General features: G+C 39.0%; 10 protein-coding genes, 5 long non-coding RNA genes and 5 pseudogenes across 40 annotated transcripts; 11 read left to right on the plus strand and 9 right to left on the minus strand.

Moving 5' to 3' along the window:
- Positions 1-39,707: 39,707 nt before the first annotated feature.
- CF2H8orf89 (chromosome F2 C8orf89 homolog) lies at positions 39,708-66,607 on the minus strand. 10 transcript variants are annotated; one of them, XM_042923568.1, is made up of 7 exons: positions 66,521-66,607; positions 49,813-49,979; positions 48,182-48,323; positions 46,061-46,156; positions 44,775-44,830; positions 42,398-42,433; positions 39,708-40,004 (listed from the first exon to the last, which is right to left on the minus strand). In XM_042923568.1, the coding sequence occupies exons 2-7, from the start codon at positions 49,934-49,936 to the stop codon at positions 39,856-39,858; spliced, it is 603 nt and encodes a 200-aa protein (XP_042779502.1). In that variant the 5' UTR covers positions 49,937-49,979; positions 66,521-66,607; the 3' UTR covers positions 39,708-39,855. The 10 variants fall into 10 exon arrangements, with proteins under 10 accessions (XP_042779502.1, XP_042779501.1, XP_042779498.1 ...); XM_042923567.1 differs by having other exon boundaries at positions 49,813-49,976; positions 66,521-66,604; XM_042923564.1 differs by lacking the exon at positions 66,521-66,607 and adding an exon at positions 65,813-66,129 and having other exon boundaries at positions 49,813-49,976.
- Positions 66,608-70,796: 4,189 nt separating this feature from the next.
- RPL7 (ribosomal protein L7) lies at positions 70,797-73,989 on the minus strand. 2 transcript variants are annotated; one of them, XM_042923687.1, is made up of 7 exons: positions 73,888-73,989; positions 73,025-73,133; positions 72,559-72,725; positions 71,895-72,032; positions 71,659-71,768; positions 71,178-71,387; positions 70,797-70,858 (listed from the first exon to the last, which is right to left on the minus strand). In XM_042923687.1, exons 1-6 carry the CDS (start codon positions 73,899-73,901, stop codon positions 71,179-71,181), a joined length of 747 nt encoding a protein of 248 aa, XP_042779621.1. In that variant the 5' UTR covers positions 73,902-73,989; the 3' UTR covers positions 70,797-70,858; position 71,178. The 2 variants fall into 2 exon arrangements, with proteins under 2 accessions (XP_042779621.1, XP_042779620.1); XM_042923686.1 differs by lacking the exon at positions 73,888-73,989 and adding an exon at positions 73,519-73,657.
- A 259-nt stretch (positions 73,990-74,248) lies between these two features.
- On the plus strand, positions 74,249-101,772 carry RDH10 (retinol dehydrogenase 10). Of its 2 annotated transcripts, XM_042923684.1 has the most exons (7): positions 74,249-74,701; positions 75,649-75,897; positions 77,505-77,740; positions 97,391-97,489; positions 98,693-98,838; positions 100,569-100,700; positions 100,812-101,772. In XM_042923684.1, exons 1-7 carry the CDS (start codon positions 74,623-74,625, stop codon positions 100,933-100,935), a joined length of 1,065 nt encoding a protein of 354 aa, XP_042779618.1. In that variant the 5' UTR covers positions 74,249-74,622; the 3' UTR covers positions 100,936-101,772. The 2 variants fall into 2 exon arrangements, with proteins under 2 accessions (XP_042779618.1, XP_042779619.1); XM_042923685.1 differs by lacking the exon at positions 74,249-74,701 and having other exon boundaries at positions 75,399-75,897.
- Positions 101,773-146,086: 44,314 nt separating this feature from the next.
- LOC122211039 lies at positions 146,087-150,219 on the plus strand. Its single transcript, XR_006198431.1, has 3 exons — positions 146,087-146,295; positions 146,923-147,064; positions 149,959-150,219. It is a non-coding gene; the product is annotated as an uncharacterized LOC122211039 (long non-coding RNA).
- A 35,748-nt stretch (positions 150,220-185,967) lies between these two features.
- Positions 185,968-492,804, minus strand: STAU2 (staufen double-stranded RNA binding protein 2). 8 transcript variants are annotated; one of them, XM_042923874.1, is made up of 18 exons: positions 492,730-492,804; positions 491,569-491,687; positions 483,612-483,677; positions 481,132-481,188; positions 462,346-462,474; positions 456,758-456,888; positions 440,729-440,888; positions 432,682-432,817; positions 378,545-378,704; positions 377,175-377,282; positions 374,825-375,037; positions 364,348-364,485; positions 356,366-356,497; positions 342,553-342,613; positions 310,133-310,440; positions 288,131-288,244; positions 188,426-188,514; positions 185,968-187,295 (listed from the first exon to the last, which is right to left on the minus strand). In XM_042923874.1, the coding sequence occupies exons 5-18, from the start codon at positions 462,383-462,385 to the stop codon at positions 187,202-187,204; spliced, it is 1,884 nt and encodes a 627-aa protein (XP_042779808.1). In that variant the 5' UTR covers positions 462,386-462,474; positions 481,132-481,188; positions 483,612-483,677; positions 491,569-491,687; positions 492,730-492,804; the 3' UTR covers positions 185,968-187,201. The 8 variants fall into 8 exon arrangements, with proteins under 8 accessions (XP_042779808.1, XP_042779809.1, XP_042779807.1 ...); XM_042923875.1 differs by lacking the exons at positions 491,569-491,687; positions 492,730-492,804 and adding an exon at positions 490,892-490,915; XM_042923873.1 differs by lacking the exons at positions 491,569-491,687; positions 492,730-492,804 and adding an exon at positions 485,095-485,108.
- Positions 259,024-260,235, plus strand: LOC122210920. The gene is made up of 3 exons (XR_006198374.1): positions 259,024-259,290; positions 259,687-259,812; positions 260,062-260,235. It is a non-coding gene; the product is annotated as an uncharacterized LOC122210920 (long non-coding RNA).
- LOC122210919 lies at positions 387,969-395,580 on the plus strand. Its single transcript, XR_006198373.1, has 3 exons — positions 387,969-388,388; positions 391,252-391,475; positions 394,581-395,580. It is a non-coding gene; the product is annotated as an uncharacterized LOC122210919 (long non-coding RNA).
- LOC122211334 lies at positions 439,564-439,687 on the minus strand (annotated as a pseudogene).
- Positions 442,804-442,916, plus strand: LOC122211356 (annotated as a pseudogene).
- An 11,268-nt stretch (positions 492,805-504,072) lies between the features above and the next one.
- Positions 504,073-504,648, plus strand: LOC122211203 (annotated as a pseudogene).
- A 7,399-nt stretch (positions 504,649-512,047) lies between these two features.
- Positions 512,048-526,897, minus strand: LOC122210875. The gene is made up of 3 exons (XR_006198336.1): positions 525,797-526,897; positions 521,182-521,320; positions 512,048-513,944 (listed from the first exon to the last, which is right to left on the minus strand). It is a non-coding gene; the product is annotated as an uncharacterized LOC122210875 (long non-coding RNA).
- Positions 526,898-531,508: 4,611 nt separating this feature from the next.
- On the minus strand, positions 531,509-604,550 carry UBE2W (ubiquitin conjugating enzyme E2 W). Of its 2 annotated transcripts, XM_042924394.1 has the most exons (6): positions 604,449-604,550; positions 566,011-566,102; positions 560,116-560,218; positions 549,851-550,006; positions 546,099-546,174; positions 531,509-537,655 (listed from the first exon to the last, which is right to left on the minus strand). In XM_042924394.1, the coding sequence occupies exons 1-6, from the start codon at positions 604,548-604,550 to the stop codon at positions 537,642-537,644; spliced, it is 543 nt and encodes a 180-aa protein (XP_042780328.1). In that variant the 3' UTR covers positions 531,509-537,641. The 2 variants fall into 2 exon arrangements, with proteins under 2 accessions (XP_042780328.1, XP_042780327.1); XM_042924393.1 differs by lacking the exon at positions 531,509-537,655 and having other exon boundaries at positions 544,672-546,174.
- Positions 604,551-604,655: 105 nt separating this feature from the next.
- Positions 604,656-666,280, plus strand: LOC122210717. 2 transcript variants are annotated; one of them, XR_006198192.1, is made up of 6 exons: positions 604,656-604,760; positions 605,801-605,949; positions 608,868-608,925; positions 609,081-609,269; positions 658,371-658,449; positions 665,477-666,280. It is a non-coding gene; the product is annotated as an uncharacterized LOC122210717 (long non-coding RNA). The 2 variants fall into 2 exon arrangements; XR_006198191.1 differs by lacking the exon at positions 665,477-666,280 and having other exon boundaries at positions 658,371-660,868.
- Positions 647,050-670,310, minus strand: ELOC (elongin C). Of its 2 annotated transcripts, none has more exons than XM_042923576.1 (4): positions 670,211-670,310; positions 658,202-658,255; positions 653,705-653,848; positions 647,050-647,475 (listed from the first exon to the last, which is right to left on the minus strand). In XM_042923576.1, exons 2-4 carry the CDS (start codon positions 658,203-658,205, stop codon positions 647,285-647,287), a joined length of 339 nt encoding a protein of 112 aa, XP_042779510.1. In that variant the 5' UTR covers positions 658,206-658,255; positions 670,211-670,310; the 3' UTR covers positions 647,050-647,284. The 2 variants fall into 2 exon arrangements, with proteins under 2 accessions (XP_042779510.1, XP_042779509.1); XM_042923575.1 differs by lacking the exon at positions 670,211-670,310 and adding an exon at positions 670,034-670,148.
- Positions 670,311-674,111: 3,801 nt separating this feature from the next.
- Positions 674,112-681,007, plus strand: TMEM70 (transmembrane protein 70). The gene is made up of 3 exons (XM_042924158.1): positions 674,112-674,420; positions 675,604-675,709; positions 680,470-681,007. Exons 1-3 carry the CDS (start codon positions 674,211-674,213, stop codon positions 680,925-680,927), a joined length of 774 nt encoding a protein of 257 aa, XP_042780092.1. The 5' UTR covers positions 674,112-674,210; the 3' UTR covers positions 680,928-681,007.
- A 5,270-nt stretch (positions 681,008-686,277) lies between these two features.
- LY96 (lymphocyte antigen 96) lies at positions 686,278-713,865 on the plus strand. The gene is made up of 5 exons (XM_042924366.1): positions 686,278-686,949; positions 696,857-696,946; positions 703,802-703,930; positions 712,698-712,750; positions 713,736-713,865. Exons 1-5 carry the CDS (start codon positions 686,838-686,840, stop codon positions 713,832-713,834), a joined length of 483 nt encoding a protein of 160 aa, XP_042780300.1. The 5' UTR covers positions 686,278-686,837; the 3' UTR covers positions 713,835-713,865.
- A 12,819-nt stretch (positions 713,866-726,684) lies between these two features.
- Positions 726,685-728,004, minus strand: LOC122211225 (annotated as a pseudogene).
- Positions 728,005-857,589: 129,585 nt separating this feature from the next.
- LOC122211226 lies at positions 857,590-858,814 on the plus strand (annotated as a pseudogene).
- Positions 858,815-868,914: 10,100 nt separating this feature from the next.
- Positions 868,915-991,033, minus strand: JPH1 (junctophilin 1). Its single transcript, XM_042923738.1, is given in 7 exon segments — positions 868,915-869,015; positions 910,388-910,426; positions 910,429-910,483; positions 916,576-917,225; positions 932,352-932,470; positions 984,225-984,984; positions 990,655-991,033. Coding segments are annotated over 7 exon segments (2,013 nt in total). The 3' UTR covers positions 868,915-869,004.
- Positions 991,034-1,017,806: 26,773 nt separating this feature from the next.
- On the plus strand, positions 1,017,807-1,034,989 carry GDAP1 (ganglioside induced differentiation associated protein 1). 5 transcript variants are annotated; one of them, XM_042923723.1, is made up of 6 exons: positions 1,017,807-1,017,923; positions 1,018,643-1,018,835; positions 1,028,826-1,028,999; positions 1,030,233-1,030,327; positions 1,033,026-1,033,154; positions 1,034,154-1,034,989. In XM_042923723.1, the coding sequence occupies exons 1-6, from the start codon at positions 1,017,807-1,017,809 to the stop codon at positions 1,034,520-1,034,522; spliced, it is 1,077 nt and encodes a 358-aa protein (XP_042779657.1). In that variant the 3' UTR covers positions 1,034,523-1,034,989. The 5 variants fall into 5 exon arrangements, with proteins under 5 accessions (XP_042779657.1, XP_042779656.1, XP_042779658.1 ...); XM_042923722.1 differs by having other exon boundaries at positions 1,033,026-1,033,140; positions 1,034,140-1,034,989; XM_042923724.1 differs by lacking the exon at positions 1,028,826-1,028,999 and having other exon boundaries at positions 1,033,026-1,033,140; positions 1,034,140-1,034,989.
- The last annotated feature ends 118,444 nt before the right edge of the window (positions 1,034,990-1,153,433 follow it).

Consider the following 1,153,433-nt stretch of genomic DNA (forward strand, 5'->3'; position numbering starts at 1 on the left):
CAAAATCCCAGCAGACTTCTTTTGTAGAAGTTGACAAACTGATTCTAAAATCTATATGGAGATTTAAAGTACTTAGAATAGCCAAAAACAACTTTGAAAAAGAACAGATTTGGACTAACACCACCTGACCTCAAGACTTATTATAAAGCTACAGTAATCAAGACAGTATGGTATCGGCATCAACGCAAATATATATATACACATATATTTACATACATATATGTATATATATATATATATATATATATATATATATATATATATATAATTGTTTTTAACAAAGGTGCAAAGGCAATTCAATGGAGAAAAGACAGTCTTTTCAACAAATGGATATCCATATGCAAAAATGAACTGAGAGTCATACCTCATTTCATACACAAAAATTAACTGAAAATGGATTATAGATCAAAATATAAAACCTAAGACAATGACACTGCTAAAAGAAAACATAGGATAAAATATTCACAACCCTGAAATAGGCAAAGAGTTCTTAGATACAACACCAAAAGCTCAATTCATAAAAGAAAAAAAAAGATACATTGACTATCATCAAAATTAAGAACTGCTTTTCAAAAGACACTGGTAATAAAAATCAAAAGATAAACCACAGACTGGGAAAAATATACATCTGATAAAGGAATCATATGCAGAATATGTAAAGAATTGTCAACAACCTATAAAAAGGAAACAACCTAGCTAAAAGAAAAAATGGGCAAGAAAGCTGAAAACCCAGTTTGCCAAAGAATGATATGGACATCATAGAAGCATATGAAAATATGCTCAGTAACATTAGTCATTAAAGAACTACAAATTAAAACCACAATTAGATACCACTATATACCTATCCGAATGGCTAAAATTAAAAATTAAAAATCTTACCAAGTGCTTCTAAAATGTGGGGATTACCAACTGCTGATGAGAATGTACAGCAACTAGAATTTTCTTACACTGCTGGTGGGAATGAAAAATGGTACAGCCACTTTGGAAAAGTTTGGTAGTTTTTTATTCCCAGACCTAGCAGTCCCAGACCTAGTTATTTATCCCAGTCCCAGACCTAGTTATTTATCCTAGAGAAAGACGTGCACATGTTTACACCTGAGTTATATTATAGCAGCTTTAGTTATAATCAACAACCACTAAAAATAACTGAAATGTCCATCAACTGGTGAATGGGTAAACAAACTGTGCCCTATCCATGCAATGGAACACCACTCGGCGATCAAAAGGCACAAACATGCAATGACATGGATAAAAAGCATTGTACTAAGTCAAAGAGGCCAGACACAAAGGGTGACACACTGTAGGATTCCATTTATATGACTTTCTAGAAAAGGCAAAACTGAAGAGCCAGATTGCAATGGTGGCAAGGGTGAGATTGGGGGAAAGGAGTTGACTACAAAAGGTCACAAAGGAAATTTTTTGTGGCAATAGAAACATCATACATCTTGGTTGTGGTGATGTGTTACCTGACATATGTACATTCATCAAACTCATCAATTTGTACACCCCAGTATTTACCCAAAGAATATGAAAACACTAATTTGAAGGGATATATGCACCCCTATGTTTATTGAAGCATTATTTACAATAGCCGAAGTATGGAAGCAGCCCATGTGTCTATCAACAGATGAACAGATAATGAAGATGTGGTATGTATGTGTGTGTGTATAATATTTTTATTATACAGTATATATAACAAATTATGTATATATAATGGAATATAATTCATCCATAAAAAAGAATGAAATCTTGCCATCTGCAATAACATAGATCGATCTAAACAGGATAATGCTAAGTGAAACAAGCCAGAGAAACACAAATGCCATATGATTTCACTCATACATGGAATTTAACAAACGAACAAAGGGGGGAAAAGGAGAGAGAGAGAGACAAACCAAGAAATGGACTCTTAACTATAGAGAACATGCTTGTGGTTACCAGAGGTGGGGGGTAATGGGTGAAATAGGGAAAGGGGATTAAAAGCACACTTATCATGGTGAGCACAGAGCAACGTACAGAATTGTTGAATCATTATATTGTACACGAAACTAACATAACACTGCATGTTAACCACACTGGAATTAAAAATTGTTTTAAAGCTGTACACTCCAAAAAAGGGAATTTACTGTATGTGAATTATTCCTCAAATAATCTGACCTAGAAAACGTCTCTGGGGAATTCCCATTGCTCTTAGGATAAAATCTAAACTCTTAAACATGGCCTATCAGGATATATCCTCTGCATGCTTCTCCAGCTTCATGCTTTTGAAGAACATTTGATGACATTGTAGAAAATTCTTGGAATAAAATATTAAGTGAAAAACAGTATATGTAAGTCAGTTTTGCGCTTGTATCAAATTTGTGTTTGCTATATACACATATGTGTGGGGAAAAAAACTACTGACGGAAAGTATGTAAAAATGTTAATGGTTTGCTCTGGGACGTAGACTTAGTGATTTATGCTATCCTCTTTTGTTTATTCATGTGTTATTCCTATTATGACTCCTGCTATTATCTATTATCTCGTCTTTTAGAAACAGCCCATAGTCTTTGGCTCTTTGACTCCCAATTTCTGTTCCTTCTCCTTTTCTCTGGTCCTTCCCCACCATCCCCTGATCCTACTCTCCCTCCCCAGCCAGAAGCTTCTGTAGCCCCAAGACAGACCCTCCCCTTCATGACTCTCCCAGGAGATCTATGGGTTTGAATTGATATGCTCCAGGGGCTGAGATTTCTAGGAGCTCTATGGGAGGCAGGCAAAGAGTAGGGGTGCTGCCCTGGCAAAAGCGATTGCAACTTTCCACGTTTGAAGCCTTTGTAGGTAACAGATCGCAAAATAACCAAGCGAAGATGGAGCCTTGCCGAATACCATAGAGTTACCTTGTGTATATTGTGTTGATTTTATAATCAATGTTTTAAAAAGAATACTATTCTCTGAAGTTAGTAACTTAGCAAGACTATTGCAGTGGAATTCACTGCTGTCTCTCCCAGGGTCTCGAACAGTCCCTGGCACCTGGAGGCATTCAATAATATTTGTTGATTGAATGAAAACCAGAATGGCTGATGATGAACAAGTAAACCAGTGAACGAATGAGAATAAAGGTAAATGAACAGAAACAAGAGTCAGGGAGGTTTGGAGTAGAGGAAGTTGATACAGTAGCTGAGGAGCATATTTTGGAAAAAAAATTTTCCAAAGTTTTGGAATAATAGCTAGATTGGATTATAGCTATTATTGGGTAGATTGGATAATAGCTAGAGGCGGACAGAGAATCCAGATGGGAGTTTTGGCTTGTTTTGGGTTTATTTGTTTAGAATGAGAAGGTCTTTACCATGTTCATAATCTGAGGAGAAAGAACCAGCAGGGAAAGAGAGAGCAGAGACTACCAGGAAGAGGGAGAGGTGATCAATGCTACCGTGGAGTCCCAAAGAAGATGAGGGAAAATGAGATGGGAACACAGTAATACTGTTGGTAGGAGAAGAGGCTCCCCAGCCTCTTGAGACTCAGGACTGGTGTGGATTCACAAGAGGGTGTGGGAGATGGTGAGAGAATTGGACAAATTGCTTAGGTGAAGTAGCAGATTAGGGCGACTGCTGGGAGGACGGAGAAGGAGAGTAATAAATGAAGAGCTGATAAGACAAGGAAGAGGGGTTAACGAAGAGAAGCAAAAAGATGACTGGCAAAACTGAGGGCCCGTCCGAACCCAGAAATATGAATTTGTGGCTGCCCCACTTGACGGACACATGGGCCTCTCCAAGAGTTCACTATCACCTCAAGATCGATAATTTAGAGTGGGATTGACTCCAGGTTAGCAGTTTGCAAGAGGTGTAAGGGACATGAGGCTGAGGAGCTGGGGATGCTGCAGAAGGAGAGATTCAGTCAGGGCTTCTGAGAACCCAGCTCGTAGCTCATAAGATGCCCCAGAGTCCTTATCAGAGTGGTACATGGGAAGCTTTGTTCCTGTGTCCCTTGTGAACTCAAGGACAACCCAAACCAAGGAAGGGAGCATTGTCCAGTAAGAGTGAGAACTGAATTACTTTCTTCTTGGTCTTTGATTCACAGATACATTTCATCCTAATGCTTCAACACCATTGGTTACAAATGTGCCGCTGCCATTTCATAAACTATGAATCTAACTCATCTGAACTTTACCTCCCGATGTGTGAACCAACAAGACAATGGGGCAACAGTGAATTGATGTCATTTCTAACAAGCACTTGTGAGCTCCAAATAAGTATAAAGGATGAGATGATCTAAAAACGAAGGCCTCATCATATCTGATGAAGTTATTAATGTCTAAAAGACCATTTTTATTATTTTTTTCATGACTCCAAATTTATTCTGCAAGACAATGTGTGCAGATGAGAGTTATATTTTTTGTTTGTTTTTTTTAAATTTTTTTAATTTACATCTAAATTAGTTAGCATATAGTGCCACAATGATTTCAGGAGTAGATTCCTTAATGCCCCTAATTCCTCAGTGGGTAACCATTTAGCCCATCCTCCCTCCCACAATCCCTCCAGTAACCCTCTGTTTGTTTTCCATATTTAAGAGTCTCTTATGTTTTGTCCCCCTCCCTGTTTTTATATTATTTTTGCTTCCATTCCCTTATGTTCATCTGTTTTGTATCTAAAAGACCACCTTAAAAAAATTAATAACAACTGACAGGTAGTTTGGTAACAACATTAGGAATCAGACATCTTGGGTCTTAGATTTGGTTCTACAATTAACAAGTTGTATGACCTTGAGAAAAGCACTCACTGATACTTGGAACAAAAGGATCAAGCAAGATGCTTTTTAAAATTCCTTCCAATTTTACAGACTTCTATTTTTGAGGATTTGTATCAAATTCAAGACCATCTCAGTACATACATATAACAAACACTTCATAAATGGTATTGAACCAAAGGTGAACATTAGGAAACCAAATAGAAAACACAGTTATCCCTGAAAGAAGTCATGGGTCACATTTGTCCATCCTTGTGAATCTGGAGACCATCTGGGAGAGAGATTAGCATCAGACTCAGTCTCTCCCTCTCTCTCTCTCTCTCTCTCTCTCTCTCTCTCTCTCTCTCGCATCTCTTTAAAAAGCCTTACAATTGATTAGGCCGGGCCCACCCAGGATACTCTCTAACTTAAAGACAACTGATTAGGTACTTTAATTACATCTTTAAAACCTCTTCATAGAAGCATCTTGGTTAGGTTTGGTTAAATAACTGAGAAAGGGTGTGTGTGTGTGTGTGTGTGTGTGTGTGTGTATGCATGTGTGTGTGCATGTGTGCATGCTTGAGTTTTCAGAAGTCTCCCCTTTCCCTTCTATTCTCCAGCTCTCATGAGAGAATATCTCTTGTGGCCTATTCTATTAGAAAAGGAATACTAGAGAAGGAATTCTGGATACATCTGTAGTTTAGCCCAGTCAATCCACAGAGCCACAGAGCCAACCCAATGACTAAGAAAGCATTATAAAGGAAATAAAGAGGAAACTAATATTTATACCCATGCACAGCAACCACCAAAAGGCACACAATGTAGTTGTTAAAATACCAGCACTTGAAATGAAGTTGCCTGGGTTTGAACCTCAACTTGCAGGTAATATTACTCTTGGAAAATTTCTTGATCTCTCTTTGTCTCAGTTTCTTCTTTAGTAAAATGAAAGATAAAATAGCACCTAACTGCTAGAGATGCTGGGGGGACTAAATTGAAAAACTGCATGGACTAAGATTGGATTGCATGCCTGGTACAGAATAAGCAGTCACTGTTACTATCATGTGGCATCTACTTCGTATACTCTTCCTCACTTAATAGTGCACTTCATCATTCAATAAATATTAATCAAACATCTACTGTGCAGCCACTGGGAACAGAACAAAGGACAACAGCCATGGTCCCTGCCCTCAATGACTTTGCAGTGAACAAATAAGTGGTGAACAAATAAGAAGTCATTCTAAGAGTGCGATAAGCACCAGGAAGTTCACCATAACCCAGTGGGGTAGGTAATGTCATTCTTTTATAGACGAGTGAGCCAAAATTTGTTGAAATTAAGGAATTAGCTCAGAATTATATAACATACTAGTTTGCCAGTGCTGCCATAACAAAGTTCCACACACTAGGTGGCATAAACAACAGAAACTTATTGTCTCACAGTTTTGGGGGCTAGAAGTCCAAAGCCAAGGTGTCGGCAGGGTTAGTTACTTCTAAGGGTTGTGAGGGAGAATCTGTCCCATGTCTCTCTCTGAACTTTGGTTTGCTGACAATCTATGCGTCCCTTGGCTTGTAGAACATCACCCCCATCTCTGCCTTCACGTTCGTTCACATGGTGTTCTCTGTGTGTGTAGATATGTCCCAGTTTCCCCCTTTTATAAGGATACCAGCCATAATGGATTAGTGGCCCAGCCTACTCCAATATGACCTCATCTTAAATAATCATGCATGTATGACTCTATTCCCAAATAAGGAGGTTAGAACTTCAACATATAAATTGGGGGTGGGGGGGAGGATGCACAATTGAGCCCATAACAGATCTTAGGTAGCAAAAGAAGAAGCCAAACCCAAGTCTGTCTAATCTGTCTGATTCAGAGGCCATGTATCACCCCTGTTCACTCTGGGTAATAGATGTATAATGGACTATTAGAAGAGAACTGGGGACCTTGGGGTCTATCCTTGACCTGTGAGAAAGCCCTGTGAACAGCAAACTATCTAATCTGTTCAACATTTCGCAGGTGCATCAGACTGAATCGCCCACTGGTATTTTTAACTGACACTCTAATTTGTAAAGCAAAGTGGCACTCCTCATTTGGTGAAATCTACAGCTCATGTCCACCGGGAACTTAAGACCCATAAACGTATCAATGTAACCAATTTTGAAAGTAAAGCATCAGGCTAGTTTATTTGGAAAATTTCTGCCCATTTAAAATTAGCCTGCTCCTTTGCAAGAAAAGTTCAATTAGTCAGTTAAGATGTGGAGAAAATCTAATTTCTAGTTTAGACAAATCCAAAAAGGTTGGCGGAGAATACTTTGGTTGCATTTCAAGTATCCTGTTGGTACTTCAATCATGCTTCTCTCTTGAAACTGCTTCATGATTTTATTGTTACTCTCTTATTGCGTGTACCAAATAGTGGGGAGAGATCGTGCTTAGGCCATTGTTTTCATATCATTCATAATTTTCAATAACCATCATTTTAAAACTTCAGTGTTCGTTGCACGTACATTTGCCTGACTTGCTATCTATGTGTCCCTAAAGAAAAGTGTTTCCAACATCCACCTCGGAGAATGGCATATGGAGGCTGTCAATAAATATGTGGAGAACTGAACTGTATTTCCAACATATTTTTTATGTTATTTTATGTTTTTATTTTATTTTATTTTATTTTATTTCATTTCATTTTATTTTAGAGAGAGAGAGTGAATGGGGGAGAGTGTTTTGAATTTAGAATCAGGTGGGGGGGCAGAGAGAGAGAGAAAGAGAGAGAGAGGCCCAAGCAGGCTCCACACTCAGCATGGAGCCTGACGCGGAGTTCTATCCCACAACCCTGCAATCATGACCTGAGCCAAAATCAAGAGTTGGTCGCTCAACTGACTGAGCCACCCAGGCACCCTTTTCCAACATCTTTAAATATGCAATGTGTCTAAAGACTAAAGAACAAATCACAATCAATTAAAATTCATTCATTAGCTTCTGTCATTTGAAACCTTTTTTTTTTTTAAGTTTATTTATTTTGAAAGGGAGAGATAGGGAGGGGCAGACAGAGAGGGAGAGAGAGAGAGGATCCCAAGCAAGTTCCACATGGTCAGTGCAGAGCCAGATGAGGGGCTCGAATTCACAAACCACGAGACCATGACCTGAGCTGAAATCAAGAGTCGGTAGCTTAACCAGCTGAGCCACCCAGGCATCCCTGCTTGAAACTTATTTAGGAAAGATTTAGGCTCTTTCACTGTGAAAGAACTAAAGTGTACATTTTCGAAAAATGAATAAATATTTGCAGTTCTATTTTAACAGCAGTGATCATTTAATTAAAATCTTTTGCCTTCTACAAAAATATGAATAATCACTAGGTCTTTCAGTCAATATATTCATGTCTCAAAAAAAGCAAGCAGGATCTGGGGTTTTGTGTTATACAAGAGTATCAAAGTTCACGATTTTGCTAGCAAATCTTTCCTGTTGTATATAATACCTGTTGTTTTGCTTTTAACCTTGGCTCTTCATTCATTCTAACCTGTCCATAAGGGCAGGGCAAGTGCTTGCCAAATGAGTACATGGAGGCCAGGCCTTGCCAGAGATAAGGCCGGAACAATTCCACCCAATTCAGACATGGGGGATGAGTTTAACCTGCGATTAATGTGGAACATCATAGTGGCTAAGTGTTTTGAATTTAGAATCAGGAGGATTTGAATTTGAATCCCAGTTCTGTTACTCACCTGCTGTATGAGCTGGGGCAAGTTACTTAACCTCTCTGGAATCTCATCTGCAATCTGAATATCATATTTATACTTACCTCATAGGGCTGATAAAAAATTAAATAAGGTAGTGGATGTAAAGCATTTAGCATCCTAATAAAATAAGGGTTTAATAAATGATAGCTATTAATAAATACTTCATGAAGTGAAAAGTTTGAATTATGGGATATTTGTTACAGATTTATTACTTTAATATGTATTTAATAACTAAATTACACACAATGACTAATTATAATAATTTTTGACATAATTATCAACAGACATTTCTGAAAACCTACTTAATTCAGAGCACTCAGTGCCATGGGCTAGGGAAAAGAAGGGGTAAATAATTATTTAGTTGGAGAAGTAAGTCTTTTATCTTTCGAATCTCTGTATAGAAGCAATTCCTTTATGAGAGGCAATCAAACACTCAGAGAAAATGCAGCCAAAATACATGGGAAAACATTATAGAGGAAGTTAATTAAAAACAATACTATTTTGGGGCGCCTGGGTGGCTCAGTCGGTTAAGCATCCGACTTCAACTCAGGTCACGATCTCGCGGTCCGTGAGTTCGAGCCCTGCGTTGGGCTCTGGGCTGATGGCTCAGAGCCTGGAGCCTGCTTCCGATTCTGTGTCTCCCTCTCTCTGACCCTCTCCCGTTCATGCTCTGTCTCTCTGTCTCAAAAATAAATAAACGTTTAAAAAAAATACGATTTTGTACTTATAATGTTTGTGGTATTTGTCAACTTTTAAGCGTATGTTTTCCATGCTTTATTATCTTATTCTAAATAAAGGCTTAATTTCTTATATGTATTTTATTTTTTATTTTTTTAATTTACATCCAAATTAGTTAGCATATAGTGCAACAATGATTTCAGGAGTATATTTCTTAATGCCCCTTACCCATTTAGCCCATCCCCCCCATCCCACAACCCCTCCAGCAACCCTCAGTTTGTTTTCCATATTTAAGAGTCTTTTATGTTTTGTCCCCCTACTTGTTTTTATATTATTTTTGCTTTCCTTCCCTTGTGTTCATCTGTGTCTGTGTCTTAAAGTCCTTATATGAGTGAAGTCATATGATATTTGTCTTTCTCTGACTAATTTCGTTTAGCATAATACCCTCTAGGTCCATCCACATAGTTGCAAATGGCAAGATTTCATTCTTTTTGATTGCCGAGTAATACTCCATTGTATGTATATACCACATCTTCTTTATCCATTTATCCATCAAGGGACACTTGGGCTCTTTCCATACTTTGGCTATTGTTGATAGTGCTGCTATAGACATTGGGGTGCATGTGTCCCTTCGAAAGAGCATACCTGTATCCTATGGATAAATACGTAGTAGTGCAATTGCTGGGTTGTAGGTTAGTTCTATTTTTAATTTTTTGAGGAACTTCCATACTGTTTTCCAGAGTGGCTGCACCAGCTTGCGTTGCCACCAACAACGCAAAGAGATCCTCTTTCTCTGCATCCTCGTCGACATCTGTTGTTGCCTGAGTTGTTAATGTTAGCCATTCTGACAGGTGTGAGGTGGTATCTCATTGTGGTTTTGATTTGTATTTCCCTGATGATAAGTGATGTTGAGCATTTTTTCATGTGTCGGTTGGCCATCTGGATGTCTTCTTTGGAGAAGTGTCTATTCATATCTTTTGCCCATTTCTTCACTGGATTATTTGTTTTTTGGGTGTTGAGTTTGATAAGTTCTTTATACATTTTGGATACTAATGCTTTATCTGATATGTCTTTTGCAAATATCTTCTCCCATTTTGTTGGTTGCCTATTAGTTTTGCTGACTGTTTCCTTCACTGTGCAGAAGTTTTTATTTTGGTGAGGTCCCAATAGTTCATTTTTGCTTGCCTCTGGAGACATGTTGAGTAAGAAGTTGCTGCGGCCAAGATCAAAGAGGTATTTGCCTGCTTTCTCCTCGAGGATTTTGATGGCTTCCTGTCTTACATTTAGGTCTTTCACCCATTTAGAGTTTATTTTTGTGTATGGTGTAAGACAGTGGTCCAGGTTCATTTTTCTGCATGTCGCTGTCTAGTTTTCCCAGCACCACTTGCTGAAGAGACTGTCTTTATTCCATTGGATATTCTTTCCTGCTTTGTCAAAGATTAGTTGGCCATATGTTTGTGGGTCTACTTCTGGGTTCTCTATTTTGTTCCATTGATCTGAGTGTCTGTTTTTGTGCCAGTACCATACTGTCTTGATGATTACAGCTTTGTAGCATAGCTTGAAGTCTGGGATTGTGATGCCTTCTGCTTTGGTTTTATTTTTCAAGATTGCTTTGGTTATTTGGGGTCTTTTCTGGTTCTATAAAAATTTAGGATTATTTGTTCTAGCTCTGTGAAGAAGGCTGGTGTTATTTTGATAGGGATTGCATTGAATATGTAGATTGCGTTGGGTAGTATTAGCATTTTAACAATATTTTTCTTCCTATCCAGGTGCATGGAATCTTTTTCCTTTTTTTGTGTATGTGTGTCTTCTTCAGTTTCTTTCATAAGATTTCTATACTTGTCAGCGTATAGATTTTTTAACCTCTTTGGTTAGATTTATTCCTAAGTATTTCATGGCTTATTGTGCAATTGTAAATAGGATCGATTCCTTGATTTCTCTTTCTGTTGTTCATTGTTGGTGTATAGGAATGCAACCAATTTCCGTGCATTGATTTTATATCCTGCCACTTTGTTGAATTCATGAATCAATTCTAGCAGTTTTTTGGTAGAATCTTTAGGGTTTTCCACACAGAATATTTTGTCATCTGCGAAGAGTGAAAGTTTGACCTCCTCCTGGCCAATTTGGATGTCTTTTATTTCTTGGTGTTGTCTGATTGCAGAGGCTAAGACTTCCAATACTATGTTGAATAACAGTGGCAAGAGTGGACATCCCGTCATGTTCCTGACCTTAGGGGCAAAGCTCTCAGTTTTTCCACATTGAGGATGATATTAGCATTAGGTCTTTTGTATATGGCTTTTATGATCCCAAGGTATGATCCTTCTATCCCTACTTTCTTGAGGGTTTTTATCAAAAATGGATGTTGTATTTTGTCAAATGCTTTCTCTGCATCTATTGAGAGGATCATATGGTTCTTGTCCTTTCTTTCATTGATGTGATGAATCAGGTTCATTGTTTTGTGGCTATTGAACCAGCCCGACATCCAAGGCATAAATCCCACTTGGTTGTGGTGAATAATTTTTTTAATGTATTGTTGGATCCAGTTGGCTAATATCTTGTTGAGGATTTTTGCATCTGTGTTCATCAGGGAAATTGGTCTATAGTTCTCCTTTTTAGTGGGGTCTCTGTCTGGTTTTGGAATCAAGGCAATGCTGGCTTCATAGAAAGAGTTTGGAAGTTTTCCTTCCATTCTACTTTTTGGAACAGCTTCAAGAGAATAGGTTTTAACTCTTCCTTAAATGCTTGGTAGAATTCCCCTGGAAAGCCATCTGGCCCTGGGCTCTTGTTTTTTGGCAGATTTTTGCTTACTAAGTCGATTTCTTTACTGGTTATGGGTCTGTTCAAATTTTCTATTTCTTCCCGTTTCAGTTTTGGTAGTGTATATGTTTCTAGGAATTTGTCCATTTCTTCCAGATTGCCCGTTTTATTGGCATATAATTGCTCATAATATTCTCTTATTATTGTTTTCATTTCTGCTGTGTTGGTTGTGATCTCTCTTCTTGCATTCTTGATATTATTTATTTGGGTCCTTTCCTTTTTCTTTTTGATCAAACTGGCTAGTGGTTTATCAATTTTGTTAATTCTTTCAAAGAACCAGCTTCTGGTTTCATTGGTCTGTTCTACTGTTATTTTGGTTTTGATAGCATTGATTTCTGCTCTAATCTTTATTATTTCCTGTCTTCTGCTGGGTTTGGGTTCTATTTGCTGTTCTTTTTCCAGCTCTTTAAGGCGTAAGGTTAGGTTGTGTATCTGAGATCTTTCTTCCTTCTTTAGGAAGGCCTGGATTGCTATATACTTTCCTCTTATGACCGCCTTTGCTGCGTCCCAGAGGTTTTGGGTTGTGGTGTTATCATTTTCATTGGCTTCCATGAACTTTTAAATTTCCTCTGTAACTTCTTGGTTAGCGCATTCATTCTTTAGTAGGATGTTCTTTAGTCTCCAAGTATTTGGTACCTTTCCAAATTTTTCTTGTGGTTGATTTCGAGTTTCATAGCGTTGTGGTCTGAAAATATGCACGGTATGATCTCCATCTTTTTGTATTTACTGAGAGCTGATTTGTGTCCCAGTATGTGGTCTATTCTGGAGAATGTTCCATGTGCACTGGAGACGAATGTATATTCCACTGCTTTAGGATGAAATGTTCTGAGTATATCTGTTAAGTCCATCTGGTCCAGTGTGTCATTCAAAGCCATTGTTTCCTTGTTGATTTTTTTATTAGATGATCTGTCCATTGCTGTGAGTGGGGTGTTGAAATCTCCTACTAATATGGTATTATTAGGAATGAGTTTCTTTATGTTTGTGATTAATTGATTTATGTATTTGAGTACTTTCACATTTGGTGCATAAATGTTAACAATTGTTAGGTCTTCTTGGTGGATATACCCCTTGATTATGATATAATGCCCTTCTTCATCTCTTGATATAGTCTTTATGTTAAAGTCTAGAGTGTCCGATATAAGTATGGCTACTCCAGCTTTCTTTTGTTGACTGTTAGCATGATAGATGGTTCTCCATCCCCTTATTTTCAATCTGAAGGTGTCTTTAGGTCTAAAGTGGGTCTCTTGTAAGCAGCATATAGATGGATCTTGTTTTCTTATCCATTCTGTTACCCTATGTCTTTTGATTGGAGCATTGAGTCCATTGACATTCAGAGTGAATACTGAAAGATATGAATTTATTGCCATTATGTTGCTTGTAGCGTTGGAGTTTCTGGTGGTGGTCTCTGGTCCTTTCTAGTCTTTGTTGGTTTTGGTCTTTATTTATTTGTGGTTTTTTTTCATCTTTTCTCCCCTCAGAGAGTCCCCCTTAAAATTTCTTGCAGCGATGGTTTAGTGGTCACAAACTCCTTTAATTTTTGTTTGTCTGGGAAACTTTTTATCTCTCCTTCTCTTTTGAATGACGGCCTTGCTGGATAAAGAATTCTTGGCTGCATATTTTTCTGATTCAGCACATTGAATATATCCTGCCACTCCTTTCTGGCCTGCCAAGTTTCTGTGGGTAGGTCTGCTGCAAACCTGATCTGTCTTCCCTTGTAGGTTAAGGACTTTTTTTCCCTTGCTGCTTTCATGATTCTCTCCTTGCCTGAGTATTTTGTGAATTTGACTATGATATGCCTTGTTGATGGTCAGTTTTTGTTGAATCTAATGGGAGTCCTCTGTGCTTCCAGGATTTTGATGTCTGTGTCTTTCCCCAGGTTAGGAAAGTTTTCCACTATGATTTGCTCACATCACCCTTCTACCCCTATTTCTCTCTTCCTCTTCTGGGACCCCTATGATTCTGATGTTGTTCCTTTTTAATGAGTCACTGATTTCTCTAAGTCTTATATCGTGCTCTTTTGCCTTAATCTCCCTCTTTTTTTCTGCTTCATTATTCTCCATAAATTTGTCCTTTATATTGCTGATTCTCTGTTCTGCCTCATGCATCCTTGCTGCCATGACATCATTGGAGATGGCAGCTCAGTTAAGGCATTTTTTATTTCATCCTAACTTTTATTTCTTTTATCTCTGCAGAAAGGGATTCTAATCTATTTTTTACTCCGGCTAGTATCTTATTATTGTGATTCTAAATTCTGGTTCAGACATCTTGCTTATATCTGTGTTGGTTAAGTCCCTGGCTTTCATTTCTTCCTGCTCTTTCTTTTGGGGTGAATTCCTTCATTTTGTCATTTTTAAGGGAGAAAAGGAATTAACGAGGTTAAAAAAAATTAAAATTTAAAAAAAATTAAAATTTAAAAAAGTATTAAAATTAAAAAATTAAACACACACACACACACAAATCAAATAAATGATGCTAGGTCCTAGGTATGTTTTCGTCTGAGTGTTGAAAGGGGCTTGATAGATTAGAGAAAAGGGGGGAAAGAAAAAAAAAGGAAATCATTTGAAAATTTGACAAAATGAATACACTGAAGTAGACTAAAATGAAATGAGGGAAGTAAAATAGAATTTGAAAAAATTTACACAAAAATAAAAAATATAGTAGAAAAAAATTAAATAAAAATATTTTTAATAAAAATTGAAAATAAAAATGAATTTTTTCTCTTTCTGTATTCAAGAAAAGAAAAGAAACGAAGAAGAGAAAAAAGAAAAAAGAAGGAAAATTGAATAGATAGACTGGTGAACAGACTGAAGTATGACTAAAGTTACTTTGTTTTCCCCTAGAAGTCAGAATATGTAGTGCTTTATAGTCCGTAAACTAAGCAGGCGGAGAGACTTGTGTTCCTGAAGAGCGAGGTTGGCCCAGTCTGGCGGGACTCCATATAATGGCTCCATTCTCCACAAGATGGCACTGCTGAGCTTACTGAGGTGAATTGTGGTGGCGCTTGTAGGTGTGTGTGCACGCGCGCGCGTGCGAATGCGCGGGAGTAGTGAAAATGGCGTCACCCAGGTACCCAGTCTCTAGTATCAGAACTCTGTTCTCCCTGATCAGCAATCACGCACCCGTCCTTTGTCTTTGGCTTCCGTCTACTCCTTGCTTTTAAACTGTCCGTGACCAAGCCCCAGGCAGAACCTCTCTCCTGAGTTTTGTCTCAGATGTGGCTGTTTCCCCGGGGCCCTTACTTCTGAGGGACTGTGGCTTTGACCCCTTCTGCCCCTCTCCAGAGATTCTCACCGAGCACCGGCTGGGAGCCAGCGGCACCCAGGAACATTTGTGGGACCGTGTTGCTGTCAATGCCAAGAGTGCAGCTGGGTGCCAGCCCACCCCAGAAAAAGTTGATGCGATCATGTAGCAGCAGCGTTTCAGGGATTATGGAAAATCACAACACACATCTGGCACCAGGCTCCACCCTTAACGACCTTGTTCCAGCACCAGCGAATGTGGTTGTTCTCCCGGATCCCCTGGGCCTTGCCTTTGGGGGAGCCACACAGCCTCTACCAGGTGTCCTCCCAACAGGGGAACTGCCTCTCCCCATGTGGCCTGAAAAACCCTGGACCCCACTCTGCTCCTGAGGATTCGCCCTTCCCACCAGAGCACCGCCAGGTATTGAGCTGTGGAGTTGCAGACTCTGTACTCCCTTTGTTTACAGTCTTAATGGAATTTAAACCCTCTCCTTTCTCCTTTCTCCCTTTTTCCATTTTTAGTTCAGTCCCTGCAGCTGTTTCAACTTTTCCACTTTCTCTCCAGCCACTTTTGGGGGGAGTGCTTTTCTCGTATTCTCCATCTTCCCCCCCCCCATCTCCATCTTCTTTCTGCATGCAAAAGTGGCTCCCTGCCCTCTGGGGCTTCTCTCCCCCAGTTCACCTCTCTGCACCGCGTACCTGCTGAGTTCTGTGGTTCAGGTTGTGCAGATTGTTGTGTTAATACTCAGATCAGTTTTCTCGGTGTGCAGGATGGTTTAGTGTTGGTCTGGCTGTATTTTGTGGATGCAAGACAGAAAAAACTACCATACTGTTCTGCCATATTGGCTCCTCCTCCAAGAAATAAGTCTTAATATAACTAGTAAAGGTCTTGAAAGGATTTCCTTAAATGACTACGTAAAAATCACTTGTGTTAGCATTTCAACTATTTCTTTGTCAGCTAGAACTTATGAGTACTTGGAGAAAATATTTTCCTGAGTAAGATAATCTTATACTTTAGTATATGCTACTAAAGGTCTATGAAAACTCACTACAGAGAGTATAAAATTAAATTTTAACTAGTATCTGTGTGAATGGCACAAAATTTAAAATTAGCAATCTGAATTGATGTGTGTTTTCTCCTTATGTGTGTTTGTATGTGTGCGGCATGACATTTCTATATAGTACTCGCAGGAGATACCAGCATTTGGGGTCAATGTGTTAAAGGCTGTCAGGCCTGTGGGCTACTCAGAGTAGAAACAACCTTCATCCATTTTACAACTGGCAACTTCTACATTCTTTGCTACTTAGCGTTTTAGAAGTGTAGAACTATGTTTTTCTTCCCCTCCTGACAATTCTGGACATATCTCAGGTACATAGTGTTTCTCTGGTTGACAGGTTGGAGCAGAACCCTGCAGATACATCTCTTATTTAGGGCTCAGGAAATGGATCTTTTCAAAATTCTGGGTTATCATTAACTATGGACTGGCCCGGGCTGAATTATACAGGGATGGGCACGATGGTGTTCATTTTGTCAATCCCCTGACATGATCCCCTCCTTTGGATGGAGTCAGTTATTAGGAATCCAAGTCCATGCAGAATTCAGTATTCATGAGGATCTGAGCAGGCAGCAGCATAGAGGGGATTCCAACACAATCTCATGACAGAGACACTTTGAGGGAGCCTGGCTGACTAATAGAGAACAGACCTGACCTTCAACCCTACAAATTCAAATGCAGTTTGTCATCCAATATAAAATGAATTTGGCCATGTGTAATCCTGCATGATGGAGAGACCTTGTCCCAGAAAAACTCCCGAACATGAAAGAGGGGCATTGAAAAATAAAATCCACAAAATGCTTGAGAAGACTCATCAATATGCTAATAGCAAATTCCTTTTCTAAAATAATGGGCAGCCCTGTGATTCTGTGGGCGGTATAGACTCCATCATCACACAAGGCGTAGAAGTGGGAAATTGCTGCTAGTTTTCTTCCCTCCATGGAATTTGAATTATGTTTTTGTCATTTATTATGTTTTTGAATTATGTTTTTATATTTATTTTTCACTATCTCCTTTTATAACTTAAAATTAGGCCATTCTGTTATGATTATTGTGTTCTACCTCTCCCTGGATCACTGAAGAAGAAAGGTTGCATTTCAGTAGTCTTTCTCTTGTTCCAGAAACTTCTTTCCTCTGAGGACTTTCTGAGTGGGTCAGGAGCCAGGACTGGATGGAACCCATCCTTTGGGAGAGGCTCAGAGAACCAAACCTGAAATTAAAGCACCTAATCACTCAAACTCTGTGAGGGTTTCAGGACTGTCCCTCTCCTTTCCACGTAGGGAGGGTTTTTTTTGTTGTTGTTATTGTCGTTGTTAATGTTTATTTATTTTTGAGAGGAGGGGAGCAGAGAGAGAGAGTCCCAAGCAGATTCCATACCATCAGTGCACAGCGTGGGCTCCGACGTGACAAACCATGAGATTATGACCTTAGCCAAAGTTGGACACTTAACCAGCTGAGCCAGCCAGGCGCCCCTCCACCTAGGGAGTTTTTGACTGCTTCAGCATTATCCCAAAGATCACTCTCAAAGTAAATTGCCCTTTCACTCGGTTTCTAACTGGCTTAAGTGTCACCATTAATTGTGTACCAGATATGAAAGCTGGAATGGCCTGGAAGCCCCATGAATTATGATATGCCTCAAGTTCTTTCATTTGATATTTTGGGTTCATTATTAACACCCATCTGAAAGCTTAAACTATGAAATAGATCAATCTCATAAATAGCTACAAATAATTCTCCAGTGGGTTCTTTGCACAGCATACACTTTTTCATGGAAGTTACTTGCATGATAAGAGTAAAGAAGAAAACTTCTATGGGTTTACTCTGTCTTATTTAATCTCAAAGTGTTTTTTAAATTTCTTCCCTTGCAAGACCAAGAAAATATTCAAAAATCCCACCCTTGTCTTCCAGAGACACTTCTTAAGGCACAGTAAGTTATCTTCTGTCTTGTCCTCTATACCTGTAAGAGGAGTAGCTTTACTTTCTAGAGTTCTATTTTAACGGGGAAGTCAGCGGCCCAAAATTTACCATGACTCAAGGGAATCATTATGCTGTTGAATATTTGGAAATGTGAATCTTTTTCTAAAAAGACTAGTGATGAAAATTATATGCAGTGCTTCCTTTCCCACTTTTATTGATATCAAGCTGGGCTTAAAATATAAAAGGATGAGATTTGCTGCATGTCTTTGTCATAAACCCTAGCTATGGGGGTCCCATATTCCTCACCTCCCCATATACATCTCATGCCTTAGTCACAAATTTCTCATTATCCCATAATAGCAACATATATGTTGCTATCTGGGGTATATGTCATACCCCAGAGCCATTGAATACTCTGTTTCCTTCACTTGATATGAAATTTATTGTCAAATTGGTTTCCATACAACACCCAGTGCTCCTTCCAACAGGTGCCCTCCTCAATGCCCATCACCCACCCTCCCTTCCCTCCCACTCCCCATCAACCCTCAGTTTATTCTCAGTTTTTAAGAGTCTCTTATGGTTTGGCTCTCTCCCTCTCTAACTTTTTTTTCCTTCCCCTCCCCCATGGTCTTCTGTTAAGTTTCTCAGGATCCACATAAGAGTGAAAACATATGGTATCTGTCTTTCCTGTATGACTTACTTCCCTTAACATAACACTCTCCAGTTCCATCCATGTTGCTACAAAGGGCCGTATTTCATTCTTTCTCATTGCCACATAGTATTCCATTGTGTATATAAACCACAATTTCTTTATCCATTCATCAGTTGATGGACATTTAGTCTCTTTCCATAATTGGAAATAGCCAATTTCCATAATTGGCTATTGTTGAAAGTGCTGCTATAACCATTGGGTACAAGTGCCCCTATGCATCATCACTCCTGTATCCCTTGGGTAAATTCCTAGCAGTGCTATTGTTGGGTTTTAGGGTAGATCTAGTTTTAATTTTTTGAGGAACCTCCACACTGTTTTCCAGAGCGGCTGCACCAATTTGCATTCCCACCAACAGTGCAAGAGGGTTCCCATTTCTCCACATCCTCGCCAGCATCTATAGTCTCCTGATTTGTTCATTTTAGCCACTCTGACTGGCATGAGGTGGTATCTCAGTGTGGTTTTGATTTGTATTTCTCTGATGAGGAGTGATGTTGAGAATCTTTTTGTGTGCCTGTTGGCCATCTGGATGTCTTCTTTAGAGAAGTATCTATTCACTGCCCATTTCTTCACTGGATTATTTGTTTTTCGGGTGTGGGGTTTGGTGAGTTCTTTATAGATTTTGGGTACTAGCCCTTTGTCTGATATGTCATTTGCAAATATCTTTTCCCATTCTGTCAGTTTCCTTTTAGTTTTGTTGATTGTTTCCTTTACAGTGCAGAAGCTTTTTATCTTCATGAGGTCCCAATAGTTCATTTTTGCTTTTAATCCCCTTGCCTTTGGAGATGTGTCAAGTAAGAAATTGCTGCAGCTGAGGTCAGAGAGGTTTGTTCCTGCTTTCTCCTCTAGGTTTTTGATGGTTTCCTGTCCCACATTCAGGTCCTTTATTCATTTTGAGTTTATTTTTGTGAATGGTGTAAGAAAGTGGTCTAGTTTCATCCTTCTGCATGTTGCTGTCCAGTTCTCCCAGCACCATTTGTTAAAGAGACTGTCTTTTTTTCCATAGGATATTCTTCCCTGCTTTGTCAAAGATTAGTTGGCCATACTTTTGTGGATCCAATTCTGGAGTTTCTACTCTATTCCATTGGTCTATGTGTCTGTTTTTGTGCCAAAACCATGCTGTCTTGATGATCACAGCTTTGTAGTAGAGGCTAAAGTCTGGGATTGTGATGCCTCCCGCTTTGGTCTTCTTCAATATTACTTTGGCTATTCGGGGTCTTTTGTGGTTCCATACAAATTTTAGGATTGCTTGTTCTAGCTTCAAGAAGAATGCTTGTGCAATTTGATTGGGATTGCATTGAATGTGTAGAGAGATTTGGGTAATATTGACATTTTAACAATATTTATTCTTCCAATCCATGAGCACGGAATGTTTTTCCATTTCTTTGTATCTTCTTCAATTTCCTTCATAAACTTTCTATAGTTTTCAGCATACAGATCTTTTACATCTTTGGTTAGGTTTATTCCTAGGTATTATATGATTTTTGGTGCAATTGTGAATGGGATCAGTTTCTTTATTTGTCTTTCTGTTGCTTCATTATTAGTGTATAAGAATGCAACTGATTTCTGTACATTAATTTTGCATACTGTGACTTTGCTGAATTCATGTATCAGTTCTAGCAGACTTTTGGTGGAGTCTATCGGGTTTTCCACGTATAAATATCATGTCATCTGCAAAAGGTGAAAGCTTGACTTCATCTTTGCCAATTTTGATGCCTTTGATTTCATTTTGTTGTCTGATTGCTGATGCTAGAACTTCCAACGCTATGTTAAACAAGAGCAGTGAGAGTGGACATCCCTGTCATGTTCCTGATCTCAGGCAGAAAGCTCTCAGTTTTTCCCCATTGAGGATGATATTAGCTGTGGGCTTTTCATAAGTGGCTTTTATGATGTTTAAGTATGTCCCTTCTATCCTGACTTTCTCAAGGGTTTTTATTAAGAAATGATGCTGAATTTTGTCAAATGCTTTTTCTGCATCGATTGACAGGATCATATGGTTTTTTCTTTTCTTTTATTAATGTGATATATCATGTTATTGATTTGTGAATGTTGAACCAGCCCTGCAGCCCAGGAATTAATCCCACTTGATCATGGTGAATAACTCTTTTTATATGCTGTTGAATTCGATTTTCTAGTATCATATTGAGAATTTTTGCATCCATATTCATCAGGGATATTGGCCTGTAGTTCTCATTTTTTGTTGGGTCTCTCTCTGGTTTAGGAATCAAAGTAATGCTGGCTTCATAGAATGAGTCTGGAAATTTTCCTTCTCTTTCTATTTTTTGGAACAGCTTGAGAAGGATAGATATTATCTCTGCTTTAAATGTCTGGTAGAATTCCCCAGGGAAGCCATCTGGTCCTGGACTCTTATTTTTTGGGAGATTTTTGATAACTGATTCAATTTCTTTTCTGGTTATGGGTCTGTTCAAGTTTTCTATTTCTAATCCTTTTTTGAGTTTTGGAAGTGGGTGGGTGCTTAGGAGTTTGTCCATTTCTACGAGGTTGTCCAGTTTTTTGGCATATAATTTTTCATAGTATTCCCTGATAATTGCTTGTATTTCTGAGGGATTGGTTGTAATAATTCCATTTTCATTCATGATTTTATCTATTTGGGTCATCTCCCTTTTCTTTTTGAGAAGCCTGGCTAGAGGTTTATCAATTTTGTTTATTTTTTAAAAAAACCAACTCTTGGTTCATTGATCTGCTCTACAGTTTTTTTAGATTCTATATTATTATTTCTGCTCTGATCTTTATTATTTCTCTTCTTCTGCTGGGTTTGGGGTGTCTTTGCTGTTATGCTTCTATTTTCTTTAGGTGTGCTGATAGATTTTGTATTTGGGATTTTTCTTGTTTCTTGAGATAGGCCTGGATTGCAATGTATTTTCCTCTCAGAACTGCCTTTGCTGCATCCCAAAGCACTTGGATTGTTGTCTTTTCATTTTCATTTGTTTCCATATATTTTTTAATTTTTTCTCTAATTGTCTGGTTGACCCACTCATTCTTTAGTAGGGTGTTCTTTAACCTCCATGCTTTTGGAGGTTTCCAGACTTTTTCCTGTGGTTGATTTCAAGTTTCATAGCATTGTGGTCTGAAAGTGTGCATGGTATGATCTCAATTCTTGTATACTTATGAAGGGCTGTTTTGTGACCCAGTATGTGATCTATCTTGGAGAATGTTCCATGTGCACTCAAGAAGAAAGTATATTCTGTTGCTTTTGGATGCAGAGTTCTAAATATATCTGTCAAGTCCATCTGATCCAATGTATCATTCAGGGCCCTTGTTTCTTTATTGATCCTGTGTCTAGATGATCTATCCATTGTTGTAAGTGGGGTACTAAAGTCCCCTGCAGTTACCACATTCTTATCAATAAGGTTGCTTATGTTTGTGAGTAATTGTTTTATATATTTGGGGCTCCCGTATTCAGTGCATAGACATTTATAAGTGTTAGCTCTTCCTGATGGATAGACCCTGTAATTATTATATAATGCCCTTCTTCATCTCTTGTTACAGCCTTTAATTTAAAGTCTAGTTTGTCTGATATAAGTATGGCTACTCCAGCTTTCTTTTGACTTCCAGTAGCATGATAAATAGTTCTCCATCCCCTCACTTTCAATCTGAAGGTGTCCTCAGGTCTAAAATGAGTCTCTTGTAGACAGCAAATAGATGGGTCTTGTTTTTTTATTCATTCTGATACCCTATGTCTTTTGGTTGGAGCATTTAGTCCATTTACATTCAGTGTTATTATAGAAAGATATGGGTTTAGAGTCATTGTGATGTCTGTAGGTTTCATGCTTGTAGGGATGTCTCTGGTACTTTGTGGCCCTTGTAACATTTCACTCATAGAATCCCCCTTATCTCTTGTAGGGCTTATTTAGTGGTGATGAATTCCTTCAGTTTTTGTTTGGGAAGACCTTTATCTCTCCTTCTATTCTGAATGACAGACCTTCTGGATAAAGGATTCTCAGCTGCATATTTTTTCTGTTCATCACATTGAAGATTTCCTGCCATTCCTTTCTGGCCTGCCAAGTTTCAGTAGATAGGTCTGCCACTAGTCTTATGGGTCTCCCTTTGTAGGTTAGAGCCTGTTTATCCCAAGCTGCTTTCAGAATTTTCTCTTTATCCTTGTATTTTGCCAGTTTCACTATGATATGTTGTGCAGAAGATCTATTCAAGTTACATGTGAAGGGAGTTCTCTGTGCCTCTTGGATTTCAATGCCTTTTTCCTTCCCCAGATCAGGGAAGTTCTTAGCTATGATTTGTTCAAGTATACCTTCAGCCCCTTTCTCTCTCTCTTCCTCTTCTCGAATTCCTTTTATACGGATATTGTTCCATTTGATTGCTTCACTTAGTTCTCTAATTCTCCCCTCATACTCCTGGATTTTTTTATCTCTCTTTTTCTCAGCTTCCTCTTTTTCCATAATTTTATCTTCTAATTCACCTATTCTAGCCTCTGCCTCTTCAATCCGTGCTATGGCCACCTCCATTTTATTCTGCACCTCATTTATAGTATTTTTTAGCTCCTCATGACTATTTCTTAGTCCCTTGATCTCTGTAGCAATAGATTCTTTGCTGTCCTCTATGCTTTTTTCAAGCCCAGCAATTAATTTTATGACTATTATTGTAAATTCTTGTTCTGTTATATTGCTTAAATCATTTTTGATCAGTTCATTAGCTGTCGCTACTTCCTGGAGTTTCTTCTGAGGAGAATTCTTCCATTTTGTCATTTTGGGTAGTCCCTGCGGTGGCTCCAAACTGCGGGACACTTCCCCTGTGCTGTCAGGAGTAGCTTGTATTGGTGGGCAGGGCCACAGTCAGACCTGATGTCTGCCCCCAGCCCACCACTGGGGCCACAGTCAGACTGGTGTGTACCTTATCTTCTCCTCTCCCAGGGGCAGGACTCACTGTGGGTGGCCCCTGTCTGGGCTACTTGCACACTGCCAGGCTTGTGGTGCTGCTTCGATGGGATCTGGCATAGTAGCCAGGGTGGATCCGTAAGGTGTATGGGGTGGGAGGGGCAGGCTTAGCTCACTTTGCCGTGGGTGGTCCCCTGCGGGGGGGGCCCTGCAGCACTGGGAGGGAGGCAGACCCATCGGAGGCATGGATCCACAGAAGCGCAGCCTTGGGCGTTTGCATGGTGCAAGCAAGTTTGGTGATGGGAACTGGTGAATTTTGGAATTTTGGCTGGGGGATGGGAGAGGGAGATGGCGCTGGCCAGCACCTTTGTTCCCTGCCAAGCTGAGCTCTGTCCTCCGAGGCTCAACAACTCTCCCTCCCGTTGTTCTCTAGACCTCCCGCTCTCCAAGCAGAGCTGTTGACTTATAACATTCCATATGTTAAGTCCCATTGGCTGTCAGAACACACTCTGTCCGGCCCCTCTGCTTTTACAAGCCAGACTTGGGGGCTCTGCCTTGCTGGGCAGGCTGCCCCTCCACCACCCCGGCTCCCTCCCACCATTCCATGTAGCATGCACTGCCTCTTCACCCTTCCTACCCTCTTCTGTGGGTCTCTTGTCTATGCTTGGCTGCAGAGAATCCATTCTGCTAGTCTTCTGGCAGTTTTCTGGGTTATTTAGGCAGATGTGGGTGGAATCTAAGCGATCAGCAGGACGAGGTGAGCCCAGTGTTCCCCTACGCCTCCCTCTTCTGGGTACCCGCTGTTTCCTTGACTTGAAATGACCTTTTCTCTTCTCTGCCTGGCAAATGCTCCCCCCAAATGATAAGAATCTGTAAGGCTCACAAGCAGAATTAGCCCCTCTAACTTCTGTGCTCATACAGAACCTTATACATACTTCCATTTCTGCACTTGAACCTCCATGTTAGGATTGGTTGCTTGTGGGTCTGCATTTCCCTCAGTGAAGAACCAAAGGGGAAAAGTATCTTTGTGTTCCTAATTTCTATCACAGTGCCTTCCACAGCACAGCTAGTGGTAAATCATTCCTGGAGGGAAGTAGATCAGCAATAACTGGGGAACCCATCCTTCTGTCACACTAGGGGCCCAAACATTGCCACTCCTGGGAGAGACTGTACTTTTCATTCAACAAAAATACTGAGATTTGTCTTCAACACTTCACAACCATTGCCATATCATTCCCTCATACTCCACCTACTCCTGTCCCTGAGCCTCATCTTCACCTAGTGGCACTGCACTAAGCTTGCTCTTTGTGCCTACAGAGTAAATAGTCACCTCTCCATACGACTGATTTTGAGGAAAATGAGTCTACACCACACACTGGGATGCAAATCTATCAGTGTGACTCTTCCCTCACATAGAAAAATCGGATGCTCCATTTGTTCTTTTTGATAAATGAATAGGAAAGATAAGCTCAGGGACAGCATCAAGATACAATTACACACGTTCCAGCTCATTCTAGGCTATAAGCTGCTGGAGAAGAGCAGCCTGTCTTTTCTATAATCTCACAGTGGATCTCATGTCCTGGAGGGCAACATAATGGTTGAGAGCATGAGCTTTGGAATAGGACAGACATGGGTTCAAATCTCAGTTCTGCCATTAAGTGGCTATGAGACCTCAAGAAAATTACCTAACCACTTGAGCCTTACCAAAAATTAGATGTAATAATAATAATACCTGGATCATTGAGCCATTGTGAAGAATAAATGAACTGTTGCTAATACCTGACATAGACTGGGCAGATAACAATGATCATGACTCATCTGAGCATCCTCTAAATATTACCTGCTTTGGCCTATCACCATCTCACAGGTCTCCATGGAGATGTCATATTCCCTCTTAGCAACCTAACAACTCTTACAATTTAGTGTTCTGACTTTGGGTACTACTCCCTTGACAACCAGCGGGTAGGAGGTAGGGAGGAGACAGTGAAAGTTGCTTTTTTCAAGATGGAGGCATAATATAGTAACTCACTCACTGACTGATTATTTCAAGCTCATGATTCATATATGCCTTTCCTGTGCCAGTGTTGAGCATTGAACAATAGGGCTGTGAAGAAAGAAAAAAATCATTGGGAGGGAGGAGAAAACCATTATGGGGCTGGCAGGGGGAATATGTGGAAAGGAATTCTAGATTCTGTGCTATTTTCTTGAAGCAAATATTGGATGTTGGCGTCCTTTACTTGGAAAGTAAAGGGGGAAAAGAAGTTTATTTAAGAGGCTATGCATCAACATTTGAACCTCATATGAGCATTTACTTATTTTGTCTTTCAAAAATGTACTGATTTTTCCCTACATTGAAATTGTAAACTGTCACCAGGTAATTCAAGCAATCAGAACTTCCGCCCTGCTGGGACATAGTTCTAGAATGTTCAGAAAGCCTTGCAAAACACACTTGCCCCATCAACCCCACATTAGCATCAGCATTTCTGGAAAGAGGACTCAAGCTGGGTTCCTCTCCCATCCCATGCCCCCAGAGGGAAAGCCAGGTCTCCAGGAGGGCACCAGGTCATCCCTTCACTGCAGATTCCTTAATCCAATCCTTAAGAAGATGCAGAGAAAGAACGGGCACACAGCAGGGGCTTGTGATGTTCTTTGTTATCAGGACCCTGCGAGCCTTCTTTCATCTTATTAAAATTATACCCTTTCTGCTAAGATAGAAAAGAAAACCAGGAATTGGTAACTGTATCCCACTCAACCCCTTCCAGTACAAGGGTATGGAAAAGGGAAGTGGCTGATCCGTCCTTCTCGGGTTACAGTACTATTCATGCAGAGCTTCTATTTCCCACATCATCCCAACACTCCAAGGGTTTTGCTCAACCCCTGAGAGATGGGAACCATCCTGAAGGATTAAAATAACACAATCAAACACCATATGTTAAAAACTTTTAGCACATTATTTTTCTTAACTCTCCCAACATCCCCAAAGAAGTAGGTGTTGTTATTACTTTGGTGTTTTTACATCTCAAGTCTCCAGATTATACTTGGGGCAGCAAAGAAACCAGATCACAGTTAAACAGCTAGCAAATTTCAGATTGGGGATTTGACCCCAGGCAGCCTGGCATCAGAGCTCACGTGGTTAACCTGCATTCTAACTTGAACTTCGGAACTCCATCCTGCTGGATGAGGATACTCACCATGTTGTAGAAGGTCCACAACACTCCTTGTCCACAACTGCTCTGAAAGCAACTGATGTGGTACTTAGCAGCCAGCTGGCCACGTGTGGTTCTTATCCAGCCTTCAAGGCCACCTCCTTAACCCCTGGGTTGGAGTTCAGGAAGGACTGGAAATCACTTCAGGCCATAGCTACACCCAATGTTGGTCTTCCCAGGTCATGGACAAGCTGGACTGTGATAAATTTGCAAAGAAATAGGAGGGGCACATGGGTTCACTTGAAGGTCTGGTACATGTCAGGCAGCTTAGAAAACTACAGCTTTATTCTGTCTTAAAAGGTAGCTATGGCAGAGCCATCACTGAGACTCCTGAGGGGAAATGTCCAGACTCTTGGTGGATCACCTTCCTTCCTCTGCCCTGTGTGGCACTTCCCTTGCTTCTCTTTCCTTCCCCTGTCCAACCAAGCACCGCAGGACCCGACCTGCTGCTCCTTCAATAACTTCAGTTATCAGGGTGTTCCAGGGTCCAAGTGATCCTGAGTAAGAAGCATGGAGATGCGGGGACCTGATGCCTCTTCTTACACTGTGTTGCCAGTGGCTGTCATTTCCCATTTCTGCATGTCAGACCTTCAACGACAGGAACTGTGCTCATTTTCTTTTGGATTTCCAGTGACTTAACCCAGTTGTCTAGTATATGTGAGATCAATATATACTGAAGTAGATTGATTAATTAGTAGTTCTTCTTATAGATCTCTTCACAACTGCATTTTACTTATCAGCTTCATATACACTCCATACCAGGAATGAAGTCTTACATTCAGTGTTGTGCATTTACATTAGTTTACAATACTTATGCCATATCATACATGTTCACCCATCCACACTAGTGTGAAAATCCTTGAAGGCAAAAACTATATCCTACTTACCTTTAAAGGTCTGCTGCGATGCCTTACACATGGTTGGCTCAGTGGTTGTTTAGTTGATCTAAGTAATCTCTCCAAAAGCAGAAACTGTATGCATAGATGGAGATATTCATCCAAGGCCTTCTAAAACTTCTACTAAAGAATTCAGTAGTAGAATTCTAATTTTGCCAAATTATAGGAAAAGATTCCTTGAGCTAATATGACTTTCACAGGAATTCACGGGGTTCAAATTATATTCTAACAAGAATACCTTTTGTTCCTCACTTGGGAGCCCCCATTCCCAAAGCATAAGCTTGCCACATCTTACCACTGTGTGTTGAATTTTCCTCTCAGTATATGACTAGGATTGTATTTGTCTTTAGCCTGATCCAGTCTATATAAGCTATACCAGAGTCCTTATATTTCCCTGAGAGTTTGCAACTCCTTGTCTAAGGCCAACTTCTGTCATTGTTGAAGTCATGAGAATTCCACTTTTTCCACGTGCTGTGGAGTTGAGACAGATGGATCTTCTGGTCCAAATACCCTTTCTAGACACTAGCACAAGTGTCCACCAGCCCCAAATGTCTTGGACCCTATGCTGACTCTCAGGTGTCATGTTGGGGCTCAAGCATCTGATCTTTAGGACACAGAGACCTTTCTTTTCTTCCTTCCCACCTGTTTGGATTAGAGTCCTCCACAACACAAAAGAGCTCATTCCTCCTCTGCCACCATAGAACTTGACAGATCAGCTGGAGTTGGGCAACAGAAGGATCCTAACGCATATAAAGGTCTGGTTGGCTTCCCTACGGTTAAGGAAGACCTGACCTAGAAACAGAAAAAACCTTTCAACTCTGTCCTGGGAAGTTAGTATTTTCCCTCCTCCCCACTACTGGCCAGGTTGCCACTTTACCCCAGCCCAGAAGAGGGGGCCTCTTCCCTTAGCAGTGGAAAATAAGACACGAGGAGGGCCTCCACACACCATGACTTGCATTTGTGCTGTGCTATCCTGCCACAGGAGCCACATGGATCATTCTTTTTCCCCTTTTGTACAAAGCTTCAGAATTTTTTTGCTTATGTGTTGGGATGGCAGGAGTTAAGCCAAGAAGAGAAAAGTAAAAGAGGAGGGAAGAAAGGAAGTCAGTCCTGAATAAAAGAATTTAAAACTGTCAGTGAGAATGTACTTAATGCCACCGAATTGTACACATAAAAATGATTAAGGTGGTAAAGGCTCTGTTTTGTATATTTCACGAAACACACAAAAAGATTATACAAACAAGACCTGATAGTTGTCACACATTGTTTCAAGCATGTGTGCCAAACCTTTTAATGTGTAAATCAATTTATGGATATATTTAATCTGCTAAAATAGATTTACATTAAGTGAAATTGACTTGTCATAAGCCACAGGTCTCCTCTCTTCATTGTTGTCAAAACAACACTCCACACACATAGACTTTAAGTCTGTCAGCTACCTCAGAAATCATCATTTTTAGGATGGGGTCCCTGAGATATTTTATCAAATCCAGTTTTTGGAAGATAGGTTTTTGGGCTCTGTTCATGTGCACGTTGTCTCAGATTGTATCCAAGCTTATAGAGTTGTAGAAAAATTACAGACTGGTATCTCTTTTGTTTCAGATAAAAACATGGCCCAAGCAAAACACTCTTAATATGGATCAATATTGTCTTTTTTGTGTAGATATCAACTGGAATTCCCAGGAAAGGAATTGCGCCCCTAACTGGGCACCCATCTACTTTCTGTGTTTGGCCGAATACTTTTGTGAAATCACCAGGCACCGGTGGCAATTGTTATACTTCTTTAAACACAAGTGTCAGTCAGGGTACAGACAATAAGCACTTTGAAAAAGCCATACATTAAGAGGCAAGAACTGCTTGAGGAATCACAAATATTTATTCTAAAGTGGGTCTTAGTTTAGCTTTCTTCTGACTCAGGCTGTCTGCTGACATCAGCCATTTATCCAACATCTCAAACCCGTTCAAATAGGAGCCAGTTCCCCATACTTCCAGCTGGCAATCCCCTCTTTTTTTTTTTTTTTTTTGATTTTAGTTTAGTTTAGTTTTAGTTTTTATTTAAATCCCAGTTAGTTAATATACAGTGTAATATTAGTTTCAGGTGTACAATTTAGGGATTCAACACTTAACAACACCCAGTGCTCATCACAAGTGCCCTCCATAATCTCCATCATCTATTTAACCCATTCCCCCACCCACCTCCATCCATCACCCCTCATTTGTTCTCTATAGTTAAGAGTTTGTTTTATGGTTTGTGCCCGTTTTTTTTCTTTTTTTCCCTCTGTTCATCTGTTTTGTTTCTTAAATTCCGTATATGAGTGAAATCATAGTATTTGTCTTTCTCTGACTTATTTCACTTAGCATAATACTCTCTACCTCCATCCATGTCATTGCAAATGGCAAGATTTCATTCTTTTTTTGTGGCTCAGTAATATTCCATTATATATATACCACATCTTTATCCATTCACCAGTCAGTGGACATTTGGGCTCTTGGGAAGATCATGGTATGATATCAATTGTTTTGCACTTGTTAAGTACTTGTTTGCACTGTTTGTACTATTGAGGTCTGATTTATGTATGTGATCTATTCTGGAGAATGTCCCCTGTGCACTTGAAAAAAAAATGTATTCTGCTTCTTTAGGATGGAATGTTCTGAATATATCTGTTAAGTCCGTCTGGTCCAGTGTGTCATTCAAGGCCATTGCTTCCTTGTTGATTTTCTGCTTAGATGATCCATCCATTGATGTAAGTGGGATGTTAAAGTCCCATACTATTATCATATTATTATCACTGAGTTTCTTTATGTTTGTTATTGTTTTATATATTTTGGTTCTTTCATGTTGGGGGCAAAAATATTTACAATTGTTAGATCTTCTTGTTGGATTGTCCCCTTTATCATGATATAGTGCCCTTCTTCATCTCTTGTTACAGTCTTTGGTTTGAATTTAGTTTGTCTGATATTATTGTTAGTCTGGTTTTCTTTGATGTCCATTCACACGATGAATGTTTCTCTGCCCCCTCACTTTTAATCTGGAGGTGTCTTTAGGTCTAAAATGAGTTTCTTGTAGGCAGAATACAGATAAATCTTGTTTTTTTATGCATTCTGATTTTTTGCTTTCTCAGGCTTTACATTTCCCTCCACATCTCCTTCCCCTCAGTCCCTCTATCCTTCTACCATCCTTTGTTCAACCCCACTCCTGTGCTTTTAGGTCCAATAGTCACATCAGAAAACCCAGACAAAACTCATGTCCACCCCAGACTCTAGGTCAGCCTCAGTCTTGGTTAATAGAAAAGTCTGGAAGACAGGGTGGAGCAACAGTTCAACCTTTGTCCCTGGTTGTGATCTTGGGACTGTTTTTAATTTGTGGTCTTTGCTAGTTGTTCTCCATTTGCTTACCCCAAATCCACTCTGCTTAACCTGCTCAGTACCATGAAGTTGACTCATGTGGAACACCTCACTCAGGCTCCATTGCCAAGTGACTTTCAGCTGGTTTGGCCAATGGGAGGAAGTGCAGGAGGTAGAGAATGGCAGTAAAAAGAGGTCATGGACTTACCTGCTCCCTTGGTGCACCTTCCAGCATCCATCATGACTATGGTTCCTGCCAGACAGTTGTTCTTCTACAAGTCAGATCCCACTGGGCTCAGGTGATACTCCTTTCCTCCCTTCACCCTTCAGCCCTCAGGGTGGTAATAGCCTTCCACCGTTGGTTGTCTCCAGGTTCTTCATGACCTTGTCTGCTTCCTTGACACTGACCATGAAGTCTCTTTATTTGAATGGCTTCCTAGCAAGAGCCTTACCAGTTCCTGGTCAAACCATCTTCTCCCTTCTCCTTAGGTGCTCATTTTCATTCCTTACCTGATATTTTGGGTGTTTCTGGGAAAAGGGTTGGTGGCTGCTGTACTGTGCCACCTAGATCTCTCTTTCAGGACTGCAGCACTCATTCCCCTCTTGGGGGAGGCGGTCATGGCTGATGGTTCTCATGGTTGTGTCCTTCTTCAGGAATTTCCCTCAGCAGAAGAAAGCCACCTTGCCCAGGGTCACACCCTTCCCCATACAAACATGGTTCATATCCAGTGGTCCACTGATCAGTGGGGTGAGGGGTAAGGTATATAAAGTGAAATCTCCTTGCTTCAGGGTTAGAAAACCTCGAAGGGCCTTTCCAGCTCTATCTCTCCATGTGGGATTGGCTGAAGATTTCATTGACACTGCATTGCTATTCAACTCCTCTGCCCTTCATTCTTCCTATTCTCCCTCATCAGTGCTGTTCCTGACAGCACTCCCCAGTAAACTTCTTGGGCACACACCCAATTGTAATTTTTTTCCCCCAAGAACCTGTCCTGAGACAATGGGTTCCTAATGTCCAAGACGTAGTTTCTCAACTCCATGCTGCCAGCCTTTGAAGACAGTGCTTGCCACACTAGACCAAACTTCCTTCTGTCGAGTCCTAACCACAGTTTGCCACTCACCTGTCTGGATCTCCCACTTGTCCTCCACCCGTCAGAAATCCCACTATTTGGTTCTCTCTCCCTCTGTGACTAGAGAGTCCAGTGTCTCTGGTTTGAACCATCTCATCACCAACTGACCTCTGGCTCAGATGTTCTTATAAAATAATAAAAATGTTTCTCAGTTCATACTATGTGCTGAACACAGTGCCAGGTACTAGGGACACAGAAATTGATAAGAAGTAGTTTCTGCCTCTGAGGGTTCAAATCCCAGATATGCCACTTTACTAGCTGTATGACTTTATTAAGGAGACTAAGAAGTGGCTAGAAAGGTAGGAGGAAGATTCAAAGAGAATGGTGCTCTGGCAGCCTCCTCAGGGGGGAGGGAGAGATCAACTGTGTTAGATGCTGCTTGATCGGTTAAATAACATAAACACTGAGAATTTTCATTGGCTATGGATACACAGATGTTACCAGAAAGCTTGACAAGAGCTGTTTTAGTGGAGCAGTGGGGGCAACAACCAAACTGTGGAGTAGGCTCAAGAGGGAAATGGGGTCAATGATGCGGAGATGGAGTGCATGATGTAGAGATACAGTTTTGCTGTAAAGGGAAACAAAGCAATGCAGTGGCAGATCATAAGAGGAACAGGAGATTTTGGAACAAGTATTTTTACCATTGAAATGATCAAGAGGAGAAATTTTGATGATTTGGGGATACAGCTGCTGGAGTGAGAGGAGATAGAGATGTATCTAGTGCACAAGTGAGGATGCTACTCTTAGGAGCGTGGAGATGAAGTGTAGGAGGACAGCGGCAAGCAGGCTCATAGACAAGAGACTGACCTTCCATTGCTTCCATTTTCTCGATGAAATAAGGAGAAAAGTCAGAAGCTAAAGTGAGAAGTTGGGAAAAGGCACGAGTGATTTGAGGACAAAAGAAGGGTGTAGATAGTCATTCTGGGGAATGGATAGAGAATGAGATGACTAGGGCTTGTAAATTGGGTTGTTCGGATGATTCAATTAGATAGTGAATGAAAAGCATTTAGTACGATGCCCTCTACATAGTGAATATATTTAAAAATAGTTATTAATTAAGTCAATCTGGTGATGACCTCAAAGTACTTTGAGAATATGGAGGAAACATGCCTCCCAGGAAACCTGGGGAGCTATCCCCAGAGTTGACAAATTCAGAGCTGGTCTTGAGGAAAGAAGGAACAACGTAACAAAGAACAATACGTACTACACATAGTACTGCTACTGAGAATGAACCAGCTGGTGACCTGTTTGCATAAATAAAGTTTTATTGGAATGCAGTGATACCCATTTTTCTACAGACTGTCTATAGCTACTTTCACACTATACTGTCGGAGTTAGGTAATTGCAATAGAAACTGCATGGCCTGCAAAGCCATGATAGTATTCACTATCTAGTTTTTTACCAAAAAAAGTTTGTTGATCCCTGAACATGGAACTAGATAAGGAGTGATTGTGGACCTAAGAAAACAAATTAGAGACACAAACAATATCATTATAGAATGAATCGACTAGAAACAACGAGGAAGAAAAGCAATACCACTAGAAATAGAATTGCTGACCTAGAAGAAATTGCTAAAATCATCAATAGCCAATGTAGTTCAGAGAGGAAAAAACTCCTGGATTAAAGCAATCAAAAGGAAAACAGAAAAATATTGACAAATCTTACTCTCCAACTCTCCAGAAATTTAGAACAGCTGAAGATGATCTCAAGGATATTTAGTATTCCTAAAGTAGAGAATCATAAAAAATATGGAATAGAAAGAGTAAGAATTAAGGTAGAATAAAAGAAATTTTCCAAAAAATGCAGAAAGAATTGAATCGGTCACCCCCTTTTTTTTTTAATTTTTTTTTTTTTAACGTTTATTTATTTTTGGGACAGAGAAAGACAGAGCACGAATGGGGGAGGGGCAGAGAGAGAGGGAGACACAGAATCAGAAGCAGGGTCCAGGCTCTGAGCCATCAGCCCAGAGCCCGACGTGGGGCTCGAACTCACTGACCGCGAGATCGTGACCCGAGCCGAAGTCGGAGGCTTAACCGACTGAGCCACCCAGGCGCCCCATGAATTGGTCACCCTTAAAGATCATACCATGTTCCAGGAAATCTTGATCTAGGACAACGCACAGTGAATCATATTCTGATTCAGTTTTAAGAATCGAGAAAATCTTCAGGTATCCAGGCATAAATTGCAAATGATCCACAGGGATAAAAATTTGTGAGGAATCAGATTTCCCCACAGCAACAATTAATACCAAGACACAATAGAATAATACCCATAAAGCTCTGAAGGGGAGAAAATATTGTCATTTTTCATAATCTCTCAACCTTAAAACAGTAGCTCCCAGACCTAGCTGCACATTAGGATCTCTGGGGAAATTTAAAAAATGTCCCATGTTCAGAGGCCACCCCAAATCAGCTGGATCAGAATTTGAGTAGAGCCTGGAGAAGGGTATTTTGCAAAAATTCACCAGGTGACTCTAAGTGAAGGTCAGGATCCTCAAAGTGTGGACCCTGGTTCAGCAGTAATGACCCTGGAGCTTGGTAGAAATGCTCAGTGTCAACACCTACCCTAGACCTATAGAAATAAATACAGACCTATCTGTATTTTAACAAGCTGTCTAGGAAATACAGATTTGAAGTTTAAAAGGCGTGAGGAAGAATCTCTCTCTCTCTTAACATTGTGTTCACTTTATTGTCATAAGGACTCACTGGCTCTGAGAAAGGGTTATCTTTTGGTGTGGTGACTTACTGGTCCTTAGAAGACCAGGGAGTAACCACTGTGTGAATGACCAAGTGAAGCAGAGGCCAGAGCTAATGGAGAATGCCATTCAAGTCCCAAGGTCTCTGTTTATGACCTAAGCTCAAGTTTCCCCTGCAACAAAGATTGTATTTGGAAGCTCCTTTTGTTAATTCATCTTTAGAAGACTTCACGTAGGTTCTTCTAAGTTGACAAATGCCATAGATCAGAACCAGAAGTTTCTTGCAGAGGAATCTTCAGGACAGAATATCTCTTTTAGGAAAGAAGGTCTAGATCTAGATTAAGAGATAAATCTACAAAGATGGATCTAAATATAGATTAATAAATTTTTTAAAAACTAATAACATTTGGATTTTAGCAATGTCTTCTGTTGCATTTAAATTTATTTTTCTTATATCTGAGTAAAATTAAGTTGACTGACTTTTACATAGCATGCATAGAATGATCGCATTACAATAAAAGTATTTCACCTAATGTTATTTATGATTGGTGAGATTTGAGGTGTTATTTGAATATTCTCCTTCTGCACTGTTGAAATTTCTGGAAATGTAAATTATTCTTCCAAAAATACTAACGTTATTTTTCTAATTAAAAAAAAAAACCCCTGGGGGTGCCTGAGTGTCTCAGTCGGTTAAACACCTGCCTTTGGCTTAGGTCGTGATCTCACAATTCATGGGTTTGAGCCCTGCATTGGGCTCTCTGCTGTCTGCACAGAGCCTGGTTTGGACCCTCTGTCCGCAACCCCCCAACCCTGCACACCTCGCCTGCTTATGCACTCTCTCTTGCTTTCAAACAAACAAAACAAAACAAAAACAAAACCCCTCAATTCGTTAATTTGATCAGGATGATCAGAATCTGTGCACCAGCTCACAACAACCAAATTCACAGAGACAGTGAATCAGAATTGCAATACATTAATTAACATACCCATTCCTAGATCTAAGATATGTCATCCAGACAAGGCACCTACTTTTTGGTGACTATATTTACTCAGGACTCTAAACTACATATGAGAGGGCTACTTAATGAACATAGAATTAGAGAAAAGGCAGTGAGTCTTATCTTCTTAGGAAATTTCCTTGAAACTATTGTTGACTATCATTCAGTCTTTCACTGAAGTAATTATTCTTTCTAAAGAACTGCTTTCTCGTCCTAAAATCAAAACTCCATCTTCCCATCCTAAATATTTACCGTAAGTTACAGTTTCCCAAGATTATGATTGATATTGCTTACACTGGAGGAATTTCCAAATCACAAATGCAAAAAGACCATTTCTGGCAAGATTGTTTTCAATCTCAAACATAAATTTAACATCGATGGTAAGCTACAATATCAGAAGTTGGCATCTCATACTTATCTCTAAAATCTTGGATTTATCTCACTTGGGGGTTGTTTGAACCTTCTGTGTACTAAATACATCCTGTTCACTGGAACAAAAAGAGTACACACAATGTAAGGAAGTAGAGCCTGTGGGGCTTTTCTTCATTTCAAAGATTTAATGAAAAATGTAAGTCAAATTAAATTCCATCCAAGGCTTAAGAGGTGATTAATTATTGTCAGTATATCTCATATCTTTGTTTATTAAAAAGACATAAACATTCCACTCCTTTCTTGCATTGGCCTGCATTGAACTCTTTCATGGGGGAGATGGGGACAAGAGACTTTACACTCTACTAATATAAATGCTACAGGATATGTACGTGTCATAACTTAGGAAGTCAACTCAATATCAAGAGATATTTTTCCCTGTGGAAAGACTGTCTCCCTCTAAATTTTAAGTAACTAAACCATGATGTATCAACTAAATTTAAGTTTTTAAACAATTATTATTCTAGGGGTGCCTGGGTGGCTTGGTCAGTTGGGCATCCAACTTCAGCTCAGGTCACGATCTCATGGTTTATGAGTTTTAGCCCCATGTCAAGCTCTGTGCTGACAACTCAGAGCCTGGAGCCTGCTTCAGATTCTGTGTCTCCCTCTCTCCCTGCCCCTCCCCACTTGCTTGCTCACTCTCTCTCTCAAAATAAATAAATAAACAAACAAACAAACAAACTTATTATTCCATTAAGTTTATGTATATAGGCATTGAATCCTACCAGGTGAGAATCCTAATTCTCCTGTTTTCAAACTAGAGACTCAGTGTAAAACAAAAACCCTTTATTTCTTTCATTTATAAAACAAAAAACATCACTTACTTTTTAGGGTTTTCATTAGGTTTGCAAAGTAATATTAAATGTTTAGAGTACATACTAGGAGGTCAATAAATGAAATCCATTTGATAATCAAAGATGTTTAGAAGTGCTCATCCAAATAAGAGGTCATCAAATTTTCATTTGAGAGAAGCTTTTCTCCTGTTTCCCATTTCTCACATCACTGGCCATGCTTGGAGTAAGTGATCAGAAGATAGAAAAAGTATTGGTAATATCTTAATCATTCTCAATTGAGATTCAGATGTAAGCACAAACATACCCACCTAAGTTTCCTTGGTTATCCCCCTAGGAATGAATGCATCGGGATAATGCAGACAAACACATACATATTCATAATGTATTTATACATTAATACAAAACAGTCAAGGATATGCAATACGTTCATTCTCCCACATCTGTGGTGGTTTCTTTTATTCTTCTGTTTGTGCTTTCTTCCTATTTCCTCCCATCCCTTATGAATTTGGGCTCTCTTCTCACTCTACTTCTTTTTATTGGAGAAAACAGCCTACGCTATGCAAATGTTTCTCCAAGTTCTAATTCTAGTCAGTATCTTTTTCCAGAACTACATATCTGCTTCCAACTACCTGTTTGGCATCTCTGTCCTGATGGCACCCTACACTGAATATACCCAAAGCTGCATTCATCATCTTATTCCCCTCAAAATGGGACCTCCTTCTGAGAATCTTATGTCTAAAATTAGAAATGAGATGGTTTGGAGTCTTCCTCTACTGATACCCTATGTCTAATCAGTTAATCATAAGTCCTTCACCGTGACATCTTAATTATCTTGTCTCTCCTTCCCATTCCCATTTCTACCTTTCTACTGAGAGAGTCTTACCTCGATTTTTGTAACAATCTCCTAAATACTTTCCCTACCTCCAGCCCCTTCCCATTACCATCTGGCCTACACATTATACCTGGATGCATCTTCCTAAATCACAAAAGCAGTAATTTACCTTCATTCTTAAAATCGCCCATTGTGAAACAGAGGAAATATAAACTCATGCTTGGCATCTAAGATGCCCTACCAGGTATCATCCAGTTATCTTTTGAACCCTATCGCCCTCGATTCTTTTGACCCCGAGGTTGCATAAATGAATGGCCCCACAAAGGCAGATCTAGTTTGCACGTGAAATTTTCTTTGACCCACACATGGTTTATAAATTGTGAATGTTAGTTGCTTATTTCAATTAATTGCTAACATTTACACATTCTTGCAACTTTGGGGCTATGTTGCCATATGACACAAAGCTGGGCAATGAGTGCCCTTTTAAATGCAATAGCATGGAGAAACATGCCCCAGCTCACCAGAGCCTTCATCTGATTGGTTCTGTATCACTCAATCTGGTACTGGCTCAGTGCCGTAAGCACATGAATTTATGACACTTGCCTTATACTACCTAGTGCTCCAGCCAAATGCATCATTCCCAAACGCACAACTGTCTTTGCTTATGTTATTCAATCTTTGTAGAAGATCTCCCTACCTCTTTCCTGTCTTTAAGGTCCATTTCAAACACTGTATCTTCCATGAAGCTTTTTCTGACCACCCAGCTGGATGTTACTGCCCCATTTTTGAGCCTTGGTAACACTCTGTGGTTCTCCTATGGCCTGTATCCCGCTCTTCACTGGATTAGTCATTCGTATCCTTGACTTCTCACCATTTCTCAGGGAGGTGTATTGATGACGCTTGTCCCCCACTCCACAAGGCTTTCTGAAGGAGGGGTTCTCCTCTTGACCTAGACCTTCCCTCCTCCTCCCCAAAGAGAGGGAGCAAGTCTCCATCTCTGATGTGGAGGGTGAGCTTGTCAGCAATGCCCGAGCACGTACCTTTGTCCAATTCTGAAGTTCAGGATTAGGAGGCCCTCTGTTGCCACACATCTAAGACAGGATTTTCCTTCCAGGTTTTACTGGCAAATAAAGCCAATATTTTCATCTGCTTGAATACTTATCTCACAACTGTTTTTAAACTCCAGTAGGGAAAAGGAGGGGTTCGTATTGGGCATCTTCTTTTTTTTTTTTTTTTTATTTTTTTATTTTTTTTTTCAACGTTTTTTATTTATTTTTGGGACAGAGAGAGACAGAGCATGAACGGGGGAGGGGCAGAGAGAGAGGGAGACACAGAATCGGAAACAGGCTCCGAGCCATCAGCCCAGAGCCTGACGCGGGGCTCGAACTCACAGACCGCGAGATCGTGACCTGGCTGAAGTCGGACGCTTAACCGACTGCGCCACCCAGGCGCCCCTGGGCATCTTCTAACCCCAATAATTATTCACTCTGTCTTGAATCTTTCTGAAATTCCCTGCAAAGTCATTTACTGTGCAGATAGGCACTCAAAATACATGTGTCAAATTGAGTCAAAGGATACAATCAATGAGCATGAAGTTCATGGAATGTAATTTCTCCTATGTTGTGTTCCTATAGACTATAACTTAAATTTCTTTTTTGTAGTTGTTAATGAAATACAAACAATTCTGTATATTACATAAAATATTTATTTCCTATTTACATTTCCATTTTTATGTAAATCATTGCACATCATATCACAGATCAAAAAAAGAAAAAGGAGGGAAAAATATATAAACCCTACATATCAGTGAAGAAAGCATCATACCACGTGATATTTATCAGCAGTCTCGCAGGTCTCGTTTCTTGCCCTTTTTTGATCTTCTAGTAGTTTCCTGACGAATGGTATCATACTCCAATATGGCCATTTTGGAAAGTCTCTGTAAGAATTGAGATGGTGCTCCAGCAAGAGGATCGCTGAAACCAGAACCTGTAAAGAAAAAGAAATCAGCTATTAAAGTTAAGTTAGTGCATGGAATGCTATGCTCTAAACTATCTCTTTCTCTAAATAAATAAATAAATAAATAAACAAACTCTTTCTCAAATGACCATTAAACACTACTAGTTTTTGATATATCACATTCTTTGAATTAGAAATAGAAAGTGTTTACCTTCTAAAGTGAGTGTGATATTACATCATCTCAAAAAATATTTAACTAAAACAACCTATATGTTTGTATTTAATCATATAAAACTAAATCTGAGTCTGCACTTCTTTTTTTTAATGTTTATTTATTTTGAGAGAGACAGCATGCATGCATGTGTACAAGCAGGAAAGAGGCAGAGAGAGGGGGGGCAGAGGGAAAATCCCAAATAGGCTCTGCGCTGTCAGCACAGAACCCAACATGGGGCTTGATCCCATGACCATGAGATCATGACCTGAGCCAAAATCAGGAGTCAGACACTTAACTGACTGAGTCACTCAGGTACTCCCTGACTATGTATTTCTTAAAACATGGGATGGCTGTGGAATTTATTCCAAAGCAAAAGGCACAATCTCCATAAATAATTAACTTGTTTCATAACTTATATGCTCATCAAGTTATTTTCTCCAAATATGCTGTTTCTCATAAATGCTAGGTTTAGTAAAATAGTAAAATTGTAAAGTAAAATAATCATTCACTAACTGAACAGCATTACTCAAGCTTCTATTATAGAGTGGTAGTAATAATAGTAATAGATAACATATATTGAATGATCTCTCTGGGCCAAGTACTTTACATTTATTTCATCCATGCAACACTATAAAATAGGTAACTAGTAGTATCTTGGACCACAGATATAAAAAGAAGATTTACCAAGGCTAAAAAATTTGCCAAGGGCAAAGGATTTGAACCCAGATTCATCATAATCAAACTTCCTATGCAAATACTACCTATTGCTCTAAATATGTAACTATGTATAAATACTTCTATTACAAAACATATAAAACTTTGAAAATATAAGATTCAAACTGTTTTAAAATACTACTATTTAATTTCAAATGGTCACGTATCAGAAAAACTATCTACAGTTCTCCAGTATGGTTGTTATTTTTGGTTTGGTTTGTTATTTGAGTGTATAACATAAGTAGAAAGTTCAGAGAGAGACAAAGAGATAGAGGGGAAGAATATGATCAGGATACCGTTCTTAGCAGTACAATGAACCTGACACTTAGAAAAACACTCTGGTGGAGTGCCTGGGTGGCTCAGTCAGTTAAGCCTCCAACTCTTGATTCCAGCTCAGGTCATGATCTCACGGTTTGTGAGTTCAAGCTCCACGTCCAGCTCTGCATTGACAGCACAGAGTCTGCTTGGGATTCTCTGTCTCCCTGTCTCTCTGCCCCTCCCCTGCTTGCTCTCTATCTCTTTCTCAAAATAAATAAGCATTAAAAGAAAAACCTCTGGCTACAAATGCACTATATTCTAGACCATAAGCAAATGTCAAAAAATTTCAAAATTGCAGTTAAGTTGAAAGTTGTCAATAATAAGATAAATTTTAAATTCTCAAATACTTAGATATTTATACATACATTCTAGATTATTCATCAGTCAAAAAAGAAATCAAAATAAACATTAAAATATCTGTAACTAAATAATAAAATATTACAAAACTTGTGCAATGCAACAGAAGTTATACATGCAGAGGTTTAAACCCAAAATCTCTATGTCAGAAAAGAAGGCTTGAAAATTAATAAGCTAGATATAAGATATACATTAGGAGAATAATAAACCCAAAGAACATGGAAGACAAAAGCTAATACAGGAAAGAGAAGAAATCAACGAAGTAGAAAACAAATTTACAATAAGAAAGAGTTTTTAGATAAGTTCTTGATTGAAGAGACTAATAAAAGAGAAAAGTCTCATAAGAGCAATCAAAAAAATGCAGAAGGCACAAAGAAATAGCATTAAAAAAGAGGAAAAGGTTGGGGATGCCTGGGTGGCTCAGTCGGTTAAGCATTTGACTTTGGCTCAAATCATGATCTCCCGGTTTGTGAGTTTGAGGTCTGCATCAGGCTCTGTGCTGACAGCTCAGAGCCTGGAGCTTGTTTCAGATTCTGTGTCTCCCTCTCTCTCTCAAAAATAAATAAACATTAAGAAAAGAAAAAGAGGAACAGGTAAAGCATGTGACTCTTGATCTCAGGATTGTAGTTGTGAGCCCCATATTGGATGCAGAGATTACTTATAAATAAAATCTTAAAAAAATAATAATAAAAATAAAAATAAATAAAAATAAAATCTTAAAAAAAAGAGATAGATAGTACAGATAGAATAAAACTAAATTTGTGCCAATGTATCTGAAAAATTCTATACAATGCAAAAAATTTTAGAAAATATAACTTACCAAAATTGATTGAAGAATTAGAATGCCTTATAAATCCTAAAATTAAAATGATTGGATCAATATTAAAATAATAATTCTTGCCTTGCAGTCTATTTTGTTTGATATTAGTGTACCTACACAATTCTTTTTATTAGTGTTTGCATGGCTTATATTTTTCCATCCTTGCACTTTTGATCCTTCTTGCCCTTAAATTTAAGGTATGCCTCTTGTAAGCAACATATAGTTATTTTTCTCAGTCTGATACTTTGTTCTTTCATTGAAATATTTAGTCTGCTTATATCTAATGTAATTGTTGTTATGTTTAACTTTAAATCTTCAATCTCACTAGTTGTTTTCTATTTGTCCTGTGTTTTATGTTCCTTTTTTCCTCCTTTCTTGTCCTCTTTTGAAATGATCAAGTATTTTCTTGTTATTTATCATATTTCCCCTTTCTATTATTAGCTTGTTACTTGTATTATTTTATTGTTCTTTTAGTGGTTACCAGATTATCACGTCTCTTTGATATATTATAATCTACTTTAAGTTTGTTATTTCACCATTTTCCAGATAATGCAAGTATCTTACAATATTTTAACTCCACATATGCCCCTCCTACCTCTGTGCTACTATTGTCAAGTATATTATTTCTACATATATTTTTAAACTTCGTAACACTACCGCTACCACTTTTCATTCTTTCCCAAGTTGTACTTTCATTTTGTATCATTACTCCATTAATATTTTTTAGTGAAGCTCTGCAGAAAAGAAATTCTTTCAACTTCTATCTGAATGAAAATGTATTTGTTTCACTTTTACTTTTAAAAATATTTTCACTGAATTGAATACAATTCAAGTTTGGCAGTTACTCTCTTTTACCACTTGAAAATGCCATTCCACTGTCTTCTTGCTTCCATTGTCTACATTTAAAAAGTCAGTTGTGTGTCTTACCATTGCTCCTTTGAAAGTAACATTTGTTTTTTCTCTTTTGGGTTTTTTGTTTTGTTTTGTTTTGTTTTAATTTAGTCTTTTTCTTATGATGTGCCTACCTGTGGTTTTCTTTGTTTCTATCCTGCTGAGGATTCATAGAACTTCTTGTATCTGTGCCTCTGTATTTTTCATCAATTTGGGAACTTATCAGTCAGTATGTAAATAGTGTTTCTGTCCTACTCTCTCTCCTCTTATTCTGGAATTAGAATTACACACATGTAAAGCAGGTTTACCTTGTCACATAATGACTTGCACACTGTGTTCAGTATTATGTTTTTTCTCCCTTCACTTTAACTGGGTATTTTCTAATGACCTTTCATATTACTAATCCTATGATGTTGTTTTCCACTTTTTCCCCAACTTTAATGCAGTATATTTGACAAATAGAAATTGTATATATTTAAGGTATAAAACATGATGACTTGATATACATATACATTGTTACATGATTACCACAATTAAGTTAATTAACACGTCCATCACCTCTCATAGTTACATTTTCTGGAAGGAGATGAGAACACTTGAGATCTACTACCTTAGCAGATTTCAGTCTACATTACAGTATTATTAACTACAGTTACTAGGCTATACATTAGATCCCCAGAACTTATTCATCTCAGAGCTGTAATTTTGTATCAACATCTCCCCATTTGCCCCAGCCCCAAACCCTGGTAACCACCATTTTATTCCATATACTTGAGCTTTTTTTCCCCCCCTTGAGATTCCACATATAAGCGATTGATTCCAGTAAGAAAAAAGTTCCATGCAACATTTGTCTTTTTCTGTCTGGCTTATTTCACTAAGCATGATGCCCTCTGGATTTAACCATTTTGTCACAACAAATAGGATTTCCTTTTTTACAGCTATATAATACAGGTATTCCCCAGCCTTTCAAAAGTTCATACTAAGCCACTTCACTTTTATGAAACACTGACATTAGTACCTGTTTTTGCTAACTGAAAGAAGTCCAATAAAGATTTTCACTTTTATTTTAAAAAGGTAAAAACAGAAAAAGCATTCAGTGTTTGCTTTGCAGCAAGCCATTTTGGAGGCAACATGCACCCTTAACAGTGAGAGTGGCATCATCAAGTTCCTTCCTGGGGAATTACACTCAGTGTCTCAGCATCACATTGCCACAGCTTTGAAAAATTTCAAAAGTCAGAAACTCAAATGCTATGCAGGCTATGCCATGGCCCACATGAGAGATGGTGAGAGCCTATCCCAGGGTCCTGAGATAATAAAGGTATGTGCACATGGGACATAGCATCCACTAAGTTTACAAAATAGACAAAGCTTAAAAGAAGCATTAACAGAACAAAGCAATTAAATCAGTGGAAAGAAAGGAAGTTAAAAATATAAACATTAGACAACCTATTACATGTAGTAGGAGAAAAAAAATGAGCCAACTTACCCTTTGGTTTCTCCTGAATTGGTACTACAGTGCATGTCTCCTTAGTCTTCCTTGTCCTAAAATTATATATTTTCATAAAATAAGTTTATATAAATCCACAGTACACTAATTTTTTAAAAAATTTTTAATGTTTACTTATTTTTGAGAGAGAGAGAGAGAGAGAGAGAGCAAGCATGCACAAACAGGGAGGGGGAGAGAGGGAGGGAGACAGAGGATAGGAAGCAGGTCCTGTGCTGACAACAAACAATCAGATGTGGGGCTTGAACTCATGACTTCAGTCAAAGTTGGACCCTTACACTTAACCGACTGAGCCACCCAGACGTCCCAGAGTACACTAATTTAAAATACATAGTAAGAGATAAGAAGTTGTCTCACTTGGTGAAAGACATCACATAGAAAATGAATAAACATTAAAGAAGGCGAATTCATTCTATTGTAACTAATCCAATCAGAAGCAGATACGAACCAACTCAATCCGTCCGTTTTTGTTAATAAATTTTACCAGTAGGTAAGTGTTATATCTGACTTTTCCCGTATTTATCTTACTTTTTTAAGTTTATTAATTATTTGTTTATTTTGAGAGAAATAGAGACAGCGCAAGTTGGGGAGGGGCAGAGAGGGAGAGAGAGGATCCCAAGCAGACTCCACACTCAGTGTGGATCCCCAGGCAGGGCTTGAACCCACAAAGCTATGAGATCATGAACTGAGCCGAAACTAAGGGTCGGATGCTTAACCAACTGAGCCAGCCAGGCTCCCCTATTTATCTTACTTTTATCTAAACTTTATCTAATCATGATTCAGGGAATGCTAAGAGGAAGGTAGTCAAGATTAGATTAAGAGAGTATCTAGATATGCCAAACATCAACTATCACTTATTTGTGCACATTTTACCTATTAATCACCATAAAATCTGAATTTTATCTTAATTAACTTTTGTTCCTACTGGAACAGACCTGCATAACAAGTGGGTTATTAGAGGAAGTGTGTCATGATTGAATCTGCTGTGGGGGAGATAATCCATGTGAACTGCAAACTTCCTGTAACTATATTAAACTTTAGAAGTCAGCCAGAACTTTTAGATGCCCTTTACCTCTAGGATTACCGCTATCAGTTATATTACCAGAATGTGCCTTGAAAGTCACTGAAAATGTATGATTATAATTAAAGAAATTTGAAAACACAAACTTTTATCCACATTTTAAAAACAAATGTTCACAAATATTCATATGGAGGGAAACAAGGTGTTAAGGGGTTGTACACAAGACAAAGAAAAATGAGTTACTTTCCTGCTTTGCCACGGCTGTTCCCTCACAGGACACTGTGCAATATGCAGAGGAGAATAAAATACTTGCAGGCAACTCGACAGGTTGTCACCAGAAGGGCTAAAATAAAGACACTTGTTTCAAAGACAGTGAAGAGAACTAACATTTACGTTTGCCAAGCACTTCATAAACATGACGGCACGAAGCCACCATTCTTGTACTTCGTATATGAAGGATACTTGTCATAGCATGAATTTAATATATTGAAATGATCTCTCACTGACTACGTAAATTCACACTTGAGTCCATGTAAAATGGTGAGGAGTCATTGCACAGACAGCTAAATCGCAAATGGGAAGAAAAAAAAGCTGAAATAGAGTGAAAACAGTAGGAAGTAAAATGAAGACTTAAAATTAAGAGGTAATTGGGCTAATACAAGGAGTGCTTTCGGGGCTTCCAGTATCTTAAAGATGGATCATATGCATTGGAAGAAGGGTAACAAGACTGGTCTGTACCAAGAAAAGTCCATTGCCAGAGGCAGTCCTACACCCTCCTCAAAGGGCCCTGGGGCTCCCGATGAAAATGACAAGAGTGAGGTGAATGTTAGGGACACAGGTGTGTCAGTAAAGATGGAAACTCACTGTCCTTAAGCAGGTATTTTACTCATGTTTCCAAAAGCCTCTCTCCTTTCTATCCCTGCCATTCCTCCTCTTTTCCCATTATCTACTCCACTAGCAGCTTACTCTTTCTCTTCCACTATCCCTCAATCTGCCTTATTGCATCATTGACTCATGGAAGAAAGAGTAATTTTGCTTTAATATTTTTATAGCTTGGAAACCCACCCTCAGATAATATTAAAAATGATGAGAAAGGCTTCATGTATGCTGTTGTTCATTGTGATATTACTTAGGAAACCAAAAAGTCAAAGCAACTTGTAAGTACAATGATAGGAAATGGTTAAATAAACCATGGATCTATCAGTGGGATATAATGTAGCCAGTAAGGACTGTCTGAAGATTATGCACTGACCTGAAAAAGTGAATATATGTGATAATAAGTTAAAAAGGCAGAGTAAAAAATTGTAAGTACACTAAAATCACAGCTAAAATAAAAGTCCATGAAAATGAGGAAGAAAAGAGAACCAACACTCGATAATAAAAATGGATATGTGAGGATAGGCATATTATCAAAGCATTGTTTTTCTTTTTCCAAATTTTCTTCAAAGTTCTTATTTGTTTTCATAATTTCATAAATAATGCACAACTTTTCATTTTTAGCATATTGTAGTTCTCCATTTATATGACCAAAATTTATTTCAAGAGTAATTAGCAAGAACAGTAACACTAGTGGAAAGCTCAAGAAATATATTCTAAGACTTCGATATTTGTGTGCTACGTATAACTAGCTGACTTTAAAGCACAATATAGCAGAAAGAGAATATGAAAACATAAATTTTCCCCTAAAGAGAGTAACAACACAGACGACTATAAATGCTTCGTCTTTTTCAGGCTGGCAGAGTGAACAAGTACTAGACGTGCAATAAATACCTGATGAATAAATACATAAACCAAAGCAGCAACAAAATAGAGTACGAGACTGTCTTACTATAGATCCCTTTGGAGAAAGGGGTTTTCTTTTAATGGTATGTCAGTCAGTCTGATTTATAAAAAGGAAGGCAATTATGATAATGTTTTTAAACGCCAATATTCAAAGTGGGTGGGACTTTTCTGGCTGACAAACTCCATTCTGATAGTCAGTGCAGGGTTTTCATTAGGCTGACATCTCATTTAGAATCTCCCCTCACACTACATCAGTCAAACTAGAAACAAAATATTGCAAAGAGTTCATTTATTTTCATTGTGAAAAATCCCAATATTCTCATAGGCAATCTATTCTAGGGCAACAAATACTTTCAAAAGGATTTCCTTAAATCCTTTCAGGCAATGTCACTTGAAAACTGAGAAAAGTGCCTACTTGTCAAACTGAGTAAAACTGCTACCTTAGATTTAAAAAATGAAGTATTTTATGAAAAAAAAACTATTAGTGGGCAAGAAAGAATTAAATTCACTAGCCAGGAAACCTCTACATTTAGCTGTTACTACAAAAAAATGTCAAATGAAAGAGAATTGAGTAGAAATGGTGTACCTGACTGGAGGCATCTCGGTATCAGTATCCAGCAGTCTTGGATGAACTTCCAGTGGACTTGAACTTACACTTTTTTGGCACCTTTGCAGTCCTGGTAAATATGGCATTTTGACACATTCTTTGAGCTCTTCTAGACCAAATGCTGTGGTGTATTCAAATTAAAAATAGTATCATAATCAACTATATTTCTTCATGAAATGTCTTCTTTTGTGACATACTAAAACACATAATACAATATACTAAATCAGTCATTAAGTAGAGAAAAATAAAGCTACTGTAATTTATCTAGTGTCTTTCCCAAGAGAATACCTTTTAACTCCTACTATAGGGACTGTAGGGAAGAGATGATTAATTTCATACCAAATCTAGGAACACTAACACTGAAGCATCAAGATTGCTTCTCCTATTGACCTCACATAAAATTGGACAAAGACACTGTCAAATTATTAAAACAAAACAAAACACAATTTCAAAATGAAGGCAATGAATGGAAAAAAAACAGATTAAGAAATTAAAGGTTCGGGTGATCTTTAAATTAAATGTTGAGAATTGGTTTTTAAACTTCCCCTCTCTCTTTTCTTGTTTTAAGCGGGGGGGGGGGGGGGGGGGGGGCGGTGGGGCAGAGAGAGCGGGAAAGAGAGTCCCAAGCAGGCTCCACGCTCAATGCAGACCCTGATGCGGGGCTTGATCCCTTGACCCTGAGATCATAACCTGAGCTAAAATCAGGAGCCGGACACTTAACTGATGAGCCACCCAGATGCCCCTTAAGCTTTCCTTACTAAGTAAGTCTAGCACAGGAATAAAAATAGTATCTAATGGGACTGGAGTTATAGTAAATGTTCCAAATGCTATTTTGCAACGTTTGATATTTTCTCATTTGGAAAAAAAAAAATTGCTTCTCCTGATCAAAAAACATACAAATTTTCCTTTCAGCAATTAGATTTGGGTATAAAAGGGCAGATAAACTAAAGTATCTTTAATGGGAATCTAGTGAAAACGTTGAAGAAATAGAGCAACACATTCAAAACCAGGAGTGATGAAATGGGTTGGGGAGTTTGAATTTTGTGATTTTGAAGAAATACATCTCTACTTATAAAGCTGAAGACAGAATTCAGGATAAATAAGATAATATAACTTGAAATATAAATTAAAATTAAGCTATTAATACATTCATACACATATCAAAAGTCCTCAAATCAGTCTTTATCGAGCATCTATAGAATATAAGATACTTTCCATATAACTCACACAAAAACCAAAGTTTTGGTTAGAATTACTAATACAAAAAGGTGCTGTCAAAGATTTGGGTTTCTTAAAACATAAAAACCAACTTGAGGTGCTTAAAAACAAACACAATTTAGGAAAAGTAGAATGACTCAATGGAGATATTACTGCACTGATATCAAGAGAAGTAGTTCTTCAAAATTTGCTTCCATCATGATTACAGAATTACATTAAGTAAATTAATTCTAATTTGCTTCCATTTTTATTTTCCATAAGCTCAGGATATTATCCTGACATAAATGTTACAAAAATTATGTCTCTCGACTGCTTAAAAAAAATACATGTGTAAATTGAAGGCACTATTGCTATATTTTCTTCAGCAAAATAACTGTAAAAAAACAAGTTACCTTTCTTCATTTTTTGTGTTTCCAAAACTGCTTTCCTCCAACTACTCTCAAACAGAAAACAGTCAAGGGAATTTCTGGTGACATTAGAAGTATCAAATTTGATTTCAGGGGATAACACTGGCATTGTTTCTTCTTCTTTCAGCAGTGTTGATGAAAGTGAGATGCTGCTTCAGATACAGGACACAAAATACAAAAAAAAAAAAAAAAAGTATTGCAGAGATAAATACTCTTTCTAATTTGTTTTCCATCATGCAGAGTAAATACTAACATAGACTTACATGAAAAGTTCACTTATAACATGTGAATACATATTCTTGGGATTTTAAAGTAAGAGGCCTTTAATAATGTAGCTAAAACAGATGTAGGAGTCCTTTAAAACATTTTAATGAATTCTTTCAAATCCTAAGTCACAGATATTTAGCAATATAAAAAAAACTGAAGTCCAATGGCAAGTTATTGTGTACAAGACAATAAAATGCTTAGGACTCTCTCAAATATATTACCATTATACACAATAACCAAGTGGTACTTATCTCTGGGATGCAAGGATGTTTCAACACCCCAAAATTAATGTGATATACCACTTTAATAGAATAAAGGATAAAAAAAAAAATCACATGATCATCTCAATAGATGCAGAAAAAGCATTTGATAAAATTCCACACTCTTTCATGATAAAATCTCAACAAACTAGTAATAGAGAGAAATTAGGTCAACATTATAAAGGCTATACATGAAAAGTCCACAATTAATGTCACAATCAATGGTGAAGAATCAAGAGCTTTTCCTCTAAGGTAAGGAATAAGGCAAGGATGACCACTCTTACCGCTTCTATTCAACTATAAGTAATAGCCAGAGTAATCAGGGAAAAAAAGGAATCTAGACTGGAAAAGAAGTAAAACCATCCCTATATACAGATGACAGAAACCCTAAAGACTCCACCAAAAAATGATAGAACAAATAAAGGAATTCAACAAAGTTGCAGGATACAAAATCAATAAACAAAAATCACTTGCACTTTTATACACTGACAATAAACTATCTGAAAAGGAAATTAGGAAAACAACCAAATTTACAATAGCATCAGAAAGAAAAAAATACTTAGGAATAAACTTAACCAAGGAGAGAACAACTTATACACTGAAAAACACTGATGAAAAATTAAAGACAAAAACAAATGGAAAGACATCCCCCATGTTTACAAACTGGAACTTAATTTTGTCCAAATAACCATACTACCCAAAATGATCAACAGATTCAATGCAATTGAAATCCCAATGCATTTTTTACATAAATAGTAAAACAAGTCAAAAATTCATATGGCTTCACAAAGGACCCTAGATAGCCAAAACAATCTTGGAAAGAAGATCAAGCTGGAGGCATCAAACTTCCTAATTGCAAAATATATCACAAAGCTAAAGTAATTAAAACAATATGGTACTGTTAGAAAAAACAGACCACGGGAAGAATAGAATCCAGAAATAAATCGACATGTATACAGTCAGCTGATCTTTGACAAGGATACCAAGGGGTACACAATAAGGAAAAGGCAATGTCTTCAACAAATGTCATTGGAAAAACTAGATATCCACATGCAAAAGAATGAAACTGAACCCTTACCTTACACCATGTACAAAAATCAACTCAAAATGGATTAAAGACTTAAACCTAAGACCTAAAACTGTAAAACTCCTATAAGAAAACATAGGGGAAAATCTTCATGACATTGATCTTGCAAGGATTTTATGGATATAACACCAAAGACCCAGGAAATAAAAGCAAAAAATAGATAAGTGGGACCTACATAAAACTAAAAAGCTCCTGCATAGCAAAGGAAACGATCAACAGAGTGAAAAGGAAACCTCTGGAGAAAAACATTAGGAAGAAAATATTTGCAAATCACATATCTGATAAGGGGCTAATATCCAAAATACATAACTCCAAAGCAAAACAAAACAAAACAAAACTAATAACCTTGGTTAAAAATGGGCTTGGACTTGAATAGACATTTCTTCAAAGAAGACATACAAATGGCCAAAAGGTATATGAAAAGATGCTCAATGTCATTAACCATCAGGGCAATGCAAATCAAAAGCACAGTGAGATACCAACTAACACCTATTATGATAGCTACTAGAAAAAAATTGTTTAATGTTTATTTTAAGAGAGAGAGAGAGAGAGTGAGTGCTAGCAGGGGAGGGGAACAGAAAAAGAGGGAGAGAACGCCAAGCAGGCTCCACACTGTCAGCACAGAGCCTGATGTGGGGCTTGATCCCATGATCCTCGAGATCATGACCTGAGCTGAAGTCAAGAGTCAGACACTTTACCGAATGAGCCACCCAGGCGCCCTAAAAAAATTTTCTTAAAGACAGGTATTGATGAGGACGTAGAGAAATTGGAACTGTTGTCCACTATTGGTGGAAATGCAAAATGGTGCAGCCACTATGGAAAAGAGTATGGAGGTTCCTCAAAAAGTAAAAGTAGAACTACCCTAGGATCCAGCAATCCCACTTCTGGGTATTAACCCAAAATAACTGAAATCAGAATATCGAAGAGATACCGGCACTCCCATACTCACTGTTGGCACTCTTTACAATGGCCAAGATGTGAAAACAATCTAAAAATCCATCAACACCTGAATGAATAAAGAAAATGTGGTGTATATATATATATACACATACATACATATATGTATATATATATATATGTATATATATATATATACATATACATATACATATATATATATATACACAATGAGATATTAATCAGCCACAGAAAAAGAACAAAATCTTGAAATATGTAACAACATGATGAACCTTGAGGACATTCTGCTGAGTGAAATAAGCCAATCATAGAAAGACAAATACTGCAAGATTCCACTTATATGAGGTATCTAAAATAGTCAAACTCATAGAAGTACAGAATGGTAGTTTCCAGGGGTTGGGGGGAGGAGAAAATGGGGAGCTGCTAATTAGTGGGTATAAAGTTTCGATTATGCAAGATGAGTAAATTCTAGAGATCTGCTGTTCAACATTGTACCTATAGACAACAATACTGTATTTTACACTTAAAAATATGTTAAGAGGGTAAATCTCATGTTACCACAAAAAAATTAAAATGTTAAAAAATATATGTAAGTAATAAATCACTGAATTCTACTCCTGAAACCAATATTGCGCTGTATGTTAACTAAAATTTTAATCAAAAAAAATTTTTTTAAATGACAAATATGGAGTAAATTATAATTTTCAAAGTCTTAAAAGACTCTTAGAATCACAATCCATACTCTATTCTAAGTCCTTCTTTCTCCTTTTACTTGTAAAGGTGAAAATGACCAGAGAGTTTTCTTTCAGCCTCAAGCCAGACCCTCCTTCTCTTCTTAGTAACCTCTCTATCAGGACAGAAGAAACAACCAGAGACTAACAATTAAATGCCTCTTGGGGTATTTTTCAAATCAGGTTAAGAGAAAACTTTCTTAACATGGAGTATTTTTAAAAAGGTTCACACAATGAATACAAGAGGGTTCATCATACTATTATCTCTACAGTTTTTTGTCTATGTTTGAAATTTTCCATAATTAGAAGGAGTAAAAAAGCCCACAGGTGCAAGAATGTACAACTTAAGGAATGTGCTGGGAAACACACACACACACACACACACACACACACACACACACACACACATTTTTGATCTGATGTTTCCTCAAAACATAACCAACTATAGTGGAGGGAGAAAAATTGAGGTTACTTTATAAGTCTTAAAAAATAAAAAGGAGTGGGGCACCTGAATGGTTCAGCTGGTTGAGCATCCAACTCTTGATTTCGGCTCAGGTCATAATCTCACAGTTCGTGGGTTTGAGCCCTGTGTCTGCCGGCAAGGAGCCTGCATGGGATTCTCTCCCTCTCTCTCTGCCCCTCCCCTGCTTGTGTACATGTTCTTTCTCTCTCTCAAAATAAATAAACTTTAAAAAAAAATTAAAAAATAAAAAGGGCTGATAGAAAAACCTCACAGAGAAAGAGATTTTTTAATTAGGTTCTAGGGCAGACCATAAAAACTCACTCAAAACAAATGCTTTTGCAAATTAATGGTAAGGAGACTCAGGATTGAGATAAACTAACTGTTTAAAACAGCTACAAAACAATTACTATATTTTCAAGGCACCTCAAAACATGGTTGTGTTTAAACATTTTTTTTTGTATTAAAAATATTCCAAATATTTTTTTAAATTAAGATTATCTTTTTATCACCTAGCTTAGAACTAGAAGGACATGTTAATTAAATGTTTGTTCATTATTCATTATTTATTCATCTATTCATTCATTTATGACAATCCTATGTCAGGCACCAGATAAGGTCTCTGTTCTGAAGCTTAGTAAGGGGAGACAGACATTAAATGAGCAAAGAAATTAATAAAGTTTATTTTAGATAAAATACAACGAAAGTATAGCTGATTCTTATTATTCACAATAGTTGTGTCCTATAAAGTTGCCATAAACGCTAAAGTAGCAGATATAGAACCACTGCTCCTAGAGGAAATATGAAATTAGGTTCCTGTGAGCCTCTGGTTACAACATTTTTATCAACTGACCAATACTACTTCTTTGTAGTGTGTTTCTGTTTAAAGATATACCTTATTTAATATATATTGTTGAGTCATTAACATCAGACCCATGGCCAACAGCAGTATAACTCATGCCTGAAGGAAGCTTATCTAACACATGTATTTTCTCCATAAGACACAGCATCATCTTCTTGTGCTTAGGAACACCAGACAGAACTTCAGCACTACACTTCTAGCAAAATAACCAAAAAAAGCACAAACATGTGAAAACACATGGCACTAAATAGATAGTGAAAAGGACATTTCCTTACAGTATGAACACTGTAACAAGAAGGCGGACTATGATCTTGTTCGACCTCAGTGGCAAAGTGTATGTCAGGCAACCCAAATTTTTTACAACTCTGCACATGTCCGCAAGTGACTAGGAATGCACCACAACTACTGATTTCCGAATTACAAATAAATTTTAACGAGTAGGTGAATTAGCAAATACAGAATCCATGAATATTAAGGATTGACTATATAGTTCATCATGGCAATGTGCCAAGGGGAAGGAAGTACTTTGGACTGGGTAGCTAAGGAAGACCGTATAGATGAGGTGGTCTTGAGCAGAGATCCAAACGGACCAGAAGCAGAGATATTCAGAGAAAACGTAAGGAGGGAGAGAATTCTCCGCAAAGAGAACAGTGAGTGCAAAGAGCCCAAAGCCAGAATAAGGTTGGCATGTTCTAAAGGAGAAAAAGATCAATTTCTATGCTGTCCAATAGAGTAGCCACTAGCCATATGTGGCTATTGAGCGCTTGAAATGTGGCTAGTCAGAAGTGAGGTGTACTGGAAGTGTGAAATACACAGCAGATTTCAAAGACTTTGAATGGAAAAAAAAAGAATGTAAACCATCTCATTAATCATTTTTATTTTGATTTTATGTTGATAATATATGGATATGTTGAATCAAGTAAAATAGATTATTTAAATTAATTTCACCTGTCTCTTTTTACCTTTGTAATGTGGCTTCTAGAAAATTTTAAATTACATATATGGCTTACAACAAAGAGGGGAATAAGATAAGGCTGGAGAGAGAGCAGGTATCAGATATTTTGTGGCTTTATACATCATAAAGAGTTTGGATTTTATTCTAGGTGCACTGAAAATCCATCAAAAAGTTTTGAGTGGGAAAGAAAATATATTGGTGTTGGGTAAAAAGTAAATCTCAAGTTAAAAGGTGCATAAGGGGTGCTGTGGAAACACAAAGGGAGTAGTTAATTCTCAGGAAAGGCTTTGAGGAGATGACCCTTAAGCTAAGTCTTAAGCCAAATCCAGGTCAGGGGGAGTGGGTCAGGGCACTCTAGAGTGTCACTGCTGGGTGATGACACAGGGGTATCAAAAAGAGTGCTCTATACAAGGAATGCAAGCAGTTAAGTATGGCCAGAGTGACAATGTCTTCCTTGACATTCTTCAAAGAATCCTAAATCTGTATCTTCAGGCCTCTCTTCTGAGCAATAGGCACATATAAATGACTACTTATTAGATATTTTCCCTCAAAATATGTTAACCCCATCAAAATCTGTTTCCCTCAGTATTCCCTAACATAGTACATGACATTGCCATCCTTCGATGGCACAAAGTAGAAAGCTGGTAGGCAACAGCGACAACCTCTCTTTTCTCCTAAATCTAGTCATTCAAAACCCATTAGTAGTGAAGGCCTAAACCAAAGAAACAGCAGACTGAAAGCCAAGCTGGGTAGAGGTGAATGAGGTGACATCCAGAGGACCTGGGGACTCTATATGACTGGTACTATTCACAAAGTTAGGAAGATGGGGTGAGGAACCAGTGTGAGTGAGAAGAGAAATTCACTTGTGCATAAAATGAGTTTGAGGTGCCTGTGTGACATTCACAGCAGGGGATATCCAGAGGTGGGAGTGAGGTTAGCCAAGACATTCAGTTTGGTAGGCATCAGCACAGGTAGAGCCTTGAGAACAGATCAAGCTGTCCAGGGTGAGTGGAGTGTACAAGTGAAGAGTTATGAAGAATAAGAGCAAGTCCAAGGCAACTAATATTTGAAAGACAGAAGAAGAATCTGTTGACCATAGAGAAGACCAAAAAGGACTGGCAAAAGAGAAGAACCAAGTAAGGGGTGCCAATAAAAACCAAAGGCAAAGAGAGTTTTAAGAAAAAGGAAGTGGTGGGATGCCTGGATGGCTCAGTTGGTTAAGTGTTTGACTCTTGACTTTGGCTCAGGTCATGATGTCACAGTTCATGAGTTCAAGCCCCACGTCAGGCTACGCACTGGCAGTGTGGAGCCTGCTTGGGATTCTCTCTCCTTCTCCCTCTCTGCCCCTTCTGTGGTCTCTCTCTCTCTCTCAAGAATGAATGAATGAATGAATGAATGAATGAATGAATGAATGAATAAACTTTAAAAATAAAAAAAGGAGGGGCGCCTGGGTGGCTCAGTCAGTTGGGCGTCCGACTTCAGTTCAGGGCATGATCTCACAGTCCGTGAGTTCGAGCCCCGCGCCGGGCTCTCTGCTGACAGCTCAGAGCCTGGAGCCTGCTTTGGATTCTGTGTCTCCCTCTCTCCCTGCCCCTTCCCTGCTCATGCTCTGTCTCTCTCTGTCTCAAAAATAAATTTAAAAAAACATTAAAAAAAATAAAATAAAATAAAAAAGGAAAAGAAAAGGAAGTGATGACCAATTTCATCAGAGAGCAACATACTGCCAAAAGAGCTGTATTTAAACGTGAGAGACTCTTGAGCATGAGTATAGTCCTCTAAGGATAAAGACAATCAAAAAGGAGAGATTGAAAATACAAAAGAGGAAAAGAACTAATGAAGCATTATCCTGGAGGAGATGGGGGAGTGAGAATCAAAAATATCTGCCTTTTACAATCAAAGATTTTTTAAAAAATGTTTCTATTAAACAACAGCAGGCAGAATAAGGAAACAGTGCAAAAAAAAACAAGAATATATATAAGTTTGCCAGTGCTTCCATAACAAAGTACCACAGACTGGGTGGCTTCAACAACAGAGATTTAGGGTCTCACAGTTCCGGAGGCTGGAAGTTCAAAATCAGTGTCGATAGGGTTGGGTTGCTCTAAGGGCTGTGAGTAAAAGATCTGTCCCAGGCCTTTCTCCTCAGCTTGTAGAAGGCTGTCCTCTCCCTTTGTCTTCACGTCACCTTCCCACTATACATGTCTTGTGTCCAAATTACCCCTTTTTATAAGGGCACTGGTCATACTAGGTTAGGGCCCACTCTAATGACTTCATATTAACTTGATCACCTCTGTAAAGATCCTATCTCCAAATAAGGTCACATTCGGAGGTTGAGTTAGGACTTTGACATATGAATTTGGGGTGGGGGACAAAATTCAATACATAACACTACATCATAGCCTATATAAAATATGTGTTGGAGACAACTTTTAAAATTCTATTAAGTAGACATAAAAATTTATTCACTCCCTCAAAACCAGTTTCTAAAAATCAAAAATCAAAAAAATTATCAAAAAAAGGATAATATACTACAATTGAGATCTTCACAATTCTACAATACAGTAATAACTGTTGACATTCTTGGTAACATTTGAGGGAGAAAAATACTCTGAAAAGTCTTCTGTATCAAAGACAACAGTAAGTTCAGTAACATGTTGGTATTAAATGCATTTGCCATACACTAATCCTTTAAAAATTGGAAACCCATAGTAGTCACCTGTACTATTCAGTCTTCAAATGATAGAAAATCCAAAATATGTGCTTAAACAAAAGATTTTTCCTCAGATAAAAGCCTGGCCAGACACCTAAGCTTTGGTGCCAAGATATCAGGGACCCCCATACACTTCTATCTTACTGCTCCAATGCCCTCAATATATAGTATCTACTTTATAGTTCAAGATAGCTGGTTGAGTAAATGAACATTTATACTGGTGCTGATGGGAACCAGGATTTTTAGAGTGGGAGAAAAAGATACAGACTTATCATCAATAAAATTAAGCAAAAACCCTGAAGTCCCAACTACGAATTGGAAGTATAAGACTTTCATCTAAAAAAGAAAAAAGACAAAAAAACTGTTTTCTATCTCTGTCCACTAAACCTAATAATTAAAATGTGACTTAACCCATAAATACAAAAACGCTGATTTGAAGGGGCACACGCACCCCAATGTTTATAGCAGGATTATCAACAATAGCCAAAGCATGGAAAAGAGCCCAAATGTCCATCGACAGATGAACAGATAAAGAAGATTTATTATATATATACAATGGAATATTACTGGTGATCAAAAAGAATGAAATCTTGCCATTTGCAACAATATGGATGGAACTAGAGTGTACCATGCTGAGGGAAATAAGTCAGAAAAGACAAATATATGATTTCACTCATATGTGGAATTTAAGAAACAAAACAGATGAACATACGGGAAGGAAAGCAAAAACAATATAAAAACAGAGGAAGACAAACTGTAAGAGACTCTTAAATACAGAGAACAAACGGTTGCTGGCAGGGTGTTGGGTGGGGGGATGGGCTAAATGGGTGATGGACATTAAGAAGGACACTTGTTGGGATGAGCACTGGGTGTTGTATGTAAGTGATGAATCACTAAATTCTACTCCTGAAATCATTATTATACTATATATTAACTAACTTGGATTTAAATTAAAAACAATTTTTTTCTTAAGCCACAGACAACCAGGGCCTCTTGAAGAAATAGCTGATTCCAGGTCTGTGGAAGGAAATGTACAAGACGAGCCTAGAACATACTGCCATTCCAGAGACCTAGTAATCTATCAATGAAGATTATAATCATTAGTCATCAACCTAAAAAGGTTCCCAACCGACCAAAAATGAGAATTATAAGCGTGGATAAGAATATTAACTGCAATGAACCTAAATATATTAAATATGTATAATACACACATGTATAGGCTTATCTTCTTTTATTGTTCTTTGCTTTATTATACTTCACAGATAATTGTTTTTTTACAAATTGAAGGTGTGTGCCAACCCTGAGTGAAGCAATTCTATTGGTGCCATTTTTCTGACAGCAACTTACTTACAATACATCCCATCCACCTATATAATCCCTATTCCTGTCATCTCTTCCTGGATAGGGAAAAAATATTTATTTTCTTATTAAACTTTCCATGCCTCAGTCTCCCTACCTAGGGAACTAATAAGCTCTACCTTACAGAGTTATTGTGAAGTTTAAAGGTAATTTTAAAAAAGCATCTAGCTAAATGCCTAGTATGCTGCTTTACTTCTCAAAAACGAACCTTCAGTTCAGACTGCAGTAAAGGTGTCTTTATATGCAGAAACATGTGATGGCTGCTATTATTATCATAATTATCATGATTATTATCATAGGCCAAGAATCAAGTAATGGCTGGGTACGAGAGGTACAGCTTGACTCAACACCTCTTCCTCTCTTCCTCTTTTCCTTTCGGGGTAAAGCTGTAACCCTAGACCTCTCCTCTTTTTCTTCATACTGTCCTGTTCTTGCCTTATGGTTTCCATGCCTTTGTCTCCTTGAATATTACAAATTTAACTATTTTCCCATGATGTTCTATTCAGTTTGGTGGTTTACATCTCCCATTTCCTGCATCTGCCAAGTCTCCTTCTTTGGGGCTTATTTCCTTATATAATTTGTAAACTTTGTGAGCTCATCTTTAAAGAGATTGCTATTTATAGGAGTCTAGTATTCCCTGAGCTATGAGAACTTTGCTATACAGAGTTTTCCATTAGTCTCTGTCTCGCCCTGGGTTTTGGAGGTGCCAGACCAGTTAATATGTCAATTTCCTGGACTGTGGTCTCTGAAGCATGTGGTAATGTGACACCAGACACCAGACTTGAGCTGTGTGGGTATGAAGCTGTGCAGAGTCTATGTGCAGGGTTTAACAGTGAACTCTTTTCCTGCCATAGTTCAAATGGATGGCAAGCTTCCTTGTAACCTTCTCAGGCCAATGAGGGGGCATTTTTGTAGTTATCATCTCAGTGTCTGTACCAGGTTGAATTTTTCAAAGAAGGATGCACTAAAACATGTCTATTCCTACATGTTCTTCCTTCAATGTGATAGTGACATTCCTCCTTCAAGAGGTGAGGTCTGTGTTCCCCCTCCCTGAAACTAACTTTGTGAGTCAATGAAGTATAGTAGAAGTGACTCTGCATGATTTCCAAGGCTAGGGCATAAAAGGTCATAGAACTTTCGCTGGCTCTCTCTTGGGATATTCACCTTTGAAATCCAGCCACCATTTTGTGAGGAAGCCAGGTGACAAGAAGAAGCCACCATATAAGGTTGCAGCTGACATGCACAGCTAAGGTCTCAGTCCACAGCCAGCATCAACCATCAGACATGGGAATGAATGAGCCTGCAGGTGATTCTAGCCCCAAGCTTTCAATTCTTCCATCTGAGGCCCCAGACATCATGAAGCAGAGCCAAGCTGTCCCTGCTGTGCACTGTCCGAATTCCTGACCCACAGAATCCCTGAGCACAATAAATGGTTGTTTTCCACGACTAAGTTTTGGAGAAATTTGTGATGCAGTCATAGTAACTGGAACAGTACTCCTTTGTGACTTCCAGCTTTCGGCAGATGCTCAACAGTGGCTTCCTATGTGAGCATTCCTTCATTTGTGGCACCTGGGGATTTCCTTCCCATGGTCTCTAGCTCAGCTACATTTCCATAAATTATCTTATTATATTTTACCCAGCATTGGAAATATACTGAAATACAATGGAGTCCCTTCCCTGTCAGCTCATTCTGCCACACTGCTCAGAAGTTCCCATAACTTTTCAAATGAGGACATAAAAACACTGATGAATTTGATTTCTTTTATATATAAAGATACTTAAAAATAAAAAAGGGGTGTCTGGGTGGCTCAGTTGGTTAAGCGTCCAACTTTGGCAGGGTTTAACAGCGAACTCTTTTCCTGCCATAGTTCAAGTGGATGGCACCAATTGGAACCAACCGGCTCAGGTCATGATCTCGCAGTTTGTGAGTTTGAGCCCCGCGTCGGGCTCTGTGCTGACAGCTTGCAGCCTGGAGCCTGCTGCAGATTCTGTGTCTCTGTCTCTTTACCCCTCCCCTACTCAGGCACCATCTCTCTCTCCCTCTGTCTCTTAAATAAAAACCAAATATTTTTTCAATTTAAAAAAAAAAGAAAAAAAGAGAAAAAGAAAATGACCCTATAGAAAATGTATTTACTAAAGAACAGATAGTTCATTTCAGAAAAAAAAAAAAAAAATACAAATGGTCAATAAAAGTTCACTAGTTCTCAAATAAAAGCAAAATAATATAATGAGCTACGGCTTCTGCCAATCAAAATGGCAAGGAGTTTTCTCTAATAGTAGACAATGTAAGATGGGGCTCAAGGAAAACAGGTGGTCTCATAAAGTTTCAGTGTATGTATGGGTATAATACTTCCAGAAAGCAATCTAGCAACATATATGTCCTTATAATCTTACATACTTTTGGCCCAGCTACTCCACTTCCAAGTATTTATCCTAAAGGAAGGATCATTGATATATACAAATATTTATCTTCAAGGATGTCAAATCCTGAATTTTTTATAATAGAAAAGAAAAAAGGCTGAAAATAACCCAAGCATCAAGGGGCAGATGGTAAGATTATCTTTATTTTTAGCTTTGTTTAAAGCAAAATATTTATCAAGTGAACATTAAGACAAGTTGTGGATTCAGTGAGAAAGCTAGTTATTTATTTATCCACAATGCCAGTCATTGTTCTAGGAGCTAAAATACGAAAATGATGAAGACGCAAAAGCGTATAGCATGTTGGGGGGAACAAAGTAAACAAGCAGCTATAGTTCATTACGATAAACATTTCTTTTTAAGTTTATTTATCTTGAGAGAGAAAGAGAGTGTGTGGGAGGGGCAGAGAGAGAGAAAGAGGGAGAGAGAGAATCCCAAGCAGGCTCTGTTCTGTCAGCACCGAGCCCCACGCAGGGCTTGAAATCCCGAACTGTGAGATCATGACCTGAGCTGAGATCAAGAGTCAGACACTCAACCGACTGAGCTACCCAGGTGCCCCCATGATGATAAATCCTGATGATAAAGCTGTGTTTCATTTCTGTGGTACAACAGAGAGCATTTGCTAACCAAACCAGATTGGGAAAGTGGGAGCCTTGCTTTTGTTTTGAGCAAGGGATGGTCAAGCACAGTCCCACGGGTTTTCCTAAGTAGAAATTGTGACACAGAAGGTGGAATGTCTACTAAAACTCTTGCTCCTCCAGAGAATAGAGTTGTTTCTGAGAAATGGCTACCTCCCTGTGATCAGAACTTGAGTGAGTGTAATGTGTAATACTCTCTGCAAGAAGCTTTTAAGAAGCAGGTCCGCTTTCTCCGTACTTTCTCCCTTCCCTTCTGCTGACTGCAGTGACATAATAGGGAAGTATTAATAAATGGTAGAGTCTGGGTCCTGCAACCAATTGGAAGAAAGCTGCCTGCTGACCAGGAATACCTGCCTTGGAATTGCTAGGTGAGCAAGAATAAACTTTTGCATGTTAAGTCACTAAAACGTTGAGGTCTGTTTGTCATCATATCTAGCAACAGAGTAATACCTGCCCAAGTGTGACGATATTAGCTCACTTATTCAAATATACTAAGCATGTACTATGTGCGAATCAATATGCCATGTGCATGACAAATACGAAGATGAACTAAATAGAGATTCTGCCTTCACAGAAGTTCCAATCCAAAAGGAAAAACAGTAGCCACTCATACAACTGTAAGAGAAGGCAAAGTGTGACATTACAGCCTGAGGGGAGATAGCTATCTCACATCAGGAGGGTTAAAAGAAGGCAGATATTATTTTCACATAGAAGTTCCAAAAAGACTTGGAAAAGCTAGAAAATGACATTCAGATAGAATTTAGACAGGCAGAAATGTTGGTATGGGCATTCCAGGAAAAGATATAGATGTGAAAGATGCCCTGGAGAACAGAGGGGGTTCAGATAGGGGTGCTGTGAGAGATAAAGAAATGGCAGATTGGGGAGATCACAGACGAATCTGAATGCCAGCCAACGTGGTTTGCACTTCCTTCTTTGAGCAACAGGAAGGCACTGGTGGGGTTTTGAACAGAGGTGCGGCAAATTCACAGCTAAGCTTTAGGAAGATTGATCTGGCAGAGACTGGATCTAAGTTAAGAGGTTACTATACTAAAAAGAGGCCAGAGGGCTCACATTAGAGTAGCAACAGTGAGAACACAAGTTGATTGAGTTTAGGAGGTTCAGCAAAGACAAAAGAGTCAAAGATGACTGAGACTGTGAACTTGGGTGACTAAGAGAATTATGAATTACATGCAAAGAGAAATTGCTAGTCTGGGGGTGGAGAGCAACAGAGAGCTCAGTTTTAGATAAAAGGAGTGCGGGACATCCAGGTTGAGCTATGGAAACTGGATCTAAATTGTAGGAATTGAGGACTGTAGCTTTGGTTGGGAGAAGAAATTTTAAGAGTTATCTGTTCACCTAGTAAGAATTAAGGCCAGAGACTGGATTAAAGTTGCCAAAGAAGACTTGAGAGGGAGAAGAAAGCCAGATTTCCTTAAAATGTACACAAACGAGGAAGATAAAGAAAAGGCTGAGAGGTGATTGGAGAGGCAGACAATACAGAGAAACGAGAATCATCGAAAGCACTGCACCGTGTCCAATTCTATAGGAGTTGGGAGCGGAAAGAGCTGCTAATAACACTGTAGCACCAAAAGCACGATCTCATTTAATCTTCAAATAACCCGATGAAACACAATTCTCCGGTCAATTACTGACCAGGAATTCATACCCAACAAAGAACACATTTTATTTAATTGGAGTAAAATGAGTCTGGATGCTAATCTTGATTCTGCCCTTCAATGGCTGCATAACTATAGGGTCATGAAGAAAATAACAGTGCCTCAGATTCTCATAGGGTTAGTGAGAATTAAATTTCAAAATGCATGTAAAGTTTTCAGCACAGTGCTGGACATGTGATAAACATTCAACAAGTGGAAACTATGTTTTTAATTTTTTTTTAAATAATAATGAACACAGATTTTTCTCAACACCGTCTGTTGATGGAAATATAAATTACTAAAGAGTTTTTGTAAGGCAAGATGCTACCAAAAATTTTTTACATACATACATCTGACCCAGCAATTCTGCTTCAAGGAATTCATTTTATAGAACTGTTCCCATGTATGGGAATGTTCACCGTTGCATTACTTGTAACAAGGAAAGATCGGAACCAATCTTAATGAGGAATGGTTACGTAAATTACAATACAATAAATTACATACGGATCACCTCTACCACATCAATGCAGACCTAAATAAACTGAGGGGAAAGGTATCTGCCACATGTTAAGTTCAGGACAACTTCTCAAAAGATATGATTCCAATGATGATAGAAAAAACAGATGCAAAAAGAGTAGAAAGATAAACACTAAAATAATTCTAAGAAGTCTTAGAAAGAAAGAAGGAAAAGGTAAAGAGGGCTTTCATCTCTAAGGCTATATACTTCTGTTTGAATGACAACTACTAATGTATTATAATGTAATTTCAAAAATGTAAGAACTTAAAAAAAGAAATGTCAGGAGTATGTTTGAAGAAATGCCGCCGGAAAGGGCCATTTAAATTCACCATTAGCAATGCAGATAAAAAGTCAAAGCAGGGCAGGAATTCTTGTGCTTCGCAGAGGACAATACCCTGAAAATGGTGGCCAAATTGCATTTCTTTGGACAGAGGCTTCCGTTTTCACGTTTAATGACCCCAAAAAGGTTGTAGGGTAGAATGACCCATACAATAGAACAGACTCTCTACACTGCACAATTTTTTCCCAGTATTTTTAACCCACGAAAAAAGTAACCAACAACAAACTTCAGGTAAATCAGAAATGGCACAAAGCAAAATCGGCGGTGAAAACGGGGCCAGAGCTAAGACGCTGACCATCCCAAGCTCTGCTCCACAGGGCGGGGTGCAAGAGGGAAAGTGAGGGAAGTACGGTGGCAGTCAAGGGCAGAGGGTAAACACATTCTCCCTCGCCCCGCTTCAGTTTAAATCCTGGGCGGGCTGGAGGGCCACCCTGTAAGGGCGTGTCCACTTGACGCACGGATGTCCACGCTACAGCCTGTGCGGAGCTTGAGGAGTGTGGACACGTACAGATCTGGCAGGCCTGTCCTCGGTGCCCGGGTTTCGTCCCGTCTCTCCGCTTCACCCGACCCCGCCCAGCAGCCTTGGTCCGGTCCTTCAGCCCCCGCATACCCGCCAGCTCCCCTCCAAGTGCGTCAAGAGAATCCCTGGAGTGACCCACGAGCCTCGCTGGGCTAGTTTCCCCTGCCCAGGAAGGGGCCTGACCAGCTGACCTCTTGGGCCCCCGCCTCCCCTTCAGCCCTGCCCCTGCAAGGTCCTCTGGCCCCCCGGAGCCCCTCGGCCGGGGCTCCCCCGGAGATCTCCCGCACTCACTGTCCCCGCAGATCCACCGCGGAGGGGCGGGGCTTCTTCGCGTGCCTGGACCTCGGCGGTGGTGCCCAGGTCTGAGGCTCCCGCGGCGGGGCCAAGGGGGGCAGCGGACAGCGCGGGAGCCAGCGACGGCCCCCAGCCGACCCGAGCCCCTGGCTCAACCCGGCCTAGGCGCGGGGCTGGCCGTGGCGGCGGGGCGGGGCGGGCGGCCCGTCGCTCTCAGGGGCGCGGCTCTCGGGGCGAACATGCTCGGCGGCCGGCAGCCCGGCGACGCTCGGGAGCGCGGCACGCCCGCCGCTCAGCCCCGCCCGGCCCGGCCTGCGGCTCCGGTGGCTGCAGCCCCGCCCGCCCGATGCGTGCCGGTTGCCAGGCGCCAGGGGCTTCCGGCTGCCTCCCGCGCGAGGTCACCGGCCGCGGCCCCAGTAGCAGGGACCAACAGTTGGGGTGCCGCGCCAGGAAAGCACTTGGGCGGCTAGGAGGCCGCTAGGACTCACTCGACAACTACTATCGTTGCCACGGCCTTTGCAGTCACAGCTGCAGGGGTGGGAGGGAGGGTGCTGAAACAAGGCCGGGTGTATAGGAGTCAGTGGTGGCACAAGGTCAGTGGGGCACGAAAAGTTGTGCCATGCATCGACAGGGTGGGTAGTGGGCGGCTGGAACAGGTTGGTGATACGCAGTTCCCTGGGTTGCATTTTTAAGATTCAAACTAACCAGGCTCTCCGGTGTATTGATGAGTCTGGAACTTTCAAACAGCCCAGCAATACTTGCCCAGCCCAATCTTAGGTTAAGTGACAGTCATCCCCGCCCCACCCCCCACCCCCCACCCCCAGTCCCCTCACCATGGCAACCCGCATTCCATGTTCTAGGTGTCCTTTGTCTAAGTTCTTTGGTGAAAGGTTAGGTGTCCTCTCCCCAGTTAAGCCTAGCACCTTGACTTGCGCGGTAGGATTTTAGCATCAATACTTTTGCCAAATTATATTCTAAACCCTCTGCCTCCATTTCTTGACCCCAAATAGGGCTGCAAGTTTAGCCCTAGTAAAATACACGGTTTCAGGTTCGACAAAACTGAAGGTGCTCCCAAACACACTTTTCTGTTTTCATCAAGCTCCCTACTCACCTTCCTTAGCTCCTCTGGTTAAGAAAACTCAAATTAGACCTGGAACCTAATACTAGCCACACCACTTATTTGGGTGATCCTGGGGGAGGGAAAGTTAACCCCTCATCTTAAAAATGGGGACAGTGGTATACTTACCTAATGGAATAGGCTGCACATTAAAACTCACGTGGAGAATTTAAAGGGCAAGGCCTGGGACCCATCCCCCAATTAATCGGTTTTGTGATTGCAAAATGGAGACAATTGAGGGAGGATTATGTGGATTAAGTGTACACTAGCAGTCAATACATGATCAACTGTTATTAAATGGTCTGCTCTTGAGTTTTGCTATCACATCTGCCACTGCATTGTCTCCCAACTGTTGGCTCCTGCCTGCTCTTCTATCACCAGGTGTCCAAATTCTACCTCCTTTGTGAAATTTCCCAATCTGCACAGCATGAACCATCTCCTATATTCCCCTAACATGATGTTCTATTTTCACAAACTATTATCCCTACACAATAACTCACTTTTTGAGTCCTTTACAGTAATACATATACCCATGAACCCACAATGCAGGCACCACTCCTCTCAGCATTCATTAAGAATAACATGCCAGCAACTGGAAAATCCAATTTTAAATCGCTATTACTTTTTGGTTTATTCATTTACTTTTAGTGTTTACTTATTTTTGAGAGAGTGCAAGCTGGGGAAGGGCAGAGAGTGAGAGAGGAGAGAGAGGAGAGAGAGAGAGAGAGAAACACAGAATGGAAAGCAGGCTCCAGGCTCTGAGGTGTCAGCAGAGCTGATGCAGGGCTTGAACTCACGAACCGCGAGATCATGACCTAAGCTGAAGTCTGACACTTAATGGACTGAGCCACCCAAGCGCCCCAAAATTGCTATTACTCTTAAGAGGCTTGAGTCACTCAATCAAAAAAAGCAAAAGGCCTGCAATGCAACAGGCCTATTCTAACTGCTAGAACAGACGGCAAACGCTCAAACCTTACAGTGGTTTCGGTACATATTCTCAAAACTTTGAGTGGCTGTGAAAAGCAACAAGAATAAATGGAAAAAGTATTGCAGGTAATAAAAAGTACTATGAAAAAATACAGGGTTATATGGAGATGTGTCAGAGAAAAAACCCTTTTCCAGAACGAAAAAGAAGCAATGTACAAAGACCTGAGGGCTGAGTGTTCCAGACAGATTACAAGGACCAACACCCTACATTAGAAGCTTGTCATTTTTGAGGAACAAGAAAAAATATAGCTACCTGCTATAAAGATCACATAGCCCTCCCAAACACTTCCCTGCCAGGATTTCTGGAACCTGCGAACACGCTGCTTAATGTCGAGACTTTGCTGATGTACTTAAATTAAGGAATTTGAGATGGAGAGATTATCCTGGATTATCTGGGTGGCACAATTTGATCACAAGGGTTCTTATAAGAGGGAGGAGGCAGAGGATCAGAGCCAGTGATGATGGAAGAATGGAAGGAGAGATTGATTACACTTTGAAGACTGAAGCATGGCCTGCCTATAAGCCAAGAAATATGCCAAGTGGTTGCTAGAAAATGGAATAAAGAAAATGATTCTCTCCTAGCCTTCAGAGCTATGGTAGGCAGGCCTACTGACACCCTGATTTAGCCCAGTGAAACCAAATCTAGATTTCTTACCCCTGAAATTGTTAAAGACAATAAATCTGAGTTTTAAGTCCAAGTTTGTGATTTGTTACAGCACCAACAGTAAACAAAAACTTAGCACCTACTCTGTCAGGTACTGGTTAGGAGGGACAAAAAGGCTGGCCTTACATGTTTTATTACCCTAGAGAAGGGAGGCACCTGTATGAAAGCAATGTTTTGGCTGGTTTGATACCAAATCTGTAATGGAAACAGTGGGGGTAGAATGTTGTCAATTTCCCCCACAGGTTGTCCCAACACCCCAAAAAGCAGATACATCTAGACATCCCTATAGCACTTATCTCACATTACTTGCGTTGTCTACCTTGCCCACTAGACTGACACACAGGAAAGTAGAGGCCATCTCCATTTGTATGCCCCTGCGAGGTGCTAATGTTGCATAGTATTTACTTAGTACTTTTAGCCAGGAACTGCTGTAAGCATTTTACATGAACTGACATCATTAAAATCCTATGGTATTATGCACAATTTCCCCTATTTTGCTAAGAAACAGATTTATTGGCCCAAATGATTAAGTGAAGGCTGGGTATTAACCAGTTTGGCTTCAGAGCCAGCACTCAATCCAGCCAACCACGAAGGAACTTTCAAAGGTAAGTAATTTGAGGGAACACCTGCTAAAAAACCAGTGAGCACAACTAAACTTTGTGACTTGAAGAGACTGGGGTAATTAGCAGAAGATTTTATGAAGCTGGAATGTTAAAGGGTAGAAATGCAAATTTACATTTGTGGGGTGAATTTTTGTAGGACAACCTGCTGGGCAGGACCCAGACTTTCAAAGTTTGTTTAGCCTTCTAGTGGACAGTCCCTTTTAGGTGACATTTTAGGAGGTAGCTTTTCTAAGTTAGCTTTTCCAGCTGCATTTCAAGAAGTTTTAACAGTTCACAAAATATTTTCATACCCCTTTTCTGAAGCAAGTGTTTGAGAGTTTTCTATGGTGGTATTAGACGTCTGCCAACTCCTCCCTACTCAGCCTCTGGCCCCACTTTGAAAGTAATTTATATGGAGAACTGGATTTCCCAGACGGAAAACATTAAAGTGCCTGCAGAGAACACACATACAGCTAATATACTTTGTCAGTTTTATCCTACATGTTCCTATTCCTTACCAGCTTCAAAAGCTTCGCTACTTTGCGTGATGTGTCCACCATTCGTGGGCTATTAACAAATGTACCAGACTATTCATAGTGTTTACCAAGATACCCTATTTCTTGCAAAACCCTGCCACACTCAAACATGTAACAATGATTTTATAAACTAAAGAATCTTCTCAATTTTTCTGAATTCACTGACCATAAACTCACTAATTCAGAGACTGCTTCCAAGTCTAGAGAATTTGAATTACTAAATATAAATACTAAGAAGTAATGATCCTAGTGCAAGTGTCAAAGGAATGAACAGGGCACCTGTTCATCACACCACTGGCACAATGAAGACTGCAAAAACTTCTTTTATTAGATGTACTTACTTCACATGTTCTATACCGAAAACCTGCAGTTCACTAATCTGAGATATATACAATATATAAAAATGTTACTTATAAAATACCTAATCTTTTCTATTTCAGGCTTTTGCTCACTAATTTCATTAGGAGTTCTGAGGGTGCTCCAAAATAAGTGGCATCCATGGGCAGCAATTTCATTTTTCCTTTTCTAACATATATAATGGTATTCTCAGAAACTCACCTGGATAGGTGAAGATACGCAGCAAAAAACAAAAAAGGAATGCAAAAGGAAAACATGTTCACACAGTACTTTATAGAAAAACTAAGTCTCAGCAGATGGAATTTCATCAACAGTATAATTCAATTTTTATTACCTTATCTATAAATCATGCACATAAGTCTATGAAACAGGCTTTCTTAGAACAGACCCATCTTAGCTAACTCAGTGGCACAATTGAAAAGTGAAAAATTAAAAAAAAAAAAAAAAAAAAAAAGTGAAAAGATTTTTTTTTTCCACAAGAGTTTTTAATAAACCCAAGGAATGTTTTCCACCAAAATACAAACCAGACCCCAGTTTTGTACACAAAGGCAAAACTTGGCACAGTTCATTCAATCCCTGGAGCCTGCTTGGGATTCTCTCTCAAAATAAATAAAAATTTTAAAAGTTTAAGAAAAAGACGGCTTACTCTTATCACACATCAAGATTTGTCCCAATAGTTAAAGGACAGCAGAGTCTAGCAAAAAGTCACAACAACACATTTTAATTTGAAAGTAGTCGTTTATTAACTGACCAGATTACAAAAATAATCATGGTGGATACCTGAAAGGGGGGAAAAAAAAAAACTCATTAAAGAAACCACCTTGATAGATTAGAATTAACATAAACGAGGAAATTATAAGTACTTCAATTTCCATTAAGTAGGATAAAACCCTGGGCCTTTTCTTTCCTCCATAAATGCCCTCAAAAGGAAGGAACAATCAAACCAACTGTACAGATAACATGGTTGGCTTTTCCCCCTTAAACAATATTGCTTAGAACCCAACCAAACCCTTATCAATATTTAACAGAAAAAGTAGGAGACTAACACCACTTTTACCCTCATTACTAAGTAAACTTCTATCGAGATGAAGCTACTCACCTTAGTTCATTCTTCTAATAAGCCTATTGATCTGGTCTTCCCTGTTGCCAGCATCTCCACCTTCTACAAAATGGGTGGTCTTCTTCTTCATTCCCCCTCGTGGAGAAGATAACTTGAAGGGCCATAAAAAGTTGTTTGCTTCTTTGAAACGTTTTCCAACAGTGTAGATCTCATGAATCAGATCCTCCATGCAGATGATGCCATATTTACCTGAACATTAAGATCGTTAAAAATTGTTAGCTGTTTTTACAGATTAAGATATCCAGCAAGGACAATCAGAGGCTATGATAGTTTAAAGTAAATTAGGAATAAAGCAACAAAGAAGGAAATACACGGCTATATTTACAAATACTCAAGCCAACGAAATCTTAACTTACATCTTCCATAAACTTCTGCATTGTAGAGAACATGAGAAGATTTGTTGATAGAAAAATCAACTTTGTCTAATTATCAAACCTTTCCCCAAACAGGTAGAACCTACCAAGAGATCGAGCGATCAATGTGTTATCTGTCAGGGCAATTCGCTTCTTGTTGATTTTGCCATAACCACGCTTGTAGATCAATTCATTCACTGACTTCAGGTTTGGGTACCTAATATATGAAAAACAGACATAAATGACCAAATATAATAAGGTTATCACCATCAGAACACCTCAAATGCACCTCGTCAACAGAGCCAATTTGCCAAAAAGAACTCAAAGGAAAAGACAGACTTACCCCCATGCGATATATGGTTCCACAATCCTTAGCATGTTAACTGAAGCCTTGTTGAGCTTAACAAAGGTGCCGTTGAAGATCTGGCGAAGGCGAAGAAGCTGCAACACCTTTCGAACCTTTGGGCTCACACCATTGATACTGCAGTGGAAAAAAAAGGACAAAATGCACTGAGCTTTAACCCAATTATTAATAGAGGATAAGAAAGTAACCATTATGATTCGGCACAACTCAAGTCCCATCTAAATAAACAGGAATTGTTACGAAGACCACTGGCATTTCTTAGCTTATTCTAGCCCGTGTCCCAACCTGCCTCTTTCACAAATAAGTGATCTTTGATACATACCTTTGACACTTCAAACTTCCCCAGGCCCTTTTACCCCATCCTACCTTTGTATCTGTCTTTGTTAGCTTTTTTTGAAAATAACATCCAGGACACTGAACAACTAAAACTCACATGCTCAGAGAGCTTTGGACACAGCACTTGCAACTAAACCATTAAAATACTACCCACCCCCCACCCCACCCCCCGCCCCGTTCTAGCTATGACCAAAATATCTCTATTCCAATGTTCCAGAACCAACGCTCCCAAGAAGTTAACGGGAAGTTTTGCTGAGACTGTGTAACTTTCCCTTCAAAACCAGAATGCGGTTAAAACTGAACTTACCCTCGGATCCTGATGACAAATGCCAATTTGGGTTCTGCAGGTACGTAGAAGTTGCCAGCTTTTCTTGCCATTCTAGCCATTCGAATCTCAGTTCTGTACATCTGCCTGTATTCCTTGTGGTAATGCTTAGCTTTTTCATAAATAAGCTTCCTCCTTGCCTTTCGAAGCTGAAAACCAATACCAGTTATTCATCTGATTCTTAGCTCCCAAATACAGTCACCACCACCCGTTCTTCAAAAGAAAGAGTAATTTCCCCTTGAAACTTTTTCCTTGTCAGAGCATGCGTTAACATTTCAACATGCAGACACTACCTCCAATTAAAAACACTTTTAAAAAGACGATGATCCAGCTCACTGGTACAGTAGGTGAAGTCCACAAGCCTTGCTGAGAAAGAACACTCACCCATTTTCAACCCAAACACAAGGCCTCTCTTTACAGGTTAAGTGCCTTAAAAAAGTTTACCTACCATTTTTTGGGCAAATTTCTTTCTCAGACGCTTGATCTTCAACTCTGCGAAATTCCTTCGCTTTTTCTTGAGAGTTTCTGGCACAGCAGGAACCTTCTTTTTCTTCTCTCTGGCGTTAGCAAACAGAACTTTATTAATAGTTCAAACAGCACACAATACCGCATTACTCTTGTATTGCACAGGCTTTGCCATTTAGCAGCACTACCGTCACTGGCTCTAAACATTTCTATCTTCAGCTGCTCTCTAGCAGGTTATGGTGAAAAATAGAATTTAGAGAGTTTTTATACCGATAATCTTCGCCTTTAACACAGACCACTTCACTTAAATACACAGAATTCACAGAAAATACAATAAATTCAGATCTGTCCTGACCTCCGACAACTAAAATATCCACAACAAAGTTAACACAGACTGAGAAACTACTGCAAGAAGGGGGTTCCTGGAGTTCTCAAGAAAATTAACAAACAAGCAAACAAAAACCTCCCAGCTACCACCTTGGTTCAGGTCTGAAGTTCCACATGCTAAAAGCAAAGGCCTGACGACGGGGACGACTGGGCCAAATACGAGGTAAGATGACCGCAATTCAAAAGTTCTGCACCTTCCTTGAAAGGGAACTGGAAACCTCGCCGGTCCCGTACATAGTTAGGTTTTCACACCGCGTTCCCAGTATCTCCAAAACCTCTGACCCAAGGCCATCTGCATCCTATCTTTGCCCGGCGCCTCCACCAGCGTCACAGGGCGTCACAAACACACAGACAAATGGGCAAAGGTACAGGCTACAGCCAGACCGAGGGAAAACGAGACAAAAAGTCGCTAGATTCGTGGATGGAGAAGGATTCTCGAGTGGGCGAGGAGCTACTTACTCTGCACCCTCCATGGTTCCAGCCGGAAAAAGAGGAAGTTAGCGCATGCGCGCTGTCCACTTAAAGACGACAAGAGCGAAGCCCCACAACTCAGAGGTGTCCCAGGATAAGCCAGAAAAGAACTCGGAACTGAGAACTCGTCTTGCAGACGCAAAATTGAGAACTGCCTGATTCAGCCCCTTACGATCGACTTTCGGGTAAAATTTGTATGGGAAATACATGCACCCACTAGACTCTTTAATCAATATGACAAGAGCACAGAGTGCTGACACCTTTACTACTCGGGGTCCTAGTCTCTAGGCTGCGTTGACAGGGTACCTTCTCGTATTCCACCCAGTAATGTACGCAAATGACACGCCACACAGGCGCGAACTACACATCCCGGCATGCCCCATTTTCACTGCGTGGGGAGGGCAAGGCTTGACTGGGACTGTAGGCAACCACTGCAGTGGTGATTACAGCCAGGGAAAACGAGAGCCTTTTGGCCCACGTTCCGGATGGTGAGGTGCGATTCTAAGTCGCTTCCGAGACCCGGCTTTTGACGGGCTTCTCGGCTCTGCCAGCCCCAGCCATAAACCGGCACTGTACTGCCGCGCTGCCGAGGTCCTTCTATTCGTTCCGCCAGCCTGCAGGGCTGTCTTCCGCGGCGCCTGATCGCAGGGGTGACCGTCCGAGTCCCACGCTTAACCAAAGTGGCGAAATAGGGACAAGCGAGGACCCGACGGCAGGAGGAGGATGGCCCGGGCACTGCAGACCGTCAGGCCTGGCCGGCGGAGGCCGGAACACCCCAAGGCAGGGGGCGTGAGCTGTGTAGGTAGGTGCGACAAGGGCTGGAGGCTGCAGCCACGGCCATGTGAGAGGGGCTGCCCCGCCGCCGTTCGGCGGACGGCTGCGAGCTGGCGGGGGGCTGGGCCGGGGGCGGGGTGCGCCCGGGGGCGGGGAGGGCCGAGCGGAGGGAGGGCCGATGCCGCCGCCGGCTCTTCCCGGTCGAGGGTTATATAGCTCGGAGCGTGGAGCCCGCTCAGAGGCGGCCGGGAGCGTTCCGACTTGCAAGCGGCGCTGCGCTGCGGAGCCCAGTGCCCAAGTGACAGCCGTGGGGAGTGCAGGGCAGGGGACACGAGACCGCGGGGGCAGCTGCAAGCCGTTGGGCAGCGGTCGACTGCGCCGAGCGAGTCGCCCCTTCCCGGCGCTCCCGCTGCCCCGCACCCCACTCTCCCACCCTCTCGCAACTTGGGTCAAGTTGACAACTCCCGAGGCGGCCGGCGGGCCCGTGCGGTCTCCGCTGCGCGCCCCTCCCCCGGGGTGAGAGGGAGCCGCCGCGCCGGCTCCGGGGACGCTCGGGCGGCTGCTGCTTGGCCATGAGGGCAGCGCGCGCCGACTAACTCGCGGCTGTCACCGCCGCTGCAGCGGGACCGGCCGGGCGGGCGCTGCGGGACGGACGGGCGGGCGGGCGGCCGCCGGCAGGAGGCGCCGAGCCGGGCGGCTGCCGCGGCGGGCACAACCCCGGGGCCACCGCGCCGAGCCCGGGCGGGAGTGGCCCCGCGCAAGCAGGGAGCGGCGCCGCGCACTCCAGCCCGGAGGGCACCTCGAGAGAGGGCGCGGGGCGCAGCCTTCTGGTCTGGGCGGCTCTGACAAACGCCCCGGGGCCGGGAGCCGGGCTGCCCTGCGCGGGGTGAGCGCGGACGCGGACGCTGGACTCGTGCGGGGTTCCGGGCGTCGCGATGAACATCGTGGTGGAGTTCTTCGTGGTCACTTTCAAAGTGCTCTGGGCGTTCGTGCTGGCCGCGGCGCGCTGGCTGGTGCGGCCCAAGGAGAAGAGCGTGGCCGGCCAGGTGTGCCTCATCACGGGCGCCGGCAGCGGCCTGGGCCGCCTCTTCGCGCTCGAGTTCGCCCGGCGCCGGGCGCTGCTGGTGCTCTGGGACATCAACACTCAGAGCAACGAGGAGACGGCGGGCATGGTGCGCCACATCTACCGAGACCTGGAGGCGGCCGACGCCGCGGCGCTGCAAGGTAACTCGGACCTGCGCCGGATCAAGCCTCGCCCCACCCCCGAGCCCTCCCCGGGAGGGCCCCAAACCCCATTGCCCTGGTCAGCCCGGCTCGTCTTCGGCGAGTGGAGTTGGCCCCCTGGGAAAGGAGCACGGTCACCTCTGTTCTAGAAGGGGGAAGGTGTGCCGAACCCTTGTCTTTACGGGGGTCCTCTTTGGGGGCGAATGTCGGGTTTCCTAAACCCTCTGGGGATATCGGGAAGGCAGAGCTTGTTAGCACAGGTGTGAATCCTTAAGAAATGGCTCACTCGCTTTTGCGATGGGAGACTAAGGAGTCTGGGAAGTTGTTCTCAGACTCGACTGATGCATGTCTGTGTGTTACTGTGGTCTGAACCGCTGGGGCTAGGGCGGCATTGATGATTTCACTATAACTTTAGCCGCCAGAAAATAATTACATTGTTGCACCACAGACAGGTAAGTGCTTTAGTTACATTCTCAGCCTGATTGAAAGGTGTGCTGCCTCTTGGAAAGCGCTTGGACGATTTAAGCCTCATTGTAAATTTATTCCGTGTTTTTGATAACCTCAGGAAATCTGCCTCACTGTATACTTATTACCTAACCTGAATCTGAGGGGTTTTGTTTTTTATTTCTTGTTTTTTAAGCCAAAGCGGAGACCATAACCAACCGTAAATATTGGTCAAGGAAATTTGATAATGGCTCTTGCTCTTTGACAAAATTTTTCATTTCCGGAAAATACGTAGAACTATACGGAGGAGATTAACTTGGACCCCACCCCTCCCCCCATATCGATCAATTTTCACCATAAGTATTGGCACCTGCCTTTTAGGCCAAAAAAGCAAAGGTCAAAACTGTTACATTTTCAAAAGTGGTATGGAAGGGTAGCAAATACAGATTTTTGTGTTCCCTGCTGAAACCTAAAAGATAAAGGTATTCAAAAACCAGGAAAGAGATTTGGGCTTTCAAAATTGAGATCTTCTGTGGTAAAATTGCATATTTACCTGTAAACTTGATTTACGCGAGGTGCTTCTGAGGAGAACTCAGAGATTCCAGTGAAAACAAACCAGTGACCTCCATTCTTTCATGAGAAGCTTTAGGTTCATTTCTTGGGTTTGAATGACTTCAGATTGTTAGCTACAGTTTTGATTTGTGAGCCTTAAGGAGGGTTCCCATTTTGAAGGTGCTCTTACTAAAAGAAAAAGAGCCGATTCTGGCCCCTGGTCCTCAAAAAAAGAGGAGTGTGTAGTATTTGTGTTTGGGAGGAGGGGGGTGTTATTCTCTGGGCTGAGATCAGTTCTTTCCAGGTGTCTTTAGCTCCAGGAAGCTGATCCCATGAGGTCTGACTTGTATTGGGCTTGTCACAATTACATGATTTTCCCCTAAGCAAAGTTATCCAGTAAATTGCTATAATTCCCAAAGACTCTTGGGGGAGGAAGGCAGCTGTAAGTTCAGTCATTGGCAAGCCTTATGGTGTTAGAAATCTGAAGCTCACTGTAGTATTTTTGTTTTGTGTGATCTTTGTCCTACTGATTGCCACGTGACTCACATTTTGCACCCCCCACCCTTTCTCTGTTCCATTTTTTCCCCCTTCATCTGGACTTCCGAGGACAGCTGGAAATGGTGAGGAAGAAATTCTGCCCCACTGTAACTTGCAGGTTTTTACCTACACCTGTGATGTGGGAAAGAGGGAGAATGTCTACCTGACTGCAGAAAGGGTCCGCAAGGAGGTTGGCGAGGTCTCAGTCCTGGTCAATAATGCCGGCGTGGTCTCTGGGCATCACCTTCTGGAATGTCCTGATGAGCTCATTGAGAGAACCATGATGGTCAATTGCCACGCACACTTCTGGGTAAATATAAACATCCTTGTTTTTATTACTAGGCCTTCCTCAATGAGAAGGTTGGGAAGGAGCCAGACTTCAATACCATCCTGGAAGACACCTATACTGTTTCACCACAAAGCTTCCTTCTAATTTGCTATTTCCCCATGGTGAATTACACTGTATGCCAGTTACTATCAAATAATTATTTTCTCCCCCCTCCCATGCAGTCTTTCTTGAGAGAGTAAAGGACTGAACATTTTGAGCTAGTTTGAAAGATTGCCATAAAAATAACTAGAGGGAGCATAAAACCCTGGGTTTGTTTATTTTACTTTCTGTTGAGTTTGTAAAACATTGGTTGTTCTTATGAATTCCTGAAGTCAGAGTTTAGGCTTCCAAATTACTGCTCAGCCACATTTTAGAAAGTGCCAGAGATTCTGAGATCAGCATTTGTGGTCCATTGGGAGTGGTCAGGCCACCCTGGCAGTCACTTAACATCCATTGACCAGCCACAGGGTCTGTGGCATTGTCCTGATGGAGTACGTCTCAGAACTGTCTCAGCTTATAAGATGCCTCTCTCAGGAGAACTGAAGTCACCCTGATAGGACCACAGAGTCGCTATATAAGGGGCAGGAGGACGGTGAGACTTGAGGAAGGAGAGACTTGAACGATATCTGCTTCTAACTGTCAGAACGACAGCATCTAAGGATGAGAGGGAAGGAGGGCCTTCTGTTGCTCTGGGGACAAGATGAATCCCAATTTTCCAGCTAAACTTCAGTAATGTTGGGTGTGAAGCTCTCCCCCATAACTGTACACTGTTGACCCACTTTATTCTCTTCCTCCTCTGAAGTAATTCCCCTTGATTTTCGTAGATAGGTAAGAGCCAATAAGGAAAGGGTAAGGAGGTAGGATGTTGCGTTGTTGTTTTGTTTTGTTTTGTTTTTTTTTTTGTATTTCCCATAGGCGGATTAGCCTTCTAATGAAACACAACAAAGAACTGTTTCTTTTAAATAGGTCACATTAAACCTCATTAATTTTTTAGCAACTGCTTAAAAACTTAATCTGGCTTTAGAAGTGCTTATTCAAATGTTGTTCCTTGAATATCAAACCATTTCTCTGATCCTGAAAGAAGCTTCCTTTAACGTTTTATTTTCAAACATGAGCTCTATTTAACCCATTTTCAAACCTCAAGAAATGAACACATAAATGACTTAACTAACTCATATTGATCTTTTAAATGAGTAAGGAGATTACCAAATACAGTTTGGGGAACTTAAGTGTGTTTTGGTGGGGGGGGCGCATGTGCATAGGTGTGTGTGTGTCTGTCTGTCTTGTGTGCAGTGGGGGGTGGGCAACTGAATAAAAGTCCCTGCTGCCATGGGGTCCACAAGAACAAGTGGCAAGGGGGTGCATCAGGTGAGTAAAGGGCAGTACAGATGAATAAACTTGGCAATACAGTTTATCAAGAATCCTATGTATTGACAATTCCGAGTAAAACAAGCAGCCACCATTTGAAATAACACATGTGAATTGCAGGTGGCCTTGTAGTTTTTGTATTTGAACAAGGATGGAAGTGCCTTAGAAATTCCAGTTGATTTTAGTCAGCTCGTCATCCTTAAACAGATATACAGCCATTGGTGGGCTAGTTGTGAACCAACACCAGGATTTTTTTTTTCTCCGTAGCCTTTGACTGAGATGATCCTCAGTTTCTGAACCATAAACTTTGACCTACCCGGTGCTCTAAAATTTAGCTATCTTGCCTACTTTCTCTGTATGATTACTTTCCTGAATTGTAAAATTGCAAATGAAACCACACTTTTAAAGAAACCCCATACAATCTGCAGTTAAATACTTTGAAGAGGAAAGCAGCCTTTTCTCGCTAGACATCCTATAAAATGGGAGCTAATTTAGAGTGTGTTAAGCACAGAAAATCCATAGCTTTAGCTTTGAAAATGCACATCATTTGATATACTGTACTCTAATATTGGACTACTTTCTAACCTAAGGAGAAAATTGAATCAAGTCTCTGACAGAAAAATTATTGTGGAATTGAATCTGTATACTAAGGAGGAATATACCACCTTCCCAGAGTCCTTACTTTGCTTTGAGATGTTGCTTAACTACACAATTTAGGGAGTTCTTGGAAGCCTTGACCATAATGACGTCACTTCATATTAAAATATGGGAGGCTCCTGAATTCTCCAGCTGTTTTTCCCCTAAGCATCTAAACTTAAGAATTTATTTTCAATATTGAGTCAGAAAATTCATTTTAGAGTTGGAATTTCTGACTTCTTGCCGAGACTTACAAACCTTTTAAGAAGTTGAGAACTAGCAACTAAAATTTAAAGGAAGACTTACTATAATTTTTACAGGGACTGGCGGTGGGGGTGGGTGGGTGGGTGCACATATGCAGTGATGTAAGAGCTACCTGAATTCAGCTTCCTTTCCAGTAGTCCTCTTTAACAAAAATGTGTGTGACAACTGTCTAAAGATGTATTGGTTTGTGCTGTTTTCCTTCCAGAGAAAATAACCAGTGTGTCTTTTTACTGTATTTGGCTGGGGGAAAGAAGTTGCCCCGTTCACTTTAAAAAGTAGATCAGCTGAGCAAACAGTTGTGTAGTCATTTGAACAGATTGTCTGGAGCCAGACTTCTAAGTAGCAGTCGATGTCTGTTTTCATAAAACACTAAATGGTATGTTGATCGCGACCCAGAGTTAAAGTCCCATGTAGTGAATTGGAAAGCCGTGTGGACTTCCACTGAAAAGCTGTGGGTGCTCCTACTTCCAAACCCTTCTACTACTGGCCCTGCCTGGAGACCCTCTTCCTCCACTCTTCTACCTTTTAAGGCCTAGCTCAAGTTCTTACTATAATCTTCCCTCCCCACTCCAGCCCTTTTCTGGCATTTTTGCATATTAGAGCTGCAAGGATCCTTAGAGATCATCTTATTTTCCAATCCCTTATTTTCTGATGAAGCTGCAGTTAAATGACTTGTCTAAAGCTTTTTCTCTTCTTGCCATTATTTAAAAAAAAATTTTTTTTGTTCACGTTTATTTATTATTGAGAGACAGACACAGAGCATGAGCAGGGGAGGGGCCGAGAGATGGAGAGACAGAATCCGAAGCAGGCTCCAGGCTCTGAGCTGCCAGCACAGAGCTCCATGTGGGGCTTGAACTCACAAACCGCGAGATCACGACCTGAGCCGAAGTCAGACACCAGAGCCACCCAGGTGCCCCTCTCTTCTTGCCATTATTAATCTCTTACAACATCTCTTAATTCTCCTCCTTTGTGGCACAGTACATGCTCTTTTGTGTAATTTTTTATGCATTGTGCCCTGAAATTCTGAAATAGATGGCAAGCTTTCTGAAGGCAGTTTGTTATATGCTTCTATTTGTTTTCCCCTGCCTGCAATAGAACTCTACTCCTAAGACTAAATAAACACTCAATAAATGTTTGATAGTATAGGCTAGACTTCTGCTTAAATATTTAGAAGATAGCCTACTCAGAGGATACTCACAGGGACCTGTCTTCTGAAATTTCAAAAGGTAGTAGGCATTATGTTGGACTAATTCAAGCTGCATAAGATTGAGGAAATTTCAAAATGGGGCTGGCTCACATTCATAATTGTTTGTATCTCCTTTTGTTTTCCTATACAACTTTTCCATTCTCCCGGCCTCGCCTGTGTGCTCGTATTTACTGTAGTATATTAACTCTGCTCATTGGTGCAAGGCTAGCGACTGTGAGAAGGCCGGTGTTGATAAACCAATTTGAATCAAGCTCCAATTGAATTTACGGCAACCATTCATATTTCCTAATGGCTGGGCCTCAAGCAGAGGATTTTTCCTGTGTTCCTTCCTTGATTCTTAACCTCGTAGTCTGTACTTCTAAGCAATTAGAAGTTTTCACAGTACTTGCCGTTGTTCTGCACAGCCCTCCAGTGTCCTGTGATCCTTCATCGTCCAGTATTCTTCCATCACCAGCAGCTCTCCTAGGAACCTTCTCTTGGTCACCAGTTAAGAAGTGATAGATTTGTGATGGATTCTAGTCAGTATAATCTGTTGTGCGACATCCATGGTTAGGACAAGACCAAGGAGAATGTATGCAATACGATGCACATTAATTGGGGCATAATCACAGAAAACATTCACTTAGGCTCCCTCTGTATCTCTGTGTGCTACAAAAACTTGAAAATACCTCTCTAGACTCCTTTGAAATATGGCAGGTTGGCCTCCATACAGGAATTACAAACCCATGTTTCCCCCCAAAACGTTAATGTTGCTTCACTTGTTATTTTTTTAAGAGGAGTCCAATCTTAGCTTGCTGTTTTTGCGAGACATAGTTTATCTGTAGATCCTTTTTGACCAGAGAGCTGCATTTGGCCTTTATACGTGAGCAGCAAATTGATCCCTGATTAACCAAAAGGGGGTAGCAAAAGCATTTAACTCCAGGCCTTTTATGTTCTGCAGAAATTTTGCATGGTTAAGGGCTAAATCTGTCAAATAGCTAGTCGGTAATTTACTTCTATTGATACGGTAGTCAGACAAGATAATTGGTAGTTAATTAATAGACCACTTAACTTAAAAGGTTTCACAGTTTTAAAATACTAATTACTGAATTAGGCATTTATCTATATCCAAATGTCTAAAGTCTATTTAGTTAAAATCCATCCAGGAAAAGTAAAAGCCCACCACCTAGATCTGAGTAATGTAGCACTTAAAGACATTAGTGCTATGGTAGTACCTAATATCTCATGAATGGTCCCTAATCATTAGTGTTTAAGTTCCTATGTGATTTACTGGTTTTTAATCTCAAATACTGTATTGTTCTCTGGTTAGAGAAACCTAGTTTTGTTCAAGTCCTCTTAGGTTTAGAATTAAAAAAAAAAAAAATCCTTTCTAAAGTGTTCATATAAAACTACTAGGCCAGTACTTCCTCCTTCAAACCATAATATTAAGAATTGTTATACCAAATGTTTTATAAAATATTATTTTCCTATCTTACAATAGCTACTAAAAGGTTAGAATTCATGGCCAATGTTTAAGTCTCTGATAGAACGGGTCTGTTAAATAAATAACATGCATAAGTATCATGTTTGAGCTTTAGAAATAAAGATTTTTTAGGTCTTGAACTGAACTGCAAATTGACCTGGGGTGTGAATACTCTATCTTATTAATTCTTGTGAGCCCACTTCAGAATATCTCTTAGGTAGCAACCACTCAGGTACTTGGGACTGTGTCCCTAAGAGGGTCATTTCATAGCCTTGTTTCTAACATAGAATAAGATCACATGCCCATCGAACATCGAGTTTCTGTGTTCGGTATGTTACATGCTAGGCCCAAATCTATTGCTACTAGAAATCAGTATCTATGACCTGATAAAACATCACTTTACATAAGTGGTATGAGCAGAGAACCATCCTCTAAAAATCTTTCCAACATTTTAGATACATGTTTTAATCTGTGTCTGGTTACCTCAGTTGTTCAGAAAAATATTGCTGAGTAACCAATGTCATATGAAGAAGTAATAGTGCTCCCATAATTGCCAAATCCAGTGTGCAGCTTGATCGTTCTACAGAATGTGATCCTGTTAACCATCTCTGAAACTCATCTTTAGTTTCCACAAAAAGCCCACTTTTTCCTGCTTCTCTTGTCTTCCCAGTCCTCCTGGCCTCCCTGCTTCTGAGATGTCATGATTAGGATTGCATACTCAGACCTCTTCTCACTGTGTACCTCTAGCTGGGTAATCTGTTTATTTCAACGGCTTCATCTGATTTCTGACACCGTTCCCAAGTTCACACACCTGTCTTGGCTGTTCCACTCATTCCCTAAAATCAACAAATCTCAAAACTGAACTCACTTCTTTTTGCCCCTTCTTGAATTCCCTGGTGTGGCCAGTGCCAAACTTGGGAACATCAGCAGTATCTTTAATTCTCCATCCTGCCCGCGTTCATGAGTCCTGACTGTTCTGTTGCTACCATGTACTTTGATCCCCTCCTTCCCAGTCCTGCCTTATCCCATGTGCTTCCATCACCTCTTGCCTGGACTTTGGGAGGAGTCTCTGAACTTCTTTCCCTGTTCCCAGCCTTTGCTCTTCAACGTAGGGTTATCTTAGCAGACTCGAATTTGTTATGTGCCTGCTTAAAGATTATGCTACCCCAAACCCTTGGGTGACCATATTGTTCACAGCATGAAGTCCAGGCTTATTAGAATGGCAGCTTAGATCTTCTAAAGCTGATTTCCACCTGCCTTCCAAACTCATCATCTAGCATATCTCCTGGTCAACCCAAAACTCCCACAGGGCTGGATGCCTCACTGTGCCTTGATGGAGCCCTGAGCACTCCACTGTCTGCCATTTGAGTCCTGGGAGACAAAAGAAGTTGAATAGTTGAGACAAAATGTATCACTACTCCTGAGAGAGGAAAAAAATATTCATAATATTTTCGTGTTAACTTAATAGTCTCTTTGTATATTAGGGTGTAGTCCTTGTAGAATAGTTTAAAGTTCTATCCAGAGAATGGCCCACTCTTGTTTGATTATGTACTGTTATCTCGATTCCTGGAAGCGGAGTTGATGTTTGTTCTTTTCTCCCTCATTATTTCTTCATCTAGGGCTTTATCCATTATCTGCCCAAGTAGAAATTAATCTACAGGACATGTCAAAGTGAAAGCATTCTGTAACCTGTTCTAATGTTAACACTGATTGAATAGCTTGTTCAAAAAGCTTGAATGGAGTGTGCCTGGGTGGTGTCCTTTGCTGTTCATTGCAGGATTGGGTCACTGGGGCCTAGGGAAGAGCTACAAACCCTGTGGCCAAATACTTAACTGCTCATATTCTCCTCATTTATTCTCTCCCTTTAAATTTGTTTTTACCCTAACCATTTTTCAGACTTTTAAGATCTTTGGCAAATTCTAGTGAATTGACTTTAGTTAACTTGAATACAATTCCTTTCAAGAAGTTTAATAACCTCACTTGGGACTTAGAATAATTTTTTAAAGTAGGGAACCCCTTTTTATTTGTTTTTTCCTTGAATTAAAGAATATTAACAGACTCCTCTAAAATTTCTGCTCTGTTTCTTTCAGAAACCAAAATTAAGCTTTGTTCAACTATAAGTAGCCAGTATGCCTCTGTTTAATTCAGATACCTGCCTACGTGGATAGATGTATAGATGACATGTTTGTTTTCTTGATTTGGAATGCTTGATGAATAATAAGGCTCATGACTATGGTGTATTTATAGCCAGCAGACTGGAAAAAGTTCATTTGAGCCACTGTGTTAAGTCCTAAATACCCAGGATGTTTTTGGAACCCCAAATTGTATGTACTATGCTGAATTTCCACTAGGGGGTGTCCTGGCAGGGTGGATTTGTATCTTCTTTCCTTGTGCACATACAAGCGGTAATTTTCCCAAGATAAAGGGCCTTTTGTAGCTAATCTTTGTAGTATGACAAACTCTGATAGTCCTTAAGAAATCGGGAACTACTCCCTGTATCAACTGAATGAGTTAAATCCAATGTTTTGAGCCTGGAACTCTAGGGATCAGATTAAAATGTGTTAATCTCTCTTGGTTTAATTACTGATTTTTTTTTTTTTTTTTTTAAATCTCAGAAGTTACTATAGGAGTTAGCTATTCAAAGAACTAACCCTTTATAGTTTCTATTATCATCTGACCTAAAGATTCCTTTTAGGCTGAGACTTCTTGTAAGCATAATGGGAAAATAACTCAGAGGGTGGTATCTTGTAATTCTTTCTTTGAAAATCTGTAGTGGACAGGTAGAGTGTACAGGCAGTCTTTGGAGTGGGCCAGCCTTAGAGAACTTTGCTATATTGTGGCCTCACACTTAAGATACCACTGTTTGGAGTACAGGTTGTCAGAGCAGGGCTGTAGGACTTAATCCCAGTCACCTTGACACATTTGGCCAGCCATTGGGTCCCGGTCGGCCTGGGTTTGCAAGCTTACGCCATCCCAGCCCTGGAGGGTGTGCCTTTCAACACAGGGAACACTTATATCTTTCACTTGATCTTACCCAGCATGGCCCATTCTTAGATTCCTTTTTCATTTTACTTTATTTGTCAATTCTCTTAGAAATCAAGTTCACACCTGTCAGGGACCATTTTCCTAAACGCTCTGAGACTAAAATTAAGTGAACCACAGGGAAAAAACTGAATATCCTCTCCTAATGATCATAAAACTTTCAACACTGCAGCAAATGCTGCTAGAATATTTAACAAGTCAGGGCAATTACTGCCGCAGCCTTGAGTGCTGTCAAATTAGCCCAACTGACAAGCCACTTAAGATGAATTCACATTTGGAAACAAAACATTACTTGGTCTGTGAAACTTTCAAAGATCACACAAAGTGATGCATGAAAGATGGCCATGGTGTTAATATTGTGAAGGTTGTTTTTTGTGGGGGTTTTGTTGTTGTCTTGCTTTTTTTGTTTTGCTTGGTTTGGTTTGGGGAAACCGTGCTGTTTCTCTCTCATTTGCTGCTGCTTGCATAAAAACGTGAATTTTTCTTGCCTTTCTTTCAAATAGCTTAGTACTGGAATTTTTAAATATTAACAAGGTTCAGCTTCTTAGTGTTATTCTAAACAATGGGGCTCAAAAGAACACTTCCCAAATCAGTGTAACTGGGAAAATATTTGTGGTATAACTTATGTAAGCACATGGGTATTTTGAGGACAACTGAAACTTAAAATTCAAAGCCTGAATTTTCCCACCTGCAAATTGCACTTAACATACTGCCCCCTACTGATTTCTCAAGGGTTTTTAAAGACGAGATAGTTCTATTATCTCTTGGGAAAAAGACACATCAGGTATAATAAGTTATCTTAAAATAGTTCTGTACTAACTTTTAATATTTTTATGTTTGCTAGACTCTTCTCTGTCAGGTGTCGTAATTTATATTTTCAGTGGTTGTTTCTGCTCCTAGTAAAAGAGGACTGGAGGAGAGAGGGTTAGAGGAGAGGTGTTACTGGAAAGCGTTGTTGTTTCCCAGCAGCATCTAGGGTTCTGAATGGAAGGGGCTGGGCAACTGAAACAGCTGCTTAGCAATATGGTTTTGAGGCTTCTTCTGGTGGTCAGCTACTGGCATTTTGCCGGAAGCGTGGTCTGGTGCTGTGTGGAGGGCAGGGAGGCCTGGGAGCCATACATAGTAAGAACCAGGAACTGCAGGAACTTGAAGAAACAACATCACCAAAAATAGATGGCACTTGTAACCAAAATAGCCTGTAAATATATGCTTAATGAGTCTTGAGTGCATTTACTATACTTTTATATAGCACTTAAATTTTACAGACCCTTTCATAAACACTCTCCTCTCATTTGAGCCTCAAAGCAACCCTGAATTAAAGAGAGCCATTATCCCCATTTTTATGGATGAGGAAACAAACTGAGAGAGATTATAGGACTAGCCTAAGGTCACCCCTGGGGAAAGAAGAACCTAGGACCCAGACCCTCATCCCAAGACTTTAGTTTAGAACTTCTACAAATACTTAGCTGGGCCACTGGTTCAAAGCTCCTTGTCAATTTTCTTCTGTGAGTCACTTATGAAAGAATCCCCCTTCAAATGCTGATTGTTTTTTTTTTTTTTTTTTACTAGCTTAGTTCGTTTAGCAATGACTAATGAACCCTAGCTTAATATCTCCAGAAAGTTTGCTCCATAAATTAGACAAGAATGTAAAATTCTAGACTAAAGAACTAGCACCTCATCAGAATTTTATTACTAAAGCCCAGTTCATGTGTTTTTTCCCTGCCTTTTCTGTAATTTTTCATGGTTTGCATCTGAGATGGTTACCTCATTGAGAAGACTGTAGGATATTCTCAGTCACTTGGCTTCCTTGCTTTTTCTGGTTCACATGTCGACATTGACAAGCTGGACACAAAAGGTAGCAAATAAACAGGGCACTTCTATGAGGACTGGCTACACAAAGTTCTAGAAATACTTGGTACCATAAAGTGTCAGTAACAGGATGATTTGAGTTTTGTTTTTTGTTGGTGTTGTTTTAAAGCTTATCTCCTGGAAAATGTAAAACTTTTATTCTGTTACATAATAATCTTACGGGATTAGAATTCCAGATAACTCTATAAGCTTTGCCTTTGGAAATGCTAATCATGGATTTTCAAAATTATGCAGTTTTGCCCAGCTGCTGTTGTCCAAACTTCTGGCCCAAGCATCTGATTTGTAAAGGGGCTGTTTTCCTAGGTGGGGTTTTTTCATAGGCTTACCAAAGCATGAAAGCTTCAGAAAGGTAAATGTGAAAAATGGAAAAGGTAAAAGCTGAGGTGGAATGGCCCTAAATTCCTGGTCTTGAAAGCTGAGCCTTCAAAGCCTCTGTGGATGCAGGGAGAGGACTTTGAAGCCTCCTAGGTCTCTGTTTGCGAGCCTGTTCTAATGGCTAAGGGGTTGTCCTAGTCCATTTGCACTGCTGTAACAATGCCATACACTGCATGGGCTATAGACAACAGAAATTTCTGTCTCACAATTCTGGAAGCTACAAGTCTAAGAAGATCAGGGTGCCAACAGATTTGGCATCTGGTGAGGGCCCACTTCTTAGTTCATAGACAGCTGTCTGCTGAAACCTCACATGGCAGAAGGGGTGAGGGGTTTCTCTGGGGTCTTCATTAGAAGGGCACTGATCCCATTCCTGAGGGCTCCCTAAGGCCCCACCTTCTCACTCCATCACTTTGAGTATCAGATTTTAACATGCATTAACATTCAAAACAACAACAGAGGGGCTTGCCACTGCTAAAAATGGATCCAAGGCAAATATACAGAGAATCAGTCCATAAACTCTCATAGTTGTCTGTAGAAGGCACTGGGAGCCCTTGACATTGGTTTGAACCAGGCTTTATCTTATAAACATAAGAATGGAATGGTATGGAGAGTGGGGCTTCCCAACCCCTAATATCCCGGTTCAGAGAGTGAGGGTAGGATAGAGGGCAGCAAACTTAATCTTCCAATTCTGCTGAGTTTGTAGGAGAAATTGATCTGAAGCCCCTTGAGGTTTAGAGTAGACAGATTCCCTAGCTCTCGCTAGAACCCTGTGCTCAGCCTGTGTTCCAGAGCAGTGGCAGTAATGGCATCATCTGGCAGATTGTATGTTAGAAAAGCGGACTCTCAGACCCCCTCCCAGACCTCCTGGGCCAGAATCTGTATTGGACTCGGATACCGGGTGATTCTTTGGCACATCAAAGTTTGAGGAGGAACCGGTCTTGAATACGCATTTTCCTTCTCACTTTCTCAATATTCTCCTTACCCTGCCTTTTTGTTTTTCTTTCCTGAGCTAATCAGCCCTTTAGAAATCTCCCAGACAAGAAAAATGCCAGACCACACACTCTGTGTTCCAATCTTACTCTAGGTTTATTATTATTATTATTTTTTTTTTTTTTTAATTCCGGTCCAGTATCTAAAAGGAAGAGTGCAGGTGCACTTTTGCTCCCTATTCCCCTTGGTCACCGTGCCCAGGATGGAGTTTCCAAAGCCCTAAGAGTCACGAAACAAAATGAAGACCATGCATTAAAGAGCTACATTCTTCCTGCCCAGGATAAGTTACAACCTTGCCTATTGTGCATGCCCCTTTCCTCTGCTCCTGGCCCCTGGCGTATCACTGGCATCCAGTATCAGATAATGGAGGGTATGATTTCTCAGACACCTGCTGTACCTAAGAGGAGGTCTTCCTTTTTAGTTTTCACAATTTAGGAACAGTTTAGGTGGTTTTGCCAGAGTTGTGATTGATAAGTGATTAGTGCCATCTTCTGTGATGAAGCTAGAATATACCAGACCAGTTACTGGATTAGCAATCATTGTCCTTGAAGATATCTCTTAATTTAGTAGTGGAGTGGTAGTTTGAAGGTACTGACATATAAGCTACAACTGATGGGCTTTTGAGCCCAAATTTAAGTTGTGATTTTTTAAGTCCAAAATGCCTTCTGAATCCAGAAAAATGTCATATACTACGAGAACTAAAGCTTAGAAACAGTTCTCAGCATGGAACCTGATTTGCTAACGTGCATGTTCCCTCAGATGTTGACGAAAGTTTTCTCTTTAACTGTGCCTCACACAGCATAGAGACCTCATAGACCCTCATCTGTAATGAGTAAATTCTATGTTGTTACAGTACACACTTCAGAATAAGTTTTCAGGAGTAACTTCTTGATTATATTTTTTACTTACGTAACGATTTTATTATTTTTGAAGATTCCACCGTAAGCAAACTAGGAAGCAAGGGAGGATGTAAACTGTTTACACATACGAAATACAGAGGATGATGAAAGGTGATCACGGGGACGTTGCTGGGCCATGCTGTTGGAATGGGGGCAGAGGGACAAAGGAGTCCGGCCCCTACAGAGGGTCTGAGCAGTGGCTGAGCTTGTGTGTGCAGTGTTTATGCCTCCTGGAAGTGGTTAGTAGTCACTAGAGCAGGAGCGGGGCCTCTGCCCTTTGGAAGATCTGTCGTTATTACAAGTTCTGAGATGCGATCTGAGTTTGGGGCAAAGCAAAGGGATTAATGACAACATGTTGTTTAGCAGACTATTTGGCTGCAATTTTGTGGGTTATTTTCATCATTCTGTAAAGCGTTATTAAATAGGGAAAGGGGCCTGAGCTTGAAGGAGATCATGGAACACTCCTTTGATCATCTGGGACTCGGCCAGGGGGAGGGTCAGGGAAGACAGCGCTTCAGGAACAGTGTTCAGCGTTCAGTTTCTTTTAACATACCGAGCTTCGCTGAGTTTAACCGAGACACAGAAAAACAATGTTTTGCAGATAATGTGTAATTTTGTTAATATGTAAGAGGTTTGAACTCAAGTTCCATTATTTTAAAAGGCACAGTCATGACATCATATAAATGTTTAATGAATAGATTTTTACTGCTTACCAGATGCTGGCATCTACACTAATGGAACTGATACCGTATTGAGTCATTTACGAGAGTCTTATGCAAGTTATACCTCAGTGTTACAACTTGTATTTCGAATGTGTGCTAGGAATCGAAGAAAGCATTATTGGATATAAGTCGCTGTAACATTTTTGAACAAAGAAACCTTGGAGAACCTTCTCTTTTTGTCTCACAAATGAGTTAAAATCAAGATTCAAAGAGGTCAAGTAATAAGGATGGTTAGCTGATTGGCAGTTGGGACCATGTGGACTCCAAAGACCAGTGTACTTTACAGACAGATTGAGTTTTAAGTTACCTCCTTTCCAGCATTTCTGCATAGCAAACCCTAAAATGCAAGGGAATGTTGATGTGTGAGTTGCTGCCTTGGGGTAGATTCATCCCATGCTTTAACAGTGGGAAGGCAAGTTAATGAAGCATTTATTTTTGCTGAATAACTCATGGTGTCATCATCTAGGTGTTCATTTGAAAAGCCCAGCTCTTTTATTAGCTTCTTGGTTGCAGGGCAACTGTAGGAATGTACTAGTGCATGTGTGTTAAGCATTAACTGCTGATGCCTTCAAACGTTAAACTAATCCCCATAGCCTCAAAATAATAACAAAAAGGACAGTAGATGTAACACTGGTATGCATTCAACAGTTATGACATATTCTTTAGCCTCTCTTCTATAGCTAAAGACGGAATGTTTTGTGTCAATCTGATAAGAGATTTTGATGAACGTTTTGTTAAGTCCGAGATTAGTTCCAGGCTTCAGTATCGTGGGGCTCTGTTGCACAATTTGTCTGGAGACTTTCCTGTCTCTACAAACACACCAAATAAGAACAACAAAAAAAAAGCTGTCATTCAATTATAATGGTTTCAGAATTTGTGCTGTTAAGTGAAACTAAAAGATTTAGAGTCAATCAATATATTGCTAGCAAGTACAGATTTAGTTTTTACTTCCTAGTTAAAGATGATTTTGTGGGGCCCCCTGGCTGGCTCAGTCAGAGGAGCATGCAACTCTTGATCTCAGGGTCGTGAGTTCGAGCCCTCATGTTGGATGTAGAGATTACATAAATAAATAAAATTTTTTAAAAGATAATTTTGTAATGAAAACTTTCAACTATCACATTCTGTGGTCAAAGTGAAATTTCTTAAGTTTGGTGGTCAGTATATTTACCAAGCAGATACCTGTAAATCTACAGAATTAAGAGTATTTAGCCATATGTTCCTTTCCCAGGTTAGCTTGGGGGTATGTCACCGTTTTTCAATCTTTAAACACGCTGATGATTTATCCTATTAGCCTTTTTAACTGCGCTCACTATATTTTCACAGCGCCTTCAGTAGTTTGTATGTACTACTGAATCATAGTTTTCCAGGAGCAGTGACTGAGTTTTCAGAGAAGAGTGCCACCAGATGTCATTTTAGCTTTGTAAATAAGCAGTATGTTCCTTTGTGATTCTGATAAAGATAAGTTACTCCAGGAGGCGACAAAGGCAGAAGGAGCAGAACAGCAAGTAGAGTTCTTGCACCAGGTGGAGGGGCCGTGAGGGTGTCCAGTCAGGTGTTCTTTGTGCAGTGGAGTCTTAACTGTACTTTTTTTTTTTTTCAAGTTGTGTATATACTGCTGTTAATTTGGGGATTCTGAAAAGCCTTACTATTTTATATGTGCTGATGATGTTAATCCTTTTCCCATCAAAATATGATTTATGACCTTCTTTACAAATGAAAGTCTTCTGTTTTTTGGTGTTCACATGAGAGATAAACACTTTAAAATGATTCTTTTTCAAAGATGCTTTTTCTGGACTTGACCGTAAGACAGTTATACAAACACACAAAAATATGGCATGAGGCCTTTTTCCTACTGTGAGAAATTAACTTTGCTTTTCCCTTAGTGTCCATTAACCTGGCATGGCTTGCAAATATGGAAAACACATTCTAGGTGTTTTACCTACACCTTTAAAATGTCATCAGTCTCGAAATTTCAAAAGCTAGGCTTTGCCAGACACCACATTTCTTCACATTCCCTTTTGTCGAACTTTAGGCTAATTTGTCCTGACAGTGCAGCCACAGGCTGTGTGTTGCTGTGTGTCATTAAGAGCACCAGGAATGATCTGGAGGGTTACAACTGTTGGAAGTTAATTTGGCGTAAACCTAACTTTCAAAGATTTCTCGAGATATGACATGTCATGTCTGTGTCCAGTCACACTTCTGTTTAAGGAATTCTTGTTTATATTATAAATATGACCTTTACAGTTATCTTTCAAAGTGCCCAGTGCTCTGAAGAACCCCGAGGAGCTGTAGCAATATTAGATTTAAGTATGTTTCATAAGAATGTCAGTGTCCATTTGAATGTCCCCCTCCCTCCTTTGTTTTTTCTTTTTAGTCAGCAGTAACAACCCCATCAGCTCGTGGCCAATTATGGTATTGGAGTCATGTGATAAAATTACTCATGAGTATTCAAAGGTCTGTCTCCACACTTTTTAGACAGACGCAGAAGGAGACAGAGATAAGAGTTATCTCTTGCTGCAGATAAAATACTCCCTAGATCTGTTCCAACTTTAAATTCTCCCACCGACAATGCCAATGAATGTATATTGGTTACTGACTCTGAGACCCCCTAGATCGAGAGTCAGCCATTTTTCCTGATGGAGAACTACATGTCCTCTGTTTCGCAGACATTTGAACAGAAGGACGTAGCGACGGAGCGCAGTTCTCCGACTCGGGTTAAGCGTCTAGCTAACTTTGCCAGCCACCACTGACACCAGCTGATAACTCTGCACTTTCTTTAGAGCCCCCTGTATTGGGTGGTAACTTCTGATCTAGGTAATCCGTCCTGAGAGTGGAGATCACACAGCAGTCCAGGTGTTCAGTGAGTTATCTGAGTTGCCCCTCTCAGATCCACCGATGGTGGCAGACGCATGAATTTATACTTAAGCCGTTCGGATGTGCTTTTAGATTTGCCCTTTATGTTCTTTTAATGACTCTTTGAGACAAAGTTAAAGATCACGAACCTTAGCTTGAACTGACTGGTGTCATGGCAACTAGCACTTCACCTTTTGCTGGTCCCCATCTCATACATGCTACAATATTTGTGCACATTAATAATTCATTGCAAAGTGCCAGATTTCTTTGTGCTGTCAGACTGTGTCAAGGACGGAATATGCTGTGCTATCTCAGATGTCATCTACCAGACTGTTGAGGGCAAGAGTAATTAGAAAAGAAAACTAGTCAGGTTACTTGGGAAAATTCCTGAAAATATGATGCTTTCTAGCCACCCATTTATAGCATTTTTCTTGTAAAGTAAGGGATAGAATTAGTGTTGATCAAAGTTTATTTGGTAATGTGCCCCAGACACAAGGCAGGACTTGGGTTGTGGAAATAAGGCACAAGCAGTAATTGCTTGCCTCCATTCAGGCAGCAAAGGAAATGATTAACAGCCTGAGTGCTCAGTCACGTGGATCAGGCTCCAGTGCGAACCCTGAAAACTCAGGTTTAAAAAGAAACCTCAGTGGTCCTGATGTGAACGCTCTTACCTCAGGCTTGCCTTTGCCTGGCACACACTAGGAGCTGAGTGTTTGACCCCAGTTTTGGGAAACCGTGAGTTTGGGTTTTGAGGCTGACCCCGGCCTTGGATGCCTTTTCTCACCTCCCAGTTTCCTCAACCTTGTTTGTTCTCAGCCTTGATAGCAGTGTCATTGTATTAGGCCTATAATTGGTGAGCTTCCTAAAGAATATAGGCCTTTGTCTGAGGATGTAGAAAATGCAATGAAACGACACATTGGATTTCACTTATACAGAAGGTCGTGTTTGTCCCTGATTGGGCAAAGAAATCACATATTTTAAACCAGACATTGACCTGCCACTACGTTTTTTTTTTTTTTTTTTCTTTTTTGACTCTCCCTCCCTAAAGGAAGCTTTAAAACAAACCTGTGTCACACTTTACTAGCTACTCAAAGTGAAGCATATTTCTCTGAAAAATGTTTACAACCCACAATTGGAAAAGATTTTAGTCAGCCGTATTTGGATTCTTTTCTTCCTCTTTCTCTTTTTTTCCTCCTTCCTTTAAATACAAAACGAGTAGCTTAAATGTCCCTGCAGACTACTTGGTGGGAGGGTGGGTGGGGAGGAAAGCAGGCCCAAGTCACAGTTTTTAGAATACACAGGCATAATACCCTGTGGATACACTAGAACTGTTCTAGTGCTTTAACAATTAAGTGCCGGTAAGTGTAAATTCTGCTTAGAGACAGGCACAGAACCAGCTCCCGTTTTAGCCATCATCATTTGGCCAGATCATAAAACAGTACCTGCCTGTGATAGATAGATGTTCAAGAAACACTTGTTGAATGAGTAAGTTAATACCACCAGACTAATTTCAGGAAAAGGGGAAGGGGTCATTAATCAGTTTTAGAACATGCAACAAATTAAACTTAAAAAAAAAAGTTAGGAACTTGTTAATCTGGTATCACCTACATTTATATGGTGCAGGGGATCTGGATTGGTCATTTAACACCTGCAGGCAACAACGAACGTCGCACACGAGCACAGGGAGGTCATTAGAGCCAAACTGCTCTGTGTCCATGTGTTTCTAGTCAGGGCCAGCTGCCAGCTGGAGTGAGTGGTCACTGGTGATGTGAACAAGCAGGGTCAGCAATTCAGATTCATCAGGTGATTAAGCAGCAAGTTCTTGCCAGTATTCTATGCTGTGTGTCGTTTCTTGGGATTTAATATTGAGACTTTCTACGTACTTAAGAACTTAAAAGTAAGATCCTTTGAACTAAACCTATCCCTGTCTTCTAAGACTAGGCAAACTTTTAATACTTAAAACTGGTCTCCGAATAACGTCAAGAATAAATTTTATACTTTTTAGTTAATCTGGGAACAGTTCATCATAACCAGATACTTAAAAGAAGACTTACAGACTTGCTTACTTAAGGATACATTTTCTTATTTAGATTTAATGATGTTACTTTATTGTAATTCTTAATATAATGGCCATATATAAGCTGTTGAGTCTAAAATTGAACCTATAATGACCTGAAGTACCAGGTCTTGCCTTTTTTGCTATCAAGCAGACCAAAATAATAATTATCGTAATTGCCCTAGCCATTCCCACTAACTACTGCAAAGAAGTAAAAATCCAGCTGAAATGTGTCTCTCTTCCATCCAGTAGTATGCCAGGTCTCTGAAGTACGTAAGGCACATGGTTCACATTCTCTCTTCCACAGGGTATCACAGGGGAGTAATTCTCCCATAATCTTTGAAGCTTCATCTCCCAGCTTCATCTGAGGCAGCCAGACAAATAAATACAAAACAATCAAAATCAAAATCCCATAGAACATGTAATTATATGTTACGGTGAATGGTACTGACCATATGTCTTAAAGAAATATGAACAAAATTAAGGTGGTATAGAATTATATAAAGGCTCAACACCTCCAGTAGAGAATTATTTGGAAACTCCTGTGACATAAGCATGTTGAAAAGCATAAGAGGTTTTGTAAACACGTGACTAATATTATACTTTGAATGATGTAGGAGGGCATTGGCAGTAGATTGTCAGATTAGAGAAGAATTCATGGGTAAAACCTCACAGGTGAGAAGGGTGCCCTGGGCAGCAGCAGTGAGGTGGCCCAGAAAAATGGGGTAGGAGTTGGGGCGGGGGAGTTGCATGCTAATCAGGAGGCAGACTGGGGACCACCTTGGGACACTTGACAGACATTCGTCTGGCAACTGTGTGCACCATGGATTGGAACACAGAAAAGCTTCAAAATAAATGGAATGACCGTTTTTGATCTTGTACATGCAAAAATTATTGTAACAAATTAGATATTTATGCAAAAATTCAGTGATCCCTTAGCCAGGAAATCCTCAGAGAGGGGCATGCAACTCTTCTTTAAGTCCAGTGTGTATTGTTTGGGTTTTTTTAACTTCATAAATCATGGGGAGGCTGTGTTGGCAATGGGATATAACTCAACAGTAGACAGATTGCTCTTTGCTGCTTTCTTTTAAGAAGCAGGTTATAAAACTGTTGGGAGCCTGGTGAAGTAGTTAATAGATCATCTTAAGCAATTTGAAGTAATTTTTTTTTTTTTTTTTAAATACAGCCTTGTTGTGTCTTGAAGGCAAAAGATCCAGAGGGAAAAAGAGTTTAGCGAATAAGAAATCAATGCCGTCCCTGGGTCTGTTGCCCTGGAACTTCTGCTACTTGCTTGGCTACACTGGCCAGTCACCTGCTTCTGTGGGAAAGTCACTGCCCTGTAAACCTCCACAGAGGGGTGTGTTCATTCAGAATGCTGTAAGCTCTTGGCAGTGCAGTCAGCATAGGACACAGTTTTCATTAAAATGATCCTGTACTTTCATCCCGCGTTTTTACATCCTGAAGTACTTTACCTCCTGTAGATACAGGGTAAGCTGGAGGTCCTCTCACAGACCAGGAGATAGCTGTGTTAAAGTGTCATGAGCATAAAAAGATCTCTGACCTGGGAGTAGTTTAGATTAGCAGATAACTATCACTTGAAAGGTGATAAAGAGTCTTCGACTAACGGCTTTCTTTTCATCTCTGGAGATTGTCCCCAAAAGCTCTTGTGTTACAGTCCTTTTGGTCACGGCTTTATAATAGGCCTGCCATACCAATGATACGGTGTTATGTTAACCAGACACTTCAAGGATCTTCTCTTTTCATGAATGTGTAAGATTTTTAAATGAATTGGGAGACGTTTATTATGTGGGTAAAACATTAGGTAGGATTGGCTTTTAGATGAAACTCACAATGTCAGTTCTAAAGCTTCAATCTTCCTTCTCTTTCAGACCACTAAGGCTTTTCTTCCTACAATGCTGGAGATTAATCATGGTCATATTGTGACAGTTGCAAGTTCCCTGGGATTGTTCAGTACTGCTGGAGTTGAGGTTTGTCTGTCTAATATAAAGCATTTCCTTCCTTCAGTCGCTTTATCCCGAATATCCCCAAATCCTGTAAAGAGTACCTGTTGCCCATACATTTATGAAAGCACTCTACCTGTGTGCTGTTTGTGGAATGTTCTGCGATACCCCAGGGCCAGCTGGTGAGGTGCAACTCTAGTATCTTGTGCCATAAAATCACTTCTGCTAGTTTGACAAAGCAGCAGCAGCAGCAGCACTGGGTGGACCAGTCCTCAGTGTGCCCCATTTTCATTAGCAGTTCTGCATGATGGTTGTGGGGAGGTGCAGGGTCAAGAACGAAACCATGGAGGGCAGTGGCAGTGCCACGGGAAACAGATGAATGAGGCCAAAGGTTGACGTTCTGTTTTGGTCAACTTGCCAGAAGTGAGCCATCCTGTATCAGGTCATCAGAGAAGATGGCTACGGCAGATGTGAGGTGTCTCGCAATGTTAGATCTGTAGAACTGGGCTTAATCAAGCCCTGTTCTTCACCACAAATTGTAAAGTGCATGTGTGTGTATCAGGCTGTGCTGTCTGTCCTGTGGGAGCCTATAGCATAGAGTTAAAAACTGCATGCAAATATGCAAAAGAACACCAAATAACAGATGGCTTCCATGTTCTACATTTCCACTCCTACATTGCAAATGGGACAAAGGAGAACTTTCTATACCGTGTGTTCTTAGGTAAAGGTCTGGCTTAAGTTTGCAAGGTGTAGTTATCATTTTCTTCACTTTACACTAAAAAGACAAGTGGATCATAACAACTTATAACCTAAGCTAGACTCACCTTTGCTCTCATAGAATTAAACAAACTGGATTTTTATTCTCCTTTACTGAACAAGAGGCCATTTGTAAATTTCCAGAAACTTCAAAGTGAACCTTTCTCCATTTTTAGCTTCAGTGTGTTAGCCTTTATAGAATCCTTTGTGGTAACTTCCCCAAAGTAATATGATACTTGGTCGATGTGGCAAAAAGTGTTCGTCTGCTGTTGCTTTGAAAATATTATTTCTGCACCAAACCACATCAGATAGCTGTCTTTTAAAATGCTTTCCTTTTCTTTGCTTAGTCACCTGTAACCTTCTGTTTCAAACACATAACCAAAGTAATAGGATCACGGAAGCTTGAGTTCGGTGGGTTTGGTGGGGGATCTGTGCACATACTTAGTGTTTCTGTTCTCTCCCCCTCTAACTCAGGATTATTGTGCCAGTAAATTTGGAGTGGTGGGTTTTCATGAATCCCTGAGCCATGAGTTAAAGGCTGCTGAAAAGGATGGAATTAAAACAACGTTGGTTTGCCCTTACCTTGTAGACACGGGCATGTTCAGAGGCTGCCGAATCAGGTCAGTGAGAAACCTATCTTATTGATAAAAAAGCTGGTTTAGAAATCATCTTTCCATATTGGGAGAATATGTAGAATCAGATCTTACCCTATAACTATCATTTCACAGTTCAACCTGTCATTTCATTGGTCAAGGTTTGTAAAGTTCCAATGAAAAAGCTTAACAGGTGAGGGTCGGATACCACACAGATACTAACATGAGGAAGTCAGTCTAGAAGCATCAGAAAGGAATTGGCCTCTCTGCACCTTCAAGAAGAAAACATAAATATCCAGGATTTTCCTTAGAAGGCTACTTCCTTAGGAGTTTTTTTTTTTTTTTCTTTAGTATTGGTAAATGAATGTGACTTTGATTTGGATCTGAAACAATGTCACTGCCACAAAAGAGTAAGCTTTTCTTTTAAAAAGACCTTTGAATATTGCTCTCCAGATTTGGGAGCTTCCTTTTTGTGGAGAGTATATATAGGTAGATTCATTGTGACAGAATGAGAAGAACTATTTAGATTTACTAAAGACAAAGTAAAATTCCCACCCACTTTGAAAGGAGGCATATGGGAATATAAATGCCAGGTCACGTAGGACTTGAACTAAGCCGGTAAACAAGCTCACAAATCTTAATAGGATACTTGTGAAGACATGCTTACTTTGAGATCTTTCTGGGAAGAATTTGAAAGGCAAAGGAAGATAACTGAACCAGTTCCCTGTTGGTGAGGGCCATTCTTAACACATCCTGAGCCTGGCCAAGCTGGGAAGCAGGTGGAGCTTGATTTGAGTCATTCCAGTCTCAGGCTGACTCCCAGTCTGGACAGGGACCAGACTCCAGCTCTGCCTCTTTTCCCGTGTGTATGTGTGTGTGTGTGTTTCTTCGTCTTATATACTTAGAAGCCAATTGCTGAGAGTGTAAGGAGTCCTGTTTCCTATTTAGCATCATGGCAGGTGTCCAAAACTGTGGTGAGACAATGAAAAGTGAAAGGAGTACGTTATACTATTAGGTTATTTTAATGTGTAATGTAATGGATTCAGCTGAAGGTAGGATGTCTATATGTACTTTGTTTCAGAGACCCCCGAGAAAAAATAACCTTGGAATGTGTGTAACTGACTTCCTTCACTCAGGAAGGTTATGCCAGTATACACGCCATCATTTCAACAACACTTAGCACTGAAAGTTTGGCGTTGGGGTGCCTGGGTGGCTCAGTTAAGTGTCCAATGTTGGCTCAAGCTCAGGTCATGACCTCACGGTTCATGAGTTCTAGCCCCACGCTGGGCTCTGTGCTGACAGCTCAGAGCTGGAGCCTGTTTTGGACCCTCTCTCTTTGCCCCTCCCCCACTTGTGCTCGGTCTCTGTCAAAAATGTTAAAAAAAATATATATTAGAAATAAATAAAAAGTATGGCATAATGTTTGGGTTGAGTGTTATGCCAAACACTGTCTTCTTTTTCTATTGAAAAAAATAGAAAAATAATATGAAATACATTTTAAGGCATTTTAAAAACATGATTTTCTCATTTTATAGAAAAGCAGACTGATTATGCTTTTTTTTTTTTGTAGCTCGTTTTCCAGACTATGCAAATAAAATGTATTCATAGTAAGAAATTGTGGAAAATACAGAAAAGCACAATGAAGGAAACAAAATGAACCTACGTTAGATAACACCGTTATTAATGTTTGGATGTGTATTTCCAGTCTTCCCTAGTTTGCGTTAATTAATTTTATTTTTCTAATGTATAACTTCCAGGAAAGAAATTGAGCCTTTTCTGCCCCCTCTGAAGCCGGATTACTGTGTGAAGCAGGCCATGAAGGCCATCCTCACCGACCAGCCCATGATCTGCACCCCCCGCCTCATGTACATCGTGACGTTCATGAAGAGGTAACTCGGGTGGGGTTCCCTGGTGCACTGCGTCTGTCTCATGCCCGCCCCACCCCTATAACTTCACATGAGACATCACATGTTTGCTAATAGCCCCCTTTCCCTTTTCAGCATCCTCCCTTTTGAAGCAGTCGTGTGCATGTATCGGTTCCTAGGAGCAGACAAGTGTATGTACCCATTTATTGCTCAAAGAAAACAAGCCACAAACAATAATGAAGCAAAAAATGGAATCTGAGAATCGATCTTTTTTGTATGGAATATCATTTCTATCAGAAGACGATCAAGGTATTTCAGTCCTATCTACATCAGCATTATTGACATTCTCTGGATTCCAAATCCATGTTGACTTTTTTTTAAATCAACTTTTTAAAAAATAAATAAAGTGTAAATTAACCGACTAGAATACTTGGAAAATGTGATCAGCAAAAGTGAGCTTACCTTGTTGCCAGCAGGCTCCTTTTCGGCCGAACCCTAAAACCTGTCAAATCTTTTAGACAAGCACTGTGTGACATCTCCAGGCTACCATTATTTTTTTTAATGAGCAGAAAGTCTAGAGATGATAACAACAGTGTGTTTCAGCTGTGTGGGTTTTTTTTTTTTTTTAATCTCCATGGAGTTTATTAATTCTTGTAATTAAACTCTAGCCAATTGACACCCTTGCAACTTCAAGGACTGATAGTGCTCTATTTTCTCATGTTTTATAAGTTTCAGTTTTGCAAAGCCTGTGTGGCTTTTCGTGGTGTTTGTGTGTACAGCTCTTTTGAAAAGGAATTTTGAAATCTCCACCAATTTGAAGTAAATGATGTTTGATTATTACAGTAAAGGTGATCAGGTCTCAAAGTCATAATGACTGAAGTGTTAGCCGGATTTTTAATTTTATCTCTGAAATCTTCCCTTAAGGATCTATTACTCTGGAGACCTAGTTATCCACAAAGGTCATACATTTTCTACCTGTGAATTTTGCTGCATACAGAAAGTGCCCTTTCCTCAGGAAGTTGCTGTGTTTCATTTCTCTGAGTGGACTTTTATCTAGAATACATAGCAGCTCTGCAAAGAAACAGTTTCTAAAATTGGGAACTTCCGCATTAAAAAAAAGTCCCCATTTTTGTGCCAACTATGATTACTGAGGGGGAAAAACCATATTCTATGGAGTACGTATGGAAGGGTGTAAAGATTCTTAAAGTTTTATTCACATTGGAGAACAGCAATTGACATTTTTACAGTATTTTTTTGTAAAGCAAACTATTTTGTGCCTTGAATTTGGTAAATGTGTATTAGTGAAATGTTGTTAAAGTGGACCTCTACCTCTGTATCTAAATGTATACCATCCACTTGTAAATTACTATAAACTATTATGTGATTGCCTTTTTTTTTTTTTTTTTAGAATGTCTTGTTTAAATAGCGACCAATGTTTAAGGCTATTAAAATAAGCCATCTTTTACTAATTAATTGGGACGTTTTATAAAGGACTGATTAAATTTAAAGAATTAACCTACATGTGCAATGGACTGTGATTATTAGTTATCAACAATATTGTAGAGAAAATCATTGCGTCCCCTTTTTTACTCATGCCAGATCACACTTAAAAGAAGAAACGTGTGAATGGGGTAATGTTCACGAACCGCCATTAACAACTCAGGGGGCCGAGCACTCAAGTTTCTATTGTTACCGTCTCCTTAGATGAGATACTTCATCAGGGGCTTGTTCGCACTGAAAGAGGGAAGGCAGCATCCCATTTGCCATGAGTTTGCTCCGTGGATCAGGTCAGCACTGTAATCACATACAGGAAAGTCCAGCTCACTGCGGGCATTCCCAGCGCTGGTCTTAAGGAATAGCTTCATTTGTGTTGGAAATTCTCTAAAAAAGGAAACGACACCGACATCTGAGACCATTATAACATTTGAGGCATTTGGAGTGGAAGCAATGCTTCCTAACACTGTGGGGGGTAGAGACAGATATTCTCAGTTTGTCCAGGTCCTCCCAGCCAGCCCAGGGCACTCTCAAACCAGCCTAGAGAAATCCATGCTACTGTCATGACCCATTTATTGGTTTCAAGACTAAGGAAAGTCTTACTTACATTTAATTTTATTCTCATGTGTTATAATTTAAACCCATTTCTATTTTTGTTTGGTACTGGCCTTCTAAGCTTGTCCATCTCTAAGTTTAATAAACCTAATTCATTGAACTTTTTTGTAGGAATCTTCAATTCCCTAGTCCAGGCCCAGTTAAATTAGTTCTGTGGCTCTTCCGTGAATGCTGTCCAAATTCTCTTTCCTGTCTTTAGCTGTGGAGTTTGGAAGGGGATAGAGGTTAATGCAAGTCTAGGACGATAAGATTGCTACATGTTGTACTTCTTCACCCAGTATCACATTCTTATATAATGCCACGTTGACCATGACTGTTGTTCTCCCTGAATGAGAACCCTCCCCTAGTCAGACCTACATACTAGCGTTGATCACGTCAGTAATCGCCTAAGTTACTTTTCCTGCCGATTATCAATCTATGCCACCTGCCTCGACATTCAGGCTGACCTTGTGGTCTCTTTTCTGTCATCTGGCCCATTCAGGCCAACGTTCAGGGCCCCTGGGCTCAAGCCTGACACCCAGGGTACCACTTCTTTCCCTTAGCTATAACTGCTTTGTGCCCTCCTCCCCACCGCCACCCCCCTGCCAACCTTTCAACCAGTCTAATGATAATCATATTGAGTGGAACCTAGGAATCAAAAGTTTTAAAGCCGGCAAAGATAAATCCCAACTATTGTTTCCCGCCTTGGTCTAACGGGTCTGCTGCTCTGTCACAAAAGATTAGATTAGCTTGACAGGATTGAACTGCATAAAGCTAGGCTGGGGTGTGTGTGTGTGTGTGTGTGTGTGTATGTGGCGTAAGTATCCTGTTTCCTTGAAAGGCTATAGCTTTCATATTTTTCCCAAGTAAAAAAAAAAAAAAAAAGCCAAATGTCATTTTCAAAGTTTTCTTTTCCAACTGGCAGAAATAATTCTAAATTGGTGTTGATCTGAATCTTGGAAATTCGCTTTTGCCTCCAATAAGATTTAAAGTCAGTGGGGTTTGGGGGAGGAGGGTAGTTCTTTCCATGCCAAATTTATTGCCTGTGTCTGATTAAAAAGAGGAGGGAAAGCAAGGCTGGGATGGGTCAGAGAGGCCGGGACGCGGGGCCAGTGGGGGTGGGGCAGGACTGGGCATCTGCCCACAGTTTAGCAAGTACGCCAGGCATCTACTAAGCCTAAGGACCAATCCCGGGGACACAAGGAGCTTGTAGTTGACTCACAAGTTCAGAAAACCAGTAACTATGTGAGTATGACACAAATGAAGCCTCCAAGTGTGACAAGTCCTCAGCAAGGTGGCAATTGAGAGAAGCCTGGAAGACTGGGGACTCAGCAGATGGAGATGAGACTGGGAGCTTGGATTTTCCAAGAAAAGGTCAGGAACGGCCCAGAGGTTGAAAAGGAAAAATTATATTCATCGTGCCTGAAACGGGACCCATGAGGAGAATGCCACACGTCCCCTAAGTAGGTCCCATCCTGAGAATAGCCTCTTTTCCAGGATGAGGGTGGAGAAGAAGGAAGCCCTAGGAATTTTTTTTTTTTTTAAATGTTTATTTTTGAGAGAGAGGGAAAGTGGGGAAGAGGCAGAGACAGAGTGAAAGAGAGACTCTCAAGTAGGCTCCATGCTGTTAGTGCAGAGCCTGACGCAGGGCACGACCCCATGAACCGTGAGATCATGACCTGAGCCGAAATCAAGAGTCCAAAGCTTAACCGACTGGAGCCACCCAGGTGCCCCTAAAAAGTTTTGTTTCGTTTTGTTTTGTTTTTTAAGCAGGAAAGGGCATGAGCAGAGTAATTCAGGTGCAATAAAGACTTTTGGAATACAGGAAGCTGGGGGACCAATTAGGAGGGAGGCTACTGTAAAAGGCTGAGAAGCACTGAGCATGTAAAGGAAGAGGGGCCTCAAGAGTCTGTGGAGAGTTGGAAGGCTTAACAGCTGACGGCACAAGAGATTCCACTTTAAGCTCAATGACTGAAGAATGGCTCTGCATGAACCGGGTTGGATTTAAGTGGGAGCCACAGAACAGTGAATCTGATCTTAAAAGTGCTACATTTGAGGTGCTGGGTGACAGTCCCTGACAGACAGGTGGACATCAGAAAGAGATCGGTGCTACGATTCTGGAGTCCTCTGCAAAGAAGCTGTGCAGTGAAGTGGGGTGGGGGTGGGGAGAGCACAGAATGAGAAGGGCCAGGGACTAAAGCTTGGGGAACGTGAGGGGGCAGCTGAGGGAAAAGTCTTAAAAGGTGACATTGGAGAAAAGTTAGAAGAAACCAGACTAGAAACAATTATCTCCTCTGCCTGGACCTAATCTCCAGCCTGAGTCACACTTAAGAAACCTCAGTCTGGCCCAAGAAAAAGCATCTGTGTGGCCAGCCCTGGGGCAGAGGCCCAAAAGGTGAAGGCCAGCGTTAACAGATAGCACATGGGGTCTTTAAACGTGCACTCGGGTTTCTAGTAACTGAATCCATTGTTTAAATGACCAAAGGAAAATTTCTTCCTAAGTGAAACCTGGAAACCGTTGTTTGGCAGTTTTGTTTGCTTGGCCTCAGAAGCATGACTTACTTCAATGTGCAGTGTTTCATGAGAGCCCAGAGAAAAACAAAGTGCATTTCAAGTATCACCGAGTGGATACATGTTAGCTCAAATGAACTCTCTTTACTTGCCAAAAAGATGGGACAGGACTAACTTCTATCAGTCTGCTCAACCAGACGGTCTCCTATCTGGTTCTCTCAAGTACTGAACTCAGCCCAAGCCAAGAGCTGCTCTGGTCACGTCCCTAGGTCAAGATGGACATCATCTGCGCTTGCCAGCACTCCCCGGAGACGTCAGGCAGAGTGATGTGTGCGACCACAGTCCTAGATGTCCCTGAGACATCCTGGCAGAGTGGTGTGTGTGACCACAGTCCTAGGTGTTATTTATTAGGACTCTTGGACCTACAGTTCCTACATGACATTCCGCTAGCTATTTGAAAGCACGCACCACATTCATGACTAGCTATCTTTTCGGGAAAGTGTTGAAAATGTGCAGTCACATCATCCAGAATCCTACTCGGTAATTATTTCTCATCAAACTTGCTTCATTCCTGTAGAGCATTTACATGGTGTCTTCCAGGAGCTTCTAACAAGCTTTTTAGCTATAATCGTTGAAACCTTTCTAACCACCAGCCAAAAGCAAGAGAATTGATTAGCAAGAAAAACAAAGCATCTTCAGCCCAGATTCCAAGTTTGAGGTTTTCCTGTCAAGGTGATTTAAACCATGCTGCAGGGAGATATGTGTTCGCAGCGGCCACAAAAAATGCCCCCTTGCCTTGCGCACACACCGTGGGTGGTCCACCTGGACGCCACCCGGCAGGCCTCTCCTCCCCCCAACAATGGAGGTGCCTGGGTCTGTGCAGGGCCTATGTGGCCCAACAGGCCAACAGGCAGGCGGGAGTCCTGGCCCCGACACAGGCACATAGCATCCATCCCGCAACTGTAGAGTTCCCATTTAAGAGCTCAGTGCTACAGATGGAAACGTATCCTCCTCCAAAAGAGAACATTGATGTCCTATCCCCCCACTTCCTGTAAATGTGACCATACTTGGAAATAGGGTCTTTGCAGTGTAATCCCGAGGAGGTCATTTTGAATGAGGATAGGCCCTAAGGCCAACCACTGGCATCCTCCTAAGAGAGACAGAAACACACAGGGAGAACACCATGGAAAGAGAGAGAGGCGGAGATTGGAGAGGTGCAGCTATAAGCCAGGGGGCACCACAGGGGTGCCTTCAAGGAAGAAGCAAGGAGCAGATTCTCTCTCAGAGCCCCCAAAAAGGAATCAATCCTGTCGACTCCTTGATTCCAGATTTCCAGCCTCTGGAATGGTGAGAAAGTAAGCTTCTATACTTTTAGCCACCCAGTTTGCGATACTTGGCTAAGACAGCCCTAGGCTGCACATCCTCAGGGCCTACAGCCACACCTCCGGAAGTCTCCATGTGCGTAAATTGGCCATGATAGCAGGACCCATGTATAGAGTATTCTGAGGGGTATATGAGAGGACGCACGTAAAGCACCGAGTCCTGTGTCTCCCACAAATTGTGAATGTTAGAGATTGCATTGGGTTGATTTGCTGCTTTCAATTATCTTTGACCTACAACAAACACCTTAACAGTTCAGCCTACCGGTCTAAGTGGTGGTGGTGGTGGGCACTACTGATCTGAGAGTCCTGGCTTATGATACTGTTTGGTTTTTCCAATAATTCTCAATTCTTGGACACCAACTGGGTGTCCTACAATTCAATTCTTTCAAGTATGTTTGTTTGTTTACTTATTTATAGGGAGAGAGCGCAAGCAGGGGAGGGACAGAGATAGAGAGGGAAAGAATCCCAAGCAGGCACCCCACTGTCAGCACAGAGCCCAATGTGGGGCTCAAACTCACGAAAAGTGAGATCACGACCTGAGCCAGAATCGAGAGTTGGACGCTTAACCGACTGAGCCACCCAGGCGCCGACACTTGTCAGAGTCAGCACAAACCCCACGGTTAAGGGCTCAGTCCCGTGAGACTGCCCCCACTTCAGACACCATTTGCAGATGGGGGCCCCAAGTTACCCACACATCTGCCCAGCTGACTATAAATTGGGGGGATTCCACAACCTCTGCCTCAGGTTTGATAATTTGCTAGAACAACTCAGAACTCAGGTGAACACTGTACTCATGATTACAGTTTGCTATAAAAGATACAAAGGACCAGCCAGATGAAGAGGTACATAGGGGAGTAGGGGACGTGGCACACAGCTTCCATACCCTCCCCAGTCACCTACCCTCCCGGCACCTCAGTGTGTTCACCTACCCACAAGCTCTCCAAACCTCATAGGTCAAGAGTTTTTTATAGGGGTTTTATTACCTAGACTTGGTTGATTAAACCACTGGCCACTGGTGAATGAACTCAATCTCCATCCCCTCTCCCCACCTTGGAGGTTGGGAGGAGGGGTGGTAGCAAATTCCAACCCTCTAAGTGTGGCCAGCCCCTCCCTTGAAACTAGCCGCATGCCCACCCCATGTCACCTCCTTAGCAGGATCTCAGGTATGGTGGAAAAAGGCTTTTATGAATACCAAAAGACACTCATTACTCAGGAGATTCCGAGGGTTTTAGGAGCTCTGTGCCAGGAATTGGGGCAAATTTTATATATGTGTGTGTGTGTGTATACACACACACACACACACACACACATATATATACACATGCATATGTATATATATATGTAAATAAAATAGTGTAAACACGGTGTGTTGCAATGACTTATTTGTACATCTAACAAGTGTCCTGTTTCATTCTTCCCATGTGGCTCCATATGGTTCTAGTCCTACCCCTCATATAATGCTAAGTGCACACAGTAGATGCTCAATACATGTTGATCTGCATCTCCAAAAAAGACATCCAGATGGCCAACAGACATGAGAAGATGCTCAATGTCACTCATCATCGGGAAATACAAATCAAAACCACCATGAGATACCACCTTACACCTGTCAGAATGGCTAACATGAACAACTCAGGCAACCACGGATGTTGGCGAGGATGCGGAGAAAGAGGATCTCTTTTGCATTGTTGGTGGGAATGCAAGTTGGTGCGGCCAACTCTGGAAAACAGTATGGAGGTTCCTCAAAGAACTAAAAATAGAACTACCCTACGACCCAGCAATTGCACTACTAGGCATTTATCCACGGGATATAGGGGTGTTGTTTTGAAGGGACACATGCACCCCCATGTTTATAGCAGCACTATCAACAATAGCCAAAGAATGGAAAGAGCCCAAATGTCCACCGACAGATGAATGGATAAAGAAGATGTGGTATATATGAACAATGGCGTATTACTTGGCAATCAAAAAGAACAAAATCTTGCCATTTGCAACTACGTGGATGGGACTGGAGGGTATTATGCTAAGCGAAATTAGTCAGAGAAAAACAAGTATCATATGACTTCACTCATTTGGAATTTAAGATACAAAAACAGATGAACATAAGGGAAGGGAAGCAAAAATAATATAAAAACGGGGAGGGGGACAAAACATAAGAGACTTTCAGCTACAGAGAACAAACAGGGTTGCTGGAGGGGTTTGGTGTGAGAGGATGAGCTAAATGGGCAAGGGCCATTAAGGAGGACACTTGCTGGGATGAGCACTGGGTGTTATATGTAAGGAATGAATCACTGGATTCTACTCCTGAAATCATTATTGCGCATTATATGCTAACTAACTTGATTGTAACTTAAAAAGTAAATTTTTAAAAAAAGTTGACCTGCGTGACCTTTGTGCTCGTCACATAACACCTGGTGATCTCATCTGTGAAATAGAAAGGGACTTTTCCAAGTCTTTTCTGCACTAAAGGATTTTCCCCCTGTTCTGTTGCTTCTGAAAGAACTATTGAGGACAAAGGAAATTCCTATTCATGCGTCCTTGGAGTCTTTTCTCTCACAACGTCACCTGTATGCAGAGGTTACTGAAGACCAGAAAAGTTTGTAAGGTACCCTCCCCACCCCGGCCCGCCCCGGTACCGGTTCTCCAGCCCCTCAGAATATCTGGTCATCTTGGGGAGAGAGAGAGAGACAACAAAAGTTAGTCTGGTCCTAGAAACAATGCGCAGTGAGGCAGACACAGAGAACTTTAATCTGACCCCTATAGCATCATTTTCTTCCAGCTGGAATTGACCATGGAAAGCTTATCTTTTGGGAAAAAGAAAATAAGTAGAGATAGGTGATAGACAGATAGAGAAAGAAAGAAAGAAAGAAAGAAAGAAAGAAAGAAAGAAAGAAAGGTGGGAGTCTCTATTGTGCAGAAGTTCCCTTCTAATTTCTACCCCCTTGCTCTGACTTTGGCAATGGCAGTGTCAGATTCAGGGGGATTTATTGCAGGATGGATGCTAAAGAGTCTTGGCCATACCCCTGGAATTGTACGTAAGAGGTCTTTCTCAGGACGGCCTCTGGAGCCCAACGCTCTGCCCTCCGCATTCCTGAAGCAGAGGGAGGCCCTTGTGGACTGAGTGCTGGGAAACACAGAACCTGGCCAGGGAGTGAAGAAATGAATACGACTGTCACGGAAGGAACTAGATGCAGCAAAATCTGCAGCCCTGGGGGGAGATTCCCTAACCACTGTTCCTCCAGCTGCTCAGACTTCCTGCTCCACGGCCTGGAGTCTGTCCCTGAAGACATTCCAGCAGCCAGCGGAAAGCCCGAGAACCATTTCTCCTTACCTGCTACAGATGCAGGAGAGCGCGTTCTGGAGAAGAGGGATTGGCCAGACTTCTCTCTCTGGGACTCAGCTTTTGGGAACAAGTTTCACTCACGTCTCTAGGTTTTAGTTCAGTGAGCCACACAAGAAGTTTATGCAATTTGGGCACTTTGGGTGTATTTTCAATGAAGAAATATCAATTCGAAATGATTTTTGTTAAATTTTTAAATGTTTGTTTATTTTTGAGAGAGAGAGCAGGGGAGGGGGAGAGAGAGAGGGAGACACAGAATCCAAAGCAGGCTCCAGGCTCTGAGCTGTCAGCACAGAGCCCGACGCGGGGCTCCAACTCACAAACTTTGAGATCATGACCAGAGCCAAAGTTGGATGCTTAACCAACTGAGCCACCCAGGCCCCCCCAAAATGATTTACCTTAGAAGGGAAGAAGTATTTTAGGTATGGGGGGGGGAATCAAGTAATTTAAAAAAGGAAAGCTTTTGAGCTTTAAAAAAGCTCGAGGAAAGGATGCGTTATGGAGGACTAGAGAAACATACACATAATTGCAGAACTCACCAGACTCTCCCTGGCAGTGGAGACCTGTGGGGTGAGGTAGATTTCTTAACTAACCCCTAGAGTTTCTAGTGTTTTCTTATTGTATCAGACCCCTAAAATCCGATTCATTTGAAATCAAACCAGTTACACACTGGAAAATTTGGGAGGCAGAAGATAAAAAAGAAAAGAAAAAGAAAAAGGTTTTAGATTTCCAACTCCAAGTGAGATCTGTTCAGAGAACACACTCCAGTCTTAAAGAACAGCTATTTATAAGACCAGAACCTCTGTGTACTGTTGGTGGGAATATACAACAGTGCAGCCACTATGGGGAACAGAATGGCAGTCTCCCAAAGAATTAATCATTGAATTACCATATGATCCAACAATTCCACTTCTGGGTGTATACCCAAAAGAATTGAAAGCGTCGGTCTTGAGGTGTTTGTATACCCTTGTTTATAGCAGCATTATTTACAAGAGTCAAAAGTGGAAGCCACCCAAATGTCCATTGACGGATGGATGAAGTGTGGTGTGTATACACATGGAATATTATCCAGCCTTAAACACACAAAAATCCTAGAATGGTCTGGACTTTGGGACCACTATTGAGAAGGTGGTGGTCCATCCTTAATTAGCCATAGCAGACGGTCTCCTTACCTAATGTCATCCTTGCCTGTGGCAAGAGGGGAAGAAATCATAAGACAAATACTAGGAGTTGATGCCACATGCAGGGCACTGAGGATGCGGAGGTGACCAGGACTGAAGGTCAGCTGCTCCCAGGGAACGATTTCTCTGTGAATGCTGTACAGTTCAATGCCACATGCACCTTCCAAGTGACTAGCAGTGCCTGCCCTGACTTACCACGGCTTCTCCAGCTTGCAGGCTGCACCCCATACGTAATGCCGAGTATGGACATAAGGAAATATAGCACCCAGGTATGTCCCTTAGAACTCTAGTCTCATGAGATGTTACTTGAAAAGGGCTCCCTGGGGGCGCCTGGGTGGCTCAGTTGGTTAAGCGTCCGACTTCGGCTCAGGTCACGATCTCGCGGTCCATGAGTTCGAGCTCCGCATCGGGCTCTGTGCTGACTGCTCAGAGCCTGGAGCCTGCTTAGGATTCTGTGTCTCCCTCTCTCTCTCTGACCCTCCCCCGTTCATGCTCTGTCTCTCTCTGTCTCAAAAATAAATAAACGTTAAAAAAAAAAATTAAAAAAAAAGAAAAAAGAAAAAAAAGAAAAGGGCTCCCTGGCTGTAGACTGTTCCCAGTTCAACACTCCTCAGTCCCGAGGGGCACTCGGTTCTGAGCAACTCTGGGAGCAGAGCTGCTGTTTATGCCTCATGGTGTATTTGATCCTGGCTGGACCAGACGCTTTCCTTGAATCAGGGATGCATCTTGGTTTTCTTCCCCCTGGAGTGCTTGGCACCCAGTAGGCACTCAGGGCACGTTAGTTAATGCACTGGACTCTTGTCTTCCTACCAAAGCTAAGGAAGGAGTTCATCCCACGGGGAGCCAGCTCTCTAACTGGCCTGGGGTGGAAAGTAATGGAGGCCAGAATGATTGTTTCCAAGAGTCTTCTGATCCTTCACTTCAGTTGTAAATGACCCGAGAAGAAACCATGAGGCTGAGGCCTTGGGTGGGGGCAACTGACGGCCCACAGGGCAGTCCACAGAGCTGGCTGTGGGCTCAGGGAAACTGAATGGAGACCCCAAAGGCAGGGGGCAAGTTACTGGTAGTCCCAGACTCTGCACACCAGCCCTGGTGCCAACACAGATGTCACCTAGTAAGAAACAGGACACCTCCAGGCTCCAAGGTCTTCAGGCTGCCTTTTCTCAGCCAATCACATACCTGAGTAACAGCAGCCTAGAAAAAATTGGTACTAGCCCCCTGTTGCTGCATCTGGGGACAATTCTAGCCAGACCACTACTGCGGATCCATGCAGTTAGAATCCCTGGGTGAAACTTCCCATTCTTCCTCTTCTTCTTCCCCCTTCTCCTCTTGCTTGACCTGGTCAGTTTCTAATTGTGTGTCATCTCATTCATGTATTTTCTTCTCACTCACATGCCTTCCTCACCTCCATTCCCATAATTCTCCTGGATTTACTATCTCCCTGGAGATTTTTTAATTCTGGCCAGGACATTCCTACTGTTTTCCCACCTCTAACATCGGCCCCTGAGCTCACTCGACTCCCTTCTTCCTGGCTCTGCCTCAAGTCTTACTCCCTTCAGGGACCCCAAAATTGCCCCTCCAGAAGTGCAGTCTCCTTCCCTCTGCTGAACTGTCAAAGGCCCGAGTCCTTGCAGGGGGCAGTCACCATTCACATCCCTCCTGAGAGCAACTAGAAGGTGGGGAACTTACCTAATCCATCTTTGTATTTCTCCTCCCAAATGCCATTATTTCATACCTGATGCATGCTCAGAAAATGTTTATTGAAAGAATGCGTGCAATTCAATAACAAAAAGCCAAACGGTCCAATTAAAAAATGAGCAATATTCCATTGTATGCATACACCCCATCTTCTTTATCCATTCATTAATTGGTGGACATTTGGGCTCTTTCCATAATTTGGCTATTGTTGATAATGCTGCTATAAACATTGGGGTACATGTGTTCCTTTGAATTCATATTTTTGTATTCTTTGGGTAAATACCTAGTAGTGCAACTGCTGGATTGTAGGGTAAAGAAGATGTGAAACACACACACACACACACACACACACACACACACACACACACACAAATGGAATATTATTCAACCATAAAAAAAGAAATCTTGCCATTAGCTATACTGTGAATGGAGCTAGATAGTATTATGCTAAGCTAAGCATATATTAAGCTAAGTATATAAGTCAAAGACAAATATCATATGATTTCACTCATATGTGAAATTTAATAAACAAAACAAACAATCATAGGGGAAAAAAGAGAGAGGAAAACCAAGAAAACAGACTCTTAACTATAGAGAACAAACTGATGGTTACCAGAAGGGAGGTGGGCAGGGGGATGGGTAAATAAGTGATGGTGATTAAGGAGGGCACTTGTGATGAGCACCAGGTGTTGTGTGTAAGTGTTGAATCACTAAATTGTATACTTGAAACAAATGTTACACTGTATGTTAACTGGAATTTAAATAAAAACTAAAAAATTAAAATTAAAAATGATCAAAGAACTTGAATAGACATTTTCCCAAAGATCTAAAAATGGCCAACAAGCCTATGAAAAGATATTCAACATTAGTTATTGGAGACATGCAAATCAAAACCATAGTATGATGCTTCTTCAAGCAGCGCCTTGGTGGCTCAGTTGGGTAAGCATCCCACTCTTGATTTTGGCTTAGGTCATGATCTCACAGTTCATGGGATTGAGGCTCGTGTCAGGCTCTGTGCTAGCAGCATGGAGCCTGCTTGGGATTCTCTCCCTCTTTCTCTGCCCCTTCCCTGCTTGTGCACATTCTCTCTCTCTCTCTCTCTCTCTCTCTCTCTCAAAATAGATAAACATTAAAAAAAAAAGATACTATTTCACATCCACTAGAATAGCTATAATATTTTTTTAAACAAAATAAATGTTGGTGAGGGTGTAAAGAAATCAGCACACTTGTACATCGCCAGTGGGTATGTAAAATGGTACAGCTCCTGCGGGAAACTGGAGGTTCACTCAAAAAGTTAAACATAGAACTACCATATGACCCAGCATATATACTTTCTAGGTATATACCCCAAAGAATTAGAAAAGGGTATTCAAACCAAAACTTATACATGAATGTCCATAACACTACTAGTCACAATAGTCAAAAGTGGAAACAACACAGACCTCCCTCAACAGACAAATATTTTGTACAAGATACGAGTGGGCCTTGAAAACACAGTGCTATGTGAAAGAAGTCAGTCACAAAAGACAACATATTAGATGATTTCATTTCTATGAAATGTCCAGAATAGGCAAATCTGTAAAGATGGAAAGTTGATCTGTAAAGATGGAAGGCTTAAGGGGCACCTGGGTGGCTCAGTCGGTTAGGCATCCGACTTCGGCTCAGGTCATGATCTCACAGTCTGTGAGTTCGAGCCCCACGTCAGGCTCTGTGCTGACAGCTCAGAGCCTGAAGCCTGTTTCGGATTCTGTGTCTCCCTCTCTCTCTGCCCCTCCCCTGCTCATGCTCTGTCTCTCTCTGTCTCAAAAATAAATAAAAACATTAAAAAAATTTTTAAAAAAAGATGGAAAGCTTAAGATTGGGAGTGAGGATGGGGAGTAGGGGTGTGATAGCTAAAGCGTACAGGGTTTCTTTTTGGGATGATGAAAATGTTCTAAAATTGGCTGTAGTCACGGATACACAACTGTGAATACACTAAAAACCATTGAATTATATACTTTAAATGGGTACATTGTATGGTATATAAATTGTATTTCAATAAAGCTGTTTTTAAAAATGAATAAATGAGGGGCACCTGGGTGGCTCAGTTGGTTTGAGTGTCTGACTCTTGATTTCAGCTCAGGTCATGATCTCATGGTTCGTGAGCTCAAGCCCCAGTTTGAGCTCCATTCTGTCAGTGTGCTATCTGCTTGGAATTCTCTCCCTCCCTCCCTCGGCCCCTCCCTTGCTCACACATGCTTTCTCTCTCTGTCTCTCTCTCAAAATAAATAAATGAACATTAAAAATTTTTTAAAAAAATAGATGACCGTGTTTAATAAACTTTTAACATCTAAGATTTCCATTCATGTCTGCAAAATACATGCAATATCCGAAAGTCCCATGATATACCAGCATTTAAAATTTGCTGGGGCCCAAATTCAATTCTGCAAGCCAAGAAGCTGGCTGATACACCTGATGGGAGTCCTTGGGCCTAGAGGGAAGACCAGAGGCCAGCCAGATTCCTTCACTCATGTGGCATTAATGTTCTTTATATATTATGATAAAAGAGAAATAGAAATTCTAACACCATTTTGTTTCTTTGTGAATAAAATCATCCTGGTCAGGGGTGAGAGGATCCATAAAGTCAATAGGTATAAAAATGTGATGGTATTTACTAATTAGAGTTACATGCAAGTCTTTGAGTATCCTCAGGAAATATTGAGAGTCTGGTGTATTTAGAATCCTGGCCTTTAGAGGGGAGGAAGTCCCCACAGGTCTAGAGGCAGAGTGTCCAGATTTGCAGTGTTCATTCCACAAAGGTGGCTCCAGCCTGGTACTGGTATCCAAACAAAACACACGGGCTGGACATAAAAGGACTTTGCACACAAGTACCAAGCCCTCCAGGCCGAGGATAGTCCAGATGAGTGAACTTCACCTAAGATTCCCGGGTTGGTTATGGAGAATCAGGAGAATGAAGCTTTGCTGGGGACAGTGCAGGCTTGACAAACTGGGGATACTCAGGAGAGGCAATGTGGTGGCAGTGGTGACTGGATCCTCCTCCAACCACAGGGGAAGGGGGCCGCAGACTGGAATACTATGCAGGAAAAGTTCTAAACAAATGCTCATTCTCACTGGCAATAAGGGAAAAATCATTTAAACCACAAAGAGATACCATTGCACGTCTACCAGACTGGCAAAAAGGAAACACATCTAACACTGCAAATGGTTATCCAGGGGGTGAAGCAACAGGAACTCTTATAATGGTTGGCGGGAGGGTACAACCTCTTGATATTCCCAGCAAAACCGAAGCCATACACGCCTCATTACCCCCCATCCCCACCATAGATAGGAAGCCTCGGGAAATTCTCACACGTGCTCACAAGAGCATCCGAACAAGAATGCCCATTGTAGTACATTTGCATGACCAAATTAGAAGCAACCAAAATGTCCATCAAGAGGAGAATGGACATCCTGTGATACGATCATTCAGTGGATTATTGCAAGGAAGTGGAAAAAAAAGAATGAGCTACTGCTATCCGCATCCACTAGGATAAATCTCAGAGTGTACCGTTGAATACAAAAGGTAAATTGCAGATACGTTATATGATGTCATCTATTTGCCGTTCAAAAACACACATAAGTATTTTATGTTTATTGAAGGATGCACATATTAAATAAAGGTATAGAAACACACACGAAATGTTAAGCACCAAATTCCAGATAGTGCTCATCTCAGGGAAGGAAAAAGAATTGGATCTGACTACAGGGGCTTCAACTGTATCATGTTTTTCTTTCTTTCTAAGTCTATGTATTCGAATAAGTACAGAAGAGTGCTAAGCTCTACCACACTGGGTGGTGGACCACTGGATGTTCTTTAGACTGCCTTTTATTCTTTCTTGCATGCTTGAAATGCTTCAGGTTTCTAAATATCGAAGATGAATAAAAAAGAAAAGAAATGCATGGATCTCTTTTTGTGTTTACCTTCTAAAACCCTACAAACCCTAAAAAATTCCTTAGAAGAACAGAGAGGCCCAGACAAAGACTTTGGGATCAGGAGGTTTAGACGGGAAAGTGATCCCACCTACTCTTACACCATGAAGATAACTACGTGCCCCAGGGCTGGGAGGGCCCAGAGGAGAAAGATGGATGAGAAGACATGACAGAGAATATAGATTCTGTGCTCCCTGGACAAGGAGTCCCTCCTCCTCCATGCAGAGCCCTGGGGAAGTAGCAACAGGTAAGACAGCGTTTTAGGATTTGAGTGTAGAAGAGGCCTGTGTCCCTCTCCCAGGGACATTGTACAGCTACGTCTGTCCTACTGGCGGCCATAAGTAGGGACAGGGCTCCAGTCTCCACCGTGACTGTTGTGGGCCACATGTGGAGCTAGCCAATGCCATGGGAGAAGTACAGAATCCAACTAGGTGTCATTACATAGCTCTAAAAGTTGTGGTCCTACTAGACAAGGATAACATGTGGGGCTGGGGGATTCTGAGCAGAATCAGGCAATAAATAAATAAGGTGGAGCGACCCGGGCAGAGGGCGCTGCAGACTCGGACCAGATGGGAGACTGGGACAATGGTTTACCTTGAACTCTGCAGATCCCAACCCCTCTAAAAGCACGGAGTCCCTGCTAGCAGCTCAACTCGTAGGTGCGTGTCATGAGGGAAACGGGATCCTATGTCCACAGAAAAATCTGTCTTGGCCCTATCATCTCAGGCTACTGAAATGGAAACTACAACTTGCTTAGTTCAACTTTACTGCTTCCTTTGACCTTGTCTTTTGACCTTGGGAAGGGTTCAAATTAAGAATACGTTTCTATTAGGTTTTGCAACAATTTGTGTATACTGGGCATTTTTAGTGTTTGTAATACTTAAGAGGAGCTGGCATTAAAGACTAATATATCAGCCTCATGATTCCAACTTAAAATGTGTAACTGAGTAATTGTTTAGATTTGTGATTTTACAAGATTTGTAAACAATATTGGAATGTTTATGAGAACTTGAGATGCATTATATTTTTAAGTTTAATTTATTATACTTATTAGAATTGTTTTAGCATTTGGCAATGTTCTGATTGTTAGGTATTTGAAGTGCTTATAAATAAAACCAAATATATTAAATTTATAAATCCAATTAAAAGTATGTAAGGGGATTTAATTAATGAAATGAAAAAAGCCCCTTTAAAGGTGATTATTAAAATTTACTAGATTTATAAATAAAATAATGAGAGTTGTCAGCTGAACTCAAAAACTTAAGGAAAATTAGGGGATTTTTCAATGTATTGCTTAAATAAATTAAATATAATTATTTTTATTTTTTTTTAATGTTTATTTATTTTTGAGATAGGGAGAGACAGAGTGCAAGCAGGAGAGAGGAAAAGAGAGGGGGAGACACAGAATTTGAAGCAGGCTCCGGGCTCTGGGCTGTCAGCACAGAGCCCAGTGGAGGGCTCGAACTCACGGACCACAAGATTATGACTTGAGCCAAAGTCGGACGCTTAACCAACAGAGCCACCCAGGCAGCCCAAGTATAGTTTTTAAACGTATCTACAAATAGTGTCTCTTCTCCACACAAAGCTCCCTCCCCTCAAGGACATTGCAAAGATCAACTCACACTGACCATAGTACTTTACAGAAGTCACAAAGGGGCTGCCCAGGGCCATGTGGTAAGAGGGACAACATGTAGAGACACCACAATGTGTGGCGTCTGGTGTTCCTCTTCCTAACCCCTGCCACTGCATAAGACAGAAGTTCCAAAGAATCTTTTTCCTACCTTTTTATGAAAATTTTCAAATATACATAAAGTTGAAAAACATATAGTACAACGAATACCTGTATACCTAGTTGCAACAGTTGTGATCTTTTTTCATACTGGTTTTATTTACATCTATCTATCTATCCATCCATCCACCCACCCACCTATCCATTCATCCACCTATCCATCTATCTTACAGAACCATTTCAAAGTAACTTGACAATATCATGACACTTTATCTCAAGATGCCATTGGCCCCTAACTTTGACCTTTCAACCTCCAAATCTGTGCCTACCTCCTCTGCTCCCTTGCTCTTCTTCTTCCTTTCCTCTCTGATCATCATGTGAGAGAATCACAGTCTGTGATTGGACCTCAGGCACCCTTTGTTTGGCAAGAGGGACACACAAATGCACCTGCAGGAGTTTGAGAGGAGACCCATACATGGACTATTAAGGAAGCAAAGGAATAGGTTTCTGAATCTACATATCTGTCCAATGAATAGCTGTGATGGGATACCTCTGTTGGAGAGGCTCAGGGTTGGGGGCTAGAAGGACTACTCAGTATTCCTCAAACATGCCTACCATACATCTGCCTCAGGACCTTTGCACCGTTTCCTTTGCTTAGAACTCTCTACCTCTAAGATTTCAACATGGCTCACCCTCTCACCTTCTGCAAATCTTTGCTGAAAAGTCACCTTCTCAGTTGGACCCACCCCATTCCCCTGATTCTGCTTGATTTTCCTCCATATCATGTATGTTTACATGTTGCGTTTACTGCCCATCTCACTGCACTACAATGTAAGCTCCCTGAGGACTTTTGTCACTGAAGTTTCCCCAGTGCCTGGGATAGTGCCTGAACGTCTCCTAGTAAGCTTTCACTAATTATTTGCTGAATGAACTAAAGTGAATGAATGACTTATCAGGGACCTTTTAGCTCTAAGAAGCTAGGAATTTGGATAGTGGAGGGAAAGAAGACTGGATTTGGAATCAGAGGGTCTGGGTCTGAGTCCCAGTTTTGTCAGTCATAAGCTAGGTTACCTGAGAATGTTAGCTGCAAATGTAAGAGTCTTAGTGTCCTCATCTGTAAAATGGGGTTAATGATACACAATATTTTGTGTTTGCTGTGTTCCAGGCAGTCACCAAGCTCACTGCCACCTTAACCGTTGTAATGGCACCACCTGACGTTTCATGTCTTCTAATGTGATAAATGTATTCAGTAGACAGCGTCACCTATGAAGCATCCTTATCCAAAATATTTAACCTGAACTTAAATGAGCCTCTTGGCCTAATTTTTTTTTTTTTATAAGAAAACAAGAGTTAAAGAAACAGAACAAAACAAGTCATGAAGAAAAAATAGACAAATTCAGAATTTGGGACATTTTTCAAGACAACTGGCCTAGCCATCGGAAGCATATTGGCTTTAAGAAAGTCTTGATAAAAGTGAAGGGCTGTTCTTGATTAAAATCATATAAAAAGGGGCTCCTGGATGGCTCAGCTGGTTAAGCACTGACTCTTGGTTTTGGTTCAGGTCATGATCTCACAGTTCGTGAGTTCGAGCCCCGCGTTGGGCTCTGTGCTGACATTGTGGAGCCTGCTTGGGATCCTCTCTCTACCCCCACCCCCTCCCCTGCTTGCTCTCTCTCTCTCTCTCTCTCTCTCACTCACATAAATAAACTTAAAAATAAAATAAAATACTATAAAGAGATATGTAATGCATGATTCTTGTTTGGAATATGTTTCAAGAGAGTATCATTTAGATAAGCAAAAACTAGAAGCAAAAATAATACGTATACCCAGTTGAATGGATAAATTAGCGTACCTATAAAAATATAAAATGGAATATTCTACAGCCATACAATATTCTGTCCTGAAGCCCCACCCTGGGTGATGGTGCCCACCTGCCCCACCTCTGCCTGCAGCCTCTCACTGGTGATTTTTGTAGACAACATGAGAAGAGCAGTGACTAGCAGGCTGAACAGTCCACCGGTTTGAACCAGTAAGGTGGAGGTGAGGTCTAGTAGAAGAACTTGAATTTGCAGCTGTGGGAAACTTGGGTTTCCAGTCTTTGCAAACCCCACCCTTGATTTACCAAACTGGAGATGCATAGACACTGCTGAGCATCCCGGGAAGAAGTTCTGGAACTTCTCAGAGAGTAGAGTAGGGGGTACCATGCAAATCTTGGGCCTGGCCTGGAAGGGCCAGGCATCTTCCTACCTTGGGCTCGGGTTCTCCAGGCTGGATTTTCATACCTCTCCACCGAATTAGGAACGTGGGCTGGACTCTCTTGGGTCATTCGTTGGGACGGTCTGCTTAAAGATCTCGTGCAGCCAGTCAAAGCCTGTGTGGCTGCATGCTGATCACAGAACGAGTTCATTCATCCGCTGCGCAAAGGAAAACAGAGCTACAATTAATGCAGCCAGGATTGGGACCTGGGCCCTTGCTCTCAGGGCCTGGCCCAAGTTCCTGCAGTTGGATGAGGGGCCCTAGGTGGTGAAGCTGTCCTACCGTGCGCATGAATGGTGCCTACTGAGGGCTGAGGTGCCCTCTTTAGCCTGGACGGGTGACACTCCCTCTGCCTCCTTCCTCACACTGCACTCAAGTCCCGCTTCCTTTCCCGACGAGAGTGTTTTCCACCATCTTTAAAACAGCTTTTCCTCATTGGGGCTGGAAGAAAGGCTTTAAAATGAATAAAGTAGGAGCACCTGGGTGGCTCAGTTGGTTAAGCCTCCTACCTCGGCCCAGGTGATGCTCTCACGGTCTGTGAGTTCCAGCCCCGAGTCAGGCTCTGTGCTGACAGCTCGGAGCCCGGAGCCCGGAGCCCGCTTCAGATTCGGTGTCTCCCTCTCTTTCTCTCAAAAATAAATAAACAGTAAAAAAATGGATGAAGTAGTTCCGGGTGACTTTCTTCTCACCCCCACAGTAAGGTTCCTGCCAGGATTTCACAATTTTTCACACTTGAAGTGAGAGCACGAGAAAATCAAGGGAGCTGAAGGAATCACAGAGAAAGTGGAGGAAGCCATTCTTAGGAAAGGTTTGAGGGGGATTTCCCTAGAAGGATTTTCTGGAGTGTTGGGGTTACGTTGGCCAAGTCTTGTGCCGAAAGGACTGAGGTCCCCTGGGGGACAGGACAGGATTCAGAGGTGTGGAGCGGAAGGAGAGGCAGGTCTTCCTTTCTGCCCGCAGTGCCCAGGCAGCTGTGGTCTGGGGGACTAAACCGGTTTTTCAAATTCTACTCCTTCCATTCCTGGCCCGGAGTCTGATGATCGGAGGTGCACAGATTTTAAAGAGTTTCATCAAAGCGTTGCATGGATACAAGGGGACCTATTAACCGAGACCATGATCCTTTTGCTTTGAAAATTGAAGCAGACAAATAACAGACAGAAGTTCTTGTGTAGTTCACGTGGAAGACGGTCCGTAAAGAACTCGGAGGAGGCCAGTGAGCAGAGCAGAAGAACAAACAGGAGCTTGATAGCCTGTGTCCCCCTGAAGCCGGAATACAGAATGCCGAGGATAACAGCAGACACTCACTGAGCGCTGGCTTTCATTTATTAACTCATCCAATCTTCACAACAACCCTGTGAGGCAGTCACTATTAATAAACTCAGACAAGAAACGAAGGCACAGAGACATTGACTCGTTAAGCCCAAGGTCACACACACCGCGCTGGAACACCTGCAATCCAGTTTCAGAGTCTACCCTGTTAGCCACTCCCCTTCTCACTCGCTCTCACTCTGAGTCGGGGACTGCTGTCTGTGTTGAACAGAGGAAGGTAGGCTCCAGTCCCACTGCCACACATGGATGTAAAACAGGACGCAGGAAGCCAACCGCACACCCCAGACATGAAGGGTGTCCCAATGGGAGGAACCACGTTCTCTAGATGCATCTTCCGGTGAAGGACAACCCCAGACGGGGCAATCAAACCAAGCCCTGCCCCTGGTTCAATAGCATGCAGGGAAGGAAAAGATGCTCCATGTCATGAGTCATGAGGGAAATGCAAATCAAAACCACAAAGAGATAGCACTTCACACCCTCTAGGATGGCTACAAGCAGAAAGACGGAAAATAGGTGTCGGCGAGGATGTGCAGAAATTAGACCCCTCACACGGTGAGGGCGAGACCGGAAAAGGGCGCAGCTGCCTTGAAAAACAGTCTGGCCATCCCTCAAAAAGTTAACCATAGAGTTACCGTATGACTCAGCAACTCCACTCCTAGGTATGCACCCCGAAGAATCGAAAACAGGGGTTCATTTGGACACAAATGTTCACAGAAGCTCTGTTTACCATAGCCGAAAAGGTGGAAACAATCCAAATGTCCATCCACAGATGAAGAAACAAAATGTGCATATTCTTACATTGGAATATTATTCAGCTATAAAGAGAAATAAACTATTGATATATGGTACAATGTGGGCGAACCTTGAAAACACTAAACCGAAGAGGCTAAAATGCAAAAGGTCATCTCTTCTCTGATTCCGTTTACGTGCTATCTCCAGAACAGGAAAAACTATAGAAACAGAAGAGAGATTAGTGGTTTCTAGGTACTGGGGGCAGAGGGCACTGGGGACTGATTACTTAATGGATACAGGGGTTTCTTTTGAGGTGACGGAAATTCTTTGAAACTATAGAGAGGTGATGCTTGCACAACTTTGTGAATGTACTAAGACCCGCTGAGTTGTTCACTTTAAAAACGATTGCTGTTATCTGAATTGTACCTGGATTTTTTGAAAACGCAGAAACAAAACACGAAGTGTAAAAGAGGGGACGGATGTGAGTTGGTAGCTGTTCTTTCAAAAACCTGAGTGCTTTTGTGGAATCTGGCTAAGTGTGAGCCACAGCTGCTGTCATCGTGATGACTGCCACAAGGTGGGCTTCCTCCAGGTTGACCCATTTGCTCCTCACAGCACCGTGAATGCGGGGTCTGGGGGCTGTGCACTAATGAAAGGGCAGGGCTGGGCTTCGAACCCAAGCACTCCGTCTTTCAGGCCCTAACCCAAATAACTGCTTTCCCGCGGTAATAACGACAATGTCGAGAATCACGAGAGCTAACATTTCATGGGTCCCAAGTGCGTCTGGCAGGTGCTAAGAGACTTGTTCACTCACTCTCTTGTTCACGAATATTTGTTGAGGACCTACTCTGTGCTGGTTGCCGTTGTAGGCAATGGGTCACACCGGTGAAAGAGACGGATGAGGTCCCTGTGCTCGTGAAGCTTCCATTCCAGGAGGGAGAGACAACACACAGGTGAATGTGAACGTTACCTCAGGTCAGGGCTAATCAAGAAAACAAAGTAAGGAATAGGGCTGGAGAGAAGCTGGTGTCGCAGGGAGATCTGGGGAGACTGCCCAGAGGAGGTGACATCGAGCAGACCTGAATGAAACGAGGGAGAAAGACTGACAAAGTTCCAAGGAGAGAACGGCTCTGCCCGTGGGGCCAGCAAGGCACAGGCCCCGAGATGAGAGCAAGGCTAGGGAGTACTGTGTGGTTGTGATGGGGGTGAGTGCGGCAGAGGGAGCGGCGATCAGAGTTGTGCACAGAAGTCAGAGCACATGGGGCTCACAGGCCATGAGGAGAAATCGGAGTTCCTGTGTCTGACGAGGAGCCATATACTATGTCACTCAACTCACAAACACCCCGATGAGAGCCACACGTGCTGTTATTACTATTATCGTCCCTGTTTTATAGAACAATGTGAAGCACAGAGTGGTTAGGCAACAAATTCAAGATGCCACAGCTAGCAAGTCTGGAATTAGTAAGCCTGACTCAGGTCCTGTGACCCCAGAGCCCAAAACCTTAAACAAACAAACAAAATCTCTGCTACAGATCGCCTACCGCTGGCATCTCCGCCTCGGGCTGCACGGGTTCAAGTTCCCACGAGATGTGGGCACACTGTTTACACTCTGCATCTCAGGCAGGGCCTTGAGAAGCCAGGAGAGGCCAGAGAAAGAGGAGGACAGTGACGTTGGCCTTGGCACACAGAATCTCAGCATCATCCTCAGCCTTCGAGCTCAGGTGGATTCATAGCCCCATTTCACCAGCAAGGAAAACTGAGCCACTGTTCTGTAAGTTGCCACGGGGCCCTAAGGGGGTCGACTAGCATTGGGACCAGTCTCAGAGCAGAGCCAAGGTTATTTTCATCACAGGCCCCACAGCGTTATATTCTGTGAATTTAGAATGCCATCACCTCCCCGCACTCCCTGCCCCACCCCCATTCCTGTGGGAAGGGAGAGAACAGCCCCCCCCCCCCCCCAGCCCGCTTCTCCTCCTCACCCAGCATCTCTGCCCAGCCAGGCTGAATCCTCAGAGATTTTTTTTTCCCTGCCTGCCCTCAGCCCTTTACCCGCTGCCAAATCCTGCCTGGCTGCCTCGAAGCTCTTCCTGCCCCCTTCCCCACGCCCAGTGCCCCATTGACTCTCATTCTCCCACTCACATACTGGGAATGCAAAGACAATCAGACACGGCCCCACCCTCAAGGAGCTCTCTGTCCAGCAGAAACCAGTGAGTAGACAATTTGTATACCATGAATAAGTCCATGGGAAAGGAGAGCACAGGGTCACACCTGTAGGTGGGAGTTGGTGAGGGTGGGCATCGAGCTGACTAGAGGAAGTCAGGGAAGGCTTCCTGGAGGAGGTGATGCCTGGACTGAGACCTGCAGGATGGTAGGGACAATAGTTGCTAGCCATCTCATTCACAGCTCTCTGCTGTTTGGCCCTGTGGACCAATCATACCTCCCCAGCCCCAAGCCCCCAACAATCCTGTGCTCTTCCTACTGTCTACCCTACAGCTTGTTGTCAAACGGTAATTGGAAGGCGAGAAGTCACTGCCGATAGACCTAGGTTCAAATCCCCCTTCTGACACAACCCAGCAGCCTTGGGCTGGATGTTCAACCTCGCTAAGCCCTCCTTTCCTCAGCTGTGAAGTTGTTGGATGAATTAGCAGTAACTACGTCCACCTGGCACATGCTATTTAGTAGGTGGTTGCTCTTGATATACTGTTTGTTCTGCCCAAAACCCCTTTCCTTCTCAGACCTCAATTTCTCTAAGAAATCATCTGAGATCCAAGAGTTGAAAATAATATACCTTCTCCTCCAGACCCCTTTCACTTCTAGTAGTGCACATCTCCGACGACTTGCATTAGTGACTTACGGTATGCCTGAGTCTACTACTGGATAGATGCTCAGCTCTAGAGAAAAGTAATTGCGTTTTATTTATTTGTAACCCCCCAGTGCTCAGCCCAGTCCCTGGCTCATCGCCTGTGTTTATAAGATGGAAATATGGACCAAATCCTGTCCTGAGGAATGTCTGGGGCAATTGGCAGTGGGAATGTCATGTTGGCCACAGGCCACAGCAGGGAGAGGCCAGGGGACCAGAATCCTATGGTTGAATGTGCAACGGTGGGGGGAGAGCAGGGGGAACATAGGTCAGATCCAGAAAAGGCGGAAAAGACAGAAAAGAGGAGGTAGAAAGTAATAAAACAAACATGCTTCAGATTGTTTGAACTCGTGAATTGGAGTTATTTTGCTTCGTGTTAAAAGAAATCTCCCATGAATTGGCAATCTTAAGAGAAGAAATTTAAAGAGACATTAAATATATTTTTGAAAAACGGCCAAAATGAGGCGTGCCTGGGTGGCTCGGTTGGTTGGGCGTCTGACTTCGGTTCATGGGAGCAGAAGAGGGAGTCTCTCCTCAGATGAACAGGTTTGTGAGAGCAGAGGTGGCATTGTCCCACAGATGTGCTCTAGAATCAGGGATCACACACTCAAATGAGCAGGTGGGGCAGCCCATGGTCCTACACCACAAAGCAAGGGTGGGCCATGGGGGAGAATGGAATGTAAGACCCCTTCCCCTAGGAGGTCACCATGTCAAGACCTATCGGTCATGACCAGTCATTACAATGTCAGGTTTCCCCCAGCTCAGAGAAGAGAAATCTGGTATCAGCTTTGGTATCAACTGATCACCAGGCAGTGTTAGAATTCCCCCCCCCACCCCGCCCCAGGCACCTCTGAGCAAGGAGGTCCCTAGGAAGCTGTCTCCGGGTACTAGCATGTATTGGAAGTGAATCCTTGGGTTTGAACTTGCTCTGGGCTGCAGGAACACGGGGGTTTCTCTGGATGAACAGAGAAGCAAAAAGGGTGGAGTTTAGAGGAAAAGGCAGGACTCTCCTAGGGATAGGTCCCACTTCCTCTAAGAGTCTCCCAGAACGTCTTCTTCTATTATTCATCGACCGTTAACACCTCCTGCTTGGCATTGTTGTCTTTTCATGTCTGCTCAGGCATTTCGGAGTTTACTTCCCTTCTGACACTGACCGTGTGCCCCGGTGGAAGGTCCGCTTTCATCGATCTCCTTATCTCACTCCGTCAGGACCGTCCGGACCGCGAGTGATGCCTTGTGCAATGCAGTCATTCATTCGACACACAGCTACTGAGAACCTGCTGTGGGCCAAGCATGCTCATAAGTACGGGAGAGTCGGCTGTGAACAGGGCGGCCAGGCTTCCTAACTCTCTGAATATACATTCTAGTAGAGGAATACCAGACAGTACACAATAAATAAACATGAGAATAGGACACGAGATACTCATTTCATGTGCACAATGTCAACTACATTTTCTCAGCAATTCTCAGCAAGAGAAAGATCATAACTCCCCGTGCCCAGCAATGGCACCTGCCATTCCCCTCAACGATCCTGAGGTGAGAGAGGGGGGGTCTGCCCCTTCTTCCCGAGCGTCTCCCCACGCTGCATGGATTCTGATGCTGATGCAGTTTTTCATAAAGTGTCACTCTTAAATGAAACCAACTGCTTCATCTGGTGTCTGACCAAAGGAAACAGTGATCTGTTCCAACTTGGAGGAAAAACGGTTCTGTCAGACTTACGAGAGATGGTATGTGGTTTTTCAACGTGGTGTGTCGCTGGGGAGGTTTCAAGGGTTATATTGATTACATGAGATTTCCGTGGTACGTGTGGACTTTAGACCTAGTCCCTGATAAAGTTGGACTCCCCTGCATGCATGTTGTCTGCTAACTGTCCACTACCTCGATACCATTTTTTTTAATGTTTATTTTCATTTTTGAGATAGAGAAAGAGAGCGAGCATGAGCGGGGGAGGGGCAGAGAGAGGGGGGACAAAGGATCCAAAGCGGGCTGCGTGCTGACAGCAGTGAGCCCTATATGGGGCTCAAACTCGAGAACATGAGATCAGGGCCTGAGCCGAAGTGGGTCGCTCAACCTACTGAGCCACCCAGACGTCCCCTCAATACCAATTTTTTAAAAAATGTTTGTCTATTTTTGAGAGAGAGAGTGAGACAGAGCGTGAGCGGGGGCGGGCCAGAGAGAGGGAGACACAGAATCTGAAGCAGGCTCCAGGATCTGAGCTGTCAGCACAGAGCCTGATGCGGGGCTCAAACTCATGAACCATGAGATCATGACCCGAGCCGAAGTCGGACGCTCAAACGACTGAGCCACCCAGGTGCTCCTATAAATTTTTCTTTTTAACCTGAGCTAGTTTAAGGTGGCTTTTGGTCACTTGCAACCAGTGTCTAAAATTCTCTTTTGTAGGTATCTTATCATTTGTTCCTCACCCCGAGGAAGTTGCTCGGTGAGGTTAAGTGAGCTGTGCAACATCTCACTGCTATAGAGAGAGCAGCAAGAATTTAAACACTGCTTCACACCCTGCTTCACATCTTTGACCCTCAAAAGAGGTTTCCCTGCGTGTGATCTCATCCCCTCTCGCATGCGTTTTGTACGCTCTGGTCGATGTCTCTTTCACGACACCAAGCCAACACTCGTCACATCCATGATCCAGTCCTGCAGTGACACACAGCCACAGCACTCTTCCGCAGGGCTCCTACCCACCTTTCCAGCACCCTCCTCCCTCCCTCTGGCTGCCGTGTGCTTGCCTGCAAATCCCCGCGTGAGTCATGCTCTCTCCAGCTCCGTGAACACGTGGCTCCCTTCGCCTGCCGCCTGCCTGCCCACCTTGGAGACCTGGCATGTCCCTCCAGTCCCCACGCAACTGGGAAGACTTGCTACCACCCACCAGCCTGGGCAGAGCCACACCTTGTTCTTTGCTTCTTCCTCAAATCTGCTTCGGATAAAGGTAAATAAGGCACCCGTCTTGTGTCTGATTCTCATCCTCTGCCTCCCAAAATAGAGGTTCATGGGGACCGGGACAGCAACGTCCTCTATCTAGCTCTAGCCCCTGGCACAGTGCCTGGAGTGTGGTAGGCACTCAGTAAATGTTTACTGAGGGGACAGAGTAGAGGAGCAGGGAGATGGGGGCTGATGCAAACATCGAGCATTCAGACTTTGTTAACAATCAGCTTCAGTTTGGGGGTCGACTGATGGATGCACGAAGCCAGTGAGAGCTGAATGCGCAGATCGGAAATACCTTTGCAGAGATTCATCTTCACTCCTTGTACCCAATTAACGCTGAGCCATTAGTCCTTTTTGAAGCTGCCAGGATCTATTAAGCCATTTAACTTCTTCTCCGGCACTTCAGGATCAGTCCCAAGGGCATTTTTTTCAGGCCTGGGCAGCCAAAGTTTAAATGACTTAAGTGGTGAGCTTTCTATCACTCCACTGGGGACTCCTCCACCGAAGCAAAGCTTTAATACGTCTAAAGCTCTGTGAATGGCCAAAAACTCCTAAAACTCAGACTGTAATCAGCCTCAACCCTTAAGGAAATCAGAGTTTGGTGCCCTTCCTAAGGGCTGACCTTCTGAGTAACTGGAACAGGAAACCACCCTCTGTGGGGGTGATTGGAATGGTCCTAGGAAAGTCCCCAGGCCCAACAGATGCGCCTCAGCAATTCACTACAACGCCTGAAATTCCCTCCATTAATCACTGGTATGTTTTATTGAGCACCTACTGGTGCCAGGCTTTTGGAGATTCTGACTCGAATCATCGCAGGTTTGTTACGTCGAGCTAAGTTAGGCTCTCGGCTGAGCTCAAAAGCAAATGCCCCTTTGAGGGTAATCCACCATGCATTAGCAGTCATTAATATCATTCTTCCAAGGAGACCGCTGAGGCAGAGGACAGCTATGTGGGAGGGGGTTTTAGGACAGACAGGATGCAAGCTGCTGGGGAAGACGGCTGTAGAATAGAGGCTAACCCGGTCAGTGTGCAGGCACCTCGGGTGAGGGGACAATTTCTACTCCCCTGGCCTGCAGCCCTATGGAGTTGCAAGATCGGAGACACGAGCACAGTAGGCACGTCAAACATTCCTTGTTGATGGGATCCGCCTGTATTCCGCGGCCTTGTCCCCCTTTTAATTCTAGCCAGAAATGCCCTGGATTTGCACTGGGAATGTGGAAGCAGGTCTAAGCTTCCTGGTTTGGGCATTTCGTTTAACCCGGGGAAGCAAAACTCATTTATAGTCAGGGCCAGCTGCAAACTGCAGCCACGATAATAACGATGTGACAGCTACAGCCTTCATTCGTCAGGTGCCTGGTAGGTGCCGGGCACTGTCCCTGATATTACATAGCATCAGTTTTTCACAGTAAGGTCAAGAGCAGTATTTCTAAGCAACTGAGGCTTGGAGAAGCTATTTGCTCGAGGTTATCCAATTGTTCCGGAGCTGAGAGAGGGTTGCAGCGCAGTCCCTGTGCAACTCCACGGCCCATATTCGTTACTACTAGGCTACACGATCATGGGCTGGCTAAAGTGAGTTTTTAGTACCATCCTTGTGGAGACTCTGAAGGGGCAACATGAGTGATCCCATCAGAACCTGGGAAGGAGAAATTGGTTTGCCCTCTGAAAGATTTATAAAATAAAATAACACCGAACGGTTACTCTAAAGGGATGGGATGGTTCAACCACACCTGAATCAGGGAACGGAGGAAGGAAGAGGGTCAAATGGTCAGTCGGGGATTCCTACAACAGGTGAACTCAGGGCGCACTTGTCTGCATTTCTGGCCCTGTCCTGCTAATACGAAAAACAAAGTCCTGTGCAGCGATGGGATGGTTTTCCTTCTGGTGGAGACAGGTGTATCGGGAAGCATCACGCCTGGTGAAAACAGCCACGACCACCTTCCAAACCCTTTTCCTCCCACTGGGTGTGGGTTCCCCATGATGAGCTGCTCAGCGGCCACGGATATCTGGTCCTTGATGCTTACAGCTCGTAGTAAACGAACAAACTTTCATCGTGATTATTCATCCCCTCTCATGAACTTGGGGGCTGGTTCCTCCAGATATACCAACAATAGGCCAGAGCCTGGACTGTGGGGCCCACCTGTGAGGTCCATCTGGACGCGGAGCCGGCCAGCCCCAGGCAGACCAGCTGGAGATTCCGACTCAAATCATTGCAGGTTTGTTATTTTGAGCTAAGTTAGGCTTTATGCTGAGCTCAAAACTCAATGTCCCTTTGAGGGTAATCCACCACATATTATCAGTCATTAATACCATTCTTCCAAGGAGACCGCTGAGGCAGAGGACAGCTACGTGGGAGGGGGTTTTAGGACAGACAGGGATGCAAGCTGCTGGAGAAAAACTGCTGTTAGTCTCTAGGCCTTCTTCAGATGGTTACAGGCCTTGCCAACAGCCCGCCACCCCCCCCCCCCCAACTTCAGGAATCCAGTGCCTTTGAGGTGGCCCTGGCTTGCCTGTGCTCCTCACAGGAAACCCAGGACGACCTGTTACCCACAGGAGTGGGGGTGCATGTTGTCGAATTTCTTTCCATTCCCTTTGGACTCTGCCTTTGAAAGTTTTGCGTACTTTCACCTGATAAACCAATTGTGTGTTACCTTCCCTAGGCATTAAAAGTAAAAACAGCTTCTGAGGCTTTAAAAGTCATTATAATTTGGGGGGCTCCTGGGTGGCTAAGCCGGTTAAGCAGCCGACTTCGGCTCAGGTCGTGATCTCACGGTCCGTGAGTTCGAGCCCCACATCGGGCTCTGCGCTGACAGCTCAGAGCCTGGAGCCCGCTTCCGATTCTGTGTCTCCCTCTCTCTCTGCTCCTCCCCCACTCACACTGTGTCTCTCGCTCTGCCTCTCAAAAACTGAATAAATGTTAAAAAAGAAAATAAGTCATTATAATTTTTTATTATATAATAATATACATTTATATTATTAAATATAGTATAGTATGCTGTTTATAAATGTGTTACAAATGAATCTTATGTAATTATAATTAAATTCTAGAACTTTTCAACATATAAAAAAGAGAGAGAGGAATATGATGAACCCCCAAATGCTCATTGCCTAGTTACAACAATAATCAACATTTTGTCCTCCGGTTTCATCTATCCCTCACACTTTTTTACTCAGCACTTTCAGAGCAAATACCACAAGACATATGATTTCACCCACACAAACTTGGATATGCGTCCCTCACAGATAAGCACATTTTAAAAGACATAACAACAGTGCCATTATTAACAGAGGTAACAAATGATCTGGTAGAATTTCCCCACATTCTGGATTTGGCTGATTTCTCTTGGTGTTATTAGGTAGTTCCATTATTGCCAGTGTTTTCTATAAACTGCTAAGTAAGATTTAGAGCAATGTGACAGCCAATGGAAATAAAATGCCAGCCACATGTGTAATTTCATATGTTCTAACAGGCACATTGAAAAAATTTTTTTAAAAGGGGTACCTGGGTGGCTCAGTCAGTTGAGCATCTGAATCTTGATTTCGGCTCAGGTCACGATCCCAGGGTCACGGGATGGAGCCCCATTTCAGGTTCCGTGCTGAGCATGCAGCTGCTTGGGGTTCTCTTTCTGTCTCCCTCTGCCCCTCTCCCCAACTCATGCTCTCTCTCTCTCTCTTTCTAAAAAAAAAAAAGTACAAAAAAAATAAGTGAAGGAGATTAAGACTACACTTGACGAGCACTGAGTAATATATGGAAGTGTTGAAACAATATTTTGTACACCTGTAACTAATATAACACTGTATGTTGACTACACTGGAATAAAAAAAATTAAAAGAAATACGTGAAATTTAAAAAAATAATTTATTTAATTTAATGTGAAATAGCCAAGATATTGTCATTTCAAAATGTGGTGAATAGAACAAAACTATAAATGAGATGTCTTATATTCTTTTTTTATACAGCATTTCCAAAATTGGATGTGGGTTATACACTTACAGCACATCTTAAGTCTGAGTAGCTACAATTCAAGTGTTCAAGGGCCTCATGTGGCTACCATATCGGATGGAGCAGATGTAAAGGCTTTTTTAAGATTCAATTTTAGATTTTTTTATGTGAGAAGAATACTATGTAGGTGTTGCTGTAGATTTCCCATTTGGAAATTCCCCATCAACCTTTCACAAGATAGGTCAGTATTCACTGATGGGTCATTTCTTAATCCATTATTTTCCTAGAGGTTTCAAAAGCCATGTATTTGTTTGTTTGTTTGTTTGTTTGGAGAGAGAGAGCGCATGTGAGCGGGGGAGGGGCAGAGGGAGAGAGAGACAGAGACAGAGACAGAGACAGAGACAGAGAATCCCAAGCAGGCTCCATGCTCAGCTCAGAGTCCGACACGGGACTCAATCCCACGACCCTAGGATCATGACCTGAGTCGAAATGAAGTCAGACACTCAAGCAGCTGAGCCACCCAGGTGCTCCAAAAGTCATGATTTTCTAATTCTGTTATTCCTTCTGCATATACTGGGAAGAATTCTTACTTAAAGATGAACTTTCCCTTATCAGCTCTTTGGTCACTTGGAAATGTAGTTCACACAGGAAAGGTGGGTTGTGTGCTTATTCTTCTTTTTATCAGTTTTCAGAGAAGTAAATTGGTACCCAAACAACCCTGAAAAGGAGACCAGTAAGGGTTCTCTTTTTATCATTATGTACTCACAATTTTCTGCATTTTTACCTTTCAATATATGGCAGTCATTATTCTTTTTGATGCTAAAAATTTCCCACCTTTAGCCAGTAAGACTCTCCAGCTGACTCCTGGGCCACTTTTTGATTGTGTTTTCTGGCACAATCACGTAGGCTCATCTCGGACATTTCCGCCCTCATTAGTAATCAGCCATTCCTCCAAGGAGCCCTGGTTCCTTCCGGTGTTCCAGGCATCTTTAAAGGATTCCCCTCGGGATGATAACATAACCTAGAAGAATTGAATACAGTCTGAATTGGAAGCACCGAGATGCGAAATAGGACAAAGGTTTTCTTCTCTTTGGATGAAGAAGGGTAGGATGAGAGGAGAAAGAAGACTTCAGAGGTGCTGACACAGCTCTACCTGCCCTGCTCATCCCTTTCTCTGAATCTCTCCTCTCCGTACCCCCTACTCTTAGGACTAGAACTTTCTATGGCTGCTCCGTGCAGGTGAACGCTCAGCCAACTCAGAACCCCGGGGCCCCACCTGACCTTCCTTTGTGAAGAGCCCAGAGCCTTTGTCCAAAGTTGCATCACTTCCCACCCAGCCCTTCCTGAGCCAACTCCCTGATGTCTCCCGGAGAACACAGTCGGCAGCGTCCCAATGACATCAGGGAAACTCCTATTTCCAGCAGTTTCTCCTTCAGCTGCAAAAATGTGCCGTGGTAGACAGGGTGTGGGCTTTTGAAGTCTCTGCAGGAAGCAGCGCTGTTTTGTCAGCACCACATCTGAGCGCATCTTCTGAGAGCTGTACTTGCTCAGCTGGTGTGCAGCCCTCCCATCCCCTCACCCTGTCCATCGCCACACCCGACAGGGCCAGGGAGGGCAGACCCCACACCACGTGCCGGGGGTTAAGGAAGACAGAGGACCAGCATGCAGCAGCACAAAATAATAACGGCCAGTGAGGGGGGTGTCTGGTATCTCTCCTGGTTTTCCAGAGTGCTCTTTGTTTCTCCCATCCCTTGCCCAAAAAGGCAATAAATACTACCACACTTAAACTTCTTTCAGTGGAAGAGAGCCCCTCAATGCCTGCCGTACTCCCTCAGTATGTTCATGAATCTGGAATGGCCATTCCATATCATTTCCATAGCTTCCTGGCATTACCAGACAGAATTTTTTTATTATTATTCACAGATACTATTTTGTACCTAGGCCTGATTCCAAAACTCATGAGTTTTCCAACTGGCTGCACTACCTTTCAAAAGTAGGTAATTTCTCCATCCTTCCCAACCTCCAATTTCTGAATCTATGGCCCATTATAATGCACAAAAATGCAAAGGCATAGGGTAATGCTTCCACGTCTCAACAGTATTCTGTTAGCCTTAGAAGACACCCCAGCAGGAGGCTAGAATCTGGTATCCAATCAAGCCCAACATTTATTAAAATGTGCTGCTGTTCTGTACTTCAGAATATTGTGGGCAATACCCAATATTTTTTGAATGTTAATATGCTTTAAAAAAATACAACCATGTCCCATGTGAAACATAGAACTGAGTGACCCAAGCTGGTGGCCGTAGACCCTATGGACAGTCCCAGGTGAACTGCTTCGGCCGCAAGAGGATGGGCTTTGTGATGGGCTGAGCAGTGGGCATGGCAGCCGGGCACTCTTCGGAACCTTTCCCTGTCTCAGGATTGGAATGCGGGTTTGGGAGCTGATGGGCCGATCTGGAAAACCATGATGCAGAAAGGCGCCCCTTTGGCACAGTCATGGCCATTGGGATGGGCATCTGATGCTAATCAAGGCAGTGGTTGCCCATCACAGCTACCCTTTCCATCAGTTCCAGCTCATATACTATAATAAAGCAGAAGTCTTTGAAGAAAGAAAAAGAAAGAAAGAAAGAGAAGAAAAAAGAAAAAAATATAACCAGCACACCAAACCTATTATCTGAGATATTAATTAGAATGAAGCTGTGTTTTAAAAAGTCATTAGAAATAATAAGGAACTAATGGTTCACGGAGGTGGCAAAAGTCAAGACTGCAAATGACAAGTATGACAAACTTGGGTACTCCAGGGTGTAACGATCAAACAGCTCTATCCTCTTCATATCCCAGCCAGGACTCTGACGTTTAGTGAGTTAAAGATAATGATTATAAAACTGTACTGAGCTCTCACAGCCAGAACTGGCTCTTGCTTGCTTTTATCACTATCTAAAAATGGGACTATAGTTTCCTTTTCTCTGATGCATTAGAAATAAAACAGAAAACATAAAGTAAAGAACATCTTTTCCCCTTCATGTAGACATTTCATGAGATTTACTGAAAAACCACCTTTAGCGCTAGGAGAGTTTATGGGAAACAATAATCCGCCCCAAGAATAAACAGTAAATGGAATGATGATTTTCTAGGAAGTGCTGTGTCTGGCTGCGGTAGCAGCAGCAATGAGCTGAGAGAGGTTTTGGCAGCCCCGGAGGGCCCCAGAGAATCATGAGCTGTGATTAAGAAAGCATTCATGAGTTTATCTCCGTGGGAGTGGGGGAGCGTCTCCTGTGAAGCATGAGGGTGTCCGTCTTATCTGGGGATTTCCTTTGGCATTACAGAAAATGATGCAGAGGTGCCTCCGTTCCCCGGAACAGGAGGTGAGAGGCCAGCCAGGCTGGTGACTCTGTGGGGTCCGGATTCTCACGCACGGTCATTCTCACTGACGTTGGCTCAGAACCCGTGGGGCACCGGCTTGCAGGGCAGCTCGAAACTGGGCGTGGAGAGCTGAGTCCCCCAGCCCAGGAGAAACGCACTCCTGTTTCGTACCTTCCTAAGAAAAAGCCATGGTGAGGAAGCACAGTGATCGGTGGATTCAAGACAAGACTGCTCGGGTGTGCAGAAATGTGCACCGCAGCACCGGCAACAGCCAAAAGCTGGAGACAGCTATACTGCTCATGAGTGGGAGACTGGCTTGGTGCACTGTGGTATGTCTGCTATGTCCTATGACGAAATACAGTGAAACTATTTTCAACAGATTACAGCAGACCTATGTGAATTGACAGTGAAAGGCGCCCCGTATGTTTAAAGGGAGAAGATAAGCCACGAACCTCTAGGTAGAGTGTGATCCAATTTTCCAATGTGTTATACATACCTATGCATAGAGAAGTGTCGGGGAGCAAATCTGCCTGCTCGAGGGGGTGGGGCAGGGCTGCTAGATGAACTTGGGGTGGGAGGCGAGAGATGGCTCCAATGTTGCTGCTTCTCCTTTCAGGAGTGGCTGTTTTGTGGGAGGAAAAGAGACATTTAAGCTAATAGGGCCATACTAGTAGGTAGTCCGTTTGAGTGATTGAATTTGCCCAAGGTCGTCCAGTGGCCAGGCTGTAGAAACAAGATTTGAACCCAGCTCCCCTACCCCTAAGTGGATTGTTTCCAGGACCCTCTTGGGGAAACCTGACCTTGAGGCCCTTTTCCAGGACTGGGAAGAATCAGTGCTTAGACACTGCCAGGGGGTCTCTCCCATTGTCTGTGGAGGTGGTCAGACCTGTGCCCTGAGGATCAGCCGGACTGGGGCAAGACTGAAGAGGGTGGGGCCTATTCCACCCTCTACTTTCTTCCACAGTGGTGGTCAAGGTCCCCTATCGCGCACCTGAATTCCCCGGGGCCCACGCCGGGCATGTCCCTAAACTCAAGAGCCTCCCCTCCCTTTACTCTTTAGTCCTATCAAGTCATTCCTCAAAACCCTCCTCTCTGGGAGGGAAGCAATAAACAAATTCCAGACATCTCTGCCAGGCAGCACATTTGCATTTTAACCGGGGTTTTCTGGGAAAAACTCCTTACCCGGAACAAATCCATCCCTTCTTTCAACAGGCAGTTTGCGAGCACCTACTCCAGGCCAGGTGCTGGAAAGCAATAGTGAGCCCTGCCTAGTGGAGGAGGCCCCGTAGGGTCAGAGCCTGGTGGAGGCAGGGCTGGGAGGGGGATTTCAAACAAGAGGGCAGAGGTGCGAAAGACGCTTTGGGAGACGTGAGCTTCGTCAGTCTGATCAAGGCAGACCAGGGAGGCACCGTCCCGGCATCCGTGGGAAAAGCATGTTCTGAGGAACGACCAACGTAGGGATTGAAGAGTTAGGTTCAAATCTTACTCCGCCACCTACCCACCGAGCGACCTTGGGCAAATCCAGTCACTTGAACCTGCGATTTCCTCATGAGTAAAATAGGGATTAAAAAGAGTGCGTAGGACCCAACCCGTGGGATTCTAGTCACACTGAGTGAGATGTGTTGTAATTCAGTCCCCACATCACAGTGTCCTGGAGGAACGTGGTTAACATGTCTACTGGCTCTTCCAGGAAGCGTAGTGTGGCCTTGTGGCTGCTGCCCTCACTCCTCTAGGTGCTGGCCCCGTGACACAGTAGGTTGACACAGTGGTCTGGTGTCAACAACTAGTGCCCGTTGTGGTCAGGTGCACAGACTCTGAGGCCAGGCATCCAGATCCTACTGTGTGACCTTGGGCAGGTGACTTAACCTCTCTGGACCCCAGTTTTCTCATTTTAAAATGGAGACAATAATATAACACATTATATAGGTGTGTTGAGAGGACCAGATCCGTGTAAAAGCAACATAGATGATAAGCTCCTTGACATCAGTCTTGGTGATGGTTGTTTGCATTTGACACAAAAAGCAAAAGCAACAAAAGCAAAAGTAAACAAGTTAGACGACATCAAACAAAAAGCCTCTGCACAGCAAAGGAAACCATCAACAAAATGAAAAGCCAGCCCACTGAGTGAGGGGAAATATTTGCAAATCAAATATCTGACAAAGGGTTACCAGATATTTGATAAAATATATAAGAAATTGATACAACTCGATAGCAAATAAATAAATACATAAATAATCCAAATAAAGGCGGCAGAGGATCCGAAAAGGCATTTTTCCAAAGAAGAAATATAGATGGCCAATAGGTGCATGGAAAAGTGTGCAACATCACTAATCATCAGGGAAAGGCAAATCATAACCACAATGAGATATCACCTCACACCTCTCAGAATGGCTATCACCAAAAAGATAAGAAATCAGGAGTGTTGGCAAGGATGTAGAGACAAAGGAACCGTTGCGCACAGTTGGTGGGAATGCAAAATGGTGCAGCGACAATGGAAAACAGTATGGAGGCTCTTATTCTACTTCTGGGTATTTATCTAAAGGAAATAAAACCACTAACTCAAAAATATATCTGTACCCCCATGTTCATTGCAGCATTATTTACAGCACCCAAGACATGGAAAAAAACCTAACTATCCATTGACGGATAAATGAATAAAGAAAATGTTATATGTGTGTGTATGTGTGCACATACTTACACACACACGTATATATATACATACACACATATATACACACACATACATATCTCCATATATCAAATACATATGCAATGTCATATATTATACATATATTTAATGGAATATTATTCAGCCATAAAAAGAAGGAAATTTAATGTTTTTTTAATGTAATTTTTTTTGTTTGTTTAATGTTTTGAGAGAAAGAGAGACAGAGGGCGAGCAGGGAAGGGACAGAGACAGAGGGAGACACAGAATCCGAAGCAGACTCCAGGCTCCGAGCTGTCAGCACAGAGCCCGAGGCGGGGCTTGAACTCATGAACTACGAGATCACGACCTGAGCCAAAGTCGGACGCTTAACTGACTGAGCCACCCAGGCGCCCCTAAAGAAGGAAATTTTCTCATGTCTGACAACGTGGATGAACCTTGAGGGCATTACACTAAGTGAAATAAATCAGAAAGTGGAAGACTAACACCATATGATTTCACCAATATGTGGAATCTAAAAGCAAGAGAACAAAACCCCCTGAACTCACAGCTACAGAGAACAGATTGATGGTTGCCGATCTGTGGGAGGTAAAGGATGGACAAAATGGATGAAAGTGGTCAAAAGGTACAAACTTCCACTTATAAAACAAAGAAATCCTGAGGATACAATATACAGCATCGTGACTATAGTTAATAACACTGTATCATATATTTGAAAGTTGCTAAGAAAGTAAACCTTAAAAGGTTTCACCGTAAGAAAAAAATTTTTGTAGCTGTGGGTGTTGGTGGATGTTAACTGGACTTACTGTAGTGACCACATTGCTGTCTCTACATATATTGAATAATCATGTTGCACCCCTGAAACTAATATAATGTTACATGTCAGTTGTACCTCAATTATTAAAAAATCTACGTAAGAGCCAGTGAACAGTGCCTGACTTGGGTTGATCCAGTGTGAGCTACCAGCAGGGACCACTGAAGAAGGGTCATGCACTCGATGATGACTAAGGCTGGATGGGCAGTGTGGTGAGAACCCTGGTTGTTAGAGAATTCTGCTTCATTTCCTAGCAGAAGCGAGCCATCCGTGTACGAGCAATGCATGACTGATAGTCTCTATCACACTGGTTCTCTGACTATAGCATTAGTCATCCATTAAAACGTGTCAAAGCCCAGGATGTGAGGCTTTACTTTTTTTTTTTTTTTTTTGAAACAAAAATGAGGTCTAAATAATAAAACTAACAGTAGGCTACCTCAGAAGGCAAAGCTAAGGATTTCTACAACTGGTTTTGAGGATAAATAAAAATCAATGGAAGACAATCATTATAAAATGAATTAAATTTACACCTAAATGTAAGATCGAAACCATAAAAATCCTAGAAGATAGTACGGGCAGTAGTTTCTTTGACATGGGTCATAGCAACAAAAATGAACTATTGGCACCACATTAAAATAAAAAATTTCTTTACAGCTAAGGAAACAATCAATGAAACAAAAAGACAACCTACTGAGTAGGTGAAGATATTTGCAAATGATATATCTGATAAGGGGCTAGTGTCCAAAACATATAAAGAATTTATACAACTCAACAGCCCCCAAACAAATAATCCAGTTAAAAATGGGCAGGAGAGGGGCGCCTGGGTGGCGCAGTTGGTTAAGCGTCCGACTTCAGCCAGGTCACGATCTCGCGGTCCGTGAGTTCGAGCCCCGCGTCAGGCTCTGGGCTGATGGCTCGGAGCCTGGAGCCTGTTTCCGATTCTGTGTCTCCCTCTCTCTCTGACCCTCCCCCGTTCATGCTCTGTCTCTCTCTGTCCCAAAAATAAATAAAAAACGTTGAAAAAAAATTTAAAAATAAAATGGGCAGGAGACATGAACAGACATTTCTTCAAAGAAGATATACCGATGGCCAACAGACACATGAAAAGAAGTTCAGCATGACTCATCATCAGGGAAATATAAATCAAGACCACAATGAGATGTAACCTCATGCCTGTCAGAATGGTTAAAGAGCAAAAATGCAAGAAACAACAAGTATTGGTGAGCATGTAGAATCCTGAGGATACAATATACAGCATCGTGACTATAGTTAATAATACTGTATTATATATTTGAAAGTTGCTAAGAAAGTAAACCTTAAAAAGTTTCACCGTAAGAAAAAAATTTTTGTAGTGTGGGTGTTGATGGAACCTTTGTTCACTGTTAGTGGGAATGCAAACCAGTGCAGCCATTGTGGAAAACATTATGGGGGTTCCCCCCAAAATTAAAAGTAGGATTGCCATATGATCCAGGAATTCCATCACTGGGTTTTTATCCAAAGAATATAAAAACACTAATTCTAAAGACACACATTCCTATGTTTATTGCAGTATTATTTGGAAGTAACCCAAGTGTCCATCGAAGATTGAATGGATAAAGAAGATGTGAGATACACACACACACACACACACACACACACACACTGGAATATTTACTCAGCCATAAAAAGGAATGAAATCTTGCCATTTGCAATGGCATGGATAGATCTAGTGGGTATAATGCTAAGTGAAATAAGTCAATCAGAGAAAGACAAATACCATGTGATTTCACTTTAAATACAGAGAACAAGATGGTGGTTACCAGAATGGAGGTGGGGGCGAGGGGTGAAATAGGTGAAGGGGATTATGAGCACACTTATCGTGATGAGCACTGAGTAATGTATAGCACTGCTGAATCACTATATTGTACACCTGAAACTAATATAACACTGTAGGTTCATTTTACTGCAATGAAAAACTAACCTAATTAATTACAAATAAATAAAATTAAAAAAATAAATTAAATTTATGAAGCTGTTGAATTCTGAGTAACTAAGTGTCTTCATGCTGATCTGATGGTGGGGGGTTCCAGGAATACCAGGGGCTACCGGTGTCATTCAAGCAGCATTGACCTGATATCTGGTCCTGGATGCAGATGAGAGATACAGGAAGGCAAGACACTGCACCATTTGTCTGCCAGCATCAGCAATGAGGCGTGTACCAAGTGCTGGTAAGTAGTATAGCAATAAAGCCTTTGAGATTTCAGAGGAAGGCTTGAATTTTGATGTCTGGGATGAGTGGGGAAACATTCAAGAAGGGGATGAGCTCGGGGTCAGATAGGATGATGAAGAAGGAGGAGTCCTTCCAGGGAAGATCTTTGGTATCAAAAAAGAATCCATTTTAAGTCTCTTTAAATTTGGTATGAGAAGGACTAGAAAGAAAAGAAAAGGAGAATTTTAGGAATTAGTGTGGCAGAGCAGGGGTCTTGTGGGCAGAGTAAAACCAGAATCTATCCACTGGCATCAGCTTCCTGGAAAGCTGGAGCCCTCAAGCCTTAGACCAACAGGTCCTCAGTGAACTCAGACAAAGGGATACAGGTTTAAATGCATGCTCCAGACCAGATCTCAGTTTATTTTCCAAAAATAATTTATCAGATGTTCCAACCTCATAATATGTCCTATAAACTTGGGGACAGTTCAAAATATTGAACTAAACTCCCTTGTGGGTGTTTGTGTGAACCATAGGAGAGCATTATATATAGACTTGTGACATAGCCTCATGGGGTTTGAGCTTTGCTACTTTTTTTTTTCTAGTCAGAAACTAAGTGAGGATGTGCTTTTCCAGCCTCCTAAACAGAAATTTTATCTAATAGTGAAATGTAGAGACATTTGCAGTTGTGGGATTTGGCTCTGACTCTGGCCAGCTCCAACAAGGGTACCACCAGTAGCTTCCTATTCAAGACAGGTCTGAAGTTTCACCAGCAAGTGACAATCCTTTTTAAATTTTTTTTTTGAATTTTGTTAAAAAAAACTTTTTGAGAGAGAGAGAGTGAGCATGAGCAGGGGAGGGGCAGAAGGAGAGAGAGGGAGAGAGAAAGAGAAAGGGAGAGAGAGAAAGAGAGAGAGAGAGAATCCCAAGAACATTCCATGCCCCTGGCAGAGCCGGATGTGGGGCTTGATCCCAAAACCATGAGATCATGCCTGAGCAGAGACCAAGAGTTGGATGCTCAACCAGTTGAGCCACCCAGGCACCCCAGCAAGTGACTCTTCTGTCTGCTCTCACCGATGGGCTCAAAAGCACCAACTTGAGAAGCACAGCTTCCAGAGTCAGTCATTCACCATGAAGCCTGTGGCTTGAATAGCCACCCCTCAAAACATATGTCTGCCTGGAACCTCGGAACGTAACCTTATTTGGAAAAAGAGTCTTTGCCAAAGACCGTCCTGGATTAGGATGGGCCCTAAATCCAATGACAGGATTATAATACAGGAGAAGGCTACATGAAGATGGTGATTGAGATTTCAGTGATGCATCTACAAGCCAGGAACACCAAGGATCATAAGTGGCCCCTATAAGCTGCAAAGAAGCATTCTTGCCTGTAGCCTTCATGGGGTGCAGCCTGCTGATACATTGATTTGGGACTTCTGGCCTCCGGAACTGAGAAAGAATACATTTCTATTATTTTAAACCACCCAATTTGTGGGAATGTGTTACCAGCAGCTTCAGGAAACGAATGCAAAGACCTTGAATTTTATATGACATCTACCAGAAGATGTAAATTCAGAAGTTCTTTTGTTTTTGAAGGAATCCTTCCCCCCAACCAATTAATATTGGCAAGTAGTATTGTCCAGATCAGAAAGCACTGGATGAGGAAGGGGGCAGAGCAGTAAAAGCCTGGCATTGGAGTCCAAGCCCCAGAACTGACACCTGGGCTCTGTCCCTGGTGGAGTCACGTCACCTCTCTCCATCATCTGTCAAATGGAAACATCATGGAGGAGAGCAAACTAGAGAAATCAAGAGGATACACCATGTTGACATAAAGGGTTGACTGCTCCTTCTACCATTTGTCTCACGCTTGGGGGCCCCTGTTAGAAAGAGCCCCCTTGCTGAAGCTGCACATCCAATGGCTCTTTGCCTGTAGATTCAGTGGAGAGAACACAGATTGTGACCTTGGTCAAGTTCCTTCCATAAACCTCAGCTCCTTATCCCTACAGCAAAGATAAACATAAAATAGTGAGCCAATAGCATTGATCATAGGTTGCATGTTAGGATCGAGGAACTTAAAACATGGAAGGTATTTGATTAGTGTAATGCTTGGCTCATAGTAAGATCTCAAAAAAGTCGCCTGTCCTCATCAGTACCATTATACAGCTTTGATCAAGAAGGCTCCAAGCACGCGGCCCCGGTGCTATGACACCACTCCAGTCACATCGACCTCCAGCCTCCTGGGTCCCCTTGCTTTCCCTTCACCTCACTCACTGCACCTTGCCTGAAATGTCAGCACCTTAATGAGGTAAAAGTAATAATCAGCCAGCAACAATTGGGATTTAGAGGGGAGCAGCCGCAGAGGAAGCACACACTTCACCGCCACTCATCACAGCGTTGCCCTTGCTGCAGCCAAAGGAACCTGATCAGCAGGTCGTTAGGAGCCCACCATCTTCATCATTTTCACTAACGGTGAGGAATTTTTTCAGAGTTAATAATTTTTGTTGTAAGAAATAACTTATCTGAAATTTGGTAATAACTTCAATTAATTTCTGTTAAATGCAAGAAAAATTGAGTTTTTAACCTCAAAACTCAATGTATTGAATAATCTCACTTTTATTTTATTTTATGTTTTTATTATTATTATTATTTTTTAGTTTATTTATTTATTTTGAGAGCATGAGAGCACGAGCAGGGAAGGGGCAGAGAGAGAGGAAGAGAGAGAATCCCAAGCAGGCTCTGCACTGATAGTGCAGAACCCAATGTGGGGCTCAAACTCATGAACTGTGTGAGATCATGACCTGAGCCAAAATCTGGAGTGGGACCCTTAACTGACTGAGCCACCCAGGAACCCCCGAATAATCTCATTTTTATAACGTTTATCTGACTGTGCATTTTTCTTCTTTTGGTTTTGTAAGTCTGTATGCACACAAAGGTGTCAGGAATGATGTTGAGCAAATGTTGACAATGGCATGTCATGATGTAATTTTCCTTTGCCTTTTTTTTTTTTTAATTGAGAGAGAGAGAGAGAGAGAGAGACCGCCTGCCTGTAAGCAGGGAAGAGAAGTGGGGGTGGGGGGAAGAAAGAATCTTAAGCAGGTTTCACGCTCAGCATGGAGCCCTACTCAGGGCTCGATCCCATGACCCTGGGATCATGACTTGAGCCGAAATCAAGAGTGAGATGTTCAACCACCTGAGCCACCCAGGCCCCCCTCCTTTGCTTTTTTGCCTTTGTATTTTCCTGTGTTCCTCGAGCATGTATTGAAAAAACATGTATCATTTTCACAAAAACAACAGTTATTTTAAAAAACTCATGTGTTGATATCCAGAATAGGCAAATTCATAGTCATAAAGTAGACTAGAGTTTACCAGGGGTTGGGGTAGGGGAAGGAATGGATAGTTATTGTTTAATGGGTACAGAGTTTTTGTTTGGGGTCATGAAAAGTTGTGGAAACGGGTAGTGGTGATGGTGTATAACACAGTGAATGTACTTAACACCACTGAATTGTACACTTAAAAATGGTTAAATTGAGGGGCGCCTGGGTGGCGCAGTCGGTTAAGCGTCCGACTTCAGCCAGGTCACGATCTCGCGGTCCGTGAGTTCGAGCCCCGCGTCAGGCTCTGGGCTGATGGCTCGGAGCCTGGAGCCTGTTTCCGATTCTGTGTCTCCCTCTCTCTCTGCCCCTCCCCCGTTCATGCTCTGTCTCTCTCTGTCCCAAAAATAAAATAAAAAACATTAAAAAAAAAAATTAAAAAAAAAATGGTTAAATTGGTAAATTTTGGAAAATCTATATTTTACCACAATAATTTTTTAAAAAAGTAGCTTATCTCTTGTGTTTCCCAGCCCTTGGACACCATGACAATAAATGCCTACGTAGACATTATGGCCAAGCAGCCTGGCCAATGGGCTCCATCCTCCCGTTCAGTATTTGCATAAATGAGGCCTTAATGATTTAATCCCAGGAAGAGACTAAAGTGGGGATGTCAGGATCTTAGGCAGGGACAAGGAAGAAAAAGTGCTAAATAATTCGAGGGGAAGACAGGGGTGGGGGTGAAGAGAATCTTTCTTGTTGCCCTTGAAAGCCCAGGAGTAGATTCGGGCTTTCTTTTTCTTTCCAACACTGCCCAAGAAGTTCTGAGCCTTGGAGCTGCTCTTGGATCCCTTTGCTCTGTATCTTCCCCTCCAGCTACATTTCCCATGTTTGGCCCAGTAATCCAATAAGCAATTCCAAATTTACGTCTGTTAGTCTGGCCTGGTGCCTGTCATCTTCCAAGGAAGCACAATCCTGTACTATGTGCTCTCTCTCTGAGGAAGACAGATGGATCAGCAAATCGTGGACTGGAGACAGGAACTCAGGCCCCACCTCTGGCTTGTCAATTCCGAGCCCCTCAGAACCTCTGTTGAACATTGCTGCCATGGCAACTGTTGGGGGAAAACACCTGGCTGAGAGGGAGCCTGCCAAAGCCCACTGTAGCAACAGCAAGGGATGAAGAGGGTATTTCCGGGACAGTTGAAGGGCCCAGATCTGAGCCAGCCTGAACAGTCTGGAAGTGTTTGACCCAGATTGTTTAAACCAGAGAGGCTGAAAACATAATTTAAAAAAATCAGTATAATTGCTTTAGTAAGTGCTAAAGCGAAGGACTCTGTAAGTTCCTGTCTCATTCTTGATTCTGGGGCACGATGACCAATAAGAACGTTGGCCTCCATTCCTGGCCCTTCGTGGGTTTATAATTACAGCCGATCCACAGAGAGCTCCCAAACACCCTGGCCCGGCCAGGCGGAGACCAGCTGTTTGCACACAGACCTCGAAGGGAGTGATGCCTGCAGACAGTAAAGCATGTTCTCATATTAGCGTCTTGCTCATGAGCATTGCCCCACTACACTGTTAGCATAAGTCATGGGAGGCAAAGACGCTTCCCTGTGTGTGTTTCTCCTCTCTCCACTCCCCCTCTCCCCCACCTTTTTTTTTTTTTTTTTAAGCATGGAGTTTTAAATTTCACGTTCTGTGATCTAACTTCCCATTTCCCACTCACAAACAAATGACATCTGGCCACTCTCAACAATAAACTTGGAAAGATGAGACATTTCCTGTTAGTTCTCTATGTAACCCCTGCTTAAACTTTCAAATTCCTGAAAGAATTGCCTGAAAAATAAATGGATCATTAAAGGCGGTGGGGGGACGGCATTGGGGAACCTGCTACAAGAGCCCTTCGACAGTTAATGCCGATAAGTTTTACCAGTGTTTCGGCTTTTTTTTTTTTTTTTTTTTTAGCCATGTTTTAACACTGAAGGATCAAAACCGGTTTGTGATTCTGCACAACCACCTTATGGAAATAGCAACTGAGAAAGACTTCCACCGGGATGCTGGCTCCAACCAACATCATGGCTAATTGCCCAATTCCTTCTAAGTGGAGGTAGAAAATATTATTTTAAAGTACTCAGCTGTTTTTAGCACCCCGCTTATCTATCCACTTGATTCCTAAGAAATTGCATCTATGGCCTCACAACTTCAATCGTTACACAACACTTTTCACTTCTTTCAAATCTCCATTTCCAAAACTGAACTTTCTTCCTCATCTTTAACGGCTGGCAGGGCATTTCTTCTTGGAGGCCCTGCCCTTATCTCATACTCAGCATGACTAAGACTGCTTACTCCCCACCAACCTCCCCAAACCAGCTCCTTTTACCACACTTCCTCTTTTTCTCCAGGATTCCAGCTTTCTCCCAGACCCAGTGCGAGCCAGGACATCACCACAGAGGGCCTGGGTTGTCCCCATACTTGGCCCCTAGAGACAGTGACCTCTGCTAATACATTACACATGTCCCTCCATCCCATTCCTACAACCACCGACCTTCTCTGTGGGCTTATTACCACATGTGTGACAAGTCCCATGATTTTCTGATAGGTACCCTTCTGCCACTTCCTATCCCACCACCTAGGAGGTACACCTAGTCTTTTTAATACGCCACTCCGATGTAGTGTTTTCCCGTCAAAATTGTGCAATGCATTGTCAATGCTCACACACAGTATGGGCTTGGTGGGTGTACCGGTTGGCCAGTCGCCCTGGGCCCTGTGCTTGGGAGGCCCTGCACGTGGTTGAATGTTCTGCCGTCCTGTGTTGAAACTCCTAATGTTGGAACCAGGAACCCTGGATTTTCATTTTGCTTGGGCCCTGCAACATAGGTAATGGGTCCCGCTTCCTTGCCAAGTCGAGACTCCTTAGCTCGGCAATGAGAAGTGTCTCAGTTTGTCTGGCCCCTCTCTCTGGTCTCACGAGTAGATCTTGACATCAACTCTCTGCTCCAGCGTTTCTGATCGATAGTCTGTTGTAACTGGAACACACATGCTCATTCCTGCTTCAACTACTTCGCTCATTTAATTCCCCTCTCCTCCTATACCTTCCCTACTCCCCCTGCCCCTCTCATGTCAGTCCTGCTTATATTTCAATATCCTCCCTCCTGCCCAATCTCTTCTACACTCTACTCTTCTGGCAATGACAGTCAGCCTCATCTGGCTCTTATACGTTTATTTTTCTAACTTATTTTCTCCTTTTACTCCCTGAGCCTTGTTCTCCCAGCCAGTACATAGTTGGGGTCAGGGAGCCCGTCTTACATGTCAGCACCATCGTTACAAAGCCTTGCAGGGTACGTGGGTGCTGTTTTCCTTTGTTTCTAGTGAGGGTGTTAGAATATCTGTTTCATGAATGAGTAACAGACACAAAGTGGGTTAAAATTTACTCAAGCAAAGAGTAGAAAGCTAGAAATATTCACTGAGTACCTCTATATGTTAATTCAAAAGTTATCGAATGCCCGCTTTGTGCTGAGTGCTGCTCTATTCTAAGCAATAGGCAGACTGGTGGAGGGTTGCTAGCTGTGTGGGTACCACATACAGCCCTTGGCATTTTTTTTTTAATTTTTTAATGTTTATCATTTATTTTTGAGAGAGAGAGAGAGAGACAGAGTGAAAGCAGAGGAGGGGCAGAGAAAGAGGGAGACACAGAATCTGAGGCAGGCTCTAGGCTCTGAGCTGTGAGCACAGAGCCCAACGCGGGGCTCGAACTCAACGAACCACGAGATCAAGACCTGAGCTGAAGTCGGACACTCAACCGACTGAGCCACCCAGGTGCCCCAGCCCTAGGGATGTTCTGCTGCTGGGTCCTCAGAGTCAGGCTGTCCACTGTTCCATATTGCCCTTAGGTTCATGGGGAATGTTCTTCAACAACTGGGTGAGGCCATCACAGCCATGTCCTTGTCCTCACCTCCCAGTGTCACCTCTCAGGTTCCTCAAACATACCTGGAGTTTCAGCCGCCAGCTCTCTGCCTGGGATGTGGCTTCTAGGAACGATTGGAGAGTGTTTCTTTACTTATTCTCCACTAACTCAGGAAATCGAATTCATAAGGAATTTGCCCATATTAGTGGTTTCTGCTTTGAGTGACCTCAAAAACCCTGTCTTTCTGATCATTCACCCCAAAGTAGTGAACGCCTCCCTGAGGCTGCCTCCTTGGGATGAAGCAAGGATTATGGAGTAGAGGAGATATGGGGGGGGGGGGTACATAGGTTAGTATTTTAAATTATGTAACACCTCATACTCCTCCATTTAATAAATATTAACAGAGCACTGCTTCCAAATGACAGGCACGGTCCTGGGCGCTGGACCAACCCCATAAACTAAAACCCACGGCAGGCCTTGCACCGTGGGGTATACAGCATAATGCAGACCTTCAGTCTAGAGGGAAGGGATTACAGGTCTCCCCTGCTCTAAGGAAGTTCTTAGCGCCTCTGAAAACTGCTGTCTCAAGGGAAATGACTTCTTAGACGCAGAGCAAGAGGAACTATTAGATTTTTCCTAAATACAGATAAAAAAGACAGCTCCTGGTGGGAACCAAAGCACCGTGGACCACACATTTACACACACACACACACACACACACACACACACACATACACGTATGTGTTTGGTAGAATACTATGATTTCTTTGAGCTGTGATGTTCTTCTTCCTTAAAATCTCCATTAGAGTTCATTACACTTCAAGTTTGGAAAAGAATGTGAGCACATTTACTTCCCTTATGCCCTTTGTGGAAGTGAAGGGGTGGAGAATGGGGGTTCCTAGTGGCAGTTGTGTTCGGGGCCCCCTTGGTTTCCAGACCCTGGGAGCCGGGACTGGGTGTCCACTCCGAGGGGAAGAAAATGTTGGTCCAGAGTGAAGAGCGGGAACCACGCTATGCAGTGACTGGGGTCCAGCCACGGGGGGGTTAGGCCAGGGGCGGTTCGTGTGGTCAGTGCAAACTGCCTAATTTTTCCTCAGATGGTGCTGAAGAAAACACTGCCCAGAAAGATCCTCAAGGGGAGGTGGAGGGGACGCGTCAACACAGGAGGCCAGCCACATTCTGAGAAGAGCGGAAACGAGCATTGTAGAACTCCCTAATGGCCCACTACAGAAAAAAGGGATTTGCTTTTCCAATGCCACAGAATCGCATCCGGAAAACACTAATTTTTTAATTCGGATTTATTTATGATCGCAAAGGAAAGGCATGTTGATTTCTCGTTCTCTGGTGAAGTGTTTCTGATGGTGGGCTTTTTTTTTTTTTTTTTTTTTTTTTTTTTTTTTTTTTTTTTAAAGATACTACATCATTTATTAAACTTCTCACAGAAAAATGAATACTTTTTTTTTTTCATGTTTATTTGAAAAAGGCTGTTTTTCTCAAGAGGTTCTTACCAAACCCAAATCCAAATCCAGCCACAGGGGAAAACAAAGGCATTTTGACATTCATCACTACGTGTTGAATACCCACAAGGTCCTGGGCATTGCTGGCGCTGAGGACAAAGGCAGGTAAGAGGAAGAGCCTGGATTCTCAAGGGATCCAGTGCACAGGGGGAGAGAGATAAGTGCTCAGATGGAGTGTGAGGAAGGAGGAAGAGATGGCTAGAATTCCTGGAATAGCTTGCATAATTTGACCTGCTGACACTCTCCAACAGGCTCCCATTTTGTTCTCAGCAGAAAGCCAAGTCTCTCGATGGCCTCCAAGGCCCTACTCCATCTGTTCTGGCCCCTTTCCTCTGCATCCCTCTTATCCTCTCTCATTGCTCCCCACCCCCGCCACACCAACCACACTGGACTTCTCACCAGTCACGCCAGCCTGGGGCTTTCTCTCTGCCTGGAACGTTCCTCCCAGAGATATGCTTCCTCTTTCAGGCCTACACTCAGCTGTCACCTTCTCCATAAGGCTCTCCTCCCACCCTCAACACACTTTGTGATTCTTCCCTGCATCACAGAAGTCCCAAAAGCACACGGGGGGCCTTCAGGGGTCCACAGGACCCAGTTTGAGGACTCCTGCGTCAGAATTCCCTGGGATACTCATTAATATCCAGCTCCCCAGCCTGTCCTCCAGAGATGCTATTTTAGTGTCTTGGGAGAGGAGCCTTCAACTCTGTATTCTAACAAGTAGCTCAAGTGATTTTAAGGATAGGGTCCAAGACCACTGTTTGCAAGTTAAATAAAAAAAAAAAAAAAAAAAAAGGAAAACCATTGAAAAGTTTTAAATGGAGAATGACTGGATTAGATCTGGCCCACAGGGAGGCTTGGGGACTACATTCCTAATCTCTAAGAGATCATGGTGGTCTAAATTAGGGGTCAGCTAACAACCTCCTCTGAGTGCAATCCGGCCCTCCACCTGTTTTTGTAAATAAAGTTTTATTAGAACAGAGTCATACCCATTCTTTTACATAATTGTCTATGGCTGCTTTTGTGCTAGGATTGAGGTTTGAGTAGTTGTAACAGAGATTGTATGGGTTGGCACAGCAAAAAATATCTACTATCTCACACTCTTCAGGAAAAGTTTGCCAACCCTCAGTCTAAACGAAGGGCTGGAAAGCAGAGAGAAAAAAATGATCAATATTTAGAGACAAGATCAGATGAGAGGATGGGACAGGGGGCAGGGGGAAGAGGACCTGATGAGCTCTGGAGGATGAGCCTTGATCTCAATTTCAGACCCCTGAGTGAAGGTGGTACCAGTAAATCAGTTACCTGTTACTGAAAGAAGCAGGAGTTTTTGTGAGGATGGTAACTGTGCTTTGGAAAATGCATTCTATATATTCTCCAGGCTTAACACACAGTTTCATTGAGATTTTCTGTAGCTTTTCCTACCGGATCGGTATTTTCTTCTCAGAAATAAGACTAACAGCTTTATCAGAGGAACCCCAGGCACTAAGCTAAAATGCATTACCTTATTTATCTTCATCACCCAATGAAAAGGTACGATTATTATCATTTTACAGATTAGAAAAATGAGACTTACAGGCGAAACAACGTGCCCAAGAGCCAGTCTGAGTCCAGAGTTCCTAACGTGGCCCTTGGCAAACCTGAAGATTTATTAGATACTTGGTATGGTTTGCAAAATGGTTTTAAAAAGACCACTCCCAATGACAGGTAACAGAGGATTCCGTTGTTTGTGCCTTTCCACCCAGAGCTGTCTTACCCTTTGCTTCCTGTTTCCAAATCAGTTTCCGATCCATAACAAAACATTACAGTTAATCCCATCTACAGTAACTGAATATTTTTATTACCAGTTGTTGTGGAGCCTGGCCAAGGCTTTTGATAAGCTAAATAAAATAAGTCGCATCCACTGGTAATTGGTTCACACGGATTGATAGTTTCAGTACTGAAATAGGAGATCCAGAGTGAAACCCACTGTGATTCCCTGTGGCCTGAAGGAGGAGATGGTATGCCCCAAGCTAATGATGGCCTCCTGACTATTAGCAGACTTCACCTCTGTCATATTAAAGCCTGAGTTTACTTCCTGGCCAAAAGGAAGGAAAATGAAATCTCTGTTCACTCTATTTCTTTCCCCTCTCAGCTAAAGAACACGGTAAAGCTGCTCCCTGGCAGTCAAAAACAAAGAGAAATGGGGCTTATTTACCAGTTGACTTCAAAGAAGACAAGACAATAATCTCTTGCTAACCTGGGATTACTCTCCTGCCAAAGCTTGAGGTTAAAACGGAAGGAGAGGGTAGCAGCAGGAAAAACAGTAAAATGATGTTTACAATTTTTTTTTAAAACACACAGTGACAGTTCTGGAAGAGACCCACTTCCAAATTTGTTACTGCTAAGAACCCATTGCAGTAAAACACATAGTTCTTCCTTCACCTCACCCTTCACTGGCTTCTCACGGTGAGTATGGTAACCCGAACTCCAGACCATGGCCCACAGCCCCCTGATGATCTGGCCCGCACGGCCATGCTGGCTTCCTTGGGATCCTCAAGGCCATGACCCTATCCACCTCCCGGCCTTTGAGCCTTGGGCTCCCGGCCCTGATCCTCGTCTTTCAACTCTTGGCTTCAGTTGGACTCAAAGAGGCTGTCCAGGGGCACTCAGTCATGCTCTCAGCATCCTTGGTTTACTTCCCTAATGGCACTACGATGCTCAGCAGTGCTCTTGATGTGCAGGTGACCCTTGAACAGCATAGGTTTGAACTACACGGGTCCACTTATAGGCAGATCTTCTTTCCTGATAAATACAGTCCAGTACTGTACATGTACTTTCTCTTTCTTATGGTTTTCTTGGCAACATGTTCTTTTCTCTAGCTTATTTTATTGTAAGAACACAATATATGATACATATAACACCAAATACGTGTTAACTGTTTATGTTGTCAGTAAGCCTTCTGATCAGTGGTAGGCTATTAGTGATTCTTAACTTTTAGGGGAGTCAAAAGTTGTACTGAGGTTTTCAATTGCACAGGGGTCAGTACCCCTAACTCCTGCATGTTCAAGGGTCAACTGTAGTTGTTTCGTTGTCTTTTATTTTTTTTTCCAAGTAAGTATACTTTTTGTTTTATTGCACCACTGTTCACACTAAAATCCCTGCGAGACTTTGGACAAGTTACTTGCCTCAGTTTCCTCTTCTGTGACACGGAGATAATAATAATAGTGTCTCCTTCATAGGATTGTTCTGAGGACAAATGAACTAATGTATGCAAAGTACTGAGAGTAATTCCTGCATGTAAATACTGTCAACGTGTTTGTGGTGCGCCTGGGTGGCTCAGTCAGCTAAGCATCTGACTCTTGATTTGAGCTAAGGTCATCATCTCACGGTTCATGGGATAGAACCTCGTGTGGAGCTCTGTGCTGGAGCACAGAGCCTGCTTGGGATTCTCTCTCTCCCTCATTCTCTCTCTGCCCTTCCCCTGCTTGTGCATGCATGAGCACTCTCTCAAAATAACTAAACAAACATTTTTTAAACAGTGTTTACTACCACAGCCTCCCCTGTGATCCTTGTTTTTCATGTTCTTGTTAAGCTTTTTATTCCAGATCATTGATCACACAGGAAATTCTGCAGAAGGAACAGACAAAACTTGTAGTTATGTGGAAAAAAGATTATTAAACAGGTAAATATGTATTCTTTGTAAGATTTCATCTAAATATTTTACGACTTTTTTCCATGAAGTTGGGTATTCCAGTGGAAATAATTTGATTTAAAAACAAAAACGAAAACAAAACAATACCCAGGGAGAGTGCTATTGTGTCTGGTGGTTGTCTGTCCTGTGATATTATCATAGTGTTACCAGTACCATGTGTCTTTGTCTGTCTTCTGTCTCACAAACCTAGCTGATGCCTCGATACCCAAGTGTTAGATGGATTATGAAAGCTAGGCAAAGAGTGTAGGTATTTGAGGGAAATGTTCACCTCGGTTGTCTGTCTTTTGTCTGCCCTACTAGAATGCAAAGGCCATAAATTAGAAGCTGTATTGCTTTTTTCAGTGATTTGTCTTAAATGCATAGAATAATTCTGGGCATAGAGTAAGCACTCCAAACTTACTCACTGTATGAATGACTAGGCTTCTATTATCCACTTAAAAAAATGTTATGTTGCCTTGCAGCCCTTTCTAGATTGAAATTTTACATCTATACACATATATTTTACCTTGTCCCATTTTCAGAAGACTTTGGAAATGGCTATGTGATGTTCCCCAAATTAATATGTAAATTTAAAGTAATTTTAATCAAAATCCCAACACGGTTTTCCATAATTCCAGATGGATTTAAGACGTAAATGTAAAGCACAGAACTTTAAAATTACAAGAAGAAAAGATAGAAATTAACATTATGACCTTAGGTGAGGGGTGACCTCAGATGAGTTACTTACTGCTAGGTGATAAAAACAATTTTCAGACTCCCCAAAATACAAAGTACCTGAGGAAAAAATGATACATTTCTCTACCTCAAAATAAAGAATTCTCTACAACAAAAGACACCAGAAGCAAGGTTAAAGTGTTACCAACTCAGAGGGAAAATACTTTGCAGCATATGTAACAAACAAAGGATTAGTAAAAAGAATACAAAGAATGCTTGTAAATCAACAAGAAAGAGACAAATAAGCCAGCTTTAAAATAGTTAAAGAATATAGGGGCGCCTGAGTGTCTCAGTCGGTTAAACGTCTGACTCTTAATTTGGCTCAGGTCTTGATCTCACGGTTTGTGAGTTCAAGCTCTGTGTCCAGCTCTGTGCTGACAGCTCAGAGAGCTTGCTTGGAATTCTCTGTCTCCCTCTCTCTCTGCCCCTCCCCCACTGGTGCACACACACACACACACACACACACACACACACTCTCTCTCTCTCTCTCTCTCTGTCTCTGTCTCTCTCTCTCTCTCAATGAATAAATAAACAAACTCTGGGGGACGCGAGGGTGGCTCATTCATTTGAGCGTCTGACTTCAGCTCAGGTCATGATCTCATGGTCCGTGACTTCGAGCCCCACGTCGGGCTCTGTGCTGACAGCTCAGAGCCTGGAATCTGCTTCAGATTCTGTGTCTCCCTCTCTCTCTCTGCTCCTCCCTTGCTCACATTCTCCCTCTCTCAAAAATATATAAGCATTAAAAAAATAAATAAGTAAATCAACTTTAAAAAATGGTGAAAGAATATAAACCACAGTTTTTTAAAAGAGGAAATATAAATGGCCAACAAACATAAGAAATTACTCAGTCTCATTAGTACACAGGGAAATGTAAATTAAACCAGTGAGGACCTATACTATAAGAGCGTTGTGTGGTGATAGATGGTACCCACACTTGTGGTGAGGATAGCGTAACATTTAGACTGGTGCAATCACTGCTGTACGGGTGACACTCTTGTAACATTGTGTATCAACTATACTTCAATAAAAACAAACAAATACCAGTGAGGACCTAGGTCATACCTATGCCTTTGGCAATATTCAAGTGTGATTGTATCTAGTGCATTAAAGATGTGGGGAAAGGGAAATCTCAGAGCCATGCAATTGCAGATTGCCTTGAAGAGCAGCAACTTAACTGAATCTCCTTTAATTCGGAGTTCCTACTCCCTGACCAGCAATGGCACTTGTAGGTATCTCCTCTACAGAAACACCTGTCCCTCAGCACAAGGAGGCGTGTGCAAGACTGCCAATGCAGCATTGCTTGAAAACGTGACAGTTATATCTGTATAAGCCAAGGGGAAATGCCTAAGTGAAACAATGCACAGTATATGCAGAGAAATGAATGACATCTCTATGGACCAAAGGAGATAATCCCCAAAACATACTGCTTGCTAATAAGAACAACTTTCAGGTGAGATGTGCAGTGTGGTAATCATTTATATAAAAACACTTCCATGAAACAATACTATGCCTTTTCCAGGGGTGCATATAAGTGTATGTGAAGTGTTAAAAGTTGTCTGGATGTACGCCCACTGACTCATAACTGGGGTTTCTTCTAGAGAGAGCAGGATGGTGAGATTGTGGCAAGGTGGTTGAGGAGGGTATTAGCTATCTAATTCCAATTCTGCGCCCGATTCCGATCTGTGGGGTTTGCCCCCCACCATCAAGCAATTAACTCAATTCTGTTCTGACGCTGTCTACAGAGAGATAGTGTGAAATCCCACAGGTTAAAGGCTCAGTCCTACAAGGTTGACTACCTGCAACTTCAGACGCCCACAGCAAGTGCAGGGTGAACCCTGTGCTTCTGACCATCAGGCTATAGACCCGAGATTCCAACAACTCCCCTCCTTGGGTTTGCTTAATTTGCAGGAACAGCTCACAGAACACAGGAAAACATTTATTTACTAGATTACCAGTTCATTGTTTTATTATAAAAGCACAGAACTAAGGAACAACCAGATGGAAGAGGTGCACATGGGCAAGGCATAGAGCTTTCACGCTCTCTGGATGTGCCACTCTTCCCAAATCTCCACACGTTCACAAAACCTAGAAACTCTCGGAACTCGATCCCTGTGAGTTTTTATGGAGGCGTCATTACAGAGGCACAACTGATTAAATCATTGCCTGTTGGTGACTGAATAGTCTCTAGCCCCTTCCCTCTCCCCAGGAGTCAGGAGGTGGGGCTGAAAGTTCCAACCCTCTAATCACACGCTCCCATCCTTAGGTTACCTAGCGGCTTTGCAAAAGTCACCTTATCAGCATAATGGACACCTTTATCCTCTCAACTCTTAGGAAATTCCAAGCACTTTAGGAGCTCTGTGACAGAACTGAAGACAAGGACCAAATATATATTTCTTATAAATCATGCTATCACAGGAGTTTCCTGAGTTTTTGATATTTATCATCTACCTCTTGTGTGGTTGAAATGATTTAAATTTTTTTTTTTGTTTAAGAAAATAAACTGGTTCTCAATAAGTTAGGTATCGAAATTGAGAGTAAACCATTAGAAAATTTTATAGTTGGGCGCCTGGGTGGCTCAGTTGGTTAAGCGTCCGACTCTGATTTCAGCTCAGGCCACAGTTCCTGGGGTTGAGCCCCATGTTGGGCTCTGTGCTGACAGCACAGAGCCTACTTAGGATTCTCTCTCCCTCTCTCTGTCCCTCCCCTACCTGCTCTCTCTTCCTCTCTCAAAATAAGTAAATAAACTTAAAAGAAAAAGGGACAAGAAAATTTTATAGCAATTCAACATTGCCCCAGCATCCAAGGTCATGATCAGTGGGCTCATCTCAATAAAGAGGGAATAGGGCAGTTGTTGAACTCAGTGAGACTTTTCTCCAGCTGGTGGCAAAAGAGGAAGGCAGAGGGATTCCAAATGAGGGAAAGATTCAGGGCACTTGGGTAGCTCAGTCATTTAAGCATCTTGACTTCAACTCAGTTCATGATCTCGAGCTTTGTGAGTTTGAGCCCCACATCAGGCTCTGTGCTGAGAGCTCAGAGCCTGGAGCCTGCTTCGGATTCTGTGTCTCCCTCTCTCTGCCCCTTCCCTGCTCATGCTCCGTCTCTCTCTCTCTCTCTCTCTCTCTTTCAAAAATAAATAAACATTAGAAAAAAACCCACAAAAAACAAATGAGGGAAAGATTCAAAATGTTGCTGATGTGAAGACTGAGGGGCCACCTGAGAAGGAATGTGAATGGCTTTTAGAACCTGCATCTTGGCCAACCTTCAGCAAGAAAATGGGAAATTCAGTCCTACAACCAACAAGGAGCTGAATTCTGTGAACAAGCTGAATGAGCCTGGCAGCAGTTCCCTTCCAGGGCTTTGAGATAAGTCCAGCTGACATCTGGATTTCAGCCTGGAGATACCCTGAACATAGACACCACTGGAGCCCATCTGGCTTTCTAACCTGCAGAAGCATGTGCTGACACGTGGGTATTATTGGACAACAGCAACAACAACAACAACAACAAAGCCAGGGTCAAAGATAGGTTTTCCCGAGATGGGTCTTCCATCTGTATATCGGGAAGGTGGTACCTTAAGATCTCCTCCTTCTGTTCTGTTTTTCTCTTGTTCAAGGCTGTGGTTCTTAAACAAGAAAGAATGAGTGGAGAGGGGAAAAGTGCTACCTTCCTAGGAGACAACTTAAACTGTTTTCAGAGGGGAAACGTCTACAGGTATTGAGATTGTCAAAAAGACTAGGGATCTCTCTTGCCACTTACTGTGAGCACTGAAGAAGCTAAAAACTGGACAGCAGGTGCCATATTGCCTCATGAACCATCCTGCCAGTTGAGAGTCATTGTCCTTATGCGGACCACACTGAACCTCACATAGGTGTAAAGGTCTAAGATTTTTTTTTTAATTTACAAACTTAAAATTAGTTGTTGAGGTGTTATTCCACATCCCCATGTGTGCTACTCTTCTGTGCAGATAGGATGTCAGCACCATCTAATAAGACTCACTAGTGGTTGAGCCAAGCTTCCATATTGCTCAAAATCAGTGGGTAGGAGAAAGGGTTAGTGCCATTGGTGGCCAATATCACACCCTGATTACAGTCTTGTTGACTTGTGGGTTGGTGCAAATTTATGATGAAGGCCACAGGCAGGGCATAAAAAAATGAGCTGTGCTTCTGGTGTAAAACATTTGCTACTGAATACATGTTACTGGAAATAGACACTGGGGTCTGGAGAAGGCACCATGATATCCTGGGGTGCAGGGCAGTGTGTGTTGGCAGCCTAAACTCGGCCCCACAATAACTCAGTCCTCATAGGCAGTCGGGCCAGAGAGATTTATGGACCCCAAGGAACGCGTGCGACCAAGGCTGCTCAAAGGAGGTAATACATTGTGAGATTCTGACTGTCAAATAACATGTTGGGGTTTCTTCAGTGGTCCCAAGACTTAGAGATTACATCTTTAACACATCAATAACTTAGCCTCTGGTTAGCAAGGTTCACTGGGGCATGACTAATCAGAGGATGAAAGTGTCTTTGTGGGGATTAACTTTAATGAAAAGAAAAGGGATAGTTATTTGGGGAGTTTGAAATCTTCCATAAATCAAAGCGAACTCTGACAAAGCAGGTTCATAAGGTAAGAATGAAGCCATTGTAGGGAAAATTAAGGACCAGCTACTTTTTATATAAATCACAGGTCAGGGCTACATTGGTTGAGGATTCCATGGGAACAGGACCATTTAACTTCTTCAGGTGTAAAGGAGTAATATTTTGGAGAAGCTCAACCCTCCTTAAGGAAAACCAGATGGTCCATGTCCTTATTAACCCTTTCCCACCGACTTATAAATATCTAGCAATGGGCTCATTGATTCCTTGAGGGAGTGATCTCCACTTAATCCAAATCCAGCTTTCAAGGTACCTCCTGAACCTATCCCTTACCAAAGGGCCCTATGACTCAAAGCCTATCCAGGAAACCATGGGAATGACTCCATGTAGCCTACCAATCACCTAAGAAAGATGATGCTCTGTCCCACTGAGAGTTAAGAAATTAGACTCATAAGAATGAGCCAGAGATGAACTCCACTGAAATCAAGTGATTAAAGTTTACTCCACGGGTGATGGGGAAAACTGACATCACATCCCTTCTGATGTGATGCACTGTGAAGGACACAACATCACCAATGTTGTATTGCTGCAAAATTGTGTAACTTGAGTCTAATCATGGAGAGACTACGAGATAAACCCAAGTTGAGAGAAATTGTACTAAACAACTGACTTATTCTCTTAAAAAAAATTTTTTTTTTAAAGAAAAACTCTGAGGCACCTAGATGGCTCAGTTGGTTGAGCATCTGACTCTTGATTTCGGCTCAGGTCATGATCCCAGGGTCGTGGGATCAAGCCTGGCATCAGGCTCTGTGCTGACAGTGCAGAGCCTGCTTGAGATTTTCTCTCTCCTTCTCTCTCTCTCTCTCTCTCTTTCCCTCTCCCTCTCCCCCTCTTTCTCTGCCCCTTCCCCACTCATGCACACTTGCTCCCTCTCTCTCACTCTCTCTCTCAAAAAATAAAATAAGATAAAACATTAAAAAAAAGAGAAAGAAATTCTGAAGAACCATTCCAGATTAAAGGAGACGAGAGAGATAGATGTGTCGTCCTGGACTGGATTCTTGTCAAGACAGAAGTATTGCTATATACAGTATTGAGACAATTAGTGAAATGTGTATATGACTCATGTTTTAGTAACAGTACTGTATCAATGTTAAATTTTCTGAATTTCTTAATTATATGGTAGTTATGTAAGAGACTACCCTAGTTTCTAAGAGAGAGAAATATTTTCAGTTTAAAGTTCATGATATTTGCAACGTATTCACAAGGAGTTGAGAAAAAATTACATATGATATTTATGTGTGTGTGGATATTAGATAGAGAGAGAGAGACAGAAATGTAGCAAAATGTTAACTAGCAGTTGGTGAATCTAAACGAAAAGCATGCAGGATATTCATTATACTATTTTTACAATTTCTGTATAGATTTGAAATTTTTTCAAAATAAAGAGTAAAAAATAAAATAAATCAGATATACTTTAATAATAGTAAATATATGGGGAGGTACACACACTCCTTAAAAAAGAAAGTTGTCTAGCCGAGCTCTAGTTGCTGCAGTCAGTCTTAGTCTATCAGAGAAAGTGTGCCGTATGAAAGAAATGGTTCATAGTACCAGTTAGGAATGCTTTTGACTTCAAGGATCATAAACCCGACTTGTACAAATATGGACCCACATTTGTCATGTCAGCCCTTCTGGAACTGGTGAGGAGATTCCCAGGCTCCTATCTTTTCATTGTGCATTTTTAGTGGATGGGCTTTTTTACCTCATGGATACAAGAGGGCTGCAGCATTTCCAGGCATCCCGTCTTCTTTCCGGGAAAGAAAGTCACTTGACCCCTTTTGGTCTCAATTTCCTCTCTTTTTTTAATTAAAAAAAATTTTATTTTAAATGTTTATGTTTGAGAGAGAGAGAGAGAGACAGAATCTGGAGCAGGCTCCAGGCTGAGATGTCAGCACAGAGCCTGATGTGGGGCTCAAACTTGTGAACCACGAGATCATGACCTGAGCCAAACAAAGTCTGACGCCCAACTGACTGAGCCACCCAAACGCCCCTCAATTTCCTTATTTTAAAAATGAGAGCTTTTGGGGCACCTGGGTGGCTCAGTCGGTTAAGCCTCCGACTTCAGCTCAGGTCACGATCTCGCGGTCCATGAGTTTGAGCCCCGTGTCGGGCTCTGGGCTGATGGCTCAGAGCCTGGAGCCTGCTTCCGATTCTGTGTCTCCCTCTCTCTCTGCCCCTCCCCCGTTCATGCTCTGTCTCTGTCTCAAAAATAAATAAACGTTAAAAAAAAATTTATAAAAATGAGAGCTTTAAACTAAATTATCTCAAGTTCCCTTCCAGCTATAACAATCTATGCTTGTATTTTCTATCATTTAAGGTGTTTTTGTCTGAAGTACACACAACTTTGACTTAAACTGGCTTAAACAATTAAGAAATTCATTAACTCACAAAAGAAGGTGGCCAGGCAGACCCGAAACCACCATCAACATTTCAGGCTCTTCCCATTTCTCTGCACTGGCCCAGCTGGACTGGCTTCATCTTCGTCCTTTTGATGAAGCTATTCCAGAAGGTGTATCCAGACAAGACAACGTGCATACAAAGAAGAATTAGCATCTAGTACCATGGCCAGTCTCCTTTCTCACAGAAGAGGTGTAACCTTCCCAGCAGTTGCCTATAAACGTCCTATCATGTTTCACTAGACAGAACTGGCTTGTGTGTGGGTCTTGAACCGTCACTGAAAGAAGGATGGAATTAACTAGTTGGCTTAGACTAACTGGCCTAGCCTACTGATCTGAGGTCGAACGAATTTTGGGGAGTCAACCATTATGTATTTGTAGTCAGGATTCTCCACAGAAACAGAATCAATGGGGAGATTTATTATAGGAACTGGCTCATGTGCTTATGGAGGCTGAGAAGTCGCTGCCTGTAGGCTAGAGGACTAGTTAAAGTCAATGGTATAATTCAGTCTAAGTCCAAAGGTCTGAGAACCACGAGCTCCCATGTCCAAGGGCAGGGAATTTGCCCTTCTTTAGCCTTTTTGTGGATTTGATGATGCCTGCACATATTGGTGAGGGCAATCTTTTTACACAGCCTATTAAATCAAATGTGGAATCTCTTCTAGAAACACCCTCACAGACACACCCAGAAATGTACCAGCTATCTGTGCCTCCCTTAGCCCAGTCAAGTTGACACATAATATTAACCATCATAGTGTTCTTTACCTACAATGGGGAATTATTTTGGAATCTATTTTTTTTCCAGATACCACAGGAAGGTTCATTACTATCAAAGGCTCACATATATTTGTTCATCCCTCAAATCAGCAATTGCCACTTCCACTTTAAGCAATGAAATATCTCCTTTATTGACTGGTCTAAGAAATAGTCCAAAAGGAAATATCCAAACAGCCCTAAAGGGGAGTGGATGTCTCTAGAGTTTGTTTACATTAAGTATACATACATATATATATATATATATATATATATATATATATATACACACACACACACATGTATATATATGTATATATATATACATGTGTGTGTGTGTGTATATATATATATATATAGAGAGAGAGAGAGAGAGAGAGAAAGAGCGCATCTAGAGAGAGAGAGAGAGAGAGAGAGCGCGCATCTAACTATATTCCAGGCACAGGAATGATAATGAAAAGCTGTAGTCTCTACTCTTAAAGAACTTATACTTTGGTGGTAAAACAGACATCTTCACAAATATAAAATGTCATTAATGGTAAAAGTCAGAAGGAAAGACTACTAAAGAAGGGTAACATCATAAAGGAAATTGCAATTATCTCAAATGCTTGGGATTCTCATGATATTAATCATGCTATAAAATATAAGCAAGATGTGTGTGTGTGTGTGTGTGTGTGTGTGTGTGTTTGGGAATCTCATCCTTTTGTTTCTTTTATGAGATTAAAAAAATTCTTATATGTAATTACATTTCACTGGAGACTATTTCTTTTAAGTAAGAAGTTAAGTGTTGGTTTCAGCCCTGACACTTTATTCTGTAAGAAGTCTTATAACACAGAAATTCATTTTAACCTATACCTGTAGATTTTCTCCATCCAATTCCACTGGCTACTCTTAATAATTAAAGGGGAGACACTCTTTAGGCTTGGTTATTGATGAGCTAACATATAAGACTTACTATATGCCAGACACTAAGTGCTTTACATATATCACTCATTTATTCCTTGAAGCAACTTAACGATATACAGTGAGGAAACTGGGCTACGAAGGATTAAATAACTTACTCAAGGTCACAGAACCAGTAAGTGATAAAGTTGGGATTCAAAAAGAGTTGGCCTGGCCTCAGACTCTGCTCATAACCACTAGGCTATAGTGATACATAGCCAGAGAAGTTGGATCTCAAGACAGAACAGGTGTCAGTCCCATACTCTTTGCTCACTTAATTCATTTGTGCAACATCTTGTGTCAAGTACGTGTGAAGGCAAAATCCAGGTTATTCGTAAAACATGATTAGTCCAAAAAAGAGATCACAGGGAAATAAAAATTAGAAAATATCTTGAGCCGAACCAACCTGGAAAAACACACCATATCAAAATTTTGGTTGCAGCTAAAGCATGCTGAGAGGGTAATTTATAGATTTTAACACATATATTGAAAAGGAAGAAAACCTAAAATCAGTAATTTAATCTTACATCTTAAACAGTTAGAAAAAAAATTTCAAACCCTAAGTAAGTACAAGGTGTGAAAAAATATAGCTCAGGGTAGAAATGGACAAATAGAAAAGAGAAAAATAATAGAGGAAATCAAGGTAATCAAAGTGGTTTTTCAAAAATACCCAGAAATTTGAGAAACCTTTAACTAAAATGACCAAGGAATAAAAAAGGAGAGAAGGCACAAAATACCAAAATTAAACATGAAAGTAGTATCATACCTAGAGATTCTACAGAAATTAAGTCTTTTAAGGGAACATTATGAACAACATTATGCAAACAAAGTAGATGATTTAAATGAAGTAATCAGATTCCTATAATGATACAACTTATTAAAGCAGATTCAAGAAGAAATTTCTTAAAACCTTAATAGATTTATAAAAAGTAAAGAAATTAAATTAGCAACTAAAAATCGTTCCCCCCTCATGGCAAAATGGCTTTATTAGTAAACTTTATCAAACATTGTTTAAAAATACAAATCATACACAAAATCCTTCAGAAAACATAGAAAGAGAAAACAACTACTAATTCACTGAGGACAGTATTAACCAGATACCAAAGCCAGATAAATACATCACAAGAAACAAAGAACCAAACAAACCAATATCCCTTATGAATAGATGTAAACATATTTAACATAATATCAGCTAACTGATTCCAGAAACATATTAAAAGAGTTATGCCCCAAGAACAAGTGGGATTTATCCCAGGAATACAAGATGGGTTTAACATCCTAAAATCAAATAATCAATTCATGTGAAGTATAAGTAGAAAAACAGGACAAAAGACTACGTGAACATCACAACAGACTGAGCATTTGACTAAATCCAATGCCCATTTATGACGAAAACTCTCAAGAAACTAAGTATGGAGGGGTGCCTGAGTGGCTCAGTCAGTTAAGCGTCCGACTTCCGCTCAGGTCATGATCTCATGGTTTGTGGGTTTCGGCCCCGCGTTGGGCTCTGTGCTGACAACTCAGAGCCTGGAGCCTGCTTCGGATTCTGTGTCTCCCTCTCTCTCTGCCCCTCCTCTGCTCATGCTCTCTCTCTCAAAAATAAATAAACATTAAAAAAAGAAAAAGAAAAAAAGAAACTAGGTATAGAAAGAATTTCCTCAATCTGATCAAGGGCACCACCAAAAACTAACAGCTGACTTTATAGTTAGTGCCAAAAAACCGAATGTTTTCCCCCTAAGATTAGGAATAATGCTAAGCGAAATAAGCCAGTTAGAAAAAGACAAATACCACATGATTTCACTCATATGTGGAATTTAAGAAACAAAACAAACACAGAAAAGAGAGAAAAACCTAAAAGTATCCTTAAGTATAGAGAACAAACTGATGGTCACCAGAGGAGAGGTGGGTGGCAGGATGGGCACAAGAGGTGAGGGGATTAAGAGCACGCTTACCGTGATGAGCCCTGAGTAATGTATAGAATTGTTGAATCACTAGATTGTGCACCTGAAACTAATATAACACTGTATGCTTACCTATACTGGAATTTTAAAAAATAATTTAAAAAAGATACTTGTAAGGGAAGAAAAAATACAAAATAGTCAATTTAAATTAAAAAAAAAAGTTGGGAATAATGCAAGAATGTGTGCTGTCACCACTTCTACTCAAATAAAGGTTTTTAGCCAGTGCAGGAAGCAAGACAAATAAAAGAATGCAGACTGGGAAGGAAGACATAAAACTCTCTTTGTTCACATTCATATAGAAATGCAAAGGTCCTAAAATAAGACAAAGTAAATTTGAAAGTGTCAAAGCTTGGTATATAAAGTTTAATTTTAAAAATTATTATATGAAAGCCATAGCAGCCAAGAATAAATGGTATTGGCATAATAATAGACATAGAGATCAATGGAACAGAAAAGAAAGTCCGCAAACAAACCCTTACATTTATGGTCAATTGATTTTCAAAAGGTGTCAAAGCAGTTCAGTGGGGGAAAGCTTAGGCTTTTCAAGAATTGCTACTGGGACGACTGGATATCCAAACGCAAAAACATGGATTTAGACCTTTATACAATATGCAAAAATTAACTCAAAGTAGATGACAGACCAATATGTAAGAGCTAAATCTATAAAACTTCCAGAAGAAAACATATAAGAAAATCTTTTTGACTCTGGATTTGGAAAGGATTTCATAAATGTGACATCAAATACATGATCTAGCTATTATACAGAATAATAATAATAAATAAATAAATAACAGGAACCATAAAAAGGAAAACATTGGTAAACTGGGCTTCATCCAGGATACATAAAGAACTCTGAAACCCAACAAGATGAAGCAACTTCAGTGTCTATCAGAAGAAAGGATAAAGAATATGTGGTATGAATCATATAAAGTGGAATATTATTAGCCTTAAAAAGGAAAGAAATTCTGACACACGCCACAACATGGATAGCCTCGAAGACACCATGTTAAGTGAGATCAGCCACTCACAAAAGGATAAAAATTGTATGACTTCACTCCTATGAGATTCCTAGAGTAGCCAAGTTCATAGAGATGGAAAGTAGAATGGTGGCCGCCAGGGGCTGGGCAGAGGGACGAACGAGAAGTTAGTGTTTAATGGGTACAGAGCTTCAGGTGGGAGTACGGACAAGCTCTGGAGACAGGTGGCGGTGAGGGGTGTGCAGTAATGTAAGTAGATACTTAACGACAGAACTGTGTGGTTAAAATGGGAAATTTTTTTGTCATCTATATTTTATAATATTTAAAAAGTGAAAAAAACTCAGTAGTAAGAGGGCAAGCCACCCAATTTAAAAATGGTCACAACGTTTACATAGATAATCATCAAAGAGATCTACAAATGACTAACAAGCCCAGGAAAAGCTGATGAATTTGATTAGCCATTATGGAAATGCAAATTAAAACCACAACAAGATACCAGTACGCACCTACTGTCATGGCTATAATTCCAAAGATTAACAATACCAGGTGTCGGTAAGTATGTGTAGAAACTGGCATTTTCATACTTTGCTGATGGAAATATAGAACTCTACAGCCAAACTTTGGAAAACGGTTTAACAGTTTTTTTTTAAAAAAATTCGAACATATACTTACTATGTAACCCAGAGATCTCAATACTAGGTATTTACCCAAGAAAACAGGCTCCCGTAGACTTGTATAGACAGCATCCTTCATCATAGCCCCCCAGACAGAAACAACCCAAATGTTCATCAACAGAGTGGATGAATAATGTGTGGTGTGCGTCCATATAACAGAATAATGGTCAGAAATAAAAATAAATGCACTGTTGCTACATGCAATATCAAGCAGGAACCCAGCCGCCAATCCTGAGTGGGGATTCCCACTCTTTGAGGGATAGCCCTCTCTCTCCACCAAGCATTTCATTTCTTAGAAACCATAGGGTTAAGTGTGCACAGCTCCTGACTCCTGCAATTACTCTGTGGGTTTGAAACTGAGTGTATTTTACCAGGCCAACAGCCCGTCTCTGGCACCTCTGATGGCTCTTTCTCACTATTCACTTCACTCAGTTGTTATTTTTTCTTTTCTGTATTCTGTGGCTTTATAACGTTCCAAAATTTTCCGTGAAGACGATTTCCAGAAGAATGAGCTACTAGGTTTGGATAGCAAGCTCACTGGCTCACTTACTGCCCCTGCAAGGACTCACCTGGCTGACCTTGCCCCTTAGGAGACATGACCAGGCCTTGGGATCCCACCAACCACACTTCTCAAAGTCTCTGTAAGGAGGAGAAGCCAGAAAAACCACCTCCATGTCCACCCCCCAGCTGGGTCTCAGCCCTCATCACTTCCAGCTTAGAGAAAACATACAGCAGGGTATTTTGGGCTCTGGGAACAATGCCTGCAAAAGGACAAGGTGTAGGTACTAAGTGGAGGCCTGGCTCAGGCCAAAGTCCTGGGCTGAACCTTACCCCTAAGTGGGACCCTAGTCCCACGCCAAAGCTCAGTCCCACAGCTACATTTTCAAATAAAGTTTTATGGGCACACAGTCATGTCCATTCATTTACACATTGTCTATGGCCGCAGTCACACCAAAGTGGCATTTGAGTAGTTTTGACAGAGACAGTGTGGCCCACGGAGCTATTTACTCTCTGGCCCTTTACAGAATAAATTTGCTCACCCTCTACCCCATTCCTCAGAGCCCAGGACTCTGTGTCTATCTTCTCGGAGGAGTCCTGGTATCAGACCTGTCAGCCGGTGAGAGGCAGCATGGTGGGGAGAAGTCACTGGAAACAGCCACTGCTGTTCTACCTTCAGAAGATGGGGTTTGGGTAGTCTGCCACTGACTGGCAAATCCCTGAATTTCTTACAAGTTTCTCTGTTGTGCCGTTGCTGCTGGCCCAGGGCACACTTTGGGAACCTCTGTCCCAGATCAGTGGGTGGTTCTCTACCATAGACATGGCATATTTGAGTCACCAGGGAGTTTTAAAAATCGAAATGCCTAGGGGCGCCTGGGTGGCTCAGTCCGTTGAACAACGACTTTGGCTCAGATCATGATCTCATGGTTCGTGGGTTCGAGCCCCTGTCAGGCTTTGTGCTGACAGCTCAGAGCCTACTTTGGATTTTAGATTCTTGGTCTCCTTCTTTCTCTGCCCCTCCCCTGCTCATGCATGCTCTCTCTCTCTCTCTCCTCTGTCTCTGTCAAAAATAAGCATAAAAAAAAATCCAAATGCCTAGGTCACAATCCACAACAACTAAGCCAGAATCTCTGGGAGGGGGACCCAGACATCAGCATTTTTAAAAGCTTCCCAAGTGATTCCAATGTGCAGCCAAGGTTGGGAATCATTGAAGAGAACATTATCCAAGGTTGTTGGAGGAATATGTGGGTCTTTTCTTGTTCGTTTGTTCACTGATGTTATGTCATTTACACCTTTTAAAAGCCAGACCCAAAACAGATACATTATGGACTCGAGTGTAAAATCAACATGGATTTTCAGACATTTTCTGTTTGTAGTGAACTGCTTACTGCTTTAGGTGGCATCCTGCTATCAAGGGAAGCTGTGATTCATGTGAAAGCACCTTACAGTTTATGGAGCTTCATGAGCCTAGGCAAGCTTTGTCTAAATCTCTCCACGAATTTGCATCTGATGCAGCTATTGATAGGATTTCCAGGGCCTCTTCCTCCCGAAATCAGCTATGCATTAACTTCCTCTGAAGTGTACCTGGATCTACTTCTTTCCTTTCTGGAGCCATTGCCGCGTCTCCCCCCTGCCCCCCTCCTGCAGTGGCCTCCTGATGAGACTGTGGGCTGCATTCCTTACCAATAACAAGATGGGCTTTATCGAATGAAATCTGTGTCTCTTTCTTGCCTTAGATTTTTTGATGGCTTCCCATTGCACCCGGAAGGAAACTTAAACTCTTTACTTGGTTTGCAAGTCCTGCCCACCTGTCCAACCTTATCTTGCTCCTTTCATACCTGGCTTCCCTCAGCTCCTGAAAGACCCAAGCACCTCCCCACCGAAGGTCTTTCATCCCCCTTAATGATCTTCCCCACATTGCCTCATTCTTCAGGACTTAGCTGACAAATGTCCCCCCAGACGGGCCTTCTCCACCACCCCATCTGAGGCAGGCACTCCTTACCCCAAGTTACTCTCTACAGAGTCTCCTCTTTCATTTTGTCCCTTTGTGGCAATTATCACCATTTATAATTTTTTGTTTTCCTTACTTCCTCCTCCTCCTCCTCCTCCTCCTCCTCCTCCTCCTCCTCTTCCTCCTCCTCTTCCTCCTCCTCTTCCTCCTCCTCCTCCTCCTCCTCCCCCTCTTCCTCCTCCTCCTCTTCCTTCTTCTTCTTCTTCTTCCTCTTCTTCTTGGTTCATCTACTCCCCTAGAATCTAAGTTCCTTTAGAAAAGGGTCTGAGTCATTTGATTTTCCATTGTGTCCCCAGAACCAAACATCCTTGGTAGGTGCCCAGGAAATATTTATCGCATTAAGGTTAGTTTAGTGTTATGATCAGCCAACCTTGACTTCTCTGTCGTCTACACAAACGGCATGACCTACGGGAGTTGAGATGCCCACACCCACAGGGTGAGCAGAGGGTTAGAAGTGAATGGGAGCCAGCCTCTGAGGGGGAGGCTGCCACTCATTCCTGCCATCATCCTGTAGGCCCGTGGTTGCTGGATCTTCCAATATTTCAAGAGATGCAGACAATCTAGATCTTACGTGATTTTAAGATCTTGGCAGCTAAACTAAATTTAAAAAACAAAAACCAAAAAACAAAACAAAAAAAACACACCGAGCCTCTGGGAGGCCAAGCAAAACACATAACACATCTGTGGGCTGGATCCAGCCCGAGAGCTGCCAGTTTGCAACCTCTGCTGAAATCCAGATGGGCTAAATCTATGGCTCTCCTCTGATCTACCAGCTCAGTTACCCTCTCAAAGGGAGGAATGAGGATAGATGTGGTTTGGATTATCAGTGTTTCCTAGGAAAAGATAGTCCTTTGAAGCATGAATTCGACTCTGGACTTCAAGGGCTGTGGGCCCAGCAATGGAGTGAGCTCAGCCAGCCTGCCATTCACTACACATTCCTTCGTACCTGGTAGGGCCAAGGACCGTGCAGCCGTTTGGCCAGAGGCTGCAGATCAAAGCCTGAGGCCACCTGCTCCCAGCCAGCCCGACGGGGGCCCTTCCTCACTCTCCCCTCCCTGTACAGCCCCCCGGGAGCTCCAGCTGCACTCCGGCCACCTCACCACCCTCCTCCGGGTCCCCAGAAACCTGTTCACCCCAGAGGACACCACCTCCCCCCTTCTAGCCCTCCCAGAGTTGCTGTTTATCCTTCTGGCCTGCCCTCCCCGGCAGCGGCCGCACTAAGGGTGAGTGCGGCGGATTGGGTGGCAGCCAGCGTTGGCTGTTTTCTTTTGTTCTGCTTGATTTTACTCCGTTTGTTTCATCGCCTCTGTCCATCCCCCTCCCCGTCCATCAGTACACTTTCCTGTCTGATTCATTTCAAAGTGAATTGCAGACATCCCTGCGCTCCCCCCCGCTTCAACGTGCACATTGTTAATATCCAATATCTGTTAATGTTTTCGTTTTGAGATAAAAACTTACCTTCAGTGACATACATAACCCTTAAGTACATGGTTTTGGGGTTTGAAAAATGCATACGTCTGGGCAACCTAAGCCCTAATGAAGATACAAAACACTACCTTCACCCCAGAGCACCTTTCTCAGTCAATTCCACACCCCCGTTCTCCGGAAACCAGCGCTGTTCTTTTTTTTTTTTTTTAAGTTTATTTACTTATTTACTTATTTTGGGGGGGGAGAGAGAGAGAGAGAGCGGAAGTGCACACACACGAGCCGGGGAAGGGCAGAGAGAGAGAGAGAGAGCAAGAGAGAGAATCCCAAGCCAGCTCCATGCTGTCAGCGGGGACCCTGATGCGGGGGTCATGACCTGAGTGGAAACTAAGAGTAGGATGCTTAACTGACTGAGCCACGCCAGTGCCCCAAACACCGTTCTGATAATTTTCACCATAGATGAGTTTACCTGTTCCAAAACTTCATGTAAATGAAATCATGCAGCATGGACTATTTTGTGCAAAACTTCACTCAGTTTAATGCATTTGAGATTCATCCAAATGATGAATTTTTATAATCCGTTGTACATTTATCTAATTTCCTATTAATGTGCATGTGCGCTGTTTACAGTTTTTGGTGATTACAAATAAAGCTGCTGTGAGCATTCTTGTACAGGCACTTTGGTGTTCGTTTATTTCTCTTGGGTAAATACTAAGGGTTGGAATGGCTGGGTCACAGAGAAGATGTATGTGTCACTTGGCTTTAATCGGGGTTTCATTTTGATCAAATGATATCAGCAATCATAACTAAATTTCTCCTAAGGGCCACACCTGGCTGGAGATGTCTAGAAAATGAAAGGCAAACCTTGCCTTCAAAGAGCTTGGAGTCAGATGATGGTGACAGACATGTACCTGCCACCACTTCAATGACACATGTGGGACAGGGCTATCCCTGTCTGGTCAGGAGAGAATGAATGAAGCAGCCCAGCGGTACCATGTATTTGGACAGGCAGAGGCTGAGGCATCCAAGAGGGCTTTGCGCAGGAAGCGGGATGGGAGCTACACCTGGACAGCAGGGTGAACAGGAAGTGGGGACAGTGGACATGTTAGACAAGAGGAGATGAGGAAAACATGGGGGCAGTTTGAGAAGAGGAAGAGAGGACAAGCGGGCCTGGCCTGGAAGGGCCTGGAGAGAAAAGAAGCATCCAATCAGGCTGCAGGATATTTGGGGCTCAGGTCATTGCCTATCAGGCTACAGAGTTTCAGGTTTTGAAAGGTTCTCCCCCTTTCCCTTCTGGGGCTCAGTGAGCTGGGTTATCAATAATTTTAGCCCCAAACAATACTCCAAAACTCCAGACACAACCGTGGAATTTTGAAGTTCCTGGGAATTTCCAGCTGCAGAAAATTGAGTATGTGATTCCAACACCGCTCTGGTGATGTTGCAGTTTTACTTTTCAGTTTTTCAGTTAGGGGGTTATGCTTCCTAAGAGCCGCACAGAGCAGGAACCCTCTGGTCCTAGGACCAAGTGGTCACTGCTATTGCTGCGTAAGTGCCCCATCTGTGACTTTGGATGAACTGCCCTCTGCCCCATGCTGCCTACAGTTCTGAAGGCGGGAAAAGCAGGGTTTTGGCCAAGGTAGTTAAGAGAGAACACCTTCGATGTTCTCCCCTCAGCAGCTTGGCCCGTGAAACAACATGCTCCAAAAGGATTGGCAGCAGTTCGAGGCTCCCAAGTGACAAGAAGGAGCCTGTCTGTGCATTCTTTTTCCGGTAAGACAAACTATCTCCTGACAGGAACAAATGTCTCCGCTCCTTATAATCTGCGTAACTTTTCCAAACTTTGCAAGGGCACTACCCTGGACGACGCTTCAGTCTCTGACTCAGAGCCTATAAAGACACTTGGATGGCCTCAGGCAAGAGAAAAATCTGCTGACCAGTTCTCGTGGATCTTACAACATACTTGGGTTGCCAAGGCTCCAAACAGGCCTCTGTGTGGGACTCAAAGTCCCATTAAAAACATGGGCAGAAGACATGAACAGACATGACTCCAAAGAAGACATACACATGGCCAACAGACATATGAAAAGATGCTCAGCATCACTTATCATCAGGGAAATACAAATCAAGACCACAATGAGATACCACCTCATACCTGTTAGAATAGCTAAAATAAAAAACACAAGAAACAACAAATGCTGGAGAGGATAAAGAAAAAGGCACCCTTACGCACTGTTGGTGTGAACAAAATGTAGTGCAGCCACTCTGGAAAACGGTATGGAAGTTCCTCAAAAAACTGAAAAGAGAACTACTCTATGATCCAGTAATTGCACTACTAGTTATTTACCCCAGAAGTACAAAAACACTAATTCAAAGGGAGACACGCACCTTTATATTTACTGCAACGCTATTTACAATAGTCAAATTGTGGAAGCAGCCCAAGTGTCTACTGACAGGTGAAGAGTTAAAGAAGATGTGGTGTATATACACAATGGAATGTTATTCAGCCACGAAAAAGAATGAAATCTTGCCATTTGCAATGGCGTGGATGGAACCAGAGAGTATTATGCTGAGTGAAAGAAGTTGACCAGAGAAAGACAAATACCATATAATTGCACTCATTTGTGGAATTTAAAAAACAAAACCAAAAAAGCAAAGGCAAAATGAGAAAGAGAGCAAGAGTGAGAGAGAAGCTAAGAAACAGACTCCTAACTAGAGAGAACAAACTGATGGTTGCCAGAGGGGAGGTGGGGGGGGGGGGCGGGGATGGGTGAAATAGGGGAAGGGGATTAAGAGTATACTTATCATGATGAGCACTGAGTAACGTATAGAATTGTTGAATCACTATATTGTACACCTGAAAAGAATATAATACTGTATGTTAACTAATTAACTAACCACGGTGGGAACGACCTCAGCTCCGTGGACCACTGGACAGCATTTCCTCTCCTTTGGCATTAGGAGACGTGGCTTGCTGAAAGAGCTCAAATAGCTCCCAGAGGCACAAATCTCAGATTTAGGCATGGTGGAGAGAACACTTGCCTAAAGAGCCCAGGTGGCCGGGCAGCCCACAGCTGGGGGGCAGCTTGTATGGAAAGTGGGAAACTTCGAGATTCCCTCCACCCTGGTCCCGTGGCATGAGTGTTGGCAGGGCAGAGGACCAATGTCCCGGTTCGCTTAGCATTCTAAGTTTTAGCACTGGAAGTCCCATGTCCCAGGAACCTCCTGTGCCGGGCAAACCAAGAAGGTTGGTCACCCTGCAAATAGCAGTGGTCCTATGGAGCACTTTTCTCTGAATCAAGTTCGGGTTTCTACAGCGCTGCTTATCAGAATTCTCCAGAGCCATCTCCCTGCCCAACAAGGGTAGATGAGTGGAGGACAGCACCCGCTCCTCTTTCATCCAGGCTGTTAGTGAGGCTGGAGACACCAGCCCCGCCACTCCCCGAAATGTGGCTGCTGGTCATGGAGGATGACTCAGGGCCACCGGGTTCGGCTACAAAGACGGTTTCTGGATCAGCTGCCACGGTATTTGATGGGGCAATGGATCGTCCATGGCTGTTTTATTTGCAAATTTCAGGGGGATTTGCGAGTGAACCTGACTCTCTGACCAGGGGGTTAGAAGTCACATCACTGTCATCCTTCAGAGGGCTTGGTTCTGGGTGAGGTTAGTAGAATTTGTCCCCTTCTCCCACCTAGAAGAAAGAGGATGTAGCTTTGGAGGGTGATTTGTTGCACCCTGCGGAGTCAAAAGGAGACACCTTGGTTATGCAGTTTTTATTTCTAGAAGTTCATTCTCTCGTCTGTCTGTTCCTCTCTACTGGATTTGAAGGATCTCAGATTCTTACTATTTTTGTCCTTCAAATATGTGAAGGCTGCTCCTTCAAAAGAGATCACAGATGCCACTACTCTGTGGTTGGGCCTCTGTACTCCTGGCCTTTTGAGTCACTGTCTTTCTGAGATGCCACAGAAGTTTGGGATGTCCTATTGTTCTATGGGTGCTGGGCCAAATTGTCTGAATCAGATTTCATAATGTAACCACATGCATGTCAGACTCAGCGTTCTAGGGAATCCCTCCTACCTCTGTCCCACCCCCTTGCCCTGATATTACAACAATGCACCATTGACAATATCATCAATTGTCCTTCAGGGATGTGTGGCTGAGCTCAGTGCTGATGGCTCTTAGACAACTGTGGGTGTCTGTCCTCTACCCCCCAGGCTAGCCAAGACATACAATGTGTTCTTCGTTACAGACTACACAGGGGGTCTGAATTACAAGGAAATAATTCAATCTATCAGGCTAGGGTGAAACTGCCAACCAAAAGAACAATTTATGAGATCATCCAAACCTGGATGTGAAATTAATTCCATACACGATAACTCACCACAGACCACCTTGTTTAATTTTATTTTTTTTTCTAGTAATAAGATCTTCCTGCTATCATTTATGTTCTTGACAATATGAAAACAATACAACCATCATGCTGGAAATTACTCTAAATCTGAAATACAGAGACTTATAACACTAGTATGAGCTTTAAGAAAATTTTGTCTGTTATAAATGAATTCATTTGAGTTGAAGAGTCTAAGCATGCTTATTAAGAATTATCACAACCCCGGGGGTGCCTGGGTGGCTCAGTCGGTTGAGCGTCTGACTTTGGCTTAGGTCATGATCTCACAGTCCATGGGTTTGAGCCCACGTGGGGCTCTGTGCTGACAGCTCAGAGCCTGGAGCCTGCTTTGGATTCTGTGTCTCCCTCTCTCTCTGCCCCTCCCCCCTCATATGTGCTCTCTCTCTCTCTCTCTCTCTCTCTCAAAAATAAACATTAAAAAAGCAAAGAATTATCACAACCCAGTAAGAAAAGTGAAATTTTGGCCATGGTAGTTGACTCAGAACTTTCTGAGCCATTCTTGTTTCAAGCTCAAAGGTCTGGTCCACAGAGCCACACTCTCCCGGCAAACTGGCATTGACTGGGCTCCCAGGAGACAAAAGGGAATATACTTTAGGTTTTTGCCATACTTTCCTGATCTGTCTATCAGGGTACAGAATCCAAACCAAGTCATGGTCCCTGTCCCTGAGAAGCTTGTGACTGAGATTTTGGGGAAAAGCTAATACAGGTGAAGTAATAGTCAAGGCCATGAGATAGTGTGTCATGGCACCCTTGAGCTCAGGCTTGATGTCAGCCAGAGGGTTTAGAGTAGGCTGCAGGGAGAAGCAGGGCTCGCAGTGGAGCAGAAGCCTGGGAGACTTGAATCTGCGGTACTGAATGAAGCCACAAACACACAGTTATTGGGATCAAGTGTCATATCATGGAACTAAAATTAGCCGTCAGTGCAAGAAAGAATGGGAGCTTAGCAATTTGGGCCCACCTAGTGTTGGCATCTGGCCCTCTCTTGTGGAGACAAACTAGAAAAAAAAAAAATGGTGTGTTCAACTGCCTGTGTAAAAATGGCCCCAATACCAAGTGACTCTACTCACTCATTTGGAGAAGACCCCTTCTTCTCCAGTTGGATTTTCTCAGGCCCTCTGTGCCCCTGCCCCATGCCTGAGACTTCAGTCCATTGTGTGCATCTACCACAAGGAGATAGAAAGAGGCAAAAGGGAGCTCCAGTTCTGTTTTGCTACTTGTAAGGGATGGTGAAAAGGATTTTGTATAGCAGAGATAGAGGATAATGGCTAATTTAGGGTTTGCTTTTGCTAGTTTACCCAGCAATTGGCTTCAAGTCCATGGAAACTATAAACGAAAACTGTTCCCAGTTATCTACTGCTGCATAACAAACCATCCCAAACTTAGTGACCAAAAGCAACTCTTGCATCATTTCTCATGATGCTGTTGATGGGTTGAATGGGCATAGCTGGGACAACTTCTGTTTCACATGGTGGTGGCTGGGGTAGTGGTCATCTGAAGCTTTATTGGGCTGGAACATCCAAGATGGCCTGTTCACACAGCTGGTAGTTGATGTTGGCTGTCGGTTCAGAGCTCAGCTAGGGCTTGACCAAATGTGGTCTTTCTGTGTGGCTTGGGATTCTCACAGCATGGTGGCTGGGTTCCAAGAGTGAGAGTCAGAAGAGAGAGTGGCCCAAGAGGGAGGAAGCAGGAGCCTAATCCAGAAGGCTAGGCCTGGAACTGGCCCAGTGTCACTTCCACCAGATTCTATTGATTTAGCAATTACAGGGCCAGCCCAGATCCAAGAAGAGGGGAAATAAACTCTACTTCTCACTAGTGAGAAAGACATTTTATAGCCATCTTTAATTCACCACTAACACCTAATTATAGCCTTTCCACATAAGACAACATATCCCAGACTGTGCCCACCCACCTCCATCTTCACAACCTTGGTCCCCTATACAGCTCTTACCAAGGAACCCCACACAAGGCCAACTACCAATGAAGATCAAACCAATACCCTCTGCTTCCTGGCTCTTCCTTTGAAGCAGAAGCCCTACCCTCAGAAGGCAAACAAAAGCAGGCAGAGCGAAGACCACGAGCCTACCAGAACAACAGACAACTTACTGCCAAGGTGGGGAGGAGCTTCCGACAGGGAGCACCTCTGTGGGGCAGCATCTACAGGCTGGGCACCCAATGCCCAGTGGCAGTTGCTCTATCTTCAGAGGTAGCCAGCACACTCCCTAGTGACAGGTCACTGGAGATCACACTGATCTGAATGAGACCTACGAGTTTGCAAGCTCCCATTGGTACTGCCTCCTTTTACTGCACTGACAATGCCCAAGCAGACACCATCTCTGCATGGCGAGTGGGCGGAGATTGCTGACAACAGCATTCTTTCTTCACTAAGTATTGGATACACATTGCCAAATTGTTCTCTAGAAAAGATGTACCAATTTACTGTCCTTGTATCTAGTGTAATAGTATGTGAAGTATTCAGAAGACAATGGACTCAGGCTTTTGCTTGAGAAGCTGTCTAGCCCTTCAAAAGGAAAATGAGGCTGCCCTTCCTGCGTCCTCCTTCTCTTCCTCCCTGACCAAGTCTGTCCAAGGTCACCCGTGACCTCCTGATGTCAGATCTTAAGGGCGTTTTGCTGTCTGTTCCTGCTCCCTCACTTCCTTGCTGTGGCAACCGATACTTTTGCCCATCCCATTCTCCCCTGGCCATCCTTTTCTTGTGACTTCCATTCTTTCTCAGACTTCTGGATGAGCTTTTCTGTCTCAGCCTACTTCTACTTCCCAAGGCTTTGCCTTGACCTTTGCTCTTATTCTACAGGCTCTCTCTGGAGGATCTTGTTAATTTACATACCACTAATTACCACCCATATGCTTATTCTTCAGAAACATCTCTTCCACTTAAATGTCTCTCCTGATGTTTGGTACATTTTCAGTTACCAGTTGAAGATATTTCTCTGGGTGTCCTGCAGGCATATGAGACTCAACAAGTCTAGGACTGACTTCATTAACAACTCGCTCTTTTCCTGTATTCCAGTAATGTTTTAGTGAACATTACTGACATTTACCCAGTTTCTTAGGCCAGGGCCCTGGAGTCAGCCTGGGTGAAACTCCTCCCCTTTCCCCTTCCATCCATTTGGTGATTAAAGCCTATTGAATCTACCTTCTTTATGCTTCCTGTTCTCCCTCCCTACTGCTACTGCCCTCATTCAGACCCTTATTACCTCAACTCCATTGTAAATAACCTTTATTATCCACCATATGAGACTTCCTGTGCCTCTTCTCTTTCTCGGGTGATATACGAAGAAAAGATATAAAAGGACCATGGTAGTGCTGGTATACTTATAACCAGATAGAACAGAAGGAATAAGCTGCTTTTCCCATACTGGCCAGGAGGGACAGGGTTATTTACAGTTTTTTTCTCCTTACCTTCCAGAAACGTAAACCAACAGAAGCCAAGCCCAGGTTTGGTCTAACATTTCAAAGTCAACTTACCAGCCTTGGTTTCCCTGACTTCTGGGGCTGTGTGTACCTTTCTAGGTCACTGGTAGACTTCTTCTGCCATCTTCTCCTGGTTCCCTGAGGAGTCTAGAGAAAGAGGTGCATCATGAGGTGTGTGGGGAATGTGTAATCCCTTTGTCAGAAATCATTCTCTGACCTGTGGGTCATTCTCACCAACAAGTCCCAAGAGGCGTTAGGAGACACAGATATTTGACTTTGTAGAGAAGACATCTCAAAGGTGATCCTATTGTCTGAGTAGTCCATAGGGGCGTCCTGTAGATGCTCCTAGCCCCAGGTCTCTGAGGCTATTCAGTCTAGGGTAACATTTCTTTGTGTGCATGTTTTACAGCTGTCTTTAAGAAACCAAAATCTCATGATGCAAAACAGGGCTATGCCTTGTTCATCTTGGCCTCTTTCTCTTCTCAGCACTCATAGTGTCTGGCATGCAGGAGTTGATCAATAATTATTGATTCATTCATTGATTGGCTCTTGGTCAATAATAACTCATGTTTATTGAGTACTTTTTCTGTGCCACATATAGCTCAAAACACTTTACATGTATTGACTCATGAAATTAATCTATTTGGTCCACGTAACAACACTGTCATCCTTTACAGATGAAGAAGGTGAGGCTTGGAAAAGTTAAGGTAACTTACCTAAATATATATAAGGAGTTAGTGGAAAAGCCAAGAGTTGAGTGTAGGCAGTCTGATCCCCGAATCCTGATTCTTAATCAAACCCAGCACTCCTTTCTTGGTAAAATGTGGCTCAAGATTATAAATCAGTAGTTAGGAAGGGTGTTGGTGGTGAAGGTAGTGGTTGTAGAGGGGATGATAGCTCATAAAGCCTCATCTATCTCAGGGACTCACCACAGAAAAAGGAAACATACAAAATGGATTCCCACATCACCTTAGTTATAGGTTGGCCAGCCCAGATCACCAGACCAAAGGGAGCAGGAATCCAAGGTAGACATTCTTTATAATACTGAAATCTGGGTTGTTAGCCTGAATTTCCTCACGATGCTTCCTATAAGCATTGTGGGAGCAGCAGCAGCTGAAATCAGTTCCTAATGAAGTGTGTCTGTATCTGTTTTCTTGCATTTTTCTCTCAGTATCTTGTTGCCATCTCATCTTCCCAATTGGACTGGAAGCTCTTTGAAGGTAGAGAACTTTTAAGCTTCACTTGGTTCCCCACAAGACTAACTCCATATCTGCTAATTGATTAATAGGTTGGAATTTGGTTAAGGTTAGAAACCAGAAGGCAAGATACGTTTAGTCAGACCTGTTCAGGCTAGTGGTCTCTTCTAAGAGAGAGGCAGTGGCTGTCATGTACCTGAGCCCTCAAAAAACTGTTGCACATTATGTTGTGATGACTGTGGAAGTGACTCTGGTTCCAAGCAAAAACAGAGGTTCTGACCTTTTCTAATACCAGGGATAACCAATGAGCCAAATTCTCCTTGGAGTTCATAGGCCTGGGCTTTTCCTGTAGCTCAGTAATCATCTTGAGTTGGTGAGAGATCTAGTTCCTTCCTCTTCATTCAGAGGATAAGGAAGGACCAGTGACTAAACACCTTTCTGGAAAATTACTACTCATGTAGAAGATTTAGGGGCAGGTTCAAGGGGAAACAGGAGATTTTGACTGCTCATTCCTCAGGCAAAGGGGCAGGCATTTAAAGACTTACCTGCAGGGAAAATAGTCTGTTTTGGTCACAAATGTCTTCTCCAGAACTTCCCATTTCCTTATTCTTTTCCAATGCAGCGTGGCTTTCTCACCTACTTCACTCTTGAATTCAAATTTCTGACCCTATTTTCTGCCTCCTTCCACTCACTTAACTAACCAAATCTCTCTTCTTTGGGCTCCCTTGAAAATTTATGAGTAAAGTTTGAAAGAAAATCAGACCAAGATTGTTTCCATCTCTACCCACCTCCGTTGTAAAAATCAGAAATTCCTTTACAGTTAAAATCCTCTCAGGATAACAAAAACTGGGAAATGGACTCTGGTCTTCTGGTTTTATAGAAATCCCTGAGGATGGTTGACCAATCTACTGCCGAAATTTCTTGTTATGTGTGCTGAAGGAAAAGAGGCTTTTAAAAATATACTAATTGGGATCCCTGGAAACTTTTTACTTTTTCTCCTAGGTAGTTTTATGACTCATTCAGGACAGCTTTGTGGATCATCAGACCCTTGAAACTGAAGACACGAAAGGATTAAACAAAACCAAACAAAACAGCACAACCTTCACAAACCTGAGACCAATCTATGACATTTGGGAGACTGTTAGTTACTTAAGCTTCATTGTTTACATTGAAAGTCAGAACTAGCACATGATTATAACGAGCCTTGCCCCCTGGGAAGTAGTCAAGGCAGATATCTTAGTTTGTCTCACTAAACAGTGATTCTTCTCCGATGACCACATTACCCTGCTCCATAAGGGTAAAGAAGGGCAGCCATATTTGTACATTGTGGGCCAGAGGTGAACACCTGGTTCAAGGTGGTGCAGTCATGGGTTCCTTCCTATGATTTGAGGAATAAAATCAAAAGAGAGATTCATTGTTTCATCAGATGGCTGTAAACTCGGGTTCTATTGATAGCCATGTTCTCTGATATGTGTACTTGAGAAGCAGGAGCTAATGTGAGGAGAGATGATTCAGACATTCAGAGAGAGGAGGGGAATTGAGAGACAGGGAGAAAGAGCACTTCCTGGTTTCCCCACAGTTTCTACTTCCTGGCTCCAGTTTGTGTCTGCATTTCTGCCCTTAGGTTCTGTGAAACACCCCTGTACCTTTAAAACAAGTTTCCCATTGCTGGTTTGAGTAGGTTTCTATAACGTACAAGCAACAGATTGATTCAACTCATTCAAATTGATTGAGTGGTATTTTGCTTACAGACGTTTGATAAAAAATCCACACATTAGACACCAAATTTGAATATAAGCATACCACTAGTAATAGAGGTATGAATAGTAATATAAATTTAGAGCTGTAATGTCTTAGGGGACATCATTTTATAGATGTGGAAACTGAGGCTCAGGAAGTCTAAATCCCTTGCCAGGGTCATATCTGTGGCTGAACCAGGTCTGTAGATGCTTGACTCCTAGGCCACAGCTCTTTCTATAATACCCACTGACTCTGATTGAAAGATTGTATTTACTTTCACAACTTGTGCACTTTAAAAAATTGTCCAGAGGCACCCGTGTGGCTCAGTTGGTTAAGCATCCGACCCTTCGATTCGGCTCTGGTCATGATCTTGCAGCTTTCTGGGTTTGAGCCCCACATCGGACTCTGCACTGGCAGTGTGGAGACTGCTTGGGATTCTCTCTCTCACCCTCTCTCTCCCCCTCCCCCTCCCCCACTTGCGCTGTCTCTGTCTCTCACAAAATAAAGAAATAAACTTAAAAAAAATAGGCCACAGACTCTTGCATATTCTCACCCCTATTGGTTTGGATGAAAAGCTGAAACTTGGAGACGTTAAATGACTTCAACGAGGCCACACATTAACAGAAGTGGAACTAGAAGTTTCCTCTCAGGCAGGAGAGTCCATCTAATAGGCCAGACTTCTCTGTCCATGCATCCAGGGTACTGCTGATCCAGTTAGACTGGCAAATCCATCATGGCAGGGTTTTTAGGGTCATTCCTCTATTCAATAAATATTTACATTTTAAAGTGGGCAGCCCTCCCAGGCCAGGAGACACGATGAGGAGGAGTCAATTCAGGTGGTCTGCCTCCTAAGTGCAGGGGGACTTAAAAAGCTTCTTCATCTGTGTATGCATATTTGAGGCTGGGGGTGGGGCTGAGGGTGGGGCTGTCAGTGGCCGTGGGAGGTGGAGGTGAGATAAGGTACGCTACTAGAGTGAAAGCAGACAATAGCTTTTTGACAGTGTCACCTGAATACAGCACGCTGCCCGAAGCATGTGAGATGAGCACGGGAAGGAGTGAGTGACCGTCGGGGACAAGCAGGTGAGCAACTAGCTCCAGTGTGATGGTTGTGGGAACAAAATGCTCCACGCTCTGTGCTCATTTCCTTGTCAGTCTTTCCCTCCAGCTAGAATGTGGGTCCTTTAGGGGGAAGTAGTTTCATTTGTTTATTTATTTTCTGCATTCCCAGCATACATCAGAGCGCGCTGGGACTCCAAAGGAGCTTTCAGTTATGTTAAGAGGTTAGAGCACAGAGGAGAGCTTCCCCGGCCGAGATAATTTTTACATGAGTCTTGGCAAGGTGAGATTGAACTCAGGTGCTGTCTGCCAGAAACAGACAGTGGGTTTGACAGAATCTAGGAAAGTCTTTGCTTTGAACCATATATTACAAGGTCCCTCCTCATAAGACACGTATCTGTGATTATGGAAATGCAGGAACGTATCTGGGAGTGGGGATTGGAATTAAATCTGCTAGCTTAGGGAAGGGGTATTAATGCAGAAATGGGAAGATGGGGGGCAGGATAGTGGGTCTCCATGGGTCCAAAGTCCTCTGAAATGAGGGGTTTTGTGGACTCACCACGCTTTGGATTAAGAAATGCCACAGTCGGGGCACCTGGGTGGCTCAGTCTGTTAAGCATCAGAATCTTGATTTTGGCTCAGGTCACGATCTCATGGTTCATCAGATGGAGCCCCGCATCAGTCTCTGCGCTGGCAGCACGGGGCCTACTTGGGATTCTCTCTCTCCCTCTCTCTCTCTGCTCCTCCCTGGCTCGTGCTCTCTCTCTCTCAAAATAAATAAACATTAAAAAAATAAAAATATTAAAAAAGGGAAAGAAATGCCACAGTCCCTCTGGGGCTGAAGGTACTATAATATTATCAATGGGAATGCCATATATTATCACGAGTGACTAGCTCTGTGTCATGTTAAGCAGTGAGATTTAAAATTTCTTTCTTTAACAGGCTTATCTATCCCTTTGGTACCTTATTCATTTATCCATTTTTGCATGTATTCAATGTATCATTTATACATTTATACATTTATCGTACCTGTATCACAGTGGGGTAAGTTAGGGGAAACTCGAAGACAAATTCATATATGATTTTGCCACTGATGACTTCTTAGCTCTGTGTGCAAAACTGTTAGGTTTTCTTTCTTTCTTTCTTTCTTTCTTTCTTTCTTTCTTTCTTTCTTTCTTTCTTAAATTTTTTAAATGTTTATTCTTTTTTGAGAGAGAGAGAGAGAAAGAGAGCAAGCACAAGTGGGGGAGGGACAGAGAGAGGGGAACAGAATATCCGAAGCAGGTTCCACACTGACACCAGAGAGCCCGACTTGGGCACGAACCCATCAACTGTGGGATCATGACCTGATCCAAAGTCGAGTCACCCAGACGCCCAAAACTGGTAGGTTTTCTATCATCCTTGGCCACAATGATGACAAGTAGCCTTTGGACATGAAAAGGTACAGAACACACCAAGTAGCTGCAGTGATAACTCACCTGCAGTGGGAATAAACACCAACCAATTGGTCTGGACCACATCTGCAAGGTCACTAGGAGTTCTGAAAACTTCTGTATAATACATTAAGGTTTTCATTCATCTATTTTTATTTTGTGGTGCAGGAATTTGGTTGAAGGTATCAACAGCAACAACAGAACTCACTACAGAGAATGTCTGCTGGGGAGAAGAATGCCAGAAGAACCCAGATACATCACCCCAGGAAGGGGAGGAATAATACCCTTGTCACAGCCTGATTGGTGGTGTCTCACCATCGACCTTTGGCAAGTTGTGCTGGAAAGGGATGGTCAGAGTTCCAAAGTGCAATATTATATTTCCAATTAAAATGTAAAAACAAACCTTTTTCATAAAGCACATTGGCCTCCGCGTTGGGAAGTGACTACAAAGCCCATCGCTGATTGAGAAAAGCTGAAAGCAGACACTGTAATTGATAAAGGAGATAAGTCAATCTGTGTCCTTTAAAGAATAATGAGTTCCATTTTTCATCAAAAAGATCTCCTTGTGCCGAAGAAACATTCTTTCAATAAATCTACTTAATGGCTTCCCCTCCAATGATCTATAACACTGCGCTTTGGAAGGAGCTCGGAGCATCCTAGCGGGTTCCTGCAGGCGGCTGCCGGCCACCCAACAATTGCATTGCTAATCTAACCCAAAGAAAACCCAAAGGGTTCCCCCCAGGCAGGGCTGCGGTTCTGGGCCAAACATCTGGAGGCTTTCCTGGGCTCTTCAGGCAGGTAGGTGGGATGGAATTTTGAAATAAATATCCCCCCACTAAACTTGAGGTCCTCTGCGAACGTACCTCTCCCGCGCCCACCACCACGGCTCTGCTGTGTCAGGGATACCTCAGCCATGAGGATGGCTCACGTCAGAGAGCTCAAGAGTTAAATGTTTCAGATATTTGGGTTGTGAGAACTGATTAGCTCGTTTGTTCCCTGGGCTCATCACTCCCCTACAGCCCTGACGGCCTTGGTGTTGTTCTGACCGTGGGCTGCAGGAGGTAGCCCGTGTTTATTGTGTTTGGTAAACTGAAGATCCACTTTAAAGCCCCTGCCCGAAGTGGTGCTGCGTACGGGCCTGTTCCCCACCCGGCTGAGGGCCTAAGCCTCAGGTGGTAAAAGGCAGAGCAGAAGAAACAGCCTGTCCCCTTCGAAGGCAATGATTCAGGGCTCTCCGCACCCTGGCGCGAGGCAGCAGGACGTATCGTTCAGCTTGGCTTACCTTGTGAACCCCAACTTTACAAATGCGCTGATCTCCACCAGGACCCAGCTTTACGTAACGAAACCTATTTCCTCCGAGGGCACCGGCCCTCCCAACACTGGCGGACTTCCCCACATGGGAATCATTAAAAACAACCTTCGAGTTATTTCCTTATGTTGCTGTTTGTTTATCCTCCAGTCGCGTGTGAGTCAGCCAGATCATGATTTGTGGTGGTTTTGCTTATGAAATCTTACATAATCATATTCCTATTGTCACGTTGGGTCGAGCAGTTAGGCCATATAGTGTTTTCTCATTGCACAACGTCTGTGAATCAATAAGGAGAAAGGCTGAACAATGAGATGACGTTGGCTGGTCAGGAACCCAGCTCCTCGTCACCCAGGAGGCCGCTCTGCAGTTTCACAGATACAGCTGGTGGCGCAGGAGCCGGGACACCCTCTAAAGCCACCGTGGCGCAGGATGACTGGGCTGGGTGGCGGCCTTTGGGATGGGTCTCACCGAGGTGATGTTTAAGAGATGAGAGCCAGGGAACGAAAGAACAACAATGACAACACTTCACACAGAAACCGACCAATTTTTTTACTGCATTCGGTACACGCTGGATTCCAACATGCTGGTCCAGAGCGTGGCTGGCTACAAGCTGGCAAGACTCTTACGGCTCCTCCGACAGGCTTTCCCTTCCCCGCCATGTACATTATTTATTTTGATCCTACTCACTGTCCCAAGTCCAGAGGCAGTTATTAAAAACGCTCTCGATGCAAACAGTGAGTGGCTATGACACACGGATGAGGGTGGGTGCGACTTCCACAACGGAACGTGGAATCTGGAGAAATGGTCAGTGGAGGCAAGACGCCTCCTTAGTGGCTAATAGTATTATGGAGCTCAAAACCCACAACTGTTTTTTTTCTTGTTTTTGTTTTTTAATTCCTGGAGTATATTGAAACTAGTTGTTCCTAACACGATTTCATATGGTAAATAAAATATCTGACCTGATTTAAACCTTGTTTGTTTGCATACATCTTTGAGGCGTGCACCTCAAAGTCATTCGTATTGATACAGGATGAAGATTATAAATATCTGCATAAAAAGAGAAACGGTGTGACTCTATATGAAGACAACGACCATCACATTCCACAGCACATCATTGGTTAATCTTTGAATCGTCAAGCATTATTTAAAACAAGAGAGAGAGAGAGAGAGAGAGAGAGAATATAACTGAACACAAGCTCCACGACAAAACAATCATAACAACGGAACCAAACCCAATTTCTCTATTAATCATTTAAAATTTTTACCTCTGTTTCTAACACTTTTCATTAATTGTTATTTCAAGCTCCAGTAGCAGGATCAGATTTCTCCTGCCTCCGGGCAAGTGAGTTATGATCTGATCTCAAGTTCCGAGGGAAATGCTCAAAGTTTTATTTTTCCCCAGTTGAATAAACAGTACTATGTATATTATCTCTTGTGTTAGAATAGTGTTGTCTTCACATAAGACTCAAATAATGGTATTAGTCATTCATTTCCTTGAACACAGACACCCTCATGCGTGCTGACAGGTTTATAAGGATGTGGTGGCAGCCGTGGTTCTGGGAGCTGCTAGATGACCGACTTTGATTTCTTGCAGTCCTGAGCGATGGAGCCCGGGTGTGTCTGGTTATTGTCCGCTTTCTCTCCCAGATGCTGGGCTTGTCTGGAAGATTAATACATTAACAAGAGCTGAAGGTCCAGGGTTGCACGTCTTCAGACATGTTTATTAGCAGATGGCACACAGGATTCAAAGGTCACCACAAAAGTGACATTTTAAAGTGAAACAACAATATTTATGTTCAGATAGTCTACTGATGAGATCATGTGGAAATGGTTTTGATTAAATTAGCTTATAAATGGTTGCCAATCTATAGACAACAGAAAATACCGCGTCTGTTTACCAAATGCTTTCTTCTCACGCTCTCACCTCTTACATATTAATGACCAAATGCTGTTTTGGGGCTATGCTTATTTAACCGGAGGATCAATGTATCTGTTTTTCACTTCCTGGGTTATCGGTTTGTTTTCATTCTAAAAAACGTTATCTCCTATGGGCGTTTTGAAATCTCACCTGCGATTTTTAGGGCTTGGAAAGAATTCGGATTCCTCTATGTAAATGCAATTGCTTTCAATTTCTTTAGTATAAATTGGGCCTCTGGAGAGACCTAAAATTCAGTCGCTCAGGTGAGACCTGACATTCGATATCATAAAAAAGAACTATGCACTCGATTTCAGAAATTCTTGCTACAGCTACATTCTTGCCTTTGCAGTCCTTGGGAGCCACACTTTTGTGGCAACGGGTGCTTGTGTTTCTAGAACAACGTGGAAAACAAAATGCGGTCAAGGGGAGGGGATACCTCTTCTGGACTTCTTTTTCTTTTCTCTCTCTTGCGCCCACAACTTAGCAGGAGTGTGAGCGCAAGTTTGTATGTCAGAAAAGGTTTAGACAGAAGAAACCTCAACAGTATGAAGTAAAAACAGTATTTTAAAAGTTGTGCAAGTCTCTATAGTCAATAAAACTCACATAAATATTTACAACAAAGGCATTGAAATGGAGAAAAAAATGATCAATTAGTAGATTAAAACTTTCACATATGTACTAGAGGAAATGAAAATGACCATATATATATCGTTTCTCATTTATTTACATTTAACTGTAATATGAATAATTTTATAAGATATAGATATTATTGTCTTGAGGGTTTTTTTTTTACCTTATTGTTATCTATATCTTATTTTTTTTGTACAATTGCAAAATTAGAAATGTAAGAATATAGCAGAAGATTTACTCACTTTTCAAGAGAACCTTTTTCAATATTCATTGCCCCTTCCATTGGGTCCAGTCCTTGTTCAGAAAATTGTTTCAAGGCACTTAAAGCTGCCTAAAAATGAAAACAAACACACAAACAAGGAGATCCATTCATTGACTTTAATATTAATAAACAGGTAATTGTAAAAGAAAGCTGAGATGTATAGTAAAGACTATCATTTTCACTGGTCTAAATAAATGCTTTTTTTGCATCATTTAGCAAAATTACATTTGAAAGGCTGTATTATCACGAAGCAATTGTATGCTACAAGGGCCTTATTTCTGTGGCGAAGTGGGAGGAGGTGGGGAGGAGAATCTCCAAAGTTTCATGCCTTAGCCCCCATCCATAATTTTGTAAAATCACAAAGTTTTTATCTGCAAATGTAGAAGCACCTAGTATAAGCCTATTATAGTTTGACATATAAATATATATATACACATATATATAAATACATATATAAATATAATGTATTATATTTTGACTATAATAACATTTTCTCCTCACATTACTGAAACTACACATTCCCTTCCTTCAGACAATGCAACATCAGATTTTCCCAAGTTAGGTACTCTTTCCAAAGTTAGCATAAAGGTATTGTTCCATTTTATAGCTATCCCCAACCAAATCACAGGATGTGAGCAGAGAAATCGGCCCAAGACACTCATGCATACAAAGGGGATGGTACGATGGTATTCTGTGAGGAGAGAGAAAACGTGCACTCTTTGGGGCCCCGGGGAGGCAGGCCTGGCCATAGCAGAGCCTCCCGAGGTGTTGATATGCCCGTCTTGCGTGGGATGCTGAAGGGTGTTGACAGGCTGGCTGAGCCTCGCTGGATAGCTGGGAGGCACCAAAAATGCGATGCTGATAAGATCTACATAACTTGTTGACACTCTTGTGCACGTTCCAAATTGTTATTTCTTTGAATAAGAATTTGGTTCTCCTTCCCCTCCCCCATCCCCCACCCCCTTAAAGCTCCATTAGAAGGGCTTTGTTGAGTCTGAGATAGGTGTGAGCGGCCAGCGTTGTTTGAATCCTGGAGATCCCACTGGGTCACACTTTGGTCATCTGTATCCTCTCAACTACCTTTGAAAAAGGGCTAACTCTTGCAGTTTCCCAAACTTTTATCTGCCAAAGGCCCCTTTTGGGTAGCTGACTGTGTGATCCCTTGCAAATTTCATTATTTGTAACATATTTTTTGGTTTTCCTTTTTAAATTAATAGACTTAATTTTTTTAAGAGTAGTTTTAGGTTTCCAGGAAAATTGAGCAGGGATGTCGGTGTCCCCCCCCCCCCCCCAACTCCTGGTCTTGGCCCACGCTCGTACTATGTGTACAGCAGCTGGCACAGGCTGACATGGCAGGTAAGCAGTACTTTCAGTTGGGTAGAAGCAGTGTGGCTATTTCATTGCGGTACTATTGCTGGTTGAATTGTGTCCCCCCCACTACTCCCCAAATCTATATGTTGAAGTTCTAACCCCCAATACCTCAGATGTGGCTGTATTTGAAAACAGGGACATTGCAGATCTAAGTAAGATGAAGTCCTACTGGAATAGAATGGGCCCAGAGCCAATATGTCTAATGTCCTTATAATAAGGGGAACTTAGGATGTAGACACACACACACACACACACACACACGGGGAGAACAGCCTGTGGAGAGGAAGGCAGAGATTGAAGTGATAGAACAGAAGCCAAGGGACGTCACCGATTGCCAGCAAACTGCCAGATGCTATGGAGAGGCCTTGGAACATATTCTCCCTCACACCCTCAGAGGGAACCAAAACTGCCAGCACCTTGACTCTGGACTCCCAGCCTCCAGAACTGTGACAAGATATATTTCTGTTTATTAAACCACTCAGTTTGTGGCATTTTGCTATGAGAACTCTAACAAACTAAAATAGGTCCATCATAATGCCTCCTTAAGGACAGTAGAACCTCCTTTTCCTTTCTGTGATGTTTCTTTTTATTATATTTTTATTATAAAAATAATTTTCATTATAGGAAAATCATAAGAGGTACAAGCAAAAACAGTGTGAAAATATTCACAGGCCCATCCACCATTTACTACTTGGTCTAATGTCTTTCCCTTTACTTTTCTATCCCTTCCCCATATGTACAAATTTTCACCTGGATCATATCTTCACACCATTTTATAACCTGCTCTTTTCATTGAATGTGAGCAGTTTTCCATATCAATAAAAACACTTCAGTAGCATTATTTTGCGTGACTGCTCAGTATATTGACTTTAGAGGTCCTTCTATATTCAGCCAATCCCTACTGTTGGACATTTAGGACACTCCCAAATTTAAGTGATTATTAACACTGCATCCAGATTTCAAATAGTTAAATTTTTGCATACCATCTCAATAACTTCCTTATGATAGATTCCTAGAAATTGAATTTCTGGGCCAAAAAGCATGAATATTTTTAGATCTGACATGAGCTTTTTCACCTCCCTCAGAGAGGTTGTGACCACAGTAGTAATCTGAGGAGCTGATGTTTCTTTAGGTGCTTTTGGAATTAATCTCTCAGAACCACTTTGTGGGTCATTAGAGCCAACCAGTTTTGTCATTTTATGGCCCCACCTTAGTTTTCATTTGTCCATCCTGACCATTTACCTTATTCACTAGATCTGGCTTTGAGTGAAGTTTGGTTGCTTTCAAAAATTAAATTGAGCCTCAAAAGACCCAGATTTGGACAATTCCCCTCCCCCCAAAGAAACCTGCAGAGGGATTTGGCTCTCATTTAAAATCACTTGGGTAATCTCTGAGGTCCTTCTAAGTCCTGCAATGCTGGGTTGTGCTGGACAGCCTTCCCAGGTGACTACCCTGGGAAAAGTCCTGTGGGTGTGCACATTCTCATGGGCTTGTTACATGAACCTGAGCTCTGGAGTCCTGCCTTACATATGCATGTACTGGGTGAGGCATGAGGCCCACTCACTGCAAAGCTCTAAAGAGCAGTCCATGCCTGATTTTTCCAGATACCCCGACTACATTGGTGGGGCGGAGTGGGGGGGAGCACTAACGAACTTACAGGTCTTTGTATATTCAACAATTTTGAACAAATGAACACCTATTCTTTTTTTTAAATGTCTATTTTTGAGAGAGAGAGAGAGAGGGTGCATGGGCATACGAGCAGGGAGGGGCAGAGGGAGAGGGTGAGAGAAAATCTGAAGGGGCTTCCGCACTGTCAGTGCAGAGCCCAATGCGGGGCTCAATCTCATAAACTGCAAGATCATGACCTGAGCCAAAATCAAGAGCCAGGCACTTAAGTGACTGAGCCCCTCAGGAGCACCTTTTTTAAAATAAAAAAAAAAAAGTTAAATAACTATTCTTTTTTTCTGATCCATTAGTATGTGGATTATTGTCAGGAATGCCAATTTTTATCAATTGCTTCCCACATGAACTATTGTGGAAAGCTCTTTAGTGCCTGTAAATTTAAATCAGCAATGTCATATTGCTGAATGAGACACAAGAGAACCCCAGGGCTCCCTGGTCCCAAAATGACAACCAAAAATGACTTTTAAAAATTTAAAAAACAACTTTAAAAAGTCATTTATAGGCTAATTGCAGCCCATTTTACTAGTTGTCATTGGAATACTTGTTGCCTGAATACCAAGAACCAAATGTCTTGCTACACCAAGTCCAGGACCCCGTGACACCTGCTCTCTTCTATCCAACATATGAGATGCAGGCCAGGTCTCAGAGAGCAGGTTCAGTGTTTTGGCTCTTGCAAAATCTCCTGGATGATTTTATCAACATGTCGGGCAGGTCTCTGTGCACTTTCAAAATGCCTGTCGTCACACAAAGAATGTCCTGCAGGCTGGAAGGGCGGCGTGCTCTTTCACTCAATGCCATGAACGGATTTTCAGAATTCTTGTGTGGCTGCTTCCCTCCAAAGGTATGCTTAAAGGCTTCCAAACAATATTCCCTTATTTATCTGATGAGATAATTTCAACCCACATCTTATTGATAATCCTGAATACAATTGCTTATAAATAGGAGAGGACTTCTTGCTAATTTATAAAAGACAATGAAGACGATTTATCTTCTCTGTAAACAGTAATAGCTACCATTTGATGAGCATCACCCTGCCATAGTCATGAAACCAGGCCATTTACCTGAGTGGCCTCAGGTGTTCCCACAGCCCTGCAGGTAGGTCCTACCCATGAGGAATTCAGTAACCTATTCAAAGGTCACACAGCTAGTAAGTGGCAGAGCATGGATTTGAACCCAGTGCACATTCTTGACCAGATCACTTTATTTCCTTCACACCTAAGCCAATTTCAGCATGACTTTTTTCAATATTATCATTTCCAGATCACTCTTATTCCCTCCTCCATCCTCATTCTATTAATTATTCCCCCACAATAATTACTGGAGGTAAGCTCATACAATTATCTCCATTTTCTAGACAAGGGATTTATTATCTTGTGGGTTGACTTCTGAGGCTCTGTTCAGTGCTTCTGTAACAAGTGTAGATTGGGCTAAAATTGAATTGCTACGGTACTTACTTTGTCACTTGAATTACCCAACGGCTCCCAAACAAGGTGATTCAATTCTCCATTTCTCAACATTCTAAGGGTACCAAGTCTTGATCATTTATTCATCTCCCCTCTGTTGTTCTGAGAAGAGTTCATTCCTCACCCGCCAGGGGTTGCTGGCCAGAGGGAAAATCAAGCTGCACGGTTTGCCTGGGACTGTGGCATGCAGGATGCTGCAGCAAGGGGAGGGGCTGGGATGCTGGGATTGGGAAGACGAACGGACAGGGAAAGGACGGAGGGCTTGGCTGTGATTTATAGAGAGTGATAAGCTAAGTACTTTTAGGAAAGCAGAGATGGGCAGGGGCTGCCCACCAGGTGCATCCGCCCACAGGTATGAATGGAACACCGGCCCTGGCTGCCTCATCTCTCACTTGTCATGAGCTCAGCTGGGGAGCTGCCACCCTACCCCCAGTTCATCAACCACCACTTTCCCAGAAAGGATACTTTGCAGATTAAAAAATTCCATCTGTGAGATGGGTGTGCTTCACTTTCCACAGCAAAGTGGCTACAAAAATAGGATAATGCAGCAATGTCCAAAATAGCCACATTACATTTAGCAAGACTCAATCATCAGTCATTTCAAAGAACAATGTATAATGGAATGGCTTTGCCAACAAATGCTAACATTTAATGGTCCACCAAGACATGTTACTTTGCACATCCAAATCTGTCCAGAAGATGGTAAAATCAACAAAATCTCCATGTTTCAACCATTCCAACTGAATAAATTGTACTTGCTAGAGGCCAGTTATTTAAAACAATTAAGACTATATTATAAAAATGCTACCTGATATTAAAGGACACTGGAGTGAGGGAAAAGTCGAATAACTCATTTGGAGAGACGTTTGCAGCCTGCTCAAGGCACAAGTTCTACATTGTCTACTACTGAGAGGGTAAATAGATAACGAGAGGCTCAGCTCCTACTGTCTGCAGTTCACCCCCTCAGCCTGGACAGTTTGCTGTGTGATAAATGTAAACTAATGTTGGGGAGTCGTGGGAAGGAGGTAAATCTGGGTTCCTTAATGAGGAACATCCTGAACGATGATTAAACCCAAGTTGTATAACTTCCCATACACTGTGGATTTGAGAATTTCAAAGTACCCAGAACACAAGTACCCAGAACCCTCCATACAGCTTCACCATAAACAAACAGACAACTGAACAATTTCATTTCCAAGGTCAGAAAATGTTTCCTACCAAATAAAAACAAACTCACTCAGCATTCAAGTGTGTGTTACTACGGTCTGACCAAGGGGAATCTTAAACTTTAGCTTTATGACAATTTACATGTTTTGAGATTCTAAGAAAAGAGGAAAGAAAAGAAAAGAAAAAAGAAAAAAATCGGTACCTTCGAGGCAATTCACGTAGCTTGGTTTGAAAGGAGAAAAATTAAAGAAGCATTTTAAGACATGGATGACATTTCTTTTTCTTATTCTTGTCTTTTCAGCTCAACACTTGTTCGTGTGTGTGTGTGTGTGCGTGTGTGTGTGTGTTTCCCTTAAAAGAAAGCATCTACACAGATACGTAGAAATATTTTTGTCCCCAAAAGATTTTACAACTGTTTTGTGAGGAAAGCCCCACAGGTTCTTGAACAGATGTCGCTACCATTTCATGTATCACTTGTTTTGTGCGTAGTTATAGCAATACCAGAAACAAGATGCCAGTAAGATACTTTCCATGCCTGTTTGTTGGTCTTGGTTTGCACGCATGCATGCGCTTTTGTGTGTGTGTGTGTGTGTGTGTGTGTGTGTGTGTGTGTGTCTGCAGAATGGAGGTGAGTCTTCCCAGCCATTTCTGCAATTTCTAACTTTCCTCTTGTCAATCAGAAATTAGCAAATTGTGTTGAAACCAGTGCCTATTCCTCCTGCTTCCTTTTTCAGGAATCAAACGCAACAGTATTAAAGAATTTTTTGAGACACAACAATGGTCTTCACTGGCAAAATGTGAATTTTAACTCATCCCTTTATGACACACAGTTCTTCTCATCTTTAAACACAATGCCCAATGGATACTTTTATTTCTTTTTTTCCCCATTTCACACTTTTCCCACCGGTTTTATGTTCTGAATCCCAGAAACAGACAGGATGTTCCCATTAAAATCAATGGCAACCACACATGCCCGAATGTGGCCTTCATTTTTAAGCAAGTGCCCAAGGTTTGTTTTGTTTGCCTTTTCCTCCTGAGGCGCTTGTTCATGTGGAACTCTTCCTGGGAGCCACTCTCACTGCTAGATTCATTTCAGAATGCACACTGTGATCATATGTGCAGCTCACTAAACCAGGCTTCTTAAATGAGAAAACGATAGGCTTCAACAGCAACCGCCCTCACTTGTAGTTGAGGACTCTCCTAACTTCTTGTCTCAACAATCTTTGAGACTGGCTCCCTATTAAATCATTTCAGTGACTGCAAACCAGCAGGTTCTTCAGTAAGCTTAGGGCTTATTGCCCAAAGAACGTGAATTTTAATGTTCCTGAGTTATCATTTTCTTGCTTTGAAAGGTCTATAACAAAATGCCAACTCTCTCTTTCTATAAAATAAAAGAAACCCAAAAGAGAAAATTGTATTTCTAAATTTTGTCACATTACGATAAGATCCTCAGTCTATCACATTTCAGATGAATCAGTGATAGGACTTTAAAAATAAAATGATAAAGGATTATATTGAGCTTTAACTAAACCATTTGCTGCCCTGATTCTAACAATTTCATATAGCCTGCACTTTCCATTTATGCTCACATAAACCTATTGGTTCATATAATTTCCGTAAAACTCATACTTTATAAATGGCTTACTGTTGGAACAAAGGGATGTCAGCCTGCTAAGGTAATGGCTACTCATCATCAAAAAATAAAATAAAATATAAAATAAAATAAAATAAAATAAAATAAAATAAAATAAAATAAAAAGAAGTCCGGCAGTGGTCTGAAGGCATGCATATTTTAGACAGACTACTAAAGCAGAGAATAGGAATTTGACTCTAGAATTTGGGGAATTAGTACAAACTTTGGCACTGAAACTACAGACTTAGGCATCATCTATATTCTGTGGTCAGGCTCCTACATTGGGTAATCCATGTAGCTGCTCATCTTGACAATGACAGAGTCAAATTTAAGTGGGATTAACGATGCAGAGGAATGTTTGGAGTGTGTTTAGAACAAATTTTAGCAGTGGCATCCATGCTGCCAGCTCTTACTCCAACCATACTGTTTCTGTTCTACCAACACCATTCCTTTAAAAATTCCTGTGTTGTCCTTTATTTCATTACTGTTGATTCAACAAAAAATCCCCTTTGTAATGGTGTGCTACCCAAACATTCTGTTGGGCACAAAACCAAGTGTCCAAGAATGGCAGCAGCATCACTCTGTGCTTGGCAGGATAATGCCCCCCCCCCCCCCACCAAAGTGTCTATGTCCTGATCTCCAGGATGTGCATATGTTACCTCATAAGGCAAAAGTGATTTTGCAGATAAGACTGAGGTATAAACATTGAGATGTGGAGATTATCTTGGATTATCCAAGTGGGTCCAATCTAATCACATGAGTCCTTAATATCAGAGAATCTTTCCCGAATTTGGTGAGAGAGAAAGACAGGGCTGGGGAAAATGGTCAGAATAATGTTGTTAGTTTTGAAGACAGAGAAAGGAAGACACAAGCCAAGAAATGGAGGTGGGTTCCAGAAGCTGGAAAAGCCAAGAAGACCAATTTGCACCTCAAGCCAAAAAAAAAAAAAAGAAAAGAAAAGAAAAAAAAGAACTGCTGATACCTGGATTTTAGCCCAGGGGTTCTCTATAGAGAATCTACAGAACTCTAAGATAATCATTTGTTTTATTACTTATATATTAAAATTTTTTCTTTTTTTAAAGTTATTTATTTATTTATTTTGAGAGAGACAGGTACAGTGTGAGTGGGGAAGGGGTAGAGAGAGAGAGAGAGGGAGAGAGAAAATCCCAAGCAGGCTCCACACTGCCTGCACAGAGCCTGATATGGGGCTTGAACTCATGAAACCGTGAAATCATGACTGAGCCGAAATCAAGAGTTGGTTACTTAACCAACTGAGCCACCCAGGTGCCCCAAGTTTATTTATTTTTTGAGAAAGATGAGAGAAAGAGAAAGAGAGAGAGAGAGAGCATGAGCAGGGGAGGGGCACAGAGAGAAGGGGACAGAGGATCCAAAGCAGGCTTCCTTGCTGATGACAGAGAGCCCAATGTGGGGCTTGAACTCATGAACCATGAGATCATGACTTGAGCCGAAGTTGGATGCTTGACCAACTGAGCCACCCAGGTGCCCCTTAAGATAGTGCATTTGTGTGGTTAAGCCACTAAGTCTAGTAATTTGTCATTGCAGCAAGAGACAGCTAATACACTCTACCTGTCATCTGCACAAGGAAGGGAGGAGAGCATGGCATTTGGAGCCCGTCAGCCCTAGACTAAAATTCCAGCCCTACTGTAGACAAGTTGTGTCTATGCAAGTTACTTTATCTCTCTGAGCTTCTTTTTCATCATCTGTAAATTGGAGACTACAACACTTACAGCATTGGATTGTTTGAGAGGTTAACGTCTGGACCATGAATGAAAGCTTTTATTACACAATTTTCTCTGCTGAGACCGACATCCAGTCATAAAATTCTTTATACTTTCTATCTCCATGTTATTTATGTCCAGTTTTTTACACATTTCTATCTTTTTTCTAGCACATTGCTTACCCATCTTTCTTCCTAAGAGAACCCTATCATTATGCCTTCCCCTTAATCAAAAGCCACTACTAACTTCCAGCCACCAAATAACATTCTGTATCCTTGGCCTGGCATTCAAGGCCATGCATCAGCTGGCCCCATTCTACTCTATAACCTCATTTACTGCAATTTCATTACAGTGTGTTTCCCAGAGTGTGATGTCTGAGCCAACAGACTGGTCACCAGCCTCAGGAACACCTGGCGGGTGTCAGTGTTATCAAGAGCTCCCCGGCCAGTTGGCCTGAGAGACACCAACTTTGCAGAAGCCCTGCCCACATGGATCTTCCACCCTGGTCTGTCTGGTCTGCCTCCTGTCTGATGGAGACATCTGAGTTTTTTTTTTTACCTCTACACTTTTGCTCCTGCAGTCTTTCATTTTCCTAGGGTGGACTTCTCTGACTCCCAGCCTGTCTCCTACCCATGAACTTCTGACAGCCCTTGCCATTTGCTTCCCTGAACTGTGGGCTGTCTTCAACGTGTTTATGTCCTGTCTCTCACGTAGTCGGTCAGCCCTTGGTTGGAAGAGCCATTTTCCTGTTTGAAACTAGCACAATGTATTTACAGAAGATCCTCAAGGAATATTGCTTGGCTGGTTATCCACCAGCTTCCATCTGGAGCCCCCTAAGACAGATAAGTACTCACAGACACATTTGTGCTTTGTCTTCTCTCTATTCTGTAAGTGAGCATCTTGTTCTAGCTGGCTTTTCCTTACTTCAGGGCATCTTCCAAAGCTTCTCTCCTATGAGGCTCTCTCTTCTTCTTTCACACACCCCTCCCATCCTCACCCTCATGCGGGCTCTGCAGCCAATATGCTTTAGGATAAATGGTCCCGGGAAAGTAGAGCTGGGTCATCTCTATCCATGTAAGAGAAGGTTCTGTCCACAGTCTACCTCCAAGGAATACAGATGATAGTTACTGACTTTTTGAAATGTCAACCATTTGGGTTTGGCTTCTGTCATCTTTGATGTCTGTAACCAGTGCTTCCCCCTTCCCTGGGCTAATGTGAGGGCTACAAAGAAAGTGCCTGGGAAACCCTACCTGGGAGGACCCAACAATGGGGTGGCTCATCCTGAAACAGGAACAGAGGTGAGCCTCTCCCACCCAAGGCGAGCCTGATTCTGCAGGGCAATGGTGCCTGAATTCTGCCTTGGCAGCCCTTCTCCCCACTGTCCTAAAGGTCTCTTTGGGATTTCTTGGTTCTTTGACATCCTACTACGAAGAGAAGGAGAAGCATTGTTACTGAATATGGACACACACTGCTCTGCCTATTCAGAAATTCCAGTTAGGTTTGAGCATATGATTGAAAAAAAATGTATAGTTATTTCATAGTTTTTATTGCATTTAATGGGTTCTTAGATTGCATGGCTGTAGGGGGTAGCTGGGAACAACAGGGAATGATGGTCAAACAATATAACCTATAAAGTTTTGTTTAGTTTTGAACTTTTGGTTGTACTGAAATAGAGTCCAAGTTCGCAGGCCTTGCTGATTCCCTCAATGAGTGAGGCATGCAGAAGCCTGATTTCTTTTCTTGGGGCATTTGGTGGCCATCCTAGTGGTCAAATTGCAGCAGAGAGGGGGCCAGAATAGATCTTTACCTCCATCCCAAATGGATCTCCTTAGCCTCTTACTGATATCTGATCATACATATATATATATATATATATACTTTTAAAAATAAAAGTATATATATTTACTTTTTAATATATATATTTTATATTTATATATATATTTTTATATATTTTATTTATATAATATATAAATATTAATATATATATAATATAATATATAATATATATTTAAAATAAAAGTATATATATTTACTTTTTAAAATAAAAGTTCCAAACATCCAAAAAAGTACAAAGGATAGTGTATACTGAACCCCCCCCCCCCCCCCCCCGCCCCACCACCTATCACTCAGATCAAGAATTATTAGTATTTTGGGGCACCAGCATGGCTCAGTCAGTTAAGTGTCTGACTTTGGCTCAGGTCATCATCTCACGGTTCACAAGTTCGAGGCCCACGTCAAGCTCTGTGCTGACAGCTCAGAGCTTGGAGGTTGCTTGCAATTGTGTCCCTCTCTCTACCCCTCCCCTTGTGTTCTGTCTCTCTCTTTCTCTCTCAAAAACAAACATTAAAAAATTTAAAAAAAAAAAGAATTATCAGTACTTTTCCAATCTTGTTTCATGTATCTTCATGTCTTCCTGTAGGATTCCAAATCAGGTATCAGATAAAGACACATGCCACGATCACACCTAACAAAACTAAGAACAAATCCTTTTTATCATCTAAATACCTGGGTCATGTTAAACTTTTCCTGATGGCCTCAAAGATGTCTTTTAATGTTGGTTTTTGAATCTACATCCCAACAGTCCACACGTTGTATCTGACTGTTCTTTTAAGAGCTAGGAGTCCTGTGGAAGGCAGAATAATGGCAAAGATGTCCAGGATCCAATTCCTGACGGGACCTGCAGAGGGGGGATTCACGGCCAATCCAAACGCAAGTCTTTAACCTCAGGGGTCCTCTCCCAGCTCTGGTCAGAGACGGTCACATGACGGTGCCAGAAGCCTCAGAGGGATGTGCCTTACTAGCTTTGAATGCCAATGATGGGACCACGAAGCAAAGAATGTAGGAAGCTTACAGAAGCTGGAAAAGGCAAGGGCACGGATTCCCCCCAGAGTCTCCAGAAAGGAACACAGCACCACTGACACCTTGATTTGAGCCCGGTGAGATGGTGTCTGACTTCCGACTACAGCCTGTGAGATGATACGTAGGTGCTGTTTTAAGCCACCATTCCTTTAGCGGGGCACTGTGAGTCACACGGGGGTGTGAAGGTCTGATACCGTACTCTGCTGAGACCAGCTGGTGTTGGGCCTGAGAAGGAGAATGTCCGGGAAAGAGAAGGCTGGGGCTTGGGAAGAAGTGGGGCCAGCTGTGCCGGGTGTCTTGTTGATGCCGCTGGCCGTCTGCTGGCCACGTCAGGCAGGACTCAAGGAGCTCTCGCCCCACTCCAAGCAAGCGGCACACCAGTGTCAAGCCAGTCATCACCTAAACCCTGTGAGGACCGGCCCCCACCCTTAGGGACCCATGCATCACTCTCCTTTTCACCCCGAATGCTCTGTCCTAACCTCCTTTTTGTTCCTCAGCAGGGATAAGCTCTTTCCCACCTCGCGGATTCAGGCTGGCCGGTCCTTCTGGCCACCCCTTCTCATGACTGGCCGCTTGTCAGCCTTCAGGTCTCAGCTCCGGTTGAGTTGGGGCAGAGGGAGTGAACACCCCGTCTAGGGTGTCCCCCCCACCCCCAGCAAATCACATAACCTTGTTCATTTTCCTCATAACACTTGTCACAGTCTGTGATCTACTAGAGGAAGGGGCCTGGCCTATCTGATTCACAACTGGGTACCATCATTCACTCAACAAATATTTATGGAGAACCAGGCTCCACACAAGGTACCAGGAAAACCAAGAGCAACATGCACAGTCCCTGCCTTCTGCGCTGGGTCTTGCAGCAGGGAGAAAGGCATGAGGCCAACACCAATCTACCAAGATAATCGCTGTAAGAAAGAATGTACAGCTGAAGTCAAACTGAGAAAGGGCACTCAGGTTCTCCCCAGGGAACACCGGAAGTCACACAGAGGCAACACTTGGGGTGAGATGTAGGGTGAGGAGGACTTTTTCAGTGGGGCAAACTGTGAGAGGAGGGTGTTGTCAGCGGAGGCGGGGGGGGGGGGGCTCCTCGTGCAAGGCAGTTCAGAATGGCTGGACTGGGAGGTGGGTGGGAATCGATGGGCACAGTGTCCTGGACAATTTGAAAGGTGTTGTGTAGAAGACGGAAGCACCTTGCTCTGGGGAAAGCTGGGTCAAGCCCAAAAGATGGAAGCCACGGGCAAAGGGATTTGGCCTCCAAACAGGAAGGGGACTGTGCCCCCTGGGAGTGCGGCTGGCTGCTGAGGTGGGGCCGGTGATGTGCACTGCGTGGTTCCACTGGCTGGGTCGTCTGTCAGGTGGGAGGCAATGCTGGCCGCGGGGGGCCGGAAAGGGCTGCTCACCTCTGGGGCTCTCTGATACTCACATCAGGCCTGCTTACACAGACAAGGCCACACAGGTAAAGGACACCAGCACACATACAGGAAGACAAGGGTTATCAGGGAGGTGATGGATGGAGCTGTGTAATGTGTTGAGTATGGTTTGTAGGTGAAAGTTGAGTTCTCCGTGTGAAAGGTAAAACTTGGACCTGAGCTTCACCACTGGTTATGTGAGAAAGTATCTATTCTCAACGTCTCCATTTAGAAGACCGAATCATTAAAACCATCCTATCAAAGGCATCAAGCGACGGATGCATCTGAGGGAGGTGTCCTGGGGGTGTCTGCAGTAAACAGTACTGTGTGGAACATGTTTAGCAGTTGACCCTCCGGGGAAAAGATCCTAACTGGTATTCTCTCTGGCTCCCTGCTTACTGCTCACAGGCAAGGCAGCAAAGTGGCTAAAAATCCACAATTTGCAGCCCAGCAAAACTGGGCTCTATAACTGGCTCCACCTCAACTAGGCACATGACCTTGGGCAAATAAAAATCTCAACTATTAGATGATATGGCATCTTGTGCTGTTGACATTCACTTTCGTCTAAAGGCGTCACATTCCTAACTCAGTCTTCACAGTCACCACAACAGGTAGGTTTGCTCCTCATCCCCGGTTAACGGTGAGGATACGGAGACACAGAGGAAGTAATTTCTGTGAGGCCAACGTGACTTGCTTTTGGTAGATTTGGAATTTGGATCCAGATGGCCTGGCTCTGGAGCCGAATTCTTATAATTTTTTAAAAATTTTTGTTAATGTTTATTTTTCAGAGAGAGACAGAGCATAAGCAGGTAAGAAGCAGAGAGAGTGGGAGACACAGAATCCGAAGCAGGCACCAGGCTCTGAGCTGTCAGCACAGAGCCAGACGTGGGACTCAAACCCACAAACCACGAGATCATGACCTGAGCCAAAGTCGGACGCTTAACTGACTGAGACACCCAGGTGCCCCTAAGTCCATCCTTGGGACTCTTATCTTCTCTGTCATTATTCTCTCCCTAGACGATTTCATTGAGGCTTATGACAAATCCTTTATAAATATTCGTGGCCCCCAATACCTATCTTCAGCCTAGCCTTCTGCCCTAGGGTTCACACATACAATTGCCTGGTGGATTTCTCCCCTTAGGTGCGTGAAAGGCATTTAAATCAGCCCAGACTCAAACTTGTGATTACCATTCTCCAAACCATTCCTCTCCCAGAACACGGAACCCTCGTTCAAACAGCAGCTCTGACAAAAGACCCTGGGAATCAACCTTGCTCACCTCCCACACAAAACTCGATAACGAATTCCTCTTTAAAATGCATCTAGAATCCAACCGTGTCTCACCTCCTGCTCTCCTGCCATCCCAGCCCAGGTCACTGTCATCTCTCAGCAAGACTCATGCCATAGCTTCCTAACTGTATCTCCCTGACCTAAAGTCATTCTTTCAAATAAATCCAGAGTGGTAGGTGTGAAATGTAGATGAGAACAGGTCAAGATCCTGCTCAAGACCCTCCAGGAGCTCCTGGTCACTCTTAGAACAAAACCCCAACTTCTGACTTGAGCTAAAGCCCTAGCAGACACTAACCCAGCTATATCTTCCCTACCGAGCTCCCCCTTAGCCACGGAGCCCCAGCCACACCAGCCTCTCTCCTCTTTGTAGAACACCCTGAGTTCATTCCTGTCTCAAGGGTTTCCATAAGCTTTTCCCTCGACTTGGGGCTCTTCTCCCAGATCTTCACATGGCTCTCTTCCTCACTCCATCTGGTCCTCTACTCAGTCATCACCCGTTGTGATCTCTAGACCTAAAGGAGCTACACACACACACGCCACCCCCCGCCCCGCCCAGCCTGGGATTCTCTCATCTCCTCACACTGCCTCATGTGTAGTGCTTATTGCTCCTGAAGTTTTATTATATATTTAACGAATTCCTTGCTTATTTTCTATGTTCCCCATTAGAACATAAGCCCCATGAGGGCAAAGATTTGTCTCTTTTGTTCATTGCTAAATACTCAGGATCTAGAAGGGTATATGGATAATAAATACTTATTAGTTTAATGACTTAAAAGAATGAATGATTAAAAACAATGGTCATGTTCAAGAATATCTAGTCACCTTATATATTTTTATTAATTCTTATTAATTCTTACTAATATATTTTAATTAATTCAGTTTTATTAATTCTCAGAAATTCCCTAAGGAAATTAAGGGGTAGATCATTTTCCCCATTTATTGAAACCTAGAAGCAACCATTAATTTGATGTTTAAAGACTGATTATTCAGGTGGAATATTATGTGCTAAATGTTAGTCTTTTAAGTGAAGAAAGTGAAGTATAATGATAAGTCTCCAATGTGAGTGCTCTCATATGTTGTAAACTTATTGGATGCCAATTACATTATCACAACTGTGGAATAAATTTTATTGGAATTAATTTTAATATTTTTTTTCTAGAAAGCCTTCATTTTTTTAAACTAAGAGAAAGGCAGAGTCACTATAAAGTTCAAGTACATTATATCTTCTTTTTCTGGTACCATGGAAAGAAAAGCACATCACCAACAATATCACACTTGGTTTGGTAATTTTTAAAGTCTATGGTTAAATAATCATCTCAAAGGAAGAACTAATATCTTGATTTCCTAAAAACATCTTAATTAAGACAATATAATCAAGTAAAGAGATTTACTTTATGTTTAAATAATCATGATCATGAATGGCCCTCTTCCCCTACCTTCACTCTCAAATGAAACGAAATTTAGTACATGTTTGGGGATATGGTTTAGGTCTGCCGAACACTTAAGTAAAAAATTCTCTTAAGTTGTTTCAAGAAACTGCTGATACTCTAACAGACTCCACACATTCTAATATATCCAAACGCAGTCTTTTTCTTTTCTAATTGCTTGGCTGCAGACGAAGATGTAAGGTTATAAGTATAAGAATTTATGTGATGATCAGTGATGGAATCCTAATCCATCTTAAGCTGTGAGCATGACAACTGGCAGTTCCCAACATGTATTAAGAGACAGAATTTTTTTTCTTTTGCCTGAGGGTACATTCCCTTTCAAAAGCAAAATATTTTTGTTCATTTGCTTTCTAAAGATATCACATTAAACTCTACTCTTAATGGTTAATCTTTTAAGGAGGCAAGATAGATTGGAAAGAGAATCTGTGATAGATTTATAAATTGGGGGAAAGCGTAACACAAGGCATTCCAATATGCAATTTAAAATCAAAACCTTAACTTGGGCAAGGGACATTATATCAGCCAACAGCATTCTTTAGAAATGCCTGACATTCAGTTGGATAGAATTATATATTGAAATAGATTGTAGGCATATTGTGAATGTTTTTGTTCTAGCATCTGGTAGCATCAAAGCCCAGGAGGAAGAGTGGGTGACCATGCCAGAATTTAAAAGCTGCCTTTTGGATAAATATGTGGAAAGGATATAAATTAAGTTATCAAAAGGCTGGAAGAATTTGCTGAAAGGGGGGAGGGTGCTAAAAGCAATAAGCCATTTGGAATTTGATAGCGTGCAACTTTCATGCTTTGTATAGCTAGTTTTGTTAGCCAAGTAAGGATAAAATGGTATTTCTAAAGAGAAAAATTAATGAATGAGGACAAGCATAAAAAGCAACAATGCAATTCCTGATCTGTAAATGTAAGTAGTATCTGAGAGGCAATGTGGGATGAGCCCCAAGGGAAATCAGGCACCTCCTCTATGAAGCCTTTCTATGTTTGGAAGAGAGTAGTAACTTGTGATTTCTGTGCTCTGTGTATTAGTCAAGATAACTGCTGCCCAAACACCCCCAGAATCTCAATGCTCATGAAAAGACCAATTGAATGTTCCTGGGCTGTGGATCCTGGTCAAACAAGGTACCAGATCCCTTCCATTTTATGACTCTTTCCTCTTCGAGGCTAGCATTATGGTCCTCTCCACTCAGCAAGTGGAAGGGAAAATAAAACAGAAGATAGTATGTAGGAGAATTTTGTGAAAGAGGACAGAAAGCCCTCATACTCCATTGACCAGAACCCAGTGACATGACTATACCTAACTCCACGACCACACCCATCTCTAGGTTGGGTGCTAAGTCTGGCTGTGAGCTGAGGAGAAGAGGAAGCATGTGTGGTGAGTAATTAGGCTCTACCACAAGTATTGTCATGTCATTGCACTCATTTGCTGAGGCATCTACAGGTCTATCTTCTTAGGGTAAATTATAAGTCTCCAGAATAAAGTAGAATTGGGTCTTATTTGTTTTGGTAGCTGTAGCACCAAATCTGGCATGGAGTTAATGTTTAATTTATAGCAGGGCATGTGGGATGCCAGGCTCACAGAGTGAACCTGGAGACGTTAAGACTAGTTATCTACTAATATTGCCAAGAAATGCCTAGATTTTTATCCCTTCCTGAAGATGGCCTCCCTCTGTAGATATTTCTAGAGGACACAGGGACCACATGCCAACAATGGGCGTGGGGCACCTACTTTGTTAATTCTCATTGTGTCTTCATGCAAGAAGCCTTCACAGGAGAAAGTCCTCATACCCTTCACCTCTCACAAGGCACTTCAGTGGGAGAGAGAGAGGTTGGGTTCCTGAAAGACAAAGGATGGGGTGGAGGGTTTCCAGTGAACCCCAATCTCAAGAATAAAAAGGGAACCAAAATATTTCTCAAGGATAAACCAGGCCTCCTCATCAACTGAGAAAGAAGTCAGAAGTTATAGGTGAATAAGCAGGACTATAGAACATTATAAAAATCTAGAACCTTATTCTTTCTGTCTCCATTTGGTTCCATGCAAAGCTCTTGCTACTCTTGTAGCCCCTGGGTGACTGCTAAAGGACTAGTATCTAGAATATATAAAGAACTTTCAGACTCAACAGTAAAAAACAAACAATCCAATTAAAAGATGGGCAAACAACTTGAAGAGAAGGTTCACCAAGGAGGATTTACAGATGGCGATTAAACATGTGAAAAGATGCTCCGCATCACTAGCCATTAAGACCACAAGGTTATTACAAACTTATTAAAACTGCCAAAATAAACAGTAGTGAATACACTAAATGCTGGAGAGGATTCCGAGAAACTGGATCTCTCATACATTTTTGACGGGAACGTAAAATGTGTTGGCCACTCTGGAAAATAACCCAGTCATCACACTCTATATCACACACACTTTCATCTATCCCAGAGAAATGAAAATTTATGTCCACACCAAAACCTGTACACAAATGTTCATAGCAGTTTTATCTGTGATAGTCCAACAACTGGAAACAACCCAATATCCCACAATAGAGAAACTAAAAAGTAAACTGGTACATTCACACCATGGGATACTACTCAACATTACCTACTATACAATAAACAGGAACAACTACTGGTACACATAACTTGTATGGATCTTAAAGACATCAGGCTGAGTGAAGGTCACTTACTATATGACTCTATTTATATAACACCCTCGAAATGACAAAAGTATAGAGATGGAGAAGTCATTAGTGGTTGCCAAGGGTTAGTGATAGGGTGGAAGGAGGAGCACCAGGGAGATCTCTGTAGAAATGGAGGAGTTTTCCATCTTGATTGGGGTGGTGGTTACATGGGGTAAACTGGCATAGACCTACCATCCACATATGGTACTGCTGTCATCATCTTGGCTTGGATATTGTGTTATAGGTAAATAAAACGGAACCATTGGAGTACAAAGTACACACAACCATTCTGTACTACTCTTGCAACTTTCTGTGCATCTATAATTGTTTGAAAATAAAAATTAAAAACACAACAAAATTAGAAATGTACTTCTTGAAAATTAGTATTTTAATTTTTTTGAGGGGGGGAGAATGAGCAGGGGAGGGGAAGAGGGAGAGAAAGAATCTTAAGCAGGCTCCAGGCCCAGTGCAGAGCCTGATGAGGGGCTCAATCTCACGACCATGAGATCATGACCTGAGCTGAAATCAAGAGTCAGACACGTAACCAACTGAGCCACCCAGGTGCCCCAGTATTATTAATTTTAAAATGAATACTTCTAGGGAAACTGGATGGCTCAGTTGGTTAAGTGTCCAACTCCTGCTCAGGTCATGATCTCATAGTTCATGAGTTTGAGCCCCACATGGGCTCACTGCTATCAGCGCAGAGCCTGCTTTGGATCTTCTGTCCCCCATTCTTTCTGCACCTTCCCTGCTTGCACTCTCTTTCTCAAAAATAAATAAAACATTAAAAAAGAGAGAGAGAGAGAGAGAGAACAGGAAGGCAGGCAGGTCACCAGGGCCTGGAAGCAGGGAGAATCTGTTTCAGGAGCTGTCTCTGGCAAGGGAGGTGGGCCTCCTCAAGAAACAGCCCTGCCACCCGCCTCTAATGTGGGGAAGCTGTACTTACTGGAAGTTAGCACCGTTTTCCTGTTTCCTTCTACTTCTGGGTGGCTAGATTATACTTCATCCCAGTGTAGAAATGAAGTGAGAGGGTATATCTCACCACCCTCTGCGGAACATGAACATAATTGGTCTCCCCTCTCAAGACATGCTGTTATAGGGGCGCCTGGGTGGCTCAGTCGGCTAAGTGTCCGACTTCAGCTCAGGTCACGATCTCGCAGTTTGTGGGTTCGAGCCCCGTGTCAGGCTCTGTGCTGACAGCTCAGAGCCTGGAGCCTGTTTCAGATTCTGTGTCTCCCTCTCTCTCTGACCCTCCCCCGTTCATGCTCTATCTCTCTCTGTCTCAAAAATAAATAAAAACGTTAAAAAAAATTAAAAAAAAAAAAAAAAAGACATGCTGTTATATTCCCACAGTCTTCAACACGGCACTTGGGGCATCTCGTGGTGGGATTTTCAGCCAATACCTTCCAACTTCTTTTTGTCAAAATAAATATTAAAAATTCAATTCCCTCTTTAATTTTTTTATGTTTATTTTTGAGAGAGAGAGAGAAAGAGAGAGAGAGAGAGAGCACGCACATGAATGGGGGAGGGGCAGAGAGAGAGGGAGACACCGAATCAGAGCAGCCTCCAGGCTCTGAGTTGTCCACACAAAGCCCGAGACGGGGCTCAAACTCACGGACCAGGTGACATGACCTGAGCCGAAGTCAGACACTTAACCAACTGAGCCACCCAGGTGCCCCTCAATTCCCTCTTAAAAATCCTTGGGAATCTCAGATAACTTTCCAGTTAATACTGGGATTTAAAGGAATATATTTAAGGAATTCATTTATGGTGTTAAAATCTACCCTTCAACAAAAACAACACTCATGCAATACTATGATCATCATAAAAATCAGTAAAAACTTCATTTTTCCATTATTACTATAAGTAAATACCCAGTCTTATCATCCAGTCTCTCTAATATGAGCCTCTCCTGGCTCTTCATTCATCGTAGGTGGAACAGAGTTGTGCATGGCAATATGGCTCCCAGTGACTTCATGATAATGTGTCTCTCCAAGTTTTAGTTTCTGCTATTCCCCTTCTCCCCTTTATTTCAGGTTTTTGTACCTTCAACTTGCTTGTAGTTGCCCCATATACATAATGTTCTTTCTTACTCCTTTCTTACCCCTGTGCCTTTCTCCTGCTGATGTCTCTGCTTGGAACCAAATGGTTCCCACCTGTATTGATCTAGATGACTTTTCTTTCAGATCCAGCTTAGACAGCTTTCCTCCAGGAAACTGGCTACAGCCTTCTACTTGGACCAAAATGTCTGTTCTCTGCAGACACCTAGCACTTTCTACATAATACTAAAATGACCTATTGGTCTATCTACTCTGGTAGGTTATGAGATCTTCAAACCATAGACCATGTCTTCTTCCTCAAGTTTTCACATGCAGTACCTAGCAGAGCAGGAGCTCAACATGTCTGTGCAGCTTCACTGAATTATTGCCAAAATGCACATGAGTTTGACTTGAGTTTGAGTAACTAAGGATTCCTCCAGACATGCTCCTTCTCTCTCCTCTCAATCTGTTTTTGTGTGAACATGAGCAGGGGCTGACTTTTGGCTGTGGGCAGTAGATCCAGAAATCTGGATTCCTTGATCAGATCTAGCTCTGTCCCTCTTGTATTTTTTTGGTAAAATAAGTAGTGTTCAAGGTAAGTGGTTTGCTTAAAATAATACAGGAGCATCTTCTTGGCATTATTGAAGAGTAAGGATCAGGAAGCCTAGTAGTCTGATTCCTTCTCAAAAGCCCTTGAGGTCTAGGGCTCCATCATCCTGAATCACCCACTTCCTTGGGGGATATAGTCACCTGACCCAGGGGTGGTAGGTTCTGGCAATGGGACCTAAGTGCCAGAGCTGCCTTGATCTGAACCTGTTGGAGCACCGGAGGCTAGGTGGGGTTCCCTGTGTTTACAAGGATGGGCTACATAAACATTTTTGCATCTCTTTATTTTTAAAAAGTTCTGTGTTTGGCAGAATTTGGCCTAATTAATTGCTACGGGGTGGCACAGTTAAACAAGAGAGGGCAAGTATAGCTTCTTCCGTCCCTTATTGTCAGAAGGGAGCAATACTAACCAAACGATCGGCTGGCTGACAGCAGTCCCTCCAAGAACCGTTGCCTTCCTCTTTCTCCCAGCACAGACCCATTCCCAACCCCATTCCAGTCTGACTTTACACCGGACTAGCTCCAGTGCAAAGTGACCGGACGGTCCCGCAGAGGACCCTGGGCAAAACTCTGAAAACGGCCTGCTTCGAACCTCATCCTAGCTAGCTCCATCCTCCCTCCTAGCTCCAGCATCAGTAAGTTTTAAACTAGAGAGAGTAAAGGTTGGCAAAATCATCCCAGTTTACAGGCACTCATGGATCAAGAATCATTTTGGGAAAAATCATATATACATATATGATTTTTATATATATACATATATACACGTATATACATGTGTATATGTGTGTGTGTGTGTGTGTGTGTGTGTGTGTGTGTGTGTGTGTATTTAACCTTTTTAAAAAACCATTTGCTAAAAGAAGACCCGGGTCTTCTAAGGCTTGAGAAACACTGCCCTGGCCCTGCGCCCACAGTTCCCTCAGGAGCTTGCATCTCAGAGAGGTCATGAGACTCTTCTAAGGTCTGGAGCTGGTAAATGGCCTGCCCTGGCCCTGAACCCAGAATATCTGTAGTGTGAGGACACTCTGGCTGGAAGATGCTACATGTACTTGTTTAGCCGATACATCCGGCGTGCGGGAGTGCCGTGCCAGGCTGTGGCCAAAGGTGAAGCAAAGACAGCCCTCCCCTGAGGTGCCCGGTGGGTGGGGAGCACAGAAAACGCGCTGCAGGCCATCGGGGCGCTCCGGGAGGGACCCACAGCCCGGTGGGGGCGGGAAAGTCTTCCTGGGCGCCGTGCAGCCCGAGCGTTTGCAGAGGAAGAGCAGGCGCGGGAGAAAGGCATCCAGGACAGGGCCCAGCATGAGAGGCACCGGGGCGAGAAGCAGCGTGCCTCGCGTGTGCGGCCAACTAGGCGGCAGCAGTGTTCCCGGAGGGGCCGGTGGGGGGCGTGGGGGAGCGGGGTCTGTCCTCCCAGGAAGCCTTAGTTAGGCTGGGCGGGCCCTGCGGGTTTGCTGAAACAAAACACTGCAGATCGGGTGGTTGGGTGGTTTATGCAACGGACATTGATCTTCCCACAGTTCAGGCGGCTGGAAGTCCGAGACCAAGGCGGCGGCAGGGCTGCTTTCTCCCGGGGCCTCGCTCCTTGGCTTGCTGCCAGCTGCTGCTTTCTCCGTGTCCTCACGTGGTCTTTTCTCTGAGTGCCTGCATCCCTGGTGTCCTCATTTCCTCTTCTAATAGGGACACCGGTCAGTTTGCCCACTTTAAGTTGCCTCTTTAAAGGCCAATTGTCTCTTTAAAGTCCCATTCTGGGGATAGGGCTTCAACGCTTGAATTTTAAGAGGGACACAACTGGGCCCATAAGGGCCTCTGTGTCATTGCAAACTTTAACCAGGGCAGTGACATGCTTAGATTTGTTTTCATATTTGTTTATTTTTTATTTTTTTTTATGTTTATTTATTTTTGAGAGGGAGAGACAGAGCACAATCGGGGGAGGGGCAGAGAGAGAGGGAGACACAGAATCCAAAGCAGGCTCCAGGCTCCTAGGTGTCAGCACAGAGCCTGACACGGGGTTTGAACTCACCAGCTACGAGATCATGACCTGAGCAGAAGTCAGCCGCTTAAGGGACTGAGCCACCCAGTGGCCCCTAGATTTGTGTTTTCAAAGGAGCCACCTGCTCGCAGCTGGATGGTGCAGAGGCAGGGAGACCAGCCGGGAGGCAATCAGAACGGCCTAAGCCTTTTCTCTTCCTAACTGACTTGATGCTTCTTCACATCTTACACCACTGACACCCCTTGCAGTTATGCTGCTTTCTCTGGGCAGAGGCCTTCTCTCTCATTGTGCCCAGGGGGGCTAACTGACTCCAGTGTGGACAGGCCTTTCTCCGGAGTCCCCCCACTGCCCACTGTGTAAAGAAGTGCCCTGCCAGGTCCCTGCTCTGACCTGATCTGCCAGCACCTTCCACAAACACTGAAGGAAGCAACACCTTCCCTCTGGGGCTGCAGGGAAGCCAAACACCTTCCAAGTCGCTCAGCTTAGGACAAGGGCCAAGGGGTAGGCTGAGGCTCCTGGAGGAAAGGGCCTGATTGAGAAACAGACCCACGGTCCATGGATGCTAGTTAGATGGTGTCCTCACCAAACCAGGGGTTTTAAGTTGGGGTCCACGGTACAGACAGAACATTACATTTTTTGATGTGTATTAACATCCAACTGAAACTTAGCACTTCCTTAGGCAAAATATTAAAAATATTGGAAGTACATTAGAAGTAGAGTTATTAGACCAATTGCTAGATCTCATTAGTCTATGTGCTAATAAACCCATTTATTACCACAGTACAAATTTATTCTTAGTTACTCTCAAACATTCTTCAATAGCATAGATATTCTCAAAATATTTTGATCATTGATGTCAATAGAATTTTTTGAAATCTTATGTATTTTTATTTGTTTAAAAATACTCTTTCTTTTGTTTCTTTCTTTATTTTTGAGAGAGTGCAAGCAGGGGAGGAGCAGAGAGAGGGGGACAGAGGATCCGAAGCAGGCTCTGTGCTGACAGCAGCGAGCCCGATGTGGGGCTTGAACTCAGGAGCTGAGAGACCATCACCTGAGCTGGAAGTGGGACATTCAACCAACTGAGCCACCCAGGTACCCTTAAAAATTTTCTTCTATGAAGAGGTCCATAGGTTTCACCAGAGTGACCAAAGGGTCCATGGCTCAAACGAGAGATGAGATGAAGGGGAGTCCAAGAGAGGAAACTAAATACCCATTTTACTCTCTGTTAAGAAAACATTTGGGCAGTTAAGACTTCAGGGAATTTAAGCTGCTCTTGAGCTAGAAAGTTTAGGGCCTCAAAATGTAACACAATCAAAGAGAGATATCTGTATTTCTCTGATGACAACTGTTCTTTGGCTTTTAATATCTTTTTGACCCAAGCCCAAGTCTGAAAACGTAGACCGTTTGTATTATGCTGATCATCACACAGACGGACCTCTGCCTTCAGTCTCGGACGTACTTATTTAAGACCTACCAGGGCACACTCACAGAAGAAGGTTATGGAGTCAGAGACTTTGCAAAAATCACACAAGTGTGTGTGCCATCTTTTCTCCAAGCTCGCCAGATGCTGCTATTGTTATGTATCAAGATACCACAGGGTGAGGTCGCCCCTGGGACTCTGTCACCACCCCTTGTGGGGATGGTGAGGTAAGAAGGTGATGGCATTTGCAGTTACCATCCACCCTCTCTCGCTACCCTAAAATGTTTGTGTATCACACATCCAAACGCCGGCACACGAGAATGTGGATGTGGAGACCAGGCATCGCAGGTGCCGTTCGCGAAAACACCAAAAGGCCCGGTTGTCCGTGTGTCGATCCCACACGCTGCTGGGCAAAGCTTGCAGTTGGCAGGTATCTTATCACATTTCTCTCCCAAAGTAACTGAATAAACGTGATCCTCGAACGGGACCATCTCATTCCCAGCGGCTCTTTCATTACTTCGTGCTTTCGCCTTTTGAGATGTTGTCTTTGCTCGTCCCACTTGAACCTACAGCCGTCAGCCCCTTTAATAGGGGTGTCTATAAAGAGCTGCCCTGAAATATGCTTTTCCAGTGCACTTAATGTCTTTCCAATTAAATCCAGATGTGAAAAGCCGAAGGAGCAGTTCTCAGGACTGAACGAGATGACATAAATCTTGCAGCTGACAGAGATCCCGCTGAGCTCGGTTGGGGAAACTCACAGAGAACTTGTTTGGGCCCAGAGAGGCGGCTGGGCATAAAGACAGATGTGTGCGCTCTGATTCCAGAAAATATGCTGAGAGACAAAACGCTCTTCCAACACAGTGCCTACAAATAGGGCCGGAGGCATGAAGCAGGTTGGTTTCGCTCCCCCTCCCACACTCACAGCTAGATCAAAGGAGGTGATTGAAAAGGCTTTGCTAGAAAACAGACCAACTCAGCGATGCTTCCTGGTCTCCTTAATTGCTCTTCTCAGGGAGAGGAAGGTGGGCACTCCTGACAGACCTTTGCTGGAAGAGAACAAGGGCTGTTTGTGCAGCTGAGGGTTTGGTTTTTATTTTTTTAATTATCAGGTTTTGTACACTTTCCAGAAAGTTCCTTTTAAAAATAGTATACTCTTCCTTCTCTTCTCCAGATGCTAGGAAGTGCAGGTTCAACCCAAACCGTGTCTATTTCAAAGGGACACAAAAACCCAGGGCTGGAGTTCAAGGAGTTTGGTGGCATGCTGCCCAAGGACTGAAGGGCTTGGGTTTTCTCTTACCCTCCCAGTAATTTTGTTTTTAAAGCTTGGAAAACAAATTCCACTGACGGATCAGCTTCTGCAGGATGCACTTGGAGAAGGGCAGGCAGGCAGTGGAAGCCAAGGAGCTGGGTGTGGGGAATGACCCCAGACTGGAGCCAACGTGGTCCCTCTGACAGACAGGTGCACAGTGGACAGATAGCTCCCTGATGCATCCAGAAGGCTCGCTTTCTAGAGTTTCAGGTTCACAGGCGAGCAGGGTGGTTTCATTCCCCCTCAAGAGTCTCCCCAGTTATCCACTGCTTGCTCTCTCACCCCTCTCCTACCCCATCAGGACAGCACCTCTGTGACAGAGGACAGAGAGGCTTGACACCTGCTGTGGGTGGCTCGCAGGGGCCTGGTCAGGGCCACTCTTGTGAGCCTCATCTGGGTCTGGCCAAACCAGCCCTGGGAGCAGCCTTGTCCCCTCTCAACTGAGACTTTTGGCTTTTTCTGGCCATGCATCCCACATCAAGCCCCGATTAGAGTGCATTTCATTGACAATTTTGTGACCCTGACCATTTCCCCCTGTAACCGTATCTTTAAAATGGCTCCTTGTCTTCAGGTGGGTGAGAGCAGGGCTGTGTTCTTCCCTCTGTTTCCTGCTGCTAAAATGTCTCTGCCTGAAACAATGGCACTAAAGTATCAGAAAGTGAGTTCTGGATCACAGAACTGCACACATAACCTTGACCACTTTTATTTTCCATCTTGAGATAAAAGCCAAAACATGTTTTTTAAATTTATGTTTTACATCTTTAGTTGGGTATTACTTTACGGAGTGGATTCTGAGTATTGTAAAGATGTCTTCAAAGATAGACAGCTTCAACTGGAAAGGAGTTAATGCAAATTACAGCATATCCCAGTGACATGCTAATTTATAGCACCGTAAAGGTACAGTTCAAAGCCCGAATGAGCCAGGAAGAAGTTGGTGGATTGATGGTTTGCAGTAAGAAAGGTTTAGAAACAATAAAATGTAACCAGGGTTTTAGTTTGGAAATGAACTAAAAGGTCCATTTGTTCCAAGTTACTGAGTTTTTAATTTAGATCTGCTGTTAAAACCTAATGCATTTTGTATTTGTGATTAGTAAATGACTGTAACTCAGTGTCTTTAAGATGAAATTGCAAAAGAGCAGGCATAATTTTCAAAGATAAGACTCACAGCTGCAGGTTTCTTAGCAAAAATGTAATCTCTATATCTCACCTTTAAAATGAGGAAAAAGCAGAAGTGTAAAAAAAAAAATCCACCTGTGACTTTATATTTTTTGAGGTTAGAAATTATTGTAAAAGGGAAAACATATTTCCATGGAGATAAAATTCACCTGTGAGAGCATATAAAAAATACACTATATTCATAAGCTATTGTTGGCAATTATTTACTCCAAACATTTGAATTTCAGCCAGAACGTAAAAGCTATCATTTTATATTTTTTCATGAGTACATAAGCATGTATTTCCATTTCTTTGCTCAGTATTCTAGACCTAAAGTGCAAATATATTCAGAAAACATACTCTCTAGGCTCTGAGCGCTGTCTGGAAAACATTGAGAGGCACTTGGCTACCCAAACCAAGCTGATGAAAACTGGCACAGGGGTCTGTCATAGCCTGGGTGCTTTGAGGCCTGAGTAGATAAACCAGTTTGAAAATGGATAGCTCTTTTTAGAAATCAGAAGAACTTTTTTTTTTCTTTTAAGAGGCAATGACTTCTTAGGGTAGGTAGATTTTTTTCATTTTGTTTTTTAATTAAAAAAAATTTTTTTTAAGTTTATTTCTTTTGAGAGAGATAGAGAGAGAGCAAGTGGGGGAGGAGAAGAGAGAGGGAGAGAATCCCAAGCAGGCTCTGCTCTGTCAGAATAGAGCCTGACGCAGGGCTCAATCCCACAAACTGTGAGATCATGACCTGAGCCGAAATCAAGATTTGGGTGCTTAATTGACTGAACCTCCCAGGTGCCCCTTCATTTTATACCAATAAATATAAATTCTGGCTTGGTAAGACGAATAACATCATGTCTTTCTAAAAGACACAGCTACTGATTAGACATATGGTTGTTTTTGTGTTTGTTTGTTTGTTTGTTTGGTTTTGGCAGGTAATTGTCCTAGGTGTGGCTCACACCACAGCCAGGTTACTCTCTCCCCACTGGGTGTATGTCCTCTGAGCAGAAGACATGCCCTAGCATCCACTCTGTTCTGGAGGGCAGAGCTGTGTGCCTTCACTCAGGATACATGTCTGCATAGCCAGAAAACAAATGGGCACTTCCACTAAAATCTGTTTTCCTTTTACTTGAGACCATCTGATTCTAAGTACATCTGATTCTAAATACATTTCTTAGAAAAAAAAACCCAGAATATTAGACTATTTAAAAATTAGTAATCCTTGGGGCGCCTGGGTGGCTCAGTCGCTTACGCATTTGACTTTGGCTTGGGTCATCATTTCACGATCCATGGGTTTGAGCCCTGTGTCAGGCACTGTGCTGACAGCTCAGAGCCTGGAGCCTGCTTCAGCTTCTGTGTCTCCCTCCTCTCTGCCCCTACCCAGCTTGTGCTCTGTCTCTCTCTGTCTCCCAAAAATAAATGCTAAATTTTTTTAAAAAATTAGTAATCCTTAATAAATAAATAAGTTATCCATAAAAGAGAGGTTATTAAATTTGTTTCTCCATAGAGCAAGCTATAAAATAGGAATTCTGCCCACCAGTCCAAATTAGCAGCTACAGATTGAGCACTTAAGGCTGCAGGTTAGTTTTAAAAATGCCACACATTCATAAAGTTGCATTTTACTACACATGCCAAAGCATTAAACAGTAACTGTGATATAACACCCATTGGACAAATGTAAAATTTGCAGAACCCTAAAGAATAATATTTCATCTTGGATTATCTGGTTGCCTATTTCATTTGCAGACATGACCTAGTTAAAAAAATGTTCAGTAGATATACCTTCAACTCACATATTAATTTATGCTGCTGCTTTTTTTAACCCCCTTTAATTGCCCCCATCCCTTCACTCCTCTCCCACTTTCCTCTGGCAACCACTAATCTGTTCTCTGTATCAATGGGTTAGTTCTTTTTTTTTTTTAAGATACCTCATATATGTGAGGTCATACAGTATTTGTCTTTATCTGTCTGATTTCTTTCACTTAGCATAATGCCTGCAAGTTCCATCCATGTTGTTCCAAATAGTAGAATTTCCTTTTTTTGTTGTTGAGAAAGAGAAAGCACACAAAGAGAATGATGGCAGAGACAGAGGGAGAGAGAATCTCAAGCAGACCCCATGCCCAGTGCAGAGCCCAACATGGGGCTCCATCTCACAACCATGAGACCATGACCTGAGCTGAAATCAAGAGTCAGGTGCTTAACTGACTGAGCCACCCAGGCTCCCCTCCTTCTTTTTTTTTTTTTTTTTTTTTTTATGGCTGATAATATTCTATTGTGTGTGTGTGTGTGTGTGTGTGTGTGTGTGTGTGTGTACTACATTTCCTTTATCTGTTCATCCACTGTTGGACACTTAGGTTGTTTCCATGTCTTGGCTACTGTAAATAATGCTGCAATGAACATGGGGGTACAGATATCTTTTCGAGCTAGTGATGGTGTTTCCTTTGGATAAATACCCAGAAGTAGAATTGCTGGACCATATGGGAGTTCTGTTTTTAATTTTTTGAGGAACCTCCACTCTCTTCTCCACAGTGGCTGCACCCATTTACATTCTCACCAACCGTGCACAAAGGACTCTCTTTTCTCCTTATGCTCCCTATGCTTTCCACTTACTCTTCATGATAGTATCATCATAAAATGGGTCTAAAAGACTTCTTTCTGTGATTTTTGTTTGTACCTGTATTGAGGCATATTTGTCTAAATGCTAACTCAGTGGCAGCAACCGAGAAAGAAAGTGAAGACTAGGGTCCACGGGAATGGGGTCCTGGGTCACTTTGTGCCAATACTATCTGCTGATCGTTTACCCAGCTGCTCTCTTCTTCAACATGACAGATGCAATAACAGTCCAGGAGGACGTCTGACATTTGAATGGCATTTAATATTTTATTATTTTTAAAGAGAGAAGACAAAGAATTTGAGACAAGGAAAGGACTAATGGGGAGATCTTTCAAAGGCAATTCAATATCATCTCAGCTTACTGAGCTGTAGGAGTTCTAGATGTACAGCCTACAGCTGTATATTAACACACAGACACCGCTTCAGAGACTACAGCAAAGCCAACAGTGAGACTGTGTCTCCCAGGGGACAATGACACTGCACGAGAGCTGCAAACTGCACAGGTCTGGGATTGTTAGCACTGATAGATGGGCGCTTTTGTCAGGGGACTGAGTCCTCCCCAGGCTAGAAGAGGAGTGGTTTTGGCAGTTCTTCCAAGCCAGCTCATGCTTAAACATAGGATTCAGGCTCCACTGGAGATGGAAATATTTAGCCAGGTCATCCTACTCCGTGTTTGCAGCACAACACTGGAATTCGCCCATGTGCGAGCACACCAAGCACATGCCTTGCTGCAGGCAGAAGGGCCATCTGGATCCCATCCCCTTGTACAGAGGTGCAGGTCATGAAGCCTACTGCCTGCTCTGCTGGGCTGGGTTTGGGACTCGCTGCTATCTAATGGTGGGGAATTTTCCTTATGTAAAGGTTCAGAAAGTAGAGGCAGAATTGATTTGGAGAACCTCACAGCTTTGGTCTCTGATCAAACCACCACTCTCTCAGGGGCCGTGTGCCTAGGGTAGAGGGCCTAGGAGTCAGGACCACAGGTCAGAAGTCAAAGATCAATATGCCCACAAGCCTTGCTCCAGCCACCGTAGACACTGAAGTCTCTTACCAGATCTTCCTTGATCTGGAAATATTCCCAGTGGTCCTGGGGCAGCCACAGTTCAGGGCAGGAAGGATAGCCCAAACCAGGCACGGAGACAGTCATGCTCACTTGGGTAGCACATATACTAAAATAGGAATGGGAGACAGTCCTCACAGCCTCCAGAGACAGGTCCAGGAGGTGCTCTGTGCCTTTGCTTAGTCTATTCCCTCTGCTTAGAGGGCCCTTCCCACCTGTCTGCACCTGAAAAACCACTACGTATTATTTAGGATTCAGCTAAGCTGTCATTTCCTCCCTAAATGCTCCCCTAATCCCTGAGAATAAATTGTTCTGCCTTGTGTACATCCAAATGCTTTGCCCATATCTCCACTATGGATTTGTATCATATTGATAATATGTGAGACTGAATGCCTCTGTACCCCACCAGGCCACAAGCTATTCAAGGTCAGGGGGTATGTTGTATTTATCTCTTTAGTTCTAACACAAATCCAAAATGTATAGGGTATTCAATAAATATTGGATGGACAGATGGATGGATGAGAAGCTAAGGCTTGGTGCCTGAAGGTATCAGCTAAATCAAAGCTCTTGGCTATTTTTAGTCTAAGAGGATGGGTTCAATGTCTAGGTGTAAGCCAGAAAGGAATCCACAATTGGCACAGATCAATTACAAAGATGCCTCTCTCCAGTGGGCAGGATCAGGCTCAGCAGTAAAACAAATACTCTTACAATATTCAGTTCTGTGAGTAGCATGTATTTCAGTCTTGTTGCCATGGAGCATTGTTGAATTAAAAGTTAAGTAGGACATAATTACTGCATGAGATTAGGCACAAAAGGGCAATCTAAAATATACAGTGTGGTCTATTTAATGTTTTTATTTATTTTTGAGACCGAGAGAGACAGAGCATGAGCAGGGGAGGGGCAGAGAGAGAGGCAGACACAGAATCTGAAGCAGGCTCCAGGCTCTGAGCTGTCAGCACAGAGCCTGACACAGGGCTCAAACTCACAGACTGTGAGATCATGACCTGAGCTGAAGTCAGACGCTTAACCGACTGAGCCACCCAGGCATCCCTACAGTGTGGTCTATTTAAAACAGATCTCCGTTGGTGGTATAGATGACTTTAAACAGGGCCTATTTAAAATGAGTGAGCCCGAATTAATCCACAGTAAGAAATGGAACCTCTCATCTTGCATTACACAGAGAAAGAATAACGGAAATCTGCCCAGAGTTATCAATCATTCATTCAGTCAGGCGTCTTTTGAATGCATCCTATATGCACAACATTATCTCTGCTTCATGGAGGGCATAAAGAAATAGGAAATGTGCACACAAAAGAGGAAGAATTTGTCAGGTGTGAGTGAGAGGGAGCAGGAGGGGATGCGGCCAAACAGCCTAGCTGTGAGGCAGGAATGAGCATAGTGCCTGCAGCTGGAGGTCTTGGGGGTGTCCGTTCCATTGGATCTCACCAGATAGTCATTCTCTTCCTGCTACTCATATGTGGGTTGCCTGGGCTGACACAATTCTATACTTTTAAAGCCACTGACATTTTCTCTATGACAACAGTTACAGTTTTTAAATATGCATAATTTAGGCACAAACACATTTGGACATGTGTTCAAAAATGGAAACAGTACAGGGGCTGCTAAATTCAAATTTGAGGAGTATTACAGAACAATTTTATCTAGTAGTGAATCACATACAGTGCATTGAAAAGCACATTTATCAAATGAAACAAGATCCTTTTCTGTTTGTTCCAAAATCTTTGATTCTCTGATTTAATAAATACATTGATATTTGAACTTGTTAATGACATTTTTTTAAGCCCTGACGTCTTTCTTTTTTTTTTCTAGTTTATTTATTTATTTGTTGGGGGGGGGGAGGGGCAGAGAGAGAGGGAGAGAGACAATCCCAAACAGGATCCATGCTGTCAGAGTAGAGCCTGATGCCAGGCTCAATCTCACAAACCGTGAGATCATGACATCAGCTGACACCAAGAGCTGGACGCTTAACCGACTGAACCACCCAGGCACCCCCAGCCCTGACATCTTTAATTTGCATTGGGCACTCTTTAAAATGCTGTAGTTTTTCCTCATGGGCACATTTTATCTATGAAGTAAGATTTTCTTCATAATTCTCTCTGGCTTTTTTCGCTAATCAAGGGCACTGAGAGGTACAAAAATGACTGATCTGCAGTCAGATATCTGTTTTCCAGTGGAAAAAAACAAGAATATTAGAGACCCAAATCAAACTTAAAAATACACAGAAAGAAATCTCAACAGCCAATGAAGCACTTCCCTTTTGATATTAGCATCTGAATGCCAATCAATAATTAAATAGAATGTAGGTTGGTGTCCAAGCACAGGCCCTTAGGGGCTGCAGGGCCCTCCCAGGGAACCAATTCTGAGAAGGGCCGAGAAGCCTGCACCAGGTGCCTTGTGGACCCCAGGCAGCCCCCGCAGCCTCAGCAAATACACAGGCAGTTGGGTCTTCATCTCAAATGAACCATTCACGCTTAGGCACCCTCTCATATTTCCATTTGTAATGTTGTCATAGAGGAATTTCATTTTATGCTTTCCAGACTAATGATTTGGTACAAAAAAGATATGCTGCTAAAATAAGAGGATGGGGGAGGAAAAGAATTCTTGCAGACATGTGTGAATCAGCAAAGCAATAGGCCGAGAAAAACTATGCACTGGCTTTGATCTCCCACGTCCCCGTGACTCTGAGGCTTTGCTTACAATTTATTCAATCTGAGCTTTGAATACCACTCTTAGTTTTCTCTTTGGTGTAACATTTGTCTGACTTTCCTTTCTACTGCAATATCCTTATTTTAGCGGCTTTAATTTGTAGGATTTCCACTAGGCTAGGCATGATATGCAAAGTACTGAACAACAGGTTAACACGGTTAACAGGTTAATACAGGCACTGACCAAGCAGACTGCCACTCTGGGCTGGGGCAGTGTCTGAGACACGGGTGTCACTCCTTTAGCTGGGTCTTGGGGAGGTGAGAAGAAGGGGGGCTTTCAGAGAGGGGCCTAGGCAGCCACGGGGTTGGCAGAGAGCACTGAGAGCTCTAGGCCATGGCTCTTTACCAACGGGTATGGAAGTATTTCAATATTTTAACAACCAATATAGGCAAACTACAGCATACTAACACCAATCTGATGAACATCATCCCCATTAAGATCCATCCTTAAATTTCCTTCCCAGGAAATTTCTTCTCGCAGGAAAATTCTTCCTCACAGGAAGAGCTACGATTTAATTAAGATTCTCAGCTTTACTTCCATAAAATAAAATTGGCTCTAGCACTGACTTGGAATTTTGGTTTTAACAGTTATAGTTTTCCTCATTAGACAATTCAGCTTCAGGGTAATATATCTGAATCCCATGGTTTCTACTCTGATTCCAATTCAATATTCTAAGATATTCAGGAATATGTGCTTTTATTCCTGCTTTCATTTTAATGTACAAATATCTTCTTACTTTATCACTCTTTGGACTTAAGCCTGTCTAGTAAGTTTATAGAAGCAAGAAAGAGAGAAAAAGAGCCTACGGTTTCATTAACAGTTGCCAGACATTCTCTCCCAATACTTGTCAAGCAAAACTCAAGGGAGAATGTTAAACAATTGAGAACAAAATTATACCCCCTGAAAAGTAGCTATAGAATGTTCTTTTTTTTTTAAATCTTTGCTAACTTAAATATTATCTCTAACTGTAAAAATGTTGGTTCATTCTGAGCACCTTTAACAAAGATATAAGAAAGTTAGCTCTTGTTACATGAACCTGATTTTCAACATGTGTGTTCTCAAAAAGAGAGACCAGAATTTTATCCTGACACATTCAGAACTGAACTGCTGTAAACCAAGCTCCGAATACAGAAAGAACAGGAGGAAGTTGATGCTGGTCAGTGGGTGGATGGCATTGGAGAAGGGCAATAACACTTGACATTAATTATACATCGTCCCACCCGGTCCTAGTCAGGGTATTTGCCAAGAAGTTCTTACATTCCTGTGGCTGGGGAACAGGGCCACACTAGAGTTTCATGGAAAACAACAGTGCCTTATAAAACATTTTAATCACTCCAGCTCCCTGCAATGACTAAAAAATCTAACAAAAAATTTCATTGAATGGAAGCCTACTTCTGTCAAAGTAATCAAATTTTGACTTTAAAGTTTTTTTATTTTAAAGAAGTTTCCTATGTTCATTGTTCTCTCATGACTAACAACTACTGATTTAATATTAACTTGCCAAGGTTTTTATACTGCAAAGATAGATGCAAGATAAAGTTTGCACACACGCACACACACACACACACACACACACAACCATACAGAGGATGCTCTTGTTTGACAGTGTATAGTCACGAAAGAGAAGCAGAGTTTCTTGTCACCTAGCATGAAAAAACTTAACTCCTGACAAATACAGAGAATATGAGCCATGTCAGCTCAGCTTTATTATTAGATTTATATGAAAGAGTCATAACTTTCCACTCTATAGAAATAGCTTTACAGAATACATTTTCCATACAGAAATCAGAAATCCCTAAATTCATCCTGAGAGCCATCTGAATGGTCCGGGCTTTTTTAAGGGGGTGACTTTAAATAGTTGAGAGGCACTCTGGTTTCTGGAGCTGCATTTTTACCCTCTCCCTGTCAGGAAGTGGGCCTCCTACATGAAGTCTGCTCTCATTAAGATGATGCCCCCTCCCTGTCACCCAGAGACTTCAAACCGTGGCCCTAGCATGTGCAGAGCTCCCAGTGAGATAAAAGCCAATCCTCAGACTCGAGCAGCTCTGCCCCCAGATATTGCCACGACCCACATAGGCTGCTGTCATTACACCCACGCTGTTGTCACAACACCCAACGGGCTGTTACTAAGGGCCCTGGTATGCTGCCGAATATATGCATTAAACAGGAATTTCAAACACATATTTCAGGAATACTTGTCCTTGGCTCCAGATCTTCATTTGCTCAATGTGGCCACTGTCTCTGGAGGAGCGGCTGCTCTCAGGCATGGCTGGCTGGGACTCTCAAGGCCTCCCCGGGGCCCCAGCCCCAGCGGTGAACGCACAATGGAAATCAGAGGAATGCTGCAGAGGAATCTAGGGCAGAGCTGAATTGGATTGTTCTCCTTCTATTAGACCATTCGTATAGGTCAACACACCTCACTTCACCCTCAGCCTGTACTCAGCCGTGGCCAACCCAAGCTCCAACTCCATTCCAGTTCTATATCCTTATCTTCTTACGAACCTCAGTCTCCTAGCCTGAGGTACCTGACGAGTTGTGGGTCTGGCAGACATTCCCCTTACCCTGCCTCGATGCTGTGGAGGAACTGTTGTCTCCATATTGAACCAAGCAAGAACTCGAAGGAAAAAGGCAGTGGTATTGTTATTGTATTGTATTGTTATTGTTTTGATTGAGGTGGTTTGGGAAAGTTCATCTGTTCCAAGTTAGAAAAGGGACAGGATTTGAGAGACAGCAAAAATGACTGAATCAATTTAAGGGCTTTAATTCTTGTTAAACACGTATGCTAAATGACTATAGAGGATGAGAGAAGTTTTGAACAAGTTTAAACACATTTGATGATATTTAGCTTAAGAGCTCCATTTCGCCTTTCCTAAAAATTGATGTGAGTAAATCGGCAGTGGTAAAGGATGGCTAAATAGGAATTACAAAGGGCTTTTGAGGAACACACTTGAGGGACAGTGGTGATCTCTGTCCTCTCCTAAGGCTTTGAGTACTCTTAGATCCATGGTCTTCTGGCCTTGAAGTATCCTGTGGTATTCCCTAGTTGTTTGCCGGGGGGGGGGGGGGGTGGTGTCAGCTCTGGTGAGGACAAAAGCATCAGCTGCTTCCAGGATACGAGCCCTGATTATTTAGTGCCCTACTCCATCCATAGCTTTGTTTTCATCTTCTTCACGCTGATGTCATAAGGAGCTCCAACGTGCTTAGGCTATGTTGGTCACATTCCACAGATTTCCAATATGCTTCTGACAGGGATTCATTCCAAATGGTTTAGCTGTTAATGCTAGAACTGGCTTTGGACTGGGAGGCTGGAACCACAGCTCTGAGCTTTACCTTTTGGGGTGCACTTGCTCCTTTATCCCCACTTTTCTTCTTTCTGTTTAAGGAATCATTGAATAACTGTGCTCTAGGTTCTTTGATATGTGGTACGTGATTATATGGGCTAAGGAGTCAGAGTGACCTGGTCTGGAATCTGGCTAAGAGACTTTGGGGAAATGGCATCACTTCTCTGAGTCTCTGGGTCCTCCCTGGGTTTCCTCAGATGAGATAATGCACACAAAGGATTTACCACAGTGCCTGGCACATAGGGGATGTATGCACATACAGCAGCTCTCACCCTTACACAGATGTATACGACAGACCACGAACAGCTGATGGTCCAGTGGGAAAGGAAAACATTAAGCAGAGATTTCAATACTTCTGATAAGCACTAGTTTTAAAGGACTAATATTCATCCCAGCCTTAGTAAGTAATTAGGAGGAAGGTGAGGCTGAGAGGAGGAATACAGGAATTGATGCCTGAGCTGTATCTTATTGGGTAAGAAGAGGAAGATATCATCTCACTGGTTTGGGAGACAATCAGAAACCTTGTGGAATCATAACTAAATTTGGCAAGCATGGGGTACCTAAACCATGATTTCTTCTGTGTATTTGCAGATGCATCCGTATGCTAGGGGAAGGATACCACTTACATCATGTCATACTGGTGGCAGTCAGGGAGGTCAACAGATAGTGCAAGCATGGTAGCAAGTGGGAGGAGGATGGAGACTGTGTAGGAGGGGGGGGAATGAGGTGGGGAGAAGCAGAAGTCAATGGGAAGCCAGCTGCAGGCTTTCACCCATATGTGGAATGCAGGGAAACTCTTAAACTTGGAGTCTGCAGGGAAGTGGACCAGTCCCCTGGAACTGCACACTCTGGTCTCCGCCTAGCCACAGTGTCACCCCGAGAGCTCAGCGCTGTAGCTCCCAGCAGCTCTGCTCCCACCCTTCCCCTTGGTCAGCCCAATTACCCTGCTTCTTTGTCTGGTCTGATGACCTAACCTCACCTAACCTAACCCAACCTAACTCCCATCACCTCAACCTTTTCAACCACTACAGCCACCCTCCATTTGTCATGGTTTTTTTTTTGGTCCACATCTGCTAATAAATAACAACAAAATATAAACCTAAAAATATGTAAGATATTTTCCTTATTCCTCTGGCATCTATGACTTCAAGTGTCACCTACATTGTGATGTGCCAAAATGTAAGTGTTCTTAGTCAACTTAATGTCTTTATGATACCTCTATGATAATGTCTTTATGACAAATAAGTGCAATTTATTGGAATGCCTTTGGGATGTACACAGTCGATCGTGTAATAAAGACTATGGCATTCCAGAGTGCATAGCCAGTGATGGTGAAGGAACTTCTCTGAAGATTGTTTGCACAATAGATAATTAACTTGAAGGCAGTCATATTAGGAGGCAATGAAAAGATTCCTTTTTTTCCTGCTAGTCTGCCTCTGTGCCTGCTTTTCTGCCTACCTACCGACATTTGCTGAGTCCAAATGGAGAAGTGGGTCTAATAGACATAGGTTTGGCTCCTCACTATGTGATTATGGATAAGTTAATTAGATATTATAACACTTGCTAGAGAGTGATAAGATTAATACTGTCTAGTTTTACCTATTCTATACCTTATCAAAGCAATATGCTGGCTTTTGAAAATGAAAATGGCACATAGATCTTCATGTGTGGCCATGTACATGTGCTAGGCTTTTACTGGTTCATTTGTACTATTCCCTGGCCTGCTTTGAATAAGCAAGGTACAAATAAAAAATGGCTTTTATAACAATGTTGTCCAGAAAAATTGTATTCCTCATAATCTATTTCACTTCATATCTGCCAGTTCCGAGGAATAAATATACTTTATGCATGAATTTCTGAGTACTTGATCATAAAGGATATTGTTTCATAAGAAAGACTGTAGAAAAATAAATCACCATAATTATTATGCAAGCTGATGACACAAAACAAATACTCACAGTTCAGGCTTCTAAGTCTTTCTAAGTGGTCAAGGCCTTAGTCTGATACTCTTCCCACGACTTTGTTATAAGTTTATTTATCGATGTGCAATCCAAGATTCAGAGCCCCTACTTTTATGGGAAGCATGTTCAGGAAAAGGAGTCGAGGTACCTACTCCATTTGTGAAGGAGACTTCCAAGAAGGTAATTTCCTTTGGTTCTGATTTATCCCATATCTGGGGTGAATAAAAGTTTGACTTTTGCAAAATGATTTCTGATCGGTGAGCAGCTGCAGGGAACATTTGTGAGCTCTAGGATGCAGAGCAAGATAAGGAAAGTACCTCATGTCTTATGGAATTGACTTTGAATATTTTTCATTTTAACCTTCAAAGCAGGTTTGCTAATCTTGTATGTGCACTGGAGAGGAAGTGGGGGGGGGGGTTGGTGGCTATGAAATCAAGACTTGAAAATGGTGTATCAAGAGCCTTCCCACCAGAGGCCAGATCTGTTGTGAAACCTCTTTATTCCACCAGTCTTTTTCTTTTTAATAGGCAGGAGTTTTGGGCAACACTTTCCAAGTTGCCCGAAAACTTGTGCGATTTCTAGCTTTTGAATGGAACTTTTCTGGGATACTGCCTGAAGCAGAAAGCCTTGGTTTGGTTTTGTTTTGTTTTGCTTTCACACAAGAAACATGCTGGCAGACAGATCAGGCAGAACCCTGTTTCAAGAGGCTACTCAATCTTCTAAGCTCACACGGAGCTATAAAGCTGGTTCTCAGACGTCTCCATTTTCTCTCTGAATCCTTTCTGAATGAAGGTTCTTGCGGCTGCTTACTATTCTTTTAGAGGGTGACACCTATTCTCTATTCTCCTTCACTTTGAATATCATTTTTCAAGCTTTCTGGGAAGCGCCGTTACACTTCTATGAAGAGACTCCAACTGCCAATCTCAAAATATTCTTTGAAACCAGTAACACCAGGTGCTCTGTTCAAGAAGGAGAGGAGGCAGCTCCGTATAATATACAATACAACGTTTGTTCGCAGGCAGCATTGGATTTAAACACACACACACACACACACACACACACACACACACACACACACACACAACTGCAGCCTAAATAGCTCAGTGTTTCTCTTGAAACACTCTGACGGTTCAGGAAATGCAAGAAAACTCTCAAAAACAAAGCATTTTAAAAAACTGAAACAGAAGAATCAAAGGAAACATTAAAAAAAGAATCCAAGTTGAACATGGCTTGTAATAACATGCTTAACAGAACGGAAGTCGGGAAGTTAGATGAAGTTCTATCATCAACCTGCAAGTAAGAATGAACTCTTTCAGAATGATAAAAGATCTACTCTTTGTAAGCAATTTTAGAGGGGGGGTGGATTTGTTTTTCGGATATCATTTTAGGAAGATACAGCTAAAATGAGGTCATTGCCCATTGGAGGATGCCACTATTTTCTCAGCATAATTTATGTATGGAACCAAAGTAAATGGAAGAATAAACATCAACATGATGGTTTCTACTCTTGCCAAGAAACTATTTATTGCCTTTTTGAGTTTGTATATAGCCTTGCTCTTCGAAGAGCAGAGATCTGCAAAGAAGGAAATTCAGGTGGCAGAGATGACTCCTAGCACCAGCCCATGCTGACTGACAGCTTGGGTCCGACCCTACTAGTTCCCAGCCCCTTGAGCAGTGTGGCCAAACAGTCCTGTGCTTTCCTATCCAATGCTCAACAGTTTAAAACATGATAAACATTTCAAATCTCTTTGGATGCATATTGACGTTTTCCAGCATGTATGATAATATTTTGTTAAATATTTAAATGGATTTTTTTTTATTTTTTTTTAACGTTTATTTATTTTTGAGACAGAGAGAGACAGAGCATGAACGGGGGAGGGTCAGAGAGAGGGAGACACAGAATCCGAAACAGGCTCTGGACTCTGAGCCGTCAGCACAGAGCCCGACGCGGGGCTTGAACTCACGGACTGTGAGATCATGACCTGAGCCGAAGTCGGCTGCTTAACCGACTGAGCCACCCAGGCACCCCTAAATGGATTTTTTTAAAACTACAGTTTCTTTATGCGATCCTAGAATATAGCCCATCCTCCTTATTTAGTTTCTGTATTTAGTAGAAATGTATTTGACCAGAAAACGTGCTAGAGCCGTCTTCTTTGTTAGTGAAGGTATTAGGGTGTCCCGCTTATTATTTGATTTCTTAATTATTTCTTCAAACTAATGATCTCTTTTAAACCAAGTGTGGGTAGCTACATGTATTTTTTGAGGCAGGAGACGAACTTCCCTTCCTACTTTCAGAGGACACTGTTTTAAAACTCCCCGTCTCCTGATCTTTTGAAAGTATGATCGCTTTGGATTTGTTGCAATGGATACTGGACACCAATAGTCCCGCATGTTCATCATAGCCTTGCCTTGTTGTAATCCTTTACGTGTGTGCACAGGTATATATATATGTATGTACATGTATTGCTTAATTATGCCACGGTAGGATTTAACATTCCCCCTTTGTTTGTATCTTTATTGCTATTTTCTCTCCCCTGTCCTTAAAGGCAGTATGTGCTGGTGTAGGGTTAGGCCCAAATGCTCTCCCGTCAATCTCTTAACTAATTCTTACATTTTAGACCCACATACCCGTAGATCTCTCAAACCTGAATGGTAATCCATAAATTACATTACTTTAAACCAAAACACCATGGTATATCCTCATAACTGTTTTTCTGGGTTTCAGGTTCATGAAGTTACCCAATCAGCTTTACTATTTGTATGTTCTGTTCATTTCAATGTTGCTTAAGACCTCTGGGTCCTTCCTTCTTTACCCCGGAGCTCTGGATCTTTAAAGATGTAAGTTTGCCAGGTACTCTATCCCAAGTCTTTGCAATAAGATTCCTCCAGAGGAGAGGTGAAAGGGCACAAGCAACGCCTTTCTACCCTCCGGCTTATTAGAGAGGAGGAAGGGCTTCTACACAGGATGAAAGAAATAATCCAGGAAGGAAGCTAGGAAGAAGAGGGGGTGGAGGGAAACTTAAGCCAGTGTCAAGAGGTTGGCGAATGGAAGAATGTGACACAGAAGAGAAGAAGAGAAGCCACGCTGATAAACCTCATCCATCCATGAAGGCCTATTTCACAGGCTTCTTCTCCACGGAGACACCCTTGCCTTTCCCACCCCGCCCCCCACTCTCATACAACATCTTATCTGTATCTCCCTTATAGTCCTCACCAATTTCTACTTGTGTTGTAAGTATTTGTGTGATCTCCCATAAGCCCTCCATTCATTCAACATGTAATGAACAATTATTAAGCACCTTCCTTGATGCCAGGTACTTTGCTAGATGATGGATACAAAGATGATTACGATGTGATCCTTGCCCTCCCTCATGAGGCTCACAGTCCTGGCCCAGCCCTTGCCTATAGCACCAGGTGCATCCTCTCTGCCATCCCTGCCATTTGGTTCTGGGTCATTTCTCTGTCAATGCAGTCTCCCTTGCTTGAAATGTTCTTTCTCTCCTTTCCCTTGTTTGTCTTTTGAGGCTTAAACACAAACTCTACATGGAGGTTCTCCTGAACTGCCAGCCTGAGTTCCCACAGCTTATGCACATTTTTATTTTAGTGCTTCTCATAAATTGAAACTTTCTCTTTATAAGTCTATCTCTACCACTGCAATCAGGGCAGGAACCTTGCCTTATAATCGTTGTTTCTCCAGGTTCAGGCACTATGCCTGTTCCATAGTAGATACCCATTAGGTAAAGTAAGTTTACTTAAGTAAACTTAAGTAAAATTTACTTAAGTAAACCACTTACTTAAGTAAAATTTACTTAAGTAAACCACTTACTTAAGTAAATGATTAGCCCTCCTCATAATATCCCTCTCAGGTAAGGTGAGAAAGATAGCATTTATCCCTTTTTACAGGTAGGAAAACAAAGGGACAGTGCAATAGATGGAATGTTTGTGTTCCCACCATCCTAAAATTTAAAAGTCGAAGCCTAATCCCTAGTGTGATGATATTTGGATGTGAGCCCTTTGGGAGGCGATTAGATAATGATGGTGGAGCCCTCATGAATGGGATTAGTGCCCTTCCAAGAAATAACACAAAAAGAGACGCTCTCTTTCTCTGCCAAGTGAGGACATAGCAAGAAATTGACCATTTGCAAACCAGAAAGAGGGCCCTCCCCAGCCACAGACCATGCTGGCACCTTATCTCAGACTTCTCAGCCTCTAGAACTGTGATAAATTTCTGTTATTTAAGCCATCAGCCTACTTTGTGAAAGTAGCCCAAACTAAAACAAATGGAGAAGATAAATGACCCGACCCCAAATTTAAATGAAGGTAGTGCGGGGCAAGAAGCCACATCTTCTGTTCTACCTACCAGACTAAGTAAATTTGCTATTAGAAAAAGATATACCTCTTCCCCCTGTATCACCTTAGGAGGAGTGTTTGGATGGGAGATACAAAGATAAGGGGACAGACATGGCAGGAGACCTATTAGCAAAATGGGGAAATGAGTGAAACACACCCATTTTCTGTGGTCCCGGGAGAAGACAGGTTGAGGATTAGTGCCGTTGCATGGATTCTATCCCTGGTCAATTCAAGAAAGGAAAAGAATGTGGGTCAAAGGAAACAGTAAAAAGCAGATCAGCAAGTGAGTACGCCTTCTGGGCAAGAACACACACACACAAATATCCAGACAGGGGGCATCCAGGGAGGATCAGACTAAAGTTGGAATTAAATCAAGTTGCTTGGAGAATAAAGCTGCAACCCTGGAAAAATGGGAAACAACTCAACAGATTTATGAGTGAAGTTCTAATTGATGTGACTTTTAAATGTGTAGATACACCTTACTTTTATACAAGGGTGACCAACAGGCAGCACAAAGTAGTGGGAGGGAAGCCCTGGTGTTAGGTCTCTGTCTTACAATTTATAGGCTCTGTTACTTTGGGTAAGTTGCTTAGCTTCTCTGAACCTTAGTTTCCTCTTCAGATGATATAATGCTATATTTTTATAGGGTTGCTGTCAGAATTGACTCTCCTTTTCATAAGAAGTTCAGATTTGTTTTTCAAATGATCACATTCAGAATTGTATTAGGTTTTCAGCCAGTTTCCCCAAAAGCTTGTAAGGCAGATATCCCTTTATGTCTGAAGAGTGAGGTTTCAGCAATATGGCTACCCTCTGCTGCAAGGGAGTCTGGAAAATGACTACCAGTTTGGCTTTGGTGGTTGTTTTTTTTTCTCCCCCTCTATAAAAAGAAAAATTTAAGGTAGAAGGGAGTTAGGAAAAGCCTTTGGAATAGTCAATTTGTGTCACAACACCCAATACCCAGTAGCAAGAGCACATGCATAAATGGGCAGAAGAAGGGGTCATGGGATTGACAAAGCTTGGGGTGAGGAATGTAATTCAATAGTAAATTAAGTGTAATAAAGACAGTGGCATGGAATAGCCCATTAAGAGAAACTGCTGAAGCAGTACCACCACTAGTTTCCAGGAATAACACCTAGGCATATTTCCAACAAAACTGAGTAGGAGATGGAGTTGCTTTTTTAAGGGTCTCCCTTTTTCATTATCTGATGTCACCATTTGCTTTCACTTTTCACTTTTTCTCCCCTTTGCCCCCAACCCTAATTATTTTTAATGCCCCTAAATCAGCATTCTCTAATGCCATTTTAGGGTGAGCTCCATTTCCCAGGGTTTTCTATTTCTCTTGCTTTTCCCCAATATCAATTACCTTATGTTTAATTTTCTCAGATTCCAATGATTTATTATTGCCTCTGTAGTGAAAGAAAGAAAAAGAGAGAGAGGGAGGGAGCAAGGAAGGAAGGAAGACAGGAAGAAACAAATTCGAGCTAAGACGTAGGTGGGTTAGCCCTCTCATGATATTTACATTTTAATAGCAGCCCTTAATGCCTAAATACAAAGTAGAGCAACAGGTAATATAGGTATGATTTAGGCATTACAGGACAGGACCAGTGGAAGACAGATTTCTAGACTAGGGGACCTTGCTTTAAGTTTGTGTGTTGTTACATCCCTACGTTGGCTAAGCTAAAGGCTAACTCTGCTGACAAAATCCCGGAGTAGAGGTGTAGGAAGGGAATGCAAAAGGGATTTGCCTTTAATCAGTGCGTGGTGTGATGGGACAGGGTGGTGGTGTACCAGGATCAGGTGGGGAGGGACAGATCTGTCAAAACGAGAAGAAAACTGATGTGCTAAGAAGAGATGACATTGGGTTTAAAATAAAGCTCCATAAAAAGCTACACAGTTAGGTAACACCCAACCAAAACAGTGCCGCTAATGGACTAATTATTAGCACAGAGATATAACTGTGAATTACACACGGTTACTGAGGGGAATAGGGTGGGCATAGGGAGAATAGGATTGAGGGAGGGTATAGTGAAGGCAAATAAAAGTGAATCTTACATTGAAGCCTACACCAGGCACAATTAAGGAAAATGTCTCTGTATATTCTTCAGTAAAATGTCTCCTTTTTTGTTGTTGTTGTTCTATGTGTTTAGCTACAAGTGTGTGCTATCAGAAAGCCATCAGTAAAAAAAAATACAGATAGATAATTAGGGAACAATTACTCACAATATAAAATAATTAGACTTTATAAAAATAATTCTCCTTGAGCTTTTTTAAAGTGTCATTTAAAATACTATTCAGATTATCAAAGATCTTTTTTTTTAATGTACAGTACAAGCTATTAAGAATTCTACTTCATAAGGTAAGGCCAGCCCATGTAATAGATAAAGCTTTCAGTCAATTTAGTTCAGTGAAAAAAAAACAAGAAACGTACACTGCTAATAGAAATGAGAAATAAATGAGATAGAAAAATGCACCCCACCTTCAGCTGTAATAAGGGGTCATTTTCTATGCTGTCCCAGTAAGGTCCTGTTTCACCAGGAAGAATTTATTAAGTAGAGCGAAAGTCAGTAAGAAATGAGTTTTATTAAAAAGAACTGATGTAATTAAAGGTATTGGTGAAAACTAGCCCAGTTATGAAGGGGAAATGACTCAGCAGCATGTCTAAGAAATGAAACAATATACCATAGAATTTTCTCCCAATTTAACTTATTTCAGAAAAAAAAAATATGATACTCTCTGTAATTTGTAACAGCCAAGGTGAATACTAGCGTGATGGAGGAAGAAGTACTCAGATAAAACTGTCGTTTTTCAAATGACAGTGAACTACAGTATTGACAATGTTCACAGCCCAAGAAATCTGGTCGTGAGGAGTAAGCAAGCCCCCACAGGGCTCAGACCAACGTGGCTTAAGGGTGGAGGCAATTTTCAGTAATACTGTTCTGTAAGCTAAAATCGAAATGAGAATATTTGCTCTCTGGAATATTTAAAGCTGCATACTAGGGAGAACAGATTTAAGACTCTCTCAGAATCCCGGATCAAATGATATTTCTGAGTGAAAAAAAAAAAGGAAGGGGAAGCTGGTCAAATGATAGAATGTCCACACATCAAAGGGCAGCAGAGTGGCTGTGCAATATGGTTTTTAAAAAGAATCATCTTATCCAAGTTTTTGTGGTCTTGGTCACATGGTTTGAATATGGAACAAAAATCCACATGCCTCAAGACCAAGTAATGTGCATGCTGGGCATTTTTGCAGACCTCAGATGTATGGATATGCATGGAAGCCAGAGGAACTGTGTGAGTAACTAGCACCTTCTCCCCCCAGGGAGCCCCCAGCTTAGTGCTGTGATCTGAACACGGCCCTGGAAGACAGAGAAACAGCTGGAGGCCTGGATTTGCCAGTGATGCCATATGACAAGCCACTGCCTAGTCCAACACCTTCTACTATAACACCATCAAAAGGATTAAGTGCTTACTGGCTAAAAAATAAAATTAAAAGGGGGATCAGAAGATGCTCCAAGCAATGGAAAGCTTAGTGCAGCGTTCTCCTAGCTGCCTCGCCCTCACGCCAAGGGGGAAAATAAAGAGCAGTATTGTGAGAAGAAGGGGATGGAAGAAGTTTGGAAATTTCCAGTTACAAAAATAATAAACAGCTCATAATAAGATCAGTTACAAATGGATGGCACTTTCCAAATTAAGCTAGAACATTTTCACACACAGCCTTTCTTGTCTACCCCCAGAGGGTTACTAAGACAATAAAATGAAATATTGCCTGAGAGGATGAATTGTGAACTACAAATCCTTTAATAATTTATTGTGGCATGGGGTCTAAGTGGTTAAAAAGAACAAAACAAAACACTTCAGGAAACTTGAAGAAGAAGATCTGAAATGGTTAGGCCTTTATCCCGTCCCTGGAGTCTGCAGGCATTTTCTTCTTGAAATGTCTGCCTACGCACATCAGAACTGCATAGTTGGGGGCATTAAAGGGGAGACTGTCTAATACAAGTATAAATAAAAGCTGGGTGACCAAGTTTGTGGGTGGTTTTGTGATCTAATTACTGTCAACTTTTCGTGATATGCAAGGAGAAAACATTAGAGAAGTTTTGGTGAATCTGAAACTTTAAGTTTACCTTATTTAAAGCTCTTTCTACCCACAAACTGCTGCTGTATTAATGAATGAAAGCAAAAGCAAAAAAACCACTGCTTCCTATCCCTGGGTGTTGCTTAGGATCAGTGTTTCCCAACTCTGTTCAACTTGTCCCTCTTCATGCAGAGGAGACATGTTCTGTTCATCTCCTATCTTAACGGGTATGTCTTGGGGAGAGAAGAGAAAAAAGTAGGCTGGTTTGAACTAAAATTAATCATGCCTTTTGATACTTAGAAAGATAATTTCTACCCAATCTTCCAATAATGGGTAGTCTATATGCCAAAGTATCACAAAAGGCTACATTTAAAAATGGATCAGTCTCCTCTATAGAAATGGGTCCATGTGTTCACCAAAAGACATAAAATAAGGTATATAATGACAATATTCATAATAGCCCAAACTGGAAAGGATAAATTAGGGGGGTGGTCTAGTTATGGAGTATTTTACAGCAATGACAATTGCAACTACACTCAACACTATATATAAATATAAAATTGAGTGAAAGAAGTCACAAAAGAGTACTTAGAGTAATGTTTCATTTATGCAAGGTCCAAAACCAAGCACAATTAAATTATGTTGTTGGGAGCTAAGAGAGTGGTGACCTTTGGGGAAGGGAGTGACTGAGAGGGAGCACAATGGGGGCTTCTGGGATGCTGGTGTGTTTCTTGATTGGGCTACTGGTTACATGGATGTGTTCAATTTTTGAAAAGACAGCAAATGTACACTTATGTACGTTTTTCTGTTGTAAATTTTCCTTCAGTAAGAAGTTTTTCTAAAAGTGGAGCAGCCTCTAAGTTGACAGGATCCAACTAGATTTGCTCTGATTGGTACTCACATCTGTTCTCACACTTCCTAATTCCCACAGATCAGGAAGCAACTGATCAACAGAAATTTGACTGACTTCTGAGGCTTAAAGCTCAATCACAGAATATATAAATAAGCATTTTTCCTCTTCCTGTAAATCATGGATTCAGTAAGTGGGTTTGTAAATTTGATGGATCATGCACTTATAGAAACATAGATACTCTGAAGTCAATGAATGGTAGTTTGGTTATTTGGATTTTGTTCCATTTTTGAAATGTTTTCCAAACCTCGGAGATTCTACATCCCCTATATGAAAGAAATCTAGAGAAATGAGACAAAACCATCTGTTAAATTTATTTAAATTGACAAAGGGTTTTCCCATTGATATATGATAAGGTCTCGTTTAATGCTAATTTAGAATCACAGAAAATCCTTTTGAAAATGGTCATGCTATGATTTTAACCTCCCCCTTTTTATAGATGAAGAGCCTGAGATGCAAACAGGTGAAATGATATGCCTATGGTCATACTGATATTCAAAAACAGAATATGGACTAGAATTAAGTTTTCCTGACTACTAAACCAATTCACTTCTATTTGAGCTTTCTCACTTCCACTTTATTGTTGATTCACAGAATTACAAATGTCTAAAAAGAGATGATATGAAATGAACAGTTACAATGTGACATTAAAATTTTAATTTATTGTGATATGCACGCATTCTAAAGAACAGAGCCAAGAAATTATGTGTTCCTAAGTGGTTATTGACTTTTAGAAACTGGTTGATATCAGTTTAGGAACTCATATGTTAACAGTGTCCTTTTAAAAAAAGTACTAATAATCATTTTGGAAATTGTGTTTATTGTTACCAATGGGAGCTGTGTGGGCTATTTTATTTTCTTATTCAAGAACATATACGGTCAGAAGAGCACTAAATGTCCTCAGGTCAGCCAGAATAGAATTTATCAGACCCTTCTATGTCCATCTGAGATAGATTTGATATTGTTAGAAAACTTCTCAGCCTGAGAAAATGTGGGCTGTTTTTATCTTACAATGGTTTTCGAGGACTATTAAAAAGGCTGTGAGTCATTACTATTTGTAAATAGTAATAATTACCTAAAGTTGAAACTATTTACCATGTTCATTCTGTTTCCCAGGCTATAAAGGGCTCAGACTCACTGACTGTAAAGCAAAGTAGAGTCATTATTTTTCAACCAATTTACCTTCTGGCTTTATATTATGGGTAATGTACTGTGACTTGGTATTGTGACCCTTATTCAGATTAAAATTGTAAGTTTCCTTGATCATGGCTGCATAACATTTATAGTCTGATTCAGTGTACTTCTAATAATAGGAATTGCTAGATTAAACTAGGCTTCAAAAGCAACCATCAAAGAAAATGAATTAACAACATAAAATACTGAGGCAGTTGTTAGCATCTTATGGCATTCTCCTGCTAAGACTCTCAGGTGACAGGAGGCAGACTGCACTTTCCTCTCAAGCCTGAAGAAATCATTACATCCCTCATGGCACTTGTACCCACAGATGACCCACTGGCCATCAGTGCAGAAAACATATGGAGACAAATGCTCACAAGTAGATTCTAAGTACTGTAGAGATTCTAACATAGAGATAATATTAAATACATACCATTCCAGTCCCAAACAACAACCGCAGGGGCATGATGTGAAATCAATTCATCCAACAAATACTTAGTGAGCACCTATTCTCAAAACTGGAGCTTAAAAAAAATCCAGGTGAGGGGTTTAGCACAGTGACTGGTACATGATAAACACTTTATAAATACAATCAGGGTAACAACTCCTGAAGGAAGTGACATTGACGCCGACATGGGAAGGACTAGCAGAATTAATGAGGCAGGTGGGGGTGGAGAAGGGGAAGGGTAGTCAAAGGCAAAGGAGGGCAGCATCACTCTGGGACTATCTGGGTCCAGGAAAGCTGGGACATCAAATGACAGGGGCCAAGGGTTGGGGCTACAGAGATGAGCAGATGGCAGAATACAAAGAGCCCCGTCATTCTTGTTACAGAGGTCGGTTTTTATCCTTTGGAAGGTAAGAATCCAAAAAAGCAGTGCTTTTCACACCATAGGAGCTCATCTATTAGTTAGCTCTGAAATCATTTTCATAGGTTTCAACCAGCTTTACTTGTTCAACAAAAGAGATCAAAATAGGATAGAACAGAAAACACAAAATGTGAGTGTGTGTGTGTGTGTGTGTGTGTGTGTGTGTGTGTGTGTGTATTTGGTCATGACTTTAAATTTATTTCTCACTGTGAGCCATAGGCCAAAAGGTTTGAAGTCTACTTCTCTGAAGTATTTTAAGTAGGAAGATGATACAACAGCCTTGCACTTCGGAAAATCAATTTGGCTGTGGTATAGAAAGGACTGGAGTACAGGAAGAATAGTTGCAGTAGTCAGGCTATAGATGACTGCGTTCAACTGAGGGCGAGGATAGTATGGATGGACAGAAGTTCTGTGGATAGATACCAGGATACTGAGCAGGCCAGATTTAGGTGTGGAGGGGTCAGAAATGTAACCTGAGTTTTCGAAGGTTCTATCTTGGGCAACTGGTTGGGTTTTGTTGCAAGGAGCACCTGAGCAAATGTGGTTTTGGAAGCAGAAGAAAATGACTAGGTCAGGACATGTTGAGATACAAGGTTGAAAATATGGAGAATTAGATTAGCACAATTTGGGATAAATTTCTCTATAGAAAATTTTCATGTACAACCAATCATTATCAAGTAACTATTGTCTGGTTCCAAAAAAGTAGCACTAAAATTTGATACTAATGTTAGAAATACACATATGGGCTCCTGGGTGGCTCAGTCGGTTGAGCGTCCGACTTCGGCTCAGGTCATGATCTAGCAGTTCGTGAGTTCAAGCCCCGTGTCGGGCTCTGTGCTGACAGCTCAGAGCCTGGGGCCTGCTTCGGATTCTGTGTCTCCCTCTTTCTGCCCCTTCCACGCTCGTATTCCATCTCTCTGTGTCTCTCAAAGATGAATAAACATTAAAAAAATTTAAAAAAACCTTATTGGTTGTGTGAATATGAATACTTGATATGAAAATGAAAATTGTAATACAGCAGAGAAACAGGCTAAACAAGCTCTTAAGAAAACTAGTCTTAAGAAGGATCAAATTTGTAATTAATGACAGCTATCAAAACTTTGAGCAGATATATTTAAATACTACACACACACATATCAATATATACATATGTATATACATATATAGGCATGTGTGTGTAGGCCTAAAAAGTACGCTTCGTTGTGCATATTTGAAGTAAAATGTCACAATGTCATAAATGAAAAAAAACTAAAGTTTCCGAAAAATTTTACATCCACTACCTGTCTCTCAAAATGTCTTTAGGAATGTAGACGTATTACAGTAAGTGGCTTCAGGGGGGGAAAAAAAAAAAGGAAGCACCCACACGAAGTCAGTGTGTCTTTCCTTCTACTGCTCTAGTCAGCCTCTTACTGGCTCCCCTGACCCACTCTCTTCTCCATTTCATCTAACACACGGATGCTGACAAGAGTCCATTTTCTAAAGCACAGCTCCAGCCTGTCATGGTTTACTTAAAAATCAGCGGTTGCTAACCAGTGTCGACAGAATCAAGTTCAGATTTCTCAAAGTGGCAGTCAAGGATCATTACAATCTACCCACAGCCCATCCTTCCAGCCTCGCGTCTCACCACTCTTTCCCACCGCAGGTCCCCCAGGGCTCTGGCTACATTGGAACAGTTCTACTCCCTGAGTATGTCTTCTTCAGGCCTCTGCAGTTTGGTTCAGGTTGTTCCCTCTGCCCCAAATAAAATATTTCTTATTTGGCCATATGATAAATGTGATCTTGCAATAAAGAGATAAAGATAAGGAATAAGGCCTGATCTTTGCTCTCAAGGAGCTCACCACCTAATGGAAAACAGAGATAAACAAATTTCCATAGAAGCGTTAGGTACAGATATATTAACATGTACTGGATTTGGTGGTGACACAAAGGAGGGAACACTTAATTTTGTTATGGATATGAAACATTCAGAAATACGGCATGCACAAAACACATGGAGAAAGGAGGGTCTAATCTATGATTTAAGAACTCCCAAAATAAATATGTAGAATTAATATGTAGTTGTAGGATGTCTATATTGAAGAGCTCAATCTAAAAACATTCACAGTTTGGGGCACCTGGGTGGCTCAGTGGGTTAAGCATCTGACTTTGGCTCAGGTCATGATATCACAGTTCATGGGTTCGAGCCCACATTGGGCTCTCTGCTGTCAGTGTGGAGGCTGCTTGGGATCCTCTGACTCCCTCTCTCTCTGCCCCTACCCCACTCATGCACGTGCTCTCTCTCTCTCAGAAATAAACAAACATTGAAAAAAAATCATTCACAGTTTATTACAAGTAATGTTTTTGATCAATTATAATCACAAACTCAAATATAACTGATTTACCTAAAGAAGTCTTTGGTACCAAATAAACACAAAATCCGTGGGAGCCAAAGTGGAAGTGTGGGATGGCAAAGAAAGGCCAAGCATTCTGATTTACATACCAAGAGACTGAAGCAATTACTTCCAACAAAAGTAATTTTGTTGCTTTTTTATGAAGCATACTAAAATACAAACTCATGAAAGGAAGAAGTTCAATGCAACACTGAAAAGTGGAGCTATTATATATTTAAGAGTTAGGGGGCACCTGGGTGGCTCAGTCGGTTAATCGTCTGACTTCGGCTCAGGTCATGATCTGGCGGTTTGTGAGTTCAAGCCCTGTGTCAGGCTCTGTGCTGACAGCTCAGAGCCTGGAGCCTGCCTCAGATTCTGTGTCTCTGCTTCTCTCTGCCCCTCCCATGCTCGTGCTCTGTCTCTGTTTCTTAATAATAAATAAACGTTAAAAAGAAATTAAAGAGTAGGACACACTTGGGGTACCTTGGTGGCTCAGTCAGTTAAGTGTTTTGACTCTTGATCTTGGCTCAGGTCATGATCTCACAGTTCATGAATTCGAGCCCCATGTCCGTGCTGTCAGCGTGGAGCATGCTTGAGATTCTCTCTCTCCCTCTCTCTCTCTTCCCCTTCCCCATTCACATGTACATGCACACTCTCTCTCTCTCAAAATAAATTTAAAAAAGAGTATGACATACTTGCTGCTACATTTATTCTGATGTCGATTAAATAATTAAAATAGTTTAAAAATTCTTTTTATGAAAGTATAATATGAAGAATGCATATATACAATTTTATTTGAAAAAGAACAAACACAACAAATGTCCATGTACCCACCTCCCAGGTTCAGAAACAGAACATGACTAGTATCTTGAAAACTACAGAATCCTGCTTCCCAACTGTTTCTCACTCCTTTCCTATGAGTGGTGACCACTACCTTGTTTTTGTGATAATCATTCCTTTGTTTTTCTTTATAGCTCTACCATCTACATTCTACCGTTGAGACAACACTTGGGTTTGGGTTGGGGAGACTGCATAGCAAGCACAAACCGACCAATCTAAGGAAAGCTAGGGGAAGAAAGATGCCACAAGGGCCTAGTCTGGCTTCAGGTTCTTTGAGGATTTACAAGAGCCTCTACTGGAGAAGTCAGAGGGCAGCTGAGAGAGTCCTGAGAAACAGAGGTCTTGCCGCCTCTGGGCTGTTGTCACAGCTGTAATGCCAACCAAGAACCAGACATCTGGCAGGACTGTGATTGGGTGTGGGTTACTCTCTATCTTCTGGTTTTTGTTTTTTATTGTGGCAAAATATACATAAAATTTGCCATGTACAGACAGCCCTGTGGCACTAAGTACATCGACACTGTTGTACAGCCATCATTACCATCCATCTCCAGAATTTTCATCTTCCCCAGTGAAACTCTGTACCCCCTGCCCCTGGTGGCTACCACATTGTTTTCTGTCTTTGTGAAGACAGGTACCTCAGATAAGTGGAATCATACAGTATTTGTCTTTTTGTGACTGGCTTATTTCACTTAGCATAATGTCCTCAAGGCTCATCCATGTTATGCGTGTCAGAATTTCCTTCCTTTTTAAGGCTGGATCAGGTCCCATCCTATGTATATACCACAGTGTGTTTATCCATTCATCTGTTGGTGTATACTTGGCGAATGATACTACTATGAATACGAGTGCACAAATAACTCTTTGAGATACTGCTTTGAATTCTTTTGGGTATACACCTAGAAGCGTAATCATTGGATCGTATGGCAATTCTATGTTGGACTTGCTGAGGAACTGCTATACTGTTTTCAACAGCAGCCACACCATTTTATATTCCCACCAGCACTACACGGGGTTCTGATTTCTCCACAGCCTTGCCAACACTTACTATTTTCTGTGTTTTTGATAATAGCCCTCTTAATGAGTATGAAGTGGTATCTCATTATAGTTTTTATTTGCATTTTCCTAATGATTAGTGATGCTGAATATCTTTTTATGTGCTTCCTGGCCACTGGTATACCTTCTCTGAAGAAATGTCTGCTGAAGTCCTTGGCCCATTACTGAATTAGGCTGTTTGTTTTTGTTGTTGTTGTACCTTCTGTTTTTAAGCTCTCTGTGTCACACCTCCAGCTCACAGAAGAACATATTGGTGGAGGTGGAAATGAGCATCCTCAGATGACCAGACAGCAGGACATGGAGAGGAAAGTAGGAACTTCATTCATACATGATCAAAGAAAAAAAAATACAGAAAAGAATCTGGGCTAGGCTCACCTGCCATAACATCTTCAGGTTAAAAAGACAGTACACTCCCAGTACAGATCCTGGTGATCGCAGCACTCAGTGTGTCTAGCCTTTGAATCAGGCTTCTCTGCTCCCATGTTGTACACAATGGATCCTGGGCTCATCCTTCATCTTCCTCATGGAGGTTGCCTCTGCCCCATCTGTGCACCAGATCTCCTGTCTCCCATCTTGTTTTTCCTCTCATGTCGAGGGGGCATGTTTTCAAGTAGCTTTTTGACAGAGGGGGCATAGGAGGCAACATTTTGAAACTTTGCATGTCTGAAAATATTCTTATTTTATTCATTCATTGCTGATAGTTTGGGTTGGTATAGAATTCTAATTGGTGACTATTTTTCTTCAGAATTCTGAAGGCATTGTTCCACTACCATTCCCACATTGCTTTTGAGAAACCCAAAGCCATTATAGTTTCTGATCCTTTACATGTGATCTCTAGCTACTTGTACTATGTTCTCTTTGTCCTCAATGTTGTCAACTTTCACAACATGCTTGGGGCAGTGGGGGGGGGGTTATTTTCATTCATTTCATGGCACCCTCTGGGTTTTTTCAATGTGAAAAATTAAGTCCTTTGTTCTCTGTACTCTGTTTCTGGGACTCACAATACTTGGATGTTGGACCTCTTTTTTGTTTTCCTATTTCTATTTTCCATTTCTTTGTCCTTTTGTTCTGCTTTTTTGGCAATGTTCCTCAACTTTATTTTCTAATCCTTTTCTTAGCAAATGAAAGCATATTTCTGGGAAATAGCATCATCATTTTTGTATGCTCCACTACAAAAAGAAAAGGGCACACCTTCTGAGCAAAAGTTTCAGGTCAAGTATAAAAGGAAAATGGGGCCAAATGTTACAAAGAGCAGTGGTAGCTGTAAGACCAGGTGAAGTTATTATATGTGCAGTGTGTGGCAAGGGCTATTGTGTTCTTTTGGTTTACTGAATAGCCAGCTTTACTCAGTTGTTTTCTGCTCAAGGGAGTTGTTATAAAATTTCTTCCCTGATGACCCTGTGTTCCAACTTCAGAAAAGAATTTCTCAGTAGTAACATCTGGGAATGTCTTTGTCTCTCAAAGAATTTGTCCATTTCATATAAATTGTTGAATTTATTTGCATAAGCTGTTTAGAATATTCCCTTACTATCCTCTTAATGTTTATAGAATCTGCAGTGATGTTACCTCTCATCTCTGATACTGGAATTCTTCATTTTTTCTCTTTTCGTCCTGATCTCTAGTCTGGGTAGAGGTTTATCAATTTTATTAGTCTTTAAAAAATCAGGTTTTGGTTTTGCTGATTTTCTTTTTCTTTCTGTTATTTCACTGATTTCTGCTTTGATCTTCATTATTTCCATTCTTGTACATATTCTGGGTTTATCTCCTCTTCTTAGTTTTTTTGAGGTGGAAGCTGACACCATCGATCTGAGACCTTTCTTCTTTTTCTAATATTGTCATTTATTTAGTGCTATAATTTTCCCTAATAATATTGCGGTAGCTATGCTTACAAATTGTAACAAGTTGTAGTTTCATTTCCCAACTGAAAATATGATCTAATTTTCCTTGTGATCTCTTCTTTGACCCTTCCCTTATTTAGAAGTCGTTTAGCTTCCAAGTATTGGAGATTTTCTGTACATCATTGTTACTGATTTTTAATATAATCCCATCGTGGTAAAGAACATAGTTTGTATGACTTAAATTCCTTTACATTTATTAAAGCTTGTGTTTTGGCCCAGAATATGATCCGCACAGGTGAATGTTCCATGTGTACTTGAGAAGGATATGTACAATGATCCATGGAGTGTTCTATACATGTCAATTGGGTCAAGTTGGTTGACAGGGTTCAAGTTTTCTATATCCTTACTGATTTTCTCTCTACTTCTGTCAAATATTGAGCAAGGGGTGTTGAAATATCTGACTATAATTGTAGATTTGTCTATTTCTCCTTGCAGTTCTATCAGGTTTTGCTTCATATATTTTGAAGCTTTGTTAACACATGCATCAACTTTTAGGATTGTGTCCTCTTGATGAATCAGTCTCTTTACTATTATGAAATGGTCTTTATCCTTGTCAATATTCTTTGATCTAGGATCTACTCTGTCTCATATTAATATAGCCACTTTGGCTTTTGATTTTCTTTGAGAATCTTTGAATGCAAAGAAGACACAGCCATGTATATAGAACAATCATCTCTATAAAATGTCTGACAAGAACTGTAACATTAATACACTAACAAGTTGCGAGTGGTTAAAGAGATGAGCCCTGGAGCAGGGCAGTGTAATTCGTCAGACTGACAGCATTAGCATCAGTTGGGAACTTGAGAGAAATCCAAATTCTCAAGATCCATTCCAGACCCACTGAATCAGACTTTTGGGGATGGGTACCAGAAAGCCATTTTCTAACAACTACACCTGGGAATTTTGAGGCATATCAAAATTGAGAGCCACTTCTAGCTTCTGATTCTAGTAATAAGTATTTGGATGAAAATAAGCCAAAAAATACTTTTTTGGGAGGTGGACCAAATTAAAGCTTTCTCTAGCAAGAAGGGTATTTCTGCAGCTCTATATTTATATGATGTTGCCCCAACCAAAGGCCCACTTTTGTATAAGTTAGGTACACAATAATACTCCTGATTAAGTGTAGTAGCAGATTAAGTATACAAAAAACTAAAATTCATTTTAAATATTTCAGGAATATGGGGAAGCATTCACTGCTTTGAATTTTTAGGTGTGATTTTGAAATGTAAGAAATACTGCTTGTGGAAAGATTATAATGAATTTTCATTGCATGTGACTACTGATGGGGATGAATCAAAGTTGGGTAAATGCTCTCCTCTTAAAACAGCTTTTGTTTTCCTTTAAGTGTAGTACAATAGGTGGGCCATTTTCTCAGTGAAGTTCAGATAGTGTATATAATAATCTTTTGAATGCTATTCGACACTGGTAGATTCATCTTTTCCTTTTATTTAAACATACTTTTAGATGGTGCCTGGGTGGCTTGGTCAGTTGAGCATCTGACTCTTGATTTTGGCTCAGGTCATGATCTCATGATTCGTGGGATCAAGACCCATTATCAGGCTCTGTGCTGACAGCATGCAGCCCTTTCTCCCTCTCTCTCAAAATAAATAAATAAACATTTAGAAATAAATACATACATACATAAATAAATTTTTATACCTGGAAAGACTTTATTTTGCTATTGCTGTAGATAATCTGTGCCATTTTTTAATATTCTTTTAATGTTTATTCATTTTTGAGAGACAAAGAGAACACAGCATGAGCGGGGTAGGGGCAGAGAGAGAGAGGGAGACAGAATACGAAGCAGGCTCCAGGCTCTGAGTTGTCAGCACAGAGACCGACGCAGGTCTTGAACTCACTGACCACGAGATCATGACCTGAGCCCAAGTCGGAGGCCCAACTAACTGAGCCACCCAGGTGTCCCATAATCTGTACCATTTTAAAAGCTCCTCTCAGGTGTGGAGCCACACTCAATTCTTCATACATATTATCTCATCTGTTCCCCACTCTAGCCCTGCCATCAGGTATTACATTACTCATTACAGAGAAGTAGAGAAACTGGCCTGTGGTCAAACTGCTGGGGAGTCTGTGTGTGAACTCGCAGATTACTCCTGACTCCAAATCCTGGAGAATTCTCACTGGAGCCACCATAGCTACTAGTTATAACTAATTACGAAACATAAAGAATACAGAAAAGAAAAACATTCATGATTTAAAAAAAGCTCTTTCTTTTTAGTTCAAAACTTAACAGACATTTAAGCAGCAAGCAAGTTGGTTTATTTCAGCTTACACGACATATTTCTTGGTGTGAAGGGAATCCAAAGGAAGGAAAAGTCCTCCTTACCCTGGCACTTTGTAAATCGACTATATGCAAATATACACCCTCACACAAACACCCTCAGGCAAAGAAGCTCTTTTAGTTAAAGAGTAGCAGAAGTCATTTCAGGAGATTGCCTTTCATTTAATATGAACTGGACTGTATATTTGTATTAAATAAAACTTAAGTTTTATTTTTACCGTAAGTCTTTTATTTGAGCTACAAGCTACATATACTACTTAAAATTTTTTTCAGTCAGAAAGAACAAAAATCACTAATTGTCATATAGAAATTTTATCATACAGCAGTAATTGGGTAATATAATATTTTATGTATAGTTTGTTAATTAATTTGAACCACTCACTAAATAAAACTTAAGAACTTCGTTTTCAGAATCACAGGAAGAAATTAGGTTCAGTTAAAGTATAGATGCTATTTACCCAATTGGAATGACTTAATTGGTGGTTTTCTCTACAAACAATGGTAAACAGAGCTCCCATACCTCCTTTAATTTCCTTGTATCAGAACCAAAAATAATATTTAATATTTGCTTTGTACCTTACACAAGAAGTTAAAACACACACACACACACACACACACACACACACACACACACACACACACACAAACAACCCATGCACAGAGTAGTCAGTGGTCAACAAAAGAAACTGAAAGCCTAAAACAAGAGATGCTTTGGAGAATAGAGTGGTTGGTCTTTCCTCTTTGGTCTCTATTTCTAATACCACAAAAATGGAGGTACAGAAAAAGTGTTTTCAACATGCTGATAAAAGAATCACTTGGCTTGAAGGAATTCTAACAACGTAACATTAAGGAGAGCAGAGGCTGTAAAATAAAACCTAAAAGCATATCCACAAGAACTTGAGGAAATCAGGAAAAAAAATCCCAAAAAACCCCCCAGAAAAATGCTCACAAACTGTCTGAATAATCATGAACAATCATTGACTCTGTTTGTTATAATTCCGAATGAACTCATTAAATATGTGATTTATATGTGACCATTTACACAGCTCTTATCTATGATTTCAAAGGTGATCAGTTCAAAGCTTAATGAATTTTCTTGATATTGAATTTTAAACCTTTGAAATCTTATATTTCAGTAATGTACTATTAACTTAACATTTAAGCAAAGCTGTATGATCTAGAGAAAATTCAATCTCTTCTGATGATTAAATTTCAGTAATTGAACATAAAAACATTTGGAACAAAAAGGGCTGTATAAATGAACTGTCAGCATATATTACAACATTACAATGTTGCTTAGGTAAGAAAATGCTCCTTGAAGAAGTTGGCACAATGATCAGCCAATTGGAAAAAAACAGAGGAAGTAAGCTATCACTGAAATAGCGAGGAGGAATCCCATTAAGGCTCCAGGCCAGGTATGTGAAGGAGGTGTGATTGATATGCAGGACTTTGAGATTAACTGTGTGGGACATTCTGAGGCCATGCCTACATGCATCTAACATAATGCTATATTTGGTATCAGAGTCTGACTGAAGTGGTGTTTACAGAGTCATTTCTCTTGCTGGCTCTTTTCTTTTAAATGCTGAGGATTTTGTTTCAGCCATGGCGTCAGCAAGGGAGCATTTTCACGAGGAAAAGAAAAATACAGTCATGGCCAGAGTTAGTCTCATATTAAGATGTGATTAGTGTTCACTTTTAGTGTCAACAACAATTTAAAATGCTACATTTCATACAAACAGAGGGATGACAATGGCCATGAGCTCATCAAGTCCCTATGTTCCTATCAGTAGGTCCCTTTGGGTATTGCTAATAAACGGTAAGATTTTAGAAGCCAGCATAATGACATGATATAAAAACAATTTTAAAAATTTGATATTTATGAGCATGGGAATATGGAAGAAGTCATTGTTTTGAAGCTGCTTCTAGAATTGCTACAGAGCATTGGAATCTAGCTCAAGTTAGCAGAACATCCTTGAAATATTAAAAGACAAGGATTAGTTTTGAGTATGTATTTCTAGTGCAAGGGACTATATGATGGAATAGAGGTGAACTGGGTGGATCTGAACATTCTCAGTCTTTAAAATCTTCTTTCTGGAATAGAAGTGAAGTATTGGAAACCTAGCACAGTAGACCCTTGTTAATGGATGGCTTTTTATCACATAAATTCCGATAGAGTGAAGGTTAAGTGAAGCTTTACCTAACCCACCTAGTACTTGCCACAAAAGCGTGTGTAATATCTTAGTCTGTAAAGTGGATGAAACTCCTGTTTACCAACACCCAAGTAATAGAACATTAGCAGAAATGACCAACCTGTGATCCCTAGTTCTGTTACCTGCTCCCTGTATAAGTCCCTGGTAAGTGACTCAAATCTCTGGGGCAATTCAACATTCAGAAACTAGGCACGCTGGAGGTTAGTTTGAATTACTTGCAGTTTTCTCTAATAAAATAAGGATTGCCAATGGACCCTGACAAAGTAAAAGAAATAACCTAAAGATATTTATTTTTTCCATACCTTATTCATTATTTAGTAATTTTGCATCATAATTACACTTCATCCTTCTTCAAAGATCAAACTTAGGTAGACAGGTTCTAATCTCATAGGCAAAAGGAAGGAAGATGTCCGCCAGCACTGTCAGAACAGTCCCTGTTATCTGAATTCATGATCCCATCCTTCACGACAGCAACTGGGATTATAGACAATTTTTTAAATGTCATTTTGTTTTGCTTATCCTTGTAGAGAACTACATCCCTACACATTTAAAATAATAATTTGTTCTAAAGTTATCAATCAATTTAATGTGAAATATAGGCACTGACTATCCTACTATCCTAAGTACACAATTCCATGTACTTAAAAGACGATGCTCCACCCTCAAAGAGTTTATAAATCCAATTATATCCAGGGCTCTGGGAGAGAAGTGCAAAGTACATGGAGGTCCAGAGAAGGGAAAGATCTGAAAGAGCCTAGAGAATTAAAAAACATGTTTCTGGATAAAGGTGACCTCTGCAATGAGGTTCAAGAAACAATATAACCATGAACTCAGGCAACAACGGATGTTGGCGAGGATGTGGAGAAAGAGGATCTCTTTTGCACTGTTGGTGGCAATGCAAGCTGGTGCAGCCACTCTGGAAAACAGTATGGAGGTTCTTCAAAAAACTAAAAATAGAACTACGCTACGACCCAGCAATTGCACTACTAGGCATTTATCCAAGGAACACAGGGGTGCTGTTTCGAAGGGACACATGCACCCCCAGGTTTATAGCAGTACTATCAACAATAGCCAAAGTATGGAAAGAGCCCAAATGTCCATAGATGGATGAGTGGATAAAGAAGATGTGGTATATATATACAATGGAGTATTACTCGGCAATCAAAAAGAATGAAATCTTGCCATTTGCAACAATGTGGATGGAACTGGAGGGTATTATGCTAAGTGAAATGAGTCAGTCAGAGAAAGACAAAAATCATATGACTTCACTCATATGAGGACTTAAGAGACAAAACAGATGAACATAAGGGAAGGGCAACAAAAATAATATAAAAACAGGGAGGGGGACAAAACAGAAGAGACTCATAAATATGGAGAACAAAGTGAGGGTTACTGGAGGGGTTGTGGGGGGGGGGGGATGGGCTACATGGGTAAGGGGCATTAAAGAATCTACTCCTGAAATCATTGTTGCACTATATGCTAATTTGGATGTAAATTTTAAGAAATAAAAAATAAAATTTAAAAATTAAAAAAAAAATTACTGAAAAAAAAAAAAGAAGCAATACAACCATGAAAGAAAAAGATAGGGAGAAGGCTGTCCAAAATTAAGAAAAGGCAAGAACAAAATTCAAAAGTCAGGAAAGACCATGGAAAATTAGGTGTCTTGCCTGAAGCCAAAGCTGTGTGTGGGACGGTGGAAGACGAGGCTGACAAGGAGATTAGAGAATACCATTTAGGATCTTGGATTCTTAAGAAGGCCATGCAGAGGGAAAAAATGGAGGCCAGGCCTCTTTCTACAGACAACTAACCTGAAACTGTCAATTAAGTATAGGATACATTGTCTTATTAGTTGTGGGAACTGTGAGCGTAGAAATCACGAGTTCTGCCTTCTGAATCTCCAGGGCCTGTCATTTTTAAATGCCCAAATTCTTATTCAATATGTAAGTAAATGAACCAATAACCAAAATGATTAATTAAAGGTACATGTGAAAAACTTAATTTTACTATTGGTATATCTTTTCACACTAGTAAGTTCCTATGTGGTTTATTTCAAATGAATGAACACTTGAATAATTCAAGGGTGTTTTCTTTTCTCCACATGAATTCCTTTCTGGGTTGTTCAGAAGATCATATAAATAGAGAAATATTAACAAATATTACATGCAATGAGTTGATATCACAAACTTGTACTACAGCCTGGTTTTGTATATTATCAACTAGATCTTTGTATGAAAAGCAAAACAGTTCTGTTGTCGTTTGACAAAATGACATGTAATAATAGAAAATCCTTTTCCTCTCAGGTTTTCCTTAAAAAATATCTATTCTTCATATCTGCTTTTAAAAGGGTTGTTTTACATTAGAAATGCAACAAAATCTCTTACAATGGTCACAGAAAACCATGTCTAATGTTCCAGAATTTTCCCTTTTCATTGGCCATTGAACTCTTGGAATTGGTGGGGGTGATACATGCAATAAACTCTTTACCACCTACCTATGGGGTTATTCAAGAAAGGAAGTATTTCAGCGAAGCCGTGGTTGAAGAACACTCTTGTTCACCAGGCTGTCAAGGCTATCTGTGGGTCAGTCAGGGGAATGATGCAAAGAACTTCCTTTGGAAAAGAATCGCCAGAAATTACTTCTGGGAAGGAGCTTGGGACTCAGTGCCCTGTATTAACTCTGGTGAGTGGTAGGGGTGGAGAGGTTGGTAAATGTGTCTTGACATATGGAAGAGAGGAAATCTGGTGTTTCCTCCCCAAACTGAAAATCTCTAATCATCACTGGAATTTAATAAAAAGGTGGAGAAATGGTTCGTGAATTTTCTGTAATGTTAGAGGAAACTTCCAAACACAGCAGTGGTTATAGATGAAGAATTTCCCTTTCTCCCCTTTCACATAAACACACAGAAGTGCCCTTCTATTTGATAAAGAAGGTGATAGGAGATATTCTGATTTGTTTGTTTAGTTAGTGTCCAACTCTTGCCTTATCCTGCTATACTCTGCAACTCGAAAAAGAATACTTTTCCTGCAAACTGCCCACATAGGGCATGTTGGCACATCTTGAGAGCTTTAAATATATCTGTACAAGGCAGTATTGTGGCAGTATTATCAATGTTGAATGGTGGTTTAAATAATCCCAGATCAAATTAACTTAATTCAGATCCACAGTTGATACTGGAAAAGAAGATCAAAATGTGGGATCCAAGAAAGGAGAGGTTGAACTTCATTTAAAAACAAGAACATAAATTTTCATTAGGTACAACCTATATATAGCATAAAAATTAGTTTGTGTTTTATAATGAATCATAACCTACATTAACTGACTGTGATGAAATATTTGGGAGAATCAGTGATTCTAAAATATAAATTTTCTTACCTAATTTGTTTCCTTAAAAAGTCAGTTTATTATAAACAAAAAACATTTTGAATGGTTCAAATATTCAATCCAGGCAAAACAGTTTCAGTTTTGTGGCATACAGTTTGTACTCAGCAAATGTTAAGAAATATTTGTGTGAATGAATGAAAATTTTACAATAATTACTTTTTGCCCCTCAAAAACGCAACAGGGCAACATAAGTGTACTCTTCCATAGAGGATAAACTTTTAAATTACTTTTATTTGTGAATATGATTTCAAATTCCAAATAAAATGATGGAAATAAAATCAGGAAACTATGTATGTATACTTTGGAATGTATATATTTTAATATATATTGTATTTTTATAGTGCTTTTGATATCATCGGTCATAAATATTTAAAGGTGAAAAATGTTCACATTTCCTATTTAGAAGACCAAATTTACCATGAAATAGCTCTTACTTGCAAAGAACACAGCATTTGTGTCTCTGCTAGTCCAAGGAAATAAAGCTAAATAAAGGAAATAAAGCTGTAGTAAACTGCTCCAAAGCAAAGGTAAAATGACTGCCATAACTTTAAAAATCACCTTGAGGTTAAATTGGGAAGAAATATGAGGAAGAGGGCAATTAAAGATTAGTCTTTTAATTTGGGGGTCTCCTCAATGACAATGAAAGGTTCAGTTATTTCAACTGTTTTTCGCTATTTCATTTACAAGTTGCTTTTAACAGTATTTCATCCCTCACCAGAGGAAATAAGGAATGCTCTTTTAAAAAAAGCTATACCAGGCTATCGAAATCTTTGCTAAGAAAAATAAACTAATCAAGATTGATTGCCTCGGTTTCTCAGAAGTTCACCAATTCCAAACATTCACATAAGTTTCCAAAGGGAAGAAAACAATAAAGCTTCTCTGTAATAAACTGCTTAATAACCTGTTTAGGGGGCACTGGAGCTAATAATAGTCATGTTTTGTAAAATGCATTTAACTATAATTAAAAGAAGTATGCACCTATTTTCTTTTCCTGAAAAGCTAAGCTTCTATTCTCCAGTACCGAGAAGTATGGGTCAATTTTGTCTACCAATTCTTAAGGGATTTTCTAGAATATTTTTCAAGAAAAGGTTGAATGTAATCTGGCAATACTTTGGCAGAGGGGATTGTTTTTGTTTTTTTTTCAGATGTTGTATTTTTAAAAACCTAACAGCGGTGTAACTACTAAATATGTCTCCAAAGCAAATGCAAAGGAGACTTCCTTTACATTTAAGCACACTGGCAAGTTATTTCTTTTTCAAGAGGTCTTTAATATTAGTTAATGGTAGAGCCAGTGAAAATGATAAAAAAATATTAATCACATTACTGAAAAAAGATTGGTTATTTCCCTTTGTTTTTAATTTCTCTTCCTGCTTCTTTTAAAGTCCACCAAAAAGACGCAGTTTGCTATAAATGTCGCAGAAATGGAATAGATAAATAGTTAAGTATGACCAAAGGAGGCCTTAATCTAATGTACTGCTGTCTGTCAGCTAATCTCTCCTGGTTTAACAATCTGAGTTTAACTACTTCATGATGAATGAAGGGTGCAAATGACCTGAGTGTTTCAGCCCATAAAACAGGCTTAGGGAAATAAAAGTTGCAAATTTGATCGCCAGCCTTAGATTGGCCATCACTGGCAAAACAGTGAGGGCTTTAACAGAGACTAAGAGTTTTAAAGGAATTGTCTAAGTGTAATATTAGGTAATGAAATGCCAATAATTTACATTTAAAGTACCATTTACTCCTAAGGCAGCCTACCATATGAAAGATTTGCCGTTACATAACTGAAATTCGGCTAGAAATCAATTCTAGCTTTGAATTGAAAGGTGGCAAGCTAATTGTCTGAGGACCCACTGAGGCTAAGAGTTTTATAGACTCAGTTTTACAGAAAGTTTCTTGGGAGCATTAACATGTAGCACCATTAAGCAAAAAATACTCAGTTCTTAACAGCAGTAGGTCTATTGTTCAAGAAGAAATACATTTCATGAGATTCATTATGGGAGGAGGGGGCTCCATTTTGCGATTCTGCATATAAAATCTTCTCAAAAAGACATCTGCAGTTTAAAAAAATTCCACCTACTTTTACTACTACAACCTTTGTTAATTTTCTACAGTTCTCTGCTCTGACTTAAAAGTCATTTCCTTAAGAAAACAGATGACAGACAAGTTGAGTGACTGATTATATTGTGCCATCACTTTGTTTTTCTCAGAGGCCTCAGTTTAAGAGGATGGATGTTAGTGTAAATGACAGAGAGGGGAGCTTCGCATAAGATTTCACTTCTGTTCAAAGACAAGCTAATGTAACCTCACTGCGGTGCAATCAACTTGACAAATGGACACCGTGCAACCCTCTGCCTCCCACTGAAACCCGAGAGGCTGATTTACACAATATTCTCCCTGTAGACGGAAAAAGACTTCATGCTGCTAGGCTGTATAATGGGTTGATCTGATAATTTTTTGCATGTAATGAAATTTGATAATATGGAGGTGAAATGCATTTCAAAGAATGAGGCAAGTTAACGAACTTATAAAACTACACTCAAGTCTTTTAAAACCTGAACAAACAGAAAAAGGGGCTCAGCTCAAACTATGTTGAGAAAACGTAACAGTTCTCATGCTTAACTCTGCAATCAATTAAAGATCTATGACTTTTACTTCCAATGAATAAAAGATCCTAGCTCTAAGGAGTACTGAGCTATTTAAACAATTCAATATAATCTGTAGACTTTGGTGTGCTTTATCTTTACCATCAGATTTTGCCAGCCTCAGGTCTCCATCTCAAGATTTTTACATTACTTTATCTTGTTGAATTATTTCCCTGGAAGCTTAATATTTTTCCTTTTAAAGTGGGAAATATCTTAAAGAATTTGTAAATACTGTCATGGAAAATTGACAAATGTGGAGATTTAAACATGTCTTAAACTGGCTATGGACACAAAAATTACAAAAATCAGGGCTTCATAAGGAATATAAACTTCTGCTTTAAAGTCATAGTATGAATGATTATTCAAAGTATAAATGTTTAGGTAAATTATTTAGAAAATAAATACATGGTATAGTATATTTTGCAGGCAAGGCTGATTTTTAAGTCCTCTGTAGCAAAGCCGTCTATTGGTATTAAATGCTTGCAAATAAATACCATGAATGTAAACTGCAATCAGAAGCAGTTTTAACACATGTAAATGTTGAATGAGGTAGAATTTTAGTCTTATGTTTATTTTGCTGTTGTCACAAATAAAAAAAGCACTTATGAAAACATTTCATGCTGAAGTGAATGGATTTCAACAGCTGCTGATTTGGTGACATGGAGAACCCCAGTGGAGACATCCTGCTGAATTAACGTTTTGGAAATGTTAAAAAGAAACTTCAAACAGACCTGGTTTAGCAGGCGGTCAAAGATTGTGCTCAGTGGGGATCATGTGAAGGCTAGCGGAGCAGTCACTCAGCCATGAATCAGGCTTGTCAATAGTTGCCTATTTTCTCAACAGGTGACTCAGAAAAGGCACACAGTCTGTTTCCCCTAACATTTCTGTGTGTACTCGCACGGAAAAAAATCATCCCAGACTTCTCTTCCGGCATTGTATGGGAGGCACAGCACGCTCGGGTGGGGAAATTGTGGTTGAAGGGGTTTAAATGTATTTTTTGGAAGTTATACTTTCCTTCTTTTCTAACTAATAAAAACTGAGCTAAGCTGTATTTAAAATCTACTGATTTTCAAGCACATTTTTATCCTAAGTTAGAAATCTGGAACAGATGCAATCAAAGAATTATAGAACAGGAAGAAATTTTGGAGATACCCCAAATCAAACTCTCATTTCACAGTTGAGGAAACGGAGGCCTACAAAGATCTAGCAGAGATGCAAGTAATTTGCCAAAGATCATATATGTATTGATTAATGTGTTAGGACAAGAACGTCCATCTTCTGACTCCCCACTTTAATATGCATTATACTTGTCTGTAAGAAATAAATCAGAATTAGGCTTCATTTAGCAATGTAAAAGTACTAAAGGAAAGAAACCATGAAACCGGGCCAGATCGCATGGTTCAGTGTTTTTCTGATTTGGCATGTTTTAATTTTTTTTCTTTAAACTTGCCACAGAGAGAGTTAACGGAAAATTCCTTCCCCACATCACCAGGAAGTGGGGGTGGAGCAGGGGGTGAAAAGAGGTCCAGTACCAAGCTTTGTTTTCAACTCTCAACATGTAAGAGTTTACTACAAATATAGAGGACAAAAATAATACAGCATTTCATTGTTACTGATTCAGATTGGCATTGTAAACTGTGCAATACAAGCTACTATTATGTCAGAAAATTACCAGGTATCCATTAAATGAGCCCAGACTACTTTCTATTGTTCAAGGATTTTTTAGTTGTTTTTGAGAGCCTAAGTACAGAGTTCAGTGAGAGTTCTCAGAGGTGACTCCACAATCATAGCCGAGCTCATTAGCTTAGTCAACCTCACCTACTGTTCCCTTCAACACACAGTCATTACCAGCCAATGCGAAAATGGAATCTGAGGCTTAGTAAATCACCTCATATTGGCAAGATGTTTCCCAGAAAACTACCCTGTTGAAAATACGTTCTACATAATCCAGAGAAAAAACTGGTAAGAAACTTAAGTAAATGCCAATCCCATAAAATATACACACAACCATCTACAACACAAAACTCTTAGCGCCCAAGCTCACTACTTCCTGTTATTGAAATTTACCTTTTAGATGTTTAACTCCTCATATGGTAAGAGAAAATAGGTACGTTAATGCAAAGGCTGACGGGAGTGCAAAAACCAGACTGGGTTTTTACATCAAAATGAAAAATGCCTTCAGCCTTTGACCCAGAATTCCCACATATAGAAATTAACCCCCAAGAGATAATTCAATAAGTAAAGAAAGATATGTGTGCAAGGATTTTCATGGCAGTACTTTTTATGGTAGCACAAAGTTGGAAATTACATTTAATTAAACTTGAATTAAGTTTGCAAGAAAATAAAGCTATGTGTGTATACACACACACACACTGGCATATAAGCAGCTGTTAAAAATGGTCATTACTTAATATAAAGCTACAGTAATATTAGCATGAGGATTGACAAATAGATTAGTAGAACAGAATAGAGAGCTGAGAAATAGACCCACACTTATTTGGTCATTTGATTTTCGACAAAACACCAAAATCATCTAACTGTGTTAGGAGTCCTAACTGAACGCCATGTGTGAAAATAAACTAAACACCGCAACTCCTTGTTCTCACCACACACAAAAAATTAACTTTAGGTCTATCTTAAACCTAAATATAAAAGCTAAAACTACAAAATTTTTTGATGAAAACAAAGGAGAATATCTTCACAGGTTGGGAATAGGCAAAGGTTTCTTTTTTTTTTTTTAATTTTAAAAAAATGTTTATTCATTTTTGAGAGACGGAGCATGAGTGGGGGAGAGGCAAAGAGAGAGGGAGACACACAATCTGAAGCAGGCTCCAGGCTCCAAGATGTCAGCACAGAGACTGATGTGGGACTGGAATTCACAAACTGTGAGATCATGACCCTAGCTGAAGTCGGGCACCCAACCGACTGAGCCACCCTGGCACCCCAAGAAATAGGCAAAGGTTTCTTAAAAGATAAGTTACAAGTTACTTTATAAAATAAAAAAAACCATAAATTTGACTTCCTCAAAATTGAAAACGTCTCATGAAAACCCACTGATAAGATGACTAAGGAAGCCACAGGCTAAGAAAACGATTTTCAAAGTATAGATAACAAAGGATTGGTATCTAGGATGTATAAAGAACTCCTCTAACTTAATAATGAAAAGACAACCTATTCAAAAATGAGCAAGAGTTTGAACAGACTCCTCACAAAGTAAGATATATGAATGACCAATAAACACATAACAAAGTACACAACATCATTTGTCATCAAGGAACAACAAATTAAAACCATAGTGAGTATCCTTACCCACCAGAAGGACTGAAATTAAGATGATAGCACCAAATGTTGGCAAGGATGTGCAGCAACTGGAAATCTCATATATCATTGGTGGGACTGTCAAATGGTGTGTTACATAAAACATACACCTGCCCTATGACCCAGCAATTCCACTCTTAGAGATTGATCCAAAAGAAATGAAAACATATCCACAAAAGATTGTACAAGAATGTTCACAGCAGTTGTATCCATTATAGTTAAAAACTGAAAACAATTCAGGTGTCTATCAAAAGGAGAATGAATAAACAAACTGTGGCATATTCACAGGAGACACCATTCAGCGATTAAAAGAAACACACTACAGATATACGCGACAACATGGATGAATCTCAAAAACATTTTGCTGAGTAAAAGAAGCATTACACAATAGTGTGCACTATGAGCTCATTTAAAGTTCTAGAACAAGCAGAAATAATATATCATGGAAAAATATCAACATAATTGTTGCCTTTGAGGGTGGTGAATGCTGGGATTTGCTGAAAAGGTAGATGAGGGACATTGTTGTGGTGATGGGAAAGTTTTCTATCTTGACAGGGGTTTGAGTTGTACAGGCATCTAGTCAGAACTTGTCAACTGATACACTTAAGATCTGTGCATTTTACTGTATGTAAATTTTACCTCAAAAAGGGACAGAGGAACTATAAACAAAAATGAGGTTAATGACATGAATGTCAAATTACTGGGGTAGAGATGGATGTCCACTTCTTTCTTTGAAATGCACCCCCCCAAAAAAAAGACAGATTAACAGAGATGCTGAAATAGAGAGATAAATGATGAAACAACTAAATGACGAAACTACTATACGTAGTCACGAACGCATATATAATTTTTCAATATAACATCATCCTGAACGTTGACCTGAATTTACCTCTATTCATAGATACTTCTCTCATCTTTGTATACAACGAAATCTTACTTCTCCTAAATGATGGAACGACTGAATGATGTTCAAGTCCATCTATAGCAAATGTCAAGAGAAGACAGAAAATAAAACTAGCTCGGTTTGGTCAGTTGATTTGAATATCAAACTCCGTCATGTTTTTGAACAATATGAAATGTAGCAATAGTTGTACCACCTTCTATTAAAAACCTGTGACTTGGCTCAGAGCAAAGAATCTTTTAAAAATGATCTATAATAACAATAAACTGTAAGCCACTTCTACTTTAATTAGAAATATAAAGATTATTAAGAAATAATGTTATCTTGAATTTTAATGGAAAGCTTTGTCAACAAATAACATTTTGAATTTTGCAGATTGCTGATTCATATGCAAACAGAAGGAAAAACAAGATATTTCCAATTGTCTTGTACCAAATAATGGAAATGAACAAATCACAAGATACTGTAGAACCCCCTCCAGGGTCATGTATAATAAGAACATTTTATTATAATCTCAGAGTACCTTTATCATATATTAAGATTAAAACTGTGCCCCTAAATTAACATATTTTATTGATAAAAAGAAGAGTTTATACCTTTATTTATTAGGTATGATTTTTTACTGGCAATTGAAACAATAAATCTACTTTGTATCATATTCTGGAACGGTTGGGTATAACCCAAAATACCATGCAAGGAAACTGATCTATTAGAAGTGTACTGGTCTCTTTAGATATTTTAAGCACCAAATAGATTACTATATATAAAATTTGATGACATGTAGCAGAATATGCTTATGGCATTAATAATTTATAGATATTAACTACGCTACTTAATTTAAAAAACACGTAACAGACCTCAGAAGGATTTCTTCCTTTTGCTGCATGGAACAATGTGCCTTTCCCTCTCGGTTACAGAAATACTTAGCATCATAGATCAATAAAGTAAAAGTATTCTGTCATTTAATTGGAACTGAGAATTTTTTAATGGTTAATAAGTATAAAAGATGGTCAAAATGTTAAAAGAATTTTATCTTAAGCATTTACATTTTTCTTCAAATGAACTATTTTATTTTTTATTTCCCCCAGACAAGTTATTTCAAAAAACACATATCAGTTACTTTACCAAGTGATTTCGTCCCTTATTTAATGTCTTTTCTATTTAATGTAATATTATAGTCTTTCAGTTGTCATATAAAATGTCAATAAAAATTCATATTCTTTTCATTACTTATTTTACCCACGTTTAAAGACAGGGTCTCTTAAAGTAAATCATAAACTACTAGGAGGAATAATTCCCAAAGTTCAATATATATGTGTATAGTTAATATTAATTCTTGGGTTTATCTAATGAAAAATGTGACTATAAAAGAACGATGATTAAAATATCTCAGAGATTATGTATACAAATGAGTACTGTTTTATTCATATTCATCTGGGAAAGTGACAATATAATTGTGGAATTCTATTTTGGAACAGTCTTTCACAAGATAGTGTACCTCAAATGATGTGTATGTCCTCTCACTCTCTCTCTCTCTTACACACACGAAGTTGCCTTCTTTCGTGATCACAATTTCAGACACAATATTACTTAGCTGACATCTCCAAATGACTTGTAGTTATTTCTAAAAATCAGAGCCACTCATAAAGTTATTAAGTTGTTATCAAAAGAATGTTTGGAAAATTCTGAAGACATTTCTGAAAGTGGAAACTTAAAAAAAGCAAAAATACATTGCCTCCCAAGATGGGAGGTAAGACGGTCACTTTGGAGGAACCAATACTCAGATGTATGTGCTCCAGAATGTGTGTGTGTCTGTTTTAACTGTCACTTTGGAAGGAAGTGTGCTAGAATGGAAAGAACTGTGTCAGGTATCAGAAAGCCAGGGTTTGTGTTTCAGCTCTGCCATTTATAAGCTGTGCAAGTTTGGGGAAGTCCTTTCACTTTTCTGGGTTTCAATTTCCTCATCTTTAAAATAAGAATTTATCTAAATCAGCACAGTCCAATAGAAACATAATGTGGGCTACGTATGTAATTTTTATAGCCATATTTAAAAAGTAAAAAGAGGGGTGCCTGGGTGGCTCAGTCGGTTGAACGTCTGACTTTGGCTCCAGTCATGATCTTGCGGTTCACGAGTTCAGGCCCTGCTTTGGGCTCTGTGCTGACAGCTCAGAGCCTGGAGCCTGCTTCAGATTCTGTGTCCCCCTCTCTCTCTGCCCTTCCTGCTCACGTTCTATCTCTCTCTCTCTCTCTCTCTCTCTCTCTCTCAAAAATAAATAATAAAACATTTTTAAAAAATAAGTAAAAAGAAACAGATGAAATTTTTATAGTGTTTTTATTTAACTCAGTATATGCCAAATATCATCATTTCAATATTTAATCAATTAAAACATCATTAATTAGATCTTACACTTTTTGTTTTTGTTTTTGTTTTTGTTTTGGTGTTAAGTCTTTGAAATCCATGTGTATTTTGTACCTACAGCACATACCCAATTTCAAATGCTCAAGAACTACATGTGGCTAATTGGTTAACATACTGGACAGCAAGGATCTAGTCAGTTGCTAACAGTTCTTTCAGTTTTCAAAACCCTATTATTACTCTGTTGTCAAAATTAATATGTTAATAGAGTTCATGTAAAATTCAGCCAAGCATATGAAAATTATAGATTAACTGCTTCCACAAGATGTCTACTTTCTTTTTTCTTTAATGTTTGTTTATTTTTCAGAGAGAGAGAGAGACAGAGTGTGAGTGGGGAAGGGGCAAGGAGAGACGGAGACAAAGAATCCAAAGCAGGCTCCAGGCTCTGAGCTGTCAACACAGAGCCCGATGTGGGGCTCGAACTCACAAGCTGAGAGATCATGACCTGAGCCGAAGCTGGGGACTTAACCCACTGAGCCACCCAGGCGCCCTGGGAGGTCTACTTTTATCAGGAAAGATTCTTTAATTTCCTATTTTATTTGGCATTTTTAAACTATAGATGATTTTCCTAACATTGAACAATCATTAAGAAGTAAAGAACTGGCGATTATCTTCTGAATTCAACCCTGGAGAGTGGATTCATTAATCTATTAAACTGGTTTATGTCTATTAAAGAATTGCCAAGTCCCCATTTCATATTATATGATGTAGATTTGGACTTCATCTGAAACTTAGGTCTTTATGTAATCCTAAGAATCATAAGACTGTTTTCAAATGAATAAACATTCAAAATCACTCCTACAGTGACAAAACCTATTTGATTTCTTCTTTGTTTCAGTCTAAATGATTTAGGCTATGAAATAGTTTTTCATATTAGTGAACCATATTCCAAGCAAATTTATGTTCAATAATAGATATCATTATCAATTCTTGGCAGCTTATTACTGGATGGTGATAGTCAGATTCTAATAGATAAACCTTTAGCTATGTTGTACACCTTAGTAATTTAAAGACTGGAGGAGGACCTATTTGCATCACAGGACAACTTCTCAATTATCAGTTATACTTGCAACAGACCGCTGCATGTTTTTTATCTCCAGGTACAATTGTACATCATTTCAATTAACTCATAAATTTGTTATACCAAACTTGACAAAAATTATATAAAGGTACTCTCTGACAACCTTCTCTTTCCTCTCAAATTTATAAGAGTAATAGCACACTCAAGTGTTTTTGTATCATTATAAACCACTGTATAACAGAAAGCTTAAAGGGAAGTTAAAAAAACATCCCACATGCTTTATCAAAATACAAAAGGTGTTTCTGAGAATCTCTAAAATGTACTTCAGCACTATATATAGTGAAAGCTGACATAAATTCATCTTTATAGGGGGCAACATAACATATTTGATCTTTTAATAAATAGCATAAGATATGTTGTGTTTGTAAATTTGCCTTTAAGATAAAATCATGACATTTGAAGTCAACTTTCTACATGATTTATATTATTTAAGGAGCATTCAGCAGAGCCAGCATGACACATGATATTGTCTCATTTCTGAAGAAAAAAGGTAAATATTTATTACAGAAGCCAATGAAGAGAGTAATAAAGGCAAAGTCAGGGAAACTCTTTATGTTAGGTGGCCCATGCCTAGTGTGCTGCCGGGCACTTTGTTCAATGGTTGTTGCATGAATGGCCATAGAAAATATACACCATACAGGGTGGATGTGTATAAAGACTGTGGCCTGCATTCATTCTATACATAAATAAATAAATACATACACACAATACATATACTATGTATGTATATGTCCTTTTTTTAAAGTTTTTTTTTTTTTAACATTTATTTATTTTTGAGAGACAGAGAGACAGAGCACGAGTAGGGGAGGGGCAGAGAGAGAGTGGGAGACACAGAATCTGAAGCAGGCTCCAGGCTCCGAGCTGTCAGCACAGAGCCTGACCTGGGGGGTTTGAACTCATGAACCATGAGATCTTGGCCTGAGCCAAAATCAAGAGTCTGCCACTTAACCAACTAAGCCACTCCACTAAGAACTTTTCATGTGATTCTGGCATCCCAGTAAGAACTTGTAACATGATTCTGAAGTTTCGATCCTAGTTCTCCATTTTGGTGACATCAAAATTCAAATCTTGCGGTGCCTGGCTGGCTCTGTCGGCTGGCTCTGCAGCTCCTGGTCTTAGTGTTATGGATGTGAGCCCCACACTGGGTATAGAGATTACTAAAAAATAAAATCTTTTTAAAACTTTCAAATCATTTTCCTGATTTCATTCACTATGCGCTGCATTCATTCATCAAGTATTTATGTAACCACCACTATGATAGGCATGGGGCTGATATAAAAAGAATAAACGTATCATGAAAACAAACAGACCAATAATTATGTAAAGACAGGCAATGTTATTTGAGGAGATTAAGAAACTTGCCCAAGGTAACCCAGGCTGTTGAGTACAAGAACCAGGTGTCAAATCCTAACCTATATGTCCTCCAACTACCCCAGGAAACATAAGCTTCGAGCTGGTTAGTGGTTGTGACGTTTAACTTTATGTGTCAACTTGGCTAGACTGTGGTGTCCAATATGCTTGGTCAAATACAAGCTCAGATGTTGCTGTGAAGGTATTTTGTAGATGTAATTAACATTTATAATTGACTGACTTTAAGTGAAGGAGCATATCCTCTATAATGTGGGTGGGCCTCATCCAATCAGTTGAAGACCTTAAGAGCAAAATCAAGTTTCGCAGAGAAGGAATTCTGCTTCAAGACCATGACATAAAAATCCTGCTTGAATTTCCATACTACCAGTTGCCCTATAGATTTCAGTAAAGGTTGCAACATCAACTCTGCTTATGTTTCCAGCCTGCTGACCTGAGCTACAGATTTTGGATATCTCAGCTCTTACAACTGTGTGAGCAATTATGTAAAATCTCTCTATACATACATACATACATACATACATACATACATACATACATATCCTATTGGTTTTGTTTCTCTGGAGAACTGTTACGATACAGGAAATCATAGCTAAATACAGAGATTGGGAAGGTATCAAAATATGAACAATAATACAATTCATGGAAGTGGATAGGACACAAAAGGAACCAAGGTACCAAGGATAAAACTTAGGTACAATAGCATTTAAGGGGCTAGCAGAAGACAAGAAGTCAAAGGAAAAGATTAAACCAGGGCACAGAGGGTTTCACAAAGAAGGGAAGCAATATTGCAGAAAGGTCAACTAGGATGAGGGAAGAGTTTAGGCCTGGTATTTGGCAATTAGTAGGACAATGGTGACCATGGCTAGGGCAACTGTAATGGTGACTGGGATAAAAATCATTCTGTATTCCTTTGCATTATCTACTATAAATAAGAGGTGAATAAGTGGAACATTTTTGGCAATTGAGGAAAGGAAGAAAATAATAGTTCAAAAAGGAAGGTATAATGGAGGAGGAAGACTTTAGAATGAGAGGGATATTTGTAAGGTCAGAGAGAGAAGTCATTGGAGAAGATAAAGGCAGATGGCAACTGTTGGGAAACCAAATCTCAGAAGGAGTATCTCAGGAGATGGGGTCTAGACCACAGGAGTAGGGGTAACTCTAATCAGAAGCGAAATACCTCTTAGTCAAGACAAGCAGTGTATAAATAAGGGACTGGTGGTCTTATGGATTGCTCTGAAGCTGGGGCTCCATGCCTTATTTTATTTATCCTTTATTTCTCAGGGAATTTAGAGGTGAGGTTATGATTAAGAGTCATTATTGAATAATATATTCAATGTATCTAGTACTATAAGGGATTGCAAAAAGCATGAGACCCATTCTCTGCCAGTCTACCTGTCCTGCTAATATAGCCTAGTATACATTTAGTCACTAAGGAAACAAACAAAATGTCTTAACCATTTCTAGCATTGGGTTACAGAGTATATCGTGGGAAACCTTTAGCCAAATATACTCATTTCTGCCAGTGATCAGTAAAAAATACTGGTCCTCTGGCTTTCATCACTTGTACAAATTTTTTTAATAGAAGCTTGAAAACAAGATTTCCAATATGTGGTTTAGTTATAAAAATAGCTACGATCTTAGTGGTCAAAGAAGAAACCACTACTATAAGAACATGATAAAATAGCACATAATCTTATGCTCAAATGTTAAAAGACTTAAGCTTGATGTGATCAGTAAGTCTATTATTTTATTACTGTGAATATAAAGTGATTGTACAAATAATCTGTAACTTTTTTTCCCTTAAAATACAAGGAAATGCACACAATTTTCTCAGATTCTACTAAACAAGGAGATGGTGGTTGGAAACTAAAATCTTTAGGTTCTCCGGTGATGCGTTAACTAAGCCAAAAGGACAACTTTACTCATTTCAAAATGTTTTATTATAACAGCAATCTCCGAAGACAAACACAAAAGATTCTACTATGCTTAGATTTTAAAACATAAATAACCAATTTAATGCATCACTAATGATGTACAATAGATGTCTTCTTGTAGTACCAATTCGAACAAGAGACTGATGTAATCTGCCAGATACTTCAAAGTAACTAATTTGGTAATAAGAAAACACTCCTTTTGTGCAAACTTTCCTACTAAAAAAAAAACCAAAAAAACAACAAAAAAAAAACCAACTGTGGAAACCTTCCCAGTTGGATATTTACTAAATAAAAGTGTTGAACACTCATTAAAATGTTATTTAATAAAAAGAGAACTAAGTACTTCAGGTCTTAAAAAATTTATCTTGAATAACATTAGGCTTTTAAGTAGAAATATAACCTATACACAGAAAATAGATATTAATGGCAAAGTATGACCTATTTTAGAATTGTATATTTATATTCAATGTATTTATATTCAATGCCTTAAAACTTTTAAATATCAATTACATTTGTTGCTATTATGTTACACACTTCATTTACACACTCTCCAGATGCCTTATCTAGGAGAGAAGTACTCTAGTATGTTTCATTTCTCTATAAATCTTCCTCAGCAAGTATAAGTAAAACATTTCCCAGACTCTAAACTTCTAAAGGTAAAGGCTTAGGTCAGTTTCCTGAACAAATTCTATTATAATGTTTAACATATTTTTCTAGGGAAAGAACTTTAGACTTCTTTCTGCTTTTTTTCTGCCTCTTTTACCTATCATGGAATCCACAATCCCAACCTTAATGGAGGAAATATATATATATATATATATGAAACGGAACAAGCATTTCCAACAGCATGTTTATTAACATTCTTTTTCTCTGACCAAGGCCATTTGCAATTTGTCTTTTGGCCCACAGATGTCAACCAAAACATAAATGTAAATAAAACGTTTTCAATTATCTGTTGTTTCTTCTCCAGGAGCAGTTAATCCTGGGAAAGTACCAATTATTCCACAAAGGAACAAGAAAGAAGGGGTTTCCATTTATGTAGCCACTGTGGGATGGGGTGTCCAGAAGTAGCACACAGGAGATGATTAGGGTTCCCTCCAATGGTATTTAAAAGACCTAATTACCTAATTTGTGAAAAACATCCTTAAAATTGGAATTTTTTTTTATGGCTAATCATTCAGGGACAGAACTAATACTCATAATGTTACAGTAGGATTTTCCCTCATTGCATATTTTAAGATCTATGTTCCCAAAGTAATAAACTAAATGATCTGAGCCAGGTAATTAATAAATTACATTATCAACAGAGCAGTGTGTTGTTTACACCATAGAATTTTAGAACTTAAAAAAACATTATTTCTCAAATTAATTTGTTAAATTGTTTCTCACCTAATGTAATTGTTGTGTATGCCCTATGTCAGTACATTAATCATATAACCGCTTTGTATGTGTGCAAATTTTCATGGTTCCTCATGACCCACCACTGGATGGAATCCAAAGTCTTTGTCCTGTCTTCTAAGACACTTCACAGTCTGATCTCTGTGTCTCATTCTAGCCCTTGTTCCCACTGATATCTAAGAGTAGTGCACACTTCACCCAGAGTTCTGTCCACTGAATAAGGCTCCCTCCTCCCTCCTCAGTGCCTGAGCTCTTGCTAGCCCCACTGCCAGACCAAATACTTTTTATTAAATGCCTTTTTCTCTATTGCCTAGAGGGAAATCTGCTTCATCCTTTACCTTCTATAGAGAAGGCCACCTTCTGCATAAGATTTTCTTAGCCAAAAATATCCCCGGCCCTGTCCTCAAAATTCCTTAAACATCTTGCTTATATTTCTCATCAGCCAGTGATCTTTCATTTGCATTACAGATTTTCTTCTAACCACGATGATCACTCCTTAGGGGCAGCATCCATTTTTTATACACATCTTTAGATCCATTTACCCATACATTGTCACTGCCTTGTATGCAGCATCCAATAAAGGTTTATTGAATGAATTAACTTTTATGTAATCATAATCTTTTATTCTGGATTTATTCGTACTCGAGCATTCACTGCAGAAGCCAGTGGCAAAAACTGTTACTGCCTGTAATCTCCTCTCAAAGCAAACAATAGAAATGATTAATATCTCCATTATAAATTCAATTGGAGGTGAGACTAGAGATCAGCCTCATTCATAAAATGAGACAGTAGAAGCCCATAACAATACCGACGCCAGGGACTAAGGCCCTGAACGATAGGTTTCCTTGTAACTGTGAAAAAGATACACTGCATATGAAAGTGTACATGGAAGACATCATTTGGCATAAAACAAAAATGAATACGTGGTACACTGAAGTGCTTTATAATGAAGTTTTGCTTAATATATTCTTTACTACCCTATTTAAGTGGTCAAATTTTAAAACCTCCAAATCAATGAGGCTTAAAGTAATGGCGAGGCTCATTTCCTGAGATGATACATGATTCTCTGTTCAGAGTTCTATCATCTACATAAATTGAAAAGACTGTAATGGAAGAATTAATAAAACAGGGTTTCCTTTCACGGAACTGACCTAAACGGTGAATCACAATTTGAAAGTTACTCATCTAAAACAACAACAAAGCATTCAAGCACCTTGCCTCTAGTTTAAAAAGCAGCACTTTTTTTTTTTTTTTTTTGGCCCATAGAGAAACTGAATAAATATTTGCTGAATGGATGAAAAACGACTGACTGCTCTTTTATTAGAATATTAAAAAAGAATACTTTGACAAGTGATGTAAATGTGAGTGTCTGAGCATGTACTTGAGGGGAAGAAACTAAAAATGTGCCTCTTGGCTGAGATTTGAGCACTGTGCCTCTAACTTTGTACAGATTCTGGTCCTGAAGGACAAGAGCTGCAGGGAAACTCCATTTCTGTCTGGTGGTCCTGGCCTGGGCTTACAAACCTTAGGGAGTGAGTCTGTTTCTTTTAGAATTAAAGCGGTAGTCTGCTACTTTTTCAAAGCTATCTGGAGACAAAAGGACAAAGTAAGACCCATATAAAAAGAGAGGAAAATACTACTAAGAGAAGAGAAAACGCTACTAATGTTAATATAAAAAACAAAAGTGAACTATTATTTGGTGACCCTAATAAAGAAAATCTTTAGCACACTTTGAACATGTTATTGTGTCTCAGGCTATTTTAAAATATATTCCAAGGCCCAAGTAGTTAGGGAGACCTCCAGAAACCTTTTATATTGATGCAAGCCAGAGAGCGAGCAACCTGCAGTGACCGGTATGAGTTTATATATCTATATATTTTAAATATATGAAATTTATTGTCAAATTGGTTTCCATACAACACTCAGTGCTCATGCCAACAGGTGCCCTCCTCAATACCCATCACCCACCGTCCCCTCCCTCCCACCCCCCCATCAGCCCTCAGTTTCAGTTTTTAAGAGTCTCTTATGCTTTGGCTCTCTCCCGACCAGTATGAGTTTAAAGAAGACTTCGGAGAGCGTCCTCTCAGCTACCACCAGATATGGTAGCTTACTTAAAACAGGGTTGGTAAAATTTAGCTCAGGTTCTTCAGTAGTTAGTATTTCCCAAGAAATTTTGGGATAAAACTGTGAATAACCACAGTAATTTTCTCTTCAGTATTTATGTTGTGTCCCAAACATAAATGTTTGCTACCAAAAACCAATACAAAGTGTATCTTCACCCTTCCTCTCTCTATTTTAGAGGAAAGTTTAAGTATTACACAGACTATATACTTCAAATGTATACAGTGAACTTTTCAAAATAGCAATTTTAAGGTCCCATCACTTAGGAAGAAGTGACAAAGGAGGGTATAAACGTCCTGCTGTTTTCTCTCTCACTGGCAGCTTACTTTTGCCACCTAGTGGGGGAGGCAGTTTCATAGTCAGGTTTGTGTTTTGTAGAAGACCCAAGAGCAGAGGTCAGCTTCTTATTAGAAAATGATCAAACATTTCTTTCGTATCAGGGATTTTAGATGAATTTTTTAAATAACCTTAAGTAATCTCTACAAAACTGGCCTGTTCCAAGTCTATCGGTTTTCTTTCAAGCAGTTAGTTTCCACTACAGTGATCAACCTAGATGATTGAAGGGAAGATAAAACCTTTTTGTATACATGTTTGATTTGTAACTCTGGGGAAGGAAACTTTTCCTGGTTTCCAATGGTTCTGCATCCCCTTACTTTGTAGAATTTCGCAAGGTATCTGTTTTGGTTCCTTCCTCTATTTTGTGCTTATATGGGGACCTAACCTGTATCTTCATCCCTAATTTCTCATTGTGACTCTGACCTCAAATCTTTTGTTGTTTACTGAGTATCGTCTCTGGAATGGACATTTAATACGTCAAAAACCTAAGTCATGATCCTCCAAAAGAATCCAAGAATCAGCTTTCCTTTTGAGCCATGTGGCGGGCCTAATCAGGACTAGAGTGCAGCCTAGGGTTAACAATGGCAGAGCGATTTTTTTAAAGTATGTAAAAATTAATGAAACAAGTTAAGTAAAGGAAACAATCAGAAGTCAGGATCAGTTTACTGGGCTGGGCAGGAGGGAACATGATGATCAGGAGTTAGGGTGGGGCAATAATAATTAACAGGAATTGAGGTCAAGAATACAGGAAATTTGAGGCAGGTCACAAAGCTGAAGCTAAGAAAATTGGAAATAAGAGGCAAGAAATGTTGGAGAAAGTATCACAGCTCAAGTCCCCAGGCTTGAGGTACATGCAGGGATGAAGAGAGTGGAGGACCAGCAGAGACGTGCAATTCCTGGGCCTGGAAATGCATGGTGATTTCTGGTTTTCCGCTCTATTTCTGCTGAAATAGTGAGGTGGTGGGGGGGAGGGAGTGGAGAATAATCCTCACGGAGTTTGCTGGAGAATTTCTTGAGGTTCTGGGCCCAAATAAATGATTGCTTACCAACATTTCCATGATCACAAATGGCCTTATAATCCTCTTGGTCTCTGAGGCTTTGAAGCTTATAAAGTTTTTTTTTTAAACATCTTTATTGAGGTATAATTTATATACCATAAAGTTCATCTATTGTTCAACTTTTAAAAAATTTACAAAGTTCTACAAACATCATCACAATCTAGTCTTAGAGCATTTCTCTTACTGCAAAAGTTTCACTGTGCCCATTTGCAATCATTCCCCACTCCCATTCCCAGCCCAAGGCAACCATTGATCTGCTTTCTCTCTCTATAGATTATTTGCCTTCTCCGGAAATTTCACATAAATGGAATCCTACATGTGGTCTGTTGTGACTGGTGTCTTTCATATGGCATGTTTCTGAGGTTCTTTGTTATAGAGTATATCAGTTCATTCTTTTTCATTGATTAGTATTCCATTATATGGATATATCGCTCTTTATTCATTCACTAGTTAGGAGGTATTCAGATTGTTTCCAGGTTTTGGCTAGTATGAATAATGCTGTCATGAATATTCACATACAAGTCTTCATGTAAACATGTTAATTTTCCTTAGCAGATATAAAAGTGGAATTGCTACATCATGTCGTAAAATTTGTTTAACTTAAGAAACTGCCAAATAATTTTCCAAAGTGGCTGTACAATTCTACATTCCCACCAGCAATCCATGAAGGTTTCAGTTTTTCCACATTCTTGTCAACATTTGTTATTGTCTGCCTTTTCTTGTATGACCATCTTACTGGGTAGGAAGTGGTATCCCATTGTGGTTTTACTTTGCCTTTCCCTATGGCTAATTATGTTGAGCATCTTCTTAGGTGTTTATTAGCCAATTGTACATTTTCTTTGATGAACTGTCTATTCATATCATTTATCCATTTTGCATTGCCTTCTTATTATTGTCATAAGAGCTCTTTGTTATATTCATAGGTATGAGTAATTTGTAAGATATATGATTTGCAAATAGTTTCTTCTAGTTGGTGCCTTGTCTTTTGTTTTTCTCAATGGTATCTTTTAAAGCACAAAAGTTTTAAGTTTTGATAAAGTCCAATTACACAATTTCTTCTTTTATGGATTATGTTTTAGTGTTGAATCTAAAAATTCTTGGCCTAACCCAAGGTCATGAAAATTTCTCCTATGATTTTTCCAGAAGTTTTACTTTTTTAGATTTACACTTACATCTATTATCATTTTAAGTTAATTTTTGTATATGGTTGAGGTAAGGGTCTAAATTTATCTTTTGCATATGGATATTTAATTTTCCTAGTACCATCTCTTAAAAAAACAATCCTTTCTCAATTTCCTTGGCACTTCTTTGGAAAATAGATTGAACTTAAATATAAAGGTTCATTTCTGGACTGTTCCATTTGATTCTGTTCCATTGATCTACATGTGTATCCTCATGCCGCTAACTTAGAATAATGTAGTTTTATAGTAAAATTTGGGTAGTGTAAGTCTTTCAATTTTGTTCTTCCTTTTCAAAATTGTTTTAACTGTTCTGGGCTCTTTGCATTTCCATATAAATGTTGGGATCAGCTTGTCAATTTCTAAAAAAAAAAAAAAAACAAGAACAAAAACAAAAACAAAAACAAAACAAAAACCTACTGGGATTCTGATAGAGATTGCCCTGACTGTATAGATCAATTTGGGGAAAAGTGGCAACTTAACATTAATGGGTCTTCTAATCCATGAATGTTGAATTCTCTCATATATTTAGATTTTTAACTTCTCTCAGCAATGTTTTGTAGTTTTCAGTGTAAAGTCTTAATACTTCTTTGGTTAAATTGATTCCTAAGTATCTTATTATTTTTGATGGTATTGTCAATGAAATTGTCTTCTTAAATTTATTTTTGGATGCTTGTTTCTAGTACATTTGTATCTGGTATACAATTGATTTTTGTATATTAATTTGTATCCTATAACTTTATGAACTTATTTTTAAGTCCTAATAGGTGTGTGTGTATGTGTGTGTGTGTATTTCTTAGGATTTTCTAAATACATAATCATGTCATCTACAAATAAAGTTTTGTTTCTTCCTTTCCAAGTTGCATGACTTTTTGTTTCTCTTTCCTCCGTCTCACTCCCTTTTGCAGTGGCTACAAACTCTGGTGTAATGTTGAGCAAAAAATGTTTAGTGTAAGCATTCTTGTTTTGTCCCCAAACTTATGGGGCGGGGGGGGAAGCCTGCAGTCTTTCATCATTAAGATGACATTAGTTGTAGAGTTTTCATAGATGTTCTTTATTAAGTTAAGAAAGTTCCTAAATGCTCTATTCCTGAATTGTTCAGAGCTTTTAATCAGGAATGCATGTTGGATTTTGTCAAGTGCTTTTTCTGTGTTTACTGAGATTATTGTGTTTTTTCCCCTTTATTAATATGATGAATATAGTATGTGATTTTCAGATGTTAAATCAACCTTGATAATGGTGTTTAATGCTTTTTATATGTTGCTTGATGTTGTCCCACAGTTTCTGAGGCTCTGTCCATTTTTAAACTCTTTTTTCCCTGTTTTTCAGGCTGGATAATTTCTTTTGATACATCTTGAAGTTCATGGGTTCTTTCTTCTGCCATCTCAAATCTGTTGTTGAATCACTCTAGTGAATTTTTCATTTCAGTAATTCTCTATTTGTTGAATTATTATCATGTTTTTCTTTAATTCTTCAAACATGGCTTCCTTTTATTAGTTGAACATATTTAATATAGCTGCTTTGAAGTCTTTCTCTGCAAGTCCAAAGCTCTGGGCCCACAGCTTCTTTCCACTGAGTATTGGTAAACCTTTCCTTTCTTTTCATATCTTGTAATTTTTTGTTAAAAAACTGGATACACACGCGCGCGCGCGCACACACACACACACACACATATGGCATATATATATTGTAGTAACTCTGGATTTTGATGTTCCTCTCTCAGGGCTGTTGTTGTTCCTGTTGTTTTTCCACTATTAATTTGCTTGATTAAATGTATGCAATCCATCTCCCCAGGGCATGTGTTCCTTGTGTCTCTCTCTACTCAGTTTTTTAAAATTTCCTTTTGTTTTTATTTTTAAATCTGACTTTCTAGGAATGACCCTTGTGTCTGCATAGCTTAGTCAATTACTGATCATTAATTGTGCTCCAACACCTTAAGCCAATGTAGCTTCTACTCTCTGCCAACGGAGCTGTGTTTGGGTTGGGAAGCTCATTCAAATTTCTGGCAGTTCTCAGGTCTGCCTGGGCATTTACTTTCTGCCAGACCCTCTTGCATCTCCTCTGCATACGTGCAGAATTTCACGTGCAGCAGGGATGATGTATAGATAGCTTGGGCCCTCTTTGGTCTCTCCTGCAGGTGTGTGAAGTCTGTTGGTCAGCCAGGAATATGTGTGGTTTACCAAGGCCCCTATCACTGTATCATTCCCTGAATCTCCCTGATAAATTTCTGGCTAGTCTGTTTGTCTATTGTTGACTCCAACCAAGACTGTAACGTCAGGTTCACAGAGTCATTAGCCAGCCTTTCCTATCTGTTTGCCGTCAAGATATCCAGTGTTATTCACAATGCCTATGGGCATAGGGTTTCTCACATTCTACTTTAAATCAAGGGAGGCCATTCCTCCAGTGAAACTGCTGGTTTTCATGGTTTTCCTCACCCTTGCAGAACTCCTATGCTGACTGAGCCTCAAAGTGGGGCATGGGAGCAGCTCCAGACAGAAACACCACAGGACCCTACTTTTCTTACCTGAAGTCCAGTCATTTTTCCGTGAATAAATGCTTTTCAATTTGTTGAGTGTCTTTGGTCAATTTCCAGAGTCCTAAAATTGCTGTTCTTGATAATTTTGTCCAGATTGCTTTTTGAAAATAATTGTCCAGCTCTCACTCTGCCATATTATATTGGTAGTGTGCCTTTAAAGCTATTTTTAATTGCTCTGCTTCTTTCTGTCATACTCAGCTGGTCACCAAGGTCTGCTGATTCTTTTTATGCAATGTCGCTCTGGGAGAGATGCTGTTTTTCTTGCCATTTGTAGAGACACACCCATCAAGATAACCAGCACTATTGTGGAAGCTTTCTTCCCCACCACAGTCAATCCTGCATCTGGCTACTAGATTGATCTTAGAGACACCAGCATAATCATATTCCCTGCTCCTGACTGAAGAATGGTTCTTTGCTGCAAAAACACAAAATGTGTACTACTTAACCTAGCTGTCAAAATGTACTCAACTGCCTTGATCTTATGCAACATTATGTATTCCTGGAGCTCCCACCAAGTTAAGTTTTTCTTTCCCCACATAGTCCTTGCCAATTTCCATGTTTCTAATCTTTCTCATGTTGTTTTCCCTATGTGGGAAGCCCTTGTAATTTGTCTTTCAATTTTTGGTCCACCAACTCCTAAAAGAAGCTTAATCAGGTGAACTCTTCTGTTCTTGATCATTCCTGTATTCCACAGCTTTTCAATATTCACATATACATATATAGATTTTGTACACGTTTCTGACACGAAACATGTCACTTTGCAATCAGTCAATTGTTTATGTGTTTTGTCGTTTCACCAATATTTATTTCCTTTTAAATGGGTTTTATTTTTTAAAGCATTTTCGAGTCACAGTAAAACTGAACAGAGAGCACAGAAAGTTCCCATATATCCCATCTCCAACTTTGTATTACACTCAGTTTGAGGGCTTTCACAATTTACACAATTGGAAATACTCCTTAGCATACAGTACAGTGATGGGCATGAAACTAGGGCTTAGTATGACTGCTGAATGAATAAAATGCTTCTTGATTTCCAATGGAAATTTTCAAAAATCATTTCAGAAAAATGGTCGCTTTAGGACGTCTCTACCCTCCTCCCCTTGAAGAACTTAACTCTTCCATATACCTCTGAAAGCAGAAGTGATATTTAACATTTGTAATAATTTGTGGTATGAACACAAACCAATGAATTCAGACAACAAAACGGTCCTGAAAACTCCTGTTGGCCCAAGAAATGATCCATCAGTTGCTAGATGATGGAGAGGTCCCAGAGGTCCTGGACATGAGGCCACAATCGTAGGGGGTGAAATATGTGGCAGCAGCTATTTGCCAAGTATTATGAAAGCATTTAAACATTTTAACACTTGGTACAACCATATCAGAGGGCACAGACTGAATATCAGTTCCATGAACAAGTAAAATGGTATTCTCTGCATTTTATAATGACTGCAGAATAGAATATCTATAAAATGTACTTCTGTCAATCATAGGCAGTTTTGGATTTGAAGAGCAATGAGAACAATGAGTCTCTGTAATGCAAGGTGTGGACAAGGACAGAAAACAGTCAGAAGCCAATGTCAAGGGGTCAGTTAGGCAGTACAAGATCAAAGAGAACCAAAGTACTGGTAGGCCAAGACAAACCAACAGAGCAGACAGGTGGTAAGTAACCAGCAGTCAGAGTACAAGGGTCAGCCAAGCAGACAGTAAGGATGTGCTAGGTAAGGAGACCAGCAAACAGGAGCCTAGGAAGCAGAAATGTAGCAGCAACGAGGCTCTGGCAGCCAAGCGAGTTTGTTCCTGAGCTGAAAAATTTCTTATTATGTTTCCTTCTATGGCAAGAACTGATATGAGGCCATGATTTTTCTGCATATGAGGTTTAGTGAGCCAGGTAGGAAGCCTACTGCATATTAGTCCTCTGGAGTGAGAAATTTAAGTGTGGGTCTTGGTATAATGGTGACACTTCTCACCAAAGGTACCAGAGGACAGTAGCACACCAATGGACTGCCTACGAAGGGTCAGAGAGACGTTTTTTTATCACTATGTTGACCATTACTAATTTCACATATGTTAAATATTTGGGGGCTTAAAACTGTCTTCAAATTCCTTCATCAGAGGATGCAAAGAGAAGCAAATTAACTAAAGGGTATTTTTAAAATATGTGATCTGAAAAGGCATTAGCTGCCAACTTAGAAACAAAGAGAGCAGGCCAAATAACTATTAGCAATGAAAGAAGAAAATTGGATTTCTGAAAAATAACTAGTTTGTCTAAAAAAGAATTTTGGAAATGGGGAGAGACATGACTTAATTGAAGGTGTATTACTAAGAGCAGGTTTCTGTTTTTCGGTTTTAAATAGTATAATAAATCATACACAACACCATAATTTGAGTTTACAAGGAAGGTAATACTCTTTAGGCTGTAAAAGTGACCTCCAGTGGGTAATAACGCTCTCAAATCTGTGGCCTGGGGGACTATATGCCATTGATCGTCACTTTAAAAAGTCTATATAGGCAACAGTTTTCCACTATAACTTTCACATCCATTTAGCCAATTATATACATATGGTATTTATTGGTTTAATAATATATCTGGTTATGATTCATTAGTATGAACTGTTAACAGAAAGGTTTGTAGAATATTTCCCTAATGATCTTCAAATCAACTTCAAATATATGGATCTACAGAACAGTAGAAATATTAAATTCCTACTTAAATAATGTAAATTTGGAATACTGAATTAAAAATCAAGGAACTAATGGGGTGCCTGGGTGGCTCAGTCAGTCAAGCGTTTGACTTCGGCTCAGATTGTGATCTCACAGTTTGTGAGTTCAAACTCTGTCTCAGGCTCTGTGCTGACAGTGCAGAGCCTGGAGCTTGCTTTGAGTTCTGTCTCTCCTTAGTTCTCTGCCCCTCCCCCACCCCCACTCACACTCTCTCTCTCTCTCTCTCTCTCTCAAAAATATATAAACATTAAAAAAGAAAAGTTTAAAGATCAAGTAACTACTGACATGGAGTTTGTATGCAGGTCCCAAGTTGACCAAAACTTATTAGGGAGAAAAATCTAGAAAATATTTTTGGTTCTATAATTTGTTGAGATCATGAACATGAAATTATCTTCAAAGAGATAATCTGTTGTGAAACACTGAGCTATAGGTAACTGGGGTACAGGTCAAATAACCACCCTAAAAATCATTTTTAGTGTAGTTGAGAAAAGTCAGGTTTTTAGAAACCTAAAATTTCACACTTTCTGTTGATTAAAATAGCTGTTAATCATCACTTCAGGAAAAAGTGGGAGAAAGAAAGCAATAAATTAAATTTGTGGGTTTTGACTGTAGTCCAAAATTAATTTTTGGGTAAAATTAATAAGTCACTTGTGGGCACAATATCACTGGATATGTGCACCGTCCTAGAAATGTGGTCATGCTATACTAGGCATAAATGGAATCATGAATCAGTTATAAAATATATAATATTTAGTCTTCTCACTGCCTTCTCCTATAACTCAGTGTTGGTTCTGGAAACTGCTTATACAGCTGAAATAAAAGAAGTGAAAGATCACCATGGAAACAAGAGAATATTCCCTACTACTTAAAAAAAAAAAAGTCCAGCTATGAAATGTTTCTAAATGGGATTTCAAAAGGAGACAAAAGTAACCTCCTTTGGTACAAACTTTCTTTCAATGCTCTGATGAATACTGATAAAGAAAGACTTATTATTCCCTTAGAGAATAAAATTGATTTCCACTGTAGAGTAAATAAATACAAAATTCACAATCAAGTCTAACTGTGCTGTAATAGGGGAACTATTTCCAGAAAACTGGCTCCTTTCTGAAAGAGAATGAACTCTGAATGCCCATGTTTAAAATAACCATTTGATACAAATTTCAAAAGGTGAATGCCTAATGTTTCTTCCTTCTAGTCCAGGAATTAGACCAGCAATTTTTGTCCTGTAAAGTGGCAGATACTAAGTATCTCAGGCTCTGCAGGCAACAAGGTCTCTGTCATAACCACTCATCTCTGCTGTTGTGGAGTAAAAGTGGCTATAGACAATACCCAAGTGAATAAGCATGACTGTTTTCCGATGAAACTTATTTATGGGCACTAAAATTTGAATTCCATATAATTCTCATATGTCATGAAATATTACTCTTCTTTTGATCTTTTTTCCAATCATTTCAAAATCTAAAAACCATTCTTAATTCAAGCGGTAGCATGGATTTGGCCTGCAGGTCACAGTTTGCTGACTCCTGTTCTAGACCATCCATGAGTGATAAACCATCCAGTGGTGAGAAGTTGTTCCTACTGACTTCCTGCTGATTTTTTTTGAAGATATGATTGAATTTGTAACTGTGTGTGGTGACAGATGTTAACTAAATTTATTATGACAATCATTTCACATAATATGTTGTATACTTAAAACTAATACCATGTCATATATATCAATTATATCTCAATTAAAGAAAATCTAAAAACAAAAACAAAACACTATGTGAACTACTGGGCCAATTACTGAAATATAAAATGTAAAGGAAAAAAAAGACATGATTAAATTCCTTAACCACAATATATACTTGTGTAAAATGGGAATTTCATATAATAAAGTTAAAAGTCAGCAGAAGAAATTTTTGTCCTATAATCATGGGATATGTTTCAAGTAGAGGAAATATTCTGAAATATTTCAATATAAAAAAAATCAGTATATATGAAAACAATTTCTTGAAGCAAACATTAAAATTGATGTGCCTTTCTAATATCTCTCTTGGCACCCTATTTCATAAAAAGTAAATGAAAATCAGGTTACATTTTGAATTTTGGCAGCTCCAGGACCTCGTGGAAGCCGCCAATGGCAGTGATCATTCCCTCTCTGTCAACACCCCATGGCACTCAGCACTCTGGCTTGACGTGTGGAACAAGAAAAACAGCTGAAGTTCAAAACCCACACTGAATCTATGTAACACAAAGAATTCCTGAACCCTATTACAGATACCTCTAGGATGATGACATGGGGTCTGTTATTATACAATGTCACTTAAGTGTGTCCTTTATGTTAATTAAAAAAAAAAAAAAAAAACACTTTGTCTTAGGTAATTGTTGCTCCAAACTATGAAGTTCGTGTCTCTTTATATTCTGAGGACTGCAGTCCCCAGTGACATCATTCAGTGGATACCGACTTATGTACTACAATACGGAATGCTAGAATCAGGAGGCAGGCTCTGGAACTTGAAGAAAGCAATTCAGGACACTGAGAAGGACGGAGGCTTATGCATAATAGGTTACAAAAATTAAAGATTACAAACAGATCAGTGGAAGAATTACTGACAGATTCCAAATGCTACATATACTCAGTTACATATACTCAGAGTACGTAAACACTCACATGTCAACATACGAAAGTACCAGAATGCTTTCACAAATAATGTCCTTATAAGGCACCATGAGAGAAAGCATACTAGGACAAACATTGTACTTCTCTCACTAGTTCTACCAAATGAATTCTACCAAATCCAAGTTATTCTAATTTTCTTAGAAATCCAATTCAATTCCATCCTATAAACATGAATTGAGTGCCTCCTACATGCCAGAGCATAGACAAGGAGAATTCAAAGGTGAATAAGACATTGCCCTGCACCTCCAAGAGGTTACTGCCCAGCAGGGTCCACCAATGTGAAAAACAATGGGAAGATAGTTTGATAGGTTTAACAATGGAATAACACAGAAAGTAGATTTGGGGAAGGCCTATTGACTGCCACTGACAGCTTGGTTGGATCTGACGGATACAACAATTAAAGTTCCTATTAAGAGCAAGGAGAGAATGGCCCAGGCAGAGGGAACAGTGTAGACAAAGACACAGATGCAAAAGAGCATGAGATATGGGAACTCAATACTGCCAGAACATAAAGTGTGGGTTTTAGTTAGGTACAGGGTGAATGGTGAAGGATGAGATGGGAGACAAGGGCAGGGACCAAATCATAATGCCCAGAGACCTGTGCTGTGCAACACATACGTGGTACTGAGCACTTGAAGTGTGGCTACTCCAAAATGAGACATATGAGAGATGGTTAAATACCTCAATAATGTAAAAAGCTGATTGTATGTGGAAGTGATACTTTGGATATATTGGGTTAATTAACGTATATTATTAAGATCAAGTTCACCTGTTGTTTTTTTTAATGAGTCTGAGAGAACATTTCGAATTATATAATGTGGCATTTAATTCCTCATGTAGTAGTCTCTGTAGTTGATTCTTCAACAATCATTTCACCCTAAGCATTTAGACTCATGGTGATCTCAGGGCACCTGACTGGCTCAGTCAGTAAAGCATGTGACTCCTGATCTTGCGGTCATGAGTTCAAGCCCTATGTTGGGTGTAGAGATTGCTTAAAACATAAAAATCTTAAAAAAGAAAAAAAATCTCATAGTGATCTCATTGTCTCTTGCCAGCGACTGTTAGGAGATGGGCTTGTGAATGACTCAATCCAGGCATGCACCATGAAGGAAAGATGGCTGGAGGAGTTCCTGATACAAGATGTCTTTGCTCCTAAAAGGAGATACAGTAAGATCCGATCTCTCATCTTCTTTTAAATGTGGATACACTGCCAGTGACACAGAGAACTACTGTGGCCATCTTTCCATGAATCAGAGGATGAAGCAGAGCTAAGAAATGGAATAACCTGAGTCCTTGTTGACATTGCTAAGCTACTTTATCAACCAACCCTGGGATTCACCCTTCCTCTGAACTTCCTGTTATGGGAGATAACAAGGTTCCTTATTGTTTAAGCCAGTATGAGTCAGGTTTTCTGTTACTTGTAGCCAAAAGCATCCTAACTGATCCACTCCATCAGACTAACGTTTACCTCAAGGGAAAGGGACTATACATGTACTATCATTTAAGACCATCTAGCACTATAAAAGTTCTGTGTATAGTCTATAATCAATCCACGCATTATTGTTGTGATAGTATATACTATCACATATGTGTCATATCACATTAATTAATCAGGAAAGAAAAACCTATGAGCAGACTTTAACTAAACAAAAGTAGAAGAGAATACCCTTTAGATTTGGATTTGTAACTTGTTCCATGTACTTCATGGTTGTCCTTTCACTGAGAGGTTGGCCTTGAATTCCAGTCAAAGCACCCACACTGGCAACACCTCAGCTTGGTATGCAAAGATGGACATAAATTTTTACAGGTGATGTAGCAAATGAAGCAAATATACGAACACTATATACCTCATAGAATTATTATGAGAATCAATCAAAATAATGGATGTAGAGCCTAGCACAATATCTGGTACAGAGTTAACACATTTATATAAATTTAGTTCCTGTTTCATTTATCTTGTAGAATTGCTCATTTCATAAATTTTAAGAATTTATGAAAGCTAATTATGCTTTGTCTTTTATATATATGTATATAAATGTGCTAATTATGCTTTGTATGTATATGTATGTATATGTACATAAATATACTAATTATGCTTTGTCCTTTATATCATAATCTCATCTTATGTTGACGAGAAGTCAAATAAGAGCAAATAGTAATTTACATGTTATATACTACATGGGTGAGTTAGTGCTTGGTTAGGTGGTTGATTTATTCCTTTTTTATATGAAGCAAGTGAGTTCCAAAGCTAACCTGAACACAGTAAGGTAGGCAGTGATAAACCACATAACTAGAAACTAAGCTGCAGTATTTTAACTAATCTACATCTGCCTACCCAGTGCTGGTGAGATTGGCGAGATTAATAATGCAGTCTAAATGAAGGTGAATAAAATAAAATATAAAGACAGGGAAGGAAGTTTATAATTTTGAGGCTGTACCTGGAAGGTGACTGATTTAAGCAAAAGAGAAAGAGTAAACAGGACTCAGTAACATCCAAGCACGATGAAGAAAGATGTAGAAAGTGTCAGGCCACAAGGAGAGAGGAAAGAATATTTGGTGAATTATAACCAAGCTAGAAGATTCCAAAAACCTTTCTGCATTATTATAAATGATTCTGCTTTTAATAATATATACCAACCAATATAAATTTAATTTCCAAATAGGATATATTGAAAAACATTGAGCAAAACCCTCACTAGCTTAATCTTACCGAATAAATGTGCTCTTTACCCAACTTATGAATAAGGATGACTGCTCTTCATTGAAACCACCATATGCTCTGCAGATTTTAAATTTCACAGGATGATGAACTCACTGAAGCCTACATTAAGTTAGTTACCTAGCCTGTTACGAAGACTAGAAGTTAGTTATCTTTGGATGCTCTACTATCTAGTGCAATATTCCCAGAGAGTTGTTCAGTTGACAAATTTTTGCTATATTTGTTAAAATACTTAAAATATTTTGCTAAAAAACATTTAAAAAGAAAATCACCATCTAGAAATTTAAACTGTTTTTATTCTAGACAATTAAACATTCAAAACTAATGTAAATTAATAGTATCACATTTGCTACGATGAATAAAAGCAAACGCGTAGAACATTTTCACCCAGATCTCACCAGGACGCCCAGGCAGCAACCAGCCTGAATGACTGCCTACTCTCTGGATGAGAATTCAAAGTCCCCAAATGGGAAATGCTGGCCTACAGATCCTTTCTCTGAAGTCAGACAGGGGCAGGCTTAGACCACTTTTGGAGACTAATAATTATTCTAGGAAGTCTGAAGCGGGCCTTAACTAACCACTGGTATTTGGAGAAGCTCTAAACTAGGCTCTAAGTTAAATTTAGTGCATTCTAAGGTGGATCCAACATATTCAGAGCATACAGGAAAGGAAAGGGGATGTCATGTCTCCACATTTCCCTGGGGTCAATACCATACATGGGTCAATGATAAAGGAATGAAACTGGCTTTTTTAAGTTAGGTTTATTGAGGTATAACCTAAATACAGTAAAATTTACCCTTTTTACTAAAAGCATACAGTTCTATAAGTTTAATAAGTGTATAGTCATGTTCTACCACCGCAATCAAGATACAGCACATTTCCATTGCCCTTCAAAATTCTCATGACAACTTATGGTCAATCCTTCCTCAGCCCCTGGCAACCAATGATCTGTTTTCTGTCTCTCAAGTTCTGCCTTCTCCAGAATGTCATACACATCAAGTCTACAGTATGTTGCCTTTTGATTTCTGGTTTCTTTCATCTGTCATGATATAACTGGCAACAAAGCGAAAGAGACCTGGACACTGAGTGAAACGGAGAGTGGTAGGAATTGAAACTGGAGAGGTGGAAAGGGCCAAATCACATAGGGACTTAAATGCCATAACAAAAGTTTTGGATTTGTACTAGGTGTGATGGGAAAAGCCACTGGAAGGTTCTGAACAGCTGAAAATCTGATCGGATTAACTTAAAAATAATTCTGGCTACTGCATGGAAGATAGACCACAATGGAACAGAAGCAGAAAAAAAGGAATCTAGTGTAAAGACTACTGCAGTTGCCTGGATTAAACAGGATAGGGGCATCTGGCTGGCTCAGTCAGTGGAGCATGCAACTGTTGATCTTGGGGTTGTTAAGTTCGAGGCCCACACTGAGTGGAGAGATTACTTAAAAATAAAATTTTTAAGGGCGCCTGGGTGGCTCAGTCAGTTGACTGTTCAACTCTTGATTTCAGTTCAGGTCTTGATCTCATGGCTCATGAGATGGGACCCTGTGTTAGGCTCTGCACTGCCAGCATGGTGCCTGCTTGGGATTCTCTCTTTTGCTCTCTCTTTATTGCTCCTTCTCTCTCCCCCTCACTCTCAAAATAAATAAATAAATATAAAATAAAATAAAATAAAATAAAATAAAATAAAATAAAATAAAATCTTAAAAAAAACCCAAAAACCATGATAGTGACTATAAGGGCAACAATGGAGGTAGTGAAAAGTAGTCAGATGATAGATGTAATTCAAAGGGATACTGGGACTGGATGTAGCATGTGAAGAGGAGAGAAGAGGCAAAGATGCTCCAAGGAGCTTGGCTTGAGCAACAAGGTAGGTGATGGTGTTGTTTACCAGGATGGGTAAAAAGAAAGGACAGGGGTGAAGGGAGAGGCAGGTTTGTTGGTGGGAGAATTAAAAGCTACATACATTTGGACGTTGTCAGCATACAGATGATACTATATCTCCCTCCTGACCATTCTGCAGATCTGTATGGACCTTTGATAGAGATACTTCACAGTCCTTGTCCTCTCACTCCTTAATACAGTGAGTGGATACACTGAACAATACATTTAGTCTCCATTTTGCTGAGTTCCTAGGGTTAAATCTAAAAAACTAAGGTAGCCTGTAAATGTTCAAGGCTAGAGAGCTCTTCCATTTGTCACCTTCATTTTCCACATAGATAAGAACAACAGGAGTTTGTTTTAAGAGGGGTCGCCTCTAAATTTTACATGTTTTTTCTCAGAATACTTACTCTGTTCATTAAATTACGTTGGCTCAAATGAACTAAGGATAGAACACGTTCTGTAAGTGATTGTAGTTTTTCTTGCTTTAAAATGTTTTCCAGTATTTACTGGTTAACAGGTGAAAAAGCCATTTAGTGGTACATCCTTTCCAACTTAATGAAATCAAGTTTATGCTTTCAGTATGGTGAAGAAGTACTTTTTGCGTAGATAGACCCTGAGTATGAGGAAAGTGTAAGGACAACATAATGCGGAAAAGCAGAGGATGTGCAGTAGAGATTTACTGTGCCTCCTTTCCTCAGGGAGCCCGAGAATCCAAGCACAAGGGAGGAGTACTGATCACACTGTACTTCATTCGCACCTCTGAGGCCACCGAAGTAGAGTGTTTAATGTACAGAATGACCAATCCAGTCACAGCTCCATTCATTCATCCATCTATCCATCCAGCTTCCATCCATCCACCTGACCATTATCAACAAATTTCCTGAAAGTCTTTTTTTCTCTTAAAATTTCACGCAAATTCATCAACTCTAATGCAACTGTATTTGCTTTAATATAGAAATGGCTTTATTTACTTACCATTGCATAAAACTGACATTCCAGTAGATGTAGTGTAAGACCTCTACGTATACGTGTGCAGGTTGTGTGCTGAACACCTTGTGGGGTAGGGGGTGGGAAGACCATTCATGCTGTAGTTCTTGTGGATTTGGACAGCAGTAAATTGCCTTGAGGAAGAAGCATCTTTTTTTCTAACCTGTAAAGGTGCCATATGGGCTAACACTAGCCCAGAACTTTACCACATGGACTTGGCACAAGCCTGAACCAGCCTCATTATTTTATTCATGAAGAAGCCAAGCTCCAAGAGGCAGAGAGACAAGTTCCCACAGCTACTTCATGGCAAATCTATGTTTGATCTCAGTCTCTATTCCCATTCCAGTGCTCTTGTACAGCAGCATGCTGCCTCTGCTAACAATGGGTTGCTCTTCTCAGGTGTGCAGCTTTCTGAAACACTCTTTCATGTCTTTGCTCAGCCTAACAGGTGGCCTTTGCAGGATGGTTATCTCATGCTGCTCTTGCATGTGTTTCTGCCATGAATGGATACAGAGATACAGCAGCAGCTAGGACTTGTTGGCAAATACTCAAAGTCGTAAAGTTGCTAGTTTGCAAGCTCCACGAGAGCAGGAACCATGTCTAACATTCTTATCACTTATCCTTAGCACCTAGCATATAGCTAAGTTATAGTTTTACACAGGGAAACACAATACTTTCTATCAATTAGCTTAGGTCATGTCCTTCTAATTCCTGCTGCACTCTCTTCTGCAGCTAGAGCAGAGGTCAGTGCCAAACTCTGAGAAGCACTGGAGTAATCTCCAAGCTGCTTTCGAAGTCAATATGCTATTAACTGTTTATTATTAGTGGGGCTTATTCAGCCAGGAGCAGGAAGATCAGTCACAGAACCAGAAAATGGCAGCACTGGAATGGATCTTGCAAGCCATCTAACCAACTCCTTCATTTAACAATCCAGAAAACATTCCTCTCCCAAAGAGAGGGCAGAATCCACTCAGGTAGCTGCAGCTAACTCACGCTGTGGTTAGTTCCTAAAACGCATTTTTTCTGCCTAATTTAGTTGCTTTTTCCTCAACACCAATCAACAAATGATGATCGGAAGGAAACCCCACAATGACAGAGACATTATGAACTAGGGAAGTGCGCCATTAAGGATGTCTTTTTTGAGCTGGGTGATAAATCATGTGTTTGAGAAGATAAACTACTATGTTCTTTTATTCTTTCCATGCAAGGGTACTACTCAGAGAGAAGGAAAAAAAGACTAGTCAGGCAAGACTATTAGAAGTCTTCAAATTTACTGAGAAATGGATATAAAAGTGAGTTACCATTGTTCTGCATATGAATAGTTAATTTAGAAAGCATAGCTGGTTAGTCAAACTGTAAATCGTGTATGTGTATTTATTTTTACTCCAAACTAGAAATTCTATGACCTAGATCATTAGTTTAGTCTAATCCAATGATTATTTTAATTGAAAATATGTATTATGTTATAAACAGGATATTTTTTTGCAAGCTGCTATCTAAACAAGGGAATTTGTTATTAAGAAATAATATACTTTTCAGATTTTAAGCTGTAATTCAGAAATAAAACCTTAAAAGTAGAAACAACACTGCAGTGTCATTTAAATAAGATCTCAAATTATGGGAGTAAGGTGATGATTCTGAAAGTTCAGTTATTTTATACACATTCTAGAATATTGAGCTCTCTTCAACAGAACTGAATGAGTATATTACAGTGAGACCCTAGTGTTATCTATGTTGTTTATCTAACCCTGCTTCCTATATGTAATTTTTAAACACGAAAATAACTTGTAGGGCAAATATAAGAGAATTTTGTATTTTAATTAATAATGAACTACCCACTAGAAGTCTAAAATAATTTAAATCTCCCAAGATCTTGGTTTCCCAACCCCCAAATTTTGGATTTTTAAAAATTCTAGCAGATGGTGCTAGTGGGTAATGTATTAGGGAAAGCAAAGCTGTAGGTGTGCACATAACTTCCATTTTGATGGTCTCTGATTTCTCAGCTGGGCCATAATGCAGCAAAATGGCAGTGGCAAATTATACCTGATCATGGCTGGCTTCAATGGAGCTTCCAATAGCATGGAAAGTCATCTGCACAGGGGCTAATGTCAGACAGGTCACACACTCTTTGCCACTTTGTCTATCACAGTAGTGAACCTATAACAGAACACATGCAATCTGCTGAACGCCACTTGTAAGAGGGAGCCAGATGCAATAGGTCCTTTCCAATAGGTCTAGATTTCCAGAAAAATTCAAATAATTTATGCAGAATATACTTCAAATATTTAAAAAGCTATCAAGGACCTTCCGATATCCAGGGAAAATCTATTAATTCCATTTTAAGTACTTTTGAGGTTTTAAAAGAGTTTCGGATATGCTTTATAAAATGCTTTACAGTGTTATAGCTAGTAGAAAAATTCACAATTAAATACCATACCTATCTTTACAGTCCAGCTTTTCATAATGCATCATGCATAAAAGACTCAAGGGTAAGCATAAGTCAAAGTTCACTTGATTCCAATGGAATTTTGTCAACCTGAATTTTTGTCCATCTTTGACTCTACATGTGTGTGATTGCCAGTTAACTGCCAGTGTTGTTCTTCTATTTCTACATTACAGTATACCCTATAAAACCACTGCTAAATATATATAGATATCACTACCTCATGTTCTGCTTGAAATTGACATTGTAATCAAATTGAATTAAAGTGAAATGATTTTTAATGTACAAACCAAAATAAAGTTACTATATTATTATTTTTCTTTTAGTTAAACACAACCAACCATTATTAAAACCACATGTAAGACATTCCATATCAGAGGCAGGGTAAATGGGGGTAGAGGGAAGTGTGAGTCCATCTTCCCAGTGGGAAAATTTCCATCCTCTCATTTACCTACTTTCAGAAAAGTTCTTTCTAGCAGTTTTTATTTTCATTCTAAGCTAACAAAGTAAAAATAGCATTGCTTTTGTGATTAATGAAACATGCCTATAGAATGGGATTCTTACTGATTGTTTTATAGGGAAAATTGGTTTTATTAGTTATAACTTGCTCAAACTGTTAAATTTACATAGATCTAGGCTAAAAACTTAGGTGAAAATCTTGAATTTGTGAGAAGAAAATTAAAATACACATATCAGTTCTCTGTGGCTTAATTCTAACTGCTGCATGATAATATCCATAATATACCTTTGTTATAGATTATGGTCCACGTATATTTTGTTATGGATAATATATATCTGAATGAAAATGACAACAATATGGATCTTGGTCTAATAGGTTAATAATTGAACATTTTTAAAGCAGTAGGGTTGTTAAGATTCACCATCAGTTTCCCTGAAGGTAGGGAAACATCCTGGAATCTATAAAAAGTAGTTTAGAGTTTAAATCAAGGCAATATACAAAGCTTGTTTCCAAAGTACTTTAAAGATTTTATGATAAAAATATTTTTTTCCAAGTTAACTTTGGGGAAAAAGATTTGACAGCAGTTCTAAATCACTGCACTATGCCTCCTAAGCAAGTTGAAAGGTCACTCAGTATATATGAGTTCAAGAATGTGGAAGTGTTGTTTACTATGCATCAGCTAAATATGATGGGGGGAATGAAACTTATCACATAACAGCTTTATGCAAAAGCCAATAAATGGTGACACTAAAATAGCTACAGTTCACAGCTATTTATGGTACCATTAAAGTATTATGTCTGATATAGTGCTATTATAAAACATGCTTTTTAAAATAAAATATAACCGCCCTTTGACATCAATTGAAAATCTGTATGAAAGACATGACACTTCCCTAAATACTCAAATTGATACTGAATACACTTATATGTCAGCCAATTTACTGCAGTTCTAGTCTTCTTCTAGAGAAATGAAGATTATAAAGGACAGAAATACCACAAGACAATCCTAGTAGAAAATATAAACTCCCAACTGCATTTCCATCCATGGCTTAGACACTATTACTGAAAGATTTAACTTTCTCCTAACTGTATACAATTCACTGTAAGCCTGCAATACCCTATGAAATATTATGCATCCTGCAGACATTCAATATTGGTGAACATGTATAACCTGTATATAACATAAATGTAGAGGTGTGAGTTTGCACATAGCTTCAAAGCAGACGTCAGAGCATCCAGTGAATGTGACAGAGATTGCTAATTATCCTCCAATATTCTTCCTCAGTAATTCCCAGCTGGCTACTTAAATGCTCAGAATAAAGTTCATATTTCTCAGCCTCCCTTGCATGTGATTGAGTAGAACGTAAATGTAACAGCTTCCTGGAAACTTTAAAGAGACATTTCAAGCGTGTGCCTTTTGCTCTTATTCTTGACTCGCTTTGTCAACCTGCTTGAAATGCGGGTGGATGTTAGCATCTTTTCACCATAGGACAAAGGCAGAAACCTAGAGATGGTAGGATGGTGAGTAGGCAGGATCCTGGGTCCCTGAAGACTTGATGGAACAGAACCATCACACTAGCTCTGGACTGCAAACTTACAGACCTTTATATGACAAAAGAATAAACATCTATTTTATTTAAGTCACTGGGCTTTTTATCACTTACAAAAGAACCTAATCCCAGGGGGACTTTTCCTGCTGCCCCAGAACTGACACCAGGACCCATAGCCAACAACAAAAGGATCTCTAAGGAGCTGCCAACATTTAGGGCAGGGACAGAGGGAACTGGAAGAAACCAAATGCTGCCTCAAGAAAATCATGAATATCATCTACATGGAAGCCAGTAGGGAATGAAGCCAGGCTAGGGTGGCATCTTCCCCTACCCTGGCCCCCTCCTGGCTTCCCAACATCAGAGTAGTAAGGCCATGAAATGAAGCAGGCGGATGGGGTGCCTAGGTGGCTCAGTCGGTTAAGTGTCTGATCTCAGCTCAGGTCATGATCTCACAGTTCGTTTCAAGCCCTGCATTGGGCTCTGTGCTGGCAGCTCAGAGCCTGGAGGCTGCTTCTGATTCTGTCTCCCTCTCTCTCTGCCCCTCCCCTGCTCACACTTTGTCTCTGTCTCTCAAAAATAAATAAATGTAAAAAAAAAAAGAAAAAAGAAAAAAAAATGAAACAGGTGGAGTATGGCAGAAGAGGTCCCAAAAGTCCCCCCCCCCACCGACCACAAAGACCACAAATATTCAAAGGCACCGAAGTGAGAGGAAGAGAAAAAGAAATCATTGCCCACCCTCCCTCCTCCAAGTGTCTTGAGCCAATCAACTGGCTTGCAATGCTGGGGATCGGAGTTTGGCATTTTACAGTGAACCAGACTCAATTTTTAAAATTAAAGGTAATCAGATATAAAGGAACATGAATGGGAGATCTGACAGAGCATGGAGGAAAGTGGTGACTGGAGAAATATAAAATCACTCCCCGTTTGTACCTTCACTGCACTGAGACTGCCCAATAAACCAGATAAAAACTATGCGAAAAATACAAGAAACTAGTGATTGAGGACACAGTTCCAAATTAAACAAAAAGTAATAATATACAGAAAAGAGGCCTTAAGAAAGAGTCACATGTTACACACCACTCCACATCAGCCAGTCATAAAAATAAGTTTGATATGGCTCTTTTTAGTTATATATTTTCTTCTTGGATATAACAACATTAAAGTTCATAAAATTGTGAATGTCAAAAAAAAATGTGTGAATGACATTTTGAAATTCATCCTCTGGCACAGAAAAATGCTTCTTATGATTCAAAGCATCAACAGAAGCCAGAATTCTGAGGACCACTAGCCTGAAATAATTAGGGTAATAAAATCATACTACATTCTGTAAGGCACAAATCTTTAGAACCGACACAGCAAAATCTGTTGTAACAGAGCAGTGTGTTCCTACAAATGTGGCTCTAAAAATTCCACTATTGTCACAGGACCTTGATTTTGATTAAAGAAAAAGTTATATAAAGATAATTTTAGAAGACTACAAAAGTCATCTCCTATTGTACTTTAAGATTTACTATTTACAAATCATATCATTTTGCTATCTTTGGTACTTTAAAATGTAAGCAATCGATCTTGGTGTTTATAATGTTATAGTTCTTGTTCTCAATTTATAACACTATCAACTAACACTGTTTCTTTCTCATGGATTTAAAAAAATTATTCCATGAAAAGATGGGCCAAAAATTTCAATATATGTAAATTAAACATGTGCCTTCCTTTGAAATTTGCTAATCTATGATAATTTTTATTTTAAAATAAGTTTCCTAGTTTGACTTGTAATCACATAAACCCAGATGAGATGCTGTAGTTGTGCATTCTGATACTAACTTTGCCAGTCCAGAGATTTCTCTTTCCTGAAGGGAAGACAAGCAACTCCAACTATTCATATAATTTAAAAAATAAAGAAAACTACTATAAAACCTTGGAGTAAGTTACACTAAAAGCTACATATGTACATTTTTTCATGCCCACTTGAAACTACGAGGGGGCATCCAAATGAAAATGTAAATTCCCTACCTCCTACCTCCAAAAAAAAAAGAGTTGAATCAAACTGTTTCCTGCAGGGCTGAAACTCCTTGATGTTGCAGGACTACTAAATATTTTACTAATCTCAGCAGGAAACTGGTTAACTGCTTGTTTGTCAGATGTTTTTAATGGTCACCCACTGTGGGACAAAAAGGAGGAGGGTATGAAAAAGACCCATGTTTAAAGACTATTGCTCTTTGGATCACTAAGGAAAGATAAAGGCCTGTATATTCATATGTGATACCTAACAGAATCACTGTATCAAGAAAACGTGTGTGATTAGCACACCTCGAGTTCATGAACTGTGGGGCAGAGATCCCATTCCAGCCACTGCACAGATGCTCTGCATGAGCAATAAAGGCTGTAAGAAGCCAAAGAGTGACCGTCTCAACACTGGAACTTAGGATAAGGATGTCAAAACACGCTGGACTTTTGCAGTGTCTGCACAGTGGCCTTACAAAAGACCTGTATCTTTATTAACACAAAAAAAACAGCATTTTCTTGGCAAAGTGTGAAACAGTATTACTTGATAAATATTGCCCTAATAAATAGCGTCAGTTGGTATTAAACGTTCTTAGCTGCTTTTTTAGATCACTTGATGACATGTAAATCATCTTATTTGGGTCAACTAGGGTCGACAGTAAAAAGCTACATTATGTTAGTTATTTAACTAATGAATTAATTTATATGTAATAGATAAAATGAGTTTCTCCATGAAAATCACTTAGAGCAATGCCTAGATCACGGTTAGCATTAAAATAAATATATTAGATATTCTTCTTACTACAATTATAATACATCCCATAATAATGTACTAAAAGACATGACATGATATATAATCATTAAGAATAATATTATATTAGTATAATGCCTGTCACTGACGTTCTCTAAAATTTTTCCCAATCCTTTTCATAACTAAAATCAACTCCTTTGTAACTAAAATGTAAATATATATTTAACATGCTCAGTCATTTACCTGTGTTTTAGCTGTTTGAATAACCTGTTTTACTCTGCATGCAATATGCTTGTCACATTAACATCTCTAAAGGGATAAGTGAATGAATGAAATCACATTATAAAGACTGAGACTCAACTTGTAATTATCTTTTCTCTCTTTAAGAAATTCTATGCTTGGGATAAGCTTTGAGAGTTACAAGGCTATATTTGGCATACAAAATCTAATAGGGATGTATAGATTTATTTCTAGTGTAAGTCACAGATAAAAATTACCTAGCAAATTCAACAACAGATGTGTTATCTGTATTGTCAAGGGAGATAAATGCATTCTTACTTTAAGGGATGAGCGTGTACATGACAAAAATCCTAAATGTTTTTTCTTTGGTTTTTGGTTTCCACTTACTATGCCAGTGGAAGTTTAAGGAGGAAGCCAATTACTCAGAAAGTAAATTATACACACACATAGTTGTTTTAGTTTGACACTTCCATCAAAAAAACCCCAAAACAAAACAAAAAAGCACTAGGTGATTTTTAACAGTCAATTTCATAGCTACCAGAAAAGAAGCTTCTGTCTCTTGTAGTGTGTACTCATGTTTTGACATACCCACATATAACCATTTACATATTTATAAGAAGAGACACTAAAATCTACAGGGCTTTGAAAGAAAATTTTTTTTAAGTTTTTATTTATTTCGAGAGAAGGAGAGAGCATGTGCACACGCACGTGAGTTGGGGAGAGGCAGAGAGAGGGGAGGAGAGAATCCCAAGCAGGCTCCATACTGCCAGTGCAGAGCTGGATGGGGGGCTCGAACTCATGAACCCTGAGGTCATGACCCAAACCAAAATCAAGAATCGGACGTTTAACCGACTGAGCCACCCAGGCACCCCTAAAGAAATAATTTTTTTAACAAGAAAAACTTCTCCTAAGGTCAAAGGGCAGTTACAGTTATTTAGGCAATTAGTACACTACCAAAGTTAAACTAACACAATCTTCTCCCAATAGAGCCAACCAACTCTAATTTTCATGTATTAGAATTCTATCGTATTGAATAGCACTTCAAACAATGGAATCAAAGACAAGACCTTACAAATCTTCATTATATACCAGTTTACTGTATAATCGCATTTAATTATTTTTATAAAAATATCAGAATGTTTTGCTTTATACTCAGGAATTACAGATTTTAGAAACATACTGTATTTGTTTTTAAAATACAATTACTTTCATGATGCGAAGACCATTATGATGACTTTTACTTCCAGACAAGATGAAATAGATTTACTTTTCCCTATTCTTCCTGCTAAGTATAAGTAAAAGCTCCTGATATTATATATAAAACAAACATAAGAGGATTCAGGAAGGGGGGAAAGAAGAAGGAAGAATCTAAGCTAAGGATTTCAAGACCCAAGAAACAACAGAGTGGTGAACTCCTAAGTTTTCTCTTTGCCTTATACATCCTGGGCTGGGTGCTAAAGAAGCTGGCAACCTGAAAATGTCAAGGGATATACAAAATAATAATAAAAATAATACTAATAATGCCAGAAGAAAATCTGCTTTCTCTGTTCAAAAGGCCAGAAAAAGAATAAATTAGCAAGACAGAAAACATTTAGACAATAACTGCCCTATTCCAGCCAAACACCATGGAAAAATTGGCAGACCCATCCTCACTCCCATCAGCAAAGGTCAACTGGAGAGCCTAGACTTCTATCCTTGCCAAATGAATGAGTTAACTCAATTCCCCAACTGGGGTGGTGACAGAGAAGTCTGAAGGGGGAGTCAGAGCTTTTATCTCTGCTGGATCCCTAGGCTTTGTCTCTACCTGGTGATAATGAGGCATACTATACCTTCTCACTGGGGTAGTTTCAGAACTGGCATAGTGGAGGGTCAGGACCTTCACCACTATTCAGCTATAGTAAGTCCCCCTTCTCCGACAACAATGTCAACAGAACTCAGTGGAAAAAGTAAACTTCTACCCATAACAAGTAACAAGGTGGCACTCCTATATTCCTAGTTGGTGCAGTGTTAGGGTTGCTAAAACAGAAGACAAGTAAGACAGAGAGATTTATCATACCTGAAATGTCCAGGATTCAATAGAAAATCATTCATTATACCAAGAACCAGGATCTCAACTTGAATGACAAAAGACAATCATGAGATGCCAACACCAAGATGACATAGGTGTTAGATTCATCTGACAAATGTTTTAAAGGAGCCATTATAAAAATGCTTTAAAAGGCAATGACACACACATTTAAAAAATGAAAAAATGTAGTCTCCCCAAAGAAATTGAAGATATAAGAGGAATCAAATAGATATTTTATAACTGAACAATAAAATAACCAAAATTAAAAACTCAGTGGAGAGGAGAGAAAAGATTTAGTACACTTATAAATAGAAAAATAGAAATTCCCCAATCTGGACAACAGAGAGAAAATAGACTGAGAAAAAACGAACAGAGCCACAGAAATTTCTGGGACATAACAAAGATCTAATATTTGTGTCATCAGAATCCCGGAAGGAGGAGAGACAGTGATTGGGGCTAAAAATAATTTGAAGAAATAATGGCTAAAAATGTACACAATTTTGGTAAAAGATATAAGCCTATAGCTTCGAGAAGCTGGGCAAATCCTAAACAGAATAAACACAAAGACACAACATAATCAACCTTCTGAAAATTAAAGACAGAGAATAATCTTGGAAGCAGTGAGAGAGAACAACTCCTGACCTACAGAGGTGAAACAATGGGACAGCAGTGTCTTGGCAGAAACCATGGAGATCATAAGGAACTGGCACAACATTTTTAAAGTGCTGAAAGAACTGTCAACCCAGAATTTTATATTAAGCAAAAATACCCTTAAGGAATGAGGGGAGTCCAAAACTTTCTCAAATGAGTGGAAATTTGAGTATAGGTTGCCAGTAGACCTACTCTAACAGAATGGCTAAAGTAAGTTTTTGAAACAGAAAGGAAATGATAAAAGCAGGGATCGTGGAACTCCATTGGGAAAGGAAGAAAAAACAGAAAGGAATAAAAGTGTTGGTAAATAAAATAGACTTTCCTTCTCTTCTTGAATTTTCTAAACTATGTTTGACATTGGAAACAAAAATTTTAACAGTGTCTGATATGGTTCTTACTCTTTGTGAAGGAAATATTTAAGAAAATTATATTATAAACAAAGCAGCATATGGGGGACTGAGAATGGTACAGCATCAATTCTGTGAGATTCTTACCAAAAATATGCTCAACCTCAACCAATCATGAGAAAATTTTAGAAAAACCCAATTCAAGAACATCCTACAAAATAAGTCATCACATTATTCAAAAGTGTTAAGATCATAGGGGGTGCCTAGGTGGCTCAGTTGGTTAAACGACTCTTGATTTCAGCTCAGGTCATAATCTCACGGTTCTTGAGTTCGAGCCCTGGATCGGGGTCTGCATTCTCAGCGCAGAGCCTGTTTCAGATCCTCTGTCTCCTCCTCTTTCTGCCCCTCCCTCATTCACGTTCTGTTTCTCTCTCTCTCAAAAATAAATAATAAGACATTAAAAAAAGGTATTAAGATCACGAAAGACTAAAGAACTGTTACTTGATTGGAAAAGATTTAAGAGACATTGCAACTAAATACCCTGTGGAATACTAGACTGGAGCCTGGACCAGAAAGAGGACACTCGTAGGAAAACCGGAAAATTTGAATAAGATTATATCATCATTAATTTCCCAGTACTGACAATTATACTATGGTTATATCATTGCTAACATTAAGTTCTGTACTATATTTCTACCTAAGTTTAAAATATTTTTATTATTATTTTAAATGTTTATTTGTTTTTGAGAGAGACAGAGAGAGAGCTTGAGCAGGGAGGGGCAGAGAGGAGGAGACAGTGAATTGTAAGCAGGCTCTGCATGGTCCCTGCAGAGCCCAATGTGAGGCTCAAATTCACAATCCATGAGATTGTGACCCGAGCTGAAGTCAGACACTTAACCGACTGAGCCACCCAGGTGCCCCTAAAATTATTTTTTAAAGGCCACTAATAAAAGAAAACCTTTAGTGCTTCAGAATAAAGGAGATAAGGAGAGGCCCAGCACCCATTAGAGTAGGTATCAGATAAGCAAGTTTTTCTACGCATATCAGAGTTTTATATTAAAAGAATCTTTAAACACAAGAGAAGGTAATCAGTGGAGATTTTCTTTGCATTAGAAAAATAAAGTCACTGGGCAATGTGGTAGTTTCTACCTATGATATCAAAAGGAAAAAGGATGCAGGAAAAAAAAATTTCTGGCAAAAAGCCTGGAAAATTACAGTATCCAAAGCATCATGACAAAGAAGCTAAAGGTTCTTCATTAAGTTAGAGATTTAGAGAGAAAAAAAATTGTTGACAGATGCCTAATCATGGGAAGCCTAGCAATGGGGACCAAGAAACTTGAACAAAGAAATATCAATAAATGCTACTTGATTTCCAAAAGGTAAGAAGTTGCTGCTTATGTTGCAAATGCAAAGTGGTAGCAAATACTACCTATGACAATTTTTTTTTAGCTATTTTTATTTTTACTCTAAGATAATATGACTATCACTATGTGAACTTTCTCCTCTACCATGAATGTCATTACAAAAAATTTCCGCTGAAATAACTTTTAATAGGGAGCAGGAACCAACAAATTCTATTTGTTCTTCTTTTTAGCAGTTGACAAGAAGTTGATGGAGAACCAGAAGAGACTACTATTGCAGAAGCCAAGAAAATAGAAAGTTTAAGATGAGAGACAAGGTTCAGAGTTTGAGTCCAGCCAGGTTAACTGCTTCAGAAAACAAAACCCAACACTATACAGAGGAATGTAACAGAATCCAGAGTCTCTATAATGTATCATCGACAATTGTCAGGATTCAATCCAAAATTACTTGACCTGTAATGAACAGGAAAAGGTGACTCATACTTAAGGGAAAAGGCAATCAATAGAGACCAAATCCAATATATCTGATGTTGAAATGAGCAGAAAAGGTGTTTAAAGCCAAGCACCTATTTTTCTTAAGGATGTAAAGGAAAATACAAGCATAATGCATGAATGGACAGGAAATCTCAGCAGAAAAACCAAAACTTTGGAAAGAACCATATAGAAATTCTAGAAATGAAAATACAATATCCAAAGTTTAAAGAAAAATTCACTGGATGAAGGAGATACACAAAAGAGTCAGTAACTTATAGATCAATGAACTAATACAATTTAAAGTTCAGAGAAGGGGTGCCTGGGTGTCTCAGTTGGTTAAATGTCTGACTTTGGCTCAGGTCATGATCTCACAGTATGTGGGTTTGAGCCCCGCGTCAGGCTCTGTGCTGACAGCTCGAAGCCTGAAGCCTGCTTCAGATTCTGTGTCTCCCTCTCTCTGCCCCTCCCTGCTCACACTCTCTCTCAAAAATAAATAAACATTAAAAAATGTTTAAAAAGTAAAATAAAGTTCAGAGAAAACAATTTTTTTTTTTATGAATAAAGGCTCAGGAATCTGGGATAATATTTTAAAAAATGCAAGTAAATGGAGTCCCAGAAGAAAAGAGAGAAAGGGGGCAAAAAATTTACTCAAAGAAAATATGGCCCCATATTTCTCAAATTTGATGAAAGTGATAAATATACAGTGAGTTCAACAATGGCTCTCAGAAGATATGTCCAAGTCCTAACCTCTATACTTTTGAATGTGAACTTATTTGGAAATAGGCTCTTTGCAGATGAAATTGAGTATGTCAAGATCATCCTGGTAGAGAGATAATATTTGCAACACAAAGGACTTATACCCAGAATAGAAAAAGGACTCTCATAACTCCATAATAAGAACAACAAAAAAAAACCCAATTAGAAACTGGGCAAAGATGTGAACATTTCACAAAGATATATAATTGGCCAATAAGCACATGAAAAGAAGTTCATCATATGGGTCATCAGTGAAATACAAATTAAAATATAAATGAGATACTGCTATAGTCTTAGTAGAGTAAGACTGATCATGTCAATACATGAAACCCTCATACATTGCTAGTAGGAATGTTATATGTTACAGTATATTGAAAAAAAAAATCTGATGGTTTGTTATAAATTTGTATGAACACTTACCATGGGACCCAACAATTTTACTCCAAGAAATTTTTCCAAGAGAATTAGAAAGATGTCTGCATAAAGATGTAAGATGTACAAGATGTCTTGTACATGTGGGCACCTGGGTGGCTCAGTCAGTTAAGCAGCCAACTCTTGATTTCAGCTCAGGTCATGATCTCATGGTTCTTGAGTCTGAGCCCCATGTCAGGCTCTTCACTGACAGCGTGAAGGATCCACTGACTGTGTGGGATTCTCTTTCTCCCTCTCTTTCTGCCTCTCTGCATCTCTCTCTCCCAAATAAATAAATGTTAAAAAAATCTTTTAAGAATCTTGTACAAGAATAATCATAAACAGCTTTATTCATAATAGCACCAAACTGAAAACAACTCAAATGTCCATCAACAGGTAAACTGAGAAACAATTTGTGGCATACATCCATATAGTGGACAAGTAGTTAAAAAAAAAAGAAACTACTGATATATGCAACATGGATGAATCTCAAAAACATTACAAGTGAATGATGGGGTGCCTGGGTGGCTCAGTCGGTTAAGCGGCCGACTTTGGCTCAGGTCACGATCTCGCGGTCCGTGAGTTCGAGCCCCGCATCGGGCTCTGTGCTGACAGCTCAGAGCCTGGAGCCTGTTTCAGATTCTGAGTCTCCCTCTCTGTGACCCTCCCCTGTTCATGCTCTGTCTCTCCCTGTTTCAAAAATAAAACGCTAAAAAAAAAAAAAATTAAAAAAAAAAACAACCATTACAAGTGAATGAAAAAGGCCAGATGCAAAACTGCATGCTGTATGGTTCCATTTTTATAAAATTCCTGAAAAGGCAAAACTACTCTTTAGTTACAAAAGGACAGCTTGGTTATCTGTAGCCATGGCGGGGGGGGGGGGGTGGTAGTGAGGAAAACAGGCTACAAAGAGGCACCAGGAAAACTTTTATAGTAATAGAAATATCCTCATCTTGACTGCGGTGGCAGTCACATGGTTGCACACATTTTTCAAAACTGCATGATAAAATGGGTGTGTTTATACAGCCAATACGGTTTATTCAAACATTTAAAAAGCACAGCTATCTTCGACACAACAGTTGGAGACACTAAGTCATTGCACGTACTTCTAAATAATCATAATTAATCGCACAATTAGTTTCCTAACAACTGTTACCTTAGGATGTTAATATCATTTGAGTTTATCATGTGTTCAGATATGATTATCTGTTCTTCCACCTGTCCCCTGCCCCTCCTCCACATCCCACCTCCTCCACATCCGTTTTATGGTAGCTCCATGAGGTCACAAACCCTGACTGTCACTTATACTATATCCTCAGGGCTAAGAAGTATACTTGGCCTGTAGGCGGTGCTCAACATATTGCAGTTGAATTAATGGCTAAATGAACCCTTTACATTGTTAGCGTTCATCTGGAATTTCTCCTACAGTATTACCCATTTCCCCTAATCAAACTTACCTACTTCTATGGTTTCAATTACATCTAAATAAAGAGGACCCTCCAATCTGTGTGTCCTATCCTTTCTTGCTGATCCCCAGATGCATTTACAACTGTACTGGACAACTTTATTTCAGGCAACTTAAATTCCACATGTTTAGCCATTAAACATTAATTTCTTCTAAGTTTATTCATCTCATCCACACTAAACATAAAACCTTGCCCAAGTCACATCACGTTCATACTATCCTACTTTATTTCACTCCTGGAAATTCCTGAAAAAATAGTCTACGTATCCTCAAATAGTCTCTACTTACTCTTTAACATACATACATCTTGCTGCCACCTTGACCAGGCTAGTGAAAGCGTCCTCACAGAAATCAGCACAAGAGATGATTTAATTCTCTCAGTTGTACCTTAGACAACTGTACCTCAGCCCCACTCCTCTATGCCCACCAGCTCTGCCCTAATTCAGTCTTTGTTATTTCTCTCCTGGATTCACACAAAACCACTTTGGTTGGTCTTTTTGCTACCAATCATGTCTCTTTTTTGTCTGGTTCATCCTTCGTATCACTGGTAGAACTGTCTTTCTAAAATACAAAACCAATGTCACTACCCTTTTAAAAGTTAAGTTCCTGGTCTCTGCCTAACAGCAGCAACTCCCAGCAACACACAGCTTTTCAGTCTCCCTGCTAGCCACTTCCACTTTGACACTAAGTATTTTCTGAAATGCTGTGTCCTTTCATTTCTTCAGTGCTTGGCTTCTGCCTGCTATTCTTATTCACCTGAAAATTCTATGTGCTCTTTAAAAGTTATTTCAGGGGCGCCTGGGTGGCGCAGTCGGTTAAGCGTCCGACTTCAGCCAGGTCACGATCTCGCGGTCCGTGAGTTCGAGCCCCGCGTCAGGCTCTGGGCTGATGGCTCGGAGCCTGGAGCCTGTTTCCGATTCTGTGTCTCCCTCTCTCTCTGCCCCTCCCCCATTCATGCTCTGTCTCTCTCCGTCCCAAAAATAAATTAAAAAATGTAAAAAAAAAATAAAATAAAATAAAAAAATAAAATAAAATAAAAGTTATTTCAAATGTCTCATCTGCTGTTCTTCCCTAATTCCTTCGGTCAGAGCTGTTCGTTCTTATTTGTGATTCTTGACATGGCTAACTACACCTAAAGTGAACACTTATCAGGTGACCCTTATGCCTCTTACTATGGGGGTAGACATTACATACATTATTTCACGCAGATGCTACAAATCTTTAATTATTTTTATCAAACTGTTGTGTAATGTTCAAACAATGATCCCTGGATTATAGGACTAATTTATGGTAGTGGCCAACCTTTGGCATATTGGTTTTATTTACCTGTCTGTGCTCAACTTGACCATAATTCCTGTGTCCAGTGCTTGACATGTTACCTATCATGTGTAGGTACTTATTAAGTGTTTGCCCAGAATGAATAAGCAGATGTCCCATTTCCTGTTCTTCAGCTAAATCAATTCCAGTATTCAATGGGCTGACAAACTCTGTAGCCAGATTTAACTTCATATCCATCTAGTTCTTTCACATACTGAGATTACTGAAAACTAATGCATTAGCTACTATTTTTCTCTTAATAAGGTTTATTCAAGCTGTCACTGTATCATCTTCAAACTGCGGTCTTTGTTTCCTCAAATGTTCCAATTTAGGACTTGATTCTGGGCTTTTCTTAAACTTAAAAAAATGACAGTAATACAGACAAAAACATGTTGAAAGTTTTTCAAATATCCCTTATCTCTGACAAGTAAGTCTGCCTTTTGATGTGACCCTGTTAAGATGGCAGAACTTTCCAGAACCTAAACTCTGTCAGGGTTTAAAATTAACTAATAATTCCACATGGGGAAATGAGTAAACTACATTGCTAATAGAATGCTTTTACTTGTGTAGTCCCTCAAATGTGTATTTACATAATAAAATTTTATGTCAGAATAAAATTCAAACTTCCTTCCAGCTCAAAAGAGTTAGAACTCTTAAATAACTCAGACTCAGTTATGTATCTAATAGAGGGCATAAATGGATTAATAAAATCAATAACTAAACCACTATCTAGAAGACCATGGACCTCCACCACAAACTTAGTCCTACTTACAGGGATCAATCTTCAAATACTATACAACAGTTTGATTTAAAATAATACAAAGATCTGGGTGCCTTGGTGGCTCAGTTGGTTAAGCATCTGATTCTTGATCTTAGCTCAGGGTTGTAAGTTCAAGCTCTGCACTGGGCTCCACGCTGGTCGTAAAGCCTACTTAAATCAGTAAATGTCAGTTTCATTTCCTTATTTACCCATATATTTCCAAAATGAAGCATGCGCCTGCTATCTTAGTTGTTTTTTTTTTTTTCAGTGTGCAGAAAATCTTTTACGTGCAATAATTCCACATATTGCTCTCTTTTTCAAGATTTATCCTGGGTGAGAAGAGAACAATACATATGAAATTTTAACCACAGTCACTAATGAAAAAAATCTTAGACACAGCTGATTGCTGGAGAGAGAAAAATAGATCATTTCAACATGACTCAGAATGAGCACGGGTATATTGCTATTTGCCCAACATGAAGAGACTCGATGGGTAGAACAGTTAATCTCATGTCCCTAAGTAAAAATCCTATTATTGCCGACTTTTTCTAGCAAAAGGAAATTTAATTCACCTTTAGATGAAAAATAATTTCTTCAAAGATTTGATTTTCAAATGATTCCAAGTAGAATTCTCATGCTGAGCTGAAGTTTGATACAAACAGAGAAAGCTACGTATTTCTACTTGGGGAAGACACATTAATGACAGCCTTTGTTTTTTTCTGTACCACATCAAAGTCACTGTGGTAGGAAAGGCTCTTTCCATGTTTGTATAGTACTTTTTCTTTGAAATACCTTATATGTCTTACTATGTGCGTGCTGGTACATCAAGGCTCCCAGATGAATGTCTTTGTCCTTTTGAGTTCCATGGTTGTACTCTGTAGTGACTTAGGGTGAAGTGAGTCCAGAATAAATGCATGTAGTAATAAGGGACTATTTTACTCAAGGCTTGCCTGATTCTTACCTATATTATTGTTACTGATCATGGTTTATATGCATCAGGATTTCTTTCTTTCAACCAGAAGTTTTTTTCCATAGAGTTAGAAATTTTAGCAAAATGAGTTGATAGATAATTCCACTGGTTTTTACAGAAGTACAGTTTTGTAATATGTAGTCTGCATACTTTTGGGAGTTTGGCAAAATATGTCAAGGTATAATGATACCAGAGACAATAAGTCAGTCTGCACAAACTTGGGTTGCCCATTTGAAGAACAAACCTGAATTTTAGGGCCACTATAGAAACACCAAGCCTTTGGGAGAGTTCAAATACTAAACCAAGTCTCCAATGTCTTTGGAAAGTAGTAAAGGCCAAATCCAAAAGGGATTTTTAAAGAATGACTGCAGGGGTGCCTGGGTGGCTCAGTCAGTTGAGCGTCTGACTCTTGATTTCAGTTCAGATCATGATCCCTAGGTGCTGGGATCAAGCCCTGCATAGGGCTCTGTGCTAAGCAGCAGAGCGTGCTTAGGATTCTCTCTCTCTCTCTCTCTCTCTCTCTCTCTCTCTCCCTCTGCCCCAAGTGTGTTCTCTAAAACTAACTAAATAACTAAATAACTAAATAAATAAAATTTTTAAAAAAGCAACTGCAAATCAGACCAGAATCTGTTGATCCCATGCCAAACTCACAAATGTATTTTACTCATTGCACTCTGAGTAACTTCTCCCCATTTTATACAGCCATTTCTGTAGTGGCATAGATAAAAATTTGGGCTGAGAAATAATGTAGTAAGTTATGTTTCAAGGATAAATTTAAAATTGGGGAAAAAACATATTTCTAAGTGGGGGGGTATATGTATATGCATGATTTCTTTCTCCATATTCTACGAAAAAAACCTACAAAGTTTAATTTATATTGCTCTTTGAAAAAAATAGATCCCTCATTCTTAAAAAAAAAAAAGCTGCAAATAGCCTCTTTGATGATAAATACTTGGATTATAAAAAATGAGGTACAGGGAAGAATGAAAAAGGAAAGACAAAAGGCTGATTCTCAGATTGGTCAGCTACCTTCCATACTAATTCTTAATGGAATCTGCATTACGGCCATATTCTTAAAATGTTATATGCCATAGGGGCGCCTGGGTGGCTTAGTCAGTTGAACGTCCGTCTTTGGCTCAGGTCATGATATCATGGCTTGTGGGTTCAAGCCCCACGTCAGGCTCTGTACTGACAGCTCAGAGCCTGGAACCTGCTTCGGATTCTGTGTCTCCCTCTCTCTCTGCCCCCTCCCCTGCTTGCATTGACTCTCTCTCTCAAAATAAATAAATGCTAAAAAAATGTTTTTAATGTTATATGCCGTATATGTTAAAATAAATATTTAAAGGAAGCCTGTAACTGTAAAATAAGGTTGCTATAATCATATTAAACTTCATAAAAGGAGATAAAACCAGTTGAAATGTATTAAGTTTGAATTGTATTTGAAAGAAAGATTTTAAGTAGGTATTTTAAAGCTTTCTACTGACATTTTCATCTTGCTAGAAACAGTACTAACGTCTAAAACTCAAAATAAAAAAAAAAAAACCCTCTATAAAACCCTCCTTGATTTTGTAAAAATAATTATGGTTTAACTAAGACGATAACTATTTCTTTGTTTATATTCTTAATGTGAATAAAGCAAACCTGGCTTATAGTTTATCCAGAAGGTTTCAAAATCAACACTATTCAATGGATGATGATCACAAAAAGGGGACAGAGAATAGCAAACTGAAATTAAATTCATCTAGAAAGGATAACTTGCTAAAAGAATTCATTTTCATTTCCAATCAAATCACTTTTCTAATGACTCATTTAAATAGAGCATGATACTATGATTTATGAGAAATATACATTTGGTCTTCACCCCTTTTTTCTGATACTAGCTCCCCATACCCTTGGTATTTCCTAAGTATTGAAAGCGATAGAGTCGTTTGCTAAGGATGGGAGCTGATCGCCAATGGAGCCAAACAATGATTAGAGGGTTAGAGCTTTCAGTCCCATCCCCCTGACCTTGGGGGATGGGAGAGGGGCTGGAGGTTGAATCAATCGCCAATGATCAATGATTTAACCAATCGTGGCTTCATAATGAAGCCCCCGTAAAAGTCCAAAAGGACAGGATTCTGAGAGCTTCTGGGTTGGTGAGCACATGGAGGTGCTGGGAAGGTGGTGCGCCAGGAGAAGGCGTGGAAGCTCTGTGCCCTTCCCTCTGGCTGCTCTGACTTATATCCTTTCACAATAAACGGGTGATCTAGGAAGTAAAATTCTCGGAGTCCTGGGAGTTGCTCTAGCAAATTACTGAACCTGAGGAGGAGGTTGTGGGAACCTCTGATTGACGGCTGGTCAGTCAAAAGTACAGGCAGCAACCTGGGCTTGCTACTGGCATCTAATAGTTGGTGGGGAGGGCTGAGGGTGTCTTGCAGGACTGAACCCTTGACCTGGGGCATCTGATGCTGTCTCCATGGAAACAGTACCGGAATTGAGTTGAATTCGGACACCTTGCTGGTGTCCTGAGAATTACTTGGTGCTGTGTGGGAACCACCCTACCCATACACATACACTGGAATTAGTACAAGAACCAAAAGACAAAGAAACAGTTTATATCTAATTATACAAATCTAGATTTCTAATAAAATTAGTATGGCCAAGCATATTAATGTTATAACTTAGAATAACGTAAATTATAACACAACAAAACAAAATCTACTTCAGTTCAAATGCACAGCATTTCAAGAATGTCTCCGCCATAATAACTGTCTTTAAAAAGCTGAATAGTTACAGGGCACCAGGGTGGCTCAGTTGGTTAAGCGTTTGACTTCAGTGCAGGTCTCCCAGTTCATGAGTTCAAGCCCCGCATCGGGGACTTGTCTGTGCTGACAGCTCGGAGCCTGGAACCTGCTTCAGATTCTGTGTCTCCCTCTCTCTCTGCCCCTCCACTACTCACGCTCTGTCTCCATCTCTCTCTCTCTCAAAAATAAATAAACATTAAAAATTTAAACAGCTAAATAGTTTTGGGGTGCCAGGATCAGTCAGTTTAGCATCTGACTCTTTTGGCTCAAGTCATGAGCTCACAGTTCGTGAGTTTGGGCCCCGCGTAGGGCTCTGAGCTGGCAGCACACAGCCTGCTTGGGATTCCCTCTCTCTCTCTCTCTCTCTGCCCCTCCCCGCTCACATCGTCTCTGTCTCTCTCAAAAATAAAAACTCAAAAAAACTTTTCTTTCTAGAAAATAATAAGACAATCAATAAGAACATTCATATTTTAAAAGAGGATAGTTAAAATGCACTCAATAAAACTTCAAAGAAACACTCATTTATGACAGGGATCCAAACGCTTGCATCTAAAATATGATAAAACTTAAGGTGAGCCCAAACAGTGATAAAAGTACCAAGAATGTGCAGGTGTTCAGTCACATTCTGCTCTGTGAAGTCAGCTTTATTAATAATAACTTTAATTGCATAATAATTTTAATTATTTTGTAGATTTAAGCAAAAAATGTGAGCTTAATACCTACATTCTAGTAAGCAAATAGGCTTTCTGTAATTTATAAATTTCAATTAAAGATTGAGTAATGAAAAAAATTTAAAGCTAAAACAACTTAGTTTTCAGTACACTAATATATTTTTACTTTGTAATACAATATAGCTGTCACATACAAAGGCTCTGATAGGCTTAAATCAAATTTCAAATGGTCAAGGAAGGCCAAAGAAGGGTTTATACAATATTCAATAAGCAGTAATATCTATTCAATATACAATAACAAAATAAAAAAGTACTAACCTAGAAACACAGAAAAAGAATTTATTGTTTTAAATTCCAGAAAGAAAAATAACAGAATAGCATGAAATCCATAACAAGCTGACCCTATAATTTCTAAACTACAGTCCAGTTGAAACATTTAAGAAAGAGAAACAGTCTACATGTTTTTCTACCATGTAAAAGATACCTGATAAAGTTAGTAACCTACAAACTCTCAACTATGAAGAACCTTTTACTGTGACATCATGAAGATATGCCATGTGCCTGAGAAGACACTAAGCCATTTCCCACAAAGATTCTGTTCACTGCTCAGATGCAGGCTGTGATCTCTCCGTGACACAGGATTTTACATCAATACCAAGCTCATTCGACCAAAGAAGCACAGTAATGTTTTCAAACCATCTGTTTATGTTCATTAGTATGTAAAAATCACAGTACACAAATTTGGAAATGTTTAACTTGTCATAAATAAGAGTATATCATCTTAGCATAAGCTTTATAAAGAGGTCTGAGCAGTCAGCCCAATAATGAGGGAAACAGACTCTCCATTTTGACTAAAGTAATTATAAAATTATAATTGTTATCATTACCAAGAATTAACAAATAAATACAAATAAAAAAATTTAAGTAGTTTTTCTGGCAGCAAAATTATATCTACCATAATAACATCTCCAAGCAAAAAAATCAATTCAGAGCTTGAATGTATTTTGTGCTTTGTTTCTATAAAAATGCAGTGTTATTCTCAGACATTTCTAAATGACTAGGTCTGTAAATAAGCAGTGAATTTCTTTTCATCACAGTTTATTTCTAGTTCATTGTGTGCAGATTATAGATAGAACTAAGAATTATTAGCTTTTCTCCAGTACTTTAACTATATGAATCAAGGTCTTTTTATTTTAAACAGTGATTTATTGTCATTCTTAAGGTAAACAACAAAAACAAATTCTAAAATTTTTTAACTTTAAATCAAGTGTTTAAAATTTCAGACGACAGAGCCAATAAGTGATAACAGCTTCTTCAATTCATATTAATAGTCTGATTAAAAACACTAACGATTACCTGGCAATAGATTTGAAAGAATCGGGTTTCTGTGAAGGCAAACAAACAAACAAACAAACAAACAACAAAAAAAAAAAAACATGCAAAATACCTGCCAAAACACATGATCTTCTTTCTGATTTCATATCTAAACTGGTAAAATTTTTATAAATACATGATCATTCTACACAATACAGATCTTCTAGAGCATTTCTAAAGGAAATTACAGTTTTTGGTCTTAGGGAATAAGACTAAGATGGAAAAGGGGATGAGAACAGTGAGATCTGAGGGTGCAGTACACTCTTTCTACGCACAAGCACACGGCTGTTCATCCAGTCAAGTCAGCAGTTACAGTTCAGTACATGATTTTCAAGGCAACTAAGAAATCAGGACATAGGTATTTCCTCTTCCTAGAGTTAACAATTCTTTTAAAAGCTCTATCCACAAAGGACTGCTGGGTTTTTTTCCTAAGGGAACAAAGAATAGGGGAAAAAATTCCCATTCCCAAATTCATATACACAAGTTCAGTGAGCTGTGAGCTAGAGTTAGACTAACCAGTAAAACAGAATTATTAGTACCGAGGCAGGTCCTACCCTACACGGTTCAAAACGTGATCCACTAAAACAAATACATGTTTTTATGCTTCAAACAACTAGAAAGCATGTCCTTATTGTTCTAATACCATGTTTAACTGACTCCTAAGATAACAGAGTTCTAGGATGTTGTACCTTAACGGTATACCTGAATCATTACTAGCAATAGAATGCCGACTTCAAAACTGCTATGGAAATAAAATCATCATTAGAAAATCTCAGCCTTATTGTAAATGAGGGAGAACTTAGTGCTAAATACTAACACCAAATGTATGAAAGGCAGAATTTTTGTTTGTGGAAGACAGAGTGAGAAGATAGATGCACCCAATCAAGACCAACTGGAAGACAGAACAGAGAATTAAAAATGTTCAAAAAAAAAAAATAATAGGAAGAAGAAGAAAAACGGAGGAGAGCCAGGAAGCAAAAGATGAATGGATAGAATGAAAAAAAAAAAAAAAATGAGGCACGTGCATATGGCTCTCTTTTTTCTGACCTCTGTGTTCCTGATACTTTACAATGTAAGTGGCATATAGATCACACTAGCAGGCAAGAATGAGCTTTCTGATGGATAGAGATGAAGGATTTGGGGCTAATGAATTTTTTTTCTTGTTTTTGTTTTTTCTTGTAATTCATACCTGAAAGCCTTGAATCCTTGCTAAATATTCCAGTTGTTTTGAAGGTTGTACTGGAGAACAAGGGGGAGTAGGAGAACTTCCTTTTAAACCTATGGCTTCAGCTGTAGGAGACGTTCCATTCATTAGGAGTTCCCTGGCAATGGTAGCTGAACTATTCGATGTGGGAGATATACTGAAGAAAGAGCTTGAGGGTTGGTTCATATCTTTGGGTGACAAATAGCCTAGAGTAGTGCCAGAGATTACTTTGTGGCGGCTGGCTTCCATCTCTTGATAAACATCAGGAGACAAATGAAGAATTCCTTTTGGAGCTATAAATAAAATGAAGGAACAGTGTTACTACACTTAAAATAATTAAAATAAAAATAAAATAGTTAACTTAATGCTTTTACTTGGTTTAGTAACCAAGTAGTAAGAAACACTGTCAATCAAGCATCTTCCTCGCACCTGCAGAGGCAGAGGCAGAGGCAGCCTCAGTTTAGAGATGAATAATGTATAGTTCAATATTCCTAAAATCAGAAGTTTAAAAAGATTAGGAATGTGCTCGGTCTTCAACGTGCAATTTAATTTTTTATGATCTCATAGAGACATGAACCTCTAACATACACAGCAACTGAGAGACAGTAGGTAAAATGAGGGCTGGGATCAGTCCAAATCATCAGAGGTACAAACTCATAGACCTGATGGCCTCCAGGTGTGGTTCCTCTTCACAAGGGTGTCCCACAGACAACTCTCACTCATGAACATTTCAAAGAGTGACAGAGTGTCTTCTTCCCAACACTGGCACACTGTCCTATCTTGCAAATCTCATTATGATACCACCATCTATCTGCTCGGTTGTCCAACCTAGACTCCTGGCTTTGCCTCACCCAGTAACAAGTAGTCACCATATTCAGTCTAGAATCTGTCCCTTCATCATCAAGTGCATTAGTTCATGCCAGATGGTGGACAGGTTCTGATATCAAAAGGAGTGAGCCTGGGGCTATGTTATCAGTTGGTGGGGTTGTAAACATATAAATAGAAGCACTTTCCTCTGACCACCATTTATCTCAGAGATGTTTCAAACTGCATTTCACACTGCTTGTTCTAATGTCTTTGGATCAGATATTAGCAAATCACAAATCATGCTATCTTATAAAATTACTGAGAAATCACCACTTCTGGAGAATGTGTTCTGACAGATAAAACCTAATTACCATGCTCTCTCTCCTGTCTCTCTCTCCAACCATTAACCTTGTGATTCAAGCCTTCAATGTTTCTCACCTGAACTACTGTAACAATCACTAAAAGGTTTCACTGATACTAGTGTCTATTTCCCCAAATGTCTATAACATAGTCCCAAATAGAAGTGTTCTATGATAAATAAATCTGGGAAATAATGTAAATTATATCACACACACACATACCTACCTTTTGGAGGATTAAAAATGCATATTAGCATAGTAAAGACTGAGAAGTCCAAAAGAATAAAAATCTATTCAACTTGGTTTTACCCAGGACTTCCCAAATTTATTTTATATCTAAGTTTTTTTTTAATTTAGATTTTAATTCCAGTATAGTTAATATACAGTGTTATATTAATTTCAAGAGTCCAATATAGTGGTTCAAAAATTCCAAATCCCAGTTTTTTACATAACATTGATAACAACTAACACTTTGAAAAATGCTAAGGCTAGTGATTTTCTTACGTAAACATCTTTTCTGGCTTCCCATCACTATGCTATAAAATTCAAATTCCTTGGGATGCCATATCAAGCCCTTAATTATCTGGCTCCTCCTTACATTTCTATCCTCATCTAAATTCTTCATAAAGATCTCATGCTCCAGTCATGCAGATATATTCACACTTCTTCCAACACTCCATGCTATTTGATCCCATCACATCTTTATTTCTACTGTTCAGTTATACACGTGCGTGTACACACACATAGTTAAGCTTCTATTGCTAGGTTCTAGGTGCTGTGCTAACCAATACTGTCCTGACCTCCAGTGAGGCTCATTCTGTTGGGAGAGGAAAATGAAAAGGGCTAATATGTGGCAGGTGGCTCAGAAGAAATGAATCTAGAGAGCAGTGGGATGAGAAAGGTTAAGCACTAAGAGCTCAGGAAAGGCTTCTCGAACATGCCTGAACATGCTGAAATCTGACAGCAGATTTTAAGGGATAAGGAGAATAAAGCTGAGGAGGAAGAAAACTAAAGGCAGACAGACAAAGGCAGGGACCGGCAGAATGCGTGTGCCAGGAAACCTCAGGCATTTCCTTACCACTAGGGCATGAAGAGGGAGGTGGGTACTGCAAAAGGTAAAAAGTGGAGGTAGGGAGGGCCAAACTCCAAGGACTTTATCCTGATAACATCAAAACAAAGAAGTTATTTTATAAAATAATTTATAGCTCAAATTCATATATCAGTCCAATTTTATGGATTGATTTTATGCTTTTGTGTTAGTTTTATAATCAGGAAAAAAATTTCAAATAAAATTTTTTAAAGAAAATATGCATCAAGGCACTTGGGTGGCTCAGTCAGTAAAGCATCTGACTCTTGATTTCAGCTCAGGTCATGATCTCACGGTCTGTGAATATGAGCCCATGTCAGGCTCTGTGCTGACTGCATGGAGCCTACTTGGGATTCTCTCTCCCTCTCTCTCTGCTCCTTCTTCACTTGCGCGGAGATGTGCTCTCTCCCTCTCTTCCTCTCTCTCTCTCTCTCTCTCAAAATAAATAAATAAACTTAAAAAATATATGCACTGGAAAAAATACAGATGAATCTCACTAAACAGAGGAAACTATTTTTAACATTTTGCTTTAAAGATACAGTTTTAGTATTTTTTATATGAACTCTTTTTTGTTGTTGAGGTGAAAAAATGTGCTAAAACACAGGAATACCATATCATCCTGTTGTTTATAAAACAACAGACTTTTACTACTAATATTAAAGCATAATATTTAATTATACAAACTATTACCTTAAATAAGCCCATATTGTTGGACATCTAACTTGTTTCCAAATTTTTGTAACTGTAAACAACATAGTGATAAACATTTTTGTTTTTAAATCCTTGTTTATAAGAAAATTTATTTCTTTAAGTTAGAAACAGAATTGCTAGTTTGAACAACGTGCATTTTAGGTGTTTTTTGACGCTAACAATTTGCTCCAAATTGGCACAGCTCCACAAAAGTTGTAACAATTTCACATTCCCATATTCATATATGAAAGTACCTTTTTCCCCCTATTTTGGTATTGGATATTATTATTATTAAAACATCTTTGCGCCTCTGCTTTCTGTTAGTGTAGATAAGGGAGAAGATCTTTAAATAATATCCAACACCAAAATAAGAACCTCACTTCTGGGGAGGTGAGAGGAGCTAAAGATTTGAGTTCAAGAACCAATGGTCAATGATTTAATCAATCATGTCTATGTAATGGAACCTCCATAAAAAGCCCCTAAATGATGAAGTTCGGAGACCTCCTGAGTTTCAAACATATTGACATGCTGGGAGGTTTGGTGCATCCCGATGCCAACTGCTGTGGTCCAGACCCTTCTAACTGTTCATGTTATACCCTTTATAATAAACCAGTGATAGTAAATAAAATATCTTCCTGAGTTCTGTAAGCCATTCTAGCACATGATCAAACTTGAGGAGGGGGTTGGGGGAACCCCCTAAATTTATAGCCTGTTGGCCAGAAGTACAGGTGGCAGCAAAGGACTTGTGCCTGGCATCTGAAGTGGGGCAGTCTTGTGCGACAGTGTCCTTATCTGTGGGGGTCTACTTTCCATTCTGGGTAGTGTCAGAATTGAGTGGAACTGTCGGACACCCAACTGGTTTCTGGAAAATTGGAGAATTGGTTGGTATGGGGAAAAAGATCCCCATATATTTGGTGTCAGAAGTGCTGTAAGTAAAAACAGGTCATATGTCAAAAGCGATCAAACTGAATACCTTATGTGCAGCTTATTATACTTCAATTATACCTCAATAAAGTTGTAAAAATATTTACCAATTTGATAAATGAAATGTCTTATTGGTTTTTGTTTTTTCACTAGCTGCATAAATACCACATGTAACTCTTATTTGAAGAATAATTTAAATGTTATGACTCTAAATTCGACACTCAATTTAAGAAATCAAGAAAGTAACAGCATTACTTCAGTATTGTTATTATACAGCAGTAATGGGCTTGCCAATAACAATATTATAAAGCAACAAAAATGCTCTCTCAACACTCAAGAGAGGCATTACCTCACAGTATAAGAACTCACGCAGGGTTCAGACTCCCTTATTCTACAGTAAAGCCTGCGTTGACTTTTCTTCACGAATAAAGAAGATTCCTTTCTACAGAGCTCAACTAGTAGAATAGTTGTTGAAAGAGTATAAAGACACATGTGGATTTCTGCAGTCAACCACTGAATGATTTTCAACTTGAATATTAGTAACGGAGTAAATGCACTGGTTCTTCCTGTTGTAAATTTAAGTAGCTTTTCAGAAGGGTAAAGATTTTGAAAGTAGAATCAAAGTGTAATTTAGGTTATAAATACTTAAGGACTCTTATTTTGCCAATTAGGCCTCCCGGAAACCTATAACAATTTATACTTCCAAATATTTTTTTTAATGTTTATTTATTTTGGGGGGAGGGAGAGGAGGGGCAGAGAGAGAGAGAGACATACACAGAATCGGAAGCAGGCTCCAGGCTCCCAGCTGTTAGCACAGAACGCTGCGTGGGCGCGGCTTGAACCTACAAGCTGTGAGATCATGACCCAAGCAGAAGTCGACTGAGCCACCCAGGTGCCCCAACAATCAATACTTCTATTAGCATTGTGTAACTAAACCTGTTTTCTCATCCTTCTGTTGAAACAGGCTTTAGTTATTCTAAATAATTATTGACACTATAATATTTCACTGTTATATTAATTTACATTTGATTACTATGCAGGATAAACTTCTTCTCATGTAACCACCTAGGCTTGTGCCTTATTTCCTGTTAGTTTGGACCTCAGTTTTGCTCATGGACTTCAAATGTATTTCCCTTGCTCAAGCCTGCTATATCCTATTATATTCATGCTCTTAGGATGTCCTGAACCCATTCTCCCATCATCTGTCTTTTGTCCTAGATTTTGCCTCCCATCTTCATACTATCAGTTTGTAACCATTGCACACAGCTACCTTGCAGATACAACACTGGTATTATGCTAGCACTTTACATTAATTATCTCATTTAGCTCCCCATAATAACCATATGAAATGGGCATTTTTATTACTCTAGCTCCATCCAAGTGGTTGCAAATGGCAAGATTTCATTCTTTTTGATGGCTGAGTAATATTCCATTGTGTGTGTGCACGCGCGCACACATGCGCGCACACACACACACCACATCTTCTTTATCCATTCATCAGTTGATGGACACGTGGGCTCTTTCCATAGTTTGGCTATTGTTGATAGTGCTGCTATAAACATGGAGGTGCATGTGCCCCTTCGAATCTGTATTTTTTTACCATTGGATAAATACCCAGTAATACAATTGCTGGGTCATAAGGTAGTTCTACTTTTAACTTTTTGAGGAACCTTCACACTGTTTTCCAAAGTAGCTGTACCGGTATACATTCCCACCAACAGTGTAAGAGGGCTCCCCTTTTTCCACATCCTCACCAACATCTGTAGCTTCCTGTGTTGGTAATTTTAGGCATTCTGACAGGTGTGAGGTGGTATCTCATTGTGGTGTTGACTTGTATTTCCCTGATGATGAGTGATACTAAGCTTCTTTTCCTGTGCCTGTTAGCCATCTGGATGTCTTCTTTGGAAAATGTTTATTCCTGTCTTCTGCCCATTTCTTAACTGGATTATTTGGTTTTGGGTGTTGAGTTTGAGAAGTTCTTTATAGATTTTGGATACTAATGCTTTATCAGATATGTCACTTGTAAGTATCTTCTCCCATTCTGGAGGCTGCCTTTTAGTTTTGTTGACTGTTTCCTTAACTGTGTAGATGAAACAGTTTTATCTTGATTAAGTCCTAATAGTTCATGTTCACTTTTGTTTCCTGTGTCAAACAGGATTTTAAAAGCCCAAACTTGCCAGGGACTGTGACATCTTACAAAATGAGGAATGCCAGACCATCATGAACATTTTACATGTTTTTCCCCTTGGGTTTGTGCTTCTTTCAAATGTGTATGTGAACCCTCTGGTTCGTGCAAAACCTCCTGGAGCATCTTTATGGAGCTTCAGTCTTTACCGGAAGAGTTATAGAGGACATTTTGAATCAAGACCTCTTAAAAGATTTTATCATATGTGCAGATAAGCAAACTAAGGAGAACCTTGCCTTTCAATGTTCAGTAATGTCCTGACTCTTTGAGAGAGGCTGAAGAACATAAATGTCACTGAGTAGTAGTTGGTATCAGGGCATCAGAACAACAGGGCAAGTCAATGCAGTAAGAAGGATAATGTCACTAGACTGATGCAAATGGTTAATGACAGTCTATACGGAAGGATTTCTCTGCAAGTCCATGGAATGAGTGCACAGCTGCCTCTTAGTAAAATAAATTTGTCACTTTTTATACCAAAGCTTTTAATTTTTTTAATTTTTGTCACAAAACTGTTGGAGTAAATATTTCTTTTTAACATTATATTTTTTGAGAGACAGAAACAGAGCACAAGCAAGGTAGGGGCAGAGAGAGAGGGAGACAAAGAATCCAAAGCCAAGCTCCAGGCTCTGAGCTGTCAGCACAGAGCCCAATGTGGGGCTTGAACCCATGTACACGAGATCATGACCTGAGCTGAAGCTGGACGCTTGACCTGAGCCACCCAGGGGCCCCTAAATGTTTTTTAGTAAATACTAAAAAAATACCTAATAATACTCAGGTCTCCTTCTGCCACAGTAAGTTTTGCATAACAAAAAAAATTAATAATTCACATAGGGATAAAAATACTTTTTTGTAAGTGAGAGAAGGACCAGAATGGTGGGGTGGCAATTTCCTCTGATTGAAATATAGTGCATGTGGGTAGACTCCGCTTCTACTTAGTTACTATCATGGACAATTCACCAAATTTTAATAAGAAAGTAAATTATTTGTGCATATTTTGAAAGCTGATGCCTCAAATTTTTATTTCTTCTCTGATGAGAAAGAATATTTTGTTGATTGCTATCTCAGAAAACAGGCATGCTTCCTGATTAGCATCAATTATCTTAAAACAGCCCTCAACTTTTTGAATTGGTTATCTGAAAAGTTACTTGGTTGCTACTGGCAAAATTGACGCCTAATGAGTTTTTCTTTTTTTTAAATCTTTTGTCCAAAGATTCAAGTGGCAGCCAAAGATTCAATTGGCAGAGTCAAGTGTATGGCTGATTTTCCTGCTGATAAACATAAAGTCTGCCTTTGTAGCATTTGCTACTCACTAACTTTCCCTTGTGTGTCTTAATGATGGTAATATCTCTTAACATCATTCTGACCCACTCAATACACTTTATCTTTAAAGTTTCAGAAACAAATTGTTATTTTAAAAAAATCTTAAAAACTAGGAAACGGACTACTGTTTCAAAACAGGAAATGTGAGAAAAGCATGAGCAACATGATTTATCAGGCTTACAGTGATTTTTAAAAAATCACCTCTATGAAAATTCATGAAATCTAAGGAAGGTCTATAGTCTAGTTCATTGTATTGTACCCATGTCAATTTCCTGGTTTTGTGAATGTCCTGTAATTATATAAAATGTCACTATTGGGAGAAACTGAGTGATGGGTACATGCAAACCCTCTGCACTACTTTTACAACTTGTTAAACTACAATTACATGAAAGCACTGCTATGTTTCTCTGGGCCTCTCCCTCAGTACAGAGGCCCCAGAAGAAGGTGCCGCTGAGGCAAGAAGGACAGTGGCACTAGCACTGAATATGGCCCCAAGAGTAAGCAGGGCTGGCACTGGCAGTGCCTGTGCCTTGGGGTCTGCAGCTTTGACCCCTGCCTCTGCCTGATGCACCGTCCCTGGTTTCCTAGGCTCTGGCTTAGGGCTAGTACTCTTTCTTTCCCAGGTAAGCTCAGGGCTATTTATTAGATGAGTGCACATGTAGCCCAAGAAGGAACCAATGGAACCACCATGGCCATCTTCCTGGAGTGCAGATATGAACAGCCAATCCATCTTCTCATGATCTTTGGCAACGAGCCTGACTGGATCTTAGAAATCTCCCACTTGCTGCTGCCCTGTCATTGAGATGCAATGGAATAGGATGGTATTTTTAGGGGACCCCACCTCTCCCTTTCCAAACAGCTCAATATCAACCTGTCTTCCAGCTGAGGCTCAATCAAGGTCCCTAGTGCTAACTTTTAAGTCAAATATAAACTATTTAGATAGAGACAAGAATCAATTAATACAAAATTAGAAAAAAATTCTCCTGAAAATCAAACTAAAAAGGGAAAATGTTGGCTAAAAGCAGTACAATGAAAAAAATCAAATAAACAGGTAAAGAATTTGTTACAAGTTTCTTTTTTTTTTAAACATTTTTTTTTTATATTTATTTTTGAGAGAGAGAGAGGGACACAGCATGAGTGGGAGAGGAGCAGACAGAGGAGACACAGAGTTCAAAGCAGGCTCCAGGCTCTGAACTGTCAGCACAGAGCTTGACACGGGGCTCGAACCCACAAACAGTGAGATCATGACCTTAGCTGAAGTCTGACACTTAACCAACTGAGCCACTCAGGTGTCCCTAGAAGTTTCTTTTTTAAGGTCAGTTTAAGAATCATTTTGGAAGGTAAAGCTCCCAATTAGCAAAAATTTGATCACATTTCACATTGCAGATGAGACTAAAGCTGTTCTGGATTAAAGAAACAGCTACACTGAAAAAGGAGTCATTATTGAACAAATGAACAAAATGATGTATTTTAATGTGCTCAAAAAGTATACCTTAAATCAGTGGTTAAAAACTAACCCTGTTCTTGCCCTTAGAGTTGGACAGCACTAATTTTTTAATTTGTGCATTGTATTGGTCTTTTTTCTTCTTTTGGCGGGGGTGGGGGGGGAGCTACATTTAACACGATATATGTGAAATTATTAGTTTGGTGAATGTTTATGAATTAAATTACCAACAGAACTTTTTGGCATGATATGAAAGTCTTCTGGAGAGCACAGTACCCAGAGGGAAAAGTGCCAGCCCTGATCCACAACAGGTGCAACCCCAGGGCAGAGGCCTGACCGGTAGGGTCATGACACAGCACCCTGCGCACCTAAAAGAGACTGTGCGATGGGGAGGAGGGGAACCACAAAATGGTAAATGATCAATTTTCTTTAAAAAGCTAAAAGTAATAATAGCAACAAAAGGAGTTTTTTGAAATTTTTGTTGAAACAAAAAAATTTTTATTTTTTGAAACAAAAACATTGTTTGAAAAAAATTCAAATGAACTGGGAAATGCCTTTGGAAAGTTTGTTCCACTGTACATATGTACACTATCTTAGCCAAGAAAAGGGGTTAGTCAAGAGTTTTCAAAACCAAGGGCTGAACAGTTGTTTTTTCTTTAAAAAAGAAAACTTGGAAGTATATAATGACAAAGGATAAGGACGTGAGTATCGTGAATAAATTCACGATTCACCTTAATAATAATTAAAGTCTCAGCTGGCTTATATAGAACAAATCTGTTCTGTTCAAAAAAGACAGAACCATGAACATTTCTACCAAGTGAGACAAAACTGGTACAGTAAAAATGAAGTTTGAGAGCAGCTTGTGAACATAACGAGCCATGTTCAATTATTCATTTATTTAAATGGGGTTAAAATGTTTCTGACAAAATAAAGACCATTAGTTTTTTTCTTCACAGAAAAAAATCCATTAATGACTACTTACCAAAAACTGTAAAAAACAAAACAAAAAACAAAAAAACCCTGAAAAATGCACTATGTAAGCCTGCCATATGACACAAATGACCAGTCTCTCAGGAGGAAGAAACACACACTGAAATGTCTGCTGCAGCAGCCCCTAACATTGCACTCACTATTCCCCTGCCAGCATCCCAAGCATCTGTTCCAGAGAGCTCATAAAACAAGAATAAGCATAGGTAACATTCATACAGACCTTACTAGACAGCAGGCTTTGCATAGATTAGCTCAGTAATCCTCACAATAACCCTCTGTCACAGGAATTATGATTTTGTCCATTTTCCAGTTGAAGGCCCTGAGGCTCAGAGAGGTCATGGTGACCTCTCAAAGTTACAGATGGTAAGCAGCAAGGCTTGGGACTGCAACTCGGCATCTGGCTTTTGGGGTTAGCACATGTAACTACCCTTCAATCGGTAAAATAAACAAATATGAAAACAAAAACTCTTATTCTTTGCATCTGTACGTTTAAGTTCTATGGAAATGAGTCTTGAAATATTCTAACACCAGCACAGAGAAAAGAAAGTGTCAAGATATTGAACTTAATATGAGGTGTCTCCCGGTTTTCATTTCAAACCTATTTTCTAGGCTCAATGAACCAGTCTCTCTCAAGTAGCATGATAGAAAAGCTAGAAATAGGAGTCAGGCAGAAATCACTTTTAAAAAAAGAAAAAGATTTGCATTGTGAAACCACCCTTTGGGAAGACGTGTAAAAATAACGTGCTCAGTCAGCATCATAATTTTATTTGTTGTGAGAAAGTAACTTCAAGTATTAGTTTAACATAACAGAAAAAGTGTAGCTTTAGGATGAAAGAACTTAATCCACATAACTCTTTTAATTCTCCTTATATGATATAAATTCTGATTTAATAATCTATTCCAAATTAGTCTATGTATTACTCAGAAAATTATGACTAATTCCACAATACTATAAATAAAAATGAACTGATTAGAACAATATAAATATTTTTTAAAAATTTTAATGTTTATTCATTTTTGAGAGACAGAGAGAGACAGAGCATGAGTGGGGTAGGGGTAGAGAGAGGGAGACACAGAATCTGAAACAGGCTCCAGGCTCTGAGCTGTCAGCACAGAGCCCAACACGGGGCTCGAACTCACAAACGGCAAGATCCTGACCTGAGCTGAAGTCAGACGCTCAACCGACTGAGCCACCCAGGCACCCCAGAACAATATAAATATTAAGTAATGTATCTAATGTTAAAAATCTCCTTGCAAAAATAACAAACTCATTTTTTAGGACCAGGAAAGAAACGGTCTAGTAAGACAGAAAACTCACACAAAAACTACTTACTTCAGCCAAGCACACACACACAAAAACTGTTGTCCTATTCTCACCTATAACACCAAAGGCCAAGTTGGGAGCTCATGCTTTTAACCGCCATCAAGCTATATAATAAGACTCCCCATCACCTCCACTGTGATGGTACTGGAGAAAGCCTAGTAGGAATCTGGGACTTTGACCTCACCCTATAGTATCAATGGAGATCACAGAAAGCCTGGACATCTACCCTACCCCTACCCAGCAGTAATGAGAAGCCCTTTCCCCTCCCTGTTAGAGTGTTGCCTGGAGAGGAACATTGGAGAGTCAGGATTTTAATCATCACCTAGCAGTGAAAAGGTTATCTCCATTGTGGTATCAATGAAGACTATGTGCAGCCAGAATTCCCATTCTATCCAGTAATAATGAAGAGTCCTCCACCCTGGGTATCATTGGAGGTAGAATAGAGAAACTGGACTTGTATTAGCAACTAACAGTAACAAGGTGGCGCCCCTACTCCACAGGCCAAGTGGTATCACTGAAAAAACAAAACAAACACCAAAACAAACAAACAAACAAACAAAAACCCCACAATGGAAACAGAAGGTGTACAAAATACCCAGTCTCATAGTATACTAAGAAAATATACAGTTTTCAATAAAAAATTTCAAATCATATTAAGAAACATGAACGAAAAAACATCAAAAGATGCCAATACTGAGAGGACAGAGATTTTTAAAAAATCAACAACAATGTTAAAGCAGCTATAATAAAAATGCTTCAATTAAGCAAGCAAAAACATGCTTGAAACAACTGCAAAATAGAAAGCCTTAGCAAATAGAAAGTCTCAGCAAATAAATGGAAGGTAAAAAGAAAAACCAAATGGTAATTTTGGAACTAAAATACACATTAATTGAAATAAAAATCTCAGTGGATGGTTTCAACAGCAGAATGAACAGAGGAAAGAATTAGTGAAGTGGAAGTTGAAAAAAGATATAAATTACCTCATATGAACAAGAGAGGGGAAAAAAAGACTAGAAATAAAATGAAGAACACCTCAGGGATCAGTGAGACTACAACAAAAGAACTAAAATTTGTGCTGCTGGTGTTCCAGAAGGAAAGGAGAAAGAAGGTGGGTCTAAAAAAGTACTGAAGTATAAATAATGGCTGAAAATACCCCAAATGGCAAAAGACATAAACTATACACATTCAAAATGTTGTGTGAACCCAGAGCAGGATAAATATAAAGAAATTCACAACAAAACACATCATAATTAAACTTCCAAAAACTGAAGAAAAAGAAAAAGAATCTTGAAAGTTAGAGAAAAAGCAAAACTTAACCTCAGGGGAAAAACAATTCAAATGACAGTGGATTCTCATCCCAAACCATGGGTGTCAAAAGGAAATAGCACAATATTTATCAAGTGCTAGGGGGAAGATGGGTGGAAGTATTGTCAACCCAGAAACCTATACCCAGCAAAAATATACTTTAGGAATAGTGAAGCATTCTCAGATATAGGAAAACTAAGATGATTTTTACCAGTAAACCCATGCTACAAGAATGGATACACCGAGACCTTTAGCAGAAAGGAAGCAAAAAAGAAATAACTACAGAACAGAAAGAAGGAAAAAAAACATGGTAAATAAATAATATGGGTAAAAATACTAGAATTTGTTTCTTCACTGAGGTTTTTTTAAATTATATTTTCCAGACAAAGCAAAAATTATACTAAATGTATAAATTAGTCTAAATGTATATAGAGGAGGGGCCCCTGACTGGCTCAGTCACTAGAGCATGCACCTCTCAATCTCAGGGTCATGGGTTCAAGCTCCACCCTGGGCACTAAGTTTACTAAATAAATACATACACACATACATACATACATACATACTTACATAAATACATAGAGAGGAAATTCTTAAGACAACTATAAATAAGAAAGGTAAAGGGATAAAAAGAGAGGTAAGATTTCTATACTTCACTCCAAAGTGTAAAATGACAGTATCCATAAAGTGACACATTATGAGAGCAAGCACTAAGCACTAAGACAAGCACTAAAATGGCTATATAATGAGATAAACTCAAAGAAAGTCTAGATAATCAAAGTAGAATTCTAAAGAGTGACCCAGTAACCCACAGGAGGCAAGAAAAAAAAAAAAACAACAATAGAAAAAAGAAATAAAATGGCAGACATAAACCATATCATACCAATGATTACATTAAATGTAAATGACCTAAATACATGAGTTAAAAGGAGACTGGAAGAGTAGATTAAAAATTAAGACCCAGCTACATGCTGTCTAAATGAAACTCACTTCAAATATTATGATATAGGCAACTTAAAACTAAAAGGATAGGGAAAATAAGGCATATCTTATAAATATTAATAAAAAAAAAACCAAGACATTCTATTTCAAATGACATAGGAGATCTATTAACCCACCCACATCAAACAACCATAACTGAAGAGTATTAATGAAAAAAAATTTTTAAGTCTCTAGAAATTGTTCCAAGTACATACAGCAAATAAGACATTTTCCCATTTGGCTGGACTCTGTCCCCAGTTCTTGGGAGGTAGTCTCTAAATCCTTGGAATTTCCTGAGTGACAGGAGTGTCTTTATTATTCATGGGGGACCCTTTGGACCACATCAGAGTTTATGCTAACAAGATGATTCAAGATGGGTGATGGCCATGTCAGAAAAACCAATGATGTGATTAGATAGTTGGAGCTTTGAATCAAATGATATCAGTCAAATTTCTGAGAAAGAGAGAGAGTTGGAGACTGGTATCAACCTCATGGCCAATGAATGATTCAATTATGCCTATAAAATGAAAGCTCATAAAAATTCTGGACAACTTTGGAAACTTGAGTGAGTCCCCTCTGGTTGGCAATATTACACATCGTGTGTGGGGGGGGCGGGGGTGGGGGGGTGATGATCCATCCTGACTCATGGGAAAGGGACACTGGAAGCTTTGTGTTTGGGAGCCTCGCAGATCTCACCCTATATGTCTCTTCTTTTGGCTGGTTCTGATTTGTCCTTTTTGCTATAACAATTCCATAATCTTGTATAGGACTTTCCTGGATTCTGTGAGTGATTCTAGTGAATTATTAAATCTAAAGGGTCATGAGAAAGTTTGAATTTATAAACAGTTGGTCAGAAGTGAGAGTAGCCTATAAATCCCTTCCTAGCAGCTGGTATCAGAAGTGAGGGCAGTCTTGTAGAGAACCATGCCTTTAAACTGTGACATTTAGCCTAACTCCAGGTTTTGCATCAGAAGTTATTATACATTTAATCAAGAAAATGTAACAAATCTCAGTAAGAACAAGAGTCTGTGGCACTGAGCCATGACCCACTTCCTCCCCCCATATGCAGCTAAGAAGATGGGGTGGGGAAGCTCTCTCTCCTCAATCTCCTGTCAAGGAATATGGCATGTCACCAGGAAGGGCAGGCTACCAGAATATCTCATTTCCCCCAGCTCCAAGTTGAAAAATCTAAATTCCTCATATATATGGCCATGAAATCGGGCAATCCTTCTTCCATGCAGCCACCACTCATACAATGAAGGCTCTACACAAGCACAGCAGGTTGACAATACTTGGGAACTGATATGCCTCTCCTCAGCTTGATCATACGAGGGAGGTTCATGTCAGGAAAGGCAAGCCAAGAACAACAGAGAGTACCTTCCCTGCCCAACACTCTGGTCATTTATGAAGCACTCTCAGGGAAGTGACCACTGTCCCCATTCTCACTGGAAAGCAGTGACTCAGAAATTCTGCTCAGGGGGTGAGGTAGTCCATAAGAACAGAGCTTTAAAGCTCCCCCAAAGGAAATTAGTTTATTTGAAATGGATTGTGGGTAAGTTTAAGCCTAAGGGCACTCATGAAACATTGGAGGTTTTAGAGGTTAGCAATTCACAAGAGTCTGCTAATTTCATGAAAACAGCAGGAAGCTACACTATAAACCTAACACAGTTTCCCAGATAGAACCAGGAAAAGAGACAGCCAGGAAGAGTGCCGTTGGGGTCAAAACCTGAGATACTGGCCTCAGAAACTATTCTGAAAAGGGATCCAAAGTTAATTGGTTCAGACTGGGTATAATTTATGTCCCAAGAAAACCATAGGGCTATATGACAGCAATTAGTGGAAACCAGAAGCTAAGTGTTAAATCAACAGATGCAGAAAACAGAGATTAGAAAGAGGGCAAAATAGAGCCCTACTAAATCCACTATCATCCCATGTGACCATGCACATGCTAAAGACTGCTCTCTCTGAAAGGTGACATCAGGAACTTAATACTGCAAGAGAAACAGACTTCACAAAAATAGTCTAGCTTTTCATCTAATAGGCACGGATGTTTTTGACACCTCTATTCAGTACTAATAAGTGCTAGAAGTTCTAACCAGAGCAATTAAGCAAGAAAAAGAAATAGAAAGCATTCAAATTATAAAGAAGTAAAATTATCTCTGTACATAGATTGTATGATCTTACATGCAGAAAACATGAGAGATTCTACAAACCAACTGTTATATCTAATATGTAAACACAGCAATTAACAGCAATTAATTAATTAATTAATTAACAGGGAGTTTTGTCTCCCTCCCTGGTTTTATATTATTTTTGTTTCCCTTCCCTTATGTTCATCTGTTTTGTCTCTTAAAGTCCTCATATGAGTGAAGTCATATGATTTTTGTCTTTCTCTGACTGGCTCATTTCACTTAGCATAATACCCTCCAGTTCCATGTTGCAAATGGCAAGATTTCATTCTTTTTGATTGCTGAGTAATACTCTATTGTGTGTGTGTATGTATGTATGTATATATGTGTGTGTATACATGTGTGTACATACATGTGTGTATATACATGTATGTATACATATATACATACACATATGTATGTGTGTATATTTACATTTATATATACATATATATATGTATGTATGCATGTATATATACACCACATCTTCTTTATCCATTCATCCATCGATGGACATTTGGGCTCTTTCCATACTTTGGCTATTGTTGGTAGTGCTGCTATAAACCTGGGGGTGCATGTGTCCCTTCAAAACAGCACCCCTGTGTTCCTTGGATAAATGCCTAGTAGTGCAATTGCTGGGTCGTAGGATAGTTCTATTTTTAGTTTTTTGAGGAACCTCCATACTGTTTTCCAGAGTGGCTGCACCAGCTTGCATTCCCACCAACAATACAAAAGAGATCCTCTTTCTCCACATCCTCGCCAACATCTACTGTTGCCTGAGTTGTTAATGTTAGCCATTCTGACAGGTGTAAGGTGGTATCTCATTGTGGTTTTGATTTGTATTCCCCTGATGATGAGTGATGTTGTGCATTTTTTTTTTCAATATATGAAGTTTATTGTCAAATTGGTTTCCATACAACACCCAGTGCTCATCCCAAAAGGTGCCCTCCTCAATACCCATCACCCACCCTCCCCTCCCTCCCACCCCCCATCAACCCTCAGTTTGTTCTCAGTTTTTAACAGTCTCTTATGCTTTGGCTCTCTCCCACTCTAACCTCTTTTTTTTTTTTCCTTCCCTTCCCCCATGGGTTTCTGTTAAGTTTCTCAGGATCCACCTAAGAGTGAAACCATATGGTATCTGTCTTTCTCTGTATGGCTTATTTCACTTAGCATCACACTCCCCAGTTCCATCCACGGTGCTACAAAAGGCCATATTTCATTCTCTGTCATTGCCACGTAGTATTCCATTGTGTATATAAACCACAATTTCTTTATCCATTCATCAGTTGATGGACATTTAGGCTCTTTCCATAATTTGGCTATTGTTGAGAGTGCTGCTATAAACATTGGGGTACAAGTGCCCCTATGCATCAGTACTCCTGTATCCCTTGGGTAAATTCCTAGCAGTGCTATTGCTGGGTCATAGGGTAGGTCTATTTTTAATTTTCTGAGGAAACTCCACACTGCTTTCCAGAGCGGCTGCACCAATTTGCATTCCCACCAACAGTGCAAGAGGGTTCCCATTTCTCCACATCCTCTCCAGCATCTATAGTCTCCTGATTTCTTCATTTTGGCCACTCTGACTGGCGTGAGGTGATATCTGAGTGTGGTTTTGATTTGTATTTCCCTGATAAGGAGTGACATTGAACATCTTTTCATGTGCCTGTTGGCCATCCGGATGTCTTCTTTAGAGAAGTGTCTATTCATGCTTTCTGCCCATTTCTTCACTGGGTTATTTGTTTTTCAGGTGTGCAGTTTGGTGAGCTCTTTATAGATTTTGGATACTAGCCCTCCGTCCGATATGTCATTTGCAAATATCTTTTCCCATTCCGTTGGTTGCCTTTTAGTTTTGTTGGTTGTTTCCTTTGCTGTGCGGAAGCTTTTTATCTTCATAAGGTCAATTCATTTTTGCTTTTAATTCCCTTGTTGTGCATTTTTTCATGTGTCGGTTGGCTATCTGGATGTCTTCCTTAGAGAAGTGTCTATTCATGTCTTTTGCCCATTTCTTTACTGGATTATTTGTTTTTTTTTTTGGTGTTGAGTTTGATAAGTTCTTTATAGATTTTGGATACTAACTCTTTATCTGATATGTCATTTGCAAATATCTTCTCCCATTCTGTCGGTTGCCTTTTAGTTTTGCTGATTGTTTCCTTTGCTGTGCAGAAGCTTTTTATTTTGATGAGGTCCCAGTAGTTCATTTTTGCTTTTGTTTCCCTTGCCTCTGGAGATGTGTTGAGTAAGAAGTTGCTGCGGCCAAGATCAAAGAGGTTTTTGCCTGCTTTCTCCTCGAGGATTTTGACGTCTTCCTGTGTTACACTGAGGTCTTTCATCTATTTTATTTTTGTGTATGGTGTAAGAAAGTGGCCCAGCTTCATTCTTCTGCATGTCGCTGTCCACTTTTCCCAGCACCACTTGCTGAAGAGACTGTCTTTATTCCATTGGATATTCTTTCCTGCTTTGTCAAAGATTAGTTGGCCATATGTTGGTGGGTCCATTTCTGGGTTCTCTATTCTGTTCCATTGATCTGAGTGTCTGTTCTTGTGCCAGTACCACACTGTCTTGATGATTACAGCTTTGTAGTATAGCTTGACGTCTGGGATTGTGATGCTTCCTGCTTTGGTTTTCTTTTTCAAGATTGCTTTGGCTCTTCGGGGTCTTTTCTGGTTCCATACAAATTTTAGGATTATTTGTTCTAGCTCTGTGAAGAATGCTGGTATTACTTTGATAGAGATTGCATTGAATATGTAGATTGCTTTGGGTAGTATCGACATTTTAACAATATTTGTTCTTCCTATCCAGGAGCATGGAATCTTTTTCCATATTTTTGTGTCTTCTTCAATTTCTTTCATAAGCTTTCTATTATTTTTTAACTCTTTGGTTAGATTTATTCCTAGGTATTTTATGGTTTTTTTGTGCAACTGTAAATGGGATCGATTCCTTGATTTCTCTTTCTGTTGCTTCATTGTTGCTATATAGGAATGCAACTAATATATGTGCATTGATTTTATATCCTGCAACTTTGCTGAATTCATGAATCAGTTCTAGAAGTTTTTTGGTGGAATCTTTGGGTTCTCCATGTAGAGTATCATGTCATCTGCGAAGAGTGAAAGTTTGACCTCCTCCTGGTGGATTTGGATGCCTTTTATTTCTTTGTGTTGTCTGCTTGCAGAGGCGAAGACTTCCAATACTATATTGAATAACAGTGGCGAGAGTGGACATCCCTGTCTTGTTCCTGACCTTAGGGGGAAAGCTCTCAGTTTTTACCCCACTGTAACTCAGTAGGATTTCTATACACTAACAATAAGATATCTGAAAAGGACTAAGAAAACAATCCATTTACAATAGCATCAAAAAGAATAAAACATTTAGAATTCTCTTAACCAAGAAGGTGAAAATTTGTATACTGGAAATTATAAAACACTGCTCAAAGGATTAAAGATGGAACAAATAAATGAAGAGAAATCCCATGCTCATGGATTGTGAAATTTAATATTATTACAGTGTCCATACAACCCAAACAATCTAAAGATTTGATGTAATCCTCATCTAAATACCACTGGCATTTTTTAAAGAAAAAAAAAATCCTAAAATTCACATGGAACTACAAAAGACCTAAGAGAGACAAGTCAGTCTTGAGAAAGAAGAAATAATCTTAAGGTACCATGCTGACTCATTTTGAAACATTACAAAGCTATAGTAATCAAAACACTGAGGTACTGGAATAAAGATAGACATATTGACCAAAGGAACAGAATAGAAAGCCCAGAAATAAATTCACACACATATGGTCACGTGATCTTTGACAATGGTGTCAAGACTACAATGGGGACAAGACAGCCTCTTCAACAAATGGTGTTGGGCAAACTGGATCTCTGTAAGCAAAGGAATGAAATCGGACCCTTATTTTATACCATATACAAAAAAGTCAACTTAAAATGGGTTAAGGATTTAAACATAAGACCCCAAACAACAAAACTCCTAGAGGAAAATGTAGGGGAGTTTCATAACATTGGTCTAGGCAATGATTTCTCAGATATGATACCAAAAACATAGGCAAAAATAGACCAAATGGGATTATATCAAATGAAAAAGCTTCTGTACAGAAAAGGAAACAATCAATAGAGTGAAAAGGCAAGTTATGGAATGGGAGAAAATATCTGCAAACCATTTATCTTATAAGGGAGCAAAACTCAAAATATATAAAAGATTCCTACAACTCAACAGCAAAAAGATTAATAATCTGATTTAAAAATGTGCAAAGAAAGGACTTGAACAGACATTTCTCCAAAGAAGGCATACAAATGGTCAACAGGTATATGAAAAGATGCTCGACATAACTAATTATCATGGAAATGCAAAACAAAACCTTAATAAAGCAACACCTCACACCCGGTAGGATGACCATTAAAAAAAAAAAAAAAAGGAAGGAAGTTTTGGTAAGGATGTAGAGAAATTTGAACCCCTGTACACTGTTAGTGCGAATGTAAAATAGTGAAGCCACTATGGAAAAACAGTATGGATATCTCAAAAACTATAAAAAGAACTGTCACATGAGAAACGGCAATCACACTCCTGGGTGTTTATGCAAAAGAACTGAAAACGAGATCTTAAAGAGATATTTGTACTTTGTGTTCACTGCAGCTTTATTCACAATAGCAAAGAAGGAGAAATAATCTAATGTCTGTCAGTGGGTGAATGGATAAAGAAGAGTGGTGTATACATATGATAGAATATTACTCAGCTATAAAAAGAAAGAAATCCTGTCATATGTAATAACATGGATAAACATTGAGAACATTATGCTAAGTGATATAAACCAGTCACAGAAAGACAAATACTACATGATTCCACATATATGAGTTATCTAAAGTAGTCAAACTCACAGAAAACAGAAAGTAGAATGGTGGCTGCCAAGGACTGGGAAGAAGGGAAAATGGGGAGTTGCTGCTCAATAAGTACAGAGCTTCAGTCATGCATGATGAAAAAATTCTAGGGATTTGCTGTACAACATTGTGTCTACAGTTAACAATACTACACTATGCATTTAAAAATTTGTTGAAAGGGCAGGTCTCATGTATGTTTTTAACCACAATAAAAAATAAAATTTAATTTAAAAATAGTTAATGTCCTATGTACCAATAATGAACAAGTGGAATTTGAAGCTAAAAACACAATACCATTTACATTAGCACCCAAAAATGAGATACCTACGTATAAATCTAACAAAATATGTAAAACATCTATATGAAGAAAAGTACAAAACTCTGGTGAACAAAATCAAAGAACTAAATAAATGGAGAGATATCCCATGTTCACAGATAGGAAGACTCAATATTGTCAAGAGGTCAGTTCTTCCCAACTTGACCTATAGATTCCATGCTATCACAATTAAAATCCTAGCAAGTTATTTTATAAGTACTGACAAACTGATTCTAAAGTTTACATGGAGAGGCAAAAGCCCCCAGAATAGCCAACAACACAATATTGAAGGTGAAGAACAAAGTTGGAGGACTGATGCTACCCAACTTCAAGACATTATAAAGCTACAGTAATCATAATGTGGTATTAGTGAAAGAACAAACAGATCAAAGGAACAAAAGAGGGAACCCAGAAATACACACCCATATAGTCACTGACCTTTGGCAAAGCAACAAAGGCAATACAATTGGGCAAAGACAGTCTCTTCAACAAATGATACTGAAATGACTGGACATCCATGAACTCAAAAATTAACCTAGACACAGATCTTACGCCTTTCATAAAGCCAGTAGACCCAAATGTAAAATCCAAAACTATAAAACTTCAAGAAGAGATTACGGGAGAAAATCTAGATGACCTTGGGTATGGTAATGCCTTTGTAGATGTAACATTAAAACAAGATCCATGAAAAAACAATTGATAAGCTAGACTTCATTTACAATTAAAATTTCTATTCTAAAAAAAAGACAATAATATGAGAATTACAAAGGAAGTCACAGACTGGGAGAAAGTATTTGCAAAAGATACATTTGATAAAAGACTGTTGTCCAAAATACACAAAGAACTCTAAAGACTCAACAATAAGATAACAAACACCACAATTAAAAAGGACCTTAACAGACACCTCACCAAAGAAGATATACAGATGGGGGGTGGAGGGGGAGATACACATATAGCAAATAACCATATGAAAAGATGCTCTGCATCGTATGTCCCAAAGGAAATGCAAATAAAAATGAGATACTACTACACACCTATTAAAAGAACCAAAATCCAGCATACTGACACCGTTGCCAAATGCTGACAAGGACAGAGTTATAGGAACTCCTATTCCTTGCTGGTGCCAACGCAAAAATGGTACAGCCACTCTGGAAGACAGTACTCTTAACCACACAGTCCAGCAATTGTGCTTCTTGATATTTCTTCAAAGGAGTCAGAAACTATGTCTACACAAAAACTTGCACATAGATGTTCATAGCAGCTTTATTTATAATTGCCTAAACTTGGAAGCAACCAAGATGTCCCTCGGTAGGTGAGTGGATAAACTATGATCCATCCAGACAATGGAATACTATTGAGTACTAAAAAGAAATGGGCTATCAAGCCTTGAAAAGACATGAAAGAATCCTAAATGCTTGTTACTATGCGAAAGAAGCCAATCTTAAAAGAGTATGTATCTATGATTCCAACTGCATGATACCCTGGAAAAGGAAAAACTACAAAAACAATAAAAATACCAGTGGTTGTCAAGATTGGGGGAGAGAGGAAGAGATGAATAGGCAGAGCACAGAGGATTTCTAGGGCTGTGAAAATATTCTATATGATATTATAATGATGGATATATATATACCATCAGACATTTGTCCAAACCTATAAAATGTACAACACCAAGAATGAACCCTAATAAGGTAAACTACAGACTTGAGCGATTATGATATGTCAACGCAGATTCATCCTTTGTCAAAACACACACACACACACACACACACACACACACACTAAACCATTCTGGTGAGTGACGTTGATCATGCAGGAAGCTATGCCTGTGCAGGGATGGGGAATATATGAGAAATCTCTGTACCGTCCTCTCAATTTTGTTGTAAATCTAAAACTGCTTTAAAAAAATATTAAAAAAAAAAAAGCAAATAAAAAAGTCTGACATTTTGTAGTAGCACAAAGTGGAACAAAGAAAAGATAATAGTATAGTCGTAAATGTAAATGTACTAGACTGAAGCCTCCCTATCTGAGTTTGAGTTGTAGCAGCAGATAGCCTTTTTACCTTGCTTTCTTGATCTGTAAAATGAATCAGACTAGAGGAACTTGAAAATCTCTTTCAGCTCTAAAAGCCTATGAATCATCTTAACACAAACCAGAAAGCTTGGAATAAAACAATACACTTGAATAACATCACCCAAAAAGCCTGTTGAGTGTTTTCAAAAATGGACTATTACTAAAGTTTTTTAAGTCTTAAGAAAAATCATGTAATGCAGATGGCTGTTCCATTGTTAAAACAAACATTTCACATGCTTTCTCAGCCATTTTAGTGTTTTTACATGATCCACCCAAATATCAAACTGGTATCTGAAACAATAGTTTGGACATTTTCCATGTTATGAAACATCCTAAATGTTTTTTAAAAAAGATTCTGGTAAATGATATACAAAACATTCTTTCAAGAAAATGTATACTTAATTTTAGTGGAATTTCTTAGAAAAAATATTTATTTTTTCTTAATTATCAGCAAGTGATATATATGGAAATAAATGTGTAGTGGCAAACGCCAGACCTTAGAATCAAAAGACACAAGTTCAAGTCTTCACCACCTCTAACTTACTGTCCCTCAGGCAAATTAAAAAAATCACCCGAGCTTCAATTATCCTATTTGTAAAATCAGAGGTTGGACATTCTCCAACCTTTTCACACTTAGGACCGCTTGCATTGTTTTTCTTCTGTACATACCATATCTCCTGCATTTATTTAGTAATAATAAATCATCTTCCTGTTTCTTCTACCAAAGACTGCCAATCTGAGATTCAGAACAACTTGTGATATGAATTCAGAGATATATTTCTAACTCAAAGCAATGAATCCACCAAGAATGAATGCAATATTTCTATTAGGTTGTTGAAATACCAATAATGACACCTATTATAAATTGAGTCTAGCAACACCAAGCTGAAAACCACAGGTCTAAAAGATACCTAAGACAATCAACACAGTGGGGAAAAAAGTAAAAACACTGCATTTTTTTCATTTGTTCAAATGAAACCAACAATGTCAGGTACTGTGCTCTCATGCTTTACTTTTTAAATCAAAATAATTGATTCCCTCCCCGCCCCCCAGATTACACTTATTTTTTGTTTTCCCTCCTTTTCTTATTGGGCAGGGTGGTGGTGGTTAACCATGTTTATCTTTCAGATTGATTGGCTTTCGAAGAAGCAGTTTCAACTTTAAAAATTTTTATTGCAATCATGGATAATATCAAACATAGTACAATGCAGTTAATAAGTATTTTCTGAATAAATGAAAGAGTAAATGCTACATCCATTATATGCGGAAGTTTTATGGAGACTGTCTTCACTGCCTCACTGAATCTTAAACCTAACAGCCCTCAACCATACAGTTGCCTGTTGTTTCTTTTAAAAAAGGGCTTTTAGTCAATGTTTTGACTATCCATACTCCTCTCACTTCTCATGCCAAGATTTTTATCTTCTCAATTACTTGTACTCCATGTAGTAGGTATAGAAAGATCATGGACTGAGCACTTCTTCATTCAATTTGTTTTGAACAGAGCTTTCAATTTATTCATGTTAAAACACAATAAAGACTCAATGATTAAAACTGGTGCATGAATAAACAGACAGATGAACAGAAGAGAATAGAAAGTCCAGAATAAAACTAAATACACAATCCTGGGATGCCTGGGTGGCTCAGTCGGTTAAGCATCTGACTTTGGCTCAGTTCATGATCTCATGGTTCATGGGTTCAAGCCCCGTGTCAGACTCTGTTCTGACAGCTCAAAGCCTGGAGCCTGCTTCTGTGTCTCCCTCTCTCTCAAAAATAAATAAACATAAAAATTTAAAAACAGAATCTTAGTATATAATAACAGTAAATTTTCAATTCAGTGGGGATCAAAGTTGAAGTCATACTTGAGGTATAAATCCCAGATGGGTCAAAGATTGAAAGACAAAAAAAAATAAAACTATGGAAGTTCCAGAAGATAACGTGAGAGTATTTTTTATAATCATACAGTGGCAAAGGCATTATTAACTCTGTTAAGATTACAAGTGCTATATAAGACTATAAAAGATAGACCATTCAAATATACTAAAAATAAAACCAAACTTTAAAAGAAAATTTCACCATAAACAAAGAGAACTTGAAAAATATTGGCAAGTCATATTATAAAGGCACATACACATATACTCTCTTATCAAATAAGAAAGAATAAAAGACCAGCAATCTAACTTTAAAATGAGCAACAGACAGGCCTATGTCAGTGACATAAAGAGTACAGAAATGGCTCAGCAATATACAAAGATACAGTTGATCTCATTCACAATAGAAGTGTAAAATAAAACTACACTGAATACCATATTTCAACGATCAGATTGGCACAGATCCAGAAGTTTGACAGCACCTTGTGTTCCTAAAGCTGTGGGGAAACAGGAAATCTCATATACTGCTGGTAGGAATGTAAACTGTTAAATCTCTACTGAGCATAATCTGGCTACACCTATCAAAATTATATGTGTACATATTCTTTGACTCAGTAATTCCACTTGTAGCAATCTACCCAACAAATATACTAGCACACACGTAAAATGATATGTGTATGAGGCTTTACCCAGCAGGATAATTTATAATAGAAATATAATATAAATAATCTAAATGCCCATAGGTTAGAAACCAGTCAAATAATAATAAAGGCCTATACATATCAATACGGAAGGCTCTTCAGGACATATGAAGTGAAAAGAGAAAATTGTAGAATAGTGTGTCTGGAATGCTAGGGGATAAAATAATATGTACTTGAATTTGCTTTTATATGTATAAAAAGATTCTGAACAATACAAAAGAAACCAGCCAAACATAAGTTAACTTCTTTGGGGAACAGGGTAAAAACTGTGCTAATTAGGACAAAAGTAGGGGAAGACTTCACTTTTCATACATTATTTATTTTTAGTAAAAAGAAAAAAGAAAAAGTAGATTAAGGATTTAACTGAATTTGAACTAAACTCCAACTAAGTTCATAGGTAAAAGGAAAATAAAAGGTAAAAGATTTTTTAAATGTCTATTTGAAGCAGTGGGTAGGACTAGATACTTGGAGGGGCTCTCAGGCTATCCCATTACAGAACACTAGTATTTCTGTAAATCTGAACTTACCCGTACCCTACAATACACAAATTTCACTCCCAGGTGTGTTCCTTGAAACTTACCCATGTGCACCAGGAGACAGGTTCAAAAATGTTCACAGGAATACTGTTTATAGCAATAAAATCCTGAAAATATCTCAGTGTAGCTCAATACATATACAATGGCTTAAATACTATGATGCAACAAATTCATCTTATATTACAAGTGGGGGAAAAAAAGCTTTAGAAAATACACAGTAATATTCTTTCTAAATCTTTGGATTAAACAATTAAATCTTTCGGATTTAAACAATTACTGTTAAGGATTCATACTTATTTGGTAAAACTATGAAATACAGGGTGAGGGTACTACATATACAATCCAGAGAGTGTCACCCCTGTTGTGGAGACGCATGGGAGGCCAAGGGATATGAAAGAGGAGAATGTAACCATAATGATATTGGTAATGTTCTGATTCTTAAATTGAGTGGTGGGTTCACGAGTGTTTATTTTATTATCATCTTCATAAATGTGTTAAATACTTTATGGAGCAAGTTGTATTTTTTCACTAAAGATGGTAACACACAAGTTTAACATTTCTTAGCAACTGTAATTCTGTACTGAATTCAGAAAACTCCATCTTTCTACGCAAGCTGATGAATAAGTAATTTTGAGGATTAACCTTATTTTCTCCTTCTGCTTATTGTAGAGTTCCTTTGATAACAGAGAAAATCAATTAAGTAGTTATTAATACTTCAATTTTTAACCTCTAGGTATTTTCATCTATATGTCATTACTATCCTCTCTTCCAGGTATGAAAATGCTAGATTTAGAAACCTTTCAATCCCCATAGATCTCTGAGAATAAACAGCATATATTTCAGATTTCTAGAACAAATTTCCAAAATGAAATTTCAATCAGACTTTAAAAAACTATATCTCTTCTTTCAAAAAAAGGTCATAAAAGGTTCTCCAAGGGACTTCGGTATGTAGATAACTGCTACCCTAGCTGTTTACTATACACTACGTGTTTAAATTCAGTCAGTTTGTACAACTCAGGCCAAAGTTTGTGAGTGTTTTAACCATATATATTTTTTTTCTGGTTATAAAACCAGTATATGTTTATTATGGAAAAAAAAAATCTCTGCTTTTCAATGTCTTTTAGTTAAGCTTTAGAAAGAAATGTGCCTAATCTTTGTATTCTTCTGGTTTCAGAAAGTCTGTGCTAATTCACAATCCTACTAGCAGTATCTGAGCACCTGTTTCCTCAACATTTAGATTTATCATTCTTAAATCCTTGCCAATTTTTTTGTTTATTTATTTATTTTGAGAGAGAGAGAAAGACCACGAGCAGGGAAGGGGCAGAGAGAGGGAGATAGAGAGAATCCTAAGCAGGCTCCACACGGTCAACACAGAGCCTGATGTGGGGCTCAAACTCACAAACCGTGAGATTATGACCCAAGCCAAAACCAAGAGTCGGATGCAAAATCAACTGAGCCACCCAGGCGCCCCCTCCTTGCCAATTTTTATGGATCAGAAATTACATGACATTTGTTTTAATCTGCACTTTCCTGATTATGCAATTTTTCATGATTTAATATCTGTTCTTTTCAAATGTCTCCTTAAGTCTTTTGGCCATTTTTCTATTAGGATGTTTACCTCTTACTTTATTATTATTAACTTCTATGTGTCCTTTGTGTATATTTATCCTATTGCTGTATATGCTGATATTTATGCTGTTTATCATTTGCCTTTCATTTTCCTATGCTGCTTCATGAATTCATTTTTAGTTTTTATGTACCTAACTCCTTCTCTTTTTTCTTTATGCTTTCATCCTTTACTCTTAAAAAATACTCTCATACTGCAATCAATAAATGTATCTTTAAATTGCTCATGTGGTTTCCTTTTTAAAAGACCATGTATTTGAATCTTTCTTGTGTAAAAATGAGTCAAACAAGTTTTTAAATTCGTGGAAATTTAAATTCATTCAATCTTTCCTGAGAATATTTCAGAAAAATATACTACCTTTGTTCACCTGATTAAAGAAACAGAAGCAAGCTTAATACTGCCTCTCTCCTCCTGAGACTCAATGGGCAAGACAAGAGAATCCCAATCCTAGTAATAAAAAGGGCTATAGCTTCTCACCACTCAGGCAAGTCCAACATAGCCACCAATGTAAAAGGAGGGGAGTATCTTTCTGGAACATTTGGATCTTCCTTCCTTGATTCAGGGGAGGAATAGCATTTCCACCTGCTGTTTCAACAGGTGCAACAGCAATGGCAATGAGGATGTGTCTGTCTTGTTGCCCCCAACTGCTCCAGTTAAATAGCCCTCTATTTATGGGATAGGACTTTGCTCAAAGATAATCATCCAGGGCACAAATAGCTCAACAATCTTTTAAAAGTAGATAGCTGCAAGTCAGCTACACTCTTGGATTTCCAACATAGTATTTATGTCCAAATAAATAAGTAACCTGATCGCTTAGTTTAATATTTAAATCCAACCAGCTCCAACTAATTTAGTTGTCTCATTACAAAGTGGTTTGTTAAGGGAGGCACAAAAGCAGATTGTTCAGGGTACTCTGCCAAAACACTTAAAGAATCTATTAATCTGTTATCTTAAAAGTACAGCCCTCACCCATACCCACACAAAAAAGCAGAGGTTGTAAATACAGTATACAGCATATGGGAAACAAGCCTACAATCTATCTTAAGCCATATCACTGGGATGATGTAGCCTCCTGGTTTCAGGATGTAGATACAGAGTTTAATAATAAATGGATGGGACACAAAAGTGACCAAAAAATGGCAAGCCAACTACAATACTGTAAAGGTCGATAAGAATTCTATCCCATCCCAAAAGTATTTGTCCTGGGTCATCTCTAATGAACCTAGAAGAGCCAGCATATTTCACAGGGGCTAAATAAAACTTTTTAAAAGGTTAACGGAAAAATATTTATGTGAAAAATGCCTCCAAATAATCTTTTAGTGGGTGGATTCAGCACATACCAGTGAATACCTTTGAGCTTAGTCCAATTTTGAATTAAGCTAGAGTTCACCTTTAAGAAACAATGAACCTGTTTTTAAGTAAAACCCTGTATTAATAAGAAACATGGAATGTGAATACAAAATAAAAGATATTATCAACTGAACTGTATCTAAATATTTTACAAAGTTTTCCATGAGCTGTCAGTAGATCTTTAAAATCCATGATCTTTTTAAAAACCTGTTAGTCATTCATCTGTAAAAATCTTTTTATGTGTATGCCAAGCATAAAATTGCCCCATGCTACATTTAACACAAACCTCACATTACAAAGTTATGTGTTCTTGCACTTCAACATGACTATGACAGTGATTCAAAGGGTAAAAACACACTAAGAACAGTCTACCTTTTGCTGCAATTCAATACAATGAAGAAAGCCTGAGAAGTATGCAAAAATTAGGTCCATATTTTAAATCTGCAGGCAATCAAGCCAGGAGCCAGGCTATGCAATCACGATCACTTGCAAAACCATTTAAACTATTTTTTGTTGTAATTGTTAGCAGTTTCTTTTGACTGTAATCTTAAAAAAAACATATCTTCCACTTCAAAAATTAAATGCACATGTACATGAACTTTTTTTGTCTACTTATAGTTAGGTGTTAGCTGTGCCAGGTTAAAATTATCTTCTTTCTCCTTTCCAATTCTGCATTCCCTGCCTTTAATTTTTGTACACTATGGTTCCAAGTTAATTTCATAATATTTATCAAAATAATGCTTCGCTAAGTACAATTTGTAAAGTAATATAAAGTTTAATAAAGAAAACACTGTAAAGAGTCACTTTATGATACCATTCTGTTTTTTACAAAGTAATATGTTACCTTTTCAGATGTTATTCAAGAATAGTTACTCGTTTTACAAATGTTAGATCATTAAAGATACTCAGCATGATAAACTGGCATGTGCATTGAATTAGAAGATGTGAAATGAGTTGTTCAAAGTCTGAAAATATGCCAGAGGGGCAGACAGCACTGACAACCTCAAATTCCTCTCTTCCCCTACATGTGCCATCCTAAGAGATGCCTGCTCTGACCTTTGCCTGCAAAACTCTTAACACGGGCATTCTTCAAGGGACAGAAACCACTCAGGGCAGAATTTCAAACTTAGGGAATTACGCAGGAAAGAATCTAACATGAATGTTACCGTCATATACAAATTTAAATTAATTTTCAGGTAACAGATTCATCACCTGAATGATCAATTGCTAAGAAACTAACTTTTTCCTAACGTATTTCAGAGGACATGGGGCACTGCTGGAGAGCTCCCGCTATCAGGGAGTAAAACAGTTACATTTCAGAGTGGAGCTGCCCTCATCCTCGGTGGTAACCTGAGGCAGGGACCTGATCAGAGGGAAGGACCCTGATATTGGCTTTCTCACCTCTCGGAGTTTGGAAGGGCTGAGGGATCATATCCTTCTTTCAAATACTCAATTCGAACTACTGGAGACCGAAGAAAGTTCTAAAGTGTGAACGGTTTGGTTAAGTTTTACACTGACTCCAAACAGCTTTATCACTTCTAACATTATGTCTAAAGCAAATCTTGTAGCATTCTTACACATTTCTGATCACTGAAACTCACTGGTCTCTTTGTGCCATCTCTTCCCCTACTTGCAAGTAAGTCCAAAACCCCTTAGCACGTTTAAAAAAAATCAACAAACACATAAAATTAAGAGCCAAAATGTCACTGTTAAATGATGGAGTTTGCAGGTTATCTATAATGTGATTTCATGTTAAAACTATCAAGGTAATAACCATCCAACTTCCATATTCAAACGTATAGTGTTTATATTCTTTGAAAAAGTATCTAGTGCCAAAAGTAACTATTCCAATACAAACTACAGATACACTGTTCATGAAAAACGTCTGACAGATAAAAAGCGTAAGCATGGAATTTTTGTTAAGCCTACATAGAATTATGTAATTTTTATTTAAAAAGGGAGGGAGAAGGCATAGAAGAAAATCAACAATCACTATGTGCTTACTAGGAAACAGACACCATGCTAAGTACTTTATATATAACCAAGATCAATTTAATGCTTACAATCCCGTACCAAATAATCATACACCTGTATATTCAAACATCAAAGGAATTAAACACAAACTTTCTGAGAGTCCTGAACTGATCTCCATTTTTTTTTCCCTTGGGCTATGTGCTAAGCCTATCACATTCATCATTCTTATATAGAGAGACCAAAGGCTCAGAGTCATATTAAATTATTTAAGTTATTCCCAGAAAGTAACTCATGAATACAATTACCTCACTGAAATATTCTTTTCAAAAGGCTCGTTTTGATGACCCAAGAATTCAATTCTCAGAAGTGTGCTTTGATAAAAGTTTGTTACTAATTTCATTATACATCAAGAGATAAGCTGTGAATATCAAAGAATACTGTTCATTATGACAATTTACATATTTAGGCTTAGTCAGCTTCCAGAAGTTGTAAGGAAGAGAAACAGTCAGAAAGGATATAAATTTGGCTTCACTGAGGACTTCATTTCATAGGGTCTTCACAGGCTGGCTATTTTGTTTTACCGATTTACAGTAAAATGGTCACATTAGGGAAAATAGATACTTTTTGGGAGAGATGGGAAGAAGTTAAAGAAAGACAAATGAGCTTCCACAGCTTGATCATGTACCTTTGAAAAAAGAAATAAACTGGAGATTTTTACATGTTGACGACACTATAATTGGAATGAGGGGCGCCTGGGTGGCGCAGTCGGTTAAGCGTCCGACTTCAGCCAGGTCACGATCTCGCGGTCCGTGAGTTCGAGCCCTGCGTCAGGCTCTGTGCTGACAGCTCGGAGCCTGGAGCCTGTTTCCGATTCTGTGTCTCCCTCTCTCTCTGCCCCTCCCCCGTTCATGCTCTGTCTCTCTCTGTCCCAAAAATAAATAAAAAAACGTTGAAAAAAAAAATTTTTTTTTAATAAAAAAAAATAAAAAAAAAAAATTGGAATGAAATTGCTCACAATTTTATGTAAATTTAATAAAACATTAAAAATTCTAACAACTCGGTACAATGTGAAAAATGTTTATTACTATGTTAAATGAAAACACAGTACAAACTTCCATGTATATTATAATTATGTAAAAACGTGTGTGTACCTAAAAAGAACTGAAACATGAAAGAGTTGATTTGGCGTATAACGGACTTAGAGATAATTGCTTTACTTTTTTGATTCTTTTATATTATAACAATGTTGCAATAAAAACAACTTAAAAATTAGATCATTACCATGTGGAGTAAAGGGTACTATCTCTGCGGTGACTAAACCATGCTAAGAACTTCAGTGCTTATGTCTTCTGTCAGTTCCAGGAAAGCAAACACCACAACTTCTTTGTCTTCCATGTGACATCTCCGGCCCAAACAGATCCAATAAATACCCGGCGCCAGACTAATTACTGGACCAATGACGAACATCAAGTGTAGTTAACATGAAAGTGAAAACTTACTGTTATTTGTTGGTTCAGGAAACCCAGCCTTTGGACCACTCCATCCTTTGTTCTCCCCTGTCTGAAAGATTAAATCAATTGTTTAAATCCAGAGAAATAGATTTATTCAAAAAGAAAAAAGTTAACTAATCAACTAAAGCAAGGACAAAAGTCTCTCAAATAATTATTCTGCTTATTCTATCTCTGATGCGAGGACCATGGACACAAAAGTAACTAGTATGACCAGTATCATTTCTTCCTTTTCTACAGGAGAATCTATTCTTATGTCTCCTGCTTTTTATCTGTTCATCTAAATTTACAACTTAAGTAATCAAGAAAGCCCCATATTCAGTACATGCATCATATACAACATGGGCTCTATCTAGATGGTTAAAAAGTAAACAATTCTTATTCAAACAGTAAACAATAATAATCGTCACAAATACTGAAGTGACTAAAAGAGCTGCTTTATCGCTCCTGAGGTCAAATTAACAATAGAAATATTACTGTGTCTGTTCTGTAAAAGTTCTATGACAAGGGTCATGCAACATTGCTAATGACATACACAGAAAATTGAAAACTAAGTCCAAACTTTAAGTAAAACCTGTAATATCCTAACTCTGTCAAATGATTTGATCTCTGTTTCAGATAAAAATACATCCAGAGAAACTAAGATATTTTGAAGTAGTATTTTAGTCAAATTAATAAGTGTCTTTAACTGGCTATGTTCTCTTTGTGTGAAGCTGGTATTATTGATACAAAGTACTCGGGGGGAAGAGACATATTCTTATTATAATCAGCATTTTATATTTACATTATCAGATGCCAACATTCAAATGGATTAACTCCACATATAAGCACAAAATACAATTCTAGCAAATAGATTACCATTGTGGAAGGACAGAGGAGGAGTAAATGTTCGTAAATGCAGATGGATGTTGATGGAAGATCTGGGGAGACCCCAGTTCCACGTTCTCTGTGCTACACAATACGAGATCACTGAGAGACTTCTAGTTTGAAGAAAGTGTAGTAAGGAATGAGTCACCCAAGGGAGGGGAAGAGCAGGCAGATTAAAAGAATGCAGATTCTCAGGCAGATGAGGGCTCAGCTGAAATTGGTAATAATAAATTTAGCATTTCATTCCTCCTTTTATTCTACTTATAACCAAGGTTAAGTATTAGATTATATTCCCTATGTCTAATTTTGTACCTTCAACTGAATCTCAAGCCTACTGTTCTTTGATTTCTACCCCAACACTCTAATAAAATTACTTTTGTAAGGTTTCTTCTTAAACATAACAGAATGAACAGAAGGAGTAACCTGTCTCTCCCCAAACATCTCTAAATTGATAACCCAATAGTCCATAAACTCTCTCTCCCTGTCTTCTGCCCACCTACCCCCCCAAACAGAATATGAAAGGAGTCAACAGCAGAAGAGAGAAGCCTACCAAAGTCTGGAAGCTGAAAAGCAGATACACAAGTTGTAACTGACCTAGCAGATGTGAATAGGCTAAAACTAGTCTGAAGAGTGAGAAGCCAACAAAGACCTTACAAAAAAGTAAACTGATTTGTGCCCCCAGGACCCCAGAAAGCCCCAGGAATTAGAAGCACACCTGGTATTTCTAAAGATGAATGTTGAAAGGACCTGAAAACAGAAAGACTGACTGGAGGTCTTTCAAAGTGCTATGAAATCTCCAGGTCACCTCTTTGACCCCAAAAAGACAGATTTCTTAAGAGGGGTCCTCTTAGAAAAGGCTAAAACAGAGACTCTGAACACCTGGCACAGTTGTAGGTGGGAGTGAAGGGCCACATTGCAAATGAGGAGATAGAGTCTATCTACACTTATCCTGGAAGAGAAGACCCCCAGTGCCCTTCTTCATTTTGGCCTCAGTAGAAAAAGCCAGGCTTCTGACCTACAAGGAATGGCAGAATTAACACAGGGAACAGAATAAAACTTCCAAAAAAAGGTTAACATTTTGCAAAGTTCCCAGAGCCATGAAAGAAATATTATAACAACTAAACAAGAATAGGAGGTTATAAAAAGGAATATTCTGAGGATGAAGAAGAGCTCTAGGAGGTCAAAAATACAATAGCCAAAGTAAGCAATTTCAAAGAAGGACTGGAAGACAGTTACAGAAATCTCCTAGAAAACAGAACAAAAGTAGGGAGAGATGGAAGGGAGGGGGAAGGGAGGAAGGAAGGAAAGATCAGAAGATTATCCATACGACTAGCAGGCATCCCAGAAAGAAACAATAGCAACAATGGAAGGAAAGAAATTACCAAGGAAATAATATAATAAGAAAATTCCCACTTAAAGAATATTTATCTCTAGATTGAAATCCAAATGCAGTGGGATTCAGGCCTCACTTCCCCTCCAGCCCCCTCCCCTGGTCCCCTATCCCTGGGGTCATTGGTTAAAAAAAAACAATAATAAAAGGGTTAAAAGAAATCCAAATGCCCAACGTGATTTACTAAAGAATACACACATCAAGTCAATTATCCATGAATTTCAGAACCCCTGGGAAAAGAAAGTCAGAAAAGCCTAAAGAGGGGGAAAAAAACATAAAAGTTTCATATATAGGCTGAAGAATCAGAAGGCTATGGAGTTTCAAGAGTAGTCCTGGGAGGCAGAAAACACTGGTGCAATGCCTTCAGAAATCTGTGAAAAAATTATTTCCAATTTAGAATTATATCTCAGAAAAACTATGAATTAAGTGTGTGGGAAATAAGAGTTCAGACCTACAAGATCTCAAAAAATATTTACTTCTCAAGTATCTTCTATAGGGAATCTACTAAAGTATGTGCCCATCAAAATAAGGAAGTAGATCAAGAACAAGAGAAACCATCCAGAAAACAGGCAACTCAACAAGGGAGAGAGGCAAAAAAATTTTTCAAAATAATGGTGAAGAGAAGAACCAAAATAGTAGATCTGTAGCGGACCTATCAATCATCCCAAATTAGAAGAGGATAAAGAGCTCCAAGAAAGATTAAAAAAAAAAAAAAAAAAAAAAAAAAACGAAAAAATTACATGATGTGTTTACTTGGCAGAGAGTCTTAAGAATAAGTTAGAAAGATGCAGAGAAGTATACATGTGGAATATGTGTATGAGAGTTAAGTCTTCATTTTTCATAGCAAGCACTCAGATACTATCTACAAATGAAAAATTTAGAAATAGCAATATGAACAACCGACAACATAAAAATAATAGAACAAACAGCTGAAGCATGTGGTAAATGGTTGCCTCTGAAAAAGAGAAGCAGAAATGGCCAGTAGCAGGGCAGAACAGCATATTTCTGTTTATTATAAATCTTGAGCCCTTATACTATTAATCTCGAAAAAATCTTGACTTTTTATACATATATGAGTATTACTTCGACCAATATAATAATCAAATATAAAAAAGAGTGAAGGGGGCTCCCGGTGGCTCAGTCAGTTTAGCATCCTACTCTTGATTTCGCCTCAGGTCATGGGCTCTGTGCTGGGTGTGGAGCCTGCTTGAGATTCTCTTTCTCTCTCTCTTTCTCTTTCTCTCTCTCTCTCTCTCTCTCTCCCTTCCTCCCTCCCTCTCTTCCTCTGCCTGTCTCCCCCACTTGCACTCTCTAACAAAAACAACAAAAAAAATGAAGCATATGTTAGTTACATCTTGATGTAGAACAAACTCCAAGATATAAATGAAACCCCAATATATGAGTGAAAAAGAAAATCAAGATGTAAGAACAGTATACCTTGAAAAGGTATAAAGAATGTTCCACTTTTCCTTAGAATGTAGAAACGTTATCAATGAGAAAGCACCAGGAAACGTAAAAAGTCATAACTTGTCTTGAACCATCAGAGATCTGAGATTGTAAAGCACGTAATTGAAGTGAATGTGTGTGACAAATCCCTCTGGGGAGAGGCAAGACTCTCAAAGTGTTTCAACACTGGTGGAGCAAAGAAGGAAGAGATGAACGTTCTCAATGCAGGTGAGAAGAAAGTACATGAAATGCCAATAAATTCTAAAAGACTGAGTGTGGGCTAGCACAATAATTTAGAAAAACCAGGATCTTCTGGCAGAAGCTCTTTTCCATGGGCCTCTCCTGAACACTGAGGAAGACAATCAGAGGTACAACTGGAAACCAGAGAGAGCCTCACTCAGTGGAGCAGGTATGCAGCTGGTGAATGTCTGCCACTGAGAGGAAAGCATGGAACTTTACACACTTCTCTAGACTCTTCTTTTATACAAAGCAAAAAGCTCAAGCCACTAGAGAAAGGGGAAAAACAAATACCAACTGCCTCTGGGGTAGAGACAAGAAATTCTGTTGCCCCAGAGGCTTAGGCAAAGACTTGTTGCTTCTGGAAAAGGAGTAAAAGCAAAATCTACTTGCCCCTGGAAAAAAAGGAGTATAAAACCCTCCTGAAAGCAAGGCCCTGCCCCAATATAAAGCATAGGTCTGAAAATGCTGACAAGGGGACAGGACATTCTCTTGTACCCAAGAGCACCCACAGATCCAAAGTCAAGTTTGGCCACCATGGGGAAGGAAGCAGAAACACTGATAAAAACCCACCTCTGAGACCCAGGTACACAAAGTCTGACTGAGAATGAGGCTGGGCAAGAAAATCATGAACTATGTTCCCGTACCCACCGCATTCATAACCAAGTAATAAGCACCAACAGCTGACTGCAGAGTATACACAAAGTCCTCACCCCCTGGCACAGTGAAGAAGGACTGCTGAAATGTAAGGGCGGAGCAGAAACACTGAGGAAAAACCCACCCCCAAACCTCACCCCACACAGAGTACAGATACCAGTACTGAAGGAATTTGAAGTCAGTAGTGATGACAGCAGCAACAAAACTCAAAATGGGCTCAACTATGACAAGATGGATGCCACCCTCCACACTAACAGTGCTTTACTCAAACTGAAGCACAGGGGGGAAAAAAAGAGTGAAAAATTAAAAGGAACAAAAAATACTGGAGCTATAAAACAATACCAACAGTCTAACAAGTGTGTAACTGGAAATTCCACAGAAGAGAAGAAACAAAGAATAAGAAACATTTGAAATGATAATAGCTGAGAATTTGACAAAATAACTGAATTATAACAAAACGCAGATACCATGTTCAGAGACCACTAAGGCAGGAAAAATACAAAAAGAATAAATGGATGAAGAAGAGGAAGAAAAGGAGGATGGAAGGAGGAAGGACAGGGGAGAAGATAGAAGGGTAAAGGAAAAAAGAAAAAAATCATATTTAGACACATCACAGTCAAACTGCTGAGAACTAATGAAAAAGGAAAATTCTGACAGCCTTCAAAGGGAAAAAAATATACGAGGAGGAAAGAGCAGGTAAGAATTACAGCAGAAATGACATCAAAAGCTACACACGTCAAAAGACAATGAAACAAGATCTTCATAAGTAAAGTTGTGCCCCTTATCCACAGGAGATGCATTCCAAGTTCCCCAGTGGATGCCTGATACCACGGATAGTAACAAACCCTATATATGTGATGTTATTTCCTATACATATGCACCTATGACAATGTTTAATTTATAAATTAGCCACAGTAAGAGATTAACAATAAAAATAATAATAAAATAGAACCATTATAACACTATAATAAGTTATGTGAATGTGGTCTTTCTCTCAAAATACGTTCTCGTACAATACTATTTGTGCAATGATGTGAAATGATAAAATGCCTACATGATGAGATGAAGTGAGGTGAATGACTTAGGCATTCTAATGTGCAGTTAGGCAACTATTAACCTTCTGATGAGTTTCCAGACCTGCAGGTGACTGCAGGTGACTGAAACCATGGAAAGTGAAACCATAAATATAAGGGAGACTCCTTTAAGGAAATAAAGAAAAAAATCCAGAATCCTATATCCAGCCAAAAAAAAAAAACTTGCAAAAATGAAGATGAAATAAGGACTTCTTCATCCAACAAAGGCTGAGAGAAATCACTGCCAGTAGACTTATTAATACAAGTAGTTGTAGAGTAAGTTCTATAAGCAGGAGTATGATACCAGAAAGAAATCCACACAAATGAACATGTATTCATGAATATGGATCGATACAAATAAATGAAGCATACTGAAAATGGTAAAAATGAGGGTAAATATACAACGCTTTTTTCTCATTTTAACCACATAAAATGATGACTATATAAAGCATAATTAGTAATAATGAATAAACAACAAAAAATAGAGCTCAAAAAACTGTAAGCTTATACTATATACAGAAGTAAAATGTATGACCACAATAGGAGGTCTTTGAAACATACACAGTATAATCACAATAGGAGGTCATAGAGGCATACAGAAAAGTAAAATCTATGACCATATTAGTGGTCAAAAAGAAGAGTGTGAACAAAGAACAAATGGGTAAAGAGAAATAATTAGTAAGATTTAAATCCAACCATATCAGTAACTATAATAAATGCAAATGTTCTAATTACCCTCAACTAAAAGACTGTCAAAATAGATTTTAAAAAGCAAGACCCAATTATATGTTTTCTAAAAGAAAGCAATTTATTTTTTATATGAAATTTATTGTCATATAGGTTTCCATACAACACCCAATGCTCATTCCAAAAGGTGCCCTCCTCAATGCCCATCACCCACCCTCCCCTCCCTCCCACCCCCCATCAACCCTCAGTTTGTTCTCAGTTTTTAAGAGTCTCTTATGAAAAGAAAGCAATTTAAATGTAAAGACACAGGCCAAAACGATGGGAGAAAAATATTCCATGCAAACACTAATCAAAATAAAACTGGGATGGCTATTTAACATCAAGACAAAGCAGAATTCACAGGAAGGAATATTATCAGGACTAAAGAGAAAAATCACATAGTAATAAAGGGGCCAAGTCATCAAAAAGACATAACAATGCCAAATGTGTGTGTGTGTGTGTGTGTGTGTGTGTGTGTGTTAACAACAAAGTTTCAAAGTACACAAAACAAAATTGACAAAACTGAAAGAAATGGACAAATCCAAATTTGTAACTGGAGACACTAACAATAAAAGAAGATGACAAAAAATCAAAAGCGATATATGACTTGAAAGAAGTCAAAAGGAAAATTATAACATATCTTGAATTGAATGAAAATAAAAACTCATCTTGTCAAAATTTGTAGGACAGAACTAAATCAGTACATAAAGAGAAGTATACAGCATTAAATCTTATATGAGAAAAGAAGAAAGTTCTCAGATCCACAGTCTTAGCTTCTAATTTACAAAGCCAGAAAAAGAACAGAAAATCAAACCCAAAGCTAGTGAAGGAAGGATAAAATAAAGAGTAGAAATCAATAAAATTGAAAATTGAAAAATGGAGAAAATCAATGAAACAAAACCTGGTTGTTTGAAAAAGATAAAGGAGTGCCTGCATGGCTCAGTCAGTTAAGTGTCCAACTCCTGATTTCAGCTCAGGTCATGATCTCATGAACACAAGATCAAAATCCATATTGGGCTCCACACTGCACATGGAGTCTGCTTAAGATTCTCTCTCCCTCTCCCTCTGCCCCTATCCTACTCGTACTTTATTTCTCTTATAAAAAAAAAAAGAAAAGAAGAGAAGAGAAGAGAAGAGAAGAGAGAAAAGAAAAGAATACAAATTAATAAGCTCCTAGCCATATTGATAAGGAGAAAAAGAAAACAAATTACCAACAGCAGGAATGAGAGAGGGAATATCACTACAGATGCTATAGCTATTAAAAGGATAACAAGGAAATGTTGTGAACAATTCTGTACCAATAAATTCAACAACTTAGATAAAACAGACAAATTGCTTGTAAGATTCAAACTGCCAAAGATCACTCAAGCAGAAGTAGATAGTCTGTATAGCCCTATATCTATTTTTTAAAACTCAATTTATAGTTAAAATCTTCCCACAGAGAAAACCTTCCCCAGATGGAAGGTTACCCCACTGGTAAATTCTACCCAAAAATTAAGGAAGAAAGATTACCAAACTCTTCCAAACTTACTATATAAGAAGCATTACCCTGATACTGATGCTAAAACCAGACAAAGATATAACAACAAAAGAAAAATATAGATCATACATGCAGCCATAAAAATCTTTTAAAATATTAGCAAATCTATTCCACAAATATACAAATATGTACATATTTGTACATATACAAATGTACAAATATACAAAAACATCGTGATCAAATGGGGTTTATGTCCATCAGGCAAGCTTAGTTCAACATTCAAAAAGCAATCAATGCCCATCCATCAGGATGGCTATTGTTTAAAAAACAAGACAAAACAAAAACAAACATCTACACACACATGTATAAATGTTAGCAAGGACTTGGAGAAACTGGAACCCTGTACATCACTGGTGGGAATATAAAATGATACAGCCACTATTGAAAAGAATTTGGCTATTCCTCAAAATAGTAAATGTACAATTACCATTTGATCAAACAATTTCACTTCTAAGTATATACTCAAAACAATGAAAGTAGAGACTTAAAACAGATACTTATACACCAATGTTCATGGCAGCATTACTCACAATAGCCTTAAGTTGAAAATAACCCAAAATGTCCATCAAAAGATGAATGGATAAACAAAACGTGATATATCCATACAACATAATATGATTCAGGCTTTAAAAGGAATGAAATTCTGGGGCGCCTGGGTGGCTCAGTCGGTTAAGCGTCCAACTTCAGCTCAGGTCATGATCTCCCGGCTCGTGAGTTCAAGCCCCGCATCGGGCTCTGTGCTGACAGCTCAAAGCCTGAATCCTGCTTCAGATTCTGTGTCTCCCTCTCTCTGTGCCCCTCCCCCACCTCTCAAAAATAAATGAACAAAAATTTTTTTTAAAGGAATGAGATTCTGATAGATGCTACAACATGGATGAACCTTGAAAACATGCTAAATGAAATAAGCCTGACAAAAAGGGACAAATATAGTATGATTCCACTTACAGAAGGTTCCTAGAAAAGGTAAATTCATAGAGATAGAGAGTAGAACAGAGGTTACCAGGGGCTGAGTAGAGAGAAGAATGAGGAGTCAGTGTTTAATGGGGTACAGTTTCTCTTTGGGATGATGAAAATGTTCTGGAAGTAGATAGTGGTAATGGTTGCACAACATTGTGAATGTACTTAATGCCACCGAAATATTCACCTTAAAATGCTTAAAATGGTAATTTTTAAAATATTTTACATAAATTTTAGAAATCTGTCAGTAAAATTCACTGTTACAAACTAAACAGAAAAATTATATTACATATCAATAGATGCAGAGAAAGCACTGGGCAAAATTCAACATGCACTGATAATTAAAGAACAAAAAACAATCTTTCAATAAAGCAGGAATACAAGGAAATATCACTGATATACAGTATCTATGAAGAAAACCTACAATCATCATGGTACTTATAATGATGAAATCTGAATAATTTTCCTTTTAAAATGGGGAGCAAGGTAAGGATATCTGCTTTCCTATTCAACAAACAACTACTTCTATTCAACATTGTACCAGTTGTTCTATTCAGAGCAATAAAGCAAAACAAATAGATAAACATATACAGATTGGAAAGGAAGAAATAAAACCGTCTTTATTCATAGATGACACAATCATCAATGCAGAAAATCCCAATCTACAAAATAAACTATTACAATTTATAACTCAGTTTAGCTATGTTGTAGATTACAAGGTCAATATCTAAAACCCACTGTATTTCTATACACTAGAAAAGAAGAATTGGAAATTGAAATTAAAAACCAATACCATTAATAACGCATCCAAAAACATGAAGTACTTAGGGATAGACATAACAGCTGTGTAAGATATTTCTATGAAAAAGTACAAAACATTGCTGTGGGATATTTCTAAAAAACTAAAAAAATGGGAGAGCTGGATCGTGTTCATGGACTGGAAGACTCAATGTTAAGATACCAATTTGTGTGAAATTGATCTATATATTTAACGCAATTCCAAAGAAAACTTCCCCACTGGCTTTTTTTTTTTCTTGGTAGAAATTGATTCTAAAATTTCTATGAAAATGCAAAAGTTCTAGAGTAGCCAAAATATTTTTTAAAAAACAGAAGAAAGAGTTCATTATCTGATTTCAAACCTTACCTAAAAAGCTACAGTCCAAATACAGTTGTAATAGCTTCAGGATAGACATAGGGATTCATGGAACAGAACAGAGAATCTAGAAGCAGACCCACAAATATGTGCTTAACTGCTTTTCAGCAAAGGTCCTAAGGGAATTCTATGAAAACAGCATTAATCTTTAAAACAGTTGATGCTGGAACAATTGGATAACCTATGTGGAAAAGGAGGAAAGGACAGGACAGGAAAGAAAAGGAGAAGGCAGGGGAGTTCTTTATCTGATACGGGATTTGTGTCCAAAATATGTAAAGAACTGTTACAACTCAGTAAGAAAGCAAACTATCCAATTTTTAAAGAGACAAAACTTTGAACAGCCATTTCAGGGAAGAGATATGAATGGAAAATAAATACATGATAGGATATTCAGCATTATCAGTTATTAGGGAAATGCAAATTAAATTCCAATGAGATAGCATTATATGCCTACTAGTATGATCAAAGCTATCAAAACCAACCATACCAAGAGCTGGAAAAGATGTGAAATAACTGGAGTCTCAAACACTCCGTTGGGAATACAAAATGGTAAAGCCTCTCTTGAAAACATCTTCACAGTTTCTTAACAAAGTTATAACATGTTCTTATTATACAAATATGTACATAAAGAATGCATTAGAGAAATACACACATATAAAGACTTATACATGAATGTTTATAACCACTTAATCTATCATAGCCTCAAATTGGAAAGAGCCCAAACGTTGAAGAATAAAACAGTAACAAAGAATAAAAAAGAACAAACTAATGATAAGTGCAACAACATGGATGAATCTCAGAATTATGAAGCTAGACACAAAAGCCTTCCTAATGTATGATCCAATTTGTATGACATTCAGGAAATGCAAAATTATAGGCAGAAATTAGATCAGTGCTTGCCAGGGCCTAAGGAGAGGGGAAGAGATTAACTACAAAAGGGAACTTTTGTGGTGTAACAGAAATATTATAAATCTTAATTCTGGTGGTGGTTAAAGAATGTGTACACACATATAAAGACATATATGTCAAAATTCACTGAACTGCACCTCAATAAATCTGAAATTTTTTATGAAGTGGGGACATATTAGTATATATGCATAGAATATCTCTATAAGGATATTTATTTCTATTTATCAAATCCCTGTATAACATTCAATATATTTCAGACAGTATCCTAAATGCTGTACAAATATTAACTCATTGTGGGAGATGCTATTCAAAAGAGAGGTTAAGAGCCAAGGGTCTCAGGATAAAGTAAGACTACTTATTCTTTCGTGTTATTTGAATTCTTTCAGCCATGTACATATCTTGTTTATTTAAAAAAAAAAACTTTTTAAAAACTCTTTTGCAGGTTTTTAAGTTGCTTCGCCACAATCACTGCAGATCTTTTATTGACAAATCAGTGTATTCAGTCCTTTCCTTTTTTGATCTCCCTGCAGCATATGACTGCTACCTATTTCTTAAAGTCATTCTCTTCCTTTTTACAGGTTTTCTTTCCTCCTCTGATTCCTGTATCCCCCATGCATATTATCTGCTACTGAAAGCATATCACTTACACTTCAGAAATACCTCTGGTATCTTTACCCTCTCTTTTCTACCACCACTGCCTGAGTCCAGACCCTCAGTATCTTTTACCTGAACAGTTCTGCTAGCCTCCTAACTGGCCCCTCTGCCTTCAATCTCATCCTGCTCAAATACACTCACTACGTTACTTACACGATTGTCTTTTGAAGACTGTAAACTGTATCGTGTCACTTTCATATTCAAATCTTAAGTTAATAATTCCTCAAGTTCTTTAACTCACATAAAAATAGTGGTCTCGGCTATTCCTGACTTTCCAGATTCATCTTCATGTTCTGTAGGTTCTAGAATACTATAATTTTTGTTATATGAGTAACGCTCCTTACTGTTAACACTTACAAGGTTAGTTTCTCGAGTGTAGGGACCAGGTTTCAGTCACCTTGTTATCTTTAGTTATAAGTGTTTGGCCTTTAGCTAGGTGCAATGGGAAATTTTATGTGCCAACTTGTCTGAACTTTGGTGCTTAGACATTTGATCAAACATTATTCTGGGTGCTCTGTGAGAGGGTGTTTTTGGAAAAGGTTTACATTTAAATCACTGAACTTTGAGTAAAGTAGATTTCTCTCCATAATGTGGGTGGGCCTAATCAGTTGAAGAACTAACTAGAAGAAAAGGTTGACCTCCCCTGAAGCAAGAGGGTAATCTCCAGCAGAATGCCTTTGGATTCAAACTTAACTCCTGATTCGCTAGCCGGCTGACCTCTCCCTCAGACTGTGGACTAGCTAAGCCTCTATAATTCCATGGGCCAATTCCTTAAAACAAGTCTCTGTGAGTGATGTATGAATATGTATATATATATACATACACACATACATTATATATACATACACATACATATACATCCTGTTGGTCTGTTTCTCTGGAGAACCCTGACCAATAATACAAAGGGTATATAAAAAATGTCTTTCAAATTAAAAAAATTAATGCTGACTTTTTGTTCTGTTTTATTTTCACTTAACATACAAATATATGCCTATGAGATTTATTTTGACGTATTTTTATAAATCACTCACTAGTTTTAAGTCAATATAAATGTGTTAAGTTAAAACAACATATACACAATATAAGAACTACAGAATCTTGAACACATGTTGGGTTTCATGTTACAAATACTTTTAAAAGAAGAAAAAGCATTGACTAGCCAGGTTATAAAAACAGAATTGAAATCTCTAGCGATACCACACAGACAAATAATTCTTAATCGCTGAAAATAATTGCCTAGGTATTCACAGCTGTCTTAAAAAGAAAAGTATATCTAAATGTTTTTTAATAGATGATTTTGTTTTTACTCTGAATTTCAGAAACGTATTCCTGTAGAAACTGAAAATATCTCTAAAAAATAGAATCCTTATATGAGAAAATGTCATGGAAAAAAGTATATTGTTTTTGATAGAAATAATTATTAAGCTGGTTTTATGACTTTTCATTTATTAAAATATTAATAAAAACAATTTCTACATGTACAAAGATACAATGACAATACAAAATGAAATTAAGCCAGTTCCTGCCAAATTATCTGCCAAGGCCTGAATTTGGGGTTCTCTGCTTCTCTTGCAACAGAGGTAGGTGTTAATGATGTCATTAACTGCTGCAGAAGAAATAGGGGACCATGAACATAAGTCTTGGCAGAAAATAAACACCCTCTGAGTTTACTTTTAAATTTAAAGTAAATAGAAAAATTAGTTTATAGAGCGCCTGTCCAGTACAGTTCCTGCCCTAAAGGGATAACTTAGGATCTTTATTTCTAGTGTTTGCAGCTGTATTCCAGAAATGAAGGCTAACAGTCTGTGTTCTTTAAAAAGCACAAATTAAAACTGTGGCTATCTGGCAAAAGCCACTAGTCAATAAGCTAAAAAATTATTCAACTGGTATTATATAAAATATTCAATGATACAAAAAATAAAAATATACACAATATTTAGTATATGCCAATTATAAGAATATAATATTTCATCTTAATATTAATATATAACACCCCATAAACAGATGTTACTTTCTACCTGAAGAATCTATCTTTAAAGATACAGAGTACTGACTTGAGGGAAAAAAAAAAACTTTTGACTTCTACCTTTAAACTAATTAACACATTACTTAAGAGTCAAAAAAACAATGGATTTGCTCATCGCTTTTAATATTATGACAGGACAGGTATATGCACACGTAAATTTAACTCTTACCTTATCAAGTTGATCTTGAAGACTAGTGGATGCTTTATAACCAAGCTGTAACAGCATTGCTTCTGCAGCATTTTTTTTGGCTATCTTTTTGTTAGGTCCTGTTCCAGTAGCAACTTCATTGCCTACTTTGACCTGGTAGGATTAAAGTAAGAAATGGATGGTAATTGCTTTGGTAAACAAGAACTCCTTAATACCCAAAAGCAATGTGTTATGCTCTCTAGCATTCACAAATGTAAAGTTCAGTCCAAAATTAAAATAGCAATTAAGCTAGTCTCCCAATTACATAAAATTATATACACAAGTGAAAATATATGTGGCGAAAAATATGACAATATGGTCCTCAAAATGGCAATGGGGGTTTATCCCAGGGTGATAGAATCTTAAATGACTTTTACTTCCATACATAAAAGTCATTTAAGATTTGGAATAAACAGCTTTAATGTTTATAAATAAACATTTATATGGAATAAACAGCTTTTTATTATTAGAACTATTCCACAATTACCTTTTGCAAACCATTGATGTATACACACACACACACACACACACACACACACACACACACACGTATTTAAATATACATCAGCCATCTCATATCCACATATACATTTTCTGAATTGGGTAGAGCTTTTAATGATGCATGTGCCAAAAGCTAATGCAAATATAAAAATTATAGTGGAAAGCAAAAAGGAAAAAATAAATAATTTTTTAAAAGTAAAGAAAGCAAGAAGTATATAGCATTACAAGGAGAAATAAAAAATACACAACTACAGTGGGATTTGTTTTTATACACTGGTCTCAACAAATGATCAAAGCAGCAAATAAGAAAGAAGATACGCACAACTTTGGAAATGAAACAATTAAGTCTGAATAATCTATGGGCAGAGAAAAAATCCCAATAAAAACTAGAAAATATTTTAAATAAATAATAATGGAAATACAATACATCAAAACCTGAAGCATGCAGCTAAAGGATCTAGAAAAAAATATATAGCCATAAAAGCTTAGAGAAAGGCAGGAAAGTAATGACCTAAACATCCAGCTCAAAAAGTTATTAGAGCAAAACAAATCCAAAGAAAATGGAATAAAGACAAGGAGGGAAATTAAGGATAAAGAAAAAATACAATAGAGAAATTCAAAAAAAGCAAAAGTTGGTTCCCTGAAAAGACTAATAAAATGACAAACCAAAGTTAAGACTGATCAAGAAAAGCAAGAGAAGACACAAATAAGAAGAAAATAGGAGATTACTATAGCTTCTGTAGAATTAAAAAATAATAAGGGATATTGAGTATTTTAGCTAAAAACTTTTGAATATTTAGAGAAAGTACAAAAATTCCTGAACAATACAAATTACCAAAACTGGCACAGAATAAACCCAGAACTGTATAGCTCTATAACTACTAAAAGAAAAAAATTAAAACAATAATTAAAAACGTGTTCATGAAGAAAATTCCTGAGAGCTTCTCCAGTAAGTTCTACCTAATATTTAAGAAAGAATAATGCTAACCTTACAAAACTTCACATAATAAAAGAAAAAGAGAAATCAGTCCCCAATTATTCAATGAGGTATCAGTTTGATTCTAAAACCCAACAGGAACAATTTAAGAAAGAAAATGTACAGACCAATTTCATTCCCAAGTATAACTGTTAAAGTTTAAACTGCATAATATAGTATATTGAACAAAGCAATATATAAAAAGAAAAATCATGATGAAGTTAGGTTTATTCCAGAAATGCAAGATTGGTCTAACATTTGAAATTCAAGTAAAATCAATCAGTGGAATCTGCTATATTAACAGATTGAGGAGACAAAACATATGGTCATCCTAACAAATTGAGCAAAAGCATGTGATAAAACTCACCATACATTCATAATAAAAACTCCTAGCAAACTAAGGAAAACAGGGAACTTACTTAATATGATATAGGGCATTCTGCAAAAAGTCTATAGCAAACTTCAACAAACATTATACTTACTGTTGAAATTCTGATATTAGAAACAAGACAAAGATGCCCTCTATTTTTACTAGTATTTAACATTTTACTACAAATCCTAGACAGAGCAATAAGACAAGAAAAAAACCATAGAATTAGAAGTATAAAAACAAATTGTCATCATTTGGATATATGATATTTATATAGGAAATCCAAGAATATCTACAGCTAAATTATAAGACTTTATGAGAGTGTAAAGTTTTCAATGTATATTACAGTATACAAAAGCCAACCACATTTTTCTAATATTTATTTATGTATTTATTTTTGAAAGAGTGAGAAAGCCTAAGTAGGAGGAGGGAAAAAGAGAGAGGGAGACACAGAATCTGAAGGAGGCTCCAGGCTCTGAGCTGTCAGCGCAAAGCCTGACATGGGGCTCAAACCCACGAACTGTGACATCATGACCTGAGCCGAAGTCAGAAGCCTAACCGACTGAAACACCCAGGAGCCCTAAGCCAACTGCATTGTTATATCCCATCAACAATCAAGTAGAAAATTATTAAAAGATACCATTTACATTGAATGAAAATCAAATACCTATGATGTTTAAGAACTTTATATAAAAAAATAATAAGCACCGAGAAAAATTAAGATAAACCTAATAGATACGCCATACTCATGTACTTAATACTCAATATGATATCAATTCTCTTCAAATTGACCTATAAATTCAATGAATTACCATCAAAATCCCACACATGATTTTTACAATACTTGACAAGCTGATTCCAAAATTTACATGGAAATGCAAAGTACTAAGAACATTCAAGATCCTATTGAAGAGAAACAAGGTGGGGGCATTATTCTTCTGGATGTCTACACTTATAAAGTCAACATGAGGGAAAAGACAGATAAATCTGTCTGCATTAAATTACTTCTGGGGGTGTCTGGGTGGCTCAGTTGGTTAAGCATACAACTCTTGATTATGGCTCAGTTCATGATTTCACAGTTGTGAGATTAAGCCCAACATCGGGTCTGTGCTGATAGCACGGAGCCTGCTTGGGATTCTTTCTCTCTGCCTCTCCCCACCCCCAAAATAGACAAATAAACTTAAAAAAAAAATTACTTCTGTTCCTCAAAAGAACATCACTAAAAATGGGGGGGGGGGGGAAGGAAAGTCACAACACAAGAGGAGATACTTGAAAGGCCACATAACTGAAAAAGACTTACATTCCAGAGTATATAGTAGATTCCGATAAATCATTTTTTTTAAAGAGTTATTTATTTATTCTTTAATATTTACTTATTTTTGAGAGAGAGGCGCACAAGTGGCGGGGGGGGGGGGGGGGCGGGCAGAGAGAGGAGACAGAAGATCCAAAGCAGGCCCTGCACTGACAGCAGACAGACCTGTATGAGACTCAAAGTCACGGACCGTGAGATCATGACCTCAGCAGAAGATGGATGCTTAACCAACTGAGCCAGCCACCCAGGCACACCCAAATCAATTTTTTTTAAAGCTAGTAGAAAAATGAGCAAGAAAGCTGAACAGGCAATCTATAAATGAAAATTTGATGTCACTATGCTTTGCTTTAAAAAAAAAAATTAGCTTCAATAGTTTCATGCCACCTTAATAAAATTTCACAATTACAATATTCTGTGTACTAGTAATGAACTGGTATGTTGTACAACTAATCCAGCTTTGGGATATAAAGCATGACACTTCTACACAGTTAAAGCATAACTGGCTATTTCACTTGTCTCAGAACATACCAGTTTCCATCTGGTGTCCACACTTGTGTACTGCTTGCCATTTATTCTTACACCATTATTTCAGTTTGATTTGTGTTACCATTTCCATCACCACGTTAAGCTTCAGTGAACCAAGTACTTCTAACACAGTGGTTAAAGAACTTAAGTATAAACAATGTGCAAATATACGACAAAGAAAGTCAAGATGAACTAAATGACATAGTTGTTGTATATGAAACACTGAAAACACATTCTTTATAGAGTTTCTGTAACAACTATCTCAAATGTTACAGTTCAAATCTGTGCACTGTCTTTGAAACATTTCATTGCTCTTTCTTCTAAAACTAGAAACCAGTACATTATGACAAATCAGCAGTAGTCTATGGACTTCCCTCAGAAGCACTGATCTAATACTTAATCCTGTCCACAGCAGATCCCTGGAGCTGGGTGAACACATACTATCTCCCATATCTGTGCTGGCCTGCACCTGACCTGAATATAGCAGGCCCTAGGTATAATGTGCTTGAGTCCCTGGCTAGAGCCAGGCCTCTGCTACCTGTTATTTTTTCCAGTGTTTGGTTAGTTCCCAGCTTCACCAGCCCCTGTGTTGTTGCTGGAATGCTTGCTAGCTAACAGACTAGGCCAGCTACGTCAGAAGCTTCCTCTACTGCTCTGAGGGACAAAAGACTTGCCAAAGTAAATGGAAGCAGGATCAGTCAGCAGGGGAAAAAAAAAAAAAAAGTTTCAGCTGTTTTGACATGCTACATACACCTCACGAGCTCTCATTCAATTCTTTTGCTGCTTCATCTCTAAATCTCATTTATCTACCCAGGCCTGATGCTCTTTGACTCCAGTCTCCTGCTCTTGGGTAATGCTGTTCCCGACTCAGCATTCATGTTGGATCTGTATCTGCCAGCTTTCCATCTGACCTATTCTGACACCTTCAAGACTTACTTCTAGCACCGGTACTTCCAGATTCATTTTTCCCATTCTCCTACCCCTCACCTCACACAAGTTGACATGGTGGCATGGTTCAAAAGGTTGCAGGTAATTATCCCAGAGTTATTTGCTAGTATCGAAAAAGAGGACTGTGCTGAAGGACACTGATTCCTTGCTAACAAACACAGTGAACATTCAAAAAAATAAGTCACATAATTATAAAAGCATGTAAATGTGTAAGTAAGCAAGTATGTAAGTAAACTTCATAAGCCATCTTCCTCAAAAATTCACAATATTTTTAAATTATTACAAATAATAGTTTTACATTAAAACGTTGTCTACAAAGAAGCTCAATTATTTTGCCATGCAATAACTTTAAGACTGCTAGGTTTTTATCTTTAAACAAATTATTTAAATAAGTCCTCAAAAAAAGTAAAAAAAATAGTTCTAAAGTAGCATTTACCAAAGACTTAATTGATTTACTTTCAATGAGTCACAAAAAAAATTGATGGGGGTGCCTGGGTGGCTCAGTCAGTTAAGCATCTGACTTCAGCTCAGGTTGTGATCTCATGGGTTCATGAGTTTGAACCCTGGTTCAGGGGAGATCCAGTCCCACTTGGGTAGAGCATGAGCTCTGCATTGGGTGAGCTCAAGCCCCACTTCAGGTAAAAATAACATGAGCCCCACTTCAGGTGAGCCCTGCTTCTCTCTCTCTCTCTCTGCTCCTCGCTCACTTGCGCCTTCTCTCTCTCTTAAAAAAAGAAAAAAAAATAGGAGCACAGGGTGGCTCAGTCAGTTAAGTGTCCAATTCTTGGTTTCAGTTCAAGTCATGATCTCACCATTCATAGGATCAAGCCCTGCAATGGGCTCTGTGCTGACAGTGCAGAGCCTGCTTGGGATTGTTTCTCTCTCCCTCGCTCTCTGCCCCTCCCCTGCTCTCTCTCTCAAAATAAATAAACATTAAAGAAAAAAAAAACAAATATAATAGATGAAACTTGCTTTATGCATTTTTTTAAAACCTGAAGACCTTAATCAGAGGTAGAAAAATTAACTCATGATATGTAATAATAGAATGTGCTGATATACAATTTGGTGTAGTTGTCATTATTTTCTCATTGAAAACTTAAAATACCTCTTTCTAAAATAATAAAAAGCTTTAAGAAATACGCTCTAGAAATAAACACCCAGATAATGTCATCAGAGATTTTCCTTGTCTAATAATCAGTACAAGTAACTGCATCTACTTTATAACACACAAACTTACCTTTTTTTTTTTTTTTTTTGGTGATAGATAAATATGAGCATATTATCTCTGGATATTTTACTTCCACATTCAATTATAACAAATGATAACATTGCTTAAGTAGTTTATACAAAAGCCTTTACTTTGATAAACTTGCTGCAATACTATAATGAATCCACTGGGGCTTCCAGAAGGGGAAAAAACAATATGAATTCAGTGTGAAAACATTTAAAAGCACAGCCAAATGTTCCCATTTGACTAGAATGTTTATGAATACCCATAAAATGGAAACTGGCCTAAGACATTCTAAATTCCTTTTTCAAAAGGGGTACTCAAAAAAAATTGTTTAATAAAGTCAAAGCCAGTTTTTATCCTAACACAGGTCTAAATTTTAGGTGATTTCCACCCCCCCTCAGGTTTTAGAGTTCTAAAAATATTTCCTAGAATTCTTTAAAGCTAAGCATGTAAAAAGAAAAATAGTGCCCATATTTTACAAAGTAAAATACTAGAATAAAACTGTTCTGGGTCCTAATGACATCTAGACAGTACTGTGCTTACTACCATAGAAGTATTCCCCCATCTTCGGATATTGAGGTTCCCATCAGAAGTTTTCATCTCCAACAAAAGCCCAAGATGCTAGCTCTCAATCAAGCAGGAAGGCAGCAAATGTACACCAAAGGTTTTTTAAGGTACTACTATATACATATACTATATTAGGTACTCTGAGATAAAGAAACGTGGAGATTATAAATTGGGAAAGAAGGTAAAATTTAAATATGCATGAGAAGTTAATCAATGAGATACTATGTATTAGTGCCAAAATGTCTGCCACATGGTCAACACTTAACAAATATCTGTTGGTTTTAACTGGATTAATTAAAAATGAGATCTATGAGTCTAATTGGAGAAAGTTGCTTTGACAAGCCAATTATAACAAAAACAGTTTGGGTACAGTAAGCAGAATTTCAATATAGATTGAGTATTAGATGATTCTAATCAGTATGAATCATGCCTAATGTAAAAACACAAAAGAAAAACTTCCATATTTTTTAGGGATATACACTAAGTATGCAGGTTAAAATGATAGGTGGCTAGATATTACCTTTGAAATACTTCAAGAAAAGAAAGAGAGGGAAGGAGGAAAGAAAAATTGATAGCTGAAGTAAGTGTGGCAAAAATCTTAATTGTTGGGTTTGGATGCTGGGCATATTCCTCATATGCTATTCCTATTCCATTGTATTATTATTTGTAGTAAACTATTAAGAATATCCACCTTTGGGTATGTTTGAAAATTGCATAATAAGAATTAAAGGTTTCTTCACTACTGGGGCTTGAGTTGGCAAATGAAGATGAATGGGTAGAATTTTAAAAGGAGGGGGGCGCCTGGGTGGCTCAGTCAGTTAAGCAATCAATTCTTGATTTCACCTCAGGTCATACCTCACAGTTCATGAGTTCAAGCCCTGCTACAGGGCTCCACGTTCACAGCATGGAGCCTGCTTTGGATCCTCTGTCTTCCTCTCTCTGCCCCTCCCCCACTTGAGTTCAAGCACCTGTGCTCTCTCTCAAAAATAAGAATATTAAAAAAACTTTTTTAAGTAAATAAATAAAAGGAGGACATATTAGGCATTGTGCCTCAATCCGAAATCTCTAAATCTCTAAATGCCTAAATCTCTCAGCAATTCTGAGTCCCTCAGTCCTCACCAGCTAGCTTTCTTTTCCTAATTTTCCTGATAACCCAAAAGCTCATGCTCTTGGCCCTGTTCCATCTTCTACATCTATTTTCTAAATTATGTTTCTAATTCCATCCGTATCCTACCCCCAGTAGTTAACAGCCCCTGACTGCAAAGCGTAACCTAAGTTAGAGATAAGCATTCTGAATTATACACTCTGTGGTAAATAACCTGTGTGAACTCACAGTCCCTTCAAAAACCCAGATGGTCTACTCTAACATGTCCCTGACACTTGAATGTTTCAGCCAAGAAGCAGGTGGGCCTGGAAGGAATGAATGTTATTAGTTCCTAGTCTGCCTTGCCCCCACATCTTTATTCCAACCTGGGGGTTTCTAATTTTTTTCAGTAGTTACAAAATTGTTTTCTAACACAGAAGTTAGAAGTACCTGCATCACAAATTCCCGACGCCGAGGCATTCCTCTTTCTGAAAGCAAAACATAATCTGGCTCCTTCTCCTTTTTGGCCTGTTGAATTTGAGCCAGGCGGCTAATGGGGTTCATTCCTTGACCATACTCTGGTCCAGCCTAAAAAATAATTTGAGAAAATTTCAAAATATGCTTGCAAAACCTATTATCAGATCCTTTAAGAAACAGTGGTTCTCCCCTCATCTTCTGTACCCCAAAACCATGACTAGAGAAGATAATGCAACTGGAGAGTCATTTATGAAGATTTCTAAAGGTAAATCATACAATGGATCTGAAACTAAGACTTCTATGGGATTTAGGGCTCAAAGGCATTATTGATAACTTGGGCTAAGGCTGCTTTTAAACTCTTTAATATATTAGAGTTGCTTCACAACTTCTGTTCGTCAAAAAACACCAAAAAGAAAGTAAGAAGATAAGCCATGAGCTGGGAAGAGACATTTGCAATATATATAACTAAAAAAAAAGATGTATCCAGCATCCGAAATATATTTTTTAAAACTCCTAAAAAGTATTAAGACAATATAAAAGAAAAATGGGCAAAGAAGATGAATAGATATTTAACAGAAGAAAAACATATGAAAGGATAATCAACCTCATTATGACTCAGAAAGTGGGGGTGCCTGGGTGGTTCAGTTGGTGAAGTATCCAACTCTCGATCTCGGCTCAGGTCATGATCCCAGGGTCATGAGATTGAGCCATGTGTCAGGCTGTGTGGAGCCTGTTTTGAGATTCTCCCTTTCCCTTTGCCCCATTCCCATTCTGCACACACATGCGCTCTTGCCCTCGCTCTCTCTCAAAAAAAAAAAAAAAAAAAAAGACTCAGAAAATGCATGTTAAAACCACAGTCAGATACTATTTCACACTCATCTATTTGGCAAAAATTAAGAAGTCTGACAGCCCTGATTGGTGAGGATAGGGAGTAACAAAAACTTATACACTGCTGGACTGCCCGGCTGGCTCAGTCAGAAGAGTCAATCCTGATCTCAGGGTTGTGAGTTCAAGCCTCACATTGGGTATAGAGATTACTGAAAAAGTAAATGAATAAACTTAAAAAAAAAAAAAAATCTTAGGGGCACCTGGGTGGCTCAGTTGGTTAAGCATCTGACTCTTGGTTTCAGCTCGGGTCATGATCTCACGGTTTGTGCATTTGTGCCCTGAATCAGGCTCTGCACTGATAGCATGAAACCTACTTGCAATTCTCTCTCTCTGTTCCTCCCCCACTCTGTCTCTCAAAATAAATAAACTTTTTAAAAATCCTTATACACTGCTGATAATATAAATTGGAAAAGAATCTGGCAATGTCTAGTAAAGCTAAAAACCAGTAGCCTCTTCATAGACATATAAATACCCTTAGAAAATGATTTCCCATATGTGCTAGCTCATATATACAGGAATATCCATAGCTGCATTATTTGAAATAGCAAAAAAACTGGAAATAGCCTAAGCATTTATCAATAAAATAATAAATTATCTCATGTTAATACAGTGGAGTGGCATATAGCAATGAAAATGAATTAAGGACAGCTGCATGCCTCACAATGAATGAAATTCAGAAAAAAATTTTAAATAAGACAAGAAAAGCAAGCACAGAAGAATACAGTATGATATAATTCATGTAAAACCCACTAAAACGACAAAACACTGCTGAAATTAACCAGGGTCTCAATAAATGAACAGACATATGTTCATGGATCAGAAGACTTAATATGCTTAAAATGTCAAGTCTCTTCAAACTGATCTATCAATTCATTGTAATCCCAATCAAAATCCTACCATACTTCTTGTAATACTTAATAAACTAATGCTAAAATTCACGTGGAAACACAAAGGACAGATAACCAAAACAACTTTGAAAAAAAGAAGAAAGTTGGAGGATTCAGACTATCTGATTTCAAGATTTATTATAAAGCTATGGTGATCAAGACAGTATGTGTAGTATTGGCATAAAGAGACAGAGACCAGCAAACACAGCAGCATCCAGAAATAGACCCATACATATATATGGTTAACAGATTTTTGACAAAGGTAGAAAAGCAATTCAATGGGAAAGGGTAGTCTTTTCAACCACTGGTCCTGCAACAGCTGAATATTCATATGCAAAAAAAAAAAAAACACACACACACAAAAAAACAAAAAAACCACAAACTTAAATCCGTACCTCATTATCATTAACTCAAATGGTTCACAAACTTAAATGTAATATCTAAACTATAAAATTTCCAGAAGAAACACAGGGGAAATTTTTGTGACTTGGTTAGGTGACAATTTCTTAGATACAACACTGAAATCATATCCCATAAAAAATAATAAATTAGACTTCTTCAAAATTAATAATTTCTGTTCTTTGAAAAGGTTAAGTCACAGGCTTTAGAGAAAATATCTGCAAACCATATATCTGATAAAGCACTTGTATGTGGAGGGGAGTGAAATAGGTGAAAGGAATTAAGAGGTAAAGACTTCCAGTTATAAAATAAGTAAGTCATAGGGACATAATGTACAGCACAGGGAATACAGTCAATGATATTGTAACAACTTTGTATGGTGACAAATGGTATCATTTCATAATGTCTAAAAATATTCAATCACTATGATGTACCCCTGAAACTAATGGGATACTGCATTTCATTTATGATTCAATAAAAACATAAAGAATTCTCACTGAAGAAAAAAAAAGAACTTGTATCTAGAATGTATGAAGACCTCTCAAAATTCAATAATAAACTTATTATTATTTACATTTTATTATTTTTATTGTTATTTAAGTTATTACTTAATGTTTGAAGTGGTCAAAAGATTTGAACAACACCTCATCCAACCTCATGTGCTACCAAACACATAAACAATGCTCACAATCATTAGCCACTGGAGTAATATAAATTAAAACCACAATGAAGTATCAATACACATGCATTTGTACAACTGAAATTCAAGACTATACTATGTATTAGAAAGGATGTGCAGCAACTAAAATGATGGCTGCTAAGAATGTAAAATGGTATACTCATTTGAAAAAACAATTGACAGTCTCTTAAAAGGTTGAGTATATGCCTACTAAATGACCATGCCATTCACTCCCAAGCATTTACCCAAAAAAGAAAAGGAAAACTTATGGGGCACCTGGGTGGCTCAGTTGGTTGAGTGTCCGACTTCAGCTCAGGTCATGATCTCGCAGTTCATGAGTTCGAGCCCCACGTCAGGCTCTGTGCTGACAGCTTGCTCAGAGCCTGGAGCCTGCTTCGGATTCTGTGTCTCCCCCTCTCTCTGCCCCTCCCATGCTTACGCTCACTCGCTCGCGCTCTCTCTCTCTCTCTCAATAATAAAAAAGTGCTTAAAAAAAAATTTTTTTTTAAAGAAAAGGAAAACTTATGCCCATAAGACATACACACATGTTCACAACAGCTCTATTTATAGCCCAAAATGAGAAACAGCCCAAATATCCACCACAGGGTGAATGAATAAACAAAGGGTGGTATAACCATACAACAGAATACTACTTAGCATTAAAACAGAATCAGAGGCGCCTGGGTGGCTCAGTTGGTTCAGCTTCCAACTTCGGGTCATGATCTCGTGGTTCATGGGTTCAAGCCCTGCACAGGGCTTTGCACTGACCGTGCAGGGCCTGCTTCAGATGCTGTCTCCCTATCTCTCTGCCCCTTCTTCGCATGCACACACACGTTCTCTCTCTCTCTCTCAAAAATAAACATTTAAAAGAGCTTTTTTAATTAAAAAAAAAACAACAGAATCAGTAACTGTTAACATGCAACAACATGGACGAATCTCAAAGTGATTATGCTAAGTAAAAGAAGCCATCCAAAAAGAAGGTAGTTGCTTGGGAATGGAGGGTGGAGGGATTACAAAGGGGCACAAGGAAACTTTTGGGAGCAATGGATAGATTCATTATCTTGATTATGGTCATGGTTTCACAGGTGTACACATATATCCAAACATACCAAATAGCATGTTTTAAATATGTACAATTATACTTCAACAAAGCTGTTTTAAAAGCTAGCTAACCAAATGCAATTTTTTTCAGAAAAAAACAAACATGCAATAAAATTATAAGGTCAGGAAACGTTAAATATAAAACTAATATTGTGATTAACTATGTGAGGTGGTATCTGGACGTAACAGAGGAGGGGCCTACACAGCTTCAATCTCATTGAGAAATGTTCTAGATGCAAGTTGGGCAGTAAGTTTTCATTTAACGTAATAGGCTTTTTAACTTACATACAAATACTGTATAAGCCATTTAGAAGGTATTCTATTTTTAACGTTGTATGGGAAATGTTTATGAATAAAGCTTTTAAAAAAATTTTTTTAAACTTATATATAGCTGTTTTAGTGCCTTCTAAAAGGTTTAAAAACAAAAAAACAATCTTTGCAAATCAAATATTCTCTGTGCATATGAACTTTCTTCGGATATTACTCCTAGATATGAAGCTGTGTATTTATCACACGGGCAGAACTGTTTCCACCTGTGAAAATTTACTCTAAAACAAGTATTAGAGGCAAGGGTAATCACTATGTTGCAGGCTGTGTGTGTCACACTAAACTTGTATATAGTCGGAGCTCTTCCTGGTTCTCCATCACACCTAGTTTGCTGCTGCAGGTCGGATCCTGCAGGGTCTTTTAGAGTATGTTTAGGATTTTGGACTTTATCCAAAGAGAAACGGGAAATTACTAAAAGATTTCAAGCAGAGGAATGACATGATCTGACTGGTGTCTCTGAAAGATAACACTTTTTAAAAGATCAGTTGACAGGATGTCAAAAGTACTTACAGGAAGGCCAATTAAAAACCTGCTATAGCAGTTCAGGCAAGAGATGATTTTGAGCCGAACCAAATAAAGATGGCAAAGAGATGGAAATAAATGAACCAACTTAAGAAATACTTAAGTGATAGATTCAACAGGATTTGATGATTGACTGGATATAATGGTTAAAAGTTAAAAATGACTCCCAGGTTTCTGTTTCAGCAGCAGTGGGATGGTGATGCCAGGCACTGTGACAAGGAATGCTGGAGGAGAAGGAGTTTATGATGAGTCTGATGTGCCTGTGAAATAAATAAGAAGTGAAGATGTCCAACAGGCAGCATATAGCACAAAAGAGTATCTGAAAATCATCTACACAGAGACTGAATTGAAACCCTAGAAGTATGAAGAGAAGCCTAGGTGCAGTAAGAGAAGAAAAAGACTGAGAACTTCAGTTACTGCAATAGTTAGATGGAAGAAGAGGAGAGAAAGGGAAGATTCTAGCTTTTGATAAAATTCTGGTTTCTACCCATATTTAATAGCAAAAATGAAAACTAATGAATTATAAACGAAGTAAAGGATTGATAAGAACAGACAAATACAGACAATAAGTTATAAGTCTAAGAGTGGGATATCAACAAAAAGGTAAAGGGAAGTTTTTGAGTCTAGCACTAGAAGTATGCCCAGTTCCTGAAGACACTCAAATAAATATGTACTTCCAATGGTATGCTGCCTTTACTTTTATTTAATTTGCCTCTTTTATAAAAATGTTTTTAAGTTCCAAAACACTGTTGATACGGATTCCAATGACAAAAAACCAGATGCATAAATCCAATTAGATAATAATGGAGTCTGAGAACATTAAGAATGGCTGGTTTCTTCCCTTGATTGAAATTAACTACTAGCACCTCGGACAATTAACTTATTCCTTGGATATCAAGTCTTATGTTCTCTTTCCACGAACTAGTATAGACAGTCTTGTAATAGTTGTATCCAGAAAATTTTACCTCCAACGTTGGAAACACTTCTCTAAATTCTCATCTTATAGAAGAGAACCGCATTAAAAAACAAAATATAGACCCAAAGACATAATTAAAACAATCTAACATTGTAACTGTTAGGTTACTGTGTAGCGTTACTCTTAAAATCCAAGAGGAGTTCACAATCAACCGGTTTCAGATGGGCACTGGAAACAGACAGGACTGGACCTGGAACCGAACTGTTACATGATCTTGGGTACGTTTCTTAAACACCAAGGACCTCATCGGTAAAATGGGATAAAAGCTACACCACAGCATGATTATGAAAATTAAATAAAATGTGATGTTTTGTTACTTTAAATAAAATTAAAGTAAATCATCAACAGTTTATTCTCTACTTCTACTGCATAATAAGGAACTATAGAGTCTACATGTATAAGACATATGAGGAAGGGAGGAAAATGCTGAAAACCAATATACTATTCCAACCTGACCCATTTATTGGCCCACCATAAGGTGTGATTATACTTAAAATTATCTAGATTCCAACTCACTGTATGTATGCTGTTTTCTTAAAATAACCTTACATTCCAGAAGATGTCTATAGGCTTTATTTTAACGTAAGACAGACATGGTACAAGTAATTACAAGTGTGATGTATGTGAAGAAAAATGTAGGGGGCTAACCTACTCTGGGAAAGTTCTGGAATAATATATACTAGAAGTAGCAGCAAATAATTCTTAGAATTTAAAATGTTGCTCTCCACTCTGGGGAATAACATTTAAACAATAATCTTGCTTTTAATGGCTATCGTTAAAAACAATAGGGTTATATTTATATCCTATATAAAAATGTATAGATCTGGGGCGCCTGGGTGGCTCAGTCGGTTGAGTGTCCGACTTTGGCTCAGGTCATGATCTTGTGGTCTGTGAGTTTGAGCCCCGCATCGGGCTCTGTGCTGATAGCTCAGAGCCTGGAGCCTACTTCAGATTCTGTGTCTCCCTCTCTCTGCCCCTCCCCAGCTCACGCTGTCTCTCTCCCCAAAAATAAATAAACATTAAAAAAAAAAGTATAGATCTTTTCTAGCCTAATGGCTCATTATTCATAACTTATTAAGATTAGATTTAGTTTAATAAATTCGATGGAAATTATTGTGACCAGTTTTGTACTACCATTCTGATGTAGAGCACTGTTCTTCCATCGTGGAAGAGCTATAGATTTTATACATAAAAAGATTTAAGACAAAAAAATACAAACAGACTCACTAATACATAGTACAAACTGGTGGTTGGCAGGGGGGAGGGGGATGAGTGAAATAGGTGAATGGGATTAAGAGGTACAAACTTCTAATTACAAAATAAATAAGTCACAGGGATAAAAAGTACAGCATAGAGAATACAGCCAATAATATTGTAATAACAAATGGTGACAGATAGCAACTACACTTATCGTGGTGACCTCTCAGTAACGTGTAGAACTGCTGAGTCAACATATTGTACTCCAGACACAAGTATGTCACTGTACTTCTACTATACTTCAATAATAAAAATTCTTTTAAAAAAATTTTTTTTAATGTTTATTTATTTTTGAGACAGACAGAGACAGAATTCGAGTGGATTAGGGGCAGAGAAAGACACACAGAATCCGAAGCAGGTTCCAGGCTCTGAACTGTCAGCACAGAGCCCGACATGGGGCTCGAACTCATGAGCTGTGAGATCATGACCTGAGCTGAAGTCAGACGCTCAACAGACTGAGCCACCCAGGCACCCCAATAATAAAAATGCTTAAAAAATATTTCAGAAAACAGACCACAGATATATTCACATACATCTAAAATGTGAATAGACAGGTATAGAATAACAATAGTTAACCTTTATTGAGCACTTTTTATTTGTATTGTTAATAAATACTTAATAATAATTACTAATACATTCTGTGTATTATCTCAGTTAACACATGACAATCCCATGAAACTAGTTCAATTATTATTCCTACTTTATAAAAAACAAAATGTAAGATTAGAAAAGTTAGGTTACTTGCTCAGGTCACAGGGATTCACACTCAAAACTTAATCCAAACGTTCTGTTCTTAAAACGATTATCCTAGGGGCGCCTGGGTGGCTCAGTCGGTTAAGCGGCCGGCTTCGGCTCAGGTCATGATCTCGCGGTCCGTGGGTTTGAGCCCTGCGTCGGGCTCTGTGCTGACAGCTCAGAGCCTGGAGCCTGTTTCAGATTCTGTGTCTCCCTCTCTCTGACCCTCCCCCATTCATGCTCTGTCTCTCTCTGTCTCAAAAATAAATAAACGTTAAAAAAAAAAAATTTAAAAAACAAAACAAAAAAAAAAAAAACGATTATCCTAAATACTGCATGATCTCACTTATACGTGGAGTCTAAAAAAGCCAAACTCATAAAAACAGAGAGCAAAATGGTGGTTACAGGGTCTGGGAAGTAGGGGGATAGGAGAGATGTTGTTTAAGGGTGCAAATTTGCAGCAAGTAGTAAATAAGTTCTGCAGACCTAATGTACAGTAGAGTGAAAAAGACAACAATGTTGGATTAGAATCATCAGACTTGCTAACAGACTAGATCTTAATTATTCCAACTCCTAAAAAGAAATGATAATTATGTGGTATGATATAGGTGCTTATTATACCTATATATAATTACACCTACATATTACAATGACAATTACAATATATAAATATATCAAATCAACAGGTTGCGCACGTTAAATTTACACAGTGTTATATGTCAAATGTATTTCAATTAAAAACCCACTTAAATGCTAAAAAAAAAAACAAAAAAACCCACAAACAACCATTATCCTAAAGCCTAACCATGTGGTTAGAGCATATGAATGAAAACCAGCCCTCAGAACCACTAGAACTCATAAGTGTATCTATTTGCCATTTATTTTTAGTCTACTTTACATACCATGTAGAATGCTATTTCAAGGATTACATAACCTACACCTTGTCATAATGATAGTATTCATTAAGAACACGTTTATGTAGTTACTTATTTATGTGAATATGTATGCATGTATTTTTAAATAAAGCAAAGGTACAAAATGCAGAAAACCTATAAAAATACCAGTTGTACCATAGTACAATCTAAACAAAAGAGGTTCGTCACAGATAAAACGTACAGTTGACCCCTGAACAAGGTGTGTGGGGGGGGGGGGGGGCAACGCCCCACTCAGTCAAAAATCTGCGTATAACTTTGTTTTTTTGTTTGGATTCCTCCAAGACTTAACTGGTAATGGTTAATTACTTAACTACTAACTAGCCAACAACTGACCAGAGAAGCCTTACTAATAACAGAAACAGTGAATGAACACATATTTTGTATGTTTTATGTATTATATAGTATATTCTTACACTAAAAAAGGAAATGTTATTAAGAAAATCATAAGAAAAAAAAGGAAAAGAAAATTATAAGGAAAAAATACATTTATAATACTGTATTTATAGAAAAATTTGCATACAAATGGACCCATGTGGTTCAAACCCGTGCTTTTGGAACCCTTGATTCGTAGAGCTAACCCAAAGTCTGCTAGAGAAGTGACACTGAGGGGGCAAGTGACATGCTGGCAACTGAAGGCTCTCTCTGTAAACAGAAGGCTAGCTCGTTCATCCCATACACAGTGCGCACTCATGGGCAGTGTCCTGTACTCAGTGTCGACTGAGCTCATTCCTTTTTGGGTTGTTGTTGTTAATGTAAACAGAAAAACCTGCTCCAGTAAAAGAAAGAGTCACAGCATCTTGCAAAAGTGTGTGCTCTGTTTTCTTCTTTGGCCAAGCTCTACATGCCTGAAAGAACAGAAATAAAATAGTACCGTCTACCTCACAGGGCTGCTGCGAGCATCAAATGTGATAAAGCACACGAAGTGCTGGGACAAAGCTGGCCGCACACGGTGCTTTATATCTACCGGCTGCTGCCACCGTCACCAGCATTAGTACGACTCATATGATTATTACTCTGTAACCCATCATCATTTCATGAGAGCCCAACAAGTTACTACATTACAGTGTTGTGTGCAGAAAGAACGTTGGGTTGGAAAACAGAGTCCTTCAAGTTGTTCCACACGTGAGGTGAATAAAAGCGAGCAAATTCTTTGAGCACGCATGTTTCATGAAACCTTACTGTAAAAGGAGGGGTAACGTCATCTACCTTACACAATCCTGATGAGAATCACATGGTGACCATGAATGAGAAAGTATTTTTTAAACCATAAAAACTAGAAATATGGAAGGTACTGTTTTTTGATGAACAAACACAGGTATACAAGTGTCTAAAAGCAAAACAAGGGTGCTGGGGTGGCTCAGTCGTTAAGCATACGACTCTTGATTTTGGCTCAGGCTGTGATCTAACAGTTGGTGAGTTCAAGCCCCACATCAGGCTCGATGGTGATGGTGTGGAGCCTGCTTGGTATTCTCTCTCTCTCTCTCTCTCTCTCTCTCTCTCTGATCCCCCCCCCCACTCTGATCACACATGCACTCTATCGCACTCTCAAAATAAAAGAATGAACAGTAAAAAGAATTTTAAAACAAAATAGAGTGTTATTAATTTATAGTCCAGGACCACCGGTGACTCTGGGATTGTATATAATCCATACATTTAGGTGCCTGTCCTACGGAAAAATTTTTATCTATAGTTACCATAGTATTTATATAGTAAACCTGACTAATGTTCGCAAGCACACACTTACCTTTACTATTGTTTTAGGGCGTTTTTTAAAAAATAATTTTGGCTTTTCAACCACAGGAAGAGGCGGGAGTTTCTTAAGCTCCTGTAGGACGGTGGTTGCAGCACGCTTCTTGGAGAGTTTTTTGCTATTTCCCTCTCCTTCCGCGGAGAACTCTCCTACTGACACCCTAGTAACAAAGCTTTTCATATGTGGTGGTCCACTTTCTTTAATAACCTATTAAATATAAGTAAACTATTGAATATAGGCTCTTAAGTAGTGTTATCATCTCATGCATCTTTTAAACACTCGTATCATAATCAAAATTGAAATTACAAAAAATTATGCCAAAATTATAGATTTCTTTAATAAAGTTATATAGACATTATATAGGGGCCATTCATTTTTTGATACTTATGCTGCTTAATAAAATGAAGTTGAAAGAACAAAAATCTAAATAAATACATTCAATTCACACTCAAAATTTGTGTTTTACTAGCTTAAAATAGGCAATTCTAATTATGGTGACCCAGTTTCTTATGGAACAGAAAATTAAGAACATAAAACATACCATATTGGATTAGGTACACAGACCATGCAGAATAATAGTTTGTATATAACTGTGTAAATATCTAATTTCTCCTCTGTAAGAATAAGTTACTGAAGTCCAAGGACTATTTCTTACTGGAGTTCTCTAGCCCATAAAGCATCCTACAAGTGGAAGCCTCTCAAAAATAACTTATGGGTGAAAATAACCTATTTTTGATGGAGACCTCAAAGGCTGTTTTATAGAAAGGAATGTTTACTCTCTGTGACATGATCTTAAAAAGGTAAGTAGACATACCATAAAAAATACCTATGTTTCTAGAGTAATGGATTATGAATCTGCCAGCTATGAATGAGCATCCCTAAACCCTGTATTAATGTGCTCTTTAAAATATTCCAGTTTTTGGAGGAAAGGTGCTCTCCAAAACCCAAATGCTAAAAACTTTAGTCTCCTTCAAAATTCGGACCTTTTATAAAAGAAACCCTATTCAGTTAAATAGTTTACCATGTAACTTTACATTAAAATTTTGTCTTCTAATAATACCAATTAGGAAAAGGAAAACAACACAGTATCTCAATAATCCAACATTACTGGGGCTAAGAAACTTATGATAAGCATACTTTCCATGTAATTTAAGCTTACTAGTTGAAACACTAAAACTGTTTATTTTAATAACTTTGATGGGCACCCTCCTCAATTAAAAAAAAAGTACACATTTTACCGACTTAACAGAATACTAAATATTTGACCTTTTTATTGTTCACATTAGATCATTATGAACACCAAATATTCTATACTATAATGTATTGATGCTTTCAAGGAATTCTAAGACTTATAAAATTATTCCTATTCATTGTAGCCTTTAAAAGACCCATGCTCCAACAATTTTTGAGTATATGTAATTACTTTTGATAGTACATTTTCCCTATCATTTCTTGCTAGGACCAACAGGCCGTCAAGTACATTCTATTCCTGCCTTCCTCATTCTGCTTTTAATCAGCTAGAGGCTAAGAAATCAGATAACCCAACTTTAGGAGGATTGTGTCTAAAAAGACAGGTTCTCAGTTGAGGTCAGTTGATCTTGACAGTGAATAAAATGTGGGACCTTTCTAGTAGATGAACTCCACCCACTTTGAAGGAGGAACCTCTACAACCGTTTTAGCTTATTTCCTGGGTTTTGTCTATTTTCTAGATATTTGAGTTACAAAATTAATGACCTCTTAATAAAGAAGGTATTACAATGATTTAAATTTTTTTCCCTTTTATATGTCACATGATTTTTATAAATATTTTGTGACATGTTTATCTGGCAGTAACGTAGAGAGCTGCTAATTACTTGTTTGTGACTTATTGGTAAAAGTTAAATTTAAACCTATTTTGGTTCCACAAATTTAGAGGAATTTAGATATCCATGTATATGTGTCACAAAACATTAACTTGAATACTTTCAATTTGATCCTACCAAAAACACTAAACCCTATAGCATACTATAAATCTACAAATTATATATATATATATATATATATATACACAAAAATATAAATATATTTATATATATACATACAAAAAGTTTAATACAGCAAAGCCAAAGAGATCTGCAGGAACCCATGATATTCTAGTAAGTATATTATAGTAAGTATACAGTAAGTATAGAAAGTATATTCTACTTTCTCCAGGGCCTATATGAGTTCATGATAGACAGTGAGAGCGTAAGAAAGCACCTGAACTCTTTCAGGAGATTAGTATGCCAGTTAATTTATTTGTTCGTTTATTTTAAAAAGTGAGGAGCAGGGGGAGAGAAATGGAAGATCTCTACTGAGCACTTACCTCAAAACTGACGGGCATATTTCGCTTCAGAGCAATTTCAAACACTAAGCTGATCTCAGATTTGTTTGCATCTTTGTCATCATCCATTTCTTTTCCGGATTCACCGTTCTAAATCACAAAATACAGGATGGCAATGAAAACCTGCTTTGTAGCAAACTGTTACATATATTCTACAATAAAGAGGGCCTATCTGAAATACAATAAGAAAAAAGAAACCAGAGACTGTATCCTGTGGATTCCTATGTAACAAGAGTAGTTGTAGGCTTTGTTGTGAGGCTTTTTGTAATTTAATTTTTAGGGTTTTTCCCCCCCTGAAAGTGGAAGAATAAATGTTGAGTGTGGAAAAATTTTACTCAACCATATACAAATTTGAGTTTATACTATGTCCCCAGACTCACTTTTCTTTAGAGATCTGTATCCCCCACCCATTAGAATATCCCCAATATTCTAATGCTATTTAATTTTCGTAAACACTGAATTGTAGAAGGAGTACAGGATGTAAACCAGGATTTTGGAGCTCTTTGATTCTGGCACCAATTTAGTTATTCACTTCTTTACCACATACTTCTGGAGGGCTTCATATATGTTGAACACAGGGTAAGTCTCAGAGATAAAAAGATCAAGAAACAGCATCCCTGCTATCGAGAAACTTACGACGTGGTGTAAAAACAGATAAGCACAGAGGTTAGAGTCATAATGAAAGTGTACAAGGAGAAAAACACCTACGTCGGCCATTAACTAAGATGAATCTCAAAGGGGAAGGACAGGAGGTCTGATAGTAGGGCATCTGCAGGGGTTGAACAGTACAGTTTGCAATAACTAAGTGGATAGCTCAATAAGAAGGTATCTTGTAAGACATGTCTGGGCTGGAGCTACTGTTTTGAAATCAACAGAGAGAGTCGCCAAAGCCATGGAATGGGTGAAATTACTCAGGATCAGCCTCAATATCCTGGTCTGTAAAATAAAGTGGGGCTGAAAAAAATCCACACAAATCTCTTCCACTTTAAATTCCTTGCTTGACTCTAGATTAACACAGTGTATTCTATACTCAGTAAACACAGCATTAAATCTAAGGTAAATGAATGCTATTTCCCATCCTTGTTCATATCCTTAAATCCTGTGTTGCCTCAGAAGTGAACTCTGTGGGTGAACCAAAGTTCTCCAAGGTAAGGTCATCCTAGCAGGAACACGTGAGCTTAGTGCAGGAGGCACGTAATCTGAGAGGCAGATCATAGCAGGCCACCATTCTAATATTCTTTCCTATCAGAGGAGATGATTTCTTTTACTTATAAAAATGCATTTGTTTGTCTTGTTAATAATCTCACCAGGGAACGATAAGGAAGAGACTGTCACATGTAGCAGTAACATACCTGAGGTGATTTTTCTGGAATAGGCTCATTCTGCAGTGCTTGAAGGGCTTTCATTGCAGCATTGTGTCTAGCAGCTTGTCGAGTCTTTCCTTCCCCAAAAAATTCATTGTTTCCTACAGTCAGCTGAACATAAAAGATCTTGGGCATTGGGCAATGATACCTAAAATAAGAAAATAAAAATACTAATGTTTGCTCAATAAAATCATTCTATAATCATCAATAAGATTTGTTTTCTTGAAATTGATACCAACCATATAATGTACTATATACCCTCTTATTAACCCCAGTAAAGTTTTAACCTCACAAATGTATTTATAAAAGATAAAATATGAGTCAATATATCTATAGGTATCTATCTCCATGAAAAACATATTAGAGAAAACAATGTGAAACATAAATTAATATAGTAAAATTTATTCAATTATATCACAGAAGACTTCTAGTAAGAAGTTTTCAGTCAGAGTTTTTTTTTTTAATGTTTATTTATTTTTTAGGGAGAGAGAGAGACAGACAGACAGAGCATGAGCAGGGGAGGGGAAGAGAGAGAGGGAAACACAGAATCCAAAGCAGGCTCCAGGCCCTGAGCTGTCAGCACAGAGCCCAACGCGGGGCTCGAACTCATGGACCATGAGATCATGACCTGAGCTGAAGTCGGATGCCTAACTGAGCCACCCAGGCGCCCCAGTTTTCAGTCAGATTTTGACAGAAACAAGCCAAATGGTCTGGTGCTGACGGAGGAGACTCACAACAGAGGCAGGAGACAAGCAAGCCCATTCAGGGGACAGGACGCAGATTTCTGTGACTTCAGCAGAAGAGTTATGACTAGACATGGGAGGGGCAGAGAGATAGAGCTACAGCTCCATTCCAAAGGAGTGAGTACTTTGCCAAGTAATAAGATCAGATCGAACATAAGAAAGAATGGGGAGGTAAGCTAATTCTTAAGTAGATAAGCAGTATAATAATAAAATGTATTTAAAGAGAGAAATTTTAGCAGGTTCGCGTTTAACAAAACTGAAGTAAGGAGTCACAACTAGACAGTACCAGTGATGAAGATATGAAGCGATAAAAGGGCTGAATGAGGAAAGAACAAACCTAGAAGAAATTAAGAAGAAAAAATTAAGAGGATATGCAATAAAATACACTAATTCAACAATTATTTGTGGAGGACATTCTATATGACAAGGGAGTATGACAATGAACAAAAACACATTGTACTGGGTAAGACAGATAGTAACTAAAGTAATATGCAGAGTATCTAGTATGTTAGAGATCTAAGTTAAACAGAAAAAGAAGGAAAGGTTCAGAAGTGTTCAGGAGGTAGGTTTTAGACAGGGTGGCCAAGGAGGGTCTCATTGAGAATATGACAATTGTGTAAAGATCTAAAATAACTGAGGGAAGCAACACCCAGATATCTGGAACAGTGCATCTGAGGCAGAGAAAACAGCAAGTGCAAAGGTCCTGGGGCAGCAGTGTGCCAAGTATGTTCAATTAATTCAGAAGCTGCTTATCTGGCTACAGTTGAGGAAGTGAGAAAAGGAAAGCTAAGAAAGGAAAAGAGGTAGCCAGATTCCTTAGTGCCTTACATAAAAGTTATTGTAAATATCCAACTTTTACCCTGAGTGAAATGGCCAGCCACTAGAAGGTTTGGAAGAGAAGTAACATACGTGACTTGCATTTTGGAGGGATCACCTAACGATTATGCTGAGAACAGTAGGGGATGATGATGGAAGCAAGGAGATCTATCAGGGGACTACTGCAGTAACACAAGGGAACAGCAACAGGGAGCTACTAGGGTAGCAGCAGTCCAAGTAATGAGAAACAGTTCAATTCTGAACAAATTTCAAAAGCAGAGCTGGCCGGGTTTACCAAAGGATTAGTTATGGAATATGAAAGAAGAGTCAAGGATGACCCCAGGGCTTCTGAGCTGAACAAGTGGAAGACAGAGTACCTGTACACCGAGTCAGCGAAGACTGGAGAAGGAACAGGTTTGTTGGGGGTGGGTATCAGCCGCTCTGGTTGGGGGATATTAAATCACTCAGCCTGCTTAGACATCTTAAGTGGAGGTGTCAAATGAACAGTCAAGTCTGGACTCTAAGTCTGGACTCTAGGAAAGAGGTCCAAGGTGAAGATAAAATTTGAAAGTCATCAATATATGGATGGAATTTAAAGCCACAGGACAGTGAGAACTCTGTGGGAAGGAGTGACAGGAAGAAGAACGGCAAGCACAGGGTCCTTCCTGAAAGTTAAATGGGAAAAAGTAGATCTAGGAGGAGGGAGGGGGCAATTGTGGCAAATTATACTCACAGACCAAGTGAAATGATGACTGAGAACTAACACCACTGAATTGGGCAATTCAGTAAAAGTAAAAGGATTGATTTTGATGGGAGTGGTGGATTTACAACATGATGTCAAAAAAATTAAGTTAAAATCAGTCCGGTGCTGAAAAATGTCTGTTTCAAAGCAAAGAGAAGTCCAACTGAAGTCCTACTATGTTTGGGATGATTACTGGACATCTGAAGAGCAGGGTTCTATATTCAGCCTGAGATAAACTGCACAGAGCCTGTCATAGAAGAATTCGGCAGGCAGATGGCATTAATTAGCGAAGGCTTACAGAAGGTAAAGGACCAGAAAGGGACATCAGCCCTGAAGATGCAGTTCTGGGAGACAATAACTGAAACCATGTGAGTGGGTCAGCACCTGGAAAGGGTAAGTGTAAAGGAACCGAAAAGGAGAGCCTAAGGCTGGGATCTGATTGAGGCCCATGATCAAAAGGCAGGGGAAACAATAGACGGCAGTGAAGGAGACGAAAAGAGGGTCAGAGTTAGGAAAGAAATTACGACACAATGTCAGGGAAATCAATAGTGTCATCTGCAGTGGGGAAATCCAGAGTAGGAAAAAAAGAAATGGTCGCTGTTTTAAATTCCTAAAGTCAATTTTCTTGGCCACAGTTTTCTATTATTTTGTTTTAAGATAAAGTATTTTAAATGTGTTTTCATTATGTCATAGGTTCTCATTTTAAACAGGCAAATATAAAAAAAGTTAAAGGAAGAAAAAGATCACTGACAGTAAAATACTTTTAATATGCTAAGACGAAGCATCAAAAACCACAATCTGTTTTGCTCTTCGATTACAAGACCTAGTATACTGAGGTACACAATCTCTCACTGCATTCCTGAAGTGCATTTTCCTATTGTTTTAGATACCCTTACTGCATAGATCTTAAAAGACTAACAAAATAAATGCAGGTTATCTTCATTGTGTACACCACAAAATTCAGTTTTCCACCTACACAGTATTTCATGGATATTTTTAACTGGTTCCACTATAAAACTTTAAAACAGACAACCTGAAATCAGAAATTGACTCCTGTACTGAGATCTTACATGGCAAGCTTTCACCATAGAGCAAATGTTTACAATTAATTATACACTTCTGAAAACAGAGGTCCACAACTGGAATGCTAACAGACCTTTAACTACAGTAGAGGGAGTGGGCGCCACTATAATCACTAAGGCCTGCTGACAATTACAAAACTCATTTCGGTTTGCCACAGAGACAAACAAAATTTCTGTTCATTATGACTTTACTGGAATATGATGTCATAACACATAACCATACTGAAACAATCTGCTGATTTTCTGACCAAAATATTAATTGCACACTAAAGAGCCCTTGGGGCCTCTTCCTTTGTGGCCATCAAATATGGCTCTATATATGTATATGTGTATGCATGTGGATACATATGTATATGGATATTATATTGTGTAACTATCAGAGGAGAAATCAGGTTTGCTGTATTTTAACATAAAAAGTAAACTATTCTAGCACTAACAGGAAATACCAAGAGTAAATGCCTGACTTGTTTTGTTCTAGTTTCATTCCATCCTCTTACTTAACAATGATTCTTAATATTCTACCCCGCATGGTTTGATTACCTTATATATCACATCTCCCCATATCATGGTGACAATTAAAATTAACCAGTATGCCCTCCATAATGGCACCCAGACTGAATCATGGTAGAAATGATGCAGAAAGTCTCCTTGTATGTTAGGTCCAGGTCTCTAAATACCTGTTTCCTTTACTAAAGGAACATTCAGAGTTTATTAACTTTGAAGCTTGATATGTTCTAAGTAGAATTTCTTTTTCTATTTATTTCAAACATTAAGTTCATTCTAGGTAAAGTGCTTTTAACAAGTGATGTACACATTTCTAAAAATTAGTAGATATTTATGAAATCTTACATTGCTATTCTTAAATGATTTTTCTCAATTAGAATTTTTATTCTAAATGTTTATATTTGCATAGTGATTTGCAATGTTTATATTCGCATAGTGACTGTTATTAAAAAATGAGCCATGAAAACTCACTCATCCAGGATATTAAAGTTCAGGGTCAAATGGCTTCTACCCACAGCCTCCAAAATACTTTGCAAAGTGTGATCCCACCCATCAGAATTACCCTCAGTGCCTATTAAAAATGTCCATTCCTGTGCTCCAATCCTGATCTGCTGAATCAGTCTCTGGGGATAGAACAAGAAGCTTCACTTTAACAAGATTCCCTGGTAAATCTTTCATACTAAGAGTCTGAGAACCACTGCTCCATGATATCACCACAGCTCACAATACAGCATACGTGATTTGATTACTTCAAACTCCACACAAGCAAATGACCATACACATTCCTGTAGCATCATGGTTAGGTTTCCTATATATGTCTCTCACTTAACCTCACAGCGGCCAGGTGAGACAGATGCCCCCATGATCACCATGAGAGCTAACAAATATCCCCAACATGGTTGTGAGCAATCAAACTGAAGTCTATCTAACTTCAGAGCTCAAGACTCAAGAAACTCTTAAGTCATCTCCCAAAAATCTGCTTTATCCTCTTCTATTTTTGTGTTCACATTTGTTTACGAAATTTGTTATGTCCTTGGTAAGCTAAAGAACCTAATACAAGTTCCTTCTAAACCTAAGGTCCACTAGTAGACTTCAGAAGCAATTTACTAAATAGCCACTGAAACAAACAGAGCTCCATAATGAAATCCTAGGTTTTTATGGTATGTCAAGCCAAGCGGGATCAAAAAAGAGACACAATCAAGTAACCATCAAACTGAAAAGTCAGAATAATGAGCATCGAGTGTTACAGTCCTAATGGTCTAAGTTTTGTAAAGGCTGCTTGTAAGGCCTTTTCCCCCATGCCTCTTTGCCCTCTGTCTGCTGGAAGTCTTATAAAAACTAAACAAATAAAATTTCAAATAAAATAAAATAAAAGCAAAAATAAATAAAATAAAATAAAATAAAATAAAATAAAATAAAATAACATAAAATAAAATAAAAGCTTCCCTTTCTTTAAATCCCAAAAAAGTCTTTAGATTTGGCCTATCTTCAAGACATCACAAGTCATACGGCAGTAAAGACAGGATATATATTTGGTTCCTTTGAATTAACACTGTCTGACATTCCTTATAGAGTTTTGGTTTTGATTTTTGAGTTAAGGGAAGATTTTACATTCTTATGTAAGTATTCTTATAAGAATATACATAATTTTATTCATATACTTCTATTTGACTGTCAGTTATAAGAAGTTTCCATATCATATATCCTTGCCTTCCTGCCTAAAGTTACTTCATTAATGCTCTCTTTGTAGACTCCTCTTGTATGAGTCTAAACAACTAAAATCCATGTGTCCTCCCCTACCATTCAGTGACTGCTTTTTTTCTAACATGTCTACTCTCCTAAGTATCATTTTTACAAGGTGAGAAAGACATATTCCAAATAACATGAGAACTTTTAAAAATTGAGAAATAATTGCCTCATTTTATTTGATAGCATTATTCATAAATCTCAACCCAGCTTAAGTGTTCATATCTCCTCTACAGGTTTATGTCTTGAAATACATGAACATGTTATCTTCTCATCTAATAAGGAGAGGCTTTTGATTTCTGTGTTTATTTCTAACATTGACTGAAAGCAGAAATGTCACTTAATCTTTCTATCTCAGTTTACTTATCTGTAGAATATTTGCAGAATCTATGTTTAAAGACCTCTAACAGCCAAAACTTAGAATTCAAATGACATGTTGATTATTTTGACTCTTTGTATGCATTTTGGCACTGCTAAGCATTCTTTTACTTGCTATAGAAAAATAATAGGTTTTATCATAAAGCCATAAAATAGTCCTTGGCCCACTTTCAAGCTTGTATGTATATAAAATGTCTAGATAGGAGAGGGTTCTTTCTCTATTCACATCTATAAATTTTGAAAATATATCTCTTATGGGATCTAAATGTTAAGTCTTGAGGAATTTCAAAAATTAGGACCTATTAAAAAAGATTCACAGGGCAGCTGAAAATAAGCTTTAAAGGAGGGCAAGGATAGTCTATTCTATTTGTAGAATTATTATAGTGATGTCTAAAATGCCTAGGGGAAAATACAGAAAGATATGTACTAAAAACTGGGACAGGATGCCTTGAAGTGATGGAATTACAAATGATATTCTCTTTCGTAATTTCAATTTTTTTTTAATAATACGGCTGTACTAGAGTATAAACCAAAAAAAAAAAAAAAAAAGTTTAACTGAAATAAGTCTAGTTCCAATCCAAATAAAGGTAAATCTGTGTTCCAAATGTAAATTTGATAAATTAGCAGAGTGACTTGTGGAACACAGAATATAATCCACCAGAGTAAATAATGTGTACTGTGTTACTGATGCTAGTACCACAATAAGACCATGGAAAGCATAGCATGTTATCAAAGAGCCCCATTTTGTAAATACACAATCACCACTCTAAATCCTACACTTGGATCCAGCATAAACCTATTCTTCCCCTTCCCTACATGAATAGCGAGATAAATCATCATCACCATTATCATGATTACAACAAAAATATACAAAGCAGTCAATACGTGTCAGGCACTCTTCCAAGCACTATACATACTAATCTCAGTCACCATAACAACCCCAACTTCATTTTACACATAAGGAAATGAGGAAGAGATATTTCATTTGCCCAAGGCCACCCCCCCAGGCCCAAGTAATCTCACACCAGAGCCCATGATCTTAGCCTCTACACGATGCTGTCTCTGAACTAGATAAAATGAACACCGTACACTGCAGAGGTACTAACTATAAACTATGGAGAAGTCCTGCCAGACTTGGCACTTAAGGCAATTTAAGTCAAATTAGACCTCAGAGACTAATGGTCACATTGGTTACCAAAGAGAATTTGGGGGAGCACAGTAAGTCCAAGAAACCATGCTGGCTACAGTCTTACTACTCTCTCTCATTCTTTGTCTCTTCTCTTAACGTTTTTGAAGCTCATGCTTAAAAGCTGATGTTCCATCAGGGAAATGCAAACCAAAACCACAATGACATAGTACTTCACACCCACTAGAATGGCTATAGTCGGGCAGCCACTGTGGAAAAGTTTGGCAGTTCCTTAAAAATTTAAACAGAATTGCCATTTGACCAAGCAATTTCATTCCTAGATACATATAAACTGAAATTTAGGGGCGCCTGGGTGGCTGAGTCGGTTAAGCATCCGACTTCAGCTCGGGTCATGATCTTGTGGTCCGTTAGTTCGAGCCCCACATCGGGCTCTGTGCTGACAGCTCAGAGTCTAGAGCCTGCTTCGGGTTCTGTGTCTCCCTTTCAAGACCTCTGCCCCTCCCCGACTCATGCTCTGTTTCTGTCTCTTCAAAATAAGTCAACATTAAAATTTTTTTTTAAAAAAACTGAAATTTAAAACTGCATTGAAATAGGAACGCCTGGGTAGCTGAGTTGGTTAAGCATCTGACTTCAGCTCAGGTCATGATCTGGCAGTTCCTGAGTGTGAGCCCCACACTGGGTGAGCTCAAGCTCCACTTTGGATGAGCAAGAGCCCCACTTTGAGTGAGCATGAGCCCCGCTTTGGGTGAACCCCACTTCTCTCTCCCTGTCTCTGCCCCTCGCTCACTTGTGCCCTCTTTGAAAACAAAAACAAAAATGTATACACAAATGTTCACAGCATTATCCATAATAGCCAAAAGGTGGAAATAAACCAAAAGTCCACCAATCAATAGATCAATTAACTAAATGCAGTATATCCATACAATGGAGTACTATAGAGCCATACAAAGGAATAAGTACTGATACATGGATATAATGTAGATGGACTTTAAAAACATGCTAAATGAAAGCTAGACACGAAAGGCTACATATTGCATAATTCCATTTAGATGAAATGTCCAGAACAGGCAGATCCAGAGACCAAAGTAGATTAGTGGTTGCGGGGGCTGTGAAGAGAGAAAAGGGGGAGTAACTGTTAATGGGCATGAGTTTTCTTTTAAGGGTGATGAAATGTCCTGGAATTAGACAGTGGTAGTGGTTGTACAACAATGTGAATGTACTAATTCATAGCATACAGAATTGTATAATTGCAAATAGTAAAAATGATGTTTACATTATTGTGCATTTTACCTCAATAAAAAAAGTTTTTTAAAAAGTCTTGACTCTCCCTTGCATCCAATCTTCTCAAGAAAAGAGTCTTCCTAGGTGATTTCACCTACTCCTATTTACAGTCCTGGCAGACTCCCAGAAATGAGCCTATCCAATTGGGGGAGGGCACAAGCAGCATCCCTCCCTTTTGCACTCTTAGAAATTAATGACCTGGTCTTCTTCCTGCCCTTGCTTGACTGCCAGGGGCTATGTGAATTAAATTAATTTAAGAAATATTTATTAAGGGCCTAATTCATGCCAGGGACTGTTTTAATCCCTAGGGATGGTAGACTGCCCTCAGGAGACAATCAACAAATATAACAGTAGCAACTGATAACATGGGTTAGAAGAAAAGTAAAGTAAGAGAACAGAGTAGTAAAAGAGCCTTTAGGAAGTGACATTTGAATAAAGAGGTGAATGGAGGGAGAATTCCAGGCATATGAATGCCTGGAGGAAAAAAAATGTTCCAAGCAAATGAGATACCAAGTGCCAAGGCCCTGCAGAGGTAACATACAGCCATTTTTTAAAAACAGGAAGTGTTCTCGTACCTGGATAGCAATGAGTCAAGGGGTAAGTGGTAGGAAACTAGGTCTGAAAAGTAGCCAGGAAGGTAAGTCAGAATTCGATTCCACATGTGATTGAAGCCATCAGAGAGGGTTTTAAGCAGGGGAGTGACATGGTCTGACTTATTACTTAAATTAAGTCTCTAGCTGCTGTTTGTCCAAAGAGAGGCAGTTGGCAGGCCACTGCATAGTCTGGGTAACTCCTCTCTGAAAACAGGAGGCTGAACCACCTAGGAGAATACAGTAGGATTGCAGGCACTGCTAAAAGTCCACTGAAGGACTGTGGTCCCTATTTCAAGATGGGACCAGTCAGCACAGTTGTTTTTCTGTAGCTTCCTGGGTACAAGTGCAGAGTCAGAGGAAATGAACTTAACCAGTTAGTTTTGATAAGCAGTGTTCAAGCTGGGAGGTACTAGAGAACATGAGAATTAAGTAACAAGCGACTGGTGGGAATGAGTGAGAAACTCCAGGGAAACACAGCCCCACGAAATCTGCAGGTTAGTAGTGGCTGCAACCCCCCTGGAGGCTCTGCTCATGTCTTCCGGAAGCACAGGTAACAGTGGGCCGTGCCCCCACCCCAATTCCTGCCATCCCACTGGATAGATGGCTTGTAGCAGAAGCAGCAAGGAGTGCCTCCCGTGAGTGGCTGACAAGCAGAGCGGTTTTGAAATTTTGAAAGTGCTTCCACTTTGTAACTGTACAGAAGAGTCCTTGGAGGAGCAACCTGGAGGGGAGGGGGCTCTCCTTCCACAGTATGCTGCCACTGTATTCCTCTGGGTACTGCAGCATACCATCTGAGACAGGTAAATAACTGGTACCACACACAGCGATGTGGAAGCTAACAGGAAGGTAGGAGTGATGGCACAGGAATGGGCATGGGTTCCTCAGGGTAGCATTTCTCAAAGTGTGGGTCCCCCACAAAGGCCATCAGAGAAACTTAACAGAAGTCCATGGGGGAAGGGAAGAAAAAAAAAAGAGGTTAGAGAGGGAGAGAGCCAAAGCATAAGAGGCTCTTAAAAACTGAGAACAAACTGAGGGTTGATGGGGGGTGGGAGGAAGGGGAGGGTGGGTGATGGGTATTGAGAAAGGCATCTTTTGGGATGAGCACTGGGTGTTGTATGGAAACCAATTTGACAATAAATTTCACATTAAAAAAACAAAAAACAAACAAACAAACAAAAGACCATCAGAGTCCTCCTGGTGGGGTCTAGAACACTGTTAACATCCAGATTCAAGGCTGACTGAATCAGACTCTTTGGTGGAGTCTACGTTATTACCAAATAGCTTCAGTGATTTCACGCATGCTGAAGATCCGTGGGTCGTCTCCCCTTCCCATTTGTGAATATGAAGGCTTTGATTCCTGGATACTAACTTGGCCACTCATCTCCCTTACTGAATTCTCTTGATGCTTCTAGTAGGTGTTTAGTTGATTCTCTCGCAATTTTACAAATAAACAATTATATTTTTTCTGCCAAGAAAAGTAATTTTTCCTATTTCTTTCCAAATTTTATTCTTTTTTTCCCCTGCATTGAGCCACACCCCTTAAAGAATACTAAATAGCAGTTGATAATGGATGCTCTCGTCTTGCTTCTCACTTTACTGGAAATGTGGCTAATACGCCCTTATTAAGCATAAGGCTGGCTACTGGGTTTGGTTGGGATAGGAGGGGAGTGTGTGCATGTGTACATGTATGTGTGTGTGCATCAACAGAGTATATAGTTTATCATGTTGAAGAAGTATTCAATATTCATAACATTGTTTTCAAAGTCAAGAATGAATTTTCAGATACCTTTTCAGCCTCTGTGTAGTTAGCAATTTTTACTTTTCATCTCTTAATATAGTGAATTTCATTACCATATTTCTAATAGTGAAATAATTTTGCATTCCTGGAATAATTCCCACGTGGTTGCAGTGGTTATTCTTTCAATAAATTGCCAAATTCTATTTGCCAATATTTCAATTAGGATTTTTCCACTGCTATTTTATAAAGAATATTGGTCTGAAGTTCTAGCCTTTCTTGTTGTGTTTTGTTTTGTCTTAGCTGGCACTGTTGAGCTAGACAGTTAGGCTAGTTTTGATTGCCCAAAATAATGTGTTTCCTATTTTTCAAAGGTTCAATAAAATTTCTCTGTGATACCATCTAGGCCAAGTGCTTTTCTTCAGGGTGGTAGGGGGAGGTAATGGTAATTGGCTATTTGACTACTTGTCCTTTCACTTCTATAGCAATGGATCTTTTTTGGCAGTTTATATTTTCCTACAAAATCACCCAGTTTATCCTCATTCTGAAATAGTCTTCCTTGAGTTGAACAAAACAGTCCTTTATGAGAACCGTCATTTCCTAGGCGTCAGGCTTCCCTCACCGTCCAACTACATTCTGCATATTTGTGCTCTGCATTCGCACTTGCTCACATTGATTAGATTACATATTGGTTCTTCCTAAGAACAAGATCTTGGATTCTGCATGTTTTCTTCTATTAGTCTTCTGTTTTTCTAATTAATCTACTGATGCATTCATGTTCCTCCTTCAGACTTACTTTGTTATTCCTTTTCTAACTTCTTGTGTTGGAGACATGATTAATTTTCATGGTATCTATTAATATAGATACAAGATTAATGAATTTGTCTTCTCATAGGCTTTATGTTGCTTGTACTGCAATGCTTCAAGACAGAAATATACTATACAGTGTTTCCTAAATATTTTTGGTAACGTGAATTATCATGTGTATTCTATGAAACACACCTTGGGATATGCTGTTTTAGGTATTATGCCTTAGTTAAGAGTCTGTGTATTCTACAGGTTACTTTAATCTACTAGAAGTTTTTTATCTTGAATGTAATAAAAATTACTTAACATTTTTAAATATAATTAAAAATGTTTACCAAGTATTTTTATAAACTTGGAGTAAATAAACACTGAAAGATGGTGTGGATAGAGGAAGATATCTTTAGATTTACAGTTAGAGCAATTGGATTTAAGCTCCAAAAACTATCTATAAGCACTTTGGGAAAGAGGACTTAGTTTCTCTAAGATTCATCAGTGATATGAAAGATCTTGTCTGTATCAACTTTATCAACCTTATTCAAGTGGCAAACCAGAAGGAAATTATTGTGTTTTTCATGAAATATCCTATCTGTGTATTTTCAGTTAGATATATATGTGTGTGCATATGAAGTGCTCTGTGAACTACAAAAACATTAGTAAAATGTTATAAAGAAATTTCAAGTTTTTAATATGCCTTCACTAAATACTACGTGCTAGTAGTCTAGTGGCAGAGTCTTAAATTTAAGGAAATCATGGGTGTAGGGGATCAAATGATTTAAGAAAAACTTTTTGGAGAAAATTACAGAAAATATGGCTTATTTTTTCTTTGACTTGTAAGAAGATTCTCATTATCTAATTCTATCAATAGATCATCTTTGGTTATGGGTTGTCTGAGAATGTTCTTTGAAAACTAGTGCAAAGAATCTGTCAAGTCCTTTCAACAACAAAATGGTTCCAGAAAATATTTTAAATCCTCTGTTTCCTCATTAACTTAAGCCCCAAAGAACATGCTTTTAAGAAGTTTAAATGAAAAAAAAAAAACAAACCCACAAATATATCAGATTATATTTTTAGGAGAAGTTTCACACCCTTTTTGAATAAATTGTTTTTTTTGTAATGTCTAGAATAAGAGATTCCAATGGATGATTGTGTAGAATCTTCCAAGAGCTTTAGAAATGGCTCGCTTTGTTACAATGTCCAGCCCAGACATCTATTCCAGTGCCTTTGCTGATCAGAATTCACTATCAACTTTGGATGCTTGCCCACTTCAAATACTCCCAAAAGTAAGGAGACATTACATCAGCGGTGCTGCAGAAAGATTAATGTGCTTTGTTTGGAGATGTAAATGGTAATTATACTTATTGCATACTTCTAGTACTTAGTCTTTTTTACCTGAATCTAAGTAAATCTAGTCGTACATTTGCATAAATAATGTGTAGTTAACAGATATTCATTGGAATATAAAAAACTTAACTTGGCATTTTCCCAGCTAATTGTTTTTACAGCTTGACTTCACTTATGCATTAGCTACATTCATAAAAAGGTTTACATAAAGCAAATATTTTCATACTAAATCCCATTTTCCCACTGTTGCCCAATATTAAATCTTGAGTTGTATTTCTGTAAGAAAATGTTGGCTCCGACACATCATAAAATTCATAATTAAACATCTAAGTGCCAAGGAATAGATACACTTAATTACTTATAAACTACATTTTATCCTCTCACCTGCAGTTAAAATTAAACATATGGATTAAACAAATGGGTAATCATTTGTTTCATATTCACACAATCATTTTTTTTAAATGCAGAATTTTGGGTGACTTCCATAGAAGCTGAGAGTGCAAACATAATTTATTAGCTAGAATTGCCACATGGAAATATGCTGCCAGATTCAAGTGATACAAGTAGTCTCAAATTATTGATAATCATCTTTTAAGGATTTTAAAAATACCTTCTGTTATTGGTAATACACTTGACATTTTATTATAATCCATACCAGACGATTAATTGGAATTATACAGATCATTTGGAGCCAATACCATTGTCTGACTCAACACTACTTTTCAAAGAAATGGGGAAAAGGACCTGATCAACTACCTGGATCCTTTTGCAGTATAAAAAGTAACTTTTGCCAAAATAAAAGAGTACCTGGGACTTTTAGAAAACTCTTCTACTTTTTTAACTACAATTACTTTGAGGTAATGCTAAGTAATTTAAAGTAATTTAAAGTAATTTATTTTTTTTCCTGCACAAATCCTCTGGGGAATACTATCTGGATTGCAATTATCTATGCTCTCCTTTTCCTGTATTGCTGCAGATAATCTAGGTATGCTTTTTATCAATAAGTCAGTGTGAACTATCTTACTCCAGGACGTACACTAAGCTAAGAACATCAAAACCTCTTTATCTTTGCCTGTGGCAAAATACCTGTACCTGAGGCAAAATCATGGCAACAAGACAATACTGGTAAAAACATGACACTGACAGGCAGTCTGACTACCATGCATGGAAATAGGTTGAGTAATACTTAGTATGACAGGCTAACAGTTCTGACCTCTGATTATGATTCCTCTTAACAATATAAATTAGAGAATGCATTTTACTCACACTGCAAATTCTTTCCAGTGAGCAAAATAGCTCTTAAGAATATTCTTAAATAAGTCTGTCATGATATCCTATTATTCCCAAAGAGCAGATGTTCACATGAGTTAGCACAGCACAGCAAAAAAAGCATAAGCCTGGAAAACATATAATCATGGGTTGGAGGGACAGCTCAGTCCTTCACTGGCCCTGTAAACCTGGACAAGTTATACACTGTGTCAGATCAGAGTAGGAAATCCTGATTGTTTGCCTTCCTTCTTCCTTGGCAACAAATCCATCATCCTTCTTAAACATCCCACAATGTTTCCATGATGCTTCAGCACCTCTCCTGCTTTTTATTATTCCCTGTAAAGAACCTAGGGGCTTTGTTACCAGCTCCTCAAACCTAGGGGCAATGCCACTAGCTCTACTACTATGTCTGCTTGGGAGAGGTCCAGGAAAGGGCCACAGTAACACTAGCAGATCCCTAGCCTTTCAACTGCCATGCTTGGTGGCATTTGTGGTCAGTGCTTATATCACCCCAGAGAGACCACTTCATGCTCCCTAGGAAAACTAACATTTGGCTCATCAATCATTCAAGAAGCCAACGCACTGCAAAAGATCAGGCAGTGTTCAGAAAATACCTTGATAAGTTCAGATATCAAGAAAACCAGTAAGGGGCCCCTGGGTGGCTCAGTCAGTTGAGCGTCGGACTCTTGATCTCAGCCCAGGTCATGATCTCCTGGTTTGTGAGTTCAAGCCACACATTAGGCTCTGCCTTGACAGTGGGGAGTTTGCTTGAGATTCTGTCTCTCCTCTCTGCCCTGTGCGCATGTGTGCACATGAGCTCTGCACCACCCCCCAAATAAATATTTTTAAAAAAGAAAACCAGTATAAACCAACTAAATAAACCTTTAGATAAATTAAATGTAAAATAATGAGTAATGTTAACTTTAACTTTTTAAATTCTCTTTATGTCTTCAAGGACATTTATTTCAGTTTCAGGTTACGTTCTATCTCTGTAGACTATTTTATGAACTGTCAGTCAACCACAGTGTAGGTGTCTAGTAACTCATTTATCTTTGAAGAAGTGCATCTTGACCAGAGAATGTGAGAATGTCAACAAATAATAAGGAAATAAAGAAAACAAGTGGGTCAAGGTTCTGCTAACTGAGGCCAAGAAAAAGCCTGGGAAATTAATGAATAATAAGCTCCCAGGAAACTTGAACTGCGAAAAGCAATAAGCCATGATGCGAATAATACCTGAGATAACTACACAGTCCAAACATCACGGCCTAAGATTCTAAACCTGACCCAAAGGTAAAAGAGAATAGTGAAACAGTTGAAGTTGCTTATTTTCATCTCAATGAGAGAGGAGAGATGAGAAAAAGAGAGAGAAAAGGTGTGCAAGCAAACAAGGGTGAAAAATACTTGATGATATTAAGATTGTTTTATTACATTACATTAGACTACTGAAACTCAACATAAAGAACTTACTTGGATTTAGGGAAGGTAAGAACACAAGATAGTTTTATTTTTGTTCTAAAATGAGATATGTAGACAACTAGTAAGTTCAGTACAGTAAAAAACCTCTTGCTGCCTTTATTGATTTGGAGAAAGCCTTCCATATATTCTTAAAGAAAGGATGTCAAGCAAAATCAAAAAGTCATTCAAACCTAGTGTGTATAAGGCTCCAGAAGTATTTGAGGAAGCAACATAGAGAATTCCGAAAATTTGAGACCCACGTGGGAGTAAAGTAAGAATGCATCTTGAGCAAATTTTTATTATTCTTTTTGTTATTCTCCTTAAAAAGTCACTCAAGAGAACAAAAGAAAGCCTTGTAAATAAGACTCTACAACCTTATTTGCAGAGGATGACACTTCTTTGAGACAAGACGACAAATCTGCAATGTAACCTGAGACTGCAAGACCCTGAGAATGCCGAAGCAGGAAGAGTGATCGAGACTGACAAGAGCATGACCATGGTGATCTCTCAGGAAGCAAAATCATTCCATACATGCATAAGAAATTCTGTCCAGAAACTGAACACTTCAGTGCTGGTGAACTTATGATGAAGTCAACTCAATGAAGAGCTAAACTTATAATCTTAGTTGTCATTTGGCTCTTGTTTTATCAAAATGTAATTCTAATAAAATCAAAATAAGGGTATTCTTTTACTTCCTGAGTCTAAGAAAGGCAGGACTCACTGCAAATGTCTGTGAATGTTGTATTAGACCATATACTTTCTTTAATAAAGCAAACAGTTTAGAGTAAATGATTCACATACTATTCTGGGAGCAGTGCTCTAGGAAGGCTGTGAAGGGACTGCTTTCTGCTCATGCACGGGGAAAAGGGAGTCTTATTCACTGTAGCCCTCGTGTCTTGTATGTGGCATGATACCTAGCACTTAAAAGGAGTCCAACTCATGGCTGTGAACTGAGAGAGTAATAACAGCTCACACTGAGCTTGCTATATTCCAGTACTGCACAAACAGCAACTCATCGAATTCTCACAGTAGCCCTAAGTGGTAAATACTGCTATTATTCCCATTTTTATAGCTGAGGAAACTGAAGAACAGAGAGGTTACACAACTTGGTGTAGGTGGAGCCAGACTGCAAATGAAGGTAGACTGACTACCGGTACACTGCATTACGACGGCCCTCTCGATGCAAGAGTGAGATTAGGAGGGGGAAGACTGGACCAGCAAGGACCAGGCTCTTAGTTTGCAGGAGCAGGGGGAGTCCAAAATAAAAGGATGGGCAAGATGAAATTCTTTTTAACTCTGTCTCAGATATAGCAATGTCTGTGAAAAGATAAATTTGATGTTTAATCATCTTTATACAATTAAACAAATACGTAACTATTAAAGTATAAATTTTCATATTTGTTTTACATAAATGTCTAGAATTAATCCAGGTATGCATATTACTTTGGGGATATACTGCCGTAGATGTTAATCACATAGATGTGATTTCATGTTAAAAGGTTGGGGAAATGCTTCGTACACAAATAAACATGTTGTGTTAGTTTGTTAAAAAAAAAAAAAAAAGTAAACAGATGCATGTGGGATCTGCCTGGGGAAGGGCTAAGAGTGGATGCACCTAGTTACAGTTGGCTCCAGGTACTTTTCAACGTTTGGCATGACCAATGACCTTGAGGCAGCTGCACAATATACTGAGGACAGACTAAATCTGTAGTGTTCATCCTTGGCTACACAGTAAAATCAGCTGACTTACACAAATCTGTGAGAAAAAGACTGTTAAATCAATAGAAAAATAAGCAAAAATTATAACTTCACAACTCACAGAAAAAATGACTCATATATATAAGAGAAGATGATCAACTTGATTCATAAAGAAATACAAATTAAAATGCCAAAAAGGTATCATTTTTCACCTAATTATGTTGCCAAAAAGCCCCAAAAGATTCAAAATAGCTCCATCTCTAGTCTGGATTATCATAATAACCTCCTAACTCTTCTCTTAGCACCAAAGTGAGCCTTTCAAAATGTAAGTCGGATCATGTCTCTGTTTTGCTCAAAACCGCAATGCTTCTACATCTCATCCAGAATAAAAGACAACATCCTTCCAACGGCCTAATACAGCTTTACACAGGTCTGGCTCCACACCGTACCAATGAGTTCAATCACACCATTCAACACTTATTCCACTCCAACCACACTGGCCTCCTTCCTGCTCCTCAAACTCACCAGACATGTTTCCACTTGGGGACTTCGCAGTGGCTAATCTCTTGCCTCTCCCACAGCATTCTCAAAACTCACTTGCTCTCCTTAGAGTCTTGCTCAAATCTCACCTTTTCAATAAAATCTCCCTATTTACAACTGTAATCTTCATCCTTTTTCTTCTACTCTACTTTCCATTTGTCCACAGTACTTCTTACCTTTGAATCTACTACAAAACATTTATTATATTTATTTTTAATGTATATTTATTTTGAGAGAGAGAGAGAAGTGTGAGTGAGGGAAGGGCAGAGAGAAAGGGAGACAGAGAATCCCAAGCAGGCTCTGTGCTGTCAGCACAGAGCCCAATGCAGGGCTCAATCTCATGAACCGTGAGATCATGACCTGAGCTGAAATCAAGAGTCAGATGTTTAACTGACGGAGCTACCCAGGCACGCCTGTATTTATTTTTTATTATCCATCTCACCCAACTAGAATGTAAGTTTCATCAGAGTAAAAATGTCTATTTTATTTATTGATGTATCTGAAGTACCTATAAGAATATCTCACACATGGCTAAATGTATGTGCAAAGACTCCAATATTTATAACAGCACTATCAACAATAGCTAAATTATGGAAAGAGCCCAAACTGATGAATGGATAAAGAAGATGTGGTGTATACACACACACACGCGCGCACGTGCGCGCGTGTGCTGCAATATTACTTGGCAATCAAAAAGAATGAAATCTTGCCATGTGCAACAAGGTGAATGGAACTAGAGTATATTTATGCAAAGTGAAATAAATCAATCAGAGAAAAAACAAATACCATATGACTTCACTCATATGGAGCATTTAAGACAAAACAGATGAACAGATGAACACTGGGGAACCGAAGGAAAAATAAGATAAAACAAGAGAGAGAGGCAAACCATAAAACTCTTAACTATAGAGAAACACTAAGGGTTGCTGGGGTGGGGGGGAATGGGCTAAATAGGTGATGGGCATTAATGAGGGCACTTGTTGGGATGAGCACTAGGTGTTATATGTAAGTGATAAATCACTGAATTCTGCTCCTGAAACCAATTACTATACTATATGTTAACTAACTTGAATTTAAATAAAATCTTGGATAGATATGTGCAAAGATATATACTGCAACATTGTTACAGAAAAACATTAGAGGCAACTAAATGTCCATGAATACAGAATTGGTTAAATAAATTATAGAATAAGTAGACAGGGAAATATTAAACAGTTCTTAAAGTAAGCAGCTATCCTGTTTTCAGGATGACTAAATTCTAATTAGACCAATCCTTATGGGACACTATAAATTCTCAGCAAAATACAAAAAAACAATCATCCGAAGGCACTGAAGAGTAAACAAAACAGGCAGATACTGGGGTGGGGGTGGGGGGGCAGTGGGAATAACACTGGAAAAAGGAACAGCACAGAATGAGTTTCTCTCTTTTTTTTTTTTTTTTTAACAGCTTAAACTTTAGGGAGGGTCCAGTCTATTCCATAAAGAGCAGCTAAAGTGCCAACAGAAAAGCCTTACTAGCCTGAAGGCCCAGAGATAAGGGTTCAAAGCAACCAAGGTCAGTAGGAAATGAAGGAGAAAATCTTAGAAATAACAGATCTAGAAAGGAAGAGCCCCAAATTCTGTGTATAAAACTCTGCCCAAATCTCTACCTGATGTTTGAACTACACAGGCATAGGACAGACTCTAAACAACACAGGTAAGAGATAAAAATTTGAGCAAATATATATATATATATATATATATATATATATATATATATATATATATATATGTGTGTGTGTGTGTGTGTGTGTGTGTGTGTATATGTGTGTGTGTGTGTATATATATATTTTTTTTTACATATTTACATATACATACACACACACACACACACACACACACACACTTTGTTGGTAGGCTTCAGCCAAATTAACTGCCTGCTTAAAAAACTGTTCGCTATACTTCAGACGGACATCACAAAATCCAGTTTCTAGCCAATTTACAATGTCAAGAATGCAATCCAAAATTACTAAATATATGAAGAAGTAGGAAGAAAATGATCCATTCTCATGATAAAAGACAATCAACAGAAGCAACCCTGAAATGACCCAGATGTTAGAATTAGCAAACAGCTACACTGTGCTCAAAAATATAAAAGAATATATGCCCTTAATGAATAAATGTACGGGAAATCTTATCAGAGAACAGAAACTACAAAATGAAAGGCTAAATGGAAATTCTAGCCATATATATGGCTAGAGACAACTAAATATATTCCAATTTTAAATTCACTAGCTAGGCATAATAACAGAAAGAGGATGACAAAGGAGTCAAGGTTAATCAGTAGAAATTATACAAACCAAAGAACAGAGAGGGAAAAAGATTGAAAAAAATGAATGGAGCCTTACGGACCTGTGAGATAATATTAAAAAGTCTAACAGATGGAGAGAAGTGAAAAAAAAGAAGGCAGAAAAATATTAAAAGACATAAAGGCTAAAAAAAATCTTTTGGTTAAAGACATGCTTACAAAGTCAGTAAGTTCAGTGAGCTACGTTACTATAAAGGAAACCACAAAGGCACATTATACTTGAACTGCTAAAAGCCAAAATGACATTGCATGAAGGGAACAAAAATTCCAATAATGGTTGACTTCCCTTTTTTTGGTGAGTTAAGGTATTTATTTATATTTACTTATTTATTAAATGGCTGACCTCTCATGAGAAAAAAAAAAAAAAAAAAGAGGCCATAAGACCTAAGACATACTATGACACTGTAAAATCTTTAAAGTGCTGTAAGTAAAAAAACCTGAAAACTTAGAATTCTATATTCATTGAAAATATCCTTCAAAAATGAAGGCAAAATAAGATATTTTCAGTTAATGAAAATTAAAAGAATCCATTGCCAGCAGACTTGTACTACCAGAAATTCTAAAGGATGTTTGGGCTGAAGGGAAGTAAAGCTAGATGGAAACCTACCTCTTCAGATAGGAACAGATGTATGAGGTATGGTAAATTTGTGAATATTTATGAAAGACTATTTTTTCCTTTATTTTCTTTAAGACATATAGACTATTTAAGCCAAAATTATGACATTATGAGGTTCATAATGTATGTAAACAAATGACAACTACAGTATAACAGATGTGCTGAGGCATTAAATAGACCTATATTGTTATAGGTTCCTGAATTTTCATACTGAAGTTAGAAAAGATGATGTAGCTTTTTATATACTAATATGGAATGATCTATGGGGTACCTGGGTGGCTCAGTCGGTTAAGTGTCTGACTCTTGGTTTCAGCCCAGGTCATGTTCTCATGGTTCGTGCGTTCCAGCCACACATCTGGCTTTGTGCTGACAGTGGAGACTGCTTTGGATTCTGTCTCCCTCTCTCTACTCCTTCCCCACCTGCACTCTCTCTCTCTCAAAATTAAACATTAAAAAAAAATTTTTTAATACAGAATGATCTTTTAAGGCATATTTCAAATTTAAAAAAGAGATTGAGGGTGCCTGGGTAGCTCAGTCAGTTAAGTATCCAACTCTTGATTTCAGCTCAGGTCATGATCTCACAATTCGTGGGTTCAAGCTCCACAATGGGCTCCATGCTGGCAGTGGGGAGCCTGCTTGGGATTCCCTCTCTCCCTCTTCCCCCCTCCTCTGTGCCCCTCCCCTGCTTGCTCTCACTCTCTCTCTAAAATAAATAAAAACCTAAAAAAAAAAAAGAGATTGAAGAGATTATTACAGAATGATACTTAAAGTACATACAGCTAGAGAATATCCTAAAAGGATACACATGAAACTAGCAAGGGCAGAATAGGTACTGGAATGCAGGGGTGGCATAACATTCAAGTTTTTAAAATTGTGTACTATATGGAATATAAATATATAGAGAGAATAGAATATATATAGAATATATATAGAATATAAGTTGTGTTTCCATCTCTGCCCCTCCCCCACTCACACACTCTCACACACACACACACACACACACACACACACACTCTCTCTCTCTCTCTCTCTCTCTTTCTCTCAAAAATAAACATTAAAAAATAATAATAAATAAAAAGAAAAGAAAAAGATTCTCCTCTTTTTTTCAAGTAACAGCTATTCTATCCCAAGGGAGAATAGTATTGCAGGTACTGATATTTTAATCACTTTTTGATTAATTAAGCCAACTATATACAGTAAAAATACTATTTGAGTCCTTTGAAATACTATTTTTAAAAAAGATTTAGTCCATCAGAGTAGCTTCAAATATAATTGCAATGTTTTGAATTTAAATCTAAGTTAGTTAACATATAGTGTAATAATGGTTTCAGGAGTAGAATTTAGTGATTCATCACTTACATATAACACCCAGTGCTCATCCCAACAAGTTCCCTCCTTATTGCTAATCACCCATTTAGCCCATCACTGCACCTGCCCCCTCCAGCAGCCCTCAGTTTGTTCTCTGTATAAGAGTCTCTTATGGTTTGCATCCCTCTCTATTTTTATCTTATTTTCACTGGACGTTTAACACAGTTACATCCACTAAAATTCTAGACTTAATATTTTTTCAAAGTATTCTTAAGTATCTCATAGCTTACTTATTTTAAAAACTCTTCATTTGGGTACCTGTGACATTCCTGGGCAAATGGAATGAAATTAACCACCTCTGAGAACACAAAAAGTATTTGTTGAACATACAAATGATTTCCATAAGAAAATACCACAATATGTTTTTGAATTCCTAAAAGTTGATATAAATTTTAACTGTTATTCTGGTGCAAAAAAAAAAAAAAGTAGAATTTCAAACTCTTTTTACATAAAGTTCAAATGATATTATTTACAATGTATCCATCTTGGTGTTACAGTTTAATATAGAAAATCTTTTCTATGTGATGACATGAATTTTACTATTTCCTGTAGGTTTTGGATTCCTCTGAGTTTTAAATCCACTTACCAATCTACTTTAATACTGTATTTTCATCAATTTATCTTTATACCTACACCAACAAAGGAGTAAGACCACAATTAGTGAATACTCACAAATTCTTTAATCATGGACACTGTGAATAATGTTTCTATGCCCTCCCTCTTTGAAGGGAGGATATGATCCTAGTTTCACCTCTAATAACAAGGATAATTTATTATGAAAAAAATCTGTGAAAGCAATAAGACACTAAAATGAAAAATATGGAAGCCTAGGTACATTCAGCTAGTTTTCTTCCTCATAAGTGAAGTGTTAATAGTGAGGGATTAATGAGCCATTCCTAGTACCTATTCTCTACAACCTCAGATGACTCAGGATGAAAATAAATTTCTGTATCACAAATGAAACTAAATATTGTATTGAAAAGGACATGTTGAAGCACGTTAGCGGTATTTATATATCTCAAGCTACTTCTTAACTTCATATTTTACATAATTTAGAACAAGGCATACATTACTTTTACTTCTACCAAACCATAAAATTTATAAAAAGAAATAAATTCATCTGCAAAACCATTCCTATATTTGGAAACAAAAAAGTGAAATGAATTGTCTTAAGAGACAAGAAGAGGGCTACTGAACAGAATATATAATAGAATCTTAAAATTAAAGTAGTAGCGACATTCAAATCAAAGAGGTGAAGTAGTCTATTCACTCTAGTTGTGTTAGGGAAAAAAATCAGTTACTGATTCTTTGGGTCAGCTAAATCCAATAAGAGTACTATTCTGCTGCTTATATGATCATTTGAAATCATTATTTAAAAAAAAAAATTTAGTCAAAGTCAACTTCAAATATAAAAGTTTTCCCCACAAATCAAGTATATGGAGAAAACATACAATTATTCCAAATTTCTGATTATTCTACAAATGCTCCTCAAATCCATGTGCTTCCTGTCACAACATAGGACGCTATATACTGTTTTACTGATCATATGCAAAAAGGAAGGAAATTAATTGAAATTGAAATAAAACATGTATCTTATAGCAGAGAAAAGAAATGAAGAAGAGAACTGCAGCAGGGAAAAATTAATGGAAATTGTTAGAAAATATTTATTTAGAGAATTGGATATACATAAAACACAGTTCCCTGTATTTCATATATTCAAACTTATAAAATAACCCCATAAACTCTATTACCCATTAATCTAGACCAAGGTCTGCAAACTTGTTCTAAAAAGAGCCAGATAGTAAATATTTCAGACTTTGCAGGCCATACGGTTTCTGTCACACCTACTCAACACTGCTGTTACAGTGTGAAAGGAGCCATAGACAGTACATAAATGAAGGAGTATGGCTGTACTCCAGTAAAACTTTATTTATGGTTACTGAAATCTAAATTTCATATAATTTTCACACATCACAAGATATTATTATTCTGTTGATTTGTTTCAATGATTTTTAAAAGTAGAACCTTAGATTGTGGAATATACAAAAACAGGCAGCAGGTTGGATTTGGCCCCAGGAGATGTAGTGTGCCAACCCTTGATCTAGAGGTATAGGAAAAGTGCTTACCAGTAATACTTTCTAAATGCTCTTTTTAATAATAGAATATAAATAATGTCACATTTTTACTATACCATTATTTTTGCAATATACTAAGTTCTAAAATAGCATTATCTGCCAAAATAATGACTGAACCAAAGCTAAGAAAGCTAAAATGAAGTATTCTTAATATTTCAAAGCCACAAAAAATAGGTTTTAAAGAGACGGTAAAGTGTTATTTCATTACACATTCATGGGTCACAAATTTCACATAGATTGTGTATAAGATTTATCCCTTGAACTATACAGGATTATTACCTATATTTATGCCAAACTATGCATTTCATTCACCCCACATACAAGATAGTATTAAAATTTGTCCACAAGAATACTGGCAGTTTCATACTTCCTGATGTTCTATGTGTAACACTAAAATGTCTTAGAAAAATCATAGGACACAGTCAAGGAAATTGTGTTATGGTAACTTACTTTTTTTTTTTTTTATGTTTTTTTTTTTTAATGGTTTTTGTTTTTTGTTTTTTGTTTTTTTACTTTAGAAAGAGGCAGAAAGAAAGAGACAGAGGCGTGAGTAGGGGAGGGGCAGAATGAGTGGGAGACACAGAATCCCAAGCAGGCTCCAGGCTCTGAGCTGTCAGCACAGAGCCAGACACAGAGTTCGAACTCACAAACTGCGAGATCATGACCTGAGCCAAAGTCTGACACTTAACCGACTGAGCCACCCAGGCACCCCTATGGTAACTTACTTTTAGCTAATTGTTAATATCTTGAGCAAATCATGAAGCTAGCGTTCCCTGATGTCTGTTCTGTATCCACAGACGATTCATTAACTTAACAGGATCCATGGCCAAACAAGTTTGGGAAATGATACACATTATACACATTTCTAGGACAGATCATGAGTTCTTGGAGCAGTCCTACAGTAAATAAATCCTTTGAACTGATTTAGTGCTCTCAAAGCTCACTCAATTACTTTGCTTGAGCAGTACTTCCTTATTAACGTCCCCTAGGTTCTAAATTTTAAAACTATGAGGCTATTTCTAGGTAGTAATTCTGTGAAAGCTGTTCAAATACTAAATTCAGGTTTACAAATCTGAACTGTCTAAAAACAAAATCAGAACCATCTGCTCCCAGAATACCCTGACCTTTCTCTTTCAGAGTACTTAGATTGAAATCATCTTTCTAACCTTCTAGATTCAATTCCTTAAGTGGGAGACAGAATCATTCTCTACCACCCTTGTTTCTTCAACCTAGCAGCGTGCTTGGATCATTAAACGTTTTCCTTTTCCTTTTGTTTTTATTCTAATGCAATTGTCTCCGACTTCATCTATCCATAACCACTCTTACCCTTGTATTGCCTCTCAATGCACAAGTGGCCACATTTCCTCCTCCTTAAAAATCTGCATCTCCTACTGGTCTTTAGGAGAGCCCTGGAGGATCTAACCTTTGCCTACCCTCTCCAGCTTAGCATCATTGCTCCTCTTTGTTTTACATACTACAGCCACACAAAGCTAGTAGAGATAACACTAAGTGGTACAGACGAAAAAGCAGGGCAAGAAACTAGGAATGTCAGAGTGAGGAGGTGGGGTGCATTTTTAACTAGAGTGGCATAAAAGGGGCATGACTGAAAAGATTTCAACAGACTTTAATAAAGAGGGAATAAAAAATAAATATAACTCTAAAATATGAGTATGGATGACTCATTTGGAAAATATGGCCAAGGTGGCTGGAGCAGAGTTGGCATGGTGGGTAGAGTAGATGAAATCAGAGAGGTAATGAGAGGCCTGGTAGAGCAGGGACTTGTGGGGCACTGATTATGCAGTCAGCTCCTGCATTTACCTCTCTAATTTAGATCTCTCCTCTGAGGTCCAGTCTTCTATGTCAAACACACACTTGACAGCTCCTTTGGATGCCTTACGTGTTTATGCTGAAGTCCTAATTCCCATTCCAAGTCTGTCTCCTCCATTCCTCCACATCTCAGTAAATGGCAGTTATCTCTACCTATTGGTAAAAGCCAGACACCTGAGAACTCCTCCATGTAGACAGAAAATTCGAATGAAACATTCTCCATACAAGGTAGCTATATCCTTTGTGTCTTAAACTTGGTGAAGAGCCTAATCCTGTGTACGTAGTACTCCAATGAATACTGCTTCCCATGTATATATTACACACACAAAGAAAAGAAATCACTTGCATCTGATTCCCACGTCAGGGAATTAACATTCCTAGGGTGCCAGAGGATGGGTGATGTAGAACATTATGTCTGGATGTCCTCCTAAATGTCAAATGTCCACTGAAGACAAATGGTACATGTGTCTAGGGTTTAACCCTAACAGTAGCTTCAGGCTAGGAGGCTGCAGACAGAGAGGAAGAGGTCCCTACAGCCTTTGATACTGTAAGTCTAAAAGTGGGAAATCCAGTGAACCCCACACCAAGCAGGATCAACGTCCCAAATAGCTTTCTTTTTATACTCTCTAAAAAGAAATGGTAGCTACAGACATTAAACTACTACCATGTTTGAAAACTTGTGAAACCTCTGTAACGTCCCCATGTTTGTTATTTGTGCTACTGCCTATTATTCCATGATGACTAGCAACAAACTCCACAACAAAAATAACAATACATTATGGTGTATTACTTCAGTGGAATACCATGCAAGTATATTTAGTTACAGGAAAATTCTTGTGATACATTTTTAAAGTGAAAGGGGAATAGTAGTAGTAGTATTTGGGGAGATAAGACTGTAGACAATTCTTTAAACCAAAGGTTTGTATGTGCTTGTCCTAGAAAGTAGGAAGAAAGTGAACAGCTAAGAAGGCAAAATGCAAAACTGGACACAGATTTTGCAGTATACATTTTATTATACTTCCTATAATTTTTTTTTTTTTTTTTCAGTAAACACAGATTCTGACACTTCTCTTTTCCACTTTTGGTAGTCCGGATTCAAAAATCTTTTGTGAAATTTTTTCCATCAATACAATACAAATATAGGGGTGCCTTGGTGGCTCAGTCAGTTGAGCATCTGACTATTGATTTTAGCTCAAGTCATGATTCCAGGGCTGTGGGATTGAGACCCACATCAGGCTCCACACTAAACATGGAGTCTGCTTAAGATTCTCTCTCCCTCTCCCTCTGTCCCTTTCCTCCACTCATGCATTCTCTCTCTCTCTCTCTCTCTCTCTCTCTAAAACAATAAATGAAATTAATAAATAAATAGGTAAAAAATCTCTTTAAAATTTTTTTAAACTTATATCTCTTTACTGAAATATCAAATTAACTATAAACAATGTTTTACTCTTAAAATCTAACCAAAATTTATACACATAAGAGGAAATAAGGATGGTCCTAGGACAAAACAGAACAGAAATAATTCTCCCCATTCCTGCTGCTAAGTACAACTAAATTTCAGGTCATTTATGTATAATAAACATAAGAGGGGTGCCTGGGTGGCTCAGTCAGTTAAGCGTCCTGACTTCGGCTCAGGTCACGATCTCGCAGTTTTTGAGTTCAAGCCCCTCATCGGGCTATCTGCTGACAGCTCAGAGGCTGGAGCCTGCTTTGGAGTCTGTCTCTCCCTCTCTCTGCACCTCCCGCTCATGCTCTGTCTCTGTCTCTCTCAAAGATAAATAAACATTGAAAAAAAATTAGAAAAAAAAAAAGCAACATAAGAAAATTTTGCAAGTTGGAAAGAGACTAGCTAGAGAACTTAAGACCAAAGGAACAACAGAGTGGTGAGTTCCCTGTGATTTCTCTTGACCTGTTATATCCTGAGTTGGGTGCTATAGAAGCCAGCAGCCTGAAAGCATCAATGTGTGCAGATAAAACAAACAAACAAACAAAAAAGAAAACAAGGCAAGTTTATTCTCTTTAGCAAAAGGACCAGGAAAAGAGAAATTATGCAGGACAGAAAACTTCCATGCAACAACTGCCCTACTCCAACAATACATCACAAAAAAAGCTGCAACCCCATCTGGATTTCTGTCAGCAAAAGTTAAGTAAGGAGCCTAGACTCCCATCCTCCCCCAGCTATAATGAAAAGTTCCTTTCCCCTGGTAGAGTGGTGTCAGAGAAGGTCAAGTGAAGCTACAAGGTGCCAATAAGGCAAAGCGCAGAACCTGAATTTCCACCCAGACCTAGCATTAACATGATAGATTCCTCATTCTCCTGTTGTTGCAGTATCAGAAGAAGCCTATAAAAATAAGATCCACAGATTCATAATATCCACAGTGTCTAGATTCTATTAAAATCATTCATCATACCAAGAACCAGGAAAATCTCAACTTTAATGAGAAAAGACAATCACCAGTTACCAAATCTAGATGATACAGATGAAATTATCTGACAAATATTTTACAGTAGCCATCATAAAAATACTTCAATAAACAATTACAAATGCACTTGAAACAAATGAAAAAGTAGAAAGTCTCAGCAAAGAAACAGTCCTAGAAAAAATAATCAAATGGAAATTTTAGAACTGAAAAAATACAATAACCAAAATGAAATATTCACTGGATGGGCTCAACAGCAGAATATAGATGAAAGAGATAAGAATCAATGAATGTGAAAAAAGAACAATATGAATTCTCCAATATGAATAATAGAGAGACAATATGCAGGGGGAAAAGGATGAACAAAATCTCAGAGAACTACAGGGCTATCACAAAAGATCTAACATTTATGTAATTGCTGTCTCAGAAGAAGAGAAAAAATCATATAAGGCTGAAAATAATCCCCCCAAAATAATGGCTGAAAATTTATCATATTTGTCAAAAGTTATATAAATTTAAATCCCAAATAGGATACGCCCAAAGAAATTCACACCAGAGAAATTCTTGAAATCAAAAGTCAAAAAAAATCTTGAAAGCCACAAGAGAGAAATGACACCTTACCATATCTTACTGATAAAGGAAAAGTAATTTGAATGACAATGGATATAACATCAGACACCATGAAGGCCAGAAGAAAGTGAGGTAACATTTATCCTGTGCTCAGAAAAAAAAAAAATGTCAATAAAAATAAGTCAAAAAAACTTATCCTTCAGAAATGAAGCTATTTTCAGAGAAAAGAAAACTAGAAGACTGCGTTGCCAGTGGACCTACTCTAAAAGAACAGAAACAAAGTTCTTGAAATGAAAAAAAAAAAAAGGATCTTGGAACATCTGAAAGGAAAATAGAATGATGGAAAACTATGGGCACACAGGAAATTTTATTTTGCCTCTTGTGGTTTCTACATTATATTTGATATCTGAAGCAAAAATCATAACATTGGTTGATAGGGCTTTCAAAGTATGTAGAGAAAATATTTAAGACAATAACATAACATAATGGAAGAGGATAAAGGACTGAAAGGGAGGTTAAGGTCTCTAAGATTACTCATACTGACAAAATGTAAACACCAACAGACTAATAGATTATATATGTATAATATAATACCTAGAGCAAGTGTTTGCTTTTTTAAAGAGATATACCCTGAAAGCCTCAATAAGTCAAAATGGAATTCTAAAAAAAATACAATTAACCCACAAAAAGGTAGGAAAAGAAGACAAAGGAAAAACAGAAATAAGTGAAATAAAATTAAATAAAAAATAAAATGGTAGACTGAAGCCCTAATGCACTAATAATTATATTAAATGTAAATGGTCAAAATATTCCAACTAAAAGATAGAGACTGGCACAGTGAACTTGAAAACATGACCCACATATATGCTGTCTATAAAAACTCACATACGGGAGCCTGGGAGACTCAGTCTATTAAGCATCCGACTTTGGCTCAGGTCATGATCTTGTAGTTCATGAGTTCAAGCCCCACTTTGGGCTCTGTGCTGACAGCTCAGAGCCTGGAGCCTGCTTCAGATTCTGTGTCTCCCTCTCTCTGTGCCCCCCCCCCTCCCCCCCCCCCCACTCATGCTCTGTCTCTCTCTCTCAAAAATAAACATAAAAAAAAAAGAAACATAAAATATAAGATTATAAGTAGAGAGTAAAAGGATGGAAAAATGTACAATTTAAGCATTAATCAAAATAAAGCAGTATTGGCTATTTTAATATCAGACAGGGTAGATTTAGGAGCAAAGAAAATTACCAAAAACAAAAAGGAACATAAACATAAGGATAAAAAGGTCAATCCACCAAGGCAACATAGCAATCCTAAATGAGATTCCACCTAACAGAGGTGCAAAATATGTAAAGCAAAACTGACAGAATTGAAAGAGAAATAGGCAAATCCACAATTTTATTTGGAGACTTCAATATACTTCTCACAACTCACAGAACAACCAGACAGAAAATCAGCAAAGATGTAGACAAACTTAACAACACTATTTACTAACAGAATCCAATCAATATTTATAAAACACTGTACCAACAATGGCAGAATACATACTCCTTTCAAGTACCCATGGAACATATACCAAGACAGACCATATCCTGAGCCATAAAACCAATCACAACAAATTTAAATGAAGTGAAAGCATACAGTGTGTTCTCTGACCACAATGGAATCAGACTAAATATGAACAACAGGGGGCCCCTACGTGGCTCAGTTGGTTAAACATCCAACTCTTCATTTCGGCTCAGGTCGTAATCTCATGATTCATGGGATCAAGCCTCACACCAGGCTATGCGCTGACAGTGCGGAGCCTGCTTGGAATTCTCTTTCCCTCTCTCTCTCTGCCCCTCCCCCACTCATGCGCACACTCAATCTCTCTCAAAATAAACATTAATAAAATAAATAAATAATAATAATAATAAACATGAACAGAAATTAATGGAAAAATCTCCAAACACTTGGAAGGTAGACAATATACTTCTAAAATAATGCATAGGTGAAGAAAGAAGTATCAAGGGAAATTTTTTAAATACACTGAACTGAATGAAAATTAAATATATAAAATTTGTGAGCTGAAACTAAAGCAGTGCCTATTTATGTTCATGTAAAAACTATGCAAATGTTCATACAGTTTTTACATGAACATAAATTTTCATTTCTCTGGGAGAGATGCTCAAGAGTGTGATAGCCAGGTCACATAGTAAATGTATGTTTAGTTTTATAGGAAACTGCCAAACCATTTTCCAGAGTAGCTGAGCCATTTTGCATCACAACTAGAAATGTTTGAGATATCCAGCTTCTCTTCATCCTTACCAGCATTTGTTGTTATTATTTTTAATTTTCATCATTCTAGTAGATGAGTAGTAATACATCATCATGGTCCTAATTTACATTTGCCTTATGGCTAGGAATGTTGAACATTTTTTCATTATTTTTTAATCATCCATATGCCTTCTTTGGTGAAATGTCTCTTCATGTCCTTTGCTCATTTTCTATTGAATTGCTTGTTCTTTTAGTGTTGAGTGATTTACTGCCTATACTTCAGACAGTAATGTTAAAAAATATTTTATGAGGAACCAACCTCTATCTCTGTTGACTTTTATTTTTTATTTTAATTTTTTTTTCAACGTTTTTTATTTATTTTTGGGACAGAGAGAGACAGAGCATGAACGGGGGAGGGGCAGAGAGAGAGGGAGACACAGAATCGGAAACAGGCTCCAGGCTCCGAGCCATCAGCCCAGAGCCTGACGGGGGGCTTGAACTCACGGACCGCGAGATCGTGACCTGGCTGAAGTCGGACGCTTAACCGACTGCGCCACCCAGGCGCCCCTATCTCTGTTGACTTTTAATCCACAACTATAAGGAAAAGGGTTTTTTCCCCAAAGAAAAATGTCATGTAGTCTTACCTTTTTTAATTTTCTTTCTTTCTTTTTCTTACATCAGTGAACTGAGATTTTTACATCTAAAAATCAAAAAGCTACAAATAAAGTTTGCTTTTTGGCTCTCAAGAAGCGACTCTGGACATCAAGGAAATTAACCCCCCCCCCCCACACACACACACACACGGAGAAAAAGAGAGAGAGAGAGAGAGAGAGAGAGAGAGAGAGAGAGAGAGAGAGAGAAAGAGTACATAAAGCTTCTAGATGAGAAAAAAAAACCATAGTAAATAAAAAGGTCAAGTCAATAAAGGAACACCTTTGTAGAAATGACATAAAAAATTACCAAACTTGGCAATTTTTTTAAGAATATGCATGCAAACCTTCTCATTTTGGAAAGTAAGTTTCTCTGTTTTTTGTTTTCATTTTTTTAGCCAACAGGGAAAGAGAGAGAGAGAGAGAACTAAGGTCAAAAGGGGGGAAGTCATGCACAAATGAACTTTTCTTTCTCCTTTAATGTATGAGAAAGTAATTTATGAAATTTATTAAAGCAATCGTTATCTCTGTTCATTGCCAAAATATTTTATGTGATTACATATTCACCAAATGTATATTCAGCTAACTGGCAACTTCATTCTACTTAAAATGCAGAAGAAATCTAAAATGTATGAGGGAAAAAATAAATTCTGAAGTCAAAAAGCCCATGAACCAAATAAAGCTCATGTACTTCACACTTCAAGGATCACCCTGAAGCCTAATTCAAAGCCTTGTTATTCTTACATTGCTTCCAATCCTAACTTCAGTATCAGTTTTCAAGGTAATAGTTTAAGAGCCTTAAAGAGGCAAGGGGCAAGCAATGCTACACAAAGACACAATGACATGCAACAAGAAATAATATGACAAGATTGTCAAGGATGATTTAGGAAGTAACAAAAGCAGACTTGGGTACTCAAGAAACTGATGTCTAGGAGTATCTGACATAAGAACATACCATGTATTTATGTTACAAGACTTATAAAAAGGGTAAATCCTCAGCAATTTAGAAAACTTGGCTATCCAGAACAACTGATTCCTTGAGGATGGTGGTTAGCTACCCTTTTTACCTTCTTGTTTAACTCTTTCAAAAGTCCTAGGACTACTTAAACTAACGTATCATAAAATAATCATTGATGTTGATAAAGGGTAATATGTGTTTCAACTGGTATTCCAATGACTGGGCATTAGAATGACCTGGGGAACTTTTTAAAGCACGTGTGTTCAAATTCCCCAACCAGAAATTCTGATTTAATTAGTCTAGATAGAGTGTGGCATCAGACTGGTTAAATGTTTTTAGGAGAACCTGATGTTCTGCCAGGATTGGGAACCACTAAGATACACAGTTTTCTGTATGACATCTTTAAGAATCTTTAAGGAACCTTTATTTTCTTTTTAATGTTTATTTATTTTTGAGAGAGAGAAAGAGAAACAGAGCATGAGCAGGGGACAGGCAGAGAGAGAGAGGGAGACACAGACTCCGAAGCAGGCTCCAGGCTCTGAGCTGTCAGCACAGAGTCCAACACTGAGCTCGAATGCACGAACCATAAGATCACGACCCGAGCCAAAGTCGGACCTTCGACTGAGCCACCCAGGCTCCCCTTTAAGGAATCTTTAAGCGGATAAAGTGTACAGCATTTCCCAAATTTGTCTTCAAATCCCTTTTTTCATAGACCATCTTATAAAACTTACTTAAGTAATTCTTTAGATGAAAATCAAGGTACATAATACGTTTAGAATTAAATTGTGCCACTTTCCGAACTTTATAAGAGCCTTAACAGCAGCAAAGGAAGTAAGAGAAGGAAAAAAAAAAGTGCATTACTATCACATTTTTATTGTATTAAAAGAATTCCAAATGTGAGATTTTAGTTAAAATTCCAAATGAGAAGTTTTAGTTTCAACTAAAAAACTTCAGCATATTTAAATCATGCTTACAGTAAGCCTGTGACTCACACACTGTGAAAGCTAATTCCAAAGATAAATTTATGCTGCCCTCTAATGGTTCAAGATAAATATTTTTAACTGTATAATACCAGAAATACTGACGATGAATACAATTTTATTATTTATAAATGGGAAAATTATATTCAATGTCATTGAAGAAAAATAAGATTTCACTCTGGGGTATGATTGAGCTCAAAAGACTAACTATGACTGCTATATTTGTGTTCAAGACTTTTTAAGTTATCAAGCCATTTTCATCCTACCACCATGTTTGACAATCCAAGTAAAAATCAAGATAAAAATATACACCACTTCTGTGCATTCCACAACAGCCATCTCTAATTCAGCTTTTCTTCAAGTAAATCTATATCAATGGTCTTCAAACTCAATGTTCACGCACCATTAAGGAATTTTGAAAACTATGTGTATTCTTGCACATTTTTATTACATCTAAAATTTTAATTAGCACACCTAAAATTTTTCATTAGCTTAAATACTTGCAAAGAATATAGTTTCTGGTTTACTGCAATATTGGCAATTTAAAATACAAGTGTTATGTCACTCCTTTAAATGTACCCAAAGGAATCTAAATATCCTAACAAGTTGATACCTACCCTCAAAAGCACAAAAATTCTCTTCAGTATATCAAGATTTTTATAAATTTTTTTTCCTTCTTGAACTTGCATGTTATTCTACTCTCTCCATGGAATTTTACCGTTAACTTTATACCTGGAAATCTTTTATGGCTCATTCTATTGTAATCCTATGCGTCAAAAATATGGATATTAATTAAAATTTCTAGACGTTTGTATTTCCTGTCACCATAAGCATATACGTTCAAAAAAATCTGTGAAATGAGACATTGTTACAATTGTTGTTAGCAGATAATTAATGGAACATAAATATTAGACACTTCAATGAATAATTTTTAAACAAAAAGTAAAATCTTAGGGATATGCTTCTTACTGAGATGGATAAGAAAGAATAATCCTCACTGCTAAAAGAACATAGATTCTCAATTTTATTCTTAATTCAAAATTTCCTAGGTTTAATCACTGAGAAACGCTACTCACATGCAGAAGGAAATCATCCGAGTTTTGTTACAGCAATACATATTTTGTGTCACAACTTATATTATGATCTATCAGAAACTGCTTTTAATGACACGACAACTGATAACTTGACTAGATCCTCTTGTAATTTGTGGAAAGCAAAGAACTAGAAACTACTGACATACAAGGGGAAGTGTTACGTGTTTATTACAAGTAGTCAGCTTCTCAATTTCAAGGAAGAAGTCCAAAAAAGCATTCCTAAGACAACAAATGACTATTAATTATATAAATTATTCTTTCACCTAGCAGCATCTCCTTTAATTTGATATACTCAGAAAGGGTAAAAAAAAAAAATTAAAATATTGTTAATTTCAATACCCTTCCCTGGTATGATATTTGTGTAATAAAGTGGATTTTTTTAACGTTTATTATTGAGAGACAGAGAGAGACAGAGCATGAGCATGGGAGAGACAGAAAGAGGAGACACAGAATCTGAAGCAGACTCAGGCTCTGAGCTGTCAGCACAGAGTCCAAACTGCAAGATCATGACCCGAGCCGAAGTCAGACGCTTAACTGACTGAGCCACCACCCAGGCACCCTTCTAATAAAGTGCTTTTATCTTATCATGAACTTCACATATATTGTCACCAAAACTTTGGAATAGCAGACTTAGCTCATTTAATTTATGATAAACACCCAACAATACATACTGTCAACCAACCCCAAACTAGGCTGCCAAAAAAAAAAAGTCTGACTTTGTTTCTCAAAGTTGGGCTTAAAAGAATGAGATTTCTCACAAAGCAAGACCCAAGTATACGCCACATGCAACAGGATACCAAAAACAGAGAAAGACTAAAAATTAAAGGACAAAGGTATACCAGGTTAATGGAAACTAAAAACATAGTGATTGTAACCTTGATATCAGAAAAAGTGAATTCTATCTGAAATGCATTAGTGTAAAAGGACATTTTCTAATGCTACAAATCTGCAATTCTCAAATAATATATAACCATTATGAGTATCTATGGGTCAAATAACACAGCAACCACCTCTATAAAGCAAAATGTTACAGGAGATGCAAGTAGATATAGATAGAAGCATGCAAATACGAAGACATTTTAACATGCCGCTCTTGGTACAAGACAGATGAAGTAGGCAAAAAGTAAAGATACAGAAGACCTAAACAACAAAATCTTATGGGAGATCATATATACATCAATCTTCATATCCTTTATATTTCTCAAGTACATATGCAATCCTTGCACTGATTCCACATTAGATCTCAAAGAAAGCATGAGTAAGTGCCATCAAGTAGAAACATTACCAAAAAAAAAAAAAAAAAAAAAAAAAAAAAGTCTTGGATCACAAAGTGATAAACCAGAAATTAAAAAATTATAAAATGAAAAAATAACCCTCTACTTGAAAAATTAATCCTTTACTGAATAACTTCTACATAAAGGGAAAATACAAACTGAAATTACAGAACAAAAATAATGAAAATACTATATAACTAAAATTGTATACAGTAAAATCTGGAAATTCTCCTCTGTCTCTATATCTGTCTGGTCTAGATTATAAATGTTATATAGACTTAAAAATGTTAAAGACTATGTAGTCTTTGATAATTTGGTAGACAGAATACCTCTGTGAAACTCTGTGGGTCTGGTCCTTTTGTGTGCATTTATTAACTTTCTCTATTTGTTTCAGTGAATATTGATGCATTCAAGCTTTATATTTCTAAGGGGCCAATTCTGGTAAACAATATTTCCCAGGAAATTATCTAGATCATCTAGGTTTTCCAATATATTTTTACAGAGGTTTGTAGACTCTTATAATTTGTTAAAATTTTCTCTAATTTCTTTGCCATTCTGCCTTAATCTTCATTATTTCTTTCTCTGTACTTTCATTGTTTTCTTTTCTCTAACTGCATCAGCTAGTCAGTCTATGACAAATAGTTTTGGAGATGGTGTGCCTCATTACTGATCTTGGTGTTAAAGAAGATAAATAACCTTCTAAAGTACTCTCGAGGTGTCTGCCATAATCCCCATTACGGCATTTATCATTCTCAGTTATAATCATGTATCCTCCACTACCAGGCTATAAGCTCAAGGGTAAGGGCAGTGTCCTACTCATCTTCATGTTCGCCAGCATCTCACTTCTCAAGAACTACTAATTGATTAACACCAACATACTGAATGAATCAATGAATAAACATATTCCTGGTGTCAATGAATCAGAGGAGGAAAAAAAAAAAAAAAATGTGTCCCCAGATAAGAATCTGTAACTGTGAGGTGGTGTTAAAACTGGCTGGACCACACTTCACACTCATTAGGATGGCCCTCGTCAAAAAAATCAGAAAACAGTAAGTTTGGCAACCAAGTGGAGAAATGGGAATCCCAGTATAAAACCAAATTTGGACAATGTAGACTGTATTTTTAAACTAGAAATTTCCGTACCGAATATACGAATTTTTGTTGTTCTAGCATGCCATCTCCACTCCTTACCAACTTTGGAATACACTAAACATCAGATTCTATACCACTACTGTAAGGCCCATCTTACCCATTATGCCCTAGGCTAATACAATGCCTCTAGCACTTTTTCCATCTTCAGCTGCCTGTCCGCTGCCTTCTTCTAAAGCATGCCTAGCACTTAAGGCACAGCCCTTTCCTTGGGCTGACTAAACTTGCTTCTATCAATAAACAATTTGAAATTAAAGCTGTGGAAGGGGAAACGGTCTCTATCATCTCTGATGTATCTGAAACCTTTGGTTCTTTTCTCCTCCTGCTGTTGTTAGGGTTGCAAGAGGCTAACTTCTATTGGTCAGGTGGCATTGAGGGGAAAATGTTCCTTGGAAACCAAAGTTAGAACTATTTACAAGGTATATGGTTCACTGTAATTAAAAAGAGCTTTTATGGAATATCTTGGGAACTGTGCCACCATTTACCACACTCTATGAGAAATACATTCTAAGCTTCCAGTAACCAACATAAAAACAAACTTTGGGACATGGCCTATTTTGATGCTCACCCAAAATCTTGCCCAGAATTTATTAGATACAATATTTCATTTCCAAGAAATACTATTATTGCAGAAACTTCTATAAACATGTAACATAAACTCTCACTGATAATCATAGCACTTACATTGCAAACCATACTTAAATTTATTTCTAAATCCAATTAACATTAAAAACTTCATAAACCTTTTGCTAAAAATCAACAGTTGAACAAAATATGTAACAAGTGATTGAACATTAAGAAAAAACACCTGGTAGATCATGTTTTTCAGTTCATAAAGGAACTCTCCAAGACAAAGACAAAAAGACAGAATTTTTGAAATTTCTCAGAGCTAAGACTAGCAACTGTATAAATTCTTTGTACAATTCTAAAAATAGAAAGCCCACTCATCTATAGGTCACATGCCACGTTAACAAGGTCTTCACAAGCTGAACTGTCATTTTGTCCAGGTATTTTTTAAAACACAGGTAAATATGCATTGTTAAAGCAAGATTTTGCTGAACTACATGAAAGAAACATTTGTGGTAGAGTATTGCTTCAAACACATAGGGGACAAACTATTGTACTTGGTTTCCAGAGGATGAACAACAGACTGGTAAAATTGGTCTCAAATAAAATAATACAGGATGCTGCTTATTTCTCTAATCTAGGAGACAAGTTATTGGGATTCTAAAAAAAATCATGGCTAGAAAGATGGATCACTTCTTATAAAGAGTTTTGAATATAGTGTTGATCACATTTAAGTCCAGGGTACATTTTCCTAAAGAATCATGATAAACTTGTGGGAGATGAGGACTTATAGTCCACCTTACAGATGAGGGCTTTGATGCTACTTTCCTTATACTCACCTTTATGGAGAATAATTTTTAAACATTCAACATAAAGAACTCAAAAAGGATTCTCAAGAACATTACAAAAATAAGTGGCTAAATAAAATAAAACGATCAACCCAGAATTATAAAAAGTCATTTTTTTTTTTTAAGGATTGGCTTTGTTTATTCTACTTTTGTTTTTGTTTTAAGGGGATATGAAAAATGTTAAACATGTGACATGTAAAAAGTTATTTATTTATTTATTTATTTAATTTATTTATTTATTAAACATACCAGATAACTTAAACAGTCTCTAATACAAAATTAAATGGTGAGCCTTGGGCTTGCCTGACTGCCTGTAAGAGGAGAAAAAGGAGTCTGGAGTTCTGAATTTGTATCAGGGGAAATTTGTTAGAAGTTATTAGTCCTTGAATACTAACTCAGTGGCAAGCAAACACAAACTAACCATTCCTTGGGAATGAAAGTGACAAAGTTGAAAGATCAAAGGTAAAATGGATGGCTATCAAATTATGGCAAGGCAGCAGAGGTAGCTGTATAAATGCCACAAATAATTAATAAAAAGCACAGAATTTCTAGGCTCATGCCCAAATCCCAAATTAATAACTGCTCATGTGCACAGTAGTTTTCTAAAGGAGAAATGACTTTCTGGGCTGCAATGGCAGTATCATTCCAGGATCAACTAAATTCCAGCAAAAGGCTAAATAAAGGTATGTATTTCCGTATTATAGAATCAGTCATTCCTTCCGGTAAGTAAATACTTAGAAATAATAATAGAATCATATCTGATTTTTTTTTAATTGGGCAGAAGTGAATTATTAAAAACCTCTCAAAATAACAATGTCCTAGGGCAAATACTCTGATACTTAAAATTATTTTTAAGGAAATACAAACACTATGGTAAAGTAAGAAAATGGGCCATGTGTAGTCATGGAATTGTCATATTTAATCTTGAAAACAACATTATGAAGAAGCATAATTTATTCTCCCCAATTTACAGATGTGTTAACTGAGAATTAGAAGGTTGTTCAAATCCACACAGCCATCATTCCAACTCCAGATCCTGTACTTACAACTATATTAGCTACAATATAATAAAGGCTCACAATTAAACAACATTTACTGAGCAAAGGCAAAAGCTAAGCAATTTATAGACATGCCATTTTATTCTCAAACACTCTATGAGGTAAATATTATTTTAGCCCCTAGTAAAACATTTACAATGGTTTTGGAGAAATGCTTGAGAGGCAAAATCTGATGCTTTCTTAGACACACTTTTAGCTTCAAAGAAAATTCAGTATTACAAAATATTTTTTAAAAATACATGAACTTTAAAAAAAAACCTCAGCTTTATTGAGATAAAATTTGCATGCAATGAAATGTGCCTATTTTAAGCTCACAGTTAATGAGTTTTGACACACTCATTCAAGCCAATCAAGATACGGAATATTTCTATCACCCCAAAAGGCTTCCCTGTAGAAAAAATCCCCACCTTTGGATCCAGGCAAGCAATGAACTGCTTTAGGTCACTATGGGTTAGTTTTGCCCATTCTAGAAGGTCATGAAAACAGAATCTTACAATATACACATACGTATCTGGCTTCTTTCATACACCATAATGCTTTTCAGATTCGTTGAATCAAACGTTTTACTACTGGGTAGTATTCCATGGCATGGTTACATTATAATTTGTTCAACCATTTAACTGGTGGTGGATATTACTATTTTAGGGCTATTATAAATAAAGATGCAAAAAGGAGGGGGAAAAAGGAAGGGAAGGGAAGGATAGGGAACGAAAGGGAAGGGAAAGGAAGAAAAAAAAGAAAAAGAAAGATGCTACAAATATTTATGTACAATCTTTGGCCACATATTTTCATTTCTTTTAGGTAAACACCAAGAGTGGAATTGCTGGCTGGTATGGTAAGTATACCTTTAATTTCAAAAGAAAGTTACAAACCATGACAAAAAGGCCATACAGTTTTATCTTCCCAGCAACAAGGTATGAGAGTTCCCCCTGCCTGGTCATGACACTTGGTATTGCCAGTCTTTTTAAATTTTAACTACAGTTTTAAGTTGTACTTCCCTGAAAATTAATGATTTCAAGCATCTTTTCAAAGGCTTATTAGCCATTCTTATCTCTCCTTTAGTGAAGTGTCCATTCAATTACTTTGCTCATTTGTTTGTCTTAAGTTTTAAGTGTCCATTTATATATTCTGGATACAAATCCTGTGTCAAACTATGTATCGCAAATATTTTCTTCCAGTGTATGTCCTCTTTCTAGTTTTTTAAACAATGACTTTCAGGTATCAGAAGTTTTAAATTTTGATAAAGTTTAATTTCTTAATTTTTCTTTTATGATTTGTGTTTTTTGTGTTCGAAGAGATCTTCACCTTTCCCTAAAGTAGCAAAATACTTTCTTCTGTAAATTATGATTCATGCTTTTTAGGTTTGATAAAATCTTTGCCTACCTCCAAAGTAATAATGTGTTTTCTTCTGAAAACTTACAGCCCTAACTTTTACACGTAGGTCTGTGATCCATTTCTAATTAATTTTTGTCTGTGGTGTAAGGTAGGTGTTGAGAAACATTTCTTTCTATCTGGATATCCAATTGTTTTACCACTGTTTGAGGGAAAGAGTATCCTTTGCCTATTAGCATCTCTGTTAAAGTTAATTTTGAGAAAAAACAAATTGACTTATATATATGAGTGGGTCTATTTCTTGATTCTATATTCCAGGGATCAAGCGAGCTTTTTTTTCTGTGAACAGCCAAATAGTAAATATTTGGGGCTTTGCAAGCCATATAATCTGTCATATCTACTCAACTCTGCTGCTATATAGCATGACAGCAGCTGCAGACAATATACAGACAAATGATCCTATCTGTGTTCCAATAAAACTTGACATTAAAATTTCAACTTCATCTAAATTTCATGTGCTATGAAACATCTTTTTCTAAATATTTTTTCCTAACCATTTAAAAATGTAAAAAACCCTTCTTAGCTTGCAGGCCACACAAAAACAGGGAGACCAGATTTGCTCCATGAGCCAGTTTGCCAACCTCTGTTCTATTCTGTTCCACTGATCACTCCCCAGGCCAGTATTTAACTGTCTTGATTACTGAAGCTTTAGAACAAGTCTTGAAGTCAGGTAGTATGAGCTCTTCAAGTTTGTCCATCCTTTCCAAAAATGTGTGGTAACTGCAGTTTCTTTGCATCTCCACACAAATATTATCAATTTTACAAACACACACACAAAACCCTGCTATGATTTTAACTGGGATTGCATTACAGCTGTATGTTAACTTTGGAATAACTGACGTTTTAACTATATCAAGTCTTCTTTAATTTATTGGAACGATATTTTTTAGTTTTAGTACACAGTCTGTACATATATTTTGTTAGATTTAATACCGGGTATGACATGCTTTTATACTATTTTAATGCTCAATTGTTCATTACTATGAAATAGAAATACTGTTGATGTTTTGTACATTGACCTTGTATCCTGTGACCTTGCTCAACTCATTTGCTTCAGTAGCTTTTCATTTTTGAGTTAAGAATTTTCTAAAAAACTAATGGTGTTTGCATATACAAGTTTTATTTCTTGTTATCCAATATTCCCCCCCCACCTTTATTTCTTATTACACTTAATAGAACTCAAGTACAATGCTAACTACAAGTGATAACATGTACATCGCTGCCTTGCTCACCTTACAAGTAAAATATTCAGTCTTCCGTCACAAAACATAACAGCTATAAGCTGTTTAGAGAAATCCCTTATCACATTAAGGAGAAACTACTTTCCATTCTTAGTTTGATGAGTCTCTATCATGAATGAGTGCTGACTTTTATCAAATGTTTTTTCTGTGTCTGTAAGATGCTCACATATTTTTTAATGTTTATTTTATTTTTTGAGAGAGAGTGCAAGCTCTAGCTTCTTAAGATGGAAGCCTTAAGCAATAATTTTGGACTTTTTCTTTTCTCACGTAGCATTTAAAGCTATACGTGTCCTTCCAAGCACTGCTTTAGCTGCATCCATATCTCAACGTTTCATTTTCATCTTCATTTAGTTTAAAATATTTTTCTAATATCCTTGGTGATTTTTCCTTTGACCCATGCATTATTTAGAAATATGTTGTTTAATTACCAAATACTTAAAGAATTTCCAGATATTTTTATCATATTTATAACTCAATCCCTTTGGGATCAGAACACAGTTTGTATTATTTCAATTCTCTCACATTTATTGAGAATTGTCTCATAGCACAGCATATCATCTATCTTGGTGAATGTTCTGTGTGTGCTTAAGAAGAATATATATTCTGCTGTTATTAGATAGGGAGATCCAGAACACTCATTGACAGTGTTATTGAACACTGTCTTAGCTTGGCCTGCCATAACAAAATACCACAGACTGGGTGGCTTAAACAACAGAAATTTATTTTCTCACAGTTCTGGAGGCTGGAAGTCCAAGATCAAGGTGATTACGTGGTCAGTTTCTGATGACAGCCCTCTTCCTGGCTCGTAGACAACCGACTTCTTAGGTCCTCACATGGCAAGGGCAGAGGATATGCAGAGCTAGCTGTATGGTGTCTGTTCTTAAAAGAGCAATAACCTCATCATGAGGGCCACACCCTCATGACCTCTCGAAACCTAACTACCTCCCACAGGCCCTATATCCAAATACCATCACATTTCAGGTTAGGGCTTCAACATATGAACTTGGGGGGTACACAATTTAGCCCACACCAGTGCCTTAGTTTAATTGTTTTCTGCCTAGTTATTCTAAAGCCTGTTCATCGGTGCATGGATAGTTACAATTGTTAGGTTTTCTGGATGATTTTATCCTTTTATCATTGGTAATTTTCTTTTTTTTTTATTTTTTTAATGTTTATTTATTTTTGAGAGAGAGAGAGAGAGAGACAGAGCGTGAGCAGGGGAGGGGCAGACAGAGAGAGAGAGACAGACAGAGACAGAATCTGAAGCATGTCCCAGGCTCTGGGCTGTGAGCACAGAGCCTGATACGAGGCTTGAACCCACGAACCATGAGATCGTGACCTGAGTGGAAGTCGAACGCTTAACCGACTGAAATACCCAGGCGCCCCAGTAATTTTATTCTTGACAATACTTCTTGTTTTGAAGTCTACTTTGTCTTATATAAATATAGCCACTCCAGCTTTATTATGATTAGTGTTTGCATGAAATATCATTTTCCGTACTTTTAACCAATCTGTGTCTTTACAATGAAAGTAGATTTCTTTATATACCATATGGTTGTATTTCCTGCTCTTTTATCAAGTCTGACATTATCTTTTAACTAAAGCATTTAAACCATTTACATTTAACATAATTACTGATATCTCTGGGTTCAAATCTATCATCTTGCTCTTTGTTTTCTATTTATCCCATATGTTCATTACTCTTTTTTTCCTCCCTCTTTTCTGCCTTCTTTTAGATTATATTTCTTATTCTATTTTATACCCACTATTATATTCTTAACTATTCTTTTTTTGCACAGCATCAATAGACATCTTTAACTTACCATAACTTCCCTTCGTATATTATATCCGTTCACATATAATGTAAGAAACCTCCCTAGGTTTTCTAGGTGTTTATTCGGGGGAGGGTAAATCTGGTCCCAGTTATAGCCAAAAGCATAAGTCCCACAATATTTTTAATAATTTTATTTTTATCTAATATTTGAAGAAACAGATGTGAGGTGGGGAAGGGCTCTTTATATTTCACTTCAAAGAAAAAGTTGTATTTCTATTTCATAAAATGAAGTGTGTCATATCTGGTCTTACCAAATGAGTAAGAGTTACAACTTTTGTTTTAAAGAGTCAAAATGTTCACTAGTTCCTATTCTTAATTCCTATTCTTGAAGAAACAGATGTGAGGTGGGGAAGGGCTCTTTATATTTCACTTCAAAGCAAAATGTTGTATTTCTATTTCATAAAATGAACTATGTCATATCTGGTCTTACCAGATGAGTAAGAGTTACAACTTTTGTTTTTGTTTTTGTTTTTTTAATTTTTTTTTTAACATTTATTTATTTTTGAGACAGAGAGAGACAGAGCATGAACGGGGGAGGGTCAGAGAGAGGGAGACACAGAATCCGAAACAGGCTCCAGGCTCTGAGCTGTCAGCACAGAGCCCGACGCGGGGCTCAAACCCACAGACCGAGAGATCACGACCTGTGTCGAAGTCGGAGGCTCAAACGACTGAGCCACCCAGGCGCCCCACAACTTTTGTTTTAAAGAGTCAAAATGTTCACTTGTTCCTATTCTTAATTTTAAATACTGTTGCCTAAGGCAAGAGCTTCTGGCCCAGACTAAACCCCTCATTTCCCTTGCTCTCTGATTCCCTGGCTTCATGCTCCAGTTCATTCTCCCTCATCTTTGCTTTCTTAACCTACTCAAATCCTCTTCTCTGACTCACTGTAAGAGTCTTAAAACACAGTGCATTTTTAACACTTCTTTATTATGGGTTTGGATTTATTTCCCCCAAATAAAAACACATTTCTAATTTAACTAATGTAATCCTATGTAAAAATAGAGAATATTGAACACTTTTGTCTTATAGCCTTTCAGTTCTACATCTACCTATAAAGTAGTATCCTCGTGAAGAAATATCATTTCTAAAAGAAATGTCATCTTGACGGGTGCCTGGGTGGCTCAGTCAGTTGGGCGTCTGGCTCTTGATTTTGTCTCAGGTCATGATTTCATGGTTTGTGGGTTCAGGCCCTGCGTCGGGTTCTGTGCTGATGGTGCGGAGGCTGCTTGGGGTTCTCTCTCTCTCCCCCTCTGTCTGACCCTCCCCTGCTCACTCACTCGCTCTCGGAATCAATAAATATAAGCTTAAAAATGTTTAAAAAGAAAAGAAACGTCATTTTGAAAAGTTGTAATATACATAAAGTATACAATAGAGAAAAGAATATGTTCCCCAAATCAAGGGATATAATGTACAAAAGGCAAAATTATATATAACTACTTGAATGAATTCCTGCTTTTCACTACTTCACATTTATTTCATTTATCAAGAGGCTTTAAAGTTGTGTACTTTGCTGACTTTTTCCTGTTACGTTGAAACATATGAAAATAACATATTTATAGGACAAAGAAAGGTAAAATATTAATGACTTTATATGGTTTAACCTCTCATTTATCAGTTAACCACCAGCCCTGGAATACTAACCAGTGTAAACTCACCCAGTCTGCATGTTGTTTTATCAGTACACAAGCACCACCTGGTGGCAGAAAGCGAAATTATAGGCTTTTCCTGTTTATACTGCTCCATACAAATACTCAGTTTCTCAAGTGTTCTACTTTCCAACTTGCTTTTTCAAAGGGCAATAGAAAGTAGTGAAGGACACTTAGACTGACGGTTTGAATTATACACCTGAAACTAATATAACACTGTATGTTAAAATTTTAACATAAACTTTATGGTGGGATGAAAATTTTAAGACTTAATTTTAAAAAGTTGGAACAAGCTCAAAATTAATAGCACACCACACAGTATTAGCAGCTAGTCATCAGCCTATATAACAAGCTGTGAGATGCAACAAGATATTTCATAAACTAAAATCTTGATTATTTCTAATTTTACTGATAATTAACATAATGAAATAAAATCAGTTCAGGTACTTCAAAAAATCTGGGGCACCTGGGTGGCTCAGTCGGTTAAGCATCTGACTTTGGCTCAGGTCACAATCTCACAGTTCATGGGTTTGAGCACCACGCTGGGCTGTATGCTGACAGCTCGGAGCCTGGAGCCTGCTTCAGATTCTGTGTCTCACTTTCTCTGCCCCTCTCCTGCTCATGCTCTCTCAAAAATAAATAAACGTTAAAAAAAAAAATCTGTTTCACCCTATCAAATTTCCACTGATAGCTATAGCTGTCCAAAAAGTTCTTTCCAAGTCTCACAGACTTGGGCAACAAGAGGGGAGACCATGAAGATTCAAGTAGGTACCTGGCTCTGCCCATTGGAACAAGAAACTTTAGCAAAATAGTTCTCTTTCCTTATTTAACTTACTATGACTCATACCATACATCTTAAGAGAAAGCAACTTTACCAACCCAGGTACAAGTAATTGGACCAGGAATTTGATACATTAGCAACCAAATATTGTCTTGACACAAAATATACCAACCACACCTGAGGATGGCCATGCTTGGCATGGGGGCATGCCATGAAATTTTTCCAAATCAAATAATGACAAACCAGCATAACTAAATCCTTTTGAGAAGGAAATATAAATCCTACATGAACAAAGAACAGATTGGTCACTCAAACTTTGGTTGTAACCTAAACAATGTCATTGTCTGCAGGATGCATTCTGATGTGTGAGCTTCAAGGAGGCTCCAGACCCTGAAGTTCCTCTTCCCATGTGTTCTTCCAACAAACTTTAAAAGCTGAGGATAATCTTCCCATACATACCCTCCACTGAGGCTTTAAAGAATAGTAAAATGGGCTCTTCCTAAATACAGGCAGTTTAAACTCAACATAGTCGAAACAATTCCTAATGTTTCCAAAGATCAACTCCGACTCCTCATTGTGAAAAATATTACTAGTGATCCAGATAGGTGAAAGTTACCCTTAATTACTTTCCTCATCCAATCAATCCCCAAGTGCTATCAAGTTCACCTTCTAAATAGACACTGCCTCCCTCTCCATCTTCACTGTTCCAGGCTCTCATCACCTTAAGCCTAGATTACAACATCCTTGTAATTCATCTTTCTCCCTTGAATTTTAAGCCTATCAAAACTATTTCCCACATACCGCCAAAGCAATATGTCTAAAACAGATACCAAATTATTTTATCCCTCAGCTTACAATCCTTCAGTGGCTCCCAATCACCTTCAGTATAAATCTAACCCTCTTCCCAAGGCCATCTGAGGACATCAGATCAGCACCCTGACTGAACTTTGGCCTTTTCATTCCAGACATACCACATGGCTTGCAAGTCCATGATGAACTAAACTTCTCAGGATTCCTTGTTGTTGTTCCCAAAACCTAGTTTGCTTTTCCTCACCTTGGTCACCTGGCTAGTGCCTAGTTAACCTTGGAGATGCAGTTCAAGTGTCATTTCCTTCTGGGAAGCTTCTTTCTTTGATTCCCCAATATGAGTGAGGTGGTTGTTCTCAGTGTTTCCACAGCACCATATGGTCACATCTATCACTCTGTTACTGTTTCTCTGCATTGTTTTCATCTTCTAATGGACTGACTCAGAGTCTACCAGACTATGTAAAGTATCTACTAAAGTATCTACTCTTAACACGACATGTGGCAAAAAGCAGGCATTTGTAAATATTTGCTTAATGAAAGATCTCATGAAAGTCCTTTCATTTTATCATCATCTCTATTTAGGAAATGAGGAAACTAAGAGAGGTCCAGTGCCTTGCTCAAAACCACACAGCTAAAAGCATCAGAATCAGGATTTGAACCAAAGGTTCTGACTGTAATGGAAATGATTCTCCTTCAGGATCTCTGCCTTGAGGGAATCTTTCATAAAATAATTGTGCTCTGCATAGCAACTTGAATGGGATAAATCCCTGTTTCTCCTGGCTGGGCACAAACCCAAGCATGGGCTAATTATTCTCAAACCCCAAATCCAGTCTGAATGACAAAGGGATGGATAGTCTACTCAGTCTTTCCTAGGACTTTCCTAAGAATGACACAAAAACTTGTTCCTTCTCTGGTACCACATGTCTAAGGACTTTGTAGCATATGAGATACAGCAAATGAAAGTCAGCTTCTTTAAAAATGAAGCCAAGCAGAGGAAAAATGAGACAAGAACTAAAAAGAGAAATGGAAAATGAGGGAAAAGAACACTAAAGCCCTATATTCAACCATGCCTGAAATCTCCCCAAGAGACCTCCCAGTTATTTAAGGCAAAAATCCCCATTTTCACAAAGTCTTGTTTGAGTTGTGGGCCTTTGGCCATCTGCATCAGCAGACTGGGGACCTTTTGGCCACTAGCCAAGCAGTAATGCTCCTTGCATCTGTGCATACACAAAATTGATAAACTGTCTGTTGGAGGCCTGACTTCAACCATTCTGTTCCTTGGGATAATGTATACCACTTTTATAACAAAGATAGGAGAACAAGAGCATAAAGTATTCTCCAAACTTTACATCCTACACTTTGTCATATAAATTTTTGTAGCTTTCAACTTTATATCTGTTACTGAACAGTGGCCCAAATGAGAAAGAAAAAGATGTAACTGGATACATTCATTTTTAAACATCTTGGGTGTAACAAAAAGAGACAGGTACTTCAGAATCCAGCTTGCATCCAGATTTTGCTAATGGATAAATCTCTTTTTTTCCCCAGCCATCACAAAACAGGACAGCGGAGGGATGGGGGTGGAGGGGTGGTTTCTGTAAGTGCCTCCTTAGCCTTTGAGTCAGTTCAAGTGTAGAAACCTCATCAGGAAAAAACAGAATTAAATAAAAATAAATACACTTAAAAAAAAACAACATGGGTAATACCTAATTATTACTTAATACTATTTTAAGTAGAAAATGACATGACCTTTACATAAATCCCTCTAAACAATATTTGTTTCTTAGACTTTTTAACTTTTCATTCCCTGACTTATTAAGAAGCTACTGATTCATTTGGAGTCTGACAAGGAGAAGAGTGCCCCCTCTGATCTTTGGCTCCAAATTCCCTGTAACACATTCAGGTGTTGTCATCCGCAAATGAAGGTCATATGTGAAATCATAATTTTTACAGCCTAATGAGTAATGGTTAGGTTTGCCCTTTTGTGAGCAGCTTTTACATTGAAACACGGCCTGGCAGCTTACCAGTACTTCCCTATTTTCTTTTTACCTTTTTTTGTGATCTGCAGAATCTCAAAACAATCTGAAAAGCCTCTCCAACAATCTGGAAGCAAAGTCCACTTTCTCCATGAAGTTGGAATGGACTATGGCACAACCCTCTAAAGAAGCCATAAATAACTTCTTGTGCCCCTCATGACAACCATGGAATCACATCTTGAAACCAGAAATTGCCAAGAAAGGAAAAATGTCAACATCTTAACATAAAACTTACCACAGGAAAAAAAAAATCAAACCAAACCACAGGACCCCTGTCACATTCTCATATGCCAACTATTCTTCCCCTTGGTTCACTGTTTTCCAGCCATACTGGTGTCCTGGTAAAGACATCAACACACCTGGAACATTCCCACTTCAGGAGCTTTGCACCTGCTGTTTGTTCTGCTTGGAATATTCTCTCCCTCTTTCATGACATTCTCACTACTTACTTCCTCTCTCCTTTTAGGTCTTTATCAAAAGTCACCTTCTCACTAAGTAACCACTTCTTACTGACTGCCTCCCCTGCTAGAATATGAGCTCCATATTAATAATCCACAGAGATTACTGTCTGATTTTTCATTGCTTTAGCACCAGATTTCTTTCATTTAAAAGTAATAAATTCACTAATCGAAACTCTAGTTAAGATTTCAATAAAGGACTATAGATATCAAAATACAATAAGCATTTAAATATAATATCCTCAGGAGACTATTCATTATAGTAAAGGGGCACCTGGGTGCTTCAGTCAGTCACCCTCTGACTCTTGATTTTGTCTCAGGTCATGATCTCATGATTCGTGGGTTTCAGCCCCACATTGGGCTCTGCGCTGTCAGCACAGAGCCTCCTTGGGATTCTCTCTCTCCCTCTCTTACTCTGCCCCCACCCCCCGCAAAATAAATAAATGAACTTATAAATCGATAGACAGAATATCTTGCAAGTACAAACAAGGCAAAGTATATCTAATTCAGGTGACCAAATATATCTGTTGTGCTAAGTGGACAAATAGTTTTATTTATATTAGGTAACCTCAGGCTCATGAGAAAGGCAATACGCATGTTATACAGAAAAAGACAAAGTAAAGCAACTACAAGAGACATGTGATGCCCTTCTTGCCACCTATGGGGTGTGGACACCAAGTTGAGAGCTGGTAAGCCTGCCACTGGATGCTCCAACTAGGAGACACTAAGAAGAGAATAAGAATGGAAAAACATGCCAGGAAAACAAAGGGAGTTAAGGATTTAGGCCAAAAGAGTAAGGGGGGAGATGGTCAAGACTCTGTGGAAGCATTACCTGACAGGACCACACGTCACCAGCTGCAGGTTTCAGCAAGGCGGCAAGAAAGGTGTCGGCTATCTGCTAGGCAAGGGACATCACCACAAAGAGCAGAGAAGCCCAGCGGACAATACGGAACACCCACACAACGGTGAGGGTCCCTCCTTCCCTACCACGACAACACAGTAAATTCCTCTGACACACCCAGCAGAAAAGCGGCAAGGAGCAGAAGTCTAAGAGATTGTACACATTTTTATTAGAGAATCTGAGCAATAGTATTTAAAGGAACCATTTAAAATCTGAATAGGACTGAGTTTTAAATGGTAAATACGCACTACCAAAGAAGACACCAAAAGGTATCAGGTTATATGTACACTAAATATCTTCTTCTCACATCTGAACTGTAACGTCAGTAAGTACACAAAATGATTTTAAAAATATCAGCATCTTGGGGCACCTGGCTGGCTCAGTCCATCAAGCATCCGACTTCAGCTCAGGTCATGATCTCACGGCTCGTGAGTTCGAGCCCCGCGTCGGGCTCTGTGCTGACAGCTCAGAGCTTGGAGCCTCCTTCTGATTTTCTCTCTCTCTCTCTCTCTCTCTCTCTCTCTCTCTGCCCTTCCCCCACTCATGCTCTGTCTCTCAAAAATAAACATTAAAAAAAATTTCTTAAAAATGTATCAGCATCTTAACACTAGAAGAAATGTTAATTATGTGACATGATAGAGGTGTCAGCTAACCCTACAATGGCAATCATAATGCAACATAAATGTACCAAATCAGTATGTTGCACACTTTAAACTTGTACAATGTTATATGTCAATTATATCTCAATAAAAATATTCTTTTTAAGAATTAGTAAACATCTGATCACAAGAATTTCTTAGGCATAAAAGGAGCGGGAGAAATCAAACACACAAAAATTATAGATTAGACCATATAATATCTAAAACTGTTGCACATCAAAAACAAACACAAAACTAAAGCCAATTTTTGGTGGGCAGGAAAATTAAACAAAATAGGCAATGCTAATACCTTCTCCTCCATACGTAAACATTTGAAGATTGGTCAAGTAATGCAACAAAAGTTACCAAATTAAACTAGACAAATCAAAAAGGACAAGTGACTAATAAATATTTAAAAACTGTTCAACCTCACAAGTAATCAATAAAACCAAAATTTAAAAACATACCACTTTTTAGCCATCAAATAAGACAATGTATTTCTAAAAGTCAGTGTTGTCAGAATGGAACAGAATATACTCTAAGAAATTAGTACAAATGTTAATGTAATTGGGTAACATTATTTTTTTCAACCTAATATTCCCCTATAGTAATCTATTTTAAGACAATAATCAGTGATGTGAACAAAAATTTGTATGTAAAAATTGTTTGCGGTAACATTGCTTACAATTGCCCAAAAAAGGGGGAAACAACTTAGATGATCAACAACAGGTGCATTTCGTTTATATACTCATCAAGTATTCTTTGTTTGTAGCTGTTTATATCCTTGTAAAGTATAACCTGGCCAAATGAAGCATTATATAGCCATCAAAAATGTTTTTCAAAAGTCACTTAAAAATATAAAAAATGGGGGCGCCTGGGTGGCTCAGTTAAGCGTCCGACTTCACCTCAGGTCATGAACTCATGGTCTGTGAGTTCGAGCTCCACGTCCAGCTCTGTGCTGACAGCTCAGAGCCTGAAGCCTACTTTGGATTCTGTGTCTCCCTCTCTCTCTGCCCTTCCTCTGCTCAGGCTCTGTCTCTCTCTGTGTGTCACTCAAAACGAAAAAACCATTAAAAAAATTTTTTTTAAATGTGAAAAATTGGGGGCGCCTGGCTGGCTCAGTCAGAAGAGCATGTGACTCTTCTGTGACTCTTACAACTCAAGGTTGTAAGTTCGAGCCCCACGCTGGACGTAGAGATTATTAAAAACTAAATAAACTTTAAAAGAAATATATGAAAAATGATCCCTATTCAATGAAAAGAGGGCACAATATTGTACATGTGGAATGAATAAATTATGATATATTCATAAACAAAGGAACACTATTTAGCAATAAAAAATGGCAAAATCCAGATACAGTACAAGCAACAAACAGAAAACAAAAACAAATAAACAAGAAAACCATTATATGAAATGAAAATATCCAAATAAAAAGAGTACATACTATATGAGTCTATTCATATGAAGTTCAATGACATGCAAAACTAATTTACAGTGATAGAACCATGGTTACTCCTGGGAGGAGGTGTAATAAATGCAAATAGGTATGAGGACACTCTCAGGGTGATAGAAACACACTGGCGATGTTGTGAGGATATACATATGTAAAAAGCGATCCATTAAAGTATAAATATGTATGTATATACATAAATGATAGTTATCACAATGTACATTTAAGATCTGTGCGTTTTGTGATTCATACATGGTACCTCCATAAAGTACTGTAGAAATTGCATATAAAGGAATAAAGGATAACTTCAATTTGGTTAAATAAATGTGCAAAGAATAAAAAAAATATAAAATACATCAAAATATTAAAGACATTTATTTCTGGAATTACAAGTTATTTATATTTTCTTTTTAACTTTCTGCATTTTCTACATTCTCTACAATGAGTTACGTGACTTTTATAAATGATCAGAAAAAAAAAAACACTTCACATTTTTTTTAATTCTGCCTTGCCTACAAAAGAAAACTCTGTTACACTTGTAACTATCACAAAATTATGCAATGTGTAGAAAGACTCAGTAAATTCTTCCAACAAATTTCCTATAAATTAAAAATACTCATGTTTGTAATGTATTTGGACAAATTAAGAAAAACACTAGCTAAGTATCTACAAGTCAACTGAGAACTCAGCACTATACTGTGGCATGATTTTAAAACATGGTCCTGCCTGCAACAAATACAGGGCTCTCATGACTCTATAAAAACTAGTTCCTGAAAACCAGTTACTTTTAAAAATATATTACTTTAAATATTCCTTTGAGCCCGACTTATCTAAATTCCATGCAAAATGCCCAAAGTAAATTCTCTTCACATTGCAAATACTCTTTGAGTTTTAGAAACTTTTACAATGTGCATAAAATAATAAATGAGAACAAAACCAAAGAAGACATACAAACCTCTGATTGTACATGCCCCGAAAGTTGTAATTAGCTCTATAATTTGGGAAAGGCTTTGGATCTAATGGCCTGTAGATGGCAGGCTCTCCCCTTTTCATAGCAAGCCCATTCAGTTCCACAGTTGGAGTTATACTACCTGTTTAAAAAAAAATATTAAAAGCACACAAGTGAAATATTTCCATAATAAATCACACAAGCCATACTTACATTACATGTCATTACCATGAAAGAAGGTGGGAGTCAATGTCCTGTCTGTATGATGGTCTCAGGGATGTAAATACAAACTACATGAACAGGAAAATTGTTTCTAATGAAATCTCTTTGGGGTTTTGGCAACCTTTTTTTATATTCATGACCAAAAATTCAATTTGAAAGTCATACTATTTCAAAACAAGGGAAACACAAGACTCATAGATTGCTTAATTCGAATATTATAAAGTACTGAACTTCAGCATAAATTACTCACCCCACGAAGCTTTCAGTTATTTAATCATTAAAAACATTATCATCTGTGAATATTTTTATATTTTGCTAATCAAGCAGCTGAAGTTAGCAATGAATACAGAGTCATCAGTAATTCTTGGACTTACCTAATAAAACTAAATTTTGAGTTTCTATCACATACAAGACAAAGCAAATATACTAATGCTTTGTATAAATAATCTTTAAAGATATACACTGAAGCGTTTTTGGATGAAGTGATGTATCTGAGACTTCTTTCAAAATAATTCCAGAGGAGAGACAGATTACAAACAAGGTAACTGTTGAAGCTGGTGGTGGGTATAGGGATGTTTACTATCTTATTTACTCTACTTTTTTGACAATTTGAAAAATCCATAATAAATAACACACAATGTAAATTATTACATCGTATTATTTTGAGTACCAAAAGAGGCTATTTAGTAAAACATATGTATATATGTTCCATATAACAAATTATACAAAGGAATCTAAAGTTTTCGGAGAAAGTAGTAATCAGTGTAAATTCTATATACACTATTTTGCTTGAATTACGCCTTCTGCAATATACATTTAAGACTCCGTTCATCACATACAAACATGGGCCCACTTATTGCAGCAGAGAAACTGGGGCTGGCAGAAAGCACCCACCAGGGGTGGGAGAGCCGGACACAAATGCACAACTGGCAGCCATGGCATAAGCAATCCATCAAGAGTCTATAATGCTCACTTCATATCTCATTTCTAAAGCGTTCAAGTGAAGCCGCTAAAGAGTATAAGGACAGGAACTATAACCAAGGTTAAGGGGAAAAATAAAGAGAGTGGAAGGACAGAGGAGGCAAAGAAGGAAAAGATAAGCATAAGAAAAACAGCAAAGCACAGTTAACATATTGAATAGCGAGTCCAATTAGTCCAAATCCCTAATTTAATACCAATACTCAGGGCAGAGGAAGAGAAAGGCAAGAATAAAGGGATTCTCTTTTCCTTCTTTCTTTCCTACAGGATTTTACCAAAGGATAAGTAAAATGCACAAACCTTAAGCATACAGATCCACACATTATTATACATGTAAACACTCAGTGCCCATCATTCAGATCAAGATAGGAACATTTCCATAACCCAGAAAGTTCCATCACGCCTTTTTCCAGGCAACACCCACCTCCCCGAGTTACCTATTCTGACTTCTGTCATCAGAGATTTGCCTGTTCTTCAAACCTGAACATGTATTGTTCTATCTTGCTTTTCACTCAACATAGAAATTTTGTCAAATATATCAGTATTTCAAACATTTTTTATCACTGAATAGTATTCCACTGAATAAATACATTAGTTTATCTATTCTGCTATGAATGGGGCATTTGAGTTGTTTCCAGTTGGGAACAAGTATAAAGCCACAATGTTTTAGCAGACATACACAGTAAGTTCTCAGGTATATGCCTAGCAGTGGAATTGCTAGATCGCAGAGTACGTTTATGGTTAACTTTATTAGAAATTGTGTAAAAGTTTCTAAAGACCTAACACCAACGAGCAGTCTATGCCTTTCAAAGTTTAAGTTTTTCTTCTTTCATAAAGATCGTAGTTTAATAACTAGCATGTTAATCAATCAGTTGTTAAGATTTATGTCATTCCGAATTTGACTTGGCCATAATCATACAGACACAGATAGCATAAAGTTCAAAAAGAAAAAAAAGCTTAAAAGACCTCATCGTTTAAGTAGGGCAATAAATAAGAAACTGTGAGTTTAAAAAGCACCAGTAAGGTGATTTTAATGCACTAATGGCATATAAATGTCCTCCCACCTATACCAAAATTGGGTGGTAAGCCAGGTAAAAGTATTATATTCATATCATTTGAATCAATAAATGATTTCATGTAAATTCTTCATTTGAATTTTTTTTTTAATGTTTATTTTTGAGACAGAGAGAGACAGAGCATGAACAGGGGAGGGGCAGAGAGAGAGAGAGAGAGAGAGACACAGAATCTGAAATGGGCTCCAGGCTCTGAGCTGTCAGCACAGAGCCCAACGCGGGGCTCGAACTCACAGACCGTGAGATCATGACCTGAGCCAAAGTCGGACGCTTAACCGACTGAGCCACCCAGGCGCCCCTAAATTCTTCATTTGAAAGTAAGGCTGGTATATTTTCTTCACCGAAATGCTAGACACTGGTCTGTGTGAAGGAGAGTGGAGAAGAAGCAGACAAGTGCACACCAGGCTGAAGAGGTTTCAACACTTAGAGTGAAGTATCCCCACCTGTTTAATAAAGAACCAGACTGGAATCTCTGCATGCGCACAGCCTCTCTACCTACACAGAAATGCTTTCACAGAAAACAGTTAAAGAAGAACTTTAAAGTATGAGAACCTCCAAATAATAATTCTAAGTACCACTCCACCATGTGAGAGCTGCACCCAGGTTGCATAAAAATAATCATTACATAGAATCCTCATGTGTTACATGGCTGCAAGGTTGACACAGTCAACACAGAATCCATTTCTATCGGTTTTTCGGTATGTTAAAGGAAACTTCTGTATTTATCAGTGAAAAACAGAACAAGGTTAATTGATTATATATACAAACGTATATAACAACAATTGTGGATTCCTATTATGTGAAAAATGGAAGAAAAATGCCACAACTACTTTTCAAGGAGCTACATAATACTAACACTTCAGGAAACAGCTATGTAGGAAGTTAGAATAGTCCCTGGAGCACAGCAGTCACTCAATAAATATTCGTTCAAAGAATGAACTGATTAATCAACCAAGATGCCTTGAAGAAATGGCTGGTGCTGGGACCAGGACAAGGATAATATGAGATGCCTTTGGAATCTCTTACTGTGCCAGACAGTAAGAAATGCTCAAAGAAAACTGAGGAAACGCTAGAAGGACAGTGGAGTCAACCTGAAAGGTTCATACCACTGGCTAAGTCTGTGACAAATTGAGAACCAAAATAAATAATGATAGATTATAAACCAGTAAGCAAAACAGGAATCCAAGAGTCTATAGTGATATAAATAAATGAACAAACAGAAAAATGAGGGGAAAGAAAATTCTAGGGTAGAATGCCAACTAACAGATCTAAAATAAATGGAATTAAAATATCACCCTTTGAGACAGAATAAATTTCTGTTGTTTTAAACCACAAAAAGAGACAGACAGACAGACAGATAAAATCACCCTTTGGCACTCTTTAGAATATTAATTGATTCAGAAAAGAATCATCAATAGATGCCAAATCTGGTACGTGATACAAACTTTGATGAGAAACAGAATGTTTATATAGTCTCAAAGTTTTTCCTCAGAAAACACTAATTAAACCCTTATTAATTTCTTATTATATAATAAGAAAACATACTTATTAACTAACTTTACAATAGAGAACCCTACAAACATACTCTTCACCAAGTGACAAAAGTCATCACTAATGGGTCAAATCAAAATGGGGTGTGTCCTGCTATATATCACTGAGATAAAACTAGGTCACTGGGATATTCATGCTAAAAATGCATAAATCATGAGGAAGCACCAGATAAACTCAATCAAGGGGCATTCTACAAATGAGGTGGCCTGTACTGTCCAAAATGTCATGGTCATAAAAGATAAGAAGCTCTAAGGAACTATTCCACATTAAAGTAGAATGAAAAGAAACACTAAGTACATGATCCTGATTAGATCACAGGCCTACAAAGGATATTACTGGGACAATTAATGAACCAAAATGGAATCTTTGCATTACATGATAATACGAGATCAATGTTAACTTCCTGTCAGAAGAATGGCCATGTACTTGGGAAAAAATACTTTGAAGTACGAAGGGAAATGGGATCAAATGTCCACAACTTATTCTCAAATGGTTCAGAAATGTTAACAATTGGGGAATCTGGATGAAGTGTACAAAGGAGCTCTATGTACTCTTTTTACAAACTTTACATAAGTATGAACTCATTTCCAAAAAAGTTTATTTTTTTAAGCTTATTTGAGACAGAGACAGAGCACATGAGTGAGGGAGGGGCAGAGAGAGGGGGAAAGAGAGAGAGAGTATCCGAGGCAGGCTCTGCACTACAGAGCCCAGCACAGACTCAAACCCACAAACCGGGATATCATGACCTGAGCCAAAATCAAGAGCTGGATGCTTAACCAACTGAGCCACCCAGGCACCCCTGCATTTTTTTTAACAGGAAAATTATTTCAACTGGCACTCGACAACAGAGATCTTAATACCAACAGACATATGAAAAGATGCTGACCATCATTAGTTACCAGGGATCCAAATTAAAACTACACTGAATTACTATTATACCCCCGAAGAATAGCTAAGAAATACACTATTATAGTCTGACATTATGTATTTGTATGTATTTCTTATGCATGTGGTTTTTTTTTAAGTATGAACTTGGAAAGGGCCAAACTTTTTTTTTTTTTTAGACACAGGATTCCCTAAACTGGGGACGGGCAAAAACAGAGGAGGTTTTATTATGTTGCCCAGATTGGAGTGAAGTGGCTATTCACAAGCACAATCCCACTACTCTGACGTGTTCTGTTTCCAACCTGGGCTGGTTCACCCCACCGTAGGCAACCTGGTAGTCCCCTACTCCCAGGAGGTCACTATATCAATCCCACTGCACTATATCAGTGCAGACACTTGATTGGCATAGCACACTACAGCCCAGAACTTCTGGACTCAACCGGTCCTCCTGGCTCAGACTCCCAAGTAGCTGGGACTACAGGCACATAACACCTATATGCCTTATGTATGCTTTGGGGGTTTTGGGGTTTGGGTTTGTTTTTTGTTTTTTTTTTAATCATCCTGACCATTTTTGTTGTTGAAATTAAAAAATAAAAGATACTTAAATACAATGGAGAACATATGGGGCAAAAGCGAATCATAAAATTTAATGCTGAACTAAGTAGTGAGCTGAACAAAACATTTTGGGCCCCCAAAAACACTTAAAAATGGGTATGTTCACAGTTCACAGCAACTGGCTTATAGGTAGGAGAGTGGTCAAAGTTTTTCCAGCTGAATGTCCAGGGAAATTCTCTCTTCAAGGACATCCTTTAATTGTTGTTCTAATTAACTATTCTTTCTGACCAAAACTGTGATAGTTTCCTTACTGTGTCTAACTGATGCCTCAATAGCTTTCTCATCTTTTCAATAGGTCTAGGAATAAAAGACTGATGTAAGAACAGTAGCTGAGATACCTGTCTTCTGTGTATGCTCATCAACTTCTGGTCTTAATTCATCTTCTGATTTGATTTATACATGAATACATGCATAACTCATGGCCCGACAGTTCCAATATTAGGTCCATCGCAACAAAAATGTATACATACAAGAATGTTGACAACAGTTTTATTTCTAAGAGCCCAAAACTGGAAACAATCCAAATGTCCATCAATAGTACAATGAAAAGTAGATTACACTCATGCAATAGAATACTATATAGCAATGAAACACTATAGTGTTAAATACAACATGGATGAGTCTCACAGATGTAACACTGAGAAAAACAAGCTATCACAAAAAAGTATAGTGTATGATTCCAACAAGCAGGCACAACAAGTTTAAGACAGATAAGCAGAACAGTGGCTTCCTCTGGAGTTGTTTAACCACTAGAAGGGGGAATGAGGGAGGCTTCTGGGGCACAGGTACTGGTAAAGTGTTCACAGTGCAAAAAACCATCAAGGTTCTACAACTGTAATTTGTGCACTTGCTGGTATGCAATATTATGCTCTATTTTAAAACTTTACCTTCAAAAATCTACTCTATCAGCTCACTGAAACACTCAACAGCAGAAACTCATCTCCACTGATCTTTCGGACTCTCCTGTTTCCTTCTGACTCCTTGCTGGTTCACCTCCCAGTCTAATCCTCTACAGTGGACCTGACGCAGAGATGGGCACAGGCTGCTCTTGCTTCATACTATAAGCCCTGAAAAGCTTGTTCTCTAACATGGCTTCGACCATTGGGTCGGCAATACTTGTGCTTCTGTTCCACTCCCACTGCCACTCCCAGTACTACTGCAGAGCAGAGGGTGTATAGTACCTCATGCACAGGAGTTTCTTTTCTTCTTTCTTCACCCATAATCTATGGTTTCCTAACTGATCTTGCTTTTAGCATTTTCCACCTTCAATCCACATACTAAACTGAACTTCCTAAAATGCCATTTTAAACACATCATCCAGTAGCTTGTAAACATTAACCTCCTAAACCATAGATAAAATTTAATCTCCTAAACCTGGCATTCAAGTTCATCACAGTTCAACCCTAATTTATCTCCAGTCTTATCTCTTCCTAGTCACCTACCTGATCTAATTAAAAAACAATTTTTTTAAACCAAATTTTTTTGGTTAAACCAAAAAATTTTTTAACCAATTTTTTTTTAACCAAACCCATAGTCCAGAGTCCTATTTCCAATGCCTCTCCTCAGAGTACTCCCTCCACCTAGAATATTCTTTCCTCACCTCTATACCTGTCTACTCTCCATTCAATTAGCAATAATCACGCCTCGGATAAACCTCATTGGCTACGATACTGCCACTGCACCAAGCTGTCTATGCTCCATTCAAACACCTTATCTTCCTTCAACTACTCTCATCCAAGTTTATCATTACTTGTAATACTGACGGCTGTTATTATTCACTTGGTACTTGATCTTTACCACTGATGTATATGCTTTATGTACACAGCTGTAAAATCTTCACAGAAAAGAAAAATGTTTTCTATCTCTTAAATATATAAAAGCAAACGCATAATACATAGAGGCAGTGGTGTGGCACTAATGATCAATCGGTAATCTGAAGAGATTTTTTACAAATTATAAAAGGAAACAATCTCTTACTGACTTCAATACAGGTGTGTTTCTTTACTGTAGTAACATTTTGGTTTATTTAAGCTTACTTAATAAATACTAAAATCAGCTGAACAGAAGCAAAAGGACTAGTAATAGGAAATTCATGGAGCTTGAAAAAGAGCAGTTCTTGAAAGGAGAGTCTGTGTCTACTTAGCACATGCCACATGAGAAAGAAATAAATATCAGGCGATTATGAGCATAAGCACAGGAACTCCAGTTAAATACATTACAGAGTCATTTTTGGCAGGAAAAAGTCTTTTTTTTTTTTTTTTTTACTCTATCATAAAAATACTTAAAGTGATATCTATTGCATAGATATAATACAATATAGACATATTGTATAGATATAATATCTACTGTATAGATAGTAATGTATAGAATTATTGAGTCACTATACTATACACCTGAAACTAATATAACACCATATGTTAACTAACTGGAATTAAAATTAAAAACTTAAAAAAAAAAACAAAACTCAGTCATACTCTCTGGTCTTTGTATCCAAAGGTCTTTTTGTCAACATTTAAAATGTAAATAATGCATCTTTGGAGTATCCACAAAGCAAATTTTTAATTACAATGACGTTCCTCATTCTCTCACCTTTAATTATTATTCAGTTTTTTTCAGGTGAGCTATTAATACCTGTTAGCTATACAAGCAGCCTGCTGTAAAGAGAAGTACAGAGAATAACACATACAGAACACAACAACACAACAGAAGGAAACAAGTCAGGGCCATACCTGGGTTATTATTAACATTACTTTTGGGTGGTTTCTGAACTGGTTTGGGAAGTGTAGATTCAGTCAAAGCTTTATTAGCAACAGCTTGTTGAGCCTTCTTTATACTGCTCCCTTCGGATTCCCATGTCTGCTCACCAAGACTCAGTTGCACTGAGAACATCTTCGAAAAACATAAAGAGACAAAGAAAACATTAAATTTTTTCACAAAATAAAATATGCTGTCTGAGAGAAAAACTGATACACCACAGAATCAAAATTTTAGAGCTAGAGGTGACCTTACAGATTATTTGCAACAAAAATCTTATTCTACCAGTGAAATAATTTTAAGAGATTGTACCAGATTCTGTTCTATCCTATTTGAAGGCTTAGTGGCAGCTCTAAGTGTGCATTTTGGGTAGAATAAATCAAGAAGAAATCATTTCCCTAAATAGATTCATATTGTTAAGCATTCAAACAGTCCTCAAAAAAACAGCAGAATAAAGAATAAGAGAAACTGTAAGAAAATCCACAAGGCCCTGTCTCTGTAACACTTACAAAATCTAATTCCTTAAATTTTATACTTAATACAATCTAGTCAAAAAACAGGCAACCTTACTGAATATTGTGTCACCAGGAAACTCTCAATCTTCCACAACCAACATTTAACCAGTCACCAAATTCTGTTAATTTTAATGTCATAAGTAGTTCTCAAATGTCTCTCTAAAAAAAAACAAAAAAAAACCCTCAAATCCAACACCCCAACTTCAGGCTAAAAACCTTTAATTTTTCCCATTCTAGCATGGCACAAAAGTTCTATCTGTCCATCTTCATTTCATACCTACTCTTTCCCTTGCCATCCAAACATTCCATCCACACCATTATTTCCATACAAACCCAAAACTTATTCACCTTTAAAATGGAGGATTAAGTTATAAAATACACACATAATCTGCTGTTTTACTCCACAGATAGCTTACTAATTTGTAGGAATACAAAGTAGTAAAAAATATATGTGTATTACAATTACTAAGAAATAAATGTGTATTTGTAGAAAGGAGGTCAGGTAGAAAGTACCCTAACCAACTGATTAAAGTCAGCATCATCCATAATCACACAAACGGTATCATGTACCTCCTGATACGACCCAATGAGAACTATTTGGTATTCCTGGCCAAAAATGTTTAGCCTGAATCTAATCATAGGGGGAAAATCAGACAAACCTAGATAATGGCATATATTCTACATGACAAATGGCCTCAACTCTTCAAAAATGTCAATGTCATGAAAGGAAAAAAACACAACAAAAGAATGCCATAATCTGGATTTGTCTGGTTTTTCACCCTATGATTGGTCTGTATGATTTAAACTCTCCTGCCTCCTGATCTTGTAGATGTCACTATTTTCCTAGGCTCACAAGCAAGACACCTTTGAGTGGTCTTACTTATCTCCTCCATTTCTCTCATCATTCTTTCCTGCAAACAACTATCAAACTACTGATTCAACTTCAAAAATATTTTTCAGATTTGGCCTCCTCTCTTTATACTCTTTGCCAATGTCTTAGCAAAGAATATCAACCTCTCTCTCCTAAACTACTATGAGACCATCCTAACATCATTCTCTTAACATAAGACTTTCCCATTCACACTATCCTCCTTACCACCATCAACATAAACACTCTATAAAATACAAATGTATCCAAGTCAATCCTCTGCTTTTCAGAAACTTCTCTACAGAATCCCACCAAGATTATTATACATCTAAAACTAATACAATGTTATATGTCAACTATATCTCAATAAAACTGGAAAAAATTAAAAGAACCCCAATAATTTCCAGTAGGAATCATGGGACGCACTGTTTATGAGTTTAAGTGGTAGCTTTACCATTTACTATATACAAAGTTAAGAAAATGACTTATTCTTTCTGTTTCCTTACTTCTTTAGTAAAATGGCACTAAAAAGAACACATAGGATTGTTGTGAAAATTTTAAAAAAATGACGTAAATGCCCCCATTAGAAAGGTAGAGACTGTCAAAAGCAAAATCCAACCACATGCTACCTACAAATACTGCATTTCAACTATGAAGACGCAGTTTAGTCCTCGCTTCAGCAGCACATATACTAAAATTGGAACAATACAGAGAAGATTAAAGATTAGCATGGCCCCTGCAAGGATGACATAGTTTAAAAGCAATGGGATAGAAAAAAAAATGTGCCATGCTAACATATCAAAGAAAAGTCAGAATGGCCATATTAATATCAAAGTAGATTTCAGAGTAAAGATTAATACCAAGGATAACAAAGTTTATTTCATGATAAATGATAAATTAATCAAGAAGACATAACAATTTTAAACATTTAGTCAACTAGTAACACAGCTTTAAAATATATGAAGCAAAAACTAATAGAACTGCAAAGAGAAGTTGAAAATGCACAATTTACATCAGAAATTCAATGCCTTCTCCTCTTAATAAGTGATATTACAATTAACAAGTACATTTGTCCTCTATTTCTCACAAAACATTCACCAAGAAATAAAATATTCTGGACCATAAAACAAGTCTCAATAAATTCAAAGGATTCAAGTGATGCAAAGTATGTTCTCGGACCACAATGGAATTAAGTTATAAACTAATAACAGAAAAATCTCTGGAAAATTTCCAAACATTTGGAAACTAAATAACACATTTCTAAATAAAGGGTAAAAGATTAAATCAAAAGGGAAATTAAAAGGTATTTTAAACTGAACAAAAATGAAAACACCACATCTTGGAAAGTAACACTAAAACAGTACTAACAGGAAATTTCTAGCACCAAATACCTATTCTAGAAAAGACATAAGGTCTCAAATAAGTTAGCTTTAGCTTTCATCTTATGAAACTAGAAAAAGAAGAGCAAATCAAATCTGAAGTTAACAGGAAAAAAAAAGTAATAAAGATAAAAGCAAACATTAACGAAATATAAAATAAACTCTATAAAACCAAGAGCTGGTTCACTGCAGAGGTCAACAAAATTGGTAAACCTATAAACAGACTAATCTTGGAAAAAAAAAAAAAAAAAGACATAAATTACCAGTATCAGGAAATGAGAGAAGTGATATCACCCCAGATTCTTAAAATAATAAAAAGATAAAAAGGGAGTATTTTTAACAATTTCATGCCAATAAACTTAACAACTTAAATTCTGTGAAAGACACAATTATTAAGCTTATTCAAGAAGAAATAAGTAACCTGAATAGCACTATATATGTTAAAGAAACTGAATCTGCAGTTTAAAATCTTTCCACAAACAACAACAACAACAACAAAAACCTCCAGGTCCAGATAGTTTTAATGATAAATTATACTAAGTATTTAAGAAAGAAATAATAACAATTCCCACAAACTCTTCCCAAAAATTGAAGGAGGAACACTCCTCAACTTATTCTATGAAGCCAGGATTACTTGAATACTAAAGTCAGAGTAAGATACTATTAAGAAAAACAGTATAAACCAAAACTACAGACCAATATCTCTCATAAAGATAAATGTAAAAATCCTTCAGAAAATATTAACAAGGAATGCAGACAGGTGCAGCTTCTCTGGAAACAGGTTCTTCAAAAGGTTAAAAGTAGAACTACCCTATGATCCAGCAATTGCACTACTAGGTAATAACCCAAAGAATTAAAAAAATACTAATTCAAAGAGATACATGTACCCTAATGTTTACAGCAGCATTATACATACAATAGCTAAATTATGGAAACAACTCAAGTTTCCATCGACTGATGAATGGATAAAGAAGATGTGGCATGAAGGGAAGACCCAAAAGGTGAGCTACAGATCTCTCAACAGAAACTTGGCAAGCCAGAAGGGAGTGGCATGATATATTCAACATGCTGAATGGGAGAAATCTGCAGCCAAGAATACTCTATCCAGCAAGGCTATCATTCAGAATAGGAAAGATGAAGATTTCCCAGACAAACAAAAACTAAAAGAGTTTATGACCACTAAACCAGCCCTGCAAGAAATGTTAAAGGGAATTCTCTAAGTGGAAAGGAAAAACCAAAAGTGACAAAGACAAGAAAGGAACAGAGAAAATCTCCAGAAACAAAGACAAAACAAGTAATAAAATGGTACTAAATACATATCTATCAATAATTCTTCTGAGGTAAATGGACTAAATGTTCCAATCATAAGACACAGGGAGTCAGAATGAATAAGAAAACAAGACCCATTTATATGCTATACACAAGAGACTCATTTTAGACCTAAATACACCTGTGGACTGAAAGTGAGGGGATGGAGAAACACTTATCATGCAAATGGACTTGACTATATCATAATAAAGGGGATTACCCAACAAGAAGATTTAGTAATTTTAAATATTTATATATCCAACATGGAACCACCTAAATATATAAAACAATAACAAACATGAAGAAACTCATTGATAATAAAACAATAATAGTAGAGGACATTAACACCCAACTTACATCAACGAGAACATCCCATCCTAAAGCAGTAGGATACACATTATTTTCTTTTCTTGTTTTTCTTCAAGTAAGCTCCATGCCCATCATGGGGCCCAACAGTGGGCTTCAACTCAAGACCCTGAAATCAAGACCTGAGCTGAGATAAAGAGCAGACACTTAACCGACTGAACCACACAGGAGCTTCCAAATACACATTCTTTTCAAGTGCACATAGGATATTCTCCAGAATAGATCACATAATTGATCACAAATCAGGCCTCAACAAGTACAAAAAGAATGAGATCATACCATGCATATTTTCTGACCAAAATACTATGAGGTCAAACACAAGAAAAACCGGCAAGAGTACAAAGTCATTCTTCTAAATAATGAATGGGTCAACCAGGAAATCAAAAAAGAAATTAAAAATACATGGAAACAAATGAAAATGAAAACACAATGTCCCAAAACCTTTGGGATTGAGCAAAAGTAGTCACAAGAGGGAAGTATATAGCAATACAGTCCTACTTCACGAAGCAAGAAAAATCTAACATAAATAACCTAAGCTTACACCTAAAGGAGCTAGAAAAAGAAAAACAAATGAAGCTTAAATCCAGCAGAAGAAGGGAAATAACAAAGTTTAGAGCAAAAATTAAATGATATAGAAACTAACAGATCAATGAAACCAGGAGCTGTTTCTTTGAAAAATTAATAGAATTGATAAATCTCTAGCCTGACTTCTCAAAAAGAGAAAGAACACAAATAAATAAAATCACAAATGTGAGAAGAAAAAGCACAACCAATGTCACAGAAATACAGTTATAAGAGAATATTATAGAAACTATATGCCAACAAGTTGGACAACCTGGAAAAAAAGGATATATTCCTACAAACATATAAACTACCAAAACAGAAACAGGAAGAAATAGAAAACTTGAACAGACTGATACCCAGCAAAGAAACTGAATCAGTAATCAAAAATCTCCCAACAAACAAAAGTCCAGGGCCAAATGGCTTCACAGGGGAATTCTACCAAACATTTAAAGAACAGTTAATACCTATTCTCAAACTATTCCAAAGAAAAAGAAATGAAAGGAAAACTTCCAAATTCATTCTATGAGGCCAGCATTACCCTGACACCAAAACCAGACAAAGACTCCACGAAAAAAGAACTACAGGCCAATATCCCTGATGAACACTGATGCAAAATTCTCAATAAAATACTATCAAATTGTGTTTTGTCCAACAGTACCTTAAAAGAATCCTTCACCATGATCAAGTGAGATTTATTCCCATTTGCAAGTGTGGTTCAATATCCATAAACCAAGCAATGTGATACACCATATTAATTAAAGGATAAGAACCGGGGCGCTTGGGTGGCTCAGTCAGTTAAGCGTCAGACTTCAGCTCAGGTCATGATCTCACAGTTTGTGAGTCTGAGCCCCTCATTGGGCTCTGTGCTGACAGCTCAGAGTCTGGAGCTTGGTTTGGATTCTGTGTCTCCCTGTCTGCCCCTCCCCCATTCTCACTCTGTCTCTGTCTCTCTCTAAAAATAAACAAACATAATAACAAACAAACAAATAAATAAATGGATAAGAACCATATGATCCTCTCAAGAGATGCAGAAAAAGCATTTTATAAAGTACAATATCCATTCATGATAAAAAAAAACCTCAACAAAGTAAGGTTAGAGAGAACATACCGAGAACATACCTCAACATAATAAAGACCACAGTTAATATCATACTTAATGGGGTAAAACTGAGCTTTTCCTCTACTTTCAGGAACAAGTCAGAGATGTCCATTCTCACCATTGTTATTTAACATAGTAGTAGAAGTCCTAGCCTCAGCAATCAGACAACACAAAGAAATAAAATGTATCCAAATCAGCAAAGAAGTCAAACTTTCAGTATTTCCAGATGACATGATACTCTACATAAAAAAATCCAAAAGACCCCCCCCCACCCCAGAACTTGCTAGAACTGATACACAAATTCAGTAAAATTACGGAATACAAAATCAACATACAGAAATCTGTTGCATTTCTATACACCAAAATGAAGCAGCAGAAGGAGAAATCAAGGAATCAATCCCATTTACAATTGCACCAAAAAACAAAAACTTAACCAAAGAGGTAAAAGATCTGGACTCTGAAAACTATAAAACAATGATGAAAGAAACTGAAGATTACACAAAGAGATGGAAAAACATTCCATGCTCATGCACTGGAAGAGTAAATATTGTTAAAATACCTGTACTACCCCAAGCAATCTACACATTTAATGTAATCCTTATCAAAATAACCACAGCATTTTTCACAGACTTACAACAAATAATCCTAAAATTTGTATGGAACCACAAAAGACCCCAAATAGCCAAAGCCACCTTGGGGGAAAAAAAAAAAAAACAAAACAACAAAGCTGGAGGCATCACAATTCCAGACTTAATGCTACATTACAAAGCTGCAGTGATCAAGACAGTACGGTACTAGCACAAATATAGACACAAAGATCAATAGAACAGAATAGAAAACCCAGAAATGAACCCACAATGGTATGACCAATCTTCAACAAAGCAGGAAATAATATCCAATGGAAAAAAGTCTCTTCAACAAACGGTGCTGGTGAAACTGGACAGTAACATGCAAAAGAATCAAACTGGATCATGTTCTTATATCATACAAAAAAAAATAAATTCAAAATGGATGAAAGACTTAAATATGAGACAGGAAACCATTAAAATCCGAGAGAAGAATACAGGCAATAACCTCTTTGATATTGGCTGTAGCAAGTTCTCACTAGATAGGTCTCCTGAAGCAAGGGAAACAAGAGCAAAAATCAACTATTGGGACTTCACCAAAATTAAAAGCTTCTGCACAGCAAAGGAAACAAAACAAAACTAAAAGGCAACCTATGGAATGGAAGAAAATATTTGCAAATGACCTGATAAAGAACTAATATCCAAAATCTATAAATAACTTATAAAACTCAACACCGAAAAACAAATAATCCAGTTTAAAAATGGGCAAAAGATGGGCACCTGGGTGGCTCAGTCAGTTTAGCGTCTGACTTTGGCTCAGGTCATGACCTCGCCATTTGTGAGTTCAAGTCCTGTGTCTGGCTCTATGCTGACAGCTCAGAGCCTGGAGCCTGCTTCGGATTCTGTGTCTCCCTCTCTTTCTGTCCTTCCCCTGCTCATGCTCGCTCTCTCTGTCTGTCTGTCTCTCTCTCTCTCTCTCAAAAGTAAATAAACATTAAAAAAAATTTTTTTTAATGGGCAAAAGACATAGACATTTTTCCAAAGAAGACATACAGATATGAAGTGAAATATCACTTCACACCAGTTAGAACAGCTAAGATTAACAACACAGGAAACAACAGGTATTGGATGTGGAGAGGATGTGGAGAAAGGGGAATCCTCTCACACTGTTGGTGGGAATGCAAACTAGTGCAGCCACTCTGGAAAACAGTATGGAGGTCCCTCAATTAAAAAAAGAACTACCCTACAATCTAGCAATTGAACTATTAGGTATTTACCCAAATGACACAAAAATACTGATTCGCAGGGGCATATGCACCCCAATGTTTGCAGCAGCATTATCAACAATAGCCAAATTATGGAAAGAGCCTACGTCCATCAACTGATGAATGGATAAAGAAGATGTGGTATATATATAATGGAATATCAGTCATCAAACAGAATGAAATCTTGTCATTTGCAACAATGTGGATGGCGCTAGGATGTATTATGCTAAGTGAAATAAATCAGTCAGAAAAAGACAAATACCATATGATTTCACTCATATGTGGAATTTAAGAAACAAAACAGAGGAACATAGGGGAAAGAAAAAGCGAGGCAAATCATAAAAGACAGTTTTAACCATAGAGAATAAACTGAGGGTTGCTGGAGGGGAGATGGACAGGAGGATGGGCTAAATGGGCGATAGATATTTAGAAAGACACTTGTTGATGGGGCCCCTCGGTGGGTCAGTCGGTTGAGCGTCCAACTTCAGCTCAGGTAATGATCTCGATATTCGTGGGTTCGAGACCCATATCAGGTTCTGTGCTGACAGCTCAGAGCCTGGAGCCTGCTCCAGATTCTGTGTCTCCCTCTCTATCTGCCCATCCTCCCCTCCCCGCTCATGCTCTGTCTCCCTCTCTCTATAAATATTTTTTTTAAAAGAATTTATAATAAAATAAATAAATAAAGAGAAAGACACTTGTTAAGGTGCCTGGGTGGCTCAGTCATTTGAGTGTCCTATTTTGACTCAGGTCATTATCTCACGGTTCATGAGTTTGAGCCCCACATCAGGCTTGCTGCTGTCTGCGCAGAGTCTGCTTCAGATCCTCTGTCCCCTCTCTCTGCCCCTCTCCCACTCATTCTCTCTCTCCTGTGTCTCTCTCTCCCTCTCTCAAAAATAAACATTAAAATTTTTTTAATATTTTAATAAAAAAATCTTTAAAATGTTTTTAATTTTAATTAAAAAAGAAAAAAAAGAAGGGCACTTATGATAAGCATTGAATGTTATATGTAAGTAATGAACCACTAAATTCTACTCCTGAAACTAATATTACACTATATGTTAACTAACTAGAGTTTAAATTAAAACTTGAAACAGAAAAAAAAAAAAAAAAAAAAAAACAAACAGAACTACCCTACAATCTAGCAATTGCACCATTAGGTGCAATCTCTACCCAAAGGATACAAAATACTTATTCAAAAGGATACATGTACCCAATGTTCATAGCAGCATTATCAACAATAGCCAAAGTATGGAAAGAGCTGAAATGTCCACTGAGTGGTGAATAAAGAAGATGACAGATAGATAAAGATATTGATACAGATACAGATACATAGATGTAGATATAGATATAGACATAGATTTAGATTTAGATGATATAGATATAGATGTAGATATAGATGTAGATACACACACATATACATACATACATACAATAGAGTCTTATTCAGCCATAAAAAGGAATGAAATCTTGCCACTTGCAAAGACCCGGATGGAGCTACAGAGTATTATGCTAAGCAAAATAAGTCAGAGAAAGACAAATATCACATGATTTCACTCATGTGGAATTTAAGAAACTAGACAAATGAATAAAGGTGGGGGGAAGAAAAGAAAAAGTGAGGTAAAGCAAGAAACAGACTCTTAACTATAGAGAACTGATGGTTACCAAAAGGGAGGTGGGTAGGGGGATGGGTAAAATAGGCGATGGGGAGTAAGTAGTGCACTTGTTGTGATGAGTAGGTGTTGTATGGAAGTGTAGAATCACTACACTGTACACCTGAAACTAATATTATACTGTATTTTAACTAACTGGAATTTAAATAAAAACTTAAAAATATACATATATATTAACAAATGGAATCCATCAATATAGAAATGAGATTATAACTAAGTATTTTAATACATTATAACTAGGTGTTTTATCCCAGGAATTCAAGGGTAGATTCTACATCTGAGAATCAATCAATGTAATTCACAACATTGAGATTAAAAACAGAAAAACCATATATTACCATCTCAATCAATGCAGAAGAACCAACATGACAAAAATCAACATCTATTCATGTTAAAAACTCTCAGTAAATATTAAGTAGAAAAGAATTCTTCAATCTGATACAAAGCATCTACAAAAAAAAAAAAAAAAGGTACACCTAATATCATAATTAATGGGGGGAAACTGCAATATTGCCCATAAGATCAAGAAGTTAGAGATACCTGCTCTAACCACTTCTATTCAACATTGCACTATAAATTCTAACCAATCCAATCAGGCAAGAGAAATCAATAAAAGACATTAAGATTGGAAAGTAGGATTTAAAGTTGTCTTTATTCAAAATGACATGTGGAACCACCAATAAAATCTTTTAAAAAAATTTTTTTAAGGCTACTAGAACTGATAAGTGAGGTTAGCAAGATTTCAGAGTATAGTACATCAATCATACACAAAAACTGGTGTCTTTTTATATGGTACCAAAATCAGTAAGAACAATTAGAAATTGAAATTTTAAAAGATGTGGTTTACATATACAATGGAATACTACTTGGCAATGATAAAGAATGAAATCTTGCCATTTGCAACAATGTGGATGGAACTGGAGGGTATCATGCTGAATGAAATAAGTCAGTCAGAGAAGGACACATATCATAAGTTTTCACTCATATGTGGAATTTGAGAAACTTTACAGAAGACCATGGGGGAAGGGAAGGGGAAAAAAATAGTTTCAAACAGACAGGGAGGCAAACCTTAAAAGACTCTTAAATACAGAGAAACAAACTGAGGGTTGATGGGGGGAGGTGGGGGAGGGGGGAAATGGGTGATGAGCATTGAGGAGGGCACTTGTTGGGATGAGCACTGGATGTTGTATGTAGGCGATGAATTATGGGAATCTACTCCTGAAACCAAGAGCACACTATATACACTGTATGTTAGCTAACTTGACAATAAATTATATTTTAAAAAAATCAAATCAAATCAATCAAATGTCAACATCAAAAGAAAAAAAGAAATTGAAATTTTAGGGGCACCTGGGTGGCTCAGTCAGTTAAGCATCTGACTTCGTCTTAGGTCATGATCTCATGGTTCATGAGTTCGAGCCCCGCATTGGGCTCTGTGCTGACAGCTCAGAGCCTGGAGCCTGCTTTGGATTCTGTGTCTCCCTCTCTCTCTCTGCCCCACCCCTGCTTGCGCTCTGTCTCTGTCTGTCTCTCAAAAATGATTAAAAAAAAAAATTTAAAGAAATTGAAATTTTTAAAATAGCATCAAAAATATGAAATATTTAAGCATAAACCTAAAGACATAAAATACCTGTCTACTGAGAACTACAAATATTGTTGAAAGAAATTAAATAATGTCTAGATAAATGAGAGATACTTTGTTCACAGGTTGGAAGACTCAATTTTTCTACCATGTTAATTTGCCCCAAACTGAGCTACAGATTCACAGCAGTTCTATTCACAATCCCAGCAGGGTGTTTCATAGAACAGACAAGCTGACTTTAAATTTATATAAAAATGCAAAGAAACAATTCTGAAAAAGAAGAACCAAATTAGAGGGATAATACTACCAGATTTCAAGAATTAGAAAACCACAGCAAACAAAACACAGCATTTGCATAAAGATGAGAAAACAAATCAACAGAATAGAACAGACTCCAGAAATAAACATATATACGGACAGCTGATTTTTGACAAAAGTGCAAAAGTGATGCAGTGAAGAAAGGGTAATCTCGTCAACAACTGGACAGTGCATCTACAAAGAAATAAATAAGCCTTCTTCCATATCTCACATGGCATACAAAAAGCAACACAAAACGGCAATTAGATCTAAATGTAAGACCTAAATGTCAAACCTAAAGTGATAAAATATCTAGGAAAAAATGTTGTGAAAATCTTATGATCTTTGATGAGCCAAAGATTTCTTGGACATGAGGCCAAAAGCACAATCTATACAGAGAACAAATGAAGAAATTGGGATTCATCAAAATTAACAACTACTGCTCTTCAAAAGATACTGTTAAAAAAAAGAAAAGATAAACCACAGAGTAGGAGGAAATATTTGCCAAACATATATCTAATACAGGACTTGTATCCACAATATCCAAAAAGAAACATCATCAGAGAAGACACCAGAGTAGGAAGCTCCAATAAAGGCAAAGTGCCTGTCACATAGCAAACACTCAATAGATATTTTACCAATGATTTTTTTAATCATATATACTACTAACAAGCAATGACATAATTATCTGAGTACTCCCATCATCAACATAGTTGCCAAGAATTTATAAATCATCCTTCCATTACACCACACTAGAACAGATATCATAATTTCTAAAATTACAGATAAGACAACTGAAACTCTAAATTACTTTCTCAAGGCTACATTAGCTGGATAATGTAGGGCAAAAATCAAGCCTGACAAATCTAGCTAAGATTTAAAAAAAAAAAAAAAAAAAAAAAAAAAAAAAAAAAAAAGGACTATCTGGCTTCAAGACCACTGGATGATACGGTCTCCCTCAATAATAAAGCTACTCCAAAGTAAACCTCCTTGAAGTGCCGCTCCTGGAGCTTTCTCAACACTTAACTCATGCATACCAACAACTTCTCAAAATAGGGAAATAAAGGAAAAGAAGAAAATACCATTCTGTGTTCTTTCTGGCTCTTTTCTTTATACTCACATTATAATAGCCTTCTTTAGAGATATGAAAAATCCAAACAACAATCCATAAAAAAAATGAAGAACTGTATTTAGTTACCTAGGATATACAGCAATATCACAGTAACTCACACTAACATAAGGTATACTAAATTACTTCTGAATTAAACTTGAAAGTGAGCAGAGAAACAAAAGAGGGCAAGGAAAACATTGTAATTTTTTATTTAATAGTCATAGGTTAAAAGTTGCCATAAGCTGGGGCGCCTGGGTGGCTCTGTCGGTTGGGCGTCCGATTTCGGCTCAGGTCATGATCTCACGGTCCGTGAGTTCGAGCCCCGCGTCGGGCTCTGTGCTGACTGCTCAGAGCCTGGAGCCTGTTTCGGATTCTGTGTCTCCCTCTCTCTCTGACCCTCCCCCGTTCACACTCTCTCTCTGTCTCAAAAATAAATAAAAACGTTAAAAAAAAAAAAAATTAAAAAAAAAAAAAAGTTGCCATAAGCTGCTTAGATTCTATAAGACTCAGTGTGGGAAAGAGGAAAGCATGTAAACATAAGACAGATCACTATTTCCGATCAAGAAGTATGTATGAAAAGATAATTCCACACTACCTTGAAGACATTTATGTTTCTCAACTCTGGGTGCACATGTGAGTCATCTTGAGTGCTTAAAAAAAAAAAAATCTTGATGTCTGGGCCTCATCCAAGACTAATCAAATTAGAATTTCTGAGGTTAAGACTCAGGCATAAGTATTTTTTAAAGCTTCCTTGTGATTTCAATGAACAACCAAGGTTGAGAACCACTACTGTAGGTGTGTGTGTATATAACATAAAAACATATATGCATGCATACACAAATATGTATATTGTCATATAACTGGTTAATGTCCCAAGAAAACAAATGAGTTAGAGCTATGTTTAAATTTTTGATGCCAGAGATAATCATTTAGTTCATTAAAATACATTACATGTCTCAAAACTACTGATAGACATACATCAATGAAAGTGACTTTGCTTTCCACAAGAGGGATCCAGACCCAGCAAATTAATTCTAACACTAATAATGAAAATTAGACTCATAAATGTTATATTTCCTTTAGGAATCTGCTAATTATTTTAGTACTTTCTCTTTTAAAAAAAAAATGAGCTACAGCTAAATAGGGTGGTCTATGACCAAAGCACCCTGAGCAATAACACAGGTTGGCAAAAGAATCCCCAAATCTTCTTAGAACCCAAGAGAGTCCTGGGACTGTCTAGAAACCAGAAGGTGGATCACAACAAACCTGGTCCTTTAGAGAGGGAAATTGATGACATTGAAGAAAGGGAGGGGAGGGAAGGAGAGGGAAAGCTAGAGGAATAGCCTTGAATAGGTGAGAGGAGTTGGGATCTAGCACAGAAATAGAGGGGCTGGCCGCCCTACAGGTAGTCCATCCACAGTGCAGAAGGAAAGGCAGAGTTTGGATTTAGGCCGGGATTTTGCCAAGCAAGTGCTAACCAAGGGAAGCAAAACTGCTGAGGGTCTATACAAGGTATATGGAATTTAAGCTGGTTAAGAACTAGGTGAGGACTGAGGGAAGTGAGAAAGAGTAAAAGAGTGGTAGAAATCAATGGATTTGTGGTGTGGAAGAACTACTGAAGTCAAATAGAGGGAATGAACTAGAAAGTTAGGAGGTGTAAGAGAGAGATGAATGCTTGAGATTAAAATTTTGGAGGGCCTTGCAATTATTGGTAATGATAATGTCAATAATATGATCACAGGAATGAGTGGCTGAAGGAGAATGGAAGCAAGATAATAAGAAAAGCCCAAGAAACTGAAATGTCAGCATGTTGGAACAATAATCTTTGTAGACAGTGAAATCAACAAAAATTAATACATGATGAGTCAGAGTAAAAGTGAGGCATGAGAAACATAATGGAACCACCCAGAGGTGAGCAAAATGACAACCATGTGAGGACGCGGAGGTTAGTCTATTCACATGAAATTCAAAGCTGAAGAGCTATCTCAAGGAAGAATTCCTGGAATTAGAAATGAGGAGCTATGAAGACAGACACCAGAGGAACCACAAAATACAAAAGAATAAAGTATTTATTAACACTAAAGAAGCTCAGTCTAGTACAAGACTAATGATCAACATACATCATTACATACAGCACAACAATGTCTACACCTGTGTAAGGCAGGTCCTCCTGAAAGCCCAGGGCAGGGATCAGAGAAGTTTCACGGAAGTTTAGAAGATGTGGTATGTGACCTAAGTGTTCAAAAATGAATAAGAACAAAAGGCCCTCAAGGAAGGGAGGCGCTACAAGATAGGCAAAGGAGAGAGATATGAAAAAAACATGAAACATTCTAAGAAATGCAAACAGTTCAATGTGATTAAGGGCAGAAAGAGTATGAAATGAATATGAATTAATGCGTCTAAAAGAGAGTCAGGATAAATGACTTAAGGCCACAACTTTTTTCTCTACACAAATGATATGAATCATAAATCATATCATATTCATAAATCATTAGTTTATGAATAAATTAAACTGTTGACAAGAAATCTTCATAAAAGCTTCTAACAGGGAACTGAATTAATGGATTTGAGTTTCATCTTCTATTCCTTACTTTGAAGGAGGTGCTAGAAAACAAATAATAAATAGCCAGCTGCTTTATACAGATTAACCAACTTTTACAGAATCAATTACTTCAACATACAAAAATTTATGAAAATTATCGTAACCTTCAAATCCATGATTCAAAATGTATCAAAGAAATCTGTGTACAACTGAGATTTTTTAAAACATATGAATAGAGTTCAAACATAAATGCATTGATTATAAACTTCTTTGTAACATGTATACATACAAACATATATGCATGAAGTTATATATATAAATATAAGCTGCTTTTCCACTTAAGAGAACAATATTATACATGAATGTATAAACAATAATAACTGGTATATACAACTTTTATAAATGATATAACTTAGAATTCCATATCACATTGGGAAAGATGTCTCACTAGGTAACTGTTGCTAGATTTCCTCTGTCTCCATTTTTACTTTAGCAGTTATAATTTCATGGAAAGAATACTGCACTTGGGAGCCAAAGAACACATTTTCAAGTGCTGGCACTGGCACTTATGAACTACTATTAAGCAAGCCAATTAACTTTTCTCTGCCTAATTTACAAAACAGAAATCAAAAATTCACATTTCATGATTCATTAAGATTTTTGTGAAGTACTGTATCTGAAAGAGCTTTGTAAACCATAATGAGCTATAAAATTGTTTAGTTACAGACTTCTAAACATTGGTAAAATAGGACTAAGAGCCTTCAGGTAACCTGCTGCCCCTCCCCCGCAAAATGAAGCACAATTAAAACCTGAGATGACAAATCTGATAGACTTTGATAAGCATGTCTCACCACCTCTCTTCATAACCTTACCTTCGAATGAGCAGGCCCTCTTTCTTTCAGAAGTTTATACTGGGGTTGGACTCTATTGAAACGGGCTAACTCATTTACCAGACACATTGGAGTTTTCTCTTTGGGGTTTGCCATTTTATCTTGGAGAGAAGCTGTAAATAAAAAGGCTGTAAAGTTTTTGTGAAGAATGACTTTACAAAATGGATGAAAAGCTAGTTTTGACTTTTTTCGATTGAAGTTAGATTGTAAATTTGGATTAAATTATTTTCATGAATTTTATATAAAAAAATCAAATCATCTAAAGTCTTCCATTACATGCAACAGAAATATGTACCACATTTTAAACAGTAAATTAAGGTAACTTTCTCCCTAAGTACCTAAGTTGCCCTCTCTATATTTTTTGATAACAACATGCTTAAAGATTTTTAAATTATATTATAATAATTTTTAGTTTATAACTTCCCTTTCCTCTCAAAAAAATTTTATAATAAACACAATTCTCCCAATTCTTATTACCATAAAACTAAATTCTTTCTACCTTCTTAAATCATTTTTTCCAGTTTATTTCTTCGGAAATCTCTACACCCAACATGGGGTTCAAACTCATGACCCCAAGATCAAGAGCTGCATGCTCTACCAACAGCCAGCCAGGTGCCCCAACCTTTTTTATCTTTTGGTCTGATTTTTTTTCCTTCTAATTTTGAGGCAGCATATTAACTGTAAGAGCTCTAGACTTGGGAATCAAGTCTAAGTACTAGCTCTTCCAACTATTATTTTTTAGCAACTTCCTTTTCTTTTTTTTTTCCTAACAAAATTTTAAAAGAAGCAAAAAAGGATAATTTAACCAATGTCCATGTGCCTACCACCTAGAACTGAAATTAGTTGTTCCATGACTGTTTTAATTTTATTAAAAGAAAAGTATTATATTCCAGTTAAGCTCCCTTTATCCTTTGCAGAAACCACTACTATATGAATTTAGAATATATCCCTCTGGGAGGCGCCTGGGTGTCTCTGTCAGTTAAGCATCCGACTTCGGCTCAGGTCATGATCTCGCAGTTTTTGAGTTCCAGCCGAGCATCGGGCTCTGTGCTGACAGCTCAGAGCCTGGAGCCTGCTTCAGATTCTGTCTCCTTCTCTCTCTCAAAATTAAGTAAACATTAAAAAAAAAATTTAGAATATATCCCTCTGGGATATTTTAAAATACGTTTATATATGCATGCATGTATGTCCACGAAAAAACATATAGTCTTGATATACATGTATACATATACACATGGTTTTGTAGTCACATTAATAGTAATATTAACATAATTTAACATAATAGTAATAACATAATATTAACATAATTTTAATAACTTACTTTCTTCAATCTTCAATTATGTTTTTGATATTATCACTTATATAAATCATTGCATTACTTTTAACTGCTGTATAATTTCCATCACAGGGAGCCTAGGCGGCTCAGTCAGCTAAGCCTCCAACTTCGGCTCAGATTATGATCTCCTGATTCGTGGGTTCAAGCCCCACATCAGGCTCTGTGCTGACAGCTCAGAGCTTGGAACCTGCTTCGGATTCTGTGTCTCCCTCTCTCTGCCCCTCCCCCACTCACATTCTGTTTCTCAAAAATATATAAATGTTAAAAATAAAAAAATACTTAAAAACTAATAATAATAATTTCTATCACAATATCATATCGGTTTTTTAATCCCTTCCCCTACTAATAGACATTTAGGTTGCTTCAATTCTTTACTCTTACAAGTAAAAACATGTTGCCAAATGGCACGCAGAGTGACTATACCATGTTACCTTCCCCTAGCAGTATGAGAATTACCACTTCCCCTCAAACTTGAATGGTCAGGCATTTTAATTTTTGATAATCTGATATTTGACATTTTTTGTTATCCCATTATTTTAATTTGCATTCCCATTTTCCTAGTGAAGATAATCATCTTTTCATATTATTGATCATTTGGGCCTCCTTTTTTGGGAATTGCTTCCACCTTTTTTTTAATTGATTGTTTTATATATTATATTCACCAATCTTTGCTTTCTATGTCTTATTTAAGAAATCCTTCCCTAACCTGTAAGGTCTTAATGATTCTTACTTAATTAAACTAAGCCTTCTACGCTTCACCTGCAAAATAAGGGTAATAAATCTATCCTACTTAACCCCCAGATTATCTTGACATTAAGATTTTTAAATGTATAGTAATCTAAATACTACAGCTTCAAATTATTTTCCTAATACTATATTAAATTATTTTATCCTATGTTATTCCTTCATCTCATTTACAGACACATTAACTGCTTTTTAGTTTTCTTTCATCCCCTACAAATCAGTACTAAGCAACACTTTAAAATCTAAGCATAAAACACGCAAGTGGATTACTTTCTGCCCAACAAAACTGTAGCCACCATGTGTGGAGCATACATTAAATGAATGGAAATAGCTGGTTTTAGGAACTTTATCTATAAACTTTCTGTGGCAAGTTTAATGGACAAAACAGTATTCTCTTAACTTTTTAATACTCTTTATAGGACCAAAAATGTAGTACAATAATTTGATCACAATCATTACAGTTAAGAAATTATTTGATTAAAAAACTACATAAATACCTAGCAAGGCACAAGTAAAAGAGAACCTAAGCCAACCACCTGTAGGACCAATACAGCTGGCAGCTGATTCTACAATTAAACCACACCCTACGTGGCCTGCAAAACAAAAAAGCAAAAAACAAAAACAAAATAAAAAAACAGTAATTATTACTTTTTGGAACAGCACAAAAAAGACAAGAGTAAGTCAAGAGAGGTTTGAGGAAATCTGCATCTTACTTATTCCACCGTGAATTTTATAAATTGTACCAGAAAGTCAGTCACTATATAAAATACAAAGTGACCTGGACCACAACTAATTTCAGTCCTTACATACCATGGCATTAAATAACTCAAGTACAATAGGTAACACAGATAACTGAATATCAAAAAGCAAAAGAAAAATGACAATTTGTTAAAAATGAGAAATACTAAAGTCTGATAAAAATCAGCCAATTTTCCATAACAGTTTAATAGCATTTATACTACTATACAATTTTCATAACTCAACAATGCTACACATTCACCTTCTACAATGCAAAAATTATTAGCAGCACAGCAAGCATAATGTTACAATTTTATAGTGAAAAATTTTAATAGCATAGGCTTTTAATATATTAAAATGTGATTAAAATGGTAAGTATAGGGGCACCTGGGTGGCTCAGTCAGTTAAGTATCTGACTCTTGACTTCTGCTCAGGTCATGATCTCGCACTTTGTGAAACAGAGGCCTCACATAGGACGCTGCGCTGCCAGCTTGGTATTCTCTCTCTCGCTCCCTCTCTGCCTTTCCCCTGCTTGCACACTCTCTCACTCTCAAAATAAATAAACATTTTTAAAAAATGGTAAGTTTATAGCTCTGTATACTTGTTTGGTTAGAAAACCTGATCTAAATCCTTTAAGAAAAGTACCAACTAATAACATGGTGTTAAACTTACATTCCATTAACTTTGATTCTCTGCTTCATAAAAAGAACATGCATCCAGTAAAACATTTTAATGTATAACTGAGGTTTTGGTGTGAAAGGTATGCAAATGCACAAAGGATCTCACTTAGGTAAAGCTTTATAACTAAAATTCAAAGGTTTAAACTTATTAAATTTACAACTAATTAGTCCTAGTTGTAACTGTTTACTTTACAAAGTGGTTAGAACTTTATTTTGAATAGATATTCCTCTATCTAATCACAAATCTTATTAACTACTTGACAGAGTAGAGCAATAATTAAAAGACCAAAATTTTAATAAAGCATTTATCAAACTACAAAACAAATTGGTCTATTAAAGTTGAGATCCACAAATTAGCTTTCTATCTAACTTTTTAGAAAAGTCAACATTGCAAAAAGTGAGAAATACATACACTGTTGCACAGGTATACATTTTCAAGAGACCTAAGAATGTCCTCCCTGAAGATATTTTGAAATAGGCTTCAAGTCAGTCAGGTGGCTGGAACAGAAGTCTACTTAGAAGTAAATAAAATTAATGATAATGGGCATTGAGGAGGGCATTTATTGGGATGAGCACTGGGTGTTGTATGTAAGCCAATTTGACAATAAATTAGATTTTTAAAAACTTTTTAAATTAAAAAATAAAATATTTACCTCATATGCAAAAAAATAATTAAATTACATTAATGATAATGGATTTCACAATCTAAGTCTTGACCATTTTGAGAGAGCAACTGCCCTATGATGGTTAGGATCCTGTTTGGACATCTCTGCCACTTACTGATAGCTATATGACTTTGAGAAAGTACCGAAAACTCACTTTCCTAGACAGCAAAACAGAAAGAATAGTTGTTTTTATACTACTATATAATAGTATGAGTTGAATGAGATGATGCAAGACACACAATGACAAGAATCTATTATTATTCTGATTAAAAACAATTTGTTAAAACATCATCAAATTATGAAAACATTGATACAGTTTTTATAAACCCTTTTTCACAGCCTTCCAAACTAAAATATTCTAGCTTAAAATGTTCTAGGGGCACCTGGGTGGCTCAGACAGTTAAGAGTCCAACTCTTGGTTTTGGCTCAGGTCATGAATTTCACAGCTCGTGGGATCAAGCCCTGCATCAGGCTCTGCACCCACAGAGTCTGCTTGGGATTGTCTCTCCCTCTCTCTCTGCCTCTTCCTTGTTCTCTCTCTCTCTCTCAAAAAATAAACTTAAATCTGTTAGGATACACTGATTTTATTCATACAAATAGACTTAACATTCTGTAAGAAACATGTTATTTGTTATGTTTTCCATTGACTTATAACATCAGAAGTTTGTTTCCTCTGAAAAATTCCCAGCTGTGATATAAAAAAACATTTTTGTCATATTTGTTTTGGAATATTCTATTTTTGTTGATATGAAATTTGTTTACATGTAATTCTCCATAACTTTGGTAAGTAACACTGGTAAATAGATATTTAACAGTACCAGCACAGGCAACAAAAAGTAGATATACTCTATTCTTTTTGAGATATACCCTACTTTTTATATCTTTATAAAATGTCCTCTCTGGGACTTAAATCTTCACACTATATGAAAATAATGTAGCTCAGACTTTTCAATCAACAAGCAAAAATCCCTGTCCCAAAAGAGCTCAGAAGGGTACAAGAAACAGACACATATAATAAACAAATACAATACTACAATGTAAGTGCTACAATAAGGCTGTTACAGGGACTTCTTAGGTGGAGGAGGGATTGAAAGGCAGGTTTTAAGAGGTGGTGATTATATTAAAGAAAGTGGGAATTCACCAAGCTAGCAAGGGGAGAAGAGAGAAAGACAATCCAAGCCTGTCTAAGCACACATGCAGGAGAAAGCACAGAAAACATCACATTCCATCAAATACAAGTAGATCATTAGCAGAAAATAGAATGCATAGAAGGAAAGCACAGAAAAAACTGACCAGAATCCATCAAAACACCAAAAGTTTCCTAAGCCAGAACTCACAATAGCAACATTTTTAAAGTAGTTAAATTGCAGCCAGAGCTGTTGCTAATAAAGTCTTGGTCTACCTCACCTGCCAAGGCAAGTCTCTCCACAGAAGAATCCGTTTCCATCCCTGGTCCCAGAAATGACTTGGACACAGTGTCTATGTCTCTTTGCTGGCTTCCCTTCCCCTATGCCCTGCTATTGGAAGTGACTCATCCTAATTCCCAAGTAAATAAAGGGGGGGAAAAAAAAACACAGAGTCAAAAAAGCAAAGATATTTACCTTCTACAGGTTCTTGCCTTCTAGGAGAAACAGAATTACTTATCCATATTTATAACTAAAACAAACCTTATAACTTCGAATTAGACTATAACCTAAGGTTGTCCAAGCAAAATCACTATCCAAGAATCAAACTCCTCTGATATAATTGCCTATTAGGGAAAAATTTAAGTTCCTACCTCATATAAACACAAAAATAAATTCCCTAAGTATTAAAATGCAAATATAAAAATAGGGCAAAAGCACAAGAAACTTTGGCTAAATACTTGTCATAATCCTGTAAGGCAGAAGGCTTTTCTAGATAAGAAGAGAAACCTAGAAGCCACAGTGGGATAAACTGACAGATTTAACAACATAAAAATATAAAACTTCCATAGAGCAAAACGTACCATAAATGACGCTAAAAATGTCTACAAACTGGAGAAATACTTGCAACATGTAAAGAAAAATTGTTTAACAAGTATAAAATACAAAGAAGATATGAATCGATTTTTTAATCCAATAGGAATAGGGACAAAGGTATGCACAATCAACCCACAATATAATTTGAGTGAACACATCTATTCAAAAAACTAACGTCTAAACAAATGAAAAATCGAATTCCAGTGAAATGTAACTTACCATATTAAACTGATATATATGAAAAAATGATCATGTAAGTATTGGCCAGGATGTGGGAAAATGGATGCAAACTCTACTGATGCAAATATAACTTAGTACAAACCTTCTAGTGAGCAATCTGACAACACTGTTTATAGTTTCATTTGCATCTATCTTTAAAACAGCAATTCTACAGACTCACATAAAATATACACAGTGACAATCTGTATAGCAAGACTGTATTACCAAGAATTATAAACAAGCTAAATATTTACCTATCAATAAGTAATTAAATAAACTACAATGGGATGTGCAACCTTGCAAAGATGAGGTACAGAGCTTATGCACTGACATGGGAAACATTACAAGAGGTCGAAAGAAAAACAGATACAACAGCCTACTGTCCAGTCTTATTTTTATTTTTTTACATCAAACATGTGCCTGTGTATTAAGGGAGAAATGGAACTGGCAGGGAACAGAGGGACTCTTCACTTTCTACTTTCAAGTATCCCACTGTTCTACCTTTTTTACACTAAACATACAGATTAAGCTTTGTATTAAAAAAGTTATTTTACAAAGTCATACCAAAAGTAGGGAATGATTTATAGTGTAAAAGTCTTAGACTCTAATTGCTGTTGTCCGTTCTAGTCTTTACAGGGCCACCACGGTTCTGTAAACAAGAAGATGTTCAAGAACCTAACTTAAAGCAGGCCGTGTCATGTCTACAATCCCTAACTTTTACAAAGGAAGCCACCTTGGGATTTAAACACAGCTAAAATATGGTAGCCTTACCAACATTTGATATGGTCAGCCTTCATAACTTTAGTCATTCTAATAGCTGTGTAATGGTATCTCACTGTGGTTTTAATTTGCATTTCCCTACTGACTACTGATGTTGATCATCTTTTCATCTTTGACACATTCTCTGTATTTATCCCATAGTGAAGTGTCCACCTGAATATTTTACCCATTTTTTTTTAAATTTTTTTTAATGTTTATTTATTTTTGAGACAGAGAGAGACACAGCATGAGCAGGGAAGGGGCAGAGAGAGAGGGAGACACAGAATGTGAAGCAGGCTCCAGGCTCTGAGCTGTCAGCACAGAGCCCAACGCGGGGCTCGAACTCACGAACTGTGAGATCATGACCTGAGCCGAAGTCAGACGCTTAACCGACTGAGCCACCCAGGCGCCCCTATAGTATTTCTTGAAATTAGGTAGTATTGTCCCCCAACACTGTTCTTTTTCACATTTATTTTGGCTATTCTAAATTCTCATATTTACATATGAATTTTATTTTAGGCAAACATGCCTGCAAAAATTAGAGAAGTCCCTTGAATCTATAGATTAATTTGGTGAAAATCAACATTTTAACAAAGTTGAGTTTTCCAACTCATGTACAAGATACACAACTAATTCTCATTACTGGAATAATAATATCTAATGATAATTATGTTCTAGAATGTCACCATGAACAGTGAATTATCAAATACTAAACCACTGCTGCTAGGGGAAAGACAGGTTCCTACATACCTCTGGTCATGACATTGTTCTCAATCAATACATAACCTAGTTTTATGTGTGTTTCTGGTTGAAGACCCCCTATCTAGTATATATCGTTGATTCATTAACACTAAACTCAGAGCTGACAGCACTGTAACCTTTGCCTGAACAAAGCTTATCTAAATACATGTATCTTCTCCATAAGGTACATTACAACTTTCTTATGCTTAGGAAGACTACAAAGCACTTCCATGCTTAGGAGCCATTTTAAACAGCTAAATCACCAACAAAAAAACCCACAAAAATGCTAAAAATGTGGCACTAAATAAACCAAGGACACCTGCTTAATGCATGACAGCTAGAACAAGAAAACAGAATGTCACCTTGTTCATCCTGAATTCAGACTGCGCATATCAGGCAACTCAAATTTTGTGCCACTCTGCAAAGCACTCCAAGTATTGACTTGGGGATTAGAAATAAATTGCAGCAAATAGGTCAACTCAAAACACAGAATCTGTGGAGCGCCTGGGTGGCTCAGTCGGTTAAGCGTCCAACTTCGGCTCAGGTCATGATCTCATGGTTCCCTGGTTCGAGCCCCACATTGAGCTCTGTGCTGACAGCTCAGAGCCTGGAGCCTGCTTCAGATTCTGTGTCCCTCTTTCTGCCCCTCACCCACTCACACTGTGTCTCACTGTCTCTCAAAAATAAACATTAAAAAGAAAATACAGGGGCGCCTGGGTGGCTCAGTCGGTTGAGCGACCGACTTCGGCTCAGGTCATGATCTCATGGTTTGTGAGTTCAAGCCCCACGTCGGGCTCTGTGCTGACAGCTCGGAGCCTGGAGCCTGCTTCTGATTCTGTGTGTGTCTCTCTCTCTCCTCTCCCCAGCTCACGTTCTGTCTCTGTCTCAGAAATAAATATTTAAAAAAAATTTTTTTAAATAAAAAATAAAAAGAAAATACAAAATCTGTGAATAAGGAACAACTGTATCTCTCAATTTATTTCAGTATCCTTTGCTTTCTCTCAACAGTATTTTGTAGTTCTCAATTTTCTTTAACATATTTTGTCAGATTAATCAGTAAGTATTTCATATTTTTGTATTGTTGTAAATGGTATTTTTTACTTGAACTTCTGATTGTTCCTTGCTACTTTATAGAAACACAACTGATTTTTGTATATTAATCTTGTATCCTTAAACTCATTCAACTGGTGCTAATAGTATTGTGAGATTTTTACATATACAGTCAGGCCATCTGTGAATAAGGATAGTTTTATTCCTTCCTTTCTCATGTGAATAACATTTTTTTTCTTCCCTGATTGCACTAGCTAGAACCTCAGGGCAATATTCAATAAGATGGTAAAAGTAAACATCTCTCTCTTGTTCCTTATATCATAAAGAAAGTATTTAACCTTTCACCGATAAGTACAATGTCAGCAAATTAGGTTTGTCATGAATGTCCATTATCAGATTGAGGAATCCCACTTCTATTCTTAGTTTTGTAAAGGTTTTTTTTTTTTTTTTCAATCAGGAAGGTTACTGGATTAGTCAAGTGATTTTTCCACACCATGATTTTTACTTGTTAGTTTGTAAATATGGTGAATTATATGGGTTTTTTTGAATGTTAAACCAACCTTGCATTCCTGGGATAAACCCCAAGTGGTCATGACATATTAACCTTTTAATACACAGTTGAATTTGATTTGCTGAAATTTGGCTTAAATGTTTTGCATCTATGCTTGCAAGTAGTATTATTCTAAAGTTCTCTTATAATGTCTTTGGTTCTGGTTCCCCAGCAATGCTGGCATCATAGGCTTTGGAAAATATTCCCTCCACTTCAAATATTTTAGAAAAGATGATATAGAAATGATAGTATTTCTTCCTATAGTGTTTTGTGCAATTCACCAATGAAACTAGTTGGACCTGGAGTTTTCTTTGTGGGCAGACTTTTAACTACAATTTCAATTTCTTTAAATCATAGGGAGCTATTCAGATTATCTACTATTTTCTTCTGCTTCCTTTGAGATTAAATTACTCTTCTTTTTTCTAGTTTTTTAAGATAGAAGCTGAAGTCATTTGAGATTTGCCTTCTTTTCTAATACAGATATTTAAAGCTATAGATTTCCCTCTGTTTTAGCATTCTTTTAAAATGTTGTTTCTATCCTCATTCAGTTTAAAATATTTACCAATTTCTTTTTTGATTTCTTCTAACAATGGATTATTTATAAACATGCTATTTAATTTCCAAACATTTGGGAAATTTTCCAAGGATCTTTCTATTAATGATTTCTAATTTAATTCCACTGTGGTCTGGGAGATTCTTTATGAATTCAATCCTTTTGAATTTATTGACACTTCTTTTATAGCCCAATCTTGGTAAATACAGTCTATCTTGGTAAATGTTCAGTGTAAACTTCTGAACAAATGTATTTTCTGCTCTTCTTGAGTAGAGTGTTCTCTAAATCCAGTTAGGTCAAGTTGAATTGAATTCTCAACTCAACAACTCAACTGTATCTTTGGTAATTTTCTGCCCACTTGTTATATCAATTATTGAGAGGGGTGACTGAAATCTCTGGCTATAATTGTGAATTTATCTTTGCATTTCTGTTCATTTTGTTTTGCATGTTTTGAAGCTCGGTTTAAGTGTATAAACATTAAGCCTGCTATGTCCTCTTGATTAAATGACCCCATTATTATGAAATGATCTTCTTTACCCTAGATAATACTGAAAGTTCCTTCGTCTGAAATTAATAAACTCAGTCCAAGTTTCTTTCAACTAGGTTAACATGTTACATCTTTTTCTACTTTTTTACTTTTAATCTATTTGTGTTTATAGTTAAAAGTACTTCTTATAGCCAAGTAAATGGTTGGATCTTTTTATTCAATCTTGGCCTTTAAATAGGGATGTTTAGAATATTTATATTTGTACTTAATATGGTTATTCATTATAACATATCATCTTACTATTTATTTTATACAGTATTTGTCCCAAATGATCTTTTTTCCCTTTTCATGTTGTCATGACTTCTATTGTATTAATTAATTTCTGCATGATTAAATTCTACTTTGGCTTATTAGTTATGACTGTTTTCCTATTTTAGTGGCTGCATTAGAGTTTACAATATAGATCTCTAACTTATCACAATCTACCTTTAAATGATCTACCATCTAATGTAGAGTATAAGAATCTCTGTATTTCCTTTTTTCCCTCAGCCTTTACGCTGTTATCTGGCATTTTACTTTTATGTATGTTATAAACCATACAATAGCTTGTTAATATGTTTACTTTAAGCAAATATATTTTAAAGAGATTAAATAAGAAACAAATTCTAGGGGCTCCTGGGTGGCTCAGTCAGTTGAGTGACTCTTGATTTTGGCTTAGGTCATGATACTAGGGTCATGGAATCAAGCCCCATGTCAGGCTCTGTGCTGAGCATGAGCCTGCTTGGGATTCTCTCTCTCTCTGCCCTTGTGCCCCTCTCCCCCACTCACACTCTCTTTCTAAAATAAAATCCTTTAAAAAAAAAAATTCCATATATTTACCCAAGTAGTTACCATTTCTTGTGGGTCTTTTGGCTTTGTTTTTATTTTTATTCAACTGGTATCACTTTCCTGCTGTCTGTAGGACATACTTTAAAATCTTCCTAAAAGGGGGGGGGGGGGGGAATAGGGTGTTAGCAATTAATTTCTTCAGCTTCTCTGTGTTTGAAAATAAATTTTCAACATCTTTGTTTCTGAAACATATTTTTGCCAGGTACAGAATCCTAGGTTGATTTTTTTCATCTTTCAATACATTAAACATATTATTCCACTGTTTTCTTGCTTATATTGTTTCTGACAAGAAGTCTAATGTCATCTTTATCTTTGTTCCTATGCACACAACTTGATCATGTCTATTTTTTCTCTGACTGCTTTTAAGATTTTCTCTTTATCATTTGTATTTGGTAATTTGATTATGATAAGCCTCGGGGTAGTTTCCTTTATATTTCTTAAACTTGGTAGCTCATTGAACTTCTTTATGGTTGTATCTTAATAAAATTTATTTGGAAAGTTCTGGTTTATGGTTTCATCTTAATAAAATTTATTTGGTGGCACATGGGTGGCTCAGTCAGTTAAGTGTCCGACTTCAGCTCAGGTCATGATCTCATGGTTCATGGGTTTGAGCCCCACACTGGGTTCTGTGCTGACAGCTCAGAGCCTGGAGCCTGCTTCAGATTCTTTGTCTCCCTCTCTCTCTGCCCTTCCCCCACTTGTGCTCTGTCTCTCTCTGTCTCTCAAAAATAAAACGTTAAAAAAAAGTTTAAAAAAATAAATAAAAATAAATAAATAAACATTAAAAGGTATTTGAAAAAACTTATTTGGAAAGTTTCTGGCAACTACTTCTGGAAGTATATACACACTTAATCTTTTTCCTGCAAGATCTAATCTGTGATTTATCTCATCCACTATACTTTTCATCTCAGATGTAGTTTTTATCTTTAAAAGTTCTATATGGATCTTTTTGCATCTTATATGTTTCTTACTTTCTGAACATATGGAATATAATTATAACAAATAGTTTTAAAATCCTCAGCTAATTCTATCATCTGTATCAATTCTGTGCCCCCATGATAGATTATTCTCATGTTTTTATGTTCCTGTGCATCTATGGGAATCTTTAACTGAATGACACGCACTTGTTGTGTGCTGGTGTTTCCCAGTCCTATAAATATTCCTGAACTTTGTTCTGGGATGCAGTTAAGTAACTTGGAAATATATTGTTTCTTTCAAGACTTGCTGTTATAATTTGCAACTCAGTTCCAGAGCAACATCTCCTCAACCAGGGGAATGTGGCAAGCTCCACACCTCAGTTGCCACTGCTTGTGCCACATCCTGGTAAGTCTCTCAGTGCAACAGACTAGGGCAATTGCAGGATCACCTCACTTGTTTCTTATCACTCAGAGATCCCTGACTCTCATTGCTTCACATGCAGTGTCTTCAGAACTGTTATTTTATGGACTTAGTTTTATGGAACAGGGAGTTGTTTCATGATAAGTATAAATAAAGTCCCTATTACTACATATGAGCCAGATGCAATCTGTACTTTTAGTCTATCTTTATCTTTATATTCAAAGTTTCTCAACACCATATATTTGACAACTGCTTTTCTAGCCAATCTGAGTATCTGCCTTTTAACTAGATTTAGATCATTTATATTTAATGTAATTCTCAAAAAGAGATCTAAATATACTATTTTGCTATTTTTGTTTCATCTCCTGTTTATTCCTTTTTTCATCTTTACCTACTTTCTTGTGGACTGATTAGGTTTTAATATTCAATTCATCTCCCCTATAGCTTATAAGTTATTTTTCTTTTTTTACAGCAATTGCTCTAAAATATACACACTTCAAATAAATATTATGCCCCTTTGTATATGGTATAAGGACCTAACAATACCATACTTCCCATTCTCCTGTACCATTCTTTATGCTACTGACATCAATCTACTTCTATGTATACTATAAGCCACCAATTCATTGTTATTACTTTTGATTTAATTAATCAACTCTTTTGAAAAGTTTAAAAATGAAGAAAATGTCTTACATTTACTCCATATTTTACCATTTCTTACACTCTTCATTCCTTTTCACAGATCCAAATTTCCATCTGTTAGTAATTTTTCTTTTGCCTAAATAACTTCAAGACCTCTTGCAGTGCAAGTCTGCTAAAAATAAATTCTCTCAAATTGTTTCTCAAATCATACCTGGATAAGGAATTGACACCTATAATACATAAAGAACCCTTACATCTCAACAACAAAAAATAAATCCCAATCAAAAAATGGGGGAGTCTTTTGGGTTTTCTATGTATACTATTCTGTCATCTTCAGGTGGTGACCATTTTACTTATTCCTTTCCAATTTGGATGCCTTTTATTTCTTTTTCCTGCTAATTGCTGTGGCTAAGATTTCCAACACTATGTTGAATAAAAGTGGTGATAGTGGGCATCCTTGTCTTGTTCCTGATCTTAGAGGGAAAGCTTATAGCTGTTCACCACTGAGTATAATGGTAACTGTGTGTTTACTATATATGGCTTTTGTTATGTTGAGGTACATTCCCTCTGTAGCCACTTTGTTGAGAGTTTTTATCATAAATGTTTAAATTTGTCAAATGCTTTTTCTGCATCTATAAAGATGATCATGCAATTCTTTCCTTCATTTGGTTAATGTGCTGTACCATGTTGGTTGGCTGATGGATGCTGAACCATTCCGTGCATCCCTTGAATAAATCCTACTTGATCTTGGCTTATGATCCTTTCAATGTATTGTTGCATTCAGTTTGCTAACATTTTGTTGAGAATTTTTGCATAAATGTTCATATCAGTGATGTTGCCCTATAATTTTTAAAAATCTTTTATATGGTATCCATGTCTGGGTTGTTATCCAGGTAATGCTAGCCTCATAAAATGAGTTTGGAAGTATTCCCTCCTCTTCAATTTTTTGGAAGAGTTTGAAAAGGATAGGTGTTAAATCTTTCTAAATTTTGGTAGAAGTCACCAGCAAAACTACCTGGTCTTGGGACTTTGGCTTTTTGGGAAGTTTTCCATTACTAATCAATCTCAGCATAACTGGTTCATTCAGATTTTCTATTTCTTCATGATTCAGTCCTGGAAGATAGTTGTTTCTAGGAATTTATCCATTTCTTCTAGGTTGTCCAATTTGTTAGCATATATTTCTTGTTAGCCTCTTACCCTTTGTACTGTGGTGTCAGTTTTAATTTCTCCTCTTGCATTTTGATTTTGATGATTAGAGCCTTCTCTTTTTTCTTGGTTGTTAGTCTACCTAAAAATTTGTCAATGTTATCTTTTCAAATAATCAGCTCTTAGTTTTATTAATCTTTTCTATTGTTTCTGTCTCTTTCATTTAGTTCTGCTCTGATTGCTATTATTTCTTTTCTTCTACTAACTTTGAGAGCTTTATTTGTTCTTTTTTTTCTAGCTCCCTTAGGTGCAAAGTTAGATTATTGGAGATTTTTGTTTCTTGAGGTAGTCCTATATTCCTATAATATTCCCTCTTAGAACTGCTTTTGCTGTATCCCAAAGATTTTGGTATATCATAGTTCTATTTTCATTTATCTCTCAGAATTTTTCTTATTTCTTTGATTTCTTCAATGGTCGTTGGGTAGCATGTTGTTTAACCTCCCCATTTTCAAGTTTTCTTCTTGTAATTGATTTCTAGTTTCATACCATTGTAATCAGAAAAGATGCTCAACAGAATTTCAACCTTTTTTAATTTACTGAGGCTTAACTGGTGGCCTAACATGTGATCTAACCTAAAATGGCCTATGTGCACTTGAGAATAATGTTTATTGTTGCTTTTATATAGAATGTTCTGTATATATTAAATCTATATGGTGTCATTTAAGGCTGAGGTTTCCTTATTAATTTGCTGTCTGGATGATCTATTCATTGATATAATGGGGTGTTAAAGTCCCCTACTATTTCGGTATTGATATCAATTTCTCCCTTTAGATCTGTTAATATTTGCTTGATAAATCTTGATGTTCCTATGTTGGGTCCATATATATTATTATGTCTTCTTTTTGGATTGACCCCTTTATCATTATGTAATGTCCTTCCTTGTCTATTATTATAATTTTTGTTTTAAAGTCAATTTTCTTTGCTAAAAGTGTAACCGTACTGCTTTCTTTCATTTTTTTTAATAAGCTCTATGCCCACCATGGGGCTTGAACTCATTACCCTAAAATCAAGAGTTGCATGCTCCACCACCTGAGCCAGCTAGGCATCCTTCCAGGTTTCTTTTAATTCCTATTTACATGGAATATCTTTCTCTATCCTTTCATTTTTAGTCTGTGTATGTCCTTATTTCTGAAGTGAGACTCTTGTAGGCAGCATATAGATGGGACTTGCTTTTTTTTTTTTTTTTTTTTTTTAAATCCATTCAGCCACTGCGTCTGTTGGTTGGAGAGTTTAGGCCATTTACTGAAAGCAACTATTGATAGGTGTGTACTTTTTTCAATTTTGTTCAGTCTACTGGCTGTTTTCATAGTTCCTCTGTTCCTTTCTTCTTTCTCTTCCATTGTGGTTTGATGGCTTTCTTTAGTGTTCTGTTCATCTTCCTTCTCATTCACTTTTGTGTATTTATTGTAACTTTTTGTTTTGTGGTTACCATGAAGTTCATATATAACTTACTATGTATATAATGGTCTGCTTTGAATTGATAGCAATTAAATTTGCACATATTCCAAAACACATTTTCTCCACCCTGCCCACGTTTTATATTTTTGATGTCATGTTTTACATCATTTCATTCAGTCTTTAACTAATTACCATAGTTTTATTTAATTTTACTATTTTTGTCTTTTTTTTAATTTTCTTTTTACATTTATTTTTTCAGAGACACAGAGAGACAGAGCACAAGTTGGGGAGGGGCAGAGACAGAAGGAGACACAGAATCCATAGCAGGCTCCAGGCTCTGTGATGTCAGCACAGAGCCCAACATGGGGCTCGAACTCACAAACCGTGAGATCATGACCTGAGCCAAAGTCAGATGCTTAACCGACTGAACCACCCAGGTGCCCCTATTTTTGTCTTTTTTTAAGCTTCATACTTGCTTTGTAAGTGATTGATCCACTACCTTTACTATATATTTACCTTTTCCAGAGAGATTTTTACTTTCATACATTTGCTTGTTATTGCCATCTCTTTTCAGTTTAGAAAAGTCCCTTTAACATTTCTTGTAAAGTTGGTTTAGTAGTGATGAACTCCTCTAGGTTTTGATTATCTGAACAATTCTTAATCTCTCCTTCAATTCTGAATGATAACCTTACCAACTAGAGAATTCTTGGTTGTCAGTTTTTTCCACTCAGCACTTTGAACATGTCATGCTGCTCTCTTTTAGCTTGCAAAGTTTCTGCTGAAAACTCTGCTGATAGGCTTATGACATTTCCCTTTTATGTAACAAGTTTTCTCCCACTACTTTGAAGATTCTCTCTCTAATTTTAATTACAATGTACCATGATGTGGATCTCTGGGTTCATTTTATTTGGAATTCTCTCATGGACCTGTATGTATATTTCGTTCCCCAGATTAGAAGTTTTCCACCATGATTTTTTCAGATAAGTTTTCTGCCCCTTTCTCTCTCTTTTCTTTCTAGGACCCAAATAAAGTGAATGTTATTCCACTTGATAGTGTCCGAAAGAAAAATCCCTTATCTTCATTTTCTTAACTTGTTTTTCTTCTTGCTAATGTGTCTACATGAGTTCTATTGCTTTGCCATCCAGGTCAATGATCCAATATTCAGCTCATCCAGCTCATACAGTCTGTGTATTTTTCGGTTCAGTTATTTTACTCTTCAGCTCTGTAACTTTTGTTTGGACCTTTCTTACATTGTCTCTTTATGGAAGATCTCACTGTGTTCATCTATTCTTCTCCCAAGTTCAGTGAGCATCTTTATGACCATTACTTTAAATTCTTTATCAGGTTGGTTGTTTATCTCCATTTCATTAATGTCATTTTCTGGTGTTTTATCTTGTTCTTTCATTTGGAACATATTCTCTGTCTCCTCATTTTGCCTGACTCTTGTTTGCTTCTATGTATCAGGCAAATCAAATCACCTCTCCTAGTCTTGAAGGAGCTGCCTTGTGTAGATGTCATATGTACCTCAAAAGCACAATTCCCTGTGTGGGCTGCCTGCACTGTCTACTGTGGCGGCACCACGTCTCCAGCACAGGGTGAATGAGGCTGACACCTGGCTCAGCTGCATGTGGCTGCGTGGGGCTTTCACCTGGTTGCAACACGTGACTGCACTGTGGGAATGGGCAGGGTTCTCAGCTGGGTGTGCCCACTATCTCCAGGAATTTGAGATATAGCTGCAAAGTGGTTCCCACCAGCACCAACATTAGCAAGGTAGGATGAGGTCACAAATACGGCACCTACCAATGCCTCCATCCCCAGAGAAAAGTCCCAACAGTTTCCTGACAGACGCTTTAAAATTACTAAGTGGGTCTTCTTCACAGAGGCACTTTTCAAATTGGTATTTTCGTGCTGATCCTGGGGTGAGTACATGTGCTAATCCTTTAAGAGTGGGTTCTCCACTCCTATAGTTCTATGGTTTCTCTGGATATAATCCCAGTTGGTTTTCAAAGCCCAGTATTTGCATGGCTTGTCTCTGTTATGCAGGATCCAAGGACTGGGATACCTGTTATGAATCACTAACCTCTGGTTCCTCGGGGAAAAGTTTTGTATTTTTGAGTTCCCTCCTGATTATATATTACACCTGGAATGTCTTTTTGTTTTTTTTTTTTTGGGTTTTTGTTTTGTTTTGTTTTGGCAAGATGACGTTTCTGCCTCCTCTCCATCTCAAGGCTGTCTTTTTTGTCCTTTGTTGTAGAAACATATGTTGTAGAAACATTATTCCGTATGTAGTTGTTTATTTATTGTGGGAGGAGTAAGTTCAGGATCTTCCTACAGCACCATCTTTAATCATTCTTTAATCATTCTTCCATCTATAGGCTTTTAGGCTGCTTCCATCATTTGTCTATTGTAAATAGTATTACTATGAACATGTGTGTACATATATAGGAGCACCTGTTTTCAGTTCTTTTGGGTATACACCTAGGAATAGAATGGCTGGGTCATATACTAATTTTATGTTTAATATTTTAAAGAACTGCCAAATTTTTTTCCACAGGTGAATCATTTTACATTCCCACCAGCAATATACCTTTGTACATTGTTGTACCAACACTTTGCACCCTTGTACCAACACTTGTTACTGTTTTTGCCTTTTATTCTAGTCATCCTGGTGGGCATGAAGTGGTATATCATTGTGGTTTTCATTTGCTTTTCCCTAATCACTAACAAGGTTGAGTATTTCTTCATATTGGTCATTTGTGTATCTTCTTTGGAGAATTGTCAATTTAAGTCTTTTGCCCATTTTTTAGTTGGGTTGTTTATACTTCTGTTGTTGAGTTTTCAGGGTTTTAGTTCTTATATTTAAGTCAATGATCCACTTAGAGTTAATATATCTTAAGTTTATTTATTTTGATAGAAAGGTGAGGGGGAGTAGGGGTGAGAGAGAGAGAGAGAGAGAGAGAGAGAGAGAGAGAGAGAATTGAGAATCCCAGGCAGGCTCCGCACCAGCAGCAATGAACCTGACACAGAGCTCAAAGCCACAAACCATGAGATCATGACCTGAGCCAAAACCAAGAATAGGATGCTTAACCAACTGAGCCACCCAGGCACACACCCTCCTCCCAATTTGGAGTTAATATATTAATGCAGTGTGAGGTAGGGGTCTAAATGCATTCTTTTGCATGTGGGTATCTAGTTGTCCCAAAACTATTTGTTAAAGAAATTTTTCTTTCTTGCATTGAGTGGTCATGGCACTCTTGTCAAAAATCATCTGTAGATAAAGATAGATAGATAAGATAGATAGATAGATAATTTCTCTCCTCTCAGTTCTATTCCATTGGTTTATATGCCTATCCTTATGTCAGTACCACACTGTTTTGATGACTGTCACTTTATTAATATGTTTTGAAATAGGGAAGTATGAGTCTTCCAACTCTGTTCTTTTTTAAGAACAGAGTTTTGGCTATTTGAGACCACTGCAATTTCATATGAATTTAAAAACCTGCTTTTCCAATTCTGCAAAAAGGTCACTAGAATTCTGACAGAGATCTCATTGAATCTGTACATTGTTTTGCATAGTATTGCCACCTCAACAATACTAAATCTTCCAATCTATAAACACATTTATTTAGATCTTCCATTTATTTAGATCTTCTTTAATTTCTTTCAACAATGTTTTATAGTTTTCAGTGTATAAATGGTTCAACTCCTTAAATTTTTGGATATTATTAAATGAACAGTTTTCTTCTTCTCCTTTTTGGATTGTTCACTGCTGGTATACAGAAACACAATTTGACTTTGTGTTTGATCCTGTACTTACAAATTTTCTGAATGTGTTTATTACCTCTAGTGGGTTTTTGTAGATTCTTTGGGATTTTCCATATATGGGATCATGTTATCTGCAAATACAAACAGTTTTACTTCTTCCTTCCCAATTTAAATGTCTTTTCTTTTTCTTGCCTAACTGCTCTGGCTATAACTCCTACCACAATGCTGAACAGCAGTGTGAAAATAGGCATCCTTGTCTTGCTTCTGATCATAGGGAAAAGTTTTGTCCTTTATCACTGAGTTGGATGTTAGCTATGGGTTCTCCATAAATCCCTTTATCATACTGAAGAATTTCCCTTCTCTTTCTAGTTTTGGAGTGTTTCTATTATAAACAGGTGTTACATTTTGTCAAAAGCCTTCCATATTAACTGGTGATGTTTGTTTTTTACCCTTCATCCTACTAATGCAGGGTATTATGCAGTTTGATTTTTCTATGTTGAACTGCCCTTGCATTCCCACTTGGGTAAATCCCACTCAGTCATGGTGTATAACCATTTAAATATACTGCTGGATTTAGTTTCTTATTGTTTTCCTGAGGATTTTTACATCTAAATTCAAGGAATATTAATCTTCAGGTTTGTTTTGTTTTGTTTCTCATGGTATCTGTTTGGCTTTGCTACCAGAGTAACGCTGGTCTCATAGAGTTAGGAAGTATTCTCTGTCATCTCATTTTTTGGAAGAGTTTGAAAGGATTAGTGTTAATTCTTCTTTAAATGTTTGGTAGAATTCACCAGTAATGCCATCTGGTCCTACACTTTTCGTGTTTGGAAGGGATTTGTCATTATTACTATTACTGGTTCAATCTATTTACTTGTTATAGGTCATATTTTCTATTGCTTAAGTTAGTTTTGGTAATCTGTGTTTCTAGGAATTTGTCCATTTCATGTAGATTACCCAAGCTATTGAAATACAATTAATTGTTATAGTACTCTCTTATACCCTTCTTTATCTCTTTAAGGTCAGCAGCAACATCCCCACCTTCATTGCTGATTTTAGTTAGGTGTGACTTTGCTTTTTTTCCCCCTTTATCAGTCTGGTTTAGGTAAAGGTTTGTTAATTTTGTTGATATTTTCAAAGAAAAGGTTTTGGTTTTGCTGATTCTCTATATTGTTTCCTATTCTCTATTTCAGTTATCTTCCTTTAATCTTTATTATTTTCTTTCTTTGGTTCACTTTGGATTTAATTTGCTCCTCTGTTTCTAGTTTCCTTAAAGTAAGAAATTAGATTATTTGTTTCAGTTCTTCTTTTTTAAATATAGGTATTCACTGCTATAAATTTCCCTGTAAGTACTACTTTTGCTGCATCTCATAAGTTATGGTATGCTGTGTTTCCATTTTCATTTGTTGGTAATAATTTTCTAATCTCCCCTGTGATTTCTTCTTTGACCTATTGGTTATTTATGAGTATGTTGTTTAATTTCTACATATTTTTGAGTTTTCAGGTATTCTTTGTTATTGATTTTGTAGCTCCATTCCACTGTGACTGAAGAAGATACTTTTATGGTTTCATAAATGTTTAAAATCTATTGAGAATTTTTTGTGGCCTAACATATGGACTATCCCTGGAGAATGTCACATGTGCACTTGAGAAAATATGTATCCAGCTATTCCTGGGTGTTTTGTGTATGTCTATTAGGTCTAACTGGCTTACACTGTTGTTCAAGTCCTCTATTTCTTTACTGATCTGTCTAGATGCTCTATTCCTTATTCAAGGTGAGGCAAGCATTGTAATTTTTGACTGAATGATGCAAACCATAAATTTTACATTGTTGGATTCTGAATTGTATTTCTCTAGAGTTGGACTTTGTTCTGATGCACAGTTAAGTAACTTGGGATCACTTGAAGCCTTCTGAGGACTCTTCCCAATGCCTCATGTATTAGAAGGTCTTTAGACTCTAGATGGTCTAGACACAAACTATTCTCAGCTCTGTATGAGTTCCAGAAATTGTTTTCTTCACTGCTTTCCAGTCATTCTTTCCCTGACTTTGAATAAGTCTTGTCATGCATCTACAGATCAGAACTCAGCCAAAAACTCAAGCACCCTCTGCAGATCTCCAGAATGTGTTCATGCTTGAATGCACTTTTTTACTTACCTATATACTTACCCTTCTCCCCCTAAGTATCTTCTCTCTGGCACTCTGCCCTGCAATTCTAACCATCCTGGCCTTCCCAAACACTTATCTTTGTTTCCTAATTTCAATGAAAGTGAACTCTGTTTTGGTTCCTCCTCCTTGCACTGGAGCCTATACAAACAACCTCCAGGCTCTACTGTAAACTAGTGTAAAGAAGGGCTTACCTCATGTGTTTCCATTCTCTCAGGGATCACAGTCTGATGCCACCTGTCGTCCAATGTCTAAAAATCATTGTTTACATATCTATATGTTCTCAAGTTGTTTAAGGAGGAAGAGTATATTATTGCTGCATAACAAATTACCCCCAACTTAGAATCTTAAAAAACAAGCATTTATTTTTTTCACACAGTTTCTGAGGTTCGGCAATCAAGAAGCAGCTTAGCTGGGTGGTTCTGGCTCAGGATATCTCATGAGGTGGCAGTCAAGATGCCAGTGGGCCAGTAGTTTACAGCTGGAAACTTGACAAGGGCTGGAAGATCTGCTTCCAAGAAGACTCAGTCACACACTGTTGGCTAGAGGCCTCAGTTCCTTGTTAGCTGTTGGCAGGAGGCCTCAATTTCTCACCACATGGGCCTCTCCATAGAGCTATTCACAACATGGCAGCTAACTACTCTGAATGAGCAAGGGAAGGAAGGGTGGGGGGGGAGCAGCACAGAGGGACAGAGAAGAGGCAAAAGCCACAATGTCTTTTATAACCTGTCCTTGGCAATGATCCATTACTTCCACCATATTCTATTGGCCACACAATATGTGAGAGGATTATACAATGGTATAAATACTAGGAGGCAGGGATCATTGGGCCCATCTTGGAAGCTGGCCACATAGAGGAAAAATCTTGCTATGTCAACACGGCAGAAAGCCAAAGTCCTTCTTACACATCTTAACTCCTTATGTTATTTTTTTAATCCTCTAACTATAGACTGCATCCTACAGCTTCGAGAGAGATGGGCAGATTGTAGATCCTACTCCATAGCCAGACTTGGGGAAAAAATAACTAAGAGTTAAGTAGAAGCAGCTTTTAAGAGAAAAGAATAAGAGTTCTTGATGCCTATGGCAAGAAAGAGGAGAGCACTTATCGCAGACCTGGGCTTAAGAAACGTCCGAGGTGCTTTTCATTCTCCCAAACAACTACTCAACTCTAATGACCAATCTAAATGTCTGCCTCCTTTCTCATCAATCTCCAGAGCTAGACAGCAACGGCATTACGAGTAGCAGTAGCAAAGTACCAGGGTCAATGCTAAGCATTTTGCCTTTGTCAGTTTAATTACTCCTCACAACAAACTTGTGACATAGGTCATCATTATCCCTTAAACTCCAGGTCTTCGTTTCTGGATAATCCTACAGTGGCTTTATGCTTTGCAGTGTATCTTGGTACTTTATTCTTCCTACATAACACCTGGTTTCCTCTCCCACTCTTCTGGCACTGAAATACTGTGCTGTCCTGCCTAACCTCTCATTCTACTTGAGTCAGGACTTAAAGGTTCCTCCAAAACTCCAAAACCAGCCAAACTCTTTCAAAGAAACCACCAGACTAGTGAGACCTCTGTTAATACCCTGCTGCTGGACTCTCCCAGTCCTACTGCTGCCTAATACAGACTTCCCCTTAAACCCAGTGGAATACATGCCCTGTCAATTCTGCCTCACCAATTAATCCCAAAAACTTTGCCTTATTTTAGGAACTCATTGAAAAATATTATTTCATAGCACACATGCCTTCTTAATTTAAATTTGCTACAGCTTCCCTAGGGGTTCACAATTAATCACCAGAGAGAAAGGTCCAAAATATACCAAACTCCTACTTAGTACAGTACCTGGAAACATTGGTTCCCACTAGTTATTTGTTGAAAAATGAATGAAAAATATAAAGTAATAATTATCAATACTAGCTCAGAAAACTCTCAAGGGGTTATAATCCAAGTAATTTTATTTACAAATAAAAAGGAAAAGTTACCAGTGGACACATAAACAATTCACAAAAGACAGAACACAAAAGAAAACAAACAGAAGCAAATCATAGAAATGCAAATTAAAATATCACTTTTTGTCAGACAGATTGGCAAACATTGAAAATTTGTCAAGAAAGTAAGAAAACAGGCATTCTAATAAATATAATTTTGTATTTTGGGGATTTATGCATCAAATATCTTTAAAATTTGCATACTCGTTTGACCAGTATTTCCATTTCTAACAATTAATTACAAGAAAATAATGGACAAAGGAACATACTTATATGTTAAAAAAGAAGGAAAAAAATCACTCTGACACTAACTATAATACCAAAATCTGTCCAACAATAAGGGTTTGATTAAACAAATTTAGTACTTCCAAACTATGAATTATTAAGTCACTTCAGACTATTATATTATCCCAGTTTTTAAAGTAACATATATTCACATAAAAACATACCTGCATAGGAAAAAAATCTAGAAGTATACACCCCAAAATGCTTAGCAGTGATTATCTCTGTAAAAGAATAGTGGAATTATTTGTGACTGTTTTGTTTTTGTTTATCTCTACTACCTAATTTTTCTACGTGGGTTGCACATGGAAAACACACATTTAGAGCACAATTTAAAGACAGGAGTGCCACTACTGTAACGGAACATGGGACAGTCCCATGATCCCTAAAAACGTCAGGCAGAATTAATATCAAATAAAATATCATATAACTTAACTCAATAGCCTTGTTTTTAATTAGTTCTAGGAACACACATGGAAGAATTTGTTAGTGCTCCTCAGGCATCTTAAGACAACAAACAAAATGACCTCTCAAATAAGAATGTAGTATGAATCTGAAAGACAGTGTTGAAAATCACTCAGTGAAAGCCTCAACTGCTTCAACGTGTCAGATTCAATCGCATTTTCATGCCTTTTCACAGTCATCTTGAGACCTCACACTCTAGCGGGAAAGCAGTCACCATGACAATGATAAAACATAAATCACTCATAAGTTTAAGTCTGGCTGAAGAAAAAGTCTTCTCTATAACTTCTATTCCAAATTAGATTAATTTTTCCCCTCAGACTTGAACATTTGGGGGGATGAAACTCAGTCGATAGCAAGAGAGTCCTGAGGTTGAGTCTAAAAATACACATATGTTACCAGGACAGCGTATGCATCTCCAAGCACTGTGTACAATTCCAGCCAAAGCACAGGGAACTGCTTGTGGCCTTGCAGAACATTGCCTAGAATTGTTTATAATGCCTGATTCAACATGACCAGTAGCACCAACAGTCAATCTTCAGTAGGACTAATCTATAATTTTCAGTGATGACGACTGGCATAAAAAGAATGTTTATTTCCACCTTTCTGTGGTAGAATATGAAACAAATTATTCTAATTGTACCCACACAATAGCAGGTATCCATACACTTGGCATCCACCCAAACCTACAACATAGTTTGCGAGTCATGTCACATAAAGCTCCATCAATGCACCCCATGGGATTTGACAGCAACTATGAAGGCACAGAAAGCACCAAGCATGGTACAGCTTAAGATTCCTTTAAACCTACATAGCTATCATCTTTGATGAAAGCAACATTTGTTGCAGGAGAAAATTTTCTAGTACAAGGTGAAAGTCAAAGAATAACTTTGCATAAGAAAGAAATTATATGTTAGTGGCATTTGTGTAAAGCAAGCACAGAATACCTAAAGTGATGATGCAGTTATGCAGTTATTTTGAAAAGAATGGAGAGTTCCTTGCTTTGGTGACAACCCCAGCACCATCCATGCACTCATTCAGCAAATACATGAAAAACCATATCCAACCAGAACTATTCTAGGACCTGGGGATACAAGAATAAACCAGCAGAGTCGCTACCTTCATGTAGCAAATGTTAGAACATCATTAAATAAAAGGGCAGGGTGCTATGAGAGCAAATACTAGGCTTCAGAGTCAAGTGAGCCAACCACAGCGGACAGAAAGAGAGGCCCAGGCAGGGGCAATCTATGCAAAGCTCCTCCTGCTGGCACGACGACCTCAACCAACCCAGGAACTCAGTCTGGTGTATCAAAGCACTGAGACCATTTCTTGTGCCCATGTTAATTCTGAGATGCATAAAGATACCCAACTTAAGAGATCGGGTTGGCAACTGCTACATGAGTGTGGAGCTCGGAAGAGAGATCCAGGCGAAGTATAAACTTAGAAGTCACTGGCTGAGAGATGGTGTGTGATGCACAACTGGAGGGTATTACTTAGACAAGCTGAGCAGGACAGGGCAGGGGCGGGCGTGTACCACTTCATTAAATCACACACACACAAAATTCATTACTTCTTGCAATCCAATTATTTCTCTCTTGACTTACAAATCTGAAATAAAAGTATTTCCTAATATTATACTTCCAACACAATGCCCTATTTGTTCAGAATGAATAAGATGAAATGTATAAAGTTCTTGGAGAAATGCCAAGACCTAAGAAAAATACTTCTTTCAGTGAGTCTAAGACATTATAGGCTAAAGTTTATTTAACAGAGCCTTCCTTCTAGCCTTTTCCAGTGCCCTAGAAAAGGAACTTTTTTTTAACACACTGATATAACTACTTCACAAGATCTGTCACTAGAAATGCTTTCAGTCTACAGAACTGCCACCTACTGAAGCTAGATCACAATTGTAAGCAGTCTGAACACACTAAGTCTTGGAGGGATGGAACATCAAAAAAAACAGACACACCTTCTGCTCTGCACACTCATAAGTTAACAACTTGCAGAACTGTCACTATGATCCTTAGACAACCTGCCCTGCACAGTCTCCTATGGTGAATATATAGGATGTAATTGCTCTATAAAGCGGTGGCCAGGTTATGGCTATAGAAAAGCTGGGTTAACACGTTCCACAATTTATGGCCCAAGCACCATATAAGTAGGACATGCCTTAACACAAACTCACCTGATTTATTTGAAGCATGTTAAAACAATATTGACCAAACTGCTGTATCCCTCACGGCTCCAAAAACTGGAAAATGAAAATGAAGAAATAAAGTTCAACTTAGTTGGTGATCTCAATGATTAGCACTTTAAACACATGTCCTTGATCAAAATCAAATATAAAATGGAGCAGATCTAGGTCAACATAGAACTTTCTATGATGATAAACATGTTTTATATACCTGCAGTGTCTAATCCAGTAGCCACTAGCCACATATAGCTACCGAGCACTTGAAATGTGGCTAATGCAACAAGAAAGTAAATTTTTGATGTTTTAAAATTTTTGACATTAATTTAAATTTAAATAACCCTATGTGACTAGTGGACAGTGCAGAGGTAGGCTGAAAGATGACCCTTCTGGTTCTAAAACAATTCCAGCAAAAGTGGAGCTATTAAAAACAATCTGAAATTTTCAGATTAATATTTAATATACACTCCCCTTGCTCTAGTAAGGTTTTAAACAGCTTTGTTTCCAAGCTCTATAAGACAAATTAAGCCTGAAGAACACACAACACTTACTCTCCTAGGTGGTATGGAAGAGTACAAAGTAAGATAACCTAGCTGGATTTTTTTTTCTGTTTGTGGTTTTGTTTATCATCACTATAAAAACAGCATGCACAATAAAATTTCACATAAAATTTTCAAGAAAAAAAAAATCACTGTCCTGACATATCCCATTGTTACATTTGGGTTTGTTTCCTTCTGGGTCTGACCTCCCTGCTACAATTATATTTCTTTGCATGTGGCAAATCTCTTCTAAACTTAATTTAAAAATAGATACCAAAGAAGGGCAGAACACCCAAGTCTATGAACAAACAAATCATGGGATCTTACAATGTAAAAAGTTTACACGAAAAAATAAATTATGGGGCACCTGGCTGGCTCAATCAGTATAATATGAGATTCCTGATCTAGGGGTTGTGAGTTTAAGCTGCACATTGGGCATAGAGGCGACTAAAAAAAAATAAAATAAAATAAGAAAAACAAATTATGTACAGACACTACCCTTCAAGAAAATTTATCTAAAAAGCAACAACACAGTCTTGATAAAGAGCAAAAGCACTAAATCCAGTCACTTGGGTAAGAATCTTTTATGCTGTAAAACTTTAATATTAAAATTTCCCTCAGAAACAAAGGTTCTTGATATATACACGTACACACACACACAGATACACTATATACATATACACACACATAGGTTCTTATATACACGCTCTTATGTATACCGTGTGTGTGTATATATACAGCTGCCATTTTCTCAAGATGACAAACTGAGGTCAATTCAAAATGAATTTGAAAGTTTTCAATATACATATGTTATAATAGTGACCTCGGCATCTGCAACAATTTTTATATTTTCAGAAAAAAATCATATGTTGTAGAAACAGCACAACGGCTGAGGATCACTGAATGTGAATATTATTCCAAGCTCTTCAGGAGATTACCTTTTGAGCCTTGGCAAACTACTTTGTGTGTCTTTCGAGTTCTTTTTCTTTCTTTCTTTCTTTTTTAAATCTGTAAAAAGTAAACTAAAGTCACTGTGGTAGGCAGCCTCTAACAAATAAAATACAACAGAAATAAGATCCCGCTCACAAGACTGGATTACAAAAAAGATCACAATTTCCACCTTGGGTGTTACCTGCTCTTGTTCTCTCACCTCTCTGCTCTGAAGCAAACTAACTGCCATACTGTGAGCTGCCCTTTGGACAGGCCCAGATGGCAAAGAATTGAGACAGGCCTCTGGCCAACAACCCAAAAGAAATGGAGGCCTTCAGTCCAATACCTCCCAAGCCAACTGAATCTTGCCAAGTGCTACATGAATGAGCTTGGAAGCAGCTCTTCCCCCAGTCACTCTCTCAGATGAGACCACAGCTCCAGGGATAGCTTGTCTGCAACCTCTAAGAGGCCTTGAGCCACAAGTACCAGATAGGCTGCACCCAGATTTTTAACCCACAGAAACTGAGTAATAAATGTTTGTTGTTTTAAGCCCTTACTTCCCAGGGTAATTTGTTATGCAACAATAAGTAAGACAATCCCATTCAACTCTAAAATTCTATACTCCTATGGTGATTTAGGTATTAATTAACATACCTAGATAAACCAAAAAAATAATTCCCTGTTTAACATGAGTAAATGAATTACATTAGAACTTGAAAATGATAAATTATGAAACGTAAACAGTTACATTTTGTTCAAAAAAAAAAAAAATCACTAAAAAGTGCCTCAGTAGTCAAATGGTATTAAAATACACTAGGTATAACTAAAAATACAGCCCCAACCAATTTTCATTTTTTTAACTGAAAATAATTCATTTGGAAGTTAAAATGTGAAAAAGCCACTAAAAGCATCTCAGTGATTTAGTGTCCCCTACTTTCTAGAATTCAACACTCACCAAATTTGAGAAATCCTATTTTGTTTTTATCTCATGTAAGCCTCTAAAAGTTACAAATGCTTATCTATAGACCTGTATGTGTTTCTTCAGTATTAGAGTTTGTTATTTTTTTTATTTTAATTCCAGCATAGTTAGCATACAGTATATTAGTTTCAGATGTACAATATAATAATTCAATAATTCTATACAGTACCCAGTATTTATCAAAATAAGTGTACTCTTAATCTCCAACTATTGCACCTTTCCCCACCCCTCCTATCCCCCCCCCCCCCCTCCGACCCACCTCCCCTCTGGTAACCATCAGTTTGTTCTCTATAGTTAAAAGTCTTGTTTTTTGGTTTGTCTCTTTTTTTTCCTCCCCTTCCTTTGTTCCCTTGTTTTGTTTCTTAAACTCCACATCAAACTGAAATCATATGGTATTTGTCTTTCTCTGACTGGCTTATTTCACTTAGCATTATATTTTCTAGATCCATCCATGCTGTTGCAAAAGGCAAGATGGCATTCTTTTTTACGGTTGAAAAATATTCCATTGTGTGTGTGTGTGTGTACACCCCATCTTCTTTATCTATTCATCTATCAATGGACAGATTGCTTCCATAATTTGGCTAATGTAAATAATGCTACAGTAAATATAGGGGTGCTCTTCAATATTAGAGTTTGTAACAGTAGTGGGCGGATTCCAAGAAGTAGTCACAATAAGATATAAGGTTACATTTTTTAAAGTTCTAATCTTCTGATACAAAGGGTAGTTGTAAGAAAAAACAAAACTGCTTAAAATTGACCATAAAATTTTAAGTATTCTGTAAGCATCTCCTTCACAATTATAAAGATTTGTATAAATTAAAACATGAAACTAATAGGTCTATAATAGCACTCCATGACGTAACTGATTAATATTCTGAACTTATACTTTTTTTACCAAGTTATATTACATTTACATCAATATATAAATTGTAATTCACAACCATACTATGGACAATTCGAAATGCCCACAGGGACATGTCTTTGACACTTCATTCCTTCTTTACAGACATGCCTGCTCTACTGTCCTACATTTAAAACAATTCGATAAAATATCAATAAAATGTAGAGCAGTTTTATACTCCCTATGATTTCATAAAATCCACTTCTCCATCCACTATCAAAAAAGTTTCCAGCTGCAGTTCATTCCAATTGCAGCTAAGTACTTTTAGAGAAACCTATTCACATGTCCCAAAAATGCCCGACAGTGTTACCCAGTCAGGCACATTAGGACATGCAGTTCCAGATTCCAAGCTACTAAATGAAAACAGGCAGAGCAATTTATGGAGAGAGGGCAACTAACTGTAGAAGATTTGCTGCTCATGAAGAATTGGAAGTCCAACGTGTATGTGAAATGTATTGCTGATATAACTTGCTGCTTTTATTATCAGATTTTACCCATGTGATAAATTGAAAGCTGTACAAAATTAAATCTATAAAATCTCCAACAATTAAATATTGCTTCATAAAATAGCGTTATTAAATTAATTTCTCTACAAATTGTATAGCAGCACCATCCCACAAGTGATAGGCAATCCTCACATAAATGTCTTATTGGACAGTATGAAAAGCAAAAACAATTACTATACCATTCTTAGGCTCCAAACTACCCTAAAACTATCAGCTCAAAGCTTCTTACTCTAAAAACTTCACAGGGTCCTTAAAAAGCATTAAAAAATGTTTTTTCTTAACTTTCACTTCTTTCAAAGTAGGCATCCAAAAAAACTTTTATGTAAGAAAAGCAAAATAATTTAATATAAACTTTAATATCTCTTAAGAGCCTGTGAAAGATTCTAAGTATATAGAAATCTCACCACCAACCAAGAAAGAAAACTAACATTTATCAGACACTAATGTTATATACCACATGTTATATTTTGCCATTTTTATATTAACTCATTTAATCTTCATCACCCCGGGATATAGAGGTTATCTCCGCTTTTCTAGAAGTTGTATTACATCCCACAGTCCACTGCTAGGATTAAAACCTAGTATGGTCTGGTTTGAAGTCCTCATCTCTTTATTATACATTAAATTTATAAATAAAGACTTCACCTCTTAAAATTTTTCCTGTCACAAAGGTCTTGATCTCTAGGACAACATAATGGCAAGGTTCCTTTGGAACTTTGGTGATTTATTTAAAATCAATTATAAATTGTAATTCTTATGGATTCTAGACACTCATCTAATATTTCCTTGAGTACCTAAAAGAGGCACAAATATATATACACATAATTTGATCATACTGTGCATGCCTCCAACTATTCAGTCTAATATTAACCCAATTCAATTTTACAATATCTAGGTATTTCTCTTTATTATTATTCTCTTTATTATTATTATTAATTTTCTCTTTATTATTATTATCTAGTATTTCTCTTTATTTATTATTCTCTTTATTATTATGATCTGTACACATCAATTATCAGATATCCAGAACTCAAAGTGAACAAAAGGAGGGAGTGATAGTAAAGAGGTTAGCTACAAAGAAAAAATCCCAAAGTACTGGCCAATTATATCTTTCAGAATCTGATCCTAAAACAGGAAAACCACTCAGCCTCACTTTCTGTATTGTTTACACACTGAAAAGTTTGATCATCTTAGATATTTTTAATATTCTTTGTTGAAAGCCAAACCAAGCCACTCTTTCCTAGAACTTAATCCAGGCAAGCCAAATAATCTAAAATATAAAATTTATATGGTTTTCCATGCCGATTAGTAATAAAGAGTCATGACGTAACTTACCCTCAAATGATTCAGGAAAAAAATATTATGTACACATGACAGACCCAGATCTAGTGATAAGTGAATAAAATGGTAACAGGTAAATCTGAGTAAAGGTTACATAAGTATTCTTTGTATTATTATTATCCTTCCTACTTTTCTATAAGCTTGAAATTATTTCCAAATAAAAAGTTAAAACTTAAAAATTACATGGCATTCCATCTGTAGTTAACAATACATATTCTGATTATGCTGCAACATTTTTACAGATACAAAACGGATTTTTGAGGAAAAATTCAGTAATTTGTTAGGAAATATGCACTATATCCTTCCAGCTAACGATCACTTTCAAATAAATTTCAAACTACACTGCTATGTAATGACATGTGGCAATGGTGACTTGAGTTGAAATCATAGCAGGAAAAAAAAAAAACAGCATACACACCCCACAGTTTGGTATAAATGCCTCACAAATTTAATACAGGCCTGCTGCAAAACGCAGCAAATCTACAATTCAAGTGATATATGAGATCTCTGGTTTGCAGTAAAATATAGACAAACTGAAAAGTGAAACACTTGCCATATTACAAAACAACTGAGATACAGGATGTCTGGGTTTTGATTGTTTTATTAACTAATTTTTTTTTTCCACTGCAGCTCAATTCACAACAATATATTTGAATCATCTTTAGAAAGGACTAGGAAAGAAATGCCCTCCTGGAGAAACGTTGCAATCTTTTCTCCTACAAGGTTACTATTATCCTGCCTGCCCATCATAATTTTGAATTCAAGTGTTCGCCATGGTTTCCTAAAATGTAAGGATGCATCAGAAGAGAAGTAATGTTCAGCAAAAGTTCACCAAAATTGTGAAATCAAAATATTAAAAATAAGGGTTTTCACCTAACAGTGAAATACCTTTAAAGGATCATCTCTATCGTTTCTGCTGGAACCGCCCACTTCAAAATCCTTTAGTACATTCCCTTAATTGAACGGTCCATCCCTACCCCAGGAGTTCTTAACCTTTTGGGGGTGTGGGGAGCGGCGGGTCACGCAGAGTATGGACCCTTTCCAAAGAAAATTATTCACAAATGCAAAATCCTGCACGTATTTCCAGGGACTTCCAGAACCCCGAGGCCATTATCCCCGCCCCCCTCCCTAAGAATCCCAGTTCAGCGTCTCCTCGATTGCCTCTGCGGAACACCCCCCTCATCACAATCCCCGGCTCTCCCCGGGAGGGACTGGAGGCTCTGCCCTCACACAGTGGATTCTGTAACTGATCTTTGTCTCTCCGCCCAATTCCCTTCACCTCGGCAAGGTCACTAACTGCCAACTACCCCTTTAAGCCGAGTCCTCACGGTAGTAGTTCTTACGAGCCACATCAGAACTTGCCTGTCATAGGATATATTTTGTCCCCTCGGCCCCACCTACCTTCCCCATTTCGGCGTGTTACGTCTTCACCACTTGCCCATTATACAGAAATAGCCACCAGCACCACCCCAAGGCGCGCCCCGGGCCCGCCGCTCCTCCCGCGCCCCCGGGGCCATTCCCCGCAGACCCTCCTAGGGCCTCGCTCCATCTCTCCTCCCCTCCCTTCCCTTCCCCTCCGCAGGGACCCACCCTCGGGCCCTCCCCCTCCCTCCCTCCCTCCCTCCCACACCGCCGCTTCAACCACCGTCCTCTCTTCAGACTGTTCCCACCCGGGCCCCTTAGACCCCATCTTTCTGCGCCCTCCGTCGGGCGCCTGCCTCCCCCACCCCACCCCCAACCCGGGCACTCCATTTATGCCGGCCTCCTAGCCTTCCTCCCGGCTCCTCCCCTCCGGACACCTGTGTCGTCCCACCCCTCCACACACGCCCCCCCCCCCAATTCATTCGCCTCTTCCCCGGCTCCTCCGCACCCCCACGGTCCTCCTCCCCTCCCCCCTCCCGCCTAGAGAGATCCCGAGGAGGGAGGGAAGGCGCGGGGGAGGGGAGGCCGCCAAGGGGCCGCTCTTCTCGGGGTTCGCCGCGCGCGGAGGACCTGCAAGGCTCCCCAGCGCCCTCTGTCTCCTCCGCCAGCGGGGCGGAAGTCGGGGCCTCCCGGACGCCCCCAACGAGGGTATTTACCTTCTTGCCGGGGACACTTTGCAGACGGCTCCAACATTGGCAAGCACTACAGAGAACTGACCCCGCTCGGCCGCCGCCGCCGCCGCCGCCGCCGGCTTCCACCCCTCCGGCTCCCCGCCCCCCGCCTCCGCCCCCCGCCTCCGCCCGCCTTCCTAGCGCTCCCGCCGCGCCCTCCCGGGCCCGCGCCGCGCGCCCCCGCCTGCGCAGCCGCTCCCGCGTCCCTGCCAGCCCGTCGCGCGCGCGCGCGTCCCCGGCCCTCCGCGGACCCGGGCCGCGCGCCCGGCTCCGGCCCTAGCTCCATTCCTCCTCCAGTCGGCCCGCGGCCGAGCGCGGCCATTGTTCGCGGCGCAGCTCCCGCCCCCTGGCGGCGGTCCGGCCCCCCGCAGTAGCGGCCGCGGCTGGCGCTGCGGTGCTGGCGCCGGCAGGCTGGGCCTCCGGGCGAGGGCCGTTCCCTGAGGCCTTGGGAACGAGGGGGAGAGAGTGATTGGGGAGCGCGCCCAGTCCGCAGTCTCTCTGTTCCCCTCTCGGCTCCCAGGCCTGGCTCCCCGCCCGCTCGGCTGCAAAGGGTGGGCCTGAGGCAGCCCCTTCCACACCTGCACTCAGCAACTGCCTCCCCCGCCCAATTGACCTTCTGCTCTTCCTAGACGCCCATACGCGCCCGGATTCTCTGCCCTTACCTTTCCCAGGCTCTCTGGCTGCCCCCCTCTGTTCTGCTGGGGACACGCGACCATCCCGCGTCTGCTCCGGCCGCCGCTGTGCGATGCACGGTTTAGCAGATCCTGCACCTTTCCAGACGCTGGGAGGAGGGGGGGCGGGGGAGGAGGGGAGGGGGTTAGTGCAACTGTCTCGCCCAGAAAACACTAGTGATCAGTAATCACCTGCTGTCCAAGATCGGCAGCTTAGCCAAAGAGCCTCCTCCACCAAGAAAACAAAAAAACAAACAAACAAAAACCCGAGAAACCGTATTTGGTCACATGAAAAAATCCTTGGAACCAAAAATGAGGACCATCTTAGAACAGTGCCCTAGATCCTAGATGATTGAGGCAAGAGTGCCAGAAAACTCGAGTTACTTCTTGATTCGTCCTGGTTTTGATGTGGGTTACAGATGTCTAGACGACTTCAACCCGGCTAAACCCAGTGAAATTCAACCCTTCATTTAGTAAATGGCACCAAAAATAATCTGGCAAAAAAATAAGTCTAGAAATAGAATTATTACTGTGTTTTCACAAACTTCCCCATTTGCATTATTATTCCCAGGGTTCCTTCCCAGTATCAATCTCCACCAGGAAAATGTTTACCCAGCCTGTGATTTTAGTCATCACCTAAAACTGACAGTTCTATCTACAACTGGGGAGACAATAATAGTCTAGTTAGTGGTTAAGCCAAGGGCACCAGAATTAGATAAGCAAGCCTCCTTATCCACTTGCTAACTGGGCTAGGAGAATGTTGCTTTTCAATGAGTCCGTTTATGCTTTTGTTCAGGAGATTACATATGATAATATGTATTTAAATATGATTATATATAAAGCCCTTTAAACTGGGCCTGGCATGTGGTAAGATAGTAGCTCCTGCTACATTTTCCTTTTAGAACTCTTTCTTAAACTCCTTCCCCTCTTCCCTTCTGCCAATTCCTTCACACTTAACATGTTTACCCTCCCTAAATTTGCACTAGTCCTTGATTAGTGACTTCAAGCTACTCAAACTTAGCATCTAGTCAACATTTAAATACTTGTTTGAATGAATACATGCCCTTCCTACAAGCAGTTCTCCTGAGGAGTCTGTCACTTCCTGGCCTTTCCATAGGCTCTTGCTTCTCCCCTGAGTCCATCTCCCCTCACCTGATGAAGAAAATCATCCTTCAGATAATTCCAAAATCAGCTCCTTGAGAGGCATTCTCTGACTCCTCTGAGTGGGCCAGGGCTGTCTCCTGACTCTCTCTTCTCTGACATTGTTGGTTTATTCAATTGTTTTGAGCCCATCTCTCCTCACCAGACAGTGCATCTTTTCAGGGCAGGCTCTGGTAACCCCAGCATCCAACAGCAAGAGGGTGGAAGTAAATGCATTTGGATTAATGGATGAGTTTATGCTTTGGCAAATGACTCTAGAGTGGTCAGAAATTTCACCCCTTTAATTTAGATAATTGAAGTTAACTGAAAACTGTATCTCCACTGTAACTTTTTCTTATAACCAATTTTAAGTCTTTGGTTATCCACTTGCTAATTAGGAAACCATGGGCGTGTTACATTTGTACCCCAAATAGATTGAATTTTTACTACTCTGTTGAGGAGGACATATTTTCCTCTATCCTGCTAGGTTCTTTGGATGGTAAATTGATATAAAGCAGATTAACAGGAAATACATTAACAGCATATACCTATGGGAACCCTATAAGCACATGAGACCCAAGGACAAATCAGACAATTGAGGTTTATATGCCATCCTAAGCTAAGGAATGGGAGAGGAGTATTGAGCTTCAAATGGGAGGAGGGTGATTCAGAGGATGATAAGAGCAGATGTTTTGTAATTAGATGTTTGCCCTGCCATACAGATAGGTCACTCAGATAAACGATATCTCTGGTAATAGCTCGCTCTCTCTCTGCGCCAGACCCCCTATCTAAATTCTTTTGGGTAGTAAAGAGAGAGATAAAGCTTTTCTTGGTCTGCTGGTCTTGTCTTCAGCTCAAAACAATCTACACGCCAAAGTGGCATGTTTGAGGGTCACGTACCTTGCTCCCCTTCAAGCCACAATATTCAGAGAGAAATTTGTTGTTAAGCTGGAAGCTGCACTTTCAGTTGCATGAGGTATATAGCATCAGTACATGAAATCACCTGAGTGATGTGGAAATCTACACATAAATCTATAATCTTCTGAAGATTTTACTTTAAAATAAAATATTCATATAGGAGTTGAAAATAATGGCTATTTAAAGAAGAGTGATCCTATTAGCAGCTGACTAAAACAAAGCAACTCATTTATCAATGCATCTTTACCAGGTACCATTGTAGTCAAATATTCAGCCATCAGAAAAATACGCTTTCAAATTCATCTTTGTCAGGTTTGAGCAATTTGTTTTTTTTTTTAAGTTTGTTTATTTATTTATCATTTTGAGAGAGAGAGAGAGAGTGGGGAGGGACAGGGAGAGAGAGAATCCCAAGCAGGCTCCCCACTCTCAACACCACAGAGCCCAATGTGGAGCTCAAACCCACAGAACTCAAGATCATGACCTGAGCTGAAATCAAGAGTTGGATGCTTAACTGACTGAGCCAGCCAGGTGCCCCTGTCCTCTTTTCTTATATATATATTTGTAAAGTTGTTTGGGGCTGGGGGGGAGTGGGGGTTGGTTTTTTGTTTGTTTGTTTGTTTGTCTTTTGTAATTTCTACACACAACATGGGGCTCAAATGCTCTTCCCACTGAGCCAGCCAGAAGTCCCCTCTCTTATATTATTACATCGTTTTCCCTTTAAAAAATGTTTATTCATTAATCTTGAGAGAGAGAGAGTGGCGGAGGGCAGAGAGGGTGAGAAGGAATCCCAAGCAGGCTCCGCGCTGTCAGTGCAGCGTTGGACGCGGGGCTCCATCTCACATATAGTGACATCATGACCTGAGCTGAAATCAAGAATCAGATGCTTAGCCGACTGAGCTACCCAGGTGCCCTTTAATACATCCTTTCCTTAATGTCTGTTTCCCTGTAAAATTCATGTAGCCCCAGTGCCCACCATATAAGCTACTCTCCTTTATATACTTATATCGACATATTTTTATCACTACACAGTATGTGTTTCTTCCACGATACCTTCAGCTCCTTAAAGACAGGAACAATGGCTTCCTTATCTTTGCTTCCCCAGCATCCAGCACAGTGATCAATACATTTTTGTTGAATGAATGGAGTAGTGAATTTGACAAACATTTACAGAGTAGCTACTATATGCCAAATACTATTTATGGCCCAGAGACACAGAGCAATGAAAAAAATCTGCAGAATCTTTCTCCTCCTGGAACTTACAGAGGAATGAATGAATAGATAAATGCATGAAATAAGCACTTCTAAATCCTTTACCTCTATTAGAATACCATTCTGAAAATTCCCAATGTATTTGTGTGTTCACAAATAGATTGTTTGCAACTCAATATTTTTTCCATAATAATGATGACAAGATAGTTATTAGGTATCAGTTGTCTAAAACACTATACTAAAAAAGAATAGAAATAAATTATAAATATAATCATTAAGAGTAAGGAAACAAAATTTTATTTAATGAAGTGTACAAAGTTTCTGTTAAGTCTTAGGAAACATAATGCTTAACAAATATTCTTGAATAATAAGAGGGAACCAATAGTGCTTAGATTGACTTTTCTTTTTCCGTCATATCTATCATCTCCTCTCCAAAACTCTCAATTTTTTCTTGAATATATCTATACTTTCCACCACACCAGAAATCTGACATTTTGATTTTAACTTATTAGATTTGTAATGGCATTGTTTAAGTTTCGATTTCAAACTTAAGTCCTAAGCTGAAATACAAGATGCGATACTTTTGTAATCTCCTTTTTCATTTCGATCTGTTTTATCATCTGTAAACTGGGTTCTTTTATTGAATATGAACTTGTACTACATTTATCTATAGTACAATGCACTCATAGAAAGAATTCTTCTCTTCATGGGTATTTTTCTTCTAGCCTGGGTTCTTCCTCTGTCTTTTGAATGCCATGTTCCATTTTTGTATTATTATTACTATTATTATTAGTTTTGCTGCAATGATTGACATAATTTTTATGCTCATTTTACTCCTGCCTAATCTAGGAAGCTGTCTCCAGACCTATTATTAGCTTACCATCGCTCAGTAGAACGTCTAGGGAAAATAAAATTATGTTTTGTTTCATTCATTTCATTTGTTTTAGGGATGGGATAGTGTGATACTGTGATATAATACAAAATATTTATGTGGCACAAAGCTCCTAAAACACTTGTAATACCCCCTTAAGTGATAAAAGTCATAGAAGCATCTTTTGCTATAATATTTGGGTTTTTTCCCAGCTCCTGATACAGCTACAGAGTATTAAAGGTGAAAGGAGAATCTTCTGGTATTCATAACAAGCCCTTTTCAACCCCACCTGAGTTTATGTTAATGAGGTGATTTTTAGAAAGCCCCTAAGGATGGAGGCTGTCAAAGGAACCAACCACATGTTAGAGAGTTGAAACTTTTAGCCCCACCCCTTGACCTCTAGGGTTTGGGAAGAGGCTGGAGATCACGAATGACCAATGATGTAATCATTAGTGTCTACATAATGAGACTGCATTAAAAACTCAAACTGAGGAAGAGAGCTCCCAGGGGTGCCTGGGTGGCTCAGTCGGTTTAGCATCCAACTCTTGGTTTCAACTCAGGTCACCATCACATGGTTTGTGGGCCTTCTTGGGATATCTCTCTCCCTCTCTCTGCCCCTTCACCCACTCATGCACGAACTCTCTTTCTCTCAAAATAAATAAGGTATCTTTAAAAAAAAAAAAAAAAAGGAAGGGAGCTTCCAGGTTGCTGAGTACATCAAAGTGCTGGAAGAGTGCAATGGCTGGGGAGGACTTGGTCGTTCCCTTCGCCCAGTCCTCGTCCTATGCATCGCTTCAGTTCAGCTGGATCTGAGATGTAGGTTCTCATAATAAACTTGCAATCTAGTAAGTAAGTGTTTTCCTGGGTTCTGTGAGTCACTCCAGCAAATTATCGAGCCTGAGGTTAGGGTGTGGGAACTCTAGATTTTTACCGAGTCAATCAGAAGCACTGGCGAAAACCTGGACTTTCAATTAACATGTGAAACTGGGGGAGTGGGACAGCCTTGTGGGACTGAGTTCTTAACCTGTGGCGTCTGCACTAACCCCAGGCTGTTCGTGTCAGAATTGCTTGGTGCTGAAAATCCATACATTTGATGTCAGAAGTGTTGGTGTGAGCAGTAAAGAAAAACTATTTTTCCCATTTAGTGGGTGTCCAGAGATCAGAGAATTGGTTGGTGGTGTGGGAAAACATTCCAGAGAAAGAATCTATAATTTGGCTTTATTCTACCATATTTACCCTAACTTTCTGATACTTTTCTTTAAAACATACATATGTGTGTGTGTGTGTGTATATATATATATATATATATATATATATATACATATATATAAAACAAAGGCTAAAAATGTGCCTTCTTTATAATTATTTAAATTTCCTTGCAATGGAAATAAATTTGTAACATCACTGAGCAAGAGGGATGGCAGGAAGATGGCAGGTGTTGTTTCTTCTTCTTTTTTTAAGTTTATTTATTTATTTTGAGAGAGAGTATGCAAGCAGGGGATGGCAGGGGGCGGGGGGGAGAGAGAGAATCCCAAGCAGGTTCTGCATGTGTCAGCACAGAGCCGATTCGGGGCTCGAACCCCCAAACCATGAGATCAAGACCCGAGCTGAAACCGAGAGTCGCACACTTAACCAACTGAGCCACCCAGGTGCCCCCACAGGTGTTGTTTATTAAATAAGTTCAATGACTTCTTCAAACACTTTTTCATTGTGACTGTTTTGAGAGGCATCATCTTAGCAATCGCCTCTCTCTTCCTTATTGTCCCCCCACCTTTTCAAAAGACTTCATCATTCATAGGCTATTCTTTCCCTTCCCATTTGTAAAGTAAGAAAAAAACGGTACATTCCAGCTATTTGTGACTTCTCATTCTTTCCTCTCTTTGATAATTATCAAAGACACTCTGAATTAGTAATATATTGCAGCGTAATAAACCATCCCAAATTTTAGTGGCTTAAAACAACAGCAGTTTATTTCGTTGAAGCAGTTTGGGTCAGGCTCCATAACCAGTCCCTGCTCCGTTCAAGCTGAGCCTGAATCATGTAAGTGTGCACTTACTCACATCTGTAGTTGATGCTGGCTGTCAGCTGGGACCATCTGTCAGAACACCTACCTGTGGCCTCTCTGTAGCTGCGTGGCTTCTTCACAGCGTGGTGGTTGGGTTCCAAGAAATAAGAAGTCAAAGACAAGGGTGCCTGGGTGGCTCAGTCAATTGAGCGTCCGACTTTGGCTCAGGTCATGATCTCATGGCTCGTGAGTCGGAGTCCCGCATCGGGCTCTGTGCTGACAGTTCAGAGCCTGGAGCCTGTTTCAGATTCTGTGTCTCCCTTTCTCTCTGCCCCTCCCCCACTCACGCGCGCACCCGCGCCCTCGCTCTCTCTCTCTCAAAAATAAATATTCAAAAAAAATTTTAAAAAACAGAGGTCAAAGACATAAGTTTTTGGTTTTTCGTTTGTTTTGTTTTGTTTTCAAGTAAGCCCTACGTGCAACATGGGGCTCTAACTTATGCCCCTGCAATAAAGAGTTGTATGATCTACCGACTGAGCCAGCCAGGCACCCCAAAGACATCGGATTTTTAAGACCTGGGCTTATAAACCGGCACAGACATGCTGTGAATTCTGCCATAATCTATTGGGCCCAGATTCAAGGAGTAGAAATTTGACCCCATCTCTCCATGAGAGGCATGTCGAATAATTTTAAAGTCTGATTTAAAACTCTGTACATTCTCTGAAACATATCACCTTGTCTTTTCGCTGTATTGTCTCTGTGTTAAAATAAAGGTGACATTGAACATTTCCTTCCATGGATACCTGGGTCTGCGTGAATCATGGGCGCTGACTTCACTCATCTAACACTCTCCTTGCCCACTGAAGACAGTTGCACACCTGAATTATAGAGATCACAAAAACCAGGGTCAAGAGGAAAGGCTTCATACACTTTTCTAGTCCACTCTCCTTGCCAGGTCAAGGGGAGGCTTTGGGCAAGCTAAAGGAGTTGACAATTGCATCAGCAGAAGAGATGAAGGGGTAAGTTGGAAGCTGGAGGAAACCCCAGGCAGTGATGTACAATTGTAACATTGAATCGTGCTGTGTTTCTGGGACATACTGCAGTTGGAAGTGGGCCATGTTGCCAGTGAGGAACTGAGACGTGACCTGGGGAGGGACCAGCAGAAGGCAGTTAGACAAAGTCATGCTGACTGGCGTCACTCTGAGCAAGGGTTATTCCTTTTTCTCCCAGCCTTACCCCAGCATCACCTGCAGGCGAAAGTCATTTGTTCATCATATATGCCTGTTCAACATATATGCCTGTGATGGGGGGTCTAGAACATGTTCCCCCAAAATAGGACCCGTTGGCGTACTGAATATTTTAAGCTGAATTAATTTGAGAAATAGCATGTGCAGGAGTGACTTTCTGATCTTCTCCTGAAACAGGAAATAAAACCCTCATATGAGACGTGCCCTCCCTATACCCAGAGGAAAGGAGCTCTCTCATCACCAAACGTGAAGGGACACAGAAAGTATCTGCACAAACATTCTTGCTAAGTTTTTGCCAGTTTACTACACTTACCTCATAACCTTTGTCCCATCATCTTCCCACAAGTCTTCATCAAACCTAGTATAAAAGCATGCAGGTTTGATCATTTCTTTAGGTATTCATTTCTTTATGAAGGCTCCTGCATCACGTAAAGTTTATATTAAATAAATATGTATGCTCTTCTCTTGTTAATCTGTCTTTTGTTACAGAAGTGCCAGTCAAAAACTTAGAAGGGTAAAGAAAAAGGTGAAGAAAGGTAAACAAAAAAAATTTTCCCCTCCTCTACACCTGCCAGTGACAGTACATGCCACATATTAAGAAATTGTCTGGTGCTTGTCTGTAACCCTGTCTGCTCCATGAGCCCAAATTCCTGCTCTGTTATTCTCTCCATGCTGCCTACTGCCCTCCAACACACACACACACACACACACACACACACACACACACACACATCTCTTAAAACCTGATATACAACTTCTTCTAACCAGTACCTGCTAGACTCGATGCCCAGGACCGCACACACATGGTCTGACCCTCTCTTCTCCTTCCCTCTTCTACCCCAGCTTTGACCTCCAACACTTACTGAGTTTCAGTTGATCTTACCACCCCCACCCAGAGCTGTTCCAACCTTCTGTGAACCTACACTCCTAGCTCCCTAGTTTGCTTGCAGCTGCTCTGTGGAGCATACCCTTGACCTTTCTGAGCGTCACGCTCACAGGACCACCACTAGGCTAAGCAGTGTGGAAGGCAAAGGACACAGGATCTCTTGACACAATCCGGCTGAAATGCTCCAGATCTTCACAATCTGAACGGTGCCTACATTTCTGCATCGTCTCAATCTAATTATAGCCCTCCAGGCAGGACTTCCCCAGTATGGTTGGTGCACAGTACTAGAGGCTCCCCTAACAAGAGCTCTAGGAAACTTCTCCATCCCCTGACCATTTTACCCTCTCTTGTGTATGAGGCTTTGGGTTCTCAGCTAGAGGGTGGAGCAGAGGAACTCTGGCCCTTTTGCCAATCTTTACTTCGACTAATCTGCCTCACTGTTTTGCCCCAAGTGATTGCAGGTCCAATTTCTCACTTTTAAAGTTGCTCCAAACTGGGGTAAATAGAGCTGACTAGTTTGGGGCCCTTTAATGTTGGAGGAGCAGTTGGGGGTCTCATTGGCCTGCTCAACATTTTAGTAATAGTGTAGTATTAAGACCTGTGTTTTAAGCCTATCAATATCAGTTTTATTAACTCCTGTTTAAATAACCATCTAACAATTTTCACCCTGATGGGATGAGTCCTATGACTATCTTTCTTCCTTTCTTTCTTTTTCTTTCTTTCTTTCTTTCTTTCTTTCTTTCTTTCTTTTCTTTCTTTTATCTCTACATCAAACATGGGGCCTAAGCTCACGACCCCAAGATCAAAAGGGACATGCTCTTCTGACTGAGCCAGCCAGGTGTCCTGACTGACCTCTTTTGTCTCTTTTCTTCACCCCTATCAATATTTCTTTCCTTTATCCACCTTATTTCTTAATAGCCATTTAAAATTTTTCATCTTCCTAGAACCAGCTTTGGACTCTTCCCTCGCCTCTCCCATTCTCTTGTTAACTAATAGTTTAATAAGCATCTGTAAGACTAATGAGGGGAAGCTTAAGACAGCAAATTCCACAAGGCTTCTAGACTGTTGCTTAGTTATGCAGCACTACTCTTATAATGGGGTGCCCCTGTGAAGGCGGCTCCCTGAAGCACAGCGTTTACCATAACTTGGATAATGGGCATTTTTGGTAAGTGAATATCCTGGTTATCATGAAGCCAGTCCTACATGGCTTGCATATGAAACATATCAGCTGCTTCTTCTATGGTGTTCCACTTGCATTTATAGAGAAAGTTGGGTAGTCTCCCTTCTCAGGGTAAACAGATCTTATAGTGGCTTTTATCCAGTAAATGAGGCTAGCTGTTCCCTCAGGAACAAGTGTCTGGATCAGGTACACCCATCTGTGATTCTTCATTAGTAGCTGTGGGTCCTGTATGAACCCAGACCTGCTCTTCCATCTACAGCATTCAAAACCAAAGCCACTCCCCATAAATTACTCTGAAAATCCATTTTGATAAAGGGTCTTCAAGAAACTGACGATACCCGCCCACAAAATGGCACCCTGCCACCCTATACTCCCTGTTTTCAGTCATTTCCTGCTTTTGCCCCCTTCTAATGTGGACTATCTTACTGGTGGCCAGAGGTCTTAGAGGCACTCTCTGCTGTGCCTGCGTAGTTCTTCCCTCTGAGGGGGGCTTTGAGGCCAGTGGCCTAAGCTCAGATCAAACAGAAATCTGAGCCTGATCTAGCATCAAGGCTCAACTCAGCGCTCTGTTTTAACACCATCTTAGTTATCATGGGTAACAGTAACCAAGGGATCGTATATTTTACCTTTTGCTCATTGGATTGCATTTTCTTATGCATCCAGTAAAACAACTCCCAGGGAGCTGTATCCATCTCTAAACTCATCGGTAACTTTTACCTTTAGCAAATTGCAGCATAGATGGTGCTTCATCCATTAGGGACCATGTGGACACCTAGGAATCAAATGTTCTTCATCCGCAAACCTTTCATCCTTCCTCTTCCCAAACTTCAAGTTGGCTGGCTCCACACAGTGTCAGGGGTGCAGAGTGACACCAGAAGATTTCTTAATACACTGGCAGGCCTCACTGTGGCTGGTAGGTATAGACTCTTTTTCCTCTACCCTCTGCAGATTCCAAGTATCTTAGAAGCTCTCGTGTCGGGGAAGACTAAATATTATAACAAAAAATGCTCCTATCTCACCTATCACTCAGGAAATTACAAGGATTTTAGGAGCTCTGTGTCAGGAACTGGAGGCAGAGACCAACTATGTATTTCTTCTTATGTCTCAAATGCCTTTAAGAGACCTTTTTAAATGTACCCCTCCAGCTGGACACAGCTCCATAAGCACAAGTGTTGTTGATTAAGTATCATCTTTATGCCAAGGAAAAGGGAGTGAGCAGAAGATGCCCTGAATTTCCAGCCCTGCTGGCCCTCAGCTGGGGCTTCTGTGTAGAGCTACCCAAAATTGTGAGCACATGGTCTCTGTGCTGGGGGGCCAGTCAATTTCCTTAAACCAGTTGGTGGTTTGCTTAATACCCTTACATCAGAAATGGTCTAACCCCTCCCACCCCACTCCCATGTTAGCCCCACTTTTCTACTTCCATTCAGTGAGTGTCTGTCCTGTCTGTCTCCTCCTTTCAGACTAAAGGATTGAAAACCCTCATCACTAGATCTTATCAGGGCACAGTTTTCCCTTTTCCCAGCATTCCTTTGAATAGGGCTGCGGCAGGCCTAATGAATACTGTCAGAATTACCCTTGGAGCCTCTAAATTCAGAATACAAAGCCAGAAGCCATTTAAAACAGGATTAACAATATCAAGTATGGAAACATTTGACCTATGAATTCCCAAATTCCAGACCATAAATAGGACTGATCCAAAATATCATGAACTGTAATTCCATGGCATCATTTCAATAGACATGCATAGCTTTTATGTGAGGACAGGATTCTTTGATAAAATATGTCTAAGAAGCTGTGAGTTCAATAAAGCTAAAGCTTCTTTACTGTAGGATTCCTCAGAGCCTTTTTTCTGCCAGTATGGTTGGTGTCTCCAAGAAGGAAAAGGACATGTTCTGTTTCCTAAATTTATATGACCATAGGAACTTTTTGGCAGGGAGCACATCTATGGAGCATATTTTGGGAAACATTAAGGCACAGAGACTTAGACACAGAGGGACTCTGCCTGTAGATGGAGCCAAAGGCTGCAATTCCCACCTAGGTTGGCAGATTTCTGGTAAAACAAGAAAGGTCATTTACATTGCTAATTTCTCCCTATATCTTTAATTATCAACTAATCTTTTTTTTAACTGATCTTTTTTTTTTACTGTTTATTTATTTTTTGAGAGAGAGAGAGAGAGAGAGAGAGACAGAGTGTGAGCAGGGGAGGGGCAGAGAGAGAGGGAGACACAGAATCTGAAGCAGGCTCCAGGCTCTGAGCTGTTAGTACAGAGCCTGAAGCAGAGCTCAAACTCACAGACCGTGAGATCATGACCTGAGCTGAAGTCAGATGCTTAACCGACTGAGCCACCCAGGCGCCCCTTAACTGATAATTTTTTTAAAAACAGACTTAATATTTTTAAGATTTCATTTTTAAGTAATCTCTACACCCAACACGGGGCTTGAATCCACAACCCCGAGTTCAAGAGTCACATGCTCCACTGACTAAGCCATACAGGTACCCCCCCAAAAAAGATTTAGTTTTTTAGGTTTAGGTTCTTAGCAAATTAAGTGGAAGATACAGAGATTTCCCATATGCCCTCTGTCATCACACAAGCATTGCTTCCTCCATTATTCCATTATCAACATCCCCCACCAGAGTGGCGCATTTATGACAACTGATGAACCTACATTGACACATCATTATCATCCAAAGTCCATAGTTTATATTAGGGTTCACTGTATTGTACTTTCTATGGATTTGGCCAAATGTATAATAACATATGTCCACCAAATGATTATATATATATATATATATATATATATATATATATACACACACACACACACACACACACACATATAAAACATGTGGCTCATACTTCTTTTTTTAAAATTTTTTTAATGTTTCTTTTTGAGGATGGGGAGGGTCAAAGAGAGAGGGAGACAGAAGACCCGAAGTGGGGTCCATACTGACAGCACAGAGCCTGATACAGAGTTCAAACTGATGAACTGTGAGATCATGATCTGAGCTGAAATCAAGAGTCAGATGCTCAAGAGCCACCCAGGTGCCCCTGTTTGTTTGTTCTTAGTTATTCATTAAAGTTTAGAGAATATATTGTATCCTTTAAAAGAACTGGATGCTGCTTCCTTTCCAACCAGGGCCTGGCAGAATGGTTCCCACAAAGAAGGGTGGCCAGAAGAAGAAGGGCCATTCCACCATCAACGAGGTAGTGACCAGAGAATATACCACCAATGGTTATCCGCGCTGATATAAGCTTATGCAAGAAGAAATATTTCTTGTTACTCATACTAGCATTATTCACAAGCACACCTATGGAGTGGGTTTCAAGAAGACACTCGCAGAGATCTGGAAATTTGCCGTGAAGGAAATGAGGACTCCAGACGTGCACATTCACACCAGTCAGTGCTCAACAATGCTTTCTGAGCCAAATGAATAAGGAATGTTCCATACTGTATCCATATGCGGTTGTCCAGAAAATGTAAGGAGGATGAAGATTCGCCAAACAAGCTCTTTACGTTAGTTATCTATGTACCTGTCACCACCTTAAAAAATCTACAGTTAATGTGGATGAGAACTAACCAATGATTGTCAAATAAAGGCATAAACTAAAAAAAGAAAAAAAATTTTTTTTTTTTTTTTTAAATAGGGGCACCCGGTACCTCAGTTGGTTGAGAGGCTGACTCTTAATTTCAGCTCAGGTCACGATCCCAGGGTTGTGGGATCCAGGCTCACATCAAGCTCAGTGCTGAGCATGGAGTCTGCTTGATATTCTCCCTCTCTCTCCCTCTGCCCCTCCTGGCTCATGCATATTCTCTCTCTCTCTCTCTCTCTCTCTCTCTCTCTCTCTCTCTCTCTCTCTCTCAAATTAAATAAATAAATGAATAAATAAATGAATGAATGAAGAAATAAATACATAATTTAAAAAAAGAACTGGATGCTATTTTTTAAGGTTTATTTACTTATTTTGAAGCACCCCACACAATGAATGAAAAAAGACCCATTTAAAAGCACATTATTGTGAAATTTAGTACTTCAGTCATTAAAAAATAGTCTAAAAGCTTCCAGAGTGGGAACATATCACAAATAAAAGAATGAGAAAAAAATACTATTGGCCTCTAAGGATGCCTGGGTGGCTCAGTCAGTTAAACGTTCAACTTTGGCTCAGGTCATGATATCGTGGTTTGTGAGTTCGACCCCCATGTTGAGTTCCACATTGGGCTCTGTGCTGACAGCTCAAAGCCTGGAGCCTGCTTCAGATTCTGTCTCCCTCTCTCTCAAAAATAAATAAACATTAACAAATTATTTCAAAAATAGTGTTGGCCTCTCAAAAAAAAAAAAAAGTTGAAATCTGGAAGTTAATGAAGACATACCTTCAAAAAATTCCAAGAAAAAATTATCAACTTAGAATTCTATGCTTAGTGAAACTATTAATCATGTTTGAGGGTAAAGACATTTTTAAGCCTGAATGGTCTCAAAATTTACCTCATGAATCTGCTTTCTCTTTCTACTGGGAGAATGCAGGCAAGTGAGAAAGTAAAACAAAGAAAAAGACCTAGATCCAGTAAACAGAGAACCAATATACGTGATACACAAAGGGATTTTCCAAGATGATAGTAAAGGGAAGTCCCTGCATGACAGCTGTGGAGCAGGCCCATAAAGCAAACAATCCACATCAAAGGAGAATGGAGGACTTTTCTCCTAGAGAAAATGGATCTGATGCATTAACTGTGAAAGACTCTATTTCTCTGCCACAAATATAGTGGTTCTCCCCATGATGCCCTTCCTTCCAGAGCCCCTTTCTAAGAATATAGATCCCTGCCTCATTATGTCAAGCTTAGCCAAGGACCTATTTGGCTCATTACATTGTGAGTGAAAGTGATAAATAACTTCATAGTAGAAACACTAAGAGCCAGTCTGCCACATGTCCTTTGCCGCCTGCCACAGACCAGCCATGTTCCACAGAGGATGCTCTTCATTGGGTCTCGGGAGTGAAGACAGTATGCAGCCAACCTGTGGCAGATTTATATCATGAGAAAAACAAACAAACAAACAAACAAACAATGTTGCTCTAGAAAATCACTGGCATTTGGGGGTAATTCGTTATCAGAGCATGACCTAGAATGTGCTGATTGATACTTTCTCTGAAACTTTAAAAAAAAATTTAATGTTTATTTATTTTTGAGACAGAGAGAGACAGAGCATGAGCAGGGGAGGGTCAGAGAGAGAGGGAGACACAGAATCTGAAGCAGGCTCCAGGCTCTGAGCTGTCAGCACAGAGTCCGACACAAGGCTCAAACTCATCAACTGATGAGATCATGACCTGAGCCGAAGTCAGATGCTCATCCGACTGAGCCACCCAGGCACCCCTCTCTGAAACTTTTCAAGCATGCGGAAAACTGTATTGTCAGGGGAAGAATTAGTGATCAGTATCTACAAAATTAAGCAATTACATTCATTATTTTAAAAATATTTATTGAATTCTTACTATATGTCAGGGATTCTTTCTATGCACTAGGAATATAACAAGTAAAAATATTAAAGAGGCAATTACTCATATCAAAAAATGATTACAAGAAAGGAATAACACAGTAAAGAAAATCATTAATAAAACGTAATGGCAACATACTGAATGGAAGAAAATATTTGCAAATCATGTATCTGATGAAAGGTTAATAGCCAAAATACATAAAGAACTCATACAATTCAACAGCAAAAAAACAAACAATCCAATTTAAAAATGGGCAGAGGGGCACCTGGATGGCTCAGTTGGTTGGGTGATCGACTTCGGCTCAGGTCATGATCTTGCTGTTCCCAAGTTTGAGCCCCACGTCAGGCTCTGTGCTGACAGCTCAAAGCCTGAGCCTGTTTCGGATTCTGTGTCTCCCTGTCTTTCTTTCTTCCCATTCCCGGTTTGCGCTCTCTCTCTCAAAAGTAAATAAACATTAAAAAAATAATAAATAAATAAATAAACAAATAAATAAATAAAATGGGCAGAGGATCTGAATCTTTACAAAGAAGATACACAGATGAACAACAGGTACATGAAAAGATGCTCAACATCCCTAATTATCAGGGAAATGCAAATCAAAACTACAATGAGATGTCACTTCATACCTGTTAGAATGGCTATTATCAAAACGACAAGAAATGGCAAAGGGAAACATGTGCACTGTTGGTGGAAATGTAAATTTGTACAGCCACTATTTCCTTAAAAAATTGAAAACAGGGGCGCCTGGCTGGTTTGGTGGGTAGAGCACGTGACTCTTGATCTTGGGGTTGTGAGTTCAAGCCTTACATTGGGCATAGAGATTACTTTAAAAAAATTAGGGGTGCCTGGGTGGCTCTGTTGGTTAAGCACCTCACTCTTGATTTTGGCTCAGGTCATGATCCCAGTGTTGTGGGATTGAGCCCCTATGTTGGGCTCTGAGCTGAGTGTGGAGCCTGCTTGAGATTCTGTCTCGCTCCCTCCGCCCTTCTCCCCAACTTGCATGTTCTCTCTCTCTCTCTCTCTCTCTCTTAAATAAATAAATAAGGGCACATAGGTGGCTCAGTCAAACGTCTGACTCTTGGTTTTGGCTCAGGTCATGATCTCACAGTTCATGGGTTGAACCTGCTTGGGATTCTTTGTCTCCCTCTCTCTGCTCCTTCCTGCTTCTCTCTCTCCCTCTCTCTCTCTCTTTCTCTCAAAAATAAATAAATAAACATTAAAAAAATCCCTAACTAAATAAATAAAAATAAAACTAGCAGGAAGGCGATGGGCAAAATGAGTGAAGAGTGTGGGAGGTAAAGGCTTTCAGTTATGGTGTGAATAAGTCACAGAAATAAAGGCACAGCATAAGGAATATAGTCAACGGTATTGTAATAATGGTTGTGTTGTGACAGATGGTGCAGCTACGCTTACGGAGAGTGCAGCATAAAGTATAATCACTTTATACTTTAAATGCTTGTTGAACCACTATGTTATACACCTGAAAATTATGTAACATTGTATGTCAACTATATTTCAGAAAAACAACAACAACAACAAAAGGACTACCATATCATCCAGCAGCAATTCCACTTCTGGATATTCATTCAAAAGAAATGAGAACATTAATCCAAAAAGATATCTGCAGGGGTGCCTGGTTGGCTCAGTTGCTAGAGCATGTGACTCCTGTTGTTGGGGTCATGAGTTCTGACCCCACGTTGAGTATAGAACAACAACAGCAGCAACAACAACAAAATATATATATATATAAAGATACCAGAATATGCATGTTCATTACAGCATTATTTACAATAGCCAAGACATGGAAGCAGCCTAATGGATGGATAAAGAAAATGTGATACATACAATGGACTATTATTCAGCCATAAAAAAAGAACAAAATCTTGCCATTTGTGACAACATGGATGGACCTGGAAGGCATTATGCTAAGTAAAATAAGTCAGAAAGACAAATACCATGAGTTCACTTGTATGTGGTATCTAGAAAAACAACACCCAAAGAGCCAAACTCGTAGATACAGAAAACAGATTTGTGGTTGTCAGAGGTAAGTGATGGGGGCTTATTTATTTTATAACTGGAGAAATTTATACTTTTTAAAAAAATGTTTATTTATTTTTGAGAGAGAGAGATAGAGAGCAGGAGAGAGACAGAGAGGGAGGGAGACACAGAATCCAAAGCAGGCTCCAGGCTCCGAGCTGTCAGCACAGAGCCTGATGCGGGGCTCAAACCCACAAACTGTGAGATCATGACTTGAGCTAAAGTTGGACGCTGAACCGACTGAGCCACCAGGCGCCCCAGAAATTTATACTTTTCGATCACCTTCACTCATTTTGCCTACCCCCTACTTCCCTCCCCATATGGTATAATACAATATAACTTCCAGTTATAAAATAAGAAAGCCTTGGGGATGTAACATGCAGCACAGTAACTATAGTTAATACCGTATCGCATATTTGAAAGTTGCTAAGAGAACAGGTCCTTACAAGTTATCATCACAAGGAAAAAAATTTGTTACTGTGTGATGATGAATGTTAACTAGACTTACGTTGATCATTTCATAATGTATACGTATATTGGTCATACTTGTACACCTGAAAATAACACAATGTTATGTCAATTATATCTCAAGAAAAAGTTAAAAAGACATAGCCATTAGCCATGGCAGGGCTGCCTTCAAGTGCTTCCCTGCTGCCTCCCTCCCCACTCCCCAGGTGTCCATTCATTCATATTAACATTCATCCACAACCAGGGTGCCTGGGTGGCTGAGCTGGTTAAGTGTCCCACCTTTGATTTCGGCTCAGGTCATGATCTCATGGTTCGTGTGTTCAAGCCCCACTCTGGGCTCTGTGCTGAGAGCACGAAGTCTGCTTGGGATTCTCTCTCTCCCTCTCTCTCTGCCCTCCCCCCACTTGTGTTCTCCCTCTCTTTCTCTCTCTCAAAATAAATGAATAAACATTAAAAAAAAGATCTAGGGGCACCTGGTGGTTCAGTCAGTTAAGCATCCAACTTCGGCTCATGTCATGATCTCACAGTTTGTGAGTTCGAGCCCACATCAGTCTCTGTGCTGACAGCTTAGAGCCTGGAGCCTGTTTCAGATTCTGTGTCTCCTCCTCTCTCTGCCCCTCTCCCACTCCCACTCTGTCTCTCTCTCTCTCTCTCTCTCTCTCTCTCTCAAAAATAAACATTGAAAAAAAACACCTAAAACGTTGGTCTACAGTCTCACAGACTGAAATATTTTAGATTAACTCCATACACAAATTCGTATCTCTTATCTGCCATACAAACAATCCTGCAGATTTTCTCTGCCCATTAAAACCCCAACTTCATTTTCATTATGTTGGGAAACTCTTTGCCAATTCCATATGGTCCTGATGGGGTTGTGAACTCATGGTCACAGGGGCAGTCATGAGACCCAGGCCTACCAAAGTCCCCCATTACCCTGCCCTCAGTGATGATTGAGGTGTGCTACAAACTACAATCCAAAAAAGACCAAGCATAGTCAGCTCTAAGATAACCATGCAAACACTAGAGAAGAGACCTGTTTTCTTGGAGTCACTAGGCTGGGAAGATGTAACTGTCAGTGACCCTCTTCCCCACCATTTGGAGAGAATCTGCCTGTAGAATAAAGCCACACAGAAGGGAAGACGGCCCTACCTACCCTCTTTGAGCCCTGCCTCCCGCTGTTATGAAGCCACTACCACTCCAGACTCTCCTGTTTCAGAAACCAAACAGTTTTAGCTGCTTTATTTAAAACAAAAATAGCCCTAATGCAAGGCCCAGGTCCAGCTTGAAATGTGAAAGGATATTTACAAGTGTAAAACTATTCTAATCTGAAATTTCTTTTTGATGACTGGGAGATCTGTCACTGATCTCGAAACAATTCTCTCAAAACAATAAATGGGTCATGAGCCCATTTATTATTTATTCTAAATAGGAATTGTAGTTCCTCTTAATTTTTAAATTATTTCCCCTCTTTCTGCAAAAAAAAAAAAAAAATGTACATTTTGCTGTTGTTCCCTTGCTGTATTCTCCCTGACAAATGTTTATCCTCCTGATACTGAGTTACAGCTGAAAATTGCTTTGTCTTGCAACTTCCTAGACTGATGTTCGAAAGAGAAATAACATTTCTGGTAACCTAAGAAACTTGGAAGTGAGTTAAAACAGTCATCCTCAAACCTGGCTGTGTGTCAGAATCATCTGGGGGAGCTTTATTCCCCTAAAGTATGAATTCTGACTCCATTCCAAATCTTACTGGAAGGGGATTGAGTTGAATTGATTTAACACTCAGTAATGCTGTATTGAACCAAGTCATAATTTTTTCTTAAAGAGACAAAGATATAAAACAGAATCTCTTTCCTTTCGGTTACTGGAAGGCACGAATGAGCTCATGAAAGTCTCTCTTTTCTTAACTCTAGAGAACAAACTGATGGTTACCAGGGGGCTGTGGGGTGAAATAGGTGATGGGGATTAAGGAGGGCATTTGTCTGTGAAGAGCATTGGGTGATGTATGAAATTGTTGTATCACCATATTGTACACCTGGAACTAATATAACACTGTATGTTCACTATACTGAAATTAAAATAAAACAAAATAATAAAAATAAATAAATAAATAATAAATAAACAGAATGATAAAAAATAATGAAAAAAAAAATTTTAAAGACTCTTCAGCTTTGTGAATGGAGGAAACACTTTGGCCACATAAAAGTTGGAGCTAAAGAGGCAATTTCAGGGACATTGAAATGAGAATAATGGGAAACTCTGAACTTAGGCTCAGAACTTTTGTTAATCACTTATTTAGCAAATATTTACTGAGGGTTTTTTTTTTAATAATTTTTTTTTTTCTTCTTGAAAAAGAGAGCACGACCAGGAATGGGCAGAGGCAGAGGGAGAGAATTTCAAGCAGACTCCATGCCCAGCATGGCGCCCAGCGTGGGGCTTGATCTCAGAAACCCTGAGATCATGACCTGAACGGAAATCAAGAGTTGGGTGCTTAACTGACTGAGCAACCCAGACACCCCCATTTACTGAATTTTTTGCTTAACAGCCGGCCATATGCAAAAAACTGGGGGTAAAGAATTTAGAAAGCATATTTTTTACTTCAAGCTCAAAGTCAAGCAAATTTCCATGACTTAAGTAAAATTTCCAGTTGTATTGTTTTGTTCATGTCCAGTTGTATATATTGACACTCAATTCTTCCCATGAACTGCAGAAGGCAATGTTCTCCAAAAATTCTCTTCTGAAAAAGAAACTACGTTCTTATCTAGGAGTTATCACCAAAGAACTTTAATAATAATACAAAAATAACTTTAATATTACTTCTTGGGGAAAAATATGCTCAAGAAAAATGAGAATGTATTCTTTTTTTTTTTTTTAATTTTTTTTTCAACGTTTTTTATTTATTTTTGGGACAGAGAGAGACAGAGCATGAACAGGGGAGGGGCAGAGAGAGAGGGAGACACAGAATCGGAAACAGGCTCCAGGCTCCGAGCCATCCAGCCTGACGCGGGGCTCGAACTCACGGACCGCGAGATCGTGACCTGGCTGAAGTCGGACGCTTAACCGACTGCGCCACCCAGGCGCCCCGAGAATGTATTCTTTTAGTCTAAATCCGTAAGAGACTGCCTTGGGTCTATTTGACATTCCTGGTCTGGATATCAGGGTCAATTACTCCAGCCAAGATGGCCTCCTTGCCAGCCTGTTCCTGAATACAAAGAATCCAAAGTGTTAAGACAGTAGCTATAACTTGGGGTATAATGGGACTTGTGCTATGTCTCCCTGAAAAAACGGAGTCCAGGACCTATTTATTATTCCTATCAGAGACAGAGCCCCATATAGAAGTTTCTGATTGAAGTGCATATAGAAACATCCTGGAAGACAGCACCCATCTTTGCAGACAGACCATTGCCTCCAAATTGATACATCAGCTGTCCCTCCAGTATGCTGCTGTGATGCACTCTGGGGCCAGTTACCTCTGGATGGTGCATCTGGGATATGGCCGGTTGATTCCATGGTCGTGGGCCCATTCCCATACCTCCTTTGCTGTGAAGTGGGTCTCCTGCTCAGATACCACATTATTTGGAATCCATGCCTGTGGATCAGGGACTCTATAAGACACCATGTAGTGCTGCTGGCTGCTTGACTCTGCTGGCAGAAAAGGTAAACCAATACCCAGAATAAGTGTTACTCTGGTGAAAACAAAGTCTTGTCCTTTGTAGCAGTGTCCTAGGGCTGCCATAAAAAAGTGTCACAAATTGGGTAAACAAGAGAAATTGTCTCCCAGTTCTGGAGACTACAAGTCTGCAATCAAAGTGTCTGCAGAGGTGGTTCCTTCGAGGTCAGTGAGGAAAGGGCCCCTTCCAGGCCTTTCTCCCTGGCTCACAGATGACCATCCTTATGTTCGCGTTTCTTCCCTATGTCTTCACATTGTCTTCCTCCTTTGTGTGTCTCTCGGTCCAAATTTCCCCTTTCTAAAGGACATCAATCATATTGAGCTGGACCCTACTGTACTGATCTTATTTTAACTTGATTACCTTTGTAAAGACTATCTCTAAATCAGGTCATGTTCTGAAGCACTGCTGGTCAGAACTTCAACATATGAATTTAGACGGGACACAATTTAACCCATAATGTTTTTCCAGGACAAAAGGGGCCCAACGTAGTGATTTTCCCACCATTGGATTGTTGGGTGCTGGACACACACACACACACACACAAATATAAACATGATATTTATTTCTATAAATATTCTAAAGCTTTGTTCTGCAATGCAGTTAAGTTACTTGGGAAGAGTTTGATCCTCTTGAAACGTACTCTTTATGCTTTTTGAGGTGGGCACTTCTTTTTGGAGCAGTGTTTAGTCTAGGATTAATCTTTCCTCACTACTTAGGCAATACTCTTCTGAATATTCCATCCTATGCCCCATGAATGACAAGGCTTTCCACTCTGGCTGGTGGGAACACAGGCTCTTCCCAGCTTTTTGTGATCTGTGCAAGTTGCTCCTTTTGGGTGGTTCTTTCCTCAGCCTGAGTGTTTCCTCACATGCTGAAGACTTGCCGGACACCACCTGGGGCTCCCTGGCATGCTGTCTCTGCAATGGTCTCTACTCACCAGTATTTGCACCTGAGAACTCCAGCCACCCTGGGCCTCCATTGATTTCCAGCTTTGTCTCCTCAACTCAGGAAGATGGTCGGGCTCCACTTGGCTCCCCCTCTGGGCACAGCAGACTGGAAACACCGCCCTGGCAGGAAGCTCCAGCAATTGTAGGGCTCACCACATGTGTTTCTCTTCTTCCAGGGACCACTGTCCTTCCTCTCCTGATAGCCAGTGTTTTTGAAACTGTTGTTTGGTATATTTCATGTAGCTTTTTAGTTACTTCAGTTCTTTTAGTTCCTTAAATGGGTCCTTGTTACTTCATCTTGGCTAGATATAAAAGATTGTAATTTAAAATATATATACTCAATTTTGGGAAAGTGGTGGGGGACAGTATCAGAGACTTCTACTTGGCTTTACCTAACATGACGGCTTTGGCCCCCGGTAGGCAGACTCGGTATAAGGTTTACTTCAACTGTCAAATATGACAATCCCAGCCAAATATCCAGGTATGGAAGACTAACCACAGAGTGCAGACCCAGTGGACCCACTATGAACCGGAAGTTGCCAAGGACCCTATTTATTGCCTGGCTCCTCATTTGTCCCCTCCCTGATAGGGGAACCAAGAAGACATTTTAGGCCCCTTGTGTTCAACAGCCCTAGAAATGTCTGCATTTCCCCTTTCTTCACTGTATAATCATTGGAGTAAATAATATCATCTGAGTATGTACCTTTGGGGAAGAACCACGGAAATCATTATAGTATATTCTAACCATGGTGCTGCAGTGTTCTTTCGCCTGCAGTCAATGAGTCCTTGATCTAAATACTGTTTCTTGCCTAGAAACATGGCAAGATCATTGTAATTTTGCTGAGCTGACTACACAGCCTCTTGTTCAACCATTCTTGCATTTCTTCCTTTATTTATTTCAAATAAAAACTGTATATATTTAAAGTGCACAATGTGCTGTTTTGATATTTATATACATTATGAAATGATTAACATGACCAAACTGATGAACACATCCATCACCTTTTACCATTTGCGTATGCATGTGCATGTGTATGTGTGTGTGTGGTAACAACACTTGAGATCTACTATTAGCAAATTTCAAGAATATGATACACTGTTATTAACTATAATCACCATGCTGTGCATTACATCTAATTTCACTTTCTTTTAATTATATGTACTTGAGTAGTATCCTTGTTGGTTGCTTCTGTTTTGCCCCTTTGGGACTCTGTTCCAACCCTGTCCAGAACTCTCTGCAATGCAAGCCCCCTTGGCTGCAAATCTGATCTAGAGTTATTAAAATTCTGGCTTCTGGCAGTTATGTATCACCACCTGCTTTATGTTGCTTTGGGCCTCCTTCATCCCGGTTGCCAGCAACAATCCAAGTTTTGGCATAGTCTCTCCAAGGGCTTGCCCTGGCCTGCAGAGGAGACACCACTGAACTTCCTAATGATTCTACTGCCCCCTTCACCTGCACCTTAAGATGATGGCCTTGTGATCATTTGTCCTCCAGGACCTCTCATGGAATATAATGCTCTTGGGAGTCTTCTGATCTCACATAACATCCACTCCACTTCTTTTTTACTTTTATTTCTTTTATGCTCACTTCTTTTTTATTTTTATTTATTTTGAGAGAGAGAGAGAGTAAGCAGAGGAGGGGCAGAGAGAGAGGAAGACAGAATCCCAGCAGGCTCTAGGCTGCCAGCACAGAGCCCTACACAGGGCTCAAACTCACAAACCACGAGATCATAACCTAAGCTGAAATCAAGAGTCGATGCCTAACTGATTGAGCCACCCAGGCGCCCCAGCATGCTCACTTCCTTAAGTCTTTTATTCTCTTACTCTACCATATACTATAGTAATTCAAAGGAGGGCATTAAAGGCAAGTGGATCCTACTAATTGCAAAGCAGACTCCATCAAGAAGCCTGCCCATAAACAGCTGGGAACACTTCACAAGTGGATTCCCCTCAACTGGACGATGGACACCCCCCACACTCCACATACCTCACCCGTGATCTCCTCCGTGCTGTAGCTGGGTCTCCATGCACACTTCCAATGGTGGTAAGAGAAAACTTTGTAAGATGGCTAGTGAGCACACACAGAAAGCTGGCCTGAATCTGTTGGCCAGGGAGACACCACAAACTAGAGCTTGAGCTCCAACTTAGGGCAAACAAAAGAAATGCTGTCAGCACTGTCAGCATGGTGTGTTGCAGGATTGAGAGAGGGCATAAAAGCTTAAGGATTGAGAGAGGGCATAGAAGCTTAAGAATTCTGCCACAAGTCAGATCCAGAAGCACGGAGCAGATGTATCTATAAAAGATCTGACAAAGCCTTAGAATTCCTAGCAGGGCTGATGGAAGGTATTTCTCTCCCAAAGAAAGTAAAGATTACAGGAAATGACTGTCACTTCAAATGCAAAGATGACAATGCAAAACTTAAAGGAGAATAAAAAACCAAGGAAACAAGTCACCACCAAAGGATCACAAGAATCTTCTAGTTACTGGTCCCCAAGAATTGGAGATCTGCAACTTACCTGACTTAAGGACTTAAAATAGTTATTTTAGGGGCACCTGAGTGGCTCATTTGGTTGAGTGTCCAACTCTTCATTTTGGCTCAGGTCATGATCTTGCAGTTCATGAGATCCAGCCCCATGTCAGGCTCTGTGCTGACAGTGAAGGGCCTGGTTGGGATTCTCTCTCTCAAAATAAAATATTTAAAAGAAAATAAGATAGTTGTTTTATTTATTTATTTATTTATTTATTTATTTATTTATTTATTTATTTATTTATATGTTTATTTTGAGAGGGAGAGGGAGAGAGAGAATCCCAAGCAGGCTCTGCACTGTCAGCGCAGAGGAGTTCTCGAACCCTGAGACCATGACCTGAGCCAATATCAAGAGTTGGATGCTTAACCCACTGAGCCACCCAGGCACCCCTACAACAGTTGTTTTAAAGAAGCTCAGGGGCACTTGTGTCTTCTTTATGCATCCGATTTCAGTTCAGGTCTGACTTCAGCTCAGGTCCGATTTGGCTCAGGTCATGATCTCACTGTTCCTGGGTTCAAGTCCCACATCAGGCTCTGTGCTGTCAATACAGAGCCCACTTTGGTTCCTCTGTCCTCCTCTCTCTCTACCCCTTCTCCATTTGTGCTCTCTGGCTCTCTCAAAAATAAATAAACATTTAAGAAAATAAATAAATAAAGAAGCTCAATGAGCTACAAGAAAATATAGAAAAACAATTGCACAAAATCAGGAAAACTATACATGAACAAAATGAGAACTTTTACAAAAACAGAAATCATTAAAAAGAACCAAATAGAAACTCTGGAGCTGAAAAATACAACAAATGAAATGAAAAAAAAAATGCAGTGGATCAAGTAGAAGAAATAATCTGTGAGTTAGGAGATAGGAACGTTGAAATTACATAGTCTTGAGAAAAAAGGAAAGAATGAAAAAAGTGAAGAAATCCCACGTGATCTATTGGATACAATAGAAAGAAATGATTTGTGAATTATTGGAATCCCAGAAGGAGAAGAGAGGGAAAAGGGTTAGAAGCGAATCTAAAGAAACAATGACTGAGAACTTCCTAAATCTAAGAAGAGATTTGTATATCCAAGTTCATGAAACTCATAGGTCAGCAAAAAACTCAACTTAAAGAGATCTTCTTCAAGACACATTATAATAAAACTGTTAAAAATAAAAGACGGAAGAGAGAATCTTAAAAAGCAGTGAGAGGAAAGAAGCTTCTAATTTACAAGAGAACCACCATAAGGCTATAATCAGATTTCTCAGCAGGAAACTTAACAGGCAGGAGAGAGTGGGATAATATATTCAAAGTGCTGAAAGAAAGAAAAAAAAAACTATCAACAGGGAATAGTTTAGCTGGCAAAGTGGTCTTTCAGAAATGAAGGAGAGATAAAGGACCTTCCCAGACAAAGAAAAGCTGAGAGTTCACCACCACGAGACCTGCTTTACAAAAACTGCTGAAAGGAGTTCTTCAAGCTGAAATAAAAAGATACTAATTAGTAATATGAAGACATATGAAAATATACAACATACTGGTAAAGGTAAGTATATAGTCAAATGCAGAATACCTAATACTGTAATATGATGGTGTGTTAACCACTTATCTCTAGGATAGAGGTTAAAGGACAAGAGTATTAAAAATACCTATAGGTACAATAATTTGTTAATAAATACACAATACAAGAAGATAAATTCTGACACCAAAAACAAAAGGGGGAAAGTAAAAGCGTGGAGTACTTTTACATGATTGAAGTTAAATTGTCACCAGCCTAAAACAGACTATAGTATCTATAAGGTATTTTACATAAGTTCATGGTAACCACAAAGCAAAAACCTACGGTAGATTCACAAAAGATAAAGAGAATGGAATCAAAGCATACCACTATGGAAAATCATCAATTCACAAAGGCATCAAGAGAGGGAGAAAGAAATAAGGAAACTACAAAACAGCTAGAAAACAATAAGATTGCATTAGTAAGTCTTTACATATCAATAATTATTATGAATGTAAATGGATTAAATTTTCCAATCAAAAGATAGAGTGTATTTAAATACATTAAAAAAAAAGACTCAACTACAAAAGGTCAAGTACAAAAAAGGGGTGCTTGGGTGGGTAGCTCAGTCGGTTAAGCATCTGACTTTTGGTTTTGGCTCAGGTTATGATCTCATGGTTTTTGGTTCAAACCCCACCTCAGGCTCTGCACTGACAGTGCTGAGCTTGCTTGGGATTCTCTCTCTCCCTCTCTCTGCACCTCCCCTGCTTGCTCACTCTCTCTCTCAAAATAAATCAATAAATATTTTTAAAAAAAGGTTCACTTCAGCTTTACAGACACACAGAGGCTCAAAGAGAGAGAAAAAGATATTCCATGCCAATGGAAACCAGAAGTGATCAGAGTAGCTGCTACACTTTTATCAGACAAAATAGACTTTACATCAAAAACTGTAACAAGAGACAAAGAGGGCCATTACATAATGATAAAGAGGTGAATTTATCAAAAGGATATAATTGTAAATATATATGCACCCAACATCATAGCACCTAAATTTACGAAACAAATAATAACAGATCTGAAGGGAGAAATACATGGCAATATGATAATGGTATGGGACCTCAATATCCCACACTTCCAACAATGGGATCATCCAGACAGAAAATCAACACAGAAACAGATTTGAATCATACTTTAAATCAAATGGAGGGTGAGCCTGACTGGCTCAGTCGGTAAAGCAATTCTTGATCTTGGGGTCATGAGTTCAAGCCTCAAATTGGGCAAAGAGTTAACTTAAAGAAAAAAAAAAGCATTAAATCAAATAGACCTAAAAGTCTATTTTTTTTAAGTTTATTTATTTTGAGAGTGAGAGAGAGTGGGGTAGGGGCAGAGAGAGGGAGAGAGAATTCCAAGTAGGTTCCAAACTCTCAGTGCAGAGCTGGATGTGGGGCTCGAACTCATGAACTGTGAGATCATGACTTGAGCCAAAATTAAGAGTTGAATGCTCAACCAACTGTGCCACCCCAATGCCCCCTAACAGTCTATTGTACAGAACATTCCACCCAATAGCAGAATATATATTCTTGCCAAGCACATAAGGAACATTCTCCAGAATAGATCCTATGACAGATCATAAAATAAGTCTTAACAAATTTGAGAATGAAATAATGCAAAGTATATTTTCTGATCATAATAGTATAAGACTAGAAATCAATAACAGGAGGAAAACTGGAAAATTCACAAAAATGTGGAAATTATGCAACATACTCCTGAATAATCTGATGGATCAAAAAAGAAGTCAAAAAGAAATAAATATTTTGAAACAATGAAAATGGAAAGAAACACAATGTACCAAACCTTATATAATACAGCAAAAGTAGTTTTAAAAGGGAACTTTATAGTGATAAACATGTATGTTCAGAAAAAAGATCTCAAATAAAACATCCAAGTTACACCTCAAAGAACTAGAAAAAGAGGTACAAACTAACCACAAAGTTAGCAAAAGGGAGGAAATCATGAAGACTTGAGCAGAAATTAACAAGATAGAGACCAGAAAAATAATAGGAAAAAAATCAGTGAAAGTAAGAGCTGATGTTTTGAAAAGAAAAGAAAAGAAAAGGAAAGGAAAGGAAAGGAAAGAAAAAAGAAAAGAAAAACCTTTAAGCTAGACTAAGAAAAAAGAGAGAAGACTTAAAATAAAACCAGACATGGAAGAAGAGACATTATAACTGATGAAACAGAAATATAAAGGACCATAAGAGACTGCTATTAACAACTGTAGGCCGACAAATAGGATAAATTAAAGAAATGGATACATTCCTAGAAACATACAACCTATCAAGACTAACCCATGAAGAAATAGAAAATCCAAACATACTAATAATGAGTAAGGACACTGAATCAGTAACCAAAAATTTCCCAATAATGAAAAGCCCAGGACCAGATAGTTTCTCTGGTGAAGCCTATTGAACATTTAAAGAAGAATTAATGCCAATGCTTCTTAAACTCTTCCCAAAAAATCTATGGGCAAGCATTATCTAGATACCAAAACCAGGTAAGGACACTACAAGAAATAAAACTTCAGGCCAATATCACTGATGAACATAGATGTAAAAATTCTCAACAACATATTAACAAACCAGATTCAACAGCACATGAAAAGGATCACACACCATGATCAAATAGGATTCACCCTTTGGATGCAAAGACAGTTCAACATATGCAAATTGATAAATGTAGTACACCACATTAATAGAATGAAAGATCAAAATAGAGAGAAAGCATTTGATAAAATATATCTTTTCATTACAAAAACTATCATAAATTGGAGTAGAAGGAATGTACATCAACATAGTAAGAACCACATATTATGTCAATATGTCACAATTAATGTCATATTCAGTGGTGAAAGGTGGAAAACTTTTCCTCTAAGACCAGGAACAAGACAAGTATGCCTACTCACCACTCCTATTCAACACAGCACAGGAAGTCCTAGCCAGAGCAATCAGGTAAGAAAAAGAAATAAAGGGCATTCAAATTGAAAAGGAAATGGTAAAATTATCTTTGCAGGTAATACGATCTTATACATAGAAAATTCTAAAGACTCCACCAAAAAACTTAACTAATCAACAAATTCAGTAAAGGTACAGGATCCAAAATCAAGAAATCAGCTGCATTTCCATATACTAATAACAAATATCTGAAAAAGAAATAAAGCAACTCTATTCATAATATAAAAAGCAATAAAATACTTAAGAATGAGGAACTAGATACAGATTTTTCTAAAGAAGACATACAAATGGACAACAGGTACATGAAAAGATGCTTAACATCACTAACCTTCAGGGAAACACAAAACAAAAACATGAGAAATCATCTTGCACTGTTAGAATGGCTATTATTGAAAAGACAAGAGATAACAAGTGTTGGCGAGGATGTGGAGAAAAGGGAACTCTTGTGCACTGTTAGTGGGAATGTAAATTGGTACAGCCATCATGGAAAACAGAACAGTGGTTCCTTAAAGAATTAAAAAATAGAATTACCATATGATCCAGCAATCCCACTTCTGGGTATGTATCCAAAGGAAATGAAATCAGGATCTCAAGGAGTATCTGCATTCCCGTGTTCCACGCAGCATTATTCACAATCACGAGATATGGAAAAAACCTAAGCGTCCATTATCTATAGACAAAGGGATAAAGAAGTTGTGATGTATGTAAAATGGAATCTTTTTCAGCCACAGCAAAGAAGGAGATCTTGCCACTTGTGTCAACTGGCATGGCCCTTGAGGACATGATGCTAAGTGAAGTAAGTCAGAGAGAAAGAGAGAAATACTCCATGGTATCACTAATATGTGGAATCTAAAAAGGCCAAACTCATAGAAACAGAAAGTTACCAGCGGCTGGAGGTGGGAGAAATGGGGAGATGTTAGTCAAAGGGTACGAACTTCCAGTTATAAGATGAATATGTTCTGGGATTTGATGTACATTGGGATCTAATGATTACAGTTAATAATATTGTGTTATATACTTGAAAGTTGCTAAGAGTTAGATCTTAAATATTCTCACCACAAAAAAGAAATGGTCGTTATATGAGGTGATGGAAATGTTAATAACCCTATTGTGCTAATCATTTCACAATATGTATCAAATCATTATACACTGGGTACCTGGGTGCCTGGGTGCTTCAGTCGGTTGAACGTCCGACTTCAGCTCAGGTCATGATCTCACGGTTCGGGAGTTTGAGCCCTGCGTCAGGCTCTGTGCTGATAGCTGAGAGCCTGCTTCGGATTCTGTGTGTGTGTGTCTTTCTCTCTGCCCCTCCCCCACGCACAGTCTGTCTCTCTCTCAAAAATAAACATTAAAAAGAATTTCTAAATAAAAAGTCATTACATTGTAATGATTTGTGTTTTAAAATTTTAAAGTTTTTGTGGGTTTTTTTTGTGTCTATATTTCACACAATTTTAAAAAAAAAAAAAAAAATTCTTTTAAGTAGGCTTCATGCCCAGTGTGGAGCCCAATGCAGGGCTTGAACTCATGACACTGAGATCAAGACCTGAGCTGACATCAAGAGTCGGACACTTAATTGACTGAGCCACCCAGGTGCCCCTACATTGTACACCTTAAATTATTTTTTTTAATTTTTTTTTAATGTTTATTTATTTTTGAGACAGAGAGACACAGAGCATGAATGGGGGAGGGTCAGAGAGAGAGGGAGACACAGAATCCGAAACAGGCTCCAGGCTCTGAGCCGTCAGCACAGAGCCCGACGCGGGGCTTGAACTCACGGAGTGTGAGATCATGACCTGAGCCGAAGTCGGACGCTTAACCGACTGAGCCACCCAGGTGCCCCTGTACACCTTAAATTTATGTTATATGCCAATTGTATCTCAATAATACTGGGGGGAAATTTTTTTTTTTTTTAAAGGGATAGTTCTTTTCCTCCATTATGAGACTCCACATGTTCCAGGTAGATTTTATTATTTCTTTTTTTTCTTTTTAAGTTTATGTATTTATTTTAAGAGAGACAGAGAACAAGCTGGGCAGGGGCAGGCGGAGAGGGGGACAAAGAATCCAAAGCAGGCTCTGTGCTGACAGCAGAGAGTCTAATGCGGGCTTGAACCATGAACTATGAGCCAAAGTCGGATGCTTAACTGACTGAGCCACCCATTCATCCCGACTTTATTGTTTCTTAAACCTGCTTATGCATGGGGCAGCTAGAAGAGGTGGGGGCAGAGTCTAAGAAGGATCCCTGATGGGTCCTCTCACTGGAGGGTATTCTAGCTCTTAATATGGAGGGTGGGTCTCTCTATGGGCTCTAACATTACAGAGGAGTCAGGGACCCACAGTCTCTGGAGTCCCACACCCAGATGTCTCTATCTCATGTGTCAGGGTCTCCGGTTGCCCAATTGGGACCCTGACCTTCCCATAACAGACCGGCCCAGCTGAGCATCCAAATATTTTTGAAGCTCAAAGCTCTTTCATTTTTATTTTTTTTCAAAGATTTTATTTTAAGCAATCTCTACACCCAACATGGGGCTTGAACTCACAACCCCGAGATCAAGAGTCACATGTTCCACTTACTGAGCTGGCCACGCGCCCCTCAAGCCTCTTTTAAATTTTATTTTTATTTTTTTAAAAATGTTTTTATGTTTATTTTTGAGGGGGGGAGGGGCAGAGGGAGAAGGAAACACAGAATCTGAAGCAGGCTCCAGGCTTGCCTGACACGGGGCTCAAACCCACACACCGTGAGATCATGACCTGAGCCGAAGTCAGAGGCTTAACTGACCGAGGCACCCAGGCGCCCTCCTCAAGGATCTTTTAAATGCTGACTCTGGTCTTGAGCTTTTCCTGCTCTCCCACTGCAGGAGGTAAGACCTTCTTTGGCAGTTCCCAAAGAGGCCCTCTTGTGTTCAGAAGTAGTTTTCAATTGTCATCTGCCCTCAACTTTGCATCATCCCTCTCTAGGTGATGCTATGGATTCAATTGTTCATCTTGTCCCCTCCCAATTCATATGTGGAAGTCCTAACCCCTAATGTGATGGTATTTGGAGACGGAGCCTTTGAGAGATGATTAGGTTTAGATGAGATTATGACAGTAGGGCCCGCATGAAAGGATTAGTGCCCTTGTAAGAGCCAGTTCCTGCTTGCATTCTCTGAGTGCTGTGAGAATACCTTTCCGTTGTTTTAGCCACTCATGTATGAGATTTTGTTACTGTGGCCCAAGCAGACTAAGACAGAGGATAATACAATTTATTAACAATCACCCAATTTCATTGTCCTTGTATTCATTGTTCCCCCATATTTTCCAAATGCTTGAACCATTGTACTTACTGTCCAAGGCGGTCCCCTCCAATGGAGCATTCTTCCAAATCATCACTTGTGTAAATTTTAGCAACTGGGCCACATAATACCTGTGGCAGGGCCTATCTATGTCCCAAATGCCACCTGGGATGGGGTCCTCATTGTCAGGGAGACAACGAGTGTGACTAGGCCTCAAAACTCCATCTCATCAACCTTCTTCTTGACCACACTCAGTGCCAACTCTGTTGATTCTGGTGGCCCAGAATCAGCACTAGAGTTTGGAGGGCATTGGGGTTTCTTGTGGTAAAGAGTATGTGTAATGTTTGTGAAAGATAAAAAAGGATCAGGGTGGGCATCTGGCTGGCTCAGTTAGTAGAGCATGCAACTCGATCTTGGGGTCATGATTTCGAGCCCCATGTTGGGGGGTAGTTTACTTAAAAAAAAAAAAAAAAAAGATCAGGCTATGAAAACCAAACCATGGTGTAGATCTGAAACCTGTGAAGGGAAAGGGGGGAGGAAGCAGATGTGGGTAGGTGGAGCGTCAGACTGAGATGCAAATCTGCCAAGATCTCGCTGATCTAATGGGAAGCTCTAGACCAAGGATTATCTATTGGAGAAGTCCCACACTGGGCAGCAATGGCCAGGCCATGTTATTGGCTGGGGGCTGCTTGGGAAAAGTGTGATTTGGGCTCTATCTGAGGCAGACGCTGAAGGGCTACCCTTGGAGAAACCAACCAGCTAACTGCACTGCTTGCAGCTGACCAGCAAGTAATTTCATGAAGGGAGATCCTACACTCCCACAGCAGCCACGCTCACCTTGTGGTCACTGGAGACAGAAAGAGGCAGATGGACAGACAGACAGACAGACTGGAATGTGTTCATTTCAACAGATCAGAAATCACAAAACAATATGTAGAATTCAGTTATTCAAAATAGAAACCAAACGAACGACCATTTGGAATCAACATAAATTCACCAAGAATGAGTTTCACCAGAATAACCAGCATCTTTCTTTGCTAAACTATATAGAAATATGGCCTGAGAGATAATAGTTTGACACTTGGTAGAAAAAATAGCAGATTGTAGTTAAATAGTTTAAATAACACACTGAGCTGCAGATAACATGCTGTAGGCTCATGTCCTTATTGGCTTTGTTAAATTCTGAAAAGGTGTAGAAATGCTTTGAGGTGGTACTGAAAAAGAGGGAGAGAGAATAGGGTACACAATGGAATAAAAAACCAAAAAAGCACAAGGCTAAATAGCATGGCAGAACTAGACAAAGTAAAATCTCATGGGAATAAGTAATACTTTTACTCATGGGAAAAGTAATACTTTACATGGGACCCCCTCTCCCCACAAACAAACAAACAAACAAGCAAAAACAACCCTGTCAGAAAAGTGTATTTCATTTACATGAAATACAGTCAAGTGTGCCTCTGGCGTACCTCCAAGGAACTCCTAAAGCTCTGAGAAACAGCTTGAAGATCCCTGACCTGAACCAGAGAGCAAATTCCATTCTTTTTTGTAGGTCAAACTGTTTGAAGTAGTAAGATCAGTTCTGGCTATCACACTCTAAAGCATCTGTGAAAATCTTGGTGCTACAAAAGAATAATGAAAGGATTTAAAAATGTATCGGGTAAAAAACCAGCGAGGGAGATATTCTCCTGGAAAAAAAAAAGATGTGTTCTAAACATCTGGAAATATCTGGAGAAGGGACAAGGACTTATTCCATGTGTCTCCACAAGGCAGAACTAGGGGAAAAAAAGATGGGAGAGTGTGTGATTAGTTTCCTAGAGCCGTCGTAGCAAACGACCATAAACTGGATGGTTTAAAACAACAGACATTTATTCTCTCACAGTTCTGGAGTGAGAAGTCCAACATCAGGTATCAGCAGGATCATACTCTCCAAAGGCTCTGGGGAAGAATCCGTCCTTGCCTCCTCCAGTTCCTGGTGGTTCCCGGCAATCCTTGGTGTTCCTTGGCTTGTAGATGTATCACAGCATGGATACGTGGTGTTCTCCCAAGTGCCTGTGTCTCAGTGTCTTCTCCAATTTGTAGGACACCACTCATATTGAATTAAGGTCCACCCTACTCCATCCAGTATGACTTCACTTTAACTAATTACAGCTTTGACAACTCCATTTCCAGATACCGTCACATTCTGAGCTACTGGGAGTTAGGACTTCAACATATATTTTTTAGGGAGACACACTTCAATCTAGAATAAATCGTATAAGCAGACTTCAGTTTGAAAGAAATAACTTTCTAATGATAAGATTTGCTGAAACGTGCAGTAATTTTCTGAGTTAATTCCTGTCAGTGAAGGTGTCAGGGGTGATTCACTTCAAAGATGCTGAGAAGTAACTAATTCATTGGGTAGGTTATTAGACTAGAAAATATTAAATTTTTCAGCTGTTGGTCAATAGGCAAATAAGCTCATGAACTAAGTGAGATTACATCACTCTTTCATTAACGTTGCCACCTAAAAACTTCAACTCACATCTCCACTCACTAATTCACTAGGTAAGTTACTGTATTTGCTGCTACAAGGAAGCACAAACATATCCTCTCCCCCAAACCTGCTCCCCTCCTTGTGTATTGGTGAAAGTCATCAGCCTCTCTGTTCAATTGTCTAAGCCAAAAGTATGGGGGTTCATGTTAAGTATAGGCATACTGACTTAGAGCATGGATTTTGAAGTCAGTCAGACTCAGGATTAAATTCCAGCTCCATCACTTTTGACCTATAATTTTGGGCAAGTTGATTATGGTTGAATTGCCCACTTTCTTATACTCCACTTCAGGCCTTTATCATCCTTTGCCTTTATTGCTTAAAACCTCCTAATTCTGTTTGAGGTAGAACATTCAGTAAAGTATTAATATATAAAGTGTGGAATTAAATTTTTTTAAATTTTATTTTAGGGAGAGCGTGGATGAGCAGGGGAGAGGGGCAAAAGGGAGAAAGAGAGAATCTTAAGCAAGCTTCACGCTCAGTGCAGAGCCTGACACGGGGCTCAATCCTACAACCCTGGGATCATGACCTGAACCAAAATCAAGAGTTGGAGGCTCAACCAACTGAGCCACCAAGGTGCCCCTAAATTGTGGAATTTAATGAGTTTTCATATACATATAAATCTGGGAAAACAAGATAATCAAGTATCCATCACCTCCAAAAGTTTGTTCCCACCACCCCATATCTTCAGGCAAATACTTCTGACTTTTGTCACTATGAATTTGGATTTTATATAGATAAAACCATACAGGGTACTTTTTGCATGGGTACTTTCACTCAGCATAATAGACATTTATCAATGTTGTTGCATATATTAATAGTTCATTCCTGTTTTACTGCTGAGTAGCAGTCCAATGTATGGATATCTCACATTGGCCATCCAATCACCTACTAAGGGACATTTAGGATGTTTCCAGTTTGGGTATTTTACAAACTTGATACAAACCTTTATACACAGTTTTTGTGTAGACATAGTCTTTTTCTCTTGGGTAAATACCTACGAGCGAAATGGCTGACTTGTATAGTATAGGTACGTGTTTAACTTTTTAAAGAAGCTCTCAAACAGTTTTCCAAAGTACTTACACATTCTACATCGCCATCAGTAGTGTCGGAAAGTTCCCATTACTCCATGTCCTTGCCAAAACTTGGTACGGACAGTGCAGTGATGGTGCGGTGGTATCTTGTGGTTTTCACCTGTTATTCCCCCTAATGATTGATACTCAGCAGTTTTTCAGTTACTTATTTGCCGTCTCTGTATTTTCTTCAGTCAAGAATAGTTCAGGTAAAAAAAAAAAAAATCATAAAACTTGCCCATTTTTAAATTGAGTTATTTTGCTTCTGGTTATTAAACCCTAAGATTTAAAAAAAAAATCTAAATTCAAGTGCTTTATTGGGTTATATACTTTGCACATATATTGTGCAGTCTTTACAATGTCTTTTTAAAAGCCTAAATCCTAAATTTTGTTGAGCCCAATTTATCAATTGTTTTTAGTAATTTGTTTCATAGCTAAGAAATCTTTGCCACATCCAAGATCTTAGAGCTTCTGTTTTCTTGAAATTTTATAGTTTTACTCGTGAAGTGTATGATTCATTTTGGGCTAATTTTTGTATAGAAGATTTTTATTTTTGTTTTTTTACAAATAGCTTTCCAAATGTTCTAGTACCATTTGTTGGATACATTATTCTTTTCCCCTACAAGTACCTTGGCATCTTTAAACAAAACTAATCTCTGTACTTTCCCTGCCGTTCCATTGTTATGTCTGTCTTTATGCCAATACTTTATAATAAGTCCAAGTTGTCATCATCATTTGGTACTGATAAGGTCTCTTGTTTTTCCCCTCGTGACCCTTCCAGATCACTCTCCAGACTATAAGCCAAGGTATTTTTCTTAAGTGCAAATCTGAATCCATCAGTCCCTGTCACCCAGGAGATAAAACCAAAACTCTATTAATTTGGTCTTTTGCATGCTAGCTCTAATTTTATCTCAATTTATTTTTACCACTTCCTCATCCACATTCAATGCTCTGAACACTGTTCTCTCATCCTGGGCTTTTGCACTTGCTCTGTGCTTTATCTCAGATGCCCTCATCTTCACTTTCCCACCTTTGCCTGGCCAATACTCACCACTTCCCCTGGAATTCTTTCCTTAGACTCCCTTAGACAGCTTTGTTCTCACCTTGATGCTCACTCAGCACTGTGATTAGCCTATCACAACTGTCACACTATTTTAATTACCCATTTGTCTTCTCTGCCAGATCATAAGCTCCTTGGGATACAGAAAGCACTTGATATCTGAATGAGTGTAAAGATGAACAAGACAGTTCTTGTTCTTCAGAAGCTCCCAACAAAATGTGGGATGCAGAGCAGTAAACTGTACCAGATCCTGTCGCTCCCCACCCCACACCTCCAGTGCTTTCTAGGTCTGTCATTTCACAGTGCCTTGCTTCGTAGAAGGGATAACCTTTGTGTATTGGTCACTGTATTGAAATAAATCACTTGTATGGATCATCTGAGACCTGGGAAGAGAATAGCTTCTTCCACAGAACTTTCATTTCCTCCTGGCCACCTCCTGAGGACACTGCTAGAGACCACAGCTCAATCCAAGTTCAAAGCTTGACATTCCCTGAACCAATCCAAGATGCAAGTCTGAATCAGGGTTGTTTCCTCAGGTGACCTTCACTCTGGGGATGGAGCTCTGCTAGTCGCTGGCTTTAGTTTTGGTGGGTGGGATGTAGGTATAGTAGCTCAGACCCCTCGCTGTGTTTTCTGAGCAACATTTCCTGTGATATTGCCCACACAATGACTCAGCTTTATAATCTCTTCTCAATAAGCGCCCTAGGACAAAAGGAACTGAGTGCTAGGCTCAGCTCTTTGATTAGTGGAAACCGAAAGACCAATTTCAACCTTACCCTCACCCACAAGGCTCTACCATCCTTTGGCCCTTGGCTGCTGCCCCTCCCCAACAACGTACTCTGAAGCAGGCACATGCTCCTCCAGGCTGGCCCTCATACAAACCCTGTCCTAGGGCTTTTGTACTTCCCTAGAACCCATCTACATTTTTAACTTTCAAACAATTACGCTTCTTTTTGCAGTCAATTCACTTCCATGATTATCAGAAATAGCTATTTATCTGCACCTTTTAGGGCTCATTACTTTTGATGTTACTATTTTTCTTTCTTATCCCGCTCAGAATATAGACCCTTTGAAGATATATGCTTTGTCTTATCTGCCATCCTCAGCATTCGAGGTTCTAAGTACTTGCTTAATGTCTGTTTTTAACCTTAATGAGTATTAGGTTTACCTTTATGAGCTCAGGTCTCTTCAGATATATTTAGCTTAAAACAATTATATATTCTTTTTAAATAAAATTTAACTGTCTTATTTTTGAGACAGCGCACGAGCATTTGTGCATGTGGGGGAGGGGCTGGGGGGGGGGGGACAGAGGATCAGAAGCAGGCTCTGCACCGACAGTAGAGAGCCCGATGTGAGGCTCAAACTCATGAACTGTGAGATCATGACCTAAGACAAAAGTTGGACACTTAACTGACTGAGCCACCTAGGTGCCCTAAAACAATTACATTCTTAATCTGTAAATATATATTCAAGGTAAGCAATTTACCTCAGACACAGGGCAAAGATACAAGAAAAATATTTTTTTTAAATAAATGAAAGTAAAACCAATGAAGAATCGTTAATGGTTTACTTCAAAGCAATTTTTTTCAAACTTTCTGGGATAGGAAGGGTAAGTTGTTCTGCTGTGACACTTCACACAGATGGTGGTTTAGAGGTAGGTTTCAAAACTGCTAGCACTTGCATAAGTTTCTTTAGAAAAGTTAGTATAAAAATACAAGTACAATCAAGTTAATTTAACAAACATTTATTAAAAGCTTGTATATGTTGTGTACTGTGTGCTACATGCTGGGGGCATTTGAGACATTGCCCCTACTATTAAAGAATCCAGGACAGAAGACTGGTAGGGGGTGGGAAGGGAAGGAAAGGACAAATATAACCTTAGAACTACATTTGAACTGGACTTTTTAGGTAGAAAAGCAGATGAAAAACACTCTAGGAACATGGAAGAACATTAGCAAAGTATAGGTAGTCTTCTTTTGCTACTATTTAAGGAACAAAGTGTGTGGATGGCTGAAGAGCAGCCTGGGAACACAGGATGCAGGCAGTGAAGGGACAGAATGACAAGGACACTAGGAGAAAGGAGGGATTTGAGATCATTTTTAAAGAGAGGCTCAAAAGGACTTAATGATGATAAATATCAGAGAGGACCAGTAAATAGCGATTAAGTCTTCGTTTGGATAACTAGGTTGGATAGAATGCCATTATAACAGGAAAGAAAAGAGAAACATGCTTTCTGGGGTGTGAGAGAGGACATAAAACATTTTTTAAAGAGTTATTTTTATTTTTTTAATTTGAGAGGGAGTGTGAGTGGGGGAGAGGAGCAGAGGGAGAAAGAATCTTAAGCACACTCTACGCTCAGCTCAGTGCGAAGCCCGACCTCACGACTGTGAGATCATGACCTGAACTGAAGAGTGGGACGCTTAACCAACTGAGCCACCCAGGTGCCCCAGGACACAAGAAAATTTTTATGTTAAGTTGGAAACGTTTTCTGCAGGAAGTAGCCATCCTTATTAGGTTCTTGCCTGATGAGTTATATCTACCCACAATGGGTCCTTGAAGGTCAAGTACCTATATGAGAAGATATTTTCTACCTTAGGTTCTTATTTCAATTTTCCTTATTAAAACATTTCCAAACTCCACTGGGCTGGAAAGAGCACACAGGTACTCACTTACATATTTTGCCTTAAGCAAACATTAAAAAGAAATCTCATAAGCAATTTAAAAGATTTATTGACAGAAGTTCCCAACAGGACAGATGTTGTAGAACCACTGTGGCCTTGGACCCTATTATCCAAGCACAGAAAACTCTTAGCTATGTCATTTGACTTCTCTTCAGTTCATGTTTAACTTTGCTGTATGTTAGTGTGAAAAGTACTAAGGAATGTAGAGAGGACTTCAAAAGACTCACTTATCCACAGTGTTGCTTAAACCATCTGAGAGAGGTAGAAATTATTCTAAGATTTATAATAAAGGGAGAGAATGTCATCAAAGTACAAAGACGGGTCTTGCATTTACGTAACCAGTTACTCATCTACTGTTGAGGATGGAGAAACAGCATGTTGAGGTAAGGCAGTTTCATGCCCCTGTGAGGAGTGAGGTGCTCCTGGGGCAAGCAGGGACCCCTGGATAGAGAACTTAGAATATCAGCAGAGCATTCTTCCTGCTGTGAATAACTGAGATGCAGACAGGTATCCTGATTCTTCAGCCTCTCCTCTGCTTTTCTCATAGTTTCACGAGTCACTCATCTACATAAGTTAGTTGATCTATGTGTATACTCAGGAAAGTATTCCAAAGTTCTCTATGGTATGTCCTTATTAATCTAATAGAACTTAAAGTTCAGCAACACTAGACTCATGGTGGAACTCTAAGCAAGTGCTTGGGTCTCAGTTTCCACCTTTTCTGAAGATGCCTGTCTTTCAATCAGGACTTCTTCAATTAAAGCATGAAGAACCACTAAAATATACTAGGCTACACTGCTAAGTGAACATGATCCATTAAATAAATAAACAAGTGGCGTTAGGGACTATCTTCGTGCTGTGGCACCTATTTTTGGAAATGGACATGTCACTGTTTCCACAAACCTTTGAAGATCGCAGTCCTCTGTAATGAGAAACTAGTACATAAGTAAATTTTTACATTATTATAAACTACAAAGAGATTTAATTATCCAATTTAATATTCAAGTCTACATAAAAAAAAATCAATGACAACTGCTTTATTATTAAAAGTTACTGAATTCCATAAAGCACACAATGTAATTTATATTCAACTAACAAAAGTTTGGTACATGTATTTAAAAATATATAATATATAGATTTATGTCTTAACATTTATATTCTATTCAAAAAGCAGCAGCTTTACATATTTTACAACTTGAATTTATAAAATATATACATCCACCCTATTCAAATCCTCAAGCATGAGCTTCCATTCCTATTAATAAAATGCACAATTTGTATTTCTGAATATTGAGAGAAAAATGGTACCAACTAAAAACAACAAATCCACTTTAACTTGAACATGGACTTAATTCTTGGCTACCAGATAACTGACATGATAATCTGTTCGATTAATGATTTTACCCCGAGAATGACAATCAATTTGTATTTATGTAAATAATCTGTGGTTAACTATTAAGAGACTCGCATTTATATTCATGGTATCTGACATTCTACCACATTCCTCACTAGTCTTGTTTCAGGCTTTAGAATTAGAGAGGTGGGATTATTCAATCTTTCCATTTACCAGGAAATTTGACAAGTGCGGCCACACCTAACAAGCCAAAGCCCAGAACCATGCTTTGCCTTTGAGAAAACTGCTTAGAATTACTGCAGAAGCAAACTTTTGACAAAACCCTGACAAAGTATGCACCAAGAAATAGAACAAGAACTGTTTCTCTTTCTCCCTGTCAACTGCACTCAACTTGCACAACTGCAGTTCTTTAGGTATGGTAAAACATACCAGCTTCTAGTCAAGCTTTCCTTCCACATATTCAAAAATGTCTTCAGATATTATATTGTTTTATAAACAATTTTTTGATAAAACAGTCATATAACCATTCTGGAGATTCATCCTCAACTATCAGTCCCAGTAACTTTTGAGAATTAAAGTCACAGAGAACACCTCAATCATCAGGACGATAGTCAGAACCAGAACTTCAACTTTAAAGATAAAGATCTAAAGTTTGAAGTACATGTTTAGACTCCACGGGCCTCTAATGATAATGATGCATACAAGCCTGTCTTTAATGCAGTGCATGCTGAGAAAATTAAAGTCTCCCACAAATTATTAAAAAAAAAGAAAAAAAGTTCCAAATCTCAAAATGGCTTAGAAACTTAAATGGAAAAAACACTTTTACCAAAACAATTAATTCAATTCATTTGGGCAATATTTAGACTTTGGGAGAGTCACCATCCAAAAAGTAAGCAAAACTCCCTTAATATTAGTATTTAAGAACTAAATTACAATTAACAGCTCATTTATCAAGTAGTCAATTATTCAATAAATTTAGCCACCTACTCTTGAACTGAAATAAAGTATCAGAAATTCTACATATTTTATCTGTAGGAAGGAGTCCTCTTATTTAAGAAAAATTTCTGATGTAATTTCAATAGTCTTCCTTCTCTGGATTCCCTAACCTCAAGAAAAGGAAGGAGGAAAGAAGGAAGGAAGGGAGAGGGAGAGGAAAACTTCGGGAAACTCCTGAAGACCAACATAGTGGACATCTGTGAGAAGACAGGAAGAAAGGAGAGAAAAACAAGACTGCAAAGAGGATTGGGCCAAGTGGTGCAGATTAAAAGACACCTTCACAGATCTTAATCATGCAAAGGCATTAGCATAACACAGAATCGTGCAGTAGCTGATTTTGGTAACAGTGAATCCTTAGAGAAGATATGGGTAAGCCTCAGTTCTTTTAGAAAACCAATTTATATACACTTAATAATCCTAAGCATTCAGCTCGAATATGTACAAAAAAATTAAATAAAAGTGAGATCAAGAAATATAAGCAGCAGTGACCATAAAGGCTTAGAACTAGTGACACTGAATTCTTTATTTAAAAAAATTTTTGAACACACAGTACCTCCTCTTCTCTTCTATTTTTAGGAAGAAGTTGTAACAAGTTTAAATATCTCAATTCTCAAAAACAATAGGCTTTTTAAAAAATAAGATTTGATTACCAGAAACAAGTAATATGTGGTTACATACCATTTTCATATCACTACTCATTTCCATTATTTGTCAATTCATCTTTGATGCAATCTGGAAATAATTAAGCAGTCACTAGATACCTGTTTTAGAATCTGAAGAAATTATTATTCACCACAGGAATCTAATGATATATATTTGCATATATTTAAAATTTCAGAAGGGAAAAAGTAATAAACTATTCTAGTTATTTTATACCAAATATTTATATACCTAGTCAAAACAAATAAGGATTAAGGTCTTTCTCCAGATGAACCGTATATAAAAGCTATTTTTTAGCATCTTCTTTTGGGGATTAAAAAAAGCTTTATGTCCCTGCTAGCTAAAAGGAGGAATTCATACACTACAAGTAAGTCCTTTAGAGGTGAATATTAAATTCCTTAAGAGAACAGCCATAAAACATATTTTAAAAAATTTATCTTAAAAAACTGAAAACCATTTCTCTCATTAAAATCTATGGCATTAATACCTACTTAACATAATATTTTTTTTTTTGAAAGGGCACCAAGTTCATGATATAAACATGCAAAATAAGGAAATGAATGTATCACTGCCTTAACAGAATTTGGCAAACCAGAAGAATGGCCTTAAAATAAATAAATAAATAAATAAATAGAGAGTACATATTGTCTAAATATGAAGTATAATTCTGTAGGCCTATGTAGCAGACAGTGCCCCATAGAGCAAGGGAAGAGGGAAGTAGCATATTCCTATGTACATTTTCTTGGTATTCTGGTTGTCGTTCAACAACGTGTTACAGAGAAATATTGTTTATTATTACAAAGTCATTAATTTTGCTCTCTAGAGCAATGACTTAAGTAAACATCTTATGTCTTTTAATAATGTAACTTACATTTAAAATCAACTTAATTAAATCTAAGTGCAAAGGAGTTTCCAATAATTCCTAAGTTCAAGGGAGTAATGTAATGAATAAAGTGTTATCTTATTGCAAATTTTGAATGATTGGTATTTCTATATTTTAGGATATTTCACCTTCTCTTTAAACCGTAAAGTGTACTGAAATTATTTGGTTTCCTTTACTTTCCTCTGCTTCATTTTAATTTATTTTATGATATCTCTAGGTAGAGAGAGAGGTATCTTAAAATACTGCGATTTTTATTTTACAAAACTCAACTGAGGCTATATACCACCTATTAATCTACAGGACAGCATTGTTCATCTTTGACCTGGTATATTAATTCCTTTGGTGAATAAATGTCACAGGTCATTTCTTTATAAAAGAATTTTAGTAAGAGGACCAGCATTATGGAGAAAGATTCCCCCACCCCCACAAATGATCAAGTCAATCAGTTTAGAGTTGTGTAAAATATGAAAAATATATAATTTGTCACTGCAATTTTCATATTAAAAAGCAGTTAAAAACTAAGAGTAGCTCAAGCATTCCAAAAAACATTTTTTGTCTTGGTTAAACAGGGCAACTAATAAGACTGATAGAAACTACTGTGAGAACTTAGGTGTATCTAGTGAAGAAAGAACAAAAATGTGTTTAATTTCAAAAAGTGGTAGTTGCTAACTATAGTATAAACAGTGTCCACAATTTGGTGGCTGGCCATAGTTTTAATTTGTTTTTCAAGTTATTTCTACAGCAGACATATTTTTGAAGTCTACCCACCCCTGAGTTCAGCAATTATACTTTTAGAGTGTAAAATTATATGCCCTTAATTAACAACATGTACAAAGCTACAAAATGTCATCTATACAGAGATTAAAAACAATTTTGAAAATACTCCTCGCCAATTATTGATTGGATGGTTTTGCTGGGGTACATACTTCAAACCTTTCAGCCAATTGGCTTTTACTTTTAAGCCCAAATTGATTCATATATTTATTCACTGCAGGATATGTCAAAAAGAGTGCAACAACAGGCATTAGTAAAAATAACATTGTAGTAGAAACAGATTTTTGCATATGTGAAAAGGTAATTTATAAAATACATAATCGCTTTTTAAAAAGAGAACCTAGTTGCAGTATCATTAACTTACATGGTACTGAGAATTGGACGTTTCAACAATTTTTTTCTATAGAAAACTTTATCTAGCTGTAAGCAAAGTCTTTTAAACAACAAGAAAACAAAACTAATCCCTCCAGGAAAAATTGTATGGTTGTGTGAGACAAATAAGCAAACATACCATTCTATAGTGTACTTTTGCCTAAATTTTAAAATAAAAATGTCCACACTCTTTTGTTAAAACATTAAGCCTCTGTCAAAAATGTATTTCTTATTTTAGGGTACAGGATTAAAGGACAAAATGATACTTACAAGTAAAGAAAATTTACAGGAAAAAACTTGACAAAAATTTTCCAATTGAAGTACTGTAACATTCAATCTTGACTTAAAACATAACAAAAGAAACAAAATTGCAAACAAAAACTGTTTATGGATTTTCCAAACATAAATAAATGAAATAGTGTTTAGGCAGTAGGGCTCATGCTGATGGCTAGCAGGAAGTAACAGAGTGTAATCTACTTGGAAAAACTGTTAATGTACAAATAAGCCCAAATTATGGACTGCAGCAGTTGAATCATCACTGCCATTTTTCTTACTTCCAAAATAAAGCCTTGATTAAACCATTCATACCCTATATTACTCATACCTTTACTTCAGATATTGAGGAACTATATACAACAAATGAATTTATTTTCACCATAGGGATAACATATTGTACCTCTCTGCCAATGTTACTTGAAAACCTTCCATGTCAAAACAATTTGACAGCAGATATAAACAATTCAATAAATACGCAATGATCTTTCATTACAGTCCTTTAAAGACGCATGTTAATTCATGCCGTTAACCTTAGGATCACAGTGCATAGAATCCAAATATAAACAGTTGGGGTGACTTTCAAGGTAATGTTGGATCCCTCACTTTATTTATAATCCCACTATAACCAATAAGTTCATTTCATAGGCCCTATCATGCATTAATCATTGGGTGGCAGGAGTTAATGAAAATTTTTCCTGTTAAACGTCCATTGCCGGCAATGAACGTCCCAAAACCGCCAAGGAAGTCATTGTTATTGCACAATACATGAGGACCTGGAACTTTTCCAAAAGCTTAAAAAAATAAAAATAAAAAATGGAATTATATTTGACATTTCCTGACACCTGCATTAATACTGTATGACTAATAAAAGCATGTCAGTTGCCTGGACTGAACCAGCGATCAACATGCGCCCAGAATGCACACGAGTAAAAATGCAGTAAAAGGAAGTAGTCTTCATTGCCTATAGGTCACTTCCAGTCAAAGGTTAAAGTTCAAAGACTGAATGATCAAAGTGCTCATTTTCTCAGTAGGACTATCTTCTGCTAGGAGGATGATAACAGTGGCATCAACAAGTATCATCTTTAAGAAAAGGAGAAAAAAGATAATTAAAAAAGTCAAGCCTGCATAAGTAAAATCCACAAGTTAGCCTAACATATAAATAATTTCAAGTAGCAAGAAGAACATGATTTATTTGTCTGACTTGCCTCCCCCAATCCTTGCAAATAAAAAGTCCAATTTGTGTTCAATTATATAGTGACAAACACATCAAATTCAATTCTTTCATGGAAATGTAGTTCACACAGATCTTAAATGATGCATTAATTACTGTGTTAGTTCTACTTAAAATAATAAATTGATATATGTTAGCACATATTCAGGATTTATCTCTCAAGAGTTGTTTTAAGGGCCACAATTTTAAATTATAATGAGACAGGAAGCAAACTCCTGACCAACAGTGTCCTACTATTTAACACAGGATAATACAAGTTGTGCCTTTAGTCTATGAAGGAAATAACTTCACAAATAAGGTATGATCTCCAAATCAATTAATACATAGTCAATGTTATTAATTTCTCTATGGAAAATACATTTAAAAATACATTTTTCAGCAAATATAGATACATATGCAAATGAGGTTAAAAAAACTAAAATAATTTAGTAATGACTTCTGGTAGCCTCAACACATCATATTTATGTAAGACATGAAATTTGGGGATTCATAACTTATTTTACAAATTTTATTTCACAAGACATATCTGAAGGATTTATTTTGAGGACTGGTTACTCTTCAGAAAGAGGCTTTAGAAGGAAGACTAGTAACAACTACCCAAGAATTGTGAAAGCTCTCTAAAACATTTCTGAAAAATTGGCTAAAATACTTTATAAAATATCCCATGTTAGGATCAATACATTGTTAATAAAATCCCCATTCCCAATGATTCAATGAGAGCTAAAAACCAGTATATCTGAATTCTCTGCTAGGCAAACTCGTGGAATATTCCATCCCCTGTACATTAAGGGTGATCTAAAGGGTGAAATATATTGGATTTTTAAAATAAATCTTATCTAAATCATTAGAATTCTTTGAAGAAATAATATCTTTAAGAAGAAAGTAAATGGACAGTTTATAGTTTCTAAGTGTCACATGAAAGTATGTTTCCTCAATTACTGTGGAACTTGGAATACAGAGGAGATACAGATGTCATGGATGCAGAATATAAAAAATGTTAAAACATCACTTTTCCAACAGAGTAATTTATAATATTAGGGTTCTTGAAATTAATACTCAAACTAACCGCCCTTAGATCTCTAAGCTAAGGGACTGCACTAAATTCTGATAGGTCAAACTTTAAGTATCATACCATATGACAATGTATACAATAAAAAGGTGAGACAAAATTCAATTTGAACATTATATACCTAGTTAACTGCCAAAAATAAGCTTTTATTTCCAAAGATATCATCTCTGATAGGTGATACTGTAAATGTATCTGCATCAGGTTGTTCATTTTGGAAGTTTTTCAGTATAGTGGGCTGCTGTAGAATGTGCTACAATCCACCAAAATGAGTAAGAAATCCATACAAAGCTATTCTCCCTACCCTAATCTCCACTCTGGATCAGAAGTTAAAAAAAAAAAAAAAAAATTAGAGGACGAATATGATACTCCCTGCCTTAAACACTCTATCTTTAGAGAAATAAATGTACTAAGTAAGTTTTGAAAATAGAGTTCCATGATCTCTGATAGCTGGACCCACAAGGACACATGGATTTAACATTACAAATCCATCATGGCTGTAAATAACCAAAGAGTCTATGAGCAAATACTTAAGTATGGAGACAAGTATGAGCCAAAGCCAGGCAAACTTTTTCCTAGGAAAAAAAGGCCATCACTAAGAAGCAAAAAACTCATTTGTTAGCAAAAGGAACACAGTTTCCTAACTAGATGAAAAAGATTACTGAATACCAGGATGACCTACAAAAAAAGGTTGTTAATTTAATAAGATCAAGACAAATATAGGTCTATAAAACATGGTCAAATAACACAACATATCTAACCTCTTGAATAAAGTATTTGTAGCAAAATGAAGGCCTGGAAAAAAAATCTTAGATTAATCCCTTAAACTTTTTTCTGGAACTGTGTAAGCGCTTATTAAAACTATACCCTCAAATATAATACACAAATCACCAGTTCCAAAGAGGTGACATCTACCATGGCTAACTTCACTAGGCTTCTGGGAAATATGAGTAGAAGAGAACTATATTAGAAGCATGTCATTTAGTTCTCCCAAGTATAAGAACCATCCCATTATAATGGACACCACAACCATCACGTTATATTGGAAACCACCTCCCTGGATATTCCCAGGGACAAAAGACTAGAAAAAAAAGGAACACAGTAATAAGTCAGTAGATATGAAGTGGGATCCCAATTCTAAGAAAGACAAAAATAAATCTTTACAGTTAGGTTTGTGTCTTAACAGTTTAGGGAATTAAAATTTTACTTTGATGAACCAGTTCAAGAAAGATTTCACAGTAGACAACAGAACTGTTATCTAGCAGGAAATAAAGGGAAAAGGCTGTTAAGCTGCGTAAACATTTGGACTTAGGAATTTAGAAAATGATTTTGTAAGGTAGTGCAAATAAAAAGGTTTACACCTAACATAAGTAGTTCTATAGACTACTATAAGTTCTATAGACTCTATAAGTACTATAGTTCTATAGACAGCTATAAGACAGGAAGAAAAAGAGTTTATCAATACTAGTCTGAGACAATTTTATGTTCCTATCCCCTTATAATCCTTAAAATTTTACAGGTCCAGCTGAATGGAACCAGAATGTAGTTTAAAGTTTTGTAAAAAAAATAAAAAATAAATAAAAAAAAAAGAGAGCGAGGTATTCTTCTACTCCTCCCCAAACTTATAAACTCAACAGTTTACTGAACATAACATCTAAACATTATGCCAATCTATTTCCTGTAAGCCTAGTTTTCTGAAGCCAATACTCAATAACAGTCTTAAGCTATACTGCTCAATTCTCTTATCACCTTAAGGAAAATGCTTCAAGAACCAGATCAGTACTGCCATTTGTGAAAGGCAATCATTATGAAACTAAGTTATATACATTCAACATGGATCCCAGGAAACAGATGGATATTATTAATGGATTCTATTGGCTATCTTATTGAAATATTTTTATGATTCCATAAAAAGATACTTTTTCTCTTTTTCAAGAACAATTATGTCTGTTGTGATACTGAACTTCAGGCTCATTCATTCATTTGTGCACTAAACTGGCTACCATCTTAGCCCTGAATTATAGGTAAATTCCCCTTATGTATGCGGAAATGAGTTGTCTATTCAAATACCTATTTTGGTTAGTTCCCTTTACTTTTTTTAACCCTATTCTCTCCATTTAACCAATTTTTCAAAGCATATGGACCCCTGGCCTTAATTTGCAACACAGAATATTTGTATCCCAATGGCCTTAGTTCTTTAGTGAATAGAAACTATCAAAGAATTCTGGAAAACAGGTTGATAGTAAACTTCAAGTAAGTAACAGTAAGGAATGTGTGTTCACATCTCAGGAAATTTTTGCACTTTAATATTAAGGAGCTAGAGAAGAATCTCAAAAGAAATGCAGAAAGAAATGCAGAAGATATGATACTACAAAGAGAGTAACAGTAGGGTAGCAGTGACTGTCCTACATTTTCAAAGTATACTAACAACGTGGAAGATCACAGATTTAAGTTGAAAGAGGCTTTTTTTTCAAGCACCCAACACTGGTATCTATCTGGCAGCTCAAGTCTGGTGTATCAGCAGAAACCTACTCTTCCAAATCCAGGAGATCTACTGAACTGCTGAATTATTGTTTTTCATTAATAGTGGCATTCATCCTGCAGCCAGGAAGCCCTCTCAAGTGCATAGATATTATGAAACTAAACCCAAACCTCCCTTGTCTCTTTTGATTACAAACACTGACGAACACTCTGACCCACGTTGACCCAAGGACTGTGGAGCCTATACCTGAGGCCCACAATTCTGCTTGGCTTCTAGAAATTGAAATGGTAAGTGTTTCAGTAAGTTCATCCAATTCCCAGCAAGTCTTTATTTAGTCTCTGGATCTTTTTGTTTAAGTTTGTAGGTCATGTCAGGACACTGGCCTGACCTTGTAGCCCTTTCAGAATTAGATGATACTAAGAAATAACAAGAGTCCATATTTCTTGGTAATTTGGTGTTATAAGGAGAACATGATTGATCAATGAAGATCTTTTGGAACTAACGCAGCTAAACAGAAAAACATATAAGCTGACATCTGGAAAACTCAAAACAAAGCTGACGTATTCTGCTTTATGAGTGAGAGTATGATTACCTTTTTGATAAGATTTTTCAAATTCAGCTGTAAGGTCAAGGTGAGCTATTTCTCACATTGCTTATAACTATCACTCTGAAATGTATAAAGGCAGAGATAATATATGCTACACAGCTGAAATGCTTTAGTTTTTAAAGATGAAGGAAAAGTTCAAGGAAGACTGTCTATACCCACTCACCTTTATGAAAGAGCAGCTGCTCTATCATCTCAAAGTATAACTAGTATTACCCTTTCTTGATTTCATATGATGGTCACTCATGAAGCAAACTGTCGATTTAAAGAGATTCTGGGAGGGGAATGATTCAGGTATGCAGGGTTCAAGCATGAGTACAAAACATACTGAGTTAAGAACAGTCACTGTAAATCAATAATCTGAGAATGTTTTAAACAGAATTATCTGTAAATGAAAAAAATGTATCTGTACCTGGGACTGGAAACTGAGCTAGAATAGTCATAATTTAGTTGAAATACAATCCAGTCCTTTAAAGATGGCTAATTTGTATTTTGGGGGCAGGAAGGGGGAGAGACACTTTTAGTCTGTTTATTGGTAAAATGAACTCCTGGACATTAAGAAGCTAATTTAGTTTGAAAAGCCTCTCTTTTCTTAGTGCTTTTTGGCTAAGGTGGAGAATGTAATAGTCCAACCTATTAAAAGACTTTTTCTATTTTAGTAATGAGAGTATAAATTTCTCAGTTAACAGATAAAAACTATTAACTATGAAAAATAACTTCTATGAAGTGTATTTTGTTTTAAATAATTAATTTTATATTTCTAGTTTCCCTATGGGACTTTTCTCCATCTCTTTTTTTTTTAAAGTCTATTTATTTATTTTGAAAGACAGAGAGTAGGGGAGGGGCAGAGAGAAGAGGGAGAAGGAGAATCCCAAGCAGGCTCCACAGTCAGCATAGAGCTGGACATGGGGCTCAATTCCATGACCGTGAGATCATGACCTGAGCCAAAACCAAGAGTTGGATGCTTAACCAACTGAGCCACCCAAGCGCCCCTCTCCATTTCTTATTCAACAGCACGTAATGAGAAATTCTGGGAATATTCTTGGATAAAGGACTTCTCATAAGTCCTTTTATCTATATAAGGCAGCATCAGAGGGCCCAAAAGACTGTATCTTTCTGAAATTTCCCTACCAGGGAGTAAGGAAGGGAAAATGTACGAACACACTGAGGCAAGATAGCAGTTTATACGTTCAAATTATATGTATTTTTAAAATTCATCACTCCAAGGCAATTTCCTCTCAAGTTTTATTAGAAAACACAAGTGGCTTAAAATCTATGGAAAAAACAACGGGGCATTTTTTTATGATTAGTGAAGTTGAGTTTGAAACAGAAGGACTATACTATCTTTAGAACTTTGACACTTTAAAACATGTTTGATTTAGTGTGTTTGTCAATATTGATTGACTAATCTGAATTTTTGATGAATCTGGGACTTTCTATGCTAAGATACAGGGTCTGTGACACTCAAGAATTTTTTTTTTTTTGGAAGGAAGAGGTAGTTTGGTGTTTGGTCCTAGGCAAGAGGATGAAAAAGAATGACAAGCCAGCAGTGTAAATTGAATTAAAGGGCTGTTTACTTAAAGTAGGGTCTTAAATGTTTTAGTAGACTTTCAGTGCTCAGAAAGAATTCCTTAAGTCTGATTATTAATTCATTTTATATGGAAACCTGTCCTTTTATATCTCAGAATCCCTGTAACGGTAGTCCTCAAGCGTCAAGCTCTATCAGAATTATCTGGGGATATCTTAAAGACTAAAACAAAACCAGCATTCTAGGCACAGCAATAAAGTTTATTAAATTCTTTAAAAGAGAAAGCAATCAACAAGACTTTGCTGAAGGAGTTCCTGAGGGTGTGTGTAGCGGAAGGATTCGTTGAGGTAGGTGTGTTTGTATGCATGTCTGTGCCTGGAATGAATCCAGGCAAATAGTACATAAGATAACAAATAGTGTGTATTATAAATAATCCTCCACTGAACATTCCATGTATAAAACACTTCTTGTTTTAAAAATGATTTTCTTAGGATTGGGGCACCTAGGTGGCTTAGTCAGTTAAACATCCGACTTGGGCTCAGGTCATGGTCTCGCAGTTCATGAGTTCAAGCCCCGCATCAGGCTCTGTGCTGACAGCTCAGAGCCTGGAGCCTGCTTCGGATTCTGTGTCTCCCTCTCTCTCTGCGCCTCCCTTGCTCACCCTCTGTCTTTGTCTCTCTCAAAAATAAATAAATATTTAAAAAAAAAATTAAAAGATGATTTTCTTAGGATGGATTCTCAGAAATTGGTAACTCAGACAAAAGTCTTGATCTTAAACTTTGTTAAATATTGCTGAACTTGCTATACCATCAACAAATACGAAAGCACTATTTTTTTCTACTCTTTACTCTTTTCCAAGATTGCACTCATTTTATACAACTTGCCAATTCAAAAATAATTTCAAAATATTAAATCTGTAATTATTTTACTGTGAAGTTTTGGCCAATGCTTTTTATTAATTTTATTTATTATGTTAAGCAACTCTCATAAATGGTCTTTATTTTTAATAAACTATAAGTGTTTTTCACATTTTTAAAATAAAGGTTGGCTGTGTTTGAGGTTTTTCTAAAAGGTTTAAATTTTCATACAACTCTTTAATATTTAACATTTGTGATTCCTTTTGATTTCAGAAATTCTTCCTTCCTCTAGAGATGATCCCGAACTTTAAGAAAATATTTTCCCTTGTTTAAAAAAAAGTACTTAATTCGATCCACAGGAAATATTTTATATATGAAGTAAAAATGTAAACTTTTCTTTCCCAAAATGATTACCAACTTTCTAACAGGTTAACTTACTAAATAATTTTTTGCCTTCTGATTTGTGACACCTAATTCACCATATATTCAAATCTTATATATAAAAAGGCCTAGGAAAGAGTAATTCTATTTTGATGTCTATTCTTGCATTAATATGTTTTGGTATTTAGTAGACCATTTCTCTTTCATTATCCTTTAGTTCAAAATCCAAACTGCTCTTCTCACCTATTATTTTTTTCCAACTTTCAAGCACTCACCCATCATTCCACCGGATTTTTACTAAATTATATTAAACCTATAATTTGAAAATTATATAATACTAGTTTGTCATCAAATATCTCTATTTTTTGATAGCTCTTACAAGTTTTGCCATTTTTTCTTCTAGGTCATCTATAACTGTCATTAACATGAGTATTTACCTTTCCATGGCTCTTAGGGGCATTCCTCTTTCACTATGCTTTCTAACATGTAACTGTTGGCATAGTGCTATTGTATTGATTCTAGCCATCACTTATCTCAACACCTACAGAACTTTATAATTTAAAAAGTTTTTAATTGACTCAAATTAACTCAGGTAACAGAAGGTTTCACAATTGATAGAAAGATAAGGGGGGAAAGATCATACTCTTACTAATGAGCTGTCAGTTCTCATTTCTTATTAGGCTAACATTTAAAAAAAGAAAAATAAAGGAAATGCTCTGATGAATACATCAGAGTGGTTTTGTTCACTCCCTTCAAAAAGTACACTGAAGAGTATAAAATTTTTGTTGTGAATTTCAAATATACCTCTTTAAGGAAGAGGTGAAGTCAGTTTAGAAAAGACTGGCAGTTTTCAACTAAAAAGCTACCAGCACTCTCCCAACAGAATCAGTAAAACAAAATCAGGGAGAGTACTGTATTCACACAGCTACAATCAGAAAAACCACAAATTTTTGAGGGCTAACTATTAGAATAGGGAGAGCTTTATTTAATGGATCATCTCTTACAATGTGACTCCCCCTCCTGCCACTAAGAACAGTACCAGAATTAAGTAATTACAAAAGACATCAAAATTTCTATTTTAAGTTAACAGGTTTCCAAATAACTAATTTCAATTTCACTTAAAGATTATTAAAGACTCTTTTTTAGTGATAAATGGTAGCATTTTAGAATGTTAAAGTGGTTTTAGATTTTACTTACATGATAGGTATGATTTTATGTGCCCCATTAAAAATCTAGTCCAGTGTATCCATTAAATGTCTTAAATATTTTAAAGACTCTTCTCTATATTACAAAATTACATCAGTTATATATTCCCTTCTTTTCCCCAAACATATATAATCTTTCAAACCAAAATGCTAAAATAAAACTGCTTACCATGATACCACCATTTTGTTTTCTTTGGATTCTTGTTACATGTTCGAACATAAAAAGAATTATCTGGTGGTCGTCTCTGAAACCAAAAAGAATTTAAATAGATAAGAAGTTATAAAATAGAAGAAGATTTAAGGAGACAGTTTTAATAAAAGCTTTAGCAGAATTATTACAGACAGCATAAAAAATACAAATGTTTATGTAGCACAAATGAATATATTCCAGGAAAAGTAGAGTCTTGACACTGAAATTAAAAAATAAAATAAAATAAAATAAAATAAAATAAAATAAAATAAAATAAAATAAAGGTATGCATGTGTGATTTGGATTAGGTTCCAACTATTAACCCAAAGTGGTAGCATTAGGTTTTAAAGAATTTTGCTTTCATTTATCTCCCTAGAAATAATTTAGTAATTACTTCTATAAACTAATTAAAAAAAAAAAAGAAAAAAAAGGCAGAGAAGTCTACTTTATTAGATTTGTCTGAGAAACTAACAGCAACTTATAGACCTCCACAAAGAATTATGGTTTTCCTGTAAGATAGTACCACCAAGGACAAACTAAAGGATTCAGTTTCCAAACAATATATAAAAAGAAAAAAGGGGAAAAGCTATGTTGGCATTTCTGCTATACATATGTCCCGACTAGCATATTATTAGAAACATATGGCAGCTCTCCAAGGGAGCTATAGCAGGAAAAGTGATGCCAACAACACTGACGACAGATTATGGAAGGGAATTTCCCTGAAAATGTTGGATACTGGTTACACAAAACAAATATGTGACTCTCTACAAAAATTTGGAAACATGTCAAGTTTGTACTAAAGCCACTGAGGGCAGGTTAGTAGGTAATATGATAGGTCCAACCAACAACTAATGGCGAGCAGGACTGCCTAGACAACAGGAAGGGAGATAGGCAGTCCACTTGGCACTTCTATAACTCAGGTACAGAACTCTGATCTTAGTTGAGCCTTATAACGCTCTTATAAGTCAATGTTAATAGTGATTTAACAAAAGGGAAGAGTAGAGTATAAGATGTTAAACAGCTATCCCAAGATTACCCTGCTGACACAAATTAAGAAAATAGCTGAAAAATTAATATTATGAAATGAGATGCCTGGCTACCTCAAAGAATAGATGGTCTGTTGCTGTTTGTCCTGCAAAGTCATAATCTGTGTTCACGTGGAATAAACTGCTACCACTGCAACAAATTTCATAAACTCATTTTCTCTGTATATTGATTAGAACCCAATCTTAAAAAAAAAAAAAAAAAAAAAAAAAAAATATATATATATATATATATATATATATATATATATATATATATGTTTAAGGAAGAAAATACACTCATTCTATTTGCTTAAGTCAAGAATACAACCAAAATACTAAGTGATCACAGAGACATGGTTCTTAGAAAAATAAAGTAACTATACAAAAAGATGGATTACCAAAATTGTTTTAGGAACTGAATACAAGCTGGAAAGTTTGGACAATCTATATTACAAGGGCACTGAGAATAAATGGTAGATTACTGAAAGGCCTCTCAATATCAGAAATTATTTTTAACTACTGAAATCTACTAACATAATGGATTTAAATGTCCTCAGTTTAGGGAACCATTCTTGCCTGTGAAAAAGAAAACTGGAGTGAAAGAATTATGACTAAATCAAAGTTCCCAAATGCTTATAGTAAAAATTAAAATTTGTATTCAACTCAAATATTAAAGTGAAACTCACAGCACCACATTGGCCACAGAGTAAAATTCACCTCTTTTAAAAGAAGAGCTTTTGGTGAGTAGTTAAGACTTTTAAAAGCTTGTTTGGAGCTAGATCCCCTCAGTTTCAAACCAAGTTTCCTCTTCATGTTTGTAACCTTGTACTTAACACAGTAAAAACAGCACCTAGTAGGTACCTACAAAATGTTTGCTGAATTTTCCTCATATTTCACAGAACTAATGTGGCCAGAATTCTAGCTTCCAGATTATTATCTTGTTTAAATATAATGAAGTTTATATTATATAACATAGCTTGCCAATAATTTAAATGGAATAATTCGTCATTTACTAACTATGCAAGAAAACTAGTAGTAGAAAACTGAAATGTGAATAGTGAGGATTAGAAAAGGATAAAGGAGGTAAAGAATACAGTCATTTCTAGCTTTTAATAGTAAATCATTACACTTATTTTAAATTACATTAAAATGCAAAAAAGTGCTAATTAATTCAAGGCACATGCAAGAGTTATGTGCACACATCACTGGTGTTCATCTCAATTTTTCTTATTAAATTTTATACTTAACTGCCTCACCTTTCTGAAGACATTAAACATTAACACGGGCACAGAAGTCTTTGTAACTGCAAACTGCTCTGCTCTACACCTAAAAATTTTTATGTATGCTGGGATTGGAAGTGTGGGGGATGAGAAAATATGGAAGCAATAAATGAGTAAGAGTTGTTTCCAAAGCCCTTGGGGTTAACAAAAGCTCAAGCGTAGCCTTTATATGCAATGTAAAAAGCCCACAGGGAAAGAGGAAACTTAAATTAAAAAGTCATACCACAATTAGATAGTATGTACCTTATTTCCTCTATTCTAAGGTGTACATTTTTCTGCACATTTTAATATTCCTGAATGGGGATATATACCTTTTAACTAATGGTGTAACAGTTTACCGCCGGAAGTTTTTTTCTTTCTTATATTAGGTATATAAAACTGTACATTAAGGGCTTATAATGCCATATTTTTAAAAAATACAATTTAAACCATTATTTCCCATACTTCTTTGAACAAAAAAAAACCTATTTGTTTTTTAAAAACTAACACCAAGAAACATCTTATGGAACTAACATTCCAAGAAACTTACTTTGCAAACAGTGTCTTGGTGTTTCAGAGTCTAGAGAACTTACCATTTAAAAATGAGCTACTAACCTTCAAGTTCTCTAAACACTAATTTAGTAAAAATGACAGGTGAATTTGGAGAACACAGGAAAAAAAATGCTGAAATAACCCCACAGACCCCCTAATACATAAGGTAAATTTGTTTCTCCTTTAAACCGAATACAAAAGAAAACCCTTATGAAAGAGAGTCTTTAAAATATAGAAATATATGAATATTGTGCTACACTAACCCTCAGGCAGAAATGACAAGAAGATCAGAAATGCACGCAGGATTTAGATACTTTAAAAGGGTATCCTAAGTTTGACTCATTTGATTTTTGTTTCTGGTAATTTTTGCCTTTCCATCAGATACAGGATCTGTGGATTAGTAAAGGAGAATTAGAGGGAAGTCCTGAAAATTCTACTGGTAATCTAATCCTCCTCCTTCAACCTAGTCATTATGATGATCATAATGATAGGAAAGCTCTGGCTCCTGGGAAATTCCCTAAAAGAGGATGATAGGGTGGAAGCCAACAGAGTGGAGAAGGGAGCTATGAAAACTTGTTCCTGGGGCTTTCCATTGTGAAATCCAGAAGCAAGAATTTCTTGTACACATTTGCCCTGTGTATGCTTACAGAAATAAAATTCAGATTATTTAAGAAATCTGCAGAACTTTTCTGTTTAAGAAATATAAAACAATGTCTGACGTCTACGTGGAATGAAAAATTACCACAGTAATTTTCCAATCTATTACTAAACATGATATTACCTATAACTTCATAATAAAAGGCATTAAGTCTTTCAAATAAATCATGTATTAAAATAGTTTCTTACCCAAACTAAAAGAACAGATATTACTTGGAATAATTCTGAAAAGTCCTACCTTTTCTTTGCAGCTGGAAAGCATGCTAATAATGCTAAGACAAACTGATTGGACTGAGAGCGCTGGGGACCAGTCTTCTGTTAGAATGGATAAACAGATATGACCATTGCTATAAACATGAGGATGAACAGGAATATTTTCACCAGTAAACATGACCTAAGAAAGAATAAAATTCCATTAACACTCAAATATTCTGTGTTATCAAGAAATAAAATATTCTCCACAGAACTTATTATTCTAAAAACCAACTAAGCAACTAAAAAATAACTGCTCATTGTTTATTCTCATCAATTCACGAAGAACTGGTTTCACTGTATGAATGAGCACGTAGGGAATGGTACACATAGGGAAAAAGCCCAGATCATCTATTTTTTATTTCAACTATTTTTCACAAATTCCTTTTAAAAATTCATAAATTAATCATGCATTTTTAGCCTAGCAAAAGACTACTATATTTATAAGAATGCTTTTTCAAATTCTACTCGTTGCTCTCTGCATATAGAAATCATATGAAAGTATTCAATTTGGGGACAACATGAATTCTAGATGATAGGAGCATCCCCTTCCACCTGTAACAATGCTATCACCTAAGGTACTACATGCAAAAGGAAATGACTGCTATATATAACACCTGCTCTAAACTCACTCGTCCATTATGATGGATACAAATTACTATTTATTAATCAGCAAATAACTATGTGCTTACATACATACACACACACACACACACACACACACACACACACACACACAATGGTTGAATGAGTCTCCCAATTACTTGTTTTTCTCTGCCTCTTCTACTCAATTCTTCTAACAATTTTTCCTTTCTCCAACTTTCCTTGCCTCAGCACTGTTTTTTGAAAGGTAATAAATCTATTATTCCCTCCTTTGCCCTAATAATTCACTAAGAATCCTGTTAGTAGTGCTTCTTAAACGTATCTACACTGGGACGCCTGGGTGGCTCAGTTGGTTGAGCATCCGACTCTTGATTTTGGCTCAGGTCATGATCCCAGGGTTGTGGGATCCAACCCCATTGGGGCTCCACCCTCAGTGTAAAGCCTGCTTATGATCCTCTCTCTGCCCCTCCTACACTCATGTGTACATTCTCTCTCTCTCTCAAAAAAAAAGAATGAATGAAGGAATAAATACATACATAATAAATGTATTAAAAAAAACAAAAATAAACACATAACTCCATATTTAAAAACAAAACCCTTATGTACACTAAGCATCTGAATGGGCAAGAGAATGAATTCATACATTCTGATGAATCTGTAAGCACAGTCCAAAGTAGGACAAAGAAAGCAGAAGTCTAATATTTAAGAATGCTTATATATGTTACTTCATAAAAAATTACTTATTTTGATATAAAAATTAATCCACCAATCTTTACATTAATTTTATGCTGCAGTAAGATGTACCATTTTTATTCTGTTGTTTAGTAGTAATTACTAATTTCTGACCTGACCTTAAAAAAAAAAAAATCACCTGAAGGTTTGGTTAAAAATAAGAATTCAAGAGTCCCACATTCATAGATACAGATTCAATAGGTATGATGAGATTTTTATACAGCTCATCAAATATAAACCAGTACTTCCCAAAAGAGACTTACAGTAATCTCTCTCAGCCCTACAAACTGCCTCACACTTGGGTACAGCAAAATCTTAGTAAGAAACCCTACCGTCAGTTATGTCAGAAACTGATGAAGTATTTGTTACTCTAGGCATAACTTATTTTCCCTTTTATAGAAAGCCAGTGAAATAAGTATGGCTAGGGTAAGGTATGTCATTATTTAATATGGGATGTTATGGAAAGTTATCATAAGCTGGGTTTTTGCTTTTATTTTAAAATATCTATCTAACAATTCTGACTTTATTATAATTTCACAAATATTTACATTTTAACAAAGCACTCTTTCATAAGCAGGAGTCCTCTAACACTTCAAATATACTACTAACATATGGAACTCATTGCCTGGCTGAAGCTAATATAAGACAACAAAAGGAATTTTCTTCTCAAAGGAATAACTTTGCACATTTGCATATTTTTATTTCTTTAAATTCTGGTCATGCACCCTCCATTTCCACTGAAAAGAGCTAAACTAAAGCTGAAAACTAAAAATAAGTCTCAAAATAAGAGATATCAAGTTACTTGCTCTGCCTGATTGTAGAAGACCACCCAATCCCTGACTCTGGCACAGCTGTGTTTAAAGCATATTATTTATCTCAATTTTATCTATCAGTGTTATTACCCTTTTCATTCACTTTTTTGCTAAAAAAGTGCTACCCTAAAAGGAAATGACTGCTTAAATGGTCTTGCAGCTCCATACTTTTTGAGTCTATCCACAATTACTTTAAATTCTATTTTTTATAAACATGTAGTTTATTATATGCATTTGATATTCCCACAATGTGTTGTAGATTTCTAGAGTTTGAGTTTATAATCTCACAGAATATGCATCTGCTCTGGGGGATTCATTCTGCCACAAAATCCCATTTGGCCAGTAGGGTATTTTCAGTAATAACACAAACAGTGCCCAAGCAAGACCTTATCCCCTGGCCACGAAATATATTTTAAAGGATGGTTCTTTTCCAGTAAGGTCTCCTTTTTAAAAAGTCACACAGAATAGTGCTCTGAAAGTACCAAAAAATGAAGAACTGCTAAGATATCTTCTTTGCATGCATCAGCGACCATCAAGGAAAATACACAGCAAGATACAAAGGTTATCACAACATGCTTCGAATAGCCAATTCACAAGGCAGAAGGAAAGGAGTATTTCTCTTAGAATGGATTACAAACTAAATCACTTGGCCTGAGAGCCAAGAAGGGCCCACGAACAAGGACATCAGGAGAGAAGGGATGAAATGCAGTAGAAGACACCTACAGCAGGAGCAGCAGACCCTGACAAGCACAGAGGAGAGCCAGAAATCAAGACAGAAACAGCTCTGAACTCTAAGGGAACTGAAGTAATAAACTTAATCAGATCTCAATAAACCTTTAAAAAAAAAAAAAAAAAAAAAAAAAAAGCTGGGGCTTTTTAACATGCTGCATGCAGGGCCAATGCAGCCAGCCTAAAAACAGCGGAATCAATAGCTGCACATATTAAGATAGCCCCTAGGACCTAACCTGCCAGATACAGAATTTTAGAAGTTTGCCTAAACATGGAAAGGCTGAGTTTACATGCCAGATGTAACTGGCATTCCAGGATGAACCCCTGAAATAAAAGAAAAAACTTTTTTCAACAGCTTATTCATGTAAAAAGGCTGGTAAGCAGCTTCCACAGACAGTTTTAAACTCTGTGATTCTGGTTCTTTGCATGTGATGGGGAAAGTAACCAAGGCTGAATTTCTTTTAGATCATGCTCTTAACCATCTTCATTTATTTAACACACAGTACAATCCAAAGGAGGAAATGGACATTTCAGTTATTTAACTGCAGCCAAGCAAGTTCTGAACATTTAAGAGATGAAGAGCTGTTTTCAGAATTAAAAAACTTTTTGAGGGGAATCCCAAGTAACTGACAAAACCAAAACAGATTTAAGAAGACAACTGAATACAATGAATTTGAAACAAAAGGGAATAAGAACATTGCTAATTTCTTTATTTTAAAAGTTATTTATTTTTTAAATAATTTATTCAAATTCAAATTTAGCATATAAACAGTTAACAGAGACTGCACACACTCCCTACTGCATAAACCAAACAAATGGAAGTACAGATTTTAAAGAATAAGCTGTTTTATGGGAAAAAAGCCATGATTTTAGATCTAATGATTTTAGATCTAATGCACGTGAATCACATCTGAAGTTCTGAGTCTGCATGAGAAACAGTCCTCAGACATCTCTAAATTTCCAAATATCTATCATTACGGTGTATTTTCCACAGTAGGTGAGATCTAAGAAAACTATGCTCAGAATCCGCATAATTTTGGAGGTAAGTAAGCACATCTAACCTAAAGTTTTAAGCAAGCCAACCCCTGGGTAACTTTTGGTACCAAACGTAGTGTCTTTCATAAAACTACTAATCTGAGAATGAAAGCCACTGACAGTGACAAAATAAAGAATGGAAATTAGGTAACTGTTTCTAATATGAAATTCATGGTACTAGTACATTAGGATTTCCAAACATCAAGTCGATACTGGATGAGCCCACAAATACTGAGATCTGACCACAAGGAAGGCATATACTACTGAGTTCACACTAATGTTCTGCAACTAATTAGAAAGTGAGTAACCTAATATAGTGTCAAACTAGGTCAAAACACATGACAAGAATAAGTAGTAAAAAACAGGCTATAAAATATAAAAGCCAATCTACAAAATGGATACAAAGATTTCCCTAGGAACAATATAAGGAAATGTTTTCCCTTATTAAAACTGTAAGTAGATGACAAGACTCAATGGGCAACTATAGAAATTGAACATAAAAGCAAAGTTTGTTGGAATCAGATATGTAATTATTCATAATGTATAATATAGGCAGGCTAGCACAAATGGTAAATATCTGACAAAAATAACTGGAGATTTGCAGTTTTAGCATAGTTTTTAATTCAATGCTCCCCTTTCAGTCATTTAATATGTATTAGTAGCATCAAGTAGTTCAAGTATTACACAGACAAAATTCCTGGATACAATGAAACTAAACTTGGGTTCCCTGGATGGTACCTTCTCTCTCCTTTACAAGCTGTGTTCTTCTAGCCTACCAGTCCTCTCCATTTATCTTCCCTCTGCTTTACCAGACTTCAACAAATAGGGTTCACTGTTCACTTTTCCCTCATCAGGTATCCTAGATGCTAGACAACTTAAAGCAATAAAAATGGTTATTTAAAACTTTGGAAAGCTTAACCCCCTTCACATGAAAGAACAAGGAGAATCACACTGTGAGAACACTATTTTCTGGATCTCTGCAATGAAGGAGTATTGAGCAACAGAACGAAAGGGTCCACGTTGAGGGGGCATGAATAGGAAGGGGGATAAGGAGAAAGCGACCTGCCCCAGTGTTTCTAAAGCTTTGTAATCAAGGCAACTATATTTCCAGCACAAATCAGTATGGTTTCAGGACCAAGTACAGTGTTCTCTTCCCCCTAAAAAAATACTTCCCCACCTGTTTCTAAAATGCCTAAAATTTCTTCAACAAAAATTAAGAGTTGAAAAGCTTAATTAAAAACAAGGTATAACCAGGACATTTGCAAGATAATATAGATGTGTTTCAGTCTCATTGCATTCAAATGGGATGTTTTGACAGAGAAAGACGGTATAAGATCATAGATATTTGGAACAGAAGGGCTGCTAATGTGACGAAGTAGAAAGGAAAAGAAGCAAAACACTAGACACTAAACTTGAGGACTTCACAGTTTGGATGGAGAGGTGACCATACCTCCCAATTCCTTCGAGATAAATCTCCAAATCCTTCATACTGCAAGACTCTCTTGGATAAACCCCAAAACATCCTTCCTTTTTCATCTTCTCCCACAGCCCTCCAGCATCTATACATAAAACTATATTTGCTCACAAATCTCAGAAGAGGCCACGTCTTCTTGTGACTTGCTCCACTTTTGACATAAATTCTTCCTGTACTTTAAGTCCCAGTACAAACAGGTTTTTCTGTCTCATCTTTTTTTTTTTTTAAATTTTTTTTTAACGTTTTATTTATTTTTGAGACAGAGACAGAGCATGAATGGGGGAGGGGCAGAGAGAGAGGGAGACACAGAATCGGAAGCAGGCTCCAGGCTCTGAGCCATCAGCCCAGAGCCCGACGCGGGGCTCTCTCACGGACCGCGAGATCGTGACCTGAGCTGAAGTCGGCCGCTTAACCGACTGAGCCAACCAGGCGCCCCACGGTCTCCTCATCTGAATCTAAATTGGTCACTGCTTTCCCTTTTGCTCCCAAAGCATACAATTCATACTTCAATTTATGGTCCATCTAGTTGCCTAGGTCAAAAGTTGTGGAAGTCTTCTCTGTCTCCTTTCCCTCATTCATATTCCTCAATTCATGAGCAAATCCTGTTGGCTCAACCTTTAAAGGTCCAAAATATGGCCACCTTCCATAGTCTCCACTGCTACCCTTCTGGTGCAAGCCACCATCACCTCTCACCTGGATTAATGCAATAATAGTCTGGTCTCCCTGTACTCTTGTACACCCAACAATCAATGTGCCACACAACAGCCACATTTTTCCTTTTAAGTAGGATGTCATTCCTCTGCTCAAAATATTCAAAGATTTTTCATCTCATTCTGAGTAAAAGTCAAAATTCTTACAATGGGATATAAATGTCCTACACCATTTATGATGGACCCTCCAGCCCAAATTATCTCTCATACCTATGCCCTCCACCCCTTACAGAATGAATTAATCTGTGTCTGACTATCCACATACCTAACCAATTATTAAAGGCAGGCCCGATGCCTTTTAATTTCTGTACTCTTTTTTATCTCTCAAGTACAGAGCACAGTATTTGGCACATAATTCATGTTTAAATACCCATTAATTCAAAACCAACCAATCACTTACCTGGATCCTAGCACAGAAAAACAATATAATACAGAAAGATACTTTATTTTCTGTATGGCTGATGGTAAGTGCACATTAGCAGAAAACAGTGATGGAAAAGTGCCTCATCTCTGCTCCTAATATAAAAAGGTTTTGTTGTCGTTATTGTTTCTTTTAAAGCAAATGACCGGGCCAAACACCTGTTTAGACAGGCAGCTTTTTCACTATAAAGTGAGATATATGAGAAATTAACTAAAACTAGTAGGGAAAGAAAACACAAAAGACTATAAAGTTAATACAGTCTTAAAGATCTAACTTACAGATGCAAAAGTACTAAGCTCACAACAGACTGGCTTATTTTAGGTTTATTTTCCCAAATTCTACTTTTGTAAGTAGTGGTATATTCAGTACTAATTATTGCACAGGAAGATCAAAAACTAATTTTCCAGAAACTGCCAGTGTTTCTGGGTCTCATCAAATAAAATCTGTGGTGAATGAGGAATTTTACTGCCTTGGAGTGGTTCTAATCACTTCCCCAGGGCAATAGACCAATGGAAAGTTTCAGTTATTGGAAAACCTCAAAGTTGATATGCACATCAAGCAACTGACTGTTAGACCATTATAATTATTTTCTAATCATATAGACGATGTGATTAATAAAAGCTAAAAAAATAATTTTAAAGTATTACTAGACTTAGAGCAGCTCTTCTCAATCATGGATACTAGAATACACAGCTTCTGTGGAGTGATGTTAAAAAGGAATCCTCAAAGAAGATGTGGTGTATATATACACAATGGAATACTACTCTGCAACCAAAAAGAACGAAATCTTGCCATTTGCGACAACATGGATAAACTAGAGTATACTATGCTAGGCGAAATAAATCAGTTAAGACATATGATTTCACTCATATGTGGAATTTCAGAAACTCAACAGATGAACATAGGGGAAGGGAAGGAAAAATAAGATAAAAACAGAGAGGGAGGCAAAAATAGACTCTTAAATACAGAGAACAAACTAGGGGTTGCTGGAGGGGTGCTGGGTGGGAGGATGGGCTAAATGGGTAATGGGCATTAAGGAGGGCACTTGTGATGAGCACTGGGTGTTGTATGTAAGTGATGAATCACTAAATTCTATTCCTGAAACCAGTATTATGCTATATGTTAACTAACTTGGATTAAAAAACATACACACACACACACACACACACACACACACACACACACACACACACACATTGAATAAATCAATGTTGAATAAAAACCATGAGAAGAGTGGGTAAAAAAAAAAAAGAAAAAAAGGAATCCCCACAGTCCAAAAGACTGGGAACAACTGCCCAGAGCTTTCAAAGTTATCATTCTATATACAATCCTTCACTTTTAGAGATACTATTACTGTCTAGATAAATAGGCATTTTCCCCATTCTGGTACTCAGACCTAATTGGCAGCATGGAAAGAGGTAACTTGGGTTTTAAGTCTTGACTATCCTACAAGTTAGCTTTTAAACCATGAACAAGACATTTTACTTCTATAGACTTCACTTTCTTCACTTACAAGAATGAATCCATCTTCCCTAACCACTTCATTAGAGCTGTTACAAGACAAAATCAGAATGGAATTTACAGTATATGATACAAATATTACTACATAGAAGTCATGGAGGTAAATGTGAGGCATTAGAAGTTTTATGGAGGAGGATAGGGATTGTTGTAGTAGTGGTGGTAGTGTTGTGTGTCTGTGCAAACCAATGAGGTAATTGCGCCTTCAGAGAAATCTAACAGCACTGTAAAAGGATGGTGGGGGATGGAAAGAACTAGAGGCTATTACATAATAGCCCGCATGAAAGATAGAAACTCGGGAGTACACCACTGACTGTAAGATAAGAAGGGACTGACTTAAGCACTGCAAAAGGACCTCAAAAGCTGCATTTAACGGTGAAGAAAAGAATTTCAACAAAAGCAGACAGATGGACAATAACCCAAGGAAAAAATTTTTTTTTCTTATTTTATTATTGGAAAAGATTTGAGTTTAGAAGTGTTAAATTTGAGACATCTGGAGGTACTTAAGTAGCAACATCCAACAAGGGTGTGAAATTAAACCTCAGGAAGAGGTTGTACACATAACTGTAGATCTGGGAGTTAGCTGCTTAAAATGGTTGAAGACATTAGAGAAAAGAGTGAGAAGTATCAGGGGTAGTGAATAAAGAATCCCAAATCAGAAGAATCAGAAAAGTGGGCAGAAGTCAAACCAGGGAAGGACAAAAAAAATTTTTGAGATATGATAGAATTCATTATATATGTTCTAACTTACAGAAATATTCAAGATGAAATTCAAATGATGCTGCAGAGTGATATTTGATTTAGAATTAAATGCTAAGGAGAGAGTTTAGAGGACACTTTTGCCTTGGTTCCTATTTACAGAAATATTATCTTCCTCTGATAAAACATGAAAAAACAATCTGTGGGCTCCTGGAGTAAGCCTTCTCCAATATCCCTCTAGTCAACATTTTGGAGTTCATAAATCACATTCTTCCTTCATATACCTTCCAAAAACTTAGCTGAAGTGAAGTAGAACAGGTTGAAGGTGAGAAGGGGATACCTGAGACCACACTGCCTTTAAGCATTAACAATCTGAAATGATGCTGATAAGCCAAAAGGCAACAAAAGGTGAAGATGGTTTTCTAGAGAGAAAGAAGATGTTTGCTTTGGTTTCTGATCATAGTCTACAGGTGCTTATTATAGAGGCCTAAAGGTCATTACCCTTGGCTTTATTTTTATGAAATAATAAAAATAAGCTTATCTTAATTTTCTGCTCACATTAAAAAACTGTAGCACTCAGAGTCCAGTTCCATTTAATTCTGTGCCTTAAAACAATGACGTCTTTATTTATAGCACAATACAATAACTGGCTTCCATCTGTACCCCTACATGGCCAAGAGCACTGTTAGGTATATTCTATTTAAAGTGGTAATAAAATATGATTTTCCTCAAAAATAACGTATTTTAGCACTTCAAATGTTGAATTTTAGGTATTTGGGGAATTTCATTATCCATAACCTCATTATCCAGCAATATGAGACACAGGTGGCATTAAGTCTTAACATTTTGCCACTAGTAACTCATTCACCCATCTTCCAAGCCAGCAATGTGGACGCCATCCTAGAGTCTCCTTTTCTCTAACTTCCAAGGATTAATCATTCACCAGTTAAACAGCTCTCAAAAAAGTTCTATCACCATTATCATTTGTCTAAGTATTAACCTATTACCTAAACTAACTGTGCCTCAAATTATAATGATCAGATTTAGGGCTTATGTTTAGATATTCAACATCTTGTAACATGTTCTATCTTTACAGTACTAAAAGCCTACAAAGACAGCATGTTCATGCAAAATCAAGAAAGTGTTCCTTTCAACAAAGCACTGCCTCCTCACAATTATTCTATCATCTTATTTTGGAATAAGTGCCTCCAGGTATTCCAAAATGTTAAATTCTCCCACAACCCCTGGGCCTGGGTTAGATTTCCAAACCCTTTTCCGCTAACATCTATGAATAAGAACAATGTTAACCTCTTGGAAGTACAAAAGCAAAGTCCTAATCTCAATAAAGTAAATGTTCCTAAGATCTTGATTATATTACAAATAAGAAAAAGGAACAAATCTATTTACATAATTATAATGGATTTCTTTTTTTAAGTTTGCATTTAGTGAAAAGGCACTAATTTAGTATTTTGCTATAATCTAAAAACACAATAAAATATTAAAAAGCAAGGCAGTTACCTGAGGAGAGTCAAAAGGGTATCGACTACTAAACTTAAATAGAAGTTGAAATTTTTCTCCTTCATATAAGGTACCTGGTGCACCTTCCATGTCTACAATCCACCTAGAACAGGAAAAAAAATTTAAAAACTTCAGATAAGAGGAATTGGGATGAGAAAGAGAAAAGGAACACTGAAGACTTCCTCTATGCCAGGCATTAGCTTGCAACAGCACGTTTCATCCTACTGCACATTAACTCCCTCGCCCTATTCCCTTCTCTGACACTCAAGGGTTATTTAACCAGATCAAAGTCAGACAACTAGCAGAGGACAGGGCCAAATTTTAACCCAGGTCTAAAAACACAAAATAAAACCCAACTCAAGTGTGCTGACATTAAAGCCTGTGCTCTTTATTTTATGCAGAAATTATTATATGCAGGAACACTATTTTTATAACACTATTTATTATATGCAGAAACACTATTTCTGCAATGATTGAAAAGATTTTATAGATAACATGAAACAAATGAACTGCCTTTCTGATGTCATTTTAGAAACAATGGTGGAAGTAGATATCAACAACGACTAGAGAATCATGGCCGTTAGACACATCTTCTCATCAGTACTCTAGAGAAGACTAAACAGGAAAAAGAAGCTAAGCTGACATCAGTCCACTTACTCCGATGGCTATTCAAGGCTCTATATGCCTTTCCTTTGTGTCTTATGTTTCAGTTGTTTAATAAAACTTAGAAGAGATTTCTATGGCCTCTTTACAAGCATACTTTGTTTCCACATATAACAATCATGAATACAAATCTGTTTATAATTATAGTCTGTACGCTTATCTCTTGCTCTTTTAATTTATTTTTCAGTAATCTCTACACCCAAAATAGTGCTCAAACTTAAAACCCTGAGATCAAGAGTCGCATGCTCTACAGACCAAGCCAGCCAGACACCTATCTCTTGCTCTTTTAAAAAAAAAGGAGGAACAGGAGTAGAACAAGGGTTATGGTGGCAAAGATGATAGGGTCACATTGCGAAGCAAAAATGGACCAGTCATAAGAATGAATTCCTAATTATCTCTCTGGCCAATTCCTTTCCTCTTAAATTTTTTAGGTATAAAAATGTATTACTTTACGTACAGGGAAACAAAAGGAAGTAATATTGAGAATACAGGGTTGGGGTTCTAGTCACGATTCCATATACTATGGACTTTAGAGTATGTAAAATAATGTGTCTACTCTCTGAAAGCATTCAGCTAACACATACAGGCCCTTAAGAACATAGCTATTCATTTTCAGAATGCGTGTTGAATACTATACATGGCAATAAAAAATATAAGCCAAGAGCCAATATTTTATCATGAAATTACACAGGTCTGTCCTTTAGCTGTGTGGCCATGAGTAAGCTGTTTTACCTTTCTTGTTTGAACTATTTCAATTGTAAAATTGATATTAAAAACAAGTTAAAATTTCATTGAAAATAGATATTCATCTCAAAGTGTTGGGAAGATAAATCGCATAGCACGTTCCTGATATTAGAACCAGTACGCAGTAAATTAAATATAATGCAGGGATACCTGGGTGGCTCAGTCAGTTAAGTGTCTGACTTCGGCTCAGGTCATGATCTCATGGTTCGTGAGTTCGAGCCCCCCACCCCGCCCCAAGTTGGGCTCTGTGCTGACAGCTCAGAGCCTGGAGCCTGCTTCAGATTTTGTGTGTGTGTGTGTGTGTGTGTGTGTGTGTGTGTGTGTGTGTGTCTCTCTGTGCCCCTCCCCCACTCACACTCCGTGTCTCAAAAATGAATAAAAACGTTCAGAAAATGTATAATGCATAAACTGCATTAAAAACAAAAACCTATTCTCTTTAAAAACTGGGTCCTTTCTAGCTATCTTGACATCCACTATGCAGTGATTATTCCAAGGAAAAATCAGAGGACTTCCTGGTGCCCTTTCTTTCTGTTTAAAGGCAAATTTTAGGATATAATGTACCACAAATTTACATGTGATTGATCCAAACACAGCTTTTAAATAATAGCTAAGCAAATATCTCAGTAATCCTTCCAATACCTGGGTGAAATCGGTCAAAGAAGGCATAATTTTCAACACTGTACAGGGTAATTTTAAATAACTTTTGCTAATTAAAAAAGTAATGCATGTTTGTTCACCACAGAAAATTTAGAAAGGTATAAATAAACAAAAGTCGCCCAAAGATAATCACTGTTGAAATTTTTTGGGTACATTTCATTCTAGTCATTTTGTAGTTTCTTTATCTATGATATTGACATCTAATAGTTGAATTATGTGCACACTTAAATTATATACATTCAAATCACCAGTGTTTATGATTCCAATTATGGGTACATGCCCCTGAGGATGAATATGGGAGAAGTTTCAGTTCTTAACTTCCTGTGAATAACTATTGTTCTAGGATTCTAATGTTTAAACAGGTATTTTTCATGCATTCATAACTCCCACTAACCAAAAAAACAACCAACTATTCCCTTCTGGAGGAAAAACCAGCTCTGTTGGATATATTAAGACAGGATACATACCAATATTGCCTCTCTAAGGATTTTCACAGGTAATTAGGACTATACAAAATTTTTGTGTTTCATGCTATCAGCTGTAACTCAGGGGATGCCATTTCACTGAGAAACCATTTCCCAATTATAGATATTTACATTGTTTCCAAATTGTCCCCAGAAATAGTAATGTTGAAAGAAGTATAGTTAGTTCTAAGTTAATTTTGTTTTTTTAAATAAGCTCTATGTCCACCAACATGGGGCTTAAACTCATAACCCAGAGATCAAGAGTGGCATGTTCTACTGAATGAGCCAACCAGGTGCCCCTGGGCTAATCTTTCTGTATCTCTGTTCCTTCCTTAAGAAGCATGGGTTTATTTCTTAGGTCAAAGGATATGACACTCTGATTTTTAAATATCTTAATATATGCCACCAAACTGTCTTCCAGAAAGCTTAATGTGCTTTCATTATAATTCTTATCCCACTTAAACACATATTTTAAGATAGAATTTTTTAAGAGTATTTATAGATCCTGGAAGATAAAGATACAAAACTTTTGTGATTGATTTACAATAAATTATTTTAAAAGAAAAACTGCCTGACAAACCTCTCTAAATGACAGGTTTATCCTGCAACAAAGACACTGCTGTTTTGGTAGTTATAATATAATATGGTATAATTACTTGATACAAATGTTTCCATTTATAAAAATGTAAAACAGGGGCGCCTGGGTGGCTCAGTCAGTTGAGGGTCTGACTTCGGCTCAGGTCAGGATCTCATGATTCAAGAGTTTGAGCCCCGCGTCAGGTTCTGTGCTGACAGCTCAGGGCCTGGAGCCTGCTTCAGATTCTGCGTCTCCTTCTCTCTCTGCCCCTCCCCCACTTGCACTCTGTTTCTCGAAAATAAATAAACATTAAAAAAAAAAAAATTTTTAAATGCAGAACATTCCATTAACATTTTATAAATCATTGTGTTGTGTAGTCCTCCTGCCCCACCAAAAAAAGACTGAAAGAGGAAGCACTTATTACTAATGAAAATGGAATATATTCTGTTTAATTATACAGAACAAAAAAAAAAATCACATAATTATACAGAACAAATGCCATACATTCCATTTTCAAATTTTGTTTGATGGAAATGAAAAATCAATTGAGAGTTACAAAAAGAAATGGAAGAACCTTAAATGCATATTACTAAGTAAAAGAGATCTGAAAGGCTACTTACTGTATGGTTCCAACTATATGACATTCTGAGAAAGGGAAAACTACAGAGAAAGTAAGAAGATCAGTGGTTGGGGGAGGTGATGAATAGCTGGAGCACAGGGGATTTTTAGGCCAATGAAAACATTCTGTATGATACCATAATGATAATACAGGTCACTGTACATTTGCCCAAATCCTTAGAAACATCAAGAATGAATTACAATGTAAACTACAGACTCTGCGTAATTATGATGTGCCAATCATAATTCATCAATTATAACCAATATACCACTCTGGGGGCAAGATGTTGATAATGGGGGAGACTGCGTTTGTGAGAGCAGAGGATGTATGAGAAATCTGTATCTTCTGCTCAGTTTTGCAGGGAACCTAAAAATACTTGCGAACCCAGCAATGTTTTAAAATGATTGTTATAGAGATAGAAATCTACACTACATTTTCAAACATCAATATCCATCCAACCATCAATAGATCCATTCTTCATATCCCTGTTCTTAAAAGGCTTGAGTTCTGTCTTAAGTACTGACTCAAGTATCAAAGTCAAAGGTAACCAAAATTGTTTCTCTAAAGGGATAAATATGCCCATGAATTTTTTTTCTTTTACATGTTTGTTTGAGAAAGAGGGGGAGAGAGAAAGGAGAGAATCCCAAGCAGGCTCTGTGCTGACAGTGGGGTTTGATCCCATGAACCATGAGATCATGACCTGAGCTGAAATCAAGAGTTAGACACTTGGCTGACTGAGCCATACAGGTGCCCTAGTCCATGAATTTTGGTCACTTTTGCTCTCTGGACCTAGACTATCACTAAGTATTTGCCCTACAACTTGGTCTACAGTATACTTTTATCTTGTTGCCTCCTATCCCTTTTATGTTTTTGGAGTTGTTTTTTTTTTTTTTTTTAAGAAGAGGGTTCATTATTTTAAATTCCACCACTACCCCCCCCCCCCAATTTCAGAACACTTACCCTTGTCTAATAAAATATTAAATCAAAGGAGTGGTAAAAGATAGACTACACAGGGTTGGAGACTTAAAGTGATACCCTTGAAAATGTTTCAAACTAATTCAAATGCTCATTTTTATGCAAGAGGACACATATCTCTCTACCCTTCCTGGTACTGTATCTGGGAAAAGATTTCACTTCTTTACTCCCAAGGAAGGAGCGGAATTAGAATATTTCTGTGTCTTCCTTTCATGCTTCACTTTTTCATCCTCATGAAGAAGTTTCTTATCTATTAAAAGAGGTTGTTGAGGGTCTGACATTCATTTATTTACCCTTCTGTACAGGGCAACTACTGTGTTCATGGGATGGAGACACCTCTTGACTATTACTCTCTTTAAACCTTTACATGTGGTTTTGAAAACTGTGATAAACAACTTCATGCCAAATTGTGTTATTTAAGATGAAGATCATTTCATAAATGAAGACAGACCTAAGTTTTTAAATGCTGCCTTCTTAGCAAGAGACATTTTAAAACACTACTAATCAGGGGCACCTGGGTGGTTCAGTTGTTTTAAGCGTCTGACTTCGGCCCAGGTCATGATCTCACGGTTCATGAGTTTGAGCCCTGTGTTGGGCTCTGTGCTGACAGCTCACAGCCCAGAGCCTGCTTCTGATTCTGTGTCTCCCTCTCTCTCTCTGCCCCTGCCCTGCTCGCACTCTGTCCCTCTCTCAAAAATAAACACTAAAAAAAAAAAAAAATTAGTAATCAAACATATGGTTTTAAAAAACAAAGGGTTACAAATCATACATTATATATAATGTATATGATATTACATAACACCAAACTGTATATATAAATGCATAGAATAAGATCTATTTGTTTATCTCTTGATAGAAGAGAGTGGAATTAAATATGAAAATTCTACATTAAAAAAGTAAGTATATATTCATACATTACACTAATAATAAATGAAACATGTAAGTACTTCAAAAATTAACTACCAGGACACCTGGGTGGCTCAGTAGGTTAAGCATCTGACTTCAGCTCGGGCTCAGGTCATGATCTCACGATTCATGAGTTTAAGCCCCACATCTGACTGTCGGCCCACTTCACATCCTCTGTCCCCTTCTCTCTCTGCCCCTCCCCGGCTCGTGTGCATGTGTGCTCTCTTTCTTTCAAAAATAAGTAAACATTAAGTAATAATAATAATAATAATAATAAATTAACTACTTACTGTGTAATTGAATTTTGAACACTCTTTTCATTTAAAGTCATTCCGGGAGGTGGGTCATTTTGCAAAGCCAAAAGTTCTTTCTGCAATCGTTTCTAGAAAAGAGTATCAATAATAATTTGTACTTTAAGAAAAATGACAATGTAAATATCCTTCTACACAGAATGAAATCCTTGATTAAATTTCCTCCATAGGCTCATATCTTTTCAAGTCCCTTACACCTTGTATGTATGCCTCACTCTCAAAGTTTTAATTGCTTGTCCCATAATTCACAATCAAAAGATTTCCAAATATATTTGAAAACATTGATGCTGTAAAGTGGTTATGAAGAGCAGCCAGCTACCTACAAAACTTCACTGTTACTCCACTGGGGTTACAAGATCTCAGCCTAGGTTTTAAACGCTTAAAAGTTTCACCACTGTTTCCTTTACTGCTTTCCAATTGTAAAAACCACAGTTCTCCATCATCCTTAAAAAAGGTGTCATTTCAGACATGCAAGCTTTTCAGAGAAACTATACAAGTAACCACTCATGCAAAAAGCCTTTAAATTTAAAATTTTAAATAATTTAAATAATTTAAATTTAAATAATTTAATTTACAATTTACAGCCCATATTTGTTTTCTTAAATAGGGTATCTGCACATAATTTAAACTATCAATATCAGAATATAACATATCTGGGCCCAAGATATGCAGTTATTTTTCCACATAACCCAAATGACTATGTATTTACATTCTTGTTTATAAGTTTTTACTGTTCAACTCTTCTGTTATCACTAGTGGACATTCTTTTTCAGTATACAACAAAGCAAAACAAAAACCATAGAAGGCTGCAACTTATGGGTTTAAAAATCAAATAACCCATGTTATTATAAATTATTTCATGTAACATTATAAATACTCTTAATGAGCATCTTTTCTTGGAATAAAGTAGACCAAAATGGGTATCTGTTCAGAACTCAACAATTCTCTACTTAAAAGCTAGTTTGTGCTGTTGCTGGACAATCAAGTATCACTAACAAATATTTCTAGACCTTTTCAGTTTATGATGCCTTTAAGTAAGTTTAACAGCATCCAATACCACTACAGATTGGAAAACTCTTCCCTTCTCGGGGCGCTTAGGTGGCTCAGTCGGTTAAGCGACCAACTCTTGATTTTGGCTCAGGTCATGATCTCACCGTTCATGAGTTTGAGCCCCACGTCCGGCTGTGTGCTGATAGTGCAGAGCTTACTTGGGATTCATATTCCCATTCTCTCTCTCTCTCTCTCTCAAAATAAAGAAATAAAAAACAAACAAACAAACAAACAAAAAAACCTCCTGCCTTCTCTGTTGAGAATCACTGGAAAAGAACTTATTAATAGGCACACACACTTGGCCCACAAGCAGGTATCTGTGGACTACCACACCTTTACTTTGGTCTCTGTGGCCTTTCTGCAATTACCTCCTACATTTGTTTGGCTCTCCCTCACAATGAGGACAGACTATGTTTTTGATCACAGCATCCCCAGGGTCTAGAATATGCTCAAAAACATCGATAATAAGTTACTAAATGTTAAAAAACCAAAAAAAAAAATTCTAAATTCCTAAATGGCTCTTAAAGTGGCCAAGAATGAAATCTTTCCTTAGATCCTGCAGTATCATAATTGCTAGTAAAATGAAAATAAGGTATCAACTACTTGCAATTTCTGATCTCAGCTGCCTTCCAAAATGCAAAATAATTACAAATTGAAAAGCAGTTAAGAAAAATTTTAAGTATCTAAAATACAGAAATAAAGCTGCCTAAGTGACTTGTTTTGAATAAAGAAATATATTTGTGATAAAGTTCTATGTTAGAACAAGGTTTTTCATTTATTCCACTTATGTTAACAAATGTAGGTTATATGATCAAGCATATTTTTTTTCAAGTTTTAAAATTTTAATTCCAGTGTATTTAACATACAGTGTTATTATTTGTTTCAGGTATATAATACAGTGATTCAATGATCAAGTAAATTTTTTTAATGTTTATTTTTGAGACAGAGAGCATGCACACGTGCGATGGGGAGAAAGGAAGAGGGGGAGGTGCAGAGACAGAGGGGGACAGAGGATCCAAAGCGGGCTCTGGCTGACAGCAAAGAGCCCAATGTGATGCGGGGCTCAAACTCACAAACCACGAGATCATGACCTGAGCTGAAGTCAGACACTTAACTGAGCCACCCAGGTGCCCTGATCAAGTAAATTTTTATTATTTTATTTTACTATTTTTTTAAATGTTTACTTTTCAAAGAGAGAGAGAGAGAGAGAGAGCAAGCGCTCGCACAAGTGGGGAAAGGGCAGAGAAAAGGGGGCAGAGGATCTGAAATGGGCTCTGTGTTGACAGCAGAGCGCCTGATGCAGGGCTCAAACTCATGAACCACTGTAAGATCATGACCTGAGCCTAAGGTGGATGCTTAACCAACTGAGCCACCCAGGTGCCCCTCAAGTGAATTTTTAAGAACACTGGGTGCAACAAGGAAAAACTGGTATCTTCAATGAGGGACTTCTCAGAGACTTCTACATTGATTCTCCAAGGAGAAGAAGATAACAAAGAAGTTTCCAAAAGTAATGGAAACCCATTAGTGTAGAGCATCTCTGAAAAGTCTTGTTTCAATAATCACACTTTGGGTAACACTGCTGTAGAAATTCTCCAGATCTTGAGAACTTTACTAAAACAGGGAACACAAGCCCTGTTATCAAATCAAGGATATATAAGGCAATTTGCACAGGTACTAAATGAAACATAAGGATATAAAGGTAAGTTAAGAAGAGTTTTATTGGTATCATTATCCCTTATGTCTCCTGAACATAATGATTAAGAGTGCTATGAAAAAAGAAATGTTTTCCTCACCCTGACACTAATTCTTACATGTCCACAAAGAAAAAGACCTGTGATGACCAAACTCCCAAGAGAATCTCCAATTAACTCTGCTTTCTTGTATTCCCATCTTTGTGTAGTTCCTTCCCACACTGTACCAAAATTCAACAGTGTGACTAACAGAACATAGCTGAAATGATGGTATGTCACTCCCAAGATTAGGTTATAAAACAATATGGTTTACATCTTGGTCATTCTCTTTAGAATCACTTGCCGTATTGTGAACAGCCTAATTCAGAAGCCTGCATGCTAAGATTACTGGCCTCCTGCTAATAACCATGTATGATTTGGAAGCATATTCTCCAACCCTAAGCCAGTCTTTCAGATGACTGCAGCCCAGGCCAGTATCTTGCTTACAAACTCAAGAGAGACTCTAAGCCAGAACCATCCAGCTAAGCCTCTGATTCCAGACCCTTTGGGCGACATGGGATTATAAAGGTTTGTTCTTTTAAATTACTAAATTTGGAGATAATTTGTTATATAGCAACAGATAATGCAGGATCTCTGTTCCAAACTCCCCTCATGAAAAGGGGTTATAATCTACAACCCACTTTCCATTTCAATATCACAGGTCAGAATCTAAAACATTCTGAGGGGGTGAGTCACTACATAAAAAGTTTTTTTTTTTTTTTTACTGAGCGGGTGAGTCACTACATAAAAAGACAATTCATGCCAGCCCCTTAATGTCTTAGCTACTAGGCCTTAAACTACTTTGCACCCATCCACATCGCCTCCAATAAAGAGATAAAGCATGACCAACCTTTTGGGGGCTAATGCATATTTACTAAGCCCACTAATAAAAGTAATAATTCACCCATGCACTTAAAATCAAAACATAAAAAAAAAAACATACAAAGAATGGAAGGTCAAATGGTTTGTCTATTTGGCTGGTTCACAAAACAGGGAATTTATCCTTTGGTGTATTCTCAGAACAATAATTCATTGGAGAAGGCAGAACACGTCTTTAAATAAGCAATCAGTCCCCTCAAGGGTCCTTTGGATCATCTAAGAAATTGGTTCTAATGAGGTATACTCCAAAACAAAACAAAACAAAGCAACAAAGAAACTAGCCCTAAGTTACTTGAACACTGACACAGAAGCTAAAAGAGAAGGACCTAAAAATTTGATGTAAAAATAAACAAGAATTCATACTTACCTGAGGATGTAAAGAGCTAGTGATCTATTTAGAGATCATACCATGTAGTATCAATCAACAGAAAGCTATTATCACATGAGGAAAGCATTCAGCTCCTCCTATCATTGAAGACAAAGTATTATAAAAGTGGATGAGAAACACTAGCAAAAGTGATGATACCACCAGCTGTGAAAACCATCATGGCAACATGGCCGGCTTTCCCATACAGTGCTGAAAATGGCAGCTACAGACTAAAATAACTGAAGATAATAGAAACTAATTGCAGAAGGTAACGGCTGTAACCAGAGAAGCAGAACTACCCTGAAACCACTGGGAGGGGAAGAAGCTAAGAAATTTGCAATGGTTCTTGGCCAAATATCACCCTTGTGTGTACCTAAATTGGTGAGGATATGGAAAAACTAATTACATATATTGCAAATGTATCATCATTTTCTGAATCTAAGAAACATCATCAGTCTTAAGATGCACCATTATTTTATATAACCCTGGAAAAAGAAGACTACTGCCAACTGAATAGTAACACACCACTGGTAAGACATATCTTCATTTTGGATTAAATATGAAAAAACTGCATTTAAAAATCTATGAATATTGTATTAATAAAAGTTTAATTTTCTTAATACTTAAATACCAGAATTACTTGAAAAATAAAAATTAAGTTGCTGAATAAATTTAATATGCTGAAAATGATTCTTATCTCAATATTTAATACCTAACCAAAAATACATGATTTCAGTCACTCTTTAAACATGCATTTTCTTTCCAGAATTTGCATAAAAGTGCACAGACATCTTGTCCTCCCAGACAAAAAGGCCTAAAGCTACTAGCAAAAGAATTTCTTTTTCTCACCTCATTCATCAAAAATGGTCAGGCCCAGAATCTAAATGTCTGGAAGCACCACAAATCTAGAGTAAACCTGAAAAACTCCCAACTAAGCCATCATCTTATGTTGGCTCAAGTCTGAAAAACACACAGGAATCTGAGCTCTGAAGAGATCCAGATGGATTTACATAATCAGTAAGAAAGATCCTGATACATCTAAATACCTTGAGAGAGAAATGATTAAACATTTTCAGAACTGGTTTGGCTTGGGGTACCTGGCTGGCTCAGCGAATAGAGCATGCAACTCTTGATCTCAGGGTTGTGAGTTCAAGCCCCATGTTGGGCGTGAAACCTACTTAAAACAAAACAAAACAAAACAAAACAAAAAACTGATTTGGCTGTTCAGTGGCTCTGACTTCAGTAGTCCAGCCAGCACCTCCTTTTCTTTCCTTCCTCACAAAAGCAAATGGTTCAAAGTGATATGAATCCATTCTAATTTATTACCTTTGGGGGTGGGGAGTATTAAGAAAACCACTGACAAATTTTGCAACTATCATCAATGACAAGGTATTGGAACACACCACAAAACTGAAGGACACTCCAGTATGTCATAACACCACAGCTGGGAATCTCTGCTCTAGATTACAACAGCCTAGGACTTGTAACCCTGTACTTACAGTGACACCAGTTCAGTTCCTAAAATGTTTTCCAACTCAATGCATGTGAGGGATTATTCTTGAGATTTACTCTCCCCTATGACTGGGGCTTATTACTACAGTACTGGGTTGAAGAAAGAAATTAATATAGTATTAAAAGGCTGCTCTGGAGCTTAACATACCCTCTCTCCACTATTACTTCTCCAAGAATTACTACAGTAAGCTGCTTCACACCAAAGGTGAACTGTGGAAACACAAAACAGTCAACATAGTGAAGAATAGACACATTTATTATTACTCTTAACTTCACGAGATGTAAAGCCCTTGGTAGGCTCAAGCCACTTTGTATACAAAAGAGAAAAAAGCAATTTAAAAGATAATCACTTTAAAACTGTAATCACTGTATTCTAACAGTCCGATTCCATTTCCCCCAACTCAAAATATCAAAGCTATCCAAATATACACTCATAATGTTAAATCAAGCTTGAATATGCCATATGCCTCCCTGGCATAATCAAGATATGAGATAATGGATAAATACAAAGACTAACACTTTTAAATATTAAAAATTTTTAAATTAATGTGGGGACTGAGGGGATGGTTAAATAGGTGACAGGGATTGAGGAGTGTACTTATGATGGACACAAAATGATGTATGGAAGTGCTGAATTACTATCTTATACACTTGAAAGTAATAAAATACTCTGTTAATTGAATTAAAATAAAAACTTAAAACAAATTATATAGACATAAAATACATATATACATAAAATCTCAGAAGTCCAAAAAACTTTTTAAGTGTGGCAAAACTCTATCCTAAAAGAGCCCTGCTATTGTGTACTGAACATAATTTAGCCTAACAATGACTGCATTATTGTGACAGCCTTAAATAACAATGAGATCTATAAGCCCAACCAATTCTGCAGCAAATTGTGATAGTCTGATATCCTTGTTTTCCACTTGTTTTTTTTTTTTTACTGTCATCTGCTTTTTCATTGCCAATAACTTATCACAATACCTAACTTCTATTCACTGACATCTTATTTTCCTTTCTCCTCTTTTCTCTCCTTCATCTGCTGTTTCCCTCTCCGCAAGCCCACCCTGCATTACCTAGCAAAAGAGTTTATTTATTTTGTTGAATATATCACTTTATTTTTGTTTAACCATACTCATCTTCAGGGCTAGCATTAACAGTGGCAAACATTTATTCCTTCACATGCTCTTAAACCATAATATACTGTCTCAATGAAACGAACTGGAGAAATTAGGAGTAATTTCTCCAAGTCCTCATTAAATGAAAAGCATGGCCCAGTAACATCTACAAGATCACATTCTGTGTAGCACAGTGCTAAACCATGGAGTTTCATCCCAATGATGTGATCTCTGCCTCTTCAACTATTGTCATTTTCATCAATGCCCACAGTCATATATTAATTCCAGTCTTTCTTCTTCACACAGCTAAGGATGATGAGTATGACTGTATTTAAAAAAAAAAAAAAAAGTTACTATTATGGTCGTTTTGTAGTGAACATTGCTGTTTAATCTGAAGAATACATCATCAAATGAAATGTACCAGTTAGCCAAGTTGTAAATGCAACATAAAAAGTTCTTAAAGGAAATTAAAAGTGCTACTCCAGTGAACACTTGAGTGGTAAGAAAACAAAACAGCCTTTTATTGCTGATATGGACAAAGTCTGAGTGGTCTGGATAGAAGATCAAACCAGCCACAAAATTCCCATAAGCCAAAGCCTAATCCAGAACAAGGTTCTAACTCTCTTCAAATCTGTAAAGTCTGAGAAAGGTGAAGAAACGGAGAAGAAAGATTTGAAGTTAGCAGAGATTGGTTCATGAGGTTTTAAGAAAGAAGCCGTCTCTCTAAAATGAAAGTGCAAGGTGAAACAGTAAGAGATATAAAACTGCAGCAAGTTATCCAGAAGATGTAGTTAAGGTAATTAACAAGGGTGGCTACACTAAACAACAGATTTTGAGTGGAAATGAAACAGCCTTCTATTGGAAGAAGAGGCCATCTAAGACTTTCATAGCTAGAGAGAAGTCAATGCCTGGCTTCAAAGAGTCAAAGAACAGGCTGTCTCTTGTAAGGGGCTAATGTAGCTAGTGACTTTAAGTTGAAGGCAGTGCTCACTGGCCATTCCAAAAATCCTAGAGCCCTTCAGAATCACGTTAAATGTACTCTTCCTGTGCAATGTAAATGGAACAACAAAGCCTAGATGACAGCACATCTGTTTACAACATGGCTTACTGAATATTTTAAGCCTACTCTTGAGACCTACTGCTCAGGGAAAAAAAGCTTCCTTTCAAAATAATACTACTCACTGACAATGTACTTGATCACCCAAGAGTTCTTATGGAGACGTGCAACAAGATTAATGTTTTCATGCCAGCAAACAAAATCCATTCTGCAGCCCAAGGATCGAGAAGTAATTCTGACTTTCAAGTCTTTACTTAAGAAATACACAGCTGCCATAGACAGTGATTCTTCTGATGCATCTGGACAAAGTAAACTGAAAACCTTCTGGAAAAGATTCACCATTCTAGATGCCATTAAAAACATGTGTGATTTGGGGCACCTGGGTGGCTCACTAAGTTAAGCACCCGACTCTTGATTTCAGCTTGGGTCATGATCTCACGGCTCATGGATTTGAGCCCCACATAAAGCTCTGTGCTGACAGTGCAGAACCTGCTTGGGAGTCTCTCTCTCTCAAAAAAAAAAAAAAAAAAAAAAAAAAAAAAAAAAAAAAAAACCAAAAAAACCCCTGTATGATTCATGGAAAGAAGTCGAAATATTAACATTAACAGAAGTGTGTAGAAAAAATGGATTCCAGCTCTCATGGATGACTTTGAGGGGTTCAAGACTTCAGTGGAAGAAGTAACTGCAGATGTGGTGGAAACAGCAAGATCTAGAAGTGGACCCTAAAGATGTGACTGAATTGTTGGAATCTCATGATAAAACTTTAACAGATAAGGAGTTGCACCATATGGATGAGCAAAGAAAGTGGTTTTTTGATTTGGAATCCATTCCTGGTAAAAATGCTGTCACTTTCTGAAATGACAAGAAAGGATTTAGAGTATTACATAAACTCAGTTGATAAAGCAGTGGCAGGGTTTGAGGATTGACTCCAACTTTAAAAGAAGTTCTACTGTGGTTCAGATGCTGTCAAACAGCATCAAATGCTACAGAGATATCATTCCTGAAAGGAAGAGTTGATCAATGCTGCAAATTTCATTGTCTGATTTCATATAATTGCCACAGCCACCCCAACCTTCAGCAACCACCACCCTGATCAGTCAATGACCATCAACATCCAGGCAAGAAGCTCCACAAGCAAAACAGATTACAATTCACTAACAGCTCAATGGAGGTTAGCATTTTTAGCAGTTTTTTAATTAAGCTATGCACAGTTTTTTCAGACACGATGCTACTGCACATATAACAGACTATAACATAGTATAAATACAACTTTTATATACATTGGGAAAACAAAACATACATCTGACTCATTTTACTGTGATATTTGTTTTATTGTGGTGGTCTGAAGCAAACCCACAGGATCTCTGAGGTATGCCTATATTCTAATGGGTAAAATTAGGGGCACCTGGGTGGCTCTAGACTCTTGGTTAGGTGTCTAGACTCGGTTTTGGTTCAGGTTATGATCTCACGGCTCATGTGATCAAGCCCTGCGCTGGGCTCTGAGCTGGCAGCACAGAGCCTGCTTGGGATTCTCTCTCTGCCCCTCACTCACACGTGCCCTCTCTAAAAATAAAGGATAAAAAAAACCTTATTTAAAAAGGTTTTAAATTTAAAAAAACCTTATTTAGGGTAGGGAAAAATATAAAGACAGGAAAACATTAAAAATGTAGAAATGGGGCACCTGGGTGGCTCAGTCAGTTAAGTGTCCCACTTCAGCTCAGGTCATGATCTCACGGTTCTTGAATTCAAGCCCCACATCCAGCTCTGTGCTGAAAACTCAGAGCCGGGAGCCTGCTTCGGATTCTGTGTCTCCCTCTCTCTCTGCCCCTCTCCTTCTCATGCTCTGTCTCTGTCTCTCTCTCTCAAAAATAAATAAACATTTAAAAAAATGTAGAAATAAATGTCAGTGGATGCCAATGCAACTGTACATGAAATGGCCAACACTGTTTTTCTCTCATTTCATCCAACAACCAACAGGTGGAAGGTTAACAATAGGGGAACACAATGGAATAAAAGTAAGATTACTATACACGTTAGTATCATTACACTATCAAACAACTACTATTTTTCCCCCCAACAACATTAAACAATTATAACAACAGCTATCTCTCTTCTTTTAGGGTGAGAGGCAAAGCAATGAAATGATTTTACCTTATTGTAAAATGAAGCAGAATTTGATTCATGCAAATTAAGGAAACATTTCCTTTCCTACTGAACTCTAAATACACTTCTACAGACTTAGTTCCTAATAGGTATTTGTTGAAACTCTTAGCCCTTTTCGAAAATGGAAAGCCTCCAACAAATAGAGGTATTCATTCTTTATTTTAAACTAACATTTTCAAAAATTAGATTGGAATGCAAAAAGCGACAAGACTTAAAGATTCCTCTTCTTACAAAGAGGCCACAGTCTGAAAAAAAAAAACAAAAAAACAAAAAAACTGCATGTTTTCATGCTTCTACATGCTTTCAGGGTACAGCCGTGCCTGAAAGGAGAGGAGTGGGCACAGAAAGAAACCACGATCATGATAAACTGAAAACCAAAGGAAGAATGTGTTACAAAAACTGAACAATTTCATTTTCAGCACAATGGCAGAATAGAGACTCTGAATAATTCTATAAAAAAAAAAAAAACAAAAAGTGAGTGTAGGAATCCTGAAATAAAAAGATCATGGTTGGATTTCGCCTTGGGGATTTCTACCAAACCCAAGGAGGGCAAGGCCAGAAAGTGAGGCTTCTAACAGAAGACTATGACTCTTCAGTGTAAGAGTAAGAGAAAGGGCATAGAAATTTGCCTGTTTTGAACTCAGCAATGGGCGGAGGAAGAAAAAATTTCTTCCATGAAATGTCTTAACCTCAAGTGGACACCCACGTGGATTTACAGTATGAATTCCTACAACCTCAGACAAGAATTTAATCAAAGTAGTCCAGGAAGTAATGCCCAGGCAACTGGCAGAAGCAAATATAAACCCTAGAGGAAAAGAAGCTCTATCCTTCGGAGGCAACAATTTCACTTATCAGAATCTAGAAAGATAAATTAAAAATTAATAAGGACCAAATGAGAACTTATTCAGAAGACAATAGCATTCAATACCCACTGTGATAAAAATCTATCTTCTCTTGCATTCAGAATAGTACCAGATCCCCCAATTAATTTATGTCCTTATGGGATTTATATATAACTGTAAGCAACTCTAAGGCACAGATTGTGTCTATTTCTGTGTATTTCTAGCATTCAAAACTGTGCCTGGCACATAATGGTTTTTGCCTTAGTACATGTCTAAAAAATTAATAAGGGTGTTGACCAATTCACTATTTGCAAGGGTAAAATCCAGAAAAAATATGTGTCTATCAATAGCTAACTTACACAAATTATGGCATATAGAAATAAGACTATGCAACCATTAAGAATTATGTGTACTAACAAAAGAACCTCAAAATACACTGATGAAGAAAAAGCAAGTCTAGGGGCACCTGGGTGGCTCAGTTGGTTGAGCATCTGACTTAGGCTTAGGTCACGATCTCGCAGTCTGAGAGTTCGAGACCCGCATCGGGCTCTGTGCTGACAGCTCAGAGTCTGGAGCCTGCTTCGGATTCTGTGTCTCCCTCTCTCTCTGCCCCTCCCCCCACTCATGCTCTCTTTCTGTCTCAAAAATAAATAAATGTTTAAAAAAAATTTATAAAAAAAAAAAAAAAAGAAAAAGCAAGTCTCAAAATACATAGAATTCCTTTATGTTAAAACAAAAGCAACAGATTGTACAAATGTTATATAAATGTATACAAAAGAGGTCCAAAGGAAGCATATACAACTATTTTACAGTAGTACCCTACTAGCAGTGGAAATGGAGGAGAAAGAAGACACCTCTATTTGCACTATATACTTTTATACTATGACTCTTTTACAATAAGAATGTAAACATGAAGGGCACATAGGTGGCTCAGTTGGTTAAGCATCCGACTTTGGCGCAGGTCATGATCTCACAGTTCATGGGTTCGAGCCCCCTGCTGGGCTCCAAGCTGACAGTTCAGAGCCTGAAGCTTGCTTTGGATTCTGTGTCTCCCTCTCTCTCTGCCCCTCCCCCATGCCTGCTCGCTCACTCTCTCTCAAAAAATGAATGAAACATTAAAAAATAAATTAAATAAAATTAAGGGCTCAATGGATGATGAAAACATATCCACATAAGAACCTGTACACAAATATTGATAGTAGCATTATTTACAATAGCCAAAAAGAAGAAACAACCCAAATGCCCATTAACTGATGAAGAGGTAAGCAAATGTGTCCAGATAATAAAATGTTATTTGGCCATAAAAAAGAATGAACTACTGACACATGCTGTAACATGGATGAACATCAAAAACATTATGCCAAGTGAAACAAATCAGTCACACAAAAAACTAGTATATGTGATATTATTTACATTTCATGTAATAGGATAGGCAAGTCTATAGATACAGAAAGTAGACTAGTTATCTGCCTGAGGGATGTGGAGTGAAGTGTCAGAACAGTGAGTGCTAGTGGGTACACGTTTTCTTTTGGAGATTATGAAAATATTCTAATATTAGATTATGGGGATGGGTACAAAACCAGGTAAATATACTAAAAACCACTGATTGTACACTTTAAATGGTTAAACTTTATAGCATATAAATTTTATCTAAATAAAACTTTTTAAAAACTCAATGGCTAGATTAAGTAGCAGACTAAAATAGGTGAAGAAAGAATTAGTACCTAGGACAATAACCTGAAGCATTTATCCAGGATATAACAGAGAAATGGAGATGAAAATGTGAAACAAGAACATAAAGGAGAATAAGAGGCAACACTTAAACAGATAATGCTTGAGAATTTCCCACAATTATTGAAGACATCAATCCTCAGGTCAAGAAATTCAATGAATTCCAAACAGCGAAATAAAAAGAATTCTGAACTTAAAGTACAGAACATCAATTTAAAAAGAGCTTAATCCTAAAACTAGAGAGAAAAGACAGATTAGCCACATAGAAATGGAAATTAGGTTGATGGCCTAAAAGTAACAATGGAAGTCAGATAACGCTAGAACTTAGAAAACTGGAATTTTATCTTTAGTGTAAGCGAAAACAATGGACAGTTTTAACTCCTATATCTGGTAAAACTAAACTGAATTTCAGGAACACAAGTGAAAAAAAAAAAAAGGTATTTTCAGACAAAACAGAGTTTACCACCAATAGCAACCAACCAACAATAAATCTTGACTTCCTTCTGGAAAATGATCCCAAATTGCAATTTTAAGATGCAAAAGAATGGTGAGCAAAAATACATAAATATATAAGTAAATCTATAAATCTAAACACTGGCTATAAAACATAGGCCCACAATTCCTTATGGATAAAGTCTTGCGGCCAGATGTGTTTCAAAATTAAGAAATTTTTGAATTTTATAAAAATAACAATATTGGGGTACCTGGGTGGCTCCATCAGCTAAGCATCCAACTCTTGATTTTGGCTCAGGTCATGATGAGGACGATGAGGCTCAGGTCATGATGAGGTCATGGAGATGGAACCCCATGCCGAGCTCTATGCTAATAGCGTGGGGCCTGCTTGGGATTCTCTCTTCCTCTCTCTGCCCCTCCCCTGCTTACAGTCTCTCGCAAAATAAGTCACAGGGGCCCCTGGGTGGCTCAGTCTGTTGAGTGTCAGACTTCAACTCAGGTCATGATCTCTCAGTTCATGAGTTCAAGCTCCGCACTGGGCTCACTGCTTTCAGCACAGAGAATGCTTTGAATCCTCAGTCACCCACACTCCCGCACCCCCTCCCCCCATCTCTCTGTTCCTCCCTCCTCACACTGTCTCAACAAAATAAACTTTAAAAATGTCACAAATTAGGCTTCAGCACTTTGAATACATGGGATTTTTTCAAGACTATGCAGTCTCATGTCCACTCAGGGCAGGTTTCGCCACTAGAAAAATCTTTGGCCAACATACACTGAAGTTTTGGTTTCTAAACCTTTTTTTAGATTTTGGATTTCAACAAAAGATAGGAGCCTAAAGTATCAATTGGTAAGATTAAAATAGAACAGAACCAAAATACAGGGCAATTAATACATAAATTCGAAGACAGGTGATGGGAGTTAGAACATTCTAAGATCACATTGTCTTAGAAGAGCGCAAAACAGAGGAGCCTGGCTGGCTCTGTCTACAGAACATGCGACTCTCAATCTCAGGGTCATGAGTAAAAGAGTACAAACATACTCATAAGCTTTATATTGTATGAAAGACACTGATTGTTGTCTTATTATTTTATTTTAATTCCAGTACCAGTTAATACCAGTTAACACCAGTTAACACTGGTAAGCTTTAGATTTTGATAGCTGTGCATGTTAAATTAGGTATCATTACGCCTAGAAGTCATTAAGAAAAAGACAACCAAACAGAAAAATTGGCAAGAGACTAGAACATACAATTTACAGAAAGCAATGTAATGAATAATTTGTATGAAAAAGTACTCAGCTTCACTGATCATCAGAGAATGAAAATTAAAACCATATTACTGTAATAACATATATCTACCAAAATGGCTAACATTAAAAACAAATGACAAGACCACGTTGGCAAGTATGTGCAAGAACTGGAACTCTCATACAGTTGGTGGACAAACCAATTCGCATTTTTGTAAACCTGAATATAAACTATTTTATATTTTATTCCACCAATTTTATTCCAAGGTATCTACCCAACATATATAGGTTCAATAGAACACATGTATAAGAATGTTTATAGCAACATTATTCGTGATAGTCCCAAACTAGAAACAAATATCAAAAGTAAAATGGGTAAATAATTTGTGGTCTATTCATACGCTTCAATAAGAATTATTCAGTTCTATACAGAACATAGATCATCTTATGAAGTAATGCTGAGAAAATGAAGTCAAAGAAAAAAATACTTATCATATAATTCCATTTATATAAAGCTTGCCAACAGGCAAAGTGATGGCACTAGAAATCAAGATAGTGATTACCTTTGGAGAGCAGAAGGTAGTCGCGATTGGGAGTGGGCATAAGAGAGGCTCCTGATGTACAACTATTATTCTATTTCTTTGTATGTGATAGCATTCACTTTGTGAATATATAAACTCTACATTTAGATTTCTGCATGTTATATCTCAGTAAAAACATTCATCAAACTTTTCGAAAATTGACTATGGTGACCAACTCTGCAAATATACTAAAAGCCAGTAGATTGTATACTTTAAACAAATGACCACAGTATGTGAATTACTTCTCAATAAAATGATTAATAAAAATTTTATTAAGCAAAAAATAAATGAAAGATAAATATGGAAAATGTTAAGTGTTGAATATATATAAAAACTATAGATGTACTATCTTTTGTACTTTTCTGAACATTTGAAATTTTCATAACAAGAAGGTTGGAACAGGGGGAGCATGGGTAGCTCAATCAGTTGAACGGGTTTGAGCATGCAACTGTTGCTTTAGGCTCAGGTCATCATCCCAGAGTCCTGAGATGGGAGTCTCCCATCAAGCTCTGCGTGGAGTGGAGAACCTGCTTAAAATTTTCTTTCTCTTTCTCTCTCTCTCTCTCTCTCTCCCTCCCTCTCGTCTTTCCCTGTCCCTCTCCAAGGTTTGCACTCTCTCTGTAAAATAAAAAAAGGGTGCCTGGGTGGCTTAGCCAGTTAAGTGTCCCAATTCTTGATTTTGGTTCAGGTCACAATCTCACAGTTCATGAGATCAAGCCCCACACAGAGCTCTGCACTAATAGCCCAGAGTCTGCTTAGGATTCTCTGTCTCCCTCTCTCTGTGCCCCTCCCTCACTCGTGCTTTCTCTCTTTCAAAAATAAATATTAAAAAAAATAATAAAATAAATTTAAAAAAATTTTTTACAGTTTGGAATAAAAACATGAATGACAACATTGAAAGAAATGCAAAAACGGGTAGGGTAACTCTTAAAAGAATAGGAGGTATATCTTTTAAACAGGTGGAAGTGGGAAAAACAAAATGAGAAAAAGGAAAAAGAAATCAATCCATACAAGACAAAGGTACAGAACAAAAGCAGGATAAATGAAAAGCATTTAAAAAAGAAACAAATTCCACTATATCAGTTACTCATTAAAAACACAGATTAAGTTCTTTAAATGGTAAAGAAAGTTAAATAAATGGTAAAAATATATACTTATGATACTTTTAAGAGATATAACTAAAACAAAAACACAGAGAGGTTCAAAGTCAAAGGACAAAAAAAAAGATACCAGGCCACAAGAAAGCTGACATAGTTTACTTGTATCTGCTAAAACCAACTTTAAGGCCAAAAATATTAAAAAGAAGAAATCTATACAGGGATAGAAGGTTCAATTCACCAAAAGCATAGAACTTGAATATACCCAACTTGGCCTCAAAAACTGATCAACAGAAGAAATCAATCTACCTTCATAACAGGAAATTTTATTAACATATCTCAAAGTAATGGACAAATCAATCAGACAAATCAACTTGCAAACTACTTTTGCCAGACTCCCTTCTTGGTTTTGCCAATAGGAGGTAGTGGGGGGGAAAAAGTGTAAGAAAATGCCAGTCTCCACCCCCCAGATTCTGATAATGTCTCCAAAATGAAGATGTCTCCTACTGAAGTCAAGAGCTGGTAGTAGGTTTCTACCAACAGCAGTAACTCAGAATAGCTCCAACAGCTTTAGTAGCAAGTGCAAACTCTTTGGTTCCAGCCATTAAGCAGTACAACAACCAGATCTTTTGGCTGGGGGGGGCGGGGGGGGGGGGAGAAAACAAAACTCCTTTGTTCCTCTCAACTCTCAACCCCTCTCCCCTCCCTTTGGCCGGTCTAGTCCTAACCACACCCTAGTAACCAATTACCTGCATTAAAACTCTCTGCCTGAAAATACCTACAGTAGTTATTATTTTCCTATCTGCTCACAGATCAATAGAGCACATTTAAAATACTGACACTAATACCTAGAGAAAAGAAAGTTTTTCAAGCATTTATAAAACATTTGTAAGAAATGACCAGTGTTAAGCAATAAAATCTAGTTCAACAAATTTCAAAGAATTGTATGATACAAATCACATCCTCTGAACACAATGCAGTTAGACATAGCAAAAAGAAATAGGAGACAGTGCATACATTTAGAAATCTTAAAACACACTTTTACACACAATGATAACAGAAGGAATCATAGTGGAGACCAAATATATTCAGAAATTATCACAAAGATATTACCTATAAAACTTATGACATACAGTTAAAAGTGTACTTAACATAAACTATATTATAGTTTTAAATGTTTACTTTAAAGCAATGGCTCTTAAACTTTTTAGTCTTAGACAAGATCAGGCACATTCAGGGTGGTATGGCCATAGACTACACTTTCCGTCTTAGAAGGCTTTTATACTTACAAGATTTTTAGTTCCCCAAAAAGCTTTTGTTAATATGGAGCAAATATATATATATATAGATATAGATAGATAAACAGACACATAGATAACTACTGTATTAGAAATTTGAATTGTGAAATTTTAAAGTCTGTTAATTCATTTAAAAATAAAACTTATTGCTTAATAAATCTTTTATTATTTTAAAAAATGTTTATTTATTTTGAGAGTGTGTAAGCAAGTGGGGGAGGGGCAGATAGAGAGGGAGAGAAAGAAACCCAAGCAGGCTCCATGTTGTCAGCACAGAGCCTGAAGCGGGGCTTGATCCCAGAACCGTGAGATCTTGACCTAAGCTGAAATCAAGAGTCAGACGCGCAACTAACTGAGCCACCCAGGCACCCCAACATACAAATATTTATGAAGATAACTTTACTTCTGATACAGAAATTATAAGAATTGATATTATTTTATATTTTTGCAAATTTCTCTTAATGTCTGCCTTAAGAAAAGATATCTAGATTTGCAAGATGGCAGGACTCACCCTGGTAGGTATCAAGATTTCACCATAAACTGTGAAGTATGGACACATATAGATCAAATAGGGTAGAAGAGAGCCCAGATGTCAACCCATACTATTTGGAAACTTGACTGATGACCAAACAGGAAAGGTTCTTAGTAAATGGTACTGAGACAAACTGGATAGGGAGTAAAAAAACAAACAACTGGGTGGCTCAGTCGGTTGAGCGTCTGACTTCAGCTCAGGTCATGATCTCATGGTCTGTGGGTTCGAGCCCCACATCGGGCTCTGTGCTGACGGCTTGGAGCCTGCATCCTGCTTGGGATTCTGTGTCACCCTATCTCTCTGCCCTTCTCCTACTTGTGCTCTCTCTGTCTCTCTCTCTCAAAAATAAACACAAACATTAAAACAAATTAAAAAAAAAAAAAAACAAATACAACAACAACAACAAAGAAATTGGATTTCTACCTAAAACCATAAGGATTAAAAGACTAATATGTGAAAAGCTAAACCATAAGACTTTTTGGAAGATAACGTTTTAGGACAAATTTCAGAAAAATGTCAGGACCTCAGAGTAGAAAAGGATTTCTTAAACAAAATGCAAAAAATACGAACAAAAGGAAAAGACTGACATTTTCTTTGGGGTTTATCAAGACCCTGTGAAAGCAAAAAAACCAAATCTTGAATTGGGAAAAGAATTTAGCCATACAAAAGAACTATAAATCAATAAAAAGACAAATGAACTGACAACAGTCAATGGGCATTTCATACAAGAGAAAACAAAAATGGCCCATAAACAAATAATCAAGGAAATGTAAAACAGAACCACAATGATATCACCTACAAAAATTATTAACTCAGACAATACCAAATATCAGGGAGTATGTGGTATCCCTGGGACTCCCGTACTACCAGCAAAAACATAAACTGATTTAACTACTTCTGACATTTAGTAAAACTGAACAAAGACATAGTACCACTAAGTCCACTGCTAGATATATATCTTAAAGAAAACCATACACGTGTGCACCAGGCAAGAGGTATCAGTATATCTAAAGCAGAATGTTCATAATAATTTGGGAGTAAAATAAATACTGATAGAATTTGTAACAAAGAACACTACTTAACCTTAAAAATGTACTACATCCATCAAGATAAATTAATCTTAAAATGCTAAACAAAAGTCAGAAAAGCTTACAGTATGATTCCATTTATTTAATGTTCAAAAAAGCAAAACAATATACAGTTTAAGGTAAATCTACAATAAAAAATTGGGGATAAAAACCAGAAGAGAAATTTACTCAGCGAAGGACATGAGGTACAATTAGAAGGGGCAGAAAGAAAACTTCAAAAGTAATGGTAACTTTTATTTAAGTTCAGTATTTTATTAATATTATTTAAATATTCACCTGCAATTTTTAAATTCTTTTGTATGTATATTTCATCATCTTTTTTTCTAGGCCACTCTCAAAAGTTTGGTTGTGAAAGAAGGGACAGCAATAGAATGATAGTTGGCAGAAATGGTAGATGGAGGTGTTTATTTTTTAAGGAAAAACTGAAGCACATGTAAATACAGAAGGTGATAACTGATGTAAAAAAACCTATAAGAAGATGGGACCTAGGGTTCAGGATCAGGGACTGATTTTACAAGGGAAGTGTCTTTTCAAGGGCAAATGTTGTATACCTAGGAAAGAAAGATATAAACCAAAATATTTACAAATTAAAATACCCCTTAATCTTAACATCAGTGATTTTCTTGGGGTAGTGATTTTTCTTTTTGCCTATCTGTAATTTTCTATAATTTCAACATTAAACGTGTGTAAGTTTTCTAGTAAAAATAATAACTCCAATAATGGTGGGCAGATACACTGGAGAAGTTAAGACAGAAGGAAGACCAGGAAGTCAGATTGAATACTAGAAAAAGAAGGATTGGGACACTACTACTGAACAACCAGAGCAATCACAGGACTATATTAGGATGCAGAATGTACTGGATTGAGTGGTAACTGGATGGGGGGGAGGAAGAGAAGCAAAAAGAATGACTCCAGGATGTTAGTTTGGATGGATGGTGGTGCTATTAATCTGAAAGAAATACAGTTAAGAGGAACAGGCAGGAATTGCAGATCTCTCTTTGGGGCTGGAGGCAGCTGAGACTAAATTCAGTTTTGAACCTGTGGAATTCAAGCTTCTTGTGAACATTCAGACTGATGGATGAAAATAAGTCAATCAACCAGAGTTGAAGCATAGTTGCTCCTTTTAAATGAGGCTCTTTAGGCTGGGTAGGCTCTCTACTACAAACTCAATGCATGCATCACACATACTTTATACCTTAAACCAGCTTTGCTTCATTCAGAAGGCAATGAGTTTACAACCCCAGAATCAAACCTGAAATTTCTCAAGCTAGTTCAGAAATTATCTGGAGTTTTTGAAAATTGTAACTCCAAATAAAATATTTAAGTTACCCAGAAACACTGACTCCAGATGAAATAAAATACAGTGCTGAGTCTACTTTCTCCTTCTGATCACTACATTTCACACTGTAGATGAAAAACAGTCATCAGCATTAAGCCTGATTGAGATGAGGTCTCACTTAAGCTAACCTTTTTAAACTTCGGAAGAATATTAACTTTTTTTTTTTTCTCCTGTAAAGGTACAATTCAAAATTTTTTACCTTCCAGTTTGCCAGGCTGGGCTATATCCAGAGACTTTGTAAGTATTAATAAAGAAATTACTCAGGAAAATAAAATGTCATAAAGCATAAAACATGCTATGTAGTGGAAAATGCACATTTTAGCCAAGGTTTGGCACACATCAAACCTTAAATAAATATGCTGGATAAAATGATGGATAATACTGTCCTCAAAGAGCGGAAAGTTTGGTTTGACCTTCAAATCAAACTGCAGATCTATCACAAGAAACCAGAATTAGGATTTAGGAATAGTAGGTTCTGTCACTTATTTGTTCTAAAGGTAAGCAAAGCACAAACCTTAAAGAGTATAAATTAGAATATGCTGTAAGGGATATATTTCATTGAAAAAAATTAATACCTGTTTTCAGGAGTGTATATTATATATGTAACTTTGAATAAATAATAACCTTTATCTTAATTCCTGTGTAATTAAATATCTACTTCAGATTGTTAGCAGGATAGAATGAGACTGTCCAACAGACAAAACATTATTTTGAAAAGTTGAAAGTTCCAAATAAACACACTAGTATCAAAATTCAAAGATGACAAAAAAGAAAAAAAATAAGATGGTAAATAAAAAGAAATAAAAGATTACTATCCTAAAATTATGAGTTTTCCCTAACCAACTTTATTAGAGAACAAATAAAAATATGCATCAGCTTCATTTGCTTTGGGGAAATATTTTTAAATAACAAACTTCAGCATCTCTCTCAGCTGCAATCTATAAATTTAGCCCCAGATGTTCTCCAAAAGTTATTAATGGAAAGCTTCCGCTTAGCAAAAAATACTAAAACATGCAAAGAATGCAAACCACAACTTGTTTCCTCATCTTTAGCTAAAACTAAAAGAAAAAACAAAACAAAACACATGGTCCCTATAGTCAATCTCTGGTCCTTCACTGAAGTCCCAGACAAAGGAGATTCTTTTCCCTTCTCAAAATCTTCCCATCAGTCTCTCACTGGATCTTATCAAGTCATCTAGGATCAAATTAATAATTTGACTTATAATAACTTCACTCTTTGCCATTCCAGAATCCCTTCCCTTCAGCCATCAACTGGGTCTCTGCCAGCTTTAAAATAAGCAAAAAGTCATCCTTTATCCTCTACTTCTGTCCATTTCCTCCTTTCGTTTCACTATCCCAACTCCTTGAACTCAGCCAACATCCACTGCCTCTCTACTTCCCCTCTAACACATTCACTTCAGCTTCAACCCCTCAAAACTTCTCAAGGTTCAATGCTACTTGCTTATTAAATTCTACTGGGGTTCGGGATGCCCAGCTGGTTCAGTCGGTATAGTATGCAACTCTTCATCTTCGGGTCGTGAGTTCAAGCCTCACGTTAGGTGTGGAGCCTACTTAAAAACAAAGTCATCCATTTTGGTGACTTATCACTTATAATCTTCCACGTGAAAAGCTTTACCCCCTTTGATTCTATTATACAAAACGGCTCTGTTCCCATTTCTGCTATGCTTATGTCTTACTTACTGGCCACTCTTTTTGTAGGTACCCCTAAAGCAAAATAGTTTTCTACCATTTTGGGGAAGCTCCAACCCAATGACTTTAAATTAACTGTCATCAAGTATTTCAAGAGCCAGAAAATACGGAATTCTGTGACTCAGGAACACTATTCTTAAAAATTTATTCTAAGGAATAATTTAAAATTGAGGGGTGGGAAGAGAATAAAAGCTCATAATGGGGGGAAAAAAGTGGAAACAACAGGAACATGACTATTTAGATCATGACAGGCTGTTAGAACAAACACTGACACTCAACTCTCTATACCAGAAGACAGCTTCCAGGGCCTTTACCTTTTAAATTTTACGACTAAGAAGATTTTATAAGATCTTTTTAAGCCACAAACTTGATGGATCTTAGTTGGACAGATCTTTCCTTTTTATAGACTTAATCCCAAAGGAACACACTTCTGATGATTTGGAACTTACTAAGCGTAAATATTAGAACATTCATATAATAAATACATATATTTTTAAAGATGTACTGCATTCTTATTGTGATTTTTACTGAGTAAAATCTAGTTTTGTAATGGAACTCATCTTGGAAAGATAAAATTGATAACATGGACAATTTCTTTGAAAACATATCTGTTCTGTCTGTTAAGTAGAGTTCTCTGAGAAGTATGAACCTAGCCAAGTTAAGTCACCTCAAATTGGGGCCCATTTTTTCATTAAAAAAAAAAAGTTAGACTAAATGACCTCTAAATTTCCTTTTAATTAAAAAATCCCAGAACCCATTCTACTTGTTTTCACAAGTTAAAGCTACATGCAGCTTCCTCTAGACATCGTTCAGTCTGATTCAATATTTACCCGCAATTAGTTTTCTGTAGTTTTACAAGTGATGCATACATTCTCATCAAAGTTTTAAGCACTTCTGTATATTATCTTGTAAATCCTATATATTATAATATGTTCATCTAACGTGAACATAGTGTTATTTCTGTATGTCCAGATCTCTACATAACTACAATGGTTTACAACGTGTTCCAAAACTAAATACAGCAGTGCCCCCGTACCTGAGGGAGATACACTACAAGACCCCGTGTGAATGTCTGAAACCACAGAGAGTGCCAAACCCTACATGTATACTATGTTTTTTCCTCTACATAAATACAATAAAGTTTAATTTATAGACTAGGCACAATAAGACATTAACAACAGTAAAATATTATAATAAATTATCATATAAAATAAAATACAGCAACTATAACAATATACTACAACAAATTATGTAAATGTAGTCTCTCTCAAAATCTTTTTATACTGAACTCACCCTCCTTGTGATGATGTGAGATGTTAAAATGCCTACATAATGAGACAAAGTGAGGTGAATGATGTAGGCACTGTGACCTAGCATTAGGGTATAACTGACCTTCTGACATACTGTCAAAGGATCGATATGTCAAAAGGAGGACTGTCTGCTTCCGGTCCACAGAGGCAAAAATGCAAATAAAGAGAAGGCTACTATACAAAGAGCTACTTTCTCTTTGTAGCTCTCTAAATTTCCTTTTAATTACAAAATCTACTATACAAACTTTTTTAGTTAGCCAAACGAACAAATCACCACTATGAAAGCAAACAGGTTCATAATTCATTTTATCATTACCTTGTATCTTGTCTAAAGCAAGCAAATTTCCATTTTTAATTAAAAATAGTATGGGGAGCCAGCTGGGTGGCTAAGTTGGTTAAGAGTCCGACTTCAGCTCAGGTCATGATCTCACTGTATGTGGGTTCGAGCCCCACATCAGGCTCTGTGCTGACAACTCAGAGCTGGGAGCCTGCTTCGGATTCTGTGTCTCCCTCTCTTTCTGCCCTTCCCCCACGTGTGCTCCATCTCTCTCACAAAATAAATAAACACTAAAAAAAAATAGTATTGGGGGAAAAGCTACTCAGTATAAACAATTTTCCTCCCTCCCCTTGTTACCTTTTACCCATTTAAACGCCCACAAAATGTGATGTCTCTCTAAGCACTATTTATAAAGATTACCATCAGCAAGAATAAAATCATAAAGTGAACTACTAACCTTAAGATTCCAGGTTAGTTACTTTGCCAAACCCAAATAGACATTTAATGAAAAGATAGTTTGTGCAACTTTTTTATTACACTGAAGATAAACAGTTGTTTGTTTTCTTCCTCAGCATGCTCAGTTATGCTATCCTGTGATTTTAGGGATTTACTCCATCAATACTTTCCCTTGACACAGCAGAAACCTCTATAAGATTAGATTAACTTTGGCAAATAAGAAAATAAGAATCAAAAAAAAGAAAAGAAAAATAGAATCATATTTAATGTTTACAGGAATATTTTTAACATGAAAAATATGGCAATATGCTTAAGACCTGGTGCTTAAGGTAGATGGCAGAGTATCTCATATATATGTACATACGTAGAAGTGATCAAAATAAAAGGGTTTTTTTTTTTTCAGAATAGTTTCAGTTTATGTTTTATAAAAGACATCAATGTGTTATAAAAGGCTACAACAGTATAAATAGTATAGTAGTAGAAAGGCTACTATTTTTTTTTAAAGTTTATTTATTTACTTTGAGAGAAAGAAGGAATGCACCCACACGAGCAGGGGAGAGACTGAGAGAATCCCAAGCTCCTCACAGTCAGCACAAAGGCCGACGCGGGGCTTGAACTCACGAACCATGAGATCATGACCTGAGCCAAAGTCAGACGCTTAACCGACTGAGCCACCCAGGCACCCCCCAGTCTTTTTTTTTTTTAATAAAAGCTTTTAAGTAATCGCTACACCCAATGTGGGGCTCGAACTTACAACCCCAGGATCAAGAGTCTCATGCTCCACTGACTAAGCCAGCCAGCACCACAAATCACTGTCTTCTTAATGATAATTTTTGCTTACAAATTTACACATATTTGGGCCTCAGCTGTCAAAAATAGCCACAGTATAACTCTAAGAGTCTAAGAATACCTTTAGAACGTTTCTTTCACTCCATGCAAACTCAGAAGTCAGCAACTTCTTTAACATTAGTATGTAAAATTTCTGGAAATGCAAGGCCACTGAGATTTAACTACAAACCTGAGGGAGCCTGGCTGGCTCACTTGGAAGAGCATGCAACTCTTGGTCTCAGGGTCATGAGTTCCAGCACACGATGTGTGTCGAGATTACTAAAAAAAATTAACTAAAACAAAGAGCAACAACTTGATGTTTTTCTAGAGAGTAACACAGTAACACTCTAGAGAGTAAAACAGTCTATTTGAATAATAAACTTAAAGCGAACATAAAATGTATTTACACTAAGTTTCATCCTAACAAAAACAAAAAGAAATATAAGTATAAATGACTGATTTATATAATCAATTTTGGCAACCAATGTTGCCAGTTTAAGAAAATATCAATTTACCTTAAAGTTTTTTTCAATTACAAAACTAGAGCTGAATTTTACCTTATTTTTGGCCACTTTATGAAAATGTAAAATACAATAATAAAACACATTAACAACATATTTTAAATTAAAAAACCTGGTTTCGGTCAGAAGCTGATACAAAAAAATTATCAATTTTAGACTAGGTGCTGAAAAAAAGAGGGAGCAGTACCTACTGACACCATTTTTACTGTTTAGGATCATGGATAATGCTTTCCAAGCCTTCATCATTAACTGTCTTAGCCTCCCCTGGTACTTCTATCATTGTCAGCACAAACTTCTGAAAACTATAAGCTTGCCAGGATTGAGCCAAACTTCTTTATCCTTTCAGGGCTGATTTTTCTGTTTTTTTTTTGTTTTGTTTTTGGTAGGAGTATTCTAAACTGACCAATTTCTTCCATGTACTTTAAGTTGGAAGAATCTGAAGTAAAACTCTGTCACTATGCAAAAGCTTTACGTTTAAAGATAAAAAGGCTTATCAGAAACCAGTCTGCATTTTACAGACATCAACAGAGGTCCTGTCTTCTGCAACATCTGAAGGAACCAATCACAAATTCCCTATTCCAAAACACCCTCTCCCCAAACAACCTCCTACCTCTACAAGCACACACAAACAGATCTATACCCAAACCACACCTAGACACACCCTAAGAATAAAACATCTGGAAGAAGAATAAATTTCAGACATGAGAAATATCCCGAGACACAACATATTTTGGTTTAGAGAGAAAGCAACCACATTATTTTAGTACCAATGAAGCAAGACCTAAGATTATCTGCTGTTACCATAAGGGTTATGGACTGGAAGTTTAATCATGAGAAAAAAAAATAGATTTGCATTGAGTTCATAAAGGTCTCTCCAATGTGAAAGAATTACCAACCAAATATTAATCCAGTTGAGAGAGATTTATGTAATTAACAAATATTACACTGATTTTAAAATTCTATATACTTTTTCCCATTCACCTCATTTCTTTGGTGTAATTGGGCTAAGGCAGAAGCAAAAAAAGAGACATCAAAGGAATAAGCGATATAGCAAGAAATCCATGTTCTCATATCACTTCTGACCTATGTTGAAAAAGCATTTTCCTGAGTCTCTGTTCTACCGAAACTGAACACTCAGAAAACACCTGAGTGCTTACCACTAATACACTGCTCTGTGAGTTATACAGAGGCAGAAATGAAAAATACTAATGAAAGAGGTAAAATGTGCTAGGAGTTAGGAAAAAGTGCATACACTGTGAGGACTGAAGCTAAGTTTGGTGGATTCATGCATGATGTCAGGTACAAAGTGAAAGGGCTAACTTTGTTTTTTTTAATCCCAGGAACAATAACAAGAAGGAGGGCTATCAAAATGACCCGGAATTCATAATTAAAAAAAAAAAAAAAAAGACCCAGAATTCAAAATGGATGTTCAATATAAAAAGTGACTAAAAACAATTGCTAAGTATTCCTAGCAAGTTAAGGGTGCAGCATCTACATGTTTGCAGTAATGTCCACTTCAACCAATGGACAGGGGAGAGAGACCCAGCACCCAGAATCATATAAACAACCTGACTCTCAGGGATTTTAATGGACTGATAAAAAGTTCAGCATAGGCCTTAGAATGGGAGATGCAAGGGCCAGTAATAATAATGGCCCTAAGGAAGGGCCAGAAGACTAAAGACAAGACTAATATTCCAAGAACTATTCATATTTTAATACAGGGCCCCTAAGATTATTTAAAATAACAACAACAAAACAACTTGAGATTGGAATTACTCAAGTTCAACTCCAAAGATTCATGAAATAAAATTGGTAAGTCTGTCTAGGTACACAATTGGCATAGAAAAATCACTCAACTCATAACTGAGCCTAGAAGACCACACAGCAGCCACAGAATGTATTTTGTTCACAAAAGTATCCTCCTCCACAAAAGAACTCTCCTGGCAGAAACTTTCTTTGTATAAAATAGCCACCAAACAAGAGAATTCACTAAAATTAATAAAGCAGTCAACATTGGTTCTGATATGTACAGGAAATGGATGTTCTCTGATAAAACTGTAATTACACAGATAGCCAGGAACACATAGAAACACTGTCAGTCTCAAATTTGGTTCTTAAAGTTCTCTCCAGAGGTATCAACTTTGAAATGTCTACTATTGGGGCACCAGTATGGCTCAGTCGGGTAAGTGTCCAACTTTGGCTCAGGTCATGATCTTGCGGTTCGCAGGTTCGAGCCCTGACTCGGGCACTCTGCTGTCAATATGGAGCCCACTTCAGATCCTCTGTCTCCCTCTCTTTCTGTCCCTTCCTCATTTGTGAGCACCAGTGCACGCTCTTTCTCACTCGCTCTCTCAAAAATAAACATTAAAAAAGAAGGTCTAATTAAAAAAAGAAGAAGAAGAAAGAAATGTCTACTATCTCCTGAACTCTAAATCTGGTCCAAGGAGATGGATTACACCTGATCCAATTTACATCATTTGCACACCCAAGTTCACCCCCTGTAGTAAAGATGAGTTCTCACCTTACACTGCACATTAGAAATACCCAGGAGCTGAGAAAAATTCCAATACCCAGGATGCATGCCAGACCAATTAAATCAATCTCTGGGGATAGGTTCCCCACCCCCACCCCCCCACCCCCCTTCAGAGCTCCCCAGGTGATTTCAATATAATGCCAAAGTGGGAAACCACCAACTTGAATTGTACGGGTAACTCAAGTAAAAAAAACTAGAAGGCATCGATCCACAGCAGAAAAAGGTAAAAAAGGAAACCAGGAACCTAGATGTAGCAAGTTTTACCAGTTTTAACCTGGTTGCAATATATTTTAAATCAAAGGCAGACTGAAATTTAAATCAAACAGCCAATTCTCAGTATTCACAGTAGTTATGTTACAGACTATAAAATCACAGCAAATACTAAATTAGCAAATATTGAACCACACTGTTCCTAAGGGAAAGAGTTAGGTTCCTACATCCTCTGGTCACACTCAACCAATCAGTAACAACCTGGTTTTGTGTGTTTGTTTAAAGAATCTTTAATATATGTTGTTGATTCATGAACATTGAACCTAAGGCCAAGAGCTTATGCCTAAAAAAAGGTTATCTAACACACACCTTTTCCACATAAGGTACATTCCAGTTTTCTTGCAGTTAGGAACACTAGACAGCACTTCAATAACATGCTTGAGCACCATTTTAAACAGTGAAATCTCGAAAAGCACAGAAATGCAAAAAAACCCCGAAAACATGAAGTACTAAATAGACCAAAAAAAGGACACTTGTTTACAGCATGACAGCTGAAACAGTTACAGCATGAAAGAGTGTTGCCTTGTTTGACTGCAGTTGGGAACGTGCACATTTAGGTACTCCAATTTTTCACAGCTCTGCACATGTGTACAAATCACCATAAAAGCACCATGAGGATTGACTTTAGGCTTACAAATAAATTTTACCAAGCAGGCAGGTTCACAAATCCTGTATACAGAATCCATGAATACTGAGAATAGTCTGTAGAAGTATCAAGGTAGCTCAAATTGTTACAAAGAAATGAATTCTATTTGAGTTTCCACTAAGCAATATCAAGAACAATGACACCAATATGCTCATCTATGTAATTTTCTCCACTAGAACTCCTAAATTGGATTTCCTAAGAATGTGACAATTTTTCTCATATCAAATCTATATTAAAAAAAAAAAAAAAAAAAAGCCTATATACTCAAGGCTCCTGAGTGGCTCACTAGGTTGAGGGTCTTCAGCTCAAGTCATGATCTCACAGTTTGTGGGTTTGAGCCTAGCCCCACTTTGGGCTTTCCGGTAACAGCATGGAGCCTGCTTTGGATTCTGTCTCTGGTCTCTCTGTGCCCCCCTCTCAAAAGTAAGTAAACATTAAAAAACAAAAAACAAAAAAAAACACCCATATACTCAATTTGCTCAAATATCTTCTTTTCATGTAGTACAAAAGTAAACAAATTATATTTTATCAAACACTTCTAATCACAAAATACAGCAATGACTTAAAGAAAAGGTATGCTGGCTGAATCAGATGACCTCTAAAATGCCCTGTGGCGTGAAGTCTTTTTAAGTCTAAAAAGTTAAGTTGGTATGCCTATTTTAATTATGATAAAAGCGGGTATGTGAATAAATATTCTCAGTAACAGTTTATTAGGACCACAATCAACATTTTTTAGTAGTAGGGCTGCAATACAAATTGTCATCTGAAAAACAGCTTAACAGCTCCACTTGACTTAGAAAAATAATTTGAATCCAGCAGGATACTATCAAATCTGATAGGCTCTCACATTGGGCAACTTCAAAAAGAAAAAAAACAAGCTGCCATATTAATGCTATTAAACTAAATATGCCTCATCATATATGAAAGTGGACTCAAAATGAATCAAAGACCTAAATGTAAGAGCTAAAACTGTTAACACTCTCAGAAGAGAACATAGCTGTAATAAAGTGTAAATCTTTATGGCCTTCGATTAGGTAATGATTTCTTAGATATGACACCAAAAGCATAAATTTGACAAAAGAAAAAAACAGTTAAATTGGACTTAATCAAAATAAAAAATTTTGTGCTGGCATGGATACCATCAGGAACGTGCAAACATAACTCGGAGAAAATGTTTGCAAATCACATATCTGATAAGGGGCTTATATTCAGAATACACACAGAAAAAAACTCGCTTACAATTCAATAAATAGACAACTTTATTTTTTAAATGGGCAAAGGATTTGGCTAGACATTTCTCCAAGAAATTTACCAATAAATGCAAGATGCGCAACATCCTTAGTTATTAGAGAAATGCAAATCAAAACCACAAGGAGAGGGGCGCCTGGGTGCTCAGTCGGTTAAATGTCTGACTCTTGGTTTTGGCTCAGGTCATGATCTCAGGGTTCATGGGATGGAGACCCGAGTCAGGCTCTAGGCTGGGCATGGAGCCTGCTTAAGATTCTCTCCCTCTGCCCCTGCCCCGCTTGTGTGCATATGCACTCTCTCTGTCAAAAAAAAAAAAAAAAAAAGCAAAACACAAAACAAAACAAACACAAAACCAAGGAAGTATCACTTCACATCCACTACGATAGCTATAATCAAGAAAATGGACAGACACTGGCCAGAATGTGTAGAAACTAGAACCTTTGCACACTGCTGGTGGGAATGTAAAATGGTGCTGTCATAAATGCCTAGCAGTTCCTTAGAAAGTTAAACACAGAGTTACCAAATGACCCAGCAATTCCACTACTAGGTATATACTTAAGACAAATTAAAACACTGCCAAATAAAAACATGTACATGAATGTTCATAGTGGCATTCAAAAAGTAGAAACACTTCAAATTGCCAGTTAACTGATGAATGGAAACAGGAAACAACCCAAATGTCAATCAATTGATGAATGGGTAAACTGTGGTACAACCATAAAATGGACTGTTAGCCATAAAAAGGAATTAAGTACTGATACAAGCAACAATATGGATAAACCTCAAAAACATTATACTAAGAAGCCAGTTACAAAAGGCCACATATTGTATGATTCCATTTATATGAAATGCCCAGAACAGGCAAAAAGAGACAGAAAACAGATTAGTGATTTCCATCTGGAGGGGCAGGGGTGGAGAAGGGGAGTCGGGGAGGGGGGAAGGAATGGGGAGTGACTGCTAATAAGTAAAAGGTTTCTTTTGGGGATGAATTAAATAGTAATGATGGTTGTAAATATACTAAAAATCACTGAATTGTACATTTTAATAAAAATGGTAAGTTTTGGGGCGCCTGAGTGGCTCAGTCGGTTAAGCATCTGACTTTGGCTCAGGTCATGATCTCACAGCTTGTGAGTTTGAGCCCCACATCAGGCTCTGTGCTGACAGCCTGGAGTCTGCTTTGGATTCTGTGTCTCCCCCTCTGCCCCTTCCCTGCTCATGCTCTGTCTCAAAAATAAATAAACATTAAAAAAAAAATTTTTTTTAAAGTTAAGTTTTATAGTATGTGAATTATATTTCAATTAAAAAAAACGCGAATGTGCCATTTAAACTGTTATAAGAAGTCAAAATATTACTTTGCTAATCCTCTTCAAAATTTGAGAATTAGTCAAGCATACATGCTAATTAGAAACCATACTTCTTCTCTCCCTCCTATAGTGTGGAAATAGGAGAGATCTCATTTGACACAGGATCATATAGGAAATCTGCTTTTTCCCATTGATAGCCAACACAGGAGCAAGAATCAGACAATTTTTTTAAAAAGTGAGTATCTGGGGGTGCCTGGATGGCTCAGTCGGTTAAGCATCCAACTTTGGCTCAGGTCATGATCTCATGGTTCGTGGGTTTGAGCCCCGCGTCGGGCTCTGTGCTGACAGCTCAGAGCCTGAAGCCTGCTTTGGATTCTGTGTCTCCCTCTCTCTCTGCCCCTCCCCCATTCGTGCTCTGTCTCTCTCTGTCTCAAAAATAAATAAATGTTAAAAAAAATAAAAAAAAAAAAAAAGAAATAGAAAGGAGTCTGTAGGTAAGTGAGCAGGGAGGGGAAAAAGATAGATAATAAGGCATTCTATGCCCTAATAGGGACTCTGGATTACAGGTGTAATCCCTTGAACATGGGTTTGAACTGCACAGGTCCACTTACATATGATTTTTTTTTTATAAATACAGTAAAGTAATATAAGTGCATTTTCTCTTCCTTATGGTTTTCCTTTTTTTCTCTAGCTTACTTTAAGAATACAGTATATAATGCACATAACATTCAAAATGCAGGCTAATCAACTATGTTATCAGTAAGGCTTCCAGTTAACAGTAAGCTATTAGTAAAGTTTTTGGAGAGTCAACAGTTATGTATGGATTTGGACTGCACAGGGGTCAGCACCACTAACCCTTACATTGTTGGAGGGTCAACTGTACATTCTGAGTAAAACGGGGAAACCACAGCAGGGATGCGAGTGCAATGACATATGACTTTTGTTTTGAAAGAATCTAAATAATGGGCTGAGAAAAGACAGTAAGAGAACAAGGGCAGAAGCAGGGAAATCAGTTATGAAATTGTTGATATAATCCAGATGAGGGATGACAAGGATTTCCATCAGGAAGTAATTCAGAAGACAGGACAAACAGTTGGATTCTGGATATATTCTGAAGGTAGAGCTGGATAGAATTTGATGTTGTTTTGACTATGGGATAGGACGAAACCAAGGTTTCTGGTAAAACAAATGGATGAATAAAGTTGTCATGTACCAATATGAAGAATACTACAGGAGAAAAAAAGCAGTTTCATACATGTTTACCTCTATCAATCTGCTTTTGTCTTAACCACTAACTTGACACACTGATTTCTGTGCAACACAGACATTAAGCAGTGAAACAGAACCTAAATCCAGGTCTTCTGATTCCAGATCCTATATTTTTTTCTAATAAAGTTTTGTAAGACCTACTGAATGAAATTAGTTTTTTTTTTTTTGAAGTTAGTTTTTATCAGAACAAAATAACTCAAAGGCACGCACCATTTGTTGGTGACCCAAAACCTGCATTCACAAATAAAGGCTATCAAATGAAGAATTATTAAAAATACCTGACAAACAGGAACAAGTATTGTGTAGGTAAAATTAAAGCAGACAGCAATGACACAAAGAAATAAAATTCACATAACAAATGTTTGATTTAGATAAATACTATGCAGAACTATATATGCAGAAAGATGCCAGATCACCCCTACTTTTAAAATTCTCCTTGGGGCGCCTGGGTGGCTCAGTCGGGTAAACGGCCGACTTCGGCTTGGGTCATGATCTCGCGGTCCGTGAGTTCGAGCCCCGCATCGGGCTCTGTGCTGACAGCTCAGAGCCTGGAGCCTATTTCGGATTCTGTGTTTCCCTCTCTCTGACCCTCCCCCGTTCATGCTCTGTCTCTCTCTGTCTCAAAAATAAATAAAAAGTTAAAAAAAAAATTAAAAGAAAAATTAAAAAAAAAAATAAAATTCTCCTTGGGGTGCCTAGTTGGCTCAGTTGGTTAAGCGTCCAACTTCAGCTCAGGTCATGATCTCACAGCTCATGGGTTCGAGCCCGTGTCCAGCTCTGTGCTGACAGCTCAGAGCCTGGAGCCTGCTTCGGATTCTGTGTCTCCTTCTCCCTCTGCCTCTCCCCTGCTCATGCTGTGTTTCTCTCTCAAAAAAGAATAATAAAAATGAAAATAAATTTTTAAAAAATTCTCCTTGATTAATAAAGACTCTTGGGACACCCGGGTGGTTCAGTCGGTTGAGCGCCCGACTTCAGCTCAGGTCATGATCTCACGGTTCCGGAGTTTGAGCCCTACATTGGGCTCACTGCTTGTCAGCGTGTCAGCACAGAGCTCACTTCGGGTCCTCTATCTCCCTCTCTCTGTTCCTACCCCACTTGTGCTCAACCAAAAATAAACATGTTTTTTTTAAAAAACTATCTTTGAACAGTAAAGACTTGCCATAGTTTTACTCAGCACACAAGTACATGCATAAAAAAATTCTTTTTAAAATGTGATGCATTAACTTTATATTATAAAATATGGGGAATATTATCCTCAGCTATAGAAGGTATAAAATATTCTAGCAAATGTTTACTTCTTGACTATAAAGTTGAGTAATTGTCCCAATGATTTCTCTATAATGCCAAACTTGTTAACATATTAATAACCTACAACTTCATAGCATTAACAGATCTAATCACAGCTTCACCACACAGTGGCTACATAATTTGGGGTAAGTCACGTTCCAAATAAGTGATTACTCTCCGTCTCTACTGAAATGAAGCAGGATTATCTGATTTTCATTTTACAAGGTTGGAATAAGAATCCAGAAAGAACGTTAAGTACACTTTGCAAAACATAAAAATTATGGCAAAGATAAACTAAGAAAATAAGCCAACTTTTGGGGGAATACATATATATAAATATGAATTTTAAATTATTCCTTTATAGGGCCTCAACCTTACTATTACAGAATTGCTTAAAAAAATTCTCAGGGGTGCCTGAGTGGCTCAGTCAGTTAAATGCTGACAGCTCAGAGCCTGGAGCCTGGAGCCTGGTTCAGATTCTGTGTCTCCCATTCTCTCTGCCCCTCCCCCACTCATTCTGTCTCTCTGTCTCTCAAAAATAAACATTTTTAAAAATTAAAAAAAAGATTTCTGTAAAATAGAATTAAACTATTTCAGAACTTGCTATAGTTAGAAACGCTTTTTGGTTTGCCAAGCAATGAACATTTGCTGTAATCACTATGCACCCATTTGAGACAGAGAAAGGTATTTTTCCTATTCTCGGGAGATCTATGGCCCATGGGAGTGAAAGAGACCTGAAAAGTTAAATAAAACACCCAAACACTTTAGGATAAAAATAGAAGGCATCTCATTAAGCAGTAATTGATTAACAGCTAAAAGAAAGTATCACAATGACTGCTTTGAAAGTTAAGATGATTACCTTAGTTTTATCCTTTACTCAAGTAACTCTACTATCTAGTTATATTTATCATTCACACAAAATACCTTCAATTCTATTCTGTTCCCCCTTTCCTTGGCTTCTCCTAAAAGCTCCCTGACAGCCCTGTTCCCAGCCAGATTATCCAATCAACCTTCTCAGATACTATAATTCTAGGTATATATACTCCCGAAGTTCCCAGTACCCAGTAAACCTCAAGATCCAAGATGAGTCAATTTTCTAACCTTTGATTATGCTGTAACCCTTCACATCAAATACTTATATGGAGTCCATCAAGGCAATGTGACTACTAAAAATGTCAGTAAGAGCCCATATTCTACCTCTCAATTACTACGGCCAGATACTTGAGTAAAGAGCAGTGCAGTGTTGTGAATAATCCAAAATAATTTATTCTTTCTAAATCCTCTGAAAAGAAGCACCCATTCAAAATCCACCTGCTTCTAAATCTTAATCTCCTTCATCTAGCTAAATCAACAGTTAATAAATAAGTCCCCATTAGGTAAGAGAGAAAAAATGCACAAAATCTGCAAGAGTAATTTAACATTTCTAGAACTATCAAAATTAAATGTGGATCTATCTCTTTAACTCCTGCCAATGTTAAGCATTGCCAGAAACCCACCATTCTCTAAGAATGCTTTCTTAAAACATAATCTAACCATTATCCTGGTAATCTGTGACTTTGTTCTAGGAAGAAACAGTTGGAAAGAAAAAAAAATGAGAAAGAACATCTCAAAGGCTCAAATAAGTTTGAAAACCACAATTCTGCACTGTATACTGAAGAACAACTCTATCAATATGATAGAGGACAGCACCTCTAGCATTACAGAGGTGCCAGATGTACAGATCTGTACAGATGTGATACTCATCACCAATGTTTTATTTCATTCACCTTAATACCTGATTCAAAAATTATTTCCTAGGTATGCCACCACCTGAGAAAAAGGCTGGGAGGCACTGATAGGGTACAGTAAAGAAGTTAAAACCTCAACTTCAAAATATTCTCCAATGAGAAAATCAAAGTCTACTTGATGTTATTGATCCTAAAGACTTATTTCATTTTACCAAGTAATCAAATCCTACATTTGTAGAGTATTTATGTTTTTAAGACACAGTTCCTCTCACAGCTTACATAATCTCTCCAGCAGCAATATCCTGGTATGGGTAAGATAAAGAAATCTGAAAACTTTTTAGGTAAGACATGGTCAGAGCAGCATTTGTGTATAGTATCCTTTTTTCCTAAGCTGAGGATTCCTAACTGAAATCCTCAAAATATCCATTTCCTAACTTCCTTCCAAAGCACTAACACCTTCCTTCTAATATACTATGCAATTAACTTAAATATTTAGTTCTTATCTGTCTCCCTCAGCTAGACTATTATATCCACAAAGGCAGAGGTCCTGATCTGCTTTGGTTTATCTGCTTTATCTCCAGCACCTTGATCAGTACCCAACACAGTGGGCCCTTAAAAAATAATTGATAAGTAAATAAACAAATTTCATAACTTGGTTGCAGTTTTATATGTAATCCAGTTTTTTGGAGAGTTAAATTTAAGGGGTACCTGGCTGGTTCAGTCCATAGAACATGTGACTCATGATCTTGGGGTTTTAAGTTTGAGCCCCACATTGGGTGTAGAGATTACTTAAAAAAACAAAATCTTTACAAAAAATTTTTTTTGCTATTAAGATGGTCAGGAAAAAATTTTGTTCACCAAAGACAGAATAAACACATTGAAAGTAGTAATGTATTTCAGAAGTTTGATTTATCTATATTAAAATTATTTTTCTAGTTACTACCAGAAAACTTTTATCAGGTATTTCAAAAATACACACAAAAGGAAAGGTTTTATTTTAACTAAAATAGGAAACCTTAGTTTTCCATTCCTCTAATCAGAAGACACTAAGGAATAAAGGGTAATAAGATACTCAGAGGTAGTACTTGGGACACAGAAAAATGCAGTGGCAAGTTTTTTTTTTTTTTTCTATTGCTTAAGTCGCCATGTAAAATCCAAGATTATCACCATTAAGTTCTGTACTGACTCAGTTCTGTACTTTTTTCTTTTAAAAACTGAAATCTGCCTTTTCCAGAACCCTGGAGTCTAAATCTAACCAATTAGTTATCCCTAGAATTCTCCGTCAAATACAATCTCACAAGTGTTGTGGATTTAACCTTAATTTTTAGTCTTAAAACAAACACTTTTAATCTTAATACAAATAATCTTAAATTAGTCATATAGCCTATCTACTGTTCAACTAGTGTTCCACAGTTCCTTTTTTGGCCTCAAATGACGAAACTTCTCTAACGTCTCTGGGGAGGTTGGTGTAAAGTATAATGTTTCCTCAAATTGTTCTTGTTTTTTTCCCTGCACCATTTTGTGACATCCCTTCAACTAGGAACGTTATATACATTTTTCTATTCTGAAGGAAAGTCCAGAGTGAGAAGCAAAAGTAAAAATATCCCACGGAAAATAAGTTGAAAGGGAACAGATAAGAAAAAGCACAGAAGTAAATGTGAAGCAAATATGTCCACAAAAGAGGAAGATGCAGAAAAGAGAAGAAAGAGTGATCTTGCCTAGAAATGAGAGAAAAAACAGAGGGGGGGATAGGGAGATTTGCTTATTCTTCTAGAAACAAAAGCACTAAATCCTTCTGAGAAAAATGTCAGTCTCTTTAAGATGATGTCAAAACTCTAAAAAGCACTCAGCTGACACTCCAAACAAGAGTTCTACCTTCTCTTCCTATATACTTTCATTAGAGCTAGTCTTCATCTGTAAAATTAAATGCAGCTATAGATAACACAGTCAATCTTTACAAAACTGCAGTTGTGGTTGCCATCTTTGCCTGGAAAACAAAACAAAACACCAAACTCCATGGCTTGGGGAAAAAAAGAATGTATTAAGTTGGAAAGCCAGAAAACCATGAACTGCTAACTCAGGCAGCTATGACACGGGTTAATAAACGCCTCCTACCAAACTAAGATTCCACTGAAGACCTGGGGAAGAAGGGCAAAGGGCTGTAGCCTTACCGCGATCACAAGGGTGGGGCACCGTAGAAAAAAAATTTTTGAGGGCGAGCTATCCCGGAGGTATAAGGGGGCTGGTGACTCAGATCTCGGGGAGACTGCATACTAGGCGGCAAATGATGTTGATGGACTAAGGGCAGCTTCGGGGAGAGCTACAAAGTGAGCTGCCGGACTAATGCTCGTTGAGAGTGCGAAGGCTAACAGAGGAAGATACACGGGGCAAAGGATTAAGAGTCAAAAGAGAGGAGAGCCGAGGGGCCGAATAGTCAGGGAAGCTGGGCGTGGGAGGCCTGAGCAGAGGCCGCGAGGCGCCTTTGCAGCCAGCCGCCTTCTCAGCTACCCCACACTCAGCCCCTCTCAGGGCCGCCCTTGCCCCAGTGACAACGGCGAAAGCAGCTGTTTCCGCTCGGCCGGAGACCGCGAAGAAGGCATCCCTGCGGCGGGCGGACAGGCCAGTGTGTGTGTGTGAACGACAGATGATTTCGAGACCACTGTCGCCGAACCAACGCCAAACTTCGCCCTTTTCCCCCCTCTTAGCCTTCTTTATCCCCCAACTTCCCGGCCGGCTGGTGTCCGCTTCGACCGACCGAGGACCCCCCTCCCCCGCCCTTCTTCTCGCCTTCTCTCACCCCTCCCCAACGTCCTGAGGCTGGGAAAGGACTGGCTACCAGGGCCGCTCCCGAGCCCGCCCGGGTGCCCCAGAGTCCCAGACGCCGCCCCTGACAAAACGCTTGCGTTCTCTCGGCGGCTCCCTCGCCCGCCCAGATGCTGCAAACTCCTCTCACCTGCATTGACGCCATGATGGAACCATCCCCCCAAGGCCGGCGAGGCCAGAGACGCAGGGGGCGGAGCTGCCGTGCTCGCGTCACGCCGCGGGGGCCCAGCATCCTGGGCGCGGGGGGCGGGGCCTCCGATGGGAAGGGGACGGCGGGAGGGGATTGGCTGGAGCGCTGGGCCTCCGTGGGGGAGGGGCAGGCGAGAGCACGGTAAATGGCGCTGTCGGTACTCAGTCACATCCAGCTCCCCGGCGTGCGCGGCGAGCTCACCTGCTGACCTGGTCGTCTAAGAAACGCCGCTCTGGTTCTGATCTCGCCATGGTGGTTGTTTTTTTCTTTCTATACCCCGAGATTTTGATGATGTCCAGTCCCGTGGGGTGTTCTTGTTTGTTTGTTTTCAACCACAGGTGTAGCGTTTACAGATTTTTTTTCCTTTCACGTGGCTTTCTCACCACCATGCCCGCTTTCACACCCTTGGGGCCAGTTACCTGTGGGGCTGCTTTCTGGTCTTTACGGTCTGGAAAGCTTCTCATATTCTTAATTTGGGGGATAGAGACACAGATTTCTTTGTACAATGGGACAAGAATTGAGAGCAAAACAGCACTTTGGTATTTTAAAGTCAAGGATAGAGCTGAAACTTGCCTGAAAAGGGAAGTTTTTCTTTTGTTTGTGTGCTGTTGTATCCTCACTACCCCAGCCCCTCAGCTTTAAACTTCACGTGTATCAGTAATAGGGTTGTTAGGGCATTCACATTTGTTTATAGAGATTTGTTTATAGAGAGACATAATGTGCCAGTGCACTTTATAATTTACACTTAGAGCTTGTAGCACATCCGGACTTCTCTTCAGCTTGTTTCATGGTGGGCAGTTTTGTAGTCATTTGACCTGGGGATGTTTTTGAATAGGGAAAGCTGAGCATTCAGAATTTATTCTGGGAATGCACCAGTTCTGCCAACATTTATCAGAAGCCACAGTTTTAAAAGCTATCCCAAGACTGAAGATGTCATTGGTTTTTAACAGGAAAATGGAAGCCAAAGGCTTGTACCTCATGTTCTTTTAAAGATTTAGGTGGCTGATACATTGAATAGAATGCTTTTACTTTACCAGAAGGAAAGCTTAAAATCTATCGTTTTATTAACTTGGGCTCTTTTTGCAAATTTCTGTAAGATTTTAAATATAAGAGCAATGTAGGATGTTATTCTTCCCTAAAGATAGATCATTATGTTCTCTGAGAAATTCTCTAAAGTGTTTTCAAAAAGGAAAAAGATCTTTTAAAAAGACCGATTATTCTATAGAATAATATAAATGAATCATTCTTCATCACTGGAGAGGAAGTTATATTGATTTGCTTTTTCCTCTTAGAATTCCACCCTATTGCCAGAAATGGGCTGGTTTCCCTTTGTTGTGCAAAATGACTGTGTCCTTGAGGAATGTTTGGAGGGTCTTGGCAACCAGGAATCATCCAGAAGCATATCTGGTGTCAGCTCAGTTGTGTTGTCAACATTTCATTTGTAAGTAAAACCCATATATCCCAAGGAAAGAGGAAACTTTTCCAGATAAATTTTCTTCTGGAAATCTTTATCCCTATGATCTCAGAAAATTTCTCCAGAAGGTCAGGTTTTACCATCTAAAGTTCATTTTATTTAGCTTTTTTTTAAATGTTTGTTTATTTTTGAGAGAGAGAGCATGAGCAGGGGAGGGGCAGGGAGAGAGAGGGAGACAGAAGATCTGAAGTGGGCTCCGAGCTGTCAACGCAGAGCCCGATGCAGGGTTTGAACCCAGGAACCCCGGAATCATAACCTGAACTGAAGTTGGCACTTAACCAACTGAGCCACCCAGGCACCCCAAGAGTTAATTTTATTAAAAAGCTGAGTCTTCGTAAAGTATAAGTGACATCAGATGACCCCCACAAACAAAGCATTATGACATCAGCAGAACCAACAACCTGCCATGACATACTAATAAGAAAAGGAGTTACAGAATTCCTTACAACACTCCTCACAGTAAAATCAACATCTGGTCCTTTGGGTTATATGTATGTTAAAAAGGATCTTCATGGGAGGGATAAGTCAGTACCAACTATATCTTTCCTGGGAAATATTAAATAGTATATGCTTACTATCTTTTTCATTTTTTCTTTGATATATAACAGAAAGATCCTGATGTACTCAGGAACTAAAACAATGACTTTCAGATGGGGTGAAGTGTATAGTATTTCCAGGGAGCATGAAATCTTTTTATCTAAAACATTTCATTATACAGTGTTTGAAGACTAGGCTCACACATCATTTCTTTACAGCGTGGGACTTAGTATCAGATAGGCAAAAGGCAAACTATCTGACAATACCAAAAGTGGAGGAGGAGGTGAAGCTCTCATAAACTCTATAGGAGTGAAATGGGTACAATCCCTTTGGAAAACAGTTCAACGATAATAAAATTAAGATTTCCCATACCCTTAATGAACCTTTTTAATGGCACCATTTGCAATAAAAGATACAACAGGCATATTAAACCAATGCAAATGTTTAACGTTGTTGGAATCCTGATTCAAACCAACTGTAAAGAACATATTTTTAAGACAACTGGAGAAATTTAAACATAAAACGTATTTGATAATTTTTGATTTCCACGTCAATTACAAATGACCATCATGTTCAAGGAGGTGATTCTCCCTCATCTCACAAACTACCCTCACCTCCACCTCCCTGGAAGACAAAAGAAAAGAGGACATACACAAGCTATGTATGTGCCTGAGGTCTTACCTACCAAGGCAAAGGCAGAGCCTGTGATACAGAGGACTAAAAGCAGCTGGACTTTCTGGCAGAAAAAGGGAGGAAATATGGGAAACCAGAGTCTAGTAACTTGAAGAACCTACAAAGTGATCACTGGGCAAATACTGCAATATTGATAATATAATCTGACTTATGAATGTTTGAGTTCTAGTGATGCACTAAACTGGAGACTTAGGAGAAGTCCTATGAGAATATGCTTGTTGGAGTGTGAAGAGGTAGAATTGAGAAGTTTTCACTTAAGTCTGTGTCTCCACAGATGGTTTGTTCATAGTCTCCTACTGCCTGACCTCATCAAAGAAATGTAGGTAGTTCAGTAATCGTTAGCTTGTTAATTGGATGTTGGAAAAGACACCAGGCTGTGAATCCAATGCTTATAGTCTTATCCTACCTCTGTCATTAGTGAGCTTGGTCAGGGCTCTTAATCTCTTTGGGCTTATTTGTCAGTAAAATGAGCAAGTCTGGCTGCATAATCTTGAAGGTTTCTTCCAGATTTCAAATTCCATGTACCTACTAGAGAAAATAAAAAATTTAAATGATATATCCAAAATACTATCTTAAAAAGTCTAAGATAAAATGCAATGGGAATGCTGTACTATTTTGAGTTAAAAAATCATGTTTATAAATATGTTAGGAATGAATTTGACTTCACTGCAATTTATATAGACATACTGGGGGCCTTAGTTAACAATTTTAAAATGCTAGCGTAATCCAGTTGAGCTACAGATGGGATTTAATAAAGTAGCAAAAATTCCATATTCACAATTTAGAGTGATACTTTAAGATAATTTTTTTTAACATTTATTTATTATTGAGAGACAGAGAGAGACAGATCACGAGCAGGGGAGGGGCAGAGAGAGGAGGAGACAGAATCTGAAGCAGGCTCCAGGCTCTGAGCTGTCAGCACAGAGCCCTACGTGGGGCTCGTACTCACAGGGCTCGAACTCACAGGGCTCAAACTCACAGGGCTCAAAGTCACAAGCCACGAGATCATGACCTGAGTCAAAGTTGGATGCTTAACTGCCTGAGCCACCCAGGCGTCCCCGAGTGATAATTTAAAATAAGCATAACCCTGGGTGGCTCAGGCGGTTAAGCGTCTGACTCTTGATTTCAGCTCATGTCATGATCACAGGGTCATGGGATCAAGCCCTGTGTTGGGCTCCATGTTGAGCCTCTGCTCCTCTCCCCTGCTCATGCTCACTCTTGCTCTCTCTCAAAAATAAAACATAAAAATAAATGAAGTTTCCTTTTAAAAAAAGTGTAACCCAAATTAGTCATTTCATGTGAAATCTATTAATAAAGGACAAAGAAAATTAGCAAAATAACAAATGGTTTGTATGTATGACCTAATATGTATGACTTATTCTACATGTCAAAAATAGTTGATTCACATACATATTTGGTTTGTAAACAAAATTGTGAATCAAGAGAACTTCGTCTTCACTTTCTCCCCTTTACCTGTCCCTCTAGCTAGAATTCTTTTCCCCATGTCTACATTCCTTGAGCACATTCCTTGTTTGCTTCTCCCCTAAACCTCTTATCAAACATGTTCTTAGCAAGTTATCCTATTTTTTTTTCCTTTTTGTCCATGGACCCACTCCACAGAAAAATGCGCATACCTGTGAAATTTTGTATTTCAGGGAGTTACCTGACCTTCAGAAGAACTTCATCCAATAGCAGAGGTGTATAAACCTCAAGGTAAGAACACCTCTACTGAAGAGGTAACTGTCATGATAGATAGCAGCTCAATCTCTTGACCTTTCAAAACCAGTTTATCCTTTATGTAGATATAATTTCATAGCACTTGCTTTCTTTTGTTCACTTGTGTATTTTCCTATCTTTCTGAAAAGCAGGGTCCTGTGTGAAAAGCTCCAGATTGGGAACCAGAGGAGTTGTATGCTTGCCTTCATCCTTCCCAGGGGTGATACTGAAGTTACTTTACAACAGATGTGGCACAGGTGTGGCAAAGGTTCCAACCCTGCAGAACAGAAGCTGCTCAATGCTGGGGCAGGAGCCTGGATATTCCCTACCCGGTGGACCAGGTATCTGAAATTAGATTATAGGAAGATCTGGGGTGATTCAGAGGATTGAAGGATTGATTGGGGGTTTGAGGGAAGTGGTTATTTACTAACCACTACTGAAGTATTTCAGTGTTTTATTTTTTAGGGGGGTGGGTGATAGAAGTGTTCTAAAACTGGATTGTGATGATGGTTACCCAAGTGTATAAATTTACTCAACATTTTGAGCAATTATGTGTGAAGTTTATGGTATACAAATTATACCCTAAAGAGCTTTTTATTTCTATTTTTATTGGTTTGTTTTAAAGTAATCTCTATACCCAACGTAGGGCTCAAACTCATGACCCAAAGATCAAGAGTCGCAGGCTCTTCCAATTGACCCAGCCAGGCATCCCCTCCCCCTCCCCCATAAAGCTATTTTTTAAAAAATAAAAGCACCTCAAGATTTTAATATATCCATACCAGTAAGTCATGGTTGGTCTTTGGACTGGTCTCCCATTAATGATATGAGATTGAAGGCTGGGTAGGTATCTCCTCGGTCTGGACTTTTCCATCTGTAAAATGGGGAGTCAATTATTTTTTCAAAACTTTCCAGATAAATGATTTTCCTTGTAAAAAATTCCATAACTGTGTCATCATAATTCATATCTCCCTCTTTTCACCTGCTCATAAGGCCATCATTGCCCAAAAACATATTTATCCTTTCTCTGCTGCTTAGGATGGATGGCAGCCCTACTGATTTTGTCCTTGCCAGATAGTTCTTTTTCATTCTATGACCTTCCCTCCTGCCTAACTTTCTCATCCCTTTTTTATGCCCCCTTTTGCCTGATCTCTGTTTACCATGTGTCAGAAAAGGCTCTAGACTAGGAATCATAAGGCCTACATTTGAATCCTAACTCAGCTACTTCTTAGTTTCATGACCTGGAATCGGTCATTTAAACTTTTCTGGACCTTGTTTCATCATCTGTAAAATAGGGACAAAAATGCCAACACGTGGTTTGTGGTGGAGTCTAGGTGAGATCATTAATGTGAAGAAGCTTTGTGAACTGCATATCACCATCCAGTTGACAGGCAATACCTACTTTTTCTTCTGACTTACCCCAAGTTCTCTCTCCAGTGGGCAGATGACATGTTGGCTAGAGATAAGAAGTGGGGTGTGTGTGGCAGTGACTGAGAAATACCTATGACAAGATCCCCAAATTTCATACCCCTTGTGAACATAGAACAGTCTGGTCTTTGAACCAGACTGTGCTTTGAACTGAGCTTGCCATAAGCAAAGTTTCAAGGTTGGGATGTTGCCTTTCCCAGCCCCACCCAGTGTCCTTCCCCACATGTGGCATCCTTCCAGACCTGCCTTTATTAATAATAATGATGCCAGCTACTTGGGATTGAATATTTATATGTGCCATATAGGCAATGCAAGAGAGACTTGTATTTCTTGTATGATTTAATCTTTAAAACAGCACTATGAAATACATAAAACAATTCTCATTTTACAGGTAAGAAAACAGGCCTAGAGAGGCTAGGTAATAATTTGCCAAAGTCACATGCTTATCCATAGCAGAATCAGAATTCTACCTTGGGAACTCTAACTCTACAGATTGAATTCTTTAAAAAATCCTTCCAAATCTATTCTCTTAAGGACCCATATCAATGGAGTTTTATAATAAAAATAACTCTAATCAAATTGATTCATTTTATTTTTTTTTTAATATTTTTTTTATTAAATTTTTTTTTTAATGTTTATTTATTCTTGAGACAGAGAGACAGAGCGTGAACAGGGGAGGGGCAGAGAGAGAGGGAGACACAGAATCTGAAACGGGCTCCAGGCTCCGAGCTGTCAGCACAGAGCCTGACATGGGGCTCGAACTCACGGACCGTGAGATCATGACCTGAGCCGAAGTCAGCCACTCAACCGACTGAGCCACCCAGGTGCCCCCAAATTGATTCATTTTAAACTATGAAATTTAATAGGCAATGTGGATTTTACATTTTACCAAGAATATCTGATGCCCCCAAATATATCTAATTGTGACTTTTCAGTTTGACAAAATAAAAAAAATTGTGGTAATTTTGTCCAAAAAGCATATATTGAATGCCAGGCACTGGGGATCTAAAAATGAGTAAGAAGCAATCCCCATACTCACATTGCTTACAATCAGGAAAACAGATGAAAGGATTTTGATAGAATATGGAAAAAGCGACTTACTTGCTATTATGGGATCATAAGTGGGGGGCACTTGTCCTTGTCTAGGAGCTTAAGACCACTTTCTGGAAGAACTAAGGACCTTGCAGAGGTGAAAACAGTAAAAGAGAGGCATTCTGGGCAGAGGGAGCAGGAACCATGTAATTGGTGTTGAAAGGGAATGACAAGTTTGATATTGCCCAATTGAAATTGATGGAAGGAGGTGGGAGACAAGAGGCAGGCAAAACATGGCCTTGGAAGGCTTTGTTGGTTCATGAAGAGATTGGACTTTATCTTAGAAACCATTTGCCAAATGTGAGATGTTTTCAAATGGGAAGTAGTAAGACCAGATTTGTGTTTTGCCCTGACTTCTCTGGTGAATGAACAGATTTAGTCAGGTAAGAGCAGAAAAGAAAAATCATAAAAGGAGGCTATTGTAAGTGTTTGACAAGTGGAGGATGTGGGCTTGGACTAGGGCATGTAGAGAAATAAAAGGAAGAGCTCTTGAGATATTTAGGCAGGGTAACAGATAGGACTAAGATTTGTTGTATGAAGGGGACAAGGAAAGAGTTAAGTGCCAGGTTTTTTGACTAGAAAATATGGGAATTGGTAGATACAGAAGAAATGGAAGTAGAAGGGGAAGAAAAAAATAATTCATTTGGACATGCTTCAGGATTTTAAATTAACTATAGGACATCTGTCATGCCTTTTTCTAGGGAAATTGTAAAATATATCTCAAATGAATTCACTAGAAAATCCTCAGAACAGAGGCTCAGCTGATATGGAGGGCTCTTTTTCTGTCAGTCTTTGTGGTGAGCAAAATGGCTACTAGTCTACAGACTCATCCTACCAGCTAACTAGCCCTAGTGGATAGTTCTAGCAGCAAATATCTGGGAGGGCCTCCAATCAGCTTAGCTCTCATCAGCTCTATCTCTCAACAAATCAGTGATGAGAGAGGTGAAGTACTCTGATTGGTTAGGCCTGGGCTGACTCTCCTAGCATGGGGGGAGGGGGGCAGTCCGCCCCACTCAAATCACGTGTGATGAGCTCTCCCATAAGAAAGAAGCTTCTCATACTAGAATGAGGGGCGATGACAAAAGAAATGCCAGAGAGACAAAAGGACAGAAGTCACTACCACAATTAAATGGAATATATTCAGCAGATAATCTTACATCACAGACTTAAGCTGGGAGAAGGTAGGGAGAAGCTTTCATTTAAGTGAAGTTTTAGATTGTGATATAACATTAGATGGCCTGAAAATTATAATGACTGATACAAGCTTGTTCTTGTGACAGAGGAATTGGAGAAGTTCTAGCTCTTTCCTGAGATTTCATCAAACAAAGCTCATGGGGCAGTTTTGAAAGTAGAGTGGGAAACTGCACCACATGGAGTACAGCTCATTAAGTAAAATGATTATATTTGAAACTATGAAAATAAAGAGATTACCCCAAGAGAGAGTTTAGGAAGAAGATGTTGCTGAGGTCAGAGGCTAGGGGAGCACTAACATTTAAGGAGAGAGTGGCCTAAAAGCCAAAGAGTCTTGAATAGGGAGTAAGTAATCAGTAATGTAAATTCATCCAAGAGGACTCATAAAAATTAAAAGAAAAAAAAAAAAAAGTTCAACTGAACTGGCAATGTGGAGTATATCACTGATAGTCATCAGATTACTTTTCATTGGAATGAATTGTTGAGTGAACTGGTAAGGGAAGATATGGAGACATCAAGAGTCTTAGCTGAGAAGAGAAAGGAGATGAGACTATACTCGAGATAAATGCCAGGTCAAGAGGGAAAGTTTTGGGGGAAAGTTTTGTTTCTTGTTTGTTATCAAAAAGAGATTTGAGCAATTTCTTAGGCTAAAGATAGTCAATAGAGTGGGAAATATTTGAAAATGTTACCAACTGAAGAAGGAGGGCAATGTTGGTCATAATTATTTGATTTGATGTTGAGGAAGGCTCCTAATAGCTTCTTAAATCATAATATCATAGGACTGGGGGAAATATAATCTTATGATTATAGGGTATATGAAATCACAGGGTAAATATAGTACATCCTCTTAGAGCATGAATTTTACTGTTGGGTAAATTTTTTAAAACAGAATGTTCTTCAGACTCTGGGGATTTGAAGGTACACTTAGAATTACTTATGTGAAAATTTAGAGAATCATTAGGTAAATATTACACTTTATTCTGTTGCTGGCTCTGTTTGCTTAATTGGCTTTATCAAATGAAATGAAAAATGAACAGAGTTTAAAATTATCAGAGAAGCCAACTTTGAAGGGGATCTTCTGGCAAAAAGAAGATGGTTTGAGCAACAAAACAAGTAAGGACTGTAATAAACTGAAGCACATAATTGTATACATGGAAATATATATGTGTATGTTTGTGTGTCATAAAATTTAAATTCATAACAATACTAAAAAAAAAAACCCTCATTGGTCATCTTTAGAGTTTGCTAGGTCACCAACTCATTGGGGAAAAAGGGGAAAGATTAGCATTTTCCTGCCTTTCCTATATAAATTGTATTTCAAGGTGACCCAATAATTGATGAAAGGGAATTCTTTACAGAAGAATTACAGATATTGTACATGGAAGCTATGAAAAAAAAGAAAAAGAATAATTGTGCTAGCCCTAGTGAAATAATGGAACATGGCATCAATCATTAATGGGTGCCAAAGGAATCAGTTTGAACAAAAGTTAAGGGGAACTTTTGTTATGGATGGAACTTTATTATGGATGGATCATACTGATATACCTGAATGAATTGATCAATTTTAATGTCAGTAATAGTGGGACAACCAGATAGTATATGCCTCTTGAAGATGATACAATAGGAAGTAATGTGAAGTGGTCTTGCCAAAAAAAAAAAAAAAAAAAAATCTTATCAAGACTCTATATCTCATGCTCTGTTTATAGGAAATAAGGATGAGAGAGGTGCAAAATAGAGGAATTTATTAAACTGTATCATGAGGCTGCAAATAGCTAAAGTCAGATTATAGAAAATTCTAAGGACAAATGATATAATTTCTTCAATAAATAACAAAAAGAGAAGGGGAAGAAAACTCACAGAATGAAAGATAAGAGGATATTAAATAAATATAGTTTTATAAACTTGTGTAGAACCTGATCCAAACAAACTATAAACAGACATTTTTTTTCAATATATGAAATTTATTGTCAAAATGGTTTCCATACAACACCCAGTGCTCATCCCAAAAGGTGCCCTCCTCAATACCCATCACCCACCATCCCCTCCCTCCCACCCCCCCATCCTCCCTCAGTTTTAAACAGACATTTTTGAGACAATAGAAAATTAAAACAGACATTTTTGAGACAACTGCCTGGGTGGCTCAGTTGGCTAAGTGTCCTACTCTTGGTTTTGGCTCAGGTCATGATCTCACAGCTGTGGGTTTGAGCCCCACATTGGGCTCCGTCCTGATAGCACGGAGCCTGATTGGGATTTTCTCTCTGCACCCCCCTGCCCACCCCACCCTCAAAATAAATAAATAAATAAATAAACAAACAAACAAACTTAAAAAAAACAACACAGACTGGATATTCATTTTAAAAAAAGAGTAGAGAAGAAATGATAGATATGGAAGACATAAAAATATTCATATATATAAATATATAGCCATAATTGATGACTTCTGAAGAAAAGCAAAAAATGGAACAAAAAATATTTTAAAATATGTAGTACAATAAAGAATATATATTTTGCCTCTGTTCCTGGTTCCTGACACAAAGCTCCTAAGTCCCTTGGAATTTTCTCAGTGATAGAGCATCATATGTTAACTCTTGACAGGCCCCTGTATATATTCAGGATGGCAGCTGATGGGCAAAAAGATCAAGCCTTGATTAGGAGCCTAGAATGTCAGTCCAACTCTCCAAACCCCCAGAGAGGTGAGAGGCACTGAATATTGAGTTAGTAATTGAACATGCCTGCATGATGATATCTCCATAAAAACCCCCGAAACAGAGTTTTTTGGGTTTGTGAACACATTCCTGTGCTAGGAGGACAATTGTTTAAAGAGACTGAATAAATGTAAGACCTAGAGTTAGATATGGCAGGAATGTTGGGACTATCAGAGCAGGAATTTTTTTTAATATTAAATACCAAAAACTTTAAAGGAAAAAGTATACAACGTGCAAGAACAGATGGGTAATTAAGCAAAGAGATGAAAATTTTAAGAAAGAATCAAAAAGAAATGTTAATGATCAAAAACACTGTAACAAATGAAGAATGTTTTTGAGGAGCCCATGAGAAGACTGAACATGGCTGAGGAAAGAACTTCTGAGCTTGAGGATATGACAGTAGAAACTTACTTCCAAAACTGAAAAGCAAAGAGAAAAAAAAGACTAAAAAGAAACCAGTACAGAATATCCTAGAACTGTGGGACAACTACAAAAGGTGTAGCGTATAAGTAATAGGAACACCAGAAGAAAAAGGAAGAAAGAAAGGAACAGAAGCAATACTGAAGCAGGAATGGCTAAGAACGTCTCCAAATTAATGTTAGACACCAAACCACAGGTCCAGGAAACTCAGAGAATACCAAGCAGGGTAAATGCCAAAAAAACAAAAACAAAAAAATTTAAGTGTAGGCATAACATATTCAAACTGCAGAAAATCAAAGATAAAGGAAAACATCTTAAAAGAAGCCACAAGGGGAAGACAGCCTATAAAGGAACAAAGAAAAGCATTGTATTCAACTTCTCAGAAACCATACAAGCAAGAAGAGAATGGGCTGAAATATTTAAATTGTTGAGAGGGAAAAACGACCAAACTACAATTCTGTATCTTGTGAAATTATCCTTCAAAAGGGAAAGAGAAACAAAGACTTTCTCAGACAAAAGGGAATCTATTGCCAGTAGACCTGCCTGGCAAGAAATGTTAAATGAAGTTCTTCAGAGAGAAAGAAAATGATATAGATCAAAAACTTGTAACTACATAAAGAAGACATCGAAGGAATAAGTGAAGGTAAAATGTAAACTTTCATTTTTGTTTTTCTTAGTTGATCTAAAAGATAAGTTTGTTCAAACTAATAATGGCAACAATGTATTCAATTATGTATGTGCATATATATTTATACAAACTTATGTACAGGTGAAATGAATGACAGCAATGATACAAAGGGTGGAAAGGATGAGTTAGGATTATTTTGTTATTATAAATTAACTTGCACTACTCTTGATTCAGTATAGTGTTATTTGAAAGTGGACTTGGATTAGTTGTAAATGTGCGAACTGTAGGATAATCACTAAAAAACTACACACACACACACTCTGCTTAGGAAGGAAAGAAAATGGAATCCTATAAAATGCTCAGTTAAAACCATAAAGGCATAAACAAGGGAAACAAAAATAGGAACAAAGAATGGAAACAAGTAGGAAACAGTGAAAAAATATGGTGGACCTTAATCCAACTCTTATCAACAATCACTTTAAATAAGACAGAGATTATCAAGGTGGATCAAAAAACAGGATACAACTATATGCTATGTACAACAAACATACTTTAAATATAAAGACACTTATAGATTAAACGGAAATGAATAGAGAAAGATATGTTAACACGAATCGGAAGAAAGCCGGAGTAACTGTTTAATTCTAAACAGAGCAAATTTCAGAGTAAGGAAACTTATCAGGGATAAAAAAGGGTATTACATAATGATGAAAGGATCGATACTTCAGGAGAACATAAAAATCCTTAATGTGTATGCACTTTAAAATAGCGTCAAAATATGTGAAGCAAAAACTGATAGAACTGCAAGGAGAAATAGATGAATTCACTATTTGAGATTTCAACACCCCTCCCTTAGAAATGGACAAATCCAGCAGGCAGAAAATAATTAAGAATATAGTTGAATTCAACATAACCACCAATCAACTGGATGAATTAACATTTATAGACTATCTCATCCAACAACAGCTAAATACATATTCTTCTCAAATTCACATGGAACATTCACCAAGAGAGACCATGTACTTGGCCTTAAACCACACCTTAACAAATTTGAAAGAATGGAAGTCATACAGTGTCTGATTTTAGACAACAATGGAATTAAACTAGGAACAAAAATGCTCCTAGGTGGCTCAGTCTGTTAAGAGTCCAACTCTTGATCTCAGCTCAGGTCATGATCTCATGGTTTGTGAGTTAGAGCCCTGAATCGGACTACTCACTGTCAGTGTGGAGCCTGCTTGGGATTCTTTCTCCCTCTCTGTCCCTCCCCCACCCATAAATGCACCCTCTCTCTCTCTTCCTCAAAATAAACTTAAAAAAAAAACCTAGAAACAACATAAAGATACCTGGAAAATCTCAAAATAGTTGAAGATTAATCAACACAATTCTGAATAATGCATGGGTCAAAGAAGAAACTGCCAGATAAATGTTTACAATATTTTGAACTAAACGAAACTACAACTTACCAAAATTTATGGGATGCAGTATAAGCAGTACTTAGAGAAATTTACAGCATCAAATACACATATTAGAAAAGAAAAAAGGTCTAAATTCAATAAAATTTTCCACCTTTAGAAACTAGAAAAAGAAGAGTAAATTAAATCCAAGGTAAACAAAAGAAATAAATAATAAAAATTAGAGCAGAAATCAATGAAATTGAAAATAAGAAATCAATAAAATCAACAAAACCAAATATGGTTCTTTGATAAAATAAATAATATCAATAAGCCTAAAGCCAGACTACCTAAGAAAAGAAACACATATTACTAATACCGTAAACAAAAGAAGGAACATCACTACAAATCCCATGCACATTAGAAGGAAAATAAAGGAATATTATTTTGAACAACTCTGTACCCACAAATTTGAGGGCCAAGATGAAAGGGACCAATTTTTTGAAAGACATACTCTGCCAAAGCTCACCCAAGAAGTAATAGACATCTAAGTAGTCCTACATTGGGGCACCTGGGTGGCTCAGTTGGTTAAATGTTTGACTCTTGATTTTGGCTCAGGTCATGATCTCACAGACATGAGATCGAGCCCCACGTTGGGCTCTGCACTGGGTGTGGACCCTGATTAAGATTCTCTCTCCCTCTCCCCACTTGCACATGCTCTCTTTAAATAAGTATCATCCTCCATCTATTAAAGAAATGGAATCAATAATTAATAACCTTACAAAACCGAAAGCCCGGCCCAGATGGATTCACTGGTGAATTATACCATTTAAGAAATAAATTATATAGGGGCACCTGGGTGGCCCAGTCGGTTAAGTGTCCCACTCTTGGTTTCAGCTCAGGTCATGATCTATAGTTTTGTGAGTTTGAGCCCCACGTCGGGTTCTGTGCTGACAGCACAGAGCCTGCTTGGGATTCTCTCTCTGCTCTTCCTCTGCTTGCTTGCTCTCTCTCTTTCAAAATAAATAAATTTTTTAAAAACCTTAAAAATAATAAAAAAAATAAAAAAGAAAGAAATTATACAAACTCTTTACAATGTTTCCTAGAAGATAGAAGCAGAGGGAATATGTCCTAACTCATTCTATGAGACCAACATTACCCTAATATCAAAACCAAACAAAGGTGTTACAAGAAAAGAAAACCAATATCTCTCGTGAATATAGATGCAAAAGTCCTCAACAAAATATTAGCATGTATAATCCAACAATATATAAAGAGTTATTCACCATAATTAGGAATTTTCCCAGGTTTGCAAGACTGTTAACATTCAAAATCAATGTAATCCATCATATCAATAGACTAAAAAAGAAAAATAACATGATCATATCAATAAATACAGAAAAAACACTTGACAAAATCCAACACCCATTCATGATAAAAACTCTCATTAAACTAGGAATAGAGGGGAACTTTCTCAACTTGATAAAAATTATTCATAAAAAACCCATAGCTAGCGGACTTCAAGCCATATTACAAAGCTGTAATCATCAAGACAGTATGGTACTAGCACAAAAATGGACACTTGGATCAATGGGACAGAATAGAGAACCCAGAAATTGACCCACAAACGTATGGCCAACTAATCTTTGACAAAGCAGGAAAGGATATCCAATGGAATAAAGACAATCTCTTCAGCAAGTGGTGCTGGGGAAACTGGACAGCGACATGTAGAAAAATGAACCTGGACTACTTTCTTACACCATACTCAAAAATAAACTCAAAATGGATGAAAGACCTCGATGTAAGACAGGAAGCCATCAAAATCCTTGAGGAGAAAGCAGGCAAAAACCTCTTTGATCTTGGCGGCAGCAACTTCTTACTCAACACGTCTCCAGAGGCAAGGGAAACAAAACCAAAAATGAACTACTGGGACCTAATGAAAATAAAAAGCTTCTGCACAGCGAAGGAAACAATCAGCAAAACTAAAAGGCAACCAACAGAATATGAGAAGATATTTGCAAATGACATATCAGATAAAGGGTTAGTATCTAAAATCTATAAAGAACTTTTGAAACTCAACATCCAAAAAACAAATAATCCAGTGAAGAAGTGGGCAAAAGATATGAACAGACATTTCTCCAAAGAAGACATCCAAATGGCCAACCAACACATGAAAAAATGCTCAACATCACTCATCATCAGGGAAATACAAATCAAAACCACAATGAGATATCACCTCACACCTGTCAGAATGGCTAACATTAACAACTCAGGCCACAACAGATGTTGGTGAGGATGCAGAGAAAGAGGATCTGTTTTGCACTGCTGGTGGGAATGCACACTGGTGCAGCCACTCTGGAAAACAGTATGGAGGTTCCTCAAAAAATTAAGAAGAACTACCCTACGACCCAGCAATTGCACTACTAGGTATTTATCCAAGGGATATAGGTATGCTGTTTCGAAGGGACATATGCACCCCAATGTTTGTAGCAGCACTATCAACAATAGCCAAAGTATGGAAAGAGCCCAAATGTCCACCGATGGATGAATGGATAAAGAAGATGTGGTATATATATACAATGGAGTCTTACTCAGCAATCAAAAAGAATGAAATCTTGCCATTTGCAACCACGTGAATGGAACTAGAGGGTATTATGCTAAGCGAAATTAGTCAGAGAAAGACATATCATATGACTTCACTCATGTGAGTACTTTAAGACACAGAACAGATGAACACAAGGGAAGGGAAGCAAAAATAATATAAAAACAGGAGGGGGACAAAACATAGGAGACTTCTAAATATGGAGAACAAACAGAGGGTTACTGGAGGGGTTGTGGGAGGGGGGATGGGCTAAATGGGTAAGGGGCATTAAGGAATCTACTCCTGAAATCATTGTTGCACTATATGCTAACTAACTTGGATGTAAATTAAAAAATAAAATAAAATAAAAAACGCATAGCTCATATCATACTTAATGATGACTAATAAGAATCTTTCCCTCTAAGATCAGGAACAAGGCAAGGATGTCCTTCTTGTCATTGTTTTTCAGTGTCATACAGGAAGTCCTACTAATGCAATAAAACGAGTAAAGGAAATAAAAAATATATGGTTTGGGAAGGAAGAAACGAGTCTGTCTTTGTTCATGGATAAAATAATCATCTATATAGAAAACCCAAAAATAACTGACAAAACTCCTAGAACTAATTAGTGTTTATAGCAAGGTTGCAGGATACAAGGTTAATATGCAAAAATAGATGGCCTGTATACTAACAAAGAGGAAGTGGAATTTGAAATTAAAAACACATTATGATTTACATTAGCACCCCCCCCCCCAAAAGGAGATAATTATGTATAAATGTAATGAAACATAAGACCTATGTAAGGGAAACTACAAAACTGATGAAAGATAGGGACACCTGCTGGTTGAGTCAGTAGAGAATGCAATTCTTGATCTTGGGTTTATAAGTTTAAGTCCCATGTTGAGTGTAAAGATTAATTAAAAATTAAAAGTTCTAAAAATCTTTTTTAAAAACTGATGAAAGTTATCAAAGAAATAATAAATGGAGAAATAGTCCATGTTCATAGATAGGAAGACTCAATATTGTCAAGATGTCACTTCATCCCAATTTGACTTACAGATTCAATGCAATCTCAATCAAAATCCCAGGTTATTTTGTGGTTATTGACAAACTGATTCTAAAGTTTATATGGAGAGGAAAAGATCCAGAATAGTTGTGTCACCATTGAAGGAGAACAAAATCAGAGAATTGATACAGCTCAACTTTAAGGCTTACTATAAAGCTACAGTAATCAATAGATAAATGGAACAGAATAAAGAGCCCAGAAATACATCCACATATAGTCAACAAATCTTTGACAAAGGAGCAAAGGCAATACAATGGAGTAAAGATAATCTTTTCAACAAATGGTTCTTGAATTAGACATCCACACAGAAAAAAGACTCAGATCTTACATCCTTTGCAAAAATTAACTCAAAATGGGTCATAAGCCTAAATCCAAAACACAAAGCTATAAATCTCCTCGAAGATAATACAGGAAAAATCTAGGTAACATTGGGTATGCAATGGCATTTTAAACATAACACTAAAGCCATGATCTACAAAATAAATAATTGATATGCTGAACTTCATTAAAACTTAAAACTCCTGTCTGCAAAAGATGATTTCAAGATAATGATAAGACAAGCCACAACATGGGAGAAAATGTTTGCAAAAGACACATCTGATAAAAACTTAACAGTCTTCCCAAATATACAAGGAACTCAACCATAAGAAAATGACAACTTAGATAAAAAATGGGCAGAAGACCTGAACAGACAGCTTACCAGAGAAGATATACAGATGGCAAGTAAGCATATGAAAAGATGTTCAACATCACATGCCATTAGAGAATTGCAAATTAAAACAATGACATGTCATAAACACCTATTAGAATACCCAAAATTTGAAATATTAACCATATCAAATGCTGGAGAGGATGTGGAGCAATGGGAACTTTCATTCACTGATGGCAGGAATACAAAATGGTAGAGTTGCTTTGGAAGACGGTTTGAGGTTTCTACAAAACTAAACTAATTCTTATATGATCCAGCAATAGTGCTCTTTGATATCTACCCAAAAGTGTTGAAAACTTAGGTCCACACAAAAACCTGCACATGGGTGTTTATAGCAGTTTTATTCTTAATTGCCATAACTTGGAAGCAACTGAGATGTTCTTCAGTGAGTAAATGAATAAACTGTGGTATATCCAAACACTGGAATATTATTGGAGCCCTAAAGAGAAATGAGCTATCAAGTCATGAAAAGACATGGAGGAAACAAGCACATATTATTAAGTGAAGGAAACTAATCTGAAAAGGCTACATACTGCATGCTTCCAACTATATGACATTCCGGAAAAGACAAAACTATGGGGACAGTTAAAAGATCAGTGGTTGCCAGAGTTAGGGGGAGGGAGGAATGAATAGGCAGAGCACAGAATCTTATTTTAGGGCAGAGAAACTATTGTGTATGATACTGCAGTGGTGAATACATATCGTTATACATTTATCTAACACCCATAGAGTGTCCAACACCAAGAATGAAACCTAATTATTGACTTTGTGCGGTAATAATGTGTCAATATAGGTTCATTGATTTTAATAAATGTCCCATGTGGTACATTGTGTACAACTGTGTAAATGTACAATGTGGTGCAAGATGTCACTAACTGAGGAAGGTATACATGTGTGGGGCCAGGTGTGTGTGTGGGAACTCTGTACTTTCTGCTAAGTTTTGCTGTGGACCCAAAGATCCTCTAAAAAAATAAAATGTATTAGTTTAAAAATATCCCAGTTTTCTTTAAGTTAATATATAAACTTAATGTGATTTGAATAAAAATAATAATCTTTTCCCCTGGAACTATGTAGGTTGATCCTAAAGGGCATTCATGAGAAAATACACATGCAGGAATAGCTACACAAAGAGAAAAAGGTAATAATGGCAGATTAGCCTTACCAGACACAATAAAACTTTAATTAAAAGTACATGGGGGAGCCTGGGTGGCTCAGTTGGTTAAGTGTCTGACTCTTGATTTCAACTCAAGTCATGATCTCATGGTTTGTGAGATTAAGCCCCTCATGGAGCTCCGTGCTGAGTGTGGTGCTTGCTTGGGATTCTCTCTCCCTTTCTCTCTGCTTCTCCCCTGCATGCATGCACACTCATGCTTGCATTCTCAAAATAAATAAATAGACATTTTTTTTTAAGTGCATGGTACTGGTATGTGAATAGGCAAATCAGTATAACAGAGTAGAAAATCCAGAAAGAGACCAAAATATGCATGAAAATTTAATATGTGAAAACTGGTATCTCAGTCCACCAGAGAAGAGATGGATGTTTTAATAAATGGTATTGAGATAACTAGACAGCCATTTGAAAAAACATAAATTGGATCTATTCCTCACAATATATATCATAATAATTTCCAAATGAATTGAAGATCTAAATGTAAAAAATGAAACTACATATTTACTAGAAGTAAAGCACCATGAGCAAAATCAAAAGACAAATGACAAAGTGGGAGAAAATATGGCAATCCTAGATGAAGAAATAATGTCCCTAATTTCTAAATAACTTAAAAATAAAGGGAGATAAAAAGACCAAACACCTGACTGGCAAACGGTCAAAAGACATGAACGGACAGCTTACCGAAAAAAAAAAGAGAAAGGACCTTCAGTGCATGAGAAAGTGTTCACCTATACTCATAAGAAAAGAAACACAGGGGTGCCTGAGTGGCTCAGTTGGCTAAGCGTCTGACTTCAGCTCAGGTCATGATCTCGTGGTTCATGAGTTTGAGCCCCGCGTGGGGATCTGTGCTGACAGCTGGAGCCTGGAGCCTGCTTCGGATTCTTGTCTCCCTCTCTCCCTGCCCCTCCCCTGCTCATGCTCTGTCTCTCACAGATAAATAAACATTAAAAAAAAAAAAAAAAGAAAGAAAAGAAACACAAAGTAAAACTGCACTGAGATACCATTTCTCAGCTCTCAGATTGGTAGAAATTAAAATAGTGTGGGAAAACAGGCACTTTTATACATTGTGGTTGGGAATGAAAAATGGTACAACCTCTCTGGAGGGGAATTTGGCAATATCTAGCAACAGTAAACATGCATTTACCCTTTGTTCCAGCGTTCCTGCTTCAGAAAATTCACACTGATTTACCCCTCCACAAATACAACATAAAATTTCTACAAGGTTACTTGTGGAATTATTTATACTACAAAATTATTGGAACAATATAAGAGTCTATCCATAGTAGAACAGTTCATAAACTATGGTGCAATTACACAATGGAATACTGTGTAACTATAAAAATAATGAGAAAGATCTCTTTGTACATGGAATGATTAAGTGAAAAAATGCAAGGCATGGAAGAGGATACAGCATGCTATCCTATGCATATGAAAAAAGGAGGGAAAGACAAACACACACAAACATGCATACATACTCTAGCTCTACCCACTGATAGGGCATAGAACTAATGATAATCCAGTAACAATGAGCACAGGACTTGGTTTCAAGTATTATTCCTCACTAAAAGGAAGTTTGGGGCACGGAAAGCTCAAGCTTAGCCAAAAACATATCATTGTGACAAAAAGTAAGTGTACACATAATAATGGGGACATGTAAAAAGGAACTAGTATCCTATTTTGAAGGGGTTCCCACTCGTCATATTGGTATATTTTGGTTATAAAAAAGAATAATTATGGTAATGAATCATAAAATATTAGAAAAAATCCACAAATCATACCAGTGCTCCAAAAGAAAAGGGAAAGGGAAAACTTCTCTTTTACAGAAGAATGTTGGCTAATAAATGAGGAAGTAATGATCATTAGAAAATCACCATTTTGTAACTACCAGTGTAATAACTGATTCAGGCAAAGATCATCAATGGACACTAATACCATTAGATAAAATGTTGCTGAAGAAGAGGATAGTCACAAATGACCAACCCTTAGATTACTTATAAATTTCAAAGGGTAAGGCATATTCTTTGCTAATAGAGATATTTAGCTGATACTGCATGAACCAAACAGTATTACCAATGAAGAGACAAACTGATATTATATGCCTCCTAGTGGGATTTAATGGTAAATATACAGCATTCCTTATTTAGGGTTCTTTGACTAAAATTTTAACCTGAATCTAATCATGAGGAAACAATCAGTCAAATCCAGATTGTAAGACATTCATTAACACTGTTGGCCAGGGCTCTTAAAAAAATGTCAGCATAAAAAAAAAAAACAAAAAACAAAAAAAAAAAAACCCGACAAGTGTAACAGAAGAGGATTGTGCAAGAATTAAAGAGTAAAATGATGAGGTGCCTAGCTGGCTTAGTAGAGCATGTAACTCTTAATCTCAAAGTCATGAGTTTGAGTCCCACATTGACTATAGAGTTTAAAAGAAGGAAGGAAGGAAGGAAGGAAGGAAGGAAGGAAGGAAGGAAAGAAGGGAGAAAGAAGAGTAAAAAGACAAAAAAAAAGGCAATAAGTAATCTTTAGTAAATGCTAGATTTAAAATATGACAATTGGGGAAATTTTAATTTAACTGTATTGAAGTTACTTTATTGTACTCACTGTATTGTGGTTATATATGAGAATAGTCTTTAGGACACCTGGGTAAAGGTGTCAGGATTTCTACAATTTTCAAATGGTCAGTCAAAATTACAAATTTTACACACACATATGTATATGTATTCTACATAAAGAGCTATAGCTACATAGAGAAATGTAGAGATAATTTTGATAGCTAATTTCATGTGTCATCTCAGCTAGTGTATATAGTACCCACTTATTTAATCACATTCTAATGTTGCTGTAACAGTATTTTGTAGATGTGATAAACATGTACAATCCTGTTGACTTTATATAGAAGATATTATCCTTGATAATCTGAGTGGGACCCCATCTGATCACTTGAAGGCTTTTAAGAGCAAAAACTGAGGCTTTCCTCAAGAAGAAATCTTGCCTCAAGACTGTAGCATCAATTTCTACCTGAATATCTAGCCTGCCAGTTTGCCCTATGGATTTCAAACTTGCCAGCCCCCATATTGCATGAGCCAATTTTTTAAAACAAACTTTATATATATATATATATAAAGACAGATAAAGCATATGTGGCAAATGTTAACTGATAAATCTAAGTAAAGAGTATACAGGTGTTCATTGTAGTATTAAGTTTTCTCAAAGCTTGAAATTCTTATAAAAAAATTGGGAAAAGTTAAAAATGTATTCTAATGAAATTTTTTGGAAAGGTAATACAGATCAATCAGCAGAGACACATAGCCTAATAACAATACTAGAACTTAAACATAAAGAAAAAGTCCTATAGATATTGCCTTACAAAATTAAGAAGAATAAATCAGTTTGGCATCAGAATTCTCCATTCTGGCACTAAAAAACAGTAGATCAATATCTAAAAAACCCTTGCGTAAGAGAAAATGTGGCCCCAAATTTTAGAACCATTGAAGTAAAAACTCGTGGAATTTAGTCCTGAGAGCTCTTCAACCAACTAGAAGTTGAATGAAGAAGCTGTTGAGGTAAACAGGGTAGTGGTGAGCAATAAGTTTATTTACATTGTTAAGTTAATCAGTCCATTAGTTATTCACTGAGTACCTATTATGCACTAGCTCTGGTGATCAGCTGTAACCCAGAGGGACATGGTTCCTTCCTTCATGGTACTTATAGTGTATAGAGGGAGACAGGCTGATTGAACAAATACATAAACAATTACACTTTACCAATTGCTAGGAAGGAAACAAAGAGACTGGTGTATAAAAAAATAATAGAGTTAGGCAGGGAGTGGTACCTCATTTGGATAGGGTAGCCACAGGAAATAACTGTGATTGATATTCAAGTTGGGACATGAAACCTGAGAAACAGTAAGCCACGTGAAGAGCCAAGGGAAAAAGAATCCCCTATGTGGAGAGTACAGCCAGCCTAGATATAGAACTAAGGCCTGGTAGTATGAATCCTCTAAAGCAACCCCACTCTTGTTTGTAGTAGAACATCCAGCTTCCACAGCAGTTAATGGAAAATGTTTCATCGGTTAGAAATAATTTGCCTATCCAATTATATCCTGATGGAAATTATTTACTTATAGTCACTTCAAATTTCCTATCAGGTTGATGCTAAATTATATGAAATAGCATTTACTGTTGGTAATGGCATGTAAGTAGTGAGACCAGAGACTAATATCTTAAAATACCCCACTGTAATATTATTTGATAATTTTATTTATTTAAAAAAAATTTTTTTAATGTTTATTTTTGAGAGAGAGAGAGAGAGAGAGACAGAGCACTAGTGGGGGAGGGGCAGAGAGAGAAAGAGACAGAATCCAAAGCAGTCTCCAGTCTTTGAGCTGTCAACACAGACCCCTATGTATGGCTGGAACTCATGAACCATGAGATCATGACCTGAACTGAAGTTGGACGCTCAACCTACTGAGCCACCCAGGTGCCCCTATATTTGATAATTTTAAATCAAAACATAAAATGATGGGATTTCTAGCATAAGAACTTTCCAATCATTTATTCCTGGGAAACTCATCATTTCATCTGTTAGTTCTATTCTCTGTTTTATACTTAGGAAACTTTATATTAAAAACAAATCTACTAGAGGTGCCTGGCTGGCTCAGTCAGAAGAGTGTCTGGCTCTTGATCTTGGGGTTGTGGGTTCAAGCCCCACATTGGATGTAGAGATGACTTAAATAAATAAGACTTAAATTGTTTCTACTATGAGACTACTATATGCTAAGTGCACTTAAACATATCATGTCATTTAATAATAAACTGGCAAGGCAGTTTATTCCCAATTTTGCTGCTGAGAAACTCGAAGAAATTAAATGACTTAGCCAAGGTCACACAGCAGGCATGTGGGGTAGGGGTAGCAGGTAAATACGTGGTATAGCCAGTAGTCAATCCTATCTTTTCCCCTCCACCACACAACTTAAACTCAGTAAATATTTACAACTCTGCTATGCACAAGGCCCAAGACTGAGATTTATAGGTATTAAAAATATTGTCCAGTGTTCCACAGTCTGTAAGGGAAACAGACAAATGTAATTATAGAATTATATAGACACATATAATTACTTATGATCTAAGGCTAGTTATGATACATGCTGAAGTAGACATACAAATAAAAGCAAATGAAAGGAGATTGGGAGGGGATGATTTGAGATGGGTCTTAAGGGAGAGGTAGAGCTGTGAAAAAAGAAGGGAAAGCATAAGCATCTTTTAAAAAATTAATTTTCTAATCCAATGTAACAGCATACAGTGTTATATTAGTTTCCAGTGTACAGTATAGTGATTCAACATTCTATACATCATTGCTCATGATGAACGTACTCTTAATCCCCTTCACCTGTTTCACCCCTCCCTCCACCCACCTCCCCCCTGACAACCTATATTTAAGAGTGGTTTTTTGTCCTTTTTTTTTTTTTTGTCTCTTTTTTTCTTGTTTGGTTGTTTTTTTCTTAAAATCCACATATGAGTGACATTACATGGTATTTGTCTTTTTCTGACTGACTTATTTTACTTAGCATTATACCCTCTAGTTCTATTCGCATTATTGCAAATGGCAAGATTTTGTTTTTTTATGACGGAGTAATATTCCGTGTGTGTGTGTGTGTGTGTGTGTGTGTGTGCGTGTGTATCTTTTTTCTTATCCATTCCTCTATCAATGAACACTTGGGTTTCTTCCATATCTTGGCTATCATAAATAATACTGCAATTAACATAGAGGGGCATAAGAATAAGCATCTTTTCATGGAGACAGTAAAGTTGGAATGTTTATAAGTGATGATTAGGATGGCATGGCTGCTTGTGAAGTTAGAGACATAGGTTAGATATTGAAATACATATGATTTTGATTATGAAGCAAGACAGAATATGACTGCTGGACTGCAAGTGAGAGAGAAAGAGTAAAAAAGAGAAAATGTAGGATAAAGACTACAAGAAAGGCCTGGCTCTGGGCTGGCCCTCATAGTCGTGATCTGTTGACATCACAACTTTCAAGAAGATACATGACCTGGGACTGCAGTGATTACCCATGGAGCTTACTTTAGAGAGTGGACACCATGGCTGGGATCTCTAGGCAAAACTCACAAGTGCAGCCAACAATGGAGGTGCATTACAGTCTCAAGAAGCGTTTGAAACAGATCCCACTTGGTTTGAGTTTCCACAGAAACATTTTTAGTCTCATTAAGAACATTTTGGCAATATTCAGGCATGGTGTTTGGGTCCCAGTCAAGCAGGAAGTCCAGGTTTACACCATAATTGGTAAGGGGATTGAATTAGAATCAGGACCTTGTGGCAAATGTAAAGTCAGACCAATAAAGCATGGAGTCAGAGATTAAGAGTCAAGGTGTAATTCCATCAATATATCCCAGACTCATGAGATATTAGCTTGGGAGCAGCAAAATTCGTTCTAGTCACCAGGAAGTAATGGAGATGAAGTTTTTAAAATACATTATTTAACCAGAATTGGACCAGGGACTCAGCATGACTCAGCTAGAGCTAAAGATTCTTGTGCCAGCCGCTGGTGGGAGGTAATGTTAGAAATATAGGTTGGATTCAGACTGTGGTTGGCCTTGAAAACTATTTATTTTGTATGTATGGGGAGTGATATCAAATATATTTCAAAATCATCTGGAAATGAAAGAAAGTGGCTTTGTTTTTCATTAGTCCATAATAATAGAAGAAAGAGTCCAGAAGCAGACCCACACATACACAGTAACTTGATTTACAACAAAGGCAACTGTGCAGTGCAGCAGAAGAAATAATGGCCTTTTCAGTCAATGATACTGGGTCAATTAGACATTAATGTGCAAAAAAAGAAATCTTGACCTGTGCCTAATACCATATATAAATATCAATTCTAGATGGATTGTAATTCTAAATGTGAATAGAAACATAAGAGAATAGCTTCAGAACCTTGGGGGTAATTGAAATTTCTTAACACAGTATTAACCTTAAAGGAAAAACATAATATGGGTTATATTAAAATTAAGAACTTTTGTTCATAAGAATCCAACATTAAGACAGTGAAAGGCAAACCACAGACTGAGAGAAGATATTTTCAGTACTTACAGCAAAAACGATGCATATACAGAAAATACAAAGAAGACAGGCAACTCAGTAGAAACTGGGCAAAAGAAGCACTTCACAAAAGAGAGTATCTAAGTAAATACAATACCACTATACCTACTCTAGAATGGCTGAAATGAAAATGTCAATACTAAGTGTTGGCTGGTAAGGATGTGGAGTAATTAGAACTCTCATACACTGCTGGAGAAAGCATAAATTGTCACAGACAATTTGGGAAGCCATTAGCCACAAATTTGTAAAGCCAAACATATGCATATTCCACGATTTTACCTGTGGGTATTTACACAAAATGTGTGTATGTGAACACCAAAAGCCATATATAAAAATGTTCATAGCAGCATTATTTCTAAGAGCTCAAAACTGGAAACAACCCAAATGTCCATCAACAGTAGAATGGATAAATGAACTTAATACAGTCCTCTGTGTCAATTATATCTCAATAAATTTGAAAAAAAAACACACTACCCCTTCCCTGAAGAGGAACAACTCAGTGTCTTATCAATTAGTGCGTTTATTTATTTATTTTATTTTATTTATTTTTGTTTTTGTTTTCAAGTTTTTATTTAAAGTCTAATTAGTTAACATAGGTTAATACCGGTTTCAGGAGTAGAATTTAGTGATTCATCGCTTACGTATAACACCCAGTGCTCATCACAATAAGTGCCCTCCTTAATGCCAATCACCCATTTAGATCTTCCCCTGCCTACCTACCTCCATCAGTTTGTTCTCTATAGTTAAGAGTCTCTTACGGTTTGCCTCCCTCTCTCTTTTCTTTCCCCTTCCCCTATGTTCATTTGTTTTGTTTTTTAAATTCCACACATGAGTGAAATCATACGGTATTTGTCTTTCTCTAACTTATTTCACTTAGCATAATACTCTAGCTCTAGCCATGTCATTGCAATTGGCAAATTTTGTTCTTTCTGATGACTGAATAATCCATTGCCTTCTTTATCCATTCATCAGTTGATGGATACTTGGGCTCTTTCCATAATTTGGCTATTATTGATAATGCTGCTATAAACATCAGGGTGCATGTGCCCCTTCGAATCAGTATTTTTGTATACCTTGGGTAAATACCCAGTAGTGCAATGGCTGGGTCATAGGGTAGTTTGACTTCTAACTTTTTGAGGAAAGTCCATACTATTTTCAAGAGTGGCTGAACAAGTTTGTATTCTCACCAACAGTGTAAGAGGTTTCCCCTTTCTCCACATCCTCACCAACATCTGTTTTTATCTGTGTTGTAAATTTTAGACATTCTGACAGGTGTGAGGTGGTATCTCATTGTGGTTTTGATTTGTATTTCCCTGATGATAAGTAACATTGAGCATCTGTTCTGTGTCTGTTAGCCATATATATATATCTTCTTTGGAAAATGTGTGTCATGTCTTTTGCCCATTTCTTAACTGGATTATTTCTTTTTTGGGTATTGAGTTTGATAAGTTGTTTATAGATTTTGGATACTAACCTATTATCAGATATGTCATTTGAAAGTATCTTCTATTCCGTAGGTTGCCTTTTAGTTTTGTTGATTGTTTCCTTGACTATGCAGAAGCTTTTTATCTTGATGAAGTCTCAATAGTTTATTTTTGTTTTTGTTTCTCTTGCCTCCAGAGACACATCTAGTAAGAAGTTGCTAGGGCTGATGTCAAAGAGGTTGCTGTCTGTGTTCTCCAGGATTCTGATGGTTTTCTGTCTCGCATTTAAGTCTTTCATCCATTTTGAGTTTATTTATGTGTATGGTATAATAAAGTGGTCCAGTTTAATTCTTCTACATGTTGCTGTCCAGTTTTCCCAACACCATTTGTTGAAGAGGCTGTCTTTTTTCCATTGGATATTCTTTCCTGCTTTGGATATTCTTTCCTGCTTTGTCAAAGATTAGTTGACCATATAGTTGTGGGTGCATTTCTGGGTTTTCTATTCTGCTCCATTAAAAAAATTTTTTTGTTTAACATTTTATTTATTTTTGAGAGAGAGAGACAGAGTGTGAGTGAGGGAGAGAGAGAGAGGGGATACAGAGTGTGGAGAGAGAGAGGGAGACACAGAATCTGAAGCAGGCTCCAGGCTCTGAGGTGTCAGCACAGAGCCCAACACAGGGCTCAAACCCACTGAGCTGTGAGATTGTGACCTGAGCTAAAGTCAGACGCCCAACTGATTGAGCCACCCAGGCACCCCTATTCTCCATCGATCTATGTGTCTGTTTTTGTGCCAATACCATACTGTCACGATGACTATAGCAGTGTAATATAGCTTGAAGTGTAATATAGTTGTGATGCCTCCAACTTTGCTTTTCTTTTTCAAGATTGCTTGGGCTATTCAGGGTCTTTTGTGGTTTCATAGAAATTTTAGGATTGTTTGTTCTAGCTCTGTGAAAAATGCTGTTGGTATTTTGATAGGGATTCCATTAAATGTATAGATTGCTTTGGATAGTATAGACATTTTAACAATATTTGTCTTTCCAATCCATGAGCATGGAATGTTTTTCCATTTCTTTGTGTGTATGGAACACTATAAGTGTTCTATAGTTTTCAGAACACAAAATTTTATCTCCTTTGTTGGGTTTATTCCTAGGTATCTAATGGTTTTTGATGCAATTGTAGATAGGATTGATTTCTTTTTTCTTTCTACTGCTTCATTATTGGTGTAGAGAAATGCAACAGATTTCTATATATTGATTTTGTATCCTGCAACTTTGCCGAATTCGTGTATCAGTTCTAGCAATGTTCTGGTGGAATCTTTTGGGTTTTCTGCATAGATTATCATGTTGTCTGTGAATAGTGAAAGTTTGACTTCTTCTTTGCCAGTTTGGATGCATTTTACTTCTTTTTGTTGTCTGATTGCTGGGGCTAAAACTTCCTGTACTGTGTAGTTAACAATGGTGAGAGTGGACATCTCTATCTTATTCCCGACCATACAGGAAAAGCTCTCAGTTTTTCTCCATTCAGGATATTAGCTGTGGGTCTTTCATATATAGCCTTTACAATGTTGAGGTATGTTCCCTCTCTCCCTACTTTGTTGAGTTTTTATCAAGAATGGATGCTGTATTCAAAATGCTTTTCTGCATCTATTGAGAGGATCATTTGATTCTTATCCTTTCTTTTATTAATGTGGTATATCATTGTTGATTGATTTCAAATATCGAACCACCCCTGCCTCCCAGGAATAAATCCCACTTGATTGTGGTGAATTATTCTTTTAATATACTATCAGATTCAATTAACTAGTATCTTGTCAAAAATTTTTGCATCCATGTTCATCAGGGAATTTGGTCTTTGCATCCGTGTTCCTCAGGTTATTTGGTCTGTAATTCTCCTTTTTAGTGGGGTCTTTGGTTTTCATATCAAGGTAGTGTTGGCCTCATAGAATGAGTTTGGAGCTTTTCCTTCCATTTCTATTTTTTGGAACAGTTTGAGAAGAATAGGTATTAACTCTTCTTTAAATGTCTGGTAGAATTCCCCTGGGAAGCCATCTGGCCCTGGACTTTTGTTTGTTGGGAGATTTTTTATTACTGATTCAATTCCTTTGCTGGTTATGGGCCTATTCAATTTTTCTATCTCTTCCTGTTTCAGTTTTGGTAGTTTATATATTTTTAGGAATTTATCCATTGTTTTCCAGATTGCCCAATTTGTTGGCATATAATTTTTCATAATATTCTCTTATAATTTATTTTGTTTCCATCATGTTGGTTGGGATCTCTCCTTTTTAATTTAAGATTCACTTATTTGGATACTTTCTCTTTTCTTTTTGTTAAGTCTGGGTAGGGGTTTATTGATTTTATTAATTTTTTCAAAGAACCAGCTCTTAGTTTGTTGATCTGTTCTGCTGTGTTGTTGTTGTTGTTTCTATGTCACTTATTTCTATTCTAATCTTTATTATTTCCTTTCTTCTACTGGCTTTAGACTTTATTACCTGTTCTTTTTCTAGCTCCTTTAGGTGTAAGGTTGGGTTGTGGATTTGAGACTTTTCTTGCTTCTTGAGATAGACCTATATTGCTATATACTTCCCTCTTATGACTGCCTTTGCTGCATCCCAAAGGTTCTAGACTGTCGTGTTTTTATTTTCATTTGCTTTCACGTATTTTTTAATTTCTTCTTTAATTCCTTGGTTAACCCATTCATTATTTAGTAGGAAGTTCTCCAACCTCCATGTTTTTATTGATTTCCAAATTTTTTCCTGTGGTTGACTTCAAGTTTCATAGTGTTGTGGTCTGAAAATATGCATGGTATGATCTCAATCTTTTTGTACTTGTTGAGGCTTGATTTGTGGCACAGTGTGTAATCCATTCTGGAGAATGTTCCATGTGCACTGAAATGAGTGTGTATTCTCCTGCTTTAGATGAAATGTCTGAATATTTCAGTTAAGTTCATCTGGTCCAGTGTGTCATTCAAAAGCCATTGTTTCCTTGTTAGATAGTCTGCTTAGATAATTTGTCCATTGCATAAGTGGGGTTTTAAAGTCCCTTATTATTATTGTATTGTTATCAATGAGTTTGTTACTAATTGATTTATATATTTGAGTTTCTCCAAGTTGGGGGCACAAATATTTGCAATTGTTAGATCTTGTTGGATAGACCTCTTTATTATGATATAGTGCCCTTCTTCATCTCTTGTTAGTCTTTGGCTTAAAATCTAGTTTGTCTGAAGTAACTATGGCTACTCTGGCTTTCTTCTGATGTCCATTAGCATTATAAATGGTTCTCCATCCCCTCACTTTCAATCTGGAGGTGTCTTAGGTCTAAAATGAATCTCTTGTTGGCAACATGTAGATGGCTCTTTCTTTTTTTAATCCATTTTGATACCTTGTGTTATGTTTTGTGATTGGAACATTTAGTCCATTTACATTCAGAGTGGTTATTGATAGATATGAATTTAGTGTCACTGTATTATTGTAAAGTTGGTATTTCTGGAGAGTTTCTCTGCTCCTTCCTAGTGTTTGTTGTTTTGGTCTTTCTTTCCCACTCAAAGAGTCTCCTTTAATATTTCTTACAGGGATGGTTTAGTGGTCAGAAACTCCTTTAGTTTAGTTTAGTTTAGTTTAGTTTAGTTTAGTTTAGTTTAGTTTTCCTTTGTTTTTTGTTTGTTTGTTTGTTTTTGTTTTTGTTTTTTTGTCTAGGAAACTCTTTATCTCTCCTTCTATTCTGAATGACAGCCTTGCTGGGTAAAATATTCTTGACTGCATATTTTTCCTATTCAGCACATTGAATATATCATGTCACTCCCTCTGGCTTGCCAAGTTTCTGTTGATAAGTCTGCAGCCAGCCTTAAGGAATTCCCTTGTAAGTTAGGTATTTCTTTTCCCTTGCTACTCGCAGAATATTTTCCTTATCTCTGTATTTTTGCATATTTTACTATGATATGTCTTGGTATCGGCCTGCTTTTGTTGATATTGATGGGAGTTCTCTGTACCTCCCAGAGATGGATGTCTGTTGCCTTCCTCATATTAGGGAAATTTTCACCTATAATTTGCTCAAATAAAACTTCTGCCCACTTTTTCCCTATCTTCTTCTGGAACTCCTATGATACTAGTGTTTTTATGCTTTATGGAGTCGCTGAGTTCCCTAACTCTACATTTGTGATTCAATTCTTTTTCTTTCTCCTTTCTTTTCAGCTTCATTTTTCCCCCACATAATTTTATTTTCTATATCACTTATTCATTCTTCTGCTTTCTTTCATCCTGTGGTCATTACATCCAGTAGATTTTGCATCTTGGTTACAACATTTTTTTATTTCAGCCTGACTAGTTTTTAGATCTTTTATTTGTATGGTAAGGGACTCCCTGGTGTCTTCTATGCTTTTCTCAAGCCCAGCTAATATCCTTATGATTATTGTTTTAAATTCTGGTTCAGGCATATTACCTATATCTGTTTTGACTAGATCCTTGGCCATGACCTCTTCTTGTTCTTTCTTTTGGGATGAATTCCTTCCTCTTGGCATTTTGTCTAGGTTTCTGTCTTCCATGTGTTAGGAAAGCCTGTTATGTTTCCTACTTCAGAGAGTAATGGCTATATTAAGAAAAGGTCACGGGCGCCTGGGTGGCTCGGTCGCTTAAGCGTCCAACTTTGGCTCAGGTCATGATCTCACGGTCTGTGAGTTCGAGCCCCGCGTCGGGCTCTGTGCTGACTACTCAGAGCCTGGAGCCTGTTTCAGATTCTGTCTCCCTCTCTCTCTGCCCCTCCCCTGTTCATGCTCTGTCTCTCTCTGTCTCAAAAATAAAATAAACGTTAAAAAAAAAAAAAAAAAAAAAAGGTCACATGCTGTGCACAGCCTGTCACTTCAGGAAGTGTTTTTGGTGTTTGTTGTGTGCACTCTGCTGTTGTCTTTTGGCTGCTCTTTCCCTCAATTCAGTCCTCTGCAGAGTTTCTCCTTGCCTGCAGTGAGGAGTGTTTGGACCTTGTCTAGTGTGTAGTGAGTTTTAACTCGGTGTGTTTTGGTTTGCTTGTTAAAAAAGGCTAGATCCTATTTCCCCTAGAGCTGGAGCTCTGGAGCACTCTGTGGCTAGTAGACTTGGTGTGTGCAGGGGTTTTGTGTTGGTCTTCTGAGGAAGAGGCATGTTGCTGTTCTGGCTCGCAGGCACATTTGCCCTCTGTAAAACAAAACAAAACAAAACAAACAAAAAACCTATAGAGCGCAGGGGGACAGGGCTTGGTGTAAGTGGCTCAAGCCTCTACTGTGAGTATTGTGTGTCTTTGAAGTCCATGAGTGTTGATGGAAGGGGTGAAAAATGGTGTCATCTGGCTCTCTTGTCCCTGGAGAGGGGAGTTTGCACCCACTGATGTTCAGGAAGCCCTCACAGAGGAACGAACAATTTTCTCTCTTGTGTCTGAGGCTTCTGTCAAATCTCTGCCTTCACCTGGTCTGTGTCCAAGTGTTTGCCCATCTGGCAGCACAGTACTCTTGTGTTTTATCTCAGGAGCATGGCTGAGTTTCAAAACTCCAAATTTTAGGGACCTTGCATGGCACAGACCTGTACTGATCCTCTAATGGAGAGGGTGTCACCAAGCTGTGTCTGGTGCTGATTTGTCCCAGAAAAGCAGTTGCATGACCATGCGGGGTTTGTAGTTTATGGTAAAAGCAGCAAAAACCCAGTGTCCAAGTTAGCTGCCCTCAACAGGTGCCCCGGCTGCTATGCTAAGGAATGAGGCAGCTCAACGATCTTTTGTCCCCTGAGAGGCAGTGCTACCTCTCCCAAATGCACTCCAGGAAGGGGAACTGTCTCTCCCAAAGTGACCCAGGGCATCCTCAGACCATGCTCTCTGCTTCTGGTCCTCTGCCCTCCTCCATATGAGCACTGCTATGCCAGCCAGGCTTGACCCTGGCAATGGCACGAACTTCCAAAACTTCAGGTTTTGAGCTCTGCTGCTTGTAAAAATTCGTGATTATCAGCCTCTCTTGTTTTCCCAGTCAGTAATTTTGGGGAAGTGCTTTTCTTGTGCAAGTCCCTGCATGCTGCGCTCTCTCTCTCACTCTTGCGCTCTCTCTCTCTCTCTCTCTCTCTCTCTCTCTCTCTCTCCTGTCTCCATGATCAGGGCTCCCTCCCCTCCACCACACCAGGGATTCTTTTCTTCTGCAAATCTCATCTCCATAGCTCCTACTTTCCACAGTGTGGCCTCTTTTCTTCCTCTAGTTGTGCAGTTTGCTCTCTCAGTCCACGGATCGATTTCTTGGGTGTTCAGAATGATTTGATATTTATCTAACTGTGTTTGAGGGATGAGGCAAGCATGGAGTCCCCCTACTACTGCACCATCTTAATTCCTTCCACCACGATATCTCAATTATTGAGTTTAAAAATAAATCTGAGGGGCACCTGGGTGGCTGAGTCAATTAAGCATCTGACTCTTCATTTTGGTACAGGTCATGATCTCATGGTTTGTGGGTTTGAGCCCTGCATTGGGCTCTGTGCTGACAGTGTTGAGCCTGCTTGGGATTCACTCTTTCTCCCACTCTCTCTGCTCCTCCCCTGGTCTCTCTATCAAAAATTAATAAGCATTTTTAAAAAATAAAAACAAATCCATGATCACTACATTATGTCTGTTTCTCCTGCAGTTCTTTTGTGATCCCCTCAAGGACTAATTATAAAGTTAAACCACCACAAGTGCTAAATAAAATAGTGGGGAAAAAAGGAGATGGTGGAAAAAGGAGGACGATAGTTAACACATGTAGATATACATAGGACATAGCAGGAAAGAGTAAGTTGTAATTAGATGTTGTAATTGTCATTTTTACAACTGATTGTAAGGCTGAAGCAGGTTTTTATGATTTCCCTCTTCTATTGTATTTACTTTGCCTTCAGTCAGTAAACCTCCTGGCATCAATGGGGTGCCCTAAACTTATTCCTGGGGGATCTGAGCTCCTGGTGATTCTGTGTTCACGTAGTTGCAGTAATCTTTCATTAACATTGATGCTAGATCTAGAAAATCTCCAGGGATCAATTTATATTCCTAGTCTGAAACAATGATGGGTGAGGTAAGAATTAGCTCTCCCCAGAGTATATCTCCAAGTCTAAAGGAGTCCCTACTTCTTTACAGCTAGAACACTGTGGTAGATTTAGCTGTCAAGAAGGGTCTTAAGGGATTAGAAATGATCCTTGTTTAATTTTGTGGGTTCCTTCTCTTTTCTTAATATCTTAAATTTCACATAGTAGACATATAACCACCAGTTGCCAACTCAACTAACATTTTAATTCAGCAACTTATTGGATAAATCTTCACATTTGGTTTTACAGTGATCAGAAAGCTGCCTGTGGATACACCTGGATGGCTCAATAGGTAGAGTGTGCAACTCTTGATCTGGGGCTTGTGAACTCGAGCCCCATTTTGGGTGTAGAGATTACTTAAAAATAAATCTAAAAAAAAAAAAAAGCTGTCTGTGGCTGAAGAACAGCATAATAGAAATTTCCTAGGATTCTAACTGTGCCTGAAATGAAACAGGAATTTGTGGTTGTCTTCTTTCTTTAAGCTATTCAATACCATTAAAAGCTATAATTCCACCTCTCAGGCTATAATTTCACACTGTTAATTTTTTATATCTTCCATCTTGTTCTTTGATAGATGCTTTGCAAGCATCCAAAGCCTTGTCCTCAATGGGAAAGAAATAACTTGCATAGCTATTTAATCCTCCTGAGCTCTTGACTCTCAGATTACCATTTATGAATTCTATGGAATTGCCACTACTTTTGGCCCTAGCTAGGCAAGGTAATTAAAAAATGTATATCAGTTCCCCCCTTTATCTTGAGAGTTTGTTGCCTATAACCTACCTTTAACATCAATTTCTGTAAGAGTCATAGTCCTTAACTAAAGCCTAAGTAGAAAATAAAAGGCAATTATTGGAAGGTTGTGGAGTGTTCCTTGGTCATGTCCCAATGCATGGGTAGTCAGGAAGCTGAGAAGAAATATTTTTTTTACCTCTGTAGTAGGATGTTGGGGCCCCATCTTCACTTGTTTTTAGATAATGGGTATTTTCCAAGTCCAGGATGGGGACTGTTATGATATATAGCTAAAACCAAAGTAAACAAAGAAAACATCCCATAAAAATGGCCACTACATTTTCAACTTCTTTGAGATTTCAGAATTTTCAAGTTTATACTTAGGGGATTTTTCTGTGAGAACTTACATTGCCTGCAGATGTTATTGTCTGTTTTGTTCCAATATTTACACCTAATTTTATTTTTTGTGTTTATTTTTGAGAAAGAGAGAGAACAAGCAGGGGAGGGGAAGAGAGAGAGGGAGTCACAAAATCTGAAGCAGGCTCCAGGCTCTGAGCTGTCAGCACAGAGCCCAATGCGGGGCTTGAACCCACAGACGGTGAAATCATGACCTGAGCCAAAGTTGGATGCTTAACCGATAGAGCCACCCAGGTGCCCCTACACCTAATTTTTAAAAATTACAACTTTGTCTGGAAATTTCCAAGAAATACTATGTAGTGTATTGATAGCAAGTATTTGTATGTTGGTCCTCACTTTTGTTTTTTAGAGATGTAATTGACATGAAACACCATATTAGTTTCAGGTGTACAGCATGATTTGATATTTGTATACACTGCAAAATGATTACCACAGTAAGTCTAGTTAACATGTCACCATACATAGTTAGAAAAAAAAAATTCTTTCTTGTGATGAGAACTTTTAAAATCAACTCTCAGCAACTTTAAAATATGCAACACGTTATTATTAACTATGGTCATCATGCTGTACATTTTATCCCTGTGACTTACTAGTCTGAAAGTTTGTACCTTTTGATCCCTTTTACCCCTTTCACCACCACCCCCCCCCAACCTCTGGCAACCACCAATCTATCTGTTCTCTGTATCTATGAGCTTGATTTGTGTTTTTGTTTTGTTTTGGTTTTTAGATTCCACATACAATTGAGATCATACGGTACGCATCTTCCTCTCTCTAATTTCACTTAGCATAATGCTCTCAAGGTCTGACATGTTGTGGCAAATGGCAAGATTTTATTTTTTTATGGTTGAAATAAATGTTATTCCATTCTCTGTGTGTACATATATATGTATATATACATATGTGTGTGTGTGTGTGTGTGTATATATATATATATATATATATATACATATGACATTTTCTTTATCCATTCATTAATTGATGAATACTTAGATTGTTTGCATATGTTAGGTATTATAAATAATGCTGCAATGAACATGGATGGGGTTGGAGGGTGGCATATATCTCTTTGAGTTAGTATTTTTATTTTCTTCAGAAAAATACCCATAAGTGGGATTTCTGGATCATATAGTAGTTTTATTTTTAATTTTGTGAGGAACCTCCATATTATTTTCCATAGTGGCCACACCAACTTACATTCCCACCAACAGTAGACAAATTTTCCCTTTTCTCTGAATCCTCACCAACACTTGTTATTTTGCCCTCATTTTAAATGAAATTGCATGTGATAAATATTTTTTAAGTGTGGTAACTATTGGCTTGATGTTGTTTTATTTTTTTATTAAAAATTTTTTTAATGTTTTTTTTTTTTTTTTTTTTGAGAGAGAAGGAGAGAGAGAGAGAGTGCAAGCAAGGGAGAGGCAGAGAGAGACGGGGACAGAGGATATGGAGCAGGTTCTGTGCTGACAGCAGAAAGCCTGATGCAGGGCTTGAACTCACAAACCATGAAATCATGACCTGAGCTGAAGTCAGATGCCTAACCAACTGAGCCACCCAAGTGCCCCAGGTATTGTTTGAAAATAATGTATGGAATATTTTTTTCCTAGTGTATTAGTTTAAAATCAGAAGTGGAAAGAATATTTTACCAAATGATTTTTTAAAATTAATGTTTATTTTTTTTTTTTTCTTTTTTTTTATTTGTTTTCTTTTCTTTTTTTTTTTTTTTTTTTTTTTTTTTTTTTAATTTTTTTATTTATTTTTGGGACAGAGAGAGACAGAGCATGAACGGGGGAGGGACAGAGAAAGAGGGAGACACAGAATCGGAAACAGGCTCCAGGCTCTGAGCCATCAGCCCAGAGCCCGACGCGGGGCTCGAACTCACGGACCGTGAGATCGTGACCTGGCTGAAGTCGGCCGCTCAACCGACTGCGCCACCCAGGCGCCCCAAAATTAATGTTTATTTTTGAAAGACAGAGAGACAGAGCGTAAGCAGGGGAGGGGCAGAGAGGGAGACACAGAATCTGAAGGAGGCCCCAGGCTCTGAGCTGTCAGCGCACAGCCTGACGCGAGGCTCGAACCCACAAACTGTGAGATCATGACTTGAGCCGAAGTTGGACGCTTAACCAACTGAGCCACCCAGGTTTCCCACCAAGTGTTTTTTAAATATCTACAGAGATGATCCTACATTTTTCTTTGGTAAATTTATATCAATACGTTTTCTTGCCTTCAACCATCTTTGCTTTCTTGGAATAACTGTCAATTATGGTGTAGTATTCTTTGACTATAGTCTGGATTTGATTTGCCAGTATTTCATTTAGAATTGTTGCCTCTATATTCCTGTGAGAGAGGCCTCTGTGGATTGCTTTTTTAAAATTTATCTATCTATCTATCTATCTATCTATCTATCAGAATGATCCTGGCTTTGTAAGAGTGACTTGGAAATTTGCCATCTTTTTCTATTTGCTAGAACAGTTTACTGTGGGAATCATGTTCCTTGAAGATTAAAAAAACAAAACACTTAACTGTAAAAATAATCTAGTCTTATGCCCCTGTGGGAGAAATATCTGGACAACTACTTTATTTTCTTCCATGGTTCATTGGTCTATTTAGATTTTTCTTTTTTTAATTTTCATAATTTAGAATTTCCTAGTAAATCAATCACAATTCAAAAATTTATTGGTATGATTATATAATAATCTCATGAATTTAAAAACTTTTCTCATTTTTGTGTATAACCTTTCTCATAACAAATGTTGGGCATTGTTTTCTTTTTTTATTTTATCTGCATTTTTTTCTTTCCTGTTTTTCTTTTTTTTAATGTTTATTATTTTTTTAGAGAGAAAGAGCACGTGAGCAGGGAGGGACAGAGAAGGAGACAGGGGATCTGAAGCAAGCTCCATGCTGTCAGTGCAGAGCTCAGTGTAGGGCTAGATCATGACCTGAGTAGAAATCAAGAGTTAGATGCTTAACTGACTGAGCCACCCAGGTGCCCCAAAATAAATAAACTTAAAACAAAAATTTCTTTTCTCTTTTTGCTGCTCAGTTTGTGTGCCTTTTATTACCCTGTTTTCCAGATCCTGATATGTTCTTCTGCATCCTCTAGTGTTGATTCCCTCTAGTGTGTTTTTTACTTGTTATTGTAATCTTCAACTATGATTGATTTTTAGTATTTTTTATCTTTTTTGAAGGTCTCACTGAGGTCATCAGTTCTTTCCCCCAACCCAGTATCTTTGTGATTATTAAATTCTTTATCATGCATTTTGTTTATCCTGTTTCATTTAGTTCTTTTTCTGAAGTTTTTTTCTTATTCTTTTGAAACATACTCCTGTCTCCCTATTTTGCTTGGCTTTCTGTTGTTGTTGTTGTTTTTTTTCCTATGGATTAAGTGAAATGGCTACTTCTCCTAAAGTTAAGTAGTGGTCTTGCGTATCATGTCCCTTATTCGGGCTATGTGGACTTAGTGACTTTTGCTGGCTAGCTGGATAGGTTACTCTTTTGAACTGTGGCATGTCCCCATTTCTCTTGCCATTCTATGCTGTGCAGTAGCTGTTCAGTCAGCTCTCGGTTTTTCTTCGGGAGCAATTGTTTTGTTAATAGTTGTAGTTTGGGGTGTTCCATGGAGGAGGTTGAGTTCAGAGTCTTCCTACATCACCTTCTTGAACTGGAACCTCCCCGTTTAATTTTTTGAAGTGCCAAACTATTTTCTACAGGAGCTGCACCATTTTACATTCACACCTGCAATTTATAAATTGTAATTTTTACAATTTATACATCTAGGCCAGTGTTTATTATTTGTCCTTTAAAAAAAATATTATTGCTATCCTAGTGGTTGTGAAGTAGGTATCTTTTTGTGGCTTACTAGTTCCCTAATGACTTATGACTTGAGCAGACTTGCATGTATCATTGGTCATTTGTGTACCTTCTTTGGAGAAACGTTTATTCAGAGACAGCTATTCTTTTTTCAAGGGAGAACATCAAGAAGCTAGATAATTAACAATGACCTTGAACCTAGCTTTCCTGCCTTTGCTATTCATTAGTCTTCCCTGCAAATGGCAGACCAGATGATGTGCAGATATCTCCAATTAGGCTCAGGCTAATCTTTTAACATTTACACATTAGTAGTTAGGACATAAAACTTTTAGGGTTGCAGTGGAATATGTCTGAGACACTACCTTTACACACCAGTGAGTTTGATTCAACTCAACATTTATTGAATGCCTGCAACGTAATGGCATTCTGCTGGACACTAAGAAAGATAACCAATCAACACCACCTGAGAAAATAATTTTCCTCCTTCATTCCTGAAAACAGTTGTGTTAAAAAAAAAAAATCACACAACTTAAATTGTTTCGTTAGTTTCACAAGCTTTTGTCTTTTTATAACGTTAGTATATATAGCCATTCCATTAGTCAGTGTAACTTCCTGGACTCAATTCTTTAGGAACAGGTTTTCATCAGAGTACCTTCAGTGTTTAAGGATGGTATGGTACCTCATCAGTTTATTCTTGCCCAGAACAGAAAAATTGCCTTTCAATATGATGTTGGAAAAAAAACCCAAAATGTTGGAAACACAATGCTTAAACCCCGTCTACTTTGAACAAGAGATGATGTGTTGCGTTATAAGAAAGCAAATTTGTGAAATCCCTTTGAATTACAGCTTTGATGCTGCTACATTTTTTTAAAGTTTTTATTTATTTTGAGAGAGAGCGAGCAGGGGAGGGGCAGAGAAAGGGAGAGAGAGAATCCCAAATCTCAAGCATACTCTACACTGCCAGCAATGAAGCCTGATATGGGGTCGATCCCACAAACCATGACATCATGACCTGAGCCGAAATGGAGAGTTGGATACTCAACTAAGTCACCTAGGCATCTGGATGCTGCTACATTCTTATACTTAGTTTTGTGACATGCCATACTACCTGAACCAGATTACTGGCTACTTGAGAAAGGTACTCTAATTCCTTTAGTTATATACTTTCTTCCTAAACCAGCCTGGCCACTTACCTTTATTCAGTAGGTTTGGATCAAAAACATTTGTGTTATTTCTCAGAATATTTGCACTATTTTTGAAGAGTCGATAAATTTAGCAATATGGCTCACACTAAGATGACCACTCCATATGTAGCAAGATGTCTCTAAATGTAGTTCTACTAACATGAGGTGAATTTACTGCTTACAGTAAACTGCATTTCTCAGTATCAACAAGATTTCAAAAGTAAGGAGACTGTCATTTGTCAATAATTGCATGAAAGATAAGCAACCTAAAAAGCATAAAATCATCTTAGTACAAAAATGAAGTATTGACTGAATAAAACAGGATTTTGTGGTAATATTTTATGTGCAGGAAAAAAATTGAGATTTGCCCATTTGAAAGGTAAACTAATTATCAAGTCTCAGAAAACTGTTAAGATTTCAATGCTATGTAAAAGAATCTCTTTGATTTAACCAAATAAAAATTCCTGCTATTCAATCATATGGCAAATGTCCTGAAGCAAGTGGTTTCATGAATTCTCAGAAAAAAGAGAAAATTAAAGTTAAAAAGATCAAACACCAAGTGTTCATCAAACCTTTCAGTCAAGAGCCTTTATTAACATGCAAGTATCATTTGCCGCAAGATATACAGTTTTTCCTAATCTTTCAGTTCTACTTCAATATCTTAAACTTAAGGTTACTTCTGGATCTAACACATAAAGTAACCTACTAAAACTGGTCAAAGTTAAACTTTATTCTAGTTGTCACTTTGACCTTTAGAATCATCATTTAGGTTTTTGACGTTATTTGTCAGCAAGTAGATAGAATATAATTCTTGTACTTGATAGTCTTCTATACTAAAATATGTACCAGTATGTCTTGAGAAGTTACTAAAATATATGCAATTAACACATTTAATTGCTTTCAGTAAGCTGGAAAGTACAATGTTAGGTCTTCTATGAGGAAAAATTACTTACAGATCTTGGTTATGTTTTTTGTAGGTTCCAGAAAAACTGGTCCATATTAAATCAGTCTTAAAGAACTAAGCTGAAGGCTTAAATATATATCTCCTATAATGATAGTTTTATCTTACCACTAAGATAGAGATAATAATAAACCCACTCCAGTACTTCTTTTCTCATGCCTAAGCAGAGGTGCTCTGTCATAGTTTTTCTGTTTAGTATAAAAGCTGAATGACCTCTTTGTAAATCTGATTTCAGTAGAAGACCCACAGATGATGGGCATCATACTTATTGGGACATATTTTAATTAATAGAAGATAATTCATATACTATATCAAAGTACATGATAAGATTTGCACTGCATCTCTCCATGTTTTTAATCTTTTATAACATTTCAGCTTGTTGGAGGAAGACTAGAATAGTTCTGAAAAGCCTAGCTTTTAAGAGCCGATTAAAGTCCATAATGAGTCTTTTAAAACATATTTAAATAATCAGAAGTGCAGTCACAACAAGGGACTATGTAAGAATATTGCAAAGGAAGCTTTATAGTCAATGCAGGTACAGTACTTTGGATTGGCCAAAATGCACAATGCACATGTAATCAATCATGTAGTTTACTTGTTGACCATGTGGCTACCAGTTCAAAAAGTGATTGCTTCAAAAGCTGTGCCTAGTAATCTTCCAAAACTGCTTTTAAATAAAGTTCTTAAATTGCAGCAATAAACAAAAAGACAAGATACACTTAAACAATACTGCAGTTTATCAAAAGACACATAAGAAATTTCAACTCTTATGTCTTTGACAGTTATAAAAATCAATGTTTTGGCTAAGTTATAAACATGTTTATAATGCAATTATTTGCATAACTCTAGTAATGCTAACAACGGCTACAAGATCAGGTTTTTGTTTTTTTTTTTTAAAAAAAAAAACACTAAAAACACAAAAATACGTAGCCCCATTATTTACCTGTAGAATGTGTTCATTTATGCTTAAATTTCAGTTTTACTATATCACCACTGCTCTAATTTTAAAAATCACATCCAAAGGATAAGGCAAAACCACCTACGAATTGGCATATTTGTTTATTTCTCAATTTGTGAAAATGTCCTCAATTTGTTGATGTAGCAAACAAATTTCAACTCTGATTGCTATGCAAAAGAACAGAAGATAATCTGCTTTGCAATGAACTTTAAAGTTCAACTGCACACAGGCAACATGCTATATATGAAAAAATTACTAACTGAACTACAGGTATTAAATACTGAAAAAAGTTAACAGTTTATTATAATTTATTTTATTTAACAATCTAGGAAGTTCGCAGCCATCAGCAGTTCCAGTGCAATTTCAGGTGCAATTGGGAATTCAGGAATCTCCGTGGAGCTGTTAGTGTAGCGAACCTTGTAGGTAAAATACATGCATACTTTTGATAGCACATGTGAAGGGATCTCTCTAAAATTGACTTCATTAGTTTCGTTCTCAGCAAACTGACCTGTAAAAGAAAAGAAGTATGTTTGTTATGGGCTGAACTGTGTTCCTCCACAATTCCCATGTTGGGAAGTTCTAACCCTCAGTACTTCTGTGACTATATTTGGAGATAGGATCCTTTTTTCCTCTTTTTTTATTTTTTCTGTGCAGGAAGTATTTTTAAAGAGATAATTAAGGCCAAACAGGATTATCAGGGTGGGCCCTAATCTAATGACTGGTATTGTTATAAGAACAGGAAGTTATAGATCAAAGATGCACACAGAGGGAAGACAATGTGAAGACACAGAGAAGACAGCCATCTACAAGGCAAAGAGAGAGGCCTCAGAAGAAACTAACTCTACCAATACCTTGATCTCAAATTGCTAACCTTCAGAATTATGAGAAAATAAATTTCTATTGTTTAAATAACACAGTCAATGGTACTTTGTTACAGGAGCCCTAGCAAACTAATACAACGTGAGAAGAATAAACCCAACTAGCATCACATGAAATAACTTATTCTGATTTCTGAGTATAAATATAAAAAAGAAATCTTTATTAAGATAGTATTTGAGATTCATCAAGACTAATTTTGAAATTCTAATTTTCTTCCAAGGACTTTGGAAATTTTAGCTTCTCCTAAGAATCATGGTGGCATGATTAAGTAAAGGCGAATAGTATATAAAAAAAGACAATCTTGGGGCGCCTGGGTGGCTCAGTCGGTTAAGCGTCCGACTTTGGCTCAGGTCATGATCTCGCGGTTTGTGAGTTCGAGCCCTGTGTCGGGCTCTGTGCTGACAGCTCAGAGCTTGGAGCCTGCTTCAGATTGTGTCTCCCTCTCTCTCTCTGCCCCTCCCCCGCTCATGCTCTGTCTCTCTCTCTGTCAAAAATAAGTAAACATTAAAAAAAAAATTAAAAAAAAAAAGAGACAATCTTTTCGAAGATTCAGTTTAGGGAATCAAGTCTTTATGTATCATCAGGAGCCCTGTGCCATAGTGAATTGCCATATAAAAATAAATAATAAATGTTTGTTTCCCCCTTTAGTTTTTAAAAGTGTGATTATGTTCATGAGATCTCCTCATAAGTTACTTTTCTTTGTTTTAGTAACACTTTATGAACTGTTTTTAATGATCTCTCAAAATTTCTTTAGCTATATAAAGGTTATAGCATTTAGCATTTACTATAGGGATAGAATAGTTTCTTAGCAGTCTAGCACGAGTACTGAATATAAAAAGTAGAAAAATGTACTTTCTGAGAATGTAGTAGTATTTTAAAAGTTTTCTAATAATTGTTGCTTGGGGGTGGGGTGGGAAGAAAAGAGCAGGATTGAATGAGTAACTCACAGCAATGAGGTCAATTTTGGTTTGTCAATGACTAAAATTCTCTTTCTTGAATATACGTACGAAATACTACCAATAGACACTTATTAAGCCTTTGATACTAGACAAACATTAGGGTTTTTTTTTTTTTTTTGAGGTGAAATTCGTATAACATGAAATTAACCACTTTAGAGCATACGATTCAGTGTACATACACAATGTTGTGCAACCATCACTGCTATCTAGTTCCAAAACATTTTCAGTATCCCAAAATAAAATCCTAAACCCTTTAAGCAGTTATTCCCCATTTTCCCAACCCTCAGCCTCTGGCAAAAACCAATCTTTCTGTCTCTGTGGACTTATCTATTTTGGATATAAATGGAATCCTACAACATGCGACCTTTTGTATCTGACTCCTTTCACTTAGCATATCCTGAAGGTGCAAGTATCAGTACCTCATTCTTTTTTATGCAAACATTAGTTCGGGGCTGCAGATATATTAAAGGAGACCACACTTACAAAAAACAAACATCCTTTAATCTTAATTTCTAGTTAAAATTTGTTGGCACCCATGATTTTATTTTTCTAAAGTAAATTCTAGCTCTATCCAGTAGAAAAGTCTAAACTTAATTCATCCCACGAGCAAGGAGTACTGCTAACAACCAGATTGGGGTCCTTAAAGCCCATTTTCCATTAGGAGAAAATGGCTCTTTGGAAAAATGCCTCTTTTCCAGACTGGAGAATTATATACCAAATGAGCCTAGGAAATCTTGTCATTATAGAAAGTAGTACAGCTATCCCAAATTACCAGAGCCAGGTCAAAAGGACACAGAAGCCAACCTGATGTGGCTCCTTCTGAATAAAAATGGAGCAAATGGGGGCAATTTCAGCATCAGTGAGGACTACACTAGATTAAAAAAACCTTAAATAATAAAAAGTCACAAGAAAATGAAACACAAAAAAACAAAAAAACCCCAAACACTCTTTGCTACTGGAGGATGCTGAAGAATAATTTCATTACTCAAAAATTATATGTAAACATAAAAAAATCAAGCACTTATTTTTGCTATACAGAGTATATTTCAGGGTAACCAAATATTTCTTCATAGGAGAATTCTAATAAATGCACAAGAAATGATAAGAATTAGAAAGTCACTGTTTTGTAATTCCAAATGAAGTAAATCTCAGCAGTAATCACAATGAATGCTAAAAGCATCATATGAAAATCTAACTGCAGAACTGTTCAGAGATGAATCAGCTTACTAGCCCTGTAACCTACTAAGCTATCCTGACATTGCTAAAATATTGATACAACAGAAATACAGTAGTACTGCCTATAAAGTATTCTTGCCTAGAAAAATGAGCTGGATTCTACTCAAGCCTCTAGAGTTCTAATTTATAAGCTTACAAAATGAAACATTAAGTCTAATCCAGATGTGAACATTTTACAAATAACTTGGTTCTCCAAAAAGTTCATGGTCTGCAAAAAAAGGGAGAGTGCAGGGGGGACTATCACAGATTTTGCAAGTGAAATGACACTGGCAGGATATATTTGCTTGAAATACTCTTTAAAAAAGTGAGGATGATAGGGGTGCCTGGGTGGCTCAGTGAGTTTAGCGTCTGGCCTTTGATTTCAGCTCAGGTCATGATTTCAGAGTTCAGGAGTTCGAGCCCTACGTTGGGCTCTGCACGGGCAGGGTAGAGCCGGCTTGGGATTCTGTCTCTCTGCCCTTCCCTAGCTCGCGCTCTCAAAATAAATAAACGTTTAAAAAAAAAAAAAGTGAGGAAAATAGATGAAATGAAATTGGCAAAATATTGATAAAATTGAAGCTGGAGATGAGTACATGCAAGTGTATTATACTAATCTCTCTGTATGTTTTACAGTAGGGATGCCTGGGTGGCTCAGTCGGTTAAACATCTGACTCTTGGTTTTGGCTCAGGTCACAATCTCACGGCTTGTGAGTTCAAGCCCCACATTGGCTCTGCACTGACAGTGCAATGCCTGCTTGGGATTCTCTATCCCTCTCTGTTTGCGTCCTCTGTCTCTCTCTCGCTTAAAAAAAAAAAAAAAAAAGTTAAATAAATAAAAATTTCACAGTAAAAAATATGGAAAAGGAATTACAAGTGACCTTAAATAGAAACAATCAAGAAAACTGAGGGGCGCCTGGGTGGCTTGGTCAGTTAAGCATCCGACTTCGGCTCAGGTCATGATCTCACGGTCCGTGAGTTCGAGCCCCGCATCGGGCTCTGTGCTGACAGCTCGGAGACTGTTTCAGATTCTGTGTCTCCCTCTCTCTCTGCCCCTCCCCTGTTCATGCTCTGTCTCTCTCTGTCTCAAAAATAAATAAATGTTAAAAAACAAATTAAAAAAAAAAACTAAAAGGCAACCTATGGAATGGGAGAAGATATTTGCAAACGACATATCTGATAGTATCCACAATATATAAAGAACTTATAAAACTCAACACTCAAAAACTGAATAATGTAATTAAAAATGGGCAGAAGACATGAATAACATTTTCCCAAAGAAGACATAGAGATGGCCAACAGACACATGAAAAGATGCTCAACATCACTCATCATCAGGGAAATGCAAATCAAAACTACAATGAGGTATCACCTCACACCTGTCAGAATAGCCCAAGTCAACAACACCAGAAACAGGTAGCTGGCAAGGATGGACAAAGGGGAACCCTCGTGCACTGTTGGTACAAATGCAAACTGGCGAAGCCACTCTGGAAAACGGTATGGAGTTCCCCAAAAACGTAAAAATAGAACTACCCTATGATCCAGCAATTGCACTGCTAACTTTTTACCCAAAGAATACAAAAATACTAACTCAAAGGGATACATGCACCCCAATATTTACAGCTGCATAATCTACAACAGCCGAATTATGGAAATAGCTCAAGTGTCCGTCAAATGATGAATGGATAAAGGAGATGTGGTGTGTGTACGTACACACACACACACACACACACACACACACTGGAATATTACCAATGAATGAAAGAAGAAAGAAATGAATGAAATCTTGCCATTTGCAACAACTTGGATGGAGCTAGAGTAATACATTATATGAATTAAGTCTGAGAAAGACAAATACTGTATGATTTCACTCATGTGGAATTTAGGAAACAAAACAAATGAGCAAAGGGGAAAAAAAAGAGAAAGAGGCAAACCAAGAAACAGACTCTTAACTATAGAGAACAAAATGATGGTTACAAGAAGGGAGGTGAGTGGGGGGATTGGTTAAATAGGTGATAGGGATTAAGAAGTGCACTTGTGATGAGCACTGGGTATTGTAGGAAAGTGGTGAATCACTATATTGTTCATCTGAAACTAATATTACACTGTGTATTAACTAGAATTTAAAGCAAATCTAAGAAGACCCAAAACAAGTGACCTCAAATAGCCAAAATAATCTTGAAAAAATAAAACACTTCCTCATTTCATAACTTACTACAAAGCTATAGTAATCAAAATACTGTGTATTAGCATAAGGACAGATCAATGCAATGCCACCCCCGCCCCCCGCCCCGGTTCAGCGGGTAGAGCATGTGACTCTTGATTTCAGGGTTGTGAGTTCAAGCCCCACGTTGGGTGTAGAGATTACTTTAAAAAAAAAAAAAAAAAAAAAAAAGATCAATGGGGGAGAGTTGAAAGCCCATACATAAACCCATGTGGCTATGGTCAACTGATTTTCAACAAGGGTGCCAAGACCATTAAATGAGGGAAAGAACAGTCTCTTCAACAAATGGTACTAGGATGCCCATATAAGAAAGAATGAAATTGGATCATTACCTCACATCATATACAAAAATTAAGTGAAAATCAAAGACCTAACTGTAAGAGGTAAAATCAGAACTGTTATGGGGCACCTGGGTGGCTCAGTCGGTTAAGTGTCCAACTTTGGTTCCAGTCATGATCTTGTGGTTCACAAGCTCGAGCCCCATGTTGGGCTCTGTGCCGACAGCTTGGAACCTGGAGCCTGCTTCAGATTCTGTGTCTCCCTTTCTCTCTGCCCCACTCCTCTCCCTGCTCGTGCTCTGTCTCTCTCTCTCTCTCTCTCAAAAAAAAAATAAACATTAAAAAAAAAATCACAACTGTTGTAAGAAAATATTTGCGTATCATAGCTGATACGGGTCTACTGTCCACAGAATTTATAAAAAAAACGCTTACAACTCACTAACAAAAAGACACACAACTGAATTGAAAAATGTGCAACAGATTTGAATAGACATTTCTCCAAAGACGATATACAACTGTATAGCAAACACAAGAAGAGATGTTCAACACCATTAGTCCCTACGGAAGAGTTAATCCAAACTATAATGAGAAACCACTTGATACCCATTAGAATGGCTAGAATCAAAAAAAAAGGGAAAATAAGTGTCAGTGAAAATGTGGAGAAACTTGAATATTCATACAATGATGGTAGGAATATAAAATGGTGCAGCCACTGTATAAAGTTTGGTGTTTCCTCCAAAAGCTGAACACAGAATTATTGTGTGCTCCAGAAATTCAAATCCTCAAGAAAAATTTTAAGGTAAAAAAGAAAAAAAAAAAAAAAAAAAACAAACCAAAAACCTCTCAAGGGAAAAAAAAAAGAAAATGGTAAGAATAGATGTTTGGGAAGTGGTAAATTTCTAAACATAAACTTTATACGTAGTTAGGAGCACACATCACCATCAGAGTCCTACTGTGGTGAAGAAATTAAACATGGAAACTAATGTAGGGAAATGATCCTTCCTATTAGGGTAAATAACTGAAAACAGGAAATGGCAGGAACCAATTTTTCCAATGCAACACAATCATGAAATAATGTTAGAAAAGTTACTGTCTCTTTCCTTTAATGTTATGAATCGCTTAATTCAAGTTAAGAACTTACTAAAAGTAAAGATTTATTAACAGAAAATAAAGAAATGTACCTACCTGGGCCACTCAACATGGCTTTTATTGTTCCGGATGTTAGTGCATGTTCTCTTTTTACAATAAATTCATGACCATCCGAAGATATCAATTTGACATACATGGCATCGGGGCCTTCACAGCCGCCGTAGGTTTTCTCTTCTCCATCTAAAGTAAGTAGTAAAATGATTTTTGAATCACAAAATTAAAATAAACAGGTTTACCAAGGTTAATTTTTGAATAACTCAGACCCAAAACATTTCTGGATGGTAAGATCTACCAAGATTTTAGGTTTTTTTAATTCCTTGTTTTATCATTCTCTAAACATTTTCCAATGTCAGAATAAACTACATTTAAGAATATTATTTTAGATGAAAATTTACTAGTATTTTTCAAAGAAGTATTAACAATTTTTTTGTGAACACAGTAACACATTCAAATTTAAAGGCTCAAATAAAATAAGCAAACAGTAAAACTTTAAATCACCTGAAATACTCATCTTAAAAACATGACACATTGTGTGTTTATGAATGAATGTTTATATGTCATGTGAATTCAACTTCCCTGATAAGCTCCTAATTCTAAAAGTTAGGGCTTCCTTTTACTCAGCATCTTGCTCTTGGTCCGTATTAATAATCCAAACATTTTACTGCTGAGTTTAAATTATTGCATGATTGAAGTAATGAATATAGACAAATACCAGTCTTTGAAAATTCCAAGTGGAGGTGAGGACACAGAGCACGTAGATGTTACTCCACTGCCATCTATCCTCATTGCCACCACAGCTTCTGCCACAGTAGCTAGCTCAATATAACTTTTCTGGGAGTATGCATTTTTGTATATCCCCATAAGATCTCTCTAACATCTAGAATTCTCACAGTATTGTACTGACAGAATTATTTTTATGGTTACCAATATCTGAAAGAAAATATCTTAAGGCTTATTCTAAAAACTTACGAAGCCCAAGAAAAAGAGTACAGAGGATAAAACTGGAGTATTCAAGCTATAAACATCCATTTATTTATTCATTAGTAGTTAATTTAAAAATCCTTCCAATTAGGATTAATAAATAAAAAAATCATTAATGTTCGTCTGCTGTCCAAAATGTTTAATCTGAATCTAATCAGGAGTAAACAACCCAGACAAATCTAAATTTTAAATGGTCATCAAAGACCTCACTCCTCACACCCCCAAAAGGAGGGAACTGTTTAGATGAGATTAAAGAGACAAATTAATGCAATACGTGATCCCTGACTGGATATAAAACACAGGCATACCTCAGAGATAACTGTGGGTTCAGTTCTACACCACCACGAAAAAGCAACGCAAAAGTGAGTCAAATCAATTTTCTGGTTTCCCGGTGAATATAAAAGTATGTTTACAGTATACCATCGTATGCAATAGCATTATATGTAAAAAAAAATGTATATATCTTAATTAAAAATACTTTATTGCTAAAAAAAATGCTAACCATTGTCTGAGCTTTCAGTGAGTAGTAATCTTTTTGCTGGTGGAGGTTCATGCCTTGATGTTGATGGTCACTGACTGAGCAGGGTGGTGGTTGCTGAAGGCTGGGGTGGCTGTGGCAATTATATAAAATCAGACAATGAAATTTGCAGCATTGATCAACTCTTCCTTTCAGGAACGATTTCTCTGTAGTACGTGATGCTATTTGACAGCATCTGACCCCAGGAGAACTTCTCTCAAAATTGGAATCAATCTTCTCAAACCCTGCCACTGCTTTATCAACTGAGTTTATGTAATACTCTAAATCCTTTCTTGTCATTTCAACAACTGTCACAGTATCTTTACCAGGAGTAGATTCCATCTCAAGAAACTACTTTCTTTGCTCATCCATAAGATGCAACTCCTCATCTGTTAAAGTTTTATCTTGAAATTGTAGCAATTCAGTCACATCCTCAGGCTCCACTTCTAATTCAAGTTCTTGTTATTTCTACCGAACATCTGCAGTTACTTCCGCCACTGAAGTCTTGTACCCTTCAAAGTCATCCATTAGGGTTGGAATCCACTTTTTATACACTCCTGTTAGTGTTTGTATTTTGACCTCTTTCCATGAATCACACGTGCTCTGAATGGCATCTAGAATGGTGAACCTTTTCCAGAAGGTTTTCAGTTAACTTTGCCCAGATGCATCACGAGAATCACTATCTATGGCAGCTATGTATTTAAGTAACAAGACTTGAAAGTCAAAGTTACTCCTTGATCCATGGGCTGCAGAATGGATGCTATGTTTGCTGGCATGAAAACAACATTAATCTTGTTGCACGTCTCCATAAGAACTCTTGGGTGATCAAGTACGTTGTCAGTCAGTAAGTAGTAGTATTTTGAAAGGAATCTTTTTTCCCTGAACAGGAGGTCTGAAGAGTAGGCTTAAAATATTCAGTAAGCCATGTTGTAAACAGATGTGCTGTCATCCAGGCTTTGTTGTTCCATTTGTAGAGCACAGGCAGAGTAGATTCAGCATGATTCTCAAGGGCTCTAGGATTTTCAGAATGATCAGTGAACACTGACTTCAACTTAAAAGTCACCAGCAGCATTAGCCCCTGACAAGAGAGTCAGCTTGTCCTTTGAAGCCAGGCATTGACTTCTCTCTACAACAGTCCTAGATGGCATCTTCTTCCAATACAAAGTGTTACATCTCTACTGAAAATCTGTTGTTTAGTGTAGCCACCCTCATTAATTACCTTCGTTGGATCTTCTGAATAACATGCTGCAGCTTCTACATCAGCACTTGCTGCTTCACATTTACAGTTTTATGTTATAGAGACAGCTTTCCTTAAAACTCATGAGCCAGCTTCTGCTAGCTTCAGACTTTTCTTTTATAGCTTCCTCCCCTCTCTCAGCCTTCACAGAATTGAAGAGTCAGGGCCTTGCTCTGGATTAGGCCTTGCCTTAAGGGACTGTTGTGGGTGGTCTGATCTTCTATCCAGACCACTCAAACTTTCTCCATCAACAATAAGGATGTTTCGCTTTATTATTTGTGTGTTCACCGGAGTAGCACTTTCAATTTCCTTCAAGAACTTTTCTTTTGCATTTGCAACTTGGCTAACTGTTGCAAGAGGCCTAGCTTTCAGCCTGTCTCAGCTTTCGACATGCTTTCCTCACTAAGCTTAATCATCTCTTGCTTTTGACTGAAAGTGAGAGATGTGCAAGTCTTCCTTTCACTTGAACACTCAGAAGTCATTGTAGGGTTAATAACTGGCCTAATTTCAATATTTTGTGTCTCAGGGAATAGGGAGGTCTGAGGAGAGAGAGAGAGATGAGGGAATAGCTAGTCGGTGCAGCAGTCAGAACACACACAACATGTATCGATTAAGTTCCCTGTCTTATGTGAGCATGGTTCATAGTATCTCAAAACAATTACAACAGTAGCATCAAAGATCACTGATCACAGATCACCGTAACAAATACAATTATAATAACGAAAAAGTGAAATATTGTGAGATTACCAAAATGTGACAGAGACATGAAATGGGCAACTGCTGTTGGAAAAATGGCACCAATAGACTTGCTCCACACAGGGCTGCTATAAACTCAGTTTGTAAAAACAAAAACAAAAACAAAAAACAAAAAACAAAACCAAAAAACTGCAGTATCTGTGAAGTGCAATAAAGTGAAGCACAATAAAATGAGCTATGTCTATAATGTACCTGCTGCAAACAACACTACTGAAATAACTGAGAAAATTCTGAATATGCAATGAATTAGGAGATGCCTACTCAAGTATTTGGTGTGAAGTGATACTGCACAACTAAATAAATGGTACAGAAAAAAGCAAGCATGTGTATGTGGATATATAAATACATACATACACATACACACACACACAGAGAAAGCAAATGTGGCCAAACATTAACAATCACTGAAGGCTATGTAGTGTATGACTCACAATTTTTCATAATAAAAAGCAGGGACATTCATAAAGATGCAAGTAACTTTTAAATTATAGACTACTCAAGCATACAGATATTTAGCAGGTGTTATCAATCCCTTAGAACAAAAATAAAAACAATTATTAATTATTTAAATTTGCAATTCTTGTGTTTTTTTTGCAAGGTAAAGCATTTTATATGCTTGTTGGGAAAGTTTCTAATTTCTTAAGGTGCTATTTCTTACTAGCGATCACAAATATATTTGGCACAAAAACATTACTTATCTGCCTTTCAAAAATATGTACAGGCATACCTTGTTTTTAGCAGGTATTATGTTGTGTTTTGTTTTTTATACATAATGTTATTGCACACTTAACAGACCACAGTATAGTATAAACATAACTTTTACAAGCACTGGGAAACCAAAGATCTCATTTGACTAGCTTCATTGCTGTGGTCTGGAACCAAACCCACAATATCTCTGAGGTTTGCCTGCAGTAAGCAGATGCTGTAGATTTAAACAACTAATTTCAGTCTATTCTGATTGCATTCACCAATGTCAAAGGCCTATCTTTGAGAAGACCAGCTTCTACTAGTTGCAATAAAAAATGACTTTTATGTAACTTACCCATTATGTTCTTATGAAATTCTACTTTACTTCCACAGGAACTTTAGTAGTTTCCTGAAAATATAACAATGCTATTTTAAGATTAATGCTGGAATAACATGTTTTCGCCCATTACTATTTAATATATCGTTGGTATTACAAGTTTAAAAACTCTCTCTCTGCTATGCAGGAGTTTCCCAGCCACCATAAACGGAACAGTATCAAGTTTCTGAACATGGGAGGAAAAGATGATCACCTTCAGAATAGTGGTCTGTATAAATACAGATTTGTTTTTTTCCTTCCCTTTAAGGTAGCTATTCTGACAACAGTTTAAAAATACAGATGTTGTTCCTTAGGAGTTGAATTGAACTTGAAGGAGATCGTTGACCTTAATCATCTTTGTATACTTGTATCTACTAGATACTAGCAGACACTAAAGCACGTATTTGCTAAACCAATGATAACATGATAAATCCAAGGACATGAAGTAGCCTTCAGAAAAATGAAAAAGATAAAGCTTGCCCTCCTCTTATGTAATTGTGCACATTTATAATACATTTCACTGTGGCATCTTTTCTGCAGTCTATGGAAGTTCTAAAGTTTAACAGTGAAGTTGTAGAAAATCTTTAATATTCTGACAAATATTAAATTTTACAAAGATGAATGCTAAAGGAAAAGGGTTCATGTTTTGAGTAACTTTTTATTTTTATATCATTTCTTCAAGATTTCATTTATACCAGTATTTTTATGTTATTAATGGGAAAACATCCTGTTCTCTAAGAAATTCCTGACCAGTATTTTATCTAGCCTTAAGGGAAGGGCCAAGAAAATGAACCATAACATTTTATAGCAGGAAAGAAACTTGGAGATAACCTATGTAATTCCTCATTTTAAAAAATAGTAACATCACTGATGTAATAAGGGAGTTGAATGATTTGTTCCAGTAATGACAGAGTAAGAGTAGGAATCAAATCTATTTGTTAGTCTAGAATGCTAAGCATGGATATGTAAGTACCATTTCTAATACGAGATAAGGGCAACAGGGGCAATGTCATATTATTACCAACAAGTTGAGGGCCTGATAAGTGGTAAACATTGCACTACATGCTTTACATACATTATTTTAAAACAACACTTCCACAAGGGTATTATTATTATCATTTTAGAGATGAAGAAACACTAAGAGGCTGCTACTTGCTTAAAGCTTCTACAGCTCAAGTGGCAGCAAGAGGATTTAAATCTAGGTAGGTCTGCTTTAAGGCCTGCACTCCTTTCCATTATTCCATGCTGCTATGGTAAAAAATTCTGGCTCCCATTAAAACTTGTTTTCCACTGCTGCTAGGTAAGAGCTGCTGATAGAAATCCTTAGATACTTATCGAAAGTGTAAGCACTAAAAGCAGTACTCTGCCACTTTATGATAATAATAGCAGATAAAAATTCATTGGTCATTATTGCTGTATTCTGTTCATACTGCTTTGTAATCGTTCTAAGAAAACAACAAAGGAAAAAAATGATAGAAAAGCTAGAGCAAGAACTTCAAGTGCCAACTTTCTATCTGGAAAATCTCCAGAGCCAAACATCTAGGATGTTTACTTAACTAGCAGTAGCTATGCAACCATGCAGTCACATTTTAGAAGCCCTTTGTGTAGCAACAGCTTCTCTATAGACTTCTTAATATAGTAAATCAATTTCACCATTTATTCAAGGGTTAAAGATGGGTGGGTGGGGGAAGAGACACTCCCCATCACTAACAACAACAACAAAAAAATCCACAGTATATTAACACTAAGAGTTGAGTAAATCCTAATTCTTAGGTAGAAGTTAAAAATATTTAAAGTGTGATTAAATTGGGATGTAACCTACAAATTACCTACGTAAGTCTAAGTTTGGGTTTACAACATTCTCAGGGTAAACACTTGAGTGTCTATTCCATAACTGAGCTGAGTTCTGGAAATAAGAATTAGGTAGGTAAACACACGTGGTTGAGCAGTAGGTTGAAAATATTTCTAGGCAAAAGACACAGTATGAACAAAAAGTCCTCAGATATATTGTGCTTTTAGTGTTATATATAAACATTATTCTTTTATAGTTTTTATTTTTGGGGAACCAATAGAAATTCTAGATGAGCCTAGCACCCACAAAGCAATCAGTTTTGAATCTAGTATTACTGAACATTGAAAAGACCTTTGAACAGCTAGCCCATCCTTCAATTTTGAAATGTTACTGCAATCATTTACTATTAAAGGAATTTCTAGACTATATTCTATCTCACTAACCTGTTTATACCTAAGATATCTACTGTTTTCATTACAGTCAGTGTGATAAACATGTTCTAAGTGGCCAGGCAAGTCCCATTTTATCAATACACATTTCTTTTTAGGTGGACTTTTAGATACTTTATAGTTTTTATTATGAATTCTGTCTGTTTTCCTATTATACTTTCTGAAAGGTTATTGCTGGTGTTTTAAAGAAAAGCTTTTAAATCCATTAAAAGTTGATTTGTATCCCATCACCTATGCAGAACTCTCTTATTAGTACTAATAGTTTTTTAACTGATTGACTTAGGTTATTAAGTAGATGACAGCAACAGCTACAAATCTATTTTTTGTATGTCTCTTTACATTCAGTATTTACTTGGAAAAAGTAATAAGGTTAGACATCTAACTGATACCATTCATAAAAAATATGCTACAGATTAAAGAAACAAATATAATAAAACTCACTGAACTCTGGAAAAATAACAGAAGAAAAAAATAAAAATAGCTCATAGACCTGTACAAAAAAAATGTTTGATCCCAACAGTAATCACCAAACACCCAAACTAAAACACTAAAATGTGCTAAGAATCAAGTGGTGCAGAAGAGGAAGAGGATAATACTAAATATATAGCACAACAGTTTTTGGAAGGCAGCAGCATAATCATCAGGAGGCTAGCAATAATTCTCCTTCTTGGTATCTATTTTAGAGAAACACTAGCTTGTGCACAAAGGCAAGGAGAAGAATATTGACTATAATACATGCACAAATGAAACATTGAAAAAACCGCTGAAAAGTTCCCAATTAGAGAATGACCTAAATAAAAATAGTATATCTACAATTATTGATAGTTATTATGGGCAGTGAAAGGGAATAAATTAAATCTATGTATGTATGAAATACCACCAAGATTTTTTATTTTGAAAAAAAAAAATTTTTTTTTTTTTTTAACGTTTATTTATTTTTGAGACAGAGAGAGACAGAGCATGAACAGGGGAGGGGCAGAGAGAGAGGGAGACACAGAATGTCTTCTGTGGAGACACAGAAACGGACTCCAGGCTCTGAGCTGTCAGCACAGAGCCCGACGTGGGGCTCGAACTCGCGGGGCTCGAACTCACGGACCGTGAGATCATGACCTGAGCCGAAGTCGGATGCTCAACCGACTGAGCCACCCAGGCGCCCCAAGATTAATTTTTTAAAAAGCAGATTAGAATGATAGGTATAGTTTGGTGCCATTTATGTATAACAAGTGGCTTCCTGCCTATTAATTATGTTTTCTGCAGAATAAATAAAATGCACAAAAATACATGTTCAAAGTGTAAATAACTAGGAAACTGTAACTTTTTTAAAAGAAAACTATGGTTTAAATTTGTTTTTAAAGTTTATTTTGAGGAGTGCCTGGATGGCTCAGTCAGTTAAGCGTCCCACTTTGGCTCAGGTCATGATCTCACAGATTGTGGGTCTGAGCTCCAGGTGGGGCTCTGTGCTGACAGCTTAGAGCCTGGAGCCTGCTTCCAGTTCTGTGTCTCCCTCTCTCTGTGCCCCTCCCCTGCTGGTGTGTGAGCAGGGAAGGGCAGAGAGGGAGAAAGAGAATCCCAAGCAGGGTGGGCCCTGTCAGTGCAGAGCCAGACCAGGGGGCTTGAAACATGAAGTGTAAGATCATGACCCGAGCCAAAATCAAGAGTCACCAACTGAGCTTAACCAACTGAGCCACCCAGGCGCCCTAAATTTGATTTTTTTTTTTTTTTAACGTTTATTTATTTTTGAGACAGAGAGAGACAGAGCATGAACGGGGGAGGGTCACAGAGAGAGGGAGACACAGAATCTGAAACAGGCTCCAGGCTCTGAGCTGTCGACACAGAGCCCGACGCGGGGCTCGAACCCACGGACCGCGAGATCGTGACCTGAGCCAAAGTCGGACGCTTAACCGACCAAGCCACCCAGGCGCCCCCCTAAATTTGATTTTTTAAAAAGAAACAAATAAACGTATAGAACCAAACAGCTCATAAGGGAACAATGGTCAGCCTGATGATTAGTTCCTAACTATATGTAAAAATATGATTAATTTGGAAAACAAAGTAATACAAATTGACAGAAGTTAGAAGGCAATTCCAATTTGTAATAACACATCAAAATATCCTGCCCGAATGTGCTTATAGTGTCACTGGATGTATGTCTCTCAAGAGGAGTTAGAATTTCTCATTCTGGCCTATTTAACTTATAACAATGCTCCTATATCTAATTCTTGCATAGACTCTCCTAATACTTTTAGCAAATAGTACTACTCCTCTTCTATTTTTCCTCCATTGTGGAATTTATAGTTTTCTTTACTATTAGATGCAAATGCTTCAAAGTGTGTCTTTTTAGATACATTTTGTCTTGCTTACTAACTGTAAGTTTCCACAAGGCAAGATTCTCTCTTTATGACCCAGGTATCCAACACAATGGTAATTATGTAATGTTAACAGGGTGAAACTTCATACAATAGTGTATCTGGCCACAGACACAGATATTACTATTCTGAGCTTTCTGACAGAATAAAGTTATTCAAAGGTACAATTCTTTTGACCAAGATCGATTACTTTTATGTTTTCCCATGATGTTGGCATTGAATAAACTTACAGAACTTTTAGACAAGCATCGTGAAAACTATTCTATTTAAGTTTATTGAAACATTTTGGGCTATACTGAGGGGAGGGGGTGACGAAGGAAGGAGATGGTATTCCATCTTTCACAATAAAATTTAGTCAATATGAATTCTTGGTTCTTTTTTTTTTTTTTAATTTTTTTTAACGTTTATTTATTTTTGAGAGAGAGAGAGACAGAGCATGAACGGGGAGGGTCAGAGAGAGGGGGACACAGAATCCGAAGCAGCTCCAGGCTCTGAGCCGTCAGCCCAGAGCCCGACGCGGGGCCCGAACTCACAGACCGCGAGATCGTGACCTGAGTCGAAGTCAGACGCCCAACCAACTGTACCACCCAGGCGCCCCAGAATTCTTGGTTCTTAAAATAATTTTTATTTTAAAGACTTCAAGGACATAGGTCACAGCCACATTTTATGAAATTATGATAACCAAAACGCCAGTCTCACAATTTTGCACTGACTACCACAAATTGTTAATTATAAATGCAAGTGTATGAAACATATATTTCTGTACACGATTTCTAGAATTTTATGTTTCCTGGAACGAATTCAGTTATCTGAAAATGTTGTGTTTGATAATGTCCTCAAATCTCCTGGGGTTAAAATGTGCTTCCAAACATCCCTGAGTTTAAGAACAAGTTTTGTTCTCATGGCTGTCTACACACACTAACACTAGCTCAAAGAGGGTAGTTCTTTGCCTTTACTAAGGGAATCTATTAGGTCATTTAAAGTAAAAGCACTGACCTCAATTTTCAATCTATTTCTGATAGTTAACAATTAGTCACAGCCTAATTGTTGTCCTAAATGGTCAAGTTTTTACTATTAAAATAATAACTCACCTAATAATACTCAGTAATCAACTGCATTATAATATTCCATCAGCAGGGCTTCATTTCTAGAAACAAACCCTCACAAATGTCTGCCCTATGTTCTGCCTGTTGTGAACTATGGGCCTTTAGGAGTCTAGATTAGAAGAGATCCTTCTGATATTTAAGAACTCTATTTTAGACTCACCCCAAATGACCAATCAGAAATATTACATAGGGTGATGCAGACCACAGCAATCATTACAGTGATGTTAAGTGGACTTCAGATCACTGTGAATGATGGTTCTCAGTTACTTATGTTTTGGTAAGTTATAGCTTACTAATTTACAAGTGGCAAACTGATAAACAAGTCTTTCCTAAATCCTCACACTTGATTTCTAAGTATTCATCCAAGAAATAACTTGCCCACAAAATAATCTTGTACAGAGCGCCTGGATGGCTCAGTCGGTTAAGCGTCTGACTTGGGGTCAGGTCATGATCTCGTGGTTTGTGAGTTTGCGCCCAGCACTGGGCTGACAGTGTAGAGCCTGCTTAGGATCCTCTGTCCCCCTCCCTCTCTACCCCTCCCCTGCTCGTGTATGCACATGCGCTCTCTCAAAAATAAATAAACATTAAAAAAGAAAAAAGAAAAAAATGTTTTATGGAAGTGTCTAGAGCAGCTTTATTCAAAACAAATGAGAAACTATTCTGATGACACATAAGCCGTGATATATGTGTACAGAGGAATACCATTTGTAACAACAAGGGATGATCTACTGGTACACAAGACATAGGTGAATACTAAAAATATTATACTGAATGGAAAAACAAAAAAGTACATACTGCATTATTCCATTTATATGAAATTCTAGAACAGGCAAAATGAATTATGGTGATAGATCAGTGGTTGCTTCTGAAGGAACATGAGGCAACTTTCTGGAAAATTAAATGGTACACTATTTCAGGGTATGTCAATTAATCTCAATTAAAATAAGGTTAGAGTAAGATTTTTTTGAAAATATATTTATTTTTCTTAAATTTAGGTATCTTTCATTGTAAAGATATCAATCCAGAATGGTTTTGTCTCATTAACCTTTCAAAAGATACTGATGCTGATAATAAAACTAATCCAAATTCTCTAGATTTGCAGATGCTAATAGAGAAGGAGTAGGACTTTGGAAGTCCTAAAGAAGTAAATCTTGGACTATGAATCTCTTAAGTGAATGGCCACAAAAGGAAAGTAGGTTTTGATCTGGGTCTCAATGTAAGGAGGTATTTTTACCAAGCAGAACTGGAAGGAAATCCAAGCAAAGTAAACAGTATAAGCCAAATCAGGAGAAAGGTGGGAAAGGCCTCCATACAAAGTAGAAGTGTCAATGGAAGTCCACATCTAAATTTCTGCTCTCCAAATTTCTATCTTGAGACCCTGATAAATTAAAGTGATAATACTTGTTTATCTCCCAAACACAATGGGCTAAACTGTGTCTAAAAGTCCCTTCCAGAGCCACTATTTCATGACTATACCCATCTGAAATTCTTCATCCCTCTACAAACGCCTGTAACTCCAATTTCCCATCTTTATTCAACAGAGTTGTTGCGGTCATACACCAGAGCACTTAAGGACTCCAGAGCGCTACGTGCTTCGACGGAGTCTGTCTTCCTCACTCTTGTAAACTACCTAAACTCCCTCTTAGACAATGATCTCCAAACTCCTTTGTTTTGGTTTAAAAAGGTTTGAGCAAATATTCCCACTATATACTCTCTAATTACAGATTCTACATATTATAAATTAATTTAAAAGAACCCTTAGAATAATGGGCCAAAAACAAATGTAAAAAACAAACAGAAAACAAGTTCTGACCTTGCTTAATCCCACTGAATTCATCAGGATTGGCACCATGCACATCTCACAGTCTTTATACCTTAAGTCCCTGCCCTCCCCTCTGATGTATATGCCCACCCACATCCCAATCCCGGGCAAACCCAATTCTCTGCCTAGCTCAAGCCTCAACCAAGAGATGGATGTTGCTGGAAAAAAGACAACCATTTTGACCTCAACTTTAAATTTGTGACCACACACTTTAAATAGGCACCTGGCATTGTAGTGATCCTGGTAGTAAACTGGCTTTTCTACTCTGAAAAAAAATCCTAGCTTCTCCTAAACCTCCAACACCTTCTCCTTGCTGCCCTGACAAGTTTACTTATTTTATCAAGAAAACAGAAAGATATCACTTCAATTACCTTGTCTTTCTACCTTCATTCTACTTGCATGTATATACCATCTCTTCTGTCTACCCTCCTGTTTCAAAAGCTGAAAAACCATTCTTCCTGGGGCACCTGGGTGGCTCAGTTGGTTGAGCATCCGACTCTTGGTTCAGCGCAGGTCATGATCTCATGGTTCATGGGTTCAAGCCCCACATAGGGCTCTGTGTTGACAGGGTATAGCGTGCTCAGGATTCTGTCTCCCTCTCTCTCTGCCCCTCCCCCACTGGCTCTCTATCTTGCTCTCAAAAATAAATAGGGGCACCTGGGTGGCTCAGTTGGTTAAGTGTCCCACTTTGGCTCAGGTCATGATCTCAGGGTCTGTGAGTTCAAGCCCTGTGTAGGGATCTGCGCTGACAGCTCAGAGCCTGGAGCCTGCTTGGATTCTGTCTTCCTCTCTGTCTCTGGCCCCTCCCTCACTTGTGTACATTCTCTCTCTGTCTGTCTCTCTCAAAAATAAACATTAAAAAAAAATCCTTTTTATCTAAGGCCAACCCTTCCATGTAAGCACACCTCTCCAAGGACTTTGTTCTATTAGTCCTACCAAATTCCTATTATTCCTATACACATCAAAATGCTGTAACATCATTACTACCATCCACATCTCCTTAACCTACTCTGATCAGACTTTTGGCCCACTAATCCACTCAAAGAGCTCATCACATTTCAATTACTTTACTTGTCTAGTTGTCATCTCTTAGCAGGGTTTTACAGTTGGCTACTACCTCCTTCCCAAAACAGTTTCTTCCCTCAATGTTAGAGATGCCACATCCTCCTGCCTTTTCTGCTTCTATCACTGTTTGCTCCTCTTCTGACCAGAGTACTCCCAGTCATCTGCCCTCTTCTCCATTAACACTCTCCACTTGATGTCCTCTGGTCCACAGGTTTAAATATTACCTATAAAATATGACTCTGCCCCCACGCAATAGTTGTACATATCCAACTTGCCTACTTGCACACATTCTGAGCTGTACAATAATTATCAAACTCCTGACTTATTCCTTTACAAAATTCCAAGTTTATTCCTCAGAAACCAGTGTACCCTCTTGTCTTCCTCATCTGAGTAAATGGCACTACTGGTCACACAGATGCTCAGCAAAACTGTTGACTCCTCAAATTTTGTTCTGTCCTAGGGTGAAGGCAAGACCCACCTGGCTCTGTCTTCAAATGATATTCCAAATCAGACCATTTCTACTAACTTCCACACCACATCTCTAGTTCAAGGTACCATATCTCAGTTGGACTACTACAAGCCTTCTTAGGAGCTGGTTTCCCCACTTTCCTCCAACTTGGTCTATTTGCCACCCAGTAACTAGTTATCGAAAGCCTAAGTCAGATGTTACTCCCCTGCACAAAATCCTCTAATGGCCTCTCATCACAAACAGAAAAAGGACTATAAAGTTGCATCTTATTTAATCTTTACTATTCTGATTTTCATCTTCCATCATTCTTGCCTCACTATGCTCCAGCTATACTGGCCTTCTCTGTATTGTAATAGGTCAAGTTCATTCCCCTCTTAAGGTCTTTGCATTTTGCAGTTACTGCTATCTTAAAAGCTCTTCCCTCAGATTTTCCTCATCATTTAGGTTGTCCAAGCAAAACTATCAACTCCTCAGAGAGGCAGATCTTCCTTGCTGACTCCCCTATCAAATTCGAAACCCTTACCCTGGTCACCTAGTTTACCCTAACTCTAATCTTGATATAATCTCTTCACATCTATCACCACTTGAAACTATATTTCCTTACACATATACTTATTGTATCTCTGCTTTCCCCAAGCTTCATCATAAGGGCAGGACTATAGCAGGCCTGGCGTATAGCAGATGCTTGATAAATATTTCTTTTTTTTTTTTTTGATAAATATTTCTTGAATGAAAGGTAATATTGTTTTCTTAATTTCAAGGCTTGAAATTTCAGGTATGACTAGATGGGCTTTTTCTGATCTTATTTAAATTTTTTTTTTTAATGTTTATTTATTTTTGACAGAGAGAGAGAGAGAGAGAGACAGAGCACGAGCGGGGTAGGGGCAGAGAGAGAGGGAGACAAAATCGAAAGCAGGCTCCAGGCTCTGAGCTGTCAGCACAGAGCCTGATGCGGGGCTTGAACTCACAGACCGCAAGATTGGACGCTCAACCGACTGAGCCACCCAGGCGCCCCTTTCTGATCTTATTTAATAATGGAACAGTAAACTTTTTTTAAAAATTTTTTTCTGGAGAGAGAGACACATGCAAGAGTGGAGGTGGTACGGTACAGAGACAGAGAATCTTAAGCAGGCTCCATCCCCAGCACAACACAGGGCTCGATTTCAGGACCCTGAGATCACCATCTGAGCCTAAATCAAGAGTCATATGCTTAACCAAATGAGCCACACAGGTGTCCCTGGAACAGTAAACGTTTACTACAAGTGAGCCAAAATGCATTTAGACAGATCAATGTAAATGCAAAGAGTTTCCAGATTCTTTTATAGTACTGAAAAACCTATTTAAGGAAAAAATACCAAAGAAAGTACTTTATAAGGTACACTCAAATATTACTTTAAAACTTGAAAAAAAGAAAAACTTGATATATAGGGGTGTGTAGATGTGTCAGTCGGTTAGGTGTCTGACTTCAGCTAAGGTCGTGATCTCACAGATGGTGAGTCTGAGCCCCGCCTTGGGCTCTCCACTCTCAGTGCTGAGTCGGCTCCGGATCATCTGTCTCCCTCTCTATCTGCCTCTCCTCCACTCACCCTCTCAAAGATGAATAAACATAAAAAAGAAAAAAAAAAAACAAACAACTTGATATATAGGGTTGACTATAACCTCTGGCTACTAACTACTAATTACATTACACAATTACCATAATGTAATGAAACCGGCAGCTGAGTTGAAATAAACTTAAAAAAATATGTATATATATTTTGAAATCGTAGTTACTAAATACATTTCATACTTAAGGGAAAAAAGAATGACCATTTAAAAACTAATAATGAACCCCAAATCCTTACTTGGTAATTAGCAATAAATATCCACGGTGACAGGGATCATAGCTGTTTTCTTACCATTGTATCTCTAGAATGAATGAATCCACCTGTGATGTTTCAACATCATGAATTATAATGTAAGCAAGATCAGCAATTTATCATCTTAGTCTACCATACACTAAAGGAAACAACTATTTGGGGGGTCAAAAAGCAAATTTGGCAGTTTTCATATAAGGACTTTAAAACTCAAACTAAAGGATTTCGGTTGTTCCGTACACTGAAGGTGATGCAAAGTAGAAATGCTCGCACTAATGACATGAATTCCACAGCTACAGATTACTAAAGAGATTTTAGTTCCGTAAGAGACATTCAGCGGCCGCCGTACTAGATACGTTTCAGAAAAACTGAAGGTAGATGCACGACAGTTTCAAACTATCAAGTCGGGTAGAGATCGACCGACAAGTTGCCCAGAAGGTAAACTTGTCGGGGTCCTGCAGCTGGAAAGAGGGGGACGGTGACTGTGAAAGACTGTGAGAGTCACTCCTGTGACTGGGGACGGACTCCAAGAAAAGGACTTATCCGAGTGCACCCGGGGAAAGCAAAAAGGGAAAGCGACAGGGCTGCCATGCTCCTAACTCCACCCTCCCCGCGCTCAGCCCGGGGAAGGCCCAGACACGCTGGCGACCGCCCCTCCTTCTCCCTCTTCCAAACCCACCGAGAGGCGCCTAGAAAGGTCCCGCCGCCCTCTTCTCCCCTCCCCCAAACCAGGAGCTGAGGAGGCCCGGGGAGGTTAAGAGCTTCCGTTCCTTCCCCGCCCAAATGGGAAGGGGTGGGAAGTGGGACTGTGAGCGCGCCCAGTACAAGCCTTCCTCGTTCTCCATACGAATCTGGAGCTCCGTTCCCATCCCAGCCCAAGACTCACTCGTCAGCCCTGAAGCCACCGCAGCCACCGCGCCGGGTCCCCGCGCACCGCCACAGCCCCTACTCCAGGGCCACCCCCCCCACCCCCAGCTGCCTGCCGCCGTGGGTTCCGGGGCAGTTGGAGGAATCACTTCCGCCGGGTCATGGACGCTTTCTACAACGCGCGGGAGATCGGTACCTGGTAAGGCAGGGACGCAGTCTATTGCCGGCTTCCGTGCACAGGAAGTGCGCACACCCTCCTCCCTACTCCTACAGTACCACTGACCGCGGTCATTTGCAAATCTCAACCAATCGGATTCTGAGTCTCTGATTCCCAGCATGCAACGCCGAGCCTGATCTGATTTCCGCAGGGACATCATTCTGAAAGAGATGCTCGGAGTTCCGTCGCAGCACTGCATCCTGGGATTTGTAGTTACTCTGGCAGGTACTCTCCACGGCAGCACTACAGCCTGGGACTTGTAGTTTCTCACATTGGATGTTAAGATTTTTGGTAATTTTAGAGGTTGTCTCTGCCTCTGGTTTGGGGGTACTGGTGGGGGCTTGGAGATTACAGACAAAAAAATTGCAAAGTGGAAGTGCGGTTTCTATGTTAACAAGATCGTGGTCTTTAAAAAGCAGCATCTGTCTTTTGTGAAAAGTTGCTAGAGCATCTCAACTGTTCACGCAATCGGGTGGCCTCATTTCCTCCCTTTCAGACACCGATTACTGAAAACTAATCACGTCCCCACCCCCAGGGTTGGGGCTTTTCCCCCTCCCCACAAAACCCTCCCTGCATTCCCCTCCCAGCCCGGGGTTGTTCAGCTGTCCTGAATTCTGAGATCTTTCACAGAGATTCCAGGCGTCTGGCGCGGATACTGAATTCTGAGACCTTCTTTAACACTCCATGCTCTCTCTGCCCCAGCATCCTTCCTCTCTCGCTCTGTCAGTCGGCCTATCCTTTTTACTTGCTTTGCTGTGGTTAAATTCAGGCACCCTTCCAGAAAAGCTGAAACAGCTAAATAAAGTTTGCACTTTGTTTACGGGCCGTGGCACGTAGGGAATGTAGGGCCAAGACACTCACCATTACAAGTTGCTCAACTAGGCGCTTGTTGTGTTAACAATATACACGAAAGGAAAATAGATACAGGCGATCCAGTTTGTTGACCTAATTAATAACTTTCGGCTGAAACACATGTTTTATTGATTTGGCAGATAAAAGTTCTTGCTTTTTGCAAACAGATTGTTCTGTGTTACTTTTCAAAGACTTTGCAAAAATCATTTTTGGAAGTTTTTGGTTTTGATGGTAGCTCAGAATAGACTTTGGCAGGAAGGAGGGGCAATGGGGTGAGGAGCGGAGGCTGTGAGCCCATTTTCAATCAGACTTTTCCTCCTTTACTTCAGAAGTGTTTTCTCCCCTTCTGTCTTCCTCTTTTTCTCATTGCATTATCACCCTCTAAAGGATCATTATATTCGTTGCTTAGAGAATGATAAAATTTTCCAGATGAGGATACTGAGGCTAGCTAATGCCAGATTTAGGGCTAGAACCTAGTCCAGGATAAATTTTTATTTACATAGTCAATATAAAAGCTTACTGTGCTTATTATATTGCTTATTATGAAAAAATATAGATTGCAGATAAGTTTTTTTCCATGCATTTTTACATAATCATACTGTGTATATGTGGTTCTATATTTTGTTAACTTTCCAACTGAACTTCTCTGTAGCCAAAGTTTCAACAAACATCATTTTTAGCATCTGTATAGAAACACATTGACTAAATGTGATTTTGATAATCTGTTGACAAATTATTTTCCAGAAAGATTCTTCTGTTTATGTTTTAAACCAGTAATGTATAAAGAAATGTTTTGGGTTCTTATCAGTGTATTAGGTTTACCAATTTTTTTTCTTTTTTCCATCATGCCATTCTGCCCTTAAATTCACCTTAAAGGAAGAAAAGAGAGCTGGTGGATGGGGAGGAAAGACAGCTAAAAACAGACAAAAAGGACATACAATAATGGTGGCCATACATTCTACAAGTGATAATTGTTTTTCAGTTTTACATCAGCCTCCATTTTTTTTTTAATGTTTATTTATTTTTGAGAGAAAGAGCATGAGCAGGGAGGGGCAGAGAGAGAGGGAGACATAGAATCTGAGGCAGGCTCCAGGCTCTGAGCTGTCAGCACAGAGCCCCACGCAGGGCTCAAATTCAGAAACCACAAGGTCATGATCTCAGCAGAAGTCAGATGCTTAACCAGCTGAGCCACCCAGGCATACTTATCAGCCTCTGTTTTTAAAGGGAACCTCTTAGATGATATGAATGGGTATCAAGTCTTATTTTTAAAGTCTTAGTATCATTCTAAAATCCCATTCAAGTAGTTTATATTCAACAAATGTCTATATTACTAGAACTGGGAAATCTAAGCATAAATAACAATTCAACATAATTCTACAGCATAGAATTTTCAGAATATGATCTCAGTTTAGCTATTTAGAAACCTGAAGTAAACCAAATATTATTTTTATTTGCTTATAGTATCTGTTGGGGAAAAAACAAAACTAAGCCTAACAGAAGTTAAAATTCAAGTTCTCAGTATATTATTGAAGTAATCAGTCAAGGACGCCATTACACTGAGACGGCTCTAATACCTTGATAGCCTATGTAAGCAAACCAAACCTAAGCCAGAATTAATTCCTATAAATGTCTAAGAACAACCAATCACAAACAGCCAACTAGATTTCCCCAAATAACGCAAATGCTTAAACTATAGCAAATGAAATAACTTCCTTGCTTTGCTTCTTCGTCTTCTCTGTGTTGCCACTAGCTCCTCTCAATGGAGGACTCTTAACCACTTTCAGTTTGGTGCTGCCCAATTTGAATAAATTTTTGCTCAAATAAATGAAACATTTCTAATATATCTCAATTTATTTTTGTAACAATATTAAAACACTATATTAAAAGAAAATTTTAGACATATATCAGTAAAATGGAAAAATGCTATTTGCAGAATCAATTACACTAAACAGAAGAATTTTAAAAGTCTAAGTGGAAGAGGAGGGCCTGGGTGGCTCAGTCTGTTGAACGTGGGACTCCTGATTGCGGCTCAGGTCATGATCTTGCAGTTAGTGGGATCCAGTCCTCCCCACCCCACCTCAGGCTCTGTGCCCTGACAGCAGACCTGCTTGGGATTCTCTCCCTTCGTTTCTCTCTGTCCCTTCTCCAGTCATGTGCACGCATGTGTATGCACTCTCTCTAAATAAATAAACTTAAAAAAAAAAAAAGTAAGTGGAAAATAACTTTAAGAAAATGAAGTTATTCATAAAGAAGCAGTGTAATTTTATCCTTTTGGATACCCAGGGAAAAAAAAGTAAACAGGATCTGGAGTTCTCAAGAACTTTAGTTTAGACTTTTAGTTTGATCTTCTTACATGCAAATAGCATCTGGAGTCAAAAACATTGTTCTGAAATAGTAAACAAAGGTGTGTCTACTAGTTGGATGCTCATCCTTCAAGACTCAGCTGACCAATTTTATGCGGTCTCTTTATATCCTCTGCTCCTTAGTCTTCACAATAGGTCTTCAATACCTCTTAAACAAGTAATGAAGAAACGTGTATATGGATGCGAAGGATTCCAGAAGAGGTATTTGACAAGTATCAGGATTATATGAATAAATTCCATTTATTTTCTCCCAATCCAATGGTTGGATTAAATTACCATTCATTTTTGTCCAAATTGCATTATTATTCTGTGGTAACAGGCCAGACTCATTTTCCGGAAAGAAGATAGTTTTGGGGGCCTAGAAAATGACGCCAACTAAGAATGAAAGACTTTAACCCTGGCTTCCAGGCGTTGTCCTCCGCTCATGGCTCTCCCTCTCCTCTGTCCTTCCACATTCTCCTAAAGAGCGCTAAAGTATGGGAAAGTAAAGCTGCGCCCAGGATGGTCGTCGGCCGATCCCTGCAACCAGACTCCGGTGGGCGGCGTTCAGAGCTCAGTCTGCAGGGAACGCGCGTGGCCAAGGTTGCGGGGAGACCGCGAGTTCTGCGCACGCGCGTGAGGCCAAGCCTGCCCCCCCACCCCCCGCCCCGATTTCTGGAGGCGGAGCGAACGTGGCTGGTCCCAGCTGCGGTCGGTTTGGGAGCTGGGCCTCGCGGTTCCCGTTGTCGCGGTTGCGCCGTCGGCCGCCAATTGTCACGCGCGGGATGCTGCTTCTGGCTTTGGGCAGCCCGTGGGCGGCCGGACTTCGGCTCGGCGGGAAGAGGACAGTGCCGTGGGCGGCTGCCGCGCTCCGAGGCCCTAGCGCGGCCTCGTCGCGTGTGGCCTCCTGCAGCGGCTCCCCGGGGCTGGTTGGCGGTGGAAGCGAAGGGCAGCGGGGAGCCCGGCCGCTCCTCGGGAGTCGGGTGCGAACGCAGGTCGGCAGTCAAGGCTTGCGGACCGAGAGAGGATGGGAGTGGAGGTGGGCGGTGAGGGTGGAGGTGGGGGAGTGAGGGTAGATCGGGCCTGGGGAGCCCCCGCCCCGGCGGCCTGGTGACCCTGGTGCGGAAGAAGCTCTCTGAGGGCAGCGCAGAAGTACCGGGCCTCGGCCTCGGGAACCGGCCCGGGATCCCGGGGTTTACAGCACTCACGAGTCTAGGAATATCTGTTGGAAAGTGGTCATTTTCTGGGCGGTTCTGAGTAATTTACAGGTGGTTGCAAACCCAGCTCGTGGGTGCCGACTCTTCTCTTTCTATTCTTGAGCGGAAGCTCGGAGGGGTTAATCTGCAACATTACAGGCACCATCTGGAGACTGAACTGAAAGAACTCAGATAACCGGACTTTAAGTTTGTTCTATTTTTTTTTTATTAGGTGAGCTTATTGTAAGGAATTATTTTGCTCTTTGGAAAAAGGGGTTGGGGACGTTAATGCTCTCATTTTATCTGAATAAATTGTCTCCTAATCCTGCCCTGTAAAGTATCAAGATTAGTAAACAAGATTGAAACTTGGAAATGCCTAATATGGGAATTGGAATTTCATTAAATTTCAACATAAATGGATCAGGCATGCCTTTTACATTTTGAAGTGTGTGTACTGTGAAACAAATTTTTAGACATTCGGGGAACTCTTCTGCTAAATGTGATACAGGATTTCAAGTGAAATATTAAGAGGAACAAGGGAAGCAAGGAGATGCAGAAGTATTAAAGACGGTCTGGACTTCAAACAAATTGAATTTGCAGTGTTTTATTTACATTACATTGAGGATTTTGTTTTTTGAAAACTAATACGCTTAAACTTTTGACATTTTCATTAGCCATAGAATGGAAGAGACTGTTCTACTGAAGTTTTTAGTTGTTCAAAGTCATGCTTTATCTAGGAGGCTTTGAGCTGGGGTGCAAACCTAGGTCTTCACTCTCCAACTCCGCAGGTTGTGACTGGAGTTCAGGAAAGAGATTTTGTTAGTTTGATTTCTTTAGCTCTGAGAATTCCTTAAATAACCGTATGTGACAAGTTCTCTTTTACTCTTCATTATAATTTACAAAATACACTTAAAGAAAATTAAAAGTTGGTCTAAATGCACTTTATTATGTACTCACATTATAATGGTCTCTGTTTCAATAGATACCTCTTTGTTGGGAAAGGTGTGTTCAATGCTTACATACACAGCTTGAAAAATCAGAAGATGGAAGGCTGATTTATACTGGGAATCTGGCCCGAACAGTGTTTGGTGGGTAATCAAAAGTGAGGGTAATTTCCTTTGTAAAATGTACTTAGGATGTTACCTCTTATTTTAGTACCTCTTAATCACAAGATATGAGGAAAAATTAGGTTATATATTTTTTTCTTGTGTCCTCTTAATGCAAGATTCAGAGGTTGAGACCCTTGCATTTCTAGGAGATTTAAAAAAGATTTTTGAAGACTGTTCATGGCTGTGTGATCTTCTGGCTGGGTGCTAAAGCTTCCATCCTTTGGTCATCTCCCAAGGTGTTTAACAACAAAGTAAAACAGAACAAGAAGTGTGCGTTTATTTGTGTAATGTTTGAGTATGCAGAGAAAAAATGTGGAAGAATACCCCTTAAAGAGTAGTTATTTTGAGAGACTACACATTTACTTCATATATTTTTTAATTCGGCAGCTAAAATGAGCATATAATACTTTCATAATTAAAAAAATACATTACTTTTACAGCTTTTCAATTCACCTTAGAATTTTCAAGAAACATGTTTAGTGGCTTTTGTAGGTGGTAGAGACTAATAGGGAAGAAAAACTGTATTAAATGACTACAAGTTTGAAGCTCTTTCCTTAGCTCTTAATTTGGTATTTAGTATGGAATAATTTATTAGGGAAGGTCAGAAGAACTTAGGTATGTGATTTGTTCAAGTTCCTGAGGTTGTATCTCATTTTAATAATCTTAAAAGAATAACCTGAAATATCCGAAGGATTACTTTATAGCCAGGTCAGCCACAAGATCTCAGCACCTTCATTTGCATTCCTGTTTTTGATTATGCTGGTGTCAACTGATCATCTAAAATTTACTCTGCAGGGGCACCTGGGTGGCTCAGTCGGTCAAGCGGCTGGTTCTTGGTTTTGGCTCAGGTTGTGATCTCGAGGTTGGTTGGTTTGAGCCCCTTGTGGGGCTCTGTGCTGACCATGCAGAGCCTGCTTGGGATTCTCTCTCTCCCTCTCTCTCTCTGCTCTTTCCTGCTCACTCTCTCTGTTTCTCAAAATAAATAAATTTCCAAAAAATTTTTTTTAATTTACTCTGGGAATCTGTAAGTTCTCAAGTGTGAGGTATCAAAATAGACTGTTTAGAGGACTGTGTAGATATTTAAAACTTTGGCAATAAGGACTGAGTGTAATCACTATTGAGAAGAGTTCTGAAGTTACTGGAAAAATTAATTTTCAGTGGTTAGAAATTCCTCTAGGAGTCAGTACATAAGTAGGCCACTGAGCATTTGTCACATTTCTGACCTGAGATACCTGGATTTAAACTACTAGACATGTTAACAGTGATACCCATAATACCCTTTGTTCTGAGCAGACCCTTACTTCAAATGCAGGGAAGGCTTACTAATTTATTTATTTCCATTTGACTTCCTTCTTTAAAGATGAGAATATAAATGGTTAATTTTCATGGGGTTAGGATGTCATATTTGTGGAAGAGCATAGCCATCCATGGTATTCCAAGTTCTAGAATTGTAACTTCTATAAGAATTTAATGTTTGAGTTCTTTCAACATTATGGTGATAGAAAGTCACTGTATATACTTTATAGAGATTGCTGTTTTATTTCTTTACTTATTTTAAAGTTTATTTATTTGTTTTGAGAGTGAGTGAGCTCAAGCCAGGGAGGGGCAGAGAGAGAGGGAGAGACAGAATCCCAAGCAGGCTCTGCACTATCAGGGCAGAGTCTGATGCGGGGCTGGAACTCATAAACGGTGAGATCATGACCTGAGCCAAAATCAAGAGTCGGATGCTTAACCAACTGAGCCACTAAGGCGCCCCTGATTACTATTTTTTTTATGTAGGAACTGAGAGAGAAATACTTTTTCTATGTAAAACTGAATGAGAGACATTAAGATAGAGGTAACGTTCTTGGAGATTCTTTAAACTACCAAATGGATCCTACTTTAAAGACATTTGAAGAGTCTTTTAGTTGATTGTTCCTTTTAATTCCTCCACAAATAATTAACTAATGTCACAGTAGTCTCATTTTAGGTTAAGAAGAATTTGAACATGAACAGGTGTGAAAGAAGGGCATCCCAGGCATGGAGTAGTATGAGCAAAGACATGAAGCTGGGAAAGCCCAGAATATATTGTTTAGAAAATGACAGTTACGTCAATCCAGGCAAAATAAAGTATATGGTACATTAGTTTCCTTGGACTCTTGTAATAAGTTTCCACAAACTTGGTGGCTTAAAGCAACAGAAATTTGTTCTCCCTGTTCTGAAAGCTAGAATTCTGAAATCGGTGTTGGGAAGGGCCATGTTTTCTTTGTGTCTCTGTCATGTTTTATCCTTACAAGGATATTCTCATTGGAGTCATGGCCCACCCTGTTCCTGGATGAACTCATCTCAATTTTTGATTGTCTACAAAGACCCTATTTCCAAATGAGGTCACATTTGGAGGTTCTGGGTACACATGAATTTTGAGGTACACTATTCAACCCACCATAGTGTGACAAAAGTCTTGGGGAAAAAAGGGTAGTTGGAAGGACTAAGGTGGCTTTTATAGAAGGCATCTTGGTCCGCATTGTATCCCTATTGTATTGTATTGTATTGTATTGTATTGTATTGTATTGTATTGTATTGTATTGTATGTGTACCAGTGTCATAGCAACTACCTGTGGGAGGAAGGAAGGAATTATTTTTAAATTACTGATGCAAGATAATTAAGCCTGTAACCAATAGCAATGTATGAGACTGTGTTACAGCCTCATTAACAGTATGTTGTCAAACTTGGTTTTTGGCAGTTTTGGAGGAAAACAATATCTCACCGTGGTTTTAATTTCATGTTTCTTATGTTTGAGGTTTATTAACATTTCTTCTGTTTAAGGGCTGCGGTTATTTTTGTTTTAGTGAGCCATCTGCTTCTATTTCTTGCATGTTTGTGGACAGGGTTATTGATCTTCTCATATCCTAGTAACCTTTTATATGTTGGGGATATTAACACTCTGTGATATAAGTTGCAAATATTTTTCTCATTTGTCTCTACTTTGTTTATGTCCATGTACATTTTTAATCAGATTTACCTTTCTCCTTGATTGCTTTTGTGTTTTGAGTCATAATTAGAAAAGTTTTCCCATTCTCAGATTATGAAGGACTGCATGGATATTTTCTTCTTCTATCTCTATGATTTTATTTTTTACATTTAAATATCAGGATTATTTGGAATTTTCCTAGTAGATGGTATGAGGGATGGATTGAGTTTTTATCTTTTTTATATGGCTATCCAGTTGTCCTAGCACCATTTTTGCCCACGTATTTGAGATGTATAGTATATAAATTTATAGTATATAAATTTCCATATGCAGTTAGGTTTATTTCTGGATTTTCCATTTTGTTCAACTGATCTGTTTTATTGTGCACCAGGACCACACCATTATAATTATAGACTTATGTTTTAATATCTAACTTCTCCCACCCTTTTTTCTTACTTTGTTTTTCCAAGTTAAATTTATAACCAATTTGTCTAGGATCTCAACTTGTCGATCTTCTAGAAATTTACATTTTAAGTCACTTAATTGTGGTAAAATATATGTAACATAAATTTACCATTTTAACCATTTTTATTTTTTAAATGTTTTTTATTTTTATTTATTTCGAGAGAGAGAGCATGCACAAGTGGTGGGGTACAGAGAGAGAGAGGGAGAGAGAGTACTCCAAGCAGGCTCCACACCTCAGCGCAGAGCCTGATGTGGGGCTTGATCTCACCAACCATGAGATCATGACCTGACCAAAATCAAGAGTCAGTTGCTTAACCCACTGAGCCACCCAGGTGTCTCTTAACCATTTTTAACTATGCATTTCAGAAGTCATTGATTTTTAATGTTTTAATGTGACAGGTAAAAATATCTCACTGTTTTAACTTGAATGTCTTTCATTGATAAAGAAGTTGAATATATTTCCCACGTGTTTCTTTCTTCTTTTTTTTTTAAGTTTTTATTTTGAGAGAGACAGATACAGCATAAGTGGGGGAGGGACAGAGAAAAAGGGAGGGAGAGAATCCCAAGCAGGCGTGGAGCCCATTGCAGGGCTCTAACTCACTAGCTGTAGGATCATAACCTGAGCTGAAACCAAGAGTCAGATGCTTAACCAACTGAGCCACCCAGGTGCCTTATTTCCCATGTGTTTCTTAACCACTGGTGTTTGTTTTGTTTTGTTTTCGGTTTTGTTTGTTTGTTTTGGTAGTTTGCTGTTTTAATCCTGGGCACTTAGCCTGATAATGTTAGCCTCATATATAAACATTTAATGTTAGATATGTGGAAGTGCTTATTAATAGAGTTTTATTTGATAATCTGCTGGCTGAATTAACTTTTATAGTATTCATAAGGATCTTTGAGTAATATTGAATCTTTTCTTGGGGAACTGAGATAGAGGGCCAGTTAACCCTAAAGCAGATTTCTTACCTGGAGAGGCAGTGCAATATATTGGTCAGTGGCCTGGGCACTAGAGTCAAATTGCCTGGGTTTGAATCCCAGTTCTGCCACTTGGTAGCTCTGTGATATAGAGCAAGTGCATTGTTTTTCTCATGTCTTAAATGGGAGTGATGATAATTATCCGTCTATTTCATAGTGCTTTTTCAAAGATTTTGTGAATAAAATAAAGTATGTAAAGACAGAGCCTAGGAAATAATAATCACTATGTGTGTGTGTTGATTTTATTGTTTTGGTGATGCTATAAGAAGGTGGAAGTATTAATTGAATAGGTTGATTGTTTTATAAAATTTATATATATTAATCTTTTCCCATTTTTTTTTTCCTATTTAGGTGTGAAATGTTTCTCTTATTCTACAAGTGTCATCAGCCTTGCATTTCTACCATACATTTTTGCACAAAATAATATTATATTTGGAAGTCTGCCTTTGCAAATATTATTTTATGGCATCATAGGAAGCTTTACGGTGATCACTCCAGCACTGCTTCACTTTGTTACAAAAGGCTATGTCATTCGGTTGTACCATGAAGCTACAACAGACACTTACAAAGCCATTACTTATAATGTTGTGCTTTCAGAAACGAGTACAGTGTTTCACCAAAATGACGTGAAGATTCCAGACAGCACACATGTGTTTACCACGTTTTACGCTAAAACAAAATCACTGTTAGTTAATCCAGTGCTCTTTCCAAACCCTGAAGATTATAACCATCTAATGGGTTATGACAAACCATTCACTTTTGAAATGGAAGAAGACAGTGAAAAGAAACAAGTCAAAGATGAGAAATGAGTCTGCTGTTTTCATGTTTGTGCTTAAATGTGATTTATGTTCCAGTGTATAATAATTAAATTGCCTTTTGTTTTCTGTTAGTGACTGACTGTTAAAACCAATTTGAAGTTGTATCAAACAACTTTTAATTAATTTTCAGAGAATTATGTTTCTGTATAATAAAATAAGCTATGTTTGAAAAACAAAACGTAATATTCTACCATTTATGTTTTTAAAAAGTGAGAATACACGTTCATGCTGGCATAGGCATAAGTAATTTTATATAATAAGTGTGGCTGCCGCTAACCTGGGGATCAGATGTCAGAAGCAAATAGGAGAGCTGTTTTTTGGGTTTTTCTAAGTGTATAGATACTAACTTTACCCACATTAAAATCTCTATAATTTTAAAAATTAAAGTAATAATTTCAAAAATTATAGGAAGCAGTGTTAATCTCCCTTTGGTTCAAACCACAAGTTTTTGCCTATCTTCTCTGGCATAGTTACCCATAATAAGAATCTCCATGTCCAGTTGAGTGTGGTAGTTACAGGAGAAATGGTGATCTAAGTAGCGATGTCTTTGGTGGTCCCAGTTGTCCCTCTGTGCACTCTTCTCCTTTGATGTATCCTATCAGAGCAGGAAAAATCATAGGTACTAAATAGATGACAGGAACTTTTATAAAATGGCCATCTTTATGCTAACTTTATGAAGTCCTGGCATTTTAAGATTTTTAACCTCTAGTTGTAAAATCAAAGTTGGTCCTTGTGAAGGATTTTCAGCAAGGAGCAAAAGGCCTTAAATCATGCTATTTATTTATTTATTTATTTATTTTTAATTTTTTTTTTTTAACATTTATTCATTTTTGAGACAGCATGAATGGGGGAAGGTCAGAGAGAGGGAGACACAGAATCCAAAGCGGGCTCCAGGCTCTGAGCTGTCAGCACAGAGCCTGACGCAGGGCTCGAACTCACGGACCGTGAGATCATGACCTGAGCCGAAGTCGGACGCCCAACCGACTGAGCCACCCAGGCGCCCCCATGCTATTTAGATCAGTAGATAACTTATTAGGTGCCCAGTGTGTGCCAGGTACTGTGCTAGTTGTCAGTCAGGTCAAGAACAAAATACCCAGTCTGTGTGGAGCTGCCTCATGTCTCCTATCTGCCATGATGGTAAATATCATTATGGCTTATCTGTGTTTGAGGAAGGTTGATGGGGAAGGAGCAAGGAGCATCACTAGTTGACAGATCAGGTCTGAAGCTGCTAGAGGCTTGTAGGAGGGAGGGTAGGGTAGAAAAGTGCTCCCATTTCTGAGACCTAGAGCACCCTCTGCTAGGATCAGCCAGTTTATGATCCTAGTAGAGAGCAGGCTCTAGGTCTCAGGTGAACAACCTGGTGCCGTCTCCATCCTCAGGTTGGGCCTCTGCCTGCTCCTCTGTCCTATGTCACTTAGATCAATACCTGTTGCTATCTTGGCAGTTAATGTGATTTGTAGATTTCTATTAAAAATTATTCCATAATCAAATGCTCATCAAGTATCAGAAAGTAGAAGCAAGAAAAAAGAATCACTTAGTTCCACTCCTAGAAGAAAAAACAGTATTGTTAATATTTTCGTTTTCTTCCAAGTGTCACTTCGTTCGTAACTTGTTTTGAGTACCTCATATCTCTTTCTTTAAATGTCCTGTATCCATATAACCATTTTGCCACCTGTGTAGTGGAGTGAAAAACCTATTTTTATTAGTATCATCATAATTCAGAAGACAACTTGGTTGTTTAGGGAAAAGAAGCCTAAAATACTGAGAAAGAGGACTTCTCAAGTGCGTGGTCTGGAGTGACACCAAGAAGTAGAAAAGGAACAGCATGTGTAGAATGTGATTCACCACTGAAATAAGTCAGCAGAAACAACTCAGACCAAGGTGAGGAGGAGAAATTTATATACATCTCTCTTATGCCACTTTACTAACTTCACCTCAGAGTAATCTTGGAAAGGTTGGGGAGGTGAGGAGTGTCCCACTACATATAGAAAGGGCATTGAGTCAGTTTTAGTTGAATCTCAAAAGGCAGGATGATCCTGGTTTAACGTCTGGGTTACATCAGGTAATAAAACCCGTTGGTAATAAAATATTTTGTAATCCTTTTTTTCAATACCAATTTCATCATCCTAAAAGAATCCAGCTTTTGGAAGCAAAAGTAACAAAATGGCCATTAGGTCTGAATGATACAGTTTTTAAAACTGTATTTGATTTACTCAGAACAGTTTATACATTGTTGGCTTCCTTTTCATTGAGAACTTCAATCATTCAAAAGTAGGAGTACAACGAATCAACATGGCTATCATCCGGATTCAACAATTACCAACCAATTTGTTGTCAGTGTTGTTTCATCTACACCCCAACCACTTACTACCTTGGAAGCCCTCTACTTATTTGGAAGCAAATCTCAGACATCATAACATTTATTTCTTAAATATTTAATTTTGTAACTCTACCAGATAAGGACTTAAAAAATTCTAATACCATTATAATACCCAAACCTCTGCCCTCTCCCAGAGTTATCAAATATTCAGTCTGTTCAAATTTCCAATGCCTCCCCACATTTTGTTTGGATTAAGATCTAGGAAAAGTTCATACTTATTCATACCAATTTATGAAATGTCTTTTCAGACTCTTCTATAGGCCCCTTCATTTCTTTCACTTTGTTTTTTTCTCCCTTGTAAATTATCAGTTGAAGGAACAGAGTTGTTTGTCCTTTACATCTTTTCCTGGTCTAGATTTTCTGATTGTATCCCTGAGGTGTAGTTTAACGTGTTTCTCTGTCCTCTGTATCTCCTGTAAATTGGTAGTAGGACTTGAAGCTTCATCATACTGAGATTTCTTTTTTTTTAATTTTTTTTTTAACGTTTACTTATTTTTGAGACAGAGAGAGACAGAGCATGAATGGGGGAGGGTCAGAGAGAGGGAGACACAGGACCTGAAACAGGCTCCAGGCTCTGAGCTGTCAGCACAGAGCCCGACGCGGGGCTTGAACTCACGGACCGCGAGATCTGACCTGAGCCGAAGTCGGCCGCTTAACTGACTGAGCCACCCAGGCGCCCCTCATCATACTGAGATTTCATTATTTTGGACAAAACCATTTCATAGGTAATGTTGCTTGTATTAGTTATCTATTGTTGCATAAGATATCGCCCCTAAAAGTCAGAGGTTTCAAACATAGCACATTGTGCCTGTTGATCCAGTATCTGGGAGTGGCTTAGCTGAATGCTTCTGAATCACCTTCTCTCATGAGGTGGTAGTCGAGATATCAGCTGGTGCTGCTATCATCTGAAGGCTGAACTGGGGCTGGAAGAACTGCTTCCAAGATGGCTTGCTCACATGACTGACAAACTGGTACTGGCTTTTTGGCAAAAGGGCTCAGCTTTGCACCACGTGGTTCTCTCCTTAGGGCTACCTGCTCCCCCTAGAGCAAATGATCCAAAAGAGCAGGGTGGAAGCCACAATGATGTATATGATCTATCTTGGAAGTCGCATGCAGTAATTATGCAATATTACACAATCAGCCTTATTCACTGGTGGAGAGGACTACTACACAAGACTTTGGGTACTAGGAAGTAAGGATCATTGGGAACCATCTTGGAGGCTGTCTACCAGTGTTCATCTATCAAGAAATACAGTCTTTCTGTCTCTCTCTTTGTGCAGTTAGTAACCATTGATGTTCAGTGCCTAAGTAATTCCTTAGGTGTTCCAAGATGGTTATATTCTATTGTTACTTTTTTATATATTAGCTGAATACTTCTAAAAGTAGAGAAAATAGTATGAGGAGGCAAGGGAAACTTGCCCCATCTACTGTCTGGTTACCAGTAGCTGAGTTTCCATAGAGAAGTCAGGATAAATATTTGATTCTTTCCCTTTATTTACTGGTTTTTAAAAGAGCTGGCTTCCTAGCATCATCTGATGATTAGACTTTACAAAAATATGAGCTTATAGCTCATATTTATATACAAATATGTATACTTCATTGCAGTTAACTATCTTAATGTTTACATAGTAGGCTGAATAATGGTCCCCCAAGATGTTCATGTCTGGAAACTGTGAATGTCATATTATATGGCAAAAGAATTTTATAGATCGATCTTGGGGAGATTATCCTGGATTATCCAGATGGTTCTAGTGTAATCACAGTGTTCTTATAAGGAGGAGTCAGGAGGTGAGAAGGTCAGAGGAGAAGGTGATGTGATGATGGAAGCAGAGATGGGAATGCTGAACTTTGAAGATGGAGGAATACAGACGTTGGAGCTCTCTAAGATGAGAAAGGAAACAGATTCTTCTCCCAGAGTCTCCAGAAGGAACCAGCTTTGACTTTGGCCCAATGAAAGTGATTCCAGACTTCTGCCCTCCAGAGCTGTAAGAGAACACATTTGTATTGTTAAGTCACTAAGTTAGTGGTTATTTGTTACAACATCGATAAGAAACCTATCTCTGGTCAGTGGAGACTGTCTAGGTAACCAATTAGATATTGGTTATCTAATGTGATAAGATGTTCCAGGCTCCATCTTGTGCATTTTCTGCCCCAGACCTGGAATCAGCAATTTCTCCAGTCTTTGTTCCTTTTAATGGGAATGGTATTTTGAGACCATTAGGGGCATTCATAGGTTCTTCTCCTGCTCCCCCCACCCCCCTCATCATTTTTCTTACTTTTTAAATGTGGTAAAAAATATATAATATAAAATTTACTGTCTTAACCAATTTTAAGCATAAGTTCAGTAGTGTTAACTATATTTATATTGCTGTGCAACAGATCTCTAGAAGGTTTTACCTTGCAAACCTCAAACTCAATACCCATTAACTGCTCCCATTTACCCCATCCTCCCATGGATTTTTGCCTTTCTAAAAATGGGAAAGCAGCCCAGTTCTTTAGTGGAAGCTTTTACCAACATATGATTATTTTCCTCCAAACTTGTAGAGTTTTAGGCCTTGACTCCATGCTATTTTGGCTACTAATTCCAAACTATGTCCATTGAAGGATTTTAAGTAGTGGATCGCCTAAGTGGCTCAGTGAGTTAAGTGTCTGACTTCGGCTCAGGTCATGATCTCTTGGTTCATGAGTTCAAACCCCGCAACAGGCTTTGTGCTGTCAGCACAGAGCTGCTTTGGATCCTCTGTCCCCCTCCCCCACCCCCTGATTGTGCTCTCTCCCTGTCTCTCTTAAATAAACTTAAAAAAGTTTTTTTTTAATGATTTCAAGTAGCAAAGTATCTAAAAGATCACCTATTTTTTCTAGAACAGAGTGAGAACTTTGAAATTCATGCCGCATGCAAAATAATGACCATTTCATTATCAGGGGTCAAAATATTCCCTGGAGCTGCAGTTTGCTTAAGTCAGTGCATTCTCAAGCCTGGTGTGGCCCCTGCCCACAGCGCAGAGCTATGGTAATATCCCGTGTGTGGGGTCTCATCTAGTCTGGCTCTGCTCTGTGGCTGCACCTATTGTGGAGCAGAAATAGTTTGCATAAGACTATTCACTTCAGACCCATAGGTCCAGCTCCCTGGGCCATGAGACACTGTCATCTAAAAAACTTGTAGGAGAGAACAACAATACAGATGGAAAAGACGTACCAGTCTGTTGGGATTCTAGGGGAGACCTACAGACTGGTTCTGTTACTATTGACTGAGAAGTACCTTGTTTTGTTTTTAACGGTCTGTGCTCTCATTTGCATCAAGTGTTCTAGAAAAGTATATTCTAAATCATTTCCCTCTCTCCCCTTTCCGGAAGTACTCAAATACTAAATACAGACACACAAAAGAGGAAATAGTTGGACAGAAGCTCAGAAATCATGTGACCAATGACTAAGTTAAGTCTTTTCTGCTTACTGAAAGGAAAGAGTCTGATGATTACTTACTGATTCTCCTTGCGTTTTTAAAGTTTTGGGGATATTGAATCATGTTTCCATTTATACTTTTTTCTACTCTGTTTTCTTCCACATTCACTGAACCTGGGGAGCTACAGTGGATCTGCAACTCTTCTGATTCCAGTGTTTGGTATTCCCACTGTGGTAAGTAAAACAGCAACAAGTGCTTCAAGGGTGAGTTTTTACAGGAACGAACGTCACTTTGCTGTCGCGGGAACACAGGAAATGACCGTGTGTTCCAGCTGCTGCTGCTGGCAGCAAATGTGATGGCAGGTGACCGTCCGTGTGGATTTTCTTCATTTTTCACAGACTTCCCAAGTCTCTAAACTGTGTTGAACTTGACCTCTGAGTGCTTCTGTTGTTCCCTGTGGTCAGCTCTCTCCACTGTGATCCCAGTTTCAGATTCTTCCCAGTTTTGGCAGAATTCTTTGCTGAGTTTTTGCCTCAGACCCATACTTACTGGTTCTTCTTGAGAAGGTAGAATCATCCTAGCTGCCTTTTGGAATTGATTATTGCTCTGGTATGTGATTTTTTTTTTCTTCAGCAAAGCAGTGGGCATGTAACCGGTGCTTTTTAAGTGTTTCAGGCTGTGACTTTTGAGGGGTCTTGGAATTACCTCCCTAAGTGGATGTTAGCCTGGTTCCGTCAGTTACAAGCTGTGTGACCTTCAGCAAAAAATACTTAGCCTCTCTGTGTCCCAGCTTTTTTATCGGTAAAATGAAAGTGATTAAAAAACATTTTTTTAAATGTTTTTATTTATTTTTGAGAGGAGACACAGAGTGAGTTGGGGAGGGGCAGGGAGAGAAAAGGAGACACAGAATCTGAAGCAGGCTCCAGGCTCTGACCTATCAGTGCAGGGCCTGACTCAGGGCTCAAACACATGAACTGTGAGATCATGACCTGAGCTGAAGTCGGATGCTCAACCGACTGAGCCACCCAGGCTCCCCAAAGTGAAAGTGATTTTAAAGCTGTTTTACAAGGATTGTTGTAGGTTAAAGTTTTAGCACATAGCCATATAGAAACAACAGTACTGAGTACTTAAAAAATCAGCCACACCCTAATGCTATTAACTAGCTGTATCACTGTTTTTTTGTTTTTCCTCCCTATTTCTTCTCAAATGTCTGCCAGACTGAATACACAGCATCAGGGCTTGACTGCTGTTTTGGTTTGGTACTTTCTATTGCTTTGCTTATCATGGGTTGGCTGCCCTTTTCTACCTATTAGCTATATCGGGAAGGTTTGATACCTTCCACAAATGCTAGCTCTTTGAGATTCTGTTGGGAAAAAGGATTGGTGGTTTAATCATTTGGGGGAGATTTGCAAACGTACTCTGAGTTCTGCAAAGTTCTGTAATTAAAAAAAAAACACCTATTTAATCCCCAGATTTTCTGTTTTATTGTATTTTTTGAGTGTATTGACTATCCTGGAAAACACACTCTGACAAATGCTAATATAAAGTTACTTCCAGGGCATTAGAGTAATTGCCAGGTGTGAGAACACAATTTAGCTGTGTGATCAATCTTTTACACTTGTGGCTTTTTTCCATGTGTGGATTATACTGAATTCCCTTTCAGTTTATCTCTGAAATTTCTCCATCATAGAAGATCAGTTTCCCCCTTCAGGAAGCCCTCCCAGTGAACTCTGCGGCCAACTCTCTCCTCTCCTTTGACTTCTGTGTACCATACATTGATTATGTCACCTTCTTCTTCTTTTTTTTTTTTTTGAGATTTTATTTTTAAGTAATCTCTATACCAAATATGGGGCTTGAACTTACAACCCTGAGTCAAGAGTCTCATGGCTCCACCAACTGAGCCAGGCTGGCACCCCAATTATGTTACCTCTGTGCCATGTTTCATGTGTCCTTATTTATTTTATACTTATTATCATTCTTCAGTTTTTTTTTTTTCTTTCTTTCTTTTTTTAGACAGAGAGAGAGTACACACAAGCTGGGGAGGGGCAGAGGAAGAGAGAGAGAATCTCAAGCAGGTTCCACACTGTTAGCTTGTCAGCACAGAGCCTGATGCAGGGCTGGATCTCACAAACCCTGAGATCATGACCTGAGTTGAAATCAAGAGTTGGTCGTTTAACTGACTGAGCCACTCAGGTAGCCCAATTATTCAGCTTTTAATCTTTTAGTAACAAAAATAGGATTTGTCTTTTGATTTGATTTTTGAGGGAGGATTTTGTGTCTTTCTGTCTAATGCTGAGAAATCTTGTGGTCCTTTCCTGCTGCCTCGCTGATGTAGGGACTGAGGGGAACAAGCAGGGTACACAGCTACAGCAGTGCTATGCCCACTGCCATGTTATTTTCTTCCCTACCTCAGAGAATCTGTCCTGGCTGAGCCCAAAATGCATGTGCAGGAAGCACTGATTCCTGTAGGTATTCCTGTGAGGCTGTTGGTAACAAAAACAACACCCTATTTAGTCTTTCCGTGAGGATGATTTCCATTTGGTGAAGCTATGGGATATTTACAATGTATTAGTTTGCTAGGGCTGCCGTAACAAAACACCAAAGACTGGATGACTTCACAGAACTTTACTTCTCACAGTTCTGGGTGTGGAAGTCTAAGATCAAGAGTCATCAGTTTTGTTTTGTTCTGAGGCTTTTCTCCTTGGCTTGTGTATGGCTGCCATCTTGCGATGTCTTTATATGGTCTTTTCCCTGTGTGCACTCAAGCCTGGTGACATTCTCTATGTGTCTAAATCTCCTCTTCTTATAAGGACACCAATCATACTGGAGTAGAGCCCACCCTAACAGGTTCTTTTTAACTTAATCTCCTCTTTAAAGACCCTATCTCCCAACAGTCACATTAGAATTTCCACATATGAATTTGGTGGTGGGGAGGGGAGTTCAGCTAAAAACCTACAGAAATGGCAAGAATTAGCTGTATGTTCCTCAACTTTGGAAAAGGTAGAAGATGTGGGTGTGCAAGTCAGTCTAAAAGACCCTGGACACATGCCCCCTTGTAACTGAAGTCATCAGACTCTGATTCAGTTCTAGCCTTCATTTTATTTATTTATTTATTTATTTATTTATTTATTTACCTACTTACTTACTTACTTACTTAGCTATAGGTAGTCCAGAAACCCAAGAATTAATGGATTATTGAAGTAAACAATTATTTACTGAGCATCTAGCATGTCTGTTCTGAACATTGAGGATATTATATAGCAGCGAACAACAAAAACAAAAGTCCCTGCTCTCATGGAGTTTTTATCAGTAAAATATTCAGCATGTCAGATGGTGGCAGTTGCTGTGTAAGAAAAATAGAGCAGGGGAAGAGACAGGGTGCACAGATGGGGAAGGGTATTGCATTATAAAGTAGCATGGCCAAGGAAGGTCTCCCTGGGAAGGTAACATTTAGCAAGGGCCTGGAATAGTTGAGGGAATGAGCCATGCAGATATCTAGGGGAAGAGGTAGAGCACAGGGCACACACAAAGGTCCTGAGGTGGGGACATGTCTGGTGTGTTGGAAGGATAGCAGGGAGGTCAGTGTGGCTGTGATGGGTGAGTGAGAGGGAAGGCAGTGGAAGATGTGGTCATAGAGGGAAATGGAGAGGAGGTGAGGGCTTTGCAGGTCAGGGGCCAGATTATCTTTTACTGCAAGCAAACCTTGGTCTGGCAGCTGTGCTGACAATAACCTATAAGGGGGCGAGGGTGGGGGAACATGTGTTGGGAGGCTGTTGCGCAATAACCCTGATGAGAGAGATAATGGTGACTCAGACCAAAGGAATAGTGGTGGAGGTGATGAGAAGATTCTGCAAGGATTCGGAAGGTGGAGCTGACAGGACCTACTGACTGATTGGGTGTGTGCTTGTAGCATGGCCTTTCCAGCTAAACAGGTATATCTTGGTATGTTGCATGATACCCCACTCTGAGCAGGCCAGCCTCTTCTCTGGCCTTTAGTTGTACTTCTGCTGTTCTGTAACTTGAAATATCTGTATTCATCTTTCTGTTTCATGCAGTCATTTTGTGGTCCATCCAAAGCCCTATGTGCCCTACAGAGCCTAGTCAAGTCAGCTGAATTTAATGCAGTTTAACAAGCTTTATTTAACAGGCATTAAGTTTAGTTATGCTAAGGAGCACTGAAAATGCAAAAGTTAGGTAAGCTATGGCTGGTATCTCAAGGAACTTCTGGCTTTTGTCTTATGTGTAGTAGGATGAATAACTACAGTGTAGTCATGAATACATGACCTGAGGATTCATTCATTCATTCTGTAAACTGAGCATGGCCACTTGTAAGTCCAATAGCCATTTGGAGCTATAACTCTTGACTTATGCTGAACTAAGCCTGTTTATTCCTATATTTCCCATCTTATCATTCACCTAATTCCTTATGCCCCAAACCAGGGGTACCTTTTAATTATCTCTTTTACTGGGGCGCCTGGGTGGCTCAGTCGGCTAAGCATCTGACTTTGGCTTAGGTCATGATCTCACAGTCTGTGAGTTTGAGCCCCGCGTCGGGTTCTGGGCTGGCAGCTCAGAGCCTGGAGCCTGCTTCGGATTCTGTACCTCCTTTTCTCTCTGCCCCTCCCCAACTTGTGCTCTGTGTCTCTATGTCTCTCAAAAAAATAAATAAATGTACAACAAAAAATTTAAAAAAATTATCTCTTTTCCTTATCTTCCACATTCAATTTATTATTGGTGGTTCACATTTTCATTATCTCCAGAATATATTCTAAAGCCAACTACTTATGACTATCCTCTGCTTACCACTCACACCCCTGTCTCTCCTTTGGCCTTTGTAGCAACCTCTCAGATTCTTCTCTCTTCACTTCAATTCTTGCTCTTATGTAATTTGTTCTTGGCACAGGGGCCAGAGAGGTCTTCTGAAAATGTAAATAAGTCAGACAATGTTACTCTCCTTGTTTAAAACTTTCCAGTGGATTTCCACTGCAATTAGAGTGAAATCCCAACTTTATAGCAAGACCTCTAAGATCCCTTAAGATTGCCCCTGCCTACTTGTCTCATCCCTATGATTCCCACCCACCCTGTTTCATAACTTTCATTCACACTGGCTTTTATTATCATTATTGTTTATATTACCAACATAGCAAACATAAGAGTTACCCCTTAAACCATTTTCAAGTGTACAATTCAGTGGTATTAAGGACATTCACAATGTTGCGTAATCCTTACCTCTATCCCATTAACAGAATTTTCATAATCCCTAAGAGAAACTCTGTACCTATTAAACACTAATTCCCTATTTCTCCCTCCCTCTAGTTCCTGGTAACTTCCACTCTGCTTTCTGTCTCTGTGAATTTGCCTATTCCATGTACCTCATATTATGGTCTGTGTGTATGTGTCTGTGTGTGTCTGTATGTGTATGTTTTTGTTGTTGTTATTGACATGCCAAAGTCATTTCACCTCTCTAGTTAGTCTGAACTAACTAGAAATCCTTCTGATTAAAACACTGTTTCTCCAGTTTCCACAGGCCTGGTTCCTTCCTGTCACTCCCTGAGTAACGTAGTTGAAGTAACTCCATCATCCCTAGTCCCCACTCCTCCGTTTCCACCACACACACTCTTTATCCCATGACCCTATTTGATTTTTTTATTGGCATATACATTTCTCTTTTAATTTTTTATTTTGTAAATGTTTATTTTTGAGAGAGAGAGAGAGAGAGAGAGGGAGAGAGAAAGAATTCCAAGCAGGCTTCACACTGTCAGCGCAGAGCCTGAGGCAGGGCTTAAACTCATGAACTGTGAGATCATGACCTGAGCTGAAATCAAGAGTCAGATACTTAATCAACTGATTAAGTGCCCTTAATCAACCCAAGTGCCCCTTGGCATATACATTTCTCAATAGCAGGGCCCATGACTTCTTGTTCGTTGTTGTTTCTTTGGTGCCTAGAGAGATATTTGTCACATAATAGGCCAAGCAAAAGTAAGTAAGTGCACATTTCTCATTTGCCATGTGCCCGGCACTGTGCTCTGTGCCAGAGACATGAAAAACAAATGAGACCTTCTTCCTGTCCTGAAGGCTGATGCTGTTTTTATGAAGAAGATAGATATATAAATGAATAATTGTAGTAAAGATCTACAAATGACCATTGAAAGATGATCAAATACTATGAATGATTGTGTGTTTGTGACTGTGGGAGTAAGGAGGTGTGGGGGAGTCCGGGAAGGCTTAACAGTGTTGATGATATTTGAATACATTTTGAAGGAGGAGAAAGAATGTCTTGACTGATGATGACAAGGGCATTCCTGTCAAAAGGGACTGCATACTTATGTACTGGAAATTCCATTGAAGAGGTAAAATTAAGTGCTATGATGGTTCAACTCCGGCCAACATTTCCTCCCTAGACCTCTAAAAATACTTAATGCCAGCACTCAGAGTGGCATTGGTTTCGTTTTCTGTGCCAGCTGCCATTGCCTGGAATGATGGGTTAAGAAAGATTCTGAGGCAGTACTCAGTAGGAAAAAGTGCTATGATGGATTAGCAATGCTGGCCTTTACGGCTGCAGGTAAATTGGAGCCTCTTGTTCTGTGCATTTGTTGAAACTGGTTACCACTTTCTGTAATAAACCAAATATAGAACTTGATCACATACATGGTAACTCTAAAATAATGAAGCTATCATCCAATAGTTCCCAAACCCTTGTAAATAATAAAATCACATGCCATACAGTGTTATACAATCTTTTGATTCTTACATCTAATTATTTTTTGTAAGTTGGTCTTGTCTTCCCAGAAAAATCATAGACTTCCTTATGTTAAGACTAAGCCTTATATCTCTGTTCTCCACTCTCTAACACCTGAGCCCCCTGCCCACCTGCTCTGATGCCTAGCCCCATACTGAGCATCCACAGGGGCTCTCTAAACATTTGTCTGATTGTATTGAATATGATGACATCTTGTCATCATAATCAGACAATTTCAGACATGTGGGAACCTTCATTGGAAATACTCAGAGTCTGTCTTTCTCTGCCTCTCAAAAATAAACATGACTTAAAAAAATTAAAAAAAAATGGCTCTCCTTACAAGTGTGAGGTGATATCTCATTGTGATTTTGGTTTGCATTACGCTGATACTTTATGATATTGAACATTTTCTCATATGCCTGTTGGCCATTTGCACGTCTTCTTTGGAGAAATGTCTGCTCAAGTCTTCAGCCGATTTTTAAATCAGGTTACTAATTTTTTTATAATTGAGTTATTATAATTATATGTTTTGGACATTAACCCCTTATCAGCTATGTGGTTTGCAAATATATTCTCCAATTCCATAGGTTGCCTTTTCACTTTGTTGATTGTTTGCTGTGCAGAAGCTTTTTTGTTTGATATTGTTCTATTTGTTTACTTATGTTTTTGCTGCCAGTACTTTTGGTGTCATATTTATAAAATCATTGTCAATACTGATATCTTGAAACTTTCCCTCTGTTTTCTTCTAGGGTTTTTATAATTTTGAATTTTATGTTTAAGTCTTTAGTCCATTTTGTGCTGATTTTTGTGTACAGTGTATTATAAGGTTCTAATTCCATTTTTTATTAAAAATTATTTTACATTTATTTTTTGAGAAACAGAGAGTGAGCTGTCAGCACAGAGTCTGATGTGGGACTTGAACTCACGAACCACGAGATCATGTCCTGAGCTGAAGTCAGAGGCTTAACCGACTGAGCCACCCAGGCACCCCCAATTTCATTCTTTTGCATGTAGAAATCCAGCTTTCTCAACACTATTTCTTCAAAGGACCATCCCTTCCCTATTGTGTATTTTTGGCACCCTGTCAAAGATCAGTTGACAATATATGCATGAATTTACTTCTGGGCACTCTGTTTAGTTCCGTTGGTCTCTATGTCTGTGTTTATGCCAGTACCATACTGTTTTTATTACTGTAGCTTTATAATATAGTTTGAAATCAGGAAGTGTGATGCCTCCAGATTTGTTCCTCTTTCTCAAGATTAATTTGACTATTTGTGGTTTTTGTAGTTCAATATGAATTTTAGAGTTTTTTTTTTCTGTAAAATAATGCCATTGAGATTTTGATTGGGAATGCATTGAATCTGTAGATTTCTTTGAGTAATATGGACATTTTAAGAATATTAATTCTTCTAGGGCATCTGGCTGCTCAGTTGGTAGACATTATGACTCTTGATCTTGGGCTTGTATGTTCAAGCCCCACATTAGGTGTAGAGATTCCTTAAAAATAAAATATTTTTTTAAAAAAGAAAGAATATTCATTCTTCTAATCAGTGAACACAGGATGTCTTTCCATTTGTTTGTGCTTGCTTAATTTCTTTCACCAGTGTTTTGTTTTCAGTATACAAGTCTTTCCCCTCCTTTGTTTAATGCCAAGTATTTATTCCTTTTTTGTGCTATTGTAAATGGGATTGTTTTCTTAATTTCTGTTCAGGTAGCTCATTGTTAGTATATAGAAATGCAACTGATTTTTGTACATTTATTTTGAATCCTGAAATTTTCTTGAATTTGTTGATTAGTTCTAACAGTTTTTTAATGGAGTCTTTAGGATTTTCTATATATGAAATCATGTCTTGGGGTGCCTGGCTGGCTCAATTAGTGGAGCAGGTGACTCTTGATCTCGGGGTTGTGGGTTTGAGCCCCATATTGGGTGTAGAGATTACTTAAAAATAAAATCTTAAAAAAAAAAAAGGAATCATGTCTGCATGCAAGGAAAATTTTACTTCTTCCTTTCTGATTTGCATGCTTTTCATTTTTTTTTTTCTTGTCTAATTGATCTGACTAGGTCTTCTGGTGCTATGTTAAGAGTGGGTGTCCTTGCTTTGTTTCTGATCTTAGAAGAAAACTTTCAATTTTTCACTACTGAGTGTAATGTTAGTTATGGGCTTTTCATGTATGGCCTTTATTATGCTGAAGCCATTTCCTCTAATCCTAGTTTGTTGAGAGTTTTTATTACAAAAGTGTGTTGAATTTTGTCAAATTCATTTTCTGCATCTATCGAGATAATCATGTGATTTTTATCCTTCATTCTATTAATGTGGTATATTGCATTAATTGATTTTCATATGTTGAAACATCCTTGCATCCAAGATTGAATCCCACTTGGTCATGGTGTATGATCCTTTTAATTTGTTGTTGAATTTAGTTTGCTAGTAGTTTGTTGAGAATTTTTGTATCCATATTCGTTAGAGATATTGGTCCATTGTTTTCTTGTGGTGTCTTTGATTTAGTATCAGAGTAACACTGGCTTCATAAAATAAGTTTGGAAATGGTCTCTTTCATTTTTTTTGGAAGAGTTTGAGGATTGGTATTAATTCTTATTTACATGTTAGAGGGGTGCTTGGGTGGTTCCGTCAGTTAAGCATCTGACTTTTGGTTTCACCTCAGGTCATGATCTCACTGTTTGTGATTTTGAGCCCTCCATTGGGCTCTATGTTGCCAGTGTAGAGACTGCTTGGGATTCTCTCTCTCCCTCTCTCTGTCCCTCCCCTACTTGCTTGTACTCTCTCTCTCTCTCTTTCTCTCAAAATAAATAAATAAACTTAAAAAAAATGTTAGCATTTCCCTGTGAAACTATCTGGTCTTAGGCTCTTCTTTGTTGGAAAATTTTTGATTACTCCTCAATTTCCATACCAGTTCTAGGTCTGTTCAGACTTTCTAATTTGTTAGTCCTTGGGTATCCACCTTGGAGGAAACTTGGATACAGGAACCAACCTCTTGCCTCCTGAGTGAAGCTGGAGGATAGGGGATCTTTTCCTGATGGTGCTGTGCCAGGTGCAGGGTTTCTGATAAAAGGAGGTCTTCTACTGACTCTGGTGAGTCTGATTTCACATTCTCCTGGGATACAGAAAACTTTCAATTAGTTTCTGACTTCTCTCAAAGGGAATTTGTCCATGAGTTGTTGTTGAATTGGTATGTTTATGAGGGGAAGGAGGGTCTTGGACTTCTTACTCTGCCATCTTGCTGATGTCATTCCCTCAGGGAGAGAGATGTTTTTAACTGCCTTCAATTTTTCTCATTATACAATTTTAATGGCATCTTTTGGGGAATGATATTCAGAATATTCTACTTACTGCAAATGATTTATAATAATTTATTGACATTATCTTTATTCTTCCATTTAGATAACATGAAAGTCCCTATCTCAATAGCTATTAAACCCTGTATGTCAATGAAGGGAAGCGGGGGATACGTGCATCTTTCCTTCATTCCAAGTAAGTCCAATGTTTTGTTTTTGTACTTCAATGAAAAGCGTTCAATAAGTATTAATGATAAATGATTGTGTTCCAAATGTACATGTATTTATTTTCTATTTCCATGTAACAAATTACAACAATTTTAGTGGCTTACAACAGTACACATCTATTATCTTGCAGGCTTTGTGTGTCAGTAGTGTAGGCATGACTTAGTTGTGTCTGCTTCAGGATCTCCCACAAGGTTTCAGTTTAGGTGTCAGCGAGGACTGCAGTTTCTTCTGAATGCTCAAGTATAAAAGAATCCACTTCTAAGCTCATGTGGTTGTTGGCAGTATTCAGCTCCTGTCTGGCTATTGGACAACACTTAGTTCCTTGCCAGATGGGCCTTTTCAATATGGCTTCTTGCTTCATCAAAGCCAGCAAGAGGGACAGTCAGCTAACAAGATAGAAGTCACAATCTTATGTAGCCTAATCATGGAAGTATCACTCTATGGCCTTTGCTGTATACTATTTGTTAGAAGCAAGCCACTAGACTAGCTCACACTCATGGGGGAGGGGATTACATAATGACACGGAGGTAAAAATGGAAATAACGCGAGACTTCGAATAATGTAATAGGTATATCCTTTGTCAACCATTAACTATTCAGCTCATGAGTAAAGTTGGGTTTTCACTAGTGAAAGGTCTGTATATGAGTAGGCCACAACTTTTTTTTTAAACATATGAAGATGATCTTTCTAGAAAAAGCTATGATGATGATGGGATAAAAGAAGGCAATATTTTTTGTTTTGTTTTGTGTTGTGTCTTGTTTTTCCTCTCTATGATTTCGTTTGTCATCAGTTTAGTAAAAACTAAGTTGGGTGATGGTGATAGTATCAGGATGGATTTGAGTGTCTGTGAAAACACAAAATTTGCTTCCTCTCCTGCTAGTCAGCTCTGTTCCCTGTAAGCCCTAGGATCCCAGGAAACTTCAGTTCTAATTATCATCATTATCATTGTTGTTTTCATCATTGCCATCATTTACATCCTAACCTATATTTGGAGCTTACACTTTAAAAAAATGCTTTCACATAAATAAACTTAAACATTTCTCCCCTGATTTTAGTTCTCAGTTTACAAGACAAAAGATTGCTGAGAATCCAGAAATAATACATGATAAACTTGTGTTTTATTTTTCCTGAATCTAATCGTTTAACCTGTATTTTGAAACTTTGTTTCTGCATTCATGTATTCATTAAAAAATATTTAAAAATGCACAGTATATTTTAAGTAGTGTGATAAGTATTGTGAATTCATTGGTAAATAAGACTTTCTCTTGACCCTCAAGAATCAGTGCAATGGGAGAGAGAGATCTGTAGATAATATGGTACGGTAAGTGAAATGATAGCATTAAGGCTTAGTGATAGCACAGAAGAAAGAATAATCAATTCTGTTCACTCCACTTTCTTGGCCATGGGCGAAAGAAATAATCTAAGTTTTTGCCTGGCTGATGTTCTATAATTTCTTCCTCTTTTCTCAGGTTTTGTTTACTGCTTTGTGTGTTGTGCTTTATCTACCACCCCCCTCTGCCCACATTTGGCAGAAGTGATTATTTACATAACAAATGCCCTCATTTTCAATTGAACCTCTTGCCCTTACATACAGGAAGCAGATTGTATCCTTCCAGGCTGAAGTAATAATACAATACAGAGTCACTTAGTGTTCTCTGGAAAGCAGATACCAAAAAGGAATTAGGCATACAAGAGATTTCTTAGGGGAAATGATGTGAAAAATAAAGTGAAGAGGAAGCCAGAGTAGGCAAGGAGCAAATTCAGATTGAGATACAGGTCTGATACCTTTGAAATGAGAGAGGAAAGGAAGGAGTATCTGGTAAGAGGGTCATGAGACCAAAATGCATCCCTGAGATATTCTGAGCCAGGTAACTGGGGAGCCTTAGAGCAAAGATTGCTGTCACATCACAGGTATCCTGAGACAGATAGGGGTAGTTTGGCTCTAGTGTCCTTGTGGAGTTTGGTCATTATAGGAGCAGCTTTGGTCATGATAGGAGCATTATACGAGTTTGGCTTCTGGATGACTTCTGAGATAGATCTGAAAGTGTAGCAGCTGAAGGCTGTCTGCCAACTACCCTTCTCCCAGTAGGTTCTTTGGAAGGGAGATTTGAGTACCTTACCTCTGTGGCCACCACAAATACCTTAATTGTTCACTAAATATAACATTTATATGACATTATGTTAATTCAGTAACAAAAGAATTGGTCATATTTTAAAAATTGGATTATTTATATTTTTTGGTGTTGGTGTATATGTTCTTTATATTTTTTGGATATTAATCCCTCATTGAATATATCATTTGCAAACATCTTCTCCCATTCAGTAGGTTGTCTTTTTGTTTTGTTGATGGTTTCCTTTGCCATGCAAAAGCTTTTTATTTTGGTGTAGTCCCAATAGTTTAATTTTGCTTCTGTTTTCCTTGTCAAAGTAGACATATCTAGAAAAATGTTTCTATGGCCGATATTAAAGACATTACTGCTTATTTTTTTCCAGGAATCTTATGGGTTCAGGTCTTATATTTAGGTATTTAATCCACTTTGAATTTAGTTTTGTATGTAGTGTAAGAAAGTGGTCCAGTTTCATTCTTTTGCATGTGGCTGTCCAGTTTTCCCAAAACGATTTGTTGAAGAGACTGTCTTCTCCCCATTGTATATTCTTGCCTCCTTTGTCATAGGTTAATGGACCATGAAACTGTGGGTTTATTTCTGGGTTCTGTATTTTGTTCCATTGATCTATGTGTCTATTTTTGTGCCACTACCATACTCTTTTAATTATTATAGCTTTGTGGTATATCTTGAAATCTAGAATTGTGGTACATCTAGCTTTGTTCTTCTTTTTTAAGAGGACTTTGGCTATTTGGAATCTTTTGTAGTTCCATACAAATTTTAGGATTATTTGTTCTAGTTCTATAAAAAACGCTCTTAGTATTTTGATAGGGATTGCATTAAATCTGTAGATTGCTTTGGGTAGTATAGACATTTTAACAATATTTGTTCACCTAGTCCATGAGCATTGGAATATTTTTCCATTTGTTTGTGTCATCTTCAATTTCTTTCATCAATGTTTAATAGTTTTCAGAGTATAGGTCTTTCACCTCCTTGGTTAAGTTTATTCCTAGGTATTTTATTTTATTTTTTTTGGTATAATTGTAAATGGGATTGTTTTCCTAATTTCTCTTTTTGTTATTTTATTATTAGTGTATAGAAATGCAGTATATGTCTGTATATTAATTTTGTATTTTGCAACTTTACTGAACTCATTTATCAGTTCTAGAATTTTTTTGGTGGAATTTGTAGGGTTTTCTTTATATAGTATCATGTTATCTGAAAATAGTAAAAGTTTTACCTCTTTCTTACCAATCTGGATGCCTTTTGTTTCTTTTTGTTGTCTGATTGCTATGTCTAGGACTTCTAGTAGTATGTTGCATAAAATGGTAAGAGTAAACATCCTTGTCTTGTTCCTGATCTTAGAAGAAAAGCTCTCAGTTTTTACCTATTGAATATGATCTTAGCCATGGGTTTTTCACATAGAGCCTTTATTATGTTGAGGTATGTTCCCTCTAAGCCTATTTTGTTGAGTTTTTGAATGTTGTACTTTGTCAAATGCTTTTTCTGCGTCGGTTGAAATGGTCGTACAGTTTTTATCCTTTCTCTTGTTAATGTGATGTATCATGTTGGTTGATTTATGTATATTGAACCACTCTTGCATACCTGGAATAAATCCCACTTGATCCTGGTGAATGGTTTTTTAATGTATTGCTAGATTTGGTTTGCTAATATTTTGTTAAGGATTTTTGTATCTATGTTCATCAGAAATACTGGCCTGTAGTTCTCTCTTTTTTTGTAGTGTTTTTATCTGGTTTGGTATTGGAGTAGTACTGGCCTCATAGAATGAATTTGGAAGTTTTCCTTCCTCTTCTATTTTCTGGAACAGTTTGAGAAGAATAGGTAATAACTTTTCTTAAATGTTTGGTAGTATTCACCTGTGAAGCCATCTGGTCCTAGACTTTTGTTGTTGGGAGTTTTTTGATTACTGATTCAATTTAATTGCTGATAATTGGTCTGTTCAAATTTTCTGTTTCTCTCTGATTCAGCTTTGGAAGGTTGTATGTTTCTAAGAATTTATCCATCCCTCTAGGTTGTCTAATTTGTTGGCATATAATTTTTCATAATATTCTCTTATAATCCTTTGCATTTCTATGGTGTTGGTTGTTATTTCTCCTCTTCCATTTCCGAGTTTATTTATTTGAGTCCCTCCTCTTTTTTTTTTTTAAATTGTCTGACTAAAGTTTATCAATTTTGTAAACTTTTCAAAGAATCAATTCCTGGTTTCATTGATTACTTAGTCATATTTTTTATAATGCTTTACAATTATGACCTGAGTTTTCCTAGAATGTATTAGAATGTCTGTGTAAAGTTTGGGGCCATATTCATAGAAATCAACCTTATTTTTATGGGCCTATAGCTACTTCAATTCAATAAAATTTATAATAACTTGAACCAAAAATAGGTTAGGGATGGAAATTATTTATTTTGAGGCTTTATAGCTTTTCTGGTGAATTATTTATATGCTATTAACTGATTAGTAAAAAAATAAAGCTGGACTTTAAGCCTCCTTCAAAGTTATATCTGAAAGTTCTTGGAGTTGTCTTAGCTGAACTCAAAAACAGTTCTCTTTGTTATACATGTTTCTTGTTTCACTCTGATACCCACATTGGTATCCCTGGCCTACTGATTCATACAAGTAGTACCTCACTTTGACCATTGTTCATGTGTCCAACATGACCACAGTGATGTCCAAGGGCAAAAAGCTTCTCAAGATGTAAACTGCTGAGATGTCAAAGCAGCACTTCCTTTCTTGGAGTCACTGAAGACTGGCATCATGCTGTGTTCCATGCAGAAATTAAAAAAGTTTCATTGTCCTGCATCACCACTGGTAGCACTGCAGTACTGCCATATACCCATGTCTCAAGGAATTCCCTGTGAAGACACCTCTTCAACTTCTACACACATCCCTGCTTTTGGAGTGGTGCCAGACACAGTTCATGGAGTGGACCATAGAACAACTGTTTGGAACAGACCCTATGATGTTCTTTTCCACAGTTTACCCTACAAGTAGAGAAGTGGAGACAAATTAGGAAGTTGGTGGTACTTTAGGCTCAGAGTGATGAGGGCCTGCATTAAGAGACTGCCGATGGGGATAAAAAGTGGACTAGTGAGATTTACTGGAGTTGGGGATTCTAGTGCCTATATGGTGGTGAAGGTGAGGAAATCAATTTTTGGATCTGTTGGGTGAGATAATGGACAACACTTGAAGACAGATATTGAATGCATATGTGGGACAGGTGTTTAGAAGAAAAGTTGAAACTAAAGATGATGATTTGGGAATTATCACCTTATGTGGTACTTAAAGCCAAGGAGAGTGTGCAAAGCGAAAATTGAGAGCTGAGGATACAGCCCTAAGAAAGAGAAGTCAATGAGGAGAAGGAGTCAGAGAGGTTGGAAGACAACTGGGAGAGAATGGTAGCACCAATGCCAAAGGAAGGAGTTTTGAGGAAGGAGCTGGCATTTCTGTTAAGCACACCAAGTTCAGGTTAAAGATGGAAAAATTTTCTTTTGATTATGGCTACAATGAGTCATGGTGACTTTATTAGGAAAATATTTTCAATGAGGTAGTGGTTATAATAAATTTTTTAAAAGTAATCTTTACATCCAACATGGGGCTTGACCTTATCACCCTGAAATCAAGAGTCACATATTCTACTGATTGAGCCAGCCAGGAGCCCACAATAATTGTTTTTATCATAAAAAAAGATTGTACATATTTTCTAGTTGGGCTAACTGAATAACTTAGAAGAGGTGAGCAAAATGCAGTGTTTACTGGAATTTTCCATGTTAAATGGTAAAAGGGAAACCATGAAAGAATAATAAGATAACTCATACATACAATTTCTAATCAAAAGGTTCAGTTTTATTCTCCAAGAAGTCTTTCATCAAAACTCCTAAGGGGTGCCTGGGTGGCTCAGTTTGTTAAGAGTCCAACTCTTTTCTTTCTTTTCTTTTTTTTTTTTTTGAGAGAGAAAGAGAGTGTGAATGGGGAGGGGCAGAGAGAGAGAAGGAGAGAGAGGATGCCAAGCAGGCTCTCCACTGTCAGTGCAGACCCCAACGCGGGGCTCGAACTCAGGAAACCATGAGATCGTCACCTGAGCCAAAGTCAAGAGTCAGATGCTCAACTGACTGAGCCACCCAGAAGCCCCTCCAACTCTTAATTTTGGTTCAGGTCATGATCTCAAGTTTCATGAGATTGAACCCCACATCAGGTTTTGCACTGACAGCATGGAGACTGCTTGGGATTCTCTCTCTCCTTCTTTCTCTGCTGCTCCCCCACACATGCTTTCTCTCTCTAAATAACATTAAAAAAAAACTCCTAAAATATGGGAATGAGTTGATTATCCTCATTTCCTTTCCTTTCCCTTTCCTTTTTCTTGAACTTCCTAGCAGAACTGGAACTAGAACTGGAAATTTTACATACCCACCTGATAGTTTTCTCAAACACATAGGTTCCTCTATTTTTAGGACTAGTGCACATAATTTTCACTGTGAAATATTCTGTTGGATTACAGTCTATTAATTACCCTCTCTGAGCTTCAGTGTTCTCATCTGTAACCCAAGGATAACAATACCCACGTAGCAAGTTGTTGTGATTACATGAAATAATGTAGGAAAAGTAAAAGACATATTTTAAGTGTACAACACATGTTAATTATTATTTATAAAAGAATCTATTATTTGAGGGACTAATGAGATTTGTTTTTCTTTTTAAGGAAGAGATATTAAAAAGTTATATTTCAATCTCTATTTATCCATAAACTCCATGGATTTGCCAGTGCGCAAAGAAGTTATTTGCCGGGGATCAGATGATGTTTATTCTTTTTGCAGAGCTCTGAAGGGAGGTAAGCATTCGATTCACATTACTTTCAGAATAGAACATAATAGTTTGTGAGAATGTTCTGAATGTTAAATGCACTGAAAATGTGAAATTCCTTTTCTAATCATTTTTTTTATCCAAAGATTTTTACTTTAGCAGCTTAAACAACATTTTGTAATTATGTTACTGAATTATTATTAAGATGGTACTTATTTGAGTCTGTTAAAAGGTATACTAAAATTTTTACCTTGTTCAGATTAATATTGTACATTTATCCTTGGTTATGGATCCCTTTTTCTAAACATTACACTTACTATTTTTTATAGAAACTCACTAAACCACAGCCAAGGGAACAGGCTTGGTGGAATCAGCAGGGAAAGAAAAAAAAGTACTTTTTAAGAATTTTATTAAAAAAAAGAAAAGAAACTCACTCGATTTTTTTTTTTTTACAGTGGTTTCCTCAATATCTTCCCCTGCTTTTTTCTGCCCTGATAATATTCACAGAATTAGAAAATTTCAGAGTTCAGGACCTTAAAGGTCACTTACTATAAATCAAGTAATTTTTAGACTAGTATTTTAAATAGTTTAAATGTTTATAAATATTATCCTGTCACATTACCAAAAAATTGGAAAGTGTAAAAAAAAGTCAGAGAATCTTATTTCCAAAGACATTTTGGAGTATTTCCTTCTGAGTTTTCAATGTATGTACATTGTTTATGTACTTATAAGTATGCTACACCATAATCATTTCTTTTTCTTTTTTTTTAATTTAAAAATTTTATTTTTATTATTTTTATTTTTTTTAATTAAAAAAATTTTTTTAACGTTTATTTATTTTTGAGACAGAGAGAGACAAAGCATGAATGGGGGAGGGTCAGAGAGAGGGAGACACAGAATCTGAAACTAGCTCCAGGCTCTGAGCTGTCAGCACAGATCCCGACGCAGGGCTCGAACTTACGGACCGAGAGATCATGACCTGAGCCGAAGTCAGCCGCTTAACCGACTGAGCCACCCAGGCGCCCCTAAAGATTTTATTTTTAAGTAATTTTTATACCCAATGTGGGGCTTGAACTTACAACCCAAAGATCAAGAGTTGCATGCTCTACTGACTGAGCCAGGCAGGCACCCCAATAATTTTCTTTTTATTTATTTTTTGTTTGAGAGAGAGAGACGGGGGAGAGAGAGAGAGGGTCAGAGGGAGAGAGAAAGAACCTCGAGCAGGCTCCATGCTCAGCACTCATCACAGAGCCTGATGCAGGGCTCTATCCCACAACCCTGGGATCATGACTTGAGCCAAAAGCAAGAGTCAGACGCTTAACCAACTGACCCACCTAGGCGCCCCAATAATTTTCTTTTTAAAAATTAATGTATTTAATTTTTTGACTAGATAATTCATGTGGTTCAAAAATTGAAGTATAAACATTACATAGTGAAACATCTCCCTTAGTGGGTATGCTTTGATTTATTTAACCATTCTCCTATTGGACAATTAATTACTTTCCTTCTGACATTTTTACTATTATAAATAATATTGTAATAGATATATCTTTGTATATAATTTTTCTCATATTTTAGATTTGAATATGTTTGCAGGGGTTACATATAACTGCCAGGGAAATATCCAAGCTTAATTGGGTTGACTGTATTTGTGGTTTTGTTTACATAAGGCCAAATGGCTTTTCTAAAGGAATCTACCCTTTTATACATTATGTCACCATCAATATGTATGTATCTTAATCTCTGTAGTTTAATCTCAGCTCTTGTTGATAGTGGGCATTATCATTTTTAAAAAAAGAAGTTTTAAAACAACTATTAGGTTTAAAAAAAACCCAATTGTTTTATTAACATTTAAAAATTGCTATTGCAGTTGCATATTTTCTTATATAATTAATTACCATTAACTTGTACCCTCTCTTGTTTAAAAAAAAAAAAGAGGTAGTTTACATGAATATATTAAATTTAGCAACATAGCATAAATTAGATATAGATGGGACAAAAACTGGAAAACAATGGCTGGGAATGAATGGAATGAGAGTAGCATAAAAATTCATAATAGGCTTATACCGGCTCTAACATCGACATCAATTTGATCTTGTGTTTCCTAGCATTCACTAAGAAAATTGCTTCTAAGTACATTAGTTTTTTTGCTATGCAAGTGAAACTTCAAGATACGTCTTCCAGTTGACCATCTCTCCACAGCTCTGACTTGTCTGCCACCCCCAAACCATATGCAAATAATGGAGTTGGCATTGCTTATATGTCTGGGCTCAGAGTTGGAAAGATCTGAGGCTCTGTCCCAGCTTTTCCATCTACCAGCAATGTGAGCTTGTGTGTGTGATTTAGCCTCTATCAGCCTTATTTTCCACACCTGTAAAATGGGGATCGTGAAACCTATTGTACATGGTTTTAAGGCTATAATTAGAAAATGTATATAAAAAGGTTAGTGCAGTACTTAGAATAAGAATTCAAGAATTATAGTTGTCGAATAATAGATATTGGTATGGGTATTAGGAGTCGTTTTGTTCCTGATTTTACAGTCCTGTCATTTTTACAAGTGAGGGAACTGATGCCTGCAGTGGTTCAGGAACGTGTCCTTCACCATTTGGAGAGCTAGTAACAGAGTAGCCTCATGACTCCTAAGGCCCAGTCTTCCAGTGTACCATGCTTTCTCTTGGGAAAAAAACAAAAAACAAACAAAAACCCTTTTGGCAGATTACTTTTTTTTAAAGCAACTGTTTCACAATCCCACCTAATCTCTGATAGATTATGTTGACATTTTATCTGAGTTTTCAAAGTTTCACTTTCTTGAGATCTAAAATGTGTCAGACTCAACCCAGTCTGCTGGCTTTTCCTTCCCTCCTGCATTTCCTTCCACAAACATCTGTTGAACCTAATTTGAGCAAGTCATGATTTAGGCTCCGGCGATCCAAAGTTGAATGATAGTGTCCTTCCTCAGAAGGTCCCTCTTTCTGGGAAAGACAGTCCTGGACAAAAATTAAAATAAAATGTCATAAATGCTGATAGAATTATATGCTCCTAGTTTAACTAGATAGTTACCAATTTACTATGACAGAAATCAGATAAGGTTTCAGAGAGTATTTTAGTAAAGTCTTGAATCTGAGAACATCAGAGAGGAGGAGGAAGGACATTCCTTGGAGAAGAAACAGCATATGCAAACACATATAACCCTGAAAGAATATGCTTTATTTGGAGAGTAGTTTTTTGTAGCTGGAGCAGAATGTGCTATAGGGAATTGCTGGAGATGAGCCGAGGAAAGGGGACAGGAGTGAGCATGTAAGTCATGCACAAGATATTGGCTTGCATCTTATCGTCAGTGGGTAGGGATGACCCACTGAGATTTTCAGTTTTGCAGATAACTAGTGTCCATATGGAAGGAGGCGGGGGTTGGCTGAGGTAGGAAGCTGGGACGGAAGGAAGTGTAGCCAGGAGGCTATGTGAGAGACCACAAGGGCTGAACAAAGATGGCGGCCTGGGAGCAAAGGGGAGGTGAAGAAAGAGGGCATATTTGGAGACAGAACTGGCAGGACATTCTGACTGATTTGATGTGGCAGGCAAAGTTTAGGTAAAATCAAGGGCTGGTGGAGGGCCAGTGACTGGGATTAGTGGAAGTGCCATTATCTGAAATGATGTGTGCAGAAGGGGCAGATTTTTAAAGAGAAAGCAATGAGTTCTGGTTTAGGCATATTGAGCTCAAGGTAATTTTGGAACATTTAAGTAAACATGTCCATCTGGTAGCTGAGTATATGGGCTCAGAGCTCAGGACATTCTGATTTAAGAAGCATTGATGCTATCAAGACCCTTGAAAATTTGGGAATCAAATTAGTAAGTACCATACATATCTACTTTTAAAATAGTTTTCCTTTTGGTATTTGTTACAAAAGTCATATATTTTTAGGATATGATATTTAGAAAATATAGGCAAGCAAAAATAAAATGAAAATTACCCACAGTATTACCACATCTTACACACACACACACACACACACACACACACACACACACCCTTGTTTCTTTTTAAAAACACATTTGGAAATAAATAAGTGGCTATTTCAAAGGCATCTTAAACTCAATTATCCATTAGACCTGTTTCCAGGGTTTTGCTTCAGTGGCTGTAACAAAATACCAAAAACTGGATGGCTTAGAACAACTGATATTTATTATCTGATTGTCTGGAAGCTAGAAGTCCAAAATCAAAGTATTGGCAGGGCTTTGCTCCCTCTGAGGGCGTGAGGGAAGGATCTGTTCCAGGCCTCTCTCCTAGCTTCTAAAGGCCCCAGGCGATTCCTGCCTTGTAGATGGCCATCTTCTTCCTGTGCCATTTCACAGTCTTCTCACTATGCATTTCTGTCTCTGTGTCTAAATTTCCCCTTTGTATAAGGACACAGTCATATTAGATTAGAGACCACCTCATCTTGACCATCTGCAAAGGCTCTATTTCCAAATAAGGCCATGTTCACAGGCACTCGGGGTTAGGACTTCAACATCTTTTTGAGGGACACGATTCAACTAATAAAACACCATCTGAGGCTTGGGTCCTACATTCTACATGGTGGGTAGGAAAAGTGTGCTGGACCACAAGTGAGCTGCATGGGAAGTGTAGAGAGGGGACTAAACAGGGGCTCTGTCTTCCTTTTCTCTGGCCCTGCCTTAGTTCTCTCCTGGCTTCTTGAATGTGGGCAGAAGTTTCAAGCTAACTTCCCATAAGAATAGAATGGGATCTATGAGCAAACTATGAGCTTTCTAAGAGAGACAAAACAATTGAAAAAGAAGACTACTATACAGAAGAGGTTAGTGCCCCTTCTTCCCACCTGACCTGGTAAACATTTGGGCAGTCTCCTCAGATAGAAATCTCAGAGTTACTCGATTTCTTTCTCAAATTCTCAAGTCTCATCCATCTCCTTACCTTCCTCTCTCACACAAAGTTTTCAGGATTGGCTTCACAGCCAGGGCCTCGTACTTAGAAGGGCTTCACATTTGGAGTTTAATATTCTCTGATCATAGACTTGAGATTCTTATTAATTTTATCTTTAAGTGTGTGTTTTATAAGTGAAGTCTGATGGGACAGTGGGGCATGCATGCAGTTCCCCTAGATGGGTTCTTGGCTCCCAGCTGCCCACTCCTCTGCTGGCACCCTGGACCCTGCTTGGGACCCCCTCCCAGCTACAGCCAGTGACCCCTGCTGCCCTCTGTCACTGGTGAGGGCCTGTATGCAGGGAGGGTCAGGATCAGGTGCAGGTGCCCTGCAGTGTCTGAAGTGCAATGTGGCCATGACCCACCCCACCTGGACTGGCAGGACCATGGGTGCATGGGTTTTCCAACCATCAGTGGGTTCCCTCCCCACCAACAGGTAGCTCCTGGAGGTATTACATGGAAGTTGCAAAACGCTTGAAGGTAACTCATGTGACAGTGGGCCTTTGGGAAGGAAAGAGGCCTAATTTGTCTTCTTTGCCCCAAACTGAGGCATGAGGCACCTGGCAGCACAGGGGAGAGAGGCCCCCATCAGGCAGCCCTCAGGCCCACGCTTCGCATAAGTGCCCCACTCATGGAGCAGCCCCCTGGGTGTCCCTGAGCTTCTATACTCACCTTTCACTCTGTGCCAAGAGACCATTCCCTTGGATCATTCCATGCCTGGCCATATCTTCTCTTCCTTCTTTCAAATGTCCGACGTCAAGCTTGTGCTAGTTTTCTCTGGTCAGCTTGAAGCACCTTCTGGGGATGAGCCACCAAATACAAACTGTGTAATTTCAGTGATTCTGCCTCAGAGTTAAAAGCTCTGATATTTGTATTTAAAACCGTCATTGTGCAGGGACGCCTGGGTGGCTCAGTCAGTTGGACGTCTGACTTTGGCTCAGGTCGTGATCTCACGGTCCGTGAGTTTGAGCCCTGCGTCAGGCTCTGTGCTGACATCTCAGAGCCTGGAACCTGCTTTGGATTCTGTGTCTCTCTCTGTCTCTTTGCCCCTCAGCCACTCACAGTCTCTCTTGAAAAGTAAATAAACATTAAAAAAAAACCCCTGTCATTGTGCAATTTAAGATGAATGATAATTTAAAATTTTGTTTTACTTCAAATGAGATTAAATAACAAATAAAAAATATCATGGCAAGTCTAGAGAGAGACTGTAGAGGAAAAGAAAAAGCTTTATATTTCAGTACTTTTCATAGAATGTCTCTCCTGCCTTTTGAATAAGAGGCCCCCATTTTCGTTTTGCACTGGGCTTTGTAAATTTTATAGCTGTTCCTGAAGCCAGGTACCCAGGGACCAGGTACTAGCAGTTGGAGATGCAGAAGTGACCAAAGCAAAGCCCCTGTCCTCATGGAGCTCATGAACTAGTAAACGAGATCATTACTAAGTCATGAAATAAGACAAAAATGAAGTAAGATTCAGTTTCTGATAAGTGCTCTCAAGGAGAGCAGCAGGCTAATGAGATAGATCATAATGGGGGAGGGCACCTGAGCTGGTGGTCATGGAAGGCACTTACCTCTTCTTCTCTTCACTACTGTCACCACCTCCTGACCTCTAACTGGTCTCCCTGACTCTTAGTGCCACCCTTAAATTCATGTGTGATATGGTCATGTGACCCACCTTTCTAAATAAAATCTGATCATTTCACACTCTTGGCTGTTCTTTCATTGCCTCCATTCTCTTAAATGTGGAACCTGAGCCCGTTTTTGCTTACTTCTTAGCACAAGATGTAGTTCTTAGCACTCCTGCTTCCCTTTTGCTTTAATAACGCTGAGCCTCTTGCAGGTGTATGCATTAGTCATACTGATTTTCACTTTCCTGCCTTTGCTCCTTTTTTTCCTGCCACCTGGAAAATCCTTCTTGTCCTTCCTTCCCATCCTTTATGACAATTCAACCCACTTCCTTCTCTTTTCTAGATTCCCTTCCCACCAGCACCTTTTGAATAACAGTCATTATCATATCAATGATAATATTAATGGCATCATTGTTATTCACAAGATGCCATGGAAAGAGGGTCTAGAAAGGAGAAGGAATAACATTTAATGTTATAATAACTAAGATTTTACTGTCAGTAACATTTAATGAGTGCTACATTCCAAGCATTGTTGAGCACTAACATGTATTAACTCATATAGCCTTCATGATCCTCCTAAAAGGTAGGTGTTACTATCCATTGCCATTTTACTGAAGCACAGAGAAGTTAAGTGACTTGCCCAAGGCTACACTCCAAGTAAGTAGGAGAGCTGGGATTCAGATCTGGAACTATCACTCTTACCAAAATGCTATACTACCTTAATTCTTACTGCATCTTTTCATTGCATTGTATTGGAATGGCTTCTTTGCATGCCTATATCCCCAGTAGACTTTAACTCTTGCCCCTTGTCTCCTCAATCCCTGGTATATAGTAGCTTTCAATAAATACTTGTTGAACTATTACATTTGAATTGGATTGGTCTTGAATGAAAAATTAGAATATCATGAAGACATGATCACTTTACTAAGCTCAAGAAATAACATCTCAGTGTGCTAACACCCCTAATAAGGATATACCCTTGTGAGAAGTGAGATGATTCATTTTCAGAAATGCCAAATAAAAGCTGTGCTGTCTAGTTAACAGTAGGTTTACAACCTGTTGGAAATATGTACAAAGCCCTCCCCATCATACAATGGAGTCCCAAACCCTTAGACATTTCACTTCCTGGCTCTTCTCTCTTCATTTCCTGGGCTTATTTTTCACAGGCTTTGCAATGACCATGTGCCAAAGAACTGAAGTCTCTGAATTACCTCAAGGAATATACATGTGTTCCAGTCAGACTACTTTTTGGCCTTACATGGGTATAGGCAACTTCCAGGCAAGGCTGTAACCTCTGTAGTCCTCAGCCAATGAGGAATCAGGGGAGGGACTTGCATGCTAGGAGATAAATTGTCTGTTGTAACTGCCCCCAAGTGTGCCTGTCCATCAGATACCTGCTCTTTCAAGAATGTTGATTAAAGCCTCGCTTCACTGTGCTCCAAGTCTCCGTGTCCCTCCTTTGATTGGGGCAGTGGGATTATTTCTCACATCCAGAAGCAAATAGATGTTTTTTTGTGAAAATAGACATAATCTGTTCATTTGCTATTAAGGATTTTCTTTGGCTAGTTAGGAGAACAAGAATGGTTATAGTTTGCATTTGACTATTTATATTACTTTAAAAGATATTTTTGGCCACTATTGCTTTTGTTAGAGATTCAAAACATTTCTACTTTTCTATCCTTACCCTGTAAATTCACTCCTTTGGTGTTTCTGAGTGGGAGAGTAGAGTATGTTTTTTCCTGCACTTCTGACTCTGTCCACAACTTCTGCAGGGCCAGGTCCATGGCTGTGCATTTCAGCAGTGACTACTTAGGCTTCTCAGTGGTGGGATTGGAAGGAGATTTGGTTTCCTGGCTGCCTCCCAACTCTCTCCTCCACCTTTATAAAGATCTATTTTACTCTGTTGAAGGAGTAGCAGTATTAAATATGCACACATGTAATTTGGGATGAAGCATATTAGCACTGGCTTATTCATTCATTCACTATTGAGACAAGTAGGCCTTAAAATTTTGTATCCCCTAAGGGATGAAATATAGGCTGATACTGAGAGATGCTTGGGGTGGCAAGGAAGTGATAGGAGACCCATAGCCAGGGTAGGAAGTTAGTTACTTCTCTACAATTCGCTTGGGACTGCTGCTGCCAGTAGCAGCATAAAAGGTACACTCCATACTATATTAAAACAAAATCACCCAATGACGACCAATATAATTTTTTGTATTTTGTATTTTGTTTGTAGAGACTGTGAATACAACAGTACACTTCTCCTTCAGGGGAATACGATTTTCTAAGGTATTGTTCAAGAGTCATTTTGTACTTTCTTAATCTTTTGCAGTAACAGATGTGTTAAGAATTTGAAATAGCCATTCACAACTTCAAAAATAGCTATTCAGCCTTAAGGTGTTTAAGATTTTGGTTTTTGCTTTTATTTAGTTTGGGGTGTTTTGCTATTTCTTCTTTCTGTAGAATATGGAAATATGGAAAAGTAACACACAAAAAAGCTCTTTTTCACTTCATTTTCTTCCTCTAACATCCATGGCTAAAAGTAATGCAAATGCTCATAATTAATATGTTGAATATCTTTGGGTAAAAGCACTGGATGACCGCCATGTATAACTCAGTAACTGCCCCCATGAATAGTAGTGATGTAATTTTAGATATTTGCATTAGATCCCTGGCAAAGAAATTTTGGATATGTTTCACTTTGGGTACCTATCTTATTTATTTATTTATTTATTTATTTATTTATTTATTTATTTATTGAAAGTTTATTTTTTGAGAGAAAGCAAGTGTGAGAGGGGGAGGGGCAGAGAGAGAGAGAGAGAGAGAGAGAGAGAGAGAGTGAGAGAGACACAGAGACAGAGAACGCCAAGCAGGCTCTGCACTGTCAGCCCAGAGCCTGACGCGGGGCCCAGAAGCTTAACAGACTGAGCCCTCCAGGCACCCTTGGGTGACTATTTTTAAATAGTCATTTAAAATGCATATCCTTACCTATTTTTCTAAGGATATTGTATGTTTGAAAATCTCACAGACTAGTTTCAAAAAACTGTTGAAAAAATATCCCCTTATAATATCCCTTTATAGTTGGGAAATAAATAGGTTTCTGCTCACTGGATTCAAAAGGCATACAAAATTTCATCTCATTAGGAAACTGAGATAATGATAACCAATTTAATTTAAATGGCTTCCTCCTAATAAGACAAAATTCTTATAAAAGTCTTATAAAATAGAGGCATCTAACATTTTATTTACTTGTATTTCTTATTCCTCATTTTAGGGACAATACAGATGTGTTGCAGAAGCCATCACTGGAAATACTGAAGAAATGCTCTTTTGTCTGAATTTTACTGTCATATATGACCCTAATTTCAATTAGAATAAATGGAGTATATTTTTATTTTTCAAAAGTCTTATTGCTGACTTAAATTTTTTTCCCCACAGTGTATTAGTGTGCTAGGACTGCCATAACAAATAGCAAAGATGAGGGTCCTGAACAATTAGAAATTTGTTTTCTCACAGTTCTGGAGGCTAGAAATCAGAGATAAAAGTGTGGATGGGTTTCGTTCCTTCTAGAGCCTCTCCCTTTAGCTTGTAGATGACTGCCTTTCCTATGTCTTCACATGGTCTTCCCCCTGTGTTTGTGTCCTCATCTCTTCTTATAAGGACACCAGTCATTGGTTTAGGGCCCACCCTACTGACCTTAGTTACCTCTTTAAAGATGCTACCTACAAATCCAGTCACATTCTGAGGCACTGGGGGTTAGGGCTTTAAGCATATGAATTTTGGAGAGACAACATTCAGCCCATAACACATAGGCAGTAAAATTTTTTGAACTGGTTGACTTCTCTCCATTTCCTGCCTCTCTACTCTGGGGCAAGTTACCAGCATTGCTTCCCTGGACTACTCTGCTGCCTCCTGACTGATCTTCCTGTACTTGGTCAGGTGCCTTTGATGAAGTATTCTCCATAAGGATTGTTTCAATAATACTGTCAAAATACAGGTCCATTCATGTCACCACAATGCAAATAGAACAAAATGAAGCAAAATCAAACAAGATCCTTCCTGAGGCTTCTGGTTCCTTTTAGGATAAAGTTGGAATCTTTTGGAAAGCCTGCCAGGCCTTGCCCACCCTTTCCCTCTCTAGCCCCTGTTCCCACCACTCTCCCCTTGCTCTCTGTGTTCCAGAATGTGCCACATTTCTTCCTCTAGAACCTTCAGCCATTGTTTCCTGTCTTGACTCCACTCCTCCACTCCATTCTGCCCTCACCCTTTCACATCTGTAATGAGTGTGGATCCTTCTTGGTCAGGTATTACTTTCTCAGGGAATCATCAATAGGTAGTATGGAGTGCAACTCTTATACTTTTGATGCTGAAAAGCGGCAATCCTGAGTAAAAGATGATAGAGGAGATGATGAGAACTGATCTATGCTGGATATTTTTTGAAAGCAGAGACAATGGCAAAAATACTTTTGTTGATAGGTTGGATGTAGAATATGAGACAGAGAGAGGATGTCTCCAGCCTTTTTGCTTGAACAGATAGAAGGATGGAGTTGCCATTACTTGAGATGGGAAAGTCAAGGAGGAACAGGTTTATAGGGAAAAATCAGGAAGTTGCATTTGCACATGTTGAGATATCTATTAGACATACAGGTGGAGACTTTGAAAAGGCAGGAAATATAGGAGTCTGAAGTTCAGAAGAGAGTTCTGGACTGGAGGTCAACATTTGGAAGTTGCTAACATATGGAAAGAATAAGTGTAGGTGGATAAAATAACAGATTCAAGGACAGAGCCCTGGAGTACTCTGTCATCAAGGCATTAGGGGTGAGGAGGAGGCAGCAAAAGAGGAGCATCATGGGGGTAGAGGGATCATGAGGGTAGAGGGAAAATCTGGAATGTTGGTCTATGAAAAGCCAGTTTCAACTGTTTTACTCTGCTGATAGGTTAAATAAGATGAAGACTGAGTGTTGATTTAGCAATGTGGAGGTCATTTGTGATTTGATAATGTTACCAATAGAGAGCCCTCTAAATTTAGTAGGCATCAGTTCCAATGTGCACCACTCCAATATAGAGCTCATATATTAAGCTCTCTGAGAAGCCTGGTGGAATCCCCTAAGGTAGGCAGGTCCTTACTTAGTTCAATTTCCCTCCCTCTTTAAGGGGAAGGGTTTAGGGAGGGAGCTCACAGGAAAGCTTTCTCCAAAAGCACCCTCCACAGATCTTCTCCTTAAAGATCTTCCCTTGGATTAAATGGTCTCTTGACCTTTTTATTTACTTGATGCAAATACATTTTACTACTTGTTGTAAACACTTTATATACTTTAGTTGATATCTGATAACTCATTCCACATCTCTTGAATTCTTGAGGGGCTTAAGAGTTGTGAATGGGTTACAGACATTTCCCGTTCCCTGATTTTGTTCTGGTGCATGCCACATCCCTAGCTCTAGGAAAGGATCCTGACTTGCTAGATCAGCCAGTGTGAGGTATTCCCCAGGGGATTGTTATTGGTTCATATTGGATGCATGTCTGATGTTGGCTTAATCAGACTACAGTGAAGGACTAAAATGTCTTGGTTGTCTCACTGGATGAAAACAAAGAGGGATGTGGCCTCTTTTCTGCTGCCAGTCATGTGATGACTATCAGGGGAAACTGGCCTTGGGATGAAGCTGATGCTATGGACAGAAGGATGGGGATTTAGAAACAAACTGAAGGCTGCCTGGTGGCTCAGTCGGGTGAGTATCTGACTTCAGATCAGGTCATGATCTCATGGTTCTTGAGTTCAAGCCCCACATAGGGTTTGCTGCTGTCAGTGCAGAGCTTGCTTTGGATCCTCTTTGCCCTTTCCTCGCTCTCTCTCTCTCTCTCCTAAAAATAAACATTTAAGAACCTGAAATTTTGCAGACACTGTTGAGTCATTGAATCAACTAAGCCCAGACCTTGCCCTATATCTGGACTTCTCTGTTACTGGTTTGGTGAATTGGAGTCAGGATTCTCTTACTTGCACTTAAAAACATTCTAGGTGATTTACAGTTACCTTGTCTACCACATCTCAGAAGTCAGGCTAATTTCCAGTTTTGGCCCTCTATTTCCTGCTGACTTTTTCCATTGCTTTTAACCCATCCTTTGCTGATGCTTATGGGGCCAACTTATCTATTAGGCACAGTGGGCACAGTACTTACATTTATAAATATATATATTTGTGCAGGATGGGACCCATGAAAGTCATAAGGTGGCCCTGGGTGCTTGGCTACTACATACTCTGTTTTTTGCTAATATTACCAGGTTGCTAGGTGAATTGATTTCTTCAATATCTATTGAATGCCTACTGTTTTTCAGGCACTATGCAAGGCCTTGAGGATACAGAGGCGCACAAAACAAGAACAGTTCTTTCCTTCACAGAGTTTTTGATCTGGTAGGAAAATCAAACAAAACAAATGATTATTGGAAAATATGATGAGGGTTAAGTATGGTGTGATGAGGTAAGAGACATCATCTATGGAATCAGAAAAGGCCCCCTAGAGGCAGTGACATTAGGGTGAGTGTTGGAGGATGAGTATGGAATTAATTAAACAAAGTACATTCCAGCTGTAGAGAAGAGCAGGTGACAAATTTAGAAGTGAGAGAGATACAGCACATTTAAGATGTTGAAACCATCTAGTAGTGATATTAGGTATCGGTTATTGATGCTAAACATGTCAGGTGGTGGGTGCTTTTCTAGGCATTTTGCATGTCAAGAATTTAAGCAAGAAATACTATTATTATCCCCATTTTATAGATAAGGAAGATGGAGAAGATGAAGTATAGAAAATAAAAGTAACTTATTCAAGTTCATATATGTAGCAAGTGGCAGAGCTGGGGTTGGATCCTGACAGTCAGTCTCCAGGCTTAGATTTCTCATCTTCTTTCCAGATACAGATGGAAGGCAGAAGATGAGAGAGTTGTTGGAGGTGAGGCAGGGAAGAGCACTGCATTGCTGGATAGTCCTACTCCTGAAATCCAGCCTCTGAGTATGAGCCCTGCTTCTTCTTGACCTCCATGTTCATGTCACCACATCCACTACACCCTCTCTTGGACCCTGCAGTTGCCTTCTTAATGATGTCTACTCTTCTATTTGCTTCTCATTCCCTAGACCCTCCATTGGCCTACGTAATCATCCTTAGAATGAAATCTCTTAATCTGGCCCATTAGATCCGACACCATCTAGTCCCAAAAGACCACCTTTCAATTTCATGACATTTCTCTTGGCATCTTTCACTTGGTTCCAACCACATCCTTAGAATGAAATCTCTTAATCTGGCCCATTAGATCTGACACCATCTAGTCCCAAAAGACCACCTTTCAATTTCATGACATTTCTCTTGGCATCTTTCATTTGGTTCCAACCACATGGTCTCTTTTCTCTTCCCTCAATATGTTTAGTACATTCTTTTTTTTTTTTTTTAATTTTTTTTTTCATAGAATGAAATCTCTTAATCTGGCCCATTAGATCTGACACCATCTAGTCCCAAAAGACCACCTTTCAATTTCATGACATCTCTCTTGGCATCTTTCATTTGGTTCCAACCACATGGTCTCTTTTCTCTTCCCTCAATATGTATAGTACATTCTTTTTTTTTTTTTTAATTTTTTTTTTTTCAACGTTTTTTATTTATTTTTGGGACAGAGAGAGACAGAGCATGAACGGGGGAGGGGCAGAGAGAGAGGGAGACACAGAATCGGAAACAGGCTCCAGGCTCCGAGCCATCAGCCCAGAGCCCGACGCGGGGCTCGAACTCACGGACCGCGAGATCGTGACCTGGCTGAAGTCGGACGCCCAACCGACTGCGCCACCCAGGCGCCCCTGTTTAGTACATTCTTATCTAAGACCCTTGCAGTCATCCTTCCTTGAACAAGGAACGTACATCTTCCAGATATTTGCATAACTTATTCCTTTTTTCATTCGAGTTTCTGCTCAAATACAACCTCCTCAGAATGTCCTTCTCTGAGAGTCTATATAAAATAGAACTATTACTTTCTGTCACCTTCCCTAGTTTATATATCTATTTATTTGTTTATTTTCGAATCCCCTCACTAAAATGTACTCCCTGGGGGAAGGGACTTTGTTTTGTTTATTGTTCTATGCCTGGGGATTATATCACCCAATAAAGCATTAGCATTTCTACCTTGCCTCGGGCTCTGTTTCCTAGGCTAAGACAAACACAAAAGGTGTCAGAGAGGAGGCACCATCTTTCAAGCTCTATGAAAGTCACATGCAAAGATTGGTAGTTAAATGCCAGGAGCCTGACTCTCTGATACTGTCATTGACTTGGATGCCATTCCAGCTCCAGACTGCCTACCCCTGTCTTCTGGTTTTGAGGGAAAATATACTTCTGTTTCGTTAAGCTGCCTTAGGTGGATTCCTCTCATATGCAGCTAAGTATAGTCCTCACAAATACAACCACTGCTTATTATAGGGGAAAAGGAGAAGAATTCAAAGATAATTCTGAGATTTCTGAAGAGGAAGGATCATGGTGCCACAAACATAAATAGGACAATCTGAAGGAGGAGCTAACTTTAAAGGAATAGTGAAAGATTTTATGATATACAGTAGCCTCTCTTATCTGTAGTTTAGCTTTCCATGGTTTCAGTTCCTCACAGTCAAACATGGTCCAGAAGCAGATGATCCTCCTCCTGGCCCAGTAGCCTACTGTTACATTATGATGTCTAACTCATTCCCCTCACTTCTTCTCACCACATAGGCATTTTGTCATCACACATCATCATAAGAAGAAGGGTGAGTACAGTACGATACAATATTTGAGAAAGAGAGAGAGACCACATATGCATAACTTTTATCACGGTGTATTGTTATATTTTATTATTAGTTTTTGTTGTTAATCTCTTACTGTGCCTAAGTTGTAAATTTAACTTTATCATAGGTATGTATATGTAGGAAAATACATAGTATATGTAGGGTTTGATACTATCTACCATTTCTGGTGTCCATTGGGAATCTTGGAAGGTGTCCACCACAGATGGGGGGGGGGCACTATTGTACATATAAATGCTCTTTCTCAGCTGTATTTTAGCTTGATTTTTGAATACTGGGCTCCATCCTGATTTCATTGGCTGCACTTACAAGCATTTCTTGCAGTGTAGGAGATGACTTTGGAGAGAAACGTCCTGACTAGAGGTAGGCCACCTGACTAGATGGTAATGTCTTGGTGAGATCACCACATTCTGGGGGTATGATCTTTTGTTTAGCAGATGAAAAAAAAAAACTTCAATATTTTTCATTTCAATCAGATGTCATCAATATTAGGATACAAATTTGTCTTCTGGGACAAAGACCCTATATAGCAGTGACTTAAATAAAATAGAAGCATATTTCTCTCTCATCTGGCATGGATATGATAACTTGAGGACCTGGAACCTTTTATTTGGCCTTGGTCTGAAAGGTCAAAATGGATCTTCATGGTACTGTGACCCACACAGTACCTTTCTATAGCAACACAACTTAATAGACAATTTTGTAAAATTATCAGACACTACTCTCTTAGTTCTAGTTTATTACTGATCTTTCATTGTTCATAAAGAGTTAATGATAAAACTATTGCTTAGATGTGGATCTTGTATTCTTCCTCTTGGAATCATTTTAGGATTTTTCAACGTAATTGCACATTCAATTTCTTCACTGTATTTTAAATATCCTAACTGGCTTAATTAATCCTAGATTTCAATTCATCCCATAACATATCATTATTAAGAAAAAAATTTATGGAGTGGAAACTTTTCCTTGTGCCTGAACTATTTTATAATCTCATATCTCTCCTATCAATAAATTTCCCTGCCCCCCCCCCCCCAAATAATTGGTTTTACCTTTCAATGAATTCCTCAACTGAGCTTTATCAGAATTGTTCTTAGGGATTTCTACATTGCTTATGGAAGAGTAAATTTCATTTGTTAAAGTAAAAAAGTAATTTGTAGCTATTACATTGCGCTGGCTTTCTGAAGCTCTTTTAAAATTACACCCTTTGGGGACACCTGAGTGACTCAGTCAGTTAAGCGTCCAACTCTTGATATCGGCTCAGGTCATGATCTCATGGTCGTGATCTCCTGGTCATGATCTCATTGTCATGGGACTGAGCCCTGTGTCAAGCCCAGTGCTGAGCATGGAGCCTGCTTGGTATTCTCTCTCTCCCCCTCTTTCTTCCTCTCCCCTGCTCACACACATCTCTCCCTCTCTCTCTCTCAAAATAAATAAACTAAAAAATAAAATTACACCCTTTGTTCTTTTTAGTTTTCATCCCTTTTATAAATAAGTTTATAGAAATTATTATAGTAAATATGTTTTTAGAAAGTTCTCCTTGATCTACAAACATAATTCAAGCATATCCTGAAAATAGCAAATCTGATATTTTGATTAGTTTATTACACCATCATCAGCATATAATGGAAAACCCCACAGTCTGTGGAAGTAGTCTTTTCACCTCACCATTGATTTCCTTTAGGAATTAAGAAAAGACCATGGTTGTAATGGTTTACTTGTATAGCCCTGGGCAGCTGAGGCTAAAAGATTTACATGGATTGCTATTGTGTGTAAGAAAGCTGGTGTGGCCAATTTTCAAATGAGCCAGGGGCCTACATTAATAAAAGCCAGGGGAAATGTAGAAGATGCTTATTTTATCTGAGATTGATCATTTGAGGCCAGAAGGTTCAGATTGATCTCACAAGTTCTCCTGCAGAACTGCACTAAGTAAACCTTTCCTTTTCTTAAAAAAATGTTTATTTATTACTGAGAGAGATTGAGAGCATGAGCAGTGGAGGGGCAGAGAGAGAGGGAGACAAAGGATCCAAACCAGGCTCTGTGCTGAAAGCAGCACTCACAGACTGTGCTGAAGTCAGACGCTTAACAGACTGAGTCACCCCGGCGCTCCTGTAAACCTTTCTGGATACTACTTCAGGATGAACATAGTTGGAAAGTTTTAGGTGGCCTATTTGCTCTTGCTGTTTTTAATTTGAAATCATTTTTCACAAGGTGTTGTTAACTTTGAAAAAAACAAAGGTGGATGATTCTGTAAAGTAGTTCTGTGTTTTAAAGTTATTTTTTCTTTTTAAAATTAGAATTTCTCTTTAGATTTTTAAAAAAATTCTTTATCCATTCATCAGTTGATGGACATTTGGGCTCTCTCCATAGTTTGGCTACCTCATTATTTTTAATGGCTATAAAAATTTTTATTGTTTGACTATACTATAATTTAGTCACCCATTTCCCTATAGAATCTATAGCATAGATATACAATATAGTGCTACCCAATATCCTAAGTTTTATCTCATTTAATTCTCACAAAACTTCCAACAGGTAGATATTATTGTCTTCATTTTAAAGGTGAGAAAAATAAGGTTAGTGAAGTTAAGTAACTTGCCCAGGGTCCCATCGTTAAAGGAGGATCTAGGATTTAATCTCTGTACTATAAATCCCTCCATTCTGTGATGTGTTACCTGGCATCTTGGTAGGATTATAGGTGTTTTAGATTTAGTCCTTGTATTTTTCTGCATCATTTTTTAAATACTGAGTACATATTGATTTTTATATTCAGCTAAAATGACATTAAAAAGAATGCTTTAAGGGATGCCTAGGTGGCTCAGTTGGTTAAGTGTCTGACTTTGGCTCAGGTCATGATCTCGCGGTTGGTGGGTTTGAGCCCTGCCTCAGGCTCTGTGCTCACAGCTCAGAGCCTGGAGCCTGCTTTGGATTCTGTGTCTCCCTCACTCTCTACCCCTACCCTGCTTGCACCTTGACTCTTTCTCTCAAAAATAAACATAAAAAGTTTAAAAAAGAATGCTTTCATTATTAATCACTTAAACCCATTGACTTATTTAAAATTAAAGGAACATGTAGAAAATTCCAATCAAAATCAGTGAAAATTGGGAACAATGTAAGTGACAATCATTTTGGATAATGTTCAAAGGAAATTGTAGAACAATTAATACACATTATACAGCAGTTTAAAAGAATGAGGTAGATGTAGATGTATTTGTACTAATGTGGATAAATAAAGCAACATTGCTGAATTAAAAAGTTAAGCTGCAAAATTCATCCTAAAATTAATATGGCATCTCAAGGGACTTTGAATTGCCAAAACAATTTTGAAAAGGAATAAAGTTAGAGGACACACAGTTACTGATTTCAAAACATTACAAAGCAATAGTAATCAAAACAGTGTGGTACTTCCATAAAGAGAGACAAATAAACCAATGGAATAAAATAGCCTAAGAATCAATCTTTGTGCATATAGTCAAATGATCTGCAGCAAAGGTACCGAGGCTACTACTCAATGGGGAAAGGACAGTATTTTGAACACATGGTGCTGGGAAGATGATATCCACATGCAAAAGAATTAAGTCAGACACTCACCTTACACCATGTATAAAAATTAATTCAAAATATATTAAATACTTAAATGTAAGACCTAAAACTGTCTAAAGTTTTAGACCTAAAGCTCCTAGAAGAAAACCTGTAAGAAAAGCTTCATGGATTGAATTGGGCAATGCTTTATTTGGAATGATGCCATAACCACAGGCAATCAAAGCAAAAATAGACAAATGAAACCATATCAAACTTAAAAACTTTTTGCATCAAAGGACACAATGCACATAGTGAAAAAACAATTTAAGGAGCGGTGAAAACTATTTGCAAATCATTTATCAGACAAGAGGTTAATATCCAGAATATATGAAGAAATCCTACATCACAACAACAAGAACATCTAATAATCCAATTTAAAAATGGGCAAAGGATTTGAGTAGACATTTTCCCAATGATACACAAATGGCCAAGAAGCGCGTGAAAAGGTTCTCAACATCACTAATCATTAGGGAAATGCAAATCAAAACCATCATGAGGTATCATCTCATACCCATTAGGATGGCTACTATCAAAAAAAATAGTGTTATTTGTGTATGAGAAGAAACTGGAACCCTTGTGCACTGTTAGTGAGGTTGTAAAATGGTGTAGCTGCTATAGAAAATAGGAGTTTCCTTAAAAAAATTAAAAAGAAAACTACCATAAAATCCAACCATGCTCTCTGGATATATATCCAAAGGAATTGGAAGTAAGGTCTCAAAGAGACATTTGCATCCCATGTTTATAGCAGCATTATTCAAAATAGTCAAGAAGTGGAAGCAACCCAAATGTCACCAACAGACAAATGGATAAACAAAATGTGGTGTATACAGTGGAATATCATTTAGCCTTAAAAGGGAAGGAAATTCTACCAAGTGCTACAACATTGATAAACCTTGAGGACAAGATATGTGAAATAAGCCAGTCAAAAAGACAGATACTGTATGATTCTACTTATATGAGGTATCTAAAGTAGTCAAGAAACAGAAGGTAGAATGGTAGTTACCAGGAGCTTGGTCAGGGGAAAAGGGGAATTGCTTAATGCATACAGAGTTTCAGATTTGTAAAATGAAAAGTTTTAGAGTCTCTTTCAAAACAATGGGAATCTACTTTCTTTTTAATGTTTATTTATTTTGGGGATGGAGAGAGGGAGGGAGAGAGAGTGAGCATGAGTAGGGGAGGGGCAGAGAGAGAGGGAGACACAGAATGTGAAGCAGGCTCCAGGCTCTGAGCTGTCAGCACAGAGCCCGACACAGGGCTTAAACCCACGGACCACGAGATCATGGCCTGAGCCAAAGTCAGACACTTAACCAAATGAGCCATCCAGGTGCCCCTGGTTAAAATGATAATTTTATGTGAGTTTTACCACAATAAAGAATTTTAATCAAAACATTAGAAACTCTGCTGGTTATAAGCATATAGGGTAATGGAAAAATATTAAAACAAATATTTAGTACACTGTAATTTAAAATATTGGAATCATTGAGGCATTAAAGTGTTTTACTTCTCTGTAAAAAAAACAAACAAATGTTAAGCCATAGATAGACATGTATAGTATGATACATTGAAAAAAATTCAAAATATGCCAAAGTATACAGTGTACTTTCTATGGGGACATATATGTATATAAAGACATTAGATAAGAACTGGAAGGATATACACCAAATTAATCACAGTAGTTATCCTTGGGTAAAGGAAAAGGGGACCAGATGGTGGGTGATGGTTAAAAGGGACTTACCCATAGTGCTTCAAGTTTTTATGAAGAGAAGCAATTCATGAATTATTTATATAAAATAGCCTCTAAACATATAAAAAGATGTTCAAACTTACTTTAAAAAATCCAATTAAAACTACACTGGAAAAAAAAACTATATTGAAATTCCCCATTTCTCTTCTTTTGGATTGGCAAAGATTTGAAAGCTTGATGATATATTCTGTTGGCAAGGCTATGAGGAAACATTGCTGCTGGGAAGGCAAATTATACCACGCCTACAAAGGGGAATTTGGCAATACCTAACAAACCCGGCACTCTACTTCTAGAAATTCACCAGGAACATAGCCTCTAACAATACAAAAATAAACGCCCAGGGTGATTCATTGCAGCATTACTTGTAATTGCAAAATATTGGGAAGTACCTTAATGGTTAAACATGGAACACTGGTTGTATAAATTTTGTCACATACATGGAAGACTGGTTGTATAAATTTTGTCACATACATACAATCTGGTTGTAGGTAGGATGATCTCTAAAACTGATAGGGATTTCTAGGACATAGTAAGTGAAAAAAGGAGATTGCAAAAGTATATGTGTAGTACCCAGCTTTGTTGAAGAGAGAAGGAGAAATTAAAGAAAATGCATATGTCTGCTTATTTTCACTAGCCAAAATTTAATGAACTTAGTGACCTATACAGAGGGTGTGTGGAGGAGACATGAAAAGTATACAGGCAGGAGTAACACTTCTCTGACCACACCTTTGTATATAAGTTTGACTTTGAGTTATGTTAATGTTCTAGATATTTTGAAATAAAAGAAATCAACAAGGATCAAAAATTTCCTAACATGGAATGTAAATAGAAGCACATAAAGCCAATTATATTTTTAAATGAATGTCATGTCTACATTGAAGGGAGAAAAAAACTAATCCAAGTAACTTTTGACTATACAATAATTTGACTATACACCGTTCTTTTTTTGTCTTTATTAAAATTTTTAATATTTTATTCATCATGGATTTTATTTTTGCATTCCTTTGATTTTTTCAAAAGACTGTATTAAAATATTACTTTTCTTCACTATTGAGTCTCTTTTTTTTTAATATGAAATTTATTGTCAAATTGGTTTCCATACTACACCCAGTGCTGCTCCCAACAGGTGCCCTCCTCAATGCCCATCACCCACTTTCCCCTCCCTCCCACCTCCTATCAACCTTCAGTTTATTCTCAGTTTTTAAGAGTCTCTTATGGTTTGCCTCCTTCCCTCTCTGTAACTTTTTTTTCCCCTTTCCCTCCCCCCACCCCGGTCTTCTGTTAAGTTTCTCTATACACTGTTCTTCTTAGTAGTTCTTTCTTCCCCCCACAAAGTAGGGTGCAAATAGCAATTCTAAAGCTACTTTGTGTGTATTGTAGGATTGACCAAAAGAATAAATATATTAGTTGGTTGGGAGTTAGTGTAGGGTCCTCATTACATAAGAAGGGAGATACAAATATGGACAGTGGGAAGAAGAAGAACCCTATAAGATTTACTGGAATTGGTATTAGTTGAGTTTATGATATCTAATATCTTTCCTAACTCTTTTAATTGAAGGGTTAAATTTAGTGCACACAGTGAAATTCCCTACTAATAGGAATTGGTACTCTTTTTTTTTTTTTTTACTCCCTCCACACATTTCCTCCCCCCTCTACCCCTCACACCCACCTCTGGAAACCACCAATCTGTTCTCTGTATCTATGGACTAGTACTGTTTTGTTTTTCATTTTTTAGATTCCACAAATAAGAGAGATCATATGGTATTTGTCTTTGTCTGGCTTATCTCACTTAGCATAATACCCTCTTGGTCCATCCATTTTGTCACAGATGGCAAGATTTCATTCTTTTTTATGACTGAATAATATTCCATTGTATGTACATAGCACAATTTCTTTATAATTCATCCGTCAGTGGACACTTAGGTTGTTTCAGTCTTGGCTATTGTGAATAATGCTGCAATGAACATGGAGGTGCAAATATCTTCTTGAGTTAGTGTTTTTGTTTTCTTTGCATAAATACCCAGAGGTGGAATTGTGGAATTATATGGTAGTTCTATTTTTATTGTTTTTATTATTTTTATTTTTTAGAAGCATACTACAATAGTTAATTTTATTTGTTCAAGAGCTCTGTTGCAAGCACTCAACCAAAGATGGGCTCTGATTCTGTGAGCCCAGATTCATATATTTAGGAAGATAAAAGCAAACTGTGATCCATGTAAATGGATGAAAAACTAAAGGCTCACAGTTAATCACATTGTAGTTTTAAATTTCGACAACCTAGAAGTCGGAACTCACAGGTCTTTTAGGTCCTTCTGGATGTCCCACAAGGTATCTGCTTTACTTGAGCTGAGTGACTTCATCATTCTTCAGCTTCCGGATCATAACACTGGTTAATCCCCGATCATTCAGGATACACAGAAGGCTCAGGAAGACTTCATTCTCAATGCCATACATCCCCTTCACCATTCTTGACACTGGATGAATCCTGGATAGATTTTCCAATATGGATTCAATGAGATCAGCCACACTTAATCCAAAGCCCAGCTGGTATATCCTTTTAGCTTGATGGCTTCATAGGCACTTTCAACCATCATCTTATGCACTTACTTCCAATTTTCACTGTCATTGTCTGTTCCCATTTCTGGATTCAGTTCTTGGAGAGAAACGCCACATTCACTCCATTCCACACAGCCACACCTGAGTCGCCGTGTTCTCCCAGATCCATCCATGGCAGCTGCTGGGACGAATGCCATGTTTTTCAGCCATAAGACAGCAAAATCTAGCGGAATCCATGTTACACCTACTTCCAATCACATGGTGTTTGGGTAGTCCACTTAAGTTTCCAGGTAACCTATGTGAGAATATCCACTGAGTTGGAAACCACGGTTATGATACAATCAGGCCTGTGATTGACTATCTGAGGAATAATGAATTTGAAGACATTAACATTCCTCTTCACCAGATTGAGATGGCTCTCTCCCTCCTGCTGGTGGACTCCTGCTGTTACCACCACAGTCTTAGAATTGGTAGTCACAGAGTGATCTTTATCTGCCATAATTTTTTGGTGTCTGAAGAAATCAGCTCCCATGTTGCAGATCCATCATTTCTCCTCTGAGTTTATCTTCTAAAACATACAGAAGGACAAGGTCATGAGCCAGAGACTTTCCCAGAATGCTGATGGCACATGCCATACCAACTTGTTCAACACCCATTGCAGTGATCTTATTGTTTGGGATGTTGTCTCTTCTTCTGCAACTGGTGCCATCAGTTTTTCCTTAAGAGTTGCCACGTGCTCAGAGAGAAACTTCTGTAAGAGTCGTGCAAAGAGGGCAATGACAACTACATGTGACTCCTCTGGTGCAGTATCTGCAAGGAGTGGTAGTTCTATTTTTAAATTTTGAGGAACCTCCATACTGTTTTCTATAGTGGTTGCACCAATTCACATCCCACCAACAGTGTATGAGCATTCCCTTTTTTCCACATCCTCACGAACACTTGTTATTTCTTGTCCTTTAGATAATAGCCATTCTAAGAGGTATGAGCTGATATCTCATTGTGGTTTTGATTTGCATCTCCTTGAGCATCTTTTCATGTGCCTGTTGGTCATCTGGATATTTTCTTTGGAAAAATGTCTATTCAGATCCTCTGCCCATTAAAAAATTTTTATTTCACAGAAATAGAAACAACCGCCTTAAATTTCTATAGAACCACAAGAGACCTTGAATAGCCAAAGCAATCTTGAGAAGAAATAACAAAGCTGGATCATCATGCTCCCTGATTTCAAACTATATTACAAAGCTATAGATTAAAATCATATGGTATTGGTATAAAAACAGACACATAGATCAATGGAACAGAATAGACAGCCCAAAAATGTTTATTTGATTGCATATATGATTAACTAATTTACAACAAATGAGCCCAGTGGGAAAAGACAGTCTATCCGATAAATGGTGTTGGGAAAACTGGACAGCTAAATATAAAAGAACAAAACTGGACTACTATCTTACACCATAAACAAAAATTAAGTTAAAATGGATTAAAGACTGGCAAGTAAAACCTGAAACCATAGAACTCCTAAAAGAAAACATAGGCAGTAAACTCCTTGACATAGATCTTGGTGATAAGCTTTTGAATCTTACACTAAAGGCAAAGGCAACAAAAGTAAAAATAAACAGTGGGACTACGTCAATCTAAAAAACTTCTGCACAGCAAAGGAAACCATCAACAAAATGAAAAGGCAACCTACTGAATGGGAGAAAATATTTGCAAATCATGTGTCTGATCAAAGGCTAATATCCCAAAATATAAAAAGTTCATACAACTCAATAGCAAAAAAAACAAACAATTCAATTTAGAAATGGAATCTGTACTCTTTACATAATAGCTGATTTTAGGATTGAGGCAAGGAAAGTCTGATAAGCCTAAAACATTGTATTATTCACAAAAGTAAGGAAGTACCTCCTCCCAACCCCCATTGATGGCAACATGTTAAAAATACTCAGAAACCAGCTTGAAATGTTGCTCACTGGCCACAATCTGGCCAATTAGTGCATCAATATGTGTAAGAAGAGTAATAGATTACTACTCATTGAGGAAAAAAGAAAATCGAGGAGTCCTTACTAGTAATACACAGATTAAGTAAGTAAATAAGTGAATAAGTAACTAGGCGAGAAGGGAGTGTTCTTTCTTATATGCCAACTAATAATGGAGTTAGAAGAATAATGGAGTGGGGTGCTTGGGTGGCTCAGTCGATTAAGCATCCAACTCTTGATCTTGGCTCAGGTCATGATCTCAAGACTGGTGAGTTCAAGCCCTATGTGGGGCTCCTTGCTGACAGTGTGCAGCCTGCTTGGGATTCTTTATCTCCCTCTCTCTGCCCCTCCTCTGCTCTCTCTCGCTCTCTCAAAATAAATAAAATAAACTTTTTTAAACAAAGAAGAAGAATGGAGTTACAAAACCACTGTTTTTGTTTTTCTTTTGTTTTGAGAGTAAGCTCATACATGCATTTTCATGAGCATGAGTGGGGTAGGGGCAGAGGGAAAGGGAGAAAGAGAATCCTAAACAGGCTTGATGCCCAGTGAGGAACCTGTCATGGGGCTTGATCTTGACTGTGAGATCATGACCTGAGTGTAATCAAGAGTTGGACTCTTAACCAACTGAGCCACTCAGGTGCCCAAAACCAACATTTTTAACCATTATGGTCCAATTTCATTTAGGGAAGAATCAAATATACATGCTAAATCTAGGGAGGGAAAGTTTGAAGAGAAATTATAATTACAACAGGAAAAACAGTAACTATCCAGTAGGGAAACTGAACAACACCCTAACCAAGTGATCACAATGAATATCACCAATGAAGTGTAAATGGGCATCATCATGTGCCTCCAGAGGGGACTCACTGAAAGGATGCACTACCCTTTGGTAGCACAGCAGCCAAGAAGCACCAAACTTATCAGGAGGATGCATTAAAAAAACACAACTGGCCTGTGTTTTTCAAAAATGTCTGTCACGAGGCAAGGAAAGGCTGTGACATGGTAGCTAAATGAAATACGTAATCTTGGCCCAAATAAAAATTGCCTATAAAAAAAATTCTTAGGACCTTTAATGAGACTGAAAAGTGCACTTTAGATTAAATTCAAATTCCTTATTACTCTTCCTGAATTTACCTTTGTTATGTAAGCATATATATCCTTGCTTAAAAGGGGTAAAGGGCATGGTATGTGCAATCCTCTCTTGAATGGTTTAGAAGAAAAAAAAAATATGTAGACACATATTTTATATATATATATATATATATATATATATATGTATATATATACACATATTACAGAGAGAGTTATAAAGCAAAGGTAGCAAATGTTAAAAATTGGTTAATATAGGTATATGAGAGTTTTATTATCCTTGGAACTTTTCTGTAAATTTGAAACTATTTATTTATTTATTTATTATTATTTAAAAAAAAATTTTTTTTTTAATGTTTATTTATTTTTGAGAGAGACAGAGACAGAATGTGAGTGGGTTAGGGGCAGAGAGAGAGGGAGACACAGAAGCAGAAGCAGGCTCCAGGCTCTGGGCTGTCAGCACAGAGCCCGACGCGGGGCTCGAACTCACGAGCTGTGAGATCATGACCTGAGCCGAAGTCAGACGCTCAACCGACTGAGCCACCCAGGCGCCCCTATTTATTTATTTTTAATGTTTATTTATTTTTGAGAGAGACAGAGACAGAATGTGGTATGGAGCCTTGCATAGGTCTCCATGCTGAGCATGGAGACTGCTTAGGATTTTCTCTCTCTCTCCCTCTGCCCCTTTCTCCTGCTTTCACTCTCTCTCTTTATCTCTCTCTCAAATAAATATAAAACAAAAGATATTTAAAAGTATCTAAAAATAAAATTTAAAAATTAATTTAAAAAAACAAAGGGATACTGGCATTATACCTTTCTAGTCACACCAATAGAATTTGAGATGTGGACTCACTCAAAATTCTGCTCTTTTTACCAGTATGTTCCAACAAGAGTATGGCACTTAGGATAAATGAGTGCTATAATCTTGCAGAGGCAATTTCTTTCTTTCTTTGTTTTTTAAATATATTTTTAAATTTTAATTTATTTATTTAATTTTATTTTTTATTTTATTTATTTTATTAAAAAAATTTTTAAACGTTTTTTCATTATTGAGAGACAGAGACAGACCATGAACATGGGAGGGGCAGAGAGAGGGGGAGACAGAATCTGAAACAGGCTCCAGGCTCCAAGCTGTCAGCACAGAGCCCGACACAAGGCTCAAACTCACAAACTGCCAGATCATGACCTGAGCCAAAGTCAGAGGCTCAACTGGCTGAGCCACCCAGTTGCCCCCAGAGGCAATTTCTTAATTAAAAAAAAAATGTATATACATATATGTGTATATACATATATACGTATATATATGTATACATATGTATATACGTATATATGTATATATGTATATATATTGGTTGTAGAAAGTTCCAGTTTCCAGACTTTTGCAGTCCTTAACAGTTAATGTTGAAAATTCAGCCCTTAGGATCTGGACAACTTTTGGTTTATTTCCTTTTAAAGAGGAAATGGCCTATAGGCGGGTTAATACACAAATCAAAATAGTCTCATTCATCAGTGTCTAATGTCTGGCACACAGTAGATGGCAGTGAATATTTATCATTGCAGATTAGGATCACTAACTCAAAAAAAGATTACAGAGTCATCCAGAGGTAAGGTTGCCCTGAAGGGAGAGTGGTTGGAGGTGGTGAGCTGGAGAGACATGCTGGATGAAGTGACTGTCAATGAAATTAAAGATCACATCTTTTATATCACAATTGTGTTGATGTTGGGTTCTGGCTGTCAGAGTTCAGGAGGGTTTTATTCAGGGCTTTGAAGAGGTAAGATGCAAACTTAGACCTGAAAACAATGAAGTGAAATACTCACTGAGGGTGGCTGGGAAGAGGGTATGTGGCAGCAGTGGGGCACTGCCATTGTCAGTGACCTTTTTCCGGTTGAGGTTGACTGGAATTTGCTCATGTTAGTTGTTGCTAGGTGACCCACACGTTTGTCATTTTGAATTGGCCTGATGTGCTTCATTTTGCTTTTCTGCTTGTTATTGTTGGGCATATGGATTACTTATAATGTTTGTAATTAGAAACAACACTATGAAGATTTGTGTGTGTGTGTGTGTGCGTGTGTGTGTCTATATACACACACACACACGCACACGCACACACACACACATATATATAGGTGTGGTTTACTCACTTGGTGTGTATTCTTCCAAAATGGACAAAAGACATCCATAATTTTATAGTTGTTTTTTTTAAATATTACCAGATAGCTTTCCAGAAAGTTGAACTAATTCACATTGTTTCTTTCTTTTTGTTTTAAGATCCTAATGTTTTATTTTTTAAATTCACATTGTTTCTTGTAACATATAAATATACCTGCTTTCTCACAGCCCAGCCAACTATGGGATGCTTGTAAGCACATTTACACATTACACATCTTAAATTGTCAAGAGCAAAATTTAACTGATATGATAAAAATGGATGAATTCTTAATTATGACTTGAATTAGAAAAGGATGATTAGGCAAGATTAAAAACTGAAATTTTGGCATTCTAAAGGTTAAAATAATGACCAAGTGCCAGGCATATATTTTAGTGGAAATCAAATACTAAGAATGTAATATATACGAATAAAGATGTTCTGAAGATTCAACTTGTTAGAATTTTAGGAGATGGAACTCATTACAGGACTTTGGCATTAAACATATCTTAATTGAGTTCTTGTTCTGCTATTTACTAGCTTCATGACCTCAGGCAATTTCCATAATATAAAAAAAGTGAAAAGCTTCCAGTTATTTGAAATAATTTAACGTAATACTTACACAAAATAAAAATGAAATTTTCCAGTATACAAAATAAATTAGGGGTAGAACTATTTACCTCACAAAAGTGGTGCAAGGTTAAGATGAGGGAACTTGGAATGTGGTAGGTTTGACATAAATGGTATTTATCTCCCCTGACCTTGCTTTTCCATGTTTTCTTTTTATACTAAACTATCCAAAGATGGAAACTAGCAATGCTTTAAAACAAAACTTAGGGCCTGGCGCTCCAGGCCTCTTTGTCTCAGTGGCCTTTGGCTGTCACCAATCACAGCTGCTTCTCAGCTTTGCCTGTCATTCTCCAGAGTCTGGCCAGTCCCTGTCAGCTACTGGGTGTGCTTCAGAAGATGCCCAGGTAGCGCTCAGGTGGGTCAAGTTCTCTACCATTGGACTAGCCCAGGAGCCCAGAGCCCTCCATTTCTAGTTGGTTTTCAGGTGGGCAGCCAGGGAACAATGGCCCCAGACCTGGATCTACCACCAATCCAACCTCAGGCTTTATTCTCTTCATCTGCCAAGAGAAGGGTTTGAACTGGATCATTTCTAATGGTCCTGGCTTGACGAAACAGGAAAACCTACACATAATTTACTCTGTCAAAGAATTCTATTATTTTCTCATTTTGTCTTGAGTGTTGTATGCTTTTACAGCTTAGTTAGAGCTAGATTGTATAATGTGAGTCAAAAATTACAGATGAACCCAAACTCTCACTTCCCAGTTTGAAGTAAATTTTTGTTCATGGGAAAGAGTGGATTAAGAGGAACGTAAAAAGAAATCTTTCAACTTGACAATCTCCTGAGTACAAGATAGCTGAAATGTATGAGACAGAAACTATTTCTTCTCTTCATTAGAAGTAAGTTAATGTGGTTAATTCATGAATGTTTAGATGGGATAATTTGCTCAGAGAAAAAGAATTGGTCATCTTTGAATTTTTGAAGAAGGGAAGTATAAGGCAATGTAAGTCTGTGAGCTACCTTAACTTCTGATTGCCCGTAAGTTCTCCATATGCTTTGCCCTCCCTGTAGACACCCCTCTCTAACTTGATTACCAAGTGTTATTTACTTTTCTCATGAACGCTCTATCAGGAGACTATTGTCTGATGAGTTTTGTTCCCCAATAACTGAGATCCAGAATAGACATCATTCTCCATTCATTCAAAATGTCCGTCCTGAGTTCCATTCCCTGCCGGGCTCTGTGACTGATGCAGAGGATACAAATAGAAAAACACTTCCCTGTCTTTGAGGCTGCACAGGCTTCTGAGTCCAGAGGTTAGAGGATAAAAAGCAAAGATCAAATGGGAAGGAGCGGTTTCATGCCTTAACATTATATAAGTATAAAGACCTCTCAGGGAACAACGGATGGAAATACAAACACAAAGTCTATAAAAATGTCTGTGACAAGAACAAAGAGATTGTTCAGTTCTACTTACAGCAGAGTGACTAAGAATCAAACATGGACACTTGCATTTCTAGGTCTATTGTTTAAAGAAAACTTGAAAAAGTGCTATTCAAGTACAAATAAACTAATGAGAAACTGTAAAAGCCTTTAGCTGTAAGGTATTATTACTGTGTCAGGCAGGGTCTCAGCAGAAAACAGATGACACACTTAAATTAGGATAATTTAAGGAGGGTTTAATAAAGAACTATTTACGGAGGACCAAATGTAGGGAAACCATGCAGAATAGCGCAGTACCCAGGGTTAGGATCAGTGGACTCCATTATTCCTCAAGAGTAGGGGACCGCGTACAGGAACTGGAGACAGAAAGTGTCTGTCTGAGAGATGCTGAGACCCCCTACCTCCTTTGTGCATCTAGACCAGCTGGAAGTAGCCCCACAGGGAGGGATTGCACTTTGCTACCTCCCTCAGAACTCCTGCTGGGCTCTCCACTGACTGAACCCAATGACACCAGAATGCACAGGGGCTAGTTGTCACAGTCTCGCAGGCCAGTGCACACAGCAGCGTAGAGAAGGGGTGAAGGGAAGATCAGGCTGCTTGTTTCACTTTGAAAGTTGGATAAAAAAAAAAAAAAAGAAAGAAAGTTGGATAAAGCATGGAGCCCAGTAACACAATCTTTGTGCACACAACGGAAGAGAAAAGCTACTCTGCTCCTGGAGTGCAATGATAGGGGACTAGTAAAGACATGGTGGGAGTGCTGGTTATACCTGGCTTTGCGTCCTGGCTCAGCCACTAACCGTGTGACTTAAGCCTCAGTTTTCATCTCTAAAATACTGGCGATAACAATATTTAACACTTCAGATGGTTGTGAAGATTAATAACACAATGTGTGCAAAATGCCACTGTCTGAAATGTAGTAATCTCTCCCCAAATGATGCCTATGGTAATGATAATCAAGACTGTGTCAATGTAACCATAATCCAATCAACCAGTATATCTAGCCAGATCCAAGACCATGTTATGTTAAATTCCAAGCATCTTCCCCATTTGTTCCCTTTCTTCTATACTCATGCTGCTACTTAGGTCAGGCTTATATACCTCTTGACTGGTCTTCGTGCTTTTAGGCTTTTCTCTCTTACCCGTCCTTCATTCTGCAGCCTTGGGTCTTTTGCCCTCATACCCTCCACCCTTAGCACATCTGAATCAGCCTGTCCCCCACAAGCCTCAGTGTGCCATGCAGAACAGTGTACAAAACCTGCATGCACAGTTTAGGGAATAATCACAAAGCACTCTCTAGGTTAAGAAATTAAACATTTCTGTTTTCCAGAAGCCTCCCCACTCCTGAGTGCCCTTTTCTTGATTACACAATCAGCCCTCTCTCCAAGAAGTATCCACTCTTCTGATTTCTGTGATAGCATTTTGATTTTAAAAAAAAATGTTTATTAATTTTGAGATAGAAAGCATGAGGGGGGAGGGGCAGAGAGAGACAGGGAGACAGAGGAACTGAAGTGTGTGCTGACAGCAGTGAGCCTGATGTGGGGCTCAACTTAACAAATCGTGAGATCACGATTTGAGCCAAAGTCAGACGCTCAACAGACTGAGCCATCCAGGTGCCCAATGTTTTTGCATTTAAATTTTACCTCCTGTGTATGAATCTTTAAACGTTATGCCTCATTTTACCAAATCCAAGAAGATCTCTTTTTCATATTTTAGCATATCTGAAGTTGAGATATGCTTATGATGATGGCTTGTCATGGTTTAATTTGCAGCATTTTTTTCTTTATGAGAAAAGGTATAAAATATAAATACAGAAATATAAAATAATGGAGTGTTTTACAATCAATGGCACCTTAGATTTAATGCAGGCTACTTTGGATTGTTTCTGAACTGTGAGGATAGAATTATACTGTATGTAATCTTTTACCTCTGTCTTCTTTCTGGTCAGCACAGTGTCTGTAAGACTCCTTCATTTTGTGGCCACATGATGTTGTTCATGTTGTCTATTACAAACAATGTTGCCATGAACAATCTTGTATGTGTACCCTGTGCTCACAAGGCCTACAACAGTTGACAAAGGCACCGTAATTTCTCTCGACTTCTGCAATATTATCCAAACACCAACCTTAACCCTCATCCCAACTAGAGCAATGTATTTGAAACACAGACTTGGTCATCTCATTTCCCTGCTTGAAACATTTTAATGGTTTCCTGCTGTTTTTAGAATCAAGATCCATATCTCTGATACAGCTTTAAGTCCTTCTAAGCCAGCATCAGCTCCCACCATTATTCTTACACATCCTTTCTGTAGGCTAATTAGCCACAGTGGCCTTCTATTCCGTTCTTTAAACAAGCTTTCCTCCAGGACTCCTCTCTACCCCACCTCAACCTCCAGCCTGATTAAATCCATCCATCCATCAATCCAAGTTCTAGCCTCAACTCCTCAGAGAAGCCCACCTTCTGACCAGCGTAGGTCAGGACACTTTACTGTCTTCTCAAATGCTCTTCTTTTTGGAACATAGATTTGCTGCTGAAACAGAGACCATGGTGAATTTAATAAGACAGAAGTCTCTATCTTTTGCTGACAATATAATGTTGGCCTTAGCAGCCCAGGATTTCTCTAGAGTCTCTCTGATGTTGGGAGCCCAGAATTTTTCTACCTCGTTGTGTGGACATCTCTAAGTTACCCTCACCAGCATGCTTTAAGACAATTCACCACCATATTTCCATTTCAGTCAGTGGAAGGGAGAAAGAGGAAAGGGAGGGCATAATCACTCCTTGTAAGGGTATGACTCAGGAATTGCGCTTATTACTTTTACTCACCTCTCACTGACCAGAACTTGGTCACATGGCCACATCTTGCTGCAAGGGAGGCTGGGAAAAGTAGTCTTTATTTTGGCTGCCATATACCCAGCTTTAAACCTGGAGATTTGTTACTGTAGATGGAGTGAATGGATATGGGGACACCTAGTGGTGTCTGTGGCAGTACAGCCAACCCAGGTTGCAATGATACACTAATTAGTGTGATTATTTGATTGATATTTATCTATCCCCCTAGGACTGTAATCTTTACAAGAGCAGGTATCATATTTGTTTCACTCACCATTATGTCCTCATCATCTATCCCAGTGCGCGGTACATAGTACTGATGTGGAAACATTGGGATTTGGAGCCGATGGCCAAGGAAGAATGTTTGAGATGTGTTCAATGCAAAAACGTGGTTTTATTAAAGTACAGGGAGAGGACTCATGGGCAGAAAGAGCTGAACTGGGGTTGTGATAGGTGACTGATTATGTACTTTCAAGTTGGGAGTGTGTTAGGGATGGCATAAGTCTCTAAGGAATTTTGGAAGCAAGGTTTCCAGGACCTTGAGGGGGCCAGCTATTGTTAGGAAAAGGCCATTTATTAATGTCTAATAAACCTTTAGTTATAAGACCATGAGATGTATATCAACGGGCTATATGCTTGGAGGATGATTGCTAACACTTATCTTGGGGGGTAGAGATAAAGGAAGTTTCCATAGGAATTTTTGTATCTTAAAGGAGGCTTACAGGATCCCATTGGGGTCAGGATAATGTTAAGCTTTTGCCTTTTGCCTTTGGCTAAGTATTAATATTAACACCAAGGCAGTTGCATTCCTAGAGCAAGGTCACTCTGCCTGTCTCAAGGACTTGTCAGTGGGCTGTACACTGTAAAGAAATTTAATTTTTTCTTTTACCTTTGCTTCCCACGTCAGTATGACCTTAAAAGATATTTGTTGAATGCAGGAATGAATATATTGGATCTCTGACTATGTCCTGTGTTCCTGTCTCATGCTTGATGCTCCACCTAGATCAAAACACTTGTGGTTATCTAGTAATGTACTCATTATCCATTAAAAAACACTTTGCTAATCTGATAAGCAAAAATAGTCATCTCACTGTTTAAATTTCTTTGATGACTTTTGAGATAACACAAATTTTCATATATTTCCATTTATACTTCTTGTTATAAGATTTGATATGACTAATTCTGTCAATGTCTCTTGAGGTACACTAAGAGTTTAACACAGTAGATTTCAGTCAAATAAAGTCCAAGTTCGGTAGCAACTTCAGGGACTTGCTTGATCGAGGAGTAGAATATAAAGTAATGCTTGAATTAGGGCATTCATGCAATTCTACGTGGATGTTATTTCTCAAGTTTGAGCTTTCCACAAGGGGCGGGAAGCAAAGAGTTAAAGGTTACATGCCCTCCTTAGAATATCACCTCAGGGTGATACTGTGATTTATAATAAGGAATATATATTTGGTCTTTGTCTCTATTTCTGGTGCAGAACTCCTAAAATCCTTGAAATTTCCTAAGTGATAAAGTTTCATGATATTCCTAACAAGCACCTTTCAACCACACCTGAGATTACGTTAATAAGATGACTATTGGAATGCATCTAAGGGTGGGGCGGGTTGCCAGGGGAACCAACCTTGTGACTAGTTTAGTCCCACCCCCTGACCTCTGAAGAGGGAGAGGGTCTCCAGGTGAAATCAATTGCCAATGGCTAATAATTTAACCAATCACACCTGTGTAGTGAAGCTTCTATTAAAAACCCAAAGGACAGAGTTCAGAGAGCTTCCGGGTTGGTAAACCGGAACACATCTACGTGGCGGGTCCCAAACTTCACCTGGACAGAAGTTCCTGTGTTCGGGACCTCTTGCTGTTCATTTGTATCCTTTGTCATAAACCGGTAATCTGGTAAGTAAATGGTTTTCCTGAGTTCTACGAGCTGCTCTGGCAGATTAACTAAACTCAAAGAGTGGGTTGTGGAACTTCTGATTTTTAGCCAGTGGGTCAGAAGCACAGGAGATAACTTGGACTTTCGATTCGCATTGGAAGTGGCTATCTCCAAGTGGATAGTGTCAGAACGGAGTCAAATTCGTAGGACACCCGGTCCGTGTCCTTGGAAGATTGAGTTAATTGCTTGGTGGTGTGGAAAAACACATCTGAGATTTTTTTTCTCAATTGCTATTTAAGGAAATATCCATGAGCTCTGGTAGCCAGTAAAGATTAATGTTGTATTGATAAATGAAAACATCTAGTTAAGACTTGGTGAGCATGATGGTCATCTCACTCCAATCACCCAACAAACTGCACACCACTAGGTACTTAAATGCATGTTAAATGATAAGAGTATAAACATTATAAAACAATATATTTAATATGGACACACTGAATGAGGCTATATAAAAAACGAAAACATGTAAGGGTAGTGGGATTTAGATTTTATTACTATTTCAACATTTTTTTCTTTAATATTGTTAATGAAGCTAAATCACAGCACCTGTACCATCACCACCACCAATAATTCTCTTAGTGGTGCCCTTTTCAAGATACATAAGACCTATAAGATATTATTGGTATAGAGAAGAGTAGAGGGAGCTGTTCTAAATATAAGCATGCATGTGGCCAGTGTGCGGAAGACACATTTTCCTGTATAAGATTCAATTTACAATTCTGAAAGCCAAGAGAGGAAGCAATAATTCAAGGCAAAGGAAGTGAAGAGCTTCTATTTCCTTAGTGTTCATGAGCAGGCCGGATGTGGACATTAGTGCTAATGAGAACAGCCTGTTTTCAGACAAAGAGCACATGCCAGGCTTCCCTGTGCAGATAACCCAGGATCAGTACAATGCTAGCAACCAAGAACTCCGCTGTTTTCCTTTTGGTATAAGCTGGGCATAACTGAGAATAGCCTCTTAATAAGTTGCTCTGTGGCTGCTCAGAAATACACTTGACTGTAGGGCCCCCAAGGTACACAACTTCCTACTAATCATCTAAGCTAGGAAGCTTCTTTTCCTAATGCCAGAATCCATAGCAGAGTTCAATTTTACTCACTTCTTGATGCAAATTACTTGAGTTTTCAAGTTCAACTATTGTCTTGAGTAAAATTTAGTCATGTAGATGACTGAGATGTGCAAAAAAGGAAGATGCTGAGTGTGCAAAAAAGGAAGAAGAAAGGAAAAAGAAAAAGTACTTGATAATATAGTTGATAGGAGAAGAAGTCATTTTGGAGGAAGGGAGGAGATTTTGGTGGATGGGTAATTTTAGCCACAGGAGAGTAACATGTGTGTGTGTTATCATCTCCATTACCGTTTCTGTTAAAGTGGCAGCCCTGGGTTTCCTGGGAGGCTGGTTTCCTGGAAACCTTTAGTTTCCTCCAATCTAGCTCAGTTTGTCCTGAGTAGGCTGATACATTTCTGACCCTTCCTCTTCTGTTCTTGACAGAGGTCTACCCTTCTGCTATCAGAAGGAACAAGAACTAAAAAAAGACAAAGGAAGGGGGAAATGCTGGATGGGAGCTTAGAGGTATTGGCCATGGGACCTGGAAACCAGGCACTCTTTTTGGGAGAGAGCTGTAGTAGCAAACCCAACTACAGAAGGTGGTAGTACGTGGTAGCCAGAGAGTTCGTTGCTGGAAGGGCTTTAGATGCCACTAGAAATGTACCTAGAATGTGGGGTACATGGGAGTGATGGAAACTTGCTTCAGGCGGTGATACTCCCATGACATCAGTTGCATCAGTATGAGGGGCTGAAAGTTCAGATCCCTAAGTGGGGGGGGGGGGGCAGTTGGAGCAGGCTGGGTGTAAGACAATGGGACGCATGCTATAATGGTTAATGGAAGGGCACATGCACAATTTAAATTTACCATGTGGGGATACTGGCTCAATGTGGTCAGATCTTCTGATTTTTCAAGAGAAGGGGTAAATTTGGATTTTTTTATGCTAAAAATACAATCATGAAATATCAGCAATTGATTTTAAAAAGCTAAAAGCACCATGCAGGTCATTATCATACCTGTCAAACAACACTTGCATATTTCACAACTCCTGGAACTCAATCTGTCAAAAAGTGGAACTCATTAGTTAGTATTCTCCATTTCAGTAAATGATGCCACTGACAGCCAGGAAATTCAAGCTAGAAAGGTGGGCATGAGCCCTGACCCCTTCCTCTCCTTTACTACCCCCGTCCATTAGGTGAACTAACTAGGTAGGTTCAACCTTCTGAAATCTTACACCTGTTCCCTAATCTACATTCCCTACTCTGTCTTTGCTCAGGTTTTCACAATTTCTTTCCTAGCTAACCCATTTCAAACCTGCTAGTGACCTATCTCAAAAAAAAACTGAGGCAACAGCTCTGCCCCTCAAATTTCATTTTAAGCCACTACCTATAGGATGAAATCAATGTGTTGTGGCATGGCACACATTTAGTCTCCTATTCTGACCCCTGTCTACATCTTCAGTCTCATTCTGACTTTGCTTTCCTCCTATTCTTATTTTTTTTTTAATTCTTTTTTTTAACATTTACTCATTTTTTGAGAGACAGAGCGTGAGCAGGGGAGGGGCAGAGAGAGAGGGAGACACAGAATCCAAAGCAGGCTCCAGGCTCTGAGCTGTCAGCACAGAGCCTGACACAGGGCTTGAACTCAGAACCTGTGAGATCTTGACCTGAGCCAAAGTCAGATGCTCAACTGACTGAGCCACCCAGGTGCCTCGCTTTCCTCCTATTCTATGCTCAGATACTGCAGTCCCTATAGTTCCCCTAAGGATCATGCTATTCTATTCCTCTCTACCTTTGCTCTTGCTGTTCCTCTTACCTACAGTGAATGTCCTTGCCTTCTTGTACCAGGTATGTTCTGTTCTTAGAAACACAAACCCAACTCAAACTGGGTTTAAATGATAAGGAAGATTTATTGATTTATGTAAGTAGTAGTACAGGCTTCAGGGGTGGTCTGGTTCAGTGGCTCAGTGATGTCACAAAGAACCCCTATTTCTCCTTTTCCATGTTCTATTGGTTCCTCTTCATTTCAAGGCTGGTATTACAAGACAGCTGCTGACCACCCCTGAGTTACCTACCTCCTTGTCCACATCTGAGGTGGAGGTAATTGTATGGTGGGGAGAGAGCAGATGGTTTCCAGAAAGTCTCTCGAACAGCAAGAAACACTCTTCTCTAGAATTCTTCAGTTGGTGTTGCCCTCAATCCCATTAGCTGACATAGGACCATTAGCTATGGCCTGAAGATAGGATTATGTGGTTCAGAGTGCTACCTACTTCCCCTTGAGAGGGGTGGGATTGGGTTCTTTGGTAGGATATAGGCTTCACTGGGTACATGTGGATACTTAGTCTGAAATTGGGATCGTTTCCTATTAGAGGGGTTTGGATGTCAGGAAGGATACAATAATAATCTCAGTACTTTTTTTTTTTTTTTTTTTTTTTTTTAAAGCTTGAAGCTTTAGGATTATTATTTTTTTATGGAGGTATAACTGGCATTGCATTATTTTAGCTGTACAACATAATGATTCAATATTTGTCTATTTGCAAAATGAGCACAGTAAGTTTAGTTAACATCTATCATCATAGTTATAATTCTTGTGCTGAGAACTTTTAAGACTTACTCTTAACAACTTCTAAACATGTAATGTAGCGTTATTGCCTATAGTCACTATAGTCTGTACATTACAACCTAGGACTTTTTATTTTATTTTATTTTATTTTATTTTATTTTATTTTATTTTATTTTATTTCCTTCCCTGCTGATTTTGTCCTTATCCACTTGACAGAAACAAATGACTCATTTCTCAAGGTTTGAGGATGGCAACAACTTAGTTTTCAAAGTCAACAGCAAATTAACTGACATAGAAACCAAAGCTGAGTTCAGACAGACAACCAGATTTGCTTTGTCCTTGGATTGTCAGTTCAAAACCTGGCTAATTCTAATGTGAGTCCAATTTGCTGTCCATATAGCATTACACTATGGGTAGTACCTTAGTTTTGGTTGGTGAGTTAAAAAAGAAAAACACAAATTCCAATAACTGTACCCATTCTTTGCCTTCCTCTTCTTGTTAAGTATTGGATTTTAATATATTTTTTTTCTGTGAATGAATGTCATTATTTTAGATCTGCATATAATACAGCTTTTTATTTTACCATTTTTTTAAGTTTTATTTTTTAAAATTTATACCCAAATTAGTTAGCATATAGTGCAACGATTTCAGGACTAGTTTCCTTAGTGCCCCTTACCCATTTAGCACCTCCCCACAACCCCTCCAGTAACCCTCAGTTTGTTCTCCATATTTATGAGTCTCTTCTATTTTGTCCCCCTCCCTGTTTTTATATTATTTTTGTTTCCCTTTCCTTATGTTCATCTGTTTTGTCTCTTAAAGTCCTGCTATGAGTGAAGTCAGATGATTTTTGTCTTTCTCTGACTAATTTCACTTAGCATAATACCCTCCAGTTCCATCCACATGGTTGCAAATGGCAAGATTTCATTCTTTTTGATTGCCAAGTAATACCCCATTGTATATATATACCACATCGTCTTTATCCATTCGTCCATTGAGGGACACTGGGCTCTTTCCATACTTTGGCTATTGTTGGTAGTGCTGCTATAAACATGGGGGTGCATGTGTCCCTTTGAAACAACACCCCTGTATCCCGTGGATAAATGCCTAGTAGTGCAATTGCTGGGTCGTAGGGTAGTTCTATTTTTAGTTTTTTGAGGAACCACCATACTGTTTTGCAGAGTGGCTGCACCAGCTTGCATTCCCATAGGACTTATTTTATAATGAGAAGTTTATACCTTTTGATTCCCTTCACCTATTTTGCTCCCCCTCCCCCATCTCTGAAAAGTATCAATTTGTTCTCTGTATCTATGAGCTTAGCTTTTTCTTTGTCTAGGTTCTCACATATAAGTGAAATCATATGGCATTTGTTTTTCTCTGCCTAGCTTATTTCACTTAGCATAATACCCTCAAGGTCCATCCATGTTGTTACAAACAGCAGGATTTCCTTCTTTTTATGGCTGAAAAAAAACACATGTAATATACATACCACATCTTCTTTAACCATTGATGTACCCTTAGGTTGTTTCCATATCTTAGCTATTGTAAATAATGCTGCAATGAGCATAGGGGTGTGCATATTTTTTTCAAATTCCTCTTTTTATTTTCTTTAGGTAATTACCCAGAAGTAGAATAGCTAGATCATACAGTAGTTCTATTTTTAACTTTTATTGGAAACTCCATACTGTTTTCCACAGTGGCTGCACCAGTTTGCATATCCACCAGCAGTGCACAAGTGTTCCCTTTTCTCCACATCTTCACCAGCACTTGTTATTTCTAGTCTTTGTGATGGCAACCATTCTTTTTTTATTTTTTTTATTTTTCAGTATATGAAGTTTATTGTCAAAATGGTTTCCATACAACACCCAGTGCTCATCCCAAAAGGTGCCCTCCTCAATACCCATCACCCCCCTCCCCTCCCTCCCACCCCCCATCAGCCCTCAGTTTGTTCTCAGTTTTTAAGAGTCTCTTATGCTTTGGCTCTCTTCCACTCTAACCTCTTTTTTTTTTTCTTCCCCTCCCCCATGGGTTTCTGTTAAGTTTCTCAGGATCCACATAAACGTGAAACCATATGGTATCTGTCTTTCTCTGTATGGCTTATTTGTGATGGCAACCATTCTAAGAGGTGTGAGGTGATATCTCACTGTGGTTTTGGTTTGCATTTTCCTGATGATTAGTGATGTTGAGCATCTTTTCATGTAATCAGTACTTTCTTTTTAATCTTCATTTTATTTAATAAGTGTTTGAGCACCTACTATGTATTAGGCACTCTTTCTAGGCACTTGCGTTTCAACATTGAACAAAACAACTTCCACTGAGAACAGATAGAAATTAAGTAAATTAACTTATAAACAAGATAACTTGAGTTTGAAGGGAGGGGTTTATAGTCTAGGAGATTTAAGACCTGTTATGAATGAGCTGTATTGAGGTTCCCTAGGCAGCAAGTTTATGACTCAATAGATGTGAACCAAGTGTGCATTTTGCTGAGTAAAGTTTGATTAGCTATTATCTTGTAGAGCAGGAATGAAGAATTTTTTTAGTGGAAGTGTGGGGGAGAAGTTGAGAAGATCTTATATGTAGTTTTATCTTTATGTGAAGACAGAGGAGAAGGGGAAAAAATGAAGCAACTGCCATGAGAAGAAAGAAAGATACTTAAGGGGGATTTTGGGGGAGGGCTTACTTTATGTTGTATAAAAGCCTACACCTTTATTTCTTTAAAAAAAAAAAAAAAACAAACCTTGGGTAAAGTCTACATTCCATGAACAGACACTTCACAAAAGAGGATAGCTTAATGGCAACATGAAACATGAAAAAGTGCTCTATGTTATCAGGAAAATGCAAATTAAAACCAGAATGAAGGGGGTACCTGGTTGGCTCTGTTGGTTAAGTGTCTGGCTTTTGATTTCGGCTCAGGTCATGATCTCATGGTTTGTGGGTTCAAGCCCCACATTGGACTCCATGCCGACAGCGCAGAGCCTGCCTGGGATTCTCTCTCTCCCTCTCTGCCCCTCCCCTGCTTGTGCTCTCTCTTTCTCTCTCTCTCAAAAACAGATAAATAAAAAAAAAAAAAACACCCAACAAAAAACAGAACAAGGTACTTCTATACTTCTACCAGAATGGTTGAAATGAGAAGACTAATGATAACAAGTGTTGGGGGAAGCTGTGGAACATTCGGAATTCTATATTGCTGGTGGGAGTGTAAATTGGTAGAACACTTTATTTATTTTATTTTATTTTGTTTTGTTTTGTTTTGTTTTGTTTTGTTTTGTTTTGTTTTATTTTATTTTATTTTATTTTATTTTATTTTATGAGAGTGTGAGTGTGTGGGGGGAGGGGCAAGCAGGGGAGAGAGGGAGAGAGAATTTCAAGCAGGCTCTGTGCTGTCGGCGCAGAGCACAATGTAGGGCTTGAATCCTCAAACTGTGAGATCATGACCTGAGCCAAAATCAAGAATCGGGCGCTTAACTGACTGAGCCACGCAGGCACCCCGGTAGAAGACATTTAAAGTTAACCAGATACCATTTATAATCCAATAATTCTATTCCTGGGTACATAGGCAACAAGAATAAACATTCAGCACACCAAAACACATGTGAAAGAATGTTCGTTGCAAATGTATAATGGTCCCAAACTGGAAATAATCCAAATACTCATCAACAGCTGAATGGAGGTGTTAACTATATTAGTATTGCAAAAACATATCCATACATTGGAGAACCTCACAGCAATAAAACACTACAGCTGCTGGGGCGCCTGGGTGCCTCAGTTGGTTAAGCGTCTGACTCTTGGTTTTGGTTCAGGTCATGGTCTCTTGGTTTGTGAGTTCAAGCCTCGCATCGGGCTCTGTGCGGACAGTGTGGAGCCTGCTTGGGGTTTTCTCTCCCTCCCTCCCTCCGTCTCTTTCTCTCTCTTCCCCTCCCCCACTCATGCTCTCTTTCAAAATAAATAAACTTAAAAAAAAAAAGAACTACTGCTGCTTGTAACAACATAGGTAAATCTCACAGACATAAAAGCAAGTGAAAGAAGACACACAAATTATATGAACTTCAAGAGCATACAAGGGTGCCTCAGTTGGTTAAGCATCCGACTTTGGCTCAGGTTATGATCTCAGGGTTCGAGCCCTGCCTGGGGCTCTGTACTGACAGCTCATAGCCTGGAACTTGCTTCAGATTCTGTGTCTCCCTCTCTCTCTGCCGCTCCCCCCTCCTGCTCTGTCTCTCAAAAATAAATAAACATTAAAAAAATTATTAAAAAGAACAAACAAGAAATCTAATCTGTGGTGATACAAGTCAGCATATTGAGTTTCTTTTTTGGGGTGGGGGGTGAGTTTTAACTAGAGTGTATGAAGAAGCCTTTTGGGGTGTTGAAATTGTTCTGTATTTTGATCTGCGGGTGTAAACGCATAAAATCTTTTTAGCTATACAATTAAGATATGTGTCCTTTACAATATCTAAGTTATAGCAAAGTCACTTTTGAAAATTCTACGTTACACATCAATACCTTCTTAATTAGATTTGTATCTGTGGTTTTGATTAGATAATTCTGAGACTAAGCAGATGTCGCCTAATAAGGCACAGTCACACGTGATATTATACATAAATAATTATAATAAATTACCTTTCCAGGTTTATCTCTCACACTTCCTGACATATACATTATATTCCAGCCAAATTAGATTATTTGTTCTTCCTTCAACACCCTATCCTTTCCACTTTGTCTTTGCTCATGTTCTCTGTATATTAATTTTTCATAAGTTACATCACATTTTAAATGAGCCCAGAAAACTTTCTTTTGAAAGGAAACAAGTCTTGTTAGACCTTTTGAAAAATGAAGAATCTCAAAATCTTATTACACCATTTATTTTTTAGGAAAAACTCAGATTTTCATATACTGAGCTTGTATAAGATGAAAATCACAAGATTCAGAAATATTCACAAAGAACAGCTAGGAAATGTTATTAGCAATAGTGAAAACAGCTCAGAATGATAATTCTGTAAGGCAGTGTCAGGTAGAGGAATGAACATAGTCTTTGATGTCAGATGGATAGGATTTTGATGTGTTTTTGCCACTTGTTAGTGGTGAGTTCCCCTAGGTCCCTTAAATTCTTTTTGATAAATTGTAGTAGCTTCTAAAAAGTAATGGTGGTAATGGTTCTATATCCCCTTTCGACTTTTCTGTCAGTTTACAGTGATAGCAAGTTGTAGACCAAATTTAATCATACAGAGATGCCAGTTACTGTGTTGTAAGGATGCCCGAGCAGCTCTATGGAGAGGCCTAGGGGGTGAGGAACGGAGGCCTCCTACAGCAGTGTCATGGATGAGCCATCTTGGAAAATGCTCCTTTGGCTCTGGCCAAGCCTTCTGATAATGGAAGCCCAGGCTGTCCCCTCGACTGCAACCTCATGAGAGACTCTGAGGTAGAACCACCCACCTGAGCCTCTCCTGGATTTATGACCTGTAGAAAAAATAAATATATATAATGTATTTTAAGACTGCTAAGGTTTGGGGTCATTGTTACTCAGTAATAGATAGCTAAAACAACTAGGCTAGTATTCCACTGAAAAGTCATCTGGTAATCTCTTTTCACTATATGTAAGTCTTGGACACTAGAAACAGATTCCTTAACTTTTGGGGATGTATGTATGTGTGTATATATAATATATATATATTTTTATATATATATATATATAATATATATATATATATAGTTTTTTTTTTTTTAGCCAAACTTCATAATCTTTTTATAATCAACACATTGAAATACATTTCTTAGGAAATTGCTTTTTTATTTAAGTAAATGATTGACTTTGATTTAAAAAAAAATTTTTTTTTTAACGTTTATTTATTTTTGAGACAGAGAGAGACAGAGCATGAACAGGGGAGGAGCAGAGACAGAGGGAGACAGAGAATCCGAAACAGGCTCCAGGCTCTGAGCTGTCAGCCCAGAGCCCGACGCGGGGCTTGAACTCACGGACCGTGAGATCATGACCTGAGCCGAAGCCGGACGCTCAACCGACCAAGCCACCCAGGCGCCCCGACTTTGATTTTTAATAAATGCCTTTCTGGGCAAGTTGGTTATTTGCAAATGTAAGGTTGATGTGGATTTAGTTAAACAACTATTAAGAAGAATTGAAGGGAACGTGTAGTTTTGTTGAATATATATTAAAAAAAAACAGTAAAGAATTTATATTGGCTGGGCCTGGGATGATTTTGGCAATGTACCCCATCCATGTAGCCCTCCGACAACACATGCTCTGGGTTGCAGAAGCAGTCCTATAGAGGGAGTGTGGCGTACCAGTAAAGAGCACAGGTGTGGGAGCCAGAGTCCCTGGGTTTGAAGTTCCCCAGTGCCACTTACAAGCTGCGTGACTTTTGTCAGTTTATTTCACCTCTTTTGCTTTGGTCCCCACCTGTGGAAAAAAAAAGTTAGGATATTCAAAGTACCAAATCATCAGATTTTTGAAAAAATCAGTTTATGTATGTAAAGCATCCAGGATAGCGTGTGGCACAAATATAAAACCATGTATTGTAGGCAGATGACCCCCCCGCCAAGATGTCTACACCTTAATCCCTGGAGCCCATGAAGCCCATGAAGCTACATTGTGTGGCAAAAAGGACTTTCCAGGTATAATCAGGTTGTCAGACTTTAAAATTGGGGAAATTACCCTGGATTGTCGATGAGGCTCCAAACTAATTACATGGGCCCTTTAAAGCAAAGGACTTTCGGGGCGCCTGGGTGGCTTGGTCGGTTGAGCGTCCGACTTCGGCTCAGGTCATGATCTCACGGTCCATGAGTTCGAGCCCCGCGTAGGGCTCTGTGCTGACCGCTGGGAGCCTGGAGCCTGTTTCGGATTCTGTGTCTCCCTCTCTCTCTGCCCCTCCCCTGTTCATGCTCTGTCTCTCTCTCTGTCTCAAAAATAAATAAGCGTTAAAAAAAAAAAATAAAGCAAAGGACTTTCTCTGGCTGGAGGCAGAGAGATACAGAAGAATGAGAAGTCAGAGTTCCCAAGCCTGAGAAGGGTTAGTGTTACTGCCTTGTTGATCCTGAGAGGTATGGGGCCATATGACCATGTATAAGAACTGGAGGGAGGCCCCTAGAAGCTAAAAAGTAACACTGGCTGATAGAAAGGAAACAGGGACCTGGATAAGCTTGGAAGCAGATTTGCCTCCTAGAAATTACAGGTGAGAGAACAGGCTGGCTGACAACTCAATCGTAGCCTTGTGAGACCAGAGCAAGGAAACAGTTAAGCTCACCAGACTTCTGACTTCCAGAACTGAGAGGGGATAAATTTGTGTTACGTGAGCAATGGACGTTATGTTAAGCAACTGAAATTTGGGGTTTGTTTGTAACCACATTCTAGCTTATCCTAACTAATAGAGCAGTTCTGTAAATATAAATATTTACAAATTGGGAGAAAATTAACTCCTGCACCAGAATGCGATCTACCTTTTTCCTCTTACGAAAACACATCCACAAAAACAAACACAAATGAAGATAAAAGTATGTGGTGAAGGTTTAGTATCCCATCCTGATACATGGAAATCAGTCATCTTGTGTTTACCATTTCAATTCAGTAAACGTATATTGAATATCTGAAAAAAAAGTGTTGGGCAGCCCTTGACAGAGGAATACATTGTGTAGTGCCTACTCTTGATGAGCCTGTGGCTGCTCGGGAGGCATAAAGGCAAGGGTAAACTGATGTCTGGGCCATGTTTAGAGGTAAGAGGGTGGCATAAAACCTGTAACGGAATGCTGGATTTTGTGATACAGGATTTGTGCCGTCAACATTTAGAAAAGAGCTACTATTCAGGGCTGGTGTTAGTAAAGATTCATGGAGAAAGTACAGAGGTACATACACGAGGAATGTGCTCTAGGCTCATCCTTGCTGTTTCTACCTTTCCATCTTCCCTGTTTTTATTTCTGGGTTTAATATTGTAATCCTATCATCACAGATTTCTGAAGTCATAAAGGAATTTAGAGATTATCTAGTTACAGAAAAGGAAACACGTGTATAATGATACCTAACTTTAGTAGGCACAGAGTGAAAAATATTGATCATTTGGTGGTCAATAATGCGATAATATAATTATAATAATATGTAATTATTGATTACTAATGATAAAAATTAAATTTATTGATTGGTGGTTTCAGTCCAATAAATCATCAGTTTCTTAAATATTTTCTGTTCCCAAAGATGAGGAAGGATGAGTGCATGTATGTGGTGCATTCACGGGCTTGCCTAGTAAACGCCTATAACGGTCTTCATTTTGACCTTGTCAAAACTTTCCATTCTCCTCCAGCCTGACCCACATCCCATTCTGTAAGTCAAAATCACTGGGGGCCCCAGCAGGAAACAGATGGCATTCTGAAACCGACTAATTTGAGGAGAGTTTAAAAAGAGGATTATTTACAAAGATATGTACAGGATTTAAGGAAGTCAATAGACGATAGTGTAGTATCCCGGCCATACTGACAGCTGGGGGCTATTACCACCTTAGTCCTGAAGACACAACAGAAAGAGATGGTTACTAGAATATCAGGAAGGTAGTTACATGGAAACCTGACCTGCCAGCATCTGTGGTCTTGGATGCAAGTACATAGCCAACCTGTGGTACCTGATAGGGAAGGAGCTGTGGGAAAAATACTCAACCTCAATCTCCTCCATGCTTTGATCTGCCAAAGTCTCCCACTGGTGAGTCCTATTCTGACTTGGAGGCAAGGGTCTTACTGAATTAGTTCATAAATTCAGCCTCCCAGGCTCAGAGAAGGATAAAAGTTGGAAGTCAAACAAGATTCTGGTATACCTTCTCTTGATACAAAGATACCTATTATTCTGAAAAGATTAAGACTTCCTAAGTTTAGATGTTTCAATTTTTTCAACTTTTTGCATGTTTGTCCTTTTCTCTTTCACTCCTGTCTCACAGGAAGTGTCTTTTTTTTTTTTCCAAAGCTAAAATAATTCCCTTCATCTCATTTCTACTCTCTCTTACGTAGAACGGAACACGAGAGGGTAAATAGTTGCTGCAGAAATTTTTGGTGTTCTTCCAGTAAATCTTAACATTCAAAAAAGCATGTCAGAATATAAAACAAATATTATTGGGACAAATTTGGATATATTCTAATTTATATTCAATAGCAAATCATCAGCACACTTTAGTATTCTGACTCTTACTTTAACAAATTATCTGTGGGGCTCATCACAAGTGATCATGATGCAAGGTTAGGATTGGTGGCCTCCAGTAGTGATTTAAAGAGAGTGGTAGTCTGAGAAGATCTGCACTTTAGACCTTTTGCTGGCTTTGTTAGGATGAATTAAAGACTAGTGAGTTGGAGGTAGGGCAATGTGAGGCTACTTTTGGTCATCCAGATGAAGGCCATAACAGTGGGGGTGAAGAGAGGGGCTAAGTGTCTGACTTTGGCTCAGGTCATAATCTTGCAGTCCATGAACTCGAGCCCCACGTTGGGCTCTGTGCCGACAGCTTGGGGCCTGGAGTCTGTTTTGCATTCTGTGTCTCCTTCTTTCTCTCTGCCCCTCCCTCACTTGCACTCTGTCTCTGCCTCTCTCAAAAATCAATAAACATTAAAAGAAAATTAAAAAAAAAAGAATATGGAGATTTCAAAGAGAGAGGAGGGTAGACATGAGGGGGTGAATAATGGGAGTGAGTGCAGGATGACTCCTGGGTTTTTAGATTGGGTGGTTGAGGGAACAGTGTGTTGACTCGGGTATTAGCCAGATAGTTGGAACCTTTGAGCTACAGAGAACAAAAAACCCAACTAACAGTGGCTTAAGCCAGCATTTAGCAGCCAGTGTGCCCAGGCTCAGTAGTGTGCAGTAGGTGGGTTGCAGGTACTCTGAGATACTGATCTCCTTAGATCTTGGAGCAACCAGGTAAGAGCCTGCGGTGGCCTGGAGCCCTGAGGAGCTAAGCATGGATATCCTTATCTGCTTACCCATGTGTCATATAAATATCACTTTTTAAATACGTGCTACAAAATGACAAAGTTCATTTGGCTTAAATAATAAACCATGTAAATTCTGGTTGAAATTAGATCTAGGATTGGTTAATTTGGTAGCAAAACACAGTTGTCAGGAACCCAGATGATCTCCATCTTTACATTCTGCCTCCTTCAGCATGTCAGCTTTCATCTTCATGCTTGTTCCAGATGGTTCCTGGGTGTAGGTCAGTCTCCTGTCCCTCAGTTTGGGCTTTTCTGATACTCTTCATGATAGGAGTCAGGTAACGAATCTTGGTAGAATGTATCTCTGCCCCTCCCCTCCTCCCAGTGAGAGGAAATTTTCCTCAGGAGCTCATACGCTCTCTGCCTTATGTCTCCTTGGCCAGAACTTAGTCACACATCCACTGCCAGACCAGTCCTGGCAAAGGGGAATGAGATCGCCGTGACTGCTTGCCAAATCAAGTGTGGAACTACATCTTCTTCATCTTGTGCTTAGAAGCCGGAGTCCTGTCTACATTATAGATCAGGTTCTCATCCTCCCACCTTGAAGCCCTTCGATGCTTTTCCATTTGCCTAAGCGAAAAGTTTTGGTCTGACGTTTCAGTGTTACTGAAACCTTTTCTATAACTACTCTTCATACTCCATGTTCTAGCAATGATGAGATTTCTTTTCATTTTTATTATTTTTTTAATTTTAATGTAACTCTTTATTTTTTGGTATTGGTATACTTTCGTTTTTTCTTTTTTAATCATTTGTTATATTCCATTTTTATTTATATATGAAGAGCGCATGAGTGTAGGAGAGGGGCAGAGGGGGAGAGAGAGAGAATCCCAAGCAGGGCTCCAGGCTCTGAGCTGTGGGATTGTGACCTGCACATAAACCAAGAGTTGGTTGCTCAACTGGCTGAGATACCCAGGTGCCCTCTTATTTATTTATTTATTTATTTATTTATTTATTTATTTATTAAAAAAAATTTTAATGTTTACTTATTTTGAGGAGAGAGAGAGAGCGAGCATGAGCAGGGAAGGGGCAGCGAGAGAGGGAGATACAGAATCTGAAGCAGGCTCCAGGCTATAAGCCGTCAGCACAGAGCCTGATATAGGGCTCAAACTAATGAACTGTGAGATCATGACCTGAACTGAAGTCTGAGGCTTAACCGCCTGAGTCACCCAGGCACCCCTTTTTATTTTTAATTGAAGTATAGTTGACATTAATTTCGGTGTACAACATAACATAGTGGTTTCAGCAATTACATATATTACAAAATGCCCACCACAGTAAGTTTAGTTGCCATATGTCACCCAGAGAGTCATTATATTATTGACTTATATTCCCTATGTTGTATTTTTCATCCTCGTGACTTATTTTATAACTGAAAAATTAAAAAAGTAATGTTTATTTATTTTTGAGAGAGAGACAGAGACAAAGTGAGACAAAGTGTAAGCAGGGGAGGGGCAGAGTGAGAGGGAGACGGAAACTGAAGCAGGCTCCAGGCTCTGAGCTGTCAGCACAGAGCCCGACACGGGGCTGGAACTCACAGATCATGAACTGAGCTGAAGTCAGACGCATAACTGACTGACCCACCCAGACGTCCCTATAACTGAAAAATTTTTAAAGTTTTAAATTCCAGTTAGCTAATAGACAGTGTAATATTAATTTCAGGTGTACAATTTAGTGATTCAGCACTTTCGTGCAACAGTCGGTGCTCATCACAGGTGCACTCTTTAATTCCCATCACCTATTTTACCCATCTCCCCACCTCCCCTGTGATAAAAGTTTTTTTCTCTATATATAACTGGAATTTTTTACTTCTTAATCCTCTTTACCTATTATCCCTATCCTCCCACCAACCTCTCTTCTGGCAACTACTAGTTGGTTCTCTGTATTTATGAGTCTGTTTCTCTTTTTGCTGCTGTTGTTTTTTGTTCATTTGCATTTTTAGATTCCACATATAAGTGAAATAATATGGTATTATCTTTCTCTGACTTAACATCATACCCTCTAGGTCCATCCATGTTGTCATGAATGGCAAGATTTTGTTCTTTTTTATGGCTGAGTAATATTCCATTGTGTATGTACACACACACACACACACACACACACACACCAATCTTTTTTTTTTTTTTTTTTTTTTTTTTTTTTTTTGCTTTGGGCAGAAGTATGATGTTCTTTTTTTTTTTTTAATTTTGTTTTTTATTTTTTTAAATTTACATCCAAAGTAGCATATAGTGCAACAATGATTTCAGGAGTAGAGTGCCCTTAGTGCCCTGTACCCATTTATCCCATCCCCCCCCCTCTCAGAACCCCTCCCATAACCCTCAGTTTCTTCTCCATATTTATGAGTCTCTTCTGTTTTGTCCCCCTCCCTGTGTTTATATTACTTTTGTTTCCCTTTCCTTATGTTCGTCTGTTTTGTCTCTTAAAGTCCTCATATGAGTGAAGTCATATGATTTTTGTCTTTCTCTGACTAATTTCACTTAGCATAATACCCTCCAGTTCCATCCACGTAGTTGCAAATGGCAAGATGTCATTCTTTTTGATTGCTGAGTAATATTCCATTGTATATATATACCACATCTTCTTTATCCAGTCATCCATCAATGAACATTTGGGCTCTTTGCATACTTTGGCTATTGTTGATAGTGCTGCTACAAACATGGGGGTGTATGTCCCTTAGAAACAGCACCCCTGTATCCCATGGATGAATGCCTAGTAGTGCAATTGCTGGGTCATAGGGTAGTTCTATTTTTAGTTTTTTGAGGAACCTCCGTACTGTTTTCCAGAGTGGCTGCACCAGCTTGCATTGCCACCAACAATACAAAAGAGATCCTCTTTCTCCGCATCCTCACCAACATCTGTGGTTGCCTGAGTTGTTAATGTGAGCCATTCTGACAGGTGTCAGGTGGTATCTCATTGTGGTTTTGATTTGTATTTCCCTGGTGATGAGTGATGTTGAGCATTTTTTCATGTGTTGGTTGGCCATCTGGATGTCTTCTTTGCAGAAGTGTGTATTCATGTCTTTTGCCCATTTCTTCACTGGATTATTTGTTTTTTTGGGTGTTGAGTTTGATAAGTTCTTTATAGATCTTGCATACTAACCCTTTATCTGATATGTCATTTGCAACTATCTCCTCCCATTCTGTCGGTTGCCTATTAGTTTTGCTGATTGTTTCCTTTGCTGTGCAGAAGCTTTTTATTTTGATGAGGTCCCAGGAGTTCATTTTTGCTTTTGTTTCCCTTGCTTCCAGAGACGTGTTGAGTAAGAAGTTGTTGCGGACAAAATCAAAGAGGGTTTTGCCTGCTTTTTCCTCGAGGATTTTGATGGCTTCCTGTCTTACATTGAGGTCTTTCATCCATTTTGAGTTTATTTTTGTGTATGGTGTAAGAAAGTGGTCCAGGTTCATTCTTCTGCATGTCGCTGTCCAGTTTTCCCAGCACCACTTGCTGAAGAGACTGTCTTTATTCCATTGGATATTCTTTCCTGCTTTGTCAAAGATTAGTTGGCCATATGTTTGTGGGTCCATTTCTGGGTTCTCTATTCTGTCCCATTGATCTGTCTGTTCTTGTGCCAGTACCATACTGTCTTGATGATTACAGCTTTGTAGTATAGTTTGAAGTCCGGGATTGTGATGCCTCCAGCTTTGGTTTTCTTTTTCAAGATTGCTTTGGCTCTTCAGGGTCTTTTCTGGTTCCATACAAATTTTAGGATTATCGGTTCTAACTCTGTGAAGAATGCGGTTGTTATTCTGATAGGGATTGCATTGAATATGTAGATTGCTTTGGGTAATATCGACATTTTAACAATATTTGTTCTTCCTATCCAGGAGCATGGAGTCTTTTTCCATTTTGTTGTGTCGTCTTCAATTTCTTTCATAAGCTTTCTATAGTTTTCAGGATATAGATTTTTCACCTCTTTGGTTAGATTTATTCCTAGGTATTTTATGGTTTTTGGTGCAACTGTAAATGGGATCGATTCCTTGATTTCTCTTTCTGTCATTTCATTGTTGGTGTATAGGAATGCAAATGATTTCTGTGCATTGATTTTATATCCTGCAACTTTGCTGAATTCATGAATCAATTCTAGCAGTTTTTTGGTGGAATCTTTTGGGTTTTCCATCTAGAGTATCATGTCATCTGCAAAGAGTGAAAGTTTGACCTCTTCTTGGCTGATTTGGATGCCTTTTATGTCTTTGTATTGTCTGCTTGCAGAGGCCAAGACTTCCAATACTAACACATACACCAATCTTTTTTATCCATCCATCTATCAATGGATATGCTTCCTTATCTAGGCTACTGTAAATAATGCTGCAATAAACATAAGAGTACATATATCTTTTCAAACAAGTGTTTTGTTTTCCGTGGGTGAATACCCAGAAGTGGAATTACTAGCTTGTAGTGTATTTTTAGTTTTTGAGGAACATCATACTGTTTTCCATAGTGGCTGCACCAAATTACATTCCCACCAACAATTCACAAAGGTTCTCTTTTCTCCACATCCTTGCCAATATGTGTTATTTCCTGTCTTTTTGATCCTAGATGTTCTATCTGGTGTGAGGTAGTACCTCATTATGGTTTTGATTTCCATTTTTCTGATGATTAGTGATGTTGAGCATCTTTGCATATGTCTGGCCATCTGCATATCTTCTTTGGAAAAATATCTATTCAGGTCTTCTGCCCATTTTTAAATCAAATTATTTGTTGGGTTGAGTTTGTTTTGGTATTGAGTTGCATGGGTTCTTTGTATGTTTTGATATTAACCCTTTGTTGGATATATAATTTGCAAGTATCTTCTCCCATTCAGTAGGTTGTGTTTTCATTTTGTTGATGGTTCCCTCATCGTGCAAAGGCTTTTTAGTTTAACGTAGTCTTAATTGTCTATTTTTGCTTTTATTTTTGTGTATGGTGGAAGACAGTGGTCCAGTTTCATTCTTTCGTATGCAATTGTCCAGTTTTCCCACACAATTATTGAAGAGACTGTCTTTTCCCCATTGTATATATTGCCTCCTCTGTCGTAGATGAATTGACCATATAAGCATGGGCTTATTTCTGGGTTTGTAATTCTATTCCATTGATCTATGTATCTGTTTTTGTGCCAGCCATACTGTTTTGATTATTATAACTTTGTGGGATAGTTTGAAATCTGGGATTGTGATACTTCCTGCTTTGTTCTTTTTCTTAAAATTGCTTTGGCTGTTCAGAGTCTTTGGTAGTTCCATACAAATTTCAGAATATTTTGTTCTCGTTCTTTGAAAACTACTATTGGTATTTTGATAGAGATTGCATTGAATCTGTGGATTGCTTTGGATAGTATGGACATTTTAACAATATTAATTCTTCTAATCCATAGCATGGTATATCTTTCAATTTGTGTTGTCTTCAATTTCTTTCATTAATCTCTTATACTTTTCAGAGAGTAGGTCTTTCACCTCTTTCACCACTTTTTAAACCTTTGGTTACATTTATTCCTAAGTATTTTATTCTTCTTGATGTAATTGTAAATGGGATTGTTTCTTAATTTCCCTTTTTGCTATTTCATTAGTAGTGTACAGAAATGAAACAGATTTGTGCATGTTGATTTTTGCATCCTGCAACTTTACTTATTTATTAGTTCTAATACTTATTTTTTGATGGAGTCTTTAAGGTTTTCTATGTGTAGTATCCTGTCATCCGCAAATAGTGACAGTTTTACTTCTTCCTAACCACATTGGATGCCTTTTATTTCTTTTTCTTGTCTAATTGCTACGGCTAGGACTACCAGTACTATGTTGAATAAAAGTGGTGATATTTGACATCCTTGTCATGTTCCTGATCTTGTGGAAAATGTTTTCAGCTTTTTATCACTGAGTATAATGTTAGCTGTGATTTGTCATATATGGTCTTTATTATGTTGAAGTATGTTCCCTCTATATCCACTTTGTTGATAGTTTTTATCATGAATGGATGTTGAATTTTGTCAAATGCTTTTTCTGCATGTTTAAGATGATCAGATGATTTTTATCCTTCATTTTGTTAATATGATGTATCATATTGATTGATTTATGTATATTAAACCATCTTTACATCCCCAGAATAAATCTCATTTAAGCACGGTGAATTATCCTTTTAATGTATTTTTGATTAGGTTTGCTAATACGTTGAGATCTTCTGCATTTATGTTCATCAGGGATATTGGTCTGTAATTTTCCCTTTTTGTAGTGTGTTTGTCTGTTTTGGATATCAGGGTAATGCTGGCCACATAGAATGAATTTGGGAGCATTCCTTCCTCTTCTTTTTTGGAATAGTTTGAGCAGGGTGGGTTTTAACTGTTTTTTAAATATTTGATAAGATTCACCTGTGCATTCATCTGATTCTGGACTTTTGTTTGTTGAGAGTTTTTTTGATTACTGATATAATGTTATTATTATTAGTCTGTTGAGATTTTCTATTTATTTTTTTCTGATTTGGTCTTGGAAGACTGTATGTTTCTATGAATTTATTAATTTCTTTTAGGTTTTCCAGTTTTTTTGGCATATAATTTTTCATAGTGGTCTCTTATAATTCTTTGTATTTCTGTGTTTTCAGTTGTAACTTACTTTTCATTTGTGACTTTATTTATTTGAGTACTCTCTTGATGAGTCTGGCTAAAGGTTTATCAATTTCATTTATCTTTTCAAAAAACTGGATCTTAGTCTCATTGATCTTTTCTATTGTTTTTAAATCTCCATTTCATTTATTTCCACTCTAATCTTTATTATTCCCTTTCTCTCCCTAATTTTGGGTATTTTTTTGGGGGGTTCCAATTTTTCTGTTACCTTTAGGTATAAGGTTGTATTGTTTATTTGAGATTTTTCTTGTTTCTTGAGGTAGGCCTGTATCACTATAAACTTTCCCTCAGAACTGCTTTTGCTGTGTCTCAAAGATTTTGAACTGTAGTGTTTCTGTTTTCATCTGTCTCCACATATGTTTTGATTTCCCTTTTGATTTCTTTGACCCATTTGTTGTTTAGTAACATGTTTAGTGTGCACATGTTTGTGTTTCTTCTAGTTTTGTTTTGTTTTGTTTTTCCCCTTGTAATTGGTCTCTAGTTTGATACTGTTGTGGTCAGAAAAGATATTTGATATAATTTCAATCTTAAACATGTTAGGCCACAAAACAAGTCTCAACAAATTATCTATCCTGAAGATGGTTCCATGTACACTTGAAAAGAATGTGTATTCTGCTATTCTAGGGTGGAATGTTCTGTATATATTTGTTAAGTCCCCTGGTCTAATATGTCATTTAAAGCCACCAGTTCTTTATTGATTTTTTGTCTGAGTGAACTATCCATTGATATAAGTGGGGTATTAAAGCCTGTTACTATTATTGTGTTACTCTCAATTTCTCATTTTATATCTGTTAATATTTGTCTTATGTATTTAGGTGTGCCTATGTTGGGGCATGGATATTTACAATTATGATATCATCTTGTTGGATTGATCCCTTTATCATTATATGATGACCCTTTTTGTTTCTTGTTACAGTATTTGTTTTAAAGTCTATTTTATCTAACATGAGTATTGCTAACCCAGCTTTTTTTCACTTTTATTTGCATGGAATATCTTTTCGCATCCCTTAACTTTCAGTTTGTAAGTATCTTTAGGTTTGAAGTGATTCTCTTGTAGGCAGTATATAGATGTGTCTTATTTTTTATCCAGTCTTTCACTCTGTGTTTTGATTGGAGTATTTAGTCTATTTACATTTAAATTGACTATTGATAGGTGTGTACTTATTGCCATATTTTTACTTGTTTTCTGGTTGTCTTTGAAGTTCTTTTCTTCTTCCTTTTCTTCTTTTGCTCTTTTCTCTTGTGGTTTGATAGCTTTCTTTAGTGTTATGCTTGATTCCTTTATTTTTTGTGTATCGTTTATAGGTTTTTGGTTTGTGGTTATTACGGGGTTCATATATAACATCCTCTGGGTATAACAGTCTGTACTGAGTTGATGGTTGCTTAGGTTTGAACACATTATAAAAGCACTAGATTTTTACTTCCTTATCCATTTTTATGCATATGATGTCATATTTTGCAGTTTTAAAAAAAATTTTTTTAAATGTTTACTTTTGAGAGAGAGAGGCAGAGTACGAGTGGGGGAGGGGCAGAGAAAGAGGGAGACACAGAATCCGAAGCAGGCTCTAGGTTCTGAGCTGTCAGCACAGAGCCCGACGCGGGGCTTGAACCCACAAGCTGTGAGATCATGACCTGAGCTGAAATTGGACGCTTAGCTGACTGAGCCACCCAGGTGCCCCCATATTTTGCAGTTTTAAATTTTGTGTATTCCTCGACTAATTTTTGTATATATAATTAATTTTACTACTTTTGTGTTTTAATCTCTCTATTGGCTATGTAAATTATTGATCTATTACCTTTACTCTATGTTAATTTTACCAGTAAAATTTTTACTTTTCATAATTTTCTTCTAGTTATGGCCTTTTCTTTCTACTTAAAGAATCCCTTTTAACATTTCTTATAAGGCTGACTTAGTGGTAATGAACTCCTTTAACTTTGTTAGTCTGGGAAATTTTTTCTCTCTCCTTCATTTCTGAATGATAATCTTACTGGATAGAATATTCTTGGTTGTAGCACTTAGAATATATCACTCCCTTCTGGCCTGTAAAGTTTCTGCTGAAAAATCAGCTGATAGCCTTATTAGATTTCCTTTGTAAGCAACTTTTGCTTTTCTCTTGTCACTTTTAAGATTCTCTTTTTATCTTTAATTTTTTCCATTTAAATTATTATGTGTCTTGGTGTGGACCTTCTTGAGTTCATCTTGTTTGGGACTCTCTCTGCTTCCTGGATCTGAATATCTGTTTCTTTCCTCAGGTTAAGGAAATTTTTAGGTATTACCTCTTCAAATAAGTTTTCTGTCTCCTTGTTTTTCTCTCTTCCTTTTGGGACTCCTATAATGCAAATTTTATTTTGCTTGAGAGGTTGCTTAATGTATCCTCATTTTTTATTCTTTATTCTTTTTGCTGTTTAACTTGGTAGTTTTCCCTTACCCTGTCTTCCAGATTGCTGATCTGTTTTTCTGCACCCTCTCATATGCTGATTTCCTCTAATATATTTTTCATATCAGTTATTGTATTCTTCAGTCTGTTTTTTTTATATTTTCTTTTTTTTAAAGGATTTTTTAGAGTTTATTTATGTATTTTTGAGAGCGAGAGGAAGCATAGGCAGGGGAGGGGCAGAGAGAGAGAGAGAGAGAGAGAGAGAGAATCTCAAGCAGGCTCTGTGCTGTTAGCACAGACACAGGCCTTCATCTCACAAATGATGACATCCTGACCTGAGCTGAAATCAAGAGTCACACACTTAACAGACAGCCACCCACGTGCCCATATTTTTTATATTTTCTATTTCTTTGTTGAAGTTCTCACTGAGTTCATCTACTCTTCTCAAGTTTGATGAGTATTTTTATCCTTACCTTGAACTCTTTATTAAGCATATTGCTTATCCCTGTTTTGTTTAGCTCTTTTTCTGTGATTTTTGTCTTGTACTTTTATTTTAGGTATATTCATCTGTTTCCTCATTTTGTCTTACTCTTTGTGTTTGTTCCTATATATTAGGTAGGTCAGCTATGTCTCCTGGTTTTGAAAAAGTAGTGGCATTGTGTAAAAGAGGTTCTGTAGTGCCCCTGGTAGCACAATCCTCATCACCAGAATCATGCACTTCAAGGGTGTCCCCAGTGTGTGTTGCATATACTTTTCCATTGTGGCTGAGCTGTGACTACTGTGGGTGCACTGGTGTGCAGACTTGCTTCCTGTGTGGCTGGCTGTGAGGCCCAGTTACAGCTACTGTGGACATGCTGGTGGGCAGGGTTTGCTTTTCATGCTGCTGGCTTAAGGGCCTGCCCACAGCTGCCTTGGGATCACTGGTAGATGGGGCCAGCACTCAGCTAGGCTGTCTGCAGTTAGCCACTGTGATTGCTGTGGTTGTGCTGGTGGGCACGGTTTGCTCCTTTCCTCCCCAGGGCAGGAGTCACTTTGGAGGGGTGCTGGTCCTAGCTGCTGCTGCCCACTAGGTGTGGTTATGTGGGATCTGCTTTGGAGGGTTGTGGTGGTGGTAGTGGGTGGATTTGATGGGGTGGGTCTGTAGGGGCTGGCGTGCTGCTAAGGTAGATGAAGAGTGTTAGAAGGGATTCCCAAAAGCCTCCAGCCATCTAAGTTCACAGAAGGCAAGAAAAATTGTCCAGGCCAGCACTTTAGTTCCCAGAGAAACGTGCAGATCTCTGCTTATCTGGCACACATCTTAAAATTAGTAAATAAATCCCCTTCAGGTATACCCTAGGTGTTTTTCAAACTGCTGCTTTTGTCTGTGTCCCTAACCAATTTATTTAGTGTGCTGGCTCCTGCAGAGACTCAGTTTTCTATCATCCTCTGGTTCTCCCAGAGTTAAGTCCTAGTGGGCTTTTCAAAGCTAGACGTTATGTGGACTTGCTTCCTAGTGTGGGTTCTTAGGACTGGGGGTGTCTGGTGTGGCGTCTGATCTCTCTCTTCTGTGCTTGTGCTGTCCTTCCCATTTGTGGTTAGTTAAGCTGGGGATTTGGTTCCTGATCTCATCTCTGCCCCTCCTACCCTTTTTGATGTGGCTTCTCTCTAGGACTAGCTGTGGAAGATCTTCTCTGACAGTCTCAGATCATTTCCAGAGGAAGTTACACTGAGGCAACAACTACATGTATTGTGTCTGTGGGAGGAAGTGAGCTCAGGATCCTCCTACTCTGCATCTTCCTCTGAGACCTCCCCCATGGTGAGCTTTTGAACGTTCTTCTGAAGAACTGTATTCTCTCTAATCTCCAGTTCTTATGATACTCCTATTATCCAAAACATTCTCTATTCCCCTTTGCCTCTCTTAGTCCTTTCTCAGTTTTCATGTCTTGCCTTAAGCTTCTCTACCTGTGGGGAACCTGAAGCTCAGTTTGGGTTTCTACATCTCAGCAATTCATTTAAAAAATGTTTTATTTGTTTTTGAGAGAAAGAGACAGAGTGTAAGTTGAAGGGGGCAGAGAGAGAGGGAGACATGGAATCTGAAGCAGACTCCAGGCTCTGAGCTGTCAGCACAGAGCCCGACACAGGGCTTGGACCCACGAACCATGAGATCATGACCTGAGCTGATGTTGGATGCTTAACCACCAACGACTGAGCCACCCAGGCACTCCTCTCTCACATCAACATCTTAACAGAAATGAAAGTTAGAAGAAGATACAGAAAAATAATAGAGCAAGTTTATGTATTATTCAAGTAAAATATTGTGCATTTTCACTTTTGCTACTATTTCCAAAATGTTCTCCAAAATAGCTGTCTCAATTTATACTCTCACCAGCAAGATATGAGCTCTTCTGTTCCACATCTTTGCCAGTATTTGATATTGACAGAGCATTTTCTAGCGTAAGGGTAGAGGAGGGGAGAGGATTGGGTTTTTGTGTTATTTATTCTTTTGAACTTTCAATTCACATTTACTCTTTCATGAATTAATAACTGTAGCTAACACTTCTTGAATGCTTCCTGTGGACCAGATACTCTCCTTGGTGCTTTACTTGTATCAACTCTCACTTATTCCTCATGGTGGTCCTATACGGTATGTTATTAACTACACTTTACAGATAAGTACACTGAAGTCGTCACATAGCTAGTCACTTCTTATAGTCACTTGATTAATCAGCAGTGAAGCCAGAATTTGAATCCAGACAGTTTGGCTCAGCATTTGTGCTCTCAGTCACTATGCTGTTAATACACAACTGCCTGTATTTGTCATTTTTTATAACATATCACTCCTATACTAGCAGCTTAAAAGAGCAAACATTTATTATCTCATAATTTCTGAGTGTTAGAAATCTGGGAGTGGCTTAACTATATTATTCTGTATCAGGATCTTTCATATTATCTCAATATATCAGTTGGGACTGTGGTCATCTGTAGATCACTTACATGGTTATTTGCTGGAGTTCTCAATTCCTTACCACTTGGACCACTCCAGAGGGCTGCTTGAGTGTCCTCATGACATGGCAAGTATTTTCCAGAGCAATAAATCCAAGACTGCCCAAAAATGAAGTTTGTGATGTCTTTTATGACTTAGTCTTAAAAATCACATACATACTAACACTTTCATCTTACTCTGTTTGTTCGACATGAGTTACCAAACCCAGCTCACTCTCAAAGAGAAGGGAATTAACTCTGCCTTTTGAAGGAAGTGTGGATAGAATTTGTGATGTATTTTGAACCACAACATATAAACTGCCTATATTCCTATGTTATTTGTTTTACTTTGTCTTCTATGATTATTTTTTTAAAAATATTTAAAAAAATTTAATTCCAGTTAGTTAACATACAGTGTTATATTAGTTTCAGGTATACAGTACAGTAATTCAATAGTTCCATACATCACCCTGTGCTTATCATGACAAGTGCACTCCTTAATCCCCATCATCTATTTAACTCATCCCCCACACCTCTCCTCTCTGGTAACCATCAGATTGTTCTCTATAATTAAGAGTCTGTTTCTCTCTCTCATTTTTTACCTTTGCTTGTTTTGTTTCTTAAATTCCACATATGAGTGAAATCATATGGCATTTTCTTTCTCTGATTGACTTATTTCACTTGTATGATTCTTTTTATATCCAAGATACAGATATTTTGTTGGATATATGCATTACAAGTATTTTCTCCCAGTCTATGGTGATCTTGTAGGGATTGTGATTAGAATTGCAATGAATTTACAGATTACTTTGAGAGAAACTGACATTTTATGATATTGAGTATTTCTACTTATTTAGGTCTATAATGCATCTTATATTTTTTTTATCATTTTCTTCCTAAAGGCCTTACATATCTTTTATAAAATTTATTCCTAATTATTATTCAATTTTTAAAAAAATATTTATTTTCTAGAGAGAGAGAGAGGGAGAGAGAGAGAGAGAGAGAGAGAGAGTGTGTGAGCAGGGGAGAGGCAGAGAAAGAGGGAGACACAGAATCTGAAGAAGGCTCCAGGCCCCAAGGTGTCAGTACAGAGCCCCATGGGGGGCTCAAACCCATGAACTATTTGATCATGACCTGAACGGAAGTTGGATGCTAAACTGAGTCACCCAGGTGCCCCTATTCCCAATTATTCTTAAATTTTATACGTCCTAATTATTCTGTTGCAATAGTATAAGAATGCAACAGATTTTTGAACATTAAGTGTATAGCTACTTTTATTGAGCTCTCATACAATTTTTGGCTTATTAAATTTTGGATTTTTAAAGACTTATTAGAACATGTGAGTAGGGGGTGGGGTGGGGCAGGGGCAGAGAGAGAAAGGGAGAGTGAGAATTGCAAGCAGTCTCCATATTGTCAGTGTGGAACCTGATGTAGGGCTGGAACCCATGAACTGTGAGATCATGACCTGTGCTGAAATGGAGAGTCAGATGCTGAACTGACTGACCAGGTGCCCCTGAATTTTGGATTTTTATGTAGTCAATAAAATTGACTGTAAATACTGGCAGTTTAATTTCTAATTCTTGTGACTTTATTTTTTCTTGTCTTACTCTGTTGTCTAGGACCTCTAATATAATAATGGGCATACACTTAAGAGAAACCCCTCTCTTTACATACTTACTAAAGAGAAATTCCTGCATGTGTGTGTGAGGAGCCATGTATAAAAATTAAATAATAGCCTTTACTTCTAACCAATAATAAAACAAAATCAACCAAGCAAAAATCCAAAACAAAATGAAAGCCAAAGCAAGAAACAAAAACCCAGAAGTGGCAACAATATCCATGTAACAAGAGAATGAATGAATTGTGATATAGTCATTCAATGAAGAATTATATAGCAGTGAAAATGAATGACTAGGACGACATATATCAACATCGACTAAGTCTAAAAAATACAATAGGAGAGAAAAATGCAAGTTGCTGACAAATACAGTACAGAAATAGTATATTAAATATATAAAATAATATTATACACTGTATACTACATATACAGGAATTAGAAGGATAAGCACCAATTAAACATGGTATGTACCGGGGAAGAGAATGTTATTGGGCTTTGGCTTTATTTGTGTTGTAATTTTTGTGGATGGTGGTACACAAGTCTTGGTCATATTGTTCTTATAGTTTTCTGCAAGATGTCTCATGAGGAAGAGGAAAAAAAGCATTTCATAAAGTGCATGGTACTATGCAAACATAAGTAGTTACTAAAGCACAAAGATGAATCATAAGAGCTCTGCAGTGAGGCTATTTGGGCTTAAATTCTGGTGCTTCCCCACTTATGATATAATTTTGGCCAAGTTCTGTATCTTCTCAAGGCTTTGGTTTCCTCATCTATGAAATGAAACTTAGTAATATTACCTACCTCAAAGACAACTGAAATGATAAACAAGGCATAATGCATGTGAATCCCTTAGCCTAATCTTAGCACTGAATAACAGTAGCTTTTAAAACAACATCCACAGTTGAGACAGACATGCATTTCTGTGACATTTAAAGCAAGAGGCCATATTCTGCCACACTCTGGTGAGGGAGGTATGTTCTTAGCGTTGAATGCCAACCCCTGAATTTTATTGGTGAGTAAAAGGTGAAATTGTTAACATGGTATATGGGATATACTTCATACCATATAGGAATATTCAAATCTATGTGGGTATCCTATGTTCTTATTTGCTAAATCTGGTGACCCTGGATATAAGGGAGGGCACTCCAAGCAGAGGACTCACATGTACAAAAGCAAGGAAGCACGAAAGAGAAAGGCGTCTTCAAGTATCAGTTCAGTATGGCTGCAGCATAATGTGAGTGTGGGAGAAACAGGTGTGCATGTGTATTTTGTGTGGGGGTTCAGTGTGGAGAAAAATATGAAATAAAGCTGAAAAAATAGGTAGAATCCAGTTTTTTTTTTTTTAAGCCTTACATCTTATACTAAGGAAATAGTACTTTAACCTGTTGGCATTGGAAAAACATTGAGAGATTCAAGCAGGCAGGAAAGCAAGTTAAGCAGATTGTATTTTAAAATAACACCCTGGAGGCAGAATGGGGTGAAGGCAAGAGACTGGAGGCAGGTGGCCTAGCACCTATAATCTAGGTAAGAGAGGATGAAGGCTTAACTAGGGCAGCTGGAGATGAGGAGTGTCCAGAAGTAGTAGATGCTCAGGAGCTGAGTCGGTGAAACTGGAGACCCTTTGGATATGGCAATGATGAGAAAAATGGAGGCACTGATTTTGAGGTTGGTGCCTTGGCATTCAGGTGAGCAGTGATGTTATTAACGGCAAGGCACAGGTGAAGGTAGAGGTTTAGTAAGAGAAAGACAGACAGTACATTCAATTTTGAACATTCTGAAGTGGCGTTTTCCAGGAGCAGAAGCAGGAGCCTGGAGTGCAGGAGAAACGGGGGGAGGGGTTCAGGTATGGGAACTATCACTGTTCAGTGGAGGCTGCAGCCATGGGTTACTTGAGAATCCTTCTGGGAGAGAGAAGACTGGGGGGAAGTGTTCGAGGAGGTGGAGGGAGAATTAGGGAAGACAAACATCATCACAAAAGTTGGGTGAGGAGACGGGTAACAAAAAGAGTGCCAGCTATGAAATTAGCGGAGAGGTGAGGCTGAAAAGAGACCGCTGGCCATTTAGGGTACTGGTGACCTTACAGTGTATGCTAGAAAGAAGAAGCCAGAAGGAAAAGTAAATGCAAAATTATTGAAGCCGAATAATTATGCTCTTCTAAATAGAGAAGGGAACTCAAAGAACAGACACTGGAGCAGATTAACAATGTGGTTTTTCACGACACACCAAAGCTTGTAATTTTCTTCAATTTGTTTGAAGTTGTACTCTGGCGAGAGATGCTGACTTATATTTAGCCAGTCAGTCACTGCTGCCCTTTTTGCTGCAAAACCAATTGATCTTTGTTTTCCCCTTGTCACTGTTTTCTCGAAAAAACAATTGTACGAGTCTTTGTTAATAATTTATTATACACCCTAAACCAGAAATATGACATGTCTTAGTTTTGCTGTGAAAATTCCCAGGCCTTAATAAGCTGTTGAATTTTTCATGAGCCTGTGCATTGGGAAACCTGTTCAATAATACAATTCTTGAATGATAAACACAAAATGTAGACAATAAAACGTAATTGAGGAGATAATTTTACCTCTCCTGTATGACAAATCCCTAGAACATGACATGATTTCATAAAAATAAAAAAAAGTCTCCCAACTCTGGTTCATTGTTTTTTTTTTCACATCTGGTCATAGTGCCTTGCCTGGGTGGTTCAGTCAGTTGAACACCCAGTTCTTGAGTTTGGCTTAGGTCATGATCCCAGGGTCATGGGATTGAGCCCTGGTCAGGCTCCACACTGAGCCTGGGGCCTGCTTAAGATTCTCTCTCTCCCTCTGCTTCTCTCCCTTGCTTGTGCTCACTTTCTCTCTTAAAAAAAAATATATATATATGTATATAAATATATGTATATAAATATAAATATAAAATATATATATACATATATATATATATGTATATATATATATATAATTTGTCAATGAAGTAAAGATATCAACCACTTGGTATTAATCCCATGTTAGTTTGCATTTAAAATAAATATGTTTAAATCTCACTTCAAATGAATGAGTTTCTTAAATGATTATGTTTAAAACTCCATCAACAGGTTTTCTGTGTCTTTGAAGTCAGGATCTATAAATTCTATCTCTTTGCAGCCCAAATCTGGAGTTTAGTAGGTTCAGCAATGCTTCTTGAATTGTGGAACTTGTCACATTAGCCATTAAATGGTAGCACCTGAATGTGTAATTATAGCTAATACTAACTAAAGACTTCTTGCAGGGATTTTGTGGATCCTCTTTATCAGAATAAGGATGCTCCCTTTTGGTCCTAGATTGCCAAAGTAAAAAATTCATATATTTATGAATGGTTGCTAACTTTTATCTCATGATCTTTCTATAGATGATTATAGATTTTCCTCCTTTATTAATGTAGCAAGTGCCATTAATTGTTCATCTAATACTAAACTAACCTTTGTTCATGGAATAAAACTAACTTGGTCATGAGAGGGGTTTTTCTTTTCTGGCAGGGGATGAGTTTGTTTCATTTTCTGCAGTGCTGGATTGTTTGCTAATATTTTTTATATTTTAGACCAACTTGATGAGTAGTAATTTACATAAAGTGCAGTCATTTTAAGTATATAGTTTGAACACTTTTGACAAATACATACATCTGTGTCACCAACACCAGAATTAAGATCTAAAACATTTCCATGACCCCCCGAAAAGTTTGTTTTCCTTCCAGTCAGTGTCCTCCCAGTGTCTGGGAATCCAGTGGTCTTTTTCTGTCATTACAAATGATGTTTTCCTTTTCTAGATTTCATATAAATGAAATCATATGGAATGTGCTATTTTGATATGTAGCCATGTTGTATGTATCAGAAGTTTGTTTCTTTTTACTGATGAGTAGTAGGATTAAAGTATGAGTAAAGATTCGCTACATGTTGTTTACCCACTGATGGGGATCAGAATATGTCATCTCAAAATATGCCATTTTGGCATGAGGATTATTTAAAAAAAATTTTTTTTTAATGTTTATTTATTTTAGAGAGAGACAGAGACAGAATACGAGTGGGTTAGGGGCAGAGAGAGAGAGGGAGACACAGAATCTGAAGCAGGCTCCAGGCTCTGAGCTGTCAGCACAGAACCCTACACAGGGCTCGAATCCGCGAGCTGTGAGATCATGACCTGAGCCGAAGTCGGATGTTCAACCGACTGAGCCACCCAGGTGCCCCTGGCATGAGGATTATTTTGATTGAAAAATGGCAACTGGGAAATAGCAGATGCAGAAAGACTTTAGGCTTCCTCCTATCTGCCTAAGAGCAAGGCATAAATTTCTCTTTGTGAAGATGTTCCCCTGCCCTCTCTTGTATCAACTCTTATTATTTTATTATTATTAATATTATTATATTATTAATTTATTCTTTTTAATGCTACTATTAGGCCATGTAGATCTCCTTTAACTGAGTCTTGGGTCCTTTTGTTATGACTCCATTAATCTTTCAAAGTCTTTGTTTTTAAGCACTACCCAAATGTCCCAGGCTCCCCTTTTATTCTTCCTGTTCTACTTCTGGAATCAGCTCTTTCTCCAGGGAGCCCTGGTTTCTTTTTGTGGGGAATGGTACGAGAGACCAAAATTAGGATAGAAGTAGTTTTTATTTTCTTGCTGACTGAGGATGCATTAAAAAAAATTAAAATATTTTATGTGGTAAATTTTTGAGGTATTTATTTATTCATTTATTGCAGAAATGTTGTCATGGGTACCTAGTGTACCATATTCCCAGAAATGAAAAATTTGTTACTAAATATCCAGTGTCAATCATTTTAATACACAATTAAATTAATTCTCACATGAGTGAAATATGGTAGGACTCTTACTATCATCCTCATTGTAAAGATTACAAAAATGAGACTGAGAGACTAAGTAAACTTGCCTTAGGTCACATAGCTAGAAATTGGTAGAGCAGCTTCAGAGCCAGGCAGGTGGACTCTGGAGCATGAGCTCGTTACCACTATACTATGATGCTATTCAGCTGCTCAGAAGCATTACTCAGAGACTTGGCAGAAGTAACTTACATGGCATCAACTACCTTGTAAGGACCTTTTTTTGAGAAGCAGAGCTTATGAAATATGCAGAAACATGGTTAGAAGAAACAGGTAGAAATATGTAGAAACAAAAAGTAGCCCTACATAGTCCTTTCTTTCAGTATTTTACATTGCCAGCAGAGCTAACCCTTCAGTGTGCGATGCCCCAACCAACCCTCCTCTGGCCACCCTCAAAATTGACTTCACTTGACTTTTGCAATTAAAATGTCTTTTGTAATAAAAAAAATGATATACACAAAATATTATGTGTAACATCACTATTAGTTATCACGCATAATAATGAATACTGTGTACCTATCACTCAATCCAAGAACTAGAATGTTACCCAAAACTTGTATCTACATTTTCCTATTACAGTCTCCTAACCTTCACCCCACATCTACCTTTTTTTTTTTTTTTTTTTTAAGTTTATTCATTTTTGAGAGCGAGAGAGCGAGCGTGTGGGCATGAGTGAAGGAGGGGCAGAAAGAGGGAGACACAGAATCTGAAGCAGGCTCCAGGCTCTGAGCTGTCCGCACAGAGCCCGACGTGGGGCTCGAACCCGTGAACCATGAGATCATGACCTGGCCGAAGTTGGATGCTTAACTCACTGAGCCACTCAGGTGCCCCATCAAACTTCTAAATTTTGTCAAACTAATGGCTGTAAAATTGTATCTTGTAATCCTGGTTTGCATTTATTTAAATCTTAATGAAGTTAGCACTTTTCATATTTCTTTTTTGTTTGTTTTTATTTTTTAATTAAAATTATATATATATATATTATTTTAGAGGACAGAAGTCCCATGTTTTTCTTTTTTTGTGTTTGTTTATTTATTGAGGCAGGGGGAGGGAGCAGAGAGAGAGAGGGAGAGAGAGAATCCCAAGTAAGCTCTGCACTGTCAGCATGGAACCTGATCTTACAAACCATGAGATCATGATCTCATGACCTGAGCCAAAATCAACAGTCGGATGCTTAACTGACTGAGCCACTCAGGTGCCCCAGCATTTTTCATATTTTTATGGGCTGTGTATGTTTCTTCTGTAAAATGCAATTTATTTTGTTCCTTTACCTCTTCTAATGGATGCATAATCACCACTATATGGCTAAAATATAGTTTAATCAGTCTTCTGGTTAATATTTTCCCAATATTTTGCCATTATAAATTAAACTGACATATAATCCTTTGTGTACATCCAAGATTGTGTCTTTCAAATCTTAAAAACACAGCAGGTTGGGGCAGCAGATATGTTCATTTTGGAAAAGGTTTTAGTACACACTGACAAATTCCCTTCTGAAATGACGCCAGTCTACACGGAGGGGCTTTTCTTTCAAACCTGTGGAAAATCTAAGCAGCTTTATGGCCTTTGACAAAGTTGCTGTCAAAGAGGAAAAGCTCAAAGATCCAGGGAATTCCTGAGACGAGCTGGAGGGAGGGGAGGGCATGCTCTGGGCAGTTCTTCTGAGGACGGTGGGGAGCACTGTGGGGAGCACTCTGGTGCTCGGTGGTATGAGGGTGGGTGTGTCAGTCAAGGTCCAGCCAGAGAGCAGAATCACTAGCAGATGGGGACCAAGGGATCTGGCCTTATTCAGTCATGGGAACTGGTTATAAAGCTGTGATCTCAGTGTCCGTCTGATGCTGGAGCTTGAGGTCCATGGGGCAGGCAGTCAGGAATGAAAGACAGAAAGTTGTGGAGAGCAAGGGCAGGCGGACCCCACCAGCATGAGCTAGAGCCCATGGGACAGTGTTGAAACCTGTTGTCTCTGACCTCGAGGGTGTGGGCATTTGGTGGGAGCCCAGGGTCGGGGACCTAAACACACACACCTGGCTCGGTTCAGAGGCACTGGAGGAGGGGTGGGGAACAAGCTCAGTCAGCAGCTTAGCACCCCAAGTGTGAAACCGGGTGGGGATCTAGGGCTGTGAGTATGTAGCCGTGTCAGAGGCGCTTTCTCCATATTCTCTCAGGCCTCACAACAGCCCTGTGAAGTTGGAAGTGTAATGTTTTCTAATTTATCGGTGAGTAAAATGAGATTCTGGAGGGAAAGCGGCTTGCTCAAATCATTTATCTGGGGCATTGGAGTTTACACTGTTTTGAGCCAGCCAATCTTTCATTTCTATGACCAAGTACTCTGGGACATGTTTTGAATTGTAACTCATGCAGCTTCCCCACAATGTGTTGTTACTTAGGTTGGCCCTTGCTATATTAGGAAAAAAAAGATTGATAGATTTATTATAACTTGAATATGACAGTAGTCTTTGGATAGGAATTTAGACCTCTTTCATGGCTTATTTTGTTGATGTTAGCAATTTAACATTAATGTATATGAAAGTTTAGTTTTTTAAAAAAATTTTTGTTTATTTTTGTGAGAGAGTGTACATGCACACTCATGATCGACTGAGGGGCAGAGAGAGAGGGAGACACAGAATCTGAAGCAGGCTCCAATCTCTCACCTGTCAACACAGAGCCCCACACAGGGCTCGAACTCACAAACAGCGAGATCATGACCTTTGCCGAAGTCGGACGCTCAACCGACTGAGCCACCCAGGTGCCCCGAAATAGTTTAGCTTTTTTAGAAAATCAAGTGGGAATGTTAACGTATTTGGTATTTCTTTGATTTCTTTTGATCTTAGTTGATGGGAAATCTCCTTTAGTGAAAATGAGAATGTTTGGCTTAGAATTTCCGCTCTTGAGAAGTGAATGCAGGGATGCCCAAAAGAGTATTTTAAAATACAAGGTCAGTCCTGGTTTTTTTCATCTAGTAAAAAGTATGAAAACAAATGGAAGAGAACTGTTGTAAATTACATTATCTGCAAGCAGATACTGAGACACAATTTGGTGCAAACTGTGTGATTAAGGATCAGTGCCTATGAATGGAAGAAGCCGGGAAACAGAGGGGAAGGGCCCATTGAGGTGCAGGTCTGGCAAAACCTTGGCCGATGCAGTGGTGCTGTATGGGGCAAACCTTGTCCATTAGAGTTGTCTGTGCTGTGTCAGATCGGAAAGCTGGGTGTTTATAGCCTGGCCTTAGTCACTGAAGGTTGGCTGCTTGGGGAGCGGTGCGATCCAAGATGATGAGGCTCTGGGGGCTCCTGACTCTGATCTCCAAAGAGCTGGAGTTGGGGGCTGTCTACTGACCTTGCACGCTGCAGCTGGCTACAGGTTCTCTTGAGGGGATCTGCATGGGGCGACTTTCTGGCTACCACAGGAACTGTTGTAGATGAACAAAGACAAGGAATATCAGCCAAATGTGGAGGATTCCTGATTCCAACAAGCAACCACAGTAAGACACTTTTGAGACAACAATTGTGGTTATGATGGAAAAGGTCCTTAGTTGTTAGTGATATATCTGGAAGTATTTGTGGTGGTATAATAAGACGTCTAGCAAGACAGCAGCAAAAGTGGAAAGGCGATAGAACAAAGAAGAATGCTAAATTGTTGATAACCATTACCATGAGAGATGGGCTCACACAGGTTCTTTATACAATTCTCCCTATGTATGTGTTTGCAGTTTTAAACATGATAAAAAGTTTTTAAAAAACCCCGTCAAATATTAATTAAGAATACTTACTTTTGGTGAAAGAGTAGGCATATATTATTGGATGTCTCTCATATTCTAGAGCTCAGCGTGTGAATCCAGAAAAAAACTCATGTTTGGGTATCTTGACTATCTGCCCTATTCCGGAAACAAAGCATCCTGTAATGTAATCCTCTAGCTCTCAGTGGAGATAGAGGATTTTCTTGTTGAGTGGGGCCAAATGAATAACCGGGAAAGGAGGGGCTGGAAGAATAGGATGGGAACAGGGCAGGGAAGGAAGGCAGCTACTGATTTTTAAGCATTCAGCCACAGAACTGGGTGCTTTACATGGTCTTTTTAATTTTTTTTAACATTTATTTATTTTTGAGAGACAGAGACAGAGCATGAGCCTGGGAGAGACAGAGAGAGGGGGGAGACGCAGAATCCGAAGCAGGCTCCAGGCTCTGAGCTGTCAGCACAGAGCCTGACGCAGGGCTCGAACTCACAAACCATGAGATCATGACCTGAGCCGAAGTCAGATGCTTAACCAACTGAGCCACCCAGGCACCCCGACATGGTCTTTTTTTAATCCTCCCAACCACCCATTCTATTATTCTAGATTTTCTAGAATAGGATTCCCATTTTGCAGATTAAGATGTTGAGACTCAGGAATGTGGCACTCCTCCAAGTGTTGGAACTGGGATTCTCTCACATGGTGCCTGGTTTCTAGGCCCTTGCACTGTGCCCCTGGAGGTCGGAGATGGTCACACCTCAGGGGCCTGGGGCATCTGGCTGCAACTGGGGCAGCAGATTCTCTCTCCTGGAAAATGTGGGAAGAGCAGGTCCTCTCTTGGCCACCATGTACATGCCCAGACCTTCCAAGTCCTGGCATCACCCTCTCTAGTCATGACACTCCTGCCTTATTCCCTGAAACTAAAAAAAAATTAGAAGACAAAGATGCTCTTCTGAATCCTAATTAGAAGTTGTGAGGTTTTCCTCTTCCTTGGGGGCTTTTTCTGTTTTTTGTTCATCTGCCCATCTTCAGGTAATGCTGTTTGTAACTTGTCGTCCTCCTGAAACCAATATACTTTGATCTCCAATAAAGATGGTCTAACAACCATCTGCAGGATATGCGATGAGGGCAAAGTGAAAGAGAAAAATCAGGGAGGGCAAGGTTCTTGTTCAACTTCCCGTCAATGTTCAAGATATTTCTATGAAAACTTTCCACTTCTCCACTATCACTTTGTCCCAGTAATTTTTATTCCTCTCACACTGCTAACCAATTTTCTGCTTCCCAACACTCCTCTCAAACCCTTCTTATACACATTCTCTTGCCCAGCGGGAGAAGTAAACATTGATACAAAGTGGGGAAGTTCCCAGCAGGAGGTGCCGAGGCCCTACCTTACGGATGTGGTTTCGGCTTCTTTTAGGACTTCAGCTCTCTGCTGGCCCCTGTGGGCGAGGGCTAGGTTTCCTTCAAAGTGCTTTAGTTCCCAGACTCACCTGGGGATGCCACGCTCCTTGAGCAGAGGAGAGACTAAAGCAGTTTATTGTTAGTTTTTTAATGTTTTTATTTATTTTTGAGAGAGAAGTGGGGGAGGGGCAGAGAGAGGGGGACAGAGGATCCCAAGTGGCTAACAGCAGTGAGCCAATGTGGGGCTTGACTTCACAAGCCAAACAGTGAGATCATGCACTGAGCCAAAGTCAGACAGACACTCAATGGACTGAGCCACCCAGGCACAGTCCTTTGAAACTAAAGCAGTTTAAAGTTACAAACCACATCCTTGGTTATTGACTCTCTTACTTTTTTTAGTTTTCTTGTATTGGTTGTTACTTTGGCTTCGGGTAGATTGAGTAGATTCGGATAGTGGAGTCTTGTACTTAGGCTGGTTCCTACCAAGTGCAAGCAGATTGACCTCTGCTTCTTTCTCACTGCTCTAGACACCAGAATCCCACCCCCTCCTCACTCCAGTCATCTGGGATGCTGCTGGGGGCCAGGCTTCGTGCAAAGACCTGGGACCAGGGAGGTGAATACAACCTGGTTCCCTGGTCTTCAGCAGCTCACAGAGAACTTGGGGGAGACAGAAATACCAGGAACTCATGGTGAGGGGCTCTTTTCTTCTTGCTGCCTTTTTCAGTGTGGTTGCACCATTTTCTGACTGAGCATGTTTCTGGCTGGCTTTAGTCAAATGTAGAGGTTATCCATAAATGTCACTCATCATTATTGTTACTATCATGCCTCATTTCAAAGATTTTAATGTCTCCAACTTATGGAGCCTTTTGTAATCAGTGAAATGTGTATAGAAGCACTAATCTTAAGGAAAACTATAAAGTTATTTTAAGACATTTCTGATTTCTTTAGTTCTTATTGTGTTATTATTAAAAACACTCCCCATCTCCCTACTAGATTAACTTGAAGCAAATCCCAGGTATTCTATATATTTTACATGTAAACATATATAAACCTCTATAAACAGATATATGTAAATGTGTAAGTATTTCAGTATATATTTCTAAAGGATCAGGACTCTTTAAAAAGTAACCACAAGGGGTGCCTGGATGGCTCCATCGGTTAAGCACCCAACTCTTGATTTTGGCTCAGGTCATGATTTCCTGGTTCATGAGATTGAGCCCTGCGTCAGGCTCCATGTTGGGCAGGGAGCCTGCTTAAGATTCTCCCTCTCTCCTCCCCAACCCTCCCCCACTCCCCCAATAAGAACCACAATACCGTCATCACACCTAAAAAAAAAAATTAGCAGCAATTCCTTAATAATATCAAATACCGAGTCAAGTTTCACTGATTTTCTCATAAGCTTTTAATTTTATAGTTGATTTGTTTGAATCAGGACCTTTTGATCCGTCCATCCATTGCAATTGGTCGAGGTATCTCTTAACTTTTTTTTAAGTTTATTTATTTTTGAGAGCATGCACATGCTTGAGAGCAGGGGGGAGTGGCAGAGAGAGAAAGAGAGAAAGAGAGAGAAAGAAAGAATATGAGTCCCAAGCAGGTTCTGCCCTGTCAGCACGGAGCCTGATGTGGAGTTTGAACTCACGAACCATGAGATCATGACCTGAGCCGAAGTCGGACACTTAACCCACTGAGGCACCCAGGCACCTCATAAATCTTTTTTTTTTTTTTTAATCTACAAATTTGCCCTCACACTCTTTATTTTTCTTTGCAATTTATTTTGTTGAAGAAACTGGGTGATTTATCCAAGAGAGTTCCTCATAATCTGGATTTTGCCAGTTGGTTCCCTATGATGTTTAGCATGTTCCTTTGTTCCATAAAGCTGATCATTTGATCTAAAGATGTAGGCTTGAGTTTAGGGCTGAAATGCCTCCCAGGTGTTGGTGCTGCATTTCTTTTTTTTTTTTTTTTTTTTTTTTTTTTTTTTTTTTTAAATTTTTTTTTTTTTCAACGTTTTTTAATTTATTTTTGGGACAGAGAGAGACAGAGCATGAACGGGGGAGGGGCAGAGAGAGAGGGAGACACAGAATCGGAAACAGGCTCCAGGCTCCGAGCCATCAGCCCAGAGCCTGACGCGGGGCTCGAACTCACGGACCGCGAGATCGTGACCTGGCTGAAGTCGGACGCTTAACCGACTGCGCCACCCAGGCGCCCCTGGTGCTGCATTTCTATCAGGAGACACAAAACGCTTGGTTCTCTGTGGTGTGAGCAACCTTTCAAGATCATTACCTCCCTCTATTATCTCGTTAGGTTGCTGAATGGTAATATTTTAATTCTATCATTGTTTCTTTTTTTCCTTTTTTTTCTTCCTTTTAAAAAATGTTTATTATTTTTGAGGGAGAGAAAGCACAAATGGGCGAGGGGCAGAGAGAGGGAGACGGGATCTGAAGTGGGCTCTGTGCTGAAAGCAGAGAGCCTGATGCAGGGCTTGAACTCACGAACTGTGAGATCATAACCGAGCTGAAGAGATCATCTGATGTTTAACTGACTGAGCCACCTGGGCGCCCCATCACTGCGTCTAACGGCTTAGCTAGAATGCTTTTTATAAAGAGAAACTTCTCTCATCAGTGTCTGGTTACCCTGAAATGCAGTGTGTACAGGGAAAGCAGAATAAATGCTTCTTTCCCTGTATTGTTCTTAAAGGGAGAGCCTGGCTGGCTCCGTTGGTAAAGCATGTGACTCTTGATCTCTGGGTCAGGAGTTCAAGCCCCATGCTGGGTGTAGAGATTACTCAAAAGAAGAACAAAAAAGCTTTTAAAGAATTTAAACAGTGTGAAGATTTCAGAGATTATAGCCCTCCTTCCCCATCTAGTCATCTCTGCTTTCTTTTGGTTCCTCTGAAATCTAAAAGTTCTCTCACTCTACCCCTCCTAATTCTCCACTCAGATCCAGCTTGGTGGGGCTTTGGAGAAAGAATTGCAAACTCACACCAAAGTGCAAATGACTAATCTTAATTTACGGTGTGACTCCTCCAGAGAGATTTTCTGTTCAATTTGTAACAACGTCTTAGAGAAATTGAAACAAAGCTTCTTGGATAAGAAAAGTACTTTTATGCACTTACCCTCATATATTATCTCCACATATGATCTACATATGTTATAGAATGGCTACCACTTTATGAGTAAGGTATTTGTTATCCCCATTTTACAGATGCAGGAAACATTTGCCAGCTAAAAAGTGGCAAAAGTGAAACTCCAACCTGGATAGTGGAAGGTGCTAGGGGAGGTGATGGCTTCCCAAGCTAGAAATCATCCACCTACACACTTGTCGTATCAGCGTGTAAGGCAGAGCGCGGCAATCACCTGCAAAAGCCAGGGTTTCTCACCAGGAGTGTTCATGGTGAAACTGCTCTCTAGTATTGTAGCAACAGTGGTGCCTTCACCCCGTTAGGATCCTGTTTACTTTTCCAGCTCACCTCCGCTCTAGTTCACAGGTTCCAGCCACACTGGAATCTCTCCTGTCCCTCAAACCTGCCAAACTCTTTTTAATCTCAGGGATCCGCATCTGCTGTTTGCCCCCTGGATCTTCACATGCTCGGTTCTTTCGTGTTGTTCAAGTCCTAGCTTAAGTGTCCGTCTTGCAGAGGCCTTCCTGAGAACCTGAAATAGCCGCTTCCTTCCTCCCAATCTCTCTCCCAGTTCTCAGTGTCTATTACCATTTGAGAGTACCTTCGGTCTCTCCCCACGAGACGTAGGGAGAACATGGCCAGTTCTGTTGGCCGCTGGGAGCCCGGCATACAGTAGGCACTCAGGGAGGCTTTGTTGAGTGAATCAGCTTAGGCCTCCTTTGCTCACTGCACCCTGCATGAGGTGCATGCACCCTGCACCCATCCACGGCTGGTTCGACTTAGCCACAGGACTGCCACAGCCGCTACAATCTGCTCTTCTGTCTCTGAAAGCCAAAGGTTCCTGCCTTTTGTTCTTACAAACCAAAGCTTAACAAAAACGGTCAGATTTAGTTCTAGTGAAGAATTAGACTGAGGTCCAAGACGGCTAATATTTTAGCTAGAACCTGTGTGCTCAAGCTTCGTCTGTTTCCTGGGACATAAGATGGATGGTTCTGGGAAAGGGAAGAGGTGGGGATGTATTTTTAGGCTACTTCTCATGGCAGATCCCCCGCTCCTTAGCATTGAACTGTGGTATCGTAGCTTGGGCTGCTATAACAAAGTGCCACAGACTGCTGGTTTAAATAACAGACATTTCTTTCTCAGAGTTCTGGAGGCTGGGGAGTCTAAGGTCAAGGTTCTGGCAGATTTGGTCGTTGATGTGAGCTGTCTTCTTGGCTTGCAGCTGGCCGCCTTCTTCCTGTGTCCTCATGTGGCAGAGAAGAGGCACTCTGGGCTCTCTTCCTTTTCTTCTAAGGTAAATAATCTTGTCGTGTGGGTCCAGACTCATCACCCCATCTAAACCTAACTACCTCCCAAAGGCATCACCTCCAAATACTATCCCATTGGGGGTTAGGATGTCAACATATGATATTTGGGGAGGGGGGACACAAATACTGAGTTTATAATAGCATCTCTCAAACTCTCCCTTCTTGGTGTGAGTATCGAATGCTTCTAGGGAAAAGAAAATCAGGACAGGAATGGAGGCATCTCAGGCATTCTTCCAAATTTGGATGGCAAAAGCTAGAAAACTAAATCTGAAGCTTATGGGTTTGCTTGGGAGACAGTTCAGAGGGCAAGACAAAATACAGTCCTAGAGTCACTTGTATCAGAATCACCTTGAGGGGTGGGGGCGCTGCTTAAAATTCATGTTACCGAACCATAGTCAGATCTGCTTAATCAACATCTTGGGGGGATGGGGCCTGCGGGTCCACATTTTGACAGGTGCCCAGCTGTATGTAGCTAATGCTCCTTAAAGTTTGAGAACTACTGTCATTAAGAAATGAGCTTGTACTTTATCACAACCTGCTTATCCTAAGGAGCCTGAGGTGGGTTGCCACAAAGTCGTCAGCAGTCATGTGTCATCGGCTCTAGCATCCCCTGGGTCCCACCCTAGAGGTTCTGATGTCATCAGTCTTGCTTCAGTTTAGACATACGGAGTTATACAAACTTTTTGGTGGCCAAGGTTAACTATTGCTTTAAAAGGCTTGAATCACATCATGGTTTCACTCAGGGCATTTTTGCTTCTGGGCTGCCTACTCTCTGTCTCACAGGAATGTGAAAAGTGAGCCTTCCTAACAGTCTAACAAAGGATGCCTTCCCTGTCACAAGAACTTCTTTTGCTCTTTTAGATGTTCCCTTTATTTATTTCTAGAAGAAAGGCATAGTTTGTTGTCACCTTGATGTAAACTGTGTTTAATATTCAAAGTAGGTTGGCCTCAAACATCTCTCTCCTCTGTTCTTGTCTCTGTAGGTCTTTCTCGGAAAGCTTCCCCCATCGCTAATGTTTTCCTCCCTCCCCCGCCTTTTCCTTCCTACTTGTGTGAATCCACCCCGTCTTTCAAGAACAAATTCAAGTCTGTCTTCAACCACTAAATTCCCATCCACCTCAGTCATTTTTAATCCTTTGAATTCTCAAAGTAATGGTACCACATTGTATAAGATTTCCATCGTGTTCTCCCTGTGGTGCAAACGTGAAGACCCGAGAGCCTCAATGATACTTTTGTTAAGTACCTGGTAAGCACCTAATAAGTTCAGGTGTGTTGATTGATTGTGTTAGGTGAATATTGCAGAAGAACTGGGATGGATGCAGTTCAGGAAGGAGGGAAGTTTAAAAGGAGATGTGACAGTTTCTAGTCCATGTTTAGACTCTTGATGGAAAATCGTTATTTTGTCAGTTGTAGAGTTGTTACTCTTCCCAGTATATTTAAAAACAGATCTTGACCTGGAAGCATAACTATGCTTTTATTTCCTCAAGTTTCACTGGAAGCATTCACTATGCCTTTGTTTCCTCAAGTTTTCAGTATCAGTTTGCATTGATGAAACTGTTTTTTTAGACCTAAAGGAGGCAAAGAAAACTGTAGAAATGAAAATGAATTCTTGTGTCATAGATAAGGTGATATAAATTTTCTCGTTCCGTCTTAAGGAGTTTTAAGCAGTTTTCTGCAAGATTCTGCCCAGATAAATTTTTTTGGATCAAATGAAAATGAGATCTAATGTTCATCCTACATTTAATATTTTGAAGGATGACTGGAGAATTTACCGGTAACCACTTTGAATGTAACAAGTGCCTTTTGTCTGTCACCTTCTCATGACTGCCTTCACTCGGGGCTGGAGGAGAGAGGCAAACTGAGAGGCAAAGCAAACATCTTAAAAGTTTCATGTTTTTCTGTTCCGTGACTGCAGCCTCCTAGCCAGTAGTTCAGGCTCTCAAAGAGATGATAATGCCTATGATACCATTCTAGCCGCCATCTAAACACATGAGCTGCTCTGTTCCCCTTTATGTTTCCACACGGATCACCCAGTCATCACTCTGTTAAATGAAACAGGTGTGAAAGTGTTTCTTAGCCCATCTGCCCGCTTGCCCCACTCCCAGGAATCTTGCTTGTTTTGTGTGATCCACCATTCTGGAAAAACCCTGGGAGGGCTTGCCAGCACCATGCATACGGACACTTCCTTGGAGAGCCAGCAGGGGTCAGCTGGAACCCCCGTGCTCTGGCTTGTCCTGGTCACTGTTCTTGCCAGGACTAGGACAGCACCAGGAGTCATTTGTTGGTTTCCTGAGTGGAGACAAAGCAGTTGCTAAGTCTTCAAAGATATTTCATGTCCCTTCCTTACCTTCCTGTACTGGTCTCTTCTTTGCACCATGCACCCCTAAACACTCACTCTTTCCTGGGCTCAATACCCTTTCTTCCCTCCTGACATCGTCTAAAGGAAAACCACAAACCATTGCTTTTCCCACTAGAATGGAATCCTCCTGTCTATTTTATTTCATTTTTTAATTTTTTAAGTTTTTAAAAAAAAAATGTTTGTTTATTTGAGGGGGTGGGGGCAGAGAGAGAGGGAGACACAGAATCCAAAGCAGGCTCCAGGCTCTGGGCTGTCAGCACAAAGTGCGATATGGGGCTAGAACTCACCATGAGATCATGACCTGAGCTGAAGTTGGATGCTTAACTGAGTGAGCCACCCAGACACCCCTTAATTTTTTTAATTTGTTAAATGTTTATTTATTTATTTTGAGAGGGAAGAAGGGAGGGAGGGAGGGAGAGAGAGAGAGAGAGAGAGAGAGCGAGCGAGCAGGGGAGGAGCAGAGACAGAGGGAGAGAGAGAATCCCAAGCAGGCTCTGTGCTGTCACCACAGAACCTATCTTGAGGCTCAAACTCACAAACCGTGAGGTCATGACCTAAGCCAAAATCAAGAGTTGGATGCTTAACTGACTGAGCCACCCAGGCACTCCCTGTCTGTTTTAAATTTAAGCTCCACAATAGTTAATTTTACAATTTTATCTCTATTAACATGTGATTGCCTCCCTTGCCATTCATCACTGACTGTGGTGGGAGGGGAAATGGGGGTGAGAAAGGTGCTGGCAGAGAATTGCCGGGAATAACCCCATGACTCCCTAAAGGGTTTAGCTGTTTTGGACTGAAAAGGGTGAAAATCCCATATGCTCCTCCTTCAATTAGTGGTTCTGACTTACCAAAATGGTCATGCACTATGAGCACTGTTCACCTTTCAGTGGATATTCTCAGTGAGCTATTTTACTCACACATCTCTACCCTGAACTGTCAAAACAGGACCAGCTATATAATTTGTAGGGTCCAGTGCAAGATGAAATCAAGGTCCCCTTATTCAAAACCTATTAAGAATTTCAGGTCAATGACTACAGAGCCACAAGTATGGGGCCCTCTGAGCATGGAGCTCTGTGACTACATGGGTTGTCCACCATGAAGCTGGCCCTGTGGGGCAAGGTCTTCTTTGTCCTAGCCCAGGGGGTTAATGTGAGGGCTTTGCGTATCTGACCCCTTCCCTGTCCTCAGGAACCACGGTCCTGGAGAGTGAGAAGTGAGAGAGATCTCATCCAGCAAATACAGGCCATACACTAGTATGCAATCTAATAGGAAAAACAACAACAAATTAAAAGGCAGAGACTACCACATAGGAGGTCACATGGTGATAAGAACTATGGAGAGAGGTGGAGCAGGGCAAGGAGAATAGGAGTGCCAACACGGAGGGGCGGGGGCTTTCGATTTTATGAGAGGTGTTCCAGATGGGCTATTTGAGCGTAGACTTAGAGTAAGGGAGCGAGCCATGTAAGTATGGGCATTTCAGGTGGAGGGACTAGCAGGTTCAGAGACCCTGAGGCTTGTCAGGTTTGAGGAAGAACAGGGAGGACCGTGTGGCTGGCAGGGATGATGGGGATTGTGAGGGGGTGGACTTAGGTGGGTGGGGGGAGGCTACATCTCCTGCAGTGAGGGCTCTGGATTCTACTCTGGATGAGATAGAAACTTTGGAAGGTTTAGAGCTGAGAAGTCTCATCATCTGACCTAGGTTTTAGAGGGTTCCCTCTCTACTCTGCTGAGAAGGGTTTGCAGAGGCAGGAGGCATGAAGGAGACCACCAGGGTGTTCATGGTGGAGGTGACAAGAAGTGGTCAGAGTCCAGAGCAACATGGGTTTAGAACTGTTCGGGTCCACTTACATGCAATTTTTTTTCCTACTCAATACAGTACAATACTGCAAATTTATTTTTTCTCCTTATGATTTTTTTCTCTAGCTTATTTTTAAAATACAGTATATAATACACATAACAGATGAAATATGTATTAACTATGCTATTGGTGAGCCTTCTGGTCAACAGTAAGCTATTAGTAGTTAAGTTTTTGAGGAGTCAAAAGTTCTATATGGATTTTCAACTGCATGGAGAGGGATGCTAACACCTCTGACCCCCATGATGTTCAAAGCTCTACTGTATTATTATCTTAAAATTTTTTTTAATGTTTATTTAGTTTTTGACAGACAGAACATGAGTGAGGGAGGGGCAGAGAGAGAGGGAGATACAAAATCCAAAGCAGTCTCCAGGCTCTGAGCTGTTAGCACAGAGCCCAGTGTGGGGCTCGAACCCACGAACTGTGAGATCGTGACCGTGGCCAAAGTCAGAACTTAACTGACTGAGCCACCCAGGCTATATTATTATCTTCAAAAGAGCAAGGGGCCAGGTCAGTCTTGTTTACCACTGTAATCCTCTTGCCAGATACAGAGTCTGACACATACAGGTATGTGATAAATATGTACTTAATGAACCAGTGAGGTTCATTTATATTTGAATACAAATATTCAATAAGATGTAATAGAGATGTAAGAAATAACATTAAAAGAATGAAGTGAGGCAGAATACCTTGCCAGAGTTTTTAATTTTTACCTCTACTTTGCTTCTATTAAATCTGTAGAAAATGTTAAAGGTCAGTTCATATGGAATACATTATGTGACTCAAAGCCGTATAGCCTGTCAGCCTGAATATACACTATTGGACCATGAGGCTGTATTTTTAGTGTGTGGTCAATAGGTGGCGCTGTACTTTGTTAGGGTGTCCTCTCCACTAGGTCTTGCGTGCAGAGGATACTAACGTGGATCAAAATGTTAAATGCAGTTGTAACTGGAATACATACTTGGGCTATTCGAAATTAGATCACCTTCTCCAGTAATTTGGTAAGACTCTTGGAATTACATGTAGGAAACTAACATTTGGAAGTGTCATTCTTCCTTAAGTGGAACATTTAGATATTTAAATGACAGAAAATACATCCCAATATTGGGAATTGAGCAGTGCCCACATGCACTGTAATGCTTGAAGACAATTTTATTTCCTTCTCCACGTGATTCTGGTGTGTATGTTTTATTCACGCACATACACACACAGACACACACATTTTTGGCTCCTCTTTGTAAAAAGACCACATAAGGGATCATTAGATGTATTTTCCTTATTGAATTTGTACAGGAAGGAGTGGTGTAGGAAGGGGGGTTTTTTCAAGGGGAAACGAAGCTGCAGTAAAATTTAGGCGGCTGTGTGGTTTTGTGGGAAATTCTGTGAGCACTTCTCAGATGGCAAGTTTCTTCCAGCTGCTGGGCCATCGTTCTCTACCCAGAGAGCTTGCTGAAGCAGCACCACCTTGCAAGATTGCTTCACCTGGAAGCCTGCAGCAGGCTGGTCCTTTCTTGTCCAATGTCTACCTCCCAACCATTGGAATTGGTCCTCGTAGATGAAATCTAGCCACAGGCAGGAACCCTGAGATTACAGTACTGTCAAATGGCCAATGCTGGAGAAAAAGATGAGCGGAGACGCTGGTAGATGCATGGTTTTCCTCTGAGTCAGGCTGAGTCAACATTGCCTTACATGATGACTTAGGTCCCCTAAAGAGTGCCTGCATGGAGCTTTGCTGTGAGCTTCCCAGGGTAAGACTGCTCTTTCACAGTCTTAAGGATGTAGAACTCCCAAACATCAGGCCTTCAGAACTGCCTCTGCCAGTGGACCTGCAAAAAAAGTGCCCAGGCCAATATTTTGGCTCAGATGGTTTTCTCTCCAAGCTGTACTTCTGTCTTTCTCTGGGACCTGAAACCAGAGAGAGAGCATAATTCACTTGCCTTCCCCTCTTCACCTTCAGCCTGTACCTTCTTCCCTCCTTGCTGTGATCAGAGACCTCTGTCCAAGGGACAAACTGCTCTAACTGATCAACCCACCGCGTCCCCAGGCTGCTCAGCTCTCTCCTTTCATGGAGGCCACCTTGCTTTGCCGGCCTTCCCTCAAGCCCTTCCACGAAGCTATCCACTGAATATTTATTGATTCAGCAGATACGTGGTGGGTGCTGGGGCAGCGGCACGGCACGGTTCCTTTCCTCAACATTTCCTTAGAAGACATTTTTCTCTTCTTTGACCCATTTGAAGCCTGATTTTCCCCTGATAATACTGCTTTTCTTTGGTCTTTGCCTAAAAGTTCCCTATATCCCTGAGCTGGATGGTGGGGCTTCCTAGTTTTTCCCTCATCATCATTAATGCCTTGGCTTTTGGTCATCTCATGGTGACAAGCTAGCCCCAAGAACCTCTAGATGTCATTTCCTCATTCAAAGCAGACCAACTATGTGTGTTCCTTTTATCAGAGAATTGACAGTTTTCCCACTGGCTCCCAGCTCAATTCCTGTACCCCCACATTGCCACCTCTAACTAAAAACAACAACAACAAATAAAGAAAAACAAAACAAAAAAACAACTGGGGAAATGAGTGTCCAGTTTTAGGAAGAAGAGGTTTGGCAATGGCTTTGGAGTTAAGCAGCTGAAAACATCTACCCCTGATGTACACTCCATCTGCTTGCGTGCATGTGGCCGCAACAGCTCAACATCCAGGTCATTTGGTCAAATCCATTCACTTTTGGGCATCCATGTCTCTTGTTTTCCTACTGGCTGACTTTAACTTCAGCATTGGTGACTCTTGGCCTTAGGGTTGCTTGACCCCCACCCCTCTCCACCTGCACTCTTAGAAAACTCACCTAATCGCTAATGCTGAACTCACTTCTTCACACAAACTTGCTCCACCTCCTGCATTTCTGCTTTTGGATCATGAGAGCCTGTCTCATCTGTCATTGTCATTGGGATCACTGGATCCATGCGATACCCCTGCTTCTTCACTCTGCCATCCAAAGGTCCCTGATTCCTATTTGTCTCACCTCTGGAAGAGCTCTTGCCTCCTTCTCTCCCTTTGCTCTGGCACCCTTTCACTTCTAGTCCCGATTTCCTCCTCCTGTTTCAGTCCGTCCTCTAAACTGCCACAATTATCTTTATATAATTTGATTGGCTTGTTCTTTCTTGGTTAAAATGCATTCATGTTCTTTACTGTTTCAGAGTAAAATAAAAGCATGACATTCAAAACCCATCCTGCCCAACTTGTCATTCCAGCTTTAATCTCCTCTATGCTCTTCCCCTGGCCATTCTAGCTTTTCACGTTCCCAAATAGGTCTTACGACTTTGCAGTGTCTGGAACTCGATTTCTGTCCTTCTCCCTCAGTGAACTGTTCATCCTTATGAACCAGGTTAAATATAACCTCGTCAGTGTGGCTTTCCTCAATCTTCCAGGCAGAATGAATCGCGTTGCATTCTTTTCTCCTATTGCACTGGTAGTGTCCTATTTGTGATGTTGTTTTTCACATACACATCCATCTCCTTTAAGAGGGAACTAATCTTAGACTTAGCTTTACATCCTTAATAGCTGCTAAAGTGCCTGGCACAAAGCAGGTGCTCAATAGATGTTTGTTGAACAAATATTTTTGAACTATTGTGGATAGCAATGGAGGAAATTTTCTGAATATTGTACATTTGGTACATTCGTAACATGTGGTAGATCTGAATCCTAAAAGTTTAGTTAAGAAAACTTCAGAGAACAAATGTTTACTGCAGTGTAGAGTTCTTCAGTTTCCAGGATCGGAGGTGGTATATGTGTGGTTGATGTTTTTAGAACAAGGCAATGGCTCAGCCCCGTGGGAGCAGATTGCATGAGACATGCACCCAGAATGGGGGAGATAATGCCAGCCAATCTGTCAGATTTCATCATCTGCTGGTCTTGGGCTGGGAAGATTCTTAATATATGCCTCTCAAACTTACATCTTGTGAGGAGCTGCCTTCAATTTTCATCTTCTGCAGGTTGCTTATACAACTCATCTAAAAATAGCATTTTAAGAAAGCATATTATTTATTTTGAGTTTAGTAAATGAATCTTGGTATAGTTATTAAGCACGGATTCTGACTACTTCTACCGTGTGATGAGTTCTACAGGCATGGAGAAGAGGCAAATTTTTTATAGGTTATTTCTTAGTCCATCGAGAAATAACATTTTTCTCTTTTAATTTTGCCCTGCTCAAATTGTAATTATATAATTATGAAAATGCAGTTTAGGGAGTAGTCCATTTACAGCTCAAATATAGAGAGAGTTGTTATTATGGACAAAAAGAAAGGACCAGTGGTTTTGTTTTTTTAATCTGGGAAACCTACTTGCTGGTGGGGTGTGGGTGTTGGCAAATAAAACGTGTGGGTTGGTAAGTTGTTTGTATAATACTTGCATGAATGTTGGTGAGTGTGAGTGTGTGTGGATCAGTAATTACAACAGAAACAGTAGGAAGGACATAGTGAATTCTTGAATGCCTATCGATCATACCTAAACGTATAAACTCCCTTTCTGTACTAATAGTGTACGGATAGCTTTCCTTTAACAAATACATAATATTTTAAGTGGGTTAAATATCTTTCCTGAACACTATTAATGGGTTAGTTCATTTTCTCTGCAGTGCCCTCTTTTCAATCATGCTACAAAAGTAATCTTCAATCAAGGTTGTGTTACTGTTATTTTCATAGTAGGATATAAAATAATGAGATTTTTACCGAACTTTTCCCATTTTTTAGCCATAGAAGATAATGATAGTTATTTCCATCAAGTGAAACAAAGCAGAAGGTGAGCAGTGTAATGTCTTAGGTGCTTTCTCAAGAATACATTTATCTTCTGGTTTAACTGGGGAATAAGCAGTTGGTAATTGCTATGAGGTAGAAGGTACTGTTCAGGAATTTTTGAGGCATATCTTCCATTTTTGAAATAAAGAAATTCTGATGGGTTTAAGTATATCATCTCTTCTGCTTTCCACATATGGCTTTGTGTGAAAAAGAAAGAGACAGTTCTAAATGGGTAACTTGGCAGGAATACTGGTGACAGGAGATGATTTTACGGGAGACGGGGTGTGTGATGATGGAAAGAGCAAGCTTGGCCTTGAATGTAGAAGTCTGGCCTCTTTGGATGGAATACTGAGAAAGGACAGCGTGCATTTCCCAATATTGTGGTTCCAGAGGTGTGGCAACAGTATGAAAGGCAAAAATCCATTGTGGGAGCAATGAATCTTGAGTTGAAGGAGAATGTTGCAAGCATCCCTTTTACGTAATGAATGAAGTCCAGGTTTCATCTGAGTGATGGCTTAATTGCTGGTAGGTGACCTTTAATTTTTTTCTTCCATTTAAAAGATTAAGCTTATTCAGGACAGAGTTGAAGAGAGAACAAAGAGTCAGTAAATTAACAGCATAATCTGTTGAGTCATGAGAAAATAAAGGCTTATACACACACAGCACATCTCTGCTCAGCTTACACACAAGTCTGTCCCTTAAATGCCAAAGGCACTGTCCCTTCTTCCCTCCCTAAAGGTTTAGTGCCAGACACTGTGACGCTTTCTTTTCTTTTCTTTTCTTTCTTTTATTTTCTTTTCTTTTCTCTTTTCTAACATTGAGGTTTTCCTATCCTTTCTGAGGATAAAAAAATTCATCTCCTTTCTGCCCTGCAACTGCTTGTGAAGGCTGCCCAGGGCCTCTGTCTTGCTAAAGCCAAAGCTCCATCTTCAGTCTTTGCCTTACTTGACTTTTCAGCAAACTTGACCCAGTTAACCCCATCTCTTTTAGCAAACGCTTTCTTCTCTTGACTTCCAAGATGTCCTGGGTTCCTGTTTTTCCTCCTACTTTACTGGCCACATCTGCCCAGATCCTTGCTCCTTCCTTCTCTTTTCATTGACACATCCAGTGCTCAGATCTTAGATCTCTTGTTTTTCTTGAGTTGACTCACTCCCTTGGAAATCTCCTGTGGTGTCATGGCTTTATATGCTAACAGCGATCACAGGTACATCTCCAGCCCAATTCTGCCCCGATTCCAGACGCTGATGGCCAACCATCTATTCTGTGTCTCTACATTACCATGGTCGTGTGTCTTAAACCTAACTCTGTATCTTTCCTTCAGGTTAACTTCCCTTCGAGTATTTTGCATATCAGTTAAGGACAACTTCTTTCATGTGTAGGAAGCACCCCTGACTCCTCTTTCCTCATAGTCCTTCAAGAAATCATGATATCCAGAATCTTATTACCACTTCTCCCCACCTGTTACTACCTTATTATTAAAAAAAAATTTTTTTAACGTTTATTCAGTTTTGAGAGACAGAGAGAGTGTGTGAGCAGGGGAGGGGCAGAGAGAGAGAGGGAGACTGAGAATCCTAAGCAGGCTCCAGGCTCTGAGCTGTCAGCACAGAGCCCGATGTGGGGTTTGAACTCATGAACCATGAGATCATGACCTGAGCTGAAGTCGGACGCTTAACCGACTGAGCCACCCAAGGCACCTCATCATTGTTACTACTTTAGTCGGAACCACCAACATGTCTCGCACGGATGATTGCAGTTGCCTTTTAACTGGTCTCCAAGCTTCTGCCCAGGTCTCCCTGCATCAGCCAGCTGGGTTCTTCGGTACATCAGTGAGATCATTTCACTTCTCTGCCCAAACCCTCAGTGACTCTCTCTTTCCTTCAAAGTAAAAGCCAAACCCTTATCAAGGCCTGTTAGGATCTGCAAGATCTTCTCCTTTCCCCCACCCATTACTTCTCTGACTTGGTCTCCTGCTACTCTTTCACTACAGGTGCAGTGGCCCTGCTTTTCCTGAAACATTCCAGATGTGTTTCCATTTTCAGGCCTTTGCACCTGATGCTCCATCTGTCTAGAATGTTATTCGCTAGATATGTGTGTACCTCTTCATTCCAAGCCCTTTCTCCAAGGTCACCTTCTTCTGGATGACCCTAATTACCATTGCAATCTGCTCTCTGCCTCCAGCACCCCTGATCCCTCTGCTCTGTGATGGGTATACCTTGCAGAAATTGCAGGTTTGGTTGCAGACCACTGCAATAAAGCCAGTCACATGGGTTTTTTGGTTTCCCATGCATGTGAAAGTTGTTTTCCTTATACTGAAGTCTACGAAGTGTGCAATAGCGTTATGTGTGAAAAAACACAAAACAACGTGCATACGTTAAAGAATACTTTATTGCTAAAAAGTGCTAGCCATCATCTGAGCTTTCAGTGAGTTGTAATCACTGATCATAGATCACCATACAAATATAATAATGAAAAAGTTTGAAATGTTGTGAGAATCACCAAAGGGACACAAAGAGAGCAGCCGCTGTTGGGAAATTGTGCTAATAAACTTGCTTGACACAAGGGTGTCACACACCCTGAATTTGTTAAAAAACAAAAGTAGTATCTGTGAAGCCCAATAAAGTGAAGTGCAATAAAATGAGATAGGCCTGTTTTTTTCCCGTAACTCTTGTTCAGGAGGAGACTAAATACACTTATTTATTCTCATTGTTTTAGTTGTCAGCTTCTCCCACTAGAATGTAATCTTCACGAAGGCAGAGGCTTTCGTCTGTTTTCCATCCCCGCGCCTACTGCTTTCGGTAGTACACGTTCTCAGCAGGTGTGTTAAGTGGATGAGAGCAAGCCATGGATGCTGGCCTCTGGCTGGCTTCCTCCCGCAGGTGGTACTGGTTCTCTCTTCAGACCCGCTTTCAGTGTGTTTGGGGGGTTGGAGCAAGAGTGCAATTTCCCTGGGGATGGTTTCTGGGAGAGGGAAGAAAAAGAGAGAAGGGAAAACCTGTCACGCTATTGTGGTAATGAGTTGCCTTGTTCCTGCTCAAGTGATAGAGCCTGGTAATCAGAGGGCCTGGCCTAGTTTGATGTATTTGTATTCTGTTATTTTTACTTAACATTGTATGAGCACTTCCCTCACTTTTTCTTTCATAGTCTTCATTATTATTGTTGTTACTATTTTTAAAAATTTTAAATGTTTATTTATTTTTGAGAGAGCACAAGCAGGGGAGGGGCAGAGAGAGAGAATCCCAAGCAGGCTCCACGCTGGCAGTGCAGAGCCCAACTCCGGGGCTCGATCTCACGAACCAGGAGATCATGACCTGAGCTGAAATCAAGAGACTCTTAACCGACTGAGCCACCCAGGTGCCCCTCATTATTATTTAAATGGCTACATATTTAAAATACAGTCCTAATGACTCAGCCTTGAAGGCTGACATGTAAACAGGGAGATGATCTTGGGTTGCTTTTAGGAACCTAACGGTAAGGTAGTTAAGAGCCCAGGCTAGAGTTTGACTATCTGGGTGCAAATACTGGCTCTGGCCATTTCCAGCTGTGTGACCTTAAGCAATTCATTTAACTGTTTAATTGAGTTTCCTCCTCTGTTAAAAACTGTGTTAGTAACAGTACTTGTACAGTATCTGGATCTGTAATAGTAACAGGGTTATTTTTTTGAGAATAAACGAGTTAATATTTGCAAAGCACTCGAAGCGTAGTCTTTTTTGGAGAATAAACGAGTTAATATTTGCAAAGCACTCGAAGTGTAGTCTTCAGACCAGCATGGTCGGCAATACTGGGGAGCAGTGCTGGTTAGACATGCAGGCTGCGGGGGAGAAGGGGGGGAGGGAGGGGAGGGGGGGTGCCTGGGTTGTGCAGTCAGTTAAGTGGCTGGCTCTTAATTTCGCCTCGGGTCATGATATCCTGGCTCATGAGTTCGAGCCCCGTGAGTGTTTCTGCACTTACAGTGCGGAGCCTGCTTGGGATTCTCCCTCTCCCTCTGCCCCTTCTCTGCTTGTGCTGTGTCTCTCAAAAAAAAAAAAAAAAATAACTTAAGAAGAAAACAAAAAAGAAATGCAGACTCTTAGGCCCCACCCCAGAACTAATGACTCAGAATGTTCATTCTGACAAGTTCCCCAGGTCTTCCCATGCACATTAATGCCTGAGAAACACTGACTTCAAACAGTGGCTGGGACAGAGCAATTACTACATAATGTTGATTCAGTTTTAAAGTAGTTCCAATTTTTCTCCAGTTAAGACCTCCGAAACTTATTTCTTATCTGTGTCCAGCAAGACTTTCTACTGTAGCTGTGGGATCTCAGGCCAACCACTGCACATCTCTGAGCTCGGGCTTCCTCACCTGTGACGTGAAAGACTCAGAGATGAATACTTTCAGAAGTACCCCGCCACTCTCTTTCTCTGGCATTCACTGCTGCTTATCATCTCACATTTTACTGAGCAGGGCATTTTAAAAGACCAGAATTTCTTTTGGAAACTGGATAAGAGTAAGGCTTTGGAAAAATGTTTGCGAATATTCCTTGTGGTGCAAGCTAGCCAAACCACAGTTGTTGTTGTTATTATTATCTTAATCTCACAGGTATATCTTATTTTGTCTCAATGTCTGTTTGATGGAACTAAGAACTGGCAGAATCCTGGTGCTTTTGGGTGAAACTGCTCTCTATGGTCATTAATCCTTTTAGAATAAAGAACAATGGTCCTTAAGAATTATCTACCTTTTGGTGACATAATTGCTTCATAGGCTATATATCAGAGAGAGCAAGAAATTCTAAGAGATTAATCTTCTAAGATGTAGTCAGTCGTCAAAGGATATTTGTCTGGAAAATAGCCTCTAGAAAATAGCTCTTGTTTTATAGACCAGGAAAATGAAAAGGATGGTGCTTCCCTTGGAAACATTTTCATAACCACTTTCAAGATTTCTAGTATCTTCCTACCATTGACAGAACAGAGGTCAGACTCCTTGGCCTAGTTAGTAATCTTTACCCCTCTTGATTTGGCCCCAGATCATTTGTTGTGGACTGAATTGTGTCCCCCCATATTCATATATTAAAGCCCTAACCCTCAATGCAACTCTTGTTGGAGACAGGGCCTTTAGGGAAGTAATGAAGGTTTAATGAGGTCATTAAGGGTGGGGCCTGAAACCTATAGGACTCAGGTCTTTATAAGAAGAGGATGAGACACCAGAGAGGGTGCTGTCTTTCTCACTGTGTGTACACACAGAAGAAAGGCCCTGTGAGGACACCATGAGAAGGTCAGAAAGAGAGGTCTCACCAGAAACCAACCCTGATGGCACCTTAATCTTGGAATTCTAGCCTCCAGATCTATGAGAAAATATGTTTGTAAGCCAGTAGTCTGTGACATTTTGTTATGGCAGCCCGAGCAGACCTATACATCCTCCTTCTCACTTTGTTATAGCTCGCCTCCTATGTGCCCAGGACTTGCTTGCTTTTATATCTTTGCTCCTGAATCCTCTTTGGATGGCTTTCCTCTCTATTGGTGATTTCAAAATCTTAGTAGGCTCTTTGCAGGGGTAATTAGTTAAGGTTATGGAATGATATCCTCTTCTACGTAGGGTGGGCTGTAAATCCAACAATTAGCATCCTCATAAAAAGAGGAGAGGACATAGAGATCCAAGGGAAAAGACCATGTAAAGATGCAGTTGGAGGTTACACTTATGCTTCCACAAACCAAGGAATTCCAGGAGCTGGAACAGGTGAGGAAGATCTTCCACTGGAACCTTCAGAGGGAGCACGGACCTATTGACACCAATTTTGGCCTTTTGGCTTCCAGAACCGCAAGAGATAAATTCTTTCCACTTTAAGCCATCGAGTTCATGGTAATTTGCTAGCCCCAGGGAACTAATACACCTTCTCTGATCCTCCCAGGGAAGAGTTCTCAGGGACCCTCTACCTCCTCCCTGGACTTTCTCCCTTCTGATATAGATTGTTTAAGTGAATTCCATCATTTCACCATGACTGGCCCCTGGAGGGGATAATCTTTGAGCCAACAATGTGCTCATTAGAGTCCTGGATACTGCAGGGTTTGTGATCCACAAAAAAATGTGAGTGCAGGACTGTCACATTTCCTAAGGAAAATAATATTAACTGCTCAGGACAAAAATCTCCAAGTGATGACACCTGCATGTGACACGATCCAGATTAATTTATATGGAAACATGTAGTACAGAACAAGAATTTCCTATAGAATAGATTTAGTGGTGGTTCATTGAAACTTTGTGAGGACTATTATTATTTTTAATTTTTTTATTTTTAAGTAATTTCTATACCCAACGTGGTGCTTGAACTCACAACCTCAGGATCAAGAGTTGCATGCTCTATCAACTGAGCCAAGCCAGTGCCCCTGTGAGGGATATTATTGTGTAGTAGAAAGGAACCAGACTAGGAATTGAGGACTCTGGGTTGGGGTTCAAGTCAAGGTCCTGCTTATACCTGGCTGTGATTGACTGAGCTTAGTGTCAATATTAGCAAAGTGAATATAAAACTGTTAATGCTACCTGCCTCATGCAGATGTTATGAAACTTATATGAGGTAGGTTATGAGAGAGGGTTCTGGAAGCTGCAGAGCCCATGAGAATATAAGCTGGGTTGACCATTATCTAGGTGGCCTTGTGGAGTCAGGAAAACAGAGGATTTAGACCTACAAGGGAATTAATGGGTCGTGTAGTGAGCTCCCCAATTTCACATGAGGAAACTGATGCCATCAGATGCCTGGGTGGCTCAGTTGGTTGACCATCCAACTCTTCATTTCGGCTCAGGTCATGATCCCAGGGTCATGGGATTGAGCCCCACATCTGCACTGGGTGTGGAGCCTGCTTAAGATTCTCTCTGTCTCTTCCTCTGCCCCTCTCCCCCACTCTCCCTCTTTCAAAAGTAAAAAGAAAAAAAAAGCGATTGTGACTTTAACCATCTAGTATGAATCAAGGAAACCCATGGTGGGAGACTGTGCCCCTCCTCACTGAGATGAGATGTTGTGTATACATAACGAAGGGCCACAGTGAGCAGGAAACTTGCAAAGTTTCTTTAAGAACTTTGTAAATAATGTTATATTATGTAATTATGTAATAATGTTATATCTATAATAACTCATTTCATGAAATGATTCTTTAGAATTCATTTTGAAGAGTGTGCTAAAAACCTTTGGCAGTCACTCTCTGGTATGGGCACACTTTACATGGCATTTATTCAGGACTTAGGTTATCGTGTAATATTGTGCCCTAGATTATTTGACAGAGAGAGGTGTGGGTTTTTAAGGGAAGTGGACTAGATGGAGATACCCAGAGAAGACACTGGCAAGTCACCTGTTCTCGATGGAAGAGTAAAATGAATGTTTGTGTCAATAATATGATGTAGAGATTGATAGCCTAATTCTTGGACCTGAACCTATTAAAATGCAAAATTCTGGTCATCTCAGAGGGAGGAAAGATAGAAACAAACTATACTGTAGATGCAAGTGACCTTTTGTCTTTAAAATATCCTTTACTCATTAGAGACTGTTAAAAGCTGAGAACAAACTGAGGGTTGATGGGGGGTGGGAGGGAGGGCAGGGTGGGTGATGGGTATTGAGGAGGGCACCTTTTGGGATGAGCACTGGGTGTTGTATGGAAACCAATTTGACAGTAAATTTCATATATTAAAAAATTAAAAAAAAATGAAAAAAAAAAAAAAAAAAAAAAAAAAAAAAAAAAAAAAAAAAATAAAATATCCTTTACTGTGGGAAGGCAATAACAATGGTCAGAGCAGAAATAAATGAAATAGAGACGAAAAAGACAATAGAAAAGATTAATGAAACTAAGAGCTGGTTCTTTGAAAAGGTAAACAAAACTGAGGAAAGGACTCAAATATATCATAAAAGAGATAACAGATATCACATCGAAGGGTCATAAGAGACTACTCTGAACAATTACACTCTGACACATTTGATAAACCTATAAGAAACAGATGAATTCCTAAAAAATGTATAACATACCTAGAGTGAATCATGAAGAAGTACAAAGTCTGAATAGACTGATCACTAGTAATGGGGTTGAATCAGTAATCAAAAACCTTTCAACAAAAGTCCAGGACCAGATGGTGTTACTGGTGAATTCTACCAAACATTCAAAGAAGAATTATTACCAATCCTTCTCAAACTCTTCCAAAAAATATAAGAGAAAGGAACACCTCTAAACTCACTATGGGATCAGCATTACCGTGATACTAAAAGCAGACAAAGGACACAAGAAAAGGAAATTACAGGCCAATATCTCTGATAAACATAGATGTAAAAATCCTCAATGTAATATTAGCAAACTGAATTCAACAATTTGTTAAAGTAATCATATGCCACGACCAACTGGGTTTTATTCCAGGGATGCAAATATGGTTCAACATAAAATGAAGGATAAATTTCATATAATCATCTTAATAGCCACAGAAAAAGCATTGGACAAAAACTCAATATCCAGGTATGATAAAAACCCAACAAAGTGGGTCTACTCAGCATAATAAAGGTCAAATATGACAAGACCACAGCTAATAGGCTCAATAGTGAAAAGCTGAAAGTTTTTCCTCTAAGATCAGGAATAAGACAAGGATGCCCACTCTGGCCATTTATATTCATCTTAGTGTTATAAGTCCTAGCTGGAACAATTAGGAAAAAGAAAGAAAAGTCATCTAAACAGGAAAGGAAGAAGTAAAACTGTCACAAATTTCAGATACTTTATACAGAACATCTTAATTTTCCATCAAAAAAACTATTAGGACTAATAAATGAATTCAGTAAAGTTGCAGGATACAAAATCAATATATAAAAACCTGTTGTTTCTATACACTAATAACAAACTATTAGAGAAAGAAAATAATCTCATTTACAATTTCATCAAAAAGGACAAAATACTTAGGAACAAACTTAACCAAGGAGGTAAAGACCTGTATACTGAAAACTGTAAGACATTGATGAAAAAATTGGAAGATGACACAAATAAACTTTTTTTAATTAAAAATTTTTTTAATGTTTTATTTATTTTTGAGAGAGAGAGAGAGAGAGTGAGTGAGCAGGGCAGGGGCAGAGAGAGAGGGAAACAGAGAATCCAAAGCAGGCTCTGGGCTCTGAGCTGTCAGCACAGAGCCCAATGTAGGGCTGGAACTCACAAAACGCAAGATCATGACCTGAGACAAAGTCGGATGCCTAACCAACTGAGCCACCCAGGCACCCCGAAGATGACACAAATAAATGGAAAGATATTTTGTGCTCATGAATGGAAGAAATAATACTGTTTAAATGTTCACACTACTCAAAGCAATCTGCAGATTCATGTAATCTCTATCCCCACTCCAAAAGCATTTTTTCGCAGAAATAGAACAAACAGTCCTAAAATTTGTATGGAAACATAAAAGGCCATGGATAGCCAAAACCATCTTGAGAAAGATCAAAGCTAGAGGCATCGTGATCCCTGATTTCAAACTATATTACAAAGCTATAGTAACTAAAACAGCATGATATTGGCATAAAAAGACACATAGATCAATAGGGCAGAGTAGAGAGCCTGGAAATAAACCCATGTGTATATGGTCAATTATTTTTTGACAAAGGAGCTAAGAATACTCAATGGACAAAGAAAAGTTTCTTCAATAAAGGGTGTTGGGAAAACTGGATAACCACATGAAAAGAGTGAAGCTGAACCATACACAAAAAATTAACTCAAAATGGATTAAAGGCTTGAATGTAAGACCTGAAACCATAAAACTTCTAGAAGAAAACATAGGTGCTAAACTACTTGACATTGGCCTTGGCAATGATTTTTTGGATTTGAAATCAAAAGAAAAGGCAGCAAAAGTAACGAGTGGGAGTCCATCCAACTAAAAAGCTGCTGCCCAGCAAAGGAAACCATCAACAAAATGAAGAGGCAGCCTTCTGAATAGGAGAAAATATTTGCAAGTTGTATACCTGGTAAGGGGTTAATATAAAAATAAAATATATAAAGAACTCATACAACTCAGTAACACTCCCTCCCCCCCCCCCCCAAATTTGATTAAAAAATGGGCAGAGGAACTGAATAGATGTTTTTCCAAAGAAGACTGACAGATAGCCAACACATGAAAAGATGCTCAACATCACTCATCATCTGGAAAATGCAAATCAAAACTACAGTTAGATGTCACCTCACACCTGTTACAATGGCTATTTTCAAAAAGACAAAAATTAACAAGTACTGGTGAAAATGTGGAGAAAAGGGAATCCTTGGACAACTGTTGGTGGGAATGCAAATTGGTGAAGCCACTATGGAAAACAGTATGGAGGTTCCTCAAAAAATTAAATATAGAACTACCATATGATTCAGCAATGCTACCCCTGGGTATTTATCCAAAGGATAATATGGAAACAATAATTCAAAAAGATAAGTGCACTCCCTTGTTCATTGCTGCATTATTTATAATGGTCAAGACATGGAAACAACCTAACTGTTCATCAATGAATGAATGGGTTAAGAAAATGTGGAATATAAATACATACAATGGACTTTTCATCCATTAAAAAAGAGTGCAATGTTGGGGCACCTGGGTGGCTTAGACGGTTAAACTTCCAACTTTGGCTCGGGTCATGATCTCATGGCTCATGGGTTCGAGACCTGCATTGGGCTTTGTGCTAACAGCTCAGAGCCTGGAGCCTGCTTTGGACTCTGTGTCTCCCTTTCTCTCTACCCTTCCCTCTCTATCTCTCTCTCAAAAATAAATAGACATTAACAAATTTTTTTTAAAAAGAATGCAGTGTTGCCATTTTCAACAATATGGATGGCCCTTGAAGGCAATATGCTAAGTGAAACATGTCAGACAGAAGAAGATCCTGCACGAGATCATATGTGGAATCTAAAGAAATGAACAGTAAGAAATGGAACTCATGGATGTGAATAACAGATGGGTGGTTGCCTGAGGAGGGGGTGGGAGGTGGGCAAAATAGGTAAGGGAGTCCAAAGGTACTAATTTTCAGTTGCAAAATGAATGCCACAGGGACGTAATGCACAGCATGGTGAATATGGTTAATAATACTGCATTGCATATTTGACAGTAGCTGGGATCTTGAAAGTTCTCATCAGAAGAAAAAACACTTGCAGTTATTGTGGTGATCATTTTGCAAAATAAACAAGCATTGGATCACTGTGTTGTACACCTGAAACTAATACAGCGTTGTGTCAATTATTCAAGAAAATTCTTTACTGTGAGCAAATCACATGGTTGGTTACATGAGAGAATGCTCTGTGTTGGTGAAATACAAATAGGAAACCATTTCCAGATAGGAACTTATTTTTCAGTAAAGAAAACATTTTGTGGAGAGGTTCTGTGATTGTGGCAAAGTGTAGGTCTCAAAGTTATGCTTTGCTAGCTATATGAAGAGCTGCATCTTTAAATGACTTCACGGGACGTTTTCAAGCAACTCAGCACTTGGCAGATTTAATTTTGATGAGCAGGAGCAGGTGGGTGGCTCAGGCTTCTCAACCTTGAAGCAATGACCCCAAATGACTTTGTTTTTTTCCTGATAGCTGCAAGATAAAATAAGATTTAACTAAGTGACTTGGGAGAGGTCTATCCATTGTTCAGGTGAAAGGGAGAGGAGTGTCTGACAGGCAGCAGAAAGAAACAGGTGGGACAAAAAGCACAAAATGATGGCAAGCCCTGGGAAGCACGCTGGCAAGGAGTCCCCAGGCTTGGTGCTAACTTGTGAGAACAGTTTCTGTTTAGCACAAAGAAATTAAACCCAACCAGCAACAGGGCTCACACAAGCGTGCTTACTTGGGTGACTTCTGAGTGCGAGATTTCTTTCCTGTTTTCCTGCAGTTTGGGTGAGAGACCTCGGTGCCGAAAAACACCTCCATGCAGGCTTGCGCCTTTTAAGAGCTTTGAGAGGTTTTGAATACTTTGAAAAAATATATAACTTTTCTGAAATTGTTTCCGATTGGAATCACTTTGACATCATCTTTCCCTTTTTCTAATGATTCTATTTTCTACCTTCATCCCCCTCCTGCTTCCTCTCCTCTCTTTCCCTCCCCATCTGGGTAAAGTTTCTGGCACCTGGCTTGTTTGCCAGGAAAAAGACAACTGCCTGCAGAGGAGCAAACCCTTTCGTGCTTGCTGGGCTGCACGGGGACCCTCCACTCCTAGCTGGGGTGGAACGCTGAGGCCTCACACTGGGTCCTGGGCTCTTGGAAAGGGAAAGGCCCCGTCTCAGACCCCTCTTTGCATAATATGGGCAAGTTCAGGGTCTCATGAAAGATTTTGAAACCTTTGAAGTCCTTGGTCTGCCTGTCTTTCTAAAAAATTCTTTGGTAGGCTAATCATTTACTTAACATTTTGTACTTGGGAGCACGATTATGGGGACAGAACACATTCAAATGCATGGCTTCTAAGAAAGCTACGGATTGGAATTTGGGAGCATGTGCAAAGTGCCATCCGTAAATGCTGGGAGAATCCACACAGTGGGATAGGGTTGGAGTGATGCGTTGGATTTGGTTTCGTTTGGCATAAAGAGTCTATCAGTCTCTCTTATGTTCAAGTCTCACTGAATTCATAAAAGTTTGTAAACCAGAATCAAAGTATATTTGTTATATGTCCACACCCACTGTTGTTTAAAAAATCATGACTTCTATTCAATTTGTACTGTTCTTTCTTCTTTGTCAATATCACCTCCTCCCATTGTTACTATTAGATACGTCCATGAGTCTGTCTACACCTATGAAATGGAAGATTTATGGTAATTTATATAACACAGATCCCCCAAAGACTTATACATGAAGTAGTCAGATAATGATTTAAAGATCATCGCTCCAGGGGCATCTGGGTGGCTCAGCTGGTTAAGTATCCAACTCTTGATTTCAGCTTGGGTCTTGGTCTCAGGGTCATGAGTTCAAGTCTCATCATGGGTGGAAAGGCCACTTAAAAAAAAATAAAAAAAATAAAGATTCTTATTGTAGATTTTTCAAGCTTCCATTTCAGTTTTGTTTTGCTTCCTTCCCTACTCCTTCCCTTCCTTTCTCCTTCCCTTTGCCTCCCCCACCTCTCTGTCTCTCTCTATATGTATATATACATATATTTTTTGAAACCTTGAGCATTTGATTAAGGTGGTATTTGCCAGGCTTCTTCTCTGCAAAGTACTATTTTTTTCTCTTTTGCGATTAGTGAACAATTTGTGAGGAGATCCTCTATGACTATGCAAATACACTGTTTCTTATTAGATTTTCACCCACTAAGGTTAGCATCCACAGATAATTTCCTAACTCCAACATGCCAAGTAATAAATGGGGAAGAAATGGAGATACAAAATCAAAACATTTGCAACGCTCCCTTTACTGTTCTGCAATGTGTTTTATAGATGATACAAAATATCTACAAAATGACTTCAACTACAGGGTTGCAAATGAAAGAACAGTGATTCATAGGAAAATCTGTATTTCAGTAAGTAAATGCTTTGACATTTCTACACAAGAGGACACACTGAAGGAGCCAGATTTGAGAAATTCTGGTGACTGGTAATGGCTACGCATACAGAGGTGGCTAAGTGATGGCTCAGATTCAGTCAGTGGCATCATGTTAGCAATGTGATTTTTGAAACCAGTGAACAACTCTTGGTAAAGTTTGGAGCACATAGTGCAAGATGTTCCCTCACTTTACCCCACAGTGGCAGTTTCCCCACCCCACTCCCCACAATTTCCCTAAATACATTAAAATAGTGCAAAAATGATTTCAATTTAAATCTAAAGCACATGCATACAGTTTGGACAGTTATAAATAGGTTCTTCACCTACACAGATTTAGGGCGAGACACTAGACAAATCGTACAGAACATAGAATATTTCTTTGCGCTGTGGCATCCACCTGCTTATTTCAGGACACCTGCCGTCTCTGGCCCACACCCACTAAATGTCTTTAGCATCTTCTGACCATTTAGACAATAAAATAACCCCCACAAATGCCCAAAATGTCCTCTGGAGGTGGAGTCATTGGTTGAGAAGCACTGTTTTAAGATTTTTCAGAAGCTCAGATTCCTACCCATCCTCCCACCAAACAACCCAACAGACAAGACATATATTTTCTCTTGGCATTCTGAAGTAATTCTCTCATCCCTTACCCGTTTGCTGTAGTCTTCCCTATTGCAAGACTTTTCTGTTTCCACGGATGCATAATGTGTTGATTTGACGTTTAGGAGAAGAATGTCAAATAGCGTCCACCATACTTAACGAAAACCAGAAATGTAAGAGACATTTCCTAGAACTCCAAACATTCTGCACACATTTCCTTCCCCTCACATTTTGTAGATGCCTTTAACTTCATTTATAAAAGGTTTTGCCCTCAGTGTTCCTGAAGTTAGATTAAATCTGAAACAGAAATGTGATCAGATAACAGGTGGGTCCGGTTTTGGAAGGCTGTCTTGCCTTTCACATTGGAGTAGGAAGCATTATACACAAGTACTTGAGTGCCCAGCAATCCACTTGTGGAGGGTTAGCCTGTTGAGAAATCTTCCAAGTATCCAGAATGTTTTGACAAGGGAGGACCTTGACCACCTGATTAATTAATGTTAGGAGCAATGATAACATGAAAAGAGTTAGTCAAAGGAATCTAAGGAAGAATAATTTGGTTTGATCTGAGGGGTTTTTGTTGACTGAGTTTGGACAGATATGTTAACAAAAACATTTTGTTTCACTATTTGTCATCTTTGGAGTATCCCAAATCAATTTTCTCTGTGTCTCTCACTTTCTCTCTTGTTTGCTTTCTCAGGCCTCCCATAATTTGCCTTCTTTAATACTTTCATGTTCCAACTTTTCATATGTGATGAGTCAGACTTCTAACTGAGCTGACCAAATGGTTTCACTACGTTCCTGCTCTAAAATCACATTTACAATTTTCATAGGTCAGCAGCAGAGAAAAACTAGAAGCGCCTACCAAGCAAAGATGGGGTGTATTAATTTTGTGGTTTTTAACTTTGTGGGCTTTTTCTTTGTTCTTTCGGATTGTTTCATGCCATCTTCCCTGCTCGACTTTTTCTCAAGAGTGTTCTGGATGCCTTGACTTTGGTCGGTTACTGCTTTGGCTTGTGGCAACATGACAAAGTGGCACAACAGGACAAAAATGAGTTGATTATTCCAGCTGAGTTTTCTGGGCATTTCATTCACAGTACAAGAGAGGCAGAATGAGTAGAAAACTGGAACATGTAGCTCCTCATTGTCCCTTTGTTGTTCATGCATTCAGCAAATGTTTGCAGAATTCCCTGTACGCTTCATAGTAGGAGAATATGAGGGAGAAAGACTGGGTTCCCATGGCTATGATACGAGCTGGTGAGGTGGCTTAAAGAATTCAGGATGAGGAGGTAGACAGCCTGGTTTCCCCTTCTGCTCAGCCAATATTGTCTGAACCTTGGACTTCTTAAAAAAAGAATATCTGTTTGTCTACAATCCAGTGTGATTGTGAAGGCCAAGTGAAATAAGAAAATTCCAGGAATGACTTAAAAATTTTTTTTAATACCAAAACACAAAGCAGCTTTTTTTTTGAGACCACATAGATGAGAATTAAGTTTTGGGAGTCTGGGGTCCAAGTCTGACTGCCAGCCAGACAGTAGCTCTGCCCTGTGCCTCCCAGAGCAGCTGAGAGGGCTGTGTGTCACAGAGCAAGCCCTTTGAATGAGGGCAGAGTGGGCAAGAGAACAAGCCAGCCGTCCTATTGTCTCTTCAACCTCAAAACGTCAACATTGAACTCGTCACATCTTCACCTTGGCTTTAGGCCACCACTTGCCCTTTGAGGTTCTTTCTGGCCCTGATGCCCCAGCCTTTTGAAGTTGATGGCACGGAAGGCAGCCATGTCCTCCCCCAGTAGGATCCTTGGCTACACCGGCAGAGGGACAGAGACGGGCCGGAGCGGACACGTCTCTGACAGCGTGTGGTTCTTCCTGCGGTGTGCTCACGACTCTGTTTTCCGAGTCTGCCAAGGATGGACGCTACCTAGGGGTTTTCGCTAAATAATTAACGGTGTGTTGAACACAATCAAATGGCAATGGTAAACTAGAGAAAAAGAACTGAATTTTGATGAGCCATGTTCTAGTCTGGGCTCCTTACCTACTACCTTTTTTTGAGGCTTTGGGAAAAGTACTGCACCTTTTTGCTCCCTGGTTTCCCAATGGGAGAAGCAAGACTACTGATAGCTGCCATGGTCACGTCACAGAGCTACTGTGAGGGTCAGATGGAAGGGGGGTGTTTGGAATGTGACCCACTAAACTCCCTAGGGCACAATGAGCACAAAGCACACAAAAAAAGCACTCCTAAAGAGAAGCAACGGAAAGGAAACAAAACGTATTGAGCATTTATTATGAAGCTTAGTGTTAGGTATCATAGATGTTTACATACATGTGTGTGTATAAATTGTGTGTGTGTGTGTGTATATACACACACACACATACACACACACACACACACACACACACATATATATATATATATATATATATATATATATATATATATATATATATATATTTATATATGTTTTCACATGTCATCTCCACAGCAATTCTGTGAGGTCAGTGTTGTCTCCATTTTGGTCGGGGGGGTTAAGTGACTTGCCCACGATTGCACACTGCCGAGTGGACTTGTAGGCACTCAAAGCCAGGTTAGGCTGCCTCCCAAACTCTTGCTCTTCACATGACACCTGCTCCCTCAATACTAGAACGAATAAATAGCTTGACTCTAGGCAGAACATTAGTGATTTCTGTGCTTGGATATACGGAGAGGAGACAAATAAATAAACCAAAAGAGCCAATCTTTGTATCTTAATCCAAACAGGATTTGTGTATTTGAGAAAGGAAAGGCCAGGCTAAATGCATGTGTCAGAGTGATTCAAAGCTGAGGGTTCTTCAAACACCACACCTAAGTGGGTGTTTAATCTGGGAGTATTAGAAGAATGCCAGTGACAAGGCTGCCATAGGATCCCACAGGGAGAGTAAATATCCATCGTGATATCCTGAAGCCAGAACACATGACATCAGCAGGTGGTTGGATTGACAAATCCGGTTGAATCTGCCTGCTGGGAAGCATTTCACATCATCCTTGCTGGCCAGAACTAAAAGTCACTCGATTTAAATGAAAACTACTGACAGGAAATGCAAAGAATTTATGAAGGAATGTGTTAAGTGGCAACTCAAGTGTAAATCTCCGAACGTTTTGTTTCTAGGGATCTATGAGAAGGTTTAGGAATCTGAGTATTATAGATATGTTTAGTTCATGGCCAGTTCGTGGCCTTATGTTTAGAGTCACATTTTAAAACTGGCCCCTGGATTGTAGAAAGACAGAAAAAACAATATAGCCATTTGGTATGACTTGTTATAAAATGTAGCTAGTGCTTTTTAAAAATAGTTCCAAACCAAATTAGCTCTGGGCACCTGCTGGAGCTTAGTGTGTTTTCAGATAGACTTGTTTGCTGTCAGCCACACACACACACACACACACACACACACACACCACAATAATAAATAAAACCCAACAGACACACACACCAACAAAAATGCAACCCAACAAAACCCTCCACCCACATGGTTTGTTGTAAAACCTGATATTCCTAATGCTTTTTTAAAAAAGTCACTTCTCTTAAATCATTCAAGTACAGAAAAAAGACATTTGGCATATTGAAAGATTGTGGTAAATTATTTGTTGTTAGATATCGTCTCAGAGTCAGGGGAAGAAGAAAGGTAGGAGAGGTTCGATAATGCAATGGATTGATAACATTGTGGAAGTTTGTCTAATTCCTTATGTAAATTTATTTCAACACTGATATTACAAAATGGCTGGAATTTTGAGATTTTCAGTTACACTGGATAGGCCCCTCAAGCCCTCTTTGTTACCCTCCCATTTATACAAGCCAAGCGTAGATAGGCGTTTCAAATGATTTGGATTCATTTATCTGATTGAAGACCTATAGACGGTGTCTAAATGAAGGACGGCAACAATTATAGCAACAAAAATGGCAAACATCATTTTATGGAGATTTGATATTTTAGGCAATAGTGAAAGTGGTCAGTTGCTCACAGAGGATGCATAAATCTGGACCAACACTGACAAATGAAAAACTAATTTCCTCAGAGCTCTGGGACTGATTGAGGTCTTGCAGCCTTCAATGAACTCCTCCCCTGCCTAGTTTTCTGACTGCAGTCAGGGAAGAATTCTGTTTTGTTACATTATGTTTTATATAGTAAAAAGGCTTAGAGAAGCCTATCATCACTAGGTGCGTATCATTGAGTAAAATACACTGACTTACTAGTGACTCACTCTGCCTTACTGAGTAATTTGGAGTAATTTTCCTAACCACTGCAGTTTCTTGAACTCAAACTGGTATCTTAAAGGTCCTGATGGGGTAATTGGAATAATAGCAACATGGATAATGGTGACTACCTTGCTGCTACCACATATTAAATACCTGGTACTGAAATGGATGCTTTATATGCATTTTTTATATACCTGATAACAATCCTGTAAAAATAGTTCTTATTAGCCCAATGTTATAAACGGGGAGACTGAGCGTCTTAGAATCCACACCGTCAAAAAAAACAGGACTGTTAGAATTTGAATCTAAGTCAGCCTAACTCAAAGCAATGTTGTCTTCATTCTAGAAGAGGAAAAAAAATGTCAAGGAGACTTTTTCTCCAGGAAGTGACCCACAAAATAGCAAACTGCCTGTGCTCCTCTTCATTGGGTTCTGAAACCTGAGACATAAATATGATATAAAAAATATATTGTCATTAACTCTGAATGAAGAGATATAGGTCGAAACTTGTAGACATTCTCTAGATACCCTTCTAAACAGGTGTGGTTTAAATTAACCCAGTGGATCAGAGTAACAAAAGCTGCTGGGTTTGCCAAAAGGACTGGTCAGATATAACCATTAAAATGCATGAGTTCTCTATTGAGTAATCCATTTTCTTGCCATGGAAATCTTAAAATAAACTTTTCTTTATGAATGTGAAGGCTCACTAATTCTAATTTTCACTAAACCTCAAGCCCTATAATTTTTACTAAGTACCGGAGAGTTTCACAAATGCTAATATCAGAGCATTGTAGTCTGTTACAAAGATTGTTTAAATTATCATTGCAATATCAGATTCAGTATTTCTTACAAGTGATTGAAATGAATCCACATTTACCAAATAAAGGTACTTTAGTGGAGTTAACCCTTGATCTGTCCTATTGATAGCAGTTCTGGAGAGCCATTGGCATTAGTTATTTGTGTTATTTATTTAAGGTAATCAGATAGGGTTGAAGCAGAGCATTGCTATTTATGTATTTATTTATCTCATAGTATTTAGATGTTTAGCAAACTGAAAAAATATTTATTGGTTTTCAATTGTTTTTTCTTTTCCACTGAGAGAACTCAAGCTTTGTGTAAGTCCTGTCTGCACACCTGTGGCCAAATCAGAACTTCATTTGTCACTATTTATTTATAGAGCCTTGTCATGTGTTAAGTATTTGGAAGCATCTTCCACTACTAAGTTAGCCCTCAACTAATTGGATCAGAGTTGAAAAAAATCCTATTATGAATGTCTGAGGTTATGTAGGCTTGGCTAAAAATACCTTGTTTCATTCTTATGGTATGTTAAAAAAAAATGGTAAAGATCATATAAGTAAGTAACTGAATAGCAATGCATTTATCTCTTGATAAATGTAATCATGAGACATCTCCTAGCTGAAACCTTTCTTTACTGTCTGATATAAACCTTTCCCTATTGCCCAAAGTACTTAGGTCGGATCTTTTTCTTATGCAAGACCACCTGCTGGTGTGCATGTTGCCAAAATATACCCTTCTGGTTGGGCTAATTATGAAAAGGTACCCCTGCCTCTGGGTCCAGGCTAAGACAGTTCTGTGCCAGCTCTGTGTAGACTGGATCTCAGCTCCACTTGTCTTTCCTTGTTGTATGTGGTGCTCTGTTCTTATGTATAGTCTGTACTGTCTTACAGATATTTGTATTTTATCATTCACTTAATCAATGAATGTTTAATAAGCGCCTATTATAAACCAGGCACTAGTTAAGCGCTGGAGAATACAACAATGAATTAGGCATAGACCCTGCCCCCAAGGAACTCTTATTTTAGTGGGTAAGAGAGAAACTTGTGTCAGTCAGTGTCACGGCAGCAAGCAGATGGTGTGTCCACAGGATGAAGAGACTATTCCCAGTCAGGGTGTAGGGAACTCACAAGAGATAGTGGAAGACGTGGGGACTAGTTATGCAGAGGTTCAGAGAAGTTGATGGGAGGAAACAGTTACTGGCTGGAGCTGAAACCTAGATGGGGGGATACAGGCAGGAACTCTATAGTGAGGGAGAGTGGAGGGAGAAAATACCCCATCCTCACTCTAATTCTGTCCTGTGATCCCCTGATTTTCCTCCACCATAGGTTAGGAGGCAAGGAAGTTCATTGACAGAGTCCTTAGAGGTCAGCCTCCTGGAAGCAGAGAACAGGGTGGAAGAGAAGGAGGGAAAGACGATACCTAACACAGTCCATTCCTGTCTCTCTATATCCACTGTTGTTCTTCACTCTGGTAAATGGTTGTGTCCTAACACAGGGAACACAGTGCCATCAGTTCATCACCGATATTGATGTCATCGATCTGGTCATCCTCTCAGCTGAAAATTAAAATATTAGTAGTTACCTATGCTATTCGTATGAAGCTATGAGGATGTGAGGGAGGAGGGGGAACAATAATTAATGTGAAATATCACAAGACGTAGTTGGTAATCGTAGTTGCCTTCATTTAACAGCCCTTTCATGTTTCCTTTGCTAACATCTCACTTAGATAAAACGCTTTACCTAATGGGGTGGCCCAAACTTTCATTCCTATGGATCTGAATCCTTAGATTTTTGTTTTGAGTTGCTGCAGTTTCCTGTTGGCCAGGCCTATTGGGTAAGAGAATACCAAGGGGTGCTCTAGTGGATCTCTGCATTTCAAACATGGTTCTTCATGCCTCCGTTTTGTACCAGCAATCTGATTTCCTCCTAGTAACTGGGATCAATCACCGTAGCCAGTGGAGTGACCTTCTTTTGTCTGTTGACTCAGAAGCATGAGAATTTCAAAAAGGCTAGAGGAGGGCCTCAGAATTCATCAGAACATGATTGTGTTTCCTGTAGAAGCATGCCTTCCTTGGGTGCTAAGACATCTAAACCCATGGAGTGCACAGTCAGGTTGGTAGGACACAGAATTTCCTTGAGTTGTGGGGACAAGATGAAAAACCTCACTAGATACTGTAGGGTGAAGGAGCATTCTACCTCTTTCTTCTGGTTCCTGGACCCATGCATTCTACCTCTGGGGGAGATGAAACTATTTAAGGCATATACTGCATCCTTAGGACAGCATCACCACATCACAGTGTGTTATCAGGGGTTTGGTGTTGGCCTCTACTGTTCCTGGTTGGGCACTCAGCATGTGGTAGCCCATGCATAACCTTCACCCTTGCTACCACAGCCACTTAAAATTAAAAAAAAATATTTACTTATTTTCAGGATAGAGAAAGAGAGAGAGAGAGACAGAGACAGAGAGAGAGAGAGAGAGAGAGAGACAGAGAGCAAACGGGAGGGGCAGAGAGAGAGGGGGACAGAATCTGAAGCAGGCTCTAGGCTCTGAGCTGTCAACACAGAGCCCGACACAGGGCTTGAACTCAAGAACCACGAGGTCATGATCTGAGCTGGAGTTGGACGCTTAACCAACTGAGCCACCCAGACACCCCACCACAACCACTTTTTACATGGGTCCATTGAGCAAACACTGAGGAGGCTTAGAAATGAGGCTGCTTGGCAGAAACTGAACAGGTCGTTTTTGTGTATCTGAATACTGAGAGCCTCTTCCAAAGTGGATACTGGTGAACATTTTCACACTTCATACTTCATATTTATTCTCAGCGTCCATCTACATATCTCCCCTCCACTTACCCTTATCACCAATATTCTAGTTTTGTTCTTTATGTCATTAATCAGCCAGCCAATAGTGTTAGTCCCTGCCCATGAGTTAGTGTAGATCCAGATTTTAACCATTCCCCCCCTCTTATGAAGCAGACAACCAGATGTACCTCCCAAAGTTCTGCCCATAGTGTGGGTTTACATTAACCATTATCTTTTAGGGATGGCTTGAGAGACGCACCGTGCAGATTTATCTGTTACCAAGCTCAAGCATATTCCTCCTGTCTTCACTGATCATAGGGAACTTCCAATGGTATCATAGGTGGATTTAGGAACAGATGAACCCTCTAAACATGCTGAGGCTGAACTGTGTCGTACCATTTCTAATGTATAATGGAATCTTGCTCTGCATAGTCAGATGAACACCCAGTTCACGATAGTTCAAGTTGCAATGTCACTTGATGCCCTGTGGTCTGGCACTCTCCCTCCCAGGGCTTGGGAATGAGCCAGAAGCTACATTTCAGATGGAGAATCATTATTGGCAAAAGAGAGCACGTTTGCTGAAGGCTCATTTGTGGCACCAACCTGGAGATAACACCTTACTTCATATGGAAGAGGAGATAATTGAGTCAGGTTTTGAAGGATAATAGTGGGTGGGTAGACAGCCTATTGAATAGCATGTGTAAAGATAGGAAAAAGTGAAATAATGGAAATGCTAATGTTCTTTTGTATTACTGAGTTATGGAGTATAAGAAGACTCAGGGGCTTGGTCATGGGGGCCTTTTGTACCCTGCAGGGGAAGTTACTGACTTATGTTAAGCAGAGGAGTTATCCCTTTACAGAAATGGGCTATTTGTATCTCTTCTGGTGGCTTGCACCGTCCCTTACAATAATTGATCATACAAATTGTTTTGGTTTTGAATTTTAATTGGAAGTACGTTTAGTTATGTATTGTGTCCCTTATTACTGTAAGTTCACAGCCTATTTCTACTAGGCCTCTAAATCACTACCTCCCAACTAAAATATTTTCTTAGACCAGGCATCCTCTTCAATAAATTTCACACACTTGGGTACCTGGGTGGCTCAGTTGGTTAAACATCTGACTTAGGCTCAGGTCATGATGTTGCGGTTCATGGGTTTGAGCCCCGCGTTGGGCTCTGTGCTGACAGCTCAGAGCCTAGAGCCTGCTTCGGATTCTGTGTCTCCCTCTCTCTCTGCCGCTCCCCTGCTTGTGCTCTGTCTTTCTGTCTCTAAAATAAATAAACATTAAAAAAATTTTAATAAATAAAGAAATTTCACATACTTGTTTAGGTGTCTCCTCCCTCCTGTCCTTCCTCCTCCACCCTCATGTAAATGAGACCAAATGAGGACACTTAAATGAGAATTGGTTTCTTTTCTGCTATCGGATTTTCATCATTAAAATTGCTAATCTATTTAGGTTCTTTGCCAAGTAACTTCCTAAGAAAAAAGGTTTCACCTCCTCATTTCTATGAGTAAGATACTAATGCAAATATATCCCATCTGTTAACCTTTTTGTATTCCCTTACTACATGTAAAAGTATCTTGCCTAAGCTACATGAAATATTCTATGGATAGGAGCCTTGTGTTTTTTGTAAGCGCGTAATGTCTTTTAAACACGAATGGATCCATTGCTAAAATATTTATAGCTTAGTCAACATACACAAAACTTTAAGAATGATCAGTTGGGGTAACAGATACCCAAGTCTTTGAAATATCTTGCAAATATGTTACCTTACATAGAATACCATGAGTTCTGAAACATTGCTTCCATATTTGGAAATTAAACCTTTTATTTTTCTATGACTGGAGCAGGGCATAGTACCAACGAAAAGTGCCATCTGGGCCAGGATCCCAGGAGACAAGGGAATAGGGAACAAATGGCAGATCAAAAGTTTGGATCAGAAACTCATGCAGCATTTAGAGTAGGTCTGAGCATGATGTGTCTTTGATTTCAAAGACAGCTCCGTGCCTGGATAAGTTTTGTAGACTGTAGGAAGTGATGATAACTGGCCCTAGGGAACACACAGAACACTGGGTTACCAGAAGAGAAGGCGAAGATCAAGTTTGCAAAGGAATTGTGAAGGAAACTGACCAGTGTTCCAGGATTTGAATTTCCTTTAGCAAGCATTATGAGAAAATGTGGATGGTATTCAAGCATTGAACAGGGCTTCAAATTGTATGGAATTGGAATTGAGTTTGTGGAGAGCTGGGTGTTGATAATACTGTCAATAAGAAAGAGATGGACAGTTAATTATTTTGACCTTCAACCTTCATTTTATCTCTTCACCCTCTAGAGAATGGCATGGGTATAATATGCAAAGGGCTTTAGCCCCACTGAGGTTGTCCAAACTTTGGTATTGTTCTTGAAAATATCAATGTAATGAACACCATTTTATGTTTAAAGCAAGAGGCTAATTTAAAAGTAAAAAAAAATCCATTAAAAACATAAATCAGAATTTCTGTTTTGAAAACTAATTTTCAAATGAGGTAGTGATAGTGACCAAGCATACATTATCAATGGGATAGTGATCACACATACATTATTTTCTTCAAATATCATCTAGAAATATTTAGTAAGCCTAAAATTACAAATGCCATTAATAGGTGTTGTACAAAGAAATCTTTACAGACTTAGCTCCTCTTCTAGTATCTTATAAAACCGTTAGGGTTGCCATAAATACTTAGTCACAAGATAGAGGGAAAGAAAACAATCATCATCTCAAACTAAAGATGGCTCTCCCTGTCCAAGGGAACAACAGAATTCAACATAGTCATTCTCCCCATTGCAAAGCTTTTATTTTTATTTTATTGACTATAAAGGCAATTTTAGTTGCTGTATCAACTCATTGTCTCACTAGCTATCTAAGATTGTTAAGCTTTTAAATTGTTTCAAGGACTACATTTGGAGCTCTATAGAGCTGCATATAGTTGTAACTAAATAAAAACTTAGTTTTACATTAAAGTGTTTACATGTCTAGCCTAAGGGTGTTTTCAGGATGAAAAGAAAAGTCACAGAATGGAAATTGTGAGACCTTTAGGCAAGAGTGAGCAAAGGAATCTTACTGTCATTTATAGCTTCCAGATACTGAAAATAATTAAATATTTTTTTTAACCTCTTGAATGATTCCAGATGCCTATATAAGGGTTTGTGGAATAAGCAGCTAGAAAGTTCTATGTATAGTTTGTAGCAGGATTTGCTAAAGACTACTTCATTGCCCTTCTATCCGATAATTACAATGTACACTGTAAAACCTAAACCTCTAAGAGAAGAAATTTTATTTTGTTACCTGAATTAAAGGAAATGTTCTTGAGTGCACTTTAGCTTTCTAACAATTTAGATAACAAATATTTAATATCTGAGCCAGTAGGTAATTAAGAAACCAAAATTTAACTCTCTGAAGGCTTTTCATGGATTAAAAAAATTTTTTTTAATGTTTATTTATTTTTGAGAGCGAAAGAGACAGAATGCAAGTGGTTTGGGGCAGAGAGAGAGGGAGGCACAGAATCCAAAGCAGGCTCCAGGCTCTGAGCTGTCAGCACAGAGCCTGACAGGGGGCTCGAACTCACCAGCTGTGAGATCATGACCTGAGCCGAAGTTGGACGCTCAACCTACTGAGCCACCCAGGTGCCCCTTTCCATGGATTTTTAGCAGGTAAAGAATGACACAATTCTCTTTGAGGCAAATTCACCTTAGGAATCTTGAGTTTCTAAACACATAATATAATATGTAAAGATAACATATAAAATTTATTTTAGATCAATTACCTCCTGGCATTTATGAAATAATGCTTGTGTGTGTGAACTGGGAAAAGATCCTTCAGGCCCATGAGTGTAAAAGGGGAATCAGGACTCTGAACAGGACACGCTTGGTAGGTGCTAAAACTAGTGAAATTTTTCTATTCCTTTAGAAGATAATTTTTTATAGCAATAAATGCAATTTTTAAAGAGTTTTTAGTTGACTACTTTGTGTGCAAACCAACAGTCTTTTGTCAATTGTGTACCATTAGAAGTTACCAGAGACTTGGAGAAATAAAAAATGTAAAACAAAAACTTTTTATGAGACTTTTTGTGTTTACAATGATCACATATGGAGTATGCCTCAAGATCTCAGAATTTACTTCAGACAAGAATTTACTTCAGGTTATTCTGTGGGATCCTATCTCTGGAGGAATTAGAAGCCTCTCTCAGTATGTCATTGTATCTTATTTTTTATTCTATCTTCATGCTGTAAAGAAACCAGTTTCTTATCCCATGAAAGATTTGCTCTTTTAAGCACGGCAAATGAATCATAAGCTGATTTTTTTTAACGTTTATTTATTTTTGAGACAGAGAGAGACAGAACATGAATGGGGGAGGGTCAGAGGAGAGAGGGAGACACAGAATCTGAAACAGGCTCCAGGCTCTGAGCTGTCAGCACAGAGCCTGACGTGGGGCTCGAACTCACGGACCGTGAGATCATGACCTGAGCCGAAGTCAGAAGCTTAACCAACTGAGCCACCCAGGCGCCCCATAAAGTGATTTTTCTTGGTTTGCACCGTACCATTTGGCATTGTCTTGTACATATTGATTGATGAAATGAAGCAGTTCTAAAAATGTCTAAAACCAATTACTTGATGATTCATCTATTAATACTGATTATTGATTGATTGATTAATAATTTCTAGAACTGCATTATTTAAATTATAGTTTACCATAACCATAAGATGGGATACAATGTAGCCATTAAGAACTGTTCTAGAGAACTTCTAAGGACATGGAGGTAATAAAATTGTTATATCACTAAATGAAAATATTAGATTAGCACATGGTACAAACTGTCTATTCTTAGTTTTGGAAAAAAATTGGATGCATCTGTATCTTAGAAGGACTAAAAGGATATTTTCCAACTTGTTAACAGTATTTTCTCTGGTTAAATTTTCTGTGATGTAATCTTACTTTTTTATTCCCTACTTAATGCTTAAAAATTAAATGCTTAAAATTTTATTACAGTTTCATTTTTTTAAATTTTTTTTTTAAATTTATTTTTGAGACAGAGAGAGACAGAGCATGAACAGGGGAGGGGCAGAGAGAGAGGGAGACACAGAACCAGAAGCAGGCTCCAGGCTCTGAGCCGTCAGCCCAGAGCCCGATGCGGGGCTCGAACTCACGGACCGCAAGATCATGACCTGAGCTGAAGTCGGACGCTTAACCGACTGAGCCATCCAGGCGCCCCTCAGTTTTAAATACTTAAGAGTAGAAGAACCATTATAATAAATCCTCATGTACCTGTCCTCTGGCTTTAACAATTAGCAGTATTTTGCCTTTTTGTTTTTTCAATTATTCGCTAATTTTTTGGGAGAAGAATTTCCCTAAATTTTATTTTAAAATAAATTTCTGACATATATTTTCATGCAAAAATATTTTCCCTTGTTTACATTTCTTTTTTTTTCTTTCTTAAAAAATGTTTATTTATTTATTTTTTGGAGGGGAGAGAGAGAGCACATGAGAGGGGGAGGGGTGGAGGGAGAGGCAAAAAGAATCCTAAGCAGGCTTGATGCTTGGCATGAAGGTTGATGCAGGTCTTGACCCGGGGGTTGGTTCTCATGACCCCAGGATCATGACCTGAGCCAATATCAAGAGTCAGACGTTCAACCAACAGAGCCACCCAGGCCCCTCTCTCTCTTTTTTTCCCCCTAAACACCATTCTTTCTGGGTATAGAATTCTGAGTTAGCAATTTTTATTTTAGTTCTTTAAGGCTGTCACTTTATTGCCTTCTGGCTTGCATCATTTCTGGTGAGAAGTCTGCTGTATTTTTTTCTTGGTTCCTCTATTAGTGTTGTTTCTTTTCTCTGGCAGGCTTCAAGGTTTACTCTTTCCCTTTTGTTGTCAGCAGTGGACTGTGACTTGCATAGGTGCAGGTGCATATGTGTTTGAGGATGAAGGGTTAGGACTTTGTGCCTGACCTTCCTGTGGATGCTGATCCCTCTCTCACACTTGCAGGAGGGACTCTCTCTGATCTCCTGCCCGGTCCCTAATCATTCTCGTGAGCTCCTGCTAGAGGCTCATGGAAAAAAACTTTAGAGTAAGTCCAAATTCCTCTTGTGTCTTGGGCCCCTCTATTCCAAACTGCCACGCTAGCCCACATTTCACCTTTAAAAATTCATCAGGGGCTCTTGGGTGGCTCAGTCAGTTAAGTGTCCGACTTTGGCTCCATTCATGATCCCACAGTTTGAGCCCTGCATCAGGCTCTGTGCTGACAGCTCAGAGCCTGGAACCTGCTTCAGATTCTGTCTGTCTGTCTGTCTGTCTGTCTCTCTCTCTCTCTCTCTGTCCCTCCCCCACTCACACTCTGTCTCTCTCTCTCTCTCTCCTTCAAAAATAAACATTAAAAAAAAATGAAATAAAATAAAATACATAAATTTAATTGTTCTCTACTTAAAATCTAATACCTTTCTTTCCCACTGAGAATAACTTCTAAACTCCTTACTTTTGCTCACAAAACTTTACACGATCTGGCTTGTTCTGACCTTGCTGAATTCATCTGCCACTCTCCTCCTTCCCTGCTGTGCTTGGGACTTTTCAGTTCCTGAAACACACCAAGCTTATTTCTGCCTTAGGGAATGTGTCTTAGCTATTAGTCTTCTGTTTGGAATTTTCTTCCCTCTGATTTAAATGTACAGCTTTCTTTTTTTTTTTAAATTCAGATATTGGCTTATGTAACTGTCTCTTCTTCAGAGTCGCCTTTCCTGACTATTTTATCAAAGAAGCCAGTCACTGGGTTTTCTGTCACTCTATTTTCAATCTTTTCATAGCACTTCACACTATTGGAGATTTTCACCTTTAATGATTGATTGTCCTATGTTTATTGTCAGCAGTACTGCCTTAGATCTAGACTAGAGGTGCCCTTGTTTTGGGCTCTTTGCTTTAAGGATCCCACTCTGACCCTCCTAGAGTTGTACCCCATCCACACTCCCAGGGATCCATGAGGGCAAAAATACATGTTCTAGAGCCTTCATCAGCTTTTCCCCAATTTTAGACCATGCAAGGGGTAACTGCACTCCAGAATTCTCTGCCCAAGTTGCCTTGTGCCCGTTTTTAAGATCTACATAGATGTCATCCCTGGGAATTGTTTCCCAAGAGTGAACTGTACTGCCTGTGTATACATCTTGAGGTCTGAGGGATGGCCAGCTAAGGGGTGTGTGGAGGAAATGTGCATGAAACTTCACACGCTATGTAGGGAGTCTGCACATGTGTGCTCAAGGCTTCCTGTAACAGAGTTGGGGATGGACAAGAAAGGGGATATGAGCTAAGGGCTGGATTCCTGCAATTTAAGGAATCCAAAAAATTCCAAATTTGAATGTACACTTCTAAGTTGTTATGAAGGAATATTTATCAAGGTAGGAGGACAGAAAATATTTTATCTAACAATTTATCAATTTTTATTATTTGTTTGAATTATGACTTTTAATGTTTTAGGCATACAGTATCTATACTTGCGTTTGTACTGTTGCCCTGAGTACTCCAAATGTTAAGGGGTAGGACTGAATGTCTGTATCCCACTAGATTCCACAAAAGATTGATCTTGTCTGTCTTGTTAATTGCTACATCCCCCAAACCTAGAAGAGTAGTACCTACATGTGGTAGGAGTACAATAGATAGATACTCATTGAAGAAAGTGAAATCACCCTTCCATGTATCTTTTCTCTCAAGAAGAGTTTTATGTCTTGAAATTTTTTGGTCTGAAATTAATATTTCTACTCCTGCTTTATTTTTGTTAGTCTCTGCCTCATGCATCTTGTCTCATTCCTTTATTTTCAGTCCCAAGACATGTTATTTTAGGTCCCTTTATGATAACAGCATTTGGCTGGATTAGAAACAAATAAAGTAATGAGTCTCTGTCTTTTAATAAAGTATTTAACCCTTTCACATTTATTGTGATTGTATACAGTACACATGTATTGTGATTGTTTGGATTTATTCTGACATTCTTAATTTCTACTTCTCTTTTCCTCAGTTTTTTTCTCTCCCTCCCCTGGCCTCTTCCTTAAATTCCATTTCTGACTTTTGGGTGAAGATTGAGTTTTCTAGCTTCCATTCCCCCGTGTCCATTGGTTTGAAAGTGAAGTATTATCTGTCTTCTAGTGATTACTTGAAGATGCTTACTGCTTACATATAAGCATATTTTTGTGTCAACATCTAGAATTAATTAATATCTACATTCTTTTCCTAAACCAGATAAGAACTAGAGCCCAATTTTACTTCTTTCCTCCTGTCCCAAATATTCCTGCCACAATCCCACTATTCTCTATTTCCCCAGCCACTGTTTTCCATGTCAAGGTCATTTGGAATCGTAACTTAACAGAGAAGGTTTTTAGCTTTTCACCACTATTTTGAATGTGTCACTTTTTCTCTTGGATTAAGTTTATTTGTTTTGGTTAGTATTGATTTTCTTGTATTCTTTCAGATAATAAAATTCGGGTGGAAAACTTCCAAAATCCTTACATGTCTGCAATATCTTTTTTTAATGATATTGTGAGTGGACATAAAGTTTCAAAAATCATAATTATTTTACTACTAAAATTAAAAATACTGCTTCAGTGTATTTTCACATCCATTACTGTCTCTGAGAAAACTCATAATAATCTGATTTTTATTTCTTTGTAGATAATCTCCACCGCAGCTACTGAATTATTTCATTAATTTCATTTTTTGTCTAGGTGTTTGTCTAGGTGTTTCACGCATCTTGATAGACATTTGTTGAACCCATTTACTATGAGAATTTTTCTTTTTCCTGGAAATCTTTTTTTCTATTATTTCTGTGAGTATGTCTTTTCTCTATTCTCTCTTTTTGGAATTCCTATTAGGCAGATGTTAGAACTTTTTAATCTTTTTTTTCATATTTACTATTTTTCCTTTTTGAGTTGTGGTGTATCTCAGTTGTATCTTCTAAGTAACCATTCTTAGTTACATATTTTCTATTATTTAGCATATTTATTTCATTATATATTTTTTAATAATCATATTCTTCCTTTCTAAGATTCCTACTTTTGGTTAAAAGGAGACATCATCCTCTCTAATTCCTCTGAGAATTGTTAACTATATGCATCACACATGCTTTTGTTAAAGTCTCATTTGTTTGTTCCATTTCCTTTGTTTCTTTGGATGTTTATCCATATGATGACTGTGGTGTTTTTCATTTGGAAGATTACTTTTTCTTAAATACTTGCTGAGTTTGCATACTCATCTGGAATCTGAGCTCCTATGTTAGTCTGTCTCTGCAATATCTGGTTACCTGACCTGTTTCCAGGATTCCAGGCTGAGATGTAGCCTGTGGCCTCCTGGGCAATGGACGCTTCCCCTCCCTTCTTGGTGGCACTGGGCTTGGTCTTAAATCCCTAGTATCAGGAATTGCATCTTTCTGCTTGTGCACTGCTCTTATCTTGGAGCAGAAGCCTTTTCTGAACCTGCATGGCACAAGGAGAATGACAAAGTATTCAAAGTTCTTGGATGCCTTTACCTCAACCAACCAACCTTTGGTTGACCTGGATCTTCTCTTGCTCTATTTATCTATTGCCTCTCAGCGTGGTACCCAAAGACCTTCTCACTCTCTTCATCAGCTCTCTAATGTCTGTTTTGACTATTATTTTTTCCTTCAATATGAACTCATTTCCCTTTAATTTTTGAGGAATTTCTATAATTTCTGGTCTATTGAGGGTACCAAGTGTTTTTTCTTCCTTCTTTTTTAAATTGAACTATAGTTGACACACAACATTGCGTTAGTTTCAGGTGTACAACACAGTGATTGGACAATTGTATACATTATGCTGTGATCACCATAGGTATAGCTACCATCTGTCACCATGTGATGCTCTTATAATACCATTGGCTATATTCCCTAGGTTGTTCCTTTTATCACAGTGACTTATTCATTCCATAACTGGAAGCCTGTCTCTCCCACTCCCTTTTATCCATTTGCCCATCTCTCCACCCTCTCCCCTCTGGCAACCATCAGTTTTTTCTCTGTATTTCTGAGTCTATTTCTGCTTTTTGTTTGTTTATTCATTTTGTTTTTTAGATTTCACTTCTAAGTGAAATCATATGGTATTTGGCTTTCTTTGTCTGATTTATTTACTTGACGTAATATCCTCTAGGTCCATTCATGTTAGTGCAAATGGCAAGAGCTCATCCTTTTTCATGGCTAATACTCCACTATATATATCTCTCACATCTTCTTTATCCATTTATCTGTCAGTGGACACTGGGCTGCTTTCATATCTCGGCTGTTGTAAATAATGCTGCTATAAATATAGGGGTGCATTGATCTTTTTGAATTAGTGTTTTTGTTTTCTTTGGTTAAATACCCAGTAGTGGAATAACTGGATCGTATTCTATTTTTAATTTTTTGAAAAGCCTTCATACTGTTGTCTACAGTGGCTGTACCAATTTACATTCCTACCACCAGTACATGAGACTTCCTTTTTCTTCACATCCTTGCCAAAAATTGTTATTTCTTAGCTTTTCACTTCTAGCCATTCTGATAGGTGTCAGGTGATATCTCATTCTGGTTATGATGTGCATTTCTCTAATGATCAGTGATGTTGAGCACCTTTTTTATGTGTCTGTTGGCCATCTGTATGTCTTTTTTGGGAAAATGTCTATTCAGGTCTTCTGCCTGTTTTTAAATCAAGTTATATTTGTTTTTTGTTTTTTTTTTGTTTTTTTTTTCTGGTGTTGAATTGTATACATTCTTTATATATTTTGGATATTAATGCCTTATTAGATACATTATTTGTGAATATTTTCTCCCATTCTGTAAGTTGCCTTTTCATTTTGTTGATGGTTTCCTTCACTATGCAAAACCTTTTTTCTAGTGCAGTTTTTAATAGCTTTTTAAAAAATGCTTATTTTTGAGAGAGAGAGAGAGAGAGAGAGAGCATGAGGGGGGAAAGGCAGAGAGATTAGGGGGCAGAAGATCTGAAGTGGGCTCTGTGCTGACAGCAGAGAGCCTGAAGTGGGGCTCAAACTCACGAACCATGAGATCATGACCTGAGATGAAATCAGGGGCTTAGCCATCTGAGCCACCCAGGAGGCCCTCTAGTACGATTTTTAATTACAATTTTTTTCTTGTCATTTATAGGGATTTGAGATGGGAGAAAGGTTTTAGCATGTTTTTAATTTTCATGCTTGATATGCTCTCCTGGTCTGTTATAAAGTATGTTAGTTGATACTAATTTAAAGGAAGTACCTGGAAAATCATGTTTATTCCTACCACTGAATTCTGGCAGAAATTTATACTGTATGTGTTAAATATATTAACGTTTATTAAATTTCTGCTTTATTAAATTAATGCAGAAATTTAGTTTGGCCTTCTCAAAAAACCCCTGAGATATATCAGCTCTGAGTTAGGGAAATGAAGATTAAGATAGGTAGAAATAATTAACCCAAAGTATAACAGATAGGAAGAGACAGAGCCAGAATTCATACCTATGTCTTGCCATGACAGTAACTGCCTTTCATTAAAAGACATGAGGTAAAAATAATGAACAACATCCTTACTATGGGATATCAACAAAATACATTTAGCACTCACCAGACTTGATTCTGTTAGGAATCATGAAATTAGGAATTACTGATTATCATGGCTAATTTGTCAACAAATGAACTGAGCTGACAGTTTTCAATTCCATTTTGTTCCCTTGTCAATAAGATATATTCTTGGAACAATCTGTGAACTGTTGGTGTTTTTTCCAGTGGGCAGTGCTCATAAATGAAGTGTGCATATTGGTAAACATCTCCCCAGTGTTGGCAAATTAGAGATTCTCTTTTGAATTGATTTTTTTTTCATAGCTTTCAGTGGAGCCGTATTTTCATATAAGTAGTCATTACAGAAAACAATTGCCTGTCAGGGTAAACATTATGCTAGCGAAAGAGCATTGTATGTATTATGTGGCATGCTATAATTATTTGAGTTCTCTCACAGAGAGAAAGAAGTCTTTCTCAGCAATTGTGATATATAGAATTCAAGGTCAATAAAGGCAGAGGGTGTGGATGATTTAGGCTTTTGTAAAGTGTATCTTGTTTTGTTCAAGAAGCATTTTTGGAAAATATACCATAATAAACACTTGGGAAATTGAAAGATACAGAAATAAAAACACAAAATATTTTAGTTAAGACTTTTTTTAAGTTTATTTATCTATTTTGAGAGGGAGAAAGAATATGAATGGGGGAGGGACAGAGAGATTGGGAGAGAGAAAGAATCCCAAGCAGGCTCCACTCTGTCAGCTCAGGAGCCCAAATGCAGGGCTTGAACTCACCAACCGGGAGATCATGACCTGAGCCGAAGTCAAGAGTCAGGCGTTTAACTGACTGAGCCACCCAGGTGCCCCTGTTAAGTTTAATTTTCAAAAATTTTTAAACGTTTTCATTTACTTTGAGAGAGAGAGACAGAATGCGAGCAGGGGAGGGGCAGAGAGAGAGGGAGACATAGAATCCGAAGCAGGCTTCAGGCTCTGAGCTGTCAGCACAGAGCCTGATATGGGGTTCAAACCCATGAATCATGAGATCCATAAATGGAGCCAAAGTCAGACGTTTAACCAACTGAGCCACCCAGGTGCTCCCCGCTCCCCGCAATGTGTTAAATTTTAAATACACAAGTTGGTGGGGGGTGCCTGGGTGGCTCAGTTGGTTGAGTATCTGACTGTGGCTCAGGTCACGATCTCACAGTTCATGAGTTCGAACCCCTCATCAGGCTCTCTGCTGTCAGCAAAGAGCCCGCTTCAGATCCTCTATCCCAGTCTCTCTCTGCCCCTCTCCCGCTTGTGCACTCTCTCTCAAAAATAAATAAACATTACAAAAAAATACACAAGTGCCAGAAGACTTAAAAATAAAAATGTCAGAGTGCAATGGGGTCCGTCAGAGAAGGTGGGCAGCATGGAGTTGGGTTGGTAGTTGTGGTGATGAATTCCAGTTGAACAGCTTTTTCTGCTCTTCAATTTCCTTGATGTAGAGTGAAGAAAAATACTACCCACCTCAAAAGGTTGGTTGTGAGATAATGGTTACACATTCCTCAGCATTCATTTTGGACCAATTGTTTCAGACAAGTTTCTTAAACTCAACCTACGCACCTTTATCACATCTCCTTCTAGTTTTCTCCCTGCCCCAAAGGCAGCCTGAGTGGCCAATGTCAACAAGTGGACCAGAGGAGATTAGCTTGAAGAGTCAGCTCACAGAGACCTGGAGTCAGTTTTTGCCTCCTTTGAGGGCTTTAGTCCAGATGATATGGGACTCATTCAGGTGACTGTGCTTAAAATTCTAAGTTCCAAAGTAGTGATCATGTGTCATGACTGTTCATCTTTTAGATGGCCTTTCTATATTTAGGAAAAGCCTCTTTTACAATTAATTTTTACCTTCCCAATATGGAATTAGACTCAAATTCCAAATCCTTTTACAGCAAGGATGCAAGCATGGGAACCCAGACTCTGTCAATCAGATACATTTTCATGAGTCTGTAATTTAGGTGTGCAGAACATGAGGAAACAAGCTGGAAATGGAGCTTCCATTTTTGTTTGTCCTCATGGCCATGGCAGCACCTTCCTCCAGTGCTTAGTGTGGTAGTGGTTTCTGTTTTTGATCAGTTCTGTGGTTTGAAACTGGGCTTTGTTTTGAGAAGGTAATCCTTGTGACTGGTTCTCCAGCCCCTCTATCAGTTTATGTGCAACCCAATATCTTTTAAATGAAATCTTTTTCTAATAAATCAGCTTGGGTTATATTCTGCTGTTTGCAGCTAAGAATTTCCCTTGACAGACAAATAACCTGTCTGGCATGGCTCATTTTTAAAGAACACCTCTGTTTTCTCATATAAATTGAAGGAGATTTTGAGGTTGAATTCGTTTACATATTCAATTAGCAAACATTGTTGGGTGTCTTCAGTGTGTAAGATGCCGCATTAGGTACTGAATGTTCATTGAAAAAGACTGTTCTTGGTCTCAAAGGATTTGAAACTTTATAGAGTAGGCAAACATTAGCATATTAACCAAATATGCTGTGATGGAGGACTGAGCCAGATGTGACCTGCGGATGTGATTATACTCGATAAAATGCTGGGAATCCTTCCCGGCTGTTTGGCAGAAACTGAGGATGAAGCAGCTGGGGATAATTTATATTAAAATGACCTAATACATAAAAAGAACTGTCTTCAGAGTAGGAAGAAGGAAAGGCTATATTCACTGACCACTTTGCTTCCTTTCTCTTTTAACTTGTTTTGGGGACTGGTATGGATGCTTGGATTGGTTTTCTTTCAAGCTGGTGGAACATTTGAGATTGAGGAGGCAGAGACTGCTGGCACCCATTGAATATTCTTATGGTAATGGTGATTTGACTGATGGATAAAAGAGGTACAGAAAACTTAGATTTAAGCTCCACCATTGTTTAGTGCATGCCCAGTCAATACCAGAGTACTAGACATTCTCCTAGGGGTTTTCTATATGTTATCTCAACCAGTTTTTCTTTCTCCTTCCCTACCTGTGTAGGTGTGGGTCTCTTTAAATTACCACTGGAAGAGATGCCACTCAAACTAGCAAGAGCAGAAAAGGGAATGTGTTGGTTCATGTAATTGAAAAATTGGAGAGTAATTTCATGGAACACTGGATCTAGGTGCTCAAAAAATATCATTAGGAATTTTTGTGTCACCATCTCTAGACAATTTTTCCCTCTCTGTTGATTATATTTTCTGACTGTTGTCTCCCTATGGAGACTGGTGGGAGCTTTTGGGTCACATTCTACCTGATTAGTCACATCAATAGAAGAAAAACTTCTACTTTCCTAGAGTAGCAGCAAGAGTTGCAGATTTGAATCTGAATTGATTTGGATGATTTGGGCCACAGGTAACAGAAAACTGTATAAAATGGCTTACTTTTTTTCACATAGCAAGAAGCCCAGAGATAGAGATAGTTTCAGAGTTAGTAAACTCAAGGGGTCAGTCATGTTGGCTTCTCTGTGGCTCTCTTGGCCTTCTCCTTATTTTCTCAGATAGTTGAAACAAATCCCACCATCACATCTTCATATGACAATGTCCAAAGGTAGGAACGAATAAGTAAGTCCCTGCTTTGTGTCTTCTTTTGAGAATGCAGAAACACTCTCCAGAAGCCGCTGAACAAACCTCTCCTTATGCCTCATGGGTCGGTTACATCACATGCTTATACTTTACCAATCCTTCTCAAGGGAAATAGAGTTATTTTGATAATTTTAGGCTTGTCAACATTTGTCCCTTGGGGCTAGGCATAAGCCTTTGGACATTGCTCTCACATCACCCAGTAACTAAACGAAGTCAGAGTTTTATTAGCAAGAAAGAAGGGGTGAGCTGTGTTAAGTACCCAGTGGTATTTGCCAGTATCTCATTAGGTTAACTCAGGTTATATATCCATTCTTGAACCAATTACAGTGACCACCCCTAGTTACATGCCTACTTGTGGAGCTGCGGAGGTGGTGGCCATAGTGGTAGGAAGTTATTGTGTCAGTCTCCTCAACTCACATGAACTGAGAGTGGAAGAGGTTGGATCCCTATTATTCAAACTATGACTCCCAAGCTAACTCTGATCCAGAAGAAGCATGAAATTCCTTTGTTGTATTTTTGACCCAATTGTTAGTTAAAAACAAACAAACTCACTCATAAATATTTCAGAGTTATCATAGAAAGTGACCTTGGGGGCATCTAGGTGGCTCAGTTGGTTGAGCGTCTGACTTCAGCTCAGGTCATGATCTCACGGTTCGTGAGTTTGAGCCCCGTGTTGGGCTCTGTGCTGACAGCTCAGAGCCTGGAGCCTTCTTCAGATTCTGTGCCTCCCTCTCTCTCTGCCCCTCCCCCGCTCAAGCTCTGTCTCTGTCTCTGTCTCTCTCTCTCTGTCAAAAATAAACATTAAAAAAAAGAAAAAAAAGAAAGTGGCCTTGGTGGTCAAGGATAAAGGAAAGCATGTGTTAAATAGGATCTTTCATTACAGAAGACATAAGCTGCTCAACAAAACAGTTATTATGGACCATCTGTAGAACATGGCAATATTTGTTAGGCAGAGTGATTTATTGACATTGTGAAATTTCACTGTTAGTCTGCTTCCTCATCTTGGTATATCTTTTGTAAGGTTTCCTTTTTAAGAGTCCTCTGTATAAATGTAGATGATCTAAGGGCTTTACTGAAGAGATGATAAATTTGTATTGGGCATATAAATACCCATGGGGAGAGTCTTATAAACTGTGTGGATTGAGAGTTTAAACATTTCCATCATGAAGTTCTTAAAAAATGTGTAACAGCTTCTTGTTCTCTATTATGATGAGACTTCATTCCTCTTCATGATTTTTAGGCACCTTAGTAACCTGCTCCTCCCTTCCTACTGAGTCATGATGTCTTTTCTCCTTAATTTCAGCTTCCACTTCCACCTTCTGACTTGGTATGTGCATGTTCTGATTACTGAAATTCCCTTCCTCAGCTTGTCCAAATTCTATTTGTCCCTTAAGGCCAAGCTCACTTTCCCTTACCCTGCCAGCTGGCATGATCCTCCCTGCTCTCTGAACTCTGAACCCATGATCACCCCATTTAAGGGTATTTAACATATGAAAACATTCCATGTTTCTCTGTTCATATTGTTTCCTTAGTTGCATCTCTTGGAGATATAAAAGGTGTCTCTGGCTCAGATATTTCTCTTCACACTGACTGGATACTAGAGATCTGAACTTTGATGTCTCAGAGACATCTCAACTTCAGCATGTCTGAAGTTTTACCTGTTACCTGCCTCTTTCCTCTTGGTCCAACTCACTCCTGTTTCTGTAATCCATTTTTACAAATAAGATCCTGTGCAGTTGCCCCAGCCACTCTTGATTCTGTCCTTTCTCTCAGAAACTCATCATCCAGTCCTCGAGTTCTGTCAATTCTGTTCATAAACATGTCTTACCCATCCCTGGCACCACTGGCTTAGTTCAAGCCTTTGTCATTCTTCACTTGAACCATTGCCCTGGCCTTCCAACAGATCTCCCTGGCTCCAGACTCACTTCTTTCAATCCATCATCTTTAATGTTGCCCACAGAGCACAGATTATGCCACCCATCTGCTTAAAAACCTTTAGTCATTCCCACTGCCAGAAAAAAATTCAGACCTCTCAGCATAGCTTACAAAGTCATTAATAACCCAGTTCCCTGCCTGTTTTCCAGCTTGGTGTTCTATATTTCCTGACAATGAGTCCTTTAGCCAAATGGAGCTCCGAGTGGTCACATGAATACCTGTGCTCATTCAGGTCAGCAAACATGGATTTGGCATCTGGAATTACCAGGTGCTGTACTAAATGCCTCATAGTGCCAACTATAGGTTTTATGTGTTTCTCTCCTCCACTGAACTATGGGGTTTTATCTCTTAATGCCTAGTGCAAAGTAGGAACTCAATAATGATAGATGAATATATGAACAAGGTCATGGTGATATGTAAACTCTCTATGTGAAGGGACTAAATATCATAACTTCAAATCTCTCACAGATGAAACCTAATAGTAGGCCCAACACAAGCATTCATTATACTCATCATTTGATGAACTGTTTGCTAGTACTCAAGCCCCGCAGTCTAGAATGTATACTAATTAAAAAAAAAACAGACTTAGGATCCATCCATGTCTTTACCCTGATTAAATGCATTATTGACTAGGTTTTTGGAACTGGTACTGGGTTTACATATACATGGTTCCTTTATGGGTAGAATTCTGAGTATTTCAGGCAGTCATTTGCTGATGCACTCTGGGTATGGTGTGAAGTCTCCTTGGATATCCAAATGAGATCATCCACATAATAGGTTATCAAAGGAGTAAGAGAGGTATATGAATTAGAACATAATTTAGAGATGAAAACCTGCTCTGAATTCTCTTTTGGATTATCCATTTGTATATATTAAACTGCATACTTTGGGTGGAGGTTGGGTGTAAACATGTTAAGTTTAAATATGCAGGGCAGACTCAATAAAAGTTTTCCAGATGAAGTCTAAATGGGGAGTTCTATTTTCTAGTGATGAGCAGCATCCAGGAGAGATTTCATCTATTCAGAAACAAAGCTGTCATGTTGAGATAAGCCCAGTAGTTCCTCAAAGAGGACTCTCCTGTATGACTCAGTCTTAACTCTAAGCCCCAAAGCTCTTTGTTATCAGATCTCTTGCCTACTGTCACCTTTCACTGCTGGTAAATTTTGTGGTCTTGGCTGTTTCTAATCCCTAATGCCATATCTTCTATCAGCCACCTCCGCAGCTTGCCATTCTTTTCCCTCAGCGTTCCAGGTTTTAATTTTGTGATCTTCTTTCTTGTCTCTGATTCTGTTGACAATGGGGCTTAGATTTTTCAGCTATTTCTAGTGGACTACACATCTCTTTCCTTGTTGTGATTACTGCTAAATGTCCAGTTGCTTCTTAACTGGAAACAGCAACATTGTCCATGGGTTTCTGATTTATAGGGATCTGATGTGTGGAAGGGCAAGGCACCAGAGCATAAAAAAGGTGAGGGTCTTCATCTATGAGACAGAGGGTTTGTATGTTCCCTCCCACTTTATTAGAAATAGAGCCATTTTATTTAAGGAAAAGTTACTGCATTCATGGTCTAGTGAGGGAGACAAAAAATAATTGTAATCACTAATGTACCTGTCTCTTCTGCACCAGAGCATGAGCTCCTTAAAGATGGGAATCATGCCATATTAATCTCTACTGTCCCTGCCTCTCTTATCAATATATCTCTCTGTATATATCTGTATATATCTATAAAGAGATATTTATACATATTTATATTATAAATAAACATAAAAATACACATTGTACAGCATCTGCAGCTCATTAAGTGTTGAAGCCATGCTTCTTTTTTTTTTTTAAGTTTATTTATTTTGAGAGAAAGGGAGAGAGAATGAGCGGGGAAGGAAGGGGCAGAGAGAGAAGGAGAGAGAGAATAATAAGCAGGCTACATGCTTTCAGCACAGAGCCCAATGTGGGGTTCAGTCTCACAAATCGTGAGATCATGACCTGAGCCAAGGTCAAGAGTCAGATGCTTAACCAACTGAGCTACCCAGGTACCCCAAGGCATGCTTCTTGAATGAATAAAAGGATGGGTGAATAATAAGATGTGTGGCAAAAGTGTCAGGGTAGTGGTTCTTACTAGAATCACCTAAGGCTCATTTAAAACATAGTCATGCCTATGTCTTTAAACTAGGCCAACTGCTATTTTTAGTTGATTCTAAATGCAATTTTCCCCACATTTCAACATCTCAGCAATAAATGCTTCTTATAGATGCTTCTTATAATTGATGTGATAAGAAAGGAATTGTGCAATATTTAATGTGAAGCACTTTGTTTTCTTAGTTGTACATAAAGTGTCTTTCAGATAGCGAATAATGTCTTAGATTGGATGAAAAACAGTAAATCAGAATCTCTATAGGGTGTGACGTGGACAAAAAATCTTACTGAAAGTGCCCCACGTGACTCTGATACATACTGAGAGTTACAGGCTCTGTGTTTAGGGGGCTTAAATGAGGGAGAAATTAACAAGGGATCACTTTACATCACTTTGAATCTTTAGCACGTTGCCTGGTCCATTGTAGATAAACAATCGTCATTTGCTGAATGGAATGGAATTATTCAGGGCATTGGAAAAACCACTGAAATTTTAGTATGTATATGTAGTTTATACTATATATAATATGTTTTCTCTCTCTCTCTCTAAACACACACACACACACACACACACACACACACACTCTCTCTCATATATACAATGGTTGTTTTAGGCTTAATTGTGTTTCTGAATTTCAGAATTACCCATGACTTGGGTAATAGTTCTCAGCTTTACCATGTTCTGTTTGGCAGAATATGATGGAATTCACACGAGGATGAAAATTAATTTGATGGACACTGTTTGAATCATCAAGCATCAGCATACTTTGGAACATTTCCACTTAGAGATTATAAAATGAAATACCTAAAGTCAACCTAGAATGTTGGTAGAAAGACAAACATTGAACTTTCTGTTCTGGAGATTGGGACTCTAGATTTCTAACAGACCTCATGATTTATCTTTTGTTTTATGGTGAATGGCTTAACTCTAGGTTTGGCCTTGTTATACCAGTACAAACCTAATGGTGCTTCCTTATGTACCACATGTGCAGCATTGACTAGAAGAAGGTATTATCCCAGTATTGGGAGCTTCTTGTATCATATTAAACCCAGCCAGGTCTCTGCAGACCATGCTTTATTGGCAGTTTGTTGTAAAGAGGGCTGGCTCAGATTTTAAAGTTAATGTTAATTATGGAACGATGTCAGAGGGAGCACACTGAAATGTCTTTAACCCATTTTTTAAAAGCAGGTCAAATTCAGCATCTGGAGGATAACTTGCAGTTTGGTTGAAAATAATTGAACAGGTTTAACATGAAATTCAATAAAGGGGTCAGGGATATTTTAAGTTTAAAATTCTGAGATAAATTCATTTGGCCCAAGGCTCTTGTCAGCTGTCTATTATTGCTGAGTCCAAAAGGGTACCTGGGTTTTCAGTTTTTTCAGAGTGTATCTGTTTTGTCAAAAGAAGATTGTGCTGACTCATTCCTGGTACTTCTTTAGAAAAATATTTTAAAAAGTCAGTGATCTCTGTACTATAAGAAGTGAAGTTTGCCGAACTATGGTATTAGGAATATAGAATAGAGAAGGAGTTTGTGTTCACCCCCTTCTAGGAAGAAGAAAGAAGAGGGGAAGAGGGACAGTGACTAAAGTCATGTTCCCCAGAAGCAGACACTGAGGGAAGGTTCTTGTGCAAGTGATGTATTAAAGACAGTAGTTAGGGAGACCAGGAAGAAGTGGGACATCAGCACATGGAAGGAGAACCCAGCGGGTAGCCCAGAGGGTTCCCTCAGGGGAACTTGAGGGTACAGGTTGTGCACCAGAATTATCCTAACCCACAGCAAGGTTCCTGAGGCTTTCATGTTTCTGCCCCCATCAGCTATTAGTTAAAGATCATGGAGGGGAGGGAGTTGGGCATTGGGCACACACATTCTCAGATGCTTCCAGTTTTTTTGGTATTCAGGCAAAGCAGGTTCTGGTAGCTCTTTCAGAAAAGATCCTTAGGTTCTGGTTGTTGAGGTGAAATCCAGGCAGTGTACAAAATGATAAAAGATGACCCAAGAGGTCCTGGGCAAAGCACCAACCTTGTCTACTACAGAGAAGAGAAGGTGCTAGGGCTCTCATATTTTCTCCCTGCCTCCCCACTCCCTGAGTCAAGCTTTAATGGCTGGGCAGGGAATAGGGAGTTGTGTGGCTCTAGTACCTTCTGGATATGAGGGAATCATGCAGGGCAGGGTGTGCATGTCAACACGGGGGAATCTGCACAGTTAGGAGTGGGGACAGAGACATCTCAGGCAGAGACAGGGGTTCAGCCTTTGTCCTCCATGGAGCAGGACAGATGTCTGTACATTCCCACATGCAGATGGACTGCATTGGTTGTGGGCCATTTGGGAATGAGCAGACCCTACTGTATGGTACAGAACCAGTGTCCTTGAAGGTGAAAAAAAACAAGCCAGCTGGGAGAGGGCTGCAAGGTCATAAGGCAAAGGGTGTGGAGATGCAGGTGAAGTCAGTTTTTAGTGGAGGGTGTCAATGGAGTGTAAAAGAAACAAGCTGGGAGTCAGTCCCCTTTTCTTCCTTGCGTTCGTATCTCTGGTTCCGTTTGGAGGGCTCTATTCTGCTCTGAATGGTGAGAAGGGCTAGGGTAGGGCCTGGAGGAGGGGAGACAAGGAATTGAGTGTTTTGGCCTAGTTCTGGACTCTAAATTCAAGGTTGAGAGACAAAGGAGATTTCGGAAATCATCAGAGGGGGAAGGGAGGTAGGCAGGGGTTCTGGGCAGGTGCCCCATGTGGCCATAAAGAGCAAAAGTGCATCCAGCTGAGGGCTCCCTCCTCGACATGCCTTGGGAGCTGGCAGAGAAAGATGGATGACAGGAGTGTGATGGATGAGGTTATTGTAATGTCTCCCATGTCCACTTTTGCAAAGTCTTCCTCCTCTGGGTGACCTCAGATGTCTTAATCATAAAACTGTCCCCTCACCTCGGCCAGTTTCACCTAATGCGGAACTATTCTATCCTGTCTGAGCCTATCAATCATCTCATTTCCTCAGTGTTCTCATATGAGCTGACTGGCTTTCTAACTAATTAACAGCAAGGTATTAATACCTTCCTCTCAGGCTCATAGCTTAATGGGCTTCCGTTTCCAAGGTTATTTGTACAGGAGAGGGGTACAATCCTTTTATCTTGGAAAAATCATTTTAATATTTTCTTTCTTGTTACAAAAACATCTCAGGCTCATCTTAGAAAAATGCATATGTAGAAAAAGAAAGAAAATAAATACCAATAATTGTACCTCCCAGAGAAAACCCTTGTTTCCATTTTGGTGTGAGCCCTTTTCATCTTTTTATCAATACATAAATATTGGAGACATATAGGATGCATGTACATATATATGGTAAGATTATTTGCATTTTAATGGAGGATTCTTGGGTGGCAGACAACATTCTCAGTCACAGAAATGAATGAATAACAGTGAGATTTATTGCCTTCTTTCTGCTTACATTGACTCTGTCCTGAGTGGAGCAGAAGAGAACCTGCTTTATATCCTGAGACTTTATCCCCTGTTGAATTGGAAAGGGCTGGGGCTTAGGAAGTTTAGGTTGAAGGCATGGAGTCTTCAATGGCAAGCATTAAAAAATAAAGGGAGGGCAGATGGGAAGCAAGGTTGGAGCAACCCCAGACTGAACTCCTAGTAGGTTTTCTTGCCTGGACAGGAATCTGAATCAACTTTTGTTCGCTGTCAGCTAAGTCCCTCTGAAATTGCTTTTGTTCATATATTAAAGTGCTCTAAGTCTTAAGGATTCAGAAGCTCATAAGGCAGTGCTTGACCCCTTTCATAGATGTCAAAATTTAATGTGTTCAAGGAACAGGCAGGTTATATGTCATAGGCTAGATTCTCCAGGAGGCAGACTCTGGGATGGAGTTTAGTGAGCAAAATGTTCTTTGGGAAGAGCCCTGGACAGTGACACTTATGGAAGGGAGGGAAGGATGCAGGATTGGGCAGGGGGAGAAGTTGAGTTGCAGTGCACGATGAGAGCCTCATTCAACCTCACCAGGACTCTGACATTGGAATGGCCTATCAGAGTCCTTCTGTGTTAGGCAGAGACGATCTGGCCTTTATTTCCTTCTTATCTGTGATCAGCCATTGGATGTGGGCTGCTCTAGAAGGGGTGGGACCTTGGGAGAGACAGTTCTCTGCAGCTGGGGCAAACCCTAAAGGAGCTTACAGTTGGTTGGGACAAATCCTTCCATGAGAGGGGAGCTGAACAGTCATGTCAGTGTCCATCACAGCATGTAGGTGGGTACAAGATGCTATGGTACGCTAGTGGTGAACTTGGGGGATGAGGTGCAGACTGTGGCCAAAGTTATTCAAATTCAGTTTGTAACAGTATTGTGCTGGGAAACCAAAACATATTTTGGGGTAGATTCTGGACTTGTCCTCCTATTTAGAACCTCTCTGCTCTAGAGAGAAGGCAGTATCTCAATTCCAGCACTTACTTGCTGTAAGAACTAAGCCAATTTATATAACCTCTGTTTGTCTCAGTTGACTCAACTGAAAAATGGGGATAATAACTATATTTCCCTTAAAGAGTTATGAAAATTAAATGTGGTAATCTATGTAAGGCACTAAGTGTCAGGCATGTTAACAATATCAATAAATGTTATAATGTTATATGCTTTTTTTTTTTTTTTAACTGGCTTCACACCCAGCATGGACCCAATACGGGGCTTGAACTCACCACCTGAGAGCAAGACCCAAGCTAAGATCAAGAGTCAGTTGTTTAACTGACTAAGACGACCAGGCTCCTCTGTTACTTGCTTTTATAGTAATTAGGATACTGGTTGTTACCTTCAGATTATCCAGAAGCTCCTGGTCAATGATTTTGTGACCCTCAAGTCTTAACTTATCACCATCTCTCCTGGCTGCACAATCTGCCCCCATCAGGTTCCAACTAACCTGAAGGTCAATGTACTCAAGTTGAACTTAGGATCTGTATCTCCTTCCCAACCCCTGGCTTTGTACACTCACTTCCTCTCAAATCAGACTCTCCAAGTATTTCAGAGTCATTCAAACTGGGATATTCAGAGCTGTCCTCTTTGTCTTCCTTTCTCTCCCTTTCTTCCAGATTTCCATAGTCACCAAGAACTCCCTGCCAATTCTACCTTTTCCTTCTGAGTTTCTAAAGCCTCCCTCTTGTGCCTGTCTTATTTTGGCTCTCATTCCTGTGTCCATTCTTGATGAATTCAATTTCATTTTCCAGATGGCTGCCAAGGAGATTTTCTTTCAAAACTACAATTACTTCCTCATTGTTTCCAGCAGAGGTGCTAAACTCCTCACTGTTTTTTCCGATCTAGATTTGACCTACATGCCAAGCCTCACCTTTTACCACCTCCTCACAGGAGTCCTTGTTGCAGTGCTGATCTATCAGTAGTCCTGTGAACATACCCTGTTCTCCCACAGTTCAGTGCCTTTCTATGCTTGATTGCCTTTGTCTGGAAGGCCTGCCTGTTGCCCAACTTTCTGAAGAACTGTTACTTATCTACAAACTCTTCATTCTTATATTAATGAATATTAATTTATGGGGTTGAGAAGGAGATATAGACCTCCTCTGTGACTTTCTCCCCTGGTCCAGTTCAGACTTAGGCATTCTCTTTTTCATAAATCTCTATCATTCATTTATTTAAAGTTTATTGTTTCAATCAGTACTTACTGAGTTCCCATCAGACGCCAAGCAATATGATCAATACAGCCACTATAAGTTATTTGTTACATGTCTAGACACTCAACTTCTGAGGTCTCAGCACTGGCATTCTTAACGATGTATTCTAGTATCTAGCATAGTGCCTGGCATGCAGTAGGTGCTTAATAAATGCTGTTCATACAAATCGAGATACAGTGGTTATAGTTCCTAAATAGAAAATCAGGACATATAGTCTGGCCGAACATTTTTTTTTCTTATTAGTTGATATTTATGTAGAATTTTGTTAAAAAATAACTTATTCTGTCGGCTATGTTGAAAACAAGAAAAAGCCATGGAATAGAACAAGTTCCCCAAACTGGTTTACTCATTATAGAGTCACTTTCTTTGGGCTGAATTGCGGTACCCCTGGGACCTTGGTATTCTGTGAGGTCATGAGAATTAGGCTCCTTCCTCTTTGCAACTCCTTTTTTCCTTTAAGAGTCTGTCCTGATCCAAAGGCAGTGTAGATGCTGATTTTTCATATGGCTTTTCAAGAATCTACATTTATGTTGCACTATTTTATGTAGGCCAATTTCATAAGAAGAAAATATTTCCCTTCCTCTTATTTCACCTTTTGTTCCTTCTGTTCTTGAACTTGTCTTTTTATGTGCAGGCTATTTCAAGATGTACTTTAATCCCAGGTTTGCTGTGGCACATATAAACTGGATAGCCCTCTGAGGCAGAATGGCTGAAAAAGAACAGTGATGAGCTCTATCAATACTCAGAATCTCTCCTGCCCCAGCCTCAGCACACAGAGCTAGAGCAAAGTGGATCCTACCAATAAAGGCTTTCAAGACAATGCCTCACTCTGCCCGTGGTCAGAGTCCCATACTGGGCCCTTGGGAGTGGTTTATTTCAACTGGGAGCCCTTGTGTTTCTGGAATGGAGGCGTGGCATGAGGCCATCATGTGGGGCAGAGGGTGGTATGCAAGTGCCCAGAAAGTATCAGTGTCTTCCCTGACTTTAGCTGGTCTTTTTTTTTTTTTCTTTTCAACAGAACTATCAGTATGGAAAGATACAGAGCTGAGAAGCTGCTATTAATGTGACATAACTAATTAGTGATCTAAGGAACTTTGAAAGCACAATGAGTTCTGTAGCAAGATGACGTTTACATTAAAAATGATACTGGGCTGGGGAAATGTACTAGACATGCAGTTTATATAAGGAAAGTACATCCTTCTCTTCCTGAGATAGGTTCCTGCTGCTTTTAGAAAGTAGTTGGGCTTTCTTTGATAGACCAATGACTGGTTCACACCCCAGGCATAATGCTGTAATCAAGAATTGGCATCTCTCCCTAGTTGCTTGTTATCTAATATTTTTCATAATGGGTACTCATCAGGGAGTTCATTCTCCACAAACTAATGCACTTATCACTCTGTCATTCTGGCTGAAAGTGGGTAGTTACATTGTGCGGTAATCTGGCCATCATTTAAAAAAGTTATTTTTATGTTCATTTTTGGAAGACAGAGAGCACAAGCAGGGGTGGGGTGCAGAGAGAGGGGGACACAGAATCCGAAGCAGGCTCAGGCTCCGAGCTGCCAGCACAGAGCCCGACACGGGACCCGAACTCACGAACCGTGAGATCATGACCCGAGCCGAAGTTGGACGCTCAACCGACTGAGCCACCCAGGCACCCCTGGCCATTGTTTTTATAGACATTGATCATTATCAGTTTATTTCAGAACATGATTTACTGACTTTGTGTCTGAGTTAAAAACATCCCTATTTGGAAATTGTATTTTTAAGCCATGATGACTAAATCTTTATAAATTTAAATAATTAAAAAAAATCTTCAGGGCTTACATCGCCTTTCTGGGAAACCCTCACATCACCTCATTCAAGGGGGAGCAAATGGAGATAGATTCTCTCATATTGCCTTTTATGTTTCCGGGTCAAGGACATCTGCATTTTATTTTTGTTTGTTTTTAATACGTGGTTTTAGTAGATAATACGTGCATATGGTATGAAATATACAAATTACAAAATCACATACAGTGAAAATTAAATCTTAAAATTAAACCACCCAGGGGTGACTGGGTGGATCAGTTAAGTGTCTGACTCTTTTTTTTGTTTGTTTGTTTATTTATTTTGAGAGAGAGCATGTGTGTGTGTGTGTGTGTGTGTGTGTGTGTGTGTGTGTGTGTATGCACATGTGTGCTAGTGGGAAAGGAACAGAGAGGCAGAGAGAGAACCCCAAGCAGGCTCCATGCTATCAGTGCAGAGGTCAAAGAGTCTGACACTTGGTTTTGGCTGAGGTCATGATCTTAAAATGGTGAGATCGAGCCCTGAGTCAGGCTCTGCTCTGGGCATGGAACCTGCTTAAGATTCTTTCTCTCCCTCTGCCCCTCCCTTGCTTGCATGCACTCTCTCTCTCTCTCTCTCTCTCTCTCTGTGTCTCTCAAAAAAAAAAAAAGAAAATGAAACCATTCAGTTTTTCTATACTTACCTAGAGTTATCTTCTTATTATCAATATAAACTTCCAGAAATATTCAGTGTATATCAACAATATAAAGTGTATGTAGTATGTTTTTATTTAATTTATTTTTTGAAGCCTATTTATTTTGAGAGAGAGAGAGAGAGAGGAGAGAGAGAGAGAGCATGTGAGCAGGGGAGGGGAAGTGAGAGAGGAGAGAGAATCCCAAATTGGCTCTGTGCTGTCAGCATGGAGTCCAATGTGGGGCTTGAACTCATGAACCATCAGATCATGATCTGAGCCAAAACTAAGAGTTGGATACTTAGCCAACTGAGCCACCCCTGTGCCCTTGTAACATGTTTTTGATGTAAAGAATAAAGCTTGCTTTCTTCTTTTACTTAATAATAATTCTTGGGGATGATGGTAAACATTGCTGCTCATTACTATTTCCACTTTTATTTTTGGCTTATGCAGTAGGAAGGCACTTCTCTGACACTTTATAGTTAGATGATAATATGACTTGCCTTATCCAATGACACATAATCAGAAGTGATGTTTCATTTTTGGGTAGAAGGACTTAAGAGCAGATACATAATTCTCTTTTGCCTTCTTCCTCCTGCTATTGTGATTATGATGTTCTAGATGATGAACCCCAGTCCCTGAGTTAGGATAATATCGAGCAGAGCAAACCCCCTGTTCCCAGGACACATGTTATATGTTAAAAAAAAAAGTTTTATTGTATTAAGCTACTAAATATTAGGGATATGTTTACTATTGCGGTATGACTTAGGCTATGCTGAATAATATAGAACACAAACTCAAGTATTTTATTAGTATGTACAGAGCTACCTCAATCTTTTTAACAGATACACAGAAATCTATTGTTTGGAGGTATTATAATTTACTGAACTAGTTGCCTATTGATGGACATTCAGTGTTTCCAATCTTTTGCCATTACTCTGAAGATTATGTTGTTTTAGAGTTGGATCCTTTTTGAGTATTCTTCTTTGAATGAGGTGAGATCTTCTTGAACCAGCTATTTGCAGGAGGGAGGTGTGTGTCCTGGGCACGTTGGGAGGGGATCGTGGGAGTCAGGTCATATTCAGGCTAGCAAGAACACTTCCAGATTCACAGTGACTATTTTTAATGAGATGGGGTAGTTGTATGTAGGCTAATGTAGACCCCTTTATTTCCCTTTAGCCAACAAGAATGAGCGACTGTATCTACCCTGCCTCACAGACAGATGGCTTCCTGCGAACATGGCATGATTATTGATTTCTCATTTAGCTTTGAAACCCCCTGCTTCTCTTTGGTGTCATTCCCAATCCATGGAGCCTGTTCTAAATTGGGAATTATTTGTTTTGTCCATCTGTGCATGTCACCTGCTTTACAAATCAGTGCTTTGCTCCTTTTGTTGAGATTTGTAGCCACAGGCATTCTCTTGCAGCATCGTTCCACATCCCTGTTTGACACTCTTGCATTTGGCAGTTCCTTCTTGTATTTTGTATTTGGGGCTCTGTATGTCTTCTAGTTTCATCAAAGATGTGGTTTGGTTTGTATTTCCTGTTGCCTTTATTTTGGAGTGAGCTGGACCCAGGCTGAACCCTTGCTGTGGACAGGAAAGCTCATTGTAATGTAAGCACCTGTCTGCTCGCTTTTTTGATTGCAATGTAAGTGCCTGAGATTAAGCTTTTGATTGCTGATTGCATCCACTTCAGAGACATCCCTCTTGAATAAACACATTCCCAGCCTCACAACTAGATAAAGAGCCAGGTTGCCCCACCCATGAAGTTTCTTTTTTTATTAGAAAGCTCTGGTCATTTGACCACTTGCTTTTCCTTTCTACCTCTTTAATTCCTGCTCTTATGTTTTACATTCACCCATAAAAAGTGAGTCCACAAAACCCTAGGCACTGTACCCATGACACCAATAAAAGCAGAACCCCAAGTCTCTCCTCTTCCCCACCGTCCTTCCCTCCAGCTTCCTGTGTGGCTCTGGATGTGTTGTATGTCATGTACCCTCTAGGACTTGTGAGTAGTAAACTCGCTTTTTATAAGTTCCCTGATGATGGTTGTCGCTGAAGGCATCTTGCAATCATAATAACAACCATAAGAGCTGGTCCAGCCGTAGCAATGGCTCCAAAAGGGGAAATGTCTGTGGGGATTTGCTTTGGGTCCAGGTGAGCGCCCCCAGGCATTTTTAGCTGATAGCACCTCAATCTACACTCATGTAACTCAGTTGGAGAGTTATTACTTTAAACAGTATGACATTTGCAATTTTTGCAATAAAAAATCATAGAAGACCAGAAATTTCATTATGGTTCAACCTGTTATTATTGGAAGGGTTTATATTCATTGCAGAAAACTTCTCTCTCTGCTAAACAAGAGAGGCAGGGTAACACATTCTAGCCAGTTGCTGACTTGCCTACTTGCCCTACCATCCGGAGGACTGGCATCACACTCCCTTACTTATTTAGTTTTATTGTTTTTTTTTTTATTTTTAATGTTTGTTTATTTTTGACAGAGAGAAAGAGAGTGAGTTGGGGAGGGGAAGAGAGAGAGAGAGGTAGACACAGAATCCAAAGCAGGCTCCAGGCTCTGAGCTGTCAGCACAGAGCCTGATGCGGAGCTCAAACTCATGAACCCATGAGGTCATAACTGAGCCGAAGTTGGATGCTTAACGGACTGAGCAACCCGGGTTTCCTATAGTCCCTTGTTTAAAATCCCAAGCTGGGGTGTCTGGGTGGTTCAGTCGGTTAAGTGCTCGACTTCAGCTTGGGTAATGATCTCATGGCTTGTGGGTTCGAGCCCTGTGTTTGTGGGTTCCAGCCCTGTGTTGGGCTCTGTGCTGACAGCTCAGAGCCTGGAGCCTGCTTTGAATTCTGTGTCTCCCTCTCTCTCTCTCTCTGCCCCTCCCCCTCTCATGCTCTGTCTCTCTCTCAAAAATAAACAAACATAAAAAAAAATCCCAGGCTTTGCTCTACTTGGCATGAAACAGACAGAAGGGAAAAATGATATTTTTTTCAGCCCTAAGCAACTATGTTGACACCATGGTTTATATTTTCTTTCAAGACCAACTGTAATATCTTTATAGAGAGCATGTAAATTATTTGTTTCCAAATGGCTACAGTCCCTAAGTTAGACTGTGATCTTCACTAGAAATAGTTAAATAACAAATGTTGGAATCCAGCATGGAGGTGACAAGTAAACCCAAGAAATAGCAATATAGTAAATGGCTTCTACATGGTGTCATTTGTTTGTTTGTTTTGGCTAGCATCCTGTCTAGCGGTTGTCTTCCACCAGCTCACATCCAGGGGAAATGTTTTTAGCGCCGTGGTGGCAATACCAGCAAGAAGATGTTTCTGAGCCACACAGCAAATAATGTTCCAGCAGGGATTGTATATTCTGCGCAGCAGCTAGAGAAGACTGAAACAACTTCAGTGGAATAAATACAGTTAATTACTCTGTCCTTGAACAAATGGCCTCTTAGCTTTCTTGACCCTGAACACTTAAGTAAAAAACTCTGTTTGTTGGGGGCAGTGACTAAGGAAAAGTGGCATCAACTTTCTTCCTACGCTCCCATTTCAGACTTTATCTCACTTCTGCCCCAACTCAAGTCCATTGTCCCTGAGTTTGTTATAGTGGGGGTGTAGCAGCATGGGGTGTGTTCCATCTATGGTCCCTCAGTGTCACTGTTCCTGAACAGGCAGCTGTTTCTTACTACAACTCCCTACACTTCCCTGTGTGGGGCTTTCTCTGGATCCTAGGAGTGTGCTTGGCCCAGACACAGGGCAGACCAGAAATGCTGGAAAATTAACACATCTGGGAGCAGCCTGCAATCAGTGACAGATGGGAGCTGGTGGATAAATACCCCAGAATCCTTGCCCCAGAGGTGGGAACACTCTGAGGGGAGCTCTGTGAGGTCTCCCAGGGTTCCCCACTAGGATTTAGCTCCTCCCACCCAAATTGGTAACCAGCTCATTAACATATCTGTCTTAGCTTCCTTTCTTCTCTTTCTCATCTCTCCAATCCCTTATGGTGTTTCCTGGGACCACTTCCCAAACTCCTTTTACTCAATCCTTGTCTCAAGCTCTCCCTCCAGGAGATTCTAATCTTACATGGTTGGTATCAGGAGTGGTCCTAGTGAGCACAACCATGGGATGAAGTGAAGTTGGATCTTTCTCTGGCCAGGTGGCAGCAATGACCCCAGCGCTTGGGTTCATATTGTGGTGATAACCCTTGGTGTCTATAGTATCAAACTTACTAAAACACTCATCTGGGGTGGATGGGGTGCAGGAAGAGGACGGATGGCTTATCTAATAGTCCCCATGCTTGAAAAATGTGGGTAATGATGGAAGGATTGAAGAACTGGCTGGCTAGTGTTAATGGCCATGGAAACCCTGAAGGAAGAAAATGGCATATTCGGACCAGCCACCCATCAACTGAAGTCACATTGTGAGAGCTAGAGGGCCCTGACAGCAACAGCAGCTAAATAGGCCCTTATCTTCAAAAGCTGGAAGGTGGGTGGAGCTGAAAACCAGGCACAAGATTTGCAGTAAGTGTCATAGAGTTATAGCCCTAGAAAGTCTCTGTGCTAATATTAGGGCCCTGCTAGGGGAGAGGTGGGACCCTGAGATATGTGATGAGGATATTTGTGTATAAGCTTCAAGGTTCCCTAGACTGCTCTGGGCTGGCAGAAGTAGATAGAGCAGCTTCCTGTTGGCTGGTGTACTAATTTTCTAGGGTTGTCATAGCAAATCGACACACAAAGTGGAAATTACAGAAACAACAGAAACTTATTATTTGGCAGTTCTGAAGGCCAGAAGTTTGAAATCAAGGATTGGTTGCTTCTTAGGGCATCTGAGGGAGAAGTTGTACCATGCCGCTCTCCAAGCTGCTGGTTGTTGCCAGCAATGCCTGGCATCCCTTGTCTTGTAGGTGCCTCACTCCAGTCTTGGTTTTCATCTTCACATGGCATTCTCCCCTCTTGGCCTGTGTGTCTTCTCCTCTTCTTATAAAGACCAATCATACTGGATTATGACCAATCCTAGTCCAGAATGAACTCAATTTGATGATATCCTGTTTCCAAATAAGGGCACTGTCACAGGTACTGGGAGTTAGAGCTCCAGCATATTGAGGGGACACAATTCAATCTGCAACATCTAGAGACCATCCAAGAGACTAACCCAAGATGGATATTCCCCAGGAACACCCTTGGCCTTCTCAAGATCTGCTTCTCCTCGTTGTTTCCAGACAAGTCACTAGGAAGAATTACCTTTCAGCATGGCCCAAGTAGGAACAGACATTCTCTGTTATGAAAAGCAAAGGATTATTCATCAACAGAGCTTCAAGACAGGATTCTTGCAAGAACAAGAAAGACTAAGTTTGGGAATTGATCTTGAGAGTTTGGACCAGGAACATGAGGAACCATTGGAACATGAGGCTGATATGGGACAATGTTTGACATGGTGCAGAATTTAGTACATTGGCATGGGTATCTTGGAGCCAGTCTTTATCTGCTGATGGGATGGGCCTTTGAAGCATGGAAATCACATTGGCATCCAGTAGATGAGGTGGACATGCTAAAACTGCCTTGGTAGGTATTGAAGAAAGGGATCAAAGGCTCAGGAAGCTTCATCTGTTAAAATAAGAGCCCCATTGTGGAAATAGAACCAGATAATTAAAGAATAAGACAATCTGGGAAGAACTGGTCAGAGATATTTCTCTTCACTAAAGTTTTCCTCAATTCATAATTGTGGAGGATTAGAATGAGTACCAAAGACATATTGTAATTACAGCTGTGCATTTCTTTTTTTTTTTTTTTGCCTTTTAAAAAATGTTTACTTTTGAGAGAGAGAGATAGCAAGGGAGGGGCAGAGAGAGGGGAGGGATAGAGGATCTGAAGCACACTCCTCACTGTCTGTGTAGAGCCAGACATGGGGTTTGAACTCACGAACCATGACATCATGACCTGAGCTGAAATCAAGAGTCAGATGCTTAACCAACTGAGCCACCCAGGTGCCCCACAGAGCTGTGTGTTTCTTAAAATTCTATTTATAGAATCAGGAAAACTGCCCTGTATGCCTCCGTTGGTGGGGGTCTATGCCATGGCACTGAGATCCTCCAACTCTTTTTAGAGGGTTTGGAGTCAGAGGAAGAGTTTTTCAAATTTCTTCCAGCCCTCTTACCACCTGAAATGTGAGGCGATCTCTCTTAGCTACCATCTTGGGATCAGGAGAGCTGTGTCTACCTGTGCACCATGGATTCCTTGTGAAGCTGTGTGGGCAGAGGTACTAGGTCAATCAGATGTCCAGCTTCTTGGCCTCACAGCCATAAAATCCACTTTCCATGCATACGTCTCCCTTCATTTTCAAATGCCTTTCCATTTTCCCCTAAGCCCTGAGTAGAAGGCAGCTGCTTGGCTTTCATCACATATGCAGATGCATGTATTAAAAACTTAATTGTATTCTGACCTCTATTAAGTGTTGGGTTTATAATTTACTATAGAGAATCCTATTCTGTAGGAATAAATGAACTAGAGATCATGTTCTTCTTTTCAATTGTGGTATGGGATCTTTAGTTATAGCACATGAGGCAGCTGTTGTGGAGGGAAAAAGAAGTCCCTACTGTGAAAGCAAGGAGGTTGCTTGCTTCCTTTAACAACTGGCCTGGGAAATGCAGAGACAACTTAATTGAACAATTGGTTCAGCAACTGATAGAGTTGTACATTTTCTCAACAAGACCATCAATTACCATAAAAACAGAACATAGTGTGTTTCTTGAATTTGAAGCAATACCCAGCAATTAGGGAATGGGATCTATTGTGCACAGAGCTCAAAGGAAGATGAAACACAAATTCTGACGGACTTTATGGCAATTCAGTTCATTATCTTGCAAGGATCCTCCTTGTGGAAATTAATCACTGCTTACTTACTGCTTTTCTGTACCATCTAGAGAATTTGAGGCAATGCCTTTGACCCTGATGCCTTCTTGCCCAGTTCCCCCTTGCTCTGCTTGCCTTGTTACATGTTTCTTGGGTGGGCGAACTCCCACATGGAGGCTGCTAACCAAAGCCTTAGGCAAAGCATTGCCTCCAGAGTTGGCATGACATGTAGGTTGTTGCACTGATTACATAGCAGGCGGTGCTCTGAGAATGACAATGAAGTATCAATGGTGTCTAAGTTGTCTGGAAGGGCAGTGCTCTCACACCTGTAGCTGGCAGCTCAGTGAACATTTAGCACATAGTTTACCCATCAACTAAATTGTATACTATATGTACATAACTATTTAGATTAGGATGAAGGAGGCTGAACATATAACCTGGGAAAGGGCTCTGTTGAATTCCTAATGGATGGAACCACAGAAGGCTGTTATAAGAAAAGCAGATGTTTGGTCTTTGTTACCATCGTCAGTGACAAAATAGAATCTTGCAGTGCTTACATTAGTATTATCACCTTCAAACTCAAATAATGGTAGCCAACATTTATTGGATGCTTATTGTACACCTGACACTTTCTCTTTGTTTTAGAAATATTAATTTATTTAATTCTATGCTAAACCTGTGAGGTAGATACTATTATTATCCACATTTCACAAATGAGAAGCTAAGTCAGAGTGGTAAAACAACATACCTGAGGCCAAGTGATCAGTAACTAGAGAAGCTGAGATCTGAACCCAAGTCTCCTGCTCCAGGAGTTTGTGTATTTCGTTCACCACAATAACAATGCAGCTACCTCCTAGGCAGCACAGTTCCTTTTGCTGTTTTTCCTGAAATGAATTGCTCATGGCATTGTAGCACTGAGCTCAAGATACCAAGGGTGTGCGGGTAATTGTCTGTGGGGTGGTCATTCTTTCCAAGCCTTTGATTGCACTGTTAAGTCTCATTATCTGCTCACCCTAAGAGCCGGAGTGAGAGTCTGAGGGTGGTTCAGTATGGCTCCATTTCCATTACTAGAGAAATGGCTCAAATTATATACTCAGTGACAGTAGGGTCAACTTTAACTTTGTATAAATCTCCTAATTCTCAAATTGAACAGCCAAATGGAATCCTTCAGCTCTGTTCCTTGCTTTTCATGGGTATAGAAGAGCTAGAGGTGAGAATTGACACGTTCTGCAAAACCAGTCGTCTGGAGAATACAGGTGCACTGAACTTAACATGATTCTTCACAAACTATAGCAGATCCATATGTTCTTTTGTTGATTACGTAGACCTGGGCTTAGAACTACCAGGTGGGCATGGCCAAGGGACGAGTGTGCTGTCATAGTCTCATCTTTCTGGTGCTTTGGGATCCTGTTTACAAAATAATGCAAGTGTCTACGGGTGTCCGATGTTGCTTGGAAGAAGGGAAATACTATAACAAGAGGCTTCCCTAAGGTAACATATAAAAATACTTCACAAATTTTAAAATGCTAATTTAAAAGCTTCTCTTTGGGGTGATTGCTTTTTTTTGAATGTCCTATCTTGCTGCTGTAGAGGTCATTTCTTACTTAGGCCCTCCTTTTAGGCCTTGTGTAAGGATACCAACAATTGTCCTCCTCTACGTCTTTCTTCCCTCACCCCAGGAAAGCACATATGACAAAGTTGTGATTAGAAATTTCCCAGTGAGCTAGGCGGGTTCCCATTTTTTTTCCATATTACCAAGAGTGTTTCTTAGAGATTGGGCACGGTGTCATCTGTTGCTTCTTGTTTGGACTTGTGGGCATAGAAGGACACATCACACCAGCCTGCCCTTCTACACATCATTTTCCTTTTTGGGGAGTTGGTGGAACATTGTACATGGCAAGAAGAGAACTCCCATGTTGCAGTCTCCTGTGAAACTGCTGTTTCACAGTCTCCTGCGAAAGCTGCCAGAATAGGAAACGGAGCAGCCAGGCTGGTGTGGTCCAGGGTATGGGGCTCCCCATAGCCCTCCAGCTCGGTCCTGAGATCCTCGTATGTGGAACTGTCTGGCTAAGAGACCGGACATTTTCATTACGTTACATTTAATTACATTACATTATGTTCTTAGTCTCATTTTGAGTAATAATAATAATTTTAAAGATGTTGGATTTACAAAAAAAAATTTTCCTTATGTTATTTTATTGGATCCTCTCAATGACTCTAGGATGTATTTATCATCATTTTATAAGGCTGGCAGGGGGGAAGGGTTGCAGTTCAAAGAAACTAATCCAAAGCCCTATAAGCCACTAAGTGAGGAAACCAGGACTAGAATTCAAGTTTTCCGATTCTAAATTCTGCCACCTTTTTATGAAAGCCACCTTCTCCCTTACCACAATGATTTTAAGTCAACTGAAATGTTAGGCCATGTTCAGTTTCTAAGAATGGACATGGATACTTTTTGAGCACATACTATGTACCAGGCATTGTATCAATTATTTCACTGCATCTCCTCAGAAACCCTGTGAGCTGTGCAGCACCATCATCCCCATTTTCCAGATGAAGACGTAAATAAACTAGCCAAAGTCACATGGCTTGTAAATGACAGAGCTGGGATTTGGACTCCAGTCTTGGACTCAAGCTCAAGCTCTTAAGTATGGCATTATGTTGCCTCCCTAAGATCTGGTTTAATCTTGATGACACTGAGAGTCGCCTTTGAAGCCAGTAAGTGAGAAATAGGAGGGCGGAGTCCCATAGGTGCCTGGAAAACACAGTAATGGATCCTTGAAGAACTGGAGATCAGGCAGGGGCTCTCTCAGGCACATGTAATCTGATCTGCTGATGCAGGTAAGTATGTGATGTGCTGTCTTGGGGTGAAGCCCAGGGGCATGGAAATGCTTCTAGCTTTTACTGTTGGTTCTTTTAAAGGCAATTAGAAGACAGAAAGGCTGCTTAGGAAACTGTAAACCCGTGGGCTGATTGTAAAATGACCAAGGACAAGTTGCCATGTCTGAAAGTAGATAGAAAGTAATTGAACACCTGTGATATCTCCTCCTTTGTGTCATTGTAGTGCTAGAGAAAATGACATTGAGTATTTTTTTTGAGGATTTAAAATTTCCAAGTATTGTCTTAGATTATATTTTGTATCTGTGTGGTTTTTTTTTTAAAAAGTGAAGTTGCTTCTTTTCCTCCAAATATAGGCTCATTATTATAGCAACAAAGAGCTCCAGCACTAAGATATTTTCTGGCTGTCTCTTAGCAATGATGCTTGCGGTGGGAAAATTTCTAGGGAGCTTCATTTACAGTGAACCTGGGGAACACGTAGGATTTACTGTTTTTCTTTTTTTTAAAACCAACTTGAAAGGGTTGAGAAAGTGCAAATTCCACATAAATTGGTTCAGTCTGGTTTCTGCTCTGAACTCTGCCTTGGGTTCCTGACATTAGTATGTTGTGATGCACCTGTTTGATCAAAATTGGCATTGCAGTTATGTTTTGGAGTATCAAAGAGGGTAGGAGAAGCATTTTGCTTTAGAAAGTTATGAAATACAAATCCCTGTGTGTAGGGGGACTATATGATTACTGTGCAAGCCAGGATGCTTTTGCAAGCAGGAGGGCACTATGCCTGCTTCTATCAGGACAACAGCCTAGATCATGACTGTCCCAGAGAAATGGGACATATGGTCACCCGGCTTTCCTGAGTCATGCTCTGCAAGGAAGTGGTTTCTATAAGCCAGATGCCATTTGTGGTCAAGGATTACCTGCCCCATTTGCCCCTTGTTTTTTGTTTTCTCAGATGAGCCACATTGTTATCTAGGGATCATCTAGATACAGACATAACCTTCACTGTTCTGCCAGTCTGGCATCCTCGCCAGGCCGCCCTGGCTTGGGCAGTTTGCTTCTTTGATGCTCGCTGCAGGGAAGTCCCCATCACCCCGAGTGTGCGGCCTATCGTGCCAGAGCCATTGGGCAGCACCACCGCACTGGCTCAGGGAAGTCAGAAGTCACAGCCCCAACCCTTGGTTCTACTCCTTTAGAGATGTACGGATGGAAAGAATTTACTTTCCTTCTCTGAGCCTCAGTTTTCCCTTCTGTGGCATGGGAAAAATGATAAAACTTACTCAAGCTGTCTTTTGGGTTTGCTGTGAGGACCAGTAGTAGAAGCGCATGGTAAGCAATAGTACCACACAAATGCTGGTTATTAATTTCATGTCGCTTTTATGATTAACTGGCTGAGGAACATGTGACAGGCTATTCTTCCTTTCCACACCTCTGTTTTCCTTATCTGTGGAGAATTACATCTACTTCTCCAAAGGATCGATTAACTACACAGAGGATCTACTCTAAATAAACAGCAATTAGCTTCTCTTTAAATTGCACCGTTTCTGGAACTTCGTACCTGAGCGATAAATGAACTCTTATTCTCAGCTTAGTTGTCAGGGAGATAAGCTCTCACTGTCTTAGATGTCTCACTTCAGGCAAAGGAACTGCCGTAATCTGTGCGGGCCACTCCGGAGGCTCCAAGGCAGGGGTGTGGATGCTGCCTGGTGCAGGAGGATTTAGGGGACAGGCTCAGGAGTGGCAGACTGTGAACCTGCCAAGAAACAGCACAGGGAGCGCCTTCCCTCACACTGCTAAAAATACTGCCGGGAAAGTAATTTCTCTGGTCCTATTTTAGAAATCAGAGACAGTTCCACCATATTCACATTTGGATCCTGGTCAGGCTTCTGGTTTGAGTTTTAAATTTCAAGAGAGGTTTTTTTTTCTGAGGAGAGTTAAAACAATCCGTGTGGTTTCAAATCAAAATTTGGAAATACTGTTCAAGAAGATATATGTTGGACATTATTTATGTAATTACTCGCAATTTTTTAAAGGCTTTATTAGAGACATGCAGGATGCCTTAGTGGCAAAATCCTTTCAGTTATGCACTTGCTTATGTAAGTCATTGATTATAGAGATCTCTATTTTTTTTTTTTTTTTTACTTGAGATAGATTTACAGGGATACCTAGCTGGCTCAGTTGGTGTAACATGTGATTCTTGATCTCAGGGTTGTGAGTCTGAGCCCCATGTTGGGTGTGAAGATTACTTTAAAAAAATCTTAAAAGGGGTACCTGGGTGGGTCAGTCAATTAAGCATCCGACATCAGCTCAGATCATGGTTTCACAGTTTGTGAGTTCACACCCTGCATCAGGCTCTGTGCTCACAGCTTGGAGCCTGGAGCCTGCTTCAGAATCTGTGTTTCCCTCCGTCTCTCTGCCCCTCTCCTGCTTGTGCTCTTTCTCTGTGTGTCTTAAAAATAAATAAGTAAATAAGCATTTAAAAGCATCTTTAAAAAAGGATAGATTTATAAAAGGATGTTTCCCTCTTTGTCTTCCTTTTCTTAATTTTCCCTTCCCTCTTCTTTTCCATCCTTCCTCTTCTGACACCTTCCTTCCATCCCTCTCTTCCCCCACCTCCTTCATTTCTCTCTCAGTGACTGTTTCACACTGAGATAGGAACCATCTCTGTCCATGTATAACAGTTTGTGTATCTCTGATAGATTCTCTGGTTTGCTTCAGTGTTTCACTGTGTCTTCTGTTCACTCGCTTTCTTTCACCAACATTTACTGACTAGCTATTTGTGCATAACACCATATCAGGCCCTAAGAGAGGGCTGGGGAAAACACAAAGATGAATAGCACATGATTCTCCCTCTGAAAGGATCCTACAGTGTAGTAGGAGAGACATTAGGTTCAAAACCAAAACAGCAAGGAAACTCACTGGTGGTACAAGGGAAGCATCGAGTGCGAAAGCAAATCACTTTACCAAAAATCAAGTTGCCAAAGTCATTTTACCAAATGAGCATTATGCTTAAAGGCCAATTCACTGAAAATCAGTTTGCCATTGGCCCAGAGCTGCAGAGTATTGTTCAGCAGAAATTGTTGACCCTAAGGTTCCACAAGAACAACCTTGGTATTAGAAGAGGGTCTACTATTTTAAGTTGTGGCCTAGGGATATTGCTATGGTTGAGAGTCTCTTGAATCTGGCCACAGGGGAGTGTTTTGTATACAAAGTTGCAGTAATCAGAAGCATGGTTTCCTTAAATTAGAGAGACTACTCATTTTAGTCTTGATGTATCAATCATGGTTTGAGCAGAAACTAGATGGCACCCGCAAATTTGGAAATCTTAAGATAATCTTGTAGAGGGACATTTTTCAAGTCACGGGCAGGATTAGAGAAATAAACAAGGAATAGTGCAGTGTCCTGGGAGTGGTGGAAGAGGAGGAAGCATGGGCACTGGAAGCTGGGAAGGGTGGAATATGGATGGGGCCACCCAACTGGAGAAGGGGTCTGTTGTGGTCACGGCCTACCTCTCATCTTTTGCAGATGCCTCTCATGGGCCAAACCCAACTGTAAAGTGAGGAAAAGTGTTCTTGGGAACAAAGAGGAGGGAGGGAGAGTGGATTGAGGGGGTATGTCGGGTTACAATTCAATAATCTGGCACCAAATTATTATTTGGTTCAGCCAAGGAAGAATATGTTGGTCATTTCAGAGTTAAACCTCAATGCCACCACCAAAGTTCCTGAGTAGTACGAAATTTATTAAGAGTTGAAATACACAACAGGGTGCCTGGTAAAATTGTTTTTAGCAAGAGAAATTTCAGTAATTCACGGTGTAGGTGGATATGGCAAAAAATTTTGGAGTAGATCTTTCTTCAGAAAAAAGTCATTTGAGTGAAAATCTCTAGTATGCTTAATGCAAGGCCTTTTTGAAGGGTGTACCAGAATCTTTTGTTTGGCTTAACAAGGCATACAGCTCTTAGAGTCTGGTGGACCAGTTTGCATTAGGTACCCTAGACTCATCACAAAGGTCCAAAGCAGTTTGGGAGAAGGCTGAGGCACAATGTAGCTGAGGCTGGAAGCCTACTGGCTTGATTCTTGCTTTGGAGAACAGTGCTTTAGCATGTGAGTCTGAAGCCAGAGAGCTGGTTATAAAGTAAAGTTATAGGGGGCTAACTCGGAGCCATTACTTGCGCAGTAAGCCATTGTGGGCGCTGGACTGTGCAGGACCAGTGTTCAACAGTGACATTGCATGGCAGGCAGAAGCATGGTACTGGTGGGGACTCTCGCTTTCCATTGCACTCACTTCCTGTGGATTAAGTGAATCTCTGAGGTTTCCAAGAATCTCCCAAGAGGAAGATTTTAGAATTCCTGGAGGAAAAAAAAAAGATAGATGAGGCTTTGGGAGGTTAATTAGAGTTGGGATTTGATTTGTATCTCAAGTTGGTCAAGCAGATCACGCTTGCTACAAGAGCGTACTCAATGCACAAAGGTCTGTTCATTGCTGAGTAGATGTTCCAAATGTCTTTTTTAGGCAGAGGCAGGAGCAGGGGTTAAAGTGGGAGGAAGAAGGAATAAGATTAATTTGCACAATTTATATTTTCTCTATATTCATGGCTTTCATCCCAACTTCCAGAGCTTCAATTTAGGAGGAACAGAGATGAGAGCAAAGGCAACATATAATCCTGGGAAGTTTGTGGCTATAAAAGGTACCCAAATCAATCTGAGAGTTTTAAGGAAATTTCTTGAAATACGACTGCATTTCCTTCTAATCTCTCTCCTGGACAACTTCGAGCCCTGGAAAGGAGATTTGGAGGAAGGTGTTAGATTTTCTGTGTGCTTAAGAGAGAACATCGCAAATGTAACTTGCTTATTGATCAGTATGAACTTGGTAGGTACCATCTTTTCCCCCATTCACTGCCCCCAACTGTGCAGTGCTGGATCTAGGCTTCTCTTTGGTGCAGAGCCCATAAAAACGTCTTGAACAGATTTGATAACTTCCCAGTCATTTTCAGTTATTTAAGCTCAGGACAGCCTAATCTAATGTAAAGCTGCATACTATAGTCAGTTTGAATGTCTGAGCATCCAGCCAGGCTTTGGATCAGGGGACTTGGAGAAGTGGCAGGGTGGTGGGGGGGGGGCAGGTCTACTTTCTCATTCTTTCTCATTCCTCCTCTGAATCTTGTATGTTGGGGGTGTGTTCACATATGCATGCACATGAGCCACTGATCTGGTTCCAGGCCCTCTGCTCTTTTCTAGGCTTTAGCTTCTCCCATATATTGGGGAAGAGAAATGGAGTGAAGGCTGGGTTTGCTCCCACTGCCTGACTCTGTCTGAGGAAGGAGGCTGCCCTGGTCTTACTCTGGCTCAGCTGGCTTTCTACGCTGGTGGTGGCTTTAGTCACTAGGGTGGTCTCTGGACAATGAAGTCACATTCCATCCCTGTCTAGTGCTGAGGGGCCAGGTGTATCTTTCTTTGGTCTTTGACAGTGGTCCACACCCTTAAGCATCTTTCTGGGTGGGAAATCCCTACATCCAGGTCCTTCAGGGCACCTCCATGGCTTGTGCTCCCTCTCTTCCCTACGACTCCTTCCTGTGAGGTTCCAGAAGCTGCCAAGGTCCTCTTCCTTGCCCTTTGAAAGGCTACAGGGATCTGGAGTGGGGTCAGGGCTGTATCTTCTTCCACACTCATTACTGTCACCATGGTTCCATCTCATCCTATTGTTGCAGGTAGCACCCCAAAGCCTCTCATCTTTGGAAATCTCTGGATGCAAAGCAGGCTTTCCTTTCTAAATTTAGTTCTGTTTCCAAATGCTAAGGGACTCCTGTAAAGCTCATCCTCAAATTTACCACAGTTTCCTTTGCTCTGATGGAAGCATTAGGTCACTCTGCTGATTTTTCAGCTCAGCAAATGCACACCCATTTCCCTTCTAACAGGCACCCACTACTTTACAGGTAATTTCACTGGATCCCCTTCTCTTGCCTTGGGAGTGGAGGGGGTCAGGTGGCAGGGAAAACAGTTTGAGATGAAGGGGATCTTTTCTTGGGATTCAGAAATGTCAGGACCAATTGGAAGGAACTGAACCTCACAGAAAATAAATTATTGAAGGGAGTAGAGATTCAAGCAGGCCCCAGGCTGGTCAGGTAGCTACGCCTCAGGCATCAAAGAAAAAGGACTATTTCAAGTGTAGCTGTTTCTGTCTTTTAGTCCCCTCACCCAACCCCCAAAGGACTTGTGTCTTAATCCCTGGGTGGGGGTGGGGAGAGCTTTTGGTATAACAAAGAAAGGAAGAGCTGTTTCTACACAAACTCTCTTTGAAACATTGAGAGTACAGAGTTGCATTGTTTTGAGAGCAGCTCACACAATAACAAAGGGGCGGAGAGGCCTGGGCACCTGGAATGTGGAGTGACTGGAGTATTGGGAGTTTGGGCACTCTGGTAGCTCCTGTGCCTCAGTGGTGCCTTGGGTTCTGGCAGTGGTCCCCAGTGCAACTGATTTCTGGCACAGCAGCAGGAGGAGACAGAGGAGAAGGCCTCACCAGTGGCCAAGGAGGGGCATCCAAAGCTTTGGAAGCCTTGGGAATTGGTGCCCTTACTGTCATGTGGGGGTAGAAGTCATATCCAGTGTCAGCTACATTGGTTGACACAACACGTGGCTTTGCTATGCAGGGGAGGAAAGCTAATTTTCCCTCTACCCTTCTGAGTTCTTAGCTGAGACCCCTGTAACAAAAGAGATTAACAAGAGAAAAACAAACTGAAGTTTACTAACATGTATACTTCATGTATACATGGGAGATAACCAGGGAAAAATGAATAACTTGCAAGGTGGCTTGGGATTCAGGATTAAAAACCATCTACTTAAAAAATTCATTATTATTATTATGTTTATTTTTTTCTTTCAGTTTTATTGAGATATAATTGACACATGCTATATAGATATAAGGTGTATAGAGTAATGACTTGACATATATATATATTTCAAAATGATTACTACAATATAAATACCATCTTAATAGGGAAAGGGGAAGGAAATGTAGGCCTCTTAGAGGAGAGTAAATGATTTTTAGGAAAGATGAGTGGGCCCTTAGAAGGATAGATGGGAGGGAGGGAGGATAGTTTGTGATGAAGTTTATGTGTGGTATCCACTTCTTGTCTCCTCTCCTCTGACAGGGGTCAATCTTTCCTAGATGGTAAAACTCTGGGGAAGGGCGTTCATGACAGTTTAGTTCCTATGGGAAGATGTGTCTTTAGGGCAAAGAAGGGGCGGTTCAGAAAAAGCCCTTGCGTGCATTCGCTGGTTTTCAAGTGCCTGTAGCTCAGGTGCAATGTACCTGAAGGAATAAAGAATATGCCACCCTGAAGTATGACTGTAGAAGTTCAGGACACCCTACCCCAAAATATGCAGCTTTGAGCTACATACTGGGACATTCACACCACAAAAGCAAAGAGACTAATGCTGCCTGAGCAGGGGAAGAGAAAATATCTGTGATGAGTTGTTCTTGATGACTCCAAGACACAGAAATAATTGTGGAGCAGAGGAAATTTTCAGGGAACCGGAGTTTCCAAAATGGAGAGTGCAGTTTAGTGGGTTACATGTACAGGTAATGGTGATTGACAGTGGAGTTACTGCCATACATGAAGAAAACAGGTATTTATGTATATATATACATATGTCTATGCATATCATTTATCAAGGGAAGAGGAGTCAGGATGGGTACAAAAAGAGTTTCTGAAAGGAGAAGTTCTGGAGATTTGTCACAGAAAAATAGCCCAATGGGCAGGGCGTAATGGGTGACAACTATTGGTAGAAATTAAACAAACATCTGAAACATTTTCTGAGGTTATAGCACTGCTCCTCTTGATGGCTGTTCAGTGAGGCTTACTTTCCACCTGGTTTTGTGCATTTGGCTGGGTGAACTTGAACCACCAAAGCAAAGCAACAGATCCAGAATTTATAGGTTTGGGCTAATGTCCTCTTCAATTCCATAGAGATACCTGCTGGGGAAGTCATAGCCTGGAGTTCATGCTGGCTCACCATGATCCAGTGTGACTGAGAAAAACGGGGCTGGAGTGCATGGGGGAAAAAAGTCTTGAAGAATTTTGTAAATCCTGGCATGTAGTATTGAAGGAATTTGGGAGAAATTACATGATGCCATGAAGAGGAAGAAGAGCTAAACAAGCAAACTGAAAGTAGCTTGGATATCTAAGAGGAAGAAAGGTAGTGCTTGGAGACAGCTGTGGTAAAACTTCCTCCACAATTACATTTTCTTCAGAATTACTGGGAACACATTGTAGATATTTTTAAAATAAAATTTAAGGAGGAATAAATGAAAGTTCGAGCCGTCCTGAGAAAACTTGTCCATGGGTGTGGGCTAACAGGATGGTAGTGAAAAAGCAGAGTTGAAGATAAATTTTAAATGTGAAGCTCCTTTCACTTGACAATAGTATTGAAAAGCCATGGTAAAAAGTAAATTAGATGCTGACTTGTGAGCTCAGATTTGGATTAAGAAAAAATATTTTCTTAAAAAAAAAATACATGGTACCCTTTCCTGGTAATGAGGGTCTTAGAAACATTTTACAAAAAGCCCACACAGGTACTATGCGCTACTCTGAAGTAATTTTTCTGTTTGTCTCAACACTGTTCTCTCTCCTCTGGTTTGTCTTCCCACTTGTGTTCGGTCATGAAGTCAAGGATACTACTCCATTGCCTGCCATCCCAGAGCAGAATGTCAAGTCATCTGGTTCCTCTTCCCCAGATTCCACCACAGCCAGACTTGGGGCTTCCAGTCCTCGCTGTCTGCTGTTCCCACCACCAAGAACATCATCGCTTTTGTTCTGTCTACACTCCATTTTTCCTCACCTTGGTCCTTTCTCTTCCTTGCTGCTAGGTTCATCTCTGCATAGGAACAGTTCATGGCACTCCTCTGCTCATAACCTACAGTGGCTCCTTCTGTCCACTGAAAGAAACCCAAACTCTTTGGCCAAGAATGTAAGGTCCCCGCTTTCTACACTACCCAGGGAGGGGTCCATATGGTGTTGTTCTGCATTCCCATCATAACTTAAAGAGAAATGTTCACAATGGCTGGAGCCCTTGATGTCCTGTAAATGAAGGAGGAGGAGGGTGTCCTCAAATTCCTTGCAGCAGGACCCCACTTAGGTGGCACAAACCTTGACTTCCAGATGGAACAGTACATCTATAAAAGGAAATGTGACGGCATCTGAGGAGAACCTGGGAGAAGCTTCTGCTGGCAGCTTGTGCCATTGTTGCGGTTGAAAATGGCTCACGTCAGTGTCCTATCACCCAGGAATCCTGGCCAGCTAGCTGGGCTGAAGTTTGCGGCTGCTACTGGAGCCAGTCCCACTGCCGGCCACTTCACTCCTGGAACCTTCACTAACCGGATCCAGGCAGCCTTCCGGGAGCTGAGACTTGGGGTGGTTAGGATCCCAGGGCTGACCACCACCCTCCCACAGAGGCGTCTTCTGGTAACCCCCCTGCCATCACTCTGTGTAACACAAACTCTCCTCTGCGCCGTGTGGACATTGCCGCGCCTTGCAACAACAAGGGAGCTCGCTCAGTGGGTCTGACGTGGTGGACGGTGGTCCAGGAAGTTCTGCACGTGCGTGACGCCATTTCCCGTGAACACCCATGGGAGATCACGCCTGATCTCTGCTTCTACAGAGAACCTAAAGAGGTTGAAAAGGAAAAGGCTGTGACCAAGGAGGAATTTCAGGGTGGATGGACTGCTCCAGCTCCAGTGAGGTCACTGCTACTCAACCTGAAGTCTCAGACTGGTCTGCAGGCATAGCAGGTGCCCTCTGTGCCTGTTCAGTTCCCTCCTAAAGCCTGGTGCTCTCAGCCTGCCATGCAGACCGGTGTGCAGCTCCCACTGTTCCGGGCACTGAATTGGTAGGAACAACCACAGAGTGGTCTTAAGCTGCTCCTCCACAAAGGCAAACAAAATAGAAATAAGGTTAACAGAAAATAAAAAAAAATTTCGAAAAGTTAAAAAAAAAAGTAAGGTCCTCTATTGCCCCTTGAAGAATTTAAAGACCCGTAAGAATACTTTTCAGCTGCATCTCCGAGCACTGTCTTTCTGCACACAGGTTTAGCTCTGGCCCAAACCCACCAATTTCTATGATATGCTGGCTTGAAACTTTTCCTGATTGTCATGAGGTAGAAGAGAATTCTACTTCTTCTGAATTCTCACAGGACTTTCCTCATGCCCCTTTTGTATGGCGTTAGCCCCGTTTTACATTGTCTTATAATTTGCAAGGAATGTGTTTGATCTCCACTGGACAGCATCTGAGTGGGTCTATACACCTGTGTCTGTCATCTTTGTATCCACTTCGTTCATGTTTTGGACAGAATAATCCCTGAATAAATATTTTAGATCAATTATTTCTGGTGGGTGCAGCTGGGAATATTAGACCAAAACTAGGTTCACTGGTCCAACTCTATGATAGAATTAAATCTAGGGTTAGTCTTGAAACTAATTTATTGTTCAGATCTTTTAAAAATCAGGCCAAATAAGGGATTGGCCTTTAGCTCTTAGGGCATCCTTGAAAGGACTGGGCTCCCTCAGGTTTTTCTCGTCCAAACCTCAATTCAGAAGAGTGTCAACATCTTGACCTACTGTGTCTTATCCTTTGAGTTACAAACAATTTTACTGAGTCCCAGAAAAGAAGCCCTAAAGCTGAATGGCTGGAGATATCAGAGTATGAATTAGAATCAAAGATTTGCTATTTATTGGGTTCTGGGCTTTAGGTTGGGGCCCCTTTGGATTCCACATGTCCTTTCTGACAGTAATGCCTATTGTGTATGTGATGGCCATGTTTGTATATTTCCTTTTAGTTACTTTGCTTCTCTGTTAGTTCAGGAATGTAAGTGAAGAGGCAGGAGGAGAGGTTGAGGAGCACAACAGTATGATGGTCAACCAGATCTCTCAGATGAAGTTAGAACAGGTGGGAGATAAGCTCCAAATGGCCAGGACCAAGCTCTTTTCTTCAAGTGGGGAAGTAGGGTCACCCTTTCTTTGGTGTGACTCATGATGTGTAGCCAATGTGTTGGCAGCTTCTGAGCGCTGAGCTCATGGCTCTGCTCATCTCTCCCCTTACTTGGTCAACTCCTCCACATTTATGGTTTCTGCTGGTTTCATCAGTGATCATACATCTATCTAGCATCTACTTTTAAAAAATATTTTTTTAATGTTTTTATGTATTTTTGAGACAGAGAGAAAGCATGAGCTGGGGAAGGGCAGAGGGAGAGGGAGGCAGGATCTAAAGCAGGCTCTGCACTGACAGCAGACAGCATGAAGCAGTGCTCAACTCATGAACCATGAGATCTCGACCTGAGCCGAAGTCATAAGCTTAACCCACTGAGCCACCCAGGTGCCCCTCTCTAGCACCTACTTGATGCAAAGTACTGGAGCAGGTATTACAAGGAAATAAAGAGGAGTTACAGTCTCTGCCTTTTAGAAGTTTGTAATGTAACTGGGAAAGGAGGCCTGTGTCAGGTTGAAATATGCATGGGAAATGTCAATAATATAAAACGACATTGAGCATGTGACATAATCATAAGGGGAACCCAGCTACAAAACATTGGTGGTTCAGAGGATCAAATTGACACACACATAAAGAAACACTGTAAACATTGACTTAAGCCACTCTTCTTTAGGACATGACCCAATTCCCAGAAGTTTTTAAGCTTCTCTGAAGAACCCAATAAATAGCAAATCTTTGATTCTAATTCATACTCTGATATCTCCAGCCATTCAGCTTTAGCGCTTCTTTTCTAGGACTCAGTAAAATTGTTTGTAAGGAAACTCGAAGGATAAGACATAGTAGGTCAGTAGCAGATATTAAAAAGTCTCAGAGTTTCAAAATTTTAAAAATATTTTATTGTCCACATGAACAGGTATCCATTCTTGTATATTACAAATTAAACCTGGAGCATTTACTTGCTTCTGGCCAGAAAAAGATCCACACATGACTATTAATAGATGTAACAGTCTGGTGTGAAGGCCATCCACCAAGAGGTACTAATTCTCCAGCAAGAATGTCCAAGGCATTCAGTTGACTACCGAAATTAGAAAGGATTTTTTGAATTTAAAATGACTGGTACTTATGAAGAAGTCATAAAATCTATAAAAAACTATCATTCATGCATCTTAATCAACAAACCAGGAAGCAGCAGCCGCAGCCTGAGTTCTAAAGTTGGAAGCCCTAAGGGTTTGTGGTTCGACTCTGGCTAGGATGCCTTCTGAGTATCCTAAATCCCTCTCTCTGAAATAATTATCCTAATGTTACCGACTTGAGGAACATGGAGAACTGAGAAAAGTAGAGACAAAGGAAGTGTTGTAATTATTAGTGAGCCTAATTCTGACATATTTAAAAGGAACCACAAATGTTTCACCGTTTGAAGGGAATTTGCAGACATCTGTCCTTTAGGAGCTAGGCATCCTAGTTTTGGATTGTCTAGACCTACAGTTTCACTGTGCTGAACATTTTTTTTTTTTTTTTTTGTCTGTTTCCCTCTGTGCGATTTAGAATGTGGCCGTCAGCTGAATGCACATTTCTTTCTTTTGGAGATGCCTGTTCTGACATCTGTCCCTCTAGTTTGCCTCCAACCACCACTCCCTCCACCTGCTACTGATTTCACTTTCTTTGCTTCCCTGGCTCTTCTTCCTCCTCCCACCCCTAGGTGAGTGATCCCAAGGAAAAAGGAATCCCCTCGTTTTTTGTCTTGGGCTTCTTGATCAAGCCTCATTGATCTCTTGGTCATCCTATCTCTTCTGGGTCTCCATGGAACAACTCAGCTTTGCCTTGTCTCTCCTGATAGATACATTAGCCTAGATCACTTTTGGTGCAGCTGAGAAAATGCAATAATTCAAAGGGAATTTTTATTTAAAATTTTTTATAAGCTTTATTTATTTTTGAGAGAGAGAGAGTGCACACTCATGAGTGGGGGAGGAGCAGAGAGAGGGAGACACAGAATCCGAAGCAGCATCCAGGCTCTGAGCTGTCAGCACAGAGCCCGACACGGGGCTCGAACTCACGAACTGTGAGATCATGACCTGAGCCGAACTTGGACACTCAGCTGACTGAGCCACCCAGGTGCCCCAAGGGAATTTTTATTTAAAAAAATAAAAAGAGGATAAGATTTTTTTTAAAGAAGATATTGAATTAATAGATTCTAGATTTTGATCCTGACTTAATCACAGATTTGCCTAGTTAGCATAATTTCTGGATTTTTCTTCCTGGATCCTTTTCCTTTGTGCAGGCCAGCCTGGGGTAGATGCGAGTCTCAGCTGTCTGGCTTTTTTGTCTCTTACAGATTCTGGGTAACCTTGCTGCTGAGTCCAGGAAGATTGAACTATTCTTGATCTTGTTTTGTTTGGTTTTGTTTTTGTAAAGTCGCTCACCTTGACTCTAGTTTGTGTTTCTCAAGGACTCAAGAAGTTATTTTATTAAAACAAAACAAACAAAAACAACAACCCAACACTTTTCTTGATTACTATCTTAAAACCTTTTTTTTAATGTTTATTTATTATTTAAAGACAGAGTCAGAGTGTGAGCAAGGGAGGGGCAGAGGGAGAGGAAGACACAGAATCCGAGGCAGGCTCCAGGTTCCTAGATGTCAGCACAGAGCCCGACATGGGGCTTGAACTCACAGAGTGTGAGATCATGACCTGAGCTGAAGTCGTATGCTCAACGGACTGAGCCACCTAGCTGCCCCTTGACGACTATCTTTAATCCAGGGCTGTGGTTGGAGGCATACAAAGCAAAACAAGATAATTGCTGAAGTAGCTCACAGTTTAGCGAGAAAGAGGGACAGCACCCACATAGTTGCAGAATGGGACAAAAACTTTTGGCAGACATTTGACTTTTTTTTCTTTTTCTAACATCCAGACCTCCTTTTTATTCTTGAGGATCTGCAATAGGTTGCAATTTCATGCTAGGCAAGGCCTTCCTCCACGTCATATAAACTATAGAAATTCCTTCATGCCTCCAGCAGGAAAGATGCAGACATGTGACCATGCTCAACCAATCTAATGCTCCTGCCTAGGATTTTGAATAGTAGTGGAAAGAGATAAAGATACAGGAACTGCTGAGAAATGTTTTTAAGGTGGTGGCCTCAGTACTGAGTCCAGAACCTGCATTTGGTTCTAGCCTATTTACCAGTGTTCTCTAGACTTCTAGGTGTTGACACAAAATGAACAAACCTTTTAGAATCTCTAAAAGTAAGAGGGTTTTATTTGAGCCCAAGTGAGGACAGTTGCCAGGAAACACACATTTCATAGGGAAAAAGGTTCTCTGGAGAATGAACTGTTTTTAAAGGGTTATATGCTTTTTTTTTTTCCATCTTGTAAAAGCTTGAAAGATCATCGATTAGCATATAGGCAGGAATCACAAGTTTTAATGTCAAGGAATGCAGGGAGTAGTAGCATTGATCAATGTTTTTATTTTATTTTATTTTTTAATTTTTTAACGTTTATTTATCTTTGAGAGACAGAGAGAAACACAGCATGAGCGGGAAAGGGGCAGAGAGAGGGAGGCACAAAATCGGAAGCAGGCTCCAGGCTCCAAGCTATCAGCGCAGAGCCCGACTTGGGGCTCCAACTCACAAACTGTGAGATCATGACCTGAGCCGAAGTTGGACGCTCAACCGACTGAGCCATCCAGGCGCCCCGCATTGATCAATATTTTAAGGAGAAGATGGTTTTCCTTTAGACTACTCATTTACAAAGTAGGTGCATGATGTATGCTTGGTGGGCCATAAATTAGGCTTTTGGTTTAAACAAAGTTTATGTACAGTCAAGCTGACTTAGAAAAATCTAAAATTACTTCCCATATATTTCAGGCCAATAGAGGGTTTTTTTCTCTCATCACAAGTACTTAGTCTCTTCCAATGTAAATTTATTTTCTCCTGAAATTATTTAGAATTTTTTTTTTAATGCTTAAAATAAAAAAAACCTTTGATACAGACATTAATAATGAGGAATGTGATGCAGACAACCAGTCCTCAGAGAGAGAAGAAAAATGAAAATTGGGAAGAGTCTGGTAAAAATTCCATTAGTATTAGTTAATCATGGACAACTTTTAATATTGTAGGGGTCTGAGGGCAGATGACCCCAAGATGGGCCACTTTGGCATGCAAATTATGCTGAGCTGAAAATAACCAAAACCCAAAAGACTCAGGAAGGAATTTTGACCTCCCCCAACCCTCAACTACCTGAAAGAATTTAGAAGAGGAGCTGCTCCAGGAAGAGAGCTATCACCATAGATAACTGCATTATGATATGAACTAGGTATGGTGGACAGAGAGGAGCCTAGCAAGGCCTGTTTGATCAAAGTCCTCTCTCTATCCCATTGTTTCTGAATGGTCCAGCAAATATCTGTTTACCAAACATTTGCTCTTTTACACCTTCCTGTAAATTGCATTCCTTCCCTCTGAAGTGCCGGGCCCCTACCCCTATCTCTTCAGCTCAGGATGATATGTATACCTCATTCTGTCTGTCTTGTGGATTCTCTTATGTTTGAAATTAAATTTTCCCCTGTTAATCTGTCTCATGTCAATTTAATTCTTAGTCCAGTTATAAGAATCTTGAAGGATAGAGGAAAGTTTTTTTCCTCCCCAGCAATATGAAGTGGCAAATACTAATTAAATTATTGTCCATTGTTACCTGCATTGAAGCACTCATTGAAGACAGTATTTGGGGGACCATATTACTGAGGACACAGAATGTGAAGGTGTGATAACTCAAGAGTAGTGGTTGGAATGGGTTCTTCTAGAAAGCCTAAAGAAAGAAGAATGATAAACCCAAATACACAAGTCCTCAGCTGAAGGCAGAGATTTCACTCCTTGACTTTCTGTGACCCTACTTAAAAACAAAACAAAACAAAACAAAAAATCTCTTACCACCTAAAGCTGCATGGTTGAGGGAGCCCAAAACCAAAATCGAATTTATGTTGCTGAATTACATTAGTCAAAGCTACAGTTTTGTCAAGACTTTTACGCAAGTAGCTTTCAAATGTTTTTGACCACAACCCTTACAAGACCTATATCTTACATCATGATCCAGCATGCACACACACATGCACACACACACCTCTCAAGACAACTGAAAAACAAATGTCATGAAATAATAGTTACCTTTATTATAAGCAAAGTATTCTTCTATTTTTATTCTATCTTAAAAATTCTGCTTATAACCAAAAAAATGGAAAAACATTGTGTTACAGAAAGAACTAAAATGAGGAAGTGTGGGAGGATGTGAAGGACTCAGAGAGGTAGCTGGACTCCCAGACTTCAGAGAGACTTCCTTGTCAGTCAAAACAGCTCAGTTTCTCATGTGGTGAAGGGAGGGGACGTACTCTCACTTGAAGATGCTGCAACTCCCTCCCAGTGGGAAACCAGTTCTTCTCAGGCCTTACCCACTCACCACCATCTACCCCCCTCAACCCCACAGGTCCTTAACTCTAAACATGTAACTAGTATCAGACCTCAGTATGCCCCAAGAGCCTGATAAAACAGTTAAGTTGGGAAGGGGAGGCCTCCATAACAAAGAATTATAGGACTATTAATTTCCATCACTAAAATACTAGAGAATGTATGTGGAAATAAATTCTTGATGGGATGCTTCCCAAACAAAGAGGAAGAAATCTAATTTTAAATCAGAATGAGTTTGTTGAAAAGACTTGGCTTACCAGCGATTCTGGGATCAGTGTACTAGTTTTAGCAGCTGAAAGTCATTCCAATTTTTAGCTTGATTAGTTGACCAACAAAAATGGGGCTTCAACAGCAGCTCCCATCAAATGAAACTGAGATACTAAAAATCTTTTGTAAGCAGGTACAGGAAGGAATTCAAAGAGTTAGGGATCCTTGAGTGACTTTATCATGTATAATCTTCCAACCACCAGCTAATTATGCCCCCTCAGGAAGACACAGAGGACCCTCCCTTTGCAATTCCTTGAGAAATACATTATTGAAGGGAGTCCTGGGTTATTGAAAAGCTTGTTAGTGACTGTTATCTGAAGGCCAGAATTGCTTGAAGAGATGTCATTGAAATGGGTCTTTGATTTCAGTGGCAAGATGAAGTTGAAGAGGCCCCATCCAAATGCAAACTGTGAATTTACCACAGTAAACAGCAGATGGGTCATGGCAGTATATTCCATTCAAAATGGAAAAACCGGTTGTTGCCCCTTGCACCCCTACCATTAAGAAAGATAACAGCCGATATTTATTGAATATTTACACAATGTGCCAATCACTGAATCCTCATAACACCATGAGGTAGGTACTCCTATGATCTCCATTTTACAGGGGAGCAAAATGAACCACAGAGGTTAAGAACCTTGCCCAAGATCTTGTGGCTACTAAATTATGGAGCTAGAATTCTATTTGTGGACTGCTTGACTCCACAGTCCATACTATATAGTATCCAAATGTTTGACTTTAAAGGCAACCTATGCCCAAAGGTGGATTTGCCATGAAGCTATTCAAGATTAAGCTTCTGCATGGGCTCTTTCATGACCCTCTTCTGCATAGGCTTTTTCTGAGGCTTTGGGAGGGCCCTAGGAATGTGCTTTTTTGTAAAATTTGCAAAAGATATTTTAACTGCAATTCATTATGACTGCTATGTTTTTTTACTGTGACTCCTTCGTCTCACTCTCCTGTGTGTCCGGTGGTTTTGGAGGGGCTGTGAGCATTTTTAGGACCAGGGTAAGGGGAAGTTAAGTTGGGGATTCATTTTGTTTAGTGGGATATATTTCTGTGGTTTGTAGCCACTCTGCTGTATCCCATCTAGGGTGCCAAAATACATTTAGTTGTCATGTCTCTTTAGGCTTCTTCTGGCTGTAACTATTTCTCAGACTTTCCTTGTTTTAGATTGCCTGATAGTTTTGAGAAATATTGGTCAGGTATTTTACAGAACGTCCCTCAGTTGGAATTTTTCTTATGGTTAGATTGGGCTTATGTATTTTTGTTTTGGAGAAAGACCACAGAGGTAAGAGGCCATTGTCATTACATCATATCAATATACTTATCAACATGATTTTTCACTGTTGATGTTTATCTTGATCGCTTAGCTGAGGTAGTGTTTGCCATGTGTCTCCACCATAAAGCTAGTTTCTTTTCCCTCTTTCAATACTATAGTCTTTGGAAAAAGTCCCTATGCACAGCCTATCCCTAAGGAGTGGGAAGTTGTGCTCCTCCCCCTTGAAGACAGACTATACAAATTATTTGGAATTCTTCTGCACAGGACGCTGGTCTCTTCTCTCTAATTAATTAATTAATTAATTAATTAAATTATTTACCTATACATATAGACTCTTGTATATTTATTTTATAGTTTGGATTGTAATCCAATACTTTTTTTTTTTTTTAATTTTGTGACCCAAATTGTTCCAGCTTTGGACACTGGGACTGTTTCAGTTGGCTCCTGTGTCCCTTTGGCATAAGTAAGCACTTTCTTACTCTGTGGCAGAACCAGATCCTCAAGCTCTTATTTTCAGTCCTAGAAACAGCCATTTCTCCAAGGAGTCATCGTTCCTTTTACAGGAGAAACCACAATTTGGAGGTTAGGTGTTCTTTGTGCTGCTGGGGTGTTATTGCTTCTACATGGCATGTTAAAAAAAATTTTTTTTTAATGTTTGTTTATTTTTGAGAGACAGAGCATGAGCAGGGAAGGAGCAGAGAGAGAGGGAGACACAGAATGGGAAGCAGTCTCCAGGCTCTGAGCTGTCAGCACAGAGCCCAACAAGGGGCTCGAACCCACAAACCGCAAGATCATGACCTATGCTGAAGTTGGATGCTTAACCGACTGAGCTATCCAGATGCCCCAAGATGGCATATTTTTTAAGGGCTACAGACTAGAAGCATCATTGTCACTTGAGGACTTGTTAGAAATAGTCATAGGGATGCCTGGGTGGCTCAGTTAGTTAAGTGTCTGACTTCGGCTCAGGTCATGATCTTGTGGTTAGTGGGTTTGAGCCCCTCGTTGGGCTCTGTGCTGACAGCTCAGAGCCTGGAGCCTGCTTTGGATTCTGTGTCTCCCTTTCTCTCTGTTCCTCTCCTACTCATGCTCTGTCTCTCTCTGTCTCTTAAAAAAGAAATAAAACATTAAAAAAATTAAAAAAAAAAAAAAGAAATAGTCATAGGCCCCAGACCCACTGAATTAATATCTACAGTTTAACAAGATTGCCAGGTGATTTATATGAGTATTTAAGTTTGAGAAGCACTGGCCAAAACTCAGCCTCACAGTCCCAACTGCAAGGGAAGCTGGAATTGTGTGCCCAGAAGAGGGGAAAAAAATGTAGTAAACATACTGTGCTGTCTCTGCAATTGTCTACTCAAGTATTTGCTCAGTATTGGTGATTTGTTCGGATAATTTATGCTTACAACACCTGTTTTATTTTTGTTCTTGCTCTTCCATTATATATATGCATTGTTGCACTTTTGCTTATGTGGGTTTTATATATATATGTATATATATATATATACGCATATATATATAACATATATATATACATATATATAACATATATATATACATATATATATAACATATATATATACATATATATAACATATATATATATATACATATATATATAACATATATACGTATATATATACACGTATATATATAACATAAAACATTCATTCGTTTATTCACATACTTATTCATCAACTATCTGCTATGTTTCTGACACTGTTCTGAGTGCTGGGGTTACACAGTAAAGAGATAAACATTCTTGTCTTTAAACAGCTTTAATTCATGTGGTGGAGGGCATTGGGAAAAAAAAAATGTATGTGTTAGGTGTGGTTAACTGTTGTAAAGAAAAATAAGGCAAGTCAAAGGGGTAGAGAGTAACGGAGGGAATGAGGGAAGATTGCTGACTGAATAGGATGACCAGGTCATCTGAGTAAAGATCTGCACGAAGTGAACAAGTGGGGTCTGTGGCTATTTGGGGACATTTCAGGCAAAGGGAATACTAGCAGTGGTCTTCTCAATAGCCAAAAACCATTTATATTAAAAATTTCCATCTAAGTTCCAAAGTCCGGTATCAAAATATTCAGGTGTTGAAAACTTTTGGATCTTGGACTGAGTTTTATTTGTTTCCATCCGGATTTTGGGCAACATATAGATCCTACTATGGAGTCACGGCCTCTTTTGTCATCAGTGCCTGTGAGTGCCTTTTTGCTTATATGGGTTATATGTATAGATATTTATTACATTGAACATTAAATCTAGGAAGTATTTTATTTATTAACTCGCTTAAAAATAACCCATTACATATTAACATAAACAACAGGCTTTTTATGAAAATATGTTTTTCAAAACAAAACCAGAATTTAATGAGAAGAATGGCATTGTTGCATTTTTGCATATCTCTTGGATGTCTGGGGTAATGGAAACCAGCTGAATTCCTCTGTCTGCTTCTGCATCCAAAGTGTTGCAACGTCCCAGGTCACATAGCATCTGGAAAACTTCAATTTATACCTGTGAAAGAATATGAGTAAAAAGGACAAATAACAGGTTAGCATTATTACAAAACAGTTTTGACCTCACAGACCCCCCTCAAAACGTCTTAGGTACCTCCAAGAGTCCCGAAAGCATAGTTTGACAACTTTTCACTTACCGTATTCCAGCCTCAGTACTCCACCTTGGGTGAGCCATTAAATTTTCTGTGCCTGAATTCCTTCATTTTTATTTTTATTTAAAAAAAATTTTTAAATTCATTTTGAGAGAGAGAGCGAGCGAGCAGGAGAGGGGCAGAGAGGGAGAGGAGAGAGAGATAATCCTAAGCACAGAGCCTGAGGCAGAGATCCATGCCACACCAAGTGCTGGATGCTTAACCAACTGAGCCACCCAGGCGCCCCCTCCCCACCATTTATTAAAAGGGAGAGGATAACACTGCTTACCTTGAGGAGTTGACATGACACTCACTTAGAGCTGTGTCTGGTACAGATAAAACTCAATAGTCATTAGCACTATATTTAAATTTTTTAAAAAATATTTATTGTTGACAGAGAGAGCATGAGCGGGGAAGAGGCAGAGAGAGAGGGAGACACAGAATCCGAAGCAGGCTCCAGGCTCTGAGCTGTCAGCACAAAACTCTACACAGGACTCGAACCCACAAACGGTGAGATTGTGACCTAAGCTGAAGTCGGATGCTCAACCGACTGAGCCATCCAGGTGTCCCAGCATTATATTTAAATACAGAAGTTGATTATGACTTTTTTTGAGCTGTGATATTTTTCACAGACAGTATTTCATTTTGTGCTACTTCCTTGGCCAGAAATTCATCCCCTGCTTAAAATCTTCTGGTTATGGAAAAATTAGGCACAGGTGCCAAAAGTATTAAAAACACACACTGCTGTTTTCTTTTTCTGAACAAGATTTTTTTTCCCTCACTGTATTTTAAGGTCCATTAACATTTTTTTTGTATTGATAATCTCTTTGTGATCAGGACTGGGGAAAACATGTCCTCCTTCTACCCAAGAGAAATATGCCTGTACATGATGATTCTTCAAACACAGATTTCATTTGCTATTTTTCCTCGCCAATGATCTGAATTCCTGAGAAGTCCAAGAACAAAACTGCCTTCAACCACGGTAATGGTTCCTTAGGGATCATTGACCTTCAGTGCTTCTGACGCTTATAACCATTTGGCATATTTGATATAATTGTCGTGAAAGCAAGGTGAATTTGAAGTGCCAGTCAAGAACATTAGCATAGCACGTTGATCTTTCCCCCACCATGTTCAGATTGCAGCGATTTCTCTCTGAATTCAGGATGTTTGGCATTTGCAGTCTGTGGTTTGGTTTCACCATGTGAATTAAAATGAAAACGCTTCACGTCACGTAAGCAACAGATGTTCTATGTGTGCAAAGTTGTGTAGTCTTGTAATAACTATCTTAAATGTGAAAGAACTTCAAACGATAATAATACTAGGTTAATCCAAGAAGCATTAGCAGTCTCCTCCTCACCCACCCTGAAAAGGGAAGCATTTATGTAACTAATTAGTTTACCATAGTAAATAATCCACTGACATTTATAAGAAGCATTCCTATTGGAGCCTCGAGTAAATATTATGTTACATGTTAAACTATAAATAGGATGAATTGTGGTCCCAGGCCCAGGTTTAAAATGCTACGGAAAATAAGTGAGCTCCATCTGGGTAAAATGGGTGTTACACGTCCTCCATACACAAGTGTCCAATTGCCCAGCTCGGGTTCCCTATAGCTGCTGTGGAAACTTGACGATTCATCTCACTTTCCAGCGCAGCTCTGCAAGGTAGCTAAAAAAGAGTGAATGTTTCTCTTGGGGAAAAAAAAAAAAAAAAAAAAACCATAGAAGAGGAAAGAAAACAAAGTTTGTAACTGACTTATGGAAGGCGATTCTCTCTAGCTTTAAGTGAATGGTGAAAACAGCATTTCCTACATAAGGCAATTTTGAGTTTCTGCTTGCGGCTTAGATGATTTGAAAAGTTTATGCAAGGAAATCATGATGCTCCAGATCATTTTATTACACTTTATCTTAGCCTCGAAGATCTGTGCATTTAGTGATTTTCTTCAAAGCTGCACATCAGGTATAGCAAGAATAAAGCCCCGAGTAGAAAAATGGATGATGGAACAGGATCTCTACATAGAGAAAGCTTCTCAGGGCCAGAGATTTATGTGAAGCATAAAGCAGGTGCTCAATTTAAGGAAGGCCTAATTAAGAGGGAGCGAGGAGGGGAATAGAAAGGAGAACCAGTATTTTTAGGGCTCACCCAGGCATAGCCAAAGAAGCAGCTGCCTTTCCAGAATATAAGAAAGCACTCACTTGCCCCATTCCTGAAATTCCTACCATGAGAGCCAGACGTTCAAATAAAATCTTTCTCTGTTGAATGGTCACATTCCTGTGTGTGGCAACATATTGATCCATTCAACTCATTGATTCAACATTTCTTCTGACTCATGAATTTTTCTGGAAATGTAAAGATGTCAGAAAAAGAAAAAAGTTGTTTTCTGTCTTGAAGAAGTTCACAGTCTAGTGAAATAGATGAGAAAACAAATGGTGACTGTCTTAGTCAGTTTGGACTGCCATATCAAAATACCACAGACTGGGTGGCTGAACCAACAGACATTTATTTCTCAAAGTTCTGGAGCCAGATCAAGGTGCTGGCAGACTCTGTTCCTGGTAAGGCTTCTCTTCCTGGTCGTGTCTTCATGCGGCAGAGAGAGAGAGAGAGAGAGAGAGAGAGAGAGAGATTGTGCGTGCACTCTAGTGTCTCTTCCTCTTTCTATAAGGACACGAATCCCATCCTGAGGGTCTCACCCTCATGACCTCATCTGTACCTAATCATCTCCCCAAAATCCCACCTCCAAACACCATCACACTGGGGGGGGGGGTAGGGCTTCAACATGTGAATTAGGGGGAGGGACACAAACTTTCAATTGACAACAATGACATTAGTGGGAGATGATTAGGTTCAGATAAGGTCATGAGGGTGAGACCCTCATGATGGGATTAGTATCCTTATAAGAAGAAGAGACACTAGAGAGTGTGTTCTCTCTCTCTCTCTCTCTCTCTCTCTCTCTCTCTCTCTCTCTGCCACACGAAGACAGGGGCAGGAAGAGAAGCCTCACCAGGAACAGAATCTGCCAGCACCTTGATCAGCCACCCAGTCTATGGTATTTTGATATGGCAGCCCAAACTGACTAAGACAGTCATCATTTGTTTTCTTATCTCTCTCTCCCTACTTCACTAGACTATGAACTTCCTTAAGATGGGAAACATACTTTCCTACGTCTGAACAGTTTAATAAGAGAAACAAGTAAACAGGCCAATGTAATGTTGTAAGTGCTGTTAGAGGAATACATCATATTATAGGAACATACTATAAAAGCTATTTGGAGGGCACCTGGGTGGCTCAGTTAGTTAAACGTCCGAGTCTTGATCTTGGCTCTCAGGTCATGATCTCATGGTTTGTGAGACTCAGCCCCATATTGGGGTCTGTGCTGACAGCAGGGAGCCTGCTTGGGATTCTCTCTCTCTCTCTCTCTCTCTCTCTCTCTCTCTCTCTGCCTCCCGCCCCCCCCCCCCCACGTCACAGCACCTCCCCTCTCAAAATAAATAAATACACTCAAAAAAATTTAAATTTTTTTTTTCAACGTTTTTTATTTATTTTTGGGACAGAGAGAGACAGAGCATGAACGGGGGAGGGGCAGAGAGAGAGGGAGACACAGAATCGGAAACAGGCTCCAGGCTCCGAGCCATCAGCCCAGAGCCTGACGCGGGGCTCGAACTCACGGACCGCGAGATCGTGACCTGGCTGAAGTCGGACGCTTAACCGACTGCGCCACCCAGGCGCCCCTAAAAAAATTTAAAAAATAGAAGCCATTTGGCCAAGATGAAGAGAATGAAGAATAAGAGAATGAAGAAAACAGAATTTTAAGATACTTTCATCATATACAATGTTATATTTTTATTTTAAAAAATGTTTTATTTACTCTTGAGAGAGAGAGAGAGCAAGTGGGGGAGGGGCTGGGAGAGAGAGGAGACAGAGAATCTGAAGCAGGGTCTGAACTATCAGCACAGAGCCCCATGTGGGGCTGGAACTCACGAGCTAGGAGATCATGGCCTGAGCTGAAGTTGGATGCTTAACTGACTGAGCCACCCACGTACTCCATAGCTGTTATATTTTTAGATTTCCACTTCCAACTAAAATCATTTTAATATTTTTTGATAGAAAAGGATAGTTAGGTGATTACCTAAATTATTAAATAGCTGTACTACAGATAATGCCCACCTACGTGGTCCTGTGCTTTGGGGACTTTCTATAGAATTGCATATTTCTATGTAGAAAGGCAAAAGTGGTACCTAAGGTGGTAGAAAGCTAAGTGGAGAAATAATTGTCTCTACAATAGTTCCCTCTGATTTGGGTGAAGCTTTTGGATTTGGGTGAAAAAAATTCAGGTGTTCAAGACATAATTAAGAAGGGAAAGGGGGGCATGTCAATGTATGCAAATAACCAGGGTGCTGTGGTCTGAATAGGTCCCCTCAAAGTTCATATATGAAAATCCAAATCCTAAAGATGATGGCCTTATGAGGTGGGGCCTTTGGGAGGTGGATAAGTCATGAGGATGGAGCCTTCATGAATGGAAATAGTGCCCTTATAAATGATCCCTTGCCCTTTCCCTTGTGGGGACATAGCAGGAAGGCACCAAAGATGAACAAGGAGAACAAGTTCTCACCAGAATGTGACCAGGCTGGCACTTTGATGTTGGACTTCCAGCCTCCAGAATCATGAGAAATAAATTTCTGTGGTTATAAGCTACCCAGTGTGGCATTTTGTTAGAGAAGCCCAAGAAGACTAGGACAGAGGGTCACCAGTTACCAGGGCCTTCACTGCCCCTCATACCTGGTGATTCCTTAGGGTGTGCCAAAGCCCTTCCCTGTGAGCCGGCCCATGGAAATCCCCTGGCGTGAAGGATGTTCTTTGCCATCTGGCTTCTGTTACCCCTAAAGAGATGGAAGGGAGGCTACACCCAATATTAATGACCTCAACTGATACTCCCATAGTACCAATAGGCTTAGAAGAAAGAATACAAGGAGTGACAATAAAGTCACAGTAAATGTCCTCTGTTGGAAAACTAACTCCACATGGCTTTCAAGGGCTGATGTGCCCCCAGTTGATGGATTCCCTTACATGGAATCTTGCTGGGATGTGAAGAAGGCTGAGTGAGGGCCGCTGCAGGATACCCTTGGCAATCCTTGTGCTGGGGAGTGTGTGCCTTCTGCACGGCTCTGATTAACTCCCCGCATGAAGAGCTGACCTGGCAGGGCAGAGGGAGCCTTGGTTTCTGATCAGAGGATCATCTTTTAATTCTCTGAAACCACATTGGGACATAGCATCTTCCTGAGGTTGTACAAGGTGCTGGATATTTAAGAGTTCCTCTCCTGTTTTGGTTCCTTTTGTCTAGTACATCTGTTTGGGGAGGGATTCCAGGTGGCAGGGATGGGCTGAGATAGAGACTTCCAGTAGGAATACTTAGGGTCCCCAGGGTTACTCCACACATGGTGGCTTTGATGAATGCCCTACCCAGGTGCCTCGAGGACTGAAGGAGGGGCTGCGGAAGGCTACTTAGTGTCCTGCTCTGGGCTTGACCCTGGTCTACCAGCTTTTCTGCTCATCAGTACTCTGCTACCACTCCATGCCCCCTCCAGGTGCTCCAGCCAGAAAGGAGGTGAGTGTGCAGCACCATTTTCCAGGGAGCTCTCATTCAGTAACCTCTCCCTTTGGGAGGGATCATCAAGGACAGCACCTCTTGCCTCCAGAAGATTCCTATCTCACTCTAAAACCCAGATTTCTTGCCATGGCTTCCTGTGCCCTAGCCCCTGCAGATCTCCTTGCTGTCACTCCCTTCATTCCTTAATTCACATCAGCCTTGCTGGCTTCTTGGCTGACCTGGAATGTGACTGGTGTTATCCTGTCTCTGAGCATGTGTGCTTGCTGTTCCTTCTGCCTGGGTTTGTTTGCAAGCCTCACTCTCTTAAGGGCTTCGTTCCAGTGTTTGTTCAAGGGTCTTATCAGAGACCATCCTAGCTAAAGTACTACCTTTTCTCCTCTCCACATCACCTCTCACTCTCTACCTGCATGTATTTCTTTTCCTGGCACTTCCTACCATCTGACATATGTTGTGTTTGATATAATATGACAAGTGCCTCATCACTGAAATGCAAGCTCTTCAAGAGCAGCTACTTGGCATGCCTGGGGCCTAGAACAGTGTGCAGTGCATAATAGGAACAGTCAGAAATATTTTGGGATGCTTGTTGAGTGGGTAAGGGTGGTTTTCTTAAAGAACCCCCCCCCCCAAAACACAACTGTACCTTCACTGTCTCTGTGTGCTCACCTCTGTTCCCTCTCCAACCCACTGCAGTGAAGTTTTCTCCTTGCTTGAACAATGACTTCTTACATTCACCCAGCCATTTTCAGCCTTATTTGACTTGACCTTTCTGAAGCAATTTATGCTATGAAAAGAGTATTAGTAACTTTGGAGCCAGATAGGTTTGGCTTTAATCCCATTTCACCACTGGTAGCTATGTAATCCTGGGCAAGTTATTTCTCCTCTCTGGGATACAATTTCCATTTTAGTTAAATTAGGAAACTAATACTCACTCATGGGATTTTTCCAGGAGCATTAAGTGAGAGAACATATGTAAAACTCCTGGTACAGGGTTGGGTACTGAATCAGAGCTCAATCAAGGTTCACTCCATTGCTTACTTCCCTTTTCTGCTTCTGTACTCCTCTCTATTCCTTCTTTTCATCTCTGGTTACTTCTTTGTTTCCCTTGTACTTTTCTTTATCCTTCTCCCACCCCTGGAACTATTGTTCCCCAAGGCTGTCCTTAGCCTTGTCCTCCTCATCTGCTGTGTGCTCCCTGAGTTATCTCGTCCACACCTGTGACCCCAGCTACCGTCTGTATATCAGTGATTCCAAGATCCATAGGCCTCCATAGGGCTCCAGACTCCTATCTCCCACCTCCTGTCACCCCTGCACCAGATGTCCCACTGTTGTCTCTAGCTCAACATGTTTAATCTCAACTCGTTAACTCCCTTCCTCCTCTAGGCTCTGCTCCTCCACTGCAGAGAAAGGCAACTTCTTCCCAGTTGCTGGAAATAATTTCTAGTTTCTAAATACCCTTCAAGCAGTTTACCCTCTTTCCTGCTCTCTTAATTGCAACTCTCACTTACTTGACTGCCATTGTTTTTAACTAGTCTCCCCATTCAGTATACCCTCTTTTCTAGATAATCCTCTTTATTAACTTCCTAAAATAGAAATGTGATACATCACTTCTTTTTAAAAACAAAATCACTGAATATTACCTGTCACCTTTAAGACCAAGTTCAAACTCTTTAGCATGACAGATAAAGTTTCATGAATTGGCCCCAAATGTGGGGATCACAAGCCCCCCTGCTTCTGCCTTAGGTTGTTCCTTTCACCTGGAACACCCTCGTCTTCCCTTCTGTCCAGCTGGCAAATTTTGCTTAGCTTCACAGTACTCAGTGTAAACACCACCTTCTCTTTAAACCTTTATTGACTTTGCCAAGCTGGAGAAAGTACCTGCCTGTGGAGTCCCTCCACTCCCACACATTCTTATTTTAAGACTTACCACACTCCACTGTAACCCATTGATTTCCCTATTTCTTGTGTGGTCCTACAGACTGGAATGTCACTGGAGGCATTTACCACTGTTGCCCTCACAGTTAGCACAGTGCCTGGCCCTCAGTAAAGAGAGGGCCAGTGAAGAGAGAGGTTAGTGCTTATTTTAGTAGAGCAAACCGGCAGTGGCCTAGCTCATCCTTTAGAGCATTGACCCTGTTGATAAATGCAGCTTTGCCTTAGTCTTGAACCAGTGTTTCCCTATCACATGCCGTTTGTGATCTGGTTCTAGACTTGCTTTAGGCTTCCATTGTTGTTTGTGTCTTTTAGAATTAGCTCACTTTTTCTTGTGAATCTAATTTGATGGAGTACGTGGAAGTGGTTCATCCACAAGTTCCTCTCAGACTCTGATAGGTCACAATGACTTCTAGTGGGAATAGAAACTCGGGGGCCCTCGGGGCGCCTGGGTGGCTCAGTCAGTTGAGCATCCGACTTTGGCTCAGGTCATGATCTCGCAGTCTGTGGGCTCGAGCCCCGCGTCGGGCTCTGTGCTGACAGCTCAGAGCCTGGAGCCTGCTTCAGATTCTGTGTCTCCCTCTCTCTCTGCCCCTCTCCCACTCATGCTCTGTCTCTCTCTCTCTCTGTCAAAAATAAGTAAACAATAAAAAAAATTAAAAAAAAAGAAACTTGGGGGCCCAAAGTCATGTTGCACGTCTGCCACTATGCAGTTTGCACAAGTCACTTAGCCTCTGAGCTCCACTTTCCTCTTCTGTAAAATGGAAGAATAGTCTTCTTTTTTGAAAATAAGTTTTAAAAATTTATTTATTTATTTTGAGAGGGAGAGAGAGAGAGAGAGGGAGAGAGAGAATCCCATGCAGGCCTCACGCTTAGCATGGAGTCTGACACAGGGCTTGATCTCATGACCCCAAGGTCAGACCTGAGCCAGAATGAAGAGTCTGATGCTTAACCAACTGAGCTACCAGGTGCCCTTGGAAGAATATTCTTCTAGATATTTGTGAGGATTAACTGAAGGTACACAAAAGTACCAAATGCAAGGCAATATTGTTAGGGTGTTGTACCACATGTTTCTACATTTTATAGCATCTTGAAATAAAGAGAGACACATGTCACATGGCTGCCTGGTCTAGCTATTTTGAATGAGGAGAGACCGAATCAAAAATCATGGGTGAAGTCGTGGGGAAATAATGCAGTCCTTAAATAACTCGGAGCATTCAGAACATACCAGGAGACTCTAAGAGAAGTGGTCTAAGAAGCTCTTTTCTTGAAACCTGGACAAGCTGAAATGGAATTTCCTGGGGTGGGGCTGTGAAAACTGGGATGTGTCTGCTTGCTGGGTCTCTCTGAGCTCTGTGCTAGATGAGTTCAGGGCGTTGTCCTGGTACATTCTGCCAATGACCTCTTCTGAGACCATCGGCAATCACTGATGAAGATGTTGCTGTTGCAATTTAGAAATCCAGGAAGCCCCTAAAGAATGTTCCCAACAGAAATTCCCGGAGGTTGTCTGACTTAACAGCTACAGAAATGAATTGGGAGACAGGAGGCCAGAGCAGGAATGGAGCCATCTATGGACAGACCAGTCTGTTTGGAAAGACTTACCAAGTAACTGTATGTGTCAGGCCCACTGTCAAGTTCTGGAAATACAAAGATGAATAGCAAATAGCTTGTGCTTGTAGTGGAAGAAGTTGGAGGAGGAGTTTGGTATCACCAGGGTCTATAGGAAAGGATTTCCCCAAGGAGAGGGGGTCCTTCCCTCAAAGGCTGAACACCACTGAATACTGCAGAAAGGGGACCAAGGCTGCTCTGGCATAGGATGTGTGAGGAAGCCTGGCCTGGGCCCCTCTCTCTGCAGCCCTTTCCCAATAACTGTGAGTGACAGGACATCTGTTCTTCTGTCTCTACACCGTGGTGGCCTGGTTGCCTCCCAGACCACTGGTATGGTCTGAGCTTTGAACAGCCTGAGAGAATTCTTGTTATGGTTCTATCTGATAGGCACCAATGACTCTCCCACTTAGAGATAACTTCCCCAGAGGTGCTTGGGTGGCTCAGTAGGTTAGCATCTGACTCTTGATTTTGGCTCAGGTCATGATCTCACAGTTGGTGAGATAGAGCCCTGCTTTGAGGTCCACGCTGACAGTGCAGAGCTTGCTTAGGATTCTCTCTCTCCATCTCTGTCTGCCACCCACCAAATAAATAAGTAAACAAAAAAAAAGAAAGAAAGAAAGAAAGAAATGTGGAACCTACCTGAGTGGCTCAGCTGGTTAAACATCTGACTCTTGGTTTTGGCTCAGGTCATGATCTCATGATTTGTGAGTTTGAACCCTGCATCAGACTCTGTTTGGGATTCGTTCTCCGTCTCTCTCTGCCCCTCTCCTGCTCACACTGTCTCTGTCTCTCTCAAACTAAATAAACTTAAAAGAAAAGACATAACTTCCCCCAGAGACTTGTACCATCTGAACTTCCACTATTACAAACCCATTCCTTCAGACTCTCAATGAATGATCATTTGAAACGTGAATAATTATGCAAATATGAATAATAGCTAATAACTACTGATATTTCCTCTGTGAAACTCTGGTTTAAGGGCTTTACAATGATTAACTCATTTAATTCTCTTCACAACCTGATGAAGTAGGTATTTTTATTATCCCCATTTTGTACATGATCAATTAAGTAACTTGTCCAAATCAGGTCACACAGCTAGAAAGTGGTAGAGACAAGATTTGGATCCAGGCAGACTGGCTCCAAAGTCATACTATTAATCACTATTCTATTCTAGAAAGAGCATCATTGAGCTTTATTAGCAATTAGTTCCTTAATTTAAATTATGGTAGCCAGTCTTTAATTAATATTTGTGATGTTCCAGGTACCACACTAAGTGATTTTTGCTTATTATCCCATTTATTATTAATAAAACGCAATAGGGTAGTATCATTGGCATTAGCATTTTACAGATGAAGAAAATAAAGACAAGTTGAAGTCACATAAAGCAGGAAATACAGAGACAGGACTTGAAACAAGGTGGCTTAATTTCTAAATCCACGTGTGCAACAATGCATTAGACTGTGAAGTATAATTGGGTGAGAGCAGACATCTGTGAACTGGAATGCCCTATAGAAAGTTTTCTCATGGGACGCCTGGGTGGCTTGGTCGGTTAAGCGTCTGACTTCGGCTCAGGTCATGATCTCACGGTCCGTGAGTTCGAGCCCCACGTCAGGCTCTGTGCTGACAGCTCAGAGCCTGGAGCCTGTTTCGGATTCTGTGTCTCCCTCTCTCTCTGCTCCTCCGCTGTTCATGCTCTGTCTCTCTCTGTCTCAAAAAAAATAAATAAACGTTAAAAATAAATAAATAAAAAAAAAAAAGAAAGTTTTCTCAGGGAGAGGGTGGTTCCTGTGGGGAAAGCCAGTTCAAGGGCTCTGTGGTGCTCTTGGGGGGAAACGGATGTGGAGCAGGGTGGAAACAAACTTTTTTACTCTTCACCCTAACCTGGGGCTAACTCTGCCCTTTGTTCAGCTCAGAATTTGGGGGCTATATTTACTAAAGCTACTTGACCTACATAAGAGGCCAAACATACTATAATTGAACTTTAAAATCTGAAAGGTTAAGGATCTTCATTTCCAACATCCTATCCAATGCCATATGTAAGTTCACTGATAGACACCAACTATCTCTCTACTTGTACATTCTCATTCATAGGAACTCATGGCTTCTCAAGACAGCCATTGCTTTGTGAGAGCTCTCTATTGCTGCTAAGTTATTAATCTGAAGTTTGCCTTCCTGCAACTCCCTGCTTGGAACTAGACAAGTTGGGTCCTTATGTTTTGCATCCATCTGTCTCATTTCACATCATTTCCACTTTGAGGGCTCCTTGCAGGCAATCTAAAAAGCTTTGCTTTCTGCTGCCACAGGACCTTTGCTCATGCTGTTTGCTTTGCCTGGAAGGCTCTCTCTTCTCTCTTCCAATCCATTTTGTGAATTTTGACTCTTCCTTTCACCTCAATTCAATCATTTCTTCAGGAGAGCTTTCCCTATTTCCCCTGACTTGGTGAGATCTCCTAGTTGTATACTTTCAGAATATCATAGTCTTAGATTAAGTTCTCTAAAAACAGAGCCTGAGGTGGGAATATGTGTGCTCATAATTTATTGAAGGAGTGCCCTCAGGAAAACTGGAAGGGAGAGAAGGAAGCAAGATTCTTGTTGCACAAGAATGTGATTTTGGGCAAAATCTTGATTAAACCTGATCTGGAAGGAAGCTCTGTAGGGTAAACTGAACTGAAGTCTGTCCTGCTTTGAGGCAAACATGGAGGCATCTGTATTCCCACCTCAGTCAGTGATTGGCCATGGGCTGCTGGGGTGGGTTAATTTCCAAGCTCTTCCTATAGGAGATGTCAATGGACAATCCTCTAGAGAAGGGCGCAGGTTGAGGCTTTAGGTAAAAACTAGCCACAGCAGCTGGAGGGTGAGCTCACCTACCAAACAAGTAAAAGATATCTCAGAGGTCTGGGTGGGGCACCCACAGGGGATGCTGCAATCAGAACTTCCTTTACACAGAGCATGTGCAAGAAAGACTTCTGTGTTTACATGTGTGATTATTTGATTGAAATGTGTCTCTTCCCTTGGGCCATAATCTCTTTGTAGACAGGACCTCCATCTTTTTTGCTCTTACAGTTTCCATAGTGCTGAGCATAGGGCTTGTAGATAGTTGGTATTCAGTAGGTATTAGTACGTATTAGTAGTTGAGTAAAACATGGATCAACAAATGATCCTCAAGGAAAGGCCTCAAGGAAAGAGAAAAACAGCAGATATAATTTAGATCAAGGTATGTTCCCTCAATGTTCCTTTCTGGGTATCACGGGAAAGAGTGGTGAATGATATTTTTGTTCTCTAGGAAAGTCCTATGGTAACTTCCCATTGATCTTTTGCTATCTCTTACTACCCTGCCTTATACTATTTAGATTGTTGAGGATTTTTATTAATTCTTGCCAATCTGTCCATTGGTTCATTTAATTAGTCAAATCCCACCTGTTGCCATATAGATTGTTGTTGGGGGAGATCAGGGCCCCAGAGGCAATGGGATGAGAAAAAGCTAATTTTTGATGGTAGAGAAGCTGTTTAGAGCTTAAAAGCCTTTAGAGTGTTGAAGGTACTGAGCACTGGGCAGAAGAAACTCTAGCAGATGATAGAAGTTTCTCAGGCACAACTAGTCTGGCTAAAATCCTAGGACTGACTGTATGGACGAAGCAGTAGATTTTCCACGAATGCTCTGTCTTGCCGAAGTGTGTGTGTTGTTTCCATCAGTCAACCAAAAATATTGCCTGGGATTTACTCTGTGTCAAGCAGTGTTCTAGGAACTGGGGATACAGCAGTGAATGAGACACAAAGTCTCTGCCTTAAGGAGAGTTTCTGTTTGTGCACGTGTGTGTGTATGTACACGCGTGTGTGCCTGGGTGCACCTGTGCACGTATCCAGCTCTATGTTCTGCAGCTCTCTAAATCTGCTCCTGAAACATGCATACTCATTGGGATTTCCACAACTCTCCTAGCACAAGTCTGAACAGGATGGTATATGGCCCAGCGTGCTAGCCCAGGAGTTAAGAGAGTTGGTATCCATTCCTGACTCTGTACTGCCCTGCTGGGTCACCTTGGGAACTCTATTTTACCTCTCTGAGTCTCAGCATCTTCACTTATGAAACAAAAGTGTTGGTGCAAACGGTCTTCAGCTGTAGAATTCTTGGGATACATTTCCTGTGGGCCTACTATGTGTTGGTCACCTTTGTGATAGCGCAGTGGATTTCATTTCCTCATGGAATTCTCTGTTGGACTGGTGTTATCTTTGATGAAGAAACTGAAGCCAGAGCCACTGAGTTACTTGCCCAAGGCCATTTAGCAAGCTAGTGTCAGAGCCAGAGTCAGACCTGTTAGAGCTGACCCCAAGTCCAGTGCCTTTGCAGTCACCAGAGCTGACCCACACTGTTCTTCGGTCCTTGCCCCATCCTTACATCTGCTTCCCTCCTCACTCTTGTGCTTGCCATCAGTGAGGAGTGCAAGGTGGCTTTGGTGGGGAGACAGGAGTGGAGGGAAAGTCCCATGTGGATTGGCCACTGCCATGCTGTTTAAGGATCTCTGACTCTACACCCTATTTCATGCTGGTACCAGTGGGTCAGCAGCATGCAGGGGAAAAGGAGAGCCCTCGACAGGAACACTGAGCACACAGGAGCAAGATTTCATGATATTAGCGAATCTGACGTATACCCAGTGACAGGTACGCTCGTTATCATGTTCCTTAGTGTTAAAGAATAAATAGTCTACAGTTACATAAGTATGATTAGTATTAGATTTTAAAAGTTATGCTACGCACTAATAGATTCAGAAGGAAAGAAGACTTGGCTACAATAGAAAATTCTTTACATTCAATGTTCCCCTGAAACTATTCGAGTCCCAGCTCTGACCTTTCCTGATCTTGTGTTCTTGGACAGTGGTCCATTTGGCTCCCTGACCTGAGGTTTCATGATCTATGAAATGGGCACAATGACTATAACTAGTTCTTGGGGTTTGGGTAACAATTTGATAAAGACTTGTAAACTGCAACGTGCCAAACAAATGTTAGTTATTTTGTGGTAGGCTTTATGTGATCCTAGTTGCTGGGAATATGAAAATGAAGAGGGCACAGTCCTGGCCTTAAAACTGCAGCTTTCTTGAGGTGCCTGGGTAGCTTAGTTGGTTAGGCATTGGTCTCTCGATCTCTGCTCAGGTCATGATCTCACAGTTTGTGAGTTCAAGCCCCACATCAGACTCTGTGCTGGTGGCATGAAGCCTGCTTTGGATTCAGTCTCTCCTTCTCTCTGCCCTCCCCCGCTTGTGCCCTTTCTCTCTCTTAAAAAAAAAAAAATAGTAAACTTAGAAAAAGAAATGCTGCTTTCTTGAAGCCCTTGTGGCCAGGCTACCTTTGGCTTGAGTGTTCTAGTCGCTGCAGGTCACATGGTTTCCTATTTCTCTCATCTCCTACAATGAATGTTATGCATGAAGCAGATTGAGTTGATTTGAAGGAATATCTCCTTGCCTCCCATGCACACCTCCAGTCTCCCAGTGTAGATTTTCCTAACAGCAGCATTTGTTTGTCAGTGGCTGATGGCACAGTACAGAAGCAGAATGAAGAGTGGATTGCTAGCATGAATTGCTGGTGGGGAGGAGAAGCCCCCCAGAGCGGCCTGGAACAGCGGAGATTAGGAGCCAGGGACATTGACTTTATCCAGATGTAAGGGGTAAGTGCAACAAGACCACACATTGTCCATTCATAACAACCTCCCTTCTTCTGTTAGCCAGAGAGCCCCAGTTTGAGCTGAGTACATGACCACTAAGCTCCATTATACCTGGGTGTGCTTATGCGACTGAGTTCTATGATGTGCACAGAAGTGACGTGTACAACTTCTGGGTTGTGGACTTAAAGGGCTGAAGTATTTACACAGTCTTCTCACCTTCCCCTAGGCTGGAATGTTGACATGGTGGCTGGAGCTATGGCAGCCGTCTTAGACTACACAGTGTCAGATGCATACCGAGAATGGCAGAACAAGATCAAAAGTGCCTGTGTTCCCAACACCAAAGGGATGTCATTATGTCTTTTTTATAAAGATTTTATTTTATTATTTGAAAAACTTTTTAAGTTTATTTATTTATATTTAGAGAAACAGAAACCACATGAGTAGGGAGGGGCAGAGAGAGAGAGAGAGAGAGAGAGAATCCCCTCAGGCCCCATGCTGCCAGCACAGAACCCGATGCAGGGCCCAAAATTGCGAAACCACAAGATCATGACCTGAGCTGAAATCAAGAGTCAGAGGCTTAACTGACTGAGCCACCCAGGTGTCCCGTAAAGATTTTACTTTTAAGTAATCTCTACCCCCAGTGGGCTCGAACTAATAACTCCAAGATCAAGAGTCACATGCTCTACTGACTGAGCCAGCCAGGTGCCCCAACAGATGTCATCATTAGTAATGGACTACTTCCACACTGCCTGCTATATAAGGGAGAAATATATCCTATTTTTCTTTTTCTTTTTTTTTTAATTTTTTAATGTTTATTTACTTTTGGAGGAGAGACAGAGCATGAAGGCAGGAGGTGCAGAGAGAGAGAGAGACACAGAATCTGAAACGGGCTCCAGGGTCTGAGGTGTCAGCACAGAGCCTGACGGAGGGCTCGAACTCCTGAACTGCAAGATCATGACCTGAGCTGAAGTCAGACGCTTAACCAACTGAGCCACCCAGGTGCCCTTATCCTATTTTTCTTGGGCCTCTGTTATTTTGGCATCTGTTATAGCAGCTGTATTCTAACTAATCCAGCCAGAAAGGGTATTTTTTTAAAAATCCTTTTTTAAATGTTTATTTATTTATTTATTTTTTGAGAGAGAGAGACAGAGAGCAAGCAGGGAAGGGGCAGAGAGAGAGGGAGACACAGAATCCGAAGCAGGCTCCAGGCTCCGAGCTGCCAGCCCAGAGCCCGACGCGGGGCTCGAACTCACAGACCATGAGATCATGACCTGAGCTGTAGTCAGCCGCCCAACCGACTGAGCCACCCAGGCGCCCCAAGAAAGGGTATTTTTGTGCCCTGGTGGTGATGGACACTTCTATACACTGTGGGAACCATTTGGTTGAGGTGGTTATAATTTCGTGCAATAAATTCAGACATAGATATTTCAAGAGTGTTTTGACATTACCACATAATAATCGTTGGGCAATTTATTAACCTCTGTGTCTCAGCTTCCTCATTTGTAAATTATAATAATAAGAGACCTAACAATACCAGCTTCCAGCATTTTGTTGAGCACATAGCTTGGTTCAGGCGCCAGTTGGGATTAAGTGAAGTAAGAAATTCTTAAGGAAACGTAATATAAATGTGAATTATTTTAAACTTTATTGTACATATACATATATATACATATTGTACATATATTATTTTTTTCCATACTGATTTCTTGTTAACAGCTAATGGGCATTGACCACTTTATGAGGCTTACCATCCCCCAAAAGACCTCATTTAAAATTGAGCATATTATAGATACTTAATGAATGTCTGTTAAAGCCATAGCTTATTTTTTAATGTTTATTTATTAAAAAAAATTTTAACATTTATTTTTGAGAGAGAGAGAGAGAGCAGGGGAGGGCAGAGAGAGACAGAGACACAGAATCCAAAGCAGGTTCCAGACTCTGAGCTGTCAGCACAGAGCCTGATGTAGGGCTCGAACTCATGGACCTGCGAGATCATGACCTGAGCTAAAGTCGGATGCTTAACAGACTGAGCCACCCAAGAGCCCCAATGCTTATTTATTTTTGAGGGAGGGAGGGAGGGAGAGAGAGAGAGAGAGAGAGAGAGAGCGAGCGCACATGGGGGAAAGGCAGAGAGAGGAAGACAGAGTATCTGAAGTGGGCTCTGTGCTGATAGCAGGAAGCCTGATGCGGGGCTCGAACTCACAAACCGTGAGATCAGGACCTGAGCTGAAGTCAGACACTCGGCTGACTAAGCCACCCAGGCACCCCGGCATAGTTTATTTTTAATATTTCTATTCACAGAATATTTTTGTCTTAATTAAAAAAATTTAATTGTGTTATTATATACCATAAAGCTTACCGTTTTAACCATTTTTAAGTGTACAATTCAGTGGCATTAAGTCCATTCATGTTGTGCGGCCATCACCACCATCCATTTCCAGAAAGTTTTCATCATCCCAAACAGAAATCTCACACCCATTGAACATACCTCCCCGTTTCCCCTCCCCTTCCGGCCTCTGGTAAACTGCATTCTATTTTCTGTCGCTATGACTTTGCCTTTTCTGGGTACCTCACAGAAGTGGAATCCTATAGCATTTGTCCTTTTGCGTCTGGCTTGTTTCACTTGGCATGTTTTCAAGGTTCATCCATGTTGCAGCACATGTCAGAATTCTGTTCCTTGCTAAAGCTGAACAATATTCTGTTGTGTGCATATAGCACATTTTGTGTATCCATTCGTCTGTTGGTGGACACCTGGGTTCCTCCTACCTTTTGGCTGTTGTGAATAAATCCTCTGTAAACGTGAGTGTACAGGTTGTTGGTTTCTTGTTAAGGCAGCAATTTTGACTTCTCCTCTGGAGTGGACAGCTCTGTTTCCATGGGGCGGTGCGGTGCTGGGACCTGCCGACAGAGTTTCTGCTGGAGGCGTGCATGGAATATTGAAAATGCCTTTTTGGTGCCTAGACACAACAACTGGTCCCTGGCACAGCCGTGAGAATGTTTGCACTGTGTTGCCATCGCCTCGCTTTGCACGGAAGGACGCCGAGGGACAGAGAGAACATGGGGAGGGTGACATTGGCGTGTATGGGCACAACCTACATTTGTGCAAATGAGCTTCTCTCTGTCTGTTCCCGGATGTAACGTGTCCAACCTGACATTGGCCGGCTTCATGAAGGGGAGCCTCGATTTGCGGAAGAGAGTCAGAGGCTGGCGTCTTGGAGCTAGAGGTCAGGCTTCCATACCCCGGTACTGTAAGTGCTGTATGTGTTTGGCTGATAATCCTGTGGTCTCAGGGTTGGCTCCCTGTTATAGAAACAGAAGCTGATGACTTTGAAGCTGTGTTACAGAAGAAGAATGCCTGAGGAATGTGGCCATTACTCCAACTTCTGAGAAATGCAATCATAAGGATTCTCACTTAGGTCATCTAGCTCCAAAGACGTGGCTCCCCAGGCCTGCAGGTTTAATACTGGCTGCCAGTGAATTTTAGAGTCCGCATCAACATAGAAACCACTGCATGGCCTTGGAGTCTGTCACGTTGATCCTGCAGTCTGTGATATCAGATTCCAGGATGATGGGATTTTGACTGTCTCTAAGTTTCAGACAAAGTCAGATGAGGACAGCACAGGCAGGTGTTCTCATATGTCCTTGGTTTGGGGAAGTGTCCCTTTGAGTTTCAATCATTCAGTAAAAGTTCAGATCCTTTCATGTGTTGTGGTTTTAAACTTCCTGTTTTTACTGCTTGCCAAAGTGTGTAAAAGGCCTAATAAGATACACTAAGAAAAATAAGGATGTTGGGTTGTGTTAGAAAAAAAAAAAAGGACTTACGTTTAATTTTTTGGTGAAAGGCAGGAATAAAAGAGTTTATGGAATAGAATAGCCCCAACTCCACTAGCTTGGGTCCAGTGCCCTCATTTGTTTTGCTTGCTGGGTTTCTAAAAAATTAAATCATTCTCTCTCTCTCTCCTTCTTTAGTTGAAAAAGAAATATACGCACATTGCCTTCGCCCAGGAAACAGAGCTTGAAGGAATGCTGAAGTGCTATTGGTTAATTGGGAGGGACAAGGACATACTGGCCAGAGTGAGAAACGAGGTGTGGAGGTAGGGAAGCACGGGAAGCAAATGTAAGGTGGCATATTACTTCGCATACACTGAGAAGGTGGCCGCTGTTTCACAAAGGGCTCTAGGCAGTTTCTCTGTCCCGTGAGGTGGCTCCAGACAAGATGCACAGAAACACCACACACTGGAGCGGTCCACTGGGGATGAATGAGGAAGAAATGTATTTGTTGCCTCTCTTCTACCCCCTGTCTTTCCATAAGCTGAAGTTCACCCCTGGGGTGTTATTGCCCCTGCCCCCTCAGGTTGTTTCACCTGATCCCTTAGCAACTGTGGAGGTTGGGCCCCACCATGTGGTGTTCCCTCTGAAGCGGTGGGAGGAGCCAGAGACACTGGCCCTGAGCTCACCTGGTAAAACCAGTGTGTTACCACAGCAGCAGGTGAGCAGGGGGAATAGCAGGTCTAGAAAGAGCTGAAGCTACAGAATTGGGGGTAGCCCCTAAGATATGTCGATATAGGCATAGTAAACATTCAAGCAGTACAAAAGAGTATCCAATCAATACGTTTCCCTTCTACCACGGACCTTCAAGTCACCGTCTGTAGTTTGTCACAACATCCTGTATATACAAAATATTCATCTCTGTTGGTAAAATTGTATCAGGATAAGATTTTGCTGCTTGTGGTAGAAACCCCAAATATGGGGTTTCAAAAAGATAGAGCTTTATTGTTCTCCATTGTGAAGAGTCCGAGGAAGGCAGGAGGGAGGCAGACAAATGGTAGCTTCCGGGTTATCATAATGCTCCATCAATCTAGCATGGTTTCTTCCTCAAAGTTGCTCCTTGTTCCAGAATAGTTACTGCAGCTCCAGCCATCATATCCATGTACCAGGCCAAAATTAAAAAGAAAGGACAAACGGGTGTGTTCTCCTGGCTGAGTTAACTTAATTGAAGCAGCTTTCTTAGTGACCTTGCCCCACTTACAGCTCATGATCACCTCCAACAGCAAGGGAGGCTGGGAAATAAGGTGTTGGTTTTCAGGTGCTTTGGGGAACCCAGGATAAAGTCAGGGTTCATTTAGTAAGAATTAAGGAAAGGATGAATACCGGGAAGACAGCTAGACAGCTTTATTTTACACAAATTCTATACCATGCTTTTTACAATTTAATGTTTATTGTAATCTATATAGACTCAATCACTTCGAATATGTGCATTGCACTCTGCGCTGCATAAATACTAAAATGTGCTTAACATGTCCTTTATGGGTAGATACTGAAATTATTTCCAATATGTTGGCTATTATAAATAGCATTGCAATTAACATCCATATATATATGGATATATAGATCGATCACTCATTATTCAAATATACGTCTCCAGGATAAATTTACAAATGAGGAATGGCTGGGTCAAAAGGATAACTGTATTTTACCTTTCACTAAATAGTGTCAAATAGCTTTCCAAAGTGTTAACATTAATTCACATTACTCAACAGTTATATATAAGTGTTTATTGTCTTCCAGATAAGCACTGTGAAGGGAACACAGATAATACTGTGTATTATTAAACTTTATGACTCCCTCCAACTTCATAGGTAAAAATGCGATCCAGTCAGTTTGAATTTCATTCTCTTATGAACTTTTTAAGTGATCATAGGCTGCCCTCAATCCTACTTATGTCCTGGTCCTAAACCAGTTTAGATCAATGACTATTTATATGACTCTTCAAGATTCAGAAAGAAAGATTTAATTTCTCAAGTTGCAATCCATTCTAGTAGATTAAAATTAAAAAAATTTTAACATAACAGCTTTATTGCTATTTAATTCACATGTAAATTCACCCTGGTAAAAAAAAAACAAAAACAAAAACAACTTCACTCTCGTAAAGTGTGTAATTCGCTGGATTTTAGTATATTCAGAGTTGTGCAACCATCGCTATTATCTAATTTTAGAACATTTTCCTCATCCTCAGAAGGAACCCTGTTACCCATTAATAGCACTCCTTGTTTCCTCCCTCCCCACAGTCCGTGACAACCACCTAGTCTACTTTCTGTCTCTGTGGATTTGCCTATTTGTCTGTTTTGGACATTCCGTATAAATGGAATCATACCATATGTGGCCTTTTGTGACTGACTCCTTTCACTTGGCACAATGTTTTCAAACATCATCCACAACGTGGTAGCTTTCAGTACTCCATTCCTTATTTTATTTTTGGTAAGATATACTAACAACATTTATCATTTTAATAGTTCGTGAGTGTACAATTCAGTAGCATTAAATATATTCATCGTGTTGTCAGCCCATCACCACTATCTATACCCCCAAATTTTTCATCCTCCCCAATGTAAATTCTATACCCATTAAACAATAACTCTACCTTCCTACCTCCCCCAACCTCTGGTAACCTCTCTTCTACTTTCTGTCTGTGAATTACCTGTTCTAGGCACCCCCTAGAAAGGGAATCAGACAATATTTGTCTCTCTGTGTCTAGCTGATTTCACAAAGCATAATGTTTTCAAGGTTCATTCATTTTGTAGCATATAGTCCATTTGTTTTCTGTGGCTGAATAGTATTCCACGGCATGTATGCATCACATTTTGAATGTATTTTATATAAGTAAGGTTGAGGTGAAACATTTTTAAAACTGTTTTTGTTTGTTTGTTTGTTTATTTATTTAGAGAGAATGAGCAGAGGAGGGACAAAGAGAGAGGAGAGAGAGAATCCCAAGCAGGCTCCTGCTCCACACTGAACCCGATGCAGGGCTCCATGCCACGACTGAGATCATGACCTGAGCCAAAATCTAGAGTTGCATGCTTAACCAGCTGAGCCACCCAGGTGCCCCTAAGACTGTCTTTATAAAACAAGAAGTTTTTCATTATATTTTAGCAGCATACATCCCCCTGTAGTTTTAACTCATTTTCCTTCCATAGAGATTTGTTTATTCATTCACTAATTCAGCAAACATTTATTGAGCAACTTCCTTGCTCCCAACTCCAGGGTAGAATGCAAAGGAGAATAAAGAATGGTCTCTATTTCCAATGAGCCAACAGTGGAAAAGGAAAAAAGGCAAGGCAATTAACAATTACTGGTTGCTACAGCAATAGGAAGGGCCTATTCGTTCTGAGGAGGTCAGGGAATGTTTCTTCGGAGAAATAATGATTGACTTGAGCATTAAAGAATGAGGTTGGACAAGTGTGGTGGGAGGGGGATGACCTTCCAGGTAGGGTGAAAGCACAGGTAAAGAAAGTCATGAGAGTCTGGGTGGCTTAGTCGGTTAAGCATTGACTTCAGTTCAGGTCATGATGTCATGGTTGGTGAGCTCGTGCCATACTTTGGGTGAGATTGAGCCCCACTTCGTGTGTGCACGAGGCCTGCTTCAGGTGAGCATGAGTCCCGCTTCTGTCTCTCTCTGCCTCTCTCTCTCTGACCCTTGCTCACTCTTCCCCCTCTCTCTCGAAAGAAAGAAAGAAAGAAAGAAAGAAAATCATGAGACATATGAGGAAGCATGGTGCATTTACATGGTGTCTTTGAGGTTGTTATCGTATGAAGTATCACATTGGGGATCTGTAGTACAATGCTGGTCACAAAACCAAAGGTGAGCAGACCCTGTCCCTGGAGGCCTTTACTATATAATACAGATGGGAACTTATGAGAGGCCCAACTAAGTCAGAGGCAGTGGAAATGAAGTGGGGGGTAGATTCAAAGAATATTTAGTGACATTGAATAGATGGGAGTTGGTGATAAATTACATTTGACCAATGAAAAGGAAGAAGTACATAGGATTGCAAAGATAACAGCCTCAGGGACCTAGAGGGGAGTGAGGAGTTTGGTTAGAGACTTAAATGTGGTTTGTAAACACCTTAAGTTACATTTTAAGTAAACTTGGACCAGGTCCAAAGCTTTCAAAAGGCTCCAGAAAAGGTAGATTAAGTGTTCTGCTCTCCCTTCAAAGTCCAGTTCAATTTTCCCATTTGACCTCTTAAATATGGAATCTCTTGTACTGTTGCTGACACATCACCGGATCAGGTTTTCTTTTCTTTTCTTTTCTTTTCTTTTCTTTTCTTTTCTTTTCTTTTCTTTTCTTTTCTTTTCTTTTCTTTTATAATTTATTGTCAAATTGGTTTCCATACAACACCCAGTGCTCATCCCAAGAAGTGCCCTCCTTAACGCCCATCACACACTTTCCCCTCTCCTTCACCTCCCATCAACCCTCAGTTTGTTCTCAGTATTTAAGAGTCTCTTATGTTTTGCCTCTTTCCCTCTCTGTAACTCTCCCCCCCCCCCCGCCCCCCACTGGATCAGGTTTCTATTCCTCTCCCTTCCTCTCTTTCCTCTCAGTCCTCCCTTCCCCCTCTGTTTCCTTGCAATATTCTTTTACAAATTTATGTTGAACCATCCTATGGCTGGCCAGGGAGAGAAGGAGCCCAGGACTTTCTTTCTTTCTTTTTTAAGTTTATTTATTTATTTTTTTTGGGGGGGGAGCAAGCATGAGCAGGGAAGGTGTAGAGAGAGAGGGAGGGGGAGAGAGAGAGAGGGAGGGAGAAAGAGAGAGAGAGAGAGACAGAGACAGAGACAGAGACAGAATCCCAAGCAGGCTCTGGGCTATCAGTGCAGAGCCCAACACGGGGCTCAATATCATGAACCGTGAGATCATGACCTGAGCTTAAATTAAGGATCGGAAGCTTAACCACCACCAAAGCGCCCGGGGGAACCCAGGCCTTTCTATGCAGCACTCCTTTCCCCCCAGTGCTTGCCTGCATTGTGGTGGATACAAAGGAATTCACTTTCTGGCTGGTTCCCTTGGTGAGAGCGCTGCATGGAACCAGCAGATGCCTCACAAGGAGGAAAAGCTGTTGTTAGGGTAGGAAATGCGGGTAATTGGCGTGCTGTCTTCCGCCTGCCGACGCTGCCCTGAAAACAAGCTGCCATAGAGTTCAGCTGTGCTTCCTGCACACAGGCTCTGTTCTTCTTTGGGAATTAGAAACACACTGATCTGAGCTGTAAAAGCTGATGGTTGGAGACAGTCCAATTGCATATATCATCTGAGAGGCTCTAACTAACGTATTGTTCTGTCAGCGGGGCCACCAGGGTGGTGACCAAGCTGGCTTTTGACTGCCACTTTTCCTCTTCTGTGACCCAGAATTTCAGTAGCACAGTGCTGGGCCCAGGAAACCCAGGGGACTCAGAGAGTCAATGTGTGTCTGTCTCCTTTGCCAGAATGCAAGCTTTCTGAGGACAGGGGAGTGGAGTTTACTTTTGTACATTTGTGTTTCCCAAAGCACCTTGCCTCCTGTTCTTCCAGAGAAAAGGTAGTTCAAGTCCATTTACTTAATTGGCCTGGTTCTGAGAAAGTGGCATCATCACGTTCTCCCTTTCCCGGCCCATTCTCAGGTGAGCTGATAGGGCTTGGAGCAGGTGTTCACGTTACCAATTTCCCAGGATCTCTCTCAAGAGGGCAGACACAAGATTGCCTTCTCCTTGGTGTCTGGGGATGGCTAAGGGATCAGCTGAAGAGGAAAGAGCTTACCTCCCCTTGGGGTCTGGGGGACACACTAATATTTCACACTTTCCCACAAGGTTGAAGCTGGAGAAATGACTTTCACTTGGTGACCTGATGACCCCGGAGGGAACGCCCTCCCCAAGCTTGCTGGCTCATCAAAGGCCCACCTCCAACCCTTTATTGGTCTGTTTGTGTGCCAGAGCCCCCATCAGCCTGAGCTTCTCTGCTCGAATGGCTGCGGTTGGGGTGTGGGACACAGATTCATGAACAAGGAAAGAACCACAGCCACTGGCTACAAAAACCAAGTGGGGCATCGGGTCCAGGTGACTCTCCAAAGCAAACTCCTTCCACAGACAAGGTAAGAAAGGAATTTTACCAAGAAAAAAAATCATGAAAATTCTTAAGAGGAAGAAATTAGAGCTTTCAGGAGGTTTTATGGAACTAAAGAATTATGGTTTTTTGAAGAAATTCAATAGATGCATTTTGAGCACTTATTTCTGTAAAAAGAAAACACCTTTTGCTGAGCATTTTGAGGAGTATAATGATGACCGAGATTGCCCTTCTCTTAAGGAGTTTATAATCTGCTGAAGAAAAGAGACTAAAACCAGTAGAAGTGGAGAAAGAAGGATGACAGAAGAGCTTATATGAAGTAAGAAACAGTGTTTTTGCTCGTAGGAGCCATTAGTTCTTTTTAATTTTTTTAAAATGTTTATTTATTTTGAGAGAGAGAGAGAGAGAGAGCATGAGCAGGGGAGGAGCAGAGAGAGAGACACAGAATCCAAAACAGGCTCCAGGCTCCGAGCTGTCAGCACAGAGCCCGACGCGGGGCTCGAACTCACAAACTGTGAGATCATGACCTGAGCGGAAGCCGGATGCTCAGCCGACTGAGCCACCCAGGCGCCCCCTTTTTAATTTTTTTAATGTTTATTTTTGAGAGACAGAGCATGTGCGAGGCAGGGGCAGAGAGAGAGACACACAGCATTCGAAGCCAGCTCCAGGCTCCAGGCTGTCAGCACAGAGCCCGAGGTGGGGCTCAAACCCACAAACTGTGAGATCATGGTCCGAGCCGTAGTCGGACGCTTAACCGACTGAGCCACCTAGGTGCCCCTGGGAGCCATTTGTTCTAAATGGCAGGGGAGGGCAGCCTCAACAGAGGGAGCACGGTTTCAGCTGGGTTTCAGGAGATGGGAGGGTCGCAGCTGGGGGCCAGCAGAGAGGGCAGATGGGGCTGTGAATCCTGGGCTGGGGGAAGACACTAGCGAGGCTGGAGCGACATCATGGCAGATGAGTCTGGAAAGTGGTTTGGAGCCAAATGGAAGAGGGTCTTGATCGCTGTGGTGATACGTGCACCGCGCATGATGTCAGCCCTCTGAGGGGTTTCACAGGTGTAGAAGCAGTGTGAGGAACCCGGATGTTGGTATCAGGCGGACTTAGGTTGAGAGTCCTATTACACCCCTCAGAGCCCTGTGGCCTTGGAAGGCCCTTCTGTAATGGTATTGCTGAAGTAAGAAGAGAAGTGCTGGAGGGACTGGGGATGATATACATGGGGTGTTTGGTAGGTCATGGCCGCTCGGTGTAAGTCTGCTGCATGAAGAAACGACTCAGAGGGAGGTACGGGTATTTTATCTGATGTTATAGTTGAAATGTTTGAGGTTGAAAGAGTTTAACTAGCTCGTCTAAGCTGCCTGAGCAAGTAAGGATTCAGGTCCGGATTCTAGCCCAGAGCCCAGTACTCTTCCCTTCGAAATGTACTGCTTCATGGAGTGAAAGGTCAACCCGAGGAGGGCAGTATGTTATGGTGTGTGTCACTGTCCTCAAGGAGTTGACCATCCACCCCTTCTAACATGGGAAGATAGACTGTGAGTGTTGTGGTGCTGGAGGGGCTCAGAGGAAACGCGGTCCCTGCGAGAGGCCGGGGTGACGGGGGCATCCCTGGATTTCTCTGAAGAGAGGGAATGCTGGGGTGGTGCAGGCTGTGAGTGCTGCCCATGATGCAAGGCGGGTGACAGGCCCGGTCCTCTCAGCCAACTTGGAAAGACTCTGAAGGGCACCTCAGCCTTCCAGCTGCTGTGCCCCCACCCTTGCTCAGCTGAGGCCCTCCTTAAGGCAGCATCGCAGCTCAGCTGCGCTCTCCTCCCTTTCCTGCTGCTTTCCCCCAACCTACTGCAGGTGCTGACCTCAGAGCACTCCTTGACAGACATCTGCAAGTTTACCGCTATCTCAGCTTCCTGGGGGATCCCCACTTGTGATATCCAGATTCAGATAATAACCTATAGCTTTGGACTGTGGTTGAGTCTACAAAGGTCAGACCACTCCCTAGGTGCTGGGGCTAAGAGGACAGAGATCAACATGGAAGGTGGATGAATGCCCAAGAGCCCACTCTCTTACAGGACCTGCAACCTGTCTGGGTCCACCACCTTTGATCTATCCCCTTGAAATTCTTGTCTGGGATAGACATTCTCTCTTAGGCCTGGTGAGAGGAGCAGAGTATTTGTGTGTGTGTGTGGTGGTGTTGGGGTGGGGGGGGATCTGACAGCAGTGGTCAGGAGGTAGGAGGAGGGTCAGTGGAGGCACCCATCTTTCAAATGCACCTGGGGCTGCTCTGTGGAATGGGGACAAGTGCAAAGCATGGGAAAGGAAAGCTGGAAGGCACTGGTTGGGAATGAGGTACCACACGGAGTCGGAAGGAGAATCAGATTCTAGGAAGGGCACTTTAGCAATCTCAGTCTTTTGAGATCCTTTTATACTCCGAAGGAAGGCTGATGTGCAGAATGGAGAGCTCAACATCTGCTAACCTCCACCAGGAAAGTTCCATTGGGATGTCTTTTCTATAGTTTGGGTGATGAAAGAAGCAAGTTATTCTTTATTCCATTTTATGCATATAAAGCTGTAATTTTTAAGACTGAGATTCCCTGCCCCCACTCCGCTATTGGAAGCACTATCTTAGTATTAAGCCAGCAGCCTGAGGTGTTTTGATGTGAACCTGGAAAATCTGGCTGGCCAGGGCTGTGAGGGTCCCTTCACTGCTGAGCAGCTCCTGGAACTCAGGAACCCCAGGAACTGTCCTTACACACCAGTGACGGGAGTATGCACACCTGGTTTGTCTGTGGTTATACAAACTTAGCACTTGAATATCCAGTGAGTTTTCTGTGTGGCTCTCTGACCTTCCCCTGGCTGAGTTCTCATGGGCAAATGCTGGCCAGTTGGAAAGCCAAGACTCGGCAGGGGACTGGATCCCACTTGGGCATGACCTCCGAACATCCTTCTTCAAAGCTGTGTTGGAAAGGGTCTGCCCTGGTCCTGTGAATGCACAGGACCCTGTTTCTTCTTATTTTTAGGGCACTGAAACAGTGGGTGTACATTATATAATGAGGAGGTCACAGGTTTGGAGCTGTGTTCTAGAAATATTTGGCTTTGTCTCTCTGGCAAGTCCTAGCAGCAGCAATAGAAAGGGCAGACTGGGGGCAGGAAGAACAGTTTGGAGGCTCCCGTGATCCACTGCCTGGTAGTTACCAGGAGCCAAATTAGAATGACGGTGAAGGGACTGAAAAAGAGGGGATCATTTGAGAGACACTGGAGGCAGAATGTGTGGGAGGTTAACAGTGGCTTCCACAGAGAGAAGTCGGCTTTCAGACCTGGGTGCGCAGTGGTTGATGATGCCATTAGAATAAACTGGGAAGCCTGTTCTCACAAACCCTATGAGACAGACTTCAAAAATAGACCTGGTTTCAAATTCTAGCTTTGTTACTACTAGCTGTGAGGGTGCCATTGGATATACGTTACCTCATGGAGTCTGATTTGTTTTTTTTTAACTTGTAAATCTGGGATGATGATGAATACTTCATAGAGTTATTTATTGTAAAGAATAGATTTAATGAGAAAATGTCATGAAGCATGTACAGTGGGGCACCAACAATCAGCCCTCAAAAGGTAGAGACTGGGTAGAGTCTGATTGGTGCAATGTATGAGATTGGGGGTGTGGTGGTAGGATGCACCTGGGGAGAAAAGTGAACAGTTCTGGTTAAGTTGTTCAGGGAAGGCCCATAGAGGAGTCAAGGGTTTGTGCTGATGTTTCTTTAGATTTTCAATGTGTTAGAAGTCCAATTCTCTCAAGCACAGAAATAAATTGATTTATAAAATGGTCTCTCTCTCTCTCTCTTTTTTTTTTTTTTTTAAGAGTAGGTGCAAACAACAAGGATGAATACTGTTGATAATCTCTTTTATCCTTGCATAATGTTGGGATCATTTCCCTCCTTTTATTACCTTTTTAGCAGCAGCTGTTAATTTTTTTTAAAGGAGGATTAAACCATAGTGACATTTATTGTTTAACAAGAACATTTCAACCATGTTATTAAGGACGCAAGCTTTTCCCAACTTTCTGCTTCCCCATTCTTGTTGGGTTCTGTTCTTATGCTTGTTGCCTCATGGTTTCAACATGGTTGCCACAGTGCAAGACATCACACCTACATTCAAGACAGATGAAAGAGGAAGGTGCAGCAACACTGAGTTCTCTGCTATCTATCCCTTTTATTAGGAAAGCAAAAACCTTTCCAGAAGACTTGGCAAAGTTTCACTGACCAGAATTAGGTCACATGGTCACCTGCAAGGATTAAAAGACTCCGAGAAAGCAAAAATCTAGCCAAGAGGAAGGAGATTGCCTGAAAACAATTCCCTACCTTAGTAGTAAGGTTTTAGGTAGCTGGGATTTCAGCATAAGATTTTGGCAAACTTAGAATTCTGGTTTATCCAGTGATTTATCATTTAACTGTAGATCAACAGACATTTTCATGGCTGAGTAGGTAACACTCTGTTTTCTAGGAGGTAAGAGAGTTGAAAGACTATTTTAGAAGAAGAAATATGTTTGCCTTTTTGGTTTACCAGGACTTATAGAAGCTTTAATTCTCTTTGTTTTACTCCCTTTTTTTTTCTTTTTTATTTCAGTAAACAAATACTCGGTCTTTCCACCCAGATAATAACTCAAAAATACTCGTGGACTTCAAGATCAAACTTTGTTGTTTCTGTTTAAATGTATCTATGAGTTCAGTGGTAGGCTCAATGGCACGCAAAGCTGAAATAACCGGAAGGAGGACCACGAAGCCAGTCCCGCCTTGTGCGGGAAGGGGTTTGTGCAGGAGTGATTAGCAGCTGCCCTCTTTTGCCCTCAGGCCTGATGGCCAGGCCCAGGCACCTCCTCGTAAAGGAAAACTTTCTTGACCTTCATGATTCAGCTGAAGATAGCTTAAGGGCTTACAGATCAGTACAGTGGTCTAACCATCAAAACCCGTGATAAAATGAATTAGAAAAAGAGTACATTTGATGTGATAGTGACCTTAGACTCAGGGATAAGAGAAGTTATTATAATAACTTCAAACACCTCTGGAATAATTAAGCCTGAATTAGTGAAATGAATGACCAAATAGTTACTTTTGTGAAGAGGCAATTAAAAAATACCAATAACAAAAGTCTGAAGATGCACAGTGGTGATGGCTGCACAGTAGAATGCCACTGAACTATACATTTAACACTCGTTAAAATGATAAATTTGTTATATATATTGTACCGTGATAAAAAAAAAAAAAATCTCCTGAGTGTAGTCTTGTTGAGAGACCTGCTCTAATGAATAGACAGAAAATTTGTAAAGAGGAAAACGCGCCATTGCACATTCCCTTCACCACATGCTCAGTGCACATCTTGATCACAGAATTCCTGGAGCTTTGGGCCTCTATACCCAATGGCATTCTCGCTGCTGTTCCCATCTTGCAAGCCCATCAGGTGCACCATGTCTCAAACTAACTTCCATGTCTTCAGGCCATCTGGGCATACCTCCTCCTATCTTCCCTGTCTTAGTTAAGGACTCTAACTAGCGCTCAATGGCTCAAGCCTGAGCCCTGGATTCCATTCTGGAATCCTACTTTTCCTTTATTCTCCATACCAAATCACCACTTTGGGTTAATTCTGTCTCCTCAGTGTTGCTCTAATCTGTCCATTTTTTCTTCCCCTCGACAGTTGCCACTGTGAGGCAAATAAAGAATCAGGAACTCTCATCTCATAATAAGCACCTGGCATCCATTCGCCATCCACTTAATCCTAAATGCCTGAAAATATTTCAAGGTGTTAAGAAGTAATTAAAATTTTTATTGTGGTAAGAACACAGCATGAAATTTACCCTCTTAAAAGACTGTTAAGGTCACAATACAGTACTGTTATCTATAGGCACAATGTTGTACAACAGATCTCTAGAACTTACTCATCTTGCCTAACTGAAACTTTATTCTTGTTTATTAGAAACCATTCTTTTTCTTTTAGATTTTATTTATTTATTTTGAGAGAGAGAGAGCGCGCGCGTGAGCGTGCGAGAGCAAGCACACAAGCGGGGGAGGGGCAGAGAGAAGGAGACACAGAATCCCAAGCAGGCTCCGTGCCATCAGCACAGAACCCGATGCAGGGCTTGAACTCATGAACAGTGAGATCATGATCTAAGCTGAGATCAAGAGTTGGAAGCTTAACTTACTGAGCCACCCAGGTGCCCCTACAAATCATTTTCTTAATCAAGGTGGATTACCTATTTTCCTTCTTGGATATATTATCTATTAACTTGGCCAACTGCTTTTACAAAGGCTCTCAGTCATAATTTTTGCCAGGTAGAAATGAGTGACACCTGAACAGGATTTCTACACATGCTTAAAACTTCTTACTCTTCCACAAACATTCATTCCCCCCCCACATATAGCTTACTAATATTAATATGGTAAGTGTCATGTCCTCAAAGCATGTTGCAGAAGATGGCTTTCTTTCATCAGCAAGTGAGTGGTCCAAGTGGGCAAGGTTATGTCAGTTTTATTAATTCATTCATCAGTCTTACTGGACATACGTATGTATCAGGCATTGGTGGGTAGAGACATGGGACAAAGTCCCTACCCGCAAGGAATGTACAGCCTGGTAGTAGAGACAGATTTGAAACACAAATGGTTCATGCAGTAAAGGGATAAAAATCAAGCAGCGTGGCTTGGAGTCATCGAGGAGGGACATTCCTTGGAGTTTGGGAAAGGTTCCCAGAGTGAGAAAGTAAAGATGTCTAGAGTTGAGATCAGTGCTGACTCCACATCAAGCCCTTTTTCCATCTCAACTAAGAATGTAGTCAGTGTCGCAGGCACTGGATTTTGAAAACCTCATTATTTTAATCTGTGTTTCCCTGGCTACAAGTCAGGTTGAACATCTTTCATGGTTATTGACCATTGTGTATTTCTCTTCTGTATATTGTCTATTCTTGGCATTTGTGGAAAATCTCAGTGTTGAAGATAGACCCTCTGAGGCCGGTAGGGAACTTGTCTGATGCTCTTTGAAGGAGTAATTTCCTAAATCCCACACACATCTCTTGACAAAAATAAGGATCAGGATGTTTTCCTAAAAGCCCCCTTGCTTCCTGCCAATCTCTGCCTTCTCTCTTCGCTGAATCGGGTTTCCTCTTCTAGCATGGTGGTGGATGAGGAAGGTCGGCAGGACGTGATGGAATCTGTATGTGCAGATGCTGTTGTCGTCTTTAATGGCATAGTTTTGTTTTCTTTTTCCTGTCAAAACTAGGGGAGAAATACTACACAGATGGACAGAGTTATGTGTAGGCTTACAAATGTGAGCACATCTGATAAAACAGAAGCATTTGAGTGTGCAGATCTTAAAAGAATGAGGTCCAATTTCATATGTGGTTTGAGAAATGTCTATAGATAAACCACTACATGGATTTGAGAATGACCCTCATTCAAGTCATGGACAATGCATTACCTTCAACCTTAGATATCAGTGTTTTGTTTCAAGTAACCCCGAGGACTCAACCTTCATATTTTGCCTGATAGCAGTCAGAATAACTTTGCAATGTGCCTTGTGTTCTAACCTTTTGGTGGCTAGAGGACAGACTCAGAGCTGCTGAGATGTAGGGGAAAGGGACGCCCAGAACTTGGAGCCCCAGGTACCTGGGTGGGACTGTTGGCTCTGCTAGTTAGCTGTGTTTTGTCAAACAGTTCTCTTCACCCACCTTGGCCTTGGGTTTCTTGTATGCAAAGTGGGGAAAATGCTTCCTAGTTCCCTTAGGTATTACAAGGATCAAATAATATTGTGATACCAGATGTTAGTACGTGTTGTATGCATTTTTTTCTACTTTCTCTTCTTTACCTAACTGTAGTTGGTACCTCATACTTGTACACTGCTTGATTATATAGGCAATGGTTCTCAAAGCATGGTCCCCTGGCCAGCGGCATCAGCATCACTTGGAAACAAATTAGAGACGCAAATTCCCAGAACTACTAAATCAGAAACTGGGTGGGGCTCAGCAATGTTTTACCTCCAGATGATTCTAATGCTCACTGAAGTTTGAAAACCACTGAAATAGAGTTTCCTTCCTGCTGTGGTCTATATAGCATGAGATTTGGTGAGAAGAAAAAAAAAATTGTGTGTGTTTTCATGATATAAAAGCTATTTAAAGTCCCGGGAGGTGACTTTCATCTCATGTCAGGTTTTCCTTAAAATAGTGAGTGAAATATGTTTCAAACAGGAGAATTTTTTCCTGTTTTTCTATTGAAGAAAAGCACCCAAGTTCAGCTGAATGCAGGATTTGAGAGAAGCTATCAAGATGTATACCCTGAACTGAGCAGATAACTTCTTATCCTCTTTCTTTATAAATATTAATGAACTTATACACTAATGGATGCTACTGGAAGATCTGACATTATGATATTTTGCTATGCTATTTCTGATTAAATGTATTTTAATTTCATTGAAAGACAGAGCCATTTGCCTACGTTCATAATCATAGTGATTAAACATAATAGCTAGGTCCATTAACACATTTCTGCATATCAGTGAACATCTTGATGCTCTACCTGTATCAGGAAGTTTGTTCCTACAACCAAGAGTATAATCATTGTGGCAAATCTGTGTCAGGCTCATTTCTCGTACACTTTAATTGTATCTTCTTATTGTACAGTTTTTGTGAGTAATAGACATTAATGAACAGTTGTACCTAGTATGAGTGTTCCGTATTCAAGCATGCCTAAGCTTCTAATGAGAAATGCATCAACGCTCACTAGTGTATCTTCTGATCAGTAAGAGCCCCGATTTTTATTGTCTGTCCTTTGCTTTTGAGAAAGAACTCCTTTAACTATTTGAGGTCCAACTGATTCTATATGCAGAATGCATTCCTTAGTGCAGGAGGATCTGATGCTTAATGAACAAAGAATTCCATTTCAATGAATTTAAATAAACACCAGTTAAGTACTATTAAAAATATTCAAGAAAACAATTTAGGCGATGTAAACAAACTTTATTTAACATTTCAAAAAGTGAACAGTCTCCCTCTGGAGAACTGCAAAATAGGGTAGAAGTCAGGATGCTTTTATAGGTTAAAATATAAAGAACAGGAATGAGGAAAAATAGAAAGTATCTGATTGGTTGGGGCCACAACACTCAACCTTGTTTGGCGTGAGCAGACCCAGAGTTGGCTTGGGGTGTGGGGATTGGCCGACTGGATATATTGTGTTTCTGGTCAAATGGAACATTTACAGCGATTCAAAAGTTATTGAAGTTCTGGTTTGTTGACATAGCACCCTAGGCAAAGGAGGCTCCATCTTGGGCTTAGAATGTTCTTCCTTTCTTTTCCTTCCTTCCTTCCTTCCTTCCTTCCTTCCTTCCCTCTATCTCTATCTCTATCTCTATCTCTCTGTCTCTATCTCTCTCTTTCTCTCTTTCAAGTTCTGATTGTTGACATAGCACTCCAGGCAAAGGAGGCTCTATTGTGGGCTTAGAATGTGTGCTTTTCTTTTTCTTTTTTCCTTTTCCTTTCCTTTATTTCTCTTCTTTTTTAGAGAGAGAGGGCACAAGTGAGTAAGGGGCAGAGAGACACAGACAGGGTGGGGGAGAGAGAGAGAAAAGCAGGGCTCACTTGGGGCTTGTGTTTTTCCCCAAAGCGGGGCATGAGCTCACCCGAAGCAGGGCTCACCTGAGACGGGACATGAGCTCACCTGATGTGGGACTCAAACTCACCAACTGCGAGATCATGACCTGAGCTGAAGTCAGATGCTTAACGACTGAGCCACCCAGGCACCTGAAAGTTATTTCAACAGTAACATAACAAATGTTTGATGAAAGAATAAGTTAAAATTGCTGGTAACATTGAGACTATTAAATGTAATAGTTACCTACTAGATGTCGAGAGTCTACCGCATGTTGGGGAGTTGACTGAAGTTCTCTACTTTGATAAAAACACTAAGAGGCAGGTATTATTCCCATTTTACAGACATGAAAACTCTCCTCACAGTGTACCAAAATGGACATGTGCTGTTTGGTGCTGGCACAGCCAATGAACAGGGGGACAACTCATAAGGAAGTGTGTAGCTGGTTCCATAAACTGGCATCTGAGAAAGTGGCATGGCTGAATTGAAGCCTTTTTATGCTTCTCTATTTGAACTAATATCCTCAATTCAGTTGACATGTTTGTCAAAGTGCACCAGCAAACTGTGTATGTCTAAGCATGCTGCTGGTCTGGGGAGACTGACAAAGAACCATGATTCAGTGCAATGGAGAGCTCAGGTTTTGCAGGGCACGGAGGGGTCAGGCAGTGTAGTGAACACGTAGGCCACATTAAAATTCCTGAAAACTTGTCTTTAAAAAAAAAAAACAACAAAAGGTGGGGGGTGCCTTGCTGACTTTAGTTGGTAGAGCATGTGACTCTTGATCTCAGGGTTATAAGTTCGAGCCTCACATTGGGTGTAGAGATTACTTAAAAATAAAATCTTTAAAAAAGTTAAAAATTAAGTAAAACTCCTGAAAGAGCAGGGTAGCAAGTAGGTTTACAGTGCTTCCTTTATAATTTACTCAGGTAGTCTTTAGAATGTCAACACAAATACAGGTAAATTGTTGATAGCTGGAGTGAGCCAATGGAAACTCAAAAATACAGTGTAGGGTCTTCTCTTTTGTGAAGGAAAATATAGATCTGATTATTAGAAAAAATGGGTTCTTTCTATACACAAAAATCCGAATGGAAGAAAACCAAATTGTAAAGTACGTAAATACTGGGAAATGACGTGGACAGTGAGAAATGAAAAATTATGCTGAGTCCCCCACATTACTTTGTATCATGACAAACAGATGTAGATAGCATCAAACCTTATTTTGGGCACAGATGCACTGCATTCTTTGCGGCTTTCTTGTGTTCAGATTACTTCCCAAATTCTTGCTTGGTCTCAGTGAACTGAGGAGTAAGAAACAGATTGAAGGGACACTTGTCTATCCTTTTAAATGTTCCATAGATTTGAATGTTTCTAACCTTTGCTTTTCTTTGGCCCAATTATCTGATGTAAAACTGTTTTCAAAATGCTAGGTCTAGCCCTTAAGGGATGGAGTCCACACCTGTTGGCTCTACAACAATGCTATGTGTGAGCATCTTTTTGGCTTTTATCAATCTCAGCAGCAGCTACGTGATTCCAGGTACTGGCTCCCGCGGTCAGAAGCTGTTGTTAGAACGTGCCCAGAACTGGAGAATTTTAGATGATCTTTGGCTTTTCACCTTTGCTTCTACTTTGACTGCACGGGACTATGATATTTATCTATCAGATTCTTTTCTTCCAAATATGTGCCATCAATGGCAGGAATGTGACTTACATTCCTGAAATCAAAGACCTCTGTTGCTTTCCTTTGAACAAATATCATAATTCCATCAAAAGCTTGATACAGTTCTGATGTTTCATGAATGAGTTTGCTTGGGGCAAGGATGGGAATAAGAAAAGACTTGTACATCAATACTGTCATATCTTTTGCTGAGTCTATCTCTCCCTCCACATCTTCTCTCCAAAATTCTCGGCAAAGATTGATACACTATCATAGTAAGTGAACTGCTTTACCAATCACTAGCCGAACAAAGGTTAGGCCCTCACTCTTGTGTTAATTCTAATACTTGACCTAAATCAGATTTGGGATTCAAGAGAATACTGAAGAAACTATATGGAACACTGCGATGAAGTATCAAAAGACCATTACAGTATCTGTCTAAATCTTTTAAGTCTTTTAGGCACAATGTGCAATTTCCAGGTTAATTCTTGAGATCAAGTTCAAGCACACACACACACACACACACACACACAGAATTCATTTATGACATGCTTCTTACTCCAAAATACCATTTAAATGTGAAACTTTAGTTAATATTTTCTGAGGTTCAAAAATATCATAAATACCGGACTAAAAGTCATGAAACAGTAGAGTATAAATTATTCAGAACTTTTAATAAACTTTACTATAGTTAAATCAACCAAGTGTCCTTAAGGAACTTATGAAAATGGGTTCATTCAACCCATACTGTTACTTTCATCATATTTTCTACTTTTTTATGGTTGATGAGGATGACAGTGTGGAGTAATGATAACCAACATATGAAATGAAATAGCACATTGAGAGTCAGATCTGGGACTAATATAATTTTTTTAACATTTTGGCAGGTAGCCTCAGGCAAGTCATTAACTGGAGAATTCTTTCCTAGGGATCTCATAAGAATCTAACGAGTCATTGACGTGAAAATTCTTTGTAAAGCCAATGTCTCACATCATACTGTACAGAAAATGGCATTTTAGTGTAGAGAAGGAACTCTGTTAAGTGTTCACCACTGAGGAAAGAACATAATCTGACCTATGGCATAACCTTTAAAAAGGGGCCTTTATAGTGGGATCTATTTTTTTTAAACTTTTAATGTTTATTTTTGAGAGTGCGGAAGAGAGCGAGTGAGCATGGGAGGGGCAGAGACAGAGAGACACAGAATCTGAAGCAGGCTCCAGGCTCTGAGCTATCAGCACAGAGACCAATGCGGGGTTCAAACTCACAGATCGCGAGATCATGACCTATGCCAAAGTCGGATGTTCAACCGACTGAGCCACCCAGTCGCCCCTCACTGTATTTTTTTAATGCGTTTGAGACACTTAGAGAAATTAAAATTTTTTTCCTAGTTCCTCCAATTGGTAAAAGCTAACACAACAGTTATTATGCGCCAGGCACTGTACTAAGCACTTAACATGAATGAGCTCATTTCTCCTTCACAACCACGCTGCGAAGTGTGTGCTAAGTGCTACGGTTATGCCCATTTTACAAATGAGGAAACCAGGGTCTGGGCTTGAGAAAAATCCACAATTAATCATGACCGTAGCCAGAATTTTATCCATATCCATTCATTCAGCAGTAGTCATTTTATTCTATATGTTTTGTTATTTGCTCCTACTCCCATAAATGAGACTCCTATAGAGGCTAGTACAGAACACTGAAGTACTTTTCAGTACTTTTGGGGTAAGAAGGAAATGCTGGACCACAAACCTGGGATCACGAAACTCAGCCTGGTGAACTGCTGGGTTCCTGTATTGGCGAAATATGCCACGTGTACAGCCACATAGTAAGTTGGAAAGAGGAGGCTACACAAGTTTCCGAAGCATGGGAGGAGGGCCGCGAGTTGCACTGAGCGTATGCCTGGGGAGCCTGCTTACCATAGCTCCCGAAATAGCTATTGCATTAAAAGGGCATGTAGAATATTTTCCAGATTTCCCAACCACAAAGACTTCACCCCAGCTTTGGCTTCGGCCATCAAAACTTGTGGTTTGGACATGAAACTGGAATCAATACTCTTTCTTGCACCCTGTACCTTTGCCGCCTGCTCCAAAACAGTGTGTTCTGTGTTCCATTCTTTTAGGATTTACTAGGAGATTAATCATTTAAGTTGATAAATCTGTTACAACTTAAGAGGCGATAACTTTACGCATTATTTATGTTGGGGTCTCCAATACCTTAGCCTTCAACAGGAGTGACTAATTTGGGAATTTAAGAGCACCACAGCAGCTCCCTGGGAAGCCGTTTTGGAGGTGGTCCTTTTATTATATACCTCATTGGCAGCTCGCGGTGCGTCAAGGCTGCCTAGACCAGCATCGGACGGCCTCAAAGGGAGCCCGGGGGCTGGAAACTCTAGTGGCAGTAAGCTTATTCAACTGCACAGTGTGCTTAAGCTTCCAGAAATGTGTCTAAACAGGGGCCACAGCGAAATATTAATTTATTTGGGGCACAATGATCCAAAAACTTTAATTGAAAAGTACCCAAGCAGGAGGGGGATTTACTCCAACTCTGGGTTTTCCTTAAAAACAGGAGCAGACATAAAACCCCGGATAAGGCCCTAATACAAATAATGAAGGCACTCAGCAGAAAAACGAATCTTATTTTACAAAATTATCTGAAACGCCCGGGAAGAAAAATATCACGGTATGAGTACCTCCTAACCATGTGGCTTCTCTGAGCATTTTACACCCCATTTCTATTGTTAATTTTTCAGATCTTTCTTTTAATACAACCACCATCAAAAAATTCCACATAATTTACTCACAAAGGAAACACACCTGCAACTTTATTAATAACCAACTTTTTTTTTTTATTAGAGCAGATACAGTTGTGAAAACTGTACATTATACATTTTGGTTTCAAGGATTATAAATAAAGGAACTCACAGGTAGGGAGTTCTTTTTCACAGCAAGAAACTTTAAATAAACAAGGTCATGTTTTATTAAGTACATTGGCAGACTTCATGTGCTGTCCAAAATGTAGAGTACAGTATAACAACCCATTAGAAAGAGCCTTTCATGTAAAATACAGCTGTGCACATTTTAGAAAAATACCAACAATTTGAGCTTTGTTTTTAAAAAAGCTTATAAATCATACACATATTTATAAATGGAACATGCTGACTTTATAAACATATCCTTTAGTTATCTGTTACCCATTATTTCCAAAGCATTACACGTTTTAAATAAACACTTAATAAGATTAAATATTTTGTTTTATTTTTTAAAAAAAATCCGCTTTCCCAGCATCAAGAGCTATGGGGTTAGGAAGGCGCAGTGAGAGTACGGAGACTGACAGGAGCTGAAACGTTTCTTGGCTAAAAAAACGTACTTCCTAAATTTAAAAGTCAAAGCAAAATGTAAAAAATAAATAAATATACAAGTTGTAATTTTCATTTGCTCTCTTTCTGCTTTCTTCTTTATTCCATATCGGTCACACCCAGGATTCTCAATATATTGCACTTCTGCAAGAAACACCACTGGGTTACTGCCCTGCAGGGGACAAAGCATTCAGTCCACACCTGTGCTAACCTGTGAATTCTCTCTTCTGCATTGAAAAGGTAGCAAACAAGGTAACAAGAATCTGATTAAACCATGCAGACTGTGAAAAATATTTAGGAATAGCTAGCTCCTTCTCCACGATGTAATGTCTTACAGAGATTTAAGATACCTTTCCTCCCCTGATTTCTTTTTAAATAATTATTTTTATAAAGACCACGTAGTGTCTCTAAGTAAGCATGCGTTTGAGTAATAAAGGATAAATTATAAAACAGCAAAAAAAAAAAAATCAGATTATGTCAGAATAACAAAGGACTGCAAAAGACAAATATTTAAATAAAAACGTCTAAACCTTTAAAATGTGAAATAAAATTACGAAAGGACTTTGAAGGACACGAAAGGCATAAAATCGAGAAGCAGAGGTTTAACAAAGCTTTATGCTCTACCTGAATGTATTCAACAAAAATTTAAGTTGGAGGAAAAAAAAAAAGATTAGAGCAGTTATTAATAGCATCTTGCTTAACTTTCATGGGAATTAACATAGTCACTGACAAGATTTTATTTGGTTGTAAAGTACGTCAGCAATGAAACTGAATCCTTTAAACACCGATTACTGCAATCCATGCAACACTTTGACTATACTTCTTAGAATTCTGTTGTCTTTCAGCTTTTAAAATTTAGCACCTCCTAAGTGCATAAATAATCCATCTCGGTAATGTTAAAAATATTTCAATTTTTTTCTTAGGAAGGTATAATGCCTTCACATTGCTAAATTTTAAACAGCCTGTTACAGGTTTTGGAAGACTGCATGACGTGAAAACAATGATGTATTGCTATCGAAATGAACACATCTTCTCTAGAATTGTGTCGTTTCTTTTCCTTGAGATGCAACAAGTGTGTTTCATCCAGCCGGGACCACACGTTGTAGAGGACTATACATCCTACTTCAATAAACGGCAAAAATGAACATAGTCGTGCACAAGCCAACGAAACGTTCTCTCCCAGAACATTCCAGGAGATGTTAAAGCAGCAGGTCACGGCATAAGACTGGTGAGTGATGCTGCTACCTATTTCTTCCAATGAGACAGGAGTGAGCATTGGAACCGTGGCCACAGCAACACAATCCTCCGACCGCATTCCTCGGGCAGTCGCTCGTTTCCCCAGCTCCCTACTAAAAACGTCCGATGGCAAAATAGTAAGGCAGCTGTTGACTTCCATCAAGAAAAAAAAAAAATGCAGCTCCATACATTTCCAGTTTAGTCACACTCTGCTAGGACAGATGGAGTAGCCAATGCCAAGAACTTCGCCGGATGGGGCTGCTTCAGCAGATTTTAAAAAAGAATGATTATTAAGTTTTGCTCTCCAACACGGCTGCTTGCTTCAGCTCCCAGAGGACCCCAAAGCCACAAAGCATTCCCAGGGGAACATGAACAGGTCCTCTGGCTGAATTTTCCAAGTGTCATCTCTTTCGCGATCCCATCCTAATTCCAAGCCTCCTTCCCTGAGTCTGAGTCTGACTGGGGTGTGCCATTTAAAGGGCTGATGACGCCACGGCAGGGAAGTGTGGGCTAACACCGCTAGTTGTCATGACTTCACTGAGGGGTCAAAACAGTTATATCATTAAGTAACTATGTTGAATCACATTCAGGCACAGCCAAAATGAAAGTGAAGGACAATATGCAGTTGTTAAAAAAAAAAAAAAAAAAAAAAATTGAATATGGGAAAAGAACGTTAGAAACGGATTTTTATGTAGAAATTAAGGCTATTCTTACCTTTCCTAATTCCAATCAAGTTAGAAAGTGAACAAAAAGAATGGCCAACCCGATATTCAACAGCATGACAAGGACAATCATGACTGAATTAGGGCCCTGGAAATGAACAGAACAAAACAAGGCATAACATTTCCATGTTAACATCAATATGTAAACTAGCTCATAAAATCGATTACCGAAAATACAAAAAAACTCAACCCCGTTGCAGTAAATATGGCATGAACAAATGACAACAGCTCCAAAAAGTATAAACTAAAAATAGCAAAGCCGTATTTAGATGGAGCCGTCTCTGCACTTTCACTATGAAATGACTCCAGTCTTGATTTAATCTAAGAAAATGACTTACAAATAATCTCAACATTCACCTCAAAACATTTGACAACAGTCTGGGTGAGAGAGAGTTTGCCACACTGGGGTCAGGAACTAATGGAAAGTGGGCATGACTTTTTGTTAAGGCATAATTTAGATGAGGAAGAATTGTTTCTTCATGAAGGCAGTTGGAAAGTAAGAATAAGATCTTTAGGATACTGAGGCCTCTCGGGAAAAATTTAGGAAAACTCAAAATGAGGGTCTCTCTTTTTCCTGGTCGTATTTTTCGACACCACCACATCCTTGAAGTAAAAATTGCGAGCGGGAAGTTGAACACTTGAAGAAATTATTTTACAGGTCTAATTCTTTACGTCTTTTCTCACAGCCACAACATTTCAGAAATCAAGTTCTATTTGATGAACTGCAGACTCCTATTTTGATAAATAAGGCTACAACAAATACCAGCTAGCCAAGGTACCCAAACTTTGTTTACTTGTTTAAACAAAAAGCAACCTTATGACCCATCTTTTCAGAGCTGCTCATGCTTGGCCATTTTTATTACAGAGACATGATCTTGGTATTTACTATTAAAATAGAGTCTAATTCTTAAGTAGTATTAAATGTGTTCTAAACTGGCTTTAGGTGGGTGGCATCGGTATTTTAATTCTTATTTCACAGATGAGGAAACAGTTGTGTGATTTTTGGTGGGGGGTGTTAAGAAAGACTGGAACTGTCATTGGTCCACTGCTCATGTCACAAGGTCTAGAGCTTGGGTCATACACCCTTCTAGGAGGTTTCCTCCCCAGATGGGCCCACAACCTCAGAGGCAGAGGTCAGAGTGTCCTGGTCGTTGTCTGTCCTGACACTTCATACTTTGTCACTTCTTGTTAAATTCTGTCTTTGTCCTAGACTGAGTTCCACAGTGGCCCTGCACTGATCACCACTGTGTGCCCACGCATACGGATTGTCCAATTCATTCAGGTTTCCATTATGGACACCAGTATCAACTGGTACTTTTCCAGGTACTGTGGGTGTGGTAGTTGACCTTATGAATTCATCATCTTAAATGATGAACAGGGTGATTAGTAAAGTCAGGGTGGTTGAGAAAAGGAAGTAAACACGGGTTGAGATAGGGAGTATTAGGAAGAAGAAAAACCCCAAGTAAATGGGAGGAAAAAGCAACATTTACTGCATATCTTTATATACCAGGCAGTGGGCTAAGCATTTCTGGGTAGGTTATTTCTTCTTCACAGGTGATTAGGAGTTCCATTTCACAGAGCTCTGAGAGGGTAAGTTTCTTGCCTGAGGTTACTCATCCAGTTTAAACAAATTACAGAACTAAAATTAAACTTTGTCTACTTCAGAGCCCCTTTTTTCCCCCACATCCCTATTATGGCCACAGGACTTAGTTTAAAAATAATTAATTTCTAATCAAGTTCTTAAAAATGGCATTTTCATCTATACCCTATGATTTCATGGTAGCAGAAAAAAAACATCAAATCTTGATAGAATACAACTATTCTAGAAGAACAGTTGGTCCTAAGTTACTAGAAGGGTCCTAATCTATGTAACTCATCAATAATGATTAACCTAAAATGTATAATGTAAGAAACATTTATACCTCAGAAAATAATTGAAATAATCTTTTAACATTGTAACTCAGCATGGAAATTAAGGAAATGCTATTACTATCACAAACTTTGATTAGATTTTGCTCAGGAGTATGTTAAGGAGTTTGGATTCACTTAACTCTTCTGACTCAGGGGATTTAATTTATAATTCCCAAAGACCATGATATGAAAGGCAAGGAAAAGTATATGGGGTCAGAACAACATAATGTAGAGTTCAGTGTTTTATAGTGGACCGAGGAAAAGCAGACTAACAGAGAAAGTGCCTTTGGTGAATCTAACTTCAAAAGTTTAAGGTGAGTCTGGACTTTTTACTTCCCATTTCATAAATCCGTACAAGTTCCCTGAATTTATCTTTTTGAATTGGTTAGCATTTTTGGATGGATACGTATGTATATATTGAACACCTACATATATTTATTTATCCAACTAGGACAACTCCATTTATGAAGCCATTTTTAAAGATGACCCGGTAAAGATGAGGGTGAGCCAGGCATAAAAAGTTCAAACAGCAACCAGGTGGAAAATAAATTCTGGGATGCTATGTTTAATAGGTAGATATTGTGACGTGACCTCTGTGTTCTTCAGATACCTAGGCTGGGCACGGGGTGGAAAGCTTTAAGGTGAAGTCTCATAAACATGACTGTGGTAGCCAGTTGTAGCTTAAAATAGCCAAATGAAAAAAAAAATCAGTCTTGCTTTTCAAGACTGACTGAAACAGGTGGAATAAAAGAAGCTGTAGCCGGCAAAGTGCAAGTCTTGATTGGAAGAACTTTCAGGCAGTTAGAAAAGAAAGTGTAGGACGGCAAAATGTGGAAAGAAGTTCTAGCTCAAGAAATTTACCGTTTTTCCTTCAAAAGACTATTCCTCTTTTAAAACTGTGAGGAATAGTCTGGTGAGCTACTACAGTTTATGTTAAATCTAAAACTTCTCTAAAAACGTGGAAAGCACATAATTTAGTATTAATAGCCAAGTTTTTACATATTTACTGTTTTTAGGGTTTCAGGGTGTGTGTAACTTCAAGGGATGCCTTAAAGTTTTATAACAATTGAAAAGCAAGATTAGGTAAATTTCAAAATAGACTTGGAAGAGAGTAAAGGGTAAGAAAAAGTGCAGGTAGTTCTCAGAAGGAGTCAAGATTCCTGCTTAGGAGAGCCCTTGCTGGTCTGTTTGATAAGGCTGTGAAGATGTCTCTCGTAGCTCCTACAAGTTGTCAATGTTGCAAAATCCTACAAAAATGTTGGTACCACACAGAACGGTTTCCCTGGGACATTAGTCCATGTGCAACCATGGCCCATAGGAGTCACATGTTTCCTGAGAAGGGATGCTAGAGTAATCCCTTGGCATCACCTCCCTTCTCTTATTTGCTTAGTGTCAGCCTGTGTCCCAGAAGATTTTCTCTATTTCTAGAAGATCAATATCCAGGGTGATCCTGAGAATGGGTCCAAATCTATTGGAATATTTGTGAACTATTTTATGCTTTAGTAACTTCAGTGTTGAAACCGTAATAACCATTGTTTTTTGAGCACCTATCCAGGTGCTAGGCACTGTGCTAAGAACTGTGGAAGGAAGCACTAACTCAGTTGATCTCCTCAACAACACTATGATACCAGTGGAGACGAGCAACTCACAGAACAGGTAGGAAACCTGCCCCAGGGCCCATGGCTGAGAAGCAACACAACTGGGATTTGAACTTAGAGAAAATCTGGCACCAGAGTCCACACCCTTAGCCACCAGCCTATACTGTCTCAGTCAATAGGCTGGTGACTAAAAGTCCAGATTCCAGTGTATCCAACCAGCCTAAAAATGGCGATTCTGACTCAAACCAGATCTCTCAGCTGCCCACCGGGAACACCGATTCAGTCTGATTTTTCCGTCCAGTGTGTGCTTTATTGTGAATACTCCTATGAGCTTTCAAGTTATTTGTAAACCTCTAGCTTATACAGTGTCTATGTCAAAATTGTATGCACTATTCCTTTGTTCTAAAGGTGGTTCATTAACTACCTTTATGACGGTTTTATCACTTCTTAACTGTCAGGAAAGCAGTCACCAGGAGTGTGAAAGGCAGCTTTCTGTTATTATCAGGAAAAGAAGGTTAATTGTTAAAATCTTCACAAGGAGGTGCCAAGGCACTCTTGACTTCTGGTTCCTGTCACCCACAGAGGCTGTGGAGTGCTAGGCCTCGTGTACCTTAAGGTGTGGAAGGGACCCTAGAGACCGACCTACCCAGCTGGAGGGTGCCCAGCTACCTCCAAGAATCAGATGGTTCTGCACAGAAGTAAAAAAGATAACTTTTTCTAAAAAGGAGGTGGTGAATTTATCACACACTAGTAACATTTTAAAGAAAGTTTACAAGACACTGTATATGGCCTTGCATTGTTTGAATTTCACCCTTGTAAGTCCGGCAAACCAGCACTAATAGAGTTAGTCTGTTTTGAAAACCATTTATCCCCATGGAGGATGACTCTCAGGAAGTTAACGCAGTTAATCTAATTTATATTTAGATGATTAAAAAGATGAGAACTAGTGTTGTAAATATTAGCAAAATAAACCTAAGAAACATCAAAGGTAAGTTAATAAAAAAGATGAATTTCAATTTTTTAACATTGTTACTGTTTAATTGTAAACAGTTTAACCCTGTTAAACTTAACAGACAAAAGAAAAAAAAACTTACAGTGGTATTATATTCTTGTTGCCCAATTTATTAATCTGAACATTTACGGAAAAGTCTCAGAAATTACTAAGTATTGGGTCAGCTGTGGCTTCTTCCCTAAGCTACATTTAACAAGCAACACCTTTGTTCCAAAAAACATGTGACTAGGTCAAAAGATCAGTTGGTCAGCTTCCAGATTTTATAAACTCTATAGAATTTGATAAAGTATGAATTCCTTATATCATTGAACAAATAAATCTCTACATGCTTATCAAATGACATTAGCAATAATATGGTTGAAGAATTAAAAACCTTAAGTGCTCCAGACTGACAATAAAACTAGCATTTACCAGGAAACTGAAATCTCTGACAAGTTAGAAGACCAAGGCAATTTTCTCAAGTAGTTGAAAAGAAAATGTTCTAGTTGCAAAGCCTGGCTAATTGAGTAAAATCCAAACTAAGTATTTAGGGGAATAATTCGCAATAGCTAGAAAAGATTTTTTTTTAATTTTTTTAATGTTTGTTCATTTTTGAGAGACAGAGCATGAGCAGGGGAGGGGCAGAGGGAGACACAGAATCTAAAGCAGGCTCCGAGCTGTCAGCACAGAGCCTGATGCAGGGCTCGAACCCACAAACTGCGAGATCATGACCCGAGCTGAAGTCGGACACTCAACCGACTGAGCCACCCAGGCGCCCCAAAGATGTTCTTTTTTCTAAAGATGCTGACTGGAGTAGCTTTTCCTACTCCTTCACTTTTAGTCTGTCTCTTTAGGTCTGAAGTGAGTCTCTTGTACGCATATACATACAGATAGGTCTTGTTTTCCATCCATTCCTTTATGTGTTTCGTGAGGGTCAAAAGCAGGGCTGAGAACCTAGTGAATGGTAGTGGAAAAGCCTCTTCCCAGCTAGGGCTCTGAGAGGTGCTGGCCCTGGTCAGGGTCCCATGACTCCTTTCTTAGCTACAGTTAAGGACTACATGTTTGTGTTTCTCCAAAATTTGTATGTTGAAACCCTACTTCCCAATGTGACGGTATTTGGAGGGGAGCCCTTTGGGAGATGGGCCCTGGGTCATGAGGGTGGGGACCTCACGAGAAGAGACACCACAGAGTATGCTATTTCTCTCTCTCTCAGCCATGTGAGGGTACGTACAGCAAGACGGTCTATGAACCAGGAATTGGGTTCTTGCCAGACATCAAGTCTATGGCACCTTGATCTTGGGACTCCCCAGCCTCCAGAATTACAAGAAAGAAATATTGCTTAAGCCATCTAGTTTATGGCACTTTTGTTACAGCAGCTCAAACTAAGTGACCACAAGACTTACCAAGAAGTGTGGGTAAAGGCTTGCTAACATGTGACACACCAATAGCCCGGCTAGCTGAATGATGTCTAAGGTGGGTGGCTGAGCCAGCAGGGAGGAATTTCTGCTCTGACAGTTCTTTGCTGTCTTAGGCTACAAAGATGCTAAGCTCTACCCTATACAGTCCTATGTTCATTCATCAGAACTTTCGCTAGCCGAGCTGTCATCGAGATGCAAGTTATCCTATGCCACTACCTGAAAAGAACCAAAAGAAAGAAAAAACACATCTTGCACAACTTACCGAATTGGCTTCTTTTTCCAAAGAAGGGCATGAATCGTTGCTTGCTGGATTCTTTGGTATAGCAAGTTCAGACTTCTTAGCTTTTGGCTCAGCTTTGCTTTCTTTGGCAACTGGTTTTGTCACAGATTTAGGGGGACTCCACTTGTTGGGTGATGGCTTGTGCACCAGCGCTGAGGAAGACTGGCTCGATCCTTCATCTTCCTCCATGTCTTCCGGGGGGTGCTGGGGGGCGTTCAGTTTCACGTAGTAGCCGTGATACTGAGAATGCAGCTCCCCGTTACTGGGGTTAGGGATGTGGTGGCGGCCAGAGTACTTGGAAAGGGGCACCATGGCTCCCACCTCCTTCGTGGGAGGCTTTGACATCAAAGGCTTGTTGACGATGGCTGTCACCTGCTCATCAGCCACACTCCGTTTGTCTTGGTTGAGTCTTGCCCCTGAGCTAGGGTTCTGCTTCTTCGTGGGTTTCGGGGAGGAGGGCTGGGGAGAGTGGCTTTGTTTGGGACTTGCTTCAGGAGACCTGGGGGGTGTCGTGCCTTTGCGATAAAAATGAGGAGATTCCTTTGGTGTAGGTGGCTTTTCTGGTACTTTTTCTTCTGGATTTTCTTTAGCATCTACACCTTCCTGAAATCTCTGTTTGATATAATCTGGGCCTGGGGAAAAATTGACAACAGAAGGGAAGGTAATAAAATAAAAGCAAGGCGTTAAGGATTGTTCCTTAGGGCTATCTATATGCATTTTTTGCTAGTCAGATTAGCCATTCCTCTTGTTTCTTTTCCTTTAAAAATATTGACAAGGCTTGGATTAAGCATGAGCACACTTCATTTCCCAGGGGAAAAGATTATTTGTTGCTGAAAATGTTAACATTTACCATTATTTATACTATTGTGATAGCTATAAAAGTTAAACAGTTTTGACTTCTCTAATAATTGCATCATTCCTGCCTGCTTGCAGAACACCGAGGTGAAATTCAGGTTGATGCAGCACTGGTGATAACACCAGAATTAATCTGCATATTCAAATTATGTGGCATAATTAGAACACAGAGTACATACTCTACTAAACAGACAAGAGTCCATTTAGTATATTAAAATATTTAAATTATTTAATAAACTGACATTTAATAAAGCGTCTACTGCGTAAGTAAGAATAGAACCCGCAGATGACATTTTTAACGCAACTTCCTCAATGGGTCATTCAAACTTCATGGAGTCTCTTCACAGGGGCTGTCAGCATTAAAGTCATGACAATGCAGTTGTTGTCTTTGACTCTGTAGTCCCAGGATTTTTTTTTCTTTTTCTAAATACTTTAGGTTTGTTTACAACAATCATGTTATCTTTACATATGGAAAAATCTGCCTTTCAAGAAAGTGTTGCTAGTTGGACTTATTATTTATTTATTTTTTTGCTTCATTTGCATGGAGTATCTTCCTACTCTTTCCTTCATTTTCAGTCTACAGTGAGTCTCTTGTAGGCATATAGATATAAATGGGTCTTGTTTTCCATCCATCCCTTTACTCTGTCTTTTGGAGCATTTAGACTATTTAAAGTAATTATTGATAGATATGTACTTATAAAAAGCTGGGATAGCAATACTTACATCAGACAAAACAAAGACTGTAACAAGACACAAAGAAGGGCATGACATAATGATAAAGGGATCAATCCAACAAGAGGATATAACAATTGTAAACATCTATGCACCCATCACTGGAACACCTGAATACATAAAGCAAATATTAACAGATATTTATTTTCTGCCTGGATGATCTACCCAAGTGGGTGTTAGAGTCTCCTACTGTTATTACATTACTGTCATTTTGTCCCTTTATAAGGGAACAGTGTCTTTGAATGATACATTAGACCAGATGGATTTAACAGATTATATACAGAACATACATTCTTTTCAAGTGCACATGGAACATTCTCTAGGCCAGATCACATGTTAGGCTGCAAAACAAATCTCAATAAATTTAAGAAGATTAAAATCCTGACCATAACAGTGTGAAACCAGAAATCAATTATAAGAAAAAAAAAAAAAAAAAAAAAAAGGAAAAACCCACAAACATGTGGAGACTAAACAACATGCTGCTAAACAACCAATGGGTCAACAAATAAAGAGGAAATAAAAAAATACACGGAGACAAATGAAAACAAAAACACAGTGATCTAAATCTTTGGGATACAGCAGAAGCACTTCTAAGAGGTAAATTTATAGCAATACAGGTTACCTCAAGAAAGATCTCAATACAGGTTAGCAATACAGGTTACAATACCTCAAGAAAGATCTCAATCTAACCTTATACTTAAAGGAACTAGAAAAATGGAATAAAGTCTAAAGTTGGTAGAAGGAAGGAAATAATAAGGATCAGAGCAGAAATAAAGGAAATGGTGAGTAAATATACAACAGAAAAAAATCAAACAAAACTGATAAACATTTAGCCAGACTCCTAAGAAAAATGAAAGGAAAAAATAGAAATACAGGGGGAACAACCAGCACCACACAAATATGAAAGATTAAAAGAGACTAGTACAAAAAATTATATGCCAACAAATTGGATAATCTAGAAGAAATGGATAAATTCCTAAAAGCATATAATCTTCCGAAACTGAATCAGGAATAAACAGAAAATCTTTTTTCAATGTTTGTTTATTTAGAGAGAGCTTGTGCACAAGCAGGGGAGGGGCAGAGAGAGAGGGAGAAAGAGAATCCCAAGCAGGCTCAGCGCAGAGTTCTATGCAGTGCTTCATCCCACGAACTGTGAGATCATGACCTGAGCTGAAATCAAGAGTTGGACACTTAACTGACTAAGCCACCCAGGTGCCCCAAGAAGAAATAGAAAGTCTGAACATATCAATTACTAGTAATGAAATTGAAATGGTAATCAAAAAACTCCCCCAAAATAAAGTCCAGGACTAGATGCATTCAAAAGGTGAATTCTACCAAATACTTAAAGAAGAGTTAATACACAGTCTCCTCAAATTGTTCCAAAAAATAGAAGGGGAAGTAAAGCTTCCAAATTTATTCTACATGGCCAGAATTACCCTCATACCAAAACCAGACAAAGACATTACAAAAAAAATACAGGCCAATAGATATGATGCATACAGATGCAAATACCCAACAAAACATCAGCAAACTTCATTTAACAACACATTAAATGAATCATTCACCATGAGCAACTGGGATTTATTCTGGGGGATGCAAGGATGATTCAATATTTGCAGATCAATCCATGTTATATACCACATTAACAAAATTAAGGATAAAAATTGTATGATCATCTCAATAGATGAAGAAAAAACATTTAACAAAATTCATCATTTACTCATAAGAACTGCCAACAAATGAGTTTAAAGGGATCATACCTCAACATAATAAAGGCCATATATGACAAGCCCATAGCTAACATATTCAGTGGTGAAAAACTAAGAGCTATTCTCTAAGATCAGAAATAAGTTAAGAATGTCCATCTTGCCCCTTCTATTGAACCTAGTTCTGGAAGTTCTAGTTATATCAATCAGATTAAGAAAAAGAATTAAAGGCATACAAATTGGTAACGAAGATATAAACTTACTATTTGCAAAAGACAAGATACTATATATAGAAAACCCTAAACACTCCACCAAAAAACTATTAGAACAAATGAATTCAGAAGTTGCAGGATACAAAATTAATATACAGAAATCTGTTGTATTTTTATATACTAATAATTTGTATAGAAACATTTAAAGAAAATTTTTTTGTAATGTTTATTCAGTTTTTGAGAGAGAGAGAATTTGAAGCAGGTTCCAGCTTTAAGCTGTCAGCCCCAAAGTGGGGCTCAAACTCACAAACCGCGAGATTGTGACCTGAACTGAAGTTGGACGTTTAACTGACTGGGCCACCCAGGCGCCCCTATTAACAATTTCTAACAAAGTGGCAGAAAGAAATTAAGAAAACAATTGCATTTACAAGTGCACCAAAAACACTGATTAAAGAAACTGATAACACAAGGGAAAGATATTCCATGCTCATGGGTGGGAAGAATTAATATTGTTAAAATAACCATACTATACAAAGCAATCTACAGAATCGATGCAATCCCTATCAAAATAACAATAGCATTTTTCACAGAACAAGAATAATCCTAAAATTTGTTCAGAACTACAGAAGACCTTGAATATTCAGCCAAAAACAATCCTGAAAAAGAACAAAGCTGGAGGTATCACAATTCCAGATTTTGAGATACACTACCAAAACTATAGTAATCAAACAGTATTGTACTGGCACAAAAATATATTACTGGAACAGAATAGAGAGCCCAGACATCCATGCTTATATGGTCAACTAATCTATGACAAAGGAGGCAAGAATATAGAGTAAGGAAAAGACAGTTCCTTCAATAAATGGCTGTTGGAAAAACTGGATGACTACAAGCAAAAGAATGAAACTAGACCATTTTCTTACACCATATACAAAAATAAAAACAGATTAAAGACCTAAATGTGAGACTTGAAACCATAAAGCTCCTAGAAGAAAACATAGGCAATAATCTGTTTGGCATCAGCCTTAGCCAACACTTTTCTAGGCAAGAGAAACAAAAGCAACAATAAACTATTGGGACTACACCAAAATAAAAAGCTTTTGCAAAAAAAAAAAAAAAAAAAAAAAGAAAGCTTTTGCAAAGAAGAAACGAACAAATCAAAAAGGCAACCTGCTAAAACTGGAAGAGGATACTTCCAAATGATATATCTAATGAGGGGTTAATGTCCAAAACATAGAAAGAACTTAGGCAACTCAACTCCCCAAACACCACAATCTGATTGAAAAATGGGTAGAGGACCTGAACAGACATTTTCCCAAAGAAGACATACAGATGGCTAACAGACACTTGAAAAAATGCTCAGCAACACTAATCATTAGGGAAATGCAAATCAAATCCACAGTCACTTTACATCTTTCAGAATGGGTGGTATCAGAAAGACAAGAAGTAAGCATTGGTGAGAAAGTGGAGAAAAAGGAACCGTTCCGCACTGTTGGTAGAAACATAAATTGGTGTAACCACTGTGGAAAACAGTATGGAGGTTCCTCAAAAAATTAACAACAGAAATACCATATGATTCAGTAATTCCACTATTGGGTATTTACCCATATAAAATGAAAATACTAATTTGAAAGATATATGCACCTCTATGTTCACTGCAGCATTACTTACAATAACCAGGATATGGAAGCAACCCAAGTGTCCCTTGATAGATGAACGGATAAAAACGTCATATATAGAAATACTGAAGTATTACTCAGCAATGAAAAATAAGATTTTTTACATTTGTGATAATATGGATGGACCTATAGGATATTATGCTAAGTGAAATAAGTCCACATGAAATACCACATGATTTCACTTACATGAGGAATCTAAAAAGCAAAACAAACAAAAAGCAGAAATAGCTTCATAAATATGGAGAACAAACTAATGGTTGCCAGAGGGGAGGAGGGTGTGGGAGGGGCAAAATGGGTGAAGGGGAGTGGGAGATACAGGTTCTTGTTGTGGATAATCAGCCACTCTCATCTCCTGAGGTCACAGAGTGCAGGTGGCTCTTTTCTCTGCAAACAGGCAAGAGCTGACAACATCATCTCTTGAGTAAATAGGGAGAAACCACCCCACCAATTTGTTTACAGAAATTGGCATCTGTTCACTTTCCTTCCTGTCCTCCACTCCCATCCCTCACACCAAACTTAAAGGATTTACAGAGGAGCTTAAGAACAATTATCCTTAATACTTAAAATACATACTGTCCACTTAGACTTTTAATTGCTCTTCCTGTGCTGAGTAGTAACTTATTGTTATGAGACTATGTACTATTTATACAAGTTATTTCCCAAAGCTTAAAGCCTCACCAAAATCTTAGGAAGCAGGCATTATTATCCCAATCTGATGTGAAAATAGCTATAGTAGCTGAAAACCTAAAATCACATAGCTCCTGTGTTTCCTTAAGACAAAATGTAATTCAACATATAATGTAATATCTTAAGCCAAGAAATGACAATTCCCAAGGATCCACAATTACAGGTTATATTCAGGGGTGAAAACATAGCAAACAGCATTATCCCACTTTCCATCCTCCAGAAGTTTGAAGGATGCAAACTTCCCAAATAGGATAAAATCCTATGTCACCAATTGTGCTTTCTTCTCTAAACCTGATAAGCTCCCTCAAAGGCTACCACCCCTTTTAAACTTGGCAATTTTCGGGGTGCCTGGGTAGCTCAGTCAGTGAAGTGTCTGGCTCTTGATTTCAGCTCAGGTCATGATCTCATAGTTCGTGAGATCAAGCCCCACATGGGGAACTGTGCTTAGTGTGCTTGGGATTCTCTCTCCTAACTCTCTGCCCCTTCTCTCTCTCAAAAAAAAAAAATAAAAAAAAAAAAATAAATTTGGCAATTTTCTTTGAAAGTATGAATTCCTGGCCCAGAAAAGGTATCTCAGTGGAGCAAAGAGAAAGGGGGATCTGCAAATCCCTCAAAAGGTGAGATCTTCCTGTTTCTGAATTCTTTCTTGGTGCTGTGACCAGCACATACCTCCACCAAGAGAAAGAAGTGGCAGCGGCACCAGAAAGTGACCTTTCATCAACAGATTTGCCCCTATTTCAAAAAACCCATTAGGATCATTTACGCTGGTGTTTCATGGAGAAAGAACCTCATTATTCTATGGCAGATTTATTTTTTTATAAAACCCCTCCTACCCTCCTGTGATAAGGGATATTATCTGATAGAGTTTGAGGCAGTGTGTTCCTTACATACTTTTTCTCTGACTCCTTCTACTCAAAATTTCATCAGAGTTGGTTGGTTTTATATATACTTCACTATTATTCAATTTTACAGCATTACGGAAATACAGAAATTACGAAGTACTTTTATTTTTATTTTTTTAACATTTTATTTATTTTTGAGAGAGAGAGAGAGGCAGAGCAAGAGTGGGGGAGGGGCAGAGACAGAGGGGGAACAGAGGATCTGAAGCAGGCTCTGTGCTGATAACAGTGAGCCTCATGTGGGGCTCGAACTCATGAACCATGAGATCATGACCTGAACTGAAGTCAGATGCTCAACTGAGTTGACTGGGTACTCAACACCCAGGTGTCCCACAGAGTTCTTTTAATGTCTTCAATCTAAGGGGTACAAGCAAAAGTTATTTTTGCAAATCTAAAGATCAAATCTAAAGTTAATATTTAACTTAAATAGCCATACAGAAGAGAGTGGAGAAAAAACAGACTCTGGCAAACACGATTGCTTATACGTTCTTAAAGTTGTGAGGAAAAGATACAGTCACTGAACCATGAGAAATAAAGCTGTCACAAAGCCCATGTGCTTCATTTGGAAAATATGAGACCGTAACAGTGCAGCTTACAAATTTAGGATTTATCCAAATTTGTAAGGAAGAAATAAACTGTCACTATTTGCAGATAACATGATACTATATATAGAAAATCCTAAGGGCTCCACCAAAAAACTATCAGAACTAGTAAATGAATTCAGTTAAGTTGCAGGTTACACAATATACAGAAATATGTTGTGTTTCTATATACTAATAATGAAGTAGCAGAAAGAGAAATTAAGACAAGAATCACATTTACAACTGTATCAAAAAGAATAAAATACCTAGGGATAAATTTAAGCAAGGAAGTGAAAGACCTGTACTCTGAAGATTATAAGACACTGAGGAAAGACACTGAAGGTGATACAAATGAAAAGATATCCCATGCTCATGGACTGGAAGAATTAGTATTATTAAAATGTCCATACTACCCAAAGCAATCTACAGATCCCTATCAAAATACCAATAGTATTTTTCATAGAACTGGAATAGTCCTTAAATTTGTATGGAACCACAAAAGACTTCAAATAGCTAAAGCAATCTTGAAAAAACAAACAAACACCAGAGGCATCACAATCCCAGATTTCAAGCTATACTGCAACGCTATATAGTAAGCAAAACAGTATGGTATAGGCACAACAAGAAACACATAGATCAAGGGAACCGAATAGAGAGCCCAGAATTGTACCTATGCTTATATGGTCAGTGTAGGATAAAGAAGGCAAGAATATACAATAAGGAAAAGACAGTCTGTTCAATAAATGGTGTTGGGGAAACTGGCCATCTACATGCAAAAGAATGAAACTGGATGACTGTCTTATACAAGACACAAAAATAAACTCAAAATGGTTTAAAGACCCAAACATCAGATTTGAAACTATAAAACTAATAAAACAGGCAGTAAGCTCTTGGGCATTGGCCTTAGCAAAGGTTTTCTAGATCCGTCTCCTGAGGCAAGGAAAACAAAAGCAAAAATAAAATATTGGGACTACACCAAAATAAAAATCTTTTGCATAGAGAAAGAAACCATCTACAAAATGAAAAGGCAATCTACTGAATGGGAGAAGATATTTCCATATGATATATCTGATTAAGGGGTTAATTTCCAAAATATATAAAGAACTCCTACAACTCAACACCGAAACCCCAAAATAATCTGATTAAAAAATGGGCAGAGGACCTGAACAAACATTTTTCCAAAGAGATATATAAATGGCCAACAGACACATGAAAAGATGCTCAATATCACTAATCATCAAGGAAATGCAAATCAAAACCACAATGAGATGTCACCTCACACCAGTAGGAATAGCTAGCTAGTATCAAAAAGACAAGAAATAATAAATGTTGAAGGTATGGAGAAAAAGGAACCCTTGGGGTACTTGGGTGGCTTAGTTGGTTAATAAGCATCTGACTGTTGACTTTGGCTCAGGTCATTTCCTGGTTCGTGAATTTGAGCCCCACACCGGGCTCTGTGCTGACGGTACAGAGTCCGCTTGGGATTCTGTCTCCCTCTCTCTCTGCCCCTATCCCACTTGCTCTCTAGTTCTCTCTCTCTCTCTCTCTCAATCAATCAATCAATCAATAAATAAATGGAACTCTTGTGCACTGTTGGTGGAAATATAAATTGGTGCAGACACTGTGGAAAACAGTACAGACATTCGTCAAAAAATTAAAAGTAGAAATACCATACGCTACAGTAGTAATCCCACTACTGGGTGTTTGCCACAAGAAAAGAGAAACACTAATTCAAAAAGATATATGCACCCCTATGTTTACTGCAGCATTTACAGTAGCCAAGATGTGGAAGTAACCCAAGTGTCCATTTATATATGAATCAGTAAGTAATATGAGGTACAAACACACACACAGAGGAATATTACTCAGCCATAAAAAAGAATAAGATCTTGCCATCTGTGACAACAATGGACAGACCTAGTGAGTATTTTGCTAAGTGAGGTAAGTCAGAGAAAGACAAATACCATATGATTTGACTTATATGTGGAATCTAAAAAACAACACACAAAAAAGAACAGAAATAGATTCATAAATCTATGAAGAGAACTGGTGGTTGAGAGGGCATTGGTGAGACAGGTGAAGGGGATTAAGAGGTAAAAACTAAATAAATCAAGGGGATGGAAATGACGGCACAGGGAATATAGTCAATATTGCAGTAACACTGTAATAACTTTGATGGTAACTACACTTAAGGTGAGGCTTGCAGAATGCATAGGATGGTCATATCAATCACAGTGTTGTACACCTGACATGAACACTGTATGTCAAGTTTATGACAAAAAAAAAATTACTAGAGTGGTGGACGTACATTCTAGGGCCTACTTTACATCTTAAAAAAATTCTCAACTTTACTATGCATTAATAAATGGCTAGGTAAGAAAATAAATGTACTGTAAAGCAGTGGCTCCGTATTTGCTGCCTATCAGAGGCACCTGGGATATGATTCCCAGAGACTTTGAATAACTATAAAGTGCAGCCTTGAAATCTTGATGTTTAACAAATGCTCCAGGTGATTCTAATGTACCCAGATACAGCCATTTAACAGCATGCCAAAAAAAACACCCCAAAACAAACAAAAAAAACATTGACTAGAGATGGACCTAACGCCAGCCTTACATGATTACATCCAGCTGGCAATGGTTCCAACATGGTGTAGTCATGTGGAGACTGGCCAGGAAGGAGGATATACAGTTAGATTTTCTAGAGTGAGATTAAATGCTTTTTTAAACAAGACATATAACGCAGAGGACAGAAGTTTTTCCTGGACTATCTTCTTGGAAGGCATGTGTTGCGCTTGCTGCTTGTTCTGTGGAGTAACGTGGGTCAGGCAGGGCCACACCAGCGACACAGGATTGAGGAGCCACAGTAGTTCATTAAAAAGACTGGTCAGGGGGCACCTGAGTGGCTCAGTCGGTTAAGTGTCCAACTTCGGCTCAGGTCATGATCTCATGGTTGGTGAGTTCGAGCCCTACATTGGGCTCTGTGCTGACACAGCTCAGAGCCTGGAGCCTGCTTTGAATTCTGTGTCTCCGTCTCTCTCTGCCCCTCCCCTGCTCATGCTTTGTTTCTCTAAAATAAATAAACATTAAAAAAATTTAAAAAAGACTTGTCAGAATATTTCCAGGAAGCAAAATTAAGATACATGTTGATAGTTGTTGCAGTAAGCATTTTCATCTATTTTTACAGACCGTATCTATGAATCCTGAGGGACTCTTCCCCCACCCCAGGGATTCATATGAGGAAGAAGTCAGATACAGGCCACACGACATCAAACAACATTCAGCACGTGTCATCCACCAACACTGAGAGGTTACTTGCTACAGTTGGCATGGAGGCCCTGAACAGATACGGCAGATGGTAACAGCAGGGTATGCACCTAGTTCCTCACAGGTGAGCCGTGGAGGGCTGGGTATGGGCAGAAGCAGTGCCATGAAGACTCCCCCAAACAAATGTCTGCAAGGACCGGGCGGATAGCAAATACTTTATGGCAACGTCAGAAGTCATTAAATAGAAATCAGATATTTTCTGTGGAGACTGCCAATCAGTAAAGATTGGAAGATTCTAAACAGATTATATAAGTGGTAGCAGGATTACTTTTATATTCTATGTGGAAAGAACAGCCGTTTCCTACAGGACTTCAGAGTCCCATCCTTAAAAACACTGCTACTTCTTTGAACGTAGCCATGGAGCTCTTGTCTGCAGGCTGTGGTACGTCCATTCCGCTGCCTTGCGCAGGGCTGGCTCTTAGCACACGCTTGTGGAACCGAATATACTGAAATGAGTAAGCGGTAAGAATAACCAAACTCATGAATTATTAATTTCATGTCAATAGATCATTTTTAAATATTTTAAAATATTTTTTAAAATATTTGAGAGAGAGAGAGAGAAAGAGCACACAAGCAGGGGGAGGGGGAGAGACAGGAGAGAGAGTACCAAGCAGGCGCTGTGCTGTCAGCACAGAGCCCGACATGGGGCTCGAACTCATGAACCAGGAGATCATGAACCAAGCCAAAATCAAGAGTCAGATGCTTAACTGACTGAGCCACCCAGGCATCCTGTATTTCCCTTTTGCTATGAAAACAGTTACTCTGAATTCTGGGTTTTGGAAAGTGAGTTTAGAAGTCATCTGTTTCAGGATACTTCCCTTTTCTTAACCAAAAATACTACATATTAATGATAAGCATAGACCATTAAATAATGAAAATATGCTTTGATTTCTAAAGATTTATCATTCATACCACAAACGTGACCTTAGTTAACCCTGGCTCATAATAACCTAAAGACTTCACTTTTACTTTAAATAATATACAGAGTGTATGTGTGTGCACATACATGCTATTATGGACTCAATGTATGTGTCTCCTGCAATTCATATGCTGAAGCTCCAACCCCCAATGTGTTCGTATTTGGAGGTGCGGCTTTTGGGAGGTAAGTAGGTTTACATTAGGTTATGAAGGTGAGACCTTCATGATAGTATTAGTGCCCTTATTATTATTATTATTATTATTATTATTATTATTATTGTTGGTTTATTTATTTGGAGAAAGGGACAGGAGAGCATGGGCAGGGAAGGGGCAGAAAGAGAGGGAGAGAGCATTCCAAGCAGGCTCCACACAGTCAGCATTGAAGCTCCACGTGGGGCTCAACCCCATGAACCACAAGATCATGACCTGAGATGAAATCAAGAGTCAGACATTCAACTGACAGAGCCACCCAGGCACCCCAGTGCCCTCATTAAAGAGGAAGAGAAACCACAGTTCTCTCTCTCTCTCCATACACATGTACCCAGGAAAGCCATGTGAAGAGAGGGAGAAGAAGGCCATCTGTAAGCCAGGTCGATGGCTCTCTACCAGAACTCAACCATACTGGCACTGTGATCTTGGACTTCCAGCTTCCAGAACTGTGAGAAATAAATGTCTGTTGCTTAAGCCACCCAGTCTGTAGTATTTTACTTTGTTACAGCAGCCGGGCTGACTAATACACATGCTTAAACATAGGAAGGCAAAACTTGCTGAGGATGTTGCCTAGGGAATAAGCTGGCAATCTCTTAAGAGGGCTCAAAGTAAATATCTTTACCACATTCTGGGGCAGTGTTTTTCAGTCTTTTTTAGCCCAGTCACTCCCAATTGATAAAAATATAAGTTTTACACCTTACTTAATATCACTTGGAATTAAAAACAATTAAGCATCTTGATGGAAAGGAAATGTAAACAGTGGGACAAAGAACCACCACATAGTTTCCCAGTCATCCTCCCCTCCACTTCCCTAGCGGTCATGCAAAATCTCATCTCAGCTTTCCTGGCTTAGAAACCCAATTTCATCAGCACTTTGAAGTAGAGCCATCCCCTGGGGCAGAATCACATCACCAGAGCTCACAATCCTGATGTATAACACCAGAAGGTCAAGTCATTAGTTCACAATGGGCAATGTAAACATGACACAGGCCAAGGGGCTTACTCCGGGAACGCCAGTGCATGCTGTTCCTGATGGCAGACCTCCATGACAAGCTCACCCGAAATCAGAAGGTTACAGTGAGCATGGACTCAGGACAAGACGCATGAGATCAATCAAATATCTACAGGCATCAGGCTGAGCAGGGCTGATGCATCCATTTCCCCAGTCGGATGATCTTGCCAATAAGGCCATACACGGTTGGCCACAGTTCCCTGCATCCTGCCCCATAACACAAACGTCCCTGCCAATTCCACTGCAATACTCCAAGGTTCTGGCCATAGCTTCTCTGTCCTCTGGACAGTGTTTGGGTGGGCTTTGCCAATTTTTGCCTCTGTGGCTTTTTCTTTTTTTTTTCTCTATACTACTTTCCGTGACCAATTGTTTAGATGTTTTAATACACTTAGGTTACAAAGAAATCTTGCTGTGATACAGCTGTGCTATTACTTATGCTCACTTTGTATATCTTTGTGCAGCATCACAGGCTCATTTTAATATTTCACTCTCAGAGGGAACTCTCATTTCTGAGTTCCTGGGGGATGCCTTGCCGTGCCGCTCACACATGACAGTGTAGGTTTCTGTGTGTGTACACGTGCAATTATCTACACATACATTCACATACCTCCACAGGTATGCTTTCTGTTACTCATTAGAACTTAACCCTTTGAGTGACAAAGCCATCCCACATGCTCCTATTTTTCTCTTAGTTTTTAACTGAACTGTAGAATAATGTGGTTTTGAACTAAAAGCATTAGATTTAACTAAGATGGTAAATATCTGAAAATACTGCCTGCTCCTGAGAAAGTGTTCAAAGTGTAAGCTACAACAGACCTCCTTTATTCCAGGGCCAACAGCTTCTATGTACGACAAATGCGTTTCAAACAATGGAAATATTTATATCTAAGATATGTGAATTAAATGAGCAGCCTGACTTAGAAAAAGGACTTGAAAGCCCTTTTAGAAATGTCTATCTGATTTGATCACCCTATAAATGCAGAGTGGAAAGCTTGAGTTATGCTCCCTTGAGAAGATCAATAATACTTAGTACAGAAAAGGCTTTCTATCCAGCTGCTGAAGGAAGAGTTGGCTATGGGTCAAAGGGGATTGCAGCCTTCCCCTTAGCTCTTGTCTCCAATAGACCCGTTGTCATCTCGTGCTACTGTGATGTATTCATTACTGATGGACAACTTGCGTGTATGAAGCTGGCATGTTAGCTCCGAGGCTGGAATTACATTTTCCCACAATATTTTTTTTCCCTCCAATGCTTTTATGCCATAAAAGGCTTTTAAAACCATTTAGTCTGGGCAACTGAGATGACCTTCAGTATCACTTACCTCTTGGTAACACCTAACAGAAATCTATTGGGACGCTATTCCCCAGGAGAATTAACAACAGACAACAATACTAAGTTTGTCTGCTTTCCAAGTAGCTCCAGCCCAGGGCTCCTCCATGAAGCGGCACTAGCTCCTGACTGCTGAGCTGCTTCCCAATGGCAGTGTCACTGGGGAGGGCAAAGGACGGTCCCTCCTGGGTGGCTGAACTCTGTCTGCAGCTCTCACACCAACAGGTAGTGACTGACGTACTTAGGCACCAGAGAAGTGTGAGTTCATTTCACACCAGAACATAGTTTATTCCTAGCAGCGGTCACTGCAATGAGCAGAGTTTCCCTTTCTTAGAAATATATGCATGTATTAAATGGCTGAAATCTCACCCAGAGGTTTAAAAAGGAGGCACATGAAAGAAAACCCCCATGACTGTGGTTGTCTCCCTGGAAGTGAACTACTATGGAAGGTACTCTGACAGCCCTAGCGCTCAGCGGCTAGACTGGGCCCCTCTCCATTCTCCTAGAAGAACGGGGTCTTCTCAACCCAGCCTTTTACCCGGTCTTCATTCTTCGTAGGAAAAAAAAAATCACCATGTCCCTCATTCTCATTCCTCCATCCTTTATTACAGCCAAGTTTGTAGCTTTGGTATGGATCTTGTTATTCTGTGCACTTGGACCTGCCTTGTTCATTTAGTTACAGTGCCCTGTGGGCTCCAGGATTCTAGGACGTTTATTGGAAGCAAACATGGATTGAACACCTGTGTTGTGCAGGGTGCTTGTTTTCCAGCTTAACAGAAACCAGTGTGGAAAGATTCTTTACCAAGAAACTATAAATTGTGATACTAAGAAATTTAAAGCATTGATTTTGATCCCTTCATCTAGAAATCTGTTGACCCCTCAAACACTAGGGAACTGTGGGTTCTAAAACAATGAAGAAACATATATAAAAAAGAGGCGAGCATTATAGAAAGGGATAGAAACAATCTACTAGGAAACCACTAAAAGGGACTTAAATATTTAAACCTACTGCAAATATTTGTATATTGCTATTTTAAGACATTTGAGAGATAGATGATCTGGATTGATTTTTTTTGAGGTTATTTTAATTTCTTCTACTATGACCTGGAATTTCCTCTTAATCTGTGCAAATTAATCTGTTTTTAAGTGATTTACTTCCTTACCTAACCACAGTCCTTTGAACTTTAGTTCAAGTATATTAAAAAAATTAGTCACAGTAGTTACTAGCTCATTTCTTTACTACTGCTAATGGTATTGTTATACGTGCCTCTGATTTTGGAGATTTGTTACAACATCTGCAGTGGTCACTAACACACTAGCACCGTTTCTTAGAATCAGATGCTTCTTTTAGATTCCCATTTCATTTACTGCTGTCAGCTCCAAGTTTGTGGCCTAGGAGTCGGGAGGCAGGAAGGGAGAGACATTGGGCAATAAGCCAAATCTCCACCACTAACACTCAGACTTCAAATGCTTAGGACTTTTTGTACCTACTTGTTTTGCAGTACTGCTGGTATTCACGAAGCATAGACCTTTAAGGAGGGAAAAAAAAAAAAAAAAAAAAAGGAAACCAGAGGCAATACCCCTACCTCTCCCATCACCGGACAACAGTCTCACCTGGTTGGTAGAAGTCCGGCGACAGCTCCCTGGCCACAGCTCTTGCGATGTCACACTCCTGGCGGGCAGCCTGAGCTGCCTGGTCAGCGGCGTCAGCTTTCGCTCGTGCGTGTGCGGTCCTACACGGAGCACAAAGGGCGAGTCAGCAAGGGCGGCACCTTGTTAATCACACACGGACATGCAAGCTGTCTGCGGTCTGGGGAGGAAAATGCTGTGATCGTGGTCACACGCCTCCAACTGCAAGTTTTATGGTCATATTGTGAGAGATCAATGACGACGACATGGATGAAACCACCCGTATATTGCCTCAGTCCTTTCAAGGGAAATGAAAAGGGTGAGCAAGTTCTGTGCAGCTTGATGCAAAGCCTGGTTTTCAAAACACGGGATCAAATCTCCTGCTGACTCCTGCTGACTGATCAAATCTCCCCTGCTCCAAACCATGGAGAGTAGAGTTAGAGCTTATGAATATATAGTGTTCATGAATTTAATTTCCTATGGTAGAATCAAAATAAGAATTTGATCGACAAGGGTCTGCCCGATAGCATGCTGAAAGAGTGATTCTGGAAAAAAAGTAGTAAAACTCTTTATTTGTGGCACTGATTACTGTGGTATAAATACTCCCTCCTTGACCAACTGAAGCGACCAATGTGATGTCACTGAATGTGTAGCTGGGGAGACACGCACACAATGGGCTCTCACCAGCCTGTAGAAGCAGAGCACAGAGAGTGCTCTTAGGAATGTGCTCTGGAGGTTCTAAGGAGCCCATTTAACTTTATGTATATGTTTTTGTGTGAAACAAGGAGAGTTGGGGAGGAAGAAACAGATGTCTTTCAACCTTCTACCTGCCCCTTGGCCCATTCTCAACTGACAAAACCTCTTTTCTTTCCAGAGGACTAGGGTGAGGGAGAAGGCAGCTGGGTAGAGAATGGCGGGGGTGGGGTGGGGTGGGGTTCTTATGGCAAGGCAGGAGAACTGATGTCCACCTGCCCAAGCAGAGAGGATTTAGAGGGCAAGACGGGGAGCTCTGGGTCATCTCCTTCCAAAGAAGATCTTGTCCAGTTAGTATTTAGATGATAGTCATGGGCATACATTTCTTAGACTTCTGTTAACCTTCCATCCTATTTTACTAGCACCAGGCACGGCTGTAGATAACTAGTAGTAAAAGCTAAATGAAAGTCTGAAAGAGGTGCTTGCGCTTATTTCAGAAACAGCAGGAGACGAAAAGTTGGGAAATAGCATTGTGCCCTAGCAGTTCTTAGTGGGGAAAACGCAGGTGGCAGCTGGTGCAGGCCAGCTGGGACTAGCTGCAGGAGGACGTGGGGAAGATGGGTCTGACCTGAGACGGGGGTGGGGGCTCACTGGCAGGAGGTCCCGTTCTCAAATTCTCCAACTACCTCCTCTCATTCTGTGTCCTCAGGGGACCCCTCACTCCTCCGCAGGACTTAGCGAAGCTTGGAGGCTGGCTGTACTAGGATGTAAGCTTCCCAAAGACCGGGATTTTACATTTCTGGTTCTCTGCTAGATTCTCAATGTGTACAACACTGCCTAGCACACAGGGTTTATTGGGGGCTCATTTTATGAATAAAGGATTGAATGATGCTTCCTTAGGAACATCTGGGTAGTTGCTTAAAAATGAACAGATTGACACAACCATAAAGCCAGTAAGAAGGTAAGTGGTGGCCAAGGCTTCAGGGCAAGAGTGGGGGAGGAATGAAGAGGTGGAACACAGGAGAAACTGAGGGCAATGAAACTACTCTGTATGACATGTGACATTATGCATGTGTCAAAACCCACTAAAGAAGAGTGAGCTCTAACGTCAACTATGGACTTTAGATAATATTAATATGTCAATACTGGTTCAACTGTACCAAATGTACTTCTCCTGCAAGATGTTAATAATAGGGGAAACTGTGGGTGTGGGGAGAGGAGGTATATATACATGGGAACGAACTCCATGCTTTCTGCTCAATTTTTCTATAAATTTAAAACTGCTCTAAAAAATAAAATTCACTAATTAAAAATGAATGGATCAACTTCCAATCATCAAAATTGTTATTTCTGAATCACAGAGGACATTTTAGGTTATAAGGGACCATGAAATGGAAACAAACTTAACGGTTAGTCCCCGTGTTGAGTCTGAGAATCAATGGATGCTTTGTGTTATGTTCTTTCAGTTTCTCAGAATCCCCAACCCTTTTTCTCAGAATTATTTTCCATTTTATCTATTCTTAGATAGAGCCTAACTATGTCTAGGCATCATAATTAATGAAGCCAGAAGAGTACAGTTATGCTGCCTTATAATAAAATCTGCTAGCCCTTCAATGATAAATTTGTAAATCTAAGTACAAACAGTTTATTCTGATCCTATCACAATGCACCACCATAAAATGGTACCATTTATCTCCACCACTTTTTACAATATGCTAAGCTGGAGAATAAACAGATATAGCTTAACCTTTCTACAAATATATTTTGGAAGTACAGTGTCAGTAAGGCCGTGACCCTTTACTTTTTTACTTGCTCCTTCCTGTAAGCCCAAACAGGGAGGGGAACCTTTCCATCTAGTGCCCCACCCTGCATCAAGGCTCCTGCACAGCCAGCAAGATGAGTCAAAACCACATTCAAAACCTAAACGAGAGGCCTGCGTGAGTTCTTTTGGTCGCCCTGGACCCAAAGACAGGAAGCAGAAGAGAAAAGGAACCCATCTGAGTTTGCTGTCACCGCCAGCTTGGGGTGGCCAGGCCACTGACAGGTCTAGATATTAGCCCGGGGAAAAATCCGGGCTTAACTCTGGCTCATGTTAGTGAATTCATGTGTTCAAATCCCAGGCTCAGTTCCAGAGCCACACACAACCCCTTTATTCAGCCAAGTGGTAAGACATGCCATTGTTCATGGGTTGGGGGGGTGGGGGGTTCAGGCAAGTCGGTCTGGGGAGGTCAGCTGAAACAATGCAAAGTGGACGCCTTGCTGCTGTAGCTGGTCACGTGGAAAACACACACACACACACACACACACACACACACACACACACACACACACACACACACAAGGAGCACACATGCCCAGTAAGTCTTTCACATATTCAAACACTGTTGATACCTGTAAGTGGTCAGACCCTCACCAATCTCAAAACACCATGATCACATACACTCGCTCCCATAAAATGCAGTGAAAAGTAAGTAGAAAGCAACTTCTTTCAGTTGGGCATCGGCTGTCGACTTTCTGTTAGGGCCATAATTTTACAAATAGACCCACAGTTTTAGCTTGTAGAGAGTTACTATGTATGGGTGAAGAGGCAAAGAGACCTGAGAGGCTGGCTAAGCTCACACAAGCAGCTGGGTGATGTCCCCCCGGACATAAGCCCCACAAAGGTCAATGGTAAATGTGAAATTTCTGGATGTGAGGCATCCCCTGTATACAGGTACTTAATCTCAACCTATTTTTCCAATCAGTAATTTGATGATGAATATCGGAGTTTCTTTCTTTAATGAAATAGTTTTTTCACAAACTCTCAAGTCACCATGCTCAGAACAAAATAGTCCTGCTTTCCTGATTTTTCTTAAACCTAGTAATGCTTTTACACACACGCAAAAGTCTATTGACAATATATTAAACATGCCTGGCATATACTCACTCCTGCTAAGGTAACATGCTGACCGCTTGGATGTCTGTCCCAACTTCTAACTTCAACCTTTCACTCATCCACTCGCTAACACAGCTGATGAAGATTTTAATTTAGAATGGACAAACTGTATACCACATTTACAAATTTTGTTCTTTCTGCTTTTTATATATTCTCTCCCCAACAGTAACTGCTTTTTAAAAAATGGATTTTGAGGTCTTTTAAAATTTGTTATATTAAATCAAAGTCAGCTCACTGATAGGATTTAAAATTTGATGGCAGAGCCTATGATCTACTTGGTTCAGGGGTCATACGTGTGATTTGCCTTGATGTCCCAACATTTAAAGAAGATTATTAGGAAAACTTTAAAATGAGAGCAACTGTGCATTAAGAATCCAAATCTCAGGTGATGGCAACCCCATTCTTCCAGTTCCTGAAGCCTACACCCTTGGAGTCACCCCTGAGGCCTCCCTTTCGGTCACACGCCACAGCCACAGTCGGCAAATCCAGCTGGAACTACCTCCAAAACACATCCTCAAGCCAGCTGGTTCTTGTTCGCATCCCTGCACCTGGTCTGGTCACAGCCACCGTCTCCCACTGGGGCTACCACAGAGGCAGAACAGACCCTGCTTCTATCTTTACTGCCGACCATCCTATTTCCCTTCTGGTTCTCTTGGAAATGCCTGATAAGAGCTAAAACTCTTTGCTGGGTTAAGACATCATGGTAAGAAAATGCAACAGATATGACCTGTTAGCCTTCCTTTTGGACTGTGACCTTATTCATTTACAAGAGACCCAGATTTGTGAAAGCCAATCATCTTGTGTATACAATTGTAGTCCTTTTTAAGAAGAAATCAGTCTGTTAAGGAATACTCCTGACAGGAGTAAGAGTGAGGTGACTACACAGACCTCGGCTTAAAAATGAGGCATGATTTCTGAGTTCTTGCACCCGGAAGAAACTGTTCTTTCAATCTTGATTTGATTCTCTGATAAGACCAGCCTGGCAAGGCTCAGCATATACTCCCTCCTGCTAAGGTGCAGATGGGCCCCTTAGATGCCTGTCTCAACTTTTTTTTTTTTAATGTTTATTTTTTGAAAGAGAGAGAGAGAGAGAGAGAGACAGACAGAGTGTGAGTGGGGCAGAGAGAGAGGGAGACACAAAATCAGGCTCTGAGCTGTCAGCACAGAGAGCGACGAGGGGCTCAAACTCACAAACCACGAGATCATGACCTGAGCGGAAGTCCCAATGCTTCTTTTCCTAAAAGTGATAGCAAGTGATTGAGACATAAAATGTAAACGAAGGAGCATGATATTCCCATTGAAGTTTGGTATTTGATCTTTCAAGGGCTCAAACTTTCTCAGAGGTGTGATAACACCGGCTTTGAAAGCATTACTAGCCAGAGACTACACTGAGGCAAGTCTAGGCCACAGATGATTCTTGTCCCAGAGATCAAAAGTCAAACCACACCTCCTTAGCTATCATAGAAATCCCTTCATAGAATCATAATTCATATCATACTTTTGGCTTTTTATCAAAGGGAGAGAGGAAGAACCAAGATCCATATGAAGAATGTTTACATAACTTTTGTAAAATGTTGTCCATTATGTGTGACACCATTATGTTTACACAGACCTTGGGGACACATTCCTCTTACAGTTTAGTCCCAGGGGAAAAAAAAAGGTCTCTGATGATAAATTTGTGCACCTCCTTGTATCATACGATGAGAACTACATAATCTATCATTTCTCTTTTTGTTAAGGCTACGAGGAATCTTGGGAGTAAAACTATCCTCAATCTATGTGTATGGTTATCTTCTCTAGCTACATGGCTTTAACATTCCCCAATGTCAGGATGCTACTATGAATGTGAACCATAATGTCCTGCAAATCCTTTTTTGGAAACTGGCAGGATATTGAAAAAAAAAAAATCACCAGATCAATAAGCTCTTGTTATACTAAGTTTTCTGAACTCTAACCCCTCACTGTGTGTTAAAGCCGAGGAACACACATCATAACTTACGGATGAGCAGAGCCTACTATTCAACTTCGTTTATAGGATTTTCTTCTATATTCAGAACACTTTCAAGCTTGAAAAACAAATCTTCATTCTTATGTATATTACAGATTTTACTCTCTAACATTTGATCAAACTTAATAAGCTTAAAGGCTGTATTCTCTGGACAGGCCAGGTCAAAAGCACATTTATAATCCTCAGCTGAAAGAGGCCAAATAAATAACTGGCTATCTTCTACTTTATTCTGAATTTTATACAACTTACCTAAAAGTCACCTCCCTATGTATTTTATGCACTGAGAAAAATCTGATGAAAAAACAAATTTAAGGTATGTTTTATTCTTTAAATAATTTTTAGAAAAAGTCCTTTTTAATGAAGGTCATTCTAAAGTTTAAAAACTAGCACTAAATAAGCACTAAATAAGATTACAACTTCTCTTTAAAATATAATCACTGGTAACTCACCGAGTGGGAGAAAAAATTTGCTGACCATTTATCTGATCATGGGTTAATATCCAGAATAATATGTAAGAACTCCTTCAACTCAGTAACAAAAAAGGCCAACTAAAAAAAGGGCAAGGGACTTGAATAGACGTTTCTGCAAAGAAGATATACAAATAGCATGGGAGGATGCTCACCATTGCCAGTCATAACAGAAATGCATGTGAAAATCACAATGAGATACTACCTCACACTCATTAGGATGGCTACTGTGAAAAACAAAAAGAAGAGAAAACAACAAGTGCTGATGAGAATGCTAAGAAATTTGGAAGCTCGTGCACTGCTGGAGGGAGCGCAAGATGGCACAGCTGTTATACAGAATAGTATGGAGGATCCTCAAAAAATTAAAAATAGATTTACCGTATGATCCACCAATTCTACTTTTGGGTGTCTGGCCAGAAGTGACAGCAGGGTCTCAAAGAGAGATCTGTACACCCATTTTCTTAGCAGCACTATTCATTCACAATGGCCAAACGGTAGAAACAACCCAAGTGCCCATTAGTGAATGAATCAATAAACAAAACATGGCGTATACATACACAGAATATTATTCAACATTAAAAAAGAAGGGAATTCTGACACATGCTATAAAACACAGATGGACCTTGAGGACATTACACTAAGTGAAGCAAGCCAGTCATAAAAGGACACACATCCAATGATTTCATTCACAGGAGGTCCCCAGAGAAGTCAAGTTCATAGGGACAGAAAGACGTGTGGTTGCCAGGGGGCTAAAGCAAGGGGAACAAGGAGCTATCATTCACCAGGTATAGGTTTTAGTTTTGCAAGATAAAAAAGTTCTCAAGATGGGTTGCATAATAGTGTGAATGTACTAAACACTATTGAACTGCACACTTAAAAATGGTTAGGACTGTAGATTTTATGTTGTGTATATTTTACAATAAAAAATTTAAAAAAATCACCCGATATACAAGTATTTATGGAGCATCCTAGGTGTGCTGGGGGAAGTGAGGAGAAAAGACCAAAGGTTAGGCTCTCAGATAAGAAGCCACTGCACTAGTCCAAGCCAGGGCATGCTAAGTATCTAGTGAGGGCAAGAGCTGGAAGGAATAATCCATGGACGTTTTAAGGGAAGGACTATCAGAAGTCTGAAACATGAGGGCAGCCTCTGTGTTAAGCCAGCTCTTAATAAAAATCCTGGAACAGAGGCTGAATACTGGTGGAATGGTAAATGGGTAAGGAGAGAAACACAGAAGATAACCCCAAAATACTGTATCTAACTCGGTATCCAGATGAATTGCTTACTGACTACAGATAGAAATGGTGCTGAAACAAGCACATTTAGAATCTGAGTAAGGGTTGATGGTGCTGGGGAAAGGGGAGGGCATAGGAGAGGCTGCTGAACTTGATAAGAACCTTTGAGAGGGTAGTACTAACAAGCAGTCCCACTGCAGAAGCCAGTCGGATGGGGGGCTGGTGAGGAAATGGGCAGAGGAAGTGGAGGAAGCAGGTGTGGGCCACATGCTGGAGACCTTTGACACAGAAAGGCAGGAGGAAATGTGGACAGTAACCAGAACGATTAGCTGGGCCAAGGGAAAAGACGTTTTACTCTTAAGAAAATGAAAACTGATCTTATCACGAGGTGGGAAGAAAGATGCCCAGACAACAGCAGAAAATGAAGAATCTTTGAGGTGACAATTGCTGGAGACAGGTCCTGGATGAGGCAAAAGAAAGGAAACAGGAAAAAACATAAGAACAGTGATGGATCCATCCAATGTTTTAAGGTTATCTGAAAGATCCTTTGAAAGCCTGCAAGAGCTCGAGAATGCAGTGGGCTTTGAAACCAGACAGGCCTGGGTTTAAACTCCAGGTTATCACATACTGTATTCCTTTCTCCTCAATTCCTTATGTATAAAATGGGGCAGGATATTACCTTGTAGAGTTGTTCTGGATCACAATTGATTGATATGAAATACTCAGTCCTAACTTAGGGTATGGAATCAATAAATGGCCATTATTAGTCTTCTGCTAAAATTTAGGGCCAGTGGGAAGAATCTGAGGGGTCAAAAAGGTGAAGATTTGGAATCAGAACTGTACAAAAGTTCTAGGGAATGGAAACAAGGAGTACTGGAATTGCTGAACAGGACCAGGAGGACCTGACTTCAGGTCTCCATGACTTCATCACATCTTCCTCTTGAAAGGCTCTCTCTTCTGGGAGAAGCATAGAAAGTAGAAGATGGCCTTGATGCAGGGTAGATGCATCAACGAGGAGGACAGAGACAGAACCTTAGGTAGGGAGACAGGGCACATAGCCAATGGTGGACTGTGGACCAGGGGAAACAGCAAGGGTTAAATAAGGACCAAGAGAAAAATGTAAAGGCAATTTGGTAATTGCGAAGTCCTATCAATGCAGACTATTATTATAGTTTTAGGTGCTTTTTAATTGATCAAAGTAAGGCTTCTGTCTTTCCTATGGCAGATTCATAGAAACTCCTTATTCTGAGACCGAATCTGATATACTACTAAAGGGTATACTTTCAGTTCAAATTATCAGCCAGGAGGCTCTTAGTAACAAAAGATGGGTCAAATTATTTGAAAATGGATGCACGTTCAATAAAATGACACTAGACACCATGACTTTATTTTCTATTCAGCACTGTAAAAGAAACATCTGGATGTGTCTGGTAAGAACTTTGCAACCCTCAGAACAGAGAAGACCTGGGTAATAAGAACTGGCAAGTCAGGGGCACCTGGGTGGCTCAGACAGGTGGACGTCCGATTCTTGATCTTGGCTCAGGTCATGATCTCATGGCTTGTGGGTTCGAGCCCCCACACCGGGCTCTGTGCTGACAGCATGAGCCTGCTTGGGATTCCCCCCACCCTCTCTCTCTCCCTCCCTCTTTGTCCCTCCCCTGCTTATGTGTGCTTTCTCTCTCTCTCAAAAGTTAATTAAAAAAAAAAAAAAAGAATTGGCATGTCAATGCTATTTTTATTTCTTCATCAGTGTTGTTATACTTCTTATCCTTTACCAGGGGTCCATTATGGCTACAAATTAAAGTACAGTATGACTAAGAAGAAGAGCAACTTAAGACTACCCAGCGATCAAGACACATGATAGCAGCCAATGGGGTTCAGCTGAGTGACAGGCTGACAGGGTGACTGGCTCACAGGTGGACCTAATCTCCACCTTCCTGCCACCAATACCCACTAAATGTACACCCTGGTGCTCAAGCTATTCCATTTGATAAATATTTCTACATTAGGAAAAATTAAGAGAACAGCATTCACTCATAAAAATCACGTAAAACCCTCAGAATTCCTCCCTGAACTCATAGTTGAAACACATTCTCTTAGGTAATAAGATACCCGTTTTCTATCTGAGATGACCTAAAATGGCTCTCTAAATATCCCAAATCTACCAGTTTCCACTTCACTTTGTTCTATTTAGATATGCTTTGACAGTGAACAACAAGGAACCTATTCCTCTGTTGAACATTAGATGTGGAACAGTATTAGCAAAAGCTGACTTGGGACTGGCCGTGCAAAACCATCCTGCATCTTGAGCTCTGTCATGCTAAATGTGCATGTTTTGAAGGTGTAGAATTTATGAGACTTCTTTGACAGGGATGCCGAAACAGAAGGGATAAACAGTGGACCCTTGAACAATATAGGGGTGAGCGGCACCAACTCCCCGCATGGTCAAAAATCCACGGGCAACTTTCGACTCTCCCAAAACTTAACTACTAACTGCCGACTGTTGAGCAGAAGCTTTACTGATCACGTAAACAGTCCATCGACACGTATTTTTAAAATATGTATTAATATTCTTACAATCAAGGAAGTCTGAGAAAAGAAAATGGTATTAAGAACATAGTAAGAGAAAATATATTTACAGTGTATTGTGCCAAAAAAAAAAAAATCCATGTCTAAGTTCAAGGGTCAGCTGTAGTTATTCTCTCAGCAAACTAGTTTTAGTCACTTCATGTTTCCTTGTAGAAACTGTAATTCAGGTAACCCAGTTATTTCATGACTGGTTTGTGACAACCAATCACTCAACAGTTCGACTAAGAATCCTTGACTATGTTTACTTTAAATCTTCAGTCTTTTGCTGCAACAGGTACTGGGGACAATATAAAAAGCATACAGGATTTGCTCTGATTTATGTTAATCTTCTGGTTTTGAGGAAGTGACTCTCGAAAGTTCTGCTTCACCAGACAGATGAAAAAACGCACTTAGAACTAGAAGGGCCTCTGAGAGCCCACACGGTCCCCAGTGGGATGAAAGGGCAGAACCCGTCTTTGAAACTTTAGGGCAAAGTGGGGTGACTATGTTGTGAAATGATTTCTGTATTATTATCCTCTGGATTTTGCTTTAGCAAACATTGTATTTAATTTCATTTTCCGGTAATAAACTTCTTTCTGCTATAAAAATTCATTCATATCCATTGTTCTTATATTCATGCCTTTCTCTGTTGCCCTCATTTCTCTATCCAATGCTTTAAAATTAACAGACTTATGACTCCCATTGAAAAATGCAAATTTTGAGCTTTCTTCTTTAAATATTTTTAAAAAATCAGTCTTGGCTGACTTTCAAATGAAAATAACACAGCTTAGAAAACATCTCACTATAGACTATAGGAAAGATTCGGTTTTCATCAAGGGTATTCTTTAGCAGGAACATTTTTAGGTGGTGTTAAAAATACTACAGATTCATCCAACTCATAGTTGCCTTTCCCCATATCACCAAATCAGTAATTAAACGCCTCCGACTTTAAAAGGAGATATCAGAAGATCATCCAGTTCTTCCGGAATTCTTAAAAAGTTTTCTTCTTCATCTCCATGAGAATCTCAAAAAATTTCTGTTGTAATTTTACCTGTATTCAGTATTTGCTGTGTTAAACTGAGAACAGCAATTTTTCATCCCAGTATTCAATAGATAAAATAATGGCCTACCCTGGGACACAGAAAAATGGAAACAGAAAACAGATATATAAACCAGGGTAACTGGTTTTCTGTGCTGCATCTTTCAATAAAAGTAACAATACGATTTGGGGGGCAGAGGCAGTCTTGAAGATGAATATATGTATACTGAGATAAAAATGTATATTTCATTAGCGATGGTGGTAGAAACACAAGGCAGGATTCAAAGGAAGTAAAAAAAAAATCATGTTATATTCTGGCTCAAATAATAATAATCTTTTCCTTCTGATCCCAATAGACTATGAGTGATCTGCTCCAATACTACATTTTTATGGTGCTTATGCTACTTGGAATATTCCTGTTGTTGTCCGCCTGCTGTCTGCCTGGGTTTCTATACTCTAGACACATATTGATGAACTTTTAACCTTTAATTTTCTTCTCTGTGGGATTGACACAGGGGCCTGGGATGCCATGCCTGTCAGCAGCATGGATGGGCCCCTGCTGCAGGCCCCAGGGAATGCAGGGGCTGTCTTCCGGGACTCCATTCCTTAGGAGACAGATGCATTAACCCAAATGGAGCTACTTCTCACCAATCCGAGGTTCAGATCAAGTCCAAAGAATATCAGGAAGAATTCCAGTCATAGAAGGAATACTGCACATCCCAAGAATGGGGGGAATTTAGGATGTGATCTGCATTAAAGTAAGGATTTCCTCTAAGGCCCCAAATTAAAAATCTACTAATTGCTATCTTATGACTGGAGGAAAGTCAGAGTGAACTCTGGAGGGACAGGAAGAATTACCTGGCAAACTCCAAAGCCTACTCTTCCCCTGGCAGAGAGATCCAGGGTCTTACGTGCCGCTTCACTGCTTTCTGACAGATGCTTTAGAGGTCTGCAGGTTTACCTCAGAGCATTGGGCTCTACTTTCCAAGTTGGATTTCCTGATTGTGCTAAGTTCTAGTCACAGCAAGAGTACTGGAAATAGTGTTTCCTTCCTTTTCAATACAATCACGGTATCTACTGAAATGACAACAGTCTTGGGGACAATAGGACATGCTCTTGCCTTAGGGCTGCTCTGCCCTATCTGAGGTAGGAATGTGAAAAATCCCCTTGCACTTAAGGCAGAGGACCGTGTAGCATGAGAGGCTTTGTACGATTCTGGTAGAAACCTGTAAAATGTATTTATAATTCTGGACCCAAATAATGTCACAATGGGCACAATGGAGTATTACACTTCACGGTCTTCATTTTGTTCTAGAATGAAATGGGCGCCCTTGGGTCCATCAGATACCCTGAAAACATGAAGGACATCAAAGAAAGGAGATGCCTTTGAGAGTCAATCATAATGCATAAAACACACCCGTCCTGAAGAGACCTCGTTCTTCTAGAGTATGTGTGGACTCTGCTGCCCTAAAGACAGGGCTTCTCACAAGGAGGAATTAGAATGACCTGAAAAATAGCATTTGTTCCCAGAGTAAGAAGAGGAGTTCCACAGACCGAGAAAAGCTCTTTCCATCCATAACAAGGAGGAGACAGCACACAAAAGACCAAGGCTGGGGAGCAGCCTTAGCTGCAATCTACGCTCTTAGGAGCTCCTACATAATGTTCAGAATGTCCCGCTGTTCCTTGTCTTCCTACTGATGCTTCTCCAGGTTTCAGACCTTGGATTTGGCTTCCTAAGATAATCACCCCTGGCTGGTCTGTCCTGACATCTTTCCATGGAGATGCAAATCCTCACTTCATGATCAACTCCTAATGTCTCCTACCTCAAACACAGCCTCCGCGTACTTAATTATTACAAATGTCTAGAAATACTTTCAAATTATCTGCTACTCCAGGCACATATACTTCTACTTAATTCTAAATATCATGCTCACTTTTCTTTCCCTACTTAACTACATTTATATTGTACACATCACCATACTGCTCTGACCCCACTGTAATTCCAACAATGCTGGTGGTGAAATTAAAGCTTCTTTTCCCTTAAATCTCTCTCTGGCAGATGATCACTGTTCGCAACAGTCAGTTGTAAATATGAAATTTCTCTGCAATGTTTTTCTGAGACATCACAGCAATAGCAGCTCACACGAATGATCTTGCACGGCAAAATGAAATGAGAAAGGTTCTGATGCTGGTCTGAGAAAGAGGCCTCTGTCGTATCATGAGCTCTGAGACACTATATATATAATAAGTTAGCACAAGGGATGCATTTTAATATGATAAATAACTTCATGGAATTTATGTTAACATTTCTTTTCCATAGTGCTGGCATAATTCTAGTAAACAGCTTACCTATCACCTTAGTTTTACAAATCTGAAATTAATTTTAAAGCAAATATTTTTTATTCTAGATATAAGAGAAAGACTCAGGATTATGATTTTTTTAAACCTGCTTTGTAATCTTAAAAGTAACTATCAATTGCAACTATTAGCTATCAATTTAATTTTTTTTAATATTTATTTATTTTTGAGGAAGGGAGAGACAGAGTGTGAGTGGGGGGACGGGCAGAGAGAGAGAAAGAGACAGAATCCGAAGCAGGCTCCAGGCTCTGAGCTGTTGGCACAGAGTCCGATGTGGGGCTCAACCTCCTGGACTGCGAGATCATGACCTAAGCCAAAGTCGTATGCTTAACCGACTGAGCCACCCAGGTACCCCTCAGCTTTCAATTTAAATGCTGTAAGACCATGAATCTCTTCTATCATTAAACACTTCCAAAGTAGTACTAAATGTTTACTTGGTAGGTTTAATCAGACAGTGAGTTTTAGGGGAAGAACACACAAATATATGTAAACATATAATATACACACATTTTAGTATGTGGACATTATATTTGATTGAAATATATCTGTACCAACAAATATTGACCACTATTATGAGTGTCTGAAAGTTTTTTGTTTGTTCTCATCTGGGGCAAATATTTCACTGTACTTATAGTCCTCTAATAAAGTGTTTTTTGGTTTAGTGAATCCCAGGGAACGTGACAGAGTTGGAAGTAAGGAAAACTGAAACCAACCAAAGAAATAATTTTAGGAATAAATAATTTAACCAAAATACTAGCTAAAACTCTTGTGCTGACCACTAACATGCCTGGGCAACTAGTTAAATCAGGGCTGCTTGCATTTTTATTTATTTTTATGGTATTTTTTTTTTTTAGGGCTGCTTATATTTTTAAATTATAATGTCATTATGTACAGCACCAGGCTCCTTTGTCAAAATGAGGCTTTAGCACAGGGTTATGATGTAATTCAATTCACCGGTTAAAACATCTCCTATGCCTGGAAAACCTAATTGCAATGGTATTGTTCTTGACTCATGATAAGAAATCATTAAACTGGAATTCAGGAACCAGATTCTAATTTAAAATTAATAATACAGCACATTTTAATCTGTTTCTGAGATACCCGTAGAAGCTTCTGAGTGTTTTGACCAGTTTTCTCTTTTATGCTCTGGGAATGTCCACTGACCTGAAATTTAAGTTACAAAGCAGGATCCCGGGGTGTCCTATTTGCTGTTGTTATTCAAGCATGTACAATCCATCTCCAAAGCCCATTTTCCCTGTCCCTTAGCCATCTCTTGGCAAAGAGCCCCACTGCCTGCCATTTGCCACTTGTTCTGGGCTATTTTAATTCTGGACAAGTTGTGGTAGTAGGCTATATTTAAGTTGGCCTGCTCTGTGAAGAAACACGGCAAATGCACGTGGCACCTTTTCCCTTTTTGACATAATCCAATTGTGCTTTGGCTGTGCGTTCAGCTGCGTGAGATTCTGTATCATCGACACTGGCTTGGTCCCACTGTCCGCCTTCCAGGTGCCTACTATCCATTAGGTGGGGCGGGGGGCTATTCCCCAGGAGCGATGAGCCATGGCAGGGACCCGTGGAGTAGTCACCAAAAACTTACAGAGTAAACTGAGAAACACGAATAATGAAAGGAAAAGTGAAAACACCTCCAGCTCTTGGCTAAGTGCTACTGGCACATTTGCAGAATAATTTTTCAAAGACCAACTTCCAGATACGAATGTTGAATTTTGTAAAATATGACGCATCTATTGGGAGAGCCTTAAGAGAAATTACATGCACCTAGAAAGCCAGCTTTCTCATTTCTGAGCTTTTAGAAGTGGACATTCTAAGAAACACTTGGTTCTAACCTGCCCCTCCTGAAGGGTCCCCACCCTTCTTCAGTGCTAACACTTGATATACTTTCTACCTAGCACAGAAGTGTAAGTTTTTACTTGCAGTTATGCTGTTCCTTCAGAGAAGAAAAACAGGTCTGAAACGCACCCTGATCATTAAAAGTTAAATACCATGTAAAAAACACCTTTCTAGAGAACTCCGCTGAGGTCTCGTAAGCTTTCGAAGTTCAAAGCTAGCCTAAAGGCAGGATCTGTGATGAAGAACCAGAAGACGCTTAACTTTTAAGGAAATATTTTACAAGTCTGGGAACTTTTGCCTCTAGACCTTGACGTTCAAATGCTGGTACTAACATACTTGTTTTGCTGGCAGTGGGATTAAAATGCAGACTAGTTACATGACCCTATTCATTTAGCCAGCCTAGACAGCTGAAGTATACAAAAACCAGATTCCTGCCTATTTACTTGAGAGATACTTACTCTGACTGCTCGGACTCTCAAAAATGATCAATTTACTGACTTACTGTCAGCCAAGATTCTACTTGATTTTTTTTGCCGCATAAACTTTACGGCCCAAGTAGGGAGTAAAGAAGACTGAGCTTTTGTTTTCTGGAATGAACAGGAAAACCATTTTAGACATACTATGTTAGGAAAGCATTCACTCGCACAGACTTGTCAATTAATATGAAACCACTTTTAAATGTCCCTGACAAAGGAAGGGCCATTAGTAGACTATTTGGTTACATGTAGTCAGGGCTACAGGCTTTCAAACTTCTCTACATAGTAGCAAACCAGAGATGAAGAAAACTGATCAATACAGAGTTGCATGTTTTTACTAGAAGGCACACAAGTGTCACGGAATATCATTACGTTCTGAGTATCATGAAAACACAAGGCAAAAAATAAATGACCCTTTCGTTCTCTAAGCTTTTGGAGAGCGAATTCCAAATTTCAATCCATACAACGCCATCTTCTTTGCCAAATGCATTCATTGCCAGGCTCCCTGGTATTCTTTTAGGAATGAAAATTACCTCAGGTTTCCCAGTTTACCTTTTCTTTTCCTCACATACTGTCCAAGCTCACTTTCTTAAAGGCAGCAAGACAATAAAAACACGTAAGCGACTGTTCCACCACAACCATGCATCAGGATTTAGGATAAATCATGGATTTATAAGTCTGGATCAGAAACCTGCCCTGGAAATGCTGCCAATGGGAGTATATAACTGTGGCTACAGCTAATAGAAACATAATGTCCCTGAAGGAACTTCACATCCCCTCATGGAACCGTGCTAACGGTCACCAGGACGTTCCTCCTATAACCAGGATATGACGGGGGCTCTCCTGCACTCCCTGCTCTGAGAACACAGAGACAGAAAGGTCTTTGTGAGAGCTGTCCTCTTAGGACAGAATCAAGGCAGGGAAGAAAAAAATTCTGGCTTAAAAAAAATAAATGATTATTAACACTGTATTTTCTTTTGTTTTTTTGTTTTTTTGAGAGAGCAAGAGCAAGCGCAAAGGAGGGGCAGAGAGAGTATCCCAAGCAGGCTCTGTGCTGTCAGCACTGAGCCTGACCTGGGGCTTGATGTCACAAACTGCGAGATCATGACCTGAACTGAAATCAAGAGTCAGATGCTTAACTGACTGAGCCATCCAGATGCCCTGATTACTAGCACTTTAACAGACGTTTTAAATAAGGTCTTAAGCATTCAACTTTTATTATATTGTGTGCTTCTGGTATTATCAACTAGAACACACATATATACAGATCACACATGTCCCAAAAGTAAAATAAACAGAGGGCATATGTGTCATCATTTCTAGGAAGGACAGGGAAAAGGAGAAGAGAAATTCTATCATATTTCTTAAGGAGCCCAGGGAGAGAAACATACATTAAAGAGACAAATAAAACCCTAAAACCATAGGTGGTCGGAGCTGAAAACAAAGGGGCACAGGCCAAATTTCTGGGCTTGAGGGTATAAGGAGGGCTAAGTGGATGGGACAGGTCCCAGAAGGTTAGAGCAGCCATGGGCCCCGGTTTCACACAACCTCAACAACAAGCCACAGTAAGCTGTGAAGTTGTAAGCAGGTTAGTGACCTGTGAGCTCTGTCCTCTGTGGCCTGGAGGTCAGCCCTGACTCTGGTCATTAGGCCGCCCTGACAGGACCAGACACAAAGGAGAGGGACAGGTCCTTTCTCGTCAATGAGCTACACTCCACAAAATACCACCATTGCAAAAATATAAACACCTGGGATATACTTATTGTATTAAGTTAACCAAGCAAGCATTGATGGTGAAGCAAGCATTGATGATGATGACCATTGACATTTACTGAGTGCTTTTTACACACCAGGTTTAACTTGCATTGTCTGTTCCAAGAGCTTTATGTGTAATACCTCCTGAAATCTACCCTGGGTTATGAGCTAGTGAGTGGAGTGGTGGGAGCTAATCTGAATTGCAGATAGGAACTGACCATCCCCCCCCCCCCCCCCCAAGTCCTTGTCAAGCCACAGACTTTCCTATGGTAATCTTTTCATTTCCTATGGAAAACTTGGTTTTCCTCATCATCTGAGTTACTAAAAGATGAACATTTTCTTCCAGGTATTATCTAAATTAGCATATACGTTTCTCCTTTTTGCATGAATTGATCCTTGTATAGAATAATCTTTTAGTGATAATTTTTAGTTTAAGTAAGAGTATAATCGATGCTATCAAGTAACAAGTGATTATTAGCTGCACCAGCTCTTCAAATGATTTTACTCCAAGCTGTGGGATTTTTTTTTTTTAACCAGGTTGCAATACCTCCCTCCGACCTCTGTAAGATGTTGAGGTCCTGCTGTCTTTCACTGGGGTTTCAGTGGGTGACACACACCAAACCCCCTGCAGTGGGCACCTCACCCCCGCGGTAGTGGCATCTGAAGCCTTCTGCCTGCCCGGCCACCCTGAGGCCACCTTGCCAGCCATCCTGGTCCCTGCTGTCTCCTGCCATCTGGAGGCTCTGAACTGTTCCCTCCCCACCTACTGCCCTCAGCATGTCCTTGGGTGTCTCAGCATTTGTAATATTTGGCATTGAAAACCCAATATCTCAATCTACAGCATGTTGTTACAACCACAGCATAAATGTAATCCTTGGATTAGATTAGCATAATGGGAATTTCACGGTCTCCCTGGACTTACTCTATAGATGTGGACACATTATTTAGGATTCACAGACTTCAAAAGTGCCAAACTAAAAACATCTCTTGTGTCATATTGGAACACACTCAAAACTGAGTTTCTTGCTGTTTGTCTAATCCTTGCCTCTACTGGTTATGAACATGGGTTCTAGAGTCAGGCTGCCTGCATACAAATGAGCTCTAACCACTCACTAGCCTGTAACCCAGGGCAAGTTACCTACTCTTGCTATGATGCTGTTTCTTCTTCTATAAATTGAGAACAGTGGTAGAACCTACTTTGCAGAATCATTATGAGGATCACAGGTGATACAAGTAAGACACTACAAACAGATAATGCAGATGAAGCTGGGCACAGAAAACATCATTATAGATAATATTTATCCATTTAACTAATTTAATAACTTAAAAATATATTAAGTTGCTAAATAATATATTCAAATGGCTCAATAAAATATAAAAAAAATAATGGAAGGGGCACCTGGGTGGCTCAGCTGGTTAAGCATCAGACTTTGGCTCAGGTCATGATCTCATGATTTGTGAGTTTGAGCCCCACATTAGGCTCTGTGCTGACAGCTCAGAGCCTGAAGTCTACTTCAGATTCTGTGTCTCCCTCTCTTTCTGCCCCTCCCCTGCTCATGTTCTGTCTCTCCCTGCCCCCCTCTCAAAAAGTAAAAACATTAAAAAAAAATAATAACAGAAAAACTCTCCCTCTTACCTTGTCTGTTATTCATACCTTGGTGTTAACCCAGACACAGCTAACCAGTGTTTGTTTTTTTAAAAAAATTCTTCCAGAGTTTCTTTAAGTATATACAAGAAAACTGGAATGTGAGTTCCTATTTTCTCCTTTTCTACACAAAAGGAAGTAATATATGCAATATGTCTGTACCTTTGTGACATGCAACAAGAAAGTGGTGACCAGACAGCATTAGGCATCATCTTGTGCCAAACTAATGTAACCCTTAACCTTCATGGGAGGGGGCAGCAGAGAGGTAACAAGGGCTCCGGTCAAAAGACCTATATGTATGTCCTGGTCCCACCATCTGCAAACTATGCAGCCATGGACAGATTACTTAAAAGTCTTGGAGGCACAAATTGGTTGTCAGCGTGTTTATTATGAGATATGCAAATCGGAAGACACACACAGACACACCCAACCCACAGTATAATTACCAGTTAGAAGCTTCCACAACCCACAGGGCCACTCCTTCTATCCTGGAAACACCTGTTTGTCAATACGGAGACACAAAGTCTCTACACATGACCCGGTATGTGGCCTGCCAGGTGAGGTTCCTTGTCTAAGGTGGCAATGGTCTACTTTTCCTTGAGGAACAAACACCTGGTATGGGCTACACTCTGTATCTTAGATCTACCTTGGTTAACTTTTCCAACAAGGATCCAATTTTTTGAGAGCTGATCTAAAATTGCATCACCAGTAATGTTTACCTGACACGAGGCTTAAGTTTTGAAAATAAATAAGAGGTAAATTGGGAAGGAGAAGAGAAGACTGAAGGACCTAGTGGTTTTCACTTCCTCAGAGGCAGCCAAATGCATTCAGTCCCCTGAAGGCATGGCTGATGGGCCTTCTCACTTTGTGTGGTGACACTGGCTGCAGCTGGGCCCATCGCTTCTCTAGGGGGCTGAGCCCTTGTCCAGGAGAAGCTTTGCCTGGGATGTAAGAGATCTGGCTTCTATCGCTGATTCCTTACTCTCACCTTCCTCTGATATATTAGCGTCCTCATCTATAAAATTAAGGAATCAGAATGAGAACAATTTGAATTTGTTCTTATAACCAAACTTAACCTACTTTCCCCCACCCCCTTTAAAATAGGATACAAGTGCTTATGTTCCAGCTCACAGATGCCGATCTCCACCTCCTTGGCTTTCCCCTGCCTCCTGTTCACCGCCCCTCCACAAAACCTGACAGCTCTGAGGTATCCAACTACCCTGGAAAAGTCAAGAGTTTTTAAAGTTCTCCTCGACTTGGGTTTTCAAGAACTGTGGCAGGTGCACTTATTTCTAGGGAAATCTGCTTATTACATGTAAGTAAGAACCAGGCCTCCTTTTGTTTTTTTAAAGTGATGATAGTCTTCCTACTAAATCTGATGAATTGTTTTGCTTTGGTAAATAAAGATAGGGGCATCAGATTCAAGTCGGAAAGGCAGCTGTACCTTCTAACTACAACTTTCCTACAATTTGAATGATAAAGAACTCTAAAAACAGCCTGTACCCAGCAATCACATCATCTGCGGAAAGTAAAAACTCAAGTCGTATGTGTTTCATGACAAAACAGATACAAAAAAAAAAAAAAAATCTAGCAATAGGTGCTAATACATATGAGCATAATAGCCCAAGACTCCTTGAGGATTCATGGCTGATCATTCTTATAAGTGGATACCTAATGCTGGCCGCAGTCTTTAAACATCCCGTAATCAGCTAATTAAAGCTGGAATTATTAATAGTACATCAATGTATTTTACAAAATCCGGAAAGCAAGTAAGACCTCAGAAACCATTTGGCTACAACTCATTTACGTAGACCAGGAAGTTCAGGTCTAGAGGGGTCACGGTTCTGTCACACACATGCACATGCACACACGGGGGGGGCTGTCTGTGTTAGGTGACCCCAGGCTCCCCAGGCCAGTGCCCGCGGGGACTGCTTGATGGGAGGCTCTATGACAGACACAGAGGATGTGAAGTAGTAATATTCCTAACTAGTTGGGTAAACGGTATCGGTTCACCAGCCAGAAGGTGGTGGAAGGGGACCTGCCATCCTCAGGGGACAGTCAGGACCCCTGTGTGGGGATGGCAGTTTCAGGTGTGACTGTCAACAACTGGGCTACTCCTCAGCAAAGTGGACAGGTGTTTTCCACTCGTTTTTTTCCCATTAGTTATACTTCTAAGGTATTCCCCTTGCTTACTCGTGATGAAATGGATGGGAGAGGGGAGCCGCAGGGAACGAGCAGCCCATACAAAAGGAAGGAACGTGACTGGGAAGGCGAGGGGGTGGGGGTGGGGGGAGGAAAGATGGCAATGCACGGGGCTACCCTGGGTTCAACACAGCAGAGGGCAACCGCGTGGCAAGTATCCTAGAGCTAAGGCTGATGTTGAAAAATGATCTTAAGTCCCTGAGAGGAGCATGAAAATTAAAGTTTTCATATTTACTACACTACTATAATGTGTGTGTGTGCATACACAAATACATACTACCCTGCAATCACTGAGCATCTATATTCCACGAACTGTGCTACACACTTGATGAACAAAATTACTGTGTTGGACTCCTGCCAATAGTCCTTCAAGGCTATTATTCTCTCTATTGTATATAAGGAAGCAAGTTCTCACAGGTAGTGTTTTGCCCAAAGCACACAGCAGAGGGGCATCTGGGTGGCTCTGCAGGTTAAGTGTCCGACTCTTGATTTCAGCTCAGGCCATGATCTCCCGATTCATGAGATCAAGCCCTGCATTGGGCTCTGCACTAACAGCACAGAGCCTGCCTGGGATTCTCTCTCTCCCTCTCCCCAGCTCGTGTACTAGTGCTCTCTCTTTGTTAATATAAGTAAATAAACATTAAAAACAAATAAATCCAAAGCACACAGCAGAATCGGGACTGAACCCAGGTATGTTTAATGAAAAAGCCCATGCTCTTTCTTCCACATTATGCTGACCATCTTCTGGAAATAACTAAAATGTTATGGGGGGAAATCTGCCAACCTGTGATAATGGTTTACCTATTACGCTGGTTTTTGTATTTAAGTCTAACGTAATCCCAAAATCAACTTTCCACTGAGTTGATCATTCAGATAAAGGTTCTTATCAATCCTGTGAGCTACACATAAAACTAATAATCAGCTGGAAATTCACTGCTGAACCAACTCTGCTTACCATTGTCCTCCCCAGGTCAGAATGTTACCAGTGGTCACTTAGGCATTTAAAACTTGCCTTAATATAGTAGGCGCAAAAAACCTACTGATCCCTCAGTGAGCCAATCTGGTTAAGAGAGCTGAAAATACTAAGTGGACAGATGTGTTTACCCCTTTATTTCAGGCAAACAGACCCAGTCTTAGTAGCCAACACACTGAAATAACCCCATTCTTCTTTGGAAGCAAGTGTGCATGGACAAGTTTCTAATGGAAACTTGGTAAGAATACACTGTTTTCATGAGAGTTTGTAAAGGACGCTCCATGTTCTTCCAATTGCTGGAGCCCAACTACCCAGCCCTGGCTCCTCACAATGTGCCAGACCCGTTCTCATCTGTCCTTTGTGCTTAGTGGGAGCTACTCGACCCTGACCTAACTCAGCCCACAATTATCTCCTCACATTCACACTTTGATGATATTAGGTCATGGGATAAATCTTCTTAAACACAGTTGGATTTCCCCCTCCTACACCCTGTCCTTTTCTTATAACCACTGGTACCGCCCACTGCCAGCCTCTCCCTGCCCAGGAGTGCCTACTACCCGCCATCTTTGACATTTTAACAGATGGAAGATGGGGAGAGGCTGCAGAGAAATGACCAAGCTGGCTCTTGGAAACATGTTTGAGAAGTTGTCTAATCCAGTCTGAGGTGAGACTTTCCTAATGTCCCACAGTTACCCCATATGGAAGGCTCACTATGTGTCAGGGATCACAAAAGATCCATCTCACGTATTAGCTTATTTAATCCTTTTGACATCCCTATGAGGAGGACTCTACAATCCTACCATTATTGATGAAGAAATGAAGGCTAAAAAAAGGTTAAATAACTTGCCCAAGGTAGAGTTAAGACATTCCTGGACTCCAAAGCACGTGTTCTTCCCATACTTTATGACCTTAAATTACAGAGTGTGAATAAGATCAGTCCCCCACACTAGTCTAGAATGTTCCTCCAAGTTCTGCTTTTCAAAGACCCAAAGTATTAGTAGGGAAGATGTGCGAGTATTTAATTCTAAAACAGAAGACCCAGAGGCTATCTGCCCAGCCACAAAATGCATTCCATCCTCTATCAGAAAGTTTTATTTTTTTCTGTGCCATCAGGGCAGAGATGCCAAGAATACTCATTCTGTGGTGGGCACCAACATTATTCTAAACTATACAAAAACTTTTAAATTAAGAACTTTAGAATACATACATTTGAATTTTAATAGGTACCCTAGGATTTCTCCTAGAGGTACTTTAATGAACTGCAACTTGGCTTTTAAAAGGTAGTTGAACATAATGTTTTTATAGTGCTGTTCGTGACAGTGGGGTGTTAGAGGCAACGTAAGCATCCATCACTAAAGGAATGGTAAGGAAAACAGGATGCATGTGTACTTCAGAATACTGTGCAGCTGTCTGAACCAATGGCCCAGGTGTACATATGGCAGCATGAATACCAGGTGTACATCTTTAAATAGTGTTGAGTGGCAAAAAACAAAAAAACAAAAAAAAACAAAACAAAACCCAAAAACAAACCCAAAACTATAACATTATATAAAAAATGTAACATGTTAAACATAATTAGAAATAAAAGAAAATGAACTGTGTAACATAGCGCCTGCCATATAAACTAAAAATATATAGAAACAACACTATACTTTTCTATTTATACAGAATCGATGGCATGGGATCAACATTTATTACTGAGTGCTTAGGGAAGGGAAGGGAATGGGCCCCGGGGAAACAGATAAAAGGGAAAGAGGGAAAAGAAGAGAGGGGCCTTGTATTAATGGTTGCAGACAGAAAGCCAGAACCTGAGGCCGTGATGACTTTAACCTTCCACACCAAAGGGTTAAGAAAACAAAAGGGAGGAGGGAGGGAGAGAGGGAAGGCGGGGAGGAGGAGAAGGCCAGAGGAGGGAGGGAAGACAGAGAAGTAGGTAGACAGAGGATGGACACCAGCTAGGAATCCAGCTTGGAGCTTTGTCTCCACACTCATTTTTATCTCTTAGCTCTGTTAGTGGTACAGTACCTAATCACCAGCTTTGGGAAGCTCTTTAATGTGTACACAGTCATCCCTCACCCCCAAGCCGTGCACAACCAAGCCCGGATCAGGAGCCCAGTTTGTAGGCTTGAATACTAATATTAACTGAAACTCATACTTGCTGGCATTAGAATTGAACCCTTGGATTTACTCCTACAAAAAGAAGCCACTTTCTTTTTATAACTACATAGAATGGTAGAGCATAAACAGTGCAGAATGGAGACGAAAAATTAAAAAAAGAAGAAGAAAAAAGAAAAGAAAAAAAGGCAAGCTAATGACTGGATGTGATTAAAAGTTCGTTTCCTCCCTTCTTCTCCCTCTCGTCCTCCTTTCCCTCCCCTGCAACCTGCACCCAGTGAGTCCCAGGGGTAGCAGTGGCTGCAAATCTCCTTTCCTGGGACCCCAGCCTCAGAGAGGAGAGGCCGGCTGGGGAGGCGCTGTGGTGGCTGGGGAAAAAGCTGTCGCGAGCCAGGACTGGTGAATGAACTCCTAAACAAACTCTCCTCTGACACATCACTAAAAATAAGTATGCTTACATGCATAACACATTTTTGGAACAGTAAACTGAGCTCTCTCTTTCATCCTCTCTAGAGATTTTATGTTTCACATTCAACTCTACAGAAAATAAGATGCAGGTGTCGACAACGGCGAGCACTGCAGGTCCTAACTTTGGATGTAGGTGATAGATGCACATCTGCCAAGACGTTACGGAATTGCAGAGGGCGGACAAGCTCCGCACATCAGCTGCTCCTCCGTACTGCGCTCAAACGCTGATAAGGCTCAGTTGGGCATTGCCTTATTTAGTCAGGCTCCTCTGCCCAAACACCGGTGCACGGTGACAACGGCACATGCTATTACCAGGCTTTCTCCTTTCAGTCATTGGTGCTGACACACCAATTAAAAAGAGCGTCTCCGATATTTAAACAGCTTCTTGCCTCTCCTAGTAGCAACTATTCTACAAAGAATGATGATAATGACACGACAAATACATCTGCATATGTTTGCTTGGCAAAGAATTCTCAGAAGGAATACTGAAAAGGAAATTCTAGTTCTTCAGGCTTTTTTCCCCCAACACCGAACAAATTATAATGCTGTGTATTATGGCTCTGTTGGTTTGGCTAAACTGTGTCACAAAGACGATTATTACTATTTTTATTTTTTTCATAAACCAGTATTATATTTCATACTATTATTTTTTAAAAACAGGCATTAGAGTTTCGTAAAGAGGCTTGTATTAGTTAATAATTTGATCTAGACCTGACTCTGCTAACTATACACACATAAATGGATACGTACACAAACCACTATATGTATTTAAATTACTTCCTACAAGAAGTCAAGTATATGAGTCCATTCTAATTGTTTATGGAATGAGGAAGTTATGTACTGGCATGGGATGAATTCCAATATATACTATTAAGTAAAAAACAACAACAGGATACAGAATAGTGCACATTCTAGGCTACAATCCTTTATCGGTAATTCCAGATCTAAAAAGTTTTAAAAACCAAAACTTTCTTTTATAAGTTTAATGCCAGAACTTATTTGACAGTAACACCTGAGAGCAACTGAACAAGCTATTTATGGTTCCTAGTTACTTCTTATTTACCCCATATGGTGAGAATATTCAGTTTCCTTGGAGAATTAGTATGTTCGATTACTCTGCTGTTCAGACCACCTGTAGATATTATGTAATTTATGCTATAAGCACCATATTGCTTTTTCTAAAATCCAGTAAATTTTGAATTCTAAAACTTATCTGGACCTAACATGTCTTGAGAAAACTATGGACTTGTATGTAACCATTTGTGTTAAAGGGGATAAAATGTGTATTTGTATGTATAAATATCGGAAAAATTTTATGAAGATACTAGTAAAACTGGCTGCCTTTAGGAAAAGGAACTGATTAGCTGAAGTCAGCAGTGGGAAGGAGATTTATCACTGAGTCTCTACCACTTTGTGACTTTAAAATTTTGAACCGTGAGGGTGCCTGGGTAGCTCAGTCAGGTAAGCGTTTGACTTCAGCTTAGGTCATAATCTTGTGGTTCGTGGGTACAAGCCCCGTGTCCAGCTCCGTGCTGTTGGCTCAGAGCCTGGAGCCTGCTTTCAATTCTGTGTCTCCCTCTCTTTCTCCTTGTCCCTCTCCTGCTTGTGCTCTCCCTCTCTTCCAAAAATAAATAAACATTAAAAAATTTTTTTTGAACCATGAGCATATTACCATTTATCCGAAAAATAAGGTTAAAATTAAAAAAAATCTCCACTTATAAGCACACGACAAAGCCTCATCTATTTAAAGTACATTCTGTTAACAAGTCTTCAGTAGGCTACATTTATACCCACTGTCAGTGGATCCCCTCGACTAGTCCTCCTTACCATGAACTCAAGTTGTTCTTGGCTCTCATTGTAAGCCCAGCTCTTTCCAATGCCACCACCACTGCCTTCAAAATGCCATTTAGAATTCATTTTTTAAAAATTATTAAAAAAAATTTTAAGTTTATTTATTTGAGACAGAGAGAGAGTGTGCAAGCAAGCAGGGGAGGGGCACAGAGAGAGAGAGAGAGAGAGAGAGAGAGAGAGAGAGAGAGGAAGAGAGAGAATCCCAAGTAGGCTCTGTGCTATTAGCACAGAGCCCGACATGGGGCTCAAACCCACAAACCATGAGATCATGGCCTGAGCTGAAACAGAGTTGGATACTCAACCGACTGAGCCACCCAGGCATCCCTCAATTCATTTTTTAAAGTTTATTTATTCTGAGAGAGAGAGAGAGAGAGAGAGAGAGGCAGAAGGAGAGAGAGAGAGAGAGAGAGAGAGAGGGAGGAGAGAGAGAGGGAGGAGAGGGAGAGGGAGAGAGGGAGAGAGGGAGGGAGAGAGGGAGAGAGGGAGGGAGGGAGGGAGGGAGGGAGGGAGGGAGGGAGGGAGGGAGGGAGAGAGAGAGAGAGAGAGAGAGAGAGAGAGAGAGGATCCCAAGCAGGCTCCACACTGTCAGCACAGAGCCTGACATGGGGCTTGAACCCACAAACCATGAGATCATGATCTGAGGTGAAATCAAGAGTCAGATGCTTCACTTACTGAGCCACCCAGGCGCCCCCAATTCATTTCTTAAATGAAGCTCTTGTCTTCCTAACTCACCTGTGGTTACTTCAGTTATGCCTGTCACTCTATAAAACCCATGGAATTGGCCAGCTATATGCTCTCTATTTGTCCCATCTTTTCTATTACACTGGAAATTCATGAAAGGAGTGATCAAATAATCTGGCTTTAAACATTCTACTTGGCAGTTTTTCTTACATTGATGGTTAATTATACTGTGTGTATTTGGTCGTACTAATGAGCCTTCCAGGGCCTGCCCAAATAATAAATGATAAATATTAGCTAAACTGAACTAAGCCTACAAAACAAAAATCATTTCCCAGGAAGGCTTTATAATGAAAATGAAATAAAAAAAAATAAATCAAGGCAGGCTTCTGAAGACTCAAATGCCACCTGTAATGACAATGAGCAGTAGAGCCTGGGCTGACGGGGAGCTTTTTGAAATTTCCCAATTTCTAAGTGCTAAGATGTGCACCGATGGTGGAGAAAACCCAGTTTCATTTTGGTGTTCTTGTGCATATAAGAAGTGGTCTAGTAAGAACTGCTGCGAGTTAAAAATTGCATTTGTTCCCTATAATGTTAAGAAGTAAGTTCTCAGGGCACCTGGGTGGCTTGGTCAGTTAAGCAACCAACTTCAGCTCAGGTCACAATCTCACCGTTTGTGGGTTCGAGTCCTGCGTAGAGTTTTTTGCTGACAGCTCGGAGCCTGGGGCCTGCTTCAGATTCTGTGTCTCCTTCTCTCTCTGCCCCTCCCCCACTAACTCACACACTCTCTCTCTCTCAAAAATGAATAAACATTAAAAAAAATTTAAAAAAAAAAGGATGTTCTTGACTAATTGTGATGAATCCTGAGGACTCAAACTAAGATTCAAAACCTTTAAAATGATGGGCTACTGGATTTAGAAACAACTAAATCCTTATATTTTTTAGAATCTTTGAAATCACTTCAAAATGGTTTTTGAAAAGGTCACAAAACTGCATTACTATATCCAATTTAACAATTAGTCCAGTTTTTCTTTTTTAAGACAAAAAACACAGCCTTTCGAAGAAGACTAAAATTCAATCCAATGAAGTAAAACTTCCCTCTGACTATACATTTCCTTCAAGGTCACTGTTTTGGCATTGGTAACAAACTTTTGTATTCAGAACTATTAAAAAAAAAAAAAAAAAAACAACACCAAGAAGAAAAACTGCGTTCTCTCTCCTTTTTGTCCTTAGAAATTAATCCTACTAAAGAAATTAACTTTTAAATCATGTCTGTGTCATCACAAAATAAAGACAAAATGTTTACAGGATTTTCAATATAAATATGTACTTATTTTAGTGGAGTATCATAAGGTGTTGTTTTTTGTTTTTTTTAAAGCAGGAAAACGTTGGCAAGAATTCGAAGTCACTGTTCTCACTTTACAGAGGAAAAGACCAAGCCTGAGCAAGTCAGTTTGCTGGATGTGTCCTACTCCCCATCCAGTGTTAGGTGTACGATTACTAGTAAGAACTGGCTGGTGAAAACAAGCACATACGTATAGTCTAAGAAGTACCGAAACAAGAGGTCTGTATGGAATGGCAAGGATCAGGGAGGAAGATGGAGGGGACTGGAGAAGGCGGCCCCAGGAGGGGCTATGGCGGGGGCAGGTTTCATCTTCCCATCATCCGTGGGTCGCTAAGCCTCCCGCCGCCCTCTCCAGCAGATTTTCAGCCGCACCAGCACTTCTGCCTGTAATGGGCTGTTTACTTGTTTGTCTCACCTCATGACATGATGAGCACCCAAAGGGCAACTGCTGCCTTTGAAAACCCATTTCTTGAACATGCATCATGTCAGCAAGGAGCAGGTTCTCAATTAACATCCATTAAATGAATTGCGTCTACAAACGACATTGGGGTAAAAGTGAACCACGCAGAGCTGGACATCCAGAAGGGAAATGGATGGTAAGTCCAGAAGTGGGAAAGGTTGGGGGTGGGGAAAGGCAGACGTAGGCAGAAGTCAAGAACAAGCAAGAGGCAGAAGGAGACGCAGTGAAGGAGCAGACAATGAGCATTCAAGGAAATGTTTCAGGAGGAGGATGAAACAAAAAGAAAGCTGAGCCCATGGACAATTTCTCAAAAGAGATTAATCTGATTATCATCCTTAGTCGGCACGAAGTTAAACAGAGGCCATGAAACCACGGTCTTACCTAATTGTAACGACAGTCTTAGGTTATTTGAACAACCTTTTGTTCACATGTTTCTGTTAAGAGGTAGTAAATATTTTCACCGTGTGGAGCTACTTAGCCTTAAAAGTGACTTTCAAACTATGCATTTCTTTTGTGCGATGGAGTGAGGATTTTACTTAAGAGTTTGCTGCTTAGCAAACATGGCCTCACCCATACGTGAAGGGAGTGGATGGACTACTGGAAAGGAGGCTGCTGTGTAAACTACAAAGGATACCAACAAACCAGTCCCAAGAAATACACCCGCACTAAAACCACAAGGTCCATTAAACCAAGCAACCGTCAAAAAGGGGAAAAGAACATTTTCTATAGAAACCTCACCTGAGAGAATGGAGCGAGAGAATTCAGTTAGATCCAATTTTCATTGCTTTATGGCATTAAAAGGAAATAAATGACTACTGAGATTACCATAGCTGCATTTATGGCAATGAGTGCATCTATCACAAATACACCACCAGCTACAATATGGCCCTCTTCAGAGAGAGAACACAAATCTGCTCAGCAAGAACAAGATGGCCTAACAGATTTATAATGGTAATTAAAGCTTTTTTTTTTTTTTAAAGGAGATATCCCCAAAGGTATTTAACTGGAAAATGCACAATAATCACAAACCTTCAGTAGCACACCAGGACGTGGGTACATTATGGGATGGTCCCCATCGTGTCACTGTTGCCCCCCGCCCCCATATCCGCTTTTGTGCCCTTTTCTCATGCTCTTTGCTTAAGATGTGCTCTTGCCCATTTCTGTGTGCAGGAATCCTTCCCAACGTTCAAGATCCAACTCTAACCCCTTCCCAGAGGCCTTTCCTGACGCTCCCACATGGAAAAACGAATCCCTTTGTTCTCTTAAACTTCACGCAGGACTAAAAAGAGTCTGAAAAATGCAATGGACTCTATCATGGCACTTAACTCTCCGCCACGGTGATTTGTTACAACCGCACTACTAGACGACATCCTGCTAGAGCGCCAGGAAGATCTCAGACCCGCTTCTGAACTCCTAACAGTGTTCACCCATGGAAGCATCTGCAAGTACTTCCCGTCTTCCAAATTTGTCACAATGGCCTACCGCATAGGGGTCTGTAAGTACTGACTTCTAGATCCCTACTTTTTACTCCATTCTTCTGATGTCACTTTGCAGACTGCAAATTTACCCAACTATATATGGGGGAAAAGGTGGGTTTCAGTTATTTCCCTAAAGCCTAAACAGACATGCCCAAGAAAAGACAATAGGAGGATGTTTTAATCATCATACAATAGACATTTCATGCTCTGTCTTTTTAAAAAAATTTTAAATGTGTATTTATTTTTGAGAGAGACGGAGTGCAAGTGGGGGAGGGGCAGAGAGAGAGGGAGACACAGAATACCAAGCAGGCTCCAGGCTCTGAGCTGTCAGCACAGAGTGCGATGCGGGGCTCAAACTCCTGGACCGCGAGATCATGACCTGAGCCAAAGTCAAATGCTTAACTGACTGAGCCACCTGGAACCCCCTCTCTGTTTTTAACCAAACATGAACATAGTAGGAGGAGAATTTTCTATCTAACTTTCACGTCATCTTCTCATACTTTCAAGTCTGGCTATTTTTTCTGAAAAGTTGGCTGAAGCACTACGAGGCAGGAATGCAGAAATGCAGGCATGCAGGTGGGTAACTGTGGAAAAGAGAAGTCCAATCAGATCCTGTTTTGCAAGGCAGGACCCAGACAAAGACACAGGTGTTCGGCTCAAAGCTGTTTAAACTTCCACAGTGCACAGCACACAATGGTGAATGAATCAGGCTGGTCTGAGTCTCAGAAAGGAAACCTGCACCACCGAAATCTGTCTTTCTATTCACAGCATGCACACACCCTGGCGTAGCCTTCGGGCACTTCAAGCAGAGGTGTGGCTCCGTACCCCGCAGGCTGGAGTTTGTCTTCCTATTTGTAAGTGATGTATTAGGAGAAAATCATCTATCCTATTCCAGAATTTTGGGAAAGAACCTCTATAGCTACCTATGAATGCCGATGGGCTTCCACTAACCCAGTGACTGAACATGCATATTACTTAAACTTCAAAAAAGCCTCGGGTAGTGAGTGCCGCAGAGGCATTGTATCCTCACGTGTGCCCAATGAGGCCTCAGGAGAACAAGTTCACCCCAGATTTCTCTATGTGCTCTGTAACAGGAAAAAGAGCTCATGCCTGCACAATGCTTCCTGATGTCTAGTACTGTTCCGAATACTTAACACACACCAACTCAGGGAGCACTCATTTTAACCCTTGGCACTATTAATGATCACACCCATTTCACAGATGCTGAAATTAAGGCTTAGATAGGTAACATTGTTTACCTGACGCCACTCAGCTAAAAATGTGACAAAACCAAGACATGAAGATGCTTTGGCTCTAATATCTGTGCTCTTAACTACTATACCATATTCCAGAGAGAATTCCCAAAACCTCTCTGGGGAAAATTGGGCTGTCAGTTACACATTTATTTGAATTGTTTCCCTCTTTTCTCCCTTCTGAAACTCTTTGCACCATAGCTCACACTCACTTCTTCCTTGATTTTCAAAGGCAAAGATGACTGGGTTAGAGCTGACTTACAAGCCTCTCTTGCCAGGACCAGCCTGACCAAAACAGAGGGGATGGCTCGTCATCAGAGCTCAAGCTGTGGGGCAGAGTCAGGCACAAACCACCATCCGTGAGACAAGTTCTGCCAGAAGTAGGAAAGCATGGACCCAACTGTTGGAAGACACGGGCCAACAGAAGCCCACCTCTTACCTGTGAGCTGGTAGCCCCTGGGGGACATGGGGACTCTTGGAGAGCATGGCAGGTGCTCCTTCACTATAGGGGAGGGTTGCTATCACTTCTCTGCTTTCTCACATCCAGTTTCCCATTCACAGTGCAGGCCTCACTCCAGTCTGTGCTCGGGGAGCAGTGGGGGTGGCGACCTGAAATTCTGAGGGGGTTCTTCTGAATGTGGGGAGTCGGCGCTGGAACCAAGAGCAACAAAACAGAAGCAGTGCAGGGGATGGAAGGGGTACTCCGTGAATGGGCTCCAAAGCCTAAGGCCTGGGGACGTCCCTGTAACCTGACTTCTTCCCACTGCAGATAAAGTCCCAGTTCCTAACTGCCCTCAGCTCCTGCTCTTCCTGGCTTACGATATAAAGACCTACCTGATTCACCCTTCCAGCTTCAGTTCTAAGGGAAGCATTTGAATGGCGTCCAGGTAAATGGCAAAGGAGCCAAGACAAAGTCGGCCCTGGAGAGGGAAACAGGCCCAACAATGCGCCTGGATGGTCCTGTGCTGAGTCACACACAACAGAGCCAAAGCAAGCCCAAATGAGCACTGGGTGAAAAGTCTACACCAACCGCACTTCTCTGAAGAATTCCTCCTCCTCCTTGGAACAGATTTCTTTTCTAGTGATGCTCCCACACACCGCTTTAACCTCCACATAGCTCTTGTTTAATTTCCAGCTGCACTGCAAGTTGTTGACCTATCCATCTCTGCCACTAGGTTATAAATTTCCTGGAGGACAGGGCCATTTCTCTCTCTCTCATTTTGGTTTCTTCCAAAGCACCCACTCTTCCTGCTTGTGCAGAGTGGTATTCAGGAACCACTGATTGAAATAATTACAACATTTACTCTAACGTGAACCAGCATCCACTTTCCACTTCAAATTTATTACCTCGCTTAACCCTCACAATAATCCTGCGAAGAGCTATTGTTCTTTCCCCACTGTGCAGACAAAGGCACGTGAGGCCCGAGTTTCATCACTGACAGTGCCAGGATCTGAACCCAGACTGTAGCCACTGTGTTCTTTCTTAAAATTTTTTGATGTTTAATTATTTTTGAGACAGAGAGAGAGTGCGAGCAGGGGAGGGGCAGAGAGAAAAGGAGGCAGGGGAGGGGCAGAGAGAAAAGGAGAGAGAGGATCTGAAGCCGAGCTCGAACTAACAAACGAACCACAAGATCATGACCTGAGCTGAAGTTGGACTCTTAACTGAGCCACCCAGGCGCCCCCACAGCATGTGTTCTTAACCACAAAGAGCACACACCGCCTCTCTATGTCCTGGAACCCCAGGAGTATAAATGACAATAGCATTTTATCAGGGAAGGAACAAACGAGAGGTCTAAATCTTCCACGCTTTTCCCCATGTGGCTCCCTCTGTTAGGCAAGTCTTTCTTCCCCTTCTGTTCCCGGCAATGCCTACTTGTCTCAAGACGGCCCAAGAGTTGCCCCTTGAAGTCTCTCTCAGTTCCTCCAGGTACCTAGCAATCTTCTGTTGCTTTCTTATATGCACTGTCTTTTGCTGTATCACATCATAGAATCTGCTGCTTTTCTCCTCCCTCTCCTGCCTTGGAATATGCCTCAGAGGGTGAGGGCTGTTTTTATACAGTACTCGACATGGAAGTATTCAAGGACTGCTGGTTCTATCAGTTCATTTAATACCTACTGAGTGCTACTTATTGTGTTAGGGGCATTCAAATTGAATTCTCCCAACTTCCGTGAGTTGGATGCCAAATCATCCCATTTTTTGATGAGTAATCTAAGGCTTAATATGTCACATGGTTAGATGACATCTGAATAAAATCTCCTACCTCAGCCCAGTTTGCTCAGCTCCCAGAGTCTTTCTGGCATCCTGGTCCCCAAACATAAGGTGGGGCCAATACCATGAGGAAGAGCGGGATGTTCTTCAGGTTGACTGTGAATGGGTTTCTTGGGGTCTCGCTCCTGGGCCCTGCTCTGAGCCTGTTTGAGAAAGGGATACAGTCTCCAGGTGATGAGTGAATCAGACCTCTCAAACTTCAACTCTTTCACCTGCTTGTCTCCTATCGCTCAGGTTTCATGTGTGTGTTGTAACTGAGCCCTAGGAAATCGGTGTCACTAGCCATAAAGGACTCAGTAATGAATGATCGTTTTCATTAAACTTAAAAACTTTTAAGCAATGATCTCAGCACAGAAATTAAAAATATATATATATTTATGCAGTATTGAACTGACATATGAACCATCAGAAACCTGATGAGGTCTTAGCTTTGAGGTGGATTTTAAATCCCTGGGGGAGAAAATCAACTCAAGGATGACAAATGAGGAGCTCAGTTGGTCAAGTGTCCGACTTCGGCTCAGGTCATGATCTCGGGGTTCACGGGTTTGAGCCCCACATCGGGCTCTGTGATGACATATCAGAGCCTGGAGCCTGCTTTCAGATCCTGGGTCTCCCTCTCTCTCTGTCCCTGTCTCTCTCAAAAATAAATAAATACATTAAAAAATTTTAAAGAAAGAGATGACAAACGAATCAAAACCAAGTACTTCAAGTGCCTATGAGTTCTTGATACTTGTGCTGGATCCCATGTACCGTGTAAGATAGAATTAGCTTTATTTGCTACACAGTCTATATTAATAAACATAAAGTAGACTACTGAAGTCTAAAAATGACCAAAAATGACCACTTACTCACAATTATCATTTTCTTACTAGGTATAAGAAACATCTTATTCTGGGCATAACTCTCATAGCTCTTACTAAGAATGATTCCAGCATATTTAGATTTGTAAGTAATTATTAGGAAAAACTTATAGTAATTCTAAACAGCTTTATAGTTCATTAGTTCAGCAGCAACTCAGATTTCTAAAAATTATTTAGTACTGAGGTGAGCAGAATTTCATACTAACTGTATACAGAGATACAATGGATGAAGAAAAGGAAAACAAAAAAAATTAAGAGAAAAAAAAATCTTGAAAATGTCATGAGGAAAACCAGCTACATATGGCCTATTTTAAGCTCCTAAAAGTCACTACACCTGCTTGGTACAGGGACTGTAAATACATTTATTTGTCTACAAGTTTTACCTTTGTTTTCCTAAAAAAAAATCTTAATCCTTAATTAAGGAATCCTTGATTAAGGAATCCTTAACTCCTTAATCTCCATGGCTTGAACACCTAAACTTTTACATTCTTAGCTAATTCAGAGTCCTCTCCGACAGACAAAAGTTATAAAGCATGACTCGATATAATCCACGCTTTTGAAAGAGCTACAATTTTATATTTTGATTCATTTAATAAGTGTTCATCATTTAGTGAAAGTTGTTTTTCTTTTCATATTTTCCTGTTTCATGAGAATAAGAAAAACTGCTGACCGACTAGACCACAATATACAGGTAACCAGTTTCTTCTTAATGGAAAAATTGAGACCGCTCAACAGAGACCCCTGGACCTCATCAAGCACGCCTGCACCTGCCTGATTTCCAGCAGGAGGGGTGATCTCTCAGGTGATTGGTCAGACCCTGCTGAGCAGGGGGCCTCTTCAAGCTGGGACTTGCCACTGCAAGAATTTGCAGGCAGGGTGGACTGTGTTCCTGGACACTCCTGCTCTGGGAGGCCAGGCAGATTCTCTATTACAAACCAGAGAGGGGTCAAACAAAATAAACTTGCAACGAGTTTGCAAGGGGGAGACCCGGGGAGAGAAAAAAATGTAGATGCTACTGTGGAACACAATCATCACAAAACAGACGCCCGGTTCTCCCGTGGTTTTGATCTTAAGCTGAACTCACGTGCTCTTTGTAAGACTCGTAACTCACTCGCTGCTCTTGGTCCTACCTCCTCTGTGTAGGTAAAATGCCTACTTATGTCCTTCTGGAGGGAGGTCCCAGCTGATAAGGTTTGGGGCCTGAAATTAGCTTCTGCAAAGTTTTCACGCTTTTTGTTTAATTAGTAACTCAGGCATCTTCATGCAAGTCATGTGCTTATTTTCTTGATCCATTTTGTATATACAACAACGAATCAAAAATCAAAGATACCTTTTCTAAGGCAAAGAAAATCATAGATGTCAATTTCAACCTTTTACAACAGGCAGCATAAAGAGTTAATGAAAGCTCTGATTACTATACGGCTGACCATCTAGATACTTCGATGGCTACTCTATTAATGGAGTAAATAAAAAATTAAAAGGATTTGCTAATTTGACTTGATTTCAGACAACAAAATTATGCGAATAGAGATGTTGGTTATAACCCCAAACCTTGGCCAGTATCTTGCCTAAAACTTCTCTTAGTATAAAATAATTCCCGTTTCCACAAATGGCTATCTCCAATGATTCCTTCTACATTTCTCTACCCCAGCCTTCTCTACTCATTTTCCTAACAACTATTACAAGTGACTATGGAAATATTTGATGTTGATGTTTTCATTTCCGTTGGAAGCTCTTAAATGCACCATTTAGAGGCTTCTGAGCACCATCCTTACAGGAATCTCTTTGTTTTGTTCTTCTTTGAAAGTCCGGGATTCAAAGATTCATTATCCCTCTCCCCAAAGTGTCACCACCATTATATACGGTCCATGTGTGCTCTTAGCTGACTATGCTCAGATCCTTAGGGTTTTAACTCTCTTGCACACAACCAGTGATATACAAGATGAGTTCTCCTTTACCATTTTCAAGGATCCAGTTTTTCACATGTAGACTGATTTGTTCATGCCCTTGATGGTCCTGTCCCAACTCTGCTTCCAGTCCACCTTGTGCATGACAGCTAAAACCATTCTCCTCAGATGTTGTTTTGATCATGTTACTAACTTCCTCAGGACTCTGAAACGGTTTCCACTTGTGTGTTGCATAACACCTGATTAGAGCTTTTAAGATCCTTCAATAGTCAGCACCCTTATCTAATTGTCCTCCTCTCTCACCATGACTCAGCTGTACTCTACACCACCCACTACAAAGCAAAATACTGTGCCTCTTACATTCTACACACCAGCAGTGGGGTGTACAATCCAGAAGGGTTTTGAGTATGTTTTTGTACACATATTGTAAGATTTCTCAAAAGAGGATGAAGCTTCAGAGTAAAGATCTAACAGAAATGTTAGATCCGGTGTCCCTAGCCTCCCACCTTCCTATGATTTTTATTCTTTTCTACAAACCAACCGCATTAGCTTTCAGGGACTTCAGACTAGCACCACTACTGCTACGCCCAAATTTACTAACTTTCTGGATAGTTTTTTTTTCCTGGGTGGTAGGAGGAGGGGGAGAGGGAAGGGTCTGCATGTGAAAGACCCTTGTTTGCATGTTCTGTTGGCCATGGGAGTCACCACGGAATATCAACATAGAACATCAAAAGGTTAATAAGGCAATGAGGCCAAAAGTAATACCTACTGCAGCGAAGCACACGGACACAGTAATGCCCATAGACAATGAACACTGGTGATCTCTACTGCCTTGAAGCATTTTTCTTTCTCTTCAGGCTGTGAGTCATCAGAGACACTATTCTTGCCCTACCTGGTAAAATCTCTGTTGCCTCTGTGACAAATCATGCCTTCGCTTCCCTTCAAAATATCGCTCAAGGCTCAAACTCCTTATGAAATCTTTCCAGACCAATTCCACCTGACACGCCAATTATACCAGAACATCCTTTACTCATGCTGTCTCTCTCATTTTTCTCCCCCTTCTCATTACTCGGCATTCCCTTAGGACCAGCATCTTATACACATGAATTTACATAGATTCATATGCATACACGTTCACATAGACACTGTTTATGGGGGGATTCTTGAGGCTTTTTTTCCCTTCCCTTTGTTGGCTTATGCCTTCTGTTTCCTTTGAAATTTCCATTATCAGGCACTGAATAGAGGAGGCTCTGTAACTGTTACAAATATAGCAAACTGTAATTTAAAGAAAACTTTTCAAGAGTAAACGTTAGTAACTGAACTTTAACACCACAAAATTAACCTATTACTGGAGATTCTGAAGGGGGCGGGGAGAAAACTGTTACACATGGTTGTCTTTCCTTTGTTTTCATTTATAGAATGAAACATTAGAGACTGTCTGCTCACTCTATAATTAGATTTTAATCATTCCAACAATGGGCTGAAAGTTATTCTGATTTAGTGAGGAGTTAAGAAGAATAACATAATTTTGAAAAATGCTCTGTCAAGTTTGTGAGGTAACATGAAAAAAAAAAAAGACCTCAAAATATTCCTAGTGGCCAAGCAAAAAAAGCCTTGGGAGGTGCTTTATGGACTGGTCCATCTATTCTTTTTTAATTCCCGTAAGACTGACCACTCAGACATTTACATAAACTACTTCAAGACCTGTATGGGATGAGGCAGGCACTAATAAACAGCTGACTGAATGAATTGGTGTCTTATTATTTAACGACTCCCTACAGGTATGAGGTCTCTCCAATCAACCCTAAACTTGTGGAAGATTCAGGCCCATGCTTCCTTTCTCTCACTGCAGGTCTAGGGCAGTACTAAGTGTGTAAGCATTGAATAATACCCCTCAGATGATCAAGAATGATTGGCATGTGAGTTTTGCTCCTGGAATGTTTATGGGTACTTCAAAAATGGTTTTGATTTTGGTGATATGTCCCTCACTATAATCTTGTTCCTAACAGTACACACAATAGGACATTTCTCCTTTCAGTACACCATCTTCTGATTGAGGACAAATCTGGAGTTGGAAAAGTGAAACGTCAGTGATATGTTCCACCATGTTTCCTATCTGAATAATTTCTGTAAGAAATATTGTTGGTGTGGTTTTGTGAAGTGCAAAAACTGGCAAAGGAAGGGAATTCACACAACAGTGGAGGCCCAGACTTGGGCTTTCTGTGACAGTGTGGTCCAGTTCCTCACTTCCTCATCTCCACTGATGAGAGACCCAGAAAGATTACTTTACTTTATATGTTTGAAATAAATGACCCACATTCCAGGAATGATGAACCTTTTCACTAATCTTATTCAGAAGCATTAGAATATCACACGCACAAATGTCTTAGATGTGCCTCTGTTCCTTGCCCACCACTTCTACCCACCAATTCCTGCTAATTTCATTTCCTGCTTCTCAGGCAAGGGCATGGGTCTTTATCATCTGTCCACAGCCCAGGCCCTCCACAGCCTTGGCCCCACTTATATCCATCTCAGAGACAGATGGTTCCCTGCTCACCTTCCTTCAAAGACTCCCCAAGGCCAACAAACAGTAGACAATCCAGCTCCCAAACCTTCATGACATCATTTGCTATCCTATCTTAACCTACATTTATCAACTTTCAGCATACCTCAGAATAACCTGGGAAGCTTGTAAAACCAAACTTCTGAGCCTCACCCAAAGAGATGTGAAATCAGCAGTAGGTGGGAGCCAGAAGATTTTAAGTGCCCCTTCTGATCTGCTGCAGGGGGTGGATGGACCGCACCTGGAGAGGCAATGTCACCTCTATCCAAAGGCCGGTAGGAACCTACCCTATGTACTTTTATCCCACTCCATCTTCCTCCAGATACTCCTTCTGTCTGGGGCATCCTTGCCACCATTTGCTTCCGGCGGAATCTCGATTCACTCTGCACAGCACAGGCTCAGCCCCACGTGTGTTCAGTGTTCTTTCTTCTGATGTGGTTTCAGTTTTTCTTAGAATTTACCATATTAAACTGACATTATCCGCCTGTTTGTCTCATCCACAAGATTTGTGGCTATCAAACGAATATTGGTTAAATGAAACTGGCAAAATGAAGCATATGACTAAATCACACTGCTCCCAGATGGATCTTCCTTTATGAGCCTAAGGCAGGTACGTGGGGTAAAAGGAAAAAATTTCCTACCCCAATTCTCAAAAATCTAGTGGCTTGGGCTCTGATGCTGTGCTGCCTGGGGTCCACCCTACACAGGGCACCTACTTGTTTTGTGACCTTTCTACGTCACTAACGGGGTTGCTGTGGGGATTAAGGGAGGTTACAGATGCCAAGGTCACGGCACAGGTTCAGGCACCAGGTAAGCACTCAACCAGGTCAGCTTTGTTTGTATGTGGCCAAAAGGCATCACCGAAATTGCAATCCTCAGAGCAAAAGGGGAAGAGTGCTTGCACTGGTGCGTAGGATACGTGGGGGAAATGTTTAGCGGTGTCGACGCTGCTTCCTCAGCTGGAAACACCGCCAAAAAATCAACTTACCGCAAAATAGCTAACTTTGATGTTTCTATGTCCAAATGATGCTGGGATTCTGCTACCATCAAAAGCCACATCTTAAAGACTCTATGCAGAGATAAGTTAAAATGTGATTTAAAATTATTTAACTATTGAAAAACTTAAAAAAATTTTTTAAGTTTATTTTTGAGAGAGAGACAGAGAGAGCGAGTGAGGGAGGGGCAGAGAAAGAGGGAGAGAGAGAATCCGAAGCAGACCCTGCACTGTCAGCACAGAGCCTGGTATGCAGCTAGAACCCACAAACCGTGAGATCATGACCTGAGCCGAAACCAAGAGTTGGATGCTTAACAGACCGAGCCACCCAGGCACCCTGAAAAATTTAATAGTTTTTTTTTTTAACGTTTACTTTTGAGAGAGAAAGAGAGAGAGCATGCACGCCTGCACGCAAGCCTGGGAGGGGCAGAGAGACAGGGAGACAGAGGAGCTGAAGCAGACTCTGTGCCGACAGCAGCAAGCCCGACGCGGGGCTCGAACTCATGAACTGTCAGATCCTGACCTGAGCCGAAGTTCGACACTCAAGTGACTGAGCCACCCAGGGGCCCCATTAGTTGTTGCTGTTGTTTTTTAAAGAAAGTGCTAGTCATCCTCTCCCTAGTACTATTCAACTCTTACCTATGTATATTCCGTTGATAGCACTGCTATTGTCAGGGGTAAAATTACATCTACGAAAAGACATTTTGTTAGGTTTTCTTAATTCAGTCCCGTATGGACCTTGAGCGTGATCACAAAGGACTAAGAGAGGTTAGGCAAAGGGGCGTGGGTGTGAGGGCGTTCCAGGCAGAGAGCTGCTTGTGCAAACAGCGCAGGGGAGTGTTGGTGACAAGCTCACCCAGGCGGGTCAGGTGCTTCCCAGTGGGTGCTTCCACCTCACAGCCCCCATCCGGCTCACAGCTCCCAACCTGCCACACGGAAGTGCTAGGACACCCCCCACCCCCAACACACACCGCCCCAGGGTATTTGCTCTCAACGGCAAGTTTTGTTTCTTATTCATCACTGTATTCCTAGGGCCTAGTATCTATCGTATTTGGACAGAGCTGGCACTAAATAAATGTTTGCCAAAGGATGTTTCTTCAGCACAATAATTTGTGAGGGTGATATTTTGTTCCAGGATGTTGCCAAGAAAGAAACAGGCCAACAGATCTTGCTCACTGGGTAGGTCCTTTGAGCACAAATCTTAGAAAGCATAATTTCACAAATTCAAGAATAGATATTCTGATACCTGAATTGCATGGTCTTAAGGCAACAGATTCCTCCTAGTCCTTAACATGAGAAGTGCTTTATTTGTACTTCTTTAAAAGAGCTGCCTCCAGTATCCTGGACGTGGAATTCCTCTTTTGCAATGTGCCTCATAAATGTCTTTGTTCCTCAGGGTTGGGTCTGAGCTCTTTATGTACGGTACAAATCTGAATTCCAGGCTATGTTCCCTTTTGTCTTTGGGGCCAGCATCTCCCAATTCAAGAAGTCAAAATCCAAACCAATTTTCCTCTCTAAACCCATACTTTCCTCTCCGGTCCCTGTCTGAATAAACAGTACTAGCATCCATCCAGTTGGCCAATCCTGAAACTCAGGGGTCACTCTGACTCTGCCTCTTCTAGGTTTGCCACATTTATTCAACCAACCATCAAGTCCTATGGAGTCTGCCTGGGACGCTGTCACCATACATTTTCTTCTTTCTATCCCCGCTGTCACTGCTTAGCTCAGCCCATGGGCTCTTACCTAGATTGCTAGTTAGCACATTACCACTTAATCGGCCTCCAATTGTATTGCCCCTTACTCTTCCCAGTCCCTATATCACCTGCATCCAGAGTGATCTTTCTAAATTTGATCATGTAATTCTGCCTAAAACTATCAGTAGCTCTCCTCGGACTTTGGGATAATGTCCAAACTCCCCCTTTATAGGTCAGTGAGCCCCTCATCTCATCTCCACTTCATCTCTCAACACCCCCCACACCTAAGTAGTCTTTTTTCCAGCCATACCAAACATTTTACAATACCCCAAATACATGTGGGCCATTATCCTTTGTACCAGCTGGATACAAGCTGGATACCACCTGCACAATCATGCCTCCGGCCCCAGGCTATGACTAAGCTCCTCCTATGTGCTATCCAAGCTTGTAGCCAGGTGCCAATCACCTGAGAGGTAACTGCATTTTTATTTTTTGAGAGAGAGAAAACACACGTGCATGCGTGAGCAAATGAGGGAGGGATCTCATAAGTGTGAGATCACGACCCGAGCAGAAATTAAGAGTTGGCTGCATAATGGACTGAGCCACCCAGGTGCCTGGGTAATTTCAATTTTATCTGTCCTAACCAGGCTCTATGATGGGAAGAGCTGGATCCTAATCATAATTTTACATTTACATAGTATGTCATCGATTAATATTATAAGAGTGATTAAAATCATTATTTCCCTGAGATAAAAAACCAAACCTTATAAAATGGGCTGGTAACTTAGACTCTTTTCTGCAAGTTCAGACCAGGGTGTTAACTAACGTGTTAGCTAATGACCCTTCCAGGGCATTTTCATCTTTGCAAGGTATCTATCAGTCACAGCTCAACTCATTCTCAAATTGCTAGGGTGAACAGCAGGGGTGGGAATGAGGGACAAGGGCCGGCAGTGGGTGGGTATGGCCCCATCACCAGACACTCCTCCATTCCTACTCCTTAACCTGAAAGTCCAGCTTCTCTGGGATTTTTCCTTAACATGTTTTGACTTAGTAGGGTCCCCATAAGAATATCAAACCTTTCCCTTAATGGATGGAAGTGAGTTAGGAAATCTTGAAATACTAATTCAAAAAGCTCTTACACCAATGTAAAAAATTAAACAGGGATCTCTGGACCAAGCCAATTGAGATCAAAATTTGATGGACTTTATGTAGTAAAACTCAGCAAAATTTTAAACTTATTCAAAAGAAAACTGACAAAAATCTAACAGTTATTTGTTAATCTCTGGCACAATTATTTTTAAAATGTTAGAAAATGAATTAATGTATTTTACTTGACTTGAATAAGTTTCTTTCGGCACACAGGGAATTCCTAAGAAGATCTGACTTCAAAGAGTTGCACTCTTTTGGAGGCAATCTTGATTCCTTACATGTTAATTAAATTTCTGATAAAGAAGCTTATTTTGAATTGAAGCATATTATACAAATAAATGTGAAACACCGACTAAAATAGAAGGGCAAAATTATTAAAGGCTTATTTAGTTTTATTCTCAAGGGGCCGTTGTACTAAACCTGAATGAGTTACATAAATACCTTTGGCATTTGTTGGATCCTGTTCCTAAACACAATGTTCATATTTCATCTATAATAAGAAAAGCATCTCAAAGATTTGCAAGGCACTAGTCTTGCAAGCGGCCAGTTTGGTGTCTTGAGTAAAGTGAGATTGGCGGAGTCAGCTTAATCCATGATGGAAAGTTGTGAGCGGGGTCCTCTGGCTGTCGGGCAGCTGCCGCTCAGAGGAGTCTCCTGGCTCTGTGAGCGTGCATGCAGAGCTCTGCCACTCGCCAGCAGACAGAGGCTCTGTCTCCAGGAGCACATGGGATGGAACATGGATGCTATCACACTTGTGGCTTTCATCATGTATGTGAGAAAGCCATTGCTGCTTTAACTCTTCGTATTTACGGCATCAGGAAAATGTCACGTTTCAGAGATAAAGGAGATCGAACCTGCTGCGGTTTGTACCGTCTAAGCCAACTCTGATTTCTATAGTTAAAACAAGGGTGACATGTGTCCCAAAAACCTGGCTTACCCTCCCCTTAGAACGTTGTCTTTTTGCTCCAGTTTTCACCAAGTTGATCTCCGCAGGACTGAATGCTACCTCGTATCCCATGCACACCACACACAGCATCTCCTCCTTATGTTCTCTGTTTAATCAAAGTGGAAAGCCATGCCTCTATGATCCCCAGGTTTAAAAAAGTATGTTTCTAATGGCCCGGAAGTCTGGATAACTGTGTGACCCTCTCATTATTACGGCATAAGACTAATTTTCGTGAAATTTGTATTGCTTGAACCTACTTGTTAAATCATTAGAACACCCGGCCACCTCAAGGCCTCAGTTTCTGAATGGGGCTGGACTCGAGAGGGCAGGTGGAAGAGTTTTTTCAAGAAAGATCCTCAGAAACAAGATTCCCATAACACAGTAGGTTCCCCTGTTATGTGTAATGACCCACTAAATTTTCACAAGGTTCCCATAACACAGTAGGTTCCCCTGTTATGTGTAATGACCCACTAAATGGCGACACATCTCACAAAATGTAAACTATATATGGTTATTTACAGTTTATAAAGCCCTATGATACCCACTCTCTCATTCAACTGTTAAAACAACTCTCTTGTGAAGAAAGAGGCAACTATCAATTCCCATTTACAATAACTTTTTTGCACCCCAGCCTGCGTGTATTAACGAAGCCTCTGGAATCTGCTTGTAGAAGAGCTGGTGATAACAGGGAAAGGGGTGACGGGTAGCAGAGGTTGATATGGAAGAGTACAGGAGGCCTAAATAAGGCAAATAATTAATGCTCTCCTCAGTAGTGAATTCCCATATTTTAGGTGATTTCCTCCAAAATCACTTTACCTACTTAACAGCCTCTTCATTAAAATGGCTTACAAGGCATTACAGAAAAATTCAACCTTCCTGAAAAAAATCACTTACGTTAAAAACTGAACATTAACCAGAGCCCCAGTAGAAGATCATCTACAATGGTCTGATAATCTACAATGGTTTTTAAAGATATGATAGGACTACTAACATTACAGAAAAGAAATACAGATAGAATATAAAGTAGAATTTTGATTTGCAAAAGAGAACGAGAATCCTTTTCTCCAACTGAATTTAAGAATTTCAAATTCCTGGCTCTTCACAATAACTTGGAAGAGACTCAGCTTTTTTTTTTCTAAAATTGGGAGAAGTTTAATTTGGATCCATAATGTGCACTGACTCATGGTTGACTCTGGGTTTTAATTACTAATAAGTGAAATGAATCAAGTCAAGTAATCTTGTGAGGAACTGTTCCATTGAACGCTATTTTTTGAGCTTAAGAAAAATGACCAGGAAAAAGAAAGAGGTAAGACAAGAAAAACTTTCAAAAGGAAAAAAAGACAAGTGAGCATCTGGCAAACAGGTTTTTAAAAAACAGTAAGCTCTTAGGCTCTGCTCTGATTTATCCCATATTTTGGTGATGTCAACCAGGTAGGGATGAGCTAGTATTTTTATAGTGAGTATAAGCTGACTTCCTGGAGTTTCCATATCTGTTTACGGGAAGCACTCACATGTATCACTAGACCAGCTCACACCTATGAAGAATGGAGATAAGAGTTTGGCTTAACCTCAAGTTCTTATTTCCCAGCCTTGCCTTTGTTATGATTTTTTAATGCTGTTGACATAGTTAAGGAAAAAGGTACCTGTAACATGCACTTTTGCATTTTCTTTACTTCCTTCACTACAGTCAGATTATAGCATGATGAATTATGAGAGCTATGTTTCCTTCCTTTAAAGCTGGTTTATAAATGCCCAAGAAAACAGAAGCACTGGCAGTGTTTACAGCCTAAGTAGTGAGAATTTAATTCACTCATTCATCAAATATTTACCGGAGCCCTTACCAAAGTGCCCTGATCTAAACTAGCTCCTGGGGTGTACCAAAGTGAGCAAAGCTGCTTTCAGGGCCTGGCTTTCTGATCTAGTTGGAGAAAGAGATGTGAAACAAACATACTGAACTAGACGAGAGCTCAGACAAATGGGCATTTAGGTGGAAGGGGGTGGCAGTAGAGTGGGAGGGTATGGGGTTGGGTACACCCTCCATGAAGAGGAGACTTGATGCCTAGACCTGAAGACAGAGCAGCCCTGAGCAGCTGGCTGGAGCCAGGCCACCAGGAAGAGGGAAGGGATGAGCAAAGATGTCCTTTAGAACTTCAGGAAAGCTGTCGTGGCTGAATCATTCAAGCCATGGAAGAAACAGGGAGAGTGGTAAGAAATCATAAAATACCTTTTTATTTAAAAAAAATTTTTTTTAACATTTATTCATTTTTGACAGTGAGAGAGACAGAGCATGAATGGGGGAGGGGCAGAGAGAGAGGGAGACACAGAATCTGAAACGGGCTTCAGGCTCTGAGGTGTCAGCACAGGTCTCGACGCAGGGCTCAAACTCACGGACTGTGAGATCATGACCTGAGCTGAAGTCGGACGCTTAACCGACTGAGCCACCCAGGCGCCCCTTAAAATACCTTTTTAAATGAAAAAGCATGGGGTGCCTGGGTTAAGCATCCAAATTTGGCTCACGCCATGATCTTGCAGGTTCATGGGTTCAAGCCTCGTGTCAGGCTCTGTTCTGACAGCTCAGAACCTGGAGCCTGCTTCAGATTCTGCATCTCCCTCTCTCTGCCTCTCCCCCAATCGTTCTTTCTCTATCCCTCTCTCAAAAATAAACATTAAAAAAAGTATGGAAAATATGTCTTTTATGTAGGAGTTTTGAAAAAAATGATGTCATTTTTCATATTCAAGTCCAAACCTGGCAACATGGAATCCAATCTCTAGTTGTGAAAACAGGTGCAGCAGGCACACCTGTGCACCAGTTCCTTGGGCTTTAGGCCTCCACATCCGACCTGGTGCTTCTGTCCCCTGTACAACTACATCTGTGACAGGCCTGGCAGGGAGAGTGCTGGGCCAGGGACAGCACAAGGCTCCCTCCTGACATTACTGGCCCTGCTGTTACCCCCTGAAGTTCAGGAGAGGCTGGGAGCAGCAGTCACTGACACGTCACGGTAGTCCTGGAAGCCTGCCCAGTCGAGTGAGCACCGTCCCAGCTTCAGGCAGTCTGGCCACAGAGTCAGAGAACAGGGTAACTATTCCATTCCACTCTACACTCCCACCTTATTTCCTTTCTTCGAATCTGTGTGCTTCAATGAAGGCAGTACAAACAAACGCCTAAGGTTCTCAATTGCTTTACATTTTTTTTCAAATGTTTATTTTTGAGAGAGAGTGGAAATGGGGGAGGGGCAAAGAGAGGGGGGGACAGAGGATCCGAAGTGGGCTCTGTGCTGACAGCAGTGAGCCCGATGTGGGGCTTGAACTCACAAACCATGAGATCATGAGCTGGACCAAAGTTCAAAACTCAACTGACTGGGCCCCCCAGATGCCCCAGGTTCTCAACTGCTTTAAGCCAATTCTCTTCCATCCTTTAGCATGATAACCATGTCCTCTGGGGCTCAGAGTTTACAAACCTCTTCTTTTGTCTATATCCTTTTCTAAACGATCTTTTTCCAGAAAAGAGTGGTTCTCTGAGGGCCACTCATATGCTATCTCAGCCAAATGCCTCACTTTAAAACTCCTTAAAATATTTTTCTCAAGAAACAGTACTCTGAACATGTCTTAAGAAATTACTGAAGACAAGAGTTAAATGGGGTAAAAACGCCCAAATGAGAACTGTCATTGAAACAACAGGTATGGAAGGGTGATCTTGGGCACAGCGTTGCTCTCGGCCTCTGAATGTGAGGGGCTTGAGATATTCAGAGCTGCTCCCCTACATCTTGAACCTTTCTTTAAAAACAAGGTTGAGACAGTTTCTCGATTCTAGCAGGTGATTTTTACCCGCAGGACCAAGACAAAAAAGGGAAGAAAACATTTTGTTAAATCTTATACATTTGGTACTTTTTAGATCAGAACAGAAACCTGAGGAAAAGTTACAGGAGTCAGCAAATTAATAGCACCCCTTAGAGTTTTCACTCTTTCTTTTAAAAAATGTTTATTTTTGAGAGAGACAGTGTAAGCAGAGGAGGGGCAAAGAGAGAGGGGGACAGAGGTTCCAAAGCAGGTTCTGCACGCTGACAGCAGTGAGCCCAATGCGGGGCTCGAACTCACAAACTGTGAAATCATGACCAGAGTTGAAGTCAGATGCTCAGCCAACTGAGCCACCCAGACGCCCCAGAGCTATCACTTTTTAAGTGCTAACCTGCTAGTAAAGGATTAGTATCTACTGATTCTTTATCTGCTGCATTATTTTTACTATCTACTGGTAACATGATTCCCCACGTTCTCTTATCTGTAAGAATTAAACAGGGGCCCACAATAAGTCTTCTGAAATACGCCTCCTGTGCATTTCCTACGGAGATACACCACTACTCCCTATTCAACAAAGCAAAAGAAAGGTCCACAGACCTTCTGGGCTCAAGTTGGTTGGTTCCATGTCCCCTGATCTCCCTGAGGAGGATATAATTATTTTCTCTCAAAGCCAACTTGAAGCTTTGCTTCAGGATAATATAAGGTGATGGTACACAAATGGATCCAACTCCCTGAGACTTAAGTAACAAAAATTCTCCACAGCCTATGAAATAACAGCAACAGAATAATGATTAGCACTATCTGGGTGGCAAACTAAGATGGTCAGTAACTATTAAAGTTATCATCTCCCTCTGTTGCTAATGGCGAACAAGTGATTTTGAGAGCAGCAGCTGCCAGGAGGTAGTTATTTCTAGTTGTTATTCTGCCATTACTGGGGCAGGATGAAGGGGAGAATGTCACCTTATGTTCTTAAACTTTTGCTATTTTGTAAAACCAAAACACTAACAGTAACTACTGGAGGGTCCAGGAAGTACTGAGCAGATACTGAGACATTATAAAGAGCCATGGTTTATGACAATATAGCAAGAAGTTCTTCCCTCCTCCCCCCCACCCCGCCAGCAATCTCCAAAACCTTAATGGAAGCTTTTTTTTCCTATTATTTATTTATTTATTTATTTATTTATTCATTCATTCATTCATTCATTTAATGAGAGCATGCTTTCATGCTGGGGCAGGGGAGATACAGAAGGAGAGATGGAGAATCCCAAGCAGGCTCCAGGCTAAGCATGGAGCCCAGCGTGGGGCTCAATCCCATGATCCTGGGCCAAAATCAAGAGTCTGAGGCTCAACCAATGAAGTCAGCCAGGTGTCCCTCTCTTTGTTTAAAAAAAAAAAAAAAAAAGCTTTTAAAAGAATGTAGAACTTTAAACTCAGAGCTACTGAAGGGGAATGTCAATCCATCAGCTATTTTCTACAAAAACAAGTGGCAAAACTCTATATCTGAAGTATCATTAAAGCAAGGAATCTGGAAAGAGGAGTAACACAATGAAAGTAAGGAAGACATAAAAGGTTACTTGAGAATTTTGTTTTCTCTATTGCATCATCCAAATAGTATACATATATTTTTTTACTGTAGTTAGAAGAGTTAACATGATATCTACCCTCTTAACAAATTTTTATGTGCACAATATTGTTAACTGCATGCACAATCGTCTTGCTTAACTGAAACTTCATACCTGTTCAACAGCAGCTTCCCATTTCCTCCTCCCTCCAGCCATTGACAACCACAATTTTAGTCTCTGTTTCTAGGAGTCTGACCATTTTAGACACCTCACTTAAGTGGAATCATGCAATATCTGTCCTGTGACCGGCTTATTTCACTTACTATAATGAATTGAGCATTGAAAAGATAGCTAGGTGAAATTTTTAGGAAGTAGTTAACTGGCCAAAAGTATATTTGATTAAAAACTGTACAACACAGTAATCTCAAACTATATTACCACTACCCCCAAAAGATTTTCAACAGAGAGGATGTGGCTAGCACTTGGGTAGGAGTTTATGATACTAGTATAATCAGAGATCCTTGCATTACAAGCCTTTCCCTTTCATTATGTAGATTCCTCCCATTTAAACTAATCATAAAAGTCAATAATTAAAACAAGCTTAAGAAAATCATTTGCTAGAGTGTCCTGCACAGTTTTACTTTGCATCTGCAGAGATCAAACTGCTTCTACTAGGATCACTAGGTTGTAAGGTGAAAGCAAATGGAAAAATCCAGGAGTGCATTTAAAATTAGAGGCCAGGGCATAACCAAAGGTATAGCACTAGCTCAAAAGTTAGCTGAGGGCCAGGAAGCCAGTAAGATTAGAGGTGCCAAGTATCCCATCTATAAGCAAACTGAAAAGCAAGTAATTCAACGCTTGGCTATTAGGGAAACTGTGGTCTAAAATAAAATATGCTCAACAGAGAAGAGCGGAGAGGCCCTTCCCGAAAGTTTATGCTAATTACCAATAAGCAATATTAACTTTAAAATAGGTGGAGTTTGGGATAAAGATGGAAACCCTGAAAACTTTGACACCTATGTCAATATAACACAAAAAACATGACCTCTTCATTTTCCAAGTAATGTTTCAGATACTCAGAAGTAAACAGTGACCATAAAGTTTTTATTTTTTAAAGAAACTTCAAAAGTCTGAAAGTATAAGGTTGAACCTTGTGCAAGTGCCAGTTTTTGAACATCAAGAAGTTCAAGTATCATAAATTTTGTATGGTTCAACCAAAGAAAAGAGAAGCTTAATTCAATGCTAAGAATAAAAATCTGAAGACACGCTAATATTCTGTGGCTTCCAAAGGACATTTACTTCTACAGGAAAATATTACTGAAGCAAGAAAAGGGTTTTTAATATTCTATGCTAAATGTACGCCTCAAGTCACATGATACTGTGGCCATTCGGTGGCCATGTAAATAAGCCTAAAAATCATATTTTCCATTTATAACCATCTTTTTTTTTCTTTTTTTGTCTACAATATGACAATTCTATTCCCAATAGATTTCTCCATCCCTCTCTTTGGACCCCAAATCCAGCTATTCATGGCAAAACTTCAAGCACATAGTCCTTCTGTGCCCACATACACCCCACTTCTCAATCTATAATTCATCGCGATCTCCTACTCACTCCATCCCTTCTCTACTGCTCTACTTTCTTCCAACTTTGGCACACTGACAGTCCCATCTGTCCATGGCAGGTTCCCCCCACCCCTTTCCTTTTAATACACCGGTGATCTAATCATTCCAGCATAGAATGTGACAATTTGTATCAGCCTTAGTCCCTCTGCCATTCCCATACAGTTGAGCTCTGTTGTTTTAAACAATGCATAGGAGATTTGGTCTTGTAACTTTCCATTTCTGCCATATCTAGATCTTGGTGCCTTTCTCAAAAAAAAAAAAAAAGAAAAAGAAAAAAAGAAAAAGAAAGAAAAAAAGAAAAAATCATTCTCTGTGGTAGTATTAAAACAACACACCCCTGAAAGTAACTTTCTCGATTCCTGAAAATGTGCACAGTCCGAGTGACCCGACGTTAAGTATTAGGGAAGTAGTTTGTGACAGCAAGGGGATCTCAATGTGCTTCCACATTTTGCGATGACGGCCAGGTTCAGAACAGTGCAGGTACATTTCTGACTCTCATTCCATTGGAATTAATCATTTTCTAACTTTGATTCTGGCAGTTACAGAAGCAAATATGGTGATGTTACCAACAGAATGACAACCAAAATATTTGATATCCCACTGTTTTGAACGACCATGCACAACCACCCGCCCTGCATTTACATACCTTGAATTTGCTATTTCCACTTTGGTTCTCGCCATGGCAGCTGCCCTTTGCGCGCCTTCAATTGCTCGGTCCACCTTCTCCCTAGTTTTTGTATTTCTTATTGGTATAAGCTGCTTCCTTATTCCACGGACCAGAATATTATTTTTGTATTTCCCCTCTTCTTTGGAGCCGTCGGGAAACACGGTGCAGCCATATCCATGCCTCTTGTTATTTGCCCACTCTCCTTCATACTTCATGCCGTTGGAGCGCTCGCTAATGCCAAAACCATTTCGCTTGTCGTTCTTCCACTCGCCCATGTACGTTTCCGTGGTGGTGGCGTCGACGTGGTCTTCCACCGGGCAAAAATCACAATCTACGTCGCCGAAGCTGATCGTGGAGTTGGCATCGCTGGAACTAATTCTGCTCATGGCCGCGTCGCTGCGGACCGAGCTGCGTTTGCTGGAGATGGAAGACTTAGATTCGGACTTGCGAAGTTTCATACTTCCGAGAAGGGAGCCCCTTCGGAAGAGGCCGCCCTTCTTCTTGCCCGCGAGCTCCGCGTCGGCGTGGAAGTTGAGCACGAAGCCGCCGCGGGTGCCGGCGGGGCTGTCGGCAGCGGCCGCGGCGTCGTGGAGCACGCTGCCATTGCTCTGCTCGCTGCGCAGCGAGGCCATGGACGTGCGCAGCGGCGAGCGGATCACGGTGGCCATGCCGTAGGGCACGCTCTGGCGCACGCCGTAGCCATGCCGCATGCCGCCGGCCCATTGGCCCTGGTAAGTACCTTCGAGAGAGACGGCAAGAAAGCACAGTGTGAGTCGGGGGCGGAAGGGGTGCGATCTCGCCTGCCAGCACCTGGGTGCGTCCCAGGAGAGCCCGGTGCTCAGAGCAGGCAGGCTCAAGGTCAAATCCTACACGTATCCAAGTCAACTCTAAGTGACACCTTACGTTTCATCCACTTGTGAGTTCCCGCCCTGTAATTTTGTGTCAATGGTTTCAATGTAATTGTTTAGCATTTTCCAAGTTTGGTAATTTTCCTTTTCATTTAAAAATTTATACGAATGTTTCAGATGAAACCACCACTTTCTAATACAAAAAGAGTGATCATTAGAAAACAACTTTTCTCCCCTGATCAAAATCCCTCATCGGAAGGCAGTGTCACTGAAGATGAAATGAGTTCTCTTCCTGAATTTTAATTTTACTCATTCAGCTGAAAAGCTCTAAAAGCTCTAGGTCTGTCACAATAACATTCCAACAAGCTAAAAGACTTAAAATTGTTAATGATCGGGACATGGGTCATCAAACACATTATTTTACTTTACATTTTCTGTCTTCCATGTTCACCATCTTTTTTTAGGGCAGGGAAAACTTTAATATTGAGGATTATTTAGATTTGGGAGAAATTTTTGAAGCGAAGAGTGATTTGACAAATATGATACAGATCCTGAATATTGTGGGACATGAAAAAAATGGGCAATTTAACATTTTGTACTTCCAGGTGAAATGGTCAAAGATTTGCCCTATATTCCTTGCCAGATTTCTGCTTTCTCCCCGTCATTCTCTTCATGGATTTCCCTAGTCACTGCCACTACATGAGCCACATCATGGACTAGAAGCACTCAGAGAGCAGGAGTTCCCTCCTAAGCGAAGACAAAGTTTCCAGTCTCACGGCTTATGTGTCTTGTGGTCTGCAGGTGTAGATGACTTTACAGTAAACAGCTATGATGGCTCAAAAGAATATGCTATTTACCCCTAGAAAAACTGGACTAAGGGCAAAGTAAAACTTCCATTCTTTAACAGTCTGGAATTCATCTCAGAGCAAAGGGGTGTTTGACAGTGTCCCTCAAAACTCTGTTGACACCAGATGACTTCAATGAATATTATGCCTTTTTAGGAATAGGATAATCTCTAATCTAAAGCATTTGTGCTCAGTAGACTTTTCTATTAAACAAGTTAGCAAAATAACATAGTGCTGCTTTTAAAATAATCACATGAAAAACTGAATACTAAAATTAGGGAACTTATGGGTGGCTCAGTCAGCTGCAGGACTCTTGATTTTTAGCTCAGGTCATGACCTTATGGTTTGGGAGTTTGAGCCCCGCGTTGGGCTCTGCCCTGGTGGTATGGAGCCTGCTTGGGATTCTTTCTCTCTGCCCCTTACCTGCTCTCTCTCTCTCTCTCTCAAAATAAATATAACTTTAAAAAATATTAGGGAACATAGGGAAAAAATTAAATTTAGGAGTTTAGAATTTTCTTTTCAAAATCAAGGCCATTTCCTTTACTTAAAGGCACATTTTAAATTACAGTATCCCCCAGAAGTTATCTAGAAATTTTAAGATGTAAGTACTTCTGTATGATTCATAGTAACTCACAATATCATAGAAGATAAATTACAGCGATATAAGTATTTGATGTAATCAAATGTCTTGACCTCTCTCAGTTTCTGATTATATAGATCCACCTTGCAGTTGCCTTTCATTTTATATTGCTACACACAGATTTCCACTGTGTGGCATACATTTACTTTTTAAATACTGAGCAATGATGCTAGTGGTTTTGTACCATTGTGTTAATACGTGCTGATTATTTCATTGCATTTAGAAGTTAAAACTGTAATGGATCCAAAATCAAAAGTTTTGACTCATTTCAAGACTACCTTCTCTTTTTGTTTATCCTGATATATTTATGTCCTATAAACAGACCTAACAGCAGGGCAACAATGAAATTCTAGGATGCCTGGTACTATGAATGTCCTATTCTAGGCAAATGTAAAAGTTTGAACCTGACCTTTATGAACTTCTAAGAAGGTAGGTGGGCCATAGCTTTCTCAAAAGGAGTAAATCCAAAAGGATAAGATAGTCATTTAGACAATTCAGGTTAAGAAGGTTTCTACTGAATATTAGCCATTTCCAAATACACCACCTTAACAGGGAAGGGAATTAAATTATTAGGAAATTTGAGCTTTGACTTTTCCTTTGTCTATATAGATAAAATACAAGTTCTAGGATAAAAGTTCTACAACTTGACTTACAAGTACTAAAACAACCTTTTTAAAAAATATTTTGTTTAGATAAACAAGGGATCCTATAATCAACTCCTACCTTTCTACATCATGACAAGTTAATTTTGCAAAAATAGTTTCCAAAGGTGCTATCTGAGATCAATTAAGTTTTATACTTTTAAAATGCAACCATATCATCTTAGTAAATGTTTAACAGTGAGGGAGAATTAATAAGTAGCTTCCTTGAACTGGTATCTCCAAAAGACAAGCATTCAGAATTTCCAAATAAGTACTGCTTGAAAATCCAAGCAGTTTGAGGCAACAGCAGTAATTAGAAAGTTTATCTCTATGCTTAACTGTCAAACAGGGAAGTGGGGGGTGGGCAACAGCATTGGCCACATTCCCATCCTATTTTGTTAAATCACAGTATATGGAAGACTTCCTCCATAGAATTGCTAAAAACCAATTTACAGTCAAACTGTTAGTAGTTCATCTGAAATTTAAAATAGGGTTAGTCAGTGAACTTAGGAAAAAAGGGCTTTTATTTTTATGAAGCAGGTGGGTACCAACTTCTCCCCGCTGTCCAAATAAAGTTCTAATTAGTTCCTCTCCATTCCTCAAATAAAGATGCGTATTTCACAAGTGTAAAAAGTATTTTGATGGGTTTTTAAATTACGTTCTATGATTTTTCATCTGGGAGCTGGTTTTCTAGATATAGCCATTTTAACTACAGCCTTGTAGTGGAAGGCATCCAGTTCCAGTAAAAGGTATACTGTGCTATGCCAAACTTACATCTACGTGCTATGAATGGGCATATGCAAGCATATACAGTTGATAAAGCAATGCATCTTCCTAGATATTTTCAATAGTTTTATGACTGGTGGAAAAAAATGAGGTGCAGATCAGAAGTTATGCAAAAAATTCTGGGCACCTAGATGTGATTTCATTACTATGGTACTAATTTATTTTTAATTAATTTTCAGGCAAGTTCTATGCCAGCAACACTTCACACAAATTACTGATAAAATAAGTGGTACTTCCCACATGAAACTTCTAGTTTAATGTCATCACAAAATACATGGAATCAGATTTTCCCTAAGTTTGACAGAAGGTGCACAGGGATGGGCATGTGGTGGTGCAGAGACAAAAATAAGCTAATTCTTAAGTAAGAATAGGGAAGGTGATATTTCCTATTTTGGCCAAAACTTTTGTATAAAATAAGTTATTGCAATATACCTCTACTTAGAGCACCACTTCATGATTAAGGACCTTCTAATTAAATGGAGTGACATATGAAAGAAAGCAGAAAATCAACTTGCACAGAGGAGACCCTGAAAGTGATTTTTAAGGTTTTTTTTCCCTTCCTAATTGGTAGCATATTTGATTTCTTTTAATAGAAAAGGAAAACCACAGTCCTATGGTGATGCCAAATTTTAAGGGTTTAAAAAATTTTTAAGTTAGTTTTAAAACAGAAGGCAGATTATCCATAAAGTCATCCCAGTCACTTAACTGAGCTTCTAAAACACATAGAGGACCTTTGCTATGCTGCATATTATATATATATATATATATATATATATATATATATATATATATATATATATACACACACACACATACATATATATATACATGTATTTTACTGCTACATATTATATATATACACATGTATTTTATTGCTACATATTATATATATACATTTATTTTATTGCTAAGTGTAATGAATATTCTAAACTAAGAGATTTTGTTTAATGAGTAGTAACTTTTACAAGACTATTTTTAACCTTCCCAAACTGAAGAGAACTATCCTTGTCCTTCTTAAAAGGTTGTAAAATAACACACACATTTAAAAACTAAATTTTGCATTCTACTTTTGAGCATGGAATTTAGTTATATTACAGATCTGGGGCCTCCAATAAAATCCAATCACAAGCTAGCATATTTATAGGGCTGTCAACCAAGGCACTATATGCCCATTCAGAACATTTAAGGGCCCGAATTAACTACTGTGGAGCTCAAGACCAATGCAACCCTTATAAAAGTATTATGGAAACAGTTCCCCCCCCCCACCCCCGCCCGCCTCTTAATCCATGAGAACCATATCCTTTATTTATACTGTGGGATGGAAAGATGTCCGTTTTATCGAATTCTACCATTGTACTGTTTTGCATCTGAAATACAGCCCAAGTGTTCTGAGTAACTGAAGTGTACAAATTGTATAAGCTTTTATATAAGTAGTGGCCTAACTGAGGTTGCAGTGGGCTGGAGAAACTTTTAATTGGATCCTTTTCATACCCTTCAGCTCTGAGCTGCATAATTACGAAGCTGACACTGCCTCCTATAACCCTTTTCAATTAACTATGATTATGTTTATTACCACCAGAAAATGTATTTTGCCAAAGTATAACCCATTCATCCTTCTCCACTTATTGCACAAGGAAATTCATCAGGTTTTGCACCTGTTTCAGTAATGTATACTTTTTGTAATTAAAAAAAAAAAAAAAGGACTCTGCCTCTACACAATTCATTTTGCAAATACTGTTAAATATTAAAATAAGGTGATTTTGTGCATAGCCAGCATGTTGAGGTCATACACCTTAGTGCAATTTGGTGATTCCATATTGCCACTCTCTGGAGTAAAGTGGCTAACTTAGCAACTGCAGGACCAGAGCTTTCTAATATATTTCTTAAAACGGAGGCTTCCTCGTTCCTTTCTGAGACATTTTCCTAGTAATTTGCCCAAAGCTCTCCAGGTCAACAATGACTACCAACCATTCTTTTGATTGAAAGCCACTTTAAGGAACGAATGAAAACTAGGAAGAAAAACCCACACCCTCTGAGCCCCACCTGCATCAGGTGGCCTCTCCACTTCCATAGCTAGGATATTTCCAAATGCACTCCAAATAAGGCACAATTCCCCTACATCCTAGTTATGGGGTTCTGTTTTCTATCTTTAGGCTACGAGAGGACCAGAAGCGAAATACGACTCCACGTGAAACCAATCCGGGGAGCGGTCAGCACCGACCGCCAGGCTCACAAGCCCAGGGCGTTCGCTCTAACTCCACGGGAGTGGCGTTTTCAAACCCGGCCGGGAGAGGGAGGGATCAGGAACGTAATGTGACGGGCTCAAGTGACAGCGTCCTCTCTCCAGCCCAACCCACCCGGGCGGCGCTCCCTCCTGGTGGCAGTGCAGCGCTGGCGCCGGCCAGGTATATTCACGCCTTGCTCCCCCGGGTGTGGACACACAGCCCGTTCCAAGAACCAGGGCAGATCAAACCCCCGCGCACTAGTCGCGTCTCCACGCTGGCGCGGGAGGTGGGTGGGAGGCTTTCCCAGGTGTTTTGGCGGGTTTCCGGACACGTGCGCCTCTCGTCCTCCCCGCTTCCCCGCAGCCTGGGCAAAGCCCACCGCACCAGCTCACGGAGCAGCCGAGCCGCCTGCGACGCTGCTCACCTCCGTCCCCGTAGGTCTCCACGCCGTACCCGTCCTGCAGCCCGTTACTCCAGGTACCCTCGTAGCGAGCGGGGGTGCACAGGCTCTGCCGGACCCCGTAGCGCCCCTTGAAACCATGTGACCACTCCCCCCGGTACATCCACTTGCCCTTCGTCTCCACCCCCAGCCCGTGCCGCTTGCCCTGCGCCCAGTAGCCCTGGTAGGTGTTGCCGCTGGGCCAGGTGTAGCCTCCAGCCACCTCGAAGCCGTGCGACCAGGAGCCCGAGTACTCGCCCTGGCCCTTGGGCCCCGTGCAGATGCCATGCCCGTGCGCCTTGCCCTCCTCCCAGCCGCCGCAGTAGGTGCCGCCATCGTCGAAGTCGAACCTTCCGCCCGTCATTCGGGGGGCAGCCCCGGCGCGCTCCCCGCGGGGGCACGGACGCGGGCAGAGCTGGGCACGGCAGGGTGTAGCTCGGTGATGGGGGCCCGGCGGGCGAGCTCACGACAGCGCCCCGGGCAGCTCGCGCCGCCGCTCGGCTCCAGTCCGACGCCGCCCCCGTCCTCCCCTCTTCTTTCGCCGCCGCCGCCACCGCCGCCTTCCTCCTCCTCCTCCTCCTTCTCCTTCCCCGCCGCCGCCCCGGCCAGCGCCGCGCGCGAGAGGACAGCCCAGGCTCCGGAGCGGACCTTCAGCTGCTCCCGCCCGCCCACGTGAGCCGGGCGCCGCCCCGCGCCCGCCCCTCGTCCCCTCCCCGGGCGCCGAGGCCCGGCCCCGCGGCGCTCCGGCCCCACCCGGCCCTGCCCCCAGCCCCGGGAGCCAACGCTTCCCCGGCGGGCGGGCGAGCGCGGGGAGCGGTTGGCGCGCGTGTGTTCGCGCAGTGGGATGCGGGTGGGGGGCGAGTGTACCCAGGGACGCGCGAGAATCCCTGCCGGTAGACGAAGGCGCGGCTGCATGTGTGGGGGCAGCTCGCGGGCGGCGGAGCCTCCTGTGTTTGTGTTTGGGGTTTATCAAAGTGGTTAAGCTCCTGTAAGTGCGACCACGTGTGCGTTGAGGGAAAACTCCTGTATGCGTGTTTGTCTGCATGGGGTTTGTAGTTGCATTTTTTCGGCATTCCAACTTGTGTACTGTTGCATTTGTCATGCTCAGCTGTCATCGTGAATTAACAGCTCCTAGATAGATGTATGCATGTGATATAAATCTCCGGCAGCCTAGATATAATTGTGCAGAATGTTCTTTTACACCTACCCATTTCTAAGCACATGTGTTTGCATTTATTTAATGAAGATACTGGGCGGGGGGAGCAATGAAATTTGAAAAGGCGCAGACTAAATAGATTAGCTTTTTATTTCTAATAACGAAGAGGATGTTTTTCATCTGTCTTTCCAGGGGTATAAGCTATTTCCTTTCACATCAGAGCCCCTAATGCCTCATTTGTTCTTCTGACAACCTTAGAAATTCTTCAGTCAGGAGCTATGTACCCAACAGGCAGACAGAGCAGTCTTTGAATATTGTGTATCTGGAATGTACACCTGGTACCTCTCCACCGGTATCCACAGTTTACCAAAGTAAATAGAAGATCTCAAGGAGGAATATGGTAAGTAAGACAGTGCTTAATCTAAACTTACAAAAAGCCTGTGACCTAAAAAACTGGGGACAGGTGTCAGCTGATCTACTTTCCAGCTACAACACTGCTTTGTTGAATTCACTTTAGGCAACTCTTTTGAACTTGCAAACCTCTGTGTCACTATCTGCCTAATGGGAATGACAAGATTTGTTTGCCCTTCTCTATGTTAGATAATAACGGAGTATGTTGTGGTATAGTGCAAAACCAAGAATTAGAGATTTGGTAAAAGGCAAGTTGAATAAGTTAGTATTGTCTCTGGTGAAAGCAGGCATTGGTCTCAACCTCACCCTCAAAATGTTTATGGGAGACACCTTTCTGTGGTTCAGCGCCGGGAGTCTTAGGTTGGCCTCTCAAGGATACTGCTTTGCAGAGTATTCATGATATTCCTAGGCTGAGAGGCTTTTGGATGACTGGGGGAGCACCAGAGGCTGCCAAAGTTTCTCTCAGTAGGTATTTGATAATCATAAAAATGATCTGATGTCAGGGTGTCAGGGTAAGGGAGCAGGAGAAAAATAGATTAAACTACACAGGAAAGGAACCGAAATTGACCTTGATTGGCTCTATCTCAGGATTGGAGCTGGCCTTTCCTGCTTATCTGGCTGAAATACTGAAAGAAAAAATCTCAGTTTACACAGAACGAAATCACCAAAGAGAATTAGAAACCCTCATCCACGGCACCGCCTGCAGAGTTGCCCGGAATAGTGCTTACCCTAGTGGCCTGGAATAATTACGCGTCTTGCTCAGCATCTTGTCCTGGACTGGGGATTGATTTAGGCCACTGGGAAAACAAGGGCCCAGGACTTTGCAGCTGAGCCATAATTCCATTTCTCTGTTATGGGGTACACCACGATCAGGATCTAGCATAGAGACGCACATTGCCATCTATTGTGGGGTTCTATTTGATGTGAAAAACAGCGTAGTTACTCAAGTCAACATCTTTTTCTTTTTAAACTGTTTTTTCTCATGAAGTAACTTTTGTCCTTTTGCCTTTTTATTGTTTAAAAAATCTACACCCGTTTGTGTTAGAATCCATATAGGAACATCTCACGGCTAAGTTTTTGTTTGCAAGCATGGTGGAAACACTTTAAAAAAATTTTTTTTTAATGTTTATTTTTGAGAGGGAGAGAGAGCAAGCGTGCGCGTGCACAGTAGGAAAGGAGGAGAGAGGGAGACACAGAATCTGAAGCAGGCTCCAGTCTCCAAGCTGTCAGCACAGAGCCCAATGTGGGGCTTGAACCCAGGAACCGTGAGATCATGACCTGAGCCAAAGTCGGATGCTTGACCAACTGAGCCACTCAGGCACCCCAGAAACACTTTTTTAAAAAAACTTTTCCTAATGAGCTCTCATGCAAATGATGGATTTTTCTGAAATAAATTCTCACTGAGCAAGTTTCTGGCTTCTGTGACGGATGTCTACTCCATCTGTGGTGGGTGGACAGAGGATGATGATGCACACATATCTGGATAGAATATGGAGATTAGGGGAAGATAAGAGACAAGGCCATTTGTCTCTTTATCTCTTGCTGTCCGTAATAGATGTCTTCTTTGGAAGGAATCTTCATTAAAAGAGATAATCCACCACCAGATATGTGGTATTCCATTTCAAGTAATTATAATCCTAACCTGAGTCTGCCATTGGCTCTCTTCATGGGAGGAAATTAGTATCGAATTTTTGGTTCAAAATTCAAAAGAACAACTTTGGCACAGTAACCATTTAAGCCATGCTTCCACTTAACCTGCTGCCATCACAATGGAATGTTTCCCCAGTCACACTGATGTGTTTGTTAATGTAAGTGTTCAGGTTCAATGGTTGGAGAAGACTGGGAAAGAGAAGTAGGAGAAGGAGGAGGTGCTGACAGTGAGGGCATTGCATATAGTAAGAAGTGGAATAATGTTGTAGTTCACTAGTCGGGGTTAGTAATGTCCTTATTTTCCCTCTCACTCTGAACCTTTGCCCTGGATAAGGGGGAGTTGAATTTAGCTTTAAGAAGGGATTAGTAAGAAGAGAATGTGAATGTTGGTTTGACAGGTGGGATGGGGGAGGCCATCAAAGCCCAGGGGCCAACAACCACTCTAGCAGTTTCTTTTTCTCCATGCTCAAGATTCAACTATTATAGGCTTCTATTCTAAAAAAATTTGTAACAAAACGTAAGCCATTTTGAGTGTGAATGTCTAGTGACAACCTGTTGGTGAGGATGTTTTGTTTAGAATTTAATACTTTATGATGAAGATGTGCTTAAAAATGTATTGGGGACCTCATTTTATTTACATATTGGAATTGTTGAAATTCTTGGTAAATATTTACAAATGACAAAGTCTAATCTGTAGGTGTGTATGGTCTAAAGTGTGTTTGCTGCTTCAACGTGTGTAAAAAATCACATGCAATTAAAATTACTGCATTAGGTAAATAAATCAAACTGAGTATCATTATCGCATTTGTAATACAGCATTCATAAAAATTTAATGTAGTGTGGAATAGATACAAAAGTTAAGAAATATGGTTATAAGCTCTGCAGACAACTTGATATCAAAAGGGGAAGAAAATTCCAAAATTAATGGTCTTCAAAACTTTGAAGGCAAATACTAAGTGCCAGATGCAGTGCTAAGTTCTTTACATGCATTAATTCATTTAAATCTCATAATAACATAATACCCATGTGATTAATATTAGTGGTATAATTTTTTTTTTTACAGAAGAAGAAAATAAAGTTTAAGACATTTATGTGCCCGAGATCATTCTGGGTAGAAATGGTCCAGCTGGGATTCAAACCAGGTCTGTCTGACTCTAGAGGTAGTTCGTTCTCTCTCTCTAATTTGAGAGAGTATGAGCAAGCTGGGGAGAGGGGCAGGGAATGGAGAGAGAGAGAGAGAGAGAGAGAGAGAGAGAGAGAGAGAGAATATCCCAAACAGGCTCTACACTCAGCATGGAACCTGACGTGGGGCTTGATCTCAGAACCATAAGATTATGTCCTGAGCCAAATGCTCAACTGGCTGAGCCACCCAGGCACCTCAGACATGGTTCTCTTTATTACCGTTCTTCACTGGAGCAAGGATTAGAGCTTTCAAATGAGGGAAGGAAGTGGCTGGGTGGAGAGCAGGAAGGGCTGGTGAAGGTGACATTTATTTCTTATATTTTAGACTAGCTGGACAGATGAATGGTGATACTACTGTATAAAATCAAAGAAATGGAGGAAAGGGGCACCTGGGTGGCTCAGTGGGTTAAGTGGCTGACTTTGGCTCAGGTTGTGATCTTGCGGTTCATGAGAGCCCCCTCGACATCGGGTTCTGTGCTGACACCTCAGATCCTGGAGCCTGCTTCAGATTCTATGTCTCCCTTGCTCTCTGCCACTCCCCTGCTTGTGCTCTCTCTCTCAAAAATAAACAAACATTTAAAGAAATAATAGAGAAATGGAGGAAGAAGAGTAAATTACAGAGGTGGGAAGATAGGTTTGTTAAGGAGAAAAAGATTCAGACATATATCCCAGGGGAGATGTTCAGTAGACAGTTGGGTAATGCAGGTCAAAAACTAGAAATAAATTAGTCAATAAGTAAATAATTCTTAACTTGGCTCCATCTTCTCTAAGTCACTGCCCCATGTTCATCCAGGACTGGTGGCTCATGCCCTCTTCACCCCACACACTGTTCCCTCTCATTGTCCTGAGCAGCTTTGTCCTGCCTCACAGTCCATTGTCTTTCTCAGCATCATGACCTTTATCCTAATGTATCATCAGACACAGTCTGGACCTTACTTTGACTGTGATGTAGGCCAGCTTGAAAGCTGGAAGTTTACAATCCTACTCTTTGACAACACTGTCTGGTCTTTTCCACACACTGAACAAGCCCTTGACTAACCAGCCGTTACTCCTTTCATGCACTATGTGTCCTCCTAGCCCTTCCCTACCCTGCCTGAAGGCCCTGGTGAATGATTTCTACCACACTGTGCTTTACACAGTGATCTCCTGGTGCCTGCCCAATCCCCAATCTCATCCCCTGCTCTTAGGAAGCCCCTTCTGGAGACAATCACATCATGTACTGAATGCCATTGCCATGGCAAATGTCAGTCTTTCCACACACACAGCAGATCTCTTCCCAGGAAACTTCCAGATGCCTGTCACCTGCTCCCCTGTCAGCCCCAGCTGCTTCCCATTGAACAGGGGCCTTTCTTTTCCCTCACAGAGGAGAAGGGCTAACTTGGGACATCTTCCCTCTTTTTCCTCTCTTTGAAACTTAACATTCGTTCTCATTTTCTTCCTTTTCCCATCTACTCTGTCCCAGAGGAAAAGATATCCCTTTTCTTTTCCTTGTTCTGGGTCAATTCCTCCTCTCATTTGAATATGCTGTAATTTCTTTTCTTCTGTCCAACAAACATGCTCATGTGTCCTCCATGTAAAAACAGTCCGAATTTCCTGGTTCACCTCAAGTGCTCTATGTTTGTTCTTCTCGAAACTGCTGACCTCCTTGAAAGTCTATTACATTCATAAAACATACATATTCAAGTATCATATATGTTCATATATACATTCACGTATCCCAGCTCTCATTCGCAGGCCTCTGGATTTGGGTTCTGTCCTCATGAGTCTAATGAAGCTAATTTCACCATTAGGGACCTCCTAGCTGACAGATATAATGGCAGCTCTTCAATTTCTATCCCACTAGTGGCAGCTGTGAATTTGATACTTGTGAGCAGTTCTCTCCCTCAGCTTCTGAAAAACCCGCATCTCTCGCCTCTGCTCGCTCTGTACCTCTCCCACCACTGCGGCTGTCTCATCCCCTGTATGTTCTTCTTATCCCTTTCTAGTCTCCTTAATTTTAGGCTGTCTTTTGTGTTCTAAGCATTAGCTTCTTGGTAGCAGAATTTTGTATAATTGCTGGATACTTGTTGGGTTATCTTATCCAACTAGGCAATCCTGCCCTAGGGGCTAAGAGTCTAATTTAGAAATAGTCTAATTCAGGTATAAAAACACCAGCTGAGCCTTATTTAAGTCTTAAGGGCAGTGCTTTGGTTTCTTCCCATGACTTGTCCCTTGTGGCTGTCTGCCTGCTCTTCCTAATGGGCAGAGATCCACGTGGACTTAGTGTACATGTCCAATGATAAGGCTTACAAAAGGTTTCAGGAAAGTTCTCACAGTGACAAAGATGAAAACAGACTAAAGGGAGACTTAAAACAGGCAGTAAGCTTGAAGACACCGTGTGGACTGCAGGTTTGTACCAAAGACCCAGTACCTGAATGAAGCCAAACATAAAATGTACGTGTGTCTGTGTTTATGTGCATATGTGTGCAGATATGTACATGTATATATGAGTAGTGGGTTAGGTTTGGAGACGCAGAGAAGTAGAAGGCTCAGCCCTTGCTCCTAAGGGTATAAAACATCTCTTTAGAGGCAGAAGATCTAAAAAGAAAAGTAATAAAGGGACAAGGGAGACAACTACAAGCAGCAAATAGATGCCAAGTGTCCTAGGAGCTCAGAGGACAGAGTGATTTTTGTGGGCTACAGTACCTGAAGCTGTTTGTAGGAATCACATGCATATTGTTTCACTCTGTGGGTAAAATAGAAGGGGATCTCTTGCAGACATCTATACAGGATGACCTTCTTGCGTGAAGAGCTGCCCTACAGAGGGAGGGAGTGAAGGGAACCCATGCCTGCGATGGTGAGCAAGAGGAGGCCTCCTGCAATCTGCAGACATAAGGTGATAAGTTCATTTCTCTTGTGCTACCTGGAAAGTCACAGTGCTTTATTCTGAAAATAGGAAGATGTTGAGGCAACTGGATATTGGAAATAGCACACATTGGGGGTGGCAAAGGAATATAAAAACATATTTGGAAGTGCTGGTGTTTTTTCGATTTTTACTTAAAATATAGTTAGTTAATACACAGTGTAGTGTTAGTGTCCAGTGTACAATATAGTGATTCAACACTTCGTACAACACCCGGTGTTCATGGGAGTGTTGGTATTAAGATGTTAAAAGTTTTGAAAATTGATGAGATAACCCTTTTATAATGAATTGAATGAAGAACGGAGGCACACAATTTGCTGAAGGCACAACTAAAGGTAAGTAGCTGGTAGATGCCTGATAGCTGAAGGAGAGAAAAAAAAAAAATCAATCATTAGGAAGTAAAAAGAAAGGCAAGTTACAATTGGGGCATGAAGAGCTCTGGAATGGAATTTGAAATAATAGCCAATAATAGAAAAGGCTGTCTTCTAACTGAATGACACAGGAGAATGTTTTATCCTTGCCAACTGTTGCTGTCCTGATCCACAGCTCACCTCAACATGCACACTTCGAAGCCTTGTTGGATTCTTCAGGTGCTGACTGTGTTCCAGATAAAGCTTAAATTCCTCTTCCTTTCCTTAAACATGTCCTAGCATTTTTGTCATCGCTGGCGTTTTACTTATTACTTTCCCATGGCAAGCACTTGGTAAAGCTTACTGAGAAGTAGAAACACTCTATGGGGTGGCCATGGAGAGCAGCACTCAGATCTCCCTTAGAGAGACCCTGCAGTGAGGAGGGTACTTATCAGACAGCCTCTAGCTGGTGCAACTTCAGATATGCTGTGGTGGTCACATCAAGGCCACATTCTTCCCAGGATGCCCCCTCCAAAACAAAAGGCAAACTGCTGTATCTTATGCCTTCTTATCCAGAAAGGTAGCCCTCTTGGGCCCTGGAAGCAACACAGATCACACTTGCAAACTGCTGCAGCCTATGTGCTGAGTGACACGGAGGAAAGCTACCATTTGGAGAGGGCTCAGAGCAGGGAAGAGTTTTGCAGAAGGCCCAAGCTGTAATGCAGGCACCCCTGCCTCTTGGGCCATACGATCAGGCAGATCCTTTCGTGGGTGTTTGGTGTCAGTGGTGAGAAAAGATACAGTAGGGAGATCATGGCAAGCCCCAGTGGAAGAATCACAATGCAGGTCCGTGGGGGATCTGAGGCAAGGCTATATCATCTGCAAAAGAGAATTGTCTATCTTTCTTTAAAAAAAAAAGTTTATTTATTTTGGGGGGAGAGGGGCAGAGGGAGAGAGAAAATCATAAGCAGGCTCCATGCCGTCAGCACAGAGCCCAACACGGGGCTTGATCTCACGAACCTTGAGATCACCTGACCCGAAATCAAGAGCTGGACACTTAACTGATGAGCCACCTAAGAGCCCCTAGAATTGTTTATCTTTTGAGAAACAGTTCCTGGTATGTTGCTTGACCTTGGTAGAAAAGGAATGCTTGATCATAGGACACCAAGGGACCAGTCATCTAGAATTTCCCATTATAAACTGGGTCTTGTGGAGCCTGCCAAAACAAAAATCAGAAGGGGTCAAAGTAGTATACTGTAAGTTGGATACAGTATGTACGGAGTCAAGCTGAGTGGAAGCAGGGGGCATGAGTAAGTTACCAGAACAGGTTGCCCAGACCCCCATATCTGTAGTGTTGCACTAGGACCCCTTCCCTAACTCTCACCTGTGGGAAGATTGGGGTTCTATACAACTAGCTGAAAAAGGAAGAAAAGCCTGCACTTGGGTTTATAGATGGACAGGCTCAGTATGCGGGTGAAGCTGAAAATGAATAGAGGCTGCACTCAGGAGTGGTCTTGAAAGTCTCTAGAGAGGGAGAATCTTTCAGAGGGGCAGAGTTGTGAGTGGTAAACCTGGTCATCTATTTTGTGTGGAAGGAAAAGTGGTCTGAGGTAGGAATGCATGTAGACTTCTGGGTAATGGGTAACAGCCTGGGCATCTAGTCAGAGGCCTGGAAGGAAAGAGACTAGAAGATTGGAGACATGGAAGTTTAGGGTAGAGACGTGGGAATGAACACATGGGAATGGACAGGAAATGTAAAGAGTTTTGTGTTGCATGCCAATGCCTTCCATGGGAGAAGCACTGAAAACCCAAGCAGACAAAAGTACTCAGCCAGTTGATGTCAGCCCTCTTCCTTATCAACCACCCCAGATCTGGAATAAGGGACATATGAATTTAGTGGCCTCAGTGGCAGAGATGGAGGTTATACATGGGCCCGCCAAGAAGGACTCAGGCTTATCAAGGCTAATTTAGCTACTTCTGCCTCTGAATGTCCAACCTGTCAGCAACAGAGACTAGTTCTTGAGAATACCAATAATTTGCTTGGTGCCGAGTTGACTGTATATTGAGCCCCTTCCAGCCTGGAAGAGCCAGTGGTTTATCCTCTCTAGGGAGAGACTCTCTTCTGGGTATCGGTTTACCTATTCTGCTCACAGAACCTCAACCAGTATCACCACTAGCCAGGAACTTATAGAATACCTGATCACAGGCATGGAATTTCGCACGTCACGAGTGACCAGGGGACCTACTTCAGAGTGAACGAGATCCTAAAATGAGCCCTGACCATGGGATCCATTGGTCTTACTACATGCTGCTTTACATATTAGATACTGCATACCTCTATTGTCTATGAGGAGCTAGCCTCACAGAGTGATGGAATGGTCTAAAGGCACAGCTCAAGTTCCAATTTGCTGGTAGTGATCTGCAAAGGTGGAGTGGTGCCCTTCAGGATGCAGTATATTCACTAAATCAGTTTCTGTGTAGCACTATGCTCAGTAGGAAGAACCCCTAGGCCTGGGAACTAAGAGGTGGAAGCAAGTGTACTTCACTCAACCTCATGTCCAATGACCTGTTCATGGTCTTTGTTCTTCCTGTCCCTGTAAGTCTGGGCTTTGCAGGGTGTCTAGTAGGGAAGTACTTTTGTAAGAGGACAAAATGAGAGTCCTGTTTAACTGCAAGTTTTGAGGAGGAAGAGGCTTTTCTATAATGGGGACAGTAGGGAAGATATGTGGAACACAGGTGGTCCATTGGGTGCTTTCTGGTACTCCACTGACCCTTTATGACTATGGATGCACAAATTCAGCGTCCCTGGTATGAGAAAGGCATGGTTTACCAAGATTCAGACCCTCTAGGAATGAAAGTTTAGGTCACACCACCAGGTAAACCACTGGAACCTGCCGCTAAGGTAGGTGAGGGGAATTTAGAATGGTTAGAGGAAAGGGAGAAGATAATCATTCACAGCCCCAAGACCTACTACAGTCTACTGCTACTGTGGACCTACTACAGGGCTCCTATTTGTCCCATTAACTCCCCTTTTCTAAGCTTTCCCTTAAGAAGAGAGCTCCCTAGGGGCGCCTGGGTGGCTCAGTCAGTTAAGTGACTCTTGATTTCTGCCCACGTCATGATCTTTGAGGGTCGGTTGTGAGATCGAGCCCTGCGTCAGGCTCTGCACTGAGAGAACGGAGCCTGCTTGGGATTCTTTCTCTCCCTCTTTCTCTGCCCCTCCCCTAATTATGTGTGCACTCTCTCTGTCTTGCTCTCTCTCTCCCTCTCAAAAATAAACATTTTTTTGAAAAAAAGAATAAAGTTCTCTATGAAATGATATGCAAAACTCCCTAAGATCTATTAAATGCAAAAAACAAGGTACAGTATAGTGTGTGTAACATGGCTGTATTTTTCTTTATTTGTATGTATGTAAAAACCTGTAAAGATACAGAGAAAAATAAAGGGAAGCGGGTGGCAGTGCTTCCTGAAGAGCATTTTGATTTGCTTTTAATTTGAACCTTGAAATTGTACTACCTATTGATAATTGTAATCAATTTTGCATCTTAGCATGTTATTTTAAAAGTCAGTACTTTATACATGATTGCATAGACTGCTGGTTGGCATATGACAGTAATGTGTATAGTAGTGAGTGGACCTAATGAATTTTATGACCCTCAAAAACAGCGTCCCAAATGGAAAAAGACTGGGTAGTCCAGATGGCATGAGTGATTTCTGACTCACCAACTGATTGAATAATTCATAGGTTGTCTGCCTGGCTGTGGCAGAGTGGACATTTAGAAACCTCCAGCTGTATACTGGTGTATCATTCCTGCTGTGTTTGCTGGTCTGAAAAGTTTGCTACTTCTGGGAGGTAGTAGGCACCACCATGTTTTTTCTTCTGTGTTACAGCCTCGGCTAAATTATGCCTCATTTCCACACCTCAGATCCATATGAAATATTCCTTTAGGACTGATACTTCATCAAAGTGCAGGTTCAAATCTCTTGGTGAACACTTTCAAAAGATGCTTGTTCAGGTTCCCCCCTCCCCTAGCAAAATCTCATCACATACATTCTGAGAGCATCCCCATGATCCTAATGTATTTCCCTGATGAAGAATCACTTATGTAGGGCAATTTCCAAAACTCCCCTCATGACAATCACCAGGGGTTACTTGTGAAATAATACACATGCCCAAGTGTCTCCCATGGTGAATTCTGATTTAGTGGGTTTCAGTTGGGGCTCAGGAATCAGAGTGATCTTCAGGGAAACATTGTAGGGCAGGCAGTCCCTCCATGTGGACTACCTTATAGTCCATAAATTTATAAAACAAATTCAATGTTGCCTGACACCAGTGATCCTAATATTAGTTCATCTTTCTTGCATGGATTCTCTTTCAGAATGCTGTGATATTACAAATAATATTCTCCCATCATTTTAAAAGCAAAATTCAAAAGGACTATGTAAGAGCCTGTCTCCTGAGGATAAATGCACAGCAGACAGTGAATACTTACAAAATAAAACAAGCCATTAATAGGGTGGCCTTGCAATCTAGACCTTAACAAAAATCTGATAACTCTAGACCAAATCAGTTGGTGGCCAGGAACAATCTCCATTCCTTCCCCTAACATCTCTGGAGCATTGACTCAGGGAGTTATGCTATGTTTAGTGATCACTGGCTTTGAGAGGACTGTCTCCTTCATCCATCTTGAAGCAGCAGGGCACAGAGTCTGGGCTAAGATGGGAAGACCTGAGGGTTGCCACACAGCAAAGGACCTCGAGCCCCAGCTCCTGAGGTTTCCAGACAGTTTAGAATTACCTGGCAAGTGTCATGTGGCCTTGGACTAGCTGGACACTGTGGCAACTCGGCACACTGGCCTGCCCCCTGCTACTGATTATTGGTACCTGGATTAGCTGGGTTTTCTGTCACTCTTGGGAGTTTAGAGCAGTGTTGAGATAGGAGGGGCTTAGGGTTAAACACATGGGAAGAAAATGTGTCCAAATGAACCTGGGACCACGTCTTCTAGATTTAAAAAAAATAATTATATCCGTTAAGTGAAAAAAAAAAATCTATTATGAGCAAATGGTTTAGAGAAGACTGAATCATACATATCTTAAGAGCCATTCTGCCCAATCGCTAACTGAATTTTACTAAAAAAAATCTGTAGTCTTTATAGTCACTTTCACACTGGCTATAATGTGTATATTTTTTCTTTGATTAGAGTCTCAGGGACTGGCTGTATGCAAGGGTGGTTTCAGTTTGTGGTTCTTTTTCACCTCAAAGGCCAAAATTTATCATTTTCCTCAAAATTTATCCATTCTTTAGATTGTCCCATGTTAATGTCATCATTATTTAAAAGACATTAAAGTGTTTTCAGTTACTTTACTCCTGTGAATGTAGTCTTCAGGTTTTCCTTCTGTTCATTTACTATATATATGTTATATATATATCCTATACTATATATACACTATATAATATATATATTATATAATATATATTTAATTACATGTAATAATCATGTAATGTACAGTCCACTGAGGGGGGTGTGGATAGATAGTAAGTTAATATTGAAAATCGCTGTAATATAGAAGAAAAAGTAATGCTATGGAAAGGAATGTCAAGCAATACTTTCACTTAGATTGCAGGGTCAGGAAAGGCCTCCCCACCCATCTAGCCATCCATCATACCAATAGATACTGCTCAGATGCTTCTCTAACAAAGTGACATTTAAGCTAAGCTCTGAAGAACGAGTAGGAAATAGCCTGGAAAGTACATAGGAGATCAGCTGAAGAGGAAATAACTGTGAGGTAGAACAGAGCTTGGCACATAGAAGGAACTGAAGTGGGAAAATATGCTGAGGCTCACTGAGCAAAGGAGAGGATCTTGGTGAGAGATGATAGTGGGGAGGGAGGCAGGAATGAGGGCATATTTGTGATCTTATTCTAAGAGGTCAGTAAGAAATGATGACTGTTTTGTCACTTATGCCATAGTTGGAGGTAGGGTAGAGAAAAAAAAAAAGAGGAAGAAGGGTAGTGCTGGAAAGAAAAATACGAAATTAGTGCTAAATGCCAGCCTCTCCTTGTTCATTCTGATACACACCCTGAAGCAAGATGTGACCCCCCTCTTCTAGAGAACGGTGTTTTTCAATCTTGAGAGATGTACAAATAGCTTTTGAAGGAAAAAAAAAATTATCCAGATCTTCCTCCCATGGTGGTTTAAATAATTTTATTTTTATTTGAATGTGTGATCTTTGCATATGTATACTTAAATATGTAAACCACAAAGTATACTTCTGTATGCTTAGTTTATTTACAACATGAAACAACATAAGTTGAAAGCGATACTGAAATTAACAACCTGAATTTAATGTGACAGGTGATGTTTTGATGAATTGAAACTAATGCTTACATTTTAAAAAATTATAGCCATGCCCACAGAGACATAGCTTCTCCTGATTCAGCACATGGTGATGCCTTTGAGGACTCCTGTATGGGATCTATTAGGAAGCCTTTCTTTGTACGGTGTACTGGCAGGCCATTTGACTATTGCTTGGTAGAAGTGCATCATTTACAACTAGGTCTGCCTCTCTTCTCATTAGTCATAAACAAAGTAGAAAGACTCAGTGCCAAAGTTAGCCTAAATGTTAATACAAGATCAGCAACAGTCCATGGAGATGGAAAAATCTGGAATTACTAGACCCCTTAGAATACATGGGTTAACTCCCACGGGCATGTGGACTTCTGTTTGGAAGACAGTTCTATATGAGAGTGGATTATTCCCAGAGTCTTCCTAGAGGAAACTATTCCTTTTCACAGAGCCATGGGGACAGGATGAATTGTTTCTTTTAACAGTCTCCAAAGGGATCTTTGGAATCCAAGGTTTGGTGGAGTCAAGAGGGATCATTAAGTTTTGAGCCTAAGGAGAGACCAACTGGGGTGTCGTCAACAAGTGCCCGTGGTCCCTGTTTACGGCAAGGAAGACAAGATCAGAAAGAGGCAATCCAGAGGTCTCTGCCTCCCTGGCCTTGTGGGTGAAAAGGCTTCTAGCACTAGCTTCCCAAGTCAGGTACACAAACCCATCCATTGGAGTGTGGGAAGAAAATATTAAGAGTCCTGGGAAAGCTTAGCTCTGCCTTCAGGCACATAAAGAACGGCTTTCAAAGAAATGTGAGTGGGGACTCTGTAAAACTAAGCACTCAACAGTTTGTATAATTTTCCAAATGCAAAGAAGAGCTGGTAAAATGTGCATTTCCTGACAAGGCAGAAGATGATGTAGTAGTAAATTGATCAGGTTAATATATGTGGAATGTCAACTAAAGTTTACTGTTGGAAGTTGTCACAAGTCTTCCTATCCATCAGCAGCGGGGTAGATGACACAAGGGCAGGGACTGGATGGAAGATGTGGTTGAATTCCAGATGATTAGTTAGAGCCAAGATTGAGTCCGCGCTGGGGAGGGGAGACCGCCACACGCTGACTACGCCTGGCCATGCTGGAGGGACCGGCCATGCATGACCTCGGACATAAACCCTCCAGCAGATGCAGCAAGGCCAGAGCTCAAGTTCCAAAGATCCACCTGGACAAGATACCTCAGGGAGGCCAGTGAGGACAAGAGGCCGATTGTCAAATCAGATGTCCCTTTTCTTGAGGTCAGGTGAAAACTAAGGCACCAGAACACTAGACCCATTCCCCGCCCCCATGTGCACCACCAGAGAGAGGGATAATGGAGAATGAGTATTTACCTCAGAGAGACTTGTATTATATGGCAGGTGCCTGAATTACCAGGAAAGGGACAAAATTAAGAGGAAATGGGTGGAAATGGGTCTCTTATTTAGTTATTCCACCATCAGTGGAAATGAATGCAGAAATATGCAACTGAAAAGAGGGAGTAAAGACAAAAACATAAATCAGGGCACAAAAGGCTGCATATGTGATATATATTTATATCACTTTAACACTAAGAATCAGGCCTTGTTTTAAGGGCCTCTATTTAAATTGTTCTGTAATTTATGGACCGTTCAGGTGAAAATTATCCAAGTGCCAGCTGATAGTACACTTTAAATACTACCCTGGATATTGAAAAGGTATTTCCCCGGCTGGCAGCCAGAAACATCAGAATCTGGAGCACAACTCCTGCGTATTGTCATTTTAAGAGGCCCAGACGGAAGGAGAACCACAATGTGCTAGAGTGAGGTTAAATTTCTCTGCCCTAAAATGAAAAAAACAAGGCTTCCGTTCTCAGCCTTTTAATCTCCCTGTGTTTCCATATAGTTTTCATTTAATTCTTACAACCACCCCTGAGGGGCTACTATTATCATCCTGATTTTTATAGAGGAAATGGAAGCCTAAAGAGGTCCCCCAGTGGGGCCTTGATTGAGCAGGGCTTCAAACCCAGGTGGCTGGTTCCTAGCCCACACAGGCACACATGTCACCCCTGCACCCCACTGCTTCCCCCACGCTTTCTGCTTCTGTGTCCATTACTAATGTGATTTGTGTCAGGGCACGTGAAACCTAAAGAGTCCTGTTAGCAAAGCTAGAGACGTGGTTATTGCCAAGTGCAGATGATCAGCCAAGGTGAGCACTAACGTGGATGGATTATGAGCTTTGCTGAAGACCTGACGAACTGGGAAATGACTAGGGGCCAGTGGTAAAGTCAGAGCCACTCACTTCTGGTGCATGGGGTAATGCGTGTGGTAATTAGTTATTTATGTGTCCACGTTCTTCATTTAGAAAATCTGTATATAGTTACTTTCCAGGAGCTGTCACCTGTGCCCTCTATCATTGTATCCTTAATAGGAATTTCTGCGGCTTGTCATTTGGTCCCTTCCATGTCCCAAGAGGGGAGTGTCTTAGTAACGAGGAGGGAAGGGATGGAACCAAGTGAGGTCTTCAAGTGCTCTGGTAACATTTGGACATTCCCAACAGACAGCAGTGGAAAACTCAACATTTGCCAAATTTCCAAATTGTGTTTATCAGTCAGGTTTCCCTGCATCCCCGCTGCCCCCCCCCACCCCCCTCCGGCTTTGCAAAGTTTTCTTTCCTGAGCAAAGTTACCACCAAAAGCAGTTTGTGATAACAGTGGGATACAAACGGTACACATGTAAAACTTAGGACTACAGAATTTAAAGCTTTTAAAGCCATAGCATTAAAGCAAATAGACTGGGAATACTTAAGAACTTCTCATTATAACTCTCCTCCTGATAGAGTCTATTTGTATCCCTGGTTTTAGCCTTAGCAGACTTGGAGGGAGTGGTGAAAGATGAACGGGCAGTGCTCAGCCACAAGGGGAGAAAAACGTCATCCGGGCCCCAGAATAGCAACAGCAATAAATATGGTCATGTCGCTCTTCTGCTGAGGCCGAAACGACAGACAGGATCACATTTGCAGCACCAAGCAGGCCTACTGGCGATGGGGGGCTGGCTCAGGAGTTGGGAGGAGACATGTACAAAAGCTGATGCCGACTGAGAGGCTTGATTTTGGAGCTGTGATTTAGCACACGACATGAGAGGGCACAGAACCCACCACAGAGCTAGACGGGGCCCTGCAGCCTTCTGGCCCCAGGGGACTAAGTTCTAAATCAGCTTTTAGGACAGCTGGCTCAGGGCTCTTGAGAGCTGAGCCGTGAACTTCCTTGCACGTCTGCCTGAGAACTTGCTGTTATCTGCAGCTGCCACAGCCATCAAGGCACCTGTGTAACGAGGAAAAAGAGGGCTCTTGTTGGTCATCGGTTATTTGAGGAGGGCCCATCGGATTTCAGCTACTTCATTGTACGGAATCAGCACCTTTGCTCTGGGAAAGTCTGGGAGGAAGGGGCGTCTCCCTCCCTCTAAAGCTACTCAAGTCTCCTCTCCAGACCAAGTTTCTGGGCTCTAGACATTTCTGGGACTCGTGGCGCTTCATCTTCCTCTGTCCCACTTCGTGTGTATTTCAGTGTCACATACTGTATGGCTATTTCTCTGAGTGCTTGTGATCTTACCATCTTCATACGTTTTGCCACTTGGAATTGGCAAAACTGGGCTTTTACGTTTGCAGAACTTGCATGTAACACTAGTCTTTTAGGCTGAAAAGTTGACATATGCATCTTTTTGGAACCCAAAGTATCACCTGAATTTGACCAGTTTTTTTTTCTTTCTATTGAACTGCCATGCCTAAAAGGATGTAATTCCTTCTAAAGCCAAGCTCCTTTTCTCTGTGAGGCTCAGTGGTCTCCCCAACCAGTCCCCAATGTCACTTAGGGAGTTGTTGTAAGCAGGTTCGTTGTGGTCACGTCACCCATTTCTCTCATGCAGCTTTAACAAGTACAGATTCAATTCCATGCTGTCATTCGTCTCAGTTATATGCTTAGGATTTAAATTAATCTTTTCTCTATGAACCAGAATATTGCTTTTATCTGAAAAAAAAAGGCATGAAAAAATTAAAGCAAATGCTGCTTTAGATTTTGCTATCTCCATGTAAGATTCCGCACTTTACTCTATTGTCACTATTATCTTATGCTTCTTTAGGATCTTGTTAAGATCAACAAGATAAATGAAGTCGTTTCTGTAGCATTAGCTCTTATGTTTGTTCTCCCAGCATCCCTGGTGACATTGGGTGGTTAAGAAGAAAGTCATTCCATTGTGTTGGAGTTGGTGCCAAAGGAACATAGACGACTATTTGGTGCCCAGGATACGCTGCTGCCCAGAACCTTATCTTGTCCTATTTATACATTAACAAAGCAAAATCTTACTTAGAGCAATCCTTGCAACATTAGCATTTTCTCTCTTTAAAGCTTGTCTCTGAGTTTTTATGCCATTTTTCTCATGTGGCCAGAGACAGTGTAGGCATAAATTAACTTCTCCACTTATTATTTCGTGACTGAAAGAACACAAAAGCAAGGGTATTGGAAAAATAAATTCCAACGTATTATTGAATATTCTAATTTGAATTACAAAGATAAGCGCTGAATGATCTTACATCCCTGGAAAGATTCCTTTAAACATAAAAAGAGAGTGATAAGGTGTTTGGGAAGGCTACCTGAGGCACTTATTGGGAAATGGGGAGAAAAAGTCACTTTCCACTGAGAGAATGGCATTCTGCCGTGAAAGGGTGAACAGTACACAAGCACATTGTAAATTGGTAAGAAAACTCTTAACTTTAGGAAAGATAACTAATACAAAGCTGTAATTTCAGAGCCAAGCTGTAAGTATCTTGTAGGGAATATGCTTTTTCTAAGACTGTGTCTAAGTATCCTAGAGGCTTTTAGAGCTACAAACATTTATAAATAGACCTTTTTATTATTGTCATTAATGAAAGAAACGTTAGTGATATTATCCAAATACTAGTTAAGCACACTGGGAAGCAACTCCTTTTTTTTCTCCTTGACCTCTCTTACCTTCATATTATAATTGATGTTTGCCTAATATGATTAATACAATCATCAAAATGTTCTTCTAGTGATCTACTCCAGTGGCTAGCATCAAGTCTAGAAATGAACTTGTGTAGATCTATGCGTAGTACCTAAGTATTTTATTGTTATTTCTTTCATTGGAAATATTTAATTTCCACCTAATGCTGATGTTTTAATATGTATTTGTGAAGTGTAAATAGCTAAAATTTACATGAAATTATTAGAGAGAATTGCCAAAAATGAAGTTCCAAGTTTCAGCCAATGTGGCAGCGAAACTCCTCTGACTGGAGAGGTAACATTTACCCAGCGTGTTAAAAAAAATACCGGTTACTTTTACCATCCTATCACTATTCTAATTCTTACATATCCTATGCAAAAAATTGTGTTAAATACTTAACATTTTATAAGTCACAATCCTCAATCTATCCCAATGAAAGTGGTATGATTGTTTTTCCTGGTTTATAAGTGAGGAAGCTATGCCCATGATCACATAGCTGGTGAGCGGTGGAGCAAGGATTTGTTTCCTGCTCTGACTTTAGAGTCCGAGCTCTCAACTGCTATGCTGTGGTCTGCAGTGGGGGGTGGCACTAAATTAAAGTGGACAAGTTACACAATGAAGTATAACTGCAGGCACCACACCCATACAATGAGAGGATCCCATGATAGATATGGGATCGCTGTGTCCAAATCCTTCATTGGACAGTCAAGAAATGGACCGAAGTCAGACTGTGATGTAATAAGCAATGGAAGGCTCTTGGGTTGGCCTGTATCTTGGCTGAGGCAAGTGGGGAGCCTCTTGGAAGATGTGGGGTGGCATAGGATGTGCATAGGATTTAGAGCTGGAAGCCTTTAGTTCCTGCTCTACCAATGATCAGTGAGGTGGTATACGTCATATCTCAGTGCTGATTCTTTATCTTTAAAAGGGGGATTGTTGGGAAAATCAAATGAATACTGTTTTTAAGGCACTTTGTAAACTTTTGAAAGATACTAGATACTATTAGAGGAGTGTTGGTAGAAATTTGTAATAAGTGTTTAGTTTTAAGAGCATAGTTTTTCCGTCCTGTTATTCCCCATTGTTTTCTATGAACTCTAAACAATCCTGGACAAAAAATTCCTGAGCTAAAACAGTTGGTGACTGAAGGAGTAGGTAATATTTGCATATGAGGCTAGAGAAATCAGAGCTGATGACGCTATGGTTGTCCCTCATATACTGAGGCTGCATCTTGTAGTGGCATGAACATGATCTCTAGACCAGACTTCTGGGGTTAATAGTGTGGGTTTGGGAAATTTTGTGACCTGTCTATGTCTCAATATCCTCATCTATAAAATGGGGATGATATTTCTCCCTGTCTTAAGGGATTTTGCAAGTGTTAAATACAATCTACACATAAGTGCTTGAAACAGTTCCTGGCACACAGTAAACACTCCAAAAAATATTAGCAACCATGTAAGACAAATACATCTTTCTTCAAAGTATATATTAGTCCATATTCATGTGTTTATTCTGAAGTGTATACCATTCATCACAGAGATAGATGAGATAGATGAGAGAGTGAACAGATATGTCAAATTTTTTCCACCAGAAATATGGCTCAAAGTGAGTTCTCTACTCAAAAATAAAGAACTTAGTGCATTAACATTAGTAGCCATTCTTTAAGGGACTAGAAAATTAATCAAATTATTATAAGTCTACAGTAACCTCACAGCTAGAGCCTCCTGAATTAATAAGTTGCACTTGGTATTGAATATGATTATTTGCTCTGGGATGCAAGAAAGACCAGAGGCAACATTTTAGAGTTTCCGAAGCAAGTTTGGGCTATTCTAAGGTCATTGGGACTTTTGCTCAGAAGCCTGCAGGAGGTAATCTGCATCTTTTTGAGAGGAAGGTGGAGGTGTCTTGGCATCTTGGGCCTATAAACTATAACTGGTAACTTGGCACCATGGTTTTACCAGACTGTTTTGTGGAAGTAGTTTCAAATTATTTGCCTTTTTCCCCAGATACTATAAGTCAGGCTTTTGACTTCCATACCCTGTTCTTTATAAATTTTACAGATGGGGCAAAGCAGGGATAGAGAATTGGAACCGTTCATCAATTTTATACTGAATTGGTAGTTCTTAAACCCTACCAGCATCAGAGAAACCTGGAGGGCTTTTTAAAACACCAGTTGCTCTAGAGTTTCTGATTCAGTAGAATGTGTAGCAAGTTGCCAAGTGAGGTTGATCTGTCTGTCAGGGGTTCACACTTTGAGAACCACTATGATAAATCAAGTACAGGAGTCACATTGATTAGAGCTCTGGTCAACTAGCCAGAATTATTGCCATTCTTTTACCAAATCAATGTACTCCATGAGCCATCTCTTAGCCCATTCAATTAGATAATACCTTGAGTCCTGCAGATGCTTGAGAATGTTAGACAACAGGATTTATTCACGTTTGAAAAAAAAAAAAAATCTCAAAAATAATTTCTAAATAAGGACTTCCCCTCCTTTTTTCTTATGCTCACACCAGTTACAAATTCTATGCAATTCACATGGGTCAGATAACTGGCATGGGTCAAAGCAGAGCAGGGGAAGTAGCTTCTGGGTACTTAGTATTAAGGTTGCTATTATCAGGAGGAAGTGGAGACAATGCTGTTTTTCTACATATGAGTAAAAGATTTTCTTCTGATTTTGGAAAATTTGATTTTGAATGAGATAGCTTAATTAGTTAAATGTACTCTCCTGGGAATACCACCATTTCTGTTTTCTAATTTGCAAAGCAAAAAAAAAAAAAAAAAAAAAAAAAAAAAAGAAAAGAAAAGAAAGACTATTCTTAAAAAAATAGAGACCTCTTGTGGTCATTCATAAAAGTACTTTAAAAAACAGAAACCTAGAGTATTAACAATTTGTCAAAAGGTTTCAAGATCTCTGGCTTAGTTGATATACGTTAAAATAATATATATTATATATATATACACACACATATACGTATATTACCTAATACCTGCCAAAATAGATGACTGGTAGGACCTTGAATAATAGTAACTTTTATAAATATATACATCATTCCTTCATGACAGTTCTTTATGATAAATCAAGACTTGATTGAAGCAGAGGACACCAAAGGGACATATCATAACTGTCTAGCACAAGGACTTTTCCCAAACTGGTTATATCTGCATAGCCAGAATATCTGGAGGATTTTTATTGTAATTGTATAGGTCAGGTGACTCAGGCACGGAGAGGTTATGTGATCTATTATTTCTAACAATCAAATTCATTTTCACTTCATTCTTTAAAATATTTAAATGAATAAAGAACTTCAGTACATATTAATATAAAAGGCAGTTCACTTTAGAGTCATGGGTTCAGAGTCAGAGTTCAGAGTCAGGATCCACAGTCCAGATTTGTAAATATCAAATTCTTTCAAATAAAATTAGCTTTACACAGAATTTCTAGAGCAGTAAACCAAACATGCTACAATTTATTATTATTATTTTTTGTTGTCATTATTTGCTGCTCGTGGTGGCGGTGATGGCTAGCTAATATTTTTTTTCTATTAATTAAACAACAGTTTGGATGGGGCACTTGGGTGGCTCAGTGGGTTTAGCGTCTCCCTTGATTTTGGCTCAAGTTAGGTCTTGTGAGTCGTGAGACGGAGCCCGCCTAAGGCTCTGCTGTGACAGGTGGAGCCTGCTTGAGATGCTGTCTCCCCCTCTGTCTGCCCCTCCCTAGCTCTTTCTCTCAAGATAAGTAAATGAATATTTAATAAATTTTAAAAAAGCAGTTTGGAGCATTTTTTTATGTACCAAGCACCATTTAGGGTTCCTAGGGATACCAAGGCTCAGAATGCAACACAGAAGATATGTAAACAGCAATTTAACATGACAGTTTATGCTTTAATAGAAGTATGTATAACTGTGGGGCTAATCTTCAAGAAGGTGACTGTATTTTCCTCAAAGTCTATCACAGGCTGTGTAAAGCTCGAAAGTCCACAACTTTGGCTTAAAGCTAGCATAATGTAGTAGAAAATAATACCTTGATGAGTAGTCAGAAAAGTCACATTTGAGTTATAGTTCTTTCACTTACTATAGGATTTTGGACTAGTCTCTCAGTCGCTAAACCTTATTTCCTCAATTATAAATTAGGGGCGGTAGCTGCCTTACAGGCTATGATGGGGATCAAATGAAACTGTAAGAAAGTGGTCTGTGATCTTTAATGCAAAAAAATTCTACATTATGCCTTTTTTTTAGAAGGTATTATTAGTATTAAACACCAATGCAGTATTCAATTCACTCAGTGTTTACTGTGTTTCATGGCTGTGCTGCTGGGAAGATGTGCTAGAGAAAGTGCTCATTGTTTGAAAGTGGGCTGATAGATGCATGCATATCTACTTATTCCCTAAACACAGTGACAGGAATGAAAAGGAAGTAGGGAGTGGTTGTCTGAGAAGTGGAGAAGGAAGCAGAACTAAAGCCGGTTGGGAAAGGTACCAAGTACAAATTAATATACAAATGTATGCATTCACAAATATACTTAGAGTTCTCCTGATCATCAAGACAGTTTATTAAATATTAAATATGTGCATTCAGTGGTGTGCTGGTAAATATTTAAAAACCAACTTTCTTGAAAAAAAAAAAAAACCAAACATATTATATATACTACTTGCTGATTTCTGTAGTGTCAATACCCCTACCATGACTAATTTCAAGTTACTAACATGACATCCCTGAACAGGGAGTTAGGAAGGGATGCCTTGTAGCACACCCTTATATATGATTTCCATCACAGATATAAGAGACATAAATAAACTCAAGAGTATAAGTAATAATTAACAAAATAGGAGTTTTGAGTTCTTGTTAGCTTTATTTTAAAAATCATTCGTTTAAATGCAGTTCAGTTTTACATAATTTTTAGTAATGGCTGGGTTGAACATCCAGCTTGTGAAATTCCTGAAAATGTAACCATCAGCTCTCAAGAGCCTGTATGAGCCAGAGGCGGCATAACAATGGATATACTGGTAATTGCACTACTATGGTACTAGTTACAGTAAAGATCATCACCTCTTCTGGGAAGACCATCTGTATGAGGTGCCTTGTCTGTATTCCTACCATAATCTCCTAAATATCAAAGCAATTACCACATATGTTGAAATCTCATTTCTCTTCCTCACACTTGAGTTCCCAGTGACTATGAGTTTGAACTCCTTGTCTTCTGTATCTAGCACTGTTCCTGGGACAAGATCAATAATGCATATTGAAGAGATAAATTGACCTTTATCTGGCTGCTGTTCTCCAGGAACCCACGATCTATTATTATGGACACACAGCTACAGAATATATACACAATTTAGTCAAATCTCTGAATAAACAAGTGAATGGATAATAAATTTTTCATATAACCTACAAGTGGATTTTAGTGGGATGGAAAATAACAGGAATTATGGATCAATGAGAAAAGATGTCAGTTTTTTTCCTACCCCTAGCATGATTAAAACAGAACAAACCCCCCAAACACCACCATGTTTCCTTATCTTGTTTACTTAATGATGTTGTTTTAATGTTCACATCTTTAAGAGGTAAAAGCAACACATATCTGTTTATAGAAAAATTACTATATGTAGAAGCATAAAGACATAAAAGCCATCTGTATTTTACAAGATTGATATATTCGTGAGGATGGGTTAAGGCAATAGCACCTGGTAATCACAAAAAATTACAATGGCTTAGCTAATAATTGGAGGTTTGCAGACTGAGATTGGTGTGGTGGTTGGTTCTGCTCCCAGGTCCTTAGGGGCTCAATTACCCTGCAGCTCATGGCTGTGGTCATCCCTGGGATGTGGCCCCACCCCTCATGGTCCAAATCAGCTTTCACCCTCCCAGAAGCAGGATGGTATAAAGAAGAAGAGGCACAGGACTAACAGTTTTCTTAAGAAAACTTCCTATAACTTGCCCTATGGGATGTCCATTACATCCCATTTATTAGAATGTAGTCATAAAGTCACATTTAGGTGCGATGGAACCTGGGACATGCAGTCTTTATTCTCAGCAGGTATGTGCTTAGCTAAAATTTCTATTACCACTGACGAAAGAGAAAGTAGAATTTTAGGGCCATCTGCTGGGATTTGCTAAAAGTTACTTCCTTAGTTAAACTGAAAATAGAAGAATAGCTAGGTTAGAAGTTATGCCCATTTTCAAGGTTTCTGATGCATATGTATGAATTTCCTTTCAGAAGCTATGTATACATTTGTACTCCCAAAGACATCTATGAATACTTAACATTAAACACCCACACAGTAATGGATCAATTCCTTCAGTGTTTGCTATATGGCTTTGTGGAAGATATGATAGAGAAAGTACTCAGTGGTTGACAGACCTGAGATTTATTGTGAGAATGCTTTCAGCAGCAAGTGACAAAAGAACTGCCAAGAGTGTTGATTCTATTCAGATAGTGAGGCGAGTGAATTAAAGAAAGGTAACTGTATAGTATTTGTTGGAAACTGAAGTTGAAGAATTTAAAAGGAAGTTTTTTCTGAAGAGGAATGGAAATGGAGGATTATATAGGTAGTTGTAAAAATTTTGAAAGTATATCATATCCTCTTAATCTCACGGAGGAGGTTTCCACATATACTTTCATCAACCGCTATATTCCAGGCAATATCCTAAGTGTTTTATATACATTCTCTTACTAAATTCCCACAGCAGCCATATATTTTTATATATCCATATTTTACACATGACAAAGTGAAGTCTCAGGAGAGGTCAAGTTAGGGGTGGAGCCAGAATTTAAACCTCACTCTGTCTCATTTCAAAGTCTTACTTTTCCCTCTTCTACTATAAAGAGTGAACTGATTAAAAAAAAAAAAAAACAAACAAGTTTGGTAAGGGTCATTTTGCATATTGAATTAACATATTAATTTATTAACCCATAGCTTATATCCATAAAAAGACATTTTAAAATCTTTAAAAATTATAAAAGAATTATAGAGAACAGTGAAGTGTTGTAAAGGGGAGGAAAGACCTCATGAGATTTTGTCTTTCCTTTTTGACCTGAGTTGCATACTTGCCTCTCTTTTCTTATAGAACCTTGTGTTCATTCTAAGGCTGACAGTTCTCATCTCTATTGTGTTGTCTATTGATATTGTTGTCTCTGCCACCAGACATTTCTTGAGTGCCGGGTCTTTGTATTCTCAGAGCCTACTGCATTGCTTGGAATGTAGTAGGTGTTCAGTAAGGATTTACTGAATGAGTTATACAAACATTCATTTTATGGTCATATTAACACATTGGCTAATAGAGAATTTTTATTAATTTAATATTATGCCAAATTTTAAGAGATCTACAATAATAACTAGTATAAAATTATGGTTTTCACTCTGGCTATGAAGAGGATATTATAAAGCAACCGAACTTGTGAATATTATTGTCTACATCATGTCAGGCTATTTTGAGGGTTTAACATTGTATTTACTTATTTGTCAGGAGAACCTTATGGGTTAAAGAGAATTATCACCTCCACTTCAAAAACCAGTACATGAACCGGGGTAGTTCTGCTTTAAAAATTCTGTGTTTAACAACTAGGCTGTTTTAAGTCGTCGTTGGTTATGAGATCTATTATCATTTATTATTATTCCTTTGCATGACTCCATAAGAGCATCTTCTAATGAAAACTCAGGATCTTCACCCTGTTTTGTCAACCAGAGCTTCCTTTCCGCTTGGGGCACAAACCCTCCAAGAGGAAACCTAAGTATCCTAGGAAGTTGCTGCTTTTATACGTGAGCAACCTCTACTCCACCCTACCAAACCAATGAGTAATTTGCAGTCAACATTATTCATTACTAACTTTAGTATTCAGGGACTCTAATTTTAGATTATTTCCCCAAACACATCCACTTGCGCCTTTCATGTGTCTTCCACACGCCAGAGACTTCCAGGCGCGCAGACACGCCCGCATCTCGGCGGACGCGGCGCTGCAGCTTTCTTGCCGGTGAAACTACACTTCCCAGTGGTCTGTTCGTCCGCGCGAACCCATCTTTCCCGGATCCGGGCGGCAACTCGGAAAAACTAACGACGCTTTGCGGGGCAGTGTGGGTGGGAGAAATAAAGGGCCGACGGGCAAGGCCCTACTGTACTCGCGCACCCCAAAATGGCTCGGAAGCAGGACGAGCAGAGAGGGGGCGCGCCCTTGATGGCGGAAGGCAAGTCGGACGCGGAGGTTAGGCTCATTCTGTACCACTGGACACATTCTTTCAGCTCTCAAAAGGTAATTACAGGCCTCTGCTGGGGCGGGCGGCGCGGCTCGGGTTTCAGCACCGGGACAGCTCCCTCAGGGCTGTCTCGGGTACTTCAGCGCATCTGCAAGTAGGCCTCTAAAGCCCTAACCCGGGCAGGCGCTCCCTGAGGGCAGGGATGCGCGCTGCGAGCGAGCACGGATGATCAGTCTGGGATGGAAAGGGTATGACTCAGGCTTTGCCACACATGAGATGCGACCAAAAAAAAAAAAAAAAAAAAAAAGCATCACTTTAGGTATTCGGGCAGGAGGCCTTGTCCCCTGGGCTTAGGGGAGTGAGGCAGAGGGAAGTTCCTTCATGCAACCACATGCATAATTTACAGTTCCTTCTTTTACTCTTTCTGGTACGCATTTGCTCTCGTCAACAAGGCCTAGCACATCTATATATCAGATTCTTGTCTGGGGAGGACACATAATTAGGTTTAGGACGCAAAGATAGTAGTGGTGATGGAGAGTCACTGTGGAATAAATATAGCCAGAATTATTTTCATTCCTTATTTTATTATCCTAATTTATATGAGTAAGATGCTAGAATATATCTCACTTGTTAATTCCTAGACTAGGAATAGTTAAAAAGAATGTGGAGAATATTAATAACGAAGGGAAGCACAGAAAGTCTGCTTAATGGTATCCAGGATGTCATTTAATTCAAAGCCTACATGTGTTGTAGTAACCAGTGTGAACTCTTTCAGGTGCGATTGGTAATTGCTGAAAAGGCATTGAAGTGCGAGGAACATGATGTAAGTCTGCCCCTGAGTGAGCACAATGAGCCTTGGTTTATGCGTTTGAACTCAACTGGAGAAGTGCCTGTCCTTATCCACGGGGAAAACATTATTTGTGAGGCCACTCAGATCATTGATTATCTTGAACAGACTTTCCTGGATGGTAATGTTAAGGCTATTTGTGATTTCTTGGATTTACTTTCAACACAAATATATATGTCCTCCCTTCCTTCCCACCCTCCTTCCTCCCTCCCTCCCTCCCTCCCTCCCTCCCTCCCTTCCTTCCTTTTTTGGTTTTATGATGATGGTTTCATGCTAAAAACCTTTTCCATTTCCATAAGCACACAAATATAAAATAGGTCAATACCATAAATTTATGTAAGCCAGTGTAACTCCATTTAAAAGATTTTATATAAACTACAAATTTTAATGTTGGAACTTTCCTTTTAAATTCACTTCCGAAACACCTCTGTAGGTGTTTGGTTTGTGGTGATGAATTTTTAGCCTCCAAGTAAAAGTTCATAATTATTTGAAATGTACACTATGAAAATCAGCTTTATATAGTCTACCAAATAGTTCCACCTTAAACACCATAGGAGAAAAAAAGAGGAATCAAATGTAGGCAGGGGAGAATAGAATGTTGGTATATGTGGAGATCTTTGCTCTATAGTTTAAATTTATATCTTTTGTGAAGAATTTTAATACTTTGTAAAGTGCTTTTAAGTAATAATCATTTATTGACAGCCTGTTTTATGTCAGGTGCTTTATAATTCTGTTATATTTAGTCTTCAAAAGAACCCATCTGAGACAGGCATGATGGACTAGTTATTCCCACTGTACATGAGGAAAGAGAAACAAAGGGGTTGCCCAAGATAATGCAGATATTTAATGGCAGAGTGGGGCTGGGATGCAGGTCTTTCCTATCCATACCTTCATGTTATACCAGCTGTCTCCCATAGTCATTGCCACTTGTATATCATCTTGCTTGCTCCTGATGACAATCCTTTGAGATGAACTATATCTTGAATATTTACCAAAGATCATATAGCTGATCACTGGCACAACTGAGAGAACAGAAGGCTCCTAGCTTTCAGCTGAGTGCTCTTCTGAAAAAGAAGCTACACGAGATCTAGTTGCTTTCCATCTGCCACTAGTTACATTGATGTTAACTGGGCAGGATAAAACCAGAATATAACCCCACATTACTGGAAACTGAGAAAGGAACTTACTAGGCTAAAAAAGTGCCTGAGGTACTTAGAAGGAAAATAGGTATGGGACCTAAAAGTGTGTAGAGGGAAACCCAGGGAATTAGATTGACAGTGGGCTGCCCCTATTCTTATTCCAAGTGTTTGGTTTCCTAGGACTCTGATTGGAAGTTTTAATTAGAGTTGGCCATTGGTGTAAACCAAAGAGTTATTTTCTTTTTAAGATTAAAAAAAAAGTTTATTTATTTTTGAGAGAGAGAGAGAGCAGGGGAGGGGCAGGGAGAGAGGGAGACAGAATCCTAAGCAGGCTCCATGCTGTCAGCACAGAGCCAAACACAGGCCCAAACTCTTGAACTGTGAGATCATTATCTGAGCTGAAACCAAGAGTCAGACGCTTAACTGACTTGAGCCACCCAGGCGCCCCTAAACCAAAGAGTGTCATGAACTGTTTCTCCTTTATAATTACTTCCTATTCTTTATATCTATATGCTGGGGACAGTACTGAAAATGGTGGCAAATTGATTTAAGACAATTTTTCTCAACCTTGAGCTTTTTGGAAATGGACAGGTCTGTTAAGTAATTTGTATTTTTTGAGAGAAGTGGTTATAATGTGAATAAAGCAAAATCATGGTATAATAATTCTGTTTTAAATCATCAGAAGTCTCCAAAAGATACATAAATGGAAAATCATACTTAAATATCTTGTTGGCATCCTTTGAACTACTATTGCTAGCCATTCTCCACTTCTTCCTCCTCTTCTTGCATTCTTTCTTCTCTAAGATATTCAGTAATATAAAATGTTACTTTATGACATGGTAATGATTATTAGGCTTTCTTAAAGTGTTCGTTAGGCTTTTTATTTTGCTTTGATTATATAAAAACAAAACTGAAATACATTCTGAGCCCTACTCAAAGAAGGGAAATATTAAATTCTTCTTCTTACTACTTATGGAATCAGAGGAGAAGGCACTGTGGGCTAAATGTTAAGATGAAAATATGGAAACTAAGGACTTTAACTCTGGCTATACCAATAGAATAAACAATCAAGGATCCTAGCTCTTAGTCTGAAGTTGTGGCTAACTTGTTGCATATCCTTGGTGACTTGACTTCTCTGTTTATCCTCTTAGATTAGGTGATAGAGCTTTATCAAGTGCAGACATAAAGCAAGTCCAATAAACTCTTTCCTAACTCTTTTCTCTTTCCCAGGAGAGTAGTCACTCCATTGGGAAGAGTTAAAAGAAGATTAAGGGACCCCAAACCCTTAGACATGAAGACAGCAAGAAAACAGTTATATAAATGAAGGCTAGTCTATTTAATTCTTTAAATGTTTATTTATTCTGAGAGAGGGAGATAGAATGGGGGAGGGGCAGAGAGAAAGGGAGAGAGAGAATCCTAAGCAGGCTCCATGCTAAGTATAGAGCTTGATCTTATGAACCCCGAGATGATGACTTAAGCTGAAACCAGGAATTGGATGCTCAACTGACTGATTCACACAGACACTCCAAATGAAAGGTAGTCTACAGATGAAGTTTATCCCAAAGTATTAAAATAAAAAATAAACATGTGTGGGTTATCACAATTATCATTAAGATAATTTATATTTGTCATTAAGAACTTATGGATATTAGGAAAAGAACCAGACAAGACAGATATTACTATCCTAATTGTCAAGGATGGGGTAAAGTGAATTCTAGCAATCCTTGCTACTTAAAGTGTGTTCCATTGACCAGCTGCATTGGTATCACCTGGAACTTGTTAGAAATGCAGAATCCTAAACTCTACTGCAGATCTCTTGAATCACAATTTGCATTTTAACAAGATCCTTAAGTGATTCATATATAAAGTTTCAGAAGCACTAATGCAGATTACTGTGTGTTAATTGCTTAAGCTGTAAGCAGCACTATAAATAACTTATATATACACACATATATAATTTTATATATATCTATACACATATATAACTTTTGAGTATCTCCGTTAAAAGGAACCAGCGTAAGTTTTACATTACTGAAGAATGGCTTTAACGCCTAAAAAAAAAAAAAAAAAAAAAAAGAATCTATTGTGTACTGGGCATGGTTCTAGATATAACGTATCTTGGTTTAAGTAGAGCACTTCAGATTGTCTCAGAAGATACCCTTGTGGAACGAAGGACCAAATATGGCTGGATAAAAGTGATGTACATTCAAACCACCATATTGAAGAATATTTATTTATAAATGTCTTGCACATGTTGCCCATTTAGCTAAAGATTTATCCTATATAATTTTATTACATTTATTTCAATTACTGGTAGACCACAGTAAACACCATAAGGTCAGAGGCAGTGTCTGTCTCACTAACAGCTGAATCCCCAGTTCTTCATATAGTGTTTCATATAAGCTCTTTAACAGGAGCTTAATTAATACTTCTGAATGATGAAAATGAATCATTAAAATGATTAAAATGCACTTTTGAAAACAGACGTGAGCCTGGACAGGGATCTCTACTGATGTCCTTATAGGTTTCTGTTCTCTGACTTGAGCCTAACAATTCTATAAATGACTTGAATAAGACATTGTGGAAATAAGGGATGACAAAAGCTGGGATAGTTAACGGCTAGCTTGTGAAATGTTTGTCATGGAATAAAAGGGAAAAATAATTAAGATGAAGTTTAACAAGACTAAATGTAGTATGTGCATTTTATTTTTAAAAATCAGCTGCATTAATGAAGGATGGGAGACCTAGCTTGCTAAAAAGTTATCAATAATTTAAGCTAATAATAAAAGGCTGGTATGATCTGAAGTTGTTTTAAAAGTATAGGTTCTATCTGGAACATGGCAAATTGTGAACTGGTCAGAATATGCAACATTTTGTTCAATTATGAGTGGAACTTAAAAGAACATTTACAACTTAGAATAATGAGTGAATTGATTTCATGAGATGTATAGTTGCCCATGATTATAAGAGGAGACTAAGTGAATTTATTCACCTGAAGAATATAGTCAACTGGTATCTCTTTTGCTGTTATTTGTCATATCTTATTTGCTTACCAGCTAGAAATTGTATTAAAAATGATGGCTTGCTGACCTGTAGACATTTCTCAACATTTGTATATAATTGCTATTTACATCCTTATGCTTTTGGGATAAGTCCATTAGATAGCTAATAGTATTAGGGGAGAAATCTGGTAGCCAAGGCAATCTTTTTCAAGTCTTAGCCTAAAAATAGTTAATATCTAAATTGGATGATGGCTTTTTTTTTTTTGAAAGAAGCTATAGATGTAGATATCAGTGTTATTCTTGAGGTCAGAACATGGGTTAAACAAAGAATTTAGAAGTATTCAGTTATGGCTGCTCAACCAAGGGCTGGTGAAGAACAATCTCTTTATTCTTTTAGTAGCTATTTTTTGGGGGTGTTAATTGGTGCAAGGACCTGGAATATTTCAAAGATTCCTAATCATTGGAATCTTACTAACCTAAAAAGATAGTTTCATTCTATAAACTTGAAAATAATACCAAACCTGTCTTTACTACATGCGTGTGCTATTACTACTCACTTTTACAGACTTTTTCATGTACATGACACCTATTTCTCTTTGTGCATGTAAAGAAGAGTAGATATATTAAAGCATGAAATTCATTAAACTAGGTAAGGCATGATATGAAGCAAACTAGGGAAACTCAGGAACAGTGGACATAACAATTGAATATATGCACTATTAATATAGATTTAAAAATCTGGATATTTCTAATACTGTTCATAACCTCATTCAGTGAATTTAATCTGACCTTTAGATAACTTGAAAAAATGAGTATGAAATAACTACAAAATACTAGAACATTACTATTTATTATTGCCAAATGACTCAGTGGTAACTTGGAATCAAGGATCTCATATGGTGATATCGAATTTTGGTAATTTAATATAGAACAGTTCTCTGAAGATCATATCCGATACCTTAGGTCTGTATATACATCATTTATTCTTAGGAAATGGAATTTGGTTTGGAAATAAAGTATTCTGGTATGATATTAAAATATTGTTTATAAGTCTCATTAGGAAATATATTTTGTAGATAAAATCTTTGTCAATATCTATTGAATATCAACTCAGATTTTTAAAAAGAACATTAATTCTGAAGTCACCGTTACATTAAAAAGTTATTTATGTAAGGGTTTCCGATTATTCCAATTATACAATATTTTTGTATATTAATAAAAGCCTCTCATAAATAGTTGAATTACTTTATATGTATTTTAGCACATCTACTGAAATTGTAGAGTAGCACAAAGGTTCTAACCAAGTGTGGAGAAAATATGTGGTAAGGAAAAGAAAATGAACCTTTTAAAACTCATGATTGTGCCAACGAAAGTGGCTTTAAAAAGTAACTTCTTCTCCCCTCTTTGATTTGTCCAATTTCAGTGGACAGGTAGGGGTGTCAAAATGCAGAGACTCTGGTTCTATATTATGTGCAAACAATAATTGGAACAAACTGTCTGATAAAGGAGTTTTGCTCCCAATTACAAATGTTTCTGTTAAAAGCCTTAAATACCAATAAAGAGAAGTTAAACATTTAAGGTATAAAGCTTAGTGAAAATGATGGTATAAATTTGTCTTTGTCTCAGCAGATCATGACTGCATATAGTGAACTTCTGTAATTTGACATTATGTATTTTTTCCTCATCTGTGTTTGGATTTGATTGTTCTCATTGCAAAGTTGTAACAGCTTTGAATTGTAGTCAGTTTGTAACCATAACTTTTGCCTCAGGTTATAACTTATTTACATTATTATATTTTTTTAATAGCCTGGTGTTTGACTAGTTGAAGGGTACAGTTTTTTTTTCTGCTACATGATGCATACCTTCTTATATATCGATGTCATCACAAAGTGATCTACTAAGTAAAATTAAAAAATCAGCAAAGGAGTAAAGATAGAAATGAGGTCTGTTTTCATTGAACTACTAATAGTAAGTAAGAACTGAAAATTATTCAAATAGACCTAGGGGGAAGTCTTTCTTGAAAACAAGACATAATTATGCCTTCTTTGTCTGCCATCACTGGGGAACGTAGGAAATCAGAGCAGTCAATGTAGTAAAATAATGGAAGCTTAGCCTGTAAGACCCTAAATTCTTTTAAATTTTTGCTCTTGGGTAAACAATGTAATATAAACAATGTAATTTTTTTTTAATGGCTCAAGGCCATGGTTTTTCTACAAGGCAGTATAGGGACTTGAGAATGTGGGGAACTGTTTGTCCCTGTTAAATAGCTGCAGAACACTTGCATTGTGTCTTTTCTTTCTGGTTTTAAAAAACTAGGGGCGCCTGGGTGGCGCAGTCGGTTAAGCCTCCGACTTCAGCCAGGTCACGATCTCACGGTCCGTGAGTTCGAGCCCCGCGTCGGGCTCTGGGCTGATGGCTCGGAGCCTGGAGCCTGTTTCCGATTCTGTGTCTCCCTCTCTCTCTGCCCCTCCCCCATTCATGCTCTGTCTCTCTCTGTCCCAAAAATAAATAAAAAAAAAAAAATTAAAAAAAAAAAAACAAAACTATGTTTTTCTCTCGTTATCTCATATTTCTGCTTTGTGTCTACCCGTCTGTTTCTAATTTGCTGCCAAAATTTTGGTGCAATACAAGACCTGCCTTTGTCCCCTACTCAGTTCTTCTAGGAAGTCAGGTCTTCTGCCAATTTATTCATTTATTCTTATTTTTTCTTCCAGCTTAGTCACTAATCCTGGTTTCCAGTACAGCAACCCTATTCCCTAATGCTGGAAACTCTTTTCAATGCCTGCTTCTTAAAAGTCCCCTGATTCCTTGCCCTGCCCCTTTAGGCCTTCTATTGCTTTTGCTTTTTCGCTCCTGACTGAGGTAGAATAGCAAGAACAGTTTTTATTTATTTATTTATTTATTTATTTATTTATTTAATCCCTACACCCAACGTGGGGCTTAATCTCATGACACCAAGATCAAGAATTGCATAGCTCTAAGCTAGCCAGGTGATCCCTTTTCTTCTTCTTCTCCTTTTAGTGTTCTAACACAAATGCTTTATGGAAGGATTGAAAAATAAAATAGAATGAGAGTGAGAGGGAAGATCTGTATAATTAAAAGGAAATTCCCAATTGCTTTTTGAAAAACTCTGTTTCCAGAGGCAGTGGACACTATTGTGCTTTGGTGTTGAGGAGGACAATGACCAACACATGGCAGGTGTTGCTCTGGAGGTCCTGGAAGAGAGACCGTGAGGCTGGATGAGAGCTTTGGTTCAGTGGATATTTTATGGTCTGTCTGACAAAGTGTTAGAGGAGATAGTTGTATTGTAATGGTGCCTTGAGTAGAAGAAACTTATTTTCATGGATTTAAACATTTATATTCCTTTGAGAACTCAGGCATAGGCAGATGGAACTTCCCCAGAAAGCAATTACTAGACAGTGTTTTTCCTGCTTTTATTCACTTTCCCAGAAGGAAGTGGTATGCTCTTCTGAAGACATGCCCCAGGCCTGGCACCAGAAAGTAGCCTGAGCCACTGGCCATAAATTTAACCACTTGTAAGCATTTTAAAATGCTGTACCATTTTTGGTTATTAACTTGAGGTTTTTGGACCCTCAGAGCAGTGGTTCTTAAACTGTTTGGTTTCCAGGCCCCTTTATCATAAAAGTTATGGAGAACACTGGAGAGCTTTAGTTTCTGTGGGCTGTATCTATCAACATTTACCAAATTAGAAATTAAAACTGAGAAAAATTTGAAACACGCAAATACATAAGCCCACACCTCATTAACTGTCAGAGTGATGGAGCCATCACATGTCCTGTAGCCTCTGGAAAACTCTGCTGTATCCTTGAGAGAGAATAGGAGTGAAAAACCAATTAACATTGTAGTATTACTATGAAAGTAGCTTTGACTTTGTGGACCCCCTGAGGGTGTCTTGGGGAAGCCCAGGGATTCTTAGACCACGCTTTGAGAACTGTTGCCCTTAGTGGTCTATGAATAGCATTCAGGAGATTTGAGATCCTAGAGGAGAAAAATTATTATATCTTTATTTTCACTAATTTCCAACAGAAACATTACTTCCTTTCATTTCTAGTGTAGGGATAAACCACAGCAATTGATCAGGAGTGCCTGTGACTTTGTTACCAATAGAAATCACAGGTATGTTCATAGCATATCAAGTTATTGTAGATATCTTAAAAATAACTTATGCTCATAATTACTTTGAAATTATGGTAGTTATTAGACCTGCTTCTAGATATTGTTAATGTGTTAAAAAAAAGGCACCCATACTAATGTTTTATAATTTAAAAATAATTTGATAAATATATTTCAATATAATCAATTTCCTTTGCAATTCTATGTCTTGTATGCACTTAAGGACATTAGGTTAAGAACTCTTTAGTATTTCAAGGGCCTGAGAAGGACTCCAGTCTGTTGTCCTTATGGAAATTTCTACCATGCATTGGTTGGGATCTTAGTGATAAACTGAAATCCTCAAAGATCACCGAGGAAGTGTGCTCTAGTTGGGTAAATTCACTGTTGACAAGCAGTATGTGGCTGACACTTCATTCTCAGTTATTCCAATGTAGATTTCGGAGTTGGACTTCCCAGCAGGGAATTAGATATTTGTCTGCTGGTTTGAGGAGTAATCCATCTTATTTTTTCTTAGAGAGTCAGAAATAGTCTGTTGGCTTAAAAAACTTGTTCCACTTGGATTATGGCATTATGAGATCTTGTCTGAAATGCTCTGCAACCAACTCTGAATTGTCAACACTTATAAATGAGTGTGGGGTGCTCAAAAGGATTCTAAATTAAATAACCCAAACTAAGAAATAAATTAATAAAATTGAGGCTGTTCTTTTTACTTGTTGGAATAAGCTTGTTGGCATTTTTCAGGGCCTGTTTCAGGGTCAAAAGTAAGAAGTGATTCTGAAGGGACATAGCCCTGATCTTTGGATCATTTGGTTCATATTTATTCTTTTTAGATAATCTGTGAATTGTGAACCCTTTAGAGATGTTACAATAATGTTATAAGACAGAGCACTGCATTAGGACTTACTGACTTTAGTTGTTGTTCTGCCTTTAATTAGCTGTGGGATCTTGGGGAGAATGCCTCAGCCTCTATGTCTCAGTGTCTTTGTTAACTGCTGCAGAGCTTCTCCAGCTCAAACATTCTATAGCAACTAGAAATTTGGGAATATGTTCATTAGTTGAAACTTACTGAACATCTACTATGAGCCAAACATTATATTAGGCACTGGGAACTCAACAGAGAACAGTACATGGTCCCTGCCTTCAAGTAGTCTAGAGTTTAACCAGCACATGAGGATTCATGCAGAACCCACTTTCTAGAGATAAAATACTAGAAATTCATGGTGAATTCTGTGAAGATTGTCAATTCACATTCACCTAGCATCAGCAGGGCTACTCTTGGTATTAATTGGAACCTCAGAAAGAGTGGTCCTTGTTTATCTTTCCATAATGGTCTTTCATTCACCTAACCAACCTCTATCAATGGCCTAAAGTATAATGGACACTGTGGTAGACCCTAGGTCATAGGCTCTCTGCCCTGAAGAAGCTCATGGGTCAAAAAGATACAAACAACTAAGGTGATAAGGCTATGAAGGTATACGTACAAGGTATTTTGCATGTACCGAGGAGGTACATTTGACCCAATCAGATATTGGTGGTTGTAGGATGTTAGGGAATGTTCCACAGAGGAGTTGGCATAAATAACTGGACCTTGAGGGTTGAGTAGCAATTTGTAAGGTAGAGAAGTGAGAGAACTGCAGTGTGATCATTGTTTGGGATCTAGCCTCGTACATCTGCCCATTTCAAATTTTGAATATCTGGGTGGGGGAGATACCATCTTTTAAATGCCTTGATATAATATTGAAAACATTGATGAGGAGATTTGGGTTTTTGATTTTGCTTTTGGATGTAACATCTCATTTGTAACTTTTTCTTCAATGTTTGTATATATGTTTTTAGAAAAAACACCCAGGTTAATGCCTGATAAGGGAAGCATGTATTATCCACGGGTGCAACATTATCGAGAACTTCTTGACTCATTGCCAATGGATGCCTATACACATGGCTGCATTTTACATCCTGAGCTAACTGTGGACTCCATGATCCCAGCTTATGCAACCACAAGGATTCGCAGTATGTAATGATCTTAAAGACTTGGAATTCTATCTCAAGTTTCTTTTAATTCGTTTTTGAGAACTGGCACATCTCATGAAGACCTGGGCACAGGGTTGTTGAGTTTGTTGCATGGATGCTCATGTTACAGATTGGTCCATGCACTAGATTAATATGTGCTTCAGCTGTTCAGCTGGACTTTTATTATCTATAGGAGCTGATTTTCCAGCTCCTAGTCTTGAGGGCCACGTTTGGATAAAACTCAGAGGCCTGTGGAAAAGAAAAGAACATAACATGTTCTAACAGACATGTGGACTAAGAATCATGAAATCTGGAAACTGCTGGGGATTAAGGGGAACTGAGTTCACATTTCTTGTCCTTAATTCTTGTTTCATTACGTGAGGGAGCCAGACTGCAGGCTGTGTAACCATTATTCTACCTCTAAATTCAATGATTTGGGATTGATTTGAGTTGTGATAACCAGCTCTCTCCTTTTCTGAGGACAGAGTATGGTCAGTGCATGGGATGTGGAGAAGGAGATGTGCTCTATGGCACATGTGACTGGGATAGGAAAGTAAGGGAAGGTGGCTGTGGTCAGACTCTGGGGATGTTTGACTAGAAACACTCAAATGCAGATCTTCTAATTCCAGAAACTACATTCTTTCCATTACATCATATCTCACCTTTATAATTCTTTTAATGTTACTTTTCTTTCATTTTGTACTTTTCCACCTTTTTCTCCTCTTCTTTCCCCGTCCTCCTTTTCCTCTTCCCACTTTACCTTCTTGTTCCTTCTCCTTCCCTACATAAATACTCATTATATGATTTGAAACAAGTGTTATGACTATAATTCCATCATTTAGAGTTAATATTTTTTCAAATGAGTCTTTTGCCTTCCCTTCATATAGAAATCCATTATAGAAAACTTGAAAGGTATTGAAAGATAGAACAACTACTGAGCACTGAGCACTTCTAATGTGCTGGCCTTGCTCTGAGTGCTTTCCTGGGTGTCTCACATTTAATCCTTAGTCTATGCAGCAGATGCTCTGAGAAGCATTTGAGAAAACTGAAATTAAAACTGAAGCATTTTCTTGCATTTGAGAAAACTGAGGCACAGAGAGGGTAAGGCCATGGCAGAGGGAGGGGGTGAATCCCAGAGCTCATGTTCTTACCATGGAGTTTCCCAGTTTCTCCTTGTTTCTTGTGTAGAAGGGAGGAAATAACTTACTATTTCGAAAATGATTTTGTTCTCAGGCCAAATTGGTAACACAGAATCTGAACTGAAAAAACTTGCTGAAGAAAACCCAGATTTACAAGAGGCATACATCGCAAAACAGAAGCGACTTAAAGTGAGTAAGCCAGGCTGTCCTCAATTGACATCCACTGTTTGTATTAAATGTTCCACTTTTGGTAAAGTATCACTATTTCTAGAACATCTTCACTTAAATATTGCAGGTCACCTGTGCATGTTACCTTTGGCTTATGCTCTGCTTTTAGAAAGAAGTTTTCTTTGTTAGATTTGATATTCAAACCTAATGACGGTTGCCTATAAAAAGGCAGGTATTGCCCATGCTGGTTGCCAAGGAAAGTTATAAAACGTAAAAAGCAAGTTCATAATATGTACTGGGAATCTGTCACTTCAGGTATTCCACTTAGCTAGACTTTGACTTTTGTTTTTTAATACCAATAAGGCAATTGGCAAGCTTATTCTATATATACTCCCCTCCCTCATTTTTTTTTTCTTTTTATCTTTCACCCATTTCTTCCTCCTCTAACCTCCACCTCTGGCAACCATCAATCTGTTCTCTGTCTCTGTGAGCTTGGTGTTTTGTCTTGTTGTTGTTGTTGCTTTTAGATATCACATATAAGAGAGATCCCACAGTATTTGTCTTTCTCTGTCTGACCTATTTTACTTAGCATAATGCCCTTGAGGTCCATTTATGTTATTGAAAATAGCAAAATTTCATTTTTTATGCTTGAATAATACTGCATTGTGTGTATATACCACATCTATTCATTCATCCATGGATGGACACTTAGGTTGTTTCCATATCTTGGATATTGTAAATGAAGTTGCAAAGAACCTGGGGTGCATACATCTTTTCAAGTTAGTGTTTTCTTTTCTTTTTTCTTTTTTTTTTGGATAAATACCCAGAAGTAGAATTGCTGGATCACCTGGTGGTTCTGTTTTTAATTTTTTGAGGAACCTCTATTCTGTTTTCCATAATGGCTGTACCAGTTTACATTCCCACCACTTACTACTTGCCTTTTTGATAATAGCCATTCTAATGGGTGTGAGGTGATATCTTGTGGTTTTGATTTGCATTTCCCTGATAATTAGTGATGTTGAGCATCTTTTTATGTACCTGTTGGCCATCTGTATGTCTTCTTTGGAAAAGTGTCTGTTCAGATCCTCTGCACGTTTTAAAATCAGAGTTTTTTTTGTTATTGTGTTTAGGAGTTCTTGATATATTTTGCACATTAGCCCTTATCATACGTGTAATTTGCAAGTATTTTCCCCCATTTAATAGTCTGCCTTTTCATTTTATTGATGGTTTTCTCTGTTGTGCAGAAACTTTTTAGTTAGATGCTGTCCCACTTGTTTACTTTTGCTTTTGTGTCTTTTGTTTTTGGTGTCAGATTCATAAAATTATTGCCAAGACCTGTCAAGGAGTTTACCACCTATGTTTCCTTCTAGGAGCTTTCTAGTTTTAAATCTTATGTTCAAGGCTTTGATCCATTTTCAGTTAATCCATTTTGACTTGCCTGCCTCCTAAGGAGGCCGTGGGCTTTGATTCATCAGTTACAGTCAGCCTTTCTCTCTCTAGTGATTCTTTCCTCATGGTCCAAGAATACATGCACGCTTCTCGCACATTAAAAATGTAGCCAACATCAACACTCTTCGCCCTCCTCAACCTCCCATCTTCCGTCATCTTATCTTAGATAAGGGAGCTTCTCAAAGGAAATGACTTCATACACAGCACCCCTTACTTTCCACTCTTTGAAAGAAGAGAATTTTTTTGATAGAATTATCTTTGCCTTTATTTATTTTTAATGAAATTTATTGTCAAATTGGTTTCCATACAACACCCAGTGCTCATCCCAACAGTTGCCCTCCTCAATGCCCATCATCCACTTCCCCTTCCCTACCACCCCCCCATCAACTCTCAGTTTATTCTTTTTTAAGAGTCTCTTATGGTTTGCCTAAGTTTTTTTTTTTCCTTCCCCTCCCCCATGGTCTTCTGTTAAGTTTCTCAGGATCTACCTAAGACTGAAACCATATGGTATCTGTCTTTCTCTGTATGACTTATTTCACTTAGCATAACACCCTCCAGTTCCATCCACATTGCTACAAAAGGCCATATTTCATTCTCTCTTGTTGCCATATAGTATTCCATTGTATGTATAAACCACAATTTCTTTATCCATTCATCAGTTGACGGAAATTTAGGCTCTTTCCATAATTTGGCTATTGTTGAAAGTGCTGCTATAAACGTTGGGGTACAAGTGCCCCTATGCATCAGCACTCCTGTATCCCTTGGGTAAATTTTAGCAGTGCTATTGCTGGGTCACAGGGTAGATCTAGTTTTAATTTTTTGAGGAACCTCCACACTGTTTTCCAGAGTGGCTGCACCAGTTGGCATTCCCACCAAAAGTGCAAGAGTTCCCGTTTCTCAGGAACCCACTCTTCTTAATTCTCTGCATTCCTCGTGCCTGACCCTTCAGTCCTTCATTCCTCGAAAGCTGCTGAAGTTCCATTCATTAGTTGGGGTTGAGAGGAGTCCCTTTGTGCCCCTCATATTCCTTGCCATTTCTGGTCCACTGGTCCCACAGGGGTTGCCAGTGAGCATTGGATCTGGCCCGTGGAGTATTCTCCAAGCCAGAGTATTTTCCCTCAAGTTTGCTTTTGCTTTAACATTATTCTGTATCTTCTCATTGTCTCAAATAAACAGACTCCAGCTCTGGAAGAGTTTATATCTGCTTTGCTCTATATTGATTGCTTTTTTGCAGGCATCAATAACCTCTTTTGTTATTTTTGCTAATTAGTCAAAGCTTCTTGACCATGACAATGTCAAATATTTGAAGAAAATTCTTGATGAATTGGAGAAAGTCTTGGATCAGGTTGAAACTGAGTTGCAAAGAAGAAATGAAGAAACTCCAGGTAGGTTCTCATTTGTGGGTTTTTTTTTTCTCTTTTGCTGGACACCAGGCTATTTATGGGAATACTTTTAGATTTTGCCAAAAACATCCTGTAATCTGTTTTTATTATTTTTATTCATGGGCAGTTTAAAATATCATGGCAACAATAGTACTGAACTCAGCAAAACCCAGGCATCTCATGGTATTCCAGTCTGTGTATATGTGAAATGTGACTGGTGGGGGATTTTTCCGCACAATTTGAAGTTATAGCTGGGAGATTCCTACTTAGCCCATTTCACACATTTGTAATTACAGTAGTTCATTTGGTTGAATAACCTGAGTAGTTGCTTGAATGGTCCCTCTAGTTTCTGGGCAGGGACAGTACTTCCAATCTGGAGTATAAAACAGGTCCTGGCCTGTGTATATCTGCAGGTTGGCTGGTGAGCATCCGTGTATTGTACTTTGGGGCTTAAGTGCATCACCAAGCCATTGCCCAGGTACATGCACATGGACCATTTGTGCCATTCTAATTGGCAACAAAGTTGAAGACCATGTTATGTGAAAGTTGCTTCCCAATAGGAACTTCTGCTTTATATAAGTAACTAGGAGCAGCAGTCACTTGAGTGACATTTCAGGCCCAATTTTATGGGTGTTTCTAAAGCTTATCTGCTGTTTTCCTAAACCAGGAAGAAAGATCTGTTGACTCCTCTGGGTTGGAGGCTCTCACTTCCTCAGAATCCTTTTGAAAATGAAAGGCTTTGAGCTCAAATGGCTCTAGTTTGACCCAGGGATGTAGGTGACTGACAGATATCAAGCAAATTTCCCTTAGCTTGGGATACATTGGCATGGGCTTTGTTTTAGGATACAATTACTTGCTGAGTTTGATTGTCAAGAAAACGTACCATGGCCTTCATCGTTTGCTGTACTCACACTCGCCCTCAAGACCGAGATAAAAGATGCCAGCCAGAGTCTCTCTGTACAGCACTTGCCCCTAACTCTCCATGTCCCTTTCTCTGATTAGAAGAGGGCCGCCAGCCTTGGCTCTGCGGAGAATCCTTCACCCTGGCAGACGTTTCACTCGCTGTCACATTGCATCGGCTGAAGTTCCTGGGGTTTGCGAGGAGAAACTGGGGAAATGGAAAGCGACCAAACTTGGAAACCTATTACGAACGTGTCTTGAAGAGAAAAACATTTAACAAGGTTTTAGGACATGTCAACAATATATTAATCTCTGCAGTGCTGCCAACAGCATTCCGGGTGGCCAAGAAAAGGGCCCCAAAAGTTCTTGGCACCACCCTTGTGGTTGGTTTGCTCGCAGGAATGGGATATTTTGCTTTTATGCTTTTCAGAAAGAGACTTGGCAGCATGATATTAGCACTTAGACCCAGACCAAATTATTTCTAGGCTTGTAGGGATCTCATGGTGGCAACTCATCCAGCTATTCAACTAGACCCTTGTCCACTCTTCCAGGCCCAGTGGAGAATGACCCTGGGCAATTAGTAAAAAGCATAATTTACTTTACTCTTTGGATAGTTTATGTGGGGAGAGGAGATAATGAAAGTGTTTTTGTGGGCTGGTAACTTTGATGTCACTTATTTGAAAACCTGAACTAATCCATCCTTAAAGTGTGCAAGGTCAAGATAACGTAAATGTGACAGAGAATCAGACCTTCAACTCAAAATGTCAGTTCAAGTTCTGAATTATTTTGGGGGAGAAGGTTCTTACTATAAGCAGACAGTAATAGCCTGTGATTGCCCATAGCTGTTCATTTGAGACTATCTGGATGTGCTGAGTGTTGAGTAGTTAGCAACATTTTCCACTGGAAATTCAGAGATCACCTTTGTTTTAAACCAGTTCAGATAGTGGCAGGGGCACAGCAGCACGTCATATGATCACTGTTAGCTTCAGGCAGAAATAAGTAACACAAAGGGAACAGGGAGAAGGACAAGAGGGAAAATGAAGTCTATAGTGAAGAGCGGTAGAAGGCAACTGCCAGGTGCCTCCAACACAATTCATGGCTGCCTGTCCCCTTAGTAAACATTACATTTGACTACTTGTGGCCATTGCCCACATATCTTCCTGTATGAGAAACTTGGGAAGAGACTAGGGAGTTACTGGGGGAGTGGACTGGAGAAAACCCTGGGCTTTACACTCAGAGCTCCTCATCTGACCTTAGTATTAATTTTAAATGCATATGAATCACACTCATTATTTTAATAAGATTAACCGCTTATGTACTTGGGTGTGAAATGCCTACTGGAACATTTCTGCTTAGCATTTACATGATATAAAATGGTTCCTTTCTTTTCCTCATAGTTCCCTAATTGGATGCTGCCTGAGAAATATCACTCCTATGGACCGTTTTCTCCAGTCACTGGGGGTCTTGCCTTCTACAGCCTCTTTTAGCACACAAGTGGGAGTCAGGTGAAGGTCCCTGCTAATCCCTAGCATGGCACGTGGCTAGGTAGTAGGTGTTTGAATGATCTGGGAGCACTAAATATGCTTATTCTGATTTTGAAGAAGCTGGTGTGTTAAAAAACTGTTGTCTAGACCTTGCATCTGTTTATTGTTATTAGCAGGGCCTTAAAAGGTTAAAGAGAAAGAAAAAGTTAAAGAGAAAGAGAAAAGTGTAGTCTTAGCGCATTAGGGGAAATGAAATAAGCCAATAGTGATGTCCACTTGAATTCTTCATGTGTGTCTAGGCATTTCAGGGGTACCTCAGTCCATCTGGAAGGGATAATCCCAGTGTGTCCCATGAACAACTATGGAATCATACAGTTTGTGCTTAGGAAAAATTTTTCATGGTGACAGCAAGATACAGTTTCCCTGGCATTGCCCTGAAAGGAATTGGGGGGATAGTTTTAGGTCTCTGGCAGGAAGTATGTATAGAGAATGATGAGCTAAGGTTCAAGAAAATAACAAAAGCTTGGATTGCCTCAGGCTGGCTCTGCAAAATAGCCAAAGAATGTACTGACTTTTTTTATTAATAGGAAACAGTCAAACTTAGGAAACAATGACTTTTGATGGTAAAATGAGTCTATAATTCCATTTCATGAATCTGTTTTTAGAAAATCTTGAGGAAATGGATGTTCCTTGTTTACAAAAATTGATAACATCTCAGTGTAAACTTAATCCAATAATAACGAACAGACTGGCAGCTTTTAGAATGTCTTAATTTTGCCCCTCCCGTGCACTGTCATATAGAGTAGTTGGATTTGTTTGTTGCTGGGACATTCCAATCCCTATGTTCATAAAAGAGCCACAAAACTGATTATTCAGTAGTTTATAGTGTTTCAGAGATCTTTATATCACCCTGCGAGAAGCAAGAATTCAGACATGAAGAAGACAAAGTTGGATTTTTATAAAAATCTACAAAGGGTATTTACCTATGTAAAAGTTGTTGATCAAGAATAAAGATTAGAAGCCCAGTGCTGGCTTTTCCTTAAATTTACTGAATCAGAGAAAGTCTACTGGGAAGTATAATTTTCTGATACGGTTTCATTGGAAATATGCTTGTGTCAGTATTAAAGATGATGCATCATGGTGATTTCACTTGTTTCATGCATACCCATGGGTTTAGACTTATAAAATGTTAGGGGACATAATGACCACTAGATGGCACTGTTCACATAGTAGTCTGAGATCAGGCATTCTTTAGGTTCAGCAAACCTAAAATTGCTCAAGTGAAGATAAACATTAATGACCTTAGTTTCTGAAATGAGGGCATCTTCATCAGATCATTCATCTGTACAAAAGCTTGAGGCACATGTAGTATTGATTTCTAATGCTTTAGAAGGGATAACAGTACCACACAATGTCAAACTAAAGAGCTAAACATATACTATTAGCAAAATAAGCACTTTTATCTATTTTGTTTCAAGACCTTTGGTGACTGGCCAGTGTGCTCCTCAGTTTCCAAAGTTTGTATAAATACCATAATTATAAAAATGTCTGAGGTACTAAATTTAGGTTGACTGTGTATGTCTTAATACATAAATACTATTTTATTGTTATTGCAATTATATGCCTTTTGAATCTGTTTTCCTTAATTGCAGATAGTTATAAATGCTTGCTTGATTTTTAGTTATTATTGATATTGACACCAGAGTTGTAGATATTTTGGTGTTGTTTAATGTAATAGATCAAGATACTATTCTACTTGTAAGATCAATAAAAGTAATTGGATAATCAATATGAACTATAAAAGTACCAATTTTGTAATCTTTTTTGAGAAAACAGATTTATTGGGGCACGTGGGTGACTCAGTTGATTGAGTGTCCAACTTCGGCTTATGATCTCAGGGTTTGTGGGTTTGAGCCCTGCATTGGGCTCTCTGCTGTCAGTGTGGAGCCACTTTGGATCCTCTGTCCCCCTCTTTCTCTGCACCTGCCCCTCTCATGCTTGCTCGCTTTCTCAAAAAACAACAAAAAAACCCAAGATTTATTTTCATTTAAAATCAAAGTATACTGTGCTAATTGGAAGGAGTAAAATAAGCAGAAATTAGGTATTCAATATATTTAGCTTACAAGATGGCATATTTTCCTTATAACAATTACTGACTCATTATTTATTTAAATACACAATTTTATCATTAAAATGAGTGTCAGCTTAAAGAATAACATATTGCTGTTGACCATTAAAGAGATTATTTGGCAGCTACCTAATGGGATAGGCATGAAAATGATAAATACCAAGAGAATATTGTTTTTTCAAAATAGTTTTGTTACATTTTTACTGGGTTTCAAAGATTACTTTTATGATATTTATGTATATTTTTGATAGAGCTCTTTTATTGAGTTATGGGTTATGGATATTCAAGTTACCATCCATATTTCTAGCCTTGCGAAGCTTAACCATTATTCTAATCATCAAAAGAAACTGAATACTACTTTTATTTTACAATGAACAAAGCAAATGAGAACCTAATTGACTTTATTTTCCCTGAATTTGCTAGCAAATCAAAAAGCAACAATATTGACTACCCATGGAAAGGCAAATGATGTCATATGCTCAGAAAAGGAAAAGACACCATGGTATGGACACAAAAGTCAATGCAATGAGTGAATTGATATTTACTCACAACCTTCATATTGTTTATGCCAAATATTTGGCTCATTTATATTGTTATTCTCTATGTATTCATATCAGAATGTTTTGATTTTATAATTTACCACACTTGTGGTAACCCAACACTAGATAGGATTCCAAACCAAGTAAGGAAGTATAATTTCTAGAGTGAGGATAATAGTTTTAATTGTGTATGACATTGTGAAAATGGATAGGGGAGAGAAAGAGAACTCACTTCATGGATTAGAAGGGTAGTGCATTGATGAAAGAAATATCTTAGATTACTTGCATTTGAGTTGAGCCCTGGATTTTGTCTTAGGAGAGAGGAAGGACTGACATATGGGTCAAAAGCAGCAGGGTAGAGCAGGCTCTGAGGTATATGATGACAAGAACATGTGGAGCTTGAGACAAAACATACTTATGATGGGCCCTGATCTCCTCTGATTCCACTAGGCAGTGTATCTCATCCAGAAAACCTCATCATAAAGCTCGTTTGGGAAGGTTAGAATTTTTTTTTCAGCATTTTACTGTACTCATTATTTACACATTGACTCCTTGATTACAAGGTGCTGTCTTTAAATTCCCTTATTAAGAGAAACCGATAGTATGGATGAAAATATAAAGATGTTAATGAAATGTAATGCAAAGTGTCAGGTTTCCATGCTAACAGAAATATTCACATCCATGTATATAAGTTAATTCCTAATCAATCAGATAGGTAAATTTTCAGGCATGTGGCTAGTACATATACCTTTTTGTATCATCAGATTAAGGTGTCTTTTGAATTTAAGAATCTGATATTCAACAAAGTCACAAACATCAAATATACATAATAAAAATATAATGATGATATACTTTTAGTGATTCAATTTATTAAGGTCAGTGAACAAAAAAAGTAAAGATTTACACTGAAAAATTGATATGAACTAAAAATGATTAGCATTAAAAGCAGAGATGGCTATGTTGTAAAAATGACTGCAGTTTGTGCTCATTTCTTTGCAATGTGATGTTACAGATCATCTTGTCAGAAATACCATCCTCAGAGCATGACTATAGTAGGCTCACCAGAAACCAGAGATATTAGACATCAAGTAGTGATGAAAGTCACTAGAGGTCCTTGTTAATACCTTGTTAATCCTCCAGGCAGAAGTAAGGACTATGCCCTCAAGTAAGTTAGAAGAAAGTTTTTCAACCTTGTCACTACTGATATTGTGGGCCAGGTAATTCTGGTTGTATAGATCTGCTTTGTGTGTTTGAGGGTGTTTAGCAGCATCCCCGGCCTCTACCTACTAAAAGTCAGTAGCTCCCCATCGATTCCCTGTTTTGACAACTAAAATCATCTTCAGGTATTACCAAATGTCACCTGGGGAGAAAATCATCTTTAGTTGAACACCTCTGCTCTACATTTATCCTAACAAAGCCTAAAACTAAACCCCAAAAAGATCTTCAGAGGAGATAGACATTGGAGGTTGGATTCTGCCAAGTTAGAGTGCTTGGGAAATGTCTTGGATTTCCACATATCCTCCATATCAAAGCATAAAACCAAACCTACACATTTAAAGGTTATTAGCTAGTAATTGAACTGCCTACCAGAACAAGAATCAATACCCTTCAGAGAGGATAATAGAATCCAGAATCTCTGTAAGAGGTCACTATCAATGTCCAGCACGCAATTAAAAAATTACCAGACATGCAAAGATACAGGAAAATAGGATCCATAGTCAATTAGAAAAGGAGTAGTACACAGAAGCAGAATGTGATATGACTCAAATGTTGGACTTAGCAAACACTTCAAAGCAACTAAAAGATAACATATATTCATAGAATTAAAATGTAGTTTGATTGAGCCAACAGATTAGGCATCTCAGTAGAAAAATGAAAACCATAAAAAAGAACCAAATGGAAATTCTTAAACAGTAAAGTACTGTAACTAAAGTGAAAAAATTCACTGGATAGGCTTCACAGCAGATGGGAGAAAGTAAAGGAAAGAGAGGAACAGAACCTGAGGCTCACATGAATAATATCAACTTGTTTAATATATATGTTATAGGAGTGCTAGAAAGAAAGAATTTGTGGAAACAAATATATAATTAAATACCAAATTTTCCCAAATTTGATGGAAAATGTTGACTTGCAAATACAAGAAAATTGCTGAATTCAATGAAAAATACTCAGAAAGCTGCACTTAAGCATATCATGGTCAGACTGTTGAAAATAACCAGAGGAAAAAAGTCACATAACACTAAAGTGAACAATAAAAATATTTACTGAGTTCTCGTCAGAAACAGTGCACTTCACAAGACAATGGAAATGTCCATAAAATGCTGATGGGGAAAAAATCCTCAAAATTCTATATCTGGAGAAAATACCCCTTAAAAATGGAGTGAAATAAAGACATTTTCCTGATAAATGCAAACACAGTAATAAATTGGATCTGGCAGAAATGCAAAACAAAACATGTTAAAAGCATTCTTTAGACTGATAGAGGAATCGTACCATATGGAAAATCAAATCTAAAGAAAGGAATAGCTAAAAAGAGTGCCAGAAATGGCAAACAAATGGGTGGTATACAAGATTATTTTTGTTACTTCATAATTTCCTTAAAAGGCACCCAATTTTTTTATAACAAAACTAATAGTAGTGTAAGGTGGACTTTATAATATACATGGAAGTAAATATATCACCACAAGAAACACAAAAGTTGGGAGTGATGGATAAATGGAATATTATTGTAAGGCTAGTTAGATTTGTGGAGTATGAAGTGTGAAGAGGGGTGAGTCAAGGGTAAAGTAACAAATGTCTACTGTGAAGTAGTACAATTTTGACTCCAAATAGACTCTGATAAGAATGCATTGTTGTCACTGGAAGAATACTAAAAATTAATTTTATAAAAAGCTGAGAAATAGAAGGAATAGAATAAAAATACCAATAAAAAGAGCCAACAGAATGAAAAAACAGAAGAGACAAGTGAAAAACAAACACACCATTGCAATAATTACATTAAATGTAAGATGTTCCAAATGAAGGTCAGATTGCTAGATTAGATAAGAACGCAAGACAGAAGTATATGCACCTGTTAGAGATGCATTTTAAATTTAAAGTTACATGTAAATTGAACGTGAAAGGATGGAAAGTACACAGCAAAGGAAGCCATCAACAAAATGAAAAGTTAACCTACTGACTGGGAGAAGATATTTGCAAATAATGTACCCAAAAAGGGGTTAATATCTAAAAAATATAAAGAACTTATATAATTCAAAACTGAAAAACCAATCTGATTACAAAATGGGCAGAGAAATTGAATGACTTTTTTTTTTTTTCCAAAAAAGACATACAGTTGGCTGACACTTGAAATTCAAATCAAAACTGCTATGAGGTAGTACTTCACACAAGTAGAATGGCTAAAATAAAAAAGACAAGAAATAACAAGTATTGGTAAAGATGCTGAGAAAAGGGAACACTTGTGCACAGTTGGTGGAAATGTAAATTGGTGTAGCCACTGCGAAAAAAAGTATGGAGGTTTCCCCAAAAATTTAAAAGTAGAAATACCATATGATCTAATAATTTTATTTCTGAGTAGTTACTTAAAGAAAATGAAAACACTAATTTGAAAAGATATACGCACCCCTATGTTTACTTCAGCATTATTTACAATAGTCAAGATATAGAAGCAACCCAAGTATCCACTGATAGATGAATGGATAAAGAAGATATAGTATATATTCAGAATGGAGTATTACTCAGTTATAAAAAGAGGATAATCTTCCATCTAAGACAATATGGTTGGATCTAGGGGGTATTATGCTAAGTGAAATAAGTCAGAGAAAGTCAAATACCATATAATTTCACTCCAATGTAGAATTTAAGAAAACAAACACACAAAAAATAACCAGACACATAAATACAGAGAGCAAATGGTGGTTGCTAGAGGGCAGGAGGTTTGAGAGATGGGCAAAATAGGTGAAGGTGATTAAAAGGTACAAACCTCCAGTTATAAAATTAGTAAGTCACAGAGATGAAAAGTACAGCATAGGAAATATAGTCAATAATATTGTAGGGGCGCCTGGGTGGCTCAATCGGTTAACCGTCTGACTTCTGCTCAGGTCATGATCTCACGGTTCGTGGGTTTGAGCCCCGTGTGGGGCTCTGTGCTGACAGCTCAGAGCCCGGAGCCTGTTTCAGATTCTGTGTCTCCCTCTCTCTATGCCCCTCCCCCAGGAGCACTCTGTCTCCATCTCAAAAATAAACAAACATTAACAAAAATTAAAAAATAATAATTTTGTAATAACGTGGTGACAGATGGTGACTACGCTTATTGTGCTAAGCATTCAAGTAATGAAAAGAGTTGTCAAACCACTATGTTGTACACCTCAAACTAATATGATACTGTATGCCAACTTCAGTAATAAATATACATTTAAAAAGGACTGAAAGTGATATACCAAGCAAATGGCATCAGATAGATAATGTGTTTATATAAATTCCAGAAAAAGTAGACTTTAAGACAAAGCATTTTTCAAGAGATAAAGAAGTACATTTACAAATCACAAAAGGACCAATTCATTAGGAAGACATAATCATAAATATGTATGCATCTAATAACAAAGCTTCAAAGTTAATGAAGCGAAAACTGACAGAACAAATGGAAAAAATAGTTGGAGAGTTTAATACCACTTTCTGAGTATTCATGGAGGTAGACCAAAATTAGTTTGAGGATAGATCTGAGTAGACCATCAACCAATTTGAGCCAGTTGACATTTATAACACATTCTACCCAATAACTCTGGAAGGAACATTGTGTTCAAATGCATATGGAATGTTCATCAAAGTAGACATAGACTAGGTCATAAAAGAAATCTCAATAAATTTTCAAAGATTAGTATATTATAGAATATATTCTATGTATATTATATTTTATAACAGAGACAAATCAGAAATCAATAACTAAAATATTTAGAAATTGTCCAAACATTTGGAAATTAAATAACACATGTCTAAGTATGCCATGGCTCAAAGACAAAATTATAAGCAAATAAGAAAATATTTTGACTTGAATAACAAAAGTACAACATATTGAAATTTATGGGATATGGCAAAGGCATTAGAGGGAAATTTATAGCTTTATTTTATTTTTTATTATTTTTATTTTATTTTTTTATTTTTAGAGAGCGGGAGAGAGCAAGCATGCCCAGGGGAGATGGGTGGAGGGAGAAAGAAAGAATCTTAAGCAAACTCCATGTTCAGTGTGGAGTCTGGTATAGGGTTCAATCCCATGACTCTGGGATCATGATCTGAGCTGCAGTCAAGAGTTGGATGCTCAACTGACTGAGCCACCCAGGCACCCCAGAAATTTATAGCTTTAAATGATTGTAATAAAAGAGAAGGAAGGTTTAAAAATCTTAATGTACAAAGAGTAAATTAAACTCGAAATAAGCAGAAGGAAAAAATAATGGAGTCAATACATAAGTCCATGATTTAAACACAAAAAATTAACAAAGCTCAAAATTCATTCTTCAAAGGATTAATAAAACTGATAGCCCCCAACAGGATAGAACAAGAATTAGAGAGCTAAATATAAATTACCAGTACTCCCAATAGTTTATTTTTGCTTTTGTTTCCCTTGCCTCAGGAGACCTATCTAGAAAGAAGTTGCCACAGCTGATTTCAAAGAAGCTCCTGCCTGCGTTCTCTTCTATGATTTTTATAGTTTCAGGTCTCATATGTAGGTCTTTCACCATTTTCAATTTATTTTTGTTTATGGTGTAAGAAAGTGGTCTAGTTTCATTCTTCTGATGTTTCTGTCCAGTGAAACCAACACCATTTGTTGAAGAGACTTTTTTTTTCTTATGGGATATTCTTTCCTGCTTTGTTGAAGATTAATTGACCATGTAGCTGTGGGTTCATTTTCTATTTTTTTCTGTTCTAATGATCTATGTGTCTATTTTTGTGCCAGTACCATACTGCCTTGATCACTACCGCTTTGTAATATAACTTGAAGCCTGGAATTGTGATGCCTCCAGCCTTGATTTTCTTTTTTCAAGGTTGCTTTGGCTATTCAGGGTCTTTTGTGGTTCCATACAAATTTTAGGACTGTTCTAGCTGTGTGAAAAATGCTGTTGGTATTTTGATAGGGATTGCATTAAATGTATAGATTGCTCTGGGTAGTATGGACATTTTAACAATATTTGTTTTTGTAACCAATGAGCATGGACTATCTTTCCATTTCTTTGTGTCATCTTCAACATTCTTCATCAGTGTTTTATAGTTTTCAGAATACAGATCTTTCACCTCTTTGGTTACGTGTATTTCTAGGTATCTTATAGTTTTTGGTTCAATTGTAAATGAGATTGTTTTCTTAATTTCTCTTTCTGCTGCTTCATTATTCGTGTATAGAAATGTAAACAGCTTCTGCACAGGAAAGGGAACAATCAACAAAACTAAAGGCAACCTACAGAATGGGAGAAGATATTTGCAAATGCCATATTTGATAAAGGGTTATTATCTAAAATATATAAAGAACTTATAAAACTCAACACCCAAACAACAAATAATCCAATTAAAAAATGGGCAGAAGACATGAATACACTTTTCTCCAAAGACAACCTGCAGATGGTCAACAGACACATGAAAAGATGCTCAACATCACACATCATCAGGGAAATGCAAATCGAAACTACAATGAGATATCTCTTTACACCTGTCAGAATGGCTAAAAAAAAATCAACAATACAAGAAACAACAGGTGTTTGGTGAGGATGTAGAGAAAGGGAACTGTCTTGCAGTGTTGGTGGGCATGCAGGCTGGTGTAGCCACTCTGGGAAATAGTATGGAGGTTCTTCAAAAAGTTAAAGATAGAGGTTGGAAGATGGCGGCGTAGGAGGACGCTGGGCTCACTGCGCGTCCTGATCACTTAGATTCCACCTACACCTGCCTAAAGAACCCAGAAAACCGCCAGAGGATTAGCAGAACGGAGTCTCCAGAGCCAAGCGCAGACGAGAGGCCCACGGAAGAGGGTAGGAAGGGCGGGGAGGCGGTGCGCGCTCCACGGACTGGCGGGAGGGAGCCGGGGCGGAGGGGCAGCTCGCCTGCCAAGCAGAGCCCCCGAGTCTGGCTGGCAAAAGCGGCCGGACGGACTGTGTTCCGACAGCAAGTGCGACTTAGCGACTGGGAGGTCATAGTTAACAGCTCTGCTCAGAAAGCGGGAAGGCTGGAGGACAAAGGGAGGGAGAGCTGCTGAGCCCCCGGAAGACAGAGCTCAGTTTGGTGGGGAACAAAGGCGCTCGCCAGTGCCATCTTCCCCGCCCATCCCCCAGCCAAAATCCCAAAGGGAACCAGTTCCTGCCAGGGAACTTGCTCGCTCCGCGCAAACACCCAACTCTGTGCTTCTGCGGAGCCAAACCTCCGGCAGCGGATCTGACTCCCTCCCGCTGCCACAGGGCCCCTCCTGAAGTGGATCACCTAAGGAGAAGCGAACTAAGCCTGCCCCTCCTGCCCCCGTGCACCTTGCCTACCCACCCCAGCTAATACGCCAGATCCCCAGCACCACAAGCCTGGCAGTGTGCAAGTAGCCCAGAAGGCCACGCCCCCCATAGTGAATCCCGCCCCTAGGAGAGGGGAAGAGAAGGCACACACCAGTCTGACTGTGGCGCCAGCAGTGGGCTGGGGGCAGACATCGGGTCTGACTGCGGCCCCACCCACCATCCCAGTTATACATCACAGCACAGGGGAAGTGCCCTGCAGGTCCTCACCACTCCAGGGACTATCCAAAATGACCAAACGGAAGAATTCCCCTCAGAAGAATCTCCAGGAAATAACAACAGCCAATGAACTGATCAAAAAGGATTTAAATAATATAACAGAAAGTGAATTTAGAATAATAGTCATAAAATTAATCGCTGGGCTTGAAAACAGTATAGAGGACAGCAGAGAATCTCTTGCTACAGAGATCAAGGGACTAAGGAACAGTCACGAGGAGCTGAAAAATGCTTTAAATGAAATGCAAAACAAAATGGAAACCACGACGGCTCAGATTGAAGAGGCAGAGGAGAGAATAGGTGAACTAGAAGATAAAGTTATGGAAAAAGAGGAAGCTGAGAGAAAGAGAGATAAAAAAATCCAGGAGTATGAGGGGAAAATTAGAGAACTAAGTGATACACTAATAAGAAATAATATACGCATAATTGGTATCCCAGAGGAGGAAGAGAGAGGGAAAGGTGCTGAAGGGGTACTTGAAGAAATAATAGCTGAGAACTTCCCTGAACTGGGGAAGGAAAAAGGCATTGAAATCCAAGAGGCACAGAGAACTCCCTTCAGATGTAACTTGAATCGATCTTCTGCACGACATATCATAGTGAAACTGGCAAAATACAAGGATAAAGAGAAAATTCTGAAAGCAGCAAGGGATAAACGTGCCCTCACATATAAAGGGAGACCTATAAGACTCGTGACTAATCTCTCTTTTGAAACTTGGCAGGCCAGAAAGGCTTGGCACGATGTCTTCAGTGTGCTAAACAGAAAAAATATGCAGCCGAGAATCCTTTATCCAGCAAGTCTGTCATTTAGAATAGAAGGAGAGATAAAGGTCTTCCCAAACAAACAAAAACTGAAGGAATTTGTCACCACTAAACCAGCCCTACAAGAGATCCTAAGGGGGATCCTGTGAGACAAAGTACCAGAGACATCACTACAAGCATAAAACATAGACATCACAATGACTCTAAACCCGTATCTTTCTATAATAACACTGAATGTAAATGGACTAAATGCGCCAACCAAAAGACATAGGGTATCAGAATGGATAAAAAAACAAGACCCATCTATTTGCTGTCTACAAGAGACTCATTTTAGACCTGAGGACACCTTTAGATTGAGAGTGAGGGGATGGAGAACTATTTATCATGCTCCTGGAAGCCAAAAGAAAGCTGGAGTAGCCATACTTATATCAGACAAACTAGACTTTAAATTAAAGGCTGTAACAAGAGATGAACAAGGGCATTATATAATAATTACAGGGTCTATCCATCAGGAAGAGCTAACAATTATAAATGTCTATGCGCCGAATACCGGAGCCCCCAAATATATAAAACAATTACTCACAAACATAAGCAACCTTATTGATAAGAATGTGGTCATTGCAGGGGACTTTAACACTCCACTTACAGGAATGGATAGATCATCTAGACACATGGTCAATAAAGAAACAAGGGCCCTGAATGATACATTGGATCAGATGGACTTGACAGATATATTTAGAACTCTGCATCCCAAAGCAACAGAATATACTTTCTTCTCGAGTGCACATGGAACATTCTGCAAGATAGATCATATACTGGGTCACAAAACAGCCCTTCATAAGTTCACAAAAAGTGAAATTATACCATGCATACTTTCAGACCACAATGCTATGAAGCTTGAAATCAACCACAGGAAAAAGTCTGGAAAACCTCCAAAAGCATGGAGGTTAAAGAACACCCTACTAACGAATGAGTGGGTCAACCAGGCAATTAGAGAAGAAATTAAAAAATATATAGAAACAAACGAAAATGAAAATACAACAATCCACACGCTTTGGGACGCAGCGAAGGCAGTCCTGAGAGGAAAATACATTGCAATCCAGGCCTATCTCAAGAAACAAGAAAAATCCCAAATACAAAATCTAACAGCACACCTAAAGGAAATAGAAGCAGAACAGCAAAGGCAGCCTAAACCCACCAGAAGAAGAGAAATAATAAAGATCAGAGCAGAAATAAACAATACAGAATCTAAAAAAACGGTAGAGCAGATCAACGAAACCAAGAGTTGGTTTTTTGAAAAAATAAACAAAATTGACAAACCTCTAGCCAGGCTTCTCAAAAAGAAAAGGGAGATGACCCAAACAGATAAAATCATGAATGAAAATGGAATTATTACAACCAATCCCTCAGAGATACAAGCAATTATCAGGGAATACTATGAAAAATTATATGCCAACAATTTGGACAACCTGGAAGAAATGGACAAATTCCTAAACACCCACACTCTTCCAAAACTCAATCAGGAGGAAATAGAAAGCTTAAACAGACCCATAACCAGCGAAGAAATTGAATCGGTTATCAAAAATCTCCCAACAAATAAGAGTCCAGGACCAGATGGCTTCCTAGGGGAGTTCTATCAGACGTTTAAAGCAGAGATAATACCTATCCTTCTCAAGCTATTCCAAGAAATAGAAAGGGAAGGAAAACTTCCTGACTCATTCTATGAAGCCAGTATTACTTTGATTCCTAAACCAGACAGAGACCCAGTAAAAAAAGAGAACTACAGGCCAATATCCCTGATGAATATGGATGCAAAAATTCTCAAAAAGATACTAGCAAATCGAATTCAACAGCATATAAAAAGACTTATTCACCATGATCAAGTGGGATTCATTCCTGGGATGCAGGGCTGGTTCAACATTCGCAAATCAATCAACGTGATACATCACATTAACAAAAAAAAAGAGAAGAACCATATGATCCTGTCAATCGATGCAGAAAAGGCCTTTGACAAAATCCAGCACCCTTTCTTAATAAAAAACCCTTGAGAAAGTCGGGATAGAAGGAACATACTTACACATCATAAAAGCCATTTATGAAAAGCCCACAGCTAACATCATCCTCAATGGGGAAAAACTGAGAGCTTTTTCCCTGAGATCAGGAACACGACAGGGATGCCCACTCTCACCGCTGTTGTTTAATATAGTGTTGGAAGTTCTAGCATCAGCAGACAACAAAAGGAAATCAAAGGCATCAAAATTGGCAAAGATGAAGTCAAGCTTTCGCTTTTTGCAGATGACATGATATTATAAATGGAAAATCCGACAGACTCCACCAAAAGTCTGCTAGAACTGATACATGAATTCAGCAAAGTTGCAGGATACAAAATCAATGTACAGAAATCAGTTGCATTCTTATACACTAACAATGAAGCAACAGAAAGACAAATAAAGAAACTGATCCCATTCACCATTGCACCAAGAAGCATAAAATACCTAGGAATAAATCTAACCAAAGATGTAAAATATCTGTATGCTGAAAACTATAGAAAGCTTATGCAGGTAATTGAAGAAGATATAAAGAAATGGAAAGACATTCCCTGCTCATGGATTGGAAGAATAAATATTGTCAAAATGTCAATACTACCCAAAGCTATCTACACATTCAATGCAATCCCAATCAAAATTGCACCAGCATTCTTCTCAAAACTAGAACAAGCCATCCTAAAATTCATATGGAACCACAAAAGGCCCCGAATAGCCAAAGTAATTTTGAAGAAGAAGAAGACCAAAGCAGGAGGCATCACAATCCCAGACTTTAGCCTCTACTACAAAGCTGTCATCATCAAGACAGCATGGTATTGGCACAAAAACAGACACATAGACCAATGGAATAGAATAGAAACCCCAGAACTAGACCCACAAACGTATGGCCAACTCATCTTTGACAAAGCAGGAAAGAACATCCAATGGAAAAAAGACAGTCTCTTTAACAAATGGTGCTGGGAGAACCGGACAGCAACATGCAGAAGGTTGAAACTAGACCACTTTGTCACACCATTCACAAAAATAAACTCAAAATGGATAAAGGACCTGAATGTGAGACAGGAAACCATCAAAACCCTAGAGGAGAAAGCAGGAAAAGACCTCTCTGACCTCAGCCGTAGCAATCTCTTACTCGACACATCCCCAAAGGCAAGGGAATTAAAAGCAAAAATGAATTACTGGGACCTTATGAAGATAAAAAGCTTCTGCACAGCAAAGGAAACAACCAACAAAACTAAAAGGCAACCAACGGAATGGGAAAAGATATTTGCAAATGACATATCGGACAAAGGGCTAGTATCCAAAATCTATAAAGAGCTCATCAAACTCCACACCCGAAAAACAAATAACCCAGTGAGGAAATGGGGAGAAAACATGAATAGACACTTCTCTAAAGAAGACATCCGGATGGCCAACAGGCACATGAAAAGATGTTCAACGTCGCTCCTTATCAGGGAAATACAAATCAAAACCACACTCAGATACCACCTCACGCCAGTCAGAGTGGCCAAAATGAAGAAATCAGGAGACTATAGATGCTGGAGAGGATGTGGAGAAACAGGAACCCTCTTGCACTGTTGGTGGGAATGCAAATTGGTGCAGCCGCTCTGGAAAGCAGTGTGGAGGTTCCTCAGAAAATTAAAAATAGACCTACCCTATGACCCAGCAATAGCACTGCTAGGAATTTACCCAAGGGATACAGGAGTACTGATGCATAGGGGCACTTGTACCCCAATGTTTATAGCAGCACTCTCAACAATAGCCAAATTATGGAAAGAGCCTAAATGTCCATCAACTGATGAATGGATAAAGAAATTGTGGTTTATATACACAATGGAATACTACATGGCAATGAGAAAGAATGAAATATGGCCCTTTGTAGCAACGTGGATGGAACTGGAGAGTGTGATGCTAAGTGAAATAAGCCATACAGAGAAAGGCAGATACCATATGGTTTCATTCTTATGTGGATCCTGAGAAACTTAACAGAAGACCATGGGGGAGGGGAAGGAAAAAAAAAAAAGGTTAGAGAGGGAGGGAGCCAAACTATAAGAGACTCTTAAAAACTGAGAATAAACTGAGGGTTGATGGGGGGTGGGAGGGAGGGGAGGGTGGGTGATGGGTATTGAGGAGGGCACCTTTTGGGATGAGCACTGGGTGTTGTATGGAAACCAATTTGACAATAAATTTCATATATTGAAAAAAAAATTTAAAGATAGAACTAATGTATGAACCAGCAATTACACTACTAGGTATTTACTCAAAGAACACAAAATTACTAATTCAAAGGGATGCATGCACCCTGCTATTGATAGTTACATTATCTACAATAGCTAAAATATGGAAACAGCCAAAGTGTCCATCGACTGACAAATGGATAAAGAAGAGATGATAAATAGATATAGATAGATAGATAATGGACGATTACTCAGCCATAAAAAAGAAGGAAATCTTGCTATTTGTAATGGCATGGATGGAGCTAGAGAGTATTATGCTAAGCAAAGTAAGTCAGAGAAAGAAAAATGACATACATGATTTCACTCATATGTGGAATTTAAAAAAATTTTTAAAAATATTTATTCATCTTTGAAAGAGAGAAAGAGAGACAGAGTGTGAGTGGGCAAGGGGCAGAGAGAGAGAGGGAGACACAGAATCTGAATGAGGCTCCAGGCTCTGAGCTGTCAGCACAGAATCTGATGCGGGGCTCGAACCCACCAACTGGGAGATCATGACCTGAGCCAAAGTTGGATGCTTAACCAAATGAGTCACCCAGGTGCCCCTCATATGTGGAATTTAAGAAACAAAACAAATGAGCAAAGCGACAAAAAGGCAGAGAGAGACAAACCAAGAAACAGACTTTTACTATAGAGAACAAACTGACGATTACAGGAGGGGAGGTGGACTGAGGGATGGGTTAAACAGGTGATGGGGATTATGGTGTACATTTCAGATGAGCACCGGGTGTTGTATGGAAGTGTTGAATCACTCTATTGTACACCTGAAACTAATATTATACAGCATGTTAACTGGAATTTAAATAAAAACTGTAAAAAATTACTAGTATTGCAAATAAAAGAAGGAATACCATTACATTTTTGTCAATTTTAATAGGAAATAACAGAATATTAGAAAAATTGTGCTAATAATTTGATAACAAGATGAAATAGATAAATTTCTTGAAACATAACTTATCAAAAGTGACTCAGGAAAAAATAGAAAATTGGAATATAAGTATTAAAAAAACTTGAATTTGTAATAATGTTAAGAAAATGTTTGCACAAAGAAAACTCAAGACCAAGATGGTTTTATTGGTAAATTGTATCATGCACAAAGAAATAATACCAATCATACATAAACTCTCTTTTCTTTTTTTTTGTAATATTTTTAACGTTTATTTATTTTTGAGAGAGAGAGAGAGTGCAAGCAGGGAAGAGGCAGAGAGAGAGGGAGACACAGAATCCGAAGCAGGGTCCACGCTCCGAGCTGTCAGCACAGAGCCTGACACGGGGCTCAAACTCAAGAATCGTGAGATCATGACCTGAGCCGAAGTCGGACACTCAACCAACTGAGCCACCCTGTTGCCCCAACTCTCTTTTCAAAAAATAGAGAATAGACTGTTCTCCAAGTTATTTTATGTGATCATTGTAACAGTGATATCAAAATACCAAATTTATAAGGTAAGAGTTTCGAGATGGTTATAGACTGAATGCTTGTGTCCCTCCAAAATTCATATGACACCTTGATCTTGGACCTCCAGCTTCCTGAACTGTGGGAAATAAGTTTCTGTTGTTTACAAGCCACTTATTCTATGGTATTCTGTTACAGCAGCGTGAATTGACTAAGAGAGTAACAGAGAGACCAGTATCCCTCATGAACATAGATTAAAAAATCCTCAACAAAGTGTTGGAAAATTAAATACATTAATGTTTACAAAAGGATACATCTTACAAGTACAATTTAAGAAATTCAAGCTTGTTTTAATGTTTGAAAGTCACACAATATAATTAGCCACATTAACTGAACAAAGATGAAACATGGTCATCTCAGCAAATGCAGAAAAATATTTTGGTAAAATTTAACACACGTTCAAGATAAAAAAAAAAACACTAAGTAGAATAGAAGTAGGAAATTTCCTTAGTCTGATAAAGGCATCTATGAGAAATCTAAAGCTCATATCATTTAATGGTAAAAGACTGATCAGCAATCTCTCTCATAGGTCAGGGATAAGGCAACAATGTCCAATGCCATCGCTTCTATTATCCTACTGGAAAAATAGTACAATAAAGCAACTAAAAGAAATAAAAGGCATAAAATTGAAAAGGAAGAAGAAAAACTGTTTTTGTTTGCAATTCATATGATTCTATATGGAAATTCTAAGGCATTTTCTAAAAAAAACTACTTAGAAATATTAAGTGAAGTTATTGAGGTCATAGACTACAGGATCAATATGTAAAACTAATTGTTTTTATATGTGCTCACAATTTATATGTGAAAAATGAAAAATACTTAGGTTTAATAAGTGTGCAAGACACTGAAAACTTCAAATAGTCGATAAGAGAACTTTAAAAAGACCTAAGTTGATATAACATGTTCATGTATTGGAAAACTCAATACTGTTAAGTCCATTCTCAGATTTATCTGTAGATTCAATGACATGCCAATCAACTCTCAGCAGCACCCCTATCCTTTTAAAAAGAAGGTTAAAAATTTATTCCAAATTTAAAATGTAAAGGACCTAGAATAGCCAAAACAATTTTGAGGCAGAACAAGATTGGAGGACTTGGCATTATTTTAGTTCAGAATTTACAAGCAAGCCATGGTATTCAACTTAGAATGGTCTTGTCATAAAGGTAAACATAGGGCAGTGGAACAGTATAGAGAATCCTGAATAGGCTTTCCATCTAAGGTCAACTTTTTTCTTTTTAGCATAGGAGCCAATTCTTTTCCAATGGCTGGGACAGTTAAATATCCTCATAAAAATATACATATACCTCTGACAGTCATCTCCGACAGTACACACAAATGACTTTGAAATCGATCATAGTCTTAAATATACAAGCTAACATCATGAAATTTGTATGAGAAAATATAAGATCAGAGGTTTGCTACTTTGTGATAGGCATAGATTTATTAGAGAGATCACCAAAGAGTACTCACTATAAAAAATGATAAGTTAGACTTCATCAAAGTTATAACTGCCTACTTTCCAAAAGACACCATTAAGGAAATGAGAAAACAAACCACAGAATGGGAGAAAATATTCACAATGTATGTATCTAACAAAGGGCTTATAGCCAGAATATATATTCTTACTATGCAGTAATAACAAAAAGTTGAATAAAAATATGAACAAAAAGACATGACTAGATACTTCACAAGAGAAGATATATGAATGGTCAGTTCACATATGAAAAGGTGCTCGATCGACATCTTTATCCATCAAATCCAATTAGGCAATTGGATTCAATTGGAAATCAAATGTACCAATTATTATACCAATATACAAGCTATTATATAACATTAATCCACTGTGTATCATATACACTAAGTGCTAAAATTAAAAAGAATGATGACAGTAATTCTTGGCTAGAATATGGAACAACTGGGACTCTTAGAAATTGGTAGGGATGTAATATTTATATCTACATTGGAAAACAGTTTTGCAGTTTTATATAAATTAAACATGCACTTAACCTATGGTCTAACAATTCCACTCCTAGGGATTTATCCCAATGAAATGACAACCAATATCTACATTTATGTGCAAGGCCTGTACATGCTTACAGCCACTTTAGTAATAATAGTCAATAATTAGAAATCATTGAAATGCACGTCATAGTTGAATGAACAAGCTGTACTGTATTCACACAATGGAATACTACACATCTATAAAAAGAATACACTATTGATTCATACAGAAATATAGCTTAATCTCAAACACAAGTTATGTGAAAGAAGCAATGAGCCCACACTTTGACTCAAACTGAAGGGTGACCATCACTGAACCAGAACCCTGAGCTTTTCCTATGTCTGAGTAAGAGTCACTCCAAATCAATGTATCAACACTATTCTGGTGAGCCAACTTTGTGTGATCCCATGAAAGAAAAACTACTGGTCAGCAGAGTGATTTGCCTGTTAGGTCACCCTTCTGGAACTGGGACCTGACTATGGTATGCCAGGAAAGTCTCATGGGTGTGTGTTGTAGAGTTCCCCAGGGCATCTGGTAACCCTACATGTAGACTAGATGGGTGGAGAATATCCAAAATCAAAGAAGCAGAGATGAGGCCCCTGTAGGTTTTGGTCTGTGCTCAAGGTACTCCACCTGGATGGAATTGGTGGCCATGGCCAGTTCTAGGCATCTGAGGTGGACTTAGAAAATTTTGAAGAAAGCTCTCTGAAGTGCAGGGACCCTTAAGTTGTACCAAGGGGGGGTACCTAGACTGCTTGAGTTTAAGGGCAATACTGATGAGGGGAATGTGTGAGAAGTTCAATGGCGGCTATCCTTAACTGACCAGGGTTGACAGAATATAGTACCATCAAATAAGCACCATCATTATCAAATTAGTACCAATTCCAAAGGATTGTGAGCAGAGGCTAATTAGATGCACTTAAAGGAGGAATGGTGTAATTACCAAAATGAGGAGAACAGCTGGAGTCATAGTCCTTGACCCACAGAGACCTGTTGTGATAGCTAACAGACCACCTGTTTTCAGAGGCGTAATATATGGGCAACCCACTAGGATGTTAACTTGACTTGTAGAACCAGAAAAATTGAGCTGGTGAGAAGTTGATAACAGCTGTTGTAATGGGAAATCATGATCCTTCACTCAGTTTCCAGATCTAAACAAATTCTGAGACCAGAATCTGTTGTCTAAAATGAAGACTATGTCCCTTTGAGAAAGAAACTTTCAGGTTTACCACAAAAGTATGTGACGAATATTTTTTCAATGTTTTACCAAAGGACCAGTGGTCAGGAGCACATCTTTCAGTATAAGCTGAGGGCAAGTGTATAAATGGAAGCTATTGACCCAGAGCCTATCCCTCTTAAGATAGTGTGGAAGTACTAAAATTTGCTTCCTGTTTTTAATAGTCCAAGCATATAAATCTAAAGTCATTGGAAATTATTCAGAAGATAAAATAAGAATTTTTCTTCGAGCATCTTCAAGTTGAATTCTGTGAGATTGAAAATATTGTTTATAAGCCACCCAGCCCATGGTATTTTGTTATAGGAGCCTGAACAGACTAAGAAGTTGATACTGAGAAGTGGGGATGCTGCTGTAACAAATCCTTCAAAATGTTTAAGTGGCTTTGGAACAGGATAAAGGATAGAGGCGAGAAGAGTTTCAGGGTACATGCTAGAAAAAGCCTATACTGCTCTGAACAAACTTTTAAGGGCAATTCTGCTAAGGGTCCAGAAAGAAAAGAGGAAAGCTGTATTAGATAAAGCCACAATCTTCTTAGGGAATACCCAAATAATCCTAAACAGAATTTTGGTAGAAATATGTAAGGCAAAGCCTATTCTGATAAGGTCTCAGATGCAAATGAGGAACATGTTATTGGAAACTGGAGGAAAGGCCATCCTTGTTATAAAGTGGTGAAAAGCTTGGCTGAATTGTTTTCATCTTCCAGTGTTTTGTGGAAGGTAGAACTTCTGATCAATGAAATTGGATATTTGGCTGAGGAAGTTCCTAAGCAAAGTGTTGAAGGTGTGGTTTGGCTTCTCTCAAAGTCTTATAGTAAAATGTGGGAAGAGAAAAATAACTTAAAGATGGAATTATTAGAAAGAAAGTAGAGCTTAAAGATTTGGAAAATTTCAGCCTAGCTATATTGAAAGAAATGAGAAAGCCTATTCAGGAGATATTCCAAAGGGTATGGCTAAATGACCATTTGACTAAGCCGATGGGTTTGTATCAATTACATTTGATGTAACTATTTTAAATTATTGCTAATTAGCAACCCCTTGTTTTCCATTGCTTTCCTCAGCAAATCATAGAATGCAACACTACGTTTCCTCACACTGACATATGTGGTCAATTGACTTTTGACAAAGATGCAAAAATCATTCAGTGACAAAATATAGTCTGGCAACAAATGATGCTGGAATAATTGGATATCTATGTGCAAAAAATAAACTTTGATCCAAACCTTGCATATATACAAAGCCAACTCAAAATAGATCATACATGTAAATGTAAAACTTAAAACTGTAACACTTCCAGAAGAGAACATAGAAGAAAATCTTTGTGACATTGTATTTGGCCAAGATTTCTTTTTCTTCATTAAAATTTTTTAAATATTTATTTTGAGAGAGAGAGAGAGAGAGAGAGAGAGAACGCAGGGGAAGGGCAGAAAGAAAGGGAGACACAGAATCTGAAGCAGGCTCCAGGCTCTGAGCTGTCAGCACAGAGCCTGATGTGGGGCTCAAACTCACAAACCCCATGATCATGATCTGAACCAAAGTCAGATGCTTAACTGACTGAGCTACCCAGGCTCCCCTGGCAAAGATTTCTTAGTAACACCACCAAAACCACAATCCATAAAAGAAGAAAAATTGATAAATTGGACTTCATGCAAATAAAAACTTCCACTTTTCAATTTTTATTAAAAAATTTTAATGTTTATTTTTGAGAGAGAGAGAGAGAGAGAGAGACAGAGTGAGAGTGGGAGAGGGGCAGGGAGAGGGGGAGACACAGCATCTGAAATGGGCTCCAGGCTCTGAGCTGTCAGCACAGAGCCCGACGTGGGGCTTAAACTCATGAGCCATGAGATCATGACCTGATCCAAAGTCGGCCGCTTAATGGACTGAGCCACCCAGGTGCCCCTAAAACTTCCACTTTTTAAAAGATACCATTATCAGAATGAACAGACAAGTCACAAATTGGAAAAAGTATCTGAAATTCTCATATCTACTAAGGATTTCTATGCTAAACACCAAAATTTAAATCAGAAAACAAATAAGCCCAACAAAAATATAGGTAAAAGATTTGAAATGACAATTTATCAAAGAAGATATATGAATGATAAATAAGCTCATGAAAGGTGTTCATCATTAGTCTGTACAGAAATGTAAATTTAAAACCATAGTGAAATACTACTTGATACCTATTGGAATATCTAAAATTAAAAGAAATGATCATAAGCGGTAAGAAGGATATGAAGTAACTGGAAATCTCTGGTGGGAATGTAGAACAAAAATGGTTTGTCAGTTTCTTAAAACATGGTAAATACATATTAACCATTCAATTCCTAGGTATTTAGCCAGAACAAATGAAAGTATTTTCCATGCAAAGGCTTGAACACAAATGCTCATAGCAGCTTTATTTTTATTTTTTCATATTAGCTTTAGATGTATTTTTTCTTTGATATGTATTTTTTTCATACCGGCAAACTGGAAATCACCCAAATGTTCATCAATAGGTAAATGGAGAAACAAATGTGGTGTGTGAACACAATACCAGCCAGCAATAAGAAGGTATGAACAGTTGGACACAGGCAGCAGCATGGACGCACGTAAACATCTTTATGCTGAGTGAAGGAAGCCTGATGGAAACGCTACTGCCTTTGTGATTCCATTTACATGAAGTTCTAGAAAAAACAAAGTAATCAAGAGTGTGCCTGAGGCTCCTTAGTGTTCCCCTCAACTCTTCTCAACTTTAGATAGGTCTCTTCCTGACATAGCCCCTGCCCTCCTGTTTCCTAGAGCACTTACTCTGGAAAACTTAGAATTGTAAATTTTTTCTCTGCCTCTTTGAGATGTAGTTCTCCCCCACCCAGCCTATTAAAATAGTCTTTACTTCTATTGTAACAGTCTTTTAAAAAATTAATTTATGTATTTAAATTCAAGTTAGTTGACATACAATGTTGTATTGGTTTCAGGAGTAGAACCCAGTGATTCATCACTTACATACAACACCCAGTGCTCATCCCAACAAGTGCCCTCCTTAATGCCCATCACCCATTTAGCCCATCCCCCTCCTCCCCTCCAGCAACCCTCAGTTTGTTCTCTGTATTTAAGGGTCTCTTATAGTTTGCTTCCCTGTTTTTATCTATTGTAATAGTCTTGAATAAAGTCTTCCTAGTTTGTACATCTCATACATACATACATAGTACACAATACATTATGGCTATTAAAAGAACAAGTGGAAATATCAACAGCAAACTGACGATCAGTATGTGTGTGTGTGTGTGTGTGTGTGTGTGTGTCTGTGTATAAAATGTGATTCCATATATGTGAAGAAATATGTAAGCACACAAAAAAATTAACACTAAAACTCTTAATTGTGGTGGACTCTGGAGAGGTAATTATGTAGCAGGATTCTCACATAGAGAGATGGGACACTAGGGGCGCCTGGGTGGCGCAGTCGGTTAAGCCTCCGACTTCAGCCAGGTCACGATCTCGCGGTCCGTGAGTTCGAGCCCCGCGTCAGGCTCTGGGCTGATGGCTCGGAGCCTGGAGCCTGTTTCTGATTCTGTGTCTCCCTCTCTCTCTGCCCCTCCCCCGTTCATGCTCTGTCTCTCTCTGTCCCAAAAATAAAATAAAAAACGTTGAGAGATGGGACACTGAAGCCTTTCTATCCAGGAAGCAGCTTTATTTGTGCCGGCACAGGTTCAGTGGGTTTGTATTCGAAAAACTGAGTCCCCAATGCAGTGAGGTGTAGCCTTTTATAAACTTTTTACTTCTTTGTTTCCCATACATGGTAACATACAGACATATGGTCTGATTGGGTGGTCTCATGTTACAGGGTCATGAGGGACGTCACGTATATGCACATAGCCAGGTAGCCTTCCCTTATCTTGAGGTTTTTTTTTTCTTCTTCACCACATTCCTTAGGGAGGAGACTCTACCACAGTTGGAATTGTGAAGGATATGTGAGGGAGAAGAGTTGAACTTTTTACTGTATCTTCCATATTTCATATCAATAGCTTGCTGGTCTTTGAGAGCTTGACCCTCTGCTTTCTTCTTCACGTCCTCTAATATTGGCTACTATGCTGGGATGTACATTAAAGGACTAAAATGTTGGTCTTTTTTTTATTATTATTTTCCAGTTCTTAAAATAGCGATTGGTTTCCTAGAGTCCTCCAAAGATGACCAATGAGGGTTTTGTTGGTGATGGGGTAATATAAACTTGATGCGGTTTTGGAGTGGTTGGGGGGGGTGGTGGTCTGGAACACACAGCCAAGAAATTCTTGAGACATCTTTGGTGCAAAAAGGTAGTTTTATTAAAGCACAGGGACAAGACTTGTGGCAGAAAGAGCTGCACTGGGATTGTGAGGAGTGACTGATTATATGCTATGGAGTTGGGGTGGGCAGGTAAGGAAAAAGAAAGGTTTCCAAAAGGACTTCCATATGTTAAAGAGGACTCATAAGATACTGGATACCTAGCTTATTGTCAAGCCAAGGTTTTTTTTCCCTCTAGCAAAGCATTACCTTTAAGACAGCAGGGGGTTCCTGGGGAAATGTTACCTTCTGCCTGCCTCAAGCATTTGCCAATGGGCTGCAGGTTATAAAGAAATTTAATTTTATCTACATCTTCTTCTTGCCTTTGTTCCTCATATCACTACGGAGGGGGGTGGTGCTGTTAGGGCTCCAGGGAATTGAGTCCATAGGTTTCTGGAGGTTGTTTTTTTCTTGTAAATCATTAAAACAGTTGCAAACTGATGGAGATTCATGTCCTGCATAATTATGATCTCTATCAATTAACCATTTGTTTTTTCCCTTTCCTTTGTTCTTGGGCATCTAGGGGTACCTGAGGAATATCACACATATTCCACCCAAGGGGGATTGGAGTTTGTGGGGGTGTCAGCTTGCCTTATGCTCCCTCATCAAACTCAGGGACTTAAACTTATTTCATGTGTTTAGTCCATTACCTTTATTATCTTATTGATACTCAAATTCTCCTCTTTGGTCACTATATGCTTATTCAGCTTCACTCTTGAGTTCTTATGCTTATGATATAATTTGACAGCTTGATTCCTGGTATGATAAAGTACTTCAAATGCATGTTTTACATTTCCTGCCCCAAATTTGGAATCAGCCATTTTCCCAAGGAGCCCTGGTTCCTGTTAATGGGAAATTTGATATGAGAGTTGGTCATTGTTATAGGGTTGATACTTTCTTTCTAGATCTGAAATTTTCAGTGGCTAGAACTTGATACGTTCTCAAATTATCTTTAAAAGCATGAAGTTGTAATAAGACCTACTTCCCAGCTCACACACTGTTAGATACCCTTGGGTATTTAAAAAAAGGATAATAGAAAATACTGTCATTGATATTAAGTTCATAGTCTAACTGGAGTTTACTGATTTTGCCTAAGAATAAAAAATATTGGGTAACATGCTTTGAATTACTGAGTCTAACATCTTTTTTTTCCATAGGTGAATACTGCTTATGAGTTCTTTCTTCTAGATGAAATTGTAACAAATGCTCTCTGTTTAGAATTCCTTTTTTTTCCCCCTGAGGATATATCTGCTTGGGGGTTTGAATTATTTAAGGGGAGCATTTTTGGATTATTAATTCTACCTTTTATTTCAATCATGCTCTATTTGGAATCTCTCTTTTCCAGAATTTTTAAGCTTTTCGCCTCCAGTTTTTGCATTAAAATCTCAGAGTTAACTGAATCTGAATTACATTCAAACTAAAAACACAAAACGAAAAAACAAGAACTTCTTCCTCAATTTGCTTACAAATCAGTCAGCTTGAAAAATGTAAAACTTTCCAATGCTTTTTATAAACCTGGGTTAAGTCTGGGTCTTTCCAGGATTTAGCTTTCCAATTAAGCAAAGTTTCATGAAACATGACATTTTGTTTCCCTGGGTATTGCATATAAACATATTTAAACAAATCCAAATCCGGAACAACCATTCAGTACTTTAGTTGGACTCTCTAAAATTGGGTTGAAGGAAATCTTAAAAATCAGTTCAAATTAGTTTGCTTTGTGAAATTTCACCTGTTTGCAGGTTTCTGGTGGCTTTTATCCCAACTCTTAACCCAGTCCAAATTTATTTGAAAACCAGCCTGCATTGACTATAGAATTGACCTATGCTTGTCCCAAATTCATCTCACTCAAATTGCAGTCCAGATTACTCCAAAACTCATCTCTAGAATTCTCTCTCTTTTTTTTTGGTGGGGGGAGAGAAGAAGCTGGCTGTATTTTGGGGAGTAGAACTGATTTCAAAAGTTTTAGATTTAATAATCTGTTTGAATTTTTATAAATATTCCCATCCTTAATTTAAAAATGTGTTTTTCTAGCAAAAGAGAATCCAACACTGTATCTAAGCCATGACAGAAATTTTCTCATTTCCAGATCTCTCCATCTTACCCAGATTTGGGGCTTAATTACCTCTTTACATCCTCTGACATTCATGGTCCATACCTCTTCTCTAAATTCTTTCTATATAATTCTAAGAGGTTATATTTTCTCTTAATTTACTAGTTTACCACTTATTTAGCTGTACCCCTTGCAGATTCATTTCTTCCACGAAACCTTCCAACAAAAATTTATGAAACGCCAAAAAGGAAAAGTATAAGCTCACAAATGTAACAGCTTTCTTCTATCTTGTGAATCAACCCAGATCTTGGTTATAGTTGGTGTCTAAGCAATAAGGTTGTAAGTTTCCCATTATCACACAGCACACAACAAATTCAACTCTTAACAGCAAGTTACAGATTTCCTGCCTCTGAAATGATGAGAATAGTGATTTCATTTCTTTACCTCCCAGGAACTTAATATTTGGAATGCAATCAGCTGAATTCAGACAATGCACTGATAACTGCTTTTTAAAACATTCCATTATTTTAAAAACAGCTTTGTTTAATTTTGTCCATTAAATAGGACTTACATTAACATTTTCTTGCCCAAGAAGATTGTGTGTGTCAACACCTCTTATAGCTTTTGGGAATTCACCTCAATAGGGAGAATAGCAATAGGCAGTAACATACTGTATTACAATTTCTTTAAATTCCTCTCAGGCAACCTCTTTTCAACCACTATGTTTTGTTCCAGAACCCACGCATGAATAGTTTTTATATTTTTCCAAAGTAAAAGTTGTTTTCTTCAGGTCTTTTCTTTCCACTAGGAAGTCATGTTTTCCCTGTGAATGGAACTTAAACCTCAATTGTTCAATTCTAAATTCAAAACCCACAGAACTTGGTCTACAGAAAGCAAAACACATTTATTCTTTTATTCCTAATTGCTCGAAATTTCTATCCAGGTTTTCTAAAAGTTGATTGAGTCTTACCAACATTTTCTATGACCCACACATGGATTTGGAGTTTATAGACAAACCCCAAACCTCTAGAAATAAACCCCGCATCAAGAAAATTTCATTGGGTTTCAGGTTTCACTACAAAAATTCAATATAAATTTATGAAAAAAGCACTACCGCAACACAGGCTGGAGATGTTATTTGCCACCAGTGAAATGCTGTGCTTATGTATTATTGCACATCAGTACTAATATATGTCCTTAAATCTTGAGTGCAAGTCTATTCCATGTTTTGTCATCAGTACAACTATGTACATTTTCTTTGTAGGTAAATTTACATCTTGAAGTTACACAAAGAGGGTACTAAAGATCAACACTATATGGGGGTGGATCTACTCTACATCATAGCTCAATGATGTTAAGGCTAGCAAAACAAACGATCTGGATGCTAGTTAAATATTAATTTGTTAACTTCTGAAAGACTTAAACACAGAGAAGTAAATGACACTTCAGGGGTTGGTTTGTTTGTTTGACTATGGTACTTCTGCAGTAGGAATTAGATATTACCAAATCCAGGTGACATATGACATAAAGAAACCTGATTCATACATATTTTCCCTGGTCCTTTCCATATATGTTCTTTTCCCATTGGAACACAGATGTCAGGACTCAGAGAGTTACAAAGCCAAAGACAGAAGTAGCTACATGGCATGAAGGAAATTTACTACTGATTAGGAATATCCATATGGAACTTATATTAGTAAGAAAGATCTATGGGATTTAGACATGGACATTTGGGAGTTTGTTATAGATGCTAGTATTATTCTTACACATACAGTATTTTATGCTCATTTTCTATGTGTGTTATTTATATCAATACCAAAATATTAAGGTATTAAAAGGAACTTCAAATTTATAAGGAGAAAGTTTAATATATTTAGCAGTGTCTTAGAATTGCATAAGAGTTATTATTCTTAACAAGCATGAGAATTATAGTGCATAAACTGTCTTTAGATTTACTAGTTAAGGCTATATAATTTAAATAATTTAAATAATTGTTCCTTTATAGTAAAGAGATTGACAAAAACACAAAAGAGAATCTGAAAATTTCTGGCTTGGACAAAAAAATGAGAAAAAACTATTTTTCAATTCCCTCTCCCCACTTTCCCAATAACTGGCTTTGAAATCTTGGAACATTATTTTTTTTCTCTTTTTGGTTGAGTGGCTCAGTTTGGGATAAGGGGTGATAGGCATAAGGTGTGAATAAAAGGATTCAGGGATTTTTGGAGAAAAACTTGGCCACAAAGTTTTGTTTAATGTGCATAAACTGTGTAAGGTTTCTTGGATCAAAATGTCCTGAATAGCCTTAAAAGATGATAGTGACTATTTTATATCTTTTTGTTGATAAAAAAGAAAGAAAAATTATGGGGCAGAAATTTAAAAAGAAATTTCCACAGACTTTGACTACTGTCTCAGTATCTTCTGTTGATCTGAGAAATATTTATAGTATAATTGATTAAAAAATCCCATCAACCACAAGCAGGATGATTAAATATTGCCACAACTGATAGTTAAAAAAATATTATAAACCTCTCAGTTAACACTTAGGTTCAGTTAAATGGGGGAAATATCTTTTAACAGACATATGTTTTTGTGAATACTTTCATGTGCTAAATAACTCTTTAGCTTCTGAAAATATACCTACAGAAAATAGAACCATCAAGGTGGTAGTAACAATGTTTGGATATTTTGTGAAACCTATATTTCTCCTTATATACTTGCCCACAGCCCCTACCTATTCTTATGTAACTCTGTTCTTTCCATAGCAATATTTAATAAAATCCTCATTGCATTTTTGTCTTGAGCAAGGAGAGGTAACAACCATTTTGGAGAGAACCTTCTAGTAGCTGTCCTTCCAGTATGTTTTCTCACATGTTCTCTTATGCTCAGCCTCAATGTTGAGAGTTCATCATTCTTCCTCTGTTTCTAAAGCATTTGATCCCTACTTCTTTATACATACGCTTGCACATATGCACTAACATTGACGGGAGTGTTGAGTACAAAAGTGTGATGAGGTGATGACTCAGAGAGGACGCTGAGAGGTAGGCAGAGTGAAGCTGAGCTGAGACTGAGGAATGGTACTGTTGGCAAAGAGCCAAGACACAGGGATCTGGAAACTGGAATCCAAAGAATGTTCAAACCTGGACATTGACGATAACAAGGTAAGGTCAGGAGGCAAAATCATGAAATCTGAAGTTGAGGGATACCTGAAGTTGCATCAACAGCAAAGAAAATGTGTACATGGGATCCAGATACTGCATTGGCTGGCTTTTTCATCTTTTATCACTCCTGCGGGGTGGCCCTTGATCATATCTGTCTCCTTTACTAGCCTGTGACCGTGTCACAGGCATGTTCTGTATTCACCTGAGTTCACAGTGCCTTGCCTAGTTTCTGGTGTCCATACAATGAGTATTAAATGACGTGGAAGACTAGAAGATATTGTTTACCTTATTTTACAGATGATAAACCTAGGGGTTCACCAAAGCTTTTATGCATGTGAGTATGGACACAGCTACAATAATACTTCAGTGAGACTGTGGTGCAATTTAGTGTCTACAGTCTTCTTTTCAGTCCAGAGAACAGATCATGCCTTGAAACTACTGTATGTGATTTATATATAAAGGTTCTAGTTTGTGTCCTTGAAGAATCCAAAGTTAGGGTGGATTAAACACAGTAATCAGGAGCCTTAATTTCATGTCTTCTCTTTTTGTGCAGAACAGTGAGAAAACTAGGTGAGAAGAATTATTATTCTCTTTTGTACAAAATCATTTCACTGTATAGCAGCTCCAAGGCCATGGTACTGAGAATAGGGATGGACTACTTTGAGGTGAAACTTAGAGTCACACAATCCCGCTTTCAAACAAATGCCACTGGCACATGGCCCTTTGGTAATTCCCTGATCCCCTGTTGCATGTGGGTTTAAGACTGGGACGCTCTAATACTGTCAAGAAATTTAACTTCATCTTCAGTCCAACCTACATAAAAAAAAAAAAAAATGATCATGCCTCTACTGTTATCTCTAGTCATTTGGTCTCTGGTATAATGAAAGTATGTTTACAAAACCATACAGACAAACCCACATTTATTTAGCACCTAGCGCCACACTGTTTAAGATTTCAGAGTGACAGAGGTGCACCTGGGTGGCTCAGTGGGTTCAGTGTCCTACTTTGGCTCAGGTTATGATCTCATGATTTGTGGGTTCAAGCCCCACGTTGGACTCTGCTGATACCTCAGAGCCTGAGGCCTGCTTTGAATTCTGTGTCTCCCACTCTCTCTGCCCCTCCCCCACTCTCATTCTGTCTTTCTCTCAAAAATAAACATTAAAAATAATTTTAAAAAAAGAATTCAGAGTGATAGAGAAACAGGTTAAGAGAACTGAAAGACACAGTTAAGGTGCAAAGCAGCATCACCAAGCTAGTGGTTGGTGAAATTAATTAATGGTGAAATTAATTCAGTGGATCATGATTGGCATTGAAAAAGAAAGGAAGTTGTATAGAATGGAACAGAAGAATAAATAGAGTGCCTTGTGTATAGTAAGGAGCATTGATTTTTTTTTTTATAATTTTTCCATGTGTATGCATGTGCATTCTGAGTAATGATATAAAAGATATTTCTTACCGTGTATCATAATAAAAAGAGTTTGAGAACCACTGCCACAAGGAGTTCTGCTATAGAAACACTGGAATTTACATTATAATTTTTTGGAAACTAGAAGTCTTTCTCTCCATGTAGCCTTTTATTTTTAGAATTTGTAAGAAAGAGATATTTTTAAATATCAGAAAAATTGAACCAATAGCCCAGGTAATTATTGTTTTTCACAATTCCAATGTAATATTATCTCAAAAAAGAAAAAAATATTTTAAGTTTTGTGATGAAAGCAAAAATAGCTTTATAAACAAATTACTTTTTGAACACGTGAAAAGTCTTGAAGTTAATCCTTAAAAATTCCAATTTAATAGAAATTAATGTTCCATAAAATTGCTATCAAAATATATCTGAACAGATATATTATCGATCCTCCTCATTCTTTGTTATTTTTGTTGGGCTTGGTTTAAGTAAAGAAAGTCTGTCTCAATGTATAATATTCTTCAAGCGTTAATGAAAAAAAAAATGAATGGATATGTAGAAATTTACATAAATAGAAATACCTCTATAATATAGTAGTGTACATTTTCATTACAAATATATACATGACGATAATGGCCAAAGAATGTGTTAAAGTGAGGCTGGGTGGCTCAGTCAATTAAGCATCTGACTTTGGCTCAGGTCATGATCTCAGGTTAATGAGTTGGAGACCCGTGTTGGGCTCTGTGTTGAGCCCGACAGCTCAGAGCTTGGAGCCTGCTTCATATTTTGTGTCTCCCTCTTTCTCTGCCCCTCTCCTGGTTGCACTCTGTCTCTCTCCCTTTCAAAAATAAATAAATATTTAAAAAATTTTTTAAAAAGAATGTGTTAAAATGTAATTTCACACCTTGAAATTATGGGAGAAAGGGTCATTACTGGATGTGTTTGCCTTATTAAAAATGTTTGAATATTTTAAGTTTGGTTAAATTCAGATATTTTTGTAAAGTTTATTTTTTAAGAGAGAGAGAGAAAAAAGGGAGAGGGAGGGGGAGGGGGAGGGGGAGGGGGAGGGGGAGGGGGAGGGGGAGGGGGAGGGGGAGGGGGAGGGAGAGGGAATGAATATCCTAAGCCCTAGGTGGGGCTCGAACTCATGAACTGGGAGATCATGACCTGAGCTGAAACAGAGTTGGAGGCTTAACTCACTAGCCATCCAGGCGCCCCGATTCAGGTATTTCTTCATGATACAGGTGCTTCACCTTAATTGTTTAAGGTTTGTTAATACTGGATTTTCCATCCTACCAGTTTTGTTATAGTATTGACTGCATGTTATTGTTTCACATGAATAAAATTTCAAAAGAAAGAAATATAAGAAGGGGGATTACAAACACATTCAAAAAGTTTAATTCTTAGCTTTTCCCATCTAGTCAGAGAAAAGTACAGGGCATGTTTACATGTTTTATTTGGGTGACTATCCTCATCTACCCATTCTACACGGGAGAGGACAAGAATTGCAAATGAAGCCAGATGGTGGAATTTTCCTTTCTAAACAAGCCTGCCAAATATTTGTAAGTTTTACATGTTTACTTTTCAGCTTTTGCTGATGAAGCTTATCCACTGAATTTCACCAGCAGTTCCAGTAAAAGTATATGGATTATGGTCACTAGTATTTGGGTAAGACATTTGGGCAAATTTCTCAAGTGGCAGAATCTTCACTATGTATGCCTCAGTGACTTTTAGAGACCACTTGAGAGAACAGCAAGGCTGAAGTTTGTCTGAAAGATACTGCCTATGTTTAAGCATGTACCTTGATGGAGTTACTTTTTTGTTTAGATTCAATTAATATTTAAAAAATACTCTAACTTGGTGCTATGTATAAGTTTTTGAGGCTTATAATATCTGGAAAGCTTTGTGTTTTAGTCTTTTCATTAAAAATTTGCAACGATCCATCTTCAAATATGAATTATTTTAGAAAGGAAAGAAAATAAGATAGTGTTTGGAGTTTATATGGTACATATGAACTCAGAATGTAAGAAATCTCTATAACAAAGAGATTGTGAGACATTAATTTGTAATTAATAAACATGATGATAATGGTCATTTCTTCAGTGCTTACAGTATACTAGGAAATACATTAAGTGGTTTGTACATATTCTCATTTGATTGCTAAGGGAAAAATATTTACTTTGTGCATTAACTAAAAACAAAAATCCTATCTTATTGATAGCATTCCTCTAATAATAGGAATACTAGCTATCATTTTCTAGATGATTACTATGTGCCACGCAGTTTATATGAATTAATGTATTCAATCATGCCAAAAACTCTCTAAGGTGTGTGTGTGTGTGTATGGAGAGCTTGAGTCGCTCACCCAAAGTCATAAAGGTAGTCAGTGACGGAGTTAAGACTCCGATGGCAAGACTGTCTAACTTCGGAAATTATATTCTTAACCGGCTACACTGCCATACTTCTTAAAGCTCCTTACTTTTTTGAAATTTGTGCTTATTGGATTGTCAATTGATCTTCTAGGAAAACCTTCTTTCCTCAATGACTTGAAATTTTCAGAGTTATCTCTCCTCCCCATCCTCTTCCCTCACCTTTTGAGGACATTCTTGTGATACTAGGGTGTACAGTATTTGTTGAACCAAGCCAAATTAAAGTTCACCATTGCCCCGGTCTAAGGTCCCCCCCTTATGCTTTACTAGTATCTTCTTCACGTCCTTAAATTTACATTTTTCTTAGATTTATAAATGATATTTTTAAAGGGAATAGCCACATTATTTTCAAAATTGGAACACTAGTCTTGATAGAGCAGAGTTGAAGGATTTTAGCAAATCCTGACACTGAGCAAGGGAAGAAGTTGAAGGACTAAAACATGAGTGAGCTTCTTGAGGGAAAAATCTATCCAAAGGAGTAGAATTTCGATATTTCAGCACTGGAGGATAGTCATGAACATGACACTGAGAACATTACGGGGGAGCTGTTGGGGTTCGAAATGGTGTGTTCTGGCAAAGAATAGAGGTCTCCTCAGACATTCTGAATTGTGAAAGTTTCCACATGAGACATTTTCCAAGGAGCCAAAAATATATTGGAATCAATAAATGTCAGTAGCTTGCATAGGCTTTTAAACCATTTTAATGTAAGAATATAAAGCCCTTGGCGTAAACAAAAGCTAACCAGTCAGCCAGATGACGTGCCTTGGATCATCCAAGATACTCACCTGATCTTGTCTTAGTTTAAATCCTGTTTTTAATCACTACAGAGCTGTAATTCTTAGATGCTGAAAGGGAGACGGGGTAAAAATGTGTGCTGCACATGTCTTTTCAGCAACATGGCAATATATTGAGAATATTTGTGGCTCAAATTAAAGTTTAGGACAGTCAGCACCATTTAATGAATTCTAGGTTAGCAATGATAAGTAAACAGTGACTCAACAACACTGTTTATTTTTTATGCTTGAGACTTTACTTTGGAGTGGGCCCTATAAACACACATGCACTTCTAACAGGACTGGCATTAACATAATACTCTGTGATACCAAGAAAATCTGGTCTGAAACATCAGCTCTGTCTTAAATGAACAGCTCCCTTCACTTCTTATTACAAGAAACGATGGAAAATTGTCCTTAGAACAACAGACTCATTTAAAGAGCTACTATGCTGGGCACACTTTCAAGGTCACTTAATAAATTCTGCAACTATTACTCTTGCTTTGAAAACAGCAGATGGGAGGTAGAATGTGTTATCTGTCTCCTAACTGATAACACTCCTAACTGGTGTTATCTGTCACCAGTACCTGGTGAAGCTTATAAATGGTGAATGTTATTAATAATTTAACACAATTTCATCCTTTACTTGTGCCATGGATGCCCACAGTGAACTGTGGCTTTTGACTAATAGTTGTTCACACTGATAGCAGTGAAGTCTGAGAGGTTAACTCACCATGAGACAATTCATGTTTCAAAGCTAGAGTAAGGCTTCCATTAAAGGACCTATGGGTAGCTGTGTGAAATTAACTCAAAAGAGAAAAGTTTACTTAAAATAACAGAAGCAGGCCCACAGATGCATCTTAACTGCTTATTCTTAGAGTCCTCATAACATAATTTTGTCTGTTGATGTAATACTTAATTGCACTTGACATAATTGAAAAAAAAATTCTGTATCAATTCCTCTTGTGACATGAAATGTTTAGACTTTAATAATAGAATTATCAGAGAAAAGTGTATATGTTGCAATAATCAAAGAGAAATTCTAGTTCTTAGAAAGAAATAGCTTTCTGGAACAAGTGCCTGGTGACACCTTGACAAATACAGACTTTATTCATGGGAAAAATATCCATTCTCATTTCCTGTTTTTTTTTTTTTTTTTTTTCCTGCTGGCAAACTTGCCTAGACAACCAGAAAAGTACTTATCTCTTTGCCTCTCTTCTTAAAATCAGGCCTGATTGCAAGCCTACAATATTATCTTTCTCCTCTGGAGAAATTTTAGTTTTAGAGTTTAGTTTGGAATTCCACAAACTAAAATACCTAGAGGCCAAATTATACCTCCATCCTGATACAGCCTGCTTAAGGATCCTCAAATTTTACAATCCTATTATACTTAGGAGCAACCAAAATCTCTCATACACCAGGACTGTAATACTTCCAAATAAGAGAAGAGGGGAGAAAAGGGGGAATATACCTACTTCTTTTTCTTCTTGGAGGATAGACTTAGAACATTTTTCCTTGTATCTGGGCAATGTTGTTTTTGCATTTTTACGTTGGTGCGTAATGCAGTCTCCATCAGAGATTGCTGAATTCTCCCAAGGTGTGTCCCAGTAGAGGTGGGTAAAAGGGTAGAATGTGGCATCATTCTCCCAGTTCTCTGCCCTGTGCTGATTTTAGGACTCACTTGTTCATGGTATCTCTGTAACAAGAGGGCCAACCAGGACACTCCAAATATTTGAGTCTAATGTTGCCATGACCCACACTATGATCACGGGGATATAGAGCATAGGCACTAAGCAAATGCACCTTTTATTAGTGGTTGGAAATTTGGTCACTAATCCCATTTGATACCCTCATCTCCAGGGGAACTGAGGTGGATCCTTTGTAGAGCAATAAGGGCAATGTTTGGTCCTAGACCACCACATCAAAATCACTTGGGCAGGGGGGCTGCAAACTAGAAGATTTCTGGACTTTATCCTAGACTTCCTTTTTTTAAAAAATTTTTTTTGGTAATGTTTGTTTATGTTTGAGGGAGAGACAGAGTGTGAGTGGGGAGGGTGGGGCAGAGAGAGAGAGGGAGACACAGAATCTGAAGCAGGCTCCAGTCTCTGAGCTGTCAGCACAGAGCCTGATGCAGGGCTCAAACTCATGAACTGTGGGATCATGAATTGAGCTGAAGTTGGATGCTTAACTGACTAAGCCACCCAGGCACCCCTATCCTAGACTTTCTTAATTTGTGATATTGGAACCTGATAAATGTATGTTAAAAATATGCTCCACAGGCAATTCTGATATGCAATAAAAATTTTGAACCTTGTATAGGAGCCCCAATTAGAAGCAGAGATTAGTTTTAATGTTTCACCTCCCCTGGGTCTTTTGCTTTTTGGTATCCTAAAATTAGGTACACTTACTTAATTGAAAATACCCCTAGCTTTGTGGAATAGTGTCTACATTACCATAGAAAAGGAAACGAATAGAGATGGTTGACAATAAAAGAATATGCCATGAGATCCACCTGCCTCTTGAACTGGTTATATGAAGTCACCAGTGGAACACTCTGATGTCAATTCTGATCCCAACTTAACCACTAAGACCTCAGTCTTATAGACAGGAAGCTAGGAGGCTGGATGACAATAAAAGCTCCCACAGAGAGGAGAGAGAGAGGAGTAAGAAGGAATCCTGATTGATTGCATTTATCTAAATTTACAACCAGAAATGATTGGAATACCTTGAAATGGCAATTTAAATTTTCTATCAGCAGAAATGGAGACTTGGGTACTAATTTAGATTCAGTTAGAGACAAATCTGAGTCTATGACCATGAAATATTAGGCTAGATATAATTTTAAATAGATATCTACAGTTCTGTATTAGTGTTTCCTCTTGAAGATTCCTTCCTAGAATTTCTTGGGGTTATTTAAATGTTTTTTTTGAATCCTAAGAAAACACGGTAGAGAAATGGGGAAAATGGGGGAAGATGTATATAGTTCACTGCAAGAATTAAAGCTTTAAAGAATTAAAGAGTCAACATAGCAGCATTATGGGTTCAAAAGAATCTACAGATGCCAAGTTAAAAAGAAGGGTGATAAATATAGATACATAGAGTTGAAAATTAAGGTGGACAATTATGGGAACCTAGCCAAGGGCAAATACCTACAGAAGCAGCAGTTCAGTTGTCATAACTGAGTCAGTCTTGCTTCTAGCTGTTGCCACATTTATAAGCATGTGTTAGTGGCCCTATTTATTGGGGATGGTAAGCCATGCTTGTAAATAAACACCAATGTTTTAACACATAGTATGTTTTATACAAGTTTGGGAAGCAGAGTAACTCCTCAAAGTGTCAATTTTGACTCTGTATATTTGTGTTAAATTTGCTAGGAGATCTAAATGTTGTGTTATGTTATGAGAATACTATCCAGTAGTGTTTGCTATAGTAGACATTTCCTTGTAGATAGTACTAAACCAGCATTTCTTTTAAACAAAAATTTTCCTTTAAACAGAATTTTATATATTCATAACAGTACACAAAAAGTGTAAGAATGTTGGAGGTATTTTAAGAACATTTAAAATTTTGGGACTCGATGAGAACTCTAAATTTGTATTCCCCAATCCCAAACATTAATATCTGCCGGAATAGTTTCTTTTTTTTTTTTAAAGCATTTTACGAAATTGAGATAAAATTCAGGGCATTTTCTTTATCATCAAAGATTACCACAGATAAGGTCCCATGGAACATGAGTTCACAATCTACAATAATACAATAAAACAATTTACTATGTGTGAGAGTTACACTCTGGATAGATTAAAAAGCAGATTATAATTAGCCAAAGGGAAAAGTATTAATGGGAAATATTTTCAAAGAATTTTGCAAAAGTAACAAAAAGACACACAGAGATAAAAAATATTAAGAGGTATGAAGGATGGAATGAAGAAAGCAGACATATAAAAGTCAAATTGGAGTTCCAGAAGGACTAGAGAGGGGAGAGACAATATTTGAAAGATAATGCCTTTGAATTTTCAGAAATAACTAATGACACAAATTCTAAGAATTAGGAAGCATAGAAAATCCTAATCAAAGAGAATAACATTTTAAAAGGACCAAAAGAGAAGAACTTATTACTCATAAGGTAAATAAAATTAAACTGATAGCACGTATATCAACAACAACAATAAAACCCCCCCACAGAAGATAGAAGACAGAATAATAGCTTCAAAGTACTAACAGAACATTACTGTTAATCATAAGTTTAATGTCAAGGTAACAAATTTTTATGCTAACAAAAACTGAGAGCAAAGGAATGACAAGTTGGAATAATATGGAATAAATACTGGTAAACATACATAAAATAGAAAGAGAGTGATTAGATACACAGATTTCAGAAGCCCTTATATGCAGTTTTTCAATGTAGGTAGGTATGTTAAAAATAGTATAGAGGGTTCCATTTCTGGATAAGATGAAGTAAGGTCACTTCTGTTCCTTCCACTGAATGCAGCTGTAAAACCTGGATAATACACATAACAGCTATTTGAGGACTTTGAAAAATAAAGAGTAGCAGGCAAATTTCAGAAAAATGCAAGAATTTGATGTACCACCGAACTGGTTGTGAATTTACCAATGTCTGTCTTGGTTCCTGTATTCTGCCACCATGGATTCAATGCAGCCAAATCCCAAAGTGGGCATTTTTGGAAAATAAGGGAAAGGAGGGAGGGAGGGAGAGAGAAAGAGAAAGAGAGAGAGAGAGAGACAAGAGAAGCCCTAGTTATGTGTTAGTTCTGGCTGAAGGGGTAGTAGAGGCATCTCCTAATGTTTAGAGACAGTATGAAAACCACTCACTTTTTTCTGTTCTCTCTCACCTCATCCCCCAAGCATTCCTGTAATGGTGTGGCAGCAACAGAAGTAAGAGGCCAGTAGAAATCTAAAACTCTTAAGGAGGGGAATCTTTCTCACTAGCTGGGTTTTGGAGAAGTGGTAGTTCCTGGAGTGTGGAATGAACTCCTGTTGCTTTCTTTCTCCTGTCCTCCCACCATTTGTCTCCAAAGCAGGCATAGTCATGGGAAGTACACAGCAGAGGAGGGTAAATAAAGCCCCAGCTTTTTGGCCAGAGGACCAGAAAAGTGGAGCAGTAGGGAATAGGAAAGTACTGGGGAGACTGCAGAGAGGAAGGCTGTTGAGAAAATGACCCTTTATGTTGTTTATAAATTACTGGCTTCACCCTTGAGTTGTACCAGCCTGAATCTAAAACACAGATTTGAAAACTGGACCACATGATAGATCACTACCAAAATCTCAGACCAGTCAATGGCAAGTTGCACATACAAGAAAAGTAGATTTCTGCACCCACTTGCCAAATCTTAAACGTTTATACAGAGGCCTTAATTGGGTTCACTCATGTATACTATTCAGATGGTCTCAACACCATGGCAGTAACATAAAGCGAAACCCTTGGGGCAGCTTCTGGAGGTGGGAAATGAAAGTGGAATGCACATTCCAAGGACAGAGGATGGAGTGAAGAGCCTCTGATAGCCTGGGTCCAGTTCATGTCCTCTTAATGACCTTCCCAACACAAGACTTATTCAATATTTGAAAATCAGTCAATGTAAACCACTATACTAACAGTGTGAAGAAGAAAAGCCACATGATCAAATAAAACAAAGCATAAGAACATTTGACAAAATTCAATACCCATCCATGACAAAAACTACCAGAATACTTAGAAGGGAATTTCTTCAACCTGATGAAGATCATCTATAAGTAAACCCTAGAGCTAATGTCATACTTCCTGGTGAAAGACTGAATGCTTTACCTTAGGAATAAGACAATAACTCCTATTTAACATCTACTATAAGTCTAAACTAGTGTGATAAGAAAAAAATTAAAAGGCTTACAGATTGTATAGAAACAAACAAAACTGAGATTCAGAGATGCCATGATTGACTATATATGATGACATGATTTAACAAATCCCAAAAGGAGTAAAAAGATCTCCAAAAACTAACAAATGAGTTTATCAAGATCATATAATGAGATATACAAGTATTGATCCTATTTTTACATACTAGCAATAAATAGTTGCAAACCAACAATTTTAAAGCTACAATTGATGTTAGTTTTGAAGTACTTAGGTATAAATCTACCAAAACAAGTACTGGAACTGTATACTGAAAATGACAAATTGCTAATGAAAGAAATAAAAGAAGACCTAAATAAATGGAGAGAGAACTATTTTCATGGATTGAAAACTCCACATAGGAAAGATGTCAGTTCTCCTAAATTGATCTATGGAGTTAATGCAATTCCAATCAAAATCCTGGAAGAAGTTTTCATAGATATAAATAAGTTTATTATAAAATTTATGTGGGAAGGCAAAGGAATTACAAGAGCCAAAAAATTATAAAAACAAAAAGTAGGAGAGATTATACTTTAAGACCTACTACAAAGCTAAAATGTTCTAAACAGTGTGGCAATGGCAAAGGAATAAGCAAATGGCTCAATGGAACAGAAGAGTCCAGAAATAAAACCACATAAAATATAGCCCATTGATTTTTGACAAAGTTGGAAAGGCAAGTTAGTAAATATGTGATAGTGTTTTCAACAAATAGTGTATGAACAATTAGAAATTCATATTTATAAGAACCCCAAGCTAAATCTCATGCCACTTGAAAATACCTAACTCAAAATGCTTTACATATATAAATAAAATATATAAAATTGGGAAATAGTTTGAAGAAAACAAGAGAAAATATCTATGTCCCGGGATTAGACTAAGAAATCTTAAACACAACACAAAAATCATGATGCATAAAAGAAATTCTTGATAAACTGGACTTTATCTAAAGTAAAAGTTCTGCTCTATGAATGACACCACTAAAAGAAGGAAAAGACAAACTGCACATTGGTAGAGAAGATTTGCAAGCACAAACCCAAGTCTGGACTTAAATCCAGAATATATAAAAGAACTCTTAAAACAAATCAATTAAAAAGTGGGAAATGGACTTGGACATTTCATCAAAGAGGATATACAGATAGCAAATAAGCACTTTATAGTTGTTTAACATCATTAACCATTAGAGGAATTGAAATAAAACCATGATGAAATATTACTACACACTTATATCAATGGCTAAAATTACACACACCAAAAATGGCAATATCAAAGCTGGGAGAACACAGAGCAGTTGGGAGTCTCATAATTGCTTGGGAAATGCAAAATGGTATAAAGTCACTCTGAAAAATTCTTTAACAGTTTCTTATAAACTTAAACATATACATACAATGTGACCCAAAAATTCCATGTCTAGATATTTACTTCAGAGATAAGAACTGTGTTCACATGAAACCCATACATGAACGTTCATAACAGATTTCTTCATTATGGCTCCCAAATAGAAATTATCTGAATGCCCTGCAACGGGTGAATGATAAATTATGGTGTATTCATATCATGGAATAGTTCCTACCAATAAAAAGAAATAAACCATTGATATATGCAACAATTTAGATGGATTTCAAAGGCATTTAGAATGAGAAAAGTGGGTCTCCAAGAGCTATATTCCATTTATATTACATTCTTCCAAAGACAAAATCATAGAGTACAGATCAGGGGTTTGAGATGTGTCTATTTTTAAACCGGGTTGCTTCTCTTTTGGTTGTTGAGTTATAAGAGTTCCTTATACATTCTAGATAATAGACTCTAATCAGATATGTGATTTGCAAATATTTTCTCTCATTCCGTAGGTTTTTTTTTTCTTACTTGAGGTGTACTGTGATGCATAGAAATTTTTAAATTTGACGAATTTCAAGTTCTTTTTTCTTTTTTGGCTTGGACTTTTGGTATCAAACGTAAGAATACATTGTTAAATCTAAGGTTATGAAGGCATTTAATTTTAAGTTTTTTTTTAAAATTTTAGTTCTTATAGTTAGGTCATTGATACATTTGAAGTTAATTTTCATTTATAGTGTGAGGTAGGAAGTCTAACTTTATTTTCTGTATGGATACCCAATTGTTTTAGCACAATTTGTTAAAGAGAATATGTTTTCTCCACTGAATGTTCTTGACCTCCTTGATGAAAATCAATTGGCCATAGGTGTATGACTATTTCTGGATTCTCAATTCTATTTCATTGGCCGATATGACTATCCATACACAAGCACCATACACTTTTGATTGCTATAGCTTTGTAGTAGTCTTTGAAATTGGGAAGTATGAGTCCTCCAACTTTGTTCTTCTTTTTCAAGATTGTTTTGGCCATTTGGGACTCCTTGAAATTCCATATGAATATTAGGATTAGCTTTTCCATCTCTGCAAAAAAGTGCAGTTAGATTTTGATAAGGACTTTTTTTTCCAATGTAGTGAGGGGTATCATAAAAACAGAAATTGCCAGGCCTTCTATGTTCATGTCCCAGCTGAGTAGTAACATAATATAGTAGGAAAAGGTTAGTATTTATAACCTGCAGACCCAGTTTCATGTTTCCGGATTAATTGCTTAACTTTTGGTCTTACTTTCTCCATTTATAAAATGAAAGTGTCAAAGAGAAACTCTAAACTGCCTTTGAACTCTGATTTACTATCACCGTAGGTTTAGTGAATGTGTCAGATGCTGCACTAAGTGTTTTGTGTTATCTAGCTTATTTCATTGTTCATGTAACTCTCAGAGGTATTTTTGTCACCATTTCTCCGATGAAGGAGTTGAATTCAGTATGTGCAATATGATCTAGGTTATGGGGATAGTAGCAGTAGAGATGGGACCAAAGTCTGTTCACTGTATTGTAAAATACTTATTCCTGGGTCTTTTCTATCATGCTTATGATGAACTATTTTTCTTCTCTGTCCTGAAACGCTTCCCTCCCCTTATCTTCATTGTTTTCTCTTTGTCAAAACTTTGGAATGATTAGAAGACATATAGCTATCTTCCCTTCCTCCCTCCCTCCACCCACCTTGTAAGAATTGTGAGTATGGACTTCTCAGGAGAAGAAACTGATTATTCTTCCTCATGGGAATAGACACACTATGGCTAAGCTTCTGATTTATCTTATTGTCTGGGCAGAGTCAAGGCAACAGCCACAAACCCTGGCCTAAAATGACATTTCATTTTCCAAGTTAAATGGTTAAAAATATTTGAAAGATTTAAAGCACCAGGTAACTCAACAGTTTATATAATAAAAACGTCATCCTTTTCCAAGATCATTTTCTTTTTTTCCAAAAAATTTAAAAATGTTTTATTTATTTTTGACACAGAGGGAGAGATAAAGCATGAGCAGAGGAGGGGCAGAGAGAGGGGGAGACACAGAATCCAAAGCAGGCTCCAGGCTCCGAGCTGTCAATACAGAGCCTGACACAGGGCTTGGGCTTGAACTCAGAGTCACGAAATGATGTGAGCCGAAGTTGGATGCTTAACCAACTGAGCCACCCAGATGCCCCAAGGTCATTTTGTTTTTTAAGGAGTTTACCACAAGCATTCTTTCCTGAACGGAAATTAAACAAAGTAGAGAGAAAATAAAAAGAAAGTAATCAGAGAATTTAGCTTTGATTCACACACAAGTATTTGAGACAAAGAGTAAACTATTGTCACTGTTTTCACATATATCAAGAATGTCATTTTCCTACTTCAAAAAGTAAGAGCCTACAACCTGAAGTACTTCGATTCCTGACTTGGAGGAGCAGGGTGAAAATGATGGTAATTACACCGAACAAATTTCACTTAGAGCCAGCTACGTAGTTCAAACCTAGTCTTCAGGGACTGCAATTTGTGAAAGGTTGCCATGTGAAATCCAGTGAGTGGTTATCATTCCTCCAGGGAAAGCGATGCCCTCCCTTAGCTCTCTGCTGGGACATTACATCTGGGCCATCTGTTCCACCTTTGCTGGTCACCCTGGCTGTGAACAGGCAGCTGTTACAGCAAATACAGGGCTGCTTGGCAACTGGTCAAAGCTGTTTGCTTTTTATCAGACCTAGCACTGTTATTTTATTTTCACTAAATGTGGCTGTTTTGTTTTTTATTTATTTTTTATGGATATATTATTTTATTAAAATATAAAATCTAGAAAAAATATAATAACTCAGTTTATCAGAGACTCTTTTTAAAAAGTAAAAAGCTAATGGGGCGCCTGGGTGGCTCAGTCGGTTAAGCGTCCGACTTCGGCTCAGGTCACGATCTCACAGTTCGTGAGTTCGAGCCCCGCGTCAGGCTCTGTGCTGACAGCTCAGAGCCTGGAGCCTGCTTCACATTCTGTGTGTCTCTCTCTCTCTGCCCCTTCCCTGATCATGCTGTGTCTCTCTCTGTCTCAAAAATAAATAAACATTAAAAAAAAAAAAAGTAAAAAGCTAAGCCACAGTCTGGGAGAAAATGCTTGCAAAGCATAAGTCAATAAATCAATTAGAAAAAAATATTATATTTTATACATAGTAGATATGTAATGGTAAAGAAACATGCATATTGTAGTATAAAATATAATTTTAGGGGCTAAGTATTTTTCAAAGAGCTTATAGGTATTATAAAGGTCAATATAAATTGACTTAAATATGAATTAAATGAAATATATATCTTGTTGATCCATTGCACATGAAATAAGAGTATTTTCAAATTGTGATTATGAGAAGCAATTTATAATAGAGTTTTAATTCAAATTTACTACATAGAAAAATCACAAATTAATAGGTGCTAATACCTCCTGCTTATTTTGTCCATGTAAGCTTAAATTATTTCTACTGCTGACATAGGGCTTCCTCATCTTTTCCTTCCTGTTGATTTCTGAATACGAGAATGAACAAAGCTGATTCAGGATTCTCAAAACCCCAATTTTACCATAAAGAACTGTAACAACTATTTTTTTTTTTTTACAATGAGCAGTGTTTTTTACTTTTTATTTTATCTTTTTAATTTACATCCAAGTTAGTTATGATACAGTGCAACAATGATCTCAGGAGTAGATTCCTTAATGCCCCTTACCCATTTAGCCCATCCCCCCTCCTACAACCCCTCCAGCAACTCTGTTTGGTTTCCATGTTTAAGAGTCTCATGTTTTGTGCCCCTCCCTGTTTTTATATTATTTTTTCCCTTCCCTTATGTTCATCTGTTCTGTGTCTTAAAGTCCTCATATGAGTGAAATCATATATTTGTCTTTCTCTAATTTCGCTTAGCATAATACCCTCTAGTTCCATCCATGTAGTTGCAAATGGCAAGATTTCATTCTTTTTGATTGCTGAGTAATACTCCATTGCATGCGTATGTATGTATGTGTGTGTGTGTGTGTATATATATATATATATATATACACACACACACACACACACCACATCTTCTTTATCCATTCATCCATCGATGGACATTTGGTCTCCTTCCATACTTTGGCTATTGTTGATAGTGCTGTGATAAACATGGCGGTGCATGTGTCCCTTCGAAACAGCACACCTATATCCCTCAGATAAATACCTAGTAGTGCAATTGCTGGGTTGTAGGGTAGTTCTATTTTTAGTTTTTTGAGGAACCTCCATACTGTTTTCCAGAGTGGCTGCACCAGTTTGCATTCCCACCAGCAGTGCAAAAGAGATCCTCTTTCTCCACATCCTTGCCAACATCTGTTGTTGCCTGAGTTGTTCATGTTAGCCATTCTGATAGGTGTGAGGTGGTATCTCATTGTGGTTGTGATTTGTATTTCCCTGATGATGAGTGATGTGGAGAATTTTTTCATGTGTCGGTTGACCATCTGGATGTCTTCTTTGGAGAAGTGTCTATTCATGTCTTTTACCCATTTCTTCACTGGATTATTTGTTTTTTTTTTGGTGTTTTGATAAGTTCTTTATAAATTTTGGATACTAACCCTTTGTCTGATATGTTGTTTGCAAATATCTTCTCCCCTTCCATTGGTTGCCTTTTAGTTTTGCTGATAGTTTCCTTCACTGTGCAGAAGATTTTTATTTTGATGAGATCCCAGAAGTTCATTTTTGCTTTTGTTTCCCTTGCCTCCGGAGATGTGTCGAGTAAGAAGTTGCTGTGGCCAAGATCAAAGAGGTTTTGCCTGCTTTCTCCTTGAGAATTTTGATGGCTTCCTGTCTTACATTGAGGTCTTTCACCAATTTTGAGTTTATTTTCGTGTATGGTGTAAGAAAGTGGTCCGGGTTCATTTTTCTGCATGTCGTTGTCCAGTTTACCCAGCACCCCTTGCTGAAGAGACTCTTTATTCCATTGGATATTCTTTCCTGCTTTGTCAAAGATTAGTTGGCCATATGTTTGTGGGTCCATTTCTGGGTTCTCTATTCTGTTTCATTGATATGAGTGTTTTTGTGCCAGTACCATACTGTCTTGATTACAGCTTTGTAATACAGCTTGAAGTCTGGGATTGTGATGCCTCCAGTTTTGTTTTTCGTTTTCAAGATTGCTTTGGCTATTCGGGGTCTTTTCTGGTTCCATACAAATTTTAGGATTGTTTGTTCTAGCTCTGTGAAGAATGCTGGCATTATTTTGATATGAATTAAAAATTTTTTACTTGAGAGAGCGAGCGAACGTGAACAGGGGAGATGGGGCTGAGGGAGAGAGAGAATCTTAAGCAGGCTCCATGCTCAGCACAGAGCCTGATGCAGGGTTCCATCCCACAACCCTGAGATCATGACCTGAGCTGAAATCAAGAATTGGATGCTCAACCAAATGAGCCACCCAGGCACCCCTAAACATTGCTATTTTGTATACCAAATGACTCACGTGATATTAGACCATAGAATTTTTTATTATTTATAACTTGCTTTAAAACTACTGTTATTAAGCCTAACATGTATATTTGTTAAATTCCACCTCTTGACACATCTTAGTATATGTGTTTGGAGAGAGAAAGAGTTGATAGGTTGAAAAACTTAGATTGCAATGAGGGAGGTGGATCAAATGAACCTATTTAAGCATATAAGCAATGGTAGCACATGATGATGTAAAGTAATTAGCCGTTTTTGTTTTTAACACACACACCAGGACTAGTTTCAAATATATGTAAAATCTTTTCTGTGTTAGGGTCTTTGCACATTTTGTCCATCCTCTGGAAGTACCTTCTCCCAGGTCTTTGCATGATTGATTCCTTTTCCTCCATTAAATTGAGGAAAGAGGTCTTCCCTGACTACTGATCTGAGAAGGCTTTTGCTCTGACCTCTTTATTCTCTATTTTCTTAAAAAAATCCGTACCATTTAGTTTAGGTACCTACCATGCTTTAAAAACATTTTTTTCTTCTCATTTCTTTCTCACTTCTTTCTGGGCTCACGCAACTAGCAAAACTTGTAAAAATTGGGAGGGGAAAAGTTAGTTTTATTAAGGAATATATTCCTATTGCCTAAGACAGTGTTTTGCACATATTAGATATCCACTAAATATTTGATAAATGAATTGGTATTATCTCTGTTCATGACTCAGAGCTAACTGCATTTTTCTAACCCCTTTGGTTTTCATAAACCCAATACAAGCTTGGTAAGTTTTGATTATGTATATTTAATTTTATTATCCCGGATGCAAACATGACTTTTCTTCCAGACAAGACTTACCAGTTATCATTTGCCAATGATTTACCAATGGTAAATCAAGACAGACTTACCATTATTACTTAGGGCAATAACCAGATTAATTCCCCATGCTCTATTCTTCCCCCTTCTGGGGAAGGAAAGTTATAAGAGCCATATAGACCTTGGGTGTGCACAAAAAAGATTTTTTTGCACCACAAGAGAGGAATCTCAAATTGTGAGTCTGGGAGCTTATATGCATGTTGCACCCAATCCCCCTCTACCACCTAGGAGAGGAGGAGAAACCCAATTTCTCTAATGGAGACAAAGTCTCCTTGGGAAGCGAAGGGGAAGGTCCCTTGCTTCTTACCCTTTAGAATACCAATCTTTATCTCCAGGAGGAAAATAAAATAAACCTCCATGGTTTACAGTCCCTAGAATGTTTACATGGTTCCAGGTTTTATCTTCTTTTGATATGTAAACATATATCTAGGGAGGTAAATCACTTTTCTGAGTTTACCCACTATTTATTCAGTCATCATTTAGCTTCCAAGGGCTTTCCTTTAATCTAGTTCCAGTAACACTTGCTCAGAAAGCCCTAATCATGCAGAAGCATGAAAATATTTACTGTCTGACAAGTAGTTGCAGGTACCTAATATCCTTTATGCTCTTCATCATGGTGACTATTAATCCTGTAACCATATCTTGTTATTTAAAGTGTTACTAAGAGTGCATGTATTACCATATCACATTTATTTTTAAATATTTTGATAACTATTGCAATAAAAACAAGTTTCATTGTTTTATTTTATACATTTAAGAGTATTCTGAGGGGACACCTGGGTGGCTCAGTCGGTTAAGCATTTGACTTCAGCCTAAGCTGATCTCACAATTTATGGGTTTGAGCCCTGTGTTGGGGTCTGTGCTGACAGCTCAGAGCCTGGAGCCTGCTTCAGATTCTGTGTCTTTTCTCTTCCCCTCCCCACTAGTGTTCTGTCTCTCCATCTCTCAAAATAAATAAAACATAATAAATAGTATGCTGAGGTGTTCACAGACTTCACCAGATTGCCAGAAGTGTCCGTGCACAAAAATGGTTAAGGGTCTCTGGTCTAAGTATTGGAAATTGTATCTGTGGATTATATTAATCAATATTTATTTTACACCTCCTAGACCATACCACACACTAAGACATACTGAGTTTACATGTTAACACAGGTTTAGTTACACAGTCAAAATCTTTGAACTTTTCTCTTAGGTTGTCTTATACTCCTAAGAATACTTTATCCTTTATGATAAGAATGAGCATATATATTGGCTTCTTGGATTCTTCTCCTTATAGAGGCAAAATGCACTCAACTCACACTAGCTGGGAATGTCCTCAGCAAATCAATGGATATATTCACTGCAGGCACACACATTTGGTTTAGGTCCTCAGGAGGAATTCTGGGCTTTGTGGATGAAGCTAATAGTGAGCCATATTAACTCCTAGAGCAAACTGCACAGCACATTGCTTGTTCTTTCCCTGTTTACCTTGGGCTCCGGGCACTGAAGCTTTTGAGTGATGCTGTAGATTAGTACCATTTGCAATGTCTGATGTTATTCCTCTTCTATTTGCTCCAGAAAATACTTGTATTTACCTTTAACCTTCTTCAAATCAGATTATGAAGACAGATGATGGTAACTTTGGTTTACTTTGCTGGGCTGGGATTCAACCAGGAATAGGCTATAGCAATATGTCATAAGAAATGATTTTTTAAACTAGACATTAAAAGATCAACTGTGGTTAGCTGGAACAACCCGGAAGGAGTCATAAAGTGGAACTGGATGAAATCACAGGAATAAAGCAATTATCCTGGAAATATCTGGGAGAAATTTGGTCACATAAGAGCAGTTGGAATATTAGGTCTGAATTAGACAAGAAGGTTGAGTATTTTGGATTTTATTTAATTATAACTGGAGATCTATTTGAGACTTTGAATGAAAAATTGCTGTTATAGGATCCAATCTAGGATACTATATTACATTTAGACCTACTATATTTTGAATGTTTGCTACAGTCTGTTTTAGCCCCACCTCCCTCCAATTCATATGAGGATACAGCACTCATGAAGGGGATTAATGCCCTTATGACAGAAACCCCAGAGAGATCCCTTATCCTTCTACAGTGTGAGGACACAACAAGTAGGCATCAGCTATGAGCCAAGGAGAAGGCTTTTGTCAAAAGATGACCACATTGGTATCTTTATATTGACCTTTTTAGCCTCCAGAACTGTAAGCAATACATACCTGTTGTTTATAAGCCAACCAATCAGTGGTATTGTGTTAGAGCAGTACGAATAGACCATGCTCGTGCTAGCAAGATTTGCAATTCTGTGCATCACAGTTAAAGCTGGAAATGTAAAACTCTTGTATAACTGTTCTATGTTACTCTTAAATGTAGGTTGCTCTTTTTCTGGAAAAAGTTTTAGATTTAAGGATGGGAGTGTAGTTGTAAAAAATGTCTAGACTGAATCCTGGCCAGAAGTGTCTTCTCTATACTTAGCTATCTTTCTATTACCTCTGTGTACAATTACTTTTTTCTTTGAACAGATATCTCCTTGATTGCTTGCCATAAACACTGCCATGTTCTCAAGGCTTTTAAAACACTTTTTTTCAAAAGTGAACTACGGGAAATAAATGGAAAATATCCACCTCATTATATTTTCGGTGTTTTTTTCCCACCCGGAAATTAGAGGAATCTATCTTGATGGCACTTTGCTTAATTTGAGCTTAGTACCTATGCGGTCAATTGTTACAGTATTGGCTTCATATTTCCCTGTACCTATACTTGTATGTGGTCCCTTCCTACACTGACTCTGGGCTTGGTCATGTGACATGATTTGGCCAATGAGCCCCAGCAAATGTGACACAGAGGCTATAAAAGTGCTTCCATATTAGGGCTTTCCTTCTTGAAATCCTTGTGAAGAAGCCAGGGTTAGCCTGCTGAAGACACGTAACCTAGTTGACTGCCTGATCCATTTGCCAGATACGTAAATGAAACCGTTTTCTTCAGCCAGCTCCAGCTGACCCACAAATCATCACAACCACATGAATGACTGCAGGTGAAACCAGCATAGAAACTGCTCACATGAGCCCAGCCAAGGTCAAATTACTGACTACAGAAATGTGATAACATGGTTGTTTTTAAGCTGCAAATCCTAAGGTGGTTTGTTACACAGCAATTCATAACCAAGAAAACCTATAGAATCTCAGAACCTGTGTTCAGTGGTGGGTAAATGAGTCTCAAAACATTCATTTTCTTTAGACAATAATTTCTCTCATTATGAAAAAAGTAATTCTTTGAAGTCCTGTTCTAAAGCAGATAATATTTTGATTCTCTTTTCCAACCCAGTTTATCAGTGTTTTATCCTTTTTGCACCTTATAAGGACTTTTTTTGAACTATAGGTTATTACTGAAAAATACAATAAACAAACACATTCACTAAGAGAAAAAATATGGACTACTGCTCCAGGCAGTGTGTACTCAACTTTCCTTTTCAGTGCTCATTAAGAAGAAAATTGTTGAAACTGGGTGGAGAATGGGTAAACAGACAACCACTTTTCTGTGCAAAATCCTTTTGTAAAGTAACTTTTGAATTTTTTTCCTTGTGCATATACAACCTTTTTCATTTAAAGTAATGTTTAAAAATAATATCACATTAAAAAGTTTAAAATAACAATAAAAAATCCCCTCTATCCCTGACAACATCCAATGGGAAGAATGTTTTTAAGAAATCGTGTGATTACTGAAGTCCATTCCAAGATGGTGACATAGAAGACCCTGAACTCACTTCCTCCATGGGTATACCAAGTTATACCTATTTAGAGAGCAATTCCTCCTGAATAAGAACTGTGGGATGACTGAACATCTTCTGCACAACAAAAGATAGAATGGCAAGAGAGAACAGCAAGAGAGATGGAGACATAGATAGTGATGAAGGGAACTCCCATCCCTGATGCTGCGAACTGCAGTTCACAGAGGACAGAGTGGTTTTTCCTTGGGCACAGAAAAAAAAAAAAGTTAAGTTTAAAGAGCAGCTAGCATACAAAAGAGCCAGCCCTAGAAGTTTACCAAATGGTAGAGGAGCAGCTGGAACTCTCTCTGGGTCAGAGAGATTGGAAAGCAACATGGTTTATATTCTCCCTCCACCTTGAAGGTGCAGAACAGAGCAGGGTCCAGATGCCATACTTGGCTTGCTGCTTTATCAAGCCCTGAGTCCGCTAGACCATATCAGTCCTGGGCACAGGGAAAAAAAAAGCCATGGTTTAAAAAAGCAATTAGCATATAAAAGAGTCAGTCCTAGAACTCCACTAAAGGTGAAGGAGCTGCGGAAATCTCTGGTGGGAGGGGTGACAGTCTATGCTTCCCCTTCCATGTTGAAATCACAGAGCAGTGTACAACCTGGGTACCCTAACTGGCCTGCTGCCTCAGTGATCCATAGCCCCTAGTTGATACAGGCCTAGCCATCCCACCAGGGGCAGTGCACACCAGGACACCTCTGGTTAATGCTTACTATATCTCCAGTCTTTCTGTCAAGGTGACACTGATGCAAAGTACCCTGGACACTTCAGATTCACATCACTTCAGCTTCAGATGGCTTGCTAGGGATCTGCCAGCACAGAGTGTTCCAGAACCACCCAGCTGAGATCTGCTTTGGATCCAGTTGCCTTGCTAGGGTAAGCCCTGTGTGGAGCACTTCAGAACACTCCTGTCCATTCCAGTCTTGACTCCAATCACCCAGATAGGGCACCCCCTGCAATGAGCACCCACTTTAGTTTTAGCTATTCTGCCAGGGTTCACTCAGTGTGGGAAGCCCCAGGACATCCCAGATTGCACTCCCTTCAGCTTTAGCTGTCTTGCCATGGTGTCTGCTATATGGTGAGTCCCATGATCCCCTGGCTTACACCCCCTTCAGATCCAGCCACCCTGCCAGGGTGCCTTCTATAAGGAGCTTCCCTAACCTAAACTTCACTAGCCTAGAAAAGGAAACAGCCATCCAGGTTCAAGAAGCACAGACAGTTCCTAACAAGGTAAACCCAAAAAGGTCCATACCAGGACACATAATAATTAAAATGTCAAACGTTAAAGTTTCAAAATCAATGAGAGAGAAGAAAAACTTAGGTAAAAGGAAACCCTGTAAATCTATCAACTGATTTTTTCAGCAGAAACTATGAAAGCTAGTTCAGGAGTGCCATAATATATTCAAGTCCTGTAAAGATAAAAAAAAAAAAAAAACCCTATTACCAAGAATACTCTATCTGGCAAGATTATTATTCAGAGTTGAATGAGAAAGAATTTCCCAGGTAAACAAAAAATAAAGGAATTTATCACCAGCCTCATAAGAAATCATAAAGGTACATTTTTAAGCGGAAAGGAAATGACAATAAGTAGAAGAGAATTATAAAACACGACAGAATATACATAAAATGTGAAGTAGGGAGAAAAGATTTTTTAGAATGTGTTTGAACTTAAATGACTGTCAACTTAACATAGACTTACATATACTTAGAATGTTATATATGACCCTTATGGTAACCACAAACCCAAACCCTATATAATAGACACACAAAAAATAAAGAGAAAGTCAAACACGAGAAAAACTCATCACAAAGAGAGCAAGAAAAAAAAAGAACAGAGAATACAAAAGTAACCAGAAATAATTAACAAAATGGCAATAAGTACATACCTGTCAATAATTACATTAAATATAAATGGCCTAACTGCTCCAATCAAAACACACAGAGTGGCAGAATGTATTTAAAAAAAAAAAAAAAGAAAAATCTATTTGCTGCTTACAAGAGACTCACCTAAGACCCAAAGACTGAAAGTAAGGGGATGGAAGAACATTTATCATTCCAGTGGAAGAAAAAAAAAAGCTGGGATAGCAGAAGTTATATCAGACAAAATAGATTTTAAACCAAAGACTGTAACAAGAGAAAAAGAAAGGCATTACATAATGATAAAGGGATCAAGTCAACAAGAAGATACAATTATAAATATCTATGCACCCAACGTGAAGCACCTAGATACATAAAGCAAATATTAACAAACATAAAGAGATAAATTAATGATAATACAGTAATAGCAGGAGAATTTAACACCCCACTTACATCAATAGATAGACCAACACGACAGAAAAACAATAACGAAACAATGCCTTTGAATGACCGTTTTAGATCAGATGGAGATAATAGATATATACAGAACATTACATCTAGGAACAACAGAATACACATTCTTTTTAAATGCACATGGAAAATTCTCTAAAATATATGTCAGGCTGAAAAACAAGTCTCAATAAATTTAAGAAGATTGAAATCTTACATCATTTCCAACCACAATGCTATGAAACCTCGAAATAAATCATAGTAAAAACACTGGAAAAACATAATGTGTGGAGGCTTAACAACATGAAACTAAACCACTAATGCGTTAACAAAGCAATCAAACAAGAAATTTAAAGAATACATACAGACAAATGAAAATCAAAACACAATAGTTCAAGATCTTCAGGATGCAGCAAAAACAGTTCTAAGAGGGGAATATATGGTGATACAGGCTTATCTCAAGAAACAAGAAAAATATCAAATAAACAATCTATTCTTATACATAAAGAAACAAGAAAAAGAAGATTAAACAAGGCCCAAAGTGAATAGAAGGATAGAAATAATAAAGATGAGAGCAGAAATAAGTGATACAGAAACTAAAAAAGAAAAAGAAAACCAAAAATAGATGTTTTTTAAAAGATAATAAAATTGATAAATCCTTAGCCAGATTCATCAAGGAAAAAAATAGAACACAAATAAATCATTAGTAACAACCAATACCACAGAAATACAAAGGATTTAAGGGAATACTATGAAATTATATGCCAATAAATCAGACAACCTGGAAGAAATAGATAAATTCTTAGAAACATACAATATTCCAAAACTGAATCAGGAAAAATAGAAAATCTTAACAGATAAATTACTAATACCAAAATAAAATCAGTAATCAAAAGACTCCCAACACACAAAAGTCTAAGACCAGATGGATTCACAAGTGAATTCTACCAAACATTTAAAAGAGTTAATGCCTATGCAGATCAAACTATTCCAAAAAGTAGAAGAGGAAGGAAGCTTTCAAATACATCCTATGAGACCAGCATTAATTACCCTGATACCAAAACCAGACAAAGAAACGACCAAAAAAGAAAATAACAGGCCAATATCCCTAATTAATATAGATGTGAAAATCCTCAATAAAATATTAGCAAACCATATTCAACGACACATTAAAAGGACTGTTCACCATGATCAGGTAGAATTTATTCTGGGTATGAAAGGATGGTTCAATATTTGCAAATCAATCAACATAATACATAATGCACCACAGCAACAAAATGAGGATAAAAGCCATATGATCATCTCAATAGATGATGAGAATTTGACAAAATATTCAACATCTGTAATTGATAAAAACTCTTAACAAAGTGTGTTTAGAAGGAACATACCTTGACATGATAATGGCTGTATATGAAAAATATACATTTTTTTTCTCTAAGGTGAGGAATAAGAGAAAGATGTCCACACTTGTCACTTTTATTCAACATAGTACCAGAAATCCTAGCCATAGCAGTCAGATAAGAAAAAGAAATAAGAGGTAGCCATACTGGTAAGGAAGAAGTTGTCACTATTTGCAAATGACATAATACTGTACATAGAATACCCTAAAGAGTCCACCAAAAAACTATTAGAATAAATGAGTTCAGTAAAGTTGCAAGGTATAAAATTAATATCCAGAAATTGGTAGCATTTTATACATTAATAGCAAAGTAGCAGAAAGAAATTAAGAAAAATTTCTTTTTATAATTGTACCAAAAAAGAATAAAATATTTAGGAATAAACTTAACCAAGGAAAGAAAATACCTGTACTCTGAAAATTATAAAATATTTATCAAAGAAATTGAAAAGAGAAGTGAATGAAAAGATATTCCACACTCATGGATTAGAAGAATTAGTGTTATTAAAATGTCCATACTACCCAAAGCAATCTACAAATTTAGTGCAATCCCTAACAAAATACCAATGGCATTTTTCACATAACTAGAAGACCCCAGCTGCCCAAAACAATATTGAGAAAGAAGAAAAAAACTGGAAGTATCACAATTCCAGATTTAGAGATATACTAGAAGCTGTAGAAATCAAGGAAGCATGGTACTGGCACAAAAACAAGACACTTAGATCAATAGAGCAGAATAGAGAGCCCAGAAATAAATCCATGCTTATATAGTCAATCTATGATGAAGGAGGAGATAATATACCAAGGGAAAAAGAAGGTCTCTTCAGTAAATGGTGGAGGGAAAACTAGATAGCAACACACAAAAGAATGAAACTGGACCTCATTCTTAAACTATACACAAAAATAAATTCAAAATGGATTGAAGACCTACATGTAAGACCTGAAACCATAAAAATCCTACAAGAGAACACAGGCAGTAATTTTCCTGACATCAGCAGTAGCAACATTTTTCTAGATATGTCTTCAGAGGCAAGACAAGCAAAAGAAAAAACTAAACTATTGGGACTATACCAAAATAAAAAGCTTTTGCACAGTAAAGGAAACTATTAACAAAACAAAAAAGACAATATACTGAATGCGAGAAGATATTTGTAAGTGGTATATCCAGTGAGGGATTAATATCCAAAATATATAAAGACTTAGGCAATTCAATACCAAAAAGCCAAACAACCTGACTGAAAAATGGGCAGAAGACCAATGGGGAAACACCCCACTGAATAACACAGGAGTATATTTTCAGTGGCAACTCAGAGTCAATGTACAGAGTGATGAAAAGGAGATTATTTCAATACTCTGTTCTTATCTTTGCTTCTTATTCCATCCAATCCAAATGAGAATCTTGAATTATAAAAAAGGATTATTTGCATGGTGGCAAAAATTCCTGGAACACATCTGAATTTTAAATAACGTAATTAAGGTAGATTATATCAAAGCAGAAGGATACCGGGTCTCTAGAGAAATAAGCAGATTCATTAGCTTTCAAATCAAAGAGTGAAAATCTTCAGTAGCATATAAACATTGGATTTGGTTGTGATGGTTTCTATGTTGAGTCTCAAAAAGACTTTCAGGAACAATTCTACTTTGCTTCTCCCAAATATTATAAATCAACTCTTTGGTTTCTCTGCATATTATCTCCAATTTTTTAGGCTAGAATGTAAAAGAGTTTGTTGTAACCTTTTAAATGAATCAACAAACGTTTCTAGACTTTAAAAGGAACAAGTGTGCTATGAGGCCAAGGAAGAAAAGATCCAGTCTGTGGCTCAATATTAGCACATTAATATTAATGAGTTCAAATCATCCCCAGGGTGTCAACAGGAGAAATTTTTGGAAATATTTTCAAAATGAATCCCATCCCATGCTGATTCCAAGGTGAAACTCTTTAAGCTATTAATAAGCAGGCAAACACACTCTCCTCATCTGACCCATGTCATGACAAAGGCTAGCCACAAGAGACTCCTTTTGGGGTTGCCTACTTGCTCCTATTACTGCTTTCTGGAAACTGGCATTCACAGTCAGAGGAAGTCCCCAATGAATTTGTCTGCAATACATAGCTTTGCCCAATTGAACTAAAAGTATATATTTGACCCAAGCTGGACTAATTAGAGTCTGTAACCTAAGAGTTAAAAAATTGGAAAAGAGAACTGAGAGACTAAGGGTATTTGGCACTGAATTTTATAAATGGTAGAGGTCTTGGGAGAAGGCCAACAAATTTGATGCAGGGATTCTTAAAATGTTCCCTTCCTTAATTATCTCTTCCTTTGATTCCAAGAGATAGAGTCTTTCCAGTCTTTGTCTTTCTCCTGGCCCTTATTCCCCTAAATCCAGCCAGAATCAGTTTCTGTTTCTTTTACTAGAAGAACTTAAAGGTTAAACAGTGATTAAATTAAGACTCAAAAATTTCACAAAAAGAGAATAGCCAAAAATCCCTCAAAAAACAGAAGATGGATCTTCCCAGGCCGGGAATAGTCATGTGACAGCAGAAGGAGAGGTGATTTTCTGTTAACAATCAGGCTAGAATACAAGGTGGATATTGTTGGAAAAAGTAATGATAGGACACTGACGCAACAATACTCACAAATTTGGTCGAGGGAACAACTGAACAATTACATAGTAGGAGTCATGGAACACCCAACTATAAATTTATGTCTTCACTTACAAATTCGACTCTAAAATCCAAATTACTGGAAGAAAATAAAAGTCCAAATCATAATTCATGCTTTGGTTGCTGCAAATCCTCTAAAGTGCTTTGAGTTAAATTTTATAGCTGTCAAGGAATCTTAAGAGATGGTCTTAACTCTTTCTTTATACAGATGAGGAAAGTAAGGCCCAAAGAACTTGAGCAATATGCTTCTTAAAGACCTAAAGCTCTAACCCAGGGCGGAGCAAGGAGTCCAGTATTTACAGTTACTTATTCGTGAATTATATGCTTTTCATGATAATTTGACTAGTTTTAATTTTAATTAGGATTCACTTTGTGATTTGTTTTAAATTCATACTGTTATTTTTGTACTTTAAAAAATTTAACGAGAGATAGAACATTCAGATATATTTGAGTTCTCTGTATATGTATTCTCAGTTTTATTTATTTCTCCTTCTCATGATAAAATTTCTATTTGTCATTTCTGCTACTTTTGGCTACAAATGCGTAATATATGTCAATAAAATATATAGTATCATTTTGCATTAAACAATTTATATAATCATACCCTAATTCCACACTTTATTTTTTAGATTTAGCCACATTGATATACATACAACTGTTATTCTTTTTTTTCTTCCAAGTTTTTATTTAAATTCTAGTTGGTTAACATACAGTGAAATATTAGTTGTAGGTGTAGGATTTAGTGACTCATCACTTACATACAACACTCGGTGCTGATCACAAACGCTCTCCTTAATACCCATCACCCATTTAACACATCCTCTCACCCACCTCCCCTCCAGCAACCCCCAGTTTGTTCTCTAGTCTGTTTTATAGTTTACCTCTTTTTCCCCCCAATGTTCATCTGTTTTGTTTCTTAAATCCCACATATGAATGAAATCATATGGTATTTATCCTTCTCTAACTTAGTCTTTAGCTCCATCCATGTCCTTGCAAATGGCAGTCTCTTTTATGGCTGAGTAATACTCCATTCTGTAAATATACCACCTCTTTTATCCATTCATCAGTCAATGGACATTTGGTTTCTCCATAATTTGGCTATTGTTGGTAATGCTGCTATAAACATCAGGATGCATGTGTCCCTGATACAGTATTTTTTGTATCCTCTGGGTATATACATACCTACGCAATTGCTACCTCATAAGGTAGATATTTCTAACTTTTTGAAGAACCTCCACACTGTTTTCTGCAGTTGCTACACCAGTTTATATTCCCATGAACAGTGCAGGAGTGTTCCCTTTTCTCTGCATCCTCGCCCACATCTTGTTTCCTGTGTTGTTAATTTTAGCCATTCTGACAAGTGTGAGGGGATATCTCATGGTCTGATTTGCTTTTCTTGATGATAAGTAATGTTGAATATCTTTTCATGTGTCTGTTAGCCATCTGTAGGTCTTCTTTGGAAAAATGTCTATTTATATATTCTTCCTATTTCTTCACTGGATTATTTGGTTTTTGGCTATTGAGTCTGATAAGTTATTTTTTAAATATATTGTTTTGTTTTTAATTTTTAAAATGTTTATTTATTCTTGAGAGAAAAGGAGTGTGAGCAGGGGAGGGGCAGAGAGAGAGGGAGACACAGGATCTGAATGAAGCAGGTTCCAGGCTCTGAGCTGTCAGCACAGAGCCTGACTCAGGGCTTGAACTCATGAACCACAAGATCCAGACTGAGCCACCCAGGCTTTCCAAAGAGCATAATTTTCTATAGGAAATCATGAATTTCCTAAAATATTTAAAGTGCTGACACATTTTTGCCAACCAGCACAGAAAGTAGTTCTGTTTAGAAATATATATAGCAAACTGATGTCAGTAACAATTGTTGGCGGATCAAATCATTCAAAGCACAAATATTTCCTTTTTCATAAAATATTCGGTTTTGATATAATCTTGAAGAGGATGTTTTAAGACATCTGCAAATTCATGTTGTTAATACCTGCCCTTCAGAAACTCTAATTAGTCAATCTTTAAAGTAGTAATCTGAAAGTATGGTGATAGTTCTTCCCTATCGTCAAATTTGCATTTTACCAGAGTTTAAGTTAACAAGTTTGTATTTTCTGAAAAGTCCAGGATTTGAATTCCGTGGGTAGGGTATTTGATATTAAAAAAAGTCTTAGATTTGTAATGAAGTACAAATAATGAAATAATGAAAGACTAAGGCTACTTGCCTTTTGTTTACTTTTACTCTGTTATGCGAGTGGCAGATTTATGCGTATGCGACTTTATGACTTCATAGGGTCACCGGGAGTTTCATTTAAAAAGGAAGTACCACAGGGGCGCCTGGGTGGCGCAGTCGGTTAAGCGTCCGACTTCAGCCAGGTCACGATCTTGCGGTCCGTGAGTTCGAGCCCCGCATCGGGCTCTGGGCTGATGGCTCGGAGCCTGGAGCCTGTTTCCGATTCTGTGTCTCCCTCTCTCTCTGCCCCTCCCCCGTTCATGCTCTGTCTCTCTCTGTCCCAAAAATAAATTTAAAAAGTTGAAAAAAAAATTTAAAAAGGAAGTACCACAGATATCAAACTGTTGCTAAAGAGCAAATGGATTCAGCAGTTTATAAACTGACTCCGTTTTGGTTTCCTTTTGTTCTAACCTTTGAACTATTGGAGCATAAAATAAAAAGACTGAGTGGAGAGTGCTATTTGAACTTTTATGTCCATGTGCTCAAGTGCTGAAGTAACTTGAAAAGATTAATGAGATAGAGCTCATTATGTGCAAGAAAATTGGCATAAACTTTGTAGTGGCTCTCACTCTGTTTCCCATCGAACCGGTAGTCATCACAATTTCCACATTTTGTTATTCTAACTCTGAAAGGGAACAATGTTACAGTTTTTAGGTATTTATAACTTAAAATTTAATATACAAATTGAAGTTAAAGTTATAACCTAAAAGATTATTTCTTTTGAGAGGAAATTATCAATCTTCTTCCTAAACTATTTAAGACTGGCTCTGAGAATTTTACTCACCATAGAAGGTAGCTCTCTATTTACAATGTTTTATTTGTGCTACCTCTACTCACAGACATAACCATTATTCAACCCCCATTGCCCAACACACACTGTATCTTGATCAGACCAAAATATGACATGGTGGAGGCATAGTTTTCTATTTAAAATTCCTGAGTTCTTTTGAAAGAATTTTCTTTAAATCATATCTTGCACTTTCATGTTACCATTCAAAACATTTGTCATAGATCTTAATGACGGAACAAACTAAGTTAAAGAATTTTTTAAATAATAATGTATTACCCCTGGCTAGGATAGTTGCATTTCATAAGAGAAGACCTGATAATGTCTATAGTAATCTCAAGGGCTAAGTCTATGAATGGGGGAGGTCACACACTTTTGAAGGGATGTGGGGTATACTTTGGCTTTTCAGAGTCTCATTTCTTCTCATAGCACCCCATGTTTACTTCCAGGCTTCCATATGAGTATTTTCCTATGATGCCTTCTCCTCTGTTTATACGTTCCCTTATCGAGGAGTTCACTTACATACAGAGCTTACTTTTTAGATTTTCTTTCAGTTCAATGCTAGTGGATAGTCTGATAAGGAACTTTGACATGATGCTGATGCTGATGCTGATGATGATGATGATGATGATGGTGGTGGTGGTGGTGGTGGTGGTGACGACTGGATTACAACTCCATTCTTGAGGCCACAATTTGATCCAGGTCCAAAAAAATTAGATTTTACTAACTGATTTCTGCAATTAGGCATAGTTTGATTTATGAATCTCTAATACATCTTTGTACAATCTCAATAGGTGAAAATATTGATTAAAAAAACCTTTCAGGATGATTTTTCATTTTGTGAAAAAATGAAAAAGTCTTCCTTGAAAGCTTCTCTGGTGATTATAATTGAACTTTCTGAAGTTGAGAGAATTGCAGGCATTACCACAGGAGAGCAAATGTAAAAACTGAATACAGAAAGAAGAGCCCTACGCTACTGGAGAGGCAATAGCAAAGGAAGGTCATATACAAACACATAGGGTCAAAGTTTCAGATATATGCATTTCTCAGAATGTCCAAGTACAAATGAAGCAAGCATTGTATGGGGCTCCAATAAGTGGACAGTTATCAAAATTCTGAGATTTTATTCATTCATCCATCTATTCTTTATCCGTTCATTCACTGAAACATTTGAGCTACACATTTCGCTACATTAAACTGAAGGGCAGTCTTTACTCTCAAAGGACCTAGAGACCAGTTAAAAAACAGGGAAGCAGAAATTGATTCATTGGTAGAGAAACTGGGTCATTCTGTATGTGAACTGGGAGACCAGGGGAAGGCTTACTAGTATGGTAAGAAGGGAATTGTTCACTGGAGTATTAATCTATCAAGTAAAAAAAACAAGCCCAGCACAATAAGCAGACTGTTGAGGTCTGCCTGATCTGTAACTTGGTTCCCAAATGCTGTTTTGTTTTGTTTTTTTTTTTTTTTTTTTTTTTTGCATGAGAGCAAAGTTCTGTAATGAACTGTTAGTCTAGTACAAAATAAAAAAAATGTAGCTAGAATTTCATAAAGTGAATTTTGTCAAATTTAAGGAACTGTCATATTTCCCCCAGAGATTAGTTTCTTTCTACTTTTTAAAAAGATGATGGCATTAGGTAGTCAAAAAAAGTCTTTGAAGAAAATGGCATCACCAAAACTGTGGCGTAGGAGACTCTATCCTCTCTCCTCCCAACAAAGATAAAAAATTAGATAGCTATCCAGGCATTAAAAACAGCTCTGGGAGAGCTCTAGATTTCACTTTCCAAGCAAGACAATGGAACGGAAAACCTGAGAATAGCTGCAAAAGAAGGAAAGCAGCTTCGTTTTGTTTGCAGCACCCCATCCTCCAAACCAGCGTTGCTCAGCACCGAGGGGCAACTTCCCAGCTAGAAAGAATTCACCTTGTCAGGAAAGGAAGAATGGGGCAAGCACTTCTGCGGTATTGCACAAAAGTCCCACTTTGGTTTCTTCCCCCCGTCCCCCCCCCCCCCCCCCAGCCTGGAAAAGCTGAGACCTATTGAGATAGAAAAGCAGGGGCTTCCAGGAGCAGGTACACAGCAAGAGCAGTTTAGGTTCACAGTGACCTGTTCTGTAGACAAACCCAGCAGACTTTGCCACCGAAGAAACCAAAGTCCAGCACAGCCACTACAAACTCCCTTGCAGATTTCACCAGCTTTGGCCCCACAGGCATTCACTTCATTGATGCCAGGCAGCTAAGGCCCTCCCCACTTGCTCCCCATGCCCCCTCCACTACCAATGAGCCAGCTTAGGCCTATGTGACTGTATAAGATGCCAGCTTAGACTCCTGTGGCTGGCACTCACCACTGTGTACATGCTTTGAGCTAGCCCCTCCATCTCTGCACTTGCATGCTGCTGGCCCGATGCCAGTCACTGGTCTCCATTACACTGCACGTGCCTGGAGGGAGACTGTGCAGCCATGGGAGAGAATGCCCAATAGCCAGGGTCCCCACAGCTGCTCGTGGGCTGGATTAGGCCCTGTCTTGTGTCACTGGCTTACACTACTGTGCTCACCTGCAGCTAACCAATTTTATCTGTGTACCGGAATGGTTCCAGCTGAACCGCTGTCACCAGCCTAAATTGTCATGCCCACATTCAAGGGGAGATTGTGCAGCTACAGGAAAGCATGCTAACAGTCAGGGCCCGTGCAGCTGCCAGTGAGCCTACGGTTGGCTCCATCCCTTGCTATGTGTCCAGACCTCTGCCACTACATGTGTGTCTGAAACTAGCCCCTGCGAGTAGATAGGCACTTGCACCTGGCCCCTATAGCCAAGTATGTGTATGCCACTGGCTTCAGCTATTACTGCTTCTCAGTTTGGTCCCTAGATGCTGGACCTGGAGGCACCACTGAGGACCCCAACTGCCCTAACAGTCTCTGTGGACTTTCCACTGTGCTTTCCAAGGACCATGTAATCGTCAATATTATGGACACTGTGGCCTGAGCCAAAAAGACATCATGACCCCCAGATCCATTGTCACCACACATCTCCAAACTTAGCACCCTGCACTATTAGACCTGGGGTTACAGCAGGCTTGTGTGACCCCACGTGCAGGTGAGTCTTTCCTTACTAAAGTTAGCCTATAAAGTAAGGGGTCATTGCTTCTTTAAATGTGCAGATATCTGTGCAAGGCTGCAGGAATCACAAAGAATTAGGAAAGCATGACCTTGTCAAAGGAAAATAGTAAACTTCTAGTGACAAGCCCCAAAGAAATGCAGAAATTGCCCAACAAAGAATTCAAAATAACTAAAGATGCTCAGAGAGCTACAAGAAACACAGAAAAATAATGTAGTAATATCAGTAAAGCAATACAAGAATAAATTGAGCAGTGCAACAAAAAGATAGAAAAGAAAAAAAAGCAACAAAGAGAAATTTTGGAGCTGAAGAATACAATCAGTGACTGAAGGCTTCAATGGGGAGCTTCAACAGATTTGAAGCAGAAGAATCAATGAGGTAGAAGACATATCAAGTGAAACTATCCAGTCAGGTGAGCAAAACGGAAAAAGAATGAAAAGGAATAAAGAAAGTCTATAAGACTTATGGGACACTATCAAGGGAAACAATGTATGTATCATTAGAATCTCAGGAGAATAAAGGGAGAAAGCTTATTTAAAGAAGTAATGGCTAAGAACTTTCCCAAATTGGGAAAGATTTCAATTTCATGAAGCTAATATGTCATCCCCAAATTTTAATCAAATGATCTTCTGATCTTCTCCAAGACACATTATACTAAAACTACCTAAAATCAAAGACAGGGAATTTTGAAAGCAGCAAGAGACAAAAAAAACTTATCTCATACAAGAGAACCCCCATAAAATTATCAGGGAATTTCTCTGCAGAGATCTTGCAGGCCAGGAGAGAATGGGATGATATATTCAAAATGCTGAAAGAAAGCAACTGCCAACCAAGAATGCTTCATCAAGTAAAAAAGGTCTTTGACACATTAAAAAAGGTGGCAACTCTATCTGAATATTGTTTTTTAAGCTGTATTACAAGGCTGTAATCATGAAGATGATTCTGTATGATACTGGCACAAAAACAGACACTCAGATCAATGGAATAGAATAGACAACCCAGAAATGGACCCACAAACGTATGGCCAACTACTCTTTGACAAAGCAGGAACGAATATCCAATGGGAAAAAACAGTCTCTTCAGCAAATGGTGTTGGGAAAACTGGATAGCTACATGCAGAAGAGTGAACCTGGACCATTTTCTCACACTATACACAAAAATAAACTCAAAATGGATGAAATACCTAAACATGAGACAGAAAACCATCAAAATCCTAGAGGAGAAAATAGGCAACAATCTCTTTGACCGCAGCCCTAGCAACTTCTTACTAGACATGTCTCAGGAGACAAGGGAAACAAAAGCAAAAATGAACTATTGGAACTTAAGCAAAAGAAAAACCTTCTGCACAGCAAAGGAAATAATCAACAAAATTAAAAGGCGACTGATGGAATGGGAGAAGATATTTGCAAATGACATATCAGGTAAAGGGTTAGTATCCAAAATCTATAAAGCACTTATTGAAAAACACCCAAAAAACAAGTAATCCAGAGAAGAAATAGGTAAAAAAACATGAACGCTTTTCAAAAGAAGACATTCAGATGGCTAACACACATGAAAAGATGCTCAACATCACTCATCACCAAGGAGATTCAAATCAAAACCACAATGAGATATCACCTCACACCTGTCAGAATGGCTAAAATTAACAACTCAGGCAACAACAAATGTTAGCAAGGCTGTGGAGAAAGGGGAACACTTTTGCATTGTTGGTGGGAATGAAAACTGGTACAGCCACTTTGGAAAATATTAAGGTGGTTGCTCAAAAAATTAAAAGTAGAGCTACTATGCTACGACCCAGCAATTGCAATACTAGGTATTTATCCAAAGGATACAAAAAGCCTGATTTGAAGGGGCACATGCAGCCCGATGTTTATAGCAGCATTGTCAACAATAGCCAAATTATGGAAAGAGCCCAAATGTCCATTGACTAATGAATGAAGAAGAAGCGGTGTATGTGTACATACATACATACACACACACACACACACACACACATACACACACACACACAATGGAATATTATGCAGCAAAGAGAATGAAATCTTGCCATTTGCAACAATGTGGATGGAATGAGAGTGTATTATGCTAAGTGAAATAAGTGAGAGAAAGATAAATATATGATTTCACTCATACATGGAATTTAAGAAACACAACGGATGAACACGGGTAAGGGAAGGAAAAATAAGATAAAAACAGAGAGAGAGGGGCAAACCATAAGAGACCCCTAAATACAGAGGACTGAAGGCTGCTGGAGGGGTGTTGAGTGGGGAATGGGCTAAATGGGTGATGGGCATTAAGGAGGGTACTTGTTGGGATGAGCACTGGGTGTTATATGTAAGTGCTGAATCACTAAATTCTACTCCTGAAGCCACTATTCCACTATATGTTAACTTGGATTTAAATAAAGTTTTAAAAAAAGATTGATATGAAAAGCTTACCATGTATATTTGTCAGATTATCAATTATTAATAAAATGAAATATTTATTCCCTCTATGAAAGAAGAGCTCATATAAACCTCAAAATTATGTTATTGTTTCATTTCTATTTTATAATTTCTCTGCTTACATTAACCTACTCTTGTGTTAATAATCTTTACTATTCCTATTCCAGGAGTAAAATATAATTTTACATTAAAACATTCATTTGGCTTTTAAAATCCAAAGACCCAGGATTTATCATCCTAATTCAAGACCCAACCACCCAGCATCCCGGCTATAGAACAGGTTGTTGTGATTGCACCTGCAGACTGACATGCATCCTCAGTCATTCTCTTGATATTCTGGACTCCCTTTCCTCACAGTTCTGTTCTCAGTGGCTCTCAGAATCTCCCCCCTCTACCTGTTCCCATCCAAATTTAAATATAGCAAAGTGGAGCCATTCACAGAGTTTTCTCCAGCTGTTGCTCTTTCTCAGCCTTGTTACATTCTTCTCTCATCTTCAGTTACAAATTTCCCAAACCCACTTTCAACCTTGTGTTGAAAAGTGGTTGAGAGGTAATCTCTCACCATCAAAACTATGGTCACCGGAGTCACCAATGGACATTGTCTGTTTTCATCTCATTTGACCTTAGGGACCATTTACTCCAGGTAACTACTCTTGTATTTGAACTGATTTTTTCCCTTGATTTCTACAATTCTGCACTTTCTTGGATTGTCTCTTGTATCTCTCCTCTTCAGATTTCTGAATACATGTGGAATAAAGTCACACACTGCTGTTTCTTCTTCTTCCCTCTAAACATATCATATCCTCTCTAAACTTAAAAACCAAATGCCTTTTCAAACAGAAAAATCTGGTCAGTTTAACTAAACAAAATAGTAGATACATCGTCCATTTATACTTTCCATTAAGTCTTACAGTTAGAACCTATTTACATCCAAGGTGAGGAACTGTCATTTCAATGAAGGTTAAAATGACTCTAGATAATTTAAATCTCTATGTAGTCATAATAGCAGTGTTCATGGAAGATGTCCTGTCCTCAGCACCAGACAGTGCTCTGAGCGTTATCTATGATCTTGTTAGAATGCCTCGATCTAGAAGAGTCCTTTGGGAGAGACTCAAATCTTATGTTTCAAATGAAGAGACTAAAGTTCACATAATTTAGGAGTCTTTTAAGGAATTGGACCATGAATTGATCAAGATTAGGTTTCCCCTATCTGGAAAAAGTGATCTTAAAATAGAAATAAAATTTAATTACAGAAGAATTTTAAAAATTACACTTCTTGCTTTCTTGAACTATAATCAGTTTTTTACCTACCACACATACACACTTAAACATACCTACCCTTCCCTGCCCTGCTGACGCAAGGCTATTTTCACTTTTAAGTAAAGATACATTAAGCATAAAGAGAATGTGTGGCATGGTTTAATCTTTGCATAAAATTGCCAGAGAATTTCTTGAGATTAGGGATGAGGTCTATGTGAACACGCCGGGTCATCAGTACTCAATGAACTCCTCCTTTGAGTTCTAGGGTACTACAAGTTCAGAAGGAGTTATTAGGGAGCCAATGCTGACAGCTGTGGTCAGTTAATGGAGTAAGAAATAGAAAAATTGGAAAACGATGATTATACAACTAAATAACTTCAGACTTGAATTTTGGTCACATTTATTTCCACTAAAGATCTGTAAACTCTTCATTACTACATAACGTGAGAAAAAGTGAGCCAAAACTTGATGGGAAAAAAATAAGAAACAAAACATATGTTGAGCTATGGACTTGTACAAGATATTTAGAAATTAATAGTATGAAACACTTTATTTTAGATGAATGGCATTTCTTCTTTGAGATTAAAGAAAACACTTAAATCGGACTGCAAATTAGATTACTGCTAAACATTGGAGATCTTTGAAAGCATCATTAAGAGATAAATATATATTCCATTTCCTTTTTTTTTAAAAAGGCTTTTATTGCTCACTCTTATCAGAAAACATAATTTGATATTTCTAGTAAAGGAATAATAAGCTTATTCGTTTGATTCTGGGGTTCCAGGATTTTCCAGAGAACTGAGACACTTTGGCAAATTTCTCTTTTGCGTCAAAACAAATTTTCCTTTGTTTATTTTTGGGGTGTCAAGTTTAATGTCTTAGTCAATAAGCAAGTCTTTTGGGGCTCTACATTAAGCTGCAATGAATCACAGAGTTGGAAGGGCATCCAAAATTAATGTAATTCTATCTCCTGCTCTTAGGCAAGATATCGGACTCATGCTTCACCCTGGTTCTAAAATCTGAAAAAAGGAAACACAATAATCTACAATACATGAACTAAATACCATTAAGTTTATTGTTGAAATGGTTGCATCTCTTATAACCTTCTTTATTAAATTAAGATCAATAAGTAAGAATAGGCAAGGTTGTTTGCTTCATTTCTTTCGCAAATGGTAGAAGTCTATTCAAAACTAAAATTAGCTTGGGCATTTTTTATCAGTCCACTTCACAATGTCACATTGTTATGATAGCCAAAGGCAGTGCTAACATCCTAAAGAACTGTGTTATCATTACTGTGGTAAATAGTCCATACTCTTTTTGTTTACAACCAGATTTCATTTATCTTATTTCCAGTTTCATTCAGGTCCCAATCCTGTCCATAAACACTAATTTATATACCACTTAAAAAAAAAAGACTAACAAAATATTCTTATCATTCTGGTCCATAAAGGATTTTAATTTTCTCTTCTCTAAGTTGATTGAAAAAATGTAGTTAGGAACATATACTGTTTATATAACCTCTGAAATTGAACATTAGACAAGTAAATCAAAATATAGTCACTACAGTTTATAGTTTGAGAAGACATCAAATCAGACACGATTCTGAATCAAAGACAGTCTTGTGCAATGACTCTCAATGTGGCATCTGTATGAGTGCCATATTCACTCATGTGAAGTGAAGCAGAGGTATCAGGAAAGATTTTTTTGAAGGGATTTTCATCCATTTACCCTTTTCCTTTTCTTGACATTCAAGAAAACTTCACATTTCAAATAAATCTGTCCAACAAAATGGCAAACACCCCCCTGACTCAGATGATCGAAATAAGCCTCCTGCCCTTCTCACCCCGGACAGCTCAATTACTATTGCAAGACTGTGATTCAAACTGTGGATTAAGAAAGATTGCAACACCAATGTCCTGGAGACTTTCAAGAAAGTAATTTCTTTTTCCTTTATACTTTAACATGTAAATAGCATGGAAAAAGCCCTCATCAGAATTTCCTTGGGTAACATGATCAGCAGAAAAATAATAAAGCAATGGGGGAAAACAATCAATTTTTCACTCTATTGTGATGCACTTTTTGGCTTCTCAAAAATATCCAGGGATCTGGAATTTGTAATGTAGAAATGCTGAACTGTCTGTGATGGGCGCTGGAGTCCAGACCAGAAAGCAAGAAGAATCTATTTGTTAAGACCACAAAGCATCCTTTGAGAGAAACTAGTAAATCTCTTAGAAACAATTTAGCAATTTAGTAATATAAAGCCTACTGAAATTGACATTAAAGCACCTGCTTTAAAGATCAAAGTGAAATCCTGCAGTTTTCAAATCACAATTTTGAAAAAGTTTTAAATTTTCTCTTTTGGTTAAAAGACGAAGTGTTTAATTGAGCAATTCATATGGGCCAGACTCCCATAAAAAATGTGGTGTATTCATATGATTGAACATTATTCAGTCATCAAGTAGAAGTACTGATACATACTGCAACATGAATGAACCTTGAAAGCATTATGCTAAGTGAAAGAGGCCAGACACAAAAGACCACATATTATGGGATTCCATTCATATGAAATGTCAAATAGGTAAATCCAGAGAGACAGAAAGTAAATTAGTGGAGTAAGGGGCTAGGAGGAGAGGGAAATAGGGAATGACTATTAATGAGTACTGGGATCTTGGGGGAATGATAGAAATGTTGTAATGTTAGCACAAACTTGTGACCATACAGAAAACTACTCAATTGTACACTTAAAAAAATGCAACTTTTTTTTTTTTACATGCAACTTTCTACATGGACCTTCTTTCACCTTCCTAAAGAAAAGATTAGGTGGGTTGGGAAACAAAGTGGAGCAGAGAGGAATTATGCTTTCAAGAATTTAATTATCCTTTTTGGTGATTGAGGTATAAATTAATAACTTAAATACAAGATAGGATGAAATAATTATTATGGAGGCGAACGTACCAAAATTTTATGAAACTCTTTTTGCATGTGTCTTCCAAATTCAGTCTAATTCTGTTAAGAATTTTGTTCCAGGTATCACTATGTCTTTCTCATTAACAAAGTTAAGAGATTTCTTGAGATTAGCATAAAATTCACAGCTACTGAAGCTGAGAAATGGATATATGGCATTCATTGTTTTATTATTTCTACTTTTATGTTTGGGTGAATATTTCTTCAGTAATAAGTGAAAGAAATTACCTGTTTAGAGGAAGCATTGTTTTCCATAAAAGTTGGAACATATTTTTCTTTCTTGAATTTTTGTAATGAAAATAAATTTTATACCAATGAAATGCTGTATATCCTAAATATATAGTTCGAGTTTTGATAAACGTAAATACTATCCTGAGATACAAAATCATTCCCTCACTCCAGAAAGTTCCTAAGCATTACGTCTCACAAGCAACCACTGTTCTGATTTCTGTCACTATGATTTGGTTTGCCAATAAGTACAAACAATATGTACTTATTGGCAATTTAAGCATCATGTTGAATAGCCTTGACATTTCTGTAAAAAATTAAATATATGTATATGTAGGTCTATTTCTAGACTGTATCATATTTCATTGATGTATTTGTCTATGTTTATAACTCTAATACCCTGCCTTGATTGATATAATTTTTCAGTAACTATTGAACCCAAACTTGAATCAACTGTGTTCTTTTCATAATTATTTTGCTATTCTAGCTATGTGTCTGTATAGAATTCTGTCAATTTATACGAAAAAATCATTTGGTATTATAATAGGAGTGTATTGAATCTATAGAACAATTTGTGAAGAACTCTGCTAACTATACTGGCTCTTTAAATTCATAAACATGGTTTTTAATCTTCATTTATTTAGGTCTTAGATTTTTCTCAACAATGTCTTGTAGTTTTTGGTGTGGAGGATTTACATGTCTTTTATTAAATTAATTCCTAAGTATTTTGGGTTTTTGATGTTAATATAAATGGGATTTAAAAATTCTATTTATTAAAAATTTATTTTCAATGTTTGTATATAGAAATACAAGTGATTTTTTTATTGATCTTCTATAATGCTACTTTGCTTAGTTCACTTATTTGACTTAGTCATCATTTTGCAAACTCCTTTGAAATTTCTATGTACAGGATTTTGCCATCTGTGAATAAAGACAGCTATTTCATCATTCCAATTGATAGGAGTTTGTTCGTCTTGCCTTATTGCTCTTACTAAAACTTCAAGTAAAATGTTAAATAGAAGTAGTGAGATAGGGCACCTCCGTGGCGTATTCGGTAGAGTGTCTGACTCTTGATTTCGGCTCAGGTCATGATCCTAGGGTCATGGGATCAAGCCCCATGTCCAGCTCTGCACTGAGTGTGGGGCTTGCTTGGGATTCTCTCTTTCTCTCTCTGCTGCTCTCCCCCACTCATGCTAAGATAAATATATATATGGAGAATGGAAATCTTTGTCTTGTTGTCAATCTCAGGGCAAGTGTTCAATATCTCACCTTTAAGTATGATGTTGGCTATAGGTTTTTTGAAATAACCCTGAGAGGGGCACTTGGGTGGCTCAGTCGGTTAAGCATCCAACTTCGGCTCAGGTCATGATCTCGCAGTTGGTGAGTTCCACCTCAGTGTCCAGCTCTGTGCTGACAGCTCAGGGCCTGGAGCCTGCTTCAGATTCTGTGTCTCCCTCTCTCTCTGCTCCTCCCCTGCTCACGTTCTCTCTCTCAAAAATAAAGATTAAAAATAAACAAAATTTTAAAAAATAACCCTGAGAAAATTCCCTAAATTCCTAGTTTACTGGGAGTTTATTTTTAAATTATGAATGTGTGATATTTTTTTCTGTACCTATTAAGATGATTGTATGGTTTTCTGCTTTATTCTTTTAATATGATGAATTATAACAATTTTGGAACTTTTCACCTTTTGAATTTACACATGAGAAATTATTCATTTCTTTTTCAATACTTCTTTAGCTACATCCAAAAAAATGACATGTTATATTTCATCATCATTCAGTTTGAAATCTTTTTGATTCAGTGGTTATTTACATGTGTGTTGTTCAATTTCCAAGTACTTGTTTTTCTAATTGAAGTATAACATATGGTGTTGTATTACTTTCAGGGGTACAATATGATTCAATAATTCTAAGCATTTCTCAGTTGCTCAAGATAAATGTGCTCTTAAGCCCCTTTGTTTTTAAAATATATTTTCTTTTTATTGATTTCTAATTCAGTTGTTGTCAGAGAATGTACTCCATAAGATTCCACTCTTCTAACATTTACTAATACTTATTTTATGACCCAAGATATAGTTTATCTTTGTGAACACCGAGTAAGTACTTAAACAGAATGTATATATTTTGCAGGAGTAGTTTCAATGTCTATATATGTTAATCAGATCAAGGTCATTTATAGTATTGTTCAATTATTTTATATTTCTTATTTTTGTAGTATTTTGTAATTGCCCGTTATATTTTCCCCATTCTTTTATTTTCAGCCTGTGTTTTTTATCTAGAAAAAATACTGCTCTTAGGCATCGTAGTTATATTTTACCTTTACTTTTATTTTTATTTTTTGTGATCTGGTCTGGCAGTCTTGATCTTTTAACTGGAGGCTCTTTCTCTGTTTATATTTAATGTAATTATGAATATGTTTGGATTTAAGTTTACTCTTTCCTATATGATTGAGCCATCTATATTTTTGTTTCTCTTTTCATCTTTTTCTCCTTTTGCTATAATCAAATATTTTTACCATTCTATTTTAATTATTTTATTTCCTTTATATTTGTATTACTGTTTATCACTTTCTTTAGAGATTACAAACACCTGCTTATCAAGGATTAGTGTTAATATTTTACCATTCTATGTAAAATGTAAGACTCTTAAAAAATATTTAAGAGAGAGAGAGAATGAGAGACATAAAGAGAGTGGGGAAAGGGAACAGAGAGAGGGAGAGAGAGAATCCCAAACAGAGGCCCACATGAGGCTTGATCTCATGAATCATGAGACCATGACCTGAGCCAGAGTCAGATGCTTAACTGACTGAGCCACCCAGGTGTCCCAAATGTGAGATGTTATTAGTATAATCCTATCTACACCCATTTATTTAGTTATGTATTTTATATGTACATGTTACACAACATCAATGTTATATGTTGACATAAAACATCAGTTTTCTTTTAACAAAATTAAGATCATAAAGCATTTTAAAAAAAATTAGGTGTACATGTAGTGTTTTGGTTCTCTTTTCCTCCTGTAGATTTGTTTCCATCTGGTGTTATTTCCCTTTAACTTGTAAAACTTCCTTTTGCCTGAATTTTTAATATAGGTCTGTTGGTGATAAATTATTTCAGTTCTTTTGCTTGTCTTAACATATCCTTAATTAACTTTTTTTTTTTGAAGGACATTTTCACAGGATATAGAATTCTAGGTTGACAGTTTTCTTCTTGCAGGACTTTGAAAATGTGGTTCATTTTTTTCTGGCCTCCACTGTTTCTAATGAAAAGATAGTCATTCCTACTACTGTAATCTTATATGCATTGTGTTATTTTCCCTCTGGCTCCTTTTAAGACTGTTTTTATTTTGGGGTGCCTGGGTGTCTCAGCCAGTTGTGTGTCTGACTTTGGCTCAGGTCACAATCTCACTGTTTGTGAGTTCAAGCCCTGCATTGGGCTCTGTGCTGACAGCTCAGAGCCTGGAGCCTATTTCAGATTCTTTGTCACCATCTCTCTCTCTCTCTCTCTCTCTCTCAAAAATAAGTAAACATAAAAAATTTAAAAAAAGGCTTTTTGCTTTTAGTATCTGACTCTAATGGGTGTTGGTATTCTGTTCTCTATATTTATCCTGCTTGAGGTTCACTCTATTTCTTGGTTGAATAAGTTAATATCATGAATAATTAATTAATGTCAGTATTTGCCCTCATTTCCTTTCCAAATTTTTTCTTCAATTTATTGATTTTCAATTACACATATGTTGGACAACTTGATACTTTCCTATAGGTCACTGAATATTCATTTCATTGTGTTTATTTTTTATTTTGCAGATTGGAAACTTATTGATGGTCTTCATGTTCACAGATCCACTTGTTCAACCCTTTAAGTCCATGTAGAGAATATTTTATCTCACGTTTTTTCTTTTTCAGCTCTTGAAGTTCAACTTGGCTCTTTAATATAGTTTTTAATGTACCTCCTATTTCTTATATTTTAATAATTTTTAAATTATTTTTTGCACATATTCATGTAATTTTGCACATAATACTTGATATTAGTAGTTAATTCTATCATCTGACTCATCTTGGGATTTGTTTCTACTAATTGCTTTTTCTTTTGACTGTCATATATTCTTTATTTTCACATATTTCAATACATATTGGGCATTACTGATGATATGCTATAGAGTGTCTAGGTTTTGTTATCTTCCTTGGAAGAATGTTGCTTTTTGTTTGCAGCAGGAAGTTGAGTTTTTAGCTGATCTTATTGAATTGTGGAGGATTGGGTTTACACTTTATTAAGGGATATCTGCTTTTGCTTTTAGTCTTAGTGTAAAATCACTTAGTTTGAGACACAGACTTTACTTATAAGATGTGATCTTTCTGAAGTTTTAGTGGAAATCTTGAGGCGTTTCTAAGCCTTCTAACATGGTGGGACTTATTCTTCAAACTTTTTCTTCTTTGTTGTAAGGAGAAGCTGAAATATTTATTACATTTTACATCTTCTAGCTGCTGCTTTCTATCTTCCCTGTACATGTGTGGGTTAGGAGTCAGGCAAGGTTTGAGAGAGAGTTTATTTGTAGATCCTGAGACTATTCCCTCTATGTACTCCCCCCCCTTCCTAGTTTTTTTTTTTTAGGTTTTATCCAATCACCAGTTGTTCTAGAAGTCCTAAATCCCAACTTAGATACTTCACACCAGAAAGAATACAACCTTCTGGTTAAGTTCACCTGCCCCATTTTGTAGGTCAGGGGATATCACTAAGGAGAAAACAGAATGAAAATATACCTCACCCAGTGCAACTCCTGCCTCCTGAAGGTCAAATTCTCTCCAGTTCCTGCCTGCTTTTGGTTACTCTACAGTGCATTCAAATGATTGTTTAAAAACATTTTGTACATAGTTTATAATTGCCACGTATAGTAGGATTAGTCTCATACAACCTCCTCTGCCATTACTGGAACCAGTACTCTCAGTGGAGTTTTTGAGGTATATGTTAGGGTTAACAGAGATCAATGTATAGCTTGTCAAATGGTTCATATTTTATTTTTTTTAATTATCCCTGTTATTTTTGTATTTTGATAAGTAGCGCTAAGACAGAAAAACACTTGAAAATTAATTAGACCAAATGGAAAGTTTCTGGGAAATTAGACCATATAGGCAGCTGCTGTTGAAATGCCAACCCAATAAGGATTCTCTTCCATTTTATTCTTTTAAATAGCTCTTTATGTATACTAAGCTAGCAATCCAGGATAAGAAGGTTCAGTGCCCACAGGATAATTTTTTTCTAAAATGTTGAGTGGTTGTGAAATTAAGAGTATAAATAGTTATTTCTGAAGGAAGAATTGAGTGTGGAGCTAGTAAAATAGCGTTAATCTTGGAGAAAAAGATCAAAGATTTGAGGAACTTGAATAAAAAAGTCTCAACTGGATATCTATTGGGAAATCTCAAAAAAACAATAGTTGTTATTTTATAGAAATTTATCATCAATAAAATGAGGACATTAATTGTATCCTCTCAGACTGTGTGAAATTGAAAGATAATACATATCACTTATCATAGAATCTAGCATTATGGAAGAACTCAACAAATATTAGCTACTTATTCAAGTGCCAAAGATTTCTTAGTTACTGATTACATGCCAAGTGGTGTTCTAGTCTCTACAGATGCAAAGATTCAACTTATTAAAGGAAATAGCCTTTGTATATTTGTGTTGATTTTTCCATATGCCTTAGGAAGGTTTGGTATTTGTTTTCCCCTAGTAAGCCAGAGTGGAGTCCAGAGATGTTTTGGTTATAGGTTTGTTACTTTCTCCTTCATTTATTTTGGGACAAGCCATTCCCTCTCTTTAGTTATCAGTTTTTCACCTGAGCATTACAACAGGTATAAATCAGAGTATTATAATAGGTGAATGGAGTCTGAGTTTTTTCCTGAAAGTTGAACAAGTCCTATATCTAGTAACAATTTACCCTCACAATTTTACCAAGATGTTAATTGAGAGTTTGATCAAAAGGATAGTGGTCATCCCTTTATAGACAGTCTTTGTTATCTTAATATTTGATCATTTGAAGGAAATGTATGCATAAGAAAGTATTCTAAAGACCTAAGGGAAACTTCCTTCTATAGCCAGACTTGAAAATCAAAATATTAAATACAGTATGTGAGTGACAATTGCTGGTGCCAATCAACTAATTCTGTTTTGTCCTGTTATTTAACAACTATTTAATTGGTATTTAGGTCTGTGGTTGAACTTTTTTTTTTTTTTTTAAGTAAAAAAAAGACTGACAAAAGAAAACAAAAGGTTGACAAAAGATTTACCAAAATATAAACTACATAAATGAATCTAAACACTTTCCAAATGTGTTCACCTGAGAGGAGTTTAGAGCAGTGGAAAAGAAAGTAAGATTGGGGGCAAGTGGCTCATCAATGAAAATATACTTTGTAGATCAGAAGTGTGCATAACTGGGGTTTGGCTTCCATTGGCTGTGGTAGAGAGGGGCCAGGTTGAGAAGAAAGAGCCAAAATGTGGGGATTTAAAGCCAGAAACAAGCTAATTTTAGATTGCAGATACTAGATACAGAAAAAAGATCCACAGGATAATATTACTGAACCCACTTTTCTGCCAGCTCAGGATTCATTTCAACAGAGATCAGATATGAAACTGACCCCAACCAAAGGCCAGTGCTTAGCCATTGCTCTGAGCCCTAAAATAGAGATGTGAATAAAATTTAGTTCAAGTTGATACTATTCAGATCAAATTGAATACTTCTGCATCTTTAAAAGAACCTGAGAGAGAATTAAAAAAAAATTTGAAATCAAAAGAAAAATATTCTGGAAATGTCACTACATTTTCTACATAGTATGGGTGCCATGCTTTGCTCTGCATGTTGTCTGCAGGAACAGGAACATGAATTAATGTTAGAGTGTGCCACAATATCCCAGAAGAGCGATTCCAAAATGCCAGTGTATAGATTGATATGGCACACAGGATTGAAGGGAAAAATAAGGATAATATGAGTTTTCATAGAGCTAATAACTAACTAGAGCTAATAACTAGTTGAATCTTTAAATTCGTTAAATTAGAAAAACCTCTCTACCAGAATAGAACTTTTAGTCGATTTTTATATTTTCTCACTGCTTAGTATCCATTGTACACGTACAGAGAAGCAGTAAGTTTCAGGGTAAATGAAATGAAGATCTGGACTGAGAAAACTAGGTCATGACCCCTTAACTAAAAAACTTACATTGGCCTCTTCATTTCTAAATCTTCTTTTGATGGTGCTGACCCTTTATCAGAGATAGTAGAGAAACACTAATGATATTTGTGGAAATGTTAATAGGTATAAAAGGGAAACACAGCTTTAGTTGTTTCTACAGCTAAGATAGCTATAATGAATAGTATATATTTGTTCTCAATTGTGCACATTGACAATGAAAAACAACTGATAGAAACACCATAAGGTGTTATAAAATCAATTATAAAATGATCATGATAGTGAAATCACAGTCTTGTTTGTGCCACAGGTTCAGGGATAGAAAAGAATTCTAATATTCTTAGGATATGGGTTTGACCTAACATTCTGATATGTGAAGTTGAAAATATGTAACTTGGAATAAGAAAACGGTCTGTAAGGAGAGGGAAAGGAAATTTGTGGCTTTTTTCCATTTGAAAATAATTATGGTTTCCTTTAGCCAACTCCAGGAGATTTAATAACTTCTTGTATTAGAGAAGGGTGGCCTATGCCATATGGCTACCCCCCACTTCTGTGTTCAACCTACAAATAGCACAATTTGGGAGCCCAGGACAATTTGTTCATTGTAAGTCTATGCTGTAATTCTTCTTTATGTCTTAAAATTATATTCAAGACTCCATTCTGGCTCTTGAACTGCCTTTAAAAAAATCAACTGGCAAGAGTTTGAGAGAACAGTTTCTAAGTGAGTGACAGAAAACTGTGCCCTTTCCGCAGACCATTTCAAAATAACCTTTGATGAGTCCACAATCCATTTTAATTACCTGTGCAAATATCCCATTTCTAATATTGTGAGCAATGAATGGCCTTGTAACTCTGTGTAATTGCTTGGGATATTGCTGCTTAGATATTGAATGTTTTATGAGGGACACCTATTCAACCACAAAATTAAAGGCCAGAGTATTTTGAATTTTGAACTAATATTCAGCCATGCAACCTTGGATAATTCCAGTTTTCCTTTTAAATTCTCTCTCCCTGTTTGTATAGAGAGAAGGAAAAATATTATTTCAGTATGTCATATTGTTTCAAGCAATTTATCACATTATACAATACATTCAGGCAGAATAAACATTGATTTCAACATGTAATAATCAAGGAAGTAGTTATAATATTGTTTTATAGAAACAGGAAAATACATAAGCACACATTAAATAACTTTTTTAAAAACAAAGAGTATTTGAATAATTTTATAAAAATTTTTGTTTTGTACCTTTTCCAAAGTAGAGGCAGGGGAAATTTACAGCTTCTTGGTAACTGACAGAAATGTTTGGAGAATGACCACAATTACTCAGTTTTGCTTTGATTCTGAGTTGTGTTTTACCTATAAGGCCCCATAACTCAGTGATCAGAAAAAAATATCTTATCAGTCATTTAATATTTATTTCTCCAAACACATAATAATGATCACCACCATAATAATAATGATTACAGATAATAATAATTATCTGTAAGATCCTTTGTCATCTTTAAAAGTAATATACTGTTTATTGGAATTATGATAATTTCTTCTTCAAATGATAACACCCATTTTAATTTTTGAAAGAATAACCATTCACTGTTTTTAAATGAGCTGCCATCCTTACCCCTAAAAGTAGAGTTGGGGATATCCTTGCAATTTTCCTGGTGTATCATAAACACAATACTGACATTGTGTACTTCTATGTTTCTTAAATAATTCTATTAACTCATTATAAATTGTTTGCTGAGGTGTAAACTCAAATAACTATATTTTAGCAATGTAATCTACAATGCAAACTATTTTATAATATTAAGATACCAATTTTAAACTAAGAGTAAATGAGCATGACCAAATCATTAGAAGACAAGCACTCAGTTTAACTTTGCAAAGTCATCATGAATGACACACACAAAATGAGATCGGTGTTTATGATAATTGGTTCCATGACACAGTTACATGGACATACTTTCTTAGTAGGGTAGAACAAATTCCCTGGTTTGATCTGACCATGCTGGGACGGGTCTAAGTGAGGAAGAAGTACAAGGTGCATCCACTACTCAAGGACCTGTTTTATATGGTGAATGGAAAGAAGAACATAGGTTGATGGATTTAATTTGGTTTGAATGTAATGGGATATTGGAACATTTTAAAGACTAGTCTTCGAATTGTAGGCTACCATTTGCACAGAGGTGTGTACTGGGTTGAGCAGTGTCCCTCCAAAACTCATGTCTACCTAGAACCTATGAATATGACGCTATTTGGAGGTAGCACCTTCGCTAATATAAGCAGGTGTAGATGAAGTTTTACTGGATACAGGTGGCCCTAATTATAATATGACTTATGTCCTTATAAGAGAGGACTTCCGATTAACTTTGTAATCTTGCAAAGATGTATATGCTACAAATGGAAATTGTAACAAATTTCATTCATTATAATCTCCACTAAAAAAAAATAGTGCATTTGTAATTGTATATCTTATATTGATAAAGTACATTTTGATAAGAGAGAGCACTCTTTTGACTAAACATCAATGAGAATTGCATCTTCCTTTTTAACTTTTCACAGACTACCTTCTGGCTTTCAAATCTGGATTTTCCTCCAAATCAAAATATTTCAGATGTCAGGTACTATACTGCGATACAACCTCTGGCCCTTCAACTTCATGTCATTTTGCAAACTTTACCAAAACCTATGTCTACATGAACATATTGCTACAGCCACTCCCATGGCCTTGGACACTAGCCCCATTTAATAGAGGGACTCTGAAGCTTAAGCTTGATTAGCTTACTCAAGATCTAACACGGATTAACAGGAGAAGCCTGCAGAAATAAAGGAGTATCTGGTGGATAGGCAGTGGAATGTTTATAGGAGCCTGAGAGTTTAGGGGAATTAGCCAGGAAAAAAAAGGCAAGATAAAGTAGTGACTAGAAAGAGGGGTAGGGTCACATGAAAAGGTTCTATTTGTGGAGTTATGGATTGCATTTGTAAGTTTGGAAATATGAATATATAGAGAAGAGGGTAGAGAGGGACAGAGAGGATGAGGGGGAAGGAGGAAGGGGAAGGATGGAAGGGAGAAGGGGGAAGGAAACAGGGGAGGGAGAAGAGGAAGGGAGAAGAGGGAGGGAGAAGGGAAGGCAGCTGGAGCAATGACAGGCAAAGGAGGAGGAAAGAAGGGAAAAAGAAAGGGGAGCATGGGTGGCTCAGTTGGTTAAGCTGCCAACTTCTGCTCAGGTCATGATCTCCTGGTTCTTGAGTTCGAGCCCCAGTCAGGCTTTGTGCTGACAGCTCAGAGCCTGGAGCCTGCTTTGGCTTCTGTGTCTCCCTCTCTCTCTGCCCCTCCCCACTTGCACTCTGTCTGTCTCTCTCTGAGAAACAAATAAATATTAAAAGAAAAAGGAAGAGAATTAGGGTAGTTTTGAAATTTTGAGTCATAACTCCTAGGCTCTTCCCTCTTCCTTGGAATTCGTCCAAATTCCTAGTGGCTTTCCCTGTTGTCCTTGTACTGGAGAGGGAATCCTCTGTCCTCTCAGACTTCCTTCCAGTTGTTCCCTCTCTGAGGCTGTTGCCAAAGCTTTGTCCAGTTGTGGCCTCTGGGCGTTAGACCCTTACCTTCTTCATTTTTCTGCTCTCAGCCACAAAGTGTTTTCCTGATCCACATCTCTTCTGGAGAAACCCCTCAGACAGCAAGGGAGGATTAGAGGTTAGGCACATAACATGGTGAGTTAAAAATGGGGTCAACAGGAAGCTTAAGACAGATGATCTCAATCTAGATACTTCCCCTGGAGAGAACATTAATTCTCTGTTCTATAAAATCATTTGAATGAAAATGCAAATTCATCTAATGAGCTTGTTTTTTGCCATTATAACTGCTCACTATAAACTCTTTATCAAAATGAATCATGAAAGAGTGCATTCTAAATAGGTTTTCTTTGGCTATTGAAAGGCTGGGACTTTTAAGGTACTTTGGAACCTGCTGCCTGAAACTAACACCACAATCAAAAGTGCCACATTTGGCTGTGTTTATATGCTGCCAAAAAAAAAAAAAAAAAAAAAAATCGGAAGAAAAGTGAAAAATTCACTCATTCATCTGGAAGTTTCCAAATATCCAGATGTTTGGCATCATGCATGCTGTTAGGTGACTAATTGGTTGGGCTGCTCATATTCCACATGTTTGGCATTGTGTATGTAGATTCGGGTTTCATTTTCAGATAGGGAAGTACAATGTGTTTTATGTGCTCACTTGGGACCCCAAGGCTAATGGTGTCAAATGGATTTTTTTCCATTTGACCCCCATGAACACAGTTGTTTTACTCATGTTATTTAGTCCCACAAAAATGCAGGTGCAGATATTTTATTGCTCTTAAATCTCAAAGTACTAAAAGATTTGAATAAGAAAAATAATTGTGTTCCAGCAGAAATCATTTCATCCCAAGGAAAATTTTCCTCTCATTATTCCAGCAAATGAACAATAAAAAATACATGAAATCATAGGATCACCAAGTCTGAAAATAAACAGCAAAACTTGACTGTTTTTCTTTCTTTTAAGGCAGAATTAGGAGAAAAGATTTTTTAAAAAGGACTTTCAATTAAATTGTACCTAAACACACCTTATGACTTTAACGCATCAAGATCTAGAAGAGTTAGGAGAAGGGTAATTTTCACTACATATAGTGACTCCTTGAGTTTTGTTTGCTTAGAGTTAATTTTTTGTCAACAATTTCCCATCTGGGCTATGCTATTCATTTTAAATTGCTTATGTGTTCTATATAGAGGTATAACAGAAAAGTGGGAACATAGATCAATTTAGGGACCAGAGAGAGACCACAGAAGAGATATTCATGTTAAGAGACTTAAGCCTGTAAACCTTTCCTTCAATATGTCTAATAACTTCATTCAACAAATATTGACTGACTTGTTCCCATTTGAAGAGTACTTGCTTTACTATCATGGGACAAGCAGAAATAACAGAATAAAAGTCTTTCATTTCAATTGACTGTAAGAAAATGTTGAGCTGGAGAAATTTGATAAAAACACTGTAGGGAAGAAATGTTTACCAAGTAGAAATTTATTATCAATTATCAAGATCAACTCTTAATATTTCACATTCATTATCAGTATCAATATTTTGAGACCCGGACTTCAAACAGTTACTAACATATTCTTAAGGAAAAGGATTAGAAATTAGGGGTCATTTAAGGAAATTTAATTCTTCCTGTTTCTAGTTGACACAGAAACCATTAAGGAGAAAATAGAGCAAAACAAAATTAGGATTAAGGGCTTCTTTTATAATTGAATGATTTCAAAATATATGCCGCCATTAAAACAAGCTTCAAGAATTCTGGTAAATTAGTAAGCATTTCAGTGATATAAATGCTAATAGAGTAAGTGCAAATAACAGAATAAATGATAGAACATGATGGATTTGTTCTGAAGAGATGAAATTATTAAATGATCAAGTGCAAAGGGAAAATCCATAAATATTGATGTGTCCTGATACACCAAGAAAAAGAACTGCACAAAGACACATGATAGCTCTGGGGTGGTTGGCTAGTAATTGCGAGAGGTACCTAAGGCAATAAATTGTAGCAAATAAGCAGATAACATTTCTCAGATTGATCCTCATTTGTGGGCTGAAGCAAATTAATGTGGTACAGTAAAAGCACGACTTTAAGAATATTTTAGAAGAGAACTGCTCCACGGTGCACCGTAACAGATCAAAGTGTTCTTGTGGGAAGTACATTCTGCTATGGAATAGTTTCAAGAAAGCAGGGGAAGTTTCTCCTCCCAAACGGTCCAGTAGAAATAAGCATCAGAAAAATGTGGTTCCAGAAGAGGGACTAAACAAATGTAGAAATAGGAACATCAACATTAAAATGGTCATTATCACAATTACAAGAATCTGCTTCTTCAGTAATTGTAATAAAACCCTTTCTGTGCTTTGTTTATATAAATAGACTCAGGCATAAGTACAAATTGATACAAATGGCTAAATACAATGGAAGTTTGATTCAATCAGTAAAGACTAAATAATTGAAAGATCTAGTATAAAGGGGAAAAAAATCCATACATATGTATGTATTCTGCTGCATTGCAGAAAACACCAAATAACAACTAAAGGCAACATGAAGGAAATGTTCAGTTCTAGTGTGGAGTTCAACAAGAACATTCTCAAGAGAGAATGAGTTAAGGTGATAATGGAGTTGGATTTTAAAGGATAAACATGTTTCCAGAAAGGAACAGGATAAACTTAGTACAAAGAAATGGAGATTTTGATCAACAAAACAGGCTTGGATGAGGCATGCTGGAAGCCCATATGTGGCCCGATCAGTGAACATAGAGAAAACTGACATCATAAGGTGGTAGATAGTCCAAAACACAGCAACAATAGAGGAGCATCAAAACTTCAGTTTAATTTAAGCTACTCGGATCCACGGTGCTTTGATTTGGTAAGCTCTATCAGTATAGCAGGAGGATCCCGGCTGTGGTAAAATTTAAAGTCAGGGAGTGGCACTTTTACACTTTGGTGGTTTGCTTGCTTTGCCATAAGACCCCCAGCATTAGCTACTGTAATTAGGACAATGTGCACCCTTGAGGGAGGAGAAATTGGAAGGGACCAGGAACAAGTGAAGCAATTTTGTTTTCAAGGAACAGTTTGGAGACCAAAAAACATATGGCTGTCCTTGCTTTCATCTAAACACCCTGAATACCGGTTTTAAGACAGCAAGACTAAATCTTGTGCACAATGACAGATGGAAACACTAATGTGCTGCCTGCCTTGGCGGTATGCATTTGAGTTGAGTTTGGATGACATCATATATGCTAAGGGTATTTAGTGGTTACAGATAAAAAAGAATTCAGTAAAAGAAAGCCTGAAGGAGGAATGAAGAATCGGGCTGTATTTAAGAGAAAGGACTACTGATGTCCTATTCAAACCCAAATGCCTGCCAACTAGCATCTCTAGCTTGTTTTTTACATACCTTCGGTTTAAAACGTCTAAACCTTAAGCTTTTATGTTTCCTCCAAACTTAGTTCCTATCTTCATTTTGGGTATAGGTACCTGGTTGCTCAACCCAGTTATTTAAGAGCCTTCTTTAATGCTCCCACCTCCCCTACCACTGTCACTCTATTCATCAGCAAGTCCTGTCAATTTCACCTACAACTTGCTCCTGGTCTCCATATACTTCCAGCTCTACTGCCACTCTCTGGTCCAAGCCACCATGTTCTCTGGACTAAATGCCCATCAGGCTCTCCACGTCTCTTTTTCCCACCCATTCCCCATGAATCACATCGATAATTTACAATTATAAATCATATTCACTGACTAATCTGCTTAAAATAACTTCAAAGACCTAAAAATTAAATTTCTTAGCAATTTTCCCAAGAACCTCTGGGCCACTAGGCCCCAACCCAGCTAACTTCCCAAGGGCCAGTGGCTTGCAGGGCCCAAGTCCTGCTGCCTTCCCAAGGTCTACTGGCCCATTAGGCCCTGGTCAGGTTACTTTCCCCAGGTCAGCTCCTGGGCCCCTGGGCTCTTCTCCAGCAGGCCCTGTGGGCATCAACCCAGCTCTTTTTGCAAGGCCAACTGGGACCCTGGGTCTAAACCCAGCTTCCTTTCCAAGGATGAATGGCCCTGTGAGCAAGGCTTTGGTCCCGTTTCCTAGAGTGGGGAACCTCTCTGGCACAAACCCAGCTGCTTTCCCCAGACCAGGGGGTCCTATGGCTGCAATGTACCCAAATGGAACGTTACCCCTTTAAACACTTTTCTCTTTGATGTTCTGCATGGTCTGGTCCCGTCTGCTCCTCCAAGATGTTTTTTTTGATCATTATTCCCCATGCTTCAGGCACATGGGTATTTTTTAGTTCTTTAGTCACACCAAATCATTTCTCAACTTAGGGCCATTGTAGCCTTCTGTGTAATTTTTTCATCATGCTACTAGGCCAAAAGGAAGGCCTAAGAGTTTCATTTATTAAGTAGTTATGGCCGAAGAATTTGATGAGTATTTATGCCCTAACAACTTAGTAGCTGTTTAAAAAATACATATAAGTTGAAAGAAAATTTTTTCTTTTAATTTGAGTGAAGGTGAGCAGCAGAGGGAGGGAGAGGGAGAGGGAGAATGAATATATCCCAGACAGGCTCCATGCTCAGTGCAGAGCCCAATGCGGAGCTTGATCCCATGACCCTGGGATCATGCCTGAGCTGAAATCAAGAGTTGGAGGCTCAACCAACTGAGCCATCCACCCAGATGCCCAAAATTTATTTCATTCTTAACCACAATTATTAATGAATGGGACATGTGTACCATTTTTAACAGCATCAATTCTTAAACCTTGGGATCCAATTGAATACTGCTACACTCATTTTCTATTCCACATTTGTGTGTGTGTGTGTGTGTGTGTGTGTGTGTGTGGTACTTGCTTTTTGCTGCCACAACTGTTGAAAATTTTGTAAATCTAGTTTACAAAAATACCATATCATGAAAAGAACTGTAATGTGATCTAACATTGACACTTTCAACTACATAGAGTTAGTAATTGACCTGGGGTTTCAAAGATATTGGGTATTCCTGTATTTTGCCCTTGAAATTTAAGTTATCACAGAGAACTGTTGAGTTCTCTGTGGTGCCCTAGGGCACCTTGGCACACCATTTGGGAACCATAACTCTGGACAGTTTGAGTGACCTGATCTGGCTTAGATTTTAACAGAATCACTGTGGCTACTGTGAAGAAAATAGTGAAGCAAAGGTAGCAGCATGACCAGTTAATAGTCTACTGCCATAACAGAGCTAATGGTGTGGTAATAGTGTCAATGACGGGAAGGAGAGCTATATTTGACTGTGCTTGTAAGATTTGCTTATAAATAGGATTCCAGCTGTGGAAGAAAAAGAGGACTTAAACCAAGTTTATTGGTTTAAGTAGCTGCAAGAATAGGCCAGCAATCTAAACAAGGGTAGGCTATAAGGGACTCAATTTTCTACATGTGGAATTTGAGATGCCCATTGGATATACAAGGAGAGGTGGTGAATAGAAATTAGGGTTTGGGACTCAGTGAAGGGCTCTGATCTAGAAATAAACATTTGGGGATGATGTTGTATTATCATCATATATTTACAGGCAGGGGACTAGATGAGATTTCCAAGGGAATAAATTATACAGAAAAGAGTTTCAGGAGACAGAAAAGCAAGCTAACATATAAATTACAAATACATTTTTCTAGGTAGAGGGGAAAATTGATCTTGCTGCTGGAAGGGAAGAGCGCTGAAACAATCATCTACAGGAGAGGAGAGGAGAGATCACGGAGTCTAATCCAGAGGTCTAGTTAGGAGCTGGCACTAGTTGATATCCATAGTAATAGGGGAGAAGGTAGTAGACAAGGAGATAAATGAAAATGTGGTTTTAAGTCCTGTTTTAAAAAGAAATTGTTATGATTTTCAAAGAAACATAAGCAAAGTCATCAGCTGAGAGTAACAGAGTGGGAAAAGTATCGGAATTTTGAGGAGAGAGGAGAAGTTATGGAATGTTAAAGAAAGTAGGAAAACAAATGGAATAGGTTAAGTCACATTGTTGGGGGACATTAATGGTCGACTGGAGGTTCGTGATCGGGGACCAGAATGAGATATTTTGTGTGGTTATATGGTTTCGTGAGCCAGGCTCATTTCCCTGGAGCAATAAGTAGACAGCTATATTTAGCCAATGTTGTATTTTTTAAAAGTATGTTGAAGAAAGAGAGGGGAAGGGAATTAAGGGTTTGTGTAAGGTAGTAACTATAATGACTGATCCTAGATTTTAAGGTGATTAAGGAGGTCAGTGAAGATATTAGGAAGGTGAGGGCCAATGAAAAATTAAGAGAATTAAATAGTTTCTAAAACTTGGTGCATTCAAAGGATTATCAGGGTAAGGGTACTAGAGGTACTGCTGGTCAAAGAATAGGTTGTTGAAATTGAGGTTACAGCAAAGTTGTAATAGTAGTAAATTACAAGGCAGAGGCATGTACATGGGGTGACTGAGTCAGTGTGTTAAACAAGATATTTGGAGGAGGGGAGGTCAGGGAACTGTAACACCAGGGCATTAGAATGATTAGTATTTGCTTTTTTAAAATTAATTTATTTTTTATTTTTTTAAATATGAAATTGATTGTCAAATTGGTTTCCATACAACACCCAGGGCTCATCCTAACAGGTGCCCTCCTCAATACCCATCACCCACCATCCCCCCCCCCTCCCACCCACCATCAACCCTCAGTTTGTTCTCAGTTTTTAAGAGTCTCTTATGTTTTGGCTCCCTCCCTCTCTAACCTTTTTTTTCTTCCCCTCCCCCATGGTCTTCTGTTAAGTTTCTCAGGATCCACATAAGAGTGAAAACATATGGTATCTGTCTTTCTCTGTATGGCTTATTAGCATAACATTCTCCAGCCATCCACGTTGCTACAAAAGGCCATATTTCATTCTTTCTCATTGGGTAATATTCCAATGGGTATATAAACCACAATTTCTTTATCCATTCATCAGTTGATCGACATTTAGGCTCTTTCCATAATTTGGCTATTGTTGAAAGTGCTGCTATAAACATTGGGTACAAGTGCCCCTATGCATCAGCACTCCTGTATCCCTTGGGTAAATTCCTAACAGTGCTATTGCTGGGTCATAGGGTAGGTCTATTTTTAATTTTTTGAGGAACCTCCACACTGTTTTCCAGAGTGGCTGCACCAGTTTGCATTCGCACCAACAGTGCAACAGAGTTCCCGTTTCTCCACATCCTTGCCAGCATCTATAGTCTCCTGATTTGTTCATTTTGGCCACTCTGACTGGTGTGAGGTGATATCTGAGTGTGGTTTTGATTTGTATTTCCCTGGTGAGGAGTGACATTGAGCATCTTGTTATGTGCCTGTTGGCCATCTGGATATCTTTAGAGAAGTGTCTATTCATGTTTTCTGCCCATTTCTTCACTGGATTATTTGTTTTTTGGGTGTGGAGTTTGGTGAGTTCTTTATAGATTTTGGATACTAGCCCTTTGTCTGATATGTCATTTGCAAATATCTTTTCCCATTCCATTGGTTGCCTTTTAGTTTTGTTGATTGTTTCCTTGGCAGTGCAGAAGCTTTTTATCTTGATGAGGTCCCAATAGTTCATTTTTGCTTTTAATTCCCTTGCCTTTGGGGATGTGTCAAGTAAGAAATTGCTGCGACTGAGGTCAGAGAGGTTTTTTCCTGCTTTCTCTTCTAGGGTTTTGATGGTTTCCTGTCTCACATTCAGGTCCTTTACCCATTTTGAGTTTATTTTTGTGAATGGTGTAAGAAAGTGGTCTAGTTTCAATCTTCTGCATGTTGCTGTCCAGTTCTCCCAGCACCATTTGTTAAAGAGACTGTCTTTTTTCCATTGGATAATCTTTCCTGCTTTGTCAAAGATGAGTTGGCCATACGTTTGTGGGTCTAGTTCTGGGGTTTCTATTCTATTCCATTGGTCTATGTGTCTGTTTTTGTGCCAATACCATGCTGTCTTGATGATTACAGCTTTGTAGTAGAGGCTAAAGTCTGGGATTGTGATCCCTCCTGCTTTGGTCTTCTTCTTCAAAATTATTTAAAATTATCTTTTGTGGTTCCATACAAATTTTCGGATTGCCTGTTCTAGCTTCAAGAAGAAACTGGTGGCTTTTGAATATATGAAAACCAGTGATTCCTGGATACTAATCTTTTATCCTGAGACTTTGCTAAGTTTCATTGTCTGCAATACTTTTTTGCTTGGTCCCATGTATTTCAAGGTATACAATCATCAATTTTAAAAAGTGAAAGTTTATCAACTCCTTTCCAAATTTCATATTTCTAAATTTTGTTTATTGCCTATATTGTTAATTGCTTTGACTACTCATTTGAGTATGATGTTAAAAATAATAGAGATACTGATAATTTTTGTCTTGTTCTTGTCTCTAGAGGCAGTTCCTCAGTGAAGCATATGCTGATTTTAGGCAATGACTGTTTTCTCATCTATACTTATGCTATTACTAAAAATCAAGAATGGCTTTGAATTTTGTCTTTTTAGCATTTAAGGAAATGTTTATATATTTTTTCTCAGATATATTAATTTGATGAATTACATTAGGTGAATCATATTAATAGATTCCCTAAGTCTGAGGTATTCTTGTATCTTTGAATAGATCTCACCTGGTTTTTAAATTTTTTTTATTTTTTATTTTTAGAGAGCAAATGAACATGTGTGTACAAGTGCGGGAGGGACAGAGGGAGAGAGAGAATCCCAAGTAGGCTCTGCCCTCACTGCCCCTTGTGAGGTTCAGTCCCACAACCCTCAGATCATGACCTAAGCAGAGTTCAATCAAGAGTTGGCCGCTCAACCCACTGACCCATCCAGGTGCACCAGATGTCACCTGGTCTTAATGGATCATTCTTTCAATGTACTGCTTGCTAATGTATTAGTTTTACTGTATTCACAAGGAATTTTATTATATTCACAATATTATATTCATTAATATATTAATCTGCAGGGTGTGTTTTTTTGGTATTGTTTTTCAGTGTCTTGCAGATTTTGGTATCAATGCTATATTTGCTTCATTAAAAAAACCTGGAATTTTCTTCCTTTTGAATGCTCTGGAACAGTTTACATGTCATTATATTTAGTCTTTAACAATTTTTTAGGACTCTTCTATGAATCTATTTGAGCTTTGGAACATTTAGGAATTAGCTCTTATTGTTATTTCTTCTATAGATGTTACTCTGTTTAGGTGGCTTTTTTTTTTTTTTCTTTCTCACTTGTGGTAAGTTATGTTTTCCTAGAAAATTATTCGTTTCATCCAAGTTTTAAATTTCGTTTGCCTAATGTTGAGCAAAGTTTTTTACGGTTCTTTTAATTTCCTGTTTTTAATGACTTTATGTTTTTCCTCTTTGTAATTTCATTTAAAACTATTTTCAGTTCTTTTTTCCTGATTAACTTTGTGAGTGGTTTATTTCATTGATATTTAAAAGATCAGTTAATCTTTTTTAAGCCATTTTTCCAACAGTAAATCTGTTTATTTTTATTAATTTCTTTTCTCTGCTTTCTGTTGGTTTATTTTCATTTTCTTTTTCTAAATTTTTGAGTCAGATTTTTATCTTTCATTGACATAAATTTTTAATGCCAAATATTGCCTCTAAAAAGTGTTTTAGCTGCAGTTTATAGACTTGATTTGTAGTGTTTTCATTATTATTGCTTTCTAAAAATTGTATTTAAGAGTTTTTGCATTTCCAGATAGAAAAGCCTTCTATTATTTTGTATGTAAGTTCTATTTTCATTCCATTTGAAAAAAGATGTATTCCCTATTTTTAAGATGGAGAAGTCAATAAATATTAATCAAATCTACCTCATAATTATGTTGTTTGGATATCTTATATCTTTACTTTTTCCCCATTCAGCTTTCATGAACCCAGAAGGGGAAATTCAAGTCTCCTATTTTTAAGTGTTTCTATTTATCTTTGTCTCCTTTATAATTTCTCCTTTATGGATGTTGCTTCTGTGTTGATATTCTTATTTGAAAATTTTAAAGTATTAAATGCAATCTTTATCTGTTCTCTTTTGCTGCACAGCAACCGACCTCAAATCTAGTGGCCTAAAATAACCATTATTTATTTAGTTTTCCATTCTGTGGGCCAGTTAGTCGATTCTTCAGGCCTGGGCCAGTTCAGATGATCCTGTGAGGTTCTCCCATATGTCTGCAGCCAGCTCACAGATTGAGTGGCAGCTGAAGCAGCCAGGACGACTAGGTTGTATATCCTTCATTATGGGCAGGCTAACCTCTTGAAGCCCAGGTTTGGTACTCATGCAGTGTCACCTTTGCAGCTTTCTATTGGTCAGAGCAATTAGTTAGACTGTTCTAGATTCACATGGCTATGGTAAAGCGGAGAAATAGACTCCGTCTCTTGATGGGAGGAGTTGCAAAGTACTATGGCAATGTTTGCAACCAAACACGTTAACTGTCCACTCTACTTGAAATGGAGACTGGAGATTATTTCTAAGACGACTAGGCACAAGCACAGGAAATGGATGCTAAAGGTCTAAACTAGAAGAGTGGCAGTATGGGCAGAGAAAAATGATCAGTTGGATGTGGAAAATAAGGGAGACTGAGGAACTAAAGGCTCTTTAATCTATTGATTTCTTGCTTTGATGATGTGTCAATGATAAAATTGTTGTTGGTCATAAGGAGTGTGTTGCTCCACAGAAGCTCATACTTCCCCCACTCTCTCCTATTCTGAAGCCTCAGAGTACATTATGCATTGGTCAAATTAGAAATCACTTAATTGAATCACATTTTTAGAGGCTGAGTCTTAGAAGTGTAAACAATGAACCTGCATTAGGGGATTACACGTGTCTTTTGCTGGTGCCTGTGGTCCTTCTTCACACTGCAATAGAATTGGATACTGTGGTGGAAGTTTGCAGGACAGAACTATTGCCCTATATTTGTTTTAAGCCATTCAAGTAATGGAATTCATCTTGGATTCAGCATAGCTCCCTGGGAATCTAAGGCTGGTTACCTTGATTATGATTAAGCACTTGTTTTGTCTGACTTTGTCTTGGGAAGAGACTAGCAGTTGATATTCACTGAGTGCTTATAATGTGTTTGACAGCATTGTAAGTGCTTTTTCATGTTTAATATTTAATTTTAATAATCCATTTGGGATGCCAATGAATTATTATCATTTTCATTTAACAGTTGAAGAAACTAAGACACTGATTGCTTACCAAACTGCTGACTTCTGGGGTTAGAATGCCTGGTTTGAATTCTAGGTCTGCCACTGCCTAGCTGCTCTTCTCTTGGGACATCCAGTATACTGGTGTGCTAGTGGAAACAAAGCAGAAGTAGAGGAAATGGTTCCTGTTCTCAGGACATTCCTCTTACTCCAGGTGGGACTAAGCCAAGTGAGTCCTACTCCTCCTCTAGGATGGCACTAGCAATAGCGGTAGTGTTGGCACTTCTAAAATGTTATCATAAGCATAGATCATTTTTGATATTCTAGTCCTAAAATCTATTCTTCCACTATGTCAGTCTTTTCTGGTGAAGATCAAGCCTTAATATGTTTTTCCTCTTTTAACTAAAATTATGATTATTTTTTAAACAATTTTTTTTAACGTTTATTCATTTTTCACACACACACACACACACAGAGAGAGAGAGAGAGAGAGAGAGAGAGAGAGAGAGAGAGAGATCATGAGTGGGGGAGGGGCAGAAAGAAAGGGAGACACAGAAACCAAAGCAGGCTCCAGGCTCTGAGCTGTCAGCACAGAGCCCCACGCGAGGCTCAAACTCACAGACCGCGAGATCATGACCTGAGCCGAAGTCGGACATTCAACCGACTGAGCCACCCAGTCTCCCCTAAAATTATTATTATTTACCTGCAACAGTTTAATAACTTTATGTCTTATCTTTGTTTTTTTGTGTGTGTTGCTGCTCTCCACACAAGCGTTCATTTTGGGCAATAACACTTCCCTTCCTGATAAGTTGTTCACCCCTGTGGCTTTGTTTTTGTGTGGCTGAATTTAGGCCACGGTTCAGATTTGCTCATTATTCTGGAAGCAAAAACTAGGAATTGGCTCCTCAGTGTACTATTAAATAAGCTTTTCTTCTTTTAAATAATTTTCCTATCAATAATACAAAACATGAGTGCACAATAGGAGAAGAGGAAAAAGAAAGCTTGAAAACTGCTGGGAAAATACCCAACGTTTTGTTTGTTATGTTTGGTGATGGAAACTGATTACATAACTTGCCATCATTTGTTTCACACAGACTAGAAAAAGGAATAAAACAATGGGGATTTAAATATGGGAGGCTGTTCTTTATCAGGGAGTCTAGAAAAGGAATTTTGTGTAATGGAGACTTTATTTTCAGTATTATGAGGTGAGAGGGGCAGAAAGGAGGGAAAGGGATGAAAGGGGGAGGATTTTTTATTACATTTCCCAAGAGTTTCTCAAACTACACTGAGGCTTACTGGGAGTAGATCAAGTTATTTAATATTAGTACTATTTGTGTTATTTATATTTTTATGTTGTTCTCAGTATCAGCATCCAACTAATAAAGACCAAGATTCCTTTAGGAAAAAGTGGCTGGGCCCACCTGGTAAGGAATACCTTTTTGATATTTGGCCTTCATGAGTATATTAGCAAATTATCTATAAGCAGCAATCCAATAGGCTTTCCAGAGGCATTTCTTCCCTGTTTCCTCCTCTGTTCCTGAGGAGTCACTAGGGATTTGTTTCTTTTAATTAAACATTGTATTCCAGATTCCATGTGTGTGAGGATGGGCAGGGCATACATCACTTATGCGAGAAAATGAGTTATGTGGCATGGCTGAAAAATGAAAAAATCATTTCGATGAATGAGTATTCCTTTAATTAATATGTATACATAAAAAAAACCATGTGGGCTAATTTTTCTTTCCTTCTTTTGAAGTGGCTTATCTGGAAGCACTGTCTCAAGGTTTTTTCTCTGCAACACATGCATATGATGGCCTCCCTTTCCTCATTGTAAATAAGAGATGCCTTCATGGGACAGAATGAAGTGTTTGGTTCTGTGCCACTGGGCAGGGCCACCTCCTAACAGAACTTTGGTTTGAAATGATCTGATTTTCATCACAGTCACTGTCCTCCTTGCACTTTCCATGACTGCAAATACTCAATGCTGTTGTGTTCTTTCCTCTGGTTTAACAAACACTCCGAGAGACAGTACAGTGCGGTGCTTACAAGTAAGGGTTCTGGAGTCAGAGCATCTGGGCTTCAGTTCTGGTTGTGACATTTGCTGGCTGTGTGGCCTGAACAACTTACTTACCTGCCCTAAGCCTTGACATCTTAGTCTTAAAATAAAAGTAAAAATAGTCCTACTTCATGAGATTGTTACTGATAACAATAAATAAATGAGACTGTGGAACTAGCACTCTGTTGGATAAAGCTCTATAAATATTAGTAATTAGTATTGGGTATTAACTAGACACAAAACTAGGACCATGGGGAATACAAAGAATTATAATATCCCATCAAATACTCAGAGTTTTATTCTTACAGGGGAGATAAGATAAACACACAATAATAGCAGGAAGTATATGATGAGAATACACATTTGAACCATAGCTTTTCAGAAGAAGGCTTTGCATAGAATCTAGACTTACAGCTGAATTTTAAAGCATGGGTACCCTTTAAATAGGATGGTATTGCTTTTTCCTCATTACTAATGCCTACTCTTTAGAAAGAGTATTGTATAAACCATCTATGTGTTAGCGTGCATTTTTGAAGTTATGTTTTATAGTAAGAGTTATATACATTTAAAACAATGACAAGGTATGTTGTAAGAAACTTCATATCTTTAGAAGCATTACTACTAAGCAGGGGATGGAGATTATTTTTGGGCAGAAGGCTCTTCCTAGAACTTCTGAAATGACATTATATATTACATATTTTATCAGCCTACAAGGGTAATGCTTAACTCTAGTCATATTGGAAGAATGGCTTCCACTTAGGAGGAGTTGGCAAGCTAATTTTTCACTTTTGTTGACTCAGAGTCAGGCTCTTCTTGAAATGCAGTGAGTGCTCCTGCTGCAGAGGGGTGGTTTGTTCTGGGGACACATTACGGGATAGTAGGACTGCTTTCCTTCACAGTGGCTATAGAATTCAATAGGATGAAGTAACTTAAGAATTAATATGAGGAATACATGGCTCTACTTATAAATGCTCAGTCATATCTATGTTATTCACTGGAGGGAAGAGAACATTAAGGTCAATATGCAATTGTTAAAAATAAGGCATTCAATATGGATCAATGTGTATTTTTATTATTTATTAAAAAAATTTTTAATGTTTATTTATTTGTGACAGAGAGAGACAGAGCATGAACAGGGGAGGGGCAGAGAGAGAAGGAGACACAGAATCTGAAGCAGGCTCCAGGCTCTGAGTTGTCAGCACAGAGCCTGATGCGGGGCTCAAACTCACAGACCGTGAGATCACGAGCTGAGCTGAAGTCAGACGCTCAACAGACTGAGCCACCCAAGCACCCCTGTATTTTTAAATCACTGATTAAAATCACTATTTGAGGGGTGCCTGGGTGGCTCAGTTGGTTAAGCATCTGACATTGACTCGGGTCATGATCTCCTGGTCCATGGATTCAAGCCCTGTGTTGGGCTCTGTGCTGACAGCTTGGAATGTGGAGCATGCTTCAGATTCTGTGTCTCCTCTCTCTCTCTCTCTGCCCCTCCCCTGCTCATGCTGTCTCTCTCTCAAAAATAAACATTAAAAAAATTTTTAATTACCATTTGATGTGGAAAATTTATATAGAAATAGCTTACAAAACTGGAATATCCTAACGTGAAGTCAGGTGACCTAAAATTATACCATAAACTGAACATTCCAACTAAATTCAGGTTGAATTGTGGATACTAAGTCTTACTGGGAGACTGACTGGCATCAGTTAGCTTAGACAAAAACATAAATTGCTTTTTGAGGAGGGGAGAGAGCCCTGGGCTTGGTAACTTGTTCAGAGCCACAGTCTGCAGTGGGAGAAAGCAATCCCCTCCCTGGAGTGCTGTGGGAAAAAGGTATATAACCATTAAAAGGGCAAAGACTGCCTGCACCCGCCAGCTAGAGGCCATATATCGGTGGTGTGGAGTGGCTCTTCCCTGGAACTGGGGCGCATGGAGCAGGACCCTTTAAGACCTGGGGGGTTAAATCCCAGCTGAGTGCTTGGGACGCATGGCAGTTGGCAGAGTGGGAAAAACCACCTCAGTTGGCCCATGGCATAGTGAGGATGGCCTGAACAGACTGGTTTGGGATACCCAGTCCATGGAGGAGAGACTGGGGTGTCGCCATTTTTCTCTCCACCACCACCAAGGGGGGACTTCAGCAAATGGATATTAGACCCACAGGGGAGGTGGGACCCGCCTGCACCAAACCACAGCCCTCCATGCCTGGTAGCTGAGTATCTACTGGAGCAGGATTGACTCTGAACAACTACACAGCCCCTCCTCCAGCCCAGTGCTGCCAAGGTTTCCAAGACCCCCAGCGTTTTTACATTTTCTGATTTAATTCTTGGACAATTCTTCTTATATATATATTTTCTTCCTTTTCTCCTTCTTATTTCTTCCCTCCTCTAGTCTGGTTATTCTGGTTGTTGGTTTAAGCAGATATATTTAACCTATTCTCTTTATACCTGTTCTGTATCTCCTTCTTTATTTTCCTCTCTCTCCGGATTAAGCCATAGAGTTTCTCTGCCTGCTTAATTTTCTTTTCTTTTTCCCTGCCCCTGTCATTTCTCTCTTTGTATGGGATAAGGCCCCTTCCATCAATGATGTCCTCGCCCCATTGATTTGCTGTAGCTGGTGTTTTTGTTTTTTTGTTTCTTTGTTTTCTTTTCCAGGGCTACTTCAATGAACAAAACAAAGCACACCTTTTGGAGGGTCCAAAACATCACTACAAGCAGGAAAATAAAGCAACCAGAGTCACACCAACAGAGAGCAAGTAACATATTACAAAAACACCTCCTAAAGGGCCAGGCCCTGGACGGTGTATGACCCCTCTTTAATAAAGTAGTGCTTGCAGGTGCAGGACACATAACAAACTTTCAAAACACATAAGGGACAGAAAACTAGCCAAAATGACAAAACAGAAGAATTCCCCTCAAAGGAAATTCCAGGAAGAAATGGCAGCTAAATAATTGATCAAAACAGACATAAACAATATAACTGAACAAGAATTTAGAATAATAGTCATAAGATTAATCACTGGGCTTGAAAAAAGCATAGAAGACAACAGAGAATCTTGCTGCAGAGACCAAGGAACTAAAAAATAGTCATGATGAATTAAAAAAAAATACTGTAAATGAGGTACAAAATAAACGAGGTGGTGACAATGAGGATTGAAGAGGCAGAGGGGAGAATAAGTGAAATAGAAGATAAAATTATGGGAAAAGGTGAAGCTGAGAAGAAGAGAGATAAAAAAAATTCTGGACCATGAGGGAAGAATTAGAGAACTAAATGATTCAATGAAATGTAATAATATCCTTATGATAGAAGTTCCAGAAGAAGAGGGAGAGAAAGGGGCAGAAGCTATACTTGAACAAATCATAGCTGAGAACTTCCCCAATCTGGGGAAAGAAACAAACTTTGAAATACAGGAGGCACAGAGAACTCCCTTCAGATGTAATTCGAATCGATCTTCTGCACAACATATCGTAGTGACACTGGCAAAATAGAAAGACAAAGAGAGAATTCTGAAAACAGCTAGGGACAAATGGGCCTTAACCTACAAGGGTAGACACATAATGGTAGTAGCAGACCTATCTACTGAAACTTGGCAGGCCAGAAAGGAGTGACAGGAAATTTTCAATGTGCTGAAAAAGAATATGCAGCCAAGAATCCTTTATCCAGCAAGTCTGTCATTCAGAATAGGAGAGATAAATGTTTTCTCAGACAAACAAAACTGAAGGAGTTCATCACCACTAAACCAGCCCTACAAGAGATCGTAAGGGGGACACTGAGTGGAATGTTGCAAAGACCACAAAGGGTCAGAGACATCACTACAAGTATGAAATCTACAGATAACAATGAATCTAAAGCCATATCTTTAAATAATAACACTGAATGTAAATGGACTAAATACTCCAATAAAAAGACATAGGGTATCCAAATGGATTAAAAAATAAGACCCACCTATTTGCTATCTACAAGAGATCCATTTTACACCTGAGGACACCTTCAGATTGAAAGTGAGGGTATGGAGAACCATCTATCATGCTACTACATAAATTGCTTTTTAAAGGACAGAATGTTCATCCATCCATCCATCTACCCACCCACCCACCTATTGAAAGCCAGACACTATAACAGAAACTATAAAGGTAAAAACATTCTATTGTATATATATTTTTAAGTACATTAGGGAAGAATGTCAACTAAACATCACAGAACTTATCCTGCAATGGTCTTATAAAAAAGGGAAATTTCTGCTTAACTTAAATCTACAAAGTTAACCATTAAATGACTCTGAATCATGAAATGGGAATATGTTTTCTCCATCACAGAATAGTGTCTATCAGTGGATAGTGTTAAGAAATACCCAATTCTTGCTCCAAGTTTTTTGGGGGGCAGATGTTATTTCTGTACTTGTCTCCAGGGATAGGAATCTCTAGTCCTGCCCACAAATACTGTGTACAGGCAAAAATGAGCTTGCTAAGAGGACAACACATGGAGGAATGATAATAGATACCTAATTCTTATGCATTCTGCTCATTATTTCTGTGAGGCAAACATTATTCTGAATATGTCTATTGATTTTCCTGAAAATCCAGAAACCTAGAAATTTTAATTATTTTTCAACACCCATGAAATAATTCCAAAATCTATGAAATCGGTAATATCTCCCATTGCCACTGACCAAGTTCAAGTTCTCATTTCCTAGACTACTGTAGCAGTTGATCACGTCTCCTTGAATACATTCTTAGGCTTTCCAAGTTTATCTTTTGCCAGTGTAAACACACACATTCATACTAAGCTGACCAAATTATCACACTACTTAAAAGTCATCAATGGTACTGTACTATCTACTAAATAAACTTGAACTCTAATATGCAATGTTCTTTGTAATTTTTTCCTTTTGGCTTCCATAGCTTAAGGTACTAATTTCTCTTTTACTTTTTATGTGTTAGTGACACAAAACTGAAAACAATGTTTGTGATACAACTACGCAACCAAAAAAAAAATTCCAAAGATCTGTAAATAAAATTCTCTTTGTCCTTTGGAGGGCAATGCAGCAATTTCAATCAATAAGTAATTATTGACCACCTGAGTTCCACACTAGGGATTGTGACAGATACAAATAACAGGGTGGTGATTAGTTTTGGTTCACCAGGAACCCCCTTGTTTATGTTTGAAATCCAAGACTAATTATTAATATCCTTTTTTTGCTTTCAGTTTGGGTGATAAACTAGGTGAGTTCCCATTATGGAAGGCACAGTTCTTGCTGTTATAGAGATGTCATTTGGACAGGTATGTAGGAAATTATTGAAGAGAAATACAAGATTTGATGCAATCAAACATTTAATTTTCTGATAGAGTCCAAAATGTTACATTCAGGAAGGACAGTGAGAAAGTTGAAGTTCTTAGGGAAGGTTTTCAATGGGAAGAATCTAAAGGCTGGATAGACAAAGAGGGAGGCATGACATTCCAAGTGACATTTCCAAGAGGAAAGAGTCATAGGAGTGGGAACATGCGTGATAACTTTGTGTCCCACTAAGGAAATCAACTTAAATGTAGTGGGGAGAAAGGTTTGTGGGATGAGGTATGCTACTTGATGGGGAAGGATAGACTCCACTTGGGGAATACAAATTGTGGCATCCAGTGCACAGGAGTGAGAAAGTATGGCAATAGTGATGATTTTGGAAAACTGGTCAAGAGTGGTGAGTGGGAGATGACTACTGGTCCTGTGTGAGGAAGAAAAGTTGAGATACTAAACTCAGGCAGAAGTTTTCCTTTTATATAGCCTCACTTGAAGAATTGCACTGAAGGAAAATCCATGTTAGCAATGTTCAGGTAGGCTTCTGTCATCCCATGGGACACACCTGGTGAAGACTAATCTTAATCTTGTCACAGGACTAATTGGACAGAAATAATTTCCTGGAGGAAATTGTTTTGTGTAATATGACATAACCTATAGAGTTATTCCTTTCTTTTTAGTGAAAGAACAGAAATAAAAACACATTGATGTATTTTATGTGGCTTACTGCCACATTTTACAATGCACCCATAGACAGTCTATTTTCTTGTCCCTGGTGTATTTTGCACACTTATCACACACAAGGCAAATGTTCCTTTTACTCCTCTCTCTCTCCTTCCAAATTTTGCATACTTAGGATTGCATTTTAATTGTATTTTATCTTTAGTGCTTTGCATAATGCACTCCATGAATAAATTAGTGAAGAGTCAGATAATGCTGAATTTCTGCTTCTGATGATTCAATTTTCACCCCAAAAGGTTAAGAGATCCTAAAAAAAAACCTGAGAAAGGAATGCAATGTGCTTTTTAGGGCTAAGCATAGTCAGGGAGTATAAATGGTTTCACTTAGTGTAGGCTATTGTGATTTTTGTCATGGATATGACTATGCATAAAATTATTACCTGAAGGATGATAACCACAAGATGTCTCTCTTCCTAAGCTAAGACACATGCTGTTCCACGTTTGGACATTGATGTATTTTGCTCTTTCTGCTCTTTTATTCTTTCTAGTAATATCAGTGTCTAATAATACCTAAATCAACAGGCAATTAATATTAAAATTTAGGTACAGAATTTTTCCTTTATTGTACTCCCTAATGATTCTAACACCATGAAAAGTCATATTAAAAACTTTGATGGGCTTTGGAATCAGATGCACCTGGCTTAAATTATTCTATTTCACTAACTAGCTTTGTGACCATTCATAACTTATTTTTCTCCAAGTTTCCATTTCTGTTCTATAAAATGGGGATAATAATGGAACATCTCTTATAGAATTCTTGTGATTTTTAAATGAGATATTATTTGAAATGAATATTGTAGGGAGGTGATGTCATCAAGACGGTTACATAGGTCATTTCTGACTTTAGTTCCCCTTACAAGAATACAAACTAGCAACTAATCATAGAGAAGACACCATTGTGAAAATCCCAGAACTTGGGGGTAAGGCTGAAACACTCCCCAGGAACACAAAGACTGAGAAGAACTTTGTTGGACGGGTAAGAGGAGTGCTTTCACTTTGGCCATATTGCCCTTCCCTCAGGCTGTCACAGCACAGCACTGAGAGAGCCCTTTTGGGCCTATGCTTTCTCCAGTGAGAAAAGAGAGCCCAAAGTAGACATCCAACTTCCCCAGCACTGTGGGACACTTCCTCATAGGCTCAGTCAGGTTTTGCTTCACAGAGATCATAGAGGGGATCTGCAAAGGTTAATCACTAGGATGGAGGAGGGTTGGGCTTATAAGCACCCAGCACTCTTATCTTGGTGGACCACACTCCTGATTGCAGTGGCACCCAAGCAGAGATCCCACCCAGCAGCTCTGCCCAACTGCAGAGTTGAGCTGGCGGGCCCATGTGGCCAGGGAGCTTGGTTGGCAGTTCTGCCTGATTTAGAACCCCAGGCAACTGGCTATACCAACTGTGGAGCCCATTCTACATGTTGGGAATGGAAACAAATTTGAATCCCTGCCCAACTCTGTAGTCTCCAGTTCTACCTGACCAGGAAGACTGGCCAGAAAACCTGGGTAGCTGTGGAACCCATTCTACAGCCCTGCTTGGGCAGCAAGCCAAGTCAGCAGCCCTGTCTAACTGTTGAGATTCTAGCCGTGCATAATCATGGATCTTAAACAGTGACCCTGGCCAGCCTCATAGCCCAGCCTATGGTACTGCCCAACTGTGGAGACCAGGTTATAGCCCTTCCCAGCAATGGAGATCAACCTAGATAGCCCTGCTTGATTGCTGAAACCAGGCAGGAAGCCCAGCTAGTTATCCCTCCCAGTTATAGATCATAGCTTGCAGTTCCACCTGACAAGAAAGTCTGGATTGTGACCCTACCCAACTGTGTAGCATAGTCTCCAGCATCACTCAGCTGCTGGAAAATCCATCTGCACAGAGAACCTGGCAAGTAACTTTGCTCTTCAACAGAGCTTGGCCAGTACTACCTCATCACAGGACAGCCTGTGGCACTGCCCAACTTTGGGTCACAATCTGTGGCCCTGTCTGACCATGGAGCTCTGCTTGTGACCCTTCCTGAATGCAAAGTCCAGCCAACAGCACCAGCAGTTGAGTAGCATAGCCTGAGGCCTCGCCCAGCCAGGCACAATTGTGGAGTCCAGCTCACAGCTCTGCCCAATTGCCGAGGCCAATCAGTAGCACTGCCTTGCCAGGGAACACAGCCTGCAACTTTGCCCAACCATGTGTGAATGTAGAGCCTAGCTAGTAAAGCAGAACCAGCAGCCCTGTCTGATCAGACAGCTTGCCTAATGGCTCCACTTAAACATGGAGCCCAGCCAGCAGCCCCACTTCCCACCTTAGAGCAGGCAGTGGCCTCACTTAACCAGAGGCCCCAATATGAAACCGAACTTACCTGTCGATACTGCCAGCTGACTCATCCAGTACCCCAAGCTTAGCTGATTGGTGAAGGTCTTTTCCCTTCCATAGCAAACCTGTAAAGTCCAGAAGAGGAGTTTGCTTACTCAGGGACACAGATATCAATGCAAGAATGTGGGATCGTGAAAAATTATATATATATTCAACCAAAGGAAACTATTAAAACTCTGATAAGTGACCCTAAAGAAATGGAGATCTATGAACTATCTGAATTCAAAATAATCATCTTAAAGAAATTTAGTAAACTACAAAAATACAGAGACAACTAAATGAAATTAGGAAAATAATGCATAAACAAAATAAAAAATCGAACAAAGAAATAAAAGCAATCAACAAAAAAAAGCTCAACAGAAGGTTCAGTTGGTTGGGTGTCTGACTCTGGATTTCAGCTCAGTTCATGATCTAACAGTAGTGGGATTGGACCCTATGTCAGACGTGAAGACTGCTTGGGATTTGCTCTCTTCCTCTCCCTCAGCCCCTTACCCCTCTCTAAAACAAACAAACAAAAAAACTCAAAAAACTAAAAACTAAAAGAAAGTTACAGAAATCTTAGAGCTAAATACAATGACTATACTGTTCTCACTCAATAAAGAACTTAAATAGAAGATTTAATGAAGCAAAAGAAAAATCAATGAACTTGTGCATCACTGAAATTATCCAGAGGTGCAAAAAGAAAAAAAAAATGAAAAGGAGTGAAAAAAGATTATAGTACTTAGGGATTCCATAAATGAAAACCATTTATACATTATGGGAAACCAGACAAGAGAAAGGAACACAAAGTCTAATTAAAACAATAATGGAGGGACAGGACATATATTTAAAGCAGTAATGGCTGAAACCTGGGGAGAGAAACAGACATCTAGATTCATCAGCCCAAAAGATGCTAAATAGGTTGAACCCAAAAAGGAGCACAAAGAGATACATTATAATTATTAAAAGTCAAAGATAAAAAGAAAGTTTTTAAGCAATAAAAGTGCCTCATTATATACACAGGAGTCTCCATAAGACTACCAAAACAAACTCCACAGACCAGGAGAAAGTGGAATGACATATTCAAAATATTAAAAGGAAAAAACCTGTCATCCAAGGACTACATCAAGAAAGGCTGTATTTCAGAAATGAAGGAGAGATAAAGACTTTCCCAAGCAAACAAAAGCTGAGAGAATTTGTCTCCACTATAACCACCTTCCAAAAAATGTGAAAGGGTATTCTTCAAACTGAAGTAAAATAATGCAAATTAATATTATAAAAACATATGAATGTGTAAAACTTGCTAGTAAAAGTAAATATGTAGTCAAAACCAGATTCCCTAAAATTATAATGGTCATACATAAATCGCAACTTTAATAGTTAAAAAACAAATGTGTTAAAGATAACCATAGTACAGTAATTTGTTATTAGATACACAGTATTAAAAATAGAAATTGTAATATGAATAACATAAAATATGAGGAAGTAAATTACAAAGTTTCTGTATGTTGTATGCTATTGAAATTATTTCAGCTTAAAATAGGATACTAGAACTATAAAATATTTTATGTAAGCCTCACTGTAACCACATTGAAAAAAAGCTGTAGTAGGTACACATAAAACTATGAATAAAGGAGTTAAAAAATACTGCCACAAAAGTTCGTCCAAAAATAAAAGACAGCAAGAAAGGAAGAAAGCAACAAAGGATCTGCAAAAAGTAAAAAGCAATTAACAAAATGGCAATAGTAAGTCTTTACCTATCAGTAAATGGATTGAATTCTCCACTTAAAAGACAGAGAATAGTGGAAGGTTAAAAAACAAGATCCAAGGATGTGCCACCTACAATAGACTAGCATTAAGGATTCATATACACTGACAGTGAAGGGATGGAGAAGATATTTCAAGCAAATGGTAATAAAAAGACAGCAGGGATAGCTATGCTTGTATCAGACAAAATAGACTTTAAGCTAAAAATGGCCAATGACAAAGAAGGGCATTAGATAATGGTAAAGGGGTCAATCCAAGAAGATGTAATATTTTAAGTACTTATACATCCAACATCAGAGCACCTAAATCATAAAGCAAATACTAATAGATACTAAGAAACTAACACTAATAAACAGCAATATAATAATAGTTGAAGATTTTAAAGCATTATCACCAACAGTGATAGGTCAACCAGAGAGAGAATCAGTGAATTGAACAATATAGACCAAATGGGTATAACAGACATACACCGAACATTCTATCCAGCAACAGAAGCATACACATCTTCTCACAAGCACACAGAATATGTTCTAGGGTAGATCATATTTTAGGCCATAAAAAAATCTTAACAAACTCAAGAAGATAGAAATTACATCAAGTATTTTTTCAACCACAATAGAATGAAACTAGAAATCAATAAAAGGAGGAAAGCTGGAAATTCACAAATACATAGAAATTACACAACACTTTTGAATAACCAATGGATCAAAAAGGAAGTCAAAAAGTAAATTGAAATATTTGTTGAGATAAAAATGGAAGCACAACATACCAAAACTTAGGGGTTGGGGCAAAAGCAATTCTAAGAGGGGAGTTATAGTTATAAGTGCATGCACCAGGAAAAAAAAGTTAAGATCTCAAGCAATCTTACATCACAACTCGAGGAACTAGAAAAAGAAAGAAATCAAGCCCAAAGCTGGCAGAAGGTAGGAAACAATATAGAGTAGAAATAAATGGAATATAGGAAAACAATAGAGAAGATAAATAAAATTGGCAAAACTTTAGTTAGACTAATCAAGAAAAAAAGGGGACTCAAAATTCTAAATGAAACAGAAACATTACAATAGATTCCACAGAAATACTAAGAGTCATAAAAGTACTATCAACAATTACATACCAACAAATTGGACAGTCTAGAAGAGATGGATTAATTCTTAGAAACATGCAACCTACCAAGCCTGAATAATGAAGAAATAGAAAATCTGGACAAATCAATAAGTTAGGAGATTGAATCAATAATTAAAAATCTCCCAACAAAGAAAAGCCTAGGACCAGATAGTTTCATTAGTGAATTCTACCAAAGATTTAAATAGGAATTTACACCAATCCTTTTCAAACTCTTCCAAACCACTGAAGGGAAGGAAACATTCCCAAATTCATTTTATGAAGTCAATATGATCCTGATATCAAAGCCAGATAAGGGCACTACATGAGAACTACAAGCCAATATGCTTGATAAATATATGTACAAAAATTCTCAGTACTAGCAAATTGAATTCAACACCACACTAAATGATCATACACCATACTCAAGTGGGATTCATCCCTGGGATGAAAGGATATTTTAACATATGTAAATCAATAAACACATCACATTAATAAAAGATTAAAATTATGTGGTCATCTCAATAGATGCAGAAAAACATTAATACATTTCAACATCCTTTTGTGATAAAAACTCACAACAAACTGGAAATAGAAGGAATGTAACTCAATATGATAAAGGCCATATATGACAAACCCACAACTATCATAATACTTAATGGTAAAAGATTGAAAGCTTTTCCATTAAAATGAGGAACAAGAAAAGGGTGCCCATACTCACCATGCTATTCAACATATTACTTGTAGTCCCAGCCAGAGAAATCAGGCGAGAAAAAGAAATAAAAGGTATCCAAATGGAAAAGAAAATTGTCTCTGCCTGCAGATGACATGCCTGCAGATGACATGATCCCTGAAGCCTCCACCAAAAACAAAAATAAAAAAATCTGTTAGAATAAATGAAATCAATAAAGTTATATTAAAAACAATAAAATATCTAGGAATAAACCTAACCAAAGAGGTAAAATATCTGTAATCTGAGAACTATAGAACACTTATGAAAGAAATTGAAGAGGACACAAAGAAGAGGGAAAAAATTCCATGCTCATGAATTGGAAGAACAAACATTGTTAAACTATCTATACTACCCAAAGAAATCTACACGTTTAATGCAATCCCTATCAAAATGCCACCAGTATTTTTCACAAAGCTAGAACCAAAAATCGTAAAATTTGTATGTAACCACAAAAGACCTCAAATAGGCAAACCAATTCTGAAAAAGAAAAGCAAAGTGAGAGGTATCATGATTCTGGACTTGAAGCTATATTCCAAAGATGTAGTGATCAAGACAGTATGGTACTGGCACAAAAACATATGCATACATCAACCAAGAATAAAAAACCCAGAAAAGGACCCACAACTGTATGGTCAACAAAGCAGGAAGAACATCCAATGGAAAAAAGTCTTGTCAACAAATGGTGTTGGCAAAACTAGACAGCAACATGCAGAAGGAAACTGGACCACTTTCTTACATGATATACATCAAAATGGATGGAGGACCTAAGTGTGAGACAGGAAACCATCAAAATCCTAGAGAAGAATGCAGGCAGCAACTTCTTTGACCTTGGCTGGAGCAACTTCTTACTAAACATCTTGCCAGAGGCAATGGAAACAAAAGCAAAAATGGATTATCAGCACTTAAGATAAAAAGCTTCTGCACAGCAAGGAAACAATCAACAAAACTAAAAGGCAGCTACAGAAGGGGAGGAAATTTGAAAATGTCATATCTGATAAAGGATTAGTATCCAAAATCTACAAAGAACTTGTTGAACTCAACACCTAAAAAACAAATAATTCAATTAAGAAATGGGCAGAAGACATGAATAGACATTTTCCAAAGACATTCAGATGGCTAACAGACAAATGAAAAGATGCTCAATATCACTCATCATCAGGGAAATACAAATAAAAACTACAATTAGATACCACCTCACATCTGAGTGGCTAGATACCACCTCAGAATGGCTAAAATTAGTAACACAGGAAGCAACAGATGTTGGCAAGGATGAAGAGAAAGGGAAACCCTCTTATGCTGTTAGTGGGAATTCCAACTGGTGCAACCACTGGGGAAAACAATATGAAGGTTCTTCAAAAAGTTAAAAATAGAACTACCCTATGACCTAGCAATTGCAGTACTAGGTACTTACCCAAACAATACAAAAATACAGATTTGAAGGGGTATATGCACCCTGAAACTTATAGCAGCATTATCAACAACAAACCACAGAAAGAGTCTAAGTGTCCATCAACTAATGAATGGATAAAAAAAAGAAGTGGTATATATAGATAATAGAATATTATTCAGCCATTAAGAAGCATAAAATCTTGCCATTTTCAATGACATGGATGGAGCTAGAATGAAAGACAAATACCATATGATTTCACTCATATGTGGAATTTAGGAAACAATACAGATGAACAGATGGGAAAGGTAAAGAAAAAAGAGGAAAGCAAACCATAAGAGACTCTTTTATATATATAATAATATACATATATTATATATAAATAATTTTATATAAGCTATTTATATACACATTTTATTTATTTATTTTTGATAGAGAGTGAGAGCAAGTGGGAAGAGGCAGAGACAGAGGAGAGAGAATTCCAAGCAAGGTCCTGCACTGCCAGCTCAGAGCCCAATACAGGGTTTGAACTCATGAACCATGAAATCATGACATGAGCCAAAATCAAGAGTCAGATGCTTAACTGACTGAGCCACCCAGGCAACCCCCAGAAGAGACTCTTGATGACAGAGAACAAACTGAAGGTTGATGAAGGGGGGTGGGTGGGTAGGCAATGGGCTAAATGGGTGATAGCTATTAAGGAGGGCACTTGTTATGATCAGCACTGGGTGTTATATTCAAGTGATGAATCACTAAATTTTACTCCTGAAACCAATATCACACTACACATTAACTAGAATTTAAATAAAAATTTGGGAGAAAAAAATAAAATTTCATCAATAGAAAAAAAGTTACAGGATACAAAATTGACATACAAAAATGAGCTAAGTTTTATATACTAAAAGTGAATTATCTGAAAAACAAATTTGATTTAAATAGCATCAAAAACTAACAAAAATACTGAGGAATGTATTTGACAAAGGATGTGAAATATATCTCTACACTGAAAACAATATGACATTGATGAAAGAAATTGAAAGACACACGAATAAATGAAAACATATTCTGTTTATGTATAAGAATTAACATTATGAAACTGTTCATAGTACTCAAAGCCAACTATAGATTAAATGCAATCTGCATCAAAATTCCAATGACCTTTTCTACACAAGTAGAGAAAATCCTATATTTCATATGGAACCATGAAAGTTAGCTAAAGCGAACTGAGGAAAAACAAAAAAAGCTGGAGACATCATGCTTCTTTTCAAACTATATTACAAAGCTAGAGTAATCAGAACAGTTTGGTATGGCCACAAAAATAGACTTATAGACCAATGGAACAGAATCAAGAGCCTGGAAATATACCCATGCATATATGTTCAACTAATATTTCATAAGGGAATACTGAATGGGGAAAAGATAATGTTTTCAATTAATGGTGTTGGGAAAACTAGGTATTTGTATGGAAAAGGATGTAACTGTAGCCCTATCTTTCAACTCTCACAAAAATTAACTGGAAATGTATTAAAGACATAAGTGTAATTCCTGCAAACATCAGCTCCTTGGAAGAAAATGGAAAAAGCTCCTTAACATTGGTCTTGGCAATGATTTTATAGATTTGACTCCAAAAGCACAAGGATAAAAAGCGAAAAACAAATGGGACTACATCAAACTAAAAAGCTTCTGTATTGCATAGGAAACATCATCAAAGCAAAAAAACCCTACAGAATGGGAGAGCATATTTCCACACTATATATCTCAAGGAATTAATACCTAAAATATATAAGTAAATCATACAATGCTACAGTAAAAAAAAATCCATTAAAATGGGGCAAAAGATCTAAATACACATTTTTGCAAAAAAGGCTTACAATGTCCAACAGGTACATAAAAAGATGCTCAACATCAGTAATCATCAGAAAAATACAAATAAAGTCCACAAGGAGACATCACCTCACATGTCTTATAGAATGGCTTTTATCAAACAGGATGTGGAAAAAGGGAATCTTTGTGCAGCGTTGGTGGGGACATACACGGATACCACCACCATGGAAACAGTATGGAGTTTGCTCAAAAAATTAAAAATAATATGGAATGCCTGGGTGGCTCAGTTGGTTAAGCGTCCAATTTCAGCTCAGATCATGATCCCATGGTTCATGACTTTGAACCCCTCATCGGGCTCTGTGCTGATAGCTCAGAGCCTGAGCCTGCTTCGGATTCTGTGTCTCCTTCTCTCTCTCTGCCCCTCCCCTGCTCACATTCTGTCTCTCTCCCTCTCAAAAATAAACACAAAAAAATTAAAAATAGTATTACCATATAATCTAGGAATCCCACTTTTGGGTATGTGTTTGAAGGAAATGAAATCACTTGTTGAAAAAATGTCTCCACCTCCCCCCCCCCCCATATTAATTGCAGCATTATTTACAATAGCTGAGATGTAGACACAACCTAAATATCCATTGACAGGTGACCACTGGATAAACAATGAATCAGTGTCTACTGGATAAACAAAATGTCACACACACACTCACAAATATTATTCAGCCTTCAAAAAGGAAGTATTATAATTTGCAACAATATGGGTGAGCCTTGAAATTGTTATACTAAGGGAAATAAGACAGAAAAAGACTACATCATCTCATTTATGTGTGGAATCTGAAAAAATTGAACTCCTAGAAACAGAGTAGGTTGGTGGTTGTCAAGAAAGAGGATTAGGGGAGGGGCGCCTGAGTGGCTCAGTTGGTTGAGAGTCCAACTTCGGCTCAGGTCATGATCTCACAGTTTGTGAGTTGGAGCCCCGCATTGGGCTCTGTGCTGACAGCTCGGAGCCTGGAGCCTGCTTCGGATTCTGTCTCCTTCTCTCTCTGCCCCCCTCCCCACTTGTGCTGTCTCTCAAAAGTAAATAAATGTAAAAATTTTTTTTTAAAAAGAAAGAGGATTAGAAGAGATGAGAGAAATGAGTAAAGATGGTTAAATGGTACAAATTACAGGTTACAAGATGAGTGAATTCTGGGGGATGTAATGGTGACTATAGTTAACAATACTATATTATATACTTGAAAGTTGGTAAGAGGATAGATCTTAAAAGTTCTTACCACCCCTTCCCCCACACAAATGATAACTATCAGAGGTGATGGATGTATTGACTAACCTTATGGTACTAATCATTTCATAATATATATACATATATCAAACTATCACGTTGTATAACTTAAACTTACACATTATATGTCAATTATATCTCAATAAGACTTGAAAAAAAAGGAGAATGTCGTACACTGCTCAGCAAGTGGTAAGCCCTCAATATTACCTATTGCTGATATTATGTAAGAATATAAGCTCCTCCAAGAAAATATGTCTATTGTCCTAGAAGTAGCAGTTTTACATGTGGTGTTGGAAATAAACAAAACCATTGAAGCAAAAATATACCTTAAAGAAGATGAATGTAAACTCAGGATTCAGGAGAGACAGAGAAATGAAGATATTTTCTTATTTTTCTAAAACATGAATTCTTAGTTCTTTTTTCTTCCATCTTGGTTTCCAATATTGCATGGAGCCAGGATATACTACCTCTTAAAAAAAAAAAAATAGAACTTCTCCACCTATGATGGCAAATGTGGGCAAGTCCTCTTTTACCTAAAAATAACTAGACCTAGACAGCTGTCTGGCTTAATATAAATGAGAAAAGGGAAAAATCTGAATATTCAATACTCATTGAAAATGATAGGTTTGGCAGACTAGACCTGAATGGCTGAAGCCAAATGTGAGGCCCATGTTTTCCATTGGTCCTTTTTCTAGTAGGACTAGGAAGTACTGTGGTTACGAAAAATTTTCTAGTGAATTCAAGTGCTAGAGAGGTAAAGCAGGTCATTTAGGCCAAAGGATCTTTTGTTAGATCTTTAACTTAATCTTAGGATCTAAGAATCAAGTCTGGATTAAGCTTTGATGTGAACTGAGAGGAAAGGCATCCCATTTTCAACCAAAGGATGTGGCTATAAACTGGAAGACATTCTTGAAAGACATGCTTACTTAGGATGTTTCTAAGAAGTTACATCTTGATCCAAACATTGGGGTCTTGGATAAAAATGGAGATTTGGGTGTCAAACACTACATCCAAACTCAGTAAATTTGTAAATAGGCCATTCCACACTTAGACCATTCTCTTCTTAATTTTGGTACAGAAAGAATACTACTCTGAAATGTATTGCCTTTGCTGCAATTTTTCAATTTGTACTTCCTTTCTCGTACATTCTAGTGATTCAATTGGTGAAATAGGAAAAAAAGCATTAGAATCTATTTAAAAATTAACTCATTTATTCATTCATTCCTCTGCCTTTATCCAGAAGCATTTTGAACAGTTCATAATCAGAAGAGGTTTTGTTTTCTAAGACGTTATTGGTAAAGAATATATGCTTTTAGCTTTTTAAGGCATTTGTGAAAGATACATATGTCACCATTGGTGTCTGTCAAGCTCTTAAGAAATAATCATTATGAATTTTATTCTCCCCACTGGAGTTTGGGACAGCTCCTATATTCATCATTTTTTAGCATAACTCTCTAATCATATTTGGGTATAAGAAGGACATTTCTTGGACTCTAATAAAGTAACTATGGCTGTGGTTTGTAATTGTGCTTCTCTGGATCAAGTGAGCTAGGTGCTATTGACATTGACAAGTATTTTCTTTCCATATGCATTAAGACTTTGCTTTTTTGTTAATGTGTTCTTACAAACTATCTAATTAGATGTTTGAAGACCATGATTTATTTTGATGCAATTATCCAACTGATTTGTTTGCTTTCTATTTCCAGCTTCTTACATCCACTATACCAATGTAAGAACACCTCACCTGGTGCCAAAGATAACAGAAGACTCGGCAAAGCTGGATGCCTTGACAGTGTATTAACAACAAAGTTGATCTGGCACATGACAGTTGGGTTCATTTCAGCAAATACGTTATTAAAATTTTATTATCCAATGACGAATAAATGGATTTGGAGCTTTCCTCTCTCTCTTGCTATCTTATTTTATATAATCAGCATTGTGTGGAAATCTTGTTTTTCTGGTTCTGCATTAGTGTTTTCAAAGTCAAGTAGTCAATAAATCTTCATAATTGACTCAAACTGTACTAGGATTACAGGCCAAACGTAGAGGGTTATTGATGTATTTTAAAAACTTGAGTAGGAAGCCAATGAGCTCAAGCATAAAAAACTTGGTTACTGGGACTTACAAAATATAGGATGAATTTAAAGTAAAGCAATTTGGCTCTGGAGAAATGGTGGTGTTTATGTAACTTGAGAAATGTTAGCCAGATAGATTGCTTTTGAATAGAGACCTATATAAAATCAGTGACGTATTGTCTGGCATATATAAACACATGTATTCACAGAGGCGTTGGGTCTTTATAAGGCAATGCCATGTCAGACATCTTGTCTGATAACAGAATGATGCTTCAGGTTGAGGTACACTTGAGGTCTCACACATCATGTGTATGATAAACACAAAATTGTTTGTTATGCACAGCTGGCAGGAAAGAAATACCTCTTCCCACATCAGAAGCATTTCAGATGTCAATGGTCTACTAATTTCAGAATATTAGAAAAACAAGATATTAAAGTGGTGAGAAAGACCACTATTTCTGAATCCATTTATTAAAATTGTATAGTTTCAACAGGGATAGAATTGAGATAGGGACAGTATAAAAGGGTAAATCATGATCCAAGATCTTCCCATATTGTCTGATAACAACCATGTTAGGTCCCTAAACAAAACATCTTATTGGTTAATTTGACAGTGGAGGAATATAACAACCATTATTTGTATTACTTTTGTACCCTTTATCTCATTTATTATAGCCAGTCTGTATTATTAATACCTACTAGTCTTAGGTATTATTATTAGCCCATTTTAAGGACTGGGAAATAAGGCTTAGAAAAGTTAAATGACTTCCCTAAAGCTACCTAGCTAGTACTAGTCCTGGGATTTGAACCTAAGTCTTTGAACTGAACTGGTATGCTCTCTTCATTCTAAAGTTCTGCCTCTGTTTTAATCACTGTCATCTGCCTTAGCTAACAACTCCATAAACGGTTGTGAAAAGTTACAACATTGTTGACAAATAGTCACATACTTTGAATCAGTCATGCAGATTTTCTGCATATGGAAACCTCATATTCATTTAGAACTCCTCCCTGATCTCCTAGTATATCAAGATGGTTCTGGGAAGAGAATATAGCTCTTCATCCAAGTCTGTGTTATTTCAATCATCATGTCATCTGGGTTCACGAGACCATTTTCCAACACTCCCCAAAGCATTTTTCTTCTTATATAATAATTCTAACTAAAGCATTTTAGATAAATGACCTAGGATACTTGTTCAAGTGATCAGCTTTATAAAGTTTCTTAAATCCTTTCTACTTAACTGTTTTCATCAGCTTCTCCAGCAAGGCTATCTACTCTTTACTTATTTACGATGAACTCTCTAAGGGAAAACAAACATTTCCCTGAAAGAAGGTCTAATCTGTCCTTACCAACTCAGGAAATCACACATAATATAAGTGGAAAGAAAAGGCAGATTTTGCCAAACCGATTTTGCTTCTCAAAGGGCCACTGTACCAAATAAAAAGACATGCTTTATTCTTCCTATTCTTTTTCCCTTTCTTTTACTCCTCCCCTCTCTCATTTGCTCTCTTGTACAATCTGAGTCAGTATGGGATTTATGGTGGCTTAATGTTGCATATAAAATACTGCAAAGTGATATAATTAGAAATGGGTGAGGAATAAAAAGATAATAGGAAGAAATAAAAGTACTCTATGAATTAAATACTTCAGAGGAGAAGGCTAGGACCAACTAAATTGCTTGATAAATGAACAATACTAAATATAATTTAAGCATGATCACTTTTAAATAAATATGGAATATTAATACTCAAATGATCTCTCAGAAAATTTAACTTACAAATACATATGCACAGATATCACTATTCATATTGTGCTGTGTTTATATTCTATTCATTTCTATGAAACTGCAAGCTGTGGTAGGACTTTTTGACTTATGAGTAGAACAGTGTTGGTGTTGCATACTTTAGAGGACTTCAAGGCACACCAGCTGACTTGAATCTCTTTGCTTAAGAATTTTTTTTAAGTTGAGGAAAGCTGCTTTGCTCATGCAAAATTAGCACCACTGCCTATTCCTCAGCACCGCTCCACCAAAAACAATTAGTTTATGTATAAATATTTCAGTTCCCTCACCCTTCAGGCAATGTAACCTTATGGTGCAGATTTCCAAGTCTTCGCATGGGACCAAGATCCAGTCACCCACAGTAATAGCTAGCTTGGTTTTGTCGACGGCCTTCTCCTCTAACTTCCCCCACTCTTCAACCAAATGAACTGCTTGAATACAAACTCTATTTAGCCTCTGCTTTGGGGTGGGGGGACCCAAATTAAGACAAGTTCATCCCTAGAGCCTACCTTAGGACCTAAGAAATTGTTGAAGAGGATTTTTAAAAATTATTTTAAATTATAAAATCATTGTTACCACCTAAAACAGATGTTTTTAATGCGAAGAATTAGGATATGGAATCCTGAAGCTCATTCCCAAACTTAACTTCTTGGGGGAGAAGGGCTGAGTGGTGGTCTGTTGGAGGTCTCCAGTGATGAAGTAGCCACATTCTAGCCTCTGATGTACAAAGTGTGCCCTGTCCACTCCTTCACTTGCTGTCTTTACTAATAAGGGAGACAAGAAAGTCTTGCATCTTAAAGGCCTTCTCCATTACTGACCTGAGGGAACAGAAATGAAACTATCTTTCCAGTGGTTCAGGTCTCTTTTCAGCATTTTAATTACCTTTTTTTCCAAGGTACAGAATATGACAATACTTCAATCAATCACACACTTTGTGGTACTACTAGTAAATAGTTTCTGCTTTCTCCTACCCTTGAGAGCTGTGGTAAATGGCTGGGTTAACAGCTTGGCAAACTGGTTTCCTCTCACTTCTCCATACAGCCTAAATCTTAGAGCAAATCCTCAGCACCCAGATGCCTGCTTTCTTTCTCTGGTGCTACATCTATTTAGGTCCTCAGTGGTACCATGTACACAAAAATTCAGATTTCTGGCTTCTCTTGAAAATAATCAGAAGACTCAGTATTGATGGAGCTCTCATTCTCTAGTTTCCTAACATGCCTATTTCCCTCATTCATGTCACCTATTTGTCATTTGAGCTTATAATTTCTGATGGCTCCTTAAAGCTCTCATGTTCTGTTGTGCATTTTTTGTGCTGAGTCTAGGGAGACTGGGGAAAGGGATGGGCCAGCCCTTTCTTGCTGTCTTTCCTCTCTAATGAAGATCACTCTCCATGGTTGAACATTATCTAAACTCTTTGAAACCTATGCCAAGGCTTAGAGTTTGTATGTTAAATGGTAGGGGCTATAGGGGTCAACTAAACGTTAGACTGGGTGACATGGATTGGTAGCATTCAAAAGATGGGATATATTCTTTGTACTTTGCCACTCCTATGCCTCCCTGCATGACACAAAGTACCATTTCAGAACTGATAAACCACTACCTTGCTTCATAAAAACTTCAAATTCAGGCCAGTTTTATCTTTTACGTAAAGGAGAAGCCAGCTATCAAGTCCCCTCCAAGCATGGCTTCATAGCCAAGCCACAGGCTCAGTTAGAATTGATTCCTAAATACCTCATCTTCTTTTTGTTTTATTTTAATGAAACAAATTTTCCATCTATATTATAATTTTAAGATACTTTCAAATCTTACTTGAGCTCCTTCTTTGGCTTAGTGAAGAACTGTGTCCTACACTCTAGAAACCCATGTTTTCACCAATGTTATCAGTTCACTGGATCAGGGAATGTGGCAGACTCAGAGTAGCCGGATTTTGTGACTCTGCCAGCATTTCTCATGACCCCTTTTAGAACAAGAAACAACTGGATGATGGCATAGTGAGCACCTTAGTATCTATTTAATAGGTACCCTGTAAAAGTGTTGATAAACTTACATTTAAGTGGGAGAAAGTCAATAGACATTTACTTTAGTACTGTCATATCAACTATGTATTTTTTTTACAACATGATTGTGGCATATTTTTTCATGTTTTCTTTTATTAGTGAATTTTGTAAGTTTTCAGAAGACATACAATTGGGGATGCATTATAGTCAGTGCCAGATTCAGATTCCTGACAGATATTGCAAGAATGGAATGATGGGGTAAAAAAAATACCATTATATTTAAAGGGGAAATCTGTACCTTTCCACACCCATACAGCAGGAAACACATGTAAGCCCAAAACATCAATGCCCAAGTCTAGGATGGAGATATGGTTTAGTAGCCACATATGTGAAAAAGGTTATAGTTAGCTGAAAACTGAATTAGAGTCACAAATATGATGCTGTTGCTTCAGAGCAATGCTATCCTAAACACATTAATGGAAATGATTTTTGTCCAGAAAAAGACAAATGATGTTACCACTTTACAAAGTATAGTTAAGGCCATACCTAGACCTGGTGTTCACTTGTGATATCATAGCTTAAGTGGGATCCTGACAGACTAGAGTATATTTGGAGGGCAGGGACTAGATGAAGACGACTTGGAAACTATTAACAGCTTGGAGATGGAAAGACTCAAGGCAGACATAATAATGGCTTTTAAACATCTCAAATGCTGATATATAGATGCTAGAACAGATGTATCCTGTATTGCACTTGG

The sequence above is a fragment of the Panthera leo genome, chromosome F2 (assembly GCF_018350215.1).
Source record: "Panthera leo isolate Ple1 chromosome F2, P.leo_Ple1_pat1.1, whole genome shotgun sequence".
Lineage (NCBI taxonomy): Eukaryota > Metazoa > Chordata > Mammalia > Carnivora > Felidae > Panthera > Panthera leo.

What these genes read in the sequence shown, in the direction of transcription:
- UBE2W (XM_042924393.1), bottom strand. Translation starts at nt 604,550, where the DNA reads ATGCTGGGCCCCCGCGGCGTGACGCGAGCACGGCAGCTCCGCCCCCTG. An exon ending in CCATCATGGCGTCAATGCAG is followed by an intron (nt 566,103 to 604,448) that starts GTGAGAGGAGTT and finishes ACTCTTTTCTAG; the next exon opens with AAACGATTGCAGAAAGAACT. An exon ending in GTTCAAAATTCAATTACACA is followed by an intron (nt 560,219 to 566,010) that starts GTAAGTAGTTAA and finishes TTCCTGTTCTAG; the next exon opens with GTGGATTGTAGACATGGAAG.
- CF2H8orf89 (XM_042923568.1), bottom strand. Translation starts at nt 49,936, where the DNA reads ATGCCAGTGTTATCCCCTGAAATCAAATTTGATACTTCTAATGTCACC. An exon ending in AACACAAAAAATGAAGAAAG is followed by an intron (nt 48,324 to 49,812) that starts GTAACTTGTTTT and finishes AATACACCACAG; the next exon opens with CATTTGGTCTAGAAGAGCTC. An exon ending in ACCGAGATGCCTCCAGTCAG is followed by an intron (nt 46,157 to 48,181) that starts GTACACCATTTC and finishes TCTTTATTTTAG; the next exon opens with CCCTTCTGGTGACAACCTGT.
- TMEM70 (XM_042924158.1), top strand. Translation starts at nt 674,211, where the DNA reads ATGCTGCTTCTGGCTTTGGGCAGCCCGTGGGCGGCCGGACTTCGGCTC. An exon ending in GGAGTCGGGTGCGAACGCAG is followed by an intron (nt 674,421 to 675,603) that starts GTCGGCAGTCAA and finishes CTGTTTCAATAG; the next exon opens with ATACCTCTTTGTTGGGAAAG. An exon ending in TCTGGCCCGAACAGTGTTTG is followed by an intron (nt 675,710 to 680,469) that starts GTGGGTAATCAA and finishes TTTCCTATTTAG; the next exon opens with GTGTGAAATGTTTCTCTTAT.
- RDH10 (XM_042923684.1), top strand. Translation starts at nt 74,623, where the DNA reads ATGGCCCGGGCACTGCAGACCGTCAGGCCTGGCCGGCGGAGGCCGGAA. An exon ending in TTCAGAGGCTGCCGAATCAG is followed by an intron (nt 98,839 to 100,568) that starts GTCAGTGAGAAA and finishes TATAACTTCCAG; the next exon opens with GAAAGAAATTGAGCCTTTTC. An exon ending in ATCGTGACGTTCATGAAGAG is followed by an intron (nt 100,701 to 100,811) that starts GTAACTCGGGTG and finishes TTCCCTTTTCAG; the next exon opens with CATCCTCCCTTTTGAAGCAG.
- GDAP1 (XM_042923723.1), top strand. Translation starts at nt 1,017,807, where the DNA reads ATGGCTCGGAAGCAGGACGAGCAGAGAGGGGGCGCGCCCTTGATGGCG. An exon ending in TGAACAGACTTTCCTGGATG is followed by an intron (nt 1,018,836 to 1,028,825) that starts GTAATGTTAAGG and finishes ATATGTTTTTAG; the next exon opens with AAAAAACACCCAGGTTAATG. An exon ending in CTCCAGGTAGGTTCTCATTT is followed by an intron (nt 1,033,155 to 1,034,153) that starts GTGGGTTTTTTT and finishes GAGGGCCGCCAG; the next exon opens with CCTTGGCTCTGCGGAGAATC.
- ELOC (XM_042923576.1), bottom strand. An exon ending in AGCCATGTTGAGTGGCCCAG is followed by an intron (nt 647,476 to 653,704) that starts GTAGGTACATTT and finishes TTTCTTTTACAG; the next exon opens with GTCAGTTTGCTGAGAACGAA.
- STAU2 (XM_042923874.1), bottom strand. Translation starts at nt 462,385, where the DNA reads ATGGAAACGGATTCTTCTGTGGAGAGACTTGCCTTGGCAG. An exon ending in CGGGGCATGTACAATCAGAG is followed by an intron (nt 378,705 to 432,681) that starts GTTTGTATGTCT and finishes TTCTTATTTTAG; the next exon opens with GTATCATTGCCCAATGCCCA. An exon ending in GTCGGGAATTTGTGATGCAG is followed by an intron (nt 356,498 to 364,347) that starts GTACTTCTAACT and finishes TAATCCTACCAG; the next exon opens with GTCAAAGTAGGCAATGAAGT.
- RPL7 (XM_042923686.1), bottom strand. Translation starts at nt 73,544, where the DNA reads ATGTGGAACTTCAGACCTGAACCAAG. An exon ending in AACTTCAGACCTGAACCAAG is followed by an intron (nt 73,134 to 73,518) that starts GTGGTAGCTGGG and finishes TGCTAACGCCAG; the next exon opens with AGAGAAGAAAAAGAAGGTTC. An exon ending in TTTGTCATCAGGATCCGAGG is followed by an intron (nt 72,033 to 72,558) that starts GTAAGTTCAGTT and finishes TTTCCACTGCAG; the next exon opens with TATCAATGGTGTGAGCCCAA.
- LY96 (XM_042924366.1), top strand. Translation starts at nt 686,838, where the DNA reads ATGTTTCCATTTATACTTTTTTCTACTCTGTTTTCTTCCACATTCACT. An exon ending in GCATCTTTCCTTCATTCCAA is followed by an intron (nt 696,947 to 703,801) that starts GTAAGTCCAATG and finishes TTTCTTTTTAAG; the next exon opens with GAAGAGATATTAAAAAGTTA. An exon ending in GGGGAATACGATTTTCTAAG is followed by an intron (nt 712,751 to 713,735) that starts GTATTGTTCAAG and finishes TCCTCATTTTAG; the next exon opens with GGACAATACAGATGTGTTGC.